At 40.2% G+C, this 1,153,433-nt stretch overlaps 39 protein-coding genes, 2 long non-coding RNA genes and 2 other non-coding genes across 82 annotated transcripts; 22 read left to right on the top strand and 21 right to left on the bottom strand.

The window, feature by feature from the left end:
* Window positions 1-92,909: 92,909 nt before the first annotated feature.
* On the top strand, window positions 92,910-209,965 carry LOC124072261 (leucine-rich repeat and fibronectin type-III domain-containing protein 2). 3 transcript variants are annotated; one of them, XM_046413512.1, is made up of 6 exons: window positions 92,910-93,534; window positions 133,470-133,596; window positions 156,162-156,297; window positions 173,954-174,043; window positions 201,842-203,238; window positions 206,618-209,965. In XM_046413512.1, the coding sequence occupies exons 5-6, from the start codon at window positions 201,863-201,865 to the stop codon at window positions 207,600-207,602; spliced, it is 2,361 nt and encodes a 786-aa protein (XP_046269468.1). In that variant the 5' UTR covers window positions 92,910-93,534; window positions 133,470-133,596; window positions 156,162-156,297; window positions 173,954-174,043; window positions 201,842-201,862; the 3' UTR covers window positions 207,603-209,965. The 3 variants fall into 3 exon arrangements, with proteins under 3 accessions (XP_046269468.1, XP_046269469.1, XP_046269470.1); XM_046413513.1 differs by lacking the exons at window positions 92,910-93,534; window positions 133,470-133,596; window positions 156,162-156,297 and having other exon boundaries at window positions 173,719-174,043; XM_046413514.1 differs by lacking the exons at window positions 92,910-93,534; window positions 133,470-133,596; window positions 156,162-156,297; window positions 173,954-174,043 and adding an exon at window positions 196,971-197,143.
* Window positions 209,966-220,802: 10,837 nt separating this feature from the next.
* LOC124072124 lies at window positions 220,803-225,297 on the top strand. The gene is made up of 4 exons (XR_006845449.1): window positions 220,803-220,952; window positions 221,540-221,625; window positions 222,882-223,009; window positions 224,776-225,297. It is a non-coding gene; the product is annotated as an uncharacterized LOC124072124 (long non-coding RNA).
* Window positions 225,298-315,348: 90,051 nt separating this feature from the next.
* On the bottom strand, window positions 315,349-319,935 carry pcare1 (photoreceptor cilium actin regulator 1). The gene is made up of 2 exons (XM_046413100.1): window positions 316,637-319,935; window positions 315,349-315,859 (listed from the first exon to the last, which is right to left on the bottom strand). The coding sequence occupies exons 1-2, from the start codon at window positions 319,747-319,749 to the stop codon at window positions 315,736-315,738; spliced, it is 3,237 nt and encodes a 1,078-aa protein (XP_046269056.1). The 5' UTR covers window positions 319,750-319,935; the 3' UTR covers window positions 315,349-315,735.
* A 2,082-nt stretch (window positions 319,936-322,017) lies between these two features.
* On the top strand, window positions 322,018-325,299 carry spdya (speedy/RINGO cell cycle regulator family member A). Of its 4 annotated transcripts, XM_046413586.1 has the most exons (8): window positions 322,019-322,126; window positions 322,743-323,039; window positions 323,125-323,183; window positions 323,286-323,371; window positions 323,462-323,633; window positions 323,812-323,952; window positions 323,992-324,166; window positions 324,804-325,299. In XM_046413586.1, the coding sequence occupies exons 2-8, from the start codon at window positions 322,787-322,789 to the stop codon at window positions 324,863-324,865; spliced, it is 948 nt and encodes a 315-aa protein (XP_046269542.1). In that variant the 5' UTR covers window positions 322,019-322,126; window positions 322,743-322,786; the 3' UTR covers window positions 324,866-325,299. The 4 variants fall into 4 exon arrangements, with proteins under 4 accessions (XP_046269543.1, XP_046269542.1, XP_046269539.1 ...); XM_046413587.1 differs by having other exon boundaries at window positions 322,018-322,126; window positions 323,812-324,170; XM_046413583.1 differs by having other exon boundaries at window positions 323,812-324,166.
* Window positions 325,300-325,554: 255 nt separating this feature from the next.
* On the bottom strand, window positions 325,555-329,270 carry trmt61b (tRNA methyltransferase 61B). Its single transcript, XM_046413582.1, has 7 exons — window positions 328,213-329,270; window positions 328,018-328,120; window positions 327,183-327,373; window positions 326,996-327,087; window positions 325,965-326,167; window positions 325,778-325,861; window positions 325,555-325,701 (listed from the first exon to the last, which is right to left on the bottom strand). The coding sequence occupies exons 1-7, from the start codon at window positions 328,981-328,983 to the stop codon at window positions 325,667-325,669; spliced, it is 1,479 nt and encodes a 492-aa protein (XP_046269538.1). The 5' UTR covers window positions 328,984-329,270; the 3' UTR covers window positions 325,555-325,666.
* A 3,669-nt stretch (window positions 329,271-332,939) lies between these two features.
* wdr43 (WD repeat domain 43) lies at window positions 332,940-347,578 on the top strand. Its single transcript, XM_046413092.1, has 18 exons — window positions 332,940-333,262; window positions 334,133-334,267; window positions 334,523-334,644; window positions 337,739-337,859; window positions 338,042-338,160; window positions 338,308-338,410; window positions 338,766-338,830; window positions 339,600-339,759; window positions 340,270-340,356; window positions 340,526-340,651; window positions 340,959-341,108; window positions 341,454-341,540; window positions 341,776-341,807; window positions 341,966-342,029; window positions 343,059-343,172; window positions 344,703-344,772; window positions 346,497-346,555; window positions 346,719-347,578. Exons 1-18 carry the CDS (start codon window positions 333,056-333,058, stop codon window positions 346,833-346,835), a joined length of 1,938 nt encoding a protein of 645 aa, XP_046269048.1. The 5' UTR covers window positions 332,940-333,055; the 3' UTR covers window positions 346,836-347,578.
* Window positions 347,579-348,069: 491 nt separating this feature from the next.
* Window positions 348,070-348,260, bottom strand: LOC124072552. The gene has a single exon (XR_006845540.1). It is a non-coding gene; the product is annotated as a U2 spliceosomal RNA (small nuclear RNA).
* A 2,786-nt stretch (window positions 348,261-351,046) lies between these two features.
* On the top strand, window positions 351,047-715,727 carry alk (ALK receptor tyrosine kinase). Its single transcript, XM_046413454.1, has 29 exons — window positions 351,047-351,331; window positions 538,203-538,313; window positions 550,602-550,754; window positions 599,728-599,932; window positions 645,964-646,097; window positions 660,069-660,200; window positions 665,570-665,704; window positions 666,403-666,506; window positions 668,758-668,930; window positions 670,606-670,700; window positions 676,239-676,343; window positions 684,516-684,681; window positions 686,227-686,374; window positions 688,852-688,962; window positions 689,635-689,776; window positions 692,041-692,208; window positions 692,893-692,991; window positions 697,499-697,660; window positions 698,733-698,879; window positions 700,609-700,795; window positions 701,676-701,766; window positions 702,115-702,179; window positions 703,101-703,230; window positions 703,457-703,554; window positions 706,314-706,406; window positions 710,436-710,537; window positions 710,867-711,001; window positions 712,002-712,092; window positions 712,666-715,727. Exons 2-29 carry the CDS (start codon window positions 538,301-538,303, stop codon window positions 713,746-713,748), a joined length of 4,467 nt encoding a protein of 1,488 aa, XP_046269410.1. The 5' UTR covers window positions 351,047-351,331; window positions 538,203-538,300; the 3' UTR covers window positions 713,749-715,727.
* Window positions 391,610-391,691, bottom strand: trnas-uga. The gene has a single exon. It is a non-coding gene; the product is annotated as a tRNA-Ser (tRNA).
* Window positions 392,057-394,336, bottom strand: LOC124072228 (immunoglobulin G-binding protein H-like). The gene is made up of 3 exons (XM_046413455.1): window positions 393,843-394,336; window positions 393,378-393,701; window positions 392,057-392,744 (listed from the first exon to the last, which is right to left on the bottom strand). Exons 1-3 carry the CDS (start codon window positions 394,334-394,336, stop codon window positions 392,057-392,059), a joined length of 1,506 nt encoding a protein of 501 aa, XP_046269411.1.
* A 9,169-nt stretch (window positions 715,728-724,896) lies between the features above and the next one.
* LOC124072454 (CAP-Gly domain-containing linker protein 4-like) lies at window positions 724,897-751,936 on the bottom strand. 4 transcript variants are annotated; one of them, XM_046413903.1, is made up of 15 exons: window positions 751,802-751,936; window positions 748,622-748,753; window positions 747,054-747,193; window positions 746,405-746,498; window positions 746,002-746,163; window positions 745,442-745,560; window positions 741,128-741,376; window positions 736,175-736,310; window positions 735,706-735,837; window positions 730,604-730,798; window positions 730,334-730,468; window positions 728,987-729,110; window positions 727,513-727,577; window positions 727,296-727,374; window positions 724,897-726,976 (listed from the first exon to the last, which is right to left on the bottom strand). In XM_046413903.1, the coding sequence occupies exons 2-15, from the start codon at window positions 748,737-748,739 to the stop codon at window positions 726,613-726,615; spliced, it is 2,112 nt and encodes a 703-aa protein (XP_046269859.1). In that variant the 5' UTR covers window positions 748,740-748,753; window positions 751,802-751,936; the 3' UTR covers window positions 724,897-726,612. The 4 variants fall into 4 exon arrangements, with proteins under 4 accessions (XP_046269859.1, XP_046269861.1, XP_046269860.1 ...); XM_046413905.1 differs by lacking the exon at window positions 751,802-751,936 and adding an exon at window positions 751,674-751,784; XM_046413904.1 differs by lacking the exon at window positions 751,802-751,936 and adding an exon at window positions 750,560-751,636.
* A 682-nt stretch (window positions 751,937-752,618) lies between these two features.
* c15h2orf50 (chromosome 15 C2orf50 homolog) lies at window positions 752,619-754,693 on the top strand. Its single transcript, XM_046413907.1, has 3 exons — window positions 752,619-752,993; window positions 753,147-753,186; window positions 753,664-754,693. Exons 1-3 carry the CDS (start codon window positions 752,770-752,772, stop codon window positions 753,859-753,861), a joined length of 462 nt encoding a protein of 153 aa, XP_046269863.1. The 5' UTR covers window positions 752,619-752,769; the 3' UTR covers window positions 753,862-754,693.
* Window positions 754,694-755,307: 614 nt separating this feature from the next.
* Window positions 755,308-761,488, top strand: slc66a3 (solute carrier family 66 member 3). The gene is made up of 7 exons (XM_046413906.1): window positions 755,308-755,614; window positions 757,855-757,937; window positions 758,498-758,567; window positions 758,694-758,751; window positions 759,476-759,596; window positions 760,507-760,548; window positions 760,959-761,488. Exons 1-7 carry the CDS (start codon window positions 755,469-755,471, stop codon window positions 761,057-761,059), a joined length of 621 nt encoding a protein of 206 aa, XP_046269862.1. The 5' UTR covers window positions 755,308-755,468; the 3' UTR covers window positions 761,060-761,488.
* A 451-nt stretch (window positions 761,489-761,939) lies between these two features.
* On the bottom strand, window positions 761,940-792,792 carry rock2a (rho-associated, coiled-coil containing protein kinase 2a). 6 transcript variants are annotated; one of them, XR_006845507.1, is made up of 33 exons: window positions 791,877-792,792; window positions 779,003-779,084; window positions 778,807-778,907; window positions 778,257-778,394; window positions 777,672-777,932; window positions 776,836-776,980; window positions 776,557-776,695; window positions 776,217-776,308; window positions 775,845-776,004; window positions 775,669-775,723; window positions 774,857-774,945; window positions 774,681-774,729; window positions 774,105-774,240; window positions 773,505-773,596; window positions 773,008-773,254; window positions 771,908-772,014; window positions 771,153-771,312; window positions 770,770-770,930; window positions 770,359-770,543; window positions 770,185-770,254; window positions 769,623-769,726; window positions 769,270-769,456; window positions 768,960-769,053; window positions 768,769-768,863; window positions 766,952-767,143; window positions 766,578-766,746; window positions 766,153-766,223; window positions 765,978-766,066; window positions 765,781-765,859; window positions 765,396-765,663; window positions 765,049-765,262; window positions 763,932-764,087; window positions 761,940-763,354 (listed from the first exon to the last, which is right to left on the bottom strand). XR_006845507.1 is itself a non-coding variant. In XM_046413897.1 (33 exons), the coding sequence occupies exons 1-32, from the start codon at window positions 791,973-791,975 to the stop codon at window positions 763,997-763,999; spliced, it is 4,221 nt and encodes a 1,406-aa protein (XP_046269853.1). In that variant the 5' UTR covers window positions 791,976-792,792; the 3' UTR covers window positions 761,940-763,354; window positions 763,954-763,996. The 6 variants fall into 6 exon arrangements, 4 of the variants coding, with proteins under 4 accessions (XP_046269853.1, XP_046269855.1, XP_046269856.1 ...); XR_006845508.1 differs by having other exon boundaries at window positions 763,932-764,063; XM_046413897.1 differs by having other exon boundaries at window positions 763,954-764,087.
* Window positions 792,793-796,144: 3,352 nt separating this feature from the next.
* sobpa (sine oculis binding protein homolog (Drosophila) a) lies at window positions 796,145-835,448 on the bottom strand. 5 transcript variants are annotated; one of them, XM_046413365.1, is made up of 8 exons: window positions 835,251-835,448; window positions 825,332-825,452; window positions 823,686-823,895; window positions 820,368-820,519; window positions 818,741-818,764; window positions 810,407-810,502; window positions 802,237-804,295; window positions 796,145-800,523 (listed from the first exon to the last, which is right to left on the bottom strand). In XM_046413365.1, the coding sequence occupies exons 1-7, from the start codon at window positions 835,425-835,427 to the stop codon at window positions 802,238-802,240; spliced, it is 2,838 nt and encodes a 945-aa protein (XP_046269321.1). In that variant the 5' UTR covers window positions 835,428-835,448; the 3' UTR covers window positions 796,145-800,523; window position 802,237. The 5 variants fall into 5 exon arrangements, with proteins under 5 accessions (XP_046269321.1, XP_046269324.1, XP_046269323.1 ...); XM_046413368.1 differs by lacking the exon at window positions 835,251-835,448 and adding an exon at window positions 834,500-835,236; XM_046413367.1 differs by lacking the exon at window positions 818,741-818,764.
* Window positions 835,449-837,745: 2,297 nt separating this feature from the next.
* Window positions 837,746-863,934, top strand: pdss2 (prenyl (decaprenyl) diphosphate synthase, subunit 2). Its single transcript, XM_046413190.1, has 8 exons — window positions 837,746-838,263; window positions 845,992-846,126; window positions 852,193-852,391; window positions 856,997-857,071; window positions 858,387-858,560; window positions 859,687-859,818; window positions 860,706-860,741; window positions 863,555-863,934. Exons 1-8 carry the CDS (start codon window positions 837,983-837,985, stop codon window positions 863,708-863,710), a joined length of 1,188 nt encoding a protein of 395 aa, XP_046269146.1. The 5' UTR covers window positions 837,746-837,982; the 3' UTR covers window positions 863,711-863,934.
* Window positions 863,935-870,092: 6,158 nt separating this feature from the next.
* Window positions 870,093-874,604, top strand: bend3 (BEN domain containing 3). 4 transcript variants are annotated; one of them, XM_046413252.1, is made up of 4 exons: window positions 870,093-870,262; window positions 871,277-871,331; window positions 871,548-871,715; window positions 871,847-874,604. In XM_046413252.1, exons 2-4 carry the CDS (start codon window positions 871,296-871,298, stop codon window positions 874,076-874,078), a joined length of 2,436 nt encoding a protein of 811 aa, XP_046269208.1. In that variant the 5' UTR covers window positions 870,093-870,262; window positions 871,277-871,295; the 3' UTR covers window positions 874,079-874,604. The 4 variants fall into 4 exon arrangements, with proteins under 4 accessions (XP_046269208.1, XP_046269207.1, XP_046269209.1 ...); XM_046413251.1 differs by having other exon boundaries at window positions 870,094-870,262; window positions 871,548-871,720; XM_046413253.1 differs by lacking the exon at window positions 870,093-870,262 and adding an exon at window positions 870,272-870,617.
* Window positions 874,605-874,994: 390 nt separating this feature from the next.
* mtres1 (mitochondrial transcription rescue factor 1) lies at window positions 874,995-878,160 on the bottom strand. 2 transcript variants are annotated; one of them, XM_046413254.1, is made up of 4 exons: window positions 878,016-878,160; window positions 876,235-876,688; window positions 875,822-875,894; window positions 874,995-875,744 (listed from the first exon to the last, which is right to left on the bottom strand). In XM_046413254.1, exons 1-4 carry the CDS (start codon window positions 878,134-878,136, stop codon window positions 875,562-875,564), a joined length of 831 nt encoding a protein of 276 aa, XP_046269210.1. In that variant the 5' UTR covers window positions 878,137-878,160; the 3' UTR covers window positions 874,995-875,561. The 2 variants fall into 2 exon arrangements, with proteins under 2 accessions (XP_046269210.1, XP_046269211.1); XM_046413255.1 differs by lacking the exon at window positions 878,016-878,160 and adding an exon at window positions 877,471-877,581.
* A 607-nt stretch (window positions 878,161-878,767) lies between these two features.
* Window positions 878,768-883,605, bottom strand: tmem151bb (transmembrane protein 151Bb). The gene is made up of 2 exons (XM_046413948.1): window positions 883,060-883,605; window positions 878,768-882,494 (listed from the first exon to the last, which is right to left on the bottom strand). The coding sequence occupies exons 1-2, from the start codon at window positions 883,135-883,137 to the stop codon at window positions 881,085-881,087; spliced, it is 1,488 nt and encodes a 495-aa protein (XP_046269904.1). The 5' UTR covers window positions 883,138-883,605; the 3' UTR covers window positions 878,768-881,084.
* Window positions 883,606-884,214: 609 nt separating this feature from the next.
* Window positions 884,215-886,122, bottom strand: grxcr1b (glutaredoxin and cysteine rich domain containing 1 b). Its single transcript, XM_046413188.1, has 2 exons — window positions 885,143-886,122; window positions 884,215-884,931 (listed from the first exon to the last, which is right to left on the bottom strand). Exons 1-2 carry the CDS (start codon window positions 885,560-885,562, stop codon window positions 884,887-884,889), a joined length of 465 nt encoding a protein of 154 aa, XP_046269144.1. The 5' UTR covers window positions 885,563-886,122; the 3' UTR covers window positions 884,215-884,886.
* A 600-nt stretch (window positions 886,123-886,722) lies between these two features.
* utp25 (UTP25 small subunit processor component) lies at window positions 886,723-893,770 on the top strand. Its single transcript, XM_046413193.1, has 12 exons — window positions 886,723-886,882; window positions 887,768-887,807; window positions 887,994-888,189; window positions 888,274-888,501; window positions 888,657-888,745; window positions 888,847-889,257; window positions 889,682-889,898; window positions 889,994-890,196; window positions 890,431-890,613; window positions 890,903-891,012; window positions 891,746-891,991; window positions 892,930-893,770. Exons 1-12 carry the CDS (start codon window positions 886,767-886,769, stop codon window positions 893,183-893,185), a joined length of 2,295 nt encoding a protein of 764 aa, XP_046269149.1. The 5' UTR covers window positions 886,723-886,766; the 3' UTR covers window positions 893,186-893,770.
* Window positions 893,771-894,059: 289 nt separating this feature from the next.
* LOC124072059 (b(0,+)-type amino acid transporter 1-like) lies at window positions 894,060-904,542 on the top strand. Of its 3 annotated transcripts, none has more exons than XM_046413195.1 (6): window positions 894,060-894,815; window positions 900,614-900,747; window positions 903,299-903,428; window positions 903,517-903,641; window positions 903,729-903,816; window positions 903,921-904,535. In XM_046413195.1, the coding sequence occupies exons 1-6, from the start codon at window positions 894,117-894,119 to the stop codon at window positions 904,149-904,151; spliced, it is 1,407 nt and encodes a 468-aa protein (XP_046269151.1). In that variant the 5' UTR covers window positions 894,060-894,116; the 3' UTR covers window positions 904,152-904,535. The 3 variants fall into 3 exon arrangements, with proteins under 3 accessions (XP_046269151.1, XP_046269152.1, XP_046269150.1); XM_046413196.1 differs by lacking the exon at window positions 894,060-894,815 and adding an exon at window positions 896,725-897,462 and having other exon boundaries at window positions 903,921-904,542; XM_046413194.1 differs by lacking the exon at window positions 894,060-894,815 and adding an exon at window positions 897,492-899,660 and having other exon boundaries at window positions 903,921-904,526.
* Window positions 904,543-910,895: 6,353 nt separating this feature from the next.
* Window positions 910,896-915,219, top strand: LOC124071561 (b(0,+)-type amino acid transporter 1-like). The gene is made up of 6 exons (XM_046412192.1): window positions 910,896-911,790; window positions 912,745-912,878; window positions 914,183-914,312; window positions 914,401-914,525; window positions 914,613-914,700; window positions 914,803-915,219. The coding sequence occupies exons 1-6, from the start codon at window positions 911,080-911,082 to the stop codon at window positions 915,031-915,033; spliced, it is 1,419 nt and encodes a 472-aa protein (XP_046268148.1). The 5' UTR covers window positions 910,896-911,079; the 3' UTR covers window positions 915,034-915,219.
* A 444-nt stretch (window positions 915,220-915,663) lies between these two features.
* On the bottom strand, window positions 915,664-921,013 carry adprs (ADP-ribosylserine hydrolase). 2 transcript variants are annotated; one of them, XM_046412196.1, is made up of 7 exons: window positions 920,945-921,013; window positions 919,216-919,495; window positions 918,627-918,723; window positions 918,251-918,458; window positions 917,366-917,553; window positions 917,069-917,169; window positions 915,664-916,539 (listed from the first exon to the last, which is right to left on the bottom strand). In XM_046412196.1, the coding sequence occupies exons 2-7, from the start codon at window positions 919,400-919,402 to the stop codon at window positions 916,148-916,150; spliced, it is 1,173 nt and encodes a 390-aa protein (XP_046268152.1). In that variant the 5' UTR covers window positions 919,403-919,495; window positions 920,945-921,013; the 3' UTR covers window positions 915,664-916,147. The 2 variants fall into 2 exon arrangements, with proteins under 2 accessions (XP_046268152.1, XP_046268151.1); XM_046412195.1 differs by lacking the exon at window positions 920,945-921,013 and having other exon boundaries at window positions 919,216-919,591.
* Window positions 921,014-921,537: 524 nt separating this feature from the next.
* On the top strand, window positions 921,538-942,326 carry si:ch211-266o15.1 (zinc finger MYM-type protein 4). Of its 2 annotated transcripts, none has more exons than XM_046412186.1 (29): window positions 921,538-921,667; window positions 923,516-924,107; window positions 924,971-925,023; window positions 925,113-925,262; window positions 925,394-925,457; window positions 926,322-926,518; window positions 926,834-926,958; window positions 927,392-927,626; window positions 927,756-927,971; window positions 928,274-928,424; window positions 929,170-929,285; window positions 929,396-929,758; window positions 929,894-930,044; window positions 930,520-930,692; window positions 930,831-931,008; window positions 931,319-931,432; window positions 931,667-931,710; window positions 931,915-932,053; window positions 936,558-936,703; window positions 936,815-936,926; window positions 937,082-937,339; window positions 937,559-937,635; window positions 937,897-938,026; window positions 938,158-938,297; window positions 938,402-938,516; window positions 938,621-938,878; window positions 939,135-939,246; window positions 939,406-939,474; window positions 939,789-942,326. In XM_046412186.1, the coding sequence occupies exons 1-29, from the start codon at window positions 921,629-921,631 to the stop codon at window positions 939,937-939,939; spliced, it is 4,668 nt and encodes a 1,555-aa protein (XP_046268142.1). In that variant the 5' UTR covers window positions 921,538-921,628; the 3' UTR covers window positions 939,940-942,326. The 2 variants fall into 2 exon arrangements, with proteins under 2 accessions (XP_046268142.1, XP_046268141.1); XM_046412185.1 differs by having other exon boundaries at window positions 938,155-938,297.
* A 1,928-nt stretch (window positions 942,327-944,254) lies between these two features.
* LOC124071562 (tubulin beta-4B chain) lies at window positions 944,255-948,316 on the bottom strand. The gene is made up of 7 exons (XM_046412194.1): window positions 948,157-948,316; window positions 947,830-947,938; window positions 947,010-947,120; window positions 946,494-946,738; window positions 945,940-946,262; window positions 945,495-945,839; window positions 944,255-945,355 (listed from the first exon to the last, which is right to left on the bottom strand). The coding sequence occupies exons 1-7, from the start codon at window positions 948,211-948,213 to the stop codon at window positions 945,208-945,210; spliced, it is 1,338 nt and encodes a 445-aa protein (XP_046268150.1). The 5' UTR covers window positions 948,214-948,316; the 3' UTR covers window positions 944,255-945,207.
* Window positions 948,317-949,447: 1,131 nt separating this feature from the next.
* nrde2 (NRDE-2, necessary for RNA interference, domain containing) lies at window positions 949,448-960,829 on the top strand. Of its 3 annotated transcripts, none has more exons than XM_046412189.1 (19): window positions 949,448-949,574; window positions 950,552-950,657; window positions 951,313-951,522; window positions 951,620-951,760; window positions 951,910-952,166; window positions 952,877-953,085; window positions 953,728-953,952; window positions 954,167-954,356; window positions 954,664-954,797; window positions 955,126-955,246; window positions 955,382-955,557; window positions 955,672-955,843; window positions 955,982-956,202; window positions 956,310-956,808; window positions 957,524-957,939; window positions 958,127-958,266; window positions 958,512-958,653; window positions 959,463-959,534; window positions 959,732-960,829. In XM_046412189.1, the coding sequence occupies exons 1-19, from the start codon at window positions 949,514-949,516 to the stop codon at window positions 959,789-959,791; spliced, it is 3,552 nt and encodes a 1,183-aa protein (XP_046268145.1). In that variant the 5' UTR covers window positions 949,448-949,513; the 3' UTR covers window positions 959,792-960,829. The 3 variants fall into 3 exon arrangements, with proteins under 3 accessions (XP_046268145.1, XP_046268144.1, XP_046268143.1); XM_046412188.1 differs by having other exon boundaries at window positions 951,322-951,522; window positions 959,737-960,821; XM_046412187.1 differs by having other exon boundaries at window positions 959,737-960,820.
* Window positions 960,830-962,262: 1,433 nt separating this feature from the next.
* On the top strand, window positions 962,263-970,906 carry calm1a (calmodulin 1a). The gene is made up of 6 exons (XM_046412197.1): window positions 962,263-962,548; window positions 968,272-968,302; window positions 968,476-968,619; window positions 969,099-969,205; window positions 969,382-969,517; window positions 969,767-970,906. Exons 1-6 carry the CDS (start codon window positions 962,546-962,548, stop codon window positions 969,793-969,795), a joined length of 450 nt encoding a protein of 149 aa, XP_046268153.1. The 5' UTR covers window positions 962,263-962,545; the 3' UTR covers window positions 969,796-970,906.
* Window positions 970,907-973,136: 2,230 nt separating this feature from the next.
* On the bottom strand, window positions 973,137-993,420 carry ttc7b (tetratricopeptide repeat domain 7B). Of its 2 annotated transcripts, XM_046412190.1 has the most exons (21): window positions 993,079-993,414; window positions 991,326-991,480; window positions 991,036-991,111; window positions 990,800-990,892; window positions 990,093-990,256; window positions 989,211-989,332; window positions 988,265-988,343; window positions 987,419-987,594; window positions 987,162-987,225; window positions 986,894-987,031; window positions 986,487-986,675; window positions 986,224-986,341; window positions 985,846-985,903; window positions 985,116-985,188; window positions 984,763-984,923; window positions 984,555-984,671; window positions 983,883-983,980; window positions 978,206-978,346; window positions 976,357-976,559; window positions 975,344-975,417; window positions 973,137-975,232 (listed from the first exon to the last, which is right to left on the bottom strand). In XM_046412190.1, exons 1-21 carry the CDS (start codon window positions 993,197-993,199, stop codon window positions 975,085-975,087), a joined length of 2,568 nt encoding a protein of 855 aa, XP_046268146.1. In that variant the 5' UTR covers window positions 993,200-993,414; the 3' UTR covers window positions 973,137-975,084. The 2 variants fall into 2 exon arrangements, with proteins under 2 accessions (XP_046268146.1, XP_046268147.1); XM_046412191.1 differs by lacking the exons at window positions 973,137-975,232; window positions 975,344-975,417; window positions 976,357-976,559; window positions 978,206-978,346 and adding an exon at window positions 982,957-983,406 and having other exon boundaries at window positions 993,079-993,420.
* A 536-nt stretch (window positions 993,421-993,956) lies between these two features.
* On the top strand, window positions 993,957-997,100 carry fam177a1 (family with sequence similarity 177 member A1). Its single transcript, XM_046412018.1, has 5 exons — window positions 993,957-994,112; window positions 994,605-994,790; window positions 995,409-995,475; window positions 995,784-995,881; window positions 996,025-997,100. The coding sequence occupies exons 1-5, from the start codon at window positions 994,035-994,037 to the stop codon at window positions 996,238-996,240; spliced, it is 645 nt and encodes a 214-aa protein (XP_046267974.1). The 5' UTR covers window positions 993,957-994,034; the 3' UTR covers window positions 996,241-997,100.
* Window positions 997,101-998,096: 996 nt separating this feature from the next.
* On the bottom strand, window positions 998,097-1,002,496 carry ppp2r3c (protein phosphatase 2, regulatory subunit B'', gamma). The gene is made up of 13 exons (XM_046412015.1): window positions 1,002,312-1,002,496; window positions 1,002,056-1,002,180; window positions 1,001,499-1,001,603; window positions 1,001,279-1,001,391; window positions 1,000,719-1,000,816; window positions 1,000,511-1,000,581; window positions 1,000,245-1,000,377; window positions 1,000,090-1,000,145; window positions 999,892-999,967; window positions 999,525-999,661; window positions 999,066-999,203; window positions 998,856-998,915; window positions 998,097-998,582 (listed from the first exon to the last, which is right to left on the bottom strand). The coding sequence occupies exons 1-13, from the start codon at window positions 1,002,376-1,002,378 to the stop codon at window positions 998,385-998,387; spliced, it is 1,377 nt and encodes a 458-aa protein (XP_046267971.1). The 5' UTR covers window positions 1,002,379-1,002,496; the 3' UTR covers window positions 998,097-998,384.
* A 435-nt stretch (window positions 1,002,497-1,002,931) lies between these two features.
* Window positions 1,002,932-1,013,456, top strand: LOC124071450 (protein only RNase P catalytic subunit). 2 transcript variants are annotated; one of them, XM_046412014.1, is made up of 10 exons: window positions 1,002,932-1,003,718; window positions 1,003,965-1,004,103; window positions 1,004,342-1,004,576; window positions 1,004,670-1,004,965; window positions 1,005,068-1,005,115; window positions 1,005,234-1,005,366; window positions 1,011,085-1,011,195; window positions 1,012,624-1,012,772; window positions 1,012,972-1,013,170; window positions 1,013,264-1,013,456. In XM_046412014.1, exons 1-10 carry the CDS (start codon window positions 1,003,328-1,003,330, stop codon window positions 1,013,390-1,013,392), a joined length of 1,830 nt encoding a protein of 609 aa, XP_046267970.1. In that variant the 5' UTR covers window positions 1,002,932-1,003,327; the 3' UTR covers window positions 1,013,393-1,013,456. The 2 variants fall into 2 exon arrangements, with proteins under 2 accessions (XP_046267970.1, XP_046267969.1); XM_046412013.1 differs by having other exon boundaries at window positions 1,012,606-1,012,772.
* Window positions 1,013,457-1,013,643: 187 nt separating this feature from the next.
* On the top strand, window positions 1,013,644-1,018,408 carry psma6a (proteasome 20S subunit alpha 6a). The gene is made up of 7 exons (XM_046412017.1): window positions 1,013,644-1,013,832; window positions 1,014,462-1,014,556; window positions 1,014,722-1,014,803; window positions 1,015,356-1,015,511; window positions 1,016,114-1,016,292; window positions 1,016,899-1,016,993; window positions 1,017,407-1,018,408. The coding sequence occupies exons 1-7, from the start codon at window positions 1,013,757-1,013,759 to the stop codon at window positions 1,017,462-1,017,464; spliced, it is 741 nt and encodes a 246-aa protein (XP_046267973.1). The 5' UTR covers window positions 1,013,644-1,013,756; the 3' UTR covers window positions 1,017,465-1,018,408.
* An 898-nt stretch (window positions 1,018,409-1,019,306) lies between these two features.
* On the bottom strand, window positions 1,019,307-1,023,343 carry nfkbiab (nuclear factor of kappa light polypeptide gene enhancer in B-cells inhibitor, alpha b). Its single transcript, XM_046412016.1, has 6 exons — window positions 1,023,000-1,023,343; window positions 1,021,712-1,021,817; window positions 1,021,285-1,021,495; window positions 1,020,435-1,020,523; window positions 1,019,975-1,020,235; window positions 1,019,307-1,019,868 (listed from the first exon to the last, which is right to left on the bottom strand). Exons 1-6 carry the CDS (start codon window positions 1,023,251-1,023,253, stop codon window positions 1,019,833-1,019,835), a joined length of 957 nt encoding a protein of 318 aa, XP_046267972.1. The 5' UTR covers window positions 1,023,254-1,023,343; the 3' UTR covers window positions 1,019,307-1,019,832.
* Window positions 1,023,344-1,031,111: 7,768 nt separating this feature from the next.
* On the top strand, window positions 1,031,112-1,033,415 carry LOC124072000 (insulinoma-associated protein 2). Its single transcript, XM_046413119.1, has one exon. It carries the CDS (start codon window positions 1,031,182-1,031,184, stop codon window positions 1,033,177-1,033,179), a length of 1,998 nt encoding a protein of 665 aa, XP_046269075.1. The 5' UTR covers window positions 1,031,112-1,031,181; the 3' UTR covers window positions 1,033,180-1,033,415.
* Window positions 1,033,416-1,034,752: 1,337 nt separating this feature from the next.
* ralgapa1 (Ral GTPase activating protein catalytic subunit alpha 1) lies at window positions 1,034,753-1,097,072 on the bottom strand. Of its 6 annotated transcripts, none has more exons than XM_046412453.1 (46): window positions 1,096,522-1,097,072; window positions 1,093,760-1,093,870; window positions 1,093,560-1,093,609; window positions 1,092,822-1,092,879; window positions 1,092,322-1,092,365; window positions 1,091,496-1,091,673; window positions 1,091,202-1,091,317; window positions 1,090,652-1,090,790; window positions 1,090,332-1,090,540; window positions 1,089,678-1,090,001; window positions 1,089,248-1,089,427; window positions 1,088,049-1,088,120; window positions 1,087,742-1,087,890; window positions 1,087,454-1,087,577; window positions 1,086,759-1,086,905; window positions 1,086,268-1,086,358; window positions 1,085,577-1,085,741; window positions 1,084,005-1,084,151; window positions 1,080,639-1,082,507; window positions 1,077,117-1,077,241; window positions 1,076,793-1,077,027; window positions 1,076,420-1,076,623; window positions 1,075,897-1,076,067; window positions 1,075,607-1,075,800; window positions 1,075,416-1,075,514; window positions 1,075,116-1,075,271; window positions 1,074,657-1,074,785; window positions 1,074,401-1,074,526; window positions 1,073,519-1,073,577; window positions 1,073,184-1,073,292; window positions 1,071,251-1,071,361; window positions 1,070,820-1,070,888; window positions 1,070,594-1,070,731; window positions 1,070,241-1,070,424; window positions 1,069,139-1,069,257; window positions 1,068,852-1,068,971; window positions 1,067,790-1,068,408; window positions 1,067,086-1,067,201; window positions 1,066,437-1,066,561; window positions 1,063,806-1,063,877; window positions 1,062,300-1,062,423; window positions 1,061,926-1,062,081; window positions 1,058,611-1,058,769; window positions 1,057,036-1,057,163; window positions 1,042,856-1,042,980; window positions 1,034,753-1,037,984 (listed from the first exon to the last, which is right to left on the bottom strand). In XM_046412453.1, the coding sequence occupies exons 1-46, from the start codon at window positions 1,096,625-1,096,627 to the stop codon at window positions 1,037,839-1,037,841; spliced, it is 8,397 nt and encodes a 2,798-aa protein (XP_046268409.1). In that variant the 5' UTR covers window positions 1,096,628-1,097,072; the 3' UTR covers window positions 1,034,753-1,037,838. The 6 variants fall into 6 exon arrangements, with proteins under 6 accessions (XP_046268409.1, XP_046268403.1, XP_046268408.1 ...); XM_046412451.1 differs by lacking the exon at window positions 1,084,005-1,084,151 and adding an exon at window positions 1,040,895-1,040,926 and having other exon boundaries at window positions 1,037,850-1,037,984; XM_046412447.1 differs by lacking the exon at window positions 1,084,005-1,084,151.
* Window positions 1,097,073-1,097,074: 2 nt separating this feature from the next.
* On the top strand, window positions 1,097,075-1,102,496 carry brms1la (BRMS1 like transcriptional repressor a). 3 transcript variants are annotated; one of them, XM_046412463.1, is made up of 9 exons: window positions 1,097,075-1,097,193; window positions 1,098,225-1,098,376; window positions 1,098,683-1,098,773; window positions 1,098,899-1,099,026; window positions 1,099,117-1,099,196; window positions 1,099,449-1,099,545; window positions 1,099,710-1,099,799; window positions 1,099,945-1,100,009; window positions 1,100,116-1,102,496. In XM_046412463.1, the coding sequence occupies exons 2-9, from the start codon at window positions 1,098,238-1,098,240 to the stop codon at window positions 1,100,212-1,100,214; spliced, it is 789 nt and encodes a 262-aa protein (XP_046268419.1). In that variant the 5' UTR covers window positions 1,097,075-1,097,193; window positions 1,098,225-1,098,237; the 3' UTR covers window positions 1,100,215-1,102,496. The 3 variants fall into 3 exon arrangements, with proteins under 3 accessions (XP_046268419.1, XP_046268417.1, XP_046268418.1); XM_046412461.1 differs by lacking the exon at window positions 1,097,075-1,097,193 and adding an exon at window positions 1,097,257-1,097,411; XM_046412462.1 differs by lacking the exon at window positions 1,097,075-1,097,193 and adding an exon at window positions 1,097,317-1,097,411 and having other exon boundaries at window positions 1,098,168-1,098,376.
* Window positions 1,102,497-1,104,197: 1,701 nt separating this feature from the next.
* On the bottom strand, window positions 1,104,198-1,120,020 carry ctage5 (CTAGE family, member 5). Of its 4 annotated transcripts, none has more exons than XM_046412456.1 (25): window positions 1,119,890-1,120,020; window positions 1,115,346-1,115,642; window positions 1,114,922-1,115,022; window positions 1,112,208-1,112,339; window positions 1,112,028-1,112,049; window positions 1,111,745-1,111,833; window positions 1,111,409-1,111,480; window positions 1,110,251-1,110,361; window positions 1,110,045-1,110,116; window positions 1,109,828-1,109,932; window positions 1,109,444-1,109,566; window positions 1,109,169-1,109,351; window positions 1,108,895-1,108,985; window positions 1,108,695-1,108,762; window positions 1,108,530-1,108,600; window positions 1,108,326-1,108,427; window positions 1,108,136-1,108,232; window positions 1,107,947-1,108,014; window positions 1,107,705-1,107,790; window positions 1,107,454-1,107,567; window positions 1,106,796-1,106,945; window positions 1,105,698-1,105,853; window positions 1,105,429-1,105,481; window positions 1,105,171-1,105,348; window positions 1,104,198-1,105,081 (listed from the first exon to the last, which is right to left on the bottom strand). In XM_046412456.1, the coding sequence occupies exons 2-25, from the start codon at window positions 1,115,587-1,115,589 to the stop codon at window positions 1,104,852-1,104,854; spliced, it is 2,718 nt and encodes a 905-aa protein (XP_046268412.1). In that variant the 5' UTR covers window positions 1,115,590-1,115,642; window positions 1,119,890-1,120,020; the 3' UTR covers window positions 1,104,198-1,104,851. The 4 variants fall into 4 exon arrangements, with proteins under 4 accessions (XP_046268412.1, XP_046268410.1, XP_046268413.1 ...); XM_046412454.1 differs by lacking the exon at window positions 1,119,890-1,120,020 and adding an exon at window positions 1,115,768-1,117,785; XM_046412457.1 differs by lacking the exons at window positions 1,114,922-1,115,022; window positions 1,115,346-1,115,642; window positions 1,119,890-1,120,020 and adding an exon at window positions 1,113,909-1,114,064.
* Window positions 1,117,767-1,121,808, bottom strand: LOC124072226 (melanoma inhibitory activity protein 2-like; the record flags this gene model as incomplete). The annotated part of the gene is made up of 4 exons (XM_046413452.1): window positions 1,121,341-1,121,808; window positions 1,121,007-1,121,140; window positions 1,120,361-1,120,447; window positions 1,117,767-1,120,202 (listed from the first exon to the last, which is right to left on the bottom strand). Coding segments are annotated over exons 1-4 (2,778 nt in total), but the record flags the coding sequence as incomplete, so codon positions are not given.
* A 62-nt stretch (window positions 1,121,809-1,121,870) lies between these two features.
* On the top strand, window positions 1,121,871-1,125,677 carry gemin2 (gem (nuclear organelle) associated protein 2). The gene is made up of 10 exons (XM_046412460.1): window positions 1,121,871-1,122,155; window positions 1,122,479-1,122,563; window positions 1,122,929-1,123,018; window positions 1,123,334-1,123,393; window positions 1,123,477-1,123,593; window positions 1,123,853-1,123,897; window positions 1,124,012-1,124,080; window positions 1,124,499-1,124,609; window positions 1,124,952-1,125,010; window positions 1,125,234-1,125,677. The coding sequence occupies exons 1-10, from the start codon at window positions 1,122,034-1,122,036 to the stop codon at window positions 1,125,271-1,125,273; spliced, it is 798 nt and encodes a 265-aa protein (XP_046268416.1). The 5' UTR covers window positions 1,121,871-1,122,033; the 3' UTR covers window positions 1,125,274-1,125,677.
* A 195-nt stretch (window positions 1,125,678-1,125,872) lies between these two features.
* Window positions 1,125,873-1,131,832, bottom strand: pnn (pinin, desmosome associated protein). Its single transcript, XM_046412458.1, has 9 exons — window positions 1,131,676-1,131,832; window positions 1,131,131-1,131,208; window positions 1,130,588-1,130,659; window positions 1,129,923-1,129,998; window positions 1,129,426-1,129,520; window positions 1,129,176-1,129,251; window positions 1,128,490-1,128,645; window positions 1,128,031-1,128,169; window positions 1,125,873-1,127,863 (listed from the first exon to the last, which is right to left on the bottom strand). Exons 1-9 carry the CDS (start codon window positions 1,131,786-1,131,788, stop codon window positions 1,126,602-1,126,604), a joined length of 2,067 nt encoding a protein of 688 aa, XP_046268414.1. The 5' UTR covers window positions 1,131,789-1,131,832; the 3' UTR covers window positions 1,125,873-1,126,601.
* Window positions 1,131,833-1,134,306: 2,474 nt separating this feature from the next.
* On the bottom strand, window positions 1,134,307-1,149,426 carry LOC124071654 (F-box only protein 33). Its single transcript, XM_046412391.1, has 6 exons — window positions 1,148,721-1,149,426; window positions 1,146,409-1,146,519; window positions 1,145,435-1,145,595; window positions 1,145,118-1,145,326; window positions 1,144,627-1,144,924; window positions 1,134,307-1,143,361 (listed from the first exon to the last, which is right to left on the bottom strand). The coding sequence occupies exons 1-6, from the start codon at window positions 1,149,161-1,149,163 to the stop codon at window positions 1,143,096-1,143,098; spliced, it is 1,488 nt and encodes a 495-aa protein (XP_046268347.1). The 5' UTR covers window positions 1,149,164-1,149,426; the 3' UTR covers window positions 1,134,307-1,143,095.
* A 29-nt stretch (window positions 1,149,427-1,149,455) lies between these two features.
* Window positions 1,149,456-1,151,757, top strand: LOC124071655. The gene is made up of 3 exons (XR_006845358.1): window positions 1,149,456-1,149,756; window positions 1,150,171-1,150,219; window positions 1,150,381-1,151,757. It is a non-coding gene; the product is annotated as an uncharacterized LOC124071655 (long non-coding RNA).
* The last annotated feature ends 1,676 nt before the right edge of the window (window positions 1,151,758-1,153,433 follow it).

The raw sequence follows: 1,153,433 nt of genomic DNA, 5'->3' as shown, positions 1-1,153,433 counted from the left end.
TCTGCTAAGGTTATCTGTGTGTATGTCTTCTTTGGGACTAATGTGGGACTCTTTTTTTTTGGTGATTTTTCTGGGGAAGCTTAGAAAACAATGAAATCAGAGACTAGAGGTTAATATAAACCAGCTGCAACTCTGATTTTTGGACAGTCACTTCATCTCTTACTGTAGTCCTGTATGAAGCTAAGCCCTGAATGTCCTGAAATTCTTGAAACATCTCTGGGGAGCAGTGACAGTGTTCAAGGGATACAAGAACTGTGATTTGAGGACATAACTGTTCTCCACTAATAGCATAAAATAATACAAGACTAGATATTTATCAGGTATAATGTTTTCCATCTCAGTTTAGCATGTAAGAATGCTAACAGTTTCTAATTAGTATCAAACAGTGCAGTTGATGCATTAGTTTTGTAGTTATTTGGTCATAAATTAAAGTATTGGATTAAATTTAAAACTAAATCTAAATTTTGACCTGGTGCTGGCATTAAATTGATTAACACCAATTTATCCTTAGGGAAAGTTAAACATTTGTCCCAAATTTCCTGGCAATCAAAAAACACAAAAGAAACATCAACAGAGTCAGTAGGGTTTACCTCCTTGAATATACAAATGTACATGTACAAAATTTCACAGCAATTCATCCAGTAGTTGTTGAGATATTTCAGGAGATATTTCATATATATATATATATATATATATATATATATATATATATATATATATGTGTGTGTGTGTGTGTGTGTGTGTATCCTAACATACACCATAGGGTGCTCATCCTGTTGTTGGTAATGTAACAATGTTGCCACAGAGTCAGTGAGTTAAGCTGCAGCTAACACCAGAGTCCATCTTATTAAAAATTCATCATTACCTGCAACATGAAATCAATGAGAACTTGCAGGGCATGTATGTGTGTTTGAGTCTGTGCATCCCTACACCCACACATTTAGCTTACATTTTCATCTTATATTTTAAAAAGGCTGTAAATAACAATCAGTTTGAGATTTTCCCAAGCACTTTAGGCTAGATGAGCTCTATAGAGCATCTTATGTTTTCTTTCTTTCTTACATTTTAAAACAAGCCCCCAAGCTCTTGCCGTCTTTAGTTGTCCAGGAGAATGCTGTAATGCAATTTTGCTCTGAAACTCCCGAAATATTTTGTGGACTAAAAAATTTCATCTGACTTTCCATTGGCCTGGTGGTGAGTAGATATCCTTTAAGCATGTTAATGCCTTTGAATAATTCAGCATTGGCAGAATGCATGAAGCAAGGGGAATAATAAATGTAAGGTCTGCCAGCACGCACCTTCTCCAACAAACAGCATTCATCTAAAACCACACCCTTGAGACCTGCACACGTACACACATACAAATGCACCGAGCACTGGAGAACCCTTTGTCTCCACTCGTTCTCTTGTCCCATGACTGACACCACTGAACAAGGTCAGATCAGTCAAGGCTAGCACCCAATCCCTACAGGAGAGCCTCTGCTCATGAAAATGTAAATTAAGGTCCCATGTAGTGATTATTATCCAACATAATTTGTGCAGCCATGAACAGTCTAGAATAAAAAGTGACTGATATGTAGGCTATTGGTAAAATAACCTTCTTTTCATTCTTTCAATTTGGCTATCAGTGGGATCAAATCAAGACATGACTGTAGGGCAGCTGCTTTATGTGAACAAATACAATCATAACAAGGAAATTGACATAAAAGGTAATAATTATCGAAAAAAGTAATGAAACTAATAAAAATAAATGACAATGGTGAATATCTAATTTATTTCATCAAGATTTTTATCAACTGGTTTGAGGTCATAGGAAATGCATACAGATTTATATTTGTTTTTACTGTACAATTTAAATATCAAAATAAATTAAACTATCCATCCATCCATCTTCTTCTGCTTCATCCGGGACCAGGTTTCAGGAGCAGCAGCTTGAGCAGGGATGCCCAAACTTCCCTCTCCCCAGACACTTCCTCCAGCCCTTCCGGGTGAACCCCAAGGCGTTCCCAGGCCAGCCGAGTGACATAGTCCCTCCAGCGTGTCCTGGCTCTTCCTCGAGACCTCCTCCCGGTGGGGCATATCTGGAACACCTCCCCAGGAAGGCGTCCAGAGGGCATCCAAAACAGATGGCCGAGGCACCTCAACTGGCTCCTTTCGATGTGGAGGAGCAGCGACTCTACTCCGAGCTCCTCCCGGGTGACAGAGCTTCTCTCCCTATCCCTAAGGGAGCGCCCTGCCATCCTGCGAAGGAAGCTCATTTCAGCCACTTGCATCCGAGGTCTCGTTCTTTCGGTCATGACCCAAAGTTCATGACCATAGGTGAAGGTAGGAACGTAGACTGAATGGTAAATTGAGACCTTCACCTTGTGGCTCAGCTCCCTCTTTACCACGACGGACCAATACAACGACCCCATTACTGCTGTCACAGGTACTCGCCTCCAACCTGGAGGGGGCAGACCACCTTTTTCTGGTCGAGAACGATGGCCTCGGACAACATCATTGTTCCTCTTGGATCCGAGGTTTGACTATGGGCCGGATTTTCCTTCAGTACCCTGGCATAGACTTTCCCGGGGAGGCTGAGGAGTGTGATCCCTCTGTAATTGGAGCACACCCTCCGGTCCCCCTTCTTAAAAAGAGGGCCCACCACCTCGGTCTGCCAGTCCAAGGGCACTGTCCCCGACTGCCACGTGATGCTGCAGAGTCGTGTCAACCAAGACAGTCCCACAATATCCAGAGCCTTAAAATACCCAGGACAAATCTCATCCACTCCCGGTGCTCTGCCACTGAGGAGCTTCCCAACTACCCCAGTGACTTCAGCTTGGGTAATGAGTGGATCCGCCTCAGGGTCCTCAGCCGCTGTTTTCATAACAGAAGACACATCAGCAGGATTGAGGAGAGCCTCAAAGTATTCCTTCCACCTTCCAACAATATCCCCAGTCGAAGTCAGCAGCTCCCCACTTTCACTGTAGGCAGTATTAGCAGGGCACTGCTTCCCCCTCCTGAGGTGCCGGGTGGTTTGCCAGAATTTCCTTGAGGCCGACCAATAGTCCTCGTCCATGGCCTCCCCAAACTCCTCCCAGACCCGAATTTTTGCTTCCACAACCGCACACTTGGCCCTCCGATACCCGTCAGCTGCCTCGGTGGTCCTACAAGCCAACCAGGCTCGATAGGACTCCTTCTTCAGCTTGATGGCATCCCTTACTTCCGGTGTCCACTACCGGGTCACTGTCGTCGCCCACGTGGGCAATGAAGTCCCCCAGTAGAACTATGGAGTCCCTGGTCGGAGCACATTCCAGTACCCTTCCCAGGGACTCCAAGAAAACCGGGTACTCTGCACAGCTGTTCGGCCCATAGACCGAGACAACAGTGAGAGGCCTATCCCCGACGCGAAGGCGCAGAGAAACGACTCTCTTGTTCACCGAGAAGAAATCCAACACATGGCAGCTGAGCTGGGGGGCTATAAGCAAGCCTACACCAGCTTGCCGCCTCACACCATGGGCGACTCCAGAGTAGGAGAGAGTCCAGCCTCTCTCCAGGAGTTGGGTTCCAGAGTCCAAGCTGTGCATGGAAGTGAGCCCAACTCTCTAGCCGGTACCGCTCAATTTCCCGCACAAGCTCAGGCTCTTTCCTCCCCAGTGAGGTGACATTCCATGTCCCCATAGCCAGAGTTTTTGTCCAGGATTTGGGTCGCTGGGATCCCCATCCACAGCTGTTGCCCAAACCACATTGCACCGGCCCCTTCTGAACCCTCTCGTGGGTGGTGGGCCTACGGCAGAGCGGGCCCACGTCGCTAGTTTGGGCTGTACCCGGCCAGGTCCCGTGGGCAGAGACCCGACCACCAGAAGCTCGCCTGTGAGCCCCAACCCCAGGCCTGGCTCTAGGGTGAGGCCCCGGTAACGCCAATCCAGGCGACATACACATCCTTGTTGCTTTATCTTTCATTAGAGACTTCTGAACCGCTCTTGGTCTGACCTGTCACCTAGAACCTGTTTGGCTTGGGAGACTCTACCAGGGGCATTAAGCCCCCGGCAACATAGCCCCTAGGATCATTCAGGTGCTCAAACCCCTCCACCACGTTAAGGTGGCGGTTCAAGGAGGGGAAGTAAACTGGTCATGTGTTTAGATGGGTTTGTCTGACTTGTCTTTTACTATTTTGTCAGTTTTGGGACTCCATATTGTACAACTGAGAATGATAATAAAAGAGCTTTTCTCAGTGGAGCTATGTTCATAGATTTAAATTCTTAGCATGCAGTTGTTTGACATGCTGGTGGTTTCAGTTTCATCCTGACTGACATGGTTCCATGCAAGATTCTTCACATAGCTCATCCCACGCAACAGCGCTCATTCCTCTCTCCTGCCTGTCCATGCTAAACCCAAGAGAAATATTCAGCCACTGACAGACAGACACATCTGGAACAGGACCAGAATACTTTTCTCTGGGTTTTTTTGTTGGTGGCTTTGAGACTCAGACCAACTATGAAAAGTGGAGTGAAGCCTGTATTGACTTGCCCATGTGTCAGAACATCTTTTTCCAGTGCCCTTAGAGGTGAAATAAGAAATTGCCTTCATGCCTTTGAGAATCAAAAAGCTGGGGAAGTACCAATGACAGAATGCAGACTTTATATCGAGCATTCGAAGGTGATGTTCAATTTTCTGATTTAATGTAGTAGCATGAGTTGATAGTAATAAAATGAATGTTTAATTTCTTTATCATCTCAGTTATGAGAGCAGATAGAAAGTTTTCCTCCTCTCTTCTTCAGCTCTTCCTCAGCAGTTATTCTGTTTTGTTTTCCATAAACATTACATTATAAAGGAAATTGCCATTTATTTCAAGGACCTTGAGCTATATGATGATCAAGACATGCAAAACCCGAAACATCTTTTCAATTTTTGTTTTGTGAGTGAGAGGGAAAAGTAGGACATAAGAAACACAGTCAGCGGATGGCTCTATTTGCAGCAGTTAATGGCTTGTGGAGACCTTTGTTATTCTATTGACCTTGTTTAAGTAGTTTTCTCTTTTTGTGCACCAGTCACATATTGAAACAGGTCGATTTAACAGTGCACACATAGAAAATTGCACATCATCATTAAAATAATGCATGGAATAAAAGTAGTTCTAATATGTGGAGTGGAATCTGATGAATAATCTAATGTTTGTTTTATTATGTTTTATGTTTAATGTCTGCAATTCTAAGATCATGGTTCATCAGTCATAAAAATGTGCTTCTTTCATCACTTTTGATGATCAGCTGTAGTCCAGACTTATCCTTAGGTATTTAAATGCAGAAATCCTGACCAAGTTGTTTGTTGTTTTGCTGCTTATTACTGGTATTCGAGAATCAGAAGTCTGGGTCTAAATTATTACATGAAATTGAATTGCATGTTTTATTCTGTCACTGAATAAACACCTACTCTCCATTACATTTCCTGTGCTCTCATTTCAGGAAAAAATATGTGCCCAAGAGGAGGGGAATTTATGTTTTACATCTGTTTGCTTTCATGACAGCACATGCTGTCTATGCACCAGAAAGAAATTCAACAAACAAATTCAACAAGCCTAAGTATAATCAATGATATCATTTAACACGGTAAATGTGTTATCAGATACACTAGCCTATTTACATTTCCAGCACTTATGAGACTATAAGATCTAAACTGTAGTCAAATGACAATTGTCAGTGGACAGTACAGTTCCTCAAAAGTTAACAATTTAACAAATTTTGGGCATATCCTCCATAGAGCAATGACCAAGTCTCACCTGATGAAAATACCATGAGATATGGTGTAAAGCTCATTCTCTCCAAGGTCAAAAACGAATCTGCTCTCCCACTCAGAAAAATGTGTCTCCTTGTCCCATACACAGCAAGATATACACTATAAAGACAAAAGTATTGGGGCACGTGGCCATTACACCAACAGGGACTTAAATGACATTACGTTCCAAATGAATAGCCAGCTTTGCAGCTATAACAACTTTCACTCTTCTGGGAGGGCTTTCCATAAGATTTTGGAGTGTTTCTGTGGATGTTTTTGCCCATTCATGCAGTAGAACAATAGTGATGTCAAGCACTGATGTTGGACGAAAAAGCCTGGCTCACAGTCTCCATTTCAGTTCATCCCAAAGGTGTTGGATGGGGTTGAGGTCAGGGTTCTGTGTGGGCCACTCACGTTCTTCCATACCAAACTTATCCAACCATGTCTTTATGGACCAGTGCTTTGTGCACTGGGGCAAAGTCATGCTGGAATAGAAAAGGGTCTTCCCCAAACTGTTGCCACAAAGTTGGAAGCATAGCATTGACCAAAATGTCTTGGTATGCTGAAGCATTAAGATTTCCCTTCAGTGGAAGTAAGGGGCCAAGCCCAACGCCTGTAAGCACGGCCCCATCCCAATAATTATGTCTATATGGTGTATATCTCAATGCTTTGAACTGCCACCATGTCAGCATTCTAGTTAACCCTTTCTTTTATGGGGTATAGACACTTGCACCTTGACTTGCTGAAGGAACTACCAAATGTTCTCCCCCAACTTAATGAACCATTACACTTTATATTTTAATGAATACAGTGGACTTCATAGCTAATGTCAGTAAGCAGGTCAGCTGCAACATTTAATTAGCTAACCATGCTGTATCCTAGCTCATACTCACCTGAGAATGTCAGGATCCTACTTTTCAACAATTTTACAACAAATGGTGTCTAACCTTAGTTCATAAGCTACAGCTGCTGTTTCAACATTATTTAGTTTGAGTCTCAGCCTTCCTTCATGCTCAGCTGTCAATCATACACATGCATTCGTCTGCTTACTCAGAGGCTTGGAGGCTGACAGAGCATTTCTGATCTATCAAAACAATCAGAACTCTCACACTCAAAGATAAAGAGTCTTCCTATTTATTGTTGGCCGAAGAATGAACATGTTTCAGCATCAGCAACTGATTCCTACCACGACCTCACAGACGCATTGTTCAAGATTTGGAGCAGCATGCTCTCCAATTGTTCTGATCTATCACCAAGGACCATTTCTTTTCTTTTCATTGGCGATTTTGCCAAAAAGGAAGAGTTCAGAGACTTTTCAGTTGAATTTAAGCCTTTCAATGCAGTCCTGCGGTCCTGAGCAGTTTGTTAAGTAACTTACTGCAGAAGTAGATAAGAGCACAAACACTGATTATATGTAACTTTAGCTCCATGTGCTAAAATTATCTTACTCACAGTTGTGACTCTTAACTAGTACAGTCGGCTCTGCTTTTAATATGGCCAGTGGTTCACTGAGTCACTCAGTGTATTATGTTTACATACACAGGAATAATTCAGTTTTTAACTTGTTCAGTTGAGTGAAATGGGTTTTCTGTCAACACTTGCAAATGCCATACCTGAGTACCATTGTTATGTAAGATTGTGCACAGAATCCAGGTTTACTTTGACAGTAAATAGCTTAGTAGTGCATGAAAACTCCTTCCTTTAATCTGTAGTCAGGGCTATTCTGTTAATTAATTTATTTACGGCAAAAGCATCAGGGACACCCAGGTATGAAATGTTAATGCCAACACAGAAATCCGGATTAAAACGGATTAGACCAAATTATAACTTCCACATGGCCAACAGGCAGCTAATCACTGGGTCTTATTTTTATTTTACTATCTTTATACATAGAATCATACATATCCATAGTATTTTAGGATATTCTTTTTTTTTTCTTTTGGCATTACATGATTAAGCGATATGTTAATTGATGTTTTAGTTTTATGCTTCAGCTCATCAAATCTAATCACTGATCATAAAACGTACAGCAGTACAAGACTCACCTTGGCTATCACTGGCTGTCAGATCTAGCTCTGTTCTTCTATATTTCAACATATTAAGATCATTTATAACTCCCCAACCTCAAAATGATGTGTCACACACTTCATTACCATGAAGATGAATGTCTCTTGATACTACTGTGACACGCTTGAAAGGCAAAAACCATAGGATTTTTTGATGTAAAGTGACCCCACACCAAGCTGTCATTCAGAATTCTTGACTTGGATCCAGGTGGAAATAGTTGTATGATATCCCCCATGGTGGATAAGCACCTGCCTGGATGAAGCAGACCCTAATGAGGCCAAAAGGTAGCATTTAGATAAGGTCCTGTCTGCTGGCAATAAATGAGGTAATCAGAGTGTTTTTCTTTGCTCTTTATTTCCCTTGCACCACCTGCCAGAATCAGCCAGATTCCTCTTCAAAATGTCCTCCAGTCAACTGTTTGAAAAGGTAAGTATTGCTGGACCCATCCAGGCTGTCATGCAGTGTTTTTTGTTTTTATTTTTTTCAAAAGACATATCAAAACAGTGTGGCATTTCAAAATGTTACATATTTGACTTGTGCTGTCTCCTGAACATATGCACTGTCTCAGACTAGCAAAGACACTGCTGTCTGCTTATTTTTATCTGGTTATTAATAGACAACCCAGGTTGGTCTTATGGTACAGACAGTGCTATCAGATTGAACTGAAAAACTGCATTACTTTTCCAGAGACAATGAAGAAACAGAGTAAACACATACATGATGAAATAAATCAAAACCGTGTTATTTCATTCCTAGTTGTGACTCAGATGTCTCCAAAAGTAATTTAGTCTTTTGTAAAATTCTGTTTCTAAAGCTGAAAGGAAAACCCTACCCAGCCCCAAACAAACAATTAAATGCCTGTGGTGAAGCAGATCCCAGGATTGTGGGAGTTTGGCTGCTCCAAAAATATGCGCTTTGGAAAAAAGATGATATATGACTAGCATGTTTTACAGTAATAGATAAATCAGTTATTTGCCTTTATGTTGCAGAGATATCTTGTAGAGGATGATGTAACATTTCACATATTTATGTTGCCTAGATGATCAACATTTTTTGCCGCATGTTCAGCAACACCAAAGCTGTTCATTCAGCCAGCAGTGATGATGGATTGCAGTAGATTTAATCTATAATCTGCAGCTCGGAACAAAATTGTGCTCATTTCTCTTTAATTATGGCAAATGTGTGTTACGTGAGGCTCATAATAATTATTAGGTTTTGTGTGCTTCTGGAGCTCCACAACATTATTTCCATGACACAGCTTTGGAAGTCAGCCTGGTCCATATGTCATTACAGACCACAGTAGTGGCTTGACAGTCCAACAACTGGTTTTCGTACTATCCAGGCTCAGCTATGGTTTGTGCTGGACCGCTCTGCAATGCTCAGTTGACGACGTGTGACCAAGAATGATCTGACAGCCTGAATTAAGATATCATAATTTTTAGCAGAAATTAACAATCTCAACTCACGGTCCACTTACTAGCATTTTACAGAACTTTCAGCTGTGTCATTATTATCATTATTATAGTTTTATCAGCAAATAATCTGTGCAGTTTTCATAGAGATGGAACCACTGTGAGACCGGTACTGTTATCATTTCTGATATAACTTCACCCATAGTCTTTTTGTGCATTTTATGATTTTATTTTGAAGAAGACAGTAACACTGCCAGAAAACCATTAAAAAACTAGTATCTTCAGGCAGGAGGTTGCTCATGAATAGATACTGTATGTGGGAAACTGACAGACTGTCACTGTCATGAATGCCTGCAACACTATTTTATTAATTTTGATGGACTGGTGTGCAAATGATATTTTCTGTTGTTCAGCAACATGCATGTTGAAAATGTGGGGTCAAGTATAGACCTGTTCAGACTGATGTCAGATAGGGTTCACATAAATATGAATGCAAACAATCAAAACAAGAACAGATTTGAGAAGAATATCAGAATTAGGTCAGTTTCAATTATTGTGTGAATGTTGACTTAGTTGCACTTAGCTTCATATTCATTTCTGTTGGCTAGATCACAAACCTGATTACAGATCTGACTGCTGGACTCCCAGGTCTGTTCTACTCCAGTTGAGAGGGTGGTGGTACTGGATCTTAAGATGTCTCCTAACTGCCAAAATTGCCAAGGAAGAAAAACTAGTGCACATCAGCAATTTAGTTACAACAATTTACAGTTAGCAGTTACAGGTATCTAGCTGACAAGTATCCATGAACATAAACGTGGCGAAATACACTTTCAGTGTCATCTCATTGTGACTTAACTGCCATTATAAGTGACAGAGACTGTAGAGGCTGTTTCCACATATTGGTTTCTGGCTGTAATGCATTGTGTCAAAGACCTCTTACATTTAGCTTTTTTTTTTTGAGATCAGATAGCTATCACATCCTCCCAAGACACATGAAATAACTAAGTGTAAATGGGCTCAGTGAGGGGAGACAGAGAGGGGAAATGACATGCAACACAGATCCCTGGTTGGAACTGAAGCAGAAATGTTGCAATAATAACATCACCAAGATACCCCAACACTTGTATGCGTTGGCTTCCTCCTTGAGTAGGTAACAATTACTTGCATATCAACAACTGAGATACCTGGTTCTGCAGAGACTCAACAGTTTAACGAAATTCAGATGTTAACAGAACTAAAGCAAGTTAATAGAACTGCCACAATCATGCAACACACAGTAAGCACCTAATTAGTTTTCACTTGTTTGAACAGACTAAAAGACACCCAGACAAACAAATAAAGAATAATATAAATGCAGACACACACACACACACACATATACATATATGTATATGTGTGTATATATACATATATATATACATTTATAATTTTTTATTCAAGCTCTGTTGTGAACTCTCTTCTAATTTGTCAAGATACAAAGATTGCTATGAACTGTGTTCGCTGAGTTTATCTTTTATTTTCTTTTTTGTAACTGACATTTTGTGGTCATGTCAGTGAGGGACTAAATGCTGACTGACAGTCTGTGATATTCACAGATTAAAAGTACAGACAGAAATACAAGCGAAGTCATGCATCACTTAGAAGTGCCAAAGGCAATTCTTTTCTGGTTTGATATGGTATGATGGAATCCTTTGCTCTGGACTGCACTCTATGGTAAGTGAAGCCTTTAAGGGAGAACTGAGGCACATAATGAAAACTGCCAACTGAAAGCAGCTCAGAAGAGCAAAAAAAAAAAAAAGTTCCACTTATTGATATTGGCACCATTCATTTAGCTCTCACTGAAAAAGGATTTTAACATGTGCATGGTGACATGCGACCAACATCCCCACTCCTGTGAGAACCATGCGTGACCCTCAGAGACGATCCCTTGTGACAGGAACCACAGCTCTGTGCAGGCCTTGATAAAACATTTATGGGAGCCTTGTGGGGTCACCTTGGGATCGCTGCTCTGTGTCTGCTGGCACAAGTCGGACTCCTTGTGGGTTTGCATTAACATCACTTTTTCATCATGCAGGTTCATGAACCTCTCTGATTCTGAATTCTTAAACAACAAGGAGATAAACCTCAATAAAAAAAAGAAAAAAAATATTATTCTCTACTTTATAATCAATTTGTGAATGAGATTTTGGAGTTTGTCTGTAGTATGTTAAGCAGCATCTCTAAAATATGATGATATATTGTTCCATGCAGAAACTAAAACCTGAAATTGTTAGGTTTAAAATTAACAAACAACAAATTAACAAACAACCAACAAACAAAACAACAAAAAAACAGCAGGATGTGTTGGCTGTGAGTGTCTTCCAACACACCCAACAGCTTCATGTAAGTGAAGGAGCACAAAGGATGAGACTCTAGATCAGAGAGCGTGGTGATTAATAAATGTGCGTTCAGACAACCACATCACTGAACTCATCGCTATGAAACAGTTGTGCCAACCTCAGCGAAGCACAACAACAAATGAAGAATGGGCTTCTTCGGGAAATCATGTTGTCGTTTTGATGGTGAAGAGAAGCACAATGTGAACATAGAGCACCACAAATCTGCAGCTGGAGACAGAGAGTGTCTTTTTTTATAGCTAATTAGTTCAGTGATGTTAGAAAATTGTCTATCCAAATATTTCAGACATAATTCTGCAGTATTTCACTTTGTAAAGGTCGTATCTTGATGTGGAACAGCAGAGTTTGCTTTGTAATGAATTTCATAAATAAGAACAAACAGCTGATTTTTTTGTTGTTTGTTTTGGAAAGGAGGAGCTGCAATTCACAGGACTAATGAGCTTGGGCAGTTCATTGTTTGCCACATAAACAGGCACAAAATCTAGTTGTAACCAGCTAGTCTGCTCAGTGTAGAGGTGTACAGTGTTACTGTATAGCAGGTGAATACAACTGACAGCACTAGGAAATGGGACTACGCTCGGGTGCTCCAATCAGAGGCTGCGGATTCATCAATAATTAATAAACTGAAGAAGAAGCTTTTTGTGCAGTACAAAGCAGCCGTAGACAACATATACTGTTAAAATCACTCATTTGTTTACTGGTAAATGCAGACTGATTTACCAGCACTGCTGTTCTTGCCACAGTTAAAGTTATTTGCTGAGTGATGTTCTTCAGTTCTGAAACGTATGCTCCCTCTCCTCACTTGAGCCACTCAGACTGTGAACGAGAATTTTAAGATGGCGAATATCAGTCAAGCGTGCTGCTTGTTAAACAAACCAATCTGGTCTCACCAAATGGTGTATGTTAACATGCTAATGTCTCAAGCCAACTGCCTCTTGCATTAAGCTTTTCTTGTGTCATTTTCGGTGCAAGTGTCATTGGGTTAAAACCATCAGGTGATGTAGTATAAAGAGATGTGCATGTGCAGTAGGCCACTACAGGACCTTCACCCAGTAGATTTGTATAATATGTTTAACTTAGGTTAAATGATGAGCTTTGCTGCTTGCTGTATTTTTTTCTTTAGCTGAAAATGTAAGTGAAGTGTCAGTTGATGAAAATTAGCTCAGGTTATTCATTCAGGTTATTTTCTATTTAGCTTGAATCTTCCCCGTGTTGTTTACAAAGAAAAAATGTTGTCGGTAAACTAGTTTTCATTATAGTTTCCTTTGATAAAATTACCATGCTGTTAAAGCCTTATTATACAATAAAAAGGGAAAACAAAAAGGCAAAAATGTAATGCGTTGACAATATAATCCAGTTATAATATGACAGAAAATAAACTGGACCAGTAGAACTACTGTAAACTTGTGTAATTTGCAATCAATCTGTTGCACTTTCAACAACATCCTGAAATGCACTATATAGGCAAAAGTAGGGCACGCCTCAAAATCAGGTGTGGTATGGTGCTGATTGCCCCATCCACTTCCAGTGAAGGGAAATCTAAATGCTTCAGCATACCAAGACATTTTGATCAATGCTTTGCTTCCAACTTTGTAGCAACAGTTTGGGGAAGGCCCTTTTCAATACTGTGCCCCAGAGCGTCCTAACCTCAAACCCCATCAAACACCTTTGGGATGAACTGGTGATTGTGATTCAGGCCTTTTTGTCCTGATGCCTGACCTCACAAATGCTCTACTGCATGAATGGGCTAAAATTCCCATTATAAACACTCTGTCATATTTAGGATGATGTCATCCATCCCAATGCTTTTGTTCATATAGTGTACTTATCAGTGCTCCAGATGAATGGAATTCCAATACATACTGTGAGTTCTGTTTGGTTTTGGGTTCTTTCTTGAGAAAAAATCTTATCCCTGTCAACAGTCTACTGAAAGATGAATCATTGGCCAAAACAAATTAACAGACACCACAGCAAATGATGGGGTTATCCTGCTGTGCAAGACAGCGAATTTCAATTTAATATCAAGGCCACTTTGACTCCAACAAAACAGTGAAATGGTTTGAGTGCTTATTAAAAATCTGAACTGATTCAATCAGTAATATCAGATGGTGCTATTAACCTTTTTTTTTCATTTTCCTTTTCTCTGCTTTGTCTGCATTTATTTCCAATATTGATATATAGCAGTTACGTCTCAAATGCTTTCAACCAGTAAAAGGAGTAAAAACATAGCAGTAAATGTTCAGTGTTCAGATGTTTTAACAAGGAAATGTACTCATATATCAGAGGAACATGCAGTCATTATGAGATTTGGGGGTGGGGGGGTCTCTGGAGCAGACTGACGGGAGTGGATGTCTGGTTCGACGTGAGAGCCAGGGCAGTAGGTCACGGGGGAAGTTATACCTTCCAGGAAACAGCTGGGCCTGGCAGGAGTATAATCTTTATCTGAGCAGAGATAAGAGAGGTTTTTACGGTCAGTCCAGACTAAAAATAGTTGATCTGCCCCCTTCAGCCTCCGGCTGTGAAGAGCCAACACCACCACCTAAACTTCATGGTGGACACAGACACAGCAGATGAATTTAAATGTTGAGTTTATTATAATGAATATGGAGATGATGGCAGAGGGCAGGCAAACAATGAGGAGAGGAGGGCGGTAAGGGCTGTCAGGGGCAGAAGGTGCATGCATCAGGTACATAGTACACAAAGGTACATAAGGAAAGCTGTAGTCTCAGCTGGAGCCATGACAAACGAACATAGTAACACAAAAATAGATCTTAACATTTTATGAGAAATTTTATGTTTGTTGGATAATATTTTTAAAAAATGTCATGTCAGCATAAATGAAGAAATTACAATGAAACTAAGCAACATGTTTCACCTACAAGAATATGCATGCTTTTCAGATCAACAGCCTGACTTTGACTGTGTCAGTGATCAAACCAAAGGGAACAAATCATTGGATCAAGAACTCATCAGGTCGTTCCAATCTTCAGAGTTTCAAAAGTCAACTTCTCTGCAGTGTAGAGGCCAACTAAGTGAGTTTGATGTGCAATCACAAGAGTGTAAGGAAGGTCGAGTATGTTCTTGATATGGCCCTGTGCTTGCAGAGCAGAAGTGCTTCCTCCCTAAGGTGTGTGTGCGCTCACGGTGACTGTTCTGTGTGCTTGCATTGTGTAGGTCCTGCAGTATATAGTTGTTATGGCAAATCTATTATTAAACAGCTGTCTATTTACACATTCAGTGTTGTTTTGTGTTTGTTTAGGATTAGCTGTTGGACTCATACATCTCTCACCCATCTCCTCCACAGAGTCCAGTGGGCAGCCCAGGACAGAGCTGGCCATCCTGACCAGCTTGTTCACTCTCATCCTGTCCCGGTCCATGCTGCCCGGTCCCCAACAGACCACAGCGTAGTTAATAGCAGAGGCTACCACAGAGTCATATAATGTCCTTAGCAGGGGCCTGCACACTCCAAAGGACCTCAGTCTTCTCAGAAAGTGGAGGCGACCTTGGCCCTTCTTGCACAGGGCATCTGTGTTATATGACCTGTCCAGTTTATTGTTGAGGTAGACATCCAGATACTTAAAACTGTCCACCATCTCAATGTCCGAGCTCTGGACGTTCACTGGTGTAAGTGGTAATGTCCTTCTCTGGAAGTCAATCACCATCTCCTTTGTTTCACTGGTGTTTAAGCACAGGTGGTTGTGCTCACACCAGTCCACAAAGTCCACGATGACTGACCTGTACTCCGTCTCATTCCCCTCAGACACACAGCCAACAATGGCTGAGTCGTCAGAGAACTTCTGGAGGTGACATCTGCTGGTGTTGTAGGTGAAGTCTGAGGTGTAGAGGGTGAAGAGGAAAGGGGAGAGCACTGTTCCCTGGGGGGCCCCCGTGCTGCAGACCACCACCTCAGACACACAGTTACACAGTCTCACATACTGTGGCTTGTTGGTGAGGTAGTCGATGATCCAAGCAACTAAATGTCCATCCACTCCTTTCTGTCCAATAATTACTCTCCGTTTAGTTCTGTGTTGCTTTCCATCAACTCCTGAGAGAAATATCTGGCTCTTTAGTTGTTAAATGTACCACTATGTTCACCAGCTAGTTGATAATGTTCTCTGCCGTTTGGTTGCTTAATTAGTCGTTTGCTGAAGACAGCTGCCTGCTGGCAGGTTGAGGAGATCAATTTGCAGGCTCCTTTTTTACTTGCACAAATGATTACAAACTAAATTTCAAAACATCTCGTATAATTGATGAGAAAAGTGCAAATATGGCACTAAAGATAAGTGTGTGACAGCACCTTAATAAGAACGGCTGTGTATCTTAAATCTGCTAAATTTTATCTACACATACACCCATACACCCAAGGAATTATGACGAAGTTTAGAAGCTGAGTAATAATAAGCACACATTAAATAAGCTTAGCAGAAACCACAGCTGCAAGCATTCTATGTTCAACCTTGTCCATGCAGCAGAATGATACGTCTGTTTGAGTAGTTTTGCAGACTCAGTAAACACAGCAGATAAGGACTCCTTCATCCCTCTGGCTCACAGGAAGTAACAGTGCTGCCTTTGTGATCTGTGTGGGTCCCACGCTTTAGTTTGTACTGCCATCAGTGACATTCACATTGTGTTAAAGACATTTTGTGCGGACTCTTTTTAATAGTTTTGCTCACTGTTTGCATTGTTGTTCATCTGAAGGACAAAGTGGGCTTATGTCTGTATTTCCTTTCTACAGAGGCACCACTTTTTCTTTTTTTTATTTTTACTCATTTATTGTCCATCTGGATTTTAAATGTGACAAATTAAGCAAGCTGGTTAAATGGGCAGCATATAAATTAATAGAAAATGGAGTTGTACCTAATTCTCTCGTCGCAAGTGACTTTAGACACATCTGACAGTTCCCCACAATCACACACACACACACACGCACACACACAGGTGTTTTCAGTTACTCTGATTAAACCCCTGTGCTGGAAATTGTGTGGGGTCATCATTATAACAAGAACTCAAAACTGTGCCACAACAACAGGTTCAACAACAGGAAACAAGAGAAGATGTCCATACCCACACAAACCTGAGAAGAGGTGTAATCAGGACAAAGTGAAAGCACCTGAGTGGGTGGAGCATGGATGTGTTGAGTCTTGAGTTTCAGTTTGTTACTGACTGTGGAAGCCCAAGTTAAGCAATACTGGTTTCAAACACCTGTGTTAGTCAGCATTAGTGAGAATGTATGGCTTGTATAATGCAGTGTGTTCTGACAGCTTGTAAAGTCCATCATTTGGTGATGATTGGAGGAATGAAAATAATCAAAACAGCAGAAGAATATTTTTTTAAAAAACGCATGTTCCATCAAACTCTATCTCCTTCAAATTTACCCATATGTAACTAAAACAGAAATGACATCAAACAGCAAATGCATGATTTGCTTGTTTAGTATCTTGTGGGTAAAAGTAAAAGTGTGGGGACACTAATCCCAATCCCTAACCCTCACTGTCTTATGCTGTAACACTTCACCATGTGCAGTCTGTTCTTATTACAAACCCTACAAATACAGCAGCCTGGTCAGTGGCCCTTGGTTTCATGGGTCAAACACAGGATTTTAAAGTAGCTGACCAGGGTCCAAGTCTAACGTGTGACCAAATGTTAAAACTGCTTTGTTTTTAACTTACATAATGTATGCTATGTGTGCATGTTAGTTATATAAGTTAATGTCCTTATTTTAATCCTATAAGAATGATTTTTTTTCCCCCTGAATCTAACCATAAAATAAACCAAAAAGTGTGACTATTTCACAACATTAATAACATCAGAAACAATGCTATGTCTAGGACATTTGTAAACCCTGCCTCAGAATGTAAGCTCTTTAAACATCCCTCTATGAGGTATGCTTGGTGTGAGACTGGTCCAGCAAGCAGCGCATTCATAACGTTAAGTCAGAGGCAGCCACAGGTTGGGGAGTTGTATGTTGCTATAAATAACTCATGTAATTTTGTCAGAACATTGGTTCACAGTTGAGAACTTTGTACTGAATGCAAACATGTCCTGTGCAGAAGACACAGAATGGCAACAAAAGTATGACTGTCAATATAGTGGTTCTGATCTAAAAGAATTACATCAACAAATAGGATCTTCCTTTTTTTTTGCATTGAAATTTTGCAGTAATTGGACTTTCTACTGCCGTTGCCGTGTGGGACTGTGTCACTGGGTTTCACAAATCCAACATGTGAACTACTCGCTCTTTCCACTGCGACCATGTTTTCTGTGGCTTTTACATCACTGTTAATTTAACTGTAATGCTGAAGTTATGTAGATTATGAGATACTTGCAAGGCTGAAATGATGAGTGAAAGACTCTCTCAATGACCCTCCAACTCAGTAAACAATGTTATTCTCACACAGCAGAAATTCATCCATAATTCATAATGAGTTTCACTCTGATGCCACATAATCAGTTTTTCAGACATATTTCATTGGAATAATCAAACACTCAGACAGTTGGCAACACATTGCACACTCACAGAAGGATACAAATCACTAAGACTGTATCTCTGCTTTGAGCAGAGTGTCCATTCAGATATTTGTGCTGTGTGTGTGTGTGTATATATTAAAACAAAATTGATGAATTAAATGTTTTAAATCAAGACACAAACTGAGGTTAAACATATCTCAGACTGACACATCCAGGGACTTTGGTTTACAACACGTCCCACACAAAATGAATGCCACTCACCATAGACTTTTGTGTAAAACAAAAAAATAAAAGGCGTACAAATCCAATAGAAAACTACCAGAGTTAAACTAGTTTATAAATGACACAAAGACACAATATTAAGGATGTTTATGTCTGCTGTGTCTGCCTTGCAAAATACAGCATAAAAGTTAATTTGAGCCATCCTCAGTCATGTCCCTTTAGGGCTTGTAGCTAACAGCTTGCAGCTGAGAACGATCTGCGGATAGTCATATTGACATCATACAACATTTTTACTGTCTGTATTTGCAGAATATGAAATATAACTGAAAAAAACCCCATCAGGTGGAGGGCAATCTTTTTCTAGTGCCCTCTTTCTCTTTCTTTCTAAATGAGAGTAAACAAAAATCTTGTCATCATCATTGTCGATCATTACAGCAATGCTGTCTGTGTATACACACAGGGATGTGATCTGCACAGTCTCACCAACTTAGTGGCGTGCTTGTTGTATTTAATGATTTTTCAGGCTTTATGACTTTATTTCTAAAAAAGCAATTAGTGACAAATTTAGCGGGTTATTCAGACCACAAGGGAAAAGGCAACAAATTTATTTAGCTATATTCTATTGTAATTCATTCCCATGCATGCTGCTCAGAGTAAGCAGAGAGAGGAAACAGTCAGTGGCTCCTCAGTGCTGGTGCCTCTTGCTCTCTTCCTGTGCTGTGTGCAGGCAGTCAGTAGGTCCATGTAGGGCAGGCAGGGCTCTGCTCGCTGCAGGAGTGAGAGTTCAGTTTTAGTGAGTGTCTGTGGTTATGTTGACATAAACACTGTAACCCATAAAAATATGTAGTTTGATTTGACCTTCTCTCTCTTTCACTTCTCTGTGGCTTAGGATGCCTCTCAAGCTTGTAAATATATGAATAGTTTCTTTGACCTCTTTGAACTTCTGGGCCACGATGTCCTTGTAATCATTTTTTCTCTCAGTCATAAATGGTACATGTCAAATGCACGGTCCCTATATTGTGCACTTTCACTGCTGGACCACTCAAAGTGCTTTACAACACCAGTCAGCATTCACTTATCACACAAACATTTATATAGTGGAAGCATAGGACACCATGCAAGGTGCTACCTGCTCACGAGGAGCAGTAACCATTCACACGCACACTCACACACAAATGGAGGAGCCATGAGGAGCAATCTGGGGTTCAGTGTCTTACCCAAGGACACTTCAACATTTAGACTGCAGGAACCACTGAATTTCCAATAAGTGGACCACCGCTCTACTTCCTGATAGCCAAAGAATTGTGTGATGTTATCTGGAGACGTTTAGCGACTTTTGGAGTTGGTATCAGCTACCTTAATTGGAAAAGCAGTTCAGTGAGGCAGCTGTTACATTCTGCTCATGAAGCCTGAATGACCCAAGTAGGTGATAAAAATGCCTGCAGCAACTTAAGTATGTACACTGGCAAGGAAACAACCAAAAACCCATACATTCTCCCACTCCAGTAGGTTTCAAGGAGTCAGCTCTTGTGTTGCAGCTGTGCTCCACTGAGCACACACACATTGTCTGTGTGTTCATCCATAATGGAAAACTAAATGCTCACAATGATAATGTTGTTTAGTTGGTTTATTTTAGTCATGTTTGTTAATGCTATGACTGCCCTTTGCAGCTTCCTACTCAAGATAACTCTCCAATAGTTACTTGGTTGCTGGTAGCAACGTGTGCTTCAAATCTCATTGTGAAAGAGTGAAAAAGATTAGAAATTCAGTTTTTCAGTTTTATTTTCTCTTGGCATATCAAGCGTTGATTGGTGCATTCACAGACACTGAAAAGTGCTCTGTGCAACCCACCTGAAATTGGAACAACCAAAAAAAAAACCAACCAAAAAAACCCAAAACAAACAATAAAAACAAAAAACAAAACTACGTTGTAATAAAGCTAATATGACAAAAGGCATTTGGGCTTTGAAAGCCTGAGATCTGTCTGAACTTTGGGAATCTTACACTGAGTGCATTACAGTTGGCAACCCTAGTCACTCCCGTTTCACGCAGATAGCATTATAGCCATATCCTGAGCTAGAAATAATTAATTAGCTGAGTGGACTGTGAGTGCAAATGATATTGTGGCTATTGACTTGGCAGTTCTGTGTGTTTCATTGCTGATCTGAGACTGAAAGGGTTCAGTAGGCTTTTGAGTGTCACACAGGCTGTATATAAGTGGGGTCTTGTACAGTAAATATACAATTCAGTTAGACCTCTCTGGGGTCGCAGTCCTATAATGTTACCCGGTTGTCATCCTTTATGATATATACTTTTGACTTTTGTGGGATAATTTTACAGATAATTACAACTTATTTAGAGTAGTGCTAGTCTCACACCCCTGTGACTAATAAACTTCCTGTTTCTATACACCTCATTTGTCTCCACTGAGTACATGAATACATAGCATGGTTTCCACTCATTATTGTAACTGGTGTTTTTATATGATAATGTATTATATATATATATTGTATATTCAGTTGAGTATGCACAGAACTCAGACAAGGTCCTTGTACTGGCACAGGAGCACTATAAGGGCCAAATAGGGCTCCCCTGTTGCTTCACGACTTTATATTGTATTTTTAACTGTGGCAGTAGGAAGCCATAAAAAATAATTGGTGAACATTATAATTAAAGAGCCTTTCTGAACAATGGCATTACCAGCTGATACATTCCATTATAAAGTGCTGGAACTTCTTGACGTTCAATCACATCAACCTGAACTGCCTTACTCTAGATCTTTCCCCTTACAAGTTTTCTCTGCCCTAAGGCACCTTTTTAAATTTGCAAATGGACTGTTGGTGAAAATTACAGCCATTAAAAGTGACACTCTGCCCAGTGGCTTTATCACAAAATATTACATGAACACTATATGGAAGATGAAAAACGGAGCATTCATAAAGTGCAAGACACCACACTTCCTGTCATTTCCCAAGCATTTATGAAGCATTTGTGAACTGTCTTCTCTTGGCTGGATTGGAGTCAGTGTCAGTACTAGACGCAGCCTAGAAAACCACACCTCACTTTAAGAAAAGTGGGAACATTTACTGGGACACTAATGCCCTTTAAAGTGTTCAATTATGGTGAGTGGACATCATTAAGAACAGATACTTACAGAACTTGCTTCATGCTGTTAAGGTAACATTTGGACTCATATTCTATGTGCTCCACAGCTTCAAAATAAAACAACCTCCCTGTCAATAGTTAAGATGAAGGTTTCTCATGTAGCAACAGCATTAAGTGAAAATGTTTTCTGCTCCACACAGTTGCCTCAGTATGCTTTACTCAACAATATGTTTTGCCTGTTACGGTCTGGGGATGTTAGTAATATGGAAAGCAGTTTTTTCCCTGTCTCTTAGCTAAATAGCAATGTTTATTTATAGATTTCACATAAACTGAATGGTTTTCCCCTATGCAATTATCTCAGCCCCCACAGGACTATTGTAAAAGACTAAGTGATTTCTAAATTGTGTTCTGTCCACAAGAGAGCATTTATCATGTTAAAAAGATTCATCCCCTCCACGCTTTCGCATTATAATGGATATTTTGAGTTGAGATGGTCTTTTACAATGACGTCTCTTTCACTTTCCATCTCCAATGCCTGAAATTTATGATGCTTCTTCTTGGCATGCTATGAGGTTGCTTGTGAGTGCTGCTGTTTCATGAAAAGTCAGTTTGCCTTCACCCACGAGCAGATGTGAGCAGACGATTGGCTGCGTTTCTATCAAGAATCTTGGTGGTCCTGCTCGGACCCTTTCTTCATCAGCGCCTGTTTCTCACAAACCCTTGATTTTATAAAGGACAGACACTTCGCTTCTGCTTCCCAGTGAAGGTTATTCCCCACAGTTACTCACAGAGTCAGTGATTCAGCAAAAATTGTGAAATAAAATGATAGTAACTTACAATGCCTTCCAGCTCTGGACAAAATACTTACCCCAGTGCCATTATATTAAAGGTTAACTTTTATCATGTCATCATCAAACTCCACACTCGCACAGCTACTGCCTGAATCCCACCACAACCCCTGTTATATGAAGATGTCAACAGCCATCCAAGCGATCATTTACTTCTGAGTGTCCACACACCTCCTTGCTTGAAGACAAGGGATTCAGAAATGAAGTCATTAGAAGATAAAGAGCTTAGCTTTCCAGGGGTGACAGGATAGCCTTTCAGGGGACAGTACCATCTGTCATTGTTCATGTCTAAGATATTGTTACCTCAAACAGGTGTCATGGTGAGAAACAGCAGCTTGCTGTATACTGTATATCTGCAGAGGCCAATGCTTGCACTGACTGTCTGCATAGCATGCTTTTACTCATGCTTATATTGGATATTTCCTGCTATAAATCTTGCTTGATTCACTCATTTTAGTTCCTCTGTTCCCTTTATGACAAGTTCTTTTTGGATTTACAGTGTTACAAATTGTAACATTCAAATTCAAATTACAAAGTACAATTGAACAGAAATTTGTTCATTAAGATTTGCTCTGACAGACTCAAGAGTTGACTTGGATGTATCTCTGGTGACTTTACTGGGATATACGTTGGATGCTGTTTGTTGGTTACAGCTCAGCATTCAATACCATTGTGCCTATGAAGCTCATCCAAAAGCTCAGGATCCTGGACTAAACTTGTCTATCTGTAAGTGGATCCTGAGCTTTCTGATGGACAGATCCTAGGGGGTTAAGACCGGCATCTTCTCCTCTCCCACATGCTGAGCATGGATGCCCTTCAGGTCCCTGGAAACATGGCGTCAGATGATAACTGCTCTCTCAATGTCTACAAGACTAAGGAGATGGTTATTTACTTCAGGAAACGTAAAGGAGGAGGTCATGCCCCGTTTACATCGGGGAGTCATAAGTGGAGAGGGTTGTCTGTTTTAAACTCCTTGGTGTGCACATCAGCAAGGACCTCTACTGGACCACTCACACCTCTGCAGCTGTCAAAACTATACACAAAAGACTGCTTTTCCTGAGAAGACTCAGGAGATTTTTTTATTGAACACCACTGCCCTTTGCACCATCTACAGGTGCACCATTGAGAGCATTCTGACTGGTTTCATCACCACCTGGTACAGCAGCTGTTCTGGTGCAGACTACAAGTCTCTCAAGCGGGTGGTGAAAACAGCGGAACGCATCTCTGGTCGGCACCTCACTTCTCTGCAAAGCATCTTCCACACACGGTGCCTCAGAAAAGCACAGAAGCTCATCAAAAATCCCATACAGCCCAGTCACAGGCTCTTCTCACTGCCGCCGTCTGTCAGACGTTACTGACGCATCCGGGCACAGAACACCAGACGAACAGCTTCCTCCCCTCAGATATTATCTGGTCTGATATTGCACATTTATATGCTGTTTCAATAACGTATATAATGTTTCCTTTTTTGTTTTTCCCTCTTAGTTTATTCCATTTTATTTGTTTATTTAGAGTTCTATTTCTTTATTTTATGTCTACTTGGAGTTGCTTACCTGACTTGTCGCAAGTATTTCATTACTCCATTGACCCTATGTTGATACTGTGTATAATTGACCTCACTGAATCTTTGAATGTCGAATCTTTGAATCCTTGATGGCTTGAGGGAGGCTTTACACCTGAATTGTTTGGTGGGAGTGTTTGCCCCCCAAAATTGGTTCCTTTGGGCATATGGGAACACAGCCATTACATTTGGATGAAAGACAAAACAAACAGGACGAGATCCCTGTGAAAAGGTCGTCTCGGCTTGCTCCCACACAAACAAAGCATCCACAAGATTTTAAGATAGCAGATATGTGGTTTTAACACAATTTCAAAAGTCAAACTATTAATAAATCCATTTACTGATTGTGAAATCTATCAAGGAAGCAATATTATAATTGATCTGTACAGGCACATGTTTTTATGTAAATCATTTATTAATCATGGTAACAAGTTTACATCTGTGTGGGTGTTTTCTCTGGTTAATAGGTCAAAAGTTGTTAAGACTACTGTGCTTATATCCTACTGTGGGAAAGTTTATTTTTAAGCCATTAAAAAGTGTGTGATGGCAATCGCACAGTAATAAGTCCCATATTGTTACTGTGCAGTACACCTCCTTTTGTTCCTGTCTCCACCTGTTTTTAAAACAAGACTATGACTTTACAATTAAACATTAATAATAAGCAAATCTCAGCAAGTGCATGAAATGCAGATATTCTTCTCAAAATTGCTCACCATAGTTTTTGGGTACAGCTAATAAAAATTCCACTCATGCATTATGAGTAGATTTAAAATGCTCAAACTGTCAATGTATGACTTGATATCTCAATTACTATACTGAATTAGTGCCAGCATTGCCTCTGTACTATAGCTGACTGCAAACACCCTATTCCTGTGCTGAAGAAGATATACACTCTGGACCATTCATAATTCATTTGATGTGCTTGAAGATATAACTGCTGAACATACTGAAAGCAGATTTCCTTTGCTCTTGGTTTTCTTTTTGTTTATCCTTTCAGATACTTTGCCATTAAGAATCTCAAAGTCTTTACAATGAAAAGATAAAGACTGTACCTGTTACTAAGATGTTATTGAGAAAAGCAATGTATAAAACACTATTCACAGACTTGAAAAGAAAATGTTTTATTATGTAAATTTACCAGTCAGATCAATCAGAGACAATCAGAGACAGGAACACCTTACTTTCAGACTTCATTAAGACATGTGACTCAAGTAAGACTACCATATTTCCTCATATAAAACCCAGGTATTGTATAATGTCTGAGAGAAAGATGAAAAGCTGGAACTAAACACAGTGTACGATATGAATGCCAACAAAGCATGTATTTTTTCATTGTTTTAATTGAATCAGTTCAGCAAGTAATCATGCTATCTTCAACCCTTTGTTATTCTTGGTTACTCATCTACACAAGATTGTGGGGTGTTTCTGAAGGAGTTTTCGCCCATTCATACAGCAATTCTTTTGTGTGGTCAGACACTGATTTTGGACATAAAAAAGTCTGGCTTAGCTCCTTACTTGGTCTTGTACAGTGCCTATAAAATGTATTCACTTCCTTGGATGTTTTCCTCTTCTATTAATGGAATCATAGTCAATATGATGTGCCTTTGTTTTTTTTTGTTTTTTTTAAAAAATCAACTCCTTAATGTCCAAGTGTAAACAGATTTCTACAAAGTTGTGTCACTAAATTACAAATATCTAATGTAAAATAAGTGATTTTATAAATATTCACTCCCTTTAAGTCAGTATTTAGTAGCTGTTGTTATCTTTAAATAATTTCTGTGTAACTTTCGCTGCATGCTTTGGGCCATTGTCTTGCTGGAAAATAATCTCTCCCAAGTTGTAGTTGTCTTGCAGACTGTATCAGATTGTCCTTCAGGATTTCCCTATATTTTTGCTGCAATCATTTTACCCTCTACCTTTATAAGCTTTCTAGGGCCTGATGCTGAAAAGCATGGTATATGTTTGGCATCTAGTCTGATGGCCAAAAAGCTCCATTTTGATCTCATCACACCAAAGAACCTTCTTCAGGTTGACCTTGAAGTCTCCTGCATGCCTTTGGGTGAACTGTAGTCAATTTAATATGAGCTTTCTTCAACAGTCAGTTTCTCCTATAAAGCTTCGGCTGGTGAAAACTTGGGCAACAGTTGTAGAATGCGGTCTCTCCCATCTCAGCTATTGGAGCTTTTAACTCCTTCAGAATAGTCTTGGTGGCCACCCTCACTAATCTCCTTCTTGCACGGTCACTCAGTTTGTGAGGACATCCTGCTTTAAGCAGAATACATGTGCCATATTCCTTCCATTTTTCCATGATGGACTTAACTGAACTACGTGGGTTGTTCAGTGACTTGGAAATTTTTTTGTTTCCACCCCTGATTTATACTGTTCAGTAACCTTGTGAGTGTTTGTCTTCATGGTGCAATTGTAGGCAGGGACACCAGTGACTGGACCTTCCAGACACTGGTGTTTTTGTACTGCAATCACTTGAAACACATTCACTACCCATAGGTAGGTATTAAAGATTAGACTGACTTTGTGAATTGTTTCATCATGCTGAGAAAATTACAGAGCAGTCAGTGATAATTATGATGGCATCAAGCAATTTAGGCAGAGGAACAAGAACAAGGAACAAGTTTTTTAATTATCTAATTTACCTACTGGTTCTGAGCCACATTCCAAACATCCATTCTGTGGAAACAATGCGGTGTAGGCAGCAAGCCGTTCTAATAGGCTGGTTATGAAAGCATTGCAAAGTGAACTTTCATTTCCTTCAAGCTTTGGGGATGCAGCACAAGTTAACCAAGTTTAAAATACTGCCTCTGTAATGTTTATTGCAAATGCATCGCAATTAGAAAAAACTGTAAGAAGAGTGAAAGATGAATGAAAGAATGTTTTCCTGCCTTTTCATCTTCACGGGTTAATGTTAGCTAGCTGTAGAGTGGAGAAAAAAACAATTGAAGGCGCTGTGCTGCTCAAAGAGTGACAGCTGAAGGCAGGAAAAGAATGGAGAAAAGAGAGAGAGAGAGAGAGAGAGAGAGAGAGAGAGAGAGAGAGAGAGAGGGGACATAAAGCAAATAGCCTGGGCTGGAAACAAACCTGGGCTGCTGAGATGAGGACTGAGCATTAGTTCATAGTGTGCATGCTTTAGTGGGTGAGCTACCAAGGCAACCACAAACTGTCAGGTGTTTCCTTACACGTTACTCAGTGCATGAGTTGATGTTAAAAATCAGTCAACACATCTAAAATACCAATATGACCTTTTTTACCATCCAGTTTGTTTTTACTGGCTCTCACACATGACAAAGACTTGAGTGATGATTGGCTCTTGTACAGTTTTATTATGCTAACTGTGAATATTTTCTTTCCTTACTTGAGGAAAAAGAAGTGGCAACAGTGCTCTGATAGCATTATCTATGGATTTTTAGGCTCATTTATGGAAGATTAATTTGATAGGCTTGAGAAGAACTCGCCTCAAAAGCCTTAAAACAACAGTTTGACACGACCACTACAATAACTATGCAATATAATCTACATTAGCCATTCTAATAAAATATATTTAGGTTCTTAGGAAAAGAGACACATTATCTATGCCTCTAAAATTTTTGTCTTTTTGAAGTTTGTTTCAAGGCTCTTAACTTTTCCTTCACGCTGTTAACACATTGTTCTTTTGTTCTTTTTTCTATGATCATAAACCTCGTACAAAGATTTCAGACACATCTGCTCATAACTTTTGCTTATATAAAAGTAACATTCTCAACATCTAAACATCCCCTAGATATTTCCTCAAGTGATTTGAGTCACAGCAAATATTGCAGTGGAGTAAAAGTTGCATGAACCCAATAAAAGTGTTCAGACTGTCAAATTTAAACAGACAAAAATGACAAACATTAGAGTTGAAATGTCATATTCACTGTGATTTCATTTGTTCACCTTGTTATTATGAAAATGGATCTGAAGCATGAAAAACTCCCTTCCTCTATTGTACAAACATAGACAGTGAGATCAACTCACATTTACAGGACCATTATATAAACTGTGACTTTCACTGATCTCTGTTTTGGACTAGTGAATTGTAACAATGGAGAGGCTTATTATAGCACAGAGCCAGATGAAGTATGGGCTGAAACACAGGCTTTTGAAGGCAGACATTTCAGCATCTTACCTAGTAATTGGTGAACAGAGATGTGTTAAGATTTTGTGTCACTCTTGACAAAAGAAGACATGATCCCTAATATAAGCTGAATAGAAGTGACCAAAAGTCTGATGCAGTTCCTTGTCCTTCAGACATCATAGAAGAATCACATAGTTAACACATTCCCTAAAGCTTTCAGCTGCAAGCTCAAGCCAATTAGTGTGGTGCTGCCCCTGTACAGAACCTGTTGAAAGGTTTACCCAAAAATAACTTCCTATCAAAGAGCCAGGACAGCACAGGTCCTTCAAGAGACAACTGCTGTGCTCTGGGCAGGTATGAGAGTGTGAGTCAGTGTGAGGAGATCACATTTGTTTAGAGACAAGTGAAGAACCTGCTAATGGCTCACTTCAGTTCCAGGCAATTCAGTCACAAATATTTGCAACAAGTGCAGTGTATTACACTGTATTAAATAAGCTGGAAAATCTTTTACGCATTAGCAGCTACCATGAGGTTTGGATTTATAGATAACTTGCTGATGGGCAGGAGTCACTGGTTCCAAATGTGCAAATCCTAATTTAAATGAACTCCTGTTAAACATTCCAAAGAACTAAAATATGTCATTTTTAAAAGAACAATATTTAGTTTTGGACGCTATGGGTTTCTCAATAAAAGCAGAAGATGTAAATAGCATGGGATCATTGTTATTGTTGTCACTGTTAAACAGCTATCATAGCTGATGAAAATCTGACATGACTCACGCACAAGGTAATGTTTTATTCATGTTATGTTTAGTCACGTTCACTGACTTCCTTTCACTCTCTCACTTTCACACTCTATGACTCCTCAAATACACTTACAGATCTCTCTGGGTATGAACAATTTTAGAAACATTTTGGATGATTTAAGTACACAACTTAACTAAATATATAATAAAGTCAGTCAGTCAGTCAAAGACAATCCAGTCTTTGCTGTGAAATGGGGTGGACTTGTTAGTCCACTCAGCAAACAAAAGCAAAGATAGAGTTTTAGACAGGTTTGATTTCCAAATTACATATTTGGAAGTTCCTGTCAAGTTACTTTGGAATGCTGCTTTTAATTTGGTTCAGTATGCTCAGTCCTGTACATGGGGTGTTTTCAATATCTGAAATATTACAACCGAGCCATTACCCTTTCTGTATCTGTCTGTTTCTCGCTGTTTCAACCTAGTCTCAACTAGTCTCGCTCTCTCTGTGTGTGTCCCAGCCTTTACATTCCTGATTAAATTTCCTCTGCTGCAGAGGTCAGTCAACAGTGATAAATCAGGTCTAGGTACCTTTGAAAATGTACATTTGCATGGCAGAGGAAAACCTGAGATCTATGTGTAGCAGGTGAGTGGACTGTCACCTGCCTTCCTGATGTGAAAACATGGAACAAACATAACTACCATGTTTTCCAGATGGTTTCCATAGTCTGAAGTTTGACTGGTGCTCTTTTAATTACATTGTCTCATTATGACAATATGCAGCAAGACTAAAAATTCAGCTCCTTGTTACCTAAAGAAACACTTGACCTAATTGTCAAGGTAAAATAAATGTGTCTCATAGGAATACAAGCTGTTAAAATTGATCACTGGAGTTCTTTAAATAGCATCAAACTTATGAATGAGCTGACACTGTTATTATCCTACAGGGAGCTCATCACAAGGCTTTCAAATTAAGATGGTAGTGTGGTTGTTACAGTTCCTGTATTTGAACATGATTGATATTTTAGCAAGATGACACAGAACAAAATTGATACACATAAGAGATTAGGCCACAATATGAAGTACTTAATTAACTTGGTACAGGACATACATTTCCTACCAATGCACAGTGGGACATCATGCATATTTATTAGTACAAGGCTACATGTTTCCAAATCTCCACAGCTTTGGTGCTGTCCTCTCACCTGCATTAGTCATAAGCAATGCTGGGGAGGAGGCTGAAATGGGAATTGGTACTTTCATGTGATTTAATGAAACACAAAAAGCATAGAGGCCACATTCGTCTTGGCTTTCAGACCATGGTTTAAGTGTTCAAGGAGAGAACGGGTCTAGTGGGACTTGGCTCTCACTGTAAGGGAGGAGTGATAGAAGAAAAAAGTGAATTCTCATTTCCATAGATGATTTGTCTGGTAATGGCTGTGGTGGGAGCTGATAGAGACAGCAGTGGAAGGCCATTTCTGATGTGTGGTGGATTTGGCTTAAAGATCATTCAGGGATCCCCAAGATGAAGAAAAGAGGATGTTTATGACTTCCTTTAAACTAAAACCCAAATGTGCGCTCAAGAATTAAGAGGTCAAACATCTATCAGTGCAGGAAAAACAACATAAAGCATGTTATACAACACTATGGTCAGGCCATTCTGCACACAAGCGTAAACTGGGGAATCCTCCGCTTTCTCTCTTCGCTTTGTTTCCTACAGATTTATAGTGACTAATCAAAACAAATCAGGGTGACATCCTTCATGCTGACAGCATATAGCACTCAGGAGAGTTGAGTCATTTGATCTGGATGGCTGGCTCTCCCTCGCCACTGTCTGTACTTTTAGCAAGGGGCTCACAAATCTCATTGTATTAACACTAGCATGGCTGAGAGAGGGGATTTGGGCCTTAGAGCTGTATTCGCTATTGACTCTGTGTCGTATACAGTGTTCGGGCTTGTAGCAGCCTCCACGGAGAGCTGCTTGTGAAGCAGTGAACCTGTACGACTGGAAATAATGTTTCACAGAGCATACTGAAGAACATGTTAATACATATTTCCAAAAATGACTGAGGACATCCCTTTTGTATTATTATGCAGCTGTGCTTCTCTTTTGACATTTTTTAAAGCTATTTTTAATAAACATAAAGGTAGGGTTATGTAACTAATGAGGTAAATCCAGGGCTGGTTTAGATTTATAAAGAGCTTGATAGGGCACTGCCATTCTGCCTTGTCACCACCACCAGTACTGCAATGGGAAAAAAAATCCATTGTAGCCCAAAAAGCATTTTCCCCATAGTTTGCCATTTTGAATGATATATTTGTAGAACCCTTGATGGGACACCTCACACTGCAAACAAAGTCAGTTAATTCTCTTAGTACAATTTATTATCAGTTTTTAAACCATGAGTTTTATCTTTTGGTTAGCAGTAAGAAGGTTCAAACCCTGGTCAGGGCTTTTCTTTGTGGAAATTGCATCTTTTACCTGTGTCTGTGTGGGTTCCATCTGGGTTGCATCTGCATGGGTTCCTCTGGGTGCTCTGACTTCCTCCCTTAGTCCAAAGACATGCAATTAAAGTTAACTGGAGACTTTAAATCACTTGTAGGTGTGAATGTCAGCATGAGTGGTTGTTTGTCTCTATGTGTCGGCCCCATGATGAACTGGAGATTTGAGTACCCCACCTGTCCCCCAATGCCAGCTAGGAATTACATCCAGTATTCAGTTCATGTAATAAGTCCATGGCTGTAACTTTAGCAAAAAAGGCATACTATACAAGAAAAGCATCAAGACACTTCTCTTTATGGGGCTGTTTTTCAGGGACTGAGCTAGGCCCATCACTTCTGCTGACAGGGTAATCTAAATGCTTCAACATACCAAGACATTTTGGACAATGCTATGCTTCCAACTTAATGGCAACGGTTTGAGGAAGGTCCTTTTCTATTCCAGCATGACTGTGTCCCAGTGCACAAAGCAAAGGATCATTGTTATTGTTGTCACTGTTAAACAGCTATCATAGCTGATGAAAATCTGACATGACTCACGCACAAGGTAATGTTTTATTCATGTTATGTTTAGTCACGTTCACTGACTTCCTTTCACTCTCTCACTTTCACACTCTATGACTCCTCAAATACACTTACAGATCTCTCTGGGTATGAACAATTTTAGAAACATTTGGGATGATTTAAGTACACAACTTAACTAAATATATAATAAAGTCAGTCAGTCAGTCAAAGACAATCCAGTCTTTGCTGTGAAATGGGGTGGACTTGTTAGTCCACTCAGCAAACAAAAGCAAAGATATAGTTTTAGACAGGTTTGATTTCCAAATTACATATTTGGAAGTTCCTGTCAAGTTACTTTGGAATGCTGCTTTTAATTTGGTTCAGTATGCTCAGTCCTGTACATGGGGTGTTTTCAATATCTGAAATATTACAACCGAGCCATTACCCTTTCTGTATCTGTCTGTTTCTCGCTGTTTCAACCTAGTCTCAACTAGTCTCGCTCTCTCTGTGTGTGTCCACAGATTTTGTACTCGTCCAAAGACATGCAATTAAGGTTAACTGGTGACTTTAAATCACTTGTAGGTGTGAATGTCAGCATGAGTGGTTGTTTGTCTCTATGTGTCGGCCCCATGATGAACTGGAGATTTGAGTACCCCACCTGTCCCCCAATGCCAGCTAGGAATTACATCCAGTATTCAGTTCATGTAATAAGTCCATGGCTGTAACTTTAGCAAAAAAGGCATACTATACAAGAAAAGTATCAAGACACTTCTCTTTATGGGGCTGTTTTTCAGGGACTGAGCTAGGCCCATCACTTCCGCTGAAGGGAAATCTAAATGCTTCAACATACCAAGATATTTTGGACAATGCTATGCTTCCAACTTAATGGCAACGGTTTGAGGAAGGTCCTTTTCTATTCCAGCATGACTGTGCCCCAGTGCACAAAGCAAAGGTCCATAAGGACATGGCTGGATGAGTTTGGTGTGGAAGAATTTGACCGGCCCACACAGAGCCCTGACCTCAACCCCATCCGACAGATACATCCTGTGGCTGTGGAAAAGATGTTAGTCTGCATTATTAAAAACTGGAAGGATAGTGGGGACCCATTGTCTTCGAGGAAGAAGTGTGGTTGGAAAAAAACCCTGTATGATCGTGATCGGCAATCACTTAAACATTTGGTGAAATCAAATCGAAGAAAAACAACAGTAGAACTCAGGGCTATGTTCAATAGCAAAAGTAAGAGCATTTCCACACACACAATGCGAAGAGAACTCAAGGGATTGGGACTGAACAGCTGTGTAGCCTTAAGAAAACCACTAATCAGTGAGACTAACTGGAAAAAAAGGCTTCAATTTGCTAAGGAACATAAAGATTGGACTCTGGGGCAATGGAAGAAGTGGTCTGATGAGTTCAGATTTACCCTGTTCCAGAGTGATGGGCGCACCAGGGTAAGAAGCAAGGCAGATGAAGTGATGCACCCATCATGCCTAGTGCCTACTGTATAAGCCTGTGGAGGCAGTGCTATGATCTTGGGTTGCTGCAGTTGGTCAGATTTAGGTTCAGCAACAGTATGTGTCCAAAGAATGAGGTCAGCTGACTATCTGAATATACTGAATGACCAGGTTATTCCATCAATGAATTTTTTCTTCCCTGATGGCACGGGCTTATTCCAAGACAACAATGCCAGGATTCATCGGGCTCAAATTGTGAAAGAACCCCATTGAGAATCTTTGAGATGTGCTGGAGAAGGCTTTGCACAGCGGTCAGACTCTACCATCATCAATCTTAGTGAAAAATTAATGCAATACTGGAGGGAAATAAATCTTGTGACATTGCAGAAGCTTATCGAAACAATGCCACAGCGAATGCGTGCCGTAATCAAAGCTAAAGGCAGTCCAACAAAATATTAGAGTGTGTGACCTTTTTTTTTTTTTTTTGGTGGCGACTTTTTTTTTTGGCCAGGCAGTGTATATACTGTACATATACAGGTGCAAAGCTGGCTATTCATTTAGAATGTATTTAAGTCCCTGTTGGTGTAATGGTCACATACCCCAATACTTTTTTCTGTATAGTGTATATCTTGCTGTGTGTGGGACAAGGAGACACATTTATCTGAGTGGGAGAGGAAGTTCATTTTTGACCTTGGAGAGAATGCGCTTTACACCATATCCCATGGTATTTTCATCAGGTGGGACTTGGTCTTTGCTCTATGAGGGATATGGCCAAACGATCTGGGAGTAACAAAGCAAGTGTCTCATGTGGTTTGATAAGTATTTAATAACAGCAACATATCTGCTTTACAGGGCTTATTTTTTTGTGTTAATGTGCTCACACCTTGTTTCTGGTGCTCCCAAATGGTGAAAACACCCCATATTGCCATTTAAACTTTTTATCACGGTAAATCAGTATAGGAGAAAATAAAAACCTTTTTTTGTTATTGCAGCTCAAATGCAAAAATGCACTCTTCTTTTCTTGCCTTTTAAATGTGTGAGACCACAAAAGGCTTAATAATAAATGAAGATGGCTGCTAGTATTTATTTTTTTTTATTTTGTGTGCATCAGGCTAGTAGAAACTTGGACTTACAATAATCCCTTTAAAGGGATAATGATCTGCTAGTAAGAAACTAAATTATGTATGAGTGTGATTGGAAATATGTCAGCATAGTATAATACAGCATTCAAAGTTTAGATCATATTCAATATCATGTGAATGTCTGTGAAAGACCGCACAGAAAATATTGTGGACAGACAATGACACACATTTATAAAGAAGGATTCAGGTCTCATTTAGTTTTCTCATATTGTGTATATCAACCTAGCAGCAGCTTTAATATGACCTTGTCCTGCTCTGCTCCTTCTCATCCAAATATATTCCTTATCAGAATCTGAATGGTCGTAGTTTAAATTAAACAAGTGGCTGAAATAGCTGTGTTTAATTAGTTCATGGTCTGTGGATACAGTAATTAAAATGACAGACTTCAGTTCAAGCTAAAAGGTTATTTTAAGGGGTACAACCAAATTTCATTAATAAGTAACCAACTATGTTCTCAGAGCATCAGTTGATCGCATTGGTGTCACTTCACCATGTTTTCACACACTTTCTCACTTGTGCTTATGCTGTGATTTAACTGTCAAGTGAATAAACTTCACTTACTATTCTGTTATCCAGGCAGATTTCATAGAGAACATACACTGATGCTAATGTTAGCTCTCAATCTGCCTTTCAATGAACAGACATCAGCTCAGTAAGGCGGATATGATTTCAATTAATTAATGATGACTGCATGCTAAAAATGTCCAATGAGCTACATCAAAGCAAACACAAGGATATCGATCTCACGTTGAGATCTGAAAATGGTTACATAAGGCTATGACATTCATATGATGCACATCAGTTTTCTGCAGCAGCATGAAAGGTGGAGGAAGGAGAAAACAAACTGAACACATCAAAGTGAAAAGACCTTTAACGCTAATTAATTTGTCCTTTCTGAAAGGATTAATGCTCAGGTGGCTTCTTACTCGGCTTATTTTTACCATCTGTTTTATGAAACATAACTGTGGTTCCTTAAGAGACCAGTCTAGATCATAATGTGTCTCAAACATAGTAGCTTCTTGTTAAAATAAACCATTAGAATTACAATATTTTACTGAAATAATAATTGATAGCCTGAGGTAGATGGTAAAGGAATGGTTCAGCACTCTTGAATAACCACATTCAAACTGAACAAGTTTCATCATCATTCTTTTTACATTTTTCAATAAACACACAGTGACTTTCCAATGTTACCAAATCATAATCACTCTCCATATAAGGAAATTAAGCACCACCATGAGGTGGAGAACAGACACAAACACTGACTAATCAGGTTAGCAACACACTCTTTTTAATAAGAATCTGCAGGCACACCAGAGACTCTGAAATGCTGCTCAAGCTAAATATTAATGTCAGTATCCTAATATGTTCACAATGTGGATGTTAAGAATCTCTTTTAGTTTAGTATGTGAGTATGCTAACACAAAAAAAATGCAGCTATTGGAGATGCTATTGTGTTTGAAGGTATTTGGTTAAAATGAATGAAAAGGAAATGTTTAGATGTATTCATTGTTTTTTAGAAGACAGTCTGCCTCCTTCAGACAGAGTTTTTGAATTTGTGAAAAGGTGTTTGGCTGAGGTGCTCTGAACAAATTACACTGATCAGCCATAACATTGGCACCACCGACAGGTGAAGTGAATAACATTGATTATCTTGTTACAATGGCTCCTGGAATTGGGTGGGATATGTTAGTGTTAATGTTAATATGTTAAGACAATGGCCAAATTGTGATGCGTAGACAACTGAGTCACGGATGGCCAAAGCTCATTGATGGACGTGAACACTGGTCCTTGTTGTCCAATGCTACTGTTGTTGCTCGAATTACTGGAAAAGTTAATGCTGGTTCCAATAGAAATGTATCAGATTACACTGTGCATCACAGTTTATTGCTACATACTGGTCAGGGTGCCCATGCTGATCTGTGTCCACTGCCAAAAGGACCTACCTTGGGCACATTGGTGAACACGCACACGGCCATCCACACAATATGGTCTAGACTGGTCAGGGCTGTTTTGGCAGCAAAAGGGGCACCTACTTAGTAGTAGGAGGGAGGTGCTAAAGTGGCTGACCGGTCTATGTTCACTGAACATATAGTACAGGATGCATACCCTTAAAAAGGCCTACACCCTGTTTGAAAGAGTCTCAGTCAAGCTGTAATCTTCTAACTCACTTGGTGTTTTTCTTGTTGGCTCTCTGTGCAGTTGTGGATTTATTCTTCACTGCATGTAAGGATCACAAATACAAATCACTACCAACCATCAGCTTCTAATGCTGTCCAATACAAATCTGTACACAGATAGAATAGAATGATAATGAACTGTCACATATAATCACATAACATTATTCTTGAGAAATGTCCCCTTCACAGACACAGCATCAAAAGTAAACGATGAGCAGACTGAACAAAAACCTTATGGGCCACAGCTCGTATCTCCTCTTTGATTTAGCTTTCACAACTTAAGAGTTCTGCATTTCTTTCTGCACTTCTTCTAATCCCATTTCTGATGGGATGTGAGAAGAGCAGCCAAACCCTGCAGATGGCTCAGGTATTCCACTGCAGGGAAGTTTAGTCTGGCTTCAGTCCTGGCTGGCAAAGAGGGCAAGAGATGGAGAAATTAGAAAATAAGAACCTGGAGCGATAGAGTCAGACACAGAAAGTGATAGACAGATGATCCTAAGATTGAGAAGGTGAAGTGGGGAGAACTCATCACCCACCCCGTCACTTCCCTCAAGCAGGGTTTTAGGAGCCGGGCCAGCATCCTCAAGTGTGTTGTCAACTATGCACTGGCTGCTCTCAGCTCAAGGTTAGTTTCATTTTGTTCAGATTAACACAAACCCAGTCAGAAACTAAACCAAATATTTCAAGGATGTTGGCTATTTATGATAGTCCTTCACTAGGGAAAGTGAAAGCAAAGGTATCTCCTGCTCACCGGCTGACATTCTTATGTTTCTATGTTATTCTTCCCTTTTGATGTCTGACTCAGACAGGCTCACAATAGATAAAATCCCACAGAAACACTCAATCGACAAGACAAATGATTGTGACCTTGACTTGGGTATAGTTGGTCAGCTACTGTAGCTGGTGAGAAAACCAACATGCTGGGCAGTTGGGAACATACTAATGCTTGTCAGTCCAGTTGCTCTCCCAGTATATCAATATCAAATTGATTATTGAGCTTGAGGACAAGACTACATTCACACTGATTTTACAATAGACACAGGCTATTTGTACCATCACCTCTTGACCTACAAATGTCTGCAAACCATGTAAGGTTGAACAAAAGTGGATGATGCAACACAGATAATAAGCTGTGAAGCTAGGATTCTTCAGGACTCTATGATTCTTTGCTCCCTTAATGGTTAGTATTCTACAAGTGAATCACAGCAATTCCTTTGAAGTTAGTTTGCTTTGCCACAAAATTTCACTTTAAAATGTTTAGTTATGGAAATCTAAATGTATGAAACAGTAATCAACTGGGAAACATTGTTCAGCTGTTAATACCATTGGTGAACAGCAGAACTCTCTACCTGATGTCTCCAACGGAAAAATCCATCATATCAAATCCAAACCATCCTCTCCTTCATGAATTTGTCATCATCCCCTCTGGTCAGAGATCTGGCTTTCCAAAAATCAGGTTCAACAGGTTCAAGTTTTTATTGATCTCATGCGTATTTGATTCTAATACACCATAAATTACTTCTTGGCTGCCCTGACAGCTTAGCTTTTTATTTTTTTTACTTTCCTTGATTTTGCAGCTTTCATTACTTTTATCCTGCACCATTGCACCATTATTGTGAACTGCATACACAGTACAATGCTTTAAATGTCTTCAGCTGACTTAACGTGTCTTTACTGTGTTTATATTTCATTTTTAATGTTTGCATTTTTACGCTACCTTGCTACAAAAGACAGTTTCTTCTTGCGGGACAATGAGGTCTAAACTGAACTGTTTCCAGTCTTTGTTCTAGGCTAACAGTCTCATGGCTGTAACTCAATATTTAATGGATAGATATGAGAGTGGTGATGATCGTCTCATCTAGCTCTTGGCAAGAAATTTCCCAAATGTTGAATAATTCCTTTAATGGGAAAGCTGGTCATATGCAGATAAAAGGAATCCTGAAGTAATTTAAAACTCTAGTATTTCAAAGTACAACCTCTGCCAATTTACATTGCAGTGCCCAGCTGTAAAGGTGACACCCAGCTGCTGATTAATGACACCGTCTTCACAGAAACAGTTTTGTGCCAAAGAAGGTCTGGTACCTTTGAAATATTGCCAAATGTTCTCTTAGTTGTTATTTCCCTTCAGCAGAGCAGAAGCAGGGGGTTGAGGGGAGGACTTGGCCAAACGATGAAGGTAATGTGGGAGCCAACATAATAGCAAAGGCCAGTCTATTTAGCAATGCTGTGGATTTTTAGTGTACAGCACTCCTGGGACACATGACTTTCCACTGTGTAGGAAAACCACTGCCAAGCCTGGCAACAGACAATGCACTGCAGAGATGTGATATGTATAATAATGGAAGCATATCGAGCCTGGACTTTTTTTCCCCTAAGCTGTGGAAACACTACATGATGTTAACAGCAATCACTCACTCCTCCAAGGTCAACAGCTTTGTTTCAAAGCTACAACAGGGATGGTGACTAAAAAGCCCCCAGTTTTGATATGGTTAAATCATTTTGAGAAGTATATTTGGGTAAAAAGAAAAGAAAAGGTATTTTAGTGTGGTTTGAGCATCTGCAAGTGAGCTTATGTAACTCTGCATCTCTCTCAAGAACAAAGATTTTTCTTTTATTTAGTTATTTATTTATTTTTTAGTGAGATGATGGTTTCTCATTTGCTCTCACTGCTTCACTCCACTTAATGAAATGATCTCTATAGGTTTTCCTCTCCTTCCTTGAATGCCCCCAATATTCATTCTGCGTATCTATTTGGGCATGTAATGAAATAAAGTTATTACTGCTATCAAATACATTCAAGCACTGTAATGAGAGCAAGAATTATTGTCAATTTGTGTTGTGATTTTACCAAATTGAATTAATGATTTTGACAGAAAAAATCAACAGGAGCACAGCACTGTATTTACATACAGATGAGTCACATTGAAGCACTTCTTCCACAGGGGTGCTAAGGTGAAATGTGTTTCACTGATGTGTCTGTAATCTGATCTTGGGGGCCCTTAAGGTTGCCCACACACAATTTATATTATCTTCAAGATGAATGAAATGCCAGAAAGTAATTTTGAGCATAATGGGAAGCTGTGGCAGCGCAGGTCTGTTACCTTGACACAAGGCAACAGACAAATCTAGATATTCTAATCTATATACAGAATTAAAAGATGGGGTCAGCCCTTGTATCACATGAAGAGAGGTTTGACATTTCATGCTGTAAAACTGATAGTATTTTTGCCCCTTAATTTGTTAAATTAATCTAAATCTCAGTCTGAAATTTAAAGTTTTAAATTAGTATGAAAGTCCAAGTGGTTCTGGGAGGCACTTTGGCTTTGTCAAGAGCTGACACTGCACCAGTTTCCAAATATACAGATAGGAGCAGCATCAGTGAGAGAGCAACAGGGCACTAGAGGTGAGGACATTTTCCCATTTTTCTGTTGTAACTGCTATTAAAAAGAGTTCAGTAGTAAACCAGGCAACTGTGTATTAATTGTCATTACACACACTATTGACATTCAGCTAGCTCAACCAGTGCAGAGCTGTCAACAGTGTCACAAGGTGACCTATCACCTGTTGATTTGTGCAGTTGTCCTGATCTTCTGATGCTGATGCAGACGTTGGTGCATTAAAACCCTGACGGTACCTTATGCCTCCGCATGAGACGTGTCAAAACAGTGGGGACTGAACCTAGCTCAGATATCACAGTGATTTTGTAATGGTGAATTATTTTGGCTATAATAATGCTGTAGTGTAAATCAGATATTTTGACACCTCTTTTAAGTGACTTGTTTGAAATTCATGGGAGGAGTTTAACAAGAAGCAATTACACTTTTTTGATCTGATTTGATTAATCATAGACTTTGAGTTAGATTAATTGAAAATGTATGCAATTTAATTTGCAAAAGCAATATTGGTCACCCCAGTAATGAATAGTGCTGGTTGTGTACCATCATGACAAAGTGTGCAAGTGTCAAGGTGCAGTGCTGGGATTTTTAAAGCATTTTAGTCTGCTTGTGCTTTAACAGTATTTGATGCAAACACTGTAATTGTGGTGAGGAACCCACACACAGTATACAGTACAGGTGAATAAAACTTACATGCACTTATGGCTCACACACAACAAGCGTTTCATTTGTTGTGTGGGTGCGTACTGGCTGTGTTTTACTGACATTATCATCAGTCTGCTGTTTTGTAGCACCTGTTAGGGTCGGTGCACTTACACATTTGTCATTCTTATTGGTACATGAACTTTGGTGACCTTCCAGCAAAGCTTTGCCAAACGTCAACCTGAGCAGAGGTTTAATTAGCCATTTAGTGAAAACTGAAATGTGGGTGTGCAGGCTGCTTGATTTAGCAAAACTGTGAGCGTCAGACCAAGGAAAACACAGGACTCTATAGATTTCAGACTGAAATCTGAGCCTTGGTATCCTTGTTGTTCTCCCACTGTCTCATGTCTTTGAAATATACTCCATGACATGGTGTCATATGTACGGGGTCACAACATACTGCAATGCAATGCACAGAAACATTATATAAAACACTACATATACACCTCTATTGTATATTAAAAAAAACACAATAGCAGCACCTAATTAATAACCATTAATAATACTTGGTCCACATCAAACAATACCATATGGGCAGTACACGAACCTGGGCCAAGAGTACTGATTCAAAAGCTGTGAATCTAAGTAATGAGATGTAGTGAAAAAAACAAATGAAATTAAATAAAACAAAAGCGAAAGGAAAAAAAACATGGGAGGTCTTTTGGCACTCTGTGAACGAAGATCAGACGTGTTGTGAGCTTGGAGAATTTGTGTTTGTGTGATGGGAACATCATCTGTGCACATCCAGTGTGATGGTGATGTGTGAGTATGTGCACGTATTTGCCTTCAGACACAGAGACTGATGTGATGCAACATTTGCGAAACCTTTTTCCAGACTTCTTCAAACAAGCCAGCGTAGGTTTTCTTGCTGTAATGCACCGTTCAAGGGTATTTGATTTGCACTCTACCCCACCCCCCACCCCGACCCCTCAGCCCCCTCCTGCACTTGCCATGACTGACTCCAGCGCTGATGACACCCAATGAAACGTCTGCACTGTTGTCATTTTTTTCACTTGCTGAGAATGTAGAAAGTCTCAATACGATATCTTGTGCTTTGTTGTCTTTTACCAAATTGTGGCAGTTTTATTTTTAATGAATTTGTTCTTTTAGGCTGTATTTTTGATTTAATATTTTCACAGTGTTTCATACATTTGTACTTTATCTAAAGTGATATCACATTTGTTTAACCCATACAGGAAGAGAAATAAATAACATTTTATGATTTTTGTGTTTTAGTTGTATACAGTAATGTGCAAGTAAGTGAGCCTGCTCCCCTTGGAGTTCAGGCCAAACCACTTCAAGGCTTCTAATTTTGTCAAAGCTGAAGGACTGAATACCAGTCAGTGAATAAAGCTTCAAATTATTAATGACTCAAGTATCTATTAAAAACAAAACATTTCCTGTGTGGTTACTGTATTTTTGGGGGGATATTTTAAACTTAAAACAGAAGAGAGATGTATCTCTATGCATGGTTTAATACTTGCGCTAATGTTTCTGTCAGCTGGATGTGTGTGTTCCTGAGGTTTCTAGTGCCACATTTTGTTTGTGCGCTTTGTGTGTGTGTGTTTGTGTGTGTAGTTGCGGGGAAAGACTGCAAGTCCCGACAATGTAAATCATTAAATATTAGGGTTAGGATTAGGCAAGTAATGTTTATTGTTATGGTAAGGTGGTGGTTAAGCCTCCAGGAAATTAATTTAAGTCTATGTAATGTCCCCAAAAGTGATGAAAACAAGACTCTGTGTGTGTGTGTGTGTTGGTCTGTTGGTCACTTTGATAACTGTAGTGATTGGCATGTGTAGTAAAAGTTTCAAGGCTGATTTTATCTGAGCCCACACTAAGCTACTGCTGCAAAAGGACGAAACCAAAGTCTGTACTGACTGAGACATAAATCCAACAAACAAGTCACACTGTAATTTCTATATTTCTGCTCAGAAATAAAATAAACAAAGAAACTACACTGTGTGGTTTATGGTAGAAATTGGATGGAGCCTGGCTAGCTGCTTCCTGCCTCCAGTCTCTCCACCCTCCACTCCTGCTCTGTACTTAAAGGTTCCTCAAGGAGTTTTTGATTATTGTTAGTGTTTGAGTGGAACGTTTTGAAAAACGGGTCCCTGTCTTGTTATGGTGATGTGATTCACGACCTGCCTTTTGGTTTGATGCTAGTCCACTGACAGATCACTGCAGGTGGTAAAACCAAAAAAATGTAACAATGTTCCATCAAAGGCAGTGTGGAAGAAGACTACAAGCAAACAGGAATGCAAACAAAGTAAGACTTGAATAAAAACTGGTCTCCTGAAATGTTTTCAGCATGTTAGATCACATGGATACACACAGTATGTTTTGGTGAGTAACGGCCCAATGACAGCAGAGTGTGTCCTTCATGATGAACTGAAGCTACTGGTCTGTATTTTTCTTTGAATGCAGCTATGGGGCAGGTAAAGACTATATAGAAATGTGAAAAAAACCAAGTACAATCTTTTTGAAGAATGATTAATGGAGGCAATGCAGTGCAGCAAAGCAGCACTGTGGGTGTTGTGACATTGCGCATAAATTTGTTTGTTTGAATTCAGTAAATTAACATTACCATGTGTCACGGTGTCTGCTTCTCTTTAACCACGCCTCCTTTTTCTAGTCCTTACCTGTCCACCAGATGTTGCCAGACTTTTCTACTTCCACTCCTGATCAAGTCACACCCATCTGTCCTGCATCTCATGCTTCTCCACCCACCCCACACCTGGAGCTCATTACCCTCGTCAGGCACTCATTTATATAACAGCTCCAATCCTTTGCTCCATTGTCATTTTGTCCATGGCCACCAAATGGTGGAGTAGCAAAGACCTCTGAGGTTGAAGAGTTGCTGGGAGAGCAGTTACACATGGTGGGGGCAGCAGTGGTGCTCGAGATAGGTCTAGAAATATGAAGATTATGATTATTAGATGAGTAAATTTAGTCTCTTCATTAACTTTGGGTCATAGCCAACATTTTTTCTCATTTACAGTATGCCCTTTTCTCCTGCCCTCTGCTATGGAAAAAAGCAAACTTTCTTAAAACATAATGTGTGGGAATTTGCACACCAAATTCAAGAACCATGGTATACTGAAAAATAAAGAAAGGTTTATCTGGCAGAGATATGCTTAAGCAGCATCGGCTGAACTTGTTTGGTGAGGGATTGAAAGTAACAAATGTTATTTTGTTTTGTTTATATGAAAAAATCCCCACACTCCAGATATAAGTATTACTTACATTTTTACATGACCATTAATGTAAAAACTGGTAATACTAAAACATTTTCACCCTCCATGTAGTGTCTTTAATGACTCCTGGCACCTCATGACCTTTATCGACATATTCCCCCTCACATATTTAGTTCTGTTTCCCAAGATGCATTCTGTGCGCACACACACACCTTGGATGTTAAAATGCAATTTAATCTGACCGTAGCAACAGAGCAGCAGACCTTTGCAAACATTTTGTTGCACTACAAAATGAAAACCATTAAAGAGTTGTGTTTCACTCAATTTTCCGTGGCCATTAGGAAAGCAAGGTTCAGCATAGTGCCTTAGCTATTAATTTTCCAGGATGAAAATATCTGGAGGGAATATTTAATGAAGTTTGTGGGACTGAGAGAACGTACATCACCTCTCTCATAATTTCCAACGCACACTGCATTTATTGGTCACAAAAGAATATTAATACATAACCCGACCATGGCCTTGTGGGGGGAAAAAAACCCCAACAACATTAGATAATTTTCTCTTCATATCTTTGCACTTATTTAAACTGTTAAAATTGAGACTTGGTCAGCATTACAAGCTGTTCATTATGTCCTAACAAGCACTTATTTCACTAATTGTGAGTGTAGGAGAATTTTACATTTGGTCTTGTCATTTAATAAGGAAATATTTATGAACATAATTTCAGATTAATTCACACTGAGCAGATTGCTTGGTAACTCCCTAAGCTGTTTTTTTTTAAATGCACAATTACTTAATTGTTCCACTGACATGAATCTACTCCTAATTGTAAGAGTGTTACATCCAGGCTTAATGTGTTTATGAGCAAATATCAGTGCAATTGAACTGTCTTTTACTTTTAGGTGTCAAACTCATCCACATTCTGTATTGTGATTACTTTCTGTTTCCTCCCACCCATCTGAGATAGCGAGGCACCTGAACCTGAGAATACCTTGTTCCAAATGTGATGAGTCCCCTATAGACCTCATAAAACAGAATAAAAATCTGTGAGAAAGACCGCCAGCAGGATGAAGCTTGTTATTTTCAACTCACACAGAGAACCAGAAGAGCTTTGAGGATCTCAATTGACCTCAGGAACAGAGCTTTTAAAAATTTGAGAGGGCCTTGTAGAGTGCATTGAACTTTCCTCTATCTGAGATGCTTGAATTGTCTGTGGTCACATGAAGAGTGTCTTGTAGTTTTTGCCTTTGGTTTTTGTCATAGCCCAGACAATGACAAATACCATCCAACTGTTGCTGCTGGGTGAGGATAAAAAGCTTCCTATGCAGTAATTTTCAGAATGATCCTAAGCTGAAATTCTCTGTGGGAATATATTTTATATATATTATATTATATTATATTATATATATAGTTTACCACAATCAATGATTGTGTTGTTTTTAAACTCAATAGCATTAATATTCCCGATTGCACGTTACCTGAAGGCAAAACACAAGCCACGAAAAACATTTCAGCCAAATATATCCTCTCAAGCATGCAAAAACATGGTTGTGACTGAAATAATAAGCACACAGCCTGTGTGTGAATTCATGGGAGTTGCAGCTGCAGAAGGGGTTGAGGCAGTCATACAGAAAAATTACCTTTTAGAAAACATTCTCAGCAAAGTTTCTCACCTTCATATGATCGTGCTTGAAAATACAAACACTGCACAGGGACATTGTCTTGGTAATCAATAGTTCTTATTTTGAGGAAAAATGGGCCCAAGTGGCACATTTATATCTCATAGGCCCTTTTCTTTTTCAAACTCAAAGTAATACAATACCATATATGAAGCCTCTAAAATGACATAAAGTAGTAAAACATTGTAACAACAATAACTGAATATATGACCAAACAACAGCTTTATTTAAATGCATTTAATTGAAATTTAAAAATGAAATCTTTTAGCAGTAGGTGAAACACTGGAGCTGACAAGGACAGAACACCAACAGTGTTAGCCTCCACTATGCACCATCTTTGATATTTTGTAGGTATTGGAGATTTAATGTCTTATATCTTCACATCAACTAAAAACTAATTTTCACAGCATTAGTTTGCTGGCTAAAATGATTTACTTACTGCTGCAAGAGTTTATGCACAAAAGCTACAAGAAGAATTATGCCTCATCAGTCATCAGTTATTGTGCTTAGACCCCCCCCCAACAACTGCCAAGCACAACTGATTCAAATGATCAGCTCATCACCAAGCTCTGCAGAGGCCTGATAATTAGCCATTCATTTGAATCAGGTGTGTTGAGAGCAGGAAAACATCTAAATCATGCAGAGCAGGAGGTCTCAGGACCAGCAGGACCTTCATGTATTTGTCATAACCATGTGTGAAGCCAACTCAAACTTCCTGCCCACTCAAAGCACTTAGCTTAACATGATCGTGGTGTGTCACTGGCTGCCAAGATTGAGTTTAAAACCCAGGTGATGTTGAGGAAACATCTTCTATCTACTCGTAGCATGCTGTGTGAGTTAGACATGAGGGTTCAGGGTTTAATGACCCTCCTGTATTTTTTATCTGCATTCCTATTCCATTCCTACATATATATATAAATAAAATCCTCAGTTTAAATATTCAGTGGATTGAGTGAAACAGAGTGCATCCAGATAAATAATATGATTTTTACTGAAACTACTTAAAGATCACCTTCACTCATGTATTTGTCTGTCAAAAACCATTTTGCAGAGAAAATTAAAATCCTTGCCACATATTCCTCCTCCCTCCATCAAAATTTCAGAATATATGAATGTGTAAATATATTTCATTTCACAAGTTTAACAGCTGGACACAAGATGTCTCTTATTTCACTGTAAAGTCCACTCTCAGTGTATGTGCTGCCCCTAAATAAAGACATAAATAAACAAAGTCACCAGCCAAATTCACCAACCAAATTCTTCTGGGACATGCAGACGAACACCAATTTCTTCAAGCAGAAACTCTGCTCTGGACACTGTTTAGTGGCCACAGACATTTTTCACACTCTGAAACTTGAGCTATAGCTTTGTCCATATTCTATGACTGAGCAGTTGTCAGGGAGCTGATGCAATACTGGCAAGTCACTTTTGCCTTTTCCCAACATGTGAGAAAGTATATTTATACCATGACACTTCACAAAAGGCACCGCCTGGAAACTGAGTTGATTTTAATTCAACATGATTCTTTCAGCAAAGTTCTGTGTGCAGTGTTATCATCCTCCAGCATTCAATTCCATGAGAACTTTTTTTCCGCAAATATTTGCATATGCAATTGTCTTATTTCACCCAGATGCTTTTTACTGCTGTTGATGAGTGTCACTAATTAAGACTGACTGACTGAGAAAAGAAGTAGTGTATTTACATTGTTTACATTTTTTGATGAGCCCTTTAGTCACTTGATAATGTCAGAAAGGACCAAACCATTTTTCTTGGTCCAAGGCTGCAGCCACAGCTTGAACAGCTTTAATAAATTTCTCTGGTTTATTTCATGGTACACTACATTTTAACTGACAACTCAGATGTCAGATTTCTGAAATTCAAATAAGATTTTTTCTTAAACTGAATTAAAGCAAATTAACTTCAGAGCATACACACTATATGGACAAATGTATTGGGACATCTTACCAGTGCTTTGTGCACTGGGACACAGTCATGCTGGAATAGAAATAGGGCTTCCCCAACCTGTTGCCACAAAGCTGGAAGCAAAGCAAAATGACCAAAATGTCTTGGTATGCTGAAGCATTAACATTTTCCTTCACTGGGAGTATGAGGCATAGCCCAGCCCCTGAAACACAGCCCCATACCACACCTGAATTCATTAGTAAAGAGGTGTGTCCCAATAATTTACTGTATATTGTGTCCCTTAACAGACAAAATGGCCAATGCACTGCTGTAAATACTGTAGTAAATGGTGTAGTTAAGGTGCCTCAGTACAGCCAAGAGCAATTTGTTCTCACAGTTTTAGCTCTACTTCTGCATTACTTTTTTGTTACTTTTTGCTGTTCACATGGTTCATTATTACAAGGTCAGTCAGCTCAATTCATGTGACTTATTAACTAACTAATTAATTAATTAAAACACTCTTTGAAATTTTCACAGTAAAAACTTAAGTTACGCCATCATAGAGACTCTTTTCTGATTTGTTTTGATCCACAGGGATAGTTGGCGCAGATGAAGTGATGAAGACAGATCTGTACCCAAACATAAAAGGTTTTTGTGAAAATTATTTAGCATGATAAAAATGCTGAAATTTACTCAGTAAAATGTACATTAAGTAAAATTATATAACAAAAACTACAAAAATCTTCCCATCATATTCCTGCCCTTGCAACCTTTGTGCTGTTTTGTTTCCATAGGTCACACCATTAACAACTGATTGACAGCTGTTTGATAAGATAATGAAACACACCAAAATTTATCATTTAAGTTATATCACAATTTTGTTTAATCCCAAAAGGACTTATTTTATTTACCCACCAGATATACTGTGACCGGCCTATGTAATAGACTAGTTTACAGTACATAAAATAATGAATTAATAATAGCCTCTTTTAAACTGACATTTCTGGCTCACAGTATTGCTGCATGTTAATGTAAATCTTGTCATCTAGCTTCACATATGGTATTCTAATAACTAGCTATATATATATATATATATATATAATGTGGTTATATAGTTCATTGCTGTGGAATATCTGCAGGGATTCTTTGCACGGATTATGCAAATAGTGAGAGACCACAGCACCCATCTGTCTCCCGTCAGGGATCACCTTTTAGCTCAAGTGTCATCTGCAGGTACTTCCCACACACCTATGAGTGACACCTGCTTACAGATCCTGCTGTTATCTGCACAGAGATAACACTGTGAGAGAAATGACAATGCCCTGGGACTCGCCTGTCAACTTCAGACACATCAAAGGTCCTGAGACCTGTCTCTGGCTCTCTAGCTGTGACAGAACTCAGTCCTGTGGCAAAGAAGGAGGCTGAGATTCAATGAGGATTAACATAAAATCGCAGGTGCATCTTGATTAATATATAGAAAAAAGGAGATTAAAACCAATTATTAACTTCAGGAGTTTCTTTGATGGGACATCGCATCTAAATCAACTCTTTGTCATATTTAAGAAGCTAAAAATGTTGAACTTTTACATGTGTTGTTTTTCTGCAAATATATTGCGATGTTGTTGAAAGTGAGTGGATGTTTGTTCCAGCTCTTTAAAGGAAACCCACTGTGTCGTTTGTCTTATTTAGTGGACATAAGGTTCTGAAGAACAAAAGTACCTCAGCAGCTTGCCAGGTTTACCTGTGATGCACAAACCACAGACAAAAAGCAGCAAATAGAGAATGATACTTTATTTTCCACAGCCCCAGGAAACAGAGATGCCATTTTTTATTGTGGCCCACAGTGTGTGGATGACAGCACATGGGTGGGAAAGCGTTCAGATGATTCCAACCTACATGTCCCTGTGTTTGTATGTATGTATTGTAATGTGAGGCGCAGAGGGAGATGACAACAGAGAAGCCATCACAGTGATTAGCAGCTTTTTCTAAACACAATCTATTCTATTCATGCAATCAGCACTCAAGTGAGAAAGTAATGAATGGATTCAGAATATGTGTCTGGAATTGTATTTAATTTAATTGTATTAAAATAAATGTGTCTTTAAAAACAGCTGAGGAATTAAGATGGTAATACAAAATGAACTTAATTTGCTAACATGTAATATGAAACGGGTCGTTCATTGTGATAAACCCAGAGAGAATTATCACATACTTCTGCAATTCCCTTCAGCTTGTTTGTAGCATCTTATTGCTCATTTAGCTCATTACTTTGGTTTTTATGCATACAACTTTACTTTGTTGGTCTACACTCATCACTGATTATCCATGTTTTTAAGCCACAGGCTGACAAACCCATTGCATGGTACCTGTCCCGTGCTAAACTGCACACAAGATAGTGAGCATATAGCATTTGGTGGCATTAACATTAAACTTAAATTCTTTGAGTAAATGTTAACAGTGTTGCCCAAAGATGGCGATCCACCCTTTTGTTCAGGAACAATATCTCTGCTGCTACCTAACCATCCATGACAATGTATCTCAAAAACTTGCCTGAGATGACCTGTCAGCAGTCCATGAAACCTACAGTGGGGGCACGTGCTTCCTGGAGAAGAATGAATCCTGATGTCTGTCAGGATCATCAGGAGGTTTGTCCCATTTGCTTTAAGTGCACGGTATGTAGTCTCTGCTGCAAAGAGTCTCTGAGTAAAGACAAAACAAAAGTAGTGTGTTGATGAAAACCTGATGAGGTCCTGTGTTCAAGTTTTATTCTTGGTACATTTGGTCACATTCATCAGCTTCCTTCGTTACTCAGTTATAGTGACAGGCGACCAAATGAATGCATCATTACCTTGAAAAAATAACAGATTTCTCTGGGTTTGAACATTGTTGAAAACATTTCAGATCTAGTTGTTCCTGACATGCCAATGCAGAATGGCTACATATATCCTGCTAAAAGCCCCGTGTAAAGTAATACTTCTTACACAAACCTAATCAGGAGTTACTATCACTGTATTCATTTGTTAAAAATAGTTTCTTCTGTTTCATTTAGTTGTAATATCAAGTAATGTTCATTCATTTTCTAGCAGATAAATAAACTGTGAGGAGTAGTGTAACTTTAACTAGTAAGTATAAAAACTACCATTAGTTGGTAATAATGTCCAAACCAGAAATGCAGGACAGGAAGTCTAATCAGCCAAGAATATCCTTCTCACTTTTGTGTCAGATGCATTTATTTAGAAGCAGTTTTGACAACAGAGTGTCATGCCCATCATTATAAGGAGGAGCTGTCTGGTCTGCTATCATAACTGTCTTTTAGGTTTTACATCACTTGCCTTGACAAGCTTCTGCTGCAGTGTAAGCAATTACTTATGCACACCCACGAAGTCTTTAATTACTCCAAGGGATGGAAATTAGTGAATATGAAATTACATCAGGTAAAACAATTTTTAAATTTTCTTGAATGCACCAGGAACCCACATAATACTGTGCAGAAGTATCTACTGTTTGTGGTTGAAATGCTTACGCTATTTCTTTTCGGAATTGATTTCCACACATAACCAGGCCTTAAAATATGCCAGTGTATGATGGAACAGCAGTCAAACAGCTATGGGCTTTGGATAGGTTTCAGTCTTTGGCTTTGAGATATTATTCTTTGATGAACACTGACACTGAACACCTGCCTAATGTTGTGGCTCCTACACAAAACATTTTAATCAGCTTTGGGGAAATAGAAATGCAATCGATCAGGGATCCTTTGCTATCATTTGCTAATGAGCCTAATGTCTAAAAATAACTTCATGGACCTTCTTGGTTTGAGTTTTCTAATAATGTGCCATAATGTACCATAATGTGCTCCATTTTTTCAGTGTGCAGTTATGAATCAAAATTTGAATTGATAATGGCAAAAAAAAAAGATCAGAAGAGCACAGAATTGGGTTCCTTGTTAGTGACTGTCATGGTTTCAGTTCAGTTAGTTTGTGATTTGTGTCTTGATGGCATCAGACAGAGGTTTGGGAAACATTCACATGTCTATTCCTCCAACCCGATGGCAGTCACTGTTTTTTCTTTTCTTTTTCTATTGACTTTGGCTTACAAATAATCGCTTTCTGTCACTGCAAATCCTTTCTAACATACTGAAGTTAGGTGTTACCTTGACTGATTTAATGAGCTTAATGAGTGAAGGCATCTTTTCTATTGAGTGCTGTATTTTTCTGAAGATGCTGAGGACTGGGTTCAGGCCTAGTACTGCTCTACACCTGAACTGAAAATCAAGCTCCTTAAAGTAGATAAAATGGATGAGGACCTCATGATGTCTGCACAGGTATCAGACCTGATGGTACAGAGGTTATTTTGTAATGATGTATTCCAGGAGGAAGAACATATCAACAAATACTTCATTCAAATGTCCATGAACAGCTTCCTACTGATGAAATGATGTTGTATAGGAAGTATGTGGTCTCAAATGTAGTCGACAGTACACCCAGAAGGAGGGTGAATGATTTGAAAGAAGGCTGATGATCTGAAATGAGATTTTACCAATCCAATGCAAGGAACTGGGTAATAATAATAATAAAAATTAAGCAGCTCAAGCAACACTATGGATGGAAAAGTGCATTACATGGAAAATGAAGTAGTTGCTGAACCTGGCCAAGAGAAGAGGTGTGACCCACAGGAAATGTGAAAAATAATCTCAATAGAAACACTGAAACCAACAGCAGATAGAGATGCAGCCAGCCCACTGATTTAGGAGACTTCCTGGCAAAAGGGTGAAAAACTAGATTAAATAATAGCAAAATATTTTAGATTTTAGTTTATTCTGATAATGTTTGTTGGAAACACAAGTAAGCAGCCATGAAGGAAGCTCTTTCTTTTCTCTTTTTTTCTTAAAATATATATGTAGTGTTTGGTTTAAACAATAAGTCCCCCCCCCCCCCCCAAGCAGAGCACCCCGGGCTTCCGTGGGAAGAGAGGATGGTCTATCCTTTTTGGCTGTCTCAGTAATGTTCAGTGGAGGACCTGATTTCTCTGGGAGTGGGGGCAGCATATTGGACTGTCACACCAACCTGTAATAGCACGGAAAAGGAAACTGGACATATTCAGCTTTGTGCCAACAAAAGCCCCAAATCTAGCAACCAATCTCTCTCTCTCTCTCTCTCACACACACACACACACACACAAAGAAGCTAACTAACAACCCCCACCACCCCAAAATTTATTCCCCACTGTTTGTCATTATGTCTCTTTGCCACATCAAACATAATGAGCCAGTGGTGGTTGTAAGGGAATTCTTTTAACTTTCTGTCTCCTCTCCCTTCAGAGTAAAGGTTGAACTGGGTCACGCTGACATCCCGTTGTCTCCTCTGCAGACGGCTGCAGAATCGACTGATACCAAGGCCTTGACAATAGCAGATGATTAGACACTCACTGAGCAAATCTTGACTCTGTGTGTAACACTGTTTTGTTTTGGCTATTTCACCAATGGATTATATGCTCAGCCCCTTCCTTATTGTCTATTTTGTGATTTTTCCAAGAATGGGGTCTCTCAGGTCATAACTGGGTGACATCACATGCACTCTGTACTAATGACTCCCAATTCTCCTTGAGCTCAAGTTCAATAAATCTTTCAGCGTAAGTCATCCAGGTCCAGTGTCATTCCTTCACTACTTAATGCCGAGATTTTCTCCCTCACATTGGCGGACTGACAAACCAAAATTGTCAGTCTCTACAGCCACATCACTGGCATGCTTAAAGAAAATATCTTACTCACCCAGTTAATTACTGACTTTTGAGGATGTGGTGACATTGTCGCAAAAAAATTCAAACTGCGCAGGAGCACTTTATGTAGACTCAGCCCTACCAAAGGTACTCAACCTTATAAGCTTACACTTCACCTGCACATATGAGAAATCTAACAAATCCCCTGGGATAGAAGAGAACATTTTAGAAATGGACCAAAAAATATTCATCATAGTAGAGACAAATTAACACTTAATATGCCATGCCAACCATCAGTAATCATGATCACAATTTCTTATACGTTACTTCAAGGAATCCTAAATAATAAAAAAAAAAGTGAAGGACCACACTGGCAAAATGTGTGCCCATAATAACCTCCGAACAGCATACCACATTCTCCGTTACTCCACCCGCTGCATTTCTTAGACTGAACAGAAACAAAGAAGAATTGTTATAAGGGGAGTAAAGTATGTTCTTGGGCCTTCATCACAACCTTATGACACACAAATTGGAGGCCAAATCATCTGGCGAGAACACCTGTGAACTGCAGTGTTTTGCTGTATTAGTGGGTCGCTGTTGCAAATGGCTTACAGCACACTGGCTCTCTCTCTTCTTATAAACTGCATTTTGCTTTTTGTGTTGGCATTTAAAATGTCATGAACAACAACCATGCTGGTTTGTGTTGATGGAATAGAACAGGCAGAATAAAGCAGTTAGAAACTCTCAGGACACCATGAAAAAAACATAAAAAACAAATAATTTGAGCATTTGAAAACACAGATGAGTGAAATATGAAGTACATTTCCGGCTTGTGTATCTCTCAGTTGTTCCCTTATTGCTCGGATATGCTTTGACGTTATGTGCTATTTAGCGAATTACCGGACCCTTCCAATCGGATTTTTCCCTTTTACTCATTGTACATATATAATAAATACTGTATTAAGCTATCACCACAAGCAGGTTAGCCTAATACAAAGACTGGAAACAGAAGGAAGCAGCATGCTCAGTTTTGTACAAATGAAATATAACATGCCAGTGAGAGTCACGGGTATCCTGATTTGGCTACTTTTGCTCTTTCTCTCTGTTTTTTATCTCAGTGCTAAGCTAAGCTAATGGGCTGCTGTAGATTCATAATTACTGTAGGCCTGCATACAAAATAATAGAATTGATCTTGTCGTCTAAACATCGTTAAGAAACTAAATAAATGTATTTCCCAATGTTGAACCTTTCCCATAAGTGGTGCTCAATTTAGTCATTCTTGTTTTGGACTGGAGTGAATTTTAGAAAGAATATAACTTTGGACAGTAGCCAGTAGTTTTCTATGAGTGCAATTACTCTGACACTGCCCTCCTCTTGAACTCTGAACAGTCTATAGATACTTTCATGAGTTTCTGTGGCACCTGGGACACAAAATGCTCCCAGTACTACAACTATCGCATCAGGTATCTCATATTCTGTTCAGAGTGTCTTGATGTTCCCTCGAATCAACATGGTCCTCCCCAACACCGCTATGTATTTCCCGAAGGGCATTTTGGGGGTTTATATTTGAGAATGAAAGCATATAGCATTTGAAAAGTTTAGATGTCAGTCTCTCAGTGGCTGAGATTGTTCTCATTCACTACAAGGCTACAGCTTTTCAAAGTGGGTGCCAAACAAAGTCTCAAAAAATTGAAATGAGATTTCCCCTTTGTGGAGTTTTGCACCTGCAAATTATGCTGTATTCAAAAATCATAATACAATGTCTACCAAGGTCAAGAAACTGTGGTTTATTATATTGTGTAATCTTTATGTCATTCTCTACACTCTATGGTATTCATTTAGTTTCAGGTAAGGAGCACTCTGTCTTGATAAACTAGCGCATGCACTGTTCATTCTTCTTTGCCTTTTCCTCTACAAACTTTAGATATTGTTAACACAAGACAAATAGACTCCTATTTGTTGGCTAAAAGTCATGCAGGTTTTCAATTGTGATAACAAAGTGACTGCGCTTTGTAATGGAAATGAGGGCATAAAAACAGCAAGGCTGTTATTCATCTTAAAAGTTTCTGTTCACAAGACAGTGTCCTTGTCCTTTTCTGGAAATGCAGAATTTAAATGAATGGAGAGCTTAGAAGAGCAATTACTGTTCTGTTCTGCTGCCATACCTTTGGGGTCATGAGAGACTTCACAGTAGCATGAGACAAAGTGAACACTTAAAGATTAAGAAAACCCTTGAGCATAATTGCTTTGTTTTTCTTCCGATCCAACTTCCCGGATTTCTCATGTGGGTTTGCAACAAGGTTGGGGTTATAAACATGGGGTTGATAAAGAAACATGTGTTGAAAGTACATGAAAGTCAGACTAAAACTCAGAGCATCTGGCTTGCATCTTGCTGACAGAACCCAGGTGTCGTTTTATCCACAGATGTATATAGAAGAACCTAATTCCACATGCAAAGATGACAACGATTCAGGTCTTTGTTGAAAGGGTTGAAAGATCATTGGTGCTGACACAGCTATGAGTGCGATTTTCAGTGTTGATAGCCCATAGTGTATTTACTGGTTTTCACGAGACATACAAGTAATCAATCATGTGTATTTATGCTGGATACAGAAGAGATGGCTTATGTTCTTGATTATAGAACCAGGCCATAACATCCCTAAATTCTGCACATATTCTGAATAAGTCTTCAGTCTGGTACCAGTAAAGATGTTGGACACATTTTCATTTGGACCAGGTTTGGGAGTTTCTGTGCAGTGGGCCAAATCAATTTCTGAGGGACATTGAAGAAACTCTCTGTATGGTTGCTGAATATCTTAAAGAAGAATCCAGTCCTGGGAGGCCTCTTCATGGCATCAAGCAGGCCAATGGCCAGCTATGGGTCAGAATTGGTTTGTCCATTTATCACAGAGTGGATCAATTGGCTCCTGTTCTTCACATTCTGAAGTGGCTTGAATAACACAAAACAATTAAAGAGAAATGTGCTCAAGTGCAGACTATTTAATTTTTGCCTCATTTTATATTCTGTTACATCCCTCCAGATTGGTAACTTTAACTTTATTGGTAACTTTGATTTCAGCTTTGTGTTGCTCTTACTCAATAAAAAAGATTTTCCAGATCCATGACTACCAGAGTGAAATCCTCTGCAAAGTCACAGAATATAATATGTACCTTAGTGTTATTGGAGTCTAATTTAAGTCTAATGACTTGCTGAGCTTTTACAGCTCCAACCATCAAGTACAAAACCTTTGCTGCTCAAGCAGATCATTGATAGTAGCAACAATGTCCGTCATTGTCTCCCTGCCTGAGTACTCATTGTCTGCTTTTGGCAACAATATACTGTAGAGAAAACAAATGAGTCCCATATTCTACAGATATATCAGTGATAAACTTGCAGATTCCGTAAAGTGTAACGAGGCACCGTAACATCAGTGACAAATTCATACCCACAGGCTGATACCTGACAGGATTTTCCACTTACTGTAACACAGTGTCAGGTTATTAGCACTAATTTATGAGCTATGAATGACATCTTGATGCCTTCATACAGTGATTAACCTTGCTGTGGTATCATCACATGACCTAAGTGAGAAACAGTCACATGATGACAAAAGTTTGTATAAAGAGGGGACCGCAAACACTCTCCTCTTTATACAAGTTCAAGGATTGACTTGAAATTAAAGTGATCAACTTGGAGTCAGGGGACAGCCAGCAAAACATGAAGGGGGCCATTCGCGTCCAACACCGTGGACAATCGTTACATGTGAAAAAGCTATGTTCACTTTGTGCTGAACACTGATGGAATATCAATACACCTAAGGAAGGAGACCAGCTTGTACTTCCAGTGTAGCGTATCATTCAGCTCAACTACCTCATGAATGAAGGTCTCTATTTCACTATGTGTGCTTGTGTATGTCTGTGTGTGTGTCTAAATCATAGACACACAGAGAGAGAGAGAGAGAGAGAGAGAGAGAGAGAGAGAGAGAGAGAAATGTGTTCATTTAATGATACCTTCAAGCTGTTTAAAGTTGCACATCTGCCCAAGCCTCAGCTATAACAGTAAAACATGTATAGGTAGTAAACATTATTTCATTGCCAATTTCTAATTAATTTGGACTATTTGCTGAGCTCCATAAAATACCAGTAATGGAGCTGCTGCATCCAGTACTCAGTCTTGTTTACCAGGTCTTCTCACTTACAGTAAGTTCTGTGTCATTGTGATCTCACTCTGAACAGTGGGTGGAGATATCTGAAAACACTTTAGGACTGGACCGTGCAGCTTTCTAATGACCACCAAAGGGATTGCGTATGGTGGTGAACATTGAGAACATATTACACGACAAAAGTTAGCTTATTATGATTTGTGGCCAGTGTTTACAACTGCAGAGAGGCAAAAAGTTTGCTTGTATCATGTTCAACCATAATGCAGGACAGTTTTCATATCATCACATATATGTAATTAACTTCTGCTTTCTTATGGACCGTAAGCGATATCTTTCCATAATTTCAAGGTGTTCTAGTTGCCCAGTTGTAATCATACATTAATTTCCATACTATTTGCTTAACCATAACAACGGCTGGGTATTATTGAAAAGGTTACGATACCAATAAAGGGGGAGACCCGGGATGGATAAAAAAAGTTTGTAACGGTATCAATTTCACCAGAAAGGGATAACTTAATAATCATGTGATCAGTGTCACGTATGTCAGTGTCATGTAGTTTCATCATTTAAAATCATTCTTGTCTAGAAAGTGATTTAAAGGTCATTCTCAAACAAGTTTTGGTGTTATGTGATATGTATATTGTGCCAAATTTTTAATTCTTTTCTCTTATTATTGCAACTCACCCCAGTGGTGGGGCAGGTTGTAACAGTGGAAGTCCTTCCATCTAACATTAATTAATGAATTTTGTGATATCGTTCGAGAAGTTGTTAAAATGCTATTTACACTAAACATGTCAGCATACTTTATCCATCCATCCCCAGTCTCCCTAGTTCTGTGAGTGTGTGTGTGTGTGTGTGTGTGTGTGTGTGTGTGTGAGACTGTTGCTGGCTACTTTATGCCCACTGGCTTTGCAAACAGCGGCTCACCGTAATTATTTTTCTTAGTGCTTGAAAATGTGCACTCTCATGTTATATATATTCCCATTGGATATGTGTATTGGATGACAGCATTGTGTGCTATGGCCATGCTTTCCAATGCTTTGTTGGCAACTGTTGCAGTAGTGGGCCAATCAAATGTTGCATTAAATCAAAGAATGCTTGTGGTGAATGGCTCTGAGCAAAACCATACAAGAAGTCGTTTTGTCTGGATCCGGGTCAAATGCACTTGGTACTGGGAAAAAAACATTATCATGACATTATTATTATTACACAGCGCACACTATTCTTAGAGGAAATTCCCATAGTTTTTTGAAATGTGAATTTCTAAAGCACTATAGATATTGTTACCTTTGCTGTGTGTTCTTTGCATAGCATGCTCACACCAGTTGAGTACTAGGATGAGTAAGAACAATTTTGCCCACATTATTGGACTGTTAAGCATACAATATATGATCATTTAGCATTCTTTAGTGTTATCATTTAATGAATGTTGAGTGCACAGAGCCTATTAAACCTGACAAACTGTGGTATTAAAAGATAATGACCATTGGGCTAGCATTAGCATGAGATGAAAATGCAGAAATTGTGAGTAGGCATTAGTGTGCGTTTTATGAGCTGTTAACCACTTAAACGGGTTTCGCCAGATAGGAAACAAATTTATACCTCAGTATTGTTCTATAATCCCCACAGAATTAATTGCTCTCTGTTGCTCATAGCTGGGTTGAAAGAAATACATATTCTATAGCATATGGTTCTCTATGTTAGTAGAATAATAGAGAAACCAGGAAATGTAGAATTTGTTCAGTTAAATTTGAAGTAGGCTATACTCTTTTTATACATGCATACATACAGTATATACCATATGTGTCAGCATGCAGGCCGCTTTTGCCATTAGGCATTTACAAGAGCAGCACTTTCTGCAGTAATACTAAAATAGGGAATAAACCCATTATACAATTAGATATTTCAATACAGTTCTTGCAACATGTTAAAGGTGGTGTTTAAGTTAATTCAGAGTAACACATGTACAAAGACTGGTGTTCACGTACCTTCCACCCACATCATGCTGAGATGTACCCACTGATCCTGGATGCCAATTAGCAGGTATTGAAAATGAATGAATAACTGGGATGAATGACAGTGTTGTAAGTGAATGAAAAGGAAATACAGCTTGAATGTACATACACTATATTGACAAAAGTATTGGGACAGACCTCTTCGTTATTGAATTCAGGTGTGGTATGGTGTTTTTCAGGGGTTGGCCTGAGTCTCTTACTAACAGTGAAGGGAAATCTTAATGCTTCAGCATACCTGGACATTTTGCTTCCAGGTTTGTGGCAACAGTTTGGAGTATGCCTTTTTCTATTCCAGCATGACTGTGTCCCAGTGCACAAAGCAAAGTCCATAAAGACATGGTTGGATATGTTTGGTGTGGAAGAACCTGACTGGCAGAGCCCTGACCTCAAACTCACTGAACACCTTTGGAATTAACTGGAATGGAGATTGTGAGCCAGATTTTTCATCCAATATCAGTGCCTGAAATCACAAATGCTCTACTGCATGAATGAGCAAAAATTCCTACAGAAACAGTCCTACATCTTGTAGAAAGCCTTCCCAGAAGAGCTGTTAAGCAGCTGTTATACAGTAGCTGCAAAGCTGCCATTAAGGTCCCTGTTGGTGTACCTTAATACTTTTGTCTTTACATTGTATGTCCAAATACCTGTTTAGTGACATACTTTACACTGCATAAATACACTGTCATCCTTTGTGGTGCTCCTGTCAGATTTGGGTTGCTGAAGGTAAGAAAACAAGACAGATATGATTTATTCATCAAAATAGGTAGAGCCTAACAATCAGCACAGGACAATTTCCTTGTGTTTTTGCTTTTTTTTTTTTTTTTTTTTTTTTAGTGATTTGCTGTTTCTCCACCAAATGTGTGTGTAGGTGTGTGTGCTTTCCCTTTAGTCTGCTAAGTATACCTGGGTATACTGGATATACCTAATGTGTTTTCTACTGTTAGCATAAATGGATGTCACTGTTTTTAATTTCCTTCTATTTGCGTTCAGGGATGAGGGTGCTAAGAGAAGGTAATGGGCCAAAACGCTGGTAAAAGATATGTTTCTACACTACATATGTATTATTCCACATGGGCTTCTAATACAGTTTCAGTTGGAAATAAAACCATATTCACAATGATGTGTGCTAACATTAAACTGCTTATAGTCAAGTGAAGGAGCTGCATTAAATAACAGATAGATGGTTACAATAGAAGATAATTCCAGCACAGAATCTTCCACTGTGGAGGGTGTACTGCATCACACCCACAGTGCACAAGCCATCTGATCTGTTTGTACCCCTCTTGTCATTTGCCTGTACATGATGAGCCCACAGTGAGAATTCTTTCTTCACTGTGTGGTTTCTCACCATGAATCTCATGTGTGCTCAGACTGTAGTTCCTCTGGAAAAAGCTAAGCACTGACGCAGCCACATGCTGTATGCAGTTTCATGCGGATCAAGAGCATGCACACACCCACAGGCTGCGTCTTTGCTGATTTCGCCTGAGGTTCATCAGCAGGAAGGGAAGGTCTGTCATTTTATGTGTCTGACTCGAATTCCCCCTACCAGTTTTCAAGATTTTGGTGGTCTATGGTCGTCTCATTTTAGTCCCACAAGCTCTGTTGAGGGACTGTATTGATTTCTGACTATGATTTAGGAATAAATTACTAATCGGCTGTTGATCATAATTTAAACACGGGGTCATTGATTTCAGGTCGTCTGAGGCCTGCAGTGCTCAGTCAGTGTCATGGACAGTGTGCAGTGTGTGACGGGTCACCAGCTTCTGGGCCTGTCAGCCTGTAAGTCTTATCTGGGAAAATGCTCCATCATACAGAGAGAATGGAATAAATGGACTCCACCAGCTTTGGGGGAGACTTCAAGTGACACATCCATTTAAATATTCAGCTAATTCATGTTCTTCTGTTCTTATGCTTTGGCTAATATTTCATCTTCTTTCACCGAGGGTGTTATGCTACAAAAGCAGGAATGACCCAAGAAGATAAAAGCAGATATCAGTTGCAGACAGCACATACAACATTCAAAGTTGGCCCCTCTGCCCCGCTGCAGCAACTCCAGAAGTTCACACCCCCTGACTGCGGCTGGCGGAACAGTTGAGTGTTCCACCTGCAGCCTTCACACAATGCACACTGTCATTGGCTGGAGGCTGCAAACCCACCCACCTTTTTACTCTGCCTTTAAATCAGCTGCACACAGATCATTGCCACAAGTTTAGGCAACAGTGTTTTTAATTTAAAGTTAAATCTGAGCAGAACAAGACAAGTGTTTTGCTGTCGTTTAAATTGACAGCAAAACATAATAAATATTGTATACCACATGTTCAAGCAGATCATATTAGTTAGTGTCCATCGATAGCTTCCACCTTGGTCTGTCATGATAATAACACAATACATTATCGACTAATTGCATAGTTCTGTGTGCCAATATTAATGTCTGAATATTAAGAATTGAAAGTTTATTGTTCTTTCAAAGGGTGTATTTGTATCATTATGCTATTATACTAGTGGCACAAAATTGTCTTAAAATTACAATAACATCATTTATTGCAGTAATTTCTAGGGCAATATATCATCCAACAAAACTGGTCTGTTAGTTTAGGTCAAAAGACCTTGGACCCAGAATGCTGGACACAACCACGCTCTTTATTTACAAAATATACAAAGTTAAAGTCCTTATCTTCAGTCTGTCCTTTGATGGTGAATTATTTGAATCCAGTCCTAGGAACTGGGACAGTGTGAGGAACAGGAGGCCTGGCTTGGCTGACATCCACACTTTTGTCTACATAAACTCACAGGAGGAGTAATGGCAGAACAGAGTCTCAGAGACCGAAGCTGAACTGATAGTGATGAGGAGTAAGATCTAGGGCACAGGGAAACAAACGTTACCAACAGGTTAGCAGACATCAAAGGAAACACTAGAAATGAGAGGCCTGAGTCACGGTACCACTGTGTGGAACTGTACAGTCTGGAGAAGAGTGGATGAATGAGCCAGCCTTTAAATGGCACAGGGAGGATGTGGTGTTAATGAACGGCTCTGACTCAGGAAGGAAGGACTGGGAGACCACACCCAGGTCCATGGTTGCACAAACACACATGCCCACAAGCATCCATCCATCCATTTTCTATACCGCTTATCCGTCAGGGTCGCAGGGGGAGCTGGAGCCTATCCCAGCTGACTACGGGCGAGAGGCGGGGTACACCCTGGACTGGTCGCCAGTCAATCACAGGGCCAACACACAAAGACAGACAACCACACACTCTCGCACTCACACCTAGGGGCAATGTAGAGTAGCCAATTAACCTGTGCATGTTTTTGGTATTGTGGGAGGAAGCCGGAGAACCTGGAGAAAACCCACACAGGCACAGGGAGAACATGCAAACTCCACATAGAAGGGCCCAGACCGGGATTCGAACCTGGAACCCTCTTGCTATGAGGCGACAGTGCTAACCACTGCACCACCGTGCCGCCCTGCCCACAAGCAGTAAGAGACAAAACAGTACAAACGGTAACACTAGAAACAGGATTACAGAGAACACAAGGAAACGGAGAAAAGACTGGTAGACCCTGGCACTAATCGTTGTGATCACTGTGGACTAGTTCCATAACCATGAAAGTTTTGTTTGAATTAAGATTTAAGTAAGCTGGCTTACAGAAATAGGAACTCTGAAAATCTAAACTTTAATTATCCTGAAGAACATCAGTTAACTACTCTTCACAACCACATCTTTTGATATGTCAGAATGGGACCGGTTAAATTCTGATTATTTTGTTTCTGCAGCCTCAAAATAAAGTCAACTTCAAAGCAAGGTTAATATTTTTAAGATACACAGATCACAGTATACTGGAAAAAAGATAGCAAAGCAGATATTCACTACTGTCTTACTTCACTATTTCACTCTGGCTTGGAATCTGATCATAACTTCATGTCTACAATTTCAGATATGCCTTTATTAGACAATAACATACTTCTGCTGCCACAGTCCTATAACAACAACAACAACAACAATAATAATGATAATAATGATGATGATGATAATAATGATAATAATAATGAAATTACAAAGTGTGTAACAGGTCCAGAACTGACTTTGAACCCTTGCTCTGGACTATTTCTTATGTTAGTACAACCAGAGAGCAGTGTGACTGCAGATGATGAATGGTTCAAATTATTTCACACATCAGAATATGTTCTCTTCTTTTTTTTTAGACACAGTAATTATAACAAATGAAGTCTGGACAGAGTCAGACTCTTTGCTATTCTTCCCCATACAGAGAATAATTAATTCCTAGTGAAGGGCCCAATTTGAAGACAAACGACTCGACTTTACTTCCCTGTACACATAATGCTAATCTTTGCTAAAGAATTAATGTGACACAAAGAGCTGCTGACTGCAGGATATTCATCTCTGCAGCACAATGTTGTGCATAATTTGATTTTTCTCTGTACTTCATTCTGTTGTTTCTAATAACATGTGGTCTTATCTGACAGTAAACAAACAGGGCCATGGCAGCACAATATTCTTATCACAGTAATCAAAGTCCTTTGCTCTTTGTCAGTGGAGATCTTTAAAATCTGATTATGTGCGAATAAGGTCTGTCATGTTATTTAGGAGGTAAACTCCAGTACAATTAACACTGATCCAAAAAGCTAGACACTTTTTAAGGGATATCAACACTCAGTTTCATAAGATGAATGGAGATTTAACAACTCATCATATGTAAAACTATTATGATTATCTATTATATTCCCGTTTTACACATGAAGAAAAGCAATATTTACATTGGAATTTTGAACAGAAATATACAACTTATTACATTATCACAGACTAATCAGTTCATTTACCATGCTGTGCCCTATTTATGCCAGACACCAAAAATGCCTGTGTGAAAAAACGCCCACACACATAGAGTGCAGAAAAATAGACAAGCATAACTTTTAGTTCATTTATAGTGGCGTCTGAGGTGTAAGCATTCTCACTTAGTCAGTCTTTATCATGTTAGCATTGCATTTGAGCATTTAACTCACACTCACAGAGTTCAGCACAGACTGGTCTAAACTGAGTTGAGTCTCACAACATTAACCCTTGATGAAAAAGTATTTTTGTTCATTTGTTCATCGTTCTTGTTTTCTGTAAAATGAGTATTTCAGCTTCATAATAAATTCATGTGTACATTAGCCATGCTCATGAACAAAGAGCAACACAAGTTCCTAAATCTTTTATACATTTATTTGTATAGTGAAGGGCCGCTCTACACCCACACCTACTCCCTGCAGTTAAACCTAATGAAACATACCTGTATGTGTGTTCAAGAATAAAAGACAAAGAGTTAACTTTGGAACATCGTAACTGGTCACTATAGTGATTTATGTTCTTTACCAGACATTGCATATAGCCATAATCAACTTCACCGCACTCATGTCAGCCATCAATCATATTGATTTAGTTACTGGTATGTTAATTACAAACGTTAACATTACCTTGTGTAGGGTCAGCTCTGCGAGGACTGAATGTACAGACTGGGTATTTACTACTGAGATGCTGTGTGCAGTATTGATGTTTTTTAATAGTGGGAGGCTTGTTTGATTTTACAATGGACACACTTCTGTTTTCTGTTTTATTTCAGCTTGAAAAGATCATGAGCATTGGACATTTGCTGTCATTTTATCATTCATCTCTCCTCTTCACACTCAGTGTATTCTTCCTCCATTTTACAATCTATGCCATCACTTCATCATCCACAGTACTGTGTGTCAGCAACAGTAATCTATAATGAACTGTATATAGTTAGTTAAGAGCTTCATGATTTTTGGCAATCCAGTTATGTAAGGAATTGTTTCTGCCCTACTTAAGTTTCTGCAAAAACTAAACATTTTTAAAAAGAAAACTATTTCTAGGGAGTCACACTGCGTTATTCTGTACAAGCGTTTCTGTTTATGTCGTTCAGGGTAAATCATCAGCCACAGGTGACTGGACATAGAAACTAAAGCTAGAGTCAAGACAGGACTTGAAATCACATTTCTGTGTTGAACTATGTGCAACATTCACTGCTGAAAACTAATATGCCTCAATATTGTTTTCAGATGCTGCTCAGATGTTATATTTACTGCGTATGCACACCAGCCAAGGGTAGAATCATGATACAGTCTCAAGGCTTCTGATATACCAGGTGAAGGGCACAGAACTGCATGGCTGTAGAAGGTGTGGGGTACTGTTATGACATTATGTTAAGACGTTTCTTCTGATGTTTTCATGTTTTCGGTTGTCTTGCCTACTACTTTCCTAAATAAAACATATACTTATAAAGGTGAAAAAAACAGCATGTATTTTGAAACACTCCTCGTTGAGTGCAAAACAGATTCATACATTGAAAATTTTCTTGCAAAATTTCCCATGCACTTTTGACAGATGATAAAAAATTCATTATGCCTTGTGCACTTGTGATTTGGGTGATTTAAAGGGCTTCGTCAGTGCTCTGGAGGAGGATATTATCATGTCCGTGTTCATTTTGATGTCGGAATCTTAATGGAACATCCACCAGGACTTCACCTGGTCATTCAGGCTCAACTTGTGCTGCTGCTGCTTGCTTTCATCTGTCAAATTCTCTGCTTCTCACAACTCCCTGTCATAGATGGACATGTTAGGGCTTCTTTGAAAAACAAGTTGTTCCTTTGAAGAATTTGACACTGCTTAGCTTTTACTCCTTTCATCGTTGCCAGTGATCTGATGTGTAGCTCAAAGCATCTCTGCATCATTGGAATGACATATTCTACTCTAATTACCGAGATTCGCTATATAGACTCTAGAGTGTCAAGACAATTCAAAGAGATGCTTTGGGGCAGCATTTCTTCGGACACAACAATGCTAAAATGAAACAACAAATGTGTTAAATAGCCTCATTTGCCACATGCCATTGGAGGCTACTATGAAAGACCAGCATCCCTACACTAGCAGTAATTCGGCCACAGATTACACACACACACACACACACACACACACACACACACACTCAAACACATGCAGCCTTGATGTCAAACCTAAAAGACTTGTTCTGGCTCTGACGATGTGTCGTCCTGACCTTCTCCTCCTCCTGTCTCCTCACTGTCACAACAAAACTTGGAGTATTTTTTAAGAACCATTTTCTAATAATTTTCTAATTTAGTTACCGCTTCAGAGTAGGCACCAGTGTGAAAGACTTGCAGCGTAAACATTAGCTGGTAACAGTAGCCATAAAAAAATGAAAGTACTTTAAACTAGTACCTAATACAATATCATGCTCATGCATATCAACTCTGTCAGCAACCCTGTCTCATTCACACTACAACATGTGAAAAACCAACTGACAAACTCTGCTACCATGCACTGGTATACTGTCAGAAGAATTGTGCTGCATTCAAAACCACCACAAAAGGAGTGAGACTTAGCAAAGGGTCACTTGGTGTCTCTGAATTTCCCATGGGTGTCAGTGTGAGCGGTAATGGTTGATGTCAGTTTTGACAGGTGACCTGCCTGGGCCTCTAAAAAATAATGTCTGAATGAATATAAAACGCAATCGCCTATATTGACTGAAATGTTTAAAGTATGTGAAAATGTGTGCTACAAAATCATTGGACCAATGATATGTCATGAGTATTGTTTATTGGCTCCATGTCAATAGAACGTGATGTCAGAGTGAAGTATGTCCCAGAGCAATTCATACTCCATCTTACCTCAGTTCCTCGTCTGGGAACATCCTTTCACTTTTAATTGAATGTCAGTCAAAGTGTTTCAGGGATGTAATGATATAGGAAAGTGGGGGGGGGTGCGGGTGGATGTGGAGGGACTGTGAGTCAGAGTTGATTCCAGCCTTCTAATCAGTGAGATTTACACCTGAGAGGCCAGATGAATGTAATTAACTTGCTGGCAGGAGAGAAAAAATACCCTAGATTTCAGTAGATTGAGAAACACCGCCTTCAGGAATCTACTGTATATACTACCTGACAACATCCATCCATACATACACTGAACTGGCTGTGATTCACAGAGAATTTTAAATGTTCCCTTTACACACTTAGAAACCTTTCCTCACATGATGAATGAAAAGGTACCGCGACTTTGTGCTTTAATGTTAAGATTACAAGAATTTGAACCCCAAAAAGCAGATCACTCAAGGCAGAGAAAAGGTTCAAAATAAGACGTTTAATGAAGTCTTCATGTAAGTCTTTTCACAAAGTTCAAGAGGCTTAATAGTCCCAACTAAAGTTCTCCAAATCAAAGTTGTGCGGGACAGCAGGTGAGTCCACGTGGTCTCAGCAGGAATGTCAAACAGCGAACAAAGCTGGAATCCACTGGAAGACTCGAAACAGGAGGCAATCAGAGCTGGACTGGGCAGCCTTGCAGGCAGCAGTGAGTGAGCCTGAACCAAAAGAAAAATAAGAGCAATTAGAGCCACAAGCAGTCACGAAACAGAATCCAATGGTCCTCAAGGTGCTGAGCCGATAACAATACCACCAAAGTAGCAGGACAATCTGTCGAAGGTGGAGTGGAGAAGGCGGTCTTAATAAAGGCAGGGGAAAGGTGAGTTGATTGCTGACTGCCGGCAGTACCTGCAGCAGAGTGCCAGCGAGGGAGACAGGAACGCCCAGCTCAGTCTCCGATTGGATCACAGGAGAACAAAACCACACACCCAAGAAACACAAAGAGAAAAAAACAAGGTAAAGAAGAAAACAGTGGAAAAACACCAGGCAAACAGAATCCCAACATTTAATCCACAGATATCCATTTTCTAACTTCGCAATACATGCAAAATTGTAGTTGACTTTGTAAAAAAAAAAAATGGAAAAAAAAGTCAAATGTCAAATGTCAAATCAACTTGCAGCACACCTTGCCTAAATATCAATACAGAGAAATAGCGAAAAATTGCAGACAAAAATGAACAGCTTAATGGTGTCATAACAAATTCTGAATGTTATGTCTACCTATCAAAAATCTGTAATTTAAGCCATGGCCTCCCATTTCTCCAATATCTTCACAACAAAGGATCTGTAGTGATACTCATCCATCTAAATTGTTTTGGTGTGAGTTGCTAACTTTTGGACACGTGATAGTATTCTGTTGATTACAGTAGAACTAGATGGCGCTTCACTTCACAAAAAATAGATTTGAAAAACACATTTGGAAAAACTCAGCAGCAGTCTCTTTTTCCAGAAAACAGAGATACCTTGTTGGGAGCAGTTCAGTGCAGGAACTACTTTCTTTGTGTATCCCTGCAGAGAAGGAAGTGTGCATTTACTCATAGATGAGATGCTAGCAAACTTAATTGCACAGCAGAGGAGGGCGCAATTTTCATTTACATCCCATGCTGTCACAAACCTCTCATCCATCCATATTCTTAGCCAATACCTGGTTATTGCTTTTTTACTACCTGCCAACATTATCTGCAATAAGTATCTTTCCTTTCTTTTCAGCCCTGTGGGCACATTTCCCAAATAGATTACACAAAAATTAAAATCTAACTGTTCTTATTATTGATCTGATCTCAATCAACACTTCTAACCAGTAAGAAGAAATTTCTGGGACACACCCGAAAGATACGGAAATGACCAGCAGACATGACCACACATTCTCCAACACTGACCATGTTCAGGTCTGTTGTTTTGTGATTGCTTTGTCTTAGGAGTAATGAAAAACCTTAAAACATTTTTCCATGCAAATTCCTTCCACATATTTGAAATTGAACTGATAAATAGTGTCGGTTGTATTCATATTTGCTTCTGTCTCTCATCTCAGTATCACATACATTGTGGTGAGACCTGTTCCAAGTTGTAAAGAGTTGTAATAAGTAAATGCTTGAGATCAGTTTTCTGTTGTTGTCACTTTTATATGCATCAATGAATCTCCTTATCAAACCCATTCTTGTCTCTCCAATAGTTTTAATAATTTCATCATAATAATATCTCAGCTGGGGGTACGTAAAAAAAAAAAAAATCCCATTTCTCCAAATTATAAGTTTCTGTAAGTTGCCAAAAGGCATCTAAACCTTTGATAAATTATATTTTACGGTATGAAGTGATACCTGTGTTTTCCCAGTGCTTAAATCTGCCATCCAAGCATGCATCCTTCTTGAGATCAAGTTCATTCTTAAGTAACAGTACTAACACCACAATGTAAAAATTCCATATTACAAGCAAAACTCCATCCAAAGTCCCACTTAACTAGTACAGAAATCCTCATAGTAACAAAAGTAACATTATTCATTCTGAAGAAAAAACAGGGCCTTACATTTTAATATATCATTGTATGCTACACTATAAAAGTATATTTAGACAGAAAGCAAAGACAATTTTCAGCTCTCTTCATTCACATGAATTTAACCTCTGAACTGTGTGTTTATTCACCCATTTAGCCAATACACCATCTTTACAGATATTAGTGGTAAGCTAGCTAGAAACAGACAATCAACTGTGTCTAGGGAAGTGTGCCAGTTCATTTTGTTGCTTTCCTCCAGTCTCTCCTTTCCCTTTTTGCCTCTGTGTCTGTATATGAAGTAAATTCATAAATTTGAAGGATACAGGCAGATTTTTCTGCTCAAGTTGAAATTATATCAATTTACACAGACCCAACGGTATTTCAGTCTAAACACATCTCTCTATTGACTTTGAATGCAGTCACACCGCCTCTAAAATTTGTTTGTCTGAACAGTGACCTAGCACGATCAGATTGTTATTTCCGTTTGGATCAATGTGTATGTAGCATTTTAATGTTTGCACTGGTGGAGGTGGGGCTTTTGAATGCTTTCTAAATACTTAAGTAATTTAAAACTAGGGATTAGCTCCTTTCAGAAGTAAAAAAAACAAGGGGTTTTGTAAGTGGGTGCAAGCCATAGAGGTTTGAAACCAAGTATTGATCTTAAACAGGAACATCATTTCTAATATAAAATAATTTTGTAAGTCAGTACATAAGCATAGCTCTCAGATATGAAGTGGTAATGTAGTGAAGTAGAAGAATAATGTAGAATCAAATGAATAGAGTACTTGGAAATGTAAATGCACTTAGCAACTGTACAGCATTTTTTTCATGTCTAGCATTATGAATCCTGAATTATAAAAATGTATTATGCCAAATAAGGCCAAATTAAATCAAAGATCTTACCATTTCAAGCCATTTCCTTCTTCTCAAATTAACACGTAATTCGTCATCAAGTCTTAACAATGCCTGTGTTAAAATGTTAACTAGATTATAGGCCACAGTAGACTGAGACATTCCTTAACCTCACAGAGAAGCATTTATAAAAATATTTCAAGATTAAGTAATTAGAAAGCAGCAGAGTTTCATGAAGTACTTCTTATCTGTGGAATGAACTTGGCTCTGTGATTTATAAGACTGGCCCTCCCGTGACATTTAAATCCAGACTTAAGACTCATTATTTCTCACCTTGTAGGACAGCCACATTGTCTGCATCCTCTTGCAGTGACCTTGTCCATATGTAATAATGGTATAATATTTTAATTAAATTGGGTATTTGTAGTTGATTCATTTTTGCAACCTGGTAAAAAAAAAAACACAAAAAAACTGTGAAGTTTACTTTCTAGGGTGAATAAAAACATGCTTGCTTGTACTTCCTCTTGAATTTCAGTGGCTGTTGCCTTGACAACCACTTAATTGAACATTTTTCCTCCAGTATTGTTTACTGTTATCCTCATTCTCACATCCTGGCTCTTTAGAGATCTTAGGCAGACATGAAGTTGTCTCATCTCCATGCATGAGCCTTGACAGAGGAGCCAAGCACCCTTGGAAGAAATTGGCCCCCTTTCTGACTGGCATGCTGGTTGGTGATATGAGTGCACGCGCCATCTCTAGTGCCTAAGTCATTCACTTTGGGGCCTGTACGCATACACTGAACCACCTCTCCATGCCATTCGGCGGAGTTCATCTGACATGCTGAACTGGTGAAATGACTCAAGTTTAAGAGCTTGTTTACCCCACTGTTGTCTACATTTCAGATGCCAGGCCCAATTTTCAACAGTATATCTGGAAAACAGTATTTTATATTCTCTTTCTGAAGAAGAAGGGAATTTATCCTCAAGTGTCTCTCATATGTCTGGTGTAATTCAAAAAGAGGAATGAGGTTTCTCTGAGGTCTGATGGAGAAAATACTTTACAGTGTTGCAGTTGTACTTATAACGTGAGTTGTGTCCCAAAACGATTCTGCAGTTACTACTCATCAGGCACAGACGAGTGAAAGTAGCAAATAATTAACATTTGTCAGGTCAAAACATTATAGGCCACATGCTTCTGGCTGAATGAAAAATAAATCTGTCAGTCCATAAATGTATGAGGGAGGAAACAGAATGGCGAGGAGAATCTTACAAATCAAAGTAAAGTTAATGGAGAGCATTCACTCAGACAGATATGTTACTTATTGTTCAGGACTTTTGGCCCTAATCACAATGCAATATTACTTTAGAGTCTCTGATCACTTGCACATTCCTCAAACCCAAAATTTAGAGCGCAGTCACGGGGTAGCACCCAATCTCGTTCTAGTTACAATGTATTACAAACCATACAAGCATGTTTAGTTACCTTGACACCACTGTGAACATCGATTTATTTTATCTTTCTGGCCAATTGTGTCTAGATAATTTACAATCCAGCTTAGCTTTGCAATTGAATGGCAAATTACAAACACCTGCTGTTTGGATACCATGCAGATCATTGACGGCAACCAGTAACTGTAACCAGTAACTGAGTGGTGAACATTTAACATTACTGGCTCTGATCGTGAGCGTTCAGTTAAATTCCTTCGTTCTCACCTGAAAGTTCATTATCGCCTACCATGTCTCCTATGTATGGGTGACAGATATCTACTTGTCTACTACATGGTAAGTAGACAACAATTATTTTTGGCATATCAGTTGTTCAGAGGTAACCTTTACCTCTGCAGAGCAAAGAGTATATGTCAACAGATGGTGAATTGTTAGTACTACAGCTGGTTTTTAAACGCTAACAACCCGCCCATTTTTTTCTGTCAGAAGTTTTCAGCTTCCATAGAGCCCAGTAGCCTATCTGTGTATGACCACTATAATTAATGTTTACCTGGAGGATTACTTTCAATATCGGGAGCCACAAGCCAGCTCACCTGATTAACTATCCCCCAGGAGGGATGCGGTCTCTGCCTGCATTCCTCCCCTGTCATCTGGGTATAGATGCAGCAGCAGAAACCTCTCCCCTTGCACCGCATCCTTCTTCCAATTATATACCCCAATGCTCAACTGTGACAAGCAAAATGTGTGCCCATTGTAAATTTTGTAGAAGACTGATGTACATTAAACACTTCTCAAAGTGTTTAATGTACACTTCTCACACAGCCAATGAGATACAGAGAAAAGAGACAAGAGGGAAAAGAGAGAAATATTGGGGCAGATAAATGGCCAAATGAAAATGAATTTTATGTCCGTGATGAGCCGTCCATATTTAGTGGCACTGCTGTAATATCAACAGCCACATTGTGTGGATGATTATTATTTCTTTTAATCCAAGTTATTAAGGGATGCATTTAGGTAGGTTTGTTGTGGATTTAAGGATTAATGTAACAGTTTGGATAGCTAGAACTAGATAAGGCCTTAAAGTGCCACATCTTGCCACATCACAGCTTTCCACTGCGCATTGGACCTGAAAGCTTGCATTTGATGTAAATCATGTGCTGCAGATGAGTCCAGAATGAATGAATTCTGGACTGGGAAAACATGCTGAGATCAGAGTTTCAGGAGATAATTACAGTAAATAAATAAATAAATGTCATGTGTGATCCTCTGTGTTCATCTGTATAATCACTGGTGCTATGGTAGGATGCTTATGTCTTTTTGCCACCTGCTACATGTGCCAGAATACTGTATCTGTAATCCTTGACATAAAAATCTATTTGCAAATTAGAAACTGGTTGTGAGAGAGAAACGTTGATGGACTACTTGATGTGCCAAAGTAATACTTATTTCACAAAGACAGGTGGTTGAGGATTCGAATTGTACAAATTACACTGACAAATGTCATAAAATGTGATTTAAAGTCAACAGCTCATGTAATGATGGAATAACAACTACAGTATGCCTACTGAAAAACCCCATTTTGAGAGAGCTATAATCTTTTTGGAGATAAAATGATAAAAGCAGTGAGGTATCTGGTTGCTGCTGTGGCCTGCGTATCACTCTGACTGATCTTTGTGTTTTAAAATGTGTTTTATTCTAAAACACACAGTGAAAGTTTTCATTTAACTGCATGACACTTTAATCAGCCATGCTGTATGAATATTCATCTCGCCTTGGTGTTTTAAAATAGGACCTGATGATTGCCTGTTGTTAAGCTCCCACTCATTTCAGGTTTTCAGGGTGTATCAACACTCCAGGTAATTTGTCACTTACCAAAACTAAACTGAGTGTGAGAATAGCTTAGCAATGCTTCAGTCTGACTTTTGACATGAGAACTCTTTCAACCACTTCAAACACAGTCTAGCCGATGTTCACCATCACTGGTTTCTTGACTGTGACATCCTGAATGCTGACACACTTTTATGCAAAATAATTAACTATTCCCCTCCACAGTGACCACAAATAGCACAGTGCCTTGGCAGAAAGCTGAATGACACATATTAGATTAAAATAGGTTCACTGCCTGCATCAAGCAATAACTTTATTTAACAGAGCAAGACTTCCACTTGTGTGTTTACTCACAACATAAAAGTTTCTCGAAACGGGACGCGGCTCTCACTCGTGGATGTTCTCTTGTTTCACATCTCTGTTGCTCCTTTCAACCTCTCTGTCTTTTCTGTTTCCAATGTTCAAGAATACTCTCCCTATATGTGGCTTCCAAGTTTAGCTCTGACAGGCTCATTTGAAAGTCAAATGTTAGCCTTCACTTTTCCCACCACACTTCAAGCGCGGCGCGGTGGCTGAAAACACTTAATCAAGGCTCTGCCACAGTGCAGCAATCAGAGATAACAGGGCAAGAATATGGGTCATCCTATGCTCTGCAGTGAGCTTACCCAGTGCCACCAAATGCACACTAATGAGGGAGACCCCACCTTCACTGTTGTTGTTTCTGTCAGGTCTCTTTACTGGTGTTATCACAAGATATCATACAAAGAGTAATATGAACGTAGCAAAAGATATTACATTTCTTGTTCAGTTACAGCATGGTTTAACATTACAACAACAAACAATCATCAAAGAGAATTTTTATATAAGCTTTGTGCCCATGCAGGGAAGCAAATGTGCCTGTAATGGATCACAGCATAAAGATGTTTTTTTCATTATGTATCCCAGCTGTTATGGTTACATTAATAAAAGAAAAACTTTCTCACAAAAAATGATCTGAGATTTGTAATTAGACTGCAAGAAGAAGTCTGTATATTGAAATTGTCAATCAATTTGAGTTTAATTAAGTTTTAATTTTGTGCACTGTTTTTTGGATCGATTAAACCTCTTTTTTTGGGTTTAGTGATTGCACCTAGAAATAGAAAGCACACTGCATAAACTGCGAGGGCCGATGAGATGTAATATAATGTACCATATCAAACCACTGGAGCAACATGAAGAACTGTGGATGCAAGTTTTTATCAACACTGATAAAACAGTTTTTTTTTTTTTTTTTTTATACCTCATCTGATTTTTAAGAAATGATTGTATGGCAACTTAAATATTTTATGATAAATTCTTTGAAACTCTGTAGATCTTCAAAGAATTATAAATGCAAGTGTGTCTTGAAATTATAGAGGAAATTTAAGGTTTTTAACCTTAAAAATAGTCAAAGTCTGCTGAAGTTTTATCTCTTCTCATATTGAATGTACTTTTACAACTGCAAGAAGGGCTCTGTCTGCAGAAATGCCAAGTACAATGGATTCAAACACAAAGAGTTACCACCCAGTGCATCTGAATAACTTCCTGTGATTTTTCTTCCGAAGGCCATCCAAGGAGCCCGGGTTCTCTGTTCCAGCGTTCCTCCCCTACCAGCTTCTTTCCGTGCTTGTTAAAAACCATAGGATATCCATTAGGGTGTGCAGGCCTGTAGAGCTGCTTTGGATCTACATTCAGCGCCTACGTGAACAAAAGTATCTGCTTCAGGAGGAGCGGTGGGTACTATCCCCTGCTTCGTCTTTGAGGGAATGTCCCAGGGCCTGCTGTGCTCTGGGGGAAGCAGAAAATCATAATGGACAAAAAGCATTTTTCACCATCAATTCCATTGAGAATGTGAAAGCTTAGATGTGTGTCAGTGTTGTGTGCAATATTTATTTTATTACTTGACATTTTTCTCTGTCTACAGTTTTCTCTATGCATCATAGTTTTTGTCATATAACATATGATCCATTTCTAAACATGATTTGTGTGATGTGAGACCGTAATCTAAACTCATTACCAAACACATGCACACACACACAAGCACAAAAACAACTTTATTTGATTGCATATCATCAATGCTGCTGAATCAGAAGAACATAATATCCTTGATCCTCTGAGAAATACAATTTTTCTGTGACTTATTTCTATACATCTTAAGAAAGAATGCTGTATAGAAATATGTCGTGCATTCTACAATTCTACATTATCATTCATGTATTCATTCTGTCTTTTCTATTCTAACTGTCTGACTGCGAAGAATCATTAAGAACTTGACAAAAAGGGTAATTAGCACTTGTTTAAAACAGAAAATTAAAGGTGAAGTGAAGGTAATAGCTAAAAAGACCTCATGTCTGTATGTCACACATCTTCAAGCATGTTAAGTGTGACAGGAGTGCAGTAAAATACAAATAGCCTTAAAAGGTGGGTGGTGAGATAAAGAGAGGAAGGGAAACAGGATTACCAGGGGCCAGGGCTCTATTTGATTTAAAGGTAAGGATTTTACCTTTAAGTTGTGCTATTTGCACTAAATGTTCAAATAACTACTGATTCAGTCATTGTCCGTTTAAGAATTCATTTCCACATGTACTGAACACCTCTTAATATCAGCTTGAATTTATCTTTTTAAGTTGGGGTCAGCATGAGGATATGTTTCACTTCTTGCAGCTTCCTGGAGTATCGTGTCCCATGGATGATTTTAATCAGTTTTAGTACTTCTCTCAGTGTGACGTGGTAGAGCTGTACTGTGTTGGTCTGGATTGGTCCAGATCACATGGCTCTCTACACAACTTAGAGAGGGTTTTATGCAGGGTTCGGCTTTTGCTCAGTTTGACCTACCAGTTCAACATGGTCTCTCTCTCTCTCTCTCTTTTGTAGTCAGCAATAGCTGCTGTACACAAGAGAGCTGTTGCTGTCCACTTGCCAAACCTGGCTACACTAAGACGACCTGAGATAAACATCCTCCAGTGGGACAGCCAGTGGATAATTAACCTGTTGAAGTTAAGTTGGCTGGTTTGTGTCATTTTGGCTAGAGATGTGTGGGCATCACCATCATTGCTGGCATAGGTGTGATGCAGTGTTGCAGAAATTGGTGCATGGTGAGATCCTGCGAGTTACAATAATAAACTGTATGTTGAAAAGGGAAAAAAAAGGTACTCGCTTTCGTTTTCCTTTCTGTCTTTTCTTCCTTTCCTTTTTTCTGTGTTTATTTGTGACACTGACCCCACTGTAAGCTTATAATTCATACCACTCTGCATGCACAACTTTGGCTTTGTTGCACTGTAATATTCATATATAACATTAATATTGTCAGTGGTACTATCCCAAACATCACACAGAGAGTGGTCTCCATGCAAACATCAAAACATGCAAAGGAGTTATAAATATATTAAAGTTATAAATATATTACTAATCACTTTGAAAGGTTATTTAGTGATTTACACATCTGCATGGGTTGGGAGAGGTTGACATTTTTGAGGCTGTCTAATGAGTACACAGAAAAAGTCTCCCAAACAGGCAAGCAAATTATGCTGTGTACATCATGACATGTAATGCAGAAAATATTTGTGAGAAAAGGGGCTTTATTTTTGCCTCTTGTCTGTAAAAGGTTGAGATTTGCATATAAATTGACCATTTTATTTCTCCCACTGCAGACCTTGCAGCTTTTATTTAATTTGTGGTCATGTTAATGAGTTCTGCAAGCATGGGACTACTTCTACAGTATATGTGAATGAAGATTGTCAGCCTGGGCAATGACCCCATTTCTTGACCACCCTCATGCTCAAACTTAGGTAAAACCTGCAGGTTTTGTATGTTACCTGACTTTTTAATGCAAAGAATTAGAATTTGTGGAATCCAAAAAAAACTTGGTACTTGTTTAGGTTCAGGACAAGATCGGTGACGTCTGGTTTCACGTGGAATCTGGGATGAAAGTTATGTGTGTGTGACCAACCACTCAACCACAACCTAAACCACACTTGTGACCATCTCACTTTGTGAACTGCATCACCTTGGTAGAAGGGTTCTGGACTGCTCTGGACACTTTTGAACTTCATGCAGACCTCAGGGCAGACCCAGAAAACACCTGAGGGATTTCATATCCCACATGGGCTGGGAACACACCATGGTGTCGAGAAGATCAGCTATCTTGGTACCTTGTTTACTTACCATCCCGACAAACACGGCTGGTGGGAAAAGGGTGGATGCCTTGGTGGATGAACTTTGCAATTAATATGGTAAACATAAAACTTTATACTGTGCGAGGTATTGTGATTTTTAAGGGCACAGTATTATCTTTATTTGAATCATTAATGAGAATGAATGAGAGTGTGTTTGGAATTAAAACAGTTAGGTATGAGACAGGAATCATAGGATGTGATGACAATTCACAACAGACAGCACTAGCCAAGAGAGACACAGAGATCATTTTGTTGTCAATCCTCTCATGAAACACTGAATAGGATGAGTAATGGAATAGAACTGTAAACCTTTTATCCCAGTCTGGGAAATCTACAATCAAAGAAAATCAGGATGTGCACTCCCATTCTGGATACTTCTATCAAATCGACTGACCTCATTTCACCGCATTACAAAAAAACATCCAAAAGAGTTTGTGCATGCACGGCACATCTTGTTGTTTTCTATAAGAGTAGCAGCATGACAGAATGAGTTGTTTCTGCTCTTGGAAGGCCTTTCAAAACAATTATGAAGCATACAATGTTGGTATAATGAGCAATCCATAATTTAGTCTTAGTATAAACACTCAACCCTGACTGAAAGTGAACGCCTCTGAGACACAAAATAGAACAAACTGAGCTGGTGCATTACTAGCAGTTGGCAAGAAATTTCTGTTGGGCTTGTGCAATTATTTTCTTGTTCTGCTGTCACGCTCTTCCTCTAAGCTCAGCGAAAAGTAACAGCCACTCTGTGATAAACTGTAATTACACTGTATTCATTCATGCTGTTAACATTAATCATAAAGCACTCAGGTTCAGGAGCAGTCTGCCGGTCAAACACAAAAGCAGGTTTGGATCCTGAAGAGAAGTCACCAATTTCAAGTAAGCTTCAAGATTTAGGTAATAAATTCTTGAGATGTCAAAGGAAGTCAGGTTGATTAATCATAATAAGTGTTTTACTAAGAAAGTGTGTATATTACATTGTTGATTCAAATAACTGCAACTGAATTCATTTTGAAGAGCAAAAAATGTTAATGATAATGTGATAGGAAAAGATGAAGGATCTTTTCATCAGATTTCTATGGTACCCTCTGCTGACTCTGTTCTTGACTATTAGCAAGTTCGATCAAAAGCTTCAGTGAGTTCAACTAATGTCAGAGCACAGGTGGCTCAGCTTGGTATCAAGACGAACTAAACCAAGACAGTTAATTAATCGAAAAAATACCAGATTTATGTTGTTCATATATTAGCTTGTTCACCTGCATTGTTTTGCCTTCACCAATCATGGTTTCCTTCAGACTGTAACAAACAATGTTTTATAAATGAGTGTGGGTGTGTCTAATTTTGCATTTTGTAGTAATATGGACACTGAGACTCTTATCTGGTTAGCATGCTAACTTATGTAGATGACTCTGCAACAATGGATGTCTTTAACATAACTTCACTACTTCTTTGTTCATATTTTGTTGCTAATGTTAGTTCATTTTTAATGTTTTAAACGTATCAAACAAAAAAGCTCATACTTTTTTTACTCATAACATACGCTACACTACTACACGAGTACACAAAATCTATCCAGCTCAGTTTTATTATCTTTTTATATACATTGGAGGCATCATTCTGTTTCCATCTGAAGTGCTTTTCATTTTATCTTTCTTGTAAAGCACCTTGTAATGTCTTTTTCAATATCAGTGCGACAAACTGAATGGTTACCTTTTTGAAATTTGCTAGTCTTTTCATAGAGAAAGAGGTTACCTCATCCAAGGCTTACTGTGAGGTGACTCTTCACAACTATTGACAACCAGGAATATGCACGGCCTTATATCTAGTTTAAGTATCTAGCGCGAGTAGTAGCCTTTCTAGCTTAAGGCATCTCTCAAGTGGGGCTATTAAACAATTTTCTGCTGATTTGTTTTGCTAGTATTATGTTTTAGACTCGATGGTGTTCCAGTGATAATTATCCCTGTGAAGAAGAGCATTTCAAAAGAAACTTCACAGAACCCAGAGTAAGACAATAATCAAAGTGAATTATCTTTACAAACATGGCCATTAAAAAAAAAAACTAAAAACTAAAAAAACAAAACAAAACAAAAAAAAAAACACCCAAACAAAAAATAACTCTACTGAACAATGCACATACTACAAAGAAGTAACACTGGTGTTAATTTAACTCTGAGAGGCATCTTAAAAATCCTTGAAACTCCATGCTAACAAATTCAATGTTGTTGAAGCCTTTTCTGAAATGATTTGATAGCCTTGTTTCATTCCTTTCATCAAAAATAGCAACCAAATTCTTGTGTTTGTTTCAGCTGAGCCTCTTCTGCAGTACCAGCACTTCACATCCTGAAGAAAGCCAATCAGCCACAACATTAATGCCGCCTGTTTGATCTATATATATACAATTACATGACTTTTAATTGACATTTGTTTTAATTTAAGATACTGATATGTTCACCCCATGTAAATCCACAGCTCTCTAAATTCACCATGCAGCATTTTAAGAGATGTTACCTGTTTTCAGTACATTTCAAGGCTTAAAACCTCAAGTTCTTCAGATGCAGCAAACATTATCAAAGTGTGTTACATAAAAACCTGCCCTGAGCTGCATCTTCAAACTCATATAGGGTCTGGTCTTTAAGAACTGTAATATAAATACCTTTCTCAACAACCTGAACAAAGAACATGTACATGATTATGTGATACCCTGTCTTAGAGCAAGGTATTATCAAGGAAAGATTTTGCTCCTCTGCCCAGTGGCATAAATGAGAACAGCATACAGCAAATTGTAACTTGGACATAAGAATGTCTCACAATTGACTGACCAACTTGATTAATCTCTTATCTATCTTTAAAAAGGTCAGCTAGATGTTAAAATGTAGAATCATGAAGATAAACTTTGCAAACTGTCATCTGTATCATGATAATATTTCTCAGTTGGGATGCACGATGGGGAAATCGATATCTCTCGGTGAAGCATATGGGATAGAGACATCTAAGTAAAATGTGACAGAAACAGATGGTGCTCAAAGCAACATCTTTGAAGCGTTTGGCCTTGCAGCATTGAAATAAGAAAAAAGATGTCTTGTGTCAAGAAATCAGGAGAATTTTGGGGTCACAGACTGTTTGATTTATTGGTGCTGCAAAATCTGTGGACTGTGTTTCATGGTTTCATGTTTCAGAGATTGTGAACATACACTGGATTCACTGAGATCAGTCATGTGGAAGTTTTTCTACCTTTCTCTAAGGTTTTGACACAAAAAAGAGCATTTCACTGCAGTGAAATGAGCAGGACTCTGAAGGCAGAACAGGATGAACCGCTCGTTTTTTGTTGCGGTGGTTAGCACAGCTAACAACCAACAAAACTGGTGCTGAAGAAAAGAAAATTTCATGTTTTATTTTATTTAACAGTTTAACTTTTGTTTTTTTAAGCAGAAGGGTAACTTTTTCTGGTAACAGATTCAAAAAATATCAACCATTCCAACATTATTTTTCCTATGGTACACTGTAAATATGGAATGTGCATCCCTTCTCGTTTGAAGCTGTGTTAAATTGTGGAAAAGCAGCAAACTGCCAGTAGGAACAAAGCCAAAGTGTGTGTGTGTGTGTGTGTGTGTGTGTGTATGAGGATCACACAATAGCGGCTTATGTTATTGATAGGTTATTCTCTCTGTTCTTCATTAATTCGCCTCCCAGATCCATGGTGCTGTCCTGTTGGTAATGTTTTGACAAGATAGAAATCGCAATGGCAAAGACAAAGGCTGTGAGAAATTGATTTGTGGAATGACTGACATTATTATGGATGTAACTGTACTAATAAAGAACTAGATTACTTTATTCAGTTGATGCGACTGATGTGCAAACACCCGGGTGACAGTGAAATGATTAATGAAAGTGTAATGCATGCACTGTAGAATGGCTTCTGCGCTTTGTCATTCAGCACATGCAGTCATTTCTGCTTCATGTTTGCTCGTTACAACACAGATGTCAATGCAACTAATTAAAATATTTACAGCTCTTGTGTTTTTCTGCGTGAAAACCAACATGACTGCATTATTGAAGCTATTTCAAATATTATTTACTGACACTGTGTTGATGTAGTAGACTTCCCATCCAAGGTAATTTAGAAGACGTGCAACAGAAATAAGTAGCAATGCACCATGTCAAAGTCTGAGTTCATCCTTGATATAACAACATGTGTGCATCCTTTGTTGTCTGCATCTGTAGTTCGGTTTTATTCTCGCTTCTTTCAGTTTGACAGGTCGTGTACACCAGATGCATTTTAGTAGAACTCTTCAGTCATCTGTATGATGTTTGTCTGGTGGACACTGACTTTTTACGCTTGGGGTCTTTCGGAACATTTGGACAGACCATTGGAAGAGGAAGAGGAGGAGGCAGGTGCCTGAAGGTAAACAAGTGCACACGCTTCTCTTTGCAAGCTTGACAAGATAACGCATAAAGACTGAGGCAGAAAGAGTAAATGTAACCATATTTTTCTTATGATATTAAAGGCCAACTCCAGCTATTTTACATTTAAAGTCAACGTATTAGTCATGGAGAGAACTACTTATTTGTGAAAGAAAAAAATAAAAATCTCAGTTTATTTCAGTTTGAGTCATCCAAAATCCAACCACGTAATAATTCTGAGGAGGCTTTAAGTCTATATGTTCACACTGGAAAAGCATTTGTGTATACTGGCAGCATATACCTCAGGCTTCCATCGAAAGACAAACAGCATCAGATGTTTCAGCAATCTTTACTGAAACATCTTTTTGTCTTGTCTCCTTGGGAATATATAATAAACAATGTCATTTCAAGTATGACATTGTTTCAAGTAGCATTTTTTATGTCAAAGTATCATTTTCTGTTACAATAAAATTGTCTGTTGTTATTTGTCATATATTATAAAGGATCCATTTCTAAAGCACACAAATTTTACTTGTAATTCTTCAAGAGCATCCATTAGACCTTAGACTTACAATTCTTTATAAATCCCATCTATAATGTTGTATGACTGTTTGACTGTTTATACATCAGAATGCATTATGTGTGCTTAAGAGTGTAGTCATAAAACACTATGAATGCAATGTAATTCACTTTAATGCTCCCATTTTCCACTATAGATGTGGTCTGCATACAAGATGTTACTGTACAAAAAGTATGTGATATGGAACTGAAACACAACGTGAAAATGTACCACAAAATGTCTGTGTTAAAACCTGTGGGTGTGCAGTTATGTGATAGATGGAGCCATTTATCTGGCAGGGAGCGGTTTGCATTATGGGAAGTATAGGATCCATCTTTGTCAGATGTTGACCCATACTAGAGACTGGAAGTGTTGCTTTCATTTCAGTCAGGAGAGATTGCGAAGAACAAAAGTAAATGAGAGAATCAGAAGTAAGATTAAATTTATTGTGAGCACAGGAATTAGACCCTGGATCATTATGGGAGGTGGCCAGTTCTTCCAGTATGAAGGAGGCTTCCCCCAGATCCTTGACACTGGTGGTGGCAATGAGGACTGAAGCTCGATGTTGGGATGACTTCATGAAAGAGAAACTTGATTGGAGATGGCCAGTCATCTAAGGTTGAGGTGATGAAGGGGTGGAACTACAGCAGAGAAAACACTTTGACTTTGACAGCTTACAAGTGCTTCAGTAAGAACAGTTAGTCATCGTTAAGGCTAAGTTGGTTGTTCCATACTCAATAAATAAGAGTTTTTACAAACTATGACTTCAACTTAGACAACACTTTATTTAATATTGTTTATTTCTTCTGTGTTTGGTTGTTGGGTTAATAAGTGAAAGGAGAAAAAATCAGTACAAGGTAACAATGGTGCTCGGTATTAAGGGACATCCTGTGTCCACACAGACCCGTCTCATCATTCCAGCATCACAAGCCAGTTTCTGGGTCCAAACAAGTCATTTCCAAAAACAGCTGAAAGCTGGAGAAAAGAAAGTGATAAACATCATGCCAGACAGATTAAAGAAACTGTTGCTGTGGTACTATTTAGCATTGTACACAGCAGTTGAATTGATTCTGGATTCCTACAGAAATCAGAAATGATGAAAAAACAATGCGAAGAACTCCACCACATGACCCTTCTCTTTAACCAAATGTGATTACAACTGTTTATTGTGTTAGTACCTCATCTGTGGGAGTAAACCTCCTACAACACCAAAAGAGGGATTTAAGCAACACTCTACACCTCTTCTGGCAAATTCCCTGTAATCTTTTGACCAAAGAATTGTCATATTTTCAAACATGCCTTTCAGTGGAGAAAGCGACCGTATTATCTACAAAGAATGAAAAAATAGAATTTGGCACAACAAATAATGGACTCCAAACGTTGTTGATACTCAAGCAGCCTGCTGAGCCATCATCCTGTCCCCACCTGCATGACTAGGCTAATGTGATCATAATTGGATTTGAATGTTCCTCCCCTGCCACTACACATAAAGCATGCTTTTGGTTGCTTTTATCAAAACAGGAATAAAACAACTTATCCACACTGCGAATGGGTAATTAAATTGTTGGTAATTAGGTATTGATATGGAGCTTAGATGCTGTCGAAGGCAGTGCGTTAGGTGGGCAGGGGTTGTCAAGCACTCACGCTGTTATGAGGGGGAAAAGGTTGACGAAGGCAGAAAATGAGGAAACAAAGAGAGTGAGGGGGAGACAAACAGGTGAGATAAATAGAGAGGACAGCATGATAGAAATTGCTCCTATCATTGTCATTTTCAAGCATTTTTTTTTTTTTCCTCTAATCATTTTTGGTTCCATTCTGGACAGCAACCCCACTGCTGTTATTGTCCCTTTTTGTTTTCCTGAGCATCTATATGTTCTCCAGTTTCCTCAGCCGACCCTGAATCATGCAGGTCAGGTAAACTACACTGTAAATAACCTTTAGGTCAGAATTTGCTTGCCTGTTTATTAGACCAGTGGAAGACAGGCGACCTGTCATGCATGCTTCATGCTGTTTTCTCTGCTTTTGGAACAGTGCATGCTGGGATAGCCTCCCAGTGACCCTGAACAGGGATAAGCAGGTAGAGAAAATGAAAGGCTGGATAAGGAGTCTAGTGCTATGACTTCTTGTCTCAAATTATCAGTTATTTAATCTCACATTGTCATCCCCAAAGCTATTATTTGGGCATGCTGATTTCAGATTTTATGGTGGTGACTTTAACTTTTTAATGTTAACTTTTTTCAACTATGGCTTTTCCCTAAGCTTAATGCTACCCAAATAAATATTTTTACATAACAATGAATCAAATGATTATGTTCTTTGAAAATGGTTACTCATAGTGACAAAATCAACACCATCTCTACAGTTCCTCTCAGGAGTCTTTCACCTCACTTTTTCGGTTTTGTGGCCCGCAGTCTGAAAGTCCCGGTCCTAGGCACCGGACCTTTAACTGTTTTGATTCACTCTAACCAGTCTCATCAACCTTGCTTTCAGCTCCATTTATTTTCTACAAACCAAATTCTGACAGCTGACTGTACTTTACCTGCCCAATACCAAACAGCAGCATGACCAAGTTAGCAACTGCCTGATGAATATAGTGAAGCAGGTAGATGCTAAACAGTCTTCTTTCTCAGGGGCAAATCCAAAAATCCCAAACTTGAAAGGTGAGAAAATGGAGAAAAATAACTTTGATTGTATGCTTACGTTGCTTCGTGTGTGCTTGAAATGTTAAGGTGGCTACATGTCAATGTTAACAGCGCGTTCTACAGCTCCCAAGTGGCCGGAATCATCAGATTTAGTTAGGTAGTTTTAACAAGTATCTTTATTGTACCTAAACCTAACTTTTAACCTTTAACTATAAAGTGCATTTTCATACTGAGACATCATCATTTTTTTTCTTTTATCTGTGACCAAGATCCTTCTTTCAAACATTACCAAACCTAGTCTGACCCAAAACTGAACTGCTGAACTGTGGAGTCAAATTGAGATTTTGACAGTCTATTCTGATCCAGAGAGTAACGAAAGGTCAGTCATCAGTCTTCAGAACTGATCAAGAGTTTTCTGAAAGCACTGACAGACAATGTTCCTACATAGCCACCAAATCAAACAACACTCATGTCAAAGCCTGCTTTTTTGTCACATAGTTTTAAGGACTTGTTGAATGACAGTCAAGTGAAATTACATGAACCATTAATGGTTAGTCATCAAAAATGTATGAACAATTGATAGATGTTTTTTTTAATGACACTACAATTGCTGAGGCACTGAAAAGTGAATTATGACAAAGTCCACAGTATTTCCTTATCTGAGGAGCACATGTGTGTTGATGAAATGGTTTGCAGGTTTTCCACAGTGCATCAATGCGCTGCATTCAATAATGAGGTTAATCTCTCCTGCACCACAGCTGTTTATTAACCATTTTCTACATGCATTAATGGCATACCTCACATCCAAGGATGTACAGTATTTCCCACTTACAGTACAGCCACTGCACAATGCTCTGTCAGCATTCAGACCTGAGGAGGTAATTACAAACTGCAAGGCGCAATTGAAATGTGTCCGAAAGATTCAGAAAGCATTTTATTGTGCTTCCCTGCAAATCAGGAGTGCTGTTGAAAATCTGCTTATAAGGACAAATGTCTAAGTCATAATCTGACAGCAGCTAGAAAAGTAGCTTTCATAGGCAGCATAAAAAAAAAGCAGAAAATCATGGAAGTGTTTCTTTCTCATAATCTCTCCAAGCTATGCCTTAGGGGTACAGTTAACTTTGTTACTCTCTCAACATTCTTACACCCAATGATCCACTGTGAGGCATCACGATAAAGCAATATTTGCTTTTATTTTCAATACAAAACCCATCCATAACATATGCATTATTGGGGTAGTCTTGCTGACATGAGAGTGTGTTTAGGGAAAAAAAACAGGTATTACATTACCATAAATAACATTATACATTGTCAAGTTTAACTGTAGCATTTCTTCTATTGCACCACGGAAAAATGTACAGTAAAGCACAATAATCTTAAGCAAGATAAAGGTGGTCCATTACAAAGTAGTCATTAGGTTACTAATGTCACTGCCTGAAGTATCCTCAGATGTGTTATAAACATGGAATGGAATGGATTTTAGGGGGAAAAAAACACTATTTTTTAGGCAAGATAGCTCACAGCTACTCTGTTTTTATGGCTGTTTAATTAATATAAAAAAAATCTGAGGCTCTGTGAGCAATGGTTTGTGGTGATAAGTTTGATGTGTGTTCAGAGTTTTACTGATTAAAGAGCTTATAGATGTGGCAGACTGATGGCTTTCGATGGAAAGTGTCTTTTTGTTGTTATTCTATTCATGATCCTGTATAGCTCATTAACAATACTTGTAATATTGTATTGACCCAGTTTCTATTATAATGCACAACATAACATAAGACATATAGTATACAGTATTTATTGTCTGGTATATTTTGATGTCAAACAGCAGAAATTTTAGCATTAATGTAATGTTAGTGTTATAGCATCCAGAATTAGTGAGCTTCATGCTCTTTGCTCACGCAAAGGGGTTTGCAGGCTATACTAACACTACCAGTATTAGGGGAGTCTGTGCTTTTAACCACTGCTGCTCCTCAATGAAAAATGTAGTTCATTTCTCATCTCCTGCTACAGCTTCACCATATGGGCAAAAGTATTGGTACCTGAGCATTATACCAACAACGAGTTTAATGACATTGCATTGTGAATACACAGTAACTATTGATTTACATCAAATTGCTTTATTCGAAGGCAATCATGACATTGTGATTGTGTTTTCCACCTTCATGCTGCATATTGTTTGTGGAAATGGATGCATGGTTTTCTTCAAATCTCATCTTTATCAGTGCTTTGTGTGAGCCTCCACTACTACCACAATTTTAGATGAAAAGATGGGAGGGATCTGGACATTCAGAATGGCTGGACCAGATATTTGCCAATTTACAAAAGAACTCAACATCTCAGTTCCACTTCTGTAAATGACTGTATCACTGGAACTGGGTTCTCATTACACTCTGTGTTCTGAGAGTATGTTCACTCCCTCCTTCCTCCATGGAAGTCAGTGAAGAGGTGACTCTAGGTACAGGCTACTATCTCGTATTGATTTCTTTTATCAAATCTATAGCAATCACAGGCAGCAGCATTAAGAGAAAGAGAGTGAGAGATATCGATAATAACATTTGACACACTTCTCTTAGGCTTTCTGAAGAACCAAACTCAGAAAAGAAAAAAGAAAAAACTTCATGGACCTATAGTGTTTCATTATATTGTCAATAACATTCTACAGTGGGTTTCCATTTTTGGTCCAAAGCAAATGAACACATTTCCCGGGAAAATTAAGTGCTCAGTGATCGGTAAATAAATCAACTATCATGAGAAGACGGATGTCTCTCTGTCTCCCCAGGGTGGCATATTGATTGATTGACTGATTTAGGCACTGACTGTCATCTGGTCAGTTAATTCATCATTTTGTGTCAGTGACACTGACTGCTTTGCTTCAGTAATTGCTCATATGGATGAAAGAGCATGTGCAAGACATTTATCATTGGCATAAAATAATAAAACTGATGATGTGAGTTCACTCTTCAAGAGAGACAATTGACTGGATGCTTTCCTTGACCTGAAAATGGTGTAGAAGAATAATGTAGAAGCTCAGGCGGAGGTACCTGACACTAAATGGATTGTTCCATGACATGGTCAAAATTTTATAGGCAATATTTTGATTCAGCTGTAATTATGACTGGACACTTTTTTTTAAGCCTAAAACGCCTATTTTTCATTTTATGAAATGTCCTTACAACCTCTGGATGGATTTCCATCAAATTTGGTGTAGTTGTTGCCCTTATCAAATTGTAAGAAATAGTGATCAACCCTTGCAATTTTGAATTTGGGGTTCATCATCAGCTACCTCTTAAGCTAATGGCATTCAACAGTTACATCATGTTCCCATCATTCATGTCCATGTGATCATGATAAGTTTAAGATGAACAACATCAGTCACTTCCAGCTAATTTTACACACTTGATGAAAGGTCATGTGAGTGGTTGTGTGTGTGTGTGTGTTTTTTTTTTTTTTTGCTCTTTTTTAGATTAATTCTACAACCGTGTTGTGTTTACGCAGGTTATTCAATTACGGCTATCCCAAAGGGACCAATATGTCAGCAGGTCACAGACACCGATACTCTGACAGCCAACTGAGTCTGTGCAGAAGACGTCAGATCAATAGAAACAGGATGACAAACTGAACTCTATCCACTTCACCTTTGATGGATTGCAACAGAGCATCAGAAGATCAGCGCCATGCATCTTCAGCATAATGTTGTCAGGTTGCTGCAGAAACATGGAGGACAACAACTGTCAAGCGCTGAAACTGGAAGATCCTCCCCCATTTTCTACTGACAAGCTGGGGGAATTGAGATGCAAATCATCAGGTGCAGCAACTGACAAAAACAGGAGAAGTACATACCTTGTATGTTTTCCCAGAGAGAGTAAGCTGCTGGTTTCTGCCATTTTGTATGTTTGGATTTTTGGTTGGGCTGCACCTTTAAGGGTGCCAAGATAAGATAAGATTAGATAATGACAACTGGAGAAAGAAGACAAAAAAGCAGTTCTATCCAAAAAGATTATTTTAATCTCATCTTTCCTTTGTTTTTGTGAAATATTGGATCGTTATTTGTGTCTCACATACTACAGTGTGTGTGTGTGTGTGTGTGTGTGTGTGTGTGTGTGTGTGTTGGTGTCCACCATGCAGCAGTGTGGCTTGTGGATGTGTCTTTTATACCTTTTAAGGCCATAGAGACAGCACTTAGTAGGATCAATTCACTGTTTGTTTGGGTCTTTTCATGGGATTTAAAGAAAAATAAAAACATCTTTATCACTTAACTTTTAAAGTTGTCATGGTGCGTGGCTGTTTATTCTGCAGTAAGCTGCCTTGACAATAATGTGACTTGAAGCATACACAAAGACCAAGTTTTAAGGTCAAAGAGTGCTTTAAAGAGTGTATCAAAGTGCATCAGTCTCTGTGAGCTACCTCCATCTCCTGCACCCTGCCTGTATCTCTACTCCAGTCATCCTACAGAAAACAGTAATTACTGATGTCTCAGCTGCCCACTTACTGCCACTTCATTTCTCTATCTCTTTACTATTTTTTTGCCCTTTTTTTGCCTTTGTTGTCATGGCTTTGTCATGTTTGGTGTTTTGGTACATATAAGGCCATTGATTGTGTCTTGTTTAATGCCTGGTTTTGTCACAACTTGTTTTACTTTTGTCCTCCACAACACATTTATATTTATTTTTGATCCATCATCTGTCTGTTCCCATTTTTGGTAATGAAATGTACTTGAAAACAGCTCTTGTCTCCAGTTCCATTTACACAGGGATATTTACAGCCTACTTATAACACTTTCACTGTAATATAATGGTAGCTAAAAGCCTTGTTTGGAATCATTGTTATAATGACTTTTCCATGGCTCAAAGGCTGTGCACAAGAGTCACAACAACCACAACTATGTGTCAAAATGAAATAAGAGATAGTGTGGTTTATTATCCTTTTCGCCAGTCTCATAAAACACCCTGAAATGAACACAAGGTTTGAATTACAGCCTTTGTGCTGAATATTGTGGGACTGTTGCACTGTCATTAACTGTGGGGTCTAACTGTCTAAGGTTTAGGATGGGTTTAAATTGTTTGTATAGTCTCAGTCAGAATCACATGATCACCCCAAACCCCACTGCTATGTCCTCGGAAGCCGCAGTGTAATCTGAACCCAGCTGCTGTGTCCTATGGAAATCAGCTAAACTCCTGTAGAGGTCAGAGGTATCTGGGATTAAACTTAAACCTGCTGTTAAACTGATGTTTAGAGTCATAAAGTTTACTATCACCACAGTTTTATACAGCTCGGACCATCTGTAGAAGTTCTAAAATCCTGACAGTCTTTGAAGGCAGCACTATATTCAGGTTATTTGTGTAGTTACAATTAAAGATGTTGCTCTTTCCCCAAATCCTGTCTTATGCCAGGAGGAGGGTTACTGATAACCTAACAAACCTAACAACGGGGATGTGTACAAGGCCTGATGAAAGTAGCCTGATTGACTGTCCTTTTCACTTCTTTGTCTGAACTGACCCTGTGTGTGTGTGTTTGGGGGGTTGTAAATGTGTAAATGATAAGATTTTCAGAAAGGGAAAAATGAATATATCCTCACTTTCATTGCCCCAGTGCATGCTGGTAAGCCATCTGACACGCCTAGTCCCGGTGCTGCACATGATCTTGAGGTCCTCTGACACATCTGAGATGGATGGCTCAGACAGTTCAGCTCAACCTGTGCTTGTTTTGACACAGCAGTCAGGTCCAGTTTAGCACACAGCTGCCTGATAAACGCATGCAAGTTCCAGTTTAGCTGGACCCCTTTTAAACTGCAGCTAAGGTGCCAAATGTTAAAGAAACAGCTCAGGGTTTCCTCACGGCACTAAAAGCAGTGTGAAAAGGTGAAGTAAAACAGCTTGCAAACAGCAGTGTTGATAGTACTGCACTCCTGCTGTGTTGTATAGGCAGAGGTGCAGCTTTGACACTTTACACAACATTTCTAGCTTGCAAACTCTCAGATATTTTCTTTATTTGATCTAATTGAAATAATCAAACATCTGAGCTCACTAAATGTTGCTTCAAGAGGATTTGAAAAGAGGATATGAACACAAATCAATGGCACAGTGGGCTAGAGAGGCACAGCAACCATGTCGCCTACAGTCTGCATTGACAACAAACACGGCAAGCACAGAGGCGGAAAGAGGAGGGGAGGGAGAGACTTCCACTACCACAGCTACAACAGCTACAACAGATACAAGACAGCTGCCAGGGAAGAACTCTAGAGGACAAAATCCTGCCTGATGTCCAACCACTAAAGACACATCAATGGATTCACCTTGACTGGAGTCCATGGAAATCAGAATCAACAGCAAATAATGAGAAAAGATGTTTTCCGCTCAAGAGAATACGCTCAGATCATTATGGATTGTCCAGTTAATAAGCTTTGCAGTCCAAACAAAAGCAAGAATTTAGTCTTTTAAAATATGTGTTCATATACTACCAATTTGTTTTGTCGATAACAGTTGATTAGAAAAATAATTGCTGCCTGGATTATGTTCTCTGGCAATGTTTTATTGAGGTTTAGCAACAAAAGCACCTCAGAGAAAGATTTTTCAGTTTTTTGGTTAAACATAAATTATAAAACAAACATGTTATTTGGTGTTATTAAAGTCATATATGATTATTTGTCAAATATATGGTTACTTCTTCTAAAAGATAAAACTTATAGGCCACAAAATCAACAAGGCATTCTGCATTTCTATTGCCTATTTAGAGTTTAATGTTTGCATTTTTGTGAATTGCTTTAACCTTTTCAGGCCTATCAGTGTCATATTTTATTATGTATTATTATATTATCACAAATGTAGGTAGTAACTGTAGCTTTTAAAACAAATGTACTGCAGTAAAAATATTCCCTCTGAAGTTTAATGTAGAAGTACAAAGTGGCATAAAACGAAATACACCAGTGGGAAACACTGATATAACAGCGTTGTTCTTCAATATCTTCATGGCCTACAGTCCTGCATACACTTACTGAAGAGCTAATCATGATTAATTCCTTAATTCATTCACTTGTCCCTTAACCACTGAGCCAGGACACGCAGTAGTTGTGTCTCTTGCTGTGTCAGTGTTCCAACAGGGAAGTGAGCTCTCCTGGTGGCTGAAGGTCAAACGGGTTGCAATCAGCAGTTGTGGGATTTAACAAGAAAGCTTCCATGCACATCTTTCTGCGGCGACAAACAGCGCACACCATAATGGCATTTTTCTGGAACAGACAAACAATGCAAGAGCAAGGTTGCTCACTGTCCTGATGGGCTACTTTGTTGGTGTGAACGCTTAACACAGCTAAGCACACACTAATCCGTAGTCGGCCCTTAATCTCCTGCAGACAACAGGGTACGGGCTGCTGACCGTGCCAAAGTGGATCCTTAGCGCGTAATCACCGCTACGATCTTACTCCCGCGTCCGTTGGCGTAAAGGCGCTGTAGTTCTAGCTGACCTGTCCGCCTCTGCTCCCTTTGCCTCTCCTCACGATGGGCTCTGCGATACTTCATTCTGTTTGTGCCATCTAGGGTTACCCGCCGCTCCATTGCAGTCTTTCTAGCGCAGAGACTTCACGCCGATAGTCGCACCTCTCCATCATCTGGCTCTCGGACAGACAAGAAACTCCTGATTTATTGAGATAAAACTTTCTACTGGATGTACGATTTGCACCTCTTTTAAACTTTCGGCTTGGATGAGCTTGTAGCCAAAGAGGGGCAAACAATTACAAGGACATATTGTGTTTCCACTGACAAGTAACTATACAGCACCGCGGGGAGAAAATCGTCGGGGGGGGGGGACCCTTCGCCATGTAGCAACACTCTCTAAAAACACGCCTGGAAATAGATAGACGAGCCCACACATCAGCGAGCTGGTTATTTTTACTTGAAGGAGAAACTACAAATATTCTGTGAAGCTCTTCGTCGCAGCTTGGCTCCAGGCAAAAGCGCAGGTTTCCAGAGCATCTGCTGGTGGAAACATTTGTCAAGGCGAGAGAAGTGCGAGAGAGGAAGCGACATGCGGCTCGGTAGGCAGCTGGTGATGCAGTTCGTCTCCTGGAATTAGTGGATGAATGGGAAGGGAGCGGCTGTAGCCTCGCACCAGGGGGAGAGAATATACTGTACAGAGCCTGCGGTGGCACACAATGGATACTTGTCCGTCTTTGAAGGTAAGAAATAATTGTCTGATGCGCACAGGAGCTCTGACTGCCGTGGACTCCTCAAAGATTAGATTTGCTGTTAGTACTCTACTGTGTTGTTTTTTATCCTTTTATGTGGTGAATCTTTAATTTCACCTTTAATTAGGTTGCCTAAAAATGTAACAAACCGAATGGATCCAAATACAAAAACACTGCCTAGAGGTTACAACAAGGTCTGGGTTTTATGTTGCCTATAATGAGAGGCAGGCTGTTAATGGGTTGGAGGGTGGCTCACACTCTTGGACAATTACAGGTATCCACAGAAAGTAACCTGATCTGCGGAAATCAGTTCGGTGCAGCGGAGCTCCGTGCGGTTTTTTGTTTTCATTCTTGTATTGTGGGAAAGGTTTCAGCGTTTCACGGAAAAACTGAGACGATGGATAGCTGTGCCCGACGCATACTAATCCTGGGTGTGCATAAACGTGCGCGTTTTGTGCTTCTGCCAATGTGTGTGGTTTGTGTGTGTGTGTGTATGTGTGTGTGTGAGAGAGAGAGGAGGGAAAGAATAGCCTACTCTTCCCAAAACGGTCCCTTGTGATTACAGATTACAGACATTTATTAAATTGCCTTTAAGTTACACGAATCCACGGCTGTGTTTATATGTATACATGGGAAAATTATACATTTCCTAAATGTGCTGATTAGTTGATTAAACTCGCAGTCCCTTCACGCGTTGAGTACGTTTTTGGTTGTGTGTGCGCATACGGACGCGGCTGCGCGCGTGTGTGTGTGTGGTTAAGGGATCGATGGCCTTCATGATGCTCCATTGGCAGCAGTGCAACGCCACCACCCACTGTAATCACCACCCTTCTGTGGATTACAAGTGGCAGCATGCCACTTTCGGGCTCCCGGTAAGAAATCCGAGTGTGGAGGTAGAGAGTGGAGCTCGGTCAGTGAAGGCTGTCCAGCACCACGGACAGCGCACAGAAGTATGGAAGTGCAGTAGGAGGGAACGTTTGGACACCCACAGCAGGGCATTTACTGACATCTGAACGGCTGCTTATTCTCCTAAAGAGAATACAGATTGAGGAGGTGTTTCCGAGCAAAGTCCTGTATTTTACTGATAACATACAACAGAATTACTCAGAATTAAACAGAATTACACAAAAAATGACCCACATGAGAAGTGCGCTCTATATATCTATACTTTACAATTTACTGCTATAGATATTATTTATTTGAGTAGATGTGTCTTTGGATAGACCAGAAATAGATAATCTAACAGAACAATAAAGAGCCTTAATCTTATCTTCTTTTCTTTGATTACAGTATCAGCTCAGTGCATAACTTTAGCACAAGAACAATGAATTAGATTACATCAGAGTAGCATTATCAACTTTTGATAATCTCCAGACAGTTTCTGAAAACCAGTGAAAACACAACTAATTCTCTACATCTACCTGCAATAAGTGATTGTTTTTGTCATTTGGGGGCAGTAGACATGACAGTGATATACATATCTTTTAAATTAATACAACAGATTGGCTAACAGACAGTTAATTGTTTACACATCCAGCAGCTGGGGAGCAACAATATCATCTGTTGTGTTTCTGACCAATATTAACTCCCTTAACTCTGTTTGGGTCTCCACCAACTCCAGTGGAAAAGTGTTATTCAGTGTTTATAGTTTAAAAATGATCTCATCTGCTACATCAGGACCACATGGGTGTGGCTGGAGGGCACCGCAGTATGTGACATCACATTTTTATAACCGAACTCTGCCTATGTCAAAGCAGTGAAAACAAAAACAAAAACATACCGAAACACAACTGAAGGATTTAGAACGATCTATTGGGAGGTTGAGCTATACAGTACTTGAGGTTAAAGGTCAGGATACCTCAGCGTCTATTGTTTCAAATACGGCCATTCTATTTTTTTATTTTTTTTAATCTGTCCCTGTAAGTCATACAGACATATAAAAGTATAACACTAAGTTACTGTAGAGTCCCTTTAAAATAAAATTTCCGTTGAATTCCACAGGTCTCAGTAATAAATAACTACATCATTGTATTAATAACATGAACAAAATTTACAGTTATCTGTTTTTGAGCAAATACATCGTCTACATCATTTCCAACCTTTTATATTCAACTTCAGCCTTCAGTTTTATTACCTGCTGGCTACACAGCAGCCCTGTCAAATAGTTTTATTAGACTCACCTATTGTTTCCACCTTCAGTGTGGCTTGTTGTCCTTTTAAATTACATAATCATGCTATTCTATCCAGAGAACAACATGAGCCGGAACCGTTTAAATCATTTTTATTCAGTTTGCAAGAATTGCTATTCAGGTCTTTAGTCTCTCACTTCTAGCAGACACAACACAACTGTCAACAGTGCTGATCTGATATGTTGACATCACTAGCAGTTATTGTCTGTCAATGCTTGATGCCAGAATGATGCTGGAGGGTTAATGCCTTCTGTCGAGATGGCTCTGTGAAATTGATAGGCCTGCTTTGACAGATGAGATAACCTGCAATCTCAGGCAAATGCAATTTACTGGTACAGCAGATTGATGCTAAGGACGCACTCAGAAGTAGGCCAGTTTTACCTTGGGGAGAGGCTCGACATGCACACGAGGCTCCCAGAGAATGCTAGAAAGTTGTTGTTTTGCAAGGGAAATTATGAGAGAGAGAGGTGGGAGAAATGGGAGGACTGTTTTATTAAACTGCACACACACTGAAATAATAGGGAGGGGATATAGCTCCTGTTTGGTTCTCGTTAACATGGAACAGCTTCGACAGAAGACAGTTGAAGTTCAAATATTAAGTGGGAAGTAACTTAGGATTTTGCCTGAACTCCTCTGTGGTGTCTCTACACAGCTCTTATCTCCAAGTCTGCTGTGTGAAGAAAAGTGGAGCTTGGTTCCTTTTAAGAAAACTCTTCCTTATGGTTTTACTTCCTAACCTTCACCAGCAGAACAAGCCGGGTGCACAGAAAACACAACAAATAAATAAATAAATCCAAAACAGTAGCTAGGAGGAGCCACTATGCAGGCAGTCAGATGCGCTTGATCTGGAAACTAATGCACATACATTAAAGCACTTCTTGGGAATACACAGCTGCAGGGCATATTTATGTGCTTCTTCACCTTAAAATGCCATGCAATAGAGGGAGACATTTCCCTGATGAATTCAATCAAGGCTCCTGTTGTCACTGAGTTAGTCTTTTGTTTGCATTCATGCCTAATGACTACAGCTCAGCTGCTGTATATGGCATATGTGCAGAGTGAAGCAGGCACTTCATGCAGTGTTTAGAGGAATCAGCTGCTTGGGTGGAGCCCCAGCATTTGCAGGAATGGACTTCGTGTTAAAGAGGCTCTAGAGAACTCCACATTTCCCATTTTTTCATTCCAACCACACCCTTAAAAACTGTCAGCTCACACCCATGTATATGTGAACATTATTATGCATATGGGGTCTGAATAATAATAGTTAGGGTTAGGGTTGATGTGTGGATCCTCGAGTTTCCCAGCATCTGAAGAACAATGAAGGAGCTTAAATGTAGGAGTAGCAATACCACATTGTAGAAATGCACTGTACAGACAAAAGTAATGGGATGGGGCTGTTTTTCAGGGGTCGTTCTTGACCCCTTACTTCCAGTGAACGGAAACCTGCTTCAGCATACCAAGACCTTTTGGTCAATGCTATGCTTCCAGCTTTGTGGCAACAGTTTGGGGAAGGCTCTTTTCTATTCCAGCGTCACTGTGCCCCAGTGCACAAAGCAAGGTCACCTTTAGGATGAAGTGGAACGGCGATTGTGAGCCAGACCTTTTCGTCCAACATCAGTGCCTGACCTCACAAATGCAAACAGAAACACCCCAAAATCCTGTGGAAAGCCTTCTCAGAAGAGTGGAAGCTGTTTATGTGTTTAGAATGCCGTGTCATTCAAGTCTCTGTTGGTGTAATGATCAGGTGCCTCGATACTTTTACACTGTGTGAGAGGTAAAAATCCTGCAAAATTTTACTTGTATTTTTAATGTAATTTCATTTCAGTGAAAGTACAAAAATCATAGCATCAGTATATACTCAAACATGCAAAAGTTTTAGTTACTTTTCATTGGACTAGCTGTCTGTGATTCATCTTTTTGTGCTCCAGTCTTGTGGCTCCAAGACTATTTTCCTTCTCCATGTGCTTCTGAAGTTGTTGAAAGTTGTTCCAGAATTCCCCGCTTGGGAAGAGTGGGTGGCATTAAAGTTAAAATATGTAACAATATGTACTGACAATGAACCACATTCTCACAATCACCTTAAAATTTCAAGACACTAATAAGTCAAACTGCTTTTTCCATTGTGTCAAACCAGCTAATCAAAATCAAGAAGCAGATAACCTCTCGTAACTTTAGGACTTCATATTCATGACAGTGAGCCCCTAAAAGTGAATGACTAAGTAGTTCATATCAAGAGAAATGAAGAACTGGAATTCGGTTGGTATTAGTCCATCTGCCAGTGCTGTGTCCTCATGGCCACACTGCTCCACCGGTGCTGTGATGTGGTTTTTCCTGGACGTCTCAGAAGGAAGCACTTGACTCCAGAATATATCAAAGTGAGCTGCAGACTGTGGGCAGAGCCATTGTGGAGCTTTAGAGAGAACCTCTGGGAGCTTACATAGGCAATGTCTCCTTTTCTTTGTGAAACACTAGTCGGAACATTAAGATGTCAGTGCTGACTGACCAATATGACCGCGGGGACACAGAGATACAGCAGCAGCTACAGATGTGAAACTTCAGAACACTTCAAGACAATGGGAAGATGTTTGTGGTGCAGTAATTATGGAACCAATATGGGCGACAGTGTGTCTGAGGCATGACTCAAACTCTAAGCCCTTTAAATACATTAGGAAAAATTATACCATGAGTCAGATTACAAAAACCGAATTCTTACTCCCTCCCTTTATGTTTCATGTTGGTTCCTTTGTTTGATTTCTACATTCAATAGGCCTGTGAGCACTGAGAGCTGACATTCTAATTTTGCTGTCACCCCCTTCTCCTCTCCCACGTGAATTCTCTGATGTTGTTGCTGTTGCACTTTTGAATACAGTGGCCCCAGTCATTTAATAGCGTTTTCGTTCATCATAGTCAGCAGTTCCAACCCACTCAAGCTACTGTTTTTCCACAAACCTTTACATTTTAAAAGCCTCAGAGTTGAGGCTTTTGCTACTCACAGAGGATTCAGTGTAGCTCAAAGACTGGGAACAGAGGGCAGCCATGTGATGTCCAGGGTCACACACAATAAAAATATAAATATGGGGGGATATGACAAGTACATGTGACTGACATAATAATATATGTGACTGACATATAATATGCACAGGGACTTTATTTTATTAAAAAAGAAGGTAGTACAAGAGTTTTGTTAAAAAAAAAACCCAAAAAACAAATTAATGTTCTCCTGAAAGCCGATAAAAAAGTGTTGTTTTCTGCAATGTTAAATAAAAGCAGACTTGTCCTTTGCGCTCAGTGTCTCCGATTCACTGTGACCTGGCTTTCCGTCAGCAAACTTGTGGTGTAATGTACGCTTATCTGTTACAGTAATTTACAGCTCGCAGGCTCTGTGGTTCACAGCCTCTGAGGAGAAAGGTGACATGCCACCATGTCAGTGTCTGGAAACATGCTAACTACCATTTTCGAGGGACCAATTTTTAATACTGACAGTCTGTGGTTTTAGTGGCTGATTTCCTCCACTTTCAGGGTTTCTCATCCACACTGGGATACAAGTTAAAGTGTAATTTAACTCCAAGGTGAACCACACACAGGGTATTAACAGGAGTGTGCTCTGTTGCAATGGTAAACCAACAGTCTAATAGCTTAACATTAAAATATTCCCAACTGATTCCTTTCCAACTGTCACATCACCATACCCTTTTCCATCTAGTTGTTTTTATAGCTTTATGAAAAATTTTAGTCATTTTACGTTTGAGAAACAACCAGAGAAACAAACCGAGTTAACATTAGTGGCATCTTCATATGGATCCGTAATAATAAAACTGATACTGAATGCCTTCTGTGATTATTTATCCATTTTTCCGTGTTTTAAAACAGATATTGTTAGCATGGTTGTAGGCTTGTTGGCAATCCCATGATGCCTTGGGTTGTGTCAGAGCCTATATTCCTGAATTATTGACTAATCATAAGCTGTGTGTCTCCTTAATACATCCATGGTTTCAGCAGGAGTTGGAGGAGCTTGTCAAAAACTGAATGTAATTGTTACCTGTTAGTTGTATGCTTTGTAATAAATGACAATAACTGTCCAAAGGCCTGTATGGCAAGTAAATCATTTCGGTCACTTGCTTCGGTCATATTTGGTCATATTTGAGATGTTTTCTTGGCAGAATTCAAACCACTGGATTTTCAACTGCCGTTGTTTTAAGTTCATTCTTGACCTTGTAAGTCAAGCTTGCCTTTGGGCTACAAGAAACTGGGGTGGCTATTAATATATTTGGGCAGATTGCATATGTGTAACATATGAGTGGGGGAAACGCCTGATATAGTTCTGTTACTCCACACACTGCACGCTCATTTATGGAGACACACACACATTCTCAGCCGTATTTATCCACATTTACAATATTTTAATGTCTTGAATTAATGTGGCTTCCGGAGTACAACACAGTTGGAGAATAATCTTCATTTTCCAAAACATATACTCAAAAGCTCCCACATAACCAACCTACACTTATCTCCCACTGTGTTGTGAAAGAACATGGCCATTGCTGAAGTTATCACTGAGAGCATGACAGCAGCTCGGCTTGGCCGGCTCCTCTTACTCACTGATGTGCAACTGGGCCCCAAGCTTAGCAACAAAAACTGTTTAGAGATCTAAGATGGAGAGCTCCTCGTGCCGGTGCGGAGTGATAACATTCAAGCTCTGCTGGGGATGTCGCTGCTGTGAAGAAGCTGTAATTTAGAGAGGGGATGGAGACGCTTATCACCCTGAGGCTCAGAGAAAAATAAAGGAATAGTGAAAAAAAAAAACAGACTGAAGCAATGAGTCACTGTCGTTGGCAAACAGGAGTAAAAACACTGACTGGATGAAGGTTTCGTGGTCCTGCTTATTATGCATGAAATTTTATGACAAGACAGTGAGAGTCACCCAAAGTGGGTCCAAAAGGTCAATTGCCACTACTCATAGGGGACTGTCTTTTTTCAGCTGCAGGGAATATCGCAGCAGGGAATGAAAAGAAAGCAGATAAAAAATTAGACATTCTGCTTGCTGGACACTGAATGCCCTGACTGTGCTAAACCCCATTTGGCACATGCTACACTATTACCTTGAGCACTATGTTGTGTATATGGCCCTTTTGACCGGAATTCTTCTGAGATATCAACATATTGTGTCGCAGAATCGCTAGCACCATCAATGAGTACAATTCACATGGGTGCAACTTTAAGTGCTCATTATAACTGGCTCTCAAGATTTCAGTTTCAGAGTCATCCATGCTCTGTTATAAATTGCAGTCATTAGGCAGAAAATGTCCCAATTCTGCTTTAAAGTTGAAGTTCCCTCTCAGCAGCGTCTTTGATAAATTGATAGCAGGCCTTTAATCTCACTGTGCTCCTTTGGGGTCCTCCCCGATGATTGCTCTGTTGATGGGTTCTTTGCAAAGCGCTGTCCTTGTCTCACAGCAGTGAGTGTACATCTCTTAGTCAGCATGAGCCCACAGTATGCACACAGTGTTCCCTCGGCGCCGCTTTTGAACGTCAACCTTTTGTTTTGCTTGTTTATTAGGCTTTCAGTTAAGAGAAATTGCAGAGGATTTGACTGCAAGATGTTTTTCACCTTATAAGCCTGTGTAGTTGTTAAAGTGCACACATGCAAACACACACAGCCACACATTAGTGTAGTGAAAGCTTTTGACTGTGGTTGGAGGTCAAGTTGAGAGATACACTTCCTTCCTTGACATGGTTAATTTTGTTGAAGGAAGCAACATACAACTTTGCTACATCAGTGGGATACAATATTTTACACCGTGTCATCTCATATGCCTGCCAGCCCAGTCTCCTCGAAATAAAGCAAAGCAAATTATATTCATGTGAGGAATGTAACACCAACCAGTTACTTTCTAATGATCAGGAAGTGTTAAATAATGTATGTGGAAAGTAGCAAAAATGTTGATGTAGTTCATATCAGTAAAATATTCACTGACAACATTTTCCATTTGTTTTCTGGAATATTTAATAGAAAAAAAACAACATTAACCTGACATTAACCAAAGTGCTTTTGATGGCTGAACCTAACCACAGGCTGTTCTTGAACTATGGCTTCTGGCGTCAGAGTTCTGCACCATCCACCATGACCACCTTAAACTATTTGTAAATGCATTTACCATAAATATAATTTCTCAGACAGGGTTGGGTCTGTATTTCTGTCTATATTCCAAAATCCCCATATTTTTCAAGAATGGTTGAACTAGCAGTTGGGGTCAATCTATCCACCATTTTGGTCCAGTGTTGTGTCATGAAATATGTGATGGTTTCAGCTTTTCTTTTTTCTGCAAACATGAGGCTGATGTTTGGTTTAGAGTGAAATGTCTCAACAACTGCTGGATGATTTACTATGGGAAGAACGTTCATGGTCATTGGAGTATAAAGTGTAATAACTTCAGTAAAATTTTTAAAATCTTTCTCAACATAATGACCCTTTTGACTGAGCCATCCTTACTCAAAATAAGCTATGTGACACTAACAAAAATATCTCCCAGCACTTACACACTCACAACAGGATATAAACTGTTAATATTGGTTATCTGACCCCGAATGTCAATGTCTCTCTGGTAGCTTTATACCCAGTACAATATGCGCCAGTGGGAGTCTCATTCAATCTGACTGACTGTTGCTGTGTCCCAAAACACACTGAGTTCTAAGCAGGTTTTCAGCATGTACTGTGTTCACACTGCAGAAATAACACAATAAAATAGATATGGTTGATTTTTGAGTGACACTGCTTTTGATGCAATAGACAAAGCAAATGGAGCAGTTGCTCACAACTGTAATAAATAAATAAATATATAGGGAAAAAAATGGAAAAATTTAAGTGTATGTCATTTCGATGTCTGTTTGTGAAGTTTGGCTGGTATTGATATTCCAAAGTTGCTATTTGAGGGACATCTGATGTAACATGGATGAGTATGCAACATATTGTGCCATTTGTTGTTCAAGTATGGGGCTCGAAAGGGCACGTGATCTCGCAATGCATTGTGTGCAGCGGTCGTCCATTTTTGCGGGCGAATTTTTTTGCTTACATCACTTCGCATTAGATACGGTGCTGCGAGAGAGAGAGAGAGGATGGAAAAAATGGACCGTACCGAGACAAGCTGGGCCCTGTCCCAAAGGCTCGGTTCCTTGAAATAATTTGTAAAATCGGTGGAATCGATCCATATGAGCATGTTGACTGGACAATGGATATAAATGCTGTGATTGTCCGAAGCTGAGCTTGTCCTCTATCTCGTCAATGGCGTTAGTTATTACACTGGCAAAGAATTAAGAATTACCTCATTTGCAGTGATATTTATCTGTTTGCACACAGTCTTTTGCTGTTGACTTTGACTTTGGGTTCAGACATTATTGCTTGAGTAAATGGCACATGGTCTCACAGAGGACTTCTTATGGCTCAATTAAAGTAGTTGGAATATAGTTTCATATATTGATAGTGAACTACAATATTTATTATCACCATCAGGCATAGTTTTATTAACTTTGCATATGAGCAAGTAGCAGGTGAGGAGATTTTCCTGTGCCTGACATATCAATGACATGTTAAGGATAAATCGAAATAAGCGGAAGATTAACAGCCATTCATTTTATTTTCAGAAAACCACAGAAATTGAAAATACATGAACAAGATACAGTGCACAGTCTGATTTTTTTAAATTCACTCACTCTGTTTCTCCGTCACTATCTGGTATGGCAGGGCCTTGTTGTTTAATGACAGTACTGGGAGACATGTTACTTAAAGCACAGCACACAGTCACAGTCTTATCAATGAAGGAAAATTCCTCACCCTCATGTGGAACCAGTAGGCTCACTGGTGTGGTGTGCTGAAGTATGTTGTACTTGTTGGTCCATTTGAGCACGTCCTCTTGTGAAGCCTGGGCTTTTCACCTCAGAACACATTAGTCCAACTTCATCCCCAATGTTAAATCCACGGTTCGCCAAAATCAAATCTCCCGGTAACAGTTTACTGAGGATACCACACTGCTCTGTCAGGTGCTTGTCGCTTACACGCCCTCCTCACCCTTTAGTAATGAGAGAAATCTCACCCCATCGTTTGTGTCATGCCTGGTTTTTGATTATACTTTGTCTTTTGATTTCAGTCCATGTGCCATGTTTCATGTTTGTCTTGTCATGTGTTTCCATGTTTTATGTTCAAGGTTTTTGTCATGTCCTGTTTTATTTTGAAAGTGTCTCTTCCCCTGTGTGCCCTGTTTTCTTGTAGCTTTGCTTTTAGTTTTCCTGATTACTTTCTCCCTCCTGATGTGTGTCACCTGTGTCTCGTTGTCTTGTCTATTTAGTCCTTGTCTTCCCAGTCACTGTTGTCAGAGCGTCTGTGTTTTTCCCCCCACGTCATGTCAGGATCTTTTTTGCCTTGCCATGCCATGCCATGCCATGCCATGCCATGCCTTGATTTTGCCACAGTAAGTGTGTTTTTGTGTTTCGCTAAGTTTAATTAAAGACAATTGTTTTTGGACCTCCACGCCTGCCTGCCATTTTGACTCTGCATCGGGGTTCAGTAATTTCTGCGTCAGCGACGCAACACAATCGTGACAGTTTGTTTTACTGAAGCGATCATGTGAACGATTGCGGCAGTTAACAACACAGCATGTTTGTACCATGTTTAACTTGGTAAAACAAAACAACAGAACACAAGCGCAATGTCACACATGCAGCCACCATAAACGCACTTTTCAGTTGCCCGTAAAGCCCACAATGCATTGCAGTTTTCCCACTGCGCTACATCACACTTTCGAGCTCCATGTAATTTTCATATACCAACTATTAAAACAGTATACTTTGTTGATGGCTGTGTAGTACACACTGTATAGAAGTAGTACATAGAACAGATTTCAGTGTTGTACCAAGGGATTACAACAGCATCTTCTCTATAGAAGCCTTAGTATCAGTGCACACATTCATCAGGTGATCCCAGCTAAAAAGCAAAAGAGTCCTTGCTGTGCTGAGCCTTTTGTTTACACAATATGACAATTATTATTTTGCCCCAGTAAATCAAGTATCATTTGGTATTATTTATAGGCAGTTATAATGCAGTGATATTTTTGTCCCTGTCAGATATTAGTCCATATTGTTCCTGTAGTGTAAATACAGTCATTTAGTTGGCATCCTCGTAACTAAGATGTTTTGCACTGCATGGCTTGTGTTCCACATGATTACATGAAGTGGTGTAATTGTGCTATAATTAGTTGTAATAAGCTGCTGGCAAGCATATCCTGGGATGCAGGGAAAACTGCCAAAAATAGAAAAATTAGGTGAGTGCTAAAAATTGTAGCTCTGTATGTGTGTGTGTGTGTGTGTCTGATGATCATTTTGTGCAACTGCATTCCAGCACAAAACAGCAGTTTTCACGGACACTGTACAGAATAAAAATCACCCCACAAGAAAAGAAAAAATATAATAATAATTCAGAACTGAATGTGTGATAGTTAATGCCCACTATGTCCCTGCTAATCTCATTTGGTGAACCAAGAGTCGTGATCTGTCTATGCCAGTATGCATACTATGTAGTGATGGCTGTGAATTGTTCTTTTGAATTAAAATGTTGAGTTGTGCTCCCAGCAGGCGATCTCTGCCAAATAAAAACGAACAAAACAATCCCTTACTATTATGTTTTTTCTTTTGCTGGTGAAGCGAACACAGAGGAAAAAAAGCCACACAGCCTGAAGCGTTGAGCCCATATAATCCCACAGCAGGCTATCCTTTAGATGTCAACAGTGGCAACAAAGCCTCAATTTGTTGCTTGTATGAAATGGCTACTGAATAGAGCCACAAAGAGACAGACAGGACCTCTTACACACATTGACGGGAAAGATAATGTAAACAAACTGTTCTGAGAAATAGTCACCTTTTGAATATTTAACAGTGTTGCTAAGACTGGGCTATTGTTTTAGTTTGAGAGTGGTCAGAGCTGACCTGTACCTAAACTATTGACATGTTCTTGCCACAGAGAGTCAGTAAGTGTAGTCTGGCATCTGTGCTGTAATGTTTTTGCAATATCTCTGGTGCGAAGTGCTCATCAGTGTCGTGTTTTATAGCACTTCTTAAAGGTCACGTCTCTGTTGGACTGAGCTGGTAAGTGATGATGACTTTTTTTGTTTTATAGCTGCTAATGCTCAGCACTTGGTTTCATCAAAACCTCTTCACTTCTTGTGTGACCAAGAGGTCTTCATAGGCTTCAGACTGAGACCAGAACTTGTCCTGTACTGTGTTCTGCAGACCTGACCCGACTGAAACTCACCCTCAGCACCCCAGCCAAAACCAAGGTGTTGAATCATTACTGTCATCATTTCAATTTGTGTGTTTAAGTATTTCACTTATTTACCGGCCAGGTGAAAAACAATTAGGGAGCAGCTTGGAAAAATATGCTGTTTTGAAATTATTCTTTGCTTTGCTGCCTTGCTCCTGAGCCTCAGGATTTGGGTTGGAAGAGGTAGTACCATGGATGGAAACTATGAGATTCTTGTGACTCATATAAGATAGACATTGTATGAAAATAATTGTGCAGTAGCTATGGTTATTCAGCTGGTATACACAACTGAGCAATAAGGTATGTGTATGCAGTTTAGGTGGGTGGGGCATCCACCAGTGCTGCTTATTTGGAATTAAATGTGCCATCATATTTTCTATGATCCATTTGATATGGTTTTAGCACTGAGCACCATATAGTATTGAACTGTTCTGCATGAAATAAGCCTGTGAGCATGCCAAGAGATAATCAGTGAACAATGGCCCACTGGACCTGAGCTGAGCCCCACTTTGTCCACGTAATTCAGTCTCGCTGAGAGGCAAATTATCCCAGAAACTGTTGCTCCATTCTTCTGCTTGAGTAAATTGCTCCTCATCTTGCTAGCAACAATAGCGTTCTCATTGACAGAGAGTGAACATCCTGTCCCATCTTTCATACAGCTCATTTTAGGCCTACAGTTTTTCTTTGTTGTTAGTTTTCTTTCCTTGCCTGCATGCTCTTTTGTGAACATCACTTCACGTACCGTCTCCCTGTGGTGTCAGCTACTCCTTGCAAACAAGGCACCCGCTGATCTTAGTCACGCGCCTGTCCCTGCCTTAGTAGTCACTCTTTCATCCACCAGTGATGCTGAAGAGCCTCCATACATCAGATGCAGGAGCCGCTGATGAGAATGATGTAAAAACAAAAAAGAGATACTGGGCGATCAATTAAAGTTCCCCTCCAGTGGTGCTGGCAAGATTTCTTTTGAGTTTTCAAACAGACCCTGGAAGAAATAAGAGTTTCACTAAGCAAAGAGAAAGTAACAAAACATATCCTTATCATCTGATGTAGGCACAACTGTACTGCCTCAGAGCTGTGCACCTGATTAATAGAAGTTCACAGAACTTAAAGTGAAGCTCCAATAAATTTGCTTATTACTACTACAGAGTAAATAGCCCTCAGATGGGCTCCCAGAAAGAGTAAATTAAAACCAATCTGAAATCTGGTGATTAACTGCTTTTATTTTTACTTTGTTTGAAAGGTTTAAATCTGTTGTCGTCCAGAGTGCGTTCTGTTGTGTATTCTGCTTCTACATCACTGAAGCCAGGTGAGAAGTAAAATCACAACAAAAGTAAAACCAAAACTTTCGGCCACTGTTAATTTAAACTTTAAGAGAATGTTTATGATGCAAACTGAAATTGTGGAGTTGGAAAGATGTGGACATTTACCAGGAAGGGAAAGTCAAATAAAGGATGCAGATTGTTTGCACTATGGGAGGTCTAGGGTCCAGCATTTTTGTAGATCCAAAGAAGGGACTAAAATCAGGATATGTTGGCTCTTCTCTTTTTCAAACCAGTCTCTTGTAAGTAACCCAGATTTATGCTAAATCAGTGCAGTGCCCCTTTCCTCCTCTAGACAGATCTATAGATAGGATAGTGTTGGGTGGCTTAATCTGTAATAGTGCATGAACTAATTTTAATACACAACAACTAGCAGCTTTCTGAGATCTAGAGGGAAAGAATTTTTACAAGAATAAAATGATTTTATACAAGGAAAGTAGATGTACTTAATTTCCATTACTACATGAATCATATTTTCAGCAGCAGTTTCACAGTGGAGAAAATTACAGCCTACATCACCTTTATGGAATGTTTCAGTGGGGTGATAAAGTCATTATAAGAACCTTTCTCTGAGTTTTTGAGACCACAGTAGACCCATGAGGCCAAATGTTGCTTATAGCGGAGAGCAGACTCAGACAGAATCATGGATGACAGTGACATGGTTAAAGATTGTTTGCCGCACTCGTAAAGCTGCCGTTGTACTTTCATGGCCGTGGCAATGACAGCCTCGGCTTGCTACCGGCGCTCGCTTCATCTTCCGTGTCTCTCACTCCATACGAGATTGCAAAGAGAGCTGTTACTGACTAATAAACACACAGTGCCAGCTCTGCCCAGACCAGGCTACAAAAACACACAGCGTCTTTTGTGCCCGGGCCTGAATTGATAGCTGTGGTAGTTTGGCTTCTGACAAGGCTGATGTTCAGCAATCTCAATGGGCCCCTTCTTTCACTGACTCTCCCCCAGCGGCTGCTCTGACACCCTTTAACGTGCTTAATACCCCTGGCATTTATGAATGGTTAGAATGACCTTTTAGATTGGGTTGCAAGTGTTTCATTATGTTTATTCAGTAGCAGAAAATATTTGTTGGGGGAGAAAAAAAAAATATGAAATGGAATCTAAAGGTTACAGTTCTAATCAAAAAGTCTGCTATAGGAGCTACAGTCTACACTTTGGACGTGGTATTCTCAAAGCGCTGGAAGACTAGGAAACACTTTATACATTAAACAACGAATTACTATCCCAGGGCTGGATGTGACACTCTATTATCATATTAGCTCTATTGCTTTACATAGCTGTGAACACAGTAGAATCAGCAGACAGATGTTACATCACCAGTCAAGTGTATTTTCTCTCAATTAGTCTGAGGTACTTGTGTAAACACCATCTCCAGGTGATAATTTAAAGATAGGAAGTAAAAGCCACTATGATGACTGTGACAATGGCTGCTGTTAACATTAGACAGCATGTACAATACCAGGACACTGATACAAAGCAGATAAATGGGATTCAGTTGTCATTTATTTTATTATTTATGTCTGTGATTTTCCTACTGAGACATATCAAAATATCTTCAGTGGGAAAGGCCCATATATTGTGCTGGTTAAGTGGGCTTGGTGTGGCTTTTAATGATAACCTACCAAAACCTCTTAACTTCACGGATCAGGATCAGTGGATCTCAACAAACTCGAATGATCCAAGGGGCCAAGAGGTAGACAATAGCCCTGAAATGTGATGGTGGTCATGGGAATTTATCTTGCTGTTATGATGTTATCAGGGTCCCTGGAGTTCATGGGTTGCCCCTGGAGTGCAGCTTATACCTTACTTGAGACTTTCCTGCCATTCGCACTGGAAAAAAATGAAATGACACTTTTTGACTTGTGAGGCATAGGAAATGAATCCCTGTGAACATTATGAAGGTTCTTTTAATGTAAAGAAAAATCCTGCCATATCCAACAAAACACTTGGATTTTATGTGCTTTCATGCAAGAAATATATTTCTTTGGCTTCTTTATGGGCTGACAAAATGCCTCTGACTGGTTGAAGATGGTGGGTGAGAAAAAAGTGAAATGGTGCAGGAACAAATTCACTAGCTTCAGGATACGTCCTTTTGCCTGGAAACATTCCGGTGTTTTTTTCAAACCATTTAATTCACAGCATGTCTGTGTCAGTTTCTGTGTCAACCCTGGAAACAAGGTGGCTAAAATGGCGGTGATAATGATTATTAAAAAAAAAGAAAAAAAAAGAGCAGTTTCTCTGACATTCAAGTGGATGAGTTTGGTAGCACTAGTGAAACAAAGAGAAGCCATGGATATGCAGAGGGGATTATGATTAGAAGTCAAATGAGTTTTCACAGGGGCCAAATGAGCTCAATTACCTGCATTAAACTTAGTGGTGACGGTGGAATTGGAAAGGAGATGGATTAAACATGGCCTTGGCAGGCAAGGCCAAAGCACAGAGCACTTTGTCCTTTTTTAAATAAATGAGTAGAAAAAGAAAACATGACAGTGAAAATGCAAGACTTGTTTGTGTGTAAGATCAGTGCAACATGTGGGTGGATGTACGTAAGTAAATGTATCAGTTCATGAATGTTGCCAAAATGCATATTTGAATTTTTGAATTCTCCTTTTAAGTATATGTAGGTGAGAAGTGGTAAAAATCATGGCTGTGAGCTCCTCTCAACCACATCCATTCATCTAATGCAGTATATCTGAAGACACATAGAGGCACTTAACTTATGAAGACATAAGTTCAGGATTTAATTTCAATAACCAAAGTGCAATAAGCTGTTTGGCCAACTGGAAGGTGAACCCAAATGGTTCATTGCTTTTCTGTTCAAACTTCAGTGTTAAGCTACTTTTTATGAAGCATAGCTTTCCGCTTTCGACGAAACTACATGCATCGCTAACTGCAGCCAATAAAGATTAGCTTAAACCTGCAACAACAGATTAGTTGGGCCACAGCAGGCAAAAGAAACAAGTTGTGGACACGCATGCCTGTTTCAGCTTATATGTCGAAGAAAGAAAACAAGGTGGATTACATTAAGTGATTCACCATACCTGACATTAGCTCATCTAACCTCGTCTGGACAAATACTATCCAATTTATACATGATAAAATGAGCATATTGAGATGATTACAAAAATTCAGTTGTTTGAAGAACATATGAACACATTCATGCGACATGTGATATTATAAATATATATATATATATATATATATATATATATATATATATATATATATATTTAAACTATAGCAAGTAGCAATTATAGGATAATAGGAAACACTAAGCAGTAAAAGAAGCAGAAACAGAGAAAAATCAGCAGCTTATTCATGTCAAAACAATATATCTCTGTGTATATATCTGTGTTCTGATAACATAAGCTAATGTTAACTACCATAAGCAAGTGGTCATACCAAGTAATGCTGTGGCAGCAAAACCTCTGAGTGCATTTAACTAAGTAAGGAAGCATTTTATTGCTAATGAGCTCAACTTTTCAGTTGTAAGAAGAAGAATGTGTTATTATTCCTTTCAGAAGTTACACAGTTGGGCTTTAAAAGGACACGGACCAGATTAGTGTCACTGTGTGTGAAGATTTGTCTTTAGTCCACCTGTACTGTACAGAAACAAAGCGTCTGGTTAAAGGAGAATGATGACTGTAGGTGAAAACAGATAATATTCATTCACCCAACTCTGCAACAGGTCCTTCACCTTGGGCTAATTGTTCTATTTTCATATAAAATTACATTGTTTTGTCCTATAATAGGGCTATACCTGACAACACTGTCAACTTTTATTTTGTATATGTCACCATATAATAGAATAGAATAGTCTTTATTGTCATTGTACATGGTACAATGAAATTGAGGGGGATCTCCCGCAGAGCCACCACACACCACAAAAAAATAATTTAAAACAACAAATAGCAAAAAACAACATAACAGAAAACAAAGGCAGAAACATCACAGGACATCTCTGGCAACAAGAGGAAATGTAAACCAAAAACTGTACAAATAGTGCAACATGAGATGAAATGTATGTAGAAGTAAACATTAGTGCTGTATGAAATGAAATATATATACATAATGAATATAAAATGTACACAGGTTAGAAAAATATATGGATAAATGAAGGCTATGAAGGGGGGCAGATTTGTGGTTGTTGTTCAGGACTGTTGGGGAGGAGACTGTTATGGGAGTCTGTTTATGTATGAGTGTGTATGTGTGTGTCCATGGGTGTTAGCAGTCCGGATGGCCCAGGGGAAGAAGCTGTTTTTCAGCCTGCTAGTGTGGGACTTGATTGACCCGAACGCCTCAAAGAGGGTAACAGGTCAAACGGGGTGGGCAGGGTATGAGGGGTTTCCCATGATGGCCTTGGTTTTCCTGAGGCAGCAGGATGTGGAGATGTGTTCCAGGGTGGGCAGAGGGCAACCGATGATCTTTGGGGCAGTGTTTATGACCCTCTGCACCGCCTTCCTGTCCTCAGCCGTGGAGCCTGCGTACCACACACAATGCAGCATGTTAGCACACTCTCCACAGAGAAATGATAGAAGGCCAGCAGCAGCTTCGTGTCCAGGTTGTTCTTCCTAAAGACACGCAGGAAGTGTAGCCTCTGCTGAGCCTTCTTAACCAGGGCCCTGATGTTGTAGATCCAGGAGTGACCACCACATTGGCTCTTTAACTCTCCTAATGCTATTAATTCTGCCACATCTGCAGCTTTGTTTTAGAGATTTTTAAGTATTTCAATAAATAAATAACAAACATTTGCCAGTGTTACCTGGTACGCTGTGTATCTGCATATAAGAACATTATGTCCGATATTCACTACACACCATATGGACAACACTTATGGTCTTGGGAGCCAGGTTTGGAAAACATCCAGGTTGCTATAAAGAGCCCTGCGGATCCGACCATCTGATCCTACCGTCCATTAATTGCTCTTTGTAACTGACTGCTCCAAACACAAACACAATGCAGCGATGCTCCATTATAAACAAACTATATTTTGGGATGTCAGGTGAATAGTGTTGCAGTGAAGTCTAGGGTAGGGTCCAAAAACAATTACTAATGCTGAGCAAGGTCATACAATTTCAAAAATCTAGGTATGACTTTTGACCTCCCTCCCCAAGCATTTCCATAGTCACTAAATGCTATTTATTCAAATGAATGCTAAGTGGTAAAGAAAGAAACTCAGTTTGATATTGAATCTGTACAACACACACAAATTGAGACACACCTGATTTGCTTCACTGGTAAAAACATTAACACTGTAATTGTGTTAATGGTCTTACCAGTAAACTGTAGATTGGAAATGGCTACAGCCATAAAAGCTCAACTGAATTTGTTGGCCCCTGCAGTATCACTGCATAATTGCACACCGAGATGTGTTAGTATTTTGTCCTCAAAAACAGGTTAACTGCTTGCATTCAAAGTAATCTCCAGCACTTTTGATTAAAAGTAAAAGTAAACACAGCCTGTTAACCGGACTTGTTAAATGTCAGTCAGTCTGGCCCCACTACTTCTGAGACTGCTGCAGCGTGTGAGTGCTGTGCAGAGCAGCATGCCCACTCAGAAGGGAGAACATTGATTTTTTCCCTTGGATAACAAGGCTTGACCGACTTGGGTGCTTGCCTGATTTCGATTGCTTCCTCTCTCGGTTGGTTGTCTATACAGATCTCCAGCATGTGCATCAAAATTCTAAACATCTTCACACAGCTGTGGATGTCTTCAGAGCGAGGCTACCTAACAGCATTTGACCGATGCTATTCAGTACAAGTCTTCATACAGGTTGATGAATAACAAAAAGAATGATGTTGAGTCAGAGAATAAAAACTGGGAGACAAATCTCAGCAGGAGCTTTGATTGATTAAACACATCCCATTTTAGAGCTAAACTGGATTTTGGAAGTTTTTGACAGTTCCACTTTTAGAAAGGCAATATTGTAGTATTGGCTGGGAATACTTCATCATAGCATCTCAAGAGAGGAATTCCAATGCTGTATGACATCCAGTCATACTGCTAGAGGATCCACTATTTCATTCAATGAGTTTTCAATCTTAAAACAAAAATTGGAAAATGACAAATGAAGACACTTTTGATGACAGTTGAGGTTCTGAGTGAAGACAGTATTGGTTTGAATTATGGAAAATGCAGAATCGGGGGGATTTGCAAGTGTGACCTCCATAGCCTCTGAGGCTTCAATTTTGGTCTTTCTTGCTTTAATCTGTCCCTCACTAGCAATACTAAATTGCTGGAGCAACCCTGTAAGTGCTTTAACATAGCCAGTCAAACGCAACAAATCCAATATTCATCACAGCAAAGTGAAAAATTGGGGGTAATTGGGGGTCAAATTGGGCTGATCACATAATTTTCAAATATCCTGTATGCGCAAAGCAAATGTGTCTTCTCACAATATGGTTTCACAACTAGAAGAATAAGAAGCTACAGGAATGAAATGTAATAAAACTATCCAAACATTTAAACTAAGCCTGATATTTCCCAATTGCATCAGCGCCAGACGATTTTGTATGAAATAAGCTGTAGCCTTGAAAGCTGTTGAAATGACACAAATCAATTGTAAACAGTTGGGTCACTGACTGGTACTGCTAATCAAATAACTACTTCATCGAAGCAGACTGAAAATCCAATCAGTGAAAGGTGCATAGATCTGAGAGTGTAAGTTTAATGTTTGGTGAGTGATAAATTTGCGCCATTAATATATTTGTGCAAGCTTATTTTGCTGTGCGTCTTTGCCTTTTCAATGCATTTGAATTTTTTGTTTGTTTTTCTTTTTTACAGGTGGCAGGTCTGTTTTCCTTATTGTCTTTCTTAGCATGAGCAATTCAGCAGATAAATACAATAGTGCAATCAAGATGGCTTTTCTGGTACACAAACCTCACCCGGAACGTAAAAAATATAATATACAAACGAAAGATTGTGGTATTGTAGCTAATATTTAAAATAAAAATGGCTATCTATCATTTATGACTGACTGCACTGTTATTTGAGCTACACTTTTTATATGAAGTGCCACAATACTTGAGGTGTCCATATAATAATGTCAGAGATTTCAAACGCTTGTCAGAGGTAGATTTCAATGTTGAGGAAGGAAAGAAGGAGGCAAGCTCGAGGTGATAATCAAGCTGCAGTCCAATACACACAAAAGCATTCTACCTAAAGATAGTGGTTGAGTCAGACTGCTGACTGTCTCTCACCACTCATCCTCCCCCAGCAGAAAGACCTAGCATGTCAACAGTGTACTGTACAGTGGATTGCTTGACAACAACAGCAGAGTGGTGTCATCTGTCTTTTTCCCAGCATGCCCAGCACTCAAATCCACTGCCAGTTTCTGCAGAATGGATGTTGGCTGTTAATAAATAATAGAGAGCCCTGTGGACTGGGAATACATGTACCAAAAACAATGGAGGACTCATGCTGTTTTGGCTGTGCCGAGTTAACATCATGTCATTACACATTAATGAGGAACAGGGCTTATAACCTCTTATTCTTTGAAAGCTGTTTTATTCTTTCATGAGCGCTGTCCAGAGTTTTTGACACTGGCTGTGCGCAAAGAGATTTTTTCTAAAGTTCTGAATATACTGAAAGGTTTCATCCGAAAGTGCTTGATATCACAATAAAAGGTTCAGCTTACAGTCATGCAACTTTTATGGCTTAAGTCTGAAAATAGGAAAGATACAGCCCAGAGACAGATGATGACCTTTAAATTTGACCCTGGTTGTGATTACTGTCATGATATTACAAAAGAAGGTAGAATCTATTGAGAAGAAATGATGTGATTGCAAGGGGGGTTATCATCGCTCAGTCGAATTCACTGACCTAAAATCACACTGAAATCATACTGTCATAGCTCAGCTTTTCAGTAATTGTTGGCCTATTAATAAAACCTCTATATGTTCGTTCAACAACAGGCTTGTAAAATTTCTGCATCACATTTAGTTGCACTTTACATCACATCTAGTCATGCCTGTTGAGGTGTTGTTCTACAGATGATTGAAAACCCACTTCAGAAACACAGTTAATGCGTCATGAATTAGCCACCTCTGTTTTGCCCCGTCATTAGACACTCATTACAAGGGCAACTGTCCAACATTTACTCACAGTGGGGTTCTTCCAGCTCTGACTGCACTTCATTCCCACAGGCCTATTTTTTTCTTACATGTCGCAGAGAGCTGTTATTACATGCGAAAAATAGTGTCTGCTAAGTAAAATATGAGTATCCCGTCTCAACATGTGAGCAGAGAGATGAATGGTGATATCATTGTACAAGAAAGGTCATTTTTGACCTTGGAAATAAAAGAAAGTTCCTCTCGAGCTTGCATCCACATATTCTTCATCAGTAGTGATTATAGGTGGCCATTTGGAGAAAAGAAAACTACTGCTGAGGATAGGCTGTCATTTTTTTCTTAATTAATAGGCTGTATATGGACAGAAATCATAATATTGCAATCCCTACATATCATATATAGCTTTGAGACTAGTTTTCTTAACCTTTAAACACCCTTTATTTCTGTGTATTTTATTTAAACATATGTGGCTCTTACTGAAAAAGTGCAGTGATAGTGGGAATCAGTCATAGATAAATGGATGGACAGAGCATTTTTACATGGAGGTCGTTTTCATCATGCTCTGGGTGAGAAGCTCTGCAATGTGACGTTAACTATCTTGGTGTCTCTACCCAACTTCAGAAATGGTTAAGTCATTATTGTCATTTGACATCATGCTCACTGAAACACATACAGTGTTTCTGTACAGCATCCACTTCTAGTGAATATGGTCTATGGTCTATGGATTCTACTCAGTTCATGCTTTCATAATAAAAGCATTCAGTACTTCAGCTTTACTAAGCAGAACACTAACACAGTACAAAACTATTAATCACCCAAGACAAATCCATGAAACCTGAAATTCTAATAACCAAATTACATGTGCATGAAAAATAATAATAATTAATTCTTTGAATGGGACAAAACGATGATTAGCCCCCCTCACTGTGTCAGTTTACCCCAGATTCTAATTTCAAAGACAAGGATGCAAAAAGGATACAGTCTTAATGTTAAACATTTATTAATGTAATTCGCATCACATAATGATGACTGGAAGAGAATTAGAACTGTCAGTATAGTTAGATGGCAGGAAGGGACAGCCTACTTTAATTATAACTTCTGAACGTGCTCAATCATCTCTGAGCTCTCACCAATAGACAGGTGACAGCCTGCATTCTGCTGCTCATGCTGCAACCTCTTTTTACCTTACATTTACTTGAAATCAACCAGCTGTCTGGTTTTATTGAAAAAATGTGCTAACTGTGACTTTAAACAATAGAAGCTGGCAACTTCGCTGATCTGGTAAACAAAGAGTGATCTATTGTTCTTGTTTCTTTATTTCCTTTGAGAGCCCAGGAAATGGTGGCAGTGTCCCAGGAGCAATGACAAAGTGGAAGCATGCCGGTAGACGACTTTCAAATATAAGACGAAAAATGGGAGCCTTTGCCAAAATGGATGGTCTCTTTCCATTAGCTTGATGTTACCGCTTAAGACAATGCACTGTCAGTGCACAGTCTTTTCACCAGAACTAAATAAAAATGGAGGACGCATGACATAGCAGTCATGCAAAAGCATTACATCATGAAGTATTGAATGTGCATAATGTACCACCCTAAATTAAGGTGATAAGAGATGATAGCAATTGTTCAATCGTTTAGTATAATTTCTCCCTGAAACCTAACTAATGAAGGTATTTCACTCTTATATATTTTATACATCAACCAGGTCCACAGTTCTCATTCATTTTATTTTACATCTGCCAAATGAAAATACTCTCATCCTCTTTCTTGTTAGTTTGGTGGTTTTGGCCCAGTATTGAATCTTCTTTGGACTCAATGGATTCAATTAGTGTTACAGCCCTATAGTACCATTTGACTGCACAGACAACGTGGTTAGGCCACTCTAAAATCATAGCTTCATCACTAAGATTTGTTTGTCTTCCAAAACTGCAGCGTGGTTGTACATATAGTGCTTTGGAAGCTGTGGAAATAGGGGAGCTGACTTCACCCCATCACAACATGACAACCTACACTCAGCTGAGCCCAGTTCCTTTGACAGTGCATTGGTGTAAATCACAATTTACACTGATATACTGTCAGTTTCCTGTTGTTATCCACATGATGAAGCCACACTGTGGGCTTCTGTCTCTGTATGAAACCGGCCTTGGTCTCAGTCAGAGATTTGCTGCTTCTTTGTCAGACTGTTTGCAGTGAGCTCAGGCATTACGTCAGCAACCACAAAGGTACCATGTGTTTGCCTTTCACTAGACATGGTCCTCAGGTGTTCGCTCTGTGCTCATCTTGACATTCAAATAACTTGGGTTATTTCATTTCCTTTTTATACATGTGCCATTCTTCTCAACGCTGTGGTCATTTGTGCTCTGCGACGAAGCATCAATTATTTCTTTTCACACAGATGTTGGAATATATTCTAGCAGTGCATGAAGACTTCAAAATCAAATTAATTTGCAGCAGGAGGACTTAGAATGTGTTTATTTTCTCATCCAGTAGCAGCTCTTGGGAGTTAATGGCTAGGACAGTTATTAGCTCCAGATTAACACAAATTTTATTTTTCTGTTTTCATCATATATGCAGTGGATGAGTATAAAGGTAAGGTTTTCACAGTAATAACAATGCCATAAATGTGCTTTCATTTGACCATTTTTATGAAACTACCCCATGTTATGCAGTTGTAATATTCCCATCATTTTGTCTTTTCATTGCAAAAAAATTATGTGGAAATTTCATATTAAATCGAAAGCAGGAAGTACTGAAAGTGTGCATTTTTTTTTATTGCTTTATTTATTGAATTGCACAGTGGAAGAACACTAGTCCATTTTTCCATCTCAGTTTAGTTCAACAGATAAACATTCAGAGATAGTGGTTACAAAAAAAGCTAAAGTCCAAATCTGTCTGAGGCACAGGCGTTTAGCCCGGAGGTTAAGACAGAGGAGCTGAGGCAAAGGGATTGAACTGTAGCCCAGTCGGAGACTTAACTGCTGCAAAACTTCACATTTTGAGATAGCTGCAACTTTAAACAGAGTTTGGTTTGGTTATTGTTTTCCTGTAGATATGGATTTCAGCTTATAGAGTAGAAATAATATCTCTCTCTCTCTCTCTGTCTCTCTCTCTCCAGACTGTGCTTGAAATGACTCCATGTAGCCACATAGCCTCTCCGGGCAGTTAAGAGCACAGGCACCATGCAGCTTTTTATTTTTAATTGAGTGAATAGAAGACCTTAAGGGCAGATACAGATTGCATTTTATTCAACTATTGCAGACAATCTGGCTCGTTTAGAGTCGTTTATGTGCACTCTTATAGTCAGCAGATGTCTAATTGAGGTTAAAGGAATTATGGATGAATAAACTAAGCCTTGAGGGAAAACACACATCTCCAGACTCACATTTGTCTGCTAGGCATAGCCTGTTGGATCCCTGCAAGAGCTCACTGGTGTATGTTTAATTCAAGAGTGATCACATGTGCTTGTGGAACGCAAGTGAGGAGTGAACGGAAAGCTTTCGGCTTTCTTCTGCCGGTTTATTTCACTGTGGAGGTCAAGTCAAGGATTCTGACTCCCACAGGAGACTGTGCAGGATTAGAGATGTGTTTGCTTTTGCAACAAAGGAATGAGCTCGTAAGCTATCAGTGTTATTGAGCGATTGTGTAACATCTGAGTCAGTCTCCCAAACAAATTAAATGTACCCTGTTGAGTGTTTATTGTTTACTTTCTGTGTTTCTCGTCAAAATGATTTTGCTGTATCCTTACCAACATTTCTCACGATGTGAAACATTTGACATGCGCACCCAGCTTTTGCAGTCAGAAAACATGTATCACTCGTGTACTCCTGGAGGGCATGTGCTTCCTGGTGAGAATGCTTCCTGTGCAACATGAAAGCATTAAAACATACAGCAACACCCGTACTCAAAAACTTCATCCATGAAGTCAATATGAAGTATAATGACCCTGGAGCTATTTTATGTGCATTAAACAAATTTTGGACTCAGTCAGTGTATTTACAGGCAGCTTTTAAGCTTCAAGTCTCTGCTTCACAGCACTTAACTGACATTTGAAATCCATGTTTGCTAGGACATGCGTTCCTGACTTGTTCACAACTTTTAGTATTTGGGTAGATGCATAGTGCTGTTAAATTTGTATTCCATTCCAGAAAGAGGAAGCCAACAAGCCGTCCTAACTACTTCTGAGCTGAAGCTAGCCGGCTAAGCTTGTTTTGCTCACATCAGCAGTGATTCCCTCTTGTTGTTAGGTTTTGTTCATGTTATTTGAACACCTGCTGAGTCACTGGCAGTTCCTGCACATTTAGAGCTGCGTTGGTCTTGTTTGATACGAAAGGTGGGGAGAAACATGAGCTGTCTTTCTTTCATGGGTTCATTTGGCAAATGACCCAACTGTCAAAACTCACAACAAGAGGTAAACTCATCTCTCCGTATGTTACTGTGTGGTAAGAATCGCTTTTGGGAGTCAAAGTGACTCCCAAACTATAAGACAAAAGTTTTTGTTTGTGAACTGAAGTGTCACTTCAAAAGTTTTAGATGTGATGATCTACTCAGCTGTGAAAATAAGTGTATGTCATCTACTGTGGCAGTGGTGCAGCTTGTCTAAAGAAATAAACAACCTTAATATTGCCATAGTGATGCTATCAGAGTTATGCTGTTATGGGCTTTTTTGAAGGTTTTAAGTTGAGTTTTTGTTGTTTTTTGGATTTTTTGAAATGTGCGTTACAAAACTGGGGGCATGAAAGACATGGGTATTTAAAAGACAGGGAGGGAATGAAAGACAAAATTGCTTCATGGAAAGTGTAAGATCCTGTGTTTTTGGACTTTGACACATACAAGGGACTAAAAAAAGTCAGGACAGCTCCATCTCAGCGCCCCTTTAAGACGCATAACTAACCTCGGGTCTATTCATCCAACCACCAACTGACAGTCATACACTCAAAGATGAATCCATCTGGTCAGTTACCTCTCTAGTAAAAGAGCACAGTTCTGCTGATGTCATAGTACTTACACAGTATGTAATGCTGTAGTGGAATGGGAAATGAGAGATTCAAAGCTGCTAATATTTGATCTTTAATGACCTCCCATACAGCAGCTACACTCTCACTGTAAAGATTACTTTCCTAGGTGCTGAAAACTCCTCTCTACTCAGAGCACACAATGAGACTGGACATTTCTTTTACTGCACATTTAGTTTGATAATATTCACAGTCTTGTGGATTACTTTTATTTATTTGTTTGTCACTGCAGCCAGGGGGTAATAGATAAAGGGAATAGGGCACAGACAAGGCTGTATGTGAGAGTTATGAGAATCATGTTGTTATTATATGTAGTTATGGACTGTGCTTTTAAACTGTCTTTATATATGCCCCTGTGTCCCCAGAAAATGAGATGGGGAAATGTTCCAAAAATCTGATGAAGACAAAGAAAAGTTAAATGACAGAAAAATGACAGCACATGTGCATAGTAATATATGAATTAAAAGCCATTTAAAACATATGAACAGGCAAGTCAACAAAAATGGGATTTTAATTGTTGTGGTGTGTCTCTGTATAGACTTACTGTGTTCACTCTGTGCCCATATGGCTTTCCACAAACATGATGTTTATGTCTACATGTGTTAGTTAGTGATTGTATGTTGACCTGTCCATTGTGTACGCTGCCTCCATCCCCCTGCAACCCAGGCTTAGAAACAGGCTCAGATAATTGATGGCTATTTTCAGGAGTAATTTAAAAGTGAGTGCAGAAGCAGGTTTGATCTCCTCAGGCATCTTGCCCCACTGATACACTGAAGCCTAATCAATCTTCATTGTCAGGCTGAATTTACAAACTGCACACTGCCTGAGGATCTGAGGCTGTAATTAGGCTCAAAAAGGGCAGAGATGCAGCTTGATGATAGTCTGGCAGCCTTATGGTCGACCAGTTAAAATCAATTCTAAAAAGGTCCACAAACAACCACACAGAAGCTAAACATTTAAGGACCAAATCAACAATTCCATATTTTTTTCCGTGTTTTTTTTTTCTTTTTAAATTTGTTAAATGGGATTCAACACTTGATATCACTATGACAACATGTAATTTGAGCATGGGTTGAATATTTGCTGGCTTGATTGTTTGGATATGTTGAGCCCATATGTCCTCTATATACACGCCCATAATGAATGAACCAAAACCTTGTGGATCGTGATCGAGTAAAAGGTACTCAGATTGACTCCCAAAAGTAGTACAGTAGATTATTAAAGACTTAAAAAGTAGCTTCAGTGATGCAGAAATTTTCAAACTAAACTGAAATTTGTCAGAATTGCTTTCAGTACATGGTCTGAAAAGCAGTTTCTCACAAACTTTGTATGAGAAGGACACAGGCCTAAAAATATGAAAAGACAATCTGACCTGTGTTCTTTAAATCAGCAAATTTCTTTCTTCTGTCTATGTAAAGATTTATAAGTAGGTTGTCTAAATGCTAAGACCAACAGTACTTAATTATATCATGTTCTACCATTACACTCCTCAAACCCACAAGGGTAATTTTACTTAGAGCTCCATAGTGTGTAGCCACTCAGACTGCTGTCACAGGGGATATGCCACAGCCATTATACACCATGGTTTCTTATAATGCATTTGAAAGTTAAGTACATTAGGTTTAATACACTTTAAGATTTATAAGGCCACATATGAGTAAAGGCCAACTTTCCACAAATTTAATCCCAGAGCCACACAAATGTCAAGGCTGCACCTATGAGCCAGCAGGGCTGAAAATATCCAGCTGTAAACTGATATATCTCTGGTAATCCATTCCATATTTCTCATCAAGTGGCAGTCAAGTGTTCTGTCGTGTGGTGTTTGTAATTAACAGAGAATGACACATGTATGGCTCTTGTCACATGTAATTAGAACATGGGTGGTGGAAGTTAAAACTTCACTAGTTACTATTTTTGGCCCCTTAGGGGGCTGCTCAGCAAGCTGTAAACCTAACACTGACACATTATCAAGTTGTATTCATTTTGGAGGTGTGTTTATCTCCCAGAATGAATAGAAGGCTCTTTAGCCCCTTGTCCCAAGCTAAGTGGAACATCTGGACCTAGATAGAGGAAAGATGAATAGTTGAACAGTTGGACATATTTGCTGATAAAAAAATAAATACATACAAAATATGAATAAAAAATACACACTAAGGTAATGAGGGAATAAGGTGCAAATGAAGTGACGAGTGGAGAAACAGAGGTGAGGGGAGTGAGGTGAGGAAATAAGAGGAGCTGATTGGCTGAGGAAAGCACTGGAATCACAGCAGAACTGAGGGCTGCTGCAGAGCAGGTATGCAGAAAGAGCAGGTGCTGGAGAGATGAAGAGGGAAGGGAGGAGACCACACCCACAGAGAGACAGAAGGGGGGAGACCACACCCACAGAGAGACAGAAGAGAGGAGACCACACCCACAGAGAGACAGAAGGGGGAGACCACACCCACAGAGAGACAGAAAGAAGGAGACCACACCCACAGAGAGACAGAAAGAAGGAGACCACTATTAGACAGCAGTACAGCACAGCCCTACCATGGGGGCATTAGGATATTATCACAGACTAATACCAGAAATGTAGAATTGTAGAAGACAAAATAGGTAAATTGGTTATTTTTTAGAAAAATCAATTTTATATTAGGCCATCAAGACATGTTTTGAGTTGCTAGAGAGTGGTATGAAATAGTTAGACCAATTCTGACTCAAATCCATCCCTTAGGAACAATTTTGTTTCAAATTGATATTTAAACCTTTTTACAGTGCTTTCTGAAGGGGAAAAAAAGTCAGTCATTGATAAACCATTTACTTTAAGGGAATACAAGAACGATATAGATTTGATTTAATTCCCCTAGTCTCAGGATGTCTTGTGAGGCTAAACAGTGTGACTGTGGGAAATGTAGCAACAGATGCTACTCACGTGGGTGGCATACGTATGGTTTGCCAAATAATCCTACACTTCACTGAATGAGAAGTGAGAGAAAGCATTGTGTCGAGTGGCTTCTAAAAGCAATTCAGACAGGTATTTCTGTTTGAATAAAAGATTTTGTGTTTTACTCAATATGATGGTGCTCATGAGCACGCCCATTTGTGAGTACATTTAAAGCTTTGGGAAATGTTGGATAACGTGACTGCTTGTGATTTGACTGTTTGGGGAGATTTGTATCCTCGGAGGCAGTTTGTTTGTATTCCCTACTTGAGAGTTACGTCTTAAGAAAAACAAAAGTCAAAAATTATCTGAGACAAATCAAAGCCCGGCCTAGCAGCTGTGCATCAGTTTACTTGGCTATAAGACTCCTTACTGTTACTTATTTGCCAGAGCAAAGCAATTGCTGAAGTGTCCAGCCTGCCAAGCACATACATAAGCAATGACTTCTGTACTGACAAAAGGTCAGATGATACAAGGGAGCAGTCTGCAGGAGGAGTCTGATTTAAAGGGCAGTCACTGCTGGGTCTCACTTGGCTTTGGCTGTCTTTCAAAGAAAACTGTCAAAGAAATAGCAGACAATACAGCTAAAGGCAACAGTAGCTGGGCAGAGAGGCTAAAGTCATTACTTGTTCATTAATGTTTTCAGTTAGGTTTTGAGGCATTATTTTTTGTCATTATCAAGTCAAATGACTTCATCTATTCAATAACAACAATGCATTAATGAATGCCTTTTTTTTCATTTTACTTTACTGAAGACCTTTGTTGGATCTGTCAGGAGGAAAAAGAAGTGAATACAGCACCTTGATCTTGTACAATTTCAGTTGCCGAGGTGAAACATTGTCACCATGTCCACATATGCAGCAGATCAGCAGGGATTCCTGCACATGACATATTCTTATTCAAGTTATGGAAATATCCAATGTTGCACAGCCAGTATGTTCTTACTGTGTTGTTTTTCTGTCAGACTCTGGTATATAGTATTCTCTTCTCTTGTTTGCATGAGAAGGTGAAGCTCGGAGGAGCACTGAGTAATTGTACAGTGAATAGAGACAACAGGCCTTAAGTACCTGTTGTCCTTCAATTAAGCCTCATATGTTAAGTCTGCTCTTGGCACACCACACATAGCGGGTGTTGAAACTGGAACTGAAATCATTGTTGTGAAGGGTTTGTAGTCAGTGGAGAAAATAGGTCACTAGGAAACATGCCACCATGCCTACCCTCCTTACTCTAAACAGGTTAGGGTGGTAGTGAAATGTACCTGAGCTGCTTAGTGTGTGTGGTAGTGAAGCTGATTAGCTTCATGCATGCCACTGGAAGAGGCCACAATGCATTGTATACACAAGCAAGAGAGCGTGAGACTTGCCTCTAGACGAATTTAAAACATGGATTACTAAGCAGAGGGACATGCGATACAGGCCACAAACTGATGCAGGATCATACATGGAACGCATTACTCTCCCGTGGAAGTTCATTAATTTCCAATGAGAGAATCCATTATGGCTGCATATTTCACTGCAAATGCATTGAATCGGGGTGACAGCATTGCATGTGGATCGTAAAGCACATACAAGTTGGCTTCAAGGAAAAGAAATTTATGTAAAAGAAAAAAAAAAACATTAGCAGGGAAATTGGCTATAAAAGTTTAGAATGTAACAAACTGATCAGGTTTCTCTTAACACAGGTGGTTAGCAGCACAAATCCACTGTAGACTGAATGTGATCCAGAAGTAATGTTGTGGTACAATATAAGCTCTTGCCCTGTGAGATACCAGTTTGCCTCAGGCCTTATGGTAGCATTTTTCTGTTTTTGATAAGCAAACTGTAACACCAACAACTGCCTGAGGACACACTGCAGCTATGTTAGCAATAGCAGCTTTACAGATGCTAACAGCTCCCCCTTAAGGGAACATACAAGCAGTTGGCAAAGAGAACAGGTAGTTATTGATAAGCTTAACATTTAGCGGCATATTGTGTGACATGTTGCCAATGAAGAATGCACACTTAGATGCTGGGGTTTAAGTTCAGGGAGGTAGTGATGTTAGCTTTATTTTTTTCAATTGTTCAATAGGATGTTAGTTTAATAGCAACAGGATAAGTTGAAGCAGTTCATGTCCAGGGGATGTGGAAGTGCATCTAACTCTGTGTGTTTCTGTGTGTGTGTGAGAGAGACAGTATGTGAGAGCATAACAGTAGATACACATTAAAAATAATGGGCTTTGTTATACAAGGAATCTACAGTAATAGCAATCTTGAAGATATATATGTGCATGTGTAGCAAATAAAACATAAAAGAAGCATGCTGTGGAGTTCATGTTGCTATCAGCCCCCTTATTGTCTGTGTTAGTTTCTTGACCAGGCCTTGACCAGGACAACTCTAACTGAAGTGGCTCCATAACATTCTCCATCCAGGGAAAGAAATATCAGATTGCAGCTGACCTCGGCCCCGCTGTTCAAAATCCCAGTGTCGCCATAAGAGGCTTTACTATAGACTAGAGGCGGGTGAATAGGGATAATTTAATGAAACATTAGACAAGAGCACTCCACAGTCCTTTAACAAATTGCTTTTCTGACTGCCAAGCTTGGCTCAATTTGGGTTGCCTGAAGGAAGAACTGAGTGAAAACAGAAAAAAATGAGAGAGGGGTTATGCACCTGCAGTGTTCAGAGGTTGGATGTAATAGAGCCACAAAAAAACAAATTAAATATAGAAGATGAGAATGTCCTATGATGTCTAAGCCTTCCCTAAAAGTCTACTTGTGGATTTATGAGAACTTTCCACAGGACAGATTAAGTGCAATGGGAGGTTGTTGACATCCACCCAGAGAGAGCAGAAGGCACACTTCCTCTTATCCACAGCCACCTATGGGCATAAACAGGTGGCTGCTGTGTACTGGCACCTTTTATTGGCAATGTTAGGTGAGCAAAGGCAGGCCTTATTAAGATGCTGGCAAGTCCCAGGGAAGCATTTTCACGGCATCACAAAGTAGATTCACCCCTCATACCCTCTTTGTGCTTCATAGTGCTCTTAAGCTTGGGATTTAAAGCCGGCCACTGAGTAAAGCCTTGAATTAGCTTAATGAGAAGAGTCAGGCGCGTGACTTAAACCTCACGTGGAGAGAAAGTCACAAACAGACACTTAGAGTCAATATGATTATTGTGTCTGTGTCCCACATTGACAGACATAGATGGATTTTGCTTTGCATGCGCGTGTTTAAGAGAGTCGACTTGCATGCAAGAGGGTGAATGATGTCCATGTTTGCATGTCCTCTACTGCGTTCTGCTAGATGTAAATTTGTGTGTTAGTGTGACTATAACTAGGACTCTGTAATGTTGGCAGGAAAAGGCACACGACCATGAAATGTAGGTTTCAATTGTACATTATTTACTCATTTCCAGTGAGTGTAAGTGTTATAGCATGTAGCATTGTTGAAAAAACACATAAACCCTATTGAGTTTCATAATACATGTCTGACATGTATTATGAAACACAATATGCATTGACACCTACAAAGTGAAATAAAATCCATCTTTTAATGAACAGCCCAGTAATAATAGAGCTTAGGCCTCTCTTATACCAAGAAGATTCCTGCATTTGTTAAACTAACAAATTCCTTACCAGCTTTTTGTTTAAACCAGCAATAGTAATATTCACAACAACTAGCCATTTAGCTTGTTAGCATGTCACATAACTGGAAAAGTTTTAGTATTATGTTGCATTGGGTATGTGAATGTCAAACTTCAGGTTATATAAGTTTTAATAGTTTAACCTTAATCAATGTGTAGAAAAGAGCTTTACAGAGCTTTGATAAGACATACTTACAACAAAAGCTCTTTGGTTAACATTAAGCAAGTATCACATTAAAAGAGCTGCATTATCACACATATGTTCATTTGCAAGTCGTTTACACATTTAGGTTATATGTTTCTTGATTGTATAGTGTACAACATGCTAATTGTATTGACTGAGAGTAGAAGAAGTGTGTCATATTGTCGTTTAATCACAGCTATGGATGATAGTTTAAAAAAAAGACATGGAGTAAATGTGTTTTCATGTAACATCCTGTCAGGCAAAGACTTCTAATGGTTTGCAGTTAGCAGTAGAAGCAGCAATGTACGTGTGTGTTTGAATTTGTGTGCCAGTGTGTGTATCTGCATCTTGGGTGTGCAGCAAAGCCATTTATATGAATTCTTCGGCCTCAGCTCTTGATCAAACAGGAAAAAGCAGTTTTTGTTCCTCCCTGCCTCATTATCCTGCTGCTGTTTCGTCTGTGCAGGTTAGAGTTCTCTGTGGATTGACAGTTGAGTGCAGGTTGTGAACAACCACCAGAGCATGCAACACCACATTTTTGTCACCCCGTGTTTTTCAACTACCTGACAGAAATGTCATTTCCTGGTTCGTTGGAGTGTGTTCAGCCATAACAAGATATTCGTACTTTAGAAGGAGTTAAAGAGTGAGCGATAGATGAGCACAGCCAAAGTTCTTGAGTCAGAGCTGTGTCCCAAGTGGAGTCAGTGGATGTAGTAAGTCGGTATATTTTAACACAACCTTTGTTAAAATACATAGTTTACTTCACAGTAGCTCCTTGAGCAAAGATTTGACTGTTAGCTCATGAATTAAGAGTTGTAAATCCAATTCTCTGTGGCCTATAGCTTTGCACTTCTGACATGACCTACCTTAAAGAAACTCTCTCAGCTTGGACTTGTGGAAAAAAAAAATCCATTAACCCGTAAATGCTGTGAGCTCTGTGATCTGTCTCTACACTCAAACACACTTTCCACAGATATGTCGTGTGCATGATCTAAACGAGACCACAGTATTTTTGTCAGGTAACACTGACAAGCAGAACATGGAAATCACATTAAACCCTGCATGCATCATTATGAAGGTGCATGGCTGCCTGTGTAGACAAGTACTAGAGACTCTATGGCAGCAAACTGGAAAAAGGAGCTTTGCTCAAGAAATGTCCAGGAGGAGTGTAAAAGCCAAAAGCAGGTATAGCTATTTCAACCGAAAACCCAGAAAATTGAAGTATGTTTGGACAACCATGGAATCTTTCTGGTGGTAGATAAGTATAATTCATTTTAAATAATCTGGAGGACCAGTACATCAACTCTGATTGCTTGCTACACTTTCTATCCTCCAGATCATGAAAAAATAAGCAAAATGTTGTCATAGTAGATGTGGTATTGTAAATTTAAGAATTTTGTCTCACAAGATTTTTTTGACAATATTTTCAATTCTATCTTCATGTAACCATTGTGGCCATTGGATAATTTGTTGCTTCTAGAGCCATCAGTCATTGTGAAAATAAATTAAAGAGATGTCTATATTGTCTAGATGAAGTACCCAAATTCTCAAACTTTGTCTTGATAACTGAATTTTTTACATTAGATACACAAAGAATTATACCTAATCAGTTACTGTGCTGGGGACCTCCTACCCTGCATGTTTTAGATGGCCTCCTCTTCCAACACACCTGATTTAAACTCATCATCAAGCTCCACAAAAGGCTGATAACGACCCATTCATTTGAATCAGGTGTGTTGGAGCAGTGAAACATCCAAAACATGCAGAGCAGCAGGTTCCACAAACAGGATTGAGAAACGCTGGATTAAATACACGTTGTTTAAAATAGTTTTTTAATTCAAGAAGTTTTAAATATTTATGATCTGGGTCGTTCTGCTGGTGGACACTCATGGATTCGTCATAACCATTTTTGAAGCCACTTCAGAATTCCTGCCCACTCAAAGCACTTCCCTGGATAGCATACATAATCACAATCATGATTTGCCATTGGTGGCAAAGGTTGAGTTTCAAACCCAGGTAATGCAGAAAGCACATCTTATATCTATTCAGTCAGCATGCTCTGTGAATCACAGACATGACTTCAAGGTTCAATGATAATTTTGGTCTGGATAGTTCTTTTGATGGACCCCCCTGTATTTCTCATTTGTCCTTTTTTTTCCATCTCATCCTTTTCCTCCTTCTTCTTCTTCCTCCTTAAAATGTCCATTTCTGGCTCACTGCTGCACAATTTGTCCTTAAAGCTGGGGTTGGTAAGATTAGAGAAACCTGCAACAGCAAAATAGATTTTTAAAGTATCCAAAAGCAAACATGTTAAGGGATTTTCTACAAGTGCAATACAAAAAATAACTTAACTTACCAACCCTAGCTTTGAGGCATGAGAGTGACTCAGTCACCATTTTTTCATTTTATATTAAATCACAGGGGGACATGTTTGTGCCAATGTTCTCTGTTGTTGTGGCTCACTGTAGCATGCTAGTTTGCTGCAGCCCATTCACGGATGTATTTTGACGTTGCTGGATGTGGGAAAATGCAGAGTGTGGCTGAGATAAGTTCCTTTACCCCTGAGGGCTGCTGCGTCAGTACATCACAGTTTCATTGTGGTCTGTTAGATTTTGTTGGATTCTGTCGCTAACACCACTGTGGAGAATGAGACAATATGGTGTGTGAAAATGTCTTTCATGTCCCCCATACCACATGGAACAAGTGTTTCTTTTTTAGGATTGTTTGTTCAAGATTTCTGTCTTTATTGAATAGTGACAGCAAGAGAAAAGAGTCAAGAAAGAAAGGTGAAAGAGGGGATGACATATAGTAAAGGGCCCCCAGGATGGGCTGCTCCAATAAGGACTCAGCTTTAGTACTTGTCAGGCAGTAAGAGGCGACAGTTAGTTAAAGGTGCTCAGTGAAAAAGACTGTATTGGTTTATGTAACTGTGAATGGACTACTAACACAGGCTGAATGTCTGCATATCAGGATACAAAACACCTGAGTTATCCATTTGTCCCTGAAAGACAAATACAATGCTGACACTTAGTGTACAGAATGGTGACTTAGGTTACTATTCAAATACTGTACTTAAGTACAGTTTTGAGGCACTTTTGTTTAGTTGTTTAGATGGATAAGCGTATAGAAAATGGATGGATGGATTTAGTCTATACTTCTACATCACTGCATATGGCTGCCAGCAGTAGGCACTAGTTACTTTCCAAATTAAGTCTTAACATATTATTTAAACTTATAAAATCACCGGTTTCCAACTTTATTGACTTAGGACCTCCTGATTCAAGTTTAAGATGTCTATCTTTCTTTTTCATTCTTCACATAACTGCTTTAGGAAAGTTGTGTGTCCATGACCAAGAATGCTTTCAAGAAGAGACTCAAAATCTCAAAGTATGCTAGAAGTAGTAGGTGAGAACTAATTTAAGTTTTGTTCTGAAGCAAAGTAGACCAGTCAAACTGAATGTGTTTGACAGGAAAGTTTTCTACCTAAAGTTTACTGGTATCCCAGAAAGTAGGAGCGAAAAGAAATATGGCATCACCTTTGGGAGTTACTAGTAAGCAGCAAGTGAGAGAGTTGGTGCAATTCTGCAGCTTTCTCAGCCATCCTCTTTACTAATGGAGCTGCAGAACTATCGTCTGCAAAAAGAGAGGAGAAGCTCAAATGAGGCAATGGAATGACAGGCAATAGACCGGAAAATATGAGAAAAAAGAGAGAGGAATGGACTCAAGCTGATGTGGTTATTTTCCGCAGTGGGTGCTCAGCAGAAGTCTTGGTGGGCGAATGCATTTTAAGTTCCGAGTGCATAAAAAAAAACGGTAGACCAAGTCTGTCTCCCACAATAAAAATCTTAACTGATCAAACATGGTCTCAGGTGTTGTAACTTTTTGACTTGCTTGGTTTCAGAAGTTCATCCAGGGCTTCAGAGTAAGGTTTGGTGCGTCATGTGGCCCTAAAATAACATCGTAATGTTTCGGAATACATCTGCAATAATGATATACTGGATAATATAACAAAATACTGAAATGTGTATTTTGTTCAGAACTCACAATGGCTTTTGGACTTTCCTAGTAGTCAACCAGGTGCATCTCTGCTTTTTTTTGTACATCTAATCCCTTTAGAACCAAATCATTTTCTCACTACTGAATCCACACCCCTTTTGGGAACTAACTCCACTGTCAAGATGGTGACCTTCAGTTTCACCCATGCTTGTTGTTGCTGTGTATAATGGTTTGACATAAATGTCAACAAGTCGGTTCAAGATGATTTTTTTCACATCATATTAAAGATTCAACAAATTTTATTGCCAACAACATGATATGGTGCACCCCTTTTGGAATCCTTTTCGCTTACAGAATGGTTAACTATTTTTGTTCAACTTTTGTGGCAATCCTGTTCTGTTTGACAGCCAAGGCAGGATCCATCATTTGTAATTTAGTTGGAGTGTTATTTTGAAGTAAATGGACTGGATTTACAGGTGAAGAGAGATGACTGAAAGTGTTATCAGGTGTTAAAGACTTAGATAATGATCAAAGGCAGGTAAGGATAAGTACAAAGGTATGCTGTTTAACAGATGTCAACACACAAGGCTTGGATTGTCAGTTTTAGATGTCAGGTACCCATAATCCAAACCAAAACTCAGCCACCTGATTTTTCACAACCATTTATAACAGCCGGATGTCTCATGTCAGTCAGACATCAGTCAAGGTTTTCCAGTCAATCATACAACATGTAGCAAAATTATCTTTTAGGTGAGCTAAAGACAGAAAGGATGCTTGATAACTTTCTCTGCTGACACCATCTACACTGTCACTCAGTCAGCACTGAGGCAGCTTCATAACAAGCTACAAGAAATTAAAAAAACAAGCTATAAACTTGCTAAGATTATTCATCTGTTTATTAGAGATAATTGCTGACACATAGGTTAAATGAATATATGCGTCTTGTACATAAAGTAAGCAAGCAGCTTTTTTTTTTGCATGGGATATTTTGTACCGCATGCAAGACAGAATAGATGACAGAGGGACTGACTTTAAGTCTGCAAACAGATGTACGCTTCCAGATATCTCAGCACTGACTCTAACACTCAAGCAGATCTTCTCAGCCAAAGCTTTATGGTTCAGTTGCCATTTTGAGAGAAGGATAGCTGGTGGCTCACCGGATGTCTGTTCTGCTGGTTGATGATACATTATAGCGACTATATAAGAGGACTTGAAAAAATGACTTCAAAGAAGCAACAGAGATAGCAGCTGCCCAATCAGATCTCACTTTAGCAGGATAATAGCATTTGGGTCCCCAGAGGCAGAAACGAAGATGTGTCATAAATTATGAATTTCCATGAGAACAGATATGGATGGCAGTGTCATGCAATAATTGGCACAGCACTTAGCTCGAAGTGAGGCTGGCTGCTGGCTGACTGATGTACGCCGCAGGCACCAACCCCAAAAAACATGGGGAAGTGATTTGCAAAGTCAGTGTGACACAAAGAGGCGCCCCCAATTATCATGTTGACCCAAGGCTCTGTGATGTGGCAACCTCATCTCATGACCTGTCGGGCAGCTCGGAGGGGAGCCACAGCAGGTTCAAGGTTAGAGGAGTCTGACTGACGCACTCAAAAATATTCCAAAATAATAAAAAAAAACCATTTGTTTTACGCTACCATGCAAACTATTGATGCAACACTAAGGCTCATCCCCATTAATATACACATGATAGATTTAAAATATTTCAGAAATCGCTCTGGTTATTTGCACACTAGAGGAATTAAGAAAATAAGGAAAAAATGCTACTACCACTCATTAAAAAATAATATAAAATTCAGCCACAATCAGCGTACATTTAACTTATGTGCTTGTTACTGAAAAACTCAAAAAAGCTTCCAAAAATGAGAAAAAGAGTACAATTAAAAAGTACAAGTAAAATACTTGAGAAAAAGTAACATTGCTTATCTGTCTCAATATTTATTTTCAGATTCATGTTTTTATGGACAGTTCAAACACAGTTTCACACAATATTTGCAAAATAACTGAACTCACATCCCTGCTGTGAGTAATAATCCAAAAAACTCACAAAAGCAACACTTTATTGTGTATTTTTTGTGCACCTAAACAATGCCGTCAAAACCCTGCTACCCCTGCAGAATGAATCTCAATCCAGACCTCAGCCAGAATTTTTGCAGACCAAGTGTCCTTTCTTCTCTAAAATAAAAAAAAAAAGAATTGATGCTACCCAAATGTCCAAGATCTGGACCATTTCTCATTCCCCTGCTCTCTGCATCTCCTGCTGGTTTTCCTGCAGGTGAAAAAGTGAACGGATGAGGTGGAGGACTTCTTCCGCAGCACGCACAGTCGACGCATTGCAACGTTCATCCGTGGGAGGAGGGGAAAGACTTGGGACTGTTTGTTGTCCACAGGAGGAATTCAAGGTCAGTACGCAGAACGCTCGCATACACACACACAGTCAGGTTTGAGAACAACAAATACAAGGACGGAGCACCTTGTTTTCTATTGGCTGTGTTTGTGTTAAGAGGAATTAAGTGAGTTGATCGGGTTTAATTCAAGAACTGCCTCACCTCCATGAACTAGTATTGGATAATAAATAAAAAATCACTTCAATATCTAACAAAGAGTAAGAGATTTTTAACAAAATCACAGTAGAGATTAAAGAGAAAAATCAGTTGAAGAATCTCAAATGACTCTGTCCTTCTTCTGTCCTTCCTGCCTCCCTATTTCCTCTTTCATTCAGTGTAACCCACTTTTCCTCACATCATGTTCCGTTTCCTACACTGAGTTGCTTCCTTCATCATTCCTTCTATCCTCTATCTCTTTTTTCATATAAGTTTCATATATCTTAAGAAAATCACTAATCAAGGCTTCCAAAGGCTTTGTTGCGCTGTCCAAGGTTTTTTTTTTTCCCTGTGAAGTCCACACACTGGGAAGAATTTGGATTTTAATTGCTTCCCCATAGATTGCTGCCTCACTAAGAAACTAGGTTAATTGCATAAGAAGGGAGAGCCACTTGTGACCTTCACTGAATGTTGCCAACTACAGTTGCTGCAGCATGCATATCGCATTGTTGGTTTACAGGGAATTTAGGTGATAACCTGGATGCCTGCCTGTTTTTTCTTTTCTTTTTTTATGAATATTGACATCAGTTTCAGTAGGCTTTTTTCAAGCGTCAATCTTTCAAAGTCAAGTTGACTGAAGATTTGTCAGCCTACACGTGTCAGCATCAGGTCATCAGACAGGGTTGTTCATTGTTGTTACTGCGCTACAGGATGCTTTAAGATGAAGACTAAAAGGAAAGAGGATGGAAAATGTCTTGGTCCAAGATCAGTTTCTTTAATTTCTTTAAAAATTCTTTAATTTGTTCCCTGCTGTTTTCCCTCCTCCTTTTTAAATTCCTTTCCATCCCACTCCCTTCCTACTACTGCTTTCTTCCTTTCTTTGTCATCTCCTCACTTCCTTCCACGTTTTTTGCTTCATCCTGCCTTCCACCTCCTTGCTTTTCTTTTTTCCTTCCTCCTGTCGCTTTCTCTTTCCTTCCATCTTTCCTTCTTTTTGATCCTAATTTCCATCTTTTGTGTCCTCTGTCTTTTGTTTCTCCCCTTTTCCTTCCTCATATCTTTTGCTCCTTTCTATTTTTCTTTTTTTTGTCCTCTCTGTTCCCCTTCTTTCCTCAGTGCTCCCCTCTGTCTTTTGTGCCTTATTTGTTCCCTGCTTCCTCCTGTCTTTCACTCTATCCTTGATGTATTTCCTTCTTTTTTCCCCACCCTGTCTGTCTTTTGTTTTTCCTACTTTGCTCTGTCCTTTCTCTTTCCCCATGATTTTCCTCATTTCTGCTTTGCTGCTTGGTGAATGTGAACAGTTCACACGGAGCCAATGATAGCTAGAGATGAGGTTAGGGCCATGACATTCCCCTTAGGACCAATCCCTGGCACAGACTCCTTGTAGAATATTCCACCAAATTACATCACTAGCTGAGGATAATAATACCTGCTTTATAGGTTGAGAATCCCAGGGCACTGTGAAGGACAAGCAGGGTCAGCTAAAAGCAAAGACAGACTGTAAATCATGTTTCTTTCATACGATTCATTCAAATATATGAGAAATGAGTTGATATAGATTCACAGAGGATTTGACTCAATTGGTCTCATCAGGCATGCTGATCCTCCTCAATAGTCCAAATAATTTGAAGAGATTTATGTTTTTCATCCATAGATTACAGTCCTCACAGCAACCATCAAATACGAGTAAATCAGGACGGAAAACAGAAATAAGAAATAAATGTTACCTGGTAAGAATTTGCCATCTGCAGTGAGTCACATTCAGCTGCCCAGTGCCCTTTAGAAATGAATATTAAATGTTGCCTCTAGTGTGACAACACTGTAGTTAACGTTGTTGGCAGCTTGTAGTCAACACTTGTTGACACAGAACAGCAATATTAGTAAATTTCCTACTAATGGACAAAATTGATTTAATTAAATGTAATGAGCTATGCTGCTGTGTAACCATATAAACTTTGATTAAGAACCATTTCAGAATCAGAATCAGAATCAGAATCAGAATCAGCTTTATTTGCCTAGTATGTGTGACCATACAAGGAATTTGACTCCGAATTTTTCTCTGTCCTGTGCACCATACAAAATACAAAATAGCAATAATAATAATAAAAATGAAGAATAAAGTATTTACAAGAAAAAGGAATATATATATATATATATATATATATATATATACATATATACATGTAGTGCAAACAGTGTGATGGTTCACACAATGGCAGGTGGTTTACGGGGAGATCAGGGAGACAACCTGGGGGAAGAAACTGTTTTTGTGTCGGGTAGTCTTGGCATACAGAGCTCTGTAACGCCTACCAGAGGGAAGCAGATCAAACAGTTTGTGTGCAGGGTGAGAGGGGTCTGCAGTGATGCTTCCTGCACATTTTTGGACCCTGGACTGGTATAAGTCCTGAATGGAGGGCAGGTCGGCCCCGATGATTTTTTTCTGCAGACCCGATTGTCCGTTGCAGTCTGTTTCTGTCCTGTTTGGTGGCCGATCCAAACCAGACAGTGATGGAAGTGCAGAGAACAGACTGGACGATGGAGATGTAAAAGATGGTCAGCAGCTCCTGAGGCAGGTTGAACTTCTTCAGCTGTCGCAGAAAATACAACCTCTGCTGGGCCTTTTTCCTGATGAGGTCTACGTGGGAATTCCACTTGAGATCCCCGGCGATTGTGGTTCCCAGGAACTTAAAGGAGTCCACAGTAGACACTGTGTTGTTGAGAATGGTAAGGGGAGGTAAGGTGGGTGGGTTCTTCCTAAAGTCCACTGTCATCTCCACAGTCTTGAGCGGGTTAAGCTCCAGGTTGTTCCGACCACACCAGAGGACCAGCTGGTCTACTTCACGTCTGTAGGCAGCCTCATCACCGTCCTTGATGAGGCCAGCTACTGTTGTGTTGTCCGCAAACTTAAGTAGTTTAACGGACGGGTCCCCTGAGGAGCAGTCGTTTGTGTATAGGGAGAAGAGCAGTGGGGAAAGAACACACCCCTGGGGGGTGCCGGTACTGATGGTTCTGGTGCTGGAGGTGATGCTCCCCAGCCTCACCTGCTGCCTCCTGTCAGTGAGGAAGTTGTAGATCCACTGAGAGGTGGAGGTCGGCACTGTGAGCTGTGAGAGCTTCTGGCGGAGGATTTCTGGGATGATGGTGTTGAATGTAGAGCTGAAGTCCACAAACAGGATCCTGGCGTATGTCCCTGGGGTGTCAAGGTGATGGAGGATGAAGTGCAGTCCCATGTTGACTGCGTCATCCACCGACCGGTTTGCCCGGTAGGCAAACTGCAGGGGGTCAAGCCGGGGGCCTGTGATGAACTTCAGGTGGTTCAGCACCAGCCTCTCAAAGGATTTCATGACCACAGACGTCAGGGCGACGGGTCTGTAGTCATTCAACCCCGTGATGGTGGGTTTTTTGGGGACTGGGATGATGTTTTGCAAACAAAGTGTACAACTGACATCAAAATACGCCAGTAATGTTTCAGTTTGAGATCCATCAACCTCTACATGAACCTAATCATACATCTCCTGACAGTGCAGGGGACAGAGGAAACATCTCTATACATTTAAATTGCCTCACTCAGAGTATTTTTTAACTGCTTGTTTAACCAATTCCATGTTATTCTGCATTAGAAATAATGATACATGTCAAATTCATCTTCAACAGCTTGAAATATATACTTTTACAGACCTTCAGTAGCTTGACACAATGCATGTGCAGCAGCTATCCAGGATGTAAAGAAGTTTGTATATCAATAGAGGCTAACCACAATGGAGGTCATAAATACACCTAATAGTCAGTATAAATATTAGCAAGTGTAACATTTTAAGATGTTTCATTCATAAATCACTGGCTTTGTTTGGTTCCTGCAAGGTCTAAGAAAGTTAATATGGCAACTTAAGATGCTTTGTCACTTGTATTTTATTTTTACATAATGATGTCATATTCAACTGTCTTTGTTTTTAACCACACAAGCAGAGTGGTGGTGTTGGTTTGTCGGTCATTTTGGTCACTTTTTTCCAGGCAGCTGTTTTATGGATTGCCATCCTATTTTGTACAGACATTCTTGTTTCTTAGTATTAGATGAACTGCCATGAAATCTGTTTCAAACATTCCTGTCCTTCACAGATTAAATTGTTATAACTTTGGTGATCTTCTGACTTTTCATACAGTGTCATCACCAAGTCAAAATATCCTTCTTCTCTAATGCTTTGTTTCATTAAAAACTACATGAAAAGCTGTCAGCCGCACATCTATTGTGTGTTTGGTGCCAGTTAGCAAATGTAAGCATGCTCACACACTAAACTAAGATCATGAGCAGTGCAAATAATATTACACATTACATATTACATATAATATTATTTACATGTATATATACATGCTAAATCTCAACACTGTAATCATGTTAGCAATGGCAGGCTCTTTATCTCACACTGACATTTTGTTGTTGTAGTTTCTTAACAGTTATTTTATAATATTCAGTAAAATACTGTGAGGACTATTTAGATTGCAAAGATTCAAATAGTAGCAAGGATATTAATTTGTGAGTTGACTGTCAAAGGTGCACTTAGCTAAATATTCATGATCCACCCAAAGCTGCTCAGAGGAATGATACTTTACAGGGCTATTAACTTGAGAGCTATTTCAATGCAGGTGATTATTTTTAATTAATACCCAAACTTGAATTTATACATTTAAAATCATAATCGGTACATAATTTGTTAATAATCAGTGAATATCAATGATAATAATCAATCAATAATTTAGTTTCCAAGCAAATGATTCTTGTGCTGCTTTTTGTCTTTCCACAAACTGGCCCTCTGAATTAAGGAGGACAAGTATTCAGTCATACTAATTGATGTGCCAAGTAAAGCCCTTCCTGCAGTGCATCCCCATCACACACACACTCCATCCTCAGTAATATGAATTTTAATAATAGCCAATGGAATATTGATGTGATCTCAATATGTCACTCCTCAACATATTGAGTAAGTGGAGCCTAGGTCTCTGTGCACTGATTGTATTACATAGTAATAAGCTGAGGCCATTTGATTAGAGGGTTGTTTAGAATTTTTTTTTCTTTCAGTTTTTACTCTTTTGAAATCATAACTTTGTTGAATACGCAGATCGGCGGAGAATGCATTTTCCCAAATAAAATAAAATGATATGGCACTCATTCAAGTGTGTTTTGGGGAGCATGAAAGACTTGATTGCTACTGAGAGGCTGACGTTGGTGAGCCTGAGGATTTAGATGGTAAATGCTGTTTGCCTGTTTGGTGGCAGTGCAGATTGCTGTTGGAAAAAAATAGACATTTGTTTTGGTTACTTACATTATTTGAATGGTGGCATCATCAGGACTATTTCGTTTCACTTTGTGCAGTAATCCAAGAAACACTTGTACAGAAGAGGATCGTAACAACATATCATGGATAATGGCAATCCAACTGAGAGACAAAGTGTTGATATTGGACAATTCTGCAAAATCAGAATTGTCTTTATGTTCAATAACAACGGTTCCAAAATGTTTTTTTTAGAATTTCTTTCTGCAATATCTGTAAATGGAAGCTATGACGGTGGAAAAAGGGTCATAATTATGGCAAATGAAATGAAGCATAACCTACTAACACCGTAATTTGGGCAGTCCGTACGAGACTGCTGCTACTTTTAATGAAACCCCCTTCTCGATGCAATACATAAAGCACCATTTTGATTATGATGCCATATTTCAGCCATCTCACTCATCAAGCTGCCATGCCTGCTGTCTCTGTACGTTACAGCACTATTAACATGCTTGCTTGAAATTGTTGCTGCTGCCACCACTCCTGAAGTCCTGAAGTCCCACTTCTACCCAAACATCCACCTGCATGGTGAATATTCTCCAATGGGGAAAGTTATTATTATCCCCACTGTGTGCTGACATTTCCTGGGGGTTAGTGACGAGTCCAAAGCATTGCATTTGTATAATATCACACTCCATGTGAGGTGACTGACTGGATTATGGCTAGTCGAAGTTAAAGTTTGGAAAAGATTCAGGTTATGGTTAAAAAATGACATCTTCACTAAACAAAGGATGCACCACTCCCTGCACTGCCACTGATAGCAAGAACTGGACATGCACTGTGCAAAATGGACAAAATTGTCCAATATGAATGTCATTTCAAGAGACATTGGGCAGATGTTGGTTAGTGTCACTTCTCTGTTGTATCAACTGACTCGTTCAGGACCCGCAAAGATAAATTTTGTTACAGGAAGAAAATAGAACTGCTGGGCATAGCTGGCCAATACAATGAAAGTGATGTGCCGTCAGTTTTTTGAATAATGTAGAGATGCATTGTTTCCTCTACAGTTATCTTTTGAGAGTGGGTGTGCTTGGAAGCCTTTCCTCAGAGATATGTGAAAAGGATATGGAGAAATATATGATATGCTTTAAACATTACATAAACAAATTCAGTTCACAGAACAAAACTATACTTGACAGTCAAACAAAGTCTGCTGTATGCCACAGTCGTGCAGATGGTATTAGAATTGGCTGATGAAACTATAGCAGAGAATCTTCTGTGCAGCTAAATGCTTATTCTTTTTTCCTTCTCTGACTGAGCTTTGATCAGAAAAAGTCTGGATGGTGAGATCCCTGAATAGCTCAGCCTCCTACAGCAGCTGTTTATGAACTTGTCCCAAAACTGTCACCATGGTTGATGAACGGTAACACAAGCCCTAGGGATGACGTTTCGAGAGCAGGATCACATCAGCCCTTTCTTCAGAAATCCTTCAATGGCCCACGTGCTCCGGTATATTAGCTGTTCACCCCTGAGAGCTACCTGATTTGTGCGTCCTGTTCACCTGCCTCACGTGTGGATGAAGTTTCCTGTCGTCAAGGGTGTTGTTTCTCATGCTTGCGTCATTACGGTTGAGAAATTGAAGTTCTGAGTAGTGAGACAGTACCTGGGGCTTCACCATGTTACATGCTACAAAGAAGTACTTTTATTTGTGCTGCAGTAGGCGGTGATTTAATGAAGTGGTATATACGATTGTTTTTATTTGATAGATGAAGAAACACAGGAGGGATGAGAAAAAAGAGACAAACCGAATCCCATATTGTCACAGATTAACTAACTGGATACCTGGAAGAAAGTACTTGTAATAAATAAACCAGTGGTTTACAGTCTTATTTCTGCGGTATACTTATATAATACAAGTAAGGAATTAATAAGTACATTTTACTCATATAGCACTTTTCAAAACATCAGTTACAAAATGCTACAAGTAATAATAAAAACGCATAAAAGACCAGAAACCAAAATGGATCCCAAAAAGCAACCTCATGAGAAAACCAACCTATACAAGTAGCCTTTTGAAAGTTTTTCAAAATGTGATACAGACAGATTCTATAGTATTGGAAAATCATAAAACTACCCCTTTTGTTGTGAGCCATAAGGAAGTAGTCTTAGTGCAGTTTTAAGGTCTGAAATACAAGATGGTGCCATGCCATTGAAGGCTTTGAATGTGATCAGGCGATGTACAGGAAGACAATGTAAGTGGGCCGGAATGGAGGTAATACATGCTCTTCAGTATTCCATTCTAGTATTGTTACACTTGTCTGCAGCCTTTGAATTTTGACACTGTGAATCATAACATCTTGCTAGATAGACTAAAGTACTGGGTCAGAATTGATGGGACTGCCCTCAGATGGTCTTTGTTATAACTTACAGATATTTTTCTTTTAAATTTTGTCATAGTGTCAGCACATATGGCATGCGGGGTCCCACAAGGATCAGTCCTTGGTCCCATCTTGTTCAGCTTGTATGTGCTCTCCTTGGACATATTATTAGTTTAGGACTGTTGCCTATCATTGTCATGCACATGACATTTTTTTTAATTTCAATCTGACAGGTTTAAAAATCTGAATACTCTACATTGATGCTTTACTGCTATTAAAGACTGGAGGTGGCTGCATTTTTGTTTGTTTCTTTTGTTTTTTTCTGTTTATCTGTTTGTTTTTTACAGCTGAATACAGACAAAACACAAATGTTTGTCATTGGCTCAGACCTAGTTTTAAGGAATATTAGTCCATACCCCAGACATTTAGCAAGAACAAAAACCCCATCTACTGGAAATTTTGATGTTGTGTTTGATCAAAGACTGAAATGGATCCAAAATGTTATTAGCTTCTACTATTTACAGTGGGTGTTCAGCAAAGGTAGTTTCAGTGATTTTTGAGACAAAGGGTAATTTAGAGACTCATATGCAATTACGGGGGAGTATTGTGTAAAGGCCAGGTTTCTTTAAAAAGGGGCTGAATACAGCCTTGCTTGAAACAGGCTGAGATTAAACCCGAGGACAGAAACTCATTTACAGCTGAGAGAAGACAAGAGTGGTAGAGTGTCAAGGCCACTGGGAGGTAGGTGCATGTGTGAAACAATATCAGCGAGGTCATTCAGAGAAATAGGAGTAAACTGACTGAAAAATGTGGGGGAGGCATCTGGAGAACTTATACATGAGGTGGTTATAGAGGACAGCAACAGTAATGCTTAAAAACTCCTAAGTTCACCTATTTACGGCTTACAAATTCCTTATAATTTTGAGACAGGCATTTGCATTATGCAGTATAGTTTTTGTTGAAGAGCAACTTATTTAACAAATCTAGCATCCACACACCGGGGTGACACAGCAAAAAGATCATGCACAAGTTACTTTAATGCTAATATGAAGTATTTTCAACAGTCACGTTGTCAGTACACTCTGAATATTGATATTTATTTTCATGCATCCAAAAAATAAATATATATCGGTGAAGAAGAGCAACAAAGTGGCATGATTACTTATCAAACTTCAACCTGAATGACAATTATCATCAAACATTCATTTTGTCATCTCATCAGCCTTTGCCAGACAAGGATGCAGGCTGCCAAGATGTTAAGTGAGGATGCATTTCAAACTTTAGAGAAGAGCCAAATCATTTCAGACTGATGTACTGAAAATATCCAGGTGGCTCCATTATTCCAAATGGCTCAGTGTTGTCGTTAATGCTCTTGTCAAAAATGGGAATCAAATTTCATTTCAATACAGTTTCCATTGTAGTAAATTATCTATGAATGATCTCAGTATTTTCTCTTTTGCAGCTGAAGCATTAATTTAACCCTCAGGGAAGACATGATGACATAATGGTATGAAAGGTAAACCAGTTTGTTAAATTAGTTATCCTTAACTGGAAAAGTGGAAAAGGTAACATTATCTCTGACAAGCAAGATGGATATCACACTGACCCCTAAATGCATTTCAAGCCACAGCTCACAATCACCCCAAGCCATCACCTTATCAAAGACCCGAACAGAATGTGAAATTAGATCAAAAAAAATCTCAGAGTTAACCTTTATTCAAGAGTGTCAAACAATTGAAGGAAAATTCAGCATACAGTCATATACAGCAGCCACCTGGAAATTTTAGCATGTGTATCTAGCACACTTTAATTAACAGTAACGGTTAATGTACATGGAGCTGTATTTGGGTTTCATCAAACAGCTGTTTAATCTGATGATATTAAACTAATTCACATGTTTACATTGAGATAATCTTTGTTAAGGTAGTTGTGGGCCATCAATCATACCAGATTATTCAATATAGATGGAATATAGAAAATGAGTGGATGGAAATAATTGCAAATTGCAATCAGTCTTAAGTCGGGGGCATACACTGACATTGCATGTCATCTTAGAAAAACATTCAGCAAAAAAGCTTCATGGGAGTCTGTATTATGATAACTATTGCAGTGGGAATAACATGACTTCTTCTGTTTTCCCTTAATTTCCCTCTCAGACTCCTAGTTAGGTTAATTGCAAAGATTATGTTATCAGCAAATGACTTACAGATGAATACAGTACATTATTATCTGAAATCGTAGTCTGAGTTTAATGACGCACAGCAATTCTCAACAGTGAAAATTATTTTAAAAAGACTGCTCAACACAACAGGTGACCATTTAGTATCACTGTCAGTGATCTGAGGTTGTGCCTCACATGAAACTCTATTGGATTTGAGACTAAACACAAGAAGAACTAAGCCTTGACATTTTGCATTAAATTCATGAAGGAGTTTCATAAAATTTCAGTATTTAAAGACTGCTGACTCTTTCTGCAGCACTGCATCATTTGTGATGTGCACATAATTACTCATAAATGTGGAGAAAATCAAGTAGAAATCCATTTTCCAGTAGCAGTAATCAAACAAAAAAGAAAAACTGCATTTAGAATGCGACTGAATGACTGCTGACAAAGCTTTTCATATTTTATTGATCAAAGGAGCTATTAATAGATGAATGTGCTTTTCTCCAACTAATTACCTGATGGCTTATATTATACTGCCAGACAACAGTCCCACATCATAAAAATGTGGAACAACTTTTCATTTGGCACTTCAGAGGAGCTGATGCATACAGTAAGCATCATATAGAACCCGTCTTGTTTCTTCACTCATGTGTCTCTGGGGTGTTTCTGGTATTTTTGTACCTCTGTTTGTAGCATATTAATTACAAATATCAGTTTCATCAAAGAGAATGAAAGCAATCGAGTCACAATCCACTGACTGACAGCATTGTGAATATTTCACTGAATATTTTATATATGTTTTCAAGAAGTTAATCAGATACGACACACACAGAGCAGTTCCTCGGCAGTTTGTTACAGTCGATGATCAGGGATTTATTTCAATGAATTTTGTTTTACATAATGCAATTTGCAATTCAGCCTATAAATATCCACATACAACATTTGAACAAACAGTAAATGACTGACATCTCTTTCAGGGTTGTGGCACATTTATTAGCAGATTTTTGGTTCATTTGTTAAGTTTAATACTTTTTTTTTTACAAACATATCTGTTGATGTGCAAATTTGTTTAAAAGGTAATCTTAATACAGTTTGATCAGTCGCATACTATCAAATTAGTGACAGAATAAAGAATGACATAAAACTACAGCAAGTGGCACTATTGGTGACAAGAAAGTGAAACACAGCAAGAGTGACCTCTTCAGACATTTAAAACCAACACGCCACATAAAGTTATAAAGGAGGCTCAACAAAAAGGGGATCATGTTCAAACGTCCAACACCGCCAGGGTTAGACGAGTTTTAAGAGAGGCTGAGCATATCCAGGTACAGGTAGCATCGTTATTAGTCATTACCTCTGCCATGAAAGCATGTCTGGATAAACACTGGGTAAAGTCAGGTTAGAAAATTTTGGTTCATTTTGCTGATAAAACAACTTTTACCTTCCTGGATTATATTTCCTGTTCTGATGGGAATTTTCAGAGTTAGGTACTCATTTTCTCAGTTTGTGGCTGCTTGGGTGTGGAAGACCTAACTGCAGCAAAGCTTTCTTTATCATGATTGTTTATGAAGAACTGATAATTGATGTAACTAAATTAAGACTTCCACAGGATGCTTTCACAAACATAAAACCCTCAGTTAACACTTTAATAATATATTATAATAATGTTATTTAATTTTAATAACTTTTGTTATTATACAAAGTACATTATAATATAACCTCTTATTCTCACACGATCTTGTGATCTCCTGCCTGGCAGCAGGACTGCTTACCACACTTCTGGTTTACCAACCACTGCAAAAGACATGTGACAAGAAAACAAGGGGGAGGAGGAGAGGGAAATTGTAAATACAGAGCAGGAGACGTCCCAACCAACTGAACATGAGGCAGTGTGGTAAGCAGTATGACACCTGTCATGTGGACATGGTTTGGACTCAGTACAAACTACTTCTCAATTGAATTAACAGAAAAATTACTGTATCATGATATATAACATCACTGTGATGTGAATTACATAGCCGTATCACCCACTTCTACTTGGCACACAGAAATACTAATAATGATGTCAAGTGTTTGGCAAAAAAAAAGAAACCCAATCAAGTAAAGACAACATAATTACCAGGGAGTCAGAGGTAAAGTCATTATCACTAGCAGCCTGAAACCTTTAATTGTTTCTCCTCAGCTCTGTACCTGGCTCAAAAAATCTTCAAGCATGTTTCCATGTGGAGGGAGAGAATGCAAGCACAAAGAATTTCCTGGTGTTATGTCCATTTTTTGTTCTAACACCAATGCACAATCTATATTTTGTTGTAAGATTGTCCATCTGTGTCTGTCAATAGCCACAGCTTTAGGGATGTATATTTAACGCCTCCACTAATGCAAGGTTGTGACATACGATGGCTATCCATTTAAATAAAGCAGGTTCACTGACCAGCTCCATTAACCTTGTCTGTTGTTACAAATCACTTCACAAAAGGCAGGCAAACCTACAAGTGTTGAGGGAATTATAGAAGCAGAGATTTTAATGTGATGGGCCACTCAGTGTGTAACTGTGAAATATAATAATTCAGAGACCATTTTACTTTGCCTATGTTTTATTTATTTTTATTTGTTTAGTAAGATTTTATTTAGATTTCTCATAAGAAAATATACACATCATACAGAACTTGAATACCAATCCTGTCTACAGAGCACCCCCATCCTTTATCCTTCATCAACTGAAACTTCAGCTAGCGAAGATATGATCTTTTAGATTCCGATTACTGAATTGAAATGAATACACTGAACTCTCAAAACACAAATTCAAATGAAAAATTCAGTTGTCCAATATTCCAAACCTTAAGTCACTTATATGATCCAAGGCCATGTTTACACCTGGTATTAACATGCATCTTGAGTTATCAAGGCATACTGAGGACACATTTGAGATCCAATCACATCTGAAGGTGGTCTTGGCCACATACACTTTATGGACAAAGGTACTGGGACACCTGGACATTAAATCAACAGGGACTTCAGTGACATCAGATTCTAAATACACAGACAACTTTGCAGCTGTAACAGCTTCCACTCTTCTGGGAAGGCTTTCCACAATATTTTGGAATGTTTTTGTGGGAAATTTTGCCTATTCATACAGTAGAGAACTTGTGAGGTCAGACACTGATGTTGGACGAAAAGGCCTGGCTCACAATCTCTGTTCCAGTTCATCCCAAAGGTGTTGGATGGGGTTGAGATCAGGACTCTGTGTGGGCCAGTCAAGTTCTTCCACACTAAACTCATCCAGCCATGTCTTTATGGACCTTTGCTTTGTGCACTGTGGCACAGACATGCTGGAATAGAAAAGGGCCTTCCCCAAAACTGTCGCCAAAATTTGGAAGCAAAACAAAATGACCGAAATGTCTTGGTATGCTGAAGCATTAAGATTTCCCTTCACTGGAAGTAAGGGGCCAAGCCCAACCCCTGGAAAACAGCCCCATACCACACCTGAATTCAAGAATAAAGTCCATATATATGTTGTATGACCATATTCTTTTAGCCGTGTGTACACGAATGTGTCCTGGGCCTCAGTGAAGGACCACCTACTCACTGTGAAACAACAAGGAGACACAACAGGCGTAACAGATTACACCCAATCTGATTTCCATTTGGCTCAGTGTAATACAAATGAAAAGTTTGGACTCTGTTACTTGCCAAAATAAGCAGCAGTTTATTGTGAACACGCTGTCCATTTAAACCAATATCACCAGAGAACCAGTAATCACAATTTGCCCAGACTCCCTTACACAATTTCAGGAGTTGTCAAGTTAGGAGGAATATTGAGTTCTTCCTTTGTGAAACAGCTATGGCAAATTCTTAATCGGTTGCACCTTCCTGTAAACCTAGCATTAAATGCAATATGTTGTTTCTTTTCTGTAAAAAGTGTCGGTTTGTCACAACATTGAACTCAGAGTTGTCTACTTGCGATTTAGTTCAACAGCCCAAGCCCGACAGTGATGTCAAGATGCACTGAACACATCCTAAGTACACTTCTGCATCACTGCAGCAAGGTACAAAATTTTTTCCCAGGAAGTTTGCAAAAATAGGATTTCCAATTGATATTAGCCCATCCATCAAACATTTTCAGCCATTGCCAATATAAAACATATAATAAATAAATAAATAAAGGGTTGGAAATGCTTTGAACCTCTGTAGTAATGTTAAATGAGGCATTTTCAGTGTTTTCAGATGTCAACATCAGAATGTGACAACTCCCCTCATAATCTGTGATTAACCCTGACAGGAAGTAGTAGAGTCTGGTGGCTGACTGTCACACTGAAGCACTTAGCAACCAAGATCTGTCTACAGGCTTCAGCAGCCTTGCTTACAAGATAGCATCATTATTGCAAACCAACTAGAGCCACTCCCTCCATTACTCATCTTACACTAAATCATTAATCTTGACAAGACTTAACCTTAATTATACCCTATTTTTTTTTTTAATGGACAATAAATGGCCTTTGAGTTAATAAGCCTTAGCCTTAGATAAAAATGTCCTGATGTTAATTAAAATCTGTCTTGATGACAAATGAATTAGCTTTCTATGTGAGTGCTGTTCAAACAATCCAAATGATTCATTCATACCCTGTTTGTAGCCAAGTGATGCTTTTAAACTTCCGGCATCAGACAAACGTTTCATCAAATATGTTTTAATAATTCAAAGATGTTTTCCAAATCTGAAGCGTGAACAGGAAAATGCAACCGTCAAAACAACATCACGAGAACATGGTTGTTTATTGATTTGCATATTATATTCACAGTTTTGACCCAGTGGCTATTTGCCAGAAGAAGGAAGAACAAAAGAGACTGTGTGCCAGAAGCGGAGATTAAAAGAAAGACTAGTTACCATGTATTCATACTCTATGGACTGACCTTTTAAAATGCCATCCTTTGTCGTCAAGGACTGACCCCTTGCTGCAGGAGAGCAGTATCACCTCTGCAACACCACCTACACGCATGAATTGTCCTTCTGCTGAGGCAAATGTACTTGAAGATTTACCAAGAACTTCTTGAGAAATGTTTAAACATAAAAAGGGAGAGATGTTGTAACTAAATAAATGTTACGCACATTTGGAGGTGGAGTGAGGAGAAATGGTGTAAAACTAATCCACAGTCTTTTGCAGGGAAATGCCTATCACTTTGTGTAAACAGGGAAGATAATGCACAGCAGCTTTGCATGGCTGTATGATGCGAGATAAAATGATGTCATATTAAGCTTGTTTTCGAAGTCTGCTTTGGATGTAATCCAGCTAGCCCACCATTTACGCCCTGCATGCATAAGCGGGTACATTAAAACCTGACAGGAGACAAACATGAGCTTCAGGCCAAGGCTCTTTATGTGAGCCTCATCCCAATATTCTCCCAAAACAGATTTTACAACAACAAAGAGTTCTTAAATTTAAAATGTGTTATTACCCTTGCATACATAATGCATCACCCCCTTGTGTACTTGTCATGAGCTGAAATATTCTATCTTGTGTTCGGCACTGGAGGGCTCAACTTACACAGTCAATTACTGTATGCAGCTTCATCATATATCTTGCATGCAAATAAGACTATAAATACACTGCCTCATCTCTTAGATGCATCATCCTGCCGGGGTTTTAAACAGCATGCTATGACACACTATAGGTCTCTTACTGTCTTGCAGCTCTCTGTAATGTTTCTAACTCATGCTATTAGAGGTGCAAACTGACTGTTTCCAGTCACGCAGTCTGAGAACTTCTGTCCCTACAAAGGCTGTAACAACGACAGAAATAAAGTTGAGAAAAAAGTGGTAAAAGTTTCACACTGGCTGGCAATTTGTTACAAATGTGAAATAGTAATAGCTTAATTTTATGCCTTTTTAAGGCAGATGTTTATGCCAAAAGAAATAGCCTAGTAAGCATAAACATAATGCCCAAGAGGTGCAGGACCAGCACCCTGCCTTCAGGAAATAAGAGAAGAAACACAGCAATGTTGGCAGAATGGTAACAATGAGAAAACTTTCTGTTAATCCATTTTGGGAGCGCATGCATCATTCAAAGGTGATTAGCCATACTAGCCTTGTAACATGTGAATGCAGACAAAACAGTGTAAGCTCCTTTTAGATTAGCTGAATCAGTTGTTCAATCAGAAATTACTTTTGGATTAAATCTAAGTGCTAGCAGTTTGTTGACACTACATTACTTCTTATCGTGGTGGGAGATATTATGTGTTAGAAATAACCGATATCTCAAACTTATAATTACAAATCAGGCTTGTAATTACAACTCCAGCTGCTGTGAACGTTTTCTTCCACTCTGCTGCGTGTGTGTAGGATATGACGTGAAGACACTAGCTGTTCAGTTAGCAGTCTGTGGCAGAGTACATGCAGTAAATTTGATATTCACAGTGCTGCAGTTTGCCTTTAAGGACCATTTAGTATCTGCTGCTAATTAAAAGTATCCATATGGCTTTATATTTTTCATGGTAAAACACACACCAAAAATTTATGTACTGATTTTAAGTGTGTTTTCATCAGTTTTGCTTTGCGCACTATAATGTTCATAGAGTAGTAGTGCTGTGTCCTGTAGTGCCCAGCAGATCCTTCTGTAAAAATATTTGTATTTTCACAATCATAGACATAAGTCAGCAACTGCTAATTGTAAAATAATTTTAAATATCATATATCCATAAATATTGAGCCTCCCAGCAGACCACACACACACTGCTTTACATCACACTGGGTCTTGATTTGAGAGTGGTTTCAACCGTTAAACACCATGATGATGATGAACTGGCCGTTTTACGGTAACATTAAATCCTCTCAAACACACATGAATTATGTAGCAAAGGTCCACTGAAGGAATCTCCCAGCTGTGTTGAGGATGCTGCAGAGCTAAAGATAGAGCCAACAATGGGTCAGGTTCACCTCCTCTGCACAAAGCCTACAGTGCTGTAAAAACACAGTAGGCCAAATACAAACATTATTTAGAAAGCCAGAAGAGCATGTTTAATGGTTTACTTAAGGTGTCGCAGAACTTAGATATAATAGTACGTGGACGTAGCCTTATAACACGAAGTATGCATGTTTGCAAATGATGTGTATATTCTAAAAATGAGTGTTGGTAAGTGGTTGAGTAATGTGTTAATGTGTTTGTAAGAAAAAGAAACTGGGCTCTGTGTCAGTGAGACTTAAGTTCGCTCATATTTCTTCTTCCTTGCGACCTCAGTCTACTGGGTCGAGCTAAATGTTCAGTTCAAACCACAGTGTTGTAAATTCAGGATGTGCTCTCGCGATGGCTTCCTGGCCTAGGAGAATGACTATTGTACAATGTTGGTCTTGCATAAGGCCAGTCGTTTGATGTCCGGATATTAAGTACTGTTTGTGCAAAGTCGTCTTTTACATCAGGTGTAAGGTGACTTGAGGGAGTGCTGCTTATGTGAAGACATCATTCATTAGCATTCAAAGGGACAGCCCCGGTCCCACCACCCAGTGCTCGGATCAAAACATCGCCAAGAGGAGGGCAGAGGGACGTGTTCAGCATTCTCTCTGACCTCGAGTCTTTGAGACACCTCATTTGCAGCTCAGTTGTCATGTTCAAATCCCTCCAGATAGATAATGTCATGGTATACTCAGCAACCTGCCATGTTATTATGACAGGTCTGTTTGCAGAGAGAGATTGGATGTGATTTGGAAGGACATTACACTTGCTCTTTGATGATCTTGATCCATGTGGTAATAATAGTCAGAAAAAGTATATACTATGTAGGCTGTGCAGAGACTTGTGAAAGACAAGACAAAGTCAATGGGAACTCTTTGGATTTATGGATTTTCTCACTCACGAAATGCTTTGCAAGTGCACCACAGACTAATAAGGGCCTTGTGAATCATTCTGTGAACTTTCTCTCTGCTGAATTAAAGTTGAAGAGGCAAAGCAACTATTTCACATGTCAAAGTCAATTTAGTAATCATGATTAGTAGTACTCAGCCTGAGAAAACAGTTGTATAATGTCTTCTATTAAATCTAAGAAAATGACTCCAGTTTTATCATCTGAGTTTTTTGGCTTGAAGACAGTTACTTAACAAAAAATTTGCAAGTGGATTTTTGCCATTGAGGGACAGTGAAATAACAGACACTTCTAAGTTATGTGATGGAAAGTGTTTGATCCAGTGTTTGTGAAGCTTCACTCATATTAGGAGCTTGATAGTGCAGTCCAACCATTGCAGGATTTTGGAGGTTGATACCAGTAAAGATAGAAAGATGTCCTGGATCTGGATCTACATTTTAGTTGAAAATTTGGTAGTACTGATGTTCTGAATGCTTTACAAATAGCAAAGCAGAATGTTCTGATAAATTTAGCTGTAAACATAAAATAATAATCACCATTTTAAAGCCTTTTTATGTGTGTTTTGGCATAGGTAGGTAGTCAATATTTTGTACACATAGGCAATAGTATCTGACCAGAGATACAAACCTGTTACTTTTGGTTGTGCTTCTGAAATAAAATGTAAAGGGTGCTTCCTCAATACAGACACTATCTCCCCTGAAAGCACTAAGAGTTTACATTTGGATCTGGGTTCCACTAATCAACCACCATTCCCTTGGTTATTTTAAAAGCATGTTGCACGAAGTAACTAATATGCAGCAAGATTAAATAAAATCTGATTTCAGAGAAACACTGCAGTCTGCTCTCTAGTCCAGTTGTGGCTTTGGTTTGGGATCAGATATGTTCTCTGTGGCTCAGATCAGATGACTAACAAGACCTAAATTTATAATCTGAAGCAACAGAGTGTGTGTGTGTGTGTGTGTGTGTGTGTGTGTGTGTGTTTGTGTGTGTGTGATGGTGGTATGTTCCATTTACCTGATGTTCTGTGTCTTTTCTTATATGGAAACCTAATGACTGTATTGCAGACATTTGTGTGCATACACATCTGTGTTTGGTTTACAGTATATATTTTGTCAGCATGTAGAGGTGTTATTGACAGCGTTTCAGCAGCTGATGTTGTTCCCATGCTGTTGTATTCTCGTGAATGAATCCTTAATACAATTCAGACCCTGACAGAAGGAATCTTGACAGCATGGTCTTGTTCATAATTTATCCACAGTAAACACTGGACACACAGAGATTAACACTCTGCATTTAAAGGATTTCTTGGCCTTGTCCGTCCATCTTTATTGACCTCATAAAGAGTACGTAAATGACAGGATGCATTCTTGATTGATTAAGTGTTCAGAGACCACACAGCTTAATTAAGTTCCTTTTAGGCACTTAGTAGTTCATGTCTTATCTGAGGTATTTGACATTTATGAGCATGCACCCACAGCAGAGGTATTGCAGTATTCTAGATGTGAATTAAAAACACACTGTCAAATGTGTATCTCACGTATCGTAATGATAAGGTCGACAGTCCTTGATCTACATATTCATCACCTTCAAGGCCTGTTGTCTCCATGTATAACTTCAGGATGTAAATGTGCATTAAAAACAACATGAGAACTACTGCTTTAAGCTGTGTGATACAGGAACACAGTGTCCATACGCAGTTAGAGAAACCCCTTTCTAGTGTGCCATGTTTCACTTTGTTACATCAACCATAATCTAGAGTGACAGCTGTTGATAACCTACGCTGCATGCAACAGCAGCGCCTCAGTTATGCAGTGTGAAATTGTAACTGTCTGATTTCTGGCTGAACTTTCACAGCTTCTTGCCTGTTTGCACATGAACAATGTAAAGTTCACCACAAGGCAGTGTGGGCACTCAGGCTGCTGTAGGTGGGTATGTGCACAGCTGAGGAACGTTGCATGCAGGCGCTGGAATCTCATTATGCATATGTTGCTGCCAGAATCAAAGCAGAGGTGTACTTGGCAACAGCTAACCGCTACAACCAAGGAAGTCAGGAAATCTCTGTGGCTTAGTAACACCCCACATTGCAGAAAGAGCTTTTCAATGGGATTTTAGGAGGATATTCTGCAGCTTGCCACTGAGACAGAGGCAGAAGTCACATAACATAACAAGTGAAATTGTTTGTCAAAGAGAGCAAATTGTCTTCCCAACCTATTCAGTCTATTCTAATTTATAGTTTTCAATCTCAAAAAGAGCATCAAGCAGTCCTATTCGTACCCATAATTCTTTCCGTCTTACCCCAAGGACATCTTAGCTTTGTTCCAGACCTTTGAATCACTGCCTATATCTAAGATTTTTTTTTTCCAATGATTCATAAAGGTCTGGTTTTGTGTTCACTAAAGGCTGTTTCGTCTGGACTAATAAAGAGTCCTCTCAAAACAGGAAAGCTGAATTAAAGGAAATAAATTTAAATGGGCCTATTTCTTCAATCAGCAATGATAAATGTAATCTTAATGGTGTTGATACAAGGAGGAATTTTACATAAACTCTACAGAAAATTTTATCATTGCCTCTCCATTGCCTCCATTGCCTCTCCCTAGCTACTTATAAATCTTAGAAAAAACAAATACATTGATCTCCTTGGAGCAGCTAAGAGCTGTTTTTTGGTTTTTTGGTTTTTTTTGTAACAATTGTAATAATGTCCTTCAAGTGCTATTTTCACTTTTTGACATATAGCTTGTAGGTTCAATTATTAAATCAGTCATTTCTTTTTACATTTTAGTGCTCTGCTTTCCATAAAGATGGCTGATATAAACTTTAGTGCATTAGATTATATAATGGTTGTTTTGCATAGTTTAGTAATGTTAATTTACCTGACTATAAGCATGTGAAAGACATAACAAAAAAAATTTGCTTTAACGATTCATTTTTGCCTTATCAAAACTCCCATCATACTTCTGACCGAAAATGGAGATCGAGCTTCCTTTACTAACTCTCGACCAGCCACAATATTGCCATTTGCAAAGATGTTGGTACAACTAGAGAATCCTGAAACACTACAACAGCTACAATTTTTCCCATAACCATCAGTATGGATTCCATTAAAATCATGCAATTAATATACCACTTTCTGAACTTTGTGTTCAGAATATTGTTATTAAAAACTCCTGCGACAGGCTGTGAATCTTCATCTTTCTTAACCATGGAGTTATCTTATGGAATGAAAATGTACATTTAATGAATTCTTCTGTGTCATTGTCTATATATAAACAGAGACTCAGAAATGCCCTGCTCTCAAAATCATTCAATTTGAAACAGTTACTTTTACTTGCCCAGCTTTTGCGATATCATCAGTGCAATTTTGTCCTTGCCAGTTATTTTGCTACAACTGTTAAGCTCCATATTTTTCAGACAGTATATATTGTACAATGATAACAGATGCAGATTTATCACTTAAAATTCTTAACTTTTGCACAACAGGTCATTGAGTTCAGACAAAGGTAGAAAAATGCAGTATTCTCTTTTCCGCAACTCTCACAAATCACAACTACTTTTTACCACCTCAACAGAATCACAGGTCAGACTTGCTGGTTCTAACATGGTCACAAATTTCTGTCCAAAGATGTCCCTGTTAAAATTTGTATCTTATATATGTATCTTATCTGGATATCTCAAAACTGGGACACATACAAAGATTTTTTTCTTTTCCATAATTTGGGTCAATAGACCCTGCACATCCCCAAATGAACAGTCAGGTTTTTAATGGAGAAGGTGCAAAGGACCATCATTCTCAGGGGTAAAGCAAGGTGCTTTTTCATTATGTTAGACCACTGTGACACAGTATCACACTGACACTGTTTAGTTTTGTCTCTCTTGTCCATTGCCATAAGACTGCAGCGTCTTTCAGCCAGTTGGATTTTGCGTCATTCAGTGTTCTGGCCCAACAGTCTTATTTGGCAAAGATGACCGTCTGGCAGATGCAGACCCTATGAAGAACCTTGTTTTATCAGAAAGATGTATTGTTGTGTAAAGAGAGCACTAATTGCATTGAGACTTCAAAATTGCTTTTGTTTGTTTACCTCGGCCAGCGCAGCCTGGAGCCAGAACACACAGTTTTTAGCAAAATAAACATTATGAAACCTTGTTCTGTCTACCTTTCTCTCTTGCTCTCTGCTTTTATCTTCTTCCATTAGGATGAGAAGCCGCAGTGGGTTCTAGGAAGACATGTGCTCTAACATGATTGCAGAATTTTGATGAGATGTATTAATGCTGTATTATTAGACAGCAGCTATTCCCTCCTTTCATAGGACTAACTAACAAAGGAACAGATTGTCAGAGGACTTCTTTGAAACCTTGTTTGAAAACAGTGTGGATTTGAATCTGTCTCTGTCTAACCCTGATGTTCTTATCTTTATATTTTCCCTCAAACTAATTTACCCAACCTTTAATTCTACAGACTGATATCAAAGACTTAGAAGGGTATAATTACCAAACCGAAAGCCAAGATACTGTTTTTCTGCTCCCTGCTGCACTCGAAAGTGCAGTTTGAATGTTTGATGTTTTAATTCCACTGTGGTCATGGCCAACCATGTGCTTCTGGTACTAGACACATCTTGTGTCAGACCGAATCAAAAAGAGCAGGGAATCTTTGAAAGCCAAGGTTTTTTTTTTTTCTTTTTTTTTTCTTTCATGGAACTTGACAGCTTGCAGGTTGTTGCGATATGTGCAACCATCACCCATAACTTCCTTTCGCTAACTGTCCTTTTTTAGGTGACCTCAGAGATCCAACAGAGACAAATGTGACAACTATCAAGAGGAGCTGATGTACGATTCAGTCCCAGCTGTCTTGGCATGAATCAATATGTGTTTGGATACCTGAGCTGACGGAACGACTGATCTTGTTACTGTGAGTGCCAAAACATAATGTCCATATCTGGAAGAGGAGGATGGTTTTCTCATGTCAACATCCATACATGTGCATGACTACATGTCTGTGACCTCAATGTATCATAATCAGTGATTCTATAAGAGATGTTCTCACTAACCAAATGATACTAAAATACAGATGCCATCATACAATCAACACACAATCAACATACAATCCTACCACAGGCAAAATCCTGTGACTTGTCACGTGTCATTTGTACATAATTCAAATGCTTTGCTTGTGCAATATACAATAGTGTTAGGGTCACAGTTATCAAGTTTTTAAAAGAATCACTTGACACCACATCTACTTCAGCATTTGCAAAGCACATTACTGATGGAGCACACAGTTTTCTGGCCAGTTTACTCATTGATTTTACGTAGAAGCAACAGAACTCATCCATCAGCTGCATACAGGAAACCTGGTTTTGACCACCAAAGAAGGGTTTTAGTGAAGTCAAATTTCTCCCAACAGATTTCTATTCAAGAAAAGATTATTGCCCATAACTGTAAACATGTAACTGTGTTTCTTATCAGCTTTCTACATGTATACATGTGCTTGGGAAAGACTTTAGGGAAAGGAAAATCACACAGACAGCAACATGGTGTTGATTTAAAAAATGAATCATTCGAAGTCAGATTAAAACTTAAAGCAACACAAAGTAGCGTCTGTAAGTCTAAGTCACAGAGATAAGAAATAAACAAAGACAAAATCTAGAAAAATAACAAGCTATGAAAAGGTCATCTTGAGAGCTCTAGACCTACCTTCAAAATAGTAAAATCAGAATTCAGTAATTTCTAAGATAATATATATATGTATTATATAATTTGTGAATGTGACCATTTGTACTCTCTGTCATGTAGCGATGAAGTTGAATGCAAATGCAAAATGAATGCAAATGAGTTGTTTTGGTTCACAGTTTGACATTTTGTTGACAGATCACTTACCTTGAAAAGATCACATGTCTTACACTGGGTAATCCTGTAGTCATAAAGTAATGTAGTGAATGCTGAAGTTAGCATGAAGCACTGGATCCTATGGTTGATGGAAGATATGGATGAATACTGACATCATACTTAGCAGTGAGGGAAAAAAAACAACAACTTTTTAATCCCTTTTTGTGTAAGGTTTAGAAAAGGAATATATAATATTACTTATTATCTTTTCATAATCACCCTAAACTAAGAATCGCGGTGTTTTTTATTAATGCCTTAGGACGAGCCCTTTAAATCCCCAGAGAGACCGTGTCCTCGTCCTGAGTCATGTTTCTACAGTAGCCCAAACAAACCAAACTGTGGCTTTCATCTTTTATTTTATTAAATTATTTTTATGTATTTATTTTTACAGTAGGGGAGAGTGCGACAAGGGGTGCTTAGTTGGTTGCAATCTGTTATTACACCATGAGACTAAGTCCCACACACTGGACCTTTAAGACAAAATGTAATTTTTTTTGTCACTGCAATGTGTGAAATGTTCTTCACCGAATCTTCTGAAAACCATTCTGTTTGTCTTCAGTTCAGCATTTTTGTTCCCTGAACCATGATGATTGGATGATATATATCACTTCAACAGGAAAAACACTCAGTAAATCCCAGAGCATTCTGATTTACAAAGTTGGATTAGGGTCTTAAGCTATCTCCCCAAACTCTTCTTTTCCTTTCTCATTCTATCATTCTCCCTTTCTCTGAGAAAATTGGCATCATTTACTGCTGTCACTGCAGAGCTCATTGTCAACCATTATCCGTGGGACAAAGCTGCCGTGACATTGAGTTAATCCGTGCTTGTTTAAATTTTGCTTTCAGGGGAAGAAAACAGATAAAGAGTTCAGGTAAGTGATGGCAAGGAGGCACCATACCCCAGGCAATATGGACTACAGTGGTTGAGAGAAAGATAAAACACAATTTCCAGTCAGATTGGGTTTATTTCTTTAAAATTGTCAGGAACGTGTTGGATGTGCTTGTGAGGTTTTTGTTCCTGGGTTTGATGGAACGCTCTTCCAAAGACTAAAATTGCTTGTACACATAATGTAAAAACAAGCACAGTTAGACTAAAAGGAACATTTTATGAAATCTAGAGCAAAGAAATTAGACAATCTCCTTCATCAATATCTTTTCAATCATCATAGCTATGAGACATAAAATAAACCATCACTGCCTTAGATAAAGCTCTTTCCAAGAGTCTAATTACAGCAAGTCTATAGCAAGTCATATGCTGCATTGTGAATCTAACCTAAGCTTACTTAATTACTCACTTAAATGCATCCCAGAATATACTGAGAGTGGCAGACTTACTGTTGCCTTACAATACATTTTTCATTTTGCAGGTGCAGGTGTCTTGCTATAAATACAATAAAGACAGATACTTTAGACAACATCAGCTTCATTTGCCCTTTGCATTAATAATAATGTGGAAGGGAAACCATTTTACTGGTCAGAGTCAATTTATTTCACTTCAGTAAAGAAGTTGGACTTAGATTCTGGTTTTAAAAGAATTCCTGTGTTACAAAATGTGGATTGGGAATCAGAATCAGAATCAGAATTCCTTTATTTATCCCTGAAGGGAAATTCTTGAAATAAAGGATGCAGGATTTTAAAGCCTGACCCATAATTAGGACTACAAGTCAACATATTTTGACACATTTGGACCAATTTTACCATCTCTTGCAAGGTCCCAAACTTCATGAAAATGCATCTTCTCACTGAAGTGCTGCTTTAAGCCAGTCCAATCAACAATCAGAGCTTATTAAATGTCCCAATATATCACCAGCATTCAGAACAGCAAAAGTCTGCAGCAAAATCAGTTTGGTTCAGTGAAATTATAGCAATCAGTGGATTTGATTTTGGCTGCAGTGTAATTTGTGTTGAGTTCATCTTGGGTGAACAATAACAAACTATCTTCACAGTGTTGACCTTTGATAAAACAGAGAGTTCAAAATTAAAAATTAAACAGCTGTGTTCTGTTCATTTTTATTTAACCTTCCTAGAGTTGGGTTGATGGTATACTTTTCTTAAAGTGAGACTATACAGTATGTAACAACACTGTGTTCGCCTATTTGAAGTTATTTTCAATTGTAAAAGCAATAAAATCTACACTTGCTCCAGACAATACACTTATACGTTCTTATACAAATTTTTTAGTCTGGCTTAACAAGTAGCTTTTGGTGGCTAATGAGAGGTAGCTTCAAATATATCGTATATAGCTCTGCAAGTAGTCTAATGAGGAAGGTGAAAATCAGCTCAGGTCTTCTTCCTCATTATGGTCTTCAATTCAGCTCAATAAAAGAAACCATTTTTTTTTCTGTTTGTTTGTTTTTTTTCCTTTTTTTTGGTTCAGTGTAGGTTCAGTTACAAAACAAAACCAAGATGACAGCCGGACAGCATCTGACTAAGAATAAGAAAACAACCCAAATTAACAGTACCTTTATGACACTGTAACTTTTTTAATGATTACTCTCAGTATCTTATCTGCAAGGTCACCTGCATGATTTTCATATTCCACTAATTTTCCTAAACCTGTCTTATAAGGTGTTTCCTCAAGGCTACACACTGTCCTTGCGTAGCCTCCTCTCAGACACAGTTGTTTTCTGTCTCAGCCTTTTCTACCTAAAAAAAAGGAGAAAAAAAACCCTTTCATGTCACATTACTTGATTATACACTCTAGAAAAATTCACCAGATGAACATTAATATTAATAGACTTTCTGACTTTTCTCTTACACTAATGTCACACTGAGTTTTACCATTTTATATAAATGTTTGTGGTTACAGTGACTCCAGCTTAACAAAAACAATGTCACTTTCAGTAAAGTGTGTGTGCATGTATTGTCGACCAAGCCAGCGAGTGTGCTAACTACAGCGACCATGATTGGAACTGAATAGTGTAAACATGTTCCAGCTCATTAACGTGTTAGCTAGTTACCTGGTCAGGTACAGTAGTTTCACCAACTACCTCTGCGACTATACACTATACATTCTTCGTAACTCATGAGGACTGGATTATTTTTGTTGTGCAACTCTCTGGTGCCACCGGGCCTTCATAAGAAATTAGCAGAAATGCAGTATTTGATGCCAGAAGACTGGAAAGCCTCAAATTGGATTCAGAAATGGACAGTGCTGAAAGATCAATCTGGATAAAGGAAGAATTTGCCACATGAGAGCAATACTAAGATAAGCACTCAAAGCTGTGAACAAAACCTAATAAACAAGACAAATAATATCACCATTATTGGTCTTTAATACAGAAGCCTGTCCCCAGAAATATCCATACCCATCTGCCCCATCTGCTATTATGGGAACAGTGAAGTAGTAAAACGCCTCTTGATAGCATATTATTGGCAAATTAAGCAATTAACCAGAAATAGATTTACAGAGCACTCTAAGTTCACATAATGTTTGTGCTGAAAAATTAATCATGAACATTTGCAGTGCTGAAAGGAGATATCACAATTTTTGAACCTGGGGATTACCTGTCTCCTCCGTCCTATCTCAGCGGGATATCAAAAAGATGATAGCAAGTTAATATCACTGTGCGATCTATTGATTGTACTTGTCAAGTTTTACAATCTGGCCTCATCTATTGATCAGACTTCCCTCTGTCTCCTCTAAGAGTTCTGTGGGAGCCGAGGTGAGCTTGTCCTCTACCTGACAAACTACCGCTCCCCCCATCCATCCAGTCCTCACTGCTTCCAGCCTCACCACCCCTGTTACAGCTGCACACGAGAGCCCTATCATGGTTCACTAATCCTCCTCATTAAGGCAGGCCCCAAGGCTCTCGTTACTGTACATCTATTCCCACACGCCTTGTACCAGACTCATGGCTTTCATCTTTGGCAGCATGTGCAGATGTCATGAATTTGCCATGTGCAATATCGTATGTGTGTCAGGATTTTGATGTCTCTGTCTCTGTCTGTGGGACCAGATAACACGTGGAAAAGCAGCTGTTCTTGCTCTATCTTGGTGGTGGTGGGAAAATTGCATGGATTCCACTCATGCTGCTGAAATCCACATGTGCTGCTATCCATTTTTGTTTTATTTTTTTTTATCTTATTTTACAGTAAAGCTGGCCAGTGCATTCTTCTACACTGAGGCTGATTTTTTTTTTCCTTTTGGACTCTTTGTAAGCTTTTCAGGGTCAACACAAATTGCAGAGATAGTTATGATCTAAGGTATGCATGTGGTGTTTGATCCTGCAGGTTAAGCCTTAGGGCAGCGTCCATCTCTAAATTTTATTGCTGTTATTTTTTTTTTTTTTTTATGGCAGTATTCTTATACAAACGCACCCTGAGGTTCTTTGAGCAGAAAAACAAATATAGTTTTTATAGGCTGAAAAATAATTTTTCTTGACAGAGCATAATTCTTTCTGCTCTTCAAGTTGTGTAAAGGTTGTGGCAGTGCAGCAAATGCTCAGAGGATCTATATTAACCTCGCTTTGAAGTTACCCATACAGCCTGTGAGTTCTTTGGATTTCCTTAATAAAGCCTTTCTGATTCATCTTGGAAGCTAGTGAGACCAATTGGAAGCTGCGAAGTCGGGGGGCCAACCTGCATCTGAAAATCCTGGCGATCCAGCAGAGCCTTCCAGTCATATAACTACCTCTGACAAAATGGTGCTAAAGCTCCAGTGACAGGCAGCGAGAAGATGGGTTTGAAGGATACAAATCAGCCACTGTGAAGCTGAATCACTGAGATGAGCAGCTTTGGCTTTCTATCAGGAATATGCTCTGAGTGATAGGATGTCTTTTTTATGTAGTTTTCTTTAAGTGAATTGTAGTAAGGGGAATAGATGTGTAATACTGCTCCATAGAGAGGAGTCTTACAAGGTATTAATCAGGTCATAATAACTGAATCTTACTTTTTTCAGCCATTGGCTACATGAACAGTATTTTGTTGTGTTGAAGTTGTGTAAAATTAAGTTTTAGTCATATTTATCTTTAAGAATGAAAATATTCCATGTTCCTCTAAGGGACTTCACTGAATACATTCGAAAAATAGAAAGAAGTAGAAAATTATACCATCTGACCTTGCTTTCTGTGTTGTGATTTGATTGTAATGAAGTAATGCAGAATTTGTTACAGAATGTTTTCATTAATTTAAATCTTATATATTATGACAGCCTGACCTAAAATCCAAATTCTCTGCAATGTGTGTGTGTGTGTGTGGGTTTCTATGATTGTGCCCATGTGAGTTGGACAAAAATGTTGAACCTATAACCTATATAGCAATGAAAGCGAGGCAATGCAATGGCATCTGTTTGGAATATTTGTTTGCAAGTAAACGCCACATGCTTGATATTAAAATGAATATGCAGTCTGACAAAGTTACCCAAATTTACCCCGCAGACATGAACATTTAAGTCAATTTTTGAAGCTGATTTTGTGTTATTAGCAGCCAATTAAGTGATTTAACTACTGGAATAATATAACAGTAGTTTGGCTTTACATGCACAAAACGAGCCTGCTGTTGAAAGAATAAATGCTATCCAAGGACCTTGTCAAACATCCACCAGTCTCAGTGAATATTTACTTTTCTTCAATCTGAAGCCCTTGTGAATGATGAATTTATCCTATTTCAGTACAATCTCCAGTTCTGTGTGTTCTACACACTCCCTTCAAAATTTACCATAGTTTATCTTTGACCCATGAATTGGTATTGACAGCCAATAGACTAGTCTTGATTCATTCTATGTTTTTATAGGACTCTAATCCTACTTCTGTAGTGTAATTTATGGATTCAGTCATAAACAGTAGTTATTTTTAAACACACATTCTATGTTAATTTCCCCAGCATGTATCCTGTTCAAAACATACTTAGCAATAGTGTATAATGTGCAATTGTAGGTAAAAAGTCACAGTGAATACATCATGCATTATTTCAACAGTCTGTATTAGTTCTATTTCCACAGAAGAATGAGAGAATGTCTGAAAGTCCTCTACCAAAACAATACTAAACATATTATATTTAATATTTATTATACTCATTGTCAATAATAAATAGATAATAACAAAAAATAATAATTGTACAATAGGGATGAAAGTCTGTTTTTTTAACATGTTCTGTAGTCATTTTAACCTAAATAAATAAATAGATAAAGACTTTCCTCAATTCCTGAAATCGTTCAGTGCCCATTCAAAACATGCCTGTTCATATGAGCCAACTGATTGGCCTTTAGTATTTCTACTTGCAGCTTTCTTGAGAACTGCACATGTACACTTCACACAGCTCTTCCTTGCATCCTCAATAATTCATCTGTCTTGCCTTCACTAATGCTGAAAATGTTTGAATGTAGCAAAACAAAATGACAAACTTACAAGACTTCGCTGCAATGGATCATCTCCAGTGATCTCTTTCTTCATCTGATCTGACAGTACTGTCGCTCTCTCTACAAGTACGCCATTTGGTGGTGTGACAGTTAAATGGCAGTACTCTACTCAATACTATACCCCAGTGGTTCTCAACCTTTTTCAAACAAACACAGGGGGTGTTTGACATTATTATGCTTATTATTGTTATTATTATAGCAATAGTAATCGTGGTTGTGGAAATGTTGGAAATGTTTATCAGTAGCCTAAAAGCTATGTTTGAGGAAAGACCTAAAGTGGTGAAATTCTGCCAAATTGAGATGCACAAATCATGTGAACAACATGCCTCAATTGGCCAATTACAACATGCCAATATATAAGACCTATATAATCCAAATTTTTAAATTAAGTGCTATTTAACTGACAGAAGGGACAAGACGGCAGCAGCAGCCTGTCGCCAATTTAAAGTAGCCCAACAAATTAGCAACTTCAAGCAAAGAAGAACTTATGCTGTTAAAAAGGGTCAAATTAGTGTGAACTCTGTGCTTGGTGACTCACTGCCAGCTTTTTAACTGCAGGACACAGAGATGTCAGTTTTAGTCTGAGTGCACTGGAGTCCACCAAATTCAGACACTTATGGCACTTCATCTGCAAGTGGAGAGTTTGGCTGGATCCCTGCTCGACGAGGTAGGACGTGGGAAAAGCCAGAAGCAGAAGACGAGTCTTTTCCCACAGCAACGGAAAATGCAGACCATGCGCGGCCTACATCGCACGCCAGCCTGAAATGCAAAACGTTGCCTTGGCCTCCTCGTCGTTTTGGAGGTCAGTGTGTTAGGGTTAGGGTTAGTGTTTTTGTAGTGTGGCATTGCTGCTGGACGCATCCACTTGGAATGGCTCCGTCACCCATTCAGGGACATCTGATTGATCCAGGTTCCCGGAAAGGGATCTCCATGTCCTCCTTCACTGCTTTCATGTGATCGGTGAAACAAAGCAAATGGTGGTCTGTAAGCTCATCCAGCACCTGAATGTAAGTAGAAGACTGTCAGCCTATTCCAAAAATGAATGTGTCCTTTATAAATTCCTTGATGAGGAAAATTGTTTAGCTGACGCCTGCCCAAATTATGCTGGTACAGGTCCAACTTCGCAAGGAAACTTGGAAGGAACAAGGAACACGGCTTCTCCTTGGAGCTTCAGTGAGACCTCATTCATTTGCCCAAAGATGTCCATAAGGTAATGTGCGACAAGACCCCAGGCTGTCCCTTCGATAGGCATTACCACGGTCCAGGAACTCCAGGACCGTTTGAAGCAACTCACACAGCCTTGCCAGACAGTTGTCTTTAGAGAGCCAGCCCACCTCAGTGTGGAGCAGCAGACGCTCAAAGGCCTCATCGTTCTCACCGTACAACTGCCTGAAGAGCCTGTTGTTAAGGGCATGGGCTTTGATTTTATTTATTACCTTTACTGCTGTGTTAACAGACTGGTGGAGAGACGGACTGATGGCTTTTGACGCCAGGTTGCACCGGTGCAGCACGCTGTGCACTGTTAAGACTTGCGGTTCCTTCAGGAAAGTGGCGAACCCACGGTACCTCACAACCATTGTGGGAGCTCCATCTGTGGCACAGGCAAGGATGTTGTTAATTGGAATGGAGTAAGCCAGGAGATACTCGTTTAAGGCGCTGAAGATGGTTTCTCCTCTCGAGTTGGGAGGGAGATATTTTACAAACAACAAGTCCTACAACTACAACTACAAGACTACAAGTCCTCAGCCCATAACGTGCGTAAGCCATTAAGGTGACGTTGTTGCCTGCTGTTGTTGTTTCATCCAGCTGAATACTAAAGGGATTTTCACACAGTCAGGCACGCAACTGCTGCTCAGTGTCCAGTGCCATTTCTTTAATCCTCCGTACGCTCGGTCTCGCTCCATGACAGTGGAGATGGCCTCCTTGCTTACAGGAAGAACCAGCCTCTCCCCCACGATAAATGGTGAGCTGGACCTAGCTATTAATAAAGAGATATTGTAGGGAGCCGCTAACCCAGTCTCTGTCTGGTTTACCTTTCAAGCAAACAGACCGGAAATGCTGTTTCAAGTGCTGCTCCTTGAGGGCCAGAAAATAAGCTGCATCCTTAGATGTCTTATCAGGATGTATTTTATTCAGGTGATCCTTTAAACGCAAGGGTTTCATCGCCTCATTAGAAAAAACCTGCTTGCAAAGCAGGCACATCGGAAGATGAACATTTGTAGGTGAAGGAATGAAGCCAAAGATAATGTAACCAAAACTATATTGCCTGCACTTTTTCTTGCTTTACGCCATGTTGTTTGATTAAAGTTTGATATTAAACTTTGTGTAAGTAATTGTGCTTGTGTTCATTTTGATTGGCTCTGGAATTTTAATCCGCAAAGCTTGGTTCAGCTGCTGTCAGCCTTCAGGAGCCGTCAACCACTACCTGCTATAAAGATGCAAAACATATATTTATTTATAAACATACTGAGTATTCTTTATTTGTACAATATATTTGTACAGTATATTTTCAGCTCGCTTTTCGGAAAGAATTCAGTGTTGTAGTTGTTATAAACAGTAAGAAAATGCCGCTCCACATGTCCCGTCTTTGGAATAGCAATGGTAGGCTGACAGATGAGGCAAACGTTGTTTAGGGGCGCTGCTATGGAGATGCTGGTAGTAGGAACACGATAGAACCCGCGGTGTTGGTATTTCTAATCACACATATTATTTCATGTTCAAATGAGCAGTGTTTGTTCCTGTGTATACATTGTTATACATTGTGATGAATAACAGTGACTAACGCCCCCCGTTTGTGCCTGAGTGAAAGTCATGTTCCAGGTGCAACCATGTAAATGGGTTATGAATTATTTATATTATTATGAATGGAGGAGGAGAAAATTTTTAAGAGTGGTTGTAGAAATTCTACTTGCACTTCCTATGTTTTAGGATGAAAAATAAAAATAGATCAGATAGTAATTAAAGTGGATTAAGTCAGTGTTTGTATCAACAAAAAGAATACACTTTCCTCCTCCTTTGGTTGGTCTCTTGATTTCATATTGCACCCAAATGGTAACACTTTTGGAATACTAGAGGGTATGACTTTAATGGAAAATGTTCAGTAAATATCATTCATAAGTTTGTCACCAGTTATCATGACTGCAGCTGGTGAATGTCTGAGTGGGTGAGACCTTTAGTGGACCTGGTTGAGCCCTTAGTTGTAAAGGCATGCTGTCAAAACTTGGCAGCAAAACTTGTTTCAGTCCACCTTCAACAAAGGCTTTTATCATATTCAGCACACCGTTGTGTTTGAAACTGGAGCCTTTGGAAAAGTGATAAGCATATAGGCTTACTGTTTTTACTTTTATTTTTGATTCACTGATATGCACCTGTGGAATTCAATCTCAGATCCTAATACAATCGGATGCTTTGTTCAGGTTGCTTTAGAAACTAAAAATAATACTTTACAGTTACTTCCAGAAATCCACTGAAGATGAATGCAGAGACATATATTTGCACTACCAACACACACAACACATCAAGAGTTGTTTGAGTTCCTGGTGCCCTCTGAGCTCATTGTCATATCAAAAATAGCCAAGTTTCAAAACAAATGCAAGAGGTCTCTATTGGTGTTGGTGTGCTGCTACAGTTATCACTGAAAAAACAAAACCTAAAGCAGGTTTAATTTAATGGTGTAGTCCTTTGAGGCAGGATTTTTCAAACTCGGAATAACCAAGTGTGTGCAAAGTTAAGGATTCTCTTCTTTGTCTTGATAATTTCATTCTTTCGTGGTAGATAATACGCTACACAACATGAGTGGACAATAAGAAATATTATGAATATTATGAAATATCTTCTATTATGGTATATATCATTTTATCAGGGTAACTATATATATTTTGATACAGTGATTGTTCTGTCAATTCAGTCTACTACTGCTGTAAAATTTGGTTAATATCAGGTTTAACAAAGTTTGTCCAGGTAACAAGTTCAAAAAATTCAGTAGCATCCAATGTGACTATGTCTGTCTGAATACAGTTTAAGGGGTTGTTCCCACAGTGTCAAAATCTCTAAAAGTGGACCCATTTCTACTGTTGCACATACCATTAAATCATCCAATTCTACAATACAATCTCACAAGTTACAAGGTGGCCCACCTGATGTGTTTCAACAACACTGTTTTGCTGGATGACAGTGCACTGTTGCGCCATATGCCACATTTTTGTCAGATGACCCCACACATCCCCAAATGATCAGTGAAGTCATTGCCGTTAATGTGAAGGCTACATGCATTCGACACAGTGCAATTGTTGATCTGAATGCAGCTTCCTTGGTTTGTAATAGTCATAACATTTAGAGACATATCTCTAAAGTTAAAACTCCAGAAAATGATTAAAGCCACCTCCAATCTGTTTACGATACCTAAAAAAGAGAAGTTTAAAGTGTTAGCTGCAGGGATCTTCACATTCCCTCTTTGAGCTCCCATGTTTGGTGATCAGGTGTTTAAGAGGGTATTTACCAATATACACTTAAAAAGCATGTACAATAGTTGACTTTAATGAAGCCCAACATTTTTGTTGGCATCCCTTTCACCAGGAGGCAATAAAATCTGGAGGCCCTCGAAAGCAAGAGAACATATTGTCATCACTGCAGCTTTCTACTGATGGAAGGAGCATGGTTGTCATCCTGCCAAATGGATGAATAGACCATTGCCTCAGGACTTTTTGGTTTTTATTTTTTATTTTTTTGGTTTTATTTGTTTTTCAATTTTAAACTACATTCTGTTTTTAAGTATTGACACCCATATTCTATTTCACCAAGGTAACCTTACCTCGGGGAAAAAGCCTAGGTTTACCCAGTACTCATGACAAACATTAGCCATAGCCACTATGGGACATTATTTAACTTGGTTTGCTGCTGGCCCACACATCCACCAACCTCCCAGTGAAAAAAGACTCCAGATGGCCAGTCCGGCTGTGCCATCCAAACTGGAGTAAACATACTTGCACTCCTCCATGCTTAGACGTCACGCATGACATAGTTTGCACTTCTAAACAGGCCACCGAACTTCTTAGCCCACTTCTAGATCTACAATGGAGAAATGGTGAAGGTTACAGGCTGAACATTAAACTAGAGATGTTCTTCTTAGTTTATTCTCAATGGATTAGTCGTGTTTTTCTCAGATAAATGAACGTCCAACACACTGCTCCAAAATCTCCCATAGGTAGGCATGAGTTGACATCCGTTGAACTATTGCCTTTTTAACTGTAACCACGATCTGTGCCTATTCTTAACTAAGTTTACCTTAACCAAAATGAATTTATGATCACTTGTTTTTTCCTATTCCTAAACAAACCATAGATGCCATGCGCAGTTATTGTAAAAAAATAGAATTTATAAAATGTTGTTAAAAGGGAACTCATTTTACATTATTTTACATTGTCATATGGAGTACCATTCAGTGGAAACTCTGTGAAAGGAGCTTTTTTCTTTTCTTGGGCTGGGAGACTCCTCATTTGGGATGAAGAGCTTGCATTAAATTTTGGAATCTGACCCATACACAGGCCCGAGGCCAGGACTTCTCTACCTCTGCTGCTTTGGGTTGATCTCTTTCAAGCCACACTGATAATGTGGTCCATGCCAATGTCAGCTGCTCTGTGCACCTCTTTGATACAGAATGACACATCTCGAACTATCAAATGATTGACCATCATTTTTTTTCTCGCACACTCACAGTCCTCAAAGGATGAATCCTGTAATGACTTTAGTAATTCCCAGAATTTTTAATCTTAGACCAACAGGTCATTCTACTTAGTATAGTGGCACAAAATTTTATATATTCATGACTCCCAGATGATGTATTGTAATGGCTTTGTGGATATCTGATTTTGTTTTTCTTTAGTACCACCACGTTCACAGGGGTTTTTGTCTGCGCTTTAAAGTGAAATGTCTCACTTTTTGACATTCGGGATATGTAAAATAGATCAAATGTATCATAATTATGGTAAAGGTATAATCACTACCACACTACCTCAATTAGTAACAGCAGAAAAATAGTACAAACATTGACAAATTATTGCTTTAAGGATTTAGAATTTAGTAATTCTATTGTGTGCTCACAAAACCACCAAATGAAATTCAGCACGCATCCCCCAACCTAGCCTAGCTTGTAATTTTCCTCTGTGTGTTATCTAAAGGACTGTGAGCGTAACGTGTGTGCTGCTTAGTCTGGATGCTCTTTAAACCACATTGGTTGGATATAAGTGGCTGCAGATATTGAAGGGAAACCACCTGGGCTGCGTAATGACAATGTGTGTGAATTCGATAAACCCTTTTCTCATGGGCACTAGAACCACCCTTGTGGAAAATGCGATTACACTTCTCCACAGGAGGTGCAATGTGGGCCGCTGTTGCAATGGGGGGAGGTGGGGGCTTGGCTTGTCACTGAGGCCGCAGTTTGTCTGTAGCCTCATTCCCACTAACAACTTTGATATGCATGTAATGTCCGAAGACAGCTGTGAAGAGGAGTTTCTGTCCACATGTTGTACCCTCTTTGGTCTTAACTGACTAGTAAGTCAGCTCACAAAGCAGAAGGTTTTTAGTTTGAGTCAGAATGCAAAATGACTGCCAGCTGCCAGGGGCTGTTGTTGTTTACAGCCTTGTGATGGATACATATTTTACCGGAAAACAGTCAGGTTGGTATGACATGTGATCTTTGAAATAAAATGAAAATACCAAACTTTGATCTAAATTCTTTAATTTCTGAATTTGTCTTTTGTGCTGACTGATGGTGGAAGTTATTTAAATGTGATTGTTTCAGAAATGGTTTTATCTATTTTGATCATTTGAAATATTTGGCTCCAGCAACTGCACAGATTTTTCTGAAATTATTTTTGATAGTAGTCTGCTCATGACATTTTTTTGCTTGATGTTAATTGCGATTATTTTCGTTTTATTCTTTTAGTTTATTTTCATTTAACAGGTTTGCATTATGAATACCTTAAGTTTGACATCACATTCATCATAGGTATTTAAAGTTAAGGCTTTTTTTCCACAATTTATATTGTTAAAAAATCCCTTGTTGTGTCTTTCAATATTCTCCAGCTTCCAAGAGCTGTCTGTGGCACTCAACCGCAAACCCATTAATTAGTTGAAACAAGGAGATCATGTTTCTGGTCTGGTTTAGTGGTTTGTTTGTCTGTTTGTCAGCAGGATTACAAGAAAACTGCTTGCTCAATATTAATGAAACTTGGTAGAGGGGTGTAGCATGGGCCAAGAGAGAACCCATTTAAATTTGGAGCCGATCAGAACCATGGGATGGATACACAAATTATTTTTCACTTTCAACGAGTAGGACTGGTTTACCTGTTGGAACCTCCTCCCACACTTAAGAGAGCAGGGGTTGTCGAGCATGCTAGACAGTAAAGAGAGGGAGCAGCATTAATGACAACAAAGCAGCGAGTCATAGAAATAAAAAGTTTTTTTTTCTGATTGTTTTGCAGAATTTTCATTCTAAAGCACAAATAAACACGCCCACACAACCCTACAGGAAGGTGCTACATTGCAGGATTATGTGTGATTCAGATGAAGTGCATGTCAAACACACACACACAAACCTGCAACTTAGTCTGACTTCACACTCTGCGCACTGTTATTAATTATAAAATAAATTAAATACAATAACAATGATAATGATGATGATGATGATGAAGAACATACAGGCACACACACACAGGGTCTCTGGAAATACTGCCAGTGACAACTGAGAGGTGATGCTGACGATGCTACACACAACCATATGTTGACATTATACTTTTGAAATATATCCAGGCATATAGTTGATGTGGTTGCAGACTTGCATATCATAGAAGAGTGGACTGTTGGTCTTAGTGAAGGTATGCTCTCTAGTGCCTGTCAAGTTTCTGTTGAAAATTGTTGAAAAGTGTTTGGAAATGTCTCATAAGTATATATTTCCTTTTTAAAAGGATTCTGTAATCTCTTAAAATAACTGGGCGCTGTAATTCTAAAATTACAAACAAACTTGTATCTAGTATGTTTAGTGTGTAATTTTCAGTGATGGATTAACACACATTTGGTGCCCTAGTCAGTATTTACAGCAGAACGTGTGGAATCTCTTCAAAATAAACTACACTCTGTGTGTGTTCACAGAACATAAGGGGAACATGGTAGAAATAATTGTCTTGCTATACAAAATCACTAAATAGCAGGTATGAAAGAACAATTATTCCTCTACTCCTTTAGAAGTGTAATTACAACTTGCTCTGTGCTTTTTAGCACCATAACTGAGGATAGCTCTCCTACACAGTTAACCAAAGGTGTTAATATCCCCTTAAAACCCTAATGGCAGTCCATTGATTACTGGACCATTTGCAACCTTAAGTTGTAAGGTTTACTGGGTTTCATATCTGTTAGACTAGGATGTCAGTGTTTCACCTCTTCCAATACAAGCTAGTTCTGAACTGCCTAGAATATACTGAGGTAAACCATAATGTCAGGCTGCTGATTTGCAAATGAACCGCTTAGGGATCACACTAATGCAGCATGTCACAAAGAAACAAGGACAAACAGATTTCAAATGCATTATTAATGTTATTAATAGAATCTGTTATAATGAAACAGATTCTCTTGGCATCTTTTAAGGTCCCAGTTCCCTCAGTCATTTTGTTAGCTTGAATGTGCTCCATAGCAGGTAGTTGCTTGAAGCAGTGTCTTTTAATGCAGTTTGAATGAAGACAGCTAATTACAGTGGGTCAATAATCTGTTATTTGAAATCTCTAGCTGCTGCTCCTAAAAAGCTAATAATGACTTCATGAATGGGCAAATCTCAGGTGATCACCATCAACCCACCATCCATTCTCTCAGATCACATTGGCATACTTATTTCAAGTCTGGAAATGTTTGAGTGGAGTTAGAGTCTCCTCAGTGAGTGTGCTGTGCGTCCTGTGGTGGCATTGTTCATACTGCGACTGACAGGCAAAGCCCCAACAGGGACCCACTAAAAACACAGGCTTAGCTTGTTCTTTTGTAGGGAGCCCTGGTCGACAGATAACTGATGAGCGAGATCTGTCCCAGAAATCAAAGCACCATTGGGGGTGCACTTGCGAGTCTTCCACACATCAGGCTGACATCCCTTGCAAGACCATGCGCAGAAAAACACGGCAATGAATCTGAACCACAAGAACGAGGTGTGTCATGAGTCTCCAGAGAGAGGCATGGAGGGAACAGTGAGTGTGTGTGAATGCGTATGAAAGAGTCAGTCAAAAGCAGGCTTGACTAAAAAGGCAGGATCATGTCGTTCTTGCGTGGGAGGGCAAATGCATGAGAGCAGCAGCGCATAAACACGTCAAAGGATGAGCACAGAGTGGGATATAAAGATGTTTACTATCAATGGAGGAAGAACAGGAACAACCTGTCATACATTCTCTTAACCCCAAATATGACAGGGCTGCATTTTTAGACAACCTTATGTCACCTCATTTGTCTCTTTGGGGGACCATATATTTCTCTTCCTTTCAGAGCATTTACTTCTCTGCGGTAACAAGACATACATTTGCACATGCATGACCTTGTAGATTAAGCGTCCTTTTGTCACACAGTACATGAAGCTGAGCACAAACATATTCAGGCACATATAAATGCACACCCGCACACTTACTCCCCTCACATGTTTGCCAAGTAAACAAACAATACGGCTTGCACGGTGTGTTTAGAAAGGCAAACAGCTTGTAAGGACGACTGGCCACAAAAATAAGAGAAAAGAGACAAATAATGTGTGTTCAGTCATTGCTGAGAGTATAATGTCACTTGGGAGATGGGACCATGCACAAACACGTCGCTGTGCTCTATTTCAATAACTTTCCATAAACTAGTCTAACCTCACCTCTCTCCTACATGGTGCATTAAGCAGATTTTTATAGGCTTTTGTTTAAATCATAAATAAATAAATCATAATATTGGTGCCTGAACTGTAAAAGGCCTCATAGCTTAGTGGCATGATTGGCTCCCAGCAAATACATGTGTAATAACAGCTAAGCATTGTTTAGGATGCGAGTCAGATGGCCTTGTTGTCACAATGCAGAGGTTAACATGCTATCTGCAGTGTGAGTCCTCATGTAGGTGCCTTTAATGCATGCAGCCTTACTCAATACAATATTCATCAGTGGAGTTACATTGCATACGACTTCACATGACCTTGTCTTTGAATTTCCTGTGCCTTATCTCCAACATAATAATGGGAAAGTAGTTTTCTCAATCACGGAAGTTAAATAATGGTGTAGAAATTGGACTTTTTACAACTTTCTCTTCTTTCTTCTTTGTATAGCTCATCTTATTCACCGTGCTTGTTGGGAGTGAATGTGTGGCCTTGAGGTGTTTTTCGAGGGACCATATGGCACAATACCACACAATATAGGTAAGATTTGCCTTTTACATTCTTTTTTTCCTGTTTAACATAGAAATAGACCAGTCCAGGGTGAACCTTGACTCTCGCCCATAGTTAGCTGGGATAGGCTCCAGCTCCCTGCGACCCTGATGGGTAAGTGGTATAGAAAATGACTGAATGAATAACATAGAAATGGTCTGAAACCTTAGATTACCCCTGAAAAGTCCTTTCAAATTAAAGAGCACGCAAAGCAACAGTGGGTCTGCGCTGGATATTCACTGTTCAGAAGACTTTTCAAATGATGAAAGTGACAAAAACCTCAGGGGGACGTGGTAAACCTGAGTCAGAGTTGTGGATCTGGTTGGTGAATGACTCTTATACTCTTTTTCACCCAGCACTGATGCTGAATCAATAGTTTGGCAAACATACAGTGAATTGTCATAAACAAACATGAAACATAAATAAGTTGGGAACATGAAAGACCTTGTTTACAATTTCATTTTTCTCTTTGTCCTGAGCTCACAGCTTTACCACCATGTACAATACAAACAAATCAAAAGAGCTAATAGCACCTCCTATTCACATTATAAGTTCATATATTAAGCTTTATGTTGTATATTTATTTTGTCATTGTACTTGCGTAAGGTCTCCGTGCTTGCGTGCTTAGTCTGCATCCACCTGCATCTGCAGCATGTCTTTTCGCTGGTGGAAAAACTGAATTGCCATTTTTGTACACTGCATCTCTCTCACAACCTATCACAGACTAATACTGAAACTGAATATTCTGTGTTCAAAGAGTGTATGCATATGCTAGTTGAACAGTATATATTTGTCTGTTTTTATGGTAACTTTTCTTGTGGTGTGTAGAAGTAGGCATTACACATGACTTCTCACCTCACTCTCAACAAGAAGGCAAATAAGTATTTTTATCTAAACTATTCCTTTAATGAATACATAAAACTGAGACCAACCCAACAGCCAATAATAGGGTCTCTTTAGAAAAGTAATTGGAAGTTAAGGCAAAATTAGTTTTAATACACAAATAAGTGTGTCAGCTATGACTGAACAATTATTTGAGATGTTATCAGAAGTGAAAAATTCAAATCACAGGAACTGCAGGTTTTCTTGAAAAGTAAAGTATGTCACAACATAACAGAAATGAGGCTTTATGGAGCTACAGATTAGAAATCGGCCAATTACCCAAGATCCAGTTAAAATAAAAAGTGGCACACGGTGGTGCAGTGGTGAGCACTGTTGCATCAAACTCTGGCCACGGCCTTTCTGAAGTTTTCATGCCCTCCCCATGTCCGTGAGGCTTCCCTCTGAGACATGCAGGTTTGGCGTAAATGTGAGCATGAATGGTTGTTTGTCTGTGATGAACTGGTGAATTGTCCAGAGTCAGCTGGGATAAGCTTTAGCCTTCCCACCTTGACCCTGCACAGGATACGCTGTGAGAGATAATGACATGGGCAGAAATAAAATGCAAAAATTACTGTTCTCACTAACATTGTGACTCATATTACAATCTTAGTCAAAATAATAGTGATCTGTGAACAGAATTTTTTTTATTGTACAGCACAATATTACTTAGCAGGGTCAACCCTTTAAATTGTCCTCAGACAGCATGCTGAGATGTAAACAATGTAAATATTTAAATAATGAGAAAAATGTGTGCTGCCAGCTGATAGAGGTACAATTTTTGTTTCCAGTACTGAAATGCATCCTGCAGACTGATGTATGGTGGTGGTGGAAGAAATGTTGACATATATTAATGCAAGGAGCCATGTAGTCTACTGAATGGGCATGTAATGATAGATAACACTAAAATAAGTAGAAAATAAACAATAAAATGACACTCAGCTGTTAAACATCTCATCCATCCATCCATCCATTTTCTATACCGCTTATCCGTCAGGGTCACGGGGGAGCTGGATCCTATCCCAGCTGACTACGGGCGAGAGGCGGGGTACACCCTGGACTGGTCGCCAGTCAATCGCAGGGCCAACACACAAAGACAGACAACCACACACTCTCACACACACACCTAGGGGCAATGTAGAGTAGCCAATTAACCTAATGTGCATGTTTTTGGTATTGTGGGAGGAAGCCGGAGAACCCGGAGAAAACCCACACAGGCACAGGGAGAACATGCAAACTCCACATAGAAGGGCCCAGACCAGGATTTGAACCTGGAACCCTCTTGCTATGAGGCGACAGTGCTAACCACTGCACCACCGTGCCGCGTTAAACATCTCAGATTGAGGTTTTTGATGATAATGATGTCATTGCTGTAAAGAAAGTGCCAGTTTGGAGCCACAGTGAAAGATTAACAAACTGATTAAAAGGGTGCCTTCATACCTGTGAAGCTTTAGGCATAGTCACTCCGGACGTTAGTCAAGTGTCTGAGTGAGAGTGCTTACTTGATATGGTTTACATCATTACAGTGTAATTGGAAACAACAAATTTGCACCTTTTTGTGCACAGCTTTCACCAATTTGGCCTCTGTCTTTATTGAAGCAATAAAATGCTTAAACCCAGGCTGTAGGGGGTTTATTTTGATTCAAAGTGCGTCTAGTTTAGAGCATACAGTACTCAAAGAGAGTGAAGTGCTGTCTGGATATAGTTGGCACTCAGGTTCATGGAAAAATGAAGCATGTGAGAGGACAAGAGGACAAATTTGATTCTGTGTGACCCTGAGATGCATTAGTTTGAAAAATAAGGAAGGACTTGGATTGAATGGGTTTAGTGCATGACTGTTATGTAGATACTCTATGTGGACATATTAATATAAAGTACCAGTTCAAAATTTTTTCCTGGTTAATTTCTAAAAGCATCTTTCATGACATAGAGATGGTGAGCTTCATATTTCCATTAACGTCTAAACGTGAGGCTGATAAGATATAACAGTTAGATGAAGCTATATTTTTGGAGCACAATGAGTGAAGGCTTGATAAATCAGTTTTGACCTACAGTAAGGAGATCCGACATGCTCAGACGCAATAAAGAAGTTACTTTCTTCTGGCGAATATCTTTAGAAATCCATGCACTGTTATAATTAGTTCCCCTTTTCATCATGAGTCCACAAGTCTGATGTCTTAATGAAAACACTTTGCAAAAACACTGTACATGTTAACTTTTAAATGATTGGGCATGCTCAGTATGACAGGAACCGTTGTTTTAGTCTGATAACATCTACAACAGTTCTACTACATAGGTGCACTTCAAGCAAACAGCACCGTGAAAACCTGTGAACAAATGTTTCACATACATTCAAACTGCTTGTGTGTAGTTTATTAATCTGTTAGCCAGTATAATCAAAAAATGTCTAAATGTTTTTTTGAAAACACTTATCTTAGGAACGTTTGACTGTATTTGGACTCCATGTAGGTCTTTGGTAGGGGTAGTGGGACTTAATAATTTGTAATGTGAAAGGGGCTCACTTCGATGAAACCACAAAATCATCGTCCGATTCTGCAGTTCCTCTCATATCTATAGAGTGTTTACGCTTCTTTAAACTCCTCTGTTTTGATTTTGTGGATATAGCTTCAGTATTTTCACACTCACAACTCTCATGAGGGTTTTACACTGCTGATACCGGCTTAAAAGCAAGATTTGTCTTTTAATTCTGGAATTTGTGGAGACCAAACTTAGCAAATATAGGACTTAAATTCAGATGGACACAATCTCTTCTTGTAGTTAATACTAATGTTGCTCTGTGCCTCCAAGATGTGTAAGTAATTACATAAATGTGTAAATGTTTGATGACTCTTTAGTAATACTGGGGCTGTTTGATGGTCACTTAGCATCTGATTAGCATAGCTGGGGTTTGGAATGGGTAAGCTAAGCCGGAACTTAACATGCAGCTCTGTGCTGTTCTGGACCGATTGTGGTTCAAACTCAGTATGTGTTTTTATTTACCCAGCAGCCTCTGATGACAATTAGTAATGAGGTTTATTTGATCATGTGACTTTGACCTCGACAAAACAGTTTTAAATCACATCCAAAACCTTAAACCACTGGTCAGCTAATGACAATGCAAAGAAGCAAGAAATTTAGGCAAGTAAAATTTAAGTTAAAAATTTTGTTAATAAAAAAAAGGAAAATCTTTCTACATAAGAAGAGATGTCATAGCCGTGTGTTAAGAGCCTGCATGAGGCTGTTGTTCAACCCAGCTTTGCATACGCCCAGTCTATCTGTGTCCAGAGCTCAAAAATATGCCAATGTACAATTGGAGAGCGGACTATCTATTTCAGTCAGCTTATTGCGCCAAAGTACAAGGGTACACAGAGTAAAGTTTAAACAAACCTTCTGTAGCACACTTGGTATGAACACACCCACAGTATTTGTTTTACAGTCAAGCTTCTATGTGCACTGAAGAGAGAAGCAGGTGTGATGAAAGGAGGGAGGGCTGGTGGTGGTGGTGGGGGGGCGTGATCAGGAAAATAGTGTAGGGAAATCTAATTTATTTTTCATACGCTACTGAGATGGAATGTCATATATCATACTATGCAGCAATTTTGTGCCAGTCCCATGCTCACAAAAGATGAAAGAATAGTGATCAAAGATACAGAGAGAGGAGTCAGCTGCTGGAGTTGCTATGGGATCCGCTTCCACTGAGAACAATATAAACTGTGTTGAAATAGTCATCCAGCACTGTCACTGCTGGTTGTCAGCATGGGACAACTCACTTCAAACATTTTACGCAGCCCTGGCCAGCTCAGTCCCAGAACGCATACAGCACGCTCTCATGCTCTGCTCTGAATGACAGACACACAGAGAGGTTCTGGTAAACAGGCAGTCGGTAAAAACTACGGACGGTCCGTCGGCTTGTCCCAGGATCCCAAACGGCGTGTACACCACTGATGTATACCCATTTGAAATGATGGTAAAGAAACAGAAACTTGGGACCGAATAGACATGGCGTGAATTGCAAGCCTGACTGCAATTTTACAGGACTATCTTGAGTGTGGAATCTCAAAATAATCAGTATTAAATAAGACATAAGACATTTTCAAAAATCTTGAGCAGGGCCACTCCACTGGAGCAGACTGTGGTTGTACTGGGCAGCCTCCATGTGTGCAACCGTGTGTGTGAATCTCCCAGTGAATCTTTCCCTGAATAAATAAAGGTTAAAGAAGGGCAATTTCAAACAGTTTTCAAAAGGTAACGAATTTGTGTCCTGTTGATACTATGATGGCTCTGAGAAACATCAAGCTTGAACCCAGAAGCACCTCACACAGACAGACAGGTTAGGATTAAAGTTCACATTCATTTGAAACAAAAGGCAGGAAGACAGAAACAAAAGATGTGAAGCTATGGCGGACGCACACCAGACAATCTGGAAACGAGTGGAAATGAGCCACTGTGTGTGCTGCTAGACTGATTAGGACGATGAGTGGCAGGCGTATAGGAGGACTTAAGGGGCAGCTGTTGTGTCAATTGGCATCTGACAAGCTCAGCTAAACCATCACTTGCAAGAGTTACAACCTTAAGTTACACAGTTAAGTTACACCTTAAACTTCAGATATAACGGCCTTGTGACATTAATGTTTTCTGCATAAAGTTGCCGTTGGATCAAGACTAAGCCACAGTTTAAACAGCTTCCTGAGGACACAGTAAAAGATACCAAGACAACAACACAAGTTTGAAAGTGTTTGACACCTCAAACTGCTAATGGCTAAAAATAAAAATGTTGGCTTTATTATATGTTCTGCAAAATGTAAAGGATTTAGTTAAGTTAGAGTTAAAATATGTGCTCAAAATGATTTTAGAACACCAAGCAGTAAATTCACAATACTTTCTTTTGCTTTTTTCGACTTCAGTGGCTGTATCTGTGCTTCTGTTAAATTAGCTCGACTGTGGTGACAGTGATTAAAACAGAGACGGTCTCACCATCAGCAACATTTTCTGCCTCATTTGTGTTTCTTCAACCGTACGCATTCGCTCTTGCTCAAACTAAAGCACCTCTTAGATATAATTTGTTGTTGCTGCTGTTATTTTTTACATTGGTCATTAAACCACGGACGGCTTTTGAGATTCGCCAGAAGCTTTCAGAGCTTTCAAAGATATTATTGAGTTGGCTGTGAATGTTAATAGACAGCCACATCATGGTTTTTATGCTTCCCTGGTGTGCGTTTTATTATTTTTTGGTTACATTCAGCCCTTATAAAAACACTGTAAAAGGATCTCATCCATTTTACAAATCTATACCCTTTTTGAGTGTGCACCCTTAGCTCAAACACAATATGGACCACTGTTTTACAAGACAGAAAGAGAAAAGCATCCATCATTCATATTAATATACTGAACAAGTCAGGGCTTTCCCTTTCATTTACTGTTTGATTTATTTCTTCGTTCACACAGCTAGTCGTCAGTTGGATGCACCAACGTGGCCTCTTTCCAGCCTTTTCCTTTTTTTCTGCTTTAAGATTTCAGAATTTCCATCGTCTCCATCTTGTTACACACCAAAGATCAACCAATTACAGTCTCTATATCAGGCTTAGAAGCGCTCTCTCTACTTCACTGGCCCCGTGGAAAATGTTCTGATCTGTACCATGTTCCGCATTATGATTTCTAGAAGAGATATCAAGCTACACAAACTGTATATGTGCACAGCATATTCATATCCAAAATGTTCTTTTTAGCAGTCATTTGCTCCAGAATATTTCGTTATTGTTTCCTTTTATATAATTTGGTAGTGGGTGTGTGTCATTATCTTCAAACAAGAGAAGTTGACTTGCACTGGGAACAAGTAAAAACTCAGCCCACTGGAAAATATGGCTGCTGAAGATTTTAATACGCAAGCATAATGAAGTCAAGATTAATCGACTTACTGCAATGAGCACAAACTAGATTGGCGAGGACTGTGGGTGGATGTAACACTTGTTTTTGCCTTCTCACTCATTATTACATTAAATTGGGACACTCTGTTGCCTTCAACCATCCATGTCTGTGTGTGACAAAGTCTTAGAGTGTCGGCAAGAGCTAGAATAAAAAAAGGACAATATTAAAAGGTGCTTTCCACCTATTTTACATTTCAAAGTCAAAATCATTATCAAGCAAGGCTGCTAACCTGTGAGAAATTACAAGCACACATTTAAGTTGCAAACTTTGGGCAAAGATGTTGGTGCTGATAAGAGATTCCTTAGAGCTGAGGGGAATAGCAGATCAAAAACATCTGCTCTTTTTCATGTTACACATTCTTATTATGAAAATGTTGATGAGTGCGGCTTTAAGTAGCGCCTTCGAAAAGTGGAGAACTGCTGTTGCGAAAGCCAACAGCAGCTCTTATGTGTAACAACGTGTGTAATTATTATTTTACAAAGCAGTAATTAGACAAAATTAGATCTAAATTGACTGGTTGTAATTTAGTCCTAACTGGGAGCACCAGTGAGGAGTTTAAACTGAGCCTCTGGCACAGTCATGCCCACACATTTTCAAATCAGTGGAGGTGCTGAGAACATGATGCAGGCATTGTGTAAACACTCCCACACTGTGGTCCTATGTATTATGACATTTTTATGTTGGAAGCTGACATTATTAACTACATGCACCAGGCAGCATTATATACTCACACATCATGGAAGTGTGAATCCCAAGTTTTTTTTCCCTATGAGCCCAGTAGGGATTCCTCCTTCCTATGATGGAGAAGTCAGAACCTCAGTCTTAGTTTAGTGCATTCACTCACCAGGTCTTCTTAATCAATCAGTGACAGTTTTTTTTTTCCATGAATGTAAATGAACATTATCACTGTAGCGTTCAACTAGAACAACAACAAATATACTTCTTTATTTGCCTGGCTTAATTGCTTATTAACTTGGGATTACTTTGGTTTTTTGTTAAATGATTTCTTGTAATACTTAATCAGTTACAGTCCACAAACACAACTATTCTTCAACATGATCCCATCACCTAACAAGCACTTCCGAACCATTGCGAACTAGGCCACATCTGACGCTCTGCTGTGTTGCACACAATGCACAAGTCGTGAGACAGGAGAGCATTGATCTGCACTAAATCTGCGTGAGTTTTCTATCCCCTCCCAATGCGGTGTGACAAACCTGTTGGAGCTGAACTAATGCTGTTAAAAAGCTGCACCAGCCGCCATGTGCTTTTGTCTGATGTGTGTTCTCACTCGCTGCAGCTCTGGAAGGAAGAGGAAAAAGTCCTGCAAGTGAGCACAGAGCTGATTCAAAAAGCTGAAGAGTTCAGTCTTGCCAAGAAAGACCCCGTCTGTCGTTTTTGTGATGCCATTTTTGAATTCTCACCTGTAAATCTCTTTTTCTCCATCGTCTGTTTGTTGATTGATGTTGCGAGCTTTTCTTCTTGGCATGTTGTTCTTCGCTTGTCTTGCCAAAATTAGCCGACTTTTATTGCAGCGTCAATTGTAAAGCCTTTGTGGACAAGTGATGTGGATAAGAATCTTTTAGCAGAGTGCATGACACTGTCTCACAATGACATCAGATTTATTTTCATGCTTTGGAAATGATTTTGACGGGGATTCAACAGTACAAGGTCCTCTGGTGTGCTGTGTTTTCATAATTCTGTAGCAGGAAATATGTAAAATGAACTCAAGTATGCTGTAACTGTGGTGTTATGAGAATACAACTGGGATTTCAGGTATAATTACCAGATATTATATCTCGACCTACATTGAAAGGTAAGATGTTTTCATAGACAGGGATGCAAACAAATATAAATACATTATTCATATACAAAAGCCGAGCTTATCTTTATCTTAATGCAGACTGTTTTTTTTCCTTGTTTTTATCAGAGAAAGTGTAGAGCAGCTTTATATACAGTTAGACTGCCTACCATGATATTCACAAGCGCTGCAGAAAAACTAAGCAAAATTTGATCACTTTAGGTACATGATCCAAATAATGTCTTTTTCCCCTTGAAATTAAAGCTTAACCTAAATTCTGTTCTACTGCAATTTATACTGTCTTCTGATCTGAGATAATAATTGCAGGATGAACTCTGATAAGATGGAGGAGAATTAGTTGCACAATTATAGAAACCCTTGTGTGCAGACCATAATTATAAATCTTACCATTACAAGCATTGTCACTTGATCCTTAAAGTCTTAGGACCACTAATCAGAGAGTGAAATCTGAAATTACAAGTGAAATCAAGAAAAGAACATAACAATCTTAGTGTCTTATGTCTTCTGCTGTAGTGGACTGGGTGTTAAGGTATAGGATGTTCAAACTGCTGTGAGCTAGTGATGTCCTTCTGACCATCCTATCTTGTCAAAGGAAGCAGTGATCAATAAATGGATTTCAGGAGCCTGCATTCCCACCAGGCAGACTTTGACAGTCCACACACTCCTCCTCTCTCACACACTCCTCTTGACTGTTGTGTTTCAATCAATGGACCTCAGTGGCTGGGTGTCTGTGGTCAGTGCAGCCACTCCTATGAGCACACAGCCTATCAAGTTGCTGTGAGGTGTTTTCCCCTCTCCTACCTCCTGAAACAGAACATTGATGTAAATGCTGCTTGTAATAACAAGCAATAAAATACCAGGGAATATGAAAGTGAATTAATATCGTATCATTAAGGGTACGGTGAAATAAAAGTGTGATATGGATAAATGTAGAATGTGATGTAAAGTACGTACTCATAAAACAGAGAGTAGAATCAAGTGCAGTACACAGAATTTAAGGGTGTTCTTAATTTTGCTCATTTAGAAGCAATTAGTGGATCTATAACATTTGCTGTACATGATTTCTGTGTAGGGCGGCACAGTGGTGCAGTGGTTAGCAAGAGGGTTCCCGGTTCGAATCCCAGTCTGGGCCCTTCTATGTGCCTGCGTGGGTTTTCTCCAGGTTCTCCGACTTCCTCCCACAATACCAAAAACATGCACATTAGGTTAATTGGCTACTCTAAATTGCCCCTAGGTGTGAATGTGAGAGTGTGTGGTTGTCTGTCTTTGTGTGTTGGCCCTGCGATTGACTGGCGACCAGTCCAGGGTGTACCCCGCCTCTCGCCCGTAGTCAGCTGGGATAGGCTCCAGCTCCCCCGCGACCCTGACGGATAAGCGGTATAGAAAATGGATGGATGGATTCCTGTGTAGTTTGGATTCATCTTCACTTTCTGCTTTAACATATAGAATTTTTAGGTTACCCGTGTTTGTTTATGCATATCTCAGACTCAACGGTTGAAAAATGCATTGTGGATAACAGTGGAGGCGTAGTGGGGAAGATGAAGAATCTTATGATCTACAGTGCAGCTCAATAAGTGAAACATCTGTTTTCAGAGGTCAGCATAGATTAGGTTTCATTCTCAAAAATCAAGTACAATGAAACTGAGATTATGTCCAGACAGCATGTGATCTGAAGTGAGAAAAGCACTTATCCTACCACAAAGACATTGTTTCCAGGAATACAATTGTTGAGTCATTTTAGTGGTGACTCAGCATTACATCATTTTCTGCCTAAAAAAACAAACAAACTTATTTTTCATTCATCATATTATTTATTAATGTTTTATTATGTTGTTTTATTTTATTATCTTATTTTACATTGCTTCATGTGATTTTGATTAAATAATCTTGTATTCTAATACAAAAGACAATCCCTGGTTCTCCTGCATCCGCTCTGATGTTTGTTTGTTTTGTTCTTTCAATAAGACACGTGAAGTTCAGTCTATTAGGCTGATACATGTTGGATGAAAAAATGAACACTAACACAGTCTGTTTTGCTGAGGGCAGCCTGTAACTTGAATTTTGCTCTACGAACATGCAAACATCTGGTGACCAGCTACACCACAGAAAAGTCACATTTTAATAACGCTGCTTATAACCTTGTAGTAGTACCTTGTTTCCTCTAATGTGCGAGAGATACCAGAGAAAATGTCTCAACATCAGACTTGAGGCACTACTTGAGTACTATGGCTTGGAAGTAAAGTAAAATGCCTAGCTAGCCTTTTACTGTTTCTCATTTTTGACTGATCCTACTTTCTGGGCTCATCGCGAGCCTAGAAAGACAACAACAACAACAACAACAACAGGGAATTTCCTGAGGAAAATAGACTGCAACTTTCTCTGTGTCAGGGACACCAGTGGGTAACTGACGCCTGCAGAGATGAGGCGAAGGCAGGAGCTTTAGTGTGCAGCTTCGGTGGCCTCAACATGCCCGAAAGAGGTTCACTGAACACTTTAAATTACCAACTGCCTTTGTTGTACAAGTCTGTGCTGGTGGGACATATTTTTTCTTGTCTTTAGGCCAGTTGTATGACAAAGAGAGGCAGCAGCATCTGCTCTGTGACAAGAATGTTTACTGTACAGAATATTCAGCAAAGTGCATCTCACATCAAAGAGAGCATTCAGTATCTCCAAATTACTGCCTACTTCAATCATACATCACTTTGAATTCTTTTATTATCAACATTTCTGAAACTAATTAAAAGGGAACCTTATCAGCTTTTGAAAGCAAATCACGTAGTGAGTAGGAAACAAAAGCTAATCCTATTATTGTAACCGGGATATTGGCTGACTGAATCACATGCAGATTACTTTGATTTAATCTGAATCTGCTCTTGCAGCTCATCGTCAAACAAAGTTGAAACATACTGCATTCTGTCCACAAGGGAAGCCTCACATCAGACATGTGGCTGACAGCCCCGTTGATTGGTTTTGTGCCCTTAATGCCGTATTCTCTTCCCATTGCGTTTCCCTGTCATGGACATATTATTCCTTTTTCCTATCAGCCATTTCGTGAAGATCCAACCAAACCATATATGAGGTGTCTTATTTCAAAGCTGCTCGTCTCATTCAGGAAGCTTAAGTTTTTTAACACCTGCAGTATGAATTATATAACATTCCTCTATATGGATAGCCTTGCGTAAACACATACATGTGCAAAAGGAGACTATTCATTCACATCTGACATAGCTTTCTCTCAGTCTGTGCACAGACCTGGGTTAAATTATTTGCTAAGAGTTCTTGGTGTTTGTTTTATCCATCTTGGAGTGTCAGATGGGTGGGGTTTGCTAGCACCAAGTTTTAATTTTGTGTTTGAATTTCAGATGGCAGCATTATTTTCCTCTTGCAAACACTTCTTGATTGTGTTGTTTTAACAGGAACTCAAATTAACCAAATTAAATGGCATGAATACAATTCAGTTTTTAGGATTTTGTCCTTGTCATATTATTTTTGTTATTGTCAACTGATCTCATGAAAAGGTGAAAACCACTGAGAATTCATCTTATTGTTTGTTTGGCCAAAAGTCAAAGCAAATTTGCATCTCATTGCAAGGTGAAAAGTTTATTGTTATAGCAAGATGTTTTTTACATTACACAATAACAATATTTTTATTATTATAGCAAAGAACATAACATGAAACTGATCTATTCTTCTTTTTCTAGTGTGGCAGCAATACGTCTGTGTACATTTATATAATTTGTTTGAACACATCTTTAGGTTTTACTGATGGTCATGATAAAGCACATCCTGACTCGTTCAGGCAGTCAACTTGAGGGTGCCACAGCAGACACTCTATCTGCAACATTATATTCCAGTCACCCTTCTCATTAGTGCCATGTGCTTACCCATCAGTGCACTACTGACTCCTCTTGTGCCACGCAGGTCTACTCCCTTCACTCCTCAATCTCTGCCGTGTACTTTGTTTCTTAGTGAGGAGTAGTGAGGTCAGAGTGTGAATGTGAAATATTAATGCTTTGCATATTCTATGTTTCCTGTCTATGAACAGGAAACGAATCTGCAGCTATTTAGCAAAAAGAAATGCCAAACATTTTGTATACTGAACTGAAAGGTTATGCTGATTTCTCTGCATTATATGATTGTAAATATTGAATATTTTTGTGGCTTTTGGAGCATTGTGATGAGCATTTCACACTGTTTTCTTATATTCTGGACTATTAATCATCAATCATCCCTGGGCCAATTTTTCAAGAAGTTCCATTTTTTGCAATTTGTGTCATATTGTGACCCCTTATCACGCACATTAAGCTTTCTTGTTTTCTTTCACCGTCCATGTTAGACTTATGGTTTTATACAAGGCTCAGTGCCTTTCATGGCTATTTCTTGTATGTCCCTGTCTCTCAGACTCAAATGTTATGCTCGCACACTCTGCTAGCTCTCTGCTGTTTGTTTGGGAATGACTGGTGCTGGTAATCTGCTTTCACCGGCAGCCTGAAAAATAAGTTAAGGCAGTGAGCAGCTGCCAGCCAGTGTGTGTGTATGCCGGTGCATCCCTCAAGTGTTTGTACATCTTAATGTCACTGCAGATAGTTGTCTTTAAGCAGAGCACACAAGAAAGTGAAACAAAATTGAATTTTGGGGCTGTCAACCAGCACACTTTGAGCAGCCTGTCAGAATCTAATCACAGATGGCTTGATCAGACAGAATATCTTGCTGCGTTAAAAGGTTTCCTGTTTTCCTCGTGAAATTTCAAAAGCTTCCACCCACAGCGAAAGACTGCCTGTAGGCTTCTGCACACAATGTGTGCATGGTTGGCTTTTCCGCTGGGCCTGTGCTGTATGTTGGAGCTGTAACAAGGGTGATGGATGTAGTTTCTTACTCACATATGATTTGCATCATCTTTACTGTTACCACTGCTGCCGTGGGAACCATCGTAAAGAATATATTTTTTTCTCCTTTTTCACGGTAACAGATCACTCCCAGTCAGAACCCATCCAGAGTTGTTTCTCCTTTTATTCTTCTTTAGTCTCTCAGGCATGGTGTGGAAAAAAAAGAGACTGGTCTTTGACGCTGCAGATCCACTTTCTCCCAGCCTCCCTCTGCTCCAATCGACCCTCCTCCGCACTGTGATCCACTTTTCCTTCTGAATGTTCCCAGGCTACATCTCTTTTTCCTTTTCCTTCCTTCTACTGTATCTCACTCTCTCCCTTGCTCTCTCTCCCCAATGCAATGGCTTCACGTTGCGATGCACCTTCAGGCTGTGTGTGGGATAGTGTTGTGGGCTGGCATCTGGCAGCCTTTGATAAGAGAGCAAGTAAGCTGGTGCTATTCCTTCTGAGATGTTTAAATTTATTTATTTATTTATTCTTTTAGTCTTCCAGCGAGACCACTGGACAAGGTTTTTTACAGTGTCTGAAGGACCTTGTCTAAAAAATGCTATACAATACTCTAAGACCACAAATGATTTTGGTTACCGGAAGGCACATTGTATTTAAGTGCCATCATTATCTCTTTTGTGATGATTTTTTTCAGATGCTGCACCACATCTTACAGTTTCATTAAATAATTTTGATGGCCATTTGGGAGGAGTGGAACAAGCTGAAAACATAACTTTGGACAGACCACCTTCTAAATTTTTAATTTAATATGTTATCAGAGCAACATTAGCATTCAGTCCTGTGTCTATCTTGATTAATTCAAGTCTAGTATTCACTTTCGCTCTTTTAAGAAATTACAGTATTTGATTCTTTAGCTGCTAAATGTGCCACTATTGGGTTTTTTTTTTTTACTTTTTTATTTATTTATTTTTTGCTGGTGCCTCTCTCTGGCTGGAAGTTAGGTTAATTAAGACAGAGTTTTGAAAAACCAAAACAGCAAGCAAGTTGCTTAGTTAGGCTACTCATTCAGCAGAATAAGAGTGTAAAATAATATATATATTAGTGTTCATTTAATGTAAAGTCAGCTTTCTAGATATCTAGAGATTTTAAGTCCAACATTTACTCTCCTGTTAACTGGCCTCTACTGTATTCTCCACTATACCCTCTTGGGTTGCCGAGAATCCCTTTAGGTGCCCTTTAGATGTCCTTCAAGTGGAGAGAACATGATAAAGTGCACTTTATCATGCACACTTGGTGCCCTACATGTTAGAAAATTTGTTGGTCTCTAAATGGGTAAATACTTAATAGTTCCTGGTGTCTTTTTACTAGTAGTGTAGTAGTTATAACAGTTGAATGTCATAATGAAACAATTTTTGTCCTAACTAGGGTTTGTAACTGTTTCACCATAAATGCATTGCACAGGTGCCTCACTGCATACAGCTGGTGCCCTTTTTATTTCTTCGCCGCAGTCTCTCAAACTATCGGAGTTCGCCACCGCCTGGTGACATCTTTCCTTCGCTTACTGATTGTGAATTGATAATCCAAACCTCAGGCTGTAGTTTATCACTGTAGAAATCTCTCTAGGAAGCTTTGGAATTAATTGGTTACCTTATTGTACATTCAGCAGCTGTATATTCATTTAACTCATAGCATACATACCCCTTCTTAATGAAAATATCTTCACTGTCACACCTTTTCACAAAATTGATATTGAGTCTGGCCTCAGGTTGTGGGGGTGCAATATGGATACTAACATTATTTGTCATTCTGCAATTAATTGCAAATGTGGCTCCAGAGAAAATGGCACACATATCTAATTGCTATCCATGATAGGCCTCATATGGGCATGTGAATGCATCATCGGCCACAGATTGATCTTGGCTTTGAGGAGGAGTGCCAGACTGTCATCATTTCCATCCCATTGCTCTGTTGACCATATGACCATTGTCATATGGGTCCCAAATCACAATTCATAAAATTCGCTTGTATTTCAGAAGTCTGGGTGTGTGGTCAGTAGAATAAACTAGGAATTTTGCTTCCACAAAAACAAACAACAACGAGAAAATTTCTTTAAGCTGTTATTTATTAGCATCTAGATAAAAATGTCAGGTGTTCCCATATGCACCCTTAAATTAGAATCACACCAACACCAACAGTGTGTGAATTTACTTTTTTTTAAATCTTTTTTTTTCTCCATAAAGTCAATAAAACCATTGTTAACAGAGGAGTTTGTCTGGAGCTGTTAGCTTATTACAGACAAACCGCTGAGAGAGAGCCTTTTCTCGGTTCTATTTCTGGCAAGCTTCTTTTGCCATTTCTAATTACTTTAGGTTTATTTACATTTCAGTTTTCAGTTTTATTTGGTTGAAACGCTTATGCTTAATGTCTGGGTAGATTTAGGCATAAAAGATACTTCGTTAGGGTAAGGAAAAGATCAAGTTTTGCTTTCAAAATCCTTGTATTGATGCCACAAACATGGCTGTATATTCCTTCATGCATGTTGTCCAAACGGCCGCTTTTGATGCCACAAAGATGGCTACAAAGTGTTCCAAGAGAAGCATAATGACCGATTTTGTTGATCGATTGATGTGGTCTTGAGCAGTGATCTCTTGCTTTGCGGCCATCTCACCACCGTGTTACGCCAGCGCTGAGCCCTCCACCCTCTGTTGAAAAAGTCAATTCATAAACATATAATTTCAACATGATATGACATGTGAAATGTACAAAACTAATATATCTTTGGCTTGCAGAAATGGACAATGCGACAATTTTATTCTGGCAACTAGGCTGCGGGATGCCTTGAATTACTGAGATTGTTGACAGAGCTCGCCAAACATATTTGATGTCACTTCCCTTGTCTTTTGTGTTAGCAGAACAGTTCTTTAAAATTAACGAAGCCAGTTCAAAATATGTAGTGTCCAAGTTGGTGGATAAGGGATTTAAGATGGGTCGTCCATCATTTATTATCAGGTAACAACTATTCATTACAAAACACATTACTTCATCATTGTAATACTTCTAATATAATCTTTGACACAACCAAGGTATAAGGCGGTCTTAACTGGTCATTAGCTGGCCTTAAATCAACAATAATCAAAAGTAAAGTTTAGAGAAAAAAATATACTTGTTAAAAGTTTAAACATCAGAAATTCTTTCATGTGGATGTGGTTTGTACATTAGCTTGGAAGCGATTTAGCAAGATGAGCAGCAAATGCAGAAGTGCCATGACATTTTGATCTATATATATTTTGAGTCATACCAGGGAGAAAAGCAGAATTAAACTTGAAATATTAAAAGAAAATTATTAAAATTCTAATTAATCAAACCACTCAATATAAAAACATTGTTTTAGGACTTTAAACATCTTTATTGACTTATATCTAATGAAATACCTTATTTTAAGTCCAATTCCAAGTAATTTTGGGTCATAAGTCATAAGTACATCTTAGAATTTGGGAATCTGCTCAAGCCCCTAAAATCATCTAAATCAGGCTGTAATTTTTAGGGTGTAACACAAGTATATGTAGGTTAATACAAAAAACAAATAATGTCTAGCTTATTTATGTTTTGACCAGTTCTTTAGCACTGAACCTTTGTTTTCCTATTGTTTTTCAGTCAAATCCCCGTATCCATGCATTATCATCAGTGTCCAGGATCTGTATCCATCTCTCATCCTCAGGGCTTCTCTTTTTCAGACTTTTGATTCTCCTGTTAGACATGAGCTTAAACACATCACGGAGCACACAAGAACACACATATAAGAAAAAAAAAAAAAAAATCCCAGCCCATCTCACCTTTTGCTCCATCTCATGCTTGAAAGGTTCAGAGGCTCTGGCCAGAAAGGTCAGCAGTGAGGAATGATGCGATGTGTCAGGCATTGAGCCAACCAAATCTTAAATAAAATAAGAGACGCAAGTGAGTTGCTTTGACTTTGACTGGATAAAGAGCATAAAAGCATGAGGCGTGGCCAATGACTTGTCAATTACCCATTTATGTCTGATGTAGAGCACAACCTGTGACTTGCCTCAGGAGGTGTGAGTGGTGTTATGTGATGGATACAGGAGCAAATTCAACACTGCAACCATATATGTGGCCAGCTTTAAAACTCAATTTGTGTGGGAGCTGCCTGAACCTGTACAGCAAACTGATTCATCCTTACATATTTATCTTTCCATTTCTGAACCTCTACAGTCAGTTGAGTTATGGAAGAAAAAACTCATTCAGTGATGTTGTCATTACTTTGTTGCTAAGTACCAATTTATTTATTATTATTTAGTTATTAATCTGTCTTTAAATAATCATTACACACCAATGGAACCTTTCTAAGAACCCAGGAACCTGTTAGAGGCTCTTAGAAACCTCACTCACATCTTGGAGGAACTGGAGGGAACCAGGATGTGTTTAATTCCTGGCCAACAGTTCTTGCCCCCACCAAAAGTCCCTGCTGCAATTGTACTTCCTGATTGCTTAGGGAAGACAGGATGGAGTGGCTGATTAGTCACTGATTAAAACATGCCTTGAGACTGCTACAACTTGTGGATTACAAATAAATGCTACTTTGGAATTAGCCTGTTTAGTCTCTATCAAACTCCGGATGTTTTGTTTTTTTTTTCAAAATTCATTCTTCAATGATCTGTTCAAATAAATACATACTTTTGTAATACCTAAAATGCACTCAACACACACATCACACACATCAACTTCAACTTCAGACTTTATTTGTTTATTTTGTATATTTTTTCTTCCTCTGCATTTAGCCTATCACTGATTGAAACACCCACATGCAACATGCAACATGCAGTGAAACACACAGGAGCAGTGGGCTGCCATATCAAGCGGGGAGCAACTGGGAGGGTTAAGTGCTTTGCTCAAGGGCACATCAGCCCAACAAATGGAACTTATTCTTCTAATTCTGCCTCAGACTGGCAAAATTTTTCCTGCCAGTCTGAGGGGAATCAGACCAACGACCCTCCGGTCACAAGCCGCTTCTCAAATCTCTAGGCCACGGCTTTCCTTCTGCGTCACTGTTTACCCTGTTTCCCTATTCATAAACAAGGCTATTGTTGGCATGTCTTTGCTAAAGTACAGTGGAGCTAACTGCCAAGCCGTGCACTGGAAATTCAAAGAGGATGCACAAAAGGGACACTTAATCTTTGATTTAGTTCCTGAGGTCTTAGAGTTATGAAGCTAAACAGGACGAAAATTAGCTAAAATTGATGACTTTGTCAAAATCCAAATTGTTCTTGTTCTCTTTTCCAATTATTTGGTGATTTACACTGAGCTGCTGTTTGCAATACTGTGTAAACACAGGAATTTTAGCTTGTTCTCTGTCTGCCATCAATGACAGTTGATCTGATCATTTAAAACATGCAAAAAAAAACTCTCTTGTAAGTATATGGAAATGACAATGACCAACAAAGATTTCAAATTTAGTATCACCTAATTACATTACTGAGGTAGAGCAATGTCAAGTGTTCCTTCAACATGCGACAAACGCCAGATGGTTTGAGCAACCTACATCATTATGGTGGTTGAAAAGAAAATAAAACCCTGTCAAAGCCTGATTCTCCATCTGCACGATTCACGTCTTAATCATGCTTCTGGCACATCTCTACCACTGAATATCCCAAGCAATTCAGTGCAAACTGCTCTGCTCAGATGATTCAGCTTACCTCCACTGGCACATGTGCTGTTGAATATGAATTAAGCTCATATCAGGCAGCCCAGACTGCCGGTGAACGTTATAATATCATCACGATGAAGCTTTGCCATTAACCTTAGGTTTTTTTTCTTAATCTATCTTTATAGATTATTAACCTTTTTTTCAATTTTTCAATTTTTATTTTTCATCTGAAGGTCGCTAGCATTCAAAATCCCAAATCACTTCTTGACTTTAACATTTTCATTCAAAAAAGCTGTACAGTATTATAATGTGTTATAAGGTAATTTCAGCAGAAAATTGATAAGAGACATTGAAAGAAAGAGGCACATTCACGGACATAATAGCCACAACAAGCTAAATATTAATTCAGCGCAGATAGATAGACACAGTCTTATCTAATAAAGGTTAATTAGGTCAGCAATAGTTAAAATAAATAATTTATTAACTGCAGGCCTCAAGCAGCATCAATTAATTTGATTCTGTTGTGGGCTGTGGAGACCTCCCCACTCCTCTGGCATTCATTATTGTGCACAGGGGGTGGGAGTGGGGTTTGGTTTATCAAATACCAAGCAGGTCTGTGAAGTGTGGTTCAATTAATCATGGCATATGTGAAAACATGTGTTTGCAGTCAGATGTTGGAGACACATATGTAATTTGCATGGGACAAAAGTAAACTAGAGCAATGAGGAGGGTACACAGTCTTAATATGTCTGACTGTTTCCACCATGACGGCTTGTTAAACAAGCATCTGTCTCCAATGATGAATGAAAACATCAGAGATGAACAATGAAACAAAGAAGTGTCATCATCAGTTTACACATAATCCTTTACAGATATTCTCTCTCATATCAGGCAAATGTGATGATATAAAAAAGATGGTGATGATGCAGCCTGGACAGACACTGAACAGACAGACAATAACTGATAATAATCTTTTCTATAGTAGTTTATAACAAGAAAACAGGACAAATTATTCTCATAAACTTGTTCAAGAGTCATGAAGCAAAGCTAGTGGATGAAGTGAAGGGCACAGGCGGTTAGTCATTGTAGTTTGGGTTTCTTGCCAGCACAGTCAGCAGTTGAAGCTGTAGCAGTTGCTCTGAGCTCATGGAGGCAATTAAGATACTTTAAAGCCCTTTCCACCCAGTTGTAACATTCTGCAAGAGTTGTCTTTGTATCTACAACACCACTGCAAACTGGAACTGCTAATAGCTAATTCAGCGTACTTTAACGGTGCCACTTTGTCAAAATGTAAACAAACATATGCTGGAAAAAAAACAAGCCTAAGCTGTAGCCCACAGCTGACTAACTGACTCGTGAAAGCGTTACCCAATGTAACCGAATTCTTTTTTAAGGCCTACAAAGCATTATGGGAACTGAAGACAATGAATTACATAGGATAATGCATCAGTATTGTTAACTGTTTTCATGCACCATTGTCATTACTGTTTTGGCATCAGCAGGTCCTAATTGTCACACTGAAATTGTTGTAAACACTTTTTCAGCTTCTATCAATCATGGATGGCAGCAGTTGTCTCAACTCTGACTGACCGATTGACCAAAACTGTCTTTAGATAAGTTCACTTTCTTCAAGAAAAGCTACTTCACACCTGTGAAAGAATTCTCTTGTTAAAAAGTGCAGACACAATTACAGTTGCATCGTGCAGAGCCCCACTTGGCCATATCATGACTCTGGCAACTGGGCTACAGAGGTTAGAAGACTGTCAAAGACAAAGTGTATTTGTCGACAAACTCAAGGCTGATTATAGACTTTTCAGAAGCCTTGTGGAAAACAAGCATAGTGGGGTTTCTTTGATAGGTATGCGCTCTGGACAATTTGGCTCTTTCAGTTATATTACATCATTCACAGACCAAGGATTTATTTGAATGTCTGACTGAAGCAAAATATGGAGAAAGACGAACAATATTCACTGCTGCACAGAGAAAGACTGCGGCCTCCAACATACCTAGAGATAATAATAATGTCTTTAGTGCCAATGAAAGCTGAAGAGCTAGCGGCCTACACAAACACTAGTATGACAGGCAGACTATAGAGATATAAACTGGACTAATAACAACAATCTGGATTCAATGTGCCATGAAATGTCCTTATAACAGGACTAAGAGGCTACAGCTGACACTACTGCTGGCAACTCTGTGAGGTTGTATCCTCAGAATGATTTGCAGGCTCAAACTCACAAATTTTCACAGTACAACAGTTTCCAAATGTCATCATCTTGAATTTCCCTCAGGATCAATATCAATAATATCAAGTATCTATCTATATATCAGTCTGGAATAAAATGTGGAGCAAAAATCCAAACTTAAACTCAGATGAAACATTTAGCAAAGTTCTTTCACTTGCCATTTTAAACTCTGTGATTCAGTGTTTCTTGCTGAACTTTAGCTTCAGAATTTGCTTGTCTCCTCAAAATTTTATATATGCATTCTTCTGCCCTTGGCGTTTTTACACGGCCAGATATTATTTTATATTTGGCAGTTGATAATTTTTTGGAGTAATGATTCAACTGGAAGAGTTCATCAAATTCTTGGATGTGCTCCAATTTGCCAGTCGACTCTTGTTGAGCTGGCAAGTTGTTTATCTTGTGAGAGAAGAAAAGCGCTGACAATGGTGCTGAACTACAGCACTTTGGTTGCACACGAGTAAGAGGTTAAAAAAATTGCATTGTTAAAGCTCTTGGTGATGGCTGCTTGTATGCTATGCAGAAAACATTTGGGAATAGTTTCAGTTATAATAACATCAGCTTATGTAAGCAGCCTTCAGGGGTGCAAATTCTCTTTCAACAAAATGCTGTACAAACTGTATTTTAGCTTTACCAGTGCTTGTAAACAGGACATCCTTAGTCTGTTCAAGCAGACGAGTACAGCATTATCCTATATCCTATCCTATACTCCAGACTGATCAAAGTCTGCATCTATTTCACAGAGCCTTTTCTGAGAAAGGAAAGCAGAAAGCCTTAACTAGACGTAACTAGAAAGTTACACCCTTTCAAGTAGTTCTTTCTTATCCTGCAGACACAGACGACTCTGTACAATGTGTGTGCTGGTTTGTGTGGCTGAGCAGAGAGATTACTTTGGTTATCATCTCGGGAAGCGTCACGTTTCAGTCACGATGTGCTGTTTCCATTTTCCACTCTGATAATCTTTCATCTTTTGTCACGATTTTACGTGTGGGCAAGATACAGTTTATAGATCCTGTGAGAAATTTTGCGCTTGCATTTGATTTTCAAACGTAATTTCCAAAAGATGCCAAATTGTGTGTTCATCACATGAAAGGAAAAGAAGTGATAGTCTGTCATCTTCAAGCTGCATGAGGCAACTTTAAACGTGCTGCCTGCTCCAAATAGCAGTGAGGGATAAATGTTGTCACAGTTTTGAGCGTCAGCACCCACAAATGATGCAACATGACATCAGCGGATTGTACGCAGCACACTCAGGTTTACCAAGCTGTCATCCTGTGACACGTTTTATCAAAGCGTGGAAGAAGAAAGAGAAAAGATGTAATGCTGGTGAGTCCAGCTCTCTCTGCTCACTATCACTCAGCGTTGTTTAGCAGACAGCAGTAGTCCCCCCCGCCCCACCACACACACACACACACACACACACACACCCCACCCACGTGTGTTGGAAGATTATGCCACTGAACACAGCTGACAACTGCAAATATCACTGAAGCAGAGAGACCAGAGCTCTATTAGAAGGGTCCGAGTGAGAAGGACTGGGACTGTCCTCGCTGCTGCAGCTTCACTGAGCAGATAGAATTAAGCTATTTGTAAAACATAGATTGAAACAGTTTATTCGGCTCTAGCGTGGCATCTTCGCTTGAAAGCCTTGGACTGATGGATAGAAGGTTTGTTGGTGGCAAAGGAAGAGGAAGACATCAGAATGACCGTCCTTCTCTCTCTCAGGTAAAAATCCAAGATTACTAATAGATACTGTGGACCCTAACAGATGGCAGCACGGCTGTGCAGGCATGTTCATGTGAAGGTTACCCTTGTACAACAAACTCCTATTCGCAAAACATACCATGTTTTTGATAAACTCTCACTGTCTCTCTGTCATGCCTGCCTGTCTTTGTCTATTACTTTTTCTCTCCCACATGGTATGTTCCACCAAGTTCTCTTATCTACCTGATGAAATAGATCAGTCAAAAATTTATTCATGTGAGGGTTTTTTAATCTTTCATGTCTTTAGTTATTGGTTAAAGATTACCACTTGGTTAAGGTTTAGGGAAGGATTGTAGTCATGGTTAAAAAAACATGGGATTGTTCTTAAGCGGCAGGATGCAGTTTGATGTTTCTTGTTTTATAGTTTGCAGTTTGCAGAGGCACTGTAATATCACACTTTCTTTGCTTTATTTTTCACTAGAAGTTGCCTCTCATCTCAAATGTAAGTTAATTAAGAGATTTGAACAAATGACCAATGTGGTTGTTTATGTGCAAAATATGACTTCAGGGGGTGTCATATGTCTGTGTAGATTCTCAGTCTCAGTTTCAGAGGGTGTCAAACATTTTAAATTAATAATTAATTAACATTTTGGAAATGCATTCATTGTCTTTCTTGCTGAAAGTTAGATGAGAGGCCTAAATCCTGTAGGCATAATGTGTATGGCACCAAACACCTGGCTGTCATGCTATAGAGTGTAGAGTTCTTCAGACTCTGCCATGCTCATTGGTCAGTTTAGAACAGTTAACCAATCCATGTCTGTCAGCAGTCAATAAGATGTATTTGGTACTGACAGGAAATGAGCTCCATAAATATATTTTCCTTTATGGGAAATGAGCAAAGGCAAATTGATTAGTGTAATCTATAGTTTACCGTGTATACTGCATGCTTATTATAGAAGAATAAAATGCATAAAAATGCTAAGAGGAGATTGATATGTGCAACTAAAGACACGGACACCAGCAATGCTTCCAGTGCTGAGTGTCAGTATGAGTCCATACCATGAAGCTTTGCAAAAAGGAATAACTTCATTACGGATTTTTTTCCTCCGAGGCATACATTACTAACCCAATGACTATAACAGGAGTATAATAGGAGTATGTTAACATTGCTGCAAGGTTATTTTCAGTGTATGTGTGACACTTTCTGCAGTAATTACTGACTGAATAGACCAGGCATTTTTGGTATTTATGAGCCCCTTACACTGAGTGCAAAATGAATGAAGAAAAGATGTGAGCTTGACCTCAGCTTGTGCTCACAAGAAATAACCAAATTACTAGTGTTATCTTTCTTGAATAAGACATGTCACATGCATTTGGTAAAGAACTTTCCATTTAAAGCAGGAATCCAGAAATATGGTTATAGATATTGTCATTTTATTTATGCCATCATCATGCTGTCCTTTTCACAGAAGCAATAAGTGAAACAACCTGCTATATACGTATATTGGGATATCTATCATTTTCAAAACTTCAGTCATTAGTGTCCTCAGTTCTAAAGCTCTAACCAAGTGTTGTTAAAAGAAAAGGTGATGGAAAATATTGGTAAACGTTTTTGAAATGCACTGCAGCCATCAAATTCAGAATGAGTCTATAATTACAAACTGATTTGAACATTAAATATCTTGTCTTTGCAGGTCTACTGTCTTCAATTCAATATAGGTGAAAAAGGCTTTGCAAATCATTGCATTCCGTTATTTACTATTACATACCATTTATTTTTTATGCAGCATCCAAACTTTTTTGGAATGGGGGTTGTAAATAAAGGAGTGGTGCTGTTCTTACCATGTTGTGTTGTAGTATTCCATTGCAATATGGCGAGGACAGTGTAACTTCTGTTTTGTCTTCTATTGTTTGAATGGTTACACAAACAACATTGGTTAACTTAATATTAGAGTATCCATGAGAGATCCAAGAGAAAAGCTCTGATCAGAGTTTGGCTGGTGTTCCTGGGATGTGCTAATATTTCAGAAACTGGCCAACGTGCAATGAATCAGGCTTATTCCAATCCTGCTCGTGACTTTTTTTAAGGTTACCTGCAACTTCTGAGAAAACAGTGTGATCTTAGCTAACATTAATCCTCATGTTACTAGTTTATGCTAATTAGTCACACATGTTAACCTTTGCAGCATACATGAGAGCAGATTTTGGATTTGGATTATTCATTAAAAAAAAGACAGCTGAATGATACTAAAAATGATACTGGAGCCTGATGCACAGCGTTTCAACATCGATGCTATTATTGGACAATTGCACATCAAGAGAACTGTAAATAGACTATTGGTCAGTGATACATGAAGCTAAATCTTACGCACTGAAATTTGCATTGCATTTTATAACTAACTTAGATAGACAGCACTTATGCATTACCTGTTATACATGAAATAAAAAGCCAAGTAAGCCAGCCTGTCTTTGTGTGTCGACCCTGCGATTGACTGGCGACCAGTCCAGGGTGAACCCCACCTCTTGCCCATAGTCAGTTGGGATAGGCTCCAGCCCCCCAGCGAAACTGACGGATAAGCGTTATAGAAAATGAATGAATGGATGAACTACTAATGCACTGTGAACTGTACAGAATGTGTGCTGATTGGTATTTCGACTGCATCTTTGTCCCTTATATTGAATTGTAGATGGTGTTGCAGCCTTGGTAAAGGCCATGAGTAAATGGATGTGGACATTCAGCATCATCCATGGTTCTCATTTCTTTGTGACTGAACCTCTTCTATCCCTAAAAGGTCATCCCTGCCTCTCCTCAGGCTGGTTTTCTCTCCCCAGTAATCACAATACTACCCACAAATGACACATGCTTTAATAGGAAATCGTTGTGAGGTTGAAAATACCAAACTTTTCAAATGTATTCAGTTAGCTTCATGTTCATTTTTGCAAATTTTCATATCTTCCCTCGTTTTTGAAAATGCTTACCCACCACAGCTGTCCTCTTCCAGGGGAAAGTAAGATCAAAAGAAAATAAAAAAAAGCTTCTTCTTTGGGCTTTCAGTTGTTGTTTCTAGATGCTGTCCATTAAAATTGAATCCATGAGAGAAACTGCCTGTCATCACTGACAGCTCTCACCATGAGGCCTGGTGGGGATTAGCTCCAGAGTGCTGAGAGGGTCAGAACAGTATGTATCAAGTCTGCAGTTATTTGACTAAAATAAACATCTTTTTCACAGAGTTTCATGCGATTTTCTGCAATGCTGATTGAATTTAATGGGCTGCTCCGAGACATGACAGCTGAGAGAAAAGGTCCATCTGTAATTAATGTTGCTCCGGAGTTTATATTATTTCTGCTATACTTTTTAATTTAAACGTTTAACTTTAAACTCTGTATATAAGATGCAGTGGCACTGCATGATATAATTACAAACTGGTATAGAAAAGAAAAGCGGTTATTTATACAAATTGACTCTCGTCATTGAGTTATTGAAAAGCGAAGTCTACACATGAAGCACTGTTACAGGGTAGCCAAAGATAAGGAGTCTTCATGCTGTGACCAGTATCTCACACACTTGAATGATAATAAATAATGGCATAAACATGCAGTTAACCTAAAAATTTTACAAGCGTCCCTCCCGATGGGGTTAGTAAGAACCAAACACACTAGAAGAGTTTTCCACTGATATGTTGGTAGTGTAAAGAGGAAAAAAATAAAGAAAAAGATGATTGAATGATTGATATTTTTTTTCTTTTTTCTTTTTTTTTTTATCCAATGCATTCGGAATTAATGATGCAAATGTCTGGATGAATTAAAAAACTCTCTGGATAAAGCCTAGCGTGGCCTTCCATTTGGACGAGTCAGTCAGGTGTGAGGGCTGTTAAGACATTCACAGACATGTGCTGTTTGCTCAGCCTATTCTGACGAGTCCAACACCTGCAGCTTGCGGATTTTTGTTTAGTTTTTTCTAAACTGCGTTATCTTTTGCCAAAACAGTGCAGGCATACCACAAAACATAAGATAAAAGAATAGAGATATGTAGAGGTATGGAACAAAAAGACACCGTTGGTCAGTCTGACAATTTTCACCTATACATTGGCAAGATGAGGCAGCACTATGATGAAGAACTCATCAATTAGTTTACACTGTATCTATAACAGTGTATCTGTAATGACAGTTTACTATATAAGAATGTACATCATTAAAAATAGCTTCTTAGCACTGTTTAATCCTGGGCTTCATTCAGAGAATCCTCATGTGATTTCTCACACCTTCTTTGCATTGCAAAAGATGTGCATATGAATGTTTTAATGGGGAATATTAATGTGAAAAATCCTCAAGAGTGATAATCAGGCCAGCTCATCAAATAAGCAATTTTAAGCAATTTTTTTCCTGCATGGTCCAAGGACCATGATGGAATTTTATCCGACCCGTGTTAATGGGTGACCCCCTCGCCCCATGCGCACACACACACACACACACACACACAACTGCTGCTGTATTTTTGTTTTGCGTATAGTGAACAAAGTTTCTCTCAATGTGAGGATTATTTTGTTTCAGTGTTCAAATTTTAATGTTGCAATGGTTAGACATCAACTACTAAAACTGTCATTCAGCTGACTGTCATGCATCAAATATTGTCTAAAGTAGGCAAGCAGTGGTAGAGGTCAATCTAAGCTGATCATCATCTCAAATTAAACTGACCCTTGTTTTCTTTTGCTTTTGCAGGTCCCCTTTGTATGAACTAACATGGACAAAGTGGTCATCAGTCTCCTGCTTCTGGGAACCGCAGTTACGATGGTCCATGCATGTCCCAAATACTGTGTCTGCCAGAACCTCTCAGAGTCTCTGGGGACACTATGCCCCTCTAAAGGTCTGCTCTTTGTACCGCCGGACATTGACCGGCGAACTGTGGAGCTACGACTGGGCGGAAACTTCATTCTCAAGATCACCACTCAGGACTTTGCCAATATGACAGGTCTGGTAGATCTCACCTTGTCCCGCAACACCATCAGCACCATCCAGCCTTTCTCTTTCATCGACCTGGAGACATTGAGATCTTTGCACCTCGATAGTAACCGCTTGACTGAGCTGGGACCAGATGACCTCCGAGGGCTGGTCAACTTACAGCACCTGATCCTCAATAACAATCAGCTGAGTCGGATCTCTAAAGCAACCTTTGACGACTTATTACTGACACTGGAGGATCTGGATTTGTCATATAACAACTTGCGCAGTGTGCCTTGGGAAGCCATCCGCAAGATGGTCAACCTCCATCAGATGAGTCTGGATCATAACCTCATCTCCTTCATTGCTGAGGGGACCTTTACAGATCTGGAAAAACTGGCCCGCTTGGACCTGACCTCCAACCGTCTGCAGAAACTCCCTCCAGACCCCATCTTTGCACGCTCTCAGAGCAGTGTAGTGATGAGCACTCCTTATGCACCTCCACTCTCTCTAAGCTTTGGTGGAAATCCATTGCACTGCAACTGCGAAGTGCTTTGGCTTCGAAGGCTGGAGCGTGAGGATGATATGGAAACCTGCGCTTCTCCTGCTAGTCTAAAGGGGCGCTACTTCTGGTCTGTTCGTGAGGAGGAGTTTGTTTGTGAGCCCCCTCTAATTACACAACATACGCACAAGTTACTAGTGCTGGAAGGCCAAACAGCTAGCTTGCGTTGCAAAGCAGTTGGTGATCCGATGCCAACTGTTCACTGGGTTGCTCCTGATGACCGTTTGATCAGCAACTCCTCCCGAGCAACGGTATATGAAAATGGCACCCTGGACATTACTATCACCACATCTAAGGATTATGGGATCTTCACTTGCATAGCTGCCAATGCTGCTGGGGAATCTACAGCCTCCATTGAGCTATCAATCATTCAACTGCCCCATCTGAATAATGGCACAAACCGCACTACACAGTCCAAGTCTGGGCTTTCAGACATAACTAGTTCTACCAAGATCAGTAAAGGGGAGCCTAAACCTCTGCCAGAGAAGGTGGTGTCTGTATCAGAAGTAACCGCTGTCTCTGCTCTGGTCAAGTGGACTGTTAACAAATCAACTCCAAAGGTCAAAATGTATCAGCTTCAGTACAATTGCTCTGAGGATGAGGTCCTTATTTACAGGTAAGAATCATTAACTTGATTACATCTAAGTAGGAGTTTAGACCTTTCTGTTCAAAGTGGTAAATTAAGCCTGAGCTATAATCTATAATTTCAGAATACTAGCTTCTCAGTCAATTGCTCATTGTTTGTTGGGCGAATACTTGAGAAAGTCAATTTCTTGAAGTGTTACTCAGAAATCAACCTCATACTTTCTTAATCCTTCTTGAGATTTTTCTTTTTTCTCAAGTTAACAATTGCTTTCACCAAAAGAATGAAGAGCGAGGGCACATTTTAAAGAAAAGCGAAACCTAACATGAAATCCTTGCCCTGAACCATTAATTAGAAATCTAAAAAGAAAAAGGATTATAGACCCTCATTTTAATGTAGCCGTCTTAAGCTGCTCACGTCCGTAAAGTATAAGCTTGAAGAGTGCAGCTGGAGATCTGTGGGTTCTGTGAAATCTATTTCCTATGTCAAACGAGAAAGTGAAAGTAGTCATTGACCAAGATAAGTGAGCTGAAAAGACAGAAAAGAGTCTCACAATTTAACATTAAATCAATTTGGGGAAGACATTAGCAAATACCAAATATACTGGCTGTGCTGTAACAGAAAACAAATAGATCAATTTCCTGTGACTATCATAAACATTTTATCTGACAGCTCATAGATATTTTACGATATTTTCCCTGCACACATCATATCACACTCTTTTCAAGTTCAGTAACCCCTTGGGCTCCAGAGGCTCAGCACACTACTTTCTCTGTTAAAGATGGTCATTGCAGCATCAGAATAGTGTAGAAACTGGTAAAGTGACCTGTTGTGGATAGCACAACAACTTCATGCTTACAGTTGATGGTGAATTTATTCTGTGTCATGGTTCTATGCAATTTACTTGTACTGTGCATTCCAGCAAGAGCAGTTTAATGAAAGATAATTGACAAAATATGGGAAGGCAAGAGGTCTGGTTATTAGGTGGGAATGTGAGACAACTGTGCACACTATTGAAGAAAGTTATTACTTTGTTCAAACACTGAATGCAACTCACCATCCCTGCAAATTCAATAATAAGGTGTTTATCTGATCTTCTTTCTTGCACATGCTGTGCCAGTGTGTCATGCCAGAAAAAAGAGAACAATATGAATTTTCAATATCTGTTTCTCTCATTGATGGAAACACTGGATGACTCATCCACATTTCTTGTAAATATGTTCATAAATTTTCCCTAATGTCTATGAAACTGCAAACATAACAATGAGCTGTGCTTTAGAAACTGTAACACCCCTATTCAACAATTTGCAGCAAGAAAATTATTTCCTTGAAATGTGATTATTTAAATGCATCCCTGATCAGTCAGAAATCATCATCAATCAATCAATACAACATATCTCAACGGCCGAAAAAAAATGTACCCTTTAAATATGACTACGTTGTTATTTTGTCATCTGGTAAATAGCCTTTTTATCCTTAGTGCAGCCACTTGATTGTGATTTTCTCAATCTGACTCCATTTTTCTGGTCATTAATGCTAACTTACCCTGGTTATGCAATTTGATGTTTGAATTGTTTTTACTTCACAATCATTGGCTACAGTATGTAGTCTATTGAAAAATGACCTTAAGGAATAGATTTATATGCTGTTATATGAAGTGTGCAATCATTTTGCACGTCAAGACAAAATAGGAGCTGGAAGGAAAAGATAACGAGCACAGACTGCACAACTACAATTTCTGAATTAATATTGATATGACTTCATTGCTCACACATGCACACCTACTGTGCTCCTCTAGCTGGCTGACACAGTTTCCCAGCACTCTGCCCGCACTCAAGCAATGGCATGATTAAAAATCAATCACAGCCACGTGGGGGAGGAGACAAATTGCATGACTTTTCTCAAACGTGAGCCAACACAGCTTCTTCCTAGTTATGGAAAAAGGCAATTAAGGATGAATAAAGGACTGCAGCCCCACTGGTGTCTGGCTCTGCAGTGGAGGCATTTCAGAGGAATCAGAGTTATGATGCATGAACCCTAGGCAAACCGCAAGCCAACAATGGATGACTAATATTAAGAATGACAAAATGGAGGACACAGGTATATAAAGACAGGGGTAACTAGACACTTGAACACAAGCAAGGACGGGGAAACAATCTGAAAAGGAGGAAAGACAGACAAAGACAGAAAATCTAAAACAGAAAAAAACTAAACCAGACACAAGGGGGGAGGGGAGGGGAGGGGAGGGGAGGGGGGGGATTACAAAATAAAACGGGAAACAAACTAAAGAAACTCCACATCCTTCTTTTTATAGATAACTATACAATATGGTTAAGTGTATTCAAAGGCCATTTTCTTTCTATACAGTATACAGTATATAACAGTTCCCAGATTTTTTTGTCAGATGTAACGATGTCAAATGAGCTCAGGTACCCTCTCATTGATGTTATCCATCATGTCCTAAATGTGTTTTTGCATTTTTTTGACAGCATTGTTGATTCTGAGTTTGGTCGAGTTTGCAGTCCTATAATGATTACTTGCTATGGCATACGCTAAAATAATCCAGACCATTTACTCATTACTCATTACTGTTTCAAGCTGTCTGCTTCTGCTCTCTGTGCTCTCCGGCAGTTTCAGAAGTACACCCCGCAGTGCAAGTATCCCTGGTTGGGATTTGCTGGAACACATTATATATATATATATATATATATATATATAGATTAATGATAATTATTGTTTGGTGAAGATTTTCTAAATGACACAAACTCTGTTGCTGCATGCGTATCCACCTCCCTGACCACACAACTATCTCTCTTGCTACATATAGTACATTGAGCACACTGCTCATTAAAAGTTATAAGATGTGACTTTGTCCTATATGTACATAATTTCTAGGGTAATGGACTGTGTATAAAGTATGTCTGCAAATGGTCCACATAAGATTGACATCGTCACATTCTGATGTGATGAGATGCAGTCAGTGGCGTTAACAACACTAAACAGACAGCTTACCGTACAAAGCAGCAACAATGAATCAGTTCTTTCAAAGCATAGCATTTACAAATGTAATGTTTCCAAGAGTGTTAAAGCAACTTAATGCACATTAAAGGTAGGAGAAGGTACAAGAAATGTCATTTAGCCAAAACAATTTTCAAATGCGATCATTGAATACTTATCTCATTACTATTGCTCCATTCATATCAAATGGGATATACTGGAACCAATGAGGTTATCTTTCCAAATTACTTTGTGCATATAAATAGCTACTTAGCATGCTTCATTTTGGCTTTTTCTTTGATCTTCCCCAGCATAACAGAATAAACCTGCTTTTAACACTAAAGTTCCCCTCCCATTCTCTTGAACTTCCTGTATCTTTAATGCTGTGTTTTTCTGTTTCTCTGTCTCATTTCAGGATGATTCCCATGACAAACAGAGCCTTTGTGGTCACAAATCTTGTCCCAGGGATGCAGTATGACCTATGTGTTTTAGCCATCTGGGATGACACTGCCACCACCCTCACTGCCACCAACATTGTTGGCTGTGTCCAGTTCATCACCAGGGAGGACTACCCACAATGCCAGTCTCTTCATAGTGGTTTCTTGGGTGGCACCATGATCCTGGTCATTGGCGGCATCATTGTGGCTACACTCCTGGTGTTTATCATCATCCTCATGGTGCGGTACAAGGTGACCAGTGGCATCCAGACTAATAAATTACCCAATGTGAGCAACACATACTCTCAAACAAATGGGGGGTTGAATAGGTTCAATGGTGCCCCACCACAAGTCAAATCCACCATGGTGGTCATGCGTGAGGAAATGGTAGAGTTCAAGTGTGGATCCCTCCAGAGCAGTCTCTCCTCATCTTCATCCTCTTCTAACTCATTAGACAGCCAGACGGGAAGGAGAGCTGGTGACCGTTACAGCGTGCAGGGTAGTGAATGCAGCACTCTGCCAAGCAGCAAGTTTAGGAGGCATGGTGCCAAATCACGGCCAAATCTGGACCACCTCTTAGGGGCCTTCACCTCACTGGAGCTGAGGGGTGTAGCGAGGGACCACCAAGGGGCTTCTGCCCCCTCCAACACTTCCAATGCTATGATGACGGTGGCCATGGTACCCCCGTCTGATAAAGAACCCCTGCTTGGGAGGGCTGAGTCAACCACCATGCTGGGACGTCTCCTAGGGCTGCCCCAGGAAGGTAAGCCCAAGAGGAGCCACTCATTTGACATGGGTCATGTGGGGGCCACTCAGTGTCGCAGCAGCTACCCACGCAGGATTAGTAACATCTGGACTAAGCGCAGTCTGTCTGTTAACGGCATGCTGCTGCAATATGACGACAGTGAGGATGAGAAGCCCACTTTTGAGAGCTCTGAGTGGGTGATGGAAAGCACAGTTTGAGTGGTGTTGTGCTAACCACGAGGATGCCATGTCTAAACAATGAATCTATATCAGGAACTAAATAATGTGAATCTCGAAGCAGGGATCCTACAGTTGGAATCTGTCTTTGGGTATTGCGTGAAGTTCATCCATGTGAATACTGTCTAAATAACTATGAGAAAAGAGACTCAAATCAGTAGATTCCTGTCCACGATCTCAAATCTCTGACAGTGTCTGACTGTATTTGAAATATTGTTTCGAACTTGAAACAACACAGAATCTGGCATTGTGCAAATGGAATAATTCCCTATCCACAGGGCACATGAGAGAAAGGCAGAAAAGAACGCTGAGAAATCCAAAGTGGATTTCTTTGTCATTATCACAAGGACTGAATGCCAAGAGGATTTGCCTCAACTGTGGTGAACTGTACATCACAATGTCTTGGACCCTCAGCGTGAAATTGGACTACTGCAACAGCAGAGAGAAGGACTAGAGGAGCAAAAAGAAAATTAAAGCAAAGTCATTTTTATTTTCGTCTGGGTTTTTCTATCATTTTTACTATTTATTATTTGAGGTGATCCATCAGCAGTGCAGAGGCACAGCTCTTTAGGTCAGAATTGTCAGTAATCAACAAAGAAGGGACACATAGCTTCACATACAGCCATTTCACATAATTCAGCAGTACCTTCAGTCAAATTTCAATCAATCAAAAAATTGAAAACATGGTTTATATCTAGGTAGTAGTTTGCCCTGTGCTATAGATATGAGCAACCATAACAAGCCAGTTTTGTATTCCTACCTCAGGTTATGTATCATATGAGGTCCTTTATACAGGAAAGCAAATGGATATATATCAAAACCCAAATGCAAAATATGGATCAGAAACAGCTCAAAACACAAGGTTGTGTTCTTGTTCATAAATGCTTCAAACAATTATTTAGTCAAACCAATCAGTTTCTGTTCAGGTTAACTTCTTGCTGTGACAAAATGTCCTTCTGAATGCCCTGATACTATCCCCATTGGTTAACACCAGTAACAGTGGCTAAAAGGCCATTGATGTAAACACAGTGTTTGCCTCAAGCTTTGGTTTCAGATTCTGTCAGCACATATTACAAATGGGAATCTACTTTGATATTCATTCAGCTGTAATTATCTGTAGGTATCACAAACATGAGAGTAAGACAGTTACTCATTAGCCAGGTTAAATTGCAGAATGAGTCCAAATTGAAGTTTATTAGCTTGATGAAGGTCATTGTGCTGTTTGGTAAAGGATATTAAGGGGAGAGATTAGCAGAAAGATCACTTTTTAAGAGGCACACCGTTGAAAATTCGATGGAAATCGATTTACCCCAGATTGCATGATACAGAACCTTTGTTGGTTTGTGTATTATTTGAATTGATTCATCTAAGGAACCATTTATCGTTCATTCACTTCATACAGAGCTGTACATTGCAGTAAGATACTGTGATTTAGTGGCTATTCAGAATACTGCCTATGATCAACTGAGACGTCCCTACACATTTTGATGCCTTTCTTGATATCTTGTGGATCTCTGCTGCATTTCAAGATGTGAGGTGGTCAACTTTTTTTCCCTTTTTTAATTATTTTCTTCCCTAGATGTATCGTTCTGTATATTGGCATTTTTTGTACAATATCTGGGTGAGAATGTAAAGGGGGGAAATTGTGCAGTAGTACTTTTATTTTCTTGTGAAGCAAACAGTGAGAAGGTGCTTTACTGTGGTGTATGAACTTGGTCATTGTTAGTTGGCTCACTGAAATGGGATTCTCCATGGCACTGGAAGAAGTGGAAGACTAGCTATTTTTAAAGGGTCACTTCATGCAAATTATAGAAAAACATATTTTTCTGTCTTAACTTTAGTGGTATCTAGTCACATTGATACTCTTGGTTTTATTTGTGCAGCTTGAGATATCCTTCTATGAGATTTCTACCTCCACTGCAGTAGGGTTGGACTTGTGTTTATACCCCATAGTAGCTATCTTTTTGAAGTCTCTGGTTGTATTCATTCTTTGTGGACAATTTTGCACATCATCAAAATGTGACGAAGTATTTTAAGGTGTAAGTCTGGTGATATTTTAGATTTTTCTCATTGTCAACAAATCCAACAAAAAGACCAAACCCAACAATGAATTGATCATACTTATCAACTGATCATACTAAGAATACTGTAATGTGTATGACACCAATCCCTACCAACAGGTGAGTATCTCACTGTCACGTCACACTCACACAAGTCATGCAATTAGACCCTCTTGTTCACATAGTCTGAAACCGTTAAATATGCAGTTATGATTTGTAAACAAACCATATTCCCATCAGCTATGTGCTTGAGATCAGAAGGAACCACTTGAGTAAAAGATAGGTAAGGATTTGCTATCTCGTGTTTTTACTCTTTAATCAGAAAAAAAAAAACAAACAAACAAACAAAAAAAACGTTTTGTATTGTGACATTATGTTTTTTCTTCAGTGGAAATGGCATACAACATAGCCAACAGTGAGAAATTGTTATTACCACTTATTAGGAACTAATAATAGTTTCCTGGCAATCTCCTTCACCCATCTGCCAACTACTAAAATAAGTAGGTATCATAAAAAATATCATTGTATCACTTGTATCATCAATTTTAGAAATATGGTTGTATGGTATTGTATGGTAACAGTTAAGACATTCCAATAGCAAACAATATAATCAAACTGATGCTGATGCTTACTTGTGTCATATTCCCATGATGCATTGTTATTTAAACCGAGTCTCTCATCTTACTTAGGAACCATCTCAGGTCCTCAACAAGTTGACTGCTTATGAGCAAATGCACAGATTAACTGAGAAGGAGATGGGTTGCCATGCATAATATGCCTGGTGATACAGAAGAATTTCAGTTTGCAAATCAGGAGGGCTGGGTTGGCTCATAAAAATAATCCTCTTGATTAATAGTTGATCAAATGTGGATGGGTAAAATGATACATCATCAGTGAGGGAAATATTAATTGCAATACCTGCAGGGATTCCCCTGCAGCAAAAACAATAAGTACATTTCCACCAACCACTCAGCTGCTTAACTTCATTGATTATATAATTGTCCTGTCACTGTGACAGGATCTAATGTTGATTAATGTTCTGTGTTCTTCTACCCTTCTACAAAAAGGTCACACACAGTCAAGGCTGACAGTGAAACTATTTGCAGTAAAGCAGCCGTCCTCCTGATAAATCCTGAGGCACCATTAGAGGTGGAGTGAAATATCACTGTGGGTGGAAGTCTCCAAAGAGAAGGTAATAATTAATTCGGGTGGGTGGCAGATGGATAAAAACATAACAGGAGAATGTGAGAGCCAATCCGTGCTATACTGGTGTCTCACAAGCAGAGACTGTGTGCATTGCGAAGCTGTCCATGTAGACACATCTTACTCTTACTCTTAAATAGCAGGAAGAAATACTGCACTACTGACCTAAAATCAGGTTTTATTTGGTTAATGGTGCAATCACTTTCCGCTCCCTTAAAGTAGCATTGTGCCAACAATGTGCCTGATCACACGTAACTTTAAGACAAACACATCCCTTAAGTGGGCACTTGGTGCAAAAATGATAACTACTTTGTTCAGACACTATGATACTAGCAGTGTCACGAGCATGGCATTGCCATTTGCACCACTTTGCACTTTTGCACTTTGCAAGATAGAACCCTTCAAAATTCCATTCAAATCCATTATATTGGAGAAAACTCACAGATGTATATCCCAAAATTGGCATAATTAAAACCGATAGATAGATAGATAGGTATGGATACCACCAGAGATACACTAAGTGCGAAAATGATTTTTCTTTTTTCTTGTCATTTGGGTGAGCTGACCCTTTAACCTGCTTTCTTCACTTGTCATGTAACATCCTCTTCCATGCTGCTGACTAAGAATACAATTTAAGTGTGTACTTGACTTGACATAGTCATGATTCTCACCTGAGGTTCTGTTCTAGGACAAAAAAACAAGAAAAAACTGTTTCTGTGTGAAAACATTTTGCTACAAAAGAATATAAAATATTGATTAATTCCTATGAACCAAACTGGCTCTTCTGTGTTTTTTCTTCTTGGAACATCTCACAGATACAGTAATCATCTCATGTGCTGTGGATTACATTACTAATTACATTTTGGCCTTCATCCATCTCAGCTTAAAGTCTTACCTTACTGTTCCTACCCACAAAGTACAAAGTAGCCAATGGAATGGCCTTCCTACCTCTCTGTCTATGTTTACTGTGGATGAGCCAAGGGTTTTCCTCCTGAGGTCCAGCTGCTGTAATCAGGCCAGTCGCTGCTGACTCACCTCAGCGCTGTCCTTATTACAAATCACCGGTACATGCAGGTCCTGGCCAGAGCCCATAATAAGGCCTTAATTCATATAATCTGTCAGGAAAGGTGCTTACGGCAGCACAGAGTAAATATAATCTCCACAAGGGCCAAGCGCTGCATGATAAGACAGCAATATGCACCTGGTTATTTTCAGGTTTTGTGCTGGCCTGAAGATCTTCAAATCAAGACAAAGATAATCACAGACAAAGATAAATTAAAAGTGTGTGTATTAAAGTCATTTGACATCCTCACCAGTTTTATAAGAAGGTAAGTAAAATGCCTTCACCGCTGTAGTTTTCACAGCAGGGACTGAATCATCTTCTCAGCTTTATTTGAGTGAGCAGGTGAGAACATCTCACCTTGCGTTGTGTGCAAATGATTTTGAAATGACGGTTAAACAGCTTGCAACAAGACACCTTTAACTGGTAAAGACGAAGATCAGTGACTGAATGAGTTCCGAAAAATTAGCTTGCGGTACTTGGCAGTAAAAAAATAATGTTGTGTCCTATTTCATAAGAACTGATGGTTACCTCAGTTATATCAAAACATACAGGTAAGCAAAAAAGAGCATATTTTATATTGCTGCTCTTTTGTGTTTTGCTGCTGTGTAGAGAGCTCTGGTGAAGTATCCTGTCCTTTATGATGTCTTTTAATGAGCACCCCACTCTCTTTCTCACTCACCCTCTTTTTCACTCAGTATCAGCCTGACATTTGTCTCTCTCTTTCTATCTGCGCGTCTGATGAAACAGTGCAGCAGATTTGACACCTTTACATTTCAAAACCACTGAACAGATCCACACCAACTGTCTGCCACAGTGATCTAACTGTGGTGATAAATTAGGTGCAGAGTTTATTTCTATTTATTCAATTTCCATTTATTTCTATTTCCATTCTCTCCTCCCAGATTTTGCACCTCTGAACAGGAAAACCTGGAGGAAACCAATTTTCAGAGGTGCCACTCCTCTTCTATTTTACTAGCACATATCTCTCTGTGGTCCTTTATTAAGTAAAGTGCAATTCGACTGTGTGGAAGCTACAAAGTTCCTAAAAATACTCGGTAATATCTACCCCTAAGAGTCTACACTTGCGAAAGAAAAAGTACAGCGAAGTGTGTTTAGCAGGTATCTAGTCATAAAACAAAAAATACGGGGCACTGAAATTTTGACCTGATGATAGAGTAAAAAGTTTGGGAATAAAAATTAGTGAAAATTATCCCCTGGGAGCAAGGAATGTCAGTTTAAAGTTGTAGTCTACCTAGTAGCTACAGAGATATTTCATGGAATGAGTGAAAAGTTTGACCTGCTGGTGGTGCTTGATGAAAGGATCAGGGTCACCAAGTCTTTGAATTCATCCTCTGGATGAGGCCTACTTAATCTGAATCAAAGTTCTTGGCAATCTATACAGGAGTTGTTAAGATTTGTCACTAAAAATTAAGCTACCATTCTCGTGGTATTTCCAGAAGACATGACCAATTTTAGTAAGATGTTGAAATTGTTGAATATAAATATCTCAACAATTTCTCATGGCAATCCATCTCATAATAGTTGAGAAATTTCCATCTGGACTGAGTGCTGAACCAGGTGATTGTCAAACAAACCAATGCTGGCATCCTTAAATTTGCACTGTTAGATTTAAATAGAAATGGCAGCAGTCTTCATGTTTTAAGCAATGCTAAACTAAAGAGAACTGTCAACAAAAAAACATGCCCTTAGTCTTTTTATTTGGCATATGGCAACTGATTTGACAGGACTCTTGTACATGTGCCAGCATATTCAGTTTCGGTGCCATCACTTGAGTGGAATTACTATGATATCCTGTCTGGTTGGACAAATCAAAATAAATACTTCTTAATTCATACGAGATGTTGGATGCATAAATATAAAAAAAGAGTAGATTTGTTCATGTAGATCATATTTATCATTTTACTGTGCTGCCTTGGGATGTCCACACTAATCATCTTACCCTTCCATCGTCTCTTGACCTTCACTGTCAGTGTTTTATTCCAAAAACTACAACAAAGTTTTCTTTTCAAGGGCAAACACCTTTATTAGGTTTTCTGAAGTACATTTTCTGCAGTTATTTTTATGCAGTATTTGCACACAAACAGCCCTGCAGTGCATCTATCCATCATGTTTTATGTCCGAACACGGCCTGCAGCAGTGTGTTTTGTCCTTACATAAAGGGAAAGCAGAATATATTGAAGGTCATTACAAAAAGTTTGCATGTAGGGACTCTCGTATTCCTTATAAACACGGGTGTCCGTTACAGAAAGCTCTCTCAGAGCAAACCTTACCTATCGTCTGCTTCCGCGGCCTCATCACCATTTTCATATGGATTCTTTATTTCCAGAATTCTGTATTAATAACCTCATTATTAATAATATCTGCTGGAAAGGATGGCTCTGTGTGGGATTTGTTTATTTCCTAGACAACTTTGTCCGGCTGGAGAAAAGTTCTCCAGCAATTTGGAGAGTGAAATTTGAGCCTGCCAGATTTTATTTTGCCTTGTCTCAGAAGTGGAATCCTCTCACTCACTCTTAATATGTATCTCATGAGCTGTCATTCTTTCTCCGTCACTGTAGCAAGCAATTAAGTGATACCTGCTGGATAGTGTAATAATGTGTCAGAATGCAATAAAATGCTTCTCTGGATGGCTAGAAAATGCAATTACATCACCACATTATTACATTACCTGTCATTTATGGTATTTCTTCATAAGGCTGTCACATTTTTAACGCATAATGTAATCCCACTCCTGATGTATTCATGTCTGGCATTATGAAGAAATAAAATTGAGGTATTTTTAGTTATTGTAGTAATTGTGCATGACATTCCCAGATTAATTATTTTGTAAAAGTAGTAATATAAACACAATATAATAATATAAAAATACTGTTATAAGTAAGGCATTCAAAATGTTACTTAAAACTGCTCTAGTCGATATTTTTGGTCTTAACAACTGATCAAATGTTGTGTTTTGGTGAAATATATCGCTCACAAACCCAAAGGGAATCACAGTTCCCCTCAGCTCTGCAAAGCGTTTTAGCATCTTTTGCTCATTGTTTGGGTTTTAGCTACACCGCCCACAGTTTTACTGTTCTGATTCAATCTCACTACTCTCATCAACTCTGTTTGCAGCAGCAACAGGCAGCTGTTTTTAGTTGAAAAAACAAACAAAAAAACACTCTTAAACTAGTTGTACATTATGTGCAATAAACCAAATAGCAGTTATACAAAGTTTGCAAATGCCAAGTGAATACATTCTCCACAATTTTTACTTGCTAGTTAGGAACTAGCAAGTTGATTAGCAACCAGCAAGATTAGAAACTAGCTAAAAACAGCTATTTAATTTTTAAAACTTTGTTGGCATAATTACCTTAAGAAATAGTTTATGAAGCCATTTAGATGCACTTTCAGTTACAAAATTAAGATTGTTATCACTAGACAGCAACAAAAAGTTGAAAGCTTTTAGATTTATTGTTTTACAGTGCAGAGTTGTTGTTATTTAGGCATTTAGCAGCATTTCCATGTTGTATCTGGTCAAGCTGAATGTCTTTTTCCCTACTTACGTTCCTGTCAGGTACATTTAACTATACCATGTATGAGACTGCATAAACTGTTCATATGATTTGCATCTAAAACCTTATTCTGCAAAGTATCAATGAACTATAGCTGTTACGTAACAATATAATATAAAAGAGTAAAGTGGCATAAAAGGGACATTTCCACCATTACATCACTCAGTCGTTGCTCACTTGATATAGTAACCATTTTGAGGAAATTGGCAGTCAAGGTAACAGCGGGAAACTTTGTTACCTAGTGTTTTATTACTATATAATCCATTTTGCAGATGCTTTTGTACAAATTTTGCACAGGGATGCCTTTGTCTTTCATAGATTTTACTTTCACTCCTCCATATTTATTATATAAAATCTTAACCTTGTGAGTTTTCAGAATCATGTGAAGAGATGCAAACTTGCAAATGACAAACTTTTCCTTTTTTCAGTGCAGCGTTAATAGGCCTGGGCTAAATGTAGCTCTGTCCAGTGAGCATGTCAATACAAGCTAGTAGAGACTATGACCTAACAATCTGCAAAACTCTTATCTTCACAAAGCTAAAACATAAATTTCTCTGTGAAATAGTCTTATCAGTGAAGATACATTTCAATAAATTCAAGTGTGTGCGTGCACAAGGTTTTGGATGATCTTTTTGTATTGAAGTTGTATGCCTGCCAGTATAAATACCTGCCTAATTCATCATTCACTTGATAGCTGATCATATTCATCTGACTAAGAAAAGCTTACAACTGCTTGCGTTTACTGAATTTACCCCAAGAGAAGATAAAGTCAAAATCAAATTCTTGCCATGCAGTGTGAAAAGGCCTCAGGAATGAAAACCCATCCTGCTTTCTTAATTTCATGTGTTTTTTTTTTTTTTTTTTTTTTTTTTAAAGACTGCAAGATTTTTAAACACTTCCTTCTCTCTGTCCTCTCTGAGACAAAACTACTGATTTGAATATCTGAGCAGGGCCCACTGTATTCACATCTGTGACATTTTGTTAAGTTATCTGATAATTTTTTCAATTTTCTTTCACATCAAAAAATTTGAGTTGCAGCAGGCAGTAAAAAACTCTGATAAACACAATGCATTCTACTTGCCCAGCACCAAGCAGTGTCAGTCTGCAATAAGTTTACAAAAATATAATGCATACCATTATGGGATAGTCTAGTTGCCCGGGAGCTTAAGGGGCCGACCATGTAATCACACTGCCTCCAGTTCTCTATCTTTGTATGTGATTTCATGGCATCTTACATTTTGCAAATGCAATATGAATATATGAAAATGCAAATGCACAGACAGGAATTTTCTCATGCCAGATAACCAACACAGCTCTTACCTTGGCACAAAATGTGTTCATCATGGTCCCCCGCTGCTCTTTGTAATAACTTGATTAAGGAAACGTGTTTTCAGGGCCTTCAAAAGTAATTTCATGTTGACCGGCTACAAAATCACAATGCTTCTTGATGTATGACTTATGATAACACTATACATATTATAAGGTGAAAGTGACTATTGTGTACATTGAGTACTTTAGTATTATTATTAAAGCATACTTTGTAGATAGTATATCTTTACTTTTGATTAAGTCATAATTTGGGTGACGTTATCATTTTATAACACAGAGTTGTATGTCAAAATGCAGGTTTTAATGCCTCTATGCCACTCACAAAACAAAAAGTGAAATTTTTGAAGTAGAAATGATAACTAAAGTAATAAATAATAATAAATACATCCTAAATAATAAATACTCCATTCCTGAAGGAAATGACTTTACTGCTTCCACCACTGATGAAAAATACAAAGAAAAATGAATTTCCAGTCTCAGTGTTTTCCAGAATCTAAACAGAACTATTTGTATTCGAATCGGCTTACACTCACGTCATTTTCATTCGATATTGGCCTAATGACATAACTCTTGTTAGCTTCCTGATAAAGCACTCCAAAAGAGACACATCTGCCAAATCAAACAAAAAAATAAATAAATAAATATCCAAGGCTTTAGCATATTTGAAAGGAAAAAGTAATGTTATGTATTGACTTATCCCTGAGCTGTAGCTCGAATAGTGAGCACTGCATAATGTAGCTCAGTGTGACATCTGAAGCACGGCATGATGCATCTCAGCAGTTCACCCCAGCTCACCTCTTTGTAAAACGCTGTGTAAATGTCATTCAGTAAACAGAGCAAAGGAAGTGTGTGTAACCTTGAACCATTTCTCTGGGTGGTTCCAGTCTCCAGCACCACTGCATCCACCTAGGTGTCTGCTGCTGGGAGATGATGAATGGGACTAAATCACTGCATCCAACTGTAGCAGGTATATGTAGTAAACTTGTTTGCAAATCTCATGCATAAAAATTGCCTCTGTAATTGAGAAGAGAAATTTTGTTTCTCCCCAACAAGCATTATGAATATTTTATGGCACACTTTCAAGTTGCAAATGGTCCAGGAAATAAGCTCCATCCAGAAATTGTATTAACTGAAATTATATTTTCTCAGGCCTCTCTGCCAGGTAAACAGTCATTCTCTCCTTATATCTATTTTGTTTGCCTTTACCAGCATGGAAATTGAATAGAGACCAGCAAAGATTCAGATTTATTCTGCTGTTTTCACAGATTTCCCAAAGAGGAAAATGAGCAAGAAAATGAATTTGAACCAGTGTGTTTGATGTGTGATCAGGTGACATGAGACAGATTTATTCTCTCTTTTATGTTTTTCCTGTGATTTTCCTCTCATGTATAACTCTATTTCATGGTATCATTGACAATCAGGCTTTGTTGATCTAAGCACAGCAAGGCCAAAGATCAGTAATTGCATAACTGGCCAAAATGGAGCAAAAAGAAGAATCTGACTCACTGACATCTGCTTTTACAATAAAAAAATACCGGCTATAGAAAGAAATACATAATTTCTGTGAAAACCGCATATGTAACTACAAAACAGAGCTACAAACCAAGCTGCAGCACTCTGACATGGAAAAAGAGCCAACAGCCAATGAAAGAGAGATAACATCATCCTAAGCTAGCTTCTTCATAACTTCCTCTTTAATTGAAAAATACCAACTCTGATGAACCAACATCTTGGTTATCAAATATATCTAAAAGTAGAAGAAAAACTATGTGCTTGCCCAGCCTGAAAAATGAAAACCCTTTCATCTTAGATTCACTCTGTACTTTAGATAACATCGCATTGTTGGTCTTTCTTGAGTCTCCTAATCAAACACATTTAAATAAATTAAGGTTAAAGCGTTTTACGTAACGATACATTTCATAAAGATAGATCTTTCAGATGCCGCAATATGGTCGCTAACGAAAAACTAACAAACTATCAGTTTGTCTCAATGTGACAAACAAATTAAGATATATATAAGGATGTTAATACACACTCTGCAGCTCCATATGGCTATGCTTAGTGCTGCTCTTTGCGTCATTAACCTGCAGCAATTAGCTACAGCAGGTATCCATAGGCTACAGAACATGTGGGTCATTAGTGCTCTGATATTTTCTTCAGTCAAGACACATTGTACAGCATATACATGTTAACTTCAGAGAATGAATAAATGTTTGTTAACATCTAATGGCTGTATTTTTAGAAATGCAAATCAGAAAACTCCTATGAATTTGAACTTTCAGCAGTTTACAGATTGGCATTGTTGGCAAGTTTTGACACATGCACCAATGAACATGCAGCTGGGGTGTATACAAATAATTAATCCATAAATATAGCATTCAGCACATAAAATACTGTGATCTTTCAAAAGACTCATGGGGCTATTTTCCAGGAGCTTAAAATGTCTCCTGCAAGATCTACAAAGAAAACTTTTAAAAATGAAGCAGATGACAATTATTTGGCCAAGTGTACAGCCAGTATCAACCCAGCACCAGTCAGATCTATCATCCCATAAGACAGTAGCATAAGATAGGATAAGGTGTCCCAGACAGATATGCAGCTTAGGTTACGGTAAAGTTGCCTGTACATCGTGCGTCACGCGAGCATGCCCTCCTGCTGTGTCAGAAATCCCTCAGGGCTACCTGTAGACAGAGGCTGTCATTCTGTGTTTATTTTCTCATTTGAGTTTGGAGTTCTGAGTTCTCAGATTGAATTTGCTGTCCTGTTTCCCGGTTCATTTCCTCAGATGCTTGCCATCGCGCTCGTTGTTTGGAGTTTGGGAGAGCAGCTCCTCAGGAATATTCCTTAAGTGCTTAGTCAGGTCAGTTTGCAGTTTCTGTAGGTTCAATGGGACCACGCTGTCCTCTGTCTTCCAGCCAAAGGCAGCAGATAGTCAGAGTAACAACCAGTATAAAGTGAGGAGAATTAGAAAGGGTTCTAAATGTGGAAGGGAACTTAGCAAAAGACTAGGTAACAGTAAAACTTTTTTCTGTACACCAATGACTTCGCCACCAAGCCACCCTTTCAACAAGCTGGTCAAGTTTGTTGACGACACCCCAGTCCTAGGTCTCATCAAGGGCATTGGTAAGTCAGCCTACAGGAACACTGCAGAATGGTACACAGCTGACAAACTCTGCCCATTCTCAGAAAGATGATGGAGATGGTCATGGACTTCTGGAAACACCCACCTTCGCACTACAAATCAACAATGAAGCTGTAAAAATGGTGAGATCTCTTAAGTTTCTAAGTATTACCATCACCAGCAACCTGAAATGGGAGACACGCTCATCTAATCCAATGTCATCAAGAAAGCTCACCAGTTCTGTCTCAGACAACAACTAAGGATGAATATTTCAGAAGTTCACTCCCAGTTCTAACATAGAAGTCATTGAGATTGTCCAGCCATGCAGCCCACTGGCCAGGACATTGCTGTGAGCAGAACTGCAGGATCTAACATGACTAATGAGCTGACAACACTCCAAAAGTTAACTTATAGCACTCCGAAATGACACTTGGTGACACACAATGTCATTAACCTCTATCACTGTCCTTGCACTCAATGGAGCAAGTCAACATTTCCTGAATGAGAAATCAATTCCACAATTTTCTTAAAGCAGCAAGACATTGGAGAGTCTTACAATTTTGTGTGTCAAAGTTCAATCAGATTAAACTCTGCTCATATTAAAATAGGGGGAATCAGTCCACGTCTGGAAGAAAAATCTGGCAGGATTTGGAGTTCCTTTAGTTTGTTTCCTGTTTTATTTTGTAATTTTCCCCCCCTTGTGTCTGGTTTAGTTCTTCATTTCTTGTCTTTGTCTGTTTTCCCTCCTTTTCTGATTGTTTGCCTCTCCTTGATTGTGTTCACCTGTCTAGTTACCCCTGTCTTTATATACCTGTGTTCTCCTCGTGTGTTTTGTCAGTTCGTTGTGCTTCCAACCTTTATGTCATTCTTGTGCTTCCCTGTGCTTTTGATCCCTGTGTCCCCCATTTTGGATAATTTCTTTGTTTGGACTATGTCCCCTGGACTCCCAGCTGCCTTTTGTTTGCACCTGTTTCATTTTGAGTAAGTTCTTTTATTAAGTCTCCTTTTTCACCTTATCCCTCATGTTGGTGTCTGTATTTTGGGGTTCTCCATTTTGTAATTCTTAACAAAATCTGGCCCGATTGCACCTTAACTTTTTTTCCTCAAATGCCAAAAGTGATTATTGACATGGTGACATTTACTTGACAAGTGTCTCCAGTGGCCATGTGAGGCACAAAAAGTCGATGTTGATGCAGCACTGCTGAACCCTTTTAGGTTTTACTTTTATCCCCTTTCTTTTTATCCCTTGCTCTACTAACAGCCAACTTTGTTTCCTTTTAAGCATGCCCACAGTGTTTTCCTAATCTTAACCAGTTTTATTTCTAAACTAAACCATAACCTTGACCGTGCTAATAAAATATCTAATATTTGCAGTGTGTCTAAACAAAATGTAAAAATGTGTAACAAGTAAGTGAAAAAAAAAAACATCTATTCTCCAGCCTCTTTCACAAACTTTGTGTATGTGTGTGTGTGTGTCTCAAAGGTGTACAATAGATTATTGGTTGGCAGAGCTAATGGGTGACATTAGATTGTGAATTGTCCATATTTCTTTATTTCCCTTTCCTCAGAACCACCAGAGACTGGTCCACAGCAACAGAGTATTAATGGTGAATGTTGGAAAAACTGCAGGGCTGACACCACAGGGGACCATAAGGTATCAAATGCCTTTATTGTGAAAGGTTATCCCACAGCAGTCTAGTCAGGGTATAACTCGGTGTTGTGAATGTACTCCCAGTGTCTTTAAGTACTATAACTAACTTTTCCTTCCATCATTTTTCAATGATATATAAAACAGTGAGACATTTCACATAAGTGAGTCAACTTTTCTCCAGACTGAAAAGAACTGTTCACATATTAGAGTTTAAAATCCTGTACAGGCACTATACTCTCAAATAAAAGCCTTTCTTGACAGAACTGGGACAAAGTATTATTCTGGCACACTGTGGGCAACCCAAGAAACTATTGCAAGTGTGTGCTATTTACAGACTACCCAAAAAAAATGACAAAGAGCCTGGAAGGATCAGTTTAAATCTATATCCTCAATGATACTACTTAGCTCTGCCAGCTAAGTCATTTATCAAAAGGTCAATCCAGACATTCATCTGAGGGGTGTTTAAGAAAATCAATGACAAATTAGCATATATTTGGGGTTGCGGAGGAAAACAATCAATTCTTCAATATAGCAGCTGGAGTGGTCTCAAAATGGCGAATAAGAAGCACTAATGAGCAAGGAATTTAAAAGTCAATGAGCTATCACTGGCTTAGTCTGTGTTTACAAACATTAGTCTGAAAGTAAACAGCACTATGGTAATGGTGGAATATACAATATGTAAAGAAAAGCACTATGTCTGTGATCATAATTTAATTTATTCAATTGGATTTTTATTCATATTATATTTTGGAGTGCCTATAAGGTCTAATGTAATCATGTCTGACAAAAATCATTAGTTAAAATTTACTGCTTATAAATCCTTCCCTTAAATATAGCTGGACTGATACTGATAGAAGCATAAGGCCTGTAAAACACAACGCGGTTATGTTAGAACAAAATAACTGTATAACTGTACAATATCACATATGTTGCCAGCTGTACACAGCGATTTCAAACAGCTTAGCAAGAGCTGTTATTTCTGTTGTCAAAATCTAGAGACGCATACTAGAAATGAGAGGCTGCCTTTGTCACACTGAAGACAAAGGCATCATACTTCCATCTGAAATCAAGGACCCACTGTTTCAAAAATGATGAGTATATCTGCTACTGCTATTGTAAACTACAGGCTATATGTAATGTGAATGAATGGAATGCTTGACAGGCATAGCACCAAAACATTTTTTCTTGATCCTCTCAAAGGGATTTGGAAAAAATCGGTCTGTACAGCACAGTCAGTGATCAAGGTTTAATGTTTACAGAATTTCATGGACTCAAGCACTTGCTACTGAAAGAATGCATCAAACAAACGCAGGAGGAAACATTCCCTCCCAAGTGTCATGGCTTCTCTTTATGATCCCCACAGCGCTGAACCCCCAGATCAAGCAATGTGAGTGTTTTTTCATTCTCCAAGGCTCTCCACTGCCACTACTCTTTATGAAATAGGAATAAATTGAACCGCACACAAAATCCTTTCTAAACCGAGCCCAGTAATGGTGCAGTGGAGGGAAAAAATATTGCTTTTCCACATACTGAAATTCCCAAGTGTATTACTTAACTTGTTACGAAAAGGTCAGATTTCACAGGAGTGCAGATGCAAGGACAACAAAGAGTGAAGGTTTTCAGTGAATGTCAACAAAAAAATGCTTACCACTGCAAACGCAGAAATTACTCTGAGGCGGACAGCTTCACTGCATATTCCACATAGGACTGGATAATAACACATGGATGCTCTATCTATTTGTTGAGGAAATTCTTGAAAGATGTGAGTCATGAAATGCTCTGTAGTACAGACGGTATTCGTTATGTATTCATATCAGGTTTTTAAACAAAGCTTTAAACAAAATAGTTCTTTTCAATAGCCTCATGTTTTGTGAAAAAATAAAGACCATTTATTTATATTTTCATATTTTTTGCAATCAATTTTTTTTTTTTTTTTGGTTTGTTTGTTTTTAAATTGGATTTAACTTTTTTCCTAGTAACACCTGAGGCTTTGACAAATACCTGGAACAATCCCATATAGTTCCAATGTAATGGAAAAGTTGTTCACTACTCCAGAAAATAGAACCAGCCTTAGATATGATTTAGGAGGAGAGAATTCTAGTCTGTTCAGCTATGAGCTAGAAAGCTATCATTATGCTAGCAAAATTCAAAGTCAATAACGTTTCATACGGTTGACAAACATTAAATATAATGTGACAGTATGTCAACACTATAACTATCCAGCTGTGTCACACGGCCTGCTCATTCATGTAGAACATGAACCGACAGTTTCACTTGAACTACTTAGTAGGCGTTCATTATCAGGAATTAATGGACACCCTGCAGCCAGTCTGAACTGAGTATTCACCCAGACAATGGTATCAACCACAATATGTGTCACAATAAAGGCTGTCATTGTAAGGGCCTGATGAGTCTTACTAATCCTGAGCCCTTCCCTCCAGTGTGTCATCTTAATCGAGCCCTGTGTAGAATTCATCATCGCATCATGTACAGCAGGGTCTCAAAAAAATGTATATCAGGTCAACAGATTCACATCAAGGTCCATTTATTAGTTGATCTGGATATTTCAATCATAATGTATGATATTTGTTTTTTATTTTTCAATTTTTTTAAGGTCCATGTTGAGTTGAGTTTCAAGTTCATTCTTGACCTGGGAAGTCGTAGTTGTCAGGCACCTCATGTCAGATCATGTGAATGATATGATCAGAGGCTACTGATTTGACAGTGTTGACCTTATCAGCAGTGCATTCCAATGTCTAAAATGAATTTGTGAAGATGTGTTTGATTGACATGTAATCATTGGAAAGTGTGGTGCTGAAAAACTAAACTTCTAATCACTTTTCAGATTAGAATTCTGTAATATTTGTTTGAATAAAGCAGATGCTCTCCCTGTAAGATCACAAGAGACACAAAACATATTGTTTTGGTTATTGAGCATCCAGTCAACAACCATTATTCTTCTTTGACCTGAATTCTCTGGTTTGTCTGTCGCTGTAAAATGTTTCCTATTTATTAAGCACTACAGATTATTCATGTTTGAATTGGTTGATGAAATGGCATCATCCTGCCCTCATACCTCCCTCTTTCCCCTTCTTTTAACTCCCTTTACATCAGCTCAACCTTAGCATCGTACCTGGTTTTTCCCTCTTCCAGATCTCCAGGGATTCGAGGAGTTATTTAATCTGAGCCGTATATGACTCCCAGTGGATTGGAGGCATGTGGGAACTTGCACATCGCTGACTATCCTATCATTTTTTCTGAATTATGATATCAGAGAGCCACTCTGACTGTGAAATACGGTCACGGTGGAGAGGCAATGGGTTCAGCTGGTCATCTGGATTTAGTTTCAACAGTGTCTTAGTAGCACATGTAAAGCACAAGTAAAATGTGAATCTCATTTGGGTCAATTATGTCCTCCCTATGTCCCCCAATCATTTTGCAGCACATGCTATATGTAATCAGACTTCTACACATATTCACCTTTCATTTCCTTAATTAAGGTATAACAATTTTATTGTTCGGAACTAAATTATCTGCTGCCCTAGCTCTCAGAGACACCCTGAAGATATCACGCATGTGACAATAAAGTCTGTAAGGTGACATGTTGTGAGAGATTATCCTTTCACCGACACCTCCGTTTCTTCCTGTTACTGTCAGGAAGTAACACAGCGCAGCACAGCAATAAAAAAATCTGTTCTATTGCATCGGTAACAGAAATTGGAGCAAACACAAGAAGAAGAAGGCAATATGCTTATTTTGTTTGTAGCTTTTACCCAGAAATCCCCTGTTTTGTCGGGAGATTGCTTGAGTCTGATTTTATTTTATTTACATTCAATAGTTGTTTTGTTTCCTACAGCAAGTACATGCTGATCCCTTTATATCAAAGCAAAAGGCTTCCTTTTAGTACTGAGCACAGCTCTCTCTGTTCCTAGTAATACAAAGTAAAGAGGCAAAACTGGGGTAAATGCCAGTGAGCTGCTAATACTATATTTCCTGAAGTAAAAACCAGTAGTCAACTAAAAGCCAGGCCTCTCATAATGGCTATGTGCTTGCTCAACACCAGAAAATAAATACCAGACCAAATAAAGGCCAAGGAAAACAAAGTGCATGACAGTTAAGTTTAATATACATTAATACTATTTAAACTGAATAAATTTACCAATATAATCATGCTGTTTTCAACACGTTCTTGTTCTGGAGTATTCATTCAAGTATTATCCTATAGGGGCCGATTGCATATTGTCCTATTTTTTGAGGAAATACTGTCTGAAATACGTCTTGTGTTTAGGTTATGCTTTGTCTTTTGGTTTCTGGTCCATGTGTCGTGTTTCAAGTGTGTCTTGTCTTGTGTTTCCATGTGTTACGTTCCCGGTTGTTGTCGTGTCCTGTTTTATTTTGAAAGTGTCACTTCCCCTGTGTGTCTCTTTTTCATGTAGCTTTGCTTTTGGTTATCCTGATTGCTTTCTCCTCCCTTAATGTGCTTCACCTGTTCTTTTGTTATGTTGTCTATTTAGTCCTCATCTTCCATGTCACTCTTTGTCAGGTTGTTGTTCAGTCTCCATGTCAGGAAAATCTTGTCTTGTTTCGCCAAGTTTTTGCCATAGCTTTTTTTTTGTACTTTTTGTTGATCCTTGCCACAGTAAGTGTGTGCCTGTTTAGAGTTTCTTTTTGTAAAAATAAAAAGAATATCGTTTTGGATCTCTGCCTGCCTGCCCACTTTTGAGATTCTGCATCGGGGTTCAGTCCTCTGCATCAGCAACGTTAATAGTCAAACCACAGAGTGTTGTAGGCCATTGGTTAGCTCATCAAAATTTTACCCAAATTTTAGCTTAGCATCAAAAAATAAAAATAAAAACAAAACAAACAAGTAAAATTGCTCCTCTGAAGTGAGGAATATGACCCTGATCCTCACTGTATACTGACTGTACACAAACATCAACATCAGAGCACTATGCAGTAAAGGACCGATCAATCATTTAATGGTGAAGTAGTAGTATAGTCCAAAGTTCATGATTTTCAGTGAAAATATCAAGATTCAGTGCTAATTTAGGGCAGATCTTTGCTATGCTGAGCTCTCACCACTGTCATATCTCTGCACTGCACTTTCATGAGGTCACCTGTTATTTAAATAGAGCAGGCCTCCTGGAGACTGTCCTGTCAGTGTAGTCTGTCATCATCTTAATATGAGCATAATCTTTCCAGTTAACATTAACCATATGGGTGGCAGATTACAAGAAACAAATTGTTTTTCAATACCTTTCTAATACCTGCAATTCATTTTGCAAGATATTTTTATTTAGTCTTAGCAAATGACAAAAGCAATGTCAAGTGTTTTTGTCATTTGTTCAACATAACTAGTCAACCTTGTCCTTTATTGGACATTTTCAACTTATATTGTTGCAGAAATATTCTTTAAAATATTTTTCATTATGTAATACAAGGCATGATTCAGAATGCAATTTCTGGTGGATTTCCAGATTTTCCCAGATATTTCATTTGAAACATAAACATTAGAACTACACTACATAGACAAATGTATTGGGACACCTGCTCATTAGACCAACAGGGACTTTAATGACATCACATTCTAAATACACAGCCAGCTTTGTGGCTATAACAGCTTCCACTCTTCTGGGAAAGCTTTCCATGAGATTCTGAAATGTTTCTGTGTGAGTTTTTGCCCATTCGTGCAGTAGAGCATTTGTGAAATCAGGCACCAAAAGTCCTGGCTCACAATCTCTGTTCCAGTTCATCCCAAAGGTGTTGGATGGGGTTGAGGTCAAGGCTCTGCCAGTCAAGTTCTTCCACACCAAACTCATCCAGCCATGTCTTTATGGACCTTTATGACTACAAAGCTGGAAGCATAGCATTGTCCTAAATGTCTTGGCATGCTGAAGCATTAAGATTTCCCTTTACTGTAAATAAGGGGCCAAGCCCAACCCCTGAAAAACAGCGCCATATCACACCTGAATTCAATAGTAAAGAGGAGTGTAACAAGACTATATAGTGTATATTTAGGCAAATAGGAATAGCCCTGGCTGAAGCAAAACTGAAATCACTTAAATACAAAAAAACAATTAGAAAGCGATGAAATTAGCTGCAGATGCCCAGTTGAAACATTGCTTCACATATCAGGATGTTTTATCCCCTTTGGGTCTGCCCCTCGTGGTAATTTGTGGGACTGTGCCTTATGAGTCTGCATTTGCTGCATTCTTGCTTTCATTAGTGTAGTTCCTAATACAGTTTATACTATCTGTGCAACCATTGTTCTATTTTTTAAAATATACATTAAAAAAATCACCCCTCTTTGATTTTAATGTATAACTAAAGATTTTTTGAGTTGAAAAACTGAAAATGTAAAAGTTTATTTAATGTAAATATTTTCTAAATATCACCTGGAATGGCTGCAATAACACTGTACTGACATGTAAGGGTGTGGTGCATTGCTGCAACATTATTTTCAGAATGCAGTGTCTTGCACTTTCTGTACATTACTCTGGTTTGTATATGCCCACCTCCTTTTGCCTGCTTCTCACGATCAAGACTGAAAGCAGCAGTGTGCTTCCCCCTCAAGCACCTGCATCTCACTGATGTCTGTGAATTCCAAAAGCATCAAAACATCCTCCCTCCCTCTCTATTTTCTCTTTTCCCACTCACTCTCTCTTCTCTTCCCTGACCATGCCTCTCTCTTGCTCCCCTTGCTACATCACCCCTTCTGCTTCATAGCCAGAGACAGATAATCAATATTCGTGGCCTGGCGTCCCAAGTCTTATTGACTTTGTTTTTCAGGAAGACTCCATAAAGAGTCATTGGGGAGATTCTGCCATTGCCTGTTCCATCCCCTGGCATTAAAACCTCCTTTGGTGCCGCCAAAGACGAGAAGTTGCGGACAAGCTCTAGCTGCCCGCATGACCACTTGAATACCAAATAACAGTGAATGGAGACAGCAGTGCCACTTTCCACCTGCAACAGAGACAAGGTTCAACCCTGTGTGATGAGAATACAAACAATGCCAGAGGCCCTTCAGAGACTGAAGACACACTCCTGTGATTTTAGCATATGTGGCTGCAGAATATTTAGGTGATTTCACAAAAAGTTGCTAGGTGAACTGTGTATTAAAAAGGATAATAAGTACAAGTTTTCTTGCCCATAGCAGAAAATTACTATTAAATTTCCACAGGGTTTGATGCAGTTGTAGATCAATACCAATGACACAGCAAATTACTTTGTGTCTTTCAACTAGAATGTCAAGGTTTGCCAAATTTGTGTAGCAGAAGTTCTTGCGGGGTTTTGGGGTATACTGATAGAGATCAATGAAGGTCATAGAGGACTAAATGCCATATAACATTTATAGGCTTCATCACCCACCTTGTACACATCACTGTAACTTCTTAAATAAATGGCAGTATGACACAACCAAATGAAGGATGGTCCCCAATTTTGAAAAGTAAAGAAACATTTCAGAGCAGTTGTAGTATATAAGGTCACATGGTTCCATCAACCGATGAGTAAAGGGATGCACAGGAAATACTTCAGTCTTTGAGCTTCACTGACAAAAAAAGAAAGGAAAAAGCACTGCAACCAATTAATGAGTGTGAACGGCATTTCTGTAAAATAGATAATTCATTAAGAACAGACATTAGTGCCAGGTTGCATTACAAAAGCAAAGGGGACATTGCACCCGGGGCGCTGAAAGCCATGTGTTGAGTGATTTTTTTTTTTTTTTTTTTTTTTTTGCAAAGCATGCTTTTTGTATAAAAAAAAACAAAACAAAAAACACCGATATTTGTTTCTGTTTATTAGAAATCATTAATCTACCAAGGTGGACCCTGCTACTTAAAGCAGTACATGAAGATTGATTATTGCACTTCCATTAAATGCTCAAATAGCAGGGGCATACAGCTCTACTGGGGCACAGTGTGAGATCATGGATCCATTTAAAAACTTATTTCTGTCACCACACCAAAAAAAAAAAACAAAAAAAAAACATGAGCAGATCAAAAAATATGGGGATGTCTCACAAAAATATAATAAAATAAAATCGGGAATTAGGAATAAAGGCCTGCATTGTGAACAAGCCTTTGCTACTTGTTGATTTTTAAGCGAATTGTTAATAAAATAGCCGTGTGTTTATCTTATCCTGGCGTGTGCTGGAATATTGATGTTTCTGGTCTGGTTTCACCTGGTATACGTGGTCACACAAGAGAGTAGCTCTACTGTGCAAGTGATATCTTTAGTTTGTTTTTTTTTTTTTTAATTAATTAATCAATTTATTTATTCAAGATCCACACGGGCTAATATAAATATTTGATTTTTAAAAACCGTGATTATTGTCAAAACCTGTCTTTTGCAGCACCCTACTTGTGGTAAGCAAATGTAAAATTTTGTGGGAGTCATGTAGGAAGGTATACTCTCTTTCAGCAGCAAAGGAAACCAGTGCAGCGATGACGCAGACAGATGTGGTCACAGAGTACACAGGCGAGATAATTCCCAGCAGCCTACACATCCCCTGTAGTGAACATGTGGGATAATCCCATTAAGAGGAGGCCACATCTCATAGCTGTCATAATGATGGGGAATAGACCAGGTGACAAAGCTTTGAGGATAAGAGAGGATCATCTTAATTTGCTTTAGCACAAGATGCAATGGATCTATAGAAGGCTTTGAAGGATACACTCCTAAAACACAGAACATGCTTCGTTCGCAAGAAGTGTAGGTGTGGGCTTACAGGAGTTGTGCATGAGTGCTGCTGTGATTATACTGTATGTTTGTGTACGAACGAAGGCCCGTGCTGACAGCTGGTGGAACTCTCCATGGTGACGTTCACCTCAAAAGATCAGTTTTGACTCCATCTATCAACCATCCATAAAACTTGATTTTCCTGCACTGCCATCTCTTCTGGAAAGATGAGGGATCACGCATGATGTTTATGCAGACAAAATGGATTTCTCTTGTGAGAAGTCACGCCATGGTACAGTCGTGCTTGACACAGTCTAAGTCTGGTATGCAGCATTATTAGATCAGTGTCTGAGGATCGCTATGTCAAAGCAAATGAAAGCATCACAGTCTAAATATAAGGAGCAGGTAAAGTTTCATGTATTTTCATATTTATAGTTTATTGTCACACTTTGAATGACCTCATTTTGGCTTGCCTGGCTCTGTAAAATCAGCAGCCTTTCTCCACATTTCAGTGTCTGAGGGTGGGGAGAATTAGCTTTTGCATTTGAAAAAAACATTACTTTATATTGCTTGAAACCTATAAGGCTCACAGGTCCTGTTATGAGCTTTCATAAGCTCTGGTTCCATTAGTTTTGCCCTCTTTGGAAAGCAGAAAATGACGGCTTTACATGTCAGGCAACATATAGATCCAAACATATAAAGTATATTGTAATGTTTTGTACCTACTGTACATGGAAAGGAACTGTACTGCTGTACGCTATATGAAAAAATCATTACTTATTTGGTCTTACAGGTCCCAGAGATGCATGGTGGGACAGTAATCCATACAGTAATATCTTTTTATTAATGTCTCTAATAGAATCCCATTTATGTAAAAGCATGTCTGGCCAAGTGGAAAAAATAAGATGAGCTCCATATCAGAAATTTAGTTGAACTTAAACATGTTTTGTCCCTCTGGTTTCAACACTGAGGCAGTTGTCAGCCTGAAATGGATCTGTTTTCACCACTGGCTTGCTCGTGCATGAATGAATCAGTAGTTAATCATTTAGTGTAGAGAGAAATGGACTTGGGAGGGACAAAACACAAACTCATTCATTGCCTCTCCCATTCACATTTTATTAATCGGAGCAAGATGAACTCCAGACTGAACAGAAAATCTTGCTGTCGAAGATCTGTTCATACAAGGCAGTCATGGAAGCATCACACATGAGGAAGAGGAATTATAGACATAATTATGATATTTATTCATGTGTTCATATTCTATTCCAGAATTATTCACAAAGGTATTTTTTCACATAACTGAATAAGTAGTTTATAAGCACTTAGCACGAGTGTATGTGTTAATCATGTATTTGTGGATGATTGTAACTGTTTAATAACATTTATCAACTGTTTATAAATGTGTACAGATGTTTAGAGGCAGGTTTAACCTAGTTATAGCTGTATTTATAAGTTTATGGTAGGCACACTATTGATGTGTGTGTTTTCAATGATGTTCTGGCAAAACGCTTTTAACTCAGTGACACTTTACTTTATTCTTCTGGAGCTCTCAATTGCATCTCATTTTTTTTTTGCTTTTGTTTTTTTTGTTTTTTGGTGGACCAGATTTTAGAAATAAATAATGAAACAGACCACAGTTCAGCAGATAGAATGACACATTTTATATGATCTCACCTGTATTATGTTGTCAAACATTCATCACCTGTTGACAAGGGCTTTTCCAGAGCAGTTATAGTTGTTGACAAATACAGTAATATGCTACTACAACATTGCATTTTAAAGTGTTATAGTATGTTATCAATAAAGTTAACAATTCATATATGGTAAAAAGAGTTAAAATGAGTTAAAATATCACCATATTTTCATCAAGTTATTAAGGACCGAGTAGACTTGAAATGTTTGCTGGAGTGAAATGAGTTGAAGTTATTCAGTCTTTTGTCTCCGCTCTGAGCTGAAGTCCCAGTGGCCGTTGACAGGATCACACACAAACTTCAATTTTACCGAGTGCTGGACCATTTCGTGCCACGCGAGCTGGGCGAGTGGAGCAACCACATCAAACCTGCTTTAATAAATCTTCTTTGACTGCCCCTGAGTGATTGGCCAAGGCCAAAGTCTTCAGTCTTTCACAGAAAGAGGATAATCTGAGTGACCACCAGGCCTGAATTCTGACTCACAGCAGTGGCCAAGAAACCTACAGCCGGGCACAGCTCCAGAGTCAAAATACTCATTGTGACCTTCCCTTCAGCCACGTGTCCAAGTCAGGAATTATCTAACAATAAGGAGGAGAATCAAGTTGGACAAGGCCATATCTTTCTTTGCCCAGTTGTCAAGAAATGCTGTGAGTTATATGTGTGTTCTTTTATTTGAAGGCTTTTACTCGCATTTCTTTGAAAATCATCTAATTTTTAAATAAAATTCAAATTTTGTGTATGTACTGCCTGTTATGGCCATATGTGCTCTTTTGCACTGTTTGTCCCATCTCCCATCCTGTCTTCTCTACGTCTGACCAGGTGTTATACATCCTGATTGCTTCATGAGGTGCACTTGGCCTGGAAGGGAAATGTTTATGATAGCAGCCTTGCCAGCATCCAAAGAAGAGGCTTTTGTAGTGGGGACTTCTGGTGTCGATGTTTCTTGTTTTGGGATTCATTACTGTTAATCTGGTATCTTGTTTGCTGTGTTTGTATTTTTGTGTTAATGATAGTAAATCCCATGGATTTGACTGTTTTCAAGATGCCTCTCCTGTAGTTGTTCAGGGTGAGTGTTTGACACATAAAGCCACCTAAAGCTATATAAAGACTGAAGCCTAAGACTCATGTGTTCCTTAGCTAACATTTATTTCAATCCAGGCCAATAAAATAATAGTCCAATGTCACATTATGTAATTTACAGTAATATATACTCTGAAATGTTTTCCCCTCTTGCCTTGCTAATACTAAAAGGAGTGAACACCAGTGAACACTTTCTAGATTAGATTTTATTTCACTTATTTTTACTTACTACTAAATTTTTGGCCTTGCTACCACAGTGGCTACCACTTCCAGATTGAAATACCTAATATCTAAATAACTAATGAATGATCTGTGGTGATGGGAAATCACTGTGAATGAAGAACTCACGAACATGGGATTGTCCTTCTGGACTTGTATTGTCACACTTGCAAATGAGCCAGCAACATTCCGCCAAAGCTTCAGGCCTGAAGACCAACTTTCTCCACTAACAGTGTATACTCATACGCTGTTTAAGGAAATCACTATCACGTGACACAGATAGGCCATAACTCCTCATTGTCTTGGAAGATGATCCGCAGATGCATCTTTGATCTGAAGAAAACTGTTTTGTATAAACTTCCTGCAACAGTCAAAAAACATAGGCCGAGGGTACTCAGTATAAATATGAAGTATATGAGTAAGTATAGGAAAGACTGACAACACCTTTGTGCCATTCATGTTGACTCTGGTATGATTGTATCCCTTTCAGAAGCTTTGTAATCCAGCCTTGAACTGCAGTGACTTTTTAGAGACTTAAATAAAATAAATCCATAATGATAAAGCCAACACCAGATGTCTGTTATGATTGTTTATCCGTTTTTTATGTTGTTACTATTGTTGTTAGCATGGCTATTAGTCATCCACTGTCAATCTCATGATTAATACTTTAGAGTGAGTCTTTCGACAATCAGAGCCCATGTTTCTGACTTATCCACCAATTAAAGGTTGGGTTCCTGACTGGGCATATGTGACAGCTCTGATCTCAAATGCATTGTCCAGTGAGATAACATGAAACTAACCCTACAAAAAATTTTTGCAGTGATGACAGTAATGAGCTCAACCCTGTGGTAGGCAAATGTGGTATTGCGATAATTTGTTATCATCAAAACCCTCTGCCCTGTCTTTGTTCACAGTCCTCTTGAACAACACTGAAGAAAAGAACTGAACCTATTTCTGCTTCTGCATCTTGCTGTCATGTACAATAAAACTAATGGGAGGGTTTTAGTCCACCTCAGACCTGTCTCTTCACAACATTTTGCCAGTTTGTTATTCAGTGTGCCATTTTCTCGCTCCACTGCACCTTAGCTGGATGATCAGCACAGTGAGTTTTCCTATCAGTCCCCAATACTCACCCACAGCCTTTACAGTGGCATTTTATCATTGGTGATTTTTTTTTTTTTTTCTTGCAGAATTCCCCATCTTGATTGATTAGATGATTCCTCTTAATAAAGCCTTGGTCACGGCTCTTGCGTCTGCTTTGGAAGAGGGGAAAAACTACAACTCGTTCAGAGAAAAGGTCAACAACAACCAGACAGAACCTTTTATCATCACTCATTGTGACTTTAATGAAGTCCATTTGCAAATGATACAATTCTGTAAGCATATCAGCTGCTTGTTTACATGCTTACATGAGAGCTTCTGTTTGTTTGTTAAGTTAGAATGCAGTGGTTCAGCTATAGTGTCGTGTAACTACAGCAAAAACCTTACCCATGGTTGGATCACATGAGGCTGAGCCGTCCACAAACAGGTTTATTGCTGCATCTAGTAGGGCCGAGGGAGCAAACTTCAGTTATGGCTGCAACACAGTGATGTGGTTCACCATCCTCAGCCATCAGAGGAAGAGTAGCTGTGTTTAGCACAAAGCATCATTTTAACTTAATACTGTACATTTACAAGAGGATGCTATTGTGTCTCGGCCATCTTGCAGACGAAAGGTGGGCAGTTTTTTTGTCCAAGCAGTGTGATACAAACAGCATATGGCACCAAAACAGTTAAATCTAGATAACTCACCACATCACATGATGCTAGGACAGCTTTTTCTTCTGCTGCCACTGCTCTGAGACATTTAGGAAACCCTGCTGCTGCAGCATCTAGTACAGATGAAAAATAAGCTGCTGGCCTTTGCTTTCCACCATACTCCTGCCACAACACTGAAGTCATAAAGCCATTCTTCTCGTCAGTCTGTCTAAGTGGTTTGTTCTGGTAGTCCTAAATTCAGTGTAGATTGCAAAGCTTTCAAGGGTACAAAGAATTTTCTGCCTATTGACTCTGTTACCTTTTGATGAGCAATCAGTCCTTCACCATGTCAGACAATGGTGTCTCCAGTTCTGTATAACTGAGCACCTGTTGTTGTAATAATGATGTCATCCTTGGAAATGAGACTGTTTATTTCAGTCAAAGGTTTTGCATGACAGCTATGGTTTTGTGGGAGGATCACATGCCCTAGAAAGGTCACCTGCTGTTGATCTCATTGTAATCTACCTAGACTATAGCTTTGTGGCTTTTTTCTGCCAAATACTGCAAAATATCTGCTTTGCAGGCTCACAAATCAACAATCATTATCATAGTGAAATAGCACACTTCTGCCTGGTAATGTCAGAGATTCTAGATTTTCCTTTCGAGCTGTTATAAATCAGTGCTTGTAGATCTTGAGCAAATTTCCACTTACCATGTTGCCTGGCGGATCTGATATTATGGATTAGAAAAATGGGTGTGCACTCTGCCACTCTTCAACAACGAGTCGAAAACTGGTTCAGTTTCCCAAATTACTTCTTTCTTTGGTGGATAGTGTGTGTGGGATCCTGGGAAGCTCTCATTACATTAAGCATGTTTCTGTGAAAATATGAGTCCGGGGTTTAGGTATATTTATTTTATGTTCCTGCATGCATGAAAATGGGTCCAACAACATTGTCTAAATGTTTGAAGTGCACAGCTGGAAAAGATATTTGGTTATTAGTTTTGACTTGATGGTGGTCTTGTCTACATTGCTTAACACACGGGCCCAAATCTTATGTGGATAAATGTGAACTGGAGCAGATACAGAACACAGAAAAAACTCTTGTTGCAGTTTGTCTGGCTGCAAACACCAGCAGCACACATATCGTAATTCCAAAACATCCATGAATCTGTTCCCGAAACATCACTTTCTTGACCCATTTTAAAACCATTTCATCTCATCACTATCTGGCCCTACTGACACACATGAACTGCAGTGAAGTCTGCAGTCTGTATTTCCCTGTGGCATATGTGTGTTTGTGTCTTTAATAGCTATTTATAGTTCTTGGTCCTGGGTGTGTGTGGGTGTGATCTCCCATTCATACTCATTTAACCACTTCTACAATGGTGGACACAGGTTGTCTGAGGTGCAGTGGTGAAAAAAAATTAAAAGGGTACCAGCTGTATGCGGTGTGGCAGCGGCAAACAGGAAGTCATAATGCATTTATAGTGAGACAGTTACAAATCCTGGTTAACATGGAATTAATGTTAATGTGCCCACCTGCTTCTTTTGCACAATGTCCTGTAGCTTCAGTCGCTCTCCTATCACCTGTGTATTTAAAACACAGAGAGAAGCATTAGGTTTTTCTGTCCCAAGCTTTCATTTTCCTTTCTCTTCTTCATGTCTCATCTAGGCTACCGTAAGTTTTCCAGTGTGCCTTAAATGATGTATAGTTTCTTTTCTGCCTGTTGGATATTGCATCATACTTCTGCTTACAAGCTTTCTCTTCTTCCTCCAATTTACTCTTCAGTGGTGTCATCTATCTTATACTAAAGCTTCCTCCTTGAGGACAGCCACAATCTGGCAGACAAATATGCAGCTGTTCAGACCTCCAAAGATAAACAGTCAACATGAACTGTACATTAGGTTCTGCTCTATCTATTATTCGTTGTACCCATCTTACCTTGACCCAAAAATGATGCAACATGACCCTGTGCTCAGGCCTCTGACCTCTCGTCTCTAACGTCTGTTTAGAGAGATATCAGAAACTGTACACAGCTTTTGCCTTCAGTGCTGATTGCATTGTCATTATGTCAAGCAGCGTACACCAGGACTGTGATGCAGATAAGGAACTTTCAAACAACAGACAGTTGTGACAGTCAGTGTTCAATACGAAACTGACAGCTCAACTAATGAATGAGTCCTTATCTCAGCAAAAACGCTTCAGGAAAAAAACAACAAAAGTAGTTTGACACTGAAAGAAAACAAAAATAAATCCCAAGTGATGCCTCCTGCATGTAATAGACGAGCTTTGTGATTCTCCAACAACCCCAAAGTTACCTCCTGTAGTGTGGACAGTGCACCGCTGTCATTTCCAGGGAATCAAAATGGGTCAAATTGGGTGCCTGGTCGTTTGATGGTGGGTCCAAGAGAGCATGGTGTTAGAAACAAGCTGATCCTGTAGATTGTCCTGTAAACTATGAATTATGGCGTTTGGACTGGTTGAAAGGGGCTCTTCAGGCTAATTGATGACCACTATCAGGGCAGACTGGACCTCTTCCTCTGGTAAAAAGCCACAGCTGTACTTTGTTTTTAGTGTTAATTTGCAACTGTTAGCTGACACAAAAAGACGGTGAAGGGAAGAGACGGAAAATATTTGCTCAACATGTTGGTATGTTAACATTAGCATTAAGCTAAAAGTACTGCTGTGCCCACATACAGCCTCACAGAGTTGAAAGCATAGTTGTATCAATTACTTTTGAATAATATTAAGTGTTGAAATATTAAAAAGTTGAAATAACCATAATTAATTACTTGCCATGCTGTAAGTGATTCTGTTGTACTTGAATTTTGCAATGCATAAGTGATGTGTTCTCATTTTGGGGTCCCTGGCCTGCTTGCAGAGAAGTCCCAAGATGTGAGTTCTGTTGTTCCAGTCTTTTGACAAGATGAAAATGTGGCTATTAATGGGAGCTAATTTGACATTAAGAATAGAAAGTATGTCTTTACCTCAAGAAGAAGATTTGCTCACTTTATGTTGCTCACCAACAATACTTGGTGCTTTTCAATAAAGTCTTTTGAGAGGTTGTGTTTCTTGCTTAAGACTGCATTCTCACAACATGCCCTGCAGAGGTCAACTGAATCTTGCAGAGTCAGGAGACAGCAGTAACACTAACAACTTTCTCATCATCTCAGACTTGCCGTCCAATAGGGCCAGCGACCCTCCTTCAGGCTCTCTTATTTCACCGTCTGATATAATGGATCAAGAACCTCCTGTTGAAGGAACAGATGGTCAGAGCTAAGGGTAACCCAAGGCCCTTCTACCCATGGCTACTTTTCTTTTCCCCTTTTGTAATTATGCCTCAAGGGGAAGAAACCCAAAGTGGCTTTCCAGCTCGAAGCTTTTGCCATAGCTTCAACTTTAGCTTCAGACTGTGTCTGAAAGAGAAGGTTGTTGTGGCACAGATTGTGGGGTCAGCATGATACAGAGAACTTTAGCTGAGCTGTGTAATTTGAGTAGATGAAATCCCAGAGATCAGGCAAAGACAAAAAACAATACACCAAATCTGAAATCTGAGAGTATGAAACTATTATATTGTGTATGATCACATGCAGGGAAACTGTGAGGTATAGCCTCAGAAGTTCACAGTCACATACACTAAAGCAAAGATAATAAGTAATCTGAGACCAAAAAACTATTCTCTTAAATTAATAACTGAAAAGGGGCCACCTTTGTTGAAATGAATATCAAGACAGTACACAAGAAAATATATGCTATTGTATTTCAGTGCTAATATCTTAGTATGTGACCTTTATACAAAATTAGAGAGGCACAGCACACACACACACACACACACACACAAACATTTCTATGTATGTGAGGACCCCTACTGACATAATGCATTCCACAGCAACAACTAGCAAGTACACACACACATAAAATACTACAGATTGTGTGTCTGGATAAATTATGAGGTGCCAAACACAGAAACCAGACTCATGGTGATTCTCCCAGAAGAAAGAAAGAAATGCAATAAGTGACCTCGAGCACATTGGGACAGTCTGAATTGGAAAAGTGCAATTTGTCCAGGGTAAATGCTTCTTGCTGCCTGATAAGTCACACAATATGGTGACTGGGGTGTGGTTTGTATGTGAGAGACAAGCCAAGCAGTCTGAGACCTCCTCATATACTTTCATAGTTTGTTTGTTGTGGAATCTTGTAGTGTCATAAGGTGCCATTAGTTAATTTTTCAATCATCTTCTTTTCCATGACAGTGCACTTTTACATTGTTGCCAAGGGAAATGTAATTAGCTCATTTTCATCTGCTAGCCACAGTCACTATCAGCAGGTCATTAGCAATTCAGCCTCATCCTTTGCTGCAATTCAGTTCATTCAAAGTTGTTTACCTAATCTCATACTACAATGCAGCCCAAGAGAACAGAACATTTACAATTATGTTTCTAACTTGCACTTTTGTATTATCTCTGTTGTGCTGAACGAGCACTGGAAATCAGGATGACACCCATTGAAAAAGCAATGGAATTTTTCACAATGTTGAATAGTGTTTTAATTGAAATAGATACTATACAACATGTAAAGTACTCACACACACACACACACACACACACACATATACATATAAAACTCTTGTTGCACTTGTTTATATATACATATACATGATGAACAACAAAGAAACTCAAAAAAGTCTCAGTTTTAATGTAAACCCTGAGTAATAATGTAACCCACTGTTCTGATAAACACTGCAGTTACTGTATGTGAAAAGTTTTACATTTCGGGACATACAATTATTTCCCTTCTTGCTGAGAATTATGAGAAAACAGATGACAGTTAGACATACTCCAGTTTGGTTAGATTAGCATATAGACTGGAAACAGAGGTAAATAGAGGCCACAACTGTAGTTAGAAGGTAAGAGAATTCCATAACGAAATTCATCAACCAGGACCTCTATAGCTCACAAACTTCCCTGTAAAACCAAACTGTAAAAAATAGTTGTTAGTTTTCAGGGGGCTATATGCTGAACAATGACTTGCCCAGCCAAGAAACAGTCTGGTACATAACTGGCAAACTGTGGCCTTATTGAAGTGGTATCTTTATTTATAGTACAAGGATAATTATCTAAAGACAAAACAACAAAACTGTGCATAACAGACTTGTTAATGAACAGCAGCAGATACGCTGTTTCTCATTTTGGATAAGAGAAGGAAAAATGATGCATCAACATTGAAACGTCCATTCCTTAAACTTCTCTCATGAAGAAATTTAGAAATGAAGACAAACTAGAATCAGTCTTTGAGTGATATAATTATAATTACTATTGGTTATAGGTGAGGTTTTGTGAATGTAAAACTATTTTGTTTTAAAATGATTTCTAAGGACCAGAAAGAAGCTTAGTGAAAATGTTGAAATGAGGCAATTAGGTAAGGTAAGGTAAAGTAATTATTGAGCTTTCTGAAGAGTGGTAGGTACAGCACCTTGAGTTTAAAGAAAATGATAACAGATGGAGTGATTGTGACTGATTTAGTTAATTATTTCTTGCTAGTTTAGGAATTTTGGACTGTGTGCCTGTCAAAACATGTAGTTTCCACACACACAGATGATACCTGTGAGCTGTCCATTTGAATCATGTACAAATGCATCAAATTATTAGTGACAGCAAAGAACAACTCATCTTTCCTTGCAAGTGAAGTCTAAACAGCAAATCTTGATTCCATTTAGTTTATGTGTGTGTAATACACAGTATGTGTGTGTGAATTTCACCATATAGGAGCTTTCATGCCTCGGGATGTCTGTGAACCAATTAATCTATCCCATAATGGATTATTTTACTGACTGGAAGGTTCAGACATCGCCGGTTAATTAGCTTTAAAGAGTTCGACTGACATCCACGTCTCTTAACTCCCTAATTTAATTTTCATTCCTAATATAATTATCACACAGACCCAATTATTGATCAGCTGCAGGTACGCTGACTTCAACCGTAGGACGGTTCTGTCATTCTGCCACTTGCTTCAGACTCATTTTTCCACCAGAGACTGTCAGAAACAGCAGCTGCTCCTGTCTCAATCTGTCCACACTCTAATAAAAAGAAATAACATGAAGATGGGATCCATATTGTGTGAGTCGAGGAGCAGACAGGGCGTCCAGCACAGTGATGGGAACTAATTGGAAGCGACAGTGAGCTGAAAGGCTGACATGATCTGGGTCATGGTAACACAGGGAATCTTACATCATTCACACTGCCCAGCGTATGCAAAAAACAGAAAATTTAAGGATTTCTGTGCTTTTAAAATGGCTTTCCTTGTAATTATTAACACCTTTCATTGGGCCAACATAGTTCTTGTTTGTGTAAAACTGGACAACATTACAGGTTCCTTCCATGTGATACCATGTGGGTCACCCAGCGAACTTACAAGTGTAGAGGAAGTCAAACAGAAACGTGGTTATCTTGGTGTGTCTGTTTACTTCCCAGTGGGCAGAAAAAATACAGCACCATTCATGCATTTTCACAGCATAGGTCATCCATCCAAGTATACATTTGAACGATATCAAACACATGATATTAACATAAATAAAGAAAATGTTTCTGACATCAGGAAATAAAGTCTCACTGTTACATATAGTGCGTGTCTGATTCAAGTTGTTGAAAAAGTAAAATAAATAAATAATATAGTCCACTATTTCTCTCAGTCTATCCCTGTGAGGTGGTTATAAGTTTTCCCTCCCATCCTTCGACACATCTATCTCAATCAGCTAGCACTCTGTGATCTATAGAATTGCATGGCAGAAACAGATTTGCAGACTTTCACAAAGGAAGTTGGAGAATGGTGTGAAAAGGAAGGCATCACCGTGAGTACAGCGATTAACAAGTGACAAGTTTAGAGGTAGCAGCAGATTGATGCAGCACTCACTCTTTCCTACCGTTCATTAGCAGTTTCTGAACTGTAGGCTCTTAGTACCAACTGGAATGAGAGAGGAAACACCGTCTATCATTTTCAGACTGTTGGCTTTCACCTGCATTGTGCAATTATTCTTCCTACCACTTGACTCAATTGTCTTGCTTGCCTGATCAGTTAGAAAGCCTCTTAGCTCAACCACTAAAGGATATGTGGAGAGGAAATACATTTGTCTATGCAAGAGGGATATAAAAAGTGTTCAGTGGTAGCACAGTGGACCATAAATATCTCTTCCTTCCTCGCTGCTAATTCAACCCGAATCAATTCAACTGCGAAATACACAAGAGAGAAGCTCCTTAAGGAAAAGGGTTAAATTTACCACTTAGATCCATGTGATATGAGTAAGACATCACAAACAAATACTGCCAACCTGTGAGTCAGACATTCATTGTCCTTTACAACTGCTGAAGGCTCAAGTGAGGAATACATCAGATATTGGCTCATTTAACAAGGAACAGGCTCAGGGGAGGTAATTAAAGAGCAATCAGGTGATGTTTGACGATTTTTAATTGCCTCCTGGGGTTTAAGGGCTGTGAACTAAAAGAAGAAAGTAAGAAATAAATGGGATTTATACACCATATGCTGCATGGGTAAAGAGAAAGACAATACTGAACATTTACAGTTTGACTGGAACAAAAACAGTCTATGTGAGGACATAAAGGCAGCTGAAATGAACAAATCTGACACTGTAAATCAAAATTTGTTTGTTCAAATAACAACTTTAAATTTCACCACTTAAAATTAAACAAAATGAAATTACTGTAAAGCTGGCACAGTGAAGAAATCCTTATCCCATAGATAGCACAGACATAATTTCGTCTTGTCTCGTTTGTACCAAGGTCACTGAAAAAAGTCCCAAAGTCAACTGATTTCAGTTCAAGTTAACGCTTTTCTTTATATCCCAGGGTATAAAGAGACATCGGAGCAGAGGCAATACAGGCAGAGAATGAACAGTTAAGAAGAAGAAGAAGAAACATGCTGCAAATACACACAACACAGCCAAATACATGAACATGCTGCACACACATCATAGACAAGTGCTAAAAAATACAGAAAAAGACTGCAGAAGTGTTTCCAGTGGACACAGTGAACAGAACGCGACTCAGCTGCTGAAGTTGGATGGTGGACTGTAGCAGTCATGTTTAGCACATGCACAGAGTAGAGCAGTGACATGTGATTCCACAGCATAAACACTGATACACAAGCCTGACTTCAATCGTTTCATTAGTCACACACCGGAGTGACAACCACCTTTGATTGTTATCACAGGTGAGTTGTTAACCACTATGTTACAAACCACATAATCGAAATCATTAGGTATTTAGATGAGATTAAAAAAAAAAGGTTAAGTGTCTTATGGAAAAATGTTAATTGATTACTATGCTGCGTTACTACCCTTTAAAATTTATAACAGCATCCTAAATATAACAAAGCACAACAAGTGAAATTTGATTGATGGTGCAAAATATACGAGGCAACCAAATGAATTCCAAAAAAATTTATTGTCAAATTCTTTCAGGGAGATGAATGATTTTTTTTTTTTTTAATGTGAGCTCATTTGACTTCATAGGGAGAGTAAGATGGCACAAAACAAACTTTGACATGGGTGTGTTTACACCCGTCTGTGTCTGCACCCATGGTCTTCTTCAGTGAACCTAGCTTTGCTGTCTCACACACGCACACACACACACACATACACACACAAATACAAGGAAATGAGCTATAGACACTGGAAGAGAAATGCATTACATCTTCATAGTGTTTGTTGCATAAAAAATGAGAAAAGTTATTATGATAAAAACTTTTTATTTCATAGAACTTGTTGAAGCAGGCTTACCCCCTAAGAGCTAACTGTTAGTGTGACAGTTTTTAAAAAGTTATTAAATCATACTTTTTGTTAAAAAGTTAAAGATAAATCCACACATCTCCTCTTATTTCAGGAAAAATGAAAATGTGTCAATCAGCAGTGCAGCATGAATCCATGGAGACAATATGTATTGTGTCACCTGTGTCCAAGTGTGTGTGCCTCTTGTGTATGATACAACAAAACTGGGACCTTCCTGTAAAAACGCTGCTCCATAGCACCACTAGTGGCTAACAACAGCACACACTTCCTTTAATAATTTGTTAGTTGTTGTAAACATAGAGATTTATTTATTTTATGGAGTGCTGCTTATACTGAGCTAGAGTAATGAGCAGTGAATTCACTCTGATTTGAGCCAACAGAAGTCTTGAAGTGTCGCAAACCTTTTCAGCTAACAAATAAAATGAACACAAAATATTAAATTGTTCCTGTATTTGACAGTCAACATTTTTGTAAAATGCATTCATCAAGAATATTTCAAAAGAATGTTAGTATAAAAATCTAAACAAGAATAGTTCAGTAGTTCACTACGGTTTAGAAAATGTGCTGTTTTTTCCTCTTTTTTTCAGAGATGAGAATACAGAATTTAGGTTCGGCTGTAGTGTGACTCCACAGTGACCAGCGGGTTATGTTAGCAGAAAGACTGGAAACGAGGACGCAGCTAGTTTTACTCTGTCTGAAGATAAACAAAATCTGTCTACCAAAGTCAAAGCTGATTTCAGTTTCTTGTTGTTATTTTCTTTTACATAATGTATCAAATGACTGTTTAATGCACATTGGTGAAAGGGGATCTCTTAGTGAATCATTATCAACTCTGTCATAAGCATTGTTTTAGCTGCAGGGATATTTTATATCACTTATATAGAAAAAAGCTATTGATATTGGAGCATCATTTAGCAGCTTAACAGCCAGATATTTTCCTAGGAGTTGGTGGACAGCAAAAGAGCTAAAAGGAGAGTGAGCACTGGACTCATTCTCAACAGGGTGACACAAACATGACTTCAAATGAATGCTAATATTTCTGTGTAACTGAAGGACCGGCACATACACTACTTTGCTGTTCATGTTTATGGCATCAACTTTCTTAGGTGAGTCAGTTTTGTGCATATAGCTTATTTTGCAGCCACCAAGTGGTGAAAGTCCATTAATTCAGCTTAAGGAAAGACTGGGATTCTGGCAGCATGGTTGGTATATGTTTAATGGTGGCAAACTAAAACCATTTGCAAATCAAACATATCAAGGTTGGTTACAAGGCCTATGTTGGTTGTCAAATGGCAAGCAAATTAGCAGCTAGAACTCAGCAGGCTTTGTATGCATCATAAGCAGATTGTGATGTAGAAAAGTTACGCAGAATTGACTTTGGGTCGAGATCTTTGACTCAAATGTCAAACAAAATCCATCAACATTTACTTTTGTCAATACTTCTGCAAAGAAGCTTACACTTGTAAAGCACTGGATTTTATGCTAATGTGTGGGGTTTTGTAGGTGGAAATATTTCCCTTTTAACTCAAATTTGGCGTTTTGCCCATCTCTCAACTTGAACTGAAATGCAGAGAAGAGAAAAACATTTTAATACAATGATGAGATGATGAGAAGTATATTAAAGTTTTCAGTCAGTGAGTATGATTTCAGTTCCCATTTCTAATAACAGAGTGATTCTTAGCAAATGCATGCAGAGGGTTACCAAGGGAGTAAAGTACTTTGACTAATTTATTGTGGAGAGATTCTGACTCGCTCGCCATTTGTATTTGGCAGTGAACTAGATGTAATCTCAAGAGTAAATACAGGGTAGTGTAGATGAGTGTAGTGCCCTGTGAATACTGAGTGTGGGAATGGATGAGGCCTATGGAACACCAGGTATTCCTTCAGGCCTATGATTCAGTCCTCTTGTCTGCTTCTTTATTCATCCACTCTGATTTGTAAGCTGATTTACATCGATATGATTGATATGGAGATTTAGAAAAATCTTTATGCTGTTATATTGGACAGCCTCACTACATCTACAAAATGAAAGTTAATACTTGCAGTACACACACACACACACACACACACACACACACACACACTGTAGATGGCCAACAAATTGTTGATTTTTGGGGAGGTGCCATGAGAGCCACCACATTTTTTTTTTATTGAATCACATCCTTCCCATTTCATTGGTTTGCTAAAAAGTAGGCGTGGCTTAGTGCATTTGAAGGAATACAGACTGTCTGCCTCTGTCCACACCTTTTTTGTTAATCAAGACTGAACACACATCTCTGATTTTGATATCTTTTTATTAGGGACAGTAACCCACAAGCCAGCTGTCAAGTGCAGGATTGTATAATAGGCAGCATTAGCGAATCACCCCAAATCACATACAGATTCATCCCAAGTTGAGTCATCAAAAGGTCTTATAATTTAAGTACTTAAGCAATGAACAGCCATGCTTGCAATTATTTTTAAAGGCTGTAATCTCGAGATCAAGTTAATTATTATGTAATCTCAAGAAAACAAGCTTTGTCATCTCAAGATAACAAAGTAATCAACCCCTTATCCCAAGAAAACAAAGGTCATTTGTTCTTTTTCTTCATCTTATTTATCAGGAGTGCATTTCCATCAGGACAACTGTAACTGATTTAAGCTGAAAATGTCATATAAAGGAGTACCCATTACTGACCAACATACCAGAGTACACTTCAGTGAAGGTCTAACACAGGTAGACACTGCATTTTGCCTTTTTGTTAGAGACACATTCAGATTAAATAGTCATTTAGTGAGAAAAACTCAGCTGCAGCTTCACAGGTGAGCGCATGTACTGTTCAGTCATCAGTACTCCCCAACAGTCATGACAGTCATCTGGAAGAATGAAATAAGGTGTGTTCAAAGGAACCCAGCACTTATTTTCAGTTTCTTCATAATCATTCCATGATATTGAGGAAACTAGTTTTATTGCAATTCATTCTCTTTATCTCAAGAAATTATCTTTTGAAACCTGTTTGAAACCTTGACTGGTTTCACAAGATGAGGTAAAAAAAACAAAAACTCTTCATCACAAGCTTTGTTATTTTGAAATAACAAAATAATTAACTAGTGATTTTGAGATACTAGCATTAAAATAACACTTGCGAGCACCATAGCTCTCGGCTTGTTCAGATAAAAGTGTGATTTTGTCATAAAACACATTTTGTTCTTTAAGCCTAACATATCAGTGATTCATGGGTGCCAATTGATTTGTAATAAAGTGTAAAAATTGAGTTGTAATAAGAATGCTGTTCTCTAAATGCAACAGCGCCTCTGCCATGTGTGCAACCACACAGGCATTTTTTCATTACCTTTCTTGAGTGGAACATGATGAGGTCAGGCAGTAAGTCAGCGGTCAGCCCTGTCATTTCACGACAAACTTGCATCTCTCCATATAAAATTGAAATGTGCAGCTGCATCTTTGCGAAAAGGACGGTGGGAAACCAAAACTAGCACAAGTTTCAGATGCTAAAACTACACAACTGTCTGTCATCAGTTAGATTTTGTACACGTTTAATTTCATTAGTACAGCTGCTTATCACTGCTTTAAACACCTCACAGAAGTGAATGTGAGTGTGCGCATTTGAACTCGTGTTTACCTTATGATTGACTGGTGTTTCTTTTACCTTTAGTCTCACTTTTCCACAAATTATTTCCAGACTCAAGTCCATTAAAAGGCTCTGACGTTGATTAAGTTAGCAAGCCACTTTAAAACACCTCTGGTGCAGCTCTACAACGCTGAGCCAGGAAGAAATAACAGTGAAAACAGTTAGTGACAGAAGGAAGAGGTTTGTCTGGCAGAAAAACTACTGTGTGTGCAGAAGAAGGAAAGAAACAAAGAAAGAAAGCCTATGTCTGTGTGGGGGGACTGTGGTAGGTTAGAGACAGAGAGACCACAGACTCCACACTAGCTTTCATTTGTGTAGGCATCAGACTTTTGCTGCTTTGCATGCATAATACAGGCCTCTGTAATTTAATGAAACCCCTTTGCTCTCGTAAAATGATTGTAAGCACTGCAGAATATTATCAGGAGAATATTCATTATTAGGCGCTTGAATCTGGGCTCTGGCTACTGAGCGGTTACTCCGTTGTTTTCTCAGACAGTGTCATCCAGCCTCAACATCTTCCTTATCTCCACCTGCTCTCATGGGCCCACTGCCACTGTCAATGACATCGACTCATTTGTTTTCCTCAACCAGATTATACTATTCGCTGAAGAGTCAAAGGAGATGCTGATACACCGATCTGTTTATGTCTTAGTTTTCCCCACATCTTACAGCAGTGGAAATTGTAACATTTGCATAATGCTTTTCTTCAGTGTGCAATCATGTGTTTTCCATATGTTATCATCACCTGCTTTGGCAGAGGGAGAATACATGAGCTATTCCATTTTAGTGCATTATTCCAGCTAAACCAGCGTTTTAACCCTCAATGCTTCTGTCACCGGAGAGAATGATTATCATAACAAACGCGAAAAAATGATATAAAAGCATGACATTTATGCAGTGTGTTCAGTTTCTCCAGCAGCAGCAGCACTTCATTACTACCTTTATCTCACAGGTAGAAAACAACAAATATAATACATTCCTGTTTGTTATTCTTCCTATGTATGCAGATATACCTTTGACATTTCTTAGTCATTTTTGAAATAATAGGTTCTTGACTTCAGATAGAGGAAACCAAAAGCAGGCCTCTCATTTCTAGCAGGCAGCCACTGATGTTGGCTAGGATTTGGGAGGATTTTGGCTGAAATGGTCAGCAAATTTAAAACTAACTTGAACTAATTAAGTTAATGAATTAGCTGAAAGCTGTGACTGACTGACACATGTTTCTAGCTGACTTGTTTTAAAACAAGAACCCTTAAGAGAGATGCAAATAAATTAACAGTATTGTTCCGTGTAGAACTACTTAATCCTAGTATGATAAGCATTTTAAGGTACATGGAAGAAAATATTTTTATAACATAACCCTGTTTGGCTGCCTAACTTATATATTTATATTATATTTTCAAACAGTATGTTTTCACAAAGGGCTAATGGAGGCATTTGTTAATTGTAGATATGGGTAACAATGGATGTGGCTGCTGGAGTGTAACTTGGCCTGGAGATTTTAACAGTGGGCTAAACTCCATTAGCATCTAAGTTCTGTCTCTACACAGTGGGAAGAACACTGTATTTGCTAGTCCTATATGTTTCTTGTCTCATACTCTTTAGTTTTGGGGGTAACACTGTAGGTAGTAAGCTATTTACGATACAATAATAAAATAATAAAACATTATAGAATACAGAGTTATGTTAATAATATCATTCAGTTTATTATAGTACAGTACAATATTATGGGCTATTAAAACAATTCTATATGGATCAAAACACTGAAAAAGATACAACACTTTATGATGTGCTTGTGAGTCTGGCTGCAAATTCACCATATGATTGGTCTGCCCTGTATCCTTCTCACGACTCTCCATCTGTGCATAGAGTCTGATGCTGAAGAAGACAGAATCCACCAGGGAGACTGTGGCACCATTTTTTAGAGCCTTACTGCTTGCTGCACTTCCCCCACTTAGTTCACATCATCCCAGCACAAGACCCATTTAATGAACAACCCCACTGAGGGTTCTTTGTGTTTATCAAACAATACCACTCTACTGGTGCAGCCCTATGCTATAGCAATACAAGATAACAATGCATCTGATATGGCATAGCCGACTAGTGTGCAGGGTCCAGGAGCATATGACACAATATCATTGTTAAGAGGCTAATAAAAACCTATAAATAATAATGTGTGACACATAACAAAGAAGATATATATATATATATATATATACATATATATACATACATAATATTACTGAAACTGACACAGTATAACACAGTCCTGTGCAACATAATCTATAGGTTATTTGGTGATCAGGTGTGATCTGGTGGAAAAAAAAAAAAGATAGGGTGGAGGCAATACCACAGAGCCCTGGTTATACTAGGCCTTAATGATTATTCTGTACAGGGACACCAATTAGTTCATTATTCCATTACTACCAAAGTTACGTTTTTGCTTTTTGTTTGTTTGTTTTATATTATCATTTTAGGACGTCAGTTGAAAGCTGTCAGTATGGCAGTGACAGGAGCTGAAAGATCACTTATCAAAGAAAACTAAACAGGTAAACTTAATCCGGGTCCAGACTTTTGGCTAAAATAGTGACAACCTTTGGTTTAATACTCAGTTTAAAGGTTTAAATTTAAAGGAATATATGATATTTTAAACATTAATTTATGGATGGCATCATTAGTGGATGGATGGCATCCTGAATAGTGTGTGTGTGCGTGTGTGTGTGTGTGTGTTTGTGTCTTGTGGCATCAGCACGGTGCTGACTTTCTCATACCACATCAAAACATTACATTAAAATATGTTTCTGCCTTTGAGTGAGTTTCTTTTTGAAATAAAACACAAAATGACTCAATAAACATTCCTGTTTTACAACCAAACAGTGCCGTAAAATACGGTTCTGAAAACATTTTAAGCAAGAACTTGGCTATGCAGTAACTGAATCTTGATTTATATTTGATTAGCACTGCCTGTTCAGATGCCACTTACATATTTACAAGCTTTAGAACTCCCTAATACAGAGATCCAGAGAGAAAGAGAAGCTCAAATGAATTATTAATATATTTACAAGATCCAATACAGAGAAAGTCTCAGTGCAAGAGCATCAACATAACCATAGAAACTCAGAAAGTACAGAAACTCCTGCAGCGAGCAGAGCCCTGCCTGCCCTACATGGCACACCTACTGACTGCCTGCACAAGAAGAGAGCAGGAGGCACCAGCACTGAGGAGCCACTGACTGTTTCCTCTCTCTGCTTACTCTGAGCAGCATGCATGGGAATGAATCACAATTGAATATAACTGAATATATTTAAGACGCGAGGAGATTTGTTTAGCAGAGGACAAAAATGTTTCTACTTGGAGCTTCTGGATTTACTTCCCAAAGTTTGGAGCGTTGATTGGTTCTGTTTCTGTTTGAGGGTTTCTCCCCCTTGGCCTGCCCAGCTATAGACTTAACATTGATTTTTCCAACAAAGCACTTTTTCAAATATAAAACCATTCAGGTTAAAAAACTTAATAATTGATGTAATCTTTCATTTTACAGGCATTTTTGTGCCAGTGTTGCTGCAAGTGGGCACAGTGCAAAACTGGAAGTAAGGCTGAGCAGGGTCCCTGTATCCAGTACTGAAGTATACAATCATGGCAATTACACACCTGCAGTACAGTTCAATTGGTCAGGACCAAGGAAAAAAATATACATTTTTGCCATTTAATTCTGGTCCAGAATCTGAAAAGAATGAGATTTTACTCCAGCTTATTCTTCAAAAACAGCCATAGCCTTCATAGCATTCATTTAATGTCATAAAATAGTATGAGCACATACAGCTCAATCTGAATTCATCTCTCAGAATTTCTATCCAAGAAAATGAATGAAAGACTTTTTTTTTCAACTTTTTAACACCTGAAAAATAGCATCTTAGCTCACACATTTACTTCAATTATATTTGGTTCACCTCTTCAGCCTGACCTCATTTAATTTCATTTAAGAAAAACATAAGACTGATGCGTCTGTATCTCTTTGCATTCCTGAGTGTTAAAAGCGTCTTCATATACAATGAAACCACTGTAAATCCCTCAAGGCATCAAAGCATAAAGGATCAAGCAGCGCCAAGTGGAAGCTTATTAGTAAAACGTCTAAACCTAATAGGCATGAAGATTCAGTCATTACAATGGTTCTTCATGTATGTGAAACTATTACTGTTACCACAGGCCACTGACTATTAACCTGTCTTCACTGATTAAGGGCAGCTATGAAAGAAAGAGTCAGACTTCAAGAAGAAGAGGAAGAGATTAGGAGAAAATGGTTGGGGACGTGACAAGCATCACAGAAGTACCATAGACAATAGTATTCCTATTGTGGAATTTATTGTATTTAATCTGTTTTTCCGCTCTCTTGAAATAATAACGATAAGAGAAGGTTAAAGGCTTTCAAGTCATTAAAGCTTATTGTACATTGTATTTAAAGATGCAATAAGAGGTTAATCTAAGGAGTATTGCATTTCACTGAAAGGTACCCCTTTACGAATGTGAAGGTAAACACATCATGCCAAGAATTTGTCAAAAGGTTTTGGCTGAGTTTTTCAGTTTTTCGTGCTTCCTTTAGTTGTGTCCAAAATCACTCTTCCTACTGTCAAGTGCCTCAAGTGGTCTCAAAAATTCCCAAAGTGGAACACCTCTTAATCACTTTAATGCTTGATCTTTGTGCATGAAACATAAAGATAATCTTCATAATAAGACCTATTGTAAACCATGTATGGATCTGGTCAGAAAAATAATCACAGATTTCTCAAGAGAAGCGAAGCTGGTTGTCAAGAAATCATGGAGGATCCCCTCATTACAGATCTCCATGATGCCCTCTTTTGAACTCACTACTGGTGAAAGAAAGGATTCGCTTTCAGGATGACTTCAGGAAAAATTCCACATTCAGGCCTTTAGCCTTGCAGTGACACAGACAGTCTCAGAGTCAATTTCTTAACATTTATGTAACATAACATTTCTAAGCCCAGTGTTATAAAGCAATCTAGGCCATGCTCTGTTTTGCATAAATATACTCAATATGATTACAAAGCACAAAAGATAATGTCAGTTCTTTCACAACACAGAGATATTGGTCAAATTGTGTGTAGAATTGAAATACCGCATAGAGTGCATGGCTGTCAACTGAAATGATGGTTATAATAGCATCAGCAGAAGCTTCACCACATGATAAAGGTTACAAATAAAGGTTGCTGTATTTTAACCATCTTTACATCTTTACTTCCTCAATGGCCCTGTCTCTCACTACTTTACTGTTAGAGGTTAAATAGATCTGATTATTTTCCTGCACACTTTTTTTGCTTCAATTTGCTAATTGAAAGTAGTAGCATTTCATTTGCTAGTCAGGCACATACATGTATAATTGAACTACAAACTAGACCTAGAAATGGCACTACTCAGTCCAAAGTGAGAATTGTTCACCTGGTGCAAATAGTTTCAAGCTTCTGGGTTTACACTTCACATTATGACAACACAGCTACTTGCATGTAGTAAGATAAGATAGGTCTTTATTAGGAGAAATTCTCATTGTCACCGCAGAACAAGGAGAGCAAAAATAAATGTGCAGATAAGTCAAGTAAAATAAATATGGAGATTGAAAATACAGGAATACACGGATGCTCTGTATTTTTTACCTGCAATAAAAGTGAGAGGTCAATGAGCACTACTGCAAGCACTGCTGTTGTATCCAGGTTTAACTGACAGTTAATCTGTTTTGTTTTGGTTTGCTTTGGTTTGTTTTTTTTTATTGTTTTTGTTTTGGGGCTGGGTTCTTTTTTTAACAACAAAGTTTTGTTTGCTGACACACTTGGACATTCTGGTTTGCTCTGCATTAGCAGGACATGTGGGTTCTGCCTGGTCAATTGCTTTAACTGCCATTTTCACAACAAGCAACAACAAGGGATGGGTTATTGGCTGAAAGTGGAATGAAAATGAAATGAAATTTATCATGTAAATACATACAGTCTGTGCTGTCAATGATACGAGTCGTTAAGTAAATTGTTGCCTTGATCCCATTTATGGGTAAGCTAGACCTTTGCATGGGCCCCTTGGGCTTTGGGCTGGGGTCAGCTGTGCCCTTTTACTCCACTGAGTACTGGGCTGTCTGTGAGTAAGATATATTAAAATGTCATCATTAAGTTGTAAGAATCAGTAGATGGTGGCTAGAGTCCATCATCCCCATGCCTTCTTTTTGTTAATTCCTTTGATTAATGAAACCTATCCGAAATGCTGTAGCTGCAAAGTCACAGTCTCATCATCTGATACTCAGAACACAGTGCTGCATTTATGATCAGAATTATATCTCCAGTCTCTGAGTATTAACTAGACCTGCTTCCTTAAGTGGTCATCTGTGAATAATACAGGTCAGTGTGAGGTTCAGAAGACTAGAGGCTGTGATTTAAGTCAACTGTGACACGAGGACTAAAGAGGCGAATAAACTGCTGCTAATCTGTGTGTAAACCTACACAGAGAGTGTCAACCAAGAAGGGGGCATATGAGTCAGAGTGTGTGAGGTCAGAGGTGGTGCTCCATGGTTAGTGGAAATAGGCTTATAGGCTCACAGCACAACAGAGATAGAAGGACAAATCAGCTGATATGGAAGCCTGCTTATAAAAATGTATTTAAATAGGGCTGCATGATTCACTGACGTGCATGGAGTCTGTGTAGTCCTGCACAAAATACAAGAAATCTGCACTGCCTTTTATGCCACAGCTAAAAGATGGAAAAGGAAGACACGGGGAGATCATTTTTTTTCTCTGTACACAACAAACTCTCCTTGACCTATAGTTTTGTTTTGTTTTTTTTTCCTTATTCTTTGTGCTCCCATCGGTTTTGACAGGAACACTTGCCAGCGAGCATCATGGAGCTGGTCTGTGCAGAGAAGTAAGGTCCTTAAAAAGTTCAAGGGTGACTTCAAAGAAATGTTTCTGACACTTTGATCAAATTTGACTTTCCTGCGTTTTGTGTGCTAGACACAATGATGTTCTGAATTTCAGTTTTTTGCTCCCATGCCACAATTTCTCTACAAGCGACAGGGCACTGAGACTTTATATTTCTTTGTGTTGTAATACGCTCTATGCTGAGTGTGGTACTGATGCTTTTAGTTCCTTATACTTTTGTTTGCAACATACAAAATGTTTCACAAGTTGTGACAGGTTCCCAAATCAATTTTTCTGAAGATGACTGATGGAAAGTGTCAAAATAGTTGATGAGGAAAGAATGCCTACCTTAATACATTCTTGAGATGCAACTGTGATAACAAATGATTCTCTGCAGCCCGTCCTCAGAGTCTGTGACAGACCATCAAACGCTGACCTGAGACTAGCCCTCCTGCATGAAAGAAATAATCACCAGGTGCACCAAGCAATATCTCTTGATTTATTGAGGTATTGATTTTGTTACTCAATTTTAAAATGGGGTCTTGATGACATATGGGCCAGCAGACGAAAGATAAATGTTATAAACACAGACATACCAATAGAGGCCATGATTTACACACTGCATCAGCGTTAGGAAGCCAACATGAGCAAGAGGTGACGTGTGGAAACATGCAGGGCGTGATCTACACAGCACTCATTTATTATACTAAATCCTCTGCATTATCCAGATTAAGTTATGACATCTCTGGAAAATAAATATGGAGTGTTTCAGCAAAAAAGTAACACCAATCAAATCCTACTTATAAGAAATCATGTAGGATTATTTACTTCAGTGTGCGGTTATAAATTAATTTGTTGTTTTTCTTGTTCTGTTCCTGGAAGCAGGTTTATTTACTCAGTATTTACTGGAAATACAGAAGCTGACAAGCAAAAAGAGCTTATGAAGAATAATGACTATATAAACTGGTGAAGGCCTGTATTTAATAAAAACTACATACACTTACTTTGAATACAAACTGTATTCTCCACATATGGCAAAATGGCAACATTGTGGCAAGTTGTGCTTTAATTGTTTTCCACACTCAATAAACTGTTATTTTCTGTTTCTGTTTCTTTTTTTTTGGTGGGGGGGGGTTCAAGTGCACATTATTAGCTTCTGCACTGCCAGTAATTATGTCTGTTCTGCTCTCCTCTGCCCGTCATAGGTCCGCCGTGGACGATGATGCCTCCCAGGAGGATGGGATGTGGTAATAAACTGAGTTTTAGAAAACAATCAAGATAAAGGCTTCGGAAATGGCAGCAGCTAAATTGTTTTTGATTGGATCGACTGTCCACCTAGATCTCAGAAGATAGGAAGGGATCGATAATCATACACAGTGTGTGCTATTATATCTGATTGGAGAGTGGATACTTTGAAAAGATTGCTCTAGTCAGTAAAACTGACTTGAGTTTCTTTGCTAAATCATCTTTTCATGGATGGGATGAATGCAGTCAGCCAGTTCATATTGATGCTGCATGTGAGTGTAAATTTTATTAATAGGCATAAAAGGTTATTATGTCACTTATGTACTTAAATATAAACTCCTTTAGCAAGTGCTCAGCTGCAGTGAGTATGTTCTGTTTTGTTCCTGAGGTACAGTATGCAGTGCAGCAGTCTCACTGTGTCAGTTGACAAATGTATCTATTGTAGCTTCCAAGCGAGTGGTGTCCTTCAAGTCTTTCTGGTTTGATGCCATTTCCATTCATATGTGAAATACATAGCTGCACAAACTTTTACTGACTGTATTGTGTTGTGTAACGTTGCCATGTTTGTATGTTTCTACCTGCTGCTGATTTTCCATGGTCAGTTTAACCGATATGTTTTATTCCACTGTTCTGATGAATTTTGCCTGATAATGATGCCATTAGTTTTACCTAAGTTTCTGCAGTACAATCAGTTCATTCCAATGAAATCTATGCAATCAGAAGCTTCCTTGAGGAGCCAAAATTAATCTGCGAGATTACATTCAGTCAGTAAACTCTAACCAATAAATTTGTACTGCTGACCAGTAGCTAAGTTCACCAGCTACAACAGTTCACTATTAGCCACTGTGGTTCTTTATTAACCTGCATTCAGTTTTGTGGTGGAAGTATAACTAAAAAATGCACAATACATTAAAACTGAAGTCATTATGAAGTATGAGGTAATGTTACCATTGTTGTATCTTAAGGATCTCTGACCACATATGTAAATATATGAAGTTTACGACTATGCCAATTAATAAAGTGACCTTCAGAGACTATAGAGCTCCACCATGCAGGATTTTTCTGAAAATCCTCTCATATGCTATTATCTTGGAAGTGATGTTGGAGCTTGATTAGGGGTTTAGGCCAGAGATTCCAATCAATAGAGAAGAACACTGAGGCTGAGCCCAATTAAATGCAGGGTCCCATTATATCAGAACTGATTGCATCGGCAACACAGCTCCACACTCGACAGAGAGAAGTGATCAATAGACAACCTCTCAAAATGGACAGGCTTAAGATTGTAGATTTCGAGGTAGGAGTAAGAAGACTGAAATCCTTTCACTACCTCTAGGATGAAATTCTTGATGTGCATTGGGGAGTATATGATTGGGCAATATAGAAAGACATGTAAGCTCCGCACTTACTTTTTTTTGTTTAGAATAAACATGGACTATCAATGACACAGATGACAGTCAAGCCTCTTTGAGCGTAAGTAAATATGTACTGATCATTATGGTTAAAATTTATTCATACAGTATGTGTCATTTACTTAAAATGCTTTGTGAGCAATAACACAACATGTACATCAAGAGGCTAATCTCCTGTCATCTTAAGAGTTAAATGAATGCACCAGTACTTAATTTACAGCTTAACATAATAAAACAAGAACTACTTTAAACTTGTCAATTCGACAACAGAAATTTTTAATTTAGAACTATATATTACTGCAATTTCATGCACGGCTGGATTTGTCCTTGGTTGTGACCCTTTGGCCCACTGATCTGAGCTGATGGATATTCCCTCCCACAGTGTTTTAGCTTTTCTGAACAGCTTTGACAACATATTCAGGCAAATAGGAGTGATGTTTTGCTTAGATGACACAAGGAATAACACGTTGGCAGAGCTGCTGAATGTTGATTTCCTCATTAATTGCTGGAATGTAGGAGCAGATGTCGCCTCATCAAAATGTTTGTTTTTTCCACATGTAATTTATAAGCAATAAAAAGTTTGCAGCCAGTTACCTACCTTAAATAAACTGTTTGCCAATTTAACCACTCTAATTAGTCAATGGAAAGCTTGTAAATGTGTTATTTGTAGTAGTAACATTTTAAAATATGAGAATTCAGTTTACATATTTCTCTCTTGCAGAAACGCACAGGCAAAAGGCAGTCTGTTAGCAAAAATGACTGTTTTGAATGTTGCAATGTGGACCCAGAATTATTGGTAGGTGTGGATTCATTCTTAGTAAGCAGACATTGCGGTTCTAAATCAAATTGCCAGAATTAAAGTTCTGGTAAATAGCAACAGCAACAACGGTGAAGCAAGTAACCTGCAAGTCTGGTCACAAAAGGTTACGAGTATGAGGAGGACGAAGAGACAGCAAGAGACAGCTACTATGTCTATAGCAATCCACAGAGCAGATTGTGAAAATTTCAACAGAATGTGAAAATTTGCTTCCTTATGTACTCAGTACAAAGATATCAAACGTGCACAGCATTCCAAAGGCACAGTATTTATATTTCAAGATTTTTAAAACAGAAAAAAAAAATTCTTCAAATTGCTTTATAAGTATACTATAAACAATTGCTGTTTAAAACATGATATGTATTATGTATTACTACTTGTGCTGATATTTATCAGCACTGTCTTTATGCTGCTGTAACACCCACCCCCGCCCCCTCTGGGCGATCAGTAAAGCCTTATCTTATCTTATCTTATCTTACCTTACTTCACCAGACCGACAGAGATCTTCCACTAGTTAAAAAAAACACTTACTCAAATAATAAATTTTCATTAGTTTAACTGAGTTCAGAGTTTACCTTATTCATTTATGTGTATTTGACTCTTGCTCGCTTCATTCACCAATGTGACACTGTATTTAACGGTGAGGACATTCTCAATGGGATTCTGAACAAGGTGACTGGAAGAGACTCCTTACATCTATTTACATCTGTATAATACAGGTGGAAATGTACCACAGATGCATCAGTGTTTCGACCGTATTTGAAGGTGGTCTAGGCCAAATGTGGCCACATTCTTTCGGCAGTGTGTACACTAATGTGTCCTTGTCCGCACTGAAGGACTGCCTGCTCAACTGACATCCTCTGCATAAGTGGAAGTAACATACTCATTTATGCTCCGAATGCATCATGTTCAACTGCAAAACAACACGAAAAAGACACAACAATTAAGGAAGGCTCACCACCAACAACAGAAGAGAAAAATCAGAAAAAGAAGTCACAGCAACAGGGATAATGGATACTTGTGGATGGGTTTCGTACAATGAAAGCTTGATGATTCATATTGCAGATGAGTGAGTTATGAGGAGATTTTGGAAAGTCATTAATGGTGGGAATGTGAAGAAATGCCAGTGTAAAATTAAAAAACTCAAAAATGTCATAAAAACCAAGCACTCAGCAGAACAGAATAACTGGTCCTTTTCATGAGGAACTGGACCCAACTGTTGGACTCAAAGCTCGATGAACCTTTTCAGCTTGCCATTGGACACCATCGTAGATGTAGCTACATTGAGTAACAGGACGCCTGCTGCAACACACGGTGCCAATGGTATCGCTGTCATCACAGTGGTAGTCACGGTGTTGGATTGACACTGTTTGAATGTTAAAACTTTTTGTTAGTTGGTATTCTGCAATCACAAAAAAAATGAAAAAGGAAATCAGTTATTTTTACCTGGACAGGTGATGTTGGTGAGTGAGAAGTTTATTTGTGCTTGAAAAAGTCTGTCAAACCCTGAGCTGGTTAACAAATCACATAAGCTGGATTGGTGCAATATGTCTGAAAATTTCAAAAAGACCATGGAGATTATGAGTGCGCAAAACATCTTGGCTGATTTGGTTTGCCTGGAACACACAGGAATAACCCCTGTCTGTACTGTTTTGATTGTCTTGCACATCCATCATTTCCATTGGCAAACTTCTTCCAATGGAAATGATGTTCATGTGATACCTGATCACAAATGGTCACACGAGACACATGAAGAGGCATTGTAACACTAGGTGTAATCAGAAGTGGTTTGAGTTGACCATTTCTGACTGGATCACCCAGAATGGGCACTTTATTCTGTTGCAGGAAGAATGAGGAATGATTAGTGTCACGTACAAATTATTTTAACTTTTCAGTGATCCATCAATGTCAAGATACCGTAAATGCTAGAAAACAAAGGTTTCAATTTCTTTTCTTTTCTACAGTATTTTATTGCTTCCTGACCTTTCCAATCCTATCCTCTCCCACTTTGTGTCCTTTGCCAAATGAAATTTATCAGTCTTTCCCCAACCTTTGCCACCGTAGCCTTTCTGCCCTGTTTTTTATTTATATACTCACCTGGTGGGGTAAGACTCTTCAGCCCACCACTCTCTCTTACCCCCTATTCTTGTCCTTTCTGTCCCTATTTGTCTTGACAGTCAGACCTGCTTCTTTCACCCCCTATCACTGAGAGCTGCACTGTTGAATTGATGATCTGCTGCAAAGGGTTCCAATGCACGCTATATCTTGCATGCATCTGTGAGAAAAATTTCCTGTCCTCAGGAAAGGCAGCATAATGAAGGTATCTTCCAATGCGGAATCTTATAATCCATCCCTGCAGCTGCATAAAATGTCCTTGATTTACATGAAATTTTGAGAACACCTGATTTTGGTTAAATAAAAAACAAAAATGCAGTCTCTGAATATGATAAGGGTATTTTGTAGGATCAAGAGTAAACCCTACATCAGCATCACATGGGAAAAGAGGTGCATTGTTGCCATTATTTAAGCAAGAATGTTACAGAATAAAGTGTCACCACTTTTACTGGAAACAGTTTATCCTTTAGAAGTATGGGGTAGAGAAGACGGGATGTTACCTCTTGAGCGTTTAGCTATTTGCTTTCTTGTTTTCCTCCTTGTTGTGCTGCACTCAACACGTTTCATTTGTTTTGAAACTGTTAGGAGAAGCTCTATCAAGTGCCTCATGAATGATTACATGAATATTCAGTCACAGGTGGGCAGAAAAGAAGAACTGTCCATTGTTGCCTGCTCTGAGTGAGATTTTTTTCCAACAGTGACTGAACAAGTACTGTAGGCCAGCTTAATTCCGTATTTAGACAGCCATTTTAGGGACCTGGCTCTTGCAAAATTATTGACTTTAAGATAAAGTCAGTGGCAGCTTATACATCAGAGATGACTGCAAAGAAATAGTTTCAGGCTAGAGGTGCATTCCACCAATTTGTACAGATGGAGATCAGTTTATCTCAGCTTGTGAAACACTGATGATGTCAGCTTTGAGACTACAACTGCTCAAAAGAAAGCCTTTGTCCCAAACTGAGAACGAACTTTGGTGCTTACTAATGATAGATGTGACCTAATATAAATAACTCAAATGTGGAACTAGTCAAAATATCCCCATTTTGATTACTTATTTTTATTGGCCCACCACTTAAATATCTCAAAAACTGTTGGGTGAATAAAGATGATAAAAATTAAATTTTCTACAGACAGTCATTTTCTGTGGAGCATGAATCTTAATAACTTTTCTGATCCTCTGACTTTTCTCAACTACCAGCAGTAAGTCATATTTTTTCCACTTCAAGACATCTGTGCAGACATTTATGGTTCCTTGGTGATCTATCCAAATATCTTTTGTGGTCTCCTGACAATTCCTCTAATGCCACCATATGTGTGACATTTGTGGTTTTGAGTGAAATATCTCAACAGCACTATTAAATTTACTGCAATGAAAACTGATATGGACATTCATGCCCCCTTCAGATTGGATTCTAATAACTGATTGCGATCCCATGTCTTTTCCTGTTGTCACTTCATCAGGTCAAAGTCTTGATTTGACCAGTACTCGAAAGTTCCCCCGTTGATTTAAATAGGCCAGGTACAGCATTCTCAACTATTTTCAATGGAAAGCAGTTGAAGCTTTGTAAGAAATTTGTCATGCGATGATGTAGTGGGTGACAGTGTATACCTGTGACATAATCTCAAACTATATAAAACTATTTATAAAACAAAAAATGAATTAGGTCAAGCTAAACTGCTTATTTTATCATTGGCTATTGTTATTTTTCATGTGGCGAATCACTGATTGGTCCTTAGGTATCCTTATTCACAGTTCATTCACATTTCTGTCTGGCTGCTGATTGGTTGACTAAACATGCTTCTTTCTCTCCATTCACTGAATGCAGTCAGTCCAGAGAGACACACTCACATAAGAGCACATTTAATAAGAAACACTGGCAAATCTCTGGCAAAAGATGAGTTAAGATCTGCCCAAAACCCCACAACATTTGTTTCTAGGCCACCCTAAAGGCTCTTTTAAGTTGCCAAATCTATAGCACAAAAGTCGCTAAGCTGGCACTAACACTGACCACGTGGTCTGCCAACTGAAGACATTTTTTTCCGGTCAGAAAAACCTTTGACCAATCAGAGCTGAGTAAACAAATTAATGTATCTTCCTAAGTAGCTAAGTAGCTATCTGGCTGGTCAACAAAACAACAGCTCACAACTAATAAATCAAAATATTTCTTTTATCAATGTGAAAATATTAACTTCTGTGTGAAATGAAAATGACATTGATGTATGAATATGTCATTCACTTATCCTGCAAAAAATAATAAAATAATGAACACAAAATAGGCCTGGATGAACACAATGTCAGGATGAATTAATGAAGTCTCAGTATCTTTCCTGCATATTTTTTAGTCACACAGAGAAAGTACTGATTTCCTTCATTTACTCTTCATGGGACCTTTGATGTCTACTGTCTGATATATTCTTAAAAAAAGAGAAAAAAGAAAAAAATAGAATAAAATAGAAATTTTTTTAATAACAATGGTGTTATTAAATAACTAATAATGGCACATCCTATCATTACAGGACAAAAGATGTACCACCTACAAGAAGCTTAAACTTATTGATTGTGTCATTTTAAACACTTAAGCACTTAGTAAGAAAGCTGCTTGATTACTTACTCACCACAGTGCTTGGATGCTGTAATATTTCCCCAAAAATGTGTGTATTTACTAGTGTTGGCCAACGCTAGTAAAACTGTTCAGCTAACATCATCCAAGACAGCCCAGTTATCAACAACGACTTATCCACCAAGCTAACTAATTACACAATGATGTCGATGTCGATGCCTCTCTTTAAGTTCTCATCAGCAAGCACAGTGCTGGCCACTAAATTTTGGCACTAATTTATTTAAAGTGAATCAGTACCCACTGGTGACTCCATTTGGTCAGTACCCTTAGAAGTCCATTATCCAGCTTTATAGCATTCCTGTCCAAATGTTTAATGTCTAAATATATTTAGACATTCACAAGACACTGATGCTTATAGGTCATTTATTGTACTCCTAAGCTGCTTGATTACTTACTTACTACTTACTATTTACTACTTAGTTGATCACTTCTTTTATTTATGAGACTGGAATATTTGCAGAGTGCTATTAGGTTAAACATCCCATCTATGTTCTAATGAATTTGACTGAATGGTACTGTATGTGATACATACCAATTTTAATATGTGTTGTCTGTCTGCTTTAAATTCCATTTTTCTTTTATGAAACAGTCACTCAAGTCTCAAAGTATTACTGCCATATTTCTTACTCTTTTTTTATGTTATACATTTCATGCCTGCTTTCAGGTTTTTGCTGACTTGCTCCTATCTGATTTTTGAAAGATGTTTTCAGTTAAAGTTTAGAGTTATATCATAAATTACCACTTCTCCTGGCATTTGTCTTCTTTAGGGAGGCATTGATTTGACATGGTGGTGTCACCTCAGAGCTTTCTGTTACAGTGCCAATAAGATAGAGGAATATGTGTGTACGTGTGCACACACATTCTTCTGGAGACGAGGGGAGGGAGACGAAGCAAAGGAGCACCCTTCCACCTCATCTCTCTCCTCCTCCCACACACACCCATCTCCTCTCCTCCCACGCCATCCGTTCCATTACAATGATAATAGGATTTGGAGGGTTGCATTATTGCTGCTGTCTGAGCTGGGCATTGTGATATCCCTGTCTGCACTGCTCCTACCGACTTGCATGTTAGTCTCCTGATTCATAATCCATTCGGCAAGGCCTCCATTAAAGACTGAGGGGAGTTGTTTGGTTCAGGGTCGTTATAGACCTCTGCTATATGGACTGCTAAATTTTATTCTGGGCAGGATGACCATTCAAAAAAAAGATCCAAACTACAGGAAAATCCTGTTTAGGGGCTGCTCTTCCCCAGCAGGGCTTATTTCTTTAAATGAGGGTTATGTTTATGGTGATTCAGGGCAGTTTTGAAAAGCCATAATTTCTGGTGCACAGCACTGCCTTTAAAGTTTTTCCAGTCATATTTAACAACTGAAAAATGGAGCAGAGTTGCCAAGGTCAGAAGTGAAGCCAACTCCCCGCTGAAGTCAATATGCAGAACGGTAAAAACTGATAACATGGCAACAGCGAAGAGCAGCTTCATAGTTTCCGGTATTACATTATGGTAAGCAGTATGAGAGAAAGGGGTGAGCTGAGTCAAAGTGAACCACCTTGTGTACATAGGTAACCTTAAATAAAGCAACCATGTGCTAACAAATCAAGATAGAGTAGCTTACATTACTCAATTCATCTTGGACAGCGATCAAGCACAAAAAATAGTATTGCTTTATGATATGATGATAGATAAGGTCAAAATGGCAAGGCAGTATAAAATAAAGACAAAAAGTGACTCAGCTTCATTGGATAATCTTTAGAGAACAGTAAGTCATGTGTTGGAGCGGAAGTCACATTGTCTCTTTTGACTGCTGTGTGGATAACACCCAGATACCTTTTCTTGAAATTTGGTGACCCGAGACACCTGGCTGCTGCCATTGACTGTCTTACTGATGTAAACTGTTGGATGGCTCAAAACTTTCTACGACTCAAAAACAGAAATCTTTTCGTTTAGCCCCCCATATCCCCAGACCCCAATCAACTTGGTTGTTTGACCACCAATCAAAAGCTCATTGCCAGAAATCTCTGTGTTATATTTGACTCAATCCTCAGCTTTGACCCATGAACATTGACCCAAAACGTTGTCCAATCTTGCTTCATCCAACTGCGCTCAACAATCAAACCACTCCTTTCACAGTCTGATCTGGAAAAGGTGATTCATGCTTTCATTTTCACCAGGTTAGACTACTGCAATTCACTCCTGTCCTGCATCTTCCTCAAGTCCTTTTCGCGCCTCCAAGTAGTTCAGAATGTGGCAGCTAGGCTTCTCATTGGTTTTAACAGATGACATCACATCACCTCTATCTTAGCCTCCCTCCACTGGCTGTCAGTCCATTTTAGAATTGATTTTAAGATTTTACTGATCACTTTTAAAGCACATCTGGGTCTGGTCCCAAGTTACATAATAGAGCTGTTGACCCCTTATGAACCAGCCTGCACCCTGAGATCTTCAGGCATAGTCTTTCTTGTCGTTCCAAAGTCAAGGTTAAAGACTAAAGGTGACCAGGCCTTTGCTGTCAGAGCTCCTCGGCTTTGCAACGACCTTCTCGAGGAGCTGAGAACATATCAACTCAGTGGACAGGAACATCAAGTTCACCAGAGAAGATGTTAAAGATAATAGTTTGCCCTTCTTAGACTGTGACGTCCATATAGAAAAGGACAGGAGCCTCCACATTGGGGTATACAGAAAACCCACACACACAGACCAATACCTCCTTTTCGACTCACACCACCCTTTGGAACACAAACTTGGTGTTATCAGAACTCTGCAACACAGAGCTGATAAGGTACCCACCAGCTCACAGGCCCAAGGGGAAGAACATGAACACCTGAGGGATGCCCTCAAAACGTGTGGTTATCCCAGTTGGACCTTTGTGAAAACTGCAGCTGGTTCCAGGAAGAACACCACCAAGGTGGTTGAGGAGGAAAAACAGAACAAAAGAAACAACATAGTCATCCCATATGTATCTGGGGTATCAGAAAAACTCAGAAGGATCTTCAGCAAGCACCGGATCCCTGTGTATTTCAAACCCAGCAACACACTCAGACAGAAACTGGTACATCCCAAAGACAGAACACCACACACTCAAAAAAGCAATCTGGTGTATGCTGTCCAATGCAATGAGGAATGCAAAGACCTCTACATTGGTGAAACTAAACAACCACTACACAAGCGCATGTATCAGCACAGGAGGCCCAACTCCTCAGGCCTAGATTCTGCTGTATACCTACACCTGAAGGAGAAAGCTCACTCCTTTGAGGACAACAATGTCCACATCTTGGACAGAGAGGATAGATGGTTTGAAAGAGGAGTAAAAGAAGCCATCTATGTGAAATTAGAAAAACCATCTCTCAACAGAGGAGGAGGTCTGCGACACCACCTATCTCCAATTTACAATGCTGCCCTTTCATCTCTTCCCAGGAGATTCCACAACTTAGCCTCTAAGGAAAACTGCCATTCACAAAGGACCCCATGTGACTCTAACGACTGTCGTTACAACACAACAGAGCAGTAACGAAGTCGAAACCAACTTTACCATCCCCAACGACTGTCTCAACGACTGTCGTTTGTCACAATGGAACACTAAACGAGCTTATGACACCACTGGTCATGTGAATGCCTCCACAGAGGTTAAATACCTGGGTCTCCACACCAGCTAGTTGGACTAGTCCCAGCCTAGTCAAGCGAGCATGAACTGATGAAGCCTCTTGGATGAGAGGTGAAACGTCTTCAAAGACAAATAACTAAGTCCAGTTGCATTCGATTGAATTTCCTTGAGATAACGATGACCTGGATGAATGAGAATATTCACAGGCTGAGCTGAGACAAGGTTATTGTCAATTATTTCTCTATCTCTTTGCTTTTCTTTTATCTTTTATCTCAAATCTTCAACCCTCTAAATCTATTATAAACTAATTGTCCATTTCTATGTTGTTTATGAGCAACACGGTGGTGCAGCAGTTAGCAAGGTTGCCTCATAGCAAGAGGGTCCTTCTGTGTGGAGTTTGCATGTTCTCTGCCTGCATGGGTTTTCTCCTAGTACTTTCTTCTTCCTCCTACAATTCCAAAAACATGCACATTAGGTTAACTGGCTACTCTACATTGGCCCTAGATGTACCCCGCCTCTCACCCATAGTCACCTGGGATATGCTCCCGCCCCCCCGCGACCCTGACAGATAAGCGCTATAGAAAATGAATGAATGAATCATATTTTGTTTATTGCCTTCTTGTTGTATATGATTTGTTGGATTTATTTTTAACTGTTAAACACTTTGGAGACCTGGTTTTTGAAAGTTTGTTAAGATTGTTATTGTTAGTACTGTATTATCATTATTAAATAGCATACATTTGGTCACATTTGCTAATTAGCAATAAACCACAAAGTATGTCTTGAATGTCTGTACCAAATTTAATGTGAATGTAGTTTTTGAGATGTTCATGAAAAACACTAATGGAAGAGTTAGGGGCTCACCAAAGTCAGCAGGGAACCATGACTACATTTTTAATTTTTAATCCATTCTGGATTTCATTCATAGTGTCCAGAGGATTCTATAAACACTGGACACCATGAATACCTGTACCAAATGCATTGATCATCAAGACATTTCACTGAGACCCAGAATACCAAATTTTATCAATCAAATCCATCAAGCAAATATTGAGATATTTAACAAGTGAAAACTTTGATGTGTTGGTGGCAGTGCTTGAGAAAATGCCAAGGGTTAACCAAAGTCATTGGGATTCCTCCCCTGCAAATAATAGATAATTTAGTCTGGAACAAAATGATGGACCCCCTGACCCATCAAAAGACTGACTATTGTGGTTTAAAATAGAGGAACAGTATTTTTTCCTAATTTTTTTTTTCTCCTAAAGCAGCATGTAACAACGCTGCAAGAGCAGAGGCTCTAAATCTAGACTTTCCACTTGGCAGGGGTCACACTGTTGAAGAATCTCAAACTCCACTCCAGCCCACAAACAGGTCAGAGGTAAATCATCTGCACAGAGCAAATATTTTTGCTCTCCTTCTCTTCTCGTCTCTCCTCAGTGACTGTGTGGTGGCATTTGGCACTTCTAGCTGTGCTCAGCAGGCTAATTCCTGTCCACACCATAGTTAGATCAATCTCTGTTGGCTTTATGTTGTTGACACTGTTCATGAAACAGCATCTGTGGTTTGTCTACTGTGTGAGGAAAAGGCTTTCCACAGCTTACAAGCCCTTACTAAAAATAGAACCCTCCTGGATATTTTCATAATTAACTCACTAGCATTTTTCTCTCTCTTTTCCTGTTTGTGGGTGAAACGAAAAGATTTGTCTGTGTGTGTGTGTGTGTGTTTTGAAGGGTGTCACTTACCATTTTATCATGACACAGGTTCACACTGTTTGGAAGGCAGCAGGTCTGAGCAGTGAGTTACAGTGTCTGCCAGGAAAACTGCTTTTCACAAGCCATATACCATATTCATTCATCATACACTCGCATGAGCTGAAAAGTTTAGTGACAGTGTAAATCTGGGGCATGATAAAATGGAAAGTGACAGCCTTCATTCAGATAACTCTGTCAGCTGTTGATAAATTCAAACTTAGCCTGGTTTAGTTTGAAAAAAATGAAATTTCATCTGTGGCCAGGAGGTCTGAAATGAGTCTGGTACACTGATGGCATCTGAAGTTGCCTGAGTGTGTTAGAATAACAGAGCCAGTTGAATAACTTCACGAGGTCAGTTATATTGGATGAGAAAGTTTAGTGCCTGGAAAGCTGCATACAAACATGTCCTGGGTATTTTGAGCACATACAGAGCTCCAGTCTGCTCTTAAATGGCTAAAAGAGAAAAACATTGAACAATCCCTCTGCAGGTTATTATTGACTTGGCACACTGTACAATACAGTACAGTACCATTACTGAAGGCGACAACCACTGTACTGTGTGTATAGAGGTGCCTACCCTGAGGAGCAGGAGAAAATAAAACTTCAAGAATGACTTGAATTCTCAAATACCTGAAAACACATTTTGTAGATTTTTTTTTTCCATTGACTGACCTGTGAATAGAAAATATCACTAAATTAATAAATAGCACTGCCCTAATTTTATCTTTTGCATCTTCTAATCACACACCTCCTGAACTGAAGGTGGTTTTATTTCTTAGTGCAAGTATTTATGCATTTATTAAATAGATTATAAATCATTTAGTATAACTGATATGCCCACTGCAGGGCAAACAAGCGAGTGTTTAAAAGCACAGCATAATACAACAAGCAAATCAGTTAAGCTGGGATCTGGGATCTGACCTGAACACATATAACAAAGATCATCCACCTATTTTGTTTCAGTCTGTGACAACTGAGATAATTCACAATCGGAATGGTATCACCCCTATATCTTCATCCAGCCTGTATTGAACACCAGCAATGTTTGTGCAGTCTTGCAGTGCAACAACATCTTCATTTTTTTCATGAGTTGTATTGTTTCTTTCTTTCCACTGCTTCCCCTTATTAAACTGAGAGAACTTGATTTTGAAACTGGATTTTTAGTCACACTATTGATATGACTCTATGAATGGCAATATGTTGTTTGGTCCACCACTTTGATTGGATATTTGGACTAAACCATCTTAATCACAATAACTCTAGTGATTTTTCATCTGGCACCACAAGCAGGTCAAAGTTTTTACGTATTGATTGATATATCTGAAGATCTCTTAGATTGAATGATGCGAAATTTTGAGCAGACATTCATCCTTATTTTCTTTTCTCTCTCTATAGAGGCATCCTTGTTGATAGTTTTGGTCTTGTTTGTGAAGGTTTTGAGCAGTCTGTCTGAAATTACTGCCTCCTCCAGAGCCAGTGTGCAATACAATGAGGCTGAGCAAGAAACCATAACTGATGTCAGCTACCCTTGACCTGATGTGTCAATGAACTTACAACGATCCTTCCACTCTTTGCCAGTCTGTTTCTGGCACTTCCTTTTTTATTTTTAACTCAACTAATGAAATTATTTCAGCCTGTTTGGCTGCTGCATGTGAAAAACATGTCTAACTAAAACTCTGTGCCAGCTCCTCTTTACCCTACCATTACCACATCTGAAATGAGTTGGCAGATGTGCTTCTTCAGTGGAACCTCTGGCTCATTATGCTGCTGTTGTGACAGACTTGAGGAGTCCACTCATAGCTCTTCAGAGTCTGATTAGCCAGTCTCTCTGATGATAGCATCATTGTAATTACCAGCTTTTTTGTCACTTCTTGTTGAAAATTGCTTTGATCAGACAACTTGTCCCTAAAAGAAATAATGATCTCAATGGCCTTCAGTCTTCAGTGATGGTTGCTTATCTTCTTTCCATAGGATCCCTACTCTGATCTTTACCGGATTCTTCTTATACTTTCCTGTCGTTGTGGTTTTCTATTTAGCAAAGGTTATGTGAGTGAGTTGTGTCAGAATAAATCATTTAATCAAATTGAAGTTCCAGCAGTGAATAAGAGATCAACTGGACCAGATCAATGAAAAATTCTATAAAGCAGAATACCAATTTACAGTTTAAGCCTTATCTTATTTCACCCAAAACATTTTCAGGGTTTTGACTTAAAGTCCGCAAAACCCTGTCGTGAGGCTGTCAAGGGATTATACCTATGACCAAAAAAGAAACCTTTTCCTGCAGCATTTGGATAATTCATTGAGTATGTTTTAAGGTAAACATAAAGAGCAACACTCTCTTTGGTTCACGATTATATCCGGTAGTGATTTCCATGGTTTAGCAGTCTACGACAACGTAACTCCTTTATCGCCTTTATCAACAACCTCTACAGTATAACTCACACTGCTTGTATTAATGGAGAAAAACAAACCCAAGGTAGATCTTTATTTTTTTCTCTTAATTGTGGTAGAGATCAGATTAGATCAGACTGTATTATTGCCTACACCATCTGTAATGTCTTCTTGTATACAGTAGTTCTTCATGTCAGCCCACTTGTGATCATGCTGTTCACACTGATTTTAAATAATCAGTATAGAATCATTTATGGTGATCTATGATGCAGGAAGCTGCATAAATCAACCAGGTGAGATGGTGAAAATAAATCCTGTGTGTACCTGATGAAATCCCTCAGCTCTGAAATTGTTTCCTTTTTAATCAAATCCTCAGTACAGGGCACGCTGAGGTATTGTGTTAACACAGTAAGTCAAAGCATCTAACTGTGGACTTTTTTCTTTTCATTCCACCTGAATAAGATGCTTGAAGTCAAGTGAGCGATCTGTTTCGTAAAGCACAGAATTTAGTTTTTGGTTTTTCTATTTGAATGTCTAATATTTTCTCACAAACGTTCATGACGAACAAATTGTTTGAATAAATGTGTATATGTAAGTTATTCTTTGATTCAGATTGGTTAGAAGTTAAACATAATGGATTATAGGCTATATTGGAATATCCACTATTTATGTGCGATTTACTGAAAATGAGAATGAAAGAAGACTATTTTGTGGTAACAAAATGAAGGGATATGTTATTTATTAAGTGTGCTGCTAATGTACATCATTTGCACTGTATTTTTTTTTCTGCAGCATTTACACAGCTCTCATCCTTCATATGTGATGACAGAAGGCTTGGTTAAGAAAAATAATAATTAAAAAGAAAACTGTGGTTCCCTCCCAAGCTCAAAGATGCCTGTCTGGCACCTGTGCATCCATCTATCTCTGCAGCCCCCTGTGACACCCACTGCCTACAGCCACCGCTCTACTATCAGTTCAGCAAGCCTTATAGGCATTTATTTTGCCTTTTTTATTAAGCTAACCCTCTGCACTGACAGACAAACTTGAGGACACTTAAAGGTAAAGCGTGATAACTGCAGATGGAACAGAGAGACAGAGCAAAATCTATCCAGGCTCAGGTATTCACATGTCAGAAAATAATGAGGAAGAGAATAAGGGCAAGCTACTTATTTTGCGCATGTCCTTTCCTCAAGACCTTCCCTAGTCATTTATTACTGACAGTAAGTAGCAGCTGTGGGAAAAAGTAGCAAAGAAAATTGAGGACTGAGCTCACAGTTCCTCTCCGGTAACTTCTTTAGGCCCCCAGGGCAGAAGAAGTGTTAATCCCAGTGTGTGTTGAGGAAAGCAGCATATTGGTCATAGGCAGGAAGGCAGCAGTGTAGAGACAGTACAGCTGTGTGTGTGTGTGTGTGCGTGTGTGTGTGTGGGGTGCATGGCTGGGGTCTGAGGTAGGTGGAATGATAACTGCCATTTGTATTCCATGATGCTTCCGTAGACTCACACCAAAGGACACACACACACAGGGACATCAGAAATCACACCACCAGCTTATACACACACACACAAACACACATCCACACACACAGTTTCAGGCCATGAGCCAGTATTTCAAAACCCTTTATTCCCTGCAGGGCCAACAGCAACATTATGATATATTGTCTTCTCTTCAGATCCTTCTGAGGCAAAGGGTTAAACACCTTGTCATCCCCTCACACATCATCCAACATCACCCACAAACCCTCTGCCCAAATCAGCAATCTATCTGCGAGCTAATAGTTGGTGGAAGATGAGTGCGTTGCACCACTGGCTGTCCTTCATGACTCAACCGTCCCTGCAAGCTCACCAGCTCTTTCCCCCAAGAGGGCCTTGTTGCATCGCGAGTGAATCTGTCACGGGTGTGCTGCAGTGGGGCTCAAGAGTTATGAGGTGGTGATTCAGTCCCAGTTCCTTGAAATCTCGCCAGTGCTTTTATTAAAACTTTCCGTCACAATAAGGAAGTGCCTCAGCAGAAAGAAAAGTGGCAGTTGAATATTCCCTGGTTGAAAGTTGCTGAATGTACGGTGGCTCAAGCTCTAGCTGAGGAGGGTGGTAAAGTCACTTTTCCTGTACATCACATGCATTGTGTCGCTAAGTGAAATGATCAGTTTGCACCTATATGACCATGGTTTAAGTACGTTTTGATCAGTCAGCCTCATTGACATATATATTCAGTGGTATTCTGTGAAATTTGGACCTATTATGAAATGAATCTGGGTCCATAAAGTGTGTCAGAGCGGGAAACATGGCAAAAATGAGCAGAGTGGCACATTTTTTGGTCTTACATTCAGGGCTAAGAGTAAATAACTTTCCTAACTTAGGACATGACTTAGTTGATATTTAAGAGAGCTCCAAAAGTGTCCTGTTAGGAGCTGCACACATTCAGTGGGAGGACAGACATTCGGTGATGACAACATGTTAACATGTACTTTTTTAACAGAAAGTCACACATTTTTTGAGAGCACATGATCTCTCCAAACAGACTGGTCCTCGAACCTTACGGTGACAGCGTGTTTGTGAGGTGAGGCGACTAAAAAAAGCTCATGCTGTTTTAACAAGATGTCATGCCTGCAGTTCTGTCAGTCCTGACTGAGTCACAGCAATGCTTTGAGCTAAATGCTAATGTCAAATTCTAAAATGGCTACAATGACTACACTAATGTGCACAATACAGTGCTGTAGTGCTCATTTAGGCTAACATTTGATAATATAAGGGCTAAAATATGTGAGTTAGGTGTAGTCATGCAAATCATGGATTTATTGACACATACATTTATCATTTATTGATACTGATGTATAACGCAAGTGGTGTAGCTATGCTTATATTATGTCTGTTTCCCACCATCAGGTGAAACTACAAGAGCATATTCACCTGTCAGCAGTAGAGAGAGTAGAGTCTGAAATGTTTTCAATTAAAGATGCCCACAGCCTCATTTGACACATAGATGGCATATAATGGCTGCTATTTTCTGCCTTTTGAATGATAGCACTTTCTAATATTCCCTCCAGAAAAGTAAAAATAAAATCATAATTTCTACTTTTAGTGTCATAAAACACAATGTTATACTTGCTCAGTCAGTGTAGTACAGTAGTACAGTTCATAAATAGTTAAATAATTGAATCCTGCTTTACCCTTCATATTAAGAGTGATTCTGAGGCACTTGATAAATACGAGCCCAGATCTGTACTGAGGTATGATTTCAAACAGCATCATGTTACTCCTAGTCTTAAGCTACATAGTTTAAATAAAAAAACAAATTCCTTGCAAACATGAAGCAGTTCCCCAAACAATCAAGAAGCAACTTGCAGAGAGCTGTCATTGCTCACTTAACAAAGACAAAAAAATGCAATCTCAAATCCAATCATAAAGAAATAATGAGTAGTCCACATTATTTTGTTTCTGAGCAAAAACAATTTATAGCATGTCTGAATGAAAACAAAACTATCATAAAATCCGAAAATAATCAACTCAGCACTGGGCTTTCAGTGACCAGAGGATGTCTGAATGTAAGAATGTGTGTTCTGGTGGAACAATTTAAACTGGTGGTGTTATTCTCTTCCTGTTACAGCTGGTACCCTTTCAGGTTCCTACTAGCATCTGATTTCAGACCCCAGTCCCATTGCTAATAACCCATCCTGACTGTCTACCTTCATGTCATCACCACAGCTGGGGAATAACATTTGGTCTCTGTCTTCTCCCTCTACCCCTTCTGTTCTGTAGACCTTTCCATCTGTCCCCACCTGTCCTGGGCGTCTGAAGTTTTGTGAACTGAACTCACAGGGCTGAAAACAGTTGGGGGAAAAAGTGGCATAAGCTCGTCGGCCAACCTCTCTCACTTTGAGTTTCTGCTGTTGTCAGACTCCTGTTATCAATCTGTTGGCACTCTGTCTTCTGCATCTAACTCTTTTCTGTCACCTACCCTCTTTGTCACTATGACTTTGACACTCACTTTGAAAGGAATGTTGATCACATTCAAAGCTTCTTCTGCTAACTACACTCTCTAAAACTTTATCTAACCTCACATAAAGCTGCTGGCATTTCAATGCCAGCACTACATTTCACCTTAGCCTATCTTAACCTCAACACATAATATAATTGCCATGAAGCAACACTGATGACAACATTTGACTACCTCTACCAGCCTCTACACTTCATTTACATACTAAATACTACTGATATAGGAACTTTTTACTTCACAAGAAGATCACTCCAGTTCCACAATTTTGACTACATGTTTCTTTTAACACTGTTACCTCCTTTGTTTGCATATTTGCTGATGAAGGGCTGTTGATGATCCCTATGTGCAAAAATGACAGCTGTTGGTGTGTTCACGTTGTTACAGGTACGGGATGGAGGATGATTTATCCTTCTCTGATAACTCTGTGTTATGTGGGAGCTTTTACAGCTCTCTCCTTCATGCTGCAACTAGAACACGTAGCTACAACTAAAACTGAAAGCTGCATTGATCACTATGTTTTTATATTACCAAAGGCACAAATGACTGCGTAACATGTCTCTCAAAAAATCCACAGAGCATTTTAACTTTCTTAAATTCCTTGTTTTGGTTTTATGGTTTACACCTTTCTATTGTTTAGCTGACTCTCAGTGCCATCAGTCGTGTCTGTAGCCACAGCAGGCAGCTGAACACTACCTTCCCAGCACAAGAGAGCAGACAAACAAAGGTAGCAATCAGTGGGTGAACAGAGTGGAGAATTTCCAAAGAGCCAAATACTTCGCCTTAGGAATTAATTGAAAGCAAAACAGAGCAAATTGCAGAGGGAATATTGGGCTTGCATTCACCAGGTGGATACAAACATGATTCCAAATGAATGATAAAATATTGTTACATTCAAATAAGCAACTGTTTGTGAACAAATTCACCGTAGCAATTTGACAAGCTGCACGTTGGGTTTAGAGCTTGTTCTGATGCTGCTAAGTGACCAAATAAGCAGGTTTAAGTGTTGCCAGTCAGTTCACAGCCCAGCTTCTATCCACACCATCATATTCTTCCTTTCATTTCTCTTCAGTGTCCTTGATCAGCTCTGCCGCTATCACAACAGTCTCTCCATCAGCACTGGTTTCAGACTGCACCACTGTGTTTTACTCTGTGCCGTCGCTGTCTTTCTGTAGTGCCAGAAATCACCGCTGAGTCTATAGTAGAGGTGTCATGGGTCTAATTCAATAAAACATCTGTGGAGCCCCGTGTGACACACCCGCATTCACACCAACCTTGTAACATTTACGTTAGGTGACTGCTGAATGGTGCTGCCTGTTTAATGGTCCTACAGATTGATGATGGCATATCCTGCTGTTCTCTGTTGTCACTACTATGGGTTGGTAAATTATTCTATCGACATTTGAATTGGTCTTCTGAGCGCATCCTCACCAACCGTAGGGCAAAAAGAACTGTTACATCAAATGCTGTGGTAAATGTCCTCACATCTGTGTCACTGCAGCCCCTTCAGGCTAAACCCTCTATCTACTTTCATCATTCATCCCAATCCAGTGTCATCCCCAATGTTTCACACTGTAGCTGTGATAATAATGTTAACATTCCTGTCTTTTTCCATGCTGTGATTTACAGCCACCAGTCAAAGCTTGAAGTGCAGCCAAAATCGAATCATCAGACTCAAGCTTTAGCCATCTTCAATCTAAAGTGCAACTGTCCCCTGAAACACTGACCCACGGCTCAGTGAGACATTCGCAGGCCACCTTCCCCTCTTCCTCTGCAGATTATCTTATCTCACTTTCCTCTCAGACCTCCTTCAGTGATGGCCCATGGCTGCTCATTTTTTAACCCCAGAGCTGGTGTACAAGGCTGCAAAGGATTTGCACTCTCACATCTCTAACTTATATTCCAGCCCTACCACCCCTTACCTCCAGTACCACAGCACGCTGAACCAACCTCAATTGTGTCTGAAGTTTGGCTTTATCAACATAGTAATACACGTTTCACACTAAACTTGGAACATTTTTCAGTTGCACTGTGGGTGCTTAACGGCAAGTGCACACAGCACCTGGCTGAGTTGCATTCCAGCTCTGTCACAGCTGCCAGAGAAAGTCTGCTGTGGTTCTAGCCAGTGTTTGTGTCCACTGGGTCTGTGAGCGCAGTACCTCACATGCAGCTCTTTTACACAACTCAGAGTAGTGTTTGTAGGCTTTCTCACAGGCTGCATAAAACCTCTACAAGTTCCACTGCGGGACAGACCAGACTGTGTGTGTGTGTGTGTGTGTGTGTGTTGCCTGAGAGGCAAAATCCAGGGTAAAGAAGTCATCAAATTATTCTCTGTTGCTCTCAAGCTTAATTCCTGTGAGTGCACAGTAATAGTGATGGAGACCCAGATGAGCACATTAACATTTTGATCAACTCAGAGCATCTCTGATATGGAATTTGGCAGTTGGAAAGTGTTCAAAGAGGTATTAATAACTGAACCAAATTAAAACTGGGAAATGTCGACCAGAAGAGTAAATGTTAAAACCTACTGTAAAAATGTCAAAAGCAGAAAAATGTCAAAGTCAACAAAACACCTCAGTAATATGCAGTGTTGGCCAGGTTACTTGGAAAGAGAAGTGAGCTAAGCTACCAGTTACTCCACATTAAATGAAGCCTGACTACACTGAAGCTTCCCTGGGAGAAATGTAACAAGCTAAGCTACGGGAAAAATGACAAAAGCAGCTTACTACATCAAAGCTATGTTTTTAATGTATTTGATGAAATTCATTCCATTGTTCATTGCTATCTTTGTGATCAATAAATCTGTCAAACGATAGACTTGCAACAAATGTTATGTTCTCTTGTTTATTACACAATAAGCTATGCTCTCTGCTCCACATGCCTCAGAAGCAATCTGGCATAAAAAAAGAAAAAAGAAAATACTCCACATAATAACTAATACTGACATAGTAACAATCTATGTCTTGTATGTGTATGTGGGTTTGTGTGTGGGTGAGTGGCTGTTTGCATGGATGTGCACTTAGACTTGGGCACTTGAAGGACAAACTGAAAGTCAACTCAAAAGTATAACTCAACTTAAAACACATCCTGACCCCCTAAGGATCAGTTCCTGTCTGTCCGTAATAATGTGTTTGTACTCTCTTGCAGCAGAGAGAGGGAGAGAAAGGCATCATCCCTGCCATCATACACAAGTGCTTCGGTCGGCTACACGTCCACGCCTGTGCATGGCGATGGCTGTGGAAATTTTACCTCAGACCGCAACGGAAAGCTCTGCACTACAGCACTGTGAAGGTGCCGCTGTGGGCTCTGTATTTGCAATGGCGTTTCTTTTCTCATTTTCACAAACCAATCAGTTGATTAATGGAGAAAATAATCCTCAGATTAGTCCTTAATGAGAACAATCATCAGAATCATTAGTTTCCCTCCTGTACAAAACACTTAAGAAAGAGTTCCACCTCAACCAGCTAGAGCAGTAAAATCCTGCTTTTAAATTAATGCAAGAGTAATAAAAATCTAATGATACCATATATAATAATATAACAGACACAGGGAACATTTTTCTGCACTTTGTGCAGCCCCTGCACACTCTGTCACTGCTAGACACTTAGATCCTCTTTCCCTGGCCAGCTACCTTCATTTGGTCTCTACTCTGCGACATGATAGCTCTCCAATGGTGGTTTGACCTTTCCTCACTCTTCAGTCAGAACAGTAGTGTCAGTACACCTTGTCCATTGTAAGTTAAGGGTTCTTTTTTCAGCAAGTATCATCTCACCTCTTCCACCTCTGCTCACCCTAATCCCTTCTTGCTCTCCTTGTTGCTCTTATTATTTTTCCCTGGTACTTTCCACTTAAACTGTAGTTCAGCACTCACAAAATTTGTAAGGGCGCAATGACTTTGAACTCTGCAGTTACAAATGCATGTGTGTGGAATAGCTTTCTGATGTGGTTGTCACGCAAAATATGATTACAGATTCTCTTTGCCGTAGAGGACACCGATGGGGCAAAATAGCAAATAGCACTGCCAAGTACTCACTCAGGAACTACAGGCTTCAAATCTTATGTAGATTAGAAAAAAACATTATAATGACATACTAATCTGTTGTGGAGTAATTACCTTACCTGTTGGAGTTGACTGAGAAGTGCAATAGGGGGTCAAAGATTTTATCGTTCCAATACCAGCAGCAAATAACATTTTGATTATTGGGAGGTTGTGCAGCTTTTGAAGAAATCGTTCTTTCAGCCATCTATTGTGCAGTGGAAATGCAGAATCGATACCAACAGCTCCTTTTGAGGACAGAGCAGCAGTGTTGTACACTTGTGATAAGCAAGGGCTCCATGACAGTTAAGTCTATGATTACAGAAAGAATGTTCTTGTGCCATGTTTGCAGCTTGCCAGGGTTTGAGCTTAGAAAAATCTACACATCGAAGAGAACTGACTGTTTGCAAAGCTCTGTCCCTTGAGTTTTTTGTGCCTTATCAATGCCTTATCAATGATAAACTGAGGCAGATTTAGCACTTGAAATTTCCGCTGATTTTTCAAACAGTACATTTTTTTTACATGACATAAAAAGACATATTAAGGCAAAAATGGAGAAAGCTCAGGTTCAGTCAAATTTGATGATGATGTCAAAGAACAGACCTCAAGCAAAAGGTAAGAATCCTCACTAGCTAATGTAACTTGTAAGTGAGAAAATGTGGAATTAAAGACGCACAGGTAGGGCAACACAATAGTTAGAATGTAATATCAGTCTCCTAAAACTCACTCTGTTCAAATGTTTAGTCTATAAATATGTACGGGTGTGGTCTCCTTCACTGTCTCTCTGTGGGTGTGGTCTCCTCCCTTCTGTCTCTCTGTGGGTGTGGTCTCCTCCCTTCTGTCTCTCTGTGGGTGTGGTCTCCTCCCTTCTGTCTCTCTGTGGGTGTGGTCTCCTCCCTTCTGTCTCTCTGTGGGTGTGGTCTCCTCCCTTCTGTCTCTCTGTGGGTGTGGTCTCCCTCCTTCTGTCTCTCTGTGGGTGTGGTCTCCTCCCTTCTGTCTCTCTGTGGGTGTGGTCTCCTCCCTTCTGTCTCTCTGTGGGTGTGGTCTCCCTCCTTCTGTCTCTCTGTGGGTGTGGTCTCCTCCCTTCTGTCTCTCTGTGGGTGTGGTCTCCTCCCTTCTATCTCTCTGTGGGTGTGGTCTCCTCCTTCTGTCTCTCTGTGGGTGTGGTCTCCCCCCTTCTCTCTCTCTGTGGGTGTGGTCTCCTCCCTTCTGTCTCTCTGTGGGTGTGGTCTCCTCCCTTCTGTCTCTCTGTGGGTGTGGTCTCCTCCCTTCTGTCTCTCTGTGGGTGTGGTCTCCCTCCTTCTGTCTCTCTGTGGGTGTGGTCTCCTCCCTTCTGTCTCTCTGTGGGTGTGGTCTCCTCCCTTCCCTCTTCTTCTCTCCAGCACCTGTTCTTACTGCATACCTGCTCTGCAACAGCCCTGTCAGTTCTGCTGTGATTCCAGTGCTTTCCTCAGCCAATCAGCTGCTCTTGTTTCCTCACCTCACTCCCCTCACCTGTGTTTCTCCACCTATCTCTCCAATTGCACCCTATTCCTAGTCTCCTCCATTTGGGTATGAAAACTATTCATTCCATATACATTTGCTCATTTGTAAATTTTTCTTTGAGAAGGTGAAGCGTACACTGCTTTAACACTGAGAAATCCAAAGCTTGACAGCCCTGCCACATGTCATTGAAGACGCATCCATCAAACAGTGACAGGCATAAGTGAGCAAATTTTTTTAAGTGTGCATCTTATCACTTGCTTGTCATATAAGAAGAAGAAGAAAAGTTAATTACATTCATCCAAGTCCTGGGGAGGAAGAGAAAAACAGCCTTATTGTCTCATGAACAGAAAATCAACAATCATACCATCATTCATTCTGATCCGCCCTCATATTTTCTGTATTATCCTCAGTGGTAAATCCCTTAGTGCTTTGAATATGAATACAAAAGGCTCAAAATTACATGAAGTGTTGTCAGTTTAGCAAGAAATATCAGCCATCAGTATTTCATTCTAACTGACCAAATACACTCGGCACACCTCACAAAGACAGTATATCTGCTTTTGTATGGAGTGTCTGCATAGCTGGAGGCTTGTAGCAACACAGCAATAAGCTGAAATCCCTGCTGAGAGTTGGCAGAAGTCCCAGCGTTCTACATATACAGACGTCAGTGTTTTTAAGTGGTAAACTCCAGCTGACAAGCTGATGCTCTGCGTTACACAGGGCAGCCAAGAATAAAAACCGAATTTAAATGTGTCTCAAAAATGTTCCAGAGTGCTAGACAGAGACTTAATATCTTTCAGTAGAGAAAAAGATGAAGTGAAATTCAGTTTACTTCTGTCAAGCACGGATATATTTTGAAATCAGTAGATATTGGAGTGAGAGGGAGTGATGCAAGAGGGCAATGTTATTACCTACTCAACTATGAAGGTTTAGAGGAGCAATTTGGGCACATAAAGTAACTTGCCAGCATATGTGCTCAGAGGCCATTATGAATTATTTCACATTTTATTACATGTTGTGTGAGTCAAAGCACATTTTTATGAGCCAGAGTGCACCGCTGAGGAAAAGCAACAAAGAGAGGCAGATAACACAGGCCGGTATGGCCGGGCTGCAGCACAGTTATCCAGATGCTACCTGACAGAAACAGAAAGCAAGTCACTCTGCGGAAGAGTTTATAATGTGAACTGTTTTGTCTGTAGCAGACATTAGCACTGAGCGACTGACTAATTGCTTTTACATGACACCAAGAGGCTTGAAAATTTCATGAAGTTCAAAAGAAACAATCATCATGTCAATACAGCCAACAACAGACCACTAAATCATGTTTGTGTGGAAATGTTTTGTATGATCCATTGTCAGCCATTGTTTTGTTTTGTTTTTTTTGTTGTTGTTGTTTTGTTTTGGTTTGGTTTTTTTGACTATTCCATAAATATCATCACACGCCATCAAAATTACACCTTTACGTTTCATTGGACAGTATGACCATCTCTACCACTGGTCACAAGCCTTGAACCTGACACTATAACAGCTTTAGCATAGGACACTAATTCAGTGGTTATGGTCATAAAATGTGAGTAGTAATGTAGTGACCACTTGAACATGACAGAACACTAGAGTTGTTCGTATTGAGTGGATTGCATTAAATATCTGCATAATATGCCACAAAGCATATACCTTTAACGACATATGATATATCAAATGTAACGGTTTTACACGTTCTGATCACTTAAAGCACATAAAGTAATATTTCAGGACATGGACTGAGTGGAGCCAGAGGGACAGCTGAAGGTGACCAGCGCTGGGCAAGGGAATTAAACCTGTTTTTCAGCAAATTTAATTCCAACCCCACCCCCTCTGCCACCCTTCTTCTCCCCTCTTCACACATCTCCAGGCCAGCAGACACTACCACCATCACCATCTTCACCTTGACCTACAATCACCCCCCTGTCTTCACACCACGAAAACCATGGAGAGGCTCATCCTCAGCCACCTTCGCTCTGTGGTGAGTACAGCGATGGACACACTGCAGTTTGCCTACAGGCCGAACATCGGGGTGGATGATGCTGTCATCTACCTGCTGCACCGGGCGCTGATTCACCTGGAGAGTGCTGGGAGCGCTGTGAGAATCGAGTTTTTTGACTTCTCAAGCGCATTCAACACAATTCAACCGGTGCTGCTGAGAGGAAAGCTGGAGAGAGCAGGAGTGGTTGGACATTTGGCTGCTTGGATCATCGATAACCTCACCAACAAGCCACAGTATGTGAGACTGTGTAACTGTGTGTCTGAGGTGGTGGACTTCACCTACAACACCAGCAGATGTCACCTCCAGAAGTTCTCTGACGAGTCAGCCATTGTTGACTGTGTGTCTGAGGGGAATGAGACGGAGTACAGGTCAGTCATCGTGGACTTTGTGGACTGGTGTGAGCGCAACCACCTGTGCTTAAACACCAGTGAAACAAAGGAGATGGTGATTGACTTCCGGAGAAGGACATTACCACTTACACCAGTGAACGTCCAGAGCTCGGACATTGAGATGGTGGACAGTTTTAAGTATCTGGATGTCTACCTCAACAATAAACTGGACAGGTCATATAACACAGGTGCCCTGTGCAAGAAGGGCCAAAGTCGCCTCCACCTTCTGAGGAGATTGAGGTCCTTTGGAGTGTGCAGGCCCCTGCTAAGGACATTATATGACTCTGTGGTAGCCTCTCCTATTAACTACACTGTGGTCTGTTGGGGACCGGGCAGCATGGACCGGGACAAGATGAGACTGAACAAGCTGGTCAACTCTGTCCTGGGCTGCCCACTTGACTTTGTGGAGGAGATGGGTGAGAAGAGGATCATGGACAACACCTCTCACCCTCTGCATCAGACAGTGGAGACTCTGAGCAGCTCCTTCAGTGGCAGACTGCTACACCCTCAGTGTAGGAAAAAGCGCTACAACAGGTCCTCCATTCCCACTGCTGTTAGACTGTACAACTCAACAGTCTAGTCCTCATTTCCTCCCTATCCTTACAGGACTGTGCAATACTTACCCACAATCATCACCTTCCACCACTATGCTGATATGTATATAGCCTGTATAGCAGTATACTGTACAGTTACTGTACAGTTACAGTCCATTATGGTATATGTTGTATATACACAGCAGTTAATGATGCATGTTGGTTTGGAGCATATTCCATCTTCCGCTTAGCCAGGTAAGACAGGTGCTGTGTGTCCCCATTATTTGAGGAGACCAAACAACAGACAAAACCAACAAACTATGTTTTGCACTTTGTGAAGTGGAAGTTTGCTCCTCCCGCATAACTGCAGACAGATATGGTGAGGAGGGAGAGTCACAAGCTTCACAGAACTCAAAGCAGTTTCAGATAAAACAGCTGCTTTTCCACTTATTGGACCAAAATCTGAATTTCTTTTCATGAAGCTCTCCGTGAGGCAGAGTGGTAACAAGAGAGCTGTTTTTTGATGGTACTGGAATATAAGAGGATGGTGTAACATCAGTCAGTGTTACAGATGTCCTTTCCTGAAATATCTCAGAAAAATGTAAAATGACTTTTAAAACTAGACTACAGGCAAAAAATAGTCTGCATACAGACTTTGCATGTAGTCTTCATGTGAGGATCTGAGACCCTGGCAAACGAACGTAAGATACAAGCTTTGTTACTTCTAAAACTGTTCCAAAAATAATGAAGCAGCTGCAGGTCACAGAAGTACCTGCTGTTCTTCACACCTGCTCTCGGAAGTTTTTATAAAGTCAGACACTTTCTTAAGTTTTTGGTAAGCATCAGATTTGAGTCATTTGCCTCCAGCTATGATATTAATTAGCTGTAATTGTAAACAGCTACATGACAACATAAATCACAACTTACAATGAGCTTATGGATATTTGTGACTTAACTATTTTTACATTTTAATTTGGGTTCCATGAAATGAGAATTATTTGGTTTGCTTGAAGTGCAGGAAAGTAGAGAGAAATCTGAGTATAGGTGAGTTTTTCTAGTATTTGGACAAGAAGATAGTAGGACAACTAGGGGATCACAAAATGTTTTACAATGTGTCTTTGTCAGAGCAATTCATCAGATAAATTTTGTTGTTATAACACTGATGTTAAAACGTTTTGATGGATAATTGAAAACTCTGACTGACTGGCAGTGCCAAATAAAATGTCAGGGGATTGGCAAAGTCATTAAGATTCATCTTCTGGACACCATGAATGATACTAAATGCCACAGCAATCCATCTAATGGTTGAGGCATTAAAAAAAATGTCAACCTCTTAATTGTGCTGGATGAAAAGTCAGGACACGGCCATGTAGAGACCTTTAGTGCTCAAAGTTACAAAGGGGCTCATGGGACAAGATTTTTAAACACCATGCACCAACATTAACTGTTAATGTTCTAGATAGATAGATAGATAAATAGATTAACCAATAGAATGACATCTCCATCCCTAGAGCCTCACTGCGACCATGGACAGAAAACAAGGAAACATATATGTATATATATATATATATATATATATATATATATATATATATCTTACCTGGAGAAAAACATGTAACAGCTAATAGAAAAAATTTGGTCTTCTGATGGGACAATTTAGAGCGCAGAGGCGTGAAACACAGTCTGACTGACTCAACTTTCCTCACCAATTGTCTTATTTTCATCAGTTTCAGGAGAAAGAGTGAGCTCTGAGAGGGGCCAGACAATATGAACTGAAGTATCATGGAACAATACTGAGAGTGGAAACCCAGACTTGGCTGTTGCACTCACAATAGAGAGGGCTCCTTTCAAGCAAGTGTCAAGCATGCGCCTTCCAAAGAAAGGAATATGATTCTGTCTGCTGAATTTACATTACATTTACTTTCAAAGTGCAGTCCATGTGTGTACACTCCTCTGTACTGTGTAAATAACCGACACAAAGACTACACTGAAAGTTTGTCCTGAGTGCACTTATTCAAGGCAGAGATATAGCTGTGCAGCATATGTTGACTGTTGTTCAGTGCTGTGGGGATTGTAAACAGTTGGTGACTGATTTAGCCCACAGCCAAGCTAACTTTCTCATCTCAGTATTGATGGGATGTGACTTTTTGATTTTTATTGTGCCATATTTTTCCTCCCCTTTCTCACTTCAAATCATCTAGGTTCTGTTTGTATTAACACAGTCGTGTGCCTTCACATTAGAGGAGATGTAACGGTATGCACTACTGTAACAAAATGTGGAGTCCCTAATTGAAGCATTTTGAAGTAGAATCTGTATTCCTTCAAGAGATTTATTTGATTGAGAAACGCCATGTCAAGTTAAGTAAGTTAAGTTTCTCTTATTTTAATTCAAATGTAAGAGAAGAAGCTATCATAATTTCCAAAAAGATACAGTTCACAGCAGCAGACATAGTTTCAGACCCTCAAGGGCATTTTGCAACGCTGTCTGGGTTACCTTTAACACACCTGTCTTGGTAAGCACTTATGCTGCCAACTGGCATGACAAGGATGAATTATTTCCTACATGATTCAAACTCTCACCAGTTAATTTTGGCTGGTATGATACACTCTCTGCTGAATAAATATAGGTCTAAACTAAACAAACTCTCTAAAATGGCTGAGGGTCTATCTACATTTACAGCCAAATGAAATGCCTGGACCCATGGCATATTTTCTGATGGGTAAAAGTTTTCCTTTTTCTAAAGTGGGCTTTAATCATTTAGGTATTATTACATCATCTGTCATACCTCGTTAAAGAAATAAGTATTAATTTGTCTGTTGCATGCAGAGTGAATTGTGTGAAAACCAATGCCTTGCCCCAATTTTTCTATCAATAGCCCTTCTGTCTTTGATGAATGTCCGGCATTGCTAATCATAAGGTACATTTACAAATTGTAATGATCTTAAAAAAAAAAAAAAACCCTCATTCAAACATATTTTGATATTTTCATGTTAGGGGTTAGGAGACTTGCCCAGTCCCAAAAAACTTCCCAATGTGTTTCCAAAATCAGGTTTCAGATCTATTTTGGACGCTGCCCTTCCCCTCTAGGGTCTCTTATATCCTGCTTTTTTGACATTATTATGTGTCTTAAAGATTCACCCTTGATTCAGACCATAGTACACTGATAAACAGAATTCTGGGCACTTTCCCCAGAGGAAACGTGGGATGCTGCTGTGGAAAGAATAAACTGAAAGAGGTCTTGTGCCAGCCTCAGCTTGATTTAATTTCAAGTTCTCCATTGTATCCATTATTCAAATGCCAAACTCTGGAAAATGGATCCTAATTTAGGATGCTCCAGCAGAGCAGATTAAATGTCCTTCTCTGTCCACCTGCTGGACAAGTATTTTTGAACATCTTACCAAAACCACAGGCACAAGCTTGAGGCCAAATGTTTGGACTCCTGTCAGTTAATTACATCTTTCAGGGCAGGAAGAAGAAATTAATTAGACTAGAAATTACCAGCCCTTCTGAAGGCACCATTCCAAATTTAAGACCTAATGATGATTAGAAATCCTGAGAAAATATTAAGTTTGCACTGAGAGGCTCTGCTCACAATAACTGTGCGACACAGGAAGGATGAACATATTAGTCACTCTTCATTTTTGTATCTGTTTATTGTAATGTGTTATTATTTTTATTTTCTTCCTTTATTTTAAAAGAAAAACACACATTCTCAAATTGTGCTTAATGGAACTTTGAGTTTGTTTCATAAAAAAAATATATTTTTCTTCAGATATTCATTGAGTTTTGAAAGGGCATCGAAAGCAAAGAGATTCATAACCCACAGAGACAAGAGAGCTATGACTCAGATGTTCTATAAGATGAGAATCAAAATGTGAGGTTACGGGGTTCATATGTAGCAACAGAGCTATAAATTCCTAAGGAAAAGTGAGTTTCTCTACAGAGGCTGGAAAGCTGTGTCTTCTTACACTTTGTTTAACAGTGCCTGTCAACCTTTTCGCCTACTTAAAACGAAACAGTCTCCACTCACGACCTCACATGACAGAATGAATACGCCCACGAGTGGTGAGCAATGATTCATCCTCTTAACGATGTTTCATTTGATTAATTATCAGGGACCTGGAGGCTTAAATGATTCAGCACTTTACCAGAAAAAAGCAAAAGCTGATACCCGACAGTTTAGCGTTGCAGAAATGAGATCTTAGTTTCCTCATACGTTACTCATCTCACGACCCCTCTGGTTTATCTTGCGACCCTGCAGGGAGTCTTAACCCCCGGCTTGTCTACCGCTGATTTAGATGCTTCCAGCTTTTTTCAGGGGTTCACATCAAGTGATAGGTCTGTAACTCCAGGTGCCACTTAAGTTTTCACATTGCTGGAAGTCAGGTTTCGCTGGCTAAATGTGATTGTACCTGGCAGGAAAAAAAAGAAAGGTGTCCTCTATTCAGAGACCACACAACTCACACACACACACACACACACACTTCCATTTAATTGAAAGCTTACTATTGTTCCCCGTTTGGATGCATAAAGATGCTCAGAAACTCTTCAGATTCACTTTAAGATTGTATCTGCACCTTATCCGTTCCATTCTGCACCTTATCTGACGTTATCTATATCATGTATATACTCTGTTATTATTTTATAGTACTCAGTTATTTTTTATATCACTCTGTTATTTTATACTTTGTGTGATTACTTGATACTTTTGTTTGCCTCTTTGTATTGCAACCCTGACACAACAATTTCACTCCTGTCCCACACAAACTGTCCCACTGTTTTTTAAATATATAAAATAGTAAAAATATATTCACATATTGTATTCATTAGTTATGCAGATACATCTTGTCACTCAGCTTTGATTTGACATAATTCACTGAGAGAAAATACAAGTTACCATCATAAGCACTCACCTATGGTTTACCCTGTAAACTGACAAGCTAAAGTGTTTTCCCTGTAAAAGAAACCTCCATGCTTGCAATATCGCAATATTATTATTTGTTTGGATTTTTGATAGCATTGGGATTGAGTGTACTTAAATCCTCTCTTCTTAACTGTCTTCCTCTCTTTTTCTCTGTCTCTCTATGGAGGACATCAAATCAATCTGTTTGTGCAGTATGTAACCATTACCACTGTTTTACTGGCACCTTGAAATGAAAGAAGCATACATTAACTGAAAGGTGTCAGACCTACATTACCTGACAAACAGGCAACTGAAGTGTGACAAGTGGTCTTAGGTATAAGACAATCATCACTCAGTCATATGCAGGTATAAGGAAGTGTCACAAGGTCGAGACTATAAAACATAGCAACCTAGCTGACTGTCTCTGTCTCATGTCTGTCATGAAGAGATGCAGGTGTGCCTGTGTGAGCTGCACCCAGGCAGAGGCACACAGGGGAAGGATGAAACCTGCACTTTGACCGTATTCACACAAAAGCTTTAGGGGTTGGGCATGTTTATTTGTGCTTTAAACTGCTATGGAGCACCTGATTGACTGCTAACCAGAGCTCTCTATCTTTTCATTGACTGTCTACCTCACTTGCCCTTCGCTGCTCTCTCTCACTCTAAAATTTATATTCTTTAACAGCTGTGTCTTTTTAATACTAAGACAAACCGCAGTTCATCTCCTTCAGCTGCTTTTTCAACTGCTATTTAGAATTCATCTACTAGTTCAGCTCCTCCTCAACGTGAGTGCTTACACTTCAGCTGAAAATTCAAATGTATTAAGTGTTTAGACATAATCAGATACTTCAACCCCTTTCAGACACTTTAAGGTCTCACACACTTCGAGTGTTAATTCAGCTCGTTGTAGCTCTTACACTAGTGCTCTTGCAAACCTTGATATCTGCTACTATGCAGTAAGCTCACATTTTTTTAAAATGTTTAAAACCCAAAATTACTTTTCACCTGGCACTCCTTCCTTCCGTCATCCTTCTTCCTGACAAATCTTTTTTCAGTTTATACACTTGAGCCTAAACTTAAACTAATACTGACTCCTTTAACATATGAACTTCCACTACAGCTTCATCTCCTTTCATCACTTTCAACTTAACTCAGCCTTTATGGAAACTTACACTTAAACTTCATTCAAAACATTCAGTTCAGCTGTTTATCACTTCTCCTTTCTCCATTTTAGGTGCTGTCATTGGTTCTGTCGGTTGTTTCAGAGCCTGAACTTTAGGTACTGTTTGATTTTCTATGTGAACTTCAACTTTCATGCGGTCAAACATAAATGTCAGAACATTTAGGCTTTTTCAAATGTTCCTAACTTTTGCAAATATCCTGTATGTGTAATAAATAAGATAAGGTAAGATGAGATAACCCTTTATTAGTCCCATAACTGGGAAAATGCAGTATTACAGCAGCAAACAGGATAAAGAGGGTGCAAAGCATGCAAGGATAAGGGAAGGATGTGCATTCCAAAAAGAATAAATACACAGGAAGCAGTATGTAGGTACTGATCCTTGTAGTAGTGTTACACGAGTAAAGATTATTGCACAATTATTACTACACATGTATTATTGCACAGGTCTGGTGTGATCATTTGTCCCATGTTTCATTGTCCAGTTACCACATTCGTCAGCTTAAATGTCCAGTCTATCAGCTGTGAATGTTGTGGAGTCTGACAGCAGTGGGCAGGAAGGAGCGGCAGTACCTCTCCTTCACACAGCACAGGTGTAGCAGTCTGTCACTGAAGGAGCTGCCCAGTGTCCTGCATGGGGTGGGAGGGGGTCTCCAGCATGGACAACAGCTTGGCTGTCGTCCTCCTGTCACCCACCTCATCCACTGAGTCCAGGGAGCAGCCCAGGACTGAGCCAGCACTCCTCACCAGTCTGTCCAGCCTCTTTTTGTCCCGTTCAGAGATGCTGCCTGCCCAACAGACCACACCATAAAAGATGGCTGATGCCACCATAGAGCCATAAAAGCTCCTGAGGAGTGGACCCTGTATTCCAAAATACAGGATGGTCACCATATTGGTACAATTACTTAATAGGCTGTGAGTCATTTAGATTGAAATGAATTCACAGTCAAGCTAACACAAGCTTCATCACAAATTTTGTTGGGTTCTTAGAGCAGCTTTATTTCAGACCACTGAATGGAGCCCATTGGAGCTGCTTTCTTTTTGCACACCGATAAACACAGCAGTCAGCCAAGCAGTCAGCCACATTTGAGATGTGCATTTATCTGGTCACTTGTACAAACAATAGGAGTGGATTTATTGACTTACTGTGAGCAAGGCAAGGGATAAGCACAGCAAAAATGACGTGCTTGCAAAATCCTGACAACACTGAGGTAGTGACTTACACGCATACTAAAATAGAACACAATACATGGACACACACATACACAATAAGTCAGAGCAATCAAGTCTTGAAGACCACAGTCGATCAGCAGTGTATCTGCGTTTCTGTGCCAGGAAGACAAGAGCAAAAAGAAAGATGAGAAAATGTTTAAGTCAAAAGGTTTAAGTCAGTATGGAGAAATACATCAAAGCACAAAATCACATATGAGAAAAGCTCATGCAGCAGGAACAACCTATTCACCAGTCTATAATTAAAAACATTTAATACCTTTAACACCATATAATCATCATTTTGATTCTAGTATCTGGCACAAACCTAGCAGAGTGTAAGGACATGCCCTTCAGTTCAGCGGCGATGGTGTCTTGTCCTCTGGTAGGTCATTGGCTCAATCTCTGAACCTGCTGAGTGCAACAAAGCTTAAGGAAAACATGAAGGGGAATTATTCAGGTAACACACAGTACACTCTCTGAATCTTCTCAGGCAAACGTTGCATTGTTTCAGGAAATACAAAATAACAATTTTCAGCTCAGCCTTTGAAGGTTCATTCCACGTCCGTTTACGTTGAAGTCACAGTGGCAACAGAGGGTAGTCCGGACATACTTTTCCCCATCCACATCCCAGTGCTCCTCCTGGGGGATCCTGAAGTAGTCCCAGGTCAGATGTGAAATGTATTATATCCAGGGTCAGGGTTCACCCTGGTTCTCCTGTCAGTTGGACATGTTCAGAAAACCTTAAGGCACACAAACCACTTCAACTGACTCTAAGAAATGCAAAACAAACAATGATCCTACTCTGCTGCTTTCAGATGTCCTTAAGACAGGAAATCATTTTGTCCAATTTAAATCTTCATCTTCAGTATATTAGACCTAGACTGATAAATCATACAGGCCAATATGTCGACTGATATTAACTTATTGCAGACATATCTGTGTAATGTACATCATAAGTAACAAGGAACTGCAGTATAGAAATGCCAAACTATGTTTAAAGTATACACATATGTTAAAGTTTAGAAACAATGTCACCATTACCTCTGCAAGAGCACAAGCTCATTTTTAACTTTAAATTTTGAATCACAGTTCTTTACAATGAGTTAGTACATCATTATCTGATTTTTAAAATCAGATTAGCAAATACCAATATCAGTAATGGCCTGAAAAATCCAGTTTTCCTTGGGTTTTGGTCCATTCTAGAGTTGGAGGACAATTTAGGCATGAACACTTGGGAAAAGTATTAACTGTTATGTTATTATTTTCTGTCAAGTATTTAAGAAAAAAAGGTTTTTAAAAAAGGGAGATTCATCCAACTCAGGTGTAAAAACTAGACCTTTTAAAGATATGTTTAATTTATTGTGTGCTATGCTGGTTTCAACCCTGGTACAATTACTCAACCCGAATAAAACACACAATTATAAATATTGTTTCAGAAATAAATACTAAATATTTAATTTTACTAAATAATCAATAGTAAATTGAAGGAGATGCAATTCTGTTACTCTAGTGTAACACTGTTATACTATTTACAGTAACAGGGTTGAAGGTAACAGGGCTGCAAATAAATGCTGGTGCCAGTTTTCTCTCATGAATAGATGCTAGCTGTGGCATGTAGTGTCACTGTCAAGGCCAAGAACTGACTTAGCTTTGAAATTAATTTGTCTTATTCTGATAATATAAGTAAAAAAAGATGCACTGATCAGACTGACACACTCACTCAAGATAGAAAAAACTTGGAAAAATATGAAAAATAGAAGAGAGGACTTTGGTCTATATACCCAGGTTGTTAGCTGAAGGCTTTATTATGTCATTTGCTCTTGCTGTTGTGATTCTTTGTTTTTACTCTTTCTCTGCCAGACAAAGTAGATTTCACTGTTCAGCATGCTCAACAGTTTGGCATTTTAAGCGATATTAAATCATATGATATGATATGACATGATATGATATAAACCAGTATTTTTCTAGAATTACATTTACATTTGTGTCAGGACAGGTATAATTTATAAATTTACGCAAAAGGGATTTTTCTTGTATTTTATGAATAGCTAAGTAGAAATATCATGGGTGGGACAGAAAATGTCCTCCAATTCTGTATTATTGCTTTTATAGTGTATTTGTCTAGTTTGTCCATAGAAGACTCACTTAAATATTGGCTAGTATTTTCTTGCTAAGGTTAGCATCATTAACAACCTTGTCTTAAGTAGCCCCCTTGTTATTTCGCTGAGAAAGAAAGAAAGAAAGTAGGAAAGAAAGAAAGACAGAAAGAAAGAAAGAAAGAAAGAAAGAAAGAAAGAAAGAAAGAAAAATGGATGGGATTCAAGTGAACTAATTTTTGTCACAATGTCACACTGGTCTTCATTCTGAAACAATTTTTTCTGGGAGTATTTTCTTTAATAATGTTTTTTTAAATTCTTGCTTCCTGTAATATCTGCACAGAGCAACTACAGCATAGTTAAAGTTAACAGAGGGCAAACAAACTATGGTAAGATACAGTTAACACTGTAGCACTTGATTAAAGTCGTGGGGGTAATTGAGGTCAGGTAACAACAACACTTTGTTAAGGTTAGGGAAAGATACTGGTTGTGGTAAAAATGATTATGAAATTATGTTCACAAAATTAATGGTATTGGACCTTAATTTTAGAGGACTGTGAGGTGTGGAAAATGGATATAACTCATATGGATAAAGCTGCAGGTCGGTGCAGTAGGAATCTTGTGTATAACTGGCCGTGCTGATATATTTAGCCTTGATTTAAACACAAGCACTTCTCCCCTGGACCTCAAAGATGGTGCCAAGTAGGGTTCTTGGACAAGGTTGCCAGAACTTGTCAAGCCATGAAGAATTTTTGGCCTGCTGTCTTGCGCCCTGTTCATTAGTCTGCTGCTGGCCATGAGCTGTGGCTGTGTAGATACAGAGGGAGGGAGACACTCTCTTGACAGCTGACACTGCCATAGCAGCCCAAAAAGTTGAATGCGGCTAAGCGATAATATCTGCATCCTTTTCATGAACTGCATACAAAAACGCCCCACCATCACCTCTTTTTCCATTTTCTTTCCCCATTCTTCCTCTCTTTCCCTTTCCCTCACACAAAAGAGACAGAAAGAAAAAATGCAATCATATCTCACGGTCTGTCTGCCTCTACAAATAAAGATATTTATTTATCATTTATGGTTTAAAAGCAAGATGAAATGACAGTTCGACGCAAGTGTCATAGAGTTTATAGCAGATGCTAATTTGCAACATTGGTTCCAAAAAGGGTTTTGATGAACATAAGAAATTTAAACAGTGCAGTGACTGAGATACAATAAAGCATACATTTGAAACCAGACATAAGTACAGCTTTGTTGTTGCATTAATCGGGATTTAGTAGCTCTCTTAAAAATGGACCATCAAAGTTCAAATGGTCAGTTAGCCAATTCCAGGATTTTACTCCTTTCACAGAAAAAGCTGACTGAGCAAAAGATGTGTTGCTGAATGGAACTTTTAAAGCTGCTGAGCTACAGCTCTGAGGAGCAAGTCCATTGAAACATTTAAACACAAATGTCACATAGAGACAAACAATGACTACATTTCAGGAATCGTGGGCTCCTGGAAAAACTCTTCTACGTTTGTCTTTTCATTTCAGTGAGAAAAATATCAGATCAGCTCATTTCAATTACACTCAAGTGTTATGCATGATCACGTAAGATCTCCTGCAGAGACAGTCTTCTACAGGCGACCACAGTCTGTTGGAGACTGTCAGGATCATGCCTCTCATGGTATTTACCCTCTCTCCTCCCCCTTGTCCGTGTCTGTATTTGTGTGTGTGTGTGTGTGTGTGTTTTCATGCTCCAATCTGGATTGAAGCTGGGCGGTCTTACCTGTGGTGCACCTGTCCTGAGTTTTCTGCAATCAACTCCACCCTGAGCTCAGCCCTTTTAAGACTGGTTTTCACCTGCTGTCATTGCCAGATTGTTCCTGTGCTCGTGAGGTACAGGATCGTCTCCTTTAATCTCTGGATTTCTGTCTCATGACTTTTTGGAAAACTTACATTTTTTTGTCTTTGGTGTCCAGGTTCACCGACTCATGTCTGCTAATCCATTCATCTCAGCCTCTGCCCTTGTTTGCCCAGCCCTTGTTCTCCAGAGGAGAGTCCTTTTTTGTTCATAGAGACCATGTGCACTCACCTGCCGTCCCAGTGACCTGGACTGACCCTTTTGTTTGTCAGTCTATAGACTCTGTTTTGATGGAAATATTCTCATTTAGTAAAAGTAAAACTTTGGTGTCACTTCGACCTTGTTGTCTTGAGTCTGTTTTTGCGGTCTCCATTCCTAGAAAGAAACTTAACAGAGACAGAGCCATAGATCAGAAAAAAAACATAAAACAAATCAAAGAAAAAAGTCCTAAAGGAAAGGGTTGACACACTCCTCAGAACCATCCAATACCTCCCACTCAGACTGGCTTAGGTTTCCTTGAGAACCCTGAGCAGGAGGAGAGTATGCTCAAGTTGATGCCTGTTTGGATATTGAAAGGGCTGACGTTTGGCTTCAAGGCACAAGTGGATACATCGAGCACCAATCAGGAGAGCGACAACAGAGCAGTGAGATCAGAGCCTGAAAAACAAAAACTTTCAGAACAGAACGATCAGATAACACCCACAAATAGCGAAGCTGAATTTGTTTGGAATTAGAAAGCTTTCCAGGAAAAATACAACACTCTCCAGGAGAAGTTAAGAGAGGAGCTGGCTGAAAAAGAGCAAAGCTGGGAAACAAAACTGAACCAGCTGGAAGAGTAAAAAGAGAAATTGACAAAGCTCTGCCTAAAAATGAAGAACAGGAGAGACTGAAAATGACAACGAAAAAAATGGAGAATAAGAACAGTGTCTACTGCTGGCTCAGTGAGGTCTCAAGCCAGTGGAAAGCCAGTACAGCTGCCACAAACCGTGGAGGACAAGATATGAAGCTCTGCTGGAGAACTTCAGAGAGAAGATGGCCAACAAAGAACAGAGGTGACAATGGTAAAGGAGCTAGAAGAAGAAAACAAAGAGCTGGACAGAGCAAGGGGATGAAAGTAAAAGAGCTGGAGGAAGACAGCATCAAACTAGCAAGAACAGTCCTTAAAGATGGCTTCACACTCTATCATCTATCATCAACTCGATCCATATTGCAGCGATAGGCGAACTACTGACTCATAAAGCCAAACCGAGACACCCGGCATAGAAGGCTATAGGGCTCCAAAGTGTGACGTAGCAGAGTGGGAAAACCACAATGCATTGTGGGCTTTGCGGGCAACTGAAAAGTGTGTTTACGCCAGCTGCAAGTGTGATGCTGCTCTTGTGTTCTGTTGTTTTGTTTTAACAAGTTAAAACATGGTGCTAACGTGCTGTGTTGTTAACTGCCACAACAGTGTATGATAAAGAACATTTTAAAAAATATCCCCATATGGTTGACAAAACAGAAGTGTGTTGTTCAGTAAGGACGTTCATTCTAGACCTCGAAAACACTATGCATAACATAACTGATTTAAAGGTACCATTACTACATTTTTGGAGCTTTCAACTACATGTCATCAGAATCAGAATTCCTTTATTAATCCCTGGAGGGAAATTCTTGAAACATATCTGTAACAAGAAGTGGAATAAGGTTAAATAATCAAACAACCTAATGTCTGTATCTTATTCAGTCCCCTGAAAATGCAAACTCAGTCTTCCAGCTTATCAGACTGGATGGATAGATGGACATGATGCTACAGCAGAGCAGCACTGTTGTTGCATCATTTGCTGTTTACACCGTTTTCACTATACAGTTCCACATGAAAAGAAAATATATTAACATATATGCTTTTTATCTATGCCACATCTATTTTCCAACATACGTGCATATATTCGAAATTGGCCCCCTACATATGTCTTTCAACTATTTGTGTATATAAATATATGCACACATATATTTACATATATATGTATAGCATATAGATTTATTATTTTGCAAGATGTATGAAAGATCTCTGAAACTGCTGCGAGCAACATCATTTTGAAATCATCATCATTCACTCGCAGATATTTCTCCTAACTGGTTAGGTACTTCAATTTGATCAATATTTTGCCGATGTGACTGACTGACTGACGTGCAGACTTGTTTTTTCAGATACGGCAGGCAGAATATTCATAAAATGTGAGATTTTTTTATCCTCTGGAATGTGTACTGATTTGTTGGTAAAACTTCAAATGTGCATATGAGCTGGCTTCAGCAGTACCGACAGCAGTCGGGTGCACGAGCCGTGCCGGCAGGTGGTGTGTCGCAGTCTGTTCCCTCCCATCGGACGGCATTTCTCGCAGCGGTGCTGTCAGTGACTTTTCCGTAAAACGTGAGGACGGTCCTGAGGGAGCTGTTCACGTTTTTGTTCATTAGCTGCAAACAAATAGGTTCAGTTCTCTGACTAAAAATATGAGCATGTTCAGTGCACACTACTCGTTCTCAGTGGACCAGAGTCATAATTCATATCATATCTGCAGACTGTAGACCGCCGTCAGATATGTTTGTATGTCTCTTGTGTCTCTTGGAATTCAAACTCTCAGTACACAGGGTTCTATATCCAGGAAATATCTGAAAGTCTGTTTGTCTATACCTGCTGATTCCTCTCTTCCTGTCTCTCCTCATCTTCTTGAGGACCTTACCTCTGGGTTTGGCAGCAGTTGTCTGTCTCACATAGTGAGCTCACATGGGGAGTCATTTTGGCAGCTCCTTCCATCTGAGCTTGCCAGTTCTTTTCTCAGTCATTGGTACACAGTGCCAAATGGAGAAATGAAGCATGGTATCTGTAACTAATGCAGTCCATCTCTTCTGTGGGATTATCTGACATATCAGACTGGGCTCTATGTGAGAAATGTGTGCTCATCTAACTGAAAGACGAACACAATGCGTTATGAAGCTGAAATCAGAGCAGCTATAAACCTGTTTGATGTTTTAATCTAGAGATTAGGCCATGACATTACAAAACACTTTCTTGTTGACAAACCAAGAAATGTTGGTCCACCTGCAGTCTCAGCTGGAGATATCACAGAATACCCAGTTTCTTTTATACTGGAAAATGAAAAGTGATGCTTTTGACAATGTGCATTTAAGACTGTAATACTAGTTTGAAATGTTTAAAATACTGATTAAATGAAATGTTAATTACACTTGTTCTCATTTACGCTTTGATTTAAGGCATTATTCTCCAAAGGCTTGTGTATGAATTAATGGGTCTTTTCATAGCAGATTTGAAGCTTCTTTTGTCCGCAAGTCACAGCTTTCTCAGAGTCAGCTGCACCAACACAAGTAATATCTCCATGGACAAAAAAACAAACAGAGAGCAGTTATATCTTCCAGGCATGTAGTTGACAAAACTGCAGATCAGTGGGTGCCAATTTATTTACAAAACACATCTAAGTTTAAGCTTGGAGTCAAATAGAGCTTCCAAACAAACAGTTTGTTTATGTGTGTTTTTGTACAGAGTGGTGCCCTGGGGAAGGCTACGCCATCCTCTGTTATTCCTGTTTGTGTGACTGCTGTTCCAGGGCCGAGGACATGCTGGTGAAAGCACATTGTTTTCTCAAGTTTATGACTTTCACAGTAACATAGTGGTCCTCCAACTCAGGAATGTGAAAGAAAGTAAGAAGACATGATTTAAAGTTTGAATCCTGAGGAAAGTGTAATCAACAGTCTCTTGTGTCTGTCTCAGAAAAAAGTAGGCCCATAAAACAATAAAACAACTGTGATATTTGGTGCTGTATGGACTACATTCATGGCTTCATGGTATCCTTATATGAGTGCACCACAGGTGTGGGTTGGAGCTTAGAGTTTGAAAATGAAAAAAACAAACAAATAATAAAAAAAATCCCTGTAGCCCACTCCATGTGTATGTTTGAGGCTAGCTGCTCGAGGTTACATTAACTACTGGCATAACAAGCCCGAGCCTCCGACCAAAGTGTTTTGACAGGTTTTGGAAAGGAAGAAGAATGTGTGTAATAAAAAAGATGACATCTCTGCTTCTGCTGCATCAACTGTTTGTCACATACAAGTCATATATACATTTTTCATATTTTTTCTTTTTTTCTTTACTGCAATTCAACAAGGGGTCCAAGCCCGTGGCACAAGTCCTAAAGAAGTCTTCACATTTACAGTTGTCTTGATATAAATAGAATTGGAGTTTATGTATGTTACAGAAATTAGAATAAAAATAAGAAAGAAAACAGAACTTGTAATAATTTTTTAACATGAAAATATCCACCCAACAGTGTAGACAGATAGATAGATAGATAGATAGATAGATAGATAGATAGATAGATAGATAGATGACTTTATTCATCCATGAGGGGATGTCATAATAGTCCAGTATATTTGAATACAACAAAAATACAATAGCACAATAAAATACAATAGCATTACATACTTAATAGCATTACATACTTAAGTAGAAAAATAGAATAAAAATACACTTAAAGGACACTTTAAAAAAACAGATGATAAAAAGATAAGATAAGTGCGTATATAAGGTACAGTGGCAAGGTGATGGTAATAATACTGTTGGTATGATGGTAATGTTACTGTAAATACAATATATAGTAATATACTGTATATATGTATATTGTAATAGTAACGGTAACAATATATAATAATAATGACAGTAAAATATAATAATAACATTATTTAATACAGTATATAATAACAGTATATAATGGTAGCTTCAACAGTATATTATATATATAATAATAATAATTATAATAATATATGTGCACATGCTTGGGATGCATATATGATGGGATTCAGAGTGCAAAAGGTGACAGGTAGATTTAGTCCAGGTGTGTAGTCATGGCTTTGACAGAGGTAGATGAGTTGTAAAGTCTGATGGCAGTAGGTAGGAACGATTTCCTGTATCGTTCCTTAGAGCAGCGGGGTTAAATGAGTCTGTTGCTGAAGCTGCTCTTTAGTTCGTTCAGTGTTTTGTGGAGGGGATGAGAGGGATTGTCCATGATTGCCAGCACTTTAGCCAGCATCCTCTCCTCCACCACCTCCTCCAGGGTGACAAGTTTACAGTCAACAACAGACTCTGCCTCCCTGCTCAGTTTGTTCAGTCTGTTGGCGTCCTTTGCCTTGATGCCCGCACCCCAGGACACCGCAGCAGAGAAGATGGTGCTCGCCACAACAGACTGATAAAACATCTGCAGCGTCTTGTTGCAGGCATGAAAGGACCTGAGCCTCCTCAGGCCCTTCTTGTAGACGGGTTCTGTATTGGTGGACCGGTCCAGTTTATTGTCCGGTGTTACACCCAGGTACTTGTATGAGTCCACTAAATTCACATCCGTCCCCCTGATGCAGACGGGAGAGGACAGGGGCTCGTTCCTCCTGAAGTCCACCACCATCTCCCTTGTCTTTGCCACGTTTAGCTGCAGGTGGTTCTTCCCACACCACTTCACAAAGTGGTCGACCAGGTCCCTGTACTCAGCCTCCCTCCCTCCTTCCACACACCCCACAATGGGCGTGTCACCAGAGAACTTCTGCAGATGACGCGACTCAGTGCAGTACATAAAGTCTGGATGTTCGGGGGGTGATAGGTGCAAAAATGGTCCGTGATGAATGATGCAGGGACGACAGTTTGTTGCTTGGACAAGCAGTAGAGGGGCCGCCAGGGGTGGAGGGGTCGGAGTTGAACCTGTTCAACTCATTAGCACGTTGTTCATTCCCCTCAGCTGCACCCCCACCTCTCCTCTGGAAGCCAGTGATCTCTCTCATCCCACTCCAGACGTCCCTGGTGTTGTTCTCCTCCAGTTTGTGTTCCAGTTTTCTTCTGTGTTTGTCCCTGCTCTCCCTGATGCCGCGTTTGAGCCCTCTTTGTACCTGCTTGAGTTCTGCTCGGTCCCCTGATCTAAAGGCCCTCTTCTTCTCGTTGAGATGGTTTGTTGTTTGGGTAGCAGCGGACCTCTTTAGTGGCGATGGTGTTGTCAATACAGAACCCAGTATACTCAGAGACACAGTGGCTCATACAGAGCATCCCAGTCTGTGGCCTCGAGCACTCCACGCAGTGTTTTCATGGCCTGAACCACAGGCTTGTATAATGGTGAGAGCAGGACAAGGTTGTGGTCTGACCTGTCCAGTGGAGCTGTACACACCCTTAACATTTGCATACAGCAGGTCCAAAGTCTTATTTTCACGGGTGGCGCATGTTACAAACTGGTAGAAGGTTGGAAGTGTGGATGAGAGGGAGACATGTTTGAAGTCACCTGTGATGATGATGAAGGCCCCAGGGTGTTTCGTCTGTAATCCCGCAGTCACAGTGTGGATGGTGTCACACGCTGCTTCTGCATTTCCAGATGGAGGAATGTAAACAGTGACGGCAATAACACGGGTAAACTCCCTCGGCAAATAATATGACCCGCTCTTTAACAGAGACGTGCTCGGGGTGACACCACCTGTTGTTCACGAGCACGGCGAGGCCCCCTCCTTTCTTCTTGCCGGGCACGATGGTGTCCCTGTCGCCTTGAACCGCCTGGAAGCCGGGAATGGTGACGTTAGATTCCGGTATCTGCTCTGTAATGGAGATTCTGCAAATGGTCACATCACACAAATGCATCATCATGAACAGGTGGCATTCCATTGTGACATGTTTGTACAGTTAAGAGGTTTTGGTGAATCTGACCTGGAACACTCATACCTTGTATGAAACCATGAAAATGTTGACTTAATGCTTACAATCAAACCCATTGCACTTTTTATTTTAAAAAGAAACAAATTTGAAGTTTCAAATTGTGTTGACACTTGACGGGATTGACATAGCCTGTTAGGCTTTATCTTTTACATAAATTAAGAAGGTTGACAGGATTTTATGCAGTAGTGAACAGGTGGTGAAGCCGTGGTATCGATTTCCCGCCTATGCACTTGCCTGACCCAGTCACGAGGGGCGCTTAACTGTTAATCATGATGTTTCATCCCCCGTTTTAACTGCATTACATAACTATTTAAAACCAAACTTCCCAGAAAAATGAACACTTGAAGATACATCAGTGTGATAGGAACTCCCTAAAATGACAGAAACCATCTTTGTGTAAAAACTTAGATGTGTGATAAACATTTACTTCGAGTTTTTACTTGGCTTTACTAGGCTTTATGACCTGCAGCCAGCAGCCAGAGCGTGATCAAGATGTTTGGCTTCACTTTTGGAGAGCTCTCATGTCATCTATAGTCAGTACGTTACAAGCTCTCCTTTTTGCAGAAAATCCACAGTTAGCTCTATTGTTAGCTCCATTGTCAATGTCTATGGTTACCTCCATAGTTAGCAGTCAGTTTTGACCGCTCATTTATGGTCCCCAGCCCCTAGAAGAGAACAGTGCAGGAGCCTTGCTTGTAGTGTTCCTGCAGCCATAAGAACACATGTCCTCTCAGACAGCATTCAACATTCAGTACAGATCCAATCAAGATGATATATAAAGAGTGTAAAAGCACATTCTGCCGAGGCATCTGTCCACATCTGAACGCATCTGCACAATCACTTGCATTTTAAGCATTCTATCCTGGCATCCACCCACTGCAAGTAACAAATTAACAGCACAGCCATGTCCTATCCCTGCAAGTCACTCTTCTGCTACTACTTCAACTGCTTTAACTGAGACCTTTTCTGTCAAGACTGAGTGATTATTAGTGAGATTATTTTTTTGATTTGCAACATGCCCTCTACAGGACAATATTTTCCCTTTCATTTATTCAGGATTTTCACTTGTCTGTACTGTCAAGGGAGGCTGTCTTAAACTGAACGACTACTTCACAAGACACAGGTAGAGCAGAACAGGAAGATGTTAATCATCTTTGATTAAGTTAATATGTGATTAAGAAAATTTAAAAGTCTGTTGACAATAAACAGAGGGATGAGCACAAGGGAGGGTTTAAAATTCATTTGAACATATCACCATGAAAATTATGGTTGCCTTTCCCTGTATTCTGGAGCATCACAGACACAGTTTGAGCTAATACCTGGTTTCACATTTTCCAAGAAAGATTTTTTTCTCCTGCTGTGAGCTACCTCTCCCGTTGTTTCAGATCCTATCATTCCCACCTGCCATGTAGTATCCCTCATGTTCCCACCATTCCCAGTCACCTGACTTCTCTCACCTACACCAGGGGCACGTTCAACATGTGAACAGGTTTGTTCCGATTTCCGGGTTGTGAAATAATGTATAACAGGCTTAGAGGTACGTTTTCTTCCACTGAGTGGATGTGTTAAAGGTGGTGTGTACAAACCCAGTTGTTTTAAAAGGGTAGTGCACCCACGTACCACAACAGGGTGTTCAAAGCACAGCCCTTTGCATTTCAGATGTTTTGCTACATTTTGTACCTCTACCTAAATGTTCCAGCTATTTTCTCTGTCTGCCTGAGTTCTAGCTGTTTAGACACCCTACCTGCCTTTTGGACACTTACGCTTGCCTGATTCCTCTCTCGGATAAATTTGTCTCTGCTCCCTTTTGGTTTTGCCCGTTTTCAACCTCAAGTAAACAGTTCTTACTGTACCTTTATTGAGTCTTAACAAACACAAATGCGTTTTGCTCCGAGTTTTCCCTGATGCCCATGTTTAATGTTTTCACACAGGCTCCAGTGTAGTCATGTGCTGCTGTAAAAGAAATTACTCATGTTCATCTGTTCCAATCTGCAAATAGGTTTTAGGGACAAATTATCTGTTCATTGTAAATCCAACAGGGGTTGGCCATTTCAGCTTCTACGTGCTTATGAGGCACACAGAAATGGCTCATTTCCAGGCAAATACAACATTGTTGCCACAGTCTTTACAGAGTGGTAAAGGTGCAGTATGGAAGCTTTGCCACTACAAGGTACTAATTAAAGTTCTAATTAATGGGTTCTGCCAAGGAAGTGGATTTGTTTAAAGCTGGTGGACACAAACCTGAAATCACAGAGTTAAGTGAAAAGAGGGAGGCTGCAGTTGCTCATATTCTTACTTTTTGCTTCATGTTAGCTTATATTTGGATTATGAGCATGATTAATATTTCACTAAGCCTGACAATGTGCTCATAGCGCAATGCACAAATGAGGATTGCATGATCAATCTGATATAAACAGTGCCCTAAGGGGCCCTAAGGAGCACTGTAATGTGAAATTGTTTGCTTGTAGTGACAAACACGCACAGAAATGAGGTATGCAGTTCCCCTCACTTCTAGAACTTCTTAAGCACTGTTTAGTTCATTACTTTAGTTTTACAGCTGTGGAGCTTTTAGCAACTAAATAAACAGATATTTCTCCCAGGTTGGTGGAGAACAAAACAGAACAAAATGGTGAATAAATCTGGAAATCCTCTGATTTAATGTTGCTGCATATATATGTAAATAGGCTGCTGTTTGCTAATTCTTTGCTAATCACATTGTTTTTCACTGCCCACAATTGCCAAAAAAATATGTTTATGCTCATTTAAGCTCTTTTAAAATGATGATCAAAAGACATCAACACGTGATATTTTAACACGATGAGTAAGGTGGTGTTAACTAAGAAAGACAATGAGCACTTTTGGCTGAGACCAGCATACAGCATTTATCATCCAGATTTACAGGAAGCAGTTGAAAAAACTGAAAGCTCTGAAAGTGCCTTACAGCTATCCTTGTTTATATCACACACAGGGGACACATGACAATAAAATCCTGTGAATCTCTCAACAGCTTAATTAGATGCCCATGGGGTAGACAAAATAGATAAAGACAAGATCAGTATTTCTTTCTAATTTCTGCTCATATATATTCCTCTTTTGCTTACTTACTCATCACTTATTCAGTTGTGATTCTGACAGTCAAATGCAAACTACTGAGAGACAAAGGAAGTCGCATGTACTGGAACATTGTTTTAATAATGACACTACAGGTGAGGGGAAACAGAAGGAGCACAGAAGGTCAACAGCTACTGCAGGACTGAAGAGACATACTGAAGGTGGAGGTGTGTATGTGTGTGTGGCAGCAGGGGTTAGGGGAAGCAACATGCTGGTGAACCAGTTCCACATGAATCACGGTTCATTGATGTCTTACTGAGTTCAATCAAGGACTTTGAATGCAAGTACTTTTCCCGTAATCTATTGAAGCTGCCAGTTGTTCTTATGTATTTTAAATTTGACCATTTTTGTGTATAAAAACTTTCAAGGATTCAGAGTCTCCCCAGAACTGTATAACCTAGTAGCTAGGAATGAAAATTATTGGACTAAAGTCTATTAAAAATTCCCCTTTGAAGCCAAAATACAAAATTTTTTGTAGCAGTAATTCCGTAAAGGTCTTTGTTGTAGGGCCTATGATTTAGGGTGATCTGTTGCATGGTCAGAATTATGTTTTCAACAGTGTATAATCACCTGAAACTTATATTGGATCTTTTCCCACTGTATCAAGTCTTTTCCCACAAAACCTGCTATATTGCACCACCATGTTTCTACAGTAGCCTGGGAGGGACATTTTTAGCAGTCACTGTAGGGGCCATGATTAGTCTCAACCATTGCCGCACCTGTTATCTCCTCCTCCACCACCAGTGACCCTTGCACGGTCCTCCACCAGAAGTGGCGTTATCCCACCAGATAAGGTCCACTGTCAGTCACATCAACCCCTGGGACATTGTGACATTTGGTGAGTAGAACAATGTCACATCTGCTTACCTGACCTTTCACAAAGGCTCCTACAACAGTACGTCAGAAGAACCACAGAGCTGCTCTCAACTGTATTTCTGAACAAGACCATCTCTAACAAGAACTCAGTCTGTGCTCTTGAGTAAAGGTGTAATGTTCTGGTACATGCGTTTTTCATTTGCCATCTGCTGACTGTCTAGTACATCTTCGTGCATGAAGAAGAAGGTGGTAGCTGTATGAGTGAGTGTTGGTGTTGTAAAGAATGAATGTTTAATTATACCATCAGTTCTCAGGTTTACTTTTCATGTCCTTTGAAGGGACGGGTTAATGTGTGCTTCTCACTGCTGCAAATCACGCATGTGCTGTAAGAAAATGCAGTAAGCAAATTATTTCCTGGAAATAATAACCAACAGTAAAGAAGTGTGAGATACCAAGACAAGAATCCCTTTTCTAACACTGCCACCTGGTGCACAGGAAAATTTTTACACCTATTTTCCTGCATGGTAATTTCCAGTAACACAGAGGAAAAATAAAGACATTGCACAATACCTAAGCTTAGTCACGTCATTCCATACATAAGTGTACCTACAAACATTTTCCAAAGACCCAAGAGAGTGGACAGTGTTTTAATTGTACTGATCTAATCGAGCCCCTCTCAGTTTGCTATTATTTTTCGTCCAGCAAGGTCTTTACAGTGCTTGAATACTAATGGTATTATTGAGATGCAGAGCAAGCCATTGCTGTGCTGGGACCCCAGACTTCATGCAGTGAATGAGTACAAAGCCCACGGATGTACACGCATGCTCTGAACTCATAGCCTATAGAACGTAAACACACACTGTGTTTCTAAGGATGTTAAGGCATCACTAAGCTCATATGCTGATTCCTTGTTCTGTGTCTCTTTTCTGAATACCAATAATGTTGACCTGTTTGCCCTTCGCATTGCCTTCTCGGGTTATTTTCATTATTGCTTTTTATCATCCAGGCAGCTGATTAAACTTGTTCTTGTTAATCATCAGTTTTCATCCAATCATCAGTCTGACACTTAAGCAATCTAAAAATTCTAACTCTGGTGTTATTGCAGATCTTTGATTTTCCTAATTATATGCAAATGACCATTGAAATTTAACAGTGGCTCAGTATATAGAAGACATTTGTTGGGAACACTGTACCAGCAAACCTGTGTATGTCTGCTGTACCTTCTGTAAATAATTCAAGTCACACATACAGTCAGTTATAAAGAAGTTTCCAGGGGTGACGTTTATTTATTTATTTGCAGCAGCACCTTGTATAACTGTAATAAAAATTTCCAGCTGAAAATGCTTCTTGCTTTCTTTAGAAACTGCATGTTTGTCAAGGCTGTCTGAGTGCACAACCTACGTATTAGAGCTCAGTATGCAAAAGATACTAAGACATGACTGCGTGACTCTCAGCACAAGGAACAGACGAGCAACATTTACATATAAATCTAATGGAATGCAATTTAGTATTCCAGCCTTGGGTGTTGAAATAACAATTAGAGGGTTTGATATGTAAGTGATATGCAGAGGAGTGAAAATATGTTTTAGAATCACACTCATATTGACAGTCTCAGTATTAAAATCTTTTAATAATCAAGCAGCAGCGTATTTGCACTTAATATATGCTTCACATCATTTAATTAAAAACTGATTAGACTATTAAAGGGACTGTACAAACTTTACTGGAGTAGGGAGGGGTGCTGAATCATGTTTTGACAAAAAAATCAAGAGCCTCCACGAAGTCTTGTCATTTAAGTTCTTTTACTTTAGAATATTCTGACATTATACAGAACGACAAATTTTATTTGACATAGTCTTTGACATTTGACATAGACAAGTGTAATGCTCCAGACCAATTTAAACCTGCAGTTTGTAACTTATGGCTCCCCCTTGTGGCTGTGAAAGCAATTACACACATGCACACTATCAAAGTACTTATGATGCCATAGGCTCCAACATAATTCTAGTAGCTGTAGCCTGCTCTAATTCACCACAGACACCACATGTCTGTACTGTACAATATGAAATGCAAAAAGAAAGACTTTTCTTGTGGTGATATGTTTAGTCACCATTTTGTTGATTCATTTGACAGGGGCTTGAAGATACAGATATTCGTTTATATGAAAAAAGTTTAAAAACATAGAAGGTGAGAAAAGCAAAAAGATTAAAGATGGTCAGAGGGAAAAAAAAGACATAAACAAAAAAGCCACCAATCAAAACAACCCTGTCATCCAGATGTTCCATTTTCACTAATGATGTTGTGCCCTCAAACTGTAATTATTATTTATTACAGTGTATTCAAACTTAACTTTACTAGATTTATGAGGTAATACATTTTCCAATAGCTACCAATAGGAATATTATAAGTCAGCAATTTCCAAATCCATTGTTAACATTACAATGGGGCTGATAAAAAATTAGCAAATCAAAGAAAGAAAATGGAAAAGAAAAAAAAGTAACCTCATACATTTTAACATCTCTCCTCCACCAGCAAATAATTTGCATACAGTCCCTATCAACTCGAAAACTCTCATCTTCTCTGCCTGTCTCCAATACCTGAAGCTTGCAGGAAAACAATCTGCTGATCAAGTCATTTACATAAATATCAACACATGGGGTAACAGACTCAATGTTCCCAAGCAAGCAATCAACAAAATTAACAAGACAAGACTCAGTGTGAGCACCATTGTTGAGAGATGAAAGCGTGTGAGGGACTGTGAGCCCACAAATAACAGAGCATGAAGCAGCTGATACAGTAGATGAAAGACAGTGGTGTACAGAAATAATGAGAAGATTCTTCTTGTGAATTTGCTTGTAGCATTTTAATGCAATGGAAGCACAAGACTGACACATTTTGAAAAACTGAAGTGGGGAAAGTTTATTTTATTTGTTCTTTTTTGTGTGGTTAACATTGAATCAGTATTTAGAATAGAACAGAATCAGCCTTTCAGTGTTTGACCTTCTCACTTCCTCTTCATCCCCTCATATTTACAGGTGAAAAGGCCTGAGGGATCACTGTTACTACTCCTTACATGTTAGCCATTGGTACTTTATTGAGGAAATAGGAAACAATGTTATTGTGATTTTGGTTTAAAATATTTAAAGTCTTCTAACTACCTTCATTTCTCACCTTTAGGTTCAAACATGATCTGCAAATGGGCTGCAGGTACAAGTTTCATCGGCAGCTCCATTTTCATAGAATAATTTACAACATAAAATAAATTCTCTGTTGTACCATAACAGTGTGGGGTGATATTACTTTTAAAAGCAACTTTTTACCTTACGGCATTGCCTACTGAGAAAAGTAAATCGTCACAGTATTTTTGAGGCACCAAAATGAGAAGTCCTTTCAGCTGGTAGATGCATTGAAGCAGCAATTGCTATCTTCATATGTAATCTAATTAATAAACAAAATATTTACGAAGTATTTTCATGTACCTATTTTCCTAATTAAACAGAAAAATAGAACTCTATAATTTCTGAATTCAAGCTTGTTAACTCATAAAACACACCACATTAATCCTCATCTTGTCATTTCACTGCTGCAACAGTTACTACTGATCTGGTCAAAACAAATCTGTAAATTAACCAAGATATATTTATTTTTCCACACACCTAACCCTGCTGGCACCAATGCAGCCTGTTGGCTGCTAACAATCTGACAGACAGATTGGGCAGGGGCATAAAGGTGGAATTTCTATCAAAAAAATAAAATGTGCTTGTAGAGAATACTGAGACTATATCCAGTCTCAACAAATATGCAATAAATGGCAACAAAAGAAAATGACACAGATATATTTTAAAAGTAACTTATCGCTTATTTGAAAACATATCTAAATAATATCCACAACTGATGTATTGTTGCTACAGTAAAAAAAGGAACTCGGGGACTCTAATGTGTTTGTAGCACTTTGCTCTGAACACTCTGTCCCTGATTATTATGAGACTTCATTAACAGCATCATTAAACTTCATTGTAACTGTTTTAGCAGACTAGGAGTTTCTGCCTGCAGGTTTTATGGTTTGTCCCAGCTGTTTTGTTCTTGTCTAACTTTTACTGCATTATGCACACCTTTAGTCCATAACTGGTTGCATTAGATTATGTTACTGAACATTGATGAATGCAAGTTGCCTTTCATTGACGGCAGTGCAAAAGGTCAAGCAGCTTGCACAGGATACCGTTTAAACAAATAGGAGCTATAGGCCACAGCGTTGTGTTTTATAAACCTGCAGATGCATGCAGGTTTATGAATAAGACTTTGACACTGTCATTTAGTTTTAATTCAGTAACATGTAAATGTTTAATTGTTCTTATATTCAAAGGTTCCTTTTTATTTCGATTATTCTACTCGTTTTAGTTTTGTTTCCTTGGCAAAAACAGGTTGTTTTTCCTTTAAGTTTTCATTAACATAAATCTGTTCATTAATCTAATAATTTCAGTAGAGCTTAAAGATCTCCTCTATTCAAATTTGTATTTTTCTTATATTTATTACCTCTAAAATGCATGACCTGAACTTGTATCTATCCCAAGTCACTCAAGTCGGTCAAGTGTTTTCATATTCCTCTACTGACAGGGGAAATGTTTGTGCACTTCCCAAAAATCTGACACATTTTTACAAGACAAAAATGCTTTTATCTGATACTAATTGGTGAAGCAGGCATGCAGATGATATGCTTCAGTGAGCCTTCGTGCTAAAAATCTCACACATCCCTCCCATTAGGCCATGTTTTCTGCATCTCTGCATCTGCATCAGTGCAGCCCAGCTGGAGCTCACCTTCAGGTTAGGGCCATTTGACACAGACGGTTATCAGATAGTATTATCTGGGAGCTGCCATGTTCGGAGCAGAACTGGGCACACACACGGCCTGATAAGAGGCATCCATGGCAGCTGGTGGGTCATGTTTTTTCTCAGCCCCGCTGGACCAGAGAGTTCAGTCGCTGTAATCCAGTCGGAGGATTCAGGCTGTGTACACAGGATAAAGAGAAACACTGTGGACTTATGTGTTTGCTTTGGTCTTAGATTTTGTGTAATGAGTGGTATCTGGGCCAGCTCAGCAAGATGGAGTTTTAGAGTTTTAGATAGCGATACTTTGGAGTGTACGTGCAGACATTCCACTAATAAAAATAAAAAAACAATCCAATTTGAAACATTAAAATATCCAAGTAAATGGTCTGAAAATGTCTCTGTGATAAAACTTGTGTCCAAATGATGAGTCTGGCTGTTCGGCCTGAAAAAAAGGAGGTTAGTGGAGCATAATGTTATATACACTGTACCTGAAACAAATACACTTCTGCTGTGTGTGCGTTTTCAGCACAGCAACGCTGACATATCACACCTATAAAGTTGTCATTTGTAGTCATGTTTCAGTGTTCAGGCCAACACTCACTGTCCTTTGATCTCTGATTTGCTCTCCCTAGAAAGAGGGCTGGGGGTGAGTAGTAGGACATACAGAAAATGTTCCCAGATTTGGCAGAGCCTAGAAACTGCCCAGTTATCCAGACTAGCCCAATGGGGCAGATTCTAGGCTCTGATTGGGCTGCCTTATGTCTGTCAGATCTGGCATATGTTCTAACTTAGACCCCAAAGAACACCGTTTCTATCTCCTCTCCTACAGCAGTCGGTTTGACAATGACTACGGTCTTTTTCATGGTCAAAATTGTTCACATGGATCATTTTAGAAAGCTATAAGAAAGGACCTGTTGTTGTTTAGCTTGTAGCTGCGATGAACTGAGTTAACCAACTATAATAGCATACATTATTGGCCTCTTACATTCATGGATTATGCATCAATTTTGCATTAATTGTGTTAAACTTCCAGCAGCCAGCCTTAACCATCTGGCTGCTCACTTATTATGCATAACTTAAAGAAATATGTCTTCACTTCTACAAGAACTAGAATTAATTTTCAGCTATATGTCATAGTTAATGTATTTTTGTGTGCGATTGTCTGCGCCTACAGCGTTTGTTTTGCTAGCGTGGGTGCTGCCTTGTTTGAACTGATGTGAACCAGTCAGATTCAGACACCGATGCAATTGTTGGAACCATGACATCCTCTGACGAGCTGAAGAGCAAGGCAAATGTTGATTTCGCCTCCTGGCAGACTGTGCAAACATGGAATAACAATGTGAGCAATTATGAGAGGAACTCATTCAGTAAATATCACTTTAGCTTCATCTCATTAACAGAGAAGTAAACCAAAATAATGAAGAACATTAATAAATAATTTCACTCATCATTTACCACCAAGTGATTAACATGCCACATTCCACATTTGATATTGGAAGGTGATGGTAATTGCATTGTAAACTTTGTATCAGTCCTAGTGACAAAAGGTACCAATCCGTACCTGGTCTTGTCAGATAAGAGAAGGTGCCTACGCATCTTTTTTTCTCATCTCCATACAACACCAGGTGCACTGGCAGCATGTCTTTAGCATCCACTCCCTGTCAACGCCTACAAAAGGATAGAAACTGTTACACATTCAGGTGCTCATTTCAGCCTTACAGCCAAGCCAAATAATCAAAAAATGATTGGAAACATACAGTACAATTCAAGAAATGTGTCATCCTTTCCACAATTGCTTTCCTATATTTCTTCGCTGTTATGTATGAACAAAATGCCAACGAATCATATCAAAATTTCTATATGACCTGGATTTAGCTGCCATAAATGTTAACCGTAAATATAAAATATAAAATGTGTCGTATCATGAATAGCAGTAACTGTGTGTGTAAATGTGCAGTGATCAGAAGTACTGAAATCATTTTACAAGTATAATATATATTATATATTTTTTTATATATATTTAATTGGCTTTAATTGCTCTTGATTGAACAGCACCACAGTAATTTCCTAGCAACCCTTTTACTTCAGTTTTTATTAGCTTCAATGATGCAGTGTGATGACTAGTTTGCAACTAGTTACTGATATGACTTTGGAATGATTTTACATTCTAAATTTGTTATGAATTTATGAATAGTAGGTGCAACCCAGTTCAACAGTAGATTCATAGGAGAGGTTATAATGTTGACCTTTATATAGACCAAAAATATCTGCTTACAACTATATGACAGCTGATTTATATGTGTATATATAAACATTTGTAGCTTTTAAATTCTAAATATGACCAAATATGACAACATTCACAATCATCAAGCATTTAAGATCACACTCACAGTTGTAATGTAGGTATATACTGTATGTTGGTCATACTGAAAGGAACAACAATGACAATGTCCCATCATTCCACACACAGCTTTTATTAGAGAATTAACTTATGCATAGGTATGCCGACTCATAACCTTATGCACATACTGTTCAGCAAATTTTGCTCTTCAAAAATACTTTCTTTGTGATGTTCACTATTTTAGTCTCTTCAAAGTTATATCATTTTACTTAATGCATATACTTAATGCATATTACGTATTGGCCAACAGCATGCCAAAGCAGCAAAGATTAGATGATACATTCATTCCTTGTGCTAGCAGACGATTCTAATAACCACCTCATCCAGTAATTTGTGTTTAAGTAAAAAATAAATTACACTACAAATGCACCTGAGGTGATTGATCTCCTTGGGCATTATGTTTTTTTACTGATTTTACTGCTCTATCCTCATATTACCAGTAGGTCACTTAGGTCTTCTAGTTGCCCACTAGTTGTCCCTCACTGTGGACTAAGAACATAAAGTTATCTCGCCTTTGAAGTGGTGGCTCCAACACTCTGAAACTCTTTTAGACACCGATGGTCTCTGCTGATGCCTTCAAAAAGTAGCTGAAACTGACCTTTGTAAAACTATAATTTATAAGCAATGCACTGTAGCTCAATTCAATATAATTTATAAAATTGGTTGTTATTAAAAACAACTTCAGATTCAAAAAGGATTGAATTATACAGGATTAGATTTTTTTTTCTTCCTGTTTTTTTTAGCGAAATAAATGAAAGCCAGTGAAGTGTTTTTTTGCCAATATTGCACTCTATATGGCCACTGAGACTTATTAGCCAAAAATAATAATTGTGAGATGGATCAGAGAAAAGTAAGAGTTCATCTTCACTAACAGCTCAAAAGCATATAAATAATATTTATCAGGCTTTTCATAAATCTCTAATGTTTGAGGGTTGAAGATAGATTGTTTTGCTTCTAAAAATGAAGTCATGCCCAACAAAATTCATTATTTCTGTGGATAATTTTCCATCAGAAACTAACGTAAAATGAACCTGAAAGCCTTATCCCCGACACTCTGAGGGAATAGTGAAAGATATAGCTTACAGTAAGAAAGTGGATATAGCCAACACAATTATTAACTGACTATTCCTATGTCACCATACCCTCATAATCATGAAGAGTACTTTATTCAGTGTAATTCCTTTGGTATATCCACACACGTTTGTATTCATGTCCCTCAGCAGATGATTCAAACCCAGCAAATATATCATCATATATATCATATATATTTGTCATCCTTATATTATTATAAGATTCTGCATTAGAATCAGCATACACCCATGTGTACTGACTGACATGTTATAGAATTTACTGATGATGTTATATGTTTATCTCAAGAAAAAAAAAAAGTGAGATTACACTGCATTACATTTGCATTCCATTTGTGTCTGGGAATCCTAAATAGGTTTCACTGGACTGCAGAAGCAATGTAGGAGATGGACTATGTGGTGAAAAACTCCTCTGGTGGAGAAAGGATCGAATTTCAAGCATGGCTTCATGTGACCTGTAAATTAGACTGAGGATATTATTGATCCACCAATCAAATTGCAGCATTACATCATTGCTGGGGATGGTTGCTTTAGTTAAGAGAAAGCAAAAGAAGCAACAGTTAAACAGTGCTGTGCTAAAGTTAATTTCTCATTTAGTGGCTATTATATATATAGTAAAGCAGCAGCCCACACAGACAGACCTGCAGGTTTTTATGACAGACTAAGAGAGCAGAGGAGAAACATTATGCTGCTACTGCCTGGGGGGGCCTACACAGTCCTACACAAACACTGAATCTCTGAAGTGTCCCAACACAGCAAAGTACTAAGAAAATAAGGAAGTACAGGCAGAGGGCAGAGTCTCTGCAGCTGCAGGCACCATCACACACAGAAAAATTAACGTTTTATGAGTTTATCCAGCATTGTCTCCTAGAAATTACAATTATATAGAACGCAGTTGCAACTGGTCCTGAACCAGTGCTTATAAACTACTTTCCCTACCTATACTTCAGCCCAGAGTCAGGACTTTCTTTTGCCAAAGTCCTGAAATCTATACACCCACCATCCACCAGAACCACCTCTTTGTGAATCTGGTGTGGCACAAAAATGTAATGTTCAATGATTCAGTAAAATAAGTGTTAAAAAAAATGGTATGATGAATGATGTTGAGCTTCTGCTTGTCAGCACGATTCTGCTGTTACATTATTTATTTAGGAAACTGATAGTGTATTCACTGAAGAAAACAAAGCCTTCAGTTTCAGCTTCCAATGCATGGTTCTATCAAAAGGCAGAACAAAAAATATACATAGCTCAGCACTCAGATACAGGGACTGGAAAGGTAATAGGTCTACTTTTAGGCTTTTCACCAGCCCAGAGCAATGGGCCAACATTATTGTAATCCACTTCCAATAATGTCATGAAAGCCACTTTGCACTTTTCAATTAAATGTTAAAATAAGTATCAGTATGGGATCTTCTGCTTTAAAGGATGATGTTATTATTGATGTGATGTAATGTACTGTCAGATTACTACAGACTGTTACATACTTTACTGTTAGATTCTGTCTACCAAAGGAACTCGTGTACTCCAACCTCAACTATCTGTAATCTTTTGTAACAGACCATTTCCATAATCACAGAATCTTGCTTTGAAATAAGGATTTTGTCAGTGTGCTTAAAGGTCTGTACCACAATTAGCACTGGCCAGTGGACTTTTAGATCACAATTATTGCCTCTCCCCATACAATTAAGTGACCTTACTATTCACCTTTCCTCTGTAATAGTGACAGTGATTTAACTGGTTATTGTTAAAGGGCACTGTGCTCTGTCTCTTCATGGACTTGTTCTTCCTCTGCCACTACCCTGTTGGCTGGTATCAGTGCCTCTATCTTGTTCGATGATGTAATTTGGAGCCAGATTCTGTGCAGTGGAGCAGCTGGATCAAGTTTCCGCCCATGTTTTGGCTTCACTTTAAGGAAGCTTTCATGTCAGTTATCTTTATATAGTCTTTAAGTTGCACTATGGGAAATTCAGTTCAGTTTCAGACTTGAAAGTTGGTCTAAAAGTCAGCCTTTGCAGCCTCAATTTTCTTTTCTTTTTTTTCTCTCAGAAAATCCTGCAAGTTAATGCAAGTGCAGCTTTAAGCTTTAAGTGCAGGATTACAAATGGATACAAGGGTATAAACGATTTATGTCTTTTTATTAATAAACAAATTGTAAAAATAAAACATGGAACAGAAAAATAACAACTGATTAAGAAACTTTAGCTTGTTTGAAAATACTAGTTGATATTAGCCTTATTTTTACCACATGACAGCAGATGGAAAAATACGATCCCATTATTTATTACCACAATTCATTATTTGTGAATTGTTTTTCTTGTTTTTTAAACTGATAACAATTGAGAAAGACACCTTTGACCATTAAGTCACCAAGACATTACATTATTTAAATTTTGAAGCTGCAGTATCTGTGAGTGAATTCTTTTCTTTGGTTTGTAGTAATGTTATGAAGATAGGTGTTGGATGAATTCCATAAACTGTAAACATGAAACTGTGTCATAATATGTATTTTTCTCTGAGGTACAGAAGATGCACAGGCAAATTCAAGAGCATGTTTATGCACAAACAGTGTATGTAAGTAAAGGTACAGTACACTACAATAATTTCCCATACTTTATTATAAACATTGTGGAGGCGCGTTACTGTGGCAAAGTGGATAGAATTAGCTCTACTTCTCTTCCCAGTGGAATAAACAACATCATGTTTAATCCTTGGTAAGGCTTTCTAATCCATAATCCCACTGGCCCTTCACTGGCATGTTTAGTCTCTGTGCAAGGCCTGTCCAACAACACACAGGTCTGGGTGCGATGCAGACCGTGGTGTAGCTCTGAGGTCTGATTGGCTACCCCATAATTCATCTTTCCTCATTGGTTCATCATCCAGCCTATGGAAATGAATGGAGAATATCGTTGTTAGCACGTAGGGAAGTGGGCCAGGCAAGGTTGTGTCAGAGTTAAACAGGAATGGTGCAATAAGCTTGTATAGTGACTGACGTAAGAGTTCACTCAGTTACTCTGGAAGAAATTATGCAAGGCCACATAGATCCAAAATTTCCTAAAATTAAACATTCACTTTTTATGTACAATTTTTGAGGCTACAAGAGACTATCATGATACATAACAACTGGTAAACTAAAAATGAAAGCAGTATGTAATACAGAAACAGCAAGATAAGAACAGCCGTGGGGTTTATTCCAGAGAGATTTATACTGCGTGTAATGTCTAGCCTACTCGCTAACTGATCATTCAGATATTCTTTTTGATCACTGATATACATCTACATCTTATAAGCAAGCCTTAAATTTTGCTAGCATAATGCATTGTTGAGTCATGAATTAATAATGTGACAGCAACAAACAGCATTTGTCAAGTAAGATACTTAAACATGATATTGAATATGAGGCAAAAAGATTCTCAGACAGTTGCATCACAGTATACATAGTCATGTTATTAACTTATTGTGTTGGTTACTGTGTACATACAGTAGCTGGATAATCAACTTCTTTCCATCTTATAAATCTACATACTGTCCTATTACTATTTTCTATATAACTTCTATATTTTTCCTGGTTCTTTGTGAAAAACTCAATTTATCATAAGATAAACCTTTATCAAAGATTGAACAAAAAGCTACACTTGAAGATTTAGGATTAAACACTCACCCCTGTGAATATATTGCTGGCTCACTTCCACAAGTCTCAGCCACTGAGATGCCTGGTGATTTCGGTGGCAGGCTTAGACTCGGTCTTCGATCTGAATGGCTACGTCGGATGAAGGGTCGAGGTCCCTGAACAGATACAGGAAACCTTCCACGACTTCCCCAAGGGCGAGAGACAAAAGACACCCCGGTAGAGGTCCAAGCTTGAGGGGGTCGAGGAACTGGACATGGCTGGGCCTCAAACAGGGATGGAGATGCAGGACAGAAGACTGATCGTGCATTGCTCATCATCCGAGTACTAGATGAGTCTTCACTGCTGCTCTCCCTTGACCATCTTTGTACTTTTGGTGAGGCTGGTGGAGATGGTGCTTTGAAAGGATATGAGGACGTTGAATTTGAGTTTAAAATACTTTGCTTTGCAACAGGTGGACTGGGGAGCCTCCTCTGAACTGCTGGTGGTGTGGGGAGTTTCCTGTTAACAGGGGGGCTAACTGAAGATGTCGGAGAAGGTTCCCTTTTGAAGTTGGGACGATATATGCTGCTTGGTGTTGAAGGTGTGGATGGTAACATTCGATTCCTAGACATAGTTGGGGTGGCTGGTGGTTGGCTAACTACGGAGGGTGGAGGCACTGTAGACGCTGTAGACGCTGTAGTGTTAGGTTCAGGCACTGAAAGGTTATCACCATCTTGTGTGTCTGCTGATTCTTCTTGGTTGGCAGATGGATTTGTGGATACACAACTTGTTAACACTCTTTCTGTGTCTAAAGAGTGTCTTGGATGTATGATCTTTCTGGCTTGCTGGTATAAGGAAAACTTTTCCTCTCCTGGGTATACATCCACTTTAACATCTGAGGGGCCAACCTTTGATGGAGCAGATGTGTCTTTTTGATATGCTCTAGCAATGGAAATAACCTTGGTAGCTTGTGGCAGGCCTCCTTTACTTGGCAGCACTGTTACTGACTGAACTGAGGCCCTCAGTTTGTGTGATACTGCAGCCCTTTTTAATATAGGTGATTTTCTGACTTTTGCAGTCCCTTCGTCTGTTACATCAGTTGAAAGACTCTGGGCGCTTTCAAAGGAATTGTCCATTAGTACTTCCAGTGGAGGTGGAGGAAGACTATCCAAATCAAAATAGTCAGTTTTCTCAGATGAAGAGGATTCAGGTCTACAACTGGTTATCCCAGTGCTAAGTACAGCTTCTACATTTCCTAAACCGGGTAACACAGGAACACCACACTTTCGTACTCCTTTAAGAGGGCCCAGAACTTCAGGACCATCTAGTTCCTCTATTCCTTGACTGAAGGTATCAATCAGTTTTTTGACCGAGTTCCGGCCTCTGTAAATGCCCGATGATGGTCGTGGCGATAAAGGAGGGCTTGGGGCTGGGTTTACTTTAATAGGGTCTTTGGGTGCGTTCTTATCTTTTGTTTTATCTTCTTCGACATCACTGGTTACTGTGTGTTTTTTATTGTTGTACCTTGTGAGAACTACTTTCTCTTTAGGCGGTTTGGGATTGCTGTTCTTCTCTAATGAGGAATGTTTGCGATTTATTGCCGGGGATTGTGCAGGTGAAGGCCCTTGATTTTGTTTAAGTGGAGCAGTCTTCATGTTTCCACCTGCCTTGCTTTTACTCATTCTCTGTAGCCTCTGATTTAAATCCTTCTGTGTTCTGTCTAGTTCAAGCAGAGTGGGATCATTACCTTTGCTCCGGAGAGATTCTGCTGACCGGGAACGTCGTTCCATAGCCGCTGGGTTCTTTTTTACTAATGCCTTCCGAATAGGTGCTGCTGTTTGAGGCCTCCTTGAAGATTTTTCCTCCTCATCCATCCACTGGCGTCTACTGTTTTTTGGGCTACCAGCTACCTTTTTTTTGGCACCAGAGTTCTGTGATGGGACAAACTGTATCCTACTACTTATAGCATTTTTCATTTTGAGAGTCATTTCTACATTTTGAGGATTCTCTATGCGCTTTGAGGGTAGGCGGTGTGGGTGTTGTTCACAGTCTACAACTGAAGAATTTGATTGCTTTATAAACCCCATTTGAACAGTTCTCATGCCTCTATCCACCTCCTCCCCATCATCATTATCATTATCATCCTCCCCATCATCTAAGGAGAGAGAACCTAGCAATGAGTCTCTTTGGTCATTAGCCATTATGGTACACGTAGAACCTAATGAGTTGAGTGAGGTGAGAGAAACACTTGGGCTTATTTTCCTTCCAAGCTTTTGCTTTAACGCTCCTTGCCTAGCGTTCACGGAGGTGTATCCCATAGGACTGACAGGTGTAGTTCTATTTGTCCCAGTAGACTCACAACTCTCTCGTCTATGGCGTCTTTCATATCCAGCAAGGGATTCACTCTCAGCACCAATACCACTGTCCTCGCTAAAGAGAGCAGAATCCTCTGGCCCAGGCTTGCGCAGAGAGGCCATTTCAATGCGAGATAAGAGTTGCATTAGCCTAGTCTCTACTGCACGTTTGACTTTTAGCTTCTCCTCTAAAAGCTCTGAAACAGAGGCAAAGTACTCCACTGCCTCTTCCAAAGCAGCGTCCCCAATTCCACGAACAGTCTGGCTCACATTTCGCATTCTCTGTGTGGTGTACTGAAGTAGCTGCTGCAGCAAATCCGGTGGGGGCTCAATATTAGCAGCACCAGACTTCAGAGGAGTAGAAGATGAGAGGTTTTTCATTTGACTTGGCCAAGCAAGATGTTCTCCATTTTCTTTTAAAACTTTTTCTCCCTCGTCTGCCATCTCTTCCAGTCCCTGAATTATTTCCTCATAGCGTAAAGCCATAAAAGCAACCATAGGCTGCACAGAAACCTGTGTTTGGGTTGATTGTTCCAAAAGTCCAATTAAGATGTCATATTTGTTTATGCTAGGATTCAGAAAGGCATAAGCGGCTTGGTGAGCTTTTACTAAAGGTTCTGGGAAGTCCACTTTCTGTTCTGTAGGTACTTTGTCTATGTCCTTCTCTTTCTTTTTTAGCATCTTAATACCTCTGATATTTTTCTTTGGTTTTCTGACAGGTTTTTTTTCTGCCACATCCTGCTTTTCAACATTTTTCTCTTTTCTCTGTGAAACTGTGTTGTCCATTTCTTGACCTCCCAGTTTATCCATGTTTACTGCATCAGGGGCTAGCTCAGTCACAGATCTCTTTTTTTGTGGTGTCATATGAGCTTCGTTCTGAAATACCTGTGTTTGTCCAGCTGGTTTCCCCTCTTTTGTATCCCCATCTGTTGATCCAGTTGAATTATGATTCTCTCCATTTTCAAAGTGGGACTTTCTGGGACTTTCTTGAGGTGCCGGGGGCAGCATTCTCCCCTTCCTCATAGGGCCCAGAGTCCCAAAATTGTTTCCTTTGGATGGTGAGCAGCCCATTTCCAATGTTTGCAAATGCAAGCTGATTTTTGTGTCTTCTTGGAGACTCCAACACAGCAGTGGCAAAGAATAGTCAAAGTCCTTAGCCACCTGCTGTATCTGTCATTTTCAGATGGCTGAGGTTGTTGAGCCCAGAGAGATCTGTTTCCAAAAGGATGCTAACAAAACAAAATGTTGATAAATCCATTTTATGAGTCTCTTCCACCTGCTATATTAAATCCACCAAATAAGTCAGAATAAATCCAGACATCGATGGTCATTTTAATGAAAAAATCTTTGGATCATGCTCTGAAACACACCCCTCTGTACCTGACAAAGGACAAGCAGCTGAGAGGATTAGTGAGGCTTTCAGTGAACTCCTCAGCATGCACATATGTCACGTTAAAGCATATAAAACTCACCTACTTGTAAGACCATAAGCTCATTTGGGTAATGCGGGCAGGCTTTTTATAGCCTGTTAACAATATCTTGCTGTTTTGCCCTATGTCCTTTTTCACAGAAACTACTCAATTTAAAAAAAAAAAAAAAAACAAAACCTCAGTTGTATTAAACTTTTGAGAATTTCCCCACTGCTGGACTTATAAAGACTTATAAATGCAGTTGACATTATATGCAAATAACACGCATAGTTTTATTTAAACTATTTTATCAATACTGATATGGCATTAAAATTTTTATAGAGCAGCAATTATGTTTCCATTTGACACAGTATCTGAAAACAGGCTTAAAAATCTTTGTCATACAGTTGAAAGTTATTTTGGTGTTTTGCTGAGCTTCTTTCAACTTCTATATCTAGCATCAGTTCACTGGAACAGTGAGGCAAGCTTTAAAATAACTTGAACTACCTCTGCCTCTCTGTAGAAGACACTGAAATAAAACAAGATTATAGTAATCTTTGCTCTTAGGCCTCTCCTTTTAATTATGTCAAGAAGATAGCACAGTCTAATTAAAAGAAATACATTTAAATATTAAAATGGATTTAGCAATGTAGTCTGAGTATGAAAGCTTTTGACAAAGACACACACCGCTACAGTAAACTTGAGTGACCAAGTTTGTTTGTAAAACATTCAAAATCTCCTCATTTGATCATTCTTCAAAGACATGTTGCTCTGTCACTTTTAAATAACCTATTGTGACATTTTGGTATCAAAAAATGTTGCACATAAATAAATTAGTACAAACTGAATGTGCCGAGTAGGCCTATGACAGATGCTTAGCAGTCAAATCAATTCTTGCTTCACACCTGAAGTCAGACCACAATATGACCACAAGCCCATGAAAAGAACTTTTACCACTATCCATCCACTATCAATTATTTAAACTACTGGTTGTTTTGCAATGATCATTAATCATTATTAGTCTTGTAAGCCACTGAAAATAACAGTCGTATTGGGTTTTATGTAGCTACAGCGATTTGTTAATTTACTTAATGTGACTATATTAGATCAAACATTTGGTATTGAGAATGTAATCTTTGGAAATTATGTTGAATTCTGATCTGACTTAGTAATTATTTTTAGACTGTGTTCATCTAAACCTGAATTTCTACATGTTTAAATACGTTTAAATAGGCCCAATGATCTGAGGGAGGACTGATAGAAGAAGAAGAAGAAGAAGGAAGGAGCCATGGCCAAAGAAACTCTAATATAACGAAAGAATAAAAGAATAAAGAATAAGAATTTCCCTACTGAATTGGATAGATGAGATCATTTTTCAAATTATCAAATTTCTCCTTATGGAAGTTGTTTATTTTCTTATTGTACAAGTTTATTTACTTATTTGCATATTATTTGTATATACTTTCCCTTTTCCTTTAATTGTGTTCATTTTATTATTTATTTTACTCAATCTGTTATTGCACTTTATATTGAAATATTGTGCGATACGTTGCATTAATGTCAGTTTGATGTTCCCTTGTCGTTTTCTCTGTGGTTCTGGATTGTGTATTGTGAGTGCAATGCCACTTTTGTTGTTGTTGTACTTGCTCAATAAAGGGAAGAGAAAAAACCCCTCTAATATAGGCGATGCGACTGCTGTGCGCGTCCTCGCGTGCAGAGGTACTGCTGAGCAACTGGCGCCTATTGTGAAGCGCGTTCCCGTACTACTATCTTCTTTGGTCAGTACCCTACTGGTGACTGCATTATTCTCAGGTTTAGCTTTTTTAAAACTTGGTAATTGTTCCTGTTTTTCAAAGACACTGTTTACTTCGCTTTTAGCGATATTAACGTTTTGTTCGGCTGTGTCACTGATACAGGTGTTGGTAACACTGCAGTGTTCTGTCTGTGTTTTCTTCTGCTGTCTATGTAGTAGCTCTGCCTCATTGACTGAAGGCAGAAGGCAGACTGGAAGAGGTGAGGATTCGGTTGCAGCAGTTGCTGTGTTTTATACAAAGTCAATCTGTCTGATTTTAAGACCTGTTGCCCAGTGTGTTGTGCCAGAGATATCCGGGCAGTACAAATAAAAAATAACGCTAAGGTTAGCATAATTCCTACGAGCTAGAAGCTGTCAGCTAACATATTTTGCTAGGTGGCTGACAGCCAGCTTCTCCCTGTTTCCAGACCTTAGAATCTGTCTGAATCTGGAGTTTACAATTCAGTCTGATTAAGGCAAAGCTACCATATCTGCATCTAGTATGTGCTCGGAGAAAATTGGGCAAAAGGTTAAACAAACAATATGTGTTTCCGGCCTAGTTTGAAAATTTTTCAGCTTCACACCACTCCTTTTCTCCTCAGAATCCACCACACACTCCTGAATTACAGATGATCTAAGCTGAAGCATGATGAAGCATACACACAAGTGCCAGACTCCTTCCTCAGTGACTGTGCGGGTCAAACCCGGCAACAGTTCATACTCAGTCCAAATCAGAAGAGGGCTCTGGCTCAAGAGGGCCAATGAGCAAGGCCCCCAGGGCCCACCGGAAAAGAACCAGCCAGGCCAGCATCGGGATGAGATGCATTTTGACAAAATGACCTTGACCCCCTCTATTATCATCCATTGTCAGGAGATGGCTTCATTCTTCAGACTTTTTGGTAAAGGGATGGATTTTACTTTTAAACTTGAAAGAATGAAGACTGTTCTATCATTTGATATTAAAACAATTGTGTTTGTTTACAGAAGATGACCTGATCCATTACTTTTTGTTGATGGACAGTTGCTATAAAATGACTGATAAGGTAAATTGTTTGGTAAATACTTTGGTGAAAGTTGCCAAATATCTCTGAAGTTGTATGGTGTTTACAGTTAACTGACCCCATCCTTTCTGCCTTCTTCAACAGTACCTTCTAGCCATGACCTTTGTGTACTTCAAGAGGGCCCGCTTCACTACTGCTGAATACACCAGGAAGAATTTATTCATTGCACTGTAAGAGTCAAAGAGACAAATTAAATTCTGCTTCTTTTTATTCATATGTTTTTTTTGTATTTAAAAGTCACTCATGCGGTCCATCTGAAGGTATCTTGCCAACACCATGGAGGAGGATGAGGAGGAGAATAAATTTGAGATTTTTCCTTGGGCACTGGGCAAGAACTGGAGGACGCAGTTTCCTTGCTTCCTCAAGCAGCGAGACAAGCTGTGGGCTCGCATCGAGTACAGAGCTGCCGTCAGCCGGCGCTGCTGCGAAGAGGTACACACAAGTTCGATTGCCTGAGGAGACTGATAAATGGTGTCTCTCATGTTTTTCCTCCACAGTGCATTTTTATTGCTTTGGTTTCAGGCCAGATGGACCATCTCTGTGGTGTTTTTTTTTTCTGTCAGAGCTGTATTTATTACTTGCTCTGTGTCTTCCTATCTCTGTCCTCCAGGTGATGGCCATTGTGCCCTCTCACTTTGTGTGGCAGCGAGAGCGCTCAGAGCACCACAGTGGCGCCCGGAGACAGTATGGTGACCACGTTTGTGTTCCCGGCAGATCCTCGGCCCCCCTGGTCTCCTGTGCACTCTGTGACCGTGGCTCCAGGTTAGTTCAGGGCCCAGGCTCCTCTTCTCGCTCTAGAAAAGGCTCTTCTGCACAGACCCCAAGTCCTGCCTCTACACACCCATTTATCTCCGCACTGAGCTTGGAGACCACCCCACCTAGGGTTGCTGCCTCTCGCCGGAAGGGGATGAAAGCTAAAATTCAAGCACAGCGCTCCTCCTGTCGCTGTGCTGTGGCGGTTCCCGGTAGGCATCACTTCTCTTCTCCAGCTGTCATTTGTAAATCATTGTAAAATCTGGACACACTCACCCTGATACAGCCTCACTTTTGACCTCAGCACCATGTATCTTATTCTGTAATTACTTTTTACATACTGATGACTGCGTGCTGAACTGAACTGACCCTGTGTCTGAACTGTGTGTAGATGTGATGGATTACACTTGAGAGGTGGCAGGATTAGAAAGTAAAACTGGAAAAGATGGCAGTGTGTCCCATTTATAGCGACTTCAGTTTGAAAAGCAGCTTGAGTATTGGGTTTGGGGATATGATTTATTTTAGTACATTCATGAGCCAGTCTTTTCAAAGTTGTCTTGCAGATGTCATTTTTTTTTTGCCAGATTTTTTTTTTTATCTCTAACAGGTGTCTCAGAATCATTTCCACAGCAAATGCCATAATCTAATCTAGTATTGGTCATGACATGAAATGCACTGCGATCAGGGTGTCTCATCACCTCAGGAAAACAATATCCTGGATGAAATCCTGAAACTGTAAACATTTGGCTGTTTCCTCCACAGATCAACACTACCCTGCCAGGACTACACACAAAAAGGATAGCTGACTTGTACTAAACTACACGTTTCTCTCTTCTCCCTCTTTGTTAGGGGATAAGTCCTCTTGTGAGTCCCCAGATGACACCTCTATGGACTGGATTAATGAGGAGTAGAGCATCACCTGTTCCCTCTATGAACTGACCAAGCTGTTCTGTGTCCTACTGCTTCTCCTCTTCAATACCTCTCTGACTCTGAACCATTTGAGTGCCTCCAAGTAGCCATAAGAAAGAGCTAATGTTGTTCCAGGCATCACGTTCTGACGGGAACATGCAGAAGGATTTACGTTGCACACCAGATAGTACCGTAAAAGGTTTGTTTAGCTTGCACTGAGTTCTTGATTATTAATTTATGTTATTTATATACTGAAACACTTGACGAATTGTTTGACGACCACCGATTCACTACTGATTAAGGAAGTTAAATTGTTTACACTATTGTTTACACTGTTTGACACAATGGGAATCTGCTGGGTGTGTTTTTGGTATTTTAGCTGCTGATGTGCATGTGTTCAGCACCTCTCGAGTTTTGAATAAAGGCTTAAACTTTGGCTTTTTGAGATTCTTTATAACAACCCGCCTTTATACTTTTACTTAGTTTGGTTACAGGAAAGGAGAAGATGCATTGTCATGTCTCAGCCCTAACAGTCTGTCTTTGTTGAGTGTAGCTCTTTAGATGCAATTGCTGCATATTTACAAATATTATGATATTTACAGGTCCAATTTCACTAAACTTACTGGTAAAAAGTTTATTGTGTGGGGGCTTTGGTTTGGCATTTAAAGGTTAGACTTCACATTAAAATTCATTTCATATTTCACCAAAATGAATTTATTTTTCAAATGATACACAGTAAGGAGACAATTTGGTTCATAGGTAACAATGTTTTTTTTGTCCAAGGTTCCTTACATGTAGAACAACTACTGCACACACTTCCTCAGTTTCACCAGGAATGCTGAAAATGGAAAAGCAGACAATGAGTACTTGATACACACGGAAACTTTTAAATTAGGACTCCGAAAAGATCTGACCTGTGTGACTTAGTTGTTCAGGATGAGGTCTGGCAATGTATGGAATACTGCCAAAGGCTGGCTGTTTGTCTGCAGTCATCTCCTCTGAAATACAACTGAAACGTCAACTAAATGCAATGCCCAAAAACATTAACATTTAGTACAAATAAACATAAACGTGGTAGTCTGTCATGTTGCTTTCAGTCACCTTCGTCACTCTCATCAGGTGTCTCATCTTCCGACCTTTTGTCTTCATCCTGGGTGGGAGCTTTCCTGACGCAGTACCTCCCATCTTTCTGAACGGCCGGAGCCACCACCCAGTCCCTGACCGGAACCTCAAAGACGTGTTCACACAGCAAAGGGAGCGCCGAACATCGAAGCCCTTCCAGCAGATCGATGACCTGTGTTATGCTGCGTTTCAGAGCGACAGTCAGAGAGCAGCCAAATACATTATATACATTTCGTTCACAACATTTCAGAGTACTTGATCCTTCGTTAGAGTCACCTGGCAGCTAATTGCTTATAAAATATGATGCACTGTTATAGATTAAACTAGCCAAAGCATAGACCGATTAATATTAACTCCACCTTGAGTACATTTTGCTGATAATACTAATGTACTTTTACTTAAGTATGATTTTAAAATCAGGACTTTAACTCATGATAAAGTACTAATAATACAAACCCAGCTTTTTTTGTCAGTGTAAAATCATGCAGTGCATTAGCATTTCTGCACACAGGTAAACGACATAAATGCTTCAGGTTGGGTCCAAATGCGGTTAGCATTGTCATGACCCCCGTTTTCATTTTCTTTTTGTTGTGCCTCACATTTTTTTATGCATTTAAACCAACACAAAGTTCACACTGTGCATGTTCTTTAAAGGACACAGTGACACATATTGGGAAATGTATTTGCTTTCTTGCTGTGAGCTGGATTAGAACATCGATACCATAATCATATCTAATAGGAACCTAGAGCCAGCAGCTGGCTAGCTTAGCTTAGCACAAACACTGGCAACAGGTGGAAACAGCTAGCTGAAGGTACAAAAGAAAATTACTTACGGTACCTCTAAAGCTTACTCATTACATTTTCATATTAGTTTGTTTGATCGGTACAAAAAATAAAGTGAAAAACAACTTATTTTGCTTATATGGTGGGCTAATGTTTTTTTTGGGTTTTTTTTTTGCTGGCACCAATAAAAAAAAAACAACAAAAAACATAACAGTTGAGATACACACTTGGCGAGGTAGACGGCACATACGGCTCCAGGGTGCAGATGTGGAACCACAGTGGGCAAAGCCAGGTGAGGGTTCATCATGTCAAGAGCAACCTGAAACAGACATAATCCATCCAATGTGCACGTGAGCAGGTGTTTCTGTATTGTTTTTATTTTGAACACTGTCTGTGTCTGCGCCACACACTGACCGCGTGGAATCCCCGACCAGCGAGGAGCGAGGAAGACGTGCAGAGGTCACCTTTGTGAAAGTGGACGTTGTCATGCCACTCCTGTCCTCGTCTCAGACTCCATGATGTCCTCCAGCGCCTGTAGTTCTTCACTGCTCTCATGAGGTGGTCCTCCCTGACCTCCACGCTCACCACGCTGCCTTTAGATCCAACTGGGAAAAAACGAAAATTCCGTCACCTTCAGACAGACATTTCATTATAGCTTGCATGGAATATGCAGCGTACAGTGTTCCAAGAAAAAATAAATTATTGCAAAAAATAAAGTATTGCAAATGGATGTGAAAAATAAACATTTAAAAAGTCATTTAAAAATAATTTAATTGGTTTTTAATGCCTGCCCTCATTGAAGAATTTAAGTCATTCTTCAGCTTCAGACTAAAATCTGATTCATGCATTATTATATTATAATATATGTTTCTTTAAGTCTGGCAGGAACTTGTTTTTTGTAAGCATTGATTGTAATGTTTCTGTACCCACTAGTGATAACAACTGTAGCTAAAATGATAATATTGCACTATTAACAATGATTGAATGATTATCTATATTTGATGTATATGGCTTACAATATTTTATTTAAACAAACTAATTTTGGAAAATAATAACATGATGTTATACTTCCACATTCCACTGATGGTCAATAAACATAAATACTGAACAAGCAAGCTGTTTTTAATCAGCAGTAGCAACTGGGACATCACAGTGTGTCACCATACACCACATCTAAACTCTGCAAAGCCTGCTTCCTTTTCAATCCAACAGGAAGAAAGTGAGACAGTGAATTATGATGGGTGCAGACCTGCTCTGGACAGGAACAGAGACATGGCCCCGGACCCTGAGCCCGACTCCAACACGCAGTCTCCCTCTGTGACATCCATCATCATCAACATAGCAGCTGCATCCTGGGAAAAGAGGGAGAAACAGAAGACGCTATCTGTAAGAAGATCCACTGATCAATATATCATACACTATGACACACAAACAAATTCTGTACCTTAGGGTAGGCGATGGCTGGCCCCCTCTTCATAAAGAGCACATAATCTTCCAGACTGGCCCGACGTACGAGGATGGAAACCCCCCTGGACGTCTTCAAGAGCCGTCCTGCAGGCTGCCCGGCTATGTCGTCGTGCAGGATGACCCCCCAGCTGCTCTGCAGACGTGCCTCTCTCTGAAGCTGGAACATCTTCCTGAACCTTTTCTTATGATACTCAGCAACCAGGAACTCCCCAAACACAAGCAGGCTCTCCCCAGGAAGAGTGTCTGAAACCAAGCCTTTTTCCTCATGACATGCTCCGCTCAGCAGAGCACCTGAAGTGCCTGGCTCCTCATGATTCTCTGAATCACCCTTTTCAGACATTACCTTGTGTCCACGTTCCTCTGGTGTGCAGTGTGTGACTGGAACCTGGATGTTTGTGCGTTCTGCTGGATCTTGCTGGTTCTGCTCCCTCAGCTGCATCACCTCGGGGCTCAGGGCGTCCTGCGGCAGTAGGCCACTGATCCTCTCCAGGGGGGACAGCGGTCTCCGCCTCCTGGATAATAGTGCTTTACTGATGGTCTGCTTGGTGCTCAGGGGTGAAGCGCCTGACTCGTCACCCTCATTCTCTTTACATTTCACAGAACCAGTTGAAAACGTTCTTATATCCCGCCTACATTTACAGACTTGTGCGAGTATGTCCCTGTCCCTCACATGTCTTTGACCGGATGTGCTAATCCTCACCAGTCTGTGTATAAACAGAAGCCCAGCTAAAGGCAATCGCACAGCCATTACTTCAGATTATAACCAGTCAATACAAAAAGTAGAGGCTATGTCCTGAGATCGGATCCAGCCAGTTCACAGCAGACGAAGTGACAGTTGTTGTTGTTGTTGTTGTTGTTAAGTACAACCTGAATCTCTGCCGAATAAACGCCCGAATGTGACCATAGCAATAAAGAGTCCACTCACTACATTTACACTGTAACAACTAACGATTCGTTCATCTTCATTTCTCTACGTGCTCACTGTCAGAGGAGGTCACCATGCTGGAAGAATACACGTGAACAACGTCATAACAGAGCGACACTTGTAGTAATTTAACTCTACCAGCAGATGGCGATGTCATGACTGTTGATATTTTTTTATGCTTCAGTGACATTATAACTTTCATGTAACCGGGAAAATTCTTTTTGTTATACAAGAACCACACAGCAAAGTGGGATTTTTAATCAAATGTGATAGTTTCAGAGAATTAATTGAACTGCTACACTTTTTCTTTTGACTTTTTGTGGACTTGTCTCTTGTAAAAGTAAAGCAATATTAATAGACACAAATAAATGACAAAAAATGGCTTTTGACATTTTTTCCATTTATTCTTCATGGCAATTTATTGCCACCGTTTCTTGCAGTTTTAAAACCTGGAGTACCTGGAATATTAAACACAAGTTCTCAGAGTTGTTGAAAGACTTCATTGCCAAATGCATGTCTGTATGGGCTGGTGGTGGTACGTTTAGAGGTGATTCATGGAAAATGAGCTCTGCTGGGTTAGGCTTGGGTGCAATGGGGCACCTGAGTCCAAGTCCAGTCTCCAGATAAGGTGACCAGCAACTGAAGAGCTCAGTTGATCTTTTCTTCTGAGATGATCAAAGTGACATCCAGTGTACTCTTTTTGTGTGCTTAAAACCTGTATTTTAAAGTTAAACCTATACTTTATTCTTGCAAGTAAATAGTTTTTCCTCTCTTTTCTTTCTTTCTTTCTTTTTTTTTTTTTTTTTTTTTTGACATTGGTTCAGACAAAATCTCATCCAGCCCCTGGAAAGAATTTACATGGCAAACACAGAAACAGTGTTAAATGTGGTTCAATGCTTGTTCAATTCAATTTAAGTTCTTTTAAAAACACCAAATCACAACAAAAGTTATCTCACAACATTTTCCAATTAAAGCAGGTCTAGACCAAACTCTGGAGCCAAAATTCCCTTACCAGCAAGCACTTGTCCTTTTAGAGGGCGTTTGATTGATTGGGAGGGATTGAGAGGGAGAGAGTGGGAAAGAGGAGCCACACAGACAGAAGTGTGTAGCAACAGCCATAATAATGATGGAATTATTTAATAATAATACAATAATAACATGACTAAATGGCAAGAACAGCTGTCGGTGTCAAACAGGACCACAGCAGGAGGTCCAAACATGATCACTGGCAACCTGAGAGATGAGCAAGCACAAAGACTCTGGGGAAGAAGTCAAATTAGTGGCATGCATAGATGGGATGTAAATGTGTGCAGAAGGAGAGGGAGAGGAGGAGAAAGAAGCTCAGTGCATCATGGGAGATCCCTGGCAGTCTAAACCTATAGCAGCATGACTAGGGGCCAATAGGTGACAAAAAGTAGAATTTAATTGGTGTTTGCACGTCATTCTCTGGAAAAGCTGTAGGGACCACAAAGGACCACAAGGTGGAGCTACATCTCATAAAATTAAAACTCAGTGGTTGCTCTCACATGCAATGCAGTAGTTAGCACGGTCACCTCATAGAAAGAGGGTTTCCAGATTCAAATGCTGGTCTGGGCCCTCCTGTGACGAGTTTACATGTTCCTCCCACAATTCTAAAAACATGCACATTAGGTTAATTAGCTCTACATTTCCCCTAGGTGTGAGGGTGTGCGTGTGTAGTTGTCTGTCTTTGTGCGTCAGCCCTGTGATTGACTGACTACCAGTCCAGGATGTACCCTGCCTCTTACCCATAGCCAGCTGGGATAGGCTCCAGACTTCCCTCAACAAGCAGGGCAGGGCAATCATGGCTAGTGATTTTCTTGTCTAGGTTTTATGGTAGGCTACTTTTAAATAAAGTAATCATCTTGAAAAGCAACACTAATTCATGTTATAACCTTTTAATAAAGCACTTTTTTAAACAGACGTTACATAGTGCTTCCCGTAATTGCCTAAGATCATAAAAAAGCAGCAAAACCAACAAAAGAAAACCAACAAAATCAAGCAAGATGTAAAGAAATGAAGGCATGTAAAATGGTCTGTTTTTGAAGAATAATATTGGCTTTATATTGGGATTATTTCTAAGATGATTATCAGAGTGAGATATAAGCAGTCATTAACATGCATAATGTAATCAACACAAAGAACGATTCTATCATACTTTAAAAAAGTGGCCTTAGAGCCATAATTGATTTATCTGTGTTAATCTATTTAGTGGTGCAAAGCAGACTAGGAACCCCATTCGTTACAACAGTCTTAATAGGAAGATAAACTGGTGAGGGTGCTGGAGACGGGGGAGCACAAGGAGGTGCTAATACCTACGTCAGTCATTAAAATTTACTTTCATTTGGCCAAAAACTAAAGTGATTTCCACTGTCCTTGGAAAAAAAGCATTTAACTTCCTATAGTGCAAAATTCACTTTAAGTGCTAGGTTTTATATATATATGTGTCTTTTTGTAGCCCTGTATGATTCTAATCATTTGCAGCATATCTATTACAAGCCTATTTATAAATGCATTGAATTTTCCTTGTTTATTCTTCATGGTTCACTGTTATTCGTTTTTTGATTCCAAAAGATCAGTTGCACAGCATGGTTATCAAAGACTTTTGACTTTGTTTTGACTTTGTTTACAGATTTTTAAATCGATTAAATATATTGGGTAGATCAGGTTCAAACAAATTAGTGATGGGATTATTTGTCTTACTTTATCATTAGTTTGTGTTTTAGACAATCAGACAACCATGCAGCCTACAATCATGAGGAAAAAATTAAAACTGACTGGAAATGTTATGTTTGACACTCAATTCAATTTGTCCCATAAATTGTGCACACACTGCCCTCGTGTGTTGAGCCAGTGGTACTGACGTTGTCCTGTCCGGTGCATGCATTTCATGTGTCAGATACATAAACCAGTCTTTTTACAAGAGGGCGGCTTAAGGTAAGACTGACGGTGATGGGCCGAGCACTGTGAAAGACACTGGGCAGCATCGGAGCTTGGGGCAGGAGACCACCTACGAAACTAGAAATAAGGGCAATGTGCTACTTCACGATCTGAGGACCAGCTTGTCTTCAAGATGAGAGAAGATGGGTAATTCTAGCCCTCTGTGTTCGGACTAGCCGTTTATCGATTCAAAATTAGTACAACGGCATTTAGTTTTCACTACGGGATGTTAGTTGGATCGTTAATAGGGATGCTAGTGTAACCCGTGTGTGTGTGTGTGTGTGTGTGTTACGCCTTGTGTGAGGCTGCGTTGTGTTATGGCGTGTGTCAAAAGGATCAGGATGTCGCGCCAGGTGTCTGATTCGTTCATTCAACTCTGTGTGACATATAACATACAAACAAAAGGAGCTCTGTGTGTTTGATGACTCCGCCAGTCTTAGCTTTCTCGGGGTGAGTGTATAGAATAACACACTGCAGTTTAGCCACCATTCAAATCACACATTATAACTTTTATGAACTTTAGTCGGAGAGCGCCACAACAGTAACTCCTCCGGTTGTGTTGGAAACGGCTTCGGGCGGAGCTTGCACATACGTGCTTACGTCACAATCCGCCGAACGCATCCCGCAAACACCAAAACAAATGGTCCGCTTGAGACAGAAATGCACTTTCTTCTACAATGTAAACATTTAATAAAATACAGAACATTAACTTTCAACTCAATTTCTGATTTCCAATACATAAATAACCTTGCATAAATGAAAATAGTTGCAGGTCTTGTTACATATTGTGGGACCGATTTTTTTTCCCATCCGGTGGGCGTGCTATTCAGAGTATGACGCGTTGCGCTCAGGCGCAGCCCGTCTAACGCGCATGTCCTCAGAGGGTCACACGTGGTTTGTGTAAACCACGCACGCAGACTCAAGCGGAGGTTCAGAAATGGCGGCCGATAGGGGTAGTTCTACGCTGCAGCTACCCTGCGTTTTTTCACCAAAATCACGACAGTACTTAGCATTGTGTGCCCAGGATGGCAGACTTCGCATTTGGAACACAGACAGTAAAACACTTCACCAAGAATATGTGCCTTCAGCCCATTTGAGTGCCACTTGTATCTGCATTGCATGGGGACCATGCCGGACCGTCAAGGTACGTGAAGCTGCTTAGGAGTTCCCTGCTGATAGCTTCAGTAACTTAGCTAGCGAGGCCTTAGCAAGCTACCTGTGTTAGTTTCTTACAAAAGTGGATTTGTTAAAACTAAAACATTGTCGTCGTTGTTCAATAAGGAGCCAAGAAGTCTAAAAACACATGCTTGTACTTTAACGTAGACGCTTTCTTGTATTTGACAGAGTTGATTAACATGGTAACCACGTTAGCCGTAAGCTAGCTTTCAGCAGCTGCGCAGGACGCACATGTTGGTCCCACATGGTAGACAAGAAAACACGGGCAGTGTATAAATTGAGTATGTCGGGGCAGACTAACTCTAAATAATACTCAATGCAGATATAACAGTCCAACCAGATATTTGTCGTTCTGTGTGGACAGTTAGTACTGCAGAAAACTCGTTAATTAAGTTAGCACCAGCCCACCAAAGCTTCAGAAGCGTGTGCCACCATGACACTTATGGAAGGAGCGTTTCAAAAAGTTTAACCTTTTTCTTCACTGCTCCACTCAAGTCCACATGTTTAGTTTATGACGTAAACGTAACATTCACTTAAAAGCGTAGTATTTGACACGTTTTGGAACGGGCAGCCTACATCCTGTGCGTGATAATTTACATTGATAGTGTCTGCTGCTTACTAAATGTGTTAACGTGGCTAATTAAAAAAAAATCCACTTGTAGCAGTCATCTATCAGTGTGCTGGTGTACATTGTCATACCAGACAGTGGTGTAACAGAGTGAGATTTTAATTTAAGTAAGGACGCAACCTCCAATTTTACCACCAGCTAGGATTTCTCAAACTGTCACTTTGTTGTAATTTTTTGGTATGTAAATGGTACAAATATGCTTTGCTTTAGGAGGGGCCTCAGAGGAAGAAGAGGAAATCAGAGGCAGTGCAGGTGGAGGAGAAAGCAGACCTGCTGGCGATGGGCACCGCGGCAGGCACTGTGCTCATTTACAGTACGGCAAAGGGGGCACTGCACTGTACCCTGGTGAGTCGAAGATTCAACGTTCTCTTAACATTCTGCCAAGTTTAACATGTCCTGTAGAATGGCAATAAAATGTAAGATGGGAGGAATACACTTTTCTTACTTCATACAGTTCTGAAAATTATACCTTGACATGTGGAGAACCTGCAACTTGGAAATTAATTTGTATGTTTTGTCAAAGCAGTGCACTAGCCTTCAGTATTGAATAATAGAATGATTTGTTTACCACTCCAAACTATCACTTTCTGTGTCTGCTAGGATGGAGGCCATAGTGGAGCAGTGAATTGTGTCCAGTGGCACCCTGAAGACAGTTTATTGTACAGTGGCTCAGATGATACAAACATTGTAGAGTGGGACCTGCAGACGGGCAAGACACGAAGGTCAGTATGTGTTTTGCTGGTAGAGAATACAGTATGTTCCTGATTTGGAAATGAGACATGTGCCGTTAGAACAATAACACATAACGTCAAGCAAGAGCTGCAATCTGTAGTGCAGAGCCCATTGTAATGGAACAGCAAATTGATGATTGTGAATTTATCATGCTTTTAACAACTGAAACTGTAATGCTTTTCATTTAGTTTGTCTCAAACTGTGATGAGGTGTCAGCTGCCGTTCTTGTTGTTTCGTTGTTTCCAGGCAGACACATCATCTTAAACATCATTTACCTTTTATTTATTTTTCTCAAGCATCTTCGGCTGGTTTTGTTAAACCACAAAATTACACATTACACTTAATCTTGTGTGCCTTATAAAATGCAGATGATCTTTGACGAGTAAAGACACAGGGTTGGTAAGAGACACCAGGTAGCTGCTTATTTTCATTTTGGCTGTTATTAGAGATGAGCCGTTGAAGCCTTAGGAAGTATTGCAGTTTCAGTCTTTATATTTGTGTTGCAAAAGATTCTCCTATTTGGGCCTTTGTATGCTATAAAAATCCAAGCAGCTTGTCTGCTTATTATTAAACCTGCAATACCTTTTTCTGAAGTCCTGCATTCAATTTAGATGTTATTTTGCAGCACGTTACAGGAAAATAATTACTAAATGGATCAACTATAAAGCCTAGATATAGAACGTGTTTGCTGTCCTAAAATATTATTATTGCGGTAGGGTCATGTGTTTGAACTTTGTGGTTGATATTTATGTAACGATTCTCATGAGTTGTGGTGCAGTGGTCTTTTAGAACAGTGCAGTGCACTCCACAGGAGTGGAACAAACGTCTGAGCTGAAGTAGTATTGGCTCATCTCGCGCTATGAAAGAATCTCTTATAACAGGTGCTTTGCTACTTAAATGTTTTCTGCATTGCTCTCAACTCATCTTAGAGTAACTTAAACTCAGTATAGTCTGTTTTTGCTCTCTTTCAATTTGAATGTGGCTGATTGAGCACTTTGCCCAAACGTTTCTCACTTGTTAAAGGTATTGCAACATGCTGTTTTAAATAATTACAGTGTAGCAAACATATGATGTGATTGATCTATCAGTCACTGACTAAGCTGAATCAGACAGCTCCCAATGCATCTCGTGATCCATGTTACTAACTGATGGTGTAAACATTCTGCACACTCCTTAAATGTGTGGCTTTTGCTCCTCTGCTTTTAATAACTTCTTCTGACATTAGAGGAGACTCTATGTATTTTAGGCAAAGTGTGTTCCCCTGAACTTCTTTATCAAATGCTGTGTATAAGATATGTTGGGAGAGAGGGGTGTTGGTCTGGTGCTGTTGTCAGAGAAAGTTCTCAAACAGGTTTTTGGAGACCTGTTTTATCCCAAGCATGGTGCAGACAACAGGACTTTAAAGGCATTGAACAGAGGCACTGCAGCCTTTTTTAGCTCAAAGCATCTCTAACTTCACTTCGAGTCACTTGTTAACACTGTCAGGCTCCTGTGTTTTTATGTGAAGTGTGTGTAAAATACTTGTCTCACATTCACAGATGTGAAATACACACAGTAAAAAGAGTGTAATCCAACGAGACAACAGTTCCAAGTTTATAAGCAAATCTAAAGGTAAAGGTCTAGTGTCTTGTTTTTACAGTCCTAAACCCATTTTCAGTGGGTGAACATTTCTCTAGGAAAAGCATAGATTGGCTTCATTTTCATCAAATCAGTTCTACAGAATGAAGTGACGTAAATTATTGATGGGTGTTCATACTTTTACACAGGGATATCTGCCCTGAGTAAAAGCAAAATATGTCTAAGTCATTTGTGGCTATGATTAACTATTAGGTTTTCCACAGCTGCCCAATATTTGTTTGTTTCTTTAAACTTTTAGCTGCTTTCACACTGTCCTCACCTTTCGTATGAAACGAGATGTTACTGCTTTACCAAAGTAATTTCGGTGTCTCAGCTTCTCTTAATGTAGACAGATTTGACAGGGCAGTGTGTGCACCCCAGTGTTTCTAAATAACCAGCTCTCCCATATACATCATAACTTGACACTTCGCTTGCAAGCACCGAAATCCACCAATAAAGTCCGATCATTGAAGGTTCCACCGTTATGCGTTTCATGTCACTGTATTTCATCAGAAACACCTTTTCGCAGGTGACAGTCGGTGGGTACAATCATAAACAGTAATACCTCCATGAGTCCCCTTTTGATGCTCCCTGGAGCCTGTTTTTTTGTCCACAAAATGGTTTGGAGAGTGGTGAGAGCATTTTGTGCATTTCCTACTGCTATCAGGTCAAGAGCAATAGTAAATAGTGTGCTGTTGAATGTAGCTGTAAAATTGCAGGCTATTTACTTGATTATTGGGGGGGAGAAAAAAGGTCAGTGATTTAAGTCATCAGTCAAGAAGTGTCAGCATTTTTGTCAAAATCCTTACACGTTCGTTTTATATCTGTATCATTATACACAGGGCATGGCAGGCTGTGAACTTTGCAAACTCTGACCACAAACCACAAAAGTAATAGTAATTCAAGTGGAGATGGGTGAAATGGGGTTGCATGGCATGATGGCTGCTACAGTGATGACGACTGTCAGTGAAGTTGGCGAAACCTCTTTTGAACTAGACGGTGTTAGAACCTCCTCTCCTGCTGTCCGCTGTGACTGACTCGGGAGGACAGGCGCTCCGTGGTGTGCTGGGACTTTCTAACTGAGCTATGAGCAAGGTGCAGGCTTTTACTTTGTCTGACTGTGTGGAGATGTGATGTTTTCACATCACAGATGATCTAGAAGTGCATCAAAAAGTGAGTCTCGCAGGTAAAACATAAAACTCATGCAGGCTGATTGACAGTCTCTGTGAAGAAAAATGGAACACACATTCAAATCTTTGTATTGAACCACCAAAACCTATCTGAGAAAATTGTGTACAGTCCTCAAACAATGCAGTGATAGAAAATATAAGAGAGGAAGAGCTACCTGGATCTGACTTTGGAGAACAAATCAAATGCCTCTGATGCTCCTGATCATGTAGAATATTCTCTGCAAGAATGTCATAAAAACACAGAAAATAAACCCAGAAATATTTGTTTAATTCAAAGTAAGTGGAAAGCGGACCGTGCAGCAGTGACCAGTGTGTGTGTGAGCCCTGATGGGAAACTGCTGCTTTCAGCTGGACAGGTAATCAAGATGTGGGACTTGGACACCAAGGAGGTTTACAGGGTAAGTGTCTATTCATATTTGTTGATTTATTATATCAAAGTCAAATATTCTGGGTTTTTTTATGTTAATGTGCTCGAAGCCAATCTCCATTTCCTTTCCAGTTTCAGTTTAGTCAAACATGTCTGAACTCTCAAGCAGAATTGACTTGGTTGTCTTGCTTTTTGTCCTGGTTCTTTCTGCAGAAATTCACAGGCCACTCCACAGCTGTGACGACCCTGCGCTTTGCCACCACACGACCTCCCGACAGCAATGGTCTCTATTTCCTGTCTGGTGCTGCACACGATCGACTGCTCAGTGTTTGGTGAGTGCTCCCGTAACAGCCAGAGCTCAAATGTGCTCTGTGTGGATGTGGTGTTGTAGATTTCTTCATTTAAAATACACTACTGTTGTCTGGCTTTTATTGTTATGGCGGTTTTCCTGAAACAGACATCATTTTGTCTCATTGTAGGCAAGTACGAGAGGACGGAAAGGACAAGAATTCAGTCGTGTCCTTCACCCTGACGGACGAACCGCAACACATCGATCTCATCGCATGCAACAGCAAGGAAGAGGTTAGACTGAAAAAATGTCTTTGTGTATCCCAGAACTGTCAAGACAGATTGAATTATGCTCCGACTCAAATTATGACAAATGTAAAATTATGGTAAATAATTCTAACTATGAACTCGGAATGTGGGTGTGCTTGCATTAAACTCAATGCTGAACCCATTTTGAGCTTCTGTTATAACTGAGTGTTTGACACTGTGAATATGCATCCATGCTTATTTGGGAAGACCACAGGATTTAAGCATTCTTTTAGCCATGCTCTGATGTTCCTTCATATGGTATGATTATGTTGACATTTCAGGTTTGTATTACCTGTTTACAACATATAAATGTTTGTGTGTGGTGTTTTGTTATATACAGGCGGTGAGGCTGGCAGTGGTGTGTAAGGATGGACAGCTCCATCTTTTTGAGCACTTTCTAAATGGGTAAGGCCTGAAAATACTTTACTTTATCAGAGAACATATGTCAGTGTATGTGTTACTTTGTCTCATTTAAGAGGCCCTTGTATCATAGTTTTGTTTGTCCCCTGAGTGAGTCCATGCCTAAAACAAAAAAATATGGATTGAAATAGATTGGCAGCATCAAAACGGAAAGGGTGAGTTGTTCTTCTGTGACAGCTCAACCTTGAATTGCACTGTTAAAAGATGCTAATAATAATAATAACTTTATTTATATAGAACCTTTCAAAAAAAGGTTTACAAAGTACTTAACAATCATTTAAAACAGAATCAATAAATTGTACACTGAATAGAATGCAATAAACAAAATATAAATAGACAAATGGTGAAGGTTTAAGATAAAAAAAAGTTTTTATATATAAAAAGTAATAAATTAATTAATAAAAACACAATAATAAATTAAAGGGGACAGTAAAAAGACAACATCATGTAAAAGAAAGTCTGTGAAAGTGTGTTTTGAGAAGTGATTTAATAGAAGTTTTGGTGTAGAGCTGAAAGTAATTTTCGCATTTGTTAATTGCTCACATTTGGTGTTTGCTCCCCCTAATGGCTCTTCGAGCACAGCACGCACTGCCAGCGGATCAAAAAATAATCACTTCTTTTTGGCAGGAATTCTAAATTTATGGAGTGTGTTGTGTGGGATCTTATTGTCGTGAATAATATATCTCACCTCACACTATTCAGTGTTGTATGCCTTGTTGTGCTCACAGCCTGTCTAAAAAATCTGTCCCCACAGGCCCTGTAAGAAGCCCTTGTCGCCCTCGTGTACGGTGCAGATGTCGGACACAAAGGACACCCCAGTGCCAATCCCACTTTTGGCTGCGGCCCTCGGAGCTGATACACGGAGTGTGCTGCTGGCCTATGGCACCCACCTGCAGCCTGTCATAGAGAAAGTGGTGAGTACACAGGAGGTCATACCACTATGAAGATTTGTTTAGACCTCCATGTTTTGTACAGCTGATATGATGAATCTTCTTCACTATTTTATTCTTTATAGAAGCGTTGACTATCCTGGTGTCTGTGTTGTATGACCAACAGGACAGCAACAATCTTCTGAAAATTTCCCAAAAAATCAGAAACATGGCTGTGACTTGATAGTATTGGATCCTCAAAGTCCTAAACAAACATGTTTTTGTTGAAAGTTGAACTGAAATATACTTTGAGTCAAAAACTAGATTAACCAAGGGGATATTGTTTATGATCGGCAACTACTACTACTACTACTAAATGAGTCACTAGGGAAATAGTGCTCTGATTCGGTAAAGTAATACTTAATTCTTGACATCATCTTATATGACCCATCTTATTAGTTTTATCTTGACTGTGTTCAGTTAATGATGATATTGTAAGCCTTGAGAATGTTGATTAAAATGTACCTGCCACTTTCCTTCTTTCCATTTGCACAGGTGATCAACACAGCAGAGAGACATGTCTGTTTGACCCGGGATGTTCAGACCAGCTTGTCTCTTTCCATGGAAACCACAGTTTCCAAGGTAACAATCAAGTCTGACCTGACTTCAGAAGACAAATTTATTTTTGGCATGTTCTCCAGACCCGTAGTCCCATTTGTCAATCCCTGTGCAGTCCTTGCTAAACTAAGTAGTTGTATAGTAGTTGGATTACGTATAACTGATGAAAACCTGTGATTTGTTTATATTCCAGGTGAAAACCCCAATTGTCAATGCGAAGAGCAGAGTATTGGTCCCAGGACTCCCTGGTCACCAAGCTCCAGTCAGAGGAACCTCGCAGGGATCAGAGAAGAGGAAAAAAGACACAGACACCAAAGAGGTGGGTGCAGTGTTGATGCTGCTGCTGCTGTGTAAAGGAGTATCTCAGAGTAGCTTTGTTTCTCATTCTGATGGGCTTTTTGGCTCAGACCTCAAACATCTACATCAGCCAAAAATGTTTGGGCCACATTGTTGGCGCAGGTAGGAGTCCCACACCAATCATAAAAAGCCAGTAGATGGTGTTGTATTGTCATTTGGGTTTTCATGCTTCCAGACTAGTTTTATGTCACTAGGTATTAAACACGGTTGGACGGACAAATTTAGTGAGTGAACAGCTGTTTACCTGAAATATCTCTGTTCTCTTGTAGATGTCAATAGCGGAGCGACTTGGTGAAATTGATCTAACTTCAGCATCCACTGAGAAAGGAACTCCCAAAGGGACGGCCTCTTTACAGACAGACAATTTTGCAGTGCTGCTTGTGCAGGGCCTGGAGAGCAGCGATGCCAGCATCCTAAACGTAAGTGTTCTCCTCAGGTTCTGGACTCTGAAATAAGAGATTCAGTTTGGTTAGGAAAGTCATTTTGGAATTCTTCTGAGTTTGTTTTGCCAGAAGATTCCGATCAAGAGGTTAAAATGAAAAATGGACCACCAGCCACAGCTTAAATTGATTTGGTTTGTCCAAATTTAAATTCAGTTTCCTAAACACCTTTCATTCTGAATGTTCAGACTTTCATAAACTCAAATTTGTAAATGTTTTTACAGTCAAGCAAATTCAGTTAAGCTCATCTTAAGTGTAAGCATGAACCTCTGCTTTAAATTTGTCAAAGCTTAGTAACTTGTTTCTTCCTTTTCTCTTTTGCAGAAAGTTTTTCAGACTCGCAAAGAGATGGTGATAAAGAAGACGGTTGCTCGGTTACCACTCCCTGCTGTTTTACCTTTGGTGGAAGAGGTGAGCATCAGTTTTGTTTTTTTTTTTGTTTTTTGGGGGATTTTGTTTTGTGCAAACCACTCAATGTTTACAGTTTTTACATTTTCATTTATCTTTGAGATGACACTCACCTCTCATCTACATTTACCTGTCTGGGTCTTCTGTCACATTATCAGAATTTCTAAATGAATTTGTTGGAATCCTTTTCAGTCATTCACTGCAGTTTTTAACCTGTTCAATGTCTCTCAATCTGTAGATCACGAAGAGACTCCAGGGGCACCCTTTCACGTAAGTTAAAAGTTCACACATTTGACATAAGTCACTGATGCAGAAACTGATTTTAGTGTTGCTTTTTATTTTCCATTAGAAAACCCATGATGTGGGTATTTACTGCCAGGCACTTTGGGGTCCAACTTGACAGCTTATACTTTTGTTTCTTCCCACAGGGCAGTTTTAATGGTACGGTGGCTCAAGGCTGTACTCATGCACCACACATCATACCTGGCATCGGTGAGTCCACTTTACGCCAACACCACTTTCTGTCTGTGCTGCTCATATTTAAACACCAGACCTCATGTTGGTGTTGCATGTTTAACTTGTCCTGATGTAAAGCCTGCTGTACTTCCACACACTTCAGGCTCTCCATGGTCCAAACAGTGCATCTGCGACTCCCTTAAGCAGCACAAGCAGACACACACACACAACACCCCTCAGTACATATTGCTTTCCTGTGTCAACATTTCTAATTAATTTTATGTAATCTACAATCATTAACTCCACCATGAGATTTTCATATTATCTTTTTTGTTTTTTATTTTTTATTTTTTTTACCTTTTTCTCTAAAAATACATGTTACATCATTTTGGACCATCATTATTACCATATCTATCTGAATAGTTAGGAAAAAGTAGAGCAGATAATAAACAACACCCAAAAAAACTTCATAATAAAACTTACTAAAAAAGTTCATAAGGGACTAACCACAACCATTAGATGTTGCAAAAGTCATTTAGTTTGTTTTGATGCTCTCCACTCTCATCTTAGGAGGTGCTCAAAACAGCCTGGGTGCTGTGGCTAAAGCCTTATAATGGCCAGGCAAACCCTATGTGATTGCCTCTGACTGTGTGTCAGTTTGTATCATAGCTAGCAGCTGAATATCCATTTACTATGCAGGTTGGTGTTCAGAAGGCAGTGAAACCTATCGATTTTTGGGCGCAGTGTGACCAAAGCACTATCAACACCCCCTTATCCGTAAGGTCATATAGATGGCACATTTGTTCTTAATGAAAGAAAACCTTAACCCGGGACATTGCTCCATAACCCTTCTGTGAACTGTTGACAACAATTTTAAATGAGATTTAAAGTGTACAGGCTATTCTCTTATATGTATCCTATGTAATCTACTGAAAGTATTTAATGGAGGAGATGAGACCTTGGCAAGTGTCTGCTCATCGTTGAGTGTTGTGGTGTTTGCCTGTTTTCTGCTGCTACAGTGGTTTTTTTTTTACCTTCAACCTGATGCATCTGTGTGTCCAACAGCTGCCAGACCTGGTCACCCAGCTGGGAGTTCTTTATCACATGATTGAGAGCAGAGTGAAGATGTTCCACAAGCTAACAAAGCTTCATGGGAAACTTTATCTCCTAATGACACAGGTGGGTGTTTGCATGTTAAAAATATTACGATTCCAGTACCAAAGGCGGCACCCTTAAAGTGATACCGGTGCCAGTAGAGAGTTTCATGGAGTAGTGGGCCAGTCGCATGTGGGGTTAAATTTACCAGTGCTTGTGTTGATTGACTGCAAAAACCATACAAGTAGTCATTTTCTTTCTAGATCTGTGTATAAAAAGACTTTAGTTTAACTGTTGTTTGAGTGGAAACGTTTTGATACTCCTGCATTATTTCGATTGATATCTTGAAGTTATATGTATTGAATTTGGTGGTGGATTGCTTAGATGCCCTACCTGATGATATAGGAGTGCCCATTACTACAAAGTATCATCTCAGCTCACTGAAACTTGATTGAACTCTGGGGTATCAGTCATCAGCTGTGTACTCGCAGCATGGTTGCATTTCTGGCGCTCAAATCAGTTCCTGTGGAGGAGCCTAATGGAATATGTTTCAGGTCTTTGTAAGACAAAGGTGACAAAGGTTAATGCATTTGCCTTTACAGTTATGTTTAGTATACATTCACTATAACTGCTCGCAGCACTCTACTGCTTTGGCGGTTTTTCACTTTCATTTTTCACCTTGAGTTTAGATTTGTGCTTTCCAACGCAGCCTCCAGACATGTCTTGTCATACAGGAAATGCAGTTGTGATACATGAGGTCTTGTGGACAAAGTTCTTTCCACATTGTAGTGAACGGTGTGATCTGTTTATGAAAATGAACAGCGATTCATCCTAATAGGTTCTAGCTATGTCCCACGATACGATCGTGACACGATAAATTTAGACAAAATGCTTCTTAAGATTTTAAAAAGACGATTATCCGTTCTGAAATTGTAAATCGGAAAGCTTCTGACTTTGTGGAGAAGGTGTTGAGTGGACACTCTGCTTGTGATCAGACATGCTTCCTTGTAGCTTCAGATTGGCTGTTTGCTGGATGTTATCCATGTGATAAATTCAGACAGATTTAAATTATCCCAATGCAATTTCAGAATCACCAACCTGCTGCATAAAACTACATTAAGCGTGAATATTATGCATCATTCTAATCGTAAATCTTGAAGATTTCCATCTATTTGTGCGAAGGAATTCACCACCGGAGGCATCTGTTTGGCAGGGTTGTGACTTAACAAGATCTTTATTTATCCTCCTTTCACAAAGAATGCACATCAGTGTTTTTGCTACACTTCTGCCCTTATATGCCTAATTTAATGATGGTGTCACAAAACGTACAGTCTCTAATTGGATCAGGTGTGCAACAAAAGGACTGAAGAGAACTGGACAGATGAAAAAAACGTGGAATTATTATTATCTTGATGCCAAGCTTTTAAATACCATTTGTGTGAGATTTCAAAGAAGTGTGTTTTCTAAAACTGAGCATGGCTCTGATTTTATCACATGACCTTATGAAGATGCATTTAATTAATAAGTGACTGAAAGGAACCTGAAAAGGAACCTTGAAGAATCATGGCCTGCATAAATTGGAACTCTAATACCCCTGTTTCCTTTTACCACTAGGTGGCAACAAGTGACAGCAGCAAAACAGTTACAGATGTTGACCACACAGCTAAGCTGGTATATGAAGAGGGTGAGTGTTCTTCATTTATCTCTGTTTGCATCTAATCTTACTAAACTTCTGATTCCCAACTGACTTTGTTCGTTAAAACCTTTTCCATGGTGGCATCACACTTTTTTGTCTCTCTTAAAATGTGTGGAATCACTACCTCAGACAGTCGCACTAACTCGGGTGAACAGTGCGAGGGGCAGCTGAGAGATATAAAATGATGGTCTTATTTCAGTCTGTAACTGATCAGTTGTATATTTCAGACTAACGATTGACCCAAAGTGACTCCTCAAGCCTTTTGTAAGAGATCACACTGATAGTGTGCAGATGTCAGCATCCAGTTGCTTTCTCACTGTTTTGACTGGCATTCATTATCTTGTCAGGTCACCTTAAGTCATTCAGGATGCCTCACGACGACTGCGCTGAATCGGTTAACATTTATGAAGGCAGTGTTGCCCATCATGTAGCCACTCTTGCCGATGCACCGCACGCAAACATGACTCCTGTTGCCTGGCAACCTGACCGGCAGCGTTCAGATCCTCCCTTTTGAGCAGAACAACAAGGCCCCACTGTGTTCACTCTTATTTCTCATTACCCTACTGTATAAAATGCTTTATTGATCCGCATAGAAAATTGGCTTTCAGGAAATAATTAAGCTACGCTTTGAATTCCAATACCCATCAGTAGTCCAAAATGCAAAGGTTCGTTTAAAGGAAGTTCATAAGGGGAGCTGATGAGCAGGAGGCTGTTACAGTCTGGTGTGGACGCTGCTGTACACTGGGCTCATTGTAAGTCCAAAATGAGAATCTGATTGGAAGCTTTAGAGTCGTGTCAGAGTAAGTGAATCGTAGTTTGGTCAGGTTGTGCTGAAAGCATGTGCAGTTTTTGAATGGAAACAATTGCTGTGCTCTATACTTGTTCTGGTTGTTGCTTGTATGGGGACCATGAATTAATTACATTAATTAACTGTTCTGGGTCATGAGCTGGTATAATTAGAATAGCTGCAGAAAATATCTGACAAAAAACAGATTTCGATTCAGGCTTGCATTAATGTACAGCAGTCATGTAGGGGTTATGCAGATGATAGGGCTGCGAGTTGGAAAACTGTTCATGTTGATGTAGAAAATCTGCTTTTACCTATGATGATTTCATGCTCTGAAATGGATACACGTCACAGTCATGTAACAAGCTCCAAGTCGACCTGTTTTGTCTTGCACTTCTGGCATTTCGCTGCTCAGTGGAAATGTGTGCACACCTGTCATGTTAACCCATGTGTGTAATTGGTAAAATAGCCTTTTAAAGTCATTTAGCCTGTATCACGACTGTAAACAGTAAACACTCTTCTGAGGCTGTTTGTAATACTAAAACTTTTAAACATGTTCCTTTTGTTTAATTGAACTTGAAATGACAGCATGTATAGAATATGAAATAATATCTTAGTGTCTTAGGTCTGCCAATGACCTGATCATGCTTGGCTGACCTGATGTGGCAGATAGCGTCAGTAAACCTTATTGATATTCCTCCCTCTTGGACCAAATGGTATTTGTTTGTTGTCATACCACCAGATGACGTCATCATGGCATTGAAATGCAAATATCTGCCACCTCTCACATGAAATGTATAAATAAGTGAAGCGTAGATGGCTTTTTCCCCCTCTCTTCTTTCGCATGTGGGAGACCAGCATTCATATGGAAACAGTTTTGCAGTACCAACTGACAGATTTGTTTTCTTTTGTCTGCCCTTAACAGAATCATCTGATGAAGATGAGGCCTCAGGTGATGAAGGTCTTCCTGATGATGACTCTGATGTAAGTTATGAGAATGTTCAAAGTCAGCAAACAGATGGACGATCTGGCTAACTTGTAACCCTCCTACTGTGAATTGTTTTACATTATAGAAACTACAGTCATTTTACTAGGCTGTCTGTTTTTAAGTTGAGCTCTAAGTTATTTATTTTGTGGTCCTTCTCAGAACTGGGAAGAGGAGGCAATGGAGGAAGATGAGGATGAAGAGGAGGATCCAGACAGCAGAACAGAGTCCAAAGCTAATGGAGAGGAAGACATGGAAAACGAGAGTGAAGAGGAATGAGGACAAATGCCAATCATACATTGAAATGGACCTGAAAGAGTTAAATATACTTTCATTTTATTTTCATGCTTTTGATTTTATTACCCGAACAAAGTATGGTTTTACAAAATCAAGGGACACATGTTGTTGAGACGTGGGCAAAGTTCAGCCATAGGGATGGTGATGTCATATTGTCTTTTATCCCATCTAAGGAACAGGTGCAGCTTTTTGGGGAGAAAGGCAGAATATTCTGTAAAATGAAACTGATGCAAGTTCTCCTTTTCTGCTGTGAATTCAGTCTGCATCCCAGCTCTACAGCCTGATGAGTGTGCGTTGAAAAAGACTGAAAAGATATTGCGGTGGTGTTCCAGTTTTCCTGCGCTGCAGTCTGCATTTCAAATTTTATGTCACTATGTAATAAAAATGAATTTGAGTGTATCATATGACCAGGTTACTCTTAGGTAAGCCCACGCTCTGTGATTGGTTTATTCTGACCCAACCCTGTAGGCCGTCTGGAACACGACCCTGTTCAGTGGAGCCTCGAGATGCAAACACATTGAGGGTGTGAAGCTGGGATGCAGGACCCCTGGCTGCTTATTGTACAGAATACTGCTCAATCCAGAAGTGGGCTTGCTAGGCAAGGCCATACATCATGTCCCTACACAATGTAAATCTGTATGTACAGTGAAGTGTTTGTATGAGCTCTTCCCTCTACAGCTATCCCCCAGAATACCTTGGGATTAAACAAACTCCTGTAAAGTCTTCTGGATGCTGTTGTTTTTGTTTTTGTTTTTGTTACCTGATTTGTTTCAGTCCTCCTGTTTTAACTCTGTCCTGTTTGTGTGTTTAGTTTTTGGGCACGCCCTGATGTCCGCTGCCTTGAACCCATAGTCACAGGGGCAACTGAGAAAAAGAGTATGAACTTTGCTCAGATAGGTGAATAAATGGGTTTTCAACAAGGCTCACTGTGTTTGTTGAGGGTGGGAAGTACACTGAATAAGAAATAACTTGAGGTGGCCTAAGCAACTGAAGCTACACAGGATGCTGCTTGATTTAGGCATAGCCATAACCTTAGAAAGATCTGTTGAACTCGTGCACACGTAGCAGGTAGGTGCTGTGTACAAAGTTCTTGGTATGGTATGATAATATAGATTTGTTGATGAATTCTTTTATCTGAGTGTATGTGGTCATAACATCCAAGCATGCTTAGTCCTCATTGCTCTTCCAATATGCAACACTGCCTTTTTACATTTAAAATGAGTGTACTGTTCCTGGATACCCTGGAGATACCTGCTTGATGCGTGGAGTGGACGGAACAAACCCCTTTTCCATCTCCCTGCTGCAAAAATCAGTTTAATATATGGTCCCCAGATAGGGGATATATCAGATATTAAACTGATAAGAGCAGGTACCGCACTAGGAATTTAAAGCAGAAGCACGGGTGAACAGTCTTACAACATGTATTGTGTGTATTTTTCATTGATGTTAATGCTAACACACAGAAAAAGCCACTGATCGTGCCACAGTCCTCTGCGGGTGAAAAATGAATGAGCTTTTCATGACGTGGTGTCTGTTTTCAAATACGAATGGAGCTGCGACAGCCTCTAGTGGACATGAGGTCTAACTGCAGTCAGTACCACATGTTTATGTAGAATAACAGAGATGGCTGTCAAGTTGCAATGGTAGAGATGCCACCTTCAAAATTATGCATTAATATTTAAACTGGAGTTTACAATATTGTCAGTATCAGCAGTATAGTTTCATTATTTTCTGACTGAAAACTACAGATTCTTATAGAAAGGTAAGACATTCTGCCACTGATAAATGCTGCCTTGGAATCAAAGTACACCTGCTACCAGATTAATGTCCTTCTCATAGAGCCTATCCCAGCTGACTACAGGTGAGAGGCAGGGTTCACCCTGGACTGGTCGCTAGTCAATCACAGGGCCAACACACACACACACACCTAGGGCCAATGTATAGCAGCCAATTAACCTGACATGCAAACTCCACACAGAAGGGGCCCAGACCGGGATTCGAACCTGGAACCCCTCTTGCTGTGAGGTGACAGTGCTAACCACTGCACCACTGTGTTGCCCTCAGTTGCAAACATTTTAATAAAAAAATGTCTTTCCACATTTATTTTATTTTTGCTGTCATTACAGTTTTTTCCTTTCAATATGTAATCCTGGATGATGAACACAACACTTTTAAAAACTGTCCCCCGGTGGGACTTAATGCTTTTTTCACTATCCACAAGCTATCTTTGACACTATTTATCACAGTCGTCCACTTCTCTGTGTTTACTGTGGACACGGTTTCTAAATAGCCATATTCTGTGTTTTAATAGCTTAATGAGCATCTGTGCAAGTCTCACAACCATGGACCAAGACTCAGATGCCCAAATGCTTCTTCCTCTGCACAGTTATGTCAGGGATATCTGAATGCTCTCTGTGCAAACATTTGTAAACAATCTGCCAAGCAAAATCTTTATGGTAATTGGTTAGGATGGAGTTATTCTCAGTGGACCGTACAGAGTCTTCTTCTGTTAGTGTACCCACAGGAGTTAGCTTTGAGTGGAGTGGGAACAGAGCCTGTTCTATAACTGTTCTTGTATTTTTGTCATGCAAGAGTAGAGAGGCACCTTCATGACACATTTTCTAACAGTTCTAACACTCAGAGCACACTACGACTCACCCAAAACAAAATGAGCTTTAATAACTGGGGTCACAAACGTAGACTTTAGTTCACTGTCAGTGTCTTGGACATCTTTCCCCTGCTCTCCAATGGAATGTGTATTATTTCACATTTAAGTTTCACATGTCGCTGTTGCTGAGTGTCACCATGAGCCTAAAATAGATTCTAAGTGTTATTGCTGAATATATATCGAAGAAAAATATCGATTTCCGATTTTTTTTGTCATCAGTGGATCCTGTTGTGCAACTGGAGTTGCTTTCCTATAATTTTGGGTAATTTAGATTCCCATTCTGTGTTTTCCAAGCTCGCCTGTCAGACGTCCTTTTTACACAGAGACCTCACAGTAATGCCACAAAGAAGACTGGACATTATTATTACACATTACTCTTGTGTTAGCCATGCAGATCACTTCATATGGAGGATTTACTGACTCCTGTGGATGAAGCTCGTTTCGCTGTTCCCAGATCCCTGCCAGTCACTGTCAGGTGGCAGGGCCTTTGCAGTTCGAGCCCCCACATTGTGGAAGGGCCTTACTATTGAAATCAGACTGGCTATGTCTTTGGCGTCGCTTAAATCTCTTCTTATAACTTTCTTTTAAAGGAGAACATTAATGTAATGAAATTTTAACCTTATTTTATAGCTCAGTTTGTTTATGTTGCTTCTTTCCTTTTGTTGTTTGTATTGCATTGGTATTTCTATTGCACTGATGTTTCTGTTGTTGCTTTGGATTTAACCTTTCTGGTTTTCTGTTTGGGACTTTTTAACCTTGTTAAGAAAAGTGAAAATCAAATAAAGGGTTTTTTTCTTCTTTTTTAACTTCTACTTCTTCTTATCATTCTTATCATTCTTATCAATATGCAGTAATTAGGTAGAGATGTGGGACCTAACAGCCAAATGAAAAACTTCTCATTACTTACCTGAGAAACAGACATCTCACTGTTTTCACCGCTTGTGTAGCAGTAAGCTGGATCATGTGACCCAATCTCAGTCTGGTGCTACACACTGAAGCCCTTACCAATCCTGGACTTTTATGTAAAATTATCCTAAAACACCTAGCCCAGTCATACCCAAAGTAAACTGAAAGGTGTTTTAGAACTATTTGGAGTACAAACACGGTTTGGGGCTCTTTTGAAAGCTAACACCCCTTTTCTTTTTCTCCCCTAGCAGTCAGAATCACTCTAAATGCTACTGGCATTAATTTATAGAAGTTTAAACACAGTGAAATGAAAGGTCTTTATTTTCACATGACTGTTTATGCAAAATAAGTCTGCAGTTGAACTGGCCTTATTAGAAAAACACAATACCACAGCATTTAGCCTCAGATTTGACAGCAATATCAAAGAAAATGAATAATTCTAAGAAGATATCCAGGTGCATTTTTTTCTACCCCTGTTTGAGAGTAACAGAAGCATAAACACAATATATTGCTTAAATTAACTGCTCAGTTGCAGTTGTCTTCAGAGAAGAGAAGAGAGGCGGGCTCTTTTTTTGTTCAAGTGGGATGCTCAGTTGGTCAGGGTCAGTTGGCACACTGAAGCTGCTGTTTGGTCAAATCATCTGTCAATCAACAGCTTAGACTTGACTTTGATTGGTGGTGCAGAGGTTAGCACTGTTGCTTCAGAGCAAGATGGTTCCAGGTTTGAGTTCAGGTCTGGGCCTTCCTGAGTTTGCATGGTCTCCCTGTGCCTGGATTAAGTGCTTTACTGAATTTGATCAAATGGACCTTTGGGAATGTTACAAGACCTTTTGCTGGAGTTTTACCCATCTGTGAATCATTCACTGGATTTTATGGACCGGTGGAGGACCAGGGTGCTTCTTCTGTGAGTTGCCAAAACTTAACAAATGCTTGTTTGTTTGCTTGTGGCTTTGGTTGTTTGTTGTTTCTACCTGCTGTTATGGTTGAAATGTTTGCATGTATGGAATCACAGAAATCTAAGCTTGCTGTGGCGGCCTTGTTGTGCTAATTGTCGCAGGGCCCACTGGTGGGCCATCTGTTTTGAATTTCAAAGTGCAAAAATATCACTTCAAGTTGACAATTGTTACATAGCATTGTCCATTTCTATCCCCTCAGCCCCCCCCCCCCCCCAACATAATCAGTCGTTGTACTGCAATTCAGGACAGTTTTTGTACAGGCATCATTAGTATTATTAGTGCTATCCCTCCTCTCACAGGCCAGAATTTCTGCTGTTTAAAAGCTTTGGTGGGGATCAACAGTAAGCTATTTCAATCACTGTTACATACAGAGATTTTATGTGAAATAAGATGAGGTGTTTTAAGATTTACATTTACGAAATCTTTCTGTTTGCTGGGTTGTGTGACAAAACGAACAAAGAGTGAAGTTAAATTTAAGTGTTTCAATGTGACTTTACAGATGCAGAGGCGTTAATGTAGGTCAATAGATGTGCCTAGAAATCATCTTTTTTATCGTTGTTGGCTTTGTTTTTGCCTTTTACTTTCACTTGTGTTCCCAAATTTTACCTCATTATTTCTCGTACGTGTACCTATCTGCCAGCGATCATATAAAATATGAGCATTTCATTTGGAAAATGGAGTGAATTTATGATGTCTGAATTGGAGGGAAAGTGCTGCAGCACCACTTTGTGATTCGGCTGCCAAGTCAAGTGGGACCCTCCGAATGTCCCGCAAAGTGCCTCTCTTGTCTCGGCCAATTTATACAACGACTGCACAGCATGCATTCATCCGGTGATCTTTGTTCTTCTCTGAAGGAGCTTGGGCTGCATAACAACTGTGTCATGTCATGAGTGCTCTTGTAAAACAGGAAATGTGACGCATCGGAAAAGAAAAGGGGAAAAAATAGGTATATTTTTAATGGCAAATATCAGTGGCAGCAAAAGATAGTAGCACTTGAACTGCCGCTCACATCCAGGCTTGCTGTACAATCCGTGCACACAGTAACGGCTGAGGGAGAGGAAGCCATGATGGAGGATGCCTGTTAATGATGTGCAAGCAAACAGAGCAGAAAGCCAGGTCACCAGTTAGACCAGTTTGATGAAGGAGTTTTGAGTAAGTGCAAGCCATCTTACCATAGGAGCTAACCAGTGTGCCACACTGAAACACCGTTTTCTACCAAATTCACTCCTGGCAGTTCCAGTCACTTTGATACACTTGTTGTGTTTTTCTTAAAAAAAAATGCAATTAAAATAAAAATAACTTCACTTCACTTTTCATAGAAGTTCATTTTCGGAAGTCAATCCTGGTTTCCAGTTTGCAACTTATACTGGTGTGATGTAGAAATTGGAGGCTGCCAGTGCACATAGGGTGAGAATGGACTAAAGAGTTGAATGGATTTTACAGTGAAAGGCAAAAAGGAAAGGCCTCTTAAACTGTTCAGCTGTCAAAGTTTTTCATTTTCTGTTGTTCTGTGCTGGGTGTTGTCCCATTGGACTTTAGGCCCCTGGCAGTAGGCAGCCATTGTAGCCTGCCCACCAACTTCATCTGAGCTCTTGTGAGAAGCACCAACTCCTGTTTATATTAACAGTAGCTCCTCCTACCCCGAGAATCAACAATTAGTAAACCAATTACAGTAGTTATTTATCAGTTACCAACCAATAAATCCTATCTATTGGTTATCAGTGGAAAAACATTATCCAACACATGAATAGGATGAACATGATTGTAACATTCCCTCCAAATATCTCTCACACATGCTTCTCTCTTTTATGGTCAAGTTTCTGGGGAACTTGACCGTAAAAGGAGTCCAGATGGGTGGGGACTGGTTTGGCAGTTCCTGGGTTTAAATCAGAGGCTGGCTAAGTGCAGTCTGGATGAGAGGTCACAAACACAAAAATGAATTAAGTAAAGTTGTTAAAACTGAAAAACAGTATTTTGTCAGGACTTCTTAAAAATCTCATGACTTTACAAGGACTGCCCCAATACACGGACAGCATAACGCACTGATGATTAACCGGTTTGAACCTTCACTAATTATAAAACACCCCAGATGCCTACGGGCAGGATGGTATGCAAAAGTAACTGAGGTGAACAAGCACTATGTGTTATGTCTTATTTAAATTCTAGGTTACAGGTTGCCCCTGTGACAGGAGTCCAGCAGGAAACCTTTAGAAGTGAACCAAATTTCCATATTCATGGTTAATGGAATGGTTAATGAAGTGAAAGGAGTAGATGCCTTTTTTCAAGGATTTTACTGTGGACACACACATCAAACATACATTAATGTTCCAATCAGACTATTTGTATACAGTATATTAAGACATGTCTGGAGGGCATCTTTAAATATTTTATTTTGTTGTTATGGAATAAATTCCTGGGCAGTGGTCCTCTTTATTATTTCACAGCTTTAATGTCATGTTGCATCATGCACCTGAACTGACAGGTGATTACTCTTTTATTACTTTATTTTCTGTAAATTATGTTCAGTATGTGTTGTTCTTTGGTCATTAATATCACGGTTGTGTCTTCTACACTGTGAATCCATCTGTGCTCAGCAGTTTAGTTCTGTATTTAAAAGTCTCGAAAAAGCAGCTCTTAAATCAGCTTTACTGATCACATCAGCGCTGACTTAGGGCTTTCAGATTCACTTTAATCCTGGTTTGGTTCGTTAGGCTCGCTTCCCTGCCAAGCTGTACCCTACTCAGAATTTTGATAGGCAAGTGGCATGTAGTTGCGCTCCTCATTCCTTTTTGTTCTTAAAATTCAGCTCCACACTCCTCCTAGCACATACAAACCCCTTATTCTTATGTTTTACCTGGAAGGTAACGCGTTAATGCCTTTGTTCATCGTATCTGACTTAAATATAGTCAGTAGGGGGAAATAAAAATGTCCGCCCTGCTCCTCACAGATGTAGGACAGCCTCCTAAAAGTCAATATTCAGGTTCAACTTGATTCCACCTGTGTCTGGTGCACCTTTAAACCTTCCACTGACTTTGTTCAAACCTGCACTGACCCATTTTGGATGGCACTAAGTTTGTCTTGGTGCAAATCTCTATGGGACTCATGTGTCAGGTTTCCTGGGCTGTAGACACATTCTCTCTGACCTTGGGTTTGCCTTTGGGGCCATCCCTAAAATGAAGGAGAGCTGTCCAACCTATTGATTTAAGTCCTCAAAGGAGATGCCTCCCTGTCATGCCACTGACACAACTTCGTGGTCTACAAACCTGTAAATAATGGAGAGAAGAGATGTTAGCTCATTACCAGAGGCTGTGGTTGAAATGTGGTGAGACGAGTTCAGTCGAGGGAAGAGAACTCCATGTCATTTTTCAAATGATTGGTGATGACTGGTTACCCGGAGCAACCAGAACTGGCGGCTAAATGTTCATGTACTGTTTTACAAAACGGGTGTTCCGCTGAAGTTAGAATTGTTTGAATGAACACCAGACTTTTTGCACACTGAATAATGCATTTATGAGTGTGCACATGAATAATGAATGTCATGCATCATTTAATGCACAGCTACAGGAGTTCAAATTTTTTAGCAGGACAAAATTTGAAAGCATGACAAAGCACAGGCAGGCTGTGTTTTGTCATCACATTTTCTCTCACAGACTGAAGGAAAAGTGCACTGACAACAGCCTTGATAACTTTCAGTAGCGCTGCGTGAGCCGCCTCGGAGTCATGGCTTTTGACATGATGCTGATGTTGTACTGAAAGCCCTTGTAATCAAAGGGGGAAACTATCACTCCACCTTCTGTGTTAAGCTGCATGAGTTCCATCTACCAACCTTCTAACAAGGCAACAGCTGAGAGGTTAGTCAAGCACTTGAACCGATACAGTACATGAAGATATGGAGGGAGAGTTTGAAAATGTTGAGGGAAATGGTACTACACTGAATAAAGCCAAGAAAAAGGAAATAAAGGATAAAAGGAATATTAGAGGAACATTTGAGGATATTAAGTAAAACTGATCATGGATAAAGCTCGTGTACTGATAAAATATAAATGGAGACTTTTTGTTATCCAACTTCAGAAGAAATATAATGACTGGATTTTATGAGCTGATGCAAAACTGACCCCTATGACCTAAAAGATGCTTGTTATTTTGCTTGAACGTATTTTGGCCGAAGTACTAATGTACTATTGCATCACTAGACTGTTGCCCTCAGATCTTTTTTCTCACTGATTCAATGAGGACATTTACGTTTTGATGAAAACGTGTGTGACAGACGGAGTGCCCTTCATCCTCCACAATACGACGTCTCTCTTATGTAAATTAGATCTTTTGAAATGATTTCTCTTTTAATAATTTGCCATGTGATCATACTGGTTGTTCTTTCTGCTGCCAAATGGCTTCTTGTAACATCAGACAGGCTGGGTAACCTTTGGTGCAGGACACTTCAGTCAATCAAACAGAATTCAGAGACACTGTAGCCACGGCCAGGTTTACCTGCTAGGGGGCCTCTGGGCAAAAGTAAGATGCTGGATTCCAAATAAAACCTATTTCTCACTCTGTGCCAAGTGCACTGTGCTTCTGTTGTTCAGGTCTTGTTTCACTGAAAGAGGGTATGTCGTTTTTGGTTTCTTTGCTCTTTTTCAGAAAAACTAGAGTGCACAGTGACCCCTGGCAAGGGGCCGTGTTCTGTATGTGAGCATTTGGTCCTTGTTAAGCTGCCTGTGCTTTTAAATGACAGTATTTTATGTCTCAGTAGGTGACATGAAGAAAAAAAAAGAGAAAAAGATAAAGCTGGGTATATAATCACACGCAGAGTGCTTTTCATCTTTAAATTAGGTATGCTTGTTATATTTTGACAAAAAAAAAATGTTGTTATTTTTTCTGTTAGTTTCACTTCATATTCTCTGAGTTTCACATTGCACTCTCAGTTTGCCATTTTTTTTCATGGATTTTTTCATGAACAGCACACTACACAGCCTGTATGTACATTTTCTAGAACAGGATGTCTTTCCACTAATGTGGATGAGCTCTGTTTTGACTTTACCAAACGTATAGGAAAAAAAACGGTTTTGTACTTTTACAAAATGTAAACTGCTCTCCAAGCAGTGTTATCTTTTTCTATGAAGAAATTGTCTGATTTCAGCTTCTCAAAGGAGAAAAGGTACTACTTTTTCTTGTACTTACTGGAGTAATTTAAAATAATTATTAACTGAGGTTTGGGCTTTTGGTTGGACTGAACAAATATTTAGGAAGTGTCACTATTTTATAAAACTTTAAAAAAAAACCAGCTACAACATTGAAAGGATACTCTAATGATATAATGAGTAGTATATATTAATACTTCCTCTTAAGTAAAAGATCTGAATGCTTCCTTCATCACAGAATAGGTGTGATGTTATATGTCAGCTAAGCAGGATGGATGTGAAAATGCATAAATGCAAAACTCAGTCAGTGTTAATCATAGGAACCAGATCAAATCATTATTATTCAGAAGCAGAAGCACTGATCCATACATTCCTCCCCACCAGTGTCTGCAAAAAGATTTGATTTCTTCAGCTTGTATCAATGTCTGGAATGGAAGCATGCGAAAGTTTTAACTTGCCTAAGGCTTCAAATATTATCTTCATGCTTATATTTCCTGTGTAAATGTATGTAATAAAGTAATCCACCAGTCTCTGAAGGCGATCACATTTCCACAATACCCTGACACATCTGTCAGAAAACCCCTGGATGTGGCTCTGTTGGAACTCCCCCTTGAATTTCCATAAGCCCCTTTGAGCTCTGTCCCATTTCAGCTGAGCAAACCACAGGAGATGAAGGGAGCAGAGGGCACGGCTAGATGTGCTTCAACTGCCAATGGGAAATGTCAGTCCCTCTTACAGACGAGGAATAACAAATAGCCCCTTGAGTGTCTTGACAAGCGACGGTGGCTGCAGCAAACTTACTGCACTGCCTATCCACAGAGAATTATGCGTGACATGGGAAAGAACAGCGTCCCGATACCTGGAACATTTATCTCTTCTAGTGCTTGAGGACATTTTGACAAGAATATCTTCCATATTTCATCACATTTTTTAGGGAATGCAGTTGGTTCCAATATCAAGAGTTGTAACTAGAGATCGGTTGACATTATTGACTTTCAGTCCGAAAGCTGAACATCCACATTTATGTCACAGTACATCAGCAGATGAATAATTTTGCTGATTTAATTCAGCATTTTAGATTTTAGTCTGACACCCCAACACACATCCTGTGACTGTTTCAGTTTTCACTCAAAACTGTCCAATACCATGCTCAGCTTGTTTCCCTTTCTCTAAAATGTTGCCAAAAGTGATTTCCTGCATTTGCAAACACTTTTTCACCTCCACAGACACGACAAGTTTCTCCATGTTAAACTTGACATTTTAAGTTGGACCATATTGGTGACACAAAAATAACACTGATTCCACATTCCAGCTCGCTTCATGGCCACACTCTCCTTTTCAATGTCTGTCAGGACCTGGTCTGCCTTTGAGAGAAGATCTGAAAAGTTTCAGTTAAAAACAGAAATATGAATGCCAGCTGCTATCCATTATTCAGTACTGTGCATGAAAGTTATCATAGATTCTATCTGTGATGTTATCTTTATTGTGTAAGACTTTATTTTCGACGACATTTCTGACATTTCATTTTGGAAAGATACAACATTTTATTAACATAAAAAAACATGTTGCTTTCACACTGCGTTGTGGACCCTGATGTTTTTTTTTTTTTTATTCAGAGTTTGAGTTTTATGTCAGACTGCGGACACCGCTGCTTGGCTGCTTATTAGATGGGGTGCTCACACAGAATGACAAGCAAACAGTAAACAGTGTTTCAGGTGCACTGCAGTGGCAGGAATCAAAACTCCAGCACTCACAGATAAATGGTCGCTATGGCTTCTAGCTGGAACTCATTTAGCTGAAATGTGACTGTTCTTTTGGCCGTAATAAATTAGGTTGAATGAGTTTTGATTGTTCTGATTCCCACAATATGACACAAATACATTTGATTAGCTTTATTTCAAAAGTGATCCATCCCTTAACATAGAAAGCACTTTTCTTGTAATTATTTTAATATCTTTGATGAATTATTAAGTAGCGGCGCAGTGGTGTGGTGCAGTGGTTCACGCAGTGATCCCGGTCTGGGTTCTTCTATGTGGAGTTTGCATGTTCTCCCTGTGCCTGCGTGGGTTTTCTCCGGGTACTCCGGCTTCCTCCCACAATACCAAAAACATGCGCATTAGGTTAACTGGCTACTCTGAATTGCCCCTAGGTGTGAGTGTGAGAGTGTGTGGTTGTCTGTCTTTGTGTGTCAGCCCTGTGACTGACTTGCGACCGGTCCAGGGTGAACCCCGCCTCTCGCCCGTAGTCAGCTGGGATAGGCTCCAGCCCCCCGCCACCCTGATGGATAAGCGGTATAGAAAATGGATGGATGGATGGAATTATTAAGTATGATTTTGACTGTTTGTTGGACAAAGGATAAAACATTTTGAAGTCTGTATTTTATGAAAATTTAAGCTGAACTAGATTTAATCTTTATGTTCAGTATGAGGTATCTGCAAATCCAATGACATTAACTGTTAACATGCTAAACTAAGATGGTGAACACAGTGCACAATATACCAGCTGAAAAATAGGATGTTATTCATTGAGATTATGCTTTTTAAATTAGAAAAAAAAATCAGTACAACTTGAGAGGAATTAAAATAAAGGATTTTTTTTTTTTTTTCAAATTCAGTTAAACAGATCAAATTGGGTAACACGCTGCAAAAAAGACAAAAACAGAAAAGTTTAAACATAAAATTCAATAAACAAGTATAAATATGTATGTATGTATATGTCAGAATGGCATGTTGGTTAGAATGATAGTCTTGTAAGTGATTATCTGATATCTCCAAATAGGATATGCATTGTAATTTCACAATTTTCTACTGCACTGTTTTGTTCCTTTTTTTTAAAGGGATTAACCACTGTCCATAGACAGTGATGTCAACATTTTCAAATTTTAAATGTGCAACATTTTGCTGAAATTGGAACCCAGCAGAATTTAAATAAATAGTGTTTTTGCACTTCTCAATTATGTACAATATTATGTGACAGTCACGCAGCAATACCCAAGGCCATTTCCTCCAAATAAGATGAACTACCATAATGTAGAAGGTCAAGTTACACAGTGACCAGAATAAAAAGATTCTGTCCTCGAGCTGTCTAAGGACAGCTCCAGCAACATCTCGCTCTTCTGCTGCGCATAAGGGTGTTCAAGTGTGTCTGTCAGTGTGTGTTTGGGTTGGGGGTGAAATGGGAGGGACAATAACCTTGCAAGCTCTTGCTGCGGGTTTCTATTGGTTCTTCTCATGGTCTAGGGACAAGGACTACGGTTAACACTGCATGCTGAATTTGATTCTGATCGCCAGTGCTCTTACATTAATGCCGATTGAAACCACTTTTACAAAGTGTCAGTTGCCTCCATTTTTAGCATAAACACTGAAGTATGATACAAATTTACAAGCTAAGTAAGAAAACACTCAATAAAGAGTACAGACCTCCGCCATGGCCTAATCATCTCTTCAGTTTGCTGTTAGTATCACACACAGCATTATACTGGACAGAAGACAGTATTTACCTGGGGACAGAAGTTCGACCTGATGGGACAGGTCACAGGGTCACCAAAATCAATCAAGTGGAACCATCAATGTGCACAGAATTTTGTTCTTTTAAAATGAAAAGATCAAGGACAAATTCATATTAATAAGGTGACAGATGATGGTGCTAGACTCCAGTCTGCAAGGGTTACCAGAATGGATGCATTTACAACATTTCTCTCAGTAATCTGAATCTTATCTCAATCAGGGCAGATATCTAGGTGGAATACACACAGCCAGACAGATGGAGGTGATAAACCCAGGCTCCTTGTTGGAGGAAATAAGAGATTCAATTCCATCACTTTGCTAGACTAATGGAAAAATAATTATGGTGATAAATGAGCTCAGGGGGCTGAAGTGACTTGACATCTGCATTCATGTTTTACTTATTTATTTATTTATATTTTCATTTTTATTTCATTTTATTAATTTTTTTTACCTATTGGAGTAATTTCCTCATACTTATATGTCACCCACACACTTAAGGGGTACTAAACTTCCACCCTGAGCACAGATTGTCCAATCGGAGCTTAGCAACCCTATGTACTTAGGCCAAAGCCATGTGCATGGAGCCTGAGAGCAGGTATCTTGGTTTGGTGGGTGGTAACGTAAAACACACAGGGTTAGGGTTGAATTGAAAACTGCCCCTAACACTACTTCTGCAAACCTAACATAGTCGTTCACGTATCAGGATGATTAGCTACCCACAACAGCAACCTAGCATACATCCAAGGAAAGAAGCACAGCTACAAATAATTATATGGTTTTTGGAGTCACAGGTTATGTAACGATGGCAAGTCTATCTACTGTGCAGTATGCTGTTCAAGATTTTATTTTGGCTTAATGTTAGCATATCTGTCCCATCTCTCTTCCTTTGAAATCCAGGACTATTCATGAGAACATTTGGGACTATGTCCTCAGACACCCAGACTTAACACCAACACTGATTAAAACACAGAAAATTTGGTGTAAAGACCATTTTGGATCACTGATAATGAAGGAAGAAGATTAAGGCCTCTAGTTTCCCTGTAAAGTTACAGCAGTATTTACAAAAAAAAATGGACCTAATTCCAAAGAATGAGCTGTGTGGGTAATATCCCATTACCTGCCAAATCACCCATTGATATGGACCTCTTTAGAGTTTTTACAGTGCTTTATTTGCAATCCATCTTCAAAATATGGATTTATGTCTCCTTTACTGTTGTATTAGTATTTAAGTGGCTTATTTCAGTATTTTCACATGCATAAAAAATAAACTCAGCTTGAAGTGACATAATATGGATATCTATTTCTTTTTAATATTTAGAGATATTTATCTGATGGATCAAATGATAGTACCATCCTCAGAGGTCTGATGAGCATGGCTGAACAATAACTGACTAACAAGTACAACATAGCTGGAGGCAGTTGATTAGGTGTATTATAGTGAAGAGTACAGGGGTTGGTTATTAGATCCACCAACATGAGAAAAACCTGGATGACTCAATCCAACATGGACCTGAATAATTGGATAACAGAGAAAACAGGAAGAAGGAAAAGAGCTTGAGGTTTAAGTAATAATGACCAAAAAGAAGACAAACATAACATGGTAAGTGAAGTCACCTTCCTGTTGAACTTTAACTAGGCGTCATTAAAGAACTTATTATGGCTATGATGTATTTATAATTCTGTAATGAGACAAACCTCATATTGAGCATGAACAGCGAATCCCTGCTTGATACGCAGCTAAAAGATGTAAAAGAGATGAGTAGGGAGCAACGGTGAACCAGCCAGCAGATCAGACCTTTCTTCTTGAGACTGGAAACATTTTGCTGAAAGCTTTTCAAGCTGCCAAATGTGAATTGGTGTCTTGACATTACTGATTGAGCTCACAAGGCAGGTGATAGATGCAGCCCAAAGGTATGAAAAGTCACGTAGCTGTTTCAGAACCACAAACACTGTTTAGGTGCTAGTTTGCTCCTTGAAGCAACAGTGAAAACTTCACACCATAACACTGGAGTGTATTTTTAGGCCCTGCCTTCCTTTCCCTCCATTGGTCACATTCACACCTTAACACTTTTCACTCGTCTTGATGAGCTGCTAGCATTGAAATGACATCCTGCCTCAGGCTGAGATAACCAGCATCCGTGAAATCAAAACAGAAAAATAAAAACAGATGGTGAACACTGGCAAAGTGCAATAAAAAGAAAGCAATGACAATGAAAACAATGAGTTTGCTGTATTTTGGAAAAGTTCACCTCTGATCAATAAGCTTCACTCCTTCCCACCGTTTTTCTCTGTGTTGCTTTGACATTCGCAAACAGCTCAGCTCCCCACTAGGACCGGCCATGTCAAATAGTTTACAGGCCCAAGGGGTATGTACATAATTATTTACTTACTTAAAAGTTTATACACAACTTCTGTATGTAGCAAAGGTTTCATAGATTTATCCAGAATAACTAAGGTTGTTTGCCTTAGCCTGTTAAAATTTGACTCAAGCAGTAAGCTTATTTTCTTCCAGAGCCAGTAATATTTTAAAGTATTCTGCAAAACACATCTGTGATGGGAAAGATGAAAAGTTTTGGACCAGAGGCAGTAAAGATCAGGCTTGCTGTTGTTAGGATAAGGCCAGTCCAAGGACCCAAAGATGACCCAAAGATGCTGAACACCAAGAACCCCAACAGGGCTCAAAGGAAAACAATTTTATCTGCCTTGGCAGACGTGCTACCAATAGTCCATAAAAAACAAAGAGTTCACAAAGTATCAAATAAAAGACAAAGTACAAAGAAAACCTGAGTGAGAATAAACTTGCCAAAACAAAGCTACTCCAAAGAGCAATTGCACAAGAAAACAAAAACCTTTCAGGGGACTGACCGATCCTGACAAGTCCGGCGTGTTTATTTAAGCTTATAGAATTCCCCTTACAGTTGTGTTCACAAAATCAGTCTTTGCTATTTAGAATATTCTGCATAACAATATTAGATGAGTTAAAGGTGCCCTTTGTTGTGTAAACAAACAATGGTTTTACACACTAAAGCCACCAAGTCTCAGCCAAATAGTCCAAAAGGGCAGCAAAGTGATTCACATCCTGTGCAGTATGCATTACCGCATGTGGGCACGATGCAAACATGCAAATATGGTAATTATTTTGACATATTTTTTTCAAGGTTTTTTCAAAGCAGAGAACAGAGAGGTCAACGAAAAGGCTGATTTTGAAAATGAGATTTTTAGAATCATTCACGTGAATTAATGTGCTATTTCTATGTTTTGTTATTTGTTGTCTTTAAAACCCCAGAGTTCTTCTTCTAGTGTTTCAGATGTCCGCTTGTGTAATACACAACATTGCGCATTTCATAATCAGTACCGATGTGGTCGGTATGAACACTAGGAAGAATCATACTAATGTGTGAACATTTGATGGTGCTCATGGTGAATCAGTTAACTGATGAAACATATTTGAAACACCCCATCTAAGAAACAGGTTTTGTAAATAGTGTGAGCACTTGAACACACCTTCTTGGTCACTTTTAATTCAATTCTCCGAGGCTGGACTGAGTTCACTACACAACCAAACATGCACATTGTTACCTTACCTCGTAATGTTTACAGCAACTGTTCTACCTGCACTTTATTCCATTTACACTGTGCATAATACTGTCCCTACCCAAACTTTATGGCTGTCTCAAACAATCCACAACAGGACCATGTCCTAGTCAGTGCTGCTGCTTGTTGTTGTATCTATAGAATTTGTGCAGTATGTATAGTCTTGTGTAGTTTCTGTGCTGTGTATAGTCTGCACAGTCCTTGTGCATTATGTATAGTCCTGTGTATTATGTATAGTCTCGCATCGGTTTGCACTATGTACAGTGTTGTATTTAATTTCTAGTGTAGCACCTGGACCCCGGAGGAACGTTGTCTCTTATCACTGTTCACTACTGTAAACAACTGAAATAATGATAAAAACCTCTTGACTCTCTTGACTAATGAGACCTTCAGAGCTCCTTGTCAGTCTTAACAGTTCCAAACATTTATGCATCCCACTTACTCATAATACTAAGAGTAAGATTAAACATTAGAACGTCTTTACATTTTGACCAATTTGAGCCATTCAAGACCAAAATTGTACTCTTAGCAGCTTTATACAGTACATACAGGCCCACGAAGCAGTAACTGTAGCAAAGCCTATCATTACAATTTTCTATCTTCTTCTTTAAAAAAAAAAAAAAAAAAATTGATGATAAATATAGCCATTTAATCATACAAGCACTTTGTCCAGGCTTGGAAAATCAAATATTAAGTCCTTCCATTACTCCCCAACCTTTTCACTTCAGCCCAGAACATATGCTCCAATCTAATAGAATTAGAATAGTACTAGCTTTCCAAATATGTCCCATTGAAACGTGGCCCAAATCAGACTCCAGCTTTGGTGACTGCCTTTCATATCACATTAATGGTGGTGCAGCACGGTGAAAGGATGGCGTAAGTGCTGATTAGAACAGCGTCTTTCCACATGAGTGCGACAGGAAGCACACGGTGGCAGTTTTCTAATCGCTCTGTGCACCGTCGCGTGGGATTACGGGGATGAACTATTTGCTCCGGATGAAAATTGCAGTAAATCAATTTTCCATTTTCTTTTAGGACTTCACTTCTATCTGGTGTCAAGCTAATGACAGCACGAGCCACTGGGACAGGAGTCATTCATCAAAGGCGTTTAAAAGCAAACGGCAAACCGACTCCCCTCTTTTCGCTCATTAGATCAAACGAAATTACTTCTGAGGAGAGCTGCTTGCAGCTATCATGCTTTGCTTGTATCGAGGTGAATGAATGAATGAATTGCATAAATACAGTAGTGTCCTGGTGTGACATAATTGTGATTTGATAAGTCAACATATTCAATCTTGCTGATCTGAATGTGCCAGATGGGTGATGAAGGTTAGGAGGAATATAGACTGGGACAGATACAGAGGATTTAAATAGTTAAAAAGTCACACATGAGTGTGTTAGTGAGAGTACGGATGTCACTCTTTGTTTTTGTGCCATGTCATGTTTGAAGAAAATCATGCACACACTGCAAATTAAAGGAAATTAAAGGACGAATGTGAATAATGGAGTGGAGAATGGAGATGCTCCCATGCAGATCACAGTGGGTCACTCAGTGATTTGATGAGTGTGAAAATGATGTGTATCTTATGCTGTGGTCTTCATAGTAACCAGTTTTCAATTCAACTTAACACCTGTGGCATAATTAGACTGATGTGTTAAACACATGGAGCTGCTCTGGAGGTTCCCAGTGGGGATTATATTCTACTTCTGAAAACCCATTTCATTTTGCAATTGTTTATATCCCCAAACTACCTTGTCGTGAATTTTAAAGGCATGCTGATGAAATTTTGCCTAGCATTTATTTAACACTTTCTCAATTGATTGTTTTGTCTTTAAAGTGTCAGAATGTACTGTCACAATCATGACATTAATGTTGGTGCGAACCAACAGTCTGTGGTTTCAAGCAAATCTAACATGACTCTCATGCAGACACCTTGTATTATTTTGTCAGTCTCTAAAAAGCTCCATTGAAACCATACAAAACATTGTACGCTTCTGCCTCATACTGAGTAAATGGCTCTGTGTGCATAATACCTCTTTAAAACAGCTTAGGAAAACCTGAGGGTTTGGAGATACAAGCTTTTCACAGCACAAGTATAGACTGCATACAGATGAGAGTCGCCATCAGATTTAACATCAAGCCCAAGATAAAAGTTACCATTTGGCTGGGGTTACTATCTGAACCATCCAATAATTTAATTACAGTTTAATTTATCTGAGATGTGTGTATGATGGAGCGTGTGGCTTGCCTGACAGCAGAGTGGCGACTGGGTGGAGATGCTTGGTGCTTGTATTTATACAAGAAAAAAAACAGTCAGGGACATGTTGAAAATCCCTCACATTTCAACATAATAGCATCAACCTCTCAGGTCAGAATTTAGTCACATTTGCCCGACAATGAACAGCTTGGCTCTGCCATGTTTAATTTAAGTTCTGGCCTCTCTGTGTCGCACTTGACAAGTACTATTAAATAAAACTCTGCTGAACAATGAAAGAAGGTCTCATTTAACCAAAAAAGTAGATGGGTTTCGGCACTGGGAGTCAGGAGGTAAATTATATATTCATGAAGATTTTGCAGCCACTTTATTGGCTTTAGGCTAGACCTCAGCACCGAGCCTGTAAACTAAGTTTGACAAGCAGCAGGAATGGGAATAAGCCTCTCACTGCTCATCCCTCCTTTACCGCACAGAAACTTGGATCACAACAACAGGAAGTACAACATGAAGGAACTGATATGGAGATCAACTCCCAGGGAGGTTAAGCGTTGGGTAACCACATCCAATGCTGTGCATTTGGAGTTCGACACAAAATGAGACTTTGAAGGGGCAAATCCTCATTGAAGTCAAAGTGCAGCTTATTGTTTTTAATGTCTTGTAAAGTTGATAGTCAATATTTGAAAAAGATTAACAAGTCTACTTGTACAGTATGATGCAGGTGACAGACCTGAACTGACAGTGACTATGTTGGGAAATCAACTGTTTGAGGATTTACACACCGATGAGCTTCATAATATCATTAATCCTGACAGTAGAGGAAACAATAAATGTATGTCTAACTCTGGAAATCAACTTTGAATTCATTAAGTACATAATTTGCGGGATAACTGACTGTGCTCTCTCAGGCTTTAGAAGAGTCTGGTTCCATTCCTAAGTGTGCGCTTTAGTGCTCCAAGATACATAACATATGTAACAACATAAGTACTTAGTCCATGAAAGGTGGATGTTTGTAACCAGATACATATTTCAAAGTTCTAAACATGTTAGCTAAATTAAGCGAGCTATTAATAAAATTAATGTGATCTTGTCCAGGGGTTCTGGGTCTACAAAGGGATGTGAATTATGACAAACATGGTTATTAAAATCCCTCAACCAGCACTTGTTTATCAAAGACAGACTTTTATTTCTAACTTTTCTAATCTGTTGCCATTTTAATGTACTACTGATTCAGTATAATTATCAATTATAAAGTCTCATTCCCAAATCATCAAATGCTGTCATTTTGGGCTCCCTCCCTCCTTTAGCATCTGGATAAGATGCACCAGTCTTTACTTTACCTCCCATGCAAACACATCTGCATCAGTATCAGATGATCAGAGGAACTGCACACCCTGACATGCTTTACAAAGTGTCAAAGCTCCAGGAGCGGTGGAGGTTGCGGCTGACTGTTGGGTCTCACACACACAACTGTCAATCAGGAGACCGGAGTTTGTGTCCGGTGTATAACCAAACACACGTCTCCGATCTTCTAAACCTAACCAAGTACCTGTTATACCTAAACTTAGCCAAAGTGGCTTACCAGGTCATCGTCTCGCCTCCCTCACTATGTATTGCTGCAATGCAAACAGGTGATATTTAATATGCATGATGCAGTCAAATCTTTTCAAACAAAGCTGCAGAGCCATGTTCAACAAAGGAAAACCTGTTCGTTTCATCTGTCAGTCAGTGACAGTGACCACCACGATTTCCCCCAAAAGCAGGGTTGAGTACAGCCTGTGCTCAAATTGAACACAGAATAGTTTTTTGAGCTGTTTTACCAACCTTAAGGCTCTGAAATTAAGTATGAAATCATAGCAAATCCATTTGTAGTGGTAGGTATGTTCCATTGTGAGTGGAAACCTTAGGGGTCTCTGCAAAAACACTTTAAGATGAACTTTATTGATCCAGCAGTGGGGAAATTCACTTGTCAGGGCAGCTCACAAGCACAGACAAAGAGTGCAAAAAGCGAAAGTGTGCAAAAACAGTTACAAAATAATATAGAGGTAATAAATTAACAATTTACAAGTACGGCAAACACAGTACAATATACAGCTGTAATAATAAATATGTCTCCAAAAAGGCTGGGAACTGTCATTTGGTGCATAAGCACAAACAGCAGTCATGACCCATTCCCCAACCTGAAGGCGCAGGGAAGCAACCCTTTTTGTTCACTGGTAAACCCCAACATACATGCAGAGAGCTGTGGGGCTATAAATAAACCCCCTCCTGCCCCCTGCCTCTCACCCAAGGCAACTCTAGAAAAAAGAAGATTCCAACCCCTCTCAAGGAGAGTTGTTCCAGGGCCCAAACTGTGTGTAGAGGTTGAGCTTGACTGTGTCTAGCAGGTATCCCTCAACCTCTTGCAGAAGCTCAGGCTCCTTCCCCACCAGTGAGGTGACATTCCATGTCCCAACAGCTAGATTCACCAACCAGGGATCGGACGACCAAGGTTGCTGACTTTGTCTGCTGCCTGGCCACCAGGCACTCGCCGATGGGCCCCTTCTCCAAGCCTTGCTCATTTGTACTATGTACAAAATATAAAGAATTCATTTCAAATAAATCATCTGTATTTTAAAGACAGAGAAACACTCTAGTTGTTCACTGAGGAACTGACTGAACTGAAAACTGTAGACCTTCTAATTTGGTGTAGAAATGCAGGTTCAGACTCAAACTCAAAGCCTCAGTCTTCCTAATGAGGAGCACCTTGAGATGGAACAAAGTTTCAGTCTGCCCAGGAGGCATACAGTAAGATGCTTTTACAGTTGCTACACTGAACAAGGATCAGTCACTGTCATTGTGCAGTCTTCTTTATCTCACAATATCTCACAGTGCTACAATAAACAACAGGTAGCAATTTTAGTATGAAACCCTTCATTTGTAGCTGACAACAGTATGGCAACAAAGAGAATTGAGTCACAGTGCAGCGGAGCCATTTAGGGTCAGTCTGGCCCATTTAACCCTAGACACGATGCCACAGGTCCATCTTGTGTTGAGCACATTCAGAAGTAGCCTTCTGAGTGAACAAATTCTCTCCATAATGAAGATCAACAAATCATCCCACAGGTCCAGACAGGCAGGCAGAGATCATCTCTTCATTGTGAGAGTGGCCACAGCTTGGTACCTAACTGCTAGGATTGATGAAATCACATAAAAGACGAGAAAGCAGTGGACAGGTCAGAGATCTTCACAAGACTGTGGCTAAACACCACGCAGCCGCTGGTGCATCATGCAGATGCCTTTGATGCAGGCCATGTGTCTGGTCTACAGTCAGAAAGCCTAATATGACATAATTTAGTCAAGCCAGGCGACAAATTAACTACTTATTGCATTAACAATCACATATGCTAGATGTGCTTGTGAAACAGGATATACTGCTGTTTTTATGAAAAATGATAAAGAAATAATTTCTACTACTCAATGATATGTTATGCTCAAAGGATAATTCTGGTTTATTACAACTTCTGTCTTATAGTAAATGCTGAAATTTGAGAAAATGGCATATCACTAGAAGTATGACAAGACAACAAATACGAGCTGTCAAAATGACCAGCCAACAGGCCAAAAGTATGGCCAGATCATCTCAACTGCATTCCCAGATTTTTGTTTTTTACTTTGCACTGATTGATTTTTTTTTTTTGGCCACTTGGGGGCAGCACAACAATCTGTAAACACTGATATATTACTTTATTAAGCCAATATGGTGAACAGAGCCACATGAGCATGTATGTCTTTGGCCACCTTATGTAAGTGGAGAACATGTGTTGTGAAATTCACGAGTTTGTGACATTCACACCACATGCTCTCCGCTGTCTTCGAAGGGAAACATCTGGTTCTTTAGCTGCTAAATGCTCCACTCTATTTATCACTTAGTCGCTCACTTTGTCTACTTTTGGTGTCAGGCAGGTGGTGTACAGCTGTCTGCTGATGAGAGTGGTGAGAAGTGAAAAGCAAAACAGCGAGCTGAAAGGTGTTAAAATGCTTTCCTGAGCCGAGTGGAAGCGCTCGAGAGTTAAGCAATGATCCCATGTGGATCTGGACCTCTATCACATTACACAAGTCACTCATTGTTAATAGAAACATAAATATATTTAGATCAGCTTTAAAGCAATATACATGTTCGAAATGTTGACAATCTGTAATCTAGCATCGTCTGTGGAAGCTCCGATGGCAGAACACACTGTCAGGTCTACCACTTTTTTCAAAAACAGTCCTTTGAAACATTGTAGCTTAACTGTAATCATAATCACCTGTCACTATTCTGAGTCCCCAACCTGTATCTTGCATAATTAACACTGTTATATAATTGATTACATTTTTAAGTAAATTTAATGTTATGTTGCAGCTGCCAAATCCAAATAAGTAACACTTCCCTTTATGTCCTCCTGTTTTCTTTTCATAAGCAGTATATAAACATTTACTGGATGCTTTATACCACACTGTAATGAAGTTGTAAGCTGATTTTAGTGTTTATTAATGTGTCTGTTAACAACTTTAACTCCTGCAGCCGCCAGTAGTGGAGGCTGGTGTATAAACAGACAACGAATGAATAACAATGTAATGAAGCACAGTTGTATTACTATAAAATTTGCCTCCAAGGACAAATTATAATTGTTGACAAATACTGCAAAAATAATAAGCACTTAAATGTCTTCATAGCTGCTTAAAACTACACTATAGTGTGTTATAAACCATCTATTAAACATCTGTTTTCTGCTTATGTATGCTCATATTACAGTGTAATATGATATATAATGTACTTTGTTTGATTTATATAAAATGTATTTTGTAAATTATCACAATTTGTGTATGTGCTTCTAACAAATGGTGAATTAAAACGTAAGGACTGGAATACATAACTCATATCTGACATCCCATAATGCTTTCATCAGGAACTATTTGCGGATCATCTACACACACCATGTAAAAGTTTATAAGTGCCTAATGAGGCCCCTGGGTCATGAGTTATGCATCATGGAAATAAACTGTGATGAATCATTGATCTCGAGATGGTCCTTATTGAAAATTGTAATATTACCATGTAGTCCAACACTGTGGTTGAGCTGAGGCCCGTTTTCTTCAGTGGAGCTCCCTTGTGGCTGAGGAAAATGTCACAATGCTGGTAGCACTGGTTGAGCAAAGCTCCCAGGAGCTCTGTGACCTACATAGAAAAGCAGCTAATTTGGATGTTAAAGTGATTGTTGGAGGGTGGTCATAACAATCAAATAAAGAAGAGTGTACAGTTTTTGTCATGTGTTGTGCCGTAACAAAACACACTTACAGACTGATTAAAGGCATGTGCCTTTTACGAAAGCTCTTTGTAATCATGATTAAAGGATATAAATGTCAAAGACTTCAACTACACATTTTCTTTTGGCAATTTTGTCCCTTCCATTAGCTAAAATGGACCTACATCTTCTGTGTTTTACTGTTCCTGTTGTTCATTGCACACATGTTCAAAGTTTTTGCTTGCATTATATTTAAATCATATATCATGACATCACACTCATATAACTAAAGGTCATGCTCATAAATAGTAGCAATGGCATCAAAGCAGTCATTAATACATAAAATTGTGCATGTTTATAGGTGTTACATGAGCTTGTGTTTTCACAGTGCTAACTTGTAAGTGCTACATTCACTTGAGAATGAAAACGGCCAAAACATAAGTAATACAGAAGCTGTCCAACAAAGCATGACAAAGAAGTCGGAATATCAGTCAATGTTTGCTTATCATGTCAGCCAATAAGTCGCAAGTCTATCCAGAACAACCTTATTTTTCTTACTTTTTTTGGGGGGAGGAGACACAACGCTGCTAGCATTCATGTGGAGTCACATAGGGGGATGCTAACACCAGAAGAACTGAAGGTCTCTAAAATACTCTGCAAGACTAAGAAGAACTGCAGGGATAAGCTGTATTGCCATCAGCACACCACTCATCTTACATTTAACAGAGCCATCAGACCATCACTCATACAAAACCAGCTTTCAAGTGCATATCTATAAGTTGTATTTGTTTTATTTTATTTTATTTTTTTGGTTTTTTGTACTATGTTTGGGTGAATTTACCCTTTAAATCTTTAAACATGTGTAAAGTGTGTATACAGGGCATTGTATTTTATTGATTTCTGTGTCAGTCTCAGAGGAGATGACGATAATTAAAACAATTAGTGAGTAACAGAAGGATTTTAAGCTTTGAGAAAACTGAGATGAGGATTATGCAAAAGGCATTAATTCTGACTGCAGCTCAATAATAAGAACCATCCTCTCATATTACATTAAGCACATTGATTGTATTGTAAAGAATGAGTAAAGCTTAAAGTGGAGTATAATTGATAACATAAGAGTGCCATTGGTTTTCTCACTGTACTTTGCAGATATTATATGTTATTTCAAAGCAAACAATGAGCAAGAGCACGCTTCACTCCCACAGTAACTCTCTCTCACTGTGTGTGTCTTCGATTCTGGTTTACACAGACCTGTGGAATGAAAGGAGGTGCAGAGAGAAAGAAAATGCTTTTTTCCCCGCCAATCTTTCTTAACAGCTTTGATTGCAGAGCAGGAAAAAACCAAATGACTTTCTCATTGCGTCTGTGATGACTGACTAAGGCTTTTTGTCTGCTATTTTTGCAAATATCCCGAATTCACAGTATTTTGCTAATGCTGAAAGCATCACTTACACACTTGGACACACAAGCATATATATTAACATAGAGGCGTCTCAACATGACCGAAGCCCTGTACTTTTTAAGCAACTGGCCAGAAACAAGGTTTTAACATCCTTGGAAACAGAGCCCACACAATGAAGCCTCTCCCTCTCTGTCCCTCAGCGTGACTCAGTTTTTATGTCCCTTATCTTGTTGTCTGAGGCACTTTTCTTGCCTTTAAATCAATTTCCTCCATGGGGATTAATAAAGTTGAATTGAATTGAACATGAGTTGAAGCAGATATGAAGATGTGAAGGCAGTGTGGCATCTCTTTTCACATATTGAAATGAAATATAATGTGCTTATCCTAAATGCCTTTGACAGGATTAACCGCGACGATTTAAGGTTTTTCCCTGAGGAGTTCAGCGTATAACCAGCCCTCCATACACACACACACACACACACACACACACACACGACTGTGCTGTAATTGCCTTGGTTAGGGTGGTGAAAACTGGAGAACACACTGCAGTAACTCACTGATTCAGAAGTGTTATTTATGTTCAGTCGTGTCTGCAGCTCGCTCCCGGCGAAAACGGTACTGTCTCTGTCAGCTTTGTGTGTTGGCTCTGAACGAAAATGTAATAACATGCCCTGCGTTGCTGTTGTTTTTCCAGACGACTAACACTATTTGGACCGAGGACGAATACTTCCTGAGGCGGTGCTGTCACTGCTGGTGGTACATGTGAAGTTTTTCTGTAACATGGTTTCCTTTTTTGCCATCAAGTTCATATTTGTCAGCAGGGGTCCTGCAGTGAGACATGAGGAAAACCTCCAAAGAGTCACAGTTAAAAATAAAGGCATAATTTCCTGATATAATAAATTATAAATTTTGGGCTCATATGCAAATTCCTCATTACGCCCACTGAAAGTAATGATACTGGCATTGATGATGGTAGACAGCCTACAGCATCATCTCAGAAACAGCATGCACTGACACCGACAGCTACAGGCTTCATGGTGTACATTCAGCATTTGCACTCCCCCTTCCATAAACATCCCATCAAATACATGTGTAGTAAGATTTCTAGCACTACTGCTCAACAAAAAAAATGCATGTTTTTCCTCAGCAGCTGTTTTCTGCAGGGTGTATTCCCAAAAGAACGAAACAGCCCCCGGCCACAAAGGACAGGGCTGCTGTACGCCGCTCGACGGACGTCTTGGCTCACATTAAAGCGCACGCCACACTGCGATTGCATCTCTTTCCACCCACTGATTCTCTGGGAGTGTTTGAGCTGCAGCCATGTCTTGATCACAGAGATGCGGTAGATAGTGTGATATGGCTAAACTGCTGACACAAGGCTCTCGGGCAGATGGCACCTTTTGATTCTGGGCCAAAATATTTCCTCCATTGGCAAGAAGCTCATTTTTTGTTGCTGTTCATGAAAATTTTATCAACTGAAAAAAAAAAAAAAAACTCTTTCACTAAAATGGATTTCAAAAGAAACAGTTCTGATAGTAATAAAATATCACAGCCTCCTGAACAACATTCTGTAGAAGCTCTAGACTTCTCTCTAACATTCATCCTCATCTTTAATTCATTCCCTACACCAGCATAACCTTGGCTGTGATCCCAATTTACATTTTAAATGACAATTCTCAGTGCTAACAAATAAGGCTACTGTATGACAGCAGGGAATCCCCTTGGTGCTGCATGTAAAAAGGTAAATTAAACAAACAACCAAAAAAGCTAAAGAATTTAGAAAAAGAAAAAAAACTGTTCTTTAGAGCTGGGAAGAACTGCATTCACTCCACAGCTATACAGTAATTTGATCCATTTAGGGAAATATGGTTATTTGTGTTCATGCGCAGAGTTCTGAGACAAATCTCATGTCTGTATAGTAAACATGAAGATGGAGCCAACTTGCTTTGCATGTGACCTCCCCAAGAACTACTCTTAAGTTATTAAAGAGACTATAAAGAGTTCACACCACGCCCTGTCTGCCCAAGAACAGCCCAACCCATTGGGGAATGAAAATAGGCTCGGGGGCGACCATGTAGGACAACAGCTAATGTTACACCTGGAATAACTCGCAATGTACAGACAAATAGTCAGTCAAATAGTCAAACCTGGACCAATAAAAACAACAGAATGCTCTTCTATGCACAACTGTAAACATGGAGAAGCAGAGAGAAATGATGGTGTTTTTTTGCTGTGAGGGAGGAATGTGAATCAGATGCAAAGACGTTGCTTGTTTACATACATATCCCTGGCAGGAGGTCACAAGCACCTCTATCCCAAGGATATTGTACGCACATCATGAAAGACAGAAAATAAAATTTTAAGAAAAGCTATGGTTGGCCCAGAACGAGCGTATAAAATGTCTCTCAGACAAGACATGGCAAGAATTTTTCGTTGTATATTCTGATCTGCCACAGTGACCACCATAACTAAACCCAACATTGGAGGTGCTGGTAGGTGTATTTTGTTACCTTAGCTTCATATTTACCATACAGACATGAGAATCATGGTATCAGTCTTCTTAATGAACTCTTGACAAGACAAACTAGTATTTCCACACATACGTTACTCCTCCAAACCTGCAATAACAGATTGTTTTTGGTCACATGGAGGAAGCGGAAACGAATGATACGAACACAATACTGACATATCACCACCTTTTAAGTTGATGTGGCAAACTTTTGCCAATTTAGTTAATTTAAATTAACTAAATGTTCATTTCTGTTAAATTATGTGCTTAATATATAAAGGAATGCAATAATTTATTATTTCAGTATCTATTTATCTATTTTAGGACTGTTGTCATCAGTTAGAGGAGATGAATACAGCAGCTGTGACAGCACCTAGAATACATTTCTGATGAACATTTTCTATTATCTCATTTCAGACTGAATGGAAAAGCATCAGTGCATTTCCCACAAAGATTGAAGTTTTGATCTTCTTTAATTCGAGCACCTATGACAAACAAGTACCAGAACACCCAAAGGTGTAAGAAGGCTTTAAGACTTTCATTATGCGATTGATTAACCACTGAAAGCAGTGTTTTTAGTATATACTTCAGAGCTAATGAGGGGAGTCAGGCAAATTTGGAGTCTTTGAAGTGAGGAGCTGAAACCCAAGTGGTCGGCTTTCACACCCACTGGCTGATTTAAGCGCATTATATGCCATGATTGGTCCAGCTTGGCTCCCTTTTTCTTCTTTTGGTGAGAGAGTGACAGCTGAAAGGAGAGGCTTGATGAAGGAGGGGAATCAGAACAAATGGCACCACAGAGACCCAGAGAGGACCGAGGACTAACACAGAATATGTTGCTCTCCTCACATACTGCATGATGGACTTGTTTCTAGCTGAGGACGATGTAGTTTGGACCGGCTTTGCATCAAATCCAACCCGAGGTGACAGGTTGGTGCTACGTGTAAGAGAAGATCTCAAACATTTCTCTTGGCAAGAAGCGAAAACTCCAGGTTCATATCTGGAAGGGTTCAGATATACAAACAGACTTTCTACTTTGTTTTCTTTTTCTATCAAACTCAACTCATAAAGTAGGGATTTGAATCATCGTGTTAATATCCTGCCACAATTACCTCATGCGCAGTAAAACTACACCTTAGTGATGATTAATCCTCTGTTAGATTTCATTCACATTTCCCTTGGCCACAGAGACAGGAAGCATAAGGCACATAAATGATGAACAGAGCCAACACAGAGGATGCAGTTACACAAAGTAAAAGATGAAGAAGTGACAAGCATTCGTACGTGCTGATGCGTAATTGCGCTGAAGATGATTAGATGAGTGCAATACGTCATTGTGTTCAACACAACAGAGGAAATTGCATTGAATTTCCACTTTTCAATCAACCGTGACTTGTTATCATTACTTTGCCCGGGGATGAAGGAAAGTCATTAGCAAGTTACGTTTGTTATTTGGATTTAATTGGACACTCAGTCTCTGGGTCTCACCGGAAAGCAAATATGTGGTAATAATGACATTTCTTAATTCAAGCCAGTCAATGTTGAAGACATGAATGTGCCCTAAACTGCAGTTCCCTTTAATGACCACTAGATGCTAGATCCAGACTATTAGTATACAAAGTCAATCAAAATAAAATAAAATAAAATGTCTTAAGCAAACTTCAGGTCAGTCTTAAAATAATTTAAAATGTTTCACTGAAAAGATACCGAAGCTAATCAGTTGACTGATTTCACCCATCTGTGCGTTGTTTGTTTTTTTAACTACTTCCTTGTCTCACTTCATTTCTACACTGGCTTCATCCTCTTTGCCCAAATTAGAATAAAGCTGTGCCAATACCCACACTCATGGTATCTGTGAGTAGCAAAGTGCCAACTTGTGAGACTCAGCTCTGCTAAGAACCCCAGAGCTCAAGAGCCGGTTAAGACTGTAAGCGTGGAGGTTTGTTAGAGCTCTTGGGACATGCTTAATAAGGTCATCCCATGGCTCGTGGCTCAGTTGAGCTCAGATGCTTATTTAATTTCCACATAAAGAACAAATAGGTAGGATCAACCATGCAGTACTACAGTTCAGTGGTGGTTCAGGCTGTCTGAGGGGCAGAAAAAACTAAAAAGGGCGCGAGCTGCATGTGGTGGAGCACCAGCACATGCGTGTCATCGTGCATTGACATAAACCAAGGTTAAGATTAAAATAGTTTCATTATGTGACTCAAAGAAGTATTAACTATGTATCCATTTAGGCCAACTGATTTTCTAGCTTGTAGCCCAAATAGCATCATATATTATCCTCTAAAGAATTATAGTCAGATGACAATAAAAAAAAAAACAAATGCACATTCAGCAGTCAAATTAAATTATCTTCAAAGCACACAGGTAGCTGGTGAGAATAGTTTGCATTGCCGGAAAAATAATATGGAAGCATCAGATAAAGCTGAGTGAACTGTGTACCATCGGTATACCATCAGGGCCAGACATCAGGACCAAGCAGTTCTCATCCTTCATTTCCTCGTTGGAGACCCTGAACTCTGGGAGGAACAGAGTGTTGGGTGCCTTTAGCAACAAAAAAATATTTTTCAGTCTTTTCTCCTAAGTGCAGTCACAAAAGAAGACGCTGGTTTCATGTTTCAGTCACAGTTTTTCACTCTAGTGGACATTAAAGTTGTATTTCGATTACATATTTTGAATGGTTTCGGTCTGATATAGTTTTTAAGAAAGGAGAGTATTTCTTTTCAATTATTTCTGGATAATATTTAATTCACTGTCATGATGTTGCCAGGCTCAGTGAGAAGGACGGTGTGATGACCATCTGTGTTTGCCCTGTCATAACTGCACAATGTTTATATTAATATTATTCATGCTGACCCTTGCATGTTCTAAACATCAACTTCTTCATGTCTGTAAATTATTGTGGTTCCCACCAGGAGCTTATGGGCTTACTACAGCCAACAACAAGACTGGTGTGGTGCAGCAAAAGGTGATGAAGTGTGGGATACACTTGGCTCTGAATACTGCTCTGAACTGGTTTCAGTAAAACCGTGCATCGAAAGTGGATTATGTGGACTGTGTGTTGTGTAGGAGTTGGAACAGAACCTGTAACTTACGAGAATGTAGCCAATGGTGCATTACCCTCAATGCAGAGCATAAAAGAAACATAGGAGCTACTCATAGATGCAAAACATGATAACACCATGGTCGTGTGGGCATTATTTCAAAAAAATGCTGTTGGGAAATACTTGTGTTTTACTGACATGGCATCATGGTAGAGCAAGTTGCTCAGTAATTGTGGGGTTTGTGGTTCATTCTATATATTGAAGTGTCCTTGAGCAACACATTGAACACCTTGGACGCCTGGAACCACTCCAGGCTGCACAGGAAAAAGTTGGGTTTTTTTTTTAGTAAGGTGTGTGCTAAATGTATGGTACTGCATCAGTTCCTGATAATCAGCAGTTGCTTTGTTCTGACTTCTTCAAAAACTTTAGACTATGGCAGTGCATATTGTATTAACAGTATTATGTGGTGTAAGGTTACCCTTCAGACACCTTTAGGCTATGTCACAGATGAAACATCCATCCATACTTTTCTGAAGATAATGTTGAATCCTCGCAGAAAATATATAAAACAGATATCAAGATTTCTTTGTTTCCTGTTTTATTTTGTAATTCCCGGAATTCCTGTGTTCTCTGAGTTACCTTTTTGGATTATTTCTTTGTCGCCTTCTGTTTGCACCTTTTTCTTTCTGAGTAAGTTATTTTATTAAAGTCTCCTTTTTCACCTTATCCCTCATGTTGGTATCTGCATTTTGCGGTCCTCCTTTTGTAATTCCCAACAACAGAACTCCTTCTCAGGCTACACTTAACACAACATTCCTATCACACTTTCGTCCATAGTTTCTACACTTAGTGACACAATGAAAAATCTCCTTCCATCAGCATTAGTAGATTTTTAGCATAGCATTGCCTTCTCTTTTGTATGACTTGTTGACTTTTTTGGCTGCACTAACTGGACAAAATTATCATTCTGGAAAAGCATCTCAGCCTGACCTGAAAACCATGAATCATTAATACTGCTAAATTTCATACAAAACAGGGCCTGTGAGGACACAAAGGCTGGCTTTCCATACACCCACAGCTACACATAGAGAGGGAGAGGTTCTGAGCGCCCTGAGAAACAGTTGGATGTTTAATGTGCATTTGCTGTGAAAATGAAACCCCCCACAAGTGGCTCTCATCAAACATTTACGTTACCAGGAGAGGATTAGCAAAGGCGAGACTCCTGATGTGACTCTGATAGTGTCATCCCTGACACTGCAACAAGGCAATAACTCGTCCTTGTCATTGCAGGATTAAATCTTCATGGTGCAAGTTTTCAGAAAAAGAGAGTCACTGATGCTCAGTGAGTTTAAAGAAACGCATGGAGAAATTTATACATTTGATAAAAATACAGACTGCTGCGGCAATGATTGAGCACACAGAGGCTTACATTAAGACTTACATTAAAAGCACTCCCCTCTGTGGAAACTGTTAGAACTGTCCTTTGAAAACATTCATACTGACCCATGAAGGGTGCAAATATCTAATATTTGCATATAGCCTGAAATACGTCATGGTTGTACAACATAATTTGATCGTCTATCTAATGCTTGATTCCTCTCAGAAGATTCTCTGATCTGGTGCCATGGCTGTTATTTGCCAGACTTAACAAATGTGTTAAATCGACTCTAAATTCCTGAACATTGTTTCTATTTTAACACCTCTCTCACTCTCTCTCTCTCTCTCTCTGCCATCATTTCACTGCTCTCAGATAACTGAGGTATTTGGGTCATGCTGTCAAAAGAATAGCATCTCTCTGTCATGTAAGGACTTCCTGGGGAACATTTATTAGCAAAAATGAAAGATGATCAGCATACAGCGAGGTCTTCATTGATTTGCCCATAGATAGGACTACTCAACGTGATAAATGAAGAAATATTACACCGGGAACTGCAATATTGCCTGAGCGACAGTCATTTTAGAGGCATGATACTACCATTCGGAGTTTTTATTTTAGACTAAACTGTGTCATAAAAGAATTCTAGCAGTAACTGATCAGTAAATCACTGAATACAAAGACGTATCCATCATCTATCAAGCGTTTATTTCACCAGAGACGCACAACCATCCCGGGAAACACAAAGTAGCAGCTCCCGCCACATTCATCACTAATAGAGCCTCTGTGCTTGTGTTGCAATACTCCCGGCCGTGTCTGCTGGTGCCATCGTGGAGGTCCACTGGAGATTTGCAAATAGTATCTAAATATATAACAAGTGGGCCAATGGAGGAGAGGTACTTGAATAAACAATGTTGCTGTGTGCCTCCAGGCCCATTCATGAATAAAGGAAAGTGTTGATAAGGTACATTGGTTTCCATTTTAAGTTAGTAGACAGGAAAGTGTGTTATCTTTAGCCCCTCCGGTCCTCCTGTCCTTACTCTGAAGCAGTACGGGCCACAGTCATCTCGAAGTGCGCCAGTTAAATTTGACTTTATTTTTTCACCGTCGTTGTCCTTGAAAAGTCAGTGTGTTTTACTGCAGGTTTGCTTTTCCCCCTGTGAGTCTAAAGCCCCCATTGTTTTCAGAAACATACTAATACAGCTTGCGGAGATAAACTGCTACAGAGTCAAAGTATATGCCATTTATGATACCAAGTGGTGATCACCCATTTGAAGTGGCTGTTCTTTTATCATCTGCAGTAAGTTTTAATAACACAAAGGACTGCTGCACAGTGGGAGCTGGGAAAGGAAAAGGGGTTGGAGTGAAAAATCCATAGGTTCAGTTTACCTTATGCAGCCACTATAGTCTACATTTAGACTTAATAAATCTTTTGCAATAGACAATAGGTAGTGCATGCATATTTTATCAACTCTCAGGGCTTGTATGAAACACAATAAAGCAGTTTGAGATTTAATCATAACACAGGTGGATGTGCTGCCCTGGTTCTGCTACAGTACTTAAAATCCATCAAAGGTGAAAGATTACCAGTGTTGTTTTTTTGTTTTGTTTTTTAGAATTTTTTTTTTTTTTTGTTATTCATTATAAAAGCTCAGGCTTGTTTTCACACCGATGTGAGGGTGTTTAAAAGGAACGCTGGTATACAAATTACTGTTTTCAAGCATTAATCAGGACTGTATCATTATTTCATGACTAAACTGTCTCCACAGATGATAACTTCATTTAGCTTAATGGGAAATGACACCCAAGTACTTTACTGGTTTATCATTCAGAACAGCGCTCTTATGTGACAATATTAGCTATAATTAAATATAAAATGCATTTTTTAAAAATACATGCATTCACACTATTTATATATTGCAAGCTGTGCAGTTACATCAGTATCTCATATCAGTTATTCAGACCATATACTGTATCTCTGTCTGTATGATAACTTGTCAGTAGAATACCTAACATAATATGTGTTGATACACAAGAAAACAAAACAAACGGTCTACAGCCAAGCTAGCAGCTCTGTGAAACTGTACTGAGGTGCTAAAATGAATGCTAAATGTTTTAGTATACTGATATTTAGCGTGTATAATGTTCATTATGCTCACCATCTAATTTATGTTAGCATGCTAACATTTGCACCACAAAGTACAGGTGAAGTTGATGGGAATATCAGTTTTGCAGGGGATAAACTAAAATATTGTACCAATTTTGATTGAATGATGGCACTGGCTAAATACTTGTTGAGACATTTCACTCAAAAATACCAATTTCATGATGGCTCTAGAGAAAAAGTCAGTTCATTAAAAGTTGTCGAGATATATTGTTCCTAAGTGGTGGACTGAGCAACACTCTGGCATTGCCGTCCCTATAGCCACACAGTGAGCATGCAGTATGCAGCATGCAGTATTGATATACCATCCAGAGCTCAAGAATTAATCCCTAAAATGACCCATTTCTGCCATTTGCTGAAATCTTGTCAACTAGCTGCTGTAATTTCATCTCACAGGCTGCTCTCATTAGTAATATAATACAAACCAAGAAGGTAACAACATTGAACCTAGCTATTCAAGAGTTTAAATCATGACCTTCCATTGTAGTTAAAAAATGAGGGACAATAATCAGAACTGAAGCCACAGTTGACGTATAACAAAACAAGTTAAATTAGGTCAGGCAGATTGAGCAGTATAGACATGCAGCTAACAAGTAGCTATGCAATTATCTGCAACACAAGCACAAAGAATGGAGTGCATACAGATTAGAGTTGCACATGTGTAGCAGAGGAAGTCATTAGCTCTCATTCAAGAGGAAGGATCAGGTAGAGACACAATAAGCAAACCTTACTGCTATTGCTGGAAATCACCAGCCATCACCAGCTGACATCAACAACATGTACAAATGTGTATGTGTTCAAGCTTACTATGTATGTCAACAAATTCGATTCACAGAATGGAGTTAGTTTCAGTTTCTCTGGGACCTTTCTAACCATCTGCTCTGCTTGAATCTTCCAGACTTCTGCATACTCTATGGACGTGACAAGACTACAGGAGCTCAAATTTGAGTTCAGTTATTTATATACAACATGAGAGCCAAAAGTACAGGCCTTAGACATACAATGCACAAAAAGACATACAAAAATATTTATTGGGACAGGAAAAGGAAGGCATTTTGGGTACTCTGGGTTTTAGACAGAATCACTACCATGATGCAACAGAGCAGAAAAATAAAATGAACCAAAAAAACATGAAGAGTGATAACATGTTAAAGCTTAGGAGGCAGAAAATATATAGTTGGACACATTTTTCCAGGCTCATATGCTTCAAACAGGACAGATGGGACATTGGCCAGTGCCAGCTTATTTGAATGTAACTGTCAGAAGGAGGTATTGCGTTGGAGATGGGATTCACTGCGCACCCAGTCACAAGAAGCATTCACATCAGTTGCTAAGTAGGAGGCAGCACCCACACATATAGCCATACAGGACCAATGGTGTCGTGAATTTGTGCCGAGGAGAGACACTTGAACAGGTAACTGTGTAAATCACGACCTGCACACTCATGCAGACAGACAGGAGACATTGGATTAATGTGATCTCACAGCAAACAGAGAATGACTTTCCATCAGCGTCCCAACTGCAGATTTATATGTTAGAGCCTGGAAGAAAGAACAAAATGCTTGATGGAGCGGAAATTTAATAGACTTTTAGTGTGGAGATGTGGATTTAAGTAAAAAAAAAAAAAACACCCTGCCAGGTGCTGATTTCTTTCTTTAGACTGAGGACAAAGATGTAACAATGCAGCACCCTGTTATCTAAGAGCACGAAGAAGAACATTATGAATGATGAGGTCAGATAAATAATGTACAACAACCCCCACATGCAGATGTATTGCTTTCTCAGTCAGGAGAAGCACTGTATGACTTTTGTTGGTCAAGTAGCTTTAAAGCTGAACCAGTCATTTTTTTTAATAGTAACAAATCAATCACAGTGTATAATGTGGAAGGAGTCTGTCATAGAATAGAGATGACACCACAGAGAAATATCCCCTGTGCTGTTCCCTTCAGCTCTGCAGGGCATTTAAGCATCTTTTAGCTCATTGTTTCGGTTTTTTGGTTTTAAGGGAGGCACCGTGCCCTTACAGGCGTTTTTCTGCATAGACAAAGGCACAGCAGAGAGGAAAGTGAATACACGACTGCAGATGAATTACCCAGGGTCATTTAGTTTTTGCCTTAATATACTGGTACATTAGATTAGCTTTACACTGTACTTACTATAGCCTCAGACAGTTCAAAAAGTTCAGCTTTAGATTTTAAACCATATTACCATACCACAAAGGCTCACGAGGTTGAACATTAAAATTCACTGCTCAAAATAATAAAGGGAACACTTAAACTGTCCAGGAGTTGGCGGATGCTTTGGTCCAGGTCTGGGAGGAGATCCCTCAGGAGACCATCCCCCACCTCCTCAGGAGCATGCCCAGGCATTGTAGGGAGGTCATACAGACACGTGGAGGCCACACAGACTGCTGAGCATCATTTTGACTTGTTCTAAGGAGATTACATCAAAGCTGGATCAGCCTGTAGTGTGTTTTTCCACTTGACTCCAAATCCAGACCTCCATGGGTTAATATATTTGATTTCCATTGATAATTTTTGTGTGATTTTGTTGTCAGCACATTCAACTATGTAAAGAACAAAGTATTTAATAAGAATATTCCATTCATTCAGATCTAGGATGAGTTATTTTAGTGTTCCCTTTATTTTTGTGAGCAGTGATTATTATTTCATAGTGTCATGGTTTGGTGTTTTAGTTTTGATGTTACTGTCTTATTTTCTTAGTTTTGTCTTGTGTGTTGTTTTCCTTTACATTTCCTGTCTTTGTCTTTTTCCCTCCCTTTGCATTACCCTGCAAAGTTTCACCTGTTCCTCATTTGTTTTCTCCTCCCTGGTGTATTTAACCTTTGTGCTCCATCCTCAGTTTGTTAGTTCATCTGGGTTTCTCTGTCTATACCCAAATAAAGCAATTTCCCAGTGTCTCTATGTGTTCTATCTGTTTTCCTGCTTTTCTTTGGTTATATTCTGGATTCATTTTTTTGTTGTTTTGTTGAACCATTATTTAGGGTATATTAACACAGCCTGTTTTACCTGGGCTTCCAGCTGTGCCTGCCACCTTTTGTGAGTTTATGAAAGGTTCCTTTCATTCATTACACCTCTCCTTGTGTCCTGTGTCTGCATATTGAGTTCTTTATTTTGAAGTGAACGTGGCACATGGAAGTAACTGTAATGCAAAGTACTTATTGTTATTAATGAAATAATAGACACATAGAAACAGTTGTACCTATTTAGGAAACTTACTATCTCAAGTTCTTGTAAACACTTTAACAGAGGAGCCCAGCCCAGCACAGCCTAGGACAGCAGGGCTCTGCAGCGGTTGATTAAAAGTATTGGCACTGAGCATTAGTAATATCATTGAGGTGAGGTGGCTGCGCAGATCCCAAAGGATACTAAAGGACAACATGTATTCCAGTCTCAGCCTCCTCACCCAGCTGACATCTGGCAAGAGATACACAAGTACCACCACACTACTGCAGCTTCTTTCATCAGGCTGTGATCGTCACCATAAAATACAACTTTTCCTGTGCTGCAAAAAGGGACTAGAACTTGCTGTGAGTTGTGCAAAGCTGTGCTGTACAATAATAAATAAACCATTACACCATGATTCATTATATTAAACCTTCGTAAGGGGAAGTTTTGAAAATTTTACATAAAGTTAAATCATGTGGGTTTTTTATTTAAAACTGTTGGTTTTTCAAACTGTTTCATATGACAATAACCACAACCCTCACCTGCACACTTAGAAAAAATAAATTTTGCGTCCTAAAGAAGTCCTAAAGAAATATAAAGTACATTTGATAATCTTAATAACACAATATCACAACTTATCATAAGTGCTCAGTTGAAATAAATGGATGAAAAGAAATAATAATGCCATTATGCCGATCATGATGACAACATCAGGCCTTACAGTCGTCATCGTGCTCGGCTCTTATTGCCCTCAGATGTGTCACCACAAGCTATCCAGCTGACACAGCTGCATGCTCAAAGGACTCATGTTCAGTGAACAGGTGATCTGTGAGGCTGGCCTACCACGTAAAAGGGTTGTTCATGGTATGTGCTGCATGACAGACAACCTCAATTGTTCATGTTTCACCAGGGGAAAGGCTCTTGAAAGCACTGATTCATTTGTTGCTTTCACAATTATTGCTTCAGTGCTGCACTTCTCGTCCACTCATACCATAGGTGACAGGTCTGGGTATACTCTGACAGGGATCAGATGTGGGGGAGGTCAGAGGGTTGTGCTGTGATCTGAGTGTTATCTCTTTCTTGTTAGAATAAAGCCACAATGCATACAAGGAATAGGAAACTACACAGAGTAACACAAATTGGGATTTTAACATCATGTCATGGACATGCATCACAAATCAGTGATCACAATGACTTCACTGGCAAAGACAAAGTAAATATTACACTTGTCTTGTTGTCTTGATCTCTTGTTGCCATAACAACTGTGGTCTCTCATTGTGAGCAATACTTTCAGAGTAATTTTGAAGTTAACTCATGGGGTAGAAAATTTTCTGACTAACTGAATAACACTGTTGCTTATGATGCCCCCTGGCACTAAATTGTCTTAGCTCAACAAAGCCAGCAGCTTGTTGAAGAAAACTCAATGGTGCAGTTGTGACTGATAAGGATCACAGCAGAAGCACAATTTTCAAGCACTACCCCAACTTAAAGCAGCTATGATTATTTTTGCATATTAACAATGGATCAGATGACTACATGTGTACGACAAGGATCATTTGTAGTGACCCAAATCCATTTTGCAGTTCCACTCAACTGTTAACAGTCTTTCTTGGTTGTTAACCAGACTTCCCCAGTAGTCACTGAACATTCAGTTGTGTAACATATCTAATGTGGAGGATTGACATGTTATCAATAAGCTGATCATCATGTAACTGATGGGAGTTAGCTGATGACAGCTATCCTTTCTTCATATAAACAAGTGTTTAGATTTCCTGCCACCCTATTTTCATCAAGCATCCACAAAAAATAAATGCAGCCATACCTTTGAATGAACTCCAATTGAATGTACTGTCCCCACCTGGTATTCAAGGCTGAATATGTAGTAGGACCAACAGGATGGTGGGCCCGCACACACAACATACTATAACAGTGTATCTTACACATAACATTTTTAATCTTTGATAGTTTTAAGTAAAACTCTTAATTTGTATGAGCTGATTTGTTTTAGCTCAGCTGAACAAGAGGGAGTAGGAACTAAGCTATGGGCAATCCAACTCTTGTTCATTGGAGGCTGGTACTGGTGTGTTTACCTGCATCATGTTATATTTAGTATACCAATACATTCTTGTATGGGTGCTAACAATATTAAAACACCCTAAATATATATATATATATATATTCCAACTCTAGACAGTTCGTTGTTCCAGTTGATTTATTGCACATAAACAGACTGCTCAAAATGTACATTTTTTTCCCCCTTGCTATTCAAGTGTGTGGCTGTGTGTGCGGTCTTAATTTATATTTGCAAAGTACAGTCAGTCATGGACTCCCAGGTATTGTGTGTGTTGCATGGGTCTCTGCTACAGTGATACACCTCTGTCAAACCGAAGACATAGGCACAAAAACTTGTCACATCATTACATGGTTCTCTAAAGAACTCCTGAGTAAGATGGTGCAATGAATTTCAAAAGTGTATTTACAATATACATATTGTGTATATTGTATGCTACAACTGCATGGAGATCTGTACTGAATACTTTTGGAAGTGCAATGATGGAGGTAAAATGGAGCAGTATTTTTTTTTAGTCCTGTCCTTGAAGGACAATCACATGTGACTTTGAGTGAGTGAATGAGTGTTTTCCATCTTTGAATTAAAGGATTAACAATCACTACAGTAAAATGGTACCATTATTACATTTTGTCTTGCCCAGTACCACAGTTACCATTTAACTGGAAAAGTATTTGTATCAGTAGTTGACAATTTTGGGAGTGATAGTGAGGAACTGTCCTTTGTTTGGATTCTTTTAACATTTCCATATTTTGCCAAATAAACAATCAAAACAAAGTGGTCTTTTTCTACTGACTACTGTGCTGCATAAGTCACCTGGAATTTGAGTCAATGGAATCTAAAATGTCAGGGGCCACCTAATTGCTGTAGGTGAAGAAAAACTTGGTGGACCCATGCTGTTCAAGGTGACAGACAAGAAAAAGGATGACATTCATGGATTGACATCAGCAGGACGATTTAGTTCTCTAGCTAAGAGAGAGGAAATACAGCAGTAACAGAACTGGTGTGCCTTATGTAATGCTGCTAATATTCTGATTTATCATCCGCAAAATTCTTATTTAGAATGGAATTTCGTAATAATAAAAATGTTAAACACATGAAATCACATTGTTCATAAACATTCAATGTATCTTAACCTTAAAACACAATTCTGCATTCATATCTGGAGAGTCAGATAACATTGAACAAACTGTATGGAATACCTTAAATTTCCATGAGTTTTTTAAGAAAATTTAAAAATACAGGTATGTACATGTGTAAAAAACCAATATATACATTGTATATATAAAGTGAGTGAGTGTGTCCGTCACAGTGCTGAGTTTAGCAGTTTGATGGCGACAGGCAGGAATGATTTCCTGTGTCGCTGTGTGGTGCATCGTGGCAGTAAGAGTCTCTGACTGAACAAGCTCCTGTAGCCGATCAGCACATTGTGGAGAGGGTGAGAGGGAAAGTCCAGTATAGTCCTTATTTTGGATAACATCCTCCTCTCAGACACCACTGTCAGAGAGTCCAGTTCCTCTCCCACAACATGGCTGGCCTTCTTGATGATTCTATTGAGTCTGTTGGTGTCCCTCACCCTCAGGCAGCTGCCCCAGCAGGCAACAGCATATGTGATGGCACTGGACACCACCGACTCATAGAACATCCTCAGTATCGTCCTGCAGATGTTGAAGGACCTCAGCCGCCTCAGAAAGTAGAGGCGGCTCTGGCCCTTTCTGTAGACCATGTCCACGTTCTTGCACCAGTCCAGTTTGTGGTCCAAGTACACCCCCAGGTATTTGTACTCCTCCACCACCTCCACAGTGGCCCCTTTGATGTTGATAGGGGTCACTGGAGCCTTAGTCCTCCTCAGGTCCACCACCAGTTCCTTGGTCTTTGTCACATTGAGCTGTAGGTGGTTTTTCCCGCTCCATGTGACAAAGTTGTCCACTGCCGTCCTGTACTCTCTCTCATACCCCCCCAGTAATACACCCAACAACTGCAGAGTCATCAGAAAATTTCTGAAGATGGCAGGTCTTTGTGCAGTGCTTAAAGTCTGTGGTGTAGATCGTGAAGGGGAAGGGAGAGAGGACAGTCCTCTGTGGAACCCCAGTGTTGCAGAGTCGGCCTGATGGTGTCAAACGCACTCGAGAAATCAAAGAACGTGATTCTCACAGTGCTTGCCGGCTTGTCCAGGTGGGTGTAGAAAGTGTGTTTCTGGCTTTTCACTGTTAATAATGACAGATGTTACCCTTCATAACACTCAATTTCAGATTGATCAAGAAACAGATAACTTGCTGACAATAATCTGGATCTGGATTTCAGTAAAGAGGCCAGGTCTGGTTTGATGGCAGTGGTTGCCATCATGCGTAAAATATCATGTAAGCGGGAATCACTTAGTCTTGACCTCAATCAGTTCTTGCTCAAGTTCATGACAGAGAATGTCTGCTCACACAAATATGTGCATCCGAATAAGCTCAGGATTTCTCTGGGAAAATGTTTGCATTTCTGGAAACCTGCCTTTATCCCGTTGCCAGTAAAAGTCAACAAGATAAAGCTGCTGGTGTTTGCTGCACAACTCATTGTCACACTGCAGCTCAACGAGCTTGTGGACGAGCAACATTAGGCTCCACGGAGAAGGCAACATTTTTCAACTTTTCAATAACTGCAAAATCCTGAAGGCGTTGGTTAAATTCCACTGAAAGAGATGCGATCCCTGTTGCGTAACTCTTCATTTGCGCACCAATGTTGTCCTGTGGGGAAACTGTCAATGACCTCTTTCAAAGCTGGGTGCGCGGTGCAGGACTCTGTTTGGAATAAGTGTCTTTGGAAAAGCTGCAGCTTGGCAAAGGCCTTGATGTGAGTGTACAGCTGGCTCACCACTGCATCTTGTCCTGGAAGATTAACATTCAGCACATTCACATGCTTCGTTATGTCAAACAAAAAAGCCAAATCTGCCAACCATACAGGATCGGACAGTTCTTCCATCGGTTGCCCCTTTTCACCCAAAAAATGTCCAGTTTCCTCTCTGAGAGAAAAAAATCGCTGCATTTGCACCCCCAACTTAGCCACCTCACATCGTGATATATTGCATCTCTGTATTCAGCCTGGATGTCAATCAAGAACTGCTGAAACTGTTGGTGGTATAGAGCTTTGGTAAAGCACCAGCCTCACCCCCTCACCTGGTGAAGAGTCCCTCAGCGTGACCCCAGCAGAAGTGAGGAGGACCCTCCAGAGGATAAACCCACACAAAGCTGCAGGTCCCGATAACATCCCGGGGCGGGTGCTGAAGGGCTGTGCACATCAGCTCACAGAGGCACTGACGGACATCTTCAACACCTCTCTCCAACAGACGACGGTCCCCACCTGTCTGAAGACCGCCACAATCATCCCCATTCCCAAGACCTCCACAGTGACGAGCCTGAATGACTATCGGCCAGTAGCCCTCACTCTGATTATCATGAAGTGCTTTCCTGACGGACAGGCCGCAAACAGTGAAGATCCATGATATCTCCTCCTCCCCCGTCACCCTCAGCACCGGCTCTCCCCAGGGCTGTGCGCTGAGCCCACTCCTGTTCACCCTGCTAACACACGACTGCTCAGCGCAACATCTGAGCTGCCTAATTGTGAAGCCTGCGGATGATACAGCTGTGGTTGGACGCATCGTCAGCAGCGATGAGTCCGACTACAGGCAGGAGGTGGAACACCTGAAGGGTTGGTGCAGAGAGAACAACCTCTGCACCAACGTGAAAAAAAACGTGGAGCATTAAGAGCAGGACCACCAGACTGAGGAACAGCTTCTTCCCAGAAGCTGTGAGACTGTTGAACTCTGGAGGTCCTCTGTAGCCCCTGCTGCTACCCCATACCTTACACCCCACCCACACATCCACACACCCCTTCCCAACAACCACCCATGGAACATTGCACAATGCAGCCATTTGCACAGAACTCTGAACTACTCATTTCATTTGCACTACTGTCATTTGCACTACTCCGCCATTTGCACAATACTGCAGTACTGTTTAGATAGCTTTATTCTGATTGTTTCTATCTTTTATTCTGATTGTCTTTTTTATATTTATATAGTGTTGTTTATATTTATTTGCATTAGGTATTTTGTTAGGTAATTGGGCTTATACCGGGACCGGGGAAACTAATTTCGTCCCACCTCATGTTTCTACATGTGTGAAATGACAATAAAGCTCCTTGAATCCTTGAATCCTTTGGAACGAATAGAATCGATTGCCTTTATCGATGGTTTCATATCATGATCAAATTTGAGATGTTTGGCGCAGATAGCCTGCTAGTGAATTATACAGTGAAGTTTAATAGTCTTACCTCCTTCTTTGCTAACATTATTGCAGGAAAAATCAGGGGCCCAGCACTAACCCTGAAAAATAGCCCCATAAAGAGGTGTGTCTGGATATTTTTGTCTATATACTGTATACGCTTTCAAGGTCATTTTCAGGTAATCAGTTTAATACTACTAAATTTAATTGGTTATTTTTGATTAGATATTAGTTCTGAAACTGTCTCTCTGTCGTCTCAATTTTTCACTTTTTAATAGTGTATAAAGCACTTTGAAATCCCCTCAGTATGTGAACGAAGAGCAGTTTATTTTCTATGCTGTGAGCCAGTATGCCTGCTCTGGGTAACAACCATTTGGTAGGTCTAAATTGCACCAATGCACACATAGCTGCTTGTGTTTTAGACTCAGAGCTCACTTTATTGATCCCGTTGAGACGACTCCCTCAGGGAAACTGAATACAGGTAGACCGTCACGGACAGGATTCGAACCTGCGCGGGGAAACCCCATTGGATTTCAAGTCCAACGCCTTAACCTCTCGGCTACCGTGACAACAAGTACAGCTGTACCTTAGTTCAGTTTCACTGAGCTTCCAGCATGACCTTGACCTATTTTTATTTTATTTTATTTTATATGCACATATGTGCATGTGTGTGTTGTGTGTGTGTGTGTGTGTGTGTGTTTTTTAAATCCATTTATCAACCATTTTTCTGGAAGATTTTGGATTTGTGGGAGGAACCCGGAGCACCCGGAGAAAACCCTACTGTCAGTCCCTATGTTAAACAGAACCCTTTCACTGTAGACATTTTGTCTTGTCACGCTATGACAAGCCAAAATATCTACTGTGGAAAGGGTCCAAAGAATGTCACTGTTTGGTTTTATTTTGGTGTTGGTGGATGATGGTGTTTCTGGCAGTCCTAGTTCTTATTTTTCCACTTTTGTGGTTTCCTCAAGCCGAGATGGTGACGTGTTCTTTTCCAGAAGGAAGGTGTCTTTGGTTGGGGAGTCTCCTCGGAGATCTCAGCCTCCTCCTGGTGTTCAAGGTCTGGTGCATCAGAGGTGGGCGCCTGTTGATTGTTCGGCGGCTCCTCAGGGACTTCGGCTTCTTTCGGTGTGTCCACTGCAGGTGAATGGCAGGGCTCATCCTCACAATTCTCCTCCTGCGTGGTCATAGTTCTTGGAGGCGGGTCTGTTGGAGACTGATGTTCAAGGTCTGATGCATCAGAGGTGGATGCCTGTTGATTGTTCTGCAGCTCCTCAGGAACTTCATCTTCTTTTGGTGTGTCCACAGCAGGTGCAGGGTGGGGTTCATCCTCATGCTCCTCCTGCTTGGCCATATTTCTTGGAGGCGGGTCGTCTGTTCTCTCGGCCTCGAGAGTGGAAGGGTTTGGGTTGTGTGAGATCTGGTCATTGAGCTTAGCTTTCAGCTTCTCCAGCTCTCTCGCATAAGGACTCTCTGTCTGCAACATGTCGTCGGTCTCCTCCACCATCTTTTGACAGAAGGCAGCCTTCAGCTGGTTGATTGTTTTCCTACTTTGTGAAAGGCTTTCTGTGTGTGCCTCAATTTCTCTGTCAAGCTGGCACTGAAGGGTGTCAGCTTGCTGTCTGGCAGTGAGAACATCTGTTTCATACCTCTGGCTGATCTCATGGTATAAAACACTGATCTTCTCCAGTTCTTCTTGGAGATGCTTGTTTTTCTCCTCCTGCCCCTGGAACTCAGCTGAGGATGTCTCCTGGGCGTGCACGTGTGCTGCTTGCAGCTCCTCATATTCTTTTAGCAAAACTGTCTTCTGTTGGCTCTCCTTCTCAAGCTCACGCTGGAGGGTGTCAGCTTGCTGTCTGGCAGTGAGAACATCTGTTTCATACCTCTGGCTGATCTCATGGTATAAAACACTGATCTTCTCCAGTTCTTCTTGGAGATGCTTGTTTTTCTCCTTCTGGTCCTGAAGCTCAGCTGAGGACGTCTCCTGGCTGTGGATGTGTGCCGCTTTCAGCTCCTCATATTCTCTTTGCAGGACTGTCTTCTGTTGGTTCTCCTCTAGCTCACGCTGAAGGTTACCAGCCTGCTGGTTGACACTGGCAACCTCAGCTTCATACCTTAGGTGTTCCTCCTGGTATGAAACTTTCATTCTGTCCAGTTCTTGCTGGAGAAGTGTTTTGTTTTCCCTCTCCACCTGGAGCTGAGCAGTGAGTGTCTCCTTGCTGTGTCTGTGTGTCTCTTGGAGCTCCTCATAGTACTTTTGAAGGATCATCCTTTGCTGGAATTCCTTCTCCAGTTCATGCTGAAGGGTGTCAGCCCACTCCTTGGCCTTGTTGGCGTCATTTTGAAACATTCTGTTGAGGTCATTGTGCATAGCGTTGGTTGTGTCCAGTTTTGCTTGGAGAGACTGGTTCTTCTCCTTCTCTGCCTGGAGCTCAGCTGAGGACGTCTCCTGGCTGTGGATGTGTGCCGCTTTCAGCTCCTCATATTCTCTTTGCAGGACTGTCTTCTGTTGGTTCTCCTCTAGCTCATGCTGAAGGTTACCAGCCTGCTGGTTGACACCGGCGACCTCAGCTTCATACCTTAGGTGTTCCTCCTGGTATGAAACTTTCATTCTGTCCAGTTCTTGCTGGAGAAGTGTTTTGTTTTCCCTCTCCACCTGGAGCTGAGCAGTGAGTGTCTCCTTGCTGTGTCTGTGTGTCTCTTGGAGCTCCTCATAGTACTTTTGAAGGATCATCCTTTGCTGGAATTCCTTCTCCAGTTCACGCTGAAGGGTGTCAGCCCACTCCTTGGCCTTGTTGGCTTCATTTTGAAACATCCTGTTGAAGTCATTGTGCATAGCGTTGGTTGTGTCCAGTTTTGCTTGGAGAGACTGGTTCTTCTCCTTCTCTGCCTGGAGCTCAGCTGTGAACTGAGCCCTCACCTGAGCGGCAATATTTGCAGTGCTGAGAGTGTTATAATTACAGTATGCTTTCAGCCTCTCCAGTTCTATCTTTATCTCTTTTCCCTGGTCGATAAACATTTCTTTCAGGGACTTCTGTCTTTTCAACTCTTCCCTTGTCTCGTCCAGCTGCTTCCTAAGTTCTTTCAGCTCTTCAGTTTCTTGACGAGGTGCAGAGTGCTCCATCGAGGGGTTTTGATGACTGTTGGACGAACTGTCTGTGAAGCTCGGTCCACGTGTCCTGCGGAACTCTCTTGTCTTCCTCACTTGTTGCATTTTCTCTGTCTGTTGTAAACACTTTGTTTCCAGTTAACAGATGTCTTCTGTAACAGTGTTTGCTTGGGAAGATGTGGCACGTTTTCACAGTGGTCACCTGTTGAAAAGTTTGAAATGATCTGAAGAGCTGCTCCTTATATAGGGACCATAGAATGGAATTTCCTTTGATCCTTTGATTCCTTTCATTCACGAAGGTTCTATGCTATTTGGCTTTGATCTATACAGTTCCATTCCATTTTTCCTCCACATGTTTTTAATTGAAATCACAATCTGTAGTTTTAATGTAATCAAAATGGCCGCCCCACTAAAAATATTCAAATCAGGGTTTAAGTTGGTTGTTACTGACTTCAGACTGAGTGACACTGAGCTGTGTTACACCAAAACTAGGCTAGGCTCAACTTAACGTAGCAGGAATATTTTTACTAATTTGGCAAGTGAAGCCAAATTATTTTGATTGCCCCTGTGGCTGGCTCCATTGTAGGTCATAAACCCCTCCCTCTCCATTTTAACAGAGAGGATACAGACCAAAGTACACGTCCATTTGTCTGCTCCCGAACGGACATGCCCAAAACAACTTTCCAGGGCAGGGGTGTCCAAACTTTTTGCAAAGAGGGCGAGATTTGATAAAGTGAAGATGGGCCAATAGTTCCGCCTGACATTTTTTTTTAACTACAAATAATACAATACGGGCGGCACGGTGGTGCAGTGGTTAGCACTGTCGCCTCATAGCAAGAGGGTTCCAGGTTCGAATCCCGGTCTGGGCCCTTCTATGTGGAGTTTGCATGTTCTCCCTGTGCCTGCGTGGGTTTTCTCCGGGTTCTCCGGCTTCCTCCCACAATACCAAAAACATGCACATTAGGTTAATTGGCTACTCTAAATTGCCCCTAGGTGTGAGTGTGAGAGTGTGTGGTTGTCTGTCTTTGTGTGTTGGCCCTGCGATTGACTGGCGACCAGTCCAGGGTGTACCCCGCCTCTCGCCCGTAGTCAGCTGGGATAGGCTCCAGCTCCCCCGCGACCCTGACGGATAAGCGGTATAGAAAATGGATGGATATAATACAATACAATATAAGACAATTTTCATTGTTACAATAATCTTTATTTTTCAAATGGCATTTTAACCAAATATAAGCCACTTAGGTAGACATGAACAACTCTTAAACTGTCTTTGTTTGAGAATATAAATTGGAAAACAAGTCTGAGCTTCTCTGATATCCTCATAGTAATCTGCTGGGAAAAAAAGATCAGTTCCTTTTTCAACAGGTGGTGGGAACAGGCTGCAGGCACTTAAGTGAGTTTCAAGTAGCTGATGCCCTTCAGCAAGGGTAGAACACAAGTTCTTCAAGTTGTGTAGCTTCCTTAACAGCATTCAAAATATATATGTTGCGTGTTGATACAAGATTTTCGCCAGTATGACTGGACATGAAGTCACGTGAAGTTTGCAGATTGTAAATACATCCATCCATCCATTTATCCATTTTCTATACCGCTTATCCATCAGGGTCGCGGGGGAGCTGGAGCCTATCCCAGCTGACTACGGGCGAGAGGCGGGGCCAACACACAAAGACAAACAACCACACACCTAGGGGCAATTTAGAGTAGCCAATTAACCTAATGTGCATGTTTTTGGTATTGTGGGAGGAAGCCGGAGCACCCGGAGAAAACCCATGCAGGCACAGGGAGAACATGCAAACTCCACATAGAAGGGACCAGACCGGGATTCGAACCTGGAACCCTCTTGCTATGAGGCATTGTAAATACATCCTTGGAAAATCACTGCCTCAGTCACTCTAACAATAACAATTCACTGCTCTATGGGGAACATAAATTCTATAGCCACCTGAACAACACTCTTGCTATGTCATACTGAAAAACACATAATGCTACCATTGATAGTTCACTATGGAGTTGGCCCCTCCTCCCATGCTCAATGTCTGAAGCGAAGAGGAAGAGTGGGGCAGTGGTCAAGTGAGCTAGAGTGAAGTAAGAGGAAGAGCAGCGTTAGCAAGAACAAAGCGGTGAATCAAAGAAATAAAACTTTTTCTGACTGCTGGATTGAATGTAGCCAAAGTACTGAATGTAGTCTGAGTACTGGTATTGGCTGAGGGCACCTTCACACATGATTGTTTTTGTGCTCCAGAACATAACTGGCATGAAACAATCAGAAAATGATGTTTTATTTCTCTGATTTGCTGCTTTGTTCATGGTTAACGCTGCTCCCGCTTTCCATTCTCTCCGTAACTCACTCGACCACTGCTGCTGTCTGTCTTCCTCAAGGAGCCGGAGAGCGACTTTGGACAGTGTTTTCACAGACAAAAATCGACAAATCCTGAATCCTTCACTCTGTCAGCCAACATCTGTGTGTGTGTGTGTATGTGTGTTTGTGTGTCTTACATTGTGGGCAGTGAAAAAACTGACGCCATTGATAAGATTCTGTTTAGCAAGCAGTTTTAAACCGAACTTTTTTGCAGTATAAGAACAATAAACTGTGCCAGATCGTGCAGAATAAGATTTGAAACTGTAAAAAAAAAAAAAAAAAAAATACTGAAATATATATGAAGATTGAAAATTGAAAATAAATAATGTATTCAAAAGAATTTCAGAACTGAATAAAAACTGGATTTAACCTGAAAAAACTTTTCCTACACTTTGGATTTGGATCCTTTTTGCCAACAGATGCGTGGCAGTTTATTTTAAAAACCTGGGAAAAAGTCACAAATCTTTAACTGGTTGTGCTGTGTTTGCAACCCTAAATTCAAATACCTTTAGAAATACGAAATGTGACCACAGATAACTTAATGTTACTGATCTTGAGAAATAATGTGAGCTTTATAATCAGGCTGAATTTCAACTTCATTTCAATAACATACTAAAATGAGGGCAGTAATATAGAGGTTTGGAACTTCCCTATGCAAGTAAGTATATGTCTCAGCATAATGCACAAAAATAAAGCACATACCTCTGAAAGTAACAGTGAATTTAAATATTTCTACTTCAAAGCATATTTTTGGCAAAATTTTTCTACAGGCTAAAGTTATGTGGTGGGGCAAAAAAATGTAACAGATGACATTAAACAGATATGTTAGAATTATCAACAGTCAAGCTAACCTTGCTAGCACAACCAATGGAGGAGAAAGCTGAAATGTTGTTAAAATTGCAAGCAATAATGTGAACCTTCCCAAAGATAGCTAGCTTGATAAGGCAATAACATTTGACTTAAATGTATACTTAATACTTAATAAGCCATCTTACCTGTCAATCTGACTTCTTGCAACCATGGATGATATGGACCAGTTAAAGCTTCACAGTGCCTCTGTGTAAATTTAATATTCACAGTGGTCCAAAGATGCAATCAACTGCTGAATTCTCTCTATAATGCATTGCTTGCAAAAGTCAATAGTATTATTAGGAGGAAACTGGCTTACTTTAAAATCATCATCTAATTCTTACAGCAATTCATTACAGTCTCATTTATGAGTCATTTAGGTGAGAAACTGTGCATTTGCCCAGTTTTCAATGATTCATGCGAGCACACAGCCTCCAAAGGCTCACCATGTTCACTTGGTTAGGAAACAGAGAAAGTATAGTCCCTGTGGTCAGGTAGGTTTTTCTGTATGAGAGTCATAACCAGTCTCTAATCATGGGAGTCTCCAAGTAGTTTAGTTGAACAATGAACAGGCAAAGACAATGAGATGATTACCTGTGAATTTATGTCTGCTAGACATCTGCAGTCATATGTAGCTCCCTTTTCTCATCTTTTACTCCCACTCATCACTTTTCTGTCTCTCTTGGTAACAATCCGCACTACAGGCTCACCTTGCTGGTTGCCAGGCGGCTAATGAATTTTTCATATCCAGTGTATGGTGCTACAGAAGAGTGGTGAGATCCTGACAGCGGAGCTCATGTGGGTGGGCATGTCAGTCCGTGGAGATGGAGGCATCGATTAATGGAGGAAGGAAGTGAAAACAATTACAGTTTGGGTAGTGCAGACAGGGAAGTGGTGAACTCTGAATGCTTCAGTACATGGAAGAGTGAAGGATCAGGGATTCAACCTGCAATCCCAGGTATCAGCCCGAGGAAATTACAGAGGGGCTGTGGATTCACTGTTCCACTTAATGACTAGAATATTTCTCTGCTCAAATACTGCAGCTTAGGTTCAAATAAAAGACGTGTTTGATGGCAGCCATGGTTCAGGTATGATATGCACAGACAGATTTATTTTATAGGCATGCAGACAGGCTTACCCTATGCACGATGACATATTTTTTTTCTTGGGCGAATGGCAAGAAAGACAACCAATTAAAGTTTTGTGCGTTAAAGCAATAGATGGATTACTATTGATTACTGGCGTGTTAAATCAGGAAATGACACTTCAAAGGATACATGTGTGGATTTTACTTTTTACAGTGAGATGTCTGTCTCTTTCCTCTGCCTTTTCCACTTGCCAAGCGGACAGGGATGTATAGATACAGGTTTAAGTGTCTGTGGGATAGTAAACATTGAGAGGCATCTTTCAGCTGCTCTTAATGTGTAAAGAGCAGGACATGAGGCCCTTTGAGCAACAATTAAAGTTGCATGCCACCATGAATGGGTTGAAAGCCATGTGTGACTTACTGTTTCAATTGGAATGACTCTATCGTTTTTGTGGCTGAATTCATCAGTAAACACGGGCATATAACGAGTGTGTTTGTGTGTGTGTAAGTACTGAGATCTTTTAGTAAAAGTAGTAGTAGTAGTAGTTTATTTATCTATTTGTCCATTATCAGCCAATGGCAAAATATCAAATGCAAAAGTAAGCAGTATTCTACATGGCTCTTTATCATCCTGAGGATCTTGTTATCTTTTGAGCAGAATAGTGTTTGCCTCAACTATCTGAAGCCACCCCAAACCACTGCTGCCAAAGTGACCCCCCCTCACACAGTAATGGGCAAACAATTAAGCTGAGACTTGATGTATGTTATTAACTTAATTTACAAGTCTTGCTGTTAAAAAGCGTTGACTGAGTGTTGAGTATTTCTATAACTACCGTAATGTCTCGGGATCTTCTTGATTGGGATGGAAGACAATAAATTGGGCGCAATAATTTTTTCCAGCATGGTAAAGGCATGCCCCTCACCATCCTAAGAAAGAAAACTTTGGTATATGCAGTTCCACCTGAAAAATAATAATAATAATTGCAACTATGCATACCCTGCACTACACCATTGGTTGTCTGGTAATGGTAGTTGCAATGTGGAAGTTGAACTGGCACTTTTTGGCTGTTATTTAGATGTTACTTGGATGGGTTCCTTCTACATCCCAGAAATGTTGAAATTTAAGGTTCTCTGTGAGGTTTTTAAGCTGCTAATAGCGCTGTGGAGCCATTGTTTTGTTTATCTTGGGCACATGTGAGGGCATACATGGATGCAATACAAAGTACTGTCAATAGATTCACATTTTCCATCAACAGGTGGCAATAATGTGCCAAAAAACGTTTACGTTTAGACGTTACAAGTCTACAAATGCAGAGAAGTAGTAGTGATCAAGCTATTGTGTAAATAGTGCTGAAAATACTGGATTTAACATACTTAACAAAAATCTACTTTGTAAATGCTTTATGAAGAAGGACATGCTATCGGTGAGTAACACTGAATGCAAACATTTGTTTGTTTAAAAGAAAACTCCACAGCTTTTAGGTATCATGCAAAAGTTTAGGCCTACTGGTATGTTGAATACACATTCTGTAGCTTCATACATCTTTCACATTTAGATGAACAAATTAATATACAATGTATTGGTCAAGTAATAGAACTAACTTGGAATTTTGAAACATGCTTTAAATATTATGTCACTTGTGAGATATTAATAGTTCAATGTGTTTCTGTAAATATAAAGGAGATCCAGCTGCTCTAACAACATAATACGATTAATGTAAATCTCAGACTGACTGTCTGCATTGTGACTCTGTTTGGAAAAACAGATGCTAAAATTACTCAGCTGAATAACCGAATATTTTCTAACATAAGAACACACTCTTAAAACAATCTGTCTCAGCGATGGGGCGTATTTCTTCTCAATTTCTGTTCTTTTGTGCTTGTTTCATTTCAGACTCCACACTGATGCAACTCTGTGTAGGCAAAGGTCTCATCTCTTTTTATTCTCATGAGACCCCATGGTGCTCCATCCATGGCAAAATCAATGAAACAAAATAATGGAGTCCAGTTATGTGACTCAATAACAAGTCTTTTGTATCTGTGATTGACCTAGATAAAGCTCATGTTGTGAAACTGTTAAAAACCCGATGCTATTACATTTCCTGATAACAAGCTAAATAATCTGAATGAATGTCAGTGTCTGCCTGGATGTGAATTCTGTATATGGAGAGGATCACCAATATATACATACATATTCCTCGGAGACACCAATGCATGTTTTGTTTTTCATGCAAACACATTTGTAATGACTTTCCAGGTACAACAGTGACAGAACAGGAAACAAATATACAAGGACAGTCAGCTTTTTCCATTATTCCACTATTATTTTTGGAGCATGTCTTGACCAGGAAGATTTCTGGCCAGGTACATAACTAATCTTACTTACTTACAGAAGGATTGTGCTGTTTGTAAAGGTAATTGTCCAGGTCCTAATGGAGAGTGAAGTGCAACACACAGAGAACCACCCATAGCTGTGATGATATGTAAATAAAATCAAACTGCACATCCTCCTGCCATACCTCAAGCTGTGAACTCCAGCAGCTGTAGCACTACAAAGGTAGATAGACAGAGTTAAACAGCTATCATCTAGCCACTCTCACAATAAACAGCCCATGTAAATGCTAATCAGTCCTCTGCCTGTCAAACAAGTCAAGGCAGCTGTTGTTTTCCCGAGCTAGCACAGGACAGAATTGTTGATGATGCTGTGTATTCCTCAGACCTCTTCCCACAGACACCGTCTCCTACTGAGACTCTTGTGGGGATAATTAGCTGTTTACAAAAGACAACAGACAGGTTAATTAAATATACAGAGGATGAACCAGCATTAAGTGTCTTAGTAAGGTAAGACACACAAGCTCTACAGTTTCAAAGCATCTTGCCATAGTGTCGATTCTAGGTGGCTAGACCTCCACCATTTCCTTGTTTGGTCTTCTGATAATGGAAGTGGAGAGTGCTATAAGACAAATAGGCCAAAATGGGTCATTATTTGGACTGAGAGGTAATTTATTTGACAGTTTTGATAACTGTCTTCTTCTACTGCACCAGTCCAATCGTACAACAGGACAAACTGGCTGCATGGTTATTTATGGCCATAATTTTTCATGCTTTTGCATCCACCAATTTGAAATAACTTGATGGTGGTGCTATGCATTTACCTTATTATATATTGTTTCAACCTTTTGTAACTTATCTCATCTTGTTTTAAGAAACTAAAATGCTAACTATGAAAGTAAGTGACCGGCTGTGCACACCTCCATCCATCATAACCTCTAAATGTTCTTAGGCTGGAAAGCTTTTGACGAAATTTTTATGTGGTAATGATTTCTTGAAACAGTGGCAGCAATATCTCAAAGTACATGAAGAAAAATCACAGAAATGGAGTGATTGAGGAAAACAGAAAATGTGCTGAAAATGTGCTAAAAAGGCTTTCTGGACTTCTTGAGGAACAGCAAAGCTTAGCTTTTAGAGTGTCTCGCTTTATAAAATATAAGATTTAGAGCAAATAATAGAGAGAGAGTTAATGTATCTCAGGCAGAGTGGTCTGAGGGGACTGGTGTGATGGAGGTGAAAGGCAAGAGTTTGTATATGAGCGAGAGACTGATATTACATGGATCGAGTTGAAATACATCCAGTCATCCATCATCATCTCAAAAGCTGAAAGCTGAAATTCCTGTGAGTTCAAAGTCTAAACTTTGGGTAAGAACCTGTTTTTGAGGCAGATTTGAAGGAACTCTGGTGTGGCCACTGACTTTCTTATTTTATTTTTCCATTTTTCTACACATATTCTGTGGGAATAGGATGACTTGACACTTTGAACACAGACTGCTCTGCATATGTGTGAGACTGTATCAAAAATGGGGATGTCAAATAAATTGGATCAAACAAGCTGGCGTGCCTTCACTGCCTCCGTGTAGATTCATGCGAGTGTCAGCCCCATGCATGAAAAACCTCTTATCACTGATGTACAAAAGAATGCTTCTGAAGGGATGCTGGTGGTGGTGTACTTCTCGGGTCTCTGCTGTTTTCCTTTTGCCCCAGCGGAGTACGCCGTCTGTCTTGCGGCTGTCTTCCTCTTTGTCGTGAAGCTTGTGTTGGGTGGAGTGACGCCGAAGGCTTGTTTACAGTCACCCCATGGGGGGAACGTGACGTGAAATAAGAGCTGGCTGAGCTGTTAGTGGGGCTAAGGAGGGATCACGCTTGGATGTGACTGTGCTATAGTTTAAAACCCTTAAATCCCAGGGGAGGAGTACAGAGTCAGCACTGCAGCCTTGTAATATCTGCAGGTCTTGCTCTTGCAATGCAAAGAGTCTGCTTGTAGGAACACAGTGGAGTAATGCAACCCCTGGTGAAGCTTAAGTGGAGGCTCCTGAGGGGACAACAAAAGGTTTACAGCCGAGTAAGTTACTGTATCCAGTGAAAAGGGCCCGTCTGCAATCTGACTTCATTGTGCATTAATGACATTGTTGCTGTCGACCTCCATAAGCATCAGTTAACATGAAAAGATCTTTTCTCTGTCCAGCCATAAAACCTCTATATCCCTGGAAAGCTGCCACTGGGACAAAGTCAGAGGACAGCAGGGACAAGAACAGGTCAGATTAAGTCTAGACACTCAGTATTCTGTCCTCATGAATTTAGGTAGACATGCAAAGGTGGACATACAAAGGACATTTTTCATGATGACCACAGATGTCGTTAAATCTGTCCCGCTCCAGAATAATCCTTGTAATTGGAAACATTCACAAAAAATCTCTGCAAAAACTGTACACTGATGTATTATTCTGCAAACATACCAAAGCCTTGGGGATGAAAGGCATTAAATGAGCACAATATGACAGAGGAAAAAAAGGAAGGTCATACTGCATATTCATACTTGCAACGGGTGTGTGGGATTTTAAGGTTTCAGTGTCTGGGCGTACATGTGAGGCAGGTATTAAAAGAAATACATACGTCCATCAGAGCTGGACGGTAACAGATTACATGTAATTGGAGTTATCTAATCAAAATAACTAAGTATCTATATTCATTCTGTCTTCTAAATTACTTTTGTTATAACAACATATGTTTGTAAGAGAGACGTAACCTACATTTATCTGCTGCACCAGATTTACAAGGTATTGGTTCTGGTAGATGGTGGGTGTACAAACTGCAGGACTCTGGATATGTGAAATCGCAGTTTTCCTCACGATTTTAAGACAACATTTAATTGGTCACCATTACTTTACAAACGTATTTGCTGTCACTATCATTAGTTTTACATAAACATAATTTCTTGGAGACATGCCTGCTCAGGTTTCTAGTTTTGTTAATATTTGCCAATATCTGTTTTTGTTTATTAATCATAATAATGGAATTTTTTATTTTCATTGTAAAAAAATTACAATATTTTTTATTTCTTTTTATTTACACTGAAGATGAAAAACTAACATTTTGAGTAAGTGTTCCTCTTGCATTACAGAAGTTCCCTACGTTGCCCTTGATTTAAAAAAAAAAATGCTTAAACAAAATCTTAAAATAAACAGCGTTTCATATGTTGTAGAATACACACAGTACACCTGTAGTTTGTGCCTGTGCACAAACTATTTTGTGCACAGAATTCTGCTAAATTCTCTTGAAAGTGGCACGGTGGTGCAGTGGTTAGCGCTGTCGCCTCATAGCAAGAGGGTTGCAGGTTTGAATCCCGGTCTGGGCCCTTCTATGTGGAGTTTGCATGTTCTCCCTGTGCCTGTGTGGGTTTTCTCCGGGTTCTCCAGCTTCCTCCCACAATACCAAAAACATGCACATTAGGTTAATTGGCTACTCTAAATTGCCCCTAGGTGTGAGTGTGAGAGTGTGTGGTTGTTTGTCTTTGCGTGTTGGCCCTGCGATTGACTGGTGACCAGTCCAGGGTGAACCCCGCCTCTCGCCCGTAGTCAGCTGGGATAGGCTCCAGCTCCCTTAACTGGCTACTCTACACTGCCCCTAGGGGGGCCCTGCGACTGACTGGTGAACCCCACCCCTCGCCCGCAGTCAGCTGGGATAGGCTCCAGCCCCCCGACAGATAAGCGGTATAGAAAATGAATGAATGAACTCACAACATTTCAAAGGAGTCTGACCCAGCATTGGTCACACTGTCCTCGAACAGCATTCATACCTCCTTAGTTAAGTTGCTGTGATATAGCTTGTAACGTTTGTAACTGTTTTTGTTGAAAATATGTTTACGTTTAGTGATTAGTGTTTTTGCAGCCTACAGTATTCCGGTGATGCAATTCAAAGGACAGCTTAATGATCTGACTGTATGACGCCTACTTTCAACAGGACACAATGTACATGACATGAAAGCACTCAGGATGGTGTGGGAGCTTCTGCTTTTGCTCTCAGTAATTAATCAGAGCGACAAATGGTATTCTGTAATGGTGGTTGTTAAAAACATTGCTCCCCTACATATTTAATCCATTTACATTAGCTGGACTTGTGGTAATTGCTGCTTAAATTGCTTAAATGCAGCCACATTATTCCTGCATTCACAGTACACAAGAGAAAACAGACTGATATTTGTGAACAGAATCACAGCCTGTGACAGGAAAGGTGGGACGTGTTTGCACGTGTTTTACCCAGACATGAAATCAAAGCTACACATATTTACCCTCAGATATAACTCATGGTGGACATTGTATTTAACTGCATAGTAAAGGACTTGTATTTTCCATTTTATGTTGCTTTACTGTATCCTTCTTCTCCTCCACATTTCAGAGTGAAATATTGCACCTCTAACTACACTACATTCATCTTACAGCCAGAGGCGGACTGGAACCATATTTCAGAGGAATCTAATGTCAGTCCAGGCCACATTCACTCCATTCACAATAGACCTCATATACTGTAAGTCTCTGGTTGGATTATTTTTCTTTTTAATCCTTATGCCAGTAACATGTGCCAGAAGTTTTTTTTTTTTTTTTTTTGTATGACGTACCCTCACAGCTCAGTCAGATAAACTCAAGTGCCTCTTCATCAGCATCACCAATTATGTCCCTCTTTTCTTTTCATCTCTCCAAATTGGTTAAGCTACTCTTCCGTCTCTTCACATACCCCATTGCATACAATTACCCCTGGTTGGAAATCACTGACATTATGTTTTAATTTTAGTTCAGAGGTACATTCACCTGAAAGACAAGAGTATACAAGTCTTTTTTTTCCAGACTGTTTCCAGTACAAAATAAAAGTAAAGTAAAAAGTAAAAGTAAAACAAATAGTAGTATTTTATTTCATGTGTTTATTAGAGCAATTATATCGACTACAGATGGTCTTCCTCTGGTAAAAAAGTGAACATACAGATGCTTTAATTTGTGAGGAAATAATAAACTGTCATTCCCTGATTATACTACTTGTTTCATACACACCAGGGTCAATATTATTAGCCTTTGATCTGAAGTGTGATCACAGAATATTACATTATTATTATGTTCTACTAATATGTCACTACACCAATAACAAAAGGTTTTTATAATACACATTCTGTGATCAAATATGAAGCAGGATATGTTACCGTGTCCTTAAGATTTGATCATTTCAGCATAGATATATAGTCCCAGCTGCCATCACAGACAGCCACACATCAGGTGTGAGAACATCACATTCCGATCTCTTCAGTCACATGACGACAATAAGATTAGAGAAATGGCCAAACCAGCCTTTGGTCTTTATGAGAATGTATTATATCAGATGTCTCATTTTATCAGATCAGGAGATATTGCTGTGAGGTTTGATCATTGTCTAATAAATACACGTGTTTATTTCTTCACTGTTACCTGAGGAAGATCATTTGTGTTTGAATTGTCATATTATTATAAATATAAGACATAGGACATATGAACTAAAAATAGCCCAGGGTTTCAACCATCCCATATATGTTGAAACTTTTTAGTTTAGACCTAAATAAAGGCAAGTCTCATCTTAAACAGTGCGATGACTAATTGACCTTCCAGAAAACACTGGCTTCTGTAAAACTGCATGACCATGTAACTATGGTTGTTTGCCCAAAGTGTGAGCCAGTTCCTGACAACTTCATTTGTAAAATCTGTGGAGTGCTTCTTTAACCAAAGAATGTAAATACCTCTCCCACTGCTGTAAATCAGTGTCGCAGCCTCGATGCTCCATTAAACACTTGACTTGTGTGAACTCCTAACTGCTGCTGGATAAACTTTATTTGTACTGGCACATCCTTTACACCCCCATGCCCTCGCCCAAGACTAATACACAAGACAGTTTCAAGGAAGAGGTGAAAATATTTATTAGTAAACCATTAATAATTCACTGGAATTTAATGTGCATCCAAGGACATGATCTAAGTCAGTATGAGAGATTTAAAGCGCCAATAAATCTACAACATACAGAGAGAGACATGCCACAGCCACCGCCCGGTCTGCTCCACATCTATGTGTATGATTCATTCAAGACCAATTAGAAAGCAAACAACACGGCAATGCTGCAGAATGCGGGCCCACTGCTACTTGTGGTGGCAACTTTCCACTTTCGCTTTTTATCATGTAGGACATGGCCGAGATGTCTGCCAAATGCTCTACCATCATTTGCAAAGTAGCATGTAAATATAATTAAATGATGACATAACCAAATTATGTAAGAGCCTCTAATGGAGTCTGTAACCTCTTTCAGTTCTCTACATGAACATTGTTGTGTCAGACAGCTTTAGAAGAAGTGTACCACAAGTGAGCTGCAGAATTAATGGGGAGGGAGCTGGAATGAATGTAATATTATGGGGAGCTCTGACCTTCCTCAACTTGGTTTAAGAGAGCATTAAAGGAAATAAACCTGACTGTATGAATAAGCTGATTTTCCATGCTGGGCTAGACAAAGTGAGTAAGACAGTGGTGGGACAGACACAGAGAGAGGCAGACTCAGAGTAACACGGAACAAATGCAACCATGAGTCACATTAGTGGGAGAAGAATGGGGTGCTGAGAGGGGAACACAAGTAAACAGGATTATGAAACAAGCCCTCAGGCAAATGAATATCATTGAGAGGTATATCACTGCAAATAAAGATGAATCAACTCCCTCTGGGTGAAAAGCTTGTCCCACAACCAAGAAAAACAAGGAACAAAATCTCCTTACTTAGTTTTTAATGTCATATTCTCTGCAGTTTTTTTTCCTTTGGCTCCTCAAGTATAAACTCAGATTCTCATGAAATAGTAACTCCTTCTCTGTATATTATTCTGGATGCTCCCATGGGTGTTTAATCTATACTCGAAACCAAGCATGATAAAAACATGGTGCACAGTGCCCAAGCTTTAATCATTGCTCCACCATTCTTAATAGAGTCATTATTAGCACAAGGATTAATCGGCTCATTTAAATCTCATGCCTGCCCCCTTGTGATTTACTTCTGCGGGTGGCTCCCAAGTGCACAAAGAAGAGGAGACAGCAAGGGAGGGTTAAGGATTCCACTTACACCCCACTACCCCCACCCCCTAGTGGACTCTTCTTACTTCACAGGAGCTAACGAGGATTGGAAGGCCGGGGGAGTAAGGAGAAGAGGGCAATTACTAACCCAGCTGGGGCGCGTCTTTCATAATGCTCACAAACAATCCAGTTGCTCTGCAGAACTAGAGCCACACGTTCCTGTTTCGTTGTACTTTTAGAATTTCCTGCTGTAGTATTTATGCTGTAGTTGTGTTGTGGCAGCTTTATGAGGCAGTTTTTCTCAGGATGTGTGAGTATGTGGGTGTGAGGGTGGGTGGAGTGGTGGTGGATGGGAGCAATGTGTCCAGGGCAGATATACACAATGTAAGCACAATGCCCTTGAGTCTGACCTTGGACCTTCATTGCATTTTATCCCTCTCCACTTCGCTGTCAAGAGATCAAATAACAGCAAAACTAATTCAAAAAGTGAAGTAGCTATAGTCCACGCTTTTGTTCTTTGCTTAGGCAGGAGGGAGGATGCAGTGCTGTCAGAGTCATTGTTTCTTATTCTCCTGTTATTCTGTATTCTGCAAATTCTCCACAGATACTGACATTAATGAAATGTCATAGTTTTTTCTTCAATTATTGTCTGGTATATATATTTGGCACAAATGTCCACTTGGACTCAAAGATGAAATGAATTAAATTATGGAGGTTAAAAGTTATTGTGACCTCACAAAACAGGTTTTAGGAATAATTCATACGTTAATCACATTAAAATTTATCGCAAATGTCTTTTTAAATTCTCAGAATAGGTTCGATGTTATATTTTAGTTGTAGTTTTAGCGCAGTATAGAAAAGATCTGGACCTGATCTGGCTGAAGATCTGGACCTGAGGAGTGGACTTAACCTGGGAACTGGATATGATGAACTGGAGGTGATCGGGATGGAGGAGCCTTTTTGCGTTGAAATTATAGCTGACAGAGGCTGAGGGGAGAATAGATTTACAGTCTGATGACGACGATTGGCTGATTGAAATGTTGGAGAAATCTGGTCGGTTTAACTGAAGATGTAAACGTCCATATTCAGCTGATTAAAGAGAAGAAGAGAATGAGAGTACTGTGAATAAATGAACGTATGATAGTCTTTCTGATTGAACTTATGCTAAGTGGTATCGAAATAGCACCACAGCAGCTGTCCAGAATGCATTCAGTGAGGACAGCTTCATTTTGGAATGCAACATGATTTTAACAGATAATACACAAACATCAAAAAAAAGTCTTAAAGCACTTAGACAATGGGGACAGGACAAATAAAGGACACAAACATGCTAAATACTCGCCTGCAAATATTTCAGAAGAAAACTATTTATACCAGCAGTAATGCAAATTTCCAACAGTACTACTGCTACATGGGCATATTGTAACATTCAAAAAAAAGTCATATTTACTGCAGACCAAACAGGACAGGGACTGGTGGAAAAATGGAAGTAGCTTTCAGTTCTCCAAAGGGGCCGGGTGATCTCGTGGGTCACACCACAGCATCGAACAGTAGAACGAGGTCACATTCGGGTTTATCTGCCTGTTCCAGTGCTCCTGACAATGTGTATTAGCAGTTAAAAAGCAATGCCACAGACAGAACAACCCATTGAGGCAGCAGCAGACCAGAAACTTCGGTGTTTTGCAAAGTAAAATGACTGTTTTAGTCTGATGGGTTTGAGGAGAGCACAGATGGACACAGTGACTCCAGTTTCCTGTCGGTAAATCTCACATAGCAGTCTGCACAGGTGCCGGACCAGGCTACAGCCAGGTCGCTTCTGTCACGTTTTATTATTTTTGTATCCTTTGTCACGTAATGCAGGGGGATGAGAAAAACAAACAAACAAACAACAGGTCCACTGTTGTCATTAGGAGTATTGACTTTCTGTGTGCAAATAGTCAAGTATACTGCAAATGAATCGCATAGAAAAAAAAAACACCTTGAGTGTATAAAGGCCTTTATATGAATCCTTGGCTTGGTTCAGGGTGTTAAAGGTGCCAGAAAATAATATAAACCTTGAGGAAATGTACAGTGTATATAATAAAATACATTTAATTATAAATTGTACAGTTGGTCAATACCATGTTGGCAGTAATATGATGCAGAAACTGCCTGTAGATATGAGTGTAAATGGATGTCAGTGGTGACTGCAGTGTGACCAGCTTGCCGGTTTGTGAAAGAACCCTCCTATCTTATCTAAAAGACACTGGATACTTTCATGCTTGGATATTACTTATTCAGATTAGATGACAGGAAGACAACACTGTGCGCTGAAATTTTAAATAGAAAATTTAAAAAATACATAGCTGAGTTGAGTAGTTGAGAAAACTTAAATGCAGTACTTAGGCCTACATATTTACATATATACAGTATGTGCATATGTGTGACTTGTATATGCACATATACTTGTTTATGTGGGGCAGTCTTTATCTTGTAACCTAGAGAGGAAATTGTCAGCTTTTTTTCTGTTAAGTCTTTATCTTGTCTCATTAATAAATCTTGTCAGTGACTTCCAAAAATGATTCATAAGACTGTTTTCTGATCTACCACCACTGTGGTTATGGTTTGGTTAAGTTTGGGCAATTAAAACCACTTACCCAATAGTGTAAGCCAAAAAAAACACTGTCCTTTTAGATCATTTTTTTTCTCCACCAGCTCCTCATACGTGGCTCTGTAGCTGCAAAGACAGATGTCTCTCTGTAGCCCACATGACAGGACAAAATGGCTGCAGCATATGTTTTAACCGTAGGTAGAGCTGAATTTGGAAGAAAATTAACACCTGGGACAGAGGGCATGTTGTGGCCCTGTCCACGTACCAGTGCTGAAAATTGGACTATTTAGCTTCATAAGAGGGGAGCTCTCACAGCCTGAACTGGGCAAACTACTTCAGACGGCAATCCGTAACCCTTCCAGGTGCTCTCGTTCAGGGGCCAGACCCACAAGTGCTGGCCTGTCACTGGGAAGTGTAGGATCGAGTCGTCCAGCTGGCAGAGCGCCTCTCTGTGCCACGATAGCAGCTGTATCATTGTCGGAAACCATGACATGCCAGTGACAGACTGCTGAAATCTCCGCCTGAATGCATGCTAAAAGGCCAGGAATCAGGGGAACTGAGGGGAAAGCACAATGGATGGCTCTGGGCTAAGCTCAGTGACAAAACAAAACAAAAAAAGTTTTCAAAGAGAACAAAAAGTATTTATCTTTTTTTTAAATGCATTTTAAATCCCACATTCCTTTCGTCCCATTAGGAGCTCCTCGTAGTAACAAAGTAAAACTTAGCTCGTGCAGTGATCATTTGTATTAATGTGATTAATGTTATTGACTTAATTATCTGCATCATCATACTGATAATTTGCATCAGAGCTCTCAGTATACTTCACCTTACTGCAGCACACAGTAAACAGTTGACAAAAACAGAACTTTGTGCCAAAGATCATCTTTTCAGTCTGTGGTGGATCACATGACCTCCTCAAAAACGTGGACGTGCATTCCAGACGGTGAGAAATGTGTCTTAAACTGTGTGAATCGATGGGGACTGCAACCTTTTACTTGTAGCTACTTACAGCCACTTATAGTGACCAGAGAAAAAGGACTGGAAATGCATATGAAAAAAGGGTCCTGCTCCAAAAAGTCAATAATGCACTGCAGAGCTGGGAGGATCTGCCGAATGGAGTGATGATTCTCCTTTTGAGTGATATAAAGGCGTCATGTGTTCCATTGTTCATTTAAAAATACTGATTGTAACCAGTAGTTCATAAAAATGGCAAAAATAATCTGATGAAACTGTTTTGTACCTACTTGGTTAATGTTAGGAAAACATCATGGTCGTTGTTGTAGACATGAATGTAGACTACGGGGACAGTAACACTGGGCTCCCATGTCACAGTCCCACATTTTGTTGACTCAGACTTCCATTTGCCCAGACCTCCTTCTGAAGAGATTTTACAGCCTGATTATGCTGTCAAAATACTTCCACCTTTGCTCTGGACATGTAACTGATGTCTGTATTGTCCCCATACAAATACTGAATATTTACATAGTAATTTTAAAAATGATGGTGCTGTATAAGAAACAAAAGGATATGTTTGATTTACGGTGCACTACCACAAAAATACATGGGAAATTCTTGCAAGGACACACACACATATTCACACACATGTGAAAGGACTGACAAGTAATGCTAAATGCCAGCCAGGTGGTCAGCTTCAGGCAAAGCTGAGGAAAAGGTTTCCCCTGTCAGAACAATCCACCGTCCAGACTTCAGGAAAACACATATTTAAATGGCTTTCAATTACAATTCCTACAGCTGTGCTTGATTGCAACTGCTTATTGTGCACTGGTGCACTGGTTGGCAACATGTGACTTATTTTAGAACTGATGCTCTTTTAGCAAGCAGATATCTGAGGAGGCAGCTTTATATTAAATAGATGTCATCTTGTGTGGAAAATATCAATACAGAGCAGGCAAATGAGAAGGCTGAGGTCTCCTACGCTGTCTTGTGAAGTAAGGAATGTCAAAATGACCAAACAGTACCACGGAAATATTGCCAACATTTTGTGCTAATCTGGGCACAGCTTCTGCATGTAGGTCAGAATAACCCAGGACACACAGAGAACACAGGTACAGTGAGAAAGGCAGGGAGACAGGGATAGTCTTTGGAGTCAAGATGGCAATAAACAAACCTGAAAGAAATTGAAACACTGGACCACAAGGCCAGTTGATGTGGGGGTCGCATCTGCTTTTACTAGTAGCAATTTGGAGACAACAAGATACTGAAATGAGGGTAATTTCTTTTCTGCCAGTTTTTTCTTTCCTCAGTGGTTAACACATGTTGTAACTGCCATACAGGCCTGCCTGTCCCATTTCCTGTATGAGATTGTGTACTGCACCTGGTATATGCCATACACTGGAGATACATTCCTGCAGCTGCGCTTCTGCAGTTTTCGTTAGGGAGGAGGAAGAAATGAAAACTCTCAGATACGCATGCTAAACAAATGCTGTGATTTATATTCAGATGGACGAACAGGGTGCATCACACAGACACACACACACACGTCTGTCACCAAGAAACAAGGGTGAGACAGAATGAGAGGGAGAGAGGGAAAATAAACTTATGCTTCTCCCAAGAAGAGAAAGAGGACTGTGCATTGAAGACGCACTGTTGAGTAGCATTGCTGCAGTCTATTTTTGGCACTCACTTCACCCCACGCTTCACCCCAAATGCCACCCTGTTCTGAGTTTTTCTTTTTTTCTTTTTTTTATAACTTCAAGTCATTGATACAGGGTTTGCTCTTTCCAAAGGCATAGCAAATGTGCAGATTTTGTCTCGCCTCCTCCTTACTGCATTCATCTTTTACACTGACCCTCCTACTGCTATCTGACACCAGATAATTCACTATTAATTCACCTCTAACCTCTCCCCTGTGATGTACTATGTCACAGAGTCAAATGCCAGGCGTGCCCTTTATCATGCTCCATTCAGCCACTATATTATTTTCAACCTTGACATCCTCCAACACAGCACTGGGTCATATTGACAAGAGGCCGGTGAAAAATCACCTTGCGGCCCTGATGGCGCCCTCTCCTCTCCCATCCTTTTTTTTTCTGAGAAGCTTGATCCGTGAAGGAGATTGAATTGGTGCTCACCATCTAGCCAAGGCATTGCCCCGTCTCCTGTTCCAGGCTGGGAATTCATCAGATGTGGTGCTGAAGTCGACCGCCAATGGCCCATTAGGCTCTGGCAGGTCGATGGTTAACTAATTGAGGAGAGCTCAGTGACTCCTTCGCCCATCCATCCAATCCATAACTGCGATTGAATGATTCATCAAAATCCCGCAGTCTGTTAGGGCTACCTTGATTGGCCTGTATGACTAATGCATGAACTTAGTCTGATGTTGATGTAATGAAGCATCAGGATAAGTCTTCCTTTCCCTGTGTATTCACTTATGCAGGATAGGGGTGAGCAAAGGAAACACTTGTCTTCTGATGATCTCAGGTGAGCTCTCATCATGCACCGCCTAAGATCAGCAGTGTGTTTTCAAAAGGGTGATGAATGATCCTTGAGCTAAACGTGTTCCGGTGTACAAAGGCAGGACTGTACGCCAGCAGGCCTTTGAAAACGAAGGGATAAGCCTTGACATGAAGAAAGCTGCATTTGGAAGCTTTAAGCATATAAAACCGTAGAGATTTAATCCCATGCCTGATGATAAGCACCCGAGGTATTGTTGGTGTGTGCGTGTATGTGTGTGTGTGTGTGTGCTGACTTTTGTAAGAACCTCTGAGTGCCCAGACTGATTCCCATTTTAACCTACATCCTTTTCATTATTTTGGAAGCCTGTGGTTGTAGAAATTCATTTTCAGGGAAAGATGAATTTCTTTGGAAGTGGTCAGCTTGTCAATTTTTAAACATTTTCAATAAAGCCTGAAAGTAGTGGAACGAATGGAGGCAATGAATTCATTATGAGGTGCCCAGTCAACAGGATAAAGTGATAAGGCAAACACAAGTGTGTTCCAGCTTCTTACCCTCCCTCTGAGCTGTCAGGAAGAAGATGGTTTGTGTTTAAAAAAAAATGGGGAATGAAGCTGAGATGATAAAAATCTCAACCATATCATTCCCAATCTATTTACTGAACAATCCAGTAATCTGCGGTGATGGAGATTAATGAAATTGTGTTGCCACAGAAGCACAGCAACTGCATCAAACTTTTGATTAAAAAATTTCAGATATTTAAATAAAATTATCCTTGTAAGGAAGCAAAATGCATTTAATTAAATGTATTTCTGTGAGCATGAGCCATTAGCCACTTTACAGTATAAGATGGAAACGTCATGGTACTCCAGCAATTAAGCATTGCACATCCAAAAGACTGGGAGGCTTGCAAGCAATTAAGTAAGAAAAGGTCAGAATTGATGCAGGAGTCACAGAAACCCCAATTTACAAGATGTCCCCACAGATGTTTCACATTGCATTAATATTGTTGTTATTTTATTCAGTGACACTTATGTAAAGTCAATTTCCCAACTTGAAGATCTAAGTGTAGTTTTGAGGTCTGTCTCCCATCTTGCCAGAACTAAAATTCTGGTGGGAAATGTTGGAACCTTTTTTTAAAAGCCACACTAAGCAACATATCTATATTAACAATGGATCAATTGACAGAGAGGTACGAAAAAGGACAAACTCAGAAAGAATTACAATATCAAATTGGAAATGGGCACAGTTAGCAGCTAGCTGGTGAACATAGTGGGGCATTTAGCAGCTAAAGAACAGGAGATTTCCTCCAGAGAGGGGGTGGAGAACCAGCCAGTGCGAAAAAGGGAAACCAGTATTGAATTACATTCATCAAGCGGCCAGGGACACAACTCCAAATGAAGGATGATGTTCCTCTGTGTTTGCTGGATGTGTACATGGGAAACTTTATAAGAACACATTCACTGTAATGACATTTACTGAGTTTACAGCTTGTTGCACCAAACTCAAATGGCCAAAAGATCAAGTAATACAGCTTTAGGCTTTAGTGGACATAAAATAAATCATGTATATATTCCCCTAGAAAATAATCAGTGTGTAAATTTTCATTGCAGAGTGTACAATCTGAGAAAAGATTTAAAATTTTTAAAGAGCAAACCCAGTCTTAAGAAATGCATTAATTAATCATTGGCAAAACCCATTCAAAAATATGGTATGACATTAATCATTTAGATAGATAGATTTTGATAATACACTAAGTGAGATGAAACGTATACCTTTTGGAGTATGACCCTCGGGTGATCAAATGTATCCAGAAAAAGAGGGTCTTCTTAAAGTTGTGTGCGACAAGGTCATGGACAAATGGGCCTCCTTTCTTTTAGTCATTACAGCAAATACTCTAGTCTATTATGAGGGGCCCTGCCTGAACAACTGAATAAAACATAAACATTTCAATAATGATGATTTAATGCACAGGGAGAAATATCAAGCATGTAATGTGCTGCATTAAACAGAGTAGTATTTGGTATTTAGCCTACCATCACTGATGCACGGTAAATGGGGTGAACACTATTATAGAAACACCTGTCTACAGTACAACAACAGTACAACTCACAAAGTACATACTGCAAGTTGATCATACAGTTGAATCAACAGTATAAAAGCTGAACATTGTAACCTTCGTGAAGGTGGGATTTATTGCAGAACTGTTCTTTTAGACTGTATTGGGTTTAAAGAGGTGAACATACAGCAACTTAACTGGCAACTGGACTCTTTTGTTTCTTAATCCTCCAGAGACACTAAAGGCATTATTCAGATGTTTACTCATACTAAGTTGTACATTTGGCATTAAATGCTTATTTGCTCATTTGTGCATTTCAAGTTTGAAGCACTGTATTTACATCTTATAAGCTGCAATCAGAATGAACCAGGGGACCTGCAGTTATACATTACCATATGGTTCAGAGGCAGACAGAGGAGTGACCTGTCCTGTATGTGGTTTAGAAGATGGAGTTTGGCAAACTCGAGTGCACTGTGTAAAGTTAAACAGAAATTTCAGCCAAGTCAGTTCAGACAACGTTGGCCATCCTGCACCACATGTACTCATGTAACCACTTCAACGCATTATCTGCTTTGCATGAATCTGAAAACTGGCAGATTTTCACACCTTGCTCAAGATAAGCACAAACTCATCCTTTATACAGACTAATTCATGCCATTAGTCTAACTAACAGTAGACACTTTTCATAACTATCCAAATCAAATGCCTGCTATGTAGTGAACATGGAAGTTCTAATCTGACATTTGGCATGTCAAACCACGGGGGGCTGAAAAGGCCAGGTAGAGCCTAGTCATTAGTCCCATCACTCTAATTAACATTGTTGTTCCAAAAACATTCTAGATGGATTTTTCTCTTTTATTGTTTTTGCCAACGAAATCAGCACAAGGGTTATTTTTTGGGATATGGGAAGCACTTATGTGAATCAGCATTGCTAGTGACATGCTAACTACTTGGCTAAAGTCAGGCTCAGGCCTTGCCGTGCAATGATTAATGTGAGCACCAGTCATGCAGAGGGCTCAGTGGACCGCAGCTAAAAGGCATTTTTCAAGTCCACCACCCAGGGAATTGCCACTTATCAAAAGTTTATCCCTGCACCTGTTAACGTGCACCATATGAGATGACCGCCCCGAACTCCTATTACAGCTGTCTACAGGAAACTCTCCACATCTTGAACACTTTCTGTGTAAAGCCTCTTTTTTCCCTATTTTCTTCAAAAGCCCTATTTCTTTTCCTCAACTCGGCAGGTCTGGGAGTTTGATTTATGGAACTAAGAGAAAAATGTCATGAGGTGGGAATGCTAAAGGAAGTGGGACTGTCGTAAAATGCATGGCTCGGGTGTGAGAGACTCAGCAGCTCCTTCCTCAATCATTGCAGACACGTGTTGTGCATGCAAGAAAGCAAAAACAGACAAAAGATAAAAAATGGTGGATTGACAACTCTGGAGGAAAGCAATGTGGTTTTCTTTTTCGTGATCAAACATCCGTCTCAGTCATCCGTTTCTGCAGCGACCGACGGTGTAACACTGATGAGACGTGCAGAAAGTGGAAGAACCTGGCCACGAAGTACGATGATGCTGGCTGAAAGGGTCGCTAGTTGTGGGGACTCGTCTGCTGATTTATGAGCTTTGCCAGGCACCATGAAAAGTGGCGCTCGAAGGGGGAAGGGTCTTTGTAAGAACTTATCTGTTGGTAATTTATCACACCACCACTCCCCCACCGACCTTTTGCCGCAAGCTGACCTGTGAGCTGGATACCAAACGTGGTTCAGAAGAAATGGCCACTATAGCTGGTGCTTGAGGCTCACTGCATTGTGGGTAATGGATACCTAAACTTTGGTTCATTTTACCTCATAAGGACTTAAAAGTGGAAATGAGTGATCTATCAGAAAGTAATTAAGTTCACCTTGGTGGTCTGGTAGATTGCTTTCAAAGAGCATGCCTATTACCAAGAATACAGCAATAGCTGTAAACAAAGTGTGGTTCATCTGAGCCCAAACATCCCTCAGCCAGTTCTTTCTCTTTATCCTGCAGTGCTCCAAATGAATTCATCGGGATCACAATTATGCGCATAAATATCTGTTCATCAAAATCAATTTAGTGTGAAAAATGGAACTCGAGCGATAATGCTTGACTTTGGGTTTTGCTAGTTAAAAATCAATTTGTCTAACATTACCGATGTGTTTAATCTATTATTAATAAGTCCAGATTTCGTCTTGTTTCAGTGAATGGTTACACCATTTCCACAGCTCATTTGCCTCCACGCCCAAATTATCAAACTTGTATTCAGACACACTAGGCGCCATCTGAAAACTCTGGTGGCACAGGCTCACCTCGGCTCAAGCAATTACCCAGTAGAAGCACTAGTATTGATGTACAATATCATGTATAGAAAAGGAGCAGCCGATGTAACATTGTACCTACGGCTCGGCACTTGCGAGAACAGCATTGCAGATTAGATATTGAATAGAGTTCAGAGTGTCTGTGCCACCGTTTCTCCCTCCCTCTCCTGCTCCAAACAGGCCTTATTCAGTCCCTCCCACACCATTTATGACTCCTCACCTTCTCCGGCTATGAATAAAACAACTTGTCACGAATAATGTGATCAGATATTGGGCAGAATGCATGATGAATAAAGAAACAAAGTTTCAGGGGTGTGCTTCTGGGTCTTATTCTCAGTTCTCTGCTGCTGTTCCACCACAGCTTAGAGCAGAAGCTGCAAATGGACATCATGTTCAACAGTTTTTTATCGTATACCTATAGGAATGTGAATTTGCATGAGGGAACAAATGTGTGTGTGTGTGTGTGTGTGTGTGTGTGTGTGTGTGTGTGTCAGGGTGAAAAGAAAATGTAGAAAACGAGAAAAGCAAATATATGTGTTGCACATACACATATGTATGTGTGTGTGTGTGCACAATCTATGCAATTCCATCACAAGTAAACCAATACTGCCCTGTCCAGTCATGGCAATAGAGTGCATATTAAGGAAGCAAGCAACCAAAAAGGAGAGTAGAGAGAAAGAAGAGCCTCTGTGAAGGACAGTTCCATTATTGGGAAGTAATTATGCAGACACAAGACGGTGATCAATCAATGATAAATATATTAATAATTCACGTACTACCTGTGCATCTCAATTAACCCCAAAGAAGCAGAGCAGATTGTTTATCAATCGGGAAAGAAGAAAGCAGTTATAGGTAATACATTTGTAACAAAACAACTATCAATGTTGCTTAATTAGTGAGAAAGAATGGGATCGCATTGTGCAGTGCTATAACAATTGTGTTGAGTTTTTCATGTTAATAATTAATCACAATCACTTGTACATTTATTGAGGCGTAAAGCAGAACTAATGTTGTCTAATCAGTATGACAACATAGCCACCTTAAGCAGCAGAAACAGCCATAACAATGAATATAGGTTTACATCATCCCACACTAAAACTGTATATCTATAGGCTGGTGATAATAAAGGCAGAGCGGGTCAACGCACAGCTGCAGTCAGGAGTACTTTCACATTTTCAACTGCAACACAGTTACTCATTTGCAATAAATGGAAGCTAGCTGCCACGGCTGAGTGCAGAACTGTGTTTTACTTCTTTTTTTTTCAGATTTAATATATTTTTAATTATTCATTTACAAACATACACCCATGCACACTCACACACACAGCAATGCCATTTCCATGACAGTGCTTGGTTTGTTTTAATCATGAGCACCTGCCACTATTGTGATGCTCTCTGGGCGTGTACACTGACGAAGACATCAGCCAAAACGCTTGTTACTCTTCTGCATTACAAACCAACACAGTAACCATGGAGTCAACAGTGACATAGAGGGGCAACCCCCCCCAACCTCTCACACACACACACACCCCACCTCACCCCCCATCTCCAATGTATGTGATGATTACTTCCCGAATAGATTAATCAAACTTCAAACAACATCATATCATCTGCAAAATTAAAGTTATTGATCATTCTAATATACTCATAAAAATTGGCTAAATGACTCATTATTTCATGTGAATTTTACAACAGAGGTGAGTAAAATAATATACACAAAACTATATGGACAAAGGTATTGGGACAGACCTCTTTATTATTGAATTCAGGTGTGGTATGGGGCTGTGTTTGCAGGGGTTGGGCTTGGCCCCTTACTTCCAGTGAAGGGAAATCTTAATGCTTCAGCATACCAAGACATTTTGGTCAATGCTATGCTTCCAACTTTTTGGTAACAGTTTGGTGAAGGCCCTTTTCTATTCCAGCATGACTGTGTCCCAGTGCACAAAGCAAAGTCCATAAAGACATGGCTGGATGAGTTTGGTGTGAAAGAACTTGACTGGCCCACACAGAGCCATGATCTAAACCCTATCAAACACCTTTGGGATGAACAGGAATGGAGACTGTGAGCTAAACTTTGCGTGCCTGACCTCACTAATGCCTTACTGCATAAATGGACAAAAATTACCACAGAAACACTCCAAGATCTTGTTTAAAGCCTTCCTAGAAGGGTGGAAGCTGTTAGGCGTTCCAATACTTTTGTTCATATAGTGTATCGTTAACATACAAGGTTGCAGTGCACTTTCTCATCTGATTCTGATGCCCCAACTCAGTATCTGCTGACAGCAGGTAATGGTCCTTGTCGAAAAGTTAAAATCTCATTGTGTGAAACTCACTGGAATTGTTTTTATGGTTGCTGTAGTGCCTAAAACCAAGTCAGCAGGCTGCCAGGACTGAATGAATGTACATAATTACAAAGATACAAAACTTCATCATTACTTTGACAAAAAAGAAAACTGTAGTTATTGCGGACTGAAGTCATTGCTGACACTCACATGGATTAATAGGGTCAGTATCACCGCTGACACCAATCCAGCTGATCATCTCATCCGAAGTGACATATTATACAATAGTATTCTTTGTTTTAGTAATCAAACGTTGCATTTTTGGTAACCACCTTCTTTATTCAATCCTCCCACAAAAACCATGGTTATATAAGGCCACATTGGAGTGGATGAAGCATTTCAGAGCAGAAGAACTGAATTTCAAAATATAAGCTGATGAAATCACTGACCATCATCCCAGCAGAGGTACTTCCACAACTGACTTCAACCAAAATTTAAAATCACATGTTAATGAGTTGCCAAAACCACCACATCCCCCTTTAGCTTCATCCCTGACTTTATTCTATGATCCCTCATATAAAATGTCCACATAAGGCCCTTATCCTCCTCTACAGATAAGGCTTTAATGAGACAGTGTAAAAATTTCAGAGCAATTAAAGCATTAGTGGATTTGTCAGTGAAACTGAACAGCGTGAATTACCATAAGTATGAGTTAACGCCATCTAGCGGGTGTCTCATCCGATCAAACTTTTGGAGCCGGAGAGAGAGAGAGAGAGAGAGACAGAGAAAGAGACAGAGGGAAGTGTGTGTGTGTGATGTGATGTGAGGGAGGGGTCTAGAGGAGCATTTTCAGGCATTTCTTCCCTCCTGCCCCCAAACACTGACCCTCTGATTCCCAATTAAGGAGGTAGTAATCTGTGTGGCAAATGAACTGGCGAGATGGCAAGAGAGCCGCTTGATGTTTTAAGGACATATTGGCCTCTTCACATAAGACGTAACAAAGCCAAATGGCCTCCCTCTGAAACTATTTGATTTGCACAGAACCGGGAGAGTGCGACTAATCCAATCCAATTTCCGGACACACAACATGCTCGGTGATTCATTAAAAAAAATCACGAGAGACAAACTGTGGAGCTGAGCTACAACACCTCCTGGCATTTCTAATTTCAATAAAGGTACCAGGCAGCATTAGGCTACGGCTCCACTGAGGGCGCCTCATAGTGTCTATAACGGCGGAGGCTCCTGCGATGACTGCTGAAGGCTTTTTCGCAGGGGGAGTCGTGCTCGGAAGAAACGGCTTATATTGACGTCAGATGGATGTGTGGATGACTTTACCGCATGTGCTGGTATGACAGAAGCCACCGGAGATGCCAGTTCGGAGCAAATGAGCACCAAGATCCTCGGCAGACAATTAACCCGAGAGGCTGCTGCCAGGCTTTTCAATTAGCCAAGACTCAAAGATATGATTATATTTTAAACTTTAATCGATGCTCCGCTTCTCCAAACTCGTTCTGAATTCATGATTTAGTTGAGAGGGGAAGAGGGCGACGCTGCACCCCGCTGCTGACAGAGAGACCACTTGTACCGCCGTCACAACTGTGCCAAGAGAGAGGGAGTCTTTGAAAGCCACCGGAGCGGACCCGACCGGCATATCAATCAGCGTCCAGGAGAGCGACTCGCCGGGATCGCACCGGCGATAAAAGGCATTGTTTTAAAGGTGCGTGTTGTGTGTGTGCGTGCGTGCGTGCGTGTGTATGTGCGTGCGTGTGTGCCCGTCTGCGTGCGTGCCTGTGTGGAGAACAGAAAGGGGAAATGGCACTTTTTCCGTTTGAGGAAGGGAGGACAGCAACAGTCAGTGGCAAACAAATGTAAAAAGCCAGTTTCCCTCGTCTTGCAACGGGTGCGCACCGGGGAAGAGGCTCAGGACCCGCAGGATCATCGATTCACACTTTGTGATCTTGCGCCGCGTATGTGACAAGAGCAGAGAGGTGGACGTGGGATTAAGGGGTGCTTCTCCTGAACGAAAGACTCAGAATATTTAACCATGAACTCCGGGATATTGTTTTTTCTTGTTTGTTCTGCGGCATTTTTCGCTGGGCTGCAGTGCGCTTCGCCGAGGACCACAGCGGGGATGGATCCCCCCACCGCCGGCTTCAACAACATAAGTAGCAGTGGCGGCAGCAGCGGGGAAAGCGGGGGCAAAAGGGACTTGAACCAAACCATAAACTCCAGGCTTAAGAGGAAAACCTTGGCTGTGGATTTTGCAGTTCCTTCTCTGTTGCGCTATTACCTTGCAGAGTTCATAAAGAGACCCCTGAACGGCGACTGCCAGACTTTTCGCGGATGTTACACGGTGCGCGCAAACTTAAATATGCACTGCATACCTTTGCAGAAAACCATAGCTACTTTTGTGGACACTTCGTCTGTCACGGACTCCGCACTGAGGAACATGTCTGCTGATGGACAGCTCCCCTTCTTCTATAAGCGGCCGCTGTCCAAAGTTCTGAAACTGGGCTTGACGAAAGCCAGCAGGAAATCAAACCAAGTTGTGGTGGAAATAGGAGAGGATCTTGTCAGGACGGGATGCGGGGGGCTGTCTGTGTACGAAGAGGCCCCAGTTTTCACCCTGGAAATGGACCTCACGACTATTCTGGAGTGGTGGCTGGGCGCAGAGGGGGGTCGGCTCAGGGTCCGGCTCATGCCCGAGAAAAAGGCGCAGGTGCCCGGGATAGAGGATCGGTACACCGCGGCCATACGCGCTGCAGACCCCCGCCTCTTCTTTCAGATATCCTCCCGGGGTGAGTTCCTCTTTCTCTCTCTTCCTCCCTCCCTACCTCTGTTTCTCTCTCACTCCCTCCTATCTTGTTCACACACGCACACACACACGCCAAGCACGCACGTCTCAGCAGGCCTAATTCTTGTCGCTCCGTCACGGTTTGAGTGATTTGAGTTCTGCTGTGATTAATTTTTGATGTTGGATCCAGTGTGCCTAAAGACGAGTGCTGCGTGTGCTCTGTCTGGCTTTCATGGAGGAATGAGCGGGTAAAGAAATGCCAGCACTTGGAGAAAGACCTGATAGTTTAGGCCTATTTGCAATGACCTGACGGGGAAATGATGACTGAGGTGTGTGTGTGTGTGTTTGTCAGAATAAAATAACACTTTGGGATTCAATGCATGAAGGACTGTTGGCGTGATCCCGTGGATTCTCCAGTCTCCAGATTCATTATTGATGACCACAGCAGCACTGAGAGTCCAACTCCATGTTGATTTAATTCCCAAACTCTTTGATTATTTGCACTTGGGATCCATATATGCAGCATCTTTAGATGCTTCTATCTTCATCCGTTCTGATTTGTTCATTATTATTTCATTTGGGGGGAAAGAGAGAGAGAGAGAGAGAGAGAGCTCATTGCCTGATAATCACATGTGTGCATATTGCATAAAGCCTCTATAAAATGATATTTAAGCTGGAAAAGGTCTCTGTCGGCTTCTCCCCAAAAGATACCTTCTCAGTTCCCAGATCCCTCCAGTGCTGAAGGAAGGTTGGATATTTAAGAGAACAGGCTTTATTTTGATTAAGCGCAAATTAAGCCGTTATCTCCAAGAAAGCTTTAGCACTCAATACTCGAGGGCCCTTCCCTCGTTCTTCTGAGCATCGGCACAATCAGTGTAATTGCTTAATCACTTTGATGAGGGAGGCTGGCCCAGAAAAAAATGCAACGGAACCTATCACACAAAGGCAAAGCAGGGGCCGGCTGGAAGCTGATAGAGAAAGGAAGAAGCCCCCTGCAGGATGCTTACACGTGAAAACATGCAAATACACAGAAACTCAGAATGCAATAGCTGCATATAATGTAGCAGGTATTACATTCTGTGTTGGTTTGTACATTCGTATTCTGGTTGCACGTTTTTATAAGAAATGTTAACACAAGATATGTAACAGGTGAAGATTAAATGCTTCAGTGTGTTTCAACTGTGAATGTTAATGCAGAGATGCACACACAAGCTGTAACAGTGGTAGAGAGGCACCTGGGTGGACCTCCCCTGCAGCTCCCAGCAGGCATTCCAACAAAACAACTGGTACTGTTCACAGGTGGGAAGCCAGCAGGGGATGTTTATTTCAGCAGAGACCTCAGCTGGATTTATTATTTTTATTTTTTATCATTAACGCCACTGAGATGCTCTTACTCTACATGGACATGATGGGTCCATGTACGCTAACCAAACCATACATCTAACAAAGATCAAAACATTTTTTTCCTGCAGTGGTTTGTAACAGTTCTGGAAAGAGCTGATGAGGATCAGATCAGAAAATGCTTGCTGTTCAGGAAGGCATTTGCAAACAACTTATTTTATCAGTTATTGTGGTCGCAGAGGAAACTGCAACTTGTGAGAAGCAAATGGGCTCATATCTATAGTGTGGATACTTTGCCAAATTATGGATGCGTATTTTAAGTATTTTCTTATTAGAGCTCTTATTGTGAAAATACCAAGTCATGTCTTCTGCAAAATGACTGTTCCAGATTAGCAGAAAATTGGGATTGCAAAAGGGAAAAAAAAGCACTAACAATACAACACAATCAATCAATCATTAAATCTCTTCACCATGTGATCTTCTTGTTTTGCTATTTTTGTTTGTTTCAGTTTTTTTTTTTTTGTGGCTGTCAGAGCGATCAGCACTGTCACCACACACATCGCATCAACATGCAGGTCAGCTGAATTCTGGCTTGTATAATCAGATTGACTGCCCAATGTCAGCTGGGACAGGATAATTAAATATTACAGTTAGCAGAACATTACTGTGATCATACAGTGTGATGTCAAGTTATCATTCTAACTATTTAGGATGTCCACATTAATGATCCCAAGCTAGCAGCAATTAAAGCAAAAAAAAAAAAAAAAAATGAGTGTAAAAGTTCTTTTTTGACCTTGGAAGCAGCAGCAGGGAAAAAAATAATCTTAATTGAAGGCCTCATGAGATTTTACTAAAGCTTTCAAATAGTTTTATCTGTGGAGGGCATTTGTTCAGTTGTCAGGTTATCAAATCTGTGGTCATGTGAGAACAGCAACAGTATATGTTCAGTTCTCTGATTACTATGTGTTTTACCAAACTCTGTGTCATTAGTGGAACACACACGTAGTCAGTTATTGAATACAAACGACTTAACATGTTTTTGAGTTGGTGACGTAATCCACTGGCTCCGAAAATGTAATCCAACCGGAATACTTTTGGATTACTTTTGGAATCACATCACAATAAAACATTAAAAATATTGTACCTAAAACAAATGGACACAGTCCTATGTCTGCACCTCCCTGCAGGGTGAGTGAGCAGAGAAAATGGATGGATGGTTAAAATGAGGAAATAACCAGTGGTGTAGTGTACAGGTGCATGCCTTAAATTGGATATCCGTGTGCTCACTACAACATTATCTGTGACATATGAAACCATTTGTACGTCAGTTTAAGCACTAAGATGTGGCTCTTGACAGCTGTCATGTGAAACAGAGACAGACAGAAGTCCTCGCTTTGTCTCCACACACCACAGATGGGCTTATACTGTATTCCTACAGCTTCATACTAGATTACTCTGTTGCATGTTTGCAGAGTCACAGTTGTCTTCCTAAGCAGTTACTACATTTTGAGTATCTACAAGACACAATTGTATTTACACAGTGTTGATCCACAGACAGCGCCCCCCCCCCCCCCCCCCCCCACACACACACACACACACACTCTGTCTCTCCCTACATGGACATGATGGGTCCATGTACGCTAACCAAACCATACATCCCTGTGTGTGCGTCTCTTACACGCACACACATCTGTTGTCCTTCCATTCTGTTGTCCCACTCTTCTTTTGCCTTCCTACAATACATACTGTCCTCTCCCAGTCTCACACACTCTCGCCTCCATGTAAAATGACTCAACACAAGGCCCCCGTGTATATTGTCTCACTCTCTTGGCATTTTTACACCCCTGATTGGCCAATGTTTGGCATTTTTCCTGTTTATGTGTGTGTTACACTTGTTTTTATCAGCCTCTAGTAAGATGCTGGCTATTAGCATGAAATAAACACCAACCATGGCACCCGGAATAATTTGATGATCAGGAAAACATGCCTATGGGAATTGAGGCATTAAACTCTGCACAGTACATTTAGACTCAATCACCCTATGGGGGAGATCATTAATGAGAAATGCATCTATGAGTTATAGCGTGGGAGAGGGGAAAACAGTGCTGGGCAGGTGTGATAAAGAGTTGACCTCTACTTTATTAACCTCTGTTATGTTCACCAAGTGGTGCCATAAATAGGTTGCAAGAGAATCACTAAATGATCTCAGTTTTGGAAGCAGGAGGACGCGAGGACCCCTGCTTCATTAACCTGCACGTACTTACTGCCGAGATGTTTAAGATGTTGATGTTCTTTGGCGCGCCATTAGCAAAATGTCTTCGTAAACACACCTAACAGGATGTGATTGGAGCCCTGAAGTAAAAGTCTGCTATCATTACGTTTGAGAGGAGCAACTGTGTGCGATCGGGCTTTTCTCTCCATGTTTGCCCCTCAGCTCCGCCCCAAATTCAAACACACAATCTCATGATTTTCTATTGAGCATCCCCAGTCTGCCATTTCCTTTGAGAGGCTTAAAACAGAATCCTGGTGTGCGGATGTTTTAGCTGTTGGGCGAATATCGCAATTTCTTCTGAATCATAAAGAAAGTCAACAGTAAATTTGTAAAGTGAGATTACACGCTTGGTACTTTGTTTATCCTGCGTTGCTCGTGGCCCTTTTGGAAGAGGTTTCTCTTTGAATGATGAATGCACTTTTAATTTTCCCCCATCCCAAATGCTGCTTTTTTCCCTTTTCTCCTGACAAAGTAGAGAAGTTGCGGTAGTTTTAGTGAGAGCATTAAAGAGTGAGGTTTGTCTTGTTCACACTGAACTTGTAAACAACAACAGATGGACAGACCCACAAATAATATTATCATTATTCATCATTAGTTTTTGAATACATGATGATGAGCTTTAGCTAAACATGATGGGCTTGTTTTGGTTGTAATATTTTTCTGCTTGTTCATGCCAGTGAACGTGAAGATGAATTTGAATTAGAAATCAAGAGCCTTCACAAGAGTGAGAGAGAGAAAAAGCAAAACAAGGGACCAAACAGACCAAAGTTGATGCAATCTGCATTTTTCATTACCTTCTTACATTTTATAGATCAATGAAAGACTTCAAGAATGAATCGTGAGGTTCATTGATAAATAAAATAACTATTAGTTACATCCTTAGTTTGATTGTTTTCATTTCCACAAACAATATTGGCAGGATTGATATGGTGTCTTAGTACTGTCACCTCATGCAGCACATCAGCATGCAGTTTAGGTGAACTGGACCGTAGGTGTCTCACCTCATCATGGGTGTGAGGTGTCAGTCTGTATGTTTACACCTGTGATTCAGTAGTGACCTGTCCTGAGTCTGTTCTGCCTCTCACCCCAATTTGAACTGGGACAGGATAATATAGTGTACGTGATATGTCTTTGTCAGATGATTCAGTTATGATAATAACTGCAAATACGTGCAGCCATGATCTGAAAAGAGTCCCCTCCTCCTTATGGTCAAATCTTGTGGTCAGGTCTCTATTTCAGTATTCAGGGGGTTATTAACACCATGTGACATCTCAGTAATGACAATGTACTTGTTAAAGGCTTAAAATCTTCACCAACTGCAATCTAATCTTGAGAAAAGAAGAAGTTGTCATGCTGCTGTTCTCTACAACAGTTGGGCAGGTTCTGGAGAAACCGACACACTGTCCCAAGACAAATGGCAATACCTGCCCAACTCGATTACACTGCATTTAATTCAGAGCTGACCTGTAAAACTTCTCATTTGAGTGTAGGGTTGTAACAAATGAGTAACCTGTAGACTAATTTATCAAATTATTGTTTCATAATTCAGTGTAACAAAAACAAAAAAAACCCCCTCAAAAATGTTGAAAAAACTAATCAAAAGCCATTACATTACATTTGGAATGATATAAAACAGCATAAGAATCAGCAAATCCATACAGTGGAGTGCTGAAACCAGCGATTCTTCAACTAATCTGTTGTTTTAGCAGCCCAGTTGCCAGAATATACATTCATTTACATCAATACATTTCTGCAAACCACGGATATGCTAATTTTATAGGTTTCATACATATCACATCAACATCTACAGCGTGTGCAATATCACAGTCAGATGTAAATGAGCTCTCTCATCGGAAGGTACATCAGACCACTTGCCACTGTTCTAGAGCACTTCAACCAACAAACTGTGTCATTTCAATGACTGCTGTGGCACCAAAAGCAGATATGAGTTTCAGGATATCCCTGGTATGCAGAAGCGCACCTTTCCACCATTTCTCTTACATATCAATAACTACCTCCAGCTTTACTGTCATTTGTGGATTTAGGTTTTCTTACTTCTGGGACCAAGAGAGAAGAGTTCAGGCATTTTATGTTGTGAAGTTGGGGTGATATCATTCTTGGAGGAGTAAACATGGCAGTGTGTGTCCACATTTGGTGTCTAAATGCAGCTTGATGACACAGTGCACCTGTTGACCTTTAATTTAGTGCATCTAGGTGGAAGGCTGCAGAGCCACAGGAGAAGTGACACGACATTGCCAGTGAGTGCGTGGACTCGTGGCAATCAATGAGACTCCTGACATTTAAAGCTTGTATCAATCAGCCCCTAATGGAAAAATCAATGGGAAGTCAGAATGACATGCCACTTTATTATTTATGCATTTCTATGACCAATTCGCTCAAGGAATCAGCAGCATGTCATGACACCCCACAAGGCCCTGTCCAGTTGATCAATATGGGAAGTTGTGCTGAGTGTGATCAAGTGCATGTGTCTCAGTGTTAGCTGCCAACTAGGTTTGATTTCATAACAGGGCAACTGTATAGACGCTGTCTTGAGGTGAGACAGCAAGGAATTCGGAATGAAAGGAAGAACCTGCAGATCTCAAGTATTTGTCACTCTGTGACAAGTGCTGCAGTCGTGTAGCAGTGATGAGAGCATTTCAGATTTCTCTTAAGGAGCAGCTAGATTCATTGATTTATTCCTCTTTGCAAATATGAATAATGAAACATTTGCAGCAGCTGCAACATAAACACCTTGAAGCTTTGTGACATTTTTGTGCTCCAAAGTCAGCGCTGCTTGAGTCAGCTAAGTGTGTATGCTGTAATGATATCATTAATACTCTGTTCTCTCACCACATACACATTCCTATGCAGTAGTCACATGTTTTGTGAAGTGTTGCTGGCATGTTCTATTGAGATATCCACAAGTCAAGAAAACAGCAGTCCTCAGTGTCACCATGTCCAGAGTGGATGGTTAAAAATCACCGCCTTGTAATGAGTTGCTCCCTGGCTTGCTCACATTCATTATGACAGGGCTGCTGTCAGCGTAATGAGACGGCTGATTTTTCTTGACTTAAAGGAAGAGAAGAAATCATTTATTTGTCTACTTGAGCTGGTGAAATGCACGGTCTGTGCACCGGCCCTCACATTAGTTGGATCCATCTCAAGAGCTCAGTGAGCTCAACTGTTGCCCAAAGAGACAAGCTGTTAGTATTCTGTAGCCGGCCATACTTGAAGTAAAATATGAAAATGTGATGCTTGCCAAATTGGGAGCTACGGATAAACACCTTGACAATGTAAACAGCAGCTAATGCCTTTTATGATATTAATCAGTCCTATTGTAGTTAATGCTTGTGTCATTGTAAATTAACCGGACTCAAGGTGACTTTGGCTTTGATTTTCCTTTTCACTTCTTATTCAGCACTGCCCAACACCCCCCCACCCCCCCTTCCCCTGATGTTTTAGTTATTTATGCCACTTGCCTGTACTTTCAAAAAAAAACGTAAGCTGCCTGTTTGATTAATGGTGATGCTTATAAGGAGGCCTTGGTGCAGGAGTCAAGCTCAGAGCTAGGTGTGTAGCAGAATGAATACTGTACTGGAGCTGAACATGAAGCGCACACCCTGAGATGATCCACTTCCATAATGAGAGAAATAAACACTGTGCATAAATGAGTGGCCATACTTTTCTGGAAGTTACATGCTGTACACTGCATGGATGTTTATTTTTGTATGTGTATTTTTGTATGCCAATTTGGTGTTGCCACAGCGGTCCTCTTTCCTACCTTTCTAACCAAACTGTGTTCTCCTTTGTTAAAAAGAGTAATATACTAAGTGTACATTTTACCCATGTTTATGTGTCTAAGGGGACCAAACACTGACACACTTGTAGTAAGATATTCTGTAAACCACAAATCACAGCTGAACGTTGAATCACATGCACACTGTTGAAATAAAAATCAACCAACAGTAAAAACCAAAGAGCTGTAGTATTGAATTGCATTTAACTCGTGAAAGATATTATGGCCACCCACAAACAGAATTTGCAAATGCAATTATTGCACAAGGAGCTCCACTTAAAATCATTTGTGTTTGTTCAAAGCTAAGTATTGATTTGCTTCTCAATTGCATTTCAAACAGCTAAAAGCAAGGAATGCCTATGATATTCACTGTTTCTACAACTGTTTAGTCTTTACACATGAAACAACAAGGAAATATACAATATATAATATAATGCACAAGAAAAAGAGGATTTCTGGTTCACTGTCATTGTACTGTATGTGGGACATCTATTGACTTCCAATGATATTTATTTTAGATTTTTATGTTTTCCAGCAAAGCGAAATGTAAATATGTGATGCACATATCTTCATCATACAGGGCAAAGTCCCCTCTAAATGAGGTCACATTGATACGTAGCCATCTGTGTTTCCTGCTGCTCTCCCCCCTCCTTCATTTGCTGTCAGTAACCAACTTGGGGGGAAAAGAAGTGAGGAAGGAGAGTGAGAGCAGGAGACGGAGGTAAACAGTCTTACAACAATGATTCGTCTCAGGTCTCAAATTGTCTCATCTTCAGGATTTGTTCGTGAAATTTAGGTTAATGTAATGTAAGGCGAGGTGGGCGGGTGGGCGTAAACAGAGTTGTGGGAACATATGGACATGTGTGGGCTGTAAAACTTTAGACTTTAAAACCTTTGTTACATACAAAGAACTTCTTTCTCTTGTTCTATTTCTTTTCTTTTCTTTTTCTTTTTGGCTAGTCACACACTACAACAAGCTGAAAACTTGTTTGCCAGTTCATGGCAATTTACCAATACAAGTTAGGCAGACATGAGGCCTTAGCATTCATTTAAGTTTCTACTCACTTGTTGAATGCAAGTCCAATATTCATATCCATTTTCCCCTTTTAGCTCTGTTTTGGTACCCACACACCCCTGACAGAAATATGTGTCTCCTTAGGCAAAATGGCTAATGAGAGCAGTTTGTAGGCCAGAAAACCAAAACAATTATCCAAAGATAAGCTAAAAGGCTGCATAGAGCTGGTGAGGAACTACAGAGTTGGGTGGTAGCCTAATTCGTTCTGGGTTCACCTGTATGAGTGACCCCTTTCACAGTTTAATGGAGTATAATATAAAAATATTGATTGGAGCAGTTTTAATGAGCATGGCACTAAAAATATACATCCAGACATGAGAGTGTTGAATTTCCTCAGAGGTTCTTCAAGGAAACATTTAAGCTTCTTATTTCATACGATATGTGGGTAACTGGCAAAAATGGCAGTACAAAAATCAAAGGAAAGGAAGAGCAGTTTAAGGATAGCATAACACCCATTGTCTTTCTAGTGCAGTGAAGCACCACCACTATGCTCTCCTCTGCTGGCTCTCATACATCTTAAGCCAAACTCACATTCGAGCTAAATCAAACCAGTGCCTGTGACGCTAACCACAGAGCATGAAGCATCAGACAGGGACACAGAGAGTCTGAAGAAAAGCTCCCAACATTCACCTGCAGTTAAAAAGACATTAACAGATGTGGCGCAGTCACCATACACACAAAGCCTGGCTGCCTTTGAGGAGAAGGCTGAGTGCTCTCAGGCCACATCCCCAGCTCCCTTTATGATCTGTAATGGGATTGTTGAGGAGTGCCAGCAGCATCCTCATCACAGGACAAAACCCACTTAATGGGATATGATTCGCCATGAAAGGGCGAGGAAGAGCAGTTTCTCACTGAACCCGCTTATCCCTTGATTCCTCCATACTCCCGCATCCACACCCTCTCCATTCACCTTTCCAAGTGGAGGCTGGCATGTCGATTCTGCCCTGTATCACCCCAGCCATTCCTGTGGCGTGGCTGAATGTGTGTGTGTGTGTGTGTGTGTGTGTGTGTGTGTGTTGTGGTGAGACACAGAGCACAGACAGAGGTGAGGAGCAGCAGAGCAGCAGTGCCATGAAAGACAGTATTTGTGGCTTATCAGAGCACGGGTCCCAGCGTGCTCAGTGGTCTCGACCGGCTCAAGGGATGGATGCGCAACTTGCTCAGCTGCTGAGATCGCTGGAAATGAATACCGAGCAGCGCTACTGCTGTTTTGAACTTGCCAATGCCTCAAGACGGCTTATCTTCTCAGCTGGAGCAGTGAGGAGTGCACTGAGGAAAAGTTTGATAAAGTCTTAACTTCGACTCAGTCATTTTTTTGGTCAGCTTTGCTCGTGGTGTTACAAATAGGTTCAATGTGGCTTTGTTAAGTCATTCATACCAGCTTTCCAACCAGATCAGCTGGGGCCAGTTAAAGAAGGCTGAGTTTCAGTTTTTGTTTTATGGCATGATGGATAGCCAAGGCAAAAACAGTATAATGTCTGATTTTACATGTCATAGCCTGTAAAACAGTTGGATTATGTCCTCTGTAACTCAGGAGGAACTTTGTCTGAGAAGGACTGATGGTGTCAGGGTCAGGGTGATCAGCTTTAATTTAATCAAGTTGGTCTGTTCATACTGTTGGTTTATCGTTGGCTCAGCAAGGAAAAAATGTCCATGGAAACATAGGCAATTTTCGACTAATTTTGATAAGCTGTCAGTTTGACTAACTCAGATTGCCTCATAGCTTAGGCTGACCTTTAGAATGCATCTTTGCACAGAACTGGGACTGTGGACTGTGACCCTCTTTTCTTACTCTGTACCATGAGACTTTTTCATGGCCACAGCATGGAAAAATTACCCCAACCACTCTTGTGAACTGTACTCTCCTAAATTGTCAAGACTTTGGCTCTAGTCTCTCTGGAAGACTACAGTCTCCCATCAAACAGGAGTGGGCAGCTGATATTCTGGCCCACAGAATATTAATGCATTCAGAAAATGTTCACATCTAACATTACTCACTCGGTACTCACTGAATCCAATTATTCTCCAACTCCATCCTCCCTACTCCGTGGACCCACCATCAAACCACCCGGCTCCTGTGTGACCATTCCCTGAAGCAGCACTGTCTGCACCACAGGAAGTAACTGCGGAGTTGTTGCAGAATCGCTAAGCTTGTATATGAAACACAAGAGGCATCACTTGGGTTTATTTTTATTCGCCAACTGTTGTATTGAGTCTCAAACTAGTATTTTTTGTCTTTTTCCTGCGATGAGAGAAGTTTTTGTTGACATTAAGACCTATGCATTATTTGAAGTGTGGATTTTGTTTTGAGCACTGACTGCCTCCTTGGTTTTATTGTTATTTATCTAGTTATGACTATGGATTTCCAGTGTTTTTTAAGATAATAAAAATACACAATAATGTGAAAGAAAATGATGATATTAAACAGTACAAACTCATTGGCTAAGTTAATATATATTTTTAATTTGAACATAAACACACCCTGCTTTGAAAAGTTCTCGCCCTCGGACAAATGTAGTTGATGACCCCGGTTTTACATAAGCAGTGAATTTGTTAGCGAGAGTACTCATAGAGGAACTCTGTATTGACAAGTACCCAAATATTAGTACTTCTACTTGTACTTGGTCAGAAAAAAGTGCTAGCACTACAGCCCTGCGTTCAGTGTGCATGTGGCATGTGAGATATTACAATATGGAAAACAATACAAAAAATACACATGTCCTTTATTAACTCCAAACAGTTATTTTTATGAATGCATCCCATATATTCCAATTTAAAAATGTAAGTGTAGATATTTCCTTGAAATTGAACTAAGTAAGTAATCACCCACACTGGGTTCTGGGTGTACTTTTTACCTCTCATCATTCTCCACACCATGCTCCATGTTCTGTACTCGTGTGTGCGTGTATGTGCATGTGTTCATTCATGTGCACATGTCCACCAGGGAGCACTGGGGTGCTTTCAGGCAACATGAGGCCATCTCCTCCTCTGTCTGATCTTGCTGGAACAGTGAGCTGGGGCCAGCAGCTAGCAGCCACATCAGCAGTACAAAAAAAAAAAAAAAAAAAAAGATCAGCGCCTCTGATTTTTTGCTCAGTGCCAGCTGGACGACATCATGTTGACCTTGCCATGCTTGCACCGAGCCCATGAAATCAAGTCATGGCCCTGGCCTCACCACCCTTAACACTGCACTCTCATGCACACACAATTTTTCTATTTGTACTACTACTACAGCCTGACCTTGTCGGTTTTCGTCTTTGCTGATAACCATTTGACTTAACCTCTGATGTGTTGGAACTGATATGTGCCTGTATGATATCGATCTTGGTGTTTTTAGTTGTTTTGTTGTTTTCTTTTGATAGCGCAATGCTCTGTCCTCCATGTGGGACTGTCAGTCAGTGTTGTCCAGCTCTTCTCTGACTGGTCCAGCGTGGGCCAGTAGATTGACTCTCAATCACACAGATCACAACCAGCCGAGAGATGAGTGTTTGCTGCCTTGTGATGGTGATGTGACAATGTTTGGTGATGAACTCTGTTAGATCAACATTTTGCTCTTTTAAAATTGCTGGAAGCTATTAATGTGTGCACATCTTTTCTCTGATTCTTGCTAAGTAGAGAAAAAGAACACAGGCTTAGGTGAAACAAGGCAATGCTGCTGGTGAGGGAAATAGCTCACACACTGGGTGGTGCTGCAGTCAATTGCAGTGCAGCATTTTGCTTATCATAAATGTGAAGGTTTGCTGACCTGCAAATACACTGGAGATAAGATCCCTCTTTTATTTGGAAGGAATTTCCCTTTATGCAAGCAGTCGCTATGCAGGGAGGCTCATCAGCAAAGTGCCACATTAAATCATGAGCTAAACTAGCAGTTGTTTGTCAGTCCAATTATGTCCAAATGACCCTTCTGTTGTCTGCCTTTTGGTTGGGTACATCTCTAAATTACACCCAAACTAGATGTGATTAGCCAGATGCAAAGATAGGTATTACTCTATTTAGCTTTTTGGCTACAAAGCTAAGTGCAGTCAACTAGGTAACATCTTGCATAAGCAAATACCAAGAAAAAAGGTCAGATGTTTGAAGTTTGACCCTCTCATCTCTTTTTACAGCCCTCTGAATACCGTTGGAATGCTAATGTTAAATGCATCAATGATAACAGATACTTGTGGCGAGTGAGTGTCAGGGTTAGTGTATGGGCCAATATGTAATCTCACTGTGGTGACACAAGCACTTTGAGAAACATACGATTCAATCTTTCATTCTTGCCTGGCATTCCAAAGAAAAGCCTGACTCAACTGTCAGGAACTCTGGATACACGCTTCAAGTTTTCACGGGGCAAAGCCGTTGACTGACAAGTATGAGAGGGGCCTTATCTGTCACCTTACAGGCATTTCATTATAAAAATGCTTGGCTACTGCACTATTATAGGAGAGATGGTGAATGCGGCTGTCTTGAGGCTCACTGGGTAAAAAAGAGACAGGCTTTAGGACAGATTATGTAAAGGTTACAAAGTGAACTTGGACACAGTCATTTTTGTTTCTCCTTTATCTTTCTGAATTGTGGATCTTGTAAGTGTAATGTGACAAGGATCAAGCTCCAGTGTATCACAGAGGAGTAAAAATGGGGCACGAGAGATTTGGCTTGGTACAAAGGAATCGGTATCATTCTCACAACTCTTCTTCGCTGTGGCGAAATACCACAGGGTGTCGTTAAATGACACGACTGACTCGCTCCATTTTTCCACAGCAATGACAAGTCACATAATGGACTTGCTCTGGTGACTTGGCCTCAGAAGTGATGGCCTGGCTTTATGTAGTGTGACGGCTCTGACATGGTCCCACAACAGCGCTCATGTGGTCAGGTCACCGGCCCATTTAGAAAAAGGCCAGCATGGTGGGGAAACCAGCTAAGGTTAATGACCTAGAGGCAAAGGGAGTGTGTTTTCCCCCATCAAGTAGAGTTTGTGAGCTTCTCGACTTGACGTATCTTGGAACACAGTTTGATGCCTTTCCCTTTTGCCCTAGACACTTTATTCACTGATGAGGAGCCATCCTCATTTAGCTACGCAATATTTACCGCAGAGTGCTCATTAATGACTCTGGAGGAGCAAACATATTTGCAACTAAAAGGAGGTGAAATGACGATGAAATGCAAGATAAAATATATGTGTGTGTGTGTGTGTTCAGACCTGAGGACATGGTTTTATTTTCAGAGATGACACATTCAAGATGAATCTGGAGGTCTTGTCTCGGAGCATGTTTGTTTCATTATAATGGAAATATGTACAGTTTCACGCATTGCAGAATGACTCATACTACCTCAAGTATGCTTTCAAGAGATGTCACAATTAACAAGACTATCGGCTTGTGATGGCACTCTATTCATCATTTACTGGTCCTTAAAAATACCTTCGAAAACAATTTTGGGCAAATATGATAATGTATAAAGAGCAGGAAACTTCATTATAGAAAAATGTCAGTAATTTAGAAATGCTCTTATTTGCTTTCTTTCTGAGGATTAGTTGAGAAATCTGGTACCACATTCAAATGTGCATAAGCACTGGAGGTGGAGTCTAGCTTATATAGCATATAGACTTAAAGCAGGTAGTAACAGCTTGCTGAACCAGGCCTAATCTGCACCTCTAAATGTCAAATAACACATTTTTCATTATCAGTCTTTGTGCTAATCTAAGCTAACCATCTCCTAATTCATATATAACTTACCAACTTTACAACACTGTCAATCTTTTCAACTAACTCATAACTCTAAATGTTGAGCAACTCCTTCAACCTATGGCACCGTACAACAGATTTAGCTGTGTCACAGTCAGTGTCACTGTTTTAATCTTACTGATATTAAATCATCTAATAAGCACAAATGTGAGGGACTGCTCCCCTGTAACCGTCTCTCCTTTATCCCCCCTTCAGTTTGTGTCTGATATTATGCAGCTGTCGGTGCATTCATCTTTCATGAATGATAGCTGTCAGCACTGTAATGACAATGCTGAGACACATTTTTCATATACTGCACCACACTGCGTCGAGCCATTGCTGAATAAACAAATGTAGTAATTTTAGCTTCAATAATTTGTGTGTCATCTTACCCACTCTGACCTGCTCAGGTAAGACTGATTTCCTTCCTTCTGGATCTGTTAGAGCTGTACAAGCAATTTTTCACAGTGATTTATGTTATGTGATTTATACTGCTGTTTTATCTGCTAGTAAACAAGTTCATTTTTGGATAGCTCCTTGCTATCACTTCAGGCAAGCAGCTTTACAACTGTGCCAAACATGGAAATGACAAATCTTGGTACATTTATTAAATTAAGCTTGGGTTTGGGGTAGAAAAGCCAAACTGATGTCCAGTTTTTAAACTTTTGACATAATGTGAAGTGGTTTGTGTGTTTGTTAAAATTACATGTCTTCTCCATTGGAATACACCCACAGTAAATTATTTGTGATGGCTCTGCGGCAATTCATTTAATAAAAACAAATAGATCCATGCATGCCAACTCAATGTAAAAAAAAAAGAGAACTGATGATAATTAAAAATGAAAAAGTAGGAGGATCTGAATCATCTATTTGATAAATCAGTCGGGAATATGATAGCAAGCACCGCCTGTGTGTTTGGGTCAGTGAGTGTAGGCATTGACCAGTTGTGACTGTGAGTCATTTGTCTCCAACCCAGTTGCTGCTTTTGTATTGAACAGGACTCAGTCAGGACAGCGATAAATGCCAGCTGGCTGTTAGGGCAGTTAAAGAAAAAAAAAGAAAAAAAAAACAAATGAAAAAGAGAGGCCAAGTTATTGGATACCAGCAGAAGTGAGGCAAGACCCAGCTCTTACTCTGATTAAACATCAGGGCCATCAAAGGGGAGGACGGCATTAGAGATAGATTGTATTGGCTTTGTGGCGATCCGCACTTCTATATTAATGAAAGACATGTCAGTGCAGAGAGGTTTTGGTCTCTTGCCCCACACCAAGGATGTGTTTGGTCAAGCTGAGTTAAAGGAGAACAGCTTTCAAATATGTATTGAGTTTCCATTTATTCAGCAACAAAAGAAGAACGTTGTGAGTGAGGCTACACACAAACAGCTCAAGGCAAAGAAATAAAAACTAAACATGGTACAGCACAATCGCTCCTCAAAATCCATTATTGATGACCATGTCTGACAAATGTATGTGAATGAATATCAACTTTCAAAATAATAACAATAATACTAATAATTCTAAAATAAAAACTGCTACTAAAATGCACCAAGAAGTCATGGAATATTATCATCATTAGTCTAACTGCAAACATTGCCAAACAGAGGCACACAGCGTCATTTATTCAGCATTAATGTGAGGCAGTTGGTAAGTTGTGACACTTTGCTGCTCATTGTAAAGTGCATGCCATGTCTGTTGGCTTTCAAAGCTCACTGCCCCTGGTATCTACCATCTGGTTCATCCCTGTGGATGCCAGCAACTTGTAACTCAAAGGGGGTGCACTGAGGTTCCTGCCACCAACCCGAATGTAATGATCAGTTTTCACCATGCATCCCACAGCCTTGGCGGTTCGAAAAAAAAAAAGAAAGATACCGAGCTTCTGAGCACGGTGTAATCCCTTCACGACACAGTGTTTGACACACGTGCAGCTGGGGAGAGATTGTTGAGATTTGTGCATTGATCCGCACAATGGCCCTCTCCACAGGCTCTCTCATTTGAATAAAAAGGGAGGAATATTTTTGTAGAGTGGCTCGAGACCATCAAAAGAGTCAATATGTCTCAGAGAAGAATGGACTGAGGGTCGCGATCCACAGGGGACGTTTCTAGGAGAATGAGTGGATGATGTGAATAACTAATGAGGGAGACAGTAATGCAGGGAAGATGGCTGGAAGGAAGGAAATGGGAAGTAATCAAGAGCTAACGGGAGAGAAAGAGATGTCATTTTTTTTCGCCTTGAATGACATACTAGCAGTCTAATTTCTTTAAGACATGGTAGACGAATTGAGAGGTAAAGGACAAGAGACATGCCGCATTCCAGTTCTGTATCATTAAGATGAGTTATTTAAAGCAATTCCTTAGAATCTTGTATTAGTCTTTTGAACTTGACCCCAGTAGGAAATATTAACCGTTCAGTGTGGTCATAGCTCGCCTGTAGATCAGTGATGTACTGTCAGCGTGAACATTCTTAGCATCAAGCACTTACAGTAATCTCTCGGGCTTAATTATCATTTAAAGGTGGACTGATCATAGTTCAGATAAGTCAGATGAGACCTGATAATTAACACACAAAGTCTCTGGTGCATATAGTGTCTTTATCACAGTGGACAAAAAAAAAAAAAAGAAAACAGAAGCCAGGTAACATTAGAAAGCACTTTTTCTCGCCACTCATAAATTTGCAGGCACTAAGACAAGCCTCTTATCACTAAAAGGTCATAAACTCGCTCGAGGGGGCTGTTAAGGATGTCCTCTGGCTCTCTCTCATTCCGATCTCCTTGCCGTGCCAGCACATTTAATGCAGGAAAGGAGTTCAAACCGTAGGCGCCTACTTGTTCAATCGCCAATGTGGGAACGAGGCCACGTGCAGGGAAACGGGCTCGGGTCCGAAATTACGATTATGAGGACAAAGACTTGAATCATAACAGAAAAATCTTTAACAACGCACAAATGGTCAGAGCACATCTAAAGTGAAATTATGAGAAATCAATGCGTAGGAAGATTCCAACACCTCACACCCTCATTTAAATGAATTACAGCCTCACGTCCAGTGTCTTACTCAACCCTTTTCCAACACCGAGTAGTAAAACTGCAAATCCAGTCTTTTTTCTTTTTTTTTTTTCTTTTTTTGACCTAGCGGGAACACAGTGATTAATTACATCTTCGTGCATTGTCTTCCATCTGGCAGGGTTACTTATCTCCCCAGGATGAATGACTGCTTAAACTGCTACCGCTTCATCTGCAGTTGGGTCTTTTCTGACACTAAAACTTGTAATAATTTGACTACAAATGAGCCATTTTCTCTTGTAATTGAAATTATTTTCTTATTAGCATGTGCATTAAGCAGTACTTTTCATGGTGTGTAGATGCTGGTTAGACCACAGGGGTCTTCCTGAACTGAAGTTAAGACTAACAGTTTATGAAGTAAAGGTTTAGTGGACCAAGGAACACAGAACACATTCTTCTGGCTTAGGAATATCTCTGCAAAGGTAACTCACATTACCTTAGATAAATGACCTATCATACCCATATCTGCTTCTTCTTTTGTTCATGTGAAAGAACCACTGAGATGTTTATCTTTGAAAAATGTAGTGTAACAACAGCATAACAGAGTCTTTCAGCTAACAAACTGACTCAGTGTTGTCAGCTGCATAGCAATATAAGTTTATCACTGTTAGCTAACATTAAATAACTTATCAGATCAGCAAAAAAATGTGAGAGAAATAAATTGAGCAAAGGTGCTTTTTGTTGCCTATAAATTCAACTTTTCCAGCAAGATGAGAAAATATATACCGTTTCTACTTTCTACTAAGCTGAAGAGAGGAGACTTTGAAATTCATAGGAGGTAGGCTCCTATGAAAGCGACGAGTCTCTAAATTCTTGACCTCACATTGTCTCCCGTGGGACAAATTGTTTGTCAGTTCATTTAACTACCTGTCAGATGAAAACATGTCCACGCTTCCCCTGTGTATCTTGCTGCTCCATGTCTGAATCTCCTCGATTTGACGCTGCTTCAAAGTATACACTATATGTACCAATGTAAACATACTGATACACCCTCTTCCCAGCTCCAGCAGCAGTCTTGTATGATGAACACTGAGAGAAGATTGTGCGGGCAGGGAGCTATAGACAGATCAAATAAACAGGTGCTGAAGAACAGAGAGATGAAAGGTAAGACAGGCTTGAGATTGGAGGGTGAGAGAAGAAGGGAGAGGAGAAAGAGATATGTGATCCTTTGTTGAATGAACACTGTTGGGTTATTCATGCGATCTCAAAGTGGAACTTCAAAACCAGTGGGGAAAAAAACATTGCACTTCTCTCATCTTTCTTTCTCATCTTTCTTTTCCTTTATGTTTTCTGTGAGAAAGCCAGTATGTAAATCTCAGTCCCATACACCAGTAAGCCACAACTGTAGTTCTTTAAAGAGTTTGCAGGTTCATTAATTGTCAAACATTTGCTTCGTCTACTCATAAGGAAAACAGGTTTATTTTCTTACAGTTTTTTGTCGTTTGAGACATTGTTTTACTATCCATAAGTATCCAAAGTTGAGATGGCCCTTTCATACCCAGTCATGATACTGTCACCTGTTACCCGTGGGCCTTCCACAGGTGTTTTTTGTCACCTCCCCAGTCTTTAGTTGTCAGTTGTCTCTGTCCTAACTTGACCCTGCCCCAATTACATTTTTTTTTTTTATGTTTCACGGGGCATCCCAACTATTTTTTTTTTTTTTTTTTGCAGTTGAGGTTGTAGTGAGAGAAAAACATTCCTGAAGACAACAAGCCTTGCTCTGTCCAAAAGTAACAAAATCTTCCAAGCAGCACCAGCGGTCTCTAAAGCCAGTGTTATACCTTGTTTGTCTAATCTGTCATTTTGTGGAGGGTTATGTTCAGGAATAGTAACTGGTAACAGGTGCAAAACTGTCCTGAACTGTTTTATTGGCAGTCTTACAACTATGATAAGACTCCAGCAGGGACTCTGCCAGGCCTTCATTTCATTTTACCATTTACTGGCGGCTTAGCTATCACATTATAATCAAATAAATGAATTAAATGCTGGTAGAACTGACATGGCTGTCACAATCACATTTAGATTTGTGATCATGGAACATAAAATGTAACTTATTATTGTGACAGTTATTAGACATAAAATTTGCAATTCGATGGTGCTTAGCGCTTCTATAATCTACCACGAAGTTTGCAAGCTTTGATTTTATTACTTTTTGTTTTTTTATTGTTTTTCCTTTCAGCCAAAGTAGAGCCAGCGACTTAAGAATTCATGTATAATTTTGTCAGAAACTCAAATAATTTGAACTGATTTATCTTTCTCTAAAGTACATTAAAACAGACATGCTCGTCATTCCAGAGTGTCCGGGGAAAATTGTCCACACCTTTTCCATGACCCACTTACAACTGAAATTTGTTGACAAAACATGTAAAAACTCGATTGCTTGGTCTCCCCCCATAACTGACAGTTTTGAAGCCAGAATTATATGTTCCTTTTCTCTGAGGCAAACCCAGAAAACTTTAGAAAATAATGCTGGAGCCATGGTGTCTGGGGAGGCAAGGCAAGAAAGTGTCCAGGCTTTGATATAGCTCGTTGCCTGCCTCAATGTGTCTGTGAATATTGAATCAATGAGGCACCACAGCACAGAAAAACCAATATGTAATTTCCCCCTAGACGCTCCCTGGGCCTTCGTCTGTTTGCACCCAGGAGAGAGCTGCGTTCATAGCCATCATTCAACTGAAAACCACAAGCGTGGCCACCATGCTGCTTTCTCAGACAGACACTATACACACTGGAGCTTCAAAGTGTCTATTTCCGTGGCAAAGACTCATGGTAACTGTGAAAATGCTTTAACGCTCAACATAAACTGTAGTTTATAACAAAGGAAGAGAAGGCAAATGTAAATACAAAAAGAGTTTTTAGGGTTTAATGTTGTATGGTTATAGACAAAGCCGTAATGTGGGGTCAGATTGACGTTGAATTCCAATTAGCTACAGTTGTCATATCTAAAAAAGTTTTGATATGAAGGTTTTCATGTGAGAAAACTAAGTCTCAGAGAGGCAAGATCACCTGCACTCAAACTGCAGGTGCAACAGTCAAAAATGACTGATGATTTATAAAAATATGTCAAGTGGAACCGTCTGGCAAATACTGGATGCCAAACAGACAAACTGCAAGAGGAATAGCAGTCATTTTAAAATAAAAATGGATATGTAGGTCACATACGGTCGTGACGAATACTGATAACTGGTAGCAATTTGAAGTCTGGTGAGTAATTTACTTCAAAGACAAAGTAGTATTCTGATCAAATGTTAATCATGTTTTGTCCTATGCATTTATTGTCAGTGTTGGAAGAAATCACTTAATATAATGGAACAAGCTCAGTTGGACAAACATTTCTGTATGAAAGTTCCCCAGGCAATTAACCTGTGTAACTGAAAAGAATTTTTAGTTTCACCTTTGAAGTTTTGAGACGCTGTGTTGTATACTGCATTCGTCAGTTCTTTGTATTTCTTTTCCGTTTTTCTTTCTTTCTTTTTTTATTTTTGGTTATGTAAGTAATGGCTTTAAGTTCTTGAAAAATCTTGTGGTGGCATAAATTGCTCAGTTCTCCACTGCTGGTGATGGGAACAAAACGTGTTAAACTGTGAACCTTTGTAACCAGAGATTTCATCAGAGACATGCAGATGCCAACCAGATTTCTGTTGCTCCCAAATACTTATTTACCCTGCGAAATTGTGTGTCAATATTTAATTTACTTTTATGTCATTGGATTATTATGTTTGGATGGTGTTTTCCTCTTTATATGTGAAGATCAAATATGTAAAGCAAAGAATATAGCACGCAGTACAAGATCATTATTCAGTACTTAATTAATTAATGTTTGAAACCTGACAAGCAACACACACACACACACACATACACAGACATTTGGTGAGAAGTCTTCTTATCCAACAGAATTTTAGACTTTGCTTTTATGTATGTTTGGATGCTTGAGGTATTTGTTAATTATACATTCTGCTGTTTGTGCAGTTTTTTTGTTCTGTTGTCCTTGTCCTTTTCAAATTACTGAAGCCAGTGTCAGTGCACAAGATTTGAGTAAATACAAGCCTGTCCCACACCAAAGAGTGTAACACACCTGCCACATCCACTTAGTGTGAAAAGTGCACAATTGTTTGAACGCACAGGGCTGAACAAAATGTAAAGAGCAGTAAAGTATAGAGTCAACATTGACTTACTTTACCTTATTTATTTAACATGTTTCACTTAGGTAACATTATAATGTTACCACAGTATTTTTGTTTCCTTAAACTTAGCAATTGCCTGAAACAGTTTCTCAGTTAGCTTTATTTTTGTATCTTGCATATTTATTGTTGCGAGTTTGAATGCAGAATGAGAACTCATGCTTTTCATGCCTAGCTGAGGCAAAATGTGAGATTGACAAGGTGAATCAGCTAGTCTATTACAATTTGGCGTGATATCATGCTGACATAAGACAGAGCATAGTTGTATGGCATGTGTGTTGATGCCAAATGTCTACACTAGTCTCACAGTATTTTCATTGTATATCTTTTCAGCTGATGAATTTTGAAAAACCAGGAATACAAATGTAAGGGAATGATCACCCGCAGCATCCATGGAGCCAGCAGTCTTTCTTTACTCCTACCAAACATGGGCAGATCCATGCAATCATGTAATAGCAGCACCACGCTCTGTCGTTAGCTGCACCCGCAAGTTGGATTTCACTTTTTTAGTCTCTGCACACTGACTTTCTGCACACAATTTTTGTCCACTTAACTGTGAGCTCATCCCGCTGCCTGTGCAGGAGAACCAGATGATGAAAGATGACCTAGATTGCTTTTGCCGAGTTGGGCTGTGTGCAGTCAATGTGTGAGTGTGTGACAGAAAACAATGTGGCGTATCTGGAAAGCTAAGTTAGCCTTATTCCCTCTGGCCCTCATAAACAAGAGGCGCACACATGGCCATTCTCCATACTGGCTAAATTAAAACTTTCCAAACACATATGCATTGCTATGTCTTTATGTATATGCTTTTATATCTTTGCACAACCAGGCTCGCCAGACATTTTTGGCAGCATCTCTGCCTACCTTGTATCCAACCACGTTAATAAGGCGAGCGTTATTTTTCTAATTCTGCCTTCCTCCAGGGAGATCCTCCATCCAAATAGGGCAGCTGTGAATCTGTAAACATTACCTTAAAAGGGAACGTGCTTTTCCAACCACAACATACTCGCACTGCCATTTCACACATATTACTGAACACTTAAAACCATCACGACCTGAGGAATTCGTCTGTTTCACAGACTTTTAGCCATTTTTTCAGTTTTTAAGGATCCCAAACAAATTAGCCTTTGAATTAAAATTTTCCATTTTCACTGCGACACAGAAAATAGGGCAATTGAAATGGAGCCACTAATTAGTTGTAAATAGAAGGTTTGATAGATGAAAAGGCAAACTACACGACTTTGCTGTGAAATTCCCAATCTGTGGTATTTACAAATGTAAAATGGAGACCCTGCTAATGAGTTGTTAATGACGATTATTATACCAATCAGAGCACACAGGCAGTGCTGTTCATGGAAAGTGTTCAGTGATCCAAACTGTTTTGTTTTTTTTTTAACTTGATGTGTGTCCTTCAGAATACTCTCTCTGCATTCTCTGTTTGCACTTTAATTTGGTGTTTAATCTGTCACGCGTCGCGACATGTTCCCATAGCTGCCTGTGAACGACCGCGACTCTGGCCTAACACTGCAGAGCCTAATGGCTGTATTGTGGCTAAGAGAGTCTCCTTAAATACAGTACGTGCCTCTGAGGCTTCCTCAGCCAGATGACAGCCTCTGTGCCACTCTGCCGACATGTGCAGGCATAATTAAAATTTCCTCTGCAGGCTGGCACAGGGGTCTAATTGATCTCAGACAGAGGTGGGACATGCTCAGTGACACACACACTAATGCATGCACACCATCTCTTGTGGCTGGGCAGAAAAATGAACACAGCAGAGAGGGCTAGTGATGGTGTGTGTGCTTGTATGTGCAAATGCTTATATGCACAAGCAGGCACTTACATGTAAAGGTGTGTAATTTACAGTGTTTGGGGTCAGATACTGCATTTTGGAGCCTCCTTTGTTTTGTAATTAATCAATCGATTAAAACCAAAGCTTGACAGAAAGTAAAAATCTATTAGCATATTTAGTGGTTTTCAACTCTGAACTGCTTTAATGGACCACTTTTAATTATGTTGATTGCATACTTTGATCCTTAAAATCATGCTGTATTCACACACTCTCTGTGTACTCGTTAAAGCTAAGGGAATTTTTAAAAGTTTAAAAAAGAGAAACTGTAAAAGAATAAAAACAAAAAGGCTTTTAACGCAGGAGAAAATCTATGCAGCTGGTGGAAACAAAGAGACATAACTCAACATTTTAGAGATTATTTTCGAACCTGAGAAATGACACTGTGCTCAGGGAATGTAGCAGAGTGACAGAGCGAGACAACAATAATTTAACGTTTGAGTGGCGTCCAACTCAATTCAGAATCAGGATGAACTCAGTAAAAAACATTCTGAGACACATTTGAAGACGTAAAATATCCACAGGATAAATAAGTGTTTACTACAGATTATGAGGATAGTGAAAACATCTGGCCTTTGGGAGTAAGTGAAGTAGTTGTTGAACTCCAGTCGAGGTGCACCTACTCATTATTCTAAAGCCATTTGCTGTATTCCTGATGAAGTAATTTCATAGGAAGGCAGGGGCACAATCACTCTCCTGGCCCGTTCAATTTGGCCTCTCAGAGGGGTTCAAAGGCATAGCATGGTTCAAATTGTCATACCATTCATCAGTTCATTTTCCAGTTTCTGTGAGTTGCTTTGTGTTAGTCTGCTCAGTTAGCATTATCTCTCCTCCCAGCTGAGCAGTCTGCCATTTATGGAGGGCATGTTTCATGAAAAGAAATGTCTGAGAATTCTCTATTTGGATTGAAGGACTGCAAAGCAGAACAGTTGACCATCATTGGTAATTGTTTTGTTTCTTTTTAATTTTGGCATTTTTTTTTGTGTGTGTGTGTGTTAATATTTTATTGAATCCTGTATAACACAAACAAGCAAGAAATTAAAGAGCACATAAAATCTAAGAGCAAGGGAATAATATAAACCTTTTTTTTCTTGGCTTTTCCACTCTGGCCTATAGATGTCCTGCCTTTACTCTCAGACAGTGTCTGTACTCCATGGTTATATCTTCCTCAACCAATAATTGTCTCCTTTTGGTACATAAAAGTAAAGTCTCTATGTTTTTATGACATGGGAGTGTGGAGGCACACCTCTTTATGACACAGAGCATAGTGGCGGAAAGATTTAAGAAACGGAGCATAACACGCAGCAGTCATTTGAAAATATGATCATAAAGATGATGTCCCTTACACAGGCAAATTGTCTTCAGGTTACAGCTGCCATTACTGCACAAGCAAACTTCACAAAGCCATTATGTTTGAAAGCCTTAATAAGCAAAGTGAGGGGAGTGCCTTTAATAAACCAGAGGTGTCATGTTTGTGCTTCAAGTGTGGCTTTACAACAACCAGAGAGCACCCAGAGTGCACACACCTCCTGCTTCCTGTACGACTGTTTTACAACAGTATTAGATTTTTCTGTTGTTTTTTTGTTTGTTTGTGTGTTTTGAAGATCTTCAGAATAAACACACTGGTAGACAGTTGCATGTTGTTTGGCCAATGGCAACCATCAGGCAACCATCATTTTTGACTAATATCCACAGTATATCCTGTCTGGGAACACCTGGACATCTTGTTTCAGAACCATCAAAAGTTGAAATGCAGTCATATTTGACAGGAAGTTGTAGTCCAGTACTGATTATTGTAAGCTCCCAAACATGGTGACATTCAAGGTCTTTATTAAGCAAAAAAAAATTATTCATTTATAGCAACGGGCAACCAAATTAAAAGCACCACCTCTGTCTTTGAACATTGTTTGTTTTGGATAATGTAAGTACACAACACTACAGCATATATAATAAAGGTCTTGTCTTTTTTTTTTTTTTTAATTTTAATGCGGAGATGTTTCATACATAATTCTTGTTCACTCTTGACTTTGGAAACAAAGCAATCACCTCAAGGTCCATTAGGTAGTAGCTGTTATGAAGCTTTAAATCATCACGAGCTTCATCAGCAAATGGAGTTTGCCATTTGTTGTTGAATTACAGATGTTCATATTTCAGTTTCATCTTAATAATCACATGGAGCACTATCCACACAACCACCAATAACTGCACATGGTACAGTCCAGCTCAGTTCATTTGTTGGAACAAACCCATAGGACCAACCATACAGTGTTTCAGCCAGGTGACAGGAGAGGAATAACAGTGCCCCGCTTGGATGTTTTCTCCTTTTGTTGCTTTTATAAACGGAATCATAGTCTATATAGTTTGGCTTTTTTGATAAGAATTTGCAAAATATCTCTTTAAATGATGTCAGAGTGAAAACAGATTTCTACAAAGTAATGTAAATTAAAAATATGTCACATAAAATAAGTAACTGCATAAATATTTAGCCCCTTCAAGTCAGTATTTAAAAGATGCACTTTTGGCCGCAATTACAGCACCGAGTCTGTGTGGACAGGTCTCAATTGGGCTTGCAGTGTTGAGTACAGTACAGTGTATGAATTATTCTGATCAGTCCCATTAAGAGGAACAGATTGGTAATACTAAATGTGCTAGTTCTGATATAACTTTGTAGTGCTTGAAAGTTAATACTCAAGTTTCTTCTGAGTCCAGCGTGTCATAAATTTCATCATGTCTATTGATAAATGATTATTATTGATTATCTGGTCTAAAAACCAGCCTCTAGGCACTTTATCTCCACCAACTAGACTGGTGTGGTGCAGTAGACAGTAGTTAATTGTGGGATACAATTAGCTCTCAGTTCCACTTTGAAGTGTTTTTCAGGTAAAGTGAATATGTTGTGTAGGTTGACTGTATTGTGCGTTTTTCCAATGTGGGATACATTTACTTACTCCCCACTACTGCCTGGTCTTGAGAGAACATGGACCTAAGTGGTCAGGCCTGTAGATGTGGGTATTGAGACACACCATGTGTTTATAGGAACTTTGTAAGAGGGATTTGAATTTCCCATTGACTTTCAATAGTGTTCAAATAGCTTTATATATGTGTATATGTGATAGATTGGAAACTCTATTGAGGTTTTTCTACCCATGCATGCTGCACTAAGTTATAACCTTTCCCGACCCTATGTAGAAATAAGCAGGTTTTAACTGTTTTATAAGTCGACTTCACCTTTTTTATTTTGAGTCACAAGTATTTCAGATTCTGAGGGAAATCTCCCATGTGAACCCTGTACTGTGGATGTGTCTTCTTTAACCAAACACTTGTACATCGCCTGTTCACAGGTATTCTTACAAGAACTGATTGTGAGATAATGGGAAAGAATTCTGTCCTTGTGGCACTTATGGCTATCCGGTCACTAGGTCTATCACTGTCACAGATTGAGTCTGGGATTGAGAAAACTTCAGCTGTAGCTCTGTCATGCTTAAGTGCCATCCATTCAGCAGAAGCATTGCTTTCTTTTTCCCTCCTCTAGCTGCATGAGAAGGGATTCTCATCGATTTGACAATCAGTGTGACTCCCTTCCTGAAAGATTTTCAGTTTGGAGATATCGGTTGTTGAGCTCCATTATATGGGATCCTCCCTCATGCCTTGAGAATTTACCTTAGCTTCCATGTCACATCTGTGATCTACTTATACCCAATTTAATGACAGTTCAACAACTTGGTTAAGTCAAATCAGTGGATACACTGGTTTCCTCAATAAATTCCTTTCATTACTGTGGAATTCTTGGAGCTTGAACGGTGTCTTCACTATGTCTTATTTCAGTATGCAAGAAGTGGACAATAGTAGTAATGTTAGAGTGGAAAGCATGTGGAGGATTCAGAATGTAAAAGAGGACAGGAAATAAGAAGTTCAAGAACAAATTTCTGTTGTAGTTTTTTTGGTCCTCTCACATGTAGCTCTACTGTGTGTTGTTGTTGAAGGCACAGTCACTCCCATAAATCAGAGGTTTGATGAAGGGAATATAACTTGGCATGGCATTATTATTAACAGAGACAGTTAAGGCTTGCACCCACATTGGCTGAACCCACTGTTAATCAGTGCATTCTCTAAAATTAGGCCTTGTATGTCTGCACGAGGCTGTACCTGTGCATTCTCATTAAATCTAGGAGGCTCAAATTACTATTCCTGCAGTGGGGATCCACATATGATGCACACTGGCCACACTCAAATATTCCCACTGGGCTTCATTAACTGCAAAAACCCCACCTCAGAACATGAGATAAGTAATAGATATTTCATGGTAGCCATCATTACCGATGTCTGTCAGAATTATTCACATTTTACCATGGGCTGCTTTGAGATTTGAGTGCTACATGACTGTTACTTTAGTGTAAAATGGCACATACATCAGGATCTCCTGATTTGTGATTTATTTTAAGCCCAAGTCAAGTGATGTTGTTGTCCAGGTAGCATGAAATATTTCTGAGATGCTGAATGGTGTGCATCTTCCAGATGGCTTTTAAGAAGAAAAGGTTATGTTTTGCCCTGAGTTTCCAGATGACCCTGACCAAATACACTCAAAGTGCTTCTTGAAAGGATGAGGGGTGTGCTGGGATTTTGCAGTGGGATTTCATACCCCAGAGGGAATGGATCCTTAAGCTTACAGCGATGCATATGGAAGGCACATAGTGTGATCTCTTCATGTTCCCCAATGACTCTACAGCGGTGGAGATAAACAGAAGGGTTCATCTGGAGGAGAAAGTTTCCAGAGAAGAGCAGCGTGGTGCAGAGTAGGTCAGATGAGTGACCTTGCCCATCATGAATAGAGTCATTGTCAGTGCTCACTGATAATCACTCTATTCTCATACACATATAGCCTTCAGTTGTGGTGTGACTTATCACATGAGGGCACGTGTAAAATCTTACATAGCTGGCAATTCGTACACAACATGTTAACTGCACGTTTTTAAGAAATGCATCACTGAATTTCTCATGTCTAGCATTACTAGGCAACAGGGTTGAGTGATTAGATGGTTGAAACCAGTATCTGGTACAGATAATGTACTTTTTATGAGTACAAGTAACATACAAGTAAAATGTGTCAATCCATATTCATGATGAAGGAAAATCCTCATGAGGTAGCTGACTGAAATGTATTCATTCAGATTCTTATTCTCTAATTCTGAGGGTGTTCTGTAAATAAATAAATATAGCAGCTTCTGATCGACCCATATCAACTAACGACTTCTGGTTAGGCAGCCCACCTCCAGTTTAAACACCATCCATCGAGAGTATGATTATGATTTCAGATAATTTAGTTGTTTGAACAGACACAGGTACAGATAATCATAATCTTGTTCTTTCAGAACTCTTCTGGATTTCCTCACAGTGCTATCAACAAACAGTGACCTAGATACAGAGAGCTTACATCATTATGCATGACAAATGATGTTCCTGCACTTACAGCAACAGTTATCTTCTTTTTCCTTCACTGTTTATCACCAGCTTCCAGCTTGAGGTATCACACATTAGAAATCTTTATTCCCTTGTCACTGGCAGTAATTAAGATAGAGCATCTGAAAGACTGACCAACAGAAACCATACGATGGCAAGGATACTGATAATCAAACCAAGCTGGGTTTATTGATATGTATTGTTTCCGTGGTTTCTAGAGTGCTGCACTGACAACTAATTCCCTAGTCTGAATAGAGCCCCTAGAAAAGTGAATGTATTTGCTTTCCTAATTAGAGAACAGATAAGCAAGTGATGCTGATGTTCAGGGTATTCTGAGAGCACCTGTCTATCTGGAGATCTCCAGACGGCAGCGGTACAATGGCTGGTTTAACAACCATTTAACGCTGCAATCACCACACACCCCAGACGCCAATAAAAGACACTGTGCATTTAGTTTGAAATCGACTGAAATCATCTGCTTTTGATGACAGCAATACAAGGACAAGGAAACCAGGGGAAATAACATTAAAGAGAATGGGCAGTCAACTCCTCCTCTGTCATTTTATTGCCTTTTGAGACAGTCATGAAAGGCAAACAAGGGGCTCACAGGGTGATGGGATAGCTACATAAAAGCATGGGTTTATGATCAGGGTAAAAAAGCCAAATCTCTTTTAAAGCCACAACGTATTCTCAGAGTTTATCATATTGGATCAGCCCTGCGATTGACTGGCGACCAGTCCAGAGCGTACCCCACCTCTCGCCCGTAGTCAGCTGGGATAGGTTCCAGCCCCCTGTGACCCTGATGGATAAAGTGCTATAGAAAATGAATGGATGGATCATATTTGATTTCTCTTGTGTAAATTTATGTAAATGAAGTCACCTATGATGGATACATTAATAAACTTCATATTCCATTAATTGCTACATCTGTGCATTAACATGACTGACTTTGGAAACAAATGTTCATTCATCTTCTGGCTTTTAATGGAGCTTTCATTCTGTTATGAAATAATCAAAGTTCCATCATTCAACAAGTGAGCAAATGCTATTCAAGTCCAAGAGATTCAATTAAGTTTTTCAATTCAGTTTATTTATATAGCACCAAATCACAAAAACTGACACTTTCCAGTTAGAGAAGAAAGAAGAAAAGAAAGAAAGAAAGAAGAAAGAAAGAATAGAGCAGGTCTAGACCACATTTGATTTGATTTTTAGAGAGACCCAGCAAAACCCCCATGAAAAAGCATTTGGTGACAGTGGCGAGGACAAACTTCCTTTTACAAGGCAGAAACCTTAGAGCAGACCCCGACTCAGTGTGGACGGCCATCTGCCTTGACTTGAGATATGGGTGAAAATACCATGAAATCGCTTCTAATTACAACAGAGGTATGTATAGTCTTTAATTGATCAAGCTAACAAGACCACTGGTGAGTCAGGCCACTCTGTGGGATCAAAATTAATAAGGGACACTCAAGAGCAGAAAATATGTGATTCGTGAGTTATGGTTAAAGCTTTTGAGCTGTTAGATTTGGGGGTCAAAATGTGGAGGGGAATGTGGGGGATAAATGTTGCATGAGGCATTTTGTAGGAGCCATTTGTCTGTGGAACAGGAGACAACTGTGACGTTCTGGCAGAGTGAGACTATTTACAGCTATTGGCAGGCTGCTGCGAACACCGTATCTCTCCCCCAGGGTGTCTGTCTGGTAATCCTTCCAATGCATCTCCTTACCTGTGACACAAGAAGACTGACTGTTCCAAGCTGCAGAGCACTGTCAGCCTGCCAAAAACCAATTTGCATATATTTCTTAATTAACTCAACACGTGCATTTGGGAATCAATAATCAGATGTGCATGACACTTCCTTAAATACTAATTTCCAAAATGATACACACACACACTCTCATTTTGGAACCATTCGCATGATAAAACTGTATTTGCATTGTGTTATTGACTACTTCTCTGCTGTGCATGACCAGGTGTCTGAAATACACTCTGCACAGGCTACAGAGATATTTTAGCACCTTAAATTTATGAATGCTCATCAAGCTACTAAAACCCAGAGTAAGTCAATTATACATGCTCTGGCCTCACACAGAATGAAGAGTGTAGAGAATTTTTTTGGGCATTAATTTATAATTTAGCTGAAAGACAAACTCAAACACACGCTCATTATAGTGGCATAAATTCACTTCAAGACTTGATACTCGTCACAGAGATGAGCTGCAGCGACTTACATGGGTGAATGCAAGTCTGTAGTCTATATGCAGTTCAACAATATATTACTTGCACCTGCTGAGTTGACTTTGTAGGCTATACTTTGTGCTCGCAGGTAGTGTTTGCTGAATTGTGAAACTGTCAGCTCCAGATCCTCCCATCTTGTCTGTCCATCAATTCAGTCCTCTCCCAGTTGTGGTGAGCTTTTACATTCTAGTCTGCACTATCTGGTTTAATCTATATTGTAGGCTAGATTTTTTTCTGTTTGTTGAGATACAGAGCTTTTTATTACACTATTTTATTTTATTTTCATGTGCCATCCACATCTACCTCCTAAGGTTTAGGAGGAATGGAGGAGCGAGTTGTCTGTTAAAGCCTAGGTCTGCGGTTCAGTCCCCATGTCCTCTTTAGACAGCACTATAAAATACAGCAATGTACCGCACCATTTATGTCTGATTTTGTGGATTTTGAAATAACCAGTGAATACATGCCAAAGTGTGGTATAAGAGTAACACTTGGTATGCAAAGAGACTGAAGTGTTGTGTCCGCCTTTCCAAATATACAAGAGCAATTAAACGAACGATTAAACAAGAGTTTTATTTTTCAGCTTAAGGTAAATCTGTTACTATTATCACTGCAAACTGCAATCATGTAGTGCTAAATTTGAAAGCTTGACAAGTGCAGCAACACTAGAGTAATGATTGTATCCGGGTTTGGGCTCTTCTGTGCTGAGTTTGCATGTTCTCATGTTACGTGGCTGCTCTACATACCCAAGATGTGTGTGTGTGTGGTTGTCTGTCCTTGTGTGTCAGCCCTGTGATTGACTGGCGACCAGTCCAAGGTGAACCCTTCCTCTCACCTGTTGTCAACTGGTATATCAGCTGATATATCAAAGCAACACTCTTCTTTGCCTTCTTGAGGATTAAGTTATCAGATGGGCACAGATGGGAATACATACACCATCATGCACATATGGTACCACACGGATCAACTTTGCTGTGTATCTACTATCGATAACCTATGAAGAAAAGAACATGCATAGAAACACGCTCGAACAGCCCAGCTATTACAGTGTAACACAATCAGAAGCTCATACTGACTCCATATGAATGGCGCAGTGTAAATGAGACAGTACATCTGTTGTCAGGATTAGCGTCTCTTGATATCAGGTAGATGAAGCGATGAACCTGCCCGTGACTGTCCACCGCTCACAGGAGCAGCATAATGGATTTATCACAGCCTCCAGCTGGGATTTACATCTTTAAAAAAAAGTTCTCGAAGAAAGCTGGGCATCTTCCCAAATGTGCTTGCTTAGTTTTTGTTGCTGTTGCTCTAGCTCAGTAACCAAAGGGAACGAAGGAAAAGGTCTCTTATCGTAAACTAATTAAAAAACTTGCTCAGGACAGAGGGAGCGCCTGACAGAGTGCCATCCATTTTAATCAGACACGCAGCTCCACTATAAAGACATCACCTCAACAGATGCCCCACTTTCTGAAGGAAAAGGAAGGAGTCTGTGGCGATGACAGGTGTTATTTATTCTTCTTCAACCCATGTTTCAAATAGATTTCTGCTTTTCGGCTATTCTGACAAATGAGGGGGTGGGGGGGTGTAGTTTTTCATGGGTGTGCATGTGTTTGTGAGAAGGAATTTTTTTTTTTCTAGTTGAACAGGAGGCAAATTAGCAAACATGGTACAGTGATAAGGACACCTTGAGCGTAAGCTACCAAATAAAACTGATGTGTTTTGGGGAAGAAATTGTGTTTGGAATTTATTTACTAAGTATAAAAGAATTCATCATGAGCAGCCAACATGCCTAATATTTTGGATGAATGAACTGCCATTTATTTGCTGTTCGGTGGTTCTGGCTGTCACTGTTGAAAATGTTTGGAATAAATTAAATTCAGTGTGTGGAAAAGAGGAGATGAATTAGGCTGTTTAATTTATGAGTGGTTTCCTGGTTGAGCATTACTGGCCCATAATGTTGCATTTAATTGAATTAAGCTAACTTCAGATCATATGAGGATGCATCACTGGACTGCCGTGGCACCAGCAGGGACAGAAAAAGCTGCAGCATTGACTGAAACGTGCAGCGGAACGAACAAGAGCCACAAAGGCATTTCCACATCTATTTTTATCACACAGCGCTCGATCACATTAACATAAAAATTCTTTCTACTCAATGACAGACGATGCAACAACGTGCTGGCAAATTTCTGCTCATAAAACCTGGCCTTTGGCAGGATTGTAGATCTAACCTTTAGCCCATGCTTTGGAAGGGAAACACAAATGCTTCAATACATTCAAACTGTCTTTTTCCACGCCTGTGTCAGTGACATATTTCTTACTTTCTCTTTTTCTTCCCTGCAAACACAAAGCTGCTGCTTTCTCTCACTGCATGCCATCTGACATAGTCACACTCATGTTTTCTCTATCACCATTGTGATGAATAGACTTGTTTTCAGTTGCGAAACAGACAGTCCTAATAAACCTTAGTTTCCATACATGAACTTTTCATAATTCATGTTGTGAGGCTGGAAATGGTGTAACGCTGCAGGGCATGGAAGGTGCTAATGAGCCTATAATACACACTCTCATGCTAATCCTCCATGTAATATTTGGTTAGAGACTGATTGCCACCATATATTCACCTGATGGTATTTACACAGTTCTTAGGCTCCACACCACTTTGGTTTCTGCTGCCAGGATGGATGTCACTGTTGCAATATTCATGTCTGTGAAAATGTATAGCTCGCTCCTGAAATATGGGTGGTTTGACTGTGTTCCGAACCCATTTCCCGCAAATGCCTCTCCCTTAATTAGATCCGGAGGTCTGTTCTTTTCCTCTAGTTCTCTTCTCCGCCCACACACACTCACATATACACACCTCTTCTCACTCCCAGTAGATTTTAGAATGGAGTTGAGATGAAGGCAACAGAGCTAATTGCATGAGCATCAATTTACTGGTGTGGCAGAAGACAGCTGTGCAATCCAGTGATGGACGGCCCCTTCTAACGGTCCCAAAAAAAGTGCAGCAAAAACTGTGTTCATAAGTGTATGAGTCTGATAGCCGATGTATATTAGCCTCTCAAGAGAGACAAAAGGCAACCCAAGAAGCACGCCGATTATGATTATCAGAATAATTTCATTAAGCCATTTACATGCATCACAGGAACAGCTATTAATATTTCCATTTCCACGCATTTATGCCACAGTGAATGCTGACAGAGCAGATTGTCATGAGTCTTCTTCACCACCAGCTACAAGCAACATAAATCATTTCCTGTCTGACATCAGCTGCATTCATATCAGTCCCAGCTGGATTTCTTTACATCTTGCTTTCTCACAATCCATCCGGAGACCAGACTCAAGACCTGAAGGCTGGACGGAAACAAAGTAATGTCAATGTGCTGTGCGTCGTGTAATGACTACAGTACTAGACTTACCATGATCCTCATTTTAATGATACAGTTGAGTCAATTTGTTCTCAAAAGCATGTTTGACTCTTTGTAAACTGTGACAGACTGGAGATGTTAAATAAAAAATGGATTGATGGATCAATCAGAAATGAGACTGTTTAGACTTTCAGCCTGCCACCAGGTGTCTCCTCTCTCCATGTTGGTCTCACCACCTTAATGAGTTTGTTTCTATGCAGTGGTCTTATGCAGATAAAAAGCTTTCTTGTACTTGCTGCTTTTGTATTTGCCATCATCATAACATCACATCAGCTTAATGAGTTGTCAGAATTTCTTTGTCTGACAAGTGCTAATTAGATAGCATTATCCAACAACAAGCATAAAATTACTCCAGACTTTAATGCTGTAAAGTTTTCAGTGCATTTTGCAGATCAGCGCAAAGCTTTCAACAAGTCTAACTTTGTTCATACAAACACATCAGGTACATAAGGTAAGTAATCAGCATCTTTCCTGCTGCTGACGGCAGAGGGATTAAGTAGTTCTGTATTTAAGTAAATAAAAAGTAAGTAAATTCAGAGGTGTTGCTTTTTCAATTTGTGCGATACATTGTATTTTTAAATACTCCTGATGACCGGAGCTTCTTTGTAAAGAATGACTTTCGCAGTAGTGTGTAAGGATGTAGCTTACATCTGTGAAAACTTCACCAACAGCTAACTTTAAAGTGGGGCAGAACTTCAAACTGCACATCACACATTTTGACAAACTACAACCTTAAACTTAGTTAAAATAGATACAGTACATATTCAAAGAAGCAGAACAACATTAAAATTAATTTGCTAAGAGCAGTGTTACTAGTCTGGTGTTCACCTTCCCTTTAATCTCTGTGTTGGTCTCAACCACCTCATAATGAAAATATCATGCCCTTCAGCCCCTAAATGCTCCATGTTCCCCCACTTGTGCTAACTTTGTCTTTTCACCATTTGGTTTGATGCTGAATAGGAAATAGCTTCATGCTGCTGTTATAACTGAAGTTCATAAAATCCCTGAGAATGAACCAAACCAGTAAAGTTGTAGGCCACAAATCCAAAACAATGAACTGAAAGATGCTAAAATGCTGAGGGGAACTGAACAGCTGAGTGATAATTCTCCCTCTAATATTTGATTTATTGTTCATGCACATGTATTGATTAGCACAGCTTTAAACTTAATTTATTGAGCTTGCTGACACACATCGGCTGACTTTTACTCACCACTCCAAAGAAAAAATGACTGCCAGGGACTTGAGGATATTGTTTATGGTCAAATGCACCGGTGAAGTGATGGCATTATGCAGTACAAACCATACTTACTCTAGTCTCGAGCAGACAATTGCTTTAGTGCTCCTTGATACGATCGCACTATATATTATGTTGAGTGACAGAATTTAGCAGCAGCTGTCACACACAAATTATATGTCGCCAAGGAGAGCAGTTTTTGTGTAGGAGGTAAAAGTCACGTCAAATATGACTGGACTGTTTCCATGTATTTTTAGAGTGCAAACTGGCTGAATACCACAAGATTTGCTAAAGAGATTCTAAAGTCACTGCACAGTGAATAGATAACTTAATTACCTGTAATCATTCCAAATATAATTATAATCATAATTATAATGATTACTTTTCAGCTTCTGGAATATAAACAGTATTTGTAGTAAGAATTTTGGTGTCTACATGTTCACAATTTAAAGGGGAAGTTCGCTTACATTTACATGAATAAATAAAGATGCATTTCTAAACTTCTTGCTTACACATTGATGTGGCGTATTCCTTTAAGGGCACTTAACTGTCCACCAACACCCCACCACCACCCAGTGATGTGAAGAACCATATACGTCATTGATATGGCGTTGTGTCTGCATTTCACTGGCTTCAGGGATGGTGCGCACATCTGCTACAAATACCCTGTTGCATCCTCTCAACGCTGTGGGCTCTTATCAGCCATACGTACCCATATGTCCGCTTAATGCACACCCAGGAACACCATGGCAGAATTGCCAGCCTGAGAAATCCACTTTGATAGTATTTTCACAGAACAAGGATGTATGTTGGAGTGTGTGCGTGTTTTGGGTGCAAGTGCTTGTACACCTTTGTCATCTCAATTTCAGGATCAAACATCATGCCAGGTTCTTTTCACTCCCCTCCAGTTAGACAGAGCAGGAAATGAGGAAACTGAAGATAAATCCTATCAACAATAATTATTTCCTAGCTCTGTGGTTATGCACAGGATGTTCTCAACCTGTGTGAGTGCTGATAACGCATTTAATAACCCCTCCGTGCTACTAATCTGTGCTGAAATGGTGTTTGAATTGTCCTCTTTGAATTTGAATTCTTGAATTTGAAAGGTCAAACCATGGTTGGAGATGAATCATTAACGATTAACGATAGAAACTGTTGTAAATGTTGGTTTTACGTTACAATTACAGCTAAATGTTACTGGCTCATTCCAATATTTCAAAGTGAAATTATATTTAGACTGACTGTTCCAGGTAAGTTATATATTCAATATCCCAAATACAGAAGAAAATCGACTTCAGAGACTGAAAGAGTTCCCTTTTTCCCCTTTTTTGAGCAATTTAAAATGAGTAGCGTCCAAAATAGATGATATCCCCTGAACTCAAGCTGCTGAGGTCTCCAGAGCTTTCATCCACCTAAGCAGCCCCCGTCCCTGATCACACATCAGGCTGCTCACCTAAGCCTCTCCCGCCTACACAGTTAGAGGCTATAAAAAATAAAATCATCACGCCTGCTCATTGTTTCCTCTGTTGTGCAACTCTTTGATGCTAACAAAGTTAGCGCCTTGCTCTCTCATCCACGATTCTGTGGCAGGAGGAAAATGTTTCCACCCACTGCAATCAATATCAAAAATGTAAGTGATTTGTGGATAAGTATAACCACATCATTGGGAGCACTAATCAAATTGGGAAACAGGGACCTTGGAAATCAGCTGAGCATTTAGTCAGACTACATTGCTATGCTCTATTTGTTTTTGTACAGCACTGTAGACATTGATGTGACTAGTGAACAAAAACAGCCAATCAGGAAGCTTATTTATATGTTCCTGTACCATCCACAAACTTTTCAGTAATTACACCAATGCTAAACAACATGCTGTGCGTCCGCAGTGGGCTGCAATCTCTGCAGTGTCCGCACTGTACTTGCTAAAGCTTGCATGACCTTTAAACAACATTAAGTTAGCTTAGGCTCTGCAGTTTGAGCAGCACATGCATTCACACACATTCACCTTAATGCTCTGCAAAAGAGAGGGATGTGAGGAGACAGCTTAGGCTACAAACACACACACATACAAACACACAGATCTTTTCCTCAGCAAGGGGCCAAATCAATACCAAACACACCACACCGATTCTATTTGCATGGCTTTGATGTTAGTCTGAGGCTCTCTGGAGACGAGAACGTTTCTCTTCTCTCTGTGAGGCTTGGACACACGCACAAATAAACAAATGCTTACAAATGATGCACACACACAAAACACTAAATGCAAATGTGCACACACTCATGAAAACCAAGCTATTATTGCCTGTGATTTAACCAGCTTGCATTTATTCCCCACTGTCATTACAAAGCAGAGTGCTTGAAATTAAAACAGCCAATCAGTCAAGTTAGGAAGGTGTCTCAGTTTAACCGTGGCCTACCTTAAGGGGAATGTGTGTGTGTGTGTGTATGGGTCCTCAAAGCCAAACACTAGGCTATAAACTAAACCCAACAGAACTAACAGCACCTCAGGGTCTTTTTGAAAGCTGCTCCATGTCGTACTTGAACAATAATAAACCACAGCCACATTACCTTTGAAAAATGAATGCAGTAATTACTATAAACAAGGCCATCACCTCTACATGGCCTTGGAACTGTCAGCACATTTGATTGATTGATGCTGGGAAGGCTCATGTATTAGATTTAACAAGTGACAAAGTTATTTTTGTTACTAGAAGGATCTCTTAAAAACTTCTTCACAGATGGCAGGCTACAGTATGGTTTTTGCATATGTGTGGGTGAAGGGATGTCCTTATCAATCAAGCAAATCCCAGTGAGTTCTGATACTTCGGTTGTGGGTGTAGGATGTAGGGGTGCTGAGGGGGCTGCTGAGTGTGGAGATATGGACAGAGGTGTCCTGGGTCCAGGTGCTGTATCGCCCTCTTCACTCCATCATCTTGTGCTTCTCTTCCAATTTTTTAACTGTGTAGCTGCTGTAGCTGCTTTGACATACAGCATGTTTACACTCTGCTGTAATATGAAACATTCTCACATTTGTGTAAATTGTTGTTAATAACTATTGGATGTAAAATATCCTGGCGATTCAAATCAGTATAATAAACACAGATGCCATTTAGTGCAGAGACGGACTGTCCCTGTCTCAGTGCTCCCAACTTTGACTTACTCCTATAGCATCCCTGCTTTCAATCTAAATAGGCACTTAGACATTGTGGCTATTATCAGAAAAATGCACACAAGTGTGGGTGTTGGGACAGACCTGCAGTCAAATCCAAACACCGTTTTGCTGTGAAGAAGCACAGCCAAGTTGACACGCAAAGATATGTTAAATCTATCAAAAATAAAATGCTGCCCAGACCCATATGAGCCTATTCCTTATAAGCGCATGCACACATTCAAAATGAGAGCAAACAAAAGTTCCAGCTTTCAGTCCCTAAGCAAATTGAACAGATTGCATAGACACGGGATGAGAGCAGCACGTGCACCTCTGGGAAATGTCTTGGCAACTCAGCAACTTCATTTTGACTTATCTGCTCTATAAAGTGTGAGAACAAGTGCGACAATACTCATAAACACCAGTTTGTCCAATGATATCCAGGGTGGTGATTTAATTAAATTGAATGTTACAGGTAAGACATGCCCTCCCTATGTCCCCATACCAAACAGTATTGCTCTGCTGGCTTTGTGCCTAGACAACTTTGTCATGCTCAGAGCAGGCTGGGAACTCTGCCGCAGCAGCCAGTCCTCATTTAATAACAGGTTGGATATATGATCTGTAACAAGGCAACTAATCCTCCGAAAATCAGTTTTTGCGTTAGGAGTGTTGGGAGAGACAATTAACACCCTAACATGCAGATTCTGATGCCCAGCCTAATTTCCTGTCCAGCAGTCAACAGACAATGGGACCTCTTTCTTTGTTCCCAATCATTGTGGCCACATTCCCATGAGCACAAAAGCCTCTAGAAGTCATTTTGAGTCTGACTTGGTTTCACACTCAGCCATCATGGCCTCAATTATAGTCTTTCTCAGTCACACATAATCTCATAACTGTACTTTGTCTGAGTAAAACGGCATAACGTCAGTAAAACGCATTTTGTTCCTCAAGGAAAGGTTTGGTTCAGTGCTGAAAATGTGTTGTAAAGGAATTCTAATTTAGCTACAGTTTTTGAGAAAAATTAATTACTTTTCTAAATTTTCAGTGGATCAATCACTTAGTTTTGGAATGGTGTTGTTGACAACAGGATGTGATTAAATTAGCTCATTTCTCTCGTCTTACAGAAATGCAACTGTCACTTTGAATCCAGTTGAGGCGCTGAACGAGCTGAATGTCATCCAAAAAAATCTGGCTTTCATCATTTTCAGTGTGAGAGCTTGGTAAGGTGCTATCTGCCAGTCAATGTCCAATACTGTCGGCACATTCAGTTAGTCTCACCGGTTAAACTTCACTAAAGAGTTGCTGCTTTATTTTGAATTCATCACATAAAAAGACAAGAGGTTTGTTAACTCTATCGACAAGATCTTTGTCAAGACACAGTGAAGATAAAAACAAACAGATTAAAAAAGTACATGTCAACAGTATTTTTGGAACTTCTTTATGGAGTTCAATGAAATGTCACTAAGTCAAACAGGAAGATGTACTGTATAAATAAATGATAATACACATGATGACACATGATTGGCAGTATAAACAAATGCAAACAATGTTGATTAGCATTGCTGACAAGAGAAATATCTGATGCTGTTTGAAAAATCATCAATTTGAAAGGAACTTTGTATCCTGAAAAAAAAAACACCAAGATTATAATGATCCTGTTTTGCAGATGTACATGCGGTCAAAAAAAAGGAAAAATCAGTCTTGAAATTCCTGAGTGATTTGCATTCTGTGGAGCTGAGAGGTGAGAATAAAAACAATCAGAGCGACAAAGCATTCGTCTTCTTTCAACATAAAAAGCCACTTTGTTGTGGGTGCCAGCAAAGCTTCAGATGATAGTGAGGGCCAAACGTTTGATGCTCTCTGAAAGATGATTTTGACGACTGCCTGATTACAATTTGGAGTTGTTAAGAAACACTTTTGATGGACCCCCTCTGGGTTTAAGATATAATTTATAACCGTACCCATTCTGCACCTCACGCATTCAGACGTAAATGAGCCACAATAAGTGAAGAAATTGCCTGTGTTTAATCCAATGAGCAATCAGATTTGACCTCTTTCACCCCTGCTCTATTCTGTGTTTGGTGTACAGAAGAATGGGAGAAAAATGTTTCCAGTTCACAGCTGTGATGGTGTGAAAGTGACACCAATAATAAATTACATTTTCAAGCAATATATTACAATCAAGTGCATTTCTTTATAATCAAGAATCTAATTCCATTACACTTTCTTTTTCCATTTTCTGTAAAAACCCAGGAGTTGTTTTGTATCAAATTTGCTAATTTCCCACATTTGCTAGTTTTTTTTATCAGCAAACCTTCAATCAGTGATTTCCCTGCAAGCAACAAAAATTTATTCCAACAGAGACACAAAGTAACATCACACTACCTCCATAAATGTCATGTTTTAAAGAAGGAAGATGTGTCAGTGTATAATACATGGTTGCAGCCAGTGTAACAGCAATTTTTAAACACATTATTCAATCTTCTGTTCAGAGGCACATTCAAGCCTCCTGAAGAACTACATGTGGTCATAGAAGCATTATGGTCTGACCTGGTGGGAAATTTCTTTGTCCAATTGTGTCATTGGCAGAGAAAAAATAAGAGCATGCCTGGAAATGACTGCTTTGGCTTCAAGGGTAAGAGACAACTGGTCTCATTAATTAATACCAAACCACAGATCCGATCACACAATTAGACTTCTTTTTTATGCCTCTTGCTTCTTTGACCAACAGTTGTTTGCTTCAGTATGAAATTTAACAGCAAATATCCGCTGGTTTACAACAACTTCTTTTGACCCTAACCAGTGGTGCAGCCCTTTGGTTACAGTACAGTTCAATTACAAACACTACTCTCTAGATTCCATAAAAATAACAATTCATCACCCATTAAATGGGATGATGTTTAAAAGAAGGCTGTCTAGCCCAGGCAACCATTACCTCCTTCCATTTGTTCTGTATGCACTCATTATAGTTCTTTGTTTGAGATTGTTTGTATGGCTTGTAAATTGTGCCCACAGGAGTGGCTAATAAAAAGCAGTTGCTCTCACTAGTTTTCACAACCTCTGAAATGCAGCGCTGGTATGAATATCACATTGCGGTGTTATACTACTGGTGATACTATTCAGACTATTTTTACAAATGGTGCCACACAACCATGGGATCACTGTCTGAGCACTAACTGTATACCAACAGCTTGGAGACTGATATGAGAATGAAAAGGTCAAGGTGGAAATCCTCTGCAGCAGCTGGACATTTTAGTGACATGGTGAAAAGGCTCTTACACTCAATAAATGTTTGATTGCGTTTAAGATGTCCATAAATATAACTGCTGATACAGTAACGGATAAATCTTTTTGTTACGAGGGATGGTCTTCAGTGTGAAGAACCAGACATGAGACATGTGGTTCTGCATGTGACCTTGTCTGTTTGAAGTTATGCCACAGGGAAGAAGGGAGAAACATTTGTTAAATCACTCTGCTGTGTGGTACATGTGCATGTCATCATGGTCTGATTTCATTGCTGAGGGGCTTTGGGCCAGTTTCTGTGAAATTGTACATTCATCTGGTAATAAGACGTGATGCTGCTGTAGATACCACTGATCGCACATGAATGATGGATCTCACCATTATGCTTTCAAAATTACACTGATAGAGCCGCGGGAGGTGCTCCTTTGTTCCTCATGAGTGACGTGAAATACCACACTGCTGATTGGACTGTGACTCAGATCATGACCTCAGTGTTGTGATGCTTTATATTTGGATCAATGCAGGCCAGGATTTTATTTACATGTTGAATCTTTAAAGGGTGTTAATATGTTCATTAAGTGTATTCTGTGCATACAAAACATATGTGCATGCTCTTCTGTCTTGTCTTTTGATACACATCTATCACGTCCTTTACTGTTGCAACATCATTAGGATGGCAGTGTCTTTGTCTGAACGTTTTCAGTGGGTACAGACTGAGGTTTAGACTAGAGGCTCAAAGCAGCGTGCTCTATAATCTTTTTAGCTGCTTTAAAGCCTTTGACACACAAGATACAGGGCCAAGAATCCTTACCAAATAAACAAAAAAACAAAAACAAAAAAAACACAACGGTGATACATCAGGTGTAAGTATTTGACAAGTATTTGACCATAGCATTGGATTATATGATACAAACAGTGCACCAATGAGGATAAAAATAGAAAAAATAGCATTTTTGTTTTCTACCCACACACTCTCCCATTCTGACTTTTTATAACTGAAGAGGGGAATTAAACAGAGAAGTGCTATTATTTAATCCAGGGCTGAATAGAATGATTTAAGCATGGGGGTTGGAGTACAATCAATAGAAAGCTGTTATGACGCATTAAGCAGAGATAATTGAAAAAAAAAAAACAAAAAACAGATGGATGTGCAAAAAATGTACTGTACATTTAGACAAAGAAGCTAATTCATTTTGGCATTTTAAGAGCCATTAAATGTGCCAATGAGATATATGCTGTGTATTCTTTTAACAACTGAATAAATGCTATACATGAGACAAAAAGTGGGCCATGATGAAATCATAATGTCAGAATTGTGCAAAATAATGCATATGTTACAAACCAGTTTACATTCTCCATGTGTTAACTCACCCAGTTTCATCTCGTATTAATCAGGAGGGGAGCAGATTGGATGAGTTTTGTGTGTGCCACTATCTGCTGATCTACAGTCGAGCCAGTCAACCAGTGAGGGACATGATGCCCCCCTCTCTCTCTCAGGTCACCCCAGCTGCTGTTGTTCTTCAGTAACTGACTGACGGTATGAATAACCATAAGTTGAGAACATTATGCAAATATATCAGAAACATAAACTGTAAACTTAAATGCCACCTGCTCACATGCTGCCCATATAGAGGCATGTTCCAGGCTTAAAATAAGTGTCTGCATGTAAACCTTAGGAGCAGTCTTTAAACATTCAAAAACGATGTTCACATTCGTTCAAGTAAAAAAGAAAGGGCAAATGTGACACTCAAAGAAGCATTTTCATGTCCACCAGGACACAAATACACAGTTGCTATTTAGAGTAGTTCAAATCCAAAGGGAGTATCCTTCCCGTATACGTTTTTTAAATGAGCTTCTTTAATGGCTCATGTGGAAGGACACTGAAAATGCACCAAAGCTTCAAAACATGCCAACCATGTATCTAAAGTCTGGCTCAATGTGTAACGCATACATGACATTTTACTGTGCTGCATTCCAAAAAACAGAGTCTGAGTCTGACAAAATCCAGACAAGCCAAATGCTGACTTGATATCCTTGACACCATATTGCCACTTTTTTCTGTTGGTGCTAAGCATTCATTGCCACAGGGTCTTAGCACTACCAAAACAAAACCTGTCAGTCAGCTCGTGTTACTTACAGTGACATTTTCTTCTGTGGATGAGGTTTTATTTATTGGTGGCACACTTTTTAGTTAGTGCAGGAGTGATGGCTATTGCTCTTCTATACATCCATTTTCTGTATTTGCTTTATCTGCATAGGGGGGCCTATCCCAGGTGACTATGGGCGCAAGGCGCGGTACATCCTGGACTGGTAACACGCCAAACGTAGGAACAATGTGAAGTAGCCAGTTAACCTAATGTGCATGTTTTTGGGACTATGATAGACCAGGATTCAAACCTGGAACTCTCTTGCTGTAAAACAATAGTGCTACCCACTGCGCCACCATGATGCTCTTCTAATTTTCTGAAAATAAATTTACAATAAAAAAATGTACTTAAACATTAACTTTGTAATGGCCCCATCAACTGTTTCAACTGTGTCATTTTACTCCATCCATCTTACACACTCAAACTCACATTAATGATGTCCTGTACCCGACAGTCTAACCATTTTAATGATTAAGTCCACAGCACTAAATTCCTCAATAATACAGTCTCCATATGCACATAGTTAGACTTTGAAATAGGTGAAAAATTATTATGTTTTCATTACTGGAATGGATGTTACCCATAGCTTTAAAATCCAGTTGCTGTGGAAGACCAGCAGGGGGTCTTCACTTCATTGGGGAAATTCAAATATTAAATGAGAAAAGAGCACTAAGCAAACCAGCCAGACCTGTACCAACACCTTCTAAAATCTGCTTGTAAGAGACTGAAATCATTGAGTGTATTTGACCAATTCATGCACTTTACATTTAATGATCATTAATATATATTGAAAGGAAAGGTTTACAGGATAGCAGTGAGGCCAGCGATGTTGTATGGTCCAGAGACTGTGGCTCTGTGGAAAAGACGTGAGGAAGAGCTGGAGGTATCAGAGCTGAGGTTGAGGTTTTCTTTGGGCGCAACCAGGACGGATCAGGAATGAGTACATTAGAGGGACAGCTCATGTGAGATGCTTCAGAGATAAAGTCAGAGAGGTAAGGTTGAGATGGTTTGGACATGTTCAAAGGAGGGATAGTGAATATACTGGTCAAAGGATGCTGATGTTAGAGCTGCCAGGCAGGAGGTCTAGAAGAAGTCCAAAGAGGAGGTTTATTGATGTAGTGAGGGAGGATATGTAGGTAGTTGGTGTGAGGGGCGAGGTACTCCTTTGGTTGTTCCTTTCAGGGGAACAGTTGAAATGAAAAGAAGAAGAAGAATATATATTCTTTCGCTGGTATCATGTATTTTAGTGCAACTTTCAGTCATCTGCTCAATAAAGCCTTAGTCTTAGTTTCAAAGGTAAATTTGTTGTCAGTAATAGCCCCAAGATAGATTACTAACTGATGGTTACTGACTGCAGTGACAGAAGAGGGAGGTCAAGTCCTCCTAAAGACTTTTGATTCATCATTGCTTTTTAAGGTATTAAGATGTAGAAAACAATCCCCACACCAATCAATAATGTCCTAGTCTGCATGCCTTTATTCGTCCCAGAGGAGACAAAACATCAGAGTGTCATCCTCAGCCTTAACAATACGTTCCTGCAATTGCCTTGGTGATCATGTATACAGGATATAACCTCACTCCAAACCAGATGTCAGAAAGCAGAAGTCTGAAATCTGGTGGACTGACATCCAGAGAAAGAGCAAAATAGTGATTCACTGTCAGCATATACAGTAAGACAATAAAAAAATATCAAGGACAGCCTTGTGTGTGTGTCTTCGGTCCCTATGGCTGTTTGCTGTTTCAGAAGAGTTTAAGTGCTGTCCTCTGCTCACCCTCTTGGGCCTCGATGCAACCAGCAGGGAAGTCAAGGTGTTTTCAGTGTTGCAGAGAATAGCTTTTTAAATTGTTTTCTCAAACTCTTTCATTACTCAGGATGTTAAGGCCACTGTGTGGTAGTCATTCAACACATTGGGGCAACTACTCCTGGCAACTGGAATAACTCAACCGTGCCTTTTTTCCCACATTTTCTGGCACCTTGTGCTGTTGGCAGTGTAAAGATGTGAGGGGAAATTAAGCTGTGTGCACACAATCTCAATATCTCGCCTCTGATATTGTCAGGCCTCCGCCTATTCCCCAAGATTGATCTGTCCGTGTTCAGGAGAGCTGGAGGCTTACTTGAGTTGATTCAGCATTTTTGTGGAGGCATGGTTCAGTACATTACACTGGCCAAGATTAAAGTTTATGTTGGTCTCACTCAGATGTTTCAGCATTATATTTTAACTGTTCCTGTATAAGTTGTTTTTGAGCATTTAAAAAAGAATGTTCATAGGCAAATTGAGTCAATCATCAGTACCTGTAAGTAGTTAGTTCTTAATATACCCTAAATAGAACATCACTGTATGTGAGTGATATTAGCAATGTAGTAAATAAAATTGAAGGTAAATTGAAAAGTATAACTGTCTAAGGTTTTCAGCAATTAATTAGATTTTAAGTGTGTGTGGATGGCTGTGGACTTTGCCTGTACTATCCAAACTGTGAACAGTCTGTCTGTAATGACAGGTGTGACAGGTTTCATTCAGCCATAGTCAGTCATTGAGCAGCTGTGAGAAACAACCACCTCCTATTTGTTGCCTTTGATTTTCTGTTAAATTTGGTATCCAATCACTGCACTGGAGACCACACTAAGGTCTCTTTCTTCTTATCTTCAGCCGTTTTGTATGCAAAGGCCCTCAACACTCAGCATGTCTAATCCCCTGCGAAAAGAGGGTGAGAGCGCAGCCTAGTGCTGCAAACAGAAAGATAAAGAGGAAGAACTGAGCAGCTCCCAGACAAAATAAGAATAGGCCTGTTTTTTTCAATCTCATCGGCATCAGTAGAGTGCAAAGATATCGGGAGTGAAGTTGGGCAAAGGGGAGCAATGTGGACCGACAGAATACAGAAAAGAGCAAGAGCTGCTGTTCGTTTTCCCTCACCCATATGCACAGTGAATGCTGAAGCACGGATCTGAAATCAAATTATGAACACTAGGGAGATTTTGCCAGAGGGGGTTCTGGGAGATGAGGAGCATGTGCATGTGTGTGTGTGTGTGTGTGTGTGTATGTGTGTTTGTGCATGTAGTGCTCTGTGTTTCAAAGACACACCAATGCCCCTTGGCTAATAGAGGTACTTGTGATCTTCTTTTTCTCATTCCCTTTATACCTATCTCTCTGTATGCATGGCTGTCTGTCTGTCTGTCTGTCTGTCTGTCTATCTCTGTACGTATATTCCTAGACTGCCTGCCGGCTCCTTAGTGGCAAGCTTAGCATCCATGGCGCAAGCCAGCACTTTGAAAAAGTGCAAAGCTGCAGACCAAAGCGGCTTAGAGAGTCAGTGCACACAGAGGCCTCAATGTGAGTCTCTTTTTAAACACGATCACCCTTGCTCCCCCTGCTCTCATGCTCCCAGCAGGCTGTGGTAGAAGATACCGGTGTGTGATCACACCTGACGGAGAACAGGACAGCATGTGCATGCCCTGAAACTCTCTGGGAGTGCAACAACCTGTGCTGATCTCTGGCTGCACTCAGCAGTGTGTGTATTCACGGCTGCACTGAAGACTGGGATTACATTGATGTTTTAACAGACAAATTGCCCAGATATCTCTAATTCTGCCTCTGTCTTTACCCATGGCCTTACAAAATATAGAGCTGTTGGCACATTTCATGTTTATCAAGTTTTATTTTCAGAAGAGTAATTAGTTGTGTAAGCATCAAGAATTCTCTGGATAATCGGTTGGCTCAGGTTTTGTATGGCTCTAACAAAGTTTTGAGAACATGCATGTTTTAATTGAACACAATAAAACTTTTAATGGCTAAAAAAGGCTAACCTAAAATCAAGCATATATTAAACATCTGAAATGGGACTATATCAGATTTGCTTTGCTTTTGTCTTTACAAGGAGTGCCACTCGTCTGGCTAGCTAGCATGCTAAAGGCAGCAGCTACCAGGACAGTTACAGTGTGCAATGTGCTGGTCCTGCAACAGTCAGCCGAAAGCTACTTATCCTTGTTTGCTATTCTTCTTGTAGCTTAGAAATCAGTTAATATCTTTGACTGTCACATTTCCCCACAAATAGTTTAAGGTACCTGATAGCTCAAAATTCCTCAAGTCCATTCAGAATGTCTGGACTGAGAAACATCTCTTATGGAACAGCATAAATAGAAACATAAATAGTATTTCTGAATTTTTACATTTCATTTTTTTGAAAACTAACACCAGTCAGTGGTGAGTAATAAGACAACAATATAATAATGCGCCACACAGAAAGCATAGTTAGCCATTTCATGCTGTTCTTCAGTCTGCCTCCTGTGTCTGATCTAAAACCACCTTAACATAATCCTGCTACTGTAAGAGTAAGACCAATGGCCTTAAAATTTCAACAACACTGCACCTCATCTGTGTATATTCTCAGTCACCCAGGCTTTATGAAAGATTAATTCACACACCGAGCAACTGGACTATCAGTTATCAAACTGAAGTTCAGTTGCCCCAACTTAAGCTCTTTCACGCATCACTGCACCTCGTGTTTATTTAATCAGAATCAGAATCAGAATTTTCATACAAGGGCACTAGTTTGCATATGGATGGCAGGGACATGTCCCCATATTATTATTTCAGTAAACTTGTTATCTTAATCTCTAAGTGAAGTGATGTTAGATACTTCCAATAAGCCCTCTCAGAGGCTCTGTAACTAATGCTAAGCAGTTGTTTCTGAGCTACAGACAGCACTGAGCTGCAAAATGCAAACAGCTGTTTCTCCATGGGTGACCCTGCTTATCTCAAAGGATGATCTTTCATAAATTCAGAAAACATTTAGTGCTCTGCAATTGCTACATTCTTATGTGAGTGCTGTGATTAATAATGCATTCTTTGATTTTGACAAAAACAGAAACCTTAGGGCTTGTGTCCATACAACATTTTTTTCTCTCACCAAGCAGCTTCGTCCTAGTGTCCTACCAGTGCTTTTCTGCCAGAGAAAATCACTATGGAGACACACCCTTAAGCTGTTGTTATTGAGCCTTTCTGAGCCAATTGCATGGTTTAGACCAAACCCACTCCCTTGATCTAACACAACATTAGGCTGTTAGCTATGCCAAAGGTTGTTGAATAAAATAGCTGCAGTCTTGATGCTTGAATGTGTACTTTTGTTGGCCCTTAAAATATTTCCGAAACAATTAATAAAAAATGTGGGTTAGGGTTAGGATTACATTAGAGATTAGACTAATGTCCAACATTATACAATGAGTTATTTAGATTTAGTTTCAGTTTAGGTGTACCCAGTTAATTTTAAATTTCAAAACTCCTGATGGTAATTTTTCACCGCTGAATCCCATAAAATGCTTTGAGTGCTACACATGCAGGTTACAACTCACTCTGCCTGGTCTCTCTAATTTTTTTTTTTTTTTTTAGCACATATTCTCTCTCTCACAGCCTCAGGTAACCGAAATCCAACTTTTTTGTGAGACAGACAGACGTATAAACTTGGCATTAAAGCGAGAGTCCTGCCTGAAGTGATGCCTGGTTCATACAGAGGTAGTGACGCTGAAATATGTGGCACCTAAGTGGCTGCTGCAGCGTGTGGGAAGGGGAAATTCAGGTAAAGTTGCCCCAAGGAAAAGTCTTTCATGCTGTGGCCGAGTGGGAGCATGCAAAATTAACTCTAGTATCCCCGCTTCCTCAAGGCTACCATAAAGTCCCTTCTGTTGAGCAGCATGAGGAACAGCTGTTACTTCATCAAAGCCTACCTTTCTAGATTACCTAGGTGCATTTGTATGCATGTATGTGGGTGTTAACTGTGTCTAGGAGGTGGGTGTATAAGCTTTCCCTGTCTTCCTCTACTAGTGATTTCCTGCATTTGTGCACATTCTTTGTTAGACCTCCTAATACCCACAGCCTTCCAGCTGACAGGATGTGCGCTGAACTCTTTCAGCACTTTTGTTTGGACTTCATGGGAGTCCAAGAATTATTACGAGTTACATCAGAAAGTCTGTACAAGTCAGCCTGAAGACTGCGTCACAGCGTTTGTGGGTGTCTGAAGGTGCACTTATGTGCGAGTGGGAAGATGTGTGGGAGTTTATTTGTCAGTTCTCTCTTCACTACAGGTTATTCTTTGTTTGTTACTGGCCAAACTAAAACAGTGTTACCTAAAAGTAAAAATGGCTAAATATCCACACTGATAAGAAACTTAGAAACTGATATTTTGTTGAAGAGCTCAACAAGCAAGAATAATTTTACGTGGATGTGAAAATGCGATTATGCATGATGTGAATGCTTCTCAAAACACAGGCTTTATGTTTTTTAATAAAATCAAACCAAAAGATATTATGTTTTTGGAATAAATGGATGGAATTTCTGCATTGCCTCAGACAGAAGAGTCATTCAGGGTTTTATTGATATTTAAATAGCAACAGCACATATCCATGGTAATAAGGCTGCGCTGAATCTATTTCAGGTATGCTAGAATGTGAATCATCAGCTCTACATTGAAAGGTAGGGACAGGGACTTATCCCTCACAGCAGCATCTCTCAAATTCTGATTAACCCAAGGTCAGGTTAGCCAAACATTTGCATCAACACTGCAAAAACTCATCAACAATGCCATAGCACAGCTTATCTGTCTGGATATTTGATTATGCAAGCCCTTCTCTTTGGATGTCTTAATCTGATCCCCAGCATTTGGTTTGGTTAAACATTATTTTATTTCTGTCTCTACCTGGCTCATTATACAGTTAAATGAATGCAAATCATGGTAGTTTGGCTGTTATCATAGTTCCTCTTTTGCTAACTTCCAAACAACTGTGGCTGAGCTCTTTGAGTGCAGCTGTAGGATAAAAGTCTTGACACCTTGCTTCTCCACACCGATTATTAAATGTCTTCTCACATTTATTGACAACAGTCATTAATCTAATGAATACAGTAATTCTTCATTGCATTGGTATTAACTGTCACTGCAACAGGTGAGCTTTCACTCATCGCCTGTTGGACTGGCAGCCACTCTTCAGATCTGCGTTGGTGTAACTGTCAATGCAACAGACGATGAGTAAAGCTTCACCTGTTAAGAGGCTTCAGTGACCTAAATACAGTCACTCTTCAGATCTGTGTTGCCCTAACTGTCAGTGCAATAGGTGAGGTTTCATTCATCGCCTCACATGGAATTCAGGCTAAACTTAGCAGTGTGCACAGCTTTGAAAATAAATCCAGCAAAGCGTGCAAAATGTTATGCCACTAAAAGAAAAGGAAAAAAAAAGACGATTCATTGCACGTTCTGCCAGGGTGTCTTGTTACTTTGCAGCAGCGCAGAAAGATCAAACTCATAAATATTGTGTCTTCTGGGACTGATGAAAAACAAACAGCCAATTAAAATCCAGCTTGCCTCGGCTGGTTCTTCACTCTCATTTTATCCCTCTTCTTGTTCTGTCTGTCAGTCTGGGCAAGGTACAGCCCAGTTTGCAGAACTGGGTTACAAAGGCATCTACTTTATATTTTTAACGATCAGGACGCTTGTAGCCTTGTCTGCCACCACCTTTCCTTTATGCATACCACCCCAGTTCCTTTCACAGCATCTCTCTCCTCTTTTCTGGGGTTTATTTGAACAAACACTGTGCTGACATGCTCTTATCTGTTTTGCTCATATAATTTTGACTTTTAAATTGGTTCAGCTGGCATGTGTTTACTCTTCCCATTTGAGCTCTGCTTCCTGGAAACACTGATGATGGCAGAATAGGACATGAAGCACAAGAAATCTGCCATCCCTGCTGTTGTACCTTGCTTTGAAAGGTGTACAGGGAAAGTGGAAACTGACATGGTGCTGTCACTGACACGAAATGATGTCTTTGCAGATCAGCCCCCAGTCACGCTTGTGTTGTGACCGCTCACGTTTGAACGCTCAAAAACCGGGAATCGCTGACAAAAAGGCTATTTGAACACTGGCTCAACATAAGTCGGAGTTATAAAAAGCAGCATGGCATTGGGGGCTACAGTCGGAAAGAGAGGGAGCCCGAATCAAATCCTGTGCACAGCCATAACCTTCTTTTTTTCCTTTTTGTCGATTTCTCTCCCTGTGCCCATGCAGATTAACTGGACTGGTTTTAGCTACAAAGACATCAGTGACCTAAATGCAATGCATGATTCCAACAAAAACATGTAAGTTCAAGCACTTCCACGGTGGGGTAATAACACCTCAGATCAGATCACCTTAGTTCAGTTGTTTAGTTATCCTTTCGAAGATTAAGTATCAGTAGAGAAATTGATTTTTAGGCTCTCCTCTGGTATTTGAACAACCTTCATTTCCTGCAATGTTCTCTGTCCTTGCTGTGTGTGAATCTCAAATAAACATCAAGACCTTTTAAAGTCTGCAGAAATTACGATGTCCCAAACACACACACACACACACACACACAGAAAGCAGAACCCAATTACAATCTTTTCACCTGAACACAGTCCATTAAGTTCCATTAAATGAGTGCAAAATCAAATTCAGTTCAGTGTTATTTATATTCTTCACACAAATTGAAATGTGTGAGAACAGCATGAATTTTACATTAATTTCCAAAAGCCATAAATAGTTAAGTTTAGGCAATTAAATCTCACTCATTAATTTTAAGGGTTTGAGACCTGAAACACCTTGGGTTTAAGTTTAAAAAGGCTTCGGTCAAGGTTAAAGAAGAAAAATCCAATAGAGTATTTGTGTCTCCTTGTGTCTTGCTTTTACAACAAAATCATATCTCATTTCACAAAATTGCAGAGCTGGCTCAGACAAGCCTTGATATTTTTTTAGAGAAATCTAATGAGGAAAGTGAACATACTGCAGCTGAATTGTGCTACAAAAATCCAAAGGCCCTTAGTTATGGTAACTACGGTAGGTCAAAGTTGAACCAGGAAGTAGATCTGGAATGCAGTGGAATTTCTCTGGGTGGAGTTTGGATGATCCACTGTTTTGTGTCTGTTTTGTTATTTTACAGTTACATATTTTAGATAAATGGTATGATCTTCGAAAATATCTGATGATATTACGACGCTTTGTGGACTTGTGGCCAATGGGCTATAAGACTGCTTCTAAAATAGTGAGTGGTGAGTAAAATCTTATATTTTTCCATAGTTAGAGAATAACTAAAGTAAAGTATAAAGTAAATCCCAATGGTAAAAAATAAAATAAATAAATAAACAAAACTAAATTCTATGTAGAGAAACAAGTGAAGTTAAATCAGTCCATGTGTGGTGATGCGTGCAGCCCCTCAGTTTTGTCTTTTGTTAATCCACAGTTGGAGGAATATCAAGCTTTTGAGTGAGGACAGCGGTGTATCTGGGGTAAAACCAGATGATCTAAAAACCTTGTTTGTTTTTTGAATTGAACTAAACAAGTATGTTCTTCAAAGTGATTCTGAAAGTTTGATGGCAACAGAAAAGCTCTCCTTGTTCAATTGTGCTGACCGCTGCTCGTGTCAATAAAAAGAGCAAACCCTCTGGCCTCTGACGCTCTTTTCATCCTCAGTCGGTCCAGCAGCTAAATTATGCCGAAGCATTTTCTGTCTGCTTCAAGGCAAGAGCCCTGATTGCCTCATCACTGCCAGCAACACTCCATGCCAGGCACAGCCCCTATCTGAACTACTTGCCAATCAATCATGGGCACAAACTTTCCCATCTGATGGATGCTGGAAATCTACAGAGTGCATCCAGATGCTCGCAGAATTAAAAGCATCTTCCCTTTCTTAGCACCACCCTCTGTGTTGTAGTGTTTCTGTTTTCTCAGTACTTTTCTTTGGACACATCTATCTCCTGTCTGCCAGACACATCCTGCTTTTTGGCCTAATGGCCATCAGTGTCTGTCGTGGCCTTTTGAGGTGGCAGCAGACCAGCAGACGAGTTTTATCTTTTACTGAGAAAACAATAACCTAGACCTACGCATCATTGTGTAGTCAGTGTAGATTTTAAATGAATGCAGCTCTAAGGCAGATAGATTAGGCTACAATTGGATGTTAACACAGCCAGCACTCCCAGATATAGTGATTTCCCAAGTGTTGGAAACGGTGGTCTGCTTTGTGGAGGCGCTGCTATTTTCATCAGACACCAGTCTTGTTACAGCCTCATTTATGAGCTCCTGGTTTTGCAATGTGGCTAAGGGCCCAGGGGCAAAAAAATAGCTACAGCACACACCTGAGCTTGGAATACACAAATACAGATGCAGCCAAGCACATATTTTCGAACTTATTTATTGTTTATTCAAAAAAAATAAGTCTATGTTGTGTCCCACTATGCAAACCAGTCATGTTTTTGAGGCATTCTCAGCTGTTTACCCCGTCATACCCTCCTTTTCTTTTTCAAAGCTTGTCAACTCTGGTTAAGCAATGTGTCAGGAATGAGTAGGCAGAGGCCGATTAGTTTGCCTTCACTCTTCCTCACTGCTCCATGCAATCATCTCCCTACTCTAACATTTCCGATGACAGATAGATTGCTTGCAGCATTTCCTGTCCTCGTTGGTTTCCCTTTGCCTCTGTCTCAGTCCTCCCCTCAATTCGTCTTTTGGCGGTTGAGTGCCATGTGTGTACCATCCACCATCCACCATCCAGAAGCTTGTGTCAGTGAAGTGAAGGGTGAAAGAAACATGTCCCAGCAGGTCGTCGGGAGATTGTTTTCCATTTTTCCACTAGTGAACTCATTTGAAGTGAGATTTTGAGAGGTTGATAAGCAGCACTGGTTCGGCTCTGTTCATTGTTCTTCTTTTTGTTGTCTTTCAATCTTAATACTCCCGTCTCAACATTTTTCATACTGAAGTTATCACTGGCAGGACTTCTCATGCACCATCAGGAGTTTAGTAACGAGACAGCGAATTTTAACAATGTAACAAGTGAGAGAAAGAGACATGTTTGGTATTTTTTTTTGTTTTTTGTTTTTTTGGCCAGGGTCTGCTCCGAGGTTTCTGCCTGCTTGCTCAAGAGGGAATGTTGGGCTCTCCGTATTACAATTTAATTAAAGAGTTTGGTCTAGACTTGCTCTAATTGGAAAGTGTCATGAGATAACTTTTGTTGTGAATTGGCGCTATATAAAGCAGATGATTGAATTGAATTGAATTTTTTTCAGCTGGACTGTGACTGAAAATTGACCCATAACCTTTTGATCATAAATGGTACTGATTCCTCATTTCACAAGGGACCCAGGGAATACAGTCACATGAGATTCCCAAAGGTGATGAAAGCTCAGATTCTTAGCATCAAGGTGGCACAATGCTACCTATTAAGCAGGATGAGACCAACTGAAACAAGAATTTTTCATTCACATTGCTAAATAATGAAAATATCTATATGGTCAAAAGAAAATAGTCTTTAACAAACAACAAGAATAACACCCAAACAAAGACAAAATTGTTTCTCATGTTTCTGGTTTCAATTTGGCTCACATAAAGCAAATGATTGGGCTGTCTTGCCTGCCAAGGCGGCAGATGTTTGTAAACACATTTCAACTGATTTCACCTGATCTTCAACTGTTTTTTTTACTAAACTAAATATAAACAAAATATTTATTTAAATTCACTTGGTAACTATAGTAACATGCATGCACATTGGTCCACAACTGCTGTTTTTGTTTTTTTTGGCAATAGATCATAAAGTGAAAAATAGTTCAAACATACAGTATGTGTAGTGAGCTTGTGTCTCATTGCATGTATTTTTCCTCATTGAAAGAGAGTGTTTGTTGTTGTTGTTGTTGTTGTTTACTGTACAAGTCAGTGTAAACACAAACCAGACTTTAAAGGCAACAATGTATAATTTTTGTTCCAGGTTTGGACCAAATGCATGTAGCCTGCAGTAACTGTAGCTATGAAAGCACCCTTAGAAGAACCTAAAAACATTATGTGCTGTTGCGTTTCATCCCAATAGCAGAACAACACTGTTATGCTTTATATTGTGCAGTGCAGAAGATAACGAAACGCATACACTACCCAGTCATTCCTTTCACAAGCACCACATGGTCCATCTGCAGAGAAAGTCACAAAAATCGACAGCAGAAGGATACACTCAGTCCAGTGATGAGAAAGGCCTGTTTGCATGAGCATGACCACACTCACACTAATCTGGCAAGGCTAAAGCTCCCATTAACTGTGTTACTGAAGCATGAGAGCGCAGGTAGCCACATGCTGCATAGATATGCACTGGCCCTTTGAGACAAGCCCTGAAATCCCTGTCAAAATGAATCCGGGGCCCCATGCTCAGTGAGTCCAGCAAGACAGCCCCAGCAAAGATAATGAGCAGCGGAGTGTGTGTCTTCACCAGCTACCACTGGTTAACAGTTCAATTTGCTGATCAATAAGTCAGTCAATTAGTCAACTTACCCATGAATTACTACTCTCTCGTTCACGCGTTAATGCATGTTTTGTCCCTCCAATCACAAACACAAGGGTCACTTTAATTAAACATGGAAATTGCAACAATTCCCTGCTCTCTCCTGCCTGCTCCTCTCCACCTCTTCATCAATGTCTGTTTTTGTCCTCGTTACAGCAGCGCTCTCCGCCATTGACGTGCAAATTGGCTCCATCTCGATCATCTCTCTCTTGTTGCACCCCTTCCCCACTGCTTATTAAATTGCAGTGTGCTCAACAGGGGAAAAGCATCTCCTAGGTCTCTGATAGGCTGCTAATGTTTCCTCATCAAGGGTCATTAATCATACTTTGAGAGAGCTAAGCGACAAAGTTTCACAGCTTCGGTCTGGGACAAGTCTGCCTTGACAGTAATGCCTGACAGGTTGTTTTATGTGGACGGTTAACCCCTCATTTGCTATAGTGGCTTCAACATGTTGCTGTACATACTAACTGTGTGTGTGTGTGTGTGTGTGCATCAGGGAGAGAAAGCTGTGTTAGGACATAGGTTGTAACTAATAGCATAAGTTGCATTGCACACAATGGCCCAATGCAACTGTTATGGCAGATTCATAAATATACAGCGTAGTAGGCAAGTCAGCAGAAATCAGAGACACATGCAAATACCCATCAACATTAAAAAACCATCATCCTCATTGCTCCATAAACATCATTTTCACTGAAGCTGCAGACATAAGGGATTCTTTACCTTGCTATCTTTTTAATAATGCCATACATTTCTTGCATGAGTTTTTGCTGCTCTCCTTGCTACGGTTATTTAGTTTCAACAGTGCTGCACAATAAGCAAATTCTTGTAGATTTCCATAAAATGCCATGCTAGTTATTTCTCCCGTGTGGGATATTAGCTGAGACTCATTTTAATGTTTGGCATGATTGTAACTTGTCATTGCTTTGCTTTGTGTGATGCAGATTTTACTGTGATGAAATAAAAAAAAAAGAGCAGGCAATACTATTGTAAATGTCCAAATTAGAGTTTATCAATTTCTGTGGGGTCAAATAAATACCTGCTCCTGTAAAAATATAATACAGCAAACAGCCAGCAGATCTGATTATGCAAATTATATAAAATTGCATTAATAATATTCATTAGATTATGATGATTTCTACAAATTTTCATCTCTTCATCGGCTAGAGATGGAAAATGAAGTTGACCTTTGAATCAACTCGATATGCGACAGTACAACAGCATAGCTTAATGGGAGCCAAGCACAATGCGTCTTTCTTATTATTTATTTATTTATTGACATGACATTTTGATGAAATTCATTGCACTCTCGTTACTGTGTGTCGTGCTGGACAGTAGCCAACACACTTACTACCTTGCTAGAGGGCGTTGGCCTTGCTGGTTGGATTAAAGGTTAGAATAGCAGGATTCTGGCTTAAATGTCACTGGTTTGAATCCCCAATCAGGTCTGTTAACATCAGTCAGTGTTGTCATCTAGCCACAGCTAGCCACAGCCACAGCTACAGAAGCAAAACAGGAGTTTCTGTGGTTGCAGTAATGTTTTAGCGCTCAAATGTTTTATTGAAATAGGGTGCTGTCCAACATCAGGCTTTTTCACCTTGAGTAGAAATAAAGCGTGGGAGAAACATTAAATAGACACATCAAACACATAACAAAGTTAAAATCCTGGACCAGCTGGGAAAATCTGCAAAATGGAATCATTAATGCTTGGCCTGGTCTGGGTGCTTGGCAGTCTCACCCTCCAACATGAAGGACTCAGGTTGGATGCCTGCAGCTGAACCTTCTTTCTGTAGATTTGCATGTTCTGTTGTGGCTGAGTTGAGACGAGACATGCATGTCAGATTGACTGTCCATTGGTGTGTTTTATCTGTGTTTGTGATTAACCGGATCCTTAACTACATCATAAGTACAGCCTCGAAGACATTTTGTCAACATGTCATCAATCTTGCTGTTAAAAGACGATTGAATGATTTGTTGGGAATTGTGGGTGCTGTCAGTGACTGTTTGAGTACTTCAGATCTTCCTTGGCTCGTTCAAGTGTAAGTCCAATCGTAAATCTTTTTAAACCAAATAAAGGAAGTTTTGTAATGTTAAATGTTAATTATACACTGAGATCAGCAAGGGGACATCATTTATATTTCTAGTCGTGTCAGCTTTTCCTTACATGAAGATACATGACTCTGCAGGCTGCTGCCAACTGCCACTGCATCGCAAACATTTCAGCTTTTCTTTTGTTTGGTCCCGATATTCTCTGTTTATTTTATTTTGTTGAGTCTCACATGGACAGGCCTCTTCCCTATGCGCTTCAGAACTTCAGGGGCAGTAGTAAATTTTACACAGCCTTGTCTGAATCGTTCCCGTTCTCTGACAGCTATAATCTTATTTTATAGCAGCTGTCTGCCTGTTTTTGCTAACATTATTTAATATGCTGCTATGGGCCAACACACTTTGCATATAGCCACACTGCATGAACATTAAATAATGCTCTTGCTTCTTTAATCAACATCAGCCACAAGAAGAGATACTTTCTGGGGGTCTGGGCTTTTTTTTCTGATAAAGCATTTATGCAAAATACAAAAAAGGCGTTGATGTGGAATCTTTTTTTTTTTTTTCTTTCACTGCAAAGCCCAGCATCAGATAATATATGATGTGAATTTCATTTTATTCTAAAAGAAATAGTCAGACTGCAATTGTATTACAGCCCAAGGCCACAGAAGCACTGCCACATTACAGTCCAGACAAAAGTTTTATTCAACAGCCCACATGGATGATCGATTATGTAACTTCTCCACTCAATATAATGAACACTGTAACACTGTCAGTTTGATTCCTTCTCTGGGGTCACTGGAGAGAGGGTGAAAGGGTTACCCGATGCCAGCATACATTTTTGGAGAGGGCAGAGCAATGTCCTGGACAAATCCATCAAAGTGCAGGAACATAATGTCACTCACAGCCCAAGAGAGGTCCCCAAAGTGCATCCAGCCAAGTCCAGTCCGAATGTGCAGAGGTGTCTTGTTTAAATGAGCCCTCTTTGCTGTTTATAAAGTTTTAAAATATGTTCAAGTGAGAAACTAACCATTATGTACATTTCTTCAAATAAAGGCTATTTGACAATTTGATGCATGTTGAGATGTGTGGTCGTCTCGTCAGCTGGCAGGTGAGTTAGACCATTTAAAGAGTCTCTCCCCAAGTTAAAGTCTTTATATATACAAATTCCCACTTTTGGCTTGCCTGGCTGTTTTGTTCCTTCCTGGGCTGTGACAAAGGGATAATACAACAAAGTGGGAATTTGTCAGACCTCATGTGTAATGTTTTGTTTTGCTTTTCTTGTCATTGTGTGTTTTACTCACCTTTATGAGTGCCCTGATTAGTTTCACTTGTCCTTGATTAGCCCCCAGTGTATTTAGTCCCTGTCCCCTGAACTGCATTTTCCCTCTTTCAGCTGTCAGTTTTTCCACATTTCCTGCATGTGTTTCATCTTCATTCCAGTCTGTTACCCCTTAATCTCAGTTAAATTTTTGTATTTCTTCTTAGCTAGTAAGACGCCTGTATCATGAAGCAAGTTCAACATTCTCTATAAACAGATCTGACTTCACTAACCATATCACATCAATGAGTTGACCCTGAATTTCTTTATCAGCAGCAAATTTTATAGATGGAAAGCAAACTATAACATTAGATAAGTATAAAGAAGTTAAACATATAATCCAGACTAAAAGCAACAGAGTTGCTGTTCCCAAATGTGGGAAGGACAGCTGGCAAAAAACCAAAAACAAAACCTCAGACTGTGTGGCTGCATATATGACCAGGCGTATGATATCATTACAGAGATAATGAAAAGATGTGCACATCTCAGAAGCAGTCTGAGGACGGGCTCTGTGCTCCAAATGTCATGCAGCTGTGAATAAAGATCCTTTCAGCAGCAGTTTTTTTTATCTCCTTTTCAGCTCTTAATATCACTGCCCCGCCATTAGAGCATGAGTACATTTGATTGTAATTGCATTTGTCTATTCCATTAAATTAACGTGTTGCTTAGATGTATTCTTATCGCCGTATTATTTCAGCTGTACCCCAGTGGTGTTAAGTGGACTTGAGAGCAAAAAATTCAAAGTGGTGAGTAGGCTTACTTTCATATCTACAACAAGTAGCCTACAAGGTTTTAGTGTAGTAGTATTTGTTGTAGAATATCAGTAAGGCTTTATAAAAGTACAGTGAAATGATTATGACACCATGAATTTAAACTGTCCCAACAGTGAAAGCAACATCGCCTGTAGCTGCTATCATAGATTAAATAAACCACTGATGGTTATTTTCTCCACATAACCTCCTTTTCTGTTTGTTTTCAGTTGTAATGTTGAAATTTTCTGTTTCATGCTTGCTGTTCCACTGATCTGAAAAATGAGAGATCCTGATCAGTGAGAGAAACACGAAGAATTGTATGTTTTGTATAGTGTCCGTTTTAGCTTAGATAATTTCTTTTTGTTTCACATTATTAGCAATGCTTGGAACAGGGAACCTGGTGTTGTTTAAGACGCAGAAGGTACCCCTGTGTGTCTAGATGAAACGTACCAGTTTCAGTTTAATGTACCTCCAATGGAAACACATCTGCATCAGTTTCAGATGATGAGAGCATCTCTATACAGTGATGTAAAAAGGATGGGTCACTGCAGCTATGTGTAACTACAATACACCGGTTACCCTCTAAATGATAGACAAACTAAAGACAGTTCTAAATGCTGAGTGTTTCAGAGGAGTGCTGAGGCAATGCCCTGAATTGAGATGAGAGGACCTGCAGCAGCACAGCCAGAAAGACAACAAGCCCAGCAGCCTCACTGAAGACACATGGGGGGAAAAGAGGGATTCCAGTTTAACACCTCAGATCGTACATTTCAAAAATATGTAGGAAATCTGTGCTGTCAGGTTGCAAATCCAGTAATTCCTTCAGACTCAGTGTCCATTTACCTGATCCAGGATGTTTGTGAAGCTGGCATTGGTTACATTGGCTAATGTGTTAAGCTTTTTCATCCAGTATAATAAGGGAAAATTATTAAAACATGGCTTTCAAGCTATTTAAGCTGCATTCTTGCTTCCCTTTCATGTACATCTGCTGTAAACTGCTCATGTGTACATGTGAACATATTTTTCTTTCTTAGTACATGAATTAAAACATCTAGGAAAAACTGCAAGACTCGTATACAAGAGCAGGGACATCTCTCTGGCCAACAGCCAACCCCTTCAGTGACCAACCCAAACTGACCAATCAAAGAGGGAGACACCATCAGCCTCCAAAAGTTCCAAAAGTCAACTTCAGCCCCAAGCAGAGACTGTGCAACCGAGTTAGCATTTTGTGCAGTCATAAAAGTGTATGGAGGGTTGAGCATACATTTGTCACAAGATGCTTTCGGTTATGCTTCTGGTTACTGTTGTGTTTGTATCTTGTTTAGATGCTTGGTAGTGCAGGTGCGTTTTGAGTCTAATTAAACGGCATTGAAATTACACATTCTAAACAAAGAGGAGGCTAATCAGGGACAAGGAAAATAATCAGGACAATCATAAGACTGGGAAAAACACAATGGCCAAAGAAACCTTCAAAATTAAGCATGAAACAACTAAAGCCCAAAACAATTACAGATGTACTTTTGTACAGAACAGGAGCTGTGCATTTTGTTCCCTCCAATACTGGAAGAAGGGATCCCTAAATGACCAGAATAAAAAAGAAAACGATTACAGTAAGCAAAAACCGTTTCAATAATCCTAAGGGCACCTGAATAGTGATTTAAAAGACTTGACATTTTGTGAACCTATCCTTTATGTTCTGGAAACATTGTCCTCTGGTCTAATAGAGGTCATAACTGACTACAGCAAATCTGTGAATATGAAAATTATTTTACCAATTATAATTTTGCTCATTTTCTCTATCAGCTCATGAGATTGAAAAAAACAAATTGGCTAAACTCAGCTTGCACACTGACTACAACCCCTTTACACCCATGGACACTAAACCCTCTTGAAGCACACTGAAAAAAATCAGTTCAAAAATGCAATCAATCTGTGGTGGAGGGACTTTATTTTGCACTCTTCTAAATGTGCCCAGAGTCCTTCTCGTCTGTTAAAGCATGGGAGCAGAAACAAGGAGATGAAAATAAAGAGTTGTATTCTTTGCCGTTATTTGCTCTCTGAAATGAATGCCTCATCACACCATCTGCTGTAATACATCTCCCTTCCCCATCCTCTTGTTCTCCTGCTCAAATAACTACTCTTCTCTACACTCATGCTTAACTGCAAGGCTTTGTCAGGCATCATGCTTGGGCTGCCATCTGAAAATGTTAGTGTTCCCCAGCTCCACAACTAAACAGCTCTACAGCTCCATTCTTAACCTTCCATGTTTTGGTAACACCATCAGGGAGTTCAGCATGTTCCCAGGTTCACATGACCCCGCCCCTCTGGCAAACAGGCGCCTTGGCAGCCAAGAGGAACATTGTGTAATCAGACTTTCCTCTGCTTTTTTTTTTTTATTTTATTTTAAACTTACTGCTTCACTGGGTTTCCAATAAAGGCAAACATGAGGCTCATGTTTAAATGTGCTCCAAGCACGCACAACAAGGAGCAATGGAGGGAAAGCGTAATTGTACATCACAAGAAGGTGTAAGGAAATAACTGTGATTGCTACATTAGCAGCGCATTTGTCATGCATGGCACATATAGTATAAAAATGTTTTTCATGTAGCTGATGGCTGCGTTGCTTTATATGTTTGCTGCTCATAAAAGCATAGCGAGAAAAATACATGGAGGTGGGAAGCAGGTGTGCTGAGCTGGCTGCAGCAGAGAGACAGCTTGTATTTGGACAGAAGTGCAGACACAGAAGAAAAACTGGTCATTTGGTCATGAAGTCTGATGTAAATCTGGATAATCCTCTGTTTCTTCGCTGCAGACAGTGACAAACTGAGTGAAAGCTGTCATTGAACCTCCACTGGTAGAACGTGCATTGGGAGATCCACATTGTCTCCTGTATGAAACAGCTGCTATCATAACCTATGATAATCTGGTTATGTGTCATGTCTCTCCCTCTTTGTCTCACTCCTCCTTCCTCTGCTTGCAGTTCTCATGCATCAGATCTATGTTGTTTACTGTGGCTGCTTCAACATACAGCATTTTGATGCAAAGGTTTGCAGTCTGTTAGTGTTTAATAACCATTACATTACAATGATGCTGGCCTTTCATAGCATACATCATTATATCTCAGCATCTCCAACTCTGATTTCCTTTAAACATCAAAAGTGCGATTTGAAGAGTAAAAAACACACTCCAAATGTGCATTCAGCCAAGAAGGAACAAGAACAACAAAAACCCTTTGAAATCCAACTTTGCATACAGTGCTGTTTAGCAGGCAGTTTGTATTTCCCTCTTTTGACAGATCATTCTATTTATCTTCAGCCCGGACCTTTTTCTTCTTCTTTTTTGCCACGATTGCAATTGATTCTGTTAAAAAATTCAACAGATGATTGTCGAGCTTGATGCAGCTTTGCTTTGCATCTTCAGCAGTTTGACCCGAAAAGGGAATAAAACACGTCCCTCCAACAAAATAACAATTGTAGAGGAATAAGCCCTGGCTTCAACTGATTTTCAATTATCCTTTGCCTGAAGCTGGACTACACTGCAGTATTGGATATGTTATTTCAGCAAGCACAAGGCAAACCGCTCAAGTTCTCTGATTGTGCGTTCTTGCACACAGTATATTCTCAACATACAAGCTGCCGACAGAGGATGGATTTGCAAACTCTGATATATCTGCCACCCAAGGAAAGAGTTCAGGAAGTGCGATGATACAAGCAGTAAACAACACAACTAGTCCTCCTTTCAATGTTTTATGGCATTCAGTTATTTTGATTAGTTATATTCTTTCTAAAACAACTTAAAACTGTTCTAACGGTAACACTGATAATAGTTTGATAGAGCTGTATTAATTTACAGGGAGGAAGCACTTTAACCTTGTTTTTGGTTCATTGCACTCCACAGCGCTTTCAGTCACGCTTTACATGTTGGGACTATTAGTTGCACTCATAAGTTTATTATTGGGCACTGAAGCATTACAATGTAATTTACAGTCCAAAGCAAATGTTTTACCTCACCTTATTTCAGCAAACCTGATATCTGTAAACGTTTTGCAGGTTGTAGGCTATTTGCCCTAAACAGTCAGTGTATCCATTGTGTAGATGTTAGCTGCAGCTAGCTAGCCAACTCATTACTCATTGACTTTGTGTGAAGAGTGTGTGGCAACTTTTTAGAAAGTTCTATCCTGTCTCTCTTTTTCATTACAAAGCCATAAATCCTAACATCTTAACAGCAACATATGAGTTAAGAAGAGTCATAAAACCAGTGAAGTGACCCCATAATGTCACACAGCAATATTTGTCTAAAATTAGCTAACAATAGTTACCACAAACTATGATTAAATCAGGGCGAGTGAAGCAGTAGCAGCAAAGTCAAACTCATGAATTCAACTTTTCATTTGTAGGATGAAGACTGTGTCATTTGTTATTTCCAAAGCCACATAGACTTAGCTGAAATGGAAATGACATTTATTGTAACCTTGGACAAAAATATCATAGTGTGCAGTTATAATGAGGGTCAAGTGGTTAATGTGATTGTACTCATACATAATTGGACAGCACAATCATTTCAATAGAAGGAACGTTATGTTAAATACTCATGTTTCATAGTTTTAGAAACAGTTTCTTTAGCCGAGGGCCTTTGCACGTCCAAATTGATAGTGTCCTCTCTCTTGAGGCTGAACTGTTCCAAAAGCCAAAACCCTCATTTCACTCACATTAGATGCTGCTCAGTTGCTGGGCACTCATTGCAGACACACACACTCCTCAGAAAATCTTAATGTTTCCTTAAAGGAGAGCCAAACTATCAGACTGATTTCTCCTCTTTCACTTTAACGACATCTTTTTCTCCTTTCTGCTGTAAGGGCTATCTTCTTGTAACAATGCAAAGAAGCCAGACAAACTTGTGGACAGAAGTGACTCCTCTAATGCAAGAACAAAAGCTCATTAAACTCACAGAGGCTCATTATTTCATTGTGGAGTTAGAGGAGGAAAAGCAGTTGCTTATCAAATGGGAGTTGATACAGATGTAGGCACTAACCACTCTGTGTAATCATTGCTTCTTGATTCTCCTCCCCATGTTTAACCCATCCTGTCTCCCTCAGCAGGAAGGTTAAATTGCTCGTTGTTAATTGGTTGTGTGTCTGTGGGTCCCTCTCTTCCCATCCATCCATTGCTACACCTTTGGGAATTAGGCCATTAAGCAGAATCAACAGTTCCTCTACATGTACAGCTTTTATTTCAGGCCTATACCATGTACATAAAGGCAGATTATCAATTTACTGCTGTTGCCTGTGCAGAACAAATGATGCTGCAAACTGTTGATGTTTCAGTGCCTCACAGTGGTAACCATCATATCATGGCTACATTGTTAGTATCTGTAGAATACACACTTAGCCAGGAGTGTGACACCTGACAAACTGGGCACAGCTTCCGCACTGCATCTTGAGTTTTTCCCACGATTTTCCATTTTTTATCCTGCTGCAGTGTGTGGATTTGTCAGCATTAATGCCATAATTAAGCTCATAATGGATCATCATAATTGCAACATATTTTTAATGAATGACCAAATGGAGAAGGCTATCTTTGGCATGACAATGTTGAAAGCTTAATTAGTTTCAACATGGTGCAAATTGACATGCTGCCTAGCTTTGCATGCTTTAACGGGATAGGCTTATTATTTCCATCCTCCAGAATAAATATCATAATGAATGTACTGTCCAAGGCAGAAATGGCTTATGATAAGTGCAACCATGACTGGAAGGAAGATAATTGAGAAACCGAAAATTTACAGTATACGGAAGTCCTTCATCAAAGCCACAGCCTGTTGCTGCTCCTTCAAAGGCAGCCATTGTATCGCGGTCAGTAAAAACTGTGGCTTTTTGTGTGATTACATAGTCACCGCACAGCCATGCTTCTCTTTTTATTCCATGATATTCTCCTCCTTTAATCTTATTTTCCTCTGAGTTAATCATCATATGGCTGATGGGTTTTTGAAGCAGGATGTGGAGAGGGTGCAGGACAGGACCCGGGCACGGGATGACCCCTTTATCAGCACTGAGCAGGCTGTGACTGGGCCCAAGTTCTCGACTAAATGATTTCCCTGGAGAGCTGTAGTTCTGGCATCGAGTCAGACTCTGCTGTCACACACAGATGTATGGAGGTTACTCGACCCTTCTGTTGGCTATCCGGGAGACTGGGCCGGAGGAAGATGATGCATATTTTATCACTAAGGGCTCCACGCTGTCTGTGAAGAGGGCTGAATTACATTGTGCTGTAATTGGTAAGCGGCTATTGCAGTGTCTGAGCGGATTTGAAACGTTCTGACAAACTGCGCTTCGATTCTTTTTTTTTTTCTCCTTTTCTTTTTTACATCAGCCTTTGTGACATTTCTGAGTGCTTGGGGACTTGTGAAAATTTCCAAACTGAGGATGAAGGACAGGCTGCTAGCAGTATCAACTGCAGCTTTTCAGAAATAAAAATCTGGACTATTTGGAGAGTAAACTAAACAAAGGAAAAGCTCCAACAAAAAACAACTGTGTAGCAACTATGACATTTTATTTTGGCATCTTGTTAACATACAAAAGCTTGTAAATGTTATAGCTCTTTGCCGCTATAACAGAGAAATCAGTCTGTTAAAAACGGCTTTACGTTTTGTTTATTTAAATACCCAGTGTCTGGTTGGTCTTTCAGGCAAAAGTTTGTATTCAGGAATTTCAGCAGCATAAAGACTAACACAACCAAAGCCATGTAAATTACTGAGTGTGTATGAATGTTGGTGCACCTGTGTGTGTGTGTGTCTCATTTAGAGTCTCACTGGTATACCGTGCTCAGGTTTCTCTTATAAAAATGCAACATTTTTGGAAGTGAGACCCAACTAATTAGTTTTGCAATAAGAAGGATGTGTTCCTTAATCAAATATAGGGCCCACACAAGGTATCCAGTAAAAGCTCTCTAAGGTGCTCACTCTGCTCTTCTCATTACAAACAATCTACTGTGTTGTAATTGGCTGATTTCCATACATTAAGCAGAGACACAATGTCTTTTCAGTCCACCATGTTAAGTGGTGGACTGCAACCTTCAAACCCTAGGTGGTGCAGATATGTGCACGATTTAGTGATACTGTTGCATTTATTTATTTTTTTTTTTTTGCTTTAAATAATGGCCAATTACAAGATCTACACACAGCCCGGGACAATGTTTTTGGACTGACTTTGTGCTTTTACAGGAAATGCTAAACATTTCAAATCACTGCTTACAGAAAATCCCAATAAATACTACAAGATTTTCATTTTGAGTTTAAAGCACTCATACAGCAGGGCAATTACAGATAATGTGGTGCTTCGTCCTCAGTATTAGCAAGAAAACAGTAAAAACACAGTTGTTGTTTTCTGCATCTTGAGTCACTGAGGATGTCTTGGTAAATGGAAACAGGCCTAATGAATACTTTGCATTTAGTAATAGGTGTCACCGTCAAACAGAAAATCATGTCTCTAATTAAGGGAAAAAGCATCATGGGACGCATATGACCACTTAAAAAGATGCTATAATTGATGTCATGTCAGGGAAGTAAAATCAACACTGTTAATGCAGTACTAGCTCAGTAATGATGTTCCATTTGTTTTGACCATATTTTCTCTATCTGTACAAAGCTGAGCCCTGTGTGTCACTGTCATTCACTTCTCCCCTTCTGTCAAAGCGTAGAGAGAACTGTTACATCAGATGATGTCAGCTTCAGCATCATCGAAGTCCAGTCAGTGTGTTTCTCCTGCTTATTTTTTGCCTTAACATCATGTTACAGAGTCGCCAGAAAACGTATCTTTAGCGGTACATTCAGAGATAAATGTTTAATTCCATATGTCTCTGGCATTCTTCTGTGTCCTGTGTGAGCACTCTAAATGTTAGCTGTATGTCAATCATTTCCTCTTGAGTTGAACCTGCCTTAATGCAGCTACCAGCTTTACAAGCTTTATAGTACATATCATTCAGTATATTCTGTGAAAATCTAGAATGTTCTCGCAACGGTCAACATCTCTTGGAATGGGCCACTGCGCACCATCAGTATAATTGCCCCACTTCTAGCAATCATCCAACTCTTTTGTCCTGCCTAAAAGAGCGTGTATTAATATAATGCCTAAACTCAAAAGAGAAACTGTGCAATGGAAAAATTTTGACAGTCAGGACAAAACTCATTCGATGATTGAGAAAATTACTTTTTCTGCTTCAGAGAAGGGAGTCGACAAGAAAGTGATGTTTCAGAGCTCAAGATGTGGGGTGTCTCCAAACTTTGGGAAAAGAAAAATGAGCAGGAGGAGGTTTTTAAACAAGAAAAATCTTTACTGTTTCCTTTTTATGTCCTGTACTTATGCACAGGATATACAAGCATAGACACTTAAAACTAGAAAAATACAAGTACTCTTGTTCGCCACATGTACGCAAATATGCAAAAAGTAATATAGTATTTGGACTTTCAGATGAGCAGCTTTGATATTATGACTACTCAAATGCCAGAGTTCATTTTGTGGAATAACTTCCATATTTTTAGTCTCCTTTTCCTCTCAGCACAGGCTATTAGCAGCTTACAAAAATCAAACACACTTGAAATCTTAATCTGCATGTGTTATAGTGCAGGTTTAGCCAGCTAAATTTTAATTAAAGAGTTTGGTCTAGACCTGCTCAAATTGGAAAGTGTCATGAGATAACTTTTGTTGTGAATTGGCGCTATATAAATAAATTGAATTGAATTGAATTGAAAATTGAACTATGAACAACACACAACTACAGGCTTGTTTCCAAAGTCCATACTCAGCTCAGGGCTGCAGACTAAACATCCATCAGAGGATTTGACTCTGAAGTTCAACAATCAAGCTAAGACGTGAGAGGCTGTCTGGGCCTGATTTGACTACACTGAGGTTAATGCTGGTGGCAGCTCTTTCCTGAGGCAAGCCGCGATCATTTATATTTATTAATGACTAATTGTTGTGTAAAAGTCAAGTGCAGAGCCATATTTTCATGGCATGTAAAGGGTTGTTGTAGGTAAGCAGTTGATAAATTTTTCTTTCTCTCACCCTGTTCTCAATCATTGCACAATTCATTTTCCTGGCTTACAAAAAGTGCATACAGAGGTCTTAAAGGCTCTGCCGAAGTAAAACATCAGGTTCAGCCATGTGAAGATTATACTGCAAAATAGCAGAATTCACTTTTTCTGTCCCTGCAGCTCCTTGCTATCTTACTGTGAGCTCAGTAGCATGGGCAGTTAGTTTTTCTGTCATTCACAAAGCAGTTATGTCCAGAATTAACTGAATTTACACCAGTGCTCCTTATACATTTGAATAGGAATTACTTGATAATATTAGGGGTAAATTTCCTCCTCTGTAGTCGACTCAGAGTGAAGGTGAATTGCTGTTTTTTGTGCCATAGAGTGGTAATATAGGTGCAGCTAGATCAGTTTCCACAGTCCTGCTGTGATATTGCCAAAGTCAGTCAGGTAGATGAGATGAGCTCCCATAGATGTGTGATTACCCACTATAGGCAGGCAGCGGCACCATAAGCAACAAATGTTGTCCAATTCTAAATGACAAGATGACACAACTCCATTATATGACAAGGTCAGGAACAGGGCGGTGGAGGGAGGCAGAGGGCCATATAGCAAATGGATTCTCAGCATTGTAGATAAGACTGTGAGTGCTGTGTAACGGCCTGCATGATTGTATTGCTTTTATGTCCCAACAGATGGTTTTGTAGCTTAAGATACTGTGGCTTCTATTGGTTGCTCCAGTCTGTGACAATGGAGCACATTGCAAGACTGGCAAGACTTGATGTCATAATTGTTGTGATTTATGAAAAAACTACAGTTAAAGCATTAAGCACATTAAGTAATAAGTGCATTCCATCCACCTGTTTTTGTGCACATTTTCAAATTGAGCGTCAGAAAATTCCAAAGATTTTATGCTTGACAGTGGTAATAAAGTTGAAAATGAAATGAAAACAGACAGATAATAAGTGATGATGCCCATGAGGCATGTCACTTAGATGTCCACTGAAACTTTATTCCACAAACTGATACATGAAACAAACAGAAATGCCATGTGTCCATTGTGATTTCTACATTGTATTCCACTGTCTGAGGTTTGACTGACAGTTTTTTAATTATGTCATCTTATTGCGCCCTCCTCTTCTGTATTGGTTTAGTGGCGCCCAGCTGGAGAATTAGTGCCACTTGTTTATTGTTATATACCTCTTATACTCACAGTAGTAGATGGAAATGGACATTAATTTGCATTTTGTGTTGCCAGTTTCCTGGAAATTACATTGTTCCATGATGTGAATCATAGTCAAAGCTGGATTGCTGAGGTAACAGAATTGCAGGATGCTGTGAGTTTTGACAGTCTGGTCATTTGCTGTCAGCACAGCTGGAAAATATGGAAGACAGACACACCTGTTAATTAACCTCTGACCAGAGAAAGGCCTGCCCAGAGGCTCTTAGCTCCCTAGAAAAATGAGAATGTGCATAATAAGTGTTTGTAGTTTATATTTCCTTTCACAAACAGTTCTAGTTCAACATCTGTTGCCTAATGCCTACAACACATCTTGCAATCACAAGGAAAATCAAGAGATGAAATTAAGAAAGTATCATCATTCTGACAGATTCACGAGATCAGTGAAAGAACACACTGCTGTCATCAAATTGGTCTCTCAACAAAAAACCGACATGATAGTTTTCTCCGGGAGCAAAGGTTATGGTCATCTGCCAAGCATGTCTGTGCCACATTTTCGCCCCTGTTTCTGAAGCTTAAAATTCAAGTCTCATCTTAAAGAGGATATTTTCAATTCCAACTTATATTTTCTTGTCATAAATGGCACTTTGTATTTGTGGTCTAGCAGCAGGCAAAGATTACAAAGACAAAAATAATTAGAGCCTTTTGATGCCTGTCAAATGTCCACAAGAGACAAGACAAGAAATATTCACCTTACGATTGCCTTTCATCTCAGGCCCAGCCTGCCACCTAGCATTTTGACTTAATGTGATGTGCCACCTCAGGCTGTCTCTCACCCAAATGTGACCAGACATGTTCTGTTATTTTTCCACCTGAAGCCAGAAGTACCTATGAAAACCAAATCATATAAAGTACATGACTGACAGATGCTCGTGAGAGGTTTGCACAGATGCTGATCAGACTAGTGATATGGACAGGAGAGATCTCCACTCTCTGATGCTCAGAGGAATCACTCAGGGTGGCTCATCCTCGTTTCTTATTGTTGACAATATCTAGCAGTGCATGACCAGGGACAGGGAAGACAAATCCATAAATAGTGTGCAAAGCCAGTTCTAGAGGGGCTCACCAGACCTCCAGCTGTGAACACTCTGCAATCGCACATACACCTTTTTTTTTGTTTTAATTATTTCAAGTCCAAACCATGGTGGAAAAGTTAGCTGTAATGAATTGAGTGGCAGTGAGGCAGTGTGAAATGAAGGCTGACATTTAAAGATTATTGAACTTGGGTGTTATTTGTGTAATTTTGCCCATCATCTATGTCCATTAAGATACGGCCGTAGTGACCAAAGTAATCGCTGAGAGTAAACAGTGAAGTTATATTATCTGAACCACCTGATTTAGAGGACATCAGTCTTAAGCCATCCAAAACTAACTACACCAGAGTGGGTCAAAGTGGAAACAGGAAGTAAATCTATAAAGTGTTTTGGATGTTTACAATGGACAGCTGGGGTAATAATTGTACCCTCATGTTTTTTTTTTTTTTTTTAATAAACTGGATTGGCCAGGATTGTTGCTGTGGGTTGGCTCATGTTTCATGCCTTGTCTGACTTCTCTTTAGTGATGTGTTGAGTCTGTGTTCTCAGAATTGAAATGCTAATGTCTGCTGTCTTTGATACTCAGACCCAAGTTCAGTGACAACTTTAAACATGGCTCACAGGTATGCTGGAGAGCTTCCTTTATACAGTTCGTAAAGCAGTTTTCAGTGTATTTTAGTTTCTTGAACGTGTCATGTGAGCGGCAGTAAATAAAGTAGAGCAATGGGTTTAGTATGTTAACGAGTGTTTATGACCTAATGATGATGTATGTGAGGTTAAATAAAAACAGCGCAATGACTGAACATGTCAGTCAGTGCAACAGTGAGGCTCAGTGATCAGTTTACAATTGACCTCTGGCACAAAAGAGTAAGAGCAGCAGACTTTGGATACACAGGTACTGTAGAAACTATTCATTGATGGCTTCAATGTTTTTGCTATTTGGTTTATATTTTTGGTATAGTATATATAGTATATCTCAAGACTTACTGTTAAGAAATATAATGTTTGGCAGCAAGATCCAAGTTATGATCATCTGGAATTACTAGATCTGTGAAGATACACTAATTTTGTTCATCCAACAAACAATCAGTTGAATCGCAATGGTTCAAATCACTATCAATTTTGCAATATATCAGTTGAAGGTAACTGTATGACATCCAGATACTGAAGGATGCAGAGATGCATGCAGGCCAGGGTGTTGTCTGAATGACAACGCAAACAGATATAATGTATGAATAGCATGACCAAGTGGGAACATTACTGTATATAATGGAAATGGGGCCTGATGGAATCTAATAGATACACCAGCCATACTCATTCTTATTTGTGGGGTTCTGCACAATAATTGGATCAGGGGACAGTGATGAGCACGCCGATGGCAGACAGAATCCACTGTAGTCAGATTCGTGCCATACAAGAGTGTGTACACTAAAGCCTTAACCAGTCTGAGAAATAATTTATACTGTTTTGTAGAGAAGAGACAAAATAAATAAATGGAAAACAGCAAAGAGTCTATTTGTGCTGCTGCTTGAATGCTGTTACATTTTTGCAGCGTCATGCAAGGCGTAGCAGCAGACAGAGGCTCGGAGCCAAGTTACAAACCCACCAACTGGAGCTGCAACACTCAATTAGACTGGCATCTGTCAAGGAAGCACTTCATCTCAATCTGAGATAATTTAACATGAGATATGGACAAGTGGGAAGCTCAGAGAACATATTGCAATGGTGTTCAGCCCTGATAAAGCCGCTGGAGTAATTAGACCGTTTGATGTGTCTCACCAGTACCCCAATCCACTGCGCTGAAGGTGAAAAAGTTGGCCCAGCTCATTACTGACAGCACATATATTTTATTTTCTAAACCACACAGTGTTCCATAGTTTACTGCCTTAACAAGCTACTTGAATGCAGTCCATTTATTACTTCTTGATAATTCTAAGTATGTGAGTCTAAGAAAAGATGTGCAATTTTGGGTAAGAAAATCAACAATGAAAGTAAAACCTGACCACCTTTCTTTCTGGACTGATCAATATTTCATCTTAGTTCTTGCCGCAAGAGCTTTATTGTCGAAGCACATCATCACACAGAAGTAACACTTCTGTTACAACATTATCAGCACACAATAAAAACTGACAAATCATTTGCTTGTTCTCTGGGATTCATTGCAACAAGAACTAACATGAACAGAATGCTAACAGGTGCGGTCTGCCAAGACACTGAAATAAAACATTTTATGGCACACAGTGTGTTGGTTGCACTGTTACAAATGATCTTGTAAATTGTTGAAAAAATAATGTTTCTGCTTCTTTGAAGCAGTTCTTCCTGTATAAGAGTGATCCCTAATCATTTATGGAACTTCTGTGAAATTAAGTCACTGCTGTCTGGTAAAGCCAACCCGACAGGCTTTGCTCTGCAGATCCTTGCCAGACTTTTACCTCCGTCAGGACAAACGTGCAAGCCAGCAAAGACAGACAGCAGTAACCCCATGAGCCAGCCCCCTATGATAGGCTAATGGTCTCTCTTTCTCTCTTCACTCTGTCTTTTTCCTCTATCCATCGTCCTGTCTTTCCCTCACCATCTGTCTGTGTTGGCAAAGGTGTCTCGATGTTATCCACTAAGAAGATCTAGCAGCGGGTGAAGAAGGGCTGCCCTGGATATAACTGCAGACATGATGCCACCATCACGTCCTCTGCCATTACATATGACCACTTTTGGCTTTTTGTTGTTAGCTCCAATCTCAGGTCCATGTGTTTATGTGCACAAGCGAGATGTGCCGTAATCATAGCCAAGAGCTATCTCAGGGAGCCTTTTGGTCCCAGCATGTCTTTCCTCTGGCTGGCTACTCCTTCAGACAAGGAAGTCAGTATAGGAAGGAGTGGTGTTTAATAGGCATGCCCCCACCAACTGTGCCTGCATGTGTTTTCTTCTCTGTAGCTCTACTGTGAGCACACAGTAATATTGGCAGTTTAACATTGTTACAGCGTATTGTGACACAAGGAGGCCTGCGTAAATTAGATTTTTTTCAACGTGTCTAATGCATGAACCTTTTGTTTGACCCAGTTTTACAAATGGTAATTGAAATTTTAGAGAGGAAGATTGGTGGCTTTTGAAATGGAGCTGAGTGAATCCTCCCAGATTCTGATGATAGTGGTGAAAATGCACAACCCACGTGTTTTTATTATTGTGTTTCGTGTAATTTTTGGACTGAGTGCTTGCCAGGAGAAAATGTATATTCGATCGATTTAAGGTTCTACTGGGTTTCATGCTGTAATCAAAAGTGCTGCCCTTGAGAGAAATATTTCTGGGAGAGTGTGTAGTACAGACTATTTAAGTATTTATTTGTGACAGTCAGAGCACAAACACAATGGGATGTGAGAAAATTCAAGTGACAGTCTGCATTGGAATCCATTCAGTAACAAGACTAGTTTGTGCCCTTGCTAAATGAGCCAGTGGAATGCCTTTCATAATTTTGAAAGTGCAATATACAGTGGAGAGTAAATGTTATACTCACTGTACAGTAACGTAAGTACGGACTGATTCCAGCCATAATAAACATACCTGCTGAAAATAGGCATATCATGGTGCATTGTAGCTTTGAGTATGTGAGCATGTTGATTTCAGCATTTATCACAAAGCCTTTTCTTCCCAGTTAACATTGAGCTCCAAACTAACAAATGCTAATAGCAAGCCATGCTAGCAGCTCTGTGACGCTACTCTTTGAGCTAAATGCTAACGTTGGCACCCCAAATCTCCACTCAGGGCAAACTGATTTGAAAAGCTTTCACAATCTAGACTTCTCATTCTCCATTTGTTTCTCTTTCATCACTGCAACAGCAAGCTGGGGGGTTGGCAGTTCCCTCCCGAGCACAACAGAAATTCGAGGAGAAACACAGCGCCCTGCATATTTACCTCAGTCAGGATATGAATGAGAACCTTCAGCACTTCCAAGCTGGGGTTTGGCTCTGAAAATGGAGGATGAAAAGCCAACCGTTCGCTCTGAGCTTCCCATCGGGCGCTTAGAGGCGCCAGAGCGGTGGAGGGAGTCGAAAGGGAGGCTTAATCGATCCTTGAGAATGAAATCTGAGGGCCTGGAACTCAAGCCAGCAGAGCTCCCCCCTCACATAAATATCCTGCAAATTCAGAAGAGCATATATTTCAAAGTGGGTCAAACCATGCAAGAAATCTTAGTGCAGAAAAAATTAACAGATCAATCAAAGAGACACTCAGCTCCCTGCTGGTTGATGCCTCGTCAATCCTTCAGACATGTTTGATTGGGCCTCAATATATGGAAGTTTCTTCAATGACATATTTTAGTGATGTAAATAAGTTAGTGGAGCTCAGGGAAAATTAATGGCCTACTTTGGATTCCTTTAATTTCCATATGTCCCCCATCCTCATGTTAAGCACATGCTATTAAGATGAAGCAGCAGGAAAGGAAAGAGAGAGATGAGAAGTGAACCCAAGTGGAGCAGCTTAAAAGGCTGCATAATGTCAAATTCAAGGATCTTTGAACCTCTGGGAGAGAATGAAGGAAAGAGAAAATGACACAAGTAACAATATTTTGAGAGCAAAAGAACAGTGCAATTACCTTTTCCAGTGTCAGTCCTGCAATACTCTGTGCCTCAGGTAACAACAAACATTTCAGTTTAAAGCAAGTGAAAGAAACAGTGTTTTATAAAAATGCAAAAGATGCTCAACCATTCTATTCCGACCCTCCCCAGGCATTTAAGAGGTGTTACGTCTTAAAGAAAAGTCATTTCAACCTTTCAAAATTCCCTGTCAACTGAGTTGTGTACAACAAACCCATGCATTTACTTTCAGTTTCTGTCTTAATTTAAATCGATGGTAATCTTTTTGTAATTTCTAGGTTCACAACTGAAGTACCACAGTTCAGAAATAACAGCAAAATCTGTTTGTGTGTGCATCTTTTTTATACTATTGTAAATCATTTTGACAGTCAGTTATCACAACACAACAACCACCACAGTTGCTTGAAAGGCCCTCCACATTTTCAATAAATCAGATGAGAAGGTCCAGTGCTCCATTTTTTTTCTGACCTATGTCAGCCTGAGACTGTGGGACCCTTACAGGAGATCCATTCCTGAAGCAATGTGTGTCTTTCCACAGACTCTACAGGCTTTAAACAATTTTCTATGCACTCAGATCTTCCTGATATTTTAGAGTATTCATACCAGGAAACAAACAGTACTTTTTGTGGAATAGTTTCTTATCTAAAAAAAAAAGGATAAAATAAAATAAAAATTAAGGTTACTAATGGTGGGATTTGGATGGATTGTTATGCTGGAGAGGGTTGCCTGCAGAAGGTTACACACACAGGACTATGCAGTTCTAAATTGTAATGTCATGTTGTGCAGCACCCCAGCTTGCTGTGCCTCTTGAAGAAAAGACATCAGCTCCAGGTTTCCTTGCTCTTACTCCCTGATGCACTTGACTGCTTGACTGACTGAGGACTCGAGTGAATCCGTCCTGAGCAGAGACAAAAAAGAGCTCGCCTCTGTCGCTCACATTGCACACTAATGCTGTGGGTACGTAACGCATGTGCTGAGTGCAAGACACAGGGCAGCGCAGCACGAGCACAGGAAGACTTTGAAATCAATAGTTAATGGTATACTTTGACAGTGTGGATTACATTCTGAGTTATATCAGTCTAATACACACCTGTGCTCACTTTCACAGCTTCCACAGTTTCCATCTTGAGAATAAAATATACCACAAGGGTAAAGTCTTGAGCTCGTTGACTGAGAGACAACAGAAGAATAAAAGGAACAAAATCAGTGTAACTAAATATATTTCTCAGTACACTTTCATAATTTTTTTTCTCTGTTGAAACTCATGTCTTTGTTCAGCATTTTATAGTTCAAAGCTTCTGTTTCCCTCTGCCCCTTACTGTTGCCTCATTCGTGGCGTGGGTTTTGCCTTTGGTAGGACTTGAGAACACTATGGAGTAGTTGAGTGTGGAAATGTCTTTCACTGTTGCATGGCACTATCTCTTTCACCACTGTCAGTCAGAGTCAACCTTCACTCTGAATGCATGTTGCTTGTCATGTATAAACCTCCTGCATCCACCCCACATTCACTCTCTTGAGTGTTGAGCAACATGTATGCACAGCAACATCTCCCCCTGTGCCCCTCTTTGTTTCTTTCTCTTTTCCACACACATATCTGCTCTCCATCTTACCTGCCTGCTTTTAGCATGTCCCTCACGTTTGGTTGTGCCGTCTCAGAAGTTCAATCAATAGTGCTGCCAGGTCTCGCAGACCTGTGCTGCTTTGTGGACAGAATTCAGACCCGCCTTGTGCTCTGCCCTCCAAAATACTGCAGCCCAAGCACTCCACGGATCAGAGAGCAGCCTGGTTAAAAAAAGACAGCAGCTGCAGCCATGTTCCTCTTCCCTCTCAATGAAAGCTGAGTTGTCTTCCCAATACAAGAAACACACAGACTTACACAAGTATGCATGTAAGTCAATTGTTAGGTGCACAGACTTAATACTTCACACACACACTCCTTTCATCTGACAAGAAGACTGAACAGTGCAATATCACAAAGCTGATCTGAAATCTATTACCCGCCCAGGTGTATTGTCTGCCCTTAATGGTGATCCTTTGTAAAAGACCATAATAGGGCACAGGTAAATGGTCCATTAGGGCACCAAAGTACTGACAAACACTATTTAGCTTTGTCTTCGGGCCAATTTGTACAATGGGCTATCTTTATCGCAGCACCAATTCACCTGTTTTAACTCTCTGAGCCTTCATCGTAAAACCATATTCACAACTTTCTGAGGAAGGCATCATTCTTGCAGCAGCAAAAAGAACTTTTTTTTATCTGTGAGATTTAACCAACAGGAAGTATCTATCTGGCGTAGAAAAAAAATTAGTCAGATAGTCAGTATATCTGCTGCTGTCAATGACGCAGGAGTGGACAGTGAATTTTATGCTGACTGGTTTTGGTAATGAGCGTGGAGACAGGAGGATAGCTGTGGTGCTGTGGCTGGTGTGTGCACAGTGCATCCTGAGGTCCTGAAGGCACAGCAGAACAGTGTAGCTGTCCGTGGTGCTGAAACAGTGGCTGGACCGACTAACAAACTGCCCAGGGTGCTGAAATTGTCCACGTTTTATTTTTTTCTTCTGTCATGTGCATTAACTCTTTCATCATTTACATTCAGCAAAGTGTCATTGTTGACAACAGGTATGGCGGTGCGCCAGGCTAATTGGAATCGTAAAAATTTAAGCACATTAATGATTAAAAGGGAGTAACTGACTGTTTATTCCTGTCTGCCCAGCGTGGGCTGAAATCTGCCTCTTGCCTAGTGCATGCTGGGATTGACCCCAGCTCTCTGCACAGTGCTTAAGTACAGATGATGAACTGTGTATCACTATCTCCTATATGAAAAGTTTAGGTTTACTACACTGGTCTATTTGTTTATTTGCGACTCCTTACAGCCACCACCTGTCTACTGTACTGATTGTAGATTGAGCTGATTATAGAAATTGGTTCTAATAAATATGCAGTGTAGCATAATTGTTCTTTAGTTGCCGCTTTGTTTTGCTTGTTTCTCCAAACAGGATATTTCCATTAGTTTCATCACTTAAAATCTTTAATAAAGGTTAGCAATCAGTTCTGCTGGCAGTTTCAGCAGACTTTTTGTATGCACACAAGAAGATATTTTTTGATTAGAAAAAGTGTGTTTTCTGATGTTTTATGAATATATACCCTCCGAGGGACCAACTAAGGCCAAGCCTGGTGGAACAAAACCATCATGCAAGTAGCCTTTTTCACCCTCAGTATGTTCTGCCTAACCTTATTGGGCCATTGCAGCTCAGCTACTGTTTGCCTCCACTTTGCAATGCAGGCACGTCCTCTACTAATGGATTATTAATCACATTTTGCTTCATCTGAAACAACATTTCAGACAAAACTCCCATTGTGCTCTCAGGGTCACCTGGTGAACGGCAGGAGACTGCCTCGTTTGATGTGAGTCAGCAAATGTGACAGTCTAAAGGTGCACATCACACCTAAAGAGTGACACTTTGTATTACAGTATTCAGCACAGTTCCTGAAATGAGCCAACACAGTGAGCTTTCCAGTCTTCCTCTTTTGCCTCAAAGTGATGTGGGTGCCATCTCCCATGTTAGCAGTGTGAAAACTATTTGCATATGTTCACAAAAATACATTATACAATACAGAGCTGACATCATACTCCGCATAATTCTGCAATTAGACACACACACACACACACATACACACACACACACCCTTGTAAAACTCCACATGTGAGGATTTTTTCATCTTTTCTATAAAGTAAACTGTATGGAATTTGGAACATTAAAATCTCAACTCCTTAATGAGTTAGCTGTCGCAAAGTGTCTTTCTCAGCTTGATAGAAATTGGCACAGAACTACAAGGCAACATGCATACGTTCACCCACATGTAATTATACTGTCTCACAAATACCGCTGATTAGCAGAGATGCTCATATTGAATATTCACGCTCAGTGAGGTGTGTGTCTAAAGATGTGTGTGCTGACACGTGTGTCAGTAAAGTGACTAAAAATGTGAGCCACACGCTGCCACATACCCTGGGGGGGGACTGTAGGAGTGTCTCGTTAACTACTGGGCCGGGCAAAGTCAGCACACTGTTAGCAGATGGTGATTGGCTGTCTCCATTCTTCCCATTGTCCCAATCCACTGCTGACCTGAGGCGTTGTTTTAATCACTCGTGGTATGGCACTGCGGCACAGCAAGCCGCTCCACCTGCCCCCTCACTCCACTCTCAGGCTTCCAGAGGGCACATTTGCATGTACATATGTACACATACGGTACATGTACACAGGTTCGGTTCCTATCCCACAGGCTGCTGCAGTAAATACAGTATCAGCCTGGATTATGACGCAAAACCCCACTGGACCAAATCAATTATTGAAAGAACGGCAAGTGAGAATGGCTGCCTGCTTAAACAGCTGGGGCCAATTGTGTGTGTTTGTGTGTGTATGCGTGGGTGGGTCGGTCGGCATTTGTTCACATAGACTGTGTCTGCGTATGAAGCAGAGGGACTAGGGTTTCTTTTTTCTTGTTCTTCGATATTCACAAGGAAAGTCTCATAGAAACATTTTCCATTTGCCCCAGTGCACAAAGCAAAGGTCCATAAAGACATGGTTGGATGAGTTTGGTGTGGAAGAACTTGACTGGCCCACACAGAGTCCTGACCTCAACCCCATCCAACACCTTTGGGATGAATTAGAGCGAAGAATGCGAGCCAGGCCTTTTCGTCCAACATCAGTGCCTGACCTCACAAATGCTCTGCTGCATGAGTTGGAAAAAATTCCCACAGAAACACTCAAAACCTTGTGCAAAGCCTTCCCATAAGTGTGGAACCTGTTATGGCTGCAAAGAGGGGGGACCTACCCCATGTCCATGTCTGTTATTTAAAACTAAATGGGAGTAGGATTATATTTTATTATAGTGTGTAATAGTCAGGTGTACCAATACCTTTGTCTATATAGTGTAACTAATTAAAAATCAACTTTGAGTCACATGAACACTTGAATGTACATTATTGTGCCAAGAGCTTGTTGAAATGAGTAGTTTGGCCCCTGTCCCATCTGCTAACAGTGAATGGTTTATGACCCATACTGCAGCCTGCCACCAGGGGGATGATCAAGATATTTTGGCTTCATTTTTGGGGATCTGTCAGGCCAGCCAGCTTTATATATAGTCAACGCAAGTCGTTCTCTTTTTCCCCTGTAAGTAATAATGCCACACAAATAATGTAGTGAACAGCAGCAACTTTAAATCGTTGCCTAAAAAGGAATGAAGTCCCAAGATTCCTGTTATGGTGCCACTGTGCTGCATTGCTCCAAGGTGAAAACTGGCATGTATCAATTACACAGTCTGTACATAAATATTGTACGAACTCCTGATCACCACCAATGTATTGTCACCACAGCCACCCTATTTCCATCGTCATCACCATCATCTCCCAGAAATTATCATCACCTAATCCTCCAGTTTAATCCATAATGTGTCCACTGGCCAGCCATGAATGTGTGGGTGTAAATGATAGCTGGATTATGGAGATAATACTCTGGCTGCTGGATGACGATTCTGCATTGACTGGGTAAAGGCTGCAGTCAGAGCTTTTCCTTACGTTTCTCCCACTCTGTCTCTCGCCTCTGTCCCCTTCTCAATCTTCCCATCTTTTCCGCATCTGATCATGATTGTACCTGTGAACTTAGCCCATATACAACTCACTGTATGTGCATGAAGGTGAAAATGACACATTTCACAATCCAGTCTCTGCTTTTTGTTGACGCTCTTGTGCCGTCTGTTTTATTTATTATGCCATGTGTTGGAGGTGTCAGCCTTGCTTGAAAGGATTTCAGCTTCACGTCAGGGAGATTCTCTGATGCCCACAAATCTATTATGCCTACCAGCAGCTAATTACCGTTTGGACAAGAAGAGCTTTTTGGCTGGTACATTCTGTACAAGTACAGGGCTAAAGCTGAATTGAAACTCAAATGAGGGACCAAGAAAAGGTCACTCTGGGATTTAAGTTGTCATGCTTTTAATGCCTTTGGTATTTCGCTGTAAATTTACAGAACACTATAAAAGGCAAAATGAAAATCAAAGTCTTTTTTAAATTTATTTAAATACGACAAACATGTAAGTCTGCAGCCATGCTCAATGTTCATGCTGATGGCTCTTTGACGGTGCAGCTAAAAGCTAACACCACACCAAAGTTTAGCAGGTGATAGCATTTGTAACTGCATTCCACTGAACTTTGCAGTTAAGCAAATCCTAGACTATACAATATGTACAGCTCACTAACTTAAATGATTGTACTGCACTGTACTCTGTTTCATAGGTGTATGGTGTGTGGTTGGGGCTTGGAGAAAATTACAGAAAATCAATACACATTTCAGAACCTTGTTTTTTTTTTCTTCTTTTTTTCTTTATTCCACTCTCATTAATCATCTTACTACATCTCAGATTTATGTTGTGACCCTTTTTGAGGCTAAACTATCAGAACTTTTGAAGTAAACAGCAAACTTCACCTCAAACAGCTGTAAAATGGAAATGCAGCTTACACACTGATCTACCATTATTAACAATCTCATAATTTACTATACATATAAGATCAGTCACAAATGACATTTTTTCTCCATGTTGAATATTTTTACAAACATGGCTAAAAACAGAGTTTTCCCGAGGCACTTTTCCTCTGCCTGCTTCATCCATATCCTTCAGCAGAGTATAGTGCTGTTTCAGCTGGTGCCAAGACTGACACTGATGATAGAAGAGAGCTTTAGCCATTCATTTTCAGCACTCAGCAAACATGACACCTTTTAAGGCAGCATGTTATCAGGCAACGCAGGTAGTAAACATGCCCTGTATCTAAAACATTTCATAACATTACTATATATTCCATATTCTATATTCTACAATATATTTCACCCCACAACCATTCATTTCTCTTTATGTACATTAATGCTTCTGTAAATGTAAATGATGGCATGCCTTGAGCTCTTTTGATCGATTTGTATCTATAGGCAACAAACAACAGCATGATGCAAAGCTGATGAGAAGTCAACAACCACATCCCACACAGGGGCCTGCCGACATAGTGTTGGTGTTGGACTGCCCACGGCAGTGGAGCGAGTAGCACTTCCTTGGTAACTCAGGGCAATTACCTCAGACTTGATTAATGTTTCAGCCTTGGGACAATAGTTGCTCCGCCCCCCCGGCTTGTTGTTTGAGTACATGGTGTGGTGCCGTAAAAGAGAGCGTGGGTGTTTGATGCGGTGTATGTGTGATGCAATAATGTCTACCTTCATTTTGGACCTAATTGTTTTCCATCTTGGTATCATAAATTATGTGACTACATTTAGGAAGAAACATCACCCTGAAAAACTAGCAGAGGCTCTGTTTGTAAAAGATTTATTGTCTTTGGAGAGAACTTTCTGGAAGAGTGAGATACTAGAGATATGTGTGTGTGTATGCACGTGTGTTTGTGGGGTGTGGGTGGAGGTGAGGGGGGTTGCATTGGTACTGGAGTCCTGGCTCACAAGCCTCCCTCGCACCCCACCACACACCTTACAAACTTCTACTTCACCCACCCAAGTAACCTGAGTTGTAGAGAGGTCCTGGAGAACACAGTGTGGCTCCAGATAAGGGAGCGCTGACAAATGAGTGGGAGCTTGTTTTTCTGAGTTAAAACAGAGAGCGGGGAGAGACAAAATCTCTGCTGACAAATAAAAGGTTTGGTGGAAGCCATGAGAGCACTGAAAAAGAAAAGCACTTCAGAGTGCCACTGTGGAAAATGTAAGAAGAGTGACATATGAGATGATTTCAAAAAGGTCGATAAAGCAGTGTGTGTGTTTGCTCCTTGTGCAAATACAGCTATGCATGTGTGAATGCATGACCATATACTCAGCAGAGAGACATAAAGAGAGAGAGATAGTAAAGGTGGCTAAACAATTTACAAGAAGAGCTCTCCAGATGACAGGAGAGGAAATGGTGCGATGCTTTACCGACAGTGCTGTTGTAACATGGAGACAGGGTATGTTTAAGGGCACCGCTGAATGACACCAATCAGTGGATTTATTACACTGGACTGGTACTTGTGTTTAACCCACAGCACTATGACCTATAGGAACAGACACCGTAGCATCAATAATGAAAACGAAGGGACTAAAAAAAAAAAGACTGCTATGTTCCTTTTTATTTAAAAGTATATTCAGCAAAATTACAGTCCCTGTCATGTGATTTTACCTTTAAATATCTAAGCAGATAATGCAATCCACTCAAAGTTAAGATTAAAGGAAAAGGCTGGTGACAATCTAAATAAATAAATATTTCATGAGAAGGCCCAAACAAACAATGAAATGGTATTGCAAGAATGGTCTTTGTGTCTAGCTCATATTCCTCTGTGCCACAGAACTCCATTGTTGTCTGAAAACTATTGCAAACACATTATTGAGCCACACTGTTGCACTGCATTAGCATGGATGTTTAGGCTTACACTGTCCTGCTCCCACGAACAGACAATAAAACACCAATGTGTTTTAATACGATTTGAATCATCCCCCAAAATACACTTTTTACCCCTATGTCAGTAATGTTAATTAAAAACTACAATATCCATGTATCTTAGATGTATCTATTCTAATGACTTGTATCTTCAGTAGGGAGGTGTGTATTCTGTGCTAAAATATGCATTTTTGGGTTTGGTCTTTTGATGAAATTTGTCGACAGTTGGAAAAATAATGCCAGCCTTGTCCTTTAACATTTTCATTGAAGGCAAAATTATAAGAAGACCTAATTTCAAGCCTTCGAGAAGAGATAATTCACATGTGCATGATCCTCTGATTCTTTGTTAAGATAGAAAGAATCAAAGACAGTATCAGAATCAACATCGTGACTAGGAGAAGAGATGTTGTTCAAACGACCTTGGAATAAATGAAGAGAACCTCATCCCCCACCCACCCAGAGTCAAAACAAAAAAAGGGAAAACAAATTTACACAATTCAGACTCCCATATAACTCTTAGCCACATACGTTGGATAAAATCCACTTCTGACTGACTTCTTCTCATGCAGAATAATTATTATCTTGCATAAAATCTTTGGAACGTGACAACAGTCTGTCCTCTTGTAAAAGCTTTATAGAAGACAACACCTGTCTTCCTCCCGCTTACATGCTTCATGCCGATGGCAGGTTTACCCTTGTTGCTTCAGAAATTTGAGGTGACCTTAAGATAGATGTAAATATTTATACAGCCTCAAGCAATGAGACACATGGGTGAATAAAATGACAGCCAGGAATTTCAACTGTTGTTGACTCGCCTGTGTGTTAGTCCCAACGATGTGTTAGAAAAAGCAAGAGCAAAAACTCCAACAATTACAATTTTTGACCCATTTGCGTGAGACATATATGTTCTGTAATAAAATGTCATTACTGTGTGAAACGCCTTATTTACAGATTAGGCAACAGTAATTACCTGTGACAGGCAGCCTTATTATCTCGCCCAGAAACCTGGACAAGAAGTTCCCTGGCACTGCAGTTTAGTTTCCCATTAACCCCTGTCACCCTCCTTGACAGGTATGGAAGGTGGCAGTGGCCAAACTTCATCTGGCATGCACATGACACAGTACCTACTGTATATTCATTACACACTGCAGTGTATACTCTCGTCTTCATGCAAGAGACAGAAATGGCTCGGGAATCATGACCTGACCTGACTTGACATGTTGTTTCTGGTGCATAATTCTGAAGTTTTATTGTGTGGCATGTGGTTGTTTATAAAGGCAATTCTGAGGTACATAATACAGTTCTAAATTAAGAAAAGCAGTAGAAATCGCAAAACAGCATACCTGGTAATTTGTTGTCATTGCAGTCATTTGTGAGATGTAGTGATTGAACCAGATTTAGTAGGGTGAGCCACAATAGCCTCGGTGTGTTGTCCACTCACTTGGAGTATTTCATAAATAAATAATATGTATCCAAATTGTCTTGATTCACATTGTATACAATCAAACTATAACAGTCCAGGAATGACTTTGCTCTTGCTGATAACTGGACACAGATCTCATTCTTCTTCAACTATAACGCACTAACATATTTATACTGTCATTTTGAAGAAGTGAGACTCCCAAGTTCAACCCATTACTAGCATCGCTTGTTTGTAATAGAAACTGTTTTTCTAAACCATATGGCACGTTAATACAGTTCTCCTCAAATGTTAGCTGTAATAGTACTGCGCATATTGTGAGGAAAGATGAATGCATCCAGTCTCTATGAATTTAAATGTTCCAGTAAGAATGAGTGAACTCAGTAATATATCTGGGAAATAACACATATCACCAAGCTATATCACCTTAAGACACTTTTCTTGCTTCACCAACTGAAGGTATATTCAACAGAAAATGATGCAAATCAAGGGAGCAGCAGCTCCTTTCTTAGCAAAGAACAGGAAAACACCCTCAGTGTTCCTCCAGCAGACTGTCTATAGAACTAAATCACACATCCAATAGCAAAGCACCAGCACTGAAGGCTTCCCTTCTGATGTATATAAACACTTCTGGACTGTTGTGCCAGTTTTTCAAAAAGATAAAAAAATAAAACTGAATTCTATTCCCGTTGTTGATCCAACAAAAACCATTTTTCTCTTTGGATATAAAAAGCCACAAAAAGGTCACCGGAAGAAATAATAAATACATTTGGCATTAATGACTCCTATGGAAGAGAACAAACTCGATCCTTTCCTACTCACTACACACATTCTAGTTTCTATTAATGGACTAACATCAAACTTTATTTTGCACAGAAGCACAAAGCAGTTCATTTAATCACTCAAAGCAGTTCATTTAATCACTCTGTGTAACTCCTTATCTGAAATGAAGTGTACTTTTACTTTAGTGGTTGAAACTTAAAACTGGCAAACTAATAAGTTGCAAATGTATTTTTGTATCTGTTTAGAGCAAGTGAAATAACTGAAAGGAGTCCCGCACTGTAACAATAGTCTCTAATGCTAATTCAAGCCACTTTGTCACTTAGTAACGTTAAATGACACATGGTATAACTTTACATCAACACCACAGCAGTTGAGACCAAGAGGAAATATTTATCAAATTAATTTAAAGTGACTACTACTAACATGTCTGTATATATCAAAATCTGTATATATCATGCTCGCAGATTTCCAGTTTGCAGGGCTTACAAAACACCACATTGTTGGGTTTGTGTTTAAAACACGGCCAGACTGTTGATCGTGCGTGAGGTTTTGAACGCACAGATTTAAGTGGCATCATGTGAGATGATTTACAGCGTGTGCAATGGTTTGTGCAAAGTTTTCTGTTGTACAGATTAGAGACACTTGCATGATTTGAAATCAAACTATGTCAGAATTTATTATTCTCAACAATGTAATGGTTATAGGTTGTCCAATCTACTATTGTCCAGTGACACTAGACTTTCACGGATCCTCAGCAATATACCAACAAAGTGTGGAGTGGATCAGATGAATGGTTCTCAAGATATATGGAGGACATACTGACAGGGACACCTTGCTTTATGGTTGGATGCAAGCATTTTTATAGTGCAAATAAATAATCTATAACAGCTTTAACTCCACTGATGTATTCATTGTTTGATTCTGAGGTTGTAATTTTCCTCAGTGTATTCCTCTTGTTTAGAGCTACAAAAATCAGGAATCAATCATTCCCCGGACAATGACAGACAAAATGACAAAATCCTTAATATGTTGAAGGAGCAAGATTTAGTCGAACAAGAACAACCAAATGTAATGGACAGCTTGTTCCTGTTGGGATTCAGCTATTAGGCAGACCTGGTTCAGGTCCACAGTGGTTTCTCAGCGCCATGTTTGAACTAGTCTTGTCAGTCTTTAATCTAATCTGTTTCCCTTAGGCCCAGTTTGTGGTTGTCAGTCCTGATTTTAAACAGAAGACAGAGGATGATAAAGTGTGGTAGATCATAGTTAAAAAGAAACAGCACAGGATCATAGTAAATAGTCGAATGGTAAGTTAGGTATGACAAGCACGGAAAGAGAAATGAGAAGCAAGTCGAGTCCTTTTTTTTTATTATGTGCTTTGAGACAGGGCCAATCACTTTTGATAAGCACCGCCACATCGCTTCTGCACAGTGATGAGTGAAAACGGTGGCTGAACATTTAGGAAAAGAAGCAGGACACTAATGACAGGCTGAGACAGCTTTTGACCCCTGTGTCTACAGTAAATGATGGGAGGAGTTCCATCAAATAAGCTCCCTTTTCAAAATACAACAACAGAATTTTTAAGTGAATCGTCGTTGGCTGACACTCCACCACTGTCACTTCAAATATTTCAGAACTATTGCAACATGGTAAAGCTAAAGGTGACGGGAATATTTCACTGGCTGATGCAGCTGAAAAATATGTTAAGAATACACAACAAGAAAGTGTGATACATCAAAAGATTGCCCTTTTCCTGAAAAAAATCGTCTCCACAAAGAACAAAGAAGTATTCTGCTTCAGTGCAACAGTTTGAACCACTAAATTTAGTAGAATTTAGGCAGTAAACTGCTAGCAAATACAACCTCTGTGTAACGTTCTCTCTGTGTCCATTAGTGAAAATGGGCAAACTGCTTCCAAGAAAGTCCTATGAAATGTATTATTTTTCATATTTTCTGGGAAATTGAGAACCTTTCAGAATTACAACAGGGACAAGTGGAGACACAATTACTGATACCGGGAACAAATGTCTGTGCTGTATGCCCGTGTTTTAGTTCAGGGGTTGGGGGGGGGACTGGCGCCTGTCCCAGCTGACTACGGACGACTGGTCGCCAATCAATCACAGGGCTGACACACACCACACACACACACTCACACCTAGAGGCAATGTAGAGTAGCCAATTAACCTAATGTGCATGTTTGTGGGAGGAAGCCGGAGTACCTGGAGAAAACCCACGCAGGCACAGGGAGAACATGCAAACTTCACACACAAGGGCACAGACTGGGATTCGAACCCGGAACCCTCTTGCTGTGAGGCAACAGTGCTCAAAAAAGTTTAAAGACACAAATTCTGCCTTCATGGTTGGCAGGGAGCACTGGGAATTGCTATGAGAACATTTAGATAGCACTAATGTCAGTTCATGTTAGACTGTCCGTTAGTGGCCAAACAGTCAATTGATGCTCCTATGAAATGTACATGGTTTTTAAATTCTTTTGTGGCTCATCAGTTAAACTGGAATAACACATCAAAATGTTCTTGTTTTGTTGGTAAAACATCCACCAGCAGTACAAGAGAGAGTGTGAAGTCACTTTGCACTTGCTGGAGTGCCAGATTACTGGACATGGCATATCAAATTTACGTTAGGCTGTTGTTATTAATCCAAGTGGAAGCAGTTATTAATCTCAGAAAACCCAAATATCACATCTTACTGATGATATGATTATGATGATATTGCAGTATATATACATAATAATAATGAAAATAAATTGCAGTGCACATAAGAGTGTCTCAGTTAAAGTATTCTGTTGAAAAATAAGGACACTGCTTAGTCGATCACCTTGCCAGAAAATCTTTAGCGCATCATCGTTCTGTCCAGGCTTAGCTCCATTAAATCAGTTGGGTAGGATCTCCCCTCTGTCCACAGTCTGCCATGTGAAACTCCACTAAGCATTAAACATCTGTTTTTTGCAGAAACCACTCAATGCCAAAAGCCAGTGCAGTTAAGTCCAAAGTAATTTAACCATCGCCTTGGAAAAAGGCTGCGTGGCTGATAACAGCTAAACAGAACCGAGGGATGAGGGGAAGATAAAGCAAGACAAGCGAATAGGAAGAGATGGAAAAGGGCCAAAGAGATTGGGAAAGTGAAGGATGGGTTGCTACTGAAGAGGTGATATAGATAGGAATAGGAATTGGTTGGAGGAAGAGATGGGATACTGGGGAAGAAGAGGCCAGTAAGGAATGGACCCAAACAAGAAATAGAGGGTTGAAGATCATGTGGGATAAGATAGTAAAAGGTGGAAAACATGGGACTAGAGGAAGTGCTCAGTAAAAGAAGTAGATTTGCTTTAGGGTCTTGGCATGATATAATGGAATGTCATCCATCTATACCACCCTTCAGGGACCTCATTAAAATGTACCAACAAAAGTAGAGTGGGACTCATTTGGACCATACATTAGATACAGAATGCCAGGACAGAAGAGAGCTTGCAGCTGTCTTGCTTTGAGGTACTCCATCACATTGTTTAAGCCTTGTTTGTTTAGGTCCATGTATAAAAGTAAAGACAAACATTGTTGTTGACATAGAAAAAGTCTTTTTTCTAGCTTGATTAAATATCAGTCCTTCAGCTTGCCCATTGCCATTACTCTGAGGCCCTGTTTAAACATTTTGATCCACAGGGTGAAGCAACAGTATAGTCATTTCTCTTTTAATTCCAATAGTCTGTCTTGTCTGGGAATTTTCGAAAATACATAATTTCTATGAAAACAACCCCTCATTTGTGTTGCAACAAGCAATTTGTCGTAAAGACATGAAACAAAGCAGTATGAGCATGTGCAATTTAGGGAAATTGCAGCAGCTGAAGAGTATCATTTTCTGGCTTAAATTACACTACAGAATGTCTGCTTGATACTTGCATTCAGATGAATAGCAGCAGATTGTCACATCACCAACACTTGCAATCTACAGTAGAGGTTCTTTGCTGTAAACATGTTGAATTGGTGCCTCTGACAGGTGCTACACGTATGGCCATGCTTATGGTGTCTGAGCAGTAACACAGCAGTGGAAGGGATGGGGGCATGGTGGTGGCAGCAGCACACAAGACTCAGCTCAGCAGGCAGATTGGGGAGCAGCTGCTAAGAGCAATTTGTTTGTCAAGTCAGATTGTTGAGGCTGGAGAGAAGGGCAACAGGACCGTTTTACCTACCAACTCTCACTCGCAATGATTTGGCCTCTGCCGCAGTACTGGGGTACTCTGTCCTTCCCTGGCATCCAAAGGCTGTAAGATAGTGCCGGTTAGGCCTGATGAGAGGCTAGCAGCTGGGGATGTGGTGCCATGGGTGCATCACGGGTGCTGGTCTGTGTGTTCACTTCCCACTACCCACTGCTGATGCTAAGGACAGGGAAAGTCTGTTGGCCATGCTCCAGCAAACACTCGTCTTGATTTATTTTGCGCTTTGATTCCATATGAAATCATATCAAAGAGAACATGCAAACCTGTTACATAAATGAGTATGAATCTCATTCGGGCCCATGTGAGACATCACATGGAATTACCCATATGTTTAAACCTACACTTCTTTATATGCCTGTCATATACTCCCAGAGACTACAGAACAGAGAGAAATTGCAATTAGTTTGTCTGTAATGGTTCTCAGCAGATCATGGCATATATAGGTGCTAAGTGGAGGAACCTGGACTTGCTTGCCCTCATCCAAAAAGGCTCCTTCAGCTTTAATAGACTGGTGGGTTTAGCAGACTGTCAATTTAAGCTGATGTGGGGACATTAATTGGTTTGCCACTGAAATAACACTATACATACACTGATACACAATCACAATTACCTGGCTCCGGTTATATGAAGACTGCACCAGTTGAGCTCCTCCCCTCCACTGACATTACAAAGAAGTTGTGTCTTTAAATCCAGCTTGGTTTAAATGCACAAAGGGGAGCGGTGTGTTGTCCTGGAGGATCTTCCTTCAAACAGAATCTGTGATTGTTTTAATGTGGGGATAAATGTTCTACACTGTCTCTTTTATTTGCCATGTGAGATGCTAGAGGGATTTGGTGCAATAGGGGTTCATGAAAATATTCCATGTCTGTGTATGTGTTGTGCTCTTGATAAATTACAGAAGATAGCTTGTTTGTGAGTAAAGTATGGGTTTAGTAAATTTCTAAAGCCCTTGCATCTGCATGTTGTTTACTCTGAAATTCTTGCTGATGGTAAGTAAACAGCCAGCTTTGCAAACGCACAGAGCCCAAGATGTGCTCTTTTCCCCCATAACAGATTCTGAATATAAATCGTACATCCAAACACATTTTGGAACAAATGTGGATGATTAATTCCTTTCGTTTTGCTAGATTCCAACATGAGGGACACTGCATTGGATTGCATTGGATTTTCCAACAACCTATAGCTGATTGCTGAGATCCCCTTCATTTTCAAAGATCGAAATCACTTACTTCCCAGTATTAAAAATGAATATGCATTTTTTTTTCTGCCTGTGTCTCTAGCGGCTTGTGTCAAAATATAGATGGCTAAAACTATTCAGTTAAATAAGATTAATGTCCATTAGCTTTAAACACAATTAAGTGTTAAAAACAAATTACCGGCATTGTGGGGAAAAAAAAATTAATGAGTTATTGTAAATGAGCCACTTAGTAAACAGTGTAGGGTATCTGAATAACTGAATAGTTGGGGCTGGATTTAAATGCTAGCTGGAGCTTGGACATCCTCTACCAAAAGGTTTCATCTGAAAATTGAACACCTACTTCAATCTTTAAAATGACAACAACCCTGGTGTGCCTGCTTTCCATGCATCACCATATTACACTCACACATCCCTGTGCTGACTTTGTAGTGAAAGCTTGACATGCACAGATTTTGGAGAGGATGTGCTGCTCCCTGAAACACAGCAAGAGAAAATGATGGAGGGAGCAAAGGGAGGAAAATATGCATAGCCTCACAGAAGGACATCTGGGTCTTTTATTATGCCTCAGTTAACCCGAGCAAGCTGTACTGTTGTGTGCAAAGTTTGCACAAAGTGAAGTTCAAAATCTGTGCACAGAGTTGCTTCTGGGTAAAAGAGTTTGTTAAATGGGATTAGTAAATGAAAAAAGTGGGAGTCAGCACAGTAGCAAGGGTAATTTATATTTTGAGTTTACTGTATCAAGTGTTGTCTACAGTCTCAAGGTTTGTTGATGGTTAGACTCCTCATGTAATAAAGGTGCTTTCATTCATTTGCCATAATCTAATTTATTTCCATAATGTGATCTCTCTGCAGGGCACTCAGAGGAATACAGAATCTAATAGTCCCTCATCAACTACTTTGAAAAATGTGTGCTTTAGCCTCTGAGACCACTCTTGATAAAATATGAAAATGAATCACAAAAGGTGTTGTGAAGTATCTGTCGACAGTCGGCACTGTTTACTGGGACTCAAAGAGATATTTTTATTGTGAGAAACCTGTTCTCTGACCTGTAGTTGTTTTTTTTATTACTATTATTTATTTATTTATTTTGTATTACTTTTCTTCCCATAAGTCATGCTTATAGATTCAGAGGGGAATATTGATTGGCTGCAAAGACAGTCCAGTGAGTCTGAAAGGACCCCCAAGAGACTCTTTGACACCTTGGACCAACTCTTTACCCTTTCCCGTTCATAGCATTAGGAGATTTAGTGTCCCAGAGCAGTAATAGGGACACCATTTATCCTCTGTCAGCCTGGTAATCGAAGCAGGTCAAAGGAAAGTGCTTTTCTCTTCTTATTAAGCCTCGTTATGACAGACGAGTGATTGCATTTTGATAAATTTTTGATTATTTTTTTGTTTGTTTGTTTGTGCGCTTGCTTCAGATGTACCAACATAAACCTCTAGTACGACATTCAGTGAGGGCCTTCGTGAGTCAGCTGGCTGTTTGTCTGAGTTTCTATACGTTTCCAGCAGGTTGACATGCATGCATTCACGCACCATCACCCACCTCGTCCCAATCCCTGACATGGCAGCTCACCTCAAAGACAACGTTTCCCATCACTTTTCCCTCTTGACTCCTCCCCAGCTCTGGGGCAGTGCTGGCAGCTGTCAGACACAGAGTGGCATGCAGCGAGGCATCAGACGTCCTGGCATTTGCCCTCTCTGTGTGACAGCAGCTGACTGACAATGGCTGCCAGCTTTAGAGTCTCTTACCCAGTTTCCCCATGGCCCGGGTTCCAAATGTTATCATTACTGTGAGGAGGGATGTCATCATTTTTTCCCCTTGAAACATGGAAGCACTCAGAGCGAAAGTGGCAGCAGTGCACTGGCATTCAGCGTTGTGTGAATGACAAGATATTATAGCAGCTGTAGCGACAATGGTTCATGCACACCAGGGGCCATAAAAGTGATTCATATGCTGTCTACCTCTGTTTCTAAGACAAATGTAGAATTATACGACTCAACCTTCAATGCCCTTTGGCAGGGAAATGAGCTCGTGACTAGAGACGGATTTTACCTTTGAAGTGAAAGAAAACTGGAATCCAGAGGTGAGAGAGGAAAAGTGAAGTAATAATGGGCAGCAAAATCTTTAAGGGGAATTGCTTTCACTCTGAGAGGCAGAACAACCGAGGCCAACCCTCGTCAGCCAATCAAGGATTAATTCACTTGTCAATATGGCCTTAATCACTGGGGCTTAGGACACATTTCTATTCTCACAATGCCAAAATTATAAGCAAACTGCAAGAATGGGAGGAACTTTTCACCATATCATTTAAAAGAGCGAGACAGGGAGAGTACACAGGTTATATTTGATGTAGTGGTCAACACTGGCAGAAAAGAAACAGATGAAGGAACAATGATGGGAGAAGACCTTAGAGGATCAAAGTGATTACTGAGCAAATAAATGAGTCGAGGAAGGCTACCCATCGCCACAAATAAAGTAGTTCAGCTGACGGTCTCCACTGTGGGACAGGCCAGTATCAGATTAATGGCAAAGGGAGGGACAACAACTCTGATTATTATTTTCCCTGTCCTCCGCTCCATTTGTCCACTTTATTCTCTTGGGTGCGAGCTGCAGAATAGACTACCAATGTACATGATTACCTGCTCTCAATTTGCTCTCCATTCCATTGTGCTGCAGCTGCACCTACCCATCAGTCAACACACACACGGGATTGCAGAGCACCTTTCCTTTTGTTGACTGCAACCCAATGAAAATTGCTACCTGAGGAGACGAGCTAAGGATGTGGTGCTCAAAGGGGAGTACCATTCAGTGTTGAATTCCCTGGTGTGGAAGGACTTGCAACTTTTCTTTCTTTTTTTTTTTTTTTAAGATAACATTGGACACTTTATATTTGCCGCCATAGTGTAGTGCGGTTATTAACAGTCTCCTCAATCATAACACAGCGGAAGAGGCAGGGAAGGACACTGGTCACTCTATTAGACAGTTTACACTGGGTGAAGTATTGCTCAGTTACTTCACTTACAAACAGCTAAATCTACAAGTATACATACACACACCCAGATACTAAAACCCTCACTGACATTGACTGACATTCATGCATCCAGGCTTACACACAGTCCTTAACTCCTCCTTTTTTTTTATTCTCACTTGCTCTCTCAAGTATCGAGACACACCCACACACACACACACACACAAACTCAATCTCTGTGTTTCGTATGAGCACAGAGAGCAAAAAAGATGAAAAATGAGCCAAATAATGTCAGACCGAAGGCAGCACCTATCAAACGCATCAATGGGTCCAAGGTGTGCAAGGACAGGATGGAGGTTTTATGACTGCTGCCGAACATAAATACTAGCTGGATGTCTGCGGTGGAAAGATTTCTGTGTGACAAGAAACGCACATTTTGCAGAAAATAAATGTAAATGCTCTGAAGCCAAATTCACACTAGTTTCTGTCAGGTTTTTATTTGGATCCAACAGTCAGTGAAACATATTCTTTAAAGCAGTATCCATTTGTGAACATGCTGTACACAGACCACAGACATCACATACACACGTCTCAGGATTAACCTACAGGGGTGCCCTGCAGCAAAAACAAGCTCCTGCTGCCCCCCCCCCACACACACACACACTATTCTCATTGTCTGTGCTACGTGCTACGTGCACTGTTTTTCTTTGCTGGGAATAACGGTAGTCCTAGTGGGAAAGAGCAGAATGAGATGAGTTGGGCTTTAATGTACCTTCAATGCAAAGACACAGAGTTGTGCAGAGTGACTGCGCAATGCAACATACACTATATGGACAAAGGTATTAGGACACCTGCCCATTACACCAACAGAGATTTTAATGACATTGTATTTCAAATAAACAGACATTAATATGGTTGGTCTGTTCTTTGCAGATTTAAGAGCTTCCACTCTTTCAAGGCTTTCCACAAGACTTTGGAGTGTTTCTGTGGGAATTTTTGCCCATTCATGCAGGAGAGCATTTGTGAGGTCAAACACTGATGTTGGACCAAAAGGCCTGACTCACAATCTCTGTTCCAGTTCATCCCAAAGGTGTTTGATGGGGTTTTACTACATAACATTAATCCATCCAGTCATTGTTACTCTGCAGATTTAGGATTTTCCTCACAAAACATATAATCATTTTCTACACAGGAAACACATCATATTTGTAACCTACACTATCCATTTCAAGAGGAAACACTGTGCTTTTTATTCCACTACATTTACCTGGCATGATTCACTATTCTTGAAGTTTTTTTTTTTTTTTTAAATTGATGCATACGTTAATTGCTTTATAGTTAAAATCACTGACACCTCTCCCAGCAAAAATGCTGCTCGCACATGAATGCATTAGTAATAATAATCCTTTGTAAGTCTATTTTGATGGTACATACAGTTAGTTTTTGCTATTGTAAAGGACTGAAATACATCTGCCATCGCTGGTTAATTGTATGCTTTGAGGCTTGTGCCTAAGAAATGTTCAGTTTCTTTTGGGCTTGGTTGGTAATACACCCTCTACTGGACATATGTCTCTGATAAGTAGACAACTTAATAATACATAAAGATCATCTTGTGAATTCAATGCTCGGAAAACAAAATACTCCTCTGTGGACATTGTGGAGGAATATATCCAAAAACACTGTATATCTTGAATAAGAATATTTTGAAGTGGTCTGTGATCATGTTTGTTTGAACTGCAAATGTAATTTATGTGGTAACATGGTTTTTAATCCTAAACCAGCATCCAAGTTTGAGGCCTTGGTATCATTCACCTCAGCACTTACTTCCTTCCAACAGGGGGAGCTGCTGCTCATCTTCAGCACTGACACACACACACCACACTTGTACCTGCTCGCCACTGTTTGGCATCAATTCTCACAGATATTGATCTGTGCAGGCTGTACCCTTGGGCAAGGTGATTTTACACTTATCTCCCCCCACCACCACCTCTCCAACTCCTCAATCTCAGCCCAGTGTCGCATTCGCTGTGCTCTGGGGATGATGAGGAATCCCTTTGGATTTGTATCTGACTGCTTGTCAGTATTGCTATTGTCAGCGTGTGACTGATGTGTTCGGTCAGTTGTGCATAACATACACACACGAAAGACACAAGTATACAGGCCCAACCTCACACACATATAGACACATGCGTACATGTTCAATCAGGGGCAATTTTAACCACAATCATGGCTCATGTGAAGATATTGATCCAAGGATCCCTGTGACACCTTCTCATCTGTCTCATTCGCGAAAGTCTTGTTTCAGGGAACCCCAGGGGTGACAGTGCTGGTCCCTGTGTGAGCGGAAATATTTTATTAAAAGATCATTTAACCCTTTGCCATATCAATAGCTACAAGGGGGGTAGAAAACAGACATGGTATTGATCAAACACATTAGAGCCTTACAACTTCCTGTAGACCTTTTGTTTTCCATTAGTGTTGGAATGTGCCTCACTGGAAGCAATGCAACCCCTGAAGTAAGAAAGAAAATTATCATAGAACACAATAATGCCATATCTGAAAGGGCCAGCCATATTCTAACTGCTCAACATTTTTGTCTGACTTTTGATACATAAGCAATATCACACTTAAGTGAGACTGTAATTCAGTTGAAATTTCACACTTTCAAAAGACTTCAGGAACTAAATGAAAAAGATTGTCTAAAGTGCTGGATTTAGCAGCGCTGGCAAGAGTAGCAAATGTGAAGTTATAAATAAGGATCCAAGGAGCTAATGTGATGACTCATTTGCTAATCCATACCCTTCTGAGTGCAGCAAATAAATCGTCAAACAGCAGCTCTGGGGGACTTCCAAAAGTTAGGTTATCGAAGTCTTTATTTCCTGCTTTTGGGTGACTTTTTATTTGTGATAAAACAATTACATGCTGCTCACCATCTGCCTCTTTTAATGACCCATGAAGTAATAACAAGTAATCATGAATAATGAAGAAATCAAGGATTTAATAACAGCGTTGCACATGCATGCTGAATGGAACTGGTGTCAAAAACAAATTTGTTTTTAACTGAAGCCATGTCTGACTCTCACACCACTCCCCATAAACAGCAAAGACTTTAAATGTTCTGTTGTTTTGCCTAAATCAAATGAGCCTCTCATTGAGAAAGGGGTATTGTTCCTAATGTGAGGCTGTCGCGTCGACTCCAAGCTAAAAAAACAAAAGCACTCTAGCCTGCCTAATGGAGTGATAAATGCTGTAAGCCTAACCATAGAAACTGCATTGCTGATGTAATGCAGTAGCTTGACTATTTGGACACAGCAGTGCTAGTACAGGGCCCAGATTTGACTCACCCCTTTCAGCCAAATACACCTTTAAATTGGGTTAAACAAACATGTTCAGCCCTGGTGACACATGGATGGCAGCCTCAGCCTCTGCACCGTCAGCAGCCAGGTGCAGTGATTTGTGTGATGGCAATGATGGGGGATGTCGAGAGGGATGTGAGGATGGCGCAGATTGCTTCGAGTGGGGTCAGCATGATTGTAATAACAGTGGGACACCCTGAATCTGGAGGGTGATGGGGGAGAAGAGAGGTAAACAGTGGAAGTTAGTGGCTTCTGCATGGGTGATAATGCATTGCGTGTGTTTGCATATTGTAGCAAGCTGAGTGGCTGCTTTTCTGTGTGCAAATATGGAAGGAGGGGGCTCACATGCAGACAGATGGAGGGAAGGTAATTGTGTTTCACCCTGCCTATTCCTTCCTCTGATGAGTCACTGCACATGGTGTCTGACCAGCAGGTGTGTGTGGAGGGAACCACAGGAATTAGAGAAGTAGCAGGATACCATTTAAACGTCACACTGTGTCTGGGGGGGGGGGCTGCGTGGTTTCAGCTCCCTGTTGTTTATGTGAACTGTAAACCTCGATTTTGCCATTTTCTGAGCACAGTGTGAGCTGTTTCTCTATGTACATACAAGTAAATGTTTCTCGCGAATAGTAATCGTTACTTAGGTTCCGGATGCAGCACAACTTGATTTCTGTTTATTGCTTTTAGCTTGCAGTGTAATGAACTAACTTGGTGCCTTTGTTACACAGTAACCCCAAAAATCTTTTCCTCTTGAGTCAGTAAAAGCCAGATTGGTTTTGCTCTGGCAATGCAAATAATTCAAATATGATTACTCTTAATATTATTCACTCTCAATTGATAAGGATTCTTCTCCCAGAAAACTGGATTTACTCATATTTTTCTTTTTCAATGGCACTTGACACTAATAGGAAAATTTGTGCAGGGTCAACCACACCTTGCCAGCCACTGACGTCTCGTCATTTTAGCTGCATATTCAGTCAGTGTTAATATGAAAGGCATGGTGCAGAAGGCCGCAGGACCGATCAATAACGGCAGGGTTGCAAGGAGAGACTGACAAACACACACACACGGACGAAACATCCTGCTTACACCACACACACAACTCTTCAAGAGTTCTTGCAGAAGGTAATGGGATTATAGATCAATACAGAATTGTAAAGGCTGAAAAAAAAACGTCTGATCTGAAGGAGTATTTCATCGAATGTGGCAGTACTAATATTTCTGATGACTTCAGTACTGTGAGGTGTGACATAATACCTGTATTAGTCATGACATGTTAATCATGCTATTTTGCCAGAGAGAACAAGGTCTCGGGCATGCCGTTCCAGGTTTTAGATAAAGTCCATGCACACACAACACCAAACAGCTTCACTTAACCACCGAGAATGGAAATCAACAGAGCAGCTCATTAGCAGAGACTGATTATGTGAAATGAGAGCTAAAAAAAGGTCTGTTGACTTGTGGGTGGGAAAGAGTGGGAAAGTGAATAACTTAAAGATTCAGTGTGTAGGACTTAGGGGTATCTATTGCCAGAAATGAAATATAATATTCACAATTATGTTTTCCTTAGTGTTTAATCAGCTGAAATTAAGAATCATTGTGTTTTTGTAACCTTAGAATGAGCTTTTCATCTAAAGAGGAAACAGGTCTCCCTTGGGAGCAGCCATGTGGGGGCAGCCGTGGCCTAGAGGTTGGAGAAGCGGCTTGTGATTGGAGGGTCACTGGTTTGATTCCCCAACTGGATGAGCAGGAAAAATTTGGGTGTGGTGGAGTGATTAATGCGAAAAATGCTCCCCCCTCCATTAGCCAGCTGATGTGCCCTTGAGCAAGGCACTTAATCTCCCAATTTGCTCCCCAGGCACTTGATGCAGCCCACTGCTCCTGTGTGTGTCTCACTGCATGTAATTTGCTGGGTGTTGCATGTGTGTTCAACTAAGGATGGGTCAAATGCAGAAGACGAATTCAGTGTGTGGCATATACTGCCAATAAAGTGATTCGTAATTAATTCTTAATTCTTCTGTATGAAGTCTACCATGTTGTAGAGGACACAGTAGCCCAGAGCACACAAACCAAGCACTGCCTCTGGAAAGAGCCGTTCACGTTTTCAGCATCTACAACACACTTGGAAGCGGAGAGTGAGACAAGAGGTGTTCGTTGCTGGATGCCGCTAAATTCTACAAGCTCCCACACTGGAACTTTAAATAATTCTTAGCTGATTAATTACAGAATTTTAATTGAACACAAAACACTGTACAATTTGTGCTCATTGAAAACCTTCTGCAATTCTTGTAGCCAAGATAAACAAAAATGTTCTTTTAAATCAAATTAAGCTGTTGCGAGCTTTCTTCTGCACCTCCACGATGATGTGTCAAAACACAAGGAGCAGAAAACAAAACTGTTTCACAGAGGCGGATTTTTAAAAATGGCTGCTTACTCGCCTTGAGTACGCTCCAACTGAGAAATGTTCAGTGCTGCCCCACCCCCAAATTTCCAGTATTTTTGTAATGTACTACCCCGCAGGCAGGGACTCGAGGGGTAAAATAATGCCCTCTAACTTAATTTGAGGTGAAAACACAACATTTGTGAACTCATATTTGTGGGCTCTGATGTGTGTCAATGAGTTGTTTTTGAGTGTGTGGTTAGTGTTTGTTTAGTTTAGTTTAATTCATTAATTTAAAATGATTTTTTGCGACATCTACAGCATATCATAAACTGAGTATATCCATGGTCATAGCTCAGACCCCTGGGAGGGAAGTAATCTGACAAGGCTGCTTCCACCACATCTCGCCTGAGATGAGTAGCTTTTGTCCAAGATCGATTCTTAAATTAAACTGAATTAAATTAAAAACAGTAGTACAAATTTTCAGGGGACAATTGTTCCCATTCTGAATGAAGGTCATTTGCATTTAAAACTAGCACCGTTTTGTTTGGTTATACAATCAATGAACTAATTGTAATATCTATAATATCTGTAACATCATGCCTCAACCCACCAGGACTGCTGCTGCTGAAGACTCATCTGAGTTGGAACTTTCCAAAGTGTCTCGGGTCCACTGATGAGAAATGTGCTTAGCATTCTGAAACAATCCCTGTGATTTTTCACTTCCATCTTAGTTGTGCTACGGTAACAGTTGAGAGCGCTGTGTCCTATTCAACTTTATCTGCTTCTGGGGTGCAAAATAGAATGAACGCTGATTTTCTGAACACCCACCAGATTTCTCTGCACCTGCACTGAGTGCCATCAGTCAAACAGGACATAACAAGGACACAAGGGAAGCTGTGCTGTTTCTTCAGTTAAGAGAAAGCAGGTCCACGGCAGGACCATGTGCTGTAGGTTCTTCTTTTAGGCTCTTTTAACAGCTCTTCAGGTTCTTACAATCTTAAATTCTTACAATTCCACAATTCCTCGTGTCTGAAAGCGTGAGGTTTACATAAATTGCAGTGGACCGTGTTGAACCCTGGCTTAAAATGAATTTGTGTCCTTTTATAGGATGTGTGTGTGTGTGTTGGGGGTGGGGGGTGGGGTTGTTTGGGTGGGGGGGTGGGTCAGTAGGTGGTTGGGGTGAGGGAGGACGGCTTTTGAATTTCAGTGTGGGTTTTTCTTCCCTGTCATTTTGTTTGTTAGAGCAATCATTGCTGCCCGTGTAGACAATATAATAATAGTTTTACCCAAAAGTGTTTTTCCAATACTGTTAACTCCTACCTGTTACATCATGTCTTCAGCACATCTACGGTTTAAATTTCTAAACCAACATCTCAGCTTCATCATTAACAGTGTTGCCACAGATGATGAGTAGATTTGCCTCTTGATGACTACATCGGACGTGGAAAGGGCAAAACCGTTTCTCTAACATCAGCTCAGTGAATAAAGTGAACTAAAGTGCCATAAAAGTCTTGGGTTGGAACCCTGTACAACACTGAGGTGTACATATGATTGAAAAGAAAAAAAAAACAGTTGACAACAACAAATGTTATGTAAGAGTAAATATAAAACACAGCTGAAGAATACTGCATTTTCAGTATTCAGTCCATGTGTTTGTCTCGCAATGAAATGCAAATTTCTGAAGCTGAACAAAATGCATCAATGCTGGCCTAATGCTTGTGCTTGTCAGATGCAGCCCATGACTGCAGCAAAACACCACAGTTGCCTCTGAGAGGTTCCTGATCCGCTTCTTTTGTCATTGATTTTTTTTTTCCTTTAGATGTGTTTAATGGAGTATTTCCCACTTTTTGTTTCAGAAATCCTCTATTGGGATAAAAAGACCAGAAGCAAAAAATAGTGCAGCTTTATTTTATCTCAACTCACAACTAAACAGTAAGAGGCAACATGTCTGTATACAAATGATACTGTAGTGTAACTTGAGTGAATATGAGGTAACGTTTGACTCTGATATAGATAGTCAGGTGTCTGAAACTTAGGTGTTTTGTGGCCAAGCGTTATTTATAGCAGGAGTTATTCACAGGAGCAGACAGTAGCACACAGGCTTATTGACAAGTTGGTCGAAAATGATTATTATTACCTTGATTGGCAGTTGTGACAAACCTGGAGTCAGTTTACTTAAATATCTACTGAGACTGTAGCTTATTTGTAAGTGGTTACTTTTCTGAAGCGTCAATAGAGGGATTACACATTGGTTCAATACACAGAATATATCAGAAATGACATTAGACAAGATCGGAATGCAAATGATACACGATCGTGCCATTAAGAAATAATTGGCGCATATAAACAACACCTTGGTAGGTTAGTACACTCACAGTCCAGTACACCCACTGCCTTGAAGGAGGCTCTGCCTTAAGAGAAGATTCAAGAAACAAAAGCTCCACACTCCCCTACACCTGTGTGGCACAGTGTTTTTGGTTATGATGGAATGAGATTTGTGTTGCTCTGGTTAATTCCAGGATTAAGCTATTGTTGTAATTATATTATGTAGATAGTCTGTTGCATGCATAGGCTGCCAGTAACAGCCAGTCTGTAGAAACGGAGTTGCCAAGCTTAACATTTGGATTTGAAGAGCCCGGTCATGCTTTTTGCTCTCGGCTTGACATGACATTGTTCCGCTACTGGAGCACTAAGCTCCTCCTGTCATTTCCTACATACAGGCTTTTCTGTTTTTTCATTTTATCAGTGGCCATTTGAAAAAGCAAAATTGAATCTGGATTTATTTCATTGAACTCTTCTGCAGAGCAGTTTCAAGACAAATAAACAAGGAAAGGAACTCATTAAATGATAAATCAAATAAAGTGACCTAGATTGGTTTTAAAATGGAATTTTAGTCAGGATACTTTTGGTGTTTAAAGTCCTGCACACCCATCTCAACATGTCACTCAAGAAATGTTCATGCACACACAAACACACACACATACACACACACACACACACACACTCACTCTCTCCCAAAACATCCAGCTGCTCTAGCAGAAACACAGCACACACATCACAGACACCCTCCTACTCAGATCTGCAAGAATGTAGCACAAAGTAGACCTAACTTCTGTGAGCAAAGTCAACTGTCATGTTTCCATGTAAAATGGATGTTTGCATAAATGTTTAAGGCAAAGTAGAGGTGTCCTGCAAAAATAACCAGGAAAGCAGAGAGTTTCTGAGTGACATCTACTGTTCTGCTCACCTTTAAAACCATCCATTTCTGCGTGATATATTGCTTACACTGTGCTCCGCTGTAGCACTTTATCACTCAGGCCACAGCAGGCAGTATTGTCTTGAAGACAAAAACTGTGAAGCAAGTCTATGTTTAATGTATAATGTACATTAGACAGTTAAACAAAAAATGTGAATGAAATAAAACTTCCACCCAGCGAAGGCAGAGAGAGGCTGTGTGTGAAAGCATTATTCATCTGAGCTATAAAGGAAAAGCTCTTTTTAAAGAAAACCTGCCTACACCAATTGTATTGACTTATGAGTAATTACTTTCTTCTAATACACAGACTACTTTGTAACTATTATTATGTATATATATATATATATATATATATATATATATTTACAATACAGTGCAATTTTTTTATGTCAGAATTTGTGCGTTGCTATATGACAATAAGTTTTTTGATCAGAAACGAAAAACAACACAGAGTAAGCATGTTTCAAAGAAGGCTGAAGGCAGTGAGGGACACCCACTCCGTTGAAGAGATGTCTATTGACAAACTGATGAGAGGCAACAGAGATGATTTGGTAGTGGCTGTCCTGCTGTAGAGAAGGGGAATCACAGCAAATAAGTGCATCGAAGAGCCAGATTTCATGGAGAAGACTGCTGATGTCAAGAGGGAGCTGGAAAGACTGGCACACAAGAGGGATATTTTGTATGTGTGTTTGTGTGTGAGGAAAAGTGAGAGTGCACACAGGCAGAAACTGGTGAAAACGAGGGATCGAGAAAAGACGACAGGTCAAGAGAAGGGCCAGATTTATAGAGTACCATTTCAGTTTTTAAAAGCCTGCCCACATTACATTAACTCAAGTGATTATAGGGGGAGTGGGGAGGCGTTGTGCTAAATCATGTCCACTTTCATACAGCGGCAGCTCTTTTTTGATGGATTGTGTTTGTTAGGGGTGCCTCGTGCAGAGTGCATGTGACATAGCCAAGATACTGCAAAATTTCAAGGGGCAAAGGGAGAGAGGTCCCGTACGTCTGTGGATGTTGTGTGGCGGTGTTTGATTTGTGGCTTCACGATGCTGCAGTGCAGAGAGGCTGTCAGTGTCAAGCCAGTGTCTCCTCTTAAATAATATTTTCTTGCTTGATCTCTGACTCGTAGCAAATACATCAAAACTGTCACAGCTGTCTAAGAATGTGTTCACCAGCACGTCGTGTACTGCGGTTTTACCGACGCACACACAGAGAACTTCCTCAGCAATGTAAGAGTCAATATTTTTAAATTAATGGGAGGACATGAGATAGGAAATGTGTTCGTATTTCAGGGAGGTAATTTAAAATTTGTCACATTTCCCCTCCAACGCAAGTGCCAAAATAGTTCACATGCTTTTTAACAGCAGAAAACTGCAGTCCTACTGAGTTCACTGCCAAGATCGCATTTCTCCATGAAAAAAGCAGGATACGTTAGGTATATTCAGTTGTGTAACGATCACACCAGCACATTTCAGCTCTTATACTTTTGCAAGGAAGATTAAAAAGAATACTTAATTAGTTTCAAAAGATGTACTCAGAATATATCTGTGCTATGAGTCGCCTATCACTTACAAATTCAATTCATGGTTTTTATTTTTACTTATTTTTTGGTCAGTGAAATGAGTGCAGCGTGATAGTATTACAATGATTATGCCTCCTTCTGTGTTGGCCGCTTTGTTGTCGCAGTTGCAAATAACTGTTTGATCTCACAAAATGAGCCTTTGTGATCCTTCTGCTTCACGCTGGCATCTTAGAGACGTGTAGCTGCCACTTGCAGCTTACAGACAGACAGACAGACTTTCTGATGGCAGAGAAAGTTGTGACATAATGAATGATCATTTGGTAAGATCACTGCGTGCCCTAAGGAAAGAGGAAGAGAGGAAGTTGAGGGTGACTTTTCATTCTCTAAATGATAGCTGAAAAAGGAAGATTGTGTTCACAACAATATACGATGTGGGAATTTGTCCCCAGACTATAATTGCATCCCCATCAATAGTCAAAGTTGGTTTCATATGTGGTTTGCCAAATTGAAAATAAGGTGCTTGTTTTCTTTTATTAGTCACTGGGTCAGTGGAACCAGAGACAAGACCAACAGGGTGGATGTAACATATCATTGTTCACTGAGCCACAGAGCCACTGTTTAGCTTGCTGCCTGTCACATCATCAGTGCAGCAGCGGAAATACTACTGCATTATATGAGAGAGAAACATGAAACATGCGATATGGTGTTATTACCACATCGCTGCTTCCTGGGTGTGACTGTGTGTCTGCCTGTGATGTTGTTGCCTGGTTACAGAGCAGATAGCAGTAAGACGCTAGAAATCAAAGTGAAATTTTAAAATGACCTCTCCCTGATCTTCAAGCCTCTCTATCAAAAGCAATAGATTGTCCAAATATTGCATGAGTGGCAAACAGTATTCGCATCCTGACAGCGTTGGAGGAAAGGAAAACAAGGAGTATTTCAAAGTGCGGTGCAGATTAGAGAGAAATGTTTGACATCAAGCGGCAGTCAGAAGGCAAAGGGCCGCAAGGCACAAGCAGATACATCACAGTGTCTAACACAACAGGCACTGTGTTGATGGTATGCACTGGAATGAAAATTCCTTGAAATATTTATGAGCAGAAAGTAGGAATTAAGTTGTCTGTTTTGGTGTCATTATGGAAATGATCTCATTGTCGTAGTCACGCATAGGTCAGCATTTCTCAGACCAAAGTGAGCCTACACATTAATTTAGTTATTTTGTTGAATTTGAATTTAATTAGATCACTAATTTACATTCACAAACAATCACCTCTCTACTTTCAGTTGAATCTGGACAGGAAGAGAGTGTGTGTTCCACATCTTTTTACATGAGTAACACTGGCAGTTCTCTCTTTCTTCACTGTGCTCGCTCATGCTGATGTGACGTGTGTGTGTGTGTCGCGTCATCATCCGTAGCTGCGGGTGATTGATTGGTGAGCGGTCAGGGACAAGCAGAGTGTAGTGGCTGCAGGGACTCAAGCCAGCAGCTGCTGTTATTCTAATATTGGGATTTTGTTCAGCAAGCAACAACGTCACCATCTTTAGCGCTTCCTTCTTTCAGTGGCGTTGAGAATGCGAAGTCTGCGCTGCTGACCTCTGCACCTGCTTTATTTCTTTGTGCATGAGTGAACTTTCTTTTTTAATCATAATGTGGGTGGATTGGATATTGATTGCATATTGTGATTACTGGAAACTAGGGTTATATGATTTTCATGATTAATTGGCTCTAGCAAGGCAATTAATGAGCATAAGGCACACTGTATGGAGGCTGCAGTAACCGTGTGTTGTAACTGCAAGCTTTGAACTGGTTGAACTTGTTTGAGGATGTGACATTTTCAGTGATTATAATAGAGAATTCCTTTAGAAGTATTCCTTCCTGCGCTTAGGGAAATGTTTATCATTTCTTACATCACATTGCGGTATATATCTTGGAGCTACCAGATTTCCAGACTGCTGACTGTTTCTGAGGTTAATGTATAACCAAAGCTTCATGTTGGCTATATTGTTTAGTGTGACAGAAACAGCAAAGTCCAGAGAGCTCTGCCTCCATACCCTTTTGTTTAAGCTGGAAAAAGACACTAATATTTCAGTTTCGCATCCGAGAGCATAATTATTTGTGTGTGTGTGTGTGTTTTCATCCTTTGTTTGGTTGGTGAGGAATGAGGAGGACTGCATAGGAAACAACAAGGCTTGATCCAAGAGCAGAGCGGTGCCACATTATTCTGCAGTGTGGTTATATTCACCACAGCATTAGCATGCAGTGAATACTATAAAAACACATGTGTGCACTTTAACTTAACACTGTACGCTCACAACATAAGTGTCTCCACTGTTGGGCTCCAGAATGTGGTGATGGTTCAGTCAGTGCAGTCCATAAAAGATGACAGTAATTTTACCTTTATGAGTATCACCTCCTATGTGCAGAGTGGGCTTTGAAACTTGTTCTTTGATGAATGATTCATATGTGCATTAAATATCCAACTAGCTAGTTTATTATACTCACACAGCAACATGGCAGTTGTCTCATGGGTAACAGAAGCACTACAAAACTAATCAGTGCCTGAGTCACTGAGTAAAGCCAATTTAGGTGGGTCCTTTGATGGTGTAACAAAACACTCCGACATCATGGACATAAGTCACAGGACAGATGATGAGCTCTGTAAACTGAAACAGAAAATTCCAGGAGTAAAAATGTCCATCAGACTTCTTTTCAGAAAATTGAGGACATGTGTGATTTTAATAATAAAGTAAAGTACATGGAAACATTTGTAGGTGGAATTCTCTCTCAACCCAACCGGTCAAGGCAGATGGTCGTCCATCTGGAGCCGGGGTCTGCTCCGAGGTTTCTGCCTTCTAAAAGGCAATTTTTCCTCGCCACTGTCACTAAGTGCTTGCTCAAGGAGAAATGTTGGATTCTCTGTATTACAATTTAATTAAAGAGTTTGGTCTAGACCTGCTCTAATTGGAAAGTGTCATGAGATGACTTTTGTCGTGAATTGGCGCTATATAAATAAACTGAATTGAACTGAATTGAATTTGATTCAATATTTTGTATTTCCCACTTTAAACTGTGTACAGCCATGTGAGAAGGGAATGGGGGAAAAAATCCTATACCAACATCTTGGCATGACAAACAAAGAAAGCCTCTTAGAATGAACTTATCCCCCACTTAAAGCTAACAACAAGCATGCTAGGTGGCATATTAACATGAACACTTCAAATCTGCCTCCTCTATTTAACCCTGTTTAACCTTGGATGCTAGTTACTTAGACTGAGACTTAAGCCTTAGACAAACTTGACACCTCTATTAATGTAGATGGGACATTTATGAATTATTTAAAGTCATCACACTCTTGTTTAAAGAGTTTAATTAGGAAGTGGTTAATACCATGGCTCTTCTGGTCTCCAGAGAGAAGTGTGGTTGGGAGAAAAGCTAGTGTGAACACACACACACGTGTTTTGGGGTTGGGCAGCAACGTGTCTGGAATTCCATAAGGGTCTTAATGGAATTTCCCACCTTAAACTGCGTACAGCCATGTGAGAAGGGAATGGGTCTATGTGGAGAACAGCTAATAGATCATTTCCATATGTTTTAGAGATGGTCGGCCATTTGATCATACTGGCAATAATATGAGCAGTACAGTACAGAGTATGATTGGTCATGAAATTGACAGCCAGCAAGAACACTGTAACATGGAAATGGCAACAGACAGTTGATAAGTTCTTAAAATACTGAGAAAAATAGATTATGTACATGTCCTCACGGGATGATTGCTGATCGGTTCCTGTATAAAGTGACATATATTACCATTAAAGAAAAAAAAATCAACATCTGGAACAATGTGAGAGCCATGACTCACTGGTACGTTAAAGTTAAAGATCATGAGAGATAAGGTGCACTAAGTCTAAAATTATATGTGTTATGTCAAGTTATGCAAGTCATGCAAGTCATGCATTTTATCATGCCGATGTATGTTCAAATGTTCATTTAGTTTTGGTTTTAATTACTGATTTGATGCAATCAAAAGGGGTGAAACATCACGACTGACAGCTAAGTGCTGTTGGGTCACATGGCTGCATGGGCGAGAACTCGATACTGCAGCTCCACTTCCCAGTCGCTACTGCACGGACTCTGGCTCCAAATCATATCATCAGCGCGAGATTGCAGCATTCATATCCAGGATAATTTGGCTTCACTTTTGTCCAGTGAGAGAAATTGGAGACACCTCATCCATCTGTCCATATATACTGTATGTCTCCATGGTTCAGACAGACTTCACAACTTCAAGATGGAGCTCAGGAACCTTGATTATCTGAATGAAGTTTGAGTCAAAGCCGCTGCTGCTGCAGCTGTTACCTGTAATTATGAGCAGTCAAATAATTTTTCTTAGACCTCCAGAATTCACCTGTCCAATTCACCTCATGCTGTATCATTAAACCTCTGTTCTTACCTCTGCTCCAAAGCATTGTTGCAGCAGCACACTGACATATCTCCATCCAACCTGATCTTTACAAGCACAGAAGAACTCTCTGGCAAGAATCACCTTCATTATGTGACAGGTGAAATGAGGAATTCAGAGTATGTGAATACAATATTGTCCCTCAGTGGTGGTGCTAGTTACTGCTTTTTCACCATATCAGTGTATTTCTACAGCACGAAGAGCAGGAGCTTACAGCGGGCCCTGTGCAATAAACATATACATAAATGGGGGAGGGCATATTGAATAATTAATTAAATTAGTGCTCCCAACATTAAACAGACACTCTGGAGCCACAAACTATTTTACAGAGCAAAGAAAATGAGACTGTATAACTTTTTCTGCAACCTCAGATACCCGTCTACATGTCATGAGTTGGGTGCTGCTGCTGTGTATTTGAGAGCAGAAGTGGTGGAACAAAGCCTCAAAAAAGGGCATCAGTGTACAAAAGCAAAATCATTTTCTTTAATGAGCATCAGTGAAGCCCAGCTGACATCTCGACTGTCACTGTGTAGCCTTCTCTTCCTCTGGATAATGGTTCCAGACTGAAGCCTTGCAATCCATTTCTTTGATAAAATTATTTGGTACACGCCTTGAGAGACAAAACACTGCTTGATTTTGCTTTGAATTCTGGGTACACGTGTCAAACAAACATACATTACATAGCGGAGCGTCTAAAGTGCTGTCAGAAGACATTCCTGTGATGGTATTTCAGGACTTGGTGTTTGGCACAGCAGATATTTCATCATATATCTCTTATCTCATATGTCAAAGTTTACTGTATTAGCAGCTCATTTACGCAAGCCGCATGTTTAACATTCAAAGCAAACAGTTCAGAGACGTGCTTTTCATGTGTCACTATTCATGACTTCTTTTCAGCAGGAACATTTACAATATCAAGCTGCTGTATATTATACTGTATACTCTCTTGCTCTCGCTTTAGTCTTTATTTTGAATTTTCACATTTAAAATCTGCCAGTTACTGCTCATAATATAAACCATTTTTACTCTCTGCAGCAGCTTGTAATGCTGTCGTCTTGCTTTTAGAATTCAGTGACAGCTATCCAAAAGGGAAAGTGAGTTTGTCTCATCAGAGGCCACAAGTCAGGTTTCACGGGCAGCACTCTGAGTTAATAAGCTGCACCCTACAGTTGAATCAAAATCCCTGTTTATTTATGAGACAGGGTTGATGACAAAAAAAATAAAAAATCCTATACCAACATCTTGGCATGACAAACACAGAAAGCCTCTTAGAATGAACTTATCCCCCACTTAAAGCTAACAACAAGCATGCTAGGTGGCATATTAACATGAACACTTCAAATCTGCCTCCTCTATTTAACCCTGTTTAACCTTGGATGCTAGTTACTTAGACTGAGACTTAAGCCTTAGACAAACTTGACACCTCTATTAATGTAGATGGGACATTTATGAATTATTTAAAGTCATCATACTCTTGTTTAAAGAGTTTAATTAGGAAGTGGTTAATACCATGGCTCTTCTAGTCTCCAGAGAGAAGTGTGGTTGTGTGAACACACACACATGCGTGTTTTGGGGATAGGCAGCAACGTGTCTGGAATTCCACAAGGGTCTTAATGGAAGTCAGAGTGCTTAGTGGACATGAGGGCTCCTCTGATGGAAATCAATGCGGTCTTTTGTAGCAGAGAGAGAGAGAGAGCAGCCAGTTTCAGGCCTCAGCTGCCTGATGTGGTGCTGGCAGACTTAGACGAGCATTTAATGACGCGTCACTGGGCCAGACAGGTAATCAATTTATTTAGGCAGTAATGTATGTATCCCAAGGTAAATCTTTAATTAAGGGGCAAAAAGAAGAGGACAATTGTGATGCAGAAGGCCAAGGAGTATGAAAATCAAACAGCGTAAATGAATGGCTTCCTCATTTCCCTTTTAATTAGCTGGAATCGCTTGATACTCCAAGCGTCTTTGTTAAGCTTGATCTTCCCACCCCAGCAAGGCTCATAAGTGCAAGGCAAGCTTCTATGACCAACATACAACATCAGAACATCCGTTTAACCTGAACGTAAACTTTGCAGAATCCATGCAGAACACACGCCAGGTCTTGCTTGCTGGGACCTACAGATCCACTACAGACACTACTTATCCTCCCACCCATTTTCATGGCTTCATTTCTGGATGATTGCACTGTGGTGCAAAACAAAGTCCACAAGCACCACATATTTCATTTATCAGATGTAAGTTATAAGTGTGTTTCCTCTCCTACCTTGTGAGGTGTTGAGAGATGCACAAGGCCATTGAATTCATGGTTTGGTTCCGGTTTGGTCTGCACTGGTGTTTGCTCCCAGTTGCAGAAACTAGAATGTGCTTTGTCAGTGTGACCCACTCTAATAGGTCACAGGTTAGAACAGTGACAAATACAGACCTATTAGAGACCCAGTTTGGCTGCTAATATTATTAATTTAATTTTTCATTCAGCAAGTGAAGTTTGGTTTTATTACAATAGTCTGGTACAATAATTGGCACCGTACCAATTTACCTGTTCTTCACATGTGGAAAATTGTTCATACAGTACAGTACAAAATTCAGGACATATTTGCAACCTGCTCCGCAAACAACAAGAAACGCTCCTTCTACAGTGCCAACTCAGCCAGCTAGCTTACCCTCCCCCACCTGTATGTCAGTCAGTCAGACAGAAAGCCAGTTACCTCTCACAACAGGCATTAATTCAGCCAGCCAGTCAGCTCTCCCCAGTGGCTCACTAGCCAATCAGCAGTCACAGCTATCAGCTACTAGCAGCTCACGTCCCATTGTAGACTCCTGTTGAATTGGAAATAAAAGTCACTTCACAGGAAAACACACTGATAGTGTCCTTGTCCCTTTTATCCTTTTATGTGAACATTTCACTTTGCTCTTAACTTATCCATTAAGGCTTAGAGATACAGGCTGTCTTTGCTGACATGTCATATCATGTCAGTTTTTTTTTTCCAAAAGATGAGAGCATCAGAAAGGATTTTATTTTGAACAAGGTAAGCTAGGCTTTTTCTCATCTGGAAGGATCTAACTGTTGATTTGACACCTGCCACAGGACAACTAATGTGTGAACATTTCAAGCACTGACAGTATAGAACTGACTTGTAGGCCTATCAGTTGTCCACATCTTATCATAGGCTTGAACATTGAAGAACATTTCTCTGGAGGGTCAGCAGATCTCTCTGTGGTAACACAGAAGTAAGAGACTCAAGAAGTGAATTGCCAGCATGAAGTAGAACCATAGTTTAAGACCTTGGATAACTACACTACTAAACAATTTTTTCTTATGAACAGTATGCCAATAGTATTTCAAATGTAGCATTCGTCTAACATAATTCTGAAATATATCAATAGAGAGGGCCTTTGAAAATAATAAAAACAAACTCCTGTTCAAGTCATTTGGTGTTTGTGTCAGTGGAAGTCATGCTGAGGAAGAATAAACCCTGAATAGTGTGTGTCTCATTTGGCCTAAACCAAAATGTTCTCTGTTCACCGCCATGAAAGGCAGCCTTTACGATTAATCACTTTTTAGGGCTCATTTGAAATGACTGCAGGATTTATGCAGGAGGAGTCTCCTTCCTCAGCAGTGGCGTATTGGTCTGTGACTGTGTACAAATTATCCATGGACTGGGGACAGAGTGAGGGAGATAGCGTGCGTGTGTGTGTGTGCGTGTGCGTGTGTTTGTGTGATGTCTATTTGTGTTGGGAGGTGGGGGTATAGAAGTATAAGAGAAAGTTGTTGTGATAATTAGTCTGAGTTTGCAAGGTGAGGACAGAGTCATATAAAATCAGACAAACCTGCCCTCAGGTAATTATGCAGCCCATCGATATCCAATAACCAATTCATATGGGCCCTTGGACTGTTTTTTTTTAAACTATGACTCAAGTTCATGGTGTCACCGCTCAAGTTTTAAAGCTATTAATCTGCAGTACCAATACTATAGACGTTTCATTGTCTCAGAAATGCTCAAATTGATTGAAATTGATGATTTTTTTTAATTATTATTATTAAATTTTGAGCGATAAGTTGAAAAACTACACCATATCTCAAGATAACTGCCAGATTTCTAATTACAGAATGACACAATATCACTCTGCATCGCGAGTGGTTTAAAAGATTAGACAACATCATATATCAATGGCAACCAGCCAGCCCAAGTAAACACAGCAATCATTATTCAATTTAAAGCCTGGACATATTAATAAATGTCTTTGCGTCTGTGTAACGTGTTCTCAATTTCATATGTGGATTTGCTGTTTTTGCAGGTGAGCCTTTGGCTGGCAGGACTGCTGCTGGTGTTCCCAAAGGGTACTGGAGCTTCTCCTGGAAAGCAGAGGACGACCTGCGCTTTCCCAGTGACTTCATGCCCGCGTCAGGTGAGTTGGACACTGTCTGCCTTCCTCAGACAGATGGACAGGCTAAGGCACTTCTGTCCTCAAAAAATCCTTTGCTCCCAATTGGCTGTGACACCTGGCATCAGCTCTCCATCAGCACACATAAATGTCTCTGTCTCGCTTGCCCTCCACCATCAGCGCTGGCATCGTCTCAAAGCCGGGTGTTTGTTGATCAGCCTGTCCGCAACCCACTCAAGGGCCCAGATAAATACAGCTTCTATTACCAATCATAAATACATTTGGAGCTGCCACAATGTTTGTAAAATAAGTCATTATTGATCTCAGTAGGGAGCCGGACTGGTTACACAGGTGAAAGGAATAAAAAACAACAGATTAAAAAAAAATATATATTAATCATAAAGGTAAAATACTATTCTTTAACCTTCCCCTTTCTTTACACACAGATTTACCCACATTTACTTCTGTGCAAAGTCAGTATGTGTACAGAATGCATTGTATATAGCACAATAAACGTTGCATCAAATTATCCAGTATGTAACAAAGCTAGGGTGGTTGGAAAGATGATTTACCATGCTCATTAAAAGAATGGGGCATGCAGTACAAAACAGACATACTGGAGCCGCTCAATTGCCAACAATAACATAAGAATGAATATTGTATCACACTGAATGTGAAAACAGGATCATGAATTGGTTAATGCTGTTAAGGCAAACTGAACCTAAGTCATACAAATATGATGGTAACAAATGGAAGAAACAGTTACAGCCGAATCAAGTAGAAGATTCTGAAGAGTTTTGTTAAACAAAAACTTCTTTTAAAAATGGCATTCAAAATCCTGGAAGATAATGAAAGTTCATATTTTCTTGAATCTTTTCAAATGATCCAGGCATTCAAAACCAATATCTCCAGTGTTAACTGTAATTAAAGTTACAAAATAATTTACTCCTCTGAAGCTGCAAGAAACACAAGAGACCGTGCATATTTAATCAACTCTAAAGGCCAAACATAAAGAGAGAAGAAAGAGAACAAGTTAATACATTAATCTTCTATAATAACAACTACGGTAAGGTGAAGAGGAGTTGTTTTCATTGTTGAACAACCACTATTACTTTTGAAAATCCAATATATGAGGTCATGTTTATATGTTTATTCTAGGTTTTATTCACTTTATAATTAGTCACATTTGCCAACTTCCTTCCTTACTCTCTGACTCTCTCCAGAAGTTATATGGACAGGCGACTAAATGAAACGCACCGTTAGCTTGAATAAAATAATGGATATTTAAGGGTCTGCAACAAAACATATAACAAAAGCTCAGTCATTTTTTGGTATTTCAGTGTGGGAACTTTATAAACTAAACTTATATTATCCATGTAAAATGACAATATTGAGGGTTTATTTCTTTTTAATGTGGATCGGCCCGTAGTCAGCTGGGATTTCCATCCATTTTCTGTACCACTTATCCGTCGGGGTCGCGGGGGGGCTGGAGCCTATCCCAGCTGATTACAGGCAAGAGGCCATACCCTGGACTGGTTGCCAGTCAATCGCAGAAAAATCCTATTAGATATTCCCTTACAGTTCACTTATCTGAGCTGACGGTCAGCTGCTGCAACCATTTGTCACACATACGGTCACGGCCACTCATCTGCCTGTTCTGCTAATGAGCTGTGGTTTTTGCCATTATTCATTACCATATTGTGTACATTTGGCATATGACACACAATGACTAAATTCTGAGGTTTGTGTCTCATTCACAAGGATCAATTTCTCTGATACTGGCTTTATCAGCCATATTTTGCAAGCAGAAATCAAGCTGGTAGATTGTGGCATTACATTGAGCTAAAATAATACATGCGAAAGCAAGCTCCAGAGGGACCACTCGAAAGAGATATGAGCTAGTAAATCTGTTGAGCGGAAGAGAGGAAGAACACCAGCTTCAAAGTATAAAACAGACTTAACAGAATTAACAGAGCATGGCTGTTTAAATTTAAATACTTAAGGACAAAAACACTTAGAAATATATGCTATGCAACTTTTTACTGATCAATAAATAGTAGGCAGAAAACCATTTCTTACCAAATGCTGCTCTTTGTACAGTACTGTTTTACAGAAATGGTTGAAGCTGATATGGCTGAGTTAAATTTAGCATTGGAAGAAAACAAGTCCAAGTCATAAGAACAATTATCTGTAAAGTGGAGCCCATTAATGCAGCCCTGGGTACAGCAGGTTCTCATTGTGGTTAGCTATAATAAGTAAGCAATGTCCAGTTAGGACTTTCCAAATACAGCTCGCTAAAAAACAGGTGATGGTCACAGTTTGGTTAGGATGAGGCGCCAAAACTAAAAGGTTAAATTTAAATAAAGAAAGCTGTGTTACGTACGTGACTTAAGTAAAGCATGTTATTTCAGTTCAAATAAGTCAGTGTTGACTTTTGGTTTCACTCAGGATAGGAATGACAGCGCCCTGGGTGAAAGTCCGATTCATCAATTCCCTCGACCTCCTCCCTACCCAGACTTTGTCATCCTCTGCCCTCATTATTATTGCCACCCTCTGTGCTGCGCCTTCGTACAGGCATGTACTTTTCATGCCTAGGTAAGACAAAATGCACCACTGACATGTTATCCTCAAGTGGATCACCGGGTTTCTTGCATGTTTGGGCATGAGACTGGGCTGCTGGGTATGAGCACCTGAGCAAGTAAGTCCAGAGGTGCCTTTGTGCATCCTCGTCACGTCAGACTCTCAAAGCCCATTCACATCATTTGATGGTGACAGCTCTAGTGTGATTTTTTTTGCCCCTTACCAACCCCTTGGAGGGTGGCAGCTCATCCTGTAAGTGATGATTCAAAGTCTCAACATCCTTGACTGTGAAACCCTGGGACCTTGCTTCAGATGCCTATGGCTGTGTCAGCCTGCAGTGGACCTAACCTTAATTTGTGTCAGTCAGACAACGGATCACACCACCGTTTTACAATCAATCAATCCATCATGCCCACAGCCAAATGCATTTTCTATTATTGAATATGATGATCGCCCTGACCTATCATCTCTCATATGTTAGCAAACCAAATAAGAAGGATTTTACTCTATATGGTGATTAGCGGGCTAGTGTGATGTGGCTGGAGCAGAAAGGATCGCATCTGTGCAGTAAAAGCCAGATGACTACAAATGGTTCAAATGAATAATGACACAGTTCAGTGAAACAAATTAAATCGTGATCACCACAGATGTTTTGGAGTTGCCAAACCGTTGATTAAACACACAAAAACAAATGTAATATGTTTTACTGGGCAATATTTATAGTATTCTCCTTCAATGGAAACTCATTGGATGTACGGCTATTAGTACCTGGTATTTTTGTACTTGTGTGGACCAAATGTTTTCTCAATCCATCATGATAAAATCTCTTCAGAGTGCAGACAGTTTCAGTGTAAAGGAGTTTAAAAGGTTACATGGTGTTAAATAGTGTTATGTAGGATAGCTTTAGAGGAAGACAAAAAGGTTCGCGAAAAGGAGGGTCTGAACACATGGCGTGGTGAACATGGCTTTAGGCTGCAATGATAGATGTCAGCTCTCCCTACAGCATCTGCTGTCCGCTGGCATTTATTACCGACCACAAAAGCCAACACAGACCGACTGGACATTCGCCACCAACTGCTCCCATACCCTCCCTCTCTCCCTCCACGCTTCCATTAGCAGCCTTTAGCTGCAGGAAAAGGAAAGCTGACTTCCTTATTTGCATTTTACTGCTGGTTGGATAACTTTGTTTCCACTGTGTGTCAGTGATGTCAGTAATGTCAGAGCCCTCTGACCTGAACTCCCAATTGCCTTCCATCTGCAGTGTGTCATCTTCCCATGGGGAATAGCAGCAGGGCAGCGTGTTGCCATATTTTGTATTGCAAAACCCTTCCCATACGCCATCTTTCTGACTCTAGACCTCATCGAGATGGATTGTCCTGGTTCAGCTGTGGCTGCCAGCTGTAACAGAGGCACTCAGATGGATGCTAGACACTTGAGGAGTTGCCGTGTGCTACAATAGAACATCTGCCTCACTCAGCTGGTAGTGCTGTTCTTGTGTAATGAGACACAGCAGTGGAATAAAACACATTTGCAAAGACGGGGGCCGGGATAAAAGATAGAGCAGTGGTGCAGGTGTTTAAATATGGCATCCTCCTGGAGTCACATAATTCAGCCCATGAGCACAGCCCATGCACATTGTTCCATTTGCATAGCATTTTCATTTTTTGGAGGGTAGCGTGTATAAAGCCCTATGTGCATTTGTTTGCCCATGCAACAGAAAAGTACATTTTTAACTTGTCTGGAAGATGTTGCATCACAGTTTGCCAGAGAACACAGATTTCAGGATGACGAGCTGTAGTTTAATGTTACGTCCAAATTCATATCCTTGTGCATTAGTAAAACAGAGAAAACACAAAATCTTAAACACCAATTTTCAGTATCTCAAGGTGTCATTAATATCACAGCATTAGTCGCACTCATTGAATTTCCTACAGCAAACCGGAGATTAAGTCTGACAGGTGTGTTAAATGTATGAGGAATGAAACGAAATGAAATGAAAAATCCAATATAATGAAATTAATGGAAACATCTGCTCAGTCTGGTTTGAATTTAAATTGATTATGTCAATTTGCTATTGTGTACAAGACAACCAGTAAACAAATTCATGGGTTTCATGAGAAGGAGCTGATTTTTATCTGTTAATTCACTCCACAGATACTTTTCTAGTATCTATAGATGTATCCTAAATTTGTCCGAGAATGTTAAAATCCTGAGATTTTGATGTGTTTCATGTGGTCACCTTATCCTTCAGTCTCCATGACTTCCAGGAGAGTGAAGGAGAAAATGAAGGTGACCAAAGGTAACTTGATTTAAACTTTAAAATATTATCTCATTCCTAAACGGTTTTGTTCGAGTCACATCAGGTGTGGGTTGTTTAATAATGAAGACAGCAGCTCCCGTGATCTCACACTACTTATGTCTGTTGTCTTGACTTAGAGATGCAGAGGAGCACAAACCTGTGCATTTAATCTTTCAGAGTTCTTATTGACTGGAGGGATGGGAAACTGGCAAGCTGTTTTTGTGATTGGGCACATACTGTAAGGCAAAACTTTTTTTTTATGGTTTTCATTTTGTCAGTAGTTTCTACAATATCTTCAAGGCCTTAGAGGGTCTGCTGTGAAGAATTTCTCTTGACCTCCTGCCAGCATGCTGCCTTTGTAGTTTAGAAAAGTGGATGCTAAGGATAAGGTGAAGGAGCGAGTGGGGAAGCCTGACATTTGACTTTGATTCCCTCCCTCTGATCTCAAATCCGAAATTGTCACGTGCAGTTGTGCCAAAAAATGCTGATGAGCCAGCAACTCCATCTGCCTTAATACTGGTAGACCATTCTCTCTTTTTGTGGTTTGCTGTCAATAAACAAATCACATTTGACCACTTTCAAACACACCATTAATCTTCAAACCTCGCAAAAGAGAACTCATTTTATTGCTTTGCATAAGAAAAGCACAAGTGATTCATATCATCTCATATTAGGTAAAGAAAAACAGCAAATGAAACAAGCAGTCCCTTGTTAATTTGGGTCCCCAGCAACAAAATGAGCATTTTCAGCGCACTGACTCAGTTCATTCCAACAGCTCTCATACCTGCTGTTAATCAGAAATCACTTGCCACTCATCTTTTCATCTGTATGTATTTGAAAGGCCAGTTCCACCTCCCTTGAGGGGAAATGAATTTGCCTGGAATACCTAGGCCATAAATAAGTGTAATGGATACATTAATAAGCATAGCCAGAGACAATCTCATTGTAATCAGGAAATAAACATATTCATCATCTCAGTTAAAAGGTTTCATAGGGAAATATGTCAACACAGTTTTTACTCTTGATTCACAAAGGGACATACATCGTTAGATGTAATTTATTTGATGTCAGAAGCACTCCTTTGCAAATCCAGCATCTCATTTTTTTAAACATGTAATCGTGTAGTCGTGCACTACTGGGAATTGACTAGTTCATTTATATACAAAATTAAGACGGCCACAGTTGACTCACATCTCAATGACCTTCGGCTGTGTGCTGCGACACACCACTCAATCTCTGTTCTGTTTGATCAATGAGGTCAGGGTTGTGGTGTCGTGATGGGCTCATTAACCAATCGTACACTCATGTTCACATCAGAGCACCAGAACCAACGACAACTCTGGAAATGCTCTGTATAATTACTAACAACACTAAAATTGTTTTGTGTGTGTGTTTTTGCAATGAAAATTCCCTTTAAAACACCCAAGCACATTCACTGTAAGGTTGACACCACTTACAGGCTTGGTATGCAGTGATCTGCTGCTTGTTTATACTGAATAATCAACTCGTGTTATGAAAGTAGCATCGTTCAGAAATGGGAGGCTGCTCTCCCTGAGCTGCTGAAATTACAAGCACATATGAATAATCCATCAAACTATACATAGCTTTGTTCACACAAGCCGTTAGACACAGTATTGGCCCTGATCTTCCCTGTAGACAGGCATAAGGAGACAAGTCACAAGCCATTAATGTTATGTTGTTGTCATTGTTTCTTTGGTCTCTTTTATTTCTTTTGTATGCCAGTTTACTTTTCATTATGGCCATGAGATCCAGGTTGGTTCTGGCTTTTAAGTGAACTTAATAATCGTTCCCTCTCTTAATAAGAAATGACATTCAGGACACAGTAATTGGCCATTTTGAGCTTCACAGACCTTTCTCTGTACATTTGCATCTGCAAACCCCCATGATGCTTTATGGCTTCATGCTGTCACGTCCTGAGAATCACTGCACCCAATGATCACCATCTCTGGGGTGTTAGAATCCATAAATTTAATTATCATCAAAGCCTAGTGTGCTGAGAGCTCATTGAAGTGGCCTGCAAAAAAACAGGGTTTGTGTAACAGAGCCATTAAAAACAATGACAATGCGATGAGGATCAATATTGTTCTCTGAAAGCATTTGTAATGCACTGGGTTACAAGACTGTAAGAATTATGTTAAAATTATTGATGTGCAGATTGGAGGAGGAAGAAATTAGACCTTTTAACATATTATCTCTGTAGCTGAAAAGGTTCTCTGAAGATACATCACTTGATCAGTCATGTATTGTAACAGACAATTCTGTTTTTAGCATTTAAGCACTTACAGACCTGAAACTTGGTGTTCAATTAATGTTGCAGTCCAGATCACGGAGCCAGGTGAATAGATGTCCCTTTTTACATTTTTAGTTCTCTGTCCACTTTTAGTGATGTGAAGAAAAGGGAAAAGTTTAATTAACTGTAAGGAAACAAAAAATTAAGCACATGGATTCTTCTTTCTTTCTTTCAGTCTCACAGTGAGTACCTGATTCAATGTCCAGCTGTGTTTCCAGTAATTACTCTGTGCTTGGGGACAAATTAAATATCTAAACAAACTTTTTAGGCAGATGAATGTTTGTAATGACACACTCTTTAACAGTGCTCTGCCAAAACATTAGGGGGCAACCAAGGATACCTTTTGGCACACACAGAAGGGAGGGACCTCGAGCCATGAGGGAAATGTTTTTCGCTGGTGGTATCTGCCTTTTCTCTAAATAGCTCCTCTAGTTGCTTGATTAAATTGCACAAGAGTATAATCAAAAAGTAAATGAATCCATGCTTAGTAAAGTCTAAAGAAATATGATTGCATATTCAGAGGATATTATGGTTTTGAAAAAAAAAATCTAATCAAAGATGTGACTGTGAGTGAATGGGCCCTAAAAGCCATGTCCCCGGTCATGTGGCAAGTCATCAGTTCTTAGCCACTTTGTACATGCAGAAGGTGGGCGAAACTGGAAGACAGAGCCACATGTTGCTCACCACAGTTGAATCATATCTCTCATCCCCATTTGGCAGCTCAAAGAAGTGCTTAGCTCGTCAGTGTGCCAAATGCGTTTCTGCATGCATGAATATCAGTATGATATTCCAGAGTGGAAAAATGTGAGGAGACAGCTCTGAAACTTATGTCTATGTTAGTTTCAGTGAGTGTGTAAAGTATGCAAATATATGCATGTGACCAGTTTTTTAAAAGTATTCTCAAATATACCCATATTCATGTATACACATGCACACATACACATTTGATTCCAAGCATAGTTTCATATAAAATTTGGATCCCCAATGTACTATTTTTGTTACAAAACAACCAGAAAGACACAAATGACTGAAAGCTTCTGACCGTTACACAGTATGTGGATTCACAATGGAATTTAAATTGACATTAAAGCTGATGACTATTTTGTCAACCTCTGGTGAATGATGGAATCAATGCATTCTTGAGCTGAAACTGAATATGTTAATTTGCATCTATATGACTCTCTATAACAATTGCGCTGATCCCATCCCAGTGCAATTTTAAAGCCTATGGTCAATGAGCACAGTGCATCATTCCACCCCTGCTACATAGACATTTACTGAAGGAATGGAAATGAGCTTTCACTGCAACCTTACACTTTTCAATTTCTCCACATCTCATCAGCCCTCAAGGTCCCCAGTTGCGATGTGCTACTAGAATCAATGTTTTTTGGTCAAATGATGAGTTATAAGCATGGAAGCCATTGCCCCCTACTTGCAGTAAGTGGGTGGGAATGACTGCCGCTATGATTTGTATGAAGCTGCCTCCTCAAATGGAGAGGCATGTAAATTAAGGGGAGCCTAATGCAGGACTGATGCCACCTCATTAGGTAAAGCTCCTTTTAAGCACTGAGTCCAATGTCTCAGTTTACTGATAACTTCTTCAAGCTGTGTTCTAAGTCTCATAATATATGTTAAATACTGAAATATTTGAGGGAATTAGGACGATCTGTGTTAATGGAGAGAGATATGTGGTGTGGATGCTGAAAAGACAATTGAGCAGAAGCTAGGGATTCACATAAAGTACAACAACTGGTTTGTCACATTCACAAAAACAGCAGGGATCTCTCTCATATAGCAACAAAAAGTTAAAATCAGCTTTTCTATATATTTTTTTTATTTTTTAATAGTTAGCATTGATGACAAAACAAAAACAATAAACAAAACTTTAAGTCAAACTGCTTATTCAGTGCTGCACTAGACAAAGAGATGCAGGAGTGCAGACTGCAGTATCATCATGTAACTTTTGGTGGACAGTGCACATGACAGGCACAGACTGATTTGCTATCTTGACTTAAGTTTGGGGGCGGCACGGTGGTGCAGTGGTTAGCATAGCAAGAGGGTTCCAGGTTCGAATCCTGGTCTGGGCCCTTCTATGTGGAGTTTGCATGTTCTCCCTGTTCCTGCGTGGGTTTTCTCCGGGTACTCCGGCTTCCTCCCACAATACCAAAAACATGCACATTAGGTTAACTGGCTACTCTACATTGCCCCTAGGTGTGAGTGTGAGAGTGTGTGGTTGTTTGTCTTTGTGTGTCGGCCCTGCGATTGACTGGCGACCAGTCCAGGGTGAACCCCGCCTCTCGCCCGTAGTCAGCTGGGATAGGCTCCAGCTCCCCCGCGACCCTGACGGATAAGCGGTATAGAAAATGGATGGATGGATTTAAGTTTGAGTAAAACTAAGTTAGCTTAGCAGTTTTTCTGTAATTGGCAGGTTTTTTTTCTCCTAGCCCATTTATTTACAGACATATTTACAGGCATACTGCACCATTTATACTTCACCTGATAACTATATGATGCTGTGTACACTGTAAATCATTTTGGGCTGTTTCAGCTTAAAAATGAAGCTTCAACCGTTCATCTGCATCGTTTTCAGGGGATTAGAATTGACAACGCAGGCCATGTCTTGTACAGGCTTGAGAAGCATTATTGTAACAATAATTTCTGAGTGTATGTAAACTCAAACGTGTGATGAAATGCAGCACAGCCCTTTGTGGCACTGGTGCTTGTGCTTTGTGCTCTGCAGTTAACTTCGCAGTAAAAACTGTGGTATCAGGGTTTTAGTACTGGCTGCGCCAACATTTGAAAACAAAACTTTTATAGACAGAAGAAGTGAGTGGTTTGGGTCTAAAATCAATACTTGAAATAGCTTCTGATTTCTCAGAGACAGGCACAATATGGGAACGTTTCCAAGACCTGAACATGCTGTGACTGTCCAACAAATGCTGCAACATTAAGTTTTCCAACTTGCGAAATCTACCTAGGCTGTAGCTGCATATCTGAAGATGGCGATAAGTGTAAATCTTGTCCATCTTACAGCTTTATTTTTTCATTTATTTAATAGTTTCAGTATTTTTTGTGTTAGTGTGTGTGTATTTTTGTGGATATTTTCTGGTCCTGACCTAGTTGTAGTAGGACCCCTAAATGGCTGTCTGCATGCATCAGTAAGGTGGTGATTCAAAAAGACTTGACATTTTGTGAATAAAAAAATGACAATGTAATCTGATAATCAGGTTAGGGGTAAAAGGGATAAAAGACAAAATATCATCTGTTCTCTTATGTACAGTCTAAAACTGCAGGTACCATTTTCCATCAGGAACCATCAGGAACCTATCAGTGTTGGGCTGTGGGTGATGGGAAGGTGTAACCCAGACCAGCATTCACTTCCTGGGTGCAGCAGTTTTACTGTTGTTCCTACAGCAGTCAAAACTCTGGTTACTACATTTCATTGCACTGATTTTGCTCTATACCTTATAAAATAGCTATTTTCATGTTTAGTATGTATATTATTTACTATGTTGGTAGGTATTCCTTGCTGTCACATAGAGTCATAATGCCATGTCAAATTTGTAATACTTCTTTCAGTATTACGTGATGTGAATGCTAAAGACAGATATGCTTTATTTGTAGTCCGAACACTACGTTTGATCTTTGAATCCCAATTTCGAGACCATTCTGCAAAATGTGAAAAATGAGGGGCCATTGAGCAGGTTTACTGTTTTTTTGTTTTTCACATCAGTTCATTTATGAGCTGTAACATGATTAGTTGTAGTCACGATGCTGTTTCATCATTACATTCTCTTCTCTCTGACCTTTCTGTACAGAATTTATTTATTAAACCACACCATGCCTTCATACGCACAAATAAATTGTGCAAAATATGCCATTTGTTAGTGCTGGTGAGTTTGTATCAACCAGTAGCCTAGTGGATTGTCAGACAAATACATTTGTATGGATGTTCAATGTAATTATCGGGGAAGTATTAGTAACTCACTGACGTAGTCCTAGTTTTTCCACCACTCTGTTAAACCAGGCTGGTTCTGAACACATTATTGAATCAGTGTAGAAAAGCAAAATTGGGGAGGAAACTGAAACATTATTATAAAACCCTCTGGCAGAGCCTAGTGTGAGAAGTCATTTGAAAGTGACCAAGCTCCCTCAAACAGCGATTTACCAAGCCACAGGGATGAGTCTACATGAGGTGTGTCCACAGGGAGGGAAGGACAGATGGAGGCAAAGATACAGACAGAGAGAAAAGATGAGTAGGAGGAGAGCTGAGCCTTAATTTTCTCTCTGAACATATTTTTAGGGAAGGCATTATGGCCACCATACCTTAACTTCTATTGCACCAAGCCCTTTTGCTGACAACAGCAATTTGTACTTGAACATTGCATTTGTGTAAGCCCCTCGACTCCTCCCAGTGAAAAGTGTGCTCCGTGCACCAAGAATGTGCAGAAGGCTGCTGCTAAAGCCGTTCCTTCTTGCTTTGTGGGCTGACAAAATACGATGTTGTGAAACTTAAAGAGGCTGTTAAATCTAAAAATACAAACTTAACAACTGACAGTGCTCTCCCTCTCTAAGCCTGTGGTTACCTTTTCTGTCTGTTTCTTTAAGTTGCAGTCGAATCTGGAATGAAGATGTATGTTCAGACTGTTTGAAAACTGTTTGGATTGTAGTCACAAAAAGTAATACCCTTTCTTGAAACTGTGGACTTTGAATTAAGAAAGGAAAAAAAAAAGACAAAAAATAATGCTGTGGAAACATTCTGCATTTAATTGAACACCTCTTTTCCCCTGGCAGTGCATGCAATTAAAAGTTGCATTTGCTAATCAGACTGAACAAGGCGTTTTGAAAACCTTGTGCTGTGGTTTATATTTCCAATCATCTTTTCCTGGTATTATTTAAACACTCACAGAAATATTTTGCTGGTTCATTCAGTTTTCTTTCCCAATGGATTTGGTATAATGAGATTCTAGTAAAGTGGGCCTCAAGATTCACTTTAGCTTGAACGATGTCTGGTAATTGCAGTATAATATCCCTTATTGAAATACGTCGAAATAGTTAATCATTTTCATGTTGTTTTTTAAATAGACACATCACGACATATAAATGCCTTTTCTTTTACCAGATCACCAATGTCCTGGCAGTAGCAGATCATGTGACCAGCACCTGGACGGTATCCCAGAGTTCACATGGAGCATTGTGGCTGCCGGGGACCCGCGTGAGGAAAGAAATGAGAAAAACGAAAAGAAGGCAGGAAGTCCCCAGGGGTGGGAGGAAGGTAAGACCGAAGGTATCACATTCCCCCGTTTCAGGGGAATTTCATTTTTCAACAAACTTTCTCAAGCTACCACTTGTCTTACTTTAATATTCTCTGCTCTCGTTTAACTTGAATGCATTCCCCATTCATTTTTTCAGTTTGCTTGTGGCAAGCATCTTTGGTGCTCTGCATTATGTGCGGCCACTGTGTTTGCTTTAAGATACCTACTGAATTATGTCAAAGCAGAAACTGAGCTCTAAACAGGAACTAAGACATCTCACTTTGAACACTTTAAGTCAATCTCACATCTGAATACCAAAAAAGTCAGGTACTATGGCATGTGGGCTATTGGGTACTATTGAGATATTACTTTTCATAAAGTTTTCTCAGGTAAAAAGCTGAATATAGTTTACTGATCCAATGGTCCGCATCATCTTGTAGACCCCTGCCTTCAAATCGCCCATATCCTCCAGCATCATTCATTTTCATACCTTGGAAGATGAGAAAACAGTTTCTGTCATCTTATCTCCTGAGGTTATAGTGAAATGGAGGGAGACAGAGGGGTCTATTTATTTCCTTAAATGTTTTTTTTTTTTTTTTTTTCTTATGAGTCACAAATCTGAGACCAGATGGGAGGAGTGCAGAATGAAATTGAAAAAGTAAAATATATTGACTGGTAAGAGAAAGGAGTTAGTGTGCGTGGACTGCAGAAATGACTGATACCCATCCTGTGTCAGGATTTCTCTCTGTCATTGTTATCAATTAAGAAAAAAATACTTTGATTACCAAATGTGCCACACTAAAACTGTCGCTTAATTTAGTATAATGTGTTCATCCCTGCCAGACTATGTCTTTAATTTGACTGTACAAACTTATCAACTCGTAGTCCTGTCTACAAAAATGTCTTATTAAATTTTCATGCAGGCTTTGGATATGTATCTTTTAACTCTAATATAATAAGGATATAAATTAATATGAATCTCCCATTCTAGCAGCAAGGATTAGTCACCAGTTAAAAGAATTTGATTCTATAAAATTATTATTAACTGTGTTTCTCTTCCCAGCCAGATTTACTGAATTAATGTTGAGGATGCTAAATACCCAAGACTAGAGGGATTTAATTAAAAATGTATATGATATGCACACATATTAAAGACATTATCTATGAAACAGTGTAATTAAAGGAGACAGCTGTCTTTGCAGACTTCTCCCTGACCCTGTAAAGGCCATAGTGATGCATACGTCCAAAAATAAAAGAAAACGAAGCTGATCATGATTGAAGGTAGGCGACGCAGAGTACAAAGGAAATATATGTGCATAATCATGTTCAAGCCCTCACTTAGCCACAATACAGTTGGCATGTTTTGAATAATTGAGCTGGGCGAGCTGCTGTCTCCACACATTTCAGTGGCGCTTGCAGTTTAAAAGGGATGGAAATAAGGGATGAATACTTAATGGCTGTGATCTGTGGAATTGCTAGAGCTGTTTTCTACAGTATCTAACTCTTTGGCTCTAAGATGATAACTTTGGAGCTTGTAAGCAATGTTCCTTTTATCCAGAGATGCCAGTAGTTAGCGTTACATTATGCAGACACAAGCTGACGAATCACTGAGGTTACTTAGATCAAGTACATGTCCAGCTACCATGAATTTATTGCTATCCATTGCTATCTTTCTGCTATACATATAGCCCACTAGCGAATAATGAATGCCCTTTATAGTATAAAGAATAAGCTGGAACTAAGGTTGCATCCCCACTGTGTCTGCAATATTGAATTTGTCTTTATCCTGTAGATCCCATTACGATTTGTCTGTGATTCATTTTTGTAATGAATGTGTGAAATGAAATGTGGCTTTAATGCACATATTGTCAGTCATTATCATGATGTCCCTGGCCATCACTGGCTGCAGCAAACAGGGCATCCTGCTCCTCCCCTAAGGCTGATATGTGGAGGCGGTTAGCCACATTAGTGCTCTGGGTAAAGTAAGTAATGAGAACAGCATGAGGCAACGGTGCCCTTGGCAAGGCAATTAGCATAAAAGACAATGCTTAACATTTAGATCAAGAAAAATCACAGTAGTAATCTTGGGCTGGTTTGACGCATTAGCTCTTTCTGTTGTGAGAGGGCACAGTGAAGTGTTTTTCCACAGTAGCTGACTAACAGCTGGTGACACGCAGCAGCAACTGTTGAGGGAGGTAAAGCTCAAGCAATATACATCCACTCAATCAAAGCATGCAAAAACTACCTCAGCGCCAAATACCTTCTTCTGTGACACTAATTGAGTTGATTGAAAATGAGTCACCTCTGTCGAGAGCAATCTAGAGGGGTTTTGAATCAGGACACTGTGGAAGAGGCAAAGCAAAGATAGAAAATTACTTGAATGTATCTGGCTTCTCCTGCACCCTTTCTGTGCAGAGCGGGTCATCTCAATTCCTTGTCTGCCCCCAATGTCTCCTGCCAAAGACAGTGTGAATATGATTACACATTGATTTCTCGCTCTCACACACAGAACAGTGAAGCATGAGCCAGAGCTTGGAGCTGACTGGCAGGAGGAGATATCCAGTAGGACGCTGTTTGCCGGAGCCGTTGATTTGTTTGTTTGTAATAGAGTGGCCCCAAGGCTGTCTGTCATCTGCCAACTCAAAGAGTCATCTGGATTTTCTTAGCTGGGCTGAGCATTACAGGATTCAGGATAAAAAGGGAAAATGCAGAGGGAGCGCTGGCTTAGTGAAGCTAATGTTCTTATCCTACAGAGGTTTTAATGTTTGTAGTTAAGGCAACAACTGGCAGCATTGATCTTATTTTTTGCATTTAAAACAGTAGCTCAGAAAGTGTTGCAACCATATATCTGGAACGAACGTACATCTGAAAAACATTTTAAATTTAGTACTTTAAATTCTAATTGAAGTTGTAACTTTACTTATGAAATTAAAGTATATAGTATATAGTTAAATTGTATGTTTTTTAGTGTGTGGCTGATTTAAAGATGTTAATTACCATAAGTTAAACTGTTGTTGTTGAGCAGGGGAAGGGGGGTCAACTTTGAATGGTGTGTTTTTAAAGAGCAACCAACAAATGTGGCATCGTGTACCTTTAAGCTAAGCAGCCACGAATCCCTTCTGCAGCTCTCACGTAGACCCTTTCAGTGGCAGATCTACAGACATTCATAAATTAAACACCCACACATGAATGAAGGGTACTAATTGTGTGGCTGGCATAAGGTTTGTTATCGGTTAACTTGGTTAACACAATGGCTTGCAGATGATTCTTCATCAGTTACTTTGAGCCTACTGTGAAGAGGCACTGTTGCTTTGGCTCACTCACTATCTATCTGCTATTTGATAAGAAAGAGTAAGCAGTAATATTGGGAAAAATGAAGGCTGGAGCTGGTGGGCACTTGAATATAGCACCCGCAAACTTTAAAGAGTCTTTTATCAGTGTTTCTGTAAAGCCTTCTGGGAATACCTTCTCCAGCTCTTTCAAAAAGACTGGGCTTGTGTGATTTTGTCCTTTCACAGTCCAGAAGACAAAAATAGGTAAAACACTTCAGATAATCCTTATTTATTAGAAGCGCCACACAAAGTTTCTCAAAGTTTGAGTCAAAATGAGCCAGAAGAAAACTTGTGACAGCATCGCTGCTTTCACCTCTGCCCAGTGAGATTGCTTTAGGACAGATCAATGGTCCACTCACCACACAGACAGGAAACCCATCCAATGCCTTTTTCGGGACCCACAACCCTTCTTATCTGAACAAATAATTATGAACCATTACCTTTGGTTGAGAGGCAATTTGTTCTACTTATGTGGTTTGGAGCTGAAACATAATAGCCCTGGCAGGACTGTGCGCCCAGTTTGACCCCCTACATCTGCAACCGGACCTGTTAAGCATGGCAAAACCAAGACACAGGAGACTATGACACAGACCATCTATGGGAACACACTTGGTCTGTCAGACCTGTGTGTGTCTGGGAGTAAAAGAAGAACAGTCATGCATTAAGAATGGAACAGATGTCTAACAAATGGGGGGGGGGGGGGGAGAACTAGGCTCACACAACAAACTGAGCTCACCCTGACCACATATTGAACCTAAGTAGGGCACATTGTTTGTTAGACCCTGAAACTTCTGACCACAGACATTTTTGTCGATGATAAGCCCTCCATTTATGTATCTTTCAGAAGAAATATATATCTTTATTTAAAGTAAAAGACATGCAGGGCAAGAACTCCAGTGTTCTGCGCAATGCTCTATATCATAAATCATGTGGCAGGAAGAAATCAACATAGTGCCATTCCAATCCATATGGAGATGGACTAACAGCTGTGATATACACATACAGTAAATATACATATACTGCTCTCTAATGTATTGTACATTGTTGTAATTTAATGAAAACCTAAGTTGGCAAACCCACCTAAAACATTAAAAAAAATACTTACATCAGCAACAGCTTTGTATACATCTTGAGAAAGCAAGGTCAGCAAACCTGTATGATCAGAAAAAAAGCTGAACTAGTTGCTACAGCACAGAAGAGAGAAAATGTGTAGGCAAACCACAAACAGGAAGGACGCTAAATGTTTGTGACTGCACATCTGAAAAATTGACAGCTTATCATACCTCTTTGCCTCTTCTTTTTCTTTTCCCATCTCATCCTGATTTGGTTTCATTGCTGTGACGTATGATGAAGAACAACATACTTAATAAAAACTGGAATGAATATCTTCTGCATGGTTTCTATGTTGAGGCTTATGTTCTATAGTCAAAATGACCCAGCCACGTGAGTTCCAAATCTCCTCGTGTAAACAAGAGATACTATTAATAACACTTTGAACAATGTGTATGTACCTGCAGATGTGAACAGTGCGAATTCATAACAAGGCCACTCATTTCCAGAGAGAATCATTGTAACATCAAATGTCAAATATCACGATAATTTATTGTATGTGTTCTTATCTCCAGTTCACTACTCGCCTCACACTGCGCTCATCCATTTTAACAGCAGGGACTCATTACAAGGATATTAGGATGTCATGATAGATTAAAACATACAGATAACATACAGCACACTACAACAGTTTGATGTCAAGAAGGGCAGAGCACCTCATGCAGATTATGTGTGAATGAGTGGAATTCTCCTTACACTGAAAAGCCTCTTCATAAGGGAGTATACCTTAGGGAAATTGGGTTTCTACGGAGGATGCTATCCTAAGAGAGGTGATGCTCCTATTAGCACAGTAACAAGAGAATATCTCAGCTGGTGCTGAAGGTTAAGGGCTAACCTGACGGGTCATGCGTTAAAAAGCACGGCACATTAAAGCTTGTACGGAGTAAAAGCGCTGCGGCACTGACCCGTGTTTTAAAATGTTCAGTTCTTTTGCACTTCTGATCAGCGCTACAGTTGTTCAGATGTGATCACCTGTGAATACTTGTGCTGCCTGACAATGGTCTGTTTTGAGGGGGACAAAATTTACTGAGCAAAAGGGAGACAGCTACTCGCACATGCTCTTTTCTTGCTTCAGGTCATGATACTCATTCAGCAGAATAGACTAGCTAGTGGAGGACTAGTAGAGCAAGGCAGGGAACATTGCATGTGAAATGCGGTCCATTTATACACCAGAGAAATCGCAGGCTGTTTGTCTAAAGTTGGACCCCAGGATTCCCTCCAGTCCTTTTTCCTTCAACCTTCATTTCTCAGAGACATCAGCCCACTTGATACCTCATTCCTAATGAGCTGATATAGATTAGCCTAGGCTGCTTTTCTCTTTTCATCAATGACTAAACCTTGAGGCCGTGCCCAGAGGTTACTGCATCAAAGAGACCCAAGAGGTGTTGAAAGATCATTTCTAATGCACCCTGTAACCTTGAAGTCCTGGCTCCAATTGTGCTTGCTGCATCTCCTCCATCTTTGTTGTCAAATATTGTATGTTGAGGAGGACAATTGTTCCATTGTCAGTAATCAAGCGAATGACCCACCTTCAACCCTGCCTTTTTAATGAACTGCCCTGCAGTACAAAAGCAAGGTCAGCGGAGTGTATCAACACTACATTGAGCTTGTCACTTTTTACTTGCTGGGCTCTTTCAATAATGTATTATAACCTTAATTGTTTGAAGTTGCAACTTAATTATCCTTGTCTTCAGTAGCATCACAATTACCTTGTTACCTCGTCATGGTTTCAGGAGTCAACAAGAAATCTGTGTATGCCTCATGGGAAGCTCTCTTTTCGTATAATTCTAGATTCATGGAGTAGCAGGCCAAATTAGGTGTTACTGCTATGAAAAACTGAAAACTAAAGATACAGTACATGATTTAATGTCAAAACTTCATGTATCCTTTTGTGGCCTCTGTAGATTGATGAGCTGTTCACACCAACAGAGGCTGACACTCTTCCGGGCAAATGATCTCTGGGGATAATAATTACCTGTGTAAGCTATGGAGACGCTGTCATCCTCTATTCGCTCTCTCTCGTGTTTAATGAACTACAGTTAAAAGACAAATAAAACAGAAGGAAGCAATTACAAGTACAACATACCTTTCAAAGACAAAAAAATCTCATTATCTCAACGTTCATTCTGATGTAATTAGGATACAGTCTGTAGAATATCCAATTAGTATTCATGTGCTACATTGTTGACATCTCTTCCAAATTGTGTCTGTTGTGTATGTATGTGTGTGTTTATTGTTTTGCTACTGAGACTACTGCCTGTACTTCCAAATGTCATAAATGCCTTAAGGGGGAAGAAACATAAAATTATGTAGCCAATCTGTCTTTGCTGTCCCTTGTGGTGTGCATTACAGTAACTCATAATAAAATGACTGCTGTGTCTGAAAAGTCGGTGCATGGCGGCAGTTATCTTGTATTTCAACTATTATTGAACGCTTGGACTGATGATGGAGTATTAAATAAGTACTGCCGAACTTTTATGCCAACACTTTTGAAAGTATGTAATTGAGAACCCAGTCAGTCAATTACCTTTGCATTTATTTGCCATAAGGCCGCAGGAATGCCTTTCTTACTATGAACCTATTTTAACTGCTGGATGCTTCACTTAGTCTTGAGTGGATCATCGATCCTTAAAGGTCATATCGATTGGTTTCTTGAGGTCCATACTCAATCCTATACCCATATCCTCCCTGCTGCCAAGATATTTGTCCTTACTCAATCAATCAACCTATTGATCCTAACTTGAACATGAGGGCAATGAGGGATGTGTGTAATGTTGGAGTAAGTGAGCTCAGACCCGCAATCATCCCTGGCATTACCAGAACTTGGCTAAACTGAGCACTGGAGCCCAACCCATTTCTAAAACTGAAGTAAACTCGTGCCAGCAACAGTTCAGAAAACTAAGTTCCTTGAGGTCAGCAGCTGAAGTGGTGAAATGATGTCAGACAGGGCAGTGGGGTGTTTGGTCAGTATGTGGGTCTTCACACATTTGTTCCACCTGCGCCACAGCTGCGTTACATTTGATTAATTGTGCTCTTGTAATGGTGCCCCGAAGGCCTTTCTGGTGAGAGAACATTCACAAGATCACACACATTTCAGTCACATACACACACACACGTGTTACCAACACTTTTGGGTACATTACAGATTTACATTACTTGTCTAATTCTAACCCCTTACCTCAACCTAGCTTTAAAGTAAGGTCTTCACCGTAATATTTAATAATTTACGTGAAAACTTGCATTTTATCCCCTGAAGTAAGGGGGGTCCCCACAATGTGACTGTGTAAACAGATTTTTGACCCCACCAACTACAGGAATACGCATACACACAAACACACACATACACTCTTACACAGTGTGTGGCAATGCAGGGCTCCCTGTGGCTGTGATCAGACACATTTCTGCTCTCATTGGGGACCTGCAGAGGTAAGTGGAAGGACTGGCTCATCCTCCATCTTGGACAGGGTTCTTGCTCTGGTTCCCCTGCTGTTCTTTGAAGCATCACACATCAGAAACCTTTGTGTGTTCCTCAGCTTGCTTTACATTTTTTGCACTTTATACTTTTCCTTCCCTCAGTTTTTCACATTAAGCATTCAAAGAAAAGATTAAAACACATAAGATTAGTAACAAATACTACCCTTTGGTCTATAGCTCATTCTTTCCAGGTTTATCAACATTTTGTCAGTAACATAATTGCAGTTTCTTCAGCATAGCTCTATAATATAACTAGATACCAGAGTCAAATATGGTGCCTATTCAGTCCAGCAAGAAATGCTTGCTTGGCACACAGGCCAGAAATGTTTTCTAGCTTTCAGGGTTAGTTACTCAGCTCCACCCACGAGTTCCCGCTCGGCCCATATACTTTATATTGTGAAAATGTCAGGGATTTTAAAAAAAAGAAAAAAAAATAGCTCTCTCATACTGGAAAGAGTCATAATTGACCTTGTTTGCAATTTGAGGTGTCCTGTCATCAGTTTTACAGATCTCTTTTATAATGGTGTCTGTGGCAGCGGTCCTCAACCTTTTTTATGCCATGGACCAGTTTAATATCAGACCGTATTTTCAGGTACCAGTCTTTATGGTGTGGCGGATAAATACAACAAAATAAAATAATAAGACCAACATAGAACTGGGGTATTTTTTAAAGTATAACAATAAACGTGAATCCAATGTGTACTCACAACTTTATTAGCAGCGTCTTCATAACATTGCGCCAACAACATAACATTAGTAACATCCTTTCTGCCCTTAACGCTCTCTGGTCGCTATGGTAACATTTAAACATGCTTTCAAAATAAGATACACCACAAAAACAAAAAAGCGCATGAAAAATGCTCAAACTCACCATAACGCTGAATCAGTGAGAGCCTCGTTTCTTTGTAACGAGACGGTCCCATCTAGGGCCTTTCCCCTTTCCAGAGACGTTTGTTTTTTACTCATTTTGCTAGCTTGTGGGTTTATTTTTAGCGGTAACGTATCACGTGACCGAGGCAAGCGAGTCATAGACAGATATAACGGAGAGAATTCAGTCATTTTTCAAAATGAAACATTGTTCAGACTCAGATAATCAATAAAATGCAAATAAAGTAAGTTACTCTTTCTGTGCGACCTGGGGGTTGGGGACCCCTGGTCTATGGGATAAATGCTCTTAAGGCAATTTTCCACTGCAATACCATGATTCACCATTGGGCTAAACTGAAAGTGAGGCTGAACAGCGCTGTCATCGAGATCTAAGTGATCCATTCATGTTCTTTAACCTGGGGCGCCCCAGTAGAGTGAGCTCATAGAGTAGCTCACATGCGACTGAGTCCAGAGGACCGAGCTTGATTGCAACACGGGGTCCTTTGCTGTGTGTTGTTCCCTCTCCCCATGGCCCCACACTTTGCTGTCTGTCTTCAACTGTACTACCCAGATAGTTAAACTGCCCACCTCTCTTGAAGCCTTGTTTGTGCACTACAGCTTTTCATGGAGTCCTTCTGTGAAAACATCTATGCTTCAGTTTGACTGCTTACTGTGTGTGTTGTTGGTAGAATGCACATTAAATGAATGGGAAGGGATGACAAGAGGAGAAAAACAAGCTGCTTTGTCCATTGTCGTTGTTTCATCATATCCAGCAGAATGTAAACTAATATTTGACACAGTGATTCTGAAGATGAAAATTATGGTGGTTTTTCAAGTTGCTTGGTAGTGTTGTTTGAAACTCTTCAGAAAACACAGAAAACACCCTTCTGGCCTGCTCAGTGCACAAAGCAATGCAATAACACCACTGATAAGAAATGCAGAGGACGGGAGATAACAGGCACCAAAGACACCACAGACAAATGTCACAAAAAGAAGAGTAGCTTTCATATGTTCTCAAGCTTGTAAAGAAGGTAAAATGAAATACGAGGAATGGAGTAGTGGATGATTTTGCGACTGCTTGAGTGTCGAGAGTTTATCACATACTGTATTTATTCCATATTGAGAGAAGTATGGAAATAACCTTCAGATGAAAAAGAGCTGCTGGCTTGACTATTAACATTACTGAGGTGGCACCAGCATGCCAGAAAGTGATTAATTTCAAAATCAAAAGCTAATGAAGGTTTAGAGGTGGAAAAGAGATCAGCGTTACTGAGTATGTTCTACAGGCAAGTGAAGTGACAGCATTTGCATGTAAAGTAAAATTTGTATCCAGGGCAATAATTTGACAAGCATCTACAGCAGGCATCGTTGCCCATTGTCTGACCTTGATGCCCTCTCCTGTAAAGTCCGTCCAACAACGACTGGTCAATAGTAAAGTAATTAACATGTGGTGAGACAAACAAACATGCCACACCACAAGTGGGATCTCTCGTTTTTAAGTCCATACACCCTGCCCAATTGCAACTGCACATGTACGTCACTCTATAGAGATGACAAGGAAGCGAGAAGGCTCACCAGCTGCTTCCATACAAGATACAAGATAAAAGATAGGTTTATTTGTCACATACACAATCATACACGGTACAATGTGCAGTGAAATTCTTTGTGTCCCTGCTACCAAAAAAATAGGTAAATAAAAAATTTTAATTTAAAGAAAAAAATAATAAAATTAAAATTAAATTTAAAAAAAAGAAAATGTGCATTATTTACATGAGTGGTATTTCCATTATCAACTGTGTATAACCACACTATAGGAGTTCATTCATTTAATGTACTTATCAGTCTGCAACCAATGAATGTGATGCATAATTTTACAGAATTCAGCTTAAAATGGAAGATTGTGTCCCAGCAGGTGATAAAAGACAGAAACTCGAGTTTATTGCACTTCATTATAATTCCAGTCGGTGACAATATTTTATAGCCAAATGAAGGCTCTCAATCAGAACGAAAGCCTCTGATTGGTTGACTGACTCACCACAAAGCATGACCTTGCCAGTGGACAATCAGAGTGGCAATAAGAAAAACAGTGGTTTCAACATGGATAAATGATTACAGATGACATTCAGTGTTGGATTTATCATCATGGATTTATTTTACAAAGTCTCCAAAGATCTACTTATCAAAGGGCTACCGTTGTACTCAGTTAGCCTTCATCAACACAATAGTATCTATTTTGACAAAAAAGGAAGTTTCTAACATGCAGCTTTTCAGAGATATTTAGTGTTAGTGTTATTTATCTTATGCTACAGTCTCACCATTGACCCCATCAGTGAAGTCAGTGGAAATGCATTGCTTAACAATCTATGTATAATAAAATCATTGAAATCCTGTAACAAATATGTTATATTTCACAGTCCTGGAAAATGAATGAAATGTTTTATTTTTTTAGATGTGTTACACTATTTGTCAAAAAGGTATTAATGCTGTTAGACATTGATTCATGTGTTTAACTCAAAACCATTTGCCCCACTGCAGGGCAAATAGTTTTGGGACAAATGGTTTTCAAATCCCCTAAAATTACAAATTTCCAGGCCTGTGGTGTATCCATCTGCAAAAAGTTTTTTGTGTGTGTCATCTTGTCTCTGTGTTCTCATGTCTCCACTCCCTACTTTTCTTCTCTTCCTTTACCTGTTCTTTCAGCATCTTTTATTCTATGTTTGCAGTGTCTACCACAGCAGAGGCAGAGCTTAAACAGGTGTTGGTTGTATTGTTCCATTGAATTTCAACTCTGATTTCATTGCCAGGCTTCAAATACTGCCCGTTAAGTACATCCCTCAGCCTCTCATCCAGATGTGCAAGATGTGCCTTCTGCATCTGGATGAGAGCAATATGAGAAAATAAGAGCAGCTGTGCTACACAGGGTATTTTACAAACCAAGAAAGTTCCAGGGTGGAATGTTGAGTGACACTTTCACATCCCATGTAACAGGAATCACATGCGACCAAACCAAGTGGCATGTTCACATTAACCACATGCTGGAAAGCCTTGATGACAGGAAGGCTTTCCCACAGACACTAGAGATAAAGCTTTGCACGCTGGCCACAGACACAAAAAAATGGGGTGAGTGCTGGAATTTCAGTGTAATACACCTTGTAATTGTTATGTGTGATTTGATATGGACCAAAATGGCAAATGGTCCATTCACCTTGTTTTCTATAAAGACACACATGGCAAAAAAATTGTTTTTACTCAAAAGATGAGTATAAGTGTCACGATTGTGTTGGCGTCGCTGACGCAGAAATTAGCTGAACCCCGATGCAGAGTCAAAAAGGAGGCGGCAGGCAGGCGTGGTGGAGGTCCAAAAACACTTGTCTTTTATTTAACTAAACTAAACACAAAAGCACACTTACTGTGGAAAAACTAGGCATGGCATGGCACGGCAAGGCAAAAACAACAAAACGTTCCTGGCATGGCATGGGGAAGAAAGCAGATCCTGGCATAGCATGGAGGAAAAAATGCAGACGCTCTGACAATGGTGACTGGGAAGACAAGGACTAAATAGACAAGACGACGAGACACAGGTGACACACATCAGGAGGGAAAAAGCAATCAGGAAAACTAAAGCAAAGCTACATGAAAACAGGACACACAGGGGAAGAGACACTTTCAAAATAAAACAGGACATGACAAAAACCTTGAACATAATACATGGAAGCACAAGACAAACATGGAACATGGCACATAGACAGAAATCAAAAGACAAGGCATATCAAAAACCCAGGCATGACAATAAGGTTATAAGATACCATTATTTCTGTGCAAAATCACTTTCATGTTAGTCTAAACCATCTCACGTTTTAGTCACAATACTAAGGAACAATACTGTTAACAACATGACTAATACTAATGGTGCACATAACTGAGAATTACTGTTACAATGAAAACTTTTTGAGAGTTGTTTGTGTTTGGCGCAGCAAAGGAGGGATTAAAATTAGTTAACAGGAAAAAGAATAACTCATGACTTTAAAAATGCATTAACACTGTGCTTCCCTCTATTCTTGTTGAATTATGTGGTCATGGTTGAATTAATTAAGAACATGAGTTTGTGTGCACATGCCTTTGTTTGTGTATGTCTACAGGAACACAATTCATTTGTCATACTTGGCTGGTTTGTTTTTCATTGTCATCAACTTCTCTAAAAAAAAAAAAAAAAAACAGTCAAATGCTGCTTTGAGAACGTTTTCCCCTCAGAGCTCCTCTGCAGATTATTTATTAAATACCTGAATCACAACAGTGCTTTTCTTTGTGATGCACTGCTTTGTGGTGTTGTTTTCCAGCAACAGCAAAATTACTTTGGCAAAGTCCAGCTGGGTTCTTAAATCTCTACATTGGCAGATCCAGGGGCAGGGCCACAAAGGGACTGGCCCCAGCTAAAATCTGATTGGCCCCTGGAATGGCCCTGTTGGCCCATGAAATCCTCTTGAAGCCCATGTTCTACCTCGGACAGACAATTTTGTTTCCCAAAGTTCTGTGAAATGAGGGCAAAAATGGGAGAAGACCCTACAGCACAGATGTAGGAACTTATTGTCTGGACCCGGAATTTGTTGTTTTTGCTAAGTTGATTTACTGTTAGGTAGGTGTAGAATGTCTACTGCTCAGATTTTCCTGAGAGAGGACTCTGAGACCCCCACATAATACTAGGCTCTGCTGTGCAAAGTAAGGCCTCTCTGTGGTCTCTGATTTAGAAAAAATACTCCTGAGCCTGCATGTGTTGGCATTTAGCTCACAGAACAAGGTATAGTTTCGCTAAAAGATTTTCGGGTGCAGTCTGTGATAAATCATTGTATGAAAAAGCATCAGAAAGCTGTGCATATTGTGTGTATATTTTCAATAAGGAGACCTTGAACACTTGACGCCGCTGGTGGTCACAACACACCGATCTCAGAGTGCCAAGAGGGCCTTTGTCAGTTACTTCAAAATCTGCCTCGCAGCTGCATAAGTGTCTTTTTCTTTTTTGAGATTTACTGACAAGATCATGTCATTTATGCTTGACAAGCATGATAAGAACATTTTCCCTCAACAATTTCCCTCATGGGGTCAATATAGTATATATACTATATATATCTGCTAAGTTGGGGTGAGACCTGCAAAAAGACTGTATGAATTTAAATTCAAGATGATAAAAACGTGCCGTTTTTTAACCCTTTTGGGTCACTTTTTGTTATATTGTGTGCCTGTTCAACATTATATGCTAAAAAGAATTTAATTTGTAATCTTAAAGGAAAATCCAATCATGTTTAATTCCTGTAGAGCAAATTATGACATGTGCTAACACAGGCGGCCTGAACCAAAGAATTTCAACCAATAATATCATCAGTGGCAGACTTAGCTTATGTGAGGAGCAGGGGAGAAAAAAACAACAATAAAAGCAGGCACCAGGTGTGTCAGGTGTGACACCAGCACCTAGAAAGTCTTGATGCAGTTATGGTGAAACAGTTAAAAACTTAAATTGTTTTATTATGTAACTCAGATATTTTAACTACTACTATGTTGCACACAGAGAACCATTAACTACTGAATCATTTAGAGGCACATGGGGGCCAGCTACTCGTTGAGCATGTAGGACATGCAAGGCAGACAGGCTTACTGCTGTTTCTGCTTGTTCTGACCTCTAACCAGTGTGACTACATGAGCTAAAAAATGACACACCTGTAAAAAGAGTCTTTGCAGCCTTCACAAAGATTACATTTAGCTCTTTAGTCATAGTTTATAACTGCTGTCCACAGTCTCAGCATTTTTCTCCCACAGCCTGTGTACTCTACAAGTTTCACTTTACATTTACACTCCTGTGTACTTATGGCATTTATCCAAGTGAATGGAAGGCAGCATTCCATTGCCTCTTGCTTACTTCCAGCTCCGGCTCATGGAAATACTGTGTCTTTTACACTTCACCACTGCACTTCAGGGTTAAAGCATCCAAGGATATATTATCTTTTTCCATTCCTTCTCTGTTTGAAGAGATGCTCTGAAGCCCAACTTGTAGAGATCTTCCACAAAATGAAAAGCTCAGATAACTTGGTTTTTAAACCAAACTTACACTAACCTCATACGAGGATCTAATATAAAGCTTAGCTCAAGTTCAATCAGATGGCTTTCTTATAGGGACAGAGAGAGTGCAATGCAGCTTCAGAGAATACATGCAACTAGACAAATAATTAAAAAAAACACTTAACACTACTACATAATCTTGGATAACACCTCAACAGGACACCTGTGTGTTGACTTCTGAAAGGGTACTGCTTCAGCTATTTCGAGAAGTTCCTGAAACCTGTTGTGAAGAGCAGATCTGAGCAGGTTACAGAAACATATGGTTCCTCATTTGGTTGCAGTGTTGCTATTCTACAAATAAATGTAGGAGAGAGTCACCATAATTGTAACAGTGTTCACTTTTCATTCTTTTTCTCTGATATTTTTTTTACCTCCATATGGAAGATGTAATATAAAATACAGGTTATGAGGAATTAAACCAAAGTGGACACTGTCCGATGTTGCAGCTGAAGGATGTGCGAATCTTAGAGTGAGTTATGCTTGTAACACAGCTAAACCAGCGTTAAACAAATAGTTTTCAAGGCTCCAATGCACGCAAATAGACAAATAATGAAATGTATAATAGTATTTACATGTGTTGTCACACTCTCATAAACATGCACTACAAAAACACAACATAACCAAATAGACAAATGTGCTGCAAGTAGCACAGATGGCAACAGGTACTGTTTCTTTGGGACAAGCGATGAACCCAGCTGGGATATGTTTCTAACTTAAAGTTACTGAAGTTGGCCACTTGTCAGAGGTGTTGGAAAATGAGCTACAGTGTTTTTTCTTTTTTTTTTTTTTTTTTTTTGTTTATTTTTTTCTGCTTATTTTCACACTGTTGAGACATGATTCAGATATTACTGCAGATATCTGGTGTTAATCTAGCTTTAGCCTTCTGCTTATTATGAGCCTGCCTGTTCAAATAACTCTCTGGGCCTCCTTATATTACTCATTCACGCTCTCTCTCTCTCTTTCTTCATTATCAGTTGACGATAGGCATTTACTCTTTTAGTTAAACCAACCACAGTCTCTATCAGCCGATCATATCATTGCTGCCAAAATTTGATCCTTCTCTCCTTTCTGCTACTACCGGCCCATTCACCTCAAGTTGAGATCACCAGAAGTCTGCCCCTCCTCACATCTATCCAGATACCAGCCATTCTCTTCATCACGTCACCAACACCATTAGGTTCCCATACTCCATCAGGGGTGGCATCCTGTACCACACACAGCTCCACCACTACCTTAAAATATCATGATCGGCCAAAAACTATTAACATTTCTTACCTTTATTACTCATATGCCAATATTTTACCATTTTCACTCTTATGCAGTTGCTCACTGGTCATTCTGTAATCTAGTAATTGATAATTTATGAGAAAGTGAATGGTGCCGGTGCTGGACAAACACATTTTAATGTCTGACAGGCAGGAAGTCAAATTAAGAAGAGCAATGCTTTATGGACTGAACCGGATTAATGTATTTCATCTGTGTGATTATGAAGCTTTGTGTCTACTTTGGGTACAGAGTTTTAGTACAACAGCCACCCTGTAATATCTTAGGAATTCTGTGTAATACTCTTAATGTCTGTCTTTCATGTCCATGTCTCACAAGGAAGAACACATAATTGTGAGTATCCCACCACAATTATCTGTTACACCATCATTTAACACCTCATTACCATTTTTACGTTACCATGACCGATGGAAATTGGGGAAAACACTAATTCCTTTTAAAATGTACATTCTCTTGGGTGATTAATACACATCATTTATTACGAGGTTGTTGGAGTCATGTTTGGTATTTGTCCTCAAGCAGATCTACAAATGCCAGAGGCTCAGTAATCGCTCAGTGTTCTGGTACAGCAAAGTAATTGTGGAATTTATTCTAACCATCTTTGAACATCATGTTTCTTTGATATAACAATGGCATCCCAAATAGGCCTTGTGGGTGAGCGTTGAAAGCTAAATTTATATTATAACTTCACGTTCCGTTGTGTGAGAGAGAAAGATAGTAACAAGCAGAAACTGAGATGGAAACAAAACACTGAGTGAAAAATAGAAATAGATATGCCAGTAGAGTGAGAGACATTCCAAGATAAAATAAATAAATAAATAAGAGAGAGAGAAAGAGAGAGAGAGAGAGAGAGCTGCACAGGCCCAATTCAGGGCTGGTTCCTATGAAGGATGAAACACACAAAGGTAGGTCCTTGAGAGGATGTGAGGGCCAGGCTGAACCAGCCCCTTCTCCCATCCAACTCCAGCTGTTCATGTCTTTTTTTGTTGTCGTTTGTTTTTTGGTCAAAGGAACACAAATGGCCCGTAAACAGAACGTGCATAGAAATATTTTTTTTGACTGTGGCTTTGACCAGTTTCTGTGGAGATCCTGAATGCTCCAGTAAACACCTGACTGGCATGCTATGAATTGTGGGTACAGAGAGTTCCAAAGGATACACCACTTTTGTCAAAATAAAGTGGGATGTCTCTGAATGTCTTTCTGTGTTTGGAGGACATTGGATAGGCTTGGTTCATCATGTTCATGTACTGAGTTTTGAAAATGGTACTTCAAAGTGCCTGCATTAGTAAAATTGGATTTGATTTCCTGTTAATGACATATTTGAAATTTAAAATTTTCTTACCAGAGCACATTGCCAGTGTTCAAGTTATATTCCTCCAGGATCACCAAAATCAGACAGGTGAAAAGTGTGACACATGACATTTCTTCAAGATCATATTCCTTCATATGCTGTGTGTTACGTTATTTATGAAGAGCCTGTCAACCGCAGTTACTCTTTGAGTTGGAGGTAAAAAGGCGACAGGAGCATGTTTAGAGTCCGCTGTGCAGGACGGATCAGATGGGATCTGTTCAGATCACAGCTAATCTGGCTGGATCAGAGAAGCGAGTTTACCACAGTCCACAGTGATAGATAGCTCTGATAGCAGGAAGTGCACATACTGACTGCTACAGACAAGCTTACACACTCCAACACACACAAACACATTAATGCATACTCGTGATTTGGGATTTAAAGGCTAATAAATGAAACCAATAAGCAGTGTTTATTGTATTCAGCTGCCTATTTTGTGCCAGGGCCAGACTCTTTTGATGATATTTATAGTTTCTCCTGCAATTGTATTTTTACAGCCTGCGTTTTTATCAGGTGGGAAAATAAAACGTGAGAAGAATACACGAGACATGATATTTATGATTTATCACTCACACTGCTACTCTTTGTGCATGCAGACCACACAGATGAGAATTCTAAGATGACAAGCTGCACACATCCATGCAGTGAAATCGGCTGATTTACCTCTATGATTGTATTCACGTCTTTGTAACTGATTCATCCCTCTTGTAATGTTGCAGAGAATGTACATCCTCATCCCCCTACCAAGACTCCATATTCAACCAGAGGAAATACCATCAGTGCTGTGGGAGCTGACTCAGCTCAAAACTGTTTCTTTTTCAATGTTCTGCCTTTTTTTTTTTTTTTTTTCTCATTATTCGTGATAGCACCGCCAGCACAGTGATGGAAAATGATGGATCAGGAAAGGGCACCAGGAAGGAGGTGGAGGAGCAAAATGCTAAAATGATATGAAAAAAAATATTAAAATAAGATAGACTCTGTCAAAGACTGAGTGAGATAAGTCTGGAAGAAGGATTAGGGGGAGGTTAGGGGAGCATTCGAGGAAAAGCAAAGAGATATGACAAGCTTCAGAAGAGCAGCTAGCCCAGATGGGGAGCAGAAGAGAAATGGAGATGAAAGAGATCGTCTTTTGATACCGATAGACAGAGGAGATGACAGAAAATTGTGCCTGGCATTTGATAAGCCTCATTTATATCCCCAGTAATTTACTTCCACTTTCTGTTCTTCCAGTAACAGAAGAAGAAGTCAACCTGTTTCAGGCTTATCGACCAGATTCACACCTGTCTCACAGGTCTTAACCCAGTTAAAACACCAGGGTTTTGCTCTGCAGTGTTCTCCCTAAAACAAGCTGCAGACAAAACAAGTAGGCTGAAACATCACTCATAAGCCAAGCAAGACCCCCATTGCTTATTCTTTTGCCTTCGATCCATCTGTATATATTCAATATGTTCTTGTGAGAAGGGTGCTTTTTTTCCTCTGCTCAGAAAGTCTGTAAAAGTGGTCAGGTAGTGAAGAAGAGTTTCAATTAGCTGTCTTCTTTCTCCCGTCCTCCTTTGACATATGGAGAAGATGAGTAAATATAGAGAGGAAATGTAGATAACTGGGTTTTTGTCGTCAGAGCGGAATACTAAGAAAGATGGATAATGGTGGCCTTTTTCCTTCCTAGCAGAGCTTAATGACGTCTTCCTGCCCTTCCTTGGTGCAAAATAATATGACTTACTGTTCTCCGGATGGAATTTCCAGGTCCACGAAGTCGATTTCAGACACTGACGGAAATTTATGAGGCAGAAAATAAATTTAAGACTGAGGGGTTGGATAGGACTGACAAACTGCATGTATTTTGTTGGGGAAAAGAAAGAGCTCCACGGGCTGTATCGGTTTAGAGCAGAAAATAAATTAGTTTGCAGTTGTTCTTTGAGGAGGCAGAGTTGGGGTGCTTTTGTTTGCATGTTTACTGAAACAACCAGACACCAACTTGACAGAGAGATAAAGAGACGGTGGCAGATAATTTGGGGGGTTCAGTCAGTCTAAAGATTGGCTGGAAGAACTAATGCTTCACAAACATCTGTGTCTAAGGTTACCGAGCTAATGAGGCCTTTGTAAAACAAAAGCTTTTGATTTCCCGTCTAACATCTGAAAGCACAAACTGTCAAACTGTGGAGTTAATAGACACTGAGTGTTGTCAAAGTGTCTGTCCTTTTTCAGATCAAACTAACGATAATGCTTCTTTATTCTGCTTTTTCACTTAAGCCAGAAATATTTCAAACATAACCAGTGTCAGTCAGTCCTTGTTCTTCTATGAGTTGTTGTCCAGATGCAGACGCTGCCACACACTTCTAGTGGACCATAAGTAATGATTAGGAGGGGTTACTTAGATTGTTTTTTTTTTGTTTTAGTGAAATTCTACACAGTGTACTTTGAAGCGATAATATACCACCTAAATTCCCTTGATGTGGTTCATGTAGCAGGTAGTGACATTTGTGGTCAGGCTTAAACTTATTCTCGTTCTATAGCTGCATTTCTCTCTGTTCTGGAGGTGGTCCAAATAAAACCAAACCCAAGGGGAGGTTTGTTGGGGAATACAAATGTTGGTTCTTACTGCTTTCAACTTAAACAGCAATCTCATGGATCTTTGCGGGATTTACACGGTGAAAATTGTAAAAAGATTCATTATAGGGAAAAGTCTCTGTAGGTATGGAAATTTGACCATAGCCATCTAAAGGCTTACCAGTTCTTTTCTGACTGTTGTGCATTTGTGTCCAGACAAGGCACAGTTAACGCAGTAGTTATTGTAATACAGAGATGCTTGTATTTCTTTCTCCATTTATCTTTTCTTCTTTGATCATTTCTTAATGCATTTTTAAATGTTAGTAATACATAAGCACTGGATTGTGTTTACACCCACACACAGCTCTGAAAACACATACAGTTTACGCAGGCATGGAGCCTCAGTAGCTTCATTAACTTGGAGGGAAAGGGTGGATGACATGTATTTGTAGCTGGGGTCAGCTGGTTTTATTTCTGTTAACTTTTAGAAAGTTTTAGTTGTCATGGGAATTCATAGATATAAGATATATCTCCAAACCGATTCATATCTGCATCATTATCAGATGATCAGACCAACTGCACAATGCAATGTGGGGGGTGGGGAGACCACAGTTTACATCCCTTATGAAGGCAAATGTCACATCTGCAGTCTTTTTCTAAATCTAATTGTGTTTTTTAAATGCCTAAACTTAAACAAAGTGGTGTCTTGAAGGTAACCATGTGAGAGGAAGGCCCTGCCCATAAAGGGAGTACGAGGACATGACAAAGCATTGGTATATGACTAGCTACAATTATAACAGAATACTTGTTTTGAGGTACACTTTTTTCTTATAGTTTTGCTGTGTATATTAAAACTCATGTCACTGTATTGAGATGGCATCACAAGTCATCACTGCCGCTGTGGTGCAGCCATTTTGATGTCAGCCTTCAACAGGAAGCAGTGGGATCCTCCTCTGGCCTTAGCTAGTAGCATCTCTTTTCCTGGCCTCAACAGCTGCTAATGTGCCTTGCTTGTACAAGGTCACATTGTCCCAGAATGACAGAACTGGCCACAGAACTCAGTCCAAGCATCTGCTCTCCTCAGAACACGTTCCAGTGCCTGTCCGCTGTAATCAGTGTTCCAGGCAGGTCGTCCGTTTGTTGCTGGAACTTGTAACACTCAATTTGACCTATCAGCATCGCCATCAGTAACATGAATCTGCGAGTGTATTTGGCTCTGCTCTTAATGGCATTGGCACTGGGGGTCTGTGAAGCATCTGGCCTTCCCAGGCAGAGGTTGGGTCATGTTGATTGTTGATAGGTTTTATCGGTTTGAACACACACACACACCACCTGACCCTGCCCGCCATCAGTCACACAGTCTCTTACTTACTATCACACACACACACACACACAGTAAGCCCAGTAAGGGTGGTATGGTTTTTCTCTCAGTGGGCCCATCCTGCTGCTCCTGATGTGAACTGATGAGGCCTGTCAGCGCTTAGCGCACCAATGCTAATCTCATCACACTGCTTGTGGATGGGAGCCTTAGCGTCTGTGCTAGCTCAGCCACTGCCCCCAGGCCTAATTTTATGAACACACATAGTTATGCATCTCATCTAATGGCATTAGTGTCAAATGGTTTTGATAAAGACGGGTGGCCTCCTACTTGATTACCTCTAACTGTTTCTCCCTCTCCCACCACACACACACACACACACACAGATTCTACCCCACCCGCTGAGCTGTAATGAATGTAATAATGCTTGTGTGAAAGGACAGGAAGACTGAAATGACCTCATGTAGAGGAAGACAGAAAGAAAGAGAAGCAGCTGTACTCAAATGCCACAGTAAAATGTCACGTTTTAGTGCTTTGACCTTCAAAGTTATTGGCTTTTTCAGCAATAAACCCATTATTACTATGCTATAACCACATTGTCACTGTCTGCCTATCAATACTTTACAACATTAAAATTGTATATACCTCTCCCCCATCAATTTGGAATATTTAACTCAGCTTCTCAATCCCCTCATCGGTTTTCTCTTTCAATTGTACCTCTCAGATCAAGTCAGAGTGTGTATTATCTTTTAAGGTCACTATGAAATTAGTTATTTTGCAGTGAAACATCCTCAAACAAGATGAAAACATCACTTAGAGGCCTGTACTATCATCTTTGTCCTTGGATTTTCTGCAGCCGAAGGTTGTTTCTGTGTGACTTTGTCCTCTTAGCCTTGGTGCTTCTCCCAGACTGACTACCTGCTGCTTCTGCCAACAACATAAAATGCATGAACTGATTTATTTAGGTTTTTTTTTTCTTTTTAGAAGAACCTCACTAATACCTTAATGGCACAATACATTTTAACAATATGAGCCTACATCATACTAGCATAAAATTATGTACTAAATTTATTATCCTGACAGATACATCCAGTCATCTCATTTTTTTAAATAAAATTCCAACTGATTCATGAGTCTCTGTGAAGCCAAGCAAATTTAACAGCACTTTTAAAAAACTTTATTTATGTAAATATCAGTATTAAGTATTTTATATCATTCTGAGTCATCAGAACTATTTGCAACCATACTGTGCATGTTCATGACTTATGTATCTTGCTCTGGGCATTCATCAAAGTAACTCTTAAAGTTGTCATGACCTACAGATTTAATCATTGTTGTCTTGTATTATTTGGTCACGAACTGGCTGCATTGTTACAAATGAAAGTCCCTGTGGTGTGTGTTAACACTATTAAATCATAGGATGTCACTTTCTCTTTAGGAAGTAGACATGATATTGAATGTTCTGGAGCTACTTCACTAAAGTCTGAGTTTGTGGACTCAGCATGTTTGTTTTAGCTTTTATATCTAAATCACTGTTGCAGAGCTGATAGCCAATGTGAGTCAGAAAATGTATCCATTTTCCCAGAAAATCCCCCTGGGTAATCTCTCAGTCATTGTTTCAATCTGTCTTTATTCCCCATCGAGCTGAGAGCTGACATGATACAAAAAGATCAAAGAGAGGGATAAACTCACTCATTTCTGGCTGTAGTGTACATCAGCAAACGTTCACTGGGGCAAATTGAATTGCCCTGGGGACAAGAAGCACCTACTGTACTGACTCAACATTTCGGATACTTGTCTTTTATACAATTTGCTGTCAAGTTTTATTTGACAGTAAAAAGTTTGTCCTCTCTAGCCATGTCAAGCCATATAAAACATAACATCCCTATGGCAATCATAAAATTCAGAAATACAGTAAGTATGATTTAATGAACTTATGGTGAACTTTTTTTTTTTTTTTTTTTTTTTAGTTTTTAATGTCACAATAACATTGATGGTGGCACAGTGATTATCACTGTTGCTGCACAGCAGATCAGCCCTGAGTTCATTCCTTTCTGTGAGATTCTGCGTGTCGTCCTTGTGTCTGTGCGAATCTTCCACAGCTAAAAGACAAGTATGTTGCATATTGAACTATAATATTATGACTATTAAAATATTTGAATATTCCTAAAGTAGCTTTTCAATACTTCTGTGCCACGACTGCCTTATTGCAGGAAGGCACAGAAAAGTAAAAGGTGTTGTTTACCTCAGTGACGTGTTGGATGAGTGCTGGTTCACACTTGAGACAGTGAGAGTCTGTCTTCTGCAGCTCCCGGTCTAACAGCTCACTGTTGCTGTTTGTCCTTGTGCTATATGTCCCTGCTATCCTTAACAAATCTGCTCACATAAAAGCACCGAATGTCCTTATCATGTTGTGAAGACCAATTTTTATCAAAGAGTAGTACCAGCCAGCACCACTTCTGGTAATTTTATGGCTTCTTTACAATAAAAGACATTTATTGTCTTTTACTGTGAAAGGATGTTCAGCTTGTGTTACATCAGCTCCAGACAGGTTGTGGTAGCCCTCATCTGATGACAAATAAGGCTTTGACTCATGTTATGTAGCCTAAACACAGGTTAGAGTGTGTTTGCACTTTCTCACACACACGTTGCTTATACTGATATCTGAAATTCTGAACAATAACAAAGGGTAAAGCTCAAGTCCAAACCACAGAGATTCAATTACAAGTTATAAAAGTAGTTCAGTGCAGTGAAATATTTACTGTAAAAAGAGTGAAGTGACCAGGACAGTGCTGGGATGGTTGAGTCTGAGACATGGCTTGGTTTGAGCAGGGAGACTGTCTCGGCTTGGCTGCAGTGTGTTCTTACTCTCTGAGCGAGTAAAAAATGGTGACAAAACTTGGAAAAATGTCATTAATGAGTTTAACTTCATAGTTTACCATATGATACTGTAATATTTATGCTGTAGCTTGAGTTTACAGTGATTTTTGCTTTGTTTTTTAGTTGTTATTGTTCTTTTGTTTTTTGGGAAGCGTGACATAACATTTATAGTTTATATCCTCTGTGTTTATTAGTGCTGTAAAAGAATTAAAACACAATCTATGCTGTGAAGAGCTTGATAATAAGTTTATATGTGCTCATCTGTTTGTGAACAATTTAGCCCAATTTAGCTAATTGCATTCTCATAATCAAGCTGGTAATAAACAGGATGGCTATTATCCACTTAACTGCTCTGAAACAAAATAAATAAACAACTATTTTGGATATGTTTGCATTTGTGAAGTACATGAAAAGTATTTGATTGTTTTGAAATGCTGCAACAAGTATTTGATTCCTCATGGTGTAACCTCTTGGCATGAAGTCGGTCTTTTGTACTTAATCCAATTCACGGTGTCAGTAGGTGCCGCTTTGATTCAGAGGCTGCCTCTCCGAAGGATTGATTTTACGGATCACTAACCAGGCTTCAGTTCCAGACGTCCAAAGAGTTCCTGTGCTTGTGTTCGTTTTTCATAAATTGGCAGTTTAGTAATCCTCTTGCGAGTCAAGAGGTTGGAGGACCAGGCTATCAGATGTAAGCTGTTTGTTTAATTCTGGAAAGAAGCATAAAGAATGAAACAGTGCATTCGAAGTGATCTGAAGATTTGAAAGTTTCTCAAAATCAACCAAATGTAACCCCACATACACCTTTGCCTCCCACACACTCAGCCTAGCTGAGACTGCTACAGTTTTTCTTCTCACTCTGTTTCTCATTTATTCACACAGGGTCATTGACTTCCATTAGTTCCACTGTAATGACTGAAGCAGTGGCAAAAAAACAAAAACAAAACCACACTGTTATATGTCAGTGAGATGTATTGAAATTCTAGATATAAACATTAACAAGTATGACTATCTTTAAATTAACACATTCTGTATCAACCAGGAGGCCTGAGATAGAGCTGGGTGATCACATGAACACAACAGTTTGCTTGTGCGCTCGCACAAGCACATGGACCTCTGCAAATGAATCCTGATTAGTGTCTTAGGGCACTCTTTGATTTTTCTTCCTCTTGCAATAAACATGTGGCTGTTCTGCAGCCGCTTTGCAATTAAAGACACACACACATTACCACAATATCTCCATTGGTTTACTTGTGCCCATCTTTACCAGCATTCAGCAGTGGTGATTTACCTCAGCAGGATGTCAGTTCAATGTCCACTTTGATGCCGGCACTCCAAAGCCACTACCTTACTTCTGTATCCCAGTGTGTGTGATTTCTTAAATTACAGGTTATTCTTGATCCTGTTATCTGTCTTGCTGCCCTTCTCCCCTTGTTCTTCTCCTCTGTCACTCCCCTGCTCATTTTCTTTATGTTACTTTTGCTCGAGTCATGAACCCTAGTTCACTCTGTCTTTGTATTGAATTTTTCATGACTTTCTAAAGGGGTTTTCCTCACTGAATTCTTCTTGGTCCACTCTTCAAGTTATATTGTGGATGAATTTTGACTTCTTCGCTGCCCTCATGTAGAAACACAAGGTACAAATTCAAATGGTCCATACGTTCTGAGCCAACTAGAAAGAAGATGCTTGTACAGTTTGTTCTTTCAGAGGGTGTTCAGGTGAGATCGCTTGGAGACAACACCAGAAATCACAGACAAGCACTTGGGGAGGTTTCAACAAGTGTACCTTGCTGTCCCCTGACACTCTCTGCAGACATACCCCTTTATCTAAACGACATTTTCACCACCACCAAATGTCAACTCAACGTAACCCAGATTCACACTTTTGCACTTGACACTGGTTGTGTTCACTCATGCATAAGGCAAAGCATAAAACATAAGGATTGATGCTCTAATAGTGTAGTAAAGTACATGTTCTCCACTCACCAGCAGTGTTGTAAAACCTGGCAAATCTCCCACTCGAGAGTTACCTGCCCCTTCTCACTTTGCACTTCAAAGATGGCATGTCTGCCTTTTATTTTTCCTTTTCTCTTCCCTCCTGGCTTCACTTTACACGCTTAATTGTACTGAGAGCTTTGATGGTGGGTGGGAAGAGAGTGAGCGCAGTGTTGAGGAGAAGAGGAATTGAGCATTGACACTAATTAGATGGAGAGCAAGTGCAAAAAAAAAAAAATCTTCTTCTCAACACTACAGGCAGTATTGCCAAAGTGGATTGTTAGTAGTGAGGATGGGGTCGGTAAGTTGAAGGAACAAGCACCAGGAAAGTTCAAAGTCACAGGCGTGATGAATGCACAGGTGGGGATGACGCCACAGGGATGATTTGACACACATGGTGCAAAGAGCATGCAGAGGGTGAGAGGGTCATGTCTGCTAGCCCTCAGCACAAAGACGTGGATTAAGTATGAGCAATTGTTGCCTGTCCTCGGGGCACATGCCTTAAGGCAGTGGAGAATGAAATAGAAAACTCTCTAGAAAAGGTGTGTTCCTGACATTAAAATGAACTTTGATGGAAGAAGCAAGAAAGAATAGAGTTAACTTAAAAAAAATGAAGTATCAGAGTTATGATTTCAATGTGAGAAGCTGTGAGAATGGCAATTTATAAGAACAACAGGCCTAAACCTTTTTATAAAATCAAATTTTTTCCCATCAAAGGCATCAGGCAACCATGCAGAGATGTCAGACAGTTTTGGTTGTGAGCACCTTTTTTCCTCCTTGCAGCACTGTTTGTATGTGTCAGACTGTGCTGCTTTCTTACGCTGCTTATGATTACATTGCTTCAGTCTTTGAAATAGTATGAAGTGTCTCTGGCATATAGGGCCAGTCTTGGCAGAAAACAGAAATCTCTTCGATGGCAGTGAGGAGCTTTTTTTTTTTCTCGTTTTCTTCAAAGGCAGAAACACAGCAAGGGCTGTCCGCAATGTTGAGCTGGTTAACAGTAGGGAAGGGAAAGAAATGGAAGGGAGAGGGTGGGAAGACAAGGAGAGATCGACAAGCTGGCCAACAGTGACAGAAACATAAGTTGTATAGGACAGGAAAGCAGAGAAAGAGAAAAGTGGGGCTGGTAATGACACAAACAGAGACTGGAAGCTCGGGGGGATGGAGTGAAATAGCAGACACTGAAATAAGAAAGGGTAGGAGACAAATGAGATATAGACATACAAATTGACACAAAATGAGAAGAGAGAGTAGGAAAATTTGTCACAGGCGCTGATAGAGTAAAAAGATTAGAAGAAGAAAGATTTGAAGATAATGTGGTGGAGAGAAAGATGGATGTCAGAACCAAGAGGGTGACAGAATATATAAGACAGTGATGGAGAGTGAAGACATCTTTGGAAGATATCAGTTGGTGCCCTACTTACATCTGACATCTGAGGAAACATAGAGGCTCCCGTGAACTTCCAAGAATATAAAGAAAAGAAAAATTAAACCTTAAGAAGCAATCCTTCGTCAAGCCATGTATTTTGCATGTACTGAATCAGTTCAGATAGTCTGCGTTGTATTTGTTGAGTACCTCAGAATTAGAAATCAATCCTAACATGTCAAAAAATGGGACACATTTTTGGTAGGACTTTTAGGATAAAAAATAAAAACATTTTATTAACTTTCATGAAGACTTCTTTGAGCTCTTACCTGTTAGGAGTCCCCAGGTGATGGTCAGGCACATACACGGAGTAGCAGCAGAGATGTGCACTGATCACAACAAGATAGAGATAAGCCAAGAGATATGAACCATGGAGCTGTCACGACCAGTATTTTCAGTAATAAGTCAAATTTTAACAACTCTTACAGCAAATCTGATTCATTCGTTTCCACAAGCTACTTCATGTAAATTGTGAGTTAATTATTTATACATTTAATATTGCCAATAATGGGGCTATAAAATGTGAGAGTTACTGCACATTCACATGGTTACAGCCTATTTCCCTAGAGGGGGTGACATGACAGAACCAACTAATTTGAAAAGGCACATAAGTTAACCTGGAGGTTTCTATGTTCTCCATGGAGAAATGTGCCACAGTGCATACACATGTGAAGAGAACTGACACCTGAATCTGTAGCTCCCTTCAGCTTTACAGTCACATTTTGGCATCATATTTTTTACATTCATAACTTTGATAACTGCTTAACTTATATTTAATGATACAGTATATTTAGTGATACTGTAAAACAGTGATATGCACTTTCTTTGCAGTCGTCCTCCTCTTGCTGGCTACACGTGTTGTCAGTGTAGGAAGCTTAAGCTTGTATGAAACATATTTACATAACATATTTATGGACCCATTATGGAAGCCCATAAACATATCAAGTCCTTCTCTGAGGTAGGAGTGTTTTTAATCCTCAGAACACTTTCAATGGGAATGACTGAGGTGCTAGATGAATGCGGGCCCTCATATGTTAATGCAAATAAGGAGACAAGAACATACTGCATACACACTGACATGTTTGAAATCGCACTAAAAGTGCACCTTTGTCTTAACTGTTAAGTAAAACTGTAGCTCTTTACTGGTTCACCTTTTTTTTTTTGGTGGTATAAATACCTTCTATTATCTTCATTTCAGAACGACAGCCAATCACCATGTTTTCCATAATCATGTTCCTCCTCTCTCAGAATCTAAACTGCAACTTACTTACAGCTAGAGGGTTCCAGGTTTGAATCCCAGTCTGGGCCCTCGTGTGAAGGGTTTGCTGCTATCCATGAATATCTACATAAATCCATATAGTAATGTTATTCTCTGGTCAGCCACAACATTAATACCTCCTGGTTGATATTTTATAGGTCCCCCTTGTGCAGCCAAACAGCTCTGACCAGTCAGAAGAAGGGACACAGGACCTCTGAGGGTATTTTGTGATCACCGGTATCAGAATGTTGGATCCTTTGGGTCCTGTGCATTGAGGTTAGAGCCTCCAGGTGGGGCCTCCTGGTGGGAGGGTGGATTCAGCTTATTCCAGTGCATCCCACAGATTTTCAGTCTGGGTCTGGGAAGTCTGCAGGCTGTTGTTTTGGCCCTTGAAAGATTCCTGATCTGTTTTTGAAACGCAAAGTGATGCATTGTCCATCTGGGGGGAAGCTGCTGCTGACAGCACGAGCCATTGCCATTGGGGGCTATGGTGTATTCGGTCCGCAATGTTTAGGTGGGTGATGTGTGTCAAAGGACATCCACATGATTGTCAGAACATTTCATTGTAAATGTAATTAATTTTATTCACTTCAGCTGTCAGTGGTCTTAATGTTGTGGCTGATCAGTGCATGTACATGTACATTATGTTTTCTTTTTGTAGGGTGCACCACCTCTTTTGGTGCTTTGGCGATCACAGTCTCATGACTCACTTATATTTCATACTTTGAGTCCCATAAGTTATCAGCTTCTTACCCTAAGTTCTATGTTTCTCATGCTTTACATTGTTCAACTTCATTGATGAAGCAAAGTTTATTTTTTGCTTCACCATAATAATAATAATAATAATAATAAATATTCACACGAAACCAACAGACTCACAGCACAGCCAATTAGCAGATTTTTACGATTTTTATTTTTAAGTTTCAAAGTTTAAGAGTTACAACCTCAAAGGTGCAGTCCAAAGTAATTTTAAGTGTGGAGCGGGGAATTACCAAGAAGTATTCATCAGAAGACATCAGTGATCAGACAGATTTTAAATTGGATTCTCTTTTAAAGAGGGAGCCAGTTTGAAGACATCAAGATTGCTTTCATATGAGACCTTTTAGAGGACCCTCCTGAAAAGGTTTGCAATGGCATTTTGGTCCACTCGAAAGTAATCCAGAGATGTTTCTTAGCCCAAAGAGAAGAGTTATACAATGGCCTACAGAGGATGAAATGTGAGAATGATCATCTCCATCACGTTATTCCAAGTTTAGCAATGTTCCAAATCATTTGCTTCACACAAGCTGGTGAAGAGTCAAAGTGTGGTCAAAAGTGACACTTCTGAGTGAGGTGAAACTCACTGTATGTCACTTCTCATGGCAGCAACGTAAAATAAAGGGACCAATTACTATTGAAAAGAAATGCAGAGCTGAGCTTGTGGAGCACATGAAGTGTGTAATGTATGTAAGGCTCTTGAACATGGTCATCCAACCTTGTCTAAGTCCCCTGCTGAGTCAGTGCACAGTTAGCCTTGTGTATCCTGCTGGCTCGGACAGCCTGCTGCCTTCCCGGCACCAGGACACTGAGTCTCAATAGCAGCTGATTTCACTTGTTAAATCTTCCTTTCCGTTTGAAGCGGTGCTCATCAGTCCCACACTGCTGTAGTGATTGATTAGAAAACTGCACATTGTTGATCCTGACTATTTGTTAAAACTTACCATGGAACAATCTTTTTTTAAAAAAATCTAATTCAGTGTTCAAATTGTGTGGATGGGAGATGGGGCTTTTAAGCCACACATTTCAGCAAATGACCAAGTAATCAGTGAGTCTCTGGTATTGATTAGAATCTCGCAGAAACATTACGGCCATTTCACACAATGACGCAGTTTACAGAACTGTGAGTGAAGAACAAAATTTGAAGTTTCAGAAGTCACTGAACAATCTGAAGACATCACTTTACTGTGGCTGAGGAAGTGTGGGTTTGTCCATTTTTAGCTGCAGCCAGAAGCTACTACAAATCAATCTGTCAGTAAGGTAGTTGTCTGTTCCCAACAACTTCAAAAAGTTAGTCCGCAGGTGTTATTGCAGAACAGCAGTGAACAGCAGCAGGGATGTGTGAGTCCGATTACTGCAGCTCTTTTCAGAGAATCCTTTTTGGTGAGGTAAATGTCTTCTCTGCCAGATGTTACCTTAGCCAATCACACACCACACACTAATTGCGTCTGCTACTATTTTGTGCAATCACTGTCCTATTCAGGGTATCTATTGATGTCGTATGCATTACCTGTACCAATGCTGCTACAGTGGAATGATATTTCATTTTTGCGTTTTGTCTGTGTTATCACATGACAATTTTAATGATGCTAAGACTGTTTCCTTACTGTCAACCAAAGCCAAAAAAAAAACAAAAACAAGAATTTAATAGTCCATCTATCAATACTGTCTGACTTCCCTAACCTTTTAGTGGCACTCAACTCAAGCGCAGCCCAGCTTCTGAAGATGTAAAATTTTAGATCAAGTCACAGATATTACGTTTGGTTCTCTCCCAAGAACAGCAACCATTTGTTTTAACTCTAAAGACAATCTGCAAGTGTCCCTCTGTCCTGCTAAAAGGGGTGCCAGCAAACCTCTCATATGGGATTTTATGAAATGAAAGCAAAGTTGCCAGTGTTTTTTTAGCCTGAAACAATGTTGCATACTCCATTCAAATCGTAACCATGGCTTCCAAGTAAGATAAAATAGCTGTGTTACAGATCTGCCTTAAGACCTCTTGGATCAATCAGGAATGTACTTAGACACCCTTGATCAGGCAACTGATCACATAGATGCTGACAAGAGTTCTTTTTAGGGTAATAGTGGAGCAGCCAAGCCCCTATTAGTGTCCATCAACTGCTGTGCTAAATGCCAAACTGACAGTGTAACTGTTTGGAAATACCACAGGCTTGGATGCCAAAGGGAGAGGCAAGATCTATGCCCCGGTAGTTGCCTCTCCTCTGCCAGTCTGATTCTGAAGCCAAGCTGAGCTGCTGCCCCAAGCCAAAGGTGTAATAGCTCCTGCAATCAAGAATACAGTATCATTCCAAAAACAGCAGGCAAGAGAGCCAGAAGAGATTTGATGGAAACTCTTGCCTTTTCGGTCAGTGAAATTTTGTACTCCCTCCAAACTAAATTAATTCCTTTTTGTGTGCATTACTGAAGCTGTGATTTTAATGACCACCTATGGGCAATCTACAGCTTTCATGATGGCACTTGTGAAGAGCTCACTGGTCTAAAAAGCTCAACCCATTCCCAAAAAATAAAAAAAAGACAGAAAGAAATGGAGAAAAAAAAATCGGTTTTGGAAAAAAATTGGTGGACCCTTGAAGACTCCCAGCCCTTAATCAATGTAGTGGATTTATTTTATTGATTGTTTCTGACAAATTGTGGCAGGCAAAGAAACAATTTAAGCTATTACCGCAACAGTTTAAATTGTGGGGGTGTTTACGTGTTTTCACCTGGAACCAACATGAAAAAAAAAAAAACTTTTGTTGTACTTACACTGAAATAAAAAAAAGGTTGAGATATCTAACTCATCCCTGTGAATATGTGAAAAATTGAGAAAGACTAGAACAGATCTCTCACATCAAAGGTGTTGTTTGTTTTTTGACATCACGCAACAACAACCACTTCTGCTTCAACACTTCCTGGGCTCAGGTGATACAAATAAATTAAAATCTTTCTCTTTTCAGCCCAAAACGCTTCAGCAGAGAAATTATTCTGCATGGCGGTCAAACACAACAATAGGAAAAGGTGCACAAATCAAGTGCAGCACTTGAAACCTTTGGAGAACATAATACTTTGCAATTTCTTTTATTTATGAACAGTTTTATTGCTCTGAATATTTGCGCAGCGAGATTACTTTAGCCCTGGTTGTTTGAGTTAGGGCTGAGGTTAAAGAACGCTTATAGAACAGATATCACAGTGAGGCTTGTCCACTCCATGCGACGTGACCTTTGCCCTTCACTACAAGCTTTATGGATGTGTTGAATTGTTGTTGCTGGTTGCAACCCAGCAGTGTCCATGTCAGAGAAAGTAGGCTTTGTTACCATGGCGATCACATTCTCCTTTTCCCACAAACAGAAATGGACCGACAGCAGCAAAGATGCAGAGGGGGAGAGAGGGATGAGTGGCTCTCTGAGGAGCACATTAAAAAAGAGAGCAACACAGATGGATTTAGGCCCCCAGGGTTAGGCTTGGCTCACTGCTAGTGTATAAAGAAATATATAGCCTCCTGTAAAGACAGAATCTATCGCAAAAAATAAAAGGCTAGTGCCTTGTTTATGATCCATGTTGAGAAACTCTTTGTTGCTCTGGGTCCAGGGTTGCCACCAGGGATTTTGGGCCCTATGAAAAGATATCACACTGGACCCTGACACCACACCACCACTACAGACTACGCCAGCCCTTCACAATTACCCCAACTGCACTTTCAGAGGCATGCTGAGCCATTCAAAGTTTTAAGTAACTCTACCTCTAACAATGCTTAATGCATGATATTTACTGACAATGAACTGTGATAATATAACACTGCACAGACAGGCATGCACCATTCTGCATTCAGTGGACTCGTTACTTAATGCAAGGCCATCTTTTACAGTCTAAATTTTGATGGGAAAACTCTCTTTTAATGGATTCTGTTCAGTGGAGTCCACCCTGTTGCACCGCCATGTTTATGTACTAGTCCAGAATGGACAAACCAAGCACTGGCTCTGGAGAAAGCATTTATAAATGCCAGGCATACATTAAATCAAAACTGCTGTTCTATTCTGCATCTTTCGCCATGCTCAACCCAGCAGCTCTCTGAACATCACACATGCAGTCATCTATGAATTATATATCATTGCGCAGCACACATTAAGCGTAAGTCATTTCAGTCAACAGCTTCTTAACTCTTTCATCCAAACTGTACAGAGTTCCTTTTTTTGTGTGTGTTGGTGCAAGCTGCAGCCACTCAGTCACACTAAGTGTAGCAGTGACTGGCCCTGACAAGAAAAAAGGAGAATCGATATACTCAACCAGTATAACCATCGTTGTGCTAGTCGAACTGTAATCATTGCCCATTCTGGCGTATCATGCGGGAACCTGTTTGTGTCTGTAATTGGGCCAAAACACAATGCTTGATGGTAAAACTGATTTCTGTTCGTGTCTACCTCTGCTGTTTTATTTCTCATATCTGCTAGTTTTTGTGACTTCACTCAGAGGAAATGGATGTGTCTGCTTTTTATCCTCTCTTTTCTTTCTTCTATTTTCAGTTAATTTATTTCTAGGACCAAGCTGACTGGTAGGATGTCGTCAGCCTTTGACTGGTCTTATTCTTCAACCGTGTTCCATTATATTCAGCATCAGTCATTAGTAAAGGAAATCCATGGTGAGGTTCTTATTCCACAAGCTGTGAGAGACTTTGCTGGGTGCAGCCACAAGTAATTAAAAGAAGCGCCTGTTGGCTAATTAAATTAACTTTAGCTGTGTGTGTGTGAGTATACAGTATGTGCCTGTGTGTGTCTGTGAGGGGGCTTGCAAATGGGCTGGTGAGGATTGTGAAGTCAGTGTATTTGTGTATGTATGAGCCTTTTACTTTATTTTAATTGAAAGCAGGCTCACTGAATCTGCTGATGTGTTCAAGTTCGTGTTCGCCTCTACATATCTGTCGGACAGCCTGGTCCTTAAATAATCACAGCCGATGTATTAGTGCAAACACGAGCACAAGACATGTGACCTCTCAAGCTGGATGTTTACTCTTCCCCCCGGAAGTCGGACCATATGTGTTAGGGTAAAAGACTTTGACGAGCGTAAATCAAGTGAACTGGAAAAGGGGATGATTTGTGTTAGTGTGTGAGTTAATGTGTGTCTGTTCATGCATGCCACAAACCCACACGCCTCTCTCAGCATGACACCCAATGTGTTTACGTGTGGCAGAGAATTTTTCACCCGTAGCATGAAGGGAAGGCTGCCATCTGATAACAAACAGAGGGACCTGTTGAGCACGACTGAGCACTCTTGCACTTGTTTTCAATCTGTGAAGGAGGATAGCTTTAAATTACCACATTCTCCACACTGCCTTCCCCAGCACCAGCAGGTGTCTATATGGTGTTAGCAGACTCACACCCCCTGGAATGCTCTTGGTGAGTTTTCTTCAAACCGACAAAAGCAGTGACACACCGCAGTGCCAGCATTAATTGCAGAATTTCAACCTAAATATCAGGTGAGACTAAGCTGGCATTGACCAGCATACAAGAGATACAAGATTTAAGGTTTATTTGTCACACACACAATCATACACGGTACAATGTGCAGTGAAATTCGTTATGTCCCTGCTACCAAAAAAATAGGTAAGTAAAATTTAAAGTAAAATTTAAATATTGAAAATAGAACACTATAGAAAATAAAAAACAATAAAATTAAAAAAAGTGAAAACTCAGTTGATACAACTGTATCAACAGAAATGACACCGACTCACTTGCGATGGGGCTTGTCATGGACAAAATGAAATCAGTTTTCCATAATTAGTAAGGTGACTAATTAAAACAACGGTGGTCAGTGGTCATAGTGCATCGGCATTTATTTTGATTTGCAGATGAAGTGAAAAGACAAAGTGAGCACAGCTAGTTAGTTTTATTGTCACCTCATTTTGTATATTCTTGAATATAAATAGGGATGCAAATACTAAGAGGTTGGTCATGGTAAAGAAGAAGTGATTGATACAAATTTGATAAGGACATGAAGTGAAAATATGCTATGCTGAAATGCTTGGTTAGTGCTCACATCCAATGTCCTGCCTTAGGTCATAATGTGTACTCATGTGAACGAGACTGTAATGGGGCATGAAAGAGACTCTAAATCTTTTGAAAAAATCCAGCAAGTGTAACTGGCCTGTCATTCCAGTTGTTTGCACTCCACTGAATGCCAATTTGTTTGTTACTCCTTTAATATCTACAAATTGAATATTGCTCTGATATCACAACAAAGAAAGAACTTTTAAGAGGTGTCACAGAGAGACTGCTCTTGGATTTGCCAGTGTTTGCTCATTCCCACTCTCCGGATTTTATAACTAGTTAGAGGGCTGAGACAGAAGGTGCACTCACATTTTCAGCTGTTTTATTGGGAAATTTTGCACTCCCAGTTTTCTGTCACAAACAATGCTGGTGCGCTGTTTATGTTTTAACTTTAGAAGTCTATATATGGAACAACAATGTCAGGCTGCAACACTGTGTGTTTTCTTTCTTGCCTTCAAAGAAGAATGTTGAGGCGTTGACCATCATGTACAACCGTTTAAGTACTCTAACGTACCAACCAAACCAGCGAAAATGTATCTGCCTATATTACATCATCCCAATGTGAACTAATAATGCTGTTAACAGAGAAGTCATTTTGTTTGTAGGACTATGATTCAGTATTTTGTGCACTATAATGTCCATATGTGTAGGCCATTTAACAAGAACAACAACACAGCAGGGAAAGAAGCAGGTTGATTTCTTGCACCTCATCCATTCTTTCATAAATCGGTATATTATTATAACCCTGATTTCATAACAGGTGATAGCATCATTGGTTGGTATGAAAGGGGCATAAGCAAAAGGCTTTAGTTGTTCATAAGCAGTGATGGGGAAATATAGCTGTAGTTTTGTTTTACACTGTTCAGCTCCTTTTCACGGCCTGAAACTGCTGCTATGAGGGGAGTTTTGCCACCTCACTAAACCCTACAACAGTGTGCCACTGAATTTTTATTTACTTATATTTTTTATTTACTTAATTTTTATTTACAAACTCATTTAAAAGCAGACTATAGAAGAATGGGCCATGACAAAATGTATTCATTAATTTATTTATTAATTTATTTTATTTTCAAACAGAGCAAATGACATCACAGCATGTCATATAATTTTAACACACTTTTTCCGTAATTATAGGTTAAAATTTTAATGGTTCTCACTGTATATCTCTTCCCAAACACAAAGGTAACAGACACACAGTATGTTATTTAAACAGAGTCCATACAGCCTGCTACACTCAGCAAATGCAAGCTCACAGATCCTGTATCTGGTTTTCCCTGTGTGTGGTTCTCGGCTGCAGCCCTGTACTACTTCCAGTCCATCTTGTTGAGAGCCACTCTGGGAGTTCTCCCTGCAAGCAGGCCAGGCAGGTTGTGTTGGCAGGGCTGGCAAGTGTTGACTTCCCCCAGTGGACTGTGATCCATCAACTCCCTTTACATAGCTGAGAGGCCGCTGGCTGGCTGGCCCTCAGTCTGTAGCCAGTCCCTTGTCAGCCATCCTGGATCATAACACATACTCATAGACCAGCACTGAGGAACCAAACTGCCTTAAAGTGGAACTGAACTGTACTCTTGCGCACATGTGAACGCAAACACATTCGTTCTAATCTGGGTAAAATCATTAAACATGCTCAGAAAATGCAGACTGCATGCTTTTTTCACATGAGCAGATACTCACTTTTCTCTGTTTCTCCAGAAACAGAAAATAAAAGCAGAGCGAAGGATAAGGATGAAAAATGATGGAGTTATTTCAACCATCTCCCTCTAATTTCATAATCAGATAATATCCTAGCGTAAAAGAATTCACTCCAGGAGATTCTATTGGCATTCATTGGGGGAGTTATCAACAAGCTATTGGATATAGCTTCCCACAAACGGTTGCAAGTTTCACCGGGTGGATATGTTGCCGAGAGGGACTTTTTTTTTTTTATGAACACTCGGGTGTTTTTTCCGCTCAAAGGATCTACTAATTTATGTATTCATTCCTTTTTGTCTTGACTACAAAGGCAGTACGTGTCCCAGTTCTTAATATATTTCCCTCAGCTGTTGGATCTTGGGCCCACTTGCCAGGCAAGACTGTGTAACTTGCACCAAACTGATCCCGCCCATACCCACAACATGCCTCTGAAGTTTTTTGGTTTCGTCAGAGTCCAGTCAGTGTAAGATCCTTTTAGAACATTCACTTAATTGTTTTGGGTTTTTTTTTTGACAACACTTTCAGCTCTCACAAGAGTGTTTTAAGTCTCATAATGTTACCAATATTTATGGAGTGTGGTTATTCATATTCAATGTGGTTTCTGGTGCTTAGCCATGATTAACTTGTCAAATAAACCCTTCTGTTCAGGGCCTGTTGGTGTGAATTTTTGTTGGTTTTGACTTTAGAGTTTTGAGTTCATCATAAGCTCGCAGATATGAGTTAAGTCTTTAGGCATTTTCAGTGCTGTTTAGAAAAAATGTACATGATGTTGTGTGAGTCAGCTCCAGTTAGCTTCATGTTAAAAACCAATAACATATTTGATTAAATTTACTTTCAGTAATTATTTCATTTAGACACTATGACTTGTGTTAGTGGTAACCGTTGTCTTAATTACTACGCGATTTAATTGGTGGGTGGCATGGTGGTGCAGTGGTTAGCACTGTCGCCTCAAAGCAAGAGGGTTTCAGGTTTGAATCCCAGTTTGGGCCCTTCTGTGTGGAGTCTGTATGTTCTCCCTGTGCTCCCACAATCCCAAAAACGTGCACGTTAGGTTAATTGGCTACTCTACATGGCCCCTAGGTATGAGTGTGAGAGTGTGTGCTTGTCTGTCTTTGTGTGTCAGCCCTGCGACTAACTAGCGACCAATCCAACCCCTCCTCTTGCCCGTAGTTAGCTGGGATAGGCTCCAGCCTCCCCGCGACCCTGATGTATAAGCAGTATAGAAAATGGATGGATGGATGTAATTGGTGTAATCAGTGACTATTGACACTGGGTGCTACGTGTCAAAAGTCAAGATACTGGGTTGCAACTATTTTGCACCCCGTCAACATCACCCTGGTGTGAGTGTAAGTCCGTGTGTGTGTTTGTGTGTTTTCTCCACCAAAAGTCTTAGAGAATAAAAAAGTTGAGATGCCAGAGTTTGTGAGCTGAGCTGTCATGTCAAAGACAAATCTCATCTGCTTTGTGATGCAGTTGTTCTGGTCACTGACACTAGACTGACGTCTCAGGATTAATAGTGTTCATTAAAAAATAACATGTAGGGTTGAAAATTAGGTCAAGTTCAGGTAATTGCATAGTAGTGCTATTGCTAGTAGAGGGCTCTTGTTATTTTAAAAGGTGCTATTTAAAAGTGCTATTCAAATTAAGCTATTATTATTATTGTTACTATTATTATTGTATTGTTACAGGATTGGTTGTTGAGCGGTGTGTGAATTAAAGTTTGGCTCTTATTTTGAAGAGGAAAATCACTACTACTACTCAGTGTGCAACTGCAAAAGTGAATGCATGAAAGGTCTGTGCTGCAGCCCTTTTCTCTGCTACCTGGCTCAGCGTTACAGGGAGCTCTGCACTGTGATCTTTATACGCATACACATGGTGTCATCAGCCATTTCTTTTCAAGTGCGAGCAAGGCGCTACAGTGACTTTCCACCTGCAAAGACTGCCAATTGTGTTGGTTTGAATGCTCAACTAAGTTGCTGCTGGGAATTCAACCCAGGTCTCTGCTGTGGTGGGCGAGTGTTTTGCCTTTTGGCAGAATTTATAAGTTCATATTGTCGCTAACTTTGCTGTTGCAATTGAACTGCATTAAGAATTCAGCTCTGGAATAATCTACTATGAAAATATTGTGCCTATTGATGGAGAAAATGTAAATGGGTATTCCCAGGTAACTGCATGCTTGGGTGCCGAATAAATGTTTTAATAAAACATGCAGTACATGTTTTGTCTGCAAAGATGTTTTCTCAAGGCTGCAAAATGTCAATGAAGTGAGCATGGATTTTACAAACAGTGGGAGCCTCAAGGTAAAGCACACATGCAGATGGAACTGACAGTACATGTATGCATGTTAACGTTTCTCCTGGAAAATAACGGGGAAAGGAAATAACACAATCAGCCACTCTGAGAGTTAGAATTTACTCTTTGCAACTGAAAATGTTAACGTTGTTGTGTTTTCCTCTCCTGTACACATTCTGCAAATGAAGACAGACCAACAGTGGCTGACAGCCCAGTATATAGACCACAGCATCATTCACTCATTTGGGACAGACCCTCTGGCAGTTTGTATCAGCTCTAACTATAAACAAGGCCACTTAATCAGTCAGCTTACTGGGCCCAGACACTTTTTCCCTCAGGCTGAAGTCACCACTAACCCTCTTTAAATCACTGCTAAGGCTCTTTGTTGACTTGCTTGTTTACTTTGCTTGGCACTGGCAACATTACACAGTGTTCACAGCCTACTGTCTCAAATCCCTGTCCCTGTGTTGGTCTTACTGTGTCTCTTTGGTCTGCATTGCATGAGCAGAAGCATTAGCAAAAACCCACTGCAGACAGTATGGAGGCAGCTGCAGGATGTTTGTTATTGTAAGTCTCCAGAAAGCTACAGTGCAATACATTTATTTATTAAACTGTGATGCATTTGTACAGTTATGTTTTGTATTTGCAAAACAGCTGCTGGTTCTTGCTGTTGATAACTTTTAGTGAGGAATCTCTTCTACTGAAGACAAAGACCGATGAACACCCCCTCAGAATATCAGATTTAGGATTTAGGTTATTCTGAACTTCAGACATTAAGAAATTCCATTCATTCAAAGCACAAACTCTGCTTACTCACTGAGCATGCTATCAGTGCCTGTGTGGCTTTCTTGTCTCTTTCAAAATCTGTAAGTGCATATTACAGGAACAGTTCAGCCAAAACAGGAAAAATTCAGTTATTATCTACTAACTCCCATCCCAATTAGGTAAAGCTTCTTCGTCTATAAAATCTGTCCGGAGCTTGAAAGCCAAACAGGTTTGTAGCATTCTCTCATACAACTGAAGAACTGAAGGGACTTGTTTTAAATGGTTTAAAAAAAAAAACAAAAAAACAACAACAACAAAAAAAAAATCTTGTGAAGAGCAAGGAAGATTGCCACATTGACTAAACTGTGTAATTATGGCATCACTTGACACACAAAGACCTTTCCCATAAGCTTACATTGTTAAAGAAACAGCTGTTTTGTTTTTTTTTTCCCAAAAAATTTGATCCATTCAGTCCAATAGCATAATTTTATACCCAGGAAGCTTTTGCCTTCATTCAGAGCAGAACAACCTCCATCTGAATAATGGGGCTCTACCTCCAAAACTGTATCCTGAAGATCCACCTGTGCACCCCACCCTAAGTGGGTGCACAAAAATGCATGCACATGTACTGCAAGACAAGATGTCGTGTAAGCTTGCAGGTAGCAGGCTTTAAAATGACGTATTACCACATACCTTGAATCGGATGCCCAATGTTGTTTGGACTATCAAGACCAAAAAGCCATTGCAGAGCAGGTATTATATCTGAAATAACCTAATTAATGTAAACAATGTACTTGTAGAATGTTTGTAAGATGTTTGACATTATCTGATGTATATTGTATACCACAAGTGCAAATCAGCACAGCAAAATATATCGGAGTTTGGAGTTTATTCATTTCAAAACAACAGGGAAAAGTGAAATCAACAATATATTTGTTACTGGCCCTGCAGGTGAAGTGTTAAATCTTCTAACAGGGGAAAAAGACTACTACACTCATGAATAACTTGCATTTAAATGATAAAAACCAGAGTCCAACAGTTCTTTTGACCTGATCTTCAAGGAAAGTGAATATTAAATTCTGTAGTGACTGGGTGAAAGCTGCTTGAGGTATCATCAACAGAATAATTGATATGGCTGCTGTGAAACAAATTTTGGTTGTAGGAGGTGGAGAAATTGTTATCTATTGTTTTCTACTGCAGTGGTATTTAACCACATCAGATAGCTATATCTTTGATGGTGAGAGTCAAATAATTCAGATTTTTGACACAGAAATGTCTCAGAGCGATATCAGTTGTTGTGCAGTCATACAGCATACACTCAACACGTTGAGATTATCGGTTCAATAGTCAAATTTAGTTAAATGTTGTGATCCCTTATCAACATAACAGGCCTGCACTTCTCACCAGTTTATTCCTGTGGCATTTGTTCATCTATTTTCTGCTATTAAACCTAATGTCCTCATGCAAACCTCAGAAGTTGTTCAAGATTGTTATTGTGAGTATATAGTACTCACAGTATATACAGTACAAGAATTTTCAAAATCAAAGCCTTTTGAAATGTCCAGAACTTTTCTAAAGGTGACCTATTTCTATGTCAGCATTTTGTTTTAAGTTAATGTTCACCTTTTATGTTTGCTTAGCCAAAGACAGTATCAGTAATGTTTTCATTAGCAAAATAATTTTTCTGCATCATTCCAAGATAAAAGCCAATTTTGTAAGTGCTCATATATATATATTTTTTTTAAAAAATCTGAGTTGATGAACCATTGGCTGTCAAAATTACTTTCAGACATTTGTGCCTTTGAAGAGGAGCTCTATTTATCTTATACCATGAGTACTGCAACTACAAGTATTTTATGTACATCTGGTTGCTTGACAAGTGTGCATTAAAAATACCAAATAAAGACTGTACAAGCAGCAATGAATCATAAAAATGACTCATTGAATTTTGAGAACACAGGAGCACAGAAACTGTCAGATTGCTACAGTATGGTTCATAGTCACCAGGATAATTAACAGAATATGGTGACCTGTCTGCACAATCTAGTGCCATTTAGCCCAGCACTGACTTCTTGGACTTTCTTAATGGGATCAGAGAGGAGACTGTACTGCAACCATAGCCATTCAGACATCTCATTAAAATACTAGCAGCTGAAATACAGTAAATATGAGCTTGAAATCAAAGCGGAGACATGACAAAAAAACCAAACTTAAAACACCCCATGCTTTTGTCTCTCATGTGATCTCTCTATTTTGGGATAGCTGTGACTCAGGAGATGAAGCAGGTCGCCAGCTGATCTCTGGATTAGATCCTTGGCTCCTTCTGTCCACAAATGGAAGTCTCCTTATAGGCCAGACACTAAACCCTAAGTAGCTCCTGATGGACATGCCAGCCCTTTAGTTTCATTGCCATCAGTTTGTGTGTGTGTGTGTGTGTGTGTGTGTGTGTGTGTGTGAATGGGTGACTGAGAGGCAAATAGCAAAGCACTTTGTCCATTAAGGTAGAATAGTGCTATTTACCATTTACTATTTTGTTCGCTGGTGTCGTCAAGTTTCATTAGTTGTTACACTGGAATTAATGAATTTATCACAAACCAGACACCTTCGTCTTTCTAGTACAGCTACACAGAGCCAATTTGTGCTGGGTTATTATCAAATTTTTATACATATTAAAAACATGTGGACCAGCCTTGTGACATCAAGGCCACATATGTTAGCTGATAAAACATAATTAACAACAACATTTCTGGTAGCAAAAGACTTGCTGGTTGAGCAAGTTTACTTCCTAGCACTGATTTTAAAGAGAGGTTCTTTTAGAATCAACTATAATAGATATGTTGTTCTTTGGAACATTGACATTTTATTATTATGCATGGATTTTCTAAGCTGGGGTAGTGGACCAGTGCCCTTATTAAACACTTTCTCCTGAGTCAGGCATAGCAACAACAAGCATCCTGCTGAACTTCAGTGCCCTCCACTCTGCTCCTCTATGGCAATGTTGCTGTTGGCATGAAGGTCTTTTTGTGCACAGCATTTCTGAAACAGCATCAGCTGACAACAAAAACACAAGTAAAGCAATCAAACTGGTGGTCCTGCTGTGGCTGAGTGCCTTGAAATTAAAAAATCCTGACAGCAAAAAATGACTAAAATGAATATGATTGGTGCATTTGGCACAGATCCTAGACTAACTACTACACAGTGAACAAATGCTGCAGTGTAATAACTCTAACTTAAGGAATATATCATTTTGGAAGGCTGTGGAAATTCCCACATAAATCATTTTATTGTATCATATCAAAGATGATGAACACCATAACTTCACCTTGATTAAGTGAGCTTGGAAGTATGAACAGAACTCTCATATAGAAATAAGTGTTTGCACAGGTTAAAGTAGGCAAACTCATTACAGAGAGCTGTAATCCTGAGTGTCTCATCTGCACTGCCATATATGCAATACAGCTGCTGCTGGGTTGAGGGTGTGTGAAGCATCCGTGTTATAGAATTTGTAGTTCTGAAGAACAAGAATTTAAGAGTTTAACTCAGTCTCTTTAATTGCTTATCACATGGGTGTTGTTGCACTGAAAGGTCACAAAAACAAAAAGAAACACCTTGCCTGAGGTGCAGGCATGTCTGTATAACTGGAACACAGTTTGATGTGATATATCAAATCTCAATCCTTATACGATACAACCGTGGAGTGGCATGGGTTCACTTGTACATAGTCTTGTGTAAGCTGAGCATGCTCTACTGATAACAGATGACATGTCCTTGCATATAACTTCTCAGTCAAAGCTGCAGCATTCTCATGGCAGGGTTGGACATGTTTTTAAGATAACTGACAACTTGAGGAACAACATCCTGGCAATTCTACACTTTTGGTCTGAATTTTAAAGGCTTTAAGTGGTCGATGGCCATGTCCTTAATTTTTTCAGATATTGATTTTACATCAATCCTCTATGGAGAAACTGTCTGCACCATTAGTAAGCTCATGCAACTACATGGCCACTGGCTTTGAAAATAACTAGGGGCAGGGTGGTTTGTCACATTGACAGATTCTTTGCTTCGTATTGATTCAGGGGGGTGTCACATCCTTGGTTTATTTTCATTGTTTCATATTCTATCAGTTGGTTTTTGTATGATCACTGAATTTAGTGTTAACAGAAAATGTTATACAAAATCTGTCAATGGTTTTGTGCCCAAAGGACCAGATTGGTTCCACTAAGCCGTTGTCTTTACAGTACCTCCTCTATTGTTCATCCCAGTGTTGAAACTGGAGTTAGTATAGTTCAGTTTGATGTCAATTTGATATCCTTAATGTACTGGTGCATTTCTTATATGTTACTCACTATACCCTTAATAAAACTGCAGATAGAAATTATACTAATTGTTTTCAAGTGGACAAATTCTTCTGTTGCACCATCAAACAATGCCTGTTCAGGAAATCACCACACAGCACACAGACACAGTTAAGATGAAGGTCAGGGTTAGAGCCACATATTTCCCTCATTAGTCGGTAGAGACCAAAAACAGAGCTAATGTTAATCATTACAGCACAAGTGCAGTAATTGATAATGTTTCTCTGTAACTGCTGAATGTGTAAATTAACAACTGTTTCATCACATCAGCTCACACGGTTATTCAATGTCAGTGCTTTCTTCACAACTTGTTTCCGCTGCCACCAAATGGCCAGAAAAAAAATCAGTTATTGTGGAAAATCTAAATAATTGTATATAAAAGAAAATCACTTTAAAGAAGAAACCGACAACAAAACATTAATTACAATCATGCTGGACATACTTTTACACCTTGTCTCTACAGTGGAAGCTGTTATGCTACAAGACAACTTGGCCAAAGAATACATTTTGAATGGTTTTGTATTCCTCCTTCTCTCAAGCCTTTTGCTGCAGTTTTATTATCTGAGGGAATTCTGCTCTCACCAGCAGTTGGTCTGATTTGGTATGCTATGTCGACAACCACCTCAAGTTGATTGAATCTCTAACCGCACAGAGAACAAGAAAATAGTTTACCAGCTTGATTCAGTGATACAAAATACAGCTATCATTTTGTATTGAAATGGTTGTGCTTCTGTTGTTTTTCCCCTTTTTCTTCTCCCTTAGAAGGGTAATAATCAAGTGTTATTTCATAAACACTTAATGTAAAATTCACAGCGAAATCAGAAACTGCCCCCAACAAAATCCATTAACTGTAGCAAAAAATGAAAACTAGTTCAAGTGATGGTGTGGGTTACGAAGGAAAGGAAAAAATGCGAGATTAGTGGTTGGTATATCTTTCCAGCAACAGAGCGATATATTTGTAGTGAAGATCCCTTCTATTAATTAAGGAACAATATCATTCATTTCAGTCCTGGTGTCTAAAATGAAAAAGAGTAGATTATTGGATGTCATTAAAGGCAACAGTCAAGGAAACTGGAAAAGCATGTGTCATCATGATTTTACATCCATTGTAGTAATTTTTTTAGCGCACAGCTGCTTTTAATATTATCTCTTGAGTTATCATCTATCTTTACTGCTTAAACCTCAATTAGTGGTCACGTTGCAATATGCAGATTACTCTAGTCAGTTGAACCAGGCCTTGTGATGCAGTAAATGAGGGCATCAAGCTTTGTTAGGCAGCAGTAGTCACAGGTGAAGCTGAGGCAGAAATCTACTGATGGAATTACAGTCTCTCCTTTGCAGTTTGCCGTTATAATTGTTCCGAGCAGGAATATCTACATCTTATTTGGAGTGGGAAACAAGAGTTAATGGGTTTCTGCCTTCAGGTGCAAAGCCCTCCTAGGCTAAGTCTTAAAACCCTTGTATGAAATCACTGCTGGGTGTGAAGAAAATGTGTGCAGACCACATTGCTCGCAAACTTGTTGTAAGCGCTTGGCCTTTCCTTGCCAAATTGTCAGACTCCTTACACAGAGGGTCTGTGTAAGGAGTCTGAAAATGTGAAAGGCAGGGCAAATGAGGCTTAACTGGAGCACTCTAATTTGAAGGCATTCAAACTCACCAGTTTTTCAGCAAACTCAGGGGGATATGGGACGGTATTATTTATCAGGAAGCAAGTACAGAATGCAGATACAGACTAATTTCCTGGGGTTCTTCTGACCATCTCTCTTATAAAGTCTTCTGTTGACTTTTATTTCAAACTGAATACCAAATTCAGTTATCTTTATGTTTATCCCTGTAGCTATTTATACATTTTAGACCTGCAAGATTGTTAAGAACCATAGGAAACAGTGTGGCTAAATTAAATTTCACTTTATACACGCCAACAGGCTGCTGCATACATAATTAGCCAATTAATGTCCACAGTGGAATTTTATAATTTCCTTCATAGGACTTAAAGTCCAAGCTGGGAAAATCTAGTGAAAGTGGTGAAAGTACAAGGCTATAGCACATGTTTATGAAAAAGATGGGCCAAAGTCAAAAATACATATTTTCCTCTTACCTGTAGTGCTGTTTATCTATCTAGATTGTTTTGGTGTGAGTTACAGAGTTCTGGAGATATCAGTTTCACAGATGTCTGCCTTCTATCCAATATAATCAAACTAAATGCCACTTCAAATGAGGTACTCACAGCACCACAAAAAAAAAAAAAAAAAAAAAAATCTGAAAAACTCAGCAGCAACGTCTCTTTTCAGAAGTCACAACCAGTTTGCTCAAAATAATCCACAGACCTTGTTGTCAGCAGTTTCATGTAGGAATTAGTTCCTTGCCACCAAACTATGGAGAAGGAAACGTGCATCTGCTCACGGACAAGAGATTCGTGCTCATTGCAGGACGGGATGTAAGCATTAATGGTGTCTTCCTTGGCAGAGCTGTGTTATTCTTCTGCACGATGAAAATAGTTCCCACATTAATGTTGTTTGTTGCTGCTGTTTCTGCACTTTGAGCACCACAAACAGTCATCTTGTTCCATTAAGTTTGAAAGAAGACAGATATCTTTAGAGCTGATATTTCCTAAATTCTGCAACTCACACCAAAGTAATCTAGATTAATAAATAGCACTAGAAGTAAGAGAAAAAATGTAGAGTTTGGAGTTTGGGATGAACTGTTGCTTTGACGCAAAGAGATCCAGATTTTATCCAGATTGATTTTAGAAAGTCTAGGCAAGAACATATAAAGTGCAATGATTTTGCAAATAGGTTCCAAGCCACAATTTGAGGTGGTCTGAAATGCAATTCAAATTGGATTTCTACAGATGCATTTCAGTCTGAGCACAATCCATTCTGCTACCAGCAGCAGGAGGACAACAAGAGACCAACAGTTTCTCCATTTTTTTCATGCTTCTACGTTAGAAAATGGTGTCAGCAACATAAATAGTTACTAAAATCTGCATTCATTATCACAGCGATGCATGCAGGTTGATGATATCATACAAATCCGATTTGATCATTTGCAAAAACAAAAACAAAGATCTGAACTGAGAAACAAATCTGATTTGACTGCAGCTGTTACATTCTCCATGCCAGCATCATGACTTGCTGTACAATTGTTCTTCTGCTGACAGGTACCAACATACAAACTGCAACCACAACTAATGGCAAAAGGCTGTTTGAGTGCAACAGCTGACATACACAAACAGACACGTGCGTCCCAGTTACAGAAGTACTCTTTGATATAATCTGACCCTCGGGAAGCCTGTATTATCACTATCTAGAGGCAGGCGTGCAGCCTGGAAATGGAAACAAACTAAAACAGCACAGAAAAGAAATGTATCATCCTGTGTTCCAAAATATTTATTTCTGTAACTGTAAGTGCAGCCAGGAGTGGACCTCATGAGCCCTACACTGACAAATAAAATAAAGAGCAACATCAGGGCGAGCTCACCTTCAATGTTGCCTTGGAATGAACAAGAAAATCACTTCTTTGCTTTGCATTTTTTAGCTCCCTCTCATCAACACAACGTTTCTTAAGAAGGCCTGTTAAAAATTGATATTCCTTCTTTTAAGTTTGGATTCTTTGTGCTTCCCCTCCACACACACACACACACACACACACACACGCACACACAACTTTCAGTTTCTGATGAACTTCCTGCTTGAATGAACTCAATAGGTTTGAAAGTAAAATGGGACTTCATTTCAAAACTAGAAAAAAAAACTGTGCTTTGATTTTTCACCCACTACTCCCTCTGTTTTTTTCTTTCTTTCTTTTTTTTTTAGGAAGGGATGTCTTTGACTCCTCTTTTTCAAAGCAACTTTATTTCATGCATTTTCATCAAGTGCTGCTCTCAGCCATTGCCTCAAAACTATTTTAATCACAGGCCATCACTCATCTGGATTCTGTTTGTACGCTAACGGCTCCATCATGTTCATGAGATTAGAGTTTCTGATCATTTTCAAGCTTTTTCTGCACCAACTGTTCTGTGTTTAGCAACATCAGTAAGACTCTGACCCTTTGTCCTTCTATGCCTCTTGCTGCTACACCCTGTTTGTGGCACTGCTCTGTGTTCTACAGTTGCTTGATTTTTTTCTCTCTCTCTCTCCCCCCCAGGTCAGTTCCTCTGGGTGAACAGTTCAGCCTTTGGTGGCCCCTGGGTACTGAGTCCTTGGCTGCGGGGAGGCCAGGGTCCTTGCAGCCTGGACATGGCTGTGTTCCTCCACCCCAAGCAGAGTGGTCAATACACCATACGGCTCATAGAGAGAGACAAACCTCCACTTGCCCTTTTCTCCACTGATACTCTGCCACGCATCATGGGGTAAGCACTTCTTTTATGTACATATATATATATATATATATATATATATATATATATATATATATATATATATATATATATATTGCACTAGAATACAAGCAAATTGAATAAGCAACCATGAAGTAGATGTCCCTGTCCACCCATGCATGATGGTCATAATCTGGTCATAGCTTTTCCCTTACCAAGTTCTGCAGGTTTGCTTATGGGATTTCATTGCATCATGCTCTAGGTTTGAGTCATGTCAAGAGCTTTATTCTTAATACTCTGTTCCCATCGCCATGTGCATGTGTTCCTTTAGAGACAGGGCTAAAAACATAACAGAATCGAACAATGGGCACCCTCTCTCAGAGCTTCCTAATGTGGAGATGGTGTGAGATGGAGAGAGAGCTGTGTGGGTAGGAAGGAAAGACGGGTCATTTAAAATGTGTGGGATTTGCTTTTGGAGCAGCTGGTCACCAATCAGTAATTATTGAACATAAACTTCCTATGTGACTAATCCTTAATTAATACCAGGCCTGCGCTCCTCTTGGAAGCTTTGCTGAGATCTGTGTCTCACACTGAGAGCAAAAAGGTGACAGAGGTCAGGATGATACTCAGTTTCACAAGTTTCTCCTTTAAGTACGGCACTTAATTTGTGTGGTTTTATCTATATCCATTTTATCCATTTGCAAGCCTTTATTAGCATATCTGTCCTTCTGTGTGTACTGTAGGAAGTCAGAGTACAGAGCAACTCTCAGCATGCTGCTATAAAATGTTTCATGCTGCTTGTGTGTGTGTAATATTGTAAGAGCATTGCGATCAGATGAATGTCGTGCGTTCTGCATCTCCCCTCTTTCTGTTCCTGGTTGTGTGTGGGAGTGAATGTCTGCTGTTGTTTGCATGTGTGTGTGTGTTTGAGCAAGCATTCACACTATAAGGGAGCATTGCAGGGATGTGCTCATTACATGTGCGTTTGTATGCTCTCATTTGTAGTCAGAGGCTGCCATCCACCCACACCATCTCTGCTGTTTGGAGACTCGCTCAGCCAAATTCCACACATTTTTATTCCAAAGAGAGGACACTAGCATCATAAAGAGAGGGGGGCAAAAACAAAGGAAAGAAGAGCCACACAGCCACACTGCAAGAGTCAGTCAGTTTACTAATTGCCAACTCGAGCTCTTGCCTTTTGAATTTTAATCCCGTGTCCCTTGATATGTTTTGTCCAATTCAGCTGTCAGGACATTTAACAAAGGGTTAGCCATGAGGGAAACAAAACATCCCTTGAAACAATGATCCTTTAGCAAGAACCTTCCTGCTTGAAGGTAGATTAAAACTTATCAGGTTTCATGTCATTAATTTTTTAGTCAAACTTTGTTTTAACTGTGACTGTGACTGACTAAAGACCCAGTAAATACAGTTGCTCCTGTAATTTTGGTGACATTGTTTTTGTCTCATTACCCATTTCTCAATCAAGAAGCCTCTGAACTGAAGTGTCCAATCTCCACTCCAGCCATCAGCCACTGAGGGAACGCTCACTTTGAAAGCCCTGAAAGCTACTCCCACGTCTGTGTTGCATTAATGTTGCATCACATCTGATGGAGTTGTCCAAGCAAAATAAAATCTCAGAGACTTAATTCTCTGTGGCTAATGATTCATCCTCTATGAATGCTTTGTAAAAAAAATCATACTTGCTTTTCCGTGTCGAACTGAGAACTGTACTGAAGTGTGCATATGGTGAAATAAAACGGTGAATCCACTGGGCATCACACTCTGCCAGCAGTGCAGCCACAAGAGATGATGGCCGCCATTCAAGCCAGTGCTTGTGATTCCAAAAGACGTGCCACAGTGCATCAGAAGCTGCTTCTCTGCTTTGCTCTGTTTAAATACGTGACTAGTCTGATTTTGAAGTTGCACAGAGCAGACTGAAAAAATGTGGTGGTGGTTTTAAAAATAAAATACTATAATGTATGGACACCCAATCGCATATAATCACACAGCGTCGCAGCCGTGCTCATGTGGAATGTGGAACAGTTAAAAGACCCAGAACGTTTCTAAAGTGACAAAAACATGAATATTAATATAAATTAAAATGGTTGAAACCTACTATGCATGAGTCTTTCAGTAAAAGTCTTTCAGTCTTTTACTGTTTACTCTGTTGTATATAAAGATGGTCCATATAAGAGCTCCCCATAAGGGAAGCGAAAACATCTGGATTACCTCTTGGTGGCAGACTCCAGTATAGGTCATGAACCCCTCTTCCTTTTTGCTAGCAGATACCCTATAAATGGAGTGAGACATCATGATTGACAGCTGAGTAAGATGTCAGTCATGATAAGATGTCAGCATAATGTATGACTGTACATACAGCATGTCAGTAGTAATCTCCCTGATTCTTAAAACATGCCAGAGGAACACCAGGTGGAGGACCAAAGAAGGTCCATGATGTGCCGGAGCGTGGTCAGGTTCTGCAAGTGATGACTACAATTTCAAAATGAATTATTAATTATTCTCTAATTAACAGGAACTCAGAGTTTAAAATAGGTGTAATATAAGCATTTTGCATATAAGCAAATGTTGTAAGGAAGATTTATGAAGGCAGGTAAAAAGAGAATACAGCAGTCCACACATGATGAGACAACAGCATGTAATTGCATTTTTATTTCATTTTGATGACAAGACAAAAAGGTGAAAGAAACATGAGTCCGCATCCCAATGAAAGCATCAAAACTCATGGACTGATCAAAAAGCACAGCAAGTCCCTGTAAGTTTCACAGAATCTGTCCTGTCACTACTATGTATCCTTTCATTACACCATTCCACCATTCTGCCTCAGATTTCATGATACAGTACAGCCTATATACCTGAGGGAAGCATGTTTCTGACCTCGGAGTGCAGCCAGCAAAGGACTTGACTCATCAAACACTGTCAGCATCCCAAGTGTCTCTGTCTAACAGAGAGACCAGACAGCAAGATATGTCTATGTATTCAGTCTGTCTCTACATGAAATGTGTGTGTTAATACAGTCCTCGCACATGCATGCATTGAGCGCTCTCGCTGTGACTGTACCTGGCAGTGGTAAATTATCAGGGCAATCTTGTTTTGTGAGCCAGGCGGTAATGTTTTACACCACTGCTACATCTCATAACAGGACTCAGCCTTGCCCTACTTTATGCATTCTTATTATGTTACCTCACTGCCCATCCATTACACGTGTATCCACATGTATGATAATGCACAGAGCATGTATCATATGTTCACACTTTCATTTACTTTGCATTAATACTGCATGCACCAAATGACCTCAAGGTGTATTAATGTAACGCTCAATGAAATGAGCGCAGGTATCAGAACCACCCAGTGTGACAAAATGTAGTGTGTTGAATGTCATTTAAAGCACAGCATGTGATGGATCCTAGAACTGATCCATAGCTTGTGTAATGTGAGGAAAGGAAGCATCAAAGTCAAGTGTTGATGCTACATTCTGACATAATGTCATATATAATATTATTAGCTGCTCTGCTCTGCACATTAAAAAACTTAAGGCTGCACCAAATGCCATTTGAATTTATATTTGAGGATTCTATTGAGGTTTTCCAATGAAGCTTGTCATATTTTATGATGCCATCACTCTGAAAAAGAAAAAAATCCACAATTTGAATAAAATAATGCATCAGGTTAAATGATCAGATTTTTTGATTAAAATCAACCTTCATTGATGAATAGAACTCATCAGATTTTTCAACATGCATACGTATGAATACACTTGTAAGTATGTCGGTATTTAGAGCACTGATGTAGCACCCTCTTTCTGTCTGTAATTAACAATCCCAGCACGGTCTGATTCATAGTCTGGTTACACATAGGTAAGTTACAGCGTCAACAACACACAAAGCTACTGTACCGAGACAGGCTATGAGGAGCTGCTGTTAGCCGTGTTTCAAAGGTAAGGCCACAGGTACAGCTGAATTCTTATGTCAAGCTATTTGATACAGCCCTAAAAACAGCACAGCCATTGTGAGAACATCACTATAGCTTGAAAAGAATTGTTGGAATATGCATTATAAAATCAGTCGAGTGTGAAAATGTAATGAATACAACATGAACCAAAATAAAAGTCTAAAATCTGTATGCACTGTGGACAGTGGGCGTTGTCTCACACATGCTGCATTTTCATTTCAGCTGTAATCCTTGTAAGTAAAAGGAATATTCTTGCTACTAATCTTTAATTCAATTGAAACAGTCTCATATCTGAAATAAAAGACAGCGTCAGTGCTGACATCGTATGCGTTCGCGTATTTGCTGTAGATACAGTGAGCAATTTGAATAATTGCAAACCGCTGCATTCTAAATTAAAATCTAGAAATTGTTTGACTATTCAATTAGAAATGTTTGTCCCTCAAATCCAGAATAGCATTTAATAAAACAGCCAAAAAAGCCCCCCTCCAAAAAAGAAGAACCTCTTGTATCAAAAAACAATCTGTTCTCTGAAGTAGACTGAGGATGTACTTGTTAATGGTAGCAGTAAGCAGAAGGTGCTCAATACTTTCATTTCAAGGTGGATAAATGAGCTTTTGAAGAACAACAAACCACTATGGTGTAGAATACATTACCTTTTTACTATACACTTTTTAATTAAATTTTTCCCTCAAGCTGTTGGGTTTATAAAAACAAAAGAAATAATTTTAAAAAATACAAATGTAATGAGCTATCATCCATGCTTCTAACTCCCTGCAGCTGAAGACTTGTTTGGTTTATTTAAATGCTACTGTAATCATGTCACAGGATCATCTAATTTAGGTTGAATATCTGAGTTTTATGCAGTGACCCAAGTGCCACTCTGAATTTTCTCTCACCAATATTTTTGTTGATACCACACAGTGAAAATTCTCTATGAAACAGGATTAATGACTCAGCCACCCTACCCACCCAACAGAGACTGACTTACAGCCTTGTTTTGTGGATCCTTCAATGAGTGAAGCCAGACTAGACCAAGAGAGATGGCTCGCCTAAAGGCCCTTTGATTGGCAAAGTGGTGCATTCATCTCTGGCAGGCCATTACAAGTCCTCCACTTTGTGTTCCCCAGAGCTGACCTCCAGCTTTCAGACCATGGTCGACTGATGGGATCCTCATAGCTGTGGATCTAGGAGCATGGGCAGTAAGAATGCTGCAATTGCTAGAAGAGATGAAGGCTGCTTAGAACTCAGGTCTCAGAGTCTCAAGGACAGGGAGAGAGCAATTATGTGCAGTTGTGTTGTGTTGACAGACACCGTGACCCAAAGCCGCACAGATTCTTATTCAAACCAGAAGTCAGAGGCCTTTGCTGAGGACTTTCCTCTGCAAACCAAAAAATGAATTGTCTGTGCTGTAGATATTACTTTATTAGGGAGCTGATAAATACTGTTGGAAGTTGAGTAGGAGAAGTACAGAAGTCTGGATCCAAGTGTGACTTTGCCTTTTGCATTTTAAATCTTTCATATTTAATCTTTGTGTTGCAAATTTATAGCTTTTATTTGTAAAGATCTTTTTTTTTTGTTTTGTTCTTCTCAGTTGATTTGCATTGTGGTGCTGTATATATTTATTTCAGTCAAAGGCAACATGGACCAGTACTGACCATTTAATTGAAAGAGCCATTCTGTATTACTGTCTAAACATGCTGTTGTGTAAAAACTCTTGTCCCGTGTTGTTTTGTTTTAGTAGTCTTCTTGATTAAATCAAAATAAGATCACCTGCAGTGCTTCAAATTATCATATAAAGTATAGTTATACAGATAGATAAATGTATAGCACATTTTTAAAGTGTAAAATATTTGTGTCTTGCAATCATACATTTTTCTTTGTTTTTATACAAGGACTGTAATTTTTACTTAATGATGTGAAGAGAACAGAATCTGATGTGATACATTCGTATTTCTTGACATACTCTCCACCACTGTCTTCCTCCGGCTCCCCAGCATTCCCTGCTTCGCTATGTTGCTGTTTCATATGTAAATGAGACTCGTTATGGCACCAGCCACCACTGACACACCACTTTTCTTGCAACCTTTTATAACAGTTTCCAGAGAAATGAGGCAGCAGCACTGTTTTCACTGGCTAATACATCCTCCTTCTCTGAACATGCCATTTTCTGCACATAAGTCCATGTTTCATGATTAAAAAAACAACAACTACAACATTTCAGCCAAATTGACACAAGAAAAAAGAAAAAATCACTTCTACAGTCTTATGCAGGAACTTTGAAATGCCTCTGTGTATGAAATGTGCTATATAAATAAAGCTACCTTGCTTTGCCTTCCGGGGACACTGTTTTAGTCCCCCACCAAGCCCAGGTCTGGGGTTAGCACTTCCCAAGAGTACAGAAACTTTGGGGGTGGGGCTTGCAGTACTAAATTTTTGTAACTGGTTGACCCAATCATTCAACAATTCTGAAACTTTTCCGATGCAAAGCAAAACATCTTTTCATCCCATATCATACATTTGATATTATAGAAAATATACATTAAAATCTGATTTTACTGCATATAATCACACACAGCCTAGTTTCCTACCTGATTTATCTCACTTAGTATACCTCTGACACGCAGACACACACACACATATTTTTCTCTGTCTCAACAAAGTATTATCACAGCATCTCTGTAGTGTTTTGCTGGCAGCTCCTGATGGGACTTCATAAAAAGCTTCAGAAATGAAATATTTGAGCCTCATATAGGCACTTTTGCAGGGAGAAAATATGCTATCCACAGATGAATTATATCTTGTCATCCTCAGCTTGCATACTGCACAATCCTCTCCCTCTCATGCACACTCTCTTTATCTTTTTCTCTTGCTTCTCCACAGACAAGTTACATAAGGTGCTATGGGTTTTATTCCCACCCTTTCCCCTGTATTCATATATAGGCCTTGCTTTTCATCTAAGAAGCTCTAATCATATTTCCCCAAAGTTGCATTGTACATTCCTGACAGCTGAAGTTTTACACAAGAGTAGAGGCAGGTGAAAATTTGGAAAAAGCAACAGTGGCCTAGTTTTTATGACAAGACTGAATTTCAGTTTTCACCTATGGCAAAGAAATTTCAAGCCCAGACATTAAAAGCTTTGCACCTAATTCACAGAAGGCTTTTGCTGTGATGCACGTTTTGCATCAAAGCAAGCGCTGAGATAGAGATAGTGCTTTTCCTTCCTGTTTGCCCTCATCTCCCTCGCGGCTTGTCTTATGAAGAGCATGTCTCTTGGGTAATGGCAGCTGTGCAGAGTTCCCTCACCATGAAGAACATGGCACTTGCTCAGACAAAAAATATGTCCCATACAACCATTGAAAAGGTTTGAATTAAAAATCAATAAATCATACATTTTGAGACACTGCTGTCAGTACTGAAACAAAGCCACTGGCACAGGACTTGTGAGCTTTGTATCACATTGGTGCAATTCACTCTACTGCTTTATACCACCCATATTTTAAAGGTCCAGTGGGCAGGATCTAGTGGCAAAATGAAAACTAATAATCAGAATGAGTATTTTCAACAGTGTATAGTCACCTGTTTGTTACCTTGAATGAGCCTTTTATATCTCTACACAGACCTCTTCCATGAAGTGCCCACATTTTACAATAGCCAAGAACAGACAAACCACATGGGCTATAGAGAGTACCTTTAGCATTTTTTCCTCCTACATGCTTGGAAAGATGAGAGTGATATGCCACTGAATCCTGCACACTGGACGTTTGAGTACAATGGAAGAGGAAATTGTTCTTCCAGTGCAAATAGATCTATCATTGTAGTAGTCGGATTTTTCAATAGTTGGATTTGTATGAAAATGACATTTCTTTGGTGAAGCATATAGTGTGACTGTGGTTGTCGATCTTTGAAAGGGTCTCATTTAAACATAAAACACCAGGACAAGAGCTTTGATCAGTAACCATGAAGTTTTTATTCCAAATTTGACATGTAGAATGATTTCACTGGAGATCCTCTTGTGTCTTTTTATGTCTTTCCCATCCCACAGCAGGACAGTTGTTAGGTGTTTATAGCTTTATGTAGCCACCTACAGTTTGGCTAAACCAAACAACATTTATTACTCTCTATAAAAATCAATACAGACCAGAGATAGGCAGCCATGTATCAAGGAGAGCTGAAAATACTTATTAGTGAAATCCCATAGTGTGTATTTCTTTGGAATAAACAGCTGTAAATTACAACACCACACACTTGCCTATACACACAACTTCACAGCTTTTGCAGATTCAGTCTTTGCATCACATTGCTTTGTGTCCTGTCTCATGTGCAGGCTAATGCTCACCTCCTCATTTTTGACTTTTCAAATCATTTTTAATAAAAATGTAGTCGTGCACTACTACAGCAACTTTTAAGAATTATACGAAAAATATTTCCTGTAAAATCAAACACAATTTCTCACATTAAAGCAAGTGTTAGGGGCTTCTCAGTGACAAACAAACAGTTTTTTTTTTAACCCAATCATGCATCACCAAGTCAAGTCATTAGAATACACCCCTAACATGAATGCCTGTACCAAAATTCAAATTCATAACCGTCTGTTCAATAATTGCCTTGACATTTCAAGAAAAACAAAAACTCATGGTGACGTCCATGACAATCCATCAAATAGTTGAAATATTTCAGAACCGAAGCAATGGACCGAGCCTTTTTGAATATAAATTATGTGAAATGGATGATAAATCTGTCCAAAACTTTTGTAATAACTAAGGCACTAATTGTACTGTAGCCTGCAGCCTGTAAGCATAGTAGACTCTTGTCAATATTAAAATATAGCATGTACATTTGTGTCAACCTTTTGACACAGACTAAATGTCCAGCATTTTAAAGGAATTTTGCTTTAACAATATTGAATAGTTTTTCTGTAGCTTCTAGGCACCTAACCAGACAGCCATTACTTAATTGTCAAACTTAAGTATCGCTCTGCTTGGAATACAAAGCTCAAAAGTCATGCAGGTACGTCAACAATCAGCTAGTTTTATTGTTATCATGTCGGTCTGATGGAACCAGGAATTCATCTCAATGTAAAACTGACATGCTTCTGTGAGGGTATGTTCACTTTCTTTCAGGTGAACCGTGGCTCTCTTTCCAAATGCCTATATTAGGACCAATTTTAATCGCAGCTCTGTAAAATTAAATATGTTTGACCTGGTCAGAAAGGCGGTGTGACCCAGTCTCTGAGCCATTTCACCCAGAGATTTGAAAATGTGTTTGACTTTCTCATCACATAATCTGGAGCTGTCCTACAAATGACTTTGTGATGATAAAGGATAAAACGTTTGTCACGTTCATGACTTTATTATTTATGCATTTAAGTTATTAGTGTCTGCAGAATTGTTCCTTCTCTGTTTTGCTTTCTTTGGTAGCACAAATGCATGTACACAATAATACTGCCTCAAGCGTCATTCTCAATTCTCTGTTTTGAACAATGCAATGAAAAGTATAGTCTTGTTTTCTTAGTGTAGTGGAGAGAGGTGTGTTGTGATCCTCACCCAGTTTGTATGACAACTGTTTTAATTATGGCAACAAGTAAGAAACTATTGGCAAGATGGTCAGTTCGCTATGCACTCAAAGTTTTCTGACGGCCATATTATTGTGGATCCGCTGAGTGAGCAGCTCTCCACTGATGATTCAGCAGGATCACATGGTGTTCATGACGTGTGAAAATCTTAAGCTTTGGGAAAGAGGAGTACAGGAAAACATGAGGAGAAAACGCATGAATTTATTCATTCATTTAGTTTACACTGTAGACTAGTATGTTAGTATGTGTTGAGGAAAGCAAACTGGGTTATGGTCTTTTAAATGTTCTTGCAAAATGCAGGAAATAGAGATAATGATAACATATTATCTCCATTGATTTCCAAATGGATAAACAGACTGATCCAGGACAGAAGAAATGTAGTCACCATCTCCAGTGACAGCCTGACTGGTGATCTGAGTGCCTTCTAGTAGGAGGCAGTGATACTGCCAAATGGTTAGTTTTCATCATGCCAATCACCACACATCGTCAAGAGACAAAGGCTTTTACCGCTGTTAGGTAGTTAATATTCCTCCATCAAAGGCAAGGAACAAAGTGAAAGAAAGACAGAATATTACACCTAACAGTGGCATAAGATGTGTTTACAGGCCATTTTATTTGTTTTATTATTTTCCTCATGTTCCTTATGTTTTTTCCTCACTTATTTGGAAAGGTCATTTTCTGATTTTTTTTTTTTTTTTTGACAATCTGAGGTAGGCCTTAAGTTACAGGCTGAGAGCCTTTGCTCTAGAAATCAACAGACAAGTTTATTTAGGTAGCAACCAAAATGTAGCATAGGCAGAAAATGATTGATCAATGGCAGATGTAACTTTGTGCTTTAAATCGAACCCTCATTTTCCAAGGATTTCATACCCAGTGGCAGACAGAATGCTTATAGGGAACCAGTATAAATTTCATTCATTATTCTATAACCATTAAACTGTACTCCATAATGACATGTTAGAGCAAAAAACTTTTCCATTGCCAGTTTAAGGAACATTAAATGGCTGTAGCAGGTTTACCAGGATATAATTTGAGTTTTCATTTGAATCAACCGATCACTTAATCAAGGAATGATCAACTAATATTTGGTTTGGTTGAGGACAGATTTATGCAATCATTTATTCATTATGTTCTCAGCAATCAGCTGAAATATATCTTCATGCACTGAAATACAGAGGTGAAAATCAACCTTTATTCACATATGAAACATGCTGGATTTGGCTGGGAGCCAAATAACAGATGTTCTGTGCAACAGCCTGACCACCAGTAAGCCACCTTTAGCCTGAACATCCACATTTTCATATAGTGAGGGGGTGAATACAAAAAGACACTTTCACTCCTCTAATTGTCCACTCCTCTGGCACCTCTAAAACTGGTTGCTCTGCTTCAGGATGGAAATGGTTTGGTACTCACAACTGCACAGGCCATTACAGTTCAGGGGACAGCAGGGAGGTCAGGTTGATCATGCAGGTTTTTGTTTTGCAATTTAGAAAACAGCTTTTTCTGCAGCTGTCTGCCGGGAGTCTGATCCCCAGGATTGCTGGACCACTCCAGATGTATAATCACCTCCAATCAGGCCATCCTCCAGTCAGCATCACCATCTGGTAGAACAGAAATTTGCTTATTGAGGTGTCTCAGAGGGCTTCTGCAGAGGAGATGAGAGGTCGCTTATACCTAACACCTTCAAAACCTGGATTTACAGAGAGGGACTGTGGTCCCGAGTGAAAGAGGCTTTGCGGTATAATCAGGTTATCCATCCAATTTATAAATACAGTCACGTAACTATAGTGTGCCTTAGTGCACAGCATTAGTGTTGATTTATGTTTTTTTATATTGTATATAGCCCAATAAGTCATGATGATCTTGATGATCTGTTGTATCTTATCAAATGTAATGTATGTCTCTCAAGCAGATACGGAGCAAAATTCATCAATATTTTAGTCTCATCTTGTGTTACTCTGTGACATTCCTCGTAATCTTTATTCTCAAATTGTCAAAATGTTGTAAATAAATAACTTTGACTTTAATTAGCCCCTCCAGTTGATGTCCTGTTAGCTTTGCTAGTAAGGGCAACCTAGAAAAGCAAGTCTGGTCCGGTTGTTGATCTCCCATAACCAAAGCAATTGCGCAGCTGTCATAGCTCACGGTTCAGGAATATTTACATTGATACTATATTCTCACACCAACTCATATCTGGAAGAAAAACAGATGGTCATTATGGCTCTTCCTGAGGGTTACTTCCCCACGTGTAGTTGCCACTTGAGCTGCACTCACACATATGTTCATTATCTCACTCAATTGCTCCTCCACTACATGGCCTCTGGCATCCCTGCTGCCCGCTCTGCTCCAGCAGCTGCAAACATGTGCATATTCTGATGTCCACTTTTAGACTCCCATATCAACCAAAAAAAAAAAAAAAAAAAGAAATCAATGTACATGAGGAAAGAATAATAAATGCTTTTAAATTGGCTAGGATACAAATACAAATGGAAACTGACCCTTTTTTTTTAATTCTAGTATGATAAAGCATACACAGGGAGGTGACTGTGGTAAAAACTAAATTGCAAGGAGCCTTTTGTGTCATTGTGGAGGCTGTTTAGGGGGCTTCAGGTTAGTGTGCAGAAGTAATCATGTTTGATTCTGCTGATGTTGCAGCAGTTGCTTCTGTGCAAGTTGCTGAACTTGCAAGCGAGGGTAGGTGTTGTTGTTCTCTGACGTGCTACACGCCTGCTGCTGCTAAATGGTGGGGGTCTGAAATACGTGATCGGCCCCTGTCAAGATGATGAAAGAAACAGAGCCCACTTTCTGAACTCTTGAACTACATAAGGGGTTATGACTTGTGTGTGTGTGGGCTGAGAGAGGATCTACAGAGGTATCACAATAAGGTTGCTGCTTGGCAAAGAAGAACATCAGTAAAATAAAGAAAAGAAAGAAAAGAAAGAAAAGGACGGTAAAAAATAGAAATTAAAGTAAACCGTGACAATCTTATCAAATCAACAGTTACACCTTTTTACAATAGAACATTGTCAGTGTGTTTACAGTTCTCTCATAATTACTTATTCAAACAAACAGCTCCAAAATCATACCCCAAAAGTATCACGATTGCAGTTCAAATATCAAATAGGTCATACAGGCTGATATAATGCAGTCACTTAAATTAATAAAATAAAACGAAGCCCCAGAAGTAAAAAAAAATTGAGAAATGTGTTTATGTTTTGATTTTGATGTTTTGATAGTATTGTGTGAGTTTAATATGTAAGCCACTGTATTGTGTAGATATTGTGATTTTACATGTCACAGTTATAAACTCAAACAGCACCGCTGAAGCTTCTTTTAGGCCACAATTTTCAGTATGAAAGCCTGGTGTGAGCAGACAAAAGATGAATGTGGCAACAAAAACAAAGTGCTGTTAATTGAACAAGTATTTCAATTTGAACATCAGAAAACAATGGTCATCATGAGCCATTGGGCTTTCTTCAGTAATTTCTCTTCATTAGGTGTGTGTTATGTAGGATATCAAAGAGTTTCACCTGCTTGGAGTTAAACAGAGAGATGAAGAGACCTCAGGTAATATCAAGGAGGGGAGATTACCATTTTTGTTCATGTATAGGGGAAACTGAGGGGAAATGTGGGTTACATAAGTTTAAACAAGCCTGGATCAGTCTAATTTACTGACTGACTTGTCTTCTGTTCCTGGCATATGGAAACTCTAGAAGCTATTGATACAGATACAGTCCGGACAGGCCTTATTGGAAAGATTTGACAAAAGAGTTAAAGAAATTGATGCACACCTTTGTTTGTCATGATTAATCAAGACAGACAAGACAGGAACAACATTTCAAATTAATGAAAAATCAAGACCCGACACTGTGCAGCATTTTTTTATTATTTGGAGTCCTGTAAATGATGCTTTGCTGATGCGTTATACCAAATTTGATCTAAAAGTGTTGCTCTTTAAACACATGCAACTCTGTCTTCTTATGAGATGATTTCAGCAGGACTAATTTCCTTTTGCACTGCAAATTTCATGTGTGACGAAACTGATGTTGTAGTTCTCCAAATCTGTGCACAATTTGATCTAAGAGAAGGGATCAAAGAGTGATCTAATTGATATTCCTGCAGCTGAGGTTATTATAGTAGATGCAAGCAAGATAGACAGCAGCCATCCTTATACTAGGATATCATTCATTTCTGCACCAGATTAGATCTGTACAAATGTATGAAAATGATAAGTGTCTAGTAATTATTTTAAGCATGATGCAGTTCTCCGTTCAGCATGTTGATGACATGTCCCAGTTTGTGTGTAAATAGAATGGCATGGTGTCTAACACAAAGAGAGCAGTTATCACTTGGTTACAACAATCAGTGGCAGCAAACTTCTTTCATTATAAATGACCTCCTGGGAAGATGAGGCAATAGAGGGGATGTGGGGTGACCCTGTAATTGTAATATCTTTCCTTATTTTCAGGACATGATTCTATGTCCTGTGTAAGTTAAAAGGTATAAAATGTAAAAATTTAACCTAAAATTACAATGGTGAAATTGCTTTCTTCACTGGTGAAGTGATGCTTCCTTTGAAGTGTATGTAATCATGCAAATAGTTTCAATTTTGTTCGTCTGCCAGAGCTTCAGTTACATGGGGGTAAATGATATTTGGTTTGAAGTGTTCAAAGCATAAAAAAATGTGTCACAGCAACTTGTCTTCTCAGAAACAATGTCGCAGTTATCCAGAGACTTTGCTATGGACATCGGTCATCGCGAACTCTGAACCACGTCACGCTTCGGTCCAGAATAGTTCCCCCATGCTTGTGTCGACATGAGGAGTGGGAGCATTTCTGCTGAAAATGATGTATATTTCTCTCAAGGGTTTCTCACTGCCTCTCAACCCATGTAGACCAAACGACACACTGTACAGGCATACAAGAGAAGATTATGGCTGTGGCATACACTCGGGGAGGACATCTTGCTTAAATATTTCACAAGGCACAAATTCTGAGAGGGGACTTACGATTATGAAACATGGTGTCAGAGCTGCTGGTGTTCACAAAATCAAAGCAAAGTTCAGACAACCAGTCCTCGCAGGGGCTTTGGGAATTTAATGAGCTTTCTCTCTGAAGTCCAAATAAACCAGTAGTCAGTCTTCTTTATTAGCTGTTATTGTTCATAATGCTCAGTTGAGCCATTCACAGAGGGTTACACTGTGAGTATGCGAGAATGTAAAGACAGAATTATAACACCTTGTGGTATAAAGTTAAAGATTTATATTTAACGGCATATATCTTGCCACTGTAACTGCGACTTCCACTACCAATAATAATAATGATGATGATAATGTCTCCCTGTGGTGTATCATTTTGAATTGAATATTTCTACCACTGGGGACAGTGATAAAATCAGAGGGTGCAACTACTGCCACTGTCTAACTTCCAATAAACAATTGCTCTGACAGTTGATAATGATTCCATATTGAATTAGAAATGGAAATAGATATATTAAACCATATAGTAAATCTCTTGCACGTCAACATGTCCTGCTTTATTTTTTCCTTTTTTTAACTAGAAGCATATGTCTGAGGTTGTTGGTTCCTGTTTCAACATGCCCCCGGGCTGTTGAGGTTGTTTATTATACAGCATCCTGTAGAGGCTTGGCATAGGGAATTAGGGTTGATAGTCTTGTAGTTTTTGGCTTTGTGGTTTAAGAATTGGCAAGCTGTTTGTTTGTTTCCAAGCTCTCACATGGCTCTCATAAGACAGATGTGACGTTTTTTCTGTTGAGCCCAGTTTTTTATGCAAAAGAAGCTGGTATGCGATAATACTACCGATTTAGAAATTCTACCATGTCACAGTGATGAGGTTGTAAAACATCTGCCCACACACTTATGTAATTGCTTTGATTAGTGCTAGGTGTACAAGCAAGCTCAAATGGCCGTAACTAGTGAAAACACCATATTTTATATTGGTATCTTCAGATGTATGAATGCTGCTATTAAATAAACACAGACTTCTGCAAAGCATGACCATATGGAGTCTTTTCTCTAAGTATTTTCTCTTTTCAAGGGTTTTAAAATGGCAGCTATTTTAATAAGCCCTCAAATTACAAAATCGGAGACAAGGCCCTGATACATAACAGTCCTTCAGTAAATAATAGTCCTCAAAATTATCCAGCTGCTCATCAGTGCTTCATTACAGGAATCAGCCTCAATCAGTGCTGAGGACTCCGTAGCTCCTTTTTGATATTGCAGGACATGGTTTATGTTTGACTATCTGGAAGCAGCAGAAGCAGCATTTTTGTCAACCTTTGTTGCATTTTTTCCGCTGTGACACATTCCCAATCACAAAGCTGATAATGGGAGGCAGGTTCAATGAGAAGAAACCAGATTTAGTTTCAGAGAGAAACCAGATGGAAGGAAGCGCAGAAAGAAGTGATGCAATTGGGTGACATGCTTTGGAGCTTTGATGCTTCAGTTTGGGTTATGTGTGGCTTGCGGTTTATAATGTTGTACATATACAGTGCATGGTACCACAGAGCTAACATGGACATTGTTATATATATCCCCAAGTCCAAAACAATTGGGATGCTGTGTAACGCTTAAATAAAACAGATGGTGATGATTTCCAGATACTCAATTGAAAACAGTATAAAGACAATATATTTAAGATTTATCTCATCATCTTCATATCCATGTTCAATCAGCATAACAGAATAACCCACACGAGAGGAGTATGTATGCTGAGATGAACTATTATATTACAACTTTTGGACAACAGATACCTCCAGGCACTTAGGAGGGTACATCTTAATATTCAAAGCACAACAGATAACATTAAAAGCAGGACTGACGTCCGCAACCATAAACCTTCTAAATTTAAATTTGTCTTCTGTACCGAACACAACACAACCTTGAATGCTTTGTTAACTCATCATAAAATGTATATCTTTTAAGAAAATGTAAACTAAGCAAAAACTGACCGAAACTGTCTTGATTTGTCATCTCCCTTTCACCTTTGGTTTGGTTGAAATAGATTGTCAATTCAATAAGTCATAAGTGATTTAGAGTTGCAGTTTAGATACACTCCAATCAGCTACTGGACCACCAGCTCCATGGCTAACTGAGCCAACAGTACAGACACATTATATTTCACCTTTTGGCAGGAAAGAGAAGGTAGACAAAGTACATGACAAGGAAGCTCTGGTTTAAATTTGATGCCATTCCATCATTTTCTTAGTAGAAGCAAAGGAGGGAAAATGTATTGCTGCATGAAAAGTGATGTTCAAGATAAATGTTAAAATAAATTATTAAACGGGGATGAACAATCTGTCTCTCTGTTTTGGCAATGGCAAGTCGTGCCCAGTTTCGTGCTTGGTAGGCACTTTAAAGGAAATTCAGCCTTTGTCTCTTCCTGAAAGTAAAAGGAGGTGGTGTGGTCCTGTGGCTTACCTTCAGTTCAGTCTTTCCCCACCATGTTAACACCAAAGAACTTTCAGAGTCAAGTGCTACATCATCATGTCACTCTTCAATTGCTGGTCATATGAACCATTCAAAATTCAGAGTGAGAAAAGACCATTCCACTTTTGTGTTTCTTTGATGTCAGTTGCACAATAAAGCCAAACTGTCACATGAATGATGCTCCCAGCCAGATGACAAAAGCGAAACCTTCAAGTCTTCCACAATGTTTGATACAATTTCAAAAATAATCTAGCTCTGGTGCAATTATAGATTTTACATTTGAGCAAGCAGCTATCATGTCTAGTTTCTCTCTTTGTTTGGGTCAAGGAGTGAAAAAACAGCTTGAGTAACTTTCTGATTTACTTTGCACCAGAGGGAATATTTCTGTGCAGGGAGGAAGTCTTTGAGGATTATTGATTGAAATGCTTGTTGATCAAACTGTCTGGTATTTAAACCTCTTTCCTCTATTTTCTTTGGATGAATCCAGAGGCTTGTGACTGTGTTTAAAGTGCAATCATCAATAGAACAAAGTCTGTAAAAGCAGTGAAAATAGGATTCTGGTTCTAGGAAACACCATGCTGCTCCTCATTCCCATGTGGCCCTTACATAAAGCTTCTCTCCCTCCTTGCTGCATTTTCTACTCAGTGTCCTATTGCCCTCATCACCACAATTATGCACCCCCACTAAGCACACTTGCAGACCTCCTACTGTATTCAAGTTAACCCTGCTTCACCTAACCATCCCCGGGGTCTATTTTAGTGGAGATGAAAGCATGGCAACTCCTTTGATAGAACAATATACTACATCAATTCCCCTCGATAACTACAAAGAAAGGTGTGCAGAAAAACAAGAATGCATTCACCTTGTTAAATATATCACCCACTGCCAATGCTGAACTCAGTTTTCTTTGTGTTTGTGCACCAGCTGCTGTTTGCCAGTAACTACAACAGCTGGTTTTACTTGCTCTGTCAAATCAGATGAAATACGATAACAACGTAAGTATGGAAAATAATTTATGAGGAAAGAACACATGATGTGAGCAGACAGATGAAAACAATTGAATCTTTAAATTGTGTTTTGTGTGCGTGAAAGTGGTGGATACTAAATACCACACTGGTCTTTGTACTTTATACTGTATATTTGTTGGATTCCAGATTCAGAATAGCTCATTAACAACCTAGAACTCATTGTTATGGATTAAATGAGAGGCAAGTTGTCAGCTCTGGTCGCATCATTGTACTATTGTTTAGCAGCATGCCAGCACATAGAACAAATAACATTTTACCAAAACAATCTTAAATCAAAGCTAAAAGTAAATATTTAAATAAAAAGATGTATTTGGCAGATTTCCTCCCAAAAAGAAATGCCAGGAGTTTGGCAGCCCTTTAGGGAATAAACTAGGTTTCGTTAAGAATTCACCTACTCGCCCTCTGAAAATACCTCAGTGACACTGGTTCTACCTTTAAAAAGACATGTCTCAAAACACACTGTGCTTGGGCTCGCAGGATCAATCCTTAAGAAGCAGCTTGAACTCAAGCAAATACATTTTTATTTTTTTATTTATTTTTTTATTTTTTGTTAATACTGGGTTGGGGATGTGAATCAATGCAAGCCTGTAGTATAACTTCATAGTAAGCTTCTCATTTCATCTGGCAGATGGGAATAAACATAGTGGAATAACCAGATTTGTCTGCATTCATAGGATCTGAAAGCACATTTGAAGCAACAGGAGTCCTAATATCAGTGCAAGGTGCTGCCTAGCACAAGATAAATGGGCCTTCCTGAAGCCTCACACATAATGACTAGTGGAGTAAATGCTGTTTTTTGTCAGACTAGTCTTTGTGGCTACCTCAATTAGATTACCAGTATGTGTAATTCCTCTGACAATGACGCTTCAAGAGATGGGAACCTCATCATGTGCAATTTGCACACACACCTGCCACCTTTTTCATCATTAGGAGCCGACAGGTCTGGTCAGCCAAAAACCTCAGCGACCAGACTCCGACAAGGGAATCAGAATCCTCCTTTTCACACTCATTACTCGAACCAAGAGACCTTTCACTGTTCATTTGTGTAGTCCAGAGAGTTCTTTACAACCGCAAATGATGCACCATTCAGCCACCTGTTTGAGTTATATTTCTTATTCACCACCCCAGTGGCCTACCATCTTAGAGGCCTCCTTGAGGAGTGCTCACATGCTGTCCTTAAAAGCAACACTGCACTCTGCATCTCGACCAGTGCTCACTCGTCAAGGTAGGCTAAAGGAAGTCCAGCCTAGTGTTGTGTGAAATGGCCAGGGACCTGTCTCCCTAACAGCTGCACTTCAGTGAACATACCTTTCCTTTTCCCTGGTCATCCTTTCATTCTGCAGAGCTACGGGACACCACACACGGAAACCCTGTTGTTTCTCCAACCCCCTTTTTCTACCTACTGTGTTTCATCCCTCCTCCCACTCTGTTTGTCATTGCTTTGTTTACTTGCACAGTGCTTCAACGAAGCAGATGCACCTGTCCTATTTGGCAACTGGATGCCTCCCTCTGCGGATGTCTTTGTAACTCATCAAATGCTCTTTTGAAGCTTGCTCAGTATTCATGCAGTGTGGCATGCCTGGGATCATCACAGGTGAAGCTGTTTCAAGCATCAGTCTGATTCAAAAGGTCAAGCTGCCACAAGCACTTTTGCAAGTTAACTGTCTTTAAACAGAAAAACAGTTCATCCTGCACAGCCTCTGCATGGTCAGGCACCAGGAAGCCTTTGTTGCTGGACTGTTTATTGTTTGATGTGTGAATTTGACGGCTACATGAAAGTTCTTAATATCACGTCCACTAGTTCTATGTGAAATATTATATGTCCAAAAACTGTAACCTTATCTATTAAGTTTCCCAGTGATTGCATGTGACACATTTCAAGTTTATACAGCCAGTCTCATTAGGAGAACTGTTCATTCAAAGAATTCATTCATGGTTTTACATACACTCATATTGTTATCCTTCATACAAATGGATCTGTTTATGGGCCCAGCATTCGGCATCAGCAAATTCTTCAATATGCCTTCAGGCCGCAAATCAGAAACAAGTTGGAATAAAACCCACATTTGCATAGTATATAAAACCTCATACAGCTGACATGGGCAGAAATAAATAAAATCTTTATGGAGAATCAGGAATTTAACAGTTTAACAGCCTTTTTATTGGTTATTTCGTGTAAATTTCAAGCATTTAGAAAATAGTTTGCTGTCCAAATTTAAGCGCTATTCAGTTACAATTAGTTGTGTCAAACTTTAGCTACCTGGCCGATAAATTCTAGTCTTCATGCAGAATTATAATATGCAAATATTGGAATATCTCAGTCAGACAAAATTCATGCATGACCTCAAAACTTCATAACTCAACAGTAAGATTTCTTCCAAATTATTTATAATACTTTCGCATCTACCAATAAACATGTACTTAAACTTAACTTGAACAAATAGCCATGCCACTAGAGGATCATGTGTTTTCTCTACATATATATATATATATATATTTAGAGAAAGTGACACAGAAACGTATGTGGATGGAACAAAAATACAACACAGACATCTAAAACTAAATCAGGATCTAATCACCAGATAAAGACATGGATGATTTTTTCAGTAGTTAGTGTTGTAATATATAATTCTGTATTCTGCACATTTCTACCATGTGAAAGTATCAAGTATTTTATTTATTCCATACTCAGAGTTATACCCTTATTTTGAGTGTACTTTATGGAAATGCAGAGTGACACTATTGACTGGCATTCCATCAGTGATACTGCTCCAGGAGCTTTTCATTGTTATCTCAGCCTGTGTGTATCACTGACAGACTGATTTTTGTAGATTGTACCTCCCCCACATCAATGGTTATTTTCTATTCTTCATGATAGGTGTCTTATCGCTTTGACTGATTGGTGAAGAGAAGTGAGGGAGATAATTGTAAATGTTATACTGATTCTGGGGTGGTCACTATGAGGCAATATTCTCAGAATTACATATTTCATGTGAAGCAGACTTAGAAGCTGAAACTCAGCTACGACATGTGAACATAAAGTCACACCTGATCAGGGCCTTGTGTGGGGAAAAAAGACCAATTTCTTCACATGTGGAAGTTTTAATGATGCAAACAAAGTGAAAAACTAGTCAGCTTAAACTGGTGCTGTACTAAATGCATATGGAACTGTACTTCATTGTAGAATGTAAAATTATTACAGAGAAGAGGGTGGGCAGGGGAGAAGAAGTAAAATACATACACCACCCATTATTCATAATAGATGTACTTATAATGCATTAAAATCTCCTTCCAGCACTATATGTTGGTAGCTTTGGGTTTTAAATATTTATTATGCTTTATAACAATAATTTTAACATATTATGAAGCATTTTATAATTGCTTATAAGGTTATGTATCAAAATAATTCGTAATCGCTGGTTATTCACAAACATGCTTGAGACTTTCTTTACTGGACCAGAATATGAAATGTGTTATTCATTGTTTTAAATCATTATTAATATTTATGCATGCTCATAACTATAGAGTTTATAATGCATTACAAACATGGGTGACACAGAAAGTATTACAGAGGAAAGCAAACTCTGATAAATTTGGTTCAGTACAGGTGCATTCCTGAGCCATGATCAGTAACATGATGCTAAGTTCATTTGCGTTGCAATAACTAGTACTGGACCTCTGGCAATCTTGAGTACTTGTTTCAACATTGTTCTCGTGGGACTGAATGTGACTCGCAAGTTTCACTGGATATTGTAAATGCTGTATGAGGACAAAGGGGCCTTTGATGCCAGTTATTATTATTAACATTGTCTAGCTGTGTTCTCTCAGTTGAGACTCACAGGAACTGGTTTGTGTAATGTAATAGCTCTGTGTGTCCCTGTTTCAGAGGATCACTTTCTTGTCAAGGTGAGCCTAAAACAGTAATAACTCTTACCCCTGTCTTGCTGACACATTTTATAGAAATAAGAAATAAAATGATACAGAGGGAGGTAGGTTGTTAGACAGTTAGGATTACTGTAATATACAAGATTTACTAGCATCAAATATTTTGTTGATTCTCTTCTGAGTCTCCTATGACTGAAAGAATCCTGTACACAGGCTTCGTATGGAAGCTTAAACTCTGAGATATTAAAACTAAGCTAAAGCACGCCAAGCTGACTCGCCCAAGCTCAGTTATTAGACCCTGTACTTAATAATTTATTACTTCCATTTTAGCACTCAGAGAAAGAGGAATAACTGGAAAAGAGGCAATTCCCATTGAACTATTGCTTTTATTAGCTGTCTGCCATTATTAAAGCCCCAGCATGTGATTTAACAATGGAAATTTGTGACTTTGGTGACATACAGTGAAAGCAACACATAGGGTACATGTCTAAAGGGTAAAAGTCTCTTTTTTTATATTTTCTCTCCCCTCAATCCTCACTTCTTGATCAAACAGGAAGTTGTTCTGGTCTGCCATCTTGCAGGTCATCCCAAAGTTTTGAAGAGTGAGAAGGGATCTCTGAGCAGCCATGAGCAAGGATACAGGAGAACAGCCTTCCCCAAAGACATTCAGCTGAACGTATTGATGTAAAAATACTCCCCACATTCACAAGACGCTTCAGAGGAAAGCACATCTCATTACTCTTAAAACACACTTCCTTGTTTCTTGTCTCCTCACATGGTTTCCTTTCAGCTCTGCACATCCACAGTGACAGGGAATAAGAAGCAAGGAAAGGAGACAAGTGAGGGGAAACATAGTTGTAATTTAACACACTTGGGATATATCCATAGACTGTGTAGATTCTCCCCAGTATTATCTCCTCAGTAAAATTTGAAGATATTATAATTACATAAAATGTCCACAGAGGCCTCAAAAACAGCAGCTGACTAGCCTACCATTCTTTCACCCACTGTGTTAAATGATTAAAACTATGATTATGCAAATGTGTGTAATGTCTTCACTGAAAAGTCCATTCTCACAGCTCTAGAGGTAAAGTGTATCAACCCTTAGACTGTTTTTTTAAAGGTGAGCACATGTGCCAGGGGATCTTATGATTGAACACTATAGCTTCTTATAGCTCCAAGAATATAAGTCAGCTTCACTGCTCCTTCCTCTAGCTGAGTGCTTTAACACTTAATCACTGTGTAAATAAAAAACAACACAAACAAAAACACTGGCTTAAAAACTTGTTATGCCTTGACTGCACACTGCAGGTAATTTATTTAGTCTAAATCAGCTCTGAAGAGCAGCATATAGACCTGAGCGCTGAATCACTATTCAGAACCTTGGGGTTAGTACACTGCTATTCCTCGGTGTTCAGTGAAGCAGATGTGCTGAAGAAAGGTTTGGAAATTTTACCAACGCTGTACTTACTAATCCTAGCTAAATGCAAAGCGTAGTCTGCTCAGTATGAGAACTGTATTTAAGTGCACACAGTGATTTAGGACAACAATAGTACAGACTACACTGGTACTTTGAATAAAATGTGAACTGCAATTGAATATGACTCACTAAAATGTCACAGAGCAGAAAGTAAAAACTTCTGGAGCCTGTTGCATCGGCAGCAATGCATGTCAAGCATGCACCAAAATTTTGTCAGAACTTGACTAAAATTTAAAATCCATTGGTCATCATGTCCTTACATACATACAGTATGTTTTATAAAATTCATGCGTTTGTGTTCTCTCAACATTTATACAGTATTTCGCAATACTCCGGATGACTCCTATTCAGGCTGATACACCCAGTGTAGCCCAGGTTTGAAGGGTCCTGTTCAGTCACCGTAGGCTGCACAAAGAGATCAATTATACCAAATCATTCAGAAAACATCTTTGTTGTTCCACCAACACTGAAATGAATTTCAAGGTGCATATAAAAGCATCCACAGATATTTACTTTCATTTTGATTTTAAATGATTTTCATTAGCAAGCATGGGCACAGCTATGCTTTATGGAGCTTACATTCTTTTAGCTGCATTGCTGTGTTAAACTGTGGCAATGCAACTAACCAGACTGACCATAACAAACTGCATTTGAAGTTTAAGTGACAGTCAGAGACAATCGAACCCTCTATGTGTTGTGGTTCCTTTCACAAATCTCAGCACACTTACTTAATTATAGCACGTATAGACCTTTACCAAGTCCACAGTGACATGAATTCATAATGAACAGCTGGCTAAACTTGTAAATAATGAAAATCTAGTCATATTTCTTATTGACATGCACACAATTAATAAATTCTATGACTTTCTGCAACAAACAGCATTTGTGAGGTCAGGCACTGATGTTGGACCAAAAATCACTGTTCCAGTTCATTCCAAAGGTGTTCGATAAGGTTTAGATCATGGCTGTGTGTGGGCCAGTTCTTCCACACCAAAATCATCCAGCCATGTCTTTATGGACTTTGCTTTGTGCACTGGGACACAGTCACACTGGAATAGGAAAGGGCCTTCCTCAAACTGTTGCCACAAAGTTGGAAGCATAGCATTGACCAAAATGTCTTGGTATGCTGAAGCATTAAGATTTCCCTTCACTGGAAGTAAGGGGTCTTGTCCAACCCCTGAAAAAAAGGCCCCATACAAAAATTGTGTTCTATATAGTGTATCTACTCAAAATGATTGTTCAGACTTATAATGTTTCCTCTCAGACTTAGTTACATAGCTGTTTGTCTTCAATTTAGACAGGCCACTTCTCCAGTCAATAATGTACTCACCAAACTCAGGAAACAGAACATTGGTTTATGCAACATGCTGATAACTGCTCATCAGGGTGTCATTATATTGCTTGGCTTGTGGAATCTCACCAGCATAAATTGACACAGTAATTGAAGGTATTAGAGGCCCTATAAATGGCATTCACAAAAACAGGAGCATATTTAGTGAATTATCTGCTCACACTGACATTCTTTCTCATCAATATTCACGTTTAAGAACCTCTCTAAGAACAATCGTGCTTCTCACTTTCGTTTTGACTTGTTAAGCTAAAATTTGAATCTCTGCACTGAGCATGGGAATTTCTCAAATGTTGTGCTCAGCGGGGCTTGCAGATCTTTATATTTCTGTGGGGGTTTCAGTGAATGACAGCAAGGTGACAGCTCACATGTCAGTCGCTCTTCAGGAGAGTGAAAGGCCGCAGGACAGGCTGAGTGATTGATTGCAGTGCTGATGTAACCTGGACTGGATTACACTGTTTACAGCACAGCAGCACAGAATTCTAGGTACGGTATTTAACAGAGGGAATGCCAGTGAAAAGATATGTGAAAGATATGGGAAAGAGAGAGAGAAAGGTGGACAAAGAGAGGTATGGAAAGATACTGAGTGACAGAAAGAATGAGCAGAGAGGCTGATGATCAGTGAGGAATCCAAGAGGATCACTCAGCCGTGACGGACTGTGAGCAGCTGATCTGCTGCATTGATGAGGAGACTGTGTGAGGCAACTGTCAGTGTTTCAAGAACAATGCAGGAGGGTAAATGTTGATGGCAGGAGCAAGAAGAAACAAGAAGAAACCTGAATTCAACCAAAGAAACCTTCAGAGTGAATGATTCTTTTGTATAACGTGTGTGTGACAGAAAGTTGCATGATGCCCTTGAGGTAAAACAACAGCTTAGCTGGTGGCAGAAATGAGAAACGTGACGTGCCTTCTGTGTCTGTGGCATTTGTATTAGTGCTGTCTGAAGGCACCTTGCACTCCTAAGAAAGATATCAATGAAAATGACAATTCAAAGAGCAATCAAATCAATTCATGTCAAGGGACTGCTGTCAAATTTAGAGTGATGTGAAACAAATATTAAGACAGGGTCATTTGGTTGAATGCCAGACAGAGAGAGACTGTCACCATCAGAGCACTCCCGTCATAGCTGAGACCTGGAGAGGTATGTTTGAAAAGGACAAATTATTTTGGCTTCTGGGCATTGTTTCATTTGTTAATAACCGAATGAAGTTAGAAAAAGAAATGTGATTATTATAACATTGACAGAGACGTGGGATCTTCCATATAAATGAGATGAAGAATTTATGATGGGCAGGCCCCTCTGGGTGACCTTGCGGCCTGGTGCTCTGCCAAAAACAACAATTGGGCTCCATTAACAGTGTGAATGAAGGCTTATGCTGAAATGCATTAGTCTGATGGGCCCATAAATATAAGCTATGGTGTAAATGTGATAAATTATTACCTTCTATTTCAGGTCATTTGAAGTGCCTTTATTGCAGTGTTTTTAATTGGATGTTTGGAAGAAAAACCTAATGACATGGTTAGAATCTTTTTACTGGCTCAAAAATGTTTTCTTTAATTTAAGCTTTTTGTTTGTTTATTTGTTTTTTCTTTTTTTGTTTGTTTGTTTGTTTGTTTGTTTTTTACCAACCAGGGCATAACATTTAATTTTTGATTCTGAATTATGGTATTTTTCAGCACAAAACTGAAACAGGTAGCATTCCAGTTACAAATTTCAGTTGAATCTAGACATATATCATTAACTTACAAAACACTAATACAGTATGTATACTGTGTTGATATTACATTTTGGAAAATCCCTTTAAATAAATAGCATTCATTTCAAACTGCATTTTGATTATTTTAGTATTCAACAAATCCTAAGAGCTTCCCTCCTTGACAAAAGTGTTTCTGTTCCCCTTGGTGTAATTTAGTCAACAAACTGGATCATTAAGCTAAATTAAGTGTTGAGTAACATAAAGGAGTTATTCTCTAACGGTGTTTCTGCATACAACAATTATTGACTTTAGATCAGGAATGTTTTACAAGGGTCTTCTTTGCCTTATGGGCTTGAGATGATCCCTTTAATTTTTATCATTTTGTTAATACAAAAATCTTTGAACTACTGTCTCTTTTGTAGTTTGACTTGCACTGAACATCCGCACCACATTGAGATTCCACTCTCACCTTTTTTTAATCTGCTGTTTGAAAAATGCTTAACGTGTCAGCACAGCATATTTTTATGTTTCTGCACAGAATGTTTTGTTTTGTCATTTCAAAGACACCCAGTGACACATGGTGAATTCATCACACTGATAATTTTGGGGGTTACGTGGGTCAGTGAAAAAGGAGAACATAAAATGCAACAGCGTAGTGATGTTGACAAGAATACAGTCTCCTCATAGAAAAGAAAAATTCTCATTGAAATTTGCCGCCTGTTGAAGGGATACACCTGAAACCTTTTCAGTGTCGTGTCTACGGATACACAGGAGTCTGCAATGGTTCATGAAGATCACATGGTCATGGGTCCCGTCTCCCTCAGTGTTAAGTGACAGGCTGGAAATATCCATGAGAGCTTCAGGGTGCGGAAGAAATATTGTAACTGCAGTCTTGTCGCTACATATCAAATGTATGAGTCAGCACTGGTTCTCAGAGATCATTTGTTCAAGGAGCTCTGTTTCTTCGATGCTAAGTGACAAGCCAAAAGGTTTTCGCTGGAGAACAATATAAACAACTGCAGCCTTGACACTGAGCTAACTAAAGCACAAGACAGGAGTCTTTTATAGGCCCATCCAGTGCCGTTTGTCTTTAGAATTGCAACAAGTAAACTTTTGATTCATCTTTGACTGAAACGTCTGTCCATCTACAAGACACAGATAATCATAAAGGTTCATTCAAATCAGAACAACCAGTAATATGATGGGACACATTTTTAGAATTAAGCAACATTTTAATAATGATGGCTGATATGCAACCTTGAAGAGACATTTGTGTTCAGCTTATACTTGAGCTGACCTATGAGGATGATGCAGGCAAAAGAGGAGTTTAGCCGCAGTCCTGACATGATTCAGTGTCTTTACTTGATAAATTTTCTCTTTAAGGATTTTTTTTTTCTTTTAATCATAGCCAGATGGTCTGCATTAGTCTACATCTCCAATGTGAATACTTGAGTGAACTTCTGGGGGAAAGGCTTTTTCCATTAAATCAATGTCTGCAATGATTTGTATGAGATTCAGATTTTTTTTCTCCCCTGCATTGTCGTTATTACCTTTGAGCAACTATACAGCAAAATGGAAACCATCTCTGCAGTCTCTGCTCAGTCTGTGAGAAGATTCCATTATGAGTATTTCATCCCTCAGGCCTGTAATCTGTTTTGCCTCCCCTGTTGCTACATTTCACCTCAATGATGTCAGGCAGGTTTATGGTCAGCCATCACTCTTAAGAACAATAGGATCAAGGGTCATCCTGAGCCCTCCTCTCAGCAAGACTGTGCAGTGTCACTCGAGATGAGCCCTGCGCTTCCTTCACCCATGCCTAGTGGCTGAAATATCTGCTGGATGTGCCACTTTTGACATGTAATCTACTGCAGGCAGCACCAGAGAAGGAGGATGATGATAAATTTTCTCTGGGGCTGAGCATGTTTTATGGGTATCACGTCCTTACCGCTAAACTATGCTTGAGTGTTCCCTCAGCACTGGGATTGAATGTAAAACAGCTCAGTATGGAGGGGAGTCTCTGAGGGAGAGCCATGTGTTTTCTGGTTGCCCACCAGCTTATTTAAGCATGACATCTATTGAGACCAACAGGGAAAAGCTTTGCTGCAGCATTTGCCAGAACGTCAGCCAAAGATAGTTCTTAATCCCATGACAAGAAAGACACATGGTAGTTTATAATTGCATGCCTTGACATGATATTTGATCGCATGGACAGTCTGTTACATAAAAACTGTTCATAATGTACAAGAAATGTGCCGTCACCACTGAGTGTCATTAAGCTGACACTCCATTGACTTAGTATGCCATTCCCATACCACTGGGAGACTCAGAAGAGTGATTTTAATAAAAAAGCTCCAAATTGGTTCCACAGATGCAAAGCTATCCCCACTTTTAGCATGAGTCAAGCTCAAAACCACTTAAGATTGGCGGAAACCTCCTTTAATAAAATAATGTACCAAACACGGACATAAGTTGAATATGTGCATGATGAATATGACTCATAACTGCTAACAGAGGTTGATATCAGAAGGAGGAAAAAAGTTTGAAGTGCACAACAAACACAATTTCAGCACCTGAAAGAATTCATTTAAACCCTGCAGGATCAGCTTTGCACTCAGCAGGAAGGTTACACCACTGTCTCTGCTGTGCATTTTAGTAATGGAATCATGTCAGTAAAAGGCTGCAAATTTCCTATTTCTTGCACAAACAATTCTTTTACTAGCATTACTTCTTGGATCTCAGTTTGTCTTGCATATTGTAGGTGTTTCAAAAAGAAGAGAAAAGAGGAGAAATGTTTTTAAACCTTGTAAGCCCTGAACAGGTTTGCTCTCTCATGATTAAATTCTACGTCACATATTCGTGCGTGTATGCAGCCCGTTACACACATGCGCACTAGAATGATGAGAAAAGACAAGAACTACATTTGGGCCTTCATGGGATGCAGGCGTTAAACTTAGATTCTCTCTAGTCTGCAAACAGAGCAGGCAAATTAGAGAGACTCGAGTCGTTGTTTGTAATGACAAAGGCTATGACAAAATAGAGTTGTTATTCATTTCATCTTCCCCTCCAGTTACATAAAGTTTTCATGGCAAAGCGTTCTCCCTGCCTATTCTCAACAAGGTTTTCTTTTTTACTGAGCTACACGTCAGTCACCCTGGCCCAGTTTCATTGCATTTGAATGACAGAGGTTTCATTCTGTTTGAATAAAAGAGGGTACAGACACACAGGCTGATTTGATGAAACACAGCAGAGGCGGCGTTCATGATTACTATTTACAGGAGCGTTTATGTCAGACAGAAATGAGCCAGTATGTTTTCACTGCCCTTTTCCAGCTCTTCCCAAGAATATTGCGAGAAATTAACCACATCATTTCTTACAAGGACACATTGCGCTTTCCCCGCTGGCTTGTCCCCTCAACTGTAGACTGTAAAACCAACTTTTTTGTGCATATTACAAACTTTAGATTTACTAATTGCTTCCAGGATTGGTAGAATGTGAACTATTTTACCCCTTACAGTAAACTCCTTTATCTGCTCACCTCTGTGATGGAAATGAGACTGAACAATGTTGTTGTGGAACTCCACTGGGCACATACCAAAACATGTCTGTGGGACTGAACAATCCCACTGAAGTCAGTAATTAAATTTGTTTTACCACACAGAACCTTCTGGAGGAGGGTAATGAAATAAAACCCAATCCCCAGTCTATTTATTCCACACAGTTTGTTTCGTTCTGATGTCATTACCAGCTGCCTTTTTTACAATGCTTCCCAGAACTGCTGCTAAAGCAATGTATTAAAAATAGGGGGAAGAATTATACTTGCAATGAACAACACATATAATGAGCAGTTAGAGCTCATTTCTTTGCAACATGGTAGAAACGTGATTTCCAAAAGAAATCAATGGAATTGTATGCCACACTGCCAGTTTTGTACTCTTGTAGTCTCTTCCTTGTTGAAACAACAAGTGGCTAGAATCCATGTTCCCTAATTATAAAAACACAACAACATTTGATTGTTAAAAGTTAAGTTTAAACTCACTCAGTAAACCTGCATTACAGATGTAAAGCAGCTAACATGTAACTAACTTATTTAGCCCAAACCATAATCTTTTCTAAAACATAACCAATTAGTTTTGGTGCCAAAACTTTTAACTTAAACTTAACCGTTAACCATCTCACAGCGTTACTGGTTCTATTCAGTCATATGCTATTTTTGGAATCACTGGCAAATGAGTATTGTCTGTTATTTAGATATGATATACATATAAATATATATATAAATAGATAGATAGATATATACCATTCCCTGACATGTGTACCACTGTATTAGGTTGTGTCTTCAACTTAACTTAACTCAGATTACAGATAGTTTTGTTGCAAGGCATGGACACACAGTTCTGTAAGGGGGGAGAGGAGGTGGCCTGGACACAGTGGGCCAGAAGCCAACAACAGCAGTAGCTGCTGTCATATCCTCACAGAGTACCAAGCCGCACCAGCAGTAACATCTAAAAAATACTGGGAAATTGAACACATAGAGAGGGAGAATATTACCATATGATAAATAAGGAAAGTAATATTCTAGCTGCTTCAAAGCAGTGAATCAGGGCTTGGCATTTTGAGGAGGAATAAAAAGAAGAAAGAGGAACAGGAGAAAAATGAAAAAATGAAGAATTGTGTTCCTTCAAGGAACACAATTAGAAATACAGCAGTCCATCAATTGTCCAGACCAAAGTTATCACTAGATTTTGAAGTCACATCTCTGGTTCATACAGAACAATATGATAAGATATTCTGGGCTCAAATTATCAAGACAAAATTCGGAGAATTTGTGTTCTTTATTTGGACAACATCTGTGTTTTATATTTTACAAAGATTGATTGCTGCACAAGTGACAAAGTTTTAACTATTTCCTGCAATAGTTTACATGAGGATAGAATTCACAATGTTGTCAAAAGTTTATGTTTGAGATGTAGATCTAAAATTTAGCACGCTACATCACCATGAGATCCGATTCCTCAAAATTTTCTTTTTGTTTGTTTTTTTTTATTTTATTTTTTTTGTCATTAATTGTGATGTGCTCTTCAATTCTTGCTTATTCAAAAATCTGGACTCGCTCTAACTAGATTTTTTGTGGAGAGCAGTCTGAAAATAGCCAAAAATGACATGGAAGATAGGTTAAATTAGTTTAATATTTTTATTGTTATTAACAATATTAATTCGTACTACTTTTGAGAAAAACTGAGTGATGGAGTTTTAAAATTTTGATTATTGTGATTATTGTAGCATCAACATCAGGTCTCTTAGCCTACAATCCCAGTCACCGATGTTTGGCAAAGGACTCAACCTATGTGTAAAAGGCAAATTTCCTTGAAAAAAGAAGAAGAATGTCATCAGGAACAATAGTACAGCTGCGTATAATGACCAGACATGTCTATAAACATAATCATCATCACCGAGTCGACATCATAGACATCAAGCTAGTGAATAGTGTAGCATGTGAGTAGTCTCAGGACTGACTCTTTACAGCTTTCCCCGGCCTGCATTCAGAGGAGAAATGGATATGAGAATGAAGGAGTGCTTGTACCTGTTATTCTTAACAGGTGGGAATCTTAACTGCGAGCCAGGGGACAAAATCTGAAATCCAGAGTATATGGTGCTATGTAGAATTCTTAATGCTTCTAATGCTAATAATAATAATAATAATAATAATGAATAATTATTCATAGGCGCCTTGCTAGACAATCAAGGTCACCTTGCATCACTTCTCATATAAACAAACACAATATTGTTACATTCAATTACCTACTAATTAACAGTTCATTTTGCTACTAAAAATTGTCACTGTGGTTAGTAAAGCCATTGCTGACTATCAATTGATCATTCAGAACCTTAATATTTGCTGCAGGCAATATTCTTTATTAGCAATACACGGAAATCGTGTCATGCGGAATTGTGATCCGAAATGTTAGATCGAGACAACTTGGGACAATACATGAATGATACTGAGTCTACAATGTATGCAACCGCTTGACTACATTAAGGATGAGTATGGTTAAAATGATTTTTTCTCCTCTGAAAATATCATCCCACCTCCAGCCTACATTTAACTACAAGCTATGATTTTTATTTTGCTTTGAGACAGTTTTGTAATATCACCACTGTACTCAGCTTTACTGTATGTTGCAGGGAGCAACGAGGTCAGAGCTAACACCAAATATAATATCTGTAATACAATAAAGTCTGTTCCATGCTCTTGCCACGTTATGTTTTTCATCATTGCCACAGGTCCATCTCTGCTGCTCCACTTTCAGAAAATTTGTCGGAAACAGGGAGACAACTCATGCAATTGTTAAATGCATCATGAAGCAGACTCCACTGGTTGGACAAAACTTAATCATGGTGCCCACATGAGGTGAGCGTAATTGGGCACTCTTTTGGTAATATGCAGCACACCCCTCAAATTAGAGGCTATAATTGGAAGAAACATACTAGCCCTGCTGCCTTCAGATTGCTGCAGAGATTTAATAAGCCAAAAGATTGTTCCTTATCCATTCTACAAGACAATTTGGACGACAGAAAAATACCCTATTATGTGTAACTACAGAGTCTGCTTTACTAGTACATAAAAACACATTTTAATATGCATGTGAGCTGTCTAATGGTTAAAATATTTCATACATTTCAAAGCAATGTGTCTTTGTGATCATTAACCATACCCAAACGTGATCATAATGAACATTAGCAACAAACATATTGTCAGTACTCTCAGCTATCAAGCTAGCATGTTAGAGAAATTTGAGCTGTAATTTTTCTGCAATTCTTGTGTGACTAGCTCGCTAAAAACTTTGGCAATATATCCACCTAGCCTTGTGGAAGACTCGTGCAATAAGTTAGACAGATCGACTGTCCATTCAAATGATTGGACCGACTTGCTACAGGTCTACCAGCCACAGATACAAGTTTTGTTATGAACATCTGCTTTATTGATTGCTGTTGAGATGATGAGAATTTCACTACATATAACAGAACAGGCTTCTAAAATGCATTATCTACCCTAACCTTAAATATGTTTTAAAAGTAACTAAAGTGAAATTGCGAAAACCTCGCATCCATCCTGAATCCATAATAATCCGAGTAGGCAGTGATGCAGCACTGTTGCACTGTGCTGTCTGTAGGCATTCCATGCCATAGCAAGTGTGAATGGTCGGTGTGTCACTTCATTGGCACAAGTTCAGTAAAACAGACCATGTACTTAAGCAGCACATTTGAGCTGTAAATTACAGTTAAATATTTATGAACAGTTGAGTTCTAATAGTCTGCCTTTACTCCCAGTGGTTAATTGTGTTTTTTGTGGAATGCATTAAAGGACCTTGGTGGAACTGTTCGGTCATTATCTTACAAAAAATGAAAACATTGACAGAGTGCATGAAATACAAAGTTACATTCACAAGAGCAAGGACAAATTTGATCATGCATTTGTTCTGCATGATTGCATCTTATGTGATTATCCATGGAGAATGCCTTCATATTTCCAACAAACCACACTCAGTCAAGCAGCAACCAAGAGCCCAATAAAGTGCATGAGCACCGTTTCATCTCTTTCTTATACTTTGGCTTTTGTCGTTTTCGCTTTTAAAAAGCTTTTTCCATCGTTTCTATCGAGTGCCAATTATCTCAGAGGGCGAGATATAATTTGTTTGCTTTTGGTTATTTTTTGTTTTTGTCCTTTTTTTCTGTGCTTGGAGGTTTCTTGTGAAGAAGCAGTCTGGCACTTTTTCTTCACAAAGATGGTGCGGTACAGGTTTGAAAGTTTTATGTCGATAATAAACCTAGTTAATAAACCAGAAAACATTTACAGCTGCATGAACTCATATAGTAACTTATGACACAACTGGTAACATGTTCTTCAGCAATGTGTAACACAGCTACTGTTGTGCCCTTAAACAGGGTAGTGGAAGAGGAGTGAGGAAAAACACATGCAGCTCTTTTGTTCACTCGCTGTATTTACTTATAATACATATATAAACCTTATTTGAGTTTAACCATAAACACATTCAGTGAACTCAATATCAGTAACAAAGATACCATTAGAAATATGTACTTTTTTTTTTACTTTGTCTAAAATATTTATATCATTTTTTAACTAATTTATTACATGACCAGTGACTTATGAAATGTGTTTTTAGATTATTAACTTATATCCATTGCCACATGAACTATTCAGAAGCAAAATGAACATTTTTATCTAACTGTAGAAACATTAATCTAACAGTAGCTAGCTTCAATGGCAAGACTGACAAGGTTAACAGTCCAATATGGCCGCGCCGCCATGCGCTCTCTGGCTCACACATCACACAAAACTCTTTCAACAATAAACCAGTACAAATAATCATTCCTTTCTGCTAACATCACAGTGACATGGAGTAAACTATTACCAGCATATTTCATAGAGTTTAGAGTGCTTAGTGTATGATAAATACCTTATATAAGGGAAAGGTAGTGAAAGAAGAGTGAGGAAAAACACACACAGCTCTTTCGTTCACTCGCCGTATTGAGTGAGAAAACAGAGCGTGTCCCCTGCTACCGGAGCCCTGAGGCATTACCAACAGATCACTGAGCAATCAATTTACTCACACGAGGCTCTGTATCAGCTATCTTTGTTCGTCTGCATTAACAATGAACAATGCTGGCACACACTCGCAATTAATAATGAAATTAAATATGATGAACAAATAACACTAGCAGTAACGAAGAAGAATGAAACGAACCCTGTTCTTTTCAAAATCGACAATTTCACCTGGGAATGAATAATAATCTAAGATGAATTACTTTTGTCTTGTCTGGTCACACAACACTACCACCCATTCAGGAATACAAATAGTAATTTAAACTACTAACCATGCATATACAATGTGAACATGGACTTACTTTATTTTACTTTATTTTGGGAACAGATAACATTGAGCTTTCTTTGTCTGAAATACTAAAATTACTAAAAGTAAATCTAAATATCCACAAATTCCTATCATTTAAACGTTGTAATGTAAGATCAGTAATTGAAATAAAAAATTAAAAAGAAATAAAGTTTTGGGTTTTTTTTTTTTTGTTTGTTTGTGTTTGTTTGTTTTAATGCCAAGTCACGTATGTGTACAACAAACAGAGCACATTATTATTAAAAGATGTTTGATCTGCTACACACAGCTTAATGCATTCATGGCATTTAAATGAGGCATGATGGCTTAGTGCTTCTGTTTGAGGCGATGCTAAAAGTCAACACATGGCACCAGGTTACACTGAAACAACATATTCTTTTCAACCTGAGAGGGTACACTGTTACTTCCAGTTCCTACTAATATTTAGTTTATCCAGCGTTACTCTCTAAAACCATATCATATCATATTCACACTGATTTCTGCTTTCTAAGCTCTCAGCCAAACACCCATCCCCCTTGTGCCTTCTGTTTAAACATGGAAAACATTCCTTTTGCGCAAACCAAGGCCTAAGGTCTTCAAGTAAGTACCACTTACGTATTCCTTTTCAATACACAGTTAAACATTTGAAGTTAAGTAAAAAAGAAAAAGAATCTAGAGAGCTGAATAATTTTGCCTCAGTATAAAGAAAACATGAACATACATGGAAGTGCAGTGTTGTTAATGCTGTATAGCTAAAAGCATTCAACCTACTTAAAATACACTCCTGTTTGTGTTCTTTCTAATGACATTCTCATGTATTAAGGGTGTTTTTATGCACATAAATCAGTACATTTCCCAAATCCTAGTATGTATTTACTGGTTGAATAGCATTAATAACATTTTAGCTCTGCAAATTCAACTTACATATGCATTCTTGTTTAGCAGTAGTGCACAGTGACACATTTAGTCATTTAGAGATCTCAGACAGTGAGAGAGCTATGTATCTGCCATGTGAATGCGAATATTCCTCCATCTAAAAGGGTATCTGTATATATCTGTATAATGTTTCTGACACACAAAAAAGTGAACTTTTTGGACTTTCCTTTAATCTTTTCAATTTTTCTAGTGAATTCAAATAATTTAACCTCCCCAGTCCTCTAAACATAAATGTTTTGGTTGAACTAGTCACAACTTCTGACAAGGGCTTGCAAGTAGATGCTGCTTTATTTTAGTAGCATGTCACAAGACAGAAAAAAGTTGAGAGCCACTGAGCTTATATATCCAACATCTTGATCTTGATGTAACTCCTTCTGCTTGCGTCTCTTGCTATCTATATGTTGGTCTTGTCCTGTGTGGGTGTCTGTTTTCTTCAGTGTCGGGTGTGACAGTCTAGATTACAACACCGCTAACATGTCACCGGTGCACCAAGGCAGATTCCTCATATGTGAAAACCTACTGGGCAATCAACCTGATTCTGACTTTGATTAGGGTTGCAAGCATCGAAGCACTTATCCCCCTGGTGCGTGATTAGTGGTCTGCTGGTCCTCGAGGGCTACTCTATATCAAGAATGGATTCAAACACTGCTGAATTGACTATTTTGTCACCCATTTGTCAGTAAAATGGTAACTTTTTGTTATCAAGCCTGGCCTGAGTGCAGTACTAGCCTCTCCCATGTGCTAGTAGCAACTAACAGAGCGTTATTTTTCACATGTACTGGACAACACAAGGCTAACATGTGATGTGGCCTGGCAACACATGAGGTATTAGTAAGTCAGGAGGAGATAATTGTTTCCTGTCTTCTTGAGCCATCATGGTTTTTTTTTTCTGCATGCTCAGAACTCTAAAAGCAGCATTTTCAGTTACAAAGTGGACATGTTTTAATCACAAGTGCTGTCACTCAATTTGAGCAATTTCCTGTGGTTGTATAAAGTATGAGGTTGCAAAGTAATTGAATTTTGGTCATAATTAAAAAGTGCAAGGAGCCATGTGATCTTTCTCCCTATGTCTTTCATCTTTGTAATAGCATAGCAGTTTATGTCTAAGAGGCAACGCTTTCATCACGGAAATTAGTAATTTATAGTGGTCTCCTATGCTTTATGTGCCATGTAAGGTACAGCAGAAGCCTTATTAAATTGGATATGCAGTTTAATTTGACATTGACAAGATGAAAACATAAATGAGATGAGGATCAATCTTGGAAGATCTGCAGCAAAAGCTACATTAATGATGGTTTTAATGCATAATAGTTTAATGTGGAGACTTACTATAGTATCCAAGCCAGGTTTCTAAACATGAATCCTCCGTTATTTCTGTTAGGGAGAGCTTTGGCTTACATTCATCTATACAAGCATGGTTATATATTTTTATGGTTCCTTGAAGGTGTCAGCTCTGATATTTTCCACCTCACAACTGCAGTGATATTTCAATCAGCACAATATCATTAGATAGCGCTGCAACTGTAGAGTCGTAACCTCTGAATTATTCAGAACACTAGTGGTGCAAGGGGATAACACAGACTCACTGAGTCAATGGAAGAGAGTAAGCATGACAGAGAGTTTGCAGCGGTATAACAGACTGCAGCCCTAAATGAGGAAGGAAACCAGGAAACGAATGCAGATAACAAAGGAGGAAAGACAGAAATAAAGGAGTGAGCAGCCACAGTGATCAATAGTACTAAAAATGGCTGGGATAGCTGATGACAGGTTGTACCTGTCTACCACACGTGATGTTTTCAGAGAAGGCAGGATTTATGATTGGTAGCACTGTGGTTTTATTTGATGCTTGCACTGTTGGGTGTGAACCGGTAAATAATAGCAATGGTGAGTCAACTGGTGGGCCATTTTTTTTTTTAAAGTTAAGTGTTTTTTATTTGTTGTTGTCACTTGTACCCTGTGGTTTGTCATCACTTCTTATTCAAGCCAATTACCACAACTGACTGTCTCAAAATTTATCAAAATATGTGAAATATTTAACGGCATTTTATTTTATTTTTATTTTGAAAGTCAGATTGGATGCTGCATTCGTGTTATTGTTGTCTTGATAGCAGAGCCCTACACACAAAAAAGTGACCCTAAAGGAGTAAGCATAGGACCACTGACCATGCTGACATATCTGATGAGTTGGGAGTGTTGGCATAATCCATCCTTTGTGTCTCATGTTTTCCCTGTTTGCACAGCATCTCTCCCATTTGTGGTTGTTACTGTTTTAACCTATAAATGACAACATCTTGGTGCTGTGTTCTGCTACTTTTTTGTCCTGAGTGTGGACTCTTTGGGAAAAATTGCACCTCCTGGGCTGACAGCCAGTCACTCAGATAAGCTTATCTGGCAATAGAGTAGTCAGTATAGCTCCATTGTGAGACACTGGGAAAACCGTCTTAGAGAATTTAAGGTTAGTTATCCTTTAACCCCTGTTTTCTGATAACATGAGTGAGATGTCTCACCAGAAGCACCCAACTTGCATAAAGGGAAGATGTGAGCTGATCGAGTGAAGCTGAGTCAATCCTTTTTTTTTTTCTTTTAATGGGGGTCAAGAGGTTGATGATACAGAAGCTTCTGAGGATAATGCTGAGAGAGCATTCCCCATAGTGAACATGTGTCAGACTTAAGGCCCACAGGTCAGCTCTGGCCCAGCACCTCATTTTATGTGGCCTGTGAGAGGTTGCAAAGAATATAATTTGCACAATACAATTCCATGGTGCATGAAGGAAATACGGCATCCGTAAACTACATGTTCAAGAACGCACCATGATTTTGTTATCTGTGTACTGAAGGCTTCTAGCTTCTAAGATGTCAGTATACCCAAGATAGCATCTCAATATTGTATAACTATTTCCAGCAGTAGAGTTCCAAGTGGTCTTTGCAAGTTACATTAAGAGTAGCAGCCAAGAAAAATGTTCAACAAAAAAAAGTGACACAGTAGGAAGGCAATTTAACGAGAAATGGGAAACTGAATATATGTTTGTGCTTACTGAAGACAAGCGAATATGTCTTCGTTATAATAAGGGAGTGTCAGTGCCAAATAAAATAAAGTTAAGTGAAGTACAACAAATTTAGCCACCAAGAAAAGCAACAACAAATCTGAGAGAAGGGCCCTTTGAGAGCCCCCAAAATGCAGATGTGATCCAGGTTGACATTGAATTTGACATTCCTTTCATAGTGAGACTCTCCTGGTATCAGAGAACGGGGGTTACAGGATCAATAACCTGACGTTACCTTTTTAAGATTTCATGATGAAGCCACAGATACCCAAGACTCCAGTACCGATGCACATGAAACAAGACCCGCCGACTCAACTTCCGTGTGTGTCAACTCAAAATGCTAGTGAGAATAAATATCCACATGCACTATGAAGCCAGATGGCCAGTCTAATGCAGAATCAAACAGAATGTGACATTTGTTTAGTTTTTGTTTGTTTTTTTGTGTTGGTCTTGTCGGCCCCCACATTTATTGGCCAACGTTAAAACTCCCGCTCTGCCAGATGGCCAGACTGCCCCCGGTTCTTGAGGTTCTTCTGTCTTAGAGGCAGGATTAAATGCTGATTTTTTTCTTTTTTGTTTTTTTAAATATCAGATTCTTTTTAAGTACTTACTGAAGCCTGCAGAAATGTGCAGTGGGCAGTCAACTGAAGCAACCTGCCAATCAGCAGTGAACAACTACATGTAGGATCCTGTTCTGTTAGCTTTTTTGGACTCTTCTGCTCCACTGACCCTCTCCTTCATAACACTGAAATCATATTTATGTAGTTTTGATTGGGTTCCTGGGACCCCATTGGCCCTTTTGATCGTTATTTAAAAGACAACGTTCTGCAGATGGTTTGGGCTCATTTCATTTACAACTATTTTCATTCCCGAAGTTGTGTCAGCGCTTCCTTGTCAAGCCTATACGTTACAATATGCTTCAATCAGACAGTTTATTCATGATAGAAGATGCCAAAGACCTCATCTCATTACAAGACTTTCTCCAGCAATGAATATCAGACCTGATACAACACTCACTCATTACATTAGCAAAATCTATTAGCAAAAACAGCACTGAAGAAGCTCACAAACTGGTAAAGGGGCTGTATCTTGGTCTTCTTTTTTTTTTTAATGAATTGCTATCACGTACATTTAATACCATGTCATGGAAGTCATATGTTCCATCAGTCTAGCATGACCTTCACTATTGTTCTATAATTTCTGTTTCAAATTCTTTCATAGCTTTGGATCTAAGCCCTTGTGATGATTGATCTTCAGTTAATTGTAGCAGAATTCTGTTCAGTTTTCATGTAAAACTCAGATTGAAGATTAAAGAGCATTTGTGTACCGTGAAGGGACTTCAACTTGCATAAAAACGCTGTTATATGATGACAAACGCTGCAAGACGATATTTGACCCATTGCTATGTAACAGATTCAAACTATCCTGCGTATAAGGTGTTTAAAAACTGCAGATGAAACAAATAATCATGGTTGCAGTCTTTCTCTCCTATGTAGCTCTTGTTGTAGTCAGTTTTAATGTGAGAAACTGTACTGGTACTCTTTACTCATTATTCACCACTTTTCCTCTTAGTTCCCCTAAGAGTTCTCCTTACTCTCTCAGGTCAAATTAGACTTTGTATATTTAAAGGGGTGTGTCTCCCCAGTGATTACCCAGCTGGCCTGGATTCACACTGAGAGTGGCTTTGCAATTTTTGTATGTTTTAAAGGTATTTGCCACATTACGTGAATGCCTGGTGGATTCAACTGTGTCATGTTTTCATGGGTTTGTTTATTTGATTTGGGTTGCTTTCATCCCCTGTAATTTGCTCTTCGCAGCTTTTCAGTCACAGAATGATTAATTTAGCACAAAAATACAAGATAGCTGTATTCAGGTGTGACTCATATGTGAATATACAACGGCTAATGCTTGACTTGAGTGCAAAGTTTTAGTCAGCAGAAACACGTAAATGCCTCATGATTATGGGCCGCAAAACCACTCTATCCCAGTTATGTTGAGGAAGAGTGGTCCCCCAATAATATAATTCCCTAAAAGTATTCATAAACTGCCATCATGAAATTGCTGAGCTATTCATTGCTGGTGAGGCATATGTGTGCTGAGACCAGACTATGTACTTTTCTGAGACTGTGGTGCATAATAATTTTTCCCAGTAACAAATATTTGAAAGTTTGGACCCGTGTGAGGAAAAAGATCTTTAAAGCTTATTTAATTCAATTTGTCTGAACAAATGCTGAATTCTGCCAAAAAAAAAAACTATCAAAATGAGTCAGTCCTGTATCCCCAGCTTACCTCATCTACCCTATCATTCCAGCTGCATTATTGCCTACCAGTCTTTGCTGTCAACAGATAGCATTCAGATGTGTCCTGTTTAGTTTGGGGAAGTGACACTCATTCAGCCGGGCCATGTCAGGCCATTCAATCTAATCTGCACTTGACATGTCGGCTTATGCCTGTTGTGCGCCAAGCCATTTGACAGTCAAAATCGATGCGGCTTAAGCAGAGAACCTGATCCAGCCGCAATCACGTCAGCAACCCCACCCACCTCTTAACTCCTTAACCCGTGCCACCTCTATTCGCACCTAGTCATATGCAGCATCATTTTCAATCAATTTCATCTTTCCCCTTATGAAAAAAATCTGCTTTGATTTAAAAAAGCTGGCGTGATAGAAACCACTGGCAGTGTCTCTTGGGGGTAAAAATTCCATTACCATGTAAAGCAGTTTCCATTTCTGTCCTCCCCTTCTTTTAGTCTTACTGCAGATACATTCAACAGGTTACTTGCACTTGAATTTCTTTTTCAATTCATGTACTTATGCTTAAGGATGTGAGTCAAATGGCTTTGTCAGTACCATACAGTGTATTTTGTTTACACATCACAGGTTCAGTTATTTCATCACGTTATTGAAGGCTTTTTGAAGCATCAGACAAAAACTCACATGTTTTTACCACATCATGTTTAATATCTGTATGGGATCATCTATGCTGTTATGGAGCATTGTGATTATACAGTGACTCAGTGTGAATCCCCAGGAAAACATTTATCAAGATTTATGGGAAAGTTAATCAAGTTCCACTGAAATAAAATTCAGAGACATCATTTCAGCCTTGTAAACACAAGCAGAAATATGAACAACATAAGCAATTGAGGCTAAACACGTGCAGAATTTCCATAACATCTGGCTAACTGTTGACTGCTGTGCTGACTGCAAGTCTGGCCCATTTCCACAGCTTGCTTTAAATGCCACAGGGCCCCCTTCGGACTGAATTTAACTTAAAACTTTTATTTTCATTTGTTTTTCTTCATATTCATCTTCTGATGCAATTTGTTGTTTGTAATAGCTCCAAGAGTTGTGGGCATTGCCGAGAACCCAACAAACCCAAACAACATGTGATGGAAATTACTGACTCAGGGCCAGTGAAGTAACAACGAAGACATTTATGTGATTTCCTCAGCTTCGTCTTTCAGTTCCATTATTTATTTATTTCCAGAATAAAAGTCCTTTTGATTTATTGACTGATTGATGGCATTTGAAACCATTTTACATATTGACTCGCAGAAAAAAAAAATATTATATATTCACTGTGGGTTATCATCTTCTGAAACTGAAGATGGTGGTTTTTGAATGGTTTTTATGCAACTGGTTCTCACAGGCACAACCATAATTTTATACTTTTATACATTGCAGCAATTCAGTTCTTCTCCTAATCCTAAATAAAACCTCATTCCTAAACCAAACCTAATTCATATTTTAACCTGAGGGTGGGATGAAGAGACAGCTTGCAAGGTGTCCTCTGACCTGAGGCCAGAAGCACAGGAACACACATGACCACATAAACAAGACAGGTGTAAAGGCAGTCTTTGTGTCGACTCCAGCCTCGCCTTAGCAGGGTGTCCAACCAGGCCTCAGAGCATTAGGTGAACATTACAACTTTGAAAAGAACACCCTACACACTTGTTTGTGTATTGTTTATCCTGATGGATGTGATACACAGCTAATGCAAACCAGAACCCACAAAAAATAAGCCTTAATGTAGTTAGGACATAAGCATCCTACATCACTCACTAACACACACGCCACACACACGCCACACACACATACACACACCCCAAATTAAAATAAAAAGAGCTGCATTAGCCAGAGCAGAGCACTAAGGGAACATAAATGAATAGCATTATGAAATGAGAATTGTCAATTGGCAGCAAAGATTAGTTGGCCTGAGCTGTTTTGTTTTGTTTTTCTATGGCGAAAAAAACAAAAAAATTCCCAACATGGGAGAGGCTTTCTCCAAACAGCAGTCTGAACAAAGGTCAGGTGGTTTTAAATAACCAACAGGCCGCTAGGACACACAGCACTGTAATGAGAATTATTAGCATCCGCATTTGGATTAGTCATGTATGTCTAATTCCAGCATGAGGATTCTTTACCATTCATTTTCATTTTATTTATTTATATTTAGGACCACTGCGCCTTGCATGGTATATCACTAATTAAGTTTAAGTGTGTGAGTGATGTGCTCTGGCAGATCTGCTCTGATAAGCTGCTCAGTTAATCAGCCCTGCGAGTGCCAGGGCAGACATAGCGTGATAAGACATAAAAATAATTCAGTAGATGCGTGTACAGTTTTATGCCATGTGTAGATAAAAATCAGGTTTTCATTGATCACTTTAGATGAGATGCCATACAGCTCTGCCCATTTCATTATCAGTACATTGAGTATATTCAATGCCAAGCACAAATTCCTTTGTTTACACTTTTGTGGCTCTAAAATTACAGATTTGGCTGATGTGTTGTGTGTGTTTGATGTTTGAATGTAGAGCACTTTCATCGCTGTTCATCTAAGTTGAAATGTGCATGGTACGCCAATGCACATGCTTGCATTTATCAGACGCACAAAGAAAAAAGCATTCCTGTGCAATTACGACCCCATCACCGTCATACAGAGTGCACCCTCAACATAAAGGCCATTTCTAAATTTGTCCCCCAGCCGAGCTGGTGAAAAATTCAACACCATATGTACATGACTCAGTCAGCAAATCATTTCAAGGTTATCGAGGAGACAACGGCAGCTCATATCTCGGGCTTCATTTCCTTTCTATTATGTGGTATGACAGGGAGCAGGTCCCACACCACAAAGCTGGTCTTTTGTGGTGCTAAAACATCACTTCCCATCTGGTCAAAACGTTCCCTCCACTCAGAGCAGCGTCTCAGGCGGAGAGAGACAGAGTGAGGAAGGTTTAGTGAGAAGGGCCTGGAAAGAAGTGAGAGCAATGAAGGAAGGAAGAATAGAGGTAACTCAACATATAAAAAAAAAACATAAGAAGGGAATCTGGCAAAGGTAGTAATGCAAAGCCTGTTGTGTCAGAGCACAGACACTGGGGAAATCAGAAAATCTCAGAGCCTGTTTGTATAGTGGGGGATTGTGTGTGTGCATTTATGTTTGTTGTACTCTTTCTAGCACAATTCTACCCAAATAAATCACAAAATAAACCGAAATAAACAGACAGTTGCAGATTGTGCAGCGCACTTGTCATAATTGAAAGGTAGACACCTAGAGATCTGTGAGAATAACATCATCACTAATGATCTGTGCGTGGGATAACCTTTCAAAATATGTTAAATTGTTCCAATTTGGTTCTCTTAATATTATGTCAGTTCTGGGAAAAAGACGAACCATTAAAAAAATGAGAGAAACATTTAGATATTGAATTCAGTTCTGACTCCTACATAAATGTAGCTAAACAGGTTAAGTTATTTTTCAGTACGTTCTGGGTCATAGCATGGCCACAGAAAATCTTAAAATTGGCAAAAATTCTCAGTGGATTATTGTAAAGACAATATGTGACACACAATACAACCTGCTACAACCACAGGTGTTTAAAACAGATGTGTCTATAAAGAAACATCTCCGTGTGCTGAATAAATTCTCTAATCATACAGGAAAAAAGCAGGCATTGTTTGGTGTTTGTCCACTGTGGAGTAGAAATATATATATACTAAATGTATGTATGTATGTCTGTGTGTGTGTGTGTTTGCACAGTATGGAATTTATAATTTACCTTCTCGTCGAAGTAGGTATTTACAGTGTATTGACTATATGTGGTGTCATGATTTAGGCGTACAAATGAAGGGATGGGCAAGAGAGGGACAGGGGGAGGGGAAAGTGGGGAGGAGAGAGAGAGAGAGAGAGAGAGAGAGAGAGAGATTGTTGATGAGCTCGGAGCCAAAGACAAATCAGCACAATTTGCTTAATAAAATTAGGGACAGTTGAAATACACAAAGCCAGCCGCTGGCTGAGGGAGTACAGCATTCAGCACAGGACCGCAATTCAGCACAAGAACTTCACCTGAGTGTGTTGTTGTCCCCTGACCCCACACCTGCTGTAATAGTGGCTTTAAATTCTGACTCCACACCAGCCGTAAGCTCTCAAGTGAGGCTCTCACTCTCTTGCACCTGGCCACCTCTAAACTTCCACTAGACCCAAAGGAGTCTGGAGTGGGCTCAAAGGTTGGCTATGCATCAACAGACAAAGGAAGAAAGGGATCCTCCCAAAATGGAAGGGGCTGAAGACACCCCCATGTCTGCTTCTGCTGAAGCCTTGGACAGTCCCTCCTCCCAGAGTTTGGGGACTCAGGCAGACCAGGCCCGAGCTACCCTAACCCCTGACCCCCGCAGCGGATGTGGGTTTTTCTGTCAACCATGGTGTCTACTCCTCGCACTGACACTACTCCTGCTTTCTCTCCTTGGCAGCTGGGCAGTGGTCCACCTCACCCTGGGAACCCAAGGAGGATCACCTTTTCGGGTCTCGGGCAGCTATGACCTGCGAATTCCACAGGATGACACGGCTACCATTGAGCCCCACTTCACCACCAACTGCACCATGGGTAAGTTGCCACGTCCATGTTACGATTTTTCATGGTCGTTTTTACATGAATCTGCTGGAAATGTAGCCTTTACTTTTACACTTTCATTTTCCTGTAATGAAGAATACTACTTAAGCAAAAGCTCACATATGAAGCAGTCCGAACAAGTAGAATGCATTAGGCAGTAACTATATAATGACTGCATTCTGAGTTGTTTTCTTTGTGTTTCCTGTCACAGTTTCTGTAATATCCAGTATATCTGGACTAAATGTGCCTCACATGTCTGCAGAGTTGACCAAGTTCCCAAAGCAGCACAAACATGTCAAACTGGAAATTGCACAGCTACATTCTGTGATTTTTAACTTCATTACACCATGTTGTGCAATGAAATGCGTAGACAGCTCGAGACTGAAATAATATCGTTCTCTGTCAACCTCGAAAGCTCCTGAAATTGGATTAATATAACTGATTCAATTTCCTCTGAGCTCGATGCAGCAGCACAGCAACTCTTGCTTAAACATTTCCAGTGTGTATTACTGAGGAAACATGCATAAAATCCTGTTTTTTGGCAGATGATTGGTAGACAGAGAGACCAAGATGGTGATGTTTTAATAGAACATACTGTACATGTGTGAAACACATGTATTTAATATTTATTATCCTTTTCTCAAGCAACTCCATGTTGTAGATAGGCATGATTTTCTGAGTGAGTGAGTTAGTGAGTCTGGTTTGAAAATGGTTTCATTTCAAGCTTCTGTAATCTTGTTTACCAGACCATGTTAGAGCCTGCTGAAGTCACATAAAAAGGAATAAAAAGTAACGGATGACCAAGAGATATCTTCCCCCAGTAGCTGCTTGTCATGGACTAAATTAAATCTGGCAGCAGTGCTTCAAGGAGATGTGTATTTTGATGTCATGTAATTTACACAATGTTGTTTCTGAAACTACATTTAGGCTAATGTATTTCCAATTGAATTCTAGCAAACGCATGCTTCCCTGTTTATTCGCATCGTATTCATGTTGCATATTTTGATAGTTTACATTACTCGTTTGAGCAGACATTTTTGGTTATTATGTTCTTCTATGTGCTTCTATATTTGCACTTTATTGGTGATTCTCTGTAGTTGAACTAAAATGCTCTTCAGAGCATGGCGTATAACTATACACTACTGCTGCAGTGCAGGAAACGTGTTGAATGAACTCGAAAACCTTGTCTTTGACATTCAAACACAGCCCCAGTCCCTCTGCGACTTAAATTTTATCAAAATAAAAACTTATGAAAAACTTGTAAGCTTGTGGCGATTGTAATGGAAATCCATACATTCCATCAGTATGTGTAAAATGTTGCCTTAGTTTGGTCTCATAAAAACTGTTCTGGTCATTCACACAGTGGATGCCTGGAAATATTTTCTCAATATGTGAGCAGGTGTTCCTCTATCTGTTGCCTATTATCATCCTCAAATTTGGGGTGGGATCACTTGTCACTAAAGACGAACAGATGGACCAGCACTGTGCACAACATCCACTCTAATCTAGGTCTGCTTGTGCTACACACTGGAAGGCATTCAACTAATTTACCTTTTCTATGAAAATATATAGAGCATATTTCAAAACGTGATCATTCCCCACGGCCTTTTTGTGAATTCAGCACAGTGCAGCAAATTTAATCTTCTCTACTTTTACAGAGGCAGGGCATGTTTGAGCTCTGCAACAATGAAATAGCTTTTATACTCAGTCAATATTTAGCTCCGGATGAATGAGGAGCCTCAAAAGATTTGTCCAGTTCTAATTCATCAAATTCGGTTCAAATAGGATATTTGGAGGTCAGGTCAAATCAGGTAGTCACAGGGAACAGTTCATCATTTGTTGCAGCTGAGTTTCTCACAGCTGGCCAATACTGCCAACCTGATAACAAGTCATCAACACCTGACTCCCCCATTACGTTGTCTGGGTCTATCTGTCAAATATGTAAATGAATGTGTGACAGAGAGAGAGAGAGACGGGGGAATGTCAAACTAAAGCCAGGCTTGCTTGTTGTTTATATACCAATAAAAAATTTATCACAAAAAAGTAACATCAATTCACACAATATAATCAATGTCCGTGTTACTTAAGTGCCAGTGATTCTCCCTCTATCTGTGGCTTCTGTCACTGTAAGGACAGAGCAGAGCGTATGCTGATTAGCAAATCCATCCTTGCTTGGACTGTGTCTAAATGTTCTCAGCTTTGGGTTCACTGTGCTCCTCTTGCCAAGCAGCACGTAATTCGTGGCTAGCAGAGACACAAAGCATGCAGACGTGCTGTACTCTCCTCAAGCACCACCTGGGCCCTCAGCACAACACCCACTACACACATCCCACTCCCAAACTAAGCCCTAATCCGTCTTGGCACGCTCACCGCGTGGCCCTGCACATTTTGCCGTGTTCTAGACCTCCCCCACTTTACCCCACAGCACCTGTCACAAACCTGGGCTCAAATTACCTTTCTTCCTACCTAGCTCGAAACATGAAGTCAGGGTGCTCCATTCAGGCTCTCATCCTCAGTCCCCTGGAAAAGACAATTGTTTGCTTTGCCTGTCTGTACCTGTTTTGTCAGGTTTTGGGGTTGAGTAGCACAAATACTGATCCCAGCTTGGGCCTGATTAATTGTATCTAATTTTGTCCCACTGGATTAGTAGTTTTCACCAGATAGAAATCTGTGGAAAATGAAATGTTCTCAGTGGTAGAGTTGCATAATGGTTTCCTGCAGACTTTCTTTTTTTTTTCAAATCAGTGATAGAAAAACTTGACTAGTCTACATTGACCCTATGTGTGAGTGTGTGGTTTTCTGCGTTAGTGTGCGTCAGCCCTGAGATTGATTGGTGTCCAGTCCAGGGTGTACCCCGCCTCTCGCCCATAGTCAACTGGGATAGGCTCCAGTCCCCCTGTGACCTTGATGGATAAATGCTATAGAAAATGAATGAATGAAAAAACATGCCAATGATTAATTTAATTTCCCACCTCCTGTGGTGCATTATTACTTGCCTTCGGATGTACAATCTTAACAGTCAAAAGTCATAATATTCCTCATGCAACTGACAACAACTCCAATCTAAAGAATTTACATAAATGTAGTCTTAATCCGCTTTCCTTGTGATCTTTTGAATCTGAACTGAAAATTTAGCAATGTCCATTTGCTTCCTGTTAGTTGTTTTCTTGAGCAGAAAGGGGCGATTACTCAAGCCAGTGAAGTGCGAGGAGATATAGTCAATACAGGATAAATAAATGGAGCAGTGTCTGACTTCTTTCTCCATACCCTTCTACTTTAATTAACTCATCAGTCACAGGGCCAACAAGCAATCCAATTTGTTGCCCCTGAAGTGACTTGTGTGGTTATATGCCTATCTCTGGAGCTCATCCTCTTGACAGGAAGTTAGAATCCTGCCTTCTGCTGGTATTTCTGATGGTTGTGGCACATCTGTGCAGAGAATGTAATTATTCAAGCGCAGCAAACTTGTCAATGACACTCTTAACCTCCTACAGTTTCTCATCCTGGAAGTAAACAGAGGCGACTGTGCTGACTGACGAGCTCATTACCCGATTGTGTCAATAGCAGATTTGACTTTGCCTTTGTCATAGCACTAAAGCAAGGCAGAAGGTCACAACTACCCACACACTCATAACAATGTTTGTCCATTGAAGAGCATATCCGTATTTGTGCTCATGTGTCACCCTGCAAACTGTCACAATTCATTTTTTCCTGTTGGACATGTATCCGAGACAAGGCAGTGGTGAACCCCATGGGAATCTGAACCAGTGACCTTCCCTTCCCTGGCCCATTTCCCTAACCATTACAACTTGCTGCTGCAGGCCCTTAATGGAGCGTTACGGCGAGTCTATACTCTGCGATTAGGTACACTGCACCGTGAGGGTGTCCCTAGGCCCATCAATCACACCCGAACCTGTGGAAGCAATAAGGGAAATGGGTCTGGAGAAAGTTGGTGGAGTGGGCAGCATGTAAGACATGTGGATGGATGGGTTATGGGGCTTTGTAGACAAAAAAAAAAAAAAAAAAACTATTTGGTATCACAGCATAGGACTGAGACTCACCTTTAAATGCGCATAACATCTCCGGCATAAGCCTTTAATTGAGTTTTCACTTTCTCTGTGACTGCGTGAATAAAATAAAGTCATCTCTGGGGGTTTTGTTATTGGGTAACAAGAACAGGCTGATGTATTCAACAAAAATAAAACCCCCACACTGTCACAGCACTGCGAGAGTGTGTTTATGAGATCAAAAGAATGTCAAAATTGCAGAAAATTTATAAGGGTTGAGAGATGTCATACAGTGACGCAGAGGCCCATAAGGATGAGTGACAGACTATAATGCATTTAATTTTTTCCCATCAGTTGTGTAAAGACTCATCAGCTCTGCTTGTGCTCATCAATCCATTGATGCACACGTGTGCAGACTGAATAATGTCAAGCAGGTGTACAAAAATTTGCAAGTACAGCAAGTGTGATTTTCCTCTAACACACAAAAACTCTTCTGATGTTTGTACAGGATTTACCTCAGTCCTTTTAATCATATTCTCAGAGCTTTCATGTTTAAAATGCACCAGGCAGCTCGGCAGCTTTCAATCCACAGCTCCAAATGGTAGTGAAATAATTTTTCTATCTACTTTTTTTAAAAAAAAAAAAAAAAGATTTATATACATATCTTTTTATATTTCCTATAATTGATATGAACTTGGAATGAACTTACACGTGTTTAATGCTATGGGATATTTTATTTTTAATTCAAAACAAAACTAAAATGATGTTTTCCAAAAGTAGTTTAGCTAACTAAACCTAACAAAGTACTTCTGGTACCTAAACCTGACCAAAACCCAAATGGAAAGTGAAGATACAGCTTATCACAGGATTCAGACAGTCAATTCCACAGTCTCCTGTGTAGGGCCTACTCACCCACAGTACCATGCTGCCTAGAAAAAGGGCTTTCTGACAGAAAGCTTTATGAGCCTTCAGGGTTTTCTGATAGAACTTCTCCATCTGCCATCTGATTTGCTAGTGGGGCTCCCACTGTCACATCACACCTAGTCATAGGCAAGAGTTAACTAATTAAAACCAATCTTACAAAAAGAAAAAAAAATGAACACTTGAACATACAACAGAGTGATAAGACCTGGCAAAAAATGACAGAAACCATCTTTATCAAATTTATTTGATTTGTACTTAGTTTTTAGATTGGTCCCCTCTGTTAACATGGAAGGAGTGGGGTTTAGGATCTGTACTGGAGCCAGAACATCCGGCGATAGAGATGTTTTGGTTTCATATTGGGCATATGGGGCATATCGGCAAGCTCTCGTGTTGTCCATCTTCATATGCAATTATCTGTACTCACAGTTTGTGTTTGTTAAATTGTTCTGTCTAATCATAAAGCATGAAACATGTGCCTGCAGTTCAGCTGACATGTTCAATCCCGTATTACGAATTATATTCAGTATAAACTATGCAATGAGTTTCACAGCTGACCACACATGGTTGCAGAGTTGATAATGAGCTGTGATATTATTTAGAAAACATATCTCCTGAACTGAAATGTGCGAAAGTTACTGCAAACACAGCCTGCAGTCAGTATGCGCTGAGACATGGCTGTGTCCACATTGTTATTCTAAGCATGTGCGTCATTAGATCGAAAGACCTGCTTGATTAAGTTCTTGGTCTGATTATAAGGTACATTTTCCTCCTGGGCTGGCAGCATCATCTAACAAATCATAGGTATTGTCATAAAGGTACTTCAGCTGGTGATGATTTTGTTTTCCTGTCAAATGACATAGATGACAAAATACTGGTTTTATAGATAAGAGAAAACAGGTTGGCATATGTTGTATACTGTCTATTGTTTTGGTTACATTATTGATTCATTACATTGTAAAGATATTGACTAAGAGAGACCTAAATAGAGAGCTCTGTTCCTCCTCTGCCTTTGTATCTGCCCACCTTTAGATGACTATGTTACTTGCTGACACTGCTCACATGTGCATTCACCATTTGCACCTCAGATATCATTTCTACCAAAGCAATGAATGTCCACCCTCACCAACTCCACTGTACTTTTAATATATTATTATTATTATTATAGTTGTTGTTGTTGTTTAAAGTCTGCATTTCTTGTGTGAAGTGTACGTAGCTTTTGCATAACACGGCCTGTTTTCATTCAGTCTTTGTTTTATTTACTTCAATGTGGAGTTTCCAAATTAAGAATCAATTTTAGAACACAAGAAACTCAATGCATTTCAGTGAACCAACAGTTTCGTAAGTACATTAAGATAATCGCATTAAAGGGAGAGGCTCAACATTTTATCTACATGCCAGATTTACTTGGAGGTAATCTGATTGATAATCTCTCTTTTTGATTTGTGTTCTGTGGCTCTTACGATTGCATACCTTAATTTTTGGGTTCCTTGAAAACTTGCTGAAGGTCACACATTCATCACCCAAACTGAATGTCCAATGACAAAATAAAGCAGCAGCGAATAAAAATAAACTCATCTCATCAATTAAGAGAAGATACACTCTGCCAAGACAAGGCCCTATCTGCAGTACTAAGCCTCATCACATTCTACCTCTAATCTCTTGCCTTAGGTCTTTCCGCAAGCAGCGTCCCCTCAACACAGAACGAGTTTCTGTTGGAGGCACCTTTCCAAGGCAATCTACGCAGGCAGTTTCGTTTTAAGATATTGAGCAAGTGTTAAATGGCCCAGGGCACCAAATAGAGTGTTCCCAGCGTACATATGCCAAATGGAACAGATGTCTAAATCAACCCTGACCTGGCAGGGAGAAGGAAATTTGTGGATGTTATGGACTTAAATATTACTGAAGAAAAGTCAGTCATTAAGATTTAGCAATCCTAAATCTCATTTCACTCAGCAGAGGGAACATTTGTGGAATGCTGGCATAAAGTACTTTATTCTGGTCAGGGAGTTACTTCCATCCATTTAATTTCAAATGACTTGTCTTGTACATTTTAATTGCTATGTCGTCGCAGTGTGGTTTCAATGCATATGAATTTTTATCTGTTGTAACAGACATAGATATGTATTTAATGGACTCTGGTGGGAGCTCTAAAGACCTTTCAAGATTAGATCTACAATGAGCCCAAACTTCAACGTGAACAGAATTGAAAGTAGCCTGTGACGTATCCCAAAGCCTTCCTGGAGGAAATGTTGAGTCAGTGATGTTGACAAACCTGTTATTCTTGTCATTTTTTTGGTCATGGAGCACTAAAACTCATATTTGCGCCCCTGTAAAGAAACCTAAAAAAAAAAAAAAAAAAAAGAAAACTGTGGAACATCAAGGACAAATCTACACTGGAGAATCAAAGCCTTCCATTATCATTTTGATGGTTTTAAACAAAAGAAAAGCTGTAATCTTACCATGATCACTGTGTCTTTGGGACAGATGCTTTGATGTCAACGCGCTCTATTTGTTGTAACAATGCTTACTTAGTCTCATAGACAAACAGATGTGGTCACACAGGAAGCCTCAAAGGTGAGAAAAGTCAGCATGTGATGCTTCAGGATTCACCAGTAAGACACAAAGAAATGGTAATGTCTTTTGTATATTTCAAAAGTTACCACACAAAGTGCACTGAAAAGTAGCTTGAAGGACCATTCCCACCAAAATTAATCTTGGTCTTACTTCCCTGAAACGTAAGTATACTATAGCATCACAAAATGTTTTATGGATCCAGACTACTGGCCGGCAGAGTAAAAAATACCCTGTTTAAGCAGTGCTAAAATGTATCAGATGTACCATTATAATTGTGTGGTAGTTGTTCGGTTATAGTTATCTAAAAGCCTTGATAGTCACATGGCTCTATGGATGGTAATGTAGTCCACCATTTTGGTCCAAAGTGAAATATCTCAGGGACTGCTGGATGAATTGCTATGATATTTAGACTTTGGTGCTCCTGTGTCTTTTCCTGTAGTGCCACCATGACTTTCATAATTGTGGTTTTGAGTGAAATTATTAGGAATAATTACTACTGAATAAATTGCCATGATATTTGGTACAGACATTCATGCCCTGCTGAGGAGCATCACCTGATTTTTCCATATACTTCCACTATTAGGTCAAAACTTTCTTTGGTTCATGACTAAACCTGTCAAATGACAAAGTCCCAATAGTGTATGGCATGCTGTGTGTTCACTGCTAATTACACCCATAAGATGCTTAACGGCATGTTAACATTGACATTGTCAGCATATTAGCATTTATCTCAAAGCTCCACTGTGCCAAAGTACACGCTCACAAATGATGCCACCTGCAAGCTTCATGTGTTTTCTGCAAGGAAGTCTCTTACAAATGTCTGGTCAGAATAGATGAGTGTAATTACAAAACTGGAGATTATTGCCCTTGTTGAATTAAGTCGATTGTACTTTACAGTACTTGGCTGAGCGCTTATGTTGAGACCTGGCTTTAATGTCAGTGAACCTATCATGTGGAAATTATATCTTGTTTTGAATGGGCCCATAGCTCCACTATAGGCCTACTGTACTGCATAAGCTTCAGCAGTATATCTTTGTGCCAGAATAACTTCTGTCCATGCTCTCAACACTGATAGGACGTGAACTGACTGAACCTTCAATATTAGAGATGTGTATCACACCCAGTATACCTATAGCTACCTACATTTTCAAACATACATTGGAAAAGATTCATGGATCAGGGTTTATATTGCACATGAGTAAAACAGTTTGATTATTCAGATTATTTTTCATTCATTTGCAATGTAACAATGAGTACATCACACACACTTAAACAATACAGCCACTTAATTCATCCAAAAAATGCACAGTACATCTCTGGAAGAGAGAATGGACATCAAAGGTATTATTTTCATTCTCTGTCTCTACCAGACTGCTCTTGTGTTTGCCGCTGTCTCCAGCAGCAAGCATGACAGATAAGGATAGTGATTGGGCAGAGCTCTGACCAATCGAGCGTGGCTGTGTGCAGTTAATTGAATTCATGAGCGAATACTTCTTGTCCTGTCGACTGTCCAGTGGGAAACTCAGCTGCATCCATCTTCAGCATCCCAGCCGCTGTAAATCTCCATGATCTTCCTTCGATGTGCGGTGGCCAGATAGCAGTGTCATTTCCTGCATGGGCCTCTTGAGATTTTCCTGCACCTGACAGTCCTCTGTTAGAGCACGTGTGATAAAAGAATACATAGTAATGAATAAGCAGGAAAGGATAAATGAGTTCTAACTATTGTTGAATGCTGTGCCAGGCTCAATCAAGCCTGTCAGGCTCTTTTTTGTGCGTGGTTTTCAGTTATTTCCATTCTGTATGCGACAGCACACAAGGATTTCAAGCCAGACAATCCTTCAGACAGCTTGTTTTTTGTTGTTTCGGAGCACACAGTGGGATTTCAGTATATGACTGACATGCTTGCTCATCTGCAGAAAAACAAAAGTCATATTAATTGCAGTATGAGTCTACCTTCTCCATGATTCCTGACTGTGTTTTTGCAGCTCGACTTCAACATTGTCTGTCTGTATTCAAACTTACAAGCAATGCCCACCCAACCAAAGGTTTTATCCAGATGGAAAGACAAACTGCTTTGCATGACCTCATGATATCTCACAGTGTGACACATCTCTCATGTCAGTGGAATCTCAAAAACGAGATGTACATGACGCAGTTATGCAAAGATGTTCTGTGTTGAACTGATTTCAGCCGGTGTAGTGAGTGAAAAAGGGAACTACTCCAAACACAGTTAATTCCTCTTCTTCATAGACCAAAACCATGACACCACGGTTTGAGCCAGTAGGAAAATGTAATTTTGCTTCAGTGACCAGAAAACGCACCCTACGCTGCTGGTTTTCTATACCTCTAACCCTCCTTCCCTGATCTTCAAACATGGGCTGCTTCATTCACGAGATTTGTCAGATTTTATGGTATCCTTTTCACAATCCTGACGGCGCTCAAGGTGGGACAAAACACCTTGTCTCTTTTTTATCATAGATTTTGACTGAAATTTCATTCCTGTTTTGCTCAGTTGTTTTGCTGTTGATCTTGTAGTTAAAGCATTTCCTGCTTTTCATCCTGTAAGCAGATGGCATGAATGCAAATTGAAAACCAGGGCAACTTAAATGGTAATATGAACAAAGAGTAGATAAAGATGCGAAAGCAAAAGTTTGTTGTTGTTTTTTTCTTTAAAACATGTTGACATTAAAGGATTTAAGAAGAATGTATGTAACTTAAAAATGGCTCGTGCATATGAAATCATAAGATAATTAGGTTAAAATGAATAAACTGCTGCACAATACCACCATTTAATATATATTGGGACATCTGGACCATAGCAGTTCAGACATAATTAGGAAATTATGTAAATGTTACCAGGTCCAAGGTATCCAGATTGCCCAAGAAAAAAACAAAACAAAAAATAACCTCTTTTTCAAACAGAACTCCAGCATGTTGTGTAGCAGGAATTGTGCACACTATAATAAGTGGCAATCCTGTCAGGGTGCAGAATAAAACCTGTGCACAGAACAATCTATATTCAGTACATCCTCTAATGGGAGCAGCCATTAACAAGTGAAACCTTCAACACCTTTTACAGTATATATTGATAGCGTTTACATGTTCCAATTGACTTTTCTCTGGTTACTTGGTAATCATTTAGCAATTATCCACTGAACATTGTTAACAATCAGTTCTGGTAAATTAGACATTATAAATTATGACTGGTGGCTCTGGCTCCCTTCACCCCTTCCTGACAGCTAGACAAAAGCAACAAGATTAATGCTTTCTGTGTCTCATTGTCTCTCATGTTTCATCAGCTTTGCAAGAGAAGATCATTGTGTAGTGTTGACCTGCAGCTCTTGCTCTAAAACTCTCTAGACCTTGAAAAATAAATACAGTGACAATATTTTGCAATGAAATTCATTTGTAATGAAACCTTGCTAAGCTGGAAGGCAGTAGCCTGTATGAGATACTACTACTATTTTGTGCAGCTTTTTTATCAGAAAAATCATGCACAGTAATAAAAACAACATAGAGCTCTCTGGACTGACACTGGAGTCTGTCAGTTAAGAGATCATGTTTGTCAATTTGTGAAAGCTTCATGTCCTTGTGACTGCAACACAGCATCTTTGTTGATCTCTGAATAGTTTTTGCTTTGTTGCTGCATGAAAGGCTCCTTTCAGTGTCTTGTCTGTTGGGTTTGTTTTCTTTCCTTACACATTTGAGCATTTGTCATATACACCTGACACAATATTCGTTTTCAGGTTGTCAGCACTGTGTCAGCTACAATAGCTGGGTGTCTGTCAAGACAAAATGTTATAGGAGGAAAATGACCCCACCTTTCTTTGTCAGGGTTTCCGATTCTGTAATATTATCAGCAATACACAGACACACTAATTGTTAACCGATTAGCCTTATCCAACGAGTACCTTGATTCACATGTTTTTGTATCTGTGTGGTCATTTGTTAGCAGCTGTGTGCCCTCTAGAGCCCCTCACCTCTCATACATCATTCCCCTCACAAAGCCAAACCAAGCCTCTGAGCACACGGATAACAAAACTCACTTACTCCCAGAGGCAATTCATCCCCCGCTGACCCACTTGTTTTCACCATCTGACAAGTGTGATTTAAGAACTGCGGTAGGCCAGGAGTGCAGCGGCCATGTCTGGCTGCATTTACCTGCCCCAGGAGCTTAAAGTTCAGCGACATAGCCGCTTTGATACTTTTTACTGCACTGTCATTAAACTAAGATAAATCGATGGATTTACATACCTTGCCCAAAGGTTTCAGTGTACTCTAGATAACTTTTTCTTTCTTGATAAATCGCTCTGCTTGCGGTGTCAACATTATGCAGAGAGGAAGCCACTGAGCACAATGAATGCATAATGCATGTGTTGAGCATGACTCAATACACATAGCAAAACCACATCTATAACCGCACAGTTGGTCAAAAATAAACAAGCCTCCGCTTCACCTCATTCGAATAAAAATGGTATATCTGCCTTCTTCTCTGCTCTTCTGTGAATGTCACATCTGTGAGACTTTAAGTTTAAAGTGTGTGAGCATATGCGCTGTTCACAGTTTGTAATAGGGTGCTGAAAGGAGCATTCAGCATTGATGAAAAAAGGGTCATTTACTGAGGCTCGTACTTCTTAAAAGAATTAGAGCTGGATTATTCACTGATATGTCAATGTGGCTCTCGGCAGTCATTAAGGTCGTGCCACAATAGTGGACTGTGGGAGGCCCCTAACTAATGTGTATTTGTCCAATGGAGAATGCCACCCCCTCTTCCTAATCCATTGAGTTGACTGTGCCAGTTTCCCAATGGGCCTTAAGGATCCTAATCCACAGTGACAAAAAGGAGCAAAGTGTGCTGCAAATCAGCCATAACTGTGAAATTTCTGTCCTCGCACAGCAAATTCTGTGCTACTATGATGTTAGAGTGTCAGTAAAGACTGTGGTGACTTCACTGAAACCCAGAACTTTCTACATTGCATAGTTTTTGGGCAGGTAATTTGTTTGAGTTTTTAAGTTTTACCCGTTTTATCCAACTCAAATTACATCTAGTTCTCCCACAGTTATTTGCCTAAATTGTTTGTATGCTGGCCAATATTAAATATCTCCATCAAACCTGCTAGAGCATGCAGCAACACAACCAGTCATTAAATGCTTTAATTTATAGCTTGACTGACAACAGCTGTCTGACGCCAACATTGGTTTGTATTCTTTTGATTGTTTTATGGAGAGAGTTTAGCCTGGTAAGCTAAGTGCTTTATTTGGCATTCTCATTGTTTTGTTTTTTTCCTCCCAACACATTACATTATAAATGTTTTTCTGTTGATTTATGCTGTGATTTATCTTGTCTCAGCACGCCTTTGAGTCTGCCACCCAAGAGTCTGAGCTTGAGAACTCTGAATATGTCTGTATACCCTCATGTCACATAAAAATCATGGCAAGCTGAACAAACAAAGAGTACATTCATTACAAACATCAGGTTAAAATTAGTGTAGCATTACTGTCTTCCCTGTCAGCTCGACTTGCAGCATTTGCGCTGCCTCTCCCTGTCACGGCCTCCTGCGTTATCAGACTTCCGACTCCAAGTTCGCCTGAGTGGGGAACAAATCTACATAATACAGATCAAGGGCAAACTACAGTAAGCTGAGCCAGTCACTCATGATAAGAATCACTTCTCTTTTTTTTTTTATTTCCTTATGAGAGAGGGAGTGAAATGAGATTCCCATCAGTGGACAGTTTTTTCCCCCACTTTATTGTTTTGTTCTGTGTGCTGTGATCAGCCTCTGACGATTAAGGTGGAGGTTAGCAGTCAGTTTCCACGATGTGGAGATATCACTTCTCTGATTTGCATAGATATGCAAATGTCCCAGGTTTACAGCTGAGTTGTTGAGACCGCTGATATCAGTTGGTGCCTCTGTGTGTGTCTGTGTGCCCCCTCCCCTTGTGCTATCTGATACAGTATGTAGGCCTGTCTGGTGGATATGTACTGTATTCAAAGCTGGATGCTTATACAGCCTGGGCCAAGTTATTTATGATGTTACAGATAGTCTGTGGATGTCATACGGCCTTTGCAGTCAGAGGTTATATTAGCCTTTGTCACTGAATGATGAACTTTTATGTAGCTGCTGCATATTTTCTACTGCTTGTAAGTTATGTTTTCCCTGAGCAAAAGATTTGTGTTTTGTGCCTAAAATATAAATCTAACAAAGATACTCAATAATTTGGAACATAATCGGGACCTATTTTCCTCAGCTCCGAAAGTAGGTTTAGTTGTTCTTATTGTTTCATTTTCTGATTTTGCTGCCAACAAGCAAATCATGTTCAAAACTCTGATCTGCAATGTGAAAATACTTTGGATTGAAAGAGGATCTCTAACGATGACTTTGTGAGAAAACTTTAACGTTAAATTTCCATCATCTTTCTCCTTTTCCTCCCCCTGTTCTTCCCTTACTTGTCTGTCTAGAGTCTTCACCCGGTCCTAACATCACACTGGAGGGCCAGTACCAATGTCACCAGGGACCTGGGATCCCACTGGACAAACTGTGCGACTTCAGTACAGACTGTCCACTCGGCGATGACGAAGGCGACCTATGTCGTGAGTACACCGTGATACAGGAGCACAGCTGGGCTAAGAGTTTGTTAGAGGAGAGCTCACGTGTCAGCTGACCTTCCTGCACCTTCGAGTTGGTCAGCCGTAGAGTCGCCTTGAATGAAGCTGTTGCATCCTGCCCAACAGAGCAATAACTGAGCATCTGCATGAGCTTTCCTGAAAGAGAGCCAAGGGGAAAGACAGAAAAAAAAGGCAGCGTATCTATGCTTGGCTAGCATTTCTCACCCTTGACATATTCCACAGTTGTTATTTCTATCTCTTTGCACATTTGTTTTCTGCCTTTCCCGAGGCCTAGGAGGAGCACTGGCCAAGTATGCTGACATTTTATTCACAAGTGAAGTCCCCAAGGCACTGTTGTTTGTGTGTGCGTGCGTGTGTGTGTGTGTGTGTCTGTGTGGAGTGGGGGGGGGGGATGAGTAGCGCAAATCTATTTTTAGTCCCACCTGCATGCATGCTGTTTTGCATTGTTTTCACAATCTACAGACACACAGTTCAAAAGTCTTACCCCAGAAAGTTTTTTTTTCATGTTTTTGTTTGATTTCAGAGTTTTCCACCCATATTAATCTGACCAGAATTAATTTGCTCCTACCCACATTGCAGGTCAGCCTCTCATGTTGTGCTTATTAAAATGATGGTTGCTCCCTTGTGCTTATAGGTTTGCTAACTATGGGAGCTGGGAGATAAGAGGGTAAAGAGAGGGTGAAAATCGCAGCCGAACGCAGTCTCTCCTTCTACTGCAGGGGGACTTCTCAGTGCTAATTGGCCTGAGTGACTAACCCAAGGGAATGATCTCCGTTTGAATGTAATATGTGGGTGTCTGTGTGTGTGTGTGTGTCTGTGTGTATAATGTTTTGATTGTAGAAGTCAGAATGAAATTTGAACATAGATAATAATGAGTAAAACATAAAGCCAACTTGTACACAACATTATACCACAACATTATACAACATATTCCTGACTTATGTGTTGTGAAGACCGGAATAGGACAATGGTGATGGTATACTTAACATCAATAGCAAAGCAGAGCAGGGGTAACTTGTGTAATGCTTGACGCAAACTGATGGGGCTTACAGAGACAGGCTTATTGCTGTGAGTCGACAGGGAAATGTTTAAGATCTGACACCTCTTTTCCCCTACATCTCCACACATCTTTTCCACTGTGTGCCCTCTGGATCCTGAGTGCACAGAGGCATGAAGGCCAGCTGTCATTTGCTTTGAATCAAGGTTCTCGCTGTGTCTCTCAATCTATTCTTTAAATAGTAACAACCTTTATCCTTTTTGATTAAGGACATGGACCAGCCATTCATGGTTCTTTTGTCAGTCCACCCTGACACTCTCACGAATCTCTTTTCTGTCACCCACTACTGTACCTTAGGCTCCTTATTTGTTCCATTTTCATCCCTTTCACTTTCATTACCCCTTGCTACCCAAATCATAGTGTTCCCTCTCTGATACCTCATTCTTTATGATCTATCCATGAGTTATCTTATCTATCTGATTTGATCTATTTAAATCCTTCATAAGCTGTGCCAAGGCTCATTAACAGAAAAGAAAACCCAGAGAAAGGCACAAGGAACAAACTTAGCTTGTGTCAATCACAAAGATTCCTGACATATAAGGGAAATCGAGTCCCTACGGATCTCCCTCACCATCCTACCCCAGCATCATTATGCATAAACACATCCTCCGCTCTTTGAGAGTCACAGCTTTCTCTGGTAGATCTCAGCTGGTCTGAATTCTGCAGACACCCCACTGCTTTCTAACGGTACAGTTCTCCTGCAACTACAGAGAAATGCTTCCGGCATCAAAGGTGGATACAAGCAGGAATCTAAAGCAGTAATCTGCAAGACTCTTTTTGTGGTTGTTTTTATTGGAAGATCATCAGGGAAAACAGATCAGTGCTCCTCCCAAAGATCACTCATTACACAGTGAGGTCACAGCTATGATGTCCTCCTTTGGTCGATTCCAAACTAGCCCCAGACATGTACCACATGACTTCCTGTGCAGTATTTTTCTCAGGACAGACCCATTGCAGTAACTGTATTCATTTCTGTGCTACGACACTGTTGTAACATTTGACAGCGTAATAATATTTTATTACAGCTTCATGAACACCACCATTTTCTGTGGGTTAAAGAAATTATTCATGACATGTCAGAAGAACATAAGTTAATGTAATTACACTGTATTATGTGGAGCCTGCCAGGTCCTGTTTTATACAGCGTTTCCTGTCTCAAGTTGTCATGACAGATATCAGTAGAGCACAAGGTTATTATATTGTAAAAGAAAACTAAAACTAAAACAAGGTGTGGAAAAAAACATTTTATTCAACTGAAATAAAAAAAAAAAAACAGGAAATCACACTGAAGTGAAATTGCTCCAATTTGTCAACATAGTAAATGCGATGTATCTTTATCTTTACTGAAACTCCCTGCCTCAGCTCACTATGAGTCCAAGGCTTTCACAACGATTTGCGTTTGTATTGTACCAAACAGACAAAAGAGAGACAAAAAACTAAAACTAATGCTGAAACTAATAAAAACTTAAGTGCAATTAACATTTAAAAAAAACAAACATAAAGAAAAACTTCTGAGACTAACAAACCCACTCTGGAAACGTAACTGAATTGAAAACAAAAAATGAAAACAAAATTTTAAAAACCTATTAAAATATACAAAATTATATTAAGGTAGAGTACTGTAATACTGCATTTAAAGCGACATGTATAACTGAATGGCTCTCTACTCAACAAGTCATAAAGATGAATTAATGTTCATGTCACTTTTCATAAATTCGTAATGACACTGTTATGTCAGACTTATTCACACCTCATTAAATAAAGTGTTTCAGGTTGGGTTCATTTGAGTGTCGAGACTGATGGCAAGCAGCTATGAATGATAACCGATAAGTAGCAAAAGGCACAAAGTCACACATCTGTACAGAACTAATGTGTGCAGATGTGACATCATCACAGACTTCTTTATTCATGTCATGAGCAGCTGTCCCGTGATGTGACTTTGAATCTCCAGGCTTTGTATGAAGAACATCTAAGTGACACTAACTGGTTTATGCAACAAGGAGAATGACTCATAATATCACAAGACTCAGAAGAACATGAAATTTACTTATTATCCAAAGTGCCCCGCGAGAAAAACATCACAGAAAAACAGAGCCTCAGTTTTGGTGGTTTTCTTTGTGTTACCTTAAAATAAAAAATGAAATGATGTTAGATATCGGTTCTTTGAAAATTGTGAATTTAAAAGCAAGTGTCATTGATAAAGGAGGCATTTTCCTTGCTTTTCTTCCTGAGGAATACCTGCTTTATGATCTCTGCTCAGGCCAGTTTCAGTTCCATTATCTGGATGATGCCATTTCCAAAAAGCACACTGTTATCAGAGCACTCACTGATTCTTGCAGGTAGTGGGTACTCACAGACGAAATTTCCGGATAGAAACAATGTAAAGAAAACTTTAAAACACTGAAATAGAGCTCAAACCCACCTCAGTCTTATACGACTTTCAACTCTGACATAAAACACATAAAATCCATCCATCCATTTTCTATACCGCTTATCCGTCAGGGTCACGGGAGAGCTGGAGCCTATCCCAGCTGACTACGGGCGAGAGGCGGGGTTCACCCTGGACTGGTCGCCAGTCAATCGCAGGGCTGACACACAGACAGACAACCACACACACACATTCACATCTAGGGGAAATGCAGAGTAGCCAGTTAACCTAATGTGCATGTCTTTGGGATTGTGGGAGGAAGCCGGAGGACCCGGAGAAAACCCATGCAGGCAAAGGGAGAGCATGCAAACTCCACACAGAAGGGCCCAGACTGGGATTCGAACCTGTGAGGTGACAGTGCTAACCACCACGCCGCTCAACACATAAAATCATTAGCACAAACATAGCAACAAATGTGTCATCAATAAATCCAGATATGCAAAAGAGTTTTCCAATACCAGCATCCAGTCCTGCCTAAAATACTGCATCACATAACGGCGAGTATACAAGTCTGTGCACTGACTTGATGCAACATAATTTATTATCCATCTAAACCTGTAGGAAGTTAACAGATTTTTTAAATGACAAGGGGTTTGTCTAAATTCAGTCCCAGCAAACTGTCAGAAAAGTTTTTTCTTTGAGTATCCAATGAGTGACAGGGGAAATTGACTTTGTCAGTGCCAAAAATGTCAACTGTAAAGTAGTTTCCCCTGGATGAATCAGCCATTATTTTTTACTAGAAATACGTTCTTCAGAATTAGGAAAAAATATATCAATTTGGCAATATTTTCTACTGCAAAGCTCCACCAGTAAAATGGCGACATGTATGTTAAGGTCAAAAAAAAAGTTACACGTATGCCTTGTTTTAGTCCATAAAATGAGGTCTACTGAACCATGTTTCTCTGATTTGAACTTGAAAATTGTGATAAATACTTAAAAAAATCCATGCTAGTTTAAATAAATGTCACTGATTTGGAGGATGGATGGGAAAATTGTCCTGAAAGAGAAAAATTGAATCAGCGAATGTGCCACTGGCAGAAAGAAGAGTGTTTTAATGTAAATGTTAAATGCGCAACCTAAGCTGTATTTGATTTATTCTCTTAACATAAAAGGAGAAGCCTTGCATACAAACAGAAGAGTCCACACTTTCTAATGAAGCCACAACGTGTCAATAAGGACACACTTTTTTGTGGTTATCCAAAAACAACACAGCCCAATTAATCATTTTTAATATATTGCTGCTGAACAGAGTAACTTTGGAATTTGCAATCAGTGGTCAAAATGCTTCTGCAGTTGGCTCGTGCTGTTCTGTGGAGTGTTTTCGAGTTGATTGCCACCCCGACAACACATCATGTCACCACCTCAGCTTTCTCATTTCCCCTCAGACCCTCTTTCTTCATCCTCTGCTCTTTCCTGTCACCCTCTCTAGACACTTCAGGCCTTTTCCATTTTCTGTTTCTGTTTCTAGAACCCCCCCCCCCCCAACACACACACACACACACACACACACACACAAAAATTACTGCGCCACACCTCAACCCTAATTTTCACCCACACATTTAGCACTGTGAGCCATTAGTTTTGCACCTACCGCATGCCTCTCTCCTCTTCACTGTCGCTCAACTCCTTGATTCCCTGTCCCCACCCCACCCCTGTCCTTTTTCTCCTTGGCAGTTTGGCTGTCACTGCTCACTCCATTCTCTCTTGTCTAACCCCCCTGCCAGGCCTGTCCACTAATTATATGTTCCCCCCCTGCACACACACACACACATATACGCCCTCCAATCCCCCTCCTTATCATCTTCTCCTCTCCTCCCCTGATATATTCTCTGTCCTCTATCTCTTCAGGCCACTTTCTCAATGGCAGCTACTGCTCTTTTGAGGAGGGCGAGTGCAGTTGGAAGTCAATATCAAGCCGCGGTCTATCCTGGAAGAGGCTCCAGCCACCATCTAAGGCTACCAGACAGAGCTGCCCATCATCAGGTGCCTCATATATGTTTTTTATGTGCTGATCAAATGGTGAAGTGGCCTATTTGCAGGCTCTCTTCAGTGTTAATATCTGATTGGAATCTCCAAAGGGAAATTTTCCAAAAAAAAAAAGCAATATTTGGGAATTTTTTCACCAATGACCTTGAATATTTGACTCTATCAATTTGTGAATGTGGAAAGATAACCATTGATGTGGTAGACAAGGATGTGTTTTGCTGTTCAGAGCTCAGTGTGCTGCTACCAACCGAATCCCACTGGGTGCAAAAGCTGCAGCATGTAGACTCTGAGTCCTACATCTACAGTTCACCCTCACTCTAGTGTGTTTCAGTTTGCTGAGGCTTGTTTTGTTCTCAACTATTTAAGTCTCAAAGGGTAGTCTGGGGAGCCTATAAATGGAGCATTGTAATTTAATGCCATATTTAGTGATTTATGTTATATTAATGCCACAGTTACTAGCATTACAGATAACCAGTGTTAACTGTACTGTTCAGAGCTGTCACTCTGTTGATCTTCTCAAACAATATTCTCTTTTAAAAACCTGAAAAAAGAAATGATCGAATATGCTCACTTTGGCTACAATCACATTTCAAAACCTCTATATGTATTTTGATACTTTGTATTCAATTTTACATCCTGAATTTTAAATCAGTTATGCAACTCTTCTTTCTTCTTCTGCTTCTGTGTTTTTAAAGGTGCTTCGTTCAGTGTGGAAGGTGGTCAGTCCAAAGGCCAGCGTAGCTCAGCGTTACTGAGGAGTCCTCTCTTCCCTCCTCCTCTCAGAAACTCCCCATGCACGGTGAGCAAAGTATGGTGTAAAATATAACATGTTGACATGCATGAGGGAGATCAATATAATCAGCATAGTTTCAAGGTAGACACTCAACATTAGTATTACCAATTCAATATCTGACCAAATGTGAAATATGTTCACAATCTGCCCCTCTGTTCCTGAGTTATAAATACTGTTGAATAATAGGCAGAAAACATCATGAGGTTACAGTGACCTTGACCTTTGACCAGTGACCTTCAAATTCTAAGTAGTTCATCCTTGTGTTCAAGTGGGCGTTTATGCCAAATTTGAAGAAATTCCTTTAAGGTGTTCCTGAGATATGTTCAAAACAAACTCAAAACATATTGCCTGCAGCAAAAGTTATCAGTTATGCGCAGAGGCATAAAAATATCAGTCTCAAAGCTCTTTAGATGTAGATTATCACTCCTCCTACAGCCTCATGCACGCTACATAAACTATGACTGTAACAGCATACATACTGTCTCCCATAAAGCTGTTTGAGTACCTCTGTGTATGTGTGCCCAGTTGACTGCTGGCCCCTGAACAGCGTCCGTCCCCATCACAACAGGCATATATAGTCACGACAGGTGCCAAGTTTTGGATTTCTCTGCAATATGCTGCACTGGAAATAAACATGTACACTCTCGCAGCTTAATTTGCCACTTTAACATACACGACAGCTATTTTTGAAACCAGCAGGATCATTATTATATGTACTTATTATACTATGTGTTGACATTTACGGTTATGTGATAATCAAACCATTTGCAATAAAAAACAAAACAGAATTTGCATCGAGTGCCATTTAATTTTTCAGTTTCTATTGTTGCTGTAGTCATGGACACTTTTATTTTATATGTTAATTGCTTCAGAAAGAGCTTAAAAATCAAACAGTAATGTCCCAAGACAGCAGGTTAAGACTGTGCCATCTGCATTTCCTGAGAGATCCTAACAGTGAGGTTGACCTCGTCAATCACAGACTGTAACTGCTGACCTATTTGTGAAAATATTAGAATTCATGCATTATTCAGGCCAGGATGCTCCCAGAGCAGGTCTCCAGGGGAGGTTGTGTACTTGAAGTCTTGATTGATGCTGTTGCATCTAGCATTTAGAGTCGTGTTAGTTATTTTAATATTGCTCAGCACAGTGACCTTTGGCCCCCTGCATGTGTGCTTTGTGGAGGCCAAACATGGAAAAGAGGGGCAGAGGTGGGAAGGTGGTGCAGAGTTCAGGAGGTCAAAAAACAAGATAATAAGAGAGATGGAGGGGAAATAAAGTTAGTCTCGACTGGAAAAGCATGCAAAGGAACTGGCTGCAAGGAAGGAAGAGAAAGGAAAACTAGAAAAAGGAAAGCACAAGTTGCTGCTTGTCAGGTGTGAATTAGAGGTGTCTGATATTTGTGGAGAGCAGTAGAGGCAGTATTATACCATTGCAGACATTGGCTCCCAGCATGTTGGCACACAGCCAAAGATTAGCCATGATTCCAGATTAACACTCTAAATCCTTCTCTCTACACTGAACGGGTGCTGTTCAGTCTAGCTTGTCTGCTCTTGGACAACTATGTCGAGGATATTAGTTTTGGGTATTAGCTACAGGCCACGTTCACTTTCATGTTGCGGCCAGTGTGCGCTGCGCAGTGCCTGTAATCTTGACGTTTAAACGGTCACCATGTGGTCTCGCAGCTGATGATAAGGACCTGCAACCTGATATCGACAAGCACGATGCAAGCACTCGGCGTGAATCCAGTTGTCTGGGTAGTGTCGTCTCTATGTGTACTTTTCATAAGGCTTAAGCCAGCATCTGTTCCACTTAAATGGTGGAGCAAGAATTATGTTCTTGGCTCCAATAAAATGCTGTAGAGAGACATGGTCACATCCCATGCTTGTTAGCAAGCTTTAGATTGCCTTTTCCTATTTAGTTCTTGCTACAGCTTGTGTGTTGTTTAATTTCAAGCAGGTTTACACCCACCATATCCCTCCTGGAAACAGTAAAATGAAATTGATTTTTGCTGAAGCATGCAGCAGCATCATAGATAGCAAAATAACCAGAATTACAATTCTGGCTGAATTATATTAATCTTAGAATAATTGAACAGAATGGGTGTTGCTGATTGTTCTCAATGCATCCGCTCTTTGACTGATAACACATTTGGCTTATATATTGTCAGTCCAAAAATATTCAAGCGAGTTAAAGTTGCTGTGGTGTTTTATTTAGTGACGTACATGATTAACCAAACAAAAAAACCTTACTTCAACAGGTGCGATTCTGGCTGTGCTCTGGAGGCTCACAGAAGGGGTCGCTGTCTCTGTGGATAGCGGAGAACAGCACAGGCCCTGAGGAGCAGCGCACACTGTGGAATTCAACCAGGGAAGCCAAACCTGAAAGAGGCTGGAAACTCATCATTGTTCCCCTCTACGGACTGGCAGACTGGTACGACAAATACCTGTTCCAACACATGACCAGGAGGTCTGGTTATATCAAGCTGCATGTTTGGTCTATCTGAACACATCAAAATGCCTCTTTGAGGTGTTTAAGATAATCAAACAACACACTTACACAAATACTGAAGTGCTCTATCAGCAAAGCCAGTCTTAAGAAGTAGAATCAAGAAGCTCTTCTTCCCTCTTTCACCTCTCATAAATGCACATTTTCAACATTTACATTCCATTTTCTGGGAAACATTCTCTCTCAACTCCACAAAATTAATGAAGCCCATAGGGACTCTTGTCTTATGCCATGGACCTTCCATGTGTACAGCTGTACAAACTATCCCCTCTCTATTTTATTCCACTTGTCGGTGATAAAGAGAGTAGAAATCAATACACAAGGCTCTACCCACCCTTCTTGCCTTCCAATTAGCTATGGCCCTGATTTCCCCTCAAAAAGAAAGAAATTAAAACAAAATAGAATAAAGTGAGAAAAGAGGAAGTTCATCTCTGTTTGTCTCACTGGGGGTTTCTTTGCCATGCAAGCTTGGATAATCCTACTCCCCTGAGAGTGATTAATTTTTGATTCCTGGGATATGTAGTCAGCTGTGCTTGTGCTCTTAATTAGAATGTCATGTCCGCAACCACAAGGTGAACCTGCCACTCTTTGCACAGTGACCTTTGTTGAGCTTAAATAGAATCAGAAACACAGCCTGAAGTGCATGAAGTCAGGGCATAACCGACAGTATATGCAGACTCTGAGTATGAGTGTTTTTGGTTTGAGGACCTGTGGGCTGACAGCGAGGATGGAGACACAATTTTGACCATCCATCAAGTTAAAGCAACAACTGACAATAAATATTAAAACTGACAGACACAAACCTCCTACCTTGAATGACTGATAGTGTTGAAGGGGAATGCCTTTTGAATCAAAAGTCATATTTATGTTTATGTTTCTGTCCGACATAGCCACAGACAGCCCAGTCACTAGAAGCTAGAATATGTAAAACAGACTGACTGAGACATTTTTCTCTCTTTTTAAGTCAGTCAAAACTTTGTTGCCAATCAACTGATCCTGTCCTGATCCTAGTCCAGCATTTAGCTGCCATAAAATGGCAAGTTGTCCTTATTCTTTGGTTTATGTAGATATTATTAGCATGCTATAGAGGGCCTGGCTGGGGGATTTTTGGAAAAAGCCAGGCTAGCTGTTTGCCCATATTTTCGGTTTTTGTTCTAAGATATGCTAAATGCTGCTATAGCTTCATATTCACAGTACAGACATTAGTATCAACACTCCAATCTCAGCTACTGGCAAGAAGGTAAACAAACATATTACTCAAAATGTCAGGGTGTTCCATTAAAGGTTACAGATGCCATGTTTGCTTAATTTTGGGCATGAAAACGTTTTATTTGAAACCAAAAAATGTGTTTCATTCCCAAAGAAATCAAACTTTTACTTGTACTTTTTAGATGTTTTTTTTCTGCATTTGCTGAAAGAGTGAACATTTCTTAACCAGTGACTGAGGTGTCATAAGTCATACAATGCACACTCCCCAAAGCCAAACCTCAGTAACATTTTTCTTTCAGCATGACAGATTCTTGCTCTCATCATCTCATTCAGAAGCTGTCCAACCATTCACAGGCTGTGAGGTAGTTAAAGCAGCTCTGTCCCTCCACAGGTTCTGGCTGCAGTTCAGGACAGAAGACGGACCTGGACCCGGTTCAGCCATCTCTCTAGACAACATCTCTTTCAGTATGGACTGCTTCCTGGCATGTGAGTATTATAAAAATGTTGAGTCTGTCTTTCATCACCTTGGTTGAATTAATGCCATTGTTTGAGTGATTGCCTGATTGATTGACTATGACAAGCACAGTTGAGGGTGGGGGGGTTTACAGAGAAAATTACAGAGAAATTATTTAACTCTAAGCCACAAGTACAGCAAATTTGAACTTTGAAGCATTCATTAAGGACTTACTTATCCATAATTTTTAATTTCAGTTCCTTTCGAAACAACTAAAATATAGTAGCTTCAGTAACTTTTTGCAATTCTAAGTCATCCATTTTCTATATCCACCATACCTGCCAGGGTCACGAGGATTCAAACCTGGGACCCCCTTGCTGTGAGACGACAGTGCTAACCACTGCACCACTGTGCCCCCCTCAATTCTCAGTCAATACTATTAAAATTAGTACTTCACACATCAACTACTCTCTCAGAAATTATATCTTTATTAAATGCACTGCAGCTTTGCTGAGACACATATTGATAAAACATTATGGAAATGAAATAAATTATTACATCCCTTCAGCACATTCACTTTGAGAACCTTTGATGCCTCGTGAAATGTCAGAACAGTTATAATCTGCCTATAATCTACATATATAGTGTGCTGATTGATAAGGGATTGAGCGCTGCAATGCTCTACTGCAGACTCCAAAGGTCAAACCTCACGTCACCTTTCCGAATATTTTTGTATTATAATTGAGATGGTTTATCAGTATAAAAACAGGAGTAAGATGACAACTGAGACTGGCATCAGGAGAATGAAAGGTTAGGAGTTCAGTGGCTCCCTCCATCTCTGCCTGTGTTGAGGAAGTAGTTTAAACTGTGGAAGGAATAATAATAATGTTTGCGTGTCTCTGCACCTGAATATAGCTCAGGCAATGGGAACACTATTAAAGAAAGCTGTGTTAAAATGGCTACACCCTGGCCAAGCATTAGGCTCAAGAGGCAGGGGCATGAGTTTCAACGCTGGCTGGATTATAAAATTGAACATGTCTAGTTACTTTGCCTTAGGGGAGAAGGTCCTACTGTAGTTTCATTATTGCATCAAATAGATTCAAGATAAAATGATGAGATGTGATTAATTAGCGCTATTAAAACAAATTGTTTAGGTGCTAGTTTTCATTCAAACATCAAATGAGCAATGTAACTGACTCGTAACTTACTAAATGTTCACCTTTAGATGATGTTTTTGCTAAATTTATTCATAAACTGCATATATAATCTCAACTCTGTTGCCCTAGTTGTATAATCAGTCAGGTAAAATTAGTTCTTCAGCTGAATATGATGTGAGAAATTAGTGTTTGTCCAAGCTGGAGCAGAATCTCCCTGAATAAACACTAGATGACATTTTCCAGAAGATATTTGCACACCAATTGTGTTTTATGCCCTCCAGAGCGGCAGCACTGGTAAGGCAGCTCTGAAGGATGATCCATCCCTGCTTTGCTCAACCTCCAAATGGCAAGTTCTTAATCTAGGCCAGGTATCCATTACCTACAGCCACACTTGACACAGTCTCATTTTATCGCCTATTAATCAGACTGGCTGATGGGAGATGCTGAAGCTCAGCAAAAGATGTCAATTCTTCTGGTGATCACAGTGAATGATTAGCACGATGAATCCCTGGGCATTATGACATGGAAATGTAATATGCTGTGGTAGGAAAACATGCTGTGAACACATTATGCAGAGGTTCAGCCATCCGTGGCCTTTTTCCCTACACTTATTTTGGCTTTAGTGTGATGTATAGTTTGGCAAGCACTTGTGCTTGCTGATGCATCCATTGCCCTTCAGGTATTGGACTTCGCTGTCAGTTTTATCATTTTATCTCAACCAGCATCATTAAATTAGTTTATTGAGTTAGTTAGTGCAGGAAGATCATCCTTTTCTCTCTGCCTTGTACCATCAGTCCCTTTCCCACGCCGTGAACTGCATTAATAGAGATTCCTCAAACACTCTATGAAAGTACCTCCTTGGTATCAGGTCCTTGACATCACTTGAGAGTCAATGCATTGCTCCTCAAAAGGTTTAATGCTGAAAAATGGGGATTAGGATGGAAGTAATTTGATATGCTGGACTCAAAGCAAAATGAAAACAACCTGCACAAACTGTGTTTTACCCATATGCGGCTATACCCAAAGGGTTCTATTCATGTTCAGTGAAGGTCCAGTTTGTTTTTATGTTCAAATTATATGCTGATGGGTGTGTTGGTGAATCTGTGTTACCTGTCATGGTAGCTCATGTGATACAACTACAGATTGATGACAGCTATTCAGTAATTTTCACCTGCACCTGTGAGTGTTGAGACACACCATGGACCAGTAAGTACAGATGCTCTACAGTCTTCAGTGTATTGACAGTAATGACATATACATCAGGGCTAATTAAAATAAGCTTATTTGTACGTGGTTTCTCCCAGGTTTATCAGCCACTTTTAGGATGGAATACAAACATAGGAGCCATACATGAAAAGTTAACAGATTAGAAATTCAAAAGTGCGTGTTGTCTCGCATTTGGAAAAAAAAAAATTTAATTTATTTTTAAAATATGCTATAAAACAGGCCAGCTTTTAAATCCCATGTTTCTATATCTATAAGGACTAATACTCACTGTTAGCGTGATATGTTTATAGTGTGGATATTTCTCCGAAGCTATTGCAAACTCAAGATACTTTGAGTGGAACTGAGGTGCCCCCTCCCCTGTGGCTGGCCTCCGGTGGGCTTCAGGCAGCTTACGGCGCCCTGCTAATGAACAGTGACAGCCACGCCTGCTGTCGCCCTGCCCTCTGGTTCATGCTGCTCTGTGGTGGACCTGCTGAGTCCTTCTCCTGCTGCAGCAGCATACCAATGCTGTGCGCTCCAGCTCTGTCTGTTTCTTAGCCCTGCTGTAGCATGTTCCCTCCTGCTCAGAATAACAATCCGGTGAGCCTTATTAACAACTTTGTTGAAGATATAAAAAGTTGCTGAACTTGTTGTGTACACATAACTCATCAAGGAGTACTCGCACAAACAATCGAACATTTTGCAGTCACACGCGTGCTGTATGTGATCCATCAAATCTGCACATAAACTCTATTTGTATCAAAGCTCCCAAGCAGTGGAGACTTAGATGATCATATTTATTTGAGGATTACAGAGCTAGGGAATGAGCTATTGATTTTCTAGCTGGCAAGTTTTTTTGGGTAAGCAGTGCTGAGGTTTTTCAAAGCTTTGAAACCAAAATTACAAGACTGCTCTAGTAAAAGAAAGTACCAGTAGAGACCACCACCTGAAGAATTTCCATTCCTTTTGAAAAGGAGGACCACAGGTGTAGTTTCATTTCAAGCACAAATATTATTAATATCAGCCCTTAGTCAAAGCAGGTTTTCTTAGACCAAATGGAACAGTGCCACAAGTAGCTTTCCAAACCTTTCAGCTGTTGAGGGAGCCTCCTGCCATATTGTCATAAACGGTGAGCCTCCAGCCTGAGGTGACAGGGGAGCCTGGATGGAGAAGAGGGAGTGTTTTTGAGGTAGAATGATTATAGAGATAAAGATGAAAAGTCTCACTTTTGTCCCCTGACATCCTAAGAATGATGGGAGGGAAAGCAGGCAGGATTTGTTTTCACAAAGGAGGCAGATGACATCCTGTGAGCAACTCAATGGCTCGTCACAATTAGGAAACTTGTACTTGGATTCCTGCTTGATAATCCGCTCATAGGGCTCTTTTGCGAGGTTCAGAAACAACACCTGCTCACCAATAGGCTGTTGGTATAGAGGAGCCGCAACTTTTTACTCCAGGCGTACTTGTGGCTTAGAGGAGGTAAGGAAGTGAAAGAGAACAGTCATGAAACCTTTAAATCATCTTTTGTTGCTGTTTGCCATCCAGGGCAACCCTGTGGAGAATAACAGCCACAGAGTAAACAAACTGTATGCTGTTCTTCTGATCTACAAGACAGGCCAGTCTACCACTAGAAACCTTCTATCCTCTTGCCATATGAAATGCAAATAGACCCTGAAACCATGTAATCGTGCTGCACAGCCGATTCCATATGCAGAACAGAAATAGCGCTTAATATGCAGGTCATATGCACACAGAGTTTTATTTACGATGCATTGTTTGCATGCCTCAAGTATCTACACTGATACACATTCATAGTGTTTAATAAAAAGACTATAAGGAAGACCCTCATCAGTGCTGATAGACTGAAGCATTGTGGTAGTCTGGCAGCAATGATTTGTTTTGTTCTAAAGCTGACTAGGCAGTGGAGCCTCTTCAGGTTGTGCACACTGTATCCAGCTTCGTTATAAAAGTTATAACTCAGAGGCAAGACGAGGAGAATATCAGCAGGTCAAGATCTGAACCCATGCCCTTGTTTGGTGTCATAGCATTGATGGCAGCAGCAAATATTTTCTGGCTTCTCCTCGTCTTCCGCTTTCACAGCAAGGATCATCCAGCTACAGAAGGCCACAGAGGGCTTTTTCTGCAGAACATTACATCAAAGAAATGAGACGCTGGACAGAACTCTTCAACGAAACACTCTTTGTAAACAGAGTTAAAGTCACAGACGCATTTATGATGAATTTTCTTCATTCATTGTTCAAATATGAAAGTGAAATCTTTGCCAAGGAGGACTGTTGTGTGTGTTGTGTTCACATTTCACAGGATATGTTACATTGCTCTGCAGTGTCTTAGATGTTGTTGATGATATTGTTAACAAAAAATTATTTTAATTTAAGATTTAATATATTTTCATGTAGGCTGTTCTAATACTGTTATGGGACATTGATTTTGCCATTTCAGCACTTCCTAATGTAAATACTGTTATGTTCAGCTGACAGGGTTGCACTGATTGTAGCCCCTGTAGTAGCTCATCAGATGTGGCAGCAGCTTTCTCTCACACCATCCAGGCTGATCTTTTATACCACTGATTGCAGTGCCTGGACCTAATCAAAGAAACGGATGCATCTGCTCAGTGATTCAGCCAAGCAGCTATGGATACTTCTGCTTCTCCACTTCTGCTGTAAGCTAGAAAATGGGAACAGGTCAGCCAGGTCAGCATCCGACTATTAATGTAGTTAAAATGGGTCTCCTTTACTTTTAAGATCTTTAGGGAAAAAAATACATTCCTCGATCTGGAGCTGCAGTAGCCAATCAGCCAGGCCATTTGCCTGGAAGATTTAAATTCTGGGTGAGAATTTGAGGGCAAAAGATCAAGGTACCAGCGAGCTTGTGATTCAGTCCAGGGAAAGGCTGCAAGCCTGATGGATTGCTACAAAACACTGTGACTGACTATGCTTACCCATCAACTGTAGGAGTGAAGAGCAATGGTAAAGATGGAGAGAGGCTGCATGTTTCCACTTCCTGTAGCCATTGGTGGTACAAATGAAAGAATGACCCCTGCTGGTGATTCCACAATTTCTGTGCCAGTGAGGGGTCTGCAGCTGCTGTGCTTAGCTCTTTTAGCTCTTCAGTGTAACAGCAACACGATTTCTGATTGCTGCAGACAAAGGACAGTCTTTTCAATAAATGCATTATATTTCATTTCAGCCAACGGTGAGTATCCACCAGTGGTCACCAGCACGGCCAGGACGCCATTTAGACCAACCCTCATGACTACGCCCCCAGCCATTGGACGTCCTTTCTCAGATATCTGTAAGTGTGGAACTAAGAGAATAGTCTCTGTGTGTCTGTTTGTCCTTGTCATTCTTGCACCTTTCTTTGCTCACGCAGCATACTCACACACGTATGCTCTCATGCACTACATATTCACAGTCGCCCTGCACATGCAAAGCATGGGCTGCAATAAAGTAAGTGTGCCCCCTACTGTTCTGCACCACATCCACAGCCAAGTGAGTGCTGTAGGGATCTCCTTTGGCATTAAATGGAGCAGGACGGGCAGTTTTGAAGTGTAAAATCCTCCAATTTGTCTCCTGAGAATGTCAATGGAACCACTTACACAGACTTGACATTTTGCACGTAGTTCTTTCTCACTTCCCTGCTTCAAAAGGGTAAAGACAAGCAGAGATTCAATTTCTGTATTGAAAGTCGTAAGTTAGAGTTACTTTCACATAAAGCCTGCTCTAAAACATATTTTTCTAGCTAGCAGCTTTGAAATGTTAGAAATACATTGGACTTGTTGAAGCCTCTGTGCTGAAAGAGGCACTGAGGCATACATTTCTAAAAAAAAAAAAGAAAAAGAAAAAAGGATAGTCCTTGTTCTCAAAAATAGTTTGACATCATTTGTGTATATACAGTATTACACCAATGTTGAATGAATGTGAACTTTGTCTATGATTTTGCAGGTTTCCATTCCAAACAGATGATGGGTCTGGACAGTGTTCACACATTCCAGGATTGTAATTGCATTAATTTAGATCTTGTTTTCTATCCCAGGTGACATTAAACGCTTTTATAACATTCATATGCTGTCAAAGCCAAGCAAATCAATTTTGTAGGGTATGGAATCTCAGCTTTCCATTTGAAACTGGTTAGAAGATTCACACACACAGTGGATAAACCGCTTTGCATCATCGACTTGCATTTGAACCACAATCAGTCTAAATTCATAATTTTTTTAAAACATATATTTTAGAAAATAATAACAGTTGGTCAGTTTTCTTTATCCAAAGGTGTTATCCAAAGAACAGCTCAAAACAAACATACCACTGCCTGCATTACTCTGTTTTAATCTCATATGCTCTGAAGTTTTTCTTAGCTTTGCATTGGTGTTAGATTATTCATTCATTCATTTTCTATACTGGAGCCTATCCCAGCTGACTACGGGCGAGAGGCGGGGTACACCCTGGACTGGTCGCCAGTCGATCGCAGGGTTGACACACAAAGACAGACAACCACACACACTCACACCTGGGGGCAATGTAGAGTAGCCAGTTAACCTAATGTGCATGTTTTGGGAGGGAGCCGGAGTACCCGGAGAAAACCCACGCAGGCACAGGGAGAACATGCAAACTCCGCATAGAAGGGCCCAGACCGGGATTCGAACCTGGAACCCTCTTGCTATGATAAGACTACTTAGACTACAACTGATTAGACTACTAGCCTGTAATTTTTGTTGCAGAAGAAGAAAAGACAGAGGTGAAAAATAAAGAGTAATTGCACCAAATGGATGAAATCACTGAGTAGTAGGGTTACGCAACAGATTTTACACAACTAATTTTGTTTGCAGTTCCAGCGGAATGCTGCTTATGTAAAAAATGTGTAAACCTTTTGTGGCTCCAAAAGGACTTGAATCAAGTGTTGTCACTGCACCGATTACAGCTGAAGATACCTAGTTTGAAAAATGAGAAGAATCTGAAGGTGTTGCAGTCAGAAAGAAGAGAGCTTACTGGACCTCTGTATCCTTCTCCTTATCCTTGCCTGAGGCTTGTGGCTACAGGCTGCATAAACCCCTAGCCACCGGGCTTGACAAGGAAAAAGAAAGAAAAAAACTCAAAATCTCTCCTTCTGCTGCATTGATCTTGATCCTCTTTTTTTTCAACTGTCTATCATAAGTCTGACAATGTTACAGACGTGCAGGGCCAAATCTGTGGACTAGTCCTTTAAGCCAGACAGGTGGCTCTTTCTCTCTCACTGACTTCCTGCATCACAAATTTAACACACAGCATTCTTTTTGTTGAACAGTGACAGATAACCAACTAGAACAAACAGTGCCTGGCACACCATAAAATGCAGGGGTGATGGAGAGCCACAACAGTGTGTCAGGGCCCTAACATGCTGATTTCTGGATCTTTTTTGTACAGCCACTTGTCCAACTGAATGCCTGTGATGTGGGTCACTCTGTGGGACTTGAACACAGAGCCGTCTGTTTGTCTCTTGAGAGTCAAACAGGGTCACTTAAAGATCAGACATTAATATTTGGTCAGCTGACATAATTTGATAATGTTACAGGATTATGCATTGGAGTGGAGCCACAGGCTGGGTCAGTCAGCAAACAAAGGCCTCTCAGTCTGTCAAGAACATCTTTCTTTGCATTTGAGGAAGCATTTCATGTACAATATTAAATAAAAGCATTTCATATAGGGTAGTTTTCCACCAGGATGTAGCTGCAAGAGCAACAACATAAAGGTTATTTTAATGTGCTTACACAGGTCATACTCAGTATGGTTACAATAAAGCCAGCAGAATCTCCTCAGAAAAAGATGGGACTTTGAGATCACACTGCTCTCGCCCTTGTGATTATCATAGATATTAACTCGGGGGAAAGAAGTTGAACTTGCAGTTATACCTTGGCCATGTCAAAGACAGCCTTGAGCGGTTAACATTCACCAGGCGTCTCCCGTCTCCCCCTCTGGAGCTGATGCTTTGACGTCTGCAGGGCAGGACGGCAAGCCTGATGAGGGTTTTAGCTCAGCAGACCTGTCACTCCAACAAGACTCTCCTCTTCCCCGACACGCTCAATGATTAACCCCACCAGCGTCAACGTCTCTTGTCTCCTCTCACTCTCCACTTCATCTTTCTTTTCACTCTGCCACTATATCTGGGCCTGGCACATTCCGTTCCCCTTTGTTTCTCCATTTGTTTCCCATCTTTGCCATTTAAAAGCTGTTGTTAACTGTCTGTTAGTTCACATTATTGCCCTCCCACCCAGTGCTCCCCCTGATTTCGTTCCTGTTGTCCTACTTCTTTCTCCTCCTCTTTTTTTCCCCTTCACCCTGACTTCACCTTCATTCCTTTCTTTCTTCTTCTTCGTTCCCCACATCTCCATTGATTTCCAACGATTCTGGCAGCAGTCACTTTCATTTCTCACCACTGCCCTAATGTATGGCACCTGCCTCTCACTGCTGACTCATCAGCTATGTTGAGGAAGGAAGTGAAAGAGTCAGTCCTGATGAGCTTGCTTCCCTTCCTTTCTGTGATTACCTCTCCTGATGGGAAAGGGACGCGTCGCTAACCTCAAGATGAGCTGTGGGCTTATTTTTCTCTCGCCATTCACCATATGAGAGTGTGTATGTGTGGGTGTGTGATTGACTAAGATTGGAGTTTTCAGGTTCTTTTAAGACAGTAAAACATTTTTACACAATACGCTGTCACAATGCAACAAAATCTCATCACATTTACACCTTATCTGCAAGAGCGTAGCAAGATGTACAAGCATTAGCCTCTGTGAACAGACAGCACATTTTCATATCAAGGTGTTCCACTTTGGCTCAAACAACAGCAGAAAACAACAAAAAGCCACGTTATGTGGAGCAGATGAAAACTGGCATCAAATCAAAGACATAAGGCATGGTGATTGAAGCAATCCCACTGGCCCTTAAAAGTAACTGACGGCAGATGTTTGTCTCTGAATGCTCCATGTAGGAAAGGAGCTTTGGCCATTGCATAGATGCTAATTAGCTGCAGACTGAAGTTGTGCGTCTGTGCTTCATGCTATACATGTTTATAAACACTGGCCTGCAGCAATGAGTTAGCTAGTTGATGTTACTTTAAGTTTTGGAGTGAGAGCATTCGTCACCGAGACAGAAATGAGACTAATAACGAGCAGTGCCACACAATACAGGCTTCTGTAATTAATTGGACTCTTGTGCTCCATAGGCTTTGCACTTAGAATTCAGAGTCATTCATGGTGTGCCAGCCTTGATCCATCTTTCTAATCACCGGCCCAAGGAGGGCAACTGTCACTGGATAAGTAGGGTACTGCTATTATACATGCTAAGACAGGAAGGCAGCACAGAATAAGTCCACCCTTTTCTCGCATACAGTGTGCTTGGGATGTGCATAGTTGTCTTTTGTAACATGAAATTTTGTACAAGTGTAATAGACTCTATGATGATGATTCTAACTACATTATATAGACAAAAGTATTCAAATACACCTGTTTATTATTGAATCAGGTGTGATGTTACTTCCAGTGAAGAGAAATCTTAATGCTTCATCATACCAAGTCATTTTGGTCAATGTTATGCTTCCAGCTTTGTGGCAGCAGTTTGGAGAAGGCCCTTTTCTATTCCAGCATCACTGTGCCCCAGTGCACAAAGCAAAGGTCCATAAAGACATGGTTGGATGAGTCTGGTGTGGAAGAACTTGACTGGCCCACACAGAGTCCTGACCTCAACCCCATCAAACACCTTTGGGATGAACTGGAACGGAGATTGTGAGTCAGGCCATTTTGGTCCTGGTGCCTGACTTCACAAATGCTCTCCTGCATGAATGGGCAAAAACTCCCACAGAAACACTCCAAAATCTTATGGAAAGCCTTACCAGAAGAGTGGAAGCTGTTACAGCTGCAAAGCTGTCTATGTATTTAGAATGTGATGTCATTAGAGTCCCTGTTGATTTAATGGTGAGGTGCCCCATTACTTTTGTCCATATAGTGTAGCAGTAAGTGAAAGGCTAAGGTCTCAGCTTAATATGTTTCAGTGTGCACAAATGTTGTCTAAAATTAGGTAACTGGTCATTAAGACCATGTTGTGCACCAACCCTACCACCAACCAACCCTATCACATAGTTTCCTGGCACATTATAGCATGCTAAAAGATGCAAAACTAAAGCCACCATTAGAAACAATTTGAAGTCAAACAAGATCCAGAAAACATGAGCATTTAATGTAAGATCTATCAGTTTTAAAAGATCATCAACATAAATTCATATGATTCAGCTTACATTTCATTTTTGTCAAACTTGGTGGAAACTGTAATGAAATAACTAAATATAATCATGTAAATATATAAAAAGTCATTTAAAAAGAATGATATCAAAACTGACATCCCTTTTCACTGTAAACACCTGCAAAGAACAACAGTTACACGAGTGGTTCTGAGATGTGGGAGTTGTGTGGAATGGATTGTTGTCCGGCATGCCAGTAGGAAGATGACATTCTTATTCTTTGCAGGCGTTCATACCAAGCAGCATTAAAACAACACAGTGGGCTGCACTGGTGGGAGCATGTTGTATCAAGCAGTGCTGAGATAATGAAAAAGGCCTGAAAATGTTTTATTGTGATACTTACTTTATCTTTTGTGATGACAGTCCCGAAGCAGACAGCTGAAATGTGCAGTTCACTGAGTAATCAACCCAGAGTGTGAGCCGAGCGTGTGTCTGACTAACTCGGTATCTTGCAGGATGACTTCTTGTTGCGCTGCCACTGTCGTGGTTCAGTTTATTTTTGCCAGCATCCCATAGTTGGCACCCCCCGCTATGTTGGCCAATTTTGCTTCTTTCAAATGAATGGGAAAGCTGCGTTTTATCATGCAAGACTACTGTCTGTCTGAACGTGTCTGTAATTGGCTCAGTTGTTCCTCCAGTCGGGGCGGGGGAGCCATATGAAACCAGGCTAAACTCCAAAAAAGCCATTACAATTAGAGAATTGAGATGATCGTTTTTTTCACAAAAAACTCGTTTCAGAGGCCTAACTGGGTGATGAACCAGTCGTTCCCTTGTCATTGATTGGTCCACGGACTGCCTTTGTGATTCACAATGAATGTTTCCCATAGTCTTGTTTTAATAATGTTTAGAAAAGACAAAGACTGCTGGAGTGTTGCTCTCAGTGTGGCAATCCAATTAGAATCTGTGAGACTCACTTTCTTTTTCTTTCTTTGACTCTTTATCTCTTTCTCTCTGTCTTATTCCTCACATATGAAAGTGTTCAGCAGTGCTCTTTTCTCTAATGGAGGCCCATGTTTGTTATGATGATGGCATACAACCGGTGGCACAGTTCACAGAGAAGGAGATTCATATAATAGCCAGGCAGAGTCAGCGACCCCCCAGGGAGACGTGCGTAAGAGCGTATCGCTATGTGTATGCGAGCGTGAGCGTGTGCGCTGCTGCAGGTCAGCGGGGTTGACTAGTGTGCACACCACTTATTAGAGAAGACTATCATCTGTGAGAGCACATCTTGTTTTTGTTTGTTCTGCCAAGTGCTTACCAGAGATTGGCTCATTACGCCACTTGGATGGTGTGTGTTTGGCTGTGTGTGTGTGTATACGTTTGCAGAAGAACCCACTCATATTGATGGATCAACAAGATCGATCACCTGGGTTGAAGTGCGAAACCAAATCGCACCCAAGGGGGATGGAAGAGAGAGAAAGAGAGTGTTTGGAAGACTTGTCTATTTTCAACACCAGCAGCGCTAATGTCAATAAGCCAAGCTCTCTTTACATAACGAAGATCTTATTCATATCAAACAAAAGCCAAGAATTCACACATTTTCACTCCTTTTTCTTTAGCATATCCTGCCTAACTGATTGCTATCTCAGTGTAAACCATTAAGTACAGTAGGATTTACGTCTAAAGCACTGTTTGTCTTTGGAGGCTTTTCTGCTCCAGTGATGGATGTATTTTCCAACAGTCTTAACTCTTTTTTACCTTGTTGGGTGCTGAAAATACTGACTTGAGGGATCAATTTACTCCTGCTGGATGGGAGCCAAGCAGAACTCCAGTCACCCCACAACAGTGTATTTCTTTTTTTTTTTTTTCTTTTTTTTTTAACAGTGGGAGTGCATTTGCTAAGACGAGGCTGAACTCCACATCGCTCTATTACCACAGTGTTTTTGAGAGTATTGGTAATTGTCTCTGCTGGGAACACTTTACCAAACTCAAAAGAGATGTTTGCAGGGAGGCAAGGTGCACTTGGTGATCATGAGGATCAGACTTGTGACACTCGACATGCACTTCATCCAGGTTTCGGCAGTATCGCTAGTCATCATTTGGACTGGCAGTAGCAGTTTTTCAAGGCTTTGAAATGTACATTCTAAAATTTCACCCCGTAACTCTCCCAGTAACTGTGTATAATCAACAGAAACTGGCAGATATTCTCATTTTGTTGTTCACAGGAAAACACAGATACACACACACCAAAAATGCCAGCTTCCTGGAGTTATTTTCCTCAGTTAGAGAGACGGCATTTTGGCAAGTGTTTCTCATAAATACTGGGATCTCAATTCCTGGGCTTCAACACTGCACAGCACACAACTAGAACAGCCAAAGGAGTTATGGGGAGAGCATCATAAGCTTAACTTGCAGGAGATTTGTCACATGCCATCTCTTCTCTTTCCTCTGTAGAACATCACCATTTAATCAGCTTACTGTATCTGTTCTTGCAAAAAGTGAAAAAGTCCTGTAAGCTTCTCTTCACAAATCAGGTGTTACACATGTCACATTGAGTTGCAAAGTTCAGAGGCTATGAAAAGCCTGAAAAGGTGAGTTGCTTTGACTTTAGTTGGTGTCTGATTTGCCTGACTCTGAAACCAATACATAGTCACAAGGCGTTCACAGCCACTCAGAGGGAGAGAGAGTGAGTGAGGTGCTTCACTCCCCGGTGTCTTCATCGCTGTGCTCTGTTCACAAGCCTTAAATCAGGCTTTAGCACTGCAGCTTTAAGTCCGTCCACGTCCATCTGACAAGACTAATCTCGTGCTAATTACAGTGAAAAGAACTCCAATTAGCACCGACATATGGGATTACACGGAAAATGAGGAGAAATGTTTGTCACCTGTGATACTGTCACTACGTCCCCTGCTGCACTTGCGAATATGATGAAAGCAGCATCTCACTTGAGGAGCTCCCAGTTTAGCGCTTGCCTTTCCAATATGTATTAATTTTCTTTAGATCTGTATATCTGGGTTTTATTGATGTGAAAGTGGAGCAGTGGGGAACGTTGAAGTGGAATGAATGTGAGACAAATAGAACAGTAATGACTGTGTGGTGCGTGCTGAATTTCAGCCTCTCTGTCATCTCTGTCATCAAGTTTGCTTAAGCGTGTGTGTGACTGAATACAAAATGTGTGCCGTGACAGCTGTGCGCTCTATTAAGTGTTCAGTGTTTTTTTTTTTTTTTTTTTGTCACTCTCTTTCTCTTCATGTGCAGCCAAAGTATGGACTTTTCGTACCTGTGGAGCTGTAGGACCTGAAGGCCCGACTCCCACTCAGTGCCTCAACTCCTACAGGAACAGCAACATCAACGTGACAGTTGGCACCCGAGGGCCTTTCAAAGGCATTCAAATGTGGCAGGTCCAGGAAACTGGCACCTACAGGTACGGCTGCCGCCAGAGTATAACACCTCTGAGCACACAAACATCAGACCATATCATTATTTGCACAACTCCCACTCTTAAACAGTTGGTTTTTTTTTATGGGTCTCAGTAGATTGCAGAGCCAATCATTAGATACATACGCTTGGCCCCATGAGCGCTCACCATGCTAACAGTATACATTACACACTTAACCTCTCTTGTCAAGGCGCATCTGCGCACACTGTGCAACTCACATTTTTCGCTACAATGCAGACACTTCTTTACGCCCACCTCCACTGCTGCGTGCATCAGCAGCGCAAAAATCTTCCACAAGCAACCAGAGAAATCACTATCAGATTCTTGCAGGAGGCTGGAATAATGGCAGCTAAATAGTATGATTCACTTATTCCAAAATCCAAAAACCACCTACCTTTGTGGCTATGTTTGTGGCCTTCGAAGTACCTCAGCAATCAGCCTTAACACCTTGACCTCAAACTGTGTACTGCTCTAGGATTAATGCTGTAATATCCTCTACCTTGTGCAGAGATCAATATTCCTCCTGTGGGCATCAATGACAACATGAGGCATTTAACTTGGATTTGACTGAGACGGTTCAAACAAAAACGTCTCCGAAAGCTGCAGGCCTCCCACATGAACACAAAAACAAACAGGAACGCACACACACACACACACACACACATGCGCGCACACTGCTGAGCTCAGTCAAATAACCCTTGAATCTTAAAATACCTAACTAACAACAGCGTGGACAACACTGTCTTAACACATGTCCCAGAGTTTTAGAAAAACACCTTCTGTCTCCACACAAGCTCCAGATTTGTGGTCTTGATGCGGGCCCGGTTTAGCTGGCAGAACCTGTAAATGGAGCTGACAGACGGCCACAGAGATGAATATGCGCTCTGCATCTCCCAAAAGTCATTAGGCAAACAGCTGAGGTAGCTACTGAGCACCGGGCAGCGTTCTCTGTCTCTCTCCCCCCCCACCAAACACGACCACCAGGGAAGAGAAATATCGAAGCGCTCCCAAAAACCAATCAACTTGTTTTTTTTTTGTTGTTGTTGTTGTTTTTTTTTCCTGGCAAGAAAACTGGAGCATTTGAAATGAGTGTCTTCTGCTACAAAGGTGTGTGTGTGTGTGTGTGTGTGTGTGTGTATGTGTGTGCGTGTGTCTGTGCCCATGTACTCTGCAGTTTGTGCATGGTTTTGTGTATGCGTGTGCTTCAGCGCTGCACCAAGCTGCGGGTCAAAATATTTTTTTATTAAAAATGCTCAGGGTGAAAGTGTTTGAGTGTTCTGAAATTAATTTTAGTTTTTTATGTAATGTCATGCGCTGCATCACTGGAGGAGTGTTTATCATTCTTGGGGTACCTCTGAAAAACTGCTACTGTACAGCTTAGAATATACAATAAATACATCATCACTTTTGCCCATAAAAACTCCTCAAAACTGAATGGAAACATTGAAAATTCTAACAAAAATGTTCTTATTTCTTGAAGCATTTGGATAATTATCTTGCCAGTGAGTTTTGGTTTCTGTTAAACCACAGGCTCACAGCCTACGGTGCAGCTGGTGGTCGAAGCGTATTGGCCACGAGCAGGTCACATGGCGTCTACATCACAGGAGACTTCCTGCTGAGGAAGGGCGAGCTGCTTTACATCTTGGTGGGACAACAAGGAGAGGATGCATGTCCCAATGTAAGTCGTTTTTAAATCACTGTATAGTAAATAGGTGTTCATGGACATACTGCATCGGAACATCCGCACTGTACAGTCTACAGTCAAGATCTGTAAGTTCAAAGAGCTGCAATGATTCAACTTTCTGAATCAGGAGTCAAAAATATTCCTTTTTTATAGATCGTCCCTTGCATGTTCGTTGTATAAATTATAATATAGAAAGATTAATTTTTTCTTTTATTATTAAATTTATTGTCAATGGTTTTTTTATTATTAAAAGCAAGGGGGAAAAGTGTTTTAGGAAGCATCTGTAATGCTCCTTTAATTCTAAGATGGCTGCAGGGATAATTTCAGTTTTACTTCAACAGGATAGCTTTGACATTTTGATATTAAAAGAATCAAGTATGCAGCAGTCCTCCCAGTGGACCAGGAGGAGGTCCCTGGACCACACTTTGGATACACATGCTCAAAGTCTTAACATTTTACAGCCACCAACAACTGACGATCTGCGATCGAAGCTCACGTTCATCTCCTCGTCGTCTCTCTTGAGTTTACTTCTCTTCTTTTGCCAGAGGTGTCTATCATCCATTATGCTCTGGAGTTTCTTCACTGGCAGCAGAGCAGCTTGCTTCCCCTCACACTTCATAACACTGAGACTAAAACCCGCACAATCCCTCTAGTCGCCAATGAAACCATCCATCAACTGCTATTTAAACATTTGAAAACTAAGGCCTGTCTCACCACTGAAAATCCAGAGAAACAGGGTTAGTTGTCAAAGTCTTTTTTTTGTTTAAGGAGGAAAATACAAAGGGAATCTAATATGTTTGACACAGTTACACACAGTAGTAAAATGCATTCCTTTATGTGGAATTCACTCATTGTTAGTTTGTAGGTTGTGTACTGCAGGTAATTTTATTCCCCTATGACACATGCTATTAAGAATAATTCAATGTCATTGTGAATCCATCTTTCTGTCAGTGTGATTAATTAACTGGTTAAACAAGGGCTTTGGAAAGAGAATAAAATAAGGTACAGTGGCAACATAAAAATGTAGACAACAGAAAAAAATGCTTAAAAATTACAAGATGATTAAACCCCAAAACAACCTTGACACGAAATGTCAGTGATTACCTCCAGATAACATTTTACTTAAGTGGATTATCAGATGCGGCTGATCCAACAGCTCTTCCTGTATTTCAGCAGTTATTCCAGGACATGAGGCAGCTCAAGTGCCTTTTGTTTTCAAGACGCATAGCTTAGCATGCAGGGGTCCTCACCACTGTCATGCAGTTATTAGTTTTTAACGGTGTGTCTTGAAGTGCTCAGACAGCAGAGAGGGACTGGCTTGTTCCAAAGTGAGACTGAAAGTCATTTAAGGTTTCTCTTATTTCCCCTCAGTTCTGACAGCGACTCTCTCCAAAGGCTCTGAAAGTGATTTGTGCTGTGGAACACTGTTTTCTCACACCTAGCCTTCCCTCTGGTGAGGGAGATGATGCCCTCCTTGTCCTGACAAATACCCACTCTGTGTGTGCCTTTTTCTTTGTACCACGCACACACACACGCACGGGTGCTCGAGTACGCACACTCTTTTCTTTCTTTGTTTTTCTTTCTCAGACACAAACTCAACTTTAAAGTGAAGAGCTGAGTGAGGAAGGCTCTCCCAAAACATTTGAATGTGCTGCCTTTTAGCCCCTCCAACTGTCAGTCACAGTCACTAAAGTCCCGCCCCTCAGAGCTTGGGTTCAGACGGATGAGGGAGTCGAGGGAGCGATGAGCGACGCTGAGTGTGTTGTCGGAGTGTCTGAGACAGAGTGAGAGGAGGAAACTTCTGCCCTTTCGCTCTCAGAGCAGAACTGGCTCCAGGCAGTTCAGCATGATAGCACACACAAGGCAGATGCATCAGTTCCCAAACCCTCAGCTATGGCAGCCAAGCCTCCGCATCTAACATTTGCCAGCAAAACGTCCAATTCCGCTGTAAAAAAGAGGCCGTATTTCTGAGAAACAGTGGAACGACAAGCTTACTGATAAATAAAATGCACAATTTTCAACTGTTTTAACATGCAGTTAGGATGGCAAACCTTTGTAACTGGTAAGCAATAAAAATGTTCTCAATCTACAAAGTAATTTGAACATGGATGTATTATCAAGTATTATAATAAAGATGCAGGTGTGACAAACCTGAACTCAATAGCAAGATATTGAGTGTTTCCAGTCTGTATATTGAATTAGTTTTAACCAAACTTATGAGTCTCATTTCAAATTGCATGTAAATCAATTCCAGAGATGTCTTATTCAGTCAGTAACATCATTCACTCACTGTGAACAGGAAGTTATTGTAAAAAAGTGAAAGCTTCTGCTTGGCATTTGCTCACCATTATAATGCTAAAACCTTAGACTCACAGCAGCTGGGGTTTGGCATCTGCTCAGCCTTCTCATACACAACTGACATCTATGGAAACAATTCTTCTGAGAACTGACATCTCTCTGCCTCCATGCAGTCCAACGGCGTGCTGAATAAGATCTGCCTGAAACAGAGCGGCCCGATGATGAACAAAACTCAAGTGAAAGGGGGCGGAGGCGGAGGTGGAGGGGCTACGTATGTGTTCAAGGTAAGAGGGTGCTGAGGGAATGATGCACTCAGGGACAGGGAGATATTTTTATACTTGACATTTAAGCACTGCACATAATTTCTAGGGATTTTGATTTGTATGACATTCCAGGCGAGAATATGTGTCATGCATATCATCCCTGTTTCTGTGCCGCTACAAGTGGGGATATTGATATGTTGGCAGCTCAATGTACAATTTAAGCAATTCGTAATATTGATATAATGTTAGTGGCCTGACTTTCAAAATAGCAATGATCCTGAAGTGCTGGAGTTGAGAATCCACCAGAGAGAAGCGTTATTTTGGTGTGTGAGCAGATAAACTGCCCATCAGGTCAATCTTTATCAAGCCAAAATGAAATGTTACATGTTATATCTTTAATGAAATGCTGATTGGGTGAATTGTTGGTTTTGAACTTTTGAATGTACTAAACAAATGAGATGTGTTAACTGCTAAGCTTTAGAGGTGCTATTGGATGGATGTTAGGCTAGCAGTTTCCCTCTTTTTCCATACTTCTTGCTGAGCAATGCTAACAAACTATTAGCTCCTGAGATATAATTATCATGCGAACATTAGATGGTATTAATTCTCTCAACTAACTTTCAGCAAGAAAGCAAATAAGTGCATTTTTTCAAAATAAATATATAAATCTAAATGTAAACAATAATGACCCAGATGGAAAAAGACGTGTACATCCCCCTCATCATTGCTGCTGGAGGAGGTGGCCGGGGATACAGCAGCCAATCAGAGACCCAGCTGGAGCAGATGGACTATGACCCCGGCCAACCAGGACGCAACGGAAATTCATACGCTGCAGGTATACTACACCTGACTTTGAAGTGTGTTGGTACCATTTGTATGTATGTGCAGCTGACCAGGTGTCAACTATGTGCATGTGCCCAGAAACGAAACACATGTGAAGTTATTTAAGTGCTACAGTTTAATACTGGGAGGAGGACACTGTGGATTTGTGGTGAGCGAGGTAAAAGTGGGAAAAGTCAGCCAGACAGCCAAGTCAGACAGCCTTTTGTCGTAAGACAGTGTCATGGCTGAGTGAGAGAGAGCTTTCACCCAGGAGAATGGGGTTTGTGTCCTGGGGTTCAGTCATGGCTTGGTTAGGTTTAGTTAACAAAAATACTTGGGTATGTTTGGGAAAACACAATATTTGAGGTTAAAATAGGCTGACTTCTTGCCTTGAGGTTTAACCTGTGTTATGGTGCTGGTTCACTTCTTACTGAGGTACATCGCCATGGTAACTCATGCTGCACATCCAACGCACTCTGTAGCAGGTTGTTTTTGACTTAGCAGATCACCAATCAGTTAAACTGACCAATCACAAAAATTCAAGATTCAAAAAATGGCATCATCATCATTCATTCATTCTTACAAGATCCCGGGGAGCTTGGTGCGAGGATGGCTTCTTGCACCATATGTTGTAGCACGTCGGAGTCGTGCACTTACTGTCTGACAGACTGTACATGTTTGTGTGCATTACTACTTTGCTGTGTATGCTGTATGCTGTGGATTAGGTAGACAAAATAACCATCAGTGGTTTATTTAATCTATGATAGCAACTACAGACGATGTGACAGGTTGCTTTCGCTGTGGGGACAGTTTAAATTGGTTGTGTCATAATCATTTCACTGTACTTTAATAAAGCTTTACTGATATTCTACAACAAATACTGAAGCACTAAAACCTTGTAGGCTACTTGTTGTAGATATGAAAGTAAGCCTACTCACCACTTTGAATTTTTTGCTCTCAAGTCCACTTAACACCACTGGGGTACAGCTGAAATAATACGGCGATAAGAATACATCTAAGCAACACGTTAATTTAATGGAATAGACAAATGCAATTACAATCAAATGTACTCATGCTCTAATGGCGGGGCAGTGATATTAAGAGCTGAAAAGGAGATAAAAAAAACTGCTGTTGAAAGGATCTTTATTCACAGCTGCATGACATTTGGAGCACAGAGCCCGTCCTCAGACTGCTTCTGAGATGTGCACGTCTTTTCATTATCTCTGTAATGATATCATACGCCTGTTCATATATGCAGTCACACAGTCTGAGGTTTTGTTTTGTTTTTGGTTTTTTGCCAGCTGTCCTTCCCACATTTGGGAACAGCAACTCTGTTGCTTATAACTTGTCTAACGTCATACCTTGCTTTTCATTTGTAAAATATGCTGCCTTGCAGTGATTTGTCTTGATTGTGATTGGTCATATGCTGCAAACACTGCCTGTTTTATGTGAACATGCTCATAGTTAGATTGAGAAACCCTGGGCTGACTTATGGAGTTGATCATCAGCTTTGTGTGACTGCTTAGCATAATTCCTTTTGTTAGGGTTAGTGAATCCAGACAATGACAGGGCATGTCGAACCTGCTTCATAGTACAGGCCTCCTTTCCCCTCTGTGTGCACACAAAGTAATAAGTTCTTAGGGCTACAGATAGCCCTAAGAGGAAGTGTTTATTTGCATGCATTGGCAGAACTGCTTGATCTGTTCTAACAGTGGAATGCTACGTTAATGCTCACTGCAGGTTCTATTATTCATGTGCTCAGAGATGACGAACAGCCCAGAAAACATGAGATATTGATTTTTACATCTTCACAAAGCCAGAGGTTTACTTTTGAGGAAACTCGTTGAATAAAAAAAAGAAATATTCAGCATGTCTGGAGGTAAGGTGGGGGCGGGGGTGTTGTTTATGGTTTGTTTGTATTTCTCAGACTTCACAGGAGGAAATGAAAGGGGAAAATTAAATTGGCTAGTGTTGGGGAATATGGGAGGGATTAGTTTTAACTGTATTCGCTCTAACTCTAATCTCTTGTTACCTGGGATTTTATGTTTTTCTGGTCTCTGCTCTAACCAGTGCTTCTGTCACTAACAGGGGTTTCCCTCTGAGTGTGTGTGCCTGTAGACATGTAATATGCAGTCCTGCACAACTTTGACCCATTTAAGACTTCTCTCTCTGTGTCTGTCTCTCTCTCCTCTCGCCCTCTCTCTCTCCTTCTGTCACACACTGATTCATCACACAGTGCAGAACTCCATATCAAATGTGTGTTGTGTTTGGTGACAGGTGGAGGCGGAGGTTGGAACGATAGCGCTCCTATCAGTCAAGGTGGCAGACCACTGGTGCTGGGAGGCCAAGGAGGGCAGGCCTGCCAAAAGTTTTGGCAGACCCGTGGCGGCTTCGGGGGCGGCGGGGGTGGATGTATGTCCGGGGGTGGTGGTGGAGGCTACAGAGGTTAGTCCAAGAAATTTCTAAGCTTTACTTCTGGAATACACGTAAAAAAGGTAAATACATAAACTGCCTTGAGTAGTCAGGTATTGGCCAAATGCATATCATGTACTATCATGTGCCATTTATGCTGAATGTGACAGAGTTTACAGATCGTTTATATAGTTCATAGACCCAGAAGCAGCTACAGGTCCTGTCCCTTTAACTGTTCAGTCACCCGTATGACACTCTGGAGCAAGCCACACATCGTTCAAAAACACTATCAAAGTATGATAGCTCGTATGTCTTTGTGCTGAGCGTATAAGCAAGCATAAGGGAAATATTAATGATCCCTGGTAGATAACTGGGTCATGACAGCAGCGGGAAGAACACAGAGGAAGGCATGAAAAGAAACAAATAATAAGAAATATAAATAACAATAATGCAACTAGGCCGGTAATGTCGTAATACGGTAAGTGTTGCGCATGAAGTACACACAAGGTTGGAAAGTGTGAAGTAAGGGAGGACAATCAGGTCCGACTGAGATGATAGCAGAATATATGACAGTTACACAAGTCCTATTGGGACAGACAAATTCGTCCCTTTCTTTTTGGAAGATTTGTGAAATTTGTTCAGTTCCCACAGAATGTGTTAGTTAGTATCAGGGTGTTGCTGAGGATTTGTCACTGTGTCTGCCCCCCTGGCTTCTAGGTGGTAACACCTCCAGAGATGACAACCCCAAACATGACGGTGACGACGGCACATCCTTTCTCAGCCCGGAGGCAGAGCCCTTCTTCTTTCCTCTGAAAGGTACTATTTTAGTTTTTCTGCGTTTAAAACCACAGACAAACTAGTCAGCATTCAACACCTGTAGTCACGAAATTTGTATTCCACATTCGATACATTTGTTGCGCATGTAGGTGAGAGTTAATGTGTTTGTGCTTCACTGAATGATTAGGAAAACAGTTTTGCTATTGACATTTCAAATTAGGTTTTGTTGTGGTACATTTGGTTTGGTTTTTCCAGTACAAGCCTTTATAGCACCTAACTAATATAGATTTGTACTTGAAGATGATAACAAGGTGCTGCACTCTGTGACATCAGAAAAGAATATAGTAGAAATGTGCAGCAGATATGGGGAGCCATGGACGGATGAGGGTGACAGCAGACACACCCAGATGATTCAGTTGATTAGAACAGCTGGAGAAGGAACTGCTCGATAAATCCATTCAGAGTATGATGCAATTCTGCTCTATTACTCTTCAACATTTTAAAGCTGATGGGTGCTAAAAACACAGCAGTGATGTTGATCATCAATACATCCTCCAAGATTCCCTCTTCACCCAGCTCCATAGACAAATAGAAAAACGGGCAAAATGGGAAAAGTGAAGTGCTTTTAAAAATGGTCTTCCGTTGTGCTGTAGTAAATTGCACACTGATATCTCTCTCCTGTTGAGCTTTAATAGCGGCGATGCTGTCCGGTGAGGCACTGCTGTCACACGCCTCAATTTTTCATCAACCTTACTTAATTTCCTCTGGAAGAAAAAATCTTCAGACTGAATTTCAGCTGTAATAAACTGTAAATAAGACAGAAATTTGGTGTTTCAAACTGCAGAGAATTTTCAGTTTATTGAACTACATATTATCTTTCAGCCCCAGCTGGTTAACCCGCTGAGAGGCTCCAAATTCACTGGTCAGTGTTGTGAATTACAGAAGGAAATTCCATTTCAAATGTTCGTCCATTATTTTAGCTATTTTCAAAGCAGAGGTTCATGAAACCTTTGCCTCAGGATACAATTTTAGGTGATAAATTTGAGTTCTTTGTCCTGCACTTTCCAAATTTCTCAATTTTTCCAGCCACGTGGAAGAATATCACACATTATAAGATAATAAAGGTGAAAATCAGAAATTTACAGCCCACATCTATCTATACATCTGTTTAAGGTTTTATGATTAAAACTTTTATATGCTTGCAAAGGAACTGTTAACTTCCTGAAACCAAGAGACAGCCGTGACATGATTTAGTATCAGTGAATTACCAGAAAGCCCACAGTGAATCATTATCACAACATGCAGGAAGGAATATCAGCTGGTAATATCTTTAATTTAAAAGAGTATCTTTTGTTCAAAGGTCAGGTTTAAGGGCATTTGTGGTTTGAAGTTGTAATCATAAATGCCAGTAATTTCTTGCAGTTTGAACTGCACAGACGGGTGTCTCGAGCTCAAATGAAAACAGCAAGTGTGCCGCACTATACAGGTTATTCAAGGCCAGGGGCCAGATGTGTGAACAATGTGTACCCAACACATAAACTGATATGTACACCGGTCACCGGTCACCGCAACATTAAAACCAGCTGCTTGATATTCTGCAGGTCTCCTTTGTTCTGCCAAAACAGCTCTGACCTGTCAGGTGAAGGGACACAGGACCTCTGGGGGGATTTTGTGATCACCCGCATCAGAACGTTGGATCTTTTGGGTCCTGTGCATTGAGGGTGGGGCCTCCAGGTGCGAGGCGCCTCCAGGTGGGAGGGTGGATTTGGCTTATTCTGTTGCATCCCGCAGATTCTCAATCAGGTTGGGATCTGGGGAGTCTGCGGCCTGTTGTTGTGGTCCTTGAGACATTCCTGAGCCTTTTTCGAAATGTGACGGGGTGCATTGTCCATCTGGGGGGGCAGGCTGGGGCGAGGTTTCCCTGCATAACATTGCATTGTGAACATATGATAAATGTCATTCACTTCATCTGCCAGTAGTTTTAATGTTGTGGCTGATTGGGAGTACGTCTTCAGACAAAGTATACTCGCAGGGTGAGGGAGAGAGTTCATCGTGTAGTTTGTTTGTGCGTGTTATTATTTCTCTATGCAGCGTTCAGTCAGAGGCACATTTATAGACTTAATTTTAAATTGCTTCTTTTTCTTTACGTTGAAGCTATAGTACTTCCCTGCTAAGGATCTTTTCATTTGATCTTCAACTGCAAACCTTTGTAAAGGTTGTTTCGATATGAGCTCTACAGATTAGTCACTTATCATCCTCCTGACGTTTAATAATGACTTTTGAGATGTTACTGTGATGGTGGTTTACAGATAGGTACGATGAAATGGTATAGGTACTAAAAATAGGCACCGTTGTGGGTAAATGCGTAATGGCAACTGTTCTGCTGCTGCTGGAAAACCTCACTGATGAAAAACAATCAGCAGAATCGTACCCTTTCGTAGTGCTGTTCTTCTCACTGACAGGTGTAATGAGTGTCAGAGCAAGCACAGGTTTCAATATACAAACAGATGTTTAAGAGTGTTTCTACATCCATTTAAGGATAATTGTAGGAATAGAAATGAAGCTTTCTCATGTGTGTCTGTTTCCACAATGAGTGAGATTAGTTTAAATGGAGTAAAATGGCTTATCTGTATAGGGATCCTTGTTTAGCATTGACAGTGGAGAAACTGTTGCATGACACATAGCGTGGACTCAGCAGAGAAGACATCATTATCTGCCTATAAAAGTAGCATGAAGGAGTATACAAACCAATGGTGTCTAAAGATCCACAACAGAGTATCATATTTAGTACACAGCCAACATCTGCACTTCAGACATTTGTGTTCTTCATTCAAAACCTTTCTGGTGTTAGACTGCATGTTTGTATTTGTATAAAGCTGATTTCAAAATGATGAGAAAAGAAAACAGATCCTGGAGATGAGTGCATTAACTCCGCTTGCTAAACAGCACAAGGATCCACAAGCATCCCATAACTTATTCATATTAGAATAATTTGTCCCTGCTTGCTGTGGTTTACGATTTGGAGAATTGGTTTCTTTAATTCTAAATTAAGTAATGGAGGTTGTAAACCGTTTTTGATCAATTGATGGCGGTTTGAGCATTTGTGTACTGGGGGCCAGAGAGTCTGCAGGTTTTCGTCCAACCAGGAACACAGCAGATTGTTTCACTGATTAACACACATCGAGTTAGAATCAGTAAATTCATAAGGTGAAAATCAGCTCGAATGAAAAGGTGGTGCAAAGTCTCAGCCCTCCATATGACATGAAGACCCACTCCAACCATAGTTTGTCTGTAATGTCAACAGTTACTGTGGGGCAATGACTGTTCTTGCAGTTCTAACCCAGTGTTAGTTAACAGCTTTAAGGCTTGATTTTCATCATAAATATTGGACAACTCCACCAGACCACAGCAATAAAGTGTCAGTTTATTTAGATAGTTTGAGTGGCATTTCATATAATTGTAACAGCTAAGCGGTAGCTCAGTCATCACACCTACAGTAATCACCACTTTTTTCCATATATATATATAACTAGTGTACTAGTGACTGGGATGTATGAACCAGGGATTCTCAAACACCAGCCTCTATTTGATAAGACACACCTAGTGATGGTGGCTCTATTTTAACCTGGTTAGATCACCATGGTAACTTATGCTGCACACATACTCTGGTCTGAAGGAAGTTATGTTCAGTTTCAGTTTTTGATTGAAATAGCTATAAACAGTGTTTCCCTGATGATATTCTCTATGAGTGATGTAGGTTCTCAGCTGAGGGAATACTTGTATGTTATATATGTGAACTTGTTGACCCACATGTTCATTAAGTTAAGCAATTACATCAGCACAGCATTTGTTTTTTGATTTTTTGTTTGTTTGTTTGTTTTTGTTTTTTGCAATGGGAATCTTCATGCATACAGTTTCTAACGTAAAAAAAATCAATTTTTCTTATTTGCTTCAGGTAATATTAACACTTTAAATTATACACAGTGTATCATCAATATATTAAGGGCAATGAAGACCACTTTTTATTCATTAGTGCCAAAGCTAATAGAACACTGACTAGAAAATTGATTTGTTTGGTTTCGAATAATGTTTAAATATGTTGTGTTGAGTTTAAAGTTTCACAGCTCGACAAAGTGCAGTTGTCATATTAGAAATAAAACCGTTTTGTTTTTCGTTATTTTTTTAGATGTATACTGTGTGTTTTTCATAGTTTTCCAATATAACAACCTGTTCCTCGCACCCACCAGGGTGAGGGTGTCACTTGGTTTCATTTATTATTTATACTATGATTGAGGAGGACGTTTCATGTGACCGGTGAGACTGTGTTCTTGGTGAAGACGGTGGCAAGAATAAAATGTAGAAAAATACATTGTTTAAACAGGGTCATTTCTTGTAAATGGCAGTGCAGTGTTATTTAACTTAAGCTCATTTTACTGAAAGACATACTGGGGATCTCTAATCACACCCTGCTAATTTTGAAACCTCTGCTCTGCACCCTGCGCGTGCGTGTGTGTGTGTGTGTGTGTGCGGGCATGTGTGCCTAAAGCAATGGAGGGGGACGGAGAGGTGATCATCAGTCCGGTGCAAAACTGCAGCCATTGTGAGAGCGGCGAATGCCATGAGATCAAGGACAAGATTGTCTGCCAGTGTGATGAAGACCTCATCCTGGCAGAAAACGGGATGTCCTGCATCACACACAACACTACAGGTTCATACACACACACACACACACACACACACACACACACACACGCATACAATACAATTTGTAGAACCATCGTCTCATTCTCTCTCTTCCACACAAATATGTGAAATGAATCCAAATGTAGAAACTAAGCAGAAGTTAAGCTGATTGTAATTGTACCTGTAATAGAGTGTGACTCAGTTAACTAATGAATCTACAAAGGTAATTAAGCCTGGGAGGCTCTCTACTTTATTGAATCTTTATCTGAGGAAAGGTTTTTTAATAGTGCCTTAATCATTCATAGTAATTATCAATCCGTAAGATGAGCTAACCTGTTAATGAAAATGGATAGACCTACAGCAGCATTAGCTGGCGTTGAGTCCTGTTCTGTGATAACTGATTGTCTCTGCGCTACAGTCATACAAAAGCCATTTATCTGCTCATATCAAGGCTGTTGGATAAAAGGCCTCACCTGGATACTCACTTTGCATAGCAGTTTTGTATTCGTACATTTGATAATGGGTTTTTAGAGATCACCTGGCTCTGCCCATTAGATCTTGTCAGCCTTGACTAAAAATCAGTTCTGCCATGTCTTTCTTCTTGGGTTAAACTGTAACAAAGAAATGTGACAAACCACTGTGGACTTAGAATTGCCTCTTCAATTATGATTTGTAATCTCAGACTAATAATGAGTATATGAATGTAGATCTGAAATGAAATCATATGGCTGAATGTGACTATACTCTGAAGCAAAATACCAGGGCTATTACCATCTCAATAATATCTTAATGACCTAGAATGTCTCCTTGCCCTATGATTTGCAAATCTGTTCTCGGTAATGACGAGCAGTAGATAATTCTATGTCGCTAGGTCATAAAAGGTCACAATCTCAATATGGTCTCTCTCGGTGTGCAGATTTCTTCCTCAGCTCAGACAAGTGAAATGAGATCTCCCCTCACTACTGAAAAGGAATTGACATGCACCGGCCGTCACTGCTATCCTAAGCTCTGTTGTGTCATCGCTTTCACATCATTAATTAAGTCGGGGATCAGAGTGCTGAAGTGAATGTTAATACTCCTCTGGGGAAGATAACAACTATGGAACGCTGTTGTTTCCCCTTGTCTTGCAGCGGCGTCCCCGCCGTCTTCCCAGCCTTCTCTCTCCCACCTGGCGCTGGGTCTGTCTGTGGGCACCTCGGCCCTCATCGCCGCCCTGCTGCTGGTTGTGTCCGGAGTCATGATTAGTGAGTAGTGGACACATGTCACTCAGTAAGGATTCTTGATCTTTACCTGATCTGGATCTGTGTAGATAATATATGGTACTAAGAAACAAGTACATGTATGAACCACAGCAGATATGATTCTAAGAGGATGATTTCATGATTTGGGAATAAAAATGGTTCCTAGCTGTATATATAGTCATATTTTGTTTCAGAATCAGAATCAGAATCAGAATCGTCTTTATTGCCGTTGTAAGTGAAGAGGTTTCGCATTACTAGGAATTTGACTTGGTGATTGGTGCAAACATTGAACGTAAGAAAGAGTAACATATAATAGTAGAATAAAACAGAATAAGGTAAAACAAAATAAAATAAGATAAGTAAAATAAATATGGTTCTGGAGGTAGTACAAAAGTGAGGTAGTGGAGGGCGAAAGTATAGTGCAAATTCACAATTAACCTTCAGAACAATACATTGATCACTGAGCAGTGCACTACACACAAACTGAAAACTTGAGGCATTCAAGTCAGGTTTATAGTCTCTTTGCTTTATTAAGTAAAAGCACTTTAAAGCTAGATGTAAGAACTTCTTTACCGAAATATATGCCATGGATGTCAGTCTATGTTATGAGCAACAGTCTTTTATTGCTGGCAGTCATCATTAGTCAACATTTTCAGCTGGAGTCTCAACAAAAAAGATGAGACGCTTTATCTGTTGGGACCCAGAGTTTATTGAGCAGGTCAACAGTATGTTTTAAGGAAGTGTGTTGTTGAAGTACTTAACCATTTCCAGACTTCCACATGTCTCAGTACTCAGAAAGTTTAAGTATATGATTGGCCATAAGGAGATTGACGTTACAAGAGTACTTCTGTCTTATGTTTGCACAATAGACACATGTTGTCTCTATTTCAGAAACACACACACACACACACACACAGATCAGGAACAGAACAGGATGTGAGCCCCATGGCCAGTGCAGAAATCTGTCTGCCCGCATGCTTTCGGGCTATTACAGCCAGACGTATGCACTCATTGAGCCATCATCTCCTCCACACACTCCCACACTCACTCACACTTGCAGACCGATGTACACATCCAGACTCCCACCTTCACTCTGGCACACAAATCAGTGGACGAGGCGGGAGCAGAGGAGTTGTGGGACTACCACTGTGATGAATGAAACGCTCTCATGATGGATGGCTGCTTAGCCGGCAGCTGACAGCACTCGTACATTAGCCGGCACTTGGTAAATAAATAACTCCCATGCACACACATGGGCATACACACAAACTGTGCGCCCAACGAATAATGCATTCCCAGCACAGGCTTCTAGCACTACAAAGTGTGTGGTTTTTTTGTGTGTGAAAAAAGAAAAAGCATATTGTGGCCATGTTTGCTGATATAGTACACGTGTGACTGTGTACATGTACATGTTTACAGGACATATTTATACATGAGAGCTTAATTCTGAAGCACTGTGAGTCTGAATATTTTAGAAAGACAAATCTGGCATCAGATATGGAGGAATCAATATTACACAGACACCACAGAATTCTATTTCATAAAAGTTGCTGTTGTGCAAGCAAAAGGTCTTCAGAGAAATAATAATTGTAAAAGCTTTCCTCCTTTTTGTGTGCTTTGGCTGCCAGCAATCATTTTCTGCAAGAAGAAGGGTTCAAGGTTTTGTTTGTTTTTTAAATTGTGTATATCTCAGCGGTAGAATAAAATTCCTCTTTCATTCTCATCTCACCAGTGTACAGACGTAAACACACAGAGCTGCAGTCTATTCAGCTGGAGCTGCAGAGTCCAGACTGCAAGCTCAGTAAGCTGCGAGCGTCCACCATCATGACCGATTACAACCCCAACTACTGCTTCGCCGGCAAGACGGCGTCGGTCAATGACCTGAAGGAGGTGCCGCGGCGAAATATCTCCCTCACCAGGTAAAAGAGACAAGATCAAAGATCCACAACCAGCAATCTTGTAACTTCTTATGATCTCATCACTAAAAGAAAGACCACCACGAACAAAATCAGTGAGAGTAGCAAACACCTGTCTACATCTGAGGATAACAGTATCTGAAAAAGCATGACAAATGGCACAGTTCGTTGTATTTGTAAGCAAAATCCATTAGTACAAACTATTTGAATAGACATGGTGGGAAAAGTAACAATTTAAATAAAGCCTGAAATATTAAAGTGTGAAGTTTATGGGTCTGATGCAGTGGTCCCAGCGGCTGAGAAATCATTTTTTGCTGGGCTCTCTTCAATTTTTAATGCATCTTTCATGTTTTTATAGTTCACCAGTTTATCATTCTGGTTCTTAATCTTCCAGATAAATTCTTTTTCTTTTGGATCCATGAATATTTACCAGCATCTACATTTATGCAAGTTATGAATCAAGTGAAATGGCTGCAAAGGAGAAAATCAGAACTATAATTTGATGTCAAAGTTCACTGTTCTACACTCTGACATCTGCAGCAGGATGTCACACGGAGACAGTTATGTGCCTCTGTGGGCTGAAAAGTTGGAGAACCACCAATTTGGAATACTGACTGGCATCTTCCACAGTCTGTTTCACACAAATCACTTGTTGATGTTTTTTTTTTCTTTTTCCCCTCCCTCTCATTTATTTCCCCATTACTCAGCTTCATAAGTTATCATTCCTTAAACACGGGTATGTTCAGAACATGTCTAACTGCTTCTAATGTCTTCAGTCTTGAAATCTCAACTTAAACATTGTTCTTGTATGAACCCCCTGCCCATGTGAAAGTCTAAAACATGAATGTAATGGTAAATGATGCATGTGTCCATGTGTGTCCAGGGGTCTGGGTCACGGTGCTTTCGGTGAAGTTTATGAAGGTCTGGCAGTGGGAATACCAGGTGAACCGAGTCCACTACAAGTGGCAGTTAAGGTGCGTCCTCAGCCAGCCTCTGAAACGAACACACAGTTTTTCTGTTTTTCAAAGGTCAATTATTTAATCAAATCAAAGGTTTCTAAACTAATTAGACATCATCCACTTTTGTCTTAAGAACACGTCTTCTTAGGATAGGAGATCATGAAGTTAAACACAGGCAGGGTTTCTCAGATATATTGACCTTTGCTGTGTTGCAGTCAAAGCACAAATGCTGTGTTAACTCTATTTCATTACCTTGTGTTCAGTGCATCGTGTACTACATACAAAACATAATAACTGTTGTAAAACAATGAAACATTAATTATTCTGAGTTTTGGGGGTTTTTTTCTTCTGGATTTACAACAGACCCTTCCTGAGGTTTGCTCTGAACAAGATGAATTGGACTTCCTAATGGAGGCTCTAATCATCAGGTAAGAGGCACTTCAACAATAAATGCATCCTGACTGAAAACATCACAAACTGGCATGGCTCGTGCACTGCACAGGGGCCTCATATATAAAAAATGTTCTCAGATTTATGCTTTGATGAATTCAGAGATCATTTCTGACGGTGTACTTATATTCACTTCATAAAAGATGCTGGCTGACCATGAAAAGAAAAATTATGCTTAGGCAAGTTCTAAGAATCCCGTTTTTAATTTACGCACCTGTGATCTATAAGTCAACTTAAACTGATGGCACCTTCCTTGCGATTTTCCCTTTATGTAATACCAGCACAAAGGGTTAATCAGGAATATCCATGGACCAAAGGAGAAAATTAAGCTTTTTGGGAGTGTTCAGTGGACTAAGAAGTGGATTAATAAAGAGAACCAAAACCACAGCTTGGGAGTGTGTCGCTTCTGCAGAGCACGAGGTGGGGCAGAAAGACACCGCTGTGGCTGATAGTACAAAGAAATGGTCAGGGAATTAGTTCCTCACAGCTTTAATTGATAATTCCCATCACGTTATTCTTATAACTCATACAAAGTCCACCACAGGTCTGGACTCATAAACGTCTTGTGCATTACCCCTACATAACCCACAGGAAAATCACTTAGCTCAAACCTAGAATCAAGACAGGACTTTTCTTTGAGATAAGCAAGGTTTTTTATCTTTTCAGCATCTTTTATGAATCAACTGTATGCACAATGTCGGAAATGATCTTCAAAATACGGTATAAATAAAAATACGGTACGGTATAAATCTAAGATCATGTTTATAAATGAGGCCCAAGGCTGGCAAGCATCTTTCCTAAGGCAGTGAGTCCACTCAATGCATCCTGAACCTTGAGCAGCGTTCTCTCTCAAACAGTGCAATAAAGCCATCTTCCCTGCCGTGTTTCTGTCCTTGCAGTAAGTTCAGCCACCAGAACATTGTGCGTTGTATAGGAGTCAGTTTGCAGGCCATGCCCAGGTTCATTCTGCTGGAACTGATGGCTGGAGGAGACCTCAAGTCCTTCCTGAGGGAGACCAGACCCCGGCTGGTGAGACACGCTGTTGTGACACGCACAATTGTCATGCATATTGTCATCGAATGGTGCTAACACTTCTGTTCTTCTCATTGAGCTCCAGAAATGAACACACTATGATCTAACTTAGATCAATCACATGCATACTACTTATGTTTTTTTTTGTTTTTGTTTTTTTTTCCCAAATCTGCCTTTGATATATTCTCTAATATTACATTCTCTCACTCCTCTGTGGGACCAGGAGCACCCGTCCAGCCTGACTATGGTGGACCTTCTCAACATAGCCAGAGACATCGCTAAGGGCTGCCAGTATTTGGAGGAGAACCAGTTTATACACAGGTACTTCACCAGATGACCACACATTCTGGATACACGGTATATATGAAAAAAACAGTACTGGCGTGAAAAGATACAGTGCATGGTTGTAAAAGAACGTATTGTTTTATTGCTTCCTGTGGCCCTATACTGTTCCTGCCTAAACAGATCAGTGACAGAGAGCAAAACAAACACTGAACAGTATACAGTGCATATGGTAATGCATATTCACGTGGAATGCAAACAGACTTCCCCACATTCATCTGCTGACTTCTATTCAGAGTTATGAGCTGGCTGCACTCATCTGAGCTTAACATATGGACTCTGCATGCTGTCTGCCTTTCGTATGATAGCAGAAAGGACAAGTGATGATGAGTTAAGCATCGGAGCAGGCAGATGGGGTAGCCGGCTTGCCTTTTTATGGTCTGTATCCAAGGCACAAGTCAACAGAATGCCCCTTACGTACCCATATTCACAGCGCTTGGTGAGCTGAAGGATGTGACAAAAGAATTTTAAAATCCTTCTTTTGAATTGATCTTGAAAAGATCTACTTCATAGGAGTCCATGAGGAAAGTCAAAATGGGATTGCTTTTACAATCAAATCAACACAATTTAAGTGCATCTGCCCTTTCCTTCATGTCTCTTTGACTTCCCAGGAATTGGCCAATGACAAATGAGGCCTATTAAACCTTGTTTGGCCCAACGTGGCACAGTAAAGCCCCATCAATCCACCTAATGGCTGCCTCTTCTCCGGATGGTTGTGAGCTTCTATACAGCCCGCTTTTCTGCCTTCAAACCTGTATTAAAATTCACCCTAACACTGTCCTTGAAGCTAATTTCAATTTTTATAGAGGTGTGTTTACTCAGGGTTAAATAAAGGGCAAGTGAATGAGGTAGACTGGAGGAGTAGCCACTACTCGCAAAATGCTGCTTTTTCTCAAGGATTGCAGGGTTTGATGATGAGCTGCGCTGTTCTCCAACAGGTTAAATCAAAGGGTTAATGCTGTCTGAGAACAACTTATTCTGGCTTTCCCTCGGTTTCCATGCTTTCTCTGGGGAGGATTTTTGTCAACTGGATCATGTAATTGGAAATTGTAAGCACCTGAAAAGAAGCAGTGCATTGAGAAGCGTAGCTTATTGCAACCTGAGGTTTTCAAATAGACTAATAATGCAGATTGTTCTCTAGGTGCTGCAGTCAAATTGGCCTTTAAGCTGCAGTTAAAATGGACTGTAAGTAAAGTCTACAGTATGAAGCCAGTTAATATTGTTTTAATAACAGTCTGCTCTCACATCATTGTTCTGCATGTACTGTGTCCTTCCCTTAAGCCCTGAACTCGCAGTCTGTGACAGCTACTGCTGCATTTCAAGGCTTGTCCTTGCCTACAAGCAAAAGCAAATCATTTGCATGAATTCTCCCAAACCGTTAAACAAGGACTACTTGGGTTTAGCTACAGCACCTCATGAGAAAGGAAATTGTCAGTGTGTGTGTGTGCGCGCACACACTCCTATATGCTTTTTGTAGTGATGCTATGATAGAAATCATTCAGTCTCCTTGAAGGAGCTGAGCTTAAATGGTCTGACTGTTTTGCTAGAAAATGTTGGGCTGTGGTACCACAATTAATGAAATTTTCTGTAGCTGGTTTGATAACTCAGTTTACCGACACTCATTTAACCGCTTCAGGCAAAACTAGACTCGAGCAAAAGTTTTTGTTTTTTTTTTTAAAAAAAAGATCTTTTTGGAGGTAAGCTGAAAAGCAAATGGATGTCCCAGAGACAATGTTGTTCCTATTTTGTACTAAATTATTTAATATCAAACCTGAAGTTGTACTATAATATTAGAAGTTGAATAGTTGTGGCACACTGAAGTGGGGCAACCATGCATAGTGTATTCCCTATCTTAAAAAGCCCTCAGTTTAAATCAGTCTGAACTATTACTTTATCCTCATTGTGTCATTTCACATTCAAGTTAATCAGAGTGCAGAGGCAAAACATCAAAACAGTGTGTTACTGTCTACACACTCACGGAGCTTGGTGCTGTGGTCTGTATCACTGTTAGTTTGTCGTTTCCAGCCCTGCCCCCTCTCATGATCTAATATGAGCACAGCGTAACATGGTGTCATTTTGATGTTCAGTCCTGGCTTTTTATTGGCCCTGGTGCACACTTGTCTTTAGTCTGATGAGAAGCAGTGCGCTCACAACGACACTCCTGAAGCTTTAAAGAAAGTCAGACGCCTGGGGAGCAGAATACAGCGTGTAGGGCTCTTATTTCCTTTTCCCCAGACAGGAGTAGAGCACACTGTGTGAGCTGCGCTACTTCCTCTACAGTGCAAATATGAATTTTATGAATTTTCTTTTCTAACCTATTCTGCCTGTATATACTGTGAAGCTTTACAGTCTTTTCTCTGGATGCATCATGGGGACAGAGTAATAAAGGCACTGTAGGAAACCATGCACTGCACCAGCTTGCCCCGGGCAATTTGGAGGTTACGCTAAACTTCAGATCCAACAGGGGCATGTCTGTGGGTGTTTCATAACGTGGAGCTCTTTTATAGATGTAAATGTATGAAAAACTTGTGATACTACTTGTGAGCTGGTGAAGAGCTAAGGCATGGACTAAGTCAGTGTTCAGTCTAGCTTTTCTATACCGTCAGATACTAAAAATTACATAATTCAGACAGTGGTAGTTACTGTATTCTAAATGAGTGAGCAATCCCCATCAATCCATATTGTATTTATATGCTATCATGACCTGACAGTCTGTATGTGTGTTTCTCATCTTTCAGGGACATCGCAGCTCGCAACTGCCTACTGACCTGCAAAGGTTCGGGCCGCATGGCCAAGATCGGAGATTTCGGGATGGCTCGAGACATTTACAGGTACAACTCCAGCACAGGGTGATGCAAGACAGCAGGCAAGAGCAGGCTGAGTTAAATTTAAGTCTTAATCAGGTCTAGAGTGGGTTAAGACGGCTCAAGCTCACATGAGCATGTGTGACAAAGACCAGTTCTATGAAGTTATCCCAAGAATGGGCAAAAGAACGGTTGTATTTTGAACAATAATAAAGGCATATTTCAGCTATTATCAATTGAAAAGCCGGGACAAGTATTATCTTGGTTGTTTTCAGAGGAAAACCATTTAAATCTTAATGCCAGGCTTGTCACTGCCCTCTCTGGGCAAGTTTCAAGTCTGTTGAGGCTTTGAGAGCCATCAGCACTGGGTGTGGTTTGGCTGAGGTCAGTGTACTTGGTAAAGGAAGATGTTCTTATTCGTCACAGGAAGCTAACAGATGAGAATCTCCACCAGTGGCTGAAGGCTTTGTAAGCGCATCTTGTCCTGTCCCTTCCTCTCCTGCTTTGTGGTGCACTGTAACAACATTATACCTCCCTGCTTTGGCACTCTTCGTCAGCATAGGCCATCTCAGGCCCAAATAACCATTACTCTCATTTTCTCTTCAGTCTCATCTTGACTAAGACTGTTTCAAACCGTTTATTCACTCTATTTGCCCAAGAGAAAGTCTGGTTATGGACAATTCTCCAACACAGCCATAAAAATTCAAATTGCAAGAATTAAAACTCAAACTATTTCCCCGAACTGCAGTGAGTGTATGCAGTCCAGAGAAAGCTCAGCACAGAGACACATTTATTTTCCTCTTTATTCCCTTTAGTATCATTTGGTATAAAGACAGCTGGCTGCCCTGATGCATGTGTATATATAACTGCATTGACAGATAACAAAAAATATCCATACAATATAACATACAGTTTTAAAATGCTGAAGCTCAGCTGTGAAAGTGTGTTTATTCTCCATCACACTGTTGTACTGATGCTTTCTTTTAATCTTCATCAGCTCATCTGGAGCCCCAACGGCGCCTCATTATTCTTAGCTCAAACTTTTTTATATAGCCACTACAATTTCACGTGACACCATTTAAATGAATGCACAATCCAGCAGGGAAATCTCACAAGCCTTTCATCTGGTAAGAAATTAGAGCAGGGGGACATATGTCACAGCATTCAGCTACATCAGCGTGGCAATTTCGAATCATCCGATGGGAAGTCACACGAGAGTAAAGTCAGTCTCAGAGCATCCGGAAAAGACTGCTGCACAATAGCCACGGGGAGCCGCGTCAGGAGCACTTGATTTAACTGCTGATGTCAGTTTTTCAGGTGCCTCCATGTGATTTTGTTTTTATCCCTCAGCCTGTAGCCTTGGTGCTGAGACAGGGATGCAGGGATGTTTTTTTGTTTTTTATCACTGTTATTATTTTGAGATGGTGGGATGCTCGTTGCCACCACGCCAGGGGTGTGGTATTTTTGCTGTTTCATGATGTGTCCCTCCTGCTATGTGACAGGGGACACGAGAGTCCTTCTGAGGCCGGGTGTCACATTAAGGGACCAGGACGAGGCTTAATGTCAGCTTTTTTTGTATTGTGGGAGGTGAGCCACAGGCACGTGGTATTCCATGGACTTCCTCTCGCACATCCAAAGTCTTGCATGCATGTTGCACACCAGTGATGTGGTGGTAAATAACAAGTTGGGGACACAGCTTTAGCAGAACAAACACGTAACTCTGTGAACAGGCAGTATTAAACTGCGCATTGTGTTCTTCTATCTTATTCTCAGTTCAACACAGTCTCCTTCTGTCACGCTCTGCTCATGCAATCAAAAAAAGCACACAAAACACACACACACACACTTATAAAACACCCCATTTGCGCTATAGATTTCCTGGGATCGTATTTAACTCTCCATAATCTGCAGCTCAGCTTTCAGTCTGTGTTGGCGGTGTTAGTAGTAGTAATAAATATGTCCCTAAACCCCATGCTAAAAGAAAAGAGGCTGAGCGACTGATCGAAGGATTATCAGTCTAATGCGCTACATTTAAAAATCCTTCAGCCTTTCTATATATTACACCATTTTCTAACAGGCAGATAACAAACCTAAAATTTAATGACCTGAAGTCAGCTTTTTTATGAATTTATCTTGCCGAGGTCAAAAAAGATGCTGGCTGTAAATATAGTCCAATAAAAATGTAGGTGTTCATGGCAGCCTGGTTTTTTGTAAACACTTTATCAAGCTGGGATTCACAGAGTGCTCACCGCCACAGTTGTTTGATCCAATTGCATCTTCTAATGTCAGTCCACTACCATTTTCTTTATTGGGACAGACAGGAAAATTAGAAAGATACTGGTTAAGAGAAGGACAAGGTAGAGTAGATGGTGTCAAAATTCAGACCTCTAATTGTAGGTTTAAAAATGGGGGGATTTAACTGATTCCCATCACTGAATTGATTTTATTATTCTAAGTGATAGATTAGAGTGTTGGCTGTGGATGTGTATGACTGGCCTGCAGCGGTTCTTAGCTGATCTGTCAAGCAACCAGACTCAACTAGTGATTGTTTTCTCTGCTTCATTGATTATGTGTAATTTTCTTCAAGGATAACTTCTTATGCCAATAGAGGGCTAAGTATACATTTCCCTTTCAGCCATATTATCTGACAGCATATCATTTGTATTCATCTCTACTTACTGCTCCCCTGCAGACACAGCTGTAGCTCAGCCAAATAATGAGTGCCAGCTCTGGTTATTTGCCTCAAGTCGATACTGTGGAAAATGTTTCTTAAAGCCTACATTTCCAGTACATTATGAATATTATTAAATCTGCTTTACCTTCCTGCCATTAGTTGCACAATATTTTGGATTTTAATTTACAGCAAGGACTAAATGTGATGGGTCATGCAGTCCAGGCTCACAGGCTTTGGATACTGCATCTGAGGAGCTCAGGCTGCCAAAAGCACAATCCAGACTTCTTTCTTTCTTTCTTTTTTTATTTTTCGTTCGTTGTCCGATATTTTACACAAGCTGCAATTGTTTGTTTTATTCTTTGCCACCCTGTTATTGATGTGTTTGCCATTCTTTTCTTTGCTCCAGTTTTTGTAGCTTTTATTTGTCCAGGGAATGCCAACTGAGCACAATGCACTTTTCTCATCCTGCTTCATATTCACACCTGGGAGCTGCCCACTGTAATTACAGTCCTTTCCAATGCAGACGTGTGCAGCAACAACAGTTGGTGCTTCACTTGCACAGTTTGATTTTGAAGGCAAAGAGAAACATAATGTGACTGGTACTCCTCTACTTTCACAAAAGACCCAAAGATGTGAACTGGCAAGTTTCCAGTCACAAAATAGCTTGTCTATTTATCATGAAACACTTGCCAAGATTCCAAACAACTGCTTCGGGAAAAAAAAGTGTAATTTTAATGACAAAATCACTTGGGCCAAACAGATTTACTCCTCTGCAACAGCAAAGCATGCCAAAGTGATGCTTTTCCAGAGAAAATACGGCTGACACCTCTTAACTCCAATCTCGATGTGCACCGTGATGCACGAGGGGAGCCGAGCAGAACCCGGTTCACTTTCTGTTCCTCGCTTACGTGCCGCGAGCATGGTGAGATGAACCAGCCAGTGACCTCCATCAGCACCGACAATCAGATAGAGCACACATCAGATAATTTCTCTACCAATACCAAGCACAAGAGAGCATTAAAAATGGCTCAGACAGGCCTCCCTCTTCACTCTCAGTAAGATAAGGAGTTCTTAGAAGGTCTCTCACAACAACTTGTCAGGAAGCTGAAAACGCGTTTGGATCAGAGTGCTGATACAGCCGCTGACAAACAAGGAATTAATTGCCGGATGTTTGATTTTTTTTTTTTTTTCATCCTCTGCTTTTGCAGACAGGGATGTTGCCATGGTGACAGCATTACAAAGTACAGTCGTTGGTTTTCATTGCACAACTCCTCCTGTTTTTATTAGAAAGCTATCTACCAGTCCACAGTCAGTTACAAAACATTTTATATTTAAAATGTATGTGTGTGTGTGTGTGTGTGCGCGCGCGCTTGTGCTTGTAGGGCAAGCTATTACAGGAAGGGTGGGCGTGCCATGCTGCCAGTGAAGTGGATGCCACCTGAAGCCTTCATGGAAGGCATCTTCACATCTAAAACAGACACCTGGTGAGTCCCTCATGCTCTCCCTCTCTTTATTATTACTATTGTTATTATTATTATTATTATTATTATTATTATTATTATTATTATTATTATTATTATTATTATTATTATTATTATTATTATTATTATTATTATTATTATTATTATTATTTCATCTCCTATATTTCACACATGTTATCTATTCCTTGTCTCTATCTCAATCTTTCTCCTTCACTCTGAACTTTCACAGCATCAGCACTGATGATGCTTATAATTTATGACTTGATTGCCCTTAGTCTCTTCCTTTCTCCCCCCTGTAACTAATATGCTCTCTCATCACTGGCCTTTCTCAGGTCATTTGGGGTTCTGCTGTGGGAGATCTTCTCATTGGGCTACATGCCATATCCAAGTCGCAGTAACCAGGAAGTGTTGGAGTTCGTAACCAATGGTGGAAGAATGGACCCACCGAAAAACTGCCCCGGGCCAGTGTAAGTGAGGATCCACACACAGATGCTGAATGCGCTCATGTGCTCCACATGACCGCAATGTCATCCCATGAGGTCTAATTAAGCTTCTCCAGAACATAAACAAGAAATAAAGATGATCAGTTGCATATGATGCACATAGGCAGTATTAAAAAAAGAAACAAACAAACACAGAGCAGACATGAAAGGCTCTGATGATGCTGACACACAAGCGAGTTGTGAACCAGAAGGTGTCAGACAATGTTAGGGAAGATTGCTCTCAGTGCCTTCCAAATGGAAATCACATCAACCGTTTTCTTTCATGTTTGCCTCCCAAGCTGGAAGAAGTCATGGGGAGCTGATAGAGAGCTAAAAAACCATTTCCACATCACAATGTATTTTTCACTTTTTTGATGCCGCCTCTCATGCCAACTCTATTGTGAAACATATAAGGGCAAACACACACACACACACACACACACTCACCGCTTCTATCTCATGCAGACGGTGGAGCCACACTTTGGCATCTCCGTGACCCCACAGCTTTATCTTTCACACCCGTTGCTCACAACTTTGCACAGTACTTCCCATATCATTTAGCAAGCCACTTTGCACGTTCCTTGTAGATGTGTGAATAAAAAATAAATAAAGAAGTAAAAATGACCCTGTGGGGTTCTTTAATTTGAAGTTGTGAAACAATCTCACAGCAGGACACACTGATTAATGAAAGCAGCAGCTACATCTGGAATCAGCTCATCAGGATTTCACTTCACTGTTAGTTTCTGCATGACCATTCAACACAATCACCTAGACTGGTGGGAGATTACACTTTAATTCTGCCTGAAGCAATCAAAACACGTATTAAGAATATTTTCAAAACAGATCAATCTGGTGTTTGTTAAGCCAGCAGGTGAGATGGTACTGGTCGGCCACTGTTTCCTGTTTTCTGTTTTCTCTACATCTGCACAGTTAATGTTTTCATTTAGAGTTTCCTGCTCATGTGTGTCTTCACGTGTATCTTAAGGTATCGTATAATGACTCAGAGTTGGCAGCATCAGCCTGAAGACAGGCCTAACTTCTCAACTATCCTGGAGAGAATTGACTACTGCTTACAGGTAACTAAACAGAGCGCACGGTGGGATTCTGACTGCCGTGTCTGAGTGACTAAGTTTAGTTTCCAAGAGAATAGAAAAACAATGATTTTGCTCACATTGTGTACGTTTCGACATCCCCCAGCTATCAGTGATTCACTCCACAACTACTGAGCTATCTAGCTGCTGCAAGTACGTGTCTGAACATTTTGCCATCTAATCTGTTAATGTTAAATCATATGTTGAGGGAGTCACCCCCACTCTGTTGGTCTTTTAAAACAACAGACAGTCCACTTCCTCTCTCAGGACAGTGTGAGTAAAGGGAAAAATACAGTTGTGAGGAAGAATATTATTCAAACAACAGCCTGTAGTTTTATTTTGTACTTCGGTTAACACACAGAACTGATCTCAGTTAACCACAGATGATTCAACTCGCTGTAGACAGTTTTCCAAATAGCCAAATACAATGCTGACTAGAATTTCTCATCTCATATTTGTAATTTAATTGTAACAATTTAAAAAAAAATGAAACTTGCACTGGATGATAATACTGCTGGCATTGAAAAATCTATCTCTGATGTCTTGACATGGTTTCAGGACCCTGATGTGGTGACCATGCCCCTGCCTGTAGAGTATGGGCCTGTCCCTGAAGAAGAGGAGCGTGTAGCCTTGCGCCCTGATGACCCCTCAGCTCCAAACGTGTTGGTGACTGCCCAGGTGCCTGACGGGGGGGCTCCACAGCCTCCTCCCTCCTATCCTACAGAAGAGAACCGGAGGGGTGGGGAGCACACTGTCGTGACTAGCACAGCATCGGAGGCCAAAGCACAGATGTCAGCCCAGCCCCAGCCATACCTCCACCAGCACCAACAGCCCCACACACAAACTTCCATCACCACGACAAGCACTAACACAGTCTCCTCCACTGCCAAAGGACCTCATGGCACCACCCAGCCCAGCCCAGAGGGGGGCCACATCAACCTGGCATTTACCCAGAGCCACCCACCAGAGAAGGAGGGCCACAATGGGAAGAGCACCAGTCTCTGGAACCCAACGTACGGCTCGTGGTTCCTGCAGCAGAGGAAGCAGCAGCAGCAGAGGCAGGCAGGGGTTGGAGGAGCAGGAGGGAGCGCTGGCAGGGTGCCTGGTGAAGGTCAGGAACATGTGGGCCGGACTGTGGCTGAGGTTGCAGGGGCGCTGGGCCTCCAGAACCAGCACCAGCACAAGCAGTTCCAGCATCAGCTCCAGCAGCACCAACTCCAGCTGCTGCACCATCAGCAGCAGCAGCAACAGGGTCTTTGCAGACCTCTGTTACCCCCGCCACCACCTCCTGCTGCCCAGTCACCTCTGCTCTTAGATTCAGCCGCACTGCCCCCAGTTCCCCTCTACAGACTGAGACGATTCCCCTGTGGGAACATCGGATATGGATACCAGGAGCAAGGCATACCGATGGAGGCGGCCCATGGTAACCCCAACCCTCCTCCTCCACCTATCCCTCCACCCCAACAGGGTGCCTCCATGCCCTCCTCAGCAACACACCAGAGGGGGGCCTCTATTCCCACGTCAGCGTCCCTGAGTCGGTCAGCAATGTCTGAGGACAGCCGTCCACTGCTTGTCACCATGGGGACAGTACAGGACCCCAGGCTGCCCAGGATGGAGGGCCACAATGCCACCGTGCTTTAGTCTAAACGCCTGTACCTCCGGTCTTTTATTCAGGCCCTGTCTTTGGAGACTGCGTGTTCAAGACAGGAAACACTGTGTCAGGACAGAGACCGATTTTTGCCACCCCCACCATCCCACCATTTTGGTTTCTTCCTCCAGTTCACTGAAATAGCTGGGTGAATCTGTCAGGCTTTTCCCATGAGAACCCTGGAGGTGCGTTAAAATCCCCAGTGGATGCTGAAGCACATCAGAGAACTTAAAAGGCTTTGGGAGGCAAAATGGGTAAAGACTAGTTTTCAGAGTTTTAAAAAATGTTTGTTTGGATTTTTTTTTTTTTCATCACTGGGGGTATCATGACTGCGTGAGAATCCTGAGAAATGGAGAGTTTATGGCACAGGAAGACAACTTTCCATGCGGTAGTGACCAGGTGCGAGCACATATGCCATGCGGTCATTGACAGCTGAGAACATCCCTCATTTGTGAGACTGGACTGAGGAGAATTCAGATCTCTATATTTTGCCAAACTTTCAGTCACAAACTTTGGTGAGCAGTTTGACTGTGTCAGTTCTACAGCAGAATCTTCAAACTATTCCTTGTCCACATCCTTTTGGAAAACAGCAGTGTGGTAAACAACTTGTATCAGACTATTTTTCAAGAATATCAGAAAATTGGACACTGGATTACCAGAGACATTTATACTAAAAAAAAAAAGAAAAAGAAAATACTGGAATAAATGTGTTTGTTGATGTTTGCTTGCCTGCTTGTTTATTTATTCATTTGTTTATTTATTATTTGGAAGTGGTCCTATAAATTATTCATGAACATGCTTCTTCAAATCCAAACACATTTATTTTACATCAACTGGAGTCTTTTTTAACTGCAGGAATTTATTTTTAGTAATATGGTAAGAGCAGAACAGTGAGCTTGAACAACCATCCCCCCAAAAAGTAAGAACGGTAACATAGGGATAGAGTGTCCTTCACAGCGGACTTTAAGGTTGACATAAATAGAGCACTGAAGCAGGTTTGACAAAAGAATATGACAGATTAAAGACGAGCCACCTTCAGCAACATTTCAGCTTTTTACTACTGCTGAAGATTTGTAAGAACTCATTGCCTCAGAAAATCGCTGCTCTTCTTTGGTTCACAACTTCATTGTTGAAAGAATGCTTTGAGACAGTGGAGCTGAGGCTTTCCTTTCTTTACTTATGGCTTTTTCAGTAACCTTTGATTAATTCATTTCTTGCTAAAATGTTTCTTTTCCCTTTTTTTGCCCGCGTATAGAAACATAGTGGATATTGCTGAATCAATCTTAACCTTCAAATTGTTATCTCGAAGCACTCTACGTTCCTAAATTTGCATATTTTATCTTTTCTATTATTGGATGAATGTTGTGGAATACAAATGAGTCTGAGTGAAAAGTTTGAATACAAACTGCTTTAGCTCTATGTGTGAATGAAATCTGAGACCGGTTTGAGTCTCATCCTGTTCATTTTCACTCATGGTGTTTACATTTGTCTGTGTTTAAAGTCTGCTTTTTTAAGTTTAAGGACAGTTATGTGAAGCATATCTATCAGATAATGCCATGAGCGTGGCGGTGTTGATATTTCAGTGAATGATGACAATATGTGTACGTTTTCTGATGCTTTTGCTTGACTGTATTTGGCAATCCTGTCAGTCCTTCTGCTGTGAAGCAATGATGAACTGTCATGTATGTGTCATGGCGTTCAGTGACTGATGAAGACAAATGGGCCGAGTCAATGAGCAAGTTAAATATTGACCAATGAACAGTATTTTGCTCTGGTTCCAGTACCTGTGTTCAATGCATTCATTCTGTGTTCCCCTCACAGCTCATCTCCATCATTTGATGTAAAAAAGATGAACTGAACTGCACTTGTAAATGTTGTAATTATAAAGTATTGTTCTATGGCTCTGGAAAAAAAAAGCTGTAAATTGCCCTTCAAAAACCATTCACCAAAATTAATAAATTACTATATAATAGCTGTTTTGTCCCTCTATTGCAGTTTTTGGATTTTGGGTAATTTTAATCACATTAACTGAAATAGAACTGGTTATTACACTGGAATTCTGTGATTACATTTTTAAAAACAGAATCAACCCCTGACATACAGCGGCTTGGTTAAAGAGCTACAATAGTCACTTTCAAAAATAACATTTTGTATTAAAAAATATTGGCATTCAAACATTTCTATTTCAAAAAGCACTGAAAAGTCTTGTCCCATTTTCTACTGCTTATCTGGGTCTGGGTCACAGGGGCAACAGTCTCAGCAAGGAAGCCCAGACTGTCCTCTTCCCAGCCACTTCCACTAGCTCGTCCGGGGGGACACTAAGGAATTCCCCCGTCGTGTCCTGGGTCTGCCCCAGGGCCTCCTCCCAGATGGACATGCCAGAAGCAACTCCCCAGAGAGGTATCCAGGAGCCATCTGACCAGATGTCCAAACCGCCTCAACTGGCTCCTCTCAAGCAGCAGCTCTACTCTGAGTCCTACCCAGATGTCTACGCTCCTCCCCCATCTCTCAGGCTGAGCCCAGCCACCCTGCAAAGGAATCTCATTTTGGCTGCTTGTATTGGAGATCCTGGTCTTTCAGTTACTACCCACAACTTGTGACCATAGGTGAGGGCTGGAACATTGATTGACTGGTAAATCTCTTCACCACAACACGGCATGCGCATCACTGCAGACACTGCCCCGACCCAGCTGTCAGTCTCCCACTATGTTTTTCCTTACTTGTGAACAAGACCCTGAGATACTTGAACTCCTCCACTTGGGGCAGCTACTCCCCTTCAACCTGGAGTCGGCAATCCACCCGTTTATCTGGCTGAGAACCATGGCATGGAGAGGGGCCAGACAAAGCACAGTTCACAGAGACCACAAAGAAACAAGGAAAAACAAAGACGAGTGTACCCTGCCTGAAGGGTTACCAGGACCCCACCCTGGAAACAGGCCCGAGGAAGGGGCCCGTCAGGGCCTGCCTGTTTGCTGGGACTTTGCCCATGGAGCCCAGCTTCTGATTTGTAGTTTCATGATGAGCTTCTGAATTTTTTTCTTCACGGCTGTCTTTTTTCAATGACAGTTTATACATGTTGCCAGTGTTTTGTTTTGTTTTGTTTTTTCAGTGGCACTTTAGTGGCAATGAGAAAACATTTCTCTGCTCCAACCCTCTGACATGATCACACACCGAGCATGCAGGAATGGCGTCCACAAACTCCTAAACCGCAGTGTTAAGTCTGCTCATTTCTGCCTCTGTTTTTCCACACGGAACTGGACTAAATTAAAGTTAACTTGTAACTGATATCACACTAAACTGGCAGAGGTCTGCTGGGACAAGTTCTAATTAATGCAATATCATAGTTATCATCATAAGGCTCTATGAAAAATAAAGTCACAAAAGCCACTATAGTTGATGAAAAGAGAGCATAAAAACAGGCATGCAAAAAAAAGCTTTTTATTAATAAACTGAAATACAATTCATTAAAATAATGAAATAATTCAGTTCAAGTTTTGTTTTCAATTTTAATTTTCATGTTTAAGTTTAGTTAAGTCGATAACATAAAAACAAGTCAACATTATATTACTGTTTCTTATCTTAAAAGATTCAAGATTCAAGAGTCTTTATTGTCATTATGCAAGCATAACGAAATTTTGTGCAGATTCTCAGCTTCAAAACACACTTATAAATAGAAAAAATTAAAATTGCACACCTTAGAAAAAATATAAAAATATAAAATGCAAAGTACAAAATACGGAATACGGAGTGAGGTAGATAACAACAACAACAAAGTGCACTTAGTGCCAGACTATGTGTATGAGTGTTTCACTGTAGGGGGGTTATTGCTTTAACAGCTCTGGGGAAGAAGCTGTCCCTGAGTCTGTTGGTGCTGGTTTTAATGTTCCTGTACCGCTTTCCTGATGGAAGCGGTACAAACAGTTTGTTGCCCGGGTGGGTGGGGTCTGTGGCAATGCGTCTTGCCTTCTTCTGGACTCGGACAGTGTAAACTGAGTCCAGATCTAAAACTGTAACATAATACCTATACACTGAAACAGGGCTGTAAATGGAAAACTAAATCTCCATTTACCATGTCTGTAATACTTTTGGGACTTTGACAGCAGTAGTTTTAAATGTTATTGGCAGCACAGTTGCTGACACAAAGTGGTATTGGTAAAAGCTGGCAGTAATGGAGTCAGGAGGTGGAGCTCATTACAAGTAATGAGTCTCCTGTGCCTTAGCTATTTAAACTATTGGCATCATGAACTTTATTTCATGTTAAACCTCACCGTTTACCAGCACGTCATGTCAGATCAGCAAAGTTTCACTTTACCAGAGATCCATCAGCCTCCACACAAAATCCTGTTCACCTCAGCAGACAGCTGCTATTATAATTTAAGAGGAAACAATGGGTCAGGGATTAGCCCTGAGTTATTAGTCTTTTACAGACATATCATTAGAAACCTAATAGAGTAAATGATATGTCCATAAAAAACTAATAAAGTAATTGATAAAATGTATGGTTTGATAAATCCTAGCTCCTCCTGCCAAAGAATGATAATTAAGAGCAAATTTGTTTGAGACTGTGTACTTGTGTTATGAATTAGGAAGAAAATGTGTTCTATTATGTGGCAAGACAGCATGAAAGAGTAGTTTTACCCTTCATTAGTGATCTGGACAACGGCCATCTATTCTTTTTGTTGGATTACTCATCCACAACCTAAAATAGAGGTAGGGAACACTATTAACTACTAATTTGGTATTGTGAAATTAAATTGACCTTACTTTTTTACCAATTAGCTTTATGTAATTATTGTTGTAAGATAGGATTTGGAATAATTTTAAGTATCCCTATGGTTGACTCGGGACATCTGTCATTGTTATATGAAATATCGATGTATTTTTTATGCCTCGAACCATCCATGTTTTGCTTGGATTTACAATTTCATACACCCCTTGTTGTACTGCAGCCCCTCACTGACTTTAAAGACTTTAAAGTTGCTATTATTATATTAGTTGGTTATTTGAAATTGTAAGGCTATCCTTTTGGCTTCTCTTGCATTATATTTTGACAGTTCATTCTGAGGTTCTTAAGTAGGCTGCCAAAAGTGAACAGGATATTCATAATATGTCCATATTAGGAATGTTGTACCCGACATTATAAAGTTATCTAAACATGCCATCTGTATCTACAATCTATTATCACATTCATGAACATTGGGGGCCACTCACCAATGTCATACTACACATCTGGATTGTTTTTCTCATAGCAGACTTGACTCTGTAATCAGAATGATTGTGGTCCTGCTGATATTACACACTACCAGTGACCTCAGCTTATAGAGGTCAAAGCAGCCTGCTGTGTCTGATCATATACAGCAGAGCAGCACCACTGGATCACCGTTCACTAAAAGCCTTTGATATCTTTTTTGTTATTCTCGCCTTACTACCCTATTCTCCTCTGGTCTTATAGTGTTAAGAATTTAGCTACTTGTATGTGATATTTTAAAATGTTTGAATCTCTGATGTTAGCTACCATTTTATGTTCCACTGCAGGTTTCATTTTTTTCTTCTTGTTTTCTTTACTACCCTTGTGCTCATTGTCCCTTACAGGAATGGGAAGGTAACAAAAGACACAGGAGAGCAGAAAAATGGTGAGCAAAAAGCAAACAAGAGAAGTCTTTATAGAAATCCCTGAGAAAATCAAACAGTGCTTATAAAGATACCAGGCTCACTGACCTTAGTTCTAAGATGTGTTTCAATCCAAGATGTTGCACAATAGCAGAAATCTACAATGTGACAAACGTTGTGACACAGACTGTCAGACCCCACTATAGCTGACTATATGTGTGTGCATGTTGTATTTAATAAGTATTTTGATTTTTGCATCCAATACATTGCATTTCCAATCCTTTTTCTATTTTTTGCTGCCTGTTCATTCCTGTACTTATTCTGTCCTGATATGCTGCAATACTTGAATTTCCCCTCTGGGGAAACTTATCAAACATATTAGAAATAGCAGTAGCTTACTTTAAAATTATTCTTTGAGATCAAATTTGAAATTATTATTTGCAGGGGTCTCAAACTAAGGCTGGGCCCACAAACCAATTAGGCCACTCACATTTGGAATTTACTGTTATGTCCGATCCACAAATACATTATTGATTTTCCCCCCCAGTGTTTTATTTTAGACTAATCATTTAATTTTCTACCAAGATTGAAAATCAGAGAACAGAGTAGCTCTTTATTTCACATTTGAAGGGAAATGTATTTTTCAACCTGGGTCTCTCATAATTGTGGCTGTTCAGTGGTCATAATAACTTTGCACCTCAGTTGTCGGGATGTGAAAACTGCCAGTTCTGGCAATCACCATGCAGCAAAACGGCTAATCCAGTGGGCTATTTTCTGTGTTTACTTTTGGCTGAACTCAGAGACAAATGTTCAAAATGATTTCTGTTTATTTGTAAAGCTTGTGAGAGGCTTGCACTGCTTTCTCCAGTATTTGTTGTTTTGCCAAAGTTGCATCCTGAATCTTACAATGGAGTCTCTACAATGAAGGACGTGAGCACATACTTATTATGACTCATGGTCTCAACGGACACAGACATGATGAAGTCTGAAAAAGGGTTTGAACACAAAATGTCACATGGAGGTCCTAAATGTTCATGGGAGCATTATCTAGTGGCAGACTATATTTTTCAATTTTTGACTGTTTTGAGAGTACAAACCTGGGTTGAAAAATAGGTACCAGAATTTGCAAGCTGCATTAAACTGTGCAACATGAGACAGCTAAGACCAACTGCTCTCTGATTTACTACAGCAGTCCTGACATCAAAAATGACTCTCTAACAGAAAAGACATGTTGACCTAGAGGACAGCCATTATATTTTTTCCATTTATTTGACAGTCCATGCAGGAAACTTGGAGGGAAGAGGGAGAAATGAACAAAGGGAACAAAAAAAACAGGATTGAACCAGGGACATTGTGATAAGTGTATGAACCATTAGGCTGCTGTGGCACCTGCAACAGAGGTGGAAGATTTATTTATTCATTTATTTTTCTTTTGTGGAGTTTAATGCAACTGCTTCTGTTCTAATCTGCAAAGGGAAAGCTGCTGTGCTCCACAGATAAAGTCTCACGCCACATTACTAAACACAAGGAGCATGTAACAAGGGGGGTGAAAACAGTGGGGTTCACTTTCTTGTGTGTCGTAGAGAACAACCTGGCCAGTGCCCCTCAGCCCCCCAGAATTAGACTGTGCGAACACAGCATCTTAACATACAGTGTTTGTTTAGATTATAGTTATTCTATTGAATGTATGACATTAAGGTTTGGACTCTTGGAATAGAACAGGCTTTGAAGATTGCGAGTAGTAAAATCATTTAAAATCAATATTTTGTGTCAAATCATTACAGTTCACTTTAGGTATGGTAGTTGTGTAATAAGCAGGATTATGTACAGTGAGCTGGTCATTATTGCACATAAGCCCTGAGGGGGTGAAATGAGGCCCCAGCAGGATTATCCCTGTATTGTAAAAGGGTAAATGCACAGGCCTGTGCTGCTGCCAGTATGTATTTGCTAGCGATAGCAAACTGTATTCCTTGGGTGCCAGCTTTGCCAGTGCTGCTCTCCATCATGTTAAAAAGCAGACAGGAGTTTTATTTCATGGACTTACAAAGATCATTTGTCTCCCATCAGGGATCAGCTCTACACTCAGTACAAAGTGCTGATGGTGCAACTGAGCACTTGCCACACTGTGATACAAAATGTCTCAGCTTTGTTTCAGGATTTATCTCATTCTATACTAATGATAACAAAGCAGTTAAATACAAGATACTGAGGTTTAGGAGTCAAACAGCAAAATATGTCATATGGAGTCATTATTTCAAATGCTATATCCAAGATCAAAGAAAGAGCCTGGCATTCAGGTGCACTTCACTCCACAGCAGCTCTCTGCTAGCTGTTAATATCTCTGCTGTATCTCATTTACGTCAGTGTTCACATCACACTATCAGCAACAATAATGTAATATAGTGTCTGCACCTTTTATTCAGAACTGCTTTCTCAATTAATCTAATACAAGCAAGACATACATTCAGTAGACACGTTATTATTTAATATTATCTAAATCAGAGATTTCATTTATTATTCCCTTCATGTACATTATATAGACAAAAGGGGGCCACCTGACCATCACATCAACAGGGACTTTAATGACATTGCATTATAAATACATAGACAGCTTTGCAGCTGTAACAGCTTCCACTCTTCTGGGAAGACTTTCCATAAGGTTTTGGAGTGTTTCTGTGGGAGTTTTGCCTGTTCATGCAGGAGAGCATTTGTGAGGTCAGGCACTGATGTTGGACCAAAATGGCCTGACTCACAATCTCTGTTCCAGTTCATCCAAAGGTGTTTGATGGGGTTTACATCAGGACTCTGTGTGGGCCACTCACGTTCTTCCACACCAAACTCATCCAGCCATGTCTTCATGGACCTTTGCTTTGTGCACTGGGTCACAGTCATGCTGGAACAGAAAAGGGCCTTCCTCAAACTGCTGCCACAAAATAGAAGCAGCATTGACCAAAATGTCTTGGTATGCTGAAGCATTAAGATTTCCCTTCACCAGAAGTAAGGAGCAGTGCCCAACCCGGACAACTGCAAACAACCTCACCCCAATACTTTTGTCTATATAGTGTATGTAAATAGGAAGGACAGAACAGTACAAACACCAATATAACACTCAGTATAATGTAATCCAATTCAACACCACCTATAACTGACCTAAGTAATAAACTTACCTGAATTTGACAAAAAAAAATGAACAGTATAAATTTGTCTTTACTGAACTGCAACAGAGGATAGATGTACCTAAAAAGTTCACCTGCTTGTCTGGACTTGAGTAGACTGATTTTAAATGTGACTCAGTCATGACCTGATTCACAGTGCTCTGTATTATTGGCAGCTATTTCTGTATGCTATTTCTGGCATACAGAAACCAACTTTTCCTATTAAACAAACTAGTGAAAACGTTCTATGTACCACTGTGCCACCAAGTTAAAAAAAAAATGTGTGGCTGTCTGTCATTGCAACAAGTTAGCTACAAGAGAGAACCAATAAGAAAAAAAAAGAAGAAAACTCAACAATCTCTTGAATAACTCTTGAACATGAGCTTTAGATTTAAGAATTTTTCACTTTTGGCAAAACAACTAGTCCCCTGCAATCCCATAATTTTCCCTAGACTACACTGGCCTCAGACTTTGAATTGAGGTCAGCACCCCAAACACTTAGCACTAAAATGTTCACAGTGGATTGCACAAGTAACAGACAACAGTCAGCCCACAGAAAAAAGTAGAGATGCAGAGATGAGGCTAACAAACAGAACTTTCTCTACTGCTCAACTGCATGCTGTCCATGAAAATGATAGAATCAAAAGACAAGTCATTATTTTATGTCACTAACTGTGTGTCCAGTTCCTTCTCGTAGTTTTGTGTCTCTCCTTCCCTTTCTTTCTCTCTCTGTATCTCTCTGCAGGTCTCTCTCCATCCAGATCTACATGTTGAACTGCATCCGGCCCCCTGACAAACCCAATGTCTACTGTCAACATCTGCCCATGTTGTTCTTCTATGTAGATGCTATTAGAACTAACTTTAATAACATATCAGCTAAAAAACAAATACATACAATATATAGTCTTCAGAATTCCAATTATAACAACCTGTCATGTCTGTCCTTTGTAATGTATGATGTTTACTGCATGTATGTTTCTCTCTCTCTCTCTTTCATCCTCTCTGTCCTGCCTACCTCTTCTTCCCCCCCTTCACCCGGCCGACTATCAACAGGATGGTTCTTCCATGCGAGCCGGGTCCTGCTCAAGGTTTCTTCCTGTTAAAAGGGAGTTTTCCTTGGGGTGGGGTTAAACAGTAGACTGAAGCCTACTTTCAAGCACCCTGGCGTGAGCATCAAATAAAGCCCACCCTGCAGTCCCTTGTTCCTGGTCTCAACGCATCACTGAAAAAGGCGCTTCACCCAAATGTATCCAAGGCCTTCAGCATCTCATCTACTGCATCTCATCACGTGACCACTACAAGGTATTTACACAACATCAGTGAACTCGCTAGAAATGGGTCAGAAGTTTTCCTCCAGAGATGGTAGCTGTGGGTGTAGGTAGAGTATAGCTTGATATGATGATATAGCACTATAGCCAATAGAATCGGGTTTATGGAAACAATTCTGCCCTCTGCTTTGTGAGTTGGTTGACACATTGCTAGAACATAAGACATTCCTTCTGCCCAGCAACAAAGGGTCTAGAGTTTTACTATTTAGTCTTTTAATTCTACAGTTTGACAAACACAATGCAACCAAATATCACAGAAATTTGAGCTAATTCATTAGAATGCTCTACAGCAGTCCTCACCCTGTCCATCAGCAATTTGATCTAATGTAAACTGAGCAGGACAACTAATACTTTCAAGTTAGAAAAACATTTAAAAGAACATTTATATATAACAATCATGGATAAGTTCAGGTAAAGGTTGGTGTTATTTATGCATGTATAAATGGTAGTTCAAATGAGCTCTGTATTCTGTAAAGAATTTTTTCATGAATGACTTGGTGCTCCTCCAACTTTAGATTTTTATGTTTGATATTCTTGTTCTCTTTTATTTGTTGACAGGCACACTTTTCATCCCTTTAAATCAATGTCAGTAGTTTGGAAAGGCAAATGCTGCTTTTCTGGATCCTTTCCCTTAGTTTTGTTTCTCCTGTTCAGCCTACAAAAATAAGTAACAATAAGCATAGAAAAGAATTTAAAGTAACCATTCAAACATCTATTTAGTCTATAATCGTGGCACAATAGAGTCTGTCACCCACACTCACACTTGAATTTGTGTGCCCAGGCTGGCGGTGAGCAAACAATGCCACTTCAGCAGCAGGCTTTTTCAGCTTTGGCGGAGATGAGCCCCAGTGGAATCAGATGGTAAGTGAACAGACGTGTAACCATTTCAAAGCGCTCGTGCAATTTCATTTTCCATCCCTGAAGACAACTCTTCTGTGCACTTTATGAACAGTCCAAGAAAAAGTCACGTAAACCACTTTTTCATTAGTACAACCAGACTTGATAGCGGCAAACAGCCAAAGGAAAAACACAGTCATGGACATAACAAGTCAAATTATAATAGAATATTTTATTTTATACAAATACTGTTATTTTTTCACAACATGTAAATGCATCAAACCAAATCCCTTTCTCTCAAACACAATTCAAATATACACAACAGGAATTTCATGAAAAAACAATCTATCACCTATTATCCACAAGAACATAGCGCCAAAAGACTTTCATACCCATCAGTGGAATTTGAAATCACTCATTCTGCAATACAACTGGGATTGGAGATACATCAAAATATGAAGGATGTGAAATGTGGAACACTAACAAATGCCACAGAGATTATCACAGAGTTGGCCTTAATGCAAATGAGAAGCTATTTTTAAAGAACAGTCTGTTGATTAAAATGTTTCAATAGGAACGTGGAAAGGCTGCGCTTTTTAAATGCTTGCTCGTTCCAGGCTTTGGATCTGTGGATATTTCAGGGAACCTTGGGCTCTGACCACCATTGCTTTTCAATCACAGGGGGGGCTGACCAGACAGATCAATGAGAGAAGGCCATTCGAGATTCTACCGCCGCTGTTGTGGCCTACATGCCCTAATTGGATGGTACACGAGTGTTTTACTGAACAGTGGGCCTGTTTTCCACATGCACAATCGATGGCCTGTTCTCTGCTGAGTTGCTCAGACAGCTCTAATCAAATAGCAAAGTCTAACCCTGAAGCTTCCGGGTGGTTGCATATTTCCTGCGTCAAGCTACTTTAATCAAGCATCAGATACTAAAATGTGGTCTTCAACAAATGTAATGATACCACGCTGTAAAGAAAAGCTGGTACATCTGGTACAACAGGATCACATTCATAGGTTTTCAGATTCGGGATGTAAAAATTGAAATCCTCAACCCCAACAGAAGTCTGTAAGTTTGTTCCCAGCTTGACTTAGAATCATATGTAGCCAAAGGGGCAAAATGTAAGCTTTCTTCTGCATTTAGCATGATATAATCATCATTTATCCATGTAGGCCTAACAGACAATCTGTGGCAGGGAGTGATGTAAAGCATGTAGGACTAAATAGGACTAAACAACAGAATCGTGCGTATTCTGATGGAGGCTGATAGAGATCTAAGCCTAATTCACTTTTGCTTTCACTTATATCTATTCATGAAGTGAAAAGCCAGTTTTGAGTCTGCTTCCATGAATTATCGGCAAGCCCTATGACGACCCTGGAAAAAAAAAAAAAAAATCAATCTCTCTTGTCTCAAAGTGCTCTTAATTAATACACACATGCACACGCGCACATAATCACAAACACATGCACACTTTTGGTTAGAGAGTAGACTACATTACCACCTAAATTATCTGATAAAAATCTTTATTTGATGTGATTAGCTTTGGGTATAGAAAACATTTTCCATGTGCACACATCCATGCCATCCAGTTTATCTTACCTGATCTATCATACTGTTTATCGGTGCAATCAGATTAAAAGTAGTGCAGTGTTTTATGTCCTATTAAGACTTTTGTTCCCCTGCATCCAGCCAAGACAAATTCTAATAAGAATTTAAATTTAATTCTATAAAGTGCTTTCTTTGCTTCCTACATCTTTCCAGAAACTAAACGTAGTAGTTTAAATCTGAGCTATTTCAAAGTTTTATAAGCAGAAAAGCACAGAAGACTAACTATGAATGAGAAAATTCTGTGCAATTAAAAAAAGAACAAGAAGTTTGAACTTAAAACTCAAAATATTAGCTCTTCTCTGGTTCCTACAGTCCTCAAGTCTTTTCGCTAACCAGACGAGAACCGTTGATGCCACGGTAGGTGACGCGGCTGGGGCGAACCAGCACGCCATGGGCGTGACGACAGGTGAAATAACGGCGGCCGCCAACAGAGCCGTCGTTCTTGCCCTTGGGACTTCGGAGTTCCAGGCCCAGCCAAAGGCCGGGGGCAAAGTCCGCCGTGCCCAGGTAACGGATGAACGCCATCTCATTGGCACTGCTGAGCAGGACCTGCATGCCCACGTGGAGGCAGACCTGTCCACCAGAGCTGGGCGAGGGGCTGGACCCCGTTGTGCTCCCAGGGACATTGACACCACTGCTGAGGGTGCTCCAGCGCCGACGTTGAGGGTTGGATCGACTTCTTTTTAATTCAAGAAATGTGGGAGCGGAGGGAAAATGCAGCACAGAAAGATTTATGAGAAAAGGTATGTAGTGTGAGAGGATACCTCAGAAGCAGGAGATTCATGGCAGCTTGTTGTTTGAGGGATTGATCTTCAGTTCCTTTCTCTCTCTCATTATAACCACAATCATGCACTGGCCATTTAAAAAAGGAACCTTTGCTGACTAATACCACTGCTTCTTATTATTATTGATTCTGCTACTGCTGCAGGGGATTAGGATGAAGCTGAAAAACACGGGGAGGGTGAAATATGAGGGCTGTGCAGAAAAGAGAGACACACCTGTTAGCAGGACTTCTTCTGCTCGTTTCCTTCGGGGTGGCAATGGCTGATGAAGTGCTGAAGCTGCGACGGATTGTCCCTGCATAGCAATTACAAGAGTCAAGTGCTCCCACACTGATTCGTGCATAATAGTGACCCACAACATTCACAGCATAATAAAAAATTCACATTTCAAATAAATCTGTGTCAAAGGTCGCAATGAAGGCAGAACTCTCACCACTGAAAGGATGACTGAGGGGTGACGACGAGAGCTCTGAAAGGCAATCGACAGATCCATGGATCCTGTGAGTGAGAAAAAAAACAGAAAGAAACCTGTCAGTGATATAGTCTAGCTCTATCAACATTTGCAAAAGCACCACTGATATTGACCCTGAGGTTATCTCAGCCATACTTCACTTCACATAACTCACACACATCCTGAAAATTCATACCTGTAACATTTTCAAACAAGTTCAAAAACGCTGACAACGGCAACAGGGAAAAGCAAAAGAGCACCCGTCACACCCACTGGTGTTTTCTTGAGCCGTTATGTGACCATAATAACATTAGAGCTCTGAAAGCCATTAAGACAGAGACCGCTAAATGAGCAAAAGGCAAAAGGTGATACCTTGTTTTCTATAAGAAAAGCTGTTGTTTTTTCCTAATGGGTTGTGATAGCTGCTAACAGGAGAACAGAGAGAGACAAAAAACAAGTCTCAGGATGGAGAGAATGTTAGACTCTCCTTTAGATGCAGGGAAACTGTGGCCCAGGGTTAATTAAGAAAAAAATGAAGAGAAGCAAAGGAAATGAATAGAGGAGGGCAAAAAGACACAGGTGCTGACTTTCTAAAAAGCACCTTTTGTGTAATGGGAGGCGCAAATAGTATGTTTAAAAAAAAGAAACAGAAAAGTAAGAAGAGCAATGAGGAGATGAGAAGAGAAGAAGAAAACTCCCTCCTGAATGGAGCATCTGTATTAAGACGAAACAGTCTAATTATACCTGTGTAAAATGCTGCCATGTGTCAATTTAACCAGCAATCCTTCCTATCCAGAGAGCCTCTCTTTCCTTTAAAATAAAATCATTCAGTACTTCAGATGTCAACTGCGTTTAAAGTTTTTTGTCCCTATCTTTTCATTTTCCTGGTCAGGAAAATTGCTATGTCTGTAAGAAAGAAGAATTCCCCTGTGTAATACAAAAATATTATCAAATCAATATATTTGCATCAATAAAAAAATGTGAAAATATAAACTCTTTACATTTCTAATCTAAATATATGACATATGCATATTAATCAGTCATAATCCATATTTTAAGACAGGGATGATGGCTTCTGGCACCTCATTAAATTAGCCACGCTGGGTGAGGGCCCCAGGCTTCACATTTGACAACTGGGACTCTCTTTAATCACAAGTATAGAGGAGGACTGTTTTCCTACAGAGGGCAAAATCAAATACCTCAGCATTTACACAAATGACACTGTCAAAGAGGCTCATTAGCACCATCAGATGTATTGATGAGGGGCATGAAATACAATCTGAGAGATCTCACGGCATATTGTAAAATTTTTCAAAAGATCAGCTCTGAAGTAGTTATTAAAGACACTCGTTTGACAAATCAGTCTCTGCTTCTGCGGCTGACCACTGGCAAAAACCAGAACCGACCATTACTGTTTGGTGAAATTATAAGATACCTTTAAAGGGTCTGCACTCACCTTTGAACTCGAGATGGAGGTGCAAAGACGCCATGTTTTGGAGGGCAGCTGAAGTACCTCACTCCTCCCACCGATCCATCATTCTTACCATTTGGCTTGTCCAGTCTGATGCCCAACCAGAGCCCTGCTCAGACAGAAAGCCAGATCAGAAAGCCTGCAGCACAGTGCAGAACAGGCAGCATTCCGCTACACAGCGCTGCCTCTTACATGGCTCCTAAATACTTAATAATGAACTGTTTAGCTCTTTAACTCTGTCATTGCCCTGTAAGACAAGGAAGAAAGGGAGTTCAAAGCATCACTCTTCCCTCTCTCTATGATGACTTCATGTGCCACAAAACGAAATACATAAAATGTTAAAAAAAAAAAAGAAAAAAAAAAAAAACGAAGTCAATTTACTGCAAGTGTTCAACAAGAAGACTTTTGAAGGAGGCTTTTGGTGTGGAGACCCAGTCCTCAATGCAGTAAGAACAGAGCAGCACTGATTACAGAGTATCAAAGGAAACTTAAGACTGAAATCCCTTGAAATACGATCCTCAGGGGTGTGAGATATGTTAATACTCATTCATATATGAGTGAGGCCTGGGCAGAACTACTACCTACATATTAATAAGTAATGTGAGCTGTTTTCTTACTAGGTTTAAAAAGCTTTTGTTCAGCAGCAGCTTTCTCAAATCTTTTTTTCTCCATGTATCGTCATTCAAACTCAAGTTTTGCCACCACAATGACTTGTGAGTTCGCAATTTAGCTCATTCAAGTTGAAAAAGAGGAGCTCAAGAGACCTATCATTTTCTCCATATGTGACTCATTGTACAGTTATGATATTTCACAACAGTTTTAAAATAAAATTTCTCACTAAAAAAAGAAGTATGGGGAATGAACTCGCAAGTTTTCTTGGTGTACCAACCACAGGCAAGTTCTACATTCATTCAGCCATTTACTGGGCAGTCTATTGAATCAGTATCCGTGATTGCTGTTAACTGAGAAAAATTATTTAATTTACAACCCAGCCAGTCATAAAGCTTTGACATCATGATGCTGATGGTAATATAATGTGCATAAATGTATAAAAACCAAATTAAACTTCAGAGAGCATTTTAATATGCACGCACACATGTGCTTCACATCTCAAATATTCCGATTTATCACCATTTATTTAACTTGAACAAGTTGATCTTTCTTCTGGAAATGAGGCAGAATAACATGCAAGTGACTGAAGAATCATTCAGATGAAGCTGCAAAGCATCTACCAAATAAAGAGTGGATTAATGGTGAAAATACCCTATCAGTTTTTAGCTTGATTTCAACTGTCAAATCTTTGCAGGTAGAACAGGAATTACAATTACTGACCTGGAGCAAAGCTCGTCTTTCCGTAGAACTGGACTACACCAGTTCTCTGACCTACCACCAGCACCCTCTCCCCCAGGTGCACCTCGGGGCCTCCACCCACAGAGCTGCTAGCTGAGGGTGTTCGACTTCGAGGACCTGGAACAGATGGACAAAGAAAGTGTCATTAGTGTGACAATTACTGCCCTCAATTTGAATTATCACATCAACATAATCATGAGAAAATCCATCCATCAATGTTAAGATGATATTGTATATGATATATGATAATACCTGCAGAAGTAAGGGCCGTGGTATCAGGAGAGGAGCGGAGGACTGGGGAGGGCGTGGTCCCCGGACCCAGTGAAACACGCTGCCTTCGCGGCCTGGCAGGTAGACGCTGCCTTGGCAGTGGATGAAGTCGGACACCCGGCCCATGCCGAGAGTCCAGTGAAGACGATGAAGAGGAGAGAGAGCGGGAGAGAACACCTGCGGTGAAAAGGACACAGGGGAGCGTGTGACAGGAAACACAGGGGTCATTTAAAAAAACAATAACCACACAATACAAAAAAAACTGTACCAAAACAAAGTGGAAAGTTAATTCACCACTTCTATTTACTATGCACCATTTGCATTATGTGTTACGTCTAGGCTCCACTGGGACATTAGTTGTGAATGCTGTTATCCATTCTGCTGTCTAAAATCACACAGCACAAACTGTGTGCCTCCGCTCTTAAACACTGAGCCCATCATCCATCCATTCAGGCATAAACACAGTCTAATGGCATCAAAATAATGAAGCTCAACCTTTTATTCATTTTTCCATTGTATTCTTTTGAACGTTACAGTGCGTGCAGCACTCAGATCCAGGCAGTTAGCGATGTGCTGTTTCAGAAGACCAAGCAGCTACGTCACCTGAAGCTAAGGCAGCACAAATCTAGTGAGCTCAATCTTTTACAGTTGCACGTCCTGTTACTGAGGTCCTACTAAGCGCCAACATGCTAATCCCCTCATTTAAGGAATGAGATGCAGACAGGAGGTGGGGGTTGGGTGTCATTTGGAGGGAAGGCCTCATTAAGCTTTTTAGCTTTCATAGACTTTCATAGGCCATAAGTTCATTAACTGCCCAACTCTTAGAGGCTAACTGATTAAATCTGTGCCAACTTACTTTAAGACAAAGGCAAGTTTCAGCAACAAATAAATTAGCCAGTATTGGGCAAAAAACCTTTGCCAAAACCTGTTTTCAATGGTAAGCCTTAGCTAATGAGCCCTGATGACTGTGAGTGGACGGCAATGCACAGAAATAATGGTTCAACGGAAAAGACGGAATCAGCAGGTTTGAGCAAGTCAATGCCTCATTATCTTAATTGACTGGACTTGTGTGGTTTTGATTTCATGCATAGCATTCACAAGTGCAAGTATATTGTATTTCCAGGTTGAGGAAAATATCTCCAATTCAGATTATTAATTACACTCAATATTGAGCAGCTTGTTTTGGGGATCTAAATTATGCTTCAATTGCAAATGCAGCACTAATGGGTACACATGGTGCATATCAAAGTTAGATTTATGACAGCACTTTTATTTTTTTGGGGAAAGCATTGATGCTCCTATTGAACTCGCCACAGATGGGTTGTGATGTTGGATTTAATCATTAAGGTAGACTAATGATCAAAGACAGGTGATGATTAGGAGTGAACATTTCCCATGGTTTCAACCAAAGAGAGATTATAGTAAATACTGCAAACTCCCACACCCCACGCCCTGATACGCAGTACATTCATGCCCACACAGCCATGATTGCAGTACCTTTCCTTGTCACTGAGGCATCTCCCTCTGTGCCATGATTGGAACCAGGTGGACTTTTTTGATTATCAAAGGTTTTTTTGACAGATGGAGATAAACCTTTCCACCCACCCACACACACACACACACACACACAAATACACACACAGACAAAAGAGACACAGTGACAACTTTTCAGCAAAGACATTAATACGTCATCTTCTTATCTGAGTATTTAACGGTACTTAAATAAGAAGATGACATAAATAACGTAAGATCAAAGTTCCATAATGTTTGTACAACTCGAAAGTCACTTTGACACCTGAATTTATGAAAACTTATGAAAACTATTTCGTCTTGCTATTATTAAAAGCAGAATATAATTAATAAAATCTTTCAGCATGATTTCTATAGCTGACATGTTTCATCTGCTGAAAAATGTATGTGTATTAACTTATAATACATTATGCAGAAATGCAGTTTATAAAGTTCATTAGGTTTAGAGAAATTAAGAGAATAAACAAGGAAACTGAGAAGACACTAAGTATAGCAGACTTAAAGGCAGAGACAAAAAAAGCTATGGTGAGAAAATAAAACACAAGAGCAGGAGAGGGAAGAAATGAAATAAAATAAAATATATAAAATAAAAAAAAATGCAAAGGGCAGCATGACATTGTCGAGGAGCTACGAAGCAGGAACTACTGAAAGGCAAATTTTCTTGATTGAACTCAGATGGTCTCTTACTCCAGCACACAATAAAAACACGCATATATGCTGAGACAAGCAGTTACACATAGACAAAAGCTCCAATAATGACAGCGAATGCAAAAGAAAAACTTCAGAACAACTTCAAAAGGATGGTTGTTACCAACTCAAGTAGCACACAATGCAAAGAACATTTCTTGCACAAGTAAACAAAATTATGCTCTTCAACTAGTTTCTAACACCAAATTTTAGCAACAACTTCAAGCATTTTATACAGTTTGTTGACTTGAATTAAATCTACAATGAAACAGACAAAAGCCTTTTAGAGCCTGGGCTTTAATAGGCAATAAAATCAACATCCATGATTTACCTAAACAGATTTAAGGAAAAACTATTCATCTCTCTCAATTCATACATAAATCGGCCACATAAACTGCCCGACGTTAGTCTCACCTCATTAAAATGTCAGCTACTTTCAAACTTTATATGGTGCTTTGAAGATGGTGTTACAAAAATCTTAAATCAGCCTTATTGATTGCCATTTCAGTTCACATTTACCAAGAGCTGGGAAACGTTCCCCTCAGAGACAGAGTTGTGTCTTTCCTTTGAACTCCAAAGAAGAGACTACATTTCAACTCTGAATACAAAACATTTTTTGTCATTTGACCTTTAGCTTGCAGGGACCTCCTGGCTCTATCTATCCCTTCCACATACAGACGTTGGCTTCAAGTGACAGGCTGAGGCTTTCTGAATCAAGCGGTGGTGCTTTGTGAGCGCTGTCTATGTTCCCATCGCCCTTTGAGGCCTGAGCTACAGTTGACACACTTTTAATAGGGGCCAGCCTGGCATTCTGGTGTGTCTGTCTCCCCTGGTTAGCAAGACGAGCCAGTCCCGCAGTGACTCTTCCAATCTATAGATACACAGGAGTGAGCAATCCGCAGTGTCAATACAATGGGACACTTCAACACAGGTGGCTTTGTGAGGCTGGGCTGTAAATGGTTGACAAAGGCTTTGCAAAGTGTTTGGTCATAAATTAGTCTGGTTCCTGGGTTGAATGGAGGTGCTGACACACACGCCCTCGTATGCACTGCATGCCACACATAACACACTCACATACACCTCGTGATGGATGGCTCCCAGGCTCTTTAGCCTGTCTATGCCCTAGTTATTAAACTCTGCTTAATTGGACTATCAATCACAGAATTCCATAGGCCACTCTCAGGTCAGCTATTCCAGTCACATCCAGATCAATCGGCCTTCAAAACCTTTTAATATTGCACCATCACAATACAGCTGAAACCCTAGAGGGCGCAAAAACCAGAAAAACCTAGCACAGGCAGGTTTCCACAATGTTCTGGGGTGACTGGACTATATTATGAGACAACATTAGTCAGGAGCTGAGGATATGGGCATCCAAGGACTGTGAGAGCAAGGTCTTGTCAGCAGTCTAATTTATGTATTGTTCTTTGGCACTGGTTCAGAATCCACTTTTCAAAGCATTTGAGGGAGATTAATATGAAAGCCCAAATGCAATAAATCATGTAATACAGCGACACAGCTCATACAGTCGAAAAAAGTTGAGAAAGCCTCCTTTTGGCACAAAAAGAGTCAAGCAGAGTCGTGATTCAGCTGATGGGCTCATCTGGACAACGAGAAGTGACTCAGTGCCACCATAGCAGGCTAAAAGCCCACTGTGTCAGCAGGAAAAACGTAGGAACTGCCATTCATTTTGGTATCTACAATAACTCTGGTCCCACATGAAGCATTATTGATGCAGCTACAAAGACTTTTCTTAATTACAGGAGACACATTTCATTAGACTTTGTATTTGATAAAATAGATACATGTATACATGTGCATATAGATCTGTTGCATATAATTTCTTCCCAAGAGATGAAGACTGGACATCCTCTTCTTATATATGTAACTAAGGAGATGCAAATTAAATATGGATAACAAACACACAGCATATCATATCAGCATGAATGTCACTGTTGTCACAGTATGAAACCTCAGCTAAGTTATTAGTCAGTATATGCAGATGTTTCACTCAACCGCGTTTCAAACCAAAAGCGTCGGCTTGGTGAAGCGGCTAGCAGTAACAACCTGTAATGATCAAGTCTCATAAGCAGACTTGACCTTCTGTTACAATAAGCTGGACACCAAAAACACCACAAATCTGAGGAATCAAAGAGGACAAATTACATTGGGAGATACTTAGAGATTTGGATTGCAATTTTCATTATTTTCAAGGGTGAGGATGACCAAAATATATGTTTCTGTTGATGCTAAGTACTCTCAGTACTCCCACTTGAAGAATGATTTCTTCAATTAACAGCCACCATTAGGAAGCTTTCCTTGAACTAACAGTGTCACTCCAAAACACTGGTGTTTCTATGAGGTTGATGCAATTCTTTGGTTTTTTTTTTAATATGATATGTGGTCTAATAATGTATCCACTGGTCTGCTGCAGGGGACTGTGTATGAGATTACCTGTGACATGAGGATACGCTTGCCCCTGCAACATCTTTTTCACCTTTGTGAAGTTCACACATGGTTTCATCCTCAGGGCATGGAATGCTATTCAGTTTCACCATCTTTGTTTAGGTCACAACTAGATAATTTTTATTTACAGTACTTTTTGCCAGAACTCATTCTGACAAAACCTTGTCAGCTTCATGCTGACCTGCAATGTTCAGTCAACCTGATAAAACTTGAGCACAGCTTGAATCTTAAGAACAGAGTCAAGTGAAGCAGTACTCTACTGGCCAAAGGTTTATGAACAAACAGCTCACACAACTCCTGTACGATGCATTATATTGATCCTTTTTACATTTTGACAGAAAACCAAACACACACAGAGACAGATCCTAATTCTGCAGCAACAGTATGCAACTTGTTTTTACCTGTGTTTATCTTGGAAGTGATGCGGGACAGGTCGATGCGGCGTGGGGGGCGTATGGGTGTAGACGTCTTTGTGGTGCTGGTTTTATGTCTTTCCAAAGGTTTACTTATCTTAGAAAGGGGAGCAAAGATTCCTGTGAAAAAAAAAATATATATTACATACCTTCAGAGAAAGACTTTAACTACATCCGCAGATTATGGGTAACTCAACTAGACATACCGACCGATAATAAGACAAATCAACAAGAGAAAAAAAAAAACATATTACATTATGCTAATTTGGATATATTCAATTGGCTGACATTTGACAAAAAGAACAAATCTAATTTCCTGGGGTTAGATAAGATTCTACTGAAAACCTGATGGGACCACTCAAATCTTAGAAGTCAAATAATGATACAAGTAATTGATGTAGCAAGTGGGTGAGTTGATGTGTTTGATCTCTAAGTGTGGGAATGTGGCAAGACCTACCATGTTTCATTCGACAGGTAAAATACTGAACCCCCGCCACTGAGCCATCGTTCTTCCCCTCCGGTTTGTCCAGCTCCACTCCAGCCCAGAGGCCTCCAGAGAACTCAGTGCTGCCGCAAAATCGCAGGGTTCCAACCTGCGTACGTGTACAGTCAAAGAACACAGAAGGTCTAAACAAATATAAATAGAGTCAAACATCATCGAGACACGCAGCAAAAGAACTGCCCAGGGTACTAAGCAGTGGGTGAAATCATCATATTTTCGTGGGGGACAGAGCCCCCATCAGAAACTCAATAACATTTTGATCGGTCTCTGTTTACTAAAGCTGCAGTGAAGAAAAACAATTAAAAGGGAAAATAGAGATGAAAGCACTAGACTGTGTCAGAACGTGCAAGACAGATAATAAGAGTTTTGATTAGCCATTCTCTACAACTCAGCTTACTTTGATTCTGCTCTCGGTATGACACAAAATATATTAAGGGCATATTCTTTCAGAGCAAATGTCCGACCAGGCTGGAATTAATATTTTCTCACAGTCTCCATGTCTCTGTTTGCGTGTGTGTGTGCAGTTTGGATGAAACACAGCAAAGGCATATCACAGTTACAGCCACAAAAAACAACAATCACTACGAGCTGCTTTTAAGGGGGTGATCAGTGAAACAAACTGAGTAAAAGCTGATACTGTATATTGATGATAAGGCCTGTGTTTGGTCAGATAAGAATTCATTAACACCCTTGCTCCTGAGGGATTGTGAGCCAGTAAACTTGCCTCAGATGAAAAACAAAGGACCATCAGGCTGCTTTAAATTCAGATGGATGCGTGATAAAGTTCCCTGTCATGGACTCTGACAATCACCTGACACTCACTGCCAGCCTCAAGATGAAAAGAGTCAAATTAATGATAGACAGCATGACAGTCAACGGATGTGAAACTACTTACTTCCTGCTGATACACAGAGCTTGCTGAACGAAGGCAGATGTAAGATGAAGATTATTACAGCTTTAATACCTGCTGCTCTCAATTGATCCTTAACTATCCACCATGAAGCATTTCCTTCCAAATGTGTGTTAAACTGCTGCGCAAGTCAGAGCAGTTAGGCTAATGCAAAACTAATGGAAAGCAACGAGCCACTTCTACCACTGTGCACCAACTCCAGCAACATCATTTGTGTAAATAGTTCACCATCTACCCACACTTGCCTGCAAGCTACACAAACAGCACTTGGATGTTAAATCTGAAATGCCTTAAAGCCAGCGTTTGCCTTGACAAGCTGGTGGAGCAAAATTCAGACAAGCATCCCGCAACCTGGACGACTCATTTGATTAGTTGTTCTCATGTTTGTCCATACTTGACTCGTCCTTTATAGCCTAGCCTTAACACCAACCACTTCGCCATGATCTCATAAGGCCTTAAATTCAATAAAACCTAACAATTTAAAGCCCCATTCAGATGTAATAAATGCTTAAGCCCTGAGAGTAGAAAAATGCAGTACCTGATCTAATAAAAGTCATTTGTCAAGGTCTCTGTCATAAAATGGAGTTATTTTAGAAAAATTAGAATTTCTAATGCCACAGAGGTAAAAAAAAATAAATAAATAAATAAATCACGTAAAACTATGTTTCATAAATCTTCTGTACAACAACTAATTTATTTTTTGGCAAACTTTGGTAAGAGTACACTCACGAAATAGTACAGAGATTACTTGGTGGAGGGTTCACTGCAAAAGTTCACTTTTCCACAAAAAAAGGCAGCCTGAACAAGACACACACACACAAGTAGAACACCAAATGACTACATAATAGCAGATGAACACATTAAAAATGATCCAAAAATTAACTATAGGCTAGTGTTATACACCAGGGATGGTTTGTGAATTCTGGTGGCCTCAGTCCAGTCCACGGGATAATATTGAGTATAAGAAAGGTCAACTGAATTTCCTTTTGGTACATTTCTCTGGTTCTTATCATAGTCACAGTCAGCATAGGCACAAAGGAATTTAGGAGATACTGTACACAACTGTGCAACAGCCAACGCTACAGTACTACAGAACAGAATGTGGAGAAAACTTAAAATATGTTTGTTGATTTTAAAAAGTGAAGGCAGAAAAAGCACTTTCCAATACTAACAGGGAACCTGCTCATTTTAATATTGGAATAACCGGGAAACTACAGTCTCATACTACATTACCTTTGTTGGTGCACAAATTTTATTATTTGATGCCACTATTAAACACAATCATGACAAAATATACACCAGATTACCTAAGACAGAGACGGTGACTGGTGACTGCTACAAGTTAGTGTTTAGGATGAGTCACATTAATTTCATGTGTGAGGAGTTCTTAGTAAAGACTGGACAGCTAAAAGCGATGAGAGCAATTTCGCAACTGAGCAGGTACTTGTGATGTTGAAGTACCAATAACTGCATCAGAGTTGTCTGGTAATTTTGTGCCAGTGGCACGGCAGCGGATGTCTCTTTCAACTGCTTTGATGAACCACTTGGCAAATTCAGGCTGGACTGGGCCATTGCTGTCAGCCTGACAACTGAAGGCACAAGGTAAAAGTCAGTGGAAAAAGGCCAGTGCTGCAAGATTTCAACGCAAAGCACAGAGAAAAAGCACGCATTCCTGGGGGTTTCGTTTCATTTTGGAGTAGTAGGATGTGCAGGCATTTGTCCAAATTGAACTATGCCATGAAAATAGTTAAAAAACTGTACATTTTATTTGACCTTTGGGTGGTTAAATCTCCATTTCAAAGCATGCTTCTTGTCAGAAGGATTACAGATGGCTTACACCACCACAGTGAAGTTGGGTGGTTAGGTCAAGCAACCATTATAAAGTATTTCTTTGAATTACATGAAGGACCAGAGAAAAAAAAGATATCATTTTTTTGAACAAATTTCTTTTCCCAAGTTCTTGAGTAAGGGCTTGTTTAAAGTACTGAAAAGAAGATTACAGCAATACAAACATGTAGATGTACATGCTTGAAATTTTATTTTTTTAAATTTTCACTGTATTACTCTTTAGCTGGTGCTTATAATGACAGTGCTGTATATGACTACTTCAGTGTATCACCTTGTTTACTTTGATTTATCAGTTTCCTGACACATTACACACTTACACTGCTACAAAGAATCAAGCGGCATAGTTTAGTAAATACTGCCAGCTGTACACTGGTCCTATGAAAAAGAGTATGAACACTTTCACTTTTCAAACTAGCAGTCATACCAGACATTTCACAGAATCACAACTTCTGTTGTTGGATTAATTTAAACATGCTCATATAAATGCTGCTGATATGCCACAATGAATGTCTGACATAACCCTGAACACTGGATGGGTGCCAAAAAAGGTGTTGCTTAGCAACTGGAAACTATTTTTTTTCTTGGTTGAGGGCTGAAATAATTGTAGAAAAAATAAGCAAAGCCTCTGTCTTTGCTTGGTAAAAACCACTGCACAGCTGCATTGCACTGATGTGATGCAGGCTACAGGGATGAGGCTGATGACGTATCAGTCCCTTTTGTTTTGCATAGTATTACTTTAACGGCCATTTATGCTATGCACTTTAATTTTATGTGCTATTGTAGGTGTTTATAAAACATGTCAAATCAGTCAATAATAATAATAAGGGAAAACAAGATCTGCATTCTTCTCCAATTCTGAAAAAGGGCAAGGCAGAAATTCAACTCCAACCATTTTATGCGTATACAAAAATACAAATCTGCTCAGTGACACTGAGTTACTCTATGTGTGCTGTGAGCATTAGTGGGTTTGCTCTCACTCCTGTAATTTCTCTGCAGTGAGACACACTAAAACCCTGATAATGTGAAAATGTGATAACTGGGTTCTTGATAACTTGGCTTCAATGCTTCCAGCTTCGCTTAGCGCTGCATGTTTGCAAAATGGGAAGCTGGTGAGGGATTGCCTTCTTGTCACAGCACTACAGGCTCATACTATACGGTCTGGCTCCTGTACTTGAAAAGTATAAAATCTCTCCACATTTTAGTCCTGAAAAATGCTGGTCCCACTGCTGCAAAAGTATGAGATTAGTGTGTGAAGCTCTGTCAAGTGTTAGGAGAATTAAATAACCGCTGTATGACATGTTTATTAGCTTTGTTCTTTAGGCCAATCTAAAAATGTGGCCGATTTTTCTTCTGAATGTAAATGCTTGATAAAGCCATGCTGTATGAAATACATTCTAAGAAAAAACCAAGGTGTTGTTCACTTAGAAGTAGCTCGTTTGCAAATTTTTTACATCAGCCCAACATCAGTACAGGATAAGAAAAATAATGTGCTTTTGAAGATCAAAGCAATTAAACCTATTCCAGTAAATGGCTAAAATAAAAGTATGAACCTGAGAACGAGCATAACACGGCCTCTTTGAATAGTAAAATTGTCAAAAATGAAATATAATTTCCGGAAAATACAAAACATAAAAGCATGCACTGAAATGATTCAATTATGAGGAAAGCGCTCAAACCATCTAAATGTAATTACCGGTACATTGCCTAATTATTTGAGTGATCTGAACTTTATGCGAAAAGATAATCAAGAAAAGAAAGCAGACCAATCGCTTATTTTGTCTTTAGTTACAGAGCCAAGCCCATCTGAGATGGAAATAAGTTAAATGCAGCCCATAACCCTTAGTTTTATATCCCTGTATCATGCAAAATGTATAACCACACGATCTTGACTGAAGCATTCTTGAAATGAAGCACTCACTCACTCACTGCTGCCTGGAGTCACATTATTTCACAGAGGTTCTCTCTGTTTCTAGAGAACTGTACGCTAATTTGAGTTCAGCTAATCACTGGGTCCCAATTAGAGGGTTGGGAAACTTCACTATTATATCACTTTGAGATATGGAAAATGACAAAGTAGAACCGGAAACGCTGCAGCTGAAGAATTAATACTCATAATTGCTCTTGCCTTTTGATAGTGACCTACCACACACCTTCTGTCCAGCAATCACCACACGATCGCCCAGTCGGATTCCCATGGTGGCGAGCTGTATCCTGGCCTTATCGGAGAGAACGGGAAGGGACTGGGCTTGCAGTGTGAGGGGCATAGGTGAGCTGGGTCTGGGTAAAGCCTGTCTCAGCAAAGTCAGGAGCTCTTTGGCCACAGCAGCTGCATCCGCCATCTCTAAGGGCATGTCGAGGGGATCAGGCACCACGTCTGCTGGGCACTGCCCCTTTTCATTCTGTAGGAAGAGGCAAGCACAGAAAGGCAATAACACAATTACAAGTCAGTGAATTTCATCTATTTTTTTAAATTTGCCAGCATGCCAAGTTAATGTAATATAAAAGATCAATACTGATAAATAAAGTGCAGTATCAACCTCACTGACAAAAGAGTGCCAGGAACAAACTTGTATTTTTGCTGCCATTATCAAAACTTTCACCGTTATCACGTCTGCGACAAGGATGCTGTGTTTCACTGACTGAGTCTTTAATCTTATCTCTACCCCCCCACCCATCTGTTTCAAAGAAGTCGACCAGCAGGCACTCGGAAGTTTGGTTTAGAGAGACTACAGTCAGTGAGAGCTGAGACGCAGTCAGCAAACCCAAGTGACAGCGGGGGTAGGAGGAAAGGCCTGCGGAGGCCAAGGGAGAATGTTGTTCATACGTCGTAACACTGAGCTAATACACACGCCACTTAATCTGCAACGGCGGCTTGGATGAAAGTGTTTGTGCTGCAGTGCATTTCTGCCTTTGTGTGCGGTCTTTCAGACAGTGTTTCACAGGACTGGTGCAGGGATTGCTCTTTTCAGTTCAATGTAAATTTTATTTTAATATTTGTTGTGTTTTGAAATTATGTTGTTGTTTCTTTTTCAATATTCAACCTACTCAGCTCTCCATTTGTGCTTTAGATGAATAGGATATTCAGCAGAACAATAATCACTTATGGTCGCTTTCAGTGTATTTCATTTAAGTGCCCAAAGGGAACACGCTTTCACACTGAACTATTGTCTAAAAACTCTCTCTCTCTCTCACACACACACACACACACACACACACAAATGGTTTTGCCAACTACATAGCAGCCATATACTGTGTCTATCACAGTATAATCTATCGTTTAACAACTCACAGGAATTACCCAATGATTATGCAAGACGAATATTTACACCAAATTACCATTTTATATTAACAACCGTCCAATTTAACATAATGATATACAGCAGCCCGACATCATGACTTCACACTAACCACCAACAGCCCAGCTCATACTAAACAAACCTGCAACGGTGGCTCACTTCATACCGGGAACAATCAAATAAACAATGCACTACAGCAGCTTGCTCCTAATGAAAAATACGATGAGTTGCCATAGCTATTAAGCTGTAAGATATGTGGTAAAGGAAGCATGAAAGGCCGATAATATATTTTTTTTATTTTTCCAACCTTTCCAACCTTCCCCTGTTCAAACCCAAGGTTTGTTGTGACAAATCTCTTCAGGGCCAGAGAAGAGAAATATCAAATTAAACCTTTTTCCAAGTCTGACCTTTACTCAAAAGGAAAAAGAGAGATTTTAAACTGAATTCCTTGGCTCTGGTATCATACCGTATACTCCACCATCACTGACATTTTTCAATGCAGTTTACTGAGCAAAGTATTCCAGAACATCACTCATCAAGGCACATGCCTGTACTAATTGCATATGGTTCATAGTACTGCAATATGGTAAATTACATATTCTACTGAACTTCAGAAAGGCTGTGGTTGTATGTGCTCAAGGCAACGATCAATTTTCATTTCCTCTGCCAGGCTATGCATTTGCATTGGACTGTCTTAAGTGATATTCAAATTAGTTTGTATTCAATGTTCTCACTGTGTTACACCCATCTATGATTATATGTGTGTATAGGCAACAGCAAACAGATTGTTGAGGGTGAAGAGAGTTACTATATCAGAACTGGGGAACCCCATGTGACATATCTCTAAGGCAAATTGGAAGCAGCAAAGACTTGATAAACCCTAAAAAATAAAGCCGACAAAAACTAATCTTCCTGCAGTGGTTTTAAGGATAAGGAACAAACATCCATGTCTCTAATCCACAAAACTCTCTGCATAAAAGGTTAAAAAGAATACAAGCTGGTTCACATCAGCCAGCAGTTATATGTTCTCCAAGTGTTTTATTAAGACACTAAAATGTATAGAGCCTCGGCACTCATCTTTGGGCAAAGGAATTATTGGACTAGGTGTGTAGTGCTTTGGTGACCTCCAGTGGGAAAATAGTGCATGCAAAGAACAGACAACAAGCTTTAATTAATCTGAAAAAAACAACCAATTTTGTTTAATGTACAAAATAATAAGGGTGTGAGACACTGGAGACATGTGACTTTACTAAGGGTAATTACTTTATGATAACTTGAGAGTTTACACTTGTATAGATTGCAGTGTTGATGCCACATCACCATCTACTGGGAATCTGCTGTACGCCATTCAGTTGAAGATAACAGCCAGGCAACAACCAAGGCTTTAAATGACTGTAACAGAGAGGTATAGGCCAGAAAGACTGAGTGCAGAGAGATTTTCAAGCAGTGGATCCATCTGGAACAGTTCAATGGAATCTGTCAGTAAAATCTCTATTGCAGACAAATGGCCTTTTATCTGTTAAAAGCCAGTCCAGTCAGTACAAGAACAAGACTGTAATGTTTTATATTTCTGAACTGAGCATAAGGACCTCCTTTACAAAGACCTCCATCAAATCAAACTGTAATTCTGTAAGGCAGCACACAAAGGATCTGGAATTACATTGCATAAGAAAGGCTTTGTACAGCTAAAGGTGGGAAAATAGTGTGAGTGAATTTTCTAATTCTGATGGATGATGTTTGTGAGCAAATACAGAGGGCAGAAGCAGCATCATGAACACCCACAGCCTAATGAAATCAAACACAACAGCCGTGGTGCAAAAAATGTTTGGGAGGTTTATAATGTTCGGTTTTTGTTGAGACAGTTTCAGAAACACAGGTTCAATAATATGATAGTTTATCATTTTTAAGACTGCAGTTTCTGGGGGTGCTGTATTGTACTACATCATATGTGATGATTTAGTGGTGCTGACATCCACTAATCACTTACTGAGAACTGGTCAGATCTGAGTCGAATGTGAGGATTTGCTGCTTTTATATCATTATAAATTGAAGCCTTTGGGGTTTGAATGGCTGAATGGATAAAACAAGAACAAGCAATTGGATCGCTCATGTTCTGGAAAATTATGGTGGGCATTTACATTGTATAACACCCATCCATCCATTTTCTATGTTGTTTCTCCGTCAGGGTTGCGGGGGGCTGGAGCCTATCCCAGCTGACTACAGGTGAGAGGCGGGGTTCACCCTGGACTGATTCGAATCTGGAACCCTCTTGCTATGAGGCGACAGTGCTAACAACAGTTGGCAGTATACAACAGTTAATAATAATTAATTCATTTATTATAGATATAAAATGACACATTGAAATAATAAAGAGCGATTTGTTAGTCAGGGTTGCGCATAACATGTGATACATAAACCAAAGTAACATGAATACATTTTATTCAAGTGAAACGTGTTGATAATGCATTTTTAAGAAAAATGAAATAAAAATATCGAGCCATTACGAGTGATTATGTGTCATAATATCCTCTTAGGTTTTTACTACACTCTACCTTTCATAAGTCACAAGAATTCTCATCTGCAGTAAAAATAGCACAAGCTTTTACACAAGTTAAATGAGTCCACAGTGCAGCTGCACTGCTGGCTCGTAATATGAGATGTCAAGAGAAAGGCTCCCTGTATGATGGTTCAGTAAACACTGCAAAATAATAGGAAAATATCATTCAGAGTATTCCACACTGAACTTACTGCCCGACTAACTGTAGAAAACTAGTCTGCTAGTAAGTAAAGAATTAAATGTCAGAACATTTGGAGAATCAGAATCAAAATCGTCTTTATTGCCATGTAAGTGAAGAGGTTTCACATTACTAGGAATTTGTCTTGGTGATTGGTGCATACATAGAATGGAAGAACAAGTAACATATAATAGTAGAATAAAATAAAATAAAATAAGTAAAATAAATATGGTTCTGGTAGTACAAAAGTGAGGTAGTACAGGGTGGAAGTATAGTGCAAGTAGGTGAGGTAAACAGTGCAAATGGTCAGTAGGTAGATAATGACATGAGCATAATCAGTGCCTGTACTGTACTGTACTGTAGTGGATGGTTTGGATCAAAGAGTTTTGTCAAAATTGCTGATGAGTGTGTGTAAGACAGCAATATAACTCACTCTGAACGCAGGGTTGGCTCCCAGCTCCAAGAGACATTTGACAGCTGACAGGCACAGGTTGGAGGCAGCAATGTGCAGGGCGGTGCCAAAGTCAAAGTCACTACAGGTGGCATCTACCTCTACGAATAAAGTCAACCAGGAGAGATTGGTATTTTGCATTTTTATACATTTTTTGAGACTGTTCTGCATTTTGGACATTTTATGACTTGGATTTCTTACACTAACCTCAGATTACAACACAAACCAGGGACATAAAAGAGCATGGACAAAACTAAGAAAACCTTACCACATCACAACATCACAAACTATAGCCTCCATAGAGTAGACTCAACGCCGCTTTGACTGAATATTATAAGCTGCATTGCGGGGGTGTTGTACTGGATAATATGTACTGCCTGTATATGCACATAATAAACTGGAAAGGCTGTTTATCAGTAAATAGATAAATTACTGTGGCCTTAATCCCCACTGCAGTTGATTTAAAAATAGAAACGTTCGCCTCGTGCAGACTGAGGGGACAACCTTCCCCCTTTCTCCTTTGGCTGCAGCTGTTCTCTCACCTCCAGGCTGGGAGGACTGCAACACCACCCGGATAAGCTGCGGCACGTCGAAGTAGGCAGCGTAGTGCAGGGCCCTCATGTTGGTCCAGCGTGAGCGAAGGTTGGGATCAGCACCCAGGGCGAGGAGCTGGCGAGCAAAGCTGGCTGCCGTCTCTGCATCACCTGAGGAACAGAGGAGGGATACAGGTATGAGTGTGCTGGGAGGAGGTGTAGAAGTCAGTTCTAGAGAAAGTGTTTAGGGAGGAGTACTGATGAATAGCAGTGCTTATCGAGTCATACAGGATTGTGTTCAGCGGTCAGAGTAAGAAGATAAACCAACACAGACAAACAAGACAGAGGAGAAGAGTATACACATTTACAGTCCAGCTGAGAGTGTTTATTCAACACCTGCTCCAATACTAACCTATACCCGGAGCTCCCGCTTTGCAGCAGTAGTGCAAGAGGCTCATATCAGTCAGGCCATCTCGATCATTCACACCGCAGCCTCTCTTCAGGATCTGTGCAAAGCCAGATGTACAGCGTGTCATTAAGGACCGCCGACTGTCACCGTGCAGGATTATTACTTAAAAGGATCTAAAGTAAAACTCAAGGGCACTGGGCTAATGAATTATGAGTAAGCTGGGACTCTCATAGCTCTACTCATTTTAAATTTGGAAGAGAATTGTTGCGCCAACTGACATAGAAACAAGGCATTTATTTCTCAAGGGTTGTACTTATTAAGTGAAAGGGAATAATGACTTGCTTTTCCCCTTGAGACAAGAGTTTCTCTGCACAATTTAGTGCATTGCAGGTTTTTTTTGTGTTACCCTGGGTGGAGGTGGTCTGAGGACAGTTCAGCAGGTGCTCCACGAACAACATAAATAAATAAATAAAATAAAATTCTGGTTATCATTATTATGTATCAAGCATTTGTTTGCACTGACTTGTGAATAATTAAATGAGATGTCAGTGAATTGTGAGTTTTATGAGGCCAGACAAAGAGGGGTTTGTACAAGGTCAATGTGAACAGCATCAAAGCAACATGAACAACCAAAAATTCAAAGTGGCGTCACCTCGCTGCCAATAAGGTGGATGTTCTTCTGAACCTGTGGCACCCACTGCCTGAGGACAGCAAACAGCTCTGGTATGGTGGTGCTGGGATCCAGAAGAACCTCTCTGCACTGCGGCTCACTGGGGTCAAAGAAGGAGAACTCTGCAGATGAGGGGTGAGACAAATAATAACAGATCACATTTAGCTGTAATGCGATTCATTTTGAACAAAAGAACCAGGAATCCAAAGCTTTATGCTACTTTTTCACCTGTATTTGCATGTGAAGAGAGGGTGTGAAACTCTGCAGCACAGACATACATTAACTATCTGCGACAGAGTGTTCAATCGATTCAATCAAATTACTAATCTCTGGAAATGCCCTTGTTGGGGTAGCAGAGGCAAATGAAATCAGATGCGACAGTGGATTGCATGCCGTGAACCAAATGAAGCATTAGACACCCCGACTGAGGCTGAAAACAAATAAGCTTGGTCTTTCACAGTGAATGCCAACACTTATAATCTAGCCAGAGACAAATCTTCACATACACATACACACACACACACACACACACACACACACATATACATATATACTGGGACAGGTATAACTTTTGAATGTTCCAAGAATGTTTCAAACTGTTGTTTTTTTGTTTTTTTTTTTGCTATTATCTGTTTTTTTTTATTTTTCAGTCTAATGACTACCTCCTTCACTTGCATAGACACCTCTTTCCAACTGCAGACCCACATCTGCTTTATTTGTCATGACTAACAAGGGAACAGGACATACTTTGCCAAGAAACTGCTTGTCGGCCATTTGTTCCACCATTTATGAGCCACCAAAAATGGCTGTAATTCCTAAATGGTTAAAACCACACTTTTGTCAAACCCCTTGAATTTAAGCTGAAAGTCGTGACTTCACTCACGTTTCAAGTGTTTCATTTCAAATTCACTGTGGTTGTGTACAAAGGCCAAATGCCAAAAAACTTATACTTGTCTCAATATATATGGACCTAACTGTATGTGTGTATGCATAGATAGATAAATAGATAGACACACACCTGTTATCATGTTACACAGAAACAGATAAATCACAAACACACTAAACTGGACTACATTAGATAATGAAAAGTAAAACTGGACCTATCAAATTCACATACTATTTGTAAATCTAACATCTTAGGAATAAATCTGTAAGAAATGTGGAAATGTGAACATCAGCACTTACACAATTGTGTTTAACTGTTCACTGTATTAAGAACAATGCCATAATATCCTTACAATAAATAATGAGCAAGAACTATGTATCTGCCATTCTCAAACTGGACTCATTGGCCAATATAGTCATTGAGTGCAGGTTCAGGACTGTCAGGATCATCAACATTTTTTTCATACATAATGATTACTTCATACACCTCTAATCAATGGATCAATAATCATAACTCACTGATAAAGTGTTTAAATATGTAACCAGTCAATCAAAATGCAGTGAAAGCATTTTCTTCAAACTTCAGTCAAAGAGCCGCTTAAATGTTTCGCATTTCGCTTGAAATGTCAGACAGCTCCACTGTGTGTGTGCGTGTGGATCCTCACCGCAGTCACTGGGCATGGGTGCAGAGGCCACCTGGTGGATAACTGGTCGCTGATGGGAGGAGGCCCAGCCCAGCACAGCGTCTCCCTCGACACGCTCTGAAACATCCTCCTTTGTCATCTCCCCCTCAAGGCCTGTGGCAGGGACAATATTAGAAGTCCTATTCTCAGAACACAAGTAGTCTAATTTCAACAAAGCAGTGAGTGAAGTCCACTTCCTTTATGAGACATGACTTTATTGAAGCTTCTGGGTGATCTGTGCCCTCTCACCAAACCAGGGATCTTCTCAATCTTCCTGCAGGGGCTCTAGTACTGCATGTTACTCAAACATATATATGTAGTAACATGACACTGAGTGTTCTCTAGCATTTGTATACAAAAGGGAGAGTAACATAAAGGTATAACGTGATCATATGTAATATGGTAAACACACGAGGATTACAAGAACAGACATATCTAGATATGATCCTATATATAATCCTAAGGATTAGAGGCTGAGGATGTGAATATGACTCAAAAACAATTTCATCTGCCAAAAAAAAAAAATCTTAATGATTTACTTTTTTCTGAAGACTTTAAAACAAGAACAGGTTTATGGTGAACATGTACTGAACCACTAGCCTAATTCTGAAACACTGACTGGAGGAAAACAAAGTTGGAAAAGGACAGAAATCCTAGGGCAAGCAGGCAGGCACACACACACTCACACACACACACACACAGGTTTAAGCCTAAAAGCGCAACACTGAGCCTAAAAGCTTCCAAAGCAACCAGCACTCACTGTCATCTTCTCCTTTATCCTCTTTCGTGTTGATCTCCATGAGAGCTTCCCAGTCCAGCTAAACTAAAATCAAGAGACACAGACTGGGACTAGCAGAACATCTAACCAAGCTGGTTCCTAAAATATGCCCAAAGCACATAGACAGTCCCTTGCTCAATCTCCAATCAAACCCCTACCCCCTGTTATACCCTGTTGATCCCTTGACTCCCAGGTCTAGTGGCTATTTACAGCTATGGGCATGGTGTTCTCACTTCTGACTCTCCCCAGCTGGAGTGTCACTCTCACTTTCCAGTCACTGTGCATTGCTGACCCCACTGCCACCTCATGTGACTACTCAACCATAACACCCACAATGCAGGGAATGCAGCTGTAGGGTGACAGTGCAAACAAACAGGGTAAAAGGGCAGCAAAGTGGTGGTTGTGATTAGGACAACTGTCCTTCAACATAAAGGCCAATTACCATTGACAGCATGCAGCCACCCTAGACTGAATCCCTATCAGAAGAGAGGCATGGCTGAATCTCTTGGTAAAAAGACACTTCTGAGCTCAGGGGACCAGCACTTCAGCAGAACTATGCATTATTTTTGTGTAAAGAAGAGCAGTGAGGCCTGCAAAAGACCATTCTCACAGGAGACTTATGGTCAATAAACCACAGCTGTTAATGTTAATGATAGCTCTGTTCTACTCAATTGTCCCAGAGATCCATGACAGTGTGACAGTGACTGAGCAAGAATTCTTACTATTTACACATGTGGCATGTCAAAATGAAAAGCTGGTGTACTTCTCACTTCATGTCTTCATGTCTCCATCCTCTAACAAAACAATGTTATTTATTTTTTTTTTAATTCCACGTGTAATGCACATGACTGTGTTTGTCAAACAATGACAGAAAAAATGTCTGTTACACCTATCAGGACCTAAAAGTTGACTTCATTACCCAGCTTTAAAGTGAGAGTCTCAGTTTGAAAGAATTCAACAAACATGACATACTGCAATACATGAACTGACAAGGTGTCTAATTACTCTTACAGAATAAAAGGACTCTTATTTCTCTGTGGAAAAGTGCATAAGCAGTCGCAAGTGTAAGAGAAAGAAAGAAATAATAAGAATTAACGAAATCGCTAATACACGCAATGATCTATATTAGACAGAGAACGTACATTTCAGTTTAAGTCAGTTGTTCAGCACCAACTTCCATGCTGCATGAGAAGTTCCTCATGCCTCTGAGGTCACTAACAGCCTATGTAGAGATTAGGACTTTGCAGTGGAACAATGGCCTACATTTGCCATAAGCCTCTCCTTCTTTGTCTGATCCATGATGTCACTCTGTTCCCATCCTCCCATGTACTGAAGGGACTCGGACACATTTCAAGCTGATAACTCAAAACATTTTGGCAGCCATTGCTTTATAACTGTTTTTCTGACTGACGAGCAACATGTTTTGTCTGACTGCAGTGTTTGGGAATGTTACAAATGCCACGTTGAACACAACGTTACATCAACAGAGTTTGTTGTAGGATTTTGGCAGCGCACACAAACATCCTCTTGCGTTGTTCATTATCTGGATAAATTCAGTTGTTTCGGCACTTTGAAGCACTTCAGGTTCACTGAAACTGAATATCACAACCTCAGAGGCACTACTCAAAAATGGTCCAACAACACAGGTGTTTTCACCTTGTCTAATTACACACATCTATCATATTAGAACGTGTATTTAGTGACATCCTGTAATTCACAGCAGCCTATAGCTCCCATTCCATCAAAACATAACTGCTACACAACTTAGTAACAAATACCGTTTAATTGATGATTTATATTGGGGTGCGTATCATACACTTCAGACGCTTTCATGTTGATATTAGACAGTTGACAGTCATCAACCTAGCTTTAGCTAGCTTGAACTAAAGTATAGGTGGTCTGTCAGCAGTGACCACTCCCTCGTCTCACAGGTGTGTAACGTTAGCGCTGAAGGCAGATGAAGTAAGGTTATGAAATTGTCTCGATACTCATTTAATTCGTTTCTCTTCAACTTCGCCTGTTAACATATACTCATTTGTCTTCTTTACGTTAACCTAACATTATAGAGATGACAGCAAACTGTTAGCCGGCTAGCATGTTAAAAATCTTAAATACAGCTCCGCTCCGCTGCTATTTGTTTTTGTTTACGCCTGGTAAATATAACGTTAATTCGTCACCAACCATAGACTTTATGCTCATTAGCTGCTGAAAAAGTTGTCAACAGAGATTAAGTGTCTTCTGATAATGTTCACTCACGTTAGCTCATCAGAGGCAGTGTTATCTAGCACAAATGCTGGGCCAACCATTTTACCTGTTTAAAATGCACTTTACGAATACGACTGTTTAGCAGACGGTACATAAAAAAACATTTGCGTTACCCGCACCTTGTTGCTGGTTCAAATTCGCTCATGGGGAAATGTCTAGAAAGCTGTGATGGATTTAATTCCTGTCCATTCTCACTGTACGCTACATAGCTAAAACACATCCGGTTTCAGAATAAAGTTTGGTGTACTTTCCGGTCTTCAAAATAAAGGGAACAAAACTAAAATTAGTGACCTTACTCAATACAAACATCTTTCATGAAGGTATAGTCATAAAAATAAGAAAAACTGCATTATATAGTTATGATAACGAAATAATTTCAGATTAAATTACCTTAAATATTTCCAAATCCTGTATGCCTGATCAAGTAAGTATTTCCTACTACTATTCAGCGCGGTTTCCTTGATGAATGCCAGTTTTTACTGAACCCGAATAGTCTTTGCCAAATGTACCTGCATCTAGTCTTTTCCTTTTGTTGACTGTCTCGCTGGTTCAAGTTTTGGTCAGCTCAGAGCCATTCATCATTTCCCAAACACCTGTGACTTTTTGGTTATCCTTCAGTAGTGATTATGCCAACATGAGTGATGGAGGGAGAAAACAGCTGTTCAGTGTTTTTAAGTGGCTGTGGATGGTGAAAATACTTATTCAAATTATTAAGTTTGAAAAGCTCAATAAAGTCTGTATCAATGCCAGTCTGTACAGTAGATGCATTTCTAAACAGCCTAGATTCATACAAATTAAAAAAAATAAAAGTTTGCACTTTAATTCCCTGTGGTCGGTGATGTACAGGTATGTTAATTATAGCCTGTTTACACGACATTTAATCGTGTATCCTGTTAGTATTGTTGCTTGCCCTGAGCTGCTGAAGACTAACACCGTTTCCATGGAAACGTAAACAAAACTACTGGCAGTGATTTTTCTCCACACACTCGGCTCACTTGCGCATAAACCACGATTTGCTTGCTGTAATAAACCAGTACTCAACTTTACTGGTTATTTAGATGCATTTCACATTCATCTGGCTCTCAGAATGGATCTGAACAGTGTTCGGCGTGCGTCTTCTGCAGGCTACCGGCTACCACAACGAAACAAAGGGACCAGGCCGGTAACAACCGAGCCACAGGCCGAGAAGACGCGCCGCGCGAAACGGGACGCGGCGTCCGCGGAACTCAATCCAGACGGTGGTGATACCGTGAAGCAAGACCAAGCGTGGAAAGAGTTAGTCTGGAGTGAGAAGAGAGGATTGCGGGAATGGTGAGCACCACCTTCCTACATATTCACTCTGTACGCCTGCCACTAAACCGTCCACTTAGTCTGGGGGTGACAGTTCTTTCTTGTTGATTATCTGAAGTCAGTAGAAGTTTGTAGTTTATTTGTAAAAGCTATTCAATAACTTGTGGTTCACAGGGAGAAGAATTGGGGCTTTCTCAGGAACTATGACCAGATGGTAAGGGTAAATGTTTGTATGTGTGTGTGTACATTTCACAAATGTTGAGATTCCTGTGAAATTAAGAGCTAAGCCTCTAATGGAAACACCTTTTCCAGTGCCAAACTATCCCCTAACATTTTTCCTGATGTCTCACCAACAGCCTGACACTCAGCTAGACTAAAAAGTACCCAATCTTTTCTTTATCCAGCATCACGTGCTCAGCACTGAGCAGTGGAATATTAGAATTTGCATTTACAAATTGTTTACATACAAACTGGCCAAATGAGATAATTCATGCTATTACTGACATTTTTTCACGGCAGTAATAGCATGAAGTAATGTGTAGCTACTGGAATATGACAATGTTGTCAAAAGCTTCTTGTGTGGTAGTTAATTACAGACTCATTTGTCCCTGATGAATTTAATGTCAGCTGCATCTGCCATCATACTGAATGGTGTCAACAGACACCTGACTTCACCCTTGTGTCTTTGTAGGGACAGCTGAAACCAGAAGAGCCTTTACCCAGCTACACGTCTCTCTTCTCTGATCGCGTCCCCAACACCAGCAACCAGATGTTCGGTAGCAGACTGTCCAGTCCGCTGGGGAGTGAACTGGTCAGACTGGACAGGCTGATACTCTGGTCTGGAAGCCATCACAAGCGCAAACAGGATCCAGAGATGCTGCCCTGCTAGACAGCTTTGGAGACAAGTCACTTCATATCTGGACTCCTGCACATCAGGTCTTTTTTTTTCTTTTTTTAACCTGGACTCTACAATGCTGGAACTGTTATGTGGAGTTAACATGAAATACTGGAGCTCTTGCCATAGCTCAGCCTGAGTCAGTCATTTGGGTTTGGTGATGTGTATTTTCTTTTTTCTTTTCCCACTTTAATGGGTAAATATTAAGTAAAACATAGACATATGCTTAGAAGCCATATCAGGGAGGATGTCAGGCGTAATAAGATGTCCTATATCTGCTTTGGTCTGAATTTATGTTTATTTATAGGTTTAGGTATTTTCTATGCAAGGAGTACAAAACTACTAAGACTAAAGGCATGTGATCACCAGGTGAGAGGGGAAGACCAGCAGATCAGGTTCACGTCATTCGAGCTCTGTCAGGTATTTAATCAGATACTGGATAATCTAACAGGATCAAATTTGGATGAGCGAAAAGTTAGATCACCTCTACACTTCACTTAGGTTTCTCAGGACCTCTAAGCCATTGTTCCATGGTTGAGCCATAGAACTGTATTTATTTTATTTGTGTGATTTACATGATGATGTAGCTTATACCCATGTGCACTTTATGTTAACATGAGCATATATCAGGTTTTTGTACTGTGCACTCTGTATATTGTTAAGTTGTTCTAAAACACTGCCCCCTTCGTGTAAATTTAAATAAAAATGCTGGTCTCCAATGAATTTGTAAAACCTATCCTCACATTTGGGTGTAATCTAGATGTTGTCAAATTGTAATCAAAATCAATGTCACATTGGAATAAAAAAATTGCATTTTAAAGTCTTACACTACTGAAGGGAGTTTGTTATATTAAAGGCAGGCCTATACTCTAATACCAACTGTTAAATCAGCACAGCAGATTATACAGCAGCATATGGTGGAATTTTGAAGGTTAAATTTGAAAGGATTCCAGATGAAGAGTTTCCTTGTAGCATAACATTTGATTTAGAGTAAGAGCTTTCCATCATGTGACTGCAGACTGTGGGCTTTGTTCTCATAGTGTAGCTTTAAGCCTGTTTAAATGCACATCCACATTTAAACCAACGGTGTGGTGTCAAGCCTGTTTAAATGTGGGTGCATTTCAACAGGCTTGACACCACACATACGTGAGAGAGCGGGAAGAGAAAGATGTGTAGGTATGTGTAGGAATGGTTTGCTGTAACTTGTGAGTACAACTAGCCAATCAGCTTTCAGTGTATGTACGCGGAAATGAGAAAAATACGCCGGCTGACAGGAAATTGGCAAGTTCACGGAATAATAAAGGAAATAAAACAGTGTGCCTTTAAAATAAAAGTAGCATAGGGATCTGTCTATAAAGTATCATCTATCTATTTGTAAAATCAGTTCATAAAACAACACATTCTTAGATCTGCAATAGAATCAGAGTGATTTGGGGATTTTTACCACATTAACTTTAGCTCCACTACACAATAGAGTTTTAGTTTCTTTTATTTTGAAAGTTTACAACGGAGGTCTTTTCTAAACTCACCGTTCTTGATACTGGTGATACCCCAGTACCAACAGCAGCAATCTAAAGTTTTGTTTTATTCATCTCCCGACGATGCAGTCCGATACGTTGTTGCATGTGGCTAATTTCAGCACACTGTTTGTGTGCATGGTGCTGAAATTCCCGCAGATTTTTGTACTGATGCGAGCAAAATCAACGACTGGAGTCAGCCTCAACAGTCTTCTTCTCGAGTTGACGGGGTATGTGATTGTTTTTTTTTTAGTAGAATTTATTAGAGTTTTCTGAAGTCAGTGCTGTTGTTTGAGCTGTAAAGTGCGCAACTAAAGAGGAAAGGGATTTTTTTATTGTGATCATTGCGATAAGGTAGTGCACTATTTACTATTAACTGCTGATGTAATCATGTGACGTTCCTCTTCTTCGCCGTCAGCATCTGTGGAAGGAAACCAAACCTCCAAACTCCAGTTAAAATATTTGTAATTTATTACGGCCTTGGTTACACGTAAGATTCTACGCACCCTTAAACGTGATATAGAAGTGCTACTGAATCTCAAATATATTATGATAATTTCGGCCTAAACCTGAACCACTACCTATCTTTTGTTTTAATAGAACGTTAAAAGCGTTTATTATTATCACCACCAGCCTCGGATACGCCACTGTTTGCCTTTGGCGGGGGAAATGAAGGAAACGCACGAGCACATCCTTATTCGAAGTGATGAGTGTTTAGCGCGGGCACGCGAGAATGCTAAGCCAGTTAAGATTAAGAGTAAAATGGGACATGGAGGGACTGGATGAGTTTTGAGACACACAACTGAAAAGCTGCATTATGAAAACTAAAAACTAATCCAACCGTGAAGGCCTAACACTAAACAAACAATCGTGTTTGGATTGCAGAGTTCTGATTTTTAAAGACAAGCCAAGGAAATCTGGACCATTTTTGAATCTGTGTTATCTCTGTGATGTCAGAATCACTACAGCAGACTAGTTATTATTGAAATTAGACGATCTACCTTCAAACTTCAAACTGTTAGTGACCATTGTTGGGCTAGTGGAGATATTGCCTGACTATGTATTATTTTGGAGGTTTTTTTAAACAGCTCCACAGGGATCATGTTTAGTTACTATGCAGGTTTGTGTCTTTAAGGCTGTGTGATTTGTCAGTGTCCCGTCTCCTCAGTGCCTGCCAGTAGCTGCACTGTCCTGAATGTCTGTACTGTGCTGGTGAGCCTGCTGTCGTCAGGCATGCTGCAGTGAGATAGCCAAGCCTCAAAGCTGCTCTGGGCACGATGTCTAAGTGAAAAATACAAGTCATTTTATAAATATGCACACAGTATATTACATTGGCATAGATTCACACTGACATCCCTGACGTGTTGTCATTGTCACTGGTGGGAAAAAAAATCTCCATTCACCTGCATGATGATCACACATCATAACAAGATACTTGATCAAATTCGGATGAGCAAAAGGTTGGATCGCTTCTACACTTCTACACACAAATGGAAGTCTAAATTTGAATAAAAATGCTGGAATAAAATGTTTGCATTTTAAAGTCTTACACTACTGAAGAGAGTTTGCTATATTGAGGTCTATAATTTAATACCCCATTTAATACCAACTGTTAAATCAGCACAGCAGATTATACAGCAGCATATGGTGGAATTTTGAAGGTTAAATTTGAAAGGATTCCAGATGAAGAGTTTCCTTGTAGCATAACATTTGATTTAGAGTAAGAGCTTTCCATCATGTGACTGCAGACTGTGGGCTTTGTTCTCATAGTGTAGCTTTAAGCCTGTTTAAATGCACATCCACATTTAAACCAACAGGCTTGATGCTACACATTTCAAATATGCATTAGTATTTTATTACTCCACACTACCATCATATTATCTGTGGGTAGTCGGGTGTTACTGAATATACCAATACCACTGACTGAGTGATCACTTCACCAGTCGCTTTAAAAGTTCTGTTTGGGCCTGTCTGGGAACAAAAACTGCTCAAACATGATCAAAACCTATTTGCAGCTAAAAACTTAGTTTGGTCTTTATGCAAACCGAAAGCCATTTTAAGTCACTCATCTGATGATGTAAATCCTTGTTCAAACAGAATGATAAGATTACGGCGTGGCGTTTGTAAATGGAAAATTCAAATCTTCTCAACTTGAGTCAGTGAAAGAGAACTCTTACTGTATTTAGTGGCCTAATTGGTGTACCTGATCATGCTGTGTGCTGTTTACTGTTTACTGATTTTTGACTAGGCAGTCGTGTGAAAATGCTTTGTGTAGCTTCATTTTGAATTAGGTTGTGATTGTTTCCAGCAGTTTTTCAGCCATCCAATTGTCTGCAAATAGAAGCCTGTACACACAGCACACAACAGCCTAAAAACACATGCATCCAGCTGCATGTTAGCTCGGCAAATTCGCTACATTTTTGCACTGATCATTACAGTGTAATGCAAGAACCTGATATTTCTTTTACAGGTTCATTGTTTTTGTCACGTACCAAATGTACTATGACTACCCACCGCCAACGTACCTGGAATATCCAATTCTCATTGCGCAAGGTGAGTCTTTATTTCACACACAGCCTTGTTTTATGTTGTGTGAAGAGTCAGTTTCAAACACAGTAACTTACCAGGTTCACTTGACAACTGTATACCCTTGGATTAATGTTACATGCTGATACGTGACAGAAAATCAATAGAAAATCATCCATGGGTGGTAATTGATGTCACGTGTGAATGTTCCTGTTTCACAGTATGTGCATGTAGTGTCAAAACAAATGACTTGACATGGGTCTCCACTGAGAGGAGCATTAAGTCATGTATGTCCTGTGTGGCCTTTATTGATCTCATCTGTAACCAGTGGAAACTGCACTCAAGTCTCCATAGCAGCCTAAATCCTAAGAGGCCTTACTGACAGAAACACTTGTGACACCTTAACAATAGAGGACTCTGATATCTTCAAAAGCAAGCCTGACCTTGTGTAAACCATAAATATTAGTTTCTCGTTGAGTTAATAAGACAGTGAAACCTTTCGCCAGTGTCAAACGCAGCCCTGTGAGACAGCTTTAAGTGGTGTGTGTGTGTGTGTGTGTGTTATGTAATCTGACCTGCGTCCTCAGATGTCATTCTTCTGCTCCTGATTCTTCATTACAACGGCCACCTGTGGCAGAGCCTCATCTACGCCTTGGTGTATCCTTTTCATCACTTTCAAACAGTCCTGGATGTGAAAGTGTTCATTCAGTGTTAAAGAGAATCAGTGACCCATTGGCCCTCTACAGCATGTCGCGCATTATTGCCTTAACACAGTGCGTTCAGCTTTGTCGGAGGCTGGAGGCTCCTCACCGTGGAGAAATGGATCATAGATTTGGCGATGGTAATAAATCAGTTTAGCAACCATAAGTCACAGTATGTCAGAAAATAAACAAAGAGTTGACACGTCATCAGTCAGGAGTAATGAGGTGGAGATTTGAACAGAAACTTACCCAGACGTCATTGCACCTGGTCTGTCTCAGCAAGACATCCTTACAAATGTCAGATGGTCTTGCTGGTTAATGAAATGAATGTGTGTGAAGACATTTTTGCATATAAATAGACAAGAACAGTGATCCCCATCTTGCACATGTTTAAGTGTTTTGTTTTTTTTAAGCAAGCTACAGAAAGAGTTTGAAAATTTTCACTTTTTGAAATTAAAGGGACAGTTCACCCCCAAATCCATAATACATATTTTCTTCTTACCTGAAGTGTTATTTATCTGTCTAGATTGTTTTGGTGTGAGCTGCTGACTTTTGGAGATATCTGCTGTATTAGTGTCCAACTAGAAAACACATGTACTGCTTAGTGGCAAAAATGACATTTGAAAAACACAAGAGCAGTGTCTCTTTCTAGACATCATGTCCCGATTAGTCAAAAATAATCCACAGACTTTGTTGTGTGCAGTTTCATGTAGGAAAAATGATCTAGATGGGTTATGTAGATGGACAGGTAAGAGGAAAATTATGCATTTTGATTCGGGGGTAAACTGGTAGTGATGTTACTTGAACATGAAGAAATACTGGAAATCAAACCTGCCTGCAGTCTGACGTCCCCTGTCTTCTCAGAGCCTGTGCACGTTCATCAGTGCAGCCAGTAAATTTGCCCAACTGCAGTGCCTGTGGAGGTCTAAGGATGCTGGACAGGTTAGCAGCCTTTCCTGGGCGATGGCTACCTACACCTGTATGGGTGAGTATCATAGGCATAATGTGGAAACACTGTAGCACCTTTTATCTTTCCCAGTCTTGACTGTTGGGAGACAGCTTTTGTCTTCTTGAAGCTAATCTGAAAGAAACATCTTTATGTGGTTAATTCTGCTGAATCTTCTGTGTTTTATTTCTCAACCCTTGTTGTTTAAGAACTCCAATACTGATACTTTGAAACAAGAAGAACATAGTTTTTCTTCTATCTAATGTCCAAATTCCAGTATTCTCTCCCATTTTTTGCTGTTTTGCTCTACTAAATGTTCTACTATGTTGACAAGCTAGCTGCCAACTTTGGTCATTGGTTGGTGGACGGTAGCATGCCGTGGGTTTGAATAGGTGTTACACTGAAAACAGCTGAGATCAATGCTACTCAGAGCAGTGAGAGTAAAAGAAAAAAAATATCAATAAATAATTGTGTACTGTAAAACCAAAACAATGAGCTGAAAGACACTAAAAAGCATATTTTTTTAACAGAAATCTGAGCTGACATGACCCAACAATAACTAGCACATTAATGGTATGATTGAGTGAAATCTTCGTAAAACGTCTCATTAGAACCATTTAGTTCAAGTTAATGAAGTCTTATAAATACCTAGTAAATACAGTATAAGTCAAAATTTAAAAAAAAAAAAAAAAGGCCAAGATCATCGGTCTCATCTGCCCAACTCTTGTTTAACATTTGTGATAAATTCAAAAAATGCTCATCAGATTTACAAGACTTTTTCTCCTCCCTTAAGTACTGTTACTGTAATGATTCAGTTCATGAATATGTGTCACACTGTTTACTCAACTCCCAATTTCATAAATTAGCAATTCTACACTTCATTAATTAAATATTAGATGCTGTCTGGGATAATGAGGATGTGATTAACTCGGCTTCCTCTTTGTTTCAGCGCGCATTTATACCACCACAGTGACGACTGGAGACACACAGGGTAAGTCAGACTGAATTACAAATGACTACAGCTAGATGTGTAGTATCCCAGATAGTACATTTTTATGATCTCTATAAACATTTCACAAGGACGTCTTTAAAAAGATTTGTTTTCTAAATAACTATCTCCATAGTTTTACATGAGTTAAAGATTTTTTTGTGCTCGGGTGCCTTAGAGGTAAGATGAGATTAAAATGTGTTTCCATGTACAAATAAGTGTTTCTCAGCGGTTTAAAAATTACATTTCTTTGCAGTAGAGGGGTGTGTCTCATAATTTTATGGAAACATTTAATATAAACTGATTACCATTTTAAGTTTTTGACAACAGAGGCAGGTTATCAAAACTACTCTGTTAGTGTGTCTGAATTCTAACAAAGTTCATGTGTGTAAGTATCTGTGTCTTTGTCACAGTTCTTGTGCGCTTCGTCACCATGACTTTGCTGAACATGTGGGTGCTGCTCACTGTGCTCCACTACCAGAGACACAGCAGCAGGTCCAAGAAAGAAGACTAAGTGTTACCAGCTGGATCCGTGAGCTGACTGGCTGTAAACCTGCAGTTAATTCCCATGTCTTCCAGCTCTGTTCACCAGAAACATTGCTGGGTTAACACAGCTAAGACTCAAAAACAAAAGTGTCAGGTAACAATAATTAACTTTTGTAATACTGACTCTTTTTTTTTTTTTTTTTAATCGTTTTTACCTCTGTATCAATTCCACACACGTTTTATAACATTCCTAAAAATCTGCTACAACATGCTGTGAGAGCAGAGACCGATGCTTTTTCATACTGAGTGTGGGGGGGAGAAAAGTGTTATTAAAAGACAGCACAAGCCAGGCAAATCTTCCTACTCAGGATAAGAAATTCTGTATTTTAAAAAGCTTTTGTAAGGACGATGTTATTTTTCCTGAATTATTTTTTAAATAAAACATTACTGCCTCTTATGCTGTGGTAATTTCAGTCTTATGAATTTAAACCTCACCCATGAAATCAGCAATGTCATTGGGCACCTTTCACAAAAATATAGTTTGATTGAAAAGATATTTCTTTTTTTAAAGACAGAAAAGTAATCAAAAACCAAAAGGCACATCCATGTCTTTATTGTTGTAATTATTATTATTATTATAGAGCTGTTTGGTAGCAAACATGCATTCTGGATGTAAAGCCCTTAAATACAAAGTGGACAAGGCTGTATAAATAATATAATGTGCACTGTATGGCATGTAAAATATATACTGTGTATATTTATATGTATAAAACATGCTTCTTGGTTAAAGGAGAGCACTCAGTAAACATACACACGCACACGCACACACACACACACACACACAAACACACACTTAATTACTCTCCATCTGCTATATAAGCCACATACACACAACAATGTGCCCAAACTCAGTCTGGTTACTTTTAATACAAAAATATCAGGACAAACACTTTTAGAAAAACTTTCAATGGAATAGTGCTGCTCAGTATTCTGACTCATGAGATATGATTGCATACCTTCATTGTTTCTGCTTCTCATTGGTCAATTGCCCTCATTTTCATGATCAGGATATGATAAAAATATACATTTCTAATAGGTGGAGGCCTGTGGGTGACAGCACTTAATTGTGAGGCCTGAAAAGGCAAACACATGCAAGTTCACTCAGAGCAGTTGGTGATGAAAGGGGGCTTCAGTCAAGTATATTTGGATAGAAGTAATACAATGCCTTCGTGTCGTCTCTGGTAGAGTCCAGATATACATTCAAACAAGAAACGGAGCTGAGCTCGGATCAGAAAAGCATTCATGGTGCACCCCTTGAATTAAGTAAACATTAACCCTCATAACATGACAGTGCAGGTTTGAAAGATTGTGAAGATCTTACATCTGGGCCTCCATCTCATGCCATTCAGAGCGGGATTGAGTTCACTTAAAACCGTTACTGTAGTCACACAACGACAAACCGGTGATTCAGAGTGTGCCCGAGTAAGAAATTTGAATTTGAGGCACTCAAGAAATGATTTGCTCACATCCTGGAGGAATCTGACACTCCTGCCCCACCTGACTTTCTCTGAAGTCAAACTTCATTTACTTAAGTACCTCATTCAAGTTTCTCTGACCTGTATGGGCGCACATCTGAAAGCAGAATCGTGGAAAGCAAGAAGCTACAATCAATATGTTAAAGAGTTGGAATCAGCCCAGTCCAAATACTGTATCTGAGATCAAGTTCAACAACCTCAACCCAAAAAAATTACAGAAATGACTATCTTCTGAGTGTAGTGTTCCCCATTAAACCCTTCATATTGTTCACAATCATTAAATACAAGAATGTCTTTTTATTTGGCCACAACAATCCCCAAAGGTGGTGAGGGACAGTAGAGTTTTCCTGTTAGGTCCTTCAGACAGTGTGTCCTGGTGAGAAGTGTTGAGGTAAGTGTATCCCCTTCTTGCCTGCCCTTGTTGGGCTTATAAGAGCTCACTTCTGTTCTGTGGGAGCTCAACGAGCTAATCCAGCTCCCCAGGGACTCGTAACTGCTCGAGTCAAGGGCCCAGGAGAAGACTTGGACGAATATGCTTACAAGCCATCCAGCTAGGTCGAAAGATCACACATCACTGTTACCACTTCTACTGACTGGGAAGGAAGTTCAACAAAAGGGAGAAATTTTGTAACTCTCACAGGCTGAAGCATGTCAGGGTGGGTTGCGGACATGTGATGTGGAGTTCAGTGTGCTGATCTGCAAGGAGCTTTGTTGTATGGAGTCTTTGATTTAGGAGGGAAAAACATCCCACCAACTTGACGACACACCAGACTCCCAAGCAAGGTTAACTGGAGGAAGAGAGAAAACACAGATGCAAGATTAGTCTCAGCAAATACCAATCGTACATCCAGAGGATGGAGAGGTCATGTCCTTATCAGGCTTAAATTATTCTAACTGAAGAATCCGACACAAATCATTTATATTAGCTTAGGTCAGAATGTTTCACTCTTCAGGGTCAATGTCTTGTGTAGACCTGTTAATGTGACTTTATGGTGTGCAAGATCTTTCAAGTCTTTTGTTTCAATATCACTTTTTCTAACCTTAGGTCTTTATTGCAAGCAACAAAATTTTAAAAACACAAAGAGTCTTTCCCTTGCACAAGAGTGCATAAGAAAAATGTTTCCGTAATGTTCAGCCACTGAATAATAACATCAAAACACCCAGTGGAAAGGTGATCCAAGCTGTCAGATGAGCAGCCACTTGTTTCTTGCGCATTAAATGAACCCCCAGCAAGCACATGCACAGACCAACATATGTGGACACGGCCCACTACCACCACCACCACCACCGCAAACCGACAACCAGGACTGTGTCCGAATCTTTAGTGCAAAAAGACGCTTTCTGGTTGTAAACAAAAATACACACATTTAGTAAATGAGTGGTTTACAGGGAAACGTCTGGGTAAAAGGAGAACAAGGTGTGAGCAGTCATCAATTGAACCAGTGTCCACTGTGGGATTCTTCTCGCCTCATTTTGAAGCCATTTGACCTGCGAGGGCTGAGGTCAGAGGACGTAAGGTCACTATGGGTGAGAAATGTTTCAGGACGTTAACAGGAGGATGTGACTAAAGAACAGCATTTTCTCTCAGCAGCTTTGGAAATATATAAGTTTGGTCTTCCGTAATTGGTGTTGCTGCCTTTCACCCTAAAAATAACATAATGGGTTTCAGCAGCAGAGGATCTTAAAACACTGAGCACTGTTTGATAAATTTGAACATCAGTGTTTTTTGTCCGTTTACAAATCACAGCAAACTGGGACAGTAGATGTGAAACTGATATTGAGTTCCACTGCCACTGAAATCACTGCACTACACAGCACACACTTTTACCATACGCAGTCATCATAAATGAACAGAAGAACAATCATCATCGATATCATCCAATGCCCAGTGCCAGTCCTGAAGACCGAAGTCCTCCAATCTGAAAGGGAAGATTAGTTTTGATGGCCAGGTAACACTTCCACATCCACTCTGGTGTCCATAAATACAGCCTGTTCTTGTCAAGTGTGGGACTAAAGGCATACACGACAACACTAAGCAGAGAGGAGACAGAAAACAGGCTCTAATCTTCTGCAGTCTAATCATGTATACAGAGAACGAAGCTCCACAGCTGCTCACTGTCTCTGACTTCAAAAACACACAGACGCTGCAGTGAATTCTAGATGTGAGGACAGCTTTCATTCTCCTCTACGGCTCCACTGCATAAATACAAAAGTGTTTAAGCTTTCACACAGAATCTGAGAATAGAAATGTTGTATTTTGTTAGGTTTGGCAACACTGGATACAGATGATAGATGAGACCAAAACAGTGGCCAATTTTCAAAATATTTCTATTAGGCAATTTTTAGGCCAAAAGATTAAATAATTTTTTACGTTCGAGCTTGTCAGAGTGGTCCAAAGCAACATAGGACAGATAAGTAGGCTGCAGATTTGACAGAAAGAAAGACGATGTGACACTTTATTTGTATTTGTTTGCTTTGCTACCTGCTCTTGCTGGTGGGGAGCTGTCGACTGGGTCTCCTCATGGACTGGCTTGGCTGGACCTTCATGGATGCGCGTGGCGAGGAGCGTGCAAAGTGCTCTGGTGGCGGGGGCTTCTTGGGAATCTTCTTTACCAGTCGGCTCACCCACTTCTGCTGCTCCTCCTGCGACGTGGCCAGCAGCAGCATGTTCTTTGCCGTAGACACATCATAGTTCACTGGCGGTGAGAGAGACCATTATAGTCTTAACTTAACTTTAATGGCAACACTGGTGTGACAGAAAATTCCCAATTTCTTCTTCACAACCAACAAACTTGTGAGTTCAGTCCCTACGCGAAAGGAGCATCTCACCTTTGCATGGAGCGATAATCTCCTCCTTCTTGTCCATGTGGTCCTTGTGGCACTTGATGTGACACCGCCGGCACTCCAGAGCAGGCGGCGGCTTGAACATGTTCCACAGCGGCTTGGTGCAGGCCTCGCAGTTGGTGGGAAAGTGGTAGAGCGTGGGGATGAACTCGTGGCCTTTGTGGCAGATGTAGCTGGATTTCTCTCCAATGGCCAATGGCTCCACAGGAAACTCCGGCTCCTTTTTGCTCTCACCCTCATTGGCATAAAGAATCTGAGAAGTTGGTGCAGAATGAATTTTTTCAGGAACTATTTTTTTTTTTCTCCAAGCAAACAAACATGATCATCCAGAAGTTGTGAATAAAACCACTGAGACAATGCTGAGACAGACCTGGAATATCCTGGGAATCTCTTTGGCGTCGGCACGGTACACATCTGTTTGAGTGACAGGCCTCACGTGGAAGAGTTTGCTGTGTGAAGGAAAAGAGTTCATGTCCCTTTATCAGAACAAAATGCCTCCACAGCACATAACAAGCTCACAATCAAACTAAAACAGACAGCAGATGGGGGTTTAGCTGTTATACTCACTCTATATCAAGCACCATGTAGGGAATGGACTGCTCTTTGTCCTGCTCGTTGTTGTAGAAGAGAATCTTCTTGCTGCTCACTACAACATACTTCAGTCACAGAACAGACATGGTTAAGGTTATGCCGATGAAGGAGGGACTGTTACACATCATCAAGGTTGCTTCATTCTCTATACCTTTTTCTCCCATCCAAACTTCTTGGTATTGTTTCTCACAGGGAGAGAGAGCCAGCCCTCCAGCCTCGTTTCTGGGTGTGAGAAAGAGAAGTGGAAGTGTGTCTATTTTGATAATCGTTTGAATCATTTTTACAGCAACAGTATCAAAACGTTTGCTGGTTCCAGCTTCTTAAATATAAGTATTTGCTGCTTTTATTCTGTCATCTATGAAAGTAAATGAAGAGTCTTTAGGCTTTGGACTGTTGGTTGGACAAATAAATAATGTGAAGATGTCATATTGGGCTCTGTGGAAATTGTGCTGAGCAGTTTTCAAGCAGTTTTTGACTAAATTAATCAATTAATAATGAAAATTACCAATCGATTACTTAATAATGAAAAGAGACATGTTAACATCTGTGGGATTTCTCCTGTGGTTGAGTCCTCACCTGTGTATGCATCATCAGTATCAAACTCCGGTCCACTGTTGACGCTGGCAGAGTCCAGCGATTGGACACTGAGCGACTGCAGGAGGTTCCTGAGCTGCTCGATGTCACTGTCCCTACTGTCCAGAGCCATCTGCAGCTCTATACGCATCTGGCTCTCCTCTGACAGTTGCTGCAAATCAAAAACAACCACAGAAACAACTTCGGGTCAGAGCAGGAGAGAGAAGAGACTGCTGCACTTGCTGGGCCAGCTTACAGAAACTGCAGTTACTCAAGGGGAAATGGTCTTCCATGTTTGTACAGTTGCATAAATTGACATGGCTACAGAGAAATGACTTCACATGGCACATAAAATCAAACGTGAGCTTTCGACTTACCGCCTGCATTTCGTTGATTTCTTTCTGGTATTTGATGATGGAGCTGTTGAGTTTTTCCTTCTCTGACCTTAGCTCCAACTGCAGCTTCCTGTTCTCCTTCTCCTTCCGCCGCATGTCAGTGTCGTTGCCACGGCGACTGCCTCCGCCACGAACCTCCTTCCTGTTCAGGATCTCTGCCAGTTTATTGACAGCCTGTGGACGGACACAGGTGCCACAGTGCAGGCTTTAGCTTGTTTTCAGAGTTGCCTGTAAGACAGCTTCTGTCTGGGACACTGATCTCATGGGAGGTGCTTCTTGGAGAAGTGACTGATTACAGAAGATCTTTTCTGAAGTACCGTATTTTCCGCACTATAAGGCGCACCCAAAAGCCTTAAATTTTCTCAAAAGCCGACAGTGCGCCTTATAATCCGATGCGCCTTATCTATGGATCAATATTGGTCAATCGTGGCTACCGTAGTCAGGGGGCGTGGCCGAAGTAACAGATTTAAGCGCACTGTGGATAAAACGAGAGCACGTACGGTGAATGTTCGCACCACAGGGAATGAGAAGTCGTCCTTCACTGTAGTTCTCGCTTGCCAGGCTAATGGCCAGAAACTACCACCCATGGTTATTTTCAAGAGGAAGACCTTGCCAAAAGACTTTCCAGCCGGCGTCATTATCAAGGCTAACTCGAAGGGATGGATGGACGAAGAAGAGATGAGTGAGTGGCTGAGAGAAATTTACGACGTTAACGACGTTAACGAGCCGGGCATGTTGGATGCCGTATTCGCCCAGCTGTTCAATTCGGACACTGAAGAAGAAGAATTCGAGGGATTTGTGGATGAGGAATGAACTGATAAAGTGAGCTTTACGTGTTTCTTTTGTGTGTTCACAACTGAACAAGGTTGGTCATATTGTGAATATGGACAGTAACGTTTGAGCAACATTGAGTTATTGTTAAATGGTTATTGCTTTGCACTATTTCGAGAGTTACTATATTGTTATTGCACTTACGTCTGAGTTACCGTAACGGTATCAGACTCTTTTACGTGTTTACTGAATCGAGGAAAAGTTCCCGTCCACTACGTGATAAAAATGTTGCACTACCTGTTATACCGTGCTGTTGTTAAAAGATAAACTGTGTTGCGAAAATACTACAGCGCTGACATTACCTCGGGAAAAATAACACAGCTGTTTATTCATTTTGGGAGTGAACGGGGTTGTTATATTGTTATTACTTTGCACTATATAGAGAGTTACTATATTGTTATTGCAGTTACGATTGAGTTACCGTAACGGTATCGGACTGTTTCTTTTACGTGTTTATTGAATCGAGGAAAAGTTCCTGTCCACTACGTGATAAAAATGTTGCACTACCTGTTATACCGTGCTGTTGTTAAAAGATAAACTGTGTCGCGAAAATACTACGTCGCTGACATTACATCGGGAAAAATAATAACACAGCTGTTTATTCATTTTGGGAGTGAACGGAGTTGTCAGAACGCTGGTTTGTATTCTATTGATAAAGTTTGACTGACTTATCTGACTGTTTTGTTGACATTCCCTTTAGCGCAGCTCCATCTAGTGGACGCAAAACGCAACCCGAACCACTGCTGTAGCTTCTATCCTATGCGCCTTATAATGCGGTGCGCCTTATATATGAAAACAGTTTTAAAATAGGCCATTCATTGAAGGTGCGCCTTATAATCCGGTGCGCCTTATAGTGCGGAAAATACGGTACTGATATTAATTTTAAAAAAAACAAACTCTCTCAGGTTACTGCCACTCTCCTGGCATTAAGTTAAGTACAGACAATGTACAGTTAAAAGCAGACTTGCCTGAGTTTTGAGCGTCCTTTCTGACTGCAGCTGTTTCTCAAATGCCTGCTTCATCTGGCTGATCTGCTGCTCCCAATCCTTTGACTTTTCTGATTCTGAAAAAAGAAGGCACACAATAAAGTTAAACTTCGAGCCAGATAACATTTTGGTTATAATAAAATGTTAAGTTAAAATTTAAGCATTTTAATTACCATCTATAGCATCCCTCAGTTTGTTGTTCAACTCCTCCTTCTCATTGGCTAGGTTGGCAACATCACTGGTCAGGGTCCTGTTGGCTTCCTCCAGCTGAAAACAAAGCAGGAAATGCTGTCATATTCACTCTATTATGGGTAATTATGAGCTGCCTAAGTTGCTGTCCTCCATCATATTGTTTTACATGGGGCAAGCTATTACTACTATTAGTAACAGTTATAAAAATCTATCTACAATACAAAACTCTTTCAAGTCATGTGGATTAAAACACATTAACTGTGAAGGCAGGAGACAGTTGATTCCACATACCGAACTGATGGTGATGTCTTTCTCGGATAGCTCCTGACGGTGGCGGGCCATCATCTCCTTCAGCTCCAGCTCCTTCATTATCTTCTCCTTCTCCAGGTCTGAGTACTGCTCCTCAGCGATGGAGCGGGCCAGCTGCTCAGAGTCAGCCTTTGTCAGTGTGATCTCCAGCTGAGCTGCCAATGAATCCCTGAAGAAGTTACAAGAGAAATGTTTGCCAATTATTAATATACAGAGATGTAAATGAGCTGACTGCTACTTCCCTGTTTTATCTTGGCTTTGGTCAGGTTTAAAAAAATGTTTAAAGCTTTTGAAGTTGCATTGGTGTTTAAACTGATTAAAAAGAAAACAGCTACCTTTCCTCCTGTAGCTCCTGCAGAGCCTGCTGCATATCTTTGTAGAGTTTGTTCTTCTCCTCGCACTCCTCCTTCAGTTCGCGAACCTGGGTCTTATACAGCGTCTGCAAAACACAGAAAAGTAGGTCAAACACACCTCACAGTCACAGGTAAATATATTAACATACAGCTCTTTGCCTCCATGCACCGCATGAATTCAGCAGCCTGCATGTCTTACTGCATGTTTCCACAAGGAAGATAAGAGAAGCCAAACTGTTTTCATGGGAAATAAATTAAATATACAGTGTGCACACATCAGCCAGTAACTATAAAATGAGTTCCATTAAACGTTACATTATTCCATGTACAGAGATCATGTTTATATTATTATAAAAATACATTCAAAATGATATTCATTAAGCACAACGACATGCATTAGCTACTGAAATAAAAAGGTTTTCGTTCTGTTGGCGGCCCGCCCACACACACACACACACACACACACACACACACACACACACACAGTAAGCAAGATGCAGATCCATAATGTGCAGCTTAGTCATATTCCACAGAGCAGACTCACAGAGAAATACTGTTCAGCTTCTAACTGGTCCTGTAATTCCTTCATTTGACCATCTGTGTCCTGTCTTTCTCTGTAGTCAAAAAGAAAAACAAATTCTTTTAGTTGTCATCTCTCTCTTTATGTGAAATATGAAGCCATGACTATGAAAGCTGGTACATCAAAATGGAAACTGACTTGCGCAGCTCTTGGTTCTGCTTTTCCAGGCTGCGTTTAATGTCCAGCAGGTGATTCGCTTCCTGCTTCAGCTGCTTCTCAGAGGTTCGCAGAGAACTGAGCTGCTGGTTCTGGGCTTTCAGGTCGTTCTGAATCAGGTTACGCTTCTGGGTCTCCTGCTCGATCTTCAGCGTAAGGTTCTTCATCTGAAGGAATGGACAAAATGCAGAGAGACAGTGAAATCAGGAAAAGCTTGTGTTTTTCTTGTTTAAAATGTCAAATTTGCTTTTGTTACTGTTTTTGTAAATTGCCACTGGACTGTAGTCAGAAATGACTCACTGTTGCATTAGCCACAGGAAGTGTTTGTGTAGGCGGCATTTAATATCTAAATACACACTTAACTCCTGCCCTATGCAGTCTGTAAACACTCACCTCCTCAGTTAGTCTGTCCTTGTGTCTGCGCAGCTCTTCTAGTTTCTGCAGAGCCTGTTTATAGTCACAGTCCATCATGCTGCTGTGCTTCTCCAGCTCCAGTATTCGGTTCTCTAACCGAAGTTTGGCTGCTCGCTCCTCCGCCAGCTTCTGCTCCAACTCTGGATAGTTTACACATATTTGAGTTATGTTAGTCAACAGTAAAGTGTGTAAATTTGTGACAATGCATTAAGTACACGCTGGTGAAATCAGATGTATCTAATGGTGCCAAATTATTTCAAGCTCAAACCTGCTCCCTCACAACATCTAGCAACACAAACCAACATGAACAGCACCAACAAACAGCTGAAATAAACAAGGAAAAAAGGACTGGTGACCTGTACCCTTCATCGACTCTGATTTGGCACCCTCAATGGTTACTTTGATCTTGCTCTTGTCAGCCAGCAGCGCTCTGGTGGCCTTATGAGAGGCCTCCTCCTGCTCCAGCTCCTGCTGCAGCACCTTCAGCTTATAGGTCAGATCAATCTCCTTGTTGCTCATCTCCTGTACAACGAAAGCAAGCCCAATGAAACTCAACCAGTCACCACACATAATAATGACAGGGTGGCAAAAGCTGCACCCAAATGAACATAACATGTGAACATAATGAATGAACATAATGTGAAATCGGTATCAAAGAATTAAAGCACTGAATGATCATAGTGCATCACTAACAGCCCATCTACATTGTTCAGCAATGTTGTTCTTTTAAGTCTTTAAAACCTTAAGATCAATGTGCCCTATGAATTATTCAGTAAAGCTACAGCCATCACCAACTGATCCACTCAAACACTTGTAAGATTAAAAAAATTCTGTCTAAAGAACAAGGTTTTAAAGCTGTTACAGTCAGTCTGCGGGGAAGAACCAGCACGTGTATTTCACCTTTGCAAGATCTCTAAATGAAACCCTAGAGTCTAGGGTTTCATTTAGAGATAGGGCCTAGACGTTCATATGATTGGACAACATGTTGGCCTTGATTTAAGAATGAGACGATGATGGGCTAATTCCCAAACAGGCCAATATGGCTGTTTGATCTGATCACTGTATGAAGCAGACTCTTAGCTTTCAAAGAAGAAAACATGTCATTGTTTTGGTTTACCTTCTCCAGGTCGGTGTGCTTCTCCTGAAGCTGTCTCTTCTCACTCTCTACTTTGGACAGAGCCTGTCTTTGCTGACGTGCCTCGTCCTCCAGGACGGAGATGCGTCCTGGAAGACAAAGCCAAGAGGGTCAGATTCAGATACACCGTGCTACCTTGTCTGATTTGTAAAGTCAACATTTGGTCAGTGCATCTGATGGCAAAGTTAACTGAGGTGCTGCCTTAGCAGAAATCTGGGTGGTGTTAATGGAGCTACGTGACCTCACCTCAATTAACACAATCAGATAAAGGCTATCACTTGACAGTTTAATAGCCTGAGCACTGCCTTTAACCAGATTAAGGTTGAATTATTATCTTTGATGATAACATTCTCCCTGCTGTGGTTACACAAATGCATGTTGGAGGCTGACCAGTGCAACCACAACCTGCTACTGCTGCACAATCACCATTTTCAATGGAGCACCTGCATGTTGTTTATTCCAAAGGACTGTCTACAGGAGAGAGAGAGAGCATTTCATTTTTTCACTCTTTATACTCTGATTTGTTAAACCAGTGTGACAAAGGGGGCCTAATCCTTGTATCACTAAACATCAGATGTATTTGTTCTTGTTTGCATCAGCCGTTGTGACTCTGTCAAGCACCTCCAGACAAATAAGCTCAAATCACACACAAACACAGAAAGTGAACGTGTTATTTGCCAGATGGATTCTGCAGTGCAAATTCCTTAATAAGGCCTGAAAAGCCTCTTTGGTGCCCTCTGTATTTGCGTGGCACATTGCTTTTGCCCTCGTAAATCTGCCATGTAAGCTCCTGGGTAGACAGAATGTGGCTGAGATAGCACATTTTGTGTAGCGTGTAATAGAATTTCCACTGCGTAAAGTTAACTATATCAGCAAATCCTTAAAGCAGAATTTCAAACATCTTGAAAAAGAATGGATATACACTAAATCAAGCCTAGATATCATTTTTTGTTCAAATATCAGAACCAGGCAAAATGTGATGTGCTACCGTTCTGCTTGTTGATACATAGAAAAGGCCATTGTTTACAGACTAGAGGTCTTTCCAGATCATGTTTTAGATACTCTGAATGTGTGTCACCCACCCATCAGGTCGCTTATGGTCTCCGAGCCCTGGCTGTGCTCCCGCCTCTCCGTCTCCAAGGCGGCCTGCAGGCTGATGCATTCCTTCTCCAGGCTCAGCTTGCTGCGCTCCAACAGGCAGCATTTGTCCTGCAGCTCACGCACATTGGCCTCCAGCTGCTGGAGCTGCTTGCTGCTCTCCGTCTGGGTTTTACGGAGCCGCACCGCCGCCTCAGACTCAGCCCGCAGCAACGTGTTGGCTTCTTCCAGCTGATGAAGAAGACATGTCGCCAGTCAGGAGTTTTATTTGCTTCTCGTCACAGTTATAGTATGTCCAGAATCCTGTCCCATATAAATTTTCCATAGAAAGAACTTTATTTTGAATATCATAGAGACAAAGAATGAGATTTATTTTCCTGTTCACAATCATTTTATATTATTACTATCATTATCTTCAAGAATCAATTCTATTATATATTATTCTATATTTTACAGTAGAGTAGCTTTTTAAACATGAAACCTGTTTCTGCAGGTGAATGTTCTTCTCATTAGAAATGTGCGAATTCTGGTTTCTTCTCTTCATGTCTTCCAGCTGGTCACGAAGGCTGTTGACTGCACAACACAGAAGAATACAGCCTAGTATCAGCTAATTGTCAAAACCCTTCAGAATTTCAAAATAATCCATCAAGCTTCTTATGTTCACAGTGTTTCAACAATACCTCAAGTATTAATTCTTTGTTACTGAGTTCTAATCAAGGTGGAGTTTGGGTATCAGAGGACAGAGCAACAAAATGTGAGTATCACAATGTAAATTATACAATATGCACAGAGCAAAGTCAAAGAGTATGCTGACATGTGTGCTGCTCTGCTCTTCTGAACTGTTTAAGATATCTATTTGACCAGCTGATGGCAGTATCATCCACATGTTATCAGTCTGTGTGGAAACTTGCACCAAAACTATTCTACTTCAAATTAAAATACTACGTAGTAAATTCATACAGGAAAGATCACACTTCACTGGATTCCATATTAACTGTATTAAAACACCAACACAAAGTAAGTCACTACATATGCTGAGCTGGTTGCCTTTGAAAAATGTGATAAATATGTCTCATGTCACCTTCATTCTCCAGGCAGCGCTTCCTGTCGGCCTCGCTCTCAGCCTTGCGGTGGCTCTCCAGGCTCTTGTGCTGAAGCAGGGCTTTCTCTCTCTCTAGCTGCCTCAGACTCGACTCCAGATTCTTTCTGCTGCTCACCTATAATCAATCATTAAATATTTTGTTCAACACGTCCTATAGGGCCTATTTCACAGTGCTGTGATTCCATAACTCTCTTTATAAAAAGTGATTCCTGAGAATCCAACCAGGGCTCAATACGAACTTAATGTTCAAAGACATTTTAATGTGGCTATCAGAATTCAGTGACCGCTCCAGCTGAACCTTACTGGATGTGGCATTCAACCAAAACATAGCCAGTGAAAAATCATTACTCTGACATAAATACAGTTTCTGGGAAATACCATTAAAATCTGTGAGGAAGAGGGAAAGTACAGAATTCTGGAGGGGAAACCAGGTCAGTGCATCAACAAATATTAAAAGTAGAACAGAGCCAAAAATAGTCTTATGATCTCCAGCACCAACAGGTGTCTGTGCTGTAGATTCAGTAGTTCACTACTGTGTCAGGGTGATTATCTTACCTCTTCCTCAAGTTCTTTGGAGATTTTGTCCAGGCGGCTAGAGGCAGCTCTGCAGAAAATAAATAGTCCAACATATATAAGAGTTTTGACACTGACGGTCAGTGTGCTCAGGTCTGGTGTGGTGCAACATGAAGAGAAGCTGCCATTGTTAATTAACGTTTCTACAGCTCGTGTACCTGTATTTGTGCTCTACTTCATCTTTGACCTGCTTCTCATTGTTCAGCTGCACCTCCAGGTGGCGCAGTTTCTTCTGCAGTGCTGCCGACTGTGAAGAGGAAACAACCAACCAATCACACATGTCCTAGAGACTTAAAGGACAAGTTCAAAAACTGTTTTCAGTCTTTGCTGCATTTCATCCACTTCCTGTGACTCAAGTATTATGCAATGATGCAATTGATATAACTGACACTTGCCCTAAACTGATAAATGGAGATACAATTTTCTCTGGGTTTGCCATCAAGAGCAACCCTTTAATGTGTGCGTAGTTATTTGATTGGAATTGAAAAACAAAATAAATACTCAATACTTTACGCCAGTTTTGCAGTGGCAGTGTATGAACATGGTGATGGTGTCAAACAAAAATGAAACCAGAGCCTTTCTTATCTTCTTAAAAACTGGTAGCTGATTGCTTAGACTGTTCAGTTAGGAATGAAGTCAAAGGGAGATTACCTTTTAGCTCAGCCACTTACACCGAAAGCCTCTTAAGTCTTTCTGTGTGGCTAAGAACACTGAAATTCTAACAAAGTACAAATAAATCATGGGATCAAAAAAATAAATCCAATCCTTTTCTGAGTCATTTCCATCATAATCCTCAATGTCTTACAGTATGAAAGCTGGACTGATGACAGCATCAACAGGCCAGTTCTGTGTGGTCATGTAAACTGACGCCTGGCTTATTCATTTCCTGAGAGGCTTGGGACTGACGCCTTTACTAGAGTTGCTCGAGGTGCACCTGGCAGTTATTGTTTGTGAAAGTGAAAGCACCTACCTCTCCTTTTGAATTGTCGTGAGTCACAGAGATATTGTTGGAAGCATTCAGTAACCTGAAGAAGTAAACCAACAAAATCAACACGAAGCCAAGAACCAATCTGGAATCTTCTATTCATGTAGAAATCTTCAAGTCCCTGAAATGCCAAGAGGCAGCTAGAAAAACAGATCACTTACTGGTCTTCTTTGAAGTAAGTGAAGCCAACAAAGGGCAGCTGATTTCCAACAAAGGCCTTAGGTGTGGGGAAAGTTTCTACATCACCTTTATCTTCTTCAATCTCATCAAAATTGCTGGTGTCTATGTCACTGCTCAGCTCTGGGACTACAGGGGCAACCGCTGAGGAAGAATGAGACAGAGGAAGAAAGGAAAAAGTGTGAATTGCTGGAAATAAAAGGAAGTGCTGTGTAAACAAAAGTTTCAGTCAACAAATCATTTGATCTTGTAGTGAGACACAGCTGCTGTTCCACAGGAATTCTGTTCCAGTGCTCATTTCACGTAAAAAGGCTTGTTTTTATTGAACCTGCTTGTTGAACTGGAGTGACACTAACTGTCTCTGATGGTGTCGAAGGTCCACTGGTCGTTCCTGAAAAAAGGGTGTCGCTTGATTTCCTCCACACCGTTTCTGCCCAATCGCACCTCCCTCAAAACAAAGAGAGCAAAAGAATGGTAGGACCAAACCTACTCTGTCTAGTAAAAACAGGCAAACAAATCCTATTGAAATATACTCTAGTCTGGAGGTAATCAGAAGTGAGAAAATTAAAACCCAAGCAAAAAACACAGACTTTGCTTACATTTCCCTCAAACTTGTGGTGAACAGAAGTGTGTAGCTTAATAGTATCAACATGTTATGTATTGAGCATTGCAGTACAAAACTGTAACTCTTTCTACCTGTCAGTCAGGAAGGCACAGATGATATTCTTGGCATCTTTGGAGATCTCCACATCGTCCGGGAAGTTGAGAGAGTTTTTATGGTCCATGATCTTACTGTAGGTTCCCACCAGAGAGTCGGCATAGAACGGTGTGTCACCTAACAGTATGTAACAGTAGGTTAGCCATCACAGACAGTACTGGACACATGAGTTGAACATGACTTGCATTTACACTGCAAGACAAGGAACACTGTCTCTCTGCTCTAAAAAGAGCACACTTTATTAAGTGTTCACTGACCGACAAGCATCTCGAAGATGAAGACCCCTACGGACCACCAGTCACACTCTCGTCCATAATAGCCATCTCCTCCCTGTGATTTCAGCACCTCAGGGGAGATGTAATCCGGGGTCCCAACAGCTGTATCACAGTGCACCATGCCAGTCTGCAATGCAAATCCAGGAATCAGTATCCTTATGTATGTTTTGATATTACAGCATAAGATCACCCAGATTGAGTTTCCTGGGATTTTTTTGGACAACCAATCGTGATTTAAAATAGTGTCTATAATCTGGCAATCACAGCTCAACAGCACTGTTATCTGCGTTTTTTGCTTTAAATATTATATATCCTGGGGGGCAGCCGTGGCCTAGAGGTTGGAGAAGCGGCTTGTGATCGGAGGGTCACCGGTTCGATTCCCCCACCGGACGGGCAGGAAAAATTTGGGTGTGGTGGTGATTAATGCGAAAAATGCTCCCCCCTCCATTAGCCGGCTGATGTGTCCTTGAGCAAGGCACGTACCCCCCCCAATATGCTCCCCGGGCGCTTGATGCTGCCCACTGCTCCTGTGTGTGTTTCACTGCATGTAATTTGCCGGGTGTTGCATGTGTGTGTTCAACTAAGGATGGGTCAAATGCAGAAGACGAATTCAGTGTGTGTATGTAAAAATATATATATACTGTCAATAAAGTTGATTCTTCTTCTTATTCTAAATATAAATAAAAATATTATTCCTTGCTTTCCTCCTCATTTTCTCAGTTAATATTCTGCTCTGCCATTTTGTTGATCATAACAGACTAAACTAGACTGATTCTGGCTTTCAGTAAAAGGAACAAACTGAAGTTTCAGTGACTCACAGAGTCCATCTTCATGCACGTGCCGAAGTCAGCCAGCTTGAGGTGTCCATGTCTGTCCAGCAGCATGTTGTCGGGCTTGACGTCTCGATGGATGAAGCCCATGGAGTGAATGGCGTCCAGGGCCATCACCACTTCTGCTGTGTAGAACTTGGCCCATTTCTCCGGTACGTCGTAGGTGCTGGTGAGGTTGACCAGGTCGCCTCCTGGCATGTATTCCATCACCATGTAGAGGTAGTGCTCATCTTGGAAGGCACAGCACAACTAAACAACCCAAACACGTCTCATTAGTGGTACAGGTGATACACAATAATGACAAAACCATTTGCCATGGCTGAATGTACTGCTGTTAGATTAAGAGATGACCATAAAATGTCTTATAAAAAAGTTTGTACAAAATTCTGTCTCATACTTTTTTAAAAGGATCAAGGAACTCAAATGAAAACAGTATTATATGGCTGTTATCAAGGACATACTACACACAGCATCCCAGCAATAATATGCTATCTCCAATCTTTTAGCTTTGAGAGTTCAACTGTGGAAGGAGCAGAAAAAGTCAGGAGCTGAGCTGTGAATTAACTATCATACCTGTACGACCCAGGGACTGTTGGCAAAGGCCATGATGTCTCTCTCTTCCCAGAAGAAAGCCGAGTCTGAGCGTTTGATCATCTCAAACTTGCTCAGTAGCTTCATGGCGTAGACCTTCTGAGAGGCTTTATGCCGGACCTGAATGACAATGAGACCCAGTTATCGGAGTTTTCCAACTTTTGAGTCTTTTATCTTCAGGTACACTTTGGCCAAACTGTGAAAACTGACACAAGCATGCTACTAGGGTTGGGTAGGTTTCTGACTTTACTAACATAAGTCAATATCAAACCAGCTTGAAAGCTTTTACATCTGCCCAACCCTACAAGGTACATTAAATGTCTGTTCCATGATTTCATTTCCATGTCATTCAGTAAATGTACATTAAGAGTGTGGTATTCACAGTTTCACACCAATTTTAGAAATATTTAAACAAGGATTCTCAAAGGATTCGACTAGAACAAAAGCATTGCCTTATTTCTAAAAACCAACATTTGATCACTCTCCAGAATCCTTGTTAATGCCAACTAAAGAAATCAAAACTAATACTCACCAACTGGACTTCACCGAATGCCCCTCGACCAATGACTTTAACTCTGTCGAAGTCTTCAGACTTCATCTGAAGGTCTCGAGTCTGTTCGATGACTTTCTCATCTGAGTATAAATAGAATAATAAAGAAATCACTAATGTTGTTATTTGATCACAACAATAATTCTCATTCCACCCCAGTCTCGCAAAAACTACTTACATCTGTTTAAGAAGGTTTCAATGTTTTTGTTCTTGCGTAGTGCAGGGTAGTCCAAGTCTAAGACCAGGGCATTTATGGAGTCCTACACACAAAGAGAGAATAATTAATTTACAGTCATGACCGACATTAAACATCAAGTGTAGTATACATGATCAAACTGAGCATATATCCCTATTGATAATGTATATGTATATTGGAGTATTGTCAGTGGAAAGCAGGACCCTGTGGTTTCCCAGTATGTTCAGCTTCATCATGAGTTGCAGTATAAAACCATGTGATGCTGCACTAAGACAAGAGAACAACTACAGATTGTGCGCCATCACACAGCATCCCAAGGACCCCCCAGCTGCACCTATCACTTGTGTCAAGTCCACAGTAACGTTAGTAACCGAGCCGTGGCAAGCACGACTTATAACACATTCCTTACATAGAAGAGCGTGTGCTGATCACAAAAGGAGGTTACTTCAAACTGCTAGTCATTGCTTTGCAATTAGAACATCACTGACCTATGACAAATCCAGACATGTTCTCCTTTTATCAGCATTCATTTGCACGCAACAAGATTATGAGGTGTTTGGGGCAAAAAAAATTGCAGCTTTAAGCATCAAAATTTTTATTGTTCATTTAAAATGCGCATTAGATTCTAATTGTTTAGCCAAATGCTGCATAATGTGAACTTCCGACAACTGCAGAGGGCATGAATCATTTCTCACTGACTTAATTAACTCTCTAACTTGACTCCCATACTGTGGTAACAGTGCCAATGAAAGTTTTTTTTTAATTAATTGTTTCAGACTTGAAGTTACAAAACATTAAGCAAAATACATTCACAGTCTACTCAGTAAAGGCAGAAAAGCAGCGACCTGACAGCAGCAGACCTACACTGAAACTTATTGCCCCCTAAATGCATCTCTGAAGAGTTTAGTTATATATAGTTATATTTTCTCACCGCTGCACAGAACAAAAACACATCACTGCTACCCAGCAAGACTCAATGAAAGCCAATAGCTTCGCCCCATCCTTTCATTCAACAGTGATAAACTTAAAGATGGATGGATACAAAAAGAGCAACTACATGCAAAGCAGAGGGTTTTAGTTGATGGCTTTGTTCCTCAAGGGAGAGACAGACAGACAGAAAGAACAGACAGACAGACACAGGATGACTCATTTCTCCATCAGCAGCAACCCACATGATTCTATCAATGACATTCGGCTGCTGACAAATGATGAACACAGTTTCTATAACTTGTGAGATGAAGTAACCCCCCACACTGCAGTCCATGATTAAGAACTGCACTTAACACACTTTAGGGAATTTGGTGCTTTGTACACATTTCTGCCTGAACATAAATTGCTTCTCACACTCTTACAGGAAATAACATGACAGCTGATGTTAGACAATAGATCGGTTTTCTAAACAAAAAAAAAGGCCTACTGGATTGCATCATAATGCATCATGTTGTTGAACATTTGTAATTATGGCGAAAATCATGCATGGCTATGTTAGAAAGCCTGACTGTACTGAATCACCCGTCTGCCTCGAGACAGTTATTTTCAGCTAGTTATTTAGGTGCTCAGTGTGTTCAGCCAGGAGTGCTTTCACCTTAGCTAGTTCATCACATTGTCTTAATTGCTCAACTGATGTTGCACAAACACTCACACACTAGCTCACTCACTGCTCCAGACATACATGAACATGTATAAGAAAAACTGGTGAGGAAAATGTTGCTTTGGGAAAACAGATAAATTATTAAATAAAGAATATAATAGAGGGGAAAACAAAACAAGCAGGCCAAAGCTAAATAGAAGAGTAAAATAAAGTCAGTTTTTATTTAGTTTATCAACTGATTGGAGCTTAACAGAAACATGATAAACATTTAGAACACTGTGTCAATTTCAGGGTTCAATGGATTTGAGAACCTTAGGCATGTGTTTAAGTGGGGTTACTGGTGGTAATACAGTCCATTCTGTGAACAGTTTGTATATCACAGCAGCCTGAACACAAGCGGAGGCTGGGAACTGGACTGGAGCAGTGCTGCAGCATGTTCAGTTGCCTGAACACAAGCTGACTATTTGTAGCATTCAGTCATTTCATAATGGATGTAGTTTGACCCCAGGCAATGAAGGGAAACCATTAAATAAGCAAAAGATAGACTGATGCAAACCCCTAATTGTTACAGTGTGTAACAATAAGGAAGTCATCTATCAACTTTTGTCAGCTGCACATTCCTGACTGGCCAATGAAGAGCTGTTTGAAACACTGGACCAAGCCAACAGAGAACACAAGAACCCCACTCTGACCCAGTGGTCTAAACTGGCTTCTTTCAAACCTGTCTTGGTCCTCTCTCTTCTCTTTCCCCACTCATTACAGTACTCAAAGGATGGCACAATCTGTTCCATGTTTTGCTCACTTTCTTTGAGCTTATTTCTCCCCCACATTTCCCTCGTCTCTTTTGTCCTTTTCTGCTGCTACGCTTTCGTCTTATCTGCCGTTCCTCCCGCTCTCTCCATCATTCTCCGCTTGGCTGCAGTCAGTCTGCACACTGTTTCATCATATCAACTTTACTTCCCCATTAAAGGACTGACCTCACACAAAACTACTATTTAAGGGAAAAAAAATACAAATGCTGGGGGTGGAGAGGGGTTGCTGGCTGAGTGTGCGCATGCACATACACGAGGATCTCCCCAACGAGCAGAGCGATACAGGAAATGATCCACCCCACCCCAGGGCTGGCAGATAATTTCACTGTGTCATGAAGTCAGTCCCTATGTGCAAGTCATTTCCTCTGAGGCAGCATTCTCTCATTCTGCTGCTTATGCATCGGCAGTTTAAAAAAAAAAAAAAAAAAAAAAAAAGCACACTGGCTGGTGCAGGTATGAACATGCATACAATGCATCCATCCACTGTATGTTGTATGCCTACAGCGATTTACACGATAAAACATCTTCAACAGTTAGTACATTAACCACAATTGAAATCAATGCACAGTTGTTTCTTGGTAATTATTCACACACACACACACAATGCAGGTCCTGTGAAGCTGCTGTGTGACATTGTGTCAAGCTACAGGGCGAGAACACCAACAACTGCACTGACTGAAGTTTTACACACTAATTCACTTGATCCTTTGTTCAAGATGTGATTTGTTATTTCCTTTCAAAATGCATTTTAAGGCAGTAATCAGGAAGAAAGACATGTTGCCACGTTTAACATCTTCACTGACTGTGATGCAATATCAATGACTTTGTTCCTGTTGTTCCAAATAAGCACAGACTCTGTGTAGAGCAGCATGTTTGTCACTGTGCATCAAGCAGCAATGATAAAACTCGGAAAATTACGTTCTTAACACTTCAATACAGGCCTCATCGAATCATGCTTTTAGTTTCCGATGTTGCTTCATATTTAAAATGTAAACACTGAATTTCCATGTAGGCCTCTGGTTTTTAGGCATGAAGTGAATGCTTGTCTATTTATAAAGCAATTCGATAATTGCTGTTATTGTTTAAAGACTGTCGATCCCAACAGCAGCAGCCTTAAGCTGAAGTCTATTAGATCAACTACAATCAGTTTAGCAAATAAAAATATCTAAAAATCCAAACCTTTGTAGATATCTGCATGGCTGAGCTGATCTCTCTAAGCAAATAGGTAAACCATGAAACCACAATATGTTTCAATTCTCTTGAAGTAAGCTGACAGGCACTGCTGTCTACTTTCAGAAGTAAAACGTTCCCCTCAGTTCTATGATCACAGGGAAAATGTTTGATGGTTTGCAGAGGCAGAACAGCTGCTAACAGTTGGGACAGGTCACATGTGGAACTTTTGTACCTGAGGTCTGTTGGCTTTTCTGTCCAATGCCATGTTTGGAACTTGGAAAAAATCCATTTTCAAAGCAAACAGAGAAGCGTCACTAAATAGTTCAGAGGTCTTAAGCGTTCTGTAAAGAGAAGGTCAGTGTGCATCACAAAGATGCATTAGCAATCAGGCATGTACATAATGTCCCACTGTAAGGTTACTGGTGTGACAATCTCAAAAAGAACAACAAAGCAGCACGGCAGTTATACAAAGTTGATGGTCCGTACCAAAGACTAAGGCAGACAGAATTCAGTTTTACACATTTCCTACTTTGGACATGGAGATGACAAAAGTTGTTGCTTGACAGTTGCCGTGAGAAATAAAAAGTAAAGACTCTGTTGCAATGCGTGGAATCACTACAGGCATGTAGCACACATACCCTGTCCTCTGGACAACTTGGTGACATTTTAATCCTTTCTCCGTCATATCTGCATCTCCCCATTAAACAAGATGAATCAAGAGTGGACGAGGGATAAATAAATAAATCCGTTTCCTTGTTTATCCCCTTTAAAAGACCTTTGCACATCAATTTAGTCGACATTTCAAGACTTCTTGATTCACAGAAGGCATATGTAATAAGTAGTTTAGTGCAGTGGAGTAGAGAACTGGATGCATGCAGCTCTTCTAATTTGCTTCCATTAGCATTAGTGTAAAAAATGCCAACAAGACTCTGGAGGACGTTTCTCGGCTACTAAGAGGCTATTTATAAATATTAAATAACTGACAAGTGTCTGGGGAAGTGTAACGCTGGATCGACAATTTAAACTTTAATGAATCTGACATATCTGGACCTGTTCCAGACAACAACTGATCCTTCCTTCTTCGTCCACAGTTTTGCTTCACTTAAATCAGAGGGAACAGGTGATTTTTGGAACAATGGATCTAAATAATTACAAAGCATGATATCAAGTCCTGTACCCGAGCCTCATGTACGGAACACTTCCCTGTACAACTTACAGTGACAGGCTTACAGCAACTTCTTCCTGAGCTGATAGGAGTATCTGTCCAGTTAGGCTTATCAGTATGAGTGGTTATGTATCTATTAGACAGCACTTCAGTATTTTATCTCCTATACTGTAATCCAGCCAATGGGTTGTTGCTGGTTGCTTAGCAACTCCTGCAAAATACAAAGAGTTGAAACCAGTTGAAGCAACAGAGAAACAGCAGACAGGAGTTCTATAAGAGCTCTGCTTCAAATGAACATTCTATTTTTTCCATTTTATTTACCGAAACTGCTTCTGATATTACAGAGCTGTCAATCTCACTTTGCCTGCTTCCACTCACTGACTGCTTCTTCCCTATGTAAAGCCACGTGGATGCACCACTCAGGAATGTCATGATGTTAACCTTAAAGGAACTAAAACACAGGGAGGAATCCCCCCCCCCCCCCAAAAAAAAACTCTATTTCCCCTCATACCCATCTCATCACCAGGCATGTGGAACAGAAAACAAGCAGCACTGCCTTGGGCTTTAAAAGGATTGAGCAGAAAGTCAATGTTTTGATTGAATTCCGGCCATTTTAAAAATAGTTGTGGGGATAAACGGTGGGTCAGGCAGAGTGAGGGGGACTGTGCCAGGCAGGTCCCGTAAACTCTCCAAGAAAGACACAACAGCAGGAATCCTGCAGAGGCTCACAAATAGCACAGCTAATGTCTCCGTGGGGAATAACAAGAGTATGTCTTACTCTTGCATTTGACAGATTTCTGTCCCATGCTCCTGTGCCCTATGCATTTTTGGCACCCATGCTTTATTATAAAGTATACTGAGGAATGTGCCAGGAAAAATACATAGCCAAAGGGAGGAATGCATGTACATAAAGTCCTGCTGTACGTTAACCTTAAACTTTCTACATGCTCATAACGCTCCACTTAGAAGAATGGAAACATGACTGGGGGAGGGGGGGTCAGTGGTCAGCATTGGGTTATGTTTGTAACTGCAAGACAACCTATACTGCTATCCAACTTTCATGTCCGTATTATACAGGGCTGCAACTAACAAGTTATATGTGTCATCAATAAACTCAGGTGTCCCCAACTTCAGAGTCAGGAAACCCACAGCTATGGATTTTGTATTGCAAAATAGTGGATACTTTTACCACTCTCGCCTCTGACAAAAGAAGGGAAGGGAAACAAAAGAAGAGGAAAAAAAAGCAGAAAATACTCATTTGAGAAGCTGAATCTTAAGTACTTAACTGATTTCATCCTTATTTGTTTAATTATTATATATATAAATATTATTGTTTTTGTCACCTAACTCCTTATCCAAGGCATTAAAGAACCCCGGTTTCTCTGCCACTGGATAGTTATAGTGTGCCAATTTCCGATAAAAAGCCAGTAACACTGAACTGCCAGCCTCAACACTGCAGGACTAAATTCTGCCACACACACAAAAATGGTCTTGTTTGGGTTTGCTAAAGGAAATGAAAGCTGTGTGAACTCTGCATATGACAATTCACAGCGGTCTGCTAATGTGCTATTGTCGACCGTTGCTGCTGGATACACGCAATGCAGCTTGTGTGTTGCTAAGAACAAGTGAACAATGTGAAAACGAACACAAATATGTGTCCACGAGTACCCAAGGCTGTGTATACGCACGCGTGTGCATGAGGCAAAGTGCGTGTGTGTGTAGGAGGCTGCATCACCACCAGCAGGTTGTGATGGAGTGATAACACTGAGGCCAGATGGATGGTTTCTGCATTATGCGTGGGAAACTCCTGTTCTCCTTTCTTCTGTGCTCGCTCACAATCTCATTTAAAACTAAAAATACACCAAGACTCAGGTATAAAACTTAAACAGTCACACAAGAGAGAGAAGATTTTGCAGAAGGCAACAGCAGACTTTAACAAGATGTGCGCATTCAGCCACTGCCATCCACATGTTCCCTTTGAATAACACCGTTCATGTCAATGTGGCTGTGATCAGTGTGAAAATCTTCAATCAGAGCTGTCCAACTGTGACTGAGTGCTGTTTTATTAGCGGAGACACTCAGTTGAAATGACTTAAATTAAATCATGCTGCACTGTTGTTGAAGGTTTTGTGCATGGCCGCATTATGTCTGCCACAGTCTATGTCTAGACAAGACGATCCACCAGATTAAGACAAATCTTTGGGGGTACATTTTCCTTCATATGAGAACCATATAACATCGTGCACACTTCCAGCTTTGCTTCTAGTCCAAATGTTATTATGAGAACGGATGGGATTCACAGCGGTTTAGTTAAAGATTTATCATATGAACACATGGGCTACTCAGCTGTAGCACAATCTCAGTAGTAATAATTTAGTTTGGGCTATATTTTGCTTTTTTCTGAACATACAGCACGACCATTAATTTCTGAAGTTCAACTACTTCCTCATTTTTCTTCTTGCATCCCTGTACAGTTGATCTTGGACCAGCTCAGATTTTGTTCTATATATCTAAGGTATTTTATAATGAGTAATCGAGGTGCTATTTATGTATATGTGGGTGTGTGTGTGTGTCTGTGTGTGTGTGTGTGTGTTGGACTTTGAGTTTTGCTCATTTTGTAATGAATGTTTGACAGCAGACTAGGGAAACCCTGTTACCTTCAAAAACAAAATAACAAGACTAAAGATTTATCAGTCACTACAATTATTGTTCCCAAGTAGGAGTGAGGAACAATATATTTTTTTCTCAATTTTAGACTATGGCCAGACATGAAATGAGCTATGAATCTTTATTAGCATTATCATTATATTATTATTATTATCATTAAAATGATGTATGTTATAGAATATTGTACTAAAGCTAGTTCTTTTGTGATACAAGCTCCTCATCTACCATACTGCACTGTTTACATCAACTATGTAATGTGTCCAGTGAGCACAGAGATATAGTTGTTGGTTATGTCACTCTATAAGTTTGTTGACATAGCAAAGATCTGCTAGTCAATGAGGCTGTGAGAAGCATGGAAACAAAAGCAACAGGACATTAAATATCAATTTGTGCGATTCTCCTGAAAAGTACACCGTGGACGCTTTCAAGAATCACGATGTACAAGGAATTAAGAAATTTTGACATCAAATACCTGGCAGGAAGTAGCTTTATTTACAGTAACACTAAACAGCTGTGTGATGTAACAAGATAGATGGGAAAACAACAACAATCCAGCTATTCTACAACTATTCAACTGAAGTACATCCAGTTTACCACAGACTTTGCTTGTGATGTGATTCTTTGCCAAAAAAAAAAAAAAAAAAACACCAAAATGCCGAGATGTCAAGGTGTCAGCACACGTGAACCATTGATTATCTGTAAAATTTGAAACACCAGCTTTTTGAATGAAGTTGGCTTTAACAGTCTGTGTACCACCAGAAGCAGAGGGTATTTTAACATGAATAATTAAATTCAATTTATTTATATGGCACCAAATCATAACAGGTTTTCTCATGACACTTTGAAAACACAGCAGGTCTAGACCATACTCTTTAATATAAACGAAACCTGATATGACCTGATCTACCTTCTAATAATGAACCTTGTACACAGCACATAGTGAGTAACGTGAGAGTTGGGGCTAAAACCGGCCCGTTTTCTGCTTTTCTCAGCTCATCGTAAAGGTCATGTAATAACCTCAAATGCTATCAAAATACATACAGCAGCTGTACTTCACCACACTGATGTAATTCATTTACAGTGACATCAGATTGAGCAGGCAACCAAAACAGCAAAATTAGTTAAAGATTTTATCCAAACATTTGACATCTTGAATGTTGATAAAATAAAACCATAGGCGAATGTTCCTTGCCTTAAGTGTTTTACAGAATAAATTAAAGCAAAGTTTCTATGGTTTTTTGTTTGTTTGTTTGTTTGCTTGTTTGTTTGTTTTAAATCATAGAAATGTTAAGATCCATGACTTTGAGATAAGTGAGGCCAACTGACTGTAGACTGTAGCTACATATTCACTGTACTGACATGGGTGGTATCAAGCTCTTCTTCTCACTATTGGCAAGAAACAGATGAGCACACATCCCAAATTGTGTAAAGCCCTTGAAGGACATAAACCTTCACATAATATTGTACAGATACAACATATAATACGTAAAATAGGAATATTTCTATTTCAAACTCAAGCCACAGCACAAAAATGCTCATAGACATGCAGAAAATCCTTGATGGGCCATCTGTGCCTTTAATAAACAGGGAAATCCCTGATAAGGTCTCTTAGTTCTGACCATAAAAAAGGACCAGACAATACATAGCTGAAGAGAAGTGTGACATTTAAAGACCTCTGAGGGCTTGCACACCCGAAACACTCCGGGTCTCCTTCACTGGAGTGGAGCAAAAACCAAAAAAAGACTGTGGAGAGGCCCGATGTCTCACCAGAGGAGGTGTGGAGCAGAGAGACTGGCTTGTTTTGCAGAAAAAAATTGGCCGGGGCCACCGTCCCCAGTGCCTTATAAGGCAGTGTTTCTATCCAGCCAGCACATTGAAGCCGGGACTGCTGCTGCTTGGCTGAGAGCAACTCAACTGCACTCCAGAGACGGAGTGAACGCTCAGGTTGGGTATCAGAGCAAAGACAGAGAACAAGACACACAAAGGTTATCCCCAACTCTCTAAAGAACATTAAACATTAAAGGAAGATGTTCCAGCATCGGCAGGGGGCTGGTGGGGAAATAAGATAAGAGAATAAGAGGAGGAGACAGAAGAGATCTTGGGTGAGAGATTTATAAACATTAGGTGGGAGGTGAGTGGACAAAATAGAGAGAAAGGAACATATGTGAATGGTAATGGATGAGACAAACAAAGAGAGGAAAAGGGAGTGGAGGGAGTGAAAAGAATAACCAACATCATGCGTTTAGATATTAAAGAGCTTTGTCACCTAATGCTGAGCACGGACAGGCTCATTATGAATGAACAGAAAAGAGACAACCCAGCACTGTCCATAACAGATCATCTGGAAGACATCAGACCAACTCCTGAGCTCTTCACATTGCATATCATTCACACTTAAATGCTGTGCATGAAGTTATCTGGCAGTACCAGGTCTGCCTGTTTGAATCAAAAGGCTTTGGCTCGGAGCTCCAGTTAAAATACCTGCAGTGTGTTTAACAAGCCTGAGAGGAGGGGCTGAGCCAGAGGCTGGGAGTGCAACAGAGCCAGAGTAAAAGAGATAAGGCTGAAAAGTGAAAGGGGAAAGTGCAGTCATTCGCAGGGACTTTGAGCCCCATATATAGCTGCCAACTATTTACTCAATGAGGTCATTTCCTTAAGAAGGACAGAAAGGCAACTTTAGCGACTTGCAATCAAGTGTCTATATTTTTCTTTATCTCAAAAAATGCCCTTTCTTCTGCTTGCCCTCTACAATCATTGCCTGTACACAATGCTGCCAAGTCCAGTACTTCAGTCAGCAGTGGTGTGCTGCCAAATAATGATCACTACAGTTTGCACGGGATGGAGGTTGCTGAAACGTCAGGTTACACTCGATCGAATGCTGATAGAGGCAGTACAGTGAATTAGAGTTTACACAGGCAAAGCATACAGTGTCACTAAAGTACCAACTGAGCTTTGTAGGGTATTCTATTCTCTGAAGCAGGTGAGAAGAAGGGTTTGTTACAGAAGATGAAACTGTTCACCGAGGAATCTCTGCTCCCTAATTATCAGAGCACATTAGTGCATGTCCCACCTTTAAAAGGGTCAGCTTACTTAGCAGAAAGGTCACCAAGTTTACTCGACAGATGCTGCAGATTCCTCCCTGTCAGACCCCCGTATCCTCAGGGTAGTCAGCCAACTACCCCTTAGCAAGTCCTAAATACACCCAAGTCGGCTGAAAACTACAAACCTGAAATTAATTACCAAGCTTCATTTACCAAGCTGTTATTTAAAATACAAGCAGTTTCTTCTGATGTGTTTTATGCTGTTGCTATGGCACAACAGCAGGGCCTTTGTGATTCATTGTTTACCGAATATGAGCCTGTGAGCAATTATTAAGGCACTTCAAGTATGCATGTTTTTATTCCACCTGCAAAAAAGGACATTTCTGGGCCCTCAGTGTTTGTGTGTGCATGAGTGAGTGTTTGAATCCCACCGTGAGCAGCAAAACTTTTTGATCCCAGCGACAGCACCGACCGAGGCTGCTAAAAATGGAAAACTGCAGCCTGTTCTCTCCTACGCATGCTTCCCACTCAACTTTTGTCTCCAACACTCGGCACCTCTATCTCTCCAGCTCGCGTGCAGGAAGTAAACACCACCAGTGTTAAAGCACATATTCTCTTAAATGTTTTAAGGGAAGAGGGAATAGACCAGAAGTACCTCAAGTAGGGAGGGGAGGGTATGTACAGCGGGGCCCCAAGCTAGATGGGGCCCATTAAAAGGGGTGAGGTGATGCTTTTTAAGATAGAGACAACATTGTGTTTGCCCTCTGTCAGATCCAGTTAGGGGACCCAGAAATTTAAACACCACCACTCGTTACAGCTAAAGAAGGCACTGTGACATAGTGGCAGCTCTGAATTACAGTTAGAGGTGAGCATTTAAAAAGTGACCCGGTGTCCTGACAGTGGAGCATCTCTGCTGAGAGCATTCAACATGTTGTCAAGTTCAGATTTGTTAGTTCTTGCAGAGAAACGTCCATAAACAACACCAGAATCAAGAGGGGTGGGGAAACGGGATTATTAAGTGTCAGAAGCACTTCCATTTTATTTCAAACCGTCGCCATGTTATATGCTGGTATAGTGGGAGGATTTTTCCACTGCAACTTCAAATCATCACACAACTCACCAAAAAGGATCTGTCAACAAGCACACCCCTTGTACTTTTTCATTCAAGCCAGTTTAGAGTATAACAACTGAACTGAACTCTCTGCTGAAAAGCATCAATCCTTACCTGAATAATTTATCTTTATCAAGCAAAAGAAAGCTCTAAATTCCGCTGTGGCAAAGATTTTCCTTTGCTTCAGAATTTGACATGATAAACGCTGGTATCGGATTGTGTCATTAGAGGAAATATCAAATACTGACACTCTATTTTGATTTGTGAAATGCTCAGCATCTATTAACAGTATCAGCCCATCCATAGCATGGTAATCAATAATAGTACGATGGTCAAAAAAAGTTTAAAATGTCCAAGCATGATACATGAAGGCTTGTATCAATAAAGGTACAACTGTAAAATTACTTTTTATTAAATTACTGAAAAATCTATGAAAAACTGACCACTTCACTTCAACTGTGGGATATAGATCAGCTTCCTTCCCAGATATATGCAGGAAAGCATGACAGGAATATGTTACAGTGGAATCAATGACTCACATGCAGCATTTCTGCAATTTCCCCTTTGTGGGACAAATAAAGGTTTTCTTATTATTATTATTCTGATTTCTGTAGTTTTGGGGCAACTTACAGATGGCATATATCAATTTGAAATATTTGTGGGTTTGTGTGAGTCAAAAAGAAAGAAAAAACAAAACAAAACAAGAAGAAGTGAGGTGCTGGATGGACAACACCTTCCTAATCAGGAAGACCAGAATAGGTGTGTGGATCTGGTGGGCTACAGGACAATCCTGGTTTGCTCAGCCCAAATATTAACCAGGTGGGAGTTTTAGCCTTTAATATTACCCTCCATAAATAAACACCAAGGGGGATCATTGTCCACGAGTTAATCCTAATCTGCAGACATGCTTCAAGGATTCCCAAACTGCACTGTCTGCAACCAGTCTTAACCATTAATCAGGCCTATCTACAGTAGATCCTCGACGAGGCTCTTATTTTGGCATTTTTTTTCTAAACACTGTGAAACTTATTATAGCAAAGTATGCGATGTAAGGAAACAGTTTGATGGACAGGATAAAACTAATAAAGAACAGTCCTATACAGCATCACAGCCCGCCCAATGGAAAAACAATGCTAACAGTAGCAGGTTACAAATAGATAAAAAAAAAAAGAAAAATATATGGCTAAATGTCAGCAGCATAATGTTACCAAAGTGTGTGCATACGTGTCTAGCGTTTCAGCGAGTACACAACATGGCATCATTAATAATCTATGAGGTGTATCCCACTTGACTTACCAGCAAACTTTCCAGGTTTATGGCAGATCTGGGGTCTCTGATCATATCCTCCAGCTTCTTCAGCCGGGTTTCCATCCTCCTCTCGGCGCCGAGCGACATGACTGCAGCGTCGGTCGTTCAAAGTTAGTAAAATATGAAGTGGTGGTCCAAACTGTGTGAGTTTACATGTGAAACCTTTTGTTCCTGGCTAATGGCCGTGGGCCTCGCGGAGCAGCCTTGGGCTCTCAGCCCACCCAAATCGCCTCCAACAGGAACAGTGTGCACAATGAAGAGAAAAATATCCCCAAAGCGGAGACTTCCAGCTTTCCAAAAACTTGTGAGTGTGCGGGCCCTCAGTTAGCAAGCAGTCTGGCTATGAGCTAATGAAGGTGACGTTTCACTCGAATTATCACCTTTTGTTAAGTGGTAGATGCATTTTCCAACTCGGCGATAAAGTTTGAACGTGGTGATACCAGCAACAGGCAGCAGGGCGTTTTCTTAGCCCCCCCTTTCCTCCCCTTCCCTTTGGTTTTTGGCCGCTTGGAAATGCTTTGGACTAACCTTCTAGAGCAAATTCAGCGTCGTTTCACCCCATTCAATAATGTGTGGAGTCCGTTAGTCCTGTAGTTTATCCTCAGTGCTGCCACAAGTCATCCGAAGGGGCGATAATGTCTGTTCTCCCGCGCTGAATTTTTAATAAGCGGACACTCTCTTCCTGGATTTCTTCTCGCATTTTCGCATTTGTCCTCCCCGTTTAGTCCTTGTTATCGCATTAAGTCTCAAAAACAAGTAGGTTTATTCGGAGAGAAAAGTCCTCCAGTCCTCCAAATTCCTTACCGTGCGTTCACATCTACACACCAACACACACTGACTCAGTCTGAAGCCTGTCTCTCTCCCACGGACATCAACACAACCGAGGACTCACTTACCCATAAGCCATCTGGCCTGTTATCCTGCGCCTAACTGCCTTTTACCGTTTTTACACATTCAAACTTTTATAAAACGAATAATTAGTTGCTAAACAGAAGAGCACGTATCACAATATTTCAAACATTAATAAAAAACTTTAAAATGTTCTCTATTGGCGTTATTCCTACAACATTCCTACAGCTAAAACTTAAACAGTTTATCAAGTGTAAGCTACCCTTGGGAGGTTTCAGACTGTTTCAGTTTCATATCACCACCATAATATAGCCTAATTGCTGTTATGCCCAAAGTTATTTCTGTCTAAAATAGTCTACATATAACCTGCTCCTTAGGACTGATAGAATCATGGTTGATATTAGTTGTCTAATCAACTATTCGGAGGAAATTGCACCCTCGGGGAGGAAATAATTTGATTAGTTTAGGATTCATCTGGAAATGATGACATTGATCTTAAGAAATCAGTTGGATAGCAGGACAAGTTCTCTGTAATATTTGTACTGCATTAAATAATTAAAAAAGAAGAGTTTTGAATGTTGTGCTCAGAAGGTACTCTGATTACAACAAGTGTAATATATTCTGTTTCACACAACAGATGGGGCAGTTGGACCACAGATGCACCCCTTCACCTTACTCCTTGATGGTCACATATCACATTATACTGTTTTCATTTGCAGGTAATTACTGTTGCTGCTCAAAACCTAGCTGCCGTGTGCATGCTCTTTCCTAGGAAAAAATCCTGGATCACAAACAGGAAGTGGTGCATTCTTCATTTTGAAAAGTTAGTCTGAGGAGCAACAGCCACAGCGTTGGAACAGACGGACACACAAGCGCCACCCACAGAAATACAAACCTCAGTAACTGAAAATCAAGGGAAAACCCCTTAACAACAGTTTCTTTGACAGGTGATATCCGGGATATGTAGTGTGAAGTGTGAAGTGTGAAGTGTGAACTGCTCGAGGCACAGGTTAAAGAAGCTCCAGTTTTACTTCACTTTTACTGTCATCTTTCCACTTATAAAACCAAATCAGAATGTTTTTAGTGACCCTGTCTCATAACTTACAGAAGGACAGCTAAAGCACCCCACCAGACAAACACCATCTTCAACTTGTGCCTCTTATGAGCTTTTTTTAATCATAATCCATTACAACCCAAAATATAATACAACTGATTGACGCAGATTGAGTGTTATTTGATCATTTTTGTTGGAGAGTAAAACTATGAGCCATCACCTTACAATCCTGTGAGCTTTGGTCATGCTGTACCACATAGACAGTTAAATTTACCACATCATCCTCCATTCTGCAGGGAATATTAATGTTGTGCAATAAGTTATTTTTGTGGAATTTGGCTAGTCTTTTGTCTTAGTTAAAAAAACAAAAGTAACAGGGATGCTATCATTTCATCACTTTTCAACCCAGATTGTTGATTAAGTTTAAGTGATTCTTTGATTTTTTTTTCAAAGCAGCAATCAGAGGTGAGAGAAAGAAATAATCCGCACCTCTGCTGACTGTGCTCATGGCTGTGAAAATTCTCATTATTTTTCACATTGGCAGTTGTTCTTTGGTGCAACATTTGTTCATTTGTTAAGTCAGTCTAGTGAAGATAACCCATTAACTAGTTTAAACAGGTTTAAATTTACAGGTCTGAATTGATAAATCCCAATTTCTTTGGTTCGTACATGTGACACTTTTTATCTATGTGTTTTATAGGCATTTTTACAACAGACACTTTGACTTGTCATAGTAGGAAAAGCACAGGTTTTACTCTTAACTCTGGCTCTGTTCTACTCAAGTGTCCCGATGAGTCATGATAGCGTGACAGCGAACTGTGAACAAGCAGGAAATTGAAGCAGCTAACTGGAATTCAGTCAGCATTAATTTTATTATTTACACATATTACACATATTATTTACACCATGTGCTTTTCCAATTGTGATTTTCTGTAAAAAAGGTCTAATGATGTATTATTTCCATTTTGAATGTTATTAGGACTGCTGAAGGAGTGTAAAAAATCAATAACGATTTGTGTTTAGATTATTTTATAGTTACGAATCAATATTTCAAACAGGAGAACAAACTGATGATGATGATGATGATGATGATGATGATGTGCAAAATTTAAGGAGCACTTTACAGTATTAGCCCACCTCCCTACGCAGTGGGCCAATACTTTCAGAAGCCATACGATGGAGCTAGAGACCATTAAATCCACATTCCTCATCTGCAGAGCTGTGACCTAAAAGTCTGATATTCCTCCAACTGTATGCTAAATATTGGATTTGTTAAAAACTGTTTGTTTTGCTGAAAGTGGGTATATTTCACATCACTCTTTAATTTAAAAAATTATGTGGAATTTTAACCAATTAATAAATAATTACTTCATTGCAAACTAACATCACTGGTGGGCTAATTATCAGGAACTAGAAGTTGCAATTACTTATTTCATTATATGGTGTTGTTTTTATTTTTTTAATCATCATCAATATTTAAATGGTATAACCAAAACCTACTTATGAATACATTTAATATTGTAAAATGTGTTAGCACGTAATCACTTGTGCATTAATTATTAATAACATTTTAGAGCCCCCATTATATGGATGTGTTCAGTGTGTCCCCTGAGTCCCCATCCCCAATATAATAAATAAAAATATAAATTCAAAACTTTTCTCTGCTAGAACTGGCAAGCACACACTGCTGTCCAAAATAATCATTAGCAAATGTAATCACAATAATAACTAAACCTAACAAATTGTTATTATTATCTCTACAGGTTCCACTATTATGGTGTACTGCTGTTCTGTGTGTGGTTGTCCAAGCAGTGTTGCCATCCAGCAGAAGCTGTTGGTTCGTCTGTTGTTGGGCAAGTAAAATCAGTGTCACTGCAAGCTGCTGTCTTTCTATTGTGTTGCTTTTCGATTGTATTAAAAAGTGGAAAACTAGAACGTAATATCAGCTAACATAGGTTAGAGTATTTTTGAAAAAATTGCTGTTGTAAACAAATAGGAACGAATAAAGTCAATCAAAAAGAGCACAAGTTGCCAGAAATTTTGTCACACTGCACAGCTTTTTTCTGTGTTTTCTATGAAAGGTTTTATTTTGGAAAATTTTGACTCAACAATGTGACACCAATGTCATTCACATGACAGTTGTTAATTGTGATTTTCACAGGTTTCCACTGATTTTCTGTAGTTCTCTGACATCTTGTAAATTATGTGAAGTGATGAATCAAGTCAAAATCTCCCAATTAACGATGCCAAAGAAGATGGTAGTTTTTATATATATTGTATATGACTTTGATGTGTGCATGTCCATACAATGAGCACATATATGACTCATCTGAAACAAGCTTGTGTGTGCCTCTTATTTATTTGTCTTCATGAGCAATTCACTGAATAAAACAAATACTGTTACAACACAAAAAATGGTTATTTTCCAAAGCAAATTTGGCCACATGTTATGCACATGTTACAACGTCATAATAAAAAAATCAGAAGATCATCTCCTCATAGTACTGTTTTCTCCATTTTAATAATTAAAAAAAGCTTTTCACTGTTAACCAGGCATTCACATTGGAACAGAATGCTCAGGTTAAACCACCTTCACTTTTTTCTTATTTGCAAATGCAAAACTTGTCAACAATAAATAATACTATAAAATGTACACAAAAAGATTGACAGTCCACCACAAGTTAAAACGCTGAACAGATTGGATGTTTAGGAACAAGGAGTTCAAGGGGAGGGTTTCTTCTTAGCAAAAATGTGAGGGTTCATACAAGTTACAGAAAAAGCGGATCATGTATACATTGACACTAGCAAGATAACAAAGTTGTTGTTTCTGGTATATTTCATTTTTTACAAAGAAGGGATAGTCTTCTTTACAAGCGAGCATCATTGTCTTAACTGTAGAGATTATACAAGCAAGAGTTAAGGCAACTTCTCTGTTGTTTTTGAAAAGTAACATGAAGTCATGTCATGTTTTATTTTGTCTGTGGACCACTCATCTATATTAGGGTTGGAGTTGTCATTGCATAATTCAGGCTGTTGACCAAGCCTGTAGTCCATCATCAAAAAAGGAATGCTGGAGATTTGTCATGAGTCTGTCTGCTATCACAATGACTGATTCAGTGGTCCAGGATGTCCACTTGAGAGTTAGGCTCTCATATCTTCAATATCTGCCTCAGACACAGACATTGTGTATCATTTGCAACGCCAACACAACATGGTGCAGATTAGGATCAGATGTAACATGCATGTTGTTGTGTCTGTGTGTGTCTGAATGTGTGTGTGTGAAGGTGTCGAGCAGGAGAAAAAGCAGTCATAACAAAAGATTTCATTATAGATGTTTCCAGTCTTTGTGCAAAGCTAAGCTAACTGACTGGTTTTAGCTACACAGTGTGAGTGTTAACAATTTCTAATTTAATGCTCAGTGGAGAAGCAAATAAGGGCATTTTCCAAAATGCTGAATTCCTTTAATTGAAATTTGGCCAGTAGTTTTAGATATTTCAAGAGCAAAGTTGATATTTTGTCCTGAGGGTGGCGCTAGAGGAGAGCTCATCACCACAGTTCAAATTGAAAAGGGTTCATCCTATGATTAACAGGATCAGTGTGCTCCGTACATTCCATAGCAATCTGCTCACACTGATATCACTGGTCTCGAATGCTAGCAGGACAATAATGTGTCAGTCTATATGTCATATAATAACAACATTAACACCTTTCTCTACCTTTTGATCATTTTGAAAATTAACTAAACACTTTTCCCATTTCTTTAAATTGCTTGGAGCAGGCTCTTACAATAACCACAAGGAAACTGTAATTTGTGCTGCTTCGCACAAAGGACAAAGCTGTATCAGTGGCTCTCTTTTGTACAGAATAGCTTCTGCTGAAGAGGCCATGTCCTTTAGGGAGACTCTGCATTCCATTGATTAAAATAAATATACATTTTAAAAGGAATCAAATTCACATAAAGTATAATTGAAAAGCTAACTGAAGAGATTAAATATGAAGAACCAAAGTAACTAAGAAATTATTTTTTTCTGGTCAAAATGTTGAGGGGTGTGTTCGGGGGTGGGGGGCATATCCCCTTCAAGACCTCTGAAATCTTGGCTATAGCCCTAATTTTGTATGTCTACCACATTTGTTTCACAACACAGAAACTAAAGGATCCAATTTCTAGGTTACATCAACCCTGGTTTTTGCTCTTTTACTGGATTCTGGATGAGACAACTGACTTGACAGAGAAATTCCAGTAACTGCTCAATTTCTATTTCTCTGCTATAAACTATAAGTTTAGAAATGGTGTGTATATATTGTCTGTTAAAAGATTTACAGAAAGAAAAACCTCTACCTATGGACAAATGTGATTTAGCAACACAAGAAAGAAACAAAGCATTTCCACTGCCTTTGCTTGGGGAGAAATGAAGCGGGGGCAAGGAAATGCTTTAAGTGACACCAAAGCTGGGCCTTGGCAAGCAGCAAGCTAAGCCTAAATGCCTGACTAACAGGCAACAGATAGAGTTGCACACAACTTACTCTGAGTCAACATTCTGCAATCTCAATTGGTCTCTCTGCTTGCACCTGCCTCACACACACATACACATCGTTACATTTACTATGTGCATCGTGTGTGTGTGCACGCATGTGTGTGTATGAGTATGAGTACAGCAGGTATGCCTATGTGTATGAGCAAATTCTGGGTCTAATGTGGACACAAAATAAATCACACAATGTCTCACCATGGCAGAACTGACTAAAGCAAAGGCTACATGAAAATCAGTGAGAAAGTACGGGATGGCAAAGTGTAGTACATATCTGATGTAACTCATGATAAAAGATCATCCAAGTCCTGTAACATCTTTTTAATCCAGATTTGCATTTCACCTTAATACTGTTAATACTGCTTTTGACGTCCACTTGTGCTCTCTAGTATCTTCCTTTAAGTGCTTGTTATTTTGGCAACTATAAATTTTCTGGTCAAGACTTCACTTTGAAATCTAATTTCTGCTGAAAACTAGGTGACATGTTTTGCTTCAACACACCAGACGCCTTTGGCATATTATAATACCTTGTCTCGCCCTGGTATATTGTACCTCCTCCAGGAGTGTAAACTAAATGCTGGCTTTGTTTGACGGAGTCCCAACTCACAGGCTTCAGATCAAACTGGATGGGTGACAGCTGAATTTACTTAAACTGCCCAAATAGCTGTACATAGAGCATGACACTGAATCAAGGAAAATGCTGATTTTAAACTTAAGCTTAAAACTGAAAGACTTGGCAAAAAAATAAGCAACTTGGCAGGATTGGTGGATAAGCATGAGGCAGCATATAAAATATTCCTCAGATTACTTTCAAAATGAGTTTGTTCTCAGTCTGTTTAGTAGTAGTTTCTTCAGCAGTTTTCCTCTGGGTCCCAAAAGACCCCTCTGACCTCTCTAAATTCAGTGTAGACAGTCTCAAACTAACCCATTACAGGAACGTCACTGGTAATGTATTATAGAAAAGACTGAGAACTAGCCTGCGGAAGCAAGTGCCCATTGCAGGTTGAACTTCTACATTGAATTGCCTTCCCAGTTCTTTTGGAGGTGCAGTAAACCTTGAAAGCAGGAGCCCCTATTACTGTAACTACCATGTGTTAATGTTAAAGCTCACAGACAGCATTCCAGAGGGTGTAAAACTGTCAGGAGTAGGAATGATTATCATGACAATTCTGTCTCATTCTTGTGTAACGACATATATTTAAATTCTGTGAAGTTTAAGCGCAAATGAATAGAAGCCACAGGAAAATGACAGAGATTGCATGATTCCACCAACACACCATCCCTTGCTGGTGAAGGTTAATATTTTATTCTCCAGTTTGCTAATTTAGTAGGAATAATACTCGACAGGTCTGGTGATTTTATGTCCAAGGGCTCTTTTCTAGCCTCTATCTTTTCAAACAATCCTTCAGTCGTGTTTTATTAACTGTATTCATGCTTGTGCTTCTTTATAGCTACCACCCATCACAATCACACAGAACAGTGTCAGATTGGCAAGTACATTTTAGCTGGTTGTGCACAAGCAAAGACCAAGACGGCAGAACAGTGTTTCTGCCATTTTGCCATCTCTGTGGCTCTAAATCTTAACTTCGTGAAATGCATTCAATAACACTTACTGGATCAGAGCTTTTCTAGCCACGGTGTGGCACGACGTTGGACCGAAACAGGAGCATTTCACTGAGGGATGGAAATCTCTCAGTAGGGTTCCTTCACTAATGTCCCAGCAGCAGCTTTGAATATAGGACACTACAGTTTGTTCCATAGTGGCAGACAATACACAAAGCACTTTCTTTGATAGCAGAGGGTGGATAAGCTATATGGTATTAAGAGCCAGTGCGGACTGAGAGTCACTAAATGAGGAGAGAAACAGTGGGGTAAAGTCCTCCTGTTGCAGGAATACTGTCTACAGTTCAAAGGTCAAGCGGTCCTGCTGACCATGACATCAAAAAGTTCAGTCCATCAGAGTGTCTGTGACACAGAAAGAAGGAGTCCTGTCCGCTCTATTATGATACACAAGATGTTTGGTTGGACTCTCATCAGTCGTCGAAGGCGATTTGTGGTGCTGGTAGACTGGACGATGAGTGAAGATGAGAAAAATGTTTGTGTGTGCACGTGTGCAGTGGTGTAGTTGGGAGGGGTGGGATTCGGAGGTGGGGGGTGGACAAGTGAGTGTCGTTGATGGCACTGTGGTCCTCAGAGCGTCCATCTGTGAAACAGAGTGGGAGGAGAATTAGACTGAGGCTTTATTTTGTGAAGTTGTTGCATGAAGTCAAGCAGGCAACCTAAACTTTAACTTTAATGTAAGTGGGAGAATAGGGGTTGTTTAGTTCAGAAAAATGGAGCTCATACAAGAACGACACAAGAACAGTTTTGATGTTAAAACATAGAGGATCAATGCAGATTTTAAGCAGTGCTTCCCAGTTTTGGGTTTACTCTTATTGGTACATCCAATCAGCATCAGCTTGAGGACACTTCTGGACAAATAAAGAATGAAATATTTAGCATCTGCTTCTCTGGTGGCATAAATTTTACATAATGTTTTAGCTGCTTCATAATGAATGCTTTGTGATATTGCAGACAAGTGGGGAAGGTGAGATATAGCAAAAAGATTTGGCATTCTCTCTTATCAGTAATCAAAAACTGTGTCTGTTTAGCCATCTGAAGGTTACGGTAGATTTTCTCCATCATTTCTATAATTCAATTCAGACGCTTTCAGCAGTACTAACTGAGCATGGGGGTTGATTTCCATCTTTTGTCGTTATTAATTACTCTAATTCTGAGCCCTCGCCTCATGTTACCATGACTTGAATTGGCCCTCAATTGCTCTTTCATTTAATTAACAACTCGAGGAGTGCATCATTAAATTTGTATTAATGTGTTGAATAAATCTTTTATCATAAAAGACTGCCTATTTCCATTCTGAAGCTCATGGAGGTAATCTGCCAAAAAGTAAAGCAACAAGTAATTTTTCTGCAAAATAGGACCAATGTGCGGGCTCATAAGTGAATATATATATAAATATATATATATATATGTGTGTGTCTAAGTTTTTAGAAAATTTATGTGCTGGATAAACACATGTTCCAAGAAAGAAATGTGCAAAATAAAACAAGCAGAGGTGTAAACATGATATCTGATAACATGATATGATATATGTTGACAATAATTAACAAGTTAAATTGTAGTGTCTAAGTGCTCAGGGTAAGACACATGGAGAAATCCTGGCATATCCCCTTCCATACCTGCCTGAATGAATATCTCCTTTTTAAAATGTGCTGAATTAATTCATCTCTACAAAAACAGGCTTCATATCACATCCCCTCCTGGTTCATTAACCTTTTTAAAAGCTTTTAAAGTCAGTCCCTTCGAGTGCCCCTCCAGGTGATGTTCAAATACATCACCTGCTCATGGTCTGACACAATCAAATTGGGAAGGCTTGGGAACATGCACTCACGTTCTTTTTAGATAAAATATCAGTTGACGCATGTTTGATCTCTTCTATTCTGTCTGTTTGAGGGTACACTGTGTCTAACCTTGAATCAGGCATCACATTGTGAGATTCTGATGAGGTGATCAGTGTTATTGTGCCAAAATGATCATGCTGCACTGGACAAAATATAAAATAACCCTGTTGCAAGAATTTCACAAATTTTAAAAGGCTAAAATTCGGCATGAATAATAAACTACTCTTTAAAGAGCATGTTGCAAAAAAGGAGGTAATTTCAAAGAACTTAAAGATATACACTTGGTGCAAGAAATTTTGAAACATCAAAATCAACTGATTATTCTATTTGTAAATTACAAAATGCGACTGAATAAATCTGTATCTGTCTATCTGTAATCTGTAAATTTCTACTTAAATACAGGGTGTATACAACTGCATAAAAATGTTTCTGGGTGGACATTGGGGTGAACCCACCTCATTTGTTTTGATTGCGGATTCGCAGACACCTCCTCTTCAGCGGCGGCTCCAGCTCAGGGCTCCCGGCTGCTGATAAAGGGGCACTGATGGAGCAGGACAGGATGGCTGTCTTGTCAGTGCCGGGCTTTGGCACAGGCTGGATGACCACGCAGCCTCCGGTAGACAACAGCGGCAGGGCATAGGCGTGCTCACCCTCCTCCAAGTTAGAATCAGGGTCTGGCTTACCCTCCAGTGTGTCTGCCATCTCATCTGGCACTGGGACCCGCTTCCCAGGTTCCCATTCTGCAACCGAGCAACTGTTCTCTTTCAGTGCTTCTCGCTCCAGCTCACCATTAGCTGGCTGCCCCTTTGATTCTTCTTCTCCTGCAACGCAGTCTCCTTTTCGATCAGGGCAAGAGTCAAAGGCAGGAGTGAGAAGTGAATGCCATCCCGTACCATTGACTATGACATTACATGGGGCAGCAGGGCTAGTTTGGAGCTGAGGCAGGGGTTGGGGCTGGGTCCTTGCTGTGCTGGGTAAGGGTGGTGGGGTAATGTTGGAGATACAGGGGTTTAGCTGGTTCACTGGAGGATCAGCATTGCCAGAAGGGCTGCTGTTGCTGGAAGGTGGGCCTGATGATTCCAGTGTGTTTGGGAATGTGGCCCCTTCCAACTCTGCCGTACTGAGGAGGCCCTGTGAGACGGCCCCTTCCCCTCCATCATGACTACACTTTTTTTCCCTACCCAGCCCAAGAGCTGGTGGAGATCTTGATTCAGCATCTGCCTCTACTTTGACTTGCACTCCTGGTAGCATCCTCTGAATTACCTGCTGTTGACCTGACTTCTGGCCCACAGTTAGATCAATCACTCCTTCCATCGATCCAGGGCCGCTGGATAAACATAGGTTGCCCGAATTGTCCTCTGCCTTCACAGTCAAGTCCACCAAAGCTGCCCTACCTCTCTCTGAGTGTAAAGGAGAGAGACATGCTGCACCAGTTGGCTCTATTTTCTGCTCACCCCTGTCACCTCCACACAAACCTGGAGAATGTGGACCAGAAGCTGAAGCTTTGGAGGGCTCTGGAGCATTTTGGATGGAGCCATTTCCCTCTGGCTGGTCCCTGGAGTCTTTGGGGCTGAAGGGAATTGGGATTGGAATAGGGATTGGGACTGGCAGGGGTACAATGACAGGGTAAGGGACCAAGAGAGTTGGTGGGGGTACCAGTGGGGCCAAGGTTGGCATACCAAAGTTCATCACTGGGGGTAGAGGAATGCGTCCATTGGGCATCATGTTGACTGGGGGGAAAGGGGGCAGACCTGGCATGGGGAGACCAGGATGGGGAGGCATCATGCCAGGATTGGGATTGGATGAGGGGTGAACATGTGGAGACAGCAGGGGCCTGTGCATGGGACTTGACGCTGGACCAATGGTCCTGGGGGGAGGTGGTGGGCCAATACCAGGGATAATAGGGTTTGACAGGGGGCTATTGGGTCCTGCCGGGTGGGCAGAGGTGCGAAGAAATGGTGGACGCATCTGCTGCATCATTTGATGCTCCATGAACAAAGGCAGGGGCATGGGTCCCCGGGGTGTCATCACCATTGGAGGGCTACCTGAAGGAACCCCAACAGGTGGGTGCAAAGTTGGAACAGGTGGAGGAGGAATTGTGGGGCTTTCATGGGGTCTGGGTGTAGGGATCTTGGCTGAGGAGGAGGAGGACGGCGAGCAGACAGCAGCATTATCTGAGGGTGAAGTGGCAGAAGAACTGGAAGGGGCCAAAGCAGAGGTTGTGGAAGGCCCTCCTGGTGAGGGAGCTTTACGTCGGAGGTCCGTTAATGGTGTCCCCCAAGATTCAGGAGTGAGCAGCTGTACCCCTCCACTGCACTCCAGTTTACTTTCCCCACTAGTCCCATGTCCTGGGTTACACAGTGCTCCAGGCAGTGCAGCCTGGGTCTCCTTGTAGAAAATGTCCATTTTATATTGGTTCAGGCATTTGGCACTGCAGAACTGCAGCCTCCGCTCTCCAGCTCCAAAGTCCAGGTACTCCTTAGTATGGCGAATATGTTTGCACCAGTCACACACCTGCAACAAAAACACACACAGTACACACAAACTGCATCAGCATGTGTCATTCTGCATACACTTGTAATTTTTGATGAAACACAACCTTATCTGAAGTACCCTCGTAGGCAGAAGCTCAGCCTCCAAACCATCTGGAGATAAATACATTTAAAAAGGATTCTTTTTAAGGAAACTGGTTCTTTTTCTAAATACTTTTACAGATCTGACAAGAGCAGGCACTTAACTTTGAAGTTTGTATAACTGCACTTGCCAGTATGTATTTTAGTTATGTCATGTAGGTGTGTGTTTGTGCATGTCTCAAAACTGATGCATTTTCCTTTCTGAAAGCATCGGATGGCATTCTGTTGGAAAGCGCAATTGAAGTGACTGTCTTTAAATTTCTGTCCTAACAAGAAATGCCCATTTACACCTTCTGTTGGCAATAAAGACACTCTCAGTCCCATTTAGGCACCAATCCGCATGAGACTGACGCCCCAAGCACAAGACAAAAAAATTATCTCCCTCAAATGGCTTTCTACACTTGGTTCTGAAATGTCTGCCAACTAGAAGACAGACCTTAGACTTAAGTCAGTTTAAATTCTAGAAATATGCTGTATAGTCTTCCTCCTAAAGAACTGATCAATACATAATTTCACAGAAAATTAACCTCATTTAACTCCCCAGATCAGTAATAATCTAAGAAGGCATTTTAAATAATTTATTTTAAATCTCTATCAGGATTAAATCAACTGAGGGTAGCTAAAAACTGACAAGATATTAACACATTGTACTTTTCTCATTTCTGTGGATAATTGGCTGAACATATATTGTGGTGACCAATGCGGTTCATATTATTAGGTTTTAGTGATTTAAAACATTAATGATAAGATTTTGGTATCGATCAGTTCAGAATTAGAGAACAAGGCCATTTATGCATGTAGTGATGGAAAATAACACCAACACCTTTTGTTTTGAAAAAATTATATACAGATATACTATATTGTGTTGAAAACAGCATTGTTTTTCAGGCATAAAGCTACTGTTTTAGACCAATGTTCAACAATGTTACAGCGGCAGATCTATTTACCCACTTGTGACTTTAAAAGATCTAAATACAGTGCAGTAGGCTTCCATCTTTATTGTGAAATACAGAGAGGAAGAGGAAGTTTTTTTCAGTTTCAACAAGGTCTGGACAACATAACACAAACACCTACCAATATAATATGACACACTACAGAATTTTTCCTCAAAAATTGCAATTAAATACCTCTCAAATGAAACGTGTGTTCTGTGAGTATACAAACTTCAGCTATGACAGCAATGTGAGTAGATTAAGAATGCATTTCACTGTTCTCTTCTATTCCTAAATGTTCACTGACATTCAGTCATATAACAATAAATCATCATTCTTCTTGTTTTGATTTTTGTATTGTTACAGACTGCAGCACGTGTCTGCATGCCACTTCCAACATAATATTAACATTCTATACTAACAAATTTATTTGAACTGATCCAAATCAATTATTGTCCTTTAGGTATTACTGTAGCTATTGGACATACAACATAAGATTGCTTACAGATTAACTTTTTAGAGTCATAATGGCATTCGTCAAGGCAATAATTTTTATTTACAATAAGCAGATGTAACTAAGTACGTTTATTTAAGTATTGTGCCTCAGTGCAGTTTTGAGGTACTTGTACGTCAGCAAGTAATTCCATTTCCGGTTACTTTACACTGCAACTCCACTAAATTTTGGAGGAAATATTATACTTGTTACTCCACTACATTTCTTTGATAACTGTAATTACTTGTTACTTTGCAGATTAAATGTTGTACCACAGCCAAAGTAGAGCAATTTCGGTAATCAACGGTAATCAAGTATGACTTTTAGGGACCTTTTACAAAACTGGCAAAAAGATGAGGAGCCTACATTGAAAAGTTGTCTTTCTTATTCACACTCACAGTGGCAAAGATCCCAGAACACCCTGATGCACTGTTTCATCAACATTGTACACCTTTTCAGCACAAAAAGCTCAGATTTTTCTTTGGGAAGAAAATGAATGTGACCCTGGTAGAGCAGATAGCAGTGGGCGAGCCCTGAACATAGCGCTACTCGTCAGGCCACACACAGCTCACTCTGTCAGCTCTGGGAGGAGTGGCAGGTCCTCGCTGAAGATAATTAAGGCATTAATCAGTTGTCAGACCCCTCAACGACATCCATCCATCACATAGACCCTTAAGCCCCCTAGCTGAATGTTAATAAGTTGAGGGATGCGTACCGGAAGGCGGATAAACTCTTTCTGCACACTGCATAGCAACACTGGTTTATTTGGCAGGATCTTGTCTGGCAGCAGCTGAAAGACAGTGGACTCATATGGGCTGTTTGGGAAGACTTACTGTAGCACTGGCCAGGATTTCAGAAGAATGCGTAGCATCCTGTCCTGCAGCTGCTACACATGTAGAACATCATGTTCTTTGCATAGATGTATTTCACATAGATTGTCCAGTGAATTCAACAAAGCATCTCTCAAAAGGACATAAGTTTTAAAAGCTGTATTCTAGTTCTGAATTTGGAGGAAGTTCAAGTCTTTACGCAGTGTAACTTCAGGAGGAATTTCTGAGACAAAGACATGAATAGAGCTTGGGACAAGCGGCTAGAGAATATAAGGACGCACAGCAAATCAGAGACAGAACTACAGAGCAACTACTATGCTTAAACAATACGTTGGTGGTGCTCAGATGTCAGTCCCCTGATTTCTACATGTTTTAACTGCCCATTTAGTCCTGGCTAATTCAATGAGCCATGACTGAGTAAAAGTCAAAAAGGTGCTCTCGCAAGTTGAGCTTGATAATGGTAGGCCCAGGATATTCTAAATAATAAATGTGCTGAAATTTTCCTAGACTCAGAAAGACAGATGGAGAGCACTTAACGACTTTCTGCACTGTGAGTGAAATTTCACTGCGCATTACGCTAATGGAGTTGTGTCTTTTTTCTCTCTCTCTCTCTCTCTCTTGCTCGCTCACTTGCTCTCTCCCCATTCTGTACACAGATGTTTGCAGTTCAATGTAATTACGGTCATTTATTTCCATCGTGGCCAACGAACCAGTACCAGTGGTGCAGTTTAACCATTTGCATTACAACAATTATCATCCAAACAAGCAGTCATCGTTTTCTTCCTCCTTTCACCCTCTGACCCAGTGACGAGGCCGGCGACATTTAAGAATCCCAAGATCAGGCAAAGTTATTTTAGTGTATAATTAGTTTACATTAACAAGTTAGGTGAGGTGCCTCTTCATTCTTGGGGGTTAAGAGACTAGATGAAGGGTATTAAATTGCTGCAGTCAGAAAGATGAAGGAGTAGGTTGTGGACCAACAGGTTGCAGGGGAGGATGAGAAAGTTCCAGGCAGTGAAGAAGAGGAAGAGGTTGCAGATGTTAAAGAGAATGCACAGCATTTAGATAATAAAGAGGAAGGAGAGGAGGAGGTTGCAGAGTTAAGAGGCTGGAGGGCTTCAGACATTGCAGAGATTGCAAGATTTCATAAGAGGCTGTAGTGCCTGAAGTGGTTTTATATGGAAATATGAAGAAGAGGTTTCTAAGAATGAAGAGGGTTAAGCAGCAAAAGAGTATAAAGAGACTGGCTTGTATATCCCTGTGTTAAGGTCGATACGTGATGTTTTTGACACTTCTCAGATTGCTGGTATAATCACATAGTGCAAAACACAAGGATTAGATCCATGAAAATGAACCAGGTGCTTAAAGTAAGCCAGTTGCTTGGTTCTTGGTTAAGTCATCTCTTGGTCCAAAACAATCTGCACTAAAGTATCCACTCCTGACAATTCAAATCCATCAGTGATGTGAGGAAAGCAAACAGAAACACTATGCTCATTGCATTGTGGATTCAGTCCAAAAACTAGATTGTGTAGCTGGAGAATGCCATCATAAAGCACCTGGTCCACTGGAAAAAGAAAACAGAAGAAGGATTCCACTAAAGTTTACACAAGAAAATTAAACTCTGGCAGCGCTTAACAGACCATCTGTAACATGTGGACTTGTTACTCTGATTATCCAAAATATCACTTTAAAGTGGCCACATTTATTGAAATATCTATCATGAGGGTTAAAATTACCTGGCTTACAGAAGGGGAAACATATCTGGCTCGTATCCTTTCCTGTGTTTTATTGTATATTGGCTACACTGTGTACCTGACGTCTTCATTAAAATCTGAATGGAGCAGTACCAGTTTAAAGTGTAGATAAAAGCCAAAGAGGACCAGAACTACATTCAATCTGAGGCCTGACTTTTCTCAGCCAGCATCACCATCACTCATTATATATGTGACATACAAAGGCCATTCTCACTTGGCCAGGTGAACCTCAATTGCACTATATTTCATTGCACACACTCACGCACGCACAGTGAGTAAAATAGCTCCAGGTGTAAGAATGATGACCTGGTGGATCATGTTTGAATGTCACTGCAGCAGACTGCACCTCTCTGAGAAGAAATATCTCTGCTGGCATGTGGCTGTCTGGTACCTGTTTGCTGTTCCACATTATATGACATCTTTACTTCAAGCAAAAGTTTGACATATTTTAAAGAAATATTATTCCCTTTCTTGTTGATAGTTAGATGAGAAGATCAATATCTTTCTCGTATTTTGCAGGCTAGATATGACGCTGATTAGGTTATTTTTTTGCTGGAACAGAAAGCCTTGCCGAGTCTTCAATCTCATTGATTCCATTAGTGCAAAAACCAAAATATCAAAACAAGACAATGACAAGACTTGTCATAGTTACACTTTGGATTTTGTATAGATTAAAAAGTTCCATCCTCATATGTAGCTCACAGAAGTACAAGTGCTATTGATCTTTTCATCTCTCAGCAACAAGGCAAATAAACGCAACTGCCTTGGCTTTAAAGCAAAATTTGGGTTTTTTCCAATTAAGTCTTTTTGGTAAGGTTTGGCCACCATTTCTATTGACTGGGATAACACTGTGCTCACCAAAGTTATTTCTAAGATCAGGAAACAGCAACATCAGTAAAAGGAAGTCTACTGGAGCAATATGAAAGCAGTTTGACAATCAAACTTGTGAAAAAAAAGGTGACCCAGAATATGTTACCATTACCATTATTTTGTGGTAGAACTGTAGTTGAAACCGTAATAGCATAGCAATAACATACAATAGTAACAACACTAATAATAGTAATAAATGCTCATGTACCCTCAGATGGCAAGTCAAAGTTCCAAAATATTTGCCTGTGATCTATGATTTATGATTAAAACATACAGGTTGGGTCAGAACCTGTGTGTGTGTGTGTGTTTCAAATCTGTGTGGTTGACCTCTTGTGCTTCTTGCTCCATTTGACTTCTTGTTAGTGATACCACAATCCAAGACCTCAGCAATTAATTTGGTGAGTGCAATTTTACTATTAGACATAAACATTAGATATGCCAGACAAATGATGGTTAAAACTATGAAAATAAGACCTGAGTTGTAATAAACTTGAATGTTCTTTTAAATGTACATTAGCAGCACATATGTGGCATGTTGGTGGCATATATTTCACTGAGCTTTTTTGTTGAGATGAAGGTTCCACCAAACTGTTTTCTTTTATTAAATAGATGTATCAGAATTCTCAATAAATACAACCAAAAATAAAAAAAAGTAAATCTGCATTATTCACTTTAGTTTCATCATTAACGTGTTATCATTGCAATAATATACCAGTTTTAATTCTGGATGCGTACATTGGTTATTTACAAATCCCCAACAGAAGTCATGAATATGGTGTATAAGGAAAATGAGCAAAGCAAATGAATGCACATGAAAAAAGTTATGAAAATCTCAAACTCAAATGTATGCAAACTGCATGTAAAACATGAGTGTCACTTGTGTACTGTTTCTTATTTTTGGGCAGAGTTGAGTCTGATGATTGATGTATACTTTTACAGTAATGCCCAAATATGAGACAGTGCATTGACACGTCAGGAAGAAATGACTTGAAAATTATACACTTTTAACAAAAAACAACAACAACAACAAACAAACAAACAACATCAAAACATATTTGTGCAGTAGCCATCAAGCTTAAACTCTATCTGGTGTTAAATGGTTATGGTCCTTACAAGCACATCGCTGTTTGTCTTGAAGACAAGCCTGGGCGTGTCCTGAGTAAAGCTGTGCTGGGGTAATTTCCCACCGAGGCCATCGTCGTCTCTCGCCTGGGGGGGAGAAATAATGGCTTCTTTTTACGAATGGACAAAATAAACAGGTGAACAGAGGCAACAAGGAAACTCAGAAATGGAAAACACTGAGAAAGACAAACAGAAATGTTGACTGTAAAATGGGTGAACAGTCATTGGTTTGTGGACAAACCAATCAGCAAGACTCTCTGCAACAGAACTGCGTGTGTGAATGTGTATGCATGCATGTGCATGGTTGAGGAGGCTGCAAGACATTTGGTTCAGACACTCAAAGTGCTGCCTGCAACCACAACAGTGTGTGTTCATTCAAGCAGCCATTTATTTGAGAGAAAGCAGGAAAATAAAGCACATTTAAAAACAAATTCAGTAATATCAATCTACACTAACATGAAGAAACAAAATACATTGGAGCAACATTCCAAGACGGCGAGCCCAACAGCTTACCATGTAGCCAAATTAGATAATGCTAAACAGCTTAAAATAACTGGTTTTGCTGTGTTTTGTGTTGTAGTGGTTTATGATCAAGTGAAACTAGATACTAACCAACAGCACCAACAAAAAAAGTAGCTGTAGTTGTTGCGGAATTGATTGTGTTAGTGGTGGTGTATTTGCAGCTATTTTGCCAACAGTTCGTTAACACCTTGGAAGTTCTTTTTACCAAGCGGGAGATATTGTCAGTGTCAGAAGTCTCCGATATCTCCAACTCAGAGTTAAAAGTCAGTAGTAAATGTTTTTCCCACTCTGCTACTCATAATTGGGGTTTAAATAATTTCATGTGAACTTTATATTGAAGTGTAATTATTTACACCTGTGCTTTTTCTACTGAGACAACACTGATTCACTGACAGTAACTTTCACTATGGGCTATCTTAGCTGTGAGAAATTCCTGATATCTGTAACTTGGATATCTCAGCTAAGAAAGAAAGAGCGTGTAAGTTTGCCTCCGACAAGTGAGTGTACATTGAGCTTAAGTGCATCAGTGCATTCACGCAGTTAAAGGTAGTTAAAGGAACATATTCTTCTGCTGAGACTTTTTGTCATACTGAACAGTATAGCAAATGCTTAACCTCGTGTTTTACTCTCTCACTCATAACTGCAATGGAGAAAAATACAGGAAGCTTATCAGTATTTCAGGGTCAACCTGAACTGGGTGAATAAAACTTCAATACAAAGAACAAAATGATCTTTCTGGACAATGAACACATTTTGAAAAGAAGCATTTCTAGGACCACTGCTCCATATCTAAAAACTCTTCAAATCAAAAAGAAAATTTTTACACAGAGATCTCGTAAATTCTGCTGCGACAAAGACTTGCGATCGTGCCATCTTTGTTTTTTTGTTATTTTTGTTTTTACACCAAACCAAACAATGCTGGCATAATATTGCCCCAGTGTGTGAGTCTCAAGAGCATGCCGGCGTTCCAAAAGCAATTAAACAGATGCCGATTTGGTTCTGGTACTACTTCCACTGCCACTTTAAAGGCAGAACAACAATGTCGCCCATTACAGGCAAGGTGGAATAACGGCGCAACAATTCTGCAATTCTGAAAAGGTAGCATAAAAGGAGCTAGTGCTTATAGTATTATATATAGTATGTTGACAGAATTTTACACTAACATCATATATTCTTATAGAAATAACAATTACATCAGGTACTAAGACAATGTGCTTAATTTGCTCAAATAGTAGCTGTTGTGGATTTAATTTCCCATGCTGTAATATACAAACTCCTTTAAACATGTACGCCAGCTGGAAAAGAAGCCACCTTCTCCTGTACTCTGTGAGTCATTCATTATGCGCAGTGTGAAAACTGAGGCAGTTAGTGCTGTTATGCCAGGTGTGGGCAATTTTGTTACAAAGAAGTTACTGGAGAAGCTTTGCCTGGCACAATGCCAAATTGCTCCATAGTGTTTCATTAAATGAAATGCAATTTTATATGACATGGACCTCGGTGTGTAAAAAGCCACTGGGCACTGAGCCACCTTCATCAGAAATGGAGATTTAACCTCAATTATACATGTTCATCATGCTGTTTGCAGCCCCCAAGCTGACATTTTATCGTGAACCTATGCCACTGACAGGTGAGATACTGGACTGTGCAGCACTCTTTCATATCATGTTCCCTTTAAACTGCTCACTGCAACCTTTGATTTGTCATGGGTAATTTGGCCTTCAGCTCTGTTCATCGCTCGATGATACCAAAGGGCAATTCTGGTGTATATTTTACATTTCTCGTCCAAAAACTGATTGAGTTTGCCTCTCCCTCCATCTGCTTCCTTCACCTCAAGGTAGAGTTTCCCATTCCCAGCATGACGTAAATCAAATATTGCTGTTTTGTGTCTCATGATCTCATCATTGTATGTAACAGAAAGGATACAGTGTAAGAATCTGAGAGAAGACATTGTTCAGCATTGACATTCTACAGTGTGACAGGGGAGATTTTTTACTTTGTCACAAAAGGTTGGAGAACACAAAACCAGAAATTATGGGGTCATGGTTATCTAGAAGCTCTCAGTGCACTAAATGGACAGTGGGTGTGGGCTGATCATTTCAACTATTTTTTGTCCTGCACATTCACAAACACACACATACACAACACGTCGACTCAGTAGGAACCTGGACACTTCACACAGACACACTAAAGGACAGGTAAACACACATAAAGACACACATTACTCTGGACAGGTATGACACAAACACACATACACAAAGATGCACCATTGTGCTATTATTCTGTCTCCAGTTTATGTTCTGACCCTCTGGCCCTGCGCCAGTTCATTTGCATATTGTACTAATGAGGTGTTGGCACTGTGAGCGAGGCGTGAGGCACATGCAGGGAGCCACACGCAGATAAAGGAGATGGGATTAAGATAGATAGATAGATAGATAGATAGATAGATAGATAGATAGATAGACAGATAGATAGATAAATAGATAGACAGATAGATAGATAGATAGATAGACTTTTGTAAAGGCGTTTTTTTTCCTTATTGATGCCCATATGCCAACAAACTGCAGCTGTCATCCAGCTAAAGTTCCTTCTAAGAACGACAGAGCAGGACATCAGCCACCTAGCTCCCCTCTGGCGACTCAACCGTCCTGAGGGGGGACGTCACACCAGCTGCCACCACACTAGCTTCCATCTGGGCACGGATACATGTCCAGGTGTGTATGCCCATCACCTGCCAAGAGAACTGCATTTCCCAGTGAAAGACACTCATAGGCAGGGTTTCCAAATCCAAAGGCAAACACAGATGAGCACAGCAGAGCTCAACCCAAAATTCTGAAATAAAGGTACAGTCCTAGCACAACACATATGACGGGCGAGAAAAACAGATGGTTATCAAAAAACACTTTAAATGTTTTGTCTCTGCATTTATTGTTCTGAGAAGCCATCTAACATATAGAACTATTTGAGCATATTGCTGTGAGTATTATCTCTAAATTAGTTGTATTGCAGAAGAACAACGCAGAGCAATTGCCTTGTACTGCTGTTCTGAAGTCACTGTGAAATAACATCTTCATGGCATACTGATTGTGAATTCCAAATTGGTAAATTGTTCTTGGAACTTCACAAGGTCGCAGAGAGTATTTCTTGCTTAAGGTCATCATCAGAACACAGTTAAAATGTACAATATGAGGTGTGCCTGTGAATGCAAAAATGAAGCACATTCTTTGCTGCACTTCACGAGTCTGGTTTATCACACCTACAAGTTTAACAAAAGACAAAAAAGCATGCAAGTTCATGCACTTACAATCTTACAATCTTGACATCTAGTTAGACGGAGTTACTTTTGTCTTTATTTGAGCTGAATTGCTGGCAGCTATGAGATAATCACCTTCCTCTCCGTGCCCTGAAGCTGTGTCAGGCAGGCCTCAAGGCTTCCTAACCAGCACTGAGCCTGAGCTGCAGAATATGCAGGCACATTACACACTTCATCGCGCACAAAAAATTTCCTTAAGCAACTACAGTCAAACATACAGAAGACACGGTTACACACACACACACACACACACACACACACACACATACACACCCAGACACCTTTTCTCTTATTCATTTTGCGTGCGTGCCCTCCCTGGCAGCCGATGGAGATGCAAAGTAAATTGTGGAGTGTTGAGGAGCAGGGCGGCAACCATCGGGCTGTGAATGGAGAAGACATTTGTGTGTGTGTGTGTGTGTGTGTGTGTATGTGTATGTGTGTATGTTTGAGTTGATGTGACATTTCTGGGCTGACATGAAGCGGCACTCTGCCCCCTCGCGCCTGGAGGGAGCTCCCGGGGAAAGACACTGATGGAGGTCTGGGGTCTCCGGGGGAGAATTTCATGGTGTGAACAAAAAGCCCTGTGCTGCGGCAGTAAAACACATGCTGGAGTCTCCTCACTACCTGCTTAACACTTTCTTGAATGTTGTGGAAGTTGAAGACATGGTATATATGCTTATTTGCAAGATATACAAAGATAATTATACTCTAAAATTTAAATAACAACGTGATCTGTGCATATTTTGGGTTGTTTTAAATAAATTTCACTTCAGATGACTTCTTTTTATCAGGATTTTGAATTATCCCTCCTTTAAACTGCTTTTCAGCAACAGTGGTAACAACAAAAAGCCTACAATAAACCAGGCTGAAGGGCAGAAGCCTGGTACCCTGAGTCATGTATTTCTGTCTGCTATTGTCATGTGATGATGTGAGTAAAGTGTAATTATTTCCTCCGTGATGGACGATGCTAACTAACTAAGTAACTAATCGACAAGTTTTTGTTTTCTAAGGAACTGAAGCCCAAAAACTCCTGAACTCAAACCAAACTGCAAAAAAGGGCATTTCATCACAACTGATACTGTAGCAACAAACTGCACGAAGCATTTAATGACATGTGGACGACATGTGTTCTGGTGGAGTACAAGGCTCACTGATTCAATGAGAAAGCAAAGCATCCTCTAACCTACACCTTTCTGCTGTCATGCTTCACACTCTCAGAGGGTAATTGATCAGTGCTAATTACCAAGTTAATCTTGGCACTGTGTCCAATGAGCAAGCATGTTTATCAGTGTATGTGTGGGTGTAAGATAAAGCGAGGAAAGTGTGAAAGTGTGACAGCAGCTTCTACCTATAGCTGAAAGCAAAACTCCACCCTATAATTAAATTTCATTCACTTTAATCCCCCAAACTGTCTAAGATCATAGTTGTTGTACGCGTAAATTCTCAGTGAACTTTCTCTGCTATCTCAGACTGGCTTTTGCAGTGCACATCATGCAAACCTGCAAAATACAGGAAGTTGCGGTGAATTACAAAACAAGAAAAAAAACAGTTATGTGTCAGTACTGGACAGTCAAAAAGAGAATGAAGGGGAGCAGGCGAAGTGAGATGACACACAGAGCAATTGAGTAGCAGAGGAAGCAGCACCATCCATACAGACTAATCCACAGAAATGATTAGCCCAAGTTAAAATATCAGTCATCTTTTGACACACATAAACACACACTACATAGGGTTATGCAGAGATGTGAGAAAGTAGCAACCATAGTCACTCTAGGAGGGGATTCGGTTTCATGGATGAGGCAGCTGAAGATATTTCATGCAACATAATGCCAGAGCCGTTGCCTGCCCCCTACACCCTCCGCCCACTCTCCTCCCCCACATCTCCTCTCCCCTATCCAAAGTACAGGCAAACATGAGATACTTTTTTTTTTTTAAGCCGTGACAATATTTTTTTCTGTTGGAAAAAAAAAAAGAAAGCCTGGAGGCTGCGTTGTTGTGGCCAACCTTGTGGGTGCATGAGAAAAGAAACGTGGGTATCACTTACACAAATGGCCTGCATGAATGTGCAAGAGCCAGACAAAATATAGAATCTGAGCCGCTGTGGCAGAGCAGACCTTTCCTGTGTTTGTGATGATGTGAACGTGTGCATTCTCCCGATGGATGAAGAAAACATCCAACACGAGGCTGGCTGGCCTCTAACAGGAATGTATGTGTATGAACAATATGGGTCTTGAAACTGTGTGTGATGTCCCCTAAGTCTCTGCAAAAACATTGATGGCATTGGTTAGTATTTGTACATTTCTGCTCTGCTGATGCATAAATCCAATAAAGATGCGCTGCCTTTGTAGTTCAAATCTTGAAGATGCCACCCTCAGCGTTTATCAGTATTAATAAACTAGGTCAACAATCGATGTTATGACATTACACACACACACACACACGTATATATATATATATATGTATAATTTTTCTTTCTTTTTTATACACACACACACATATATATAGAGTACCACTTAACAGTGGTGGTTGGCCATCAACTTGGCCATCAACAGAGAATAGACCTTGTTGTTTTTCATAGCAAAAACAACAATAAAATATTAAATGAATCATTGACAGAATTGTGTACAACTAATAGCTGAAACACCATTGTATCAGGCTACCAAGCCTCAAACTTTTCATTTGCAATTTTTTAAGCTAAAGATATTAAGTAGAAGTTAAGATTTGCATTATAAGTAGCTAGTGAATGTTTTTAAAATGAGAGAGAGAGATGGTGGCAGTGACAAAGAATTTGAACTTCATGTAATCTTAATGAGCCTTTTAATTTTCTATCAAATGAAATTCTGTTAACACGTCTCACCAAAAAAGATTAAGACTAATCCCTTCGACAAATTACAGACAAAAACATTTTTTATATGTAATTATGACTTAAGATTTATAACATATGTTGTAACTGTAAAAATGAGGGTGGATTTCCTTTGTTGGCGGAAATAGACTTCCTTACATAATAGCTATGTCCTTAATTTTCAAAAGGATACCAATAATCTTGATTTCATTTGTTTAGAGTAATAATTCCAAACTATCACATTCAATTATACCTTGAAAAATTTTTAATAGTCAGGATAAACTCTTCTTTTAACTCCCTGTATAACAAAATAAAATGTGTTCCTTAAGCAAAAGCTGCAAGACCAAGAGATACATACAAAAGGCGTTTTTCCACAATGGATAACAAGATTTGTTATGTAAAACATAAAGTGGGTCACTTCATCAAATTTTACTGTTTGAAGTAGAGCACCGATTGCTAATTTTCATACATTGCATGAATGAATTATACAGTAATTAAACAATAAAAATGTACAGTATTAGGGTATTTTGGAGCTGAGTTTCAGAGGTCATAAGGTAAGAGATTTTATTTAGGACTGACTGGATCTGGCCTGTCACTTTGAAATCCAGACTTTTCTATAACTACAACTTCAGTGAAGAGCTGTCAGTGCAGTGAGAGAACATGCTATGGCTCTAAAATTTCTGTCAAGTCTATTAACGGGGAGAGCAAAGAGAACTGGAGTATTGCACAGAGTATTGCTTAATTTTTGCATTTGTTCATGCAATTTTCTCACTATACTTTCATGGAACTGAAATGTCATCAAAATGTATTTCAGATCCACTATACACTATCCACAATCATAAGATCGGGGCGTAATGTTAATTAAACTGAAAAAACATGTCATATCTGAACTAAACAAACTACAAATGTATTGTACCAGACTATTTTTTAAATTATATATCCTGCACAGTATACTGTATAACCACGCAAGAGAAATATTTTAAATGACTCTCACTGGCTTTATATAAAAACCTATGAATGTATTTTTATTTCGAGCGAATGGTAGACCAGGCTCATCATGGCAGAGTGCTTTAGTCACTTTACATTTGATGTCACGTTCACGTTCACGGCCTCCCTGATTGATCTCTGACTGACATGGAACGGACTTGTCAGCTTTGCTGCGTGTCAAATGACACAGACCCGTGTTTACATTTTTTCCTGACCTTCTCTGGAGCTACAAGACCAAAATCATGACCAGTTCAAAAAATGAGTTTTGATCTGATATGAAGTTCCGTAGCTCTTGCAACTGACACACATTTCTCCCCGCGAGATTTCAACATGTCGGCCTCTCCTTGCCATCACCAGAACCAGACAGATCATTTGTCATCATTTCAACATTAAGCACAATGAAAAATACAAACTTAGTATAAAAGTTAATGAGCTAAAATGGAAAACATATAGTATGAGCAACAGTACAGCTTGATTCTCATGCTTTGGGAGAAAGTGTCAAAAAACAAAAGAAACTGAAGATCACTAATTGAAATGAACATACATACTCTAAGTGCACCTCTATCTTGTCCTGTTCCAGTGCAGTGCTTGAAAAGTGATTATGTTCAGATGAACAACTGACTTCAGGACAAACAAGCAGGAGAGTAAAACACATCATACTCACAGTGTAATTCCTTACATATCCCAGCTTTGGTACAAGAGAGAAAGGAGAGTGTTTAACTACAGTTATCGGGTAGGGGGAGGATTGAGAACACAGTAACAACTTTTGTTTTGTTGTGGTAAAATCTATGATATTTGAAGTCTCTTTCGGTTCTTTCGTATTATGTGTTCAAGCCAAACCAAAAAAGTTAACGAGAGTGTTTTAAAGTCCACATTTTTAAACAAGATTTTTAGTCAAAATGACCTTTTTAGATCTTGAGTCCGAGTTAAGTGTAATAATTACTGACGTTACAACAGATAAAGCCCCTGCTCACAATATTCACACTATCAAAATGTCATGAAAACTTCATTTAGCTGAACACACCGTGTGCTTATAAAGAGCTTACTGATGTAACATTTTCTGGCAGCCATATTAGAGGCTCTCTGCTAGCTGGCAATAATACAGCATATACAGCAATTGCTCTTGTGAACTTCGCTATCCCACTAATGCGACTTAGTTTAATTATTTGATTTTTACATTCATAAAATGCACACTGCAAGCTAAAAATGACCAGTTTCATGTGAAAATAATCTTAGTACCTTAGCTAGTATGTCATGGTATCACCTTAGCTAGCGGTCAAATCTTACAGATCTTGTTGACCCACCAGTAATGTATGAGGCAAGTCTTTACATGTTTTCACTAGTTGTCTACAAATGGCAGCTTTGTCCCCCTGAAAGTAAAGGTCTAGAATGTAGGATTAAGTATCACTGGTGTGGTTGCAGATTGCCAACCAAACCAACCAACTAAATACCCCTCGGCTCACGCTCTCCTGTGGTGGCCAATAAAGGTGTGACAAATGCAAAAGGCCCTCTCTAGAGTCAGAATTATGAATATTGTGTTCCATTTCTGCCCTTCACCCCCTACCCCCCAAATCATACAAACTGGACCTTTACACAAGATGACCTCTCAAGTTACAGTGTAGTCTGTGTACAGCAGTGCTAAAGATAGTTTACTGTGTAACCTATGTTACATTTGGAAAAAATGTATTGGGACTTTTCAGCCTACTATCATAAAATTTTGTTAATATATAACTCAAAAACCAAGTAGGCCTAAGAAAACTGTTTCCATTTAAAAAAAAATCCAAAAAGATTACAGGTTTTATGGCAGGTTTTAGTGGTGCTGATAGGCAGAGTTTTGAACTTCCTAGCAGACAAGCTGTTTTCCCACGAGTCTTCATTCTAATCCATGCTAATCGTGTCTACTTAACACACAGATATGAGAGTGACATCAGTCTTTTCACAAATAAAGCAATTAACTGTATTTCCCAAACTGTCAAACTGTTTCTCCAAATGTGAGAATTGCTTTATATGATAATTTCATGTTACTTGACCACTGTTTCATGTCCAATTCGTGCTATTCTTGATGATCATTCACCACCTGGTAACAGTAAATACCACATTTACAAGTATAATTACAATACATACACTTGTATCACACTTGTTTCATTTTTATTTTCACTTTTATATCCTCATCTGGGACTCACTGGTGAACACATGTAGTTGCCAGGAGATTTGTGACACACTGTATCCGCAAACTCTCTAAAAGATGTTATATCAAAGTGCTGAGCTGATGATGAAGGAAGGAACTTTACCTTGTTTCTCTTAAAGTAGGCTCTGCGGCAGGCGGCGAAGCATTTCTCACTGCAGAAGCTCTTCAGCTCGCTCCCCATGCTCAGAGAATAGCGTTTAACGCCGACCTTCTGGCACCAGGCGCACATGATCTGCACATTGGATGCATCTTCATCTGGAAAGAACCAACCAGCAGTGAAAGTGAACTGGGATGGAGCTCAGGTTCAGTGTGTAATTTTAGACCATGATACTGCTTCAGGTCCAGACCCCATGAAGGATCGCTCCAGATATCTTTCAGCTTGGGTCTTGTTTGCAGGTCTTCTATAAAGGCTTTATACAAAACATTCTCATCTGCTAGTTTCACATAATCATCAATAGCAAGAAATAACTAGAATCGTTATTTAGCACTCATAATGTATTACATTATAATTAATACTGATCTTGAGCTACTGAGCATGTCTAAAACTTTGTGATCAAAGTCAGACTCATTCTGATTACAAAATATCCTTAAGCAAGAATGACATCTATTATATTTTAAGTGTAAGTCAATGCAACACGCACGCAACGACTATATGTATTAAACACTAGGACCAAAAAGCATGAACTCCGCTGATTCAGCCCAGCTGCTGGGCTGCTTAAATCCTCTCAAGATTCAAGCCACAAAACCACTGTAGGATTTATAATGAAGCCCTGCCATGGGTAAATGCAGTAGAACCGGATGAGTCAGGGACATGGGAGGATGCCTATTTGCGGCTGTGCTCTATGGGTATTACAGAACCTGAAGTGGACGCAAGGATGTACTCTGATGAAGCCTGGTGTTCACACGGGAAGCTCTATCAGAAAGTGTAGTCTCCCTGCTGATGTGCACCCTGTGATAGTGTCTTGACTACACCAGGGTCAGAGAGCATTTAAATAATTCTCACAGTTTGCATAAGACAACATTAATGCCAGACGGATGAGGTTTGTTTCCTAGAACAATCCTAGCTAAGACCTGACCTGAGCTCAAGTACAGGAAAAGTTCAACTTTGCTCTTTGGTTCTTTCTTTTTTTCCAATTTATTCAAAATTATGACACTTTAAGGGCACAAACTAGGGGCAAAGAAACAAACAACAACAACAAAAAAACAAACCACAAAACGGTAAGTAACATACACAGTTAATGTTTTAAGTGGTCAAGCATAGAAAGTAAGTAAATAATAAAAAAAAATAAACAAAGGAGACAGTGATAATTAGTAGTTTTCTGGACTAAATTCATTCTGAAAATCTTATAAATAAATAATATAAATATTATAGTTCTAAAAATGTTAACAAAAAAACAAAACAGTAATTTTAAAATAAAAAAATGCATCTGTTACAATAATTTTTGGTATTTATGGTTGTGCGTATATATTTGTATGTATATGGGAATTTTTGCAGCAGGGCTCTAGGATTTATGTATGAGTTTTCTATTATTTGAAGTTGATATGTGTAAGCGTTTAGGTTTATGTCTCAGTTAATGCTGAATGTTCATCCATGTCCGGTGTGGGAGGGTGGCTTTGCAAAGACAAAGGAGGTATTCTAAAGAATAACTGGGGTTTTACAGGTCAAAAAGACTACATGCAGACCTCTTCTGTCTCCTATGATTTATGGTTAGCCCTAACAAACTTCTGAGTAAATCTTCAGTTGACCTCATCCCTCCTGGTCAGTGTGGGCAACACTTTATTTTAATAGACCCTCTGTGACAGTGAAATGCCTCTTCTGTGGCAAACTGACTGCTGGTGATGAGCGGTGGGCTTTTAGTGCCGTCACTGATGCAATGAGAGAGAGAGAGAGAGATCCTCCGAGATTCCCTCCAGTATCTCCCAATTATCACATTATGACTATGCGGGTGTGAGGGCGAAAAAATGCAGGCCCATTAGTCTTTCACCCCCGCTCACCTCCTTATCACACGCTGGACAGACTTTTCACCTCTTGTTGAGCTTAATGGATCTACAGAGCCATCAGATTTTAAGTACAAACTAACTCACAATTAAGGGAATAACTCCCTGGGGTCCTAAAGATAGCACAGTGGCCCCAACATGCATATTTTATGCCTTTCCTCTCCTCTGTCATTCCTATAGTCTCTCTGGCTTTTTGAGTCTATCTGGATTGCTGCCCACTGCAGTGATAACAAAAAACAAGACACAGTTTCATTCCAATCTGACTGGGTGGGTGGATCAGGGTGTGTAAATTTCTTGGAAAAATGTATGTGCATAATAAACACGACTGAAGGCCAATATGAAATTGCAACATCTTTCCCAATGTCTCAACATTTTCATACAAAGAGAGATCTAGAGGTGGAGCTGTTTTTGCGCATGCTGGCAACTCGTAACAAGCCCATCTCAAAACACTCACATCTGCATGAGGGGAAAAAAAAAACCCTTCAGTAATTATGCAGCCTCCATACTAAATGCCACCATCATCCGCTGTACCTGCACCTCAAAAGGTCCTTTGTCGTATTTTGCGGGGCACATGAATAATTCAGCATATGTGTGAGGGTGGGGGTGGGGTAAGGTGGGGGGGGCGAGTTGAAGGAGCTGTGGGCCGGGTGGTGGGTTGGTGCTGGGCTTTAAGTGGGATCGCACCATCTGTTTCCCCGCCTAGGGAGGGCCAGCGGGGACTCCTCTTGGGCGATGCCAAGGCAGCTCGCTCCCTCCACCGAGGCGTACCAACCTCCTGTGCCACAGCAGACGTAAGGGATAATGAAGGCCTCTGTCTGGCCGAGGAACGCAGACATTTCCTTAGAGAGTTGATGCAGTTACATTGACACTTGGGCAGGTGGAGGAAAACAAGGTGGTACAGCAGGTAGCAAGCTCATTAGTCGCCTGTCCCTGCCTGGTTTTGAGGCTTTCAGGCCATTGCAAAGACAGAAAGTTTTCTCCTTGCATAAACATTCAGTTTCCTGCTAAGTGCTGGAGAATCAGTCAGTACATTTCTGCTTTCAGCGCAATGTCATCTGTCTGGAAAACAACAGAGGACAAAATCCTTTCCAGCTCTTCTAGTTGGGGGTTTTGACTGGACAAATGACTTTATGTTTGTGGTTAGACATTTGCAATCTGTGATGCGCTGAGAATGACCTTGATCTTGTTGGAAATTTAAAATGTAGCCTTGTTCAAAACACACAAATGGGTAAGCATAAAAACAGTTGAAACCGTTCGTGCAGGCTCTGGAGTTAGACTGATTTGAGTATATTTTGATAGTGGTTTTTGCTGGTACACATCATGTTGAAGTGCTGTCTTGACAAAGCAGGACTTGTATAAGCCTGAACTACTTTTCAAATTATCTACTGTTTGTGTCTTTCCAAAAATGTGTTGTGCTCCCTACCTGCAGGGGGCTTGATCAGTGGCGGGGGGATCATAGGGACTATGATGGGCAAGTTGCCATGTTCCTTGGTGCTGGGTGTGGAGGTGGACGGTGTGGTGGAGGGCTCTGTGACTCCATTCCTAGAGGCTGGCAAACACTGGGAGCCGTTGGCTCTATCCGGAGAGCCTTCGCCGATTTCTGCTGAAGCTGGCATTTTTGGCAACAAGTTTTCTAGACAGGGGAAATTGAGCAAAATAAAACATTACTGAACAACTGATTAGATGCTGTGGCACTAATGTAAGAGCACAGTATGCCTTAAGTCTGACACAAGGGTCAGTTTTGACCATACTAGAGGCATGAGTGATGTCTGTTTTTTAAGGTGGACTTGGAAATGTTTCTGTTCAGAACCTCAAAATATTAGTGACTAAACAAGCGACAAAGAAGATTAAAATTAAAACATTACAATCAATATTCTTTTATTAGCAGTGGATCAGATAAACAAATGTAATTTGAACGGGGTCGCTTGTAATGACAAACACACAAAGAATTATCATACAACGCTGTCATGGTCCTCCGTTCTACAAAGCTTGTTTGTCTAAGCAATTCTTTTTGTTTTTCATTCCACAACTTAACCGCTTTGGTTCAGTCTCACTGCTGTTGTGAGCCTCGTTCTAGTTGTAGCTGATTTCAGAGAAAAAACTCAAATAAACTGACTGACTACCTGTGCAGCACCAAATGGCAGACAAAGTTTGTGACTACCTGGTGAACATAGTGGAGCATTTAGCAGCTAAGGAGTCAGACATTTCCCTCAGGAGTTGGTGTAGACCAAAAACAGTTTTAAAAGAAGATTAACTATTGGACTTAGATTTGTCTGGTAAACACAAACATGACTGAATGAATGCTGACACTGCTTTTGTCTCCTGGATAGGTGTCTAGGCAACTCTAATGCTAATAAGCTCCCTGTATCAACCTCATAATGTGACAGCTTTGTTGCACGCCCCCTAGTGGCCAAAAATCAAATAACATAGGTCAAAGGTCATCAAACATTCTTCGTTTTTGTTTTTTGTCTTCCTTTAATGTTTTTTGTCGTTTTGTCTTAAAAGGTAAGCCAATCCACTTCAGCAGAAGTGACTTTAGTGTGGATGTAGCTTTGAATAAGACTGACAGTGATGGTAGCAAAAGCAAATAGTCCATCTGTCATCACATTTTGATTAAAATGTTGCTAAACTGTGATTGGAGCATGGGAATATGTCACATCACAATTTTCCATTTGTGCCTTGCCCACTTCCTACCACTTGGAAAAGCAAGGATAGAAACAAAAATAAAGAAACCTCACAGGTGTAATGACCTAAATTTCTTAGCTTTGATGTGTTCACGTAGGAACCCATTACTTAAAGTAAGAAGTAGTTTCATATAATGAGGGCCGTTAACACATTTACAAAGTGGTGTCTCACACATATTCAACATACTGCATTAGCCATATTTCATGATCCATTCATGAGCATTAATATTTACATTAATTTCATGATCTTTTTTGTTCAGCACATGACATCATGGTGGATAATATAACAGTTGAGAATGTTGACTGATGGGCCATTCAGGCAAAAAATGCATTCATTCTTTGATTAAAAACATAAAAATGGTGTGCTGTATGTATAGGTTCACACCTTTGAGGACGGAGATATGCTGTGGCGTCTCCCCTATCTCCAGGTTGTCAGAGTCTCTCAGCTCCACCTTGTCATAGCCGTACCAGCCCAGCAGCTCATTCATGGTGTTCTCTGCAAAACTCTGCAACACAAACAGTTGGCTGGTGAGACCCAAGACAAAGATTCAATCACTAAAACTAAAAGTAGACCAGTTTTAGTGCAGACTATATCCTGCTTGAGTTGTATTTCTTGCACTACAAGCTGCTAGAGTAGTGCTGTAGTATAAAAAAAGTAGCAAATTAAATGGGAGCAACCTTTGGATACTGTCACATACAATATACATGTTACCTAAGCAAAAATCTTAACATTTTGAAAAAAGCATGAAGATAAATGAGATCTGAGGTCACTTGTTATAAAGGTAAATGTAACAGTCTGCTACTTTGTTGCATTTGCTCTGCTTCTCCTGAGACCTTGACTTTCAGACTAGCTTCTTAGAGCTGCAAACAAGACCACATTTCTTCAACTAATTAGGCAGACATATTGCGATGCCCCTCAATATTTAAAGCAGTGCCCCAAGAAAACCACAATGTAGGTTTTTCCTCAAGGTCTTCTTCATAAGTACAGGTCAAGCTAATTGGGGCCAATTCTGTCCAAACGCCGCATTGTGTGCAACCAGACAAACTAATGGCCCCTATCACAGCACAATAAAAGAGGAGGATGTTAGCAGAGCGCAATAAAGCCTCTGATAAGAATCCTATCACAGCACACTAACCAGCACAGAGAACCTATCACAATACAATAAATAGAAACCACAGCACAGTAAAGACACAGTGAGAGCAGAGATAAGGGTTTGACTCATGAGTTTCTTCTTCTTTTACAGATACTTTAAAAGCTCTTTCATCGTTCTTACACCTTATCTGTTCGGTTGAAAATCGGTTGCCAAAACGGCACAGGGGTAAATGGACCAGGGGGAACGAAGGTGCCTGAAACTGTGTAATCTAACAACATGTCAAAGATTATTCTTATTTTTGAATCTGTGCTGTTATTGAGCTATACTATATTACTATTTAGTTGGAACAGAAATATTAGTATGAAACAATAGTATGTATCATCATGGGTCTTATTCTCAGTGACTCTCAACAGAAGCCAACTAAAAGGGCAAAATGTGGAAAAACAAACCCTTAACATACAGTTTTCCCATTTTGTTTCCACTTAAGTGGTTTTGCAGTGAGTTTGTAGTGACTGACTGACCGTAAATATTGAAGGAATTGTGCATAATCTTGGGAAATACACTTATTAGCATAGAGTCAGATGATCAATACCACGCATTGTTCGACACCACTCTCATATCAGCATCTGTAATTGTGAAGTTACACCCAGCGGGTGCTTTGATTAGTATAAAGCCTGGAAGCAGGGGGGAACAGCTTGTTATGTCTTAAGTGTAAAAACAACAAGCTGCACTTTTCTCAATATGCTAAGCTAAGCTAACTGCCTGCTGACTTTAGCTCCATGTTTAGTGTATATGAAGCTAAAGCCCAGCAAGGAAGCAAATAAGTGTGCTTCTTAATATGTTGAACTAATTCTGTGGGTTGGTTTTCAACATTTAACTGGTTTAATTAGACATTTAGAGTAGATACAGCACAAGACAAATAACTAGAGTGTACATCAGTACACTAATTCCTCGTGGCGAACAATCACAGTAAAAACATTAATAAAGAGTCAAATAATATTACAGCTGTTGCTGCTGCAGTATAGAACACTTCATAGCTTAAGAACATCTCATAATTCAGTAAACACTGAGTCATGTCATGGAATGGATCGGCAGCTAAGTTGCTTTGAGCAAGGCAGTAAAGTCGTAACATTCTCCAGCAGCACAGCACAGCTATGCAGATATTTAGTGCAGGTATACAGAAAAAAAAATTAAAACTCTTTGCAGGTGATATATAAAAGTATTTCCTTTATAATAACCTCTCACAGCACTGTCAATAAACACTGTACTCAAAACAAAAACATAAGCCTGCTAATGCACAGAGTCCATTATCAGCATACACCTCTCAGCTGGAACATTACCACAAGCATCTATTCACTGAACCCTAAACTATGGTAAATGGTTCAGCTACCATTCAAATCTAAAACACAGATGAAAACGTTCTTTATGAAAACAACCCACAACAGCAACTGAGGATGAATCAGATGTAATTATTTTGTGATAAAATATTAGTCACAGGTCACTAAACTTTCAGCTTATAGGGAACACTGGTCCTCAGCCCCCTGCTAAGTGATGTTTTTCACATGCTGGTGCTGAATATATTTGTGACGACAGACACATCAAACACAGTTTTTTGTATTAATTCAACCGTAGGTATGGGACCCGACTTGGTGTCTGTCAGTTAACACACAACAACAGCTTGTATCATATTACAGGCCTGCAAAGACAAACACACCCCCCAAGCAGCAATATAGTATATAGGATGTTACCACAGAGATGAGCCACCTTGACTTGTCTTTGGTGGATTTTGCTGCAAATCGAATCGACAAGACACGAGTCAGATCATTATTTTACAACCAGTCCCACTTCACTGTGAATGTTATCTCACGATAGCAGCGGTAGTCACACATCAGTCACTACATCAAGCAGTTAAATGTCAATTACAAACAGCTCCTGTCGATATGTCAGAGCTGAAATGATCATGCTGGAGTGGTTCAGTACCACCCAGCACATCTGACTCTTGACTCTTGCGTTGATCTATATTTAACAGCAAAATATAGACACACACACTCCCACAAGAGTATGTGCATTTGTCTTAAGAGTTTTGCTGCATTCTGAGGGGAAAAGAACCAAAACCAAATTCATTCTGTGATCCAATCTGATGTATTTCCCATACTCTTTCAAAAAATTCCATCCAGCCTCCTCTGTAAATTCTTGATAAAGCAATGATGTTAGTTAATTAAAAATATTGACCGCTCATCTATAATTAAAAAGGAATTCCCCCCAAAAACATAAAAAATAAGATATTGCTCAAGGTCAGATTTGACATTGTGCTGTGAACACAGACTTTGCACATATATTAACTTTAAAGTTGCACTGGGCAGCTTTTACATGTTGACAAGTTGGAAGAAGGAAGTAGGTGTGAAGTGAACTGAGCACATTGCACACAGCAAGTTCATGTCTATCAACCAGGCTGTCATCAATGAGAGGATGACAGAGGAAAAATTTAACTTGGATGGCTGGAGATTGCTCACCCACAGCTGGAGGCAGGTCTGGAGTATTGATTTGGGATTTCCTGTGCGTGGAAAAGTGACCTTACTGGAAAACCATAATTTAATTTGGCCAAATAAACAAAAACTACAAAGTCTCAGATGGGATGGGTATGGTGTATTCAGAAATGTTTTCACAATAAAATACCTTCTGCAGCTATTAAAAAAAAAGAAGTGTCTCCAATGGCTCATCACACGCACACGCACACTGACACAGTATGGAGTGTGTCAGAGTCCACAGCCTGCAGACAACAGGTTGGTCCATTGACTCAGTTACCTGCTACAAATTCAATTAACAGAGCACCAACACAAAGAGCAGTTTTTGCTTACAGTCGTACTACAGTAAGGGAGATACAAGTAGGAATGAGCCCCCTCCCACACACAAACACACACACATACACACACACATACATACACACACCAACACACACATTTGTTTAGACTGGGACAGAAGTATCTCTTTGCACATTTGAGACATTGTGGCACAGGATAGGAGTGACAGAGGCATATTTTATCCTGCTTCATCAGCATATTCACTCAGTTTCTAAGCGTTTTAGAGAAAAATTCATGATGTGTTGTATTTGTATTGCAGAGTAGTAGCACTATCCTAGGATCAGCTTTGCCTCCGTTTTGCTTTGTTCATACAGAGCATATAGTTTCTGCTATTCTGTGCAGAAGTGAATTTGCCACACTTAGTGGAAGGACTTTGTCTAAATGCTGGAGAGGCATTATTAATGAAGACCGACAGGAGTTATTGATCGGCCTGTTATGAAATACCACTGTGGTGGTGTGGTCAGTGAGTAGAGGTGGCACAAAGGTGCGGAGCACAGTTCAAATCAGTGACAGGTGAAGCCAAAGCACCACGCATGCAACTATGTGCAAGGAAGTTTGAGGGCATAGCGTGCAAACATGAGTGTGTAAACATCTGGAACTCTCTGGACTTCAAGGTTGGACAGTGTCAGCATCCAGCTATGAAGGATATGCAGCCATTATTTACAGTAATTAAAGTCTAATCCAAACATTTATAATCTCAGCTATTTTGGTCACAGAGCTTTTTAAAATGGTGATGAAAGCAAGGAAGGCTGTTGATGAGGACAACTTGTGTTTGCAGATGTGACAGCAGTGCTCTCTCTCTGTCTGAAGATTCCTGGAAGTCAGATTTAGAACCACTTCCTGAGCAGAGCTAAAGTTAGGTTCTGACAGCTTTATACGGGACTGTTTAGGCCCGCGGTGACACCCTGTTTTCATGGCATTTTACACCACGTCGTGTTTCAACAGAAACTGTCAGTAAATGTCTTGTGGGGCAGTTCAAAACATTTATGCAGGTCAGATGAACTATATACACTAAATGTCCCACAGGTGTAAACACAAATGCCCCAAATATGGCCAAATACGGTCTTTCTCATACCTACACACTCTGCTTTCATCCCCCACGTGATAAACAAAAATCAAATATGTAAAGAAAAGAGAGAGAGGTTTTCTAATACAATCATGTATGTCATACTCATGGGCCACAGCATCAATTCTGACAGACTCAAGGGCCAAACCTTGGCAAGCACAACTACAGAAATTAGCCCTACTGCAAGGATGGAACCTCGAGGGGAAAAAAAATCTCAAATCCTGCTTTTGAACAAACGAACTGGAGCATAACCCAGCCTGCATGTACTCCTGGGTAAAACGGATGTAGCTGTAAAATAACCACACCATGGAGACAAATACACTGCATCTCTCTGTCTCCCCGTCCTTCCCACCATCCTGTCCTGTGTCACCCCACTACTTTGAAAAAGTGGGAGTAATATTAAGAGTGGAATCTAACACTGTTTGGCGGCTCATCAAAGCAGCGGCAACAGCTTTAGCTCTGTGTGAGCTGGTTAGGAACAAGCACTGGAGACACAGAGACAGCTGCATACGTCTATATGGTATAATGGAAGTATAGCCTTTTTCATCCGGTTTGATGCAGACAAAATCTCTTTTTATCTGCTTTAAAGTCTTCTAAGAGCCTCCAACAGAACAAAGGTCAACTGGAAGTGAAGTTTATGTTTGAGGCTGCCAAGAGATTAGTTTTTATGCAGTCGAGTTATCAAGTTAGAAAAGTTCAAATAGGGCAGCACTTTTTGCTGAAGTGCACGGCTGCAGGGTGGTGACTTCAGCTGGTCTGTCCATCTGTCAGTTCAAGAATTTGGCCCTGAGAACAATATCTTAACGACTTTCCGAGAAATGTAAAATAAAGTGCAAGAGGATGATTCCTGCTCATGTTAACCTTTTGTTTACTGCCAGCCTCAAGGCAAATTTCACCCTAAACCCAAATTTTGGTCCGTGACAGGTGTATTTATTTACACCATCAAGAAGAAGATACCATCAGCAGAGAAACACCCACTTTGTTCTCTTCAGCATCGGCCCGAGGTGCAGTTAAAGTCAAAATGGTGGTTTTCACTGAGCCTTTTCAGGATAATTAATGATGTACTCACGATATGTAAAGTAAAGACATGATTCACAAGCTGGCACTTCCCTGCCACATATTCAGTTGTGGATCATGATTAAAACCCATTTAAAATTCTGCCTCTCCACAGTCTTCCCTCCAGCAGGACCCAGTCAGGGCCAGTAGGGCTTGTGGTAGTGATGGTGGTGGGAACTGGATACCTTGTGGGCTGAAAGCAGAGCAGGTCACTGTACACCGTGATAACATTCCCGAATCCACACGCCAAGTTTCCCTTTGCCTCCTCCCTCTCCACTTTTCCACTCCCCTGCTCCCTCTCTCCTCCTCTGCCTCTCCCTCTCCTCTGCTTTCATTTCCCTCTACTTTCCTTGATATCTGATCCAGCAGAGACACTCAGGTTACAGTTTTTACAGCTTAGCCAGCCCAGCGCTGTATACATTCCTTTCTCCAGTGTTTCTTACCCTCTCTCCAGCCTCTCAGATCCACTCCATGCCCACTCCTCCTTCTGCTTGATTACTCACCGGGGCTTATTTTACCGTGGCACACATTAAGCAGCCAGATGAAGGAAACACTGTCAGACTGTTTGGCTTTTCCGAGGAGTGTGATCCCTCACAAGGGCACATTGTGCGTCTGAGTGTGTGTCTTTTCCTCTCACTTTGGTCTGAAATATTAAAGATGAGAGAACAAACTGGGGCTTTTTATTCTGAACGCTTGGAACAGAAGAATCTAAGAGTTTTCAGGAGAAAGTCAGTTCATTAAACTTACTTGATTTACTGTCGTGGTGGAGACTGTTATCATGCAGCCATGTTATGGTGATAACTAACTGCAACACTGCAGGTCACAATGCTGGATCCGGGTTTACGGTTTGATTTGTATATAGGTGTAATGCTCTCATGGCTACGCAGTAACTCTGTGTTGTACCATTTCAAAGGCATCTTTTTTAACATGTTTCAACTTTAGCTCCCATAATGTCACAATAACAATGATGGTATTTAAAGAGAGGCTGCAGCTATTCTCCAGTTCCCTACATTCTATCCGTGGATCTGTGATTTCCTAAATTAAATCTGTTGACAGCTGCTCATGTGTGTTTGTGTTTGTGTGTGTGTGTGTGCATGTGCGGCGTGAAAGTGCACGTGCGCAGTAGGAGATGAAGTTGCATAATGAGCTACAATCGAACTTGTGTAGTCTTTGAAAGTGTTTTGACACCTTAACCACATCTGCTGCTCCATTCAGTAGCTTCTGCTGGTATTGATGGAGATAGTGGAGTCGTCATGGCAGACGTAGCACAAAACACAAAACTATATGGACTGCATTTTGTGCTGACAAAATTGTTGTCTATAAATTCACAATCTAGTGACATTTTTATTTGGTCAGGCCCATCTTCGAGTTCAAAACTCCATCCATAATTTGACTGATTGCAATAAATCAAATGTCAAATGAAGCTGCTTCAATCAAATGAGATGTTTAATTGACATGTCTGCTCTCCCAAACATAAAAGATGTCAAATCACTGAACCCTGAAGGATGACCCGTTTCACAGCATCTATCATCTCAGAGCCCAACTGACAAACCTGCAAATAAAACATCATTTCTGACTGATGACTGACAACATATAATTACCTGGTCAGTCTGATAAATAATAAGACGAGAATTTTGATTCCATTTTTTTCACAGTAGGTCTAAATAGATTTATAATAAATGGCTTTCCGTTGTAATGATAAAAATTGAGCAAATAAAACCTGGACTTGTTGTGGCCAGAGAACACTTTACTGTGCCTAAACGATTCTCATTAAAATTTCTTTCATTCTAAAGGCTCCATTGAGACCACCTCAAGTGCTCCCCTGATAAGAAACAAGCAAATTTCTCCATGCAGAGACCCTGCCTGACCACCACCACCACTACTCTGCATCCCTCCCTCCTGTCATCAGGACCAGACAGCAGCAGAGTGGCTTAAATGTATTTTTTCATAAACTGAAGACCATGAGAAATGTTTTTAATTTCAGCAAGAAAATAAATTCCAGTTGAACTGCATTTTGTCACTGAGAAAAAAAAATCATTTTTCTCTCAACCCTGAATGTATCTTTAGATAACAAGCAAGGACAACTCTGAAAAGATTTGCATCTGTTCAACTAAGTGGAGCACATAAATACAGTAAAATTCAGTACTGCCCATTACACTCCCAGAAACTGCTTTCACTAGGCTACCTTATCATGCAATAACCCTGCAGTTTGCTGCCTGTTCCTCGTCGCTCTTTTATAATAATAAATGCATCTTTGGCAGCTGAGCTCACCAACATAGCATTTAGATTGTCATGAATGAAATGATTTTTTTTCCCTTCTTGTTTTACAGTAACAGAGAAGATCACGAACGCGGCCGTGTGGGAAGGTCTAAATACAAAAAGGTTTTATTCCAGGGTTATTTCAGGACTCCCTCAAAGCCAGCACCTTCGTTTTTCCTCTAGCAGCCTAAATCACAATTTCCACTCTCATTCTCGACGTGATCACCTGCATATCTGAGTGCATGTGTGCGTGTGTGTGTGTGTGTCTCCAGCCATATGTGTACAAACAATGAAGAGATGAAGACAAAGCGGACACACAGCCTGCCTCACACACACACACAACCAGCCAGGAACACTTTCTGTCTCCACAATGAACCGCACGAAGCTCAGGGCTCAAATATCACAATGTGCAACGAGAGCGGGAGGGAAAAGGAAAAAAACACGAATAGAAACAACGTGTGGCTGATTATCGGGACAGGATGATGCAGGCCGAACACGAGAGACAATACGCTCATGTCGAGTGCGTAAAGCTCACACACGCACATCTGGATCACACGCCTCTGGGCAGCTGGGCAAAACACACACACACACACACGCATAAACACAAACACACACCTCGACTCAGAAGCAAACCCAAGCAGTCGATATGGACCCCCAAAAGCAATGTGGGTATGCGAGTGTTCCCCCATTGATTTTCACCAATTATGCACACTGGCTGCTCTCCGTTGCGCCGTAGTGTAATAGTATTAATAGTAATAGTAGAGGCACTGTTGACGCCTTCACTGACGCACTGGATTTTCCATGAACTCTGGGCAAGCCATGAAAGGCAAAGCACATAAACGGCTAAATTATGACAGGAGGCGACAGGAACGTACACCGTATTCTTCACTGACTCTAAACTTACTAGAAGAACAGTAGCAGTGAATGGGTGCCGCATCCATTGTGCACGGCGGTGTACGGGCAGGCAGCGCTGCTGAGGCTGGCATTCAGCGGGGATGACAATAGAACTTGGGTAAAGAAAAATCATAAATCAAAGTTGGACTATCATGCAGCCAATTGCACTTGAGTGTAGACTATCGGATATTTTCACTGAGGACGCCGGTTAGTGCTTCAACACATATGCATGTTCCCCACGAGCACCCTGTTTCCACGCGCAATCACATGCAACTGGGCACAGAGCCCCCGTTTTTTGTTTGTTTTGTTTTGTTTTGTTTTACCTTCATCTCTTCATTTATTTCCCTTTTCACCGGGTGAGCTGGCTTTCGGCTTCTTTTATTTTCCGGAGGTCTGCCTTCTTTTTCCATCTCTGCCATGTTTTCTCTCTGTGAGACTTCTGTCAATATTTGCGGTGAGGCGGGGAGAGGAGGGGGGCGAAAGAGAAGCGGCGGCAGCTGTTTACAGTCGCCAGACGGCGGATGTCTTGCAGCTTCTCCGCGGCCCGTGTGACGCTGGCGATGCCGCCGAGGGCTTGCGGGGCCCGGCTAAGTCAGCCATCTTCTGCCCGTATCCTCCACGGTCCGTGCGCCAGTGGTGAGCCGCCTCTGTGAGTCAAAGGAGAGGTTGAGTGAGGGGAAAAAACGAGACAGGGGGAGGGGCGTCCGCTGAAACATTATATGACGCGTTGGTGATCAGAGGTAGGCTATTTCTTCTCGCTTTCCCATAGAGTGCAATCAGAGCAGTCACATCCACTTAGGGCTGCTTCCTCACGGTGACAGACTGCAAGCAGCAAACAGGTGCCCACACAGTCTTCCAGTCCCACATTGTTTTTCAGGGGAGTCTATAACCTGCTGCTGCTGCTCATGATTCGATTTAGTCTCTCTGTCAGTTACAGACCTCGCTATCTCGGTCATTTCACGCCGCAAACTCAAGACGCATGTCAGGTCTCGGAGTTCTGCTGCGTATAGATGTGTGTTCAGTCACACTGCTGTCAGTTTGGACCAGAGCAACTGTGCAGGTGTAGTGCCTTACCCGGTGACACATGAGTGGGTCAGTGGGTGTTTCTCTCAATGTTCTTTTCTGCTGAGAAAAAGAAAAAGCGGAGAGAAATACATGAAATAAATCCTTCATCATGGCGAGGGAAAAGGTTTGACGCTGCGTCAAGGCCAAAGCAAACTTTTTGAGTGTGCCGATTTTGTGATCCCTCATGCTAAAAATAAAGTTTCCATCTGGTGTTCAAAGCGTTAAGTCGTTTCCCTCAGGTTGTTCCAGCAGGTAACATTGTGAATGGCGCAATAAGAGTGGTAGTCTTTACCGTCCCCCCGGGGGGAAATTTGTCTCGGCAGCCGACCTGTCTGACAAGGACAAAATGCTCTACACCATCAGCAGACATTTCAGAAAAGTTCAGGTGTAATTGATTACAGTAAAATGACTGCATTACACTCAGGTGAGCTATAGTCCCGGGGTCCAGGTATTGTTCATGTTCCTTCACTGTCACGGCACACTGATACAATTAATGGATCTGAGCTGAAATTAGTTTCAGCTGTGCTTTTCCTGCTATCATCAAGTCAAAATGTCTTGTAATATACGCGTGGTCACATACACATTAACACACATGTACTTGCATACGCATGAATTCAGATGCATGTTTTCATTTGCTGTTGTTTTTGTAGAGTTCACGTTTTATAGTGGATAACCTCAACAAGGGGCCATTCAGCAAAATAGAGTGATTACTCTCATGTGAAACACATCCTTTAATGTATGTTTTTTAACTTTAGGTGTGATTTTACGTGTTTTATCGGTGTGTTACATGCTGTCCTCTGACTTTGTGTAGAATAACAATGAGTTGGCAGGTGGAGGCCACTGACAGTGCCTGGGGACGCTGCGCATGACACTGTGACACCCATTTGAGCTGGGAAATCAGCGGGAACAGGAGCTGTGAACCGTGATGCAGGGTCAGGGTGAGATGACTTGTGTGCTGCAGTGCTGCTTTTGCAGCTCACCTGTATCCCAGGATTCATTCTTTAAGCTGCCCCTCCAGTTTGTTTTAGTGTAATAGCATCTGTGATAATATAGGTGATTCACTAAAAGCAGCAGCTGTGTGGAAAATAATTTTACTGTGTTTTTTTTTTAATGAGTTGACTGGAATTGGTATTAAACATAATCTAAATGACTAAGTGGCATTTTGGTGTAATGTTTTGCTACAATTAAATATCTTAGTTTATATAATAGTAACACATAAAGCGACTTTAACTATTTCTTCCTTTACGATGCTGGGAGCAGATGGATCAGTAATAATAATAACAACTTAAGTAACACAGTTTTCATTTAGCATATAACACATGAATACACAGTGCATCTGTTTGCTTTGTAAGTCTGTTCTGCAAAGGAGGCTGCAGCTTCATGTTATGTAAGCTGACCTTGACAGACTTTCTCTCCAATTCAGTAATAAGCACATGGAGAAGGATTCAGTGATTTCTTTCTTCTTCTTTTTTTTTTTTTTTTTTACAATTCACACAGTTTGGCTTATATTTTATATTTTATTTTTTTAAAGGGTGTGTTTGTGGAAATATGTGATGAGATGGGACCTAATTTGACTGATTTTATCCAAAAGAGTTTCCACATTGGCATAAAATCTCACTCATCGTGTTCATGGTCGACAATAATCTGAGTTAATATGAAATATGCAGCAATCCCTGTAATTTCCAATTATTTGACAAAAGCAATGACGAAATGTCACTGATGTTTCGGTGTCAATTAAATGAAGAAACTGCAAGGCAGCATTGGCTCTATCAAAACAAAGAAGCTATCAGAATAAAACATTAACATTACATTAACTGAAGAAAATCATAAGGGATGTTCTGTAATGATCAAACATTAATAATACATCAAATCACCAGTTGGTGCTGCCCTCATTCAGCAGCTTTGCAAATGATGATGTGAAAAATAGTAACATCTACAGAAAGTGGAAAGCAAATGGGTCCTCACCTTAATTCACTGTGGATGCTGTGTAACACCATTGGCACTGCTTGGTGTGAACTTTTCAATATCAGATCATTAGATTTTTGGGCTTATATCTTGAGATATTATATACTGTAACCCTAACTGTCTTATGTCAGCCCCAAAATATAATCATTTTATTGGTTTGTACCCTCCACTGCATCTCTGAAATGTTATGTTGTTTTGTGTTTTATGTTTATTTGTTTTTTTTAAGGCACATGAATCTAAAGTTATAAAAAAAAACGTCTCTATTGTGACTGTTACATAAAATTTAAAGACTCCATTTTTTGATTTGGAGATTTAAATAAAGTTAAATAAAATGTGATTAAACTCGTTTAACTGGTTTACAAGAGGCAATTATTACAAGATATAAAATATAGACAACATTTCAAATATGATCGTAATATGTAACTGAGAACTCAGCGTGGAGGTTTGATTAAAAAAAAAAAAAAAAAAAAAAAAAAAAGGTATTTAAAACTGCCTGACTTTAGCCGGAAGTGGCAGCAGCCGTCCTTACGTTTAACGACGTAACGTATTACGTATTTAAAGATGGCGGCTCGCAGGAGCAGGTCGTGTGTTGTGAAACACAGCTAATTATTCTTATAGTAACAGTATGTTAGCTCTGTCAAGGCAGCGGTTTGTACGGTTTTATAACTGAAATAAATGCGACATCGTTTAAAGACGCGACTTAACTTTAGCGACTGAATCTGGTGATAAAATTTAAAGATGGTGGCCAGTACTCGCATGGCACTTGAAGCAGTTGTATGAAACTAAAGAAAAAAAAAGTAAGACACAAAATGCTTCCAGCTACGTGGTCAAGGCTGTCCTGCAAGGTTTTGTCCAGCCGAGGACAGAGGACGCTGAGCCTGTTCTCCAGCTCAGGACCTTCAAATTGGACTAAAGTGGTCTCCGATGCTGAGAAGATCGTCGGTTATCCAACCTCCTTCATGAGCCTTCGCTGCCTGCTCAGTGATGAACTCAGTAATGTTGCCATGCACGTCAGGAAGCTGGTCGGCACTCAACACCCTTTACTCAACACTGCAAGGTAACACTGCTGAAATCATCCGGCTTTCTTCTGAGCTCCGACTCGGTCCTTCATTGGGTAAACGTCAAAACAAAAACTGAAAAATCTGGTGCAATTACACGACTCAGTCTATCAACAAAGCTTCAAAGATAGTGAACTTTTAAGAGAGGATTCAGGTTATTATTTGGTATGAATATAATCCACCAACCGGCACTCAGTTTAAATAAAATTATAACCGTTCTTCTCAGTGACTATTACTTCATAGTGCGGCCACTGAACAAGACAAAAATAACACAAACATTAAGTTCAGGAGTGAATTATTCCATTAATGTCAAGTAACTCTTACGTATTTGTCTTTTTTATTTGTGATGGCAATTGCAATTTTGAACTACTGATTAGTTTTATTCAAAAACAACCAAGACCCAGCAGGTCATTTAGCAGCACTGTAATTTGATTTTGAGCCGATATTTCAAGACCCGCACACAAACAAACAAACGTGACCCCAGCTGCAGATGCGTTCATAGTATCTCCTTTCAGCATTCCATAGACTTGTGTGTAAACAACTGTGCAATCAATAGTTTTTTCACTCAGGCCAAAGCTATTGTCAGAGATTGGTCCCTCTTATCATAGTTATCAGATTCTATGTTTTGTGTATTCCTACGTGATAACCATCTAAACCGAGTGAGTGAGTTCCCTCCAATGACAAGATATGTCACTTTCCTTTCCTTTCCTTTCCTAAAAAGGAGTCCACACGTTTCATACTGCAAGTTCTATTGTGTGTATAAATTATGCTGAGGGGAGTTTTGCACACATGGAGTAAATCTTTATTATTATTATTGTTCGGAAATATAGCCATTTTGAATTTGATGTCTGCAACACGTTTTGAAATGTTGAAACAGTAATGTTTCCAACATGGGAATTGGGAACCCTAATTGTTGAAGTTTTGAAATCATTCCTGCTGAATGTATGACTTCAGTTGCTCAACAGTCCGGGGGCCTCCCTCGTCGTATTTTGTGCTCCGTGATGCACTGCACGTTTTCAGTGAGAGACAGCTGTGGACTGCAGGCAGGTCAGTCTAGTACCCACGTTGTGAAGCAGGGACATCAGTGACAAAGATGTTTTCTGGATGGCAGTATGTGTTGCTTCAGAACCTGTAAGTACCTTTCAGGTTTTGTGGTGCTCTGACAGATGTGCAGGTTAGCCACGCCACTGCCACTAAACACAACCCCATTCCCTCAGAGATGGCTTTTGAACTTTGTGCTGGTAACAGTCTGGATGGTCCTTTTTCTCTTTTGCCTGGAGGATATGACATCTGTGATTCCCAATTTTCTGTTAGACCACAGCACACTTTTATAGTTTAGATTCTTAATGCACTCGTGTCAGTTTTTAATGCAGTACTGCCTGAGGTATTGAAGGTAATGGGTGTTCAGTGATGGTTTTTGTTTTTTAGCCTTGGCCCATATGTTTCCCTTTTCTCCCGATTCTCTGAATCTTTTGATGATATTATGGATTGCAGAGGGTGAAATCCCTACATCCCCTGTAGATTTTCCTTGAGAAACAATGTTTTTAAAGCTGTGAAATAGTTGCCCATGCAGTTTGCCACAAAGTGGTGAACCTCACCCCACCCTTGATTGTGATCAACAGAGCTTTTTGAGGGTACTTCTTTGGTACCCAGTCATGATACAATGAGCTTGTTTACCTGAGGAAGGCTCCAGACAACTTTCCCTGTCTTTGGTTGCTGCCATCAGATTCGGTACAAGTATATGTTTACAAAAAACAATAAACATTGAATATTAAATATCTTTGTATGTGATTAAAAATGATTGCATTCTGTTTTTATTGACATTTTACATGGCGTGCCAACTGTTCTGGAGTTCAATTCATCATTGGAATCGTGGTTGTGGGAATTCTCATCACAATAAACTTAATCATTTCATAACAGCCCTCTTAGACAACATTACCTTCTATCCTTCTAGGATATTGTTAATCAAATGTTTTTGTTCCCTCAGCTTTGATTTGTTCATTCTCTGTAGACCAGTGAAGCACAATAGATTTGACAATGCAGTTACTGAAGAACACAGCAAATGAATTTGGAAGCACTGGGTGTCATTTCCTTCAAACAGGATACTAGAAGCAGTTTTGATCCAACTGAATGGACCAGATGTGTGAAGCCAGTTGCTTTCTGCTTCTCTCTTTTCATTTTCATTTGATTTCAAAGACAGATGTGCCAGTCCAGCACGAGCCGCTAACATTCAAGACGTGACTACTGGACATTAGGAAGAAATAAGTTACAATCCTGTATAAACTATTAAAAGAACCCTGTGGGGTTTTCTTGTAAACAGATTCAAGTTATGCTAATATTGAGTGTTTCTGACTAAAACCCTGAGCTTTTACAAATGCACAGAATGCATTTCTTTCCCCATAAAACATTTGCAAAGCATTTTTTTTTTGTTTTGTTTACTAGCTCACAGTCTACCTCCTGGCCTTTGCTGGCACATTGCTGCACTGGTGTGTTTCCGCTGCCTGTTAGTCAGTGAAATAAAGTAGAACCATTGACAGCATGTGCATCCACAAGACAAACAAAATCCGGACGCACACACTAGAAAAACAGCTCCAGAGCGAATGTTTAACAAATACACCTCAAAATGTCACACCTCGCATAGCGTGTGACCTGCTGTGGTGAAAATAAGCAGCACATCATGTGATATAAGCTTTAACATCTTCATTAAGCAAACAGTTCAGCAGGTAATATGCAGCATTTGACATACTTGAGCTGCATCCAGTCTAAACACATGCTAACAAGGAAAGTGGGGCCACTAGAGAGAATTTGGGGAACCATCAAGAGCACTTCTGCATTTGATTCGGTCTATGCGGAAATTTTAATTAATGGGAGCAAAAGCAAAGTCATGAATTAGTTTGTCCTTAAGTGAATCTTTCATTTTCAGAGAAAAATTCTAAGAAAGATTAACCAAAGAGATATGACTAAGCTTGAACTATGCAAGTGCAAAAGACAAGACTGTATACTGTGTCGCACTCACTTCTTTTTAAATACAGTTGTCGACTTAATTGGATATTCCTTAACAGATTTAGGCATACATTTTTTATATCCAGTGTACAGTTTAGCTATATTTGAGGGAGGCCAATAGAATAAGTCATAATTGCATAGTAATGAAGGAAGGACTCCAACAGGTTACATCCTCCAAAAATTATCCAATCTCTTTATCATGGAAGCCTGAGCTTTCTTACATTCTGTCAAAGACATCATGAACTTAGAGAACCAAGGAACGAGAACGAGAAGCAGAGACCTCAAACACAATCCCGCCATGCAGACGGGTGTGTTGGAAACAGGAGCCCAAGGGTGTAATAACCTATACACCTAAATCTGATATGACAATCCATTTGGGTGTTGTAGCAGGGGGGCGGGGGAGGCAAGCGGGGGGTATGTGGGTGGGGGGGGGGGGGGTGGTTAGGGATGCAGACCTCTTGAAAGTCTGACTCCTCACTGTCAGCTTGGGTTGGCTGGTTCGTATTTCCCACTGTGTCTCCGCCTTAGACGCACGGCAGATAAAAATATCCACAATAGCAGACAGGCAGACCCTCGTGGAGTTGGGTTTCGGTTTTTTCTTTCCTTTCATTCTCAAAAAACTGCAGCTCAGCTAACTTCACCCCAAAGTCTGGAGTTACAGCGAGGGGACTGCGGCCCAGGAGAGGAAACTTTACTTGCTTTAAGGACAGTCCTTGACAGTTTGACTTGGACTAGGATTTCCTTACGGGTTTCTCACCTTTTTTGGTAATCTCAACTTTAATTTTTGATATCTTGATCAATAAAATGGTCACTGAGTTTAGTCTTGCCGACCACTATATGGACATGACTGAATGTTCAATTTAAAGATCATCTCCATTTAGCGGATGTTTCAAGACTCAAAATACTCTGTGTGGAATAATAATTTGAGTCTTGGCTGGTTTTTCCTCAAAACAATTATATTTCACTCATTAAAATTTCTTAAAATGACCTCACCACCAAACTTTCCCCCTTCAGCAGATGAATTTGAAAACTGCATTCTAGTGTCAAACTCATTCTGCACAGAACATCCAAGACAAACATCCAAGTGAAGTAACGAAATGTCTGAATGGAGGGAGACTTTACAAAGCGATCTGTAAGCTTTAGCACTGAGGGAACAGTATGGGAGAAACAGCTGATGAGACTGAATATATTTGTGCTTCAGTTGAAGCCAGAGCAGTTCAAAGAAATGTTTGTTGAGAAAACAGAAGTATTTGCAACATTACAACTACATCAAGATATTAAAAGTAATTGTTGCCAGTGGGCACATATTTACAAAAACAGCATGACTTCTCGTAACCCTAAACTTTTTGATTCAAAGCCTCCGAAATTTGATTCAGACCTGCAACATGAAACAGTCATGGATAAATAAGCAACACTCACAGTGGTGGTGGGGGGGGGCAAACAAACAAAATCCATCCTTAAAGGTACACTGTGGAATTTTTCACCACTAGTGTCACTTTGGAGCAATGCTTTCATGAGTGGGTCCCTGTTTGCATCGTGAGCATACGCGGGAGCATGTTCCCAGTGCAAACAAGCATGTGCACTTGTGTGATGTGATACACAATTGGGCCATTGGTTTCACTGATTGACAGGTTGTAATGCACCAATGCAACATGGTGATGCATCAGCAGAAGGCAGGGAGGAGGAAAACTGGAATGCATGGAGGTAAACAATGAAGAGTTTCAAGTATTTCAGAAGCTGACTTGGCAAGTGTTTTGTAAGGAAGGAGTCACGTTCGATATATCTATTAGATACCAAGGATGCACACAATGCAATTTACCGAACATTACTGAAAATAAGCAATATATGCAACCTTTAATTATAATTTATGAAGAGCTTACAATTAAAAAAAAATAGCTCATCTGCTTCATTGGAAATGGGTTTTGCTCAGTCAGATTTGATTGACAGCAGCCTACTAAGAGAAGCAAACACCCCCACAAATGCCATCAGATGCTGATCAAAATGTTGCTAAATCCTAACTGGTGCGCTGAAGTACATGACGTCAGGCCTGTTTAACTGAACCTGTCCAGTAGAAGAGCATGTAAAAAACGCAGAAATATCTTGAGTGAAACAACCAAAGCTTTTGCAGAGAGCTTTTGTGTGTTGGATTCTCTCCCATAGGAGCTGATGAGAAAATGTGTTTTTAGGGTCTTTAAAATCAACTTCATGTTTTATCAGAATCTTTGCAAGGTGTTTTTTTTAAGGCTAGAGACACATTCCCACACCACTGCTATACACCAGGCGTCTGGGAAATGTGAGAATCAAATCCTGGAAATTGGAATAAATTACTGGATTTGCTTTTTTTTGGTTTTTTTTTAAATATGTGATCTATAAAGGTGTCTGAGGTGTACAGTGGAGACAACTGCATTGGATACATTCTGTCCTAAAGAAAAGTGCACATATGTTGGACACATTCATTGATTCTTTCTTTCAATACTTGCAATGTGACACCACACATGTGCGGTCATACATTTGCATGCGTTAATATCAGCCCCTGCATACGGTTTGACAAAGTTCCTGAATTCCTGCGCTGCAGTTGCAGAGCAGAAGGCGTGGTGACCTGTTCACAACCCTTTAAAATGACAGCAGCCCATTTCTCTCTTTCTGCACTCTCTCTCTCTCTCTCTCTCTCTCTCTCTCTCTCTCTCTCTCTCTCTCTCTCTCTCTCTCTCTCTCTCTCTCTCTCTCTCTCTCTGTAACCCTCACTATCTCTCCTTCTCCACATCTGTGCCCCACCCCTTTGCGAGAGGGCGGTTGTGATTGATTGATGTATGCTGGTCTGGATAGCGACATAAATATTAATCATCTGCCACCCTCAGGCCACTGGCTTACCCGGGCTCCCAAAGAGGAGAGCTGCTTCATAATTTTTTGCTCTCAAGACGGTTTCTATTCAGTGGGTGATGCTTCTGCATTCATTTGTGCACCAGGTTAGTCCCTATATTCCAACAAAGTAAAAATTTAGAGTGATCATAAATTAATCTCATAAGGCCCTAAATAAGTCAGCTGTGTTGTGTTTTGTGTGTGTGTGTTTGGGAAGAAACAAAGCTTCAGAGTATGTGTATTCTTGTTCCTTTCAGTATCAGGACACTGTGGATCCCTAACGTATTTTTTTTTCTGTCATCTTCTCCTCGCGTTCTCATTTCTGTGTGGCCTTTCTTTCCTTCATCCCTTTCTCCGTCCCCTCCCTCTCTTCATGCTTTATCTCTCACATCCACTCTGTCTCAGGCTCCTCCACCTCCCCCTGTGGTGCAGGGGTGGGTCAGAGAGGGTGGGGGTGGTTGGTGGTGGGCCGGTGAGGCCGGTGTCTGGGCATCGAGCGGAGGGGGGCGTGGCCGCTTGTCTGCCTCGGAGCCCCTAACGAGAGCCTGATTCATGGCACAAGGGGCTCCCATAGGGACAGGATTAGAGGTGCTCTGTCTAACCGCTCCCCGGGGAGAGTAAAAAGATATTTAATCTGCCCACCATGCAGGCAGCTACCACTGGCTTCTGTGTGTGTCTTTGTGGGTGTGTGTGCGTTTCTGAATATGTCAGAAGGTTGTTGCCCCCTCCCAAACCCGAAAGAAGCACACAGTCCTGCAGCAAAACTGATCAGCGCTATTCTCTGTCATTGTTTGTGCTGTGCATGATAAACAGTCCCTTATCATTTTGTAGTAAAAATGTGTTTAAAACTGCCCTGTGCTTTAAATGATCATTTTCTTATTTCCTCGTTGCTTCTTATATATTCCTTTGGGTGTTATTGGAAACAGAAGTAATAGAAACACCTTTAAATCTTCTGTAAACAACCACTTAAATTAATAATGGCTAAAATTACTAATTCTATTGTGAACTGGATGGTTCATAAGGATGGACCCACTCAGAATTATCACTCGACCATGGGGTACTGCCCAGTTCTGTGGAGCATTTCAATGTGTTTTACCTGCTCTGACAAAGGTAGCAACAAGCCAGTGCACATAGCAGAACCTCTGGTGATGAGTCAGATATTTCTCTCAGGAGCTGGTGGAGACCAAATTAGAGGAAAAAGGGAGGAACCAGGGAGTCGAGCAAACGATGAACACCTGTTTGCCACATCAACTTAAAAGCTGGTAATATGTAAAAGTTGTGTTTTCAGTTGTGTTTAGTGTAACATGCTCACACAAATAAATTTCACAGATTATTTGTTTCACACTCTTACAACCAGCCATGAGGATTAGCAGCACCTGTCAGCAGTAACATGGTATTTCAGTACTTCCTGACTGGTTTTCAGAATAAATCAGAATCAGAATTCCTTTATTTATCCCCGAGGATAGGAGGAGGAGTCTTACTTTTGAAGTGATATGTTGGCCAACAGTATCGTCATTTAAAGTACATTGTTCCAGCTATGCATACTGGTTCATGCTGTTGCTGGTTCGCAAACATTGCTCATTTAAAGTGGGATCAAGTGTAACTGGAATCAGACTTTTCACAACAGAAGGGAGCAGGGTGGAGTGAAAGATGTTTGAAACATAGATGCTACATGTTGCCCATTTTTACAAACCCATTGCTGCTTGTTGCACTGGGGCAGTTTGTAAACCATGAAGAAAAAGTCTGTGTTTTTTCTCACCCACATAGTGCTATTGAACCATTTATTACTTAAAACATACAGCTGAATAAAATGACAAGGATTTAATGTTTCTCTGTTTATGTTTTATGTTTGTGTTTCTTTGCAGGGGTTTTGTCTACGACAGCAAGAACAACCTTCAGATGAGGGGACTGATCGTGTTACTCATGTCGAAAGCCGCAGGGCAGAGCCATGCAGCCTCCGGTCTCCTGGCTCAGGACATGGTCAGCGGCATCTACCCCAGGTAAGTGACCTGAACTTACTGACACCAGGGTGGGTTCTTGCATTATTTGACATTGGTTTGAGTCACAAGATGCCAAGTTAAGTTCTGTGTGCAGCTTAGCCTCTCACTAATTAGATCCATCAAATATCCATTAAAGCATCGGCTATCCAGTAAGCTGTGCTTCTGGCTCTGCCTTTGGGTTGTTGATGTTTCGCACACTCCCTGACATCTGATTCCCTTCCCAAACACTTCTGCTTTTTGACTTTACAGCACTAGATGGTGCACAAATTAGCATCAGTAGGATGCACTGGAGGAGCCTGGCTAACTGGCAAAATGTTGTATAAAACACATTATGCCCTTGAAGTTTTTTTAAATGTTCTACCAAGCTTAGTCATCTTAGGAATTATGGCCATATCACACCACAACTTTTTCCACCAAGCAGATTCAATGATTCAATACATTAAAACCAGGCTGGCAATTCAAATCCACGCCTATTAGTTCACCAGTCTGTCTGGCTTCCACGTATTTCCATTCTCTTGTATTTCCTGCTTGGGAGAAAGCAGTGGGTAGTAAACATGTGTAACACTGCAAGGAAGAGCCATAAATGCACATGGCAAGCAGACCAAGAAAGGCGATGCCACCTTTGTCCCTGTTACATGGCTGCTGAAGGATAAATAGTGAAATAAAATCTTTGTGTCGGGTAATTCTATCTTGTCCTCTGTGGTTATCGTCCATATCAGTTCCTGTAAATGTAGCACTATATCATCTTAGGAATATGATGGAATGCGGGGGCAGCCCAGCCACAGTTATGAGATTATTATTTTATTTGTCTATATTTAGATTATAGCTCATTTGAATAAAAACCTTTTCAGAAAGCCCCTTCAGTAGCCTTTTCTGTGACAACCCTGAAGTTGCTGCTTTGTATTGAAATCGCCAAACAGTAACATAATCAGAAGAAGTATTGGACAGAAAAACTTAAACAACAGTCTGTTAAATGACAGAATTACCTTACTAGACACATTGCAAACATCATTTAGCAGTGAGGGGCGCAAATCACCATAGTGACACGATCAGACATTTCCAGATACAAGAAGCTGCCCGCCCTTTCTTTTCTGTTTTTGGTCCTAAAAGTCAAAAGCAAGTCATAAATATTTGTAACTGTTTAAGTACAGTAAAACTGACCTTAAACTGACTTCACTAACACACATAAAACATGGCTTAGCAACAAGAACTTAAAACAATTATACAATTCACTGCAGTAGTAACTGTCATGGTTCACCATTTGTTTAAGTCACTGCATCTGGAAGGAAAGAAATTCTGATAAAATAAAGGAATTCTGATCTCCTGACAGAACAGCACAGTTGAATTTCAGCCTGCTTGTACATTTTGTTTGCTTGATGTTGTTGAAGCAGAGTAGCTGATAGGAGGAGAGTAAATATCCTTATCGTCTTTTTCTTGGCTGCTGCCTGAGGCTAGCTCTGTTTGAAAGTGTAGGAAGGAGATGCTTGGACACAGACACAGACGTGCCATCGGGAATTTCAAAATAAAGGCATATTTTAAAGATGATGGCATGTTACACCTCTATTGGTAACATCCATACTTTGGTTTGTGACTAAACAGTTACAAAACTATTAACATTCCCATCACCTTCAGTTGGATTTTGTGTTCAGTGCTAGTTTTCCTGTTAGGAAGTGTTGCGATGCCAGCATGTTAACACATCAATTTCTATTAGCAGCAAAACATTTGACATTATTTACAGTTCATTTTCTGTGATTTGTATTGTTATTCTGCCACCGCCCTCTGACTAATTATTACATTTTCTTCACTGTGACTTTAAAATACCAAAAACATTTATTGGCTCACTTTGATCTATTTAGCAGTTCAGTGTTCTTTGCAGGGAGCATTACAGGCATACGGAGCGGCTAATGTGGTTGTGGATCCTCAAATTTTTTTATAGCATAAATTAAAGAAAATTGCTTTATGACATTTCTGAGTAGATTTGACAAATTACAGCATGTATTGATTTATTTATACACGTTCAACTGTACCTTAAATGTTAAATGTTGCTAATAATGTACTGCTGTAGCACCTCTAGGTCCTTTCTGGCTGTCTCACACACATTGACTAGCAGCATGCAGCTCACAACAGGGATGTGAGTGTGTGCCAAGTGGTTTCCAGAAGTGACTGCTGTGTTTGGCGTGGCTGTGCACTGGGTGCCTGAAAGGCTTCTTTCTTACTGCTAGCTGGCACAAGGCACATGTGTGTAGTGGAGCAGTGTCTGTGCAGAAACATCCTAATATTAGAAGTAATTGGAATAGCCTGGGAGCCGCATGGAAGCGCGTGAGTCTGGTTTTGAGCCGGGTCCCTTTCAGGCTGTGAGGCAGAGTCGTGTCGGCTGGTTGTGTCTCACTACAGGACAAGTTATTACACACTCACCTCATGTCACAACCTGGCGCTCACATCACTGCGACACAACATGCAGCATTCCCTCACTTGTGTGTGATGGATAGTCCAAACTCAAACAGGCATGCACATATGCACTCACACATACACACACACACACACACACACACACACACACCACATGGCTTGATCACCTCATTTGCACTATCATGGTCTTTCTCTCTCTCCCCAGCAATCCCCCCACCTCTCCTGGGCTCATTAGCACCTCTGATGGAAGAGATGGAATGATGGAGGGAGTTGGGGTGGGGCAGGTTGGGGTGGGGGGATTGAAACCTCCAGGGGTTGGTCTCCTCCCTCTTGACAGACAGCATTTGTAAAACATTTCCCGCTCTGCTGCCTGACACTGATGATTCGCCAAAGCACCACCTCGATAGATAGATAGACAGATAGATAGAAACACACACACTACAGATAGATCCTACTTGCGCACACCACACCTCTTAATTCTTTGTGACAAATGGAAGCCATGCCACTGAACACATCATGCACCCATCTGATGGACAGGCCACCTCTTAAAATTGAACACAAGGACTCACTCAGTTCCACAAGGCTGTATTTGATGGTGATTCAGACTGCAGAGGGAGGAAAATGGAACAGAACAGTCAGGACAAGGGGCGTGGTGAGGGGCGTTACACCTCGGCAAGATGGCATCGGTTGCTATGCAACTGGGCACCAATGCTATTTATACACCGGCCCCCTTGTCCCCCCTTTTTCTCCCCAAGCTCCACTGCTACTGATCAGGACTGCTAGATTGGAGGCACTGCTTTGGGATATGTATGCACCAGGGTTCAACTAATTTGGGCTTTTGGAGGGAAGTACTTTGTGCCATTGTTCCATACTTTATATCGTTACAGCATCATCACAGAACCATTTACCTTATGAATTAGAGTTTGGCAATGTGAGGACGTATACAGTATAAGTATTGTCTACTGTTTAAGCCACCATAGATAACTTTTTAATATCTACACAAGTAGCTTGATTTGTCAGGTAATTCATTTGATGTATTTGACTAAATAGACTTTCCCATTTGATTTTTTTATCCATGAACAGTTTCTCAATAGCTTTTTCCCAAAAATTTACCATATCACAATATAGTGTGTTGATGTTAATATCACCCACTTCTCTGGAAAAAAATAAAGAATGTATACAATTTATGCAAAAAGAGAAGAATGTGTAAACAAAAGGTAACTAACTGATTTAAACATCAAGGTTTGTTTACAGGTCTGGGAAAGTGCCACTGCATGGGTGCAAAAAAGTTGTATAAAGTCTTTTATCTTCAGAGGGACCTGTGTGACATCTATTAAATTGCCTCAAGTGATGTCACTTGATTCCCCAGTGCCTGAAACGATAAGTGTGTCACTACCATCTGTCCCATTTACGCATGAGGAACAGCAGCTTAACTTCATTGATTATATAAATGACACTCTGACAGGATCTAATGTTAATTAATGATCTGTGTTCTTCTACACTTCTTCCAAAAGGTCACACACACACACACACACACACACACACAGTCAAGGTAGACAATAAAACTGCAGTAAAGCAGCCGTCCTCCTGATGAATCCTGAGGCACCAGTAGAGGTGGAGTGAAATATCACTGAGGGTGGAAGTCTCTAAAGAGGAGGAAATCATTTATTTAGGTGGGTAGCAGGTGGATGAAAATGTACCTGCAGATTTGGATGATGTCAGAGCCATGCATCACTCGTGTGTATCAGTTAGAGTTTATGTGCGTTGTCAGGCTGTCCACTTAGGCACATCTCACTTTTACTCTTAAAGAGAAAGAAATGCTGTGCTACTGATTTTGACTTTAAATCAGATTTTAGTTTGTGACTGGTGCAATTTCTTTCTGCTTCCTCAAGTTAGCAATGCAACGTCTGACCTCACCTTATTTTAACACCAACACCCCTATGGGCACACAGACAGGTGCAAGTACATTTGCTACTTACCAGCATGTGCACTGGTTGTGAAAATGACAGCTGTGTGAGCCAGCCAGACACTCAGTGCATAGTGGAAGATAGAGCAACAGCTAGACAGTTAAATTTTGATCATCAAATACACTTGATCATAACTTATTTATTTATGTATTCCCAACTTGTGTAAGTTGCTGTATCTTTTCATCTTTACATGCATATGAACTTTGAAAGGACTGCGTTCATCTCATTGCCAACATGTTCACTGAGAGAAACTCTATCGGACGCAACAGATTAGAGACGTGAATGCTCCTGTTTAAATTTTCAGCCCTGCAGTTAACAGTATTTTCCACCCAGATGGACCATTGTATTGGGAAGGCAAAAGCACAAGCAGATGCCTAGTGGATAAGATTATTTAAACATTTTTGTTTTTTGCGTTCAAGTTAGCCAACCAAGTAAACCGTCACTGACAGCCGACCTTGGACTTGGAAGGAAATTTAAAATGTTATTTTTATGACCTGAAATCTACCACAGCTCTTTGTTGTGCTCCTCTTGTTGTAACAATGAGTTCTCCTCTTGAAACCTGTCGAGTGCAGCCATCACTGCGAGGTACCTTGAGAACACGGCTGTCAATCTGTTAATTTCCTCTTATTTAAACCCTGAACTTATTAACTCTCATTTGGGGCAACTGTGTTGTTGCTCTGCGTCAGCGAGCAGAGAAACCAACCAGACAATGGGTGTGATTGAGAGGTGAAATAGATGACATTATTGAATTTTAATCACATCTTTTCCACGCCGACGTCTAACACAGCAATTACCTGGCTAGAAGATATGCGTGTGTGTGTGTGTGTGTATGTAAGAGCGTGTGTGTAGGAAGGGGTTGGAGCACAAGGCAGGCGACTGGCTCATCAGGTTCTCACAGCGGCTGAAAGAAGGTCGTAAGTGGCTATCAGCGCACCCAACCCTGTCTGGATGGATCCCTCCTGTCGCAGCGTAGCGAGCTCCTTCCATATGGAGAGGGGCCTAATTATCCCCCACCAATGGCTGAATCAACATTTGATTATATCCTCCCTAAGGCTGCCCTGAAAGGCTCTATGCAAATACCACTTTTATGTCTTTTCTCTCATAATCAAGAATGGCTGTTATTTGCTAATGATAAGTTTAATTTCTTTTTTTAACACAAGCCCTGACATGCTGTGCAGCAAGCTGACATATCTGCCGGTTTATGCCCTTGAGTGTGCTGATTTTGACTCGGAAGGTTTTTAAGCCGAATTGCAGTTGTAGAGGAATCTTTTATCATTTAAATATACACAGTAATTTCTTCTTTAAAGTTGTCTACTTTGTAGATACATCTGATGATACCAACAGTCTTTGTGTGGAACGGTGTTGTTTGTGTCAGTCAAATGAAAAACAAGACTTTTCACTCTCAACATTGCAGTTTTATTGACTAAATAGATGTTTTTCCCTTTTTCTAAAAGGATGAGATGCAAGCCACAAATCCTTTGTTTTGATTGATTCCTTTGTGGTCAGCACACCTGTACCTGTGAATGAGTTTTCAAACTTGCCAAACCTGCAAATTTCAGCAGCATAAAAACAATATAAAGGCTTCTGTCAAAAAGCTCTCTGGCCGTCAAGTCTCTGAAACGCCTCTCTTAAAAGCTGTCGCCAAAAAAAGCTGCAATACTTAAATGTATTTTTTTTTTCTGTTTCATAGCCAGCGAAACTTGGCGGAAATCACCGAGTTGATCCACACAGCCTTCCTGGTGCATCGTGGGATAGTCAATCTGAAGGAGTGGACTGTTTCAGATGGCCCACTGAAGGACATGCAGTTTGGGAATAAGATGGCCGTCCTGAGTGGCGACTTCCTGTTAGCGAATGCTTGCACTGGGCTTGCCCAACTGGATAACACTAAGGTACCACCTGTGACAGTAACAAACTGTAGCACTGTCTATTTGTGTGTTCTAAATACCTGCCTTGGCATCAGCGAATGAGAAACACTGCTGTCCTACTACCAGTGCAGTGTTGGCTGTCTTTTCTCTCGCTCTTATCACATCCAAACTCAACATCTCATGCCTGCAATGATTATATATTGTAGGGTTCCCACTGATCATGGAATTTATGGAATATTATTGATTCTTGGATTTTCTGACTTTTTCCACAGCACAGTACATGCAGTGCAAATGTGCCATTCACTTATTTAGTACAGTGTTTAACGCTAATCTGCAATATCCTCCTGTTTTTATTTTTGTCTAAATGAGTGATGCTGAAAATGCATCGGTGTTATTTTTTTGCAGTTGACTGTACAGGGGAGATACTTTTTCACTCAAACGGTGTTGCCCAGTCATCTCCACCCTGGGGTTTGAAGCCCCAGAAAGGGGCCACAGGGGAATTCTGACAGGCTGTGAGATTATCAACAAAATTAGACTAGTTAGACTTCTGAAATGGCAGCCAAATATCAGACTTGTTCAGCAACTCAGATAGGACCCCACTGATGACTGTTGTTCAGTTGACCAGTAAGAGAACAGCAGACATGGCTACAGTAATAAGTAAATGATAACAGAAAATGGCAGCAAGTGTGAATGAGAGTGACACAGCTGTATGAGGTTGTCGACCTACAGAAACAACAACTCTCAACACTCTATTGAGCATTGCTTTTTAAGTGGGTGAATATTTTTTGTAATCGTGCACATATGAGGGTAAGTGTGAGAAACATTCCATGGCAATGCTATTCCAATGGAGTTTGCAGTGGTTATGCAGCATAAAACATGGCAATGCACCAACAAAGGGAAGAAGACAACTTTGTGCAAACGTGGTTGGATGTAACCTGTACACAATTTATTTTTAAAATATTTTAAAAATCTGGCTATGCAGATGTTTTATGGGGAAGGAAATGTATTTTGGAAGATGTAGGAAATGTTAGGAAATGTAATTGTGTTCACTGAAGTGAATTTCCACTAGAAGCCTTAAAGTTAACTGTTCCTAGCAACTGCTATTGCAGCTTAAAGACACATCAGCAGGACAGATAGCTCACTCAGCACTGATTGGTCAGAGCTGTCCTTCTTATTGAGTTTTCAGTTTTGGATTTGTGTGTGGTGGTGGTCTTGTTAGTGCACCACAGATCATATCGACTACACAGCCTGGTAACCCTTTGCTGACAGATGCTGTCACCACGCTGCTCTGTCAGAATGCGGTTGCCTGGGGTGGATCAAAATAACCATGCCCCCCCCACCCCCCCCCCCCCCCCCCCCTCCCCCCCCCGTGCCACCAGCCAGACCAGCTCTTATCACCTTCACTGACGCTTCTTATTCAGCACACTCAGTCTGGGTTTGTGTCTGCTCCATGGCAGCCAAGAGACGCTCACCCAAAATACGGTGTAAGTGGTATCCATGGTGCTTATTGTATGGGAAACATAGCAGCAGTTGTAAGGAACCAACATTTCCTTTTATAAATCAAATACAATTTTAAAGGTGTGGCATTTCCTTTCCGGTGCAAATTGGATTTCATTAGAATTTGTCACTGCAACAGTACTATGAGAGATAATTGTCACTGTGTGGATAAGCTACAAATTAGAGTAATGGAATTAATATAGTTGTTTCCTTGGAAATACACACTGAGAAAGAAATGATGGCAGATCTGCTGATGACTCCAACTAATGATGACTTAATTTAGTTTGCAATCACACCAAACAAGTTGACATTGGCTGAACTGAATTTTAAGAGCATCTGTTTCTTTAGTGTGGTTCATTTCTCAAGGTGAGAACAATGCCAGTCTTACTAAAATACCACACTGCCATGCTTGAATCTATGAGCCCCAAACAAATCTGCAATGCTGTTTATGAGGAGTGTCAATGTAATCTGAAGCAACCACAGGAAACATCCGCAAAGTGGAAGTTTTTAAGGGTAATAAGGAGATGGACATCTGATATCCAGCAGTTACTCAAGTCTGAAAAAGGTTAGCAAAACAAAACGAACTAGGGGCAAACCACAGTATGCACTGATGCTCATATTCATTGGTGTTTTATGTAGCTGTTCTTCACTGGTTTTTGAACAGGAGGGAAATTAGATTATTGCAAACAGGGATCAAGAGTCCATCATGTTGAGCTAGAATTACAGAAATGGGATTTGTTTTGACCAGTTTTTTTTTTCTTTTAACTGGTAGGATGAAAAATCATTTCAGTCGTTTTAAAATCATTTTAAAAAGTAACGGTCAAAACAGCACAGGACAGGACATCCTGGGTTGCTTGGATCAAGCTCCAAAAACATTTAATCCTTCCCACAGTGCAACTGAAATACATCTTTCATTTCTCTGATCAAGTTTCTGAAATGCCAACAAAGACATTACACAACTTTATTCGCCGGCTGACTAATGCTGTTCTTGATGAGTAAACAGAACTTCAGGTGAAGCTTTTTAAATACTGCAACCAGCCTGGCTTGGCTGCTCAAGATGAAAAAAAAAACGCATGTAAATCCTCCTGTAGTTTTAATCTTAACTTTACTCTTAGGCATATTTAAGAAAAGATGTAAACGACTTCCTTTTCACTCATTAAAACCTGCCAATCGTCTGATATTTATAACTCTCCAAGCATGTTATGCTGAGGGCAGTTTGAGTCGGGTATAAAAACTGGCAGTCTGTTAAACAGCGGATTGTCTCTCCTTACTTTTCTTGCTGCTTGCATGTGGTCGTCTTTTTAATACACGGAATGACAGATGAGTAGTTCTTTCAGCTTTCGAAGTTGTTCTCATAAACCAGCCTTTTTTTTTTTTCTTTTAAGGCAGTGAGAGAGATGCAGATTATGTGTCGTGGCCTTCAGAGGAAACCTGTGCCGCTACTTGTATAAACTGTAAAGTTATCTCACTGTGGAGCTCCGGTTTCTCTCCCCTCACAGACCTGTCGGCAAAACACGATCTGGCTGGATTTGGGAATGGAGTAAGGGGGAGGCAGGGGGAGAGCTTATCTGATACTTTCCAAAAAAAGCCCCCCCACCCCCACCTTCCAGTGGCCCCCACTTCCCAAGGCAGGCAGAGACACCACATCTGGTAATACTGTAGGCACATTGTCCTTCCAGGTCTGTGGGCGAAGCTCGGGTTTCCTCAATATTTTCCCCCGGTGGATTCAGTTACCCAAAGGGCACTGCGAGGCTGACGGAGCACCCAGCGTCACCAGACTTTTCTGATGAACCAAGGATGTCTGGGATGAGCTGAAGGAGCTCTAAATTTAACCACATTCATCTGAACTGTACAGGCCTGTCCACACTGTTCTGTGCCTGTGAGCGAAGGACAGAGAGATGGACTTGAGTTCTTTTTTTGCCTTTCTTTCTTTCTTTTTTTACTCATTCATTAGATCCAGACTTTGAATAATCATTTGAGAATATGCAGCCTCTCTTCTGGTGGCTGATAAGGGGACAGTAGTGTTTCTGTAAGATAAAATGTAGTCATGTATGCCCCCTGTAAGAGGAAATGGGCAACTGCAGTCTTAAACAAACTACTCAGACCTCATCAATGTGATATTTTTCACACCTTCTTTTGAGCTCTTTAAAAATATTTTTGAATGTAGAAAATTAAATATTCTCCAGTGTCACAAAAGCAGCACAGTTTTTCTTATACTGTATATTGATTTACTTGTGCTGGAAATCCTATAACCTGGTGAAAGAAGAAGTGGTTTTCACTTTAATCTTTCTGTTCCGCGTCTGTAGAAAACTGCAAAACTGCCAATGTGTAGACACTCTAAGTACCGACGCACTGGTATAGACATTTAAGTATCAGCTGATTTATAATACAGAGCTCGAATGCACAAAGTGAAATAAATCTTCAAACAATTTGTGGAGAAAAAGGAGCAGAAGAGGCCCCCCTAAAGTCCGATCATCACTCCAAAACCTTGTTAACCCCTGTGCTCTCTGGACACTGATTTCCTCTCACCATCTGCCTCTCAGCTCCATTTCAGTCCCTCAGACAGGACAGACACCTGATCTCTCTCTATCGACTGGACTTCTCTATAAATACTAAGTATAATGAATGAAGGTTAGCCTGTATCTGCTTTATGAAATCAACAGGAGCTCCTCCATGGCTTGGTAATGAGCAGCTGAGTTTGCAGCGGTTCACCTGGTTTCCGACCCTCATCTCACCTCTGATTTATTCACCGAACCAGCTGTTCAGATGAGAGCGCTGTTAGCTTGTGCTTCAATCAGGGGAAATTGTGGTTTTTAATTACAAATGTCACGGATGAACTGAGTTGCGTGTCAGTTTTGATCAACCTCATTGACATCCGCATTTCAGGAGTTTAAGCGATGCTGTTTGCCAGAGTGGTTTATAATGAGGGTGTAAGTTATCAGCCCAGTGGCTGAGTCCAAGGACACTTCAACAGGACACGTGGCTGTTGATGGACACGTTGTGCAGATCAAACCCATTATTCATCACTGTCTCTTCTCACCTGAACAGATAACTGCATGGTGTGGAATTCCTAAATATCATAGTTTTAACCCAAATGTCTCATGTTTCTTTTTTACTTTTACTATTTGACAGGTTGTTGAACTGATCTCGAGCGCCATTGGTGATGTGGTTCAAGGACTCTACAATGAGAATTGCAGTAATACTGAGGTAAAGCATCTATTGTCTTTCTGTAATCCAACTTTGATGAGGGGCGTTTGAGCTAAACAATCTGTGATCAGTGTTTGGCAAAATGCATCACTCAGTTTGAAAGCAGAGATACAGAATGAGTGGATGACTTGAGACTACAATTAAATGCAGTGCACTTTCATTTGCATAGCACATAATGGAAATTCAAAGCACTTTTCCTGCAAGCAGAAAAATTTGCAAGATACGTTCGAATGTTGACTATTTTAAAGGGGTAAATTAAAGAAAAGAGATTTAGCATTTTTGCTGTTGTCCATAAATTCCATGAAAAGACCGAAACCAACAATGAACTGAACCTACTAACTGTGTATTGTCTGTGTATCCAAAGCCTGAAATAAGTTCTTCCCTTGCGCCACAGAGCTCCATTGTTGTCCAAAAGCTATTAAAGACACATAAGTGAGCCACGCTGTTGCACTGGGTATTCCTGTTGATTTTGAGTGAGTCACATGTATACCACCCTGCTGCCGGAAGTACGCACAGAGCACCAGCTGTGGATTAATCCACAGCTGATAATAGTCCCCAACAAGTGAAATATTTAGTTATTTTTAGGTAACATTTGCTAAAAACTGAAATGCCCAGGTTTAGATGTTACTAAACCTTTGTATCAATGAATTATTGGTTTTTGGTTTTATATGTAAAAATACATTTGTGTCAACATGATCATATCAGGTTAAGAAAAACAAAATTGTAGTTAAGTTTCATTCAGATGCCACAGGAAAATAGAGTTTTTTGCTTTTATTTCAAAGTGGCTGAGGTTAGTGGGCATTTAGATAATCAGGAAGTTGGTTCCAGCTGTGTACAGCACTAAAATTAAATAGTACTTTGGTAAGTGGTTGTGACAGCAAGTTCATTTTTGTTCAGAGTAATGTCGCCACTGAGAGAAAGTTTGAGTTTTGGCTTCCTCTCTTGTCTGTTTATCCCAGAAAATGTTTGAGGATTAATCAGCATTTTACAGTGGAGATTCTTCTCTTTAATCCAGATCAAATTTCAGAAGTGTTTTGTTTAACTTTGTTATGTGTGTGGTGATTGTTTTATCTTGGTCTCATTTGTAGACATTAAAAAAAAAGTTTTCATTTCATTTACAGAGCTACAAACATGTTTTTCCAGCCCTTTGAGCTTCCCTCTGCTCCAAATAACTAAAGGGCTTGTGGGGAAATACTGTGCTAAATTGCCATTACTCCCTGATGAACAATCAGGCTGAAATGTAAAATCATGTCAGAAGTTAATGCGTGAGTGAGAGCTCGGGCCTGCGAGGTCACTGCCTCTGTTTGCTCTACAGGAGAAGAGTCTCACCGATGGCATTGACGTGGCGACGTGGGAGGAGCAGACATTCCTGTCCCACGGAGCGCTCCTGGCCAAGAGCTGTCAAGCTGCGATGGAGCTCGCTAAACACGACGTGGAGGCCCAAAGATTAGCATACAAGTATGGCAAGCACCTGTCACTCGGCCACAAGGTAAGTCTACCCTGTGCATCCCACCCACCCACCACGCAGCCAATACCTGTGAAGGTGGTCTTCAGATGATTAATCAGTAAGGGTCAAATGACACACCAGTGGGTTACTTTTTGAAATAAAGCACAAGAGCATGCAGCGTTATAGGTCGGACTGTTTTGGTTATGTCACATGAAACGTAACCTTCCCCCTTATTTGTGAAGATTTTAAATACTGTGAGAATAGCTCCACTGTTATTTAGTCACTAATCAATTATTTTCATAGATCTTTCACATGCTTACAATCTGTGATGCTGGAATACTGGCTATTGACGGGCCATCACGCACCACGCTGTGTGGGACCCACTGGATCACACTCTCTCCATTCAAAAGAATATCTGCTGTTGTGACTATGTAAATGTCTAGACCTTGAATATAATACAGCCCCCTCTTTTCTAGAAAAACCTTTTTTGTTTATATTTAGGTCATACAGTACTGAAACTAAATTTGATACAGTCTTTATCTGTACTGAAAATCTCTCCTCCCTGACCGATGTACCTTCCTTATTTTAGTTCAACGGTATCAGTCCTTTTTTCAGACACCTCACACTGTAGCTGAAAAAATAATGTTCAACGAGAACAAGGGGATGCATCTTTTTAGTATTATCCTGCCATTGCATAAAATTGAAGTGTCCAAGTGTCTTAATCAGTCTTACATCTCAGATAGACATATATAAATAAATGGGGAAAAGGGAACGAAAAGGAGGCTGGTTAAAGTTAAATTAATATGCACCAGCTGATGCTCATGCTAAAACATTTTTCAAGGTTTAGAGGCTTTCAGCTTTTTGGTGCTATCCTCCATAATGGCCCCACTCACAGTGCTGTGTTAGTACGTCCTCTCCTGCTGTGGCTCCCTGTAGCTGCCTGTCTGCAGGCCTCAGTGGCTACAGGGGATCTCAGCATGGGAGGAAACATAAATGGGGTCTTTGAAGGAGAACCATCCTTATCAGGCTTAGCTGTGTGCTTCACCAGACCATTCATCATGCTGCTCATTAACAGGGTCACTCATACTTTGGGTTGGTCTGTTTTGTTTCAAAGGAGAATCTCAGCTTGATTGATGTGTGATTGACAAATGTGCTCTCCCTCCTGTAGCTGAACTCTGACCTGCAGCCATTTGTGAAGAGCAGCGTGGGAGAGCCGGTATCGTTCAGTCTGAGCGCCGCCCCGGTGGTTTTCCATCGTCAGATCGTCGGCGAGGAGAGATGGCATCAACAACTGGAGCAGGTACTAATCTATGACGCCTCTGTAGCAGCTGCATTCAATGTGTTTTCACTTTGCTAGTTTTGTTGGAAAGGAGTCTTTCAGTCATTGGTAACTCACATGCATCAAATGAACTGAAGAGGTAAAGTATACACACAATCATGATCCCCTGAGTTTTCCTCCAACACCACCATGAGTTTGACATGTTTGGTTTTAAATGTCTCAACAATTATTGAACGGATTGGCATGAAATAAGTTAAATGTGTTCATTTCTCAGGATAATCACACCTGCAAAATACTGACGTTCCCGTCAGCCTCAGCTGTGCTTTGCATTTAGTGCTAATTAGCAAATTTTAGCATTCTAATATGCGAAGCTAAGATGACTGCTAAAAATCAGCACGTTAGCATTGTTTTTTGTGAGCCTGTTGTCATGCTTATATTAGCATTTAGCTCAAAACACTGCTGTCCCCAAACACAACGGCAAGTTGGTTGAATCATCAGAGTCATCACCAAGACTGACTCTGGGTTTACTCATGGCAGCCAACCTGGGTTTTCAAGGCATGTTGAAAATGTGGAAAAGTTAAACAAGCCCTTAGCAGGTTTGCAGCGAAGGAATGACTTGATTTATGTATTTATTTTTGTCTGATTCACGCTTGCCTCCATTCTTGTTTTGTTTTTGTGACGTGCTATAGCAGCAGGATTTAAAATCAAGGATTTTTGGACTTGAGACGTTTAAATGTATAATGTTTAAATGACACTTAAATAGTTGGTTTATGTCACATTTTAAATTTTACATTGTCAAAATCGTACCTTTTTAAAACTCAATAAACAGTTATTGATCGTAAAGTTGAAGCAACCTTGGAAACTTGGGTAATTTAACTGATAATACTCTTTTCTTTCCACTCTACCAGGCAAAAACACAGAGAAACCAACTGGATTATTCAAAGGTAAGCTCACTGTTTATGCACCCCTCCTGCAAACTCTGTGCTCTTAGTTAAGGCTGTGCTCTTAACTAAGGTAGCATCCTCTGCTGTTTTGTCAGCAAGATGGCTCCATTTCTCGTTGTTTTTATCTTTTTTTCCTTTGCTTTACTTATTGGCACAGTGTCTCACAAAGCCATCACAGAGAAACAGGATACATTTTCACTGTATCAAACTTGAGAAATGAGCTTTCCAAAGTCAACGTGTGAGTGAAGAGGGGGTGCAAGAAGAGACTTAAGCTGCAGAGGAGGGGTCTGGTGGGGTGGGGGGTTATCTGGTCCTGTCTGAAACCAGAGCAGGAAGGATTAGTTACCAAGGCCTATTTGCGGAGGAGACACTGAGGCTCTGAGACAGTGGCATTGTGAGAGAATCTCCTTCAGCAGACCTGTCGAAAAAGGGAACATGGCGGAGAAGTTTGAAGGGAAGGAGAGATGAGGGGACACGAGGAGAAAAACTGAGTGCACGAGAAAGGGGGAGGGATGAAATTTTTGGGGAGGAAAAAGGAAGACCTTGGGCCCATAGGTGTAAAACTTTTGTTTGATAGAAAGATAGAAACACATAATTAGAGGAACTTAGATAGATAGATAGATAGAAACTTTATTGATCCCGAGGGAAATTCCTACAGGTTCCTGGTATCTACAAATTACAAATGTGCTTTTATCCCATTAACTCCATACTGTTTTGCATTCAGTCTGTTAGTCTTCCATTCCCGAAAGACACTTTTTAGCGCACAGATTTACCAGCTGTAAAACCCATCCAGACCGGATAGAAGGGAATATTATTTGAAGACACTCTGACTACATGAGGAAGTGAGGATGAATTCTTTAGGCTGAAGTCAGCTGTTGTCTTTCAGCGGGTTCAGCTCATTCACACAGTCATAATGACCAATCAGTAAGTTTCACCACAATACAATATTATTATACAATATAAAATATTATATTGAAACTGTGAAATAATTTACTTGTTTTACTCCTATATATTCCTTTACTATTATGGGACCTACACAAAAAGTCACAATCAACCCCCCCCCCCCCCAAAAGCCAGCTAACTGAGTGAAGCTTGCTTGTTTAGCCCTCAGCATGAAAGTAATGAGCCAGTGTTAACAGCAACTAGATGGTTAATTCAGAGTAACCTCATTAGTGTTGTGATTTTTATAATGCTCCTTAACAAGAAAACAACAAAAAAAATTGTCAACCACTTTAGTTCCCAACATAATAAACATAACAACATAAGCTGGCTAAGAAGCCAACAGCGGTTGAGCCTGCTGGGAGGTCTGAAGACTTTGGAAAAAATTCCTAGAATGAAGAGAAGTGGGAAAAGGAACTCTTGTAATGAACATTTGCTTGGTTTGTTCATTTATTTCAGTTTCGTTTCTGATCATTTGTTTCATCATTTGTGTGATTTATTTATTTAATGAACACTTTGGGCTACATAGCTATACACACGTTCGCCTATTTATTTATGGTAAAACACATTCTGCATCATTTAATCAGTGAGTAAAATATGGCTTTAACTAGGAATGCAAAAATGAAAGCAAAGACCTGCTGGATGCAACATTTTTCTTGAATCTCAAGCAAAAGATAAAAACTTGCTCGGGTGATTAATCTTTTTTTAATCCTGGAAATCAATTTTTATTTCTACTCTTGAAAAGTAATGTTAAATCTTTCTCATTTTCAATTATCCAAATCCTATTTCACTGAAAAATGTCACAGCTTGAATACTTTAAAAATTGTTTTGAGGTGGAGTCAGAAGCTGGAAGGAAAGAAGAATCAGTCGACTTGCATGTGGACATACCAGGGTTTCAGACTTATGAGGTTACCCAAACATGGAAGTGGAGAAGAAAAGGAGGACGTTAAAAGAGGAGCGAAGATTAAGCTAATTCAGAAGGAAACAAGGTTAACACTTAAGATGCTGTGAAATGAGGGAGCAGGAGAGTATTTTCTAAATTGAATAAGCAGCCTGTGTGATGCCAAGTTCGACACCTGCAGGGTTTTTTTGAGAGAGAGAGAGAGAGAGAGAAGTAAGGCCTACGGGGCTTTCCAGCTCCAGAATTCATGAGGTAAAACGCCGTCAGCAAAAAGCTGTCCCAATACACCAACAGGAAGACACAAGGAGATGCCCAAATTCACTCGTTGGTTTGGGCTGATTTGACTTGATGTTTTTCACGTCCTTGTGTATGAAACATATATGTCATATATATATGTGATTCAAATCACAAACGTAAGCAGTCACACTAACATAAAATCAACAACAAACCAAAGGTATTTGGCGGGCACGAAATTTCAATTTCCATGCTTTGCATTTTGTTCAGTTTGTTACCTGGATTGCAGCAAAGCCTGACTAACAGGCTAACCTGGCTGTGCAGTTCTGTGGTCTGGTGCCATGATTAGTAGACTGAGAAGACAGGTGAGCTGTGAGATGATTGGGTAGAACCTACACTTTAGTGAAATTAAGTGTGTTTTCCTTCTCATCATCAAAAAAGGCCTGTCAATTTTTAAAAAAAGAAAATACAATTCACTGTGATGATCCTGAAATGTTCCCCTTGTGGTTAAATGTGGTAAGATGCCTCCAGTGGTACCAGGAGCAGTATGCAAATACAAGATTGTGTTGTAAAAGGAATGTCTGTTATTAAAAGAAATGCTTTGCTTCTGTACAATCCAATTTTCACCCTTGCTTTAAGGCTGCACTAACTTTCCCTGGTAGTTGTTGTGTTGACAGCTGGATGGTAACACGAGTGACACTAACGTGACAAACTAACTCGTGTTTTCATCCCTCGACAGCTTTTGGCAGCAGTTAAGTCGGAGAAAGGCGTGAGCTCAGCTGTGGACCTATGCTGTTACCATGGCAACAAGGCTTTGGAGGCCATCCAGGCTTTCCCCTCCTCTGAGGCTCGATCCGCCTTGGAGAACATCGCCTCCGCCATCACCAAATTCTAACCTGGACTCACACAGTCACACGCACACATGCACACACTCCTGCTTCTCAATGCCTGAAGTGTCTTCATCTACAAAAGCAACAGGAGAAGAACCAGTGAACAGTGCAGAGACAAATCTTTTGAGCCAGGTGCTGGCTCATGTCTGCAGAAACTGTGGTGTGCATCAGACATGTAATGGATGCATCCATAAATGGTCATCATTAAAAAAAAAAAAATTTTAAAACACATTAGTTCAGCATCGTGTCATGTGTTATGTTTGCTCTGATACATACCCTTCCTCTCCTATGTGGAGCAAATATCACACCGAGCTGCATTTTAAAACCTGGCACATTGTTACCTTGCTTATCAGCAAAGGCACATACCAGGCAGAACGTAATTTAAGATGTTTTGAGGAATTGTTACTGTCATCTGGAAAATGTGCCATGAATGGCAATTGATGCACCAAGCAGCATTTATTTTAACAAAATTTCATATTTTAGAATCACCCAGGTTCACCCTGCTTGTTATTGCACATCTCATAGAATGCTTAAATCGTAGCTGCTGGATTTGGTGGGTGTTTGCCAAACTGAATAGAGCAGCTCCAGACTAGTCGTGAACATGTCTCAAAATGTCATGTTCTACCAGGTATGTACCTCTGCTGATAAGCACAGCTGCAAAAATATGTATTTTTTTAAAATGGTGTTTGGTGTGATATCCTTTCCGTGTTTGTGTGTATGTGTATGTGTGTGGGGGGGTAATGTCATCTATGTTGTCTTATTATGTCTGTCCCCATGCCTGTGTTTGGGATCCAAGTCAACCCAGGGGCGGGGAAAGGTCACACAGCTTCTCCCCTTGGCCCAGCCAGCAAGCACATTGAAGCTCCGCCAAGCAGTAATTATTAATGAAGAGACCTGAGCAAATGGACAGGAAATGCAGAGGTATTGATTGGGCTGGCTGCCCTGCTCTAAGCCGTACAGGCTGGCGCCAGCCTGGTGGCCTGTGGTTTCCCAGGCTGCTGTAGGCGGAGAGGGGACAGCCAAGGTGTGAAACCAGGCCACTGCTGGCAGCTGTCTGTCACATCCAGGCCACACCTGAAGGACAGAGCACAGGAGACAGGACGAGGGGAAAAAAAAGACGGAGGTACAGAGTTAACAAAGAGATTCTATGTAGTCACTACCAAGAGTGAAAGTAATGGTTAAATATTTGACTTAGAAAATGCCTCAAAAAGAGTATTAGTTTTCCCAAAACGACAGAAAATTCAGCTGGAACATCCCAAATGATGATACACACCAAATTCATGACAGTGTTGATCTGTGGGTTGGTCCATGCCAAAATGTCTTACCAGTACTAGATTGCCATAAAATGCTTAAGAGATGGTCGTGTTCCCCAGAGGATGAATCCTTCTGGCTTTGATGATCCTCTGGAGGATTGACTTTTATGATTTTGATGTCATCAATGAACAAAATGGATTACCTTGAAAACTGGTACAGACATTCATGTCTGCGTCGAGATGAACTGTATTAACTTTGGCAATCCTTTGGCAATCAGGTCAGATTTTTATTTTGAACAATAATTACCTTCATCGGCCTCAGCTGTACGTTGTTCTTAGTCCTTAGAAATTAGAAAATGCAGTATAATGCACTACACTAAGATGGTGAACATTATAGCTATTAAACCTCAGCATGTTAGCATCCTGGTGTTAGCATTTACCCTTAAAGCACAGCTTTGATTCACAGAGCTGTAAACATAGCTGTGGAATCTCAGTCTTGTTTGTTCCCCAAAGAAAAACTCCAGGAAAAGTGCATCCAAGTTGCACAAAGATTCATAGCTCAAAAATGTTAGCTTGTTGATAACTTCCAAAGATCACTCGCTGCTGTTCTCTGGGAGTACTGCTATTTCCCAAGTCTCCTATTCACATGTCAGTGCTAACTGTCCAATCATATACCTGGGGCAGAGCAGCAATGGTGAGAAGGAGAAGAGAAGGGATGAGAAGGAAACTCGGAGGATTAAAAGTGGATGTGGATGAAGAGGAAGGGAAGATGATGCTGAAGTGGAAGAAATGGTGATGCGGAATGAATTATTTCAAAAACAAGCTCCTGTCTGTTGCTGGCTTGTACGTCCACTTCCTCTGCTGTTTTCGTTTCCGCTGCTTGGGCTTCCTGGGTACAGCGAGGTACAGCTTGTGCCAGGGAAAGCCTCAGGCTCCTCATGAAATATTTATCCTTGCTGTGGGGAGACATGAGGAAAGTTACATGGAAAGTTAAAAGGACCAAACAAGGAAGGAGGCTGGGGCACTGTCAGAATGACAAATATAGTCACTAAACAGAACTTTCTTAAAAGATGAAGTCTGGCCGAAGCAATGAAACTGTAGAAATCAAACAGGATACTGCAGAACAGGATTTGATGGGATGAATTTTTTGTCTTAGACTTCAAGAGGAAACAGGGTTCTTCCAGTGGTAAAGCCAAATATTTAATGTAGAACAGAAATTGTAGTCTTTTTATCCTCTCTTACAACATTGCTACAGCCAGCATTGATATCCTGCGTAGCCCTAATGAAGAGCCAAATGAGGAAGGAGAGGGGTTTGTCGGCTTGATGTCCAGAACGGAACAAACCTGCCTCTGTGTTTGCGTACAGTTTCCAGTTTGAGAGTCTTGGGTATCGTGAAAGCAAGAGTTGGCAAGACTATAAGCCTACATGCAAAATATGAAGTAGGTGAGAGCAGACCTAGTGTGCCCGGCCCAGACGATGACTGGTGTAATTATAGAGGGGGCCAGTCGAGGGAGTCGGTCAGCACGCATTCCATTACACACTGTGAGATACAGTTTTCTTTGAACTTGGAAAGAATATTGCAAATTACATTCAGCTAATAGCAAATATTGGAAACTGTTTTTGTGGAGCTATTTGGTTGATTTGGCCATATTCGTGTTTCCAGTAATTTCCAGTATTCTGGTGTTTCTACTTACTTCTTTCCAGGGTGAACAAGAAAGTGAAACAGTATTTATATAACCAGAGTTCTCCACTGATACATACATTAATAACTTTATTTTACATTAGACTGACCCACCTATATACTTAAAAAGCACAGACAACTCTTCCCATTTTGCCTTTCAAACAAAAACGTCTTCATACGTTCTCAAAACTATACCTATTTCTAGTGAAGAAAGTCTTATTCATGTTTAATAGTTAACTTAAAACTATTTGTAGATTGTTCATAAGAACAACTTTACATTTCCAAGTTTCCAGAATTTGTAAGCATACAATGTTTTGAAAATAATCACATCTCTTTGTAGAGTTTAAAGTTTATATGTCACTTTGGTCAGTAAGGAATCTTCATCAGATCCACAATGAATGCCATGACTGGCTACAATCTGATTATAGTATAAGTATGGTACAGAATAGTCATATATCAGTGTTGGCCTGATAATCTCAGCACAGCTACCTTTTGTTCATTTTTAAACTCGCACAACTGCTGTTGGATTTTTGGCATCTCTAAGCCAGTAAATGTCTTGTATTGCCAACTATGTGTCTTTGATGATAAAAACATCTGTGAAAATATGAAATGTCTAATAAATATCTAAATGTAGTTTGGCATGATATTCTCTCTGCAGCGGAGAAATGGCATGAAACATGAATATTATCATCTGTGTTGCCAAGAAAGTCCACTATTTAATGTCTAGTGCTCAAACAATAAATGCAATCATGTTCCTAAAATGTTTTTTTTAAATAATCACATTTCTTTTTGAGTTTTACAGTGTCGTCATCAGTGTGTTGCTGTTTTGTTCTCTACACAATGACCACAGTGCTAAAACATACAAATGAGCATCCCATATACAGCACACACATGACTGTGAATTTCTGCCATTGTTACAGACTGATGCCTTGGCCATGGTGTTTCCCTGCCTCCTTTTCTAGTGCATGATGGGATAGATTCCCCATAACCCTGTGACCCTTTTAGGAATAAGTCAGTATGTAAAATGACTTAATGAATATGAGTGTGGAGTAGTATTATAACCTCCATTTGTCTTATCCTGAATGGCCTATCAGTAAACACCTGCTAATATCATCATATAGCTGACAGTGATGGATGAAAGTCATTCTCCTGCAATGGGAACAGTATGGCTGATTGGCCTCCTCGACACAGACGAGCATATTGGCCAAAAATGACACTTTAACGAGCTCTTCCCGGTGTTAAGTGCTGCACCCCGGCCCCCCATCGCAAGCCGTCGCCTGGCTGACCCTGGGCCGTGATTTCCCCTGCAAGGGCCTGCTCGCTTCATTGGCTGACAGATCAGACTGCCATGGAGACAGCTCATTAGTCGAATAATGAGAACCACACCAGCCACACGTTGTCTTGTTATATCATCTCTGTATCGACATATTTGTAGCTGGGAACAGAACATTGGGTGCTAGTGTGTGCATGAAATGGCCAATGATTAAGACAGAATTATGGCACTGCGAGGTCTTCGGTTCATTTCTCTCTGACTTAAATCTGTGTCCAAGAGGAAACCAGTTTACCTGCTCAGGTAACTGGCTCTGCTTAATGGTTGCTGCCCCTTACAAATTTCCCTCTTCTGCGACAATGTCATGTAGCTCCATATGATTTTCTCTCTCTTATTCATCATTTAACTTTCAGCTGCCACTAGCCCTAAGTTAATATTTTTCAAGTTTCAACAACATAATCTTTGAACTTGAGATGCCACATGATACTATAAGTACTTATGTACAGACTGGCAGCTGTAACTTGGTCATATTTGTAGCCTGAGAAGGTGACCAGTCAAAATCCCTAACATCAGAAGTAAAATCAAATCATCAAAGGGCACAGAGCCAAAAAAAAGGCAAAAAATTTAGAAACCTTTGAAATAATGTTAGACAATTGTTTTGTTTTCCTCTTTACTAGACAAGTATGCTTCTCAAAGTGAGTATTCACATGCTTCTCTGTACAAAACCTTCAGCTTAGGAAGGTTTTGTACAAAGCTTTACTGTATATAGCATTCATACAAATCATGTCACAAGCTGCAGTACAACAGAATGAAATATTAATTGTCTTTGTAGCATTTAAAACTCATTACTTCAGTTAATAAATACCTGGAGCATGACCGGGACAGCATTAAAATCAGTCTTAAGTATATTTGTAGGAGACAGCTGACAACAGATGCATTATCAACAACAGAGTATTAAATGTTTAAGGGAGGGAAATTAGCTAGATGTGGTGAAAGAAATTTATCAGCATAAAAAAATGTCAATTCACATGAAATTTGTGTGGTTTCAAAATTGTGTTTACCTCATCTCGGTCTTTGCTAAATTCTTGGCAATAAAAGAATATTTATAATGTTTTCTCCATGTTCTGATGTAGATTTGTGCCATTTAAGCTGTTGAAACTCTCCTGGTCCACATACAGCAGATAGATATTGTAGTCTGTGATCAGAGCTCATTCTCAAATTGTTGCAGTCTCTTTCCACTTGAGGGCGATGTTGCCCAAATAATGTGGGCTCCGCAGCTCAAGCTGATCCCTGAAAAGAAGAGGTATCACTCCTACCTACTTCTGTTTTTGCTGTACTAAACAACTTGGTAACTAAACAAGCGAAGACCAGTGTAAAAGTAAGATGTTTTCAATACTCCTGCACAGTGTAGTATGCTGATGTTCAGCATTGTAACTATTTATGATGAGAGTCGTGAATGTTGTGTGAAAACCTCATCCTCCTCTATGTTAATCCGCATATCACTGGCTTCGCGAGGAAGCCGTTAAATTTTACTATATTTCATTTTCATATTTTATTTAGTAATAAGTAATAAGTATAAGAAATTGTCCGAGCATTCTACATACAGTGACTTAATAGTGTTCAGATCATTTACTGACAGTCAGAATACAACTGTGTAAAAATACTATTTTACAAGTAAAAGCTTGCTGCACACAAAGCTTAACAAACTATAGAGAAAAGTACTCATTACTTAAAATGACCTCTGTCAGAATGATACTGTTATGGATAAAAGCCATATTAGATCATTATTACTGATGCATGAACAGGTAACATTTTAATGTTGCAGTTGACCATAGTGGTTCTGGCTTTCTTATGTATTGTTGGATGGTTTAATATACTGCAGTGCGTTATACCTTTATGCTTGTTGGTTTTTTAAATCTTAATCTGCAAAGCACCTAGTTGTTATGTACGTTATGTAGCTAAAAGTCACATGCCTGTGGGTAAATGAACCTAGCTGTCCCAGTCAAGCTACCCGAGGCTCAACATAATGACAGCCCTAATTAAACATTTTAAAAGGGCGGCGCTATTGCTTGAATACAATAGTGTGAGTTAAACAGCGATACTGTTTTATTTAGACGGTATAATTACTGTTGTTGCATTTTGCTTTATTTTTCATCCCTCTCTCCACAGCTGTGCGGAAGTGACACAGCAGGCGCGCGCCCCGTCACGTCACGCGAGAAAGCACAGAAGCCGAGCGAGAAAAAAAATATCAACAACAAGAACAACATTTACCTGAAAATAAACCGCCGTGGTAGTGGACAGACATGTTCAGCACATCGCTAACAGTCCTGAAGGATTGCATGGACTCGTAAAGGTGAGCTCAAACCGCCGGTCACGAGCGTTTACCGCTAATTTAACAAGAGTCAGAGCAGGAGGGGGGACTCGTCCACGCAAACATTGCCGCGTCATTAAAATTCACTGGTAAAATGTTTCACTATTAAAGCAACGTTGTGTATTGATATTCACAAGGACCCACGCTGGTGTTAAAATGACAAGCTTGTGACGGGGCCGTGTGAAGAGTTACTTTGGCACAGCTGGATAGTCTTGTGTTTTGGTTCAAAGGTTCATGGGCGGAAGAATGAGGAAGTGGCTGCTTGTTAAAGGCTGGAGGAAAGCTAGGAGGCAACTCGCTGGACGGTGGCATGCACAGTGGAGTCTCTAGCAAAAACGTACCTAGCTCCTATTTGTGAAAAATAAGCTAGCGTAATAGATGCTTTTTAATCAGTTTAATCTGCTTAGTAGCACGGAAGCTCAAGCTGTCTCGCACTTAATGTGTTTGCCTGCAGCTGATCACATGCTGTTGGTCATAACGGTAGCATTGCAGCAGCCACCACATGTAATTAAAATGCATAGTTTCACACACGGTAGTTCTGAACGTACAGTGTGTGGTTTTTGTTGATGTGCACCATTCGGTATATTTTAATAAAACCATTATAAACCATTATATCCAGTGTCACTCCAACTCCAATATCACTGTGAAATCTTCTTTTCTTGGTGGAATTTAATTAGGCTCTGGAAATGCCTGTCACGTCACATAGCGTTTAAGGAGTATTTTTTTTTTATCATTTATTCATATACCAGATTTTTTCGTGATAAAGCGCAAGCAGTCTAAAACATATCCACGAATGATGAAAATAAGTTTCCTCAGCTCAGTGTGATTTTTGCTTTAAAAATGACTTAAACAGTTATAAACATTGTCAATTACTTTCCTATCTAGAACCTAATCAATTAATAAATCAATAAATAGCTAACTGTTTTGGCTCTGCTGTTACATGACATGTTGACTGCTACTATTATTGCCTCATATGTTTGTGATTTGTTTTTCTAGGCTATGAATTCCTCTGAGCATGGAGAAGTTTCAGTTGAAGCGATGCTTGAGAAAGGTAACTTCTGCAACCTCTCGTCTTGCACGTGCAACAGCACAAACTCCCACTGAAATTAAACACTTGTCACCAAGCTTAATAACCCGCATCTGTATTCAGACACAGGATTGTTTAAGAGCTTGGTTGGTTTTTCAGATGATATATGTGGGTCAGCTGCACGTTTTAAACAAGTCACAAATGATTTAACAAAGAAAACGTGAATATCATAATTTGCAGATCACAAGCATGTCCAGGACGTTAAGGAGGAAATGGAGGACTTGGCTATTTGCGAGCCACGCGAAGAACTTGGAGGATCTCCAGGGGTCACTGAGTCTGGTAAACGCTCATCTACAGAGATGGGCCCTCACACAAACCAGTCCACCAGCAAGCGAGTCAAAGTCTCTGGTGAGGTAAGCTAACTTCTGACCATGTTATCTACATAAAAACATTAATATACAATATGGTTAATTTGCCTATACTATTTGTTGTATGTGATATATCATTCATGTGTTTTGAATGTTATTTATTTTTTCCAGATGAGACAGCACTTAATAGAAGAGAACAGTAGACATGAGCCTCTTTGTCTCACCACAACTGGTGAGAAGAGGGATTGCGTCCAGCAGAAATCCAGAGTCTCCTACAGAAAGCCGCTGTTTAGCATCTCCCATAGGATCTCGGAAAAGAGGAATACCCCATGTCTGGAGCAGCAGGCCAGCCTTGGTGCCGGGAATCAGCTCAACTACAGCAGCATCCTCTCATCTAAGCTCCAAAGTTCAGAGGAAAATGGCACACTGGAGTCCTTTCCTACTGCGGACACTTTAGGCCAAGCTTCGTCAACAGACTCCAGTCTTTATCCTCTGATCGAGAAAATGTTTCTCATTCTCAATACTCTCAATTCAAGCATGACACAACTGCATAGCAAAGTGGACTTGTTAACCCTTGAGGTCATGCGAATAAAGAAGCAGATCAAGCCAGCTGACACTGTGACAGAGTTCCAACCTCCTCCTGAATATCTGTTAACAAGTGATGAATTGAATCAGTTGATGGAGCAGACATCCAGTGCTGGGGAGCTTGGGTGTCGGCTGTTGGTGCATCTTTTCCCAGAGCTGTTCAAAGCCAGGGAGTGCTCTCACGAATGCATGGCAAGCAAGAGAACACTGGAGTCTCTACATCTGCAGCTAATCCGCAACTACGTTGAGGTATGCTATCCTTCTGTGAAGAACAACAGCGTCTGGCAGGAAGAATGCCTCCTTCAGATTAATGACTTGTTTAATCGCTTCTGGGCTCAGAGGGACATGGAGAGTGCTCGGCTGCTCAGGAAGCAGACAATCACAGGTGCTGGGATAAAGGCTGAGCATCCTCAAACCTATCGTTTCATTAATGAGCAGGGCCAGGAGGAGCATATCTCTTTAGATAACCAACAGAGCAACCTGACTGTCTCAGACCTTGCTTTCAGTACACAAGCCACAGAGGAGCTGGATGAGTTCTCTTCCCCTGAGGACTTTGTTATTTTCCTTATGCACCGTCTCTTCCCTGAGGTTTTTGAGCAGGGGAAAATGCCAGAAGGCTACAGCAGTTTAAGTAGTGTGGGACAACTAATTCTGGACTCTGACAAGATGGAAATAATAAGAAAGTACATGGAAGCTAATTTTCCTGATGTGCCTGAGGACAGCTGGCTTCAGGTGTGTATTCAGCATATGGAGGATGCACTGGAGGGTCCTCACAGTAATGGCAATGTGAGTGAACAAGACAATATCAATGATGAAGGCTATGACCTTGCCAACCTTCCTGAAGATGTTTCCATCATTAAAGTTCCGGAGGTGGATGATTATGAAAGGCCCAGTCGAAAGTCCAAAAAGTCACTGCTGACACCTGTTGATTTTGACAATCTGGAGATTCCTCTTCCTGATTTTACTGTTCCCCATGAATATTTCTTGTCCAGGGAGCAGCTGAAGACCAACTATGAATGTAGCTTGTCCATTGGGAACTTTGCTTCTCGGCTGCTTGTGCTTATGTTCCCTGAGCTCTTCACCCACGAGAACACACGCAAGCAGTACAACTGCAGTGGTTCCCTCGGTAAAAAACAGCTGGACCCTGTGCGAGTAAATCTGATCCGTCATTATGTGCAGTTAGTCTACCCTCGGGCCAAGAACGACAGAGTATGGATGTTGGAATTCGTGGGCAAACTTGACGAGAGGTGCAGGAGACGTGACACGGAGCAGAGAAGATCCTACCTCCAGCAACGCAAAGTGTATGGTCAGGAGTCAGAGCAGGACTTTCTTTACCAGCTGAACCAGCTCAATCCAGATAGTATGAGGGAGGAAGCAGATATTCCCTCTTTACCCCCTGAGAAAAGTAGCAAAGACTTTTGTAAAATTCCCCTAGACGAACTGACTGTATCCAAACCTGATTTTCTTGTACCTTCTGTCTACCTGCTCTCGGACACTGAAATACGGGAAATTGTCCAGCAGAGTCTCTCGGTTGGGAACTTTGCTGCCCGCCTGTTGGTGCGCCTCTTCCCTGAGCTCTTCACCCAGGAGAACCTCCGGCTGCAGTACAACCATTCAGGGGCCTGCAACAAGAAGCAGCTTGACCCCATCCGCCTCAGACTGATTCGTCACTATGTGGAAGCGGTGTATCCTGTGGATAAGATGGAGGAGGTGTGGCATTATGAATGTGTGCCAAGCATTGACGAACGCTGCCGGCGCCCCAATCGCAAGAAGTGTGACATTCTTAAGAAGGCCAAGAGGTCAAGCACTGTGTCCTAGTTACAGTACTTTTCAGTTAGGCAACACTTTTGTCATAAAAATAATTACACAGTATATAAGCTGAAACAGCGTTGTTGAACTTTTACAAACTGTACTATGTAGGATGAAGCCAAGCTGTTTTGAGTTTCTTCAGTACTAATCTTAGTCATATTTTACCTTTTGACTGCAGCAGTAGATGTTGTAGTTCATGTAGTCATATTATTGTTGGATAACAAGTTAAAACCGCTTCTATTTATCAGCCAGAACTGTCATAGCTTATCTAACACACTTTATTGATAAATGTTGTAGCCTTAAAAACAATGATAGTAGCTAATAGCATAGAGCACACATATGCTCTACGGATAGAAATGAATCACAGTGATGTGATATATTTCCATTAAAGTTACTGATGTAGCGTTGTGCCACCACTGTTTTAATAACAATGTGCTTATGTTAAGCCTTCTTATAGAAATTTATATTATAAAGACAATTTAACATGACAATGGATCATGATAACGTATTTCTAATAAAAATCACAATAGCAATATGATGGGACTGGTTTACATAGTGGTAATGTATCCTGCTGACTTTGATTTATTGGATAATAACTGCCATTATACACTCGGGAGTGAGCCCTCTTCTCAAGCTTGATCTCTCCCCAACTAGTTCTGTACTCTATAGATACACACACACTGCCAAGCCTCTGGTTGAGGACAACACACCACCCCACAGGGTGTGAGAATGGATTTTTTTTTTTTTTTTTACACATATACATATATATTAGCTTCTCTCTCTAACTATATAGACAAATAGATATTGAGAGATCATGCTTATCCTAGTACTAACCATTTTATATGTTAGCCTCAACAAAGAATGAATATATTATGAGTAGTCCAACATACCACAAATTTGATGTTTCGGAAGAAAACCCACAAACTTGCAAGAATGCCATGCACTCATTAGCCTGGTCATCGGGACATGATTTTCACATTTCAGAGCTTCAAAGTGCACCATTTATTGAGGTCTTACAGTGTCGTGGGGAAAGATAAACATTCAAAATCTTTCTTCCAACCAACTGTTTAACCATTTTAAAACCACGGGGAACACCGGTGACATCGCGGGGCTTTCTGGTGCTATTACATGCATTACGGTACTGACTGAGTGCCATACTGCATGTAATAGTATCACAAAGCCCCGTTTCACAGCTTTCAGGGGCTGTTTGACTGATTAAAATTGCACGAGGTAGCGAGGAGTTACGGTAATTTGAAATACACATGCGCCGCGGTGTCACCGGTGTTCCCCGTGGTTTTAAAAGGTTTAATGTGGACAACCACTGAGAACTATTAACCTTTACATTTGTAACCTTTGTTAGCTGTTCTAGGTCCATGTTGTTGGAGACCATGTAAATGCCACCCAATGATGGCATTAATTTCTGCCACTGTTGTCGCCTTCAATGACCAATGACGTTACAGTCAGTAGTTCTATCAATACTCTCCTATCACGTTCATGACTTAAACGCCTCATCTTTGGGAAGCTCTATATGTTTCCATCGCCTTATGGCAACTTTGAACTTTTCTGTAGAAGTTACTTCTCCAAAAACCTTTCGAGGGATGACTCTCATTAGAGTGACAGTGTTTGTTTCATGGTTCTCTGACAGTACCAGGTCCAAGATGTCCCCAACTTTCACCTGAATAAAGAACAACATGAGAGAAATTAGGTAGAGTAGAAAAAATTATAGAATTTAAGTAATCAATCATCACTAACCGTTTTACTTTTCTTGATTAGTTTATGTCCGTTTAGCCTGAGCTTGTTGTCATAGAAGGCATCCTCAATTTTACTGTTAGAAGACAACAAATTACATTTGAGCATGGTCATGAAACAAAATTCTCTCAATTCAGGAATTCCTTAAAGTGAAACACCACAAGTAGCATGGGAAACTAAAACCATGACAAACAATAAATCTAATAAATAAACTGCATACTATTCAACTTTGACAGCATTTACTGGCTGTTAACCATTAGTTTGAAAACCTCTGATGGATAATTTAAGATGAGATGGGCATTTATTAACCCCACAGTGGGAAAATTCATTATCAGCTAACCCTCTTTAAGATTAACCACCTATAAAGAAAAGATAGCACTGAAATCTGTGAGAACGTGCAACAGGCAGTCACTCACTTGCGTGCCATGTCCAGGCCAGCTTTCATGATGACATCATAGCGAAAGGACTGCACGTGTTTCTCCATGTCTTTGTAGTCCTTTGGAAGATTTGGGTCCTCCTCCACCTCATCTTCATAATCACTGTCCTCAGGATCTTTTTCATCCTCACCTTCCTCCTCTTCTTCCTGTGCTGTCCTAGCTGCACCTTTCTTCTTTTTGCTCTTAAACCTTAGATGCTGGACAGACCAAACTCTGATAGTGTCTCTGCCATGAAAAGCAGGCCTGTGACAGCCAAGTGCTGGAAAAGCTGCGCAGCCCCACAGCTGGCGTGTGAGGATGGCCCTGGGACACCATTCAGTCTGCCTCAGTTCATACCCAGTAGCCAGCAGGTGGCGGGGGTTCAACCTTCCCAGCTGCCTCATGGCAAGCGCCTGCACCACCAAACTCTGCATGTCGGTGCTCCACTCAGTATCTAAAAAAAGCAATATGGATTATTAAGAAGCATTATGCTAAATTACCGATCTTGTGACAAGTCAATGCGTCAAAGCCCTTGTGATACTGACAATATCAATAAGCAGATTGAATTAACTGATATAAATTCATCATCTTATGTTTAATTACTAAATCACCTCTCTATAAGGTAAGACTATTTGGATTATAAAGTCTCCAACACTATTTAAGAAAATCAAAATTTACCTTAAAAATAAAAGCCTCACTTTATTTATAGCTGCACTTTGTGTCAATCTTGTAATAATAGATTTTTACAAGAAGGTTACACTCATTATTCTGTAAAACACTGATAACAAGAGAAGCCAGTGGAGCTGAACTAACTCTGTTAGATCGCATTTTCTGGAATTTCTAGAAATGGTGTTATATTCACCTGTGATTATATTCACTCTGGTGATGGTCTGTCTCATAGTGTGCTTTGTACTTGACAGGAACTCAAGACCAGGACTTGCTGTTAGTGTCTAAGATTGCAGGTTTGAGCTTTGATTGATACAGAAAGAATTATACCCAATCAATTACAGAGCTGGTGACCCCCTACCCTGCAAGCTTTAGATGACGTGATCAAAGGATCAGCTCATCATCTGATAACGACCTATTTATTTCAACCAGGTGTGCTGGAGCAGGTAAACAACACAGAGATGCCTTTTTTTTCAAATAAATTCTTAGCTGAGCACGATTTAAACGATTATGATCCAGCTGTTCTGCTGACAGACAGGTATTCATAAACATTTGAGAATAAATGCCTACCAGCTGAAAACACTTCTCTGGATGGCTCAACATAATCACAATCTGACACTAATGGAAAAGGTTTTGGGTTCAAGACCCAGGCTGATGCAAAAATCTACCCGTCAGTCCGTTCTGGGACATTTCAATGCATTTACCATAAACTTCAAAATACGAGGGCACTTCAAATTCAGGTGCGTTTGGTTTGACCAGGCAAACATGACTGACGACTAGCACGACCGCACCGAAGAACACTGTTTCTGTATTAGCTGCTGTTTGTGTAACTTTTCGTCACAATTTTCTTTGTTATTTGGCTGTTTTTGGGGTTTGTTTGTTTTTTTTTATGTCTCTGTTTGACTGAGCTTGACATTTTAAACGCTCAAGTTGAAACCGAGCCGAAGCATATACAGCTAGCTAGCTTTTCCTTTTATTTAGTAAGCTCATGGACTCAACATCAGTCCACGTGCAACCACCACGAGCTTGTAAATCAACACACATTAGTCAGTTTTATTTGGCTAACTATAAAGTTACAAACTATGTTTTCAATAATTATTTGGTGGCTGACTCACCTATGGAATAACCTTTCGTTGCTTGACATAGTAACTTGCCACCACTTCTGACGGGATAACTGGTGTATCTATCTGCCAATGCAAATGTGCTGCCTCCTGCCGCACTGGAGGAGAATGACATTAACTCGCCAAATTGATGAGAAAACAACGAACCCCAATCCATTTGTTTAATTCATTTATGAGTTTCAGTGCAAAATAGTAAAAATGCACCACAGAGTGATGACATGACAGAATATGTCAGTTTCAGTGTTTTCTTTGACTCCCTTATTATATTCTCCTCTACAATCCTATGCTGTCAAAACTCAGTTGCAGATATTACATAATGTTCATTTAATCTGGCATAATAATTGAGCCAGAAATAATTATCTAGGAAACCAAAGTTAAGCTAATCATATATAATCATATCATAACCATATCACTGTCAACCTTTCTCTTATATAGTGTAATAAAGAGTTTTTATAATTTAGGAAGTCTAGAATTTATTTTAATTTCATTGAAGTAAATTGTAACACAAATGATGGAACTGGTCTACTCTGATGTCCCATTAATCCAAAACATTACCCCAGTGAACCAGCTTCTATAACACCAGGACTCTGAAAACGCAATAGCTCAATGCCATTCAGTTATCATTGATTTTTTTTTTTTTAATTTAAACCTCTGATTTTCCTGTGATATGTCAAAATGTCCACGAGAAACATTTCTTGATGAAGTATCTCCTCCAGTAGACACTCTTCGCACACAGATTTTCCCAGGGATTCTGATGGTCCAAGACAGCAACATGTTTTTTACATGGGTTTGCCCCAGACATTTATTGCAACTTTATTTTTCCAGCATAAGATAAATTTGAATACACATTTTAAACAGTAATCAGGTTTTTTACACAGCCCATTTGATTATAATGACAACAAGAACATATTTAATATATTACAAGAAGCTTTAAGAGGTCATGTATTGTTTTATGTCTGAGCAGTTGCGTGTTTGTCAATATATAAGCTTGAGTACTTCATTACTTTAAGGGAATTTACATCAACATTCAGCTTCACTACAATTCAAATGTCTAGTGTCACTTCAAGTGCATAATACTGGTGTCACTACATTATTGAAAACAATGTAAGAACAAGATTTTATTTCATTGGATGCATACAATAAGTTCCTATTAGATGTTGTTGAAAAAGTCAGTATTATAAAGTTGGTATGATTTTCATGTGTAAACGTAAGTGCATTTACATCCTTGCATATACTGCCTGTAAAACTCGACTCAAAAGAGTCAGGAATCCTTCGGATAAATCAAATGTCGACATCCAAAATCTCAGTTCATGGTGACATGTTGGTGTGTACTGTGCTCTTTCACTCTCTGAGCAAATTCAATATACACTGGACATTAAATCACCACTTTACAAATGAAAAATGGAGCATTATTCCTTTACTTTAGACACATAATGGACATATACTACAGTATGTCATATATGCTGGTGGTTTACATTCAGGTATGTTTTATTGTTTTGACACATTGTCTTAGCAGAAGGAAGTCATGCAAATTTCATCATGGATTTAAAGACCTTATAATGTCTTTGCACCTAAATCTATGATAATGGTAATGACTGATGTGACATTCACCTGTTCAAATGTGTTCTAGATTCAATGTAAACCGGTTCTTATCTTGTCTGACCACAAGATTAATGTGAGAATGTATATGTGTTTGCATCACAGTTGCCAGCAGGTTTTGTTGTGACAATTGGTAGAAAAAAAAGTCTAATTTAAGACAAAATGGACTTAATTAATGATGATGATTGATATTTCACCGTACGAAAAGAGTATCAGTCCTCCAACATATTTTCTGATGGGTTTTTTTTCTAATTCTGTTTTGTTGTTTCTGACAGCTCTGACAGTGTGTCCTCACAATGTCATAATTCCAACATCTACAATCGAGGTTTGTGGGATGAAATACTTCGAAAACATCAACTGTAAACATCAGGTTTATGTGTTAGTTCATCAACAACCTAAAAAAAGGTGTGTGTGTGTGTGTGTCTCTCTCTCTATCTCTGCAGCTGCCATATAGCACCAACAGTCAGCAGTCAAACATGGGGAAATCCACTGTTGGTGAAGCACATCAATTGTACCAAATTATCCATACCTCAATGGCCTCAATTACCCAGAATGCATTGTAACCACAAAACAGGTTTGTTAATTTTTCTTAATTCCAACAGTCTTCACTCTTTATGTCACTTTATGCACAAAACCCACAGCTGACATAAGTTGAAACTTGTTTTTTTGCAGTCGTCGAAGGCATTCTGGGAAATGCAGAAAACCACTAACTGAAGTAGAAATAGATCAAGCATATCGATAGAAAAAAGTAGGTACAAGAACAAAGTAAACTGCAACAGTTCACACAAGTAATGAAAATGTTCAAAACGTCAAAAATGTGTCTAACAGAGCAGTCAGAGCATCAGAGAGGCCATTTGTCTCCTTAGTATTGGAGGTTACCATATTGACCAAGGTATCATCGTGATAATGCATAAGCTTGATTCATCATGTTTCACTTGAGAACATGCTATTTATATTTTCACAGATATTGCAGTCATCAGAAATAGCTTAACTCCTTACCATTCTTGATGCCAACTTTCCAAATTGCTTGTCAGCTCTGATGTATTTTTTGTTATTTCTTTGTGATTTCACTGAATGAATGAGATGTTTATACCTGCCCATCTTGTCCGTGGCCTCTGAAAAGGTGTTATGAGGTAACTGCAGTTTCAGTTTCAGTCTCATATGTACGGTACATATGAGGTCTTAACAGCATGGCAATGATTACAGTGTAACAGTCGTTGTCCGCTTGGTTTTCATTGTAAGCCAGGCAGATATAAGTTTTCCTTGTGGGTGTATCTTAGTAGGTTCATTGTCACTTTGTTCTTCACTCTCTGATCACTGTTATTGCTTTGGTGATTCACACATTCAAGATTCAGGCATTTGTTTCAGATAGTATGACAGTACAGCATGAATCTGAGTATCTCACATTTGCACACTCTGTTTCTGTTGCACAAAAGCCACCGTGTTTTGTCAGGGACCGCATGGTCATAGGGACGTCTCCACACAGGAACCATTTCTGTGGAAAGACCTGTGGTTGTGGCAATTCTCACTGCAGTGGACAATGAGCACTGGGTAGCAAAGTGCGTCCTCATAGTCTGGGGGACCCTCATCGTCTGTGGTGAGGCGTTCTGATAGACAGCGGGTGTTTTCGCTGGGACTTTCCTGGTCATCCAAGCTGCCGCTCCTCCAGAAGCAGCTGCGCTGGGAGCCATAGCGGCGCGCCAAGGAGAACCGACTGCCACTGAAGGGGATGCGGGAGCTGGCACCAGTGCAGATGCTGAGGGCACTCCTGGAGAACACTGAGGAACAGCTGATGGCTCTGTGGCAGCGTTCACAATTCTGACGTATCCCACTGAAGCTGGTTGGACACTGGGCCAGGTCCATCAGGCCAGCCTCAGAGTAACTGGGCACCAGCTGCTGGTTGGAACGAATGTGCCATTCAAGTTCTGTACTGTCAATGGTGTTAACACGAGGGATACGACGCCAATATGGCCGATCATCACATGGGGTCACAGGGAGGTAATCCTGCCCGAAGAGCTTCTCAACACGATAGTGGACATAAGCAGTATGATATTCTGTGAAGACTCGGATAGGCCAGGAGAAAGTAAGGAACGAGGCAAACCAGAAGACATAGTGGGACAGATACCAGGGGTGGTGCTCTGGATCACATAGCACCATGACATACTCCTTCAGGTCAATGTTTTTCAAGTGCATGCCCTCCCTGGCTTCCATGTAGTCATCAAGGCCCTCATTGTCTGTGAAAAATCTTGCTCGTTGTGTAAGGTAGGAATTCTCAGACTCTACGTTAGCAAAACTAAAGCACTTGGTGAACCGCATCTTTGTAAGAGCAGACTTCTCCAAGCCCAGCAGCTGTTTGGAAACATCTTTCACACCACAGTGACTGTAGTCAAATTCAGCTTCTGCCACATGGGTGTTGACACGCTCATGGTAAACCTGGGTGCTAGTGTAAGCATCTCCGTTGCGGTAGCGTGTGACTTGTCGCGTACGGCGAACATAGTGATAGCTGATGGCCTTCCACCAAATGCAGGGTTTAGCTTGCTGCATCCTTTGGATACGCTCATAGATGCCCTCCACATCCATTTTGTGCTGCAGGTCATTCTTCACATGACAGTGCCAGCACTCCACAAGATAGACTAAATAGAGCATGCCCAGTAGGGCCAGAGGGATGTAGATATAACCATCAGAGCAGGGACTGTCATGGTACATCATGGATTTCCCTTTGAAGGCACTGTCAAAGGTGAGGCGAGTCACCTTGGTGACATGACACCAAACCATGGCTCCCATGCAACCATACATGAGAATGGACAGGAGCAGGCATTTCCAAAAACTCTCCCGACAGAGTGATTTGCTCAGAGATTGCTTCAGGGGTCTCTGCTGTTGAGTCAAAGCACACACAAAACAAAACAAAAAGAAACCTGTTAAATTCTATCATCTATTAAAAATGCAGTTGAGCTTGTTGCAGTGCGCCTCACTTCCAACTGATCAGTGCATCAGCATCACAATGACCAATTTTTGACAGACTTAGATGACAATTTAATTAATGGGTCATGCAAACATAGTAGTAACACCCTCTTATAAGAAAGGAGAGTTTGAAAGCAGTGGAAAAGATACATAATAGTTAAGAGCTGAAGGGTTGAAATGAGAGCTACTGGCCCTCCTTCAGCAGAAGATAAAGATGCTGGGATTACCAAGCACATGTGTCCAAACCTCTCTCTCTGAAAGTATTCATGTTGGCTACAGTATCACTGAACTTCTCCTATATGGAGCTGGGAGGTTAATAGTAAAACCAAATCCCTGCCAAATAATTCACCTGCAGTGCATTACATTCTGCTCACTATGCACATGGATCCGTTAAAAAACCCTGCGCCAAGACCTTAACAAAGTGATGAAACCAAAATGCATTTGCTCATATACTGGATGATGGAAAATAAAAGCCCACCTCCTCTCTGGTGTCCTCCTCAAAAACGGTGGTCGTACTGCTTTCGCTCGCCGTTGCAGCCGATGCTGGAGGGGACATGGTGCTGGGCAACTCGGCTGTTGAAAATGATAGGGCGTGGAGAAGGAAGAGGAAGAGATTTCACCACCTTGCTCTGCAGAGTCCCTCAAGCAAGATGAGCTGCTTGTCAGACGCGCATAACATCTGTCACCATTTAGATCCGCTCCAGCCGAAGAAAAGCCCCGAGACGGGTCGAAGGGAACATGTTGATCAGTGTAACCCAAATGAAGGACACGCGAGAAATGAGAAGAAATAGACGGAGGGGGCGTCTAGCGGAAAGCCCGCACCCTGCCTTCCACCGTTTTGCTGTCAGTGCCGCAGTAACATGATAGCAGGTTATGTTCTATTAGCCTGCTAGTCATTAGAAAACGAACATGCGCTGCTTTATCAGCGTGATCGGGAGGTGACGGCGCCGTTGGGAGTCGACAGAGGGCAGGCAGGGTCGCTCGCTGTCCGCGGTGCTGACCGAGGCAGGTGTCCGGTGAGATGTTGTTGCATAAATCTGTCACTTAAAGGGAAAATCCACCCTAAAACTGAGTCTTAAACCGTAGAGCATCGGTGATCATGTCGCCGTGTAGACCGCCTTTAAGAATATGGACGACCGTTTAAGACGATTTCTCAAGACTTTATGTGTAGATAAGGTGACACATCTGGTGCTGGGTGATTTATATGGTGATGACTAAATGCTGTCTCACTGACTTTCACTGAGTAATATAACGTGCAAATGAATTTTATTTGAATGTAGGGTTTAAATGTTGCATGACAAAAATGTATCCAAAGAAAACAGTGGAATTGGGATTTTGATTTTGAGGTGGATTTTCTCTTTTAACTCTTACACCCACCGTCGTTTTAATGTCGAAAAGGATGTGCTTAAAAGAATCACGTTCAGGAGCATCATGGTAACAACATGGTGTAGTTGGAACTTAAACACATCAAATTCACCAAGTCATTAATTGGTCATTGATCCACTTTATACTCAGAAATATGTTTAGAGTAATTATAGTTGGAGAAATTTGGAAATATTTTGAGGTTTAGTTAAGGGCTGTGCAGGAAGAAGTCCTTGTATCCTTTACTATCGATCCAGTCAGTAATAGAATATTGAGAAATTTAAAACAGAGGAAGGATGGTTACTGTTTATATGTGAAATTGTGGATTAAAAATGATATGAATCACACTCAGTCTAGTACAAACATCATTAAAAAATGCTTAGAAAAACATGCACTTTCACATAATTCAGCATGAGACTCCACCAAATATCAAAATCATATGAAATTCTGGGTCACAGTTATACTTACATCCTAAAAAAATAAAAGCTTTTTCAGAAACCCATTCAAAGTCTCAGTGAACTTGTAAGTTGTTTTGTTGGGTAGTTCAGTTGTTTAAGTTAAAGGTTACATGCTTTTGTAAAATAAATAAATAAAAATTAAAAAAAAATAACTGTCACACAAAACACATATTTAGCTCTTCTGGTAATGTTTAAAATGTTTAGTTCTTTCTTTCAAATGATTATAAATTTATCAACTTTAAAGGTACTTGCTCTTCAGGGATATGAAACTGAATCAAAGAACTCGAACAGACTGGATATCTGTTATTCTGTAAAGCTGTTGTCATTTTAAAGCAGTCATAAAAGAAGAGTTGAGTGGTTTTTTTGACCAGATACTTCAATAAATTTAAGTGAGTTAAGTGTGGAGTCCTGGTGTAAACCAAATTATAAGACAAACTTCAGCCACATGGCTGTTTCTCTCTGCTGACCACAGTGTATGAAGCTGTTCACTCCTTTTCCCAGGGTCTCTTTTTCTGATGACGAAGGGAACCCTTAAAAGGAACGATAGTAAAGGTTGTGACTGGACAAGCACCTCACCAAAGTCAACATTCTTTATAGGCATTTATAGATTTTGATCATCTTCAATTCTTAGATGGCCACATGCAAGAAGGAACAACCTCCAGTTGCTATTTTGTTCAAGCAATCCGATCAATAATCAAAAGGCAGGAGAAACTGTGATCCACTGATGGCAGGGCTACTTACAGTGTACATGTTGGAGAGGTTGTTGAAAAGCACTTGGCCTGCGCTCACTTTGTTTCTCACTCCTCGTATGGTCCCATTCTTGCTGCAGATATTGATCCGTTTGTTGTTGAAGAGCATCTCTCTCTTGGCACTGGCGTACAAAAGCAGGTCATCGGGTTCACAGCCGTTCTCGTCCTGAGATGCTTCCTCCGCCAGGCCGTTTAGATGGCTGTTGGCCTCGCTGGTGGGAGGTGGGCTCTTCTGCTCTGTCTCTGGGCTGCTGGTGCAGTCAGAGTCCACTGAGTTGGACAGTGAGGCACACCATGCGGTTTCATCCTTGAACACCTCTGCTAAGACCCGACCACTGTTGGCAGATGCTACTCTAAAACGGACTGTTTTCCCAGCCTTTTGTCTCTCCTGTTTCAGTTTTGGCCCCTCCATTGAAATACAAGAATGTCTCACATGTTTCACATCCCATTCAGAAAAGCCAGACGTGCTCTCTCAGCCTAAGCCATAGTTAGTTAGTGCAATTATCAAACAATAATATCCCCACTGATGTGTCAAAATGAGCTGAAAATACCTCGAGTACAAAAAGTAGACACCCAAATGGTTAATAATATATGAGCCTCTGCCATGGTAACAGTTAAAACAGGCAAACAGTAAATCGATATCCACCGTGTTCAATAATTGATCAAGGTTAGTTTTCAAACAGCAGCTTGACTACAACCTGTTTCTAGTCTTAGATATGCAGTCAGGAGATGTTCTGCAAAACAAGCCTTAACAATTATCCTTCCAACACTGCAGTGTGCACCAAAGCCCAGTCTGTCCCTGTAAGAGCAACACTAATCTATCAAACCATCTGTTTCCAAATATCAGAAAGTCATTCAACACTAGCACTCCTTCTATAACTCATGGCCTAAAACTAATACTCTCTCACACTGGGAAATGAATATCTTGTTTAGTTTAGTTTTGATGGCGCTCCTTGGTGGGGCGACATCACAGAGCTCAAGTTGTTTCTTTTTTGTTTTGTTTCTTATCTCCTGCTTATATCCACTCATAATTCTATTTGTCTACAATGTGTATATTTTTTCAGTATGCTACTAGTTATTTGTCTATAGTGTTCATACATCAGCTGCAGTATTCACAATTCATCATTCATTCACTATGTTTTTATTTTATTACGGTACATGTTTCTTTACTTTTATTATTTCTTGTATAGTGTTTGAAGTACTTCTAATTTTAGCCTATGTGCCTTATCTTTTCCTTTAACTTACTTGACTCCAAGAGGGCCTTGTACAAGAATTCCTATGTGCCTGGACTGTTGTGTTTGTGCATAAATGGCAAATAAAAATCTTGAATCTTGAGTCATCAGACTGTAAATAGGTCAGTGTTTAAGTGGTTCATTGGATAATATATATATGATATTGTACAATCTGCTGTGACTTCACCTACATTTACGTGCCTGGTTTTTCATTGACTAGAGAAAGTATTTCTCTGTGGTAGATCGCAAAATAGAAGCACCTATCTCCTGTCACCGAGCAGGGGCAAACTGCAAACCTGCAGTTCCACTCCGGGCCTATATGTGGTGGTAATGCTGCTACTGAGTCACAACAACTACCGAAGCAATTGGAGTGACCACACGTGTATGCGCAGTGTCAACATGGGTAAAAGAAGGCAGAATAAGCAGCTTTTCACAAATTTATCCAAAAAACAGAAGAAACACTTGAAGGAATTTGGAGAGGAGCATCCATTCCATGACGTGTAAGCAGTACAGCAAACTCCGGCCTGTCTTAAAGGAATAAATAAGCTATTTTCTTTAGCCACCTAGCTAAGTTACATTCAGAAAGCTGTAGTCAGACACAGCGAGTAACCTACTGTATGATAGCTGTATGTTACGTACTGTTCGTGCTGTTCGTAAAAACGTGAAATTGATACACTGAAACAGCCATATTTTTAACTTTGAGGTTCTTCTAAAGCCAGGTCAGTTGATTTCGACAAGTGAATAAAGTCATCATCAAATCATACAACTCAGGTTATAGGTTTTTGAAGAGAGTACGTCAAAATCAGATATTCACATATGCCCAGGCGTGAATTATCATCACTATATAACTGTGTAATGGCATCCTTAATACTGACTGTGAGTTGTTTTGACACGTGAAGGAAAGTTTTTGACCAGATTAATGAACCCCCCAGTGTTCTCATTAAATAATGGAAATAGATCACTTTGGGTGATGAGCATTTGACTTATCTGTTATTAACATCTTTGTGTAAAATACAGAGCCAAAACTGATGCAGAGGTGCTTATTTTTGGTTTAATGTGATGGTCTAAACATATGACCTCCCTGATCTATATGTTCTGTTAAACGTAAGACTTTTTGGGAAATACTTGTGGCAGATAAACCTTCCAAGGGATTTGTTCTAGAACTTGTTCATGGACTTCCTCAACGTGTTTTATGGGCATGCCTTCCTTTCTTAACCCCAGATACGCTAGTGTGTCATGTGCAAAAATCACAGAACTTTACATTATCTCTATGTGCTATATAACTAAAATGTCAGCAAGCAGCCCAGATTAAGATTGTTATTTAGTCAAGCTGGTGTCATGCTTGTCGTCTAAGTTGCTACATTTTCCTATGTGTTTTCTCACAGTGTCGGCGAAGGAGCTGAAAGAACTGAAATAGTGGAACTGGTGAGTAGTACTGTACAAATCTTAAGGATAGAAGTCAGAAAGACCAATTTATATAATTATCTGTTACTGCACAAAGAAAGAAAATTTGAAAGAAGTCATTGATTCACTCCAGACAGTTTTGTGATACTGTGTCGATGCCTGTTTTCTAGTACTGTAAATTGAAATATGTTCTCACCTTTGTTACAGCCTGCGAGTCCAGAGCAGTCTGATATCGAGTCTGACGTGCTGGATGAGGAAGAAGAAGAGGAGGAGGAGGAACCAGAGCAGAAAACAGCCTACCAGAAACTTCTTTCAACTCTCATCCAACCCACCAGTAACGACCAGAGTGAAGAGGAGAGCACTGATGAAGACGAGGAGGAAGAAGAGGAGCTTCTTGGTGAAGGTTTGTTGTTTATTTCTAAAACACTAAGGACAGTATAGGTTTACTGTCATAGTGAACTGAATATATGCATTATTTTTATAACAGGACACAGTGATGGAGTTTGTGATGACAGTGAGGTCAGTGATGATAATGAAGGGGGAGAGGAAGAAGGTGAGGATGCAGATGAGGCTCTGACTGAAGCGGTAGAAGGGGAGGAGAAAGAGGCTGCAGTTGAAGAGTTCGTTGACAAGGAGCATGAGTCCCAGTTCTGTCTTGAGTCCAACTTCATGGATGAAGGCGAACAAGCAGACACTGAGCACGGAGACATCAAAGGTAAGAAAATTGAGGTTTTGTCACATATATCATCCCAGGTTCCCTTTTCAGCATTTTTTTAGATGGATAGAGATACATCTTGTGAGATGTTTTCACTATGAGAAAACTTGAAGAATATGATTTGATAGAGGTATGTTTTTCTTTGGCATGTACAGACATGTTTTTACAGCATCTAGACACAGAACTTGGTGAAGAAGAGGTGCAGAAGATAACATCGGGCAGCAAAGTCAAGGCTCAGCTCACGGTATTAACTGCATAATTTGACAATATCAACCAACTTTTTAAAAAAATTTTTACAATTTTTTTTTCAATTTGTTTACTTTACTATCTTTACTGTGCTTTTAGTGGCCAAAACTGGGAACTTTACTCTTGTCCAAACCCCTGGAGAAGTTTGGATCCATTGGTTCACACAAAGACACAAACCTTCCTCTTTTCCACAAACTTTTGAAGACTCACTGGAAAGATCTAAATCAGATCTCCAACCCTAAGGGGGCAACTAAGGATATAAGTCCATTGCAGTTAGAGCTGCTGGCTCTTATGGGTTCCTACAAAGACTTATACTACCCAGAGGTTTGTCCTCTGAACCAAGGCCCTCAGGTTCGCAGTGCATACTGCCTCCACATTCTCAACCACGTGCTAAAGGCCAACTCAAAGGTCCTGGCTGACAATGCGTGGCTAAGAGAGCAGAAAACACAGGCTAAGGCTGGTGCTGAGCCACAGGAAGAACCCAGAGACCAAGGATTGACCCGGCCCAAGGTAAAGTACTGGATGCATGATGTTTGGCTTCTTAACAAAACTCTGTTTAACATTTCTAAACATTGCCAGTGCTTATCTAATTAATATATTATTACCCTCATAAGTTCCTTCACTAGAATGCACGTTTTAGAGTTCATTTGCGAATTGTGTCTGTTTTCCTCTCAAATACTGTAAGTACAAGTAGTCAAAGAAATGCTAATTTCACTCAGACTATCGATGAAAATTCTGTATCCTTCTGTACAGCAGCATGACCCACGTTTCTCAGGCTACAGCACACATTAATACCTGTATTTTTATTTAGAAACTCACTGGCCTTCCTCAGGGTTATTTATGTAGTCTATCTAGTATATCAGTGCTGTCTGCCATCATAACCTGCTTCACTTCAAAGCACAATGTTTATTTTTTCATTTAATGAATGTGTCAGGTCTTGATCCTCGTTCCGTTCCGAGGTGGAGCACTTCAAATCGTCCAGACCTTCATTAGCCTCCTGGAGACCAAAGGCAAGAAAATAGTGGTCAGCAATAAGAAGAGGTTCAAGGAAGAGTTTGGAGAGGGTGCAGATGACAACCCACCCAATCTACAAAGACCAGATGATTACTACGCCATCTTCTCGGGCAATGTGGATGATCACTTCAGGATAGGTACAGTTTAACAAACACATGTCAACTCACTTTTGGATAGCCTGTTAGGTTTTTTTTCTGTCTGAGGCCTTGCTGTTGTCCTCTCCCCTGACCAGGGGTCTCCATCGTGAAGGGAAGCATGCGTCTGTTCTCTCCTTTTTATTCGTCCGACATCATCATAGCTTCTCCGCTGGGCCTCCGTACAGTGCTGGGAGCAGAAGGAGAAAGTAAGAGGGACTTTGACTTCCTCTCTTCTATCGAGCTTTTGATTTTGGACCAGGCAGACGTCTTTCTCATGCAAAACTGGGAACACATCTTGGTAAGAACTCCCACCTGCTCAACATGAGCTATTACTGCATATTACTGCATAGTGTGATGTGGCGCCATCTACTGTTTAACAACATTCTGACTGATACTGTTTGGATTTTGATTGGTTAAAAGAGTTACATTTTAGAACTCAGATGTAATAAATACTCTATAAATACCAAGCATGTCAAAAGTGTGTATTTAAAGTTGATGTCCAATGTGAAATCACATGTTCACCCTTATACAGCATGTGATGAAGCACATGAACCTGCAGCCGCTGGACTCCCATGGAGTGGACTTCTCCAGGGTGAGGATGTGGAACCTGAACAACTGGGCCAGACATTACCGGCAGACGCTGGTGTTCAGCTCCATCCATGACCCACAGATCAACAGCATCCTCACCAAGCACTGTACCAACTACCGTGGACAGGTACTGCACTTTAACCACAACATTACACGTGCTTCTAGGGCTGAACATACAGTACACCCTGCAATTTAGTCAAACATATTAGTAAGAGGCAGACATGATCTCAGACTGAGTTAATCGTCAGTGGTCAGAGCAGCAGCCACACTAAGGTGTTGAGCTGGATATCCCAGGAAAGGCCCTGGTTAGCTGCCCTGCTCACTTTTTTCAAGATCAACAGTGAAAACAAATAATAGATAAAAAATTTCATTACAATTTCATAAGGAAGGAAGTTATTTGTCTGTTTTTGTCCCAGATTTCCACAAAGAACATGCCAAAAACAGGTTCCATCTGCCAGGTGCTGGTTCAGCTGCCTCACGTGTTTCAGATGTTCTCCTCTGATAGCTTCATGGACCATGATGCTCGGTAAGGTCTTCCCACATGTGAACCGCGTGGCGTCATCACCTCCACTTGCAGTTTGCTATAGCGAGAGCCCTATTTTCTTTAGTCCATAATTGTTTCCACTTTGGCAAATTGGCACCATTTAAAGCAGGGCGGTTAGTTATCAGCAGTTCCTGTTTGCAATGTTTGGATGTACAAACACACTGTTGAAAACGTGAATATGTGATGATTATCAGGCGGGTTGTGGAGTTATGAGAAGCATCTTTTTTAGGAAAGTCTCCTTCTGAACCTCCCCTCCTTCAACTCTCACAGTTAAAAAACATGAGAGAGAAATTCAGTTGACTATTAAACAGTAATTAACAGCTCTTTAATTTGAGCTCATCTCTGGATCTTGTATCATATGATTTTGAACACCCTCTACTTTTTCCTTTGCCATAAAAACAAATCATTCTGAACGACTTCTCTGTATCTCTGTAGCTCTCATGGCAATTCATTTCAATTCTCTTTTCAGTTTATTAGGTCATATGGTTCCTTCTTAGCTGTTATAAAAATCAGTTATCCTTATCTTCTAAACTACTTTCTTTCTTTCTTCCTTCTTAAATGAGACACTTGCTATATGTTATCAACTCATTCACCATTCATTCATCATCATTCATCATTATATCTGCCACAGCTCTACATATTTTGAAAAGTGCTTGGTTGAGCCCAATAAAATTTAAAGCTGCTTTATTTCCACGGTCTCCCATCTTACCTGTAGGTTTCAGTTCTTTTTGGATAAAGTGTTGCCTCAGTACAGGGACTCAGTGATGTCCCACACTCTGATCTACATCCCGTCTTACTTCGACTACATCCGGTTGCGCAACTACATGAAGAAAGAGGAAATAAACTTTACCAGCATCTGCGAGTATTCCACCAAGTCAGAGGTGTCCAGAGCCCGGCACTTCTTCCAAAAAGGGGACAAACAGTTCGTGCTGTTCACTGAACGCTTTCATTTCTACAAGAGGTCAGTTGTTTTTAATGCTCCATCAGGTCGCACTGCATGAGTTAGGCTCTGTGTTTGATTTGAGGGGGATTTTGTCTTTTCACTCGGCAGCTGCAGTGCGGTCAGCTATTAAAGCTGTCCTGTAGCCGTAGGGTTTTCTTGCTGGAAGGCATTTCTGGTTCAGTGGATAAAACTGGACCACACCAACCCCAAGGCCATCTATGAGTAAAAGTCACTGATTAATACAAGGATTCTTGTGATTCTTGTGTCATATATAGTAAAAGTGTCAAAGACCATAATATTTATGACCCTTTTAAGACTTAACACATCACCAATTGTGAAGAATATGATTCCTTTTACAGAGTTTAAAGCTAGACCTAGACCTTACTTGAGCTGTATATTTGTGAAGTCAGTCCATTTTCTCTTCATTTATTCACCGTCACCAGTCGGGATACACATTGCTATTTCATTGTAGTTTGTTGATTTAAAAAAACTGAGATGTTTGAAATTACACTGAAAGTGTACCTCAAACAATAGTGTAATTTGTCATACTTAGCAAAGCCATGCTAATAAAATCATGCTAACAGTAGCTAGAAACACCAGAGTGTCCACAGGTCATAAAAATCTTTTTTTTTATTATTTGTCTAAAATAGTCTTAAATATCTTACTGTAGATTAGCTATGAAATGTTTTTGAATTAGATTGCAGGTGCCAGGGAGGTGTTTGACAATTGTTTCAGCAGTAGAGTGTGTGGGTACATTGTGGACCTATTCCAGCAGTGTATAGCAGGATTAAAAAAAAATGATAAAAATAAATGATGAAATGATAAAAATGACTACTATATGGTTGTCCATCCAGCTTTAACTCTCTGGTTGTGCTGCAGGTGTTACTCTACACTCTGTGGTATGAAAATTGTCTTGAGCCTGGCAGAAATCCTGATCTCTGACTTCTTTTATTAAGGTACACCATCAAAGGGATCCAGAATCTGATATTTTATGGACTGCCCTCCTTCCCCCACTTCTACAGCGAGGTGTGTAACATGCTGGCAGCAGACGGTCGGGGAGAAGAGGCCAGTTGGACATGCACTGCCCTTTACTCCCGCTACGATGCCCACAAGTTAGCTGCCATCACTGGAGCACAGCGAGCTGGACAGATGTTGCACTCCAGCAAGACTGCTCACCTGTTTATCACAGGAGGGGAAGATAAAGCCTCCTGATGGAGCTTGTCAGATGAAAGAGGGACCACTGAATGAAACTGTTCTAGATGTCTACTGTATATCACTACGGTAGGATAGCCCTGGATTAAGTGTAACAAGAAAGACGCTGACTGCAGGTCTGTGAAAGTGGGTTGCCATTGCATCACAGGATACCTGGTTTGACATCATAGTGTGTGTGTGTCACTTGAAACTGTGCAGTATATCTTCTACATTTGGACAATGTTACTTTCACTCTTATATGCACCAGAAAAAAAAACATGTTTTTTGGCTTTGTTCTGTGTTTTAGATTGGAGCCATACAGAAATATTAAGTCATAAAGTCAAGGCCATCACTGTGATAAGATGTTGTAAAACATCACTCACCGATTGGATGTGTGTTTTTCAGATTGAACATGCCGCATAAATGTTTCATCATCTTGATTAACTTCCATATTATTTGATAAGAGTTTATATTTATACCAATAGCTGAAAGTAAAACAGCTAAAATATTCATAAAATGCTAAAGTAATTGTCATTCAGTTTTATGGTTGTTAGTATGGTGGCATAGTTGATGTAAAATTGTTTCAAATAAATCAAATAAATTTTTTCTGTGTGTGAATAGAAAACCCAACCAGAGATGTCAGTGTTATTTGGTAGGCCAGCAGGTCTGATTGATGATTTCAGATATAGTCTATACATCTCTGACATCCTGAAGCAAAGAAAGGAGCACAGACAACAAAGATATGGCCATACCTGGGGCCAACATAATGAACACTGTTCATCCTGGAGAAAACTGCGCAAAGCAATGCAGGCTCTTACAAATACACTCAGCAGTTTGAAGAGCCCACGTAATTATTAACTCTGTTGTTGGCTGCAAGAATGACCTTGGCCACAGAATTATAGTGTTTTCTTCAGAGGTAAAGGCGATAGGTCTCAAAAAACAGTCTGTGATAATGGACGACAAGACGCAGAAGCTCAGCCTGAAGCGGGAAGTGGGGCTGATGGGAGCCGTGTCCCTCATCGGTGGGACAATGATCGGAGCTGGGATCTTCATGACCCCACAGACAGTGCTTTATGCCATTGGCAGTCCAGGAGCCAGCTTGGTGGTGTGGGCATCCTGTGGTTTACTGGTGATACTGGCGTCTTTCTGCTATGCTGAGCTGGGAACTGTTATACGAGAATCAGGGGGAGAGTACATCTACATCCTCAGGACTTCAGGTCCAGTTTTCGCCTTCATGTTAATCTTCAGCTCTGTGTTTTTTGTGAGACCTGCTGGTGTTGCTGGTTTGGCACTGGGTTTTGCCCAGTACGTTTTGGCTCCTTTCTACTCAGACTGCCCCCCTCCAGTCCTGCTGGTGAAGTGCGTGGCTGCAGCTGCTATTATAGTTCTAGCCGTCGTGAACTGCATCAACGTTCGCTTTTCCATGTCAGTCCAAGTGTTTTTTATGGTGGCCAAAGTTCTGGCCCTGGCAGTCATTATAGTAGGAGGCGTGGTGATGCTTTTCAGAGGGCATACTGAAAACTTTGAGGACTCCTTTGACAACACAATTGTGGGCATCAGTCCAATTGGCATTGCTTTTTATCAGGGACTGTGGTCCTATGATGGCTGGAACAACCTGAACTATGTCACTGAAGAGTTGAAACGTCCAGAGGTAAGTACAGGGCTATAAGGATTTCAGTGCAAAGTGTTATTACACTGAAGGAGTTTTCTGTGTAGATTCTCCATGTGACTCTTACAAGTCATACGATGGCTGTACATGACAAAGACCCATACAACCCCCTTGCAGTTACATATTGGCTGGATGGGTGTAACAACTAGGTTTAATAGCTGGGACTCCCAACCAGGTAATCATAACTGAAGAAGCCTTTTGGATGAGAGGTGAAACGTCTTCGCTTTTAAACTGAAGTCCAGTGGCCCCAACTTAAGCTCTTCTACCCACTGAAGGAGTTATTTAATAGGACCTATTGAGCTGTCCACGGTCCAAGGTGACGCTCACCTGTCTCACCACCATCGCCCTAAAGAAATAAAGTAATACATATTTTCTTCTGAGATGATAAGCAGTAAATGATTTGCATTTGCAATGTTTTGCAGCCATAGTTTATTTACTAACTCCCACTAGACTTTATACAGTGTATGTCCTACAGGATGTCACTGAGCAACAAAAAGGGCTGCAAATTTATCATCAGATGAAATAATGAAGCAGACCAGGGATCTAAAAGAGGAGCTTAAAAAAGAAAAGAAAAAAGCTGATTTTTCTCATTAAAAGAGGCCATTGGTGCTGGTGAAATTTCAGATGAATACCAAATGATATGCTGAAGAAAGAGAACAAGAGAACAAAATAAGCTTTCCTTCACCAAACTGAGTTCACTCTATTGATGGTGTGAAGAACTTGGCACCTAGAATTACAAATGGAGACAAAAGCCAGGAAAGGGACATTTACATACAGATGAACTGTAATTACAATGAGAAGCAAAGACAGAGAGAGGGCATTTACATTCAGGTCTGTCTAGAAACACACAACTTTAGGACTAAGCAGAAAATTTTCAAAGTTGGTTGTAAAACATATTACTGTCAACCAGAGCAATAGCCTCAGAAGAAGCAGTGTCTTAAAAATTGCTTTCATTTGTTTTGTAGACAAACTTGGCATATTCATTTACACTCACCCTTAAAAATGCACCTTCAACTCGACTGGATTCACTCTTGCCATCTAGAGGGAGCTTGAAGCAAAAAAGTTGCTGCAACCCACTAACGCTTGCTGAAGTGGTTTGAAAACACCACACATATGAGCAAAGTTCTTCCAAAAAATGACACAAGCAGTGCTCTGGTCTCAAGCTTTCAACCTTAACTTAAAGATGATCACCAGGAACAGTTTGGTGTTAAGAATTCATTGCAAATAAATGCCAGATGGGTACACAACTTGTAGGATTGAAGAAAATATATATATCAAAGGACTAAGCAGAAAAATTCCAAAGCTGGTCGTGGAACATATTGCTGTCAGCCAGAGCATTGGCCTCAGAACAAGCAGTGTTTTTGCAGGGACATTGGGGAACTTTCCATTGAAGGGAGAGGACTGTCGTGGTTTGGATTTTCTGTTTAGTTCATTCCTGTTTTATTTCGTAGTTTTCTCCTCTGTTTCTTGTTAACCTTTACATTTCCTGTCTGTTTGTTTTCCCTCCAGTTTTGATTGTTTGCCCCACCCTGTTTGTTTTCACCTATGTCTGGTCTCCTTTGTGTATGTAAGCTGTGCTGCATCTTCCCTCTGTGTCAGTCTGTCTGTGTCGCCTTTGTTAGTTGTGTTTCCCTGTGGTTCCTGTGTGTTTCTCTAGACTTTTATTCTGCATGTTTCCTGGGAGTCTGTATCATCATCATCGGAGTTCTTTCTTCATTTGTCCTCTGGATTATTTTTGTTGACTTTCACCACGCTTTCTTTTGGATTATTCTTTGTTTAGACTTGGGCTTTTATACTTGAATTTACAGCCACTTTGAGTTTGCCTGCTTCTGTTTCCTTTTGAGTATTTTTATTAAGGTGTCCATTGTTCATTTTACCCCTGTTGTCCTGTCTACATTTTGAAACAAATTTAACAAGACCGAGCACTCAAACAATGGCAACTGCCCAAGAGACACTCAACCTGAAGAGAGAAATGGGGATCATAGGAGCTCTGTCGTTCATTGTTGGCACCGTGGTAGGATCTGGGATTCTCATATCCCCCCAGTATGTGCTGTCTGCCATTGGCAGCCCTGGTGCCAGCTTAGTCATATGGACTTGCTCTGGATTGATAGCCATGCTAGCAGGTCTCTGCTATGCTGAACTGGGCACAGTCATACCAGAGTCTGGTGGAGAATTTGTTTACATTCTGAGGACAGCAGGGAAAGTGGTGGCCTTCATGTTTGCCTTCAGCTTCATCATCGTCATGAGGCCTGCCAGTGCCACAGGAATTGCTCTGAACTTCGCTGAATATGTTGTGGCCCCGTTTTTCAGCTGCCCCCCTCCACAACTGGCAGTGAAGTTGGTGGCTGCAGCAGCTATCATAGTGATGACTGCAGTTAACTGTATGAGCGTCCGCTTGGCCATCCTCATCCAGATGGTTTCCATGGTAGTCAAAGTGCTGACACTTGCAGTGATCGCACTGGGAGGTGTTGTGATGCTTTTCCTCAGACACACAGAAAACTTTGATTATTCCTTTGAGGGAACAAATGTTGGCGTCAGCTCAACTGGCCTTGCTTTCTATCACTGCTTGTGGTGCTTTGATGGCTGGAACACGCTGAATTATTTAACTGAGGAGCTGAAACATCCTGAAGTAAGTTTCTGTTTTTTGCAATGAACTTTCATGCTCAGTAATTTTTTATAATTTACTCTATAGTTTACTTACAATTTGCTATAAATTAAAATGACTTGTGTACTTGGAGGGGGAATCTGAGAGACCGCCACCCTTGGGTCCATTTAAATGACAGAAGCCATTAAGGATCTCGCCAGGACAACTGCATGCAGTCTTCAAAAGACAATGCCTGGTCCAGTGATCTCAGCATGGCATGTTTTGTTTTTGCAGACAGTGTAGTTCTCTTGGCTTCTTTTGGCAGTAATCTCCAGCACACAGAAGGAACACTGTGGCCAGGTGTGAAGTATGTAAAAGAACGAGAATCAGTGCTTCCAAGGCGAGGACTGGGAGCAATCTGCTGCTCAAAATAGTTCAAATATTTTGGGGTTGTATTGCTCAAGAGTGAGGGTAAGACAGAGGTGCGGGGTAATTGATGAAGCATCAGCAGAGATGCAGTTCTTATACTGAACTGTTGTGCTGAAGAAAGAGAACAAGAGAACAAAATAAGCTTTCCTTCACAAGACTGAGTTCACTCTATTGATGGTGTGAAGAACTTGGCACCTAGAATTACAAATGGAGACAAAAGCCAGGAAAGGGACATTTGCATACAGATGAATTGTAATTACAATGAGAAGCAAAGACACAGAGAGGGCATTTACATTCAGATCTGTCTAGAAACACACAACTGGAAGGATTAAAGGGTCAAATTAGGAAATCCTGAGAGTTGCTGCCAGTGCTCCCAGACATTACCTGAATGTTGGACATCACTTGATTACTGGATCTGTAATGTGTGTATGTCTTCATCACCTGCTAGGACTAATAGGCAAGCAGAAGAATTCCAAAGTTTGTTGTGAAAGATTTTACCGTCAGCCAGAGCAATAGAAATGGCCTTTCCTTGTTACATTTTTAACAGGACAAAGGTCCCAAAGTGAAAAGACAACAAGCTAATCTGAATGGTGTTATTGTATAACCTCTCGTTCACCAACTTTGGATGGATGCTTATTTGAAAATCCGCATACCAGTCTGTTGAATGTGTGCCCGTTCAGAAGTTAAAATGCTTAAACTTTCCAGTAAGACTAGACTCAAGTTGTGTTTCTAGTGTTGCACTTGTTTGTGACAAAGATATATGCCTGCCTGTGAATTTATCATGTGCATATGAGCAATGAACATAAATTGGGAAAACAGCATCAAGCAGCAAATCTCAGAATGTTTTTTGCAGAAAAAGCAGGTGACAGACAATTTTCAATCACAGCTCTTTTCTGGGTCATGCATGCTTGCAAGCTTACACAATCGACTGTCTCCATAGATTTACAAGCAAAGTGGAGTTAATATTAAATTCAAGCAAACAGTTTTAACTGCCCCTTTTGCAAGTACTGCTTTATCAGTTAACAGTTTCTTTAGTTGCACGCCATATCTGTACGGGGCAACAAGAACTACAGCGTCTTCATCTTGGGCTTACTGACTTGACCATGGCAGAACCTGAAACCCTGAAAATCAAGCGGGAAATTGGGCTGATTGGCGGTGTTGCTCTTATTTCAGGCACTATGATTGGATCCGGTATATTCATGTCACCACAGTTTGTACTGGCCTACGTGGGGAGTCCTGGAGCAAGTCTGGTGATCTGGGCTCTCTCAGGATTAGTTGCTATGTTAGCAGCTCTGTCCTATGCCGAACTTGGGACAATCATAACTGAATCTGGTGGGGAGTTCATCTACATACTAAGGATCTATGGTTCATGTCCTGCTTTCTTTGCAGCAGTCACTTTTATCATGATTGTGAAGCCATTTGGCATAGCTGCAATGGGTATTAGCATTGCAGAGTATGTTCTGGCAGTGTTTTACACTGACTGCTATCCTCCTCAGGTGGCAGTGAAGTGTGCTGCAGCTGTGACTATACTGGTTGATGCCATAGTCAACATCTTGAATGTGCGCTTTGCCATCAGAGTCCAAGTGATCTTCTTGGTGGCCAAGGTGCTAACATTGACATTTATCATAATTGGAAGTATAGTGGAGGTCATTCAGAACAGCAGTGTCATTGTGGAGAATTTGAAAGTTGAGAATTCATTCAAAGACACTCAGTACTCTGTGAGCACTCTAGGAATGGCCTTTTATCAAGGACTGTGGTCTTATGCTGGCTGGTACAACCTGAACTATGTCACAGAGGAGTTAAGAAGACCAGAGGTGAAAATGTATTTATTATGTGTTACACAATGTATTGTATGTATTATATTTTATTCAAATACAACAGTTCCTGTAGTCATTGGCCAGATGACGCCTTGCTACATTTTTAACAGGACAAAGGTCCCAAACTGGAAAGACAACAAGCTAATCTGAACAGTGTTATTGTATAACCTGTTTTTCACCAACTTTGGGTGGATGCTTATTTCAAAATCCACTCACCAATCTGCTGACTGTGTGCCCGTTCAGAACTAAAGTTAAAACGTTTAACCTTTTCAGTAAGACTAGACCAGTATGGACTTCGCCCTGACATTGTCACATAAAGACGCTCAAGGTGTATTTCTCGTGTTGCACTTGTTTTATCTAACTGTAACAAAGATATATGCCTGCCTGTGAATTTATCATGTGCATATGAGCAATGAACATAAATTGGGAAAACAGCATCAAGCAGCAAATCTCAGAATGTTTTTTGGGAAAAAGCAGGTGACAGACAATTTTCAATCACAGCTCTTTTCTGCATGCTTGCGAGCTTGCAAAATCAACTGTCTCTCCTTTAAGATTTATTGTGATTTTCACTTCTTTTAATATTTTTTCTGTGCCAAGGTGACAGCCATGTTGGTTTTATTAATGTGTATTCTGATGTATTTTAATGAGTAAGTTATAGAAAATTTCACCCCACCGCTGTCATGTAAGGAGACATTAGCTATAGAGACTAACACTTTTTTTACCAGCCTGTAAATGTTTTTTCTAAGTGAAGAATAGGTGATGAACCACTGTTTACTTTTCAGCCTTACTGGGAAATGACTGTACGAAATTTGGGGTAAAATTTCCGAGATTTTGGTGGGGAAAGCATATAAACCATGGAAGTGCATGTTTTCGCCCTGGAAGTGTCGTTCAGTTCTTGATGTTTACATGCTGACTGGAACATAAAATTGATGTTGCCTTCTTTCTTCCAGGTAAATCTTCCTAGGGCTGTTATCATAGCCATTTCTCTGGTGACTGGCTTATATCTGCTGGTGAATGTGAGCTACTTGACGGTGATGACACCAAGAGAGCTCATGTCCTCCAGCGCAGTAGCAGTAACCTGGGGGTAAGTCAGCACCTGATGTGGACAGAGTCAGATAAACAAGCCCAGGTGTTCAAATTACACATTTTAAAGTGTGGTGACTACAACTATTGTGGTGGCTAAAGTCAGCATCTTGACAGTGCTTGACTAATCCAAAAATGGGAAAGAGGAGGAGCACAGACTTCTTGGCTGGTCTGTTTGTAAAACTAATTCCACAGAAAACTATTTATAGAGAGACATGAGTGGACCACCATAGGACCTTGTTTCAGAAAAAAAACAAATAATTTTTGGATTCTGAATTGTGCCTTTAATGACACATTTGTCAATTCAAAAGTTGATTGCACAATTCAAGAAAGGTGCAGTTTCTCAGATTTGTTGTGATTTTTACTACATTTAATACTTTCTCTTGTTGGTTTTGGAAATGTATGCTCTGAGAGACAATGATGTAGTTCACTGAGTGGGTTTGAATTTGAGTCCCAAAGTGCAAAGTGGGTTTAAGTTTCACACAACTAAATGATATTTTATATTTTGAGATGAACTTTATTGATGAACTTTATTGATCCCGCAGTGGGGAAATTCACTTGTGGCAGCTCACAAGGACAGAAGAGGAGTGCAAAAAGTGTGCAAAAACAGTTACAAAAGAATGTAGAGGTAAAATAAATTAACAATTTACAAGGTACAGTAAAAACAGTACAATACACAGCTATATACAAGTCCTCTTAAGGGAGGAAAGAGGACTGGACCATAGAATTATACAGTCTAACAGCAGGGGGAATGGAGGACCTGTGTTAGCGCTCTTTCCTACACTGAGGGTGTAGCAGGCTGCTGCTGAAGGAGCTGCTCAGAGCCTCCACTATCTGATGCAGAGGGTGAGTCCATGATGTTGACTTTGATGTTGTCCATGATGGATGTCAGCTTGGCTAACATCCTCCTCTCACCCACCTCCTCCACGGAGTCCAGAGAGAGCTGGCCCTCCTGACCAGCTTATTTAGTCTTTTCCTGTCCCAGTCCGTGCTGCCCGGTCCCCAACAGACCACAGCGTATTGAATAGCAGAGGCTACCACAGAGTCATAAAATAGTGATCCAAGCAGCCAAATGTCCAACCACTCCTGCTCTCTCCAGCTTTCCTCTCAGCAGCACCGGTTGAATTGTGTTGAATGCGCTTGAGAAGTCAAAAAACATGATTCTCACAGCGCTCCCAGCACTCTCCAGGTCAGTCCGTGCCCGGTGCAGTGCTGTACTCACCACAGAGCGAAGGTGACTGAGGATGAGCCTCTCCATGGTCTTCATCAGGTGGGAGGTCAGGGCAACAGGCCTGTAGTGGTTTGGCTCCTTGGGGTGTGCAGTCTTAAGAACTGGAACCACACAGGAGGTCTTCCACAGGACAGGGATCCTCTCCAGACTAAGGCCCCGGTTGAAGATGTACAAGACCACCTCACAGAGCTGGTCAGCACAGTCCCTAAGCAGTCTGGGGCTGATCCTGTCTGGTTCTGCAGCTTTCCTGCTCTTCAGCCGCCTCAGTTCTCTCCTCACCTGGTCCGATGTTAAGAAGAGGGGTGAGGGAGGGGAAAGGGGTGGACAATAGTGCGAATCTGCGAATCTGTCATATTGCTGTGTGGGAAATCTGCAGCTGCAGGCGCACCTGCTTGCTTGTGTGTGTGAGAAAGGGAAAGGGGAGGGACGCGGGGACAGTTCACCTCTGGGTCTATCCCAAATTGAACGGGCAGGGGGAATCCCCACTGTATAAAATGGCTAAAGTCAGTCACACCTTGACTTTCTTTCATATAACGCGTTTTTCAAACGTTGTGTGAAATGGCCAAATAAAAATAGGTAATACAAAATGATTATGTGGTCACCAAAGTGAATTGATTTAGTCTTGACTCCTGGTCGTGAGTGACAGCGTTGGGAAAATGTTGTTGATTGTCGAGTAAACGCAGAGATGGACAGAAAAAGGTCAAAGCCATCAGGTGCCCAATTTAGAAAAAAAAGAAAAGAAGAAGAGGTGAAATGAGCAAAAGATAACGGTATGCTGTGTTCTCACTGTATGATTACAGTATGCATGTCATGCCGCCCCCTTGTGTCATGAAATGGGCACCTGCCCGGTTTGCCCGTGCCTAAAGCCGCTACTGTCCCTTCCTCCCACAATCCCAAAAACAAGCACATTAGGTTAGTTGGCTACTCTACATTGCCCCCTAGGTGTGAGTGTGAGAGTGTGTGGTTGTCTGTCTTTGTGTGTTGGCCTGTCCTTGGTGTATCCTGCCTCTTGCCCGTAGTCAGCTGGGATAGGCTCCAGCTCCCCTGTGACCCCAATGGATAAGCGGTATAGAAAATGGATGGATGGGTGCTATGAGGGTTGACTCACTTTTGGAGCCAGCCTCAAATCGCCATTTGGGGAACTGCAAATCGGTGGTGTTTTCCTTTAACCTGATAAAAGCTGACAAATCATCAACGTTTTGAACAGTGAAGATAAATCTGAATTAAGTTCCCAAGCCCCATGATGCTTTATACTTTTAGCAGATAGTTTTTTTATACCTGCTGTTTCAGCTTTTCTGAGAACTTCAATCTTTTCCCATAGGAATAAGGTGTTAGGAAGCTGGGGTTGGATCATGTCTGTGGCTGCAGCATTGTCTGCTTTTGGTTCACTGAACGGGACGTTCTTCAGCGGTGGTCGTGTGTGCTTTGTTGCTGCCAGGGAAGGACACATGGTGAGAATTTCTTCACCTTATGAATTAATGTTGTTCAGTATAAGATGGTTGTCACAGAGTTTCACTCAGACTTGTATTTCTTTTGTAGCCAGATATTTTGGCCATGGCTCATGTCCACAGACTGACTCCATCACCAGCCCTGATTTTCACTACTATTATCTCACTGGTGGTGCTGATCCCTGGAGACTTCCAGAGTATCGTCAACTACTTCAGGTAAATGCAGAGTCTTCTTTGCATGTATTGAAATATTGAAATTAAAAGAATGTATAATCTGACATTCCTCTTCATTGCTGTTGTCAGTTTCACTGCCTGGTTTTTCTATGCCATCACCCTGTCTGGACTTGTCTATCTCAAGATTAAGAGGCCGGAGCTCCCCAGGCCATACTCAGTCAGTTTCACATACATACAATCTCAATACGCCATCTTCATAAGCACACATTTGTATGTATAAAAACAACTTATTCCAATCTCTCTCTCTCCCTATCTCCACAGGTCCCCATTATAATCCCCATAGTCGTCCTCATTGTGGCAATAGCCCTTGTGCTGGCACCCATCATAGACAATCCTCAAATTGAATACCTCTATGTGGCTATATTTATCCTAAGTGGAGCCATAATCTACGTACCCTTCATCCATTATAAACTCTTCCCAGGAGTGTTAACCAAGTTAACAGTGTTTCTGCAGCTGTTCCTCGAGGTTGCACCGGCAGAGAAAAACCTGTGATTTTGTCAGAAAAAAAGGTGTTTTCCAGTTTTATTGTTTGTGCTTTTTAAACGTCGCCTGTTTTTGCTGTAACATTAATATGGCATTTGTTAGAAACTCATTACCTGCCATTTATCTTTACTTCTCAAAGATTAAATGTTGATTTGTGTGTGTAGGTAACCACATTCTGTCTGTAAAAGGTGCTACTGAAAGCATTAATACGCTGAGATGTACATTTGATTGTCATTTTCTTGGCATTTTTACCAAATTTTAAGACCACCTTAAAATAAATGTGATTCAGAAGTAAATCTGTCTTCAAAATATCAATCTGTTCCCAAAAATGAAATGTGACTGATCTTCTGAAATCATCAGTTTCTGCCTGTGCAAGAGTTCACCCTAAGTGGCAGGCAGCTGAAGTTACTGTGAATTTCATTATTATATTTCATTAATGTTATATAAATAATAAATGTTAAATAAATGTTAATTTACAAAAGATCAAAGATCTTTAAAAATGTATTTAAGAACACCCATGCACTTAATTAATCATGCAATTATCTGACCAGCCACTCAGGTGGCAGCACTGCCATGCATAAAATCTATGTTTTTTCAAAGTGAGACACTCAACACCAAGGTCAAAGTTAAATAAAAGCTTTCACTTAGGCTTGTACAAGAACAATTCCACAAAAACATAGTCTTTAGACTAACAAACAAGAGTTCTTCTTCGTCAGGGATTTTCACACACAACAGTCTTTAGCGTGTACTCAGATTGGTGTCAAAAACAAAAAAACATGCAGTATGCAGCAGTTCTGCAGATGGAAATACTTTTTAATGAGAGAGGACAACAGAGAATGCTTTGAGCTGACAGAAAGGCTACAGTAACTCAGGACCTTCAGGAGAATGGGCTACAACAGCAGAAGACCGTGTTGGGTTCCAGCTCTGTCAGCCAAAGAATCCCAATTTCAGTTGAGGAACTGTGAGGGTAGGGTCAGAATTTGGTGTCAACAGCATGAATCCATGGACCCAACCTGCCTTGTGTGAACAGTCCAGGCTCATGGTGGTGTTGTAATGGTGTGGGGAATGTCTTGGCACACTTTGTGCTTGTTTTTATCAGTCACTCATCACTTTCTTCATCACCTGCTATGATTAATTGATAAACAGAAAATTTTCAAAGTTGGTTGTAAAACATATTACTGTCAACCAGAGCAATATCCTCAGAAGAAGCAATGTTCTAAAAATGTTTTCATTTGTTTTGTAGACAAACTTGGCATATTCATTTACACTCACCTCTAAAATTGCACCTACAACTTGACTGGGTTCACTATTCCCATGTAGAAGGAGCTTGAAGCCAAAAACTTGCTCCAACCCACTGAAAGGAGCCTGTTGACGTGGTTTGAAAACACTTTGCATACAAATGTCCCACACATATGAGCAAAGTTCTTCCAAAAAATGACACAAGCAGTGCTCTGGTCTCAAGCTTAAAACCTTAACTTAACGTGATCACCAGGAACAGTTTGGTGTTAGAAAACCATTGGTGAAAGGCAGTCTTAAGAAGATTGTTTTCATTTGTTTAGCAGGAAAACATACATACACTGACCCCTAAAAATATCCTCACAACTGATTGCGAGGATAGAAAGCATGATTGACTAAGCCTTGGAAGAAATGAGCAAAGTCAAAGTTCACAGACACCAAACCTTTTTTTAGGAGGTGAAATGACAAAAATTACCGAACAGTGAACAGTTAGCAGTTAAACTAGCTAGCCCAATAAATTCATCAGCATGCATATCCAGTGTACACTGTGGATACCTCAGCTCTAAAATAATGGAGAATGACAAACAGAAACTAAATCTGAAGAGAGAAGTGTAGATTATAGGAGCTGTGTTGTTCGTCACTGGAACCATGATTGGATCTGGGATTTTCATATCTCCACAAGTATGTACTGTCTGCCAAAGCTGAGAAGAATGAGAAGCCTAGCTGCCATGATTCTCACATCCCATCCAACAGTTGACATCAGTAAGACAGTCAACAGCAGCACCAGACATCTCAGGTCACCGTGTTTCGAGAAAAGGTATCTGGATGTTGTCCGCATAGCAGTGAAAAGAGACTTGTGTCTTTGAATAATTTGGCTGAGTGGGATCATATAAATTGAGAATAAAATTGGACCTAAGATTGATCCCTGCAGCGCACCTGCAGTGATGTGGGCTGTGGATGACGTGACCTATGGTGACTGCAAAAGTTCTGTCCAAAAGATGAGCGCACAGTCAATGGAGTGCAGTGCCCCGGATGCCCACCCAAGACTGCAGACAGTTAATTAAAATGTTGTGGTCTACAGTGTCAAAGGCTGCACTAAGATTTAAAAGGATTAAAATGGGGCTCTCTCCCTGCTGGGGGGCAGCCGTGGCCTAGAGGTTGGAGAAGCGGCTTGTGATCGGAGGGTCACCGGTTCGATTCCCCCACTGGACGGGCAGGAAAAATTTGGGTGTGGTGGAGTGATTAATGCGAAAAATACTCCCCCCCTCTATTAGCCGGCTGATGTGCCCTTGAGCAAGGCACTTAACCCCCCAATATGCTCCCCGGGCGCCTGATGCTGCCCACTGCTCCTGTGTGTGTTTCACTGCATGTAATTTGCCGGGTGTTGCATGTGTGTGTTCAACTAAGGATGGGTCAAATGCAGAAGACGAATTCAGTGTGTGTATGTAAAAATATATATACTGCCAATAAAAGTTGATTCTTCTTCTTCTTCTTCTGTTGGCCGACAAAAGAAGGTCATTGGTCACCTTGAGTAGGACCGTTTCTGTAGTAGTGATCTAACCAGAGCATTTGGGCTTGCGCTGGGTTGATAGCTATGCTAGCAGGTCTCTGATTAGATTAGATTAGATTCAACTTCATTGTCATGACACATGTACAAGTACAATGCAACAAAACACAGTTTGGCATCTAACCAGAAGTGCAATAAGTAAGTGCCAGGTATTCAGTAATTTACAGTATGTACAGGGTATGTACAGGTGTCTATGCTACAGGTATACTATAAACATGATATACAGGCAGTTGTCATAATATACAGGGTTTCTAAGTACTATGAACATACTATACAGATGGATATGTGCTTTAATGTGCATCCAGTGTAGGCGGAAACTATAACACAATTTACAAATGATATTTACAGATGTTATATTAAGCTATAAATCACTAGTGCAATGGACAATATAGTGTATACAGCGATAGGCAGTAGGCTAACTATATTAACAGTGAGGTAGAGGAACTAGTGCAACACTCAGTACGTAGTACTCAGTTAGGATAGGGTAGTGTAGTGTAGTGTAGTGTAGGGTGAGGCTGTTAGTGGGGGGCTGAGTTCAGTAAGGAGACAGCCCTGGGGAAGAAGCTGTTGCTCAGCCTGCTGGTCCTGGTCTTGAGGCTCCTGAAGCGCCTGCCAGACGGCAAGCGTGCAGGGTGGGAGGAGTCCTTGAGGATGCTGCGAGCTCGACGCAGACTGCGTTTCCTCTGGATGTCTTCAGGGGCTAGAAGTGGAGTCCCTGTGATGCGCTGGGCGGTTTTCACCACTTGCTGTAGTGCCTTGCGGTCTGCAACCGAGCAGTTCCCATACCATACTGTGACACAGCTGGTCGGGATACTTTCAATTGCACAGCGGGAAAAGTTCACCAGGATGGCTGAAGACAGATGGTGTTTCTTCAGTGTCCTCAGGAAAAACAGTCGCTGCTGAGCCTTCTTCACAAGGCGGGAGGTGTTGATGGACCAGGTCAGGTCCTCCCTCCCATCTAAACCTACCATCCTGCTTACCAGCAGACTGGTGAGAATCTCAGCCGGCTACCTCAAACCTACGCTCGAGGGGGATCCGCAGATGAGCTGGCAGCTCCGCTATTTATAGACTTTCCTGAGACAACGAATGGCGTCACTTGGACTAAAATAAAAGAGTTTTAGTATAAGAACTCTGTTAAACTTGGCAACGTCATAGTAACCATGGTGATGAAGTTACCCGTATGCCAGAACGCACTCGGGCAAGAACCGTTTGGACTCACGGTGCATCTTACATTATTTATCGAGCTCGTTTTTCTGATTATACTGTGTATTTTAAGTCTCGTTTCATCAAATCTTGAATGCCAGATGTGGCAGGTAGAGTGTTGCTCCACCTCCACCCCCAATTGTCCCATTGATTTTATTCTCACCGCCAATTTGCAGCGAAAATCCCAACTGAGTTGAAGTCTCCACTTTCGGAACATGAGCAATATGCAGAAAAGTACGGGATCACTGGGAATTTAGACAGTTTCACGGTCCACAGTGTGTTAAACAATAATGTCTGCAGCCTCGCATGATTTGACATGAATGGTGTTTCAATCGGGACAGCTGGAGCTGCAACAAATGTCAAGTAGAAGAAGAAGTGTTTTTAAAGCCTTGAAATCATTTTTCATGTTCCAAGTGCTGCAACTGCTGAATTATTGCTGACAGACCTTCGGTATTTGTTGACATGTAATGTTGACATGAGTCAGAAAAGATATGCATTTGAATTTTTGAGTGCCAAAGCCGTTCAAAATAAAATGACAGAATATTTTTAGCTTTCATTCCGGAGTTTCCTCCTGGACAGCAATGTTTCATCATTGCTCATGAAGCCTTTTTCACTGGAGTTTTTCTTTAGGTTAAATAATGTAACATGCACCACAGGAGGTACATGTTAGTATCACAGACTAGAGATGGAGAACAAAATAGTTAAGTAAATCCCTCCTCCCACTGGATGAGTGTTATTAGTATTAATAACAATTAGTATTAATAATAATAATAATAATTAGTATTAGCTATTCACTACGCTGTGGTCTGTTGGGGACCGGGCAGCACGGACCGGGACAGGAAGAGGCTAAATGAGCTGGTCGGGAGGAGGAGGTGGGTGAGAGGAGGATGTGAGCCAAGCTGACATCCATCATGGACAACACCTCTCACAGTGGAGGCTCTGAGCAGCTCCTTCAGCGGCAGACTGCTACACCCTCAGTGTAGGAAGGAGCGCTACCGCAGGTCCTTCGTTCCCACTGCGGTTAGACTACGTACATAATTCAATGGTCTAGTCCTCTTTTCCTCCCTTTTGAGGACTTAGAATAGATTAGATTAGAATCAACTTTATTGTCATTGCACATGTACAAGTACAATGCAACCAAACGCAGTTTGGCATCTAACCAGAAGTGCAATAAGCAGTAAGTGCCAGGTATACAGTATTCACAGTATGTACAGGGTATGTACAGGTGTCCATGCGTGCCTCCTCTCTCCCTCCTGAAGTCCACAATGAGCTCCTTTGTCTTGCTGGTGTTAAGGAGCAGGTTGTTGTCTGCGCACCATGTGGCCAGGTGCTGTACCTCCTCCCTGTAGGCTGTCTCATCGTCGTTGCTGAGGAGGCCAATAACTGTGGTGTCATCAGCAAATTTGATGATGGAATTGGATCCATGTGCAGGCCTACAGTCATGGGTGAAGAGGGAATAGAGGAATGGGCTCAGCACACAGCCCTGTGGTACGCCTGTGTTGAGTGTGATGGTGGAGGAACAGATGTTGCCTGACCTAACATGCTGAGGTCTGTTGGTCAAGAAGTCTCTGATCCAGTAGCAGAGGGAGGTGTTGATGCCCAGATCTCCAAGTTTGGTGATTAACTTGGAGGGTCTGACGGTGTTGAATGCTGAGCTGAAGTCCACAAACAGCATCCGTGCATATGTGTTGTTATTGTCCAGGTGTGGGAGGACAGAGTGCAGTGCTGTGGAAATTGCAAACTGATGTGGGTCCAGTGTGGGTGGGAGGTAGCTCTTCAGGTGTGACAGAACTAGCTGCTCGAAGCACTTCATGACAATGGGTGTGAGTGCAACTGGGCGGTAGTCATTCAGGCATGTTGGGCTGGAGTGTTTTGGGACTGGTACAATGGAGGTGGTTTTGAGGCATGTTGGTATATTGGCCCAGCTGCTTGGGCTTTGCTGAACTGGGCACAGAGTCTGGTGGAGTGTTTATTTACATTATGCGGATAGCAGGGAAAGTGGTGGCCTTTATCTTTGCCTTCAGCTTCATCATCGTCACGAGGCCTGTCAGTGCCACAAGAATTGTTCTGAGCTTTGCTGAATATGTTGTGGCCCCGTTTTATGGCTGCTCCCTCCACAACTGGTGGTGAAGTTGGTGGTTGCAGCAGCCAACATGGTGCTGGTTATAGTGAACTGTCTGAGTGTCTGCTTGTCCATTTTCACTCAGGTGGTTTCCATGGTAGTCAAAGTGCTGGCGTTGGCAGTGATCGTACTTGGAGGTGTTGTGATGCTTTTCCAGGGACACACTGAGAACTATGATGATTCCTTTGAGGGAACAAATATTGCTGTCATCTCAATGGGCATTGCTCTTGATCAGGGCTTGTGGTTCTGTGATGGCTGAAACACACTGAATTATTTAACTGAGGAGCTGAAACATCCTGAAGTAAGTTTCATTTTCAACTCATCACAAATTATAAAAATACAATGTTCCTTTCAGCAACTACTAAAATGTGAGGTTATATACCTAATCAGTATACAGTCATCTACTGAGAGTGTAGATCTACAGTCAAATAAACCAAAATTATATGAATGCGTTATGTTAGTATTAGTCATGCAAATGAACAAGGCTGGAAAAACACCTGGTTACACAATAAGCAGATGGGCCATGGTTAGTGTTAAAATAACGGAATGGAGCTGCCACTGTTTGACACAAAAATGGTCATGTCCATATAAGGTATTATACAAGGTCAGATGTAAGCTTACTAGATACTGAAATTACTGTGTAAAGATTTATAACCAAAGTGGAGTTAATATTAAATTCAAGCAAACAGTTTTAACTGCCCCTTTTCCAAGTACTGCTTTACCAGTTAACAATTTCTTTAGTTACACGCCATATCTGTACGGGGCAACAAGAACTACAGCGTCTTCATCTTGGGCTTACTGACTTGACCATGGCAGAACCTGAAACCCTGAAAATCAAGCGGGAAATTGGGCTGATTGGCGGTGTTGCTCTTATTTCAGGCACTATGATTGGATCCGGTATATTCATGTCACCACAGTTTGTACTGGCCTACGTGGGGAGTCCTGGAGCAAGTCTGGTGATCTGGGCTCTCTCAGGATTAGTTGCTATGTTAGCAGCTCTGTCCTATGCCGAACTTGGGACAATCATAACTGAATCTGGTGGGGAGTTCATCTACATACTAAGGATCTATGGTTCATGTCCTGCTTTCTTTGCAGCAGTCACTTTTATCATGATTGTGAAGCCATTTGGCATAGCTGCAATGGGTATTAGCATTGCAGAGTATGTTCTGGCAGTGTTTTACACTGACTGCTATCCTCCTCAGGTGGCAGTGAAGTGTGCTGCAGCTGTGACTATACTGGTTGATGCCATAGTCAACATCTTGAATGTGCGCTTTGCCATCAGAGTCCAAGTGATCTTCTTGGTGGCCAAGGTGCTAACATTGACATTTATCATAATTGGAAGTATAGTGGAGGTCATTCAGAACAGCAGTGTCATTGTGGAGAATTTGAAAGTTGAGAATTCATTCAAAGACACTCAGTACTCTGTGAGCACTCTAGGAATGGCCTTTTATCAAGGACTGTGGTCTTATGCTGGCTGGTACAACCTGAACTATGTCACAGAGGAGTTAAGAAGACCAGAGGTGAAAATGTATTTATTATGTGTTACACAATGTATTGTATGTATTATATTTTATTCAAATACAACAGTTCCTGTAGTCATTGACCAGATGACGCCTTGTTACATTTTTAACAGGACAAAGGTCCCAAACTGGAAAGACAACAAGCTAATCTGAACAGTGTTATTGTATAACCTGTTTTTCACCAACTTTGGGTGGATGCTTATTTCAAGATCCACTCACCAATCTGCTGACTGTGTGCCCGTTCAGAACTAAAGTTAAAACGTTTAACATTTTCAGTAAGACTAGACCAGTATGGACTTCGCCCTGACATTGTCACATAAAGACGCTCAAGGTGTATTTCTCGTGTTGCACTTGTTTTATCTAACTGTAACAAAGATATATGCCTGCCTGTGAATTTATCATGTGCATATGAGCAATGAACATAAATTGGGAAAACAGCATCAAGCAGCAAATCTCAGAATGTTTTTTGGGAAAAAGCAGGTGACAGACAATTTTCAATCACAGCTCTTTTCTGCATGCTTGCGAGCTTGCAAAATCAACTGTCTCTCCTTTAAGATTTATTGTGATTTTCACTTCTTTTAATATTTTTTCTGTGCCAAGGTGACAGCCATGTTGGTTTTATTAATGTGTATTCTGATGTATTTTAATGAGTAAGTTATAGAAAATTTCACCCCACCGCTGTCATGTAAGGAGACATTAGCTATAGAGACTAACACTTTTTTTTACCAGCCTGTAAATGTTTTTTCTAAGTGAAGAATAGGTGATGAACCACAGTTTACTTTTCAGCCTTACTGGGAAATGACTGTACAAAATTTGGGGTAAAATTTCCGAGATTTTGGTGGGGAAAGCATATAAACCATGGAAGTGCATGTTTTCGCCCTGGAAGTGTCGTTCAGTTCTTGATGTTTACATGCTGACTGGAACATAAAATTGATGTTGCCTTCTTTCTTCCAGGTAAATCTTCCTAGGGCTGTTATCATAGCCATTTCTCTGGTGACTGGCTTATATCTGCTGGTGAATGTGAGCTACTTGACGGTGATGACACCAAGAGAGCTCATGTCCTCCAGCGCAGTAGCAGTAACCTGGGGGTAAGTCAGCACCTGATGTGGACAGATTCAGATAAACAAGCCCAGGTGTTCAAATTACACATTTTAAAGTGTGGTGACTACAACTATTGTGGTGGCTAAAGTCAGCATCTTGACAGTGCTTGACTAATCCAAAAATGGGAAAGAGGAGGAGCACAGACTTCTTGGCTGGTCTGTTTGTAAAACTAATTCCACAGAAAACTATTTATAGAGAGACATGAGTGGACCACCATAGGACCTTGTTTCAGAAAAAAACATGTTAGTTCATGACAAATCATTTTTGGATTCTGAATTGTGCCTTTAATGACACATTTGTCAATTCAAAAGTTGATTGTGCAATTCATGAAAGGTGCAGTTTTTCATATAACTGTAGAAGTGTAAACCTGTGGAGTTTAGAAAGACTACACACCCAACAGTCACATAAGTGACATTGTTTTGTTTTTTTACCGACAGAGCCGGTCCTGCATGCTAACTGGCTAACACACTGCTATTACTGCTATTAATACTTTCTCTGTGGCAAAATGACAGCCATGTTGGTTTTGGAAATGTATGCTGTGAGAGACAAGATGTAGTTCACTGGGTGGTTTCACACAACTAAATGATAATTTGCAATTTTAATGAGTAAGATATAGAAAAATTCACCCCACTTGCAGCTGCTGTGAAATGGGAAATTAGCTATAGAGACCAATAAATGTTTTTTGTTGTTTAATCAGACAGTAAACATGGTGATTTCATGGTAATTGTAATATGGGGTGCTATTAAGGGGCGTCATGGTGGTGCAGTGGTCAGCACTGTCACCTCATAGCAAGAGGGGTCCAGGTTTGAATCCCAGTCTGGGCCCTTCTATGTGGAGTTTGCATGTTCTCCCAGTGCCTCCAGCTTCCTCCTATAATCCCCAAAACATGCATTGTTGGCATTAACCTAATGCCCCTAGGTGTGAGTGTGAGAGTGTGTGGTTGTCTGTCTTTGTGTGTTGGCCTGTCCTTGGTGTATCCTGCCTCTTGCCCGTAGTCAGCTGGGATAGGCTCCCGCCTCCCTGTGACCCCAATGGATAAACGGTATAGAAAATGGATGGATGGGTGCTATGAGGATGGGTGCTATGAGGGTCCTCAAATCACCATTTGGGGAACTGCAAATCGGTGGTGTTTTCCTTTAACCTGATAAAAGCTGACAAATCATCAACGTTTTGAACAGTGAAGATAAATCTGAATTAAGTTCCCAAGCCCCATGACACTTTATACTTTTAGCAGATAGTTTTTTATATCTGCTGTTTCAGCTTTTCTGAGAACTTCAATCTTTTCCCATAGGAATAAGGTGTTAGGAGGCTGGGGTTGGATCATGTCTGTGGCTGCAGCATTGTCTGCTTTTGGTTCATTGAACGGGGGGTTCTTCAGCGGTAGTCGTGTGTGCTTTGTTGCTGCCAGGGAAGGACACATGGTGAGAATTTCTTCACCTTATGAATTAATGTTGTTCAGTATAAGATGGTTGTCACAGAGTTTCACTCAGACTTGTATTTCTTTTGTAGCCAGATATTTTGGCCATGGCTCATGTCCACAGACTGACTCCATCACCAGCCCTGATTTTCACTACTATTATCTCACTGGTGGTGCTGATCCCTGGAGACTTCCACAGTATCGTCAACTACTTCAGGTAAATGCAGAGTCTTCTTTGCATGTATTGAAATATTGAAATTAAAAGAATGTATAATCTGACATTCCTCTTCATTGCTGTTGTCAGTTTCACTGCCTGGTTTTTATATGCCATCACCCTGTCTGGACTTGTCTATCTCAAGATTAAGAGGCCGGAGCTCCCCAGGCCATACTCAGTCAGTTTCACATACATACAATCTCAATACCATCTTCATAAGCACACATTTGTATGTATAAAAACAACTTATTCCAATCTCTCTCTCTCCCTATCTCCACAGGTCCCCATTATAATCCCCATAGTCGCCCTCATTGTGGCAGTAGCCCTTGTGCTGGCACCCATCATAGACAATCCTCAAATTGAATACTTCTATGTGGCTATATTTATCCTAAGTGGAGCCATAATCTACGTACCCTTCATCCATTATAAACTCTTCCCAGGAGTGTTAACCAAGTTAACAGTGTTTCTGCAGCTGTTCCTCGAGGTTGCACCGGCAGAGAAAAACCTGTGATTTTGTCAGAAAAAAAGGTGTTTTCCAGTTTTATTGTTTGTGCTTTTTAAACGTCGCCTGTTTTTGCTGTAACATTAATATGGCATTTGTTAGAAACTCATTACCTGCCATTTATCTTTACTTCTCAAAGATTAAATGTTGATTTGTGTGTGTAGGTAACCACATTCTGTTTGTAAAAGGTGCTACTGAAAGCATTAATACGCTGAGATGTACATTTGACTGTCATTTTCTTGGCATTTTTAGCAAATTTTAAGACCACCTTAAAATAAATGTGATTCAGAAGTAAATCTGTCTTCAAAATATCAATCTGTTCCCAAAAATTAAATGTGACTGATCTTCTGAAATCATCAGTTTCTGCCTGTGCAAGAGTTCACCCTAAGTGGCAGGCAGCTGAAGTTACTGTGAATTTCATTATTATATTTTATTAATGTTATAGAAATGTTAATTTACAAAAGCTTCCAGATCAAAGATCCTTAAAAAGGTATTTAAGAACGACTAGAATGACTGTAGACTTCTTGTTTTCTGATACTAGCATTCTGAGTTTAACTGGACCACAGTATAGCAGTAATGACCTTCCTTAAACAAATTTGCCACTCAGTTTTAAATTAAAAAATAAACACGCACATTATGTGATTTTCAAAAGAAAAAGTTTATTAAATAATTTTTATCCATCAAATGGATAAAACCAGACATGGCCAATTCATAGTGCAACTTACACATGACAAAAGATTGTTCAACATAAAACAGGAAAGAACAGGGAAATGAGAGGTGTATGATTCTGTATTTCCGTATGACAGTTAATATACAGTCAGTCTGGTGACACTTATGTTTATTCAGGCTCACCATTGTCACCCCTAACAAATAACTTATTATCTTGTTGTTGTTGTTTTTTTTTTTCTTTTACAGTAATTTTGCCTTTTTTTGCAAGCGTGGGTTTCTCAATACCTGCTGACCCAACTGAGAAGAAGAAAGAAACTGAGCTGTTGACATGTTAAGTAACATTACCATAGTGACAATGTTGAATTATTGATCACACATTCTCTGTTGACCAAAAGGGTGTTTGTGTGTGTGTGTGTGTGTTCAAGAGTCCTTTACTCAAACTCCAGTTGATGAATCACTCAGCTCCAGTTTTCTTCTCTGTGCCGTTAGAAGCGTTTGACAGACTTTCACATGCGTCTCCACAGCTCTGCTCCCCTGTCCCGCTCCCGCCTCCTCGTGACCACTGGTGGTACAGCATGTGGAGTCGCTTTGCGTTCATGTCTGCGTCCTCTGCGCCCTCGCAGCACTTTATCCACGACTGAGGAATAGCATCAATGCCATAGTGGGCCCCGGCGATGGCCCCTGCCATGCAGGCTATGGTATCTGTGTCCCCTCCCAAGGCCAGGCTGTAAGCTATTGTCCTCTCCAGGCCACCATAGTTCTCTGGAAAGCATTCCAGAGGCTGAAGGCAGTAGAGGACGCAGAAGATGGCAGTGGGGACTGAGTGAAGAGCGGCAATGCCGTTACCTGGAAGGAGAGACAGGAAACGATGAATGATAATAAGTCAGAAACACAAAATGGAGTGAAAGATGGTAGATTAGAATATGAGCTGCTCGCAAAACAAAAGTGTTTAATAAATATAGCTGGGTTAAGTGGGGCTGCAATGCAGAAGAAAATTCTGTCAGTCCTCACTGACACAATCCATTTGCTCTGTCCAAATACAACTTAAAGCAAAAATCTTCAATTTAAGAAAAGCAGCAGGAGGAAAATAACAAAATCATTTCTCAAATGTAATAGGGTTGTTTTCAAAGTCCCTGAGGAGAAAATGGAAATCCATTCAGTCAGCTAATCTAATAGTTGAACTACAGGATATATGATATGATATGACAACTGAGAAAGTAACACACAGACTGATGAACAATAAAAATTAACATTGGTTGGAACATTTGATAGACATGTAAAAATATTGGTGTTGGAAACAGGTATCTGAGGGAACAAAAAACTTCATAAAATCAATGAAAAGTTAAGATAAAGTCAAAGACAGACAGATACTGACCCAGTTCATGAATGACCTCCTCTATGCTGACCTTGCTCCTGTCCATCAGGTCTCTAACTCTGTGGAGGCGCTCACAGAATGGCTTATCTGCTTCTTTTAGGCTACACAGAAACACCATGTTAGAAGACCGACAAAAACAAACACTCCCAATAAAGCATGAATTGGACATTGCTTTATATCTGAAAAAATTCTTCCTTGTTTCCTAACAACATATCCCAAACATAAGATGACATTTCTGACCACCTCAGGGAGACTTCAGATCTGTGCTACAGCTGCCTTCATTCATGTAATACTCACATTTTGGCATCATTGCGTGTCACCTCGTTGTCCTCCACTTCCTCCATCTCTGTGATTAGCCTGCTGATGAACTGCTGAGGCAGGTCTAGCACTCCCTGCAGGGAGAGGTGCACAGCTAACGCCTGCAGCATAGCTCCATTATAACCCAGAGAGCAGGAATGGGTCAGCATGGCACCCAGACGGGCAAACTGGACAGAGAGCAAAAGAAGGAAATCAAATGTGCTGTTTAAAGCAGAAGCAATTATTTTCTTGCAGGTAAATGATACCAACTTTGTCTACAAAACTCACGGTGATATTGTCGTGCAGAATATCAACACTGCTATATACACTAGACTTCTGGTAGAACATCTTTGTTTCAATTCACTGAGCTGCTTCTTCTCAATCTATATCTGTTTGTGTGTTTTATAGCACACATAAAGGCTAAAGTCAAGATGATTTAATGCAGAAATAGTCATGTAACTTGAACTTAAATGTGACTTCCTTCACTTTATTTATGGAGAGAAATTATTTGAATGTTAACTTTATTTGGTTTCTCCTGATCTGACACCTGGACTTGACATAAAAGTTACTATCAATGACTAAAGTAATTTTGTGTAATATTGTAGACTTCTTCATTTAAGACTTTAGTTGAGACTCGTGTGTCAAAAGGCCAGTATTACTTGGTCACAGAGCAAATTGAACAATTATTTTTCCTGTCCCATTCCTGCGTTTAAATCTATTCTAACTACTAACTGAGCTACTCACCTAAATTATCATACTTCATAGCAGTTACAAATAGTTCATTTCAACTTTTAAGTCAAAGGACATGCAAGTTAAGGAGTGGATAGCTATGACTTGCATGACACCAAGGATGTGGCTTTTGACTAAAACATGCCTACCGCTCACCCTTTTAACATCAGCCTTATCAGGGAAAGCCAACGCGAAGGGGGCTGCCCTCATGGCCCCGCCGTTCCCAAAGGAGCCTCGACCATTGAACTGGTCCCTGGCCGGCTGGTACACATCACTGAGCTGGGGGGAGGACAGCTTCTTAAGCACCTGGATCACTCCAGAACCATAACCACGACCTGGGGATGCACTGTACTCCTTAGCAAACCTAGAGAGGCGAGACACCAGGGCGTCAGGGCGTCAGGGCGTCAGTGTGTGTGTGTGTGTGTGTGTGTGTGTGTGCGCGCGCGCTACATTCAAGCTATTTCAAAAACCTTTCAAGCAAAATTTACACTATAATACATTCAGAGACGCTATTAGTGTCAGCAGTGTGTACCTCTGAGCCATGTCCCGATCATCAAAGCCAGCCCGGGTGAGTAGAGACTGGACCACACAACGTGCCATTGCTGTGTCATCACTGTACTCAAGGACAGCTAACAAACACAAACACACAGACAGAGAAACACTACATGATGCACAAAACAGCTTGCATCATATATCAGCATCACTAGTATTTCAGCTATGTCTATACATTAGTTATATTATAGTGTTATATACAGTACATTGAAGAACCAATCAATCCTAATTTTGGTGTCACTTGTTAAACAAAATATTTACTCTAATGTTAAGTGCAGTTTTAAATTGAAAACGTTATGTTTGTTATGGTTATTGATGTCCATTCGACAATATCTTGATATTTTTTTGCAAATTATGGTATATTAAAAGGAAATGAGCTATGTAGAATGTATTTAATTATTATTTTAAGTGTTGGTAAGCACTAATGTTTGAATATTGAGGACTGATTTCGGCCTGGGTAACAATACAGCAGGGTTAACGAAGTTCCATGTATATCTTCAATAGCTATTAATACCACCCTATATTCGCGTATCATTTTCTGTGGTCTGAAACCTCAGTCTTCCACAAACCATTTCCTTTGATTTCGTCGTCCAAGCTGTTCAGGTGCTGCAACACACTCTCCATGGGAACCTCCTCGGCTCCTTCAAACTCTCCGCCGACACAGTCTCCCAGCACAGCCGCGACCAGCGCGCCCCTAAACCGGGACAAAGAAGCCGGGCCCCCCGCTGCCACCGCTCTCACTGCTGTCATTGCCATTCATCCGCCAGTGAAGAGACTTCAGTCTACACCGTGAGAACGCTCCGCTGGTCCGTCGACCAGACTGCCAGACAGGGAACGGATACAGCACAACTGACAACGACAACAACAACAAATGTCGCCTTAACTCTCCTCTCTACTGCTTCCTGGTGACGTTTAGATGCCTGTTTGACCCCGATAAAAGGTAGTGGTCATCGCACATAGAAATCCATGCACATAGATTGGGCGTTTATAGACAGACGGGTAGTATTCCGCTGCGGTCTATCTGTTTCTATGTGAGGGCATGCACTAGATACCGAAGTGGACATAATAAACGCGACACCATTTTATGAAAAAGGTCAATATTAAGGCCTTGTTGTTAAGGTTTAGAATGGTACCTTAGTAGGTGAGTAGTGTGTCTGCTTTCTGTTGTTTTATTACCGGGATCTCTTTTCTAAAGTATGCAGTACAATTGTAGCTTACTCATACACCCTAAGTTTTACGGTTCAGCCATACATTGTTAAAGCCGCCCTCTGCTGGACAGGAGCTTTGATACGAATTCGACGAAATGTTTCTTTCCGCTGATTTTGGTTCAGCAGTAGTTGGTTGAATAGATAAATGACAGAGAATAATAAAACTGAAGACAAATCAGAGAACATTATTTTCTCTTCTCCTCCTTGACTTCAATTGTAACTTGTGCAATTTGTCTAACTAGGGCACAGAACTAATAGTAAGACCACTAGCTGGCTGACTGATCATTTAATGAATGTAAATACAGACGTTTTCTTGTTCTTCTAAATAAAATAATATCTGACCTATTACAATTATTTAAATATTCATATTACATCCACCTTCAAATGAAACTTTTCTATGTTCTGGCAGACAGTGTGAGGGATATGACCTTTTTCCCACACAACTTGACATATTAGAGTCAGGATTACACTGTAACTCCTTAAACAAGTAATATTAGTGATATCCAAACAAATTAATCGCAATTCACCCAAATCATTTTCTATATGCAAAGATCGTATTCCTTTGCAGTTTAGTTTTGTTCTATAACATAATGAGGAAACAATGGAGGGTGTGGACGCTGTTCACTGCGCAGAAGTTGATAAATCAGAGTGCAGAACAGTGGGGCGATAAAACGAGTTATCATCGTCGACCACAAATCCAGTGCTTCATTCTCAAACCGAGCTAGAATTAACGTATTGACCCGAATATAAGAACAGGGTATTTTTTTCTCGAAATCAAATTCGAGAAAGCAGGGTATGTGATCTATATTTCAGGACCAAAAAAAACGATACGTCACTACTGATTTGAAATAGCAAACTACGCGTGTGCAAGACAATTGTCTGTAAACTGAAGCAAGCTACCACCGCTGACACCTGGTGCAAAGTTGGCTTGACTGCAGTCAAAAAACCCTAACTCTCTAGCCCATTAAAGTGTTATTTGCTCATCATCATCTTTATATTTAACGGCCGGTTTATTTGTAAAATTATCTCTTCTCTTTCAAAAGGATATCCGAAGACAGTAGCTGTCTGAAGCTTACAGTTGTTCACTCACACTTGCCGGTGTTCGCCGGCTAGCTTGTTTTTGTTTTGTTTTTTTTTTTGTTGCTTTTTTTCATTGAGTTTACAGCAGCGTCTTTTTTGTTGGCGTTTGCCCCCGAAGTTAGCTTCCGTTTCGAAGCACGCAAGTGGGCAGTTAAGGGGAATGTTAAGGGAAACTTAAGGAGTGATGCACCAATCCTCTGTTTTTTTGTATCTCCTCTTACTGTTATGAATGCATTTTAGAAAATTTGTCAACTGTGCCTCTGAGATAGTCTAGTCCAGATTTGACCTGGGTGTCAAAAAGAAGTGAAATCTCTCCTTTTCTGCATTTTCACAAATAGGAAATAATAGAAAAAAATGAATTGTGTCACAAAGAGTCTCTGACCCAGTGTATTATAGGTGCTATGAAGCTTTGAAATCTCCAGTTTATGCAGTATCATAGTTTAAATAAAGGTTTCATAAATTTGTAAAGGTGTCTTTCTGACAGGGTTAATGCTTCAGAAAGGTTTAAAAGGCTTTCACAACGATAAGAGGTGCAAAGAGGCTCAGTCAGCCGTAATTTTCACCTTAATTGCCGAATCGAAAACTACGAATTGGAAGCTAACTTCGACGTAGTGTAGCTGCTTGTATCCATAACCTATAACCCTCAGAGGTGGGTGGGTGTTCGGAAGCGCGGCTTCTGCAGCATAATTAAAACATGGCGGATTCAGAGGAATTTAGACTTAAACGATTAAAGGTAAAGAATACACACCCAGAATATAATCATAGCAGTAACCACACGGTGGCTAAACTCAGTAGCTGATGTAGGGACATAATATGACATCCAGTTTTTATGGGCTAGCTTCCGGTCGAGATGTGTATATTTAAGCTAACGTTAGCCAGCTAGCTTCCAACCCTGTAGCTTGATACTATTCAGCACTGATGCATGCCGCTACGCCGACCCCCCGTTTAACGACCTTAGAATTTAAATAATCAGCAAACGAACACATTGAATACGTTGAGACTCAAGTCTTCCTGTGAACCCAAAAAGCCTTTATTAATCCAGCATTGTCAATTTTTGTTGCAGCTTATTGCTGGTTCTATCGCGGAGGGCTGCTGCGAACAATAAAAAGTGGAGATTTTATTATTGAAGTTAAGCTTTGACACGCGAGTCACTGAAATATCTTTTTTAGTTGACGACTCGGGCAACTGCAAGCGTTACGTGGTCTTAATTGTTTCGTTTCTATGTCTAAAAGATTGCAAACATGAACGCGATGTTTTGCCAAATTTAAATGGAGTTTGTTGGGGCACCCCTCCATCGGACAGAAAGGGGCCTGTAGTCATTGTGATCAATAGCAAGAGCATTGATAACATCACCTCTCGTATTCCTAATTCCCTGAAACGTTTACATGAAGAGGTAATGTTTACTGAGAATTGAGTGTTATTTGTTGCAATTGGGAGAGGTTCCCTATGGTTTCCTCATGTTAAAATATCTTCCCATTTCCTAAAATTCATACGCACATCCTATGAACAATAGACTGTCGTCATTGTTGTGCTTGGTACTGTCCCCGTTGTGTTATTGTTGGATCACTATATAAAAGTGATGGGCAAAGTTGGTTTGCCAGCCAGATGTATTGGAATAGGATTTGTTGCTGGAGGCAGACTGAGTGCAGGAAGGGCCATTGCTGGGGCGATAAAGTTAAATATGTAGTGGATGAAGATAGACCTGCAATGTGTGATAACAAGAAAGGCGCAGGTGTGTGTATATGTGAGAATTACATCCTGACAGAGCATTTTATTACAGACTGTTGTTATACTGGAGGATTTGCAGCAATTCCATCCATCCATTTTCTATATTGCCTATCCCAGCTGACTATGGCAAGAGGAGAGGTTCACCCTGGACTGGTCGCCAGCCAATCGCAGGGCTGACACACAAAGACAGACAACCATACACGCACACCTAGGGGCAATGTAATGTAGCCAGTTCATCTAATATGCATGTTTTTGGGACAAGATATTGGGAGGAAGCTGCACAGAGGGGCCCAGACAGGGGTTCAAACCTGAAATCCTCTTGCTGTGAGGCGACAGTGCTAATCACTGCACCACTGTGCCGCCCAGGTTGCAGTAATTGATATTCCAAACTTTAATGCAACAAAATGGAGTGGGAATGTAATATACAATGTTTATCTCACCGTCTGAAAAGTTCCATGCACTCTTGAACTTGTTTTTTTTGTAATTGAGCAGAGCAGATAATTCTCAAAGTTCAGAGTTAGTTACTTAGGGTGGAGCCAAGGAAAAATATAAAACTGGATATCAGCTGGGATAATTGTAAATCTGAGTTGAAACACTGTAGTCAATAGAGATCAGAAGTCTTTATGTCTCAGAGTCATATGTATGTAAAGTTGAAGCATCAGTTAAAGGTAAGTGTATAGTTAGGGTAAAAGTTTCGCAGCAGTAAACATGTTCCCTGTGATATTATGACATTTTAAGCAGTTATTAAGTTTGGCTGTCTGGAATCGAGGACTGGAATTGAACATTCATTGAATGGCAAACATGAATTCAACTTATGAAATTTATTTTCAACTAACCTTTTGCTCCTCTCCAGCATGAACAGCGCTTGTCCAGAGTATTTGATGAAGTGATGGGGCTTGGAGACTTTGCTGATTCCTCCGAGGGCTCTGCCACCTCTTCCAAGAGTGGAGGTCAGGACGAGACCAAGGGAGTAGACAAAACTTCAGGACAAGCGGAACACCAACAGGTAGAAGAGGAAGATAGCAATGGCAGTAGACAAGAAGAAAAGATGGATGAGGGGATAGGAGAGCCATCCTTTCCTCGCATTTCCTCCACTTCCTCTGACCAGCACTCCTTGTTTACTATGGGGACCAATGAAGGAGGACGAGGAGGAGGAGGAAGAGGAGGGGCGGCGTTTGATGACGCCTTGGATGGCCTGGAAGATGATGAAGACTGGCACTTTGCCCTGCCAATGGGAAGCCTGGAGGACGTTCATATGAGCGAGACGAACAGAAAAGCCAGCCAGCCAGGAGGGGGGAACAATGTAACTCGAAGCATTCCCTTTGATCAGCAGCCCAGAGAGGAAGAGGATGAGGATGAAGAAGAGGAACAAGACAGAGAAGGGAGCAGTGGGTCTACCAACACCTCCCACTCCTCCCAGGACCACACACCTGAAAATAGCCAAGGTAAGCCTGCATACAAGTCAGGATTTAGACAATTTAAAAAACAAAAAAACATTGCCAAATGAATGCCATGTTACAGTTGTCTATCCACTGGGTTGTTGACAGGACAATTGTTTTTTTGTCTGTCAATAACCCAATTTTACAGATCAGATCCGGTTAATTTGCATGGAAATGGTTATGTACTGTCCGCTGTAGCTCTGATCGATGCTTTCCACAGTCTTGGAAAATAACCCAGACGATGTTGTAGTGATGTTGTTGACCTTTCCTTAAGACTTAAAGTCCAGATATCTTGACCTCTCCCACTTTTTTTAATCTGTTGAGTGTCTGTCAGCTTTAGTGCAATTTAGCACAATACTGAACGGCTGTAATAGGCCTTTAAGTGACTGGCTAGTCTTCCCTTGTAGTCTACACTGTGGTGGAACCTGTGGAACTCTGGAAGGCTTGTAAAAGGTAAAATGAATGGAGAGGATTTATTTTTTCATAGGCACTGTAACTAGACTGTTTAACAAGACTGAGAGTGGCGTTAGATGAAAAGGGTAGCCTTGTTTGTTTAGCTTGTGAGCTGTCCCACTTTCAGTGTCCCTCCTTGGCTGGATGGTTACATATAAATGAGAATTGGACAGTGATCATTTGTCACAAAAGCATGAGCTGAATATGGCAGGACTATTCCACAGAAGCAAGGACAAGCGATGTGTGATATGTGAAAGGCTTCGAAAAATGTTTGCTATGGAATTGTTTGTAATGTCCCTTGTGGTTTATTTGTCCATCTTTTTCTGGCATTTATGTTGGCCTGAGCACAAATGTAAACTTTAAGCTGAATTGTGTAATGTTTTAATTGAACATTTTCTTTTCTACATTTCTGGCAGATGGAGGCATCTTGAACCAGACAGAGGAGACAGAAGATAGCCAGGAGGGAGAGGTTTGGATCTGGAAAGATTTCAAGTAGCTGCACTGAACATAAACTTTGAGCTTTCAGTGTGTATTTATGCATTCTCTGTGTAATTTCAGAGGTCAGAGGCAGTGCCAATGGAGGAGAGTACTCCCCAGATCTGTCCTCCTATTAATATTAAAGATGAGCCCATTGATGAAGGCTACGATGCTGCTTTACTGCCTCAGAGCTCCATCAGACAGATCAAAGAGGAGCTGGAACATCAGGAGGTGGGTACACAGAGTTATCAGTGTACACCTGCTCTTTGTGTTCATAGGTGTAGATTTTTAATTGTCGTATTGTGTAATTGGGACCATAACACATCACTTAAGTCTGGTTTCTTAATGTGTTTTCATTTCAGGAAGAGCTGAGGATCAGTTCTGTGTACTCAGTAGGTGGAGGGAACACTTTTGCACCCCCTACTAGTGAGTTTATTTATTTGCTTATTGTGGGTTTATTTCCCCCTCATTTTTATCATCAGCGCTTACATTTTGTTATGTTCACATTGTGCCCTAGGCACAAAGAATCCGTCCCATTGTAATATGTCTTAATGTAAGGAGTTATGTTTGCAAAAAAAATCTCAAGAAAACAAACCAAAAAGATCTGTTTTTTCGTATTTTGAGACCTGATGTGGTGATTTATATGAAAGAAGTGCCAAACGTCTTATTGTCAGTCCAGCTCAGGCTAAAGTGTCTCAAAACAACCATCTGAAAACATGGCCCACCATTAACATTTTTTTGTCTCTTGAATTTCATGTGTTATTTTCTGCAGCATTTCCCTTTAATTTTCTTAAAAACTGTGTGGATTTTATGTGGTTATATTCAGCATCATCCTGAACAGTATTCTGCTGAAGATTGTAGCAAAAACTGAAATCAGTGCAGTGTCTGGCTTGATATCCTGTCTGAGAATGAGTTATCATTTTTGTTTTCAAGTGGTTTTATTTTTTTGGTATACAAAAAAATGAAAATGATTTTTATATTTGTATTTTAAAATGACTGTGAAATAATAACTTTTTTGTTTTTGTTTTTTAATACCCATTTCTAAAAACTTTCTTCTGTTTAAAATAACGTTGACAAGTTTTTAAAAAGTGATATTTGCAGGTGTGTTAACATGCTGCAGCTGAACTGTGTCCATCGGAACAGATACAGAACTCACTCATGTATGAGCAGCGAGATGTTTCAAACTACACATTTTCCGTGAATGGTTGTTGTTTGTTATTCTTATTAAAAGTGGTAAAAAAAAATATAACATCTTGGCTTTACCAACCTTTCTCCTCTTATCCACTCAAGTGACATCAGCAGTCCCAGCTCCACCTCCGGCAGCCATTTTTATCCCAAGTAGAGGTGCTCTCCTACAAGCCATGGCTCCCCTCCCTGTCAGACCACCAGTCCCAGTCCAGAGTTCACTACCAGCTCTGGCACCAGTACCCCCACGCCCACCTCAGCCCCCCGTTCCTGGTAGTGTTCGCTGCAGTGGCTGCTCTAAGGTAATGTAACTGTACTGCTTACGTTTGGGGGGGAAAAAGAACATATCAAGACTCATCCTACATAACTGTTGCTATTAATCTCAGAAGTTTAAATCAATTTTCTATTTACCACTCATGTTTAGTGCATTGCCATCAACATAGAATATGAACGATGAAGTATTTGCTACTGAATCCATTTTGTTATCTCTATTAATAAGATAATCAGTAGAAATTCTAACCTTTAATGTGTCAGGACTTTGCCGCTGCCCAAAATAAAAAGTGTAGCTTTTTATTTCTTGATACTTTTATGTTTCATGGTTCTGTAAATGGTTGTAGGTTCTGCTGAAGGGCCAAACAGCATTCCAAAGAAAAGGTTCAACGCAGCTCTTCTGCTCCACAGTCTGTCTGACTGGCCATCTGCCCCCAGCCAACAAGGGCCGATCCTGTTCTCAGTGCAACAGGTACTGACTCTTAACAGACAGGTAGCTCTTAGCTTGAAGCAACACTGTGTTTGTTTTGGTCTGTTCTGCTGTTTCTGACTTTGTAGATGAATACATAATGAGCTGGTTTTGCAACTATTAAGCGTGGGAGTGTGCCACGAGGAAGCAAGACATTTCCATCATGTTGTTGACAGCAAACTCCTTTAAGTGTTTGATTACATGCTTTTGTCTGATTTCTGCCTTTTTTTTTTTTACTGGAGCCTAATAGAAACATTTACTGCTCAGTGGCCCACAAGGGCCAGAGCCTTGAGTCCTCTACGCATCTAAACAGCAATTACACAAGGTTTTAGCTTGGTCTAGGTTGTTGCTCAGTTGAAAGTTTGTATTCATCACGAAACATAATATCTATCAGTGTAAAATGATTAATTTTTTCTTGGTGCTTTCCTTTTTGCAGGGAGATTCTTCAGCCTAGGGACATGATCACAATTCCAGTAGATGATAGCAACTACATGCACTTTTGTGGCCAGTTCTGTCTATCCGTCTTCAGACACAAGAAGAAGCAAAATGACAAGATTCCTGATAAATGGACTGACAAACGACAGGAGAGGAAGCCCGAGAAGCTGCCTGAGAAACCAGCGGATCGACAACCTGAGAAACCCTTTTGTAGTGTCTGCAAAGTCTCTAATAGGGTATGTCACAAAAAAGGCTAGTTTTTACTATAAAGACAGATTTTTGTTAATGTGGCTGTAAGTCAACTGTATTGTATCCAAATCTTCTGATTCTCTTCTCCTTGTGTTTAACTGTGATCATCTCTACAGCTGATTGAGCATGAAGTCACTCATCAAGGTCGTTTGCACAGACTCTGTAGTAATGCTTGTTTTATAACATGGCGCAAGATGCGGCAGTTAGCCATGAACTGCTGTGAAGGCTGCGGGCTTTACTGTAATAGCAACTCAGGCTCCTGTCAGACACTCACAATTGAAAGATCTCAGCTCAACTTCTGTGGTCCTACCTGTATTGGCACCTACAAACAGGTATATATTTGAAAAGTTTTGGGTTTTTTTTTGTTTTGTTTGTTTGTTTGTTTTTTTTAGAATCTTGTTTTCTTACCTTTTAAAATAATCCTAATTGAGTATTTGTGACAGAAGTCTTTAGAATGAAGACTTTGGCTATACTAGCCATTGTTGTCTATCAGTGGCTCCAAATGGCAATAAGATGTAACTTAAAACTTTTGAGTACCCAGAAATCATTCATCTCAAACAGCACCTTGTTTATCAAGCAAATGCATCAGATGCAGCAAAGGAAAACCTCTAAAATACTAACTGCTTTTATACAGACCTGCAGAAAGATGGTTGAGTGTGCGAACTGTCACAAGATGGCGATAGTGTCCTCCACCATCATGGAGCGAGACTTAAGGGGCAAAGTTCAGCTCTACTGTTCACCTGCTTGTGTGGAACAGAGTCGACCACCCCTACACGTTCTCAGTGGTAGGACACATGGAACACACACACACACAGCCCAGGGTTTGCTGCTGAATGTGGTCTTCAGATCAGTAGGTAGCATCACTGCAGTCAGGGAAAGTGAATGTGATTCATTATTAAGCCTTTAGGTGCCAGGCTTTTTTTTGTTTTGTTTTAATATTTGTTTTTGTCACCAAGATTTTAAAAAGCTGTGGTTAGAGATAAAGGCATACTGGAAATGAGAAAAATGTTGGCTATGACCCAAAGTTCATGAAGAGACTAAATTTACTCATCTAATAATCATAATCTCGAGCACCACTGCTGCCCCCACCATGTCTAACTGCTCTCCCAGCAACTCTCCGACCTCATAGCCACTTTGCCACTCCACCATTTGGTAGGGTAATCACGTCCACGTACACCATCGCTATGTGTGAACGCATGGCTACGATGCACGAACACATTGTCATATTCTGTGTCGCTAGACATCTGAGATTTTCTGAATCAGAATCAGCGAATAGCATACACCTAACATGCCACGATTTTGGGTTAGGATTAAACTATTGCATGTCTGCCAACTACTGCTTTGTTGGACAAACAAGATTTGGCGCTACATTTAGTGCAGTCATGCAGTTGCTCACAATTCTGAACCTTACCAGTGCTTAGAGGGTTAATACACATGAAAACATACCCTCATGCTACCAGTTTTTTGGGGTTTTTTTTTTTTGTTTGTTTTTTTTCTTTTTTTTTTTTAAATGTTACCTTTTTCTCTTAGGTACTGCATTCCCCTGCTGTCAGTGCAAGGTGTCTGCTGTTCCTCAGTACCATCTGGCCATGGTTGACGGCACCATTCGAAACTTCTGCTCCTACGACTGTGTTTCTATATACAGGGTACATTTGTTCCGTATCTAACAAAAGTTGCTGATGGAGCATCTGTTGGTGTAAACCTTGTCCTTTTGAGAATTAGACATTGCTCTTACTTTCGTGTTTTGTTCTAACAGAAGTCCGGGCACCCCTCTCAGCCAGACCAGATCAATGGAACCTCATCTCTCAGGGAACCCTCTCCCAGAGACGCCCCCAAACCGGGTCCCTCTGCCGGAGCCAGCTCTGTCCCTCCCATCCCTCAGGACTATCCATCATCAGTGCCCTACCAGGGCCACCATCCCAGTCATACCTCAGTGCCCCCACTGGTGCCTCCCTACCCAGCCATGTCCTCCCCCTCTGTCCCAGGGCAAGTCCAGGCTGGAGCACTTGCTGGTCAGTCTCTGAAACCAGCAGAGGGCGGACCCAATGACACCTCCAAGCTGACCTGCCATCAGTGCAGCAAACACTTCAACATCAAGCCGCTGCTATTTAGTCACCAAGTAAGGGGCGCAGCTCACGTGCACATAAAGGCACTTAATACATACAGATACTCAGACTTAACTTCCTTACAGCTATCTGCATGACGAGCGTACCGCTAACTTGATTGATAGCACTGATCGATCTTTTGCCTGCAGGGTCGTATTTCTATGTTCTGCAGTAGAACGTGCTGTGAGCAGTATAAAATCCAGAAGAATATCCTGGTGATGTGTGAGCGCTGTAAACAAGAGAAAGTGGTCTTTGACATCATCAGCTACAACCAGCAGGACCTGGTCTTCTGCAGTGAAAGTGAGTCATTACACCCTTTACCCTGCCCTGCATTGTTATCAAAAATTTCTTGCCGCTCACTGGAAAAGAATTGTAGCTTTAAGGGTTTTTGTTATTTTGTATAAACCTGCAAATGCGATGTGGTCCAGTTGCAGTTTTGAAAAATAGCCTTTTGGTCATACCAAGCTACATCTCTGACTTTCCATTTTTAAGTTAATTTTTTTTTTAATTTTTTCAAATTGAATCAGTGTCATTGGATGTGTGTTTGCTATTTGTTTATATTACTTTACATGGTATAATATTTAAAAAAAATGTTAATTTCCTGATGCAGCACCATATCCACCCTCTGACTGATTTAGTTCAGTCCTCCTTAAAGCCACCCCCCAAAAAGCATCATATATAATAACACATTAAAGGAAAAGGGAAAACATAAAAAAGCAGAATACCATAATGTCCTCTTTGAATAATATAATACCCCATCCTTTCCATCTTCCAGACTGTAAGCTACTTTTCAAACATGAACTGACATCTCGCAACAAGGATCCCTGGCGTCCCTGCACTTACTGCTCCGGGATCAGCCAGAAGATGCTGCACAGTCACTACGGAGGCAGGATGGAGGAGTTCTGTAGACCCCACTGCATGTCCCAGTACACTGTACTCTACTATGGGGTAAGGATGGCCCATTTAACTGTACTATGCATGCCATTGAACTGAGGAGAATATCTTACTGCATGTTCAGTGTGGTTGTGTGTTAATCTTACTGTCTCTCTCTTCTACCATCTTCCCTTCTTTTCCTCTCCTGTCCAGATGGGGAGATGCGACAGCTGTAGGAAACAGGGCTACATGACCGACAAGCTGCAGTGTTTGGGTTCAGTCCGTAATTTCTGCAACCTGCCCTGCCTGCTGCAGTACTGCTACCTGCATTTTGAGACGAGCCAGCACACCAGCAGTAACGGTACTGGAACGGCACCGCAAACACCATACGGTAAACTGTGTTATCACATCACTCTCACACAGTGTGATGTTGAGTACTGCTAGTGCAGCTAGTGGCGAATTGTGGTGCAAGAACACGTTATAGTACACAACATCACAGCCCAACCAGTGGCCATACACCATCTGTTTTCCGCTGTCTGTATTATTTGTGATGCTGTTGGTACGCGTGACGAGGTTCATTTCAGGTCAGAAGCAGCAGGTGCCATTGTTTGGTCAGCTTCAAATTCAGTCAAATTGAGTGAAAACCAAATGCTTAGTGGCCATAACTGTTCTAACTTTGGTTTGTTTCTCTCTTCGTCCAGCTCCAGCCCAGCCCAACCATTCATCAAAGATGAATCCTGTCATAGCTGATGTGGTGTCACTGGCCAATGGGTCTGCCACTCAGCCCAGCGTGTCAGCAGATACAGCTTTGACCGGTTAGTTCAAAGTGCTTCTCTTGCTGCTCGCCACTTGTCTGGCTCTAATATTGTTTACCCTGACTGCTTCTTTCAGTTCATTATAGCTTTTCTAAGAGGTAGAGAACTTTTGCAGATTGAATTGATTCCACATACACAGGATTATATAGTTTACAGTTAAAACATATTTATGTTATTTTGTCAGTGTTTGTCAGTTTATTGCAAAACTGTTATATTTTCATTCCTCTTTTGTAGGAGCACTTCCGACCTCCAACGTTGATGGCAAGAACTTAGACCATGTATGTACTCTGTGTGTTTAAAGTCAGCCCTTAACATAAAACAGTAGATATTTATGTTAAAATGTTGAAAAGATTAGCATCAAATATCTATTTTTTCTAAATATTTGATTTGAGATCTGGTCAGATTTGGTGCCCTTCTGCATATAACTTGATCAGATCTCCTTTATTTATTTTGCCTGTTTCATCATTGATGTCTGTGTCCAGGCCAGTACCCAGACGGATGCCATGCGAGTGCCTGTGTCCCGTCGACGTCAAATGAAGAACAAGTCAGTTCTGTGTCGGCCCTTCACAATGGACCAAGAGAGCTTTTGCCATCTGCCTGAACCTTCTACTGGATCAGCAGGTAACTATAAATAAAGGCGATCACAAAAACAAACCTCACTTTGGGCAGCTTAACTTAGCTTTGTCGCATCTCGTAAAAGTATACAGATCATCTGCACTGAAGGATTTAGGTGCTCAATTTCGAGCCATCCAGCAGCTTCCAGGTTCTAAAATGCACTACAAAGTGTCCAAATACCAGCTGATCATTAAGTGTTCTTCTTTGGGGTAGGACTGTCAAAAAAAATAATCAAACCACTTTGATATTTAGCCAAACACTGGACCAGTCTGAATTTTACCACTAGGTGTCTCACTTCACTCAACAGCTGTTCTAATTAAGCCCGTAAATAGTATTCTAGAGGTACCACAAACCATCAGGACGGCTGTGACGCGTTGTTTTTGTTTCTCACAACCATTCAGCTTTTCTTCTTCTACAGTTTAACACCAAAATAATAAATTAAACTACAATTACCGCCTTGTGGGTTTTTTGTTTTTTTTTTTTTTTTTGTGCACCAGTCATGCTGCAGTTTACATCCATTTCTGTCCCGACTCATACTGTACGGTATGCAGAGATCATCAACATTCACCTGAAGCTCAAAATCATCCAATCCCAATGAGCTTGCAGTGGACTGCAGGTCTTCATATATGATGGATCTATAAATATATATCTGTATATATATATATCTCAGTACAGTTTCTGTCCTAACAGAGATGATGTTGAAAGTTGACCATTAACCTTATCTGGGCTATTTCTGCACAGTCTCTGTGTGTGGCGAAATCACATTTCTGTGTGTTTATTGTTCACACCAAACAGCTCCTGGTGGTGGACCCTTTTGTTTCCCTGCAAGGGAGTTGACATGTTTTAATATTTTCCTGTGACACACATCAGATGAGCCAACAAGAATTAAAATGTAGTCAACAAAGCAACAACCTTTGACGCAGTGCTTTGTGGAATATAATATTGAGCTTGCGTGACATAAGGTGGATAGTGATGATTTTATTCGTTTTCTTTTGGTTCATTCAATTATTCGTTGTTCACAACCAGCTGTTTCAATAAGTGCACCAGCACTGCTAGATAGCTCCTCGCAACGTGGCCAGACATCTACTGATGCATCCACATCTCCAGCGCCGTCGCCAGAACCTCAGGGAGAAACTCAGCCATGCAACGGCGTGCCGACACGCCTAACCGGACGCCATTTCTTGGGCAAGAGGGAGACTGTCTCTGACTGCAAGGTGTGCTCACAGCACAAGAGGAAACGAGTGGAGGCAGAAGAGCAGGAGAAGAAGAAACACAAGATGGAGGAGGATGAGGAGCCAGAGAAGAAGACAGAAGAAGAGAAAGCAAAAGGAGTGAAGCTACACGTTGAGAATGATGGGGAGAGAAAAGAGGAGCAGCACTGTGAAATGAGGGACGGTGAGAAGAAGAAATGGAGGAGACAGACGTCATATTACTGCAAGATGTGTTCAGGAGAGCCCAGCCTCTGTCCCGTGCCCTGTTTTGAACTCTACCACACCAAACTGATCTACAGAACAGCTCCTGAACTGGAATCACAAGGTGAGTCTTCAGAGTAACACAGCACAATGAATTCAGCAATACTTAATATATAATACCACCATTAAATAGTATAAGCTATTGTTTGTACCACTATCAGGGATTCCTGTTTTGTGTTTCTGTGCGGCATGTGTAAATCGTGATGCCTACAGTTATGTTAAAGCTGCTTACAAGTAAATTCAACTGACTTCTTAAGAGGGTCGAGTGTGTCACCCAAGTTTCTCTCTCCACAGCGTGCTGATCTGCTGTGACACGAGAGGTCGACTTCTGCCGTGGGTCTGCACAAAGATTACAACCACTACGCCGTTAAATGCTGCTGATCACCGCTACGCTACTTTAAGGACCTTAACTTCTGTTTTGGCTGTTTGTCTCTTTAAGTTGAAGCCAAAACTTGTATTGATGGCAGAGGCAGAATGGCCTTTATAGTATGTAGTACTTACTTGGAAGTGTGTTTGCAAGCAAGCAGTGCAGCGAAATGAGGGCGTTTTTGGTTTGTTTTAAAATGGCAGTATTTATGATCCACTTTGCAGAACAGACCCTCATGGCTGGCTGTGCCTTCAGCCGTAAAGGGCATCTATTTTTTGCGTGAGGTGGTCTTGTTGGTGAGCCGTATGTGATGGAACTTCCTTCAGTGCTTCACTGACCTACAGACTGTACTGTAGAAGTTTTACCTCGTTGATGATGTGTGTCACAATACATGTTGTGTAAATGGACTGTGCTGCCACATTATTTCTGGTGTGTTCCTGTGCCGAGTGGCACACCCACATATCCCCCATTGTGATATCACCTAACGTTACAGGCTGAAAATGTCATTTACTGTTTCGACACTTGTCAGACGGTATGTGACCTTATCGTTCTATTTATTCAGGTAAATTGTGCCTAATTGCTTTCCCAGATACAGCCTGTGGAAAAGTGTTATTATATATCGGTGGTTTTACACAACAAAATTTTTAATGTTTTCAAATTTAGCTCCTAAACTTGTAATCCAACTGGAAATTCCCCTAACAGCAAAATGCGGGTTCATGGAGCTGGCTCTTGCAACTGTGCTGCTAAACGTGCTTTTACATTGACTGATATACTTGAGTATTGAGTTTGTATTAAATAATTCTTTGTGTTATTGTAGTTCCTTGTAAAACAGTGACTTATTCAGAAATTTCACTCCAGTGTAGATGAACTACTGTATGTAACTTATGTCTCAACAAGGGCATTGTGGTTTAATCATCTCGTTAATAAATGAGAAGTGCCGTCCGGTTGTTGTAGGAACAAACGTTTTTTCCCTTTAGAAGGCCAGTCATACACCGCTGATAGTTTTTGTTGCAGGGCTTGCGGTTTGCATTCATTCTCTGCCAAACAAGAAGCTGGAGGTGTAACGTTCTCAGTGGAATTGCTTTAACTTTAAGATGCACCTACCGGGTATGCATGAGGCTAAAAATCTGCAATCACTTGAATTTTTTAAGCATCTGAGTGAAGAAAGCAGTGTTCATTATGACGTACAGTTAACTTATTTCTACTGTTGCCGTACATTTTAGTGTTGAACATGAATGCGTGATGGACAAACGTTCCTTGCTGTACCTCACGACTGAGGCAGTCACTGTCGGAGCAACTCGGCTTTGTCTTGGTTGACATTTGAGTTGATTTCAGCCCTCTGTGACATTTCTGACGTTTACTTCTTTTACATCTACGTACTGTTGTAATGTAGTAGGTTTGTGTTACATCTCTGCTGCCAGCTGCATGTTTATGTGTCCTTATTGTTATTACAGAGACCACTTTGTGTAGTAATGTTGCATTACTGCTTTGTTTGTTTTAAAAGAATATTGTGAACACCTGAACATGGTGGTTTATGTTTTGTTACATGCAAAAAATATGTCAATAAATTTTATTTGAGAATAAAATCTTGTGTGTGTGTGTTTGATTTCTTGGCTCCCCTCAGTCTGATAAATGAGTGTACAGAACTACATGTTATGTCATTTTGAATGAACAGAAAATGTACACAAATCTCAGAAGTTCATAAAGATTGTGAATGTAAAACTACCAACACAAAGCCACACGTGAAGCTTGCAAACTCAGGTATGTGTTATTTAGTACCTCTCACCTCTGGATCCTTGAAAAATACAAGCAAAGATTTATCAGTGAAAGGAAAATGGTCGCACAGGTGTCCAAAGTTAGGAGCTTTGACAAGGCTAATGATGGTCACATGGCTGAGATTTCCACAGGCTTAAACCACAGAGACATAAAGTAACCAGCATTCTGCAGTCGGAAGATGTAAGGGATCTCTCACGACAATATCCAGTCAAGCACAATACCAGTGTGAAAGAAAGCTTTGCTCAATAAACTGATCTGCTGTTTGAGAAGTAAATCACAAATATTGTATGTTTAAAGGTAGAAAATTTAGAGGCAGCAGAGGATGAAAAAAAAGTTTGAAACTTGAGGGCTGTGGTCAGATGTGACTTCAGAAATTCCTGGTATCTGTAGCTATGTCGAGAAAGCTGAGGGGGTCTAATACAGCGATGTCCGTCAGTGTAAGTCCTACAGCATGGGGAAGATATAGTGTACATCTTGTTAGGATCTTTGTGTAGCAAAGAGAAGATACACTTTCCTATTTTGTCTGCCCTGAATATGAATGTAATTATGTATTATGTTTTCCTTACCCGGGAAATATAATAATAATAATTGAATTAATTTAAGTAATTTAAGTATGACCTGGAGATTCTCACATACTTGTGTCATTTCTGCATTACTAGAAAACTGCACCAGTAGACTATATTAATACTGTACTGAACTGTCATGAATTCATTTTCCTCTTTCACAATTTCCTTCTTTAGTTTGTTCATCCAGTCTTGTGACGATAGAAGAATTTTTCTAAATCTCTTTTCAAAAAGATATTTTTTAGTTTAAAAATGTCAGTTCGTGATCTTCCTGTTTATCTATGTCCTATTTATTTTTTGCTCACCTCTCTCCCTCCCTCTGCCTCCTGTAGCTCTGTCTCTGCCCTCAGCTTGCTCCTCAGCAGGAGAGGAGAAAGTGAAGGTGTTGATAGTGCCAGTCCCAGTACCGGTCTTCATTCCAGTGCCTATGAACATGTACTCCCAGCACGCGCCTGTTCCGATGGCTATGCCTTTGCCTGTACGTGCTGTTCCATGTGAAATTGCATGCATCCAGAAGGATTAATGTACTTTAAATGGAGCATTTGCTGCAGCAAATCATATGTTAACTCCTTTCTCCTGCTTTCTGCAGCTTCCAGTACCCATGCTGGTGCCACCCCAGAGCAAGGACATGAAAGACGCAGCAATCCAATCAGAGCCTTTGCCTATGGAAAAGGAAAAACAAGCATGTGTGTCCAGTGCAGGTAAGGGATTTGAGAATCTCTGATGTTGATATATTGAAATTATATGAAGCCTTAGATATTCTTGTACTATTAATCAATACAAGTAACCACATTTCAAAAGCTTAATAATCAAAATTTCACCTCATCTCTGCTTACTACTATATTTATCCCTGCAGCATACCAGAGCAGTTTTAGTGGAGACATGAAGCCAGACGTGGTCACTCCCATAATCCACGAAGATGAGGAGACTCCGAAAGCACTACAGGCCGCCCTGCCAATTACTGTGAGCTCTGAGAAGAGCGTGGAGTCAAATGACCCGCAACTTAATACCCAGCCAGAGGAGAGCGTGACAACAACTGACCCGCCTACCACCAGCACGGAGCATCAACCTCCCTCCTCTCCAATGATGGATTTGGAGACTGACTTCCCGCCCGGTGAGATGCCATGTAACCTAAAGTGAACCCCAAAATGAAAAAAGTGGATGACATTTAGTTGCTACAACTTGAAATATATATGCCAGCACTCCAAAAAATATTGCTGGTGTACTAAGAATAAACACCAAGAGCAAAAGAAGAACATACTCAACAGCACACACACACACACACACACACACACAGGCAGACTCTTACTCACAGATTTGCGTTTTTTTGCAGAATCGTTGGATCAGAAACCACCTCCTCCGCAGCGAGGAGTGAAGAGACCCAGAGAAGGTTTCTCTGGACGGAAACGGGTATGACTCCCCCTAACAGATCAGCATCCTTTTTTGATTCTCTAGCTTTACACTTGCTGTAGGAATCCACAAATGCTAATCCTCTAAACACAGAGTACCTTCTCACCTCGGATGTCATGACGTTCTTGAATATTTCATGTTTTTATAGAAGCAAAATGTTTCAGATGCTGTCACGTATTATGTTTCGACCTAAAAGTGCATTTTCCGCTCGCAGTCAACAGCTTTGTCTTCCGAGCATTCACATCATTTCTGTCCGTTCAGGGTCGAAGGCGAACCGGCCCGCCGGCCTGCAGTGCAGTGGTGAGTCCAGCCGCCTCCAAAGTGAATCACCTGTATGGGGTTAAAGCCTGGAGGAGCTGGGTACAACAGCGAACCAAACAGGAGGAAGAAAGTGAGCCTCAGTTCTCATTACTATTCCAGTTCCATGTGAGGATATCTCTCCCTCTGACCCCATGGATCAGTTCCATCGTAACATGCTTTAATCTGCACTAGTTCTATTTTATGATCTCGTTCATCCAGTAGATATTAAAGAAGACGTCCTTCAGTGTGACTCCGCGGAGCTGAGCTTTGCTCTGTCTCGCTTCGTCAAAGAAGTGAGACGACCCAATGGAGAGACCTACAGCCCAGACAGCATCTTCTACCTCTGTCTGGGGATACAGCAGGTACGTACACACATTCTGTCTCTCGTTTTCATCCTGATGTTTTGTTTTGTGTGTTTCTTATTGATTCTTTCTTTTTTTGTGTGTCTCTGTCTCGCTGTGGGCAGTACCTGTTCATGAAGGGCCGCATAGAGAACATCTTCACTGACAAGCTGTACAGTCAGTTTGCTACCGAGATTACTGGGATGCTGCAACTCTGGAAACCTAAACTACTACCCAGTGGTATGATAAATTATTATTTATTTATCAATTTACACTAATTACACCACAGTGTAATAACTTCAAGTGTCCATTATCCTTCCCCTGCTTCCTCTTTCCTCTTCAAGGTGGTGTTGTTTCCTCCCGTGTCATGGAGTCCTACCTGTGGGAGTGTAAGCAGCTGGGTGCCTACTCCCCCATAGTGTTGCTCAACACGCTGCTCTTCTTCTGCACCAAGACGTTCCACTTCACCACGCTGGCGCAGCACCAAAGCCTCTCCTTTACCAACTTCACTCGGTCCTCCAAACCCTGCAGCAGAACCGGCAAAGTCCACTACCTCCGATACCTCAAAGGCAGCGCTGCCACGCCACGCCGAGAGGAGACAGGTGACATGTATATCTTTTTAACTTTAAGAGGTTTGGTAATGCATCTGCGCATTTAAGAGCTATAAAAACTTTTCAGACTCGCCCTGTGTAGCACAAAAGATTACGTATGACTATAGCCTTAAAAAGGTTTTATATTTCAGCTTTACTGTATTTCTAAACATCAAAACCACATTTAGAATTGGACTCCCTGTCTCAAAAAGTAGCGTGTGTGTGACTGTATTGATTAATTGAGTTTTGGAACTCATTTTTGTTTTAGAGCGATTGAGAAAAAGGCACTCAGAGGAAGAGGAAGTCCTGGAGATGCTTGAAAATGTCACCAACCCTCTGCAATGTCCTGTCAGACTCTACGAGTTCTACCTCTCTAGATGGTGAGACACACACACACACACACACACACACACACACACACACACACACACACACACACACACGCACACAAACACTCAGGCAAACTAACAAATAACAACATCAGCCATTCAGTCAGTCCACTAATAAAACTGATCAAACGCCGGCTTTCTCATTAACAGTCCGGAGTCGGTGAAGAAGAGATCTGACGTGTTTTACCTCCAGCCTGAACAGGATGTGCACACACACAGGTCAGTCGTCCAACATTAAAGAAACCCACTGATGATGATGATGATGACGATAGAATGTGTCACTTACTATGAAAGCTCTCTAATCATGACTACTGACATGGCGTAGATTCACCGTATTTGTCCAGACAAAATAGTGTTGGTTTTTAGGCTACCGACAGGAAGATGTTATTAAAGTTCAAATGTTACCTTCAATTCTGCTTGTGGACAACGACATGCAACGGTGTTAATGATGTTAATGATGTTATTGTGAGAAGAACTATTTTTCTGTTTTCTTTGTTTGTTTGTTTTTTAATCTCCATGTCTGGCCTCAACAGTTCCCTCTGGTATACTTCTCAACCATTAGAGAGCACCACTCTACAGAGCATGCTCACACGCATCCTGGCCGTCAGAGAGGCTCACCATGAACAGGAAGCAGCCCAGCGTCAGTCTTCGGCCACTGCCGCCGGTGCTGACAGTTTACAGTGATACGGAGCTCTGCTCGTTCACATCCTGCTTGTGATCTTATCTGCCACAGAAACCCTCTCTGGTGCAGAGTATTTCACAGTGAAATTTAACCCGTCGGTCACTCAGGCTCAGGTGGACAAGTCTGTGAAATGGAGACAGAACCAAGAAAGACACTTTGTCACAAAATGAGACAAGTTTAATGAATTTCCAGAGTGTGGGATAGTTGGGCACCCTCAGTGACCATCCTCTTTCTGCATAAATGCATAATGAGTTTACACACATCTGATAGTCTGAAATACATGTATGAAAAAGGGAGTGTTAAACAGCACAGTCTTCTTTTCTCATCAGTGTCACGCAGCGCCAGAGCGATGCTTGTGCCCATCATTTATCACGTGTAGCGGGTTGATTTGTAGCCATGCCAAGCCTGCCAGATGTGTTTTTTTTATTTCAGAAACAGACTTGTGCAATATTACAGTGATGTGAGCAGCAGATTTCATGTGAGAACAGTCGGTGCTGACGTGGATGAGGTGAACATCTGTTCAACTGCGTGCTTTTGTGCTTTTAATTTTCACCAGAAACTAAAACAGTGACATTTTGAGCAGGTTTGGTAGTTCAGCAGTCTGGCTTATTCATGCGTAGCTTCTCACAGGCAATCCTGTAGTTTGACAAACAAAACATTCAGTATGTAGTTTAACAAACAGCATCATATTCATCGCATTGGAGGTGGATGACATTGAACGGTTGACAAAAGCCATATCACAAATATCTGATGTGATATGTTGTGAAACCAGAATACTGTATATCAGTAACCCTTCTTGTGATAATAGAGAAGACTTTAATCTTTTCTTGTTTTATTATTATACACTTATCTGACATTACTTTGTTCCCCTTTTAAATTATCCGTCCTGTGTGTCTTTTCCCTCTCGCCAACCTTCCCCTCTCCCTCTGATCTGTCTGCTACCGTTCTTTCTCCTGTTTTTCCCTCTGAGCTTCGTCATATACTGTACCTTGTTCCATCCTTAGTAATAATTGGACCTCTGCTCTTTCGCTGTTTCTAACAGTGCCATTATTTTCTCCACAGTTACTTTGTTGCCTTTTTGTTTTTCCTTTTTTTTATTTGACTTTGTTTCATAATTTGAGGATAAATGAGAAAAGGGGAATGTGAGTGAGCAGCAGGCATCTCACATTAGTAACAAAATACTTTCCTGTATTATAACTAACAGTGTGTATGGTTTATGGTATAGTACATTTTTAATTGGCTATACATGCAATTAAAAAGAAGTACTATGATGGTGCCTGAGATATTTACCCTGGCTGACACAGTGGTAATTCATTTTGTTTTTATTCATTCCTGTTATCTGTAACAGACCTTTGAGTAAGAATGGATTGTGAACTTCTGAACTACTTGCATTCATTTTGCTGTTTGTGCTATGCTGCTATGTTTTGTTACAGAGGCCGACATGCCTTCTCTCTTACCTCATGTTCGTGCTTTATATACAAAGTATGTTGGTGTGAAAGAATTACAAACACTACACGTCTGACCGGATCTCTCCTGCTGCTCCATGCTAACACGAAGCGTTCACAGTGTGAGCGGATGCTAATCTCTCAGCGTTATCCAAACACACAGTTGTGTAAATGTTGCTGAATTTCTTCTAACGACATACTGTCACTGCTGCTGGTTGCTGTCTGAATATTGTTACTGCTGTTATTGATATCATCACGCCCATTTAACTATTGTTCAGGAAGAAAAGGCCCAAAGTCAGTCAGATGTTTTATTGTCATGCACAAGATGCTGTATTGCCATTAAGTATTAAAAGGTCTTCTTATTCCTTTCCTTCCTTGATTAAAAGGCAAAGAATTTTTAACGAAAGCATAACTGACATGAAATGTGATGTTGGGAGTGTAAGTGAAGTTTGTGCAGTTTTGAAGCATTTGTTCATAAAATGTGTAAAGCTCGTTGTGTGTGTGTGACTGTGTTGGACGTCACTTTATCTCTATTGCTTCTCTCACTTTCTCGAGATTTTTTGTTTTATTTTGGTTCATAAGTATGAGGCAGGTCAGTGCATTATTAATAGATTTTCTTGTCTGGTCTCCCAGCCTCCATCAGGATTGGCACTAAAAGGTATCCAGAGAGAAACATTATTGATGATACATTTGTATAATTCTTGTACTACATTTATGTTCTTCAGTTTTCAACCATATGACACATCTTGAGCACTGGACTTTGCACTTTCAGGACTTCGCATCTGTGTATTCACCCAGAAACAGTGTTAGATGAATTAATCTCAGTTCAAGGTACACTTGCTTTTGCATCTGCTTCTGGAGCTTTCAGTTACAGTTTGATGAAAATTCATTTTGTATATAAACTCTATAAGAATACGATTGACCTGAAAAATAAATAAAAAATACAAAACTGCTCTTAAATATCAGTTTTACTATGGCCAGATGATTTTATATTACCAGTCAATTAAAGGCAACATTTTTCTTCATCCTCCTCCATCCTCCATCATCCTAAAGGTGGAGGACGAGAACATTAAAGCTATTTTCACGAAGGATTTTATAAATCATGATGTTCCAACAAGAAATGAAAAAATTCTATGATCATCTTTGTCATAAACACACTACTAACCAGAGAAAACAATGACAGTCCTGCATAACCTGAAGTATGAATGTTTTGGTCTTACAAGATTGCAGTGAGTGTTTTCATTTCTGGCTAAATGTTACGCACTGAAATTGATTCAGTTATTTAAAATCAAATACAAAGCTAATTACAAATTTAAGGACTTACGAACAGTGATTAAGATGTAAAAATACATCAGTGACACGAGAAACAATGCTGATTAACAATTTGATGAAACTGAGTCAGGCAGTAAAGAAACGAAGAATTCTTTGCTCGTATGTCAGCTCTCCTGAGAAATGGCTCCCCCCAGTGGAGCGTTGGGGAAATGACAAGAAAGCCCACACACAAAAACACAACCACGAACCTGGAACCCTCATGCTTTGAGGTGACAGTGCTAACCACTGCACCACTGTGTAAAACAAAAACAAACAACAACAAAAACAAAATCACTAAGTATAAAATATGAAGTTATTCATGAAGGTTGAGGGCTTATTGACTTATTTCCTTAAAACTTGCCTCTCTTTGTGTAACATGTTAATGATGTCAGATGATCTTCTCTCTATTCAGACTTCCAAGAAAAACAACAACAAACTGAAGCATTCAACTCAGCGTGAAGTCAAAATGTGAAAAAAAAAAAATGCATGGGAACAAAAGAACCAGGAACAGGAAGCTTGATATCATGATGGGGACTGCATGTCATTTGTCATTCAAATATTCAAAGATTTGTTCCCTCCTGCTGCAGTTAGACACTGATAATGTCTGCCCACAGACTGTCTTCTTAATACCTTCTTCACATACCCTCCACGCTCCCTGATATTTCTGCATTTACATAAATAAATTCTTATGGCACATAACTTCAAGGGGCAAATAAAAATAGACACACAAGTTAGAGTTACAAAACACACAGGCTGAATCCAGTGCAGTACTCCAGTCCTCTGAGGACACCTAAAAAGGATCAGCTGAGATGCCAGTTAGTTATTGAGAATGAACAGACATTTTACTTGATCTCCCAGTCATCTGGTACTACAACTTTCAATTGACTGTCTGGTGTGATGGCAATCAAAAGGGAAATTAACCACCTGTGACCTGTTCTACCAGACGACTTTCTTTTGATACGAAGGACAGAAACCTTACATAACAGGCTTCCATTATTGATTTTGCATAAATGTCATGAGGGTATTATCATCGCACGCACATCTTCCACAGAGATAAAGGTCACAGTTATTGTAATTTGAATGTGAGGTACACCTTGGCTTTTCTGCATTTGAACTTGCTTGGCAGTACAACTACAATAACCTGTTCCCTGTGAATTCTTCATGTTGGACATGTCTTAAACTGCCATTTAAATGTTAACAGATGCATTAAACCAGCTCTTGTTTTCTCTGGCTACATTAATCAAATAGTTAAAGTAATGGACAGAGAAATCTTATCAATGTTGTAACGATGCATCAGGAACATTTTGAGTTTCAATCTCAACCACTTAGAATTAGCGACAGAAAAATATATTTTTGGACTGGGATTCAGTCTTAACACGAGCTCCCTTGTAGGCAGATCGAGGCTGAACAGATTTATACAACTGAGCAGTTTTAATCACGCCAATGCATGAGAATGTGTATGTGTAGAAGCATTATCATCATCATCAAAATCACCAGCTAATATTACGTTCACCTCAGTCGCTTATATAACTAGAGAGAAATAGTAAAAACCCACACAGCATAGGAACAAGTCTTTAATAAAATCAATCTAAATTTCTTAGGTTTTAGTAAGATCTAAGAACAAGCACACTAACAATGTTGTCGCAGTGACCAGATCCTGACACTACTTCTAGTGTTCAGTGCATTCTCAGGGTTTTTCTTTGTTTTGCCTGATAAATGACTTCAGTCTGCTAAAGAATTACATGCTCTATCAAACAAGCATCAAATTCAGCAAAGAGTGTCTAGAACTGTTCAGTGTTACATTCTCTTTAACAAATACAGCATACTATAAACCTGTAGTCTGGGGGGAAAAAAAGGCTAAACAGACTCACAAAGAATTAAGAGAGTGTGAACTTGTACACAAACTCACAACACCATCATCGAGTGGACAGCAGGGTCAACAGATGCCTGCTATGAATGGACAGAGCTGTGAGATGCAAGGAGTCAAACTGATCTGTGGCATACTGGACAGTTAGTACTCTGTGGACCAATGTGGAAATATAATGAGAAATAGAATTTCCTGACATATACCAGCATGTATATTTTAACCATCAGCTGTCAATTGCCCAAAAGCTCCTTGCATTTTAACAGCATGCTTCAAGTATTTTGTTTTTCCATTTGAATATGTAACAGATTGTGAATGCTGCATGTTTGCCACTCGGGGGGAGGGGGTGATGATGAGGAGGAGATACCCTCTGAACCCAGAGGAAACGAGACAAGTTAAAAACATTCATATCCCAAAAGTGAACAAAGAAGAGGACCACAATGAAAACAGTACGAACACAGAACAGGAAACGTTTGAAAACAAAGGCTGGACAAGAATTCTGTAATATTTGATAACTTGCAGTGGAATTACAATAACAATTTGTGTGTACAAATTATTGATTTTCAGCCAATTATCAATAATATGACTACGAGTTGCCCAGCGCTTACTGTTGCATAGTGAAAAAAAAAAAAAAAGGTCACAGCAGGTGTCTAGGCCATGTCCTCTTCACCCTCCTCCTCAAACTCGCCCTCCTCCTCGGCCGTGGCGTCCTGGTACTGCTGGTACTCGGACACCAGGTCGTTCATGTTGCTCTCAGCCTCTGTGAACTCCATCTCATCCATGCCCTCGCCAGTGTACCTGAAACACATCATTATTATTTGCATGCATTTTAACAAACAAGCCAAACTCTCGTGGCTAAATGTTTGGTGTTGTGCCAGTCCAGCAGAAATACATGGACTTCACACAGCTGTCCTGACGGCACTCGTCTTTTACTCACCAGTGGAGGAAGGCCTTGCGGCGGAACATGGCGGTGAACTGCTCAGAGATGCGCTTGAACAGCTCCTGAATGGCTGTGCTGTTGCCAATGAAGGTGGCAGCCATCTTGAGGCCACGGGGAGGGATGTCGCAGACGGCCGTCTTCACGTTGTTGGGGATCCACTCCACAAAGTAGCTGCTGTTTTTGTTCTGCACGTTCAGCATCTGCTCGTCCACCTCCTTCATGGACATGCGGCCTCTGAAGATGGCGGCGACTGTAAGGTAGCGCCCGTGCCGTGGGTCGCAAGCTGCCATCATGTTCTTGGCATCGAACATCTGCTGGGTGAGTTCAGGAACCGTCAACGCCCTAAAAAAAGACAGACACTTGAGTCAGGATTTATTTCAAATGCATCAAAATAAAACTTGACGATTGATAGTTTGAACAAATTAGGCTCCTGACTCTCTACCTGTACTGCTGGCTGCTGCGGCTGGTCAGGGGGGCAAACCCTGGCATGAAGAAGTGCAGCCTGGGAAAGGGCACCATGTTGACAGCCAGTTTCCTCAAATCAGCATTGAGCTGGCCAGGGAACCGCAGGCAGGTAGTCACCCCGCTCATGGTGGCTGAGACGAGGTGGTTGAGATCACCATAGGTGGGGGTGGTGAGCTTCAGTGTGCGAAAGCAGATGTCATACAGGGCCTCATTATCAATGCAGTAGGTCTCATCTGTATTCTCCACCAGCTGGTGGACAGAGAGGGTAGCATTGTATGGCTCCACCACTGTGTCCGACACCTGGAGTGGGAGAGTGGAGGGAAAGCGGAGACGAAAAGAGGAAAAAAAGACAAAAATGAAGCCCAGAGAACCAAGTGGAGGGACAAATATTTCTATGTATATATATCTATGTATGCACCAATCATCACCAAGACAAATTCCTAGTAATGTGAAACCTCTTCACTTACAATGGCAATAAAGTCAATTCTGATTCTGATTTAATGATAAAATATTCTTGTGTATTATGCGAACCTTGGGTGAAGGCACCACACTGAACGTGTTCATGATGCGGTCCGGGTACTCCTCTCGGATTTTGCTGATGAGCAGCGTGCCCATGCCAGAGCCGGTGCCTCCTCCCAGGGAGTGGGTGAGCTGGAAGCCCTGGAGGCAGTCGCAGCTCTCTGCCTCTTTTCTCACCACATCCAGGACTGAGTCCACCAGCTCAGCTCCCTCAGTGTAGTGGCCTTTAGCCCAGTTGTTACCTGCTCCGCTCTGGCCTGTGTAACATGCAAATGCAGAAATTAAAACCACCTGGATCCATATCTACTTGACATGACTTCATCATACATGCAAAGTCAAAGACAATTTCCTTGCAGAGAGCAGTGAAAGCACTGAAAGAGACTGGCTCCAATACTACCACCAGTACCTTACTTTTTGGACATTTAACTTTAAAATAAGACTGATTTTAGATGCTTATTCACAGCAATGCAATTTCATTAACCCAATTTAAAACACACATCTTATGTCTTATTAGCTTAAAATTCGCACCAAAGACAAAGTTGTCTGGTCGAAAAACTTGTCCAAAGGGACCAGATCTCACGGAGTCCATTGTGCCTGGCTCCAAGTCCACCAGCACTGCACGAGGGACATACTTCCCACCTGGAAATGAAAACACAGTTGCTTAAACAATTACTCAAACAATGACCTGCTCGTCTTTCTCCTTTTTCTTATACATATGAGATCCTTTTGAATTGCTGAGTGAAGAAAGCAAAAAATCTTTTTTTGGCCATCATTTTCTATAAGCAGTAGTGACTATTTTTTATTATATGGGGTTAGGCTTAAACAGTTTTGACATAATGTACTGTGTTTAACAATATTGTTGTAACAGCAAAGCAACAAAGAAAGCACAAAAGCTCCATACAAAAGTGATGTATGAATTTGATCTTTGGTCACAAACGACCACTGTAAACTCTAATGCCTCGTATAGCTCTCCTGTTACATATCATTTAATTACAATACAATGTCTTATTTCTTCTTACTTATTTAAATTACAAAAATAAAGTTAGTCGCTTATATCGGTTATACAATATTACCGTAAGTTCAACTAACTGGATATTTGTTTGGGACATTTCCGTTAGCTGGAGGTTTGTTGTGTCATGGAAACGGGGCGACGGTAGCTAGGAAGGGTCGACTGACTTCAACACTCATTTCTAAGAGTCTTGCAGTAGGATAATGGATCCCCTGCTGGATAGCTAGGGTACTAACAAGTCTTCCGACTGGTGTTGGATTACCTTGACTCCATTAGAAATTAGCTAGATAACCTAACTGTGTAGCTCGGAATCTTTAGCAAAGTCATATTAAGGCTAACCCGTTGCCTCGTTGTAATAGACGTTGATTCGTTCCAGCTGCAGGTCGCTGTCTCCGTGATATGTCCCGGTCGGGTCGATGCCATGTTCGTCACTTATCACCTCCCAGAACTACAATGGGCGAAAAAACAAAACAGTCCGCGTTAAATTAGATGACTAACTAACGTGATTTACCCCGGCGACTCAAACCAGTCGGTGGTATGACCACCGAGGCTATCATTAGCGTTGTTCCTACGTAAGCTAATTTATCTCCTGCCCAATCCAAAAGTAACATTCACTGTCTTTTTCAGTGAGTTGAGACCTCACTTTCAAACAAAAAATATTCTCACCTTAGCACCAATTTGGTTGCCACATTGGCCTGCCTGTAGGTGTACGATTTCCCTCATTATGGTCGAAATTCAAAACTTCTTAACAACGACGAACAAAGTTGTAACCGCTCTAGAACGCCAACGGACGGACTAATCTGAGAGGGTGAGAGCAATACCGAGCTCCCGAGAGCCTACAAACATAATTGGACCAATTAAATGTCACTCAAAGCACACCGCACATCTTATTGGTCGAGGGAGTGTGGTTTCCAGTTTTGATTGGACAGGCCAATGGGGTTCCGTTGACATGGTAACAAAATATAATTCAATACATAAGAGCGTTTCTGTAGAGACACGCCTAACGTGCTGTTTTTTCCCCCGTGAAACTTTACAGTTTTTTTCAAAAATAATCAGCAGGAAATCTTGTCATGTCTAATACGTGATCCTACTTGCTGCTCAACCTAAGAAAGGAAAAATAAAAGTAGTAATAGATAAGATAGGCAACATTAGTGTTGTTTTTGTTGATCATACGTTTTGATCAATGCAAAAAGCAATGCGATTCCAGAAAAAAATCATAACGTCACATTGGACTACTGCATATTTCAATGATGAAATAACAGCCATTTTCTCTGATTTTGTGTTTGTCAAGCGACAGTTAATGTTTCCATGCAGGAGGAGGAATGAACAAATTATAATTTATATCATAGCTATCTCGGCAGGGGGATTGGAAATGCTCCTTGACAAGCACATGGATCAATTACAACCAAATGACATTGCTTTTATAGAAGAACAGACTGAGGTCATGAATTTTGTTTTGTAGTTTAGCTTTTTATTGTCATCTTAAAAAATAAAACTAAGTGAAAATGAAATACAAGTAAGTTCAAAGAGGATTTAAAAAAAAAAAAAAGAAAGAAAAAAAACAGGCATAACCAGGTAGACAGGCAAACTTATCCGGAAGAAGGTTAAGCTGAGGATCATCATACCTGATTAGACAGGTCCGGCAGCAGAACAAAGGCCGACAAGGGAAGATGCACACTGGCAAGGAGCGAGTGGAAATATATATATATTGAGGCAGTTTCAGAAATGTATTCCCAGCGCGGGACTAATAAAATGCCTGTCTTAATTGTACACGTTTGTTTATATAAAACAAGACGAAAATAAAATATTAAATAATCTAAATTATAATAAAATATCTAAAATCACGGCGGAAAAGTGATAATATTGCTTGAAACGGCAACTGTGAATAAAAACATGCACCCATTAAAATGATTGCATTTAAAATAAAACCAATCTTCAGATAATAAATTGGTCGTCTTATTTTGGTAAGCCGGTCGTCAAATGACGCCATAAAGCTGCGACAGTTTGTGTGCGACATAGCAACATGGCTCTGTTTCCAGCTTTCGCAGAAACAGAGAGCACCAAAGTTGAAGATTCCTCCAAAGGTGATCACTCCTTCTTGTAGTACCAGTTTTAATATCGATAGTTATTCGCCTCAGTACTCTGTTGTCAGTATATTGACAAAATAAACCTGTTGAACTACGAACTAACGAACTAGTTGACATTAGCGTTATGTCCATCTGTCATTACTGCTGAATAACAGAAATTAGCGTTATCTTACTGTTATGTCAGTAAGTTTACAGAGCATGGCGTCTGTAAAGTCTTCTGACTTTTTGTTAGCCTCATATATAATGTAAGGGTCACAGTCGCATAGGCATTTGCTTCACTTAAGTTATATACTGTGTGCAACTTTGAATAGAGAGTGCAGTGTCGAGTTGTTGTCTTGTGCATTAACAGCTATGCATACCAGGTTGGAAACAATATCAGTACGTGTTCTAACATATCAATAAGTGACAGAGTTAACAATATATAGCAACAAAACCTCGATAGTACTCTACAAAGTGCGTGTTTCTGCTAATAACCGAGACATTTCAGTGCCTGATGCTTTAGACACCACTGAGGCGCTGTACTCGTGATGTTTGTATTGTTATCTTCTTCGTGTCATCATTGGTATATCAGTTTATGACCGTGTTAACATGCGTCCTAGTTTGAATATTCCGAACACGACCTGCTTATTCAGCTCCACGGAGACATAATTCTGACATTACCCAGGTTCCTGACTCATCCGCAGGCAGCAAAAGTCTTTTCTGTTCTGACCGAGTGAACTCAATTTGGCTTCATGGACTCTGAATCACTTCTGGCTTTAATTTCTCCATCTGATTTTGAGTGCTGAAAGATGAGAGAATTCTACCCATCTCTTAAATTATTATGATATAATGTGTCCGTATGGCATTAAAAAGTCTGAAAAGAACCCTGATACTTCACTGTAGGTAAACACACTCATTTAGTGATATTGACTGTCATGATCTCTTAATGCTCCTGATTGCTAAATAATATTTTTATGTCCACTCTCTCCTTTCAGAATTAGACTGGTTGAAAAATGAGAGTTTTCAGACCAGAGATGCCCTCTCCATTCACAGTCAGTATCTGGAGAAGACCAGTGAGACGCTGAACAAGAGAAACTCAAGGTACAAGTCACAATCCCGATTCCAAAGAGACCAAGACACTGTGTAAAATGTTATTAAAACAGAGAGTGATAATTTGCTTAATTCTTGTCTCTGATTGAAAATATATGATGCATCATGAAGCAGAAAATATGACTAGAGAGGCCCCCGGACTGCTAAGCAACTGAAGTTGGATATCGAGCAAGAATGAGAAAGAATTTCGACTTACAAAACAAAAATAGTTCCCAAACACTTCCTGAGTTCCGTGAAAAGAAAAGGTGGTGTATCACAGTGGTAGAAGTCCAGTCTTTTTGGAACATGTTGTAGCCATCAATTTCAGAATATATTTGCAAAACAATATCAGTTTGAACACTAAATATCTTGTCTCTGCAATAATTCCAGTTGAATTCAGAAAAGGATTTAATTGCATTCTCTTTTTATTAGATAGATAGATAGATAGATACTTTATTGATCCCGAGGGAAATTTTACACAGCGTCACACCTTTTTTGGTATCAAAAACAAAGTTAGTTTCTTTTCCTTGTAGACACACAACTTTCTTGTTCCTCTACTTCCTAGCCTTATGAGTGCTAGTATTAGATTTTGCTTGAGGCAGGTATTTAGTTTGACTATGTTCTCTTGTAACTCTCATTAACGTTGAGTTCACCTGACATTCCTTACTGCTGGCAGAGAGGTGAGCTCTGCAGAGGAGGAGAGGAAGGGAGAGGAGGAAGAGGATAATGTGCCCAAAAAGAAGAAGAAGAAGAGTGAAAAGAAGAGGAAAAAGAAGAAAAAGCACAAAAAGAAAAGTGGGAGGTATTCAGAGAGCAGTGGGTCTGACTCTGAAACTGTCTATCCCAGTGACCTCAAAAGGGAAGAAGAGGTAGACAGGTAACGACACACACTTGATTTTATACGTATTAACACCAGCTTATTTTTGCTCTGTATTTATGGTTGGTGTGTATGGGGTGTGTGTACATCCTTGCAGGTCCCGGGCTGCTCCGTTAGCAAGCCGCTTCTCCTGGTTGGATGACCTCTCATCACCCACAGAGCAGCCGTTCTGTGTGGACCGTAAAGCGGACCCAGCCAACTGGACCTATAAGTCCCTTTACAGAGGAGATGTTGCCAGGTAACACACGCACTTACATAAACTCTGAACCACAGGAGCAGTGCTGTGACGTCTTTCCTGTTGGATTATATATTATATATATTCACTTAGCTAAAAATATACGGGGTTATCATTTTTAAGATAATTTTGAACCTCTCTGTGTGTTCCAGGTATAAGAGAAAAGGCAGTTCGTCCTTGGGCCTGGACCCTCGCAGACAGGGAGTCAGCTGGGACGAGTCAGAATCACATAAGAAGCAGAAAGGCGGGGACAAGAAGAAAGCGGCAGACCGATACTTCTCTACAGTCAGCCGCCAGCTGCTGAGGTCCGAGCCCTCTGTTCCTTTATTACCAACCATTCCTGAGTGCAGTGATGCCGTCGCCTTCCTCCTGCTGAGTGATGATGAGGAGAACCAAGGAGGAAAGTCTGGTAGGAGAGGCAGACTTTACAAGACCAAAAACCTCAGTCAACGTTATTATTTCAGTATGACTTCAAACACAACAGAACTATCCAGACTGAAACAGATTTTAGGCAAAAATATCAATAATTTTGGAAATTAAAGTAATAGGTTTAGCTGGCTTATGAAATGTGTAATGTCTGTCTCAGAATTTCAGGATGTGACAGAGATGGAAGAAGTACTCAGATCCTATACTTAAGTAAAAGTAGTGACACCACAATTCAGAGTCTCTGTTACAAGTAAAAGTAATGCATTTAAATTTTGTAAAGTGGCCATTATTCAGAATAGCGTATAATAATAATATATCCTGTTGGAATATAAATATTGGTGCATTATTGTGTTCACCATTTTAATACTGGTGCTGGTACAGCTATTTTTTATAGTTTAACTGGGTGGACTGTGAACTTCTTTTGTCTTAATCTAGAATATTAGGCTACGTTATAATTAATTGCTTATATTTTGTATTATTAAATCAAATCCGCAAATTGACTTCTAACCTAAGTTGTAACCTAACGTAGTAGAGTGAAAAGTAGAAGATTTGAAAGCGTGGAAGTATAAAATAGCAGAAAATTGAAAAACTCAAGTTAAGTACAAGTACGGTACCTCAATACTTTGTCTGCGTCCTTAATGTTTTCTGTTTGATTCTTGTGTCTAATTTGCACCTTTTATTGTGTCAATCCAGCTGACAGAGTGCAGACATCATCAGTAAACCCCCTCGGTGTGTATGACTCCTCCACGGCTCTGTGGCTGCAGGGGAAGGGACAGCAAAATCAGGACGTACAGGCGGGGCAGAGGGCTGCACTGTTGGCCGGGAGGACCGAAGAGTTTAACAGGCGGCTCAGAGAGCAGCCAGCAGACACGCAGCTGTGGATACAATTCATAAAATACCAAGTAAGAAGACTCTATGTTTCTTCCTACAGACTGCTTCAGTTTCTTTACCATCGGCTTTGGTCTGACATAATGTGCTGAACAGTGTGTTTGTGTTTTGTCTATGCACCTGTGCATTGTATTAAGGATATTAAAGGATAAGAGAGGCCTTATTCTAGATTGCCCTCACTGCTGGCTAAAGAGTGGAAGAAACCTTGTCAGTTTGCAGTCTAGTTTATTGTCTTTGCCCTTGAAGGAGTGGGAAACTGACTTTGCTGGTTTTTTTTTGGTTTATTTAGTTTCACACTGACTTATTACAAGCAAAGGTTTCTCCACATTTTCTTTAATTAATTATTCTTTGTAGGCATGTCTTGACTGACTGAGCCACCCCTACCTTTTTGTCACTGATCAAAGAACCTGTGCGTTGTAATAAGGATATTAAAGGATAAGAGAGGCCTTATTCTAGATTGTCATCATCGACAAATCCCAGGTAAAGACCTAACCAACAATGTGATACCTGTCTGTGGCACTCAGGCATGAAACCATTCATTTATGCAGGAGCTGTAAATCTTCAAATTCTAAGTCAGCAGTATAGTAGTAGTCAATCCTTAAGTTGTTCGTGTGCAGCATTACTTCTCCCTCTCACCATCTCCTCTCCCTCTGTAGGACGACCTGAGTACGACAGCGTTTGGAGGCGAGGAGGAGCAACAGGGCAGCGATTCATCTGAGCGTTCCAAGTCTTCCCACCGAGCAGTCCTGGAGAAAAAGCTAAGCATCGCAGACCGTGCAGTGGCCACCAACCCTGGTTCCATAGCTCTGCAGCTGGAGAGGCTCAGGATCTGCCAAGAGCTCTGGGAGCCCTCACTGCTGGCTAAGGAGTGGAAGAAGCTGGTCCGTTTGCAGTCTAGTTTATTGTCTTTGCCCTTGAAGGAGTGGGAACCTGACTTTGATGTGTTTTTTTGGTTTATTTAGTTTCACACTGCCTTACTACAAGCATGCAAGCAAGGCATGTCTTGACTGACTGAGCCACTCCTACATTTTTGTCACTGATCAAAGCTTATAGTAATTCTAACACCTAAATTGCATTTTATATTTTACATTCCAGGTGTTCCTCCATCCAAACAGCGCGTCCTTGTGGAGAGAGTATCTGCTGTTCACCCAGAGTTACTTCAGCAACTTCACAGTGTCAAAAGTCAACTCTGCATACGGGAAGTGTCTAAGCACGCTCAGTGCTGTGCGTGACGGCAGCATGGTCTCTCACCCAGCCCTGCCAGGGACCGAGGAGGACATGTTGGGTAGCACAGATTTTGATAAGCTTTTACCCATCCAGTTTTTCTACCCTGACACGACTGATTGGTGTGAAGCAAATACAAATTCAATTAACCTGCTCAGTTTCCCAGTCAGCCCAGTTTTATCACCTGCTCCTGTCACGAGGAACTCTACATCTATATATATATATGTATATGTATGTGTGTGTGTGTGTGTGTGTATATATACACTTTATGAACCCGCAATACAGAATATTCTCAAACTGTTTTATTTGTACGCTCAGTGATTATTGAAAATTCTTCTTTGTCCTTGTTGCCCTTTCTTTCTATTCAGATATTTTCACCCAGCAGTGCCATTTCCTGCGTCAGTCTGGTCACTCAGAGAAAGCGATTTCTCTGTTCCAGGCCATGATCGACTTTACGTTCTTCAAACCTGACAGCGTAAGGCAGCTGTCCACCAAGCAGCAGGTAATCGCAGGTTCACAATCATTTCCTGTTTTGTATTTAAATCATAAATCCAAAATCTTGTGCTAATACATAATATTTCTCATAAGACCAAATTATAATATATTATTATGACCAAAGTGAATAGTTGAACATTTTGGGAATTATGCCTGGCTTATGCCCTAGACTCAAGTGATGTCGCCAGAATTAAAATATTTTTTTAAAAAGATTTATGAGAAAAGGAAAGATTTCAAGAAGTTTATTAGACTCCTACTACACAATGTAAGCAACACTAAATGTAAACATAAGGTTTGTTCACAACCTTTGTGTGTGTATGTGTGTGTGTGTACAGGTTGAGTTTTTTGAGCCGTTCTGGGACAGTGGGGAGGCGAGGGTTGGAGAGCTGGGGGCCAGAGGATGGAAAGCCTGGATGCTCCAGCAAGAGCGCGGAGGGTGGCTGCAGCCAACTGCAGGTGAACTCATCCTCACAGCACAGTGAGACAGGCTCAGCTTTGCTGTGTAAAGCCACGAACAACCGCTACATTGATATGTGAGCTGAAAATCACAAAAACAACAGCTTCATGTTCTGTTTGTGTGTGTGTCCACAGAGGAAGAAGAGGACGAGGAGGAAGAGGACGAGGAGGAGGTGAAGGATCGGAGCCAGCCCAGACACGCAGTCTGGTTGGATGTGGAGTCGTCTCGCGAAGCAGTTCACTGGCTGCCCTGGAGGCCTGACAAAGCCAAGGGCCAATCAGAAGAGGACTGCGAGGACCCGGACAGACAGGTACTGATTTGAAGTGTCTCTGCTCATGAATAGAATCCATTTACATTTTGTCTAAATTGAGAGATTACATACATGTGACCATTTTGTTTGACGTCTTCATCTCTCCAACTGTAGGTGTTGTTTGATGACATCGGTCCCTCCCTAATTTGTCTGTCCTCACCAGAGCTCGAGCTTTGTCTTCTTCTTCGTTTCTTTTCATTCCTGGGACTGCCCATAGACTCTGCGCTCTCTGCTGCCCCTCATCAGCCTGGTCTGCTATTGGAGAACCTTTCTTTCCTCACTCAGGGTAGAGATGGCACCATCAGTCAGAATAACACAAAATAGATATATGGTTTTTATAATATAAAGCAGTTGTAAGGTGTAAAAGGTGTAAAGCATATAACTGAGATGAAGGCAGTGACAAATCTAAACTCCTACATTGTAGGTGATGAGCTCCGACGTCCTCTGACCTCCAACGACCTACCAGACCCCGGAGTTAACTCTGTAGGTGTCATGACCACTCTCCAGGGAACAGGGAAGTGGGTGGGTCTCGGGAAGCAGGGCGAGACATTTGTTACCAATGTATTCAACATGATCCAGCCTGTCCTTCCCGCTCACCACCGTGCCGTCCTCTCACTCTGCCGGATACGGTACGAGAAACTCAAGGTAGGAGTGGAGTTGCCTGACTTTTTTGAATGAAAAAAGCATTTAGGTCAAATTGGTTTCATGTCAAAAGAATGTCTCGCCTTATCTGTCTTGTTTGGATCTGTCAGGTCTTGCGCTGCCTGCGTGGTGGCAACAAAAAGCGTCTCCGCTCTCAGGGCAAGAGTAGCAAGCGGGTCGCAAAACAACTGCTGAAAGAACCCGACAACCGCTCGTCGCTGGTGCTGTGGCGGGAGTACGCGCACCTGGAGTGGATGCTGGGCAACTTTGACGAGGCTCGCAAAGTTTTCTCCACAGCTACAGAGATAGGGGGAAGCAAAGGGCTGAGGAGCCCCACCCTCTGTGAATTGTGCCTGCTGTGGGCCCAGCTGGAGATGGAGGATGGGGCACATGTGCGAGGAGGAGGACTGTCCGATGCCACCAAGTCCCCAGCTGTGTGTGTCCTAACCAAGCTAGCAGAAGAAAGCTCCTCATCGTCCCCTTCATCCTCCCAGTCCCTCTCACCGGTTTCTGTCCTGAAAGCTAGGAGGTCATATGAGCAGGCCCTGACTGCAGGCTTGTCAGCTCTGGACCAAAACCCTCGCAACCCTCAGCCCACCAAAAATGGTGGTGTGTATGCGTTTCATCTACCAAGGAGTTACTACATGTGTCTTGTAAAAGGAGCATATAAGTGGTTTTAACCCATTCACTGCAGCTGACCCAGTGTTGCTGCCTCCATTGTTCCAAATTACCGTACCATATGATTAGATTCATGACAGCATATTTATGAAGCAGCCAGCGTTTTCTGATCATGTTTGCAAAGCATGAAAATTTGCAGGCATTTGAAGCTAGGGCTGTAATGAACTGTTTGCATTATTGTTTCACTATTGTTCTAATAATTGGTAGATTATTGATTCATGTACAGATTATTAGAACAATTAATTGATAAATTCAGCAGCAAATTCTCACATTTAAGAAGCTGAAACCTGCAGATGTTTGACATTTGTGTTTGAAAAGTGGTTGAAACAATTAATCAAATTAATATCAAAAAAGGTGGCAACCGATTTTCCTTTGATCAACTAGTCGACTTATTGTTGCAACTCTAATTTGAACTTGTGGAAAACATGTAATCTATTGCATCTAGTGTTTAAACAATAGCTGTCTCTATACTTTGTGAAGTAATCTAAACACTAAGACTATGCAAACAGTTTTTGAATAATGGTGTTCAATAATGAGAGGTACAATATATCACTCGTAGTTTGACACAACTTACAGTGAGCTGTTCTTTAAACAAACAGACATCTTTCACTGATTAAATTTTCTTTTCATCTCATTTCACCACAAGATCAGGAGGACCTGCTCGGAGAGAAGCTGAGATTGAGGGGCCTGGCAGGTTGCTACGCTCTGTTCCAGTACCTCACAGTGGGCATTCAAGCAGGTCACGCTGTCTACAGCCAGGCTAGAGTGAAGATGGAGGAGCTGCACCACGCACTAATACCTGACAAGCAGCTTAACAGCAAGGAGAAGGCCAATCTTGCTGGCACTGATGCTAGCCAGTCTGCGGCTAATTCGAGCCATATTAGCGAGCACTATGTTAACAGGCTAGCTTCTGAGTGTGAGGCGTTAGCAGTGCAGCAGGTAGCGTTGCTTAGGTACCACAACAACATCAGTGTGTTTCCATTGACAACACTGAGGCAGACGCTCACCTCTGCCCTCTCCACATGGCCCAACAACGCCCCTCTGTGGAGCATTTATGTACAGGTAAGCTATGTTCTCCTTATATGATACCACAGCTCATTTAATTGTCACGAGATAAAATCTTATCAGTAATTGTGAATGAGCTTCAGTTGCCCCCTTTTCTAGATGGGTCTCTTCCAGCTATCTGCACTTACTCTGTACCGAGTAAGATTGTTTTGCCACGATGACCGTCATGTGATCTTTGTTTCAGCTTGAGAACCGGTACCATAGTGCTGGTCGTGCACGTCGCTTTTTTCACTCTGTAACCAGAGATAACAGCAGTGTGGTGCCACGCCTTTTTGCCATTGTTGCTGAACAACAAAGGAAGCAGCTGGTGGACGCTGCCCTGAGGTAAGCATAAAGAGGATGATGAGTCAGCACAGGGTTATCCTGCAATCATGGAGTAAGTACTGTAACAGTTTCAAAAGATGCAATCAAGATGCCATCACCGTAATTTTCTCTATCCTTTTTCCTTTCTATGTTATAAACCAAGAGAACTTTTTTTGAACTTGATTTTCTATCAGAATTTACAACCTTTCTTTACTTATTAGTAATTATAAAAACTTTTGTCAATATATTTTTATGTTCTCATATAGGTCTTGTGGCAGTGATGCTGCCTTGTCCATCCTGCCAGAGAATGGCCTCAGCAACCGTATACGCGCGCTGTACGAAAGCACCATATCAACAGAGATGGGCTCTCGCTGTCCTTTACTTTGGAGGATGTACATGCATTTCCTGGTGAGCTGGCAAATGACACACACAAACTCACACGTTCACTGACCTTGTCTGGATGCTCTGTTGACTTGAACTCATTTTCTATTCTTTACTGGTCAGATGAAGGAAAATTACAATTTGGGGGGGGTTTATAATCCAATCATACTCATAACAGCATAGTTACAGACCTCATTGAAAGGGTTTTTGTTTCATCAGTAAGCTGATGAATGCATACATGATGGCAAAAAGCAAACAAATTTGATTTGTTATTGAATGTGATTAGTGTAATTGGTGAGGAAGTAATGCATTATTTTATCCATGTTAAAACATATAAGACATATGTGGGTTAGTTTTGTTTATTTGGGCACTAACTAACTAAAGCTAATGCAGGCCTAATCCTCTCTATCAATTCAATATTTAAAATATACAAAATTAACTTTGTATGAGAAAGCTTCAAAGTATCATTTTAAAAATAAATTGTATTAAAATCATGATTTTTCAAAAATACTGTGAAAGGAATCAAATTCTAACTAAAATGTACATTTTAGTAATGATGGGAAAAGCCTGCTGTGCCTGTGACATCCCATTCTGTTGTGTCTGTCATTCTGCTCCTTAATCTCTGACCTTACAGTGCTGCCTACTTCTTGCCTCATTTTCCAAATATTGACTCAGAGATAGAAGTATAAGAGCTAACACATGCAATAAGACAAGTCTACACAGACTTACTTTTGTGTGATGTGCGCATTTGGATACACAAATATTGACTGTCAGTATAAAGACTTACGCCTGTACTGTATATATATGTAATGTGTTTTATGTGTATGTATTTGTAGGTGTCAGAAGGGAAGGTGGATAAAGCCACAGGGATCTTCTACAAGGCCTTACAGAACATACCCTGGGTTAAGGTGAGACACAGTCACCCATCAAAAAAATTCCTAACAGCAGCTGATTTCTGTCTGCTTCATTTTTTAAGTGTGTAAATGAGAAATTAATTCTAATCTTTCTCTCTCTCTCTCTCTCTCTCTCTCTCTTTGTATGTATTTATGTACAAATGTAAATTTGCATTTCTGCAAATATGTGCATATGGCACTCATGTATCGAGATCAGGGTTTGTACATGGACGGAGTGCAGCTGTTCCCTGAGCATCTGCAGGAGTTTGTAGATGTGATGACAGAGAAAGAACTCCGACTCAGGCTGCCTTTAGAAGAACTAGATATACTGCTGGAGGAATGAACACACGCACACACACACCTCATTCAGGAACTTGAGTCTGGTTTACTGGCAACATGACCACCCTGCATATTAGCACATTTGTTGGCAAGAAGAGGAGACACATAGCAGTTGCAGTGATCTTATCTAGAGACGGGCAAGGAGCCATCCTTTGTTCATTTTGTCTCACAAACCCCTAGTACTATCTTAGTACCTGACACTGTCAGTAAATCTGATTCTCTGTTGTAGATTTATTTCTGAATGTGAGCTTACACTGTATGCACACTGAGGTTAAAGGCCAGTGTTCTGAACGAAATATCATAAAACTCCATGACATGTTTATATCATATGTGATTAAAGAGAGTAACTCCACATTCAAGGGCAATGAAAGAAAGTGTAAACAAATAAGATGATTAAGGATCATAAAGAAGAAATAAATGAAAAAGAAATGATAACATGACTTGTCAGTTTTTAACTGCAAATCTTCACATACTAATGCTTCAATTTGTTCACACTGCTTTGGACATCCCTGAGTAAAGAGACTCTTGATGATGATAATGAGGTTAAATGAAATTGTATCCCTGTAGATTGGTGGAAGGTCCAGATACCGAGAATAAAAAAAGATCAGACTGCAGTGTCAAGTTTAGAAAGTTGATACTTTTATCATGGTGCAAATTTTAACACAGATTTTGCTCTATTACATTTTATTTTGTTATGTGAACTGGTGAGCTATGTGCTGTTGTTGTTATTTTAACTTTTTGTGAAAACCCCGTCTTGTTTAAAGAATTATATATCAAACACAGGGAATTAAATCTATTTTTATTTTATGTGCCTATGCTACGTTTCATGTACTTATTACCTCTGTGGCTCACAACACTATTTGGCAAAACACACCTGTGAATAACCTAAAAGTTTTCCCCAACCCTTTTCTTATATTCACACCACTGGAAATGCTGTACACGACAGCAGTGTCGTCGCTACCTCCATCCACCGTTGCCGCGCCGTGGTTTGACGCATTGCAGATCCACCCTGGCCAATCAACGCCCTCTGTACACTATACAGAATATGCGGGTCTGCTCTGTCCAATCAGAATCTCCCTCTCAAAAACAGAACCGCAACTTCCTCACTGCCTTCAACCCTGATGTTTGATGGAACGTATCCTTCCGCCCGCATAAAACTCCGTGTAACACAAAGTAGTTCGTCAGTTTGCGTGTCACCAACACCTTAAGAAAAACCTAGTATAAAGGGGATCCCTCTTCAAAGTCACGTTCACACCTTGTTCCAAATCAAAGGAAAATGTCCACTATTATGAATATATTTTTTCTTCAAACAAACCTGTTTTCCCAATCCTCCACTACATTTCGCTATTTTATATAATAATATGATATAAAACACTGTGCATTGCCTTCTACAGGGTTATTTGTGCTTTGAAATGGATCAAAGAAAATAGTAATCTCTTAACCTGAAAATACAACGTGTTTGAGGGTGCTGATGTTACACATTTCAGTTTGGGCCTGGTTATAGATAATACACACAGGTCAGTTTAGACACCCGTTGCAGTTAAGCAAGTGTAGATAAAAATACAGTTTCTTGTCGATTTTGATGTCAGATGTAATTGCAACCAACTGGCCAAGAGACATCAGTAGACACTGACAGATGTGAACTGGTAAAACTGTAAGGTATATGAGACAGTTGCCTGAAGCAAACAACTGACTAATACTTCAGCAAAACTCAGAGGTTTCTGGCTCTGAGACAGAGAAAAGATTCTCAATATACTATCATGGAATTTTCCTCTTGTTCAAAAAAAAAAAATGACTGCAGATATACGAATTATGAATTGTTTAAGAGCACAAGGCAATTCTAACTGGCTTACTTACTGACTGAGAGTTCACCAATTTTATTATTTATAGCTGCCCTCTAATATTAGCAGGTATCTAGTGAAACTGTCTTTGTCATGCTGTGAGAAATATTTCTCACTAGACTCGGGTGAAACATGACACCCTACATGTGTGAGAAGAGAGTATTTTCCTTAAGGTCAATTAAGGTCTAAGTCTTTCCGCTATGGTGTCAATGATCTTTAGTCCTCAAACTAAATTAGATCATTATTAGTCTCCAAATCTTAAGAGGCAGTAATTACTGTGGTTTTTGTTTCCTTTTTATAAACAGATCCGGACCTTGTCCATTGCTGTGATCATCTTGTAGTAGATTTATAACACAACATCAGCTTGGTTGATCTTACAGAGGGACATTGTCGACATCTTACTAAAAGAGGCGACAGAGCACTGAGGGCGTTAGAGTGTCAATAGCTGCTCGACAAATGCAAATCAAACGTATCATTGTACCTGTACGTCTCTTGTAATTCTTGTAATAACTCTTCTAATAAACGGCGACTGGTTTATAAACTTAGTAAAGCCACGAGTAACTTAAGAGTAATTGTGTTAAAAATGCCAAGCCCAAAACAGGTTGGCCTACGCGCACAGCAGCATGCTCGCACGAACGTCTGCGCGCGTTCACGCTGAAATGCACGGAGAAAGAGCGAGGACGCCTACCTCGCAGAGAATTTCTTCACACTGCGGAGGAATACAGCAAGCTTCATAGAAGTGGTTCGCCTTGCCTGCCCGCCTCCAGCAAGTCTTGTTCAGAGGCAACCGTCCATTTCCTCTCTCCCTGTAGCGTTAGCAGACCAACGTTTCCAAGTCAAACAGACATGGTGAGTATTTAATCATCCATGGTTTGTGTTATATGGGACTTACAATTTTGCTGAGTTGACAGAATGTCAGCTAGGGACCCAGACGATTCCCCCGAAGAGCTGTTTTGTTGAAATACCCTGAAACCTCCAGTGCATAGAGCGCGAATAGAGTGGATTGGGTGTACTGTTGAGTTAGCTAACTCGCTGCACTGTCGCGGCTAGCTTATCGCGTCACCGTTTCTTAAGCTAGCACCCGCCAGTGAAATTATATAGGTATAGTAAGTGCGCACCTGCAACAGGCAGCACACTTGCTGCCTTTTACAGGTGCCCTCATATCTGGCAGTAGTTGTGACGACTCGGGTGGATACCAGTGTTAGCATCACAGCTAACGTTGCTGTTGCATTCACTTAATACTCTGATTTTCCCGTATCTGACAGCTGTACATCCGTCAGGTATGGGTTTTCGTTTCAAGACTTACATCGTTCATTTCGGGAGTGATACTGGAAGCGCAGTTGATCTGTGATGAGTTCTGCATAGAATATTTGATGCCGGTGTTGCACCGAAATCTGTGACCAGTCATATCGTGTGATTCACAGACTTTAGAGATGACGAAAAAGACTGTTGTTGGTGGGGTTACAGACAGATCTACGTTTCTGGCCACCAGTTTCTTCTTCTACAACTGTCAGATGTTGTAATCCTTTATACAAGGTCATGTAATTTTATAGCTGTTACCATAGCAATTACCGATTACAGCTATCTATGTACATCATGTAACCGCTATAAAATCGCAGCGGCAAGAGTTAGCAGTCATAATTGGGTCATAGAAAATGGTGTAACATATGTACATGGTCATTTTGCCACAGAATAAATCATATGTACTTATAATCCTATTTTTTGATCACGTTGATCACAGTTAACTTCTTACATATCACGTTTAGGTGCTGATTGATGTTAGAAGGAATTTCTTAATGAAATTGCTCTCTCTTAGCTATCTGAACATTGCAAGTAAGACAAACGCTTAATTTCCACAGTCTGCAACATAGCATTAATGTTTTTAGATATTCACCTCTCAGTTCTTGTACAGAATGTGGTTTGTTTATCTATTAGTGTACAATGTCAGCTTGCTATTCAGTGTCCCTGGAGCAGTTCCCAGGGAGTGGTAACATCTTGCACCAGTCTTGTAGTTTATAGCTTGTGGAGGGATATGTTTACTCTGTTGTCCTGTGGGAAAAAAAATGGTTACGGTAGAGAGGACATTTTTTCCAGGGTATATGTAAGTCTTAAATGGACCGAGACTTTGTTTTACAAATGTGCTGATAACATGGGAGGCTCCCATCTCTTGCATTACAGCAGAAAAGCCCTTTACTTCAGCAGACTTTACTGTCACAAAACCTGCAGCAACATGACACTTAAATGTTCGTAGCTACTTATTCCTGGATCACACCTTGAGTGAATTTTAGTTGAAGTTGTCATTATTTATTTATTTATTTTATTTAGCATTTCTCTCTTGACACATTTTCTCACATGCAAGCCTTGACTAACACAGCAGATTGAGTCTAAAGCACTGTCCACACCGAGAATTCTAACTAGAATGATAACAGTGTGAGCATCGACACCAAAGAACAGTAATGATGTGTAATCAATGGCACTGCGCTCTGTGTGCTTCAGTGTCTTAGTGGTTGTTAAGTGGATATTTATGATCTGTTAATGCTGGATGTTAAACAGAGAAACAAAAAGAAAAGAATTTGAAGAAGAAATGTCTTCTACAAAGATGAGAGAAGTTTGGTGAATCCAGCAGTTTGTTGAAGACAAATTTTGTTCATACTTTCATTTGCATCTACATCAGTTTAATGGTATCTTAGTAATTGTGAAAGGGGACATCAGTAATGACATACTTTAGAGATCCCATCAATTTAAGTATGTGTTAGATATAATTATGTTTTTTTTGTGTAATGTGCAGCCTAATATTACTTTAGCTTTAAGCTTTTGATAAGTTGAATACCACAATAACCAAGACTGTGTGATAAAGGGAGAACATAAAAAACATTGTTTCTTAAATGCCATCAGTTGGCTTACATGAAAGACGTAGGCTACATTTAGAAAACAGTATTATAAGCACCGCTTGAATGGATATTGATTGACTTTAAGTGCTTCTATTTTTCATCAAATCACTCTGAAAGTGAACCCAACATTATAGTTCACCACTGTCACTGTAGTTGTGGTGTCCACTTTAGATGGAACGATTTTTGAAACCATAATTTATATTCATTGTTATTGCAAGTAATCATTGCTGGTGTGGAGGGCCCTTAAAGGTGTTTCTGGTTTTTTTCTCTCAAGAGCTTGCTAACTACAGTAAAGTGTTATTATCTGCAATGCAGGTGAGAAATATTTGATAAGTATCACTGTAATTAAAAACACCAGGGCTTTCTTTGCAGAAGATCCTTGGACCAAAATGTGAAGTGAAATACCAGGAGTAATTTGTTCTCTTTTTTCTTTTGTTTTACACCCAAAGAATGGCTGGCGTAGCAGTCTGTTGTTGGTACATGCTCTCTGCACAGCAGTGTGCAAATCCATGTTTAATTTCATGAGACATTTGAGGTACTCATTACATCACAGACATAGATTCTTAAAGATACCATCATTTAGTGTAGCTTGTAACTTCATGTTTCCTCAACCAATGTCAATTAGATTAACCGTAAAACCATGTTGTTTGGTAATTGATATACATGTATTCTGTCAAATCTTCACAATGGCTAATAGGATGAGCTGTATTAAATGTTGTCATTCCTATGTAGATTCAAAAAATATTTTGAAATGTGTAATGATTATAAAGATATAGAATTAGGTCATAGCCACAGAATGAACACATTTAGAACTTTTGTTAGTAACTGGTGCTTATTGATTAGATTTAGTAACAGTTGCGGAGTCAGTACACGGAAATAAAACTCAGTTCTCGTTTTGTTTCATAGTGCCTACCTGTTCCTCTTGCAGTATCTAACAGGAATGTGGTCTGTATTGCCAGGCATTGCAGAGCCTTGAGAGGAATTTGGCCTGGGTATTAGAGGGGTTAGCAGCTTGTTAACTATCACTAGAGCGTGTAAACACATGCAAGGACACGCATCATCGCTGTCATTATCATCGGCCAAATTCTGGAGGCTTCAAGGCTCAACAGTGCTAATACGTTGTAGCTAAAACATCTCAGTTTTGACCATTATTCTCACCTCTCCTCCCTCCAATTCACTCTTTCCTCAAGCAAATACTGAATATGCCTGAGACCAAATATCAGTATGCAACATATTAATAATGCTCAGTACCTTTCATGGTTCTTCTTTTTGTTGTTGTTGTTGAAAAATATACCATTAATACTCAACATACTTGTGACATGTATAAAGTAAAGCAATAAAAGTATTCACAAACTATTGGATAGGGGTTTTGTTGTATATTGTTGGCAGCAGTATCTTGTAGAGGACACTGTGCTTCAGACATCAGGTAGAATGTGTGTTTGCACATTATATGCACTAGTATTGGTGACAGTATGGTTTTGAAGAAAGAACAGTTTATGGCAGGTTTTTTTTTTTTTTCTTTTTTGCGTTTTCAGGATTCATTTATTTATTTCTGCTTCACACTGTTTACTTTAAAGAAACCTTAAGCTCATGGCAGAGTTTTGGGGACATCAGTTTGTCACTCAGAGAAACTGTTGTAACTGTGTGGATAGGAGCCCCTACCAGAGGGGGGCATTTGGTGTGACCCGTGATGCTGTGCATGAGGTCTGATGACCAGCCAACTGATCCTCCCTAGGAGCTGCAACTGTAGCAGTGAGTTGACAGGTGACAGATTAACACATGCATATACACTAAAATAAAAGCCCCACTGTGACCTCCCTCAGTCGGGACTCTGTTACTGTCACACACCTTAAATCAGTTTTCTTACACTTTTAAATGACCTCCTCTGGCCTGACCTCCTGGCCAGTGTACACACGTTGTAAAGTGTTGAAGGGTTTTCACCTATTGAACTACTGTAGGAGGTGGACATTTCATCTGCTGGGGAGATGGACAGCCTTAGACACACACACACACTGACTAGGAGGCACAGAGAGTGGTGTTCTCCAGTCAGGTACAGGCAAGGACAGAGCCTGGTCACGTACACCGCCAGCACTGCAAGGCACAAGGACAGAAAGAAAGATGGACAGTTAAACGGACAGCTCTATTGAGAGACAGACAGATGGACAAGTAACCAGGAAGACGTTAACAGAACCAGCTTTTCCGTCAGCTCTTCATCCAGTTCATGGAAGAGAGACGTCGCCTGTCAGGTCATTGCCAGTCGACTAACCTATGCCACTCCAGGGGGATTCTGAAAACTTCTGTCATCTATCTTGCCATCCACACACTCTGAACAGACTGAAAGACGAGTCCTGCAATTATCCAGTTGCCTGATCACCACAGATGTGTCCTTTCAACTATTTACCTATCCAGGAGGACTACAAAACAGTAACTGTTTTTCCATCTGCCTAAATCAAGTCTCAACCATTTTTCCTCACCAAAACAGTTATGGAGCTATTCAGAGAGATGGAAAAACCTGCGGTCCACCTGTCTTTCTGCCACGTCATCTTTCCCATCCTTTTTACAAATCATTGACAACTGATCAGATGTCTGGTAATCTTTTTAATTCACCTATTCATCCCATCCTAAGACATCATTGCTGCCCTTCTTGCCATCGCTCCCTCATCATGCTGCCTAAGAAAGTCACTCTGTACCCGTCAGAGGATGAGTTGGTGAGCCTGTCCACTGTCTATGACCTTTTGGATGAGCAGCAGCACTACTACAAGGAGCTTATCCAGCAGCAGGAGAGGAACTACAGAGCCTTCCTGCAGATGCTACTGGACTCATCGTCCAGCCGCATGGACAGCCTGGTCAGAGAGATGCAGGATCTGAGGAATTGCCTGCAGGGAACCAAGGCCGAGCTGGCTGAGGTTAAAAAACAAGGTGTCCAGAACAGCAAGCGGGCTGAGTGCCTGGCTGAAGGCTTGGTGATGGTGCGGGTGGCACTGGATGGCCTCAGCATCAAATCAGGAGTAACTGGGGGAGGTGCAGGAGGAAGAGTTGTGGATCTGAAGCAGCGCAGAGGAGGTGGTGGGTTAAGGATGGATGGAGGAGGAAGAGGAGGTGGAAGTAGAGGTGGAGAGGCCAAAAAAACAGAACCAAAAGCAGTAAAGCTGGTGGCAGACCTCACTGACATCCACTTTGATGATATAAAGGTTGTTCACAGATGTGCACACACAGTAAAGTAAATGGGTTAACTAGAGCCTTTAGCATCACTAGGTGGTATGTTGGTGCTCATGTATGGCTTGTGGATGGCAAAAAACATAGTATGTGGTTTGTGATTTATACTTGAATACTTGAGTTCCTAGTTACTAGACCTTAGTATGATCACTCTGACTATTGTTTGAAGTGTCAGTCATACCAGTTTCTAATCCCAAGTGCTTCTTTGTGTCAGGTCATTATGGTTGCACAACTTTGCCCAAGACACATGCCTGTTTTAATGGAGTGGAGGAGGAAATGGGATTTTTTTTTTTCTTTACATCTTGGAAGTAAATGATAAATTGCATCAATCGTGACATGTGTTTATTACAATTTGTTACACTTGTGTTCCAACCTGAGAAGATCTAAATATTTTAGTATTTTAAAATTGTACTAATTTTTCTCTTATCACTTGTCTCTCTTTCTCTTTCTTTTGTGTTTTTTTAGGCTGACCAACTTACAGAAGAGCAGATTGCAGGTAAGTGACAATATAAAAACCCTAATTTACCATCTTTAGTAATAAATTCTTGCCACAGCCAGTTCACTGTCACCTGCAGTATCAGTTTTGTTACCTCTAATGGTACTAATATTTTCTCTTTCATCCTTTCCTCTGCTTTCCGTATTTTTCCCCTCCTCTTTGCGTCCATGCAGAGTTCAAGGAGGCCTTCTCTCTGTTTGATAAGGACGGAGATGGCACCATCACCACCAAAGAGCTGGGCACTGTCATGAGATCACTTGGTCAAAACCCAACTGAGGCTGAACTCCAGGACATGATCAATGAGGTGGATGCAGATGGTATGTTGAGTCTGCCTCAACCAGGAAAAGGATTTTGCTTAACCAGTCTTTGTAGACTAATGGCTATTTTAGGATTTTATATCAAGTCTCATACATACTGATTGTCAGTGATTCTCTGTAGTTTGGTGCAAACTTAAACCCACATGAAAAGATTTGACGGTTAAGGGCTGTGGTCATTGCACTACAATTGAGGCTGCACAGAGGGGGTCACCTAAACTGTATTTCACATTATAGATGGCATTTAGCTGCGTTTTCATTAATCACCTGACCTCGGCTGCTTTTTTGTCATTAGGGGACAGTTAGAAATTTGCAAATGCCAGCTAATGCTAGATAAATAGGCATAGCAGTACCATTTTCCAGGACCTTATCAGTATTTCCGTGCTGACTAGTCAAGAATCAGTACATGTTCTCAGCCCTCTGGCAGACTCTCTTTAACAGTATTGACTGATTGTATTTATAATTGACCTTCTCTTCCCCAGGAAATGGGACAATTGACTTCCCTGAGTTCCTGACAATGATGGCAAGGAAAATGAAGGACACTGACAGCGAGGAGGAGATCAGGGAGGCATTCAGGGTTTTTGATAAGGTAAAACTGCATCTCTGTGTGTTTTTGTGTTATAAAGAAAAGCAAGAAAATTTAAAAGTCCCTAAGCTTGAGGGGACTACTTTCCTCTGTACGGCTTGAAAATGACACTTGATTTTTTTTTTTTTTTTTTGTAAACTTTGCATGACTGACTGTAATTCTATTTGTGTGTTGGCCAGGATGGCAATGGTTACATTAGCGCAGCAGAGCTGCGTCATGTTATGACTAACCTGGGAGAGAAGCTGACAGATGAGGAAGTAGATGAGATGATCAGGGAAGCAGACATCGATGGAGATGGACAGGTCAACTATGAAGGTACAGAAGAGTCTGTCTGGTGACAGTAAACCTCACTAACACACTTTGAAACACATACCTATGCTTTCCTCCATTGTTGGTATTATGATTAATTAAATTTATTTTATGTAAGATGACAAGCACAGATGATAGACAGAAGCTCTGTGTTTGGGGGAGAGTCTAATGGCTGGTTTTGTTTTGTTTTGGTTTGGTTTTTTTTACTGTTATACAATTGTTCCTGATGGCTTTTTATTTTTCTTTTCCTTACAGAATTTGTTCAGATGATGACCGCCAAATGAACTGGGCTCACATTAAGACAAATAATCAGTCAAATGTTTCACTTACCTCTTATTGCAAAAATCTACATTTATTCATACTGTTCTGTATAGACAACTTAAACTGAATGTTGGAAAACTGAAAGTCTGTCCATATAAACAAGCTCAAAAAAGGTAAAAGACAAAAAGAAAAACCTCAATCAATCTGCATGTACTGGCTTGTATTCCCCGCCCCCCAGCGCTAAGCTGCCCAATCAGATCTCAACTCGTTAGCCAAGCAGCCTCTCTGCAGCTGTCTGGTCTGGCCACTGCTTCTCTGCTTCCTGGTTCCATCTGCCTGATGTCATGATGATTATATGGGCTGGCCAGTCGCCTTTCCTTTATGACTTCCTGTTTTCTTTTTTCTGTTCTTCATGCATGCAGCTTTAGATGGGTTACTGTTGAGCGCCCAATGGCAGAAGGCTGTTGTTGGCGGAGAGGAGGGAGGGGTTAGTTGACCGATGAGAGTGAGTGAACCAGCAGAACCTTTGCAGTTTGCTAACCTAAATGAAGTCAGTGATGACAGAGATATTTTTAAGAAAAATATTAAAATGGAATAAATAAGAAGTCATTTTAGATTCTGTGTTTCTGGCATGTCAGGATACTCGCTTTATCCTTTGTGTGTTTACCTTTTTTGAGGGTGAAGCCTGCGTGGGGCATAGATTTGAGCCCCTTGGGCGCTGGGTGTGTCTTAGACTATTTGGAGGGCTGGGGTGGGCTTTAAAGGTGATGATATACAAGAGAAACATTTAGGTAATATCTGTTATGAGTATCAGCTTTTGCCCAGTTGGAGATTTACAAACAATGAATCTGTGGTTATTCTTCACTGAAACACACTTGGGTATCACCTTAAAGGTTGCTTGAATATCATGATTCTATGGGGGTGATAAATTTCAGTTTAGTGGGGACGGGGTCGGTGCTTTGCAGCATTTCTATTTTGTGTTTGTGTGGGAGTTTGCGCGCATGTGTGTGTGTGTGTGTGTGTGGGTGCGGCAAGGCCCGGCCCAGTCCAACTGTTCTGTTCAGTTGATCTGCATTCCAAGTTGTACATGCTAGTCTTTACATTTTGTTTTTCCAATAAAATACCATGAACTAACATCTCGTCATGCGTCTTGGTGTGTTTATCTGTTCAAAATGAGCCGACTTGTGTTTTCCTTCAGTAAGGGCTATTTAAAGATCTTCTAAATAGTTCTGCTTTTCAACATCAAAAGGGCTACAAAAAGTTCGGACTAGTCCCAGTCTCATACAACATTAATATTTGTGTAGCAGCTTAGTGAATGTACAGTATGAGGAGAAAAGAGAAATGGATCGGCAATGAAGTCATACTGAATACATCCTCTCCTTCTATAACATCACTATGGTGTTCATATTTCCAAAAAAGTAATTCTGACAATGAGTTAAGAACAGTATCACTATTTGTGAGTTGCGTTAGAGGAGGATTGTTAAAACATGGGATGGAAAAGTCTATTCTCCAGTCAACCAACAGTCAGTTTTCCAAACACTAATGATGGTTATGGACACCAAGATGTCACTAATCTAAGGTACAATTAGTGTTTGTAGAGGGCTTCCACAAGTATTTCTCCAAATCTATGGCTGCAGATGAGGAGGTGTTGCTAGGCAACAGAGCCAGGGATGGGGTGGGTGGAAGTGAAAGAGAGGGAGCAGAAAATCGTGGGAGTTTGAGGAAACCAAAAAGGGGGAGGGGTGGGGGGAGTAGAATGACAATAATAGAAAACCAGGACTTAAGAGTGAGGGATAAAAAGAGAAAATTAAAACAGACTCACGTTTGATCTTAAAACCATTAATATCTCTTTCTGAACGACCTCACTCCCGCCTCTGCTTCAAAAGCTGATATTCTGGCTTTTCCTATAGCTGAAGCCAGTGAAAGTTTTAAGCCTAACAATACACTGTTTAATTACAGATGAGCAGTGTCAATAAGCAGCCTAACTTCATGTTTGTACTCCTGGTGCTGATACTACTTCCTGGACTATACAACAATGCAGATGATGACACTGAATGTGGCATCAATGAGAAGCGCCTGCTGTAGATGTAGAGATGGAGAAGTGAAGGAGGTGTTACAGTTACCCCAGTATCTCTCTTTCACACACACACACACACACACACACTGTTATGTAACTGTCTGAAGTGTAATATATCATGCTGCTCGCTGCTATTAGTGAACTGCCACTCCAGAATTATTAACAGGGTTTCCAGTACAGACGATTCTTTCTCGAATTCGCTTCAAATTCATCTCACATGCATTTACTCGTGATGTGTCCTTCACACACACACACACACATACACACACAGACACACAATCCTGCAGTCCTGGCACCAGCTTTCACCCACATAAATATTTTACTTTTTTACCTGACAGCCTAAAGAATAGAGTGGACTGTGTGTGTGTGTGTGTGTTAGGGTTGGGCATCCTATTCTCCTGTATGGGGCAGATGGTGTATTCGCATGAATAGGTAAATCTTTCTGAACATTGTTCAGACATTCATCATCACGAGGGAGTTTATTAGTGATCAGTAAAAGCTCTCAGCCTTCTGTGATCTTGGAGGCAAAACTGACAAGAGAAAAAATTTCAGCAAAAAAAATACTTAAGTATCTTATAAAAATATCATATGATAGAAGAATACTTAGAAATCAAGGTCAGCACAAGTTTTAGCAGTAAATTACAGCAAAATAGGCAAAGTAAATGAACTCAGTGTACAGAATGGTGACTCCTGCAGAGTTCAGATTGTGTTAACATGTATTCTAAGGAGAAGTTAATTTATTCTAACCTGAAACCACATTATCTTCAAATTTGATGAGGTGGTGGTAATCTTTGGGAAAACTGAAACATTAAGTGTCCCTCTGTGAAAAAAAAAGAAAAAGCTCATGCTGGTCAAATGGATACTCAATGTTCAATCAAAGGACCAATATGAGCTCCACGTACTGTACATGTCTAAGCAGAGGCCGTGACCTTTAAAGGGGACTGACTCTAAGTGACACCTGAGAGTCCAGCGGGGAACTCGGTAAGGGGGGCTGTTGCTGTGTGCATGTGACTGTGGCTTCCTGACACTCTATGACAAAGCCTGTCAGCACTGTAATCCTCTAATAAAAAAACACACAAAGGAGGATACACCTATCCACTGACAGACACACACCTGAGACAGTAACACACACTGCTGGTCCCGAGGTCAGAGCCGGAGGGAACACCACACACCGACACACAGGTTTGTACAATCCGAAAGACTGAGCAGTATTTTCAGGGAACCGAGAGAAGTGAATGTTTTCGTTATTCGGGATATCAAATGCAACAAACAGAAAAGAAAGTCCCATTTGTTTTGAATCATTTTAATTAGTTTTGGTCATTATTATCATCCTAATTTCAGTCACTCATGTAGAGCACAAAGGACTCACTGACTGAGCTCAGATCAACACACTGACTCACTTCATTCTTTTACTCCTCCATCTCAGTAACATCACTCTCCAGAAAATAGAATTATAATTTACTTTCTAACATAATAATAATAATAACAATAATACATTTAGAACAATCAAATATACAACAATAATCTTTGTATTTAGAAACAAAAATGAAAAATATATATATATATATTCATGTAGTAGTATTTAACATGACTGTGACAGGACACAAAGACAGCACGATCACTGGTTGCATTTACACACAACAGAAAGTCAGATGTGTGAGAAAATGTGTTTTAACGGTTCATACTTACAGTTCATTCAAATATAAATGTTACATAGGAGCTCCAGTTTTCTATGAGTTTACAGGAAACTTATTTATATGGAAAGGGAATTTATTTTACACCAATAGATGGACATTTTCAGAAATTATCTTATGGATTCTTGCTAAGATGTTGCTAGCGCTAACAGAAGGTTAGTTTAGCTTAGCATAAAGACTGAAAATGGCTGGTCTGGATCTGTCCAAAGGTTACAAAATCCACCTACCAGCCTACCTCTAAAGTGCAATGATAAGCATGTTAGATTTCCTCTATCTAATCCATACATCCATACATCTTTATCTGTGCAGAAACCCAACATGTTACTTAGTGAGCTTTAGAGGCACCGGTGTTTCCACAGTTCCTGTCTCCATGCCAAGGTAAAGCTCATCAGCTGTTACAAGTAGCTTTACTATATAGACATGAGCATGGCATCCATCATCTAACTCTCAGCAAGACAACAAATGTTGAACCCCTAAAATGTTGAACTATTCCTTTAGCTTCAAAGCTGCCCTTGGTGAATAGCAATGCAACTAACGGGAGCATTTGTAAACTTATAAAACATCATGGAAACATGGTTCAGCATAGAACACATGTAAAGGCTGTACACATGATATGAAATGTGCTTTGATTTAAAAATGTAGAAAAAAAAAAAAGAACTGGCAGCCATCCCTCAGACATCAGCAAATTCAAATCTGATCTCCTGTGTGTGTAAATGCAGCCTTGGTTTGGCATTTAGATTTCAATGATTGACTGATTCCTGTGATCATGTCTGTCCAGCTGATGTTCCAGCTGATTTCTCAAAGATCTGACTGTCCTGAGGCAGCAATACAGCAATTCAATGTGTGTGTGTGTGTGTGTGTGTGCACATGTGTTTGAATGGTCGAGATTATCAATAATATTTGGCTTATAAAGGAAACATTAGCAAAACTGCCCATAATATATTTTTTGTCACATTTTCTAGATTTACCCTGTGTGTGTGTGTGTGTGTGTGTGTGTGTGTGTGTGTGTGTGTGTGTGTGTGTGTGTGTGTTTGAGGGATTTTTGGACTAACATGAAGTAACATGTAAACAAAATGTAAACTCTTAGGCTTCTGAATACTAACAACAGCAGAGTAGGATCTCAAACTGAATTTCATTTACATCTTGAAACATGAAATAAACAAAAACACACATAAACAGTGTGGTACAAATCACAAATATGCACAGGCAACATGTTGGCACACATACTAAGACATGAGTGTACATGCACAGACACCAACAGTGCATGAGGACACACACCAGCACACAGACACATGCTCTCACACGCACAGTCTGCGGGATCACAGTCACAGCAAGGCATTGTGGGAAGAATGGATGAGTGGGGGGAGCATGTACATATGTATATGTGTACAATTTGCATTTGTATACACTGTATGTGTGTATCTGAGGGCAGTAAAACCTTGTGTGTAAGTGGCATGCAGGCATGCTGTGTGTACCTTGCAGGTCCTTCACTTGCGCCACTGTGCTACGGTACTGAGGCTAGAACTGTGAAGGTGTGTGCTTCATAGTGCTCTGGGAATGATGGTGAAGGGCAGAATGGGGCTGCTGGCCTCCAGCTCCAAGGCGGTGAGGAAACACTCGGTGGCAGCGGCGGCGTTTCCCTGAGCCTGCAAGACCTCACCCAGGCTATTCCACACGTCATGAGCCGTACTGAGAGGGGAGGACAAGAGGGGGAAAAAACAACTGTGTCCACAGTGCCTTAAAATATAACAGTCACATACATTTGCACTGGTAAACATACATACACACACGTTCACACACCTGTTGACTTGCACGGCATCCCTCAGCACCTTTTCAGACAGACTGTAGCGCTGCAGCTGGTGAAGAATCAGACCCTGTGGAAGACGAAGAAGATGAAGACAGAGAGGAAGATCATTATTAGGTTTGTAGTCCGTTGTCGTGTTGTGATGAATGTGGACTGCTGTGCAGCCAAAGGTCGCCATAGTGGTGGTGATGATTCTCTCTGAATTCAGACACACTTTCATGGAACTTACTTACAGCAACAATAAAATGGATTGTAACCTTACTAACTTTATTGTTCTTTAAAGTACAATAACATTTTATTGGAGAAAGTAAATCACAGACATGTCACCAAGCAGTGAGCTACGTTATCTTTATAAGCTACATCCTTTGTGACAGGCCACAGGTGTCCATATATGCTGGTGGAGCAGCACTTTCCTTCAGCTCTCCCCTCCTCCCTGAACTCCTTGCCAGCTGTGGGAAAGTGAAGGGGAGCAAGAGGACTGGATCTACTTTTTTTTTTTTTATAATTATCTAAAAATACATATGGACACAACATAAGTCATACCAATTTACAAACAAAATACTGGCTTTCCTTTTAGGTTTTAGGTTTCCTCTCTTATTCTGGGATTTTGTCAAAACTGACAAAAATGTGGTGCTCAGGCTTGACCAAAAAAGACATACATATTAAACTAAAGTATAGCACTGAGTCATACGGGTTGGCCCTCGATATGGTGAAAGCCTCCTTGTGCAAACACAGGCAGAGAGTACAGTACTCTAAATGATAAAGAGTCAATACAAAGAGGCAGAGTAGTGTACAGAGAACAAAAGAGGAAGACACTGTTCCCTCTCTTCACAGTAGGTCTAATGAGGTTGTCCCAGAGGACTGTGGCTAATTACATAAAGCACACAAACCCTCAGGCTGTACGGACACCGCAGAGGACAAGATTTGTTACGTTCTCGAGAGGCCAAACACAAGGACGGAGCAGAAGGAGAACATCAGAGTCACAGTCTGTGTGTGTTTGGTGCATTACCAGTCTCTGCATGGTCTTGACATGCGTCGGATTGATGGACAAGGCCTCTTCATACCAGCGTTTGGCCTCGTCTATGTTGCCCCTCAGCTCGGCTATCTGCCCCCTCATGTAAAGCACATTATGGGACGTGGGGAAGAGGTTGGCAGCCTCCTGCGTGCAGGCCGACGCCTCGGCGGGCTTCGACATGCTGGTGTACACCTCAGCTGGAGGACAGGACAGGTCGCAGACGTGAACGTTTGCAACCTTGCAAACTATTTTAAACAGTATGTCTAGACATTTGCAGCCCCCAAGTTTAAATAAAATGATTTAAGAGCCACAAACATAAAGCTAAATTTATTTATCAAGAAAATTTTAAAACTGCACAAGGAAGAAGCAAAAAATGAGAGCACAGGTGGTGAGAAAGCATAACTCATTTTCTTTTTCTCAAATTGCATCAATAAGAAAAACATTTTCCATATCAAGGGCACCTAATGCATTCTGTGTATTGCAGTGATGAAGACAAAAAAAATCCAGACAAGGAGTGAGACAGGCAGAGGAAATGAGTTTGAACGGTCTGCCCGTCTGTCCTGTGATTGGATGATTATATTAGCTGTGTCGCCAAGCTGGAAATGACCACCTCTGACAGGAAGCAGCTGGAGAGATAAACAAGAACACAAACAACCTCTGCCTATGGGTTTGTGTGTGTGTGTGTGTGTGTGTGTGTGTGTGTGTTGCTGCCTGTTTATGTGTACTCTTCAGTCTGCTTATGACTGTGTATACAAGTTGTGTCTGCTGGTGACGGAGAAAAGAGATTCAGGGCTCCAGAGCACTCCAAAGGAAATCTAATCTGGTGTGACTGCAAAGATCACTAACCTGCTCTTACATACAGTCCTATGAGCTGATGCCAGCACACTCCCTACAACTTCGAGTCTGTTACTTTGATGAAGTCCATGCTAGGAGTGAGGTATGTCGTGTGTCGTAATGGGGGGAAAATGTGAAGTTGAAGACATGTTGCATTTCTGTATTTGACACAGGTCATCAGCAGTGATTTTTTTTACCTTACTGTATTTGAAGGATTTTTTAAAATACTTGAATAGGTGAAAGCAGCTCCCATTTTTTTTTATTTGCGTGCCTATAGAGGTGAAAGCATTCACTATTTTTATTCATTTTAAGGATATTAAAGTCCTGAAGAGGTAATGTATGCTGTGTTTCAGGAGGAAATGAAAGCTTTCTGTAACAGATTTTCTCGTTTATCTCTTTAACGACTTGATGATCCCTCACGTAAATATTTGTACTCCGTGTTGGGAACCACAGATCAAAGATATTGTAAAGGAAGTGTCAAGTGCGTCCTAATATATGCTTATGATACTATTTGCTAACATCAAGTACTTTGTAGGCACAGTCACTTCCTACCAGCTCATAGAGCCAAAAGGTATTACATCACCTACAGAATGTTTACAAGTCTGTTGACTAATCTGACCACATACATGACCAGAGCCGTGTTTCAAGACAAGATCAGGTGGGCTAAATGCTACATGAGCCAAGAGTAAGTAACAGGTAGGTATGTGAAACCTAACCTTAGATTCACATTGAAGGTAATGGGAATATAGAGACATGGTAACAATGAGATGTTAAAACAATTTAACTCAAAGTCACAGAAATTATTCTAAGGCCATGCTAACCAAACCACCTGCTGAACGTTAAGGTAACATCAGAACAGACTTTTTAATGTGGCCGTGCTCGGACAGGAGCCACAATCATTATCTCCCTTTAACATCTAATTTGCTCAAATCAGATTTGAAAATAAAGAAAAAATTGCAGCCCTGAGCCTTTGTCTATTGCACATGTACTGTCCTGTGTGTGAGCATACCGGCATGCAGCCAGATCTGAGCCAGAGTCATCCAGGGGTGCAGGGGTCCCTGTTTGGGCGCGCTGCTCTGCAGGGACGAGGCTACCTCAGACAGAGCCTGCTCAACACGACTCGCCGCTATAGATGTAGCATGAACCGAACCTGGAGGGAGAGAATCAAATCGTCAAACGCACACACACAACATCCTCTAAAGGTACTGACTTACTCTGAGTGTTAAGTAGCCATGTGGCACAATACAGGGTTCTAACTCAACCAATCACAACAGCAGGTTTCACTGAATGGCACATTTTTAGAGAGAAAATAGGTACAGTGAAATCTGGAGTGTTTGGTTGCACACATCTGGGCCCACACTGGCACAGATTTTCTTGTTCCTGCACTAACATCTTTAATCAGTCCACACCATTCCACACACTGCAGCACTCAGTGTTATAGCCCTGGATTATCCAGGTTAAAATGAATTAATATCTGCACCACCATGCATAAACACTGCACCAGTCTGCACTCTGCTGATTAGTAAGTGAACAAAATGTGTCTCAGAGTTTGTCACGGCATTTAGATTACATCAGATTATTACAGGGACTCAAAATGGCCACCATGGGGGACTGCAGATGCACACTGCAGATATATGAAAGCAAAACATAATAAGATGTCTGGGTTGTCAACTCCTGCAATATTTTCCGCATTACTGCATCCTTCTGACGTTACATAAAACATGCCACTCACCTTCCATCATCTATTTGTCTGTGGTGTGCTGTCATGCTTATTCTTTTTGTCTGTTCTTCTGAACATCACTTCCAGCTGATTCTGATGATTTAGACCAAATGTGCAGATACAATCGTGCTTATGCTTAAATATGATGTTTTACGATCTCTCTACTTCAACAATTTTAAAACGATATAAAAGACATTTTGTCTTCTTTCTCTCTCAATTTCCTCATTAAGTACGGTGCTGGAATAATAACTTTACTTTAATAAAAGATCTCCCATCCCTTGCTCTCAATATTCCGGTCTATCATGCTGTTGCCTAAACACCCTAAATTCTCTTCCACATTTGACTACATTGATATGAACTGTGTGCTTGTGTGTTAAGGGACAGACATGAACCCATGCATAAAACACGAGTTAAATGCGGCTATAAAGAGACAATGTGAATATTAAAGCTGTGTTTCTGATCCATGGCTTTAGTAGAAGGACCAAAGATGCCTCTCTCTCTCTCTCTCACACACATACACACACACACACACACACACAACATTAAAGCAGCGGCCTGATCTAAAATCATTTTGCAAAAAGCTGTGTATTAGACACCAGCATGCCGTCTAGTACAACAGATTGAAACTTGTTACTGTATGTTGAAATAAACTGCATTGTTCCCTAAAATGAGTTAATGTTGATGAAAATCTAAATGGCTTTTAGCAAGTAATCTGTCTGCCAGGTTACCCAGAGATTAAAGAAAACTCACTCCTAATTAGAAGCTTTTCATCATTGACTCCATTGCCCATTTCTCCTCCCCACACAGCCTCCAATGGCTGTCTCATATAATCAGTAAGGTGAAAGTATGAAAGTGCTACTCAGTCAGTGATTAGCCAGACAGACAGCTGGAGAAAGAGTTAGAGAAGAGGGACTGTACAATTTCACATAGATTGATTTCACTTAAACCATTTTGTGTCCCTAATATTCAAGTCAATCTATCAACTGAATATTTGTTTAAAAAAAAAAAAAATCATGAGGCATGTGAAAATCTTGTGTTACACATGTAGAAACAAGTTTCCATACTTGTTAGCAGGTTACTGAGGAAGCTTCCTGCAGTGGCTTATGCCTAAAATGTGGACAATTCACACAGCAACACATGCACTAAAGCTGCTCATCGTATTAAAGGAATACACTGACTCATCACCAGAGCAGAAGCTGGTTAGTGTGTGTTTCCCCTCTGTGCTTCCAGTGTAATGCATGTAGAACAGCAACAAGGCAACAAACAGTTTATCTTATATCCAATAAGGTGTTTACATTGTACTCAAATGTTAACATAAATGGAAGAAAACCAAGCAAATCTTGACAGTAGCTGCACAGAGGGGAAGGTTGTGCATATTTTTATATACGCCACTAATAATATCTCATCAACAATTCTTTCTTATCTCATTCTTTAATCACACATTTCACATTACTTCTCCATTATGGCAAATTAATTATGATGCTTTTGCTGAAGACAATTCTGCCTCATGCTAGCCAGACTGTTAGTGCTAGTATTTGTCATTATTACAGCCACATTTCACGGATAATTAGTGCTACAAGCAGGAAGCTGCTTTTTCCTCTCCTTTCTGGTGTCGCTCTGTGTCACTTGCTCTCTCTTTTGCCTCTCTTTGAAAAGGATAAACATGCCAGAAAGGTTGTAGTAGGTGTATCCCACTGTGGAATGTGCTGTACAGTATTTCCATCAAAATCCAAAGTTGTTTCCCGAATACTTCATTTTGACAAATTGCGTAGAATGTGACTGTTTTGATAATCCTTCAAGTCATTGTATTCCTTTATTGTATTCGATATACCGTACCACAAACGGGATATAAATTCAGTAGACTTCTCCTGGAAACTGGCTGCAGACATCACGTTAAAGCAGAGGATATATGCACATAATTCTTCCTAGAGACATTGTACATATATCAGAACCTCGTCAGGGAAAGGAAGGTCAACTGGGACCAGAGGAAGTACAGAACAATGGATGAAAAAAGGAAAGTCAGATGGAGGTTAGATGGCTACTTACAAACAGAAAACATGGAGGAAAAACCAAGAGTGTTAGCGTCCTGAAGGCCGCCTTGAAAAACGGAGGGATGGGGAAAAAACAGAAAAGTCGAACTGTTAATGACTGACAGAGAAGAAAAGACAGAGAAAAATTATCCAAATAATTCTGATTGAAAAAGAAGGCTGATCCCAAAAGGAAGACTGGAAATCGCAATGAGGAGGTCCTACTTGTGCCCTTTTTTCCACTCTTATCTGTAGTAGTAATGGCCATAAAGTTTAATGAACTAATGTAATGAGGCACAACAGAGGATCATCTCTCTCTGATGTACAGCCTGTGAGAGCTTTGTGTTGACTGAATTTTCTTATGTCAAAATTTACTTTCAACATTACATTTATTTTGCATTTTAATTGACTGAAAATGCGCATGAAAAACTAAATAAAGTTGTACATAAACACAGTGACAAAGGTATCAAGTCAAAATTTCAGTGACTGAGATCATTCTGATGAACCTGTTGTCACTGGTTTAATAATGCAAACTGTCCTGAGGCTGAGTGAGAAAAAAACAAATCATGTTGTGGAGAAAAAAAAAAAAAAAAGATTTTTATGCAGCTAAATAATTTATCTAAATAATGACCATTATTTTTCAGTGCAAACCTCATTAGTAGAAGAGATGGCAGCAAGGAGAAACAACATACGGTTGGAACCAGGAAACGAGACAAATTAATATTGGCTCAAATGAAAAATCCTCACAGAAACAGAGTGAGAGAGAGAGAGAGAGAGAGAGAGAGAAGGGAGAAGAATGCGAAACAGCAGCAAAAACAAAAGACAAATGGCCAGAGAAAAGCAGATAGATATGAACAGACAGTAAAGCTGCAATAAGTTTCAAAAAATGTCTGTTATATCAAAACCATCAGAACCCAAATGATCTCTAAAACCTGGCTGTGTCAACTGTAAGTGTGTGGAATTTAAACGTGTGTGCGTATGTGTGTAAACAGAGACGTTTAGTCACAATGCAAAGCAACTGTAGCAGGTCTATCAGCTGTGCTCTAAACCACACCCAAAATGTCCCGCTTTACGTGTTAGCATGCACATCTGAGAGCTATGAGTGACTACGAAGCACATCACTCACTCAGCTTACTGGTGAACTCCTTGTCCATGCATGTGAGGGACCAATCAAATTCAACATCCAGCTTGTCAGCTGTCACAGGGATCATATAAAGAGCTTTTGGTCCATTGGCTTATTGGTCATCTTGCTAGTTGAGTTAGTGATGAGAAAATTCCCAAAATGGTCCTTAAACTGTTCAGTCCTGCTCTCTTAGCTGAAACTGTGTGGTATCCTGTGAAAACTCATTCAAACGAAGGCAGGTACCTTTTACACCATAATATCAAATATGGCCACAGTATGCTGGTTCCTCAAGTTTACAAAATGTGCTGCAACAATGAACGGCTTGGGATGCACAAACTGTCTCTATCATATAATATCATACTCATATCATATGATAAAAATTTACAGTTGAGTAGTGCAAACAAACAAGAAAAAAATAAAGATGTTTGGAATATACCTATTAAGAGTATAAATACACTCTTATTTCCAAAGAGGTGAAATTACATGCTAGCATGTTTAGCTTGCGTAGTGCAGTATTTTCAGCTCACTCCAAGTTATTAAACTGTGACAAGTATGTTCTAAGTACTCAGAGAGATATTATAAGAATATTACAGTAATATTATATAACACTTACAACGATAACTTTGTGACAATGTTTATACTGCATTCATGAACAATAATATTGATAATATTGAATATTCAGTGCCTGCCTGTCCTGCCTCTGTGGACTTGGTTTGATAACTCAAATGCAGCACAGTGAGACAGGAAGTGAACAGCACATCAAAATTTCCTTGTGCAGTAGGAGTTTTAATAATAAAAACAGCCTACAGTTCATCAGCAGTTATATGACTAATGAGTGAGTTCACTTTTCAGTTTCTGAATTTTGACAGACTAATTATAGCTTTCCACTTGAGATAGAGTAACTAATATTTATCTGAATACTGTTTAACACCAAGAACCAGAGGAAATAAAAAAACATGCTGGGAATCTTCTCATTACTAAACACACAAGTTAATCAATGAGCCAGTCTCCCAAAAACTGATTTCTTTAAGGCCACTCTACACAACATGCTACAGGCCGACGTAGATGTGAAGGCGAATTACAATTGGACGAGAGCTGGCGGAGAGTGACGTGGCTGCAAAAAGAGTGAGTCCTGGTCTTGGTGGGTGCAGGAGGAGGGGAAGGCAGAGGAGGAGGGAGGAAGGATGGGTTTTTGGGAAGAGGAGGAGGCTGGAGGATGAAGACAGGGGATGAAGGGGAGGACAGAGGGGAAGACATTGGGGAGGAAAGGGTAGAGATGGTGGATGGAGAGATGGGGGGGACCAGCTCAGAACCAGAGTGAGAAGAGGAAGAACCTGAGACTAAAACAAACAAAACAAAAATGAGTGGAATTAAACAAGGAATAAAAAGGGAAAAGAAAACATAGGTCACTGCTTCTCAATCTGCATCCGCTTTTACAAATTGGAATATATTCATATAATTCTATCATATTGTTTTGTGACAGCCAATATAATCAATAGATGAAGCAGCAGCTTATCAAACAAAACAACTGAAAATAAAATCAATGAAAAGTACAAAAAACAAAGCGGGAGCAGTTTTTCCACAGACATTTCCTTTAATATCTGTGAGGAAGATGTATGAGGGAGAATGGATCAATGTAACAACAATAAAGAGGAAGTCACATTTCCTTCTTGTTGCACTCTCAGAATTAAATCATCAATTGGTGATTTTACTCATAGCAAAAAGGCCTAAGGGCTTCACTGGTGAGGTCTGGAAGCTCCCTAAACAGGAATTAAAAACCTTTTTATAGTGTGAATGTGTGTGTGTGGGTGCATACCAGTCTCAGGGTCACTGAAGTCAGGCAGCGTCATGGCGTTGAGCTGTCGTCTGTCTGCTATGGCTCTGTCCAACAGACTGCTGCCACGCCCGGAATCACTGCCACAAACACACGCGTTTAGAGTCACACACAGATGGAAAGAAAAAACAAAATAATAATAATAAAAAAAACTACACTGTGCTTCGATATTTCTGCACGCAAAGTAAATTTCATGTCTAAGTGGAGATTTACACATCGTTAATTTAACAATGCATCACCAAAAAAACATGTTCCTACATGGAGATTAGCTGTTACTTCATATTTGCACAGAATACCTGCCAACTGTTGTGTAGCTACCTGAATGAACAATGACAACACTAACATTAACATGCTAATGGAAAAACCCATTTAAGAGTGAAATATGAAATACACTAAAGGCATCTGACCCTTGATTAGAAATGCTGTCTGATAATGATATAAAGTGGAGAGATTAAACATTACATTTTACCAAAATAACACAGTACATGCTGAATCACAAAACATGCTAATTCCATCACACTTAATGACTAAATAGCATTGATAAGATTATACTTTAAAGAAGAATTAGTAGTTACGTTTAACATATTGTTTGGCTACCTAAAACTGTCACTATTGGCAGTTACAGTTGTAGTAGTAATATTTGTGTGTGTGTACCTGGGGTTGGTAAGGTTGTAAAAGCTCTTCCAGATTTGCAACATGTGTTTACAGGTGAGCAGGGCTTCCTCTGGTCCTCTGCACATCGACTCCAGCTTCACCTTGGTATACAGCAGACTACAGCACACACACAAACATGCGATATGAAGGCACGCAGCCCAGCAGAACAGAAAGACACGTTAGTGTTGTGCTACTGTGCGAGTCTTACTTAAAGTTCTCGGGGTATTCGGACAAAGCCATCTCTATAATATTGAGAGCGTCGTGATAGTGTTTCTGAGCAGAGAGCAGCAGGGCCAGCAGGTGAAGGGAGTGAACATCATCCCCTTGAAGCTGCAGTGCCTGTCGAACATAGCCTAGTGCCTCGGGGATCTACACACACACACACACACGCATATACAAACTACAGGTTTTCACTACAGTCGGGATAAAAAGCACCATGTAGAGTGACAGATGTGTAACTGCCTACATGTTACCTGACTTTTGCTGTCTGGCATTAACACCTCAACCTTGCTTGATTTTTACAAATGCATTTTACCCTGTTATTACTAAACACTGTGTTACCTGTCTGGACACAGCAAGCTGCAGTGCGAGGTAAAAGGCTGCTAGGTGGTCAGTGGGAGACAGACTCTGAGCCCTACAGAGAAAGAGAAAGAAAGAAAGAGAGAAAGAGAGAGAGAGAGAGAGAGAGAGAGAGAGAGAGAGAGAGAGAGAGAGAGAGAGAGAGAGAGTCAGAATGGGTGTATGATGAATAAAAAGTTAAGTCAAATAAGATTAAACTTTAAAGATCCCTGTGGTGAAATTAGTATTTGAAAATGAGAGAAATGAAACCAGAGGATATTTAAACCTTTGGACACCATTAGAGACTGGAACACCATATTAATAAGCATAACGGCTGAATAAAAAACAGGAGGCTGTGTTGTAATTGTAGCAGAAAAACATACAGTGTGCTGGCTGCATTCTCAGCTGCAGACTTTATCACAGTCTCCAGGTAGAATAACAACATGTGTAGAAATCAAATCAGCTTTTTAAGTATGTGTGTATTAGAGCCTTGTTCCTGTATGACCCTCACTCTGAGAACATATTCAGGGATGGACAGTATATTAGTCATATAAAGTGCACACACACGACAAACAAATGAACAGGTAAATATTGGATTGACATGGTAGTACAGTGAAAAGCAGTTTTCTAACAGTTTGTTAGACTGTGAAGCAGTTGGTGCGGTGACACAATAATTCAGAGGGAAATGTGGGTGTAACAGAGAAAACGGAGAGCAGCATGGCTCAGTCCCAACCTCTGGAAGGCTCCCAAAGCTTTCCTCTGGTACTCCTCCTGTGTGCTTCGCAACGATGCTACAGAGACGCAGAGAACACAGAGTGGGGGACAGAAGAAGAAAGACAGAATGCCAGTCAGGTACTTTAGCAGTAACACCATAAGTGAACAGTCAGTTACTTAATGCATAGGGGGTAATCCAAGTCTTCACGTGTCTGTATGTGAAAACACATCATAGACACAAAAAAGGATGCATGCTTGTGTACTTTCTAGATTTCACAGGAGATACATGACTTGCCTGCAAACTGTCACCACCCTCAATAAGCTGCCAAATTGATTATTGATTTAGCAAGATCAATTCTAGTCAGTGGTGTACAATAACACATACACAGAGACTTACCATCAGTGGCTTTGAGGCTGTAAACCAGCCCCATGGCCAGGTAACCTTTGGCTCTGAACTCAGCTGCTTTCTCCCCCATTTCAATCACCATCTTTGCAAAGCATTCACCCTCATCCAACTGGATTGTGGGAGCACATAGAAAGACATAATGAAAGACAATCTGGGGGTGTTGGATGATTTTGTGAATACACACAGCAGAGGATTAAGAAAAGCACACCAAAAATCTCTGAAGTTCTTCAGCAACCAGCTGTGTTTGAATTTACCCAGTGCAGAGGTCCGATACACAGCTTGACAGCCAGCAGTGGGATGGTGGGGTCGTCAGGCTTCAAACGAATACACTCTTTAAGGACCTTAACAGCACGAGCAGATTTCCCAGCTGCCATTAGCGACAGGGCGAGCTGGTACCACAAATGGAACTCCTCAAAGGCAAACTTCATGGCTCTCTCCAAACACTGGAGACATTGAAAGTAGGACACATTTCATCAGCCTTATGAGGGTATCTGTAAGTTCCATCTAGTGTGAAAGCCACTGTAGAGCCAATCAGACTGTAGTGAAACACTGACTTGTTTTGGGAAGTGTTATTTTATGTCGACATACTATGGGTTTGGGCTTTAACACATTTTACAATCATTATGACTATGACCATGCAGCCCACAAAGGGATGACTCACTTCTGACAGCATCTCGTACTGCCCTCTCCTGCCCAGAGCGATAGTCAGCAGGTCGTACACCACAGAAGCAGACTGCAGGCTGATGATACGATCATTGTTATGTTCGGGAATTCTGCTCAGGACAGCATCACGGTTAGCCTGAAAAGCACAAAGATGAGGATAGAAGACAGAAGCAGAAGCGACATGGTATCAGGGCTTCCACAGCTTGAGTTGAGGATTCATTTAGAGAGGGTTGTGAGATGCTTTCCAAAGAGTGTTTGTGTCTTACCATGGACTCACTGATGAGCAGCAACAGCAAAGCTTCCTCTGTGTTCTCTTGAGGGCAGAACAGACTGAGAGAGAGAGAAATGCACCAAGTCAGAAAGATAGGAGTTGGACAAGGATGAGAGGAGGAAAGAAAAGAAAAAATTAAGAAAAAGTGACACGGTGAGGAGAAGACGAGGAAAGCGACTGGTGAAAAAGTACATTGGCAACAGTGTCATTTTGGGAGCCATGTTGGCTATTTTCCACCGTAGTCCCACTTACTTCTCTCCCGAGTACACTCGTGGGCGTCGGCTCAGGCTGTAGTTCTTGCTGTGTGTGTGTCCTTGTCGTGTGGGATCGTCCAATGGTGACACTGTGGGCGGGTCTTCCAGTGGAGACCAGTAACTCTGTTCGCACATTCCTCTGAGCAAGATCTCTGCAAGCTGTCTGGCTATGGTCTGTGCGCACAAGCACATGCACATACACACACATACACACAGTTGGCAAAAAGACACTCTGGTACCAACATAGCAGCAATCTGTTTATCCAAGGCCTACTTTGCTTCTAATATGCTCAGAAAGCACTTACATAAATGATTTTATCCCTGTAATATGGATGTAATTCCCCTGCCATCCTATACAAATTATTATGCGCACTTGCTTGTAACTGTCTAAATTGATAAAAATCTCCATGCAACTTTAGGTTTGTCCTTACAGTTGCTATCAGATGAGAAAATCTTTTGTAAAACATGGATAGTTTCAAACTTTATAGACTGAAGGACAGGGTGAATATTTGGGTTTTAGTATGGAAGCAGCAACATTTTTAAAGAGTGTAAGATGAAAAGATCAATACCACTGCGGTAACACCCAGTTAGCATAGCTTAGGATAATGATTAGAAACACGACGTAAATCCTTGGACCACCGCCTGTAAAGCTCACTAAAAATGTATCATAAAAATGACAAGTTGGGAGTTATGTGCCAAACTACTTCCTCCTGAAGAAGACGAGTAAGCCTGTATCACAATGTATCAAACTATTCCATTATGTGAGTCAAAGGAGAAGCCTGAGGTAATGCATGAACATGTCCTAATCTCAGACCAAAAAACAAGCCTCACAACACATTGCTCACCATCCGCAGACTCTGCGTGGTTCTGTTCTCAACAGCTCGAAGAATCTCCCGAAACCGGCCCACGCCTCGTGTCAGGTTCCTGTGGCAATGTGGCGAGAAGACGGGAAGGAAAAACACTTGTCACAGTCTGTAGTATCTGCATGCGTGAGGACAGGATATCTCAAAAGAGACAGGTGTGCATATTTCATACTACTCCCGAAAGCGCCTTATCTGTGTGTGTGTCGGTGAACAGGTGAAAGTCAAGCAAAAGTAAATCACATCCCCAACACTAATGTTTACATGCTTCAGGACTTTGACCTTTATTTATATTTGTTAGATATTTTATGCTCAGCAGGTTAATTTTGTATTCTGGCAGCTTCAAATGAGGGCAAGTTTTTAAGGTTGTTGAGGTCACAAATTATTTCAGATGATGTTAGTTAAATTTTCTTTTTCCAAAGTCTGAATTAATTACATGTTGTGTGATGCAGTCTTACTACAGACACTATAATTTCCTTTGGATGAATAGAGGAGATCTATAGTGTCTACATTTGTTAAGTTCTCCCTCTGGACACTGAAGAAGGTATTTCAGCCCTGAAACCATCTCTCCCGACCTTAACAACACTGCGGACATACTTTCTGCTGCTATGTGTGTGCTACTTAACTGTGTTCACACATTTCTGCTTTGATCAAGTTGTCAGCAGATTTGTAACATGATAACTGGAAAGTGGGTGGAAAGTAACCACAAAGGGTTGCTCTTTGTTTCAGTTTGGGGAACTAATGCTCTTTCAAACCAGAAGTTAAAGAGGGGTGTATCACCGTTAAAAAATAAAAACAGTCCATTTTTGCATGTGTGCATTTTGTGGTTGTGAAGGGACTGACAGGAAACCTTCCAGTCTTTCTCTCATTTTTTATTTCCCTCCCTTAGTTCCCTCATGTGTCTATACATGCATCAGCATCCCTCTCTTACCCGTTCTTGAAGTGGATGACGTGGGCTCTCTGCAGGCCTGTCTCCAGGAAGTAACCCAGTTCCAGGTCCTGAGTTGCTGGGCCGGGCTTTGGGCTGCGGTTCTGAATCCCTGCTGACAACGCCTGCACAAACAAGTTTCTGTTACTTGTATTAAGATTATAAATTAAGTCAAGTTATTACATGAACATAATTAGGATATGGTTGATAAACACACTTCTTAACAACTGCTGCTTTAGTTTTTGTGTTCGAGGCAGTTAAACAAAAGAAGTGACTTTACTAAAACTGAAACAATATGCTGATTTGTCTTTCAGCCCACAGACAGGAAATTAATCACCAAATATTTTGATTATCGAGTCACCAAGTCAAATTTGAAGACTGTTTCTGTCTCCACATCATACCTATACATGGTGACTTTATCCAGGCGACATCCCTTCACACATCATATTAAAACTACACATCACACCTCCCGTTGTATTCAGCCATCCACCGAGTAACACTCAAATTTATAACAATAACGTTAGGGCTGTTTGATTTGTTGTTTCCTGTTTTTTTCAGTTTAAAGTTGTGTGTCAGCTCAGCCTGTGCGTCTTCTCAGACGTTCTTCAAATAAAGAAGAAGAAATTTGCTTGCCCGTTGGCTGTCATGGGCTGTAATGCATTAGTCAAACTTGCACACTGGCAGCAGATTATTCATCACACACCCACGGGATGGCAGAGTACTCGGGAGCCCAGGCGCTAACAAGATATTTGGTGAGCGCTTATGTGACACCGCACGATAAAGTACTGAGATGCAAAGTTATAAAACTAGTATGTCAGTTTGACACCGTCAAACTAGAGAAGAACATGAGATAAAAAAATAAAAGAAAATTACAATTAGGCACACCTTCTCAGCTTCCTGCAGGTAGAGCAGAGCAATATCTCCAGATTTTTCATAGCAGGTGATGATTTCTTGCTCCCGATCTGTTGTTCCCCTATTGGACGCCGGAGAGCCAGCGTTCTTATTAGATAGAGAAGGAGAAGCGGCTGGAACCTTCTCTAAACACAGACCTGAGGGGGGAGAGGCAGACAGAGCTCCAATAATCAAAGAGTGTGAAAGGCCATGAGTCATTTATCTGTGGCTGGTATTCATTTAGTCTTTCAAACCATTCCTATACATAATTTCATATCTTTGGTAGTTGTTTGGTGGGATTTTGACATTGGAGCGAGTGTCTTCTCCTGTTGATAGTTGGATTTCAAATCAATCTGCTTTGTGCCTCAAAATCTAATTAGTAATGTTAGATGGATAGTCATCATGCTGGCATCACAAATCTATCAAAACAGTCCAAGCAAGTTATATTCTATTGTACAGATAAATTATTAATAGTTGAATGACATAAAAAGAATAGCTACTATTAAAGGTTAAACCAGACCAGTCTGATGTGCGAGTGTGTGCATTTATGCATCCATATCACAGTTTGTTCCACAGCTGTTGATCAGCAGTGACACTGTACTGCCGCCAAGAGGAGGAAAGCAGTAGTGCAGATGTTAGGGAAAACTGGACTGGCAGGTGAGGTGAGGTGAGAAATGAAGTGTGTGGGTGTGTGTGTATACCTTTAGTAGCGTATGCCTCTGCTATCATGCACAGCCTATACACAGGGGCTCCCACCAGCTGCAAGTCATCTAGGTTTACCTTGCTGTAGTGACCTGTCAATACATGACTTCATTTAAAAAAAAATCAATACAATAAACATACAATCAATAACACTTTGACTAATTGATTACTATCAAACTCTGAACAAATACTAAATATGAATAACTGAACCAAAACACATGAGTATGTGGGTTACCTAAAGCGTCTCTGTATTCTCCCTCTACATAGCACAGTTTGGCCATCAACATGCTGGCTTCCTGAAGATAATCAGCCTGGAGAACAAAAGACACGAATTTAAAAAAGTGAAAAACAGCAAAAAGACAAAAGGTCTAGATTTTTCTGATTTTTATGCATTTTTATGAGTTTGACAAGCATGCATGGACCTTCGTTTGTGGGCACTGTTTATGTAACGCAGACAGAACTCAACCAGTAAAAGAAATAAGTAACAAAGTCATTCCATCAATTTTGTCTGCCATCCACAGTTACCTTGAGGTTTCCTCTGTCCAGAGCAGCAGTGAGGTGTTTCCTGACCTCCACCAGTTTAGGTCGCGGGCCCTTGGGGCTGGTACCCTGTTTGATGGGGTTCTCCTTCAGGTACGTCTGAAGCTTGCATTCCCCCAGCAACAGCTCCCCGAGGTCATCTACACACACACACACACACCAAAGATGTTTGAATACATTATGAGCCTCATCTGTCCAGCAATATTTGGTTAATATGGTTCAAATGTCAATCTAAAATCAACCTAAAATTAGTTGACAGACAATTTAAGGTTAAAATAAGGATAATCTTTTACAACAATCTAATAAATGTGTCCATTTGAAATGTTCTCCCAGTGGTTGGCTTGACCGCAGCGAGTGAATCCACATTCGGAGAAACACCGCAGTGCTTACACACATACCAGTCAGAATTATGTACAGCCTTAACAAGCCTCTCAATGGTGTGAGTGTGTTTGTGATTCAAACCTGTAATCCTTTTACTGATCCCAGTCAGTGACCAGAGCTCACACCTCTCACGTGCCAAATTACATTCCATTATGACAGCATTGTCTCCACTACTGCTTGGTCTATGATGATGATCACATTTACCCGATGTGAGAATAACATTTCGAAAGAAGACAAAAACACCAAAATTAGGTATTGTCAAAGCCTTCTTAAGTTATTTCACCAAAAGTCAACAATCCCTTGCATGATATTTTGCCACATTTAGGCTCAGGGGATTGGAATAAATGTTTGGCTTACAGTCTGAAAGGGTCTAGCAATATTTTTAAGATCCAAGGGACCCAAAGAAAGATATCAATCTAATTAAATGCATTAATCACCATGAGCTCTCTGCACTGTTTGCAGGCATCCACATCTGCAGCCCGATATTGAGGCATCCTACTGGTATCAGTCAATGTAGAAGATCTATTGTGGCGACCACCATGAGTGGTATTTCAGTGTGAAAGTAACGACAATATGAGAATTTCAGCCGCAAGTTGCTGGTGTTTACATCTGTTTGCATGTAAGGCAGCTCCTTTTCATAAGGAGTTTGTTACTATGTCAAGAACAGGACTGCGTGATGGCGTCATATGTACACATAATTGGATTTTTATGTTCATTGGTGAGGAATTGACCACTGCTTGGGTATGTGTTAATTTGAAAACTAAAATGTTCCTCTGGCGAGTATTTACTTTATGATGTGCTGTACTCTCCGTAGCACAGTCCAGCAACAGCAAAGAGTTTGACAGCTAGCACTTAGCAATCACGCATCTTAGCCACACAGCTAACTTTAAGTCAAGCTAACTGTGCAGCGAAACCAGAATTAAAAATGTGACAATTTAGAATGTGGTTAGTTTATCGCACAAGTCAAGCAAAGACAACATGAACCTAATGGCAGTATCATTGAATAGGCTTACGCTTGATGGGAGAGCAAAGCGAGCCGGGTGGGGACACAACTGTCAGACCACAAGGACTAAAAGCTAACTGTTACTGAGTAAGTTCGCCGTATTTGAAAATCAATGTTTCTCAGTCTGTACACGCCAAACTGCCCAATAGTAGTAAAATCCCACGTTGAAAAAATGCGTCTCCTTCTTGACCTCTGCTAGCTAACTGGCTCGAAGCAGAGCACAGGGCTCGAAGCAGAGCACAGGGCTCGAAAACTCCCACCGCCGGGCAGCCGCTGTCAGGAAGTACCGAGGACTGAGACCAGAGAGAAGGCCTTTACAGACTGAATGAACAGGGAAAGTCGCACATTTCTTACCGTTTGATATGAGTTTGGCTGACAGCTGTCGTACCAACTCCGGTATCTTGTCCCATTGGCCCTCTGAACGGCACCGCTCTATCTCGGTCTCCAGTCGTGAGCCAGACTTCCTCGCTGTCATTTTGGTGAGTGGGCTCGATTGGACCAAAACACCACAAGAGGATCCCTCTTGTTGGTATGAGTGTCAAGGTAGCGCGTACGAGGAATACAGCTTCCGGCCACTTTGGAAAATAAGGCTGTGGTTGCCAACGGTTACAATTGTCAGCATGACTTGGAATAAAAATCAATTATGATTAACTTGTTTTAGCTTTTACGCACACTAGTTGAGATAACCTGTTTCCCAGTAGGGAAAAAATGAGTGAGAGGAAAAATAGGCAAAGTGGTGACACCTAACGGTCAAGAGCGTATAACAACTTTCCTCTTCATTTTGTCTGGTTGTCTCGTATTACATCCGTCTCCACAGCCTGGAAAACATTTCTGTAAGAAGACACAGTGTGAGCACATAAGGGCCTCTTTAATACGATACATTTCTACATGTCACAGTAGGTACAGACGTAAATAATAAAGATTAATACTGGCTGAGTTCTATTTAGTTGCTTCAGCTTCAGGTTGCAACATTGGCTCACTATCACGTTGAATCCTAATCCTAACCCTAATCCAGGTGAAAATACTTGAACTAAAATAAAAAGTATAGAAGTGAAAGTACTCACAATGCGCACTAATTGTTTTCACTTGTATAATGTGCACATTTTGATGTGTATCAATACTGGTATTGAACAGTGGGTCTAATGTTTGTTGACGATAATTTCAATAAAATACATCTCTGATATATTTTGATGGCTGAATTTTGCTGTCAAACAAGACGCGTTTTACGGAAGAAGCTTTTATTCTGAAGAAGTTAGATAGGAAGTGGTGCCAACAAAACACTGACGACAAGCTGTTACTGAGGTTGAGGAATGTCAGAGATGTCAGATTTGTCGTTGTATTTAACTAATGCCAACGTTTCACTGGGACAAACTATGGAAACCAATAAGGTTAGTCCGTGCGATTCTACTATTGCCATATTTTATGTTTGTGAATGAGAAAACAAAGACTTTATAGATTAATAGCAGATTACTTCCTTAGCTCAGAAGCTAGCAGTCAACAAACAAAAAGTAGCTAACATTAAAGTAAGCTAATAAACGCACCGGTACTTTCCAGTGATAACCTTAACCGCTTGTTATAAACCTTACTTACTTTGTCTTTAACGTTACAGTATATATTGGCATAAATATTTTAGCTACATATAACGTTTCTGAAATTAATTTGTTAAATAAGTTACTTATGCTTTATTTGTATGACTTAATTGTGTCGAATATGTTACCAGAGTGAGAAGACACAACAAACTCAAGATCCGTTAGTATAGTATTAGTAGTATTGCCTTGCTTATCGCCACTTTGATATTTAGAAATGATACAAAAGTTTGTAATAATACACTAAATATAACTGAGAGTATGCATGTATTATCTGTTTTGAACTGCTGTTAGAGTCTAGGAGGGGCGACCGACTTTGAGACGGTGGAGATGGGAGAGTCAGCTGGGAGACATTCGAGGGTGAAGGTTCCCCGCAGGATCATCCACTTCGCCAGTGGAGAGACCATGGAGGAGTACAGCACCGATGAAGAGGAGGAAGAGGAGCAGCCTGTGAAGAGAGACATCATCACAGTGGATTCGGTAGAGATCAGAAAGCTTTACAGCCACTTTACTGAAACCATCAAGATTTTATAGGCACTAAAACAGCCTCAGGTGTGATGCATATCCTGTGGGCAGTGTCTGCATCAGAGCAGATCCTGCTCTCAGGCCTGTGATGGGAGACACAACTTATAGTTCTTAAATTTTTCATTACATAAATGGCCTGGCGCTTGGATATCTATGTCAGCTGGGCAAAGCACAGGCCTGAACCTACCACTATGAGTATGTATTATGAGCATCAATACCCCAGGTATCATGTTGTCCTCGCTCTTATAAAACATTTGAATGATTGTACCTAATTAACACATTTACACAGAGTTGCTCAGCAGTTCAAGAGGTTTAACCATGAATCACACTGACCCGTTCTGCTAAATGCTCAAAGTCCCAACTTAAATAAGTAGCAAGTCCTATCTACTAAAAAGCGCCCAGGGCAGAAGTGGACTTGAAGGGTGATGATCCTTGTCACTACACAACACTGCTGCTCTACATGTAAAAGATGCTTTGAAGTCATTTAAGTAATCTTAGCTTATATTTGTTCTTTTGTGTTTGACCTGCAGATGTGTGGTCTAATTGTCATGGTTCTCTTCTCCTATATTGTAGTCCAAACTGACCTGGGGTCCATATTTGTGGTTCCACATGTGGAGAATGGCGACCTCCACTATCTCAGGTGAAGTTGGCATTCATGCTAGCAAGAACCAGTCGCATGTTACTGGGTTCTTAGTAGCTGTGGAAATCCTGAAATAACATTGTTGTCTTTTGAGTTTTGAGTTTTGGGGGTGTTATTGACAGAGAGGAAGTCAGGAAATGTTCTTAAATGCTGGAATATTACTGCACAAATTATGTTCTTTACAGGATTGTAAAGTATTTTACAGCTTATTTTTCACTTTAGTTGTAGTTGCTTATTTTTGGTCGCCTTCATAAACTGGGTCAAAGTTTAGAAGTTATCTTTATTGAATGTGTGTATGTTTCCTGTAGTGTGTGACTACATGGGAGAGAGACTGGCCTCTTTGTTCGGCATCACTACTCCCAAATACCAGTATGCTATTGATGAGTACTACCGTATGAAGAAAGAGGTAGGACATATGCACACACACACATCCTTGAGTTTTACTTGCAAGTACAAATAAAGCCACACCTTAAAAGCTGTTTATGCAGAGGCAGGAGCAAGAACACATGAACTCCCAAGTAAACACTATTAAATGTTGTCCCCCCGCAGGAGGAGGAGGAAGAGGAGGAGAACCGTCTGGCTGAGACTGCGGAGCGTCGTTTTGCGGAGCAGCAGAGAAGTGAGCAGGATGATCCCCATCCTGCTGCTACGGAGCAGCCAGAAACATCTGGAGCTTCCTTTGTAAACATCAGCTTCGATCTGGAGCCTGAGCCTCCCCTCAGCACTCCAGACACCAACAGAGTCCCTTCTCCCCTCCCCTCCTGAAACTCGCAAACAAAATCCTTATGTTCACACATTTCTATCAGTTTGCAAAACCTTAATTTACTAATCTGTGTAGATTAATAATATTATTATATTATTTTTGTATGTTTTTATTTAATCAAAAGAGATCTCGGTACACAGTGCAGGGAACAATTTAAAGGGCTGTGTAAGTGTCTGCACCTGGCCTTACCTGTGAATGTAAATGCATTTAGTACAAAATTGTATCGTATGCAAGACTGAGATCTGTCACCAAACTATTTCTTGACCGTACTGGGTTCAGCTCACTTTAAATTGAGTTGACAAAGGGAAATAAATGCTGGATTTGAATTTTGTTGAGTTATAGACATCAATCTCAGTTATTTTTCATTATAAATGGACGGACATCAACTGACTGCAGCCTCTGACTGTGATTATCACTGCTAGGTTCTTAATTCTGTAGCGTCTTGCAGGTTATTCTGTGAAGAGTGAATAAGCTTAAAGCTGTTGGCTATCATTTATCAGTCTCAGTCCTACAGGTCTGGCTGCCTATTGATAGACTTGAAAAACCAGTCTAAAGCATTTGTTACAATTAAGTTTGTGGCCTTGTTTTCACCACTCAGGTTTCATTGTGCAGGTTGATTGATGTAACTGAGATTTTGAGGAGGGCAAGAAGCTGCAGTTGGATGACCTCAGTACTAACCTCAAAGAAATGATCTGCTGTCTTATTTCTATGTCACAATGTAAAAAATGTGTTGCTGTGATGATACTTGAGTTCATTGACAAACTGAACCACATTTCATGAAGCAATTCTAATTGTTTTCGCTTGGAAATGCCAAAAGTTTTAAACCAATGTACATTAAAGAATAATATTATTATAGTTCAAATCTTTGAAAATTTGATTGATGACTGATGTTCTACATTGGCCAGAAAAGTTGCCCACATAAAGTGCAACTACCTTTTCGTCCCTGTGGAAACATTTCATATGAGTGTTTCGCTGCAGCAGGACTAATGCTGAGACTGAGCTGTCATAAGCTTCTTATTCTTTATTTTTATCCACTGACATGGTTGTGTGCAGAGAAATTGTGCTCACCTGTTTAAAAATTGGATTTAAAGATAAACTGAAAGCTAAATGCTAACATCTAACCATAAAATGTACTTTATGTTAATAATAATTGATGGGTAAAAGTTTGATCTAAATGGTCAGTGAAGGATATTGTTCATGCTTTATTTTTGTGTCAAATTGGCTATGCAAAAGTTTTGGTTAACACATTTTTAATGAATCTGTATATATATATTTTTTGCATGTTAGTAAAACCCTGAAACCTTCAAAATGAATTTGTTTTTATTTTTAAACAAAAAATGTATTTATTTATTTATTTTTTGCAATTATCCCACTGTGTTTTGAAGGAATTACCCACCTGTTTTACTTCCGCTCAAGATCCTGGAAAGGTAGCTTTATCATGTCTTGTCAGACATAAAAAATGACTGTGGACAGGAGCAGAAAGTGTTTTGTCACACTGATCCCAAAGTCAAGAATGAACTTTCACAGTCCAGAATTATTTATGAGACCCAAATGAAATGATGTAAACCAAAGATTTAAGGAGCTTTTTTAAATTCCTTTTAAGAAGAACATTACTGCCAATGAGCTGAAAGACTTTTAAAAGCTCTGTAGAGCTGAAGGGAACTGATGAAATCAGATAATGAGTGTACAGTCATTTGACTCACTACAAACATAAAACTATTGATTATAGTCTCTTTGAGTTTAATTTGGCAGTCAGTTTGTATTTTTCTATTTGTTGGCCTTTTGATTTTTCTCTTTGATTTCAGTGGGGGTAAACAATAAGGAGCGAAGTGAAGTGAAGTATTTCGACCCTGGCAGAAAAGGTATGAGAAGGAAACATTTATTTTCAGAGAAGTAAATGGCAAAAATGTGTGTAAGGTCCTTTTTTTTTTTTTTACAGGAAAACAACAGTCAGGAACACAGAACAATATTTACACAAAACACCACATCTGCCTTTTATCCAGCTCTTTCATTTTTCTCCCCTTTCTTCTATTCATCTCCTCAAGGTTGTTGGTGAGTCCACACGCCTCTTAAAACATAACCAAAGGGACAAACATAACCAAGTCAGCAGTAAGAGTTCACTGAGAGGAGCCTCTCCAAATCATCTTCAGGTGTCGTCGAGGTCAGCTGTGTTGCTGCTGCTGTCGTTGTCGTTGGCAACCAGCACTTCTCTGTTCTCATAGGTCCAGAAGCCGTTGAGGTCAATCAGGATGCTGGTGACGGTATCACCCTGACAACTGTTTACCAGGTCCTGGAGAGTGATCTTATAAGGGTCTTTAGGCTTCACCATGTCAAAGATCTCATCCTGAGGAGAGACGGGGATCAAAATGTTTGAATCAAAGAATGTCTCTTAATAGAGGGTCAAAGGTCTGTACAGCTTGGCTGAACCTTCTGTCAACAAAAAAAAAGTAAATCTGATTGGGAAGGGAGCCATCATTTAGCTATGTAAACAAGACATTAAACAGCTATCAGTGAAAATAAACTGAAAGTAGCATTCACTATCTTAAAAGTGCCCATAACATTACTGCTATAATTAACATGAGTGCGTGAATGTGTGTGTGTGTGTGTGTGTGTATACCTTGACATCCTGAAAGGACACAGGCTCCTGGCCGTGAAGTTTCATCTGCTCCTGAATGGCCTGAAAAACAAAGTTCTCATTGAGTGAGGATGCAGCAAAATGAGTGTGAATGTGTCAATGTGTGTGCGTGTTCCTGTGTTTCTGATTCTCATAAAAACACAAAGATTAAAAAAAAAAAGTGTGTTTGTGTGGGAGACGTGCAGCTGATACCCTGAAGAAATAGTTGAGGGAGAAGACATTGAGGTATCCCTGATTCTCCATGTCCAACAGTTTGAAAATATACTGTAACGCTGCTGGCTCCTTCCTGTTTTCCAAGGCCAACACAAAGTCTAGATAGGTCTTATAGTCCTGAAACACAAGAAAAAGAACGCAACTGGGTAAAATAATTATCCATCTTGAAGTCAAGAAAAAGAAGTCTAAACGTATGCATGGAAGATCGGAGGAATTGTGTTATCAAATGTGCGTGTCAGTGGGGAGGACACAATGCGTTCGCTCCGTGAGCAGCTCAAGATTAACCTCATGAGTTTGTCTGAAGTTGAACATTAGTGTACAAGCAGGTGAGGAATTAAGAGGAAACCCTAAGCACATGAGAGGACTCGGCACTGTTGCTCATCCGACAGCATCATAGTTGTATGTCTACCACAAAAACAACACTGGTGCTGATTGTACCATTTCTCCATCGTAGGTGAGACACTCCTGAAACACTCGGTCCAGGAACACTGAGGTGAGTGTAGCTGTGCCGTAGCGTGAAAGCTCCTCTTTGCTCAACATGCCATTGTGGTCCTTATCCAGATTGAGGTACTGGCCTGAACAGACATCAAGAAACATCAAGAGTGACAGCAGATTCCTGAATCACACTGCTTCCTTTACCTGACACAGATAATATATATATTAAACTGAAACCACAGGATCTCGTCATTCAGTCCTGAAAATCATCTGCACGGCAAGGCCCCGAAGACCTACATTATTCTGAAGAATCATTTAAGATCACGAACATTCGCTGCGAGACTGGAAACCTGACGGACAGTTTACTCACCATAGACTCGGAGAGCGGAGGGGGCCGAGAACCAGTTGGACTCCTGACTCTCTTTAGACAGCTCCTCATCTCTCAGCTTAGAGCACAGAGGGAGGGGGAAAGAGAGCGTGAGAGAGGAGGAGCAGGAAATACCATCAACTGGACCTATTAATACACATATTAACACACACCTCTCTACAAATGAGGGAAAAATTCTACCTCAAGTAAGTCATCCAGAAAACTGCAGGCTAATATATCCTGGATTTTAATCTTTCCTGAAAAACAAATTAACAACAGTTACTCCAAGTAAAGTGTAGGTGCCCTCTCTGGACACTGAATGTGTGTGTGTGTGTGTGTGTGTGGTTCAGTCTCACCTGTTCGGAGGGGGTCGAGGAAGAAGAAGAACTTGCGAACAGCGGTGCAGACGTAGAACGAGTAGAAGGACTTCTCCAGCCCGTCCAGCTGAGGTAGAGTGGGGATCAGCTCCAGGATGTAGTTCTCCAGATCCTACCCAGATCCCCAGCAATATTTTCTTTTTATTTCAGCACTACTGTACACTATCATTTTAATTATTCTATTAATTAAAACATTTTGTATGTCACTTGAACTGAAGCTTGTGGTTGCTGATGGAAATACTCACCGACTCTCTGAGGTGGCCCTGTCCTGCTACATCATACAGACTCAGACCTATACGGGTTTGATGCAGCCATACTAGATATATAGAGACAACGAAAACGAGCAACATTCAGTGACAAGATTCACCAGTACATGTAAATCTGGTTAAGTAAACAAGGCTGAGAGATAATGTGCTACAGGTATAACGAGACAGGTGATACGAAGGTCCAGACCTTTCCTCATGACGTAGTTAAAGAACTGCATGATGGAGATCCTGCCATAAGGATCGTTGTGCAGCAGCTTGGCATACACTCTGGCTGTGAAAAATTTTCTGAAAGAGGAGAAGAAAATATTTTACATTTCACAACATTACTCTATTCAATCTGAAAGCCAGTCTCCCCAACCTTTACATCTGCTGTTACTGTGCCTCTTCCCCTGACTATCTCAGCCAGGTTTTACTTTTCAAGATATCAAATTTAGATTTCGGACAACATAATATTCAATCCCTCAAAATCAACAGGGGACACACAATGACATATTGACCACATGCGTATCCACTTCCTGGTCCAAAACGTCTTTGTTGTGGCCACAGGGTGTGTATGTAGCTTTGGCTACTTAAGCGATCAGATTTTTAATACAAACAGGATTTTCTGTGTTTTAGTCTGATCTGAATATACACCCATCAGCCAAGGTACGTTCATGCAAGGTGGATATAAAGTCAAATTAAAAGGGCTAGGACATCAGCACAAACTGTGCCATTGCCAGGAAATTTGCTCTACTTTCTGTTACTTACTTGCACTTGGGCCCAGCCTTCTCCCCCACCTGCAGGTAAGCTTCATAGCTGATCATGGCCTCCTCCCCACTCACTGGAGGTACCTGGTGCTTGTCAAGCAGGAACCACAGATTCTACAGAACAAAGAAGATGCATGCTAAATAGCAAACGTATAGCCTCGCTGTTAAAGCAGATGTACGTCACTATGTTATGGCTGACTACTTTCAAGTGTCTGGTTTACCTGCAGTTCCTCATTATCCAGCAGTTCTCTGCTCTTCCTCTGGAGGAAGACAGCTCTGGATTCCTCTCTCAGCTTCTGAAGTAATACCTCATCCTCTGCTGGTAGCTGCAGAGCAACAACATCATCATCATCACCTGAGGTATGCTCTCTTCTGCACATCTTTATTATTCATTATTATATCATTATTAACAGCAAGCACTTTGTTCTGTGGTGACAACTACTTATCAGTCAGAACATCAACATCATACTCTTCCTCATCACTATCACCACCATCACATTGAATAGATTACTGTCATGTCATATATTATTAATTTCAATTTTACTAGCTCATGTCATACAGTAGTTTATTCCCAATTTGTCTTACTCAAAAAACGATTTCCCACATCTCTTCTTGTTCCTTGCGAAATATAATCATTTTTTTCAAATGGAAATTTATCTGGCTGTCAGGGTTTAGGGATTTAAGATTAGTCCCCTGTCTTGTACCATAAGACAATCAACATGACATGAATGACAACAGTTTTCATTAGGTTTATATATGTCGTGTATTGAAACGATACCCTGTAGTAAAATCGTGGTATTTTCTTGTAGGACTTGTCTCTGTCGCCACCTCCTTTCCACTCTGTGTAATATTTGGTGAACATCTCAGTTTCTTCTGCTTTCTTTTCCTCTTCGCTTCTCGCATCTGTACAACAGCAGCAACAGGGAACAAACACAACCTGTCACCACTAAATACAAACTAGACAGCTAACCAACGGCTAGCTATCAGTAGCTAAAGCTAGCAGGTACGCAACGCTAGTTAACATTTTGTCTCACCGTTTTTGCAGTTTGATAGCCTCCTTTTCAAAATATCCGACCAGTGAGGTTGTTGCTCTTTAGTCATAACTGCTCCAAAGTGAATCTAATACTTCATCAAGAAACGCTATCCGGCCCAAAAGTCTCAAAGTGTAATGTAAACTTTCGTGTGAGAGTAGCTACCCGATAATATCAGTTTGCTGAATGAAAACAAACGTTGCTTCCGGTTACATTTTCAAAATGAAAGGCGTAATTTTCATAAATTTGGGGAAATCAAGCCCTGCATAAGTCAAATAATTAAGCATCACAATAAAAGTCTTGGGTAATAAAAAAAAATATATATATAAATATAAATATAAATATGCATAATCACGCTTGCAAAAGGATCAAAGGAAGTCACAAAGTCTATTTAAAACCAAAAGGTAGGAGACTCAAAACAGCTAGACAAATGTAAAACAGAGTACATAAAACATATAAAGTACCAAGAAGAACGAAATTAATGTGATTTTCCGCATTTCTTCCCCTCTGTTTCAAGGAATGCAATTTGGGGCTTCATTTAATAACCAAATCGTTTCATTGCCTTGTTCCGGTGTTTCTCTGGTTATCCTAAAAACTTGACGCATCTCCATAAACGAAGCTGTCGAGTGTTGATGGCGTCATCGACGCGACTCTTGTCATCTCTACGGTCATGTTTTATCCACGAAGTTGCATTTATAAAGCAGCATGGTTTTGTCAGTTAAATGTGAATATCGAGGGAAGCGAGAAGAGAAGTGAGCCAACGAGAGGGCGATAGTTATCTATAAGTAACTACTGGCAATTGGAAACAGCGATGTTTGCTGACTGGCGTCGTTTACAGTTTACTCATTCATGTAACTAACCGCACATGCTAATTTGGTGCTCAGTTGGTTTGGGAAATAAGTATCGGCAAAGTTTGTAAATTAACGATTATTGCTGTTTTATAACACAAGTGAATGTAAAGCATAGTAATAAATAATCCACATTAAGTTCTCACAGGGCCAGAGGTTAAACATCCTAACATGGGTTCTGTCTTGATGTCAAAAGTCAGAATATGCCAGAAACTATTAACATTAAAAGCATATCTGTACAAATCATCACAGCTGCCCTTTTCAGCACGTCTGCTGTGCACAAGAGACACAAATTCTAACCCAAGTGGTAGACAAACAGACAGAAAGAACCGTGGACAGGGGGTCTTCAAAAATCCCACCATCAGATGGAGAGAAGAGGAACTGTGGGACGATGCCATGAAGCGCTCCACGTCTCTGCAGTCTTCTCTCCGCAAATCTGTGTTTGCTGCTGGGACAGCAAAGAGGGTGGCGGAGGTGCTGAGGAGGAAAGCGGCTCTAGTGTCTCAGGATGAGAAGCAGCAGCTCGAAGAGACACCTGTAGTGAGGACATTTGTGAGATCAGGTAGGACATGCTGCTGCTGTCTGCTTTAAAGGGCATTGTTGGGTTTTTTTTCTCTTTCTTTTTGGTTCAAAATAACTGCAACATTTCAGAAAAGAATTAGTATGCAGCATGCAACAAGTGAGCTAAGTAAATGTATAATTTTAATTTCAGTGTTGTTAAATGATGTTTTCCATGAGCATTATAATGTCTAAATGGATCTATATGAAAGTGCTTGGTTTCCATCACTGAAGCACGAATGTTTGACAGGGAAGGTGCAGCCTCCTGACCGGCCGCTCTCTGCTGCAGAGTGGAGGAAGCTGAAGGAATCTATGGGAAATAATCAACGGTTTGACTTGCAGATGATGTGCGAGATGTTCAACTCTGGGACCAAGCTGGATATCGCCAAGTGAGAGAAGGGCGAGAGTGTCTGTGATTGTGACTGTTGAGGCCCAGCTGTCCTCACAGCAAAGGCGATCTTAAACATTATGTTTGTTAATTTCGTGCCTGTTGTTTTGTTCACGTGGTTAAATCTTAAGCACTGTTAAATTCTTGTAAATGACAAAAAATATGAGCAAGTGCACTAGAAAGGTCAATGAATTAACCACGTGTAAGTCACAAACATGTATTGCACCTTTCTCTCATAGGTCCCTACTGTCTTTTGTAGCCATGGAAACAGGGACATTGTCTTATGAGCTGCTACTACGGTACCTGACTCTGTGTGTGAAAGGAGGCCATGACACAGAGGTATTTGATGTCTATGACATTATGCGGGGAAGTTTCCCTTCTCTGGAAACAGGAGCCTCCACCCTCTTCATCAAGTCCTTCAGCCGCACAGCGAGGTGGAGGGAGGCTATCAGGATCCTGCACGAGGTTAAGAAGGTGAGCAATGTTTTGACTATCGCTTAGGAAAAAACCTATTTTACTCAGACAGAAGCTGGATGACGTAACATCCCCACTCTGTCATCCCAACAGGTCATTACTCCATCACCACGCAACTATGGCGATGTCATCTCAGCAGCAATGGTACATGGTGACACAACCACTGCCTGGGCTCTTTACGATGAACTCATAGAAAAGGAACTGTGTCCAAACGAGGAAACCTGGGAAGCTCTGTTTAAGGGAGTGAGGAAGACTGAGGAGGAAGAAGGGAAGACCACGTCTCAGTCTGAGCAGCAGGACAGGCTGCTGGAGATTCTGCTCTACATGAGGAGCAACCAGATCTACCCTCAATACGGCCTCGCCAGCAGCATCAAGGCCTGGTTTGAGAGGTACAGGAGATAAAGATACTGAATGTCAGGTGGGAAACTGAGGTTGGATGTTGAGGCTCTCATTTTTCTGTTTTCTGTCTGTCTCCTCCTCCCTGTCTCCAGTCTCCCTGGGCAGAAATGGAAAGGAAGTTGGACCAGTATCACCCCAAAGTAATTATACCGTCCCCTACCTCATCATGATTCTTCACAGCGGTTCTTCCATATTTGTGTAAGGGCAGAGTTGTGCTTTCTGTATGTATGCGTGTGTAATTTATGTGTGTGTATTTAGGGGTGAATGTGAGTGTTGTGGGTCTGAGTTGGAGTCCATCCAGCTGACTGATGAGGAATACCAACAGCTGAAAGACAGAGTGATGACGGATATCATTAAGGGCGAAGATGTTTTTAACAAGACTACACCGCAGGTACACACACACACACACATACACACACACACACACACATACATACATACTAAGCAGGATTGCCATTGGTCTTTAAGAACTCTGAATGAGATGATTCATATTTAAGGTCATAAAGAAAAAATAGCTTAACAAAATAGCTATACATGTCTACGAGGAATTGAAGAAGTAGTATTCAAATTTGTAATTTAAATTTGTAATTTATAATTAATAATTCGTTTCATTTCATTTTATTTTATGAAGTTATGAAATTCTAAATTGGTGTTAATGAATTTTGTGATATTAGGCCGTATTCATTGATTTGCATTTAACTTAATGCAAGTCGATGTCAAAATTTGTAAGCCTTCAGCTTCAGCAGTTTGAGAAATTTTAAATTATGTTCAGTTTGAAGTAGTCTGTTGTAGTTGAAGTCTGTTTTTAAACTTCCTTTTCAAACGTTCTCTCTCAAACTTCTGCTAGATGGCGTCATTGACACACAGGCAGGCTGTAGAGTTTTGCTGAAAGATGTGCATCTAAATGAGAGAAAAACAGCTTATCAACAGATCTTCTTTTGATGCACTTCAGGGTGTTGTTTTAAAGAAAACTGGTGTTTAGTGTCAGCCATATTGAGGTGACTTTGATATTTAGTAATTAGTCCAGGACACAGATGAAAATATGACCCAGCTGTCTCTTGTCTGTTATGTCTTGTCTTTATAATCTTTCTCTTTTTATTGGGATAAGGCTAACATCTGGTATAAATGAAGCCATTCAGACACATGTATGTTGTGTACAGCTAAATAGCTTTGGTTTAAGTTTTTATGCTTGCTGGCTTGACAGTAATTTGTTTTTACAATTTTAAGATAACAAATTAAAGTAATTATCTTCACTCACAGTCAAATTTGAATTGTGAAACAGAATAAAGGAGTCGTTTGACATTTTGTGAATTTTATTTTTTGCCAAGAGTTAAAAGATTGATATCACTCTTATATGTGCCCCTTAAAGTCACAAGCTAGCACCAGCGGCTATTCAGCTTAGCTTAGCAAAATGACTGGAAACAGGTAGTCAGGAATCAGCTCCTCACTAATCAACATCTCGTATCTTGTTTATTTAATCTCTGTGATTGTGATTTTATTTATTTATTTGTTGGCCAGGCCTGTGAGTAAGTGTAGTTGCCTTGATTGACAACCTAAATTCCCCAGAGCATAATTCCTTTGATGGAAGGCTCTGTTGCTAAGCTACATTATTAAATTATTATTATTATTAAATCTAATACAACTGAAAATGTAGTTTATCTGAACAAAATTTAAGCACATTTAAGCTGTCTAAGCTACAATATTATGCTGTATCAATAATGTAACAAGCTGCAAATTGTCATTTTATGCTACAGGTTTTGTATGGATTAAACAAATAAGATGCAAGTGATAATTAGAGAGCTATAGAGGCTAGCCCTGTTTTTCTAGTCTTTAGGCTGATAGCTCTATATTTGACAGATAAGTATGAGAGGGTTATCAGTCCTCATATCTGATTCTCTGAACAAAGACAAATAAGTTTATTTCCTTCTGTCTTAGGAAGGAAACGTGGCATGTGAAGGCTTGATGTATCAGTGAGAGTGTCATCTTTGAGCTCATGGTTTTAAGTACTTCCAAAGAAATAGGACTCACTCTGCCTGTTTGATAGCTTCAGTTTAGGATCTTGATACTAGCGAACTTGGCAGCACACAAGCATGCATAGTTAAAATTAAAATGAGGGCTATATTTTGAGTTGTAACAAAGTAAAGGCAGTCATCACTGTGTCTTGCATGCTTATGTGCACTGTCTGTGTGGAGAGAGAGACAGTGCACAGGCTTTTCACTGGATTGGAATGTACAGACTGTGTTTTTCACAATGCCAACAACAATAAACTTAAATATACTGTTGTTCACCTCCAGAAAAGAAACATGTAGCATGTTGTTAATGATATGTTCACTTTATGAACAGAGATACAGTTTGCATGCTGTCTTTTGTTTTTTCTGGTAGTCAGAGGGAGTTCATTGGTGTAACTGTTGGTGAAATTGAGGGGATTTCCAGCATGTGGAGCACCATGAGAATCTGGACCATAAATGCCTCATGTAGATGAGGAAGTCAGACAGACATGCTTTTTCACTCAACTTGATTAATTTCCAATTGAAAGGAAATTAATTTTAAGGACAAACAGAGAGCTTCAGACAACAGTGAAGCAACAGATGCAGGCAGGGATGAAGTCAGATGGAGTAAGAGAGGGAGGGCTTTGTCTGTATGTGGTGAAGCACATATATATAGACAGGTGCTGAGAGACAGCAAAGCAGACAGATCAAATCATGCATTTTGACACCTCATTAAGTGATCAGAACCCCCCTAGAATTTTCTGTGCAATTTAATTTAAACTGACAGTCTCTATATGTGACTTTGGTTAGACTGTTTAATGTTTAACTCCTCTCTGACACACAACAAAACAAAACAAAGAGTTTAAATATTTTAAGCTGTAATTTCTGGTGGTGATGAACTGAATAATATTTCTACTATTTCAGAAAGAAAACCAGAACAAATAAGTTCCCCAGAGGTCACATTTTTGTTGAGCAGCCCTGCTGTCTTGCATTACATTTTACCCCTGTACAATAGCCTTTTTATGTTTTTGTGTCCACTCTGTCAAAGCTAAATAACGTACCAGCATGCCATATGTTTTTCTGCCAACAGGAGCCTCTTGTTTTGGGCCAATAGAACATATTTCAGCACAATTACAAGCCTCAGATACCAAAACAAGAGCAGACCTTTTTTCCCACATTTAACATGTAAAACTACAGCACAGATCTTCTCACAAAAGAGTCTTCTGCTCTTTTAAAGTTTGAACCCATTTCAGCTGACATTAGTGCAAGTATTGCTCTTCAAAACCCAAAATAACTAAATATTAAAACATAAAACAAATAAAACTAAAATTCTTACATAAAAGGTTAGCTTCTGTATTGTGATCTGTTATTATTTGTTCATTTATCCCAAATATGTGGAGTTCAGTGTCTCTCTTCCTATGATTACATAAAATTTTGTCCTATTTATTTATCCAATTCTACTTTAAAGAACACAGAAATGTGGTAATAATATCAACATGCTAATCTTTAAATAAACTTAAGTAATGTAGTCCACAGCAAGAGAGAATTTTCTTCTCCAGTACAGCATTTGCAGTAGCACTTTATGCTATTGTAAAATGTATGATGTAGACAGTAATGTGGTTATAAACATGCTGCTGAGCATTTCACCATGTTAGGTTAATATCGATACTTGCGTGCATAGTTTCAGCTGCTTAAGTTCAATGAAAAATTAAGCGTATGTTTGCAGGTGTAAAAGTATTTGTGTGTGTGTGTGTGTGTGTTTGTCTCTGTGTGACTCTGTGTGTTTGTGTGTTTTAAGCAGTCATATTACCCACAACAGCACAATGAGCTGGTTTCACATATCAACTCTGGAAAGTCCCTGGATAATTATACTGGACTTTATCTCAGTCTCTCTCTTCCTCCTTCTTCCTTCTCCTACTCTCTCTTGCTCTTCTTCTTTGTCAATTCCATCTTTATTTTTAACTATTTTGTTTTTTATTATCATTATTATTATTATTATTTGCACCCGTTCTTCATAATAACCAAACGCTATCTCTGCACATCTGTCCATCATCCATCAGTCTTTTTCCCTAATCTTTTCTCCCCTGCATGAACCAAACCCAGCCTACAATATGAAACTGCATATTGTTGATTTGTCTCATACTGTATGTGTGCACTTTGATAATAAAATACTCAAAATAGATACTGCAGCATCAACAGGGCTTGGCAGGTGTTTAATTTGCACAGTTTCATCAGATGCGGAATATTGCAACCTTTTTTACATTTTTACGATCACATTTTAATTTTGCGTTCGTGACACACAGTCGAGTTTCAAGTCCAGGGGAATTCACAGAAACCTATTTCCATAATGCTGCTTATTTAAAAGTGAAAGTACTAACAGTGTTCACGTGCTGGAGGCCTTTTTCTAAGCTTCAGCACTACTTTCCTTTTAAGGCACAAAGTTGGAATGCAGTATTTTACACACAGACTATAATGTTGAAGCCTTCCACATTCCCTGCAGGGCGATGGAAAACATGTGATGCTCTTACTCAGCATCTTTAAGTGCTGTAGTTGTATTAAGTTTGAGACACTCATTAAATGTCTACAGATGTCTCTCCACATTAGACTTCTACGGACATGCTGTATATTATATTATACTGTATATAATATATCAGACCCACTTAGAGGAAGTCTTATGAGTATTGGTCTGTGAAATAAAGTGGGACCAAATTTAGTACATACAATACAGCTGAGAAAGAGCTGACAGTAGCCCACTCTGAATTAGTTTAATCTAAAATAATAGTTTTGTCCAACAGAGGATAAATATGATTTTTTTTAAAAAAAAGCATAATTTTAAACCATTAAACTTTACCATAGCACAGAGGAACTCTAATGTCAGTTGAGCTGCCAACTGGCACTCAGCCAACTCAGTAACAAGAAGGAAAGGCCAGGAAGCTTTATTACTGGTAGGTGTGTGATCAGTCAGCGAGAAAAGCAGCCAACCATAAGACCAGTGGACTCACAGGTGCTCAGTCACGCTATTTCGACCAAAATAAGGAACAAACCCCTGATGTTATTAGAGAATGGTGCAGACTTTTTCTGTACATTTTCAGGACTGCACATTTGTAGTCAGACAGATTGGCCAGTCAAATTGTCAGCTTTTAAGGCTGCCACCTTTACTGAAAATGAGCTAGTCCAAATGTGTTTCGATATCAGTCATTTCTGATTTTGACTATGTAGACATGAATGGAAAGTGTAATTGAGTAAATTGAGTAATGGAGTGTCAGAAAAATTTTGTGAGTTCTTGAATTTAATGGACTTAGTAGTAGTAGTACACTAAAATACTTCTAATAGAAAAAAAAATCTAATATCATGGCTCAAATCAAAGTACGCAACAGTGAAGGACCATGTTCTGCTGCTGCTGATGATGTCTACCTGTTTGGAACCTGGTGAAATATCTCAACACCTATTGGATGGTTTGCCATGATATATACAGACATTCTCCAGAGGATGAATCCTGGTGACTTTTAGCCCTTGGGCCACCTGCAGGCTGAATTCACATTGGACTGAAAATTTGGACAGAGGATGATTTCTTGGTGCTCAGTCTCCACCATGAATTCAAATTTTTTATTTGTCCGATGACCATAAACCTACTGAAAATCCCATGAGCCTCAGCTGTTTGTTTAGTGCTGCTTAACAGATGTTTGACTGTAAACGTGGTGTTTATTACCTGCTAAATTTCACATTAGCCTCGTTACCGTGACTGTCACCATGCTGCTGTTAGCATTTAGCTCAGAGCTAAGTTAAGTACTGTCTCACAGAGGTGCTCGTGTGGTTGTATACACCTTCTTATCAGCGTAGTGAAAAACTTCCAGTACCTGAAACTGGTGCGCAGTCATTTATCCGCTTCTATCAACATCTGTACACTACTATAAAAAAATCCCCAGAGTCTTCATGGTTAAATAGTAAATAAGTAAATAGTAAAAAGTGTAAATTCACATGTTTTTGTATAATATGGCACAATTCCTTTTTATCTACTCTTCTACTGACCTATCTTTCTCAATATCTCTCTTTCTGTGTGTGTGTGTATGTGTTCATGTTCATTTTTGTCTGTCTCTCTCTCTGTTTATGTGTCTGTTCAGGAGCTGGAGAGGTTCAAGATGTTTGTGAAGAGGAAGCCAGCATTTGATGTGGTTGTAGATGGACTGAATGTAGCAAATATCAGCAAAGACAAAAGCATGCTATCAGAGACGGTACGTACACGCATGCAAAATATGATGTAAAAGGAAAAAAACTAAGTTAAATATATGATAGTCCAATGGTCCTTATTCAATATCACCTCTGCACAAACACAGACTTTTACAGTCTACATTTTAGTGTTTTTTTTCCCCTACATGTATGTCTGTCCAACCCAGGGGCTTTTCTGCCAGTTGCAGTATGACTAACCCTGAGGCGTGTGTTTGTGTGTGTGAAAATATGTGTAGGATGTGCCTTTACAACTGGCCAGTACCTGATTTTAATAACACCTAGCCTACTTGTCTGCCCACATCTGTCTCAGGATGTGTGTGTATGTGGACTATCTGTCTTTGTGTCTCTGCCATAAAATATGTGACAATCCTTCTCAGATGTTATCTGACTGCAAGACAAGGGAAAGTACAAAGAGACAAACCTGTTTGCCTATCCAGTCATCTTGTTCATTGGAAAGCTAAATAAATTATTAAAACAAATGCAATAGTCATGGAAATTTACATCAGGACCACTGACTGAAACTTTTATTCAAATGTCCATATGCACAAAATCAGAGGGCAGCAAGCAGAGTTTTCCGCCATGCCGATGACACTGTGAGGCTGTACTTTGGCAAAGCAGTGCTTTGGGCTAAATTCAAATGTCAGCATGCTAACATGCCAAAACACTGATATTCAGCAGGTAATTACCAGTACACATTAAAATGTGCCAATATTAACCATGTTCATCATCTTAGCATGCCAACATTAACTAACATCTCCAGCATCACACACAAAGTACAGCTGAGTCTGCCGGGATGTTTAAGCATATATTGAAATTTGGACCTGATGATGGTGATGCAAGATGAAAAGTTACAAAATTTATTGAAATTTATTCTCAGCCAGTTTTTGAGACACTTACACCCACAAATCTCAACTCGATGGTAGCGCTAGCGATAAGTTAGAGGGTCAGTGAAGGCTTCTTCGGGACCACGTGTGTCTGGCCAAAGTTTCAGTGCAGTCCATGTAGTAGCTGTTAAGATATGTCAGTGGACTGAAGTGGTCGACTGACTGACCAGCCAACATTGTCATCCACGGAGCTTTGCAACTAGCAGGGCTGAAAATCATGTATATACCATATGCCAGCCTTTTAAGGCCAGATAATATCAAATTATGACATCTAGGTGCTCCCCAGGACCCACAGAGGCACTAAAGGCACACTAAGCATTTTAACAATCTTAAAAGAATATTTCATCAACATGACTCATGGTGTGTACTTCCTAACACCTGTTCATCAGAATCAGTAGATGCAAAATATGTAAAAACCCCTCTGATAACTTGTGTTAGTCATGTAGGAACTGCTACATACCCCATCAGGTGTGGCTATGTGTGTTAACGGAGCTGGCATCCAGACAGACATTTGTTCATTCAGTATTGAAGTGTGTGTGTGTGTTTCAGTTGTTGGCGGTGGTGTCAGAGTTGGAGCGTCGGGGCATGACTATTCTGGTGTTGGGGAGGAAACACATGCTGCGGCCCTCCAGATCCTGGAAGAGACACAACATGGACCTCATCCGACAGAAAGCTCATTGCTTCTTCACTGAAAACATGTGAGCACCTGATAAAAAAAAAAAAGAATCGTATTCAATATACTCCACGAAACACATAATATTATTTTTTATTAATTCTTTGCAGCACTACCTCTGCCTCTACAACAGCACCAATACCTTATTCACAACCTTTTTTGTTCCTAAGAGATTTTTTTTGTATAGAGTTTCCCTAATACGTTTTGATCTATGCGTCCATCAGTTCAGAGGATGACCCCTTCTTGCTGTATGCCACTTTGCATTCTGGAAACTACTGTCAGTTTGTGAGTAGGGACCTGATGAGGGACCACAAGGCCTCCCTGTCATGTGGAGCCACCAGACAGCTCTTCTTCAAGTGGCAGAGAGGCCACCAACTGGTAGTGAATGGATTTGTGGCAGCAGGCCGGAGAGTCAAATTTATGGTGAGGAAGAGGAGGGAAGGGTGTGAGGGGAAAGGGCCAAAGAAAGAAGCATATCAATTAACTCTGTGTATATTTGTATGTGTGTGTTTTTAGAGTATTCCCAGCTATGACACCATTATCCAGAGTTCAGCAAACTCATGGCACCTTCCCTATGATGACACAGAGGACAGGAGCACCTATGAAGTACCACAACGATGGCTCTGCCTCACCAAAAAGAACTGAACACACACACATACACACTTCATATCCTTCGATTATGACTGTAAATAAAAAAATTACCACAAAACCAAACGGTCTGCGCTCTTTAATTTACATTTGAACCCCAGGAAAATTAAAGTAGTAGTAGTAGTTATGGTAGTTTTTAGGTAGTAACAGTAATTTTAATCAGTTTTAAACTGCAGCATCCCATTTCAACATTTCAAAGGGAGCAACAGGGCTGCAGCGCTGGCGACATTTGTAAACAACGAAGCTGCTAACCCGGATATGAAAGCACGCAATCGGACAGACCACATCCGGAGTAGATGATAGGCATGTTTTGACTCTGTTTCCTTTCACTTTATTTTCAACTTCATTTTACACCGGTGTCATGTCTCGGGGGTCAAGTGCAGGTTTTGACCGCCATATCACCATCTTCTCTCCGGAGGGAAGACTCTACCAAGTCGGTAAATAGTGAAAGAATTGAACAAAGCTCGTCCTGCTCTGTCATCACTGTTGGCTAACAGGCTAACATTAGCTAGCAGCTTCTGTCTGGCCCATTCATAGTTCGGCGCCATTTAGGAAGAATTTTGTTTTAGTACATAGTAGTAAGGTCAAAATGGAATTAGTATAAATAATTGACTATAGAAGTAACGCTAATAATGAACGTACCAGATTCTCTATGTTGTATGTGCTTCAGCAACCTTAGTTAGCATAACTTAGCTCTGCAATGCTAGCAAGTTAAGATTTAAGATAGAAAAAGAAGTTAGTTTCTTAGTCAGTTAGTCTAGAAATCACTTAGGTTCACTAATGACCCCTGTTCTCTTAATTTTCATCAGTCATTCTCTTGAGTGAGTTATTATCACTGAGTTGTATCAAGTGTTGGCTCTGACCTGGGACAAACCTTGTCAAAAGAAAGTCTGTGAAACTAAAATGCCATTATCCATATGTAGCATAGATATACACTGTGCAGTCTATAGATAAAGTCAAGTTGGTAGCTTGGTTCCTGGCTTAAAAACATAAAAGTGTTCCCATAATGATAAATGGTTCACACTTGTTTGCTGTTCAGTTTATTTTTTCTCCTATCTGTCCTCAGAGTATGCCTTCAAAGCCATCAACCAGGGAGGACTGACGTCCGTAGCAGTCAGAGGGAAGGACTGTGTTGTGGTCGTCACACAAAAGAAAGTCCCAGTAAGTACACACAGACATACTGTAAACACACAGGAGTTTGTGTTTCTGTCTTCACTAAGCATGTGGTCAGAGTCCACAGCTGTCATCATGGTTGTTGATGAGCTGGTGGAGTATGTGTGTGATGTACACTTATCTGTTGTTTTTGCCCTACTTTTTTCCCCTCAGGATAAGCTATTGGATCCCATGACAGTCACACATTTGTTCAAAATTACAGAGAACATTGGCTGTGTTATGACCGGCATGACTGGTAAGTATTGTATCGTCCAGATGATGGCAAATATCCAATTTATATATAATATCCAATCCATTTTGAGCCATTTAACACTTTAAAGTTACTGTAAACAGTAATTGTTAGTAAAAATTTCCTTTGTTGCCTTATTGTCGTGTTTCTAATGTTCTTATTTGGAGCTGGAAGTACATCTGTCAGTTATATTTTCACTGCTGGAGAAAGATCAAGAGTGTGTAGTTTAGTCTAGGCCCAGCTCTTGTTACAGCCAAACGTTACATAATACTACTGAGAAAAAAACACGGTAAGACATAACCTGTTATGAATTGTAAATGCCTTGTAGTCGGCAAAATAGAAAACTAAAACTGTACCTCACACCTGGCTTGTCTGACATGTTAGGCGTAATGAATTATCCGCCTCTGGTACTCCAGTCATCTCATGGATCCAATTACGCAAAGATGTTTTTCATGTACTTCCACTGAAAACAAACTGTAGCAACTTGACTGTGTTTTCTACATTCCTGTGTTTGTCCACCCTTAAATTCTTTAGCTTGAAATGACTTTCCCCCTCCAGCTGATGGCAGGTCTCAGGTACAGAGGGCACGGTATGAAGCAGCTAACTGGATGTACAAGTACGGCTATGAGATCCCTGTGGACATGTTGTGCAAACGCATGGCGGACATCTCCCAAGTCTACACACAGAATGCCGAGATGAGACCACTAGGCTGCTGTGAGTGTTGTGCATGTGTGTTTTTGTTTATCAGAAACTGGTCCTTAATGACTGTCATCTGCTTTCTAAATAATGTGATCAGAGTCGGTCAGCACAGTGTACACTATATAGACAAAAGTATTGGGTCACCTGACCATTACATCAACTGGGACTTTAATGATCTCGCATTGTAAACACATAAACAGTTTTGCAGCTATAACAGCTTCCACTCTTATGGGAATTCCTTTCACAAGATGTTGGAGTGTTTCTGTGGGAATTTTTGCCCGTTCATGCAGTAGAGCATTTGTGAGGTCACACACTGATGTTGGATGAAAAGGCCTGGTTCACAATCTCCTTTCCAGTTCATCTCAAAGGTGCTGGACGGGGTTGAGACCCAACCCATGAAATACAGCATCATAAAGAGGATAATTTTGTCTATATAGTGTATCTGTTCTCTCCAGCTCCACTTTACATATTATGTCTAAAACTGATGTTGGTCAAGCCCTCATGTTCTTGCACAAGGTTGTTAAAACTGATTACGGTATAGGTTTAAGTTTTGACGTTTCCTCTCTCTCCCCTGCTGTCCCATCATCATACTCCTATGCCCTGCATCTATTCTTCAGGTATGATTGTGGTCGGACTGGATGAGGAGTTGGGTCCACAGCTGTTTAAGTGTGATCCAGCGGGCTACTACTGCGGCTTTAAGGCCACAGCAGCTGGAGTCAAACAGACTGAGGCCACTAGCTTCCTAGAGAAGAAGGTCAAGAAAAAACTGGATTGGACCTATGAGCAGACCATAGAGGTTGGACACACACACAGCAAGTTTCACAATTACCCAAGTTTTATCAAACTCCACAAGCTTATTATAAATTCCTGGTATGTTGAGATTTATAATGCCAAAAATATGATTTCATATGATCCAGATTTTAATGTCCTTGTAAAAATATCAAGAGTTCAAATCAAACAAGTGAAACATGTCATACAGATCTAAATTTAATGTTACAGATACATTTTGTATTGGCCCTCAAATATGAATTTATATCTGCAGACAAGAAGGGCTGGTGGACAAACGTGTGCCATGCTTATTTTTCTAGAAGGAAATGTAGCTCTTCCTCTTTAGTCTTTCTTGGAAACATTGAACTATTGCTGTCAGTTTCTTGTGCACATGCAGTTTAAGTCACACACACATACTCATACACGCTAGACCTGAACAATCAGTTCTGAACAATCAGTTGAAGTGTTATCAAAATCACAATATGACAAAGTGCAACGTCCAAATTGATTATCGCTTGAAATTATTTGATTCTACGATTCCTTGCTGATTCCAAATCAGTTTTTTTTTTATTTATTTACTTTCCTTCCCTTCCTGTCATGCTATTCGACAATTCTCCCTCCTTTCTCAAAACAGACAGCTATCTCATGTCTGTCAACCGTCCTGTCCATCGACTTTAAGCCCTCAGAGCTGGAGGTGGGAGTTGTCACTACACAGGACCCAAGATTCAAGTGAGTGTTTTCTTGAAACAGAGAGAGAAAATATCTTGATAGCCATGCGTTAGGAATTTGATCCTGGCCACAAGGACTTTTTTTTTTTTTCACTGTCCAGCTGCTGCTGTAAATGGTTTTGCAGAAAAAGGTGAAGCAAGGCAATGCTGAAAAAATGTTACCTAACAGAAAAAGACAAAAATGTGCAGCTGTGAACAATTACAATTACCCCTGCTTTCAAAGTCTTATAGAACTATTTTTAAAATTGATCAACAAAGACAGGTTTTGTTATGGAAAGTTTCTCAAACTAAAACCAGATATGAGATCAAAGTAAGGCCTTACATGACTGAATGTGTTCTCAGCATGTCTATTTGTGTGTAAAATCCAGCAGTCCAGATAAGTTATGACTGTTAACTTGTGTGTTTGTGTTCCAGGATTCTGTCGGAGTCTGAGATTGATGCTCACCTGGTGACTTTGTCTGAGAGGGAGTGAGGAAAGTTGGCAGCCTTTTTTGCTGCCATTGTCATTACTCTGAAATGGATGATGAATTGCAGCTCCAGAAAAATCTGCCTCCTACTACAAGTCAGGAAAGTAATGGAGGAGCTAGTATCAGTTTTGTTCCAAACAGGTTACAGTTACACAGTGTGAGAGAGACAAACAAAAAGCTGAACAATATGGTCCTTTTTACCAGGTGGGCAGACTATATTACCCATGTGCATTTGCACTTACCCCTCCTCCATCCTCTCTGGTCATACCCAGGACATGACTGCACAAGGTATTATCAACATATTGGCCCCTCCTGCATTTTCCTTTGAGCCACACTGAGACTATTCACCGCAGGCAGTTGCCAAATGCCATAGAGCCTGGAAAGATGCTGGACATTCAGATCTGTCAACCATGTAACACATAAGTCTGATATTCTCTGTGGTTGCTGATGGTGTCAGCCATTGGCCCCACTGGATGGAGCCCAGCCCAGGTGACTTCAATTGTTGAGTGTGACATGAGCAGATTGGAAGACGGGGTGTGGTAACACTACGACTACAGCACAATACCTCTTAATACCTCTTACTTTGTACAGGCTTGGTGGTCTCGCAGCTTCTTGAGTCACTGTAATGCAACAGTGCTTCCAATCTTTACTCAGGGCTGCCTGGTGTATCTCTCTCATTTCATCCATCTGATTTTTAAGTCTCCACCACCTTTAGTTCCAAGATGATGTTTTTACTCTGATGTACTTTGTAATAACCCAGGGAACAGCTGTGGGAATTCTCCCATTGCGACAGTCATTATTGTCACACCCTTGTTGAGGTCTGCTGAGGTCAACGTCAACAGGAAGTCTCAAATTATTTTATTCTCTTCCCTGTGTTTTCATCCTTCTCCCCTCTGCCACCATTGCTGTAGATTGATGCACTTCCATTAAACACAATGTTTTAATTGAACACTTTTTTCCGTTTCCTTTTCTTTGTATATCTTGTGGTGCTCTAGACTTCATTTTAATCTGACCCAGCTGAGATTCAGAACAATGTTACTCAGTCCAACCTTAATACTGAGTCTTTAAGTTCTGTATGAATCTATGGTGTGAAGACATAAAAATAATGTCTTATTTAGAGAGAAATCTATGGTTAACAATGACATTTGGTATCTATTTTACTTGAATTTGAGTAAAACTTCCTACTCGTTGCCCCAAACTGGACTGAGGCATCCTGTTATTCAGCGGAGATTCCCTTCTTTGGACGAATGAGAAGCAGGAATGTCGCAAACAGCTGAGTGTTCTGTTCCTGGGAATTTCCTGTCCCTTCCCTCTTAGCCCCTCCCTCCCAAAAACTTCCTGATTTAGAGGACTGAGCAATCAGCCTCATTACACACACACAGTTTCCCTCTGCTACTTATCTCACGCTGGGAGGAATTCAGCTTGCAACCAGTTCCTCCTTCAGTGGAAATAAGTTGTTGAGTTATCAGCACTTCCCTGCATGACATGCATTATATGAAAATAAAGGGCAGCCGTTCAAAACTGAAATGTGGCTGTTAATGTCACCCTTTGATGGAGTCATTTGCACAAAGCACAGACATACTGACGGCAGCAGGAAGGCACATGGTTAAGGTAATTTCCAGTATAATTACAGCCTTGTAATATTGTCAGGCGCTGTTGATTATATGCTGGGTTCTGTATGATCTTTATAGTGATATGACCAAAATTAGGATGTGTAGTACACACATGAAAGAATTCTTGTCCAAACTTGGTGCCTTAGTTGCCATCTAGACCAATTTTCCAGTCACATGCCTTCTGTTTCCCCTTCATGCCACTCATCCCAGTCGCCCCAAACAAATTCACACAGGTTTTTATTGTTAAATATGAGTGTTTTTAATTTAACTGGAGTGTGCTGGAGTGTTTGCTGTCTGACATATACAACCTGCGCAACTGTACACATTCACAGCTTCCATAAAAAATACATCTTTGTATACACAGCATTTACAATATCATACAACAGAGCTGTTGCAGGTACATCTGTGTGGATGGATGTTTTCTTGACAAATGATTTGTAGTGTCCACAAAACAAAAGAAATCCTCATATGCAGACAAGCCATCATAATGTGCCATGTGCTCACATCTCAGAGTGCATTTGTTTCCCTGCAGCCTGGAGCAGACACGTTGGTTTATTCAGCCATCAGTCTCGGTTTGATTCTCCTTCGCCGCCGCCTGTCCGCCCGTCTGTCAGCAGTCGTGCTCGCGCCGCGTCACCCACACCATTGGCCTTGTGACGTTATCGCAGGAAGAAGAACACATGCCAAGCCATTTCTCTTGTCATTCACAGTCACGACCACAGCCTCTGTTACTTCCCGTCTCTCTCTTGCTAATTTCCTGCTAATGTCCATTCCACTGAATGTCATCATACCCCACCTAGAAACACACATAGGATGAAAAAGAAAAAAAAAAAAAAAGTTACACGCTGGCCGGAAAGCAACTTTTTATATTACAGTGGAAGCTCTGTATTTTTAGGACTCACCTCCTCATCAGACTGCTCATCCTCCTCTTCCTCGCTGTCGTCTGACTCGCTTTCAGGCAGCTCCCTCAGGTCAGGTTTGGTCAACGAGTACAATTCTTTCCTGATGTCGTCATCGTCGCGACCGTAGGTGAGGTGGTAGGGAGTGTAGCCTCCGGAGGTCAAGAGGTTGGGGTCTGCTCCTTTCTTCAGCAGCAGTTTGACCAATGAGAGATTCTGTTGGTCCACAGCCAGGTGCAGTGCGCTGCGGCCGTTACGCTGCTCCTACAGGACCACGAGAGCACAACATTTTATTAGCACCGGGTGTAAAAGACAAATCAGAAAAAGCTTGGAATATGCAGGTCCTCCAAATGTGTTAAGATGACTGTATGTCACCATATTCTAATATTCTATACTGTTAATGATTCTGTACTCTGAGTATTTACAGTTTGTATTCTCATATGGCGTGATGTGTGTTGTTTACCTTTGCATTAATGTCAGCTCCTAGATCCACCATGCTCTCCACCAGTGACAGGAAACCCTGAACCGAGGCCAGGTGGAGGCAGTTCTGACCTGCAAAAAAACAAAAAAAAAAACACCAGAGGAAGAGTTTAACGACTGACACCAGACCAGTCATTTTATACCTGCAGTTTTCTAAGAAAATCCAAAGGTTAATCTACATGTGGATTTATATTCATCTACCATAGCCTTTCATTAATTATGACCAAAGTAGTTTCCAAGTTTTTATTTTATTTCATTTTAGTTGCCCAAGGAAAACTGGCAACCTGTCAAAAATGCTATGGCTAAAAAATGTCTGCGCACAAGTCTAAAACTGAAGCCCTCCACATTTCTATTTAAAGCATCTACCATTATGTGTCATGTAATAGACGGGTTTTTGTTAGGGTGCAATGGCATGAATGGCTATGGCATTTCCCTTGCTTGCTTAAGTGTTTCCTTCCTCCAAAACATAATGTTAAGGGATAATGGGCAGTAGAAATGACTCTTTGCATGCCCACCACTCCTTCTTTTAAGTAGTAGTTAAGACCAGCAGCAGACTGGTCAGCGTCTCATCTGTTTCCATGTCCCAAGGGTGGGACACCACAGAATGGAAAGCACCACCACCACCACAGGATATAATATGCTAATAATGCAAAAACATTATAATTTAGCCTACCACTGCTAAATTCATTTTAGAACATTTTGTTTCCCTATCATGTAAACATGTTTAGGTTTCATTTTGATCACTGAATCATTTGTGGGAAATCTTGTAAAAAGAAAAGACTCAATATGAGCAAAGACAAAACCAGATGAGATCAGAGGAAAAGCACTCTCACCATGATAGTTGCAGGCAGCCATCACTGTGTGTAGATGCCCTGGCTGACAGTTCTGTGTGATGACGCTGAAGCACAACAGGTTACCGTGGCGACAGGCCATGTGTAGAGGTGTGTCCCCGTTGTCGTCCACCAGCGTGGGGTCGCAGCCAGATAACAGGAGGCGCTGACACACGTCCGCCTGGTTTGTTATTACTGCCAAGTGGAGAGGAGTCTAAGATGGGAAGATATTAGGAGAAGACGGGTCATTTTCAGTTTTCTTTATGTGATGACAGGTGACGTGCATTCATTTTTATTGCTGCCACGATCAAAATGGAGGAAGTGAACAGAATGAGGTTTAGATGAACACATGCAGAGGTGGGCTAGATGAGACTCGGCACATATCAACGTATTCTTTCTTAAAACCCCTCCAGAGGCAGCTCTCACACACCTGTCTCTGATCATTTTGTGCGTTGAGGAAGTTTGTGTTCCTGGACAGATCAATCATTTTCCAGATATAATCCTTGGCCTCGTGGATGATGGCCAGGTGGAGCAGCCTACAGAAACACAGAGAGAGAGAGAGAGAGATATTGGAAACCTGTTCCAGCTCAAATGTAAAACGAGAGACACATAGTCACTTAACATTTTGTAAGCAAGTATATAACAGCAACAAATAACTTATGACTCTGACTGGACTCTTTAGTCAACAGCAAAATGCTTGCATAGAACCTATGACAATTACTTGGCAGCAAAGCAGAACAGTTTCAGTTTGCGGATTACAGTTAATTTATTACTACATTACAGCGGAGAATTTAGAAATCAGTCCTGAAAATGCTCAGCACCCGAGGTTTAATGTCCTTTTTTAACGTAGAGAAACGACTCCTCTAGAAGCTGCTGATGTCCTAAAGTGCTCTCTAGACCACACAGTGAGAACCACTGCTCTGGTGTGGCGTCTAACAATTATGTCCTTCGGTTAAATCACTCTAACATGGTGTCATGCTCTGCTTTACATGAAGCAGTTTCGCAGCTAAGTTAAAATCACCTAATCCCGTTGTTCATATTCTGCCAAATCATTTACGCACGTGCTAGGAGAACAGGTCACAGTACTGTGCAAAGCCTGGACTATATTCCCCGGCGGATGAATTGCGTTATAATAAAAATAACATTAGAAATCAGTATTATCCCCCGCGGTTTTCTTACAGCAACAAACAGCTGACACGCATTGCAGAAGAGAATGCAGCCCCGTGCCTCCGCAGACTTGTGCATGTGTACTTTAAGGTACTTTTTCTAGCTTTTCTTCCCCGTCATCTCGCTTCGCGGGAGCGCGCCTCGGTCGGATTCCTTGGCGGCGCGCCTGGGACTTTCCCAGCCTGACCCGCGGCCATAGTAGATTCCCTCCTGATAATAGCCTTTTGTTTACGTCCAATACCGCAGTGTCTGACCACAGCTAGACCCATTGTCAAAACCGGACACCCGTTCTGTGTATTTTTTAACATTGCAGCGGCGCACTTTTGTAAGCCAAAAAGCTCAAAAATTAAGCCCTCAACTCAGACTAAGTTAGGCCTGGGCCTGTGAGTCGTAATGACAAGCTAGAGGAAGAAATTCCCCACAGGCAAGAGATCAAATTACCTCCAAGACCCGTGTTGGGCCTGCTCAGGCGAAAGCTATGAGCCAAGCTGTACCCACGGAATAAATCCTCCCATGCTTAAGTATGTAACGTTATTCCCAGGCTAACTTACGTGTCTCCGTCCTCTGTGATCTGTGTTTTCCATTCGTGCACCTCTCCAGTTACAGCGGGATGTTGTTTGTGCTGAGGCGGCTCGTATTCCACCTGGAGCCGACGGATCTCGGCGGCTACAGCCTGGTACTCCTCTTCTTTCAGCGAGTCCAAACCGCTGTCGAGCCGCTCTTCTGTCGACTGAGTCGGCTTCCCTTCTTTAGTCTCTCGGCTGTAATCCATTTGGTTTAATATACTCGTCCGGTGGAGGTCCATGGTGGTGTGTTGTTCGAGACGAGGTGCGTTAGGTTTTCTTCTGACTGAGTCGTGCGGAGCTCTGTAAATGCCCTCTGTGTGGCGGCTGCAGTGGGGCGGGGCTAACAACTAGGTGGGGGATTTCCAGAAAACTGTCACTTAGAATAACACAGAATACAGACTGCTGGCTCCAACAGGGGATTTCTATTGAGACACATAAATACACGCCTGGATTGTCACTAGTGCAAAGTAGTCTTACAGGCTACATTTGCAGCACTTCAAGCGCAATCTCCTGCAGTATTTCAGTATTCATATAAGTATTTGATTTTTTTCTCCACATTTCACAACATATTCAAAGATTCAAGGATTCAAGGAGTTTTATTGTCATTTCACACATGTAGAAACATGAGGTGGAACGAAACTAGTTTCCCTGGTCCCGGTATAAGCCCAATAACCTACAAATGTCTAGTCTAGTTATGCGTCTTGTCTAGTTATATGGATTTATATGCATGTTGTTTCTCTCATTATGCTATATGTAATCAAATATACAATTCTGAGTTAAGCTGGCAAAAGCATTAGAGGGTGTTCAATAAATCAAGTATTAATTCTACCAAAAAAAGGGCTGTTATTGCACCATGATTTCAATTGCTTTATCATGCTGTGAAAAGAACAGGACTAACACAAGAACAAACTAACTAGTGGAGTTACCTGACATCTTCATATCTGGACCCAATGGTCAAGTTTATGCTTGTTCTTAAAGGTTATTTTTAAGCAGTTTTGCAAGCGTAGGGGTTAGAGTTTGCAAGCATTTACTAACTGTATTAACTGTAGTGTGCATCTTGCCAACTGTTTCTAAACATAAAGAGGGATGCCAGTGACTTTTTGTTTTGTTTTTTTTGTTTGTTTGTTTTTGTTTAAGGAAGACAACAATTAAACTCCAACTGGTTTTGCCACAGGGTCTCTAATAACCCAGTATCAAGTCACTCATTCGGCTCCTTGGCAGATAAAATGGAAGGACTCCAAGTTCTTGATAAGACCGCAAGACTCTGACCTATCCCTTTCAAAACAAATATCAGTTTGAACGTGATGTTCTGAAGGCCTAAGGGAAACTCCAGGCATGTTTTACCTCTCATTGTTCAGTTGGCCTGACCAGTTAGACTGGGAAGGTCAGGCTTCGTTCTCAGCACTTTTTAAATGTCGCTTTAGCAACTGTTGAGCAACATGTTAGGATTCTCATCGGGAAAACATGCACACACATGCTAATGTGTTTAAAACAGCTTCTCTGCAGAATATCGTGCACCTTTAAGTACATTTAGGTATTTACCAATTTACACAACGTTGAATTAAAAAGTGATTCACTCTGCAGCTGTTGCACTTTTTCATTTGAGTTTGATTCTGCTTCTATGTAACACTTACTGAGGCAAGAATGGAAATTGTGCAGATTGTGCCACAGTCACGTTCCCAGCTCATCCTAAACGCATATTATGTATGTAGACAGCAGAGCGGAGTCAGCTTTGAATGCACAGTGAAAACAGGACCTCTGTTTGAACCAGAATAAGACAGATGAATGGAGGAAAGGAATGTACACAGCAGGCTGGAGGACTTTGACACAAAGGGGAAGCAAAGCCATTTAGATAGAAGGAACATTCAACTTAATACTTGCAAGTAAATCCCTTTAATCATTTACTTTATTTTTGCATTGCATTGCATTGCTTTTAGAGTTGTTATTTTATGTTCTTAACAGACCAAATAAACAGCATTTGATAAAAAGTCCTGATGAGGAATCAAACCAGTGTGAAGTTTGGTGCTTGTTTAAGTGGGCTAACAGTGCTGGAAATGTGCAGTAAACACTCTGCAGCACTCTTCTGTTTAAGTGCACACACGTGAAGATGATGCCGAAATGATTGGAGTGAGTAGAACTGAATCATTTTTGCCGGAAACCAGTCAGAAGGAACCAGCGCAAGTCGGCATCATTACGGTAACTGACATGAAAGTCTGAAACGAGAGATGTTTAAAACAGTACAGAAAATTCAAATATGTTGAACAAATATCTAAACCCTTTACCAACAGCCTTTGAACACACAAGGAAGTAACTTGCATAAGAAATGGATGCCTTGGGGTTTTTTTTGTGTGTGTGTGTGTAATTAATTCAGTGTTTTTTAGGGTGTCTCCCATCTGGCTTTTCTGGGCTTTTTTAAAATGTCACCAGTCATCAACACTTACCCAGACTGCATATATGATTGGTGTGTGCTCTAACGGCATATCACGAGGAACAGAAACTGATATGGTGTTACTAAGCCTCTGTTAAGCTCTGTCTGTCTCTGTTGTTATAGCTCTGTGGTTGTGGTTTTGGATAAGAAGGATTTAACCAAATGTCACTTTATTACACTGACACTGTTTCACTAGAGTTATATTTCTTCCAAAAAACTTTGTTAACCTTTAACTGTACAACTTATTCTAGTTGAACATTTGAGAATAGATTATGCAGATTGTTATGTTATTTGATGTACACTTTTTGTAATCATGCACATATATATGCTTTTTTTTTTATCAAGATAACCATTTTCTTTAGAATTCAGAATTCAGACCACATTCTTTTAAAGTCACCGGGTGATTCTCTCTTTCCATATTATGATATCTATATTAAATGTTATTAAAATAATATGTATTTCTATGTAAAATAAATTTTGGAGAGTACTATTGGGCTGAAATAAATGTCCAACATTTTAAAATGGTGTTTTGAACTTTATAACTCTATGTGAAGAAGTGTAAAGCTTCACCCTGCGAGTTGCAGTATTTCTATAGAATATCCCAGACGAATAGTCACTGTTGCCTAAATGGGAATCTCTGAGCATTCTGGACATGAACAGACCTGTACAACACAGCATGACTCATCATGAATCACTGATCTGCCACACACACCAAAAGGCATCAAGGTAAGGGGTCAAAGTGTAGGATGATTCATCAAATCACACTCTGAATGTATGACTTCACACACGCTGGAACTCTGACACGCTGTGGGGTTTCACTGTTTAAACCCGTGCCTTTACCTGCTTCCTTTTCTCTGATTTTCCTCCTCCCTGGACTGGATTGCAGACAGACTTCTTCTCTACCAGAGGAGTTTCTATTTATTTCTTTTTTTTTTACAGTCATGTGGTGTAAATGTTTGCTCAGTACCACATCTCTCTATTTCAAACACAAGTCATTCAAAAGACGCTCTGCTCTGTGCGTCATTCACTTTATCTTTTTGTAATCAGTGTTGGAATGTGACTATTACGATTCCCCACCGGACAGGCAGGAAAAATTGTGGTGGAGTGATTGATGAGAAAATAACCCCCACCCCCCTATTAGCCGGTTGATTGCAGAATATACTAAAATAAAAAGTTCTTTCACCACTGCTTGTAATCTGGCATAGAGCCATACAGTGAAGCTGTATTCAACACTTTCATATGGTGCTTGTCCTAAACATTTCGACATTCAGTTTTACAACAGATGAAGACACTGGAATACAAGCAGCAAATCCCAAAATGCTGCTGACCTTAACAGTCATTACTTTGCAGCACGGTTGATAACTCATTTGTTGATGTTCCTGAGTTTTGCTGAATCTGCTTTTATTTGCTGTGGGGATTTATGCAGTCAGCAGTGCAGACTTCCCTTCTGTTAAAGCTGATTGTTCACTCCTTCTGTGCAAATTGTGATGACCCTGCACAGATTCACAGCTCCAGTTTCCTGTTATTTAGCTCTATGGTTGGCAACAGACAACCAGAATCCAATGTTTCGTTCCTGGAGATGATTTCCAAACGAGGGTCTCAATGTGCTAAGTAGAGTGTCAGAGTGGGACAGAAAGGAGGGAAAGGTCAGTGGAAGCATTTAGTAATAATTAATCACTAAGTCAAGCTCAGGGGAGTTCTTTATTGTCATGACAGCGATGTATGTGTAGTACACAGAGCAATGAAACCACGTTCCCCCAAGGATGCTACATTGTGCCACATAAAAGAAGCACACATAGTTAGTATAAAATAAAAGTATAAAATGAATAAGCAAAAAATTACACCCATTTAAATGTAAGACAACAGTAATGATGTAAGTGCAACAGTGCAATAACAGTATAGACAAAACAATATGGACAATAAGAAGTGCAGGGTGAACCATATGACACTGAAGTGACAGTATGGATAATAAAGTGATGGTATGGGAGTTGGTGTTTTTTGAGCATGTGCATGTGCGTACGTGTAGAGAGTTTGTAAGTGTATGTGTATATATGTATCAGTCTGGTCAATAATAATAATCATCATCATCATCATCATCATCATCATAGGGTTGTAAAGACCAGAGGTCAGTGTCAGTCAGAGGAGCAGACCTGAAGTTGTTAAGGATCAGTCGTCTTGTTCACGGACGCTTTAGCAGCATGGAGGGTAGCTTATAACATAATTTAAACCCGCGTCATTCATCTTAAAACGGTATCAAATCAAGGCTCACTTTCAGCCCACGTGTCAGCGGGTCTCATTTGACATGAGTTCACATACAAGCTCAGAGCTGATAAGATGTCCGCACCTTTAGGATTTTGCCTGTGTCAAAAATAGTCCTGCTGATCCGAGGAATCTCACCACTAGATGGCGCCAGAAGACAATTTTGTTTTATCGAACTATTAAATTCACTTATACTGTCACACGACCGGCCGTTCGCCTCCATCCATCTCTTCATATGATCATGAGCTTGTAGCACAGGACGGATAAACTGACAGGGATTTGTGGTGGATTTTATTGTTGTTGTTGTTTTTTTAATTCCTTAAGAATTGATTGAGTTGATTTGATCGACAAGCCGCTGAAAACCTCCCGTTGTCTTAATAATTTAGTTTAGGTTCTCTGTAGTGACAAGGCTTATTTGTCTGTACGGACAGTGAAAAGCTGGCTTTCCTTTGCTCCACAAAAAAGACTTTGGCTGCTTGAAATGCCTTGAGGGCCATGTTATGGTACTACAACTATATATAAGCCTTTTTGTAAGGGAAATTGTTTCAATAGGCTGTGCTCTAACAGGTAAATTTTTACTGAAGTCTATTTCTGCCTCCTTAATTTAATCAATAGAATATTGCTAATATTAAGCCAGTGTAATATTACTTAATCTGGGTTCTGTTCTTATAATAATCACCCCACAGCCTGAATATATGCGTGTGCAAAAGATAGATTAAAACCAGTTCTGACCTGTTTTAATGTGTCATGGAGCTTTTTGTACTTCTGGACCACATAGTGGAAAAGACAAATGATGTGCCAGTGCAATTATAAACACCTTCTCGAAGCTAGTATTCTTGACACTAAATTTAACTTTCTCATTTAACCATAAACTGGAGTCCAAAAACTAAACTACTAGACTGTTATTGTAATTAGATGAGAGCCTGTGAAGTGTTCTCAGTTCTTCAGTTTTTGTAATTTTCTGTCAGACATCTGGCTCTGCACACACACAGATGCAATTATGTACCTCCATATGTCCCCATCCTATAGGCCTAGTTGAGATGTAAACACCATGTAAACACAGACAGGCACACAGCTCAGCTGTATGATACTGCGGTACTTAAAGGGCTTGTGACTGAGAAGCAAAGATCAATAGAGTCATTTTCAGCAGTCTGGAGGATTATCCACCTCACTGCCCACTGATGTGATGCAAACTAAAGACACACACACACACACACACACACACACACATACAGTCCATGTCCTCCAGCCAACAGCGTCCTCAGACTGTCTGCGGATCCATATTTTTACAGGACATTGACTGAGAACATTTACCCTGTTTTTAACCTGCTGAAAGCTGCCTGCTCCAACCTGTCCTTCCTTTTTCTTGAAGATTTTCATCATGATTGTTTTTAACCTCGTGGAAAAGTTTTGTGTCCCAACCCACTTTTAATTAACCACAATATTTTTAAGTAACCCTTTTTTAAGTTTAAATTTGTTTGCTCTTGCTGATCTACTGCATGTAAAAGCATTTAATATTTACCTGGTAAGACTTTAATCACTGAAGTATATTTGGTATATTATATGTTTAGTATAGTTACTGCAGTAAATAGAAAATAGTGTTGCCTGGTTACTGCAATGGAATAGATTTCTTTTTATTTCCCTGTATATATACAAAGATACACAGTTTTCCTAATGTGAGTGAAAAATAAGAATTTTGAATTCATTTCTCTTGATCTTGACTCATCGTGACTATTTTTATTTCAGTCAATCCTTACATTTTATCTATTTTTTTCCGTTTGCTGACAGTAACAGACGTCCATACAATAAAATGTAGGGTGAAATGACGAAACCAAATGAGGCCTCAGTCACTCCAGAGTTTACTCAGCGTTTCCACTCAGTCCCGTCAATAAAGGCTGAACCTGGGTCAAGGTTTCCTCTCTGTGGGAGACATTAGCAGCTGACAATTACAGTGAAAAACAACCAAACTAAAGATCCAGGAAGCTTGGTGCTTAATTGGTTTTTAGTGCTGGACTCTCCACCGCCCATCTCATTTCTATTCCCCAGGCGACCCTCGTACAGCCAACAGCGCGACCCTCAAGCTTGTTCTCACGCTCATTCGCCTTGATTGATTTCCATGGAGCGACGCCGGCTGGCCTGAGCCCACTGGCCGAGTTATAGACCGCCTGGCCCGAACGGGGGGTGCGGTGGATGGATGGATGGATGGATGGATGAATCTCACTCCGATCTCTTATCAGTCAGAGCAGCTTCTAGTGGGAGGACGGGCGGGTGTGAATACCCCCCCCCCCCCCCCCCCCCCCACACACACACACACACATGCACACACACGGTCACCATCTCCCCCTCTATCCTCTCCACTCTTTCACTGCGCTCCCATTCTGCTCTGCTGGGGAGATAACGCATAGGTTACACGCACACACACACACACACACAAAGGGAAAGCTATACCCACGGTATTCCCACCATCAACAAAGACACAGATTATCAGACACTTCAGCGGGACAAAAACGGCCCATTAGGCTCTTTAAAAAAAAAAAGATATGATCTGTATATAACTCCCTCTAATTACACTGAAGAAGGCACAGCACAACATAAGAGCAAAACATCAGCAGAAGCTCTTCAGAATCAGCGTTATGGTCATATGGCTGTAAACTGCACTTCTGTCACAAACCTAATTCTGCCAGTTCACTAAACAAAATTATCTTGCCTAACAAGAATAATAATAATAATAATAATAATAATAATAATGCTTTGATGCTTTAACGTAACACAAATGTTTGTTCTTGCTTTTCTGTTTTGGTCTTAAGACTTAATAGAGTTCACCACGAGCCACATTGCGACAGAAGAATCACACACAAAGGTCCGGAATAAGCTTACATAAAATATCGTTAACGTACTTTATGTATTCTATGAGGTAACAACTCATTCTAGGCTATTCAGCAAAACATTGACTGGACATGTTCATCCATGTGGGTTGATAGCTAAAATGTTGTCTAGTAAAGGCTCGTTGGACATTATTGAGTCCACCTTCTGTATCGTTAATAGAAAAGTGGAAAAATATAGAGTAAATATAATAAAAATATTACTTTAAACTAATTTTGGGATCTTATTTTATCACAGTAAAATACCGTCTATTAGTCGTTGTTCGTCTCTAAAATGGAATTTTAATAGAATGCACTGCTTATAAGTAACAAGCCCGTCATTTGAGCGGGAGGAGTGACTCTGGGAGAAAACTCGTCATTCAAGTGTGTGAGTGAGAGACCGCTCGATAACAACAAACACGCGCACCAGATACTGTTGTCTCTCGTGCACTGATCACACCTGTGCCGCCCCCCTTCTCTCTCTCTCTCTCTCTCTCTCCCTCTCTCTCTCTCTCACTCTCACTTCAAAGCTCTACTTGAAAGTGTGCTCGAGACAAGAGTTGTTGTTCTTTCCGCCTGGCGGTGCCACCACGCGCCGAGCATCGTCGTCATCATCACCATGCCTCGAGGATTTTTGGTGAAGAGAAACCGGCGGTGTTCGGCGTCATATAGGACACGAAACAACACCAACAATAAACCCGTGACATGTGAAGGCGACAGGAACAACAGTGACAACTCTGAAGTGACAAAACCGAAGGCAGTGAAGGAAAACGATGTGCTGAACGATGTCCCTTTTGAAAGGCCAGATGGACTGTTCCCGGTGTTCCTCGAGGACTCCACCGGTGTCAGGGAGGCGTGGAGCCCGCACGTGGAGTCAGCGCTGGAGGCGGAGGCGGACCAACGCGCTCAGTTACCCGAGACCGAGGAGCAGGTGAGCGAGGTGGATGTTTTAACTCCCGATGGTGATTTCTCCTACTTCTTCCCACCTCCTCTTCCACCACCTCCACGCGACTTGACATTAACAGAGTCTTGCAGCCCCGTTAAACCGGTCGGCACGAGACTGCTAGAGCAGCACGAGGATGGAGAGAAGCAGCCGTTGTTCTCCGGCAGGTGTTTGACATCATCTCCAGTGTCAGAGTTACCGGAGCTGCCGTTCCTGGTGAGCTCCACGCCGACCCCGACATCCGCTTCTATCGAGAGGCTCCTCGCGAGCAGCAGCCGCCACGTGCCATCCTACAGTCACAGTGACAAATATGACCCGAGAATGGGTCATGTACACTTGTTCCCGCCACTGACACTGATGAACCAGGAGCAGCATCACCCAGCAAGAAAACGCTCATTCCTCGAACCGGATCAGCGATTGACCAACAACAGACACAACAAACAGTCCGTGAGCAACCCGTCAAAGAAACCAAAAGCGAACCGGAAACTTAACTTCGAGGATGAGGTCACGACCTCCCCCGTTTTGGGTCTGCGGATCAAAAAGGAGAGTCCCGAGCTGAGGAGACAACGGGAGAAATCGTCTGCTCCTACGGGGAATCAGCCGCTGGGAGAGTTCATCTGCCAACTCTGTAAAGAGGAGTACCCCGACCCTTTCTCCCTCGCGCAGCACAAGTGCTCCCGCATAGTGCGCGTGGAGTACCGCTGCCCCGAGTGCGACAAAGTCTTCAGCTGTCCAGCCAACTTGGCCTCCCATCGTCGTTGGCACAAACCTCGTCCGATAAACAACCAAGGAGGAGAGCCTCCGACAAACAAGAGCCAGCCCTTGAAAGAGGCACGAGGGCTCATTCAACACGAGAGGCAGCCGGTAGAGATGGAGGGCAAAGAGAACGAGCTTCTGCGCATCAACACTAATCAGCACCACGGAGCGCTGGACAGTTCCCGCATCAGGCGCGAGCCGTCCCTGCTGCTGCTCGGTCGGTCTCGGGACAGTCCCGACAGCGACAGCCTCGCGCCTCCCCACTATGATTCCTCGCTGCATTACCGGAACCCGGCTGAAAGTTGTCTGGACCTTCAGAAGCAGGTGAGAGCGGCAGACAGTCCACCCTCGAGCCTCCTTCTGCTAAACGGCAACCCGGACGAGCGCGCCGACCTGCCCCAGCAGCAGCCACCATCACTCCCGCATCCTCCCTTACCGTTTGTGCAGTCGTTACCGGAAGAGGAGGTATACGAGTGCCGGTACTGTGGGAAGAAATTCCGGCGACAGGCTTACCTGAAGAAACACCTGGCTGCTCACGAGATGACAACGCGAGGGTCTCCGCCCCCACAATCTTACGGTCAGACGCGCGAGACCAGCAGCGGACAGAGCCAGGTGTACTTGTGTCACCTGTGCGGCGCGCGTTTCCCGTCGGTTGAAATCAGGGACAAGCACCGTCTGTGGCACGCGATGAGGGACGAGCTACTGGCGGGAGCACTGGGAGGAGGACTCAGACCAGATGTGTTCCACACGCAAACAGAGGAGAGCGGCACCAGAGAGTGCGAGCAGCAGCAGATCTTCACGTGCAAGCACTGTCCATCCACCTTCTTCAGCTCCCTGGGCCTCGAGAGGCACATCAGCAAGTCTCATCCCAACGAAAACCGGCAGGTGATGCTGCTCCAGATGGCCGTGAGGCCGTAACAGACACACGCACTCAGCTGTCATGGCGGAGGAACATGTTAACTGTGGCTATTAGTCGTTTTCATCCACATTCCAGTCTACATGTATTTCAGCTACGCTTCTATTGTAAATTCCAAATGAGGCCCGTTTGTGTCAGCTGTGGTCAGAAAGACAGGAAGGTTTATCACTGTGTTACGGCTGACTGTGTCTTTCGTCCAAACGTCAGTAAGCATCTTGACATATAAGCTGCTTCACAAAAGGTCCACGTGTGGTGTTCTGACGCTAGAGCGATGCAAACGTTGACTACAATCGTGATGATTCAAAAGCAAATGTAAACTAAACTTTGTATCCGAAGCAATTGAATATAACTCTTGTCATTTAAAAGTGGAACTGTCCACGGTGCTGAAGCCTGGACGGGTAAACCACAAGCCCCGTCCATGCAGCTGAAACCATGTAAACGCAAGTCGACTTCACTAATATTCCACAGGTTGTTCCACCTTTATAACAAGCCTGATTGAAATACTGCCATAAAGAGTGAAACTATCAAGGGGCGTTTTAGTTTTTATATGATGGACATTTTAAACTGGAGGCGGATTAAAGTGACTGTAATTCAGAGGAAATATCTCTTTTGTTAAACTCATTCGAGGGAAGCACATTATCTCTAAATATTTAAGATGTCGTTATAGTTAGTAATATAACCACAAGTTGTTTCTGTATTTCTGTTCTCATACAGAGAATATATTTCTTTATATGTATTGGAACAGAGGATGACATCTCTCTCTCTCTCTCTCTTGTTCTTTTCTTTTTTAATCTTCTCTTGTTTCTTCTCACTCAGCACGCTCCAAATGATTTGACATTAAAACACAAAACTCAGTTGTTATAGTTAATGGACAGTGGAGAGAATGGACGTTTGCCAGAGTCCATTTTGATCAGGCCTGGTTAGAGTTTGGGGGTGGGGGACTTTACCTCGAGGCTTACTGAAACGATGAATGACAGTTTTCTCTTCACGTGGCAGACATTTTTTAACTCATGGCCACGATACTACGTGTGGCAAAGTAAGCAGATTATACTGGAGTTCAGGAGGAGTCTAGTGTGTTACATTACATAGTGGAATGATATGTAGTGACCTGTAATTACATTTAGAAAGTGACCTTCCTTACCCAAGAACTGGAGACAGAATCAATGTCCTAACTCTATTTCAAAGACTATTTCATGTACAGTGAACAATAAAAAAAAATACATAAGAGAAAATAATCAGACAGACCATAATATGCCTTTTATGGTAAATGTGCCAGTATACTTCTCAGCTATAAAATATTTTCATACAGAAATGGAACATTTAATGTTAGTACTGCTAGTAAAAAAAACAAAACAACAAAACATCTTTTGTCTTTATTGATTATAAATTACTGTTGAAATATTTGCCTTCATGAAGCTAAAAATGTAACTGTGGTTCTATGAAGCCTGTACAGTACTATTTTGATATGTTTTAAGTTGAATGTGAAATTTAATCTAACCTGTCAATAAATGTTAAACAGTATACTTGATGAGTCCCGTCAGTGTGTGTGTGTGTGTGTATGAATCGAGCCAGGAATCAGTGGTATGAACAGTTTATTGTCAAATTCCATCATGGCTCTGTATGTCCAAAAGAGACATTACACCTTTACATAGCACAGGTCTGACAGTAACATAGTTTGAGGAGTGTGTGTACATTGCGATACAGCTGTTACGTGATCAACACATGCAGTTAGTACTGAACTGGCGTCATGCAGTATGTACAGTCAGTAGTTACATACATCAGCGTTGTGACAGAGTCATGTCTGAACAACAGCTGAACCCGTATCCATCGCAGCACGCAAGTTCAGAGCACCCGGCGACACACAAGTTCCAAATTTTTTTAATCATGACGGGACATTTCTGTGGTTGATATGAGTAAGGGGGAGGGGGGTCAGTCTCACCACAGCCCCATTTAGACAACCAAGATGTCAGATTTGGGTCAAAAAGGCTGAAAAGTATTTGTAAAGTTTCATGATATGAATTTTCTTTGGGTAACTTAAGGTTGTCTGTACATTTTGGTTGTTGCTCATTACGGTTCATATACTAAACAAACACACATTCATGGAGTCATATATCTGAGTTTAGTGGGCAGATCATTTTGTGCTCAGTAATCCTCAGGAGTTATTAAATCAGTAAAAAAAAAAAAAAAAAAAAAAAAATCTAAAGTATGAAATTTCCCATCTTTTCCATGCGACATAAAAGCAGCATCACGACTCTGGAAACCATGTGAAGCAACTGGTATTTTTTAAAAGAGTATGACAGCAAACAGGGTGCTGCTGTGTGGTGTTGGCATGTGTAACCTGAACAAGTTGTTCAAGTGCTTAGAAGACGTAACCGTGCCAACTGTAACAGCAATAATTTAAAGGGACATTTCAAATCGTAGCTGACTAAATATTTACACACAAAAGAAAGACAACATGAATTTGACAATAGCAGATTTTTAAAAGCTTACAATTTAAACTCCCGGGAGGTGGGGGGTGGGGGTGGGGGGTGAAATAAAACATGAACCAGTAACAGAAAATACAGCTTTCAACACATTTACTTCAAGCAGTGAAACATAATGCAAAACCTTCAACTCAGATCTATATTTTCAAATACAGATCTTTCATACACGTATGTTTCCTTTACCAGGATCCCGCCACGGAAAAAGGAAAGAGTGGAGACATGCAGAAAAGCAGCCATCATGTAAAATGGAAGACAAGATGAAACCTTGAAACCTTGTCAGTTTGAGCTGAGCTGAGCTGAACTGATGTTAGTGTTAAATTTTGTGATTACATGCGGATCCCCTCCATGCAGAACCAGAACAGGGACGAGTCTAAATATAAGAGCAAAGTGAATGATAAACACAAAACCATTTACATTTAAATGATAAACGTAGACTGTGAGTTGACTTGCGTTACTTTTCTCCCTCTCTTTGGCCTTGGATTTACCTTCTCTCTTTTGTTTGTCCTCCTCCTTCCACCTCCACTCAGGTAGTGAAAACTTAACGACATAAACCAAAGTCTGAAGACACTCAGCCTCATTTAGGAGTATATATCAAAAGAAGGAAAATGATGGCCTTCCTTTCCACTGAATTCCCCCACTCTGGCCGTGGTAACGAGATTATGTACATTAACGGTTAAGAGGAATATTTGAGCTACAATGAAATTACCTTTAAACCTCTACAGGATTAAGTGCAAACTGGTTATGAAAAAGAAAAAAATGTTGAAAGATAAAATCGTGTAGTGTCAACCCACTCTAAAGAGATATGTGGTCTGACGTTAAAGCACAGTTTGGCTTTGACAGCCATTCTCACATAACAGTATATACACACAACACCTCCTCATGCTGTACACGTTCTTATAGATACTCATATATCTACTATATATATATATTTATACTCATACATATATAGATATACAGAATATATATATATATATAGTCAAAGGAACAAAGAAAGAAAAGCTGTGGTTCAACTGCATCAGATGACGGAGTGACACTGAATTTAAAAATACAGCAACATTCTTGTTCGGGTCAATACACATTTTACAGTCAATTTTTGAAAAATGAAAAAAAGAGAAAAATATATGCAATTAACATCAGTGCTTGTCCACATTTTACAGCATGAGCGCAAAAAAAAAAAAGTCATAACTAAATTTTATATAACAAGTGCTTACTCTTTGATCAGTAATGTTATTTTTCTAGAAAGTGATTTTCTCTCCTTTATAAAAGACAAATAATGGTCTTTCGTCTCTCACATGGCTTCGCTTAAAGGGTCTGCGCTCAGAAGTTCAACGAGGGGATTTTCTTCTGAATTCAATCCCAGAATATTTTTGGCTTGCGAGTGTTGCCACATCCATAGTAACAGATTTTTTTTGTAAATTGTGGTTAGCCAATAGATGAGATTCTATTTACATTGACTAAATAGACTGAAGTGACCCTTATTTTTATAGTCTAATGCTGTACTGAGAACAAAAATAGACTTTTATCTTGCTTTCTTCAGGTAACTTTATAGATTCAATCGCTCTGAATTCATTCTTTTCATATCAAAACTCATGTTTCTGTCTGTACACACAAGGACTGACTATAGTACAAATATACAGATTCCCCAGTAACAAAGTTTAACAACCCAAACAAACTGAAGAGCCTTTGCTTTCGTTTCTCTTCGTTCTGCAGTTTGATTTCAGTGTATAATGTGGCACACAAGCATTCTGCAGTCCTGGAGTTTCCTCGACTTTTAACTTGGCACGGGTTGTTATGAACTAATACTGCACTGCTAAGTCTGCACTTGTTCTACTGTGGATCAGCATGCTGCAGCACTGCTTCAACTGGTTTTCAGACAGTACGGACAAATTCGGCAGCTGCGAGCTGTTTCAATATAAAGATATATGATATAGTGCACAGAATACTAGCGGTTGCGTTTTTGACAGTACAAGCGATCTTTACATAAAGGGCCAGTGTCTGATCAGAACGGCAGCATGCTGGAGGAGACGGGGAGGAGGGGTGAACACCACCCATCAGTCTTTCTGATAACAATGAATATCAATATGAATTTCTCCCCAACAGTTAATCTGAACGTGTGTCATGTTGAAGACCAAATTTCCTTCCTCTCTTTCGAGGACTAGGCCGTGTAGTGTAAAGAGCTTAAGTCTTATTGGCCGATCCAGAGGAGCGCCGCAGCTTCATGGACATGCGGCTCTTGCTAGTCCGAGGAGAGATGGGGGACGCCGAGTCGCTCCCGGCCTCCCCAAGAGCCGGACTTTCTCCCCGAAGAATCTCTAGGCAGGAGCCTGAGGAGGAAGGGGAAAGTGCAAGGGGGAGGACGAGCGAGGCCAGGGGACGGAAGGAGTGAGGAGGATGGCCGGATCAGGGGAAGAAGGGACAAAAGGAGAGGGAGGAGGTAAATAACAGCAGGAAAGGATGAAGGGACAACAAGTAAATTACATCATAACCACCCCCCCCCCCGCCCGCAACTCTTACGGTCACACAGGCAAGACAGACAGAATGACAGACGCATACAGACAGACGGGACAACAGACAGACAAAATATAGGCAAAAAAATACAAGCTCTGATTCCCCAGTGTTTACTCTATACAGACTTCATTATAGAGCCCTAAACACCACTAGACTAAATCAGGTCCTAAAAACGTGATAATATGAAATTTGTTCATTTTGTTTTACTGGCCCTTCACATACTCGACAAAAATAATGGGCTGGAAAAAGGGGACAACATGTTGTGTTATAAAACTTCATTCCCTGTGAGGCCCTCTGAGACCGTATGTGTCATTAAAAACTATATAAATAAACTTGACATCAGATCCTTAACACCTGTCTTTTTCTATCTGCTGTCGAGGCAACACTTGCTTGACAACTGTATGAATTTAATGATGTGCTGAAGCTGCACGAACAGCTCCTTATCTACACTTTCATTATCAGCTCTTCTGGAGCTCAGCTCAGATCTGACTTCTGTGATATGGCAGAAGTGATGTCAAACTGTCAAACTGGCACACAAATACTGACTCTTTTTTTTTTTTTTTTGCCCAAACAGTGCTAAATAAAATACTGATGATATTAAGCACAGTGATGTCACTCTGAGCCCAGAGTGACCCGACTGCAGCAGGTCATATGAATGCATTTTTACTTTATTAGACCTTTTTTTTTAATGGAGTAATTTCAACAGCGTGTACTATTAAACTAGACCAGAAAACAAAAATTACCATTGAGCCAAGCACATCAGGCAGAGGACTTCTACTTCTACTGAGCTTTTATCTGCACGGCATACCATTCACAGCTAGCATGAAGGACCTTCTGCTTCAGACCCTTCCCCTTCACTCTGAGCAGGTTAAAGCTGTCTAGTGGTTTAGGGACCATTAGATACATAACACTGTGCTCTTCTAGAGAGCAGAGAGGAGGAAAGAGAGAAAGAGAGGAGAGGAAAAGGAGGAGAGGAGGGGAGTGGAGAGGAAAGGAAACAAAAGGAGAAGAGCAGAAAGGCAGGGAGGGCCAGTGACAAAAAAAACAAAAAACAAAAAAAAGGCGAGAATACGAGAGGAAAAAAATGAAACCCCAAGAGAAGAGGAGAAATAAAACATGGGGAAAGGGTTGGAAAGAAAATAATCGGGAAGGAGGAAAAAAGGAGCAGTACAGGACAGTGATGGAGGGGTGATGAGAGAAAAGAAAGAAAGACAGTTGATAAAAAAATTAATAAAAAGAAAGAATAAGATGCTGTCACACATGTTAAAGAGAAACACAGTTCAGAATGGAAGGAAATAACAGACAAAAACAAACTGACAACACACAAAACACCGGACACAACATGTACACATACATGATGACACAGACGACATTTAAACATGTTTAATATGCTTAAATCTGCTTATCCCAACCACTAAGTTACATTCCCTATGTATCGATACAGACTGCAGTGAAGAAGAAAGAACATCTGTTAGTCTAAAGTTCAACATTCAGACAATGTGTGTGGACTTATATTAGATACGTTTCCCATGTGTATGTGTCGCAGTTCTACATCATATCAAAACCAGGAAGAGAGGAGCATACAGAAGGAAAAGAGATGAAACTTTCACCAGGTCAGTGTGGCATCGCAGGTTAACGGACCAAACAGGAAAATCACTGAGTGAGTCAACACATAAAAGAGAAGAAATCTCACATTGTTAGAAATGTTAGAAAAAAGGACGTCTCACTTTCATCGCGTCACTGAGTGCTGTTTGGTATGAAGCGCATCTAGGGCTTAAGGAGTAAGAGTCACACAAGTTCAATAGTTATTTCCATGACGCAACGCAGCCGAGTCGTCTTGAGCCGCTCAGACAAACGGAAAAAGTGGTCAACACGCACGAGGAAAACGGAAACAGACTCTCAGAGGATGCAAATGACTGCTCAAATTAAGCTACACAAGAGCTTAAAAAGATTTTTTTATTGATTCAGTTAGCCTTCCAACTATCAAAGCAGTAATGTGCTGTTTTCATACTTACTCATACAAAGTCCTTATCAGTGTGTGTTAACTGACGCCTTAGTTCTTCAGGTTTGCTTAAATACGTCTCTTAGAGTCCATGTTCTCGGACACTGCACAAGTAGCTATCTCACAATATCATCAATGAAGAGAGTGAAATTTCACCAAACTCGGTGTCAAACCTCTGTGGAACATTTTAGACTTCATGAGCGGATTGTTTTGGTTCACTCCCGCTGCTTTCATCCAACCCAAAGTTAATGCACCTTTAAAATAATAAGAGCAACAATGTTTCCGCGTTACAAAGAGCAGACTGGGATCCGTTCAACATATCCACTAATTATCATTCAGCCGGTCTAATGATGATGAAGAAAAAGAGCTGGGACGTAAACCTAATCAACCACATATGTTGCTTAATAAAAAGAGATCAGTTTTTAGCTCAAAAAGAAAAAAAAACCTCCTCTCAATCTCACGTCCTGTTACTACACACCATGTTAAGTCACACCAATCTACACTCAGGGATGTGCTGAAAGTGACACTTCCTTTTAAACAGTACAGAGCTAAAAACACATGCAGACCTGCTTAAACTGTGGAAAACACAGAGGAGAAAACAAGCAAAGGAAAACTGAGAAAACACAACATGGTGGCAGACTCGGAGGAGAGAGCAGGTTAGGCTGAAATGTCAGTAGGAAGAGCCAATCAAAACAAGGCGTGTCAATCATAGAACCAGGCTTACCTTTTAGCTATAGGCAAGTGAGACATTACGATCTAAAGGGGGGGGGGGGCACAAAAAGAAAAGAAAAAGACAAAATAAAAAGAATAAATAAAATTAAGTAATAAAATGTTTAAAAAAGGGAAAAGTAAATTAAACAAAATAAATGCAAAAAAAAGTAATTTGAAGAAAAGTAAGTAAACGAACAAAACAGTTGAAATTAAAATAAAAACGGAAAGAGACAAGAATGTTTGATCATTGTGCTGTTAAGGGAAGGGAACCTGTAAGTTAAAATATACATATATACGCCATACATATACATATACATATATATACACACACACACATATATATATATATATATATATATATTTAGAAAAAGATGGAGGGAGAGGGAGAGAGAGAGAGAGAGAGAGACAGAGAGAGACAGAGAGGGAGACAGAGAGAGAATGAGAGAGAGAGAGAGAGAGAGATCCATAGATCGATAGATAAATGGTTTGAGTATAGTTTATTTCAGAGCACAGGATTATATGTTCTAATCTGAATTGTGATCTTTGAAGATGATGGACATATTAGAACTAATACCAGACAAAATGAGAAGCGTAAGCACTGACACAAGTGACTGTGAGCAGGCCTAATGCATTATTATCTGATTAACTTTCTGATCCTGTGCTCTGAAACGACATTTGGGGCTGAACAACACACTGAGAAACACAATAAAGAGCTAATTGCGACAAGGGAACACTCAATATTCTGAATGGGTGAGGATAACCGCGTCTCAGATTGTGTTTAATGTCATTCAGCCTCAAAGCAGGTTGATTGTTATTGTGTAATTATTAATATTTTGGACACAATAGCTGGTAAGATGGAAAAGCAGTTGGCTAAGAAAAATAAACCGTGGTCACTTCTACCCATATTTAGACAAACACCCAGTCACACCTCTTGCTTGACCAGTCAACGTCACTACATTCACACACACAAATGTGACCAACACAAGCCCACGTCACACCCTTCATATATAATACCTTTTTGTAAAGAAAAGCTGTGGCTCAGCTACAGAATCATATTTACAGTCATTATTGTAAATAACTGCCTTGTGGTATAATTTGATTATGTGTGAGTCAAAGGACGTGACGCTATTTTAAATTACACCAGACACATTACAGACAAAAAAATGATCAGTATCCGTCTAATGAACTTAACAGGATACATAAGAGTCATACATTAAAATACGACTCCCATGTGCACGTCTGGCATCTCTACAGCTGATCAGATGTCAGCTAATTCCTCAGAGATGCTCTGGAGACAGAAGAAGGCTGAGCACAGCTTGTGACAGAAAACAGAACTCATCAGATACAAGACTGTGAATCAGACTGTGAGCCTGCCAGTGTGTGTGTGTGTGTGTGTGTGTGTGTGTGTGTGCTTGGCAGCTCTCCATTTGAAAACACAGCAGAAGAGTTGCTGGAAGGTTGGTGGCTTAAAATCCAGCAGGCAGCCACATTAAGAGTACTTAAAAAGGAAAAAAGTGGTAGAGTTGAGTTAACTTGCCTTTTTTCTAGGTAGGGCTGCAAGTAACAATTAATTTGCTGATTATTTTTCACAACAGACCAGATCAAATAACTGTTCAGTCTGCAAAATGTCTAAAGACATTGTGAAAAATCCCAGTGTGAACTGATTCTTTTGCTCAACCAACAAGCCAAAACCTATTTTACTATCATAAACGAGGTTTTTTTGTATTAATATTTATATTTAGTTTAATGTCACATGCCAGCATGTCTAAATTTTTAAAAAAGATTTTGGTAAGGGACTAGAAATAGCAGGAAAATGTGTGTACAAATTTGGCCACTCTGAATTGTGGGACAAGTGGGATTGCAAGTTGCATCAGTCAGCAATTCTGTCAAAGTCTGCCACTGACGATGTGACAGGTACAGCTGTGGGTGTGATATAACACCTGTCTGTTTCACAGGGCAAAAGTTCTGTTTTACCTGTGTCAGAGGGCAGGTGTGTGCAGGGAGCAGGACTGTAGACCCGAGCTGCATAATCCTCAAATGTGGTTGGCTCCTGGTGGTGCTGCACAATGGTTTCTAGGTATCGGGCTCGCTCCTCATAGCTGAGGTCAAAGGTCAAGGTCAAACAACAACAGACATACAGATAACAACAGAACACAAGAGGAGCAAGAAGATGAAAACAACAGCTGGTGATTGTTGGCAGACCAAGCGGTCTTTTAGGGTCTTCTTTTGTTTTCTGTGGAGTTGAATGAAATGTGTTTTATGTCAATAAAAAAATAAATGTTTCTGCAAATGGAGTCTGGTGGCCTTAGTGAGAACAACAGTGGCTGTTATTGCTAAAACAAAGGCAATATGCACACTTAAATGAGTTCTTTGGCCTCTCGATAATCTAACAAATATTTGCAAGAGTAATAAGAAATTGCAACTCTGCTATTTAAGTGTGGCAGAGTTACATTGGTCCTAAGTGAAAATATCTGAAAATCAACAGAATGAAATCACTAGGACAGAGCAGAAAATGAAAATATAATAACATGCTGGGATGGAATTGGTCACTGTAAAATAAAGCTAAAGCAGCACAACAAGACAATGTAAAACTGAAGAAAAAGCAAAAAGACAAGAATAAAACACAATATAATGAAATACAAAGAATTAAAAATGAACATGTTCCAGATAGAAAGACTGTAACAGGCCAGTCAACTCTATACATGGTTTTCTATCTACTGAACACAAGGAAATCAAAGGCCTTTTATCACCTTCAGCGATGAATTCAAAGAGAGCGGCGCAGAGATGAGCAGACAGCAGAGTAAATGGAAACCAGGACTTCAACTGTCCATCTATTAAAGATAACCTCGTTGATAGAATGACATTTACCCTCTCCTCCTCAGCCCTGCTCATACACCCAGCCATAATGACAGCCACATGCAGTCGTTACAGTCACACACACTCACGCTCACACACGCATGCACTCAGTCCCATCATCTCCCAATACTATTACCATTTGCTCAGTGCTCTCCAATAAGAACAGAGTGTGTATTTGATAAGATTGGCTGCGAACAGGCACAATGTGTGTATGTAAGTGCATGTGCCCCTGTTTGAGTGTGTGATGGGATTAGGCCAATGAATCTTCAGAATGAAATCTGTGTGTTTGTACCTCAGTGTGTGTGTGCATTGTGAATGGGTCAGCCATCTATAATGGCGCCCATGGGTTTGCTATTGGGTTAGAGAGCTGGTCTATGGGCCTTAGAAGGAGAAAGATTCAGGTCTAATGGTAACTGATCCAGTTAGAGACAATGATAATAACAACAATATGGCTCCTTCAAAGTGGAGGGACAGACTACACTGGGAGAATTAAAGAGAAAGAAGGAGGCCAGGGACAGAGGGGGGATGAGCGGAAAAGCAGGCAAAGCAGAGAAGAAGAAATTGAACAGATGATGCACTTTGTCGGACATTTTATTCAAACTGACAACAGATTTCACAGGAGCTTTAGGAACTTCTAAAAAATAGTAGTTCTGCAACAAAAACCCTTGAAGCCCTTGTTTGTCAAACTGACAAAGGCAAGGAAATGAGGGGGAATGAGTCAGGGAGGGAACGAAGGTTTGGGGGGGCGTTAGGGGTGCGGAGAAGGTGAGACACTGAGGGAGGAAGAGAAGACGGCGAGGAAACAGCAAGGGTGAAAAGGAAAAAGGGTGAGAATCCTGCAGCGAGTCACCGAGGAGGTGAGACTGGGAAGGAGGATATTCCAGTAACAACACCATGCGGTGTGTCTGTCCGTCTCCTGGAGAGAGCGGAGAGAAGAGCAACAGTCTAACTCACACACACACACACACACACACACGCATGCATGCAGCATCAAGCCAGCGTCTCTCACACCCAGTCCCTGTGATGTCACTGTTGGCCTTTTCCTGCTTCTTTGCTCCCCTGCATCTCACTTCCCCTCCTTTGGTGAATGAACATGTGTGTGAGAGGGGGAGATATGTGTGGATGTAATGCAATTAGGAAGACAAACTATTACATATTACTGCAAACAACGCATAATTAACTTTATATCACGTTTAAATATTGTGCGGCTGTGTGAAGCAGCAGCTGAGCACACAGATACACAGAACCTGCGGGCTTTTGGAAGTGCACTGCCATGTGACAGACCACTGTTTCGTAATTTCTGAGGAGGTGAAAAGGTTTAGAGGACATCTGAAGAAGAAAAAGAAAGCGGCAGGGGAAAGTGGAAAAAAAAAAGGAGGAGGAGAAGAAAGAGAAATAGATAGGCAGACATGGTACCACTGCTGAGATAAATGACACTACCATCACTTTACTTTTCTTCAATCTCTCTCAGTCTGCCTCCTTTTTTATCTCCCTCCTACTTTCTTTCTTTCTCCCAGCATGTGGTTCTGCCTGTGGCCTCATGTCACTGCGTCACAGACACCAGCTCCCCACCAGGAAGGAGGCAACATCGGCAAATTAGACGCACTCTTTATGCAACATCGTCTGACGAGCAGTAATATCACTTTCTTATTTGGTATACGTAAAGGCCACACAGGTGGGTTCAATCACTCTTATTAATTGTGGAGCTACAGACAGGTTGCAGTTGAGTGAATGAGAATTGCGAATTATATAATTAAATGTTTTGTCATTTTACAAAATAAAATGAATGGTGGCTGAATCTTTTCTTTTCAGGGTGCTGGTATTGTGCGGTCTTGCTTGCTTCAATAGAATGGAGCCCTTGTTAATGGCATTAGCAGTAACACCTGTGCTTTTCGTACTGTCACAAGGTCTCCTGGGAAAAAGGCGTACGATGGAAGTTAAATTGTTCCTCCCTAACACATGCAACAAAACTAACAGGAGAGTGATTAGATGGTCACTCAAGCATAAAGACAAGCCACGCCTCAAGTCACTCCCTCTGCAGCAACAACTCAGTATGGTAAATTGAGATTTCAGACAGTAATGTATATCCTGCTCATAATATCCTGGGGTATAAATCTATACTCCTCACTATACTCACTCATGTAAACATGGTAACATGCTTACATGGTAAGCAAGAGCTTCATTTGCCTACAGACAAACTGATTAAAGTCAAACTATTTTGGCTGCTGGCAAAAACATAAACTCACATTCAGCTGATTTTGCTTTTGGCACACCGGCCATTTACAAAAAGAAATTTAATTTATTTAATTTCCTTAATTTAAGTGTCACCTTCACAACTTTCATACTTCTTTCCTATTAGGTTGTTTATGCGGTTTGACAGCCATCAAATATTTGGAACATTAGAAACACAAAATTAAATTTTTATTCTTATTTCATTTTGTTCCTGTAGTTTTCTTAGTTGTTTCCTGTGTTCAATCCTGTTTTGTGGGGCAGCTTTGCATGAAATTATTATTAGTATCAAAAGGTGCAAACCAGTGAGGTTAAAGCAAATAAACCCACACTGCATTCATACATCTCTGCCTTCATCCATCCCTCCCTCCATCCACCATAAAATCTACTGTAATTGAATTTCAGATGGCTCTTATTAAGTCATTAGCAGAAAAATATCTCTTTCGGGGAGAAAAAAAAAGAAAGAAAGAGGGAAAATTATGAGAGAGAAAGAAGGAGAAGGGCCGGCGAAGGAAAAAAAAAGGAGAAAGCAGAGCAGAGAAAGGCAGACAAGAGAAAGAGGAGAGAGCAGGCGGATAAAAAGGCTCTTTTGTGTCGAGTCAGAAACTCATTTTCTTGTGCGTGGCTGAAAAGAGAAGAGAGGGTAAAGTATTGGTGTCGTCTCTAGCTCTCCTCTCTCTCTCTCTCTCTCCATTTCAGGCCTTTTCTGCCCCTCTCTCTCTCTCCCGCAGCGCAGTTCATTGTGGCGGTGTTCGACTCCTGTGATCACTTGAGACTGATGGAGACTGTAGGAGGAGGCAAGGGGAGGAGAGAGGGAGCTTGTTAGCACGTTAGGAGCTGGACCCACTGGTGAGATGTGTGTGTTTGGGGGTGGGGGGGGGTGATGTTTGTATGTAGGGTTGTGTGTGTGTGTGAGTAACACATTCTGCATACGGACACACAATTCTAATACTGATAACCTTCAAGCCAAGCTGGTTATTGTGACCGACTTGGATCAGAATGGGTCCATTTAGTAGTTCGAGTAGTTTTTTCTAATTGTTCGGATATTGAAAAAACAATACAATACAATGCAATTAACGTTAAAAAAACAAACAAACAAACAAACAAACAAACAAAAACTGCAGTGCAGTCCTATGAAGTGGCCTATTTAAAAAATCGATATGGTATGCTGGTTCATTAAATGTCCTGACTCTCAGTTCTGAGTAATTTCTGACTTCCATGCATCAACAGGGAGTTCCCATGTTGATGGTAGGGAAAAAGTGTCCTAAAGGAACACAGTTTGTTTGAAGAAGTAAAAAAATCACATGCAAGAAATTTGGACTAATGTTGCAATATTTGAACAAAATAACCCCAGTATGTTTTTTTGATTACCGTTTGGTACTGGGCAAAAAAAAAACAACAAACAAACAAACAAAAAAAAAAACGATTGTAGAATACTGGCAGCCTTATTGTTTGACCATGACAATGGACGCCCATAGTATTGTAGATGAAAACAGAAAACAACATGAAAACTGATGATGACACAGTTAAAGCTCCAAACGGCATCTTGTCAGTTCAATGTAAACAGCACTTCCATGTCTACAGGCCCAGCTGGTCTGCTTTATATTGAAAAATGTCTCAGTGATAAGCGAGCTAGAGGAGCCGACGCTGACGGGTGCAGCTTTCTCTGGACAGCGTGGACTCACTGCTATTCAGATTTCTCCCTCAACTTTTCATGAATCGTTTCCTTTGGTTAAACAAGGCAAACCAGAATTCACTTTTGGTGAATGAGCAAGAACTCCACTACTGTAAAGTGGTACAACCTGTCCTGTTGCAGCAACAGCTTGTGATTTTGGGTGATTTTGGTTGTGAACAAATCAAACATTTCATGTTTAAAAACATTTCATGGTGAAGCTGACAACAATTTTGAAAGCCAAAAAATTAAAAAGGGAACAACACAACATCTATCCTTTTTCTAAAGCTTGTCTACAAGATACCCCTTCTCAGAAACCCACACAGACAGATTCTCACTCTGCATTTCACACACACGCACACACACACACACACACACACACACACACACACCCTATCTGTCCTCTCCACCCCAGGCATTGGAACAGACAACAGAGAGAAGGACATCAGAGGGATAATACAATTGGAAAAGCTTTACAGCGTGTAATGATAAACCTGTGTGTGTGTGTGTGTGTGTGTGTGCCCATGCCCAAAGGAACAACCTAATGGGTTTATATCTTTCTGTGATAGCAATGATATGGAGGCTTTGTGATTTCATTAAGAGTGTGTGTGTGCGTCCATGCACGCCAAAAGATGAGGACAGCGATAGGTTGGTCTAATGCACTACTTATTGTTAGGAGCCGACATGCCCAGAAACAAACACACACACACACACACCCTTCCACAATCATATTTACCTCTATTCATCTGCTCTATAACCCAATGCAGAAACAGAGACCGAGTAAGAAAACAGACGTGATACATTAATTGGCCCCTTGTCACCCCACTATTTCACCCTTTGACATGTGTACGTACACACACACACAAAGCACACACACACACCCTCCCTCCTCCCTGTCACCGCTGGGGAGCCCTAAAGCTGCCAGCGCAATTACAAGCTTTATTTAACAGACACACACAGCAAAGTGCACAAACACACACACCGCATGGGTGTCAGTGAACATCAGTGGGGCCATAACAATAATTCTCTGATTAAGGAGATGGATCCTGTTCTTATCTGCAGGCTCTAACCACAGTTGGACAATATTCAACCTGCACACCTACATACACCCATATAAGCACATCCTTAATATGGATATGTGAGATGACATGAAAAATAAGCATTCCCTGGTGTTCTGTACAGACGTTAAGAACAATCTACTTCTCATCTTCCTACATGTAACACTTTGCATATGCACTCTACAATACGCTTTTAACACTCAGAATAACTTGAACATTAAGATATAAGATAATAATCAGTTTTATAGGACAGGTATAACACTCTAATACAGCTCAAATGACTAAATACTCTTAGTTCACTGACAGACAATTTAATCTCTTTTCGTGGTTTTGACTTCTTAAATGTAATGATTCATGTCTTTTCCTGATCTCAACTTATATTAAACTGAATATATTCAGGGTTTAAACTATGAGTTTGTAGAAACAAACAACAGGAAGATATCATGACTGAAGTTTTACTAACAGTATGGTAATGAAGTAAATTATATACAGATCAAATTTTTGTCATTAATCAATCATTAGTGATTGATGAACATCCTTACTCTCAGCTTATAAGGAACACGGTCTTCATTCTGTCTTTTTAAGGCCCAACTGAAGACGGATATTAGAGCTTATGAGCCTGGGCTGCATGCTGTCGTGGTCTTGGTCATCCGTGACATCCCAGTCTGAATTTTAAACACCTTGTCACATAAAAATACTGACATTCATTTACACACACTCTTTCTCTCTCTCACACACACACACTACAGATTAGCTTGTTTACCAGTCAGAGGGGGGTCTGCTCCAACAAGATGTGATCAAGCCACTGATGGCTACAACTCATGTGTCTGCACAGCTCTCTGTGACAAGGTGTGTACGTGCACACACACACACACACACAAACAGACGCTCGGTCATTACATGAATCATACATTTTCTGAAATTAGACAAAAGAAAAAAAACATGATAGGACATCAGTAATGTCTAAAGCAACACCCCTCGCTAAGCCGGCAATTTGCCTTTTCTCTCATTTAAGTGTCAGTCTGGGCACTCAGACATCCACATGTACGTGGCAGCAAATACTTGATACTGTAGGTTTTCTGATCAACTCTACACCATAGCAGCCTATCAGCTATCACACACCTGCTTTACAATGGCATAAATTCACTTTCTTTAAGTTAGTGGCGAAGATGAATGTTAAGAATTTAAGAAAAAATATATTTTCACTGTTCCTCGCAAAACTGCCATGTTAATCTATCTTAAAAAGTGAGAGACTGAGTAATCTACTGTATAATTCTGACACAAATCCATACAATAGCAGACGAACATTTGTATTATTTTCATTATTCACCAAAGCGTCAAAGGTCACAGTGCTAAAATGTGCCTGTGAAACACGCTGAGATCGTAAAAAGGATCGCGCACACTCACACACGTTTCCCTGAGGAGAAGTGGAAGAGATTAGTCGTGACCCCTCCTCTCCACCCTTTTTCTTTTCATTTCCTCTGTCTACCCAATGGGAAACAATTAACCACAATCATCCCCCCCACCCCCATGCATTCACTCACAGGCTTGTATTCATTTCCTTACCCTAAACCTCCAATACACAGACCTTTAACCAAATCTTAATTGCATCCTAAAGCATCAAATACCACTCACTGTTTGGTGCTTTCTTTTTGCCAGCTTATAGAACACTTTGTAATATGTAACAGATGAATAAAATATATTCATGGTCATCCATATTTTACAACATATAGAGGCTTTAGCTCTCATTGTGGGTTCATATTTTCTGTTTTTGTTTTTGTTTTTTTTAATAAAATATCAGAAATTCTGACGAGATCTCAATGCACGTGCATCAGCAGCTGTAATTACCATCTCACCAATGTGTTACATGAACAGTTCAAACAAATGCAGCAGGATGCAGCCTGAAGACAGGCTGCAGTGCAGCTTTCTTTAATGTCAAACAAAGTTCTGCTTCCCTGGCTTATGGGTATAGTGGAGCTCAGGGGAGGTTAAGGATAACACGACCCCATTTCAGCATCAGCAATAACAAAATGTCTTCAATTTGTAAGGTTTTGCCCTCACCTTTCTACCATGGTGAGGAACACACACTCCTTGTCACACACAGCAGATTGTAGCCTCACTGGGACAATAGGCTCCATTGTGGGAGCTGGCAAAGAGAAGGCAGGCAGGCCGCTAGGCGTTTGGCTGCGCTTGATGAGTGAGAGTGTGTGTGTGTGTGTGTGTGTGGATATGGGGGATAATAGCGCTACATGCCCAGAGCTGCCATCATTTCACTGGGAACAGAGTGTGAAAGAGAGGGGAAAGGCAGTGACACACACAGGCACAGAAAACACACACACAAACACAGCATCGCTATCACACTGAGCCATATGCTGACCCCAGCCTCAGTGCAGCTATCTCTGCCAATCAACTACTAGAGGGGATGTCCCACACACACACACACACACACACAAAAGTCGCTCTAATCCTGAGAGGTAAATATATACACACATGCAACACTGATACCATGAAAGTCACAAGTGTAAATGGAGTGATGATATATACATTTGAAAATTCATCCACACAAACACACACTTGCTGGAACTTGTGTGTATATGCGTCTATGTGTGTGTGTGCATGTGTGTGTGTGTGTGTGTGTGTAGGTAACAGCTTAGTGTCTCTCCAACATTGTTCCCCAGGAACACAATCAGCCAGAAGCAGATGGAGGACGGCCACAACTTGTTCTTTCACACACTCACTATCCCTCTCTCTCACACACACACACGCACGCACGCACACACACACTCAGCGTCATCAGATGGTAGGGCAGCTGTAGGCGATCTAACAAGATGAATCTCAGCCAAAGTGGTCAAGCAGTCTACCGTGGCCCCTCTGAAAGAACTCCTGATCACAAATCTGAGTTTTAAGGACAGTTGTAATTTTAGTGGTCCACTTCGGAAAAGAAAAAACAAAGTGTCTCAGGCTTTTTAGGAAGTCATGAACTTCCTACAATTATTATATTGTATTTACACCTTTTACTAATTTGCTTATACTGACATTGTTCATTCGCTTTGGATAACCTCTGTTGCTATTGAAAGTGTACTGTAAATAAACTTGACTTATTGCCTTATCCACTGTGTTTAGAAATTCTGCATTTCAAACGGCCGGTGTTACTCAGTAATTTTCTTATTGTTATCAAGACTGGACCCAACAATATGTTAGTTCATCTCTCAGTACTTCCCCATTTCCTTTCTGTGGGACTCCTTCTAAGGATGTAAATTTTTCAAATCGGTTCAAAATTCAGAATTTCCTACAACAGCTGAGCTCTGTGGTATAAAGTAAAGTGCTTTTGCTGAGGATGATGTATTAATCCACATGGTAATGTTGGAACATCTTGTCTTGTCCAACAGTATGGCTCACTGATGTGTTTTTAATTTAATATTTTTCATTTTAATGTATATCAAGCTCTAGTATTATGTTAGTTGGATCAGTTCATTGTTGGTTTTGGGAATTGTTTATAAAAATAAAAAAACACTTATTCCTCTTATTCCTCAGACATTTACTGAAAGTACTGTCACATAGCACTTTCAAGATCTGCCAACTGCCATAAAACTCAACAGGGGAAGAAGATGGGGCAAACATGAGGAGCAACAAGCTGTTTTGTGTGGCGTTCTTGTATTGTATATACTATTCAAAGAGTTTTTGAGCAATTATTTTTCTTGGCCTACTTGAATAAGAAACAGACATTCAGTGCATTAAAAGAAACATTAAAAGTGCACTGGATGCTCAACTGAACAGAAGTTGAGACAGCGGATTCAAATATGTCTTCCACCGCGTGTTGCGATTGGTTTCGCTGGCTCCACGTGGACTGTAAGACTTTTATGTGTTGTCACAATGCAGTCATTCGCAATTTCCTGTAATGTTGCTAGGTCTTGAGGTGGGAAACTGGCAGTGCAGATCTCTATGACTATTGATCCCTATACCCATTCATTTATAACCTCATACAGGAAGTGTCTGTGAACACTTCAGGGGCAGGCCGCACGTGTGAAAGGGAGGTATTCAGTTCAGAGTTCAGAGGAACTGATTCCACTACGGTGGGCTACAATAGGAATCCATTTTTCTTTACTAAAAGTTTTGCTGCTGTGTGTATGACACATCAGAGGTTGGGGTTTTAAAGCCCTGTGTGTGTGTGTGCGCGCGTTGCAGTTCAATCAGTGTGAATAAAGAGAAGACTATAAGGACAGGGGCAGAGTACAGTGCGTGTGTATACACATGTGTTGGGAAGTCTTGGATTGCTTTTCTTGCTGCAATGAGCTGATTTGTGAGATATAGCTGTGCTTAAACACAGCTGCCCCAACAGCCTGGCACTCTGTACGTATGTGTATGTGTGTGTGTGTGTGTGTGTGTGTGTGTGTGTGTGTGTGTATGTGTGTGTGTGTGTGTGCTGTTGGATGGCTCTAGTCATGGTGAATGAAAGATCAGAGAGAGAGAGAGAAGGCAGATGGACCACCCTGAGGGCCAGGAGACACAGACAGACAGCAAGAAGCGGGTGGGGGAGGGGGAGGAGAGGGAGAGAGGGAGAGGGAGAGAGAGAGAGAGAGAGAGAGAGAGAGAGAGAGAGAGAGAGAGAGAAGATTAAAAAATGCCAGTTAACCACTGACACACTTTGCCCCGGAAGCCTTCTTTCCTTCTCTCATCCCTTGCTTACTTCTGCATCAGTACCATGTGGCACTTCAGGGGCACACAAGGACATCTAACCCTCAGGTACACTACACACTCTGCTCATCTTTGCCAACAAAAAGGTAAAAGCTATGCAGTATATCTGCCTATAAGGCTCCACCTTTGTTGCTGCACCCATACTGCACAACTGGATTGCTTTAATGTCCTTTAAATTCAGCAATAACACATACCAAGTTGACAAATTCTGTTTCAGATGTGACACATCTTACAAAGCATTTTGAAATGAGAGTTTCTACATATCCGCACATGGGGACAATTTTTTTTCACATTTTTCTATAATTGTATTGCCTTGTCCCTGAATTCCAAAAAAACTGGATGCTGAGAAAAACATAAATCAAACAGAATATAATTGGCCAATCCCGTTTGACCTATACTGCAAACAGCACAACAATAATTTATTAATTAATAATTGCTCAAAAAACACCTGTTTGGAACATGAAACAGGTTCACTGCTAACAGGTGACAGTGGTTCACATGCAAGGATGAGGCGAGGTTCACCACTTTGTAAAACACATGATTCTGTAAAGGATACTACTACATGTGTTCAGGGACACTTTGTAAAGCTGTTGCTGATAAACAGTTTGTTTGGAGATGACTGCACTATGGTTTTATTCACGTTCCACAAAGGGTCCCAACATTCTGGGAATCAGGATTGCATTATCTTTTAACATGTTGTTCCAAACATTCATTAACTTTTCATAAGTTGAAATGAAAAGTCTGAAAAAAAAGAACAAAGACTTAAAAGTAAAGACATCTGAAAAAAGAAGAAAAACAGACAATATGAAAAGCAGAGATTTGAGATCAGGATTGCAGCACTGAGATAAGGGAGTTAAGAGAGAAGAGGCAGAAAATACAGAGAAAGAGTTAGAGAAACAGATAGAAATGATGATAAGAGTGATACAAGACAGGAGTTTAAAAAAAAAAGAACAACAAGATGAAGATGGATATTAAGACAGAGATGCCGAACTAGAGAGACAAGAGAGGGGCTAAAGGAAAGAAAGAAGTGACAGAAGTAGAGGACAGAGTAGGGAGGGAGTGGTGAAGAGACAGAAGAGGAGAGGAAAGGAGAGGAGAGGAGAGAGGTGTGTGTAGCAGAGAGAAGGGGAGTCAATAATGACTGATTACTGTAATTCAGCCTGTCAGAGACATCGACCTGCTGCTACCACCAATCAATACACACCAGGACACTCGCAGACACACACAACAACACCTCAAAACGAGCATGTGCCACACATGTGTCATCAGGCGAGTGTGCATCTCACGCTCTCACACACATACAGTAGGTGTATAAATGTACACAAAACCTTACAAAAACTTAAGGTAATTGTGAAGATGTCTACATGTCTGCACACTCGCACACAAAGTGTGACATTAATATGTGCAAGAAGGTGCACATGCACACGCATACACAAACACACGCACATTCAAACACAATGAGGTCGGGGAGGGGCTAGCTATGAGCGAAAAACCCCACACTGGGCCTAACAATTTTAAGTCTCGCTGGGTGGACGTGCCAGAGCAAAATGGCTTCTTCAACCTCTCCCCCTGCCCTTCCCCCAACATCCCCCTCCATGCTCACTCCACCTTCTTGACCAGCAGCACCTTCAAAACTGATATTATCTCCCTGGAAAGAAGGGAGAGGGAAAAAGGGAAGAAAGTGAGGGGAGAAGGGGAGAAAAACAAGCGTTGAGAGAAAGTTGGAAAGTTTGAAAAGAGGGAAGAAAGAGAACGTAGATATGAAGGACAAGAGGGAAGTGGACACTGAAGAGACAAAGTACAGTGAAGAAGGAATGAGACAAGCAAACAAGGACAAGAAAGGGCAGGGGAAGAAAGCAGGATATGAAGAGGAGACTTAAGATGAGATGTAAGGGAAATAATGACAGGAAAAGGAGAAACTCAAGGGAAAAAGATGCATACAAAACTGTTAGATAGGGTGAGATTACGTCAGCTGAGTTCTAGTTTCTGGGCTTAGTGAAATTTTATAATAAGAAAGGGGCTTATTAATGTATTCAGGTTTGCACGATGGGTTGTACAGGTACAGGTTGTATCCTAGCATGCTTTTACCTGTTCATCCACACTGCATCTCCATCAATGTGTGGCTACCTGTTGCAGCTGCTGCCACATTCTTAACTGAGAGAGAGTGAGACACCTGACCTCTGAAAAGCTCCTGCTCTCTCTCTTATAAGATGTTCCCCAGGTGGGGAAATAACTTGTATGTGATATACCAGGAATGGTATGAGCACATCACTGGCAGCTATCAGTCTGTATCAGCAGCTCACATGGGCTATGGGATAGCTATGCTAGCAGAGCCTGCCATACCTAATGACAGAACTTAAGCATACTGCTCTGGCTGCTAGCATTGTATGCGTGTCTAGCACAACAACATGTTTTCTAACAGCTTTATTGCCTGTCTCCATCTTTCCCTCGCTCAGCTCAAGAAGACAACCTTTGGAATTTCTGAGTACTAGAGCAATGCTTAGATGATGTCAGTGGCAGCAGCAATGTGCCAATGAAGGCACTGAACTAGATTACTGGCAAGCATACATATTAAGAAGAAATCGAAGAAGAACACGAGCTTCATATGCTCAAGGTGACTATGCTGTGTCCTAAAGCGTTGCTGTTGGCATTCATCCAGAATTCATACCATGAACAATGGCAGATACAATCGTAAAGCCTGTTTTGTCACGCTGCAGAAAAATGGAACTTATTTGGATATGAGGGGCAGAAGTGAAGGAGAAGAAGAAAAGAAGAGACAGACAAGCAGGCAGACAGGAAGACAGTATCATTAATGGGTCAAATTGCTTTAAGTGCTGCTTAGAAGAAATTCCAATGATGAGTCAGTAGCTCAGCTTGCCTCGACAGGGGCCACTGTCACCCCACAATGGTGTGTGTGTGTGTGTGTGTGTGTGTGTGTGTATTGTGTGTCTCTGTACACTGCTGTGCTGCTGATGAACTTGCGTCAATGCGAGTGCAACCGCCTGTCCGTGTTTGTTAGAAGAAAGAGTGTGAGAGCGTGGACACGTCTGTATTTCAGTGTGCATGTCTGTGTGTGAGACCAGGGAGCAAAGCCCCTCGTTTAGAAACAGCGTTAGAAAGGAGAGTCATCGATAAGTATTGACTGCTGGGCTTCTTCCAACCAAACTACCATCGGATCGGATCAAGCAGACAGGCTGTATACGCACCTGTCTGTCTCTTTGTCTTTCTCCCCTGCACACACACACAGGTGCATGCAGACACATACACACACGAGCTGCGGATTTCAACTTGGCCACGCACAACAAGCTCCAATTCTTGATATATGGCACTTCAGAACCAACCAACTACAGCTCTATCACACTAGCACTTATATTCTCAAAGCCAAACACCACCGGACATTGATTTGGTATTCTTAACACTTGAGCTGAGTGATAACCAACATTGCTGCTCACACTGCTGCTCGTGCACAAGGTACAATGGTGCAGATATATCCCAACAAGTTCATGTAACTGAAAAAAAGCCTGCAAGCAATTAACTTTAAAGGGCTGACCATGGCAGGTAGAAACCAGGACAAAGAACTACAAAATGGTGCCTTTGGTCTCTGATCCTGTTTTCATATTCAGAGTAGGGTTTTCAAAGGATACAAGTTCTGGTATAGGGGAATGAGGGATTTGAGAGCTCGACTGGCGTTGATAGCAGTGGCTCTGACCATGGTGGGCAATATCTTCATGTCCACGATGGCACCGTCAAACAGCGGACCAAAGAATGGCACCTACAGACACAAAGACAATGAGTGAAACAGGCATTAAAGAAAGAAATTGAGGGTTAATAATGAACCTACTGCCTATCGAAGCCTCACAAGGACATAAAATCCCTGATATTCTTCATTCAACAGAATAATTATTAGGAGCCATTGAGGTTGAGTGAACCAAGTTTAACAAATGTCTGAACCATATACTGACTGATTCAGGCTCAGGCTTTCTGATTTAATTCCCTACTTTGCTTGTGGAATCCACCAAAGAGAGTAATGTCAGCCTTTTTTTTTTTTTTATTGAATTTACTCATAGACCAGGTCTCTGAGCCATGCGCCCTATGACTGAATACAGTGGTTTGAGGACGACAACACAGAGAATATTTTATCTAACTTGTTTTTAGGATTCATGATAATTCAATATCTTTGCTTGTAGAATGAATGACACAGAATAAGGTTATGTTATTAGTGCTGTGGTATCTATGTCATACAGAAAAAGCAGAATTTTATTGTGTTAGGTCTCGTTTGAAATAGAATTATGCTATCAGTGCTGTGGTATTAATGTCTGTGTGTTTTAGGCTAATACATTAAACAGAGCAGCAATACTCAGGGCAAGACTCTCTCTAGGATTGTTAGGAAATCTGGATGCATGTCTGTATAGTCTGGTTGGAAACATAAAATGATGTACCAAAACACTGTGCAAGTTCACAATTATATTCCTACCTATACCTCCATGTGCATACAAAATATATATATATGATATATATTAGTCTACATGTTTAAATGTGTGATATAAGTCCATTTAATCTGGGAATGTAAACTATTTAATTTGGATGACAGATCGTTCTCTACATTTATTTTTTGTCTATTTCACACACTCACTCTAATAACTGCCTTTTGACCAGATTCACAGGAATGATCTGTCTTGGGCATTTGAGTCTCAGAATGGTCTTAAGATGAGGCTAAATTAGGGAAATGTTTACTTCTACAGATAAAATGCAAAGTGTGACCTGATGATGGCACTAAAGGAAAAGTTCATCAATGTTATTTTAAGTCAGATGATGTACCATCCTTTGTGAAACTGCATCCAGTTGTTGAGGCATGTTCCATCAAACCCTGTATCTCAATCTCATATGTGAATCTAGAGGATCAATCAGAAGGATTCATCCTCTGGGGACCATGACTACGTGTATTCACAAACAGTCATAAAATGGTTCCAATAGTAAAATCCATACAGTCAAATAACACTGATCAGCCAATTATTCACACTGCAGTTACACTTCCACAACAACGATGTGTAATTATTACTGATTAGCCCAGAGGGGGACTGAGTTATCACCCTGGGTTTTATAAGAAGAATCTGAAGGATTCTGATGAAATACTTAAATGGGGAGAAACTGGATAATTACACAAAATATTGATAACTGGCAGTTTGATGGCAATATCAAAATGCTGAAGATGTTTTTACCTCAGGTTTTTTGAGTATATGTATGGAGTACATGTGGTTCTTCATGGGATAGATGATGATTAGCACGTCTCCAAACTCAGTGGGAATGATCCCTCGGCGATAGTCTCTGGAATGTTCCGACCAAACAATGTGGACCTCGTCATTACCCAGGTGTCTGAGCTGGGAGGGAAAGGGAGGGGTGTAAGTGGGAAGAGGGCGGAGCAGACAAGAGAAATGAATACTAGAATCAAAACGGAATGAACGTCTAACATTTTTCTTTCGTGCAGCATAAACAGCACAAAGTCAATGCCAACACACACACACATATACACACGGGGTAGATGGACTATATCCATCATAAACCCAAGGCTTCTGATTTTGTGTGTGTACGTGCTATAGGTGGCCCCGGGGGTGATGGAGTGAGTGTGTAAAGATGGAGAATGGACACGAAGACAGAGTGAAGCTCCAGCAAGATGGAGTATGGTCTGGAAGACAGATGGGATCAAGTCTGATGCTGTGTGACTCTGTCTGTATGTTTGTGTGGGGCCTTCACATTCACTCGGTGGGCTACAGTCAGGGCTCTGACAGCTCTGTCATTAACCTTGATGTCTGTCAAAACACACACACACTTGTGTTTCCATCATATTTGGGGACATTACATAGACTTACATTCATTTCCTGGAGCCTTAACCACCACCTAACTATAACAGCAAACATTACTTGTCTAATCCTAATCCTGACCTCAGCCTAACCTTAAAGCAAGTCTTCACCCTAATATTTAACGATTTACATTGTGAGGACTTGCATTTTGTCCCCATAAGGAAGGCAGGTCCTCACAATGTGACTGTGTAAACTTTTTCATCTCCACAACTACATTAATATGCGATCCACAAACACACACCCACACACATCTCTCTACTTGTCTGGCGTGTCACACACCTACAGCTATCTGCCGCTCTTGGCCTTGGCTCTCAGACAAACACATTATGGATGTGTCCTTTTAAAGACATGACATATGCAACAATTCAGCATTAACATGTCTAAAAATTGCTAGACCTTTGTTGCATGTTTTGTTGACTTGTGCACTTACATTATCCTCATAGTTTCCAGCAATGTTCAAAACTTGCAAAATCCCTAATTTTATTCAAGGTAACGATATGTTTCTTCTTCCGGGAGAGAGTCCTTGTCAGTGAGAAAGGGGGTCCATGGGTGTGAATAAACATAACGTCAATAAAACCTTAAAATATCAAAGTATCAACAACAATTCTTCAGTGATGTCAAGAAGATTTTAAGCAACAGTGGTGGCTGTTTAACACTGAAGACAAAGTCCCATGATCCCACGCTACTTAACTACATCTTTTATTGTTACTATTTTAATTGACAGACTGGTAGAATTTGCATACTCTGCATTTAAATGTGCTTAATTAAACTCAGTTGTGTATTTTGTCCATATTTCACTGGACAGTGCATCAGAATGCACAGTTTAATGAAATGAAATTTTGCTTGTACACACACACATCTCTCATTTAAGCCTGTGGGTGAATGAATTAATAAGGAAGTCTGTAGGACTTGTGCACAAGTTACCTTATTCATCATGTTTGAAAGTGACTACACCCACTTACCATTATGATACTTCTTGATTTTGAATTTGAGTTACGAGTTTAATTAGCCTGATATTTTCTTGACTAGTGATACATTAAGATGATATATTAAGCAGAGTTTGGAAAACACACTAGGAATAAAGATGTATTTATCAAGTTCTAATTAAAATCAATCTTTTAGAGGCACTTCCGTCTGACGGCGCTCGCAATTCAAATTGTCAGTAAGACACACAACTCACAACTCTGCCATTATCACATTTGGAGAGTTAGAATTATGACCTTTGAGTTGTATTTTTGGGTGTCAGAACTATTAGGTGACACAGTATGACGAGACAAAGTGGAGTCTTACTGTCTGATGTGCTTCTCTGAGTTGTATCACTATTTTAAAAATATTTTGCTGATGAGGATCAGAGTGATGTCATTTCTGATGCCACAATCAGTTGCAGCTTTAATCCCTTTAATCATGTTTCAAGCAGATGTGGTATGAGAGGAAGCAGAACACACAGCAAAGTGTGAGAACTGGACAAATGCCCTGCAATGGACTAAAATCACAATGCAGTGTGCGTGTGTGTGCGTGTGTGTGCGTGTGTGTGCGTGTGGCAGGAGAATGGGTGATAAATGCCTGCCAGCAGAGAAACGGTGTATGTCTGTCAGTTTAACCTCTTTGTGGACACATTTGTCAGACTGTGAGTATATGTGTTTGTAAACCTGCATGTCCTGTTTAACATGAGTGTGTTTGTGTGTGTGTGTGTGTGTGTATGAACGCCCATGTGTGCTTCAGTGTACAACAATAACACCAATTTATAGTTGTGTTGCTATTTGTGCTGACTGTAGTGAATATAGCTCTTAGTGGATGTGTGTTTGTGTCGAATTAAGCAGGTTTAGTGTGTGTGTGTGTGTGTGTGTGTGTGTGTGTGTGTGTGTGTGTGTGTGTAGGTAGGTGTGTGTTTGATGGGGCCATCAGCTGATCAAGGAGAAGGATGGTGTCGCACCAGGCGCCGGTAATCCAATCAGGAGCCTGCAGCAACGTGATAGGCCGAGAAGCAGGAAGTATGATCTGATTAAAAGAACATTATGGCCATGTGCAGAGCGCCTAGTGCCTGAGGGTTGACAGGTGTGCACACGCGCACAGACACAGACACACACACATGCGCACACACACAGACAATAAACCTGTCTGCTTAGACACTGATATGAGCCCACACCACGTACACAGACATGATTGCGACTAAGAATCATTGGAGACATCGGTGCTTTAGAAACATCAACAGATTGGGGGGTGTGTGTGCATGCACGTGCATGCATAGTGATCTACACTCGCAATGTCATTCTAGGCAAAGAGTTTTGGAAGGAGAAATCATAACAGAAGGAAAAGAGAGAAGGAGGATTTTAACCTCCTCCTCGTCTCTTTGCACACCTCCCCTTGATCAATAAAAGGAGTGAAATTAGAGCAAAAACAATAAGTATGCTTATCATTACTAATTATTAATGTCTCTCACACTACATACGCACTTGGCTGCAGTTTGAGTGAGGACAACACTGTAGACAAGAGGATAGACAGAAATGGAGTGCCTGACAAAAGGAAAGTATGTTTTAATCCAACTGTCAAGCAACTGTCAAGAGTGTTTGTGTGTTGTCCATTAGGTGAGCACATGACAGTAAACAATCCAAATTTCTATCCTCCTGTAAAAACCCTCAGGTAACAGGTCATCAGTCAAATACTGGTGTGTGTTACCTTTTTGGTGAGGTTGTGGTCCTGGTCGTGGGGCATGCGGGTGGAGACATGGTAAATGACTTCGGTAGTAGAGGTAGCGTAGTAAGGAGTAGTCTGGCCCGTACTGCGATTCCTCTGGAGACCTCCCATGAAGCCACAGTGAGTAGTGAGGTCCACCTAGGGGACGTACACACACATACATATTAACTCACTTTCTAGCCTTTAAAGCATAAAATAAAGCATGATTTGACTAACTGCAATTTCCTCTGAACTCTCTAACTCTGATTATTATTTCATTAGGGAAATTTGATGAAAACAATGCTTAAGCATTTGAATGGATAAAGAAGACAAACAATGTCAGAACATTTAGATTATGTGAATTAAAGTGTGCTTACCTCCCAGCCCAGTCCAGAGACAAAGTCTTCATAAGCTTGGCTGCCTGCTGTGTTGGTTAGTATGGAGTGTTTGTCCTCTTGGCCCTCAGCCACATAAAACACTGCTATTTTATGAGTCTCGCGGCTAGAAGAGATTGAAGAAAAACCAATGGTCACCAAAACGACAACTACTGAAAAATGGATTGTTACGGTGGCAAGATTTATTTTAGTTTGCCTCAAAGAACTCCATGAGGATTGACTGCGTTGAATCAGGACCCATCTATGATTAATTTCCACACAAAATCAGCCTGTGACCCGAGTTCTGTACTATGAAGCAGAATTTGTGCTTAACGTGGTGACTTGAGGTTTAACCTTGGGTTTTCAGTGCTACCATGCTTGTTTGCTTCCTATTAGGCTACATCGTCATGGTAACACCTAACCTGCTGCAGAGGAGGTTACGATTTTGAAAACAGGTCAGTGCGCATTGAAACACAGCCTAGTGAGTGATCAATTTTCTTGGAAAGTGGCATCATCATTCGTTGTCAAAGCCTCTTCATTATGTTTGTTGATACTGATGCCATCCTACAACAGAAACTGACTGAAACACTGAGGACTTGTACCTGTTGTACTTATGAGATATGAAAGTATGCTCACTTACTGCTTTGAATTATGCTTTATTATTTATTTTTCATTTTCTCCCAAGTCTCTTTGATACCACCAGTGTTGCAGCTGAAATGCTTAAACTGTATGGATACATACTGAATACATGTACATCAAAGCAATACATTAATATAATGGAATACATTACAGCAATGACAGCAGCATCGATTCACTGGGAACACTTTCAGAGTGATTTGATGAACAACAGAAACACTGAGAGCCAATCAAAATCCATCCGTATAGTGAAAAAATTAGGCATTTAGGAAAAATGGTGGTCTCCCTTCAGCACATAGTCTTGCCTATTCATATGCTGATAATATTAGAGTGCAAATTATACATTTAAAAAGGTGATTTTACCTGAGACATTCTGTCAAATGATCTTTGGGTCAATGGGGCGTCTGAAGTTGATTTTGTCCTCACTTATGTCCTCTTTGAGCTACAGTGTGATTGCTACAATATCATTAAAGTAATGGTAACTCATAAGTATGAATAAAATTTGTCTCCTAAAGAATGTTGGATTCACCAAACTCCTCTTGTCTTTAAAGAATTTCAAGGTTTATATTTTTATATGTCATAAATATCCTTTCAAGCTGAAGGTAAGCTCCTGGCACGGCTGGAGCACGCAGTTTGTGCTTGGTGCCACCATTTACAGAACGTTATCATTATAGTTGTCATGCTTGGTGTGGACAGAGCTCTGGCCTGGATTCTGTGTTTAACTTATTGTTGTTTAATGTATTTGTCTAATTGTGGAAAAAGCAGAGAGGATTACAACTAGTAACCAAAACCTGATTGAAAAGAACGAAATGTGAAAGAGAGCGGTGAATGCAGTAAAGGACATGAGATGTTTGACTTCTCATATTTTCTCACCATTGTCGTGAGTCCAGGTTCTTCAGCTCTCTCAGTAGCTTCTCATTCTTCCTCAACAAATGAAAGTTACTCCTGTAAGACAAAGACCCATGCACAAGTGTCATTATTCAAGGTTATAATTAAACATGGCTCTCTATCTCTAACTGTGCTGGTGGAAGAGAGGTGGGGGCCAAGCCTCACAGTCTGGGGGCGGCTGGTCAGGAAGTCTTTGACCCAGGCACGAGTGAGTGAGTGAGGGCAGGCCTAAAGCTGACAGTTTGTTAACCAGGATGTCCGAGATGATCGTGCTAAAAGCAGAGCTCTAATTGATGAACAGCATTTTCACATAGCTCTCTTCATGTTCCAGGTGAGCTATGGCGAGGGTGTCCTCCGTGGAGCCGAAATTGATGCTGGTCGCAGGTGGGAAGGAGGCAGGCTTTCACGCGCTATGGACATTACCTCCACCAAGGAGGTCTTATTCTCAGTTAGAGTTGTTTGTCAGCAGGGTTATGGAAAACTACTGGCCAGATAGAAGTTTTAGAGGAGGTCCGAATCACCAAGTGGATACACAGGTTATTTTTTCACTTTTGTTAACACTGAGAGAAAGGACATTTGGCAGTGGCAGTTGCTCAGCAACACCTGGCAGCTGAGCTAACCCAACAAGCACACCACACACAGCAATGACAGAGAGGAAGACGGGACGAACAGCAGGCAGAGCTGTGACTTTTCCACGTCTAACTCTGTGAATTAAAGGTATACTATGCAGGACTTCCCTAACAATATCAATCATCACTTCTTACCCACCCTGTGTGTGCTGATTTGCAGAAGAGACTACTAGCCTGCATGCATGAGTGTTTAATTAGTAAAATTCTCAAAACATTTTCAAAACAGTACAATCTTTGTCCATAGATTGTAGAACATTGCTGCCATCAGCAGAAGGATTATTCATCAAACATCTTTAATGTTTGCAAAAAACAAGACACTTGAGATGTAAATGACGGTTTAGTCACAGTAGTTATAATAGTCACAATAGTTTGAGTCCTGCTATTACTGCAAGAGGAACATGTAGGAACTATGTCACTATAGATACACCAAATACTCCAAATCTAATGAATGCTTTTTTAATTTGCTTTTCTGTTCGACCATCTGAAGGGCACCTCTACATATATACTGGTGATTTAACTTCGGCCGTAATACAGATTAGTGCATATTATTATCATTGTGTTACAAATGAGCAAATGCAAGAATATCTAATGCTGACCAGAGCTAGTGTCATCACTACTTTCAGGCTCCAAACAAAAAAAGAACAAAACAAAAGCCTTTTATACCAACTAACAAATCTGTGGACCATTCAGTACGCCCCAGTGACCAGTGACCAATATTCATGCCACTCACATAAAACTAAGACATGAGCAGTGAGGCTTGGAGTGGACTGATAATGACACATCATTCTTTTCACTCTTAGAGAGAGAGAGAGAGTGAGAGAGAGAGAGAAAAGAATGAAAGAACAGGAGATAAAGAGAGAGAGAAAGAGACAGCAATTTGCTCTTTATTAAACTGATACTTGGTAATGGCCTCATTCTCTGCTCTCAAAGACTCCATTTACACCCTGGATTATAGGAAAAAGCATAAAAGAGGACCCACACACATGCACGCACATGGGTGACTGTCAGTATCTTAGGGTCTGTAATGTCCTGTATGAATACCTGGAGAGACATCATGGGACAATAACAGATGATTAGACAATCTTTTCTTCTCTTTCTTTCTCATCTGTCTAACCTACCCTCCTCCCTCAACATCCAAGTTTCTTTATCCTTCTTATTTCCTAATTTTGGCCCCATTTCTTTTTTTTGTTTTTTATTCTCGCTCTCCATCTCATTCATCCTGTTTTCTGATTTGCCACTTCTCCCACCATCATTCTCTTCTTCAACCACTGCCTTTCATTCTAACTGCAAATGGGTTGAGTTTGATCAATAGAGTACTATACTCATTATCACACTCTCCTACAGATACACACACACACGCGCACGGTGTGTTAAGAAGTCCATTGTGCAGGCTGAATGCAGACGCTGTAATTCCCTAGATAAAGTATAAAGAGCGATGAGTGTCCATTAGCTAGCCAGACACATTTAAAGTGATACCTTGACATTGTGTATTTTCACACAGAGTCACTGAGAAGATGAAATACTGTACTATCTGAATGGAAAAACAAGGTGCCTAATTAGCACAAAATACTTTTTTGAATTTGAAATTCTTGTCTCATTCGCATTCAACAGGCATTGGACTTGTTCTAGGTGAGACACAGATGCAAAATGTTTTATTAAAATATTAGCTTTTCCTCCATATTTTTGTGAAATAGGCAAGGGGGGACTTCGACTTAGGTAAAACAAATACCTTTCTTTTTCTTTAGTAGCAGATTCTTATTTTTATAAAAGTAAACCGAGAAATAAAAATGTCAAGAATGTTGCATTTTACGATACAAAGTGATACTTAGAGGGCTTAGAGGGGTCACAAATGCAATCAAAGTCAAAAGAAGGATACAAAAATTCCAAACATAACCACGCTCACTGTTTGCACTCTATATATGTTATTATTTTTCAAAGAATGTTGAGGTTTTTGTTTTTTTTCCAAGCTTACAAGGTATGGCCTCACCTCTTCTCCCAGGAATTGAGTCCCAGTATGTTGATCAGAAGTCTGCAGTAGTAGAAGGCTGACTGTGGGGTCTGAGTCTCTGGTTCAGTCTGCTGTACTGCTCTCATGTTCAGCTCCTCACCTCTCTGATGCATTCATTACATACACAGGAATGGGAGGCATGCATAGAAAAATAAATAAATAAATAAGGAAATTAAACAGGAAACAGCATGACTGCAGTTTTTGTGCGATTCTTTTTCAGTGATGGCAGTTAAATGAAATCCAAACTTTTCTGCTAATATGAACAAATCAACTTATGTACATAACATAGTGGCTGACACCTGAAAGCCAAAATATCACAATGATGAGACTGTGTCTGAACATTATTTCTGTGCCACCAGCTCTCAGACATGTCATCTGATGTACAAAGCAATTATGAATGTTATAGATCCATTATTTAGTACAATTAAATAAATCTGCATTCTGTTGTTACTGACCTCTGACAGACTGACATATAGTTATCACAACAAAAAAAAAGTCAGGTTTCACTTTGCTGACAGACCAAGACAAACATTGAGCATCAACTTTATCAGGACATTCAGGGAGCTACAGATTCAAAGAACCAAAAGGCAAAACTGATTCTATTCATGTGGGTAAAGACTCTACATACATGAAGGACGAACTCTCTTTCGGCAGCGCTCTGCTTCAGGATGGCATTGATCACATCGTTTTCCTGTTTTTCGGAAACACACACTGGAGGTGGGGCTGGGATGTTAAGGGGCATACCTAAAGGGACCAATCAGGAGACACAGAGTTAGGCTTTGTTTACACTTAAGACACAATGGCACCAGTCACATGAGAACATCATTTTTTTTGTGTGTGTATATATCCTTGAGCTGGAGACCCTGCACTGAAAAGCTTTCGTTGTAAAAAAAAAAAAAAAAAACAACATCTGACTTTTTCTGTGTTGTTATTGTGTATTGTCAAAAGAATGTGTTTTGTTTTCTTCAGACCTTCAGGACATTGGTTAGACTGATGTGCAATAGGACCTCAGAAAATCAGTGCTCATTCCTCTGTTTTTACAGAAGAAACTTAGGAATGTCAATCTGTGAAATGTTCACTGAAGATCTGCCTCAATAACTTGCTAACTGTAAGAGCTATCACTATTCTGTTTCTTAATCAATAGTTTGTTGAGTCAGAGGTATACCTAAGGTTCTAATTCAGAAATCATTTTTGGTTACAGTATGAGCAAAGCTATTGGTGGGTTCCTTTTTAACATTAGCTTTGAAAGAGGCATAAAAGTCAATGTATATGTTTGATTTTTCTTTTTTATATAGTGTAGATTAAATAATGTGTGTGTGTGTGTGTGTGTACCGGCTCTCTGCAGACACTCAGGACTTGAGTATCCCAGGTACTGCAGCATTTCATCAAGTGCATCGTCTCCCTCCGTCAGTGAGTCCCACGCAGGCACTGCCTCCCGACACACACGTTTAGCCAATGGTGGAGCTAGAAGCTGTTCCAAACCTGACTGTCCTTGATCCTCCTCCCTATCCATCCTATGTAGGCTCTGCTTCTCCTCCTCCTCTTCCTCCTCTTCTTCACCTCCTCTTTGATCTCCCTTCTCTTCCTCACTGACTTTCCTCTCTTCTCCCTCCTCCATCTCCCCCTCTGCCTGAAACACTTGCCTTTCATCCTCTTCTTCCTCCTTCTCCCCCTGCCCCTCCTCTTCACTGTCTTCTCTCTTCACTCCCATCTTTATCGGTGGACCTCCTGGTGGGGTGCGTAAATGAAGATTTGCACTGTGAGGTGATTGTGTGTGTGACAAAAATGTGTGTGTTGGGCTGTTTGGGGAACATGGTGGAGGCCCGTAGAGAACGGCAGAGTCCCAGGAGTGTTTTCCAGCCACATCTCGGATGATGACACGAACGTTAGCGGGAGCAGAGGACAAACCAGCCGTCATTCCACCTCCTGGTACACCAGACTCTGATCGGATCTGGAAAACGGAAGAAGACAAGGGAAAAGGGTTAAACACTTAATGTACCAGATATTAAAGTAAACATTCTGAATTGCAGACCCCTTTTAAGTTGCCTTAAAACAAAACTCAAACTTCCTTCAAAAATCATTTATGGCCACAGCTTTATCAAAATACTAAAGAATAAGTAAGTGTGCTTAGAAAAAATAAATTTGAGATATTTTACAAAGCATCCGGGGTGTAGTGCTATGCTTTATTTTGTCACCCTGAGCTATACTTAAGTGGCTCTATACTAGCAAGTGAATAACAGTGCTAGTTTTACATTGTTCATCATTAAGACACACTAGTTCTTTTAGGTTTGAGCTCAGTCAGCATCAGTCACGATGATAAACTGGTTATAAAATGCTCCGTGTAGTGTGACCATGGGTTGAACTTAGAAAAAACTTTTTCTCAGTTGACGTTACCTGATATACTGAGAGCAGCGTAGAGCCGTTCAGAACCAGAAACTGCAGGTTTGGGGAATGAAAAAGCTCTGGTCCCAGATCTGCGCTCTCACAGAATGGATTGTCTTGGTTTTCACACACCTACAAAACATGTCCATTAGTGTTGCTTTTGCAAGATACCAAGACATAAATAAAAGCATTAAATTTTTTTTTGCTATTCCCCTTTAGATGAAAAAGCAATCATCACCATATATCGTACGTCACAATAAAGCCGTTATTATCTCCAGACACAAACACAGGAAGACTACCTGACTAGACAGAGTAGCAGGTCCTCCAGACATTGGATAATGTCCTAAATGATTGACCAAGTGCGTAATGACTGTTCTTGCAGCGATGGAAACCAAGCCCTGCTGAATCCGGCTACGAACTGCAGAACCAAAAGGAAAACATACAGAGGAGAAAAATACATAATGCATTACTACAAGAATACAGTTAGGGAAAACACATTTAAATATATTTCTGGGTTTCTAGACTTTATTGTTTAGTGTGCTAAAAGGTGTAACTGTCAACCTGATTTTATATATAGGTTCCAAGTTAGAACAAATCTTCAGGAATTACAGCAAAAAGTAGGAAAAAGCACAGACACATACTCAGCTTGTACATAGTTTGCCTCATGCTGAGAACAAGCCAATGCCATCACACACTGTGCTGTCAGTAGATCCTGCCTAATCAACATCATTACACACACACTGTGACACACACACGTTCACCAACAGCTCCTTATTGACAGAGCTGTCTGTAGAGTACAGATATGTATTGACCAGACATTCTCAATGGCTCCCTAAACCTCAGGAGAGCTCAGGAGGAGGAAGAAAAAGAGGGAGGACGAATGAACACAGAAGGTTTATGAAAAAAGTGTGAAAGAAGTGGAAACAATATAAGCAAAGATTAATGCTAAAAGAAGAAAGGAAGTGAATGAGTGAAGTCAAGAGGATACAAAACAAGAGGAGAGAAGAGAAGCATGGTCTACCAAAGTCCTCCAGTCATTAGACTAGACACTGTGTCTGGGTGGACCACAGCAGGGGACAATACACACTCTCACACGGATGCAGACAGGTGCACTCACATACACACCTAACTTTTTCCATCTTTAGTGACTGGCAGTGGTTTGGGGGACAGCTCTGGGTCATTCTGTCCAAGATTTTGCGCGTTTCCGTAACGGACTAGATACAGATTTGTGCAGAGTGCGGTAGGCATGCAATATATTTCTGACCACATGTATAGCAAAATACTTGACAGAATGCTCAGCCATATTTCTATAGCTCTCAAGTCCGCAAAGTCGTCAAATGATGGTCACAACAATGGGACAATATGTGGGACAATATGTGCTTGTGGTGTTAGATAAAACACCTTCAGTGACAGGCTGCAGTTTGTTGGAGCGTTCAGAATCCGGGCTGTGCAGGGGTTCTGGTTCTCTCAGGCTCTCCAATGGTAGGAACGGGTCGTAGTCTGGACTCAGCAGGTCCGACAGCTGCAGTGGGTAATACTTCGGACTGCTGAAAGACTGGGCTCCATACACACAACCATGCAATACCTAGACAAGTTTTTAAAGGAAAAGAGATTTCAGATTGAATTCCATTCTACCTCACACATGTTAAGCTTTACTGCAACTTTACTACAAATGAAAACATTTTTATATAAGATTCTTCATGTAAGAGGTGTGAAAGGCTGTCAAGATTTCTCTCACACTCACACACGCACACCTTATAAATGCAGCTGAGCAGAGTCTTGGTAGGCTGGTCCTTCTCTGGAGGGCTTCGAGTTTGAACAGGTTGAAGAAGAGTCTTTGGAGGCAGAGCCATCACCCAGTCCAATAGACACAACAGGAGGGACACTACCAGCTGAAACACACAGATTTAAATTTCTTTTCTAAACTAAACGAGCAATATAGCAAGAAAATGTGAAGGAGAATTTGTGTGTGTACATTACCCTCTTATCCAATTCATGTGGAGAGGACTCGGTAGAAGGCAGCAAGTACGTGATGGTAGCGATCAAAATCTACGAAAAATAAAATCAGGGGAAATTTTTCTTTGGTTAAAAGTGTTACTACAAATAATAGTACTACTACTGGTGCTGAGTAGTCAACATGACGAAAATATAACATTGCATTTAAAAATGACAAAAAAAGACTAAAAAAGAAAACTACACATAAGAATGAGTCAACCCTCCAAGAAGCAGAAACATTTTTGAGACCTCTAAATGGGCATTTCATAAGTGATATGGTGTACATTAATAAGACCTTTGCCTTATACAACATGATTTATTCCATCAGCATGTGTGGACATGTTGATAGTGCCTTAATAAATATCAATCAAAGGCAATGTTTGGACATTGAAAATGTACACTAAGTTATGTCTCACCTCTACAATCTTCTTTGGAGTCTCAGGGGGGAATTTTTGAAGATGATCCACATGACTGATGAGGAGGTGAAGGATGTCTGACGCCACCAGTGCAACATTCTTATTGGGGTACTGGGTGATGAAATACACATCATTTGTATTAATACTTCAGTTTGTGTGAGTACATCCACATTTTAATCAACATACTTTAAGCCAACACAATAAAATAATCACCCATATCACCTTTAAAATAAAAAATGGGATCTTGGAGTTCACTGTAAACAAGTAAAAGTAATTATCCATGTCATTATTTCAGTAAATATTTCAATATTTATTGAAATATTTAACATTCCAATAACTGATTGGAGCAAATTTGTGTCTACAAATAAGCTTTGTTATTTTACTGATAGTATTCTGAATTTGCAATTGTTGTTTTTATAGTATTCACTGAAGGTGTAAAACACTTTTCATTAAAATACAATAAAATGTAGGTCAACTGGAGAGAAGACAGATAATTAATATACATCGGTGGCGCACTAATGGATCGCCACCTGCAAATACACAAAAAAGCTTCTACATAGGAGAAAGGACAAATGAGGAGGATAAGAGGAAGAAGTGCATACATGGAAATATGACAATCCCTCCAGCTAAGTGTATGTGTGAGTGACTGTGTGTGCATATCACTGGGCCCGTGTCTGAGGCTACTGGCTGCTGGTATGAAGGCGAGAGATGCAAAAGTGGACAAGATGTGTGTGTGCATATGTGATACTGAGTGGGTGTGTGTGCATATGTGAGCTTGCAGCATTCCCTCTGGTTTAGTCTCCTATCTGAAGAGGGACCAAACATATTGACAGTCCAGGGTTTGCTCCCAGGAGTAGATGAATGCAAGTGTGTGTGTGTGTGTGTGTGTGTCTGTGTTGTTGTAATGTCTTAGCAGGCCATTGGCTGCCGATACACAAGCTGGGGATTCCAAGGTGGAAAAGGTATGTGTATGTGTGTGTGTGTGTGTGTGTGTGTGTGTGTGCGCGCGTGTGTGTGTGTGTGTGTTGGTGTCCATCTAGAGCCACTTGGCTGTAGATGAGACAGTAAATGTTGGATGGTATTTTTCTGATGCACAGGTCTCCCAGTATAGTGGCCTGAAACAGACAATACCAAGATGTTTTCCATCATACTTTGGCTCCGTGCAGGCTGCCATGTTAAACACATCAACACCGGAAATGTCCAGTCTCAGGGCAGTACATTGGTGCATTTAAACTTTAACCATCTCCATCCTTCCTCACTTAAAGCAAAATATTTAATCCCATCGATCGTCTTTGTGCTGTCTTGCATTTTCCAATTATATGCAGTCGAAAAAAAAACAGTTCTTTTTTGGTGCGCAGGGATATGATCACTTTGAAGCTGCATTAAAAGTCATAAAACACAGGATCACACCAGGCTAACCATGGAAAACATAAAAATTCAGAGCCAAAGTTCAGTTCTCTCATTGTGTGATATTCAACTCCACATAAATATGCAAGAGAAGGACAGCACAGCTACTATGAAACATTAGATTTTTACATAAACATGCTTTAATGACTTTAATTTAATATATTAAACTTTCTCAACTAGAGCTGGCTTAATCAAACATCCAAACAGAAGAAGAACAGATGTTCAGACACATTCAGTGTGCAGATCAATGCAACAGACGGCCAATCAGCAGTCTGTTTGATACAGAATCCTTGCTTTTGGTCTGATCCCACTGGATCACAGTCAGAGACAGAGAGAGAGTACAAAGTTAGAGAATGGACAAAGACCAAAGGCTGCATGAGATCATCTTATTCAGCTGGGTTGATATGTGACCCTTTTCAATTTATACTTCAATGACTAATTTACAGCTCCTGTTTGAAAGTTGGGTTCTCGAACCTGGATGTAACAAAGTCGAAGCTTTTTATAGCAGTGCAGAGTTGTGACTGACCTTCAGAGTAACACAGATGACGTTGAGAGCATCTTTAATCTGCGGATGTTGAGTCCCATGAGCTAACTCCTCGCACAGCCAGATACCCAGACTACACAGAGCCACGCACCTAACAAGACATAATGAATATAGTGTGAGCAGCCTGTGAATGCACCCTGATGTTATAAACTTAAAAGCTACAAAAATTCTGTATGTTGGAATCAATGAACACATGATGCATATGAATTTATAAACACACCAACTAACAAAATAAAAAACATATTGGAAAGCAATGAATACAAACAGGTGTAATCAGATGACCTGCTGTTCAACTAACAGGCCGCACCAAAACTTACCTAGCAGGGGCAGAGGGTTCATCCCTGGCAGAGGTCAGGATGGTTTTGATAACATGCTCCTAAAGAACAAAGTACACACACAAAGTCAGTTAACCCTAAAACCATGCAAATCACTGTTTCCATGTTGTGTAACAATCTACATACTGTACGTCTCGTAAATGTGCTATGCACAAAGTTAACGTCCCGTCCAGCTGTCAGTAACAAAGAGAATGACGAAAGCACCAAAACACTCTGTCTTTCAGATAATAAGACAAGTGATTCATGGAATTACATTATGATTTTTTAATATACATCCTACACAGACATTCTGCTCTAAGCATATACACACACAGACACGATACAGACTTATCTACACACCCTCAGACACATTCACACACTCCCTGGTCCCGTCTCTCTGGTCAGTGTTAATGACCGCTTACTGATTCAAAACAAGTCTGTGCCTTGTAAGAAGCCAAAGAAACCAGTGAGCTAGCCTGAGAAGCTGCCACGCATGGCATTATCGGTTTACACCACAACAACAACAATAACAACATTACTCCCATAGCTCTGGACTGTTAGAAGAATGACTGATGAGACATTAACCTAGTTTGGTGTTGAGACCCCCTATGGACAGCAGATATGTGCGTTAGAAGGTTTGGGTTGAACTTGATTAAACACAAAGTAGATAAAATTTGGTTTAAATGTCTGACCTAACGCTTTGGTGGATGTCACTTTTAAAGCATGCTGATATGTTTTTGATTTTTGTTTGAGGGGTGAGTCTGTGACATAGATGACACCAATTCTTTTGTGGTTTTTTCCCCCTTCTACTTCAGTTTACTATCAAATTAACGCAAAGAACAATGACTTGCCCCTCAAACCCAAACTGCTACTGGTTCCATCTACCTTGACGTCAGGGAACTTGGTAAGCACCACATCAGCTGTGGTGGGATGGAGGGCTGGAAGCTCCCCATAGAAGTTGGGAAAACACACCAGAGATCCAAGCAGGATCTGGGCCTCTACTCTTGGAGCCTGGAGAAAAAGAGAGGGAGGAATGAAGACAAAAAGAAAGTAGAGTGAAAGACGTCACACCTGCGCGCCAGGTGTGTAGACAGGTTTCTGCAAACAACACTGTGCATGAGGATGTTTGTGTGCTTCTTACATTGAGTGATGAGCAGGCGGTGACTCTAGAAGCTGCAATGATGAAGTCCAGGATAAGCATGGTGGCTCCAGGAAGGCCAATACTGAAGAACCTGGGACTACAGTGCTTTATGATGGTGTTTACAATGTCCTGGAGAAAGTAAACAGTTCTTTTTTAAACACTTTCCTCTGTCTATAGCAGTTACAGTCCACTTGCACATTTGCAAAAATCTCATATCAATCTTTTAATCTGAAATAGTATCTATCTTGATTGTTAAACATTTCATATTCTGTTTATTACTTAGGACAGGAGTGATAAATACTGTATGTTATCAAAACTGATAGACACAACATACTGTAACATCTATTAACAAATTATGACGTTTGTCTGTTTATTGCCTACAAATTAATTTGAAACAAGACTCAAGTTAATATTTTGTCACCTTTATTACACCTGCATACACCCACGGACATACTCTACCTGGTCCTGGTGCAGCAGTCCTTGGTGCATGATGTTGTAGAAGTGTGTGAGAAAGTCTGTGTTTGGGGAAACATCTTGCCGTCTCTTCATGATTCTGCAGATCAGCTTGTAGGCATGAAGCTTCCCTTGCTTGTAACGCTCTGTCAGCATGGTGGCCTGGAGGAAAAGACACACACATACACACACAAAAGTGAGCATAAATAAATAAAAAGTAAAGTAAAAGCTACAAGTAGAAACAGGTGGTTCTTTTTCTCATATGTAACTAGAAATGAATATGAGAGGTCTGGGAGTCACACCTACCTTAAAGAGCCAGGGGGTGAGGATTCTCAGGGGTGGGATCAGAACAGGGGGAGGTGGAGATGACTGGTTGTCCAGAGAAATGCCCAAATTATCTCTTATCTGAAAAGAAAAGTGCCATTTTTACACAAAGATCTAGCACAACTGCTGCAGAAAGTGTTCTTTAATTGATAATTGTGTGTGTCAGTACACACCTTGGCCAGGTTTTGCCACAGTTCACACAGATAGTCGAAGACCTGAGCATGGATCTCTGGGTCTTTGATACCATTGACATCCCCCAGGATACCAAGCATCCTCCGCCACATTACTGTGGCAACATCTGCGTGCCATCCAGTCAGAGAGCCGCCCGCCATGACACTGCAGTTCTCGCTGGGGAACTCGCTGGTTTCTATAATCAATCAATGAATTAATCAGTAACTCCTGCCTCTCAGTCAAAGTGAGACCTTAGCAGAAGGAAGCATGTGTGAGTGTGTGGGAGTATTACCCAGGTCATCGGGAGTCTGCAGGACAGAGTTGTGGAGCTTCTGGTCCAGCTGTAGGTGTGTGTGCGAGTGGGAGTGTGTGTGGTCAGTGTGCTCTGCTGTCAGTGTGGCAGGGGAGGGTGTCTGGGAGCGAGAACCGCCAAGAGAATGCATGGGGGATGCACTCTCAGAACCTGGATGAAGAATTATACAGTACACACAATGAGGAGGGGGGGGCTGTTAAAAAAAAAAACAGCTTCAGCTTGTGCTTGTCTGCAGCTTCTCAAAGATAGGATGTGAGATACACATTACACCTCCCTCTGAACAATAAATAATAAGATGTACAGGCTGTTTACAGAACAGCACACATGGTTAAAAGGCCATTCAGATGTGTAAAAATGCGTCCAAATGTGATGTGAACAACTATGATTAAATTAATATGAATTACATTTGCTGTAGAAAAATTGACATTATTAGTTGAAAATTATGGAAAATTATTTACATTGTTGGTTTGAAATAATACATTAGTGTGATAGATTGACGTACCAGTGACAGTGACTGTGTGGCTGAGGCTGCTGGTCTCTGAGTCGAGGTGAAGTGTTGTCAAACTGGCTACTTCATGTTCTTCACAGGCTACCCCACCTCCTAAGCTGTCCTGGTCCAGTGAGCTGCCTCGTCCCCCTCCTCCTCCTCCTCCTCCTCCAGATCCAGCTCCACCACCTCCGCATGATTCTGAACTGAAAGTAAAATCTGGGGGGTGGGGGGATGGGGGGGCGATTATTATTTAGGTCTCAGGGCATATATATTAGAAAAGAGATTTTGGTAATCTTTATACAAAAATGGGTCCAAAATTCTGTAACAGTGCCGCAGTGCCTTGAATATATTAGGGGAAAAAACACAACTGGCATTTTTTCCTTACTATCAAACTTGCAGGTGGAGTACTGAAAGGCGTTAAAAGAGTCTGACTGGCTGTCTGAGCTGATGACATCAGAGCCGCTGGCACTTGCAGGTGACGTCCATTCAGAGGGAACTCCTGGATCATCAACAGGACGAAGATCATCTGAGGGCCGGGATCCGGAACTCTGACCTGCCTCCAGGAGCTCCGGCAGATCCCTGGGAACCTCCAGACTTCCTGGGCTGCTGCCACGACGGCCCTGTGTCGAGAGGGAAGCAGCTTAAGCTTCTCTTCAGCTCTTGTGACCCCAGAAATTGAATCTTTAATCAGGGTGTGTGTTGTACTCACTGCTGTTCCTTTGGCCCTCAATCTCTCCTGGATAAACTCATCCATGAGATCAGAGAAGTTTGGGTTGGTGCTTCCTACATCACTGGAGACTGGACGGGCTTTCTGGACCACCTCCTCTTTGTTGACTAGAGGCAGATACATGATGATGGTCAAAAACAGAGATGCATAATACATATCCACACAGAAATGATGGGGAAAAACAGATGAAGACAGACAGATGTTTACAAAGAGAGATGTTGATAAATGCATGGAGAAAGAAATTAATAAATACACAATGGTGGAAAGTAACAGATCCATATCCAACACATATGGCTTGAAGACACAAAACTGGGTGAAAACTTTTAGGAGTTTGTTAGATAATTATATCTGACTTGTTGACAAAGTCCATTAAAGTAGATTGTGTGGACTATCCATATATTGTCTATTATGGATGTGGTGAGTATTTGCTTTTAAATCAGTCCGTTTCACATCCTTTCTGCTCAGATATTTTTATTAAATGTCACAATATCCCCACAAGCCTTTCTCTCTGAGCTATAAGAGCAGTCCCGATGTGTATGTACTGTAGTAGCAAAAGACTTGTTAAAAAAAAGCCACAACACAGCAGGCAAATCCACCAGAAAAGCAATGCAGGAGTTAATTCACACCATGCACCGAGAAAGTATCGCCTTGTTAGGTCCAAACAGACGGCATGTCAGATGCCTACATTAGTTCAATTATGTTACTATGAGTTATGTTGATGTTAGCTTGCTAGCAGTGACAGCGGTGGGTGAGAGTTTGTTCACCCAAGAGCAGAGAGCGTCCATCGATCCCAAATCAGATGAGAACGAATATGCTGTCTAGAGCATTAAAAAGCTACTCTTTCATTTCTGAACCTTTGTCTGGTTACGCCCCCAGTCCAATACCAAGACTCTGATCAGCTAAAGCAGATAAAGCTCAGAGTAACTAACTTTGCTGCTACCGAGCTGATGCAAATTTCAGCATACGGCGCATTTTTATATTAAGGTTCCAGATATGAAACCTCCACTTACACCAAGGACATTGTGCCAGAGGTTGTCAGACAACTGCAATGGTAGATTATACAGGCATCAGCATCTCGTTGCTGTGTCCATATGAACTGAAGCTGGCACCAAACAAACTTAACTAACAACAGGCCCAAACTGAATTTTCTGAAGCATGAACTTTTAACATCACTGTGTATTCCATATCTACAATTAATAAGCTATTTGGATCTCTTCTAGACTGGGCGGTAAAATGCCATGAATACAGAGGTGTCTACAGGATGTTAGACTGTAATGGTTATTTGCCATGACATCACCAAGAACGGTAATGAGACATTTATGGCCATGCTTGCATATATGATGTATTTCACAGTGAGACTACAGCATAAAAGGACTGATGTTGTGGTTCAAGTAAATAAAAAAAAAAGTGGCACTACAGAAATGCTAAGCTGTGGTGTTAGCTGACAGTTGAGTCATATTTAATGCAGCTTTTGCTCTCATGGCTTTATGAACTTCCCAACTTTTCTGGCAGGTCTGTGCACTGAACAGCTCGATGTTATCTATCTGCTCAGCTCATCATGGTGTTATCCTTAGTTGTGTGTCAATGAATTTTGCATAGCTCTCCATCCAAAAGTTTTCTGGCAAATTAACTGGCTGCTGAGGAACGAGTGACTGCTATTCTTCTGAGACACCACAAAGGACTATGCCACATCTGACTGCACTGCACATCTTTTGTAAAGGGGAGTTTTTGTAGCCAATGAGCAACATCAACACAGATGATTCCAAGGTGCAGACCCTCACACTTGATTGGAGTTCACAGCTATTTCGACAATGCAAATCAAGTACTAGGGTATGCAGAATGGTACAATAATGAAGTTCGAGTAGCTGCACCATTGGAAAAAGGACACAACCCTCAATGTCAACTTACTTGTCACTGAAGACTTGAATGATCAATGGATACATGGCTTCCATTCATGAAGTCCCCATGTGGTTATACATGCATTCTAACTGGCTGATCACAGATATGCTAATTTTTAGTTCCATGATCTGTAAAGTTATGTGGTTAAGGATAATGCATAACCAGCAGTCATAGAGTTTAAGTAATTCAATGCGCAGCCAGACAGACAACCTGACAGTCATGGCACATAATATCTGGTTTTAGTCTGTTTGGAGTACCAGATGATTGGCCTTGACTAAATTCACTCCAACTGTATAAGGTGCTGTCAGTGTTGTGGCAGTAATGTCATCCAAATAATGACCTATCATGTCAAAATTATTCTGGCTGTGCTGCCCTATTGTATGTGACAAATTCCACACATCTGGCACAAAAGTAGAAAAACCAAACAAACATATAAATGACTAATTGGTATCATTAAGCTAAAGCTGGCAAGCAACACACCGGAACAAAGTAAGAAAAGGAAAAACAGTGGTTGTGCAGCAGTACTTCCACATCAAGACAGATTCAGCTGATGAATCACTCTGCTCACATCAAACATCTGATCCTCGACACAAAATTATTTTAGCCCACATCTTCAGTCTGCTACCCTGAGAATTGGAATGAATAGAAAAAGGGTACTTGTACTGATGATTCACATGTGCACTTTACCAGTCATCATGTTTGTCATCTTGTGGTAGTGTACAAGGCAAATAACCATTCAAGATTTTCAGTTTTAAAATGCAAACCTTTTCTTATCCATTCAAATTCTATGTGTACACCTCTGCTATCTGGATGGCCACACTTAAAAGTCTTATGCTGCTTTCTAGTGGTCTGAGAATGAACTACAGCAATATGTTTGCAAAGAATTGAAGCAACTAGTGTTTGTGCTTCAAACATAAGTAACTTCCATGCATTTACCTTCATAAACTGAACTTTCATATCTCTTCCATGTAAACCTAAAGGTAATAAAGCTCTGACGGAAAATAACACAAACATTTGGGGGCTTTCTATGAGGTATTATGTTTAACCAAGTCTGTTTTCTTTTTATCAATGCTTTTATCTTTTCTACAGGAAATTGTGTTTTTTCTGCAGACTGTTGTTTCTTCCTGTGCAGATGAAGAGGCGCCGTAGTCCCGGGAGGAGACGAAGGAAGCACGAGGAGGCCGCATGCAACATCGAGGAGAGGGAGGAGGTGAAGAGGCAGGAGGAGAAGAGGTTAAAATCCCAATGCCCTGAGAAGAAAGAGGAGAGGGGGAGGAGGGAGGGGGCTTCTGAGGTGAAGGAACAGGTGGGAAGGTATGGGAGGAGGAGGGAGGGTCCTTGACAGGAGGCAGGCTGGAGGAGGGGCTACGTTCAAGAGGAAACACATCAACAGGGAGTTTGAATTTCAGTCCAGCAGCAAGATGATGAGTGTCAGCCATAAAAATATCATTCCTTCATAACAAACCAGTTAAAAACAGCCAAAAAGGAAAAGAGAGTTGTTGGTGTTTGTGTGTTGGTGCATATCTGTCTTTCCAAAGTTGTTGCTGTTGTTGTTGTTGTATCTGTTGTGTCCTTTGTGAGCGCTTCGTTCGTTGCGATCCTCACCTGGCGAAGTCGTCTTTCGTCCAAAGTAGCCCAGGACATGGGAGTAGAGGTCTCTTAGGGATGCGTCACCCATGGCAGCCCGGCCCTGCCGCTGTGGCGATGAGCCCTGAGATGACCCTTGACCTCGGGGCCGGGGCTTTGACGACAAAGCGTGAACCACAGTCTTGTAGACCCCACCAAGGAGAGCCCCCTGGTGGTGTCGCGAGGCAGAGCTGCCGGGCTCCTGAGAGCGTGAGCGGGAGGCTCGAGATCGCAAAGCGGAACGTCCCAAACGACCACGCACTCCTGACGACACGCCAGAGAAACCTGAACTGATTGATGGCACCTCTGAGTGAGCCTCAGAGCCTAAGCTGGCTCCCACACAGGCACCGTGATGTTGCTTGTCCTTGTCCCCTCCAGTCCCAGGCCTGTTTTCTAGACCTCCAGCTACTGCGAGGTTCCCTGCCCCGCTGTTATCTGGAACAGTCCCAGTAGCTAATTTCTCGTGCATCCCTGATCTATGGCTAAGACCAGCTGCAGATCCAAACTTACCTGCACCCCCTGATCCCAGCTTTACACCTGACCCTGCCCCAGCACCAGACCCAGGTCTCTCCCCAGCTGAGTGGCTGTGCGTGTGGAAGTGACTGAGACGGCGCAGCCTGGCTTTCCAGTGGGCCTCTTTACTCTCAAGGGGGTTGTGGAACTGAACCGATTCAGTTGAGGGCCGAAAGCTGACATGAACACCCCCTGAATGATGTCTTTTGGTGCGAGACATCTTGGCCTTAACGGTGTCAGTAGTTTGGGGAGTCTGATTTGATTCAGATTCTACCGTGTTCGTGTCTTGTCTAAAGATACTGCCTGTCTCTTTAGTTGCCTCTCTGTCATCCTGTTTCTCTTCTATTTCTCTCCACATGTTACTTTTCCCTTCCCACCCTGCTGCCATTCCTGTGTTTCCTCCTACCTTCCTCTCCCCAGAGTGTCGTTCTAAGCTAGCACTTCCCCTAGCGTTGGGTGAAGGCCACTGGCACTGCAACTCCAGGCATTCATAGATGCTCCGCTGCTCTCCCTCATTCTCGTCTGTTGAATCTGCAGTGCTATGTCTCACAGATTTACTTACCTGTCTGTCCTCCTTACAAGTCTGTCTGTCCTCTCTCACCATCTGTCTTGCAACCTGCCCTGTGTATTCCATTTGTGTTCTAGCTGCCCCTGTTTGCACAGGTACAGTTAAGGTTACAACACTGTTCTCATGTACATGATCAGGACTATCTTTTTCTCCTGCCTCCTTCTTCCTCTCGCCTCCTTTGTGAGTGAGGTAGTCCCTAATAGAGGAGAATAAATCATCCTCCTCCACCCCATCCCCAGTTTCACCTTCTTCACCCTGTTCTCCATTGATTTCCTTTTCAGATGAACCAGTGAAGGCAGAATCCCAGTCGCTTACCCAATCAGAACTAGAACCTTTGCTTCGGGAGCCAATCTGGTGCCAGAACTGGTCATAAACACTACCATCATCTTGTCCCTCTGAGGACGAGACAACAACACCATTAGAGAAGGTATAAGAGGTGGGAGAAGGGGAAGTGGGGGGGTGTGGGAGTGGTTGAGCTGCGTGGCTGTTGGCTGCAAGTAAGGAAGAAGTTGTGGAGTGGTGGGGGATTGGAATCAAAGCGGAATCCCTCTGAGGGTCTTCACCTTTGACCCGCTCAGCGATGAAAGGCTCCATGATGTCGGAGGCACTGCTGCTCCTCGCGAGGGAGGAAGGGGCCGGGGCATCCAGGTCACAAGCCCCTCCCTGGAAGACCTCAGAACAGGAGGTGGGAGGGGCTTCATCGCTCTGCGAGGAGTGGCGCATCCGAGAGGTGCGGGATGTCAATGTGATGGGTGGGTCCTCGAGGTCTGGCAATTAGAATAAAGAAAGGGAAGTGAGGTTAGTGGAGGTGTATACAGGAACATGTAATCACACATAAACAGCCATACAGTTATGGCTTCTATATGAACAAAGACCCAAACGGACACCTCAACTGAAATGACACACTGGTATTAATGTATTACCTATTTCATTATTACTGCGTAATGCAACCTAATCTATGGTCTGACTCTCTTGGACATCCGATGGTTAATTATCAAGATGGGATGTGGACCTTAAAACCAAGTCTGTTCTTAAATCTTACTGCAAAAAGCACAAGTCAAGCAGAACAGTAGCTATCACAGTTTGTAACAAATTCATCAACCTCAACCAGCAAACACTCTTCAAATAAAAAAACAAAAAAAAAACCTGAGCTCATTTTATTAGCAACTGACTTGTGCTTACATAATGAAAAGACAAAGTCGTACCACAAAGAGCTTGCACTCATTCCTTGTTGACAGATATTAACTGCAATTTAACAAAACCTATATCCATTGTTAGTATTTTCCACTGGTTTTGACCATTTGAAAGTTTTCACACACACCAAAAGTAAGTACATAATAAACAAGCAAAACAATATTTATCACTTGAGCAAGTAAGTAAAATCATCACCGCTGCCTACAGAAAAGAAGCAGAGTGGTGAATTTAAGTGCCATTCCAAGAATAAATGGTCTCAAATAAAAACCACATTACAATGGTAACAGGGAGATAAAAGAGAAGGGCACAGAAACAAAGGGGAAAAAATGCTTGCCATAGTGCAGGCAGGAGTTATAAAGACATGGCAAAGAGACATGCAGGCAGGCAGATGAGCAAAATACGCAGCTTTAAGTGAAGAAAATCAAGCAAGCAGATAGGAAAACAGGTATGCCAAGTTTAATGCACACAGGTAAAGAACAACGAAGACAGACATGTGAGCTGTTTCCATCTACCTGTAAAAGAAAATGTCCAATTTACATCAAATAGGTAGCAAATTTTTGTAGGACAAAGTCAAAATGACAGATTCTTTGCTATCGGCTTGGCAATATTTCATTCTTTCACTAGGAAATATTCAAATGTACCAGTGAATGTTAGAGCCATGACAATAAGCCTAATAACTTTGGTTATTATAGACAGTGAAATAAATAACTCTTTCTTTTTTGACAAAAATAAACCACAATACGCATTGATCACCCATTTGTCACATACATAATGTCAAGCAGTGTCAGATCATTAAACTGCTTCAAGAGAATGATGCATTTCTGATGCTAAAACATTTCACAAAATTGCAATCATCATCCCCATTGCAGGTCGAAAAGGGAAGAGTTGTATAATTCCTCTGAGAGACCACATGCAGAATGTAGCCTCATTAATGACAAATACACAATACACAGTACACTTGATAGACAAGACAACAGGCATAAAGTTTCAGTTTTCGACAGACGTACAAACAAGTCAAGTCTCCAGGCAGAGAGGCAGGCAGGCGGACAGGAAGTGCAAAGTGTGTGTACCTGCCAGCTGGTCGGCAAGGGGGGGTAGTAAAGGGTGGTGGTGGTGAAGGAGGACAGGAAGAGGCGGAGCCAGAGCAGGAGCACTCTTAGCACTGCGGATAAAGGCTGAGGACAGCAGAGAGTCCCCCGTAGAACAGCTACGCAGGGCTGAAGAAGTGGGAAGAAAAGACAGAAGAGAAACGGAACAAGGTGGGGAGAGAGTGAGACAGAAAAAGAGAAAAGAAGGGAATGAAAGAGGGAAGCAAGAGGGGGGGGGGAAGGGTTTTGTTGCAGTGACAAGAGAGGCAAAGAAATGAGTGGAAGAAGAGTGGATACATAGTTGAGGATGGAAAAGTGAAAGGAATGAAAACAATGACATGTCAAAGGTAAAACCAGAAAAAAATAAAGATGGTAGACAGACAGACAGAAAAAACACAGGTTAAGTTGTGTTGGAAGGAAAAGAATAGGAGAAAGAAATCAGTGAGAATAAATGAAAGACAGAATAGAGGCAAATCATTGAAAAATAGTTTGGGAGCAAGACAACAAATTAGTGAAAAGACAGACAGGTGACAGGACAGTGTAGAAAAGAGGAAGGGAGGACGTAAAGAGAAAGAAAGGGTGAAGGAGGAGTGAGACAGGGTTAGCTCTGGAGGAAAGACAGTGAGACAGTGAGACGCTGATGGTAGATTGTGACTTTGTTACAGCTCAAATCTGCTCTTAAGACCACCAGACACAACAGCACTACGCATTTGAGTGCTCGGCCAGAAACCCCTGAAGTCGCAAAAAATTGAGATAATGATCCATACACGATCAATAAATTTTTAGTTAAACATGCAACTAAAAAAAAATTCAACAACAACAAAAAACAATCGCACACCTGCAAAAACATCAGCATGTGTGGACTTAAGTCTCATGGAACAGTACACTCAGACATTTTTTAACAACTGGTGCTACTAAACCACATAAAATGCAGTTTATCGGCCCAGCCAAGCTGCACACCTCAGCAAAGGTCCTTTAATTTATGCATATCCACATATATTAAGTTGATATTTTTGACTACCAACAGCATTTATTTGGAAGTTTTTTTTTTTTTAAAAAAAAGTGCCAGCTGGTCATAAATTACAACAGTGTTAGTTTTTGCAACATGGCTAATGAATAATATTGCTATTTAAATTTTGGAATACGGTAACTGTTAGCGTTTCCGATGTCTTATGGAGTTCCAACTTCAACTTCTGACTTGTGTTTATGATGAGTTGTCATCATCTTGTTCCAAGCCTGTACTGGTATTTCAGTGCACTGTGTTGTTATGATCATTTCTTTCACGCCAGTGACCACAGTTGAAGGCTTTGCATAAACAAGACTCTACTGAGGCAGAGGAATGACAGTAACCATACACAACTTCCTGTCAGACAGATAGACAAGAGGGGAAACGAGGAGGACACTTCCAGTCAAATAAAACTGACTGAGAAAGAAAAGCTATCTGAAGGGTGCTGAGGGAAGACAGGGCACTGGCTTACACCAGCTGCATTCCTCTTCAGCACACGCACACACACACACAGAAAGAGGACAGTCGCAAAAGGGACGGATACTGACCTACAGTCTTCTGGCGTACAATACTCCTGGCCTTTTCGATGCCTGGTGAGCCAGCAGTGGTGGCACTTCGCTGCCTCATGGCTGCTGCCTGACCTGGTTGGTCTCTGCTCCAGCCTTTGGAGAAGGAGCGATCTACAATCTGTCTCTGGCCCTCTGAACCTATACCTAGTGAAGATGGATGGAAAGGCACACGTCTTAGCGAATTTTTAATGTTACTTATTTCAGCATGTTACCTCTATTTGTGACTATGCACAAGGAGCAGAGAAAAGGTCTAGTGCTGATTTGATGCACATTTTCTTTCATATATAGTTAATTTAATGATCAAAGCTCTTTTAAGGATCATCTCAAGGAAATTCAATCGAATGCAACTGGACTTAGTTATTTGTCTTTGAAGACGTTTCACCTCTCATCCAAGAGGCTTCATCAGTTCATGCTCACTTGACTAGGCTGGGACTAGTCCCGGCCTAGTCAAGCGAGCATAACCATGACCTGGATGAATGAGAATATTCACAGGCCTTTTAAGGATCCTTTCATACTTTTGTAGAGGCAGGAAGTGTAGGGTGGAGTGTCTGCATCTTTGCCTTTAAGATATGAAACCGGGAATTATAGATAGATTGGAATTATCTTATATATTAAAAAAGCTCGGAATAGCAGATTTGCTTGGAGGCTGCGCTCTCATGAACCAACCAACCTTTTCCTTTATGTTTCTTTTGTTTTTGTTCACTCAGTTTGTCCAGAGGCAGCTCATTCAGATCAACACTGTACAGGTTCCTGGCCAAAACCTAAGACACAGACACACAGACAATGCTTTTACACTCATGTTTATCTTACCTAACTGGTTAACATTACTGTTCTGACTTAAACTAATATTTCAGGCAAAAAGCTTTTAACATCCTGAGGGAAAATGGAACTGTGTGCGGTATTCCAGTCATATTAACAGAAAAGAATGTGAGCAATAAAATTAAAGCAAACACAGAAGCAAAATAGAAGCAGGAATTAAACTACTGCTTCCTTCATTATAGTTCTCCTCTACTTCTGAAATGACCAGTTTTGACCTGTCATAGTCAGGAAGTGAACAAGTTTTTTAACTAGTTTTTTAATGTGCACACACTTTGTGGATGTAATGCTTAGATGATAACAGTAAACAGTATTTAACAGTAAACAGTATATAACTTCCAATACCTTGGTGAGGGTCTCCATTGTGAGTGACCACTCAGTGACCAGTTCATCCCAGCAGGTGAGAGAGGAGAGGACGGACAAGAGGTCGTCCCACAGTTCTCTGCTGATGTAGACGTTTAAGTTCGCCTTAATCCAGGCTACTATAAGAGTCTGCACACAGAGATGGACATCAGAGAAGCATGAATACTCTTTACTCATCAGACTAGTTCATTGGTTCAGACCCAGGCTCTATCAAACCTCATTAAAGTATTCACAAAACAACTTTTGATAGATAAATAGATAATAAAATTCAACTCAATTTTATTTATATAGCACCTTATACTATCAAAATTGTCTCTAGGTGCTTTACAGAAACCCAGAGCCTGAACCCCAGAGCAAGCAGACAGTGGTAAGGAAAAACTGAAAAAAAGAGAGATGAGAGAGATGGTTTTAAATAAGTAAAGTACATCTTATTGTGTTTACTGATTTAGTATTTATAGCACCACAAGCAAGTCTGTCTCCTCGGAGCTGTATTACCGTAAAGAAAAACCAAAAAAAACAAAACAAAACAAAAAAAACCCCTGCAATTTCATTGAGTTCAATGACTGCAGCGTTGCTGTTCTTTCATTTTTTATGTAATACAGAGACAATCAGTTTCCTTCTACCACAAAATACTGCACAAAATATCTGGAGAGTCTGACACAGTGATAGGAATGTACCTGAAAGATAGGTCCAGCCAGTCTGCCTGACAGTGTGTAGTTCTTCTTGCCCTGGGGCATGATGGATGGAGGTCTTTTCATCACCGATTCTGTCACCCTAAGCAGAACCAGCAAGATCTGCTCCCTACAAACAAATACATTGAGACAGCAATGGAATATGATGAAGACATTAATATCATCATTCTATTGAAATGTATTTTGATGGTGTTTTTTTTCTGTGTCTCCCAGTCCCCAGTGAAAAGTATGATTGTATCTGGTTTCTGTGGAGCTTCTATTTTTTTTTTTTACCAAGTTTTCTGGTCCATGGTCTCATGCATGACAAGGCTGCGGTAGATGTTCAGAACTCGCTTGCACATGTCGACATGCTCCTCCAAAAGGATCTTGATGTCATTGGCTGGCTCCAAGAGGAAAACGTTGGACGAGTGGGTGATAAATACCTGAAAAAGAGACAAGTTGGATGTAAAAATGCGTTATCTATTTTTTGAAGAGGATTCTATAAGGTAAAGTAAGAATAATAACAGCACTTCAACACTGAGAGTAGTGTGTGTATAAACGAAATGGACAGATATACTCTAAATGTGTGAGGACGCCATACCTGTAATGTAGTCTGAACTCCAGCATGAACGCTGTACTCCAGCAGTTCACTGTCAGTCACCTTGTTCATTCCCTGAGAAAACACACACATACATACAATTAAAGTAAAGTCAGTATACCACACAACATAAAAGGAAATGCACACAAAAGCACATTGGAAAAATATCCATCAAGCTATTCAGAAAATAATCAGATCCACTATCCCTTTCAGATTTGATGTTTTATACTTCCGAAACATCCCAGAAGAAATACACTCTAAAAATAGAACCCTTGTCAAAATTCTGTTGACGGCTGCTAAAAAAGCCATAACTCGAAGGTGGCTGAAGCCCCAAGCACCCTCGATTGAAGATTCGACAGATTTGATCTACCAAATATATAAAATGGAAAAACTAACATTTTCCCTAAGATTGCAATATGACAAATTTGCTAATACATGGTCAAACTGGATAGAATATATTAAACCCAGTAGAAATTAATTTGATTAAGTCATAAATATATGCGCTAGGTAGGACCATTGCCCACAGTTCTTTTGTCAATTGCATGGCATCAAAGCCTACATGTTTGTGAGTCATGGGAGAATGACTTTGATAGGACGGTGTGTTAACACCAAACATGTTGTAAAATGTTATGACATGAGATGTAAATTTTTTTGGCTGTCAATAAAAATAAAATTACAAAAGGAATGACTGAACAGCATAATGTAAAAGTACAACGGCACAGCACAGTATAGCTCAGAATACAGTTTTCTGAGCCCAGGATTCATGATATGAAGCCTCGTGTTGAAACCTGGTTCCTCACCTAGTTGATCCATCCATCCATTTTCTATACCACCTAGTTGATCCATCCATCCATTTTCTATACCACTTATCCATCAGGGTCACGGGGGAGCTGGAGCCTATCCCAGCTGACTATGGGCGAGAGGCGGGGTTCACCCTGGACTGGTCGCCAGTCAATCGCAGGGCCAACACACAAAGACAGACAAACACACACTCTCACACTCACACCTAGGGGCAATATAGAGCAGCCAATTAACCCCACCTAGTTGATGAATTTACTTTTTCTTTTCTTTGAGACTGACTGTCAAAGTAAAGTCAGTATATGTTAGTGAGCTGCTAGGGCTAGCCCAGCAAATATAAAAACTTACTACATAAAACTTTTTTCACTTAAAGATTCAGTGACTGATTTCAGGAACTTTCTCACCTCATCCTCCTTCTCCCTGAGCTGCGTGCCTGAATCCAGGCCGCCTCCTGTGGCTATGGGATAAGGGCCCTCCTCTGGCTCTTTCATAAACACTGGCCTGTCTTCCATAGAGATCCACTCCTGGTAAACACGGACTACTTTCCGCATCGCTGCAGCTTCGCACATGGGAAGGAGAAATGCCTATATTTGTAGAGACAGACAAAAGTATTAACAGGTAAAGCATCCTGCAGAAAGATATCTGTAAAAGACCAAGTACATAGACATACTGTACATAAAGGACAGAAATAATGATGCCAGACATAAAATCTAATGTTAGAAAAATACCTCCTGGATCCACTCCTGTGTTGATATAACCTTAATAAAAGTACTAGTCAAAAGTCTGACACATGACTTCCTGACTCCCTCAATAATGAAGTTGTTCCTCCTTCACCTGTCTAAAGATCTCTGTGATGAAGTTGACGTTGGTTCTGGAGCTGGTCAGGACTCTCCTCACCACCTCCATGTCCGTCAGCTGCTCTTCATCCATGGAGCAGAGTGAGGAGGAGCTGGGCTCCCTCTCTGTCAACGTTGACGTGTTGGAGTGGCTTTGTTCAGGTTCGCCCATAACCCCTGGACCCCCAGATAAGCCAATGCTTCCACCGCCTGGTCCAGATGAGCACCCACTTCCTTCCAGATGGCTGTCGGACCGAATCGCACCTCCACTGCTGTCATCTGAGCTGCCTGCAGAGCGGGCCGCCAGTCCGGCTGCTGCTCGCTGGAGGTGAAAAGTTGGGTTATACAACCAGGAAATTTTGAAAAATCCCAAAAAGCTTCAGCTTCCAGCTTCTCCAACATGATTATGTCCTGTTTGTCATTTACAATTTTAAATACCAAATATCTTAAGGTTTTAAGCTGTTGGTCGACTGGGCATGAAACTTGTGAAGAACTCTGTGACAGACATCTTTCACTATTTTACAGGAAAAAAAAACTAACTGATTAACCAAGAAACCAATCTGCAAATTAATCAATAATAAAAACACACTCCCTGTGTTGTATTAAAATATGTATATGTATATGTGTGTGTGTGTGTGTGTGTGTGTGTCACCTGTATGTTCTTGGGGACGTTCTCTCCCTCTGTTCCTGGGATGTGTGTCTGTGTGTTGGGTCGTGGCTCAAGCCAGAAGGACACCAGCCAGCGGATAAAGATGACTCGGGCCTGCAGGAAGCTCTCCTTGGTGCAGTACAATGTTTCACCGCCATCTTGCTCCCTGCGCACCACACTGTAGTAAGGCTTAGTACGCATTGGAGGCACATCTACAGAGAAAAAGGAACATTTTTATTAATACAACATTGCTGTTCAGTGAGTTCCAAAAGGCAACCGGATTTACAGTATCCAGTTGCTACTGAAGTCTGTATGTAACTGACCCAGTATTGGACTGTAGAGGCTGGTTTCCATGGCAAAATTGGGAAAGATGTGAGGAAGGTAAAACTTCCTGAAGTGACCAAAAAGGAAGCTGAAGCCACGCTCATGGTTCTCTTTACAACGCCACTCAAGAGACTTGGCCTGGTGGACAAACAAATAAAGACGAACAAGCTTGTGTTACAAAGAGAGCTTTATGCACTCAAAGTAGTGTCAAGCAGAGAAGAGCACTATTGTTGTAAGGGAGAATGTTATCAGTGTGTATGACCGCATAAGCGTGTGATAACAGCAAGAAGAGGAAATACAACATTAAAGCTTGCATGTGTCAATGAGGAATGAAATTTGCATTTTGAAAAAGTCAGTGATACCTGGAAGAGATTAGATGAATAATTGTGCTATCAAGTTCTATATATGATAATGTCAGTAAATAATAAACCTGATACTAATGAACTGCTCCCACATGTTTAGTATTAGTAATATTAGTAAAGCACTGCAACATTTGCAAATGTGAAATTATGTAGTGTTAGCTGTGTTAGTAGGAAATGACGATAATACCTGGTTTACCATGTATTTGAGTAGAGCTTCTAAAAAGTAAGCAGTGAGGTCTTCCTGGTTCTTGTCACCAGACTGGGGAGGAACCAATGGAGTGATCTCTTCTGGGGTAACCTGAGCTGCAGAAGGGACAAGCAAGGAGATTTAATGCTTATGTCACAATGAATATTGAAAAATAAGTTGCTGTTATTATCTTATCAGGAGAAGAGAATTGCTTTTATTTTTAACGATGGCTGAATATAAGCCATTTATAAATCTGACCGTGTGTCTGCGTGTGTGCATGTTTGTTCTACTAACTCTCTGTTAAGCTCAAGGGTGGGTTGATCAGAGTGTCCAGGGTGCGCGGGGTCCCATGACAGAGAGGAGCTGGGAAGCCAGGAATCAAACAGGCAAACATGCAGAGCTGCTCACGCTCTGCATTACTCTGCAATGCCTGCATCCACAGCAAGAACAAGCGCACACCTTCACGACGGATCTACAGAGAAGACGACAAGGAGAGCAGGTGCATGAGAAAAAAAATGTAAATTAGTACATATGATTAGTTTAGGGTTTGTTTTTTTCCTTGTCCATGTCACAGACAGTTTGTTTCAAGGATAAAAGTAGTTAATACTGGATTACAGCGACCTACACCTTTTAACCACTTTAGTCAAACGTGAAGACTAATGCTGGTTTTTTGATTTGTATTCGCAAGTTACAACTCCGCACTCGGAGTGACATCACAACCGTCAAAAACCGAGTTGGATGAGTTTTATTTGCCACAAAAAAAACAGCTCATTTGAAATGTCATTCAGCCATTGTTGTTATAGCAACACTGACCGGTTACAAGGAGCACCAGTTGATAAACAACCAACAACACAGTACGCAGAATGGCAAACGGCGCACACATTAGAAAATCAGTTTCACAGCAATGATAATAATATCAGAAAAATTCATGCCCTCGGAATTTATCGATGCCGAAATGCAAAACAATGCAGCTACTTCTTTGGTGAATATTTTTAATATAATTTACAAGAGAGGAGACAAGAAGATGCTGTAAATATCCCCTTAAGAGGCTGGGGTGATTAGGATCTCGGGGCTATGACTGACAGGTTGACACAAAGTTACCAGTGAATCAGAGCAGTACCTTTAGAGAATTCCCTGTGTGCAACAGCTTCTTGAGGATGAGCCCTGAGAGACAGATGGACATGTCAGCCTGACATTTCATAGTACACTGAATATAACTTAAAGTCAGCCATATTGGATCTCTGATATTGATTAACTTGTAACTCGAGAAACTCATACAGGCTTTAGAAAGAAAAGGCCAAATGTTCTACTGATCCTCAGTAAAGATAAACAATTTGAAAACCCTTGCATTATTATAAAGTGCAAGCAGAACAGGAGGACAACAGCCACACTGCACCATGCCATGCTGTCTTCTCTTTGCAAAATTCCGGTGCTGGTTGGTCTCTCTGACATTACATGAAATAATTTATCATGTGAGTGGCCTCACTGTTTTAAAACCGGTCAAACCGGATTCAACAACACATACTTGGCTGGGGCGACCTGATCTGCTGCACACATGTATAAGATCTACAATATCACGTGTTTCAAGAGAGTCGCTGGGAGTGATTTTGTGTGAGTTACCGATGCTGTGGAACTGCCACCGGCTCTGGATTCTCTCTGGCAGGAGCTGAAGGATTTTCTGGAGGAAAAAAACCCCAAAATGATTTAAATATTGAGAAAATTACCATTATGGGTTATATTATATATATTGTGTTGTGACTTTTATATATTTAGCCTTTCAAGTAGGGATGAATGACATAATCTAAGATCAACATCAAGATAAACCATCTCATTTATCTTGATAACAACTAATGATTAAGATGCCAAAGGTTGGTTGTTTGTTCACCGTATTCACACAATTTAATCATGGAAAAAGTACTACATGAATATATTTAGGTCAGTGAGACATTTTTACATAATCAGTGATTCTATAAACAGTTTATTGTCCAGTTCTAATTTTAACTGAGAGAAAATCAATATCAAACACATTCTTTTTATCCAGTGGCTGTGTACTACAACCAGCCTTGTTCTGAATTTAAAGTGAACTAAATGGAGATCAGTAACACACACGCACACAGACACATACTGACACTACACTCTTATCGTGACTACTCTGTACTGTCACCCAGGTCTGAGTGTTGTTAAATGTCAATGGTCTCAGTCTGAGGTCACAGTAGAAAGTCAGACCACATAGAATCAAAAACACTTTGGTCATTTAGTTTCACACAATGTCAGAATTCCATTCAGTAGCCACGTATGCTTCTCTCCATTTTCATTAGATTTCACTTTTAATACAAACATGCAAAGACATTTCATTACCTCAAAGATGAAGAGAATGGAGTCCAGCTCCTCCCTCTGAGATTTGTGACCTGAAAAACACACATTTGCATGAAAGAAAGCACAATAATAAGGCTAAATAGCAATAATACATGTATGCTTTATTTCTATAGTGTGGACTCTAACCAATCAGAGCTCAACTTAACTATCTGATTCTTGATGTTGACAATGAGAACACTTACCTTTCTGCTTGAGGCTGACCTCAATGGTGACAAAGTTCTCAAAGAAGACATAATAGATATGGGAGTAGTTCAGGTCGAAGAACTGTTTCAACTCTGCAGGCTCTGCATTTTCTGGAAAATGACGGGAGAAATAAAGGTGAAAATCAATTCACATTAACGCATATACACACACAGACCAGGATTAAGTCAAAACTGCTCACAAACTTGTCCTTGACTCCACCAGAAACTTAAACTTTGACAGTGCTGAGAGCAGTCTCTAACATTGGATCCATTTCATAGCCATCCTCATTCTGATTCCACACATCACATGTTTAATGTCATTGCTGTATCCAAGCAGAGAAAAAAAAAAAAAAGAAATAAAATATAGCAATAAAAACATCGGGTGAAGGGAACAAATATACTTTTCTTCATCCATTTTAATCTAAATGCTTTGAAAAGCCCCTTGTGAAGACCACACATCAATGAATTTTCATCACAGGAAGTAGGAGGTTGATGTGTCACTGCAGTATCTAGGTTCTCTAAATGGACTCAAAACCCAGTCTGGGTCCTTGCTGCAGTTTCAGATATACTGCACTAAAGGATGGAAAGTTTAACTTTCTGTGTTCTGGACAGAATCTCAGCACCACCGGCTGTCATTAGGAAAGAGACACGGTGACGCAGATAGAGAGATAAAACACACGCTCTTACTGAGAATGCAGTCAACACTTTAGCTCAGAGTCAAAACTGAAAGAAAATACACAAGCATGCAGAACATTAGGCACTGACACACACACAAGCACATGCACATACACAGGTACACACACTTAGAAGAGCCTCTAGTGACAGCCTCAGAGTTTGTTTATATGAAGTCTTAAAGCTGAACTCTGCTGCTCGCTCACTCACTCATACATACACACACACACACACACACATACTGAGGCTGTCTGTGTTCTATGCCATAGTGGTTGCCCTTGTAAGGTCTTAGAGGCCTAGCAGAGTGGCTTTCTATCACTTCCCCTGCGCTACCTGATTGTAGGCTGATGTACAGAAGCCATGTTATGCAAAACTCAGAGCAAGTTATTTAGTCACTCTTTACATGCGCTGACAATTCGATAACGGGTAGTAGCAATGATTGCTCTTTTGGTTCAGATGTTGGATGGAATGAAAGGAAATTCCAACTCTGTAACGTGATATGGAAGTGGAACCTTCTGTCATTAAACTGACCGCGCTAACTAGCTTGTAAATACTCAACTATTTTATTTGGATGATGGCTAGATTATTAACCTCCATGTAAATGTAAGCAAGGTTTAATCAGTAAACTAAACACTGTACCGCAACTGTGCGACCAGCCATTTGTGTTTTGGTCTGGCTGGGGAGCAGTTACTTAATAACTAGATTGCATCAAAGGGATTGCAAAGTGATGAAACAGTTTCTTGTTCTTTCAGATCGGGTATAAGCTGTTCTATTACAAAACATCAAAGCAACACTCTAACAGTGCTCACTCTTGGTTTGCAAAGGTAGGCCTATTTTTCACGGGAGGGTCTTGTGTTAGGGTAAAGAAAACTGGTTGATTACAATCAGCTTCTATGAAATTGATGGCTACATGAACAATATCAGCAACATGAATGATTCTTGAGCTATTTTATTTAGGCCACTTTCTCTCTAAAATGGTATTGCTTCAATTATCAATTTCGCTACAACTAAAAGCGCCCATATGCATTTTCTTGAAGTGGCGGTCTGGCACCATGATCACTAAAACCGCAAAGTTAACAACTGTCAGGTGTCTGAGCACTCCTTTTCAAACAATGTAAACGCAAGTGTGTTTGTGTGTGTGTCTCTGTGATTGTTATCATGGTCTTGTGTTCCCCGTAGAGCACAGAGAGGGGGCACACCCCTTTCTCTGTCTCTGTCTCTGTCTCTGTCCAGCACAGACACGCACAGGCCAGTAGCTCTTACAATAGAAACAGGAAACTGGGCTACTGTATAGAGACATAGAGAGGAAATAGTAGAGGCTGTTTTCCTCTCCGGTGGGTGTGTACGAGTGTGAAAGCAAGCGCACGTCACTAAAACACACACACACACACACACACACACACACACACACACACAACTCCATGACTTATTCATACCCATTACCCTGTCATCCTCCCCATTCTCCCACACACTGAAAACACACATTCAAAACACTGCAATTGGTGTTGTCTTGTACCATATCTACACACATGCTAAAAGAAAAACCAAAACAACACACTCAGCATTTATCACACACCAAGTCCTTGTCCAGCAGACACAACCCTGGAGAACTCTCAACAGCTTGAAGAACACTGCACAGCATCGCTGTGCCTAGACTGTAGGCAGTCAGCTTTATCCTCACATCGTAGTAAAAATACAATGCACAATTCCCCTCTATGCAGACCCTAACGAACTCTCTAGTCGAACTCTTTTCGAAAATCTGACCATGTAATGGAATTGTCTCCTTACATCTAAACTCTTCTAACTCGACAGATATTGAGCAATGACTTTAAAGATGAACGGATATATATATATACACATATACATAGAATAAATGAGTGGGCTACGGGTGAGATGCCGAAATCGCGAGTGGATATTAAAAAACAGAAATTATCTTGAAGTCTACTATAAAAAGGCTGAGCCTTTGTTTACATGCAAGGCTATTTTGAATTTCGTGGTTGTCGATATGGATTTGGTATGGCATTCCCTGTATGCACAGACTGGCACGTACAAGCTAACCTGTTAACTGTTTAACAATGGTGTTAACTTACCAATTACAATTCTGAGATGTTTCAGCCTCGTCAAAACGTCCTTCTTTGGGTCCAACACTTTCTGTGTTGATTTTTTAACGTCCCCATGAGGTTTTTTGGAGAACATTCCTGGGGCAGAAGACACAAGAATGCGACGGCAAGACAGACAGCAAGGAGGGGCTAGCTGTGTAGCCACTTAAAACAACCTCAGCTAGCGTTAATCTTCAAACTATAACGAAAAACCGTTGCTCCTGGGTCATTTATTAACGGTGCGCTGCGACTTAGCAGCCCTCCGCAACAGCGCGGAGTATTTTAACGTGTAAATTTTGACGAAGAAGGCGCATTGTGTCAAAACTAAAACAAATCTGTAAAACGCAGTGGGGCAAAGCATCCATCCATCGTACCTCCCTTCCACAACAGTCCACAGACTGAAGGCTAAACTAGCTAGTTAGCTAGCTCTGCTGTTCACTTCACATTAGAAAACATCATGGCGGAAGAGGGAGGAGAGAAAACAAAATAATGGATGCCAGAGAAATCAAACAACATAGTTCAGCAAAAGGTGTTATTGAATTGGTGTTATTAAATTATGTTATAAATATAACACCAACGGTGTTTTTAAGTTTACTGGCATTTTAGTTTTAAACGACTGTCAACAATTCTCTCCGCCTCAAGCTCTAAGGGTCTGCATCCTGGGTAATGTAGTTTACGGCTGGTTGTTAGGTCTTTAGTGATGTAACACTTAACGATACAAAAAACTACACTTCCCTATACAATAAGAGCACCGCAGCGCGTTTTGTTTTTAGCTTAGCTGGGGCACACGAGTGAAATCGTAACCGAGAGAAAATAAGTGTTTGCTCATCAAATTGTTTTTCTTTCACTAATCTTGGAAACGTCCCACGATTTACTGTGTAGTAAGTTATGATTTGGTTTTAAGCTTCCTTCCTAATGCGTTTTGTTAAAACTAGTCGTGCTATTGAGCTATGCTGGTTTGCTAATGTGCTAACGTAATGCTATCATTGTGTGTTGACGTTAGTGTTTATTTATCTTGATTTGTCTAATGATTAAAAAGACAAACTGCCAGATCTCCTTGCCTTATAAAGCTGCTTTTCATAAGTAACTTTACAATAACTAATTTGTGATGGACTTGAAGGATGGGTTTTAATGTTTATTTTCTAATAATGCAGACATTCTTCACCCCTATTGTGATTTTTTTTTCAGAAATTATGTAATCAAATCATATTAAAGAAACAAAAACAAATGTGTTCGTTAAACAAGTCCTTTGTAATTATTTATAATTTCTTTGAGCTGCCAAGTCGTTTCAGTTGTCCTGCCCATATGACAACAATGCATCATCCAGAGGTGGTTGCGACCAAAAAGGCAATTTGCCCTTAATGTTCAAACGTGTTTAATCATGTCTGCAATTCAGTGCAAAGTGACTGTTACTTTCCACCTAGTACAGACTTATGGAGGTGTAACTGCTATAATTAAATCTTATGCAGACGTGAAAACATCAGTAATAATAAACATACGCATATTAGACTCTGATGTATGAGCAAATACCAATGCTCCCCAGTGAATACAATGTGTTCAAGCTTTTTTATCTTTTATAAGTCGAAAACTAAACAAATAGAATCAAGTAACATGTTAAAAGTCTGAATCTGTTGTAGGTAGAATTGCCAAAAGAGCCTGACATTCTCTCTCTGTCTGATACAACCCGTCTGAAGTTGACTTGCTGACATGCCAGTGCACCGCGACCGGGAGAAGAAGGAGAGCACTGCAGAGGAGATGGAGGTGGAGGAGCAGGAGCAAGAGGCGTCCAGCTCAGAGGAGGAGGATTCTGACACCTCTTCTGTCTCCGAGGATGGAGACAGTTCTGGTGAGCAATTTTGAAGCAGCAGAGAATGATCACAACATTCTTATTCAGATGATGTTAATGGTTGCCGTTAAAAGAAACTTTATTTCAATGTATGGTTACTGTCAAATGTTCTCCTTGAGATGGACAACTCTGTGAGTATGAATGTCAGAGAGGAAAACTTCCTTAAGGTGCCCATTTGCACTTCTTTTACGGTTGACAGACACATAGCCTAACAGAAATACGAGTCTGCCAGGATTAGCTCCCATATTAGCTCCTGAGAATCAACCCAAAATACCTAAAATGGTGATGTGCATGTGTGTGTGTCAGAAATGGATGAGGAGGACTGTGAGCGGAGGAGGATGGAGTGTCTGGATGAAATGTCCAACCTGGAGAAACAGTTCACGGATCTCAAAGACCAGTAAGACTGAAACTGATCTTTATCAAATCCACATTAAGACTTTGAAATTTAAAGAACATGAAATGTAAAATAAAAATCATTCGTAAGAGTTAGGTATGGCCATAGTGATGTGTGTTTGGGTGCAGGCTGTATCGTGAGCGCCTCAGTCAGGTGAACAGCAAGCTGGCAGAGGTAGAGGCTGGCCGGGCAGCAGAATATCTGGAGCCTCTGGCAGTACTGCTGGAGAACATGCAGGTTCGCACCAAGGTGGCAGGTAACCTCAACACAGCAACACACTCACAAGGGCATACACACCCTGGCTTCTTCATTCTCTTATTGTGTGGTTCATCTTTGTCTTTGTCAGGTATCTACAGAGAGTTGTGTCTGGACTCTGTGAAGAACAAGTACGAGTGTGAGACCCAGGCAGCATGCCAGCACTGGGAGGTCAGACACACACACCTTCACTGAAATAATCCCTAATCTTGAAGCTTGTAGGTCGAACTCCAAGTGCTCACGTCAATTACCGTCTGCTCCGTTTCCTTTTTGGCCCTCGGCTCTATGAATCATTAAGTATTCAGAACTTGATTTGAATGTAAGCGAGTGCTGATGCGTGCTGGTGGATGCACACTTGTGCGTTAGATCTGACTGTTATCTCTGATATGATGTTCCCGCTTTTGTGTGTGTGTTTGTATGCAGAGTGAGAAGCTGCTGCTGTTTGATACAGTACAGAGTGAACTGGAAGAGAAAATTAGGAGACTGGAGGAAGACAGACACAGCATAGATATTACATCAGGTAGTGCACACAGCTAACACAGTCACTGGTTGTGAATTCTGGTTCACTGGTTGCGTGAGTTACTTGTGCAACTAAATTCATTTTAATTATAGTACTGAGAACACACTTTTGTGCGTGCAGCAAACATTTTGATGTGTCTGTCTCCCTGTGTGTCTTTCGTTCAGAGCTGTGGAATGATGAAGTGTCAGGAAGGAAGAAGAGGAGAGATGCCTTGAGTCCAGATAAGAAGAGGAGACGACCTTCAGTGGTGTCTGATATCCTTCCTCTGTTAATACCTTTTTTACTGATACTGCAAAGTACTTTTACTTTTTCTATGAAAGCCAACTGCTTTTATCTAGATATGTCCTTATATTCAGATTCAGAAGGTCTTCCTGTGACACTGTCCTTAACTCCGCTCACGCCCTTATATCGTTTACATGCTGCCTGACTTGGACATCCTGGAGGACTGGACAGCCATCAGAAAGGTATGCAAATGTTGATAATCAGGGCTGTGACTTTGTTATCTAGTGGCATCATTGTGTGTGTGTGTGTAGGCATCTTTTAACTGCGTATGTGTGTGTTGTGTTCTAGGCAGTGGCTACGCTGGGTCCTCACAGGGGGAAGACTGACTCTGACAGCTCTGCATTCCCATTCAGACCAGAAAGGAACAGATCAATTCTCAACTGCTGAGGAGGACACACACACAGTCACACATTAGGAAACACACAAGGAGCTCACGTATACATGCGATACATGAAAACACATTCTGGATATGACACACATGATAAAATTCACCTCTGCTCACACAAAAACACACACAGCTGAATGTTTTTCGGACTTTTCCCACAATCCACTATGCTCCTGAGCTAACAGCGACACCAGTCAGTAAGCTGCCTCTCGTGCCAACAGGCACATTTAATAAGGACTCACTTGTTTGTTTCCCTTTAAAGGACAAGCAAGAACAGAAGCATCATTTTACTGGCTTGTCATCATTACTTCCAGTAAACATTGAGCTCTTTCTTTCTTTTTTTTTTTTGACTGTAACAGTTATGGTTTCTGTTAATTCAGTGGAGATTGAAATCTTTGAAATGATCAGTCAAGGATTTTTCAGTCCTTGTTGATTTTTTGAAGTGAACCCATATTAATGAGTCTCGTCCTACTTTACGTTTTTAATCCTCCCACAGTCGAGTGTTTGGTGAGGTTTGGTGCCAATGTCTTTGAGGCCGACAGCCTTCTCTAAACTTTTTATTTGTTGTTCTCACAAAGCTAAAATGAGTGGGAATGTGACCCAAATCAGGCATTGTGTTTGGCTTTGATTATGGCATTCTTTGCAGGCCTGCCAGCTTAACTTTAGATTTTGGCACAACGTAGCCCCCCATGCTGAGTGTACTGACACCTTGATTTGGTAAACAGTGTCATGTGAGTGCTGTTTTTGATGTTTCTGTTTTCAGGTTTTATATCTCACTCTGACATGGGCACCACTTAAGTAACAACAGGTACAGGTTTTTCCAATTGTTCACAGCGCTGTACTCAGCAGCGGTTCAAGAGCCTTTGGAAACATTGAAAAGTGAGTTTTATTGGACCTTTTGGTTTCACTTTACATTCACGTCATTGTGTGCAACTCAAATATTTTTTTTAATTTTACATCTGGAAGGTTATGGACAAAGCTTCAAATGATGTATAAGGAAATTCTGGTTTTTATATGTTTTGTACTTTTAGTTCAAATGTCAAATGCTTTTTGTTATGGTGTTTTGAATAGTTAGCTGGTGATCGTCACACAGTTTGTGAGAGCATCCAGAACTCCACAGTGCCTCCATTTGAAGTTCTATAAAAATTCTTTGTATGCACATATGGACTTGGAAAAGCAAATCTCTCGTTTCAGTAGAGCATCCTGTGCTTTTAAGAGTCACATTATGATTGTGGTTGAGATAAACTCAGTGAAAGCAGTTATTTAAATGCAGGGTAGCAAAAAACAAATTGCATTCTAGTTATTATTCTAGTCTGTCTTGGTCATGCCAAGACAGACTAGAATAATAAGAATAATATTTAGATTTTCTTAAACCATCTAAAACCCAAATTAAGTGAGGTATTAGATTTGTACCGAACACTGACATTTTAGGCCTTAACCCAGCCTTTTTAAACCACCAGTGGACTTCCTCATAATACCAACTCTGTTTAGTTTTGATAAGTACATTCTTTTAGTAGATCCAATTCCTGAGCACAGACTGTTTTTACGCGATACCTAGACATTTTAATGTTTTTTTAGCTCACCAAAATCCTTTTTAAAAAAATAGTTTTTCAGTTTTTGTTAACAAGTGGTGGTTATTTTCATGTGGCTCATCAAATTAAGTCAGTTTACTCCCCTTTTTGCAGTTGCAAACATCTATCAATAATGCAACTACGTTAACAAAATACTTTTTTAATAACTGAATGTAATAAAACAACATATGAGAAGTTAAAATACCAAGGTATCCCTTTAAAGTTTCTATTCAGCAGGTGATACTGTTACATCCTCTTCTTACTCATCTACCTCTTCTATCAATCTGTCGCTCACTCTTTAAAGTAAAATTCACATTTGCATTAGTATTTGTGGATATAAAAGTGCTTCCATCTTTAGGATCATCCTGACAGGAGTTTATTTTGTTTTTTCAGTTCATTTCTGGTTTACATGGCTCTGCAGGATCTTTTTCTAAGGCTCACTGTGCTGAATACCAATTGTACAAACAAGGAAGGAACACAAAAATGTCCTTCCCATCATACCACATCACTGCTGTTTATAAAGGCTGATCACTAAACTGTCATTTAATAATCAGATTTTATAAACTGAGATTTTTAAAGATTCAGGTGGTGGGGATGTTAAATTCGGATCAATATTTTTTGACAATTCGTGTTAAATATTGTGTTGGGTACATTTGTGTCTTTCTTGTTGATGGTGTGGGTGGTTTATACAATTAAAAGTTGTTTTATAAGTACATTGTGGTTTCTCACAGTAAAATTACTGACAGAACGGGGGAGAACCTTGTCTTTGGTTTTTGCAAGCAATAACCTCACTAATAGCAATGAAATATTAAAAAGCTTTCTAGAATAGTATTTACAGTGCTTTACGGGGCCTAAAGACAACATATAAAAAGGTGTTGGCTGATGCAGGAAATAATGATAAAGCCTAACCTGCCATGATCTGAGAAAGTGTACAGCGATCAGCCACCACATTAAAACCACTGACAGGTGAAGTGAGTAACATTAATCAATACAATGCAATGTCCTGCAGGGAAAACTTGAGTTGAGAATGCTCTTTGACACACAGCACCCACCTAAACACTGTGTAATTTGTTGAAATAACGTCCAAATCAATCAGTTGGGGGTTGAAGAGTAATTGGAGAATTCCAGGCAACATCTCTGAAGAGTGACAGTGGTAAATGCTAAGCCTGGTTTTGTCTCAATTTAATACCAACTTCTTTTCTAGAAGCCCAGACCCACAAATAAAAAACAGGAAAAAGCTTGAAGCAGACCTACCTTTTCACAGCAGTTGACATAGTAAGATGATCATTTCCAAACAGTATTATTGTTCAGCTAACACAAAACAAATTGTGAATTTATTCATCCATTGAGTGTAGAAAATGAGAAGTTATTTCATGCCCAGTGACAGGTCGAAATTGAATAGTGAAACGAGGGCTTTAGGAAACCAATCAAAAAGCTGATAATGTTATTCTATAGCCATTATATTGTGCAGTCAACATTTGCTTCATTATAACACATTAAAGCAAAAATACTTGTCTATTGCCAGTTTGATGACGAAGGCTTTGTTCCAATAAGATAAAGAATCCCAGGACACTGGAACTGGTTTACCAAAGTAGAATGTCCAAATATCTGCTGTAAACAAGAAGTCTACTGTCACTGTACATCAGGGCAAATTTGTAGCATAAATATTTGTACTTGTAAGCTATCTTGTCTAATAATTAGCCTTACTATAATAAAAATACCATTAAAATGGGAAAAGTGAAGTGACGGTTGAATATTTACTCAGAATTGAACATCAATGTTACCTATAAAATGATACAAAATTCTATAGTGTGCAAGCCCTGTAATTTAAATTGCACAGTGGCGTAATTTATTTTCAGAATATTATGTTCACTTTCCAATAGATGTGTAATGATGTTTAGATGTTTAAAATGACACTTCACAAATGGAGCTGTCCAATCAAAGTTACAAACTGAGGATTAATACATGAATGAAATATGGAGACACTGACAATTTGTATTTATTTATTCATCTATTAATACTCACTTTTAATTTTTTTTTTTACAAAATTCACATGGGTGTCACCTTTATGGCTTTGAGGGTAGCCTCTCTTCCAGTCAGTCCACTTTAATTCACTGGTGTGTGAGTGTTAGTCACAGATTACCTTGACAAAACATAAGTGACTAACATAAGCCACTTTATTCAAGTCCTGACCATATGCAAGCCATTGAAAGCATTGCTCTCTAAAATAATAGCTTTGTCGATGAAGGCAAAGTAACACAAATCCCACGGGAAGCCAGCTAATTCAGTTATGCACTTAAGTTATATTTTAAGAAACTGACAAATTTGACTTCTGAGGAATTGTTAGAGTTTAAGACCAACTGTTCAGTCACACACAAAACAAGACCTGATCTGATTTAAGTCGAGCCAAATCCAGGTGAACAAGAAGGTAGATACTGAATGGCTATGTTTCTAAAATTATGGTGATAGAGTGTTGCTACGACAAAATATTTTGTATTAGGTTTAAAATTTCTTCCCTGATAGCTAATAGCACTAATTTGGATTTCTCTTTCTGTGCCACTGAGGTGAAATTTTGACCGATGCCGTACGTAAAACATGCCCTACTCTCACACATATAGCATTTCTACATGCACTCATGTCAGCCGAAGTTCCACTAAAACCCTTTCTGGCATCATCAAGCAAACAAGTGACTGCTTTTGGTTCATGTGGAAACATTCCCACACACCGATGTACAGGTTAAGCTGCTGTGTTCCTGTCTGTGAAACCACACACAACAGGGCCTACTTCACAGGGAATGTAGGTGGATGACGAAGCAGCAGAGCGAAACCGTAAGAAAGAAAAAAAGACAAGTTACAGGGCAAAAGAACAAGGAAAGAGAGGATCTGAATAGAGGAAGAAAAGGCAGATGGACATCAATAAACTGAATTAATGACGGCTGACGGTTTCCCCATTCTTCATTAAATAACATCCTCCTGATTAATAAGCAGATGTAGATATAAGGATGTAAAACAGTCGGCCAACCATCCAGCTACGTGAATGTCTCACAGCTCAAGAAAACCCAGTCAGGATCAAATGGCATCTTCGGGCAAGGGTGCGTGCTCCTCTGGCAGCTGGCCGTGTGGTGGGGAGGACAGGGACTGCTGAGGAGGGAGAGGATCCATGGAAGGAGGTGGCAGGCCATCAGGGAGAGGGGGTCGCATGGGGGGAACGTGGTGAGAATGAGCAGCAGGAGGAAGAGGAGGTCCACCGGGAGGGAAACGAGGAGGGAGCATCACCCCTGGCGGTGGAGGGGCCCACACTGGAGGAGGAGGACATGGAAAGAGAACATTAAGTTAACTGTGATGGCATTTAGAAATAATACAGTGTTAAAAGCCTGTGACTGCTTACTAGGCATGATGGGGGGGCCTCCAGGTCCTCTGGTGGGGTAGAAATCAGGAGGTGGAGGACCATAAGGGACTCTGCGAGGAAAGGAACCGTCCATGGGGCCCATCGGGGGTCCAGGAGGTGGTGCGCCCCCCATCCTTGGATCAGCTTCAGGGGGAGTCCTTCGATCACCAGGACCAGGCTGATGCCACAGATACAGAAAAGGTAAATATTACAGAGTCTGGAGCTCAGATCCAAAACACACACAAATACATGTCTTACCTCTCTGTGCTCCTGTTCACCAGGCCCAAAGCTGTTTTCTCTGTATGGGCCATCTACAGAGGAAAAGAACAATCATGAAATAGATGGCTTACGAATGTTTCTTGTTTCGTGTTTGATTCCCAACACATGTCGAGGTATTCAGAGAATTTGCACTCTCATTTTTGATGTTACCTGCATATTATTTACAGTCCAAAAGAGGTAATGAAATACAATACAAATGAGAAAAATGAATGAATGAATGAAAAACAAGCAGCTATGCAGTGACTCACCTGCCATGTCTGCAGGGTGAGGGGGTCCTGAGAGGAGACTCCTTGGATGAGGAGGGCCTGGTGGGAGGGAGCCAGGGGGAGGCAAAAAGCCCAGAGCTCCTAGAGGAGGTGGAGGTCTCCTGTACATTGGACCACCAGGTTCTGGAAACATATAACCTAACAGAAAGACAAATGTTGAGAGATAAGTGAAGAGTTCTAAAATATCAACAGCTCTTTTCAAAGCTGTAAATATTGCTCTAATCTGCAGTGTCATGTTCATATTTTTAATATAATTAAAAGTTGCTCAATTTACCTATAATTGTAACGTGACATTGTGAAAAGTGTGAGTGTCTGGTGCATTTTGTCCACAACATCTTAAAACTAAGAAATATTCTAATGAATTTAGTTGTTTTTACCTTTAACAGTAAGTTGTGTGCATGTGGTTTCAGGTGTACTTTTCCTCTCAGCATCACATGATAAGCGATCTGATACAACTGTAGTTTCAGTGTACGCCAAAACCCAAAATGCATTATAAGCATACGTCCACTGTCAGCATACATTTAGCATGCACATGCACATTGTATGACTTTGTCAGTTTACCAAACGCAGGTGCAGCTAATAAATTTAATGATGGCTGGAGATAGCTACAAACAGGCCTGTTGGGTTCCCAGACAGTGTGCAGGCACAATACCACAATGCCTTCAGAACATACAACAAAATCAAGGTGCACATGGTGCTACACAGGCTGACTTTTACACATATACAAATAATGTAATAATGACCATGATGAAAGGCTGACGACACAGCCTTTCATCGTTCATCAGTAAATGCTGCCTGCTGCACTGAAGCCTTGTTCTGACATTATATAAGATGCTGAAATCAGTGTTTTCATATGCGTCACCTGGAGTAGACTTGAATTTAAGATGAATTTAATTGAATTTAATAAGCACTTACCAGCTTACTTTTGGCTCAAACTGGGGAAACATACTAATTTCTGTTAGACATTACCTGAAGGTCAGGCTCTGTGAATGTCACAGGATGACGGACTAGATTTTAGATTCATTCAGTCTTTCTCTTTGTCTCTCTTGCATGCGCATGCACAAACAAACACACACACACCTGGAGGTCCTAGGGGCCCGGGGGGTCCTGGTGGAGGTCCCCTGCGATCTCTCTCCCATGTAGGAGAGATTGAGCCACTGTCTGAATGAGGACCTCCACTCCGCTCCATCTCTCCTTGGCCACCTGGGGGCTCCATTGGACCACGAGGAACTGTGAAAGAAAGGATCGGAGGAAAGAGGCAGTACGAGGAGTGGAGTGAAGGTGAGATTGAATGATGAGCAGGAGAGGATCAGAGAGAGAGAGAGAGGGGGGAGGGCAAAGAGGGAGGGGAAGCAGAAACAATTGGGCCAAAACAAAATATCAGACCATTAGCCCAGAATGAGTGTGACTTCAAGAAAGAGACAAAGAGAAAGTGTTTCCCACAGACTTTTCCAGAGCGCCAACAGCATGCCAGCATACACAACATGCTACCACACATGTTTAAGCATATGCATTTGATCACGCTACAGCCAGCTGGTCATTTCTAACATGCTGCAAGTGTTTAATGTGAATAAAGTTTTGTAATTCCAGTCAAAAAAAACCAAATTGGCTAAATGATAACATTGCTCGCAACTACTACAACAGAAGATATTAGGAAAATATTCTGAAAGTATATGAATGAAAATTAAGAAAACTTTATTGATAATTGTAGTGACTGTGCCTCTTTCTCTGTATATACCTCTAGGAGACAGTCTGGGAGGTGGTCCATCCATTAATGTAGGAGGAGACAGAAAAGCTCTGGTTTCAGATGCAGGTCGACCCAGAGGAGATGGACCGTATGGTGACCTTTCAGCTGGAGGTTGAGGAAAGTTTAGTGAGTGCCAAGTCTAGGAAATCTGTGGCCTTCTGCACTTCCGGGCTAGGGTTTATTAGCCACATAATATAATGTCAGCTCAACAATTCATGTTTGGCTTATATGTGTGCACTAACCTCTGAAAGGCAGTGGTCTAGCCAGGCTGTCCAAGGCGTAGGGATCTTTGTCAAGGGCGTCTAGTTTAAACTGTGTGTCTGTCAGCCTGTAAACAAACACACTTAAAGTCAACATACAGCAGACATCAACTAGATATCACTATGTAATATATATGATGTATAAATATAAGTAAATGACAACGGATGAAGACAGTTTTGGGGTCCACCCTAACCCTGGGTCAATCTTGGTAGTCACTGCTTACTTCTGTCTCAAGAGGGCGTTCTCTCTCCTGATGTCTGCTAGCTCTCTGTCTGCTGCTCGGGCAGCCAGCTAGAAAATCAGGCCGAGATCAGAAACATTACAAGACACGCACAAATATAGTCATCATCGCATCTCAATATTTTTTTCTCTCATGTGGTTTTGAAGTAGTTTATCGTAGAGTTTTACGAACCCAGTTATTGTGAGCCTTTTTCTCATGTGCTGACATTTGAGTCTGGTAAGACTGTTTGGTTTTCTCCAGCTCTTCCTCCATCTCCGCTGCTCGTTGTCTGAAGAAAAAGTGATGTACAGGTCAGACTCACACTGTGTTTCTGTGCATGGAAGGTTCACAAATGTATTCAATGTTTAGAGGAGGAAGCTACCTATAGTTGTTGAGTTCTTCCATGGCTAATGCAATGTTTTTGTCTGCTTTATTTAACTTTTCCTCTTTCTGCAGACGCTCCTTCTCCTCCACTGTCAACAGCCTGAGAAAGCACACATTAATGAAAAGTACTGCTGCGCAGCGAGCGAGGCTTTGTATTTGCACTTGCAACTTCTCCATACATTACATATCTGTGCGACTGTACCTGTGTAGCTTGAGCTCATTCTCTTGGTACATTTCTGTCATAATGTGGAGTTTCTGTTGTAATCTTTGGACCTGAACACATGAATAAGAAAATTCAATCCAAAAGCAAATGACAAGTTGAAATACAATTAAAATATCACACCGATACATAGGTGAGGTCCTCTACCTGATCTGAGTAGTGCTCAGTGTCCGACTGTAGAGATAATTTCTCATTCTCCAGCTCCTTAATGCCATCTAGAAGGGGAAAAAACACATTGGCTCAGAGAATGACAGACATCAATGATAGGTCTAGTCTCCACACTGTCACATGGCTTTGTCTGACTTTTTTTTTGTTTAAAAACAGACATCATTGTACAGTTGACTCACCAAGCAAGTCTTCTTTAGCTCTGACTTCATCATTCAGTTTGGCAAACACTCTGTCCTTGTCTTCATCTACTGATTTGAGGTCTGCATTTAGCTACACACAAATATAACACATCAGTAGGCATTCATTAAAGTGTACAGAGATGTTTAATCTGGATCTAATCAGGAGTTTGGATTTGGGTTCTACCAGGAGTTTCAGAGTACATCTTCAAATAATATAGCAGTTTTAAGCATTAGCCCACATCAGATGCAATGTCATTAACACTGACACAAATACCTTAGCAGCATAGATAAGTTTCTGGACTTTCTGAAGATGACTTTCCAATTTGTCTCCTCTTCCATTCTCCTCTCCGTTCCCTGCTGTGCCATTGGATGCCTCCTTCTCTCCCCCTTCTTCACCTTCCTGTTCCTCCAGTTCTGAATCCCAAGCTTTCATCTTCAGCAGTCGGTCTGTCAAGGACTGGAAGTAATACCAAAGTTGAAGTCCAATTTTTACTAGAAAATTCGAGGTATATTAAACAGTAACTAACTAGAATATATTAGTATCAGTACCATTATACGCTCATCCTTGTTGGCCACACCCTGCAGCATTGCGCTGTGGGTGACCTCACACCTGCTCATTTCTGCGTCCAATTCACTCACTCGTTCCGCCCATCCCTCCACCTGCTGCCTCAACTGCAGAGAAAAACAGACGGGTAGAGAGATGAAGTGAGCAAAGAACACAGGGGAATAGAGACAAAAAAGATCATATTTGAACAATTCTTGTACATGAATCATGAATCACCTATGAAAATCTGTTAATATATGAGCTGGATGGCACAAATCGGCTAAGCAGTACTTTTAACATTTTCATTTTGGCTGTGCAAAAACAAAACCACCTCACTTGTCATGACGCACAGTAACCGTTGGTGTCCGTGAGTGCCTACAATATCCTACCTGAGCATTGCTCCCCTGTAGTAGCGTCTTCTCCTCTAAAGCTGTTTCAAGATTCCTCTGTAGCCTGTCACTGTTCATATTGTACACTTTCAGAGTGGTTTGCGCCTAGAGACAAACAGGCAGCGATAATGTCACATGAAACACGGAGAGCGGCAAAAAGCACAGGATGACAAGATGAAGCTGCAAAGAGGAAAGGTTCAGTAATGAAGGACTGCACCTGCTCGTCCTGTGACTGCAGGTCTTTGGCTTCTTCTTCAAATGTTTTCATGTTCTCTTCAAGCACTGCTATCTGGAAGGATAACCAAAAATAAGACCCTCTATCAACACCACAATACTGCAATAGATCCTCATCCCTATTCAAAAAATTCTTAAAAAATAATTGCAGATGTAACAGTTAACTAGACTTAGTGTGTGTCCACCTACTCTCCTTTCTTGCTCTCTCCTATGTTCTCTCTGCAGGTCCAGTTGATCCTTCAGTTGGTCAAGATCCATCTCCAGCTCCCGTTTAGCATGTTCCATCTGTGTGATTTCCCCCTGGCGGTGCAAACATAAAAAAAGAAAGAAAAAAAAGGAAATGCGTCAGAAAAAGATGGTCAGAAAACTGTTTCAAATGAGAGCAAAAGCATTTGGACTGAACATGAAGAGTCACACTGCGACGCCTGAATGTGATGAAGTCATTATTCCAAATTTGGTAAAGCCACACTTTCACCTTAAAGCAGCTATATTCAACATTTTTAGAATAACAATGAGACAATATGGAAGTGGACATACATAGGGATGATGGACTTGCAGGTATTTGTCATCTGATTCGGCATCTCTGCTTAACTTTAAAGAGCCTTTTAGCTGAGTTTCAGCTCATTATTTAGATCTACAAACCACAACTGCTCTGTTCTGGTTCGCTCTCACTGAGTTGTTTTTACACCTCATGTTTCTACATGTGTGAAATGCCCATAAAGCTCCTTGAATCCTTGAATCTTTTGGCCAAAACAGGCAGGTGTTTTCAGACAAAAAACTGTTAAAACCCACCGTGCACTACATGCTCAACACCAAACAGCAGACAGACACAGTAAGAGAGTAGCTGGTGAAAATATTGTGTTGAGCAGCTGAAAAGCTAGACAGTTGGTGGAGATCAAAACCAGGGAGCGAACACTGAATTTTCTCCACGCAGCCAAAATAATGAATACTGATGTTACTCAATAATGCAGCATCAGTAAATAAGCAATTGGTTACTTGTGAGACTGTCATAGAGTAAACTCTAGCAACTGATGATAAATATCTATGATATGTCAATCTTGTGTCTTGTTTCCTGCCCCCAAGTGACAAAAAAAAATCAGCTATTGCGAGTTTGGCTGGGCAAATACACACACAGTAAAAAAAATTCAGCAGTTTATGGGCAAACAATTTGAAATATTCCAAAGTTTAAAAACAAGACTTCCTGACTAAAGTTCAATCCTATGAACAACAAGGGACATTTAGCAAAACAATACCCAGAAGTCTGTAGGTTAGCAGTGTGGTTTGGTTTCGAAACACTTATATATTTCATAATCTCTCATTAACGCTTTTTCCCCCACTCTGCCTTACCTCCAGCTGTTCTGTCTTTTGGGTTTGTGCCAACACACCACTGTCCCGCAATGAGCTCTCCAGGTCATCATACTGAGACACAAAAAGAGGAAATAGATCTGATTAAATTCAAACTTTTGTTCATAGTTTGTTCATAGCTTGTAATTAATTTGTGCTAAGAATTGTATGAGAACTTCTGCTTTTTGATCACCCCTGAGGCAACATGCACTAGACTCTTCAACTCCTAATTCAGACTTCTTCCCGCTATCATGGAAATAAAAGCATATGAATTTAGCCTGTGGTGGTTTTCAGACAGGCTCTGTCTCTAGTCAGTACTCAGCTGGCATTGGTACCGACCTCTTGCTGACATTTGCTGAGAGTCTCAAGGACTTTACACTTTTCATCCAGCAGCTGTGCAACCTGCTCAGCCATCCACTGCTCTTTACCTGAAAACACAGAATGCTAAGATTATAAAACACATTGAAAATATTTTTTAGTTGTTTCTGAAATAGTTCTATTACTGGGTTAATACACAGCATCCCCAGAGTAGTTAAATTGGCAGTGATGAGATGTATTTAGAAGCTTTATTTCTGTCAAACAATAAACATGTGAAATTAACGGATAAGAAATGAGAACTTACTTCGATACATTCTGCTTTTGACCTGTTAAAGAATAAGGAAACAATGATGAACAAGTAGTCATTAAAGGGATTAACTGGTTGGTCTGAGTGTGGTCTCTTTGCGTCTAATATATAGGACCACAATAAATCTATCTAACCGTAAACATAAAACTTCTAAGATGTTGATGCATATATACTCACAGATCTGTAACATCTACAGGTAAATAACAGCACTGTCATCAGCCCCACCAGACTGGATACGATGACTGGTTCCCATGGAACCCCATACAGATCTGGCCCGGGTCTGATGTCATCAGGCAGGGACGATACAACCTGAATGAAGAGGAGAGAGCTGTTTGCTGTAGGAGTGGATCTTAATGGAATGAACATCTTTAAAAAGGACTTGGGAGATCCTGGCAAGTCTGAAAACAATATTTGGTTCGCTCTATTTACCTTGGTGGATTATACACAAAGAAATACTCATTGTTGACATTGGAATCAGCACCTTAGCACAGCAGGCCTGCACACAGCTGTTGCTTCAGTAGGTTGGGTTATTTTCTTACATTTACAAAAAGAACCAAACAAATTCCTACATTCATCTTTGAATAGCAGTTACATAATTACAATTGGCCACTGAATGTACACAACAAATATGATTAAGTTGGTATTGCAAATAGTTACCCTTTACTATTCAGCTTTAACTGTTTACTATATAGAAGTAAAAGAAACTAAGTGGTTGTGGGGAGCAGCAGCACATTTTCTCGTACAAGAAGAATCCTAAAATACCTAACAATTTTAGCTAAGAGATTAGAAACAGCAGCAAAAGCACAACAGCACCTGACCAGACAGACCAAAGCGAACATTACCATCAATTAGCTAGCTAACTATTAACAGCTATGGGAAGAATCAGACACATCTCAGATAGCTGCTCAAAATCTCAATGTAGTCTTGACAACTGGTTAATAACACTCGCCGAAACCCATGTTTGAAAACATGAGCTGTAAAAAATAAAAAGATGCACTCAGCATTAATGCTGAGCTGATTTGACTGCTTGACAATTAGTTAGTTACGTTATGTCAACTGTGAAGGCTAACGCTGTTTGGGGAATGCTAACGAAACCTGCCACATAACGTACATCCTTCACTTTCTCCAAGGCGATACTGTAGTAAGTCTCTGCCGTCTCCTGAAAGTCGACCGCTTTGCTGGCCAACGGGTCGCTTGTCGTATGTCCAGCCATTTCCGAATTATTTCATTTGGTTAGGATTTTAGCGGTATATTCCATTTAAACTGACATTATGAAGAGAAACTAAAGCCATCAACCGGGCTAGCGGCGATTTCACATCCTATTCACAACACTGACGCTGAAGAGTAGACCACGTCACGTTGCACGTCGTGGGAGAGGAGGGGTGTTGGATTATTTCTACAGACTATTCATAAAGACTCTACTACACTGTTATTGCTTAGAAAGTTTATAATAAGACACATATAATATATATAAATAATTAATAAATAAATATGCTTTGATTTTAGCTCTTCTCCACTCAAGTAGCTATAACAACCCCCCCGCTCATACAAATGGTTCACTCCCAACGTCACCAATTGTAAAATGCCACACTGGCACATCGGCGCACTTTCAGTGACACCAATAGAAACAGGTGTCACTAAACTACATTCTGCTTTCAATGTCATCTTTGATTATCCCGATTAACAATTCTAATTATTTCAAAACTAACGTAAGTATGTTAAAAACTGTCTTTCTGGAGCACCGTCGGGCCATGTGTCACTTTGTTGAGTTATGGTTGCTGACTAATAACTAGCTGTTCTAAGTAGGACACAGATGAACACTTGTTTCGCACTTAGTCTTTCGTTAAACTTTCACCAAATGTTTCAAAAGGTACTCACCAAATTGCCGTTATTTTCGTCCATTTGAATCTAAATAAATACCATCCCTATGAAAACATATGAAACAATTTGTCTAATAGCGAGTGGATTTCCAGTTGGCTCACCGTGTGTAATAGACCCACAGCACGTAAGAATGTGAGTGATGTTGACGGAGCCAAACTAGCTTGACAGCTGAGACGCAGGCAAAGATCAACATGTCACAAGTTCAGTGTCTTAAAGAACCAGACTCGGTAGACGCTTCAAGAAAAATTTCCAGGGGGAACCACGGATACCCTGTGCAAAATGATCAAAAGCAGCCATATATAGCTACATGTAAACCTTTAAGCTATCTTTAGCGTACTATCTGAAAACTGATGACTTTCTGGAGCCTAATCTGTATTAAATGGTGTGAGGAGGATGTCACAGTTGATGCAGAAAAAAAGTTGCTGTCGTTGTGCAGTTGAATGTCGCATACACTATACAGACAAAATTACGGGGATGGGGCTGTTTTTCAGGGGTCGTTCTTGACCCCTTACTTCCAGTGAAGGGAAATCTTAATGCTTCAGTATACCAAGACATTTTGGTCAATGCAATGCTTCCAAGTTTGTGGCAACAGTTTGGGGAAGGCCCTTTTCTATTCCAGCATGGCTGTGTCCCAGTGCACAAAGCAAAGGTCCATGGCCCACACAGAGCCCTGATCTAAACCCCATCAAACACCTTTGGGGTGAACTGGAACAGAATTTGTGAGCCAGGCCTTTTGGTACAATATCAGTCTCTGACCTCACAAATGCTCTACTGCATGAGTGGGCAGAAATTCCCACAGAAACACCAAAATATTGTGGAAAGCCTTGAAAGAGTGGAAACTGTTATGGCTGCAAAGCTGTCTATGTATTTGGATTATGATATCTTTAAAGTCCCTGTTGGTGTAATGGTCAGGTGCCCCAATACTTTTGTCTATCATATGCTATAGAACATTTAATGCTTATTTAACCTAACTTTGCTTGTGTGGATTTAAATCTGCTGATAACTCTTACCTGTACAGTTAGCCAAATGAGGAGCTCCCACACTGCATGAACATGAGTGGTTGAGTCTTCAGCGATATGATGAACAAAGTCCAGGATTTGCTTCGTTAGCCCTGGAGTTAGGATCGCAAACATAATGGAATTTAAAATTCAGACTTTCCCCAGTTGCCACAATGATATTGGTAGTATATTATGATTAGAGGTCAACCCAATAATTCTGTGTTTGATTAATCTATTAATGCGCAATTGTAAAAAGAAAAAAAGAAAAATGTAAATAATCTTCTGGCCATGTCGTAATGTTCCACGTTGTCAACTCGTGTGTCACAGGAATGAGGATGCAGCGGCTTGAGTAGCGCTCCTTCTCTTATGTTATAGTTAATATCATATAATCATCTTTTAATCCTTCTTGATTAAGAGCTACTTGAGTCATCCATACCTTCCAGTGGCTGTGCTGGTCCTGGCTCAGCGTGAGGATGGAACTCAGTGGACACTCTCTTTCCTTCACTTCTTTTTCTCTTCTCTCCTCTTTCCACATCCTCAGTTTCCCTCTGTTTTCCTGTGCCACCATTCAGTTGTCCATGTTTGTCTTGATCCACTCCCATCCATTCATCTCTTGGAGTGTTATTATCCAGAGGTACAGAGGACTCTCCGGTCTTATGTGACTCTTCCTCAGTGGCCATTTCCTTATCTCTGCTGTGAGTTGAACAGTATTCATCTGCACAGCTGGCCTCAGCTGTACAGGAAGACACATGCAATCTGATTGAGATCATTGCAAATTAAACCCATACTAAAACTAAAATATTAAATTAACTTAACGTAATATCAGTCATCATCTTTGAGGCTGAGTAGTCAAAATACCTTGATGGTTTGTATTACTGATGTCAGATTTTCCTGTGTCGAGAACCTGCCGCACTCTTGCCAGCAGCATTTCTAGTTTCTGAAGTGCGACGAGCATTCTGGTCTTTTCTTTGTCCTCCTGAGGTGGATCTGTGAGCCTCATGCTAGAAGCCATTATTGTCTCCCTGTGATAATGAAGAAGTCTTTCTATATCCAGCAATATAGATTCATCATTATCAGGATCATCAGTCATGGTTTCTGAGCTTCCTACAATGTAATCCAAGAACTGCAGCTTGTGTGTCCCGAACAGTTCCATCAAAACAGTCATCTCATCCACGCTCATGTAGGCGAGGAGGCTCTTGTAGTGTTTGAAGAGGGTTTTTGTTTGGAGGGGGCTCACTGTGTTTGGAGACAGAGAACTGGGGTGGGAATGGGTGTGTGTCGGAGACAGAGATGGTGTCAGGATAAAGGGAGGAGGAGAAGGCTGCACCTGCTGTTGTGACAGGGCGATGGGAGCCTCTGTGTATAAATCTTGAATATGAGCTGAATCTGGTTCTGGTTCAGGAGTCAGAGAGCCTTGTGTCTTGATCGTCTCACCTGTGTGAGAATCCAAGCTTGCTTCAGATTCTGTGGATCGTGTTTGGCTGAAAAAGTCAAGGACGTTATTGAAACTGCCAAATGCTCCACTGCTTTCAGTCTCTGCAGTGCCTTCATCGTGATCATCAGACAGAAATGAAGAACCAGCTGGATGTCGAGACATGTGTGGAACAGTTTGTTCAGATACGATAGTCTGACTCTCAACACGGTCAATACCTGAAACTGAAATTTCAATTCCTCCCTCGGCCCTGAATTCATCACCGACTGTATTAACATGACTTTTTTTCTGCATATCGACATCCTCGTTCACTCTCACATCATCGTGTTCCATGTTCATGTTCCTCTCTTCCCTGTCAGTGTCCCCCTGTGTGTCTGTCTTATGATCAGGGAGAATTTGCTTCGTTTCCTTTTCAATGGAAATCTCATTGCCGCTAGTTTCAGTGTCTGCAGGCTTGGTTTTATGTCCCTGACTGAGCAAGCTGTCATCAGAAAGGTTACTGTTTTTCACCTCACTGGAATGCAGTTGATCACCTTCTTTCTTCTCACCTGAATATCGCAGATTATTGTCTGTGTAATCACTTATCTCTTTCTGGTTAACTCCCATAAGATCAGAGATGCCGTCAGCATTGTTGCTTTCGATGTCTTCGTTCCCTCTTATATTTGATTCTCTGTTTCTCTTCTCACCTTCTTCCGCTTTATCAGCCTCAGCATTGTCATTTCTTTTTTCTTCCTCCTGTTTTCTATCCTCTTCTCCCTCCATGTCCTTAGGTGATACAGTCTGACTCATTCCTGTCCTGTCTGCTAATATTTGATTTTTGTCAGCCACTGGATTTTGCTTTCCTGTCTTCATTTCCCTTTCATCCACTGAGCTCAGTGTATTTGCAGAATCCTTCCTACCTCGGTCCCTCACCACTCCGTCTTCGCCGGGTTGAGGACAATGCTTATTTGAACATTTCAGGTTCCCCTCTTCTACTTTGTCCCTTCTCTCACCCTCTACATTCTTCCCAGCTTCCTCCTGTTCCTCTTCCTTCTGTTTCTGGTTTTCTTCCTCTCTCTTCTCTTCTTCTATCTGTGGGTCTTCAGTCCCTTTCTTTTCAGTCTGTGTGGACGATTCTGAGAGCACAGATTCCAAGCTCTTCTGTCCTTGTGTCTCTTTCTCATTGCTTTCTGTGTCATTCTGATGGTGAGGTGACGAGAGGAGGCTGTTTTTTATCTCTACTTTAAAATGAGATGACTGTGCTTGTTTTTCTTCATCCACTTCCTTCTCTTTTTCCTTCATTTCTTCCACCTCCTTTAACATCTGCCTTCTCTTGTCTTCCTTGGACTCCACATCCTCCTGTTTCTCATCTCCCTTCAGCTCCCTCACAGCCTCCTGCTTCTCTCCCTTTGGATTCACCACCTCCTCTTGCTTCTCTTCCTCCATGATCTGCCTCTCCTCTTCCTTTAAGAGAAGATCGTCATCATTTTGCTTTTCCTCCTCTACTCCCTCCTGCTTTTCCAGTGCCTTTACCTCCTCCTCGCCCTCCTTTAGCACTTCTTCCTCCCTCTGGTTTAAATCCTCTGTTGAGTCCTCTGCTTGCTTTGTCTCTGTTTCAGAACCTAAAGCTGAATTCAGACCTTTTTCATTCAAAACATGCTTCTCAGACCTTATTGTTTCAGTTGGAACTGGCTGGAGGTTGCCATCTTTCTCAGTTTCATTTAGAATGTGTGGATCACTGTCACTTTGTTGCCTGAGTGGAGACACAGAATCCTGATCTGCATTGTCTTCCATCTGTGTTGTGCTCCCGCTAGTGTAAAATGTTCTTCGGTCCTGCTCTGAGGCATCATCAGAGCTAATTTCTGTACTTTTATCAGTGGAATGGGACGATTCAAACCCCTCTTCCTCCTGCCCCGAATCACCCTGACGTGTCTCTGCCTCCGTGTTATCAGCCATAGTCAGTGATTCTAAATGTTGGACACTGGTTCCATCACTGTGAACAGTTAAAGTGTCATCCTCATTGGAGGCTGGTTCATTTTTCTCCTCAGCTGTGCCCGATGACAAAGAAGGCTGACTCTCTCCACTGCTCTCTTCTGCGCTACCACTGACTTGACTTTGTTCTGATGAACTTTCTCTCTGAAGTGCACCTCTCTCTATATTGATCTCTTCACCTTCAGGATCACTACTGCTAGCATCAACTTTAACAGATGTATCGCTGGATTCCTCTGTGTTGTAAGTTTCCTCAACCTCGTCCTCTGTTTGGCCTTCCTCACCAGCAGATTGTCCACTGGAGTTTGAATGTGAATCCACAGAGCTGAAGTCGGGTGCTAAGTTGATGTCAGATTGTGTCAAAAAAACCTGATCAGTGTCACTTGCTGTGTTTGCTTCTTCTTTTTCTGGCTCTCTCTTTTCATCCTCACCCACATTTTCTGCTGATTTGGGCATCTGCTGATCTTCATCTTTCATTTCTGCAGATATTTCTGCATCTAGTGTGTTTGTTTCTTTTTTGTTATCATCTAAAACATCCTCCTCTTCGTCCTCACTGCCCTTATGAAAAAAGCTGTCTTGCAGTGAAGACATTCCAACTTCATCTTGGAACTTTTCCTCTAACTTGTTTTGAGAAGAAATATCTTTTTGACTGTCTTTGGATGCTGCATCTTCAGGTAATACAACATCCCTGCTACTGTCTGAAGTCCCTGCTGGTAGATCTCTATTATTACTGTCAGTAGTGACTGTCTCTGTGGATCCTGGCACCGTCTCCATCTCTGATGGAACATTTTGATCTTTCAGAGTTTCATCCATCTTTGAATCATTGCTAGTTTCTGTCTTTACCTCCTCTGGCAGCGCACCTTGTGATTCGCTAGCATCCACATTCTCTGAGTCTGTTCTTTGTTCCAAGGTTTTGTCTTGATCTGACTCTTTAAAACCTCTTTCTTTGCTCTCATCAACTTCACTGTTGTCTTTCCCATAGCCCAAAATGTCTCCGATCCCCATATCAAGCCAAGAACTAGCTGCTAGCTGTTCTTTCTCTTCCTGAATTGTCTCTTCGGCCTCTTGTTCAGTTGTTGTCTCTTGCCCTGGATTCTGACTGGTGAGGCCAAACCCCAGGGTGTTTGACAGTCCATTTCCCAGCCACTCCAAAGCCCCCCTCTCTTCCTTCTCCTTCTCATGTAACTGGCTACCTTCTAGGTCCAAAGACATTCTCCTACTCCTGAATGTCTCTGCTGGTTCTTGTTCTTCATCAATTATTCTTTCTTCAACCTGCTCTTTGTCTGTGGAAACATCTGTTTTTTTCTCTCCTCCAAAACCAAGCCATCCTGTCATGGTTGAAGTGAAAGAATCAGCAGTTTCTCTGTTGTCTTCTCTACTTTTCACAGCATCATCAGATTTTCCTCCTCCTGCCAACCCCAGCCATCTGGTCACAGAAGAAGTGAGAGAAGCTTCAGCCTGTGTCTCTTTTCTCTCATCTTTTTTCTCTCCTTCTGCCAAATTGCCAGGTCCGTTCTCCTTAGCCAGACCTAACCATCCTGTCACTGAAGAACCAAGCCAGGAAGACGAAGCAGACCCACCTTGTTCATTGAGAGTTGCAGAAGCCTCCTGTGTGTCCTCCTGAGTCCCAACAGCAGCATCACTGACATTTTTACTTCTGTCCTCTTCTGTTGATGTGCCATCATCTTCCCGTGCTGACACTAGAGGTTCTGTAGACACATCTACTTCAGATGCTGAAGAACTTTCAGCATTTGTGTTGTCAGTATATGGGGTGGTTTGGGTGGTTTCTGACTCCTGGTTTTGGGTTTTCTCATCATCACTGTCATCATCACTGTCCAGAAGACTGGAATCAATGGGATAACCAAACTCATCCATACAGAAGAAATCAGATTCCTGAATGAAAATAAGAAATGAGGGCAGTTTAGCATTACGTAGTATTTCAAGATGAAATACTACACCATATGACAGTATTCCAGTTTACTAATTTTTTATTTATAATCACCTGGAATGTCCTTAAATCTGAAGCGTTATTGAAATCACAGCTGGTTTACCTGTGTTTTCACTACTATCTCCGTTGTTGTATGAACCTGCTCCTCTTGCACTGCATCCTTTGGGAAATAACCAGACTGTCTGCCAATCTGAAAGAAAGAGGAAACAAAGTTATGATCACAGTTCTGTAAATCCACAGCAGCATTGTGGACGAATTGTAGGAAGGACAATCAAGAGGAGAGAAAAAGAGACAAACAAAGATGATGGAGCACATTTTTTAAAAAGTTTTTAAAGTTTTTCCTTTTCGTTTTAGAGTCTTTTTCAGTGTGAGCTATATTTACAGTAATGCAAATGAAAATCATGTTAACAGCTGCAGCCCACACCAGATAGGTAATCATATATTCCATTATATAGAAGGTACATTCACAAGGTTTGCTTAGGCCAAATGCCACTCAACAGCACTCTTTTTGTTATAGTACATAGTACACATCATTATAAAAATGAAAGGGAGTACTCTCAGGCACACTGGCAACAGAACTCAGCCAGCCAGCACAGAATCTGAACTGTCTGTCTTATAATCAATGTTAATCTCTTCAGCCTAGAACCTTCTGGTGAGTGATTGATTGAATTCAGTGAGTCACTGTATTCTGCTTCAAAGTGTAAAGGAGAATAGAAAGACAGGGAAATAGATGGACATATCAGACGTACGCTGCCTGCCCAGAGGTCTTCCCTCTTTCCGGTCAGTTTGTGGTAAACAAAAATGGTGTCTCCTGTTCTGAAGCTCAGGAAACGGCAGTCTTTACCTTGGTGGTCCCTGATTGCCTGCACTCTGCTCACTGGGCCTAAACACAGGCACACACACACACACACACATATAAGCACAATGGCAAAGAGACACAGCCTCAAAGAGATGATTAAAATAGAAAACTGATTAAATGTATTAAAAAATCATGACGATTACCATAATAATAGCAGTGAAAACAGATTTCACAGATTGTGTGTTTCACAGACTAGAAAAAGATACTTGTTGTATGGGACTTACTTTCACATGCAAAATCTCCACAGATCTTGTAGTCAGACAATAATCCCAGACTGAAGTGAGATAAAATCACAAAAACTATGGCTGTACCCCACAGCACTTTGTAAACCTGTGAAACGGCCATTCTTGTTGTTTTAACAGAAGTGTATCAAGAGAAAGTCTCCATAATGGTAAGGAAATATCTCCATGACAGTTGTGCTGGAAGTGGACATTGCCTCTAAGCTGTTGTGGTCATGAAGACTCGTGTTAAAGGAGAGAGCTAAGATAAGATATAAGGCTAGTTTGAGGATAATCATTAACATCCAAGAACTGTTTGCAATACAAAATTATAATCTGGTCACTGGTCAAAGGTTTTTATTTTATTTTAAGTTTAAGATTAGAGGGGAAAAAATCTCTATCAAATAAACAAACAAACACAGCCAAAGATAAATGTTTTGGCATGCTGAAAAGTTGACATGTTGTGGACTTCGCTCTTCATAGAAACGGATGACATTTGCGTTCATTACCATAGCAACCAACGCCGCGCACAAAAAGAACGTCATCACTCCGCGTTGACAACCAAGATGGCTACCTAGTTTGTAAGCAATTTCACCACCTGGTAGAATTGAATTGTTTTCGTCAGCAGAGGAATTTTTTGTTAGACGTCAGCGCTTCGTTCCTACTTGGCATCATTTTAGCACGTACAAAAATATCAAAATGAAATCGGACGTGGAGGATTTAATGCCGAGGCTGCTGCCCGTCGAGTTTGAATCCAGTGCAGGAGACCTGGACCTGAAAGGACCGCCGAGAAACCCTCGGGAATACCTCCGGCAAGTCCAGTGAGTTCACCACAAACAAATGCCTTTGACCCGTTTGGATAATGGAGAATGTGTGTGTCTTTTGGGGAATGTCCTATACTACTGTACCAATGCCGACTGAAGTACTGTTAATAAGGCGCACAGAGGGCTCGTCATCCAGTACATAAAAATTACAAAGTAGATTTTTTTTGTGACAGCCAGTGTTATAATAAATAGCCTTTCACACTCCCATTTCCACTATTTGCCCAACCGTGTTCTGCTCACAAAAAATGTACAATGTTAACCTGCACGCATATTATGAGTAGTCTGGTCTGAATTTGAATGATGGGTTTCTGTTCCGCCAGGTTGGAGGCCTCACTATGTCCGGATGTGGTGGTCGCTCAGATTGACCCCAAGAAACTGAAGAAAAAGCAAACAGTTAATGCCTCGGTGAGTAAATGTACAGTATGAGGAAATGGGGGAAAAAAGCTGCTTCATACAGCAATGATTCTTTTGATGTGATACATACTGTTTGATGAATTTTGAGTTAAAGGTCTTTTTTTGCTGTGTACTATAATACTGCATGGAGATGAAAAATAAAATATTAAAATAAAGGTTGGACCAGGCTACATCAGCTGATGTTTTTAAATATATAAATCCATTTACTATTTTAGTAGTTGGCACCTGCTTACATAAAATATTACTACTGGCATTACTACAATACATAGACAGCATTGACTGTATGAGCTTATGTGGGATGAGAAAAACTGGATTCTGTTCCTTGCTTTGTCTGACAGCTGTCTTCTGCGTTGCAGGTGGCGGGATGTCATGCTGCTCCAGTGGGTTTCTCCCCCAGTTTAAGCTGGCAGCAGCAGCAAGTCAGCAACTTCTCAGATGTCAGACAGGTACAACCAAAAACTTTCAAGTCTTTTCTTTTCACTGGATATCAAAATCTTTTGTTGAACTGTCAACAACCTGAAATATTTCAAATTTAGACGATGAAATGAAGAAAGGCAGCAGTTCTCAGCTGGAAGACTGGGAGAGCGTCATCCGTTTCTCAGGACGGAGAGTTTGCCTGTTTTAAATGTGTTGCAATGAGGCTTTTAGACAGCAAGATGAATGAAAAGTGGAGTTCTGTAAAGGCATGCAAGCTTTCCAGTATGTTTACATTATTTGTGTTCACAGTCAAACTGTTTGTGGGTTCTGCATTTTGCTTTCAGAGTATCACAAAGAACAGAAAACACTGGAGCAGTCAGACTCTGGACGACAATGTGCTGATGGTGAGGAGATATGGTCATACTGAATAAGAGATTTAGCCTTTGTTATAAATTTACATGTCTGTGTGTGTTTTTGTTCCCCATAGCCAAAGATAACAGATGAGGAGGGCTGGAAGAGATTTTGTTTAGGAGAGACGGTCTACCTGGGTACTTCATCGTGCCACACAGAAGCTGAACCAGAGCCAGCACTGGACTACAGCAAGGTTGTATGAACATGTCTTTGTGTGCTGAAGGCAATAAAGACTCTTTTACTGATCCGAAAATGTTTCTTGTATAAACATGGTTTTTAATGTTCCTGGAATATTGTTAGGTTTTGACACATTTTAATAAGTGAAATTCAGAAAGTTTGAAGAAAATTTCTACAAGAATCTTTTAAGGTAAAATACTTTGCTGTATTTTACAACTTATGTCAGGGGTAGTAATAATTCTTGCTTCTTCTGTCACCTGTATGTCTGCACTCAGGTGGGCTTTCCTCCCTTCCTAAGCATAGTGAGCAGGCTGAACCAGGTAAATGACTCTGGTAGACTGGTAAATCATTCAGCACCCACACACACACATATACACACAACAAACCAGTTCCAGTCTGATTGTTATGTATGTTTTCTCCTCATCACTCCACAGTCCACAGTGCTGATGGTATTGGAGACTCTAATCAGTTGGTTTGAGGAACACGACTTTGTTCCTCAGTTGGTGAGTTTATTTTATTAAGTCACTCCATATTTTTTAATTGCTTGCCCACCCCTCACAAGTCCAATGCTGCAGTCACTTTGCAGTGTTATGTTGCAGGCAATTCCTTTTAAGTGTTTCCAGAGCAGTTTGTACACAGAACAAGATGATAAAGATGAACATTTATTTATTTCTCTGCAATAGTGTTTAAAGCAAACATGATCCTTTCTAACCAGGATGAAACATCAATAAGCGCTGTTGTTTTCTCACTATCAAATGTGGACAAAAAAAAAGACCCGTTTACATTCTGCTTTAGCGTGGCCATTCCAATTCCTATGTCTGACTTTCCATGTTTGAAATATGAAAGGTGATGATTGACACAATCTAATTATGTTTGGAATGACTCACCGTGAAATTGCCTGATCTTGTGTGTTTGTTCCAGGGTCGCTGGTTGTACTCATTGTTGGCCTGCCTGGAGAAGCCTCTGCTGCCTGAAGCCCACTCCTCCATCAGACAGCTGGCCAGGAGATGCGCTCAGCTGCGCAGCACACTGGTATGATTCACTGCCCGTCATCTTCTGTGCAGCACTACCAACGTGTTCGCTGTACTGTACTGTGTACCTGCGTATTTAAGCATAAATCTACAAGTTGCTACTTCTGCATCGTTTTGATTTTTGGTGCTAAAACTTCACACCCTCTCTAACAGCTCATGGAAACTGACGGTGTTGCTATAATCAGTGAATGTTTAGCTCCATATATTATTGCCTTATTTCTATGGAAAGACAGTCCAGTATGTAAATTCAAGCTGTTTACTCATTTCTTTGTCAGATCATTGGATTCAGTGTGATCTGTTAGAACCAACCACATCTGCCTGCTCTGTTTTTATTATTCCACAGGAAAGTCAGGAGGATGAGAAACTGCCTGCCCTCAACCTGCTCATATGTCTTGTTGCCAGGTGTGAACAGTTTGTACTGGCCACATTACAATTAATACTGTACATAAGAGCTGTCTGAATGGTGGATCTTATTCAGCCTACCTCAAAGAAAATGACTGCTTTCATAAGATGGTCATTCCAACTAAAAATACATGTATAATTTCATAGTAATTATACCCATATATTACCATATCAGATTTAACTTGTTTGCAGTCATGCACATTTGCCTTTGTCTGTCCTGCAGATACTTTGAGCAGAATGACCTGGCTGACCAACCGGAGTGAACACAGGCTTTAACTGTGACTGATTTCAACAAGACATTCGGCTGGAACGTGTTTTAAGTCCTCTTCGTCATGCAGCACTGAGACGGAAGGCTCTACAGTCAAGGAGCAAGAAACTCAAGGACAACTGAAGATAGAGGCTCTTTGCCAGCTGGGTAAAATCAGCAAAGAGAAGTAAACATTTCCATGGGCTGTGGTTGTTCTGCACATGATGTGATGAAAGCTCTGCTTTTGGAAGGAACCAAGACATTTCAGTGGAACTCTGCTGATACACCTGGACAAAAGCCAAAGCAATGTGGTCTTTTTTATAAATAAGAAAAGTACAACTTTTTGTTTATGAATTTATTTTTGAAGTTTCTGGATGTATTAAACCTAAGATTTGTCAATTAAACTGATTTGTAGCATAACTACTTTGGTGGATTTTGTTGATCAAATATTTAAGCTCCAATACTGCAAATATTAAAACGAAGGCCGAGATGACCGACAATCTTGATAATTGTTAATTTTTCGTATCTTAACATTTTATAGATCAAAAGATTAATGGAAAATAATAATCAGGTTCAACCCTTATATAACTAGGAAAAACAAACACTCAAGCACACTTATGCTAATACCTCACCTTTAATTCAAAGTTTATCAGTTGGTACAAAAAAAAAAAAAAAACAGAATCTGAGCAAATCACATGTATCCAAGTGAAGATACAAGGGCCCTGGCATTGATCAAATAGTGGAAAAGTGGAAATAAATGAGGATCAATAGCATTGTCACATCAACTTGAAAACATTGCCTGTAAGTTAACGGTTATAGTTAACCATCAGTAACCCAGCCTTATAGTGAATAGGACACTAAACATTCAACACTATCTTTTCACAGTGTGACAAAGACATTTTTTAAAAAGCACATATCAGGTTGAAGATAAATCTTTTGAATTTAAAATGACTAAAATGACGTCTCAAATAGTCTCGTCCGTCTCATACCTGCTTGGTTAAATTGCTGATTTGAGACAGTGTAAGGGAGTTGCCTTGCCAGAGATGGTGACAAAATAAAAAAAAAAAAAGGTTTAGGTTACATATCTTTTGCCAAGTAAAGAGACAACGATGGAGGGAAAATCAGAACCAGCTATCCACCATTCGACTTCAGTTTCAAATAATAAATCCCTACACTTGAGGAAAAAAAATATCCTCCTATGGTCAAACTTCAACAGACTTTGTGGTGTTTTAAAGGAAAATGCTACTTTAAAAACTCATCTCATGTGTCATTTAGTAAATAGTTTAGCTTTCCTCAATGTTTTCCTGTGTTTTCCAGCTTTACAGAGGCTGAATGAGAACCAGATTAGCGTCTCTTGTCTTTCCTGTCTCTATCTTTATGCTCCCTATCGTTCCGGGATGACCTGCCCCTCCCTTCCTCGCTCCTCCTCTTCCTCGATCCCTTCGAGTCCCTGCCTCCTCCGCTACTCCCTCCTCGCTTGTGGCGACTTCTCTCTTCTCCCTTCTTCCTGCCCCTATCAGATGGCCTCCTCTTGCGCTTACTGTCGTCTCTGCTGCGACTTCGGCTGCTGCTGTTGGACGAAGAGGATGAAGAGGACGACGACGATGAAGATGAACGGCTGGATCCCGAGGAAGAGGAGGAGCTCCCACTGGAGGAGGAGCCGGAGGAGGAAGAGGAGGAGCTGTTACTGTGACTGCGGCCCTTCCTTGGCTCCTTGTCCTTCTTCCTCCCTCTGCCTCCATTCTCTTCCTCCTTAGCGGGTGCAGGAGTAATGCTGGGGGCCTCCTGGGAATCATGCGTTTTTTGAGGGGCTTTGTCCTCTGGTTTCTCTTGCACAGCCTGGTTCTCGACTGCTGGGTCCTGGAACCCGAGGCCAGCGATGATGAACTCCTGCCCAGGCACTATGGGGGCTGACCCAGGGATCCTGTCCAAGTCCGGAACCCCAGAGGATGTAACTACTGGTTCTCCTGCAGTGTGGCTAAGCTGGGGCTGTTGACTGGTATCTGGTGCTTCTTGGCTGGTTACAACTGGTTCAAAGGACTGGAGGTTTTGGGTCTTTTCACTTTGGAGGTCTGTGGGCCCTTGTTTACGGTCCGTTTCTCCCTCCTCTCCTTGACTCCTGTCCTTCTGCTCTGGCCCACCCTCTACCTCCATCTCCATCTCCTCTGACCCTGGACTAGCCTCCTCCTCTCCCTTCTCCACTCTGTCCTCTCCATCTTTAACCACTCCTACCTTCTTCTCCTCGCTTCCCTCCTCACTTAGTTCCATCCCCATCCCCTCCTCCTCTTCCTCTGCCTTCTTCAACACTTCCTTCTCTGCTTCCTCCCTCTCCTCCCCCCCATCTTTCTCTGTCACCTTTCTATTGCCCTCCTTCTCCTTCTCCCTCTCCTCCTCCTCCTCATCTTCCTCCTCCTCTTCCTCCATCTCTGCATCCCCCTTGTTACCTGTCACCTTGACTACCTGACCTGCAGGCTTACCCTCCGCCGAGTGGTCCGTCCCTGTTGCTGCAACATTGCCGTCCTGGTCGCGGTTTGGCTGACGCCGGGGGCGGGTCTCCATCTTGCTGAGATGTTCGGCAAAAGCCTCACACCTCTCCTGAAACACAGCTGTTCAGAAAATAAAAGCAAACATTTACAGAGGTTACAGAGAGATTTATATGCACACACCCATTTTCACTTGGAGACTAAATAACACCTTTTCATCAAGATTTAAAGAAACAAAGTCTTTCAAAAGTACAAGAAACTTCATCTCTTGAAGTGTGAACCCTACTGACCATTTAGTTTCTTGGTGGAGTCATCGAGGAGTTTCTGTGTGGCGGAGCACATTTTCCCAGGCAGATAGAAGATATGAGGCTTGGTCTTAGTACGAATGTATTTCACCAGACGATTATTGTGGCTGGTCCACTCCTCTTGCTGCCAACAGAGGAGAGAGAAGGTGAAATTGAAACTTTGGCAAACTCTCTGTCTTTATCTACAATCACAACAAAACATGTTACACACATTGTCTATACTGGGTTGCACCATGCTTGATACTATTTCTAAGCATAAATTTTCTAAACCACCTAATGCAAAACAGTCCATCAATGACACTCAGGAACAGGATGAAATTAACCCTGATTAGGCAGACAGACGAACCCACCCAACCATTTAATTTGCAGTTTTTTTAATTTGCACTTGTTTCTACTGACCCTAAAACATTTTGCAAAAATTTCAGACATTTTGCTTTTTCTTACCAGCTGAGCTAATTCCACTTTCTGTTCCAGTAATCTCAGCTCAGTCTGTTTGGCTCTCCTCTCTTCAAAAAGCTCCCTCTTTTCAGACTCGACCTTCTTTCTCTCAGCCTCCGCCTGAATCTCGAGCTTCTGCTCGATCTCTGTACGCCTCTTTTGCTGTAGGGGACAAAAGATGGACAGAGACAGGAAATTTAAGAGGAAGTAAAACACAGCATACTGTATAAATACCATCAAAAGTTGGGTCTCTTATTAAAATTTTTGTGGAATACTGTGACCTGGATGAAAAATACAAATTTCCAGAAGTTAAAAATAATTCATTAGAAAACACGTTTCAAAACACATAGGACAAATAGAACAAAAAAAAACAAAAAGCATGTTTGTAGTACATAGATTCCCCACTGTCATCCTGCTTACATCCACAACTATTCATTTCTAAAATCAGGGTACAAACATTAAATACAAAAACATTTTACCTCATCAGTCTGGTTTCAGAAGCTAAAAACTACCATCTAATTACATAAATGAATGACAGAATAATTAATAATAACATTTTGCTATGTCTGCCTTGTTGGGCGAGACTGGTTCATAATTCTTAATGTTTCTTCGTTTACTGCACTGGAACTGCATTTACTTGTCAGTCGTTAACTAATGGCCAACTGTTAAATAAACTAAACATATTTGCTCACCTTATCTGTAGAGACATTTGACTCCTGTTTGAATTTTTGCAGGGTCCCCATCAGCAGCCCAAACATACGCCGATTCCTGACCGAGAAAACACAAGCCCACCATCACACAACGTACAATTAAATATGGACACTTAGCTTGGGATATTTCCTTTTGGTTTTTATTGTCATTTTAACAATACGACTACTGAAGATCATGGCAGTCATCAGCTTTGAAAGTAAGGATGCCATCTTGTAGCTCGTGGTCACTTACCTCTGTTTACCCTTCTCATCCATGGTTTGATCTTGAATGAGGTCTCGGCGTGTTCTCTCCTTGGAGGTAGCTACAACAGACGACTGCAACGCTGGCTAAGGGATTTCGAGAGAAAACCAGGTTGTCATGACTTGACTTGACATGACACTGAATGTCTTCTCCTGATGACTCATGTTTAAACGGGACAGGTAATCGTGACTATACATTTCTAACAGAACACTATCTGAGTGGCTTTTGATGAGATTTTGGTTCACCTGTTTTGAAACAGATTACACAGGATACATACTGATGCCGAGCAGAAAAAAGTCTAACAACAAAATACATGTGAGACAATAAACAATAGAAAGCATCACAGTTACACTAAATAGTGTAATAATGTAGGATGAACTGCTTGCAAAGCGAAAAGACAAAAGAAAAAATTCAAAGACCCAACAACCGTTGGGAATCAAGCACATATGAAAAGGTGCATCAAGAAGAGCTAAACTCTTCATCCTTACCTTTTTGACATCGTCATCATCCTCAGCGTCGCTGTCGTGGCGCGTGTCTCTCCTGGCCCTCTGGTCCCCTGCCAGCCTGCAGACATACACACACAAAAAGATAAAAATGTCCATAAGTGACAGACACCTCAAACTCTATGGTGGGTAGATAGCAACTGCTATTCTCGTAGCTGTCAGACATACTAATTGTGGTTTCACATCTGTTAGAAAGCAGAGAATCAAAGTGATTCAGCTATTTCCTGGTCTGTGATCAAAACACAAGGAAAAGGTCCCGAAACAATTGAAAGATGGCAACACAATGCTGAGCAATAGTAGCAGTTTTTATGACCTAATGATAGCAATAAGCTCAATTATTACAACTGGTAACATTTTTTTGATAATCAAGTGGAAGTCTATTTCTTTCACCAATCTACTCTCATTCTGAACGATAAAAAGTCATAAGCTACACTGAATTCTAAACTGAAGGTGATCGCAGCTAATTAGCACACAATTTGAATAAATAATTGTTATGGAAATTACATGAGCTCTAGTTACATTAATCTGATCTTTCCATACTTCTGTTTAAGTCTACAGAGGAGGTTTTATCTTGAAATTGTGTCCAGAGTTGACATTAGTACAGCAGTTGGAAGTGCAGCCTTACAAACACACAAACAAACAAATCTCACCTCAGCAGGGCTCCTTCGATGTCCCTCTGCTTGGCAGGGGGGCCACCACTTCCAATGTCTAAGAGACTACGCCTGGGAAAGGACATAGATCATGGTTAGAAATAAGCAGGCTCTTCACAATGATTACCTCACACTCACAAACATTTTTTCACTCAACGAGAACAAGTAATTGCTCTGTATGTTTGGGTAGTTGTAACATTTTCCCATTTCCATAACTGTTTATTGTTTCCCAGACTAAAACAAAATAACGGAAAACTGATTAATGAATATTAATGGTCAACAATTTCAGGCCAAAACTGCGTCATTGTCTAAATACTTAGCGAGTGTTTTGAACACTCAGTAGCCAATTTATTAAGTACACCTCGCTAAAATTAAAGCAGTCTAATACAGAAGTACTGCACTTACCCGACCTTCATCAAAATTATCGACTGGTTATCTAAATAAGCTGTGCATGACTTGAACGCCATTTGTGAGCATTTGTTCAGTCTGTCAGCATTCGAATGAAAAAGTCATTGTGTTTAGTTAACTAGACTACAGCTTTACCTGAGCAGGTTGATTCCTCGGCCTCTACCTCCACCGGGGCCTGCCATGGGGCCGCTGAGCCGACGGATATGACCCGGCCTGTAAACACAGCAACAAACAAAGTCAACAGAAAATCAAAACCAGTCGTTCTATTGCCTCAAATCAACTCCTGGAGAAAATGTTAAAATTGTCTCTTCTTTCACTGCTTCGTTATGCAGGGCCATTTGCTACTATGAACACATAAATCTGAGTTGACAGTCGGACGACGCCTACAAGGCCTAGCAGTAAGTAGTTATTCGGTTGGATGTTTCCTTCAAAGGTAAGGAGTAGTTAGTCATTCTGCATTTGTTTACTACACGTTTATTATGTGCAAATCCATCAGTCTGGAGCTAAGGTGAGCTGCTATAGCTTCAGTTAGCACTCAACAATGTATAGAGTCGCCAATGTTTGCTAACTAGCTAACCGACTCATGCTACCACGTACCGCTAGTCATTAGAATGCTAGCAAGTTGGTTAGCTTTTCACCAGAAGTTCACCGAAAGCTAAATAACAACACAGACTGTTTACCTTGATTCATTGGGATCACGTCCCGTTAATTTACGAATATTATCGTCCACATTTTTCAAGCTTTCCTTGGCTTTTTCGAGCTGGTCTTGTAAGCTCCGCACTACCACCGCCATCTTGCTTCCAGTTAGCGCGAATCACGTGTCGTTTCGTATTCGTTTTCTACCTTCCGTCGCTCTTTTTCTTCTTCGGGGTTATCGTGCCGATGTGGTGCATTACCGTCATCTGCTGGTCAAAGTATTTCACGACTCCAAGAGCAAAAACAAGTTACACAAGCTAAAACACTTACACAAGTTCGTGATTTTCAATTGTTTTTAGTAATTTGGTTATCTTTACGAGCAATTCATCAAGTGAAAAAGACTGGTTCATATTGTCACCCCCATAAAACACAAACCTATTTGTTTCAGAATGTTTCCTTAAAAACAACTGAGGAAACAAAGCATCTATCATCTAATGTCATAAAAGAATTTAAAAATTATTTGATTAAAAATTCTAGTATTGAAGCTGCCATATTTAAATTGTTTACAAGGGAACAAGAATATCTCGGAGTGCCCCTGATGTCAGGAGTCCCAGGAGCTTTCACCTTCATGATCAGAATAATAATAACTGGTAACTGCAAAAAACAGTCAACATATACTGTATATATTGTGAATTTGGAATGAATTTTCTATTGACCTTAAATCTGGAAACATTCCTTTGTTTTCAGAGATTTGAAAGGCATGTGTGGGTTTTTTTTAGCTTGAAAGTTCCTCGTTGTATTTCTCCAGAGTCGCAGTGTACAGGTGTTCTTTCTTCTCTTGGCAGCCCGGTTCTGCGGGTGCCTGCCTGTCTCTTTTGAACAGTATCACAAACCACAGTGAGCTGAGAGCACCAGCTCCAAAGTGTGACTTTAAAAAATTGTAAATAAAACCCCTTTGAGCCCTGCACTTACAGCTGTTGCATATCAAAGTGGGAACCTTCCACCAAACCGCAGTCACTTCATATCTGCATACACCACTGCTGAATGCATCATCTACCACGTGTGTGTAATGTTCACTACAACAAGATGATTTCTAGTATATACTAACTGCACTGTGCAGTGTGTGTGTGTGCTACACTCCTGTATTTGTGTGTGAAGTCAGTGACTTGTGTGCATGTGAGATGCATGTGCTTGCATATGTTTGTTACAGTCAGTATTTGAAACACTGAGCTGCAGCAGAGCCTGTATGTCGAGGTATACTGTCACATGACAATGTTACCATGAACAGGTAATTCTACCCTAAATCACAACATAACTTTGTCTATTTTTGCTGCATTTGAAATAAATGTCCTAACGTATGTAAAATGTTTTATCCTAATGCTTCAATCAGCTTATGCACTGCAGCAGGAATATGCAGTTTTTAAAAGCCTGATCAGTTTTTCCGTAACATCCAGTGTAAATTTACATTTTAAAAATCTCTTATTGAATTTATGTCTGTTTTTGTGTTTTATTTGCCAGAAAAATGGAACATTTTTAGTGGTGATTTAAACATCTACTAGACCACAGATCTGAAGAGAGTCCTATTTAATATGCAGTTTCACTAGGAAATACATAAACTCAAAGCATGATGTCCTCAAAATAACATTTGTGATTAAATGTTTCTGTAGCAAGTTTATTAAATTCCCCCAGCAGCTTCTCACCTTTGGTGTTAATCAACATACTGCTGAGGAATGATTGAGCGTCACCTTTGCGGTAACTGTGGGTCTCAGAAAAATGTTATTGTTTCAGCGTAATTGTGTAATTGTGCAACGCTGATGTGATAATCTTTTAGTCTGATTATCCAGACAAAAACAAAGTCTGTCTGAGCTCTGAACAAAACAAGAGACAAACTAAAATTAGCAGTGTACATTTTCCTTTGTTGTGTCAGCAAAGTTTAAGGGCAAACGTTCATACCATCACAAATCAAATCATTAGTCAAAGCAACCACTGAAAACGTTTTTCTCACTCATCTCAGGAGTGGCTTTTGGCTGGATCATTCTTGCATCCTGGCCTCACACAAAAACGACTTCTTTCAAAACTGCTGTCTGCTATTTCTGTTGATTAAGGAAAACCATCATCCCTCCTGAATTCTGTCTGCTCAGGCTTCTCACTCTTTCAGTAACACTTTTGCCTCCATTCACGTCCCCTCTGTCTCTCTGCTCATCACTAACTACCTACGTGCCCCATGTTTGCCATTATTGTGTCGCCATGGTGACACTGGTTAAATCCCTTTTGTAAATGTTCCTTGTTGCCTCCTCTCTTACGGAAAAGCCTTGCAGTACATGAATGTGTTAGCAGACCTTTCAGAGTGTCACAGCTCAGTGTTTTCCTTCGTATCAACTGACTTACCTTTTTGCAACTATATTTACATAAAGAGCTAGAAAACTTGTGAACATTACAGACCTTTCATAAGCTTCCTCTTTAGAGGTCTTTGAGCAAACTGACTAATACATCTAATGTGGCTTGGGTAACTTTGGAACTCTTACAGTCTGATAGCAGCTTCTTGTTATCTGTGCCAAGTAACACTCTGAAACACCAGACTGTATGTAGTGGCCATCTTTTTAATCCCCCAGAGGTGCTGGAGCCGCTGCTGAGGCTCAGAACAGGAAGTAAAGAAACAAGACAATGGAAGCAAATGACTTTTTAATGCTTTTATTCACTGACTAAAAGAAGAGGAGCATTCATTCAACATTAATTCAAATCATCATTCGGCAGGTTGACCTCTCAAATGTACGCCATCTGTCAGTTAAGAGGTTTTATATGGAGGTCTACAACATATCCTCCCTTTTCTCCACAACAGAACCATGGATCAACACTGTTCTCTATGATAAAATCTGTCCTCTCAGCTGGAGAGAACTACTTCCCTGCAGACAAAACCAAAAAAACAGCTGGAAAGGTTTCAAATCAGAGTATGATATCATTTTAGTCTTAATTTTACTTAAGAACAGTTTGACAGACATAGATTAAGCAAAGCTCTACATGGACAATAAGGATGTGTTTTTAGGATGGAACCTTTCTTTGCTGGATGGAGCAAGTCTTAATCCACGCTATTAATAAACCACTCATACAGCTTTGTCTGAATCATGCAGATATATTTTAGTTGAGTCAGAGACGAAACAGATGAAATGTATTTAAAATATGCTCCATGTTACCTGAAATCTAGTCCAGCTGCGTTTTGGGTTACGCCTGGTTCCCTGCTTACAGGAAGAAGGTAAAACCCACTGCTATGTGCTCACTTTAACAAACACAGTCACACAGGAACAGAACGCTCGGAATATTCAACATTGAGGATGGTAAAACAATTTTCGCAAAAAACATTCAACAACATAGCTTCTGATTTACAAAGTCTGTGTGATTTTATAACATACTTCTTGTTCAGAAATTGAACCCGGACATGTGTTGCATAAGAGAATACCACGGTAATGCATTGTTGATACCTATACAAATATGCACTGTGTGAGTTTATATATCTATTTATAATAATTCATTTTTCTTCCTCTGTGGTTTTCTAAAGACGCAGCCAGGCGCTGTCAGCACTGCTTGTGCCCCTTTGTGGCCACTAGTTAGACTGCTGTTATTGCAAACTGTCCTGATTTTAAACAAATGCACAACATTCGTACCACGATAAAATTAGGGGCCGTCTAGCAAGTCTCACAGAGACCATGAGTGAGCCCGCCGTCACCGCTGCTGTCGCTGGGCTGGCTGACCAGAACCAAAAGATCTTAAAACTAAAATGATAAGTTTTCATAAATCATCATAAGGCCAAGTATTGTCATTGCAAGTTCTTATTAATTTTACATCTTCATTTCTACTGTGTAACAGTGAGACAAAGAAAAAACAAAATATAAAAACAGAAAGAAAAAGAGAAGAGTGTGGATTATATGCATTCCTGTTGCATAGTTGTGAGGCTGGACTGGGCAGCAGGCCTGCCTGCCTAATTAGGAGCTTTGGCTCTCTAGGCTTGACAAGAAAGACTTTGTTTAGCAGCCAGAGACATCAGAGCCACAGTAGCTGAGATCTAAATGAAGATATTTGGCTGACACCAAGCATGAATATCTATCAGTTTTTTGATACAGCCAGGCGCTACAACCTAACCTCAAGGGTACGCACCACAGCTACTGACAGAGTTTGGCCAGGTTATACTATCAGTGTCATTTTGTTGTTTCTTCTCTAGAAATACAGTGTGGCAAGTATATGATAATACCCTTCATGTCACCAGTATGCCAGGATCATTATCATAAGCTGGCTGTAAAACCAGTTCTAGTGTCAGCTATTTCTGAAGTTGAAAACTAGTGGCTCTCAGTGTGGCTAACTGCTAACAGCCTTCCTCTGTGTGAACCTCCCCATCACCCAGATTATACATAGCATTAGACACATCTCTCTCTATATATCTGTTACACAGGACTCTTGATACCAGTGCAATGCACATCCAGTGTTTTTCTCCTGGTAACAAAAACATATCAGAATGTTAGTCAGATTCTTCACATTCCCGCAAGTGGCCAGCCCTGTGTGAGCCCATTCAGAGGTCTTTCATGTACTGGTAGTAGTCTATGGTCTAAGAATTTAAATTTAAAACAAACAGACAAACAAACAAACAGGAAGCATCTGGAATCTGACACTGTGATAAGGAAACCCTGTTTTGTTTTGTTTGTTTTTTTTAATGGTAATCTCTTCAGAAACATGTCACCTTCGCCAAAATCACATTAAGGGGAAGGTTTTGGGCCCAGAACCATCTCACTACCACTTTTCTATGGCTAGTATATTGAGTATACTTTCCAGAACGTTGTAAACATCCCTCGGGTCAGCACTACAAACTCTCAAACTGGCACCAAGTCTGAGCAACGATCAAAGTGGAAGTAAAACCGGTCCGATGGCTGATGTGTGTCTGCCTGTGGCTCTGAGCCTGTGTTTAAACTGATGCTGATCTGACACAGTCTGTGGCTTTGGTACTAAAATAACACACGCATATGAGCCTGTTAGGACATACGTATTCAGTTCCCTGTATATTTACAGTTCTGCAATCGCAACAGTTTTAATAAGATGTCATGGTCAACTCTTTCCAATGGACTACATGAGAGACCAGCTCTGTGGATTCAGTTACTCATCTGGCCACAGAGGTGACTCACTTATCTTCAAGGATGTCTCGATGAATGCACATAAAAGCACAGAAAATAACAAAACAAAAAATAAACAACAATATACGTAAGCTGTGTGTCAATCAGTCTGTGTATACACAGTATAATGTAGTCATACACAAACCTCTGTCTGCATATAAGTCCAGCGCAGTTGGCCCTGTGTTATCTATGATACTCTGTGTATTCCTGTGTGTACTAAATATGCAGGCTAACTTCCTCTCACTGTTTGATTCAGAGGGTGAAAACATTTCATGTTCAGAGTAGCTAGTCCTTACATTTTAGTGTATGTTGCTTTCATGTGCAACCTTAAGTGTACCGGACACAAAAGGCCTCGCTATGGCCTCAGGATGTCAAAGCGTGAAGTGAAAGCAAAGCTTGTAACACACATTAGAGACGTGGTCGACCTTTGAAAGAGCGGCACATTTTACACAACCACTGCTAAATGGTATCACACCTCGGCTCTGCTCAGACCAGCTGGTAATCTGGTGTGATAATTCAATACTAGCTGCATCTTGTATGCCTTCAAAAACAGACCAACTAATTTGAAGTAAAAAAATATATAGTATATATTTATATAGAGTCTAATTTTCATGCAGACACATCAGCCACTTGGTAAACTGTTTGCTAGTCAGATGGCCTGAGTGATCCTCACGTGGAATGTCCTGTTCCTAGCAGATCTCTAGCAGCGAAATCACTTAACAGCTCAAAAACCCTGGGACTTAACACTTTCACATCAAATCTGACCTTGGCCACAAGCTTGGCATGCAATGCGCCAGATCAGGCACTCTGGACTTTATCCTAGCTGGGAAGCTGTAATCTATAAGAAAGCAGCTTCTGGAAGCATCTGATGGTGTGTTTACTCCCCGACGTGTTCTGATATTGAACCAAACCTCCTTGTCCTCACCGCCTTTAGTTTTACATTCACTCACTCCTCACAGTGAAAGAGGTGATGGGAAAAACAGAGAGAGGGAGGAATATGGTGGTGGTGAGCAAATAACTCCAGACTTCTCTGTTTAAGCCTGTGTCACACTATAGAAGTGCGCTGCACTGGACTAGAAAGGACTGCTTTGCTCTAGGATGCTTCAGCTACATGCAGTGTAGACCCTGAGTGCCATTTGGCCACATTTGTGCATCAATGCTGCTGACCCTTGTCAAGTGACGAACTATGTTCTCCATGACACAAATTCTATACAGCTAGTGTAAAATCCTACACGTCTGAACATAAGTTTCAGCCTCTAACACAACACTGGCCGAGCCTTCGCATACAGGTCTGCCTTGGTCTCTTTTCACGCCAATCACAGAACGATACTGCTGACATTAACGTGGTCCAGCACAGTATGGTCCGTAGTATAACAAGGGCAGCGTTTGGACGCACGAAAACAGAATGGTAGAAGTCAAGGGTTCAGTGGAAGAAAACAGGCTGAGTGGAACCACTACAGGAACAAAATAGGACAAATGTCAGGATGGAAAGTACTAGAAGGAGGTGTGGAGTACAAAAGAATACTGGACCAGCCTCCCGCCAGTGTGTGCATACATGGGCACTTCAGACAGACTTGTATCTGGGTTTAGTTTGTTCCACTGTGATCTTTGGCAGCTTAAAACACATCAAGGGAGGAGAACAGATCCAGTGACTCCTACTACTCATATGAGTGAGCTAGAGGCCTGAGCTATTGTAACTTTCCCTCCGATTGTACCCTGAGAACGAACGATTTCCTGCTGCAGTGGGAGTGATAAGACTACACTGCTGAACGTGACCCCTCCCACACACACCCCTTTAAATACACACACACAGAGAAAATATGACGATGGCTGCACTGCTGACGACTTGTTCTCACACAGACACACACACACACACACACACACAGTCATATGATCTTATTCACACCTTTTCTACTGGATTCACTATAGAAAACTTAAATGAAAATGTGCGCAGAAAATACAGCTCCACGGAAATTAAAACACACGTGTACTGAAAGATGCTGAAACCCTAGTTCCTGTAGCACTTCCCTAAACTAACAATCGCAGCAACAATGACAAAAAACACATCACTAATAACTTGGGGAGAGCAGAGGTTTGAAAAGCAGCGAGACTCCAGAAGCTTTCAGGCACAAGCTGGCTCTATATTTAGCTGTTGGCGATGATACAAAGGTATTACAACGGGAAAGTGATTTTTCCGCTCATAGTCATTTTCAAAATGCTATGCTATCCTGTGACCACATTTTGCCAAACTCAAATCAGCATTTCCTCACTGGCAGAACTTTGTCTCACCTCTTCTCTCCTTGCAAGGACAAGACATCACTGAAATATTGGTGTGTTTTGGCGAAGAAAATAAAACAGAAGCAATAATAAAGAGGACTGTTTTGCAATGCCTTTCTCCTCTAATGCATATTATCTACATCAACTTTCATCATACAGTTTTGCAGTCTACATTTTCCTAAAATATTTATAGGATCACAAATTGTCAAAACATTAACTTATGATAAAGAATTTATCCGGAAGTCTCCAAAACAGAAGACCTTTTCATGATTAGAACAAGTCCTTTTTAAATACATTTTCCAAATGGGAATATTATGGCAGAGCCACAAGAGCCAAGTTGGACTGCCCAAACAGCGAAATTCGACATGTAGTATGGAGCCAATAACGTGGGGACTGGAGCAGACAGGAAACAGAAGAGGAAGCACACAGGGTGGTGAGGGAAACATTGTAAAATCAGCTTTTTAAAATCAGTTGTTTGTGAATATCTATTTTCTCAGTTCAGGTGGTCTACTTTGAAATTACACTCTGCTGTAGACTGCTGTGACCCACCCCCCCTTTATCAAGTTACTCCTATGCACAACACACACTTATCTTAAATCTCTCACATAAAGGAGCAAAGCTGATATCTGAAAAAAGAGATGAGAGGAGAAATTAGAGGAGGGGAAGAAATGGATAAAATAAAAACCAACATGTTTTGGTCTGTTGTGTTGGTATTGCTGACCCCTGTGAGTGTGTAAGTTTACAGCTCTAGATACAGCCACAGGCAGCCTTAAAAAGAAACTGCATTTATCCTGAGATATGAACCAAAAGCTAGAGAAATTATCACGGCTAAACGATCAAGGTCCTTTAACAGATGAACAAACATTTGGTAACCCCAGGCCCATCACTAGGACCAATTCATTCTGAACCAAGGAAAATGCTCATACACTGTATAACTCTGGTTCCATATCAGTACATAGGAAAAATTGCAGGTCAACCTTGTAAACCTATAGACCTTGATATGGACCTTCACAGTCTGCAATGCCATTGCCCCAACCTCTAAAGTGCCAAAGTGTGCACAACAGTAACTGAGCTGATGCCATGTGGGAGGGTAACTTTGCAAACAATGGTTAATCAACAGTAATAGTAAGTTAACTTAAGGTTGATTTTCCTGTTAAAATCCCAACACAGCTCAGCAAATGCCCTAATAAGACACCAGTGTACCACATCAGGCACAACACTGGAGCATCAGATGTAACCTGTACCTGGCTCAGGTCATACTAGACCAAGGGTTTTGTGCAATGCCTCGCTTAAGCCCCAAACATGGCATACTTGTATTTCCACAGAGCCTGAATAATATTGATTTCATTTGTTAGGGCAAAAGCATTCCCTCAGTATTATTTAAAAGTTAGACTCAGACTATGAAAACACAACCATGATTCAATCAAAGTAATGGCTTCACCCTAGTTAATGAAAGCCAGTTGAACAGCAAGACAAAATTGACTATGCCCGACAGAAGTCATTTCAACCCAGAAAATCGACTACATTCAGCTCAGATATTAATTGGGCCCAGCAGGTCCTCTATTGACAGCATGAATCCTCTTCAACTCCACAGCCACACCCCATCTCCCACATCATCTACTGAAGATATTACACATGTGCAATGAGCAGATCGGTGTTGCCATCCTTTAGTCTTAACCAACCTTAATCTTTGAAAACAAATGTATGATTAAGTTTGCTGACACCCCCCCCCCCCCCCCCCCCCCAACCAAGACAGAGGGAGGGTTTATCAGATGGCAAGATAAACAACATTAATAACAACAACTGCATCCATAAAACAAGGCTGTTTCCAAGGCAACTGTGACTCAAGAGGAATAACTAAACAAACAAACAAAAAAAAAAACAACAACAATATCTCACACTAACTGATTGTTTTACACAGCCACTCGACATGTTCACCACCACCGTCCTGGTCATAATGATGTTAAAAGCCTACCTGAGACTGACAAAGAAACTTTTTGCCACAGAAATACGCCTTGTTGTGCTGTGGGTGCCACTTCTTGGAAAATTAACCAGCCTTGGCTACCAGTGGAACCTACAATGTCCGATCTCACTTAGCCAGCAGCCGTGGCTATTGTGGCAAGATAGGCATCTACCAAATTTCTGTAGCAAATACAGCTATACAATTTAGCCTTCAACAGAAAAGAAGAACTTGACTGGCCAAGAGAACGATAGAATGAAAAGTAAGTTACATTCAGTACAACCTTTACTTTATCCTGTTTTTTATCGCGAAAAGTTTTACTGGAAAGCAAGAAAACCACCATTGACAAAGGCTAGTTCCTGCCTACAAAACTGCTGGCGTGACTGTGAAACCTCATGGAGCTTTGCCTACAGTATACTGGTGTTGTTTTAGCATTGCCTCACAATGAACTTGGAAGTCGTCACAGAGATTTATCAAAAAACGGATATCTATGGCATTATGGAGTGAAAATCTGTTTTCTCAAAAATACACAACTATTTGAAGGTTTTTAAATCCCAAAGCCCTTCATATTACACACACTCCTGTTCTTTTCTTTGACTTGACATTTTCATACAAAGGGGCTCTGGAGACAGTGATACTAGTCAGAGAGCAAAGGCAGCTATATTCTCCCTGAATACAGAATGAAAAGACCAGGTCACAGAACAGAGTAGGGGTGTGTTATGTTGTGACGGGCTTCAGTCTTATAGTTTGGCTCCAATGTCGGTCGGAAGACAAGGCTCCCTAATAAAATCGACCAGTGGGAATTCCCAAAAAGTCGACAAGTGAGCAGGGTGGGAAGCGTGTTGGCTGCGAGCATGTAACAATATTCTCCATAACACCATCAGCAAGGTGCTCAGAAATCTTAATGCAACCATTTGGCTTTGAATTGCCACTTACTTGACAATGGTCATAAATCTGGGTCATAGCACTGGCATAGCTGTTGCTGAAAACAACATTAAAAGTGATGAGCACCTGCCACTGTCAGCCACATTACAGTGAAGATTCCCACCCTGCTGGCAAGGCTCTCGAACTAGTGGACAAGTGCACAAGATGCTCTTTTAGAGCAACAGCAGAAGCAGCTCAGGTTGTATTACCATGGAAGTGATTGATCAGTTCGTTTACAAACTCCAACTTTTGCAAGAGTGGAGCAGACAGACAGACCGACACAGAGCAAAGGTTAAAAAACAAACAAAAAAAAAAAGGAAAAGAAAAAGAAAAATATTTTCACAACTAAAGCTTGTAGCTTTTGTTGGAACACACATTCCCCCCTAAATCCCACCGGTCCATCACTCAACCCGCCCGCCTCTCCTGTTCTAAGGGTGAGCAGGATAATAATATATCTGTATTTAAATACACACAAAGCCTATGCAGGCAAGGGAACCACAACACAGGAAAAAACAAGGTTATACACAGAGCAGGGAGAGATCAAAAGTGATCAAATAAAATAAGAAAAAACAAAACAAAAACAAACAAATCAAGGTTACATCATACAGAGGCTCTGGAGGTTATTATGGTGAAGGAGAAACATCGAGCTCTGAATACTTGCTCATCAAGACCAGACCAGGATGGGCCATGCCAGAGCAGAGGCTGTTTGAAGCAGCAGAATGACTCGTTTTAGAAGACAAATTAAAAATGGCCAATGACTCAAGTGCTGTCATAAGGACATCCATTTTCACTTTGGGTAGTCTTAATTGGAAAACGTACTTAAAACATAAGACTGACTCTGTTTTTCCAAGTCACTTAATAAGCAGCTAATCGAGAGGCCAAGTTAGAAAACAGGGAATCATTTGGAAAATGTCAGAACATAGCTGTATGCTAAAATCCCTGTGAAAGAAATGCAAAAAAAATAAAAGTGAAATAAAAACAATCAGCTCACATCAGTTCACATAATGCAATTCATGGATTGTTTTAATGTCCAGTTAAGATTTCTCATTTAAGTGTGCTTGTGGCCTGTTGATTTGAGCTGCTTCAGATTTTGGTCTGGTCGGGTCTTGAAACAATTTAAGCTGTGATGTGTAGGATGCATCATCCCTGCCTACATGCCCATGCTGAAGGCGTGAAGCTCGCGGTGGAAGTGCTGGGTGGGTTCTGACAAAACCAGGCTGGAATCCAGGCAAGGGTGCCAGACACGGCCGAGGCCCAGGGAAACCTCCTTGACCAGGTTATGGACTGGGTCGCCCTCCATGCACATCGACTGGTCTGGATCGAAGTCGATGCTTTCCTCAGAGACGGTCAGGACACGGAGACTGGAGCCTCGCAGTCGAGAGATGGCCACCAAGTTATGGGACCATACAGTGTAACCTACAGTGAGAGGTATGTTCAGGGAGGTTGAACTACTCGTGCTCATATTAAGTATAAATAATGAATACACAGTACAGCTTTACACACTACTTTGCACTGGGTAAAAACCTTAGCATAATATAGGATCATATAGTAAGCAAAAGAAAAATAACATAAGGTTACATAAGGAGTTCTAATTTTCCATTTATTAGTTCCTCACCTAGTAGGCCAGAAGGAACTTTTAACTAATTTTAGACAAATATAATATCTGTAGTTGATGAAGGCACTGACAAAAGAAAAATATTAATTGCATGTAAAGACTGAGTGATGTGTTGTATTTAAAAACATGCTACTGAAACTAAGCAGAGGCAATCTATTCATGTCTGAGATTGTTCTCCCTACATAGGAAACACCAGCCCACAGACATTAAGCCAGCATCAGGGTAGTTTTGCTCAACATTTTTTACATTGCTAGTGGATTAAATGACTATGTTTTAGGGTATTTTAGCTCACTGTTCTTTGTTTCGCTCCCACCAACTTTAGTTCATTCTCACCACTCTAATGAGTTTTGTGTCTAGGCATAGCAGGAAGTGGTTTAACAGCAGAAATAAACTCACTACATGCAACCTGCACAGCATCAAACATCAGACAAAGTCTACGACTACCTTGGGAGAACAGAATTTAGCAGTTACGTTTGAGTAAATGATGCACTTAAACTCATCTGACAGAAACCAAGAGTAAAATGAATGCAAATGTTCCTCTGTGCTTACTGGACTGCCCCCAAGTGGTCCAAAAAATATATATATCAATCAATTAATGTACGTTAATTAGCTGAGCATGAAAGAATGTTTATAGGCCTCATCATCTTGAATTACCACAAATACTATTAACCAGGCCACTGAGGATTAGCTCACATTTCAAATTTCCTCAAAGCACTTTTGAAAAGCACACATGAATGTAAAACTGGGTCTCAACAACAGAAATGAGAGAACTGTGTATAAGCAGTAACATGTGATTTGGAAGCAACTGACCAGAACTGTTTCTCTTTTCTTTGCTTCCAACCAATAGTCCAGTCTAAAGCAGTTTAAAAAAAAAAGCAGTAACCAAGCTCAAGCCAATTAAATACCACATGTAATCACTATCACTTGTGTTTACCATCACAGGGTTTGCCCAGTACAGACCAGAATGAATCTGAAGTCATCTGACTGTATATGGTCCTGAATTTCCCTCGGGATCAATAAAGTATCTATCTATCTATTCATCCTTGTGACAGTAACTTGAACTCACCATGTATAACCAGTACAGCCAGCTGAGTACATCTCCACGCCAAGAGGACCAACGGGTCTTCGTTCCGATTGATGCTGAGGTCAGGGAAGTCAGGGTCATCCCTCAGGAGCAGGAAGTGAGTCAGCGTTTTGTTGTACTGCTGAGAGATGAGCTCCAATGTAGCGTCGGACACCAGCGTATTGTAACTGTCCAGGTGGAGGCGCTCCAGAGGAAGGCTAGGCTTTAGGACCCTGAGGAGTTCTGAGCTGTCGACCTCCAGGGCCATGATGTACACTCGGAGGTTGGCACTCACACGAACCTGAGGAGGATCACATTAACTTGACTGATATACACATGGAGACTTGCACTTACTCAAACCTGGAGGCAGCAGAGCTGACACCAAAACATGGCTATGTAACTGTTGTTTCACTGGCATGAGCATTCCACATCTTGTCATTGAGCACAAGGACTGTAATGATTTGACTGAGAAACAAAGATAGGTGCTGCATTACCAGCGCCTTCCAATCGTCCTCTGTAGCGGTCCCTTCTAATGGTTTGAATTCCAGCGCGGCGCCATTGAGCAGCAGGGAGAGGCGATGCAGCGGAGTTCGGCGGGGAGATGCAAGCAGACTGCAAAGTTCAGATGTCAAATCAGAGAAATCCAGAGCCAGAGAATGAAGATTAGAGAGACGATCCAACTCTGATGGTGAGATGAGGGGACCTGTGGAAAATTCAGGGGAGGTGTAATGGATTTAAACTGATACAGTCCATGTGGTTTTTAAACTCCACTTTACGCAGTTACAGACAAACAGATTTCACCCACACATACCCAGCTGGTGGTCCAGTAAACTGAGGTGCTGCAGGGTCTCAGCTGAAGGATTGGACAGGCAGGCTAAGGAGCATGGAGTCACCAGACCCACCATGAAGCTACAAGACAACCACCTCAGATGCCTGCTGTTAGACAACAACTCCATGAACAGCTGCTGGATTCTGCAGTGAGCATGGGGGAAGGTTAATGAAGAGAAGGATGAGGAGAATTAGCTTCAATTCACTTTACCAGTTTGACTACAGCTTCCTGCAAGTTAAATTTAAGGCCCCATGAGAGCTACACATGTGCAAAGAAAGGTAGGCTACAAAAACAGACAGCCCTGAGAAAATATAATATCTGTATACTTTTATATGAGTGTAAATCTAATGTAAGCAAAAAATTTAAACATGCAACACATAGAATCATACTGTATATACAGTACAACATCAATCAAGTAAGTTATACTGAACAAGCCCACGCAGAGATAACCCTGATGACAGCAACAGGATATACGTTTCACAGTCTGTTGCTCCTTAGCATTTTAATCTACATTACGGCAATAATTTGCTGACAAAAGTAAATCTGTTTGTTGTGGACAAGTGGTGTGCTGTCATTCGCTGATGCCAGAGTTGCTCTGTGCCAAAATGTCTTACGAACAGCTACAAATGTTGTAAATTAATTACTATTTCGAATACCAAACAACACAAACCGTTGCTCAGCTCCAAATAAGGGTGCTAACAGGGTGTCATTTTGTAATGAATATTTTCCCACACAAACATTCACAGAATAACTGAAAAGACAATAATGATTTTTAGTCCGTTCACACTCAGATCAAGATCAATCAATTAAGAATATATATCAATTACCATGTTGCAGTCATAATGTAAATTTGGTTTACAATGCAACTAACCACTCTATGGACAGAAACAAATACTGAATCTGATCGATTCTGACAGTCGACGGAAAATCACTTGTATTGCTATGCTCAGGCTTACTCATTGATCTTTTTGTCTCCCTGGTGAATTTGGAGTAGGTTGGAGCTGTCCAGTAGTCCCTCCTGTTGGAGAACACAGGTGTCTCCATAAAGACTCAGCTTCTGCAGGTTTCTAGAGAATGAGAGAGGGACAGAGATTTTAGATTTAGACAGGCAACTGTCAAAACACAAAATGTGCATGTTTTAGTATTATGCAAGCAATATATACAAAATACATTAAAAATGAGTGGGTTGTTTTTCTCTTGTGCCCATCCAAGCCTTGGTGAATAGTACTGTGGACAACAATAAATACAAATTATGTGAAAGGTCTTAGCAAGTTTTCAAATCAACAATGGAAAAAAATCAATGTGAGGTGAAGGTCAGTACTGCACTTTATAATAAGAAAAAAATATAACACTCCAAACATAGTTGTATCACAATATCCTCAAAGAGAGGTTTCATTGTCATGTGTTTACTCTCAACATTAACGCAGTAAGTTCTGAATCTGGTTCCATCACACACAGCACATAAGGAGAGCACTGGAATTTTCAACAGAAGAGACAGTAGCTAGCCTAGGGGCTGAGTTTAAGCATCTCCCATACATAGAACTTCAGAATGGGGGTTACCTATTTAACAAACTGCAGCCATTTTGTGCAATCTAATCTAGCACTGGCTCCATATACTGCTGGGTTGTCTCCTGCCATGACTGTCGACATCTGTTTTGACAGTGATGTTTGGAAGATCAATGTACCTTGTGGGAGGGGATTATCAACCACATATGCGACAGGCAGCCACACACACGCCTAACTACCAGGTAATGTGCACTTCATATTTCATGCAGCTCACTTCCTGTAAATCAGCTGAGGGCTACGGTTCACAATATGCTACAGCAGTGGTCACCTGATAACATCAGAGTGAAAGCTTGAAAGCAGGATTTGTTGTGATCAGCTGTCAACTTGTCTGAATTGATAAAAATGGTGGCTAGCGATGAAATAACCTGACATTATTAGCTGAGTGTAGCGGTACAGCTTATGCATTTTGTCATACAGAGAACCTTTATAATTTCTGGTCGACTTCTGGCAGTCTGGAAATAAGAAAATGAACAGAATTTCATATTTGAGTTCCAGCACAAATTAGAACTGGCTGCTAGTTTCATACTACAACCTGTTATTTTACAACAGCATTACTAAACGCTTTTCTTCATGACATCCTTAGTATGCAAGGAATCAGCATACGTCATTGTTTTGTACTGACAGGAAATTATACTAGGAATTCATCAAACACTGCAGCATTCGTTCATTTCCAAATTCTGAATTGGTGGTTGTGTGCGGTACTATTTACTGACATCATCTATTTAAAAAAATTTTTTAAAAATCATCAAATTCTGTATTCATTCTGACATTTGGATGTCCTAATTTTGTCACGTTTCCAGTGTGAATACACTACACCTCAAAAACGTGTGCAGCACAAAAACTGGATGCGGGTTGGTTCAGTAGGTTTTTGAAAGGAAAGTGTTGGAAACTGTTCAATGAGGAGAAGTCAGACAACAGAAAAAAGGTTTCAGCCCCCTCAGCAGAACTAAGACATGAACTGCAGAGCTTTTGATGGGGTGCTATTTCAATACTACAAAGGACTAAAGAGAATAATAGAGAATATGTGAGAAGGTAGGCAGAAGTTCTCCACATGATTCAGACATCCAAAGTTAAGTTTTACACAGAGTAAAAGGTCAACTTCCAACAACAGAGAAAGGCTGGAGTGGCTGGATTTCATGTATGTAGCACATAGATGATTATACCCTCCAGTATGAAATGTCAGAGCTAAACGTATATACACACACAAACATACTCGCATATACACTGTGTTTGTGTCAGCGCTGATATCAGCAAATCACAGCCAACAAAGGCTTCTCTAGCTACCACCAGTGCTGCATTGTATTTAATGGTATGAAGACTCCAATGTAACACAGAAAATAGAATTGACAACAAAAGAATCGCAGGCAGGCGTTTGGCCCTGAAGTATATATCATTCATACCAGTATCTGATGACAGTCTATGTAAAACCAAGCAACAAAACAATGGTAAATTGACGACACCGACAGATAAATTAATCTAATATAGCTATATATTATATAGCTACTAGTTCTACTGCAGAGACACGACCCGCTTACGTAACACCTAAAGACGGTGTTTGTTTATAGCTAACTAAGCTAGCTAGCTGCTAGCTTAATACGACGCACCAAATACGTTGAATTTACAATAAAGTGAGCGGGTGTCATGTGAACACTGAATAAAAACAAACATTCAGAAAGAGATTCTGGAGCGAAATTAACGTTACCTGTTGTTGCGGATGCTGGTGAACACACACAGCACCTGGTCCAAGTAGGTGGCCATGGCGTCTCTCCATCGCTCGGAAAGCTGTGGATCATTATCTGGACCGGGACGCTGGTCCATCCTGCTGGACGACGGGTCGGTGTTCAGAGGGCTAAGGTAGCCTTCCACCGGTGCCAGTTCCAGCTGCAGCTCCCGCACGAAGGAACCAAACTTCCGCATGAGGAACTCCAGTCTCTGGGTCTCCTCGGAGCTCGAGCCGCCGCCGTTACAGCCACCACCTATTCGCAGTTTGAGCTCGGTCCACAGCGCGGGGTAGAAGAGACACTCCCTCCATCGTGAACAGACGGCCGAGGCCCGGAGCTTGTCTCGGTCGGACAGAAAGGAGAAAATGTGAACGATAAGCTCGCTGGGCAAAGCCATGGCTCCGACACCCCCGCACAGAGCCATGGCGAGCTAAGAGAGCTGCTGTCAGAAAAACAACTGGATAAAAAAAGGAGTAATGTTACAACAGTTCTTAACAACCACTGTTACAGTTGCGAAAAACAGCAACGCTCCTTCCTCTCAGGGGAAACAAATCGTTTTTATGCTTCGCCTTCGATACTACTGGATCGCACCACTGAATATTAGAGTACGGGGAACAAAACAATAGTCAGAAATATTACAGAAGTGGCTGTGACGAGACTCATATAATTATTTGTGTTTGGCAAAAATGAGACTTATTTATTCCACCATACAGAAATTTATTTTTTAACAGAAATTTGGTAATCTATGATTTTATTCGGTGGTTGTCAAGCGAATGGTTTAGTCCTGATTTGCTGTTATTTTTGCCATATTGTCTTGCTCCACGAGAGGGCAATGTTTCTCAGGAAAAAAAAAAAGACCTCAAGCCAACACACTCTGAAGCTGGTTCACACCCAGACACGACCTCTGTAGTTCACGCCCTCCTCCTCCAAATTGTACTGCAGCAATTAAATTCTATTGCACATATAAACATAAGATATAATACGTGATGGTAGACAGGTCAAAATTGTGATAACCAGGTGAGTAATAGTAAACATATAAAGTTTAATGTCTACAGGTTTGTGCAGTAATGTAGTAAATGTATAAACGAGAACATTGTGACACTTACTGTGATGCATGAATATACACTGTAATGGATAATCAGCTTATGTACAGGTAGTAAAATAGAAAGTACTGTGATGTGTACAGGTATAAACAGGAATTTCCATTTTATTTTACTTTGTACTTTTAATCCACAACAATTCAGAGGCAAATATTGTACTTGGTTGATTACATAGAGAAATATAAACAAAGTTGGTAAAATTAAATAAATTAGGGCTAGTAAGATTTATAATCTCTGAATTGTTATATAAATGATACTATGCGGTGAGTGTAATATTTTATGCTTTGCTCTTGATAAACCAAAACTTCATAATCCCCTTCTTCATCCACAGTGAAGAGCAGCAGATCAGGTGGTACAGAGAGATGAGAGCAAAGAAAATAGTAAGATGAATGATTTCTGAGCTGTAACATAATTCATATTATATGGAAAAAGATAAACTTGAATCATTGAACAAGTGATAATATATGGCTAAATGGGAGGAGCATGTGTAGCAGATCATTTTAACTTCAAGTCAGAAGCTCATACATACCGTTATCAACAGCAGCAGCTCAAGTGATGGAGTAAACATTTGCACAATCAGATGTACCTGATATCAGCTGATCAACTGCTTCATCCAGATCAGCATGAGCAGCAGGGTCAGCGTCACCAGAAGCAGGAGCGGTGTGAGGGAAAGCAGGAGTAGTGTGTGGAGCAGCATGAGGAAAGCCAGAGGATGAGCATAAAGACAAGTGTAAGGAACAGGATGCAGAACAGCAAAAGGAATGGCATATGGGACAGGGTAGGGAACAGGGACGCAAACAGGAAAAGGAAGAGAGTGACCTTACTGCTGCCACTCCATCCCACAGTGCTATGGTAAGAACTGCATTTTCAGCATTATGATTAAAGTCTCACTCTCTCTATCTCACTGTCACCATGGTTGTTTGGCCAGCCAGCCCTTTTCTGACCATCCACCTCATCAGGGTGAAATGGGTCATTGGAGGCCTTCCAGTATTAGGATATTCATTATTAAAAGACCACGAGGACCCACTTGGGTGAGTTTGGCGCAGAAGAACTTGACTGACTGCGCAGAGCCCTGACCTCAACCCCATCAAACACCTTGCGGATGAACAGGAAAGGGAGATTGTGAGCCAGGCCATTTCGTCCAACATCAGTGCCTGACCTTACAAATGCTCTACTGCATGAATGGCAAACAATTCCTATAGAAACACTCCAAATCTTGTGGAAAGCCTTCCAAAAAGAGTGGAAGCTGTTATAGCTGCAAAGGGAGACCAACTTCATATTAAAATCTATGGATTTAGAATGGTGTGTAATGGTCAGGTGTCCCAATACTTCTGTCTATTTAGTGTATCTACACTAACTGTGCTGCATCAAATGCATTACAAACATTTTGTAAAAAAAGCAGCCAACTCACTTGATGCCACATGCAATCATTAAAAGTTATGTCAAATATAGTGCGGTTCTGATACAGTTAATGTTAAGACAAGTGTTGTGGCATATTTCATTGCCAAATGCTCAGTTAAAATTTAGGGAGCTCTGACTTGGAAACAAAGAACATGCTGGCTGGAGTGCTGTGCAGATACTCTGACATTTTAGGCAGACAGTAACTGTAGCACAGGTTAAATTGCGATGAACTGATCCCAATTAAATCCATTCATATCCTCCCTGTAACGAGCATAGTGTAGCAGAGATGACATCCTGAAGAGCCAAAGTGATTCAAGTCAGATTTTGTAGTTTGATATTCCCAACTAGAGTCTCTACTCAGTGAGGGATGAACCTATTGTCTATTGCCTATCTTTAGTCTGTTCATCCCATGTTTTCCTTACAGAATTTCACTTAATAAGACTCTTCACTTTTGTGTTTTTGCTTCTGAAAACACATTTTGTTTCATATGACCACAATAAAATGTAGACGTATGTTCTGTGACAATGCATCATATTTTAATTATATTAAAATTACATTTGATATAATCATATATTGGTGAGCACAGGCTGTTCTGATGCTACTTAGGGATGAAGTTGATATGATTTTTCATGGCACTGTGTGTTCCTAAAACAACATTACATGCCTATATTCAGTGATGAAGTGTAACTAAGTACATTTACCCAAGTATTGTACTTGGGCCATTTCAGAAAAAAAATATAAATGACAAAAATGGTATAAATATTGGTTTCCTTCCATCTGATGTGGTCATTTTGCTGCAGAACATATTGAACACTGACTCCTGTCAAGCTAATAAGTCTGTACATTCTGTGTGAAGACTCTGCTTACTGCTGTAGATATTAGTTTCAAAGATAGCCCCAGTGGTATATGTGAACAACATGGGTATCCAAAAGGCAGAACCTGTTTGCACATGGTAATGCAGGTTGGGATTGTTAAAATGCAAATTCACTGTAAAAGAAAAACGGAGCTGTAGTAAGTACATACAATAAAGGAAATACAACTGTCAGTGTTTGTGTGCAGATTATGTTTACAGGCATGGACATCACAGTTTGATGTTAATATTCAACTTCATTTGTCAACATTGTATATTTTCCCAAATATTATTCATTTAAGCTGTTGTAGACAGCAAACCTGAGGCACTGTGGTTACAGTTTAGTCTCTAGTGAATGATTTTCAAATTTAATTTGGGACTGTGTGCTGTAAGAGCAGCACAGTCATTCAGTTCCACTTATCACCACAAGATAGCAGTACAATGATTCATAACAGCGCCGCCAATGAAATGAATCCTCCTGAAAACTTTTAATCACTTCTGTGCCTCCATCTCATCCATTCCTCTTTGGTCACAGTCACTGATTTCTTGACAGGGAATTACTTGGAGGAGATCAGGCGTGGAGAGAGAAAGAGAAGATGATTTTTTGTTCAGGTCAAAGTGGTTAACCACTCAAAGCATTCTGGTATAACAAAAACGAAAACAAAAAAAAACAAAAAAAACAAAACAAACAAAAAAAAAAGAACAAAAAACAGAGCATTTTAGAGATTTTATAATAAAAGTACCAGTACGTCTGATGTAAAAGTCCATCTTCTGTGACTGTGTCAGAGCCAGGAAGCCTTTTATCTTTGATGTATTAGTTAAAGTTACCTCTAATTAATTTATGTCACATCACATTTATTCCCTTTCAAGAGATGATGAAACTGCATTGTGAGAGCCTAAGTGTATGTGGACTCCAACAGCAAATCACAGGTATGATACAGAAGACAGAGATAACATTATATACAGTTTAGCACAAATAATATAATATAATAATAAATTCAATACACATAATATTCCTATGCAAGAAATGCATATATATATATATATATATATATACAGAAAGAAAAGACAAGAGGAAGAGACTCCCATGCTAGATCATAACACCTACCCATTTATAAATTTATTAGACAAAACTGGATACATGTTAAGTTACAGCTTGTCTTGAGCACCTTTGCAACTATGTTTATATTCACTCCCATGCAGAAAACAGGAAACCTTGAAGTCCATCTGCTGAATCAGTACACATCAAACTGAAAGCATGCTGCCATCTGCTGTTCAGGGACAAGGTACAAAGGAAACTTCCATCAAAGTGATCCTCCATCTACAGTTTATTTCTTATTGTC

This window comes from Scatophagus argus, chromosome 15 (genome assembly GCF_020382885.2).
Source record: "Scatophagus argus isolate fScaArg1 chromosome 15, fScaArg1.pri, whole genome shotgun sequence".
NCBI lineage: Eukaryota > Metazoa > Chordata > Actinopteri > Scatophagidae > Scatophagus > Scatophagus argus.
This window is presented reverse-complemented; position numbering and strand designations above follow the sequence as displayed.

What these genes read in the sequence shown, in the direction of transcription:
- sobpa (XM_046413365.1), bottom strand. Translation starts at nt 835,427, where the DNA reads ATGAGGGATCACAAAATCGGCACACTCAAAAAGTTTGCTTTGGCCTTG. An exon ending in ACCCACTCATGTGTCACCGG is followed by an intron (nt 825,453 to 835,250) that starts GTAAGGCACTAC and finishes TTTGTGTTGCAG; the next exon opens with AGTTTTGCAGAGAACACCAT. An exon ending in GATATGTAAGGAATTACACT is followed by an intron (nt 810,503 to 818,740) that starts GTGAGTATGATG and finishes TCTCCCCCCCAG; the next exon opens with GCGAGAGACGACGATGGCCT.
- rock2a (XM_046413897.1), bottom strand. Translation starts at nt 791,975, where the DNA reads ATGTCGCTCGGCGCCGAGAGGAGGATGGAAACCCGGCTGAAGAAGCTG. An exon ending in GCGCTGCCTGGAGAATGAAG is followed by an intron (nt 773,597 to 774,104) that starts GTGACATGAGAC and finishes TGTGTTGTGCAG; the next exon opens with TCAACAGCCTTCGTGACCAG. An exon ending in AGATTCCCAGGATATTCCAG is followed by an intron (nt 765,664 to 765,780) that starts GTCTGTCTCAGC and finishes CCAACTTCTCAG; the next exon opens with ATTCTTTATGCCAATGAGGG.
- gemin2 (XM_046412460.1), top strand. Translation starts at nt 1,122,034, where the DNA reads ATGAAATCGGACGTGGAGGATTTAATGCCGAGGCTGCTGCCCGTCGAG. An exon ending in GAATACCTCCGGCAAGTCCA is followed by an intron (nt 1,122,156 to 1,122,478) that starts GTGAGTTCACCA and finishes CTGTTCCGCCAG; the next exon opens with GTTGGAGGCCTCACTATGTC. An exon ending in TGGACGACAATGTGCTGATG is followed by an intron (nt 1,123,394 to 1,123,476) that starts GTGAGGAGATAT and finishes TGTTCCCCATAG; the next exon opens with CCAAAGATAACAGATGAGGA.
- ppp2r3c (XM_046412015.1), bottom strand. Translation starts at nt 1,002,378, where the DNA reads ATGACTAAAGAGCAACAACCTCACTGGTCGGATATTTTGAAAAGGAGG. An exon ending in CCTCGACCCCCTCCGAACAG is followed by an intron (nt 1,000,146 to 1,000,244) that starts GTGAGACTGAAC and finishes TTTGTTTTTCAG; the next exon opens with GAAAGATTAAAATCCAGGAT. An exon ending in CCCTCAACTATTTCTTCAGG is followed by an intron (nt 998,916 to 999,065) that starts GTATCAGCTGCA and finishes TTTGTTTTTCAG; the next exon opens with GCCATTCAGGAGCAGATGAA.
- pdss2 (XM_046413190.1), top strand. Translation starts at nt 837,983, where the DNA reads ATGAAACTAAAGAAAAAAAAAGTAAGACACAAAATGCTTCCAGCTACG. An exon ending in CCTTTACTCAACACTGCAAG is followed by an intron (nt 838,264 to 845,991) that starts GTAACACTGCTG and finishes GTTTCTTTGCAG; the next exon opens with GGGTTTTGTCTACGACAGCA. An exon ending in ACCTGTCACTCGGCCACAAG is followed by an intron (nt 858,561 to 859,686) that starts GTAAGTCTACCC and finishes TCCCTCCTGTAG; the next exon opens with CTGAACTCTGACCTGCAGCC.
- LOC124072454 (XM_046413902.1), bottom strand. Translation starts at nt 749,439, where the DNA reads ATGGAGATCAACACGAAAGAGGATAAAGGAGAAGATGACA. An exon ending in GCAGTCCTCCCAGCCTGGAG is followed by an intron (nt 745,561 to 746,001) that starts GTGAGAGAACAG and finishes CTTTATTCGTAG; the next exon opens with AGGTAGATGCCACCTGTAGT. An exon ending in CCTCCATCTCGAGTTCAAAG is followed by an intron (nt 727,578 to 728,986) that starts GTGAGTGCAGAC and finishes TCTCACTCACAG; the next exon opens with GATCCATGGATCTGTCGATT.
- LOC124072059 (XM_046413194.1), top strand. Translation starts at nt 898,950, where the DNA reads ATGGCAGAACCTGAAACCCTGAAAATCAAGCGGGAAATTGGGCTGATT. An exon ending in CTGCCAGGGAAGGACACATG is followed by an intron (nt 903,429 to 903,516) that starts GTGAGAATTTCT and finishes TTTCTTTTGTAG; the next exon opens with CCAGATATTTTGGCCATGGC. An exon ending in AGTATCGTCAACTACTTCAG is followed by an intron (nt 903,642 to 903,728) that starts GTAAATGCAGAG and finishes TGCTGTTGTCAG; the next exon opens with TTTCACTGCCTGGTTTTTCT.
- LOC124072000 (XM_046413119.1), top strand. Translation starts at nt 1,031,182, where the DNA reads ATGCCTCGAGGATTTTTGGTGAAGAGAAACCGGCGGTGTTCGGCGTCA.
- bend3 (XM_046413249.1), top strand. Translation starts at nt 870,591, where the DNA reads ATGCACAGTGGAGTCTCTAGCAAAAAC. An exon ending in GTGGAGTCTCTAGCAAAAAC is followed by an intron (nt 870,618 to 871,276) that starts GTACCTAGCTCC and finishes TTGTTTTTCTAG; the next exon opens with GCTATGAATTCCTCTGAGCA. An exon ending in TGAAGCGATGCTTGAGAAAG is followed by an intron (nt 871,332 to 871,547) that starts GTAACTTCTGCA and finishes CATAATTTGCAG; the next exon opens with ATCACAAGCATGTCCAGGAC.
- si:ch211-266o15.1 (XM_046412185.1), top strand. Translation starts at nt 921,629, where the DNA reads ATGGCGGATTCAGAGGAATTTAGACTTAAACGATTAAAG. An exon ending in TCCTGTTCTCAGTGCAACAG is followed by an intron (nt 926,959 to 927,391) that starts GTACTGACTCTT and finishes TCCTTTTTGCAG; the next exon opens with GGAGATTCTTCAGCCTAGGG. An exon ending in ATGGCAAGAACTTAGACCAT is followed by an intron (nt 931,711 to 931,914) that starts GTATGTACTCTG and finishes GTCTGTGTCCAG; the next exon opens with GCCAGTACCCAGACGGATGC.
- mtres1 (XM_046413254.1), bottom strand. Translation starts at nt 878,136, where the DNA reads ATGTCATTCTCCTCCAGTGCGGCAGGAGGCAGCACATTTGCATTGGCA. An exon ending in GGCCTGGACATGGCACGCAA is followed by an intron (nt 875,895 to 876,234) that starts GTGAGTGACTGC and finishes GTCTTCTAACAG; the next exon opens with TAAAATTGAGGATGCCTTCT. An exon ending in TAATCAAGAAAAGTAAAACG is followed by an intron (nt 875,745 to 875,821) that starts GTTAGTGATGAT and finishes TTCTTTATTCAG; the next exon opens with GTGAAAGTTGGGGACATCTT.
- nfkbiab (XM_046412016.1), bottom strand. Translation starts at nt 1,023,253, where the DNA reads ATGGACCTCCACCGGACGAGTATATTAAACCAAATGGATTACAGCCGA. An exon ending in GGCTGCCTGCAACTATCATG is followed by an intron (nt 1,020,524 to 1,021,284) that starts GTGAGAGTGCTT and finishes GTTTTTTTGCAG; the next exon opens with GTCAGAACTGCCTCCACCTG. An exon ending in GAGCTGACATTAATGCAAAG is followed by an intron (nt 1,020,236 to 1,020,434) that starts GTAAACAACACA and finishes GTGGTCCTGTAG; the next exon opens with GAGCAGCGTAACGGCCGCAG.
- LOC124072228 (XM_046413455.1), bottom strand. Translation starts at nt 394,336, where the DNA reads ATGCAACAAGTGAGGAAGACAAGAGAGTTCCGCAGGACACGTGGACCG. An exon ending in CAAAGGATGATCCTTCAAAA is followed by an intron (nt 393,702 to 393,842) that starts GTACTATGAGGA and finishes GGAACACCTAAG; the next exon opens with GTATGAAGCTGAGGTCGCCG. An exon ending in CAAAGGATGATCCTTCAAAA is followed by an intron (nt 392,745 to 393,377) that starts GTACTATGAGGA and finishes TCTCACTGCCAG; the next exon opens with ACAGCAAGCTGACACCCTTC.
- wdr43 (XM_046413092.1), top strand. Translation starts at nt 333,056, where the DNA reads ATGGCGGCCGATAGGGGTAGTTCTACGCTGCAGCTACCCTGCGTTTTT. An exon ending in TTTTACCTTTGGTGGAAGAG is followed by an intron (nt 341,541 to 341,775) that starts GTGAGCATCAGT and finishes CTCAATCTGTAG; the next exon opens with ATCACGAAGAGACTCCAGGG. An exon ending in TAAGCTGGTATATGAAGAGG is followed by an intron (nt 344,773 to 346,496) that starts GTGAGTGTTCTT and finishes TGCCCTTAACAG; the next exon opens with AATCATCTGATGAAGATGAG.
- LOC124071562 (XM_046412194.1), bottom strand. Translation starts at nt 948,213, where the DNA reads ATGAGGGAAATCGTACACCTACAGGCAGGCCAATGTGGCAACCAAATT. An exon ending in GTGTGGTGCCTTCACCCAAG is followed by an intron (nt 946,263 to 946,493) that starts GTTCGCATAATA and finishes CTCCCACTCCAG; the next exon opens with GTGTCGGACACAGTGGTGGA. An exon ending in CGCAGCAGCCAGCAGTACAG is followed by an intron (nt 945,840 to 945,939) that starts GTAGAGAGTCAG and finishes GTCTTTTTTTAG; the next exon opens with GGCGTTGACGGTTCCTGAAC.
- utp25 (XM_046413193.1), top strand. Translation starts at nt 886,767, where the DNA reads ATGCGCAGTGTCAACATGGGTAAAAGAAGGCAGAATAAGCAGCTTTTC. An exon ending in AGAGGAGCTTCTTGGTGAAG is followed by an intron (nt 888,190 to 888,273) that starts GTTTGTTGTTTA and finishes TTTTTATAACAG; the next exon opens with GACACAGTGATGGAGTTTGT. An exon ending in TTCATGGACCATGATGCTCG is followed by an intron (nt 891,013 to 891,745) that starts GTAAGGTCTTCC and finishes TCTTACCTGTAG; the next exon opens with GTTTCAGTTCTTTTTGGATA.
- psma6a (XM_046412017.1), top strand. Translation starts at nt 1,013,757, where the DNA reads ATGTCTCGGGGGTCAAGTGCAGGTTTTGACCGCCATATCACCATCTTC. An exon ending in GGGAAGACTCTACCAAGTCG is followed by an intron (nt 1,013,833 to 1,014,461) that starts GTAAATAGTGAA and finishes ATCTGTCCTCAG; the next exon opens with AGTATGCCTTCAAAGCCATC. An exon ending in CCTATGAGCAGACCATAGAG is followed by an intron (nt 1,016,293 to 1,016,898) that starts GTTGGACACACA and finishes TTCTCAAAACAG; the next exon opens with ACAGCTATCTCATGTCTGTC.
- spdya (XM_046413583.1), top strand. Translation starts at nt 322,787, where the DNA reads ATGATGAAGCATACACACAAGTGCCAGACTCCTTCCTCAGTGACTGTG. An exon ending in GCTATAAAATGACTGATAAG is followed by an intron (nt 323,184 to 323,285) that starts GTAAATTGTTTG and finishes CTTCTTCAACAG; the next exon opens with TACCTTCTAGCCATGACCTT. An exon ending in AAGAATTTATTCATTGCACT is followed by an intron (nt 323,372 to 323,461) that starts GTAAGAGTCAAA and finishes GTCCATCTGAAG; the next exon opens with GTATCTTGCCAACACCATGG.
- nrde2 (XM_046412187.1), top strand. Translation starts at nt 949,514, where the DNA reads ATGGCTCTGTTTCCAGCTTTCGCAGAAACAGAGAGCACCAAAGTTGAA. An exon ending in CTAAGGAGTGGAAGAAGCTG is followed by an intron (nt 953,953 to 954,166) that starts GTCCGTTTGCAG and finishes TTTACATTCCAG; the next exon opens with GTGTTCCTCCATCCAAACAG. An exon ending in TCAGCCCACCAAAAATGGTG is followed by an intron (nt 956,809 to 957,523) that starts GTGTGTATGCGT and finishes TTTCACCACAAG; the next exon opens with ATCAGGAGGACCTGCTCGGA.
- fam177a1 (XM_046412018.1), top strand. Translation starts at nt 994,035, where the DNA reads ATGTCAGAGATGTCAGATTTGTCGTTGTATTTAACTAATGCCAACGTT. An exon ending in AAACTATGGAAACCAATAAG is followed by an intron (nt 994,113 to 994,604) that starts GTTAGTCCGTGC and finishes AACTGCTGTTAG; the next exon opens with AGTCTAGGAGGGGCGACCGA. An exon ending in ACATCATCACAGTGGATTCG is followed by an intron (nt 994,791 to 995,408) that starts GTAGAGATCAGA and finishes CCTATATTGTAG; the next exon opens with TCCAAACTGACCTGGGGTCC.
- pcare1 (XM_046413100.1), bottom strand. Translation starts at nt 319,749, where the DNA reads ATGGATAAACTGGGAGGTCAAGAAATGGACAACACAGTTTCACAGAGA. An exon ending in CCAGCAATATATTCACAGGG is followed by an intron (nt 315,860 to 316,636) that starts GTGAGTGTTTAA and finishes TCATTTCCATAG; the next exon opens with GCTGGATGATGAACCAATGA.
- tmem151bb (XM_046413948.1), bottom strand. Translation starts at nt 883,137, where the DNA reads ATGTCCCCTCCAGCATCGGCTGCAACGGCGAGCGAAAGCAGTACGACC. An exon ending in AGGAGGACACCAGAGAGGAG is followed by an intron (nt 882,495 to 883,059) that starts GTGGGCTTTTAT and finishes TTGACTCAACAG; the next exon opens with CAGAGACCCCTGAAGCAATC.
- LOC124071654 (XM_046412391.1), bottom strand. Translation starts at nt 1,149,163, where the DNA reads ATGGCTCTGTGCGGGGGTGTCGGAGCCATGGCTTTGCCCAGCGAGCTT. An exon ending in TTTACTGGACCACCAGCTGG is followed by an intron (nt 1,145,327 to 1,145,434) that starts GTATGTGTGGGT and finishes AATTTTCCACAG; the next exon opens with GTCCCCTCATCTCACCATCA. An exon ending in GGCTGTACTGGTTATACATG is followed by an intron (nt 1,143,362 to 1,144,626) that starts GTGAGTTCAAGT and finishes CTCTCACTGTAG; the next exon opens with GTTACACTGTATGGTCCCAT.
- grxcr1b (XM_046413188.1), bottom strand. Translation starts at nt 885,562, where the DNA reads ATGGAGGGGCCAAAACTGAAACAGGAGAGACAAAAGGCTGGGAAAACA. An exon ending in ACCTCTCCAACATGTACACT is followed by an intron (nt 884,932 to 885,142) that starts GTAAGTAGCCCT and finishes GTTCCTTTTAAG; the next exon opens with GGTTCCCTTCGTCATCAGAA.
- pnn (XM_046412458.1), bottom strand. Translation starts at nt 1,131,788, where the DNA reads ATGGCGGTGGTAGTGCGGAGCTTACAAGACCAGCTCGAAAAAGCCAAG. An exon ending in ATCGAAGGAGCCCTGCTGAG is followed by an intron (nt 1,129,999 to 1,130,587) that starts GTGAGATTTGTT and finishes GTATGTCTGCAG; the next exon opens with GCTGGCAGGGGACCAGAGGG. An exon ending in AAGTGGAATTAGCTCAGCTG is followed by an intron (nt 1,128,170 to 1,128,489) that starts GTAAGAAAAAGC and finishes CTCTGTTGGCAG; the next exon opens with CAAGAGGAGTGGACCAGCCA.
- ctage5 (XM_046412454.1), bottom strand. Translation starts at nt 1,117,766, where the DNA reads ATGGAGGAAGAGAAGCAAGAGGAGGTGGTGAATCCAAAGGGAGAGAAG. An exon ending in TCATTTGGCTAACTGTACAG is followed by an intron (nt 1,112,340 to 1,114,921) that starts GTAAGAGTTATC and finishes CTCTTCATTCAG; the next exon opens with GTTGTATCGTCCCTGCCTGA. An exon ending in CCTGTAGATGTTACAGATCT is followed by an intron (nt 1,112,050 to 1,112,207) that starts GTGAGTATATAT and finishes ATTCTTTAACAG; the next exon opens with GTCAAAAGCAGAATGTATCG.
- LOC124071450 (XM_046412013.1), top strand. Translation starts at nt 1,003,328, where the DNA reads ATGGGTTCTGTCTTGATGTCAAAAGTCAGAATATGCCAGAAACTATTA. An exon ending in ATCAAGGCCTGGTTTGAGAG is followed by an intron (nt 1,004,966 to 1,005,067) that starts GTACAGGAGATA and finishes CCCTGTCTCCAG; the next exon opens with TCTCCCTGGGCAGAAATGGA. An exon ending in TGCTTCTTCACTGAAAACAT is followed by an intron (nt 1,012,773 to 1,012,971) that starts GTGAGCACCTGA and finishes TGCGTCCATCAG; the next exon opens with TTCAGAGGATGACCCCTTCT.
- calm1a (XM_046412197.1), top strand. An exon ending in TACAGAAGAGCAGATTGCAG is followed by an intron (nt 968,303 to 968,475) that starts GTAAGTGACAAT and finishes GCGTCCATGCAG; the next exon opens with AGTTCAAGGAGGCCTTCTCT. An exon ending in TGGACAGGTCAACTATGAAG is followed by an intron (nt 969,518 to 969,766) that starts GTACAGAAGAGT and finishes TTTTCCTTACAG; the next exon opens with AATTTGTTCAGATGATGACC.
- brms1la (XM_046412463.1), top strand. Translation starts at nt 1,098,238, where the DNA reads ATGCCAGTGCACCGCGACCGGGAGAAGAAGGAGAGCACTGCAGAGGAG. An exon ending in GGTTCGCACCAAGGTGGCAG is followed by an intron (nt 1,099,027 to 1,099,116) that starts GTAACCTCAACA and finishes TGTCTTTGTCAG; the next exon opens with GTATCTACAGAGAGTTGTGT. An exon ending in ACGACCTTCAGTGGTGTCTG is followed by an intron (nt 1,099,800 to 1,099,944) that starts ATATCCTTCCTC and finishes AACTCCGCTCAC; the next exon opens with GCCCTTATATCGTTTACATG.
- adprs (XM_046412196.1), bottom strand. Translation starts at nt 919,402, where the DNA reads ATGGCAATGACAGCAGTGAGAGCGGTGGCAGCGGGGGGCCCGGCTTCT. An exon ending in CGACGAAATCAAAGGAAATG is followed by an intron (nt 918,724 to 919,215) that starts GTTTGTGGAAGA and finishes TGTGTTTGTTAG; the next exon opens with CTGTCCTTGAGTACAGTGAT. An exon ending in ATAAGGCTGATGTTAAAAGG is followed by an intron (nt 917,554 to 918,250) that starts GTGAGCGGTAGG and finishes CTCTCTGTCCAG; the next exon opens with TTTGCCCGTCTGGGTGCCAT.
- ttc7b (XM_046412190.1), bottom strand. Translation starts at nt 993,199, where the DNA reads ATGACAGCGAGGAAGTCTGGCTCACGACTGGAGACCGAGATAGAGCGG. An exon ending in AGAATACAGAGACGCTTTAG is followed by an intron (nt 990,893 to 991,035) that starts GTAACCCACATA and finishes ATGTATTGACAG; the next exon opens with GTCACTACAGCAAGGTAAAC. An exon ending in TACAACCTTACCAACCCCAG is followed by an intron (nt 983,981 to 984,554) that starts GTACACACACAC and finishes TGTTTGTGGCAG; the next exon opens with TGATTCCGGGCGTGGCAGCA.
- LOC124071561 (XM_046412192.1), top strand. Translation starts at nt 911,080, where the DNA reads ATGGCAGAACCTGAAACCCTGAAAATCAAGCGGGAAATTGGGCTGATT. An exon ending in AGTATCGTCAACTACTTCAG is followed by an intron (nt 914,526 to 914,612) that starts GTAAATGCAGAG and finishes TGCTGTTGTCAG; the next exon opens with TTTCACTGCCTGGTTTTTAT. An exon ending in AGCTCCCCAGGCCATACTCA is followed by an intron (nt 914,701 to 914,802) that starts GTCAGTTTCACA and finishes CTATCTCCACAG; the next exon opens with GTCCCCATTATAATCCCCAT.
- alk (XM_046413454.1), top strand. An exon ending in CACCACCAACTGCACCATGG is followed by an intron (nt 646,098 to 660,068) that starts GTAAGTTGCCAC and finishes TTGTCTGTCTAG; the next exon opens with AGTCTTCACCCGGTCCTAAC. An exon ending in GAGAACCAGTTTATACACAG is followed by an intron (nt 703,555 to 706,313) that starts GTACTTCACCAG and finishes CTCATCTTTCAG; the next exon opens with GGACATCGCAGCTCGCAACT.
- LOC124072261 (XM_046413512.1), top strand. Translation starts at nt 201,863, where the DNA reads ATGGACAAAGTGGTCATCAGTCTCCTGCTTCTGGGAACCGCAGTTACG. An exon ending in GATGAGGTCCTTATTTACAG is followed by an intron (nt 203,239 to 206,617) that starts GTAAGAATCATT and finishes GTCTCATTTCAG; the next exon opens with GATGATTCCCATGACAAACA.
- slc66a3 (XM_046413906.1), top strand. Translation starts at nt 755,469, where the DNA reads ATGCAGTCCGATACGTTGTTGCATGTGGCTAATTTCAGCACACTGTTT. An exon ending in TCCAATTCTCATTGCGCAAG is followed by an intron (nt 757,938 to 758,497) that starts GTGAGTCTTTAT and finishes CTGCGTCCTCAG; the next exon opens with ATGTCATTCTTCTGCTCCTG. An exon ending in GACGACTGGAGACACACAGG is followed by an intron (nt 760,549 to 760,958) that starts GTAAGTCAGACT and finishes TCTTTGTCACAG; the next exon opens with TTCTTGTGCGCTTCGTCACC.
- trmt61b (XM_046413582.1), bottom strand. Translation starts at nt 328,983, where the DNA reads ATGGCTGTGCGATTGCCTTTAGCTGGGCTTCTGTTTATACACAGACTG. An exon ending in TGTGCCGTCTACCTCGCCAA is followed by an intron (nt 326,168 to 326,995) that starts GTGTGTATCTCA and finishes TCTGAAACGCAG; the next exon opens with CATAACACAGGTCATCGATC. An exon ending in TGAACAACTAAGTCACACAG is followed by an intron (nt 325,702 to 325,777) that starts GTCAGATCTTTT and finishes TTCCATTTTCAG; the next exon opens with CATTCCTGGTGAAACTGAGG.
- c15h2orf50 (XM_046413907.1), top strand. Translation starts at nt 752,770, where the DNA reads ATGGATCTGAACAGTGTTCGGCGTGCGTCTTCTGCAGGCTACCGGCTA. An exon ending in AAGAGAGGATTGCGGGAATG is followed by an intron (nt 752,994 to 753,146) that starts GTGAGCACCACC and finishes TGTGGTTCACAG; the next exon opens with GGAGAAGAATTGGGGCTTTC. An exon ending in TCAGGAACTATGACCAGATG is followed by an intron (nt 753,187 to 753,663) that starts GTAAGGGTAAAT and finishes GTGTCTTTGTAG; the next exon opens with GGACAGCTGAAACCAGAAGA.
- ralgapa1 (XM_046412453.1), bottom strand. Translation starts at nt 1,096,627, where the DNA reads ATGTTCTCCAAAAAACCTCATGGGGACGTTAAAAAATCAACACAGAAA. An exon ending in CCTCTACAGTCCAATACTGG is followed by an intron (nt 1,090,541 to 1,090,651) that starts GTCAGTTACATA and finishes TTTTCTCTGTAG; the next exon opens with ATGTGCCTCCAATGCGTACT. An exon ending in CCTTGCCGACCAGCTGGCAG is followed by an intron (nt 1,082,508 to 1,084,004) that starts GTACACACACTT and finishes TCTAATTGCCAG; the next exon opens with ACCTCGAGGACCCACCCATC.